The sequence below is a fragment of the Pseudophryne corroboree genome, chromosome 2, assembly GCF_028390025.1.
Source record: "Pseudophryne corroboree isolate aPseCor3 chromosome 2, aPseCor3.hap2, whole genome shotgun sequence".
Classification (NCBI taxonomy): domain Eukaryota; kingdom Metazoa; phylum Chordata; class Amphibia; order Anura; family Myobatrachidae; genus Pseudophryne; species Pseudophryne corroboree.
In genome coordinates this window covers 75,098,247-76,251,679 of record NC_086445.1, presented here as the reverse complement: position 1 = coordinate 76,251,679, position 1,153,433 = coordinate 75,098,247, and the positions used below count along the sequence as shown (strand labels likewise).

The 1,153,433-nt window shown below is 46.8% G+C and overlaps 2 protein-coding genes and 2 non-coding genes across 8 annotated transcripts; 2 read left to right on the top strand and 2 right to left on the bottom strand.

Annotated features, from left to right (window-relative positions):
- Positions 1 to 89,596: 89,596 nt before the first annotated feature.
- On the bottom strand, positions 89,597 to 188,500 carry DEUP1 (deuterosome assembly protein 1). Of its 2 annotated transcripts, none has more exons than XM_063951430.1 (13): positions 188,325 to 188,500; positions 186,291 to 186,359; positions 183,598 to 183,769; positions 181,948 to 182,043; positions 158,757 to 158,891; positions 145,835 to 145,948; positions 135,339 to 135,593; positions 133,738 to 133,874; positions 131,797 to 131,887; positions 112,334 to 112,516; positions 104,958 to 105,139; positions 92,859 to 93,096; positions 89,597 to 90,267 (listed from the first exon to the last, which is right to left on the bottom strand). In XM_063951430.1, the coding sequence occupies exons 2-13, from the start codon at positions 186,293 to 186,295 to the stop codon at positions 90,094 to 90,096; spliced, it is 1,782 nt and encodes a 593-aa protein (XP_063807500.1). In that variant the 5' UTR covers positions 186,296 to 186,359; positions 188,325 to 188,500; the 3' UTR covers positions 89,597 to 90,093. The 2 variants fall into 2 exon arrangements, with proteins under 2 accessions (XP_063807500.1, XP_063807501.1); XM_063951431.1 differs by having other exon boundaries at positions 188,393 to 188,500.
- A 353,620-nt stretch (positions 188,501 to 542,120) lies between these two features.
- SLC36A4 (solute carrier family 36 member 4) lies at positions 542,121 to 1,130,803 on the top strand. 4 transcript variants are annotated; one of them, XM_063951426.1, is made up of 12 exons: positions 542,121 to 542,335; positions 604,729 to 604,840; positions 641,414 to 641,504; positions 669,906 to 669,994; positions 723,233 to 723,328; positions 790,109 to 790,193; positions 799,292 to 799,489; positions 803,164 to 803,262; positions 862,086 to 862,255; positions 867,602 to 867,771; positions 1,092,110 to 1,092,184; positions 1,130,198 to 1,130,803. In XM_063951426.1, exons 1-12 carry the CDS (start codon positions 542,293 to 542,295, stop codon positions 1,130,497 to 1,130,499), a joined length of 1,530 nt encoding a protein of 509 aa, XP_063807496.1. In that variant the 5' UTR covers positions 542,121 to 542,292; the 3' UTR covers positions 1,130,500 to 1,130,803. The 4 variants fall into 4 exon arrangements, 3 of the variants coding, with proteins under 3 accessions (XP_063807496.1, XP_063807497.1, XP_063807498.1); XR_010201554.1 differs by lacking the exon at positions 1,092,110 to 1,092,184 and adding an exon at positions 902,356 to 902,500 and having other exon boundaries at positions 542,122 to 542,335; positions 1,130,198 to 1,130,284; XM_063951427.1 differs by lacking the exon at positions 1,092,110 to 1,092,184 and having other exon boundaries at positions 542,123 to 542,335.
- On the bottom strand, positions 920,462 to 920,580 carry LOC135054428 (5S ribosomal RNA). The gene has a single exon (XR_010243520.1). It is a non-coding gene; the product is annotated as a 5S ribosomal RNA (ribosomal RNA).
- LOC135054416 (5S ribosomal RNA) lies at positions 928,613 to 928,731 on the top strand. Its single transcript, XR_010243519.1, has one exon. It is a non-coding gene; the product is annotated as a 5S ribosomal RNA (ribosomal RNA).
- Positions 1,130,804 to 1,153,433: the final 22,630 nt, after the last annotated feature.

Below are 1,153,433 nucleotides of genomic sequence, written 5' to 3'. Positions count from 1 at the left end.
GCACTACCAACAAGCCACGCACCTCTTACTAAAGTGTACATGGTTTTAAAAAAAAAACAACAAAACTTTTAGCTTCTAACTAAACAAAAATCTGATTGTGAACTGTGTGTCCGCTTTCTGAGATTTTGGGGACTTCTTATTCATTGGTATAAGGGAAACTGACTTAAGCCGCATTATAGAAAGAAGAAGTACTGGACGGGGCTGCCGAATCTGTCTCTGTGTGAATATTACCCCAAAATAAAGAGTTTGTGCCTAGCACAGGCATGTCAAACTCAAAATCCCAACTGGGCCGAATAATGAAGGTCTAAGTCTTGTGTGGGCCGCAATATACAATTTTCAAAGGTTTTTTTCTCTTACGTCCTAGAGGATGCTGGGGACTCCGTAAGGACCATGGGATATAGACGGGCTCCGCAGGAGACATGGGCACTCTAAAGACTTTAGAATGGGTGTGCACTGGCTCCTCCCTCTATGCCCCTCCTCCAGACCTCAGTTAGATCCTGTGCCCAGAGGAGACTGGATGCACTCCAGGGGAGCTCTACTGAGTTTCTCTGAAAAATACTTTTTGTTAGGTTTTTTATTTTCAGGGAGCACTGCTGGCAACAGGTTCCCTGCATCGTGGGACTGAGGGGAGAGAAGCAGACCTACTTAAATGATAGGCTCTGCTTCTTAGGCTACTGGACACCATTAGCTCCAGAGGGTCGGAATGCAGGTCTCACCCTCGCCGTTCGTCCCGGAGCCGCGCCGCCGTCCTCCTCACAGAGCCAGAAGATTGAAGCCGGGTGAGTATTGAGAAGAAAAGAAGACTTCAAAGGCGGCAGAAGACATCAGATCTTCACTGAGGTAACGCTGCACGCCATTGCTCCCATACATACACACACAGCGGGCACTGTAAGGGTGCAGGGCGTAGGGGGGGTGCCCTGGGCAGCAATATAAACCTCAAGGGACACTGGCATTTGGATTATATACTGCGGAGGCGGTATATAAAAAAAAAACCCACCAGTATAAACAATTTGAGCGGGACCGGGGCCCGCCGCTGAGGGGGCGGGGTTTGATCCTCCAGCACTAACCAGCGCCATTTTCTCCACAGCACACGGCAGAGAAGCTGGCTCCCGGACTCTCCCCTGCTGAACACGGTTACAGAGGGCAAAACAGAGCGGGGGGGCACATTAATTGGCGCAGTGAGTGTAATTGTATATATATTTCTATAAAAGTGCTGTACTAGCTGGGATTTTATTCCAGTGTCCGGTGGCGCTGGGTGTGTGCTGGCGTACTCTCTCTCTGTCTCTCCAAAGGGCCTTATTGGGGGACTGTCTCCATATAGATATATCCCTGAGTGTGTGGGGGTGTCGGTACGCGTGTGTCGGTATGTCTGAAGCGGAAGGCTCATCTAGGGAGGAGGTGGAGCAGATGATTGTGATGTCTCCGTCGGCAACGCCGACACCTGATTGGTTGGATATGTGGAATGTTTTAAATGCAAATGTGTCTTTATTACATAAGAGATTGGACAAAGCAGAGTCCAGGGGGCAGTCAATCCATGGGTTTGACTGTGTCACAGGGCTCTTCTGGGTCTCAGAAACGTCCACCGTCCCAAGTAGCGTACACTGATACCGACACGGATTCTGACTCCAGTGTCGACTACGATTATGCGAGGTTACACCCAAGGGTGGCCAAAAGTATTCATTATATGATTATTGCAATAAAAGATGTTTTGCATATCACAGATGACCCCTCTGTCCCTGACACGAGGGTGCGCATGTTTAAGGAAAAGAAACCTGAGGTAACTTTTCCCCCCATCTCATGAGCTGAATGAGTTATTTGAAAAAGCTTGGGAAACTCCAGACAAGAAACTGCAGATTCCCAAGAGAATTCTTATGGCATATCCTTTCCCGGCACAGGACAGGTTACGGTGGGAATCCTCACCCAAGGTGGATAAGGCTTTAACGCGCTTGTCCAAAAAGGTGGCGCTACCATCCCCAGACATGGCAGCCCCCAAGGATCCTGCGGATCGCAGGCAGGAGACTACCTTAAAATCAATTTATACACATACGGGTGCCTTGCTCAGACCGGCAATAGCGTCGGCTTAGGTTTGTAGCGCCGTAGCAGCTTGGGTGGATACCTTGTCAGCTGACATTGATACCCTAGATAGGGATACCATTTTATTGACCTTAGCTCACATTAGAGACGCAGTCTTATATATGAGAGACACTCAGAGAGACGTTGGGCTGCCGGGTTCGAGAGCCAATGCCATGGCGATTTCTGCTAGGCGAGCCCTGTGGACCCGCCAATGGACGGGTGATGCTGACTCAAAGAGGCATATGGAAGTTTTGCCTTACAAGGGTGAGGTTTTATTTGGGGAAGGTCTCGCGGACCTGGTTTCCACAGCTACCGCGGGTAAATCGACTTTTATGTTCCCCCGCAGCAAAAGAAAACACCACAATTTCAGATGCAGTCCTTTCGGTCGCATAAGTCTAGAAGAGGTCGGGGCTCTTCCTTCCTCGCAGGAGGTAAGGGTAGAGGGAAAACAATGCCTGCTACGGCTAGTTCCCAGGAGCAGAAGTCCTCCCCGGCTTCTACTAAATCCACTGCATGACGCTGGGGCTCCTCTGAGGGAGTCCGCGCCGGTGGGGGCACGTCTTCGACTCTTCAGTCACGTCTGGGTTCAGTCAGACGTGGATCCTTGGGCAATGGAAATTGTATCCCAAGGCTACAAGCTGGAATTCGAAGACGTGCCTCCTCGCCGGTTTTTCAAATCGGCTTTACCAGCTTCTTCCCCAGAAAGGGAGATAGTTTTAGCTGCAATCCAAAAACTGTGTCAACAACAAGTGGTTGTCGAGGTTCCCCTAGGTCAACAGGGGAAGGGGTTCTATTCAACCCTATTTGTGGTCCCGAAACCGGATGGATCGGTCAGACCCATTCTAAATTTAAAATCCCTAAACCTGTACTTGAAAAAGTTCAAATTCAAGATGGAATCGCTCCGGGCAGTTATCTCCAGCCTGGAAGGGGGGGATTTTATGGTGTCAATAAACATAAAGGATGCATACCTTCATGTCCCCATATATCCCCCTCATCAGGCGTACCTGAGATTCGCTGTACAGGACTGTCATTACCAGTTTCAGACGTTGCCGTTTGGGATTTCCACGGCCCGAGGATTTTCACCAAGGTAATGGCGGAAATGATGGTGCTCCTGCGCAGGCAGGGAATCACAATTATCCCATATTTGGACGATCTCCTGATAAAAGCGAGATCGAGAGATCAGTTGCTGAAAAGCGTGTCGCTCTCCCTGAGAGTGCTGCAGCTCCATGGCTGGATTCTAAATCTACCAAAGTCGCAGTTGGTTCCAACGACTCGGCTATCTTTCTTAGGCATGATTCTGGACACGGAACAAAAGAGGGTTTTTCTCCCGATGGAAAAATCCCAGGAACTCCAGAACATGGTCAGAAACCTGTTAAAACCGAAAAGAGTGTCAGTCCATCAATGCACTTGAGTACTGGGAAAAATGGTGGCGACCTACGAGGCCATCCCCTTCGGCAGGTTTTACGCGAGGACATTTCAGTGGAACCTTCTGGACAAGTGGTCCGGGTCCCATCTTCAAATTCATCAGAAAATAAGCCTGTCCCCCAGGGCCAGGGTGTCTCTCCTGTGGTGGCTGCAGAGTGCTCATCTTCTAGAGGGTCGCAGGTTCGGCATTCAAGACTGGGTTCTAGTGACCACGGACGCAAGCCTCCGAGGATGGGGAACAGTCACACAAGGAAGACATTTTCAGGGAACATGGTCAAGCCAGGAGGCTTGTCTGCACATCAACATACTGGAATTAAGGGCCATATACAGCGGCCTACGACAAGCGGAGAATCTTCTTCGCGACCTACCGGTTCTGATTCAATCAGACAACGTCACAGCCGTGGCTCATGTAAACCGCCAAGGCAGGACAAAGAGCAGAGTGGCAATGGCGGAAGCCACACGGATTCTGCGCTGGGCGGAAAATCACGTAAGCGCTCTGTCAGCAGTCTTCATTCCGGGAGTGGACAACTGGGAAGCAGACTTCCTCAGCAGACACGATCTCCATCCCGGAGAGTGGGGACTTCATCAAGAAGTTTTTGCAGAGATAACAAGTCTTTGGGGACTTCCTCAAATAGACATGATGGCGTCACGCCTCAACAAGAAGCTTCGGAGGTATTGTGCCAGGTCAAGGGACCCTCAGGCAGTAGCGGTAGACGCCCTGGTGACACCATGGGTGTTTCAGTCGGTCTATGTATTCCCTCCTCTTCCTCTCATCTCCAAAATATTGAGAATCATAAGAAAAAGAGTGCAGACAATACTCATTGTTCCAGATTGGCCTCGAAGGGCCTGGTATTCAGATCTTCAGGAAATGCTCACAGAAGATCCATGGCCTCTTCCTCTCAGGGAGGACCTGGTGCAGCAGGGGCCCTGCGTGTTCCAAGACTTACCGCGGTTACGTTTGACGGCATGGCGGTTGAACACCAAATCTTAGCTGGAAAGGGTATTCCAGAAGAAGTCATCCCTACTCTGATAAGGGCTAGGAAGGAGGTGACGGCGAAACATTATCACCGTATCTGGAGGAAGTATGTTTCTTGGTGTGAAGCCAAGAATGCTCCTACGGAAGATTTCCACCTGTGCCGTTTTCTCCACTTTTTACAGACAGGAGTGGATATGGGCCTGAGGTTAGGCTCCATTAATGTACAGATTTCGGCCCTATCTATATTCTTTCAGAAGGAATTGGCTTCTCTCCTAGAAGTCCAGACTTTTGTAAAGGGAGTGCTGCACATCCAGCCTCCTTTTGTGCCTCCAGTGGCACCATGGGACCTTAATGTGATGTTACAGTTCCTTAAGTCACACTGGTTTGAACATCTTCAAACAGTGGAGTTGAAATTTCTCACTTGGAAAGTGGTCATGTTGTTAGCCTTGGCATCTGCGAGGCTGGTGTCCGAATTGGCGGCTTTGTCTCACAAAAGCCCCTATCTGATTTTCCATATAGATAGAGCAGAGTTGAGGACTCGTCCTCAATTTCTGCCTAAGGTGGTTTCATCGTTTCATATGAACTAACCTATTGTGGTGCCTGTGGCTACGGGGAAGTCTCTTGATGTAGTCAGGGCCTTAAAAGTTTATGTAGCCAGGACGGCTCGGATTAGGAAAACAGAGGCACCGTTTGTCCTGTATGCAGCCAACAAGGTTGGCGCCCCTGCTTCTAAGCAGACTATTGCCCGCTGGATCTGTAACACGATTCAGCAGGCTCATTCTACGGCTGGATTGCCGGTACCAAATTCGGTAAAGGCCCATTCCACTAGGAAGGGGGGCTCTTCTTGGGCGGCTGCCCGAGGTGTTTCGGCATTGCAACTTTGCCGAGCGGCTACTTGGTCGGGTTCAAACACTTTTGCTAAATTCTACAAGTTTGATACCTTGGCTGTGGAGGACCTCATGTTTGCTCAATCGGTGCTGCAGAGTCATCCGCACTCTCCCGCCCGGTCTGGAGCTTTGGTATAATCCCCATGGTCCTTACGGAGTCCCCAGCATCCTCTAGGACGTTAGAGAAAATAAGATTTTAAACCTACCGGTAAATCTTTTTCTCCTAGTCCATAGAGGATGCTGGGCGCCCGTCCCAGTGCGGACTAAATTCTACAAGACTTGTATATAGTTTTTGCTTACATAAGGGTTATGTTACAGTTTTGATCAGTCTCGGGCTAATGCTGTTTTGTTTCATACTGTTAACTGGTTCGTATATTCCATGTTATGCGGTGTGGATGGTGTGGGCTGGTATGAATCTTGCCCTTGGATTAACAAAAATCCTTTGCTCGTACTGTCCGTCTCCTCTGGGCACAGTTTCTCTAACTGAGGTCTGGAGGAGGGGCATAGAGGGAGGAGCCAGTGCACACCCATTCTAAAGTCTTGAGTGCCCATGTCTCCTGCGGAGCCCGTCTATACGCCATGGTCCTTACGGAGTCCCCAGCATCCTCTACGGACTAGGAGAAAAAGATTTACCAGTAGGTTTAAAATCTTTTTTTTGTTTTCTTGAAAACCAACAACAAAGTATAATCGGGTATGGGTTGTTGGGTCAACCAAACTTAGATTGACAGTCATTAGGTCGACCACTATTGGTCGACATGGCCTATAGGTCCGCATGAAAAAGGTTGACATGAGGGTTTTTTTTAACAAAATTTGGTGTCGTTTTCTTCGTAGAGTGACCGTGAACCCCAATTAGTGCACCGTGTCCCCTCGCATGGCTCGCCATGCTTCGAGCAAGGTTACCGTTACTAATTGTAGTCCATGTGGATCTTAAAGTAGGAAAAAGTAGGAAAAATAAAAAAAATTGTGAAAAACAGATACACATATGCCACCAATAGTGCCAGATACACATCCCACCAATAGTGCCAGATAAACATATGCCACCAGTAGTGCAGTGCCAGATAACACACATCCCACCAATAGTGCCAGATACACATATGCCACCAATAGTGCCAGATACACATCCCACCAATAGTGCCAGATAAACATGCCACCAGTAGTGCAGTGCCAGATTATTATTATAGCATATTTCTCTAACGTCCTAGAGGGACTCCGTAAGGACCATGGGGATAGACGGGCTCCGCAGGAGACATGGGTACTTTAAGAAAGACTTTGGATCTGGGTGTGCACTGGCTCCTCCCTCTATGCCCCTCCTCCAGACCTCAGTTTGATACTGTGCCCAGTGGAGACTGGGTGCTTTCAGGGAGCTCTCCTGAGTTTCCTGTCAAGAAAGTATTTTAGTTAGGTTTTTTATTTTCTGGGAGCCTGCTGGCAACAGACTCCCTGCATCGAGGGACTGAGGAGAGAGAAACAGACCTACTTCTCTGAGTTTCAAGGCTCTGTTTCTTAGGCTACTGGACACCATTAGCTCCAGAGGGATTGGTACGCAGGTCTCACCCTCGCTGTCCGTCCCAGAGCCGCGCCGCCGTCCTCCTCGCAGAGCCGGAAGATAGAAGCCGGGTGAGTATGAGAAGATAAGAAGACTTCAGAGGCGGCAGAAGACATCTTGATCTTCATAGAGATAACGCACAGCGGTGAAGCTGTGCGCCATTGCTCCCATTCACCTCACACACATCGGTCACTGTAAGGGTGCAGGGCGCAGGGGGGGCGCCCTGGGCAGCAATATAAACCTCTATAATGGCAAAAGTACATATATACATGTACAGCTGGGCACTGTACATGTATATAAAGAGCCCCCGCCATGTTTTTAAGAATTTTGAGCGGGACAGAAGCCCGCCGCTGAGGGGGCGGGGCTTCTCCCTCAGCACTCACCAGCGCCATTTTCTCCACAGCACATCGCTGAGAGGAAGCTCCCCGGACTCTCCCCTGCTTACTGACGGTGACAGTGGGTTTTTCAAGAGGGGGGGGGGCACATAATTGGCGCATATACATTCATAACAGCGCTACTGGGTAAACATTCTGTGTTTTTTCCTGGGTCATATAGCGCTGAGGTGTGTGCTGGCATACTCTCTCTCTGACTCTCCAAAGGGCCTGGTGGGGAACATGTCTTCAGAAAAGAGCTTCCCTGTGTGTGTGGGGTGTGTCTGTACGCATGTGTCGACATGTATGAGGTTGAAGGCTCACCTAAGGAGGAGGGGGAGTGTATGAATGTAAGGTCTCCGTCGGCAGCGCCGACACCTGACTGGATGGATATGTGGAATGTCTTAAGTGCTAATGTAAATTTATTGCACAAAAGATTAGACAAAGCTGAGGCTAGGGAACAGTCAGGAAGTCAAACCATGTCTGTCCCAATGTCGCCGGGACCTTCGGGGTCTCAGAAGCGCACACTATCCCAAATAATTGACACAGATACCGACACGGATTCAGACTCCAGTGTTGACTACGATGATGCAAAATTACAGCCAAGAGTGGCTAAATGTATTCGATATATGATTATTGCAATAAAAGAGGTTTTGCATATTGCAGAGGAACCCCCTGTCCCTGACACGAGGGTACACATGTATAAAGGGAAAAAGCCTGAGGTCACCTTTCCATCCTCACATGAGCTGAACGAATTATGCGAAAAAGCTTGGGAATCTCCAGACAAAAGACTGCAGGTTCCCAAAAGGATTCTTAAGGCGTATCCTTTCCCGCAAAAGGACAGAATACGGTGGGAATCCTCTCCTAGGGTAGACAAAGCATTGACACGCTTATCAAAAAAGATAGCGCTGCCATCCCAAGATACGGCTACCCTCAAGGATCCTGCTGACCGCAAGCAGGAGGTTACCATGAAGTCCATTTACACACATTCTGGTACAATACTCAGACCGGCAACTGCGTCGGCCTGGGTTTGTAGTGCTGTAGCAGCATGGACAGATTCCTTATCAGCGGAAATTGAGACCCTAGATAAGGATACCATTTTAATGACCCTAGGGCATATAAGAGATGCTGTGTTATATATGAGGGATGCTCAAAGAGACATTTGTTTACTGAGTTCCAGAATAAACGCTATGTCTATTTCTGCTAGGCGAGTCTTATGGACCCGACAGTGGACGGGCGATGCCGACTCGAAGAAGCATATGGAGTTTTTACCTTACAAAGGTGAGGAATTATTTGGAGAAGGCCTCTCGGACCTCGTCTCCACAGCTACGGCAGGTAAATCGAATTTTTTGCCTTATGTTCCCTCACAGCCTAAGAAAGCGCCTTATTATCAAATGCAGTCCTTTCGTTCAAATAAAAGCAAAAGAGTACGTGGATCGTCTTTTCTTGCCAGAGGTAAGGGCAGAGGAAAAAAGCTGCACAACACAGCTAGTTCCCAGGAACAGAAGTCCTCCCCGGCCTCTACAAAATCCACCGCATGACGCTGGGGCTCCCCTGAGGGAGTCCGCTCCAGTGGGGGCACGTCTTCGACTTTTTAGCCACATCTGGGTTCACTCACAGGTGGATCCCTGGGCAATAGAAATTGTTTCTCAGGGATACAAGCTGGAATTCGAGGAGGTGCCCCCTCGCCGGTTTTTCAATTCGTCCCTGCCAGCTTCTCCTTCAGAGAGGTAGTTAGTGTTAAATGCGATTCAAAAATTGTATCTTCAACAGGTGGTGGTCAAGGTTCCCCTACTACAACAAGGGAGGGGATATTACTCAACCCTGTTTGTGGTCCCGAAACCGGACGGTTCGGTCAGACCCATTTTAAATTTAAAATCCCTGAACCTATACTTGAAAATGTTCAAGTTCAAGATGGAATCACTCAGAGCGGTCATCGCCAGCCTGGAAGTGGGGGATTTTATGGTATCCCTAGACATAAAGGATGCGTACCTTCATGTTCCAATATATCCACCTCATCAGGCGTACCTGAGATTTGCGTTACAGTGTTGTCATTACCAATTTCAGACGTTGCCGTTTGGGCTTTCCACGGCCCCGAGGATTTTCACCAAGGTAATGGCGGAAATTATGGTGCTCCTGCGCAAGCAAGGTGTCACAATTATCCCATACTTGGACGATCTCCTCATAAAAGCGAGATCTCGAGAGACATTACTGAACAGTGTGTCACTTTCATTGAAGGTGTTACAGCAACACGGCTGGATTCTCAATATCCCGAAGTTGCAGCTGGTTCCTACGAGTCTGACCTTCTTGGGCATGATTCTGGACACAGACCAGAAAAGGGTTTTTCTTCCGACGGAAAAAGCTCAGAAACTCATGACTCTGGTCAGGAACCTGTTGAAACCAAAACAGGTGTCAGTGCATCACTGCACTCGAGTCCTGGGGAAGATGGTGGCATCATACGAAGCCATTCCCTTCAGCAGGTTCCATGCGAGGACCTTCCAATGGGACCTACTGGACAAGTGGTCCGGGTCACATCTACAAATTCATCAGCGGATCACCCTGTCCCCCAGAGCCAGGGTATCTCTCCTGTGGTGGCTGCAGAGTGCTCACCTCCTAGAGGGCCGCAGGTTCGGCATTCAGGACTGGATCCTGGTGACCACGGACGCAAGCCTCCGAGGTTGGGAAGCAGTCACACAGGGAAGAAATTTCCAAGGTCTTTGGTCAAGTCTTACTTCGCGACAAACCAGTTCTGGTCCAGTCAGACAATGTCACCGCAGTAGCTCATGTCAACCGCCAAGGTGGCACAAAGAACAGAGTGGCAATGGCGGGATTCTTCGCTGGGCGGAAAATCATGTAAGCGCACTGTCAGCAGTGTTCATTCCGGGAGTGGACAACTGGGAAGCAGACTTCCTCAGCAGACACGATCTGTATCCGGGAGAGTGGGGACTTCATCAGGAAGTCTTTGCGCAGATTGCAAGTCGGTGGGGACTGCCCCAAATAGACATGATGGCGTCCCGTCTCAACAAAAAGCTAAAAAGGTATTGCACCAGGTCAAGAGATCCTCAGGCGGTAGCTGTGGACGCCCTAGTGACACCGTGGGTGTTCCGGGCGGTCTATTTATTTCCTCCTCTTCCTCTCATACCCAAGGTGTTGAGAATAATAAGACAAAGAGGAGTGAGAACAATCCTCATTGTTCCAGATTGGCCTCGTATCCTGGTATCCGGATCTGCAGGAGATGCTCACAGAAGATCCGTGGCCTCTTCCTCTAAGACAGGACCTGCTGCAGCAGGGGCCCTGTCTGTTCCAAGACTTACCGCGGCTGCGTTTGACGGCATGGCGGTTGAACGCCGGATCCAAGCGGAAAAAGGTATTCCGGATGAAGTCATTCCTACACTAATAAAGGCTAGGAAGGACGTGACATCGAAACATTATCACCGAATATGGCGAAAATATGTTTCTTGGTGTGAGGCCAGGAATGCTCCTACGGAAGAATTCCATCTGGGCCGCTTCCTTCACTTCCTAGTTCCTACAAACTGGAGTGAATTTGGGCCTAAAATTAGGATCTATTAAGGTTCAGATTTCAGCCTTATCCATTTTCTTTCAAAAGGAATTGGCCTCTCTTCCCGAAGTACAGACGTTTGTGAAGGGAGTACTGCATATTCAGCCTCCTTTTGTACCTCCGGTGGCGCCTTGGGACCTTAACGTGGTGTTAAGTTTCCTTAAGTCACATTGGTTTGAACCACTCAAAACGGTGGAGTTAAAATATCTCACTTGGAAGGTGGTCATGTTGTTAGCCTTAGCTTCGGCTAGGCGAGTTTCGGAATTAGCGGCTTTATCACATAAAAGCCCCTATCTGTTTTTTCATATGAATAGGGCGGAATTGCGGACTCGTCCTCAATTCCTACCTAAAGTGGTCTCATCCTTTCATATGAACCAACCTATTGTCGTGCCTGTGGCTACGCGTGACTTGGAGGATTCCGAGTCCCTTGATGTGGTCAGGGCTTTGAAAATTTACGTGGCCAAAACGGCTAGAGTCAGGAAGACAGAAGCACTGTTTGTCCTGTATGCAGCCAACAAGGTTGGCGCTCCCGCTTCAAAGCAGACTATTGCTCGCTGGATCTGTAACACGATTCAGCAGGCGCATTCTACCTGCCGTTACCAAAATCGGTTAAGGCCCATTCCACTAGGAAGGTGGGCTCTTCTTGGGCGGCTGCCCGAGGGGTCTCGGCACTACAGCTGTGCCGCGCTGCTACTTGGTCGGGGTTAAACACCTTTGCAAAGTTCTATAAGTTTGATACCCTGGCTGAGGAGGACCTCCTGTTTGCTCAATCGGTGCTGCAGAGTCATCCGCACTCTCCCGCCCGTTTGGGAGCTTTGGTATAATCCCCATGGTCCTTACGGAGTCCCCAGCATCCTCTAGGACGTTAGAGAAAATAAGATTTTAAACCTACCGGTAAATCTTTTTCTTGTAGTCCGTAGAGGATGGTGGGCGCCCGTCCCAAGTGCGGACTACTTCTGCAAGACTTGTATATAGTTTTTGCTTACATAAGGGTTATGTTATAGTTTCATCAGTTTTGGACCGATGATATGTTGTTTTTTCATACTGTTAACTAGATAGTGTATCACAAGTTATATGGTATGATTGGTGTGGCTGGTATGAATCTTGCCCTTGGATTAACTAAAATCCTTTCCTCGTACTGTCCGTCTCCTCTGGGCACAGTTTCTCTAACTGAGGTCTGGAGGAGGGGCATAGAGGGAGGAGCCAGTGCACACCCAGATCCAAAGTCTTTCTTAAAGTGCCTGCGGAGCCCGTCTATCCCCATGGTCCTTACGGAGTCCCCAGCATCCTCTACGGACTACGAGAAAAAGATTTACCGGTAGGTTTAAAATCTTATTTTTTTTATTTCTAAGACGTCACAAGGAGATGCAAATGACAGAGACTATTACAGACAGTATATAAAAAAACTTACATAGATACATACATCCAGTGATCATTTAACATAAATATGTAGAGAAGGCAAGGGGTCCTGCTCATATGAGCTTACAATCTACAGGGTATATGACTGGACACAATGGGGGTAAGAGGGCAGAGACTGCAGAGTTAGGAGAAGGGGTAATTTATCACATTACTATTTTTGATATCTGGATGGATTTTTGTTTTTGTTGCCTCATGCGAATACATTGGTAATTTGACCTTCCCCTGGATTAGAGATGAGCGGGTTCGGTTCCTCGGAATCCGAACCCGCCCGAACTTCAGCTTTTTTTACACGGATCCGAGCGACTCGGATCTTCCCGCCTTGCTCGGTTAACCCGAGCGCGCCCGAACGTCATCATGACGCTGTCGGATTCTCGCGAGGCTCGGATTCTATCGCGAGACTCGGATTCTATATAAGGAGCCGCGCGTCGCCGCCATTTTCACACGTGCATTGAGATTGATAGGGAGAGGACGTGGCTGGCGTCCTCTCCATTTAGATTAGAAGAGAGAGAGTGAGATTGAGACAGAGACACTTGATTTACTGGAGCTTAGGAGTACTAGAGAGTGCAGAGTTTACTAGTGACTGACCACTGACCAGTGACCACCAGTGCCGTTTTATTTAATATAATCCGTTCTCTGCCTGAAAAAAACGATACACAGTGACTAATTCACATACCATATCTGTGCTCAGCCCAGTGTGCTGCATCATCTATGTATAATATCTGACTGTGCTCACACAGCTTAATTGTGGGGGAGACTGGGGAGCAGTTATAGGTTATAGCAGGAGCCAGGAGTACATATTATTAAAATTAAACAGTGCACACTTTTGCTGCAGGAGTGCCACTGCCAGTGTGACTGACCAGTGACCTGACCACACTGACCACCAGTATAGTATACTATATTGTGATTGCCTGAAAAAGTTAAACACTCGTCGTGTGACTTGTGTGGTGTTTTTTTTATTCTATAAAAAACTCATTCTGCTGACAGACAGTGTCCAGCAGGTCCGTCATTATATAATATATACCTGTCCGGCTGCAGTAGTGATATATATATATTTTTTATATCATTATTTATCATCCAGTCGCAGCAGACACAGTACGGTAGTTCACGGCTGTAGCTACCTCTGTGTCGGCACTCGGCAGTCCATCCATAATTGTATACCACCTACCCGTGGTTTTTTTTTCTTTCTTCTTTATACATACTACATCTCATTATCATCCAGTCTATATTAGCAGCAGACACAGTACAGTACGGTAGTCCACGGCTGTAGCTACCTCTGTGTCGGCACTCGGCAGTCCATCCATAATTGTATACCACCTACCCGTGGTTTTTTTTTTCTTCTTTATACATACTACATCTCATTATCATCCAGTCTATATTAGCAGCAGACACAGTACAGTACGGTAGTCCACGGCTGTAGCTACCTCTGTGTCGGCACTCGTCAGTCCGTCCATAATTGTATACCACCTACCCGTGGTTTTTTTTTCTTTCTTCTTTATACATACTACATCTCATTATCATCCAGTCTATATTAGCAGCAGACACAGTACAGTACGGTAGTCCACGGCTGTAGCTACCTCTGTGTCGGCACTCGGCAGTCCGTCCATAATTGTATACCACCTACCCGTGGTTTTTTTTTCTTTCTTCTTTATACATACTACATCTCATTATCATCCAGTCTATATTAGCAGCAGACACAGTACAGTACGGTAGTCCACGGCTGTAGCTACCTCTGTGTCGGCACTCGGCAGTCCATCCATAATTGTATACCACCTACCCGTGGTTTTTTTTTTCTTCTTTATACATACTACATCTTATTATCATCCAGTCTATATTAGCAGCAGACACAGTACAGTACGGTAGTCCACGGCTGTAGCTACCTCTGTGTCGGCACTCGGCAGTCCATCCATAATTGTATACCACCTACCCGTGGTTTTTTTTTTCTTCTTTATACATACTACATCTCATTATCATCCAGTCTATATTAGCAGCAGACACAGTACAGTACGGTAGTCCACGGCTGTAGCTACCTCTGTGTCGGCACTCGGCAGTCCGTCCATAATTGTATACCACCTACCCGTGGTTTTTTTTTCTTTCTTCTTTATACATACATACTACATCTCATTATCAACCAGTCTATATTAGCAGCAGACACAGTACAGTACGGTAGTCCACGGCTGTAGCTACCTCTGTGTCGGCACTCGTCAGTCCGTCCATAATTGTATACCACCTACCCGTGGTTTTTTTTTCTTTCTTCTTTATACATACTACATCTCATTATCATCCAGTCTATATTAGCAGCAGACACAGTACAGTACGGTAGTCCACGGCTGTAGCTACCTCTGTGTCGGCACTCGGCAGTCCATCCATAATTGTATACCACCTACCCGTGGTTTTTTCTTCTTCTTTATACATACTACATCTCATTATCATCCAGTCTATATTAGCAGCAGACACAGTACAGTACGGTAGTCCACGGCTGTAGCTACCTCTGTGTCGGCACTCGGCAGTCCGTCCATAATTGTATACCACCTACCCGTGGTTTTTTTTTCTTTCTTCTTTATACATACATACTACATCTCATTATCAACCAGTCTATATTAGCAGCAGACACAGTACAGTACGGTAGTCCACGTCTGTAGCTACCTCTGTGTCGGCACTCGGCAGTCCATCCATAATTGTATACTAGTATCCATCCATCTCCATTGTTTACCTGAGGTGCCTTTTAGTTGTGCCTATTAAAATATGGAGAACAAAAATGTTGAGGTTCCAAAATTAGGGAAAGATCAAGATCCACTTCCACCTCGTGCTGAAGCTGCTGCCACTAGTCATGGCCGAGACGATGAAATGCCAGCAACGTCGTCTGCCAAGGCCGATGCCCAATGTCATAGTACAGAGCATGTCAAATCCAAAACACCAAATATCAGTAAAAAAAGGACTCCAAAACCTAAAATAAAATTGTCGGAGGAGAAGCGTAAACTTGCCAATATGCCATTTACCACACGGAGTGGCAAGGAACGGCTGAGGCCCTGGCCTATGTTCATGGCTAGTGGTTCAGCTTCACATGAGGATGGAAGCACTCAGCCTCTCGCTAGAAAAATGAAAAGACTCAAGCTGGAAAAAGCACAGCAAATAACTGTGCGTTCTTCGAAATCCCAAATCCACAAGGAGAGTCAAATTGTGTCGGTTGCGATGCCTGACCTTCCCAACACTGGACGTGAAGAGCATGCGCCTTCCACCATTTGCACGCCCCCTGCAAGTGCTGGAAGGAGCACCCGCAGTCCAGTTCCTGATAGTCAGATTGAAGATGTCAGTGTTGAAGTACACCAGGATGAGGAGGATATGGGTGTTGCTGGCGCTGGGGAGGAAATTGACCAGGAGGATTCTGATGGTGAGGTGGTTTGTTTAAGTCAGGCACCCGGGGAGACACCTGTTGTCCGTGGGAGGAATATGGCCGTTGACATGCCTGGTGAAAATACCAAAAAAATCAGCTCTTCGGTGTGGAAGTATTTCACCAGAAATGCGGACAACATTTGTCAAGCCGTGTGTTCCCTTTGTCAAGCTGTAATAAGTAGGGGTAAGGACGTTAACCACCTCGGAACATCCTCCCTTATACGTCACCTGCAGCGCATTCATAATAAGTCAGTGACAAGTTCAAAAACTTTGGCCGACAGCGGAAGCAGTCCACTGACCAGTAAATCCCTTCCTCTTGTAACCAAGCTCACGCAAACCACCCCACCAACTCCCTCAGTGTCAATTTCCTCCTTCCCCAGGAATGCCAATAGTCCTGCAGGCCATGTCACTGGCAATTCTGATGATTCCTCTCCTGCCTGGGATTCCTCCGATGCATCCTTGCGTGTAACGCCTACTGCTGCTGGCGCTGCTGTTGTTGCTGCTGGGAGTCGATGGTCATCCCAGAGGGGAAGTCGTAAGCCCACTTGTACTACTTCCAGTAAGCAATTGACTGTTCAACAGTCCTTTGCGAGGAAGATGAAATATCACAGCAGTCATCCTGCTGCAAAGCGGATAACTGAGGCCTTGACAACTATGTTGGTGTTAGACGTGCGTCCGGTATCCGCCGTTAGTTCACAGGGAACTAGACAATTTATTGAGGCAGTGTGCCCCCGTTACCAAATACCATCTAGGTTCCACTTCTCTAGGCAGGCGATACCGAGAATGTACACGGACGTCAGAAAAAGACTCACCAGTGTCCTAAAAAATGCAGTTGTACCCAATGTCCACTTAACCACGGACATGTGGACAAGTGGAGCAGGGCAGGGTCAGGACTATATGACTGTGACAGCCCACTGGGTAGATGTATGGACTCCCGCCGCAAGAACAGCAGCGGCGGCACCAGTAGCAGCATCTCGCAAACGCCAACTCTTTCCTAGGCAGGCTACGCTTTGTATCACCGCTTTCCAGAATACGCACACAGCTGAAAACCTCTTACGGCAACTGAGGAAGATCATCGCGGAATGGCTTACCCCAATTGGACTCTCCTGTGGATTTGTGGCATCGGACAACACCAGCAATATTGTGTGTGCATTAAATATGGGCAAATTCCAGCACGTCCCATGTTTTGCACATACCTTGAATTTGGTGGTGCAGAATTTTTAAAAAAACGACAGGGGCGTGCAAGAGATGCTGTCGGTGGCCAGAAGAATTGCGGGACACTTTCGGCGTACAGGCACCACGTACAGAAGACTGGAGCACCACCAAAAACTACTGAACCTGCCCTGCCATCATCTGAAGCAAGAAGTGGTAACGAGGTGGAATTCAACCCTCTATATGCTTCAGAGGTTGGAGGAGCAGCAAAAGGCCATTCAAGCCTATACAATTGAGCACGATATAGGAGGTGGAATGCACCTGTCTCAAGCGCAGTGGAGAATGATTTCAACGTTGTGCAAGGTTCTGATGCCCTTTGAACTTGCTACACGTGAAGTCAGTTCAGACACTGCCAGCCTGAGTCAGGTCATTCCCCTCATCAGGCTTTTGCAGAAGAAGCTGGAGACATTGAAGGAGGAGCTAACACGGAGCGATTCCGCTAGGCATGTGGGACTTGTGGATGGAGCCCTTAATTCGCTTAACAAGGATTCATGGGTGGTCAATCTGTTGAAATCAGAGCACTACATTTTGGCCACCGTGCTCGATCCTAGATTTAAAGCCTACCTTGGATCTCTCTTTCCGGCAGACACAAGTCTGCTGGGGTTGAAAGACCTGCTGGTGAGAAAATTGTCAAGTCAAGCGGAACGCGACCTGTCAACATCTCCTCCTTCACATTCTCCCGCAACTGGGGGTGCGAGGAAAAGGCTCAGAATTCCGAGCCCACCCGCTGGCGGTGATGCAGGGCAGTCTGGAGCGACTGCTGATGCTGACATCTGGTCCGGACTGAAGGACCTGACAACGATTACGGATACGGACATGTCGTCTACTGGCACTGCATATGATTCTCTCCCCATTGAAAGAATGGTGGAGGATTATATGAGTGACCGCATCCAAGTAGGCACGTCACACAGTCCGTACTTATACTGGCAGGAAAAAGAGGCAATTTGGAGGCCCTTGCACAAACTGGCTTTATTCTACCTAAGTTGCCCTCCCACAAGTGTGTACTCCGAAAGAGTGTTTAGTGCCGCCGCTCACCTTGTCAGCAATCGGCGTACGAGGTTACATCCAGAAAATGTGGAGAAGATGATGTTCATTAAAATTAATTATAATCAATTCCTCCGCGGAGACATTGACCAGCAGCAATTGCCTCCACAAAGTACACAGGGAGCTGAGATGGTGGATTCCAGTGGGGACGAATTGATAATCTGTGAGGAGGGGGATGTACACGGTGATATATCGGAGGATGATGATGAGGTGGACATCTTGCCTCTGTAGAGCCAGTTTGTGCAAGGAGAGATTAATTGCTTCTTTTTTGGGGGGGGTCCAAACCAACCCGTCATATCAGTCACAGTCGTGTGGCAGACCCTGTCACTGAAATGATGGGTTGGTTAAAGTGTGCATGTCCTGTTTTGTTTATACAACATAAGGGTGGGTGGGAGGGCCCAAGGACAATTCCATCTTGCACCTCTTTTTTCTTTTATTTTTCTTTGCATCATGTGCTGTTTGGGGAGGGTTTTTTGGAAGGGCCATCCTGCGTGACACTGCAGTGCCACTCCTAGATGGGCCCGGTGTTTGTGTCGGCCACTAGGGTCGCTTATCTTACTCACACAGTCAGCTACCTCATTGCGCCTCTTTTTTTCTTTGCGTCATGTGCTGTTTGGGGAGGGTTTTTTGGAAGGGACATCCTGCGTGACACTGCAGTGCCACTCCTAGATGGGCCCGGTGTTTGTGTCGGCCACTAGGGTCGCTTATCTTACTCACACAGTCAGCTACCTCATTGCGCCTCTTTTTTTCTTTGCGTCATGTGCTGTTTGGGGAGGGTTTTTTGGAAGGGACATCCTGCGTGACACTGCAGTGCCACTCCTAGATGGGCCCGGTGTTTGTGTCGGCCACTAGGGTCGCTTATCTTACTCACACAGCTACCTCATTGCGCCTCTTTTTTTCTTTGCGTCATGTGCTGTTTGGGGAGGGTTTTTTGGAAGGGACATCCTGCGTGACACTGCAGTGCCACTCCTAGATGGGCCCGGTGTTTGTGTCGGCCACTAGGGTCGCTTATCTTACTCACACAGCGACCTCGGTGCAAATTTTAGGACTAAAAATAATATTGTGAGGTGTGAGGTATTCAGAATAGACTGAAAATGAGTGGAAATTATGGTTTTTGAGGTTAATAATACTTTGGGATCAAAATGACCCCCAAATTCTATGATTTAAGCTGTTTTTTAGGGTTTTTTGAAAAAAACACCCGAATCCAAAACACACCCGAATCCGACAAAAAAAATTCGGTGAGGTTTTGCCAAAACGCGGTCGAACCCAAAACACGGCCGCGGAACCGAACCCAAAACCAAAACACAAAACCCGAAAAATTTCCGGCGCTCATCTCTACCCTGGATCACTGGAATTGGAATTTAGGTTGAACTCTGAATTACTGTCGTTTTTTTCGTCATTACTAACTAGGGTGACTATGGAGGTCATTCCGAGTTGTTCGCTCGCAAGCGGATTTTAGCAGAGTTGCTCACGCTAAGCCGCCGCCTACTGGGAGTGAATCTTAGCATCTTAAAATTGCGAACGAAGTAATCGCAATATTGCGATTACACACCTCGTAGCAGTTTCTGAGTAGCTCCAGACTTACTCGGCTTCTGCGATCAGTTCAGTGCTTGTCGTTCCTGGTTTGACGTCACAAACACACCCAGCATTTGCCCAGACACTCCCCCGTTTCTCCGGCCACTCCTGCGTTTTTTCCGGAAACGGTAGCGTTTTTTCCCACACGCCCATAAAACGGCCTGTTTCCGCCCAGTAACACCCATTTCCTGTCAATCACATTACGATCGCCAGAACGATGAAAAAGCCGTGAGTAAAATTCCTAACTGCATAGCAAATTTACTTGGCGCAGTCGCAGTGCGGACATTGCGCATGCGCATTAAGCGGAAAATCGCTGCGATGCGAAGATTTTTACCGAGCGAACAACTCGGAATGAGGGCCTATGTACTATGGTCGGTATGCACAAGAGCGATGTGTACCGGGACGATATGGCGGCCAAACTGGCGATCATATCGTATCCTTTATACACATCAGAACGATCCGTCATGCCATCCTTCATTGAGCTGCATGTGATATCTTCTTTTTGGCCGTGCAACATGACCGACTGGAAGATATCGCTAATGACCGCGGCAGCACGCAGATTGGCCGTACACACTGAACGATTCTGGCCGATGCGAATAAGATGCAACTTCCAAAGAAAAAAAGCTGCATGCTACTCCTCTCGGAGCTGCTCAGTCGTGCCGGGCATCTAGTGGAGTATGGCATATAGATGCTATGGGCAGTGGAAGCATCCAAAAAGGGGGTGTGGCCTTGCAGCAGCCATGCTGACATCATTAAAGGGGGCGTGTGCGGGAAGCCGCTGATTACAGCACTTTGGGGGCTTCCTACTGAGACTCCCACTGGCTACAGCCCTAATCCGTCACGGTTTGTATTAAGATACACCATCTGTCGCACCAGCCTAGGGATGAGCAGACTTTCCTTCTGATCCTGGCTGCCTGTGTCAGTGCGTCGCATTCCGCAGCTTGGTAAATCTATTGGGGCTGCAAAACGGTCGGAAAATGAGTGTTTTCGAGGAATATCCCACAAATATTATTTGATAAATAGGCCCCATAGAGAGATTGCAACCTCCAGCTCTATTTGAGTTAGAATAGAAGAGAATGTATACATAGATTGTTGCTGCAATGTGCCAGCAAGGTGGCATAGACTAAAACAGACGCTGGCAAGCTGGCCAGAGGAGGGCTTGTCCCTTCATATATGGTGGATGTGCCCTAAACCATACTTGCCTACCTGACCCTCTCCATGAGGGAGAAAATGCTCTGTTCCTGGACTTTCCTGGTAATGTATGATTGCCATCACCTGTGGTGAGCTAGTTAATTGATAAGAAAGGTGTTTCACCACAGGTGATGGCAATCATACATTACCAGGAAAGTCCAGGAACAGAGCATTTTCTCCCTCATGGAGAGGGTCAGGTAGGCAAGTATGGCCCTAAACTCAACATTCTAGCAAGATATATAAAAAAAAAAACATGCATACATACAGCATTAGAGGTAAAACGTTCCCCTCTCCCCCGGGTTCTGCCTCTCTTTTGTGGCTCCATCTGCTATTCCATACTAGAGCAAACAAATGTATTATTCCAGCCGCCACCCGCCAGCTAGCCGCAGATTGCTAACAGTCTATGGCCCCTTCAAGGCAAAAGTCCTTAATAGGATCATACATAGCTATCAAATGGAGATTATAACTAGCACACCTGCAATGCCATTACTGAAACATGGAAGAGCTGGACACCTCCAGGACATAACGGAACCCTTTATAATTAAACGACCATTTATTTTGGATTACAAAACTGAAGCCCAGAAATCATTAGGCTCATTTCTAGTTGCGCCACTTGGATCTCGAACCCTCCCTACTTTGTTTTATCCTTTATTTATATGAAGCATACTTGCCTACCTGACCCTCTCCATGAGGGAGAAAATGCTCTGTTCCTGGACTTTCCTGGTAATGTATGATTGCCATCACCTGTGGTGAGCTAGGTAATTGATAAGAAAGGTGTTTCACCACAGGTGATGGCAATCATACATTACCAGGAAAGTCCAGGAACAGAGCATGTTCTCCCTCATGGAGAAGGTCAGGTAGGCAAGTGTGGCTATGGAGCCACAAGAGTTCCGCAGCGCCTTACATAGTACACACACAGAAAAAGTATGAACAAAACAAGAAAACAGTGTGTTACATTGCAGGACATGAATGTGGTTTATAAACATTTCTGCACCAGTGGTAGTAAGCAGCAGTGTGGCAGGGTATCCGGTCTTTAGGTCGACATCACTTAAGTCAACACTCATTAGGTCAACCACTATTGGTCGACGTGGGTTAGGTTGACATGGTCACTAGGTCGACAAATTAAAAGGTTGACATGAGTTTTTTTTTTTTTAAATCTTCAGTCTTTGAACTATTTCATACTTTACGATCCACGTGGACTACGGTTGGGAATAGTAACCTTGCCCAAAGCATGGCGAGGGGACACGGTGCACTAATTGGGCTTCCTAGTCACTTTACGAAGAAAACTACACTATTTTCCCCAAAAAAACGTTGTGTCGACCTTTTCCCAGGTCGGCCTAATGACCGCGTTGACCTATTTCAGGTGTCGACCGAGTTACTGTCGACCAATAGTGGTCAACCTAATGACTGTCGACCTAGTTACTGTCAACCCAACAAACCACACCCGTGTGGCAGAGCCCAAGGGATCGGTGCCGCCGTAGGCAGAGGTGAGGAGATTGTGGTAAAAGTGAGGGAAGGAAAATCACATGAGGGATGAGGGCCCTGCTCGTGAGAGGTTACAGTCTACTCCCAACCCCTCTTCATAGTGGTAACCAACTCCACACCCCATCTCTCCCAAACAGCAACCCTTTTATTTAAACAATTATTTATTTATTACCAGTTATTTATATAGCGCACGAATTGTGCAGCGTTTAACAGAAAATATTTGCCCATGCACATCAGTCCCTGCCCCAGTGGAGCTTACGCTCTATATTCCCTACCACATGCACACACATACAGTATACACAGTAATTTCTTATTGTCAGCTGCCAATTAACCTACCAGTTTGTTTTTGGAAACTGTAGTGGCCAAAGGCATGTCACTCTATCACAGGGAAAACATACAACTCCACACAGATTGCCCATGACTGGGCGTTGATCTCATGACCTCAGTGCTGTGTGGCAGTAATGCTACCCACTACACGAACCGTGCTATCCAGTTGATCAGTTCTCTTTAACATAGCAGCTTATGGATGACTGTAAACCTCATTTCCAGCATCCTGACATTCACATACGGCAAACTTGTCATCTCTGTTATTTGTTGATGTACATTAAATAAAGTTTTAACATGTTCACTGTGAGCCACCCTGAGCCGCACAGCCAATCACTGTAACAGGACCTGTGAGATTTATCCAGCAGTAAATGAAGTATCGCACACAGGGCCTAATTCAGACGTGGTTGTTCCCGCTGCTACTGCAACTGTTGCTATCTTTTACCGTACGCAATCGCGTCTATATGCTAATATGGGCAAATTTACCTGAGCATAGGGACGCCACTGCTGTCTCATCATTTCTGTCCAACGGCATATAATTGCTGATACATCGGTACCATCGTCGCAAATCAGGTCCTGTTGCAGAGTCTCTCTGTAGACGCGCAGGCTGAGCTGCTCCCCAATAGCAAGTAAGATCGCAACTGCTAATTTATGCATGCCCAGAAAACAACCGGCCATGACATGCCTGCGTTTACCTGACCACTCCCAGTTACCACCCCCAAACGCTGTCTCCCTGCCACTCCCTTTGCAACTAATTCCTTGGTGGGACCACCATCTCAATTCACTTGCTGCACGTGCGCACTGCGGCTCAGACACATGCGCAGTAAAAAAAATACAGATTTGCTTACATTAGCTGCTTTGCAACCGCACCTGAATTAGGCCCTAACGTGAGCTCAGTTGTCATTTAATTAGCAGCTTGGATTTGAACTACACATCCCAGCATCCCTTGCCACATTTTTATTATTAGGGAATGTTTAATCTGTGGCAGGGCATAACCAGTTATATTCACATGGTCGACCATGTTATGGTCGACAGTCATTAGGTCGACCAGTATTGGTCGACATTGACATGGTCGACATTGACATGGTCGACACATGAAAATGGTCGACACATGAAAGGTCGACACATGAAAAGATCGACGTGTTTTTTAACTTTTTTTTCTTTTGGGGAACTTTTCCATACTTTACGATCCACATGGACTACGATTGGAACGGTAAAGTGTGCCGAGCGAAGCGGTAGCGGAGCGAAGGCACCATGCCCGAAGCATGGCGAGCGAAGCGGTGCACTAATTGGGGTTCCCAGTCACTTTACGCAAAAAACGACACCAAAAAAAAGTTAAAAAACTCATGTCGACCTTTTCATATGTCGACCTTTCATGTGTCGACCATTTTCATGTGTCGACCATGTGTCCATGTCGACCAATAGTGGTCGACCTAATGACTGTCGACCATAACATGGTTGACCATTCATACCGGAACCGGGCATAACAGCCAGATGGCCATATGCAGGGTCAGCGCTACTCGCTCTGCAAGGTCTGCAACTCAGGGAGGCACTGGGTTGGAGACACGTCCTACCGCTCTGCTACCCTGCTGCTATGTACTGTTGCTGCCGGCTGCCGCTGCGTCTGTTACACCATATGACAGGCAGTGGTGCCGGCAGCGTGAAGAATGCCCCCCCCCACCCCCACCCTGCATCCTCCTTGCTGGAAGTGGCAGCTAGAGAGAGGGAGACACTGCCGTGCTAAGCTCGGCCCACTAAACCACTCCTGCCTGTGTGCATTTGCTGAAATGTGGGTACTATTGTGTGGCCACACCCATTCCTTGCGAGGCCACACCCATTTTCTGCAGCACACCGTATACCTTTGTAAAGTATTCGAGGGAGGGTGCAAATTTATAGTTTGCAGGGAGGCGCCAAACACCCTAGTACCGGCCCTGATATGTTGAGCCTTAAGAGCTGACATAAAACTGCAGGACTGAAACTCTATGCAACTGCTCAGATTTATGACACAGTGACATTACTACGGCTGCATCTTACATAAATATGTTAAGATGCAACATTTTGGTGATAGACTCGCCTGCGTGATCATGACTCAAGAAGGGGCCTAATTCAGACCTGATCGGTGCTTTGCGTTTTCGCACAGCAGCCGATCAGGTCTGAACTGTGCACGCACCGACGCCGCACTGCGCTGGCGCATGCCAGACAGCCGACGGCCATCTCAGCCCTGCGATCTCCTCTGCCTGATTGACAGGCAGAGGTGGTCGCTGGACGGGAGTGGGCGGGCCGGCAGCGTTTGGCTGCCGTTTTAGGGGTGCGGTCCGGGCAGCGCTGGCATGCCCTGACCGTTCGGGGGGCGGTCTGCGGCGTCTGCGTGATGTCACATGCAGTTGCTTCGTCCCGGACAGCGACGGGTAACTCCCTGCCAGTACGCAGGAGCTGCGCTGGTAGGGAGCTACTCCTACATTACGAAAGCATCGCCTCTGCGCGATGCTTTTGTGCTTGTGCGGCAGGGCAGATCCAGACATGCGGGGCGAACTAGTCCTGTGCTGGGCGTCCCCTCGCGTGTCTGTGTTGTAATTGTTAAATGTAGAAAATGACAAAAAAAAGTAATAGACGCATTTGTTTTCTTTTTTTAAGTTTATTATCATTATTAATTCGGATTTTATTTTAATTATAAGGGAGATGTTCAGTTACATATAACCAGTGCTGCAAGTATGGCAGTACGGGGCGGTGTGGCGTACCTGTAACAAATTCCCAGCAGGTACGCCGTACCGCCGGGATGCCACCTTGCAGACACCGGGTGTTGGAGAGAGGAGAGCGCAGCATGCGCCTCTCCTCTGCTGCCTGCGAGTCCCCTGAGTCCGGCAGCGGCGGTGGCGGAGTGCACTGAGCCGGTTCGTGAGCCATTCAAAGCTCATGGACCGGCAGCTAATCAGGAGCCGGCGCCAGTTCAGGAGACCGGACTGAGGGCAGGAGAGGGGCAGGAGGAGCACGTGCTGCGCTCTCCTCTCCCCAGCAGCAGGCCAGCAGCAGAAGATAGTGCCAGCCCCAGGCAGCAGCAACAACGGTGAGTTGCACTGCTGGGGCATATCTGGCACTGTGGGGGCATATCTGGCACTGTGGGGGCATATCTGGCACTGTGGGGGCATGTGTGTATCTGGCACTGTGGGGGCATATCTGGCACTAAAGGGGCATATCTGGCACTGTGGGGGCATATCTGGCACTGTGGGGGCATATGTGTATCTGGCACTGTGGGGGCATATCTGGCACTGTGGGGGCATATCTGGCACTGTGGGGGCATATGTGTATCTGGCACTGTGGGGGCATATGTGTATCTGGCGCAGTGGGGACATGTCTGGCACTGTGGGGGCATGTGTATCTGGCACTGTGGGGACATATCTGACACAGTGGGGGCATATGTATATCTGACACCCTGGGGCAATGTGTGGGCATATATGGCACTACTGGGGGCATTTGTGTATCTAGCACCGTGGGGCATTTCTGCATCTGGCACTGTAGGAGCATATCTGGCACGGTGGGGGCGTATCTGGCACTGTGGGGGCATATGTGTATCTGGCACTATTGGTGTCATAAGTGTATCTGGCCCCCGCCATATGTGTATCATGCCCCCATTTTCATTGGCCACACCAATTTTTTTGGTGTGCGCACACAGTACCTATAAGACATTTTTTCTACTTGCACCACTGCATATAACCCAAACTGTGCTCACTGTTTCAGCTGCAGAAATTACATAGTATTCTCTATACTTCATGGTGAATCTTTTCAGTACACGGAATACTCTCTGGTAGTTCATTTTTTTTTTTTTTATATTGTTCTAAGTTTTTCAGCCATGCCTTTATGTTAAGCAAAGCAATCAGTTGGCCTGATGAGAGAAAAACATGACTGAACTACAGTCATCTGTCAAAATAGTTACAGACTCCTGATGATTAAACAGCGCTTCCAGAACAACTGGTCATGTTACTGTTGTCAGATGCACCCAGAGACAAACATATGCAATTGTCATCGCTCCTGTTTTATTATTATGACATTATTTGGCTTCACCGTCATGTTGGGGCCATATTTACCGGGATATCATGAAGAGGGGGTGCGGAGCAGTGGAAAGAGGAGGACCAGACAGAGCTAAACATGGCAACAATGTTTTTTTTGGTTACACATTATGATGATATGATATAGAGAGAGAATTGCTCATAAGCTGTTTTTATTCATTGGTGTTTTTAATTAAAAAAAAACTTTTTTAAAGCTAATCACATGACTCTTAGTAAGCTGTCAATCTTACCAGTTACTTACGTTATAGGAGCGGAGTCATTTTCAGGGGGTATTTGGAATGTTGCTGGCCCTTGATCAGAGCCACGGAGGAAGTACACAGGGATTTATGCCCCCATTCCACTGATTCTGGTTTTGGTAATTAGTTTAATTTAAAGCACCTGTGGATCTCTAGCTTTTGTGGAACTACAAGTCCCAGCACATCCTACCAGCCACTCAGAATACAGTTCCGCATAAGCTGCCTACAGACATGCCATGTTATTCCGTACCGACCAGCACAGCATACAACATAACTGACAATGATTTCCAATGAAGTCATAGCCTATTAGTGATGCACATGTATGGATGTAGAATTTGCACGTGTTTATTTTCTGGCTGAAGCAATATGACCGCTATGAACCGACTGATGAGCAGTAATTAGGATACACGCAGCCATTTACTAATTACTGGATTATTATCTTGGACACACGATCACGTTGCTGGTGGTATTACAGGCTGTAATGAGAGAATTAGATGAATGGGAAGACACGTGTCATAGTCGCTGTGTCCCTCTCCCCATACATGACACAGATGGAGGAGATATGTCTGTGCAGATCATCTACAAACATGGAGAATGGAAGAGACGGAGCAAGAAAGCAGCCTCCTCTTCATTCCTGGTATCCTGGTCCTGATTCTGCATCGGACGCAAGCGGCGGATCCTGTTTAGTAAGAAATCGGCAACCGCGCATGTGCCGGATAAAGCAATTCCACACGGACGGAGATCGCTAGTGCGTACTATCTACTGACCATAATTAAACGTTCCATGGGCCCAATTCAGACTCGATCGCTGTTGTGCGAAATCGCAAAGCGGCCGATTATCAACAACTGTGCATGTGTATGCACCGCAATGCGCAGACGCGATGACAAAAAGCGTCAGAATGGTGTAAAAATTTAGATCGCTAGGCGTACGCAAGGTGATTGACAGGAAGCCGGCGTTTGGGGTGGTAACTGGCTGTTTTCTGTGAGTGTCAGGAAATACGCAGGCGTTCCGAAGCATTTTCAGGGAGGGTGTGTGACGTCAGCTCCGGCCCCGAACAGCCTGATGTGATCGCACTGTAGGAGTAAGTCCTGGGCTGCGCACAGGCTGGAAAAATCATCAGATGGTGAGTGAGATGTGAACGGATTTGCAGATGTCCGCTGTCTGGTGAAGTTTTCGCACGCCGTACACATGCATTCACACACCTGCAATGGGCGGGTTTTCACTCTCTATGGGCGGCAGCTATCTGATCGCAGACCTCTGCAAAAACAGAGGAGCGATCAGGTGTGAATTAGGCCCCCTTTTCAGAGCCATCTGTAGCTTGATCAACCAAAATGTCACCAAATTTGGTAGGGAAACTAATTAGGACATGGGAAGCAGGATTCCATGAAAAAATGATTTAGTGCAAAAGGTCGCCGATAGGAAGGAAATGGCGCCGTGCAATGTGATAACAGTGCGAAAATGGAAGAGCACTGATGGATGCACATGAAGTAGTTAACAAAATATGAAGCGGCCAACGCAAAATCCATTTACGGAGCATATTGTGAGTTTTCAGACTGCGCACGTTCCGGAGCCGATGGTTTGCGAGTATGGGGGCTGCACAGTCATGTACAACTCTTGCATCTATACTTGCTGCTGGATGGGTGTAACTGGATGGTGATGGGGAGTTTGATTTAACACAAACAAAGGGGCTAATTCAGACCAGATTTTGCACGGCTACGATCAGACAGCACAGGGCTAGTCTGCCCCGCATGTCTGGCCCTCCCCCCACCTCACGGGTGCGATAGCATCGCATGGTGGCGCTGCTATCGCACTCGGCAAGTAACTCCCTACCTGCGCTGGTAGGTGACTTTTCCTCGCGTCCCGGGTCACAGCGGCTACGTGTGATGTAACACAGCTGCCGCAGTCAGACCCCCGCACCCAAAACGGCTGCCGAACGCCGCCGACCTGCCCCCTCCCGCCCAGCGAACCCCTCTGCCTGTCAATCAGGCAGAGGCAATCGCTGGGCTGAGATGCCAAATGCATCTCTGGCATGCACATGTGCACTGCTGCGCGTGCGCAGTTCACACCTGATCATCCGCTGTGCAAAAACGCACAGCAGCGGTCAGGTCTGAATTAGCCCCAAAGTTCAGGGAAGGCGTATCAATGGGATTGCGGGCTGTGCAGAGCTGTGTGCCGGCAGAATTACACCTGGTAGAGGTGCGCACCGATGATGATGATGATGAGACTGAGCTTCCGGATATGGGTAATTCAACAGTAGAGATGCGCACAATTCTATACGAGCGGACTATACACGTCTTTTCTGTGCACACAATGAGCAGTGCAAAACGCAGGATTTATAGATGGGGGGGTTCCAAATGAAGTCTACAATCTCCCGGTCTGCGGAACATTAAAGCAAGTGCGGGAGTCTGGGGGAGCGGTAGAAGAATCTAGTAACGACCCTGGACATTAATGTATGTCTTTTTATACACTGGATACAGTATAAAATACAGTATTAAAATGTAACATCATAGATGGTCTCTAGTATAGACTGTATCAAACATTTAAATAAAAATAATTAGTGGTCAGGAAAAGGTTTAACACGTTCTAAGCACACATTCTCCCACCTCATGGTTAGGCTCCTTTCTCTTCTTCCTGGCAGCTACTCTCTGGTCCAGTGCACTGATTGAGGACTCAGATCCACACACACAGCAAACTTGGCAGAAGAAGCTGCTACCACTGGACATGTGCGGCAGCTCTGCTCTGTCCCTTAAACTGCATGATGTGGCGGCAGCTCTAGTAATCGTATTATATACCATTGCTGTTGTCATAAATTGAGACACTTGCCAAGAGGAGGGGGGTTTCCGGGAAGTTATTTATGATGGGGACACCAATTATTACCTTACTCCACTATAAAGGATGCCCACATCATAAAATAGTAACTAATGCCCCATGAGTAATCAATTAATAATTTCAACTCAAAGTAATAGGCAAAGCCACTGCTTGATAAGTATTGTGAACGGCTGCAGGGTGTGTGAGAGGTTTGCAGGGCCAAAACCAGGAGTATGCGACCGGTGCCGCAGCACAAAGCATCGTCAAGGGGGCACAGCCCTGTGGACCCTGCATTCTGTGCAGTCAAATGGAGCGTCCTCAGTGCTGCACTTACTGCTCACCCCGCCCCCCCTCACACACACACACACACGCTCAGGGGCAGAGCCCCCTTGTCACTTTCATTGCCGTGGTTAATAGCAGGTACACGTGGCACCCAATCACTGATTCTCTGTTATACAGTGAATGGAACATATCTCCCCAACTGCGGAGCTGATCAGGACAATGCAGTCCTGATAGTAATGGCGGGTCAGAGCCCTCAGACCTGGACTGTCCCTACAAAATCTGGCCAGTTGTGAGTTTACGATGTACCTGACCACTATACACAGTGAAGGCAGCCATTTTATGGGCTGAGCCTACATTCAAACATTTGCCATCACAGAGGCACAAGACACGGAGAAGGCAGCCATCTTGTTAGATCAGTATTGGGTAAATGTATGAAGCAGTGATAAGAGTGGAGAAATGAGCCAGTGGAGAAGTTGCCCATGGCAGCCAATCAGCTTTGAAATAACATTTAGAATTTGCATACAATACAATTGTACTAAGCAGCTGATTGGTTGCCATGGGCAACTTCTCTACTGGCTCACTTCTCCACTCTTATCACTGCTTCATACATTTACCCCTATGTCACTGGTTTCTAGTGATTTAATAGGCTGCCTTCTCCCACAAAATGTCTGCACTTGTGTGTAAGTTAGTACAGTAGGTAGCTCTAGAACTTGTTTCATGACATATGTAGTAATATATCAGATGTGTGATATACTGTGCTGTATATATACAGACTGTGCTTTAACTAAATTTAAATCTATGATTTACAAGGAAAAAACCCCAAAATATACTGTATAAGATGAGGCAAATCCTGCCTCCGCAGAAAGTGCGTGTATACATTATTTATATCTTACTTACGTAGGATTATGGTCATTAATATTGAATACAGCTCTGCAGGTATCTATTTATTTGGCTTTAAAGGCGGATTAAAACCTAGTTTATGAGTAACTAATTTTATGCTTTTATTCCTTGACAAAAACACTGTTTGACCTGTTTGTTAAGTTGAATAATTAGAGCTCTGCGAGCGGACCGGCATTATGCAATTCTGTATAAGGGATAATTCAATACTTTACAAAGAATACAAAAAAATATATAACAAAAATGCAATTACTAATGGCCCTCATTCCGAGTTGTTCGCTCGGTAAATTTCATCGCATCGCAGCGATTTTCCGCTTAGTGCGCATGCGCAATGTTCGCACTGCGACTGCGCCAAGTAAATTTGCTATGCACTTAGTAATTTTACTCACGGCTTTTTCATCGTTCTGGCGATCGTAATGTGATTGACAGGAAATGGGTGTTACTGGGCGGAAACAGGCCGTTTTATGGGCGTGTGGGAAAAAACGCTACCGTTTCCGGAAAAAACGCAGGAGTGGCCGGAGAAACGGAGGAGTGTCTGGGCGAACGCTGGGTGTGTTTGTGACGTCAAACCAGGAACCACAAGCACTGAACTGATCGCAGATGCCGAGTAAGTCTGGAGCTACTCAGAAACTGCTACGAGGTGTGTAATCGCAATATTGCGATTACTTCGGTCGCAATTTTAAGATGCTAAGATTCACTCCCAGTAGGCGGCGGCTTAGCGTGAGCAACTCTGCTAAAATCGCCTTGCGAGCGATCAACTCGGAATGAGGGCCAATATGTAGCAAAGTGGGCTCATTGTTGCTTTAATATGGCACCATGATGTAGTGCTATATTCTGCTCAAAGCCTGGAAATGCAAATTACCCACATCTTAGATAAGTGTGCTGACACCAAGAAGGTTGGAAGTTCTCTCAGGCATTAACCCTTTCGTGACTGAGGCTTTTCTCAAACCCGTGCTGAGCCTATTTTGGCACTTTTCAGGCTGGCCTCATTACAAAATTATTATCTGTCATTTATGTATGCCGTCAGCACACCAACGATACTTGTCTTTTCCAGAAGATCGAATTTAAGAAAATATCATTAGTTTGTTGAATTCTTTTCAGTTGACAAAAAGAAAGTTTTCCTTTAATGGGCAATAAAGTGTGTTTTTAAATGAAATTACAATAAAACGAACTGCATGTATTGTTTTGTCCACCGCCCAAAAAATACTTGTATTTCGTACTTTGGTATTGATCCACCTTCCCCAAGAAATAGGAAAGCTAGATTCTAGACATACCAGTGTTTTCGGTATCAAATCTGCACTTGATCACGGAGAGAAAAGGATCGCGGAGGGAAAAGTCGGAGTAGACTCGGACCACTAAGGAGATGTAACCCTCCCCCCCCCCACCCCCCAGATTTGATAGCCATAACTTCTCAGAGGATGTGTGTGTGCAGGTTTTTTTTTGTAGATTACTGAATCGGTCTCTCTTAGGCAGGGGTGGGCAATTATTTCAGCTGGGGGGCCACTTAACACTTTCCAATGAGTATTCGAGGGCCGCCATAGGCACGAGCCAAAAATATAGGGGTGTGGCTTCATGGGGAAGGGGTGTGGCCACAAAATAATACAGATTCATATTAGGCTGCACAATAGTCTCTATTATTCAAATTACCCTGCACAGTAGCGTCACACACATTACTCCAGGTAGAGACCCTATCACACATTTTGCCAGGTAGAGCCCTCTTTTGCACAGTACGGCAGGCAGAGTCCCCCTTTTACACATTACGGCAGACAGAGTCCCTTTTACACATTACGACAGGCAGAGTCCCCCTTTTACACATTATGACAGGCAGAGCCCCAGGGGCAGATCCAGAAGAAAATGATAGGGGGGGCACCATGAGAGGGGCAAGTACATTTGCATGTGGCTTCGGTGCATGTGAGGTGGCGCTTCTTATACAATGCCCACAGTTATAGCGCTCATTATGCAACGTCCACTGTACTGGTAGTGCCCCTTATATAAACCCCATGGTAGTGGTGCCCCTTATGTAATGCTCGTATTGCCCCCAGTAGTAATGTTGCCTGTAGTAATGCCCCCAATCATTTAGCACCCTAGTAGTTATGCCCCCAGTGGTAATGCCCCTGCAGTTATGACCCCAGTAGTTTACCCCTGCCCCCTTTAGTTTAGCCTCCCAGTGGTAATGCCCCCAGTAGTTTGCCTGCTTGTAGTTTAGCCACCAGTAGTAATGCACCCCTGTAGTTTGCCCCATTGTAGTTTAGCCCCCAGTAGTAATGCCCCCAGTAGTTTGGCCCCTGTAGTTATGCCCCCAGTAGTTTGGCCCCTGTAGTTATGCCCCCAGTAGTCTGGCCCCCCTGTAGTTAAGCCGCCAGTAGTAATGCCCCTGTAGTTACGCCACCAGTAGTAATGCCCTCCTGTAGTATGCCCCCAGTAGTTAGCCCCTTTGTAGTTGACCCCCAGTAATGATGTTTCCCAGTAGTTTGCCCCCAGTAGATGCCCCCCAGTAATAATGTCCCCCTGTAGTTTGCCCCCAGTAGATGGCCAAAGTAATAATGCCCCCAATAGATGACCCCCCAGTAGTAATGCCCCCAGTAGTTATGCCCCCCAGTAGTAATGCCCCTTGTTGATGCCCCCCAGTAGTAATGTCCCCCGTAGTTTGCCCCCAGTAGATGCCCCCGCTGCATTAAGGAAGAGAAAACAGAACATACTTACCAAGCCCCGTTCCCGCTTCCAGACCGCTGCAGTCCTCCTCTTCGCGTCCTCTCCTCAGCACTATGAGAGAGACGTCATGACTGACGTCTCTCCCATAGCGCACGCCGCACAGTGACAGCGCCGGAAGCCGGAGCTCAGTACTGAGCTCCTGCCTCTGGCTGTCGCTGTGCAGGGAGACGGGCGCCCGCTGGTAACACAATCTCAGCGGGCGCCCGTCATCTCCTTGTGCAGCGCCAACGCCGGGGGGGACACACCGCGGACGGAGGCCACAAATGACAGGGGGGGCACGGGCCCGAGTGCCCCCCCCCCTGGATCCGCCACTGCAGAGCCCCTGTCACAACTGAGGGCCTGAGCTGACGGGAGGCAGCCTCAGTTGTAGGGGCTGAGATGTACCGGAACCTGGGAGGTTGTATCAGACCCCTGGACATGTAAGTAACATGAATAATAACTGCCCGAAGGCGTGACCACGACAACTTGGATAAAAGTCAATGATGTTTATTATGACAACTCCGCAACACAGCAGCAGTAAAAGAAAACGTAAAAGTCAGCAAATAATAAATACAGTTCCTGGGTACTACAGGATGGCAGGAGCCACAGGGCACTGGTAGTGTGAGATAGTTCTTATGATCTTCTAGATGGAAAGTCCTTACCAGGCCCGACTGTAGCAATGGAGATAACCCAGGATTGTGCCAGCTGGTGTTCCAGGAAAAGCTGGGTTGCTGAAGGTAAAACAGCTGCTGTGGATACTGGCTGGAACCAGACTGTTGTTAGCACGGAGTGGATACTGGCTGGAACCAGTTAAATAATAAATGAACTTGGGAGCGATGAAATATGAACTGAAATGTAGAACTTGAGAGCGGAGAAATAATAATACCGGTGGAGAGTGGTAAAGTGTAGAAAGGACACCGGCCCTTTAAGGGAAGCTGTACTCTGCTGGAAGCTGAGCTGGAAGCAGGTAATGTTGTAGCTGGAAACAGATGAATCCACAATGGATTGGAGAGTCAGGCTACACCGCAGGTGGAATGCTGGTGCGGGTCTCTATGGTGGAAGTCTTGAGACAGGAGCTGGAACCTGGAAGACAATCACAGGAGAGAGACAAACAGGAACTAGGTTTGACAACCAAAGCACTGACGCCTTCCTTGCTCAGGCACAGTGTATTTATACCTGCAGCAAGGAAGGGATTGGCTAGGCAATTATGCAGATTAACAATACTGACAACAGATTGGAGGAAATGATCAGCTGACAGAATCCAAGATGGCTGCACCCATGCAGACACTTGGAGGGAAGTTTGGTTTGTAATCCATGTGGTAATGAAAACAGTAATGGCGGCGCCGGCCACTGGAGACAGGAGACGCCAGGCTGACAAGTGCACATCCAACCACGCGGACACAGCGGAGGCCGCGGCTGACGTAATCGCCACTCAGACACTCTGCATGCAGAAGTTCAGGGACGGCGGCGGAGGCCGCGGGAGACGCCATGCCAGGTGTAATATGGCGTTTACTGTGACAGCGTCCCAGAGTGACAGGAGAGGATACAGGAATGTACACATCAGGATAACAGATGGGATCCGGTCCTGGAGCGCTGAGCCAGCCTTAGGAGGCATCTGATGGGTAAGAAATGGCGTCCAGATACCCGGATCGTGACAGCACCCCCCCCTTTAGGAGTGGCCCCAGGACACTTCTTTGGCTTTTGAGGAAACTTGGAATGGAATCTCCGGACCAAGGCAGGAGCATGGACATCGGAAGCATTGGTCCATGAACGTTCCTCAGGACCATAACCCTTCCAGTCAATAAGATATTGTAGTTGACCGTAACGGTGACGTGAGTCCAGGATCTTGGCCACTTCATACTCAACGCCTCGTTGAGTTTGGACTTTCGGAGTTGGAGGAAGTGAGGAATGAAACCGATTCAAGATCAGCGGTTTCAACAGGGAAACATGGAATGTCCTGGGTATTTTTAAGAAGGGAGGCAACTGGAGTCTGTAAGCAACAGGATTGATGACTTGTTCAATCTTGAAAGGACCGATATAGCGAGGTGCAAACTTCATACTGGGAACTCTTAACCTCAAATTCTTCGTGGATAACCATACCCGATCACCCACCTTGAGAGCAGGAACTGCTCGACGCTTCTTATCCGCAAACTTCTTGTACCTGAACGATGCCTTGAGCAGAGCTGATCGTACGCTCTTCCAGATATTGGCAAACTGATGCAAGGTGATATCCACTGCGGGAACAGAAGTTGCTGGAAGCGGTTGGAACTCAGGAACTTTAGGGTGGAATCCAAAGTTAGTGAAGAATGGTGTTGAAGCAGATGAAGAATGATACTGGTTGTTATGACAGAACTCGGCCCAGGGAAGTAATTGAACCCAGTCATCTTGAGAGGAGGACACATAGATGCGGAGGAAGGCCTCCAAGTCCTGATTCACCCTCTCGGTTTGACCATTGGTCTGAGGATGGTAAGCCGTGGAAAACTTTAGCTTGACTTGGAGGACTTGACATAAACTTCGCCAGAATTTGGCTGTGAATTGAACTCCTCGATCTGAGATAATTTCTTCAGGAAGACCGTGGAGTCGGAAGATCTCTTGTATGAATACTTGAGCCAACTTGGAAGCTGACGGAAGACCGGTGAGAGGAATGAAGTGTGCCATCTTGGTGAACCGGTCAACTACCACCCAGATGGTATTGAACTTGTTGCACATGGGTAAGTCTGTAATGAAATCCATCGACAAGTGGGTCCATGGTCGACGGGGAACGGATAGTGGAACCAGTTGCCCCGCAGGCGACTGGCGGGATACTTTATGTTGGGCACACTTTGGGCAAGATGCAATAAACTCCAAGACGTCCTTTTTCAGAGTTGGCCACCAATAGGACCTAGAGATAAACTCCAGGGTTTTTTGGATACCTGTATGTCCGGCAAAACGGGAAGCATGGGCCCAATGCATGAGCTTCTTCCTTAGCATCGGCTTCACAAAACTTTTCCCTGATGGGGGCGTAGAGTCCATCCCTACCGTGGAGAATGCCAACGGATTTATAATAGGATGCTTGTCTGAAGACTCTGACTCATTTTCTTGCTCCCATGAGCGGGAAAGGGCATCGGCCTTGCGATTCTGAGAGCCCGGACAGAACTGGAGTTTAAAGTCGAACCTGGAAAAGAAAAGTGCCCATCTGGCCTGACGAGGGTTGAGACATTGTGCGCCCTTCAGGTATAAAAGGTTCTTGTGGTCTGTAAGTATGGTGATTAAATGAGAAGCTCCCTCCAACAGATACCTCCACTCTTCTAGAGCGAGCTTGATGGCTAGCAACTCCTGGTCGCCAATGGCATAGTTGCGCTCAGCTGGGGAGAACTTCCGGGAGAAGAAACTGCAAGGATGTAAATGGCCATCTTTAGCCCTCTGAGATAACACCGCTCCTACTCCAACGGAGGAGGCATCCACCTCTAGGATGAAAGGAGAGTCGATGTCAGGCTGTTTCAGGACAGGCGCAGAGATGAACCTCTGTTTTAAAAGATGAAAAGCTTGCATGGCTTCTTCAGACCACTTGGACGGGTTAGCACCCTTCTTGGTGAAAGCAGTAATAGGCGCCACAATGGTGGAAAAGTCTCGTATAAACTTTCGGTAATAATTGGCGAACCCTAAGAACCTCTGGACCCCTTTGAGGGTTAAGGGTACCGGCCAATTCTGAATTGCTTGTAGTTTCTCAGGATCCATCTCTAGTCCGGAACCGGACACAATGTACCCTAGAAACGGAATGGACTTGACTTCAAAGACGCATTTTTCTAATTTGCAATAGAGATGATTGACACGGAGACGGGACAGAACCTCTTTAACCCAAAAACGATGTTCCTCTAAATCGTTGGCAAAAATGAGGATATCGTCTAGATAGACCACGACATGACGGTATAGAATGTCTCTGAAAATCTCATTGACAAAATGCTGGAAGACAGCTGGAGCATTGCTCAATCCGAAGGGCATGACGAGGTACTCATAATGTCCGTCACGGGTGTTAAAGGCGGTCTTCCACTCGTCACCCTCACGGATCCGGATGAGATTGTATGCACCTCGCAAGTCCAGCTTTGTAAAGATGGTAGCTCCGCTAACTCTGTCAAAGAGCTCAGTAATCAGGGGTAAAGGATAACGGTTCTTGATGGTAATGTCGTTCAAACCTCTGTAGTCGATGCACGGCCGCAGACCACCATCTTTCTTTTTTACAAAAAAGAAGCCTGCGCCGGCTGGGGAAGAAGAAGGTCGAATGAACCCCTTTGCTAGGTTCTCTTTAATGTATTCCTCCATAGAATGCGTCTCAGGCAGAGACAACGGATAAGTTCGGCCTCGAGGTGGAACCTTCCCTGGAACTAGATCAATCGGGCAGTCCCATTCTCTATGAGGAGGAAGGATATCAGCAGAAGCTTTACTGAACACATCCGTGAAATCTTGATATGGAGGAGGTGGAACATCAGACGACCTGGGGGAGGAAGAACAGACAGGCAATACTTTAAACAAACATGTCTCTGCACAGGAGGAACCCCATGCCAGGATTTGCGTAGTCGTCCAATCAATTGTAGGATTGTGAAGACGGAGCCATGGAAGGCCCAGGACCACAGGATGTGTGGCTCTTGGAATCACTAAAAGTGAAATAAGTTCGGAATGAAGAACTCCCACTCTCAGACGAACTGGTAGAGTCCTTAGAGCAATAACAGTATCAAAAATTTTACTGCCATCCACGGCAGTTAAGGAAAAGGAGGAAGGAAGTCTCTCGGTGGGTAGGGACCACCGTTTAACATAGGCTTCAGTAATAAAGTTCCCAGCTGCTCCGGAATCAAGGAGAGCAATGACGTTCCGATAACGTTGAGCAACTTGAAGCGAGACTGGGAGATTACAATCATGAGGAGATGGAGAGGAGATCATTACTCCTAGCCGGCCCTCTCCTGGGCGAGCTAGGGTTTGGAGTTTTCCCGGACGTTCGGGACAGGCATTGATGGTGTGAGACGGAGCTGCACAGTAAAGACAAAGAGACTCAGAGAGACGTCTTCGGCGCTCAGCAGGAGTTAAACGGGAACGGCCTATTTGCATGGGCTCATCTTTAGATGGTGACAGTTGATGAGGAGGAGGAGCAGAAGATTTTGGAGCAGATGATCTTCCACGCTCAGTTGCTCTCTCTCTGAAACGTAAATCAACTTTCGTGCAGAGTGAGATTAGCTCATCTAACTTAGAAGGTAAGTCTCTGGTAGCTAACTCATCTTTAATAAGCTCAGATAAGCCATGCCAGAATGCAGCATACAGGGCCTCGTCGTTCCATGCCAGTTCGGATGCCAGGATCTGGAACTGTATCAGATATTGTCCTACAGTACGTGACCCCTGGCGTAAACGGAGAATCTCGGATGAAGCTGAGGTTACCCGGCCTGGCTCGTCGAAGATGCGCCTGAATGTTGACACGAATGCAGTGTAAGAAGATAGCAGGGTGTCGGACCTCTCCCATAACGGTGATGCCCAGTCAAGGGCGGAGCCACTGAGAAGAGAGATGATGTAGGCAATTTTTGTACGGTCACTGGGAAAATTGCCAGGTTGTAGCTCAAACTGAATCTCACACTGGTTGAGAAATCCCCTGCAGAATCTTGGAGATCCGTCAAATTTTGCTGGCGTTGGAAGATGAAGACGTGGAGCAGAAATGGGTAAGGTGGGTGGGGTTATAGCTGGAGTCACTGTGGTTGACGCACCAGATGCGCCTGATCCACGGAGAGTTGTCTGAATCCCATCCAGCCGAGTAGAGAGATCCTGGAGACAGCGGATGATGTGGCCCTGTGCAGCCTCCTGATGTTCTAGTCGGGCTGCCAGTTCTTGCATCGGCCTGGCCGCTTGATCCTGGTCTCCGGCTGGATTCATTAGGTCAGTGCTTACTGTCACAACTGAGGGCCTGAGCTGACGGGAGGCAGCCTCAGTTGTAGGGGCTGAGATGTACCGGAACCTGGGAGGTTGTATCAGACCCCTGGACATGTAAGTAACATGAATAATAACTGCCCGAAGGCGTGACCACGACAACTTGGATAAAAGTCAATGATGTTTATTATGACAACTCCGCAACACAGCAGCAGTAAAAGAAAACGTAAAAGTCAGCAAATAATAAATACAGTTCCTGGGTACTACAGGATGGCAGGAGCCACAGGGCACTGGTAGTGTGAGATAGTTCTTATGATCTTCTAGATGGAAAGTCCTTACCAGGCCCGACTGTAGCAATGGAGATAACCCAGGATTGTGCCAGCTGGTGTTCCAGGAAAAGCTGGGTTGCTGAAGGTAAAACAGCTGCTGTGGATACTGGCTGGAACCAGACTGTTGTTAGCACGGAGTGGATACTGGCTGGAACCAGTTAAATAATAAATGAACTTGGGAGCGATGAAATATGAACTGAAATGTAGAACTTGAGAGCGGAGAAATAATAATACCGGTGGAGAGTGGTAAAGTGTAGAAAGGACACCGGCCCTTTAAGGGAAGCTGTACTCTGCTGGAAGCTGAGCTGGAAGCAGGTAATGTTGTAGCTGGAAACAGATGAATCCACAATGGATTGGAGAGTCAGGCTACACCGCAGGTGGAATGCTGGTGCGGGTCTCTATGGTGGAAGTCTTGAGACAGGAGCTGGAACCTGGAAGACAATCACAGGAGAGAGACAAACAGGAACTAGGTTTGACAACCAAAGCACTGACGCCTTCCTTGCTCAGGCACAGTGTATTTATACCTGCAGCAAGGAAGGGATTGGCTAGGCAATTATGCAGATTAACAATACTGACAACAGATTGGAGGAAATGATCAGCTGACAGAATCCAAGATGGCTGCGCCCATGCAGACACTTGGAGGGAAGTTTGGTTTGTAATCCATGTGGTAATGAAAACAGTAATGGCGGCGCCGGCCACTGGAGATAGGAGACGCCAGGCTGACAAGTGCACATCCAACCACGCGGACACAGCGGAGGCCGCGGCTGACGTAATCGCCACTCAGACACTCTGCATGCAGAAGTTCAGGGACGGCGGCGGAGGCCGCGGGAGACGCCATGCCAGGTGTAATATGGCGTTTACTGTGACAGCGTCCCAGAGTGACAGGAGAGGATACAGGAATGTACACATCAGGATAACAGATGGGATCCGGTCCTGGAGCGCTGAGCCAGCCTTAGGAGGCATCTGATGGGTAAGAAATGGCGTCCAGATACCCGGATCGTGACAGCCCCCTTGTACACATTACGGCAGGCAGAGCCCCATTTTACACATTATGACAGGCAGAGCCTCCTTTTACACATTACGGCAGGCAGAGTCCCCCTTTTACACACAACTTTGAGGGGAGGGGGGATTCGGGCATTACAGACACGGCTCTGTCAGCTTTGGTGGGGGGTGGGATGCTCTGTGTAACCTGAGGGGGTGGTGTCTGGGCTTTGGTGGCAGAGGGGGTGGGATCAGGCATTCTCTATCCCCCCTCCCCTGGACCCATATAGCAGCTTTGAAACAACAGACTCCCTCCCTCCCTCCCTCCCTGGACACAGGTTGCTGCTTCCTCCCCCTACTTGGGACCCCAGCCCCCTCAACAGGCAGCGCCAGCTATCCCTCTACCAACCTTGGGTGTTTTCTTTTTTTTTTGTTAACAACGACAGATCAGCTCTTACTGCCCACTGGAGAGATCAGCTCCCGCTGGCTGCTGCAGAGATCCACATTCTTCTTGATGTGGCTCCTCCCCCTGCGCCACCCAGCACCTGAGACGTCGGAAAGGAAATCCCGGTCAGCAGCCCCTGTGACATGACCGGGATTTCCTCAGCAGCACCGCGTCTCTCGGAGCTGCTGTAGTGCAATGACAAGCGTCTCAGCCAGTCGGGCCGCTTGTCATTGCGCACTGGTAAGGGGGACAGCGGGCCAGGCAGGATCGGTTCGCGGGCCGCATGTTGCACACCCCTGCTCTTTGGGGTCTATTCATATAGCAGTGAAAAGTGTGGAGAAGTGACGAAATAAAAGCGGAAATACTGAACAAATTCTTTTCATCAGTATTCACCAGTGAACGGATGGTGGGAGTAGAGCATAACAATTGTGACAGTAATGATTCATGGTTAGATACTTGTTTAAGTGAAGAAGTAGTCCAGGAGAGACTAAGCAAAATTAAGATTAATAAATCACCTGGTCCTGATGGACTTCATCCGAGGGTTCTTATGGAGCTTAGTTCACAACTAGCACGACCCCTATACTTGATTTTCAATAGTTCAATTAGATCAGGCATGGTACCGAATGATTGGCGTATAGCTGAGGTAGTGCCATTATTTAAAAAGGGATCCAAAAATCTCTCGAGAAACTACAGACCAGTTAGTTTAACATCTATAGTGGGGAAAATATTGGAAGGAGTTCTAAGGCACGGCACAGGAGTATCTACAGTCCGCTAGGATTATTAGCAAGAACCAGCATGGGTTTGTGAGGGACAGGTCATGTCAGACTAACTTAATTAGCTTCTACGAGGAAGTGAACATTAGGGGTATATTCAATTAAAGTCGGATCCATTCCGACATGTATTTGTCGGAATGGATCCGACAACCCCTATTCAATCCCCATCTTAATTCGACTTTTTCAAGTCAAATTTAAGATGGGAAACAGAGGAGGTGAGGGGGGACAGCCGCGGGGGGACAGCCGGCGGGCATACAAGAGACATCAGCGCTACAGTAGCGCTGCAGCAGGATGTCACTCAGCCGCCCGACCTCACGGCAGCTTCCACCCGGCTCCAGCAGCGTGCTGGAGCCGGGTGGAAGCTGCCGTGAGGTCAAGCGGGTGACATCCAGCTGCAGCGCTACTGTAGCGCTGATGTAGCGCTGCAGCAGGATGTCACTCAGCCGCCCGACCTCACGGCAGCTTCCACCCGGCTCCAGCAGCGTGCTGTCAGGGGGACTCTGCCAGCAGCGTGCTGGAGCCGGGTGGAAGCTGCCGTGAGGTCGGGCGGGTGAGTGACATCCAGCTGCAGCGCTACTGTAGCGCTGATGTCTCCTGTATGCCCGCCGGCTGTCCCCCCGTCTCCCTGCGGCTTTCCCCCGCGCCTCCTCCGGGTCCGCATCTCAGTCCGACATCATTTTGATGTCGAACTGAGATGGTCGAAAAGGGGGCCCCCATTTTCGACATTAACACATGGATCGGCAGCTATTCCGCCGATCCATGTGCTTTTCGACAAGTCGAATTTATCGACTTGTCGAAAATTTTTGAAAATATTGAATATGTCGAATCAGGATTCGACCAAAAAAAGTCGAAAACTGCCGTCTTTTCGACAGACGGCAGTTTTCTATTTCAATTGAATATACCCCATAATCTTGATCAAGGAAAAGCAGTGGATGTGGTCTTCCTAGATTTTGCAAAAGCCTTCGATACAGTTCCTCACAGGAGACTGATGATCAAATTAAAGGAGATTGGCCTAGGAAAAACGATTGCACATGGATAAGCAGCTGGTTGGATAGCAGGGTACAGCGAGTAGTGGTCAATGGGAAGTCCTCAACCTGGTCCCCAGTAGTCAGCGGAATACCACAAGGGTCCGTACTCGGACCACTACTGTTCAACATATTTATCAATGACCTAGAAATAGGCCTGGAAAGCAGTGTCAATCTTTGCAGATGATACTAAACTGTGTAAGGTAATTAATTCAGAATTGGATGTGGAGTCCTTGCAGAATGATCTATCTAAACTTGAACTCTGGGCGTCTAAATGGAAAATGAGGTTCAATACAGACAAATGCAAGGTTATGCATTTTGGGACTAAAAACAAACTTGCATCCTACATATTAAATAGGGAACGCCTAGGGGAAACAGAGTTGGAAAAAGAATTGGGGGTACTCGTTGATAATAGGCTTAATAACCATACACAATGTCAAAACGCAGTAAAGAAGGCAAGTAAGGTGCTAGCGTGCATAAAAAGGGGAATTGAGACAAGGGACTCGGATGTAATCATGCCGCTGTATAAGGCATTGGTACGAACAGTACGCACCGGGAATATTGTGTTCAGTTTTGGGCACCATTGTATAAAAAAGACATCAGTGAACTCGAAAGTGTTCAAAGGCGAGCTACTAAATTGATTAAAGGCCTAGAAGGACTGGACTATAAGGAAAGACTTACTAGGCTGAATATGTATTCACTAGAAAAGAGGCGCCTAAGAGGAGACATTATTAATATCTTCAAATATGTAAAGTGACATCACAAAGAGTTATCAGAGGAATAATTTATTAAAAGAACACAGTTTAGGACACGTGGGCACTCGCTGCGACTGGAGGAGAGAAAGTTCCGAACGCAACGGAGGAAAGGGTTCTTCACTGTTAGGGCAATCAATATGTGGAATTCCCTGCCAGGGTAGGTGGTAATGGCGGACTCTAATTGGATTTAAAAAAGGAATGGATACATTTCTGAATGAAAAAGCTATCCAAGGTTATAATACTTAAAATATCAACGTGGTTAATCTGGGGGTAACGAGTTATAGTAGCTAACTAGTCATAAAACATTATTCAGCAAGTATGTAGAATCATCACAACTTAAAACAGGTTGAACACGATGGGCAATTTGCCTCTATTCAACCTCAAATACTATGTTACTATGTAAGTGAGCCTGTGGAGAAGTTGCCCATGGCAACCAATCAGCTGCTACATATACTTTCATAGAATGCATTTTATAAATGTTACGTCAACACTGATTGGTTGCCGTGGGCAACTTCACCACTGCTTATAATAGGGAAACAGTTTTGCTGCCTCCAAATTGCAAACATAAAATGCAACAACCATATGCTTAGGATTTCAGATCAAGAATAAAAGTTGAATCCTCCCAAATCTTAGGCTCGTATTTATTTGGTCCACTTGGATCTCATACCCTCCCTCACCGCACACTATGCCGCCCCCCAAACTCCTGTTCCTTTTTACTTCAACTAATGAGTTCCCTTTAACATAACAGATTATTGCCGATTGTAAACCTCAATTCCAGCACTTCAGCCTCACCATCTCTTCTTAATGGTGTATTCTACGTCACCTGTTATTTGTTGATCATACATTCAGGGCATATGTATCAAGGTTTGCAGAGAGACAAAGTACCAACCAATCAGGTCCTGTCATGTTACAGGCAATGTTTGAAATAAAAAAAAATAAAAAAAAGTAATAAAAAAAAAATGACAGGAGCTAATTGGTTGCTTCGTTATCTTCATCCACGTTAACTCTCTCCAAGCCTCTAAATGTCAGAACAGGCCCCTGAGAGACACCCTAAGCCGCACAGGGAATCTTGTAGCACACTTACACTGTATTAAATGAAATATCGCACATAGCACACGCTCAGTGGTGATTTATTTAGAAACTTGTCAACTATTTACAGTGTTCCATTAACTTTGTGCAACTGATGAGAGCTATGACCCAGAAAACCACATTGCTAGGGTTGCAGTTACCATAAATATCTTAAAATGTAACATTTTGCTGATAGATTCACTTGCGTGAACATAACTAAATGAAATGACTATTTGTGCCAACAGCTAGGAGATAATTTAGAAAGATTAGACACAATTATCTTTAATAATAGGACTAATGATTTACAGGGAGTCAGGAGCACTCTCTAATTAACGATCAGACTTTTGTTTATTATTTTGCATACTACCAGCATAATATTTTATTATTAAGTAGAAAATGTCAAAACAATTGCTGCTAATAAACGTTATTCTTTTACTTTGTTTTTTTGTTTGTTTGAAGGGAGCGGCTGTGGGGTTGCGGTCATTAGGTCGACATGCATTGGGTTGACCACTAAAGGTCAACATGCACTAGTTCGACAGGTTCGTTAGGTCGACATGTGCAAGGTGGACAGGTCAAAAGGTCGATATGAGTTTTTCACGACTTTTTAATTTTTTTGACCTTTTTCATACTTTACGATTCACGTGGACTACTAATGGGAACGGTAACCTTGCCCGAAGCATGGTGAGCGAAGCGAGCCATGCAAGGGGACACGGGGCACTAATTGGGGTTCCCCGTCATTCTAAGAAGAAAACGACACAAAAAAGTAAAACAAAATCCATGTCGACCTTTTGACCTGTCGACCTTGCACATGTCGACCTAACGCATGTCAACCTTATGTGTGTCGACTCAACGACCCATACCCAAGCTGTGATATTAGATATAACCCAAAATGTGCTCGGTATCCGGACTCCAGGTCGACAACAAAAAGGTCGACACACCTTAGGTCGACACCAATTGGTCGACACACCTTAGGTCAACATGGACAAAAGGTCGACAGGAACAAGGTCGACATGGAAAAAGGTCTACATGAGTTTTTCACAATTTTTGTCTTTTTTGGAACCTTTTCATACTTAATGATCCACGTGGACTATGATTGGAACGGTAATCTGTGCCGAGCAAAGCGAAGGCACCATGCCCGAAGCATGGCGAGCGAAGCGAGCCATGCGAGGGGACACGGTGCACTAATTGGGGTTCCCGGTCACTCCACGAAGAAAACGACACAAAAAAACATTAAAAACTAATGTCGACCTTTTGTCCATGTCGACCTAAGGCGTGTCAACCAATTGGCGTTGACCTAAGGTGTGTCAACCTTTTTGTTGTCGACCTGGAGTCCCAGACCCATGTGCTCTCTGTCTCAGATCCAGGTATTACATAGGGGTCTATTCATGAAGCAGTGATAAGAGTGGAGAAGTGAGCCAGTGGAGAAGTTGTCCATGGCAACCAATCAGCATTGAAGTAACATCTATAATTTGCATACAATACAATTGTACAGAGCAGCTGATTGGTTGCCATGGGCAACTTCTCCACAGGCTCACATCTCCACTCTGTTCACTGCTTGATGAATAGACCCCATTCAACTTGTTCCAGATGCAGAAATCTTTCTAGCAACAGGTGGGGCAGAATGAGGAGACCCATCACTATGAGAATTATGTCAGCATGGTTTTGGGGGGAACAGGACTGTCTACCTGAGAATGCCCCAATTTTTGTAAGCCTTACAGGCATTAAGAGCTGGAGAATACAACAGACCTGGTAACCAGCTCTCCATGGGGGAGAATACAACAGACCTGGTAGCCAGCTCTCCATCTGATCGCACAGCGGGCGATCAGATCTGAAATGCGCAAGCGTATGCACCGCAATGCGCAGGTGTGACGGACGGCTGCAAAGTGGATCCCCGGTCAGCGACGGGTTTGTGCGAATGATCTATTCACACGGGCGTTCGCAAGGAGATTGAAAGGAAGAGGGCAATCGTGGGGGACAACTGACCATTTTCAGGGAGTGTTTGGAAAAACGGCGTGTCCAAGCGTTTGAAGGGAGGGTGTCTGATGTCAAATCCGGTCCCGGACAAGGTGATGTGATCGCAGCGGCTGAGTAAGTCCTGGGCTGCGCAGAGACTGCACAAGATCTGTTTGTACAGCTCTGCTACACATGCGATCGCACACCTGCACAGTGAAAAATACACTCCCCCTGTAGGTGCCTAGCGATCAGATCTGAATGCCCCCTGATAGAGTCAAATATCTACCTTTTAACATTAGCTATATACGAATACCGTGTAGCCGTAGTGGCCGCTAAACCTCGTGCACGTGCTACGCACTTCATACGCTATTTGCGTATGAAGGCCTCACACGTGGTACGCAAGTAACGTACACACACTGCGCTGGGTGTATGGAATACACACTGCGAGAGCACACACAGACAGTACTTTTAAAAACTTTAAACACAGAATATGCTTACACTGTAAACCTTAGAATTGTAACACTGTAATGATATACAACTGGTTAACCTGGATATATAAGCAAGCTGTTTGAGTGATTTGAACTACACAGAAACCCTTTGTACTAGCTAGAAACACACAGACACCCTGCTGAGGTTCCAACATCTTTACTAACAATGTCTAGCTGATGTAAAAAGGGGAAAACAGTTAACAGTTCATACACTACAGTCTAACATCAATATCTAAGCAGAATAACTACACATAAATATACAATAGCGTCACAATTTTATACAATAACAGAGAGAGAGAGAATATGGCAAATACAAACAGGGAACAAGTTGGTTACAGAGAATAACTTACACACACTGGGGAATGATCGCTGCGCAGCTCTGGTACCAGCTCCGAGTTAGTCAAGATGAAAACCGTTTGTGGAGAGAGAGACTGAGCTGGCCAGGCTGGCTGTCCTTATATACACTGCATACAGTACACTACAAAGGGACCTATAATCTCATTGTTCATTGGACACAGGAATCGGTCTTCATATTACAACAAAAGGTCATAGGTTTATTTGAACAGGTGGGCTGTGACTATTTCAGACTGCTCAGGTGGGAGCGCAACTGCGAGTATGCGCACGCACGGGATAGAATGTGCATGTGCAGCGGGCAAGCGCATGGGGAATATATGGCAACGTGTAGCATGATATTTTTCAGACTTTGACAGTCCACCCTTTGGCAGTCATCAATAACTGCCACTTCCTAAAACAATTCAAAAAGAAAAATATATACCATCATGTTAGTACCATTTTATGATTGGGTAAAGGGAGGAGAAGAGCAGGTGGGGAAAAGGTATGACCTAATGAGATAGTAGAAGCATGTATGTATGAATCCATGTTTGAGGGGTCATGTATCATCGTGCCGTACGTGTTTTAAATCTAGCTTCGAGGTATTGCGAAGTATACATTTGAATTCCTTCTTATCCCGTATCAAGGGTCTGTGGATGGGCTGTCAAACTTTACCGAGCTCTTTTTGGCTTTTGGTTGCAACAAATGGGGAGCACATTTAGTTGATGGTACATGAATGGGGGGGGGGTATGTGAGTGCTGATATCTGTGTCTATATTCCCTATTGACTATGTGTGTTATTACCTGAAGGTTGTAGAGGTGAAGGTAAGAAGCAATTATTATAAATGCAGTCATGTAAGATGTCATCCATCTTTTGATCTATGACCTCGGCCGGGTCCTCCGTGCTGTTTGTGATATACGTGCAGCATTTTATTCCATATTGAGTTGCCAGGGTAACACAATACCCGCCTGTCACAGCTGTGAGGTAATTGAGAATCATCCTATGCTGAACCAGTTCTGTTTTGTAGGCTTGTAACTCTTTCCCAGTGTACCTAAATGTGTCGTCATACATTTCGGTGATATTGTCTAATAAATTTGCAAGCGCAGATATATATCTATAATTTATCACTCCTCTGGCGGTACGAGTGATATCTAACGCGAGTAGGAATTGAATCCCGGTGGATTCATGGATCAGATCAGAGGCTGGATGCTCTGTTCTTTCTATCAGGTGCCGTTTAACGACGTGCTCGTAATGAGTGTGAGTATAAGGAGCTTGGGCACTGCGGTGAATATCTTTCATTTTGTTATGGGATACAGTCATTACTTCAGGCAGTACTTTTCCAATATAACACAATCCCTCTGAGTTTGGGGCAAGCCACTTATACGCCTTTCTCCCGCATATGAAATATGCGTCATCGGGGAGAACATATGGGACGGAGTATGACATTACCATGTTACAAATTTTCCATGTGAAATCTCCTAATCCTAATTCTCCCATCTGTTTAGTACACGTATCAGTTTGTACGATCTGTGCACAGTATCCTGGTGATACTTCTCCAACTCGCATGGTCCTACTTCCTAGACTGTACCTATACCTGAAATATTTTCCATGGTCGGCTATCTGGCGTATAAGTTCTGGGTCTATGGGCATTTTGTCGGGTATGTATGAAAAGGTCATGGTTTGATTACTCCATGGCACTTCCCAATTTCCCGGCTTTCGGGGATTGGAAATGTTGAAGCACACTAAGGACCTATCCACGTGATATTGGTGGAGCTTCAAACTAGGAGGACTAGAGATATTAAACCTCTTGTCCACCGGCCTCCCACCACTTAGCTTAAGTACCTCTCCTACAGTTAAAGGGAATGGTACTAGTCCTGATTTGCTATGGCCTTGAGGTACTTGAGAGCATACCCAACAGTCTGTCTGATTTAACACTTTACCCACTAAGGAGTGACAGTCACTCAATGGATGCCGGTCCATGTGGATATTAAAACTGGACTGACATTTCTTGATGCACCCATCCTCAACTATGTTATCACAATGCCTACAGATGCAGTTTTCTTCGGCTAACAATCCTTCACAACTCCTTCTATTGTCAATGCTACCAGATCGTTTTCTGATACTCGCCTTTACTCAGTGATTGTGCTGTTCTTGGAATTTTACGCCTCCGTCTCTGTCATCAGAACCCATTCCAGATCCTTTCTCGACCTCCATGGTACTCTCACCGAAACAGACTGCTCTGGTCAACATCATGGTCAACAGGAAAACACGGACTGCAGTCTCTTGGGGCGAGTCCATCTTACAGGAGGAGAAAGAGAAATTTGTAATGGGGGTACAAAAAAAATACTTTGAGGGGAAAGAAAAATGTTACGATGTCTTATGTCCTCTAGTCTTGTTGTTCTTCTTGCTCTGCTGTCATCTCAAAGGTGCTGTCTCTCAGTCTTCCAAACGAACATTCTGGTGATACAATATTCCTTCCAAATCTGCGATCTTTCTGTAAGGAGCAAAAATCTTGCATTACCATTTGTCTAACTGATGTGTGACATACCATCTTTAAAGCATGAGAACATGAGAGAGAAGAGGGAAAAAAAAAAACGAGAGAGAGAACAATTCATCACATTTTGCATTAAACAACAAACAAAAAAACATTGTCAGGGGGGCGTGGCCTGGAGGCTGAACAGAGTGGCTGCACAAACAGGGAGCTCTCTACTCCCTGAGGAAAATATCCCTCTGTTTTCCTCCCCTGACCACTTTAACAAACCACCATCCCATCCACTGCCCCTTCGGGACCCCCTCACACTGGTGGACCTGTGCTGCGGAGTCGGGAAGCCGGTATACTGGCTTCTGCGGACTGCGGCCTACCCACCCACCTGAAGCCGGGGCCTCGATTTCTGGCGCTACCCGTCGCGGAGGGCGTCCGCCCCTGGAGCCCTCACAGGACTCCCATCCCTGCTCTGAGCGTCTGGACCTCCCTTACCTGGCACCGGGGGTTGGCGGTGCTGCGGGAGGAGGAAGAGTCCGGGCAGACGCGGCTGCATGAGGCCCGGAGTCCTGACGGCGGCGGCCATCTTGGACCTCGGTACCCGGGCGGAGAAGCGGAGGACGTGCGGCCTGGCGAGCCCGTCGGCGCAGAGGTGAGCCGCTCTCATTGATCCGTGCTCCCTGCGGTGGTCCCTCCCTCTGTGCCCCAGCCCACAGCACCCGCAAACGGCCGGCGGCCCTGCCACGCTTGAGGGGCTGGACGCAGCTCCATCCCCCCCTCCTGTGACTTCTATCAAGAACTGGCTTTGTGCCCCTCCTGGGACTGAGGGGATCTCCTCCACTCCTGCCACCCACCTGGAAGCCCCTACACGCTCTCTCGGGAGGTGCCGGCTCGGACCACCCTCAACCTCCGGCTCTCTGCAACCCGCTCCAGCGGCGGCCGTTTAGTGGGTCTCTGGGACCGCGGTCCCATCTGCCTCCATCCACCTAAACTCCACTGAGGCCTCCACTGGAGCCCACCTGAGGGCCGCTTTCACACTTGTCCACGGTCCTCTCCCCCACCGGTCCCCGCCGCGGGGCTGCCCCGATCGCCGGCTGGTCCGTGCCCGGGACGCGTCCCTGTGGTCCCCGAGCGGTGGAGATAGTCTCCGGGGCCCCCTCTCCTGCGACTTCGGATTCACACTCTCCAGTCCGGGCTGGGGTGCCCTCCCTCTGCTCTCGTGGGCCTCCCTGGGCGGGCTCCATCTGCCGGGCTCGGCTGATGTCCACACCGTGATGTCTCCTTAAAGCCCCCGAGTCACCTTCCCTGGCCCTGAGCCTCACAGCGGGAGTGCCACCCCCATTCCCCACCCTGCTTTCCACCTACCCCCCTACGCCCCCAAGATGACCAGGGGTAACAAAAAATCCCAGGGGTCCGATCTCACACCATTTCTGACCAAAAAAGGCACCCCAGCCACGAACAGGCCCGACAATCCCAGCCCCTCTCAGGGCCCCTCCGAATCGGAGGCCTAGGATGACGATCTCACGCCCCTCACCCGCAAGGACTTCCTTTCCCTCCTTAGGGAGATGCGGGACATTAAGTCCTCAGTCCAAGCTCTACACTCCCTGAAATCCGATATAGCCGATATCGGCTCCAGAACTGACCAACTCGAAAGAAGAGTCGAAGAGGTGGTAACGTTCCAGCAAACAGCAGAGACCGAGCTGCACCAACTCCGTCAGGATGTTGCCCACCTCCGGGAGGAGAACGAGGACCAAGACAATAGAGCAAGGAGAAATAATATGAGGATTCGGGGTATCCCTGAGGAGGTCGAGGCGTCTCATCTTGAACTCTACCTCAAACGCCTTTTCGCACACCTGTCGCCTGACACCCCTGAGGAACATCTCCTCCTGGATCGAGCCCACCGGGCCTTGCGGCCGCGCTCCCAGGACTCTTCTCAGCCCAGAGATGTCATTCTCCAAATGCACTACTTCACTGCAAAGGAGGCCGTTATGAGGGAGGCCCGACGGCTGGGATCTGTGACTTTCCAAAATACCCCACTCCAGATTTTTCAGGATTTATCCCCGCTAACCTTAGCTAAACGCAGGGACTTCAAACCCATCACTTCCCGGCTCTCCCGTCACAACGTGAAGTACCGTTGGGGTTTCCCTTTCCGGATCCTAGTGTGGCACCAAGGGAAGCTCCTCACAGCTAGAGACCAACCTGAGGCCTAAACGCTCCTCTCCAGACTGGGCATCCCCGCTCCTGACCAAGATGTCCATTCTCCACGCCTCCCACCACGGACACAGCGGGATTCGCTTCGGTCTCCTCGTTCTGAGTGGTTCACGGTGCCGTCCTCCGAGGCCCCCCAGGCTCCACCTCCAGTGCCCTGAGAACTCTCACCTCTCTACGTTACAGCACCCCACATTGAATTGGGACGATCACTTCAGGTCGTACACCCCCACCTGAAGTGCTACATTACCTTAGGTTCTTCGTGACCTTATCTCCTGATCCCTTGGTTGCTTCACAATAGCATTGTTGTTATCCTCTATTGAAATGTTACATTGTTTGAAAGTTTAAATGCCTAACTGCTTACATACTCAAAAGTCACTCTCCTGATATGTTTCCATGCAGATACTTGACCCACTCTCTCCCATCCTCCCCCTCCTCCTATTCTTCGCCCCTTGGGGCTGGCGCTCCGGCTATCTTCTCTTCCTGTCTTCTCTCCAGCTCTCTCCCTCAGGTACCCCCAGGGGAGGCTTGCCTCCTGTCCTTTCCCGAGCGGCTCGTGACCCGCGATCGGGGCCCCATGCCGCGCCCCCACAGGGCCCCGGGCCCTACCGCTGACCTAGGTGCTCCCCCAACGCCTAGTACTCCTTCCCCTTGTCAGCTTTACCGGTCCTGGCCTCCTCCGCCAGACGACCAACCACCCCCCCACCCCCTCCGGTCCTCTTTCCCTTCCACCCCTCCTCTGACCACACTCTCTCTCATTTCATATATCTTCGATCTGTCTACCCCTCCCCCTTCTCCACCTCCAACCACTCCCGCCCTCTCAAATCTGCCTACCTCGCTGCTGCCTGCCCATGGGTCTCCGGGTACTCTCTCATAATGTGAAGGGCTTGAACAGCCCTCAAAAGAGAGGCAAGCTCTTTGCTTCCCTTAAACACCATAGAGGCGATTTGATTTTCCTACAGGAAACTCACTTCGTGCACGAATCTCACCCTACCCTGCAATGTAAACCATTCCCCGTCTCCTTTCATGCCTGCGATCACCTAGCTAAAAAACGTGGAGTAGCGATCTTAATTGCCCGCCACCTGTCTTTTGAACTCCTAGACTCTCATGCTGACAAAGACGGCCGATTCCTTGTCCTAGTGGGATAACTCAACAATAATCTATGCACCCTGGTTAACGTTTACGCCCCTAATCAGCGACAGGAACGTTTTTTTACAAGGCTAGATAATCTCCTCACTCGAGTCCGACAGGGCGACCTTATACTTGCAGGTGACTTCAACTCCGTTCTCAACCCACAGCTAGATCGCTCTGCCTCTTCCCCTACTCCTTCCCCGTCGGACTCCCTCCGCTCTAGATCCCTCCTCCGACTCATGCGATCCCAACTCCTCTACGACTCCTGGAGGATAAAAGACCCCTCTGCCCGCGACTATACCTTCTACTCTGCCCCTCATAACTCCTACTCCCGCATTGATATGGTCCTGCTCAGTCATGATCTTGCTTTGAACCTCCGCGATGCCCATATCCACCCACTAATCTGGTCCGACCACGCCCCCATCTCCTGCGACCTGGCAGGTTTGGCTTCCCGTCCTCGCCCTATGACATGGCGCCTCAACGACTCCCTCCTACACAACCCTGAGACAAAGTCCCATCTCCAAGACAAAATCTCTGATTATTTCACCTTAAATGACTCCCCCGATATTTCTAGACCCACCCTCTGGCTGGCGCACAAGGCTGTCCTTCGAGGACACCTCATCAGCCTAGCCTCAAAAGCTAAAAAGCAATCCCTTTCCCAATACAACAGGCTCTCCATTAAACTCCATGGACTTGAGACCCAACACAAGGCGTCCTCCAACCAGGCGGTCTTGTCCGAACTTCGCACCATTAAAGCGGAACTCGATCTTCTTCTTACTACACGGGTGGCCAAGCGTCTTAAGTGGCTTCGCCAGTCCTTTTATGAGAAGGGTGACAAGGCGGACAAGATCCTGGCGGCTCGACTTCGCTCCACAAGAGCCAAAACCAACATTGTCACTATCAGAAATTCTCTCAACCAACTTATTCATGATCCCACAGCCATTAGAGCCGCCTTCCAATCCTACTACACCGACCTATACAACCTTCCGCCCCCCCCACCGGGCTCTTCCCCCCAACCCCGATCCGACCTTATCTCCCACTTTCTCTCTGCTTCTAAACTACCCAGACTACCCCCGGACGCCTTGGACCTTCTTAACGGTGAGATTACGGTGGAAGAAATCACCCAGACTATACTTATGCAAAAAATCGGCAAATCTCCGGGCCCGGATGGGTTCACCGCTCTCTACTACAAGAAATTCTCTGCCCTTCTCTCCCCCCACCTACACTCTCTCTTCAATGGGATTGTCCAAGGCGACCCATTTCCCCCTGAGATGCTAGAGGCTAGAATTGTGGTGATCCCCAAAGAAGGCAAGGACCCCCTTAACTGCGCAAGCTGTCGCCCCATATCTCTCCTGAACCTAGACCTGAAAATCTTTGCTAAGATCCTGGCCAACCGTCTTAACCCATACCTCCCTTCCCTTGTTCACTACGACCAAGTAGGCTTTATCCCGGGCCGCCAGGCAAGAGACAACACCAGACGTGCCATTGACCTTATACATATCTCGAATTCCAGGAGATCCCCCACTATCATACTTTCCTTGGATGCCGAAAAAGCATTTGACCGGATCTCCTGGGACTTCCTGAGACCCACCTTGGAGGCCTATGGCCTGTCCGGTGGCTTCCTCACTAGCATCCTAGCATTATACTCCACCCCCTCTGCCACCGTCCTTATCAATGGTACCCCATCCGCCCCACTTAGCATTTCCAATGGCACACGACAGGGCTGCCCCCTCTCCCCCCTAATATTTGCCCTCATTATAGAACCCCTTGCCTCTCAAATTAGAGCACATCCGGATATACACGGAATACAGGTAGGCCCCATAGATCCCAAAATCTCCCTCTTCGCAGATGACATCCTACTCTCCCTGACCCAGCCCCTTATTTCACTCCCTAACCTATTCTCGGTTCTACAAGCCTATAGCCTTATCTCAGGCTATAAGATCAACTACTCCAAATCTGAGGCCATGATGCTACATATCCCCCAACACCAGGCTGAGTCCCTTCGCACCAATTTTAAATTTAAATGGCAGCCCACAAAGATAAAATACCTAGCGATATACCTAACCCCGCGTTACGACTCCCTCTTCCGGGAAAACTTCCCACCCCTTCTTACCAACACACTAGCCGACTTGACCTCTTGGAACAGTCTCTTCATCTCGTGGCTGGGCAGGATCATAGCAGTTAAAATGACCATAATCCCCAAATGGCTCTACCTTTTCCAGACTCTCCCTGTGGCGGTCCCGGCCCCTTTCTCCGCAATATCCAACGAGCCCTTATACGCTTTATTTGGAACCACAGACCTCCCCGCATTGCTGCCAACACCCTGAAAAGAGCAACCTACATGGGAGGCAGAGGCCTTCCCGATGTCAAATTATACTACCTCGCCTCCCACTTATCCCACATTGTCACTTCCTACGCTCCTCCAGGATCGGTTTCCTGGCTGGACATCGAAGCAGCCTTCATTGGCATCCCAGATCTGACCCCCCTATGGGGACTTCCCTCCGCCTCTCGACCCCCAACCTCTAAACTTCTTCCCACCATCAAATTCAACCTCAAAACCTGGGAAACCCTCTCTCTGAAGTGGGGTCTCACTACTACACCCTCACCCTTGACCCCCATCTGGCAGAACCCCATGTTTCCCTCCGGACTCTCAGCTACGAGATCCCGGACGTGGATAACTCTGGGCCTTAAATTCCCAATTGACTTTGCCGATCGAGGCCAATGGCTGTCCCTCCCGGACCTCCAGCAGAAAACCCCCTCACAACCACTCAATCCTTTCAATTCTTACAAATACGCCACTTTTTAACCTCCCTCCCTTCCACCGCCTTACTCCGTGCCCTTACTCCCTTTGAATCCCTATGTGTCAACTCCCACTCCTCCAAAGGCATAATCTCCCAACTTTACTCTCTCCTACTGGAATTTTCCCTGCCCCTATCCCAGCCCCATGAACTTGCATGGGAACAGGACCTCGGGCCTCCACCTGAAACTCAGGATTGGGAGGACATGAGACTAGGGATTGCTAAAAGCTCTATTGCCACCGCCTTTAAGGAAACGGCCTACAAAGTTTATTACCGCTGGTACTATACCCCCGACCGTCTTAACAAATTTTTCCCGTCCTCCTCTCCAGCCTGCTGGAGGAACTGTGGGGATAGAGGTACTATGCTCCACATATGGTGGACCTGCCCCGTTATCGTCCCCTTCTGGGATCTGGTTCACTCCCTCCTCAACTCACTTCTAGAATCCCCTGTAATGAAGGACCCTTGGGTCTCCTTACTGTGTTATCCCCCCCCACTCCTCAATAAATTCTCCCAAAAGCTGACCTCACACATTCTGGCCGCAGCTAAATCACTGATCGCCCTCAACTGGAAGAACCCCTTACCACCCTCCCTACTATCCCTCAAAGCTAAAATCTGGCACATCGCCTCAATGGAAAAGATAACCTATTACCTCCAAGACCGGGGCCACATCTTCGAGCAGGTCTGGGCTCCCTGGCTCGCCGCTGAACGTGGTTAACTGGTTCCCTCCACCTGCTCCCGCCCCTCCCGTAGACCCATGGGCACCCACTTCCTTCTCCCTCTGACATTCCACCTCATCTCATCTCTTATCCTTCTCAATTATCTCTTCCTCCTACTACCCTCTCTGTCTTCGTCTCTTCTCCGTTTCCTCCCCCCCCCCCTATTATGATCTTGCTGTTCTCAAGACTTATATTATGTACGGATACAAATGTGGTTATCCCCCCCCCCCCCTGTTTCTCTTCTCCCCCCCCCCCCCCCCCCCCTGATCCCCATGTTTGAACTTGATTGTTTTTCCCACACCAATTAACCCTGTTACTCATTTGAAAAATTGTGGTCTATTTTGGACACTGGCTATGTTGGCCATCTGTCCCATGTATTTCTAGAATGCCTTCTTTATGTACCTGACCACATATAAATAAAGAATTTAAAAAAAAAAAACATTGTCAGATCTTCCGTTCACCATCAAGCTGTCACACCAACACATCCATTGGTATCCTTGCGAAGTCCCCTCCCCACCAGTATTTCCACACCTCACCCTTTTGTGCCTGGCCAGGACACACCGATGTCGGTAGGTCACACTGGGGTTAGGTAGACTTCTGCAAAGACCAAGTAGCTATGTGATGTTTGAGTTCTGCCGATGAACGTCAGAGATGGGGAAAAAGAAACATTTACAAATAAATTACAACGTTTACCCGGCCGTTCCTGTGTCTACAAGGAACTGACCTCCCAATTTCATTAACTGTAACCTCAGGCTTACTATCAGTCCTAATGATCACCTTTCCTGATTGCATATTACAGGTGCGGCCCAAACTCCTTCCTATATGATCCCTGATTACAATTTTGTGTGTCATAACTTTGCTCATGTCTTTGTCTAGGGGGTTGATATACCTTCTGTGGTTCTTTAAACCTACAATCTCGTGCACAATGACCTTCCTTCTGGCAATTATAACACCTTATCACCTTTGACTTACCCACAGGGATCTGAGGCTTCTTACCTCCCTGTGCTTCCCTGTTTCTTTGGGTATCATGGTCATGTCGTTGTCTAGGGGGTTGATATGACTTTTGTCTACTTCTTGATCTACAATCTCTTGCAAAGTGTCCCTCTTTGTGACAATAATAACAAGTTACCACATTTGACTTACCCACAGGGATCGGAGACTTATACTGAGGTGGCCTTGTGGTCAGGGCCTGTATACTTACAGCCATCAGCTTATCACTCTGTGACTCCCTGTGTCTGGTGATGTTCCGATCATGATCAATAGCGGCCTCTCTTAATGCAGCCACCGAGATATTTCTCCAGTTTGGGTTGGTGATCTGTACCCTTGTTCTCAATAGTTCCTTTAAACCATTCATTAACACAGATACTGCTACTTCTCTATGATTTACATTTGTTTTGATGTCCGTGATCCCAGTGTCTCTAGCCATTACTTGCAGTGCTCGATTGAAATAATTAGAAATACTTTCCCCTTCTTTTTGTCTTATGGAGAAGATTTTGTTCCACTCGACAATGGCTGGGAAATATACTCCTGTCGGTTGACCTGCTTAATACATTCCTGATTGTGTTCCTCCGTTTGAGGTACTTCTGTGGCTAATTTACAATCAGTAATAAATTTCGCAGGGTCAACACTGGAGGGCAAACATGCCCTCAGCACTGTCCGACAATCTTTGTTGGTGGGTTCTGTGGAGTTCCCTAGTTCTTTAATAAACCTTTGACATGCAACTAGATCTTTCCTAGGATCAGGAAGTTCAGACATAATTGACCTTAATTCTGTCCGGGACCAGGGATGGCGCATTGCACTGTCCTTGACGGGAATGATTCCCTGAGCGTCAGTCTTCCCATTGGGGACTGTGATCACCCTGACAGGATTAAATTCAACTACATCATCTTGTGTTGGTTCTACAATATGAGGTACATTTGTTTGTGCGTGATATATAACACCATACGTACCTGTGGACACGACCTCACCTGACCCTCCGTTAGGGGGTTTGATTATTGCCTTTACCGAATTGGTCGCGTCCACCTGGATGTCTTGTGTGATGGCTGCTAGAAAAGGTGTCGACATCGTGCTGGGTTCACTTTCTTGCTGGTAATCCTGAGGGAAGTTTAACATGGGGTGCAACTTGCATGGGTTAACAGTTGTACATTTAACAGTATTACAATTATTCTTATCATCTATACAGTTGCTAAGTGCATGTTTATCAAACACCAGTGTGCCACTCTCTGTAACCACCTTCTCTCCTGTTGCCATATTTTTCTTACCACAGTGAGAGTCAGCTGTGTAAGCTAATCCTCCTTGTCTCTCACCTTCCTGTTGCCATAACTGTAAACAATCATAATGTCTGATTCGTCTCTTTGCAGATTTAATGAGACCTATCCTTCTTCTTAGATTTTGCACTACCTCAGGGTTCAAACTGCCTACCCGGGGAGACTGTTCCCCATCATCCTCAGTCATTCGTTCCCATTCATTGAATAAAACCTCTGTGTGTGATCCATCTCGGACCTCCTGGTCTGTATCGATAGACCTTGCCGACCTGAACCAGGGTTGATCGCCCCCTACCTGAACAACTGGCCCCCATCTCTGCAGGTGTTGCTTTCACTACCTCTGACCTTCAAATCAGGGTCTTCAGCGAACCCTTACAAAAACCAAGATGTCCGGGGTAGGCTGACGGTGAAAGTTCAACCGAGTGCTTTCACCCACTTCTCGCCCACGTTGGCCAGTACTGCAATCACTGACTCAGAGCTGCTGTACCCAACCTCGGGCCCCTATGAACCTTTATTTACTGTGGCGTGTTGGACCTACCAGTCCGCAGCAAGTATCAGTTGTTAGAGAATTCCCGAGTGACCAGCGAACCTCCCTTAAAATAAAAAAATTACACAAATCACGTTAGAATGTACAAATAGCGTTTATGACCCCTCTAGCGTACGCAAATGGTACTGGGTCAAGTTACTAACCAATGCACACAATTACGTGCGGTACAATCGTTCTGCACATAAGCAACTAATCTTATGTGCGGAGCGACCAGTGGAATCGAAAATTGTGGCTGCGAATTCCTTCAGCCAGAGCTTAATGGCCTATATGGGTACCGCACCAACCCGCCTGGGGTTGTGCTCCTTTCCTAGTCTGCTGTACCTAGACCTCCTGGTCTGTCTCTGGACCTCCTGGTCCGTGACCTCCTGGTCTGTGTCTACAGTAGACCTCCTAATCTGAATGCTCTTATTTCAATATTTAACAAGGGATGCCTCCCAAGCCACCACGTGCCGTCACTTTCACGGGTGTACCTCACGAGAACTCGATTTCCTGTGGTTCCACCCAAAAATTAGAAAATACTTATATATATGTATACACACACTTTCACCTCATATACTCTTTACTTTTGTTTCTGCGCAGAAATCCCTTTCATTCAGTATCGCAGTCTTGTCCAGAGGAGTTGCAACTAGAGAAGGATCTATTAGCTTAAAATTTTGGACACTGAGATTGATTTGCGCTATTATCGCGTTGCCTCTTTATCGCCTACTAAAACAATACTATCGTGCGATTTGTATCATGTGGGCGTACCCAGTTGCTCCGTTGCGTGATATACGCTCCGTGCGTCGGCCCTTGCGTCGCGTACGCTCGTTCTGCCCCTTGTTAGAGACACATGTACGTAAGCCAGGTATGTCCACAGTAACACAACTAACACGTTTATCAATGTAAATGACCTTTAACTGTAATCATCTACTGAACACCACACAGAACTTCCTTGTATCTTAGGCAAGCCGTGTGCGTGTTTTACAAATTACTTCCTTACGTATTATTTTTACTTTTAACTACAAATAGCAACAAATCTTTCTTAGCACGTTAACAATGATAAATGGCAAACAGAAAAGTGAGATACGTGAAAATACACAAATGAAAATGCAATTCTAAATTAATCTAATAACATACATTGATGTAAGCACGCACATATAGATATTACATATATGTACTAATCACTATTACATATATGAGACCCTATTCAGTGCTTCTAATTTGCATATGAATGTGCGATTTCTTTCACTGCTGGGAGAGGAAAAAAAAAAAAAACCAAAACCCAGTTACACAGGTTCATTTGCATTTCAATGGCCCATCTTACAAGTAGCAGAGTTAAACAGGCTCTTGAATGGAGACAGTGACAAAAACAAAACAAAAAAAAACACTACTTTGTTTTATTTGTGTATTTCCTAAATCAAATATTTATTTTATTATTAACTTTCATTAAACTCTATCTGAACCACTTATGATTGACTATGATATGGATTAGATAAATGCATTAAAAACTCATTAAATGATTATTTCTTTTTGACAATGGATGGCTGATTATTTCCTGAGTCAACTGAAAATCAGCCGCTTAGGAAAAAAAATTGTTTTTGACCTTCCCAAAATGGCCGCTGCTCCTCCCCCTTCCACATCCATGAGGGTTACACAAAATGGAGGACAGACCATGCGGCTCCTTTTGTCACAAAGAAAATCATCATGCCAGCCCCTGAAGTTATTTTTAAGCCTGGGTAAAAAACTATCACGCTATGCAGAGCGATTAAAAATACTTTTAAACCTATTTAAACAGACAAGCCATCCAATCTACGTGTGCAGTTGGCACCAAATAGAAATAAAAACCAGATCTACAAAGACAATAGATTAATGTTCCTACCTTCTTCGGATTCCACCAGCATCCCTACAAGCCAAAAGAATCAGACGCAGACTCTCATCTGATCAGCACTACAAGATACTACGGGGGAAATTTACTAAGCTCCCGATTTTGACCGAGATGCCGTTTTTTCATCAAAGTGTCATCTCGGTAATTTACTAAGCACTAATCACGGCATTCTTTTCCAAGTTCAGGTAAAAAATTACGAATGAATACACCATCGGTCAAAACGCGGCTGTTTAAGTATGAATCTCGGTCATTTACTAAGAAGTGCAAAGCAAAAAAAGAACAAACACTGCCGTGAAAAATTACAACTCGTAAAAAAGTGCTAAAAAAAAACAGACCTTTTTTTTTTATTCGTGATTGGATAGGCATGCACGGATCCATGAGATCCGTGCATGTATATCAGTGGGAAGGGGTGGGAAAGTCCTTATTTTTAAAAAAAAAATTGCGTGGGGTCCCCCCTCCTAAGCATAACCAGCCTCGGGCTCTTTGAGCCGATCCTGGTTGCAGAAATATGGGGAAAAAAATGACAGGGGTTACCCCATATTTAAGCAACCAGCATCGGGCTCTGCGCCTGGTCCTGGTCCCAAAAATACGTGGGACAAAAAGAGTAGGGGTCCCCCGTATTTTTAAAACCAGCACCGGGCTCCACTAGCTGGACAGATAATGCCACAGCCGGGGGTCACTTTTATATAGTGCCCTGCGGCCGTGGCATCAAAAATCCAACTAGTCACCCCTGGCCGGGGTACCCTGGGGGAGTGGGGACCCCTTCAATCAAGGGGTCCCCCCCCCCAGCCACCCAAGGGCCAGGGGTGAAGCCCGAGGCTGTCCCCCCCATCCAATGGGCTGCGGATGGGGAGGCTGATAGCCTTTGTTGTAAAAGAAAAGATATTGTTTTTAGTAGCAGTACTACAAGGCCCAGCAAGCCTCCCCCGCATGCTGGTACTTGGAGAACCACAAGTACCAGCATGCGACGGAAAAACGGGCCCGCTGGTACCTGTAGTACTACTACTAAAAAAATACCCAAAAAAAGACAAGACACACACACCGTGAAAGTATAATTTTATTACATACATACACACATACATACATACTTACCTTAAGTTCCCACGCAGGTCGGTCCTCTTCTACAGTAGAATCCAAGGGGTACCTGTTGAAGAAATTATACTCACGAGATCCAGGGGTCCAGGCTCCTCGGCAAATCCAGGGTTAATCCACGTACTTGAAAAAAAAAAAAAAAAAAAACGGTGTCCCGACCACGAACTGAAAGGGGACCCATGTTTGCACATGGGTCACCTTTCCACGAATGCCAGAAACCCACTTTGACTTCTGTCTAAGTGGGTTTCTGCAGCCAATCAGGGAGCGCCACGTTGTAGCACTCTCCTGATCAGCTGTGTGCTCTTGTCCTCACTGACAGGCAGCACACGGCAGTGTTACAATGTAGCGCCTATGCGCTACATTGTAACCAATGATGGGAACTTTCAGCTCAGCGGTGACGTCACTTTAGGTCAACCGCAGGGCAGAAAGTTCCCATCATTGGTTACAATGTAGCGCATAGGCGCTACATTGTAACACTGCCGTGTGCTGCCTGTCAGTGAGGACAAGAGCACACAGCCGATCAGGAGAGTGCTACAACGTGGCACTCCCTGATTGGCTGAAGAAACCCACTTAGACATCAGTCAGAGTGGGTTTCTGGCATTCGTGGAAAGGAGTCCCATGTGAAAACATGGGGCCCCTTTCAGTTCGTGGCTCGGCTTTCCGTTTTCTTATTTTATGCAAGTACGTGGATTACCCCTGGATTTCCCGAGGAGCCTGGACCCCTGGATCTCGTGAGTATAATTTCTTCAACAGGTACCCCTTGGATTCTACTGGAGAAGAGGACCGACCTGCGTGGGAACATAAGGTAAGTATGTATGTATGTATGTGTGTATGTATGTAATAAAATTATACTTTCACGGTGTGTGTGTCTTGTCTTTTTTTGGGTATTTTTTTAGTAGTAGTACTACAGGTACCAGCGGGCCCGTTTTTCCGTCGCATGCTGGTACTTGTGGTTCTCCAAGTACCAGCATGCGGGGGAGGCTTGCTGGGCCTTGTAGTACTGCTACTAAAAACAATATCTTTTCTTTTACAACAAAGGCTATCAGCCTCCCCATCCGCAGCCCATTGGATGGGGGGGACAGACTCGGGCTTCACCCCTGGCCCTTGGGTGGCTGGGGGGGGGGGACCCCTTGATTGAAGGGGTCCCCACTCCCCCAGGGTACCCCGGCCAGGGGTGACTAGTTGGATTTTTGATGCCACGGCCGCAGGGCACTATATAAAAGTGAACCCCGGCTGTGGCATTATCTGTCCAGCTAGTGGAGCCCGGTGCTGGTTTTAAAAATACGGGGGACCCCTACTCTTTTTGTCCCCCGTATTTTTGGGACCAGGACCAGGCGCAGAGCCCGATGCTGGTTGCTTAAATATGGGGGAACCCCTGTCATTTTTCCCCCCATATTTTTGCAACCAGGATCGGCTCAAAGAGCCCGAGGCTGGTTATGCTTAGGAGGGGGGACCCCACGCATTTTTTTTTATTATTTTACAGTGTTTAATTAAAAAAATAAAAAAAAATAAACCCCAGCACGGATCACACAGATCCGGCCGAGATTGATTGTAAAAAAAGTCGGCAGTGTTTTGCTAATCACTGCCGTAAAAATAGGTAAAAAACCACGAATGACATCGACATCGGAAGAAAAGAAAAACCCGAATACGACAGCTTAGTAAATCCATCGTAATCAATTCAAAAAGTTGCAGTTTTACACTGTCGATGTCATTCGTGATTGAACTTTGACCTGAATCTGGAAAATACGAATCTTAGTAAATTTACCCCTACATTTCCTCCCTTTGCTGATCGATAAAGCCTGCGCATTTTCGCCTGACTGCGGATATGAGATGGACCGGACCTGCCCCCAATTGATAGAGTCAAATATCTACCTTTTAACATTAGCTATATACGAATACCGTGTAGCCGTAGTGGCCGCTAAACCTCGTGCACGTGCTACGCACTTCATACGCTATTTGCGTATGAAGGCCTCACACGTGGTACGCAAGTAACGTACACACACTGCGCTGGGTGTATGGAATACACACTGCGAGCGCACACACAGACAGTACTTTTATAAACTTTAAACACAGAATATGCTTACACTGTAAACCTTAGAATTGTAACACTGTAATGATATACAACTGGTTAACCTGGATATATAAGCAAGCTGTTTGAGTGATTTGAACTACACAGAAACCCTTTGTACTAGCTAGAAACACACAGACACCCTGCTGAGGTTCCAACACCTTTACTAACAATGTCTAGCTGATGTAAAAAGGGGAAAACAGTTAACAGTTCATACACTACAGTCTAACATCAATATCTAAGCAGAATAACTACACATAAATATACAATAGCGTCACAATTTTATACAATAACAGAGAGAGAGAGAATATGGCAAATACAAACAGGGAACAAGTTGGTTACAGAGAATAACTTACACACACTGGGGAATGATCGCTGCGCAGCTCTGGTACCAGCTCCGAGTTAGTCAAGATGAAAACCGTTTGTGGAGAGAGAGACTGAGCTGGCCTGGCTGGCTGTCCTTATATACACTGCATATAGTACACTACAAAGGGACCTATAATCTCATTGTTCATTGGACACAGGAATCTGTCTTCATATTACAACAAAAGGTCATAGGTTTGTTTGAACAGGTGGGCTGTGACTATTTCAGACTGCTCAGGTGGGAGGGAAACTCAGGATTTCCAACACATGGACAATGAATAAATGTCCAGAAACTACTAATAGACATAACTATATGCAGGAGCGATTAATCTTTACCTAACCAGCACCGGATTGTTTCTAATAAAATGTTCTTTAGTTAGGTACCAAACACCACTGCTCAAATCCTATCTGACCCTTCGTATCATGCAAAGAGGAATACCTCTGTCCAGGGACCAGTCACAATAAACAAACTTACAGTTATTATTAAGGGGAACATTATCTATAAAACATACTATTTGGATTTACTATGTAACGATTGAGTCGCCCGCTAGACGCACACAAACTCTACCGTAAATGCACATACCATGCGCTCGAGCGCATGGCCGAGGAGGCGCCGTCACGCAACTGCGAGTATGCGCACGCACGGGAGAGAATGTGCATGTGCAGCGGGCAAGCGCATGGGCAATATATGGCAACGTGTAGCATGATATTTTTCCGACTTTGACACCCCCCCATGATAGCGATACTATGGAGGCATGCTCTGCCTAAGGGGTTATTTATCACCAGACACTGTAATATATTCGGCTCTACGTTCCCTTCTGTAGGAAATGCACTGAGGTTTTTTTTTATTGCCTTTTTTTTTTTTTTTTTTTCAGTCATGTTTATTTATCAGGCAAAATCATACTTGCATACTCTTCCGGTTCCTGTGGGAGGCACCCAATTTTTCAGGTACCCCTCCCACATTCTGCCACTTCCTAGTGAAGTGGGCGGAATGGGTAGATAAATACAGTGAACCCACGGTCCCTGAGGAGTGTTGTGGCCTAATGACGCGATTTAATGCTAATCGCGCCATTTTAGCCCCAACCCTATGCAGATATGCTCCAGTCAGTGGCATCACAAGCCGGGTGCGAACGCACTGGCATATCAAGGGTGCGCGCCGGGTGTCACTACACCCAGTGGCGCCTCTGGCTCCAATCACGGCATTTCCCCTTCAAGGGGGCGGTGCCTAATGACACAATTAGGCCGACCACCTGATCCTCCCCTCTGGGCATTTCCCAGAGAGGAAATCGTCACTGTAGGTGAGTATGGGCAAAATATTATTTTAGTTGCACTGGATATTGTAACCACTGAGCAGCTTGAAGTTAGTCAGTACTGTATTAGGATACAAAAACATGGCATAAATATAAAGAAGAAATCTTACATGTATTCCCTAAAATACATTGTGCGACTGCAGCCAGACATGATGCCCACAATCACACTCATCTACAAGCATCTATTAACATGTCCACAAAGGACCCATTGGGTTTCAATTGGATTATTAGGCATCACAATTGGTTTGGGCTGCAAGTGGCGGGATAATGGATGAACTGTCTGATATTGCAGTGGCCGTGACCATTATAATACCAGATCCACACAGCAAGAAGAATCTGTGCTCAGTCATTAGATACATATTCGCAACCCTCCCGTTTTTGGGGGGTAATTTAGAGTTGATCGCAGCAGAAAATTTGTTAGCAGATGGGCAAATCCATGTGCACTGCAGGGGAGGCAGATATAACATGTGCAGAGAGAGTTAGGTTTGGGTGGGTTATATTGTTTCTGTGAAGGGTAAATACTGGCTGCTTTATCTTTACACTGCAATTTAGATTTCAGTTTGAACACACCCCACCCAAATATAACTCACTCTGCACGTTACATCTGCCCCTCCTGCAGTGCACATGGGCCCTCATTCCGAGTTGTTCGCTCGGTAAAAATCTTCGCATCGCAGCGATTTTCCGCTTAATGCGCATGCGCAATGTCCGCACTGCGACTGCGCCAAGTAAATTTGCTATGCAGTTAGGATTTTTACTCACGGCTTTTTCATCGTTCTGGCGATCGTAATGTGATTGACAGGAAATGGGTGTTACTGGGCGGAAACAGGCCGTTTTATGGGCGTGTGGGAAAAAACGCTACCGTTTCCGGAAAAAACGCAGGAGTGGCCGGAGAAACGGAGGAGTGTCTGGGCGAACGCTGGGTGTGTTTGTGGCGTCAAACCAGGAACGACAAGCACTGAACTGATCGCAGATGCCGAGTAAGTCTGAAGCTACTCAGAAACTGCTACGAGGTGTGTAATCGCAATATTGCGAATACATCGTTCGCAATTTTAAGATGCTAAGATTCACTCCCAGTAGGCGGCGGCTTAGCATGAGCAAATCTGCTAAAATCCGCTTGCGAGCGAACAACTCGGAATGAAGGCCATGGTTTTGCCCAACTGCTAACAAAATTTGCTGCTGTGATCAACTCTGAATTAGGCCCCTTGTTTACTGGTTTGTGTTTGATTTTAATTTGTTTGTAAAATATGGATTACTAACTAAAATGCATCCGTTTCTGTTACCGGTATAATATGAACTGAAATTAAATGTGATGAAAAGAATAAAATTAAAATCTTATGCTACAGTATATACCCTATGAAATATTAAAATAACTCAAACTCCATGCAGAAAAAACAATTATAATAAACTCGACAATTTAATATGGAGTAATAATAAGGTTTCATAGTACGTTGGGTATATAGAACTATGGGGGTAATACAGACCTGATCGCTGGGCAGCGATTTTTGCACTGCTGTGATCAGATAGTCGCCGCCTACAGATGTGCAAGTGTGAGATCGCCTGTAGCAGAGCTGCACAAACAGATCTTGTGCAGTCTCTGCGCAGCCCAGGAGTTACTCAGACACTGCGATCACATCAGCCTGTCCGGGAACGGAATTGACGCCAGGAACCCTCCCTGCAAACGCATGGACACGCCTGCATTTTTCCAGACACTCCCAGAAAACGAACAGTTGACACCCACAAATGCCTTCTTCCTGTCAATCTCCTTGCGATCGCCTGTGCGAACGGATCTGTCGCACAAACCCATCGCTGAGCGGCGATCTGCTTTGTACCCATGCCTGCGCTTTGCGGTGCATATGCATGCGCAGTTTGGACCTTATCGCCCGCTATATGAAAACGCACAGCAGCGATCAGATCTGAATTACCCCCATAGTGCAGTAGTTTTCGCAAAACATGTGTGTTTAATTAATACAGGTTGCACTTACAAAACACACTGTATGGTTTAAAATCACATGTAAAACATCCTCATTGGCAAACACAGGAACACTGCGTATATCTCACAGGGTCCCACTGATGTCCAGCGTGGTCAGGCCCGGCGACAGGGGGGGGTCAAAGGGGACACCCGTCCCGGGCCCTGTCGTTGTGAGGGGCCCCAAGGTCCAGGCAGTGTAAATAATTATATATTGCTCCCGGCATCGCGGCAGCCGCTGGCCGCCCGCTGTGTGGTTGCGTTTTTTTTTTAATTCAGCACACGCGCCCCCCCAGCCCTCCGGAGTCCTGTGTTCACTCTTCAGTGCCCCCAGCCCCCCCCAGGTCACCTGTCATCCGTTCAGCCAGTCCCCGGCCGTGCCGTGTGCTGTGCAGTGTACTGACGTTGCACCGCGCACCAGTCACACAGCAGGAAGCTCGTCCGGACCGCCCCTCCAGTGTCTCACCGCACGCGGCCTCCCTGTCTCTGCTGTGTGAGTGAGGAGCCGGACGGAGCGCCAAGCAGGAGCGGCCTGGGACACAGTACTGCAGCGGGACTTGGGGAGGCGAGCCTGGTCAATGAGCGCCGCGGAGCCGGCGGCTGTGTCACTGTCAGTGTGTTGCTGCTGCAGCCTGCTGGTAAGGCTTTTATCACTTCATGCATCATGTATAGGGCTTTAGGATTGGTTTGGGGCGGAATGCAGGCGGGCACATTCTGCACATTATGCATGCATCTGCATTCTGCACATATGGATGCATCTGCATGCATGCATGTGCATGTCAGATGAGAGCAGAATGTCTGTGCTGTGGTAGTGGACATAGATAGGATCCCGGCGGCCGGAATCCTGGCTGTCAGCATACTGACGCCGGGATCCGGGCTGCCAGAATGCCGGCAGGCGGCCCAGGCATATCGGTGTCGGCATGTTGGGGGCAAGGGGGGTTGGGCCGGGGGGGGGGGGGGGGGGGCCACAGAGATGTCAGTGTACCGGGCCCCAAGATTTCTGTTGCCGGCCCCGAGCGTGGTAACCAGCAGCTACAGCTCTGCAGTAACTCTCCAGGATAATAATACAGTGCCAGCGGATGTCCAAAAAACAGGATGTCACAAAGGCCACAAAGGCAAATGAGGATTTTTTTACATGATTCTAAACCGTATGTCTTGGTAGTGTACCCTGCATTAAACTCACTTGTTTTGTGATAACTACTGCACTATTATCCCTATGTTTGTGCTTGTCCCTCTATTGCTGAATATTGCATATGTGAGGGAAGCACATATATTGTTTCAGATTCTCCATCTGAAGGACGCCATATGTTCTTATTTACACCTATGAGATATCCGAAAGAGATGTTGAATTATTCAATCAGAAATTAAAAGCTCAGTATTTTTTCTTTTATTTGTGTATGTGGTTCATGTTGTGTGCACCCATATGAAATTCAGTTATCACTGTGGTGTATTACTCTTTACATGTGTAAACAGGGAAGCGCAGGAATAAACACATAGTTCTATATTCCTATTTTGTATTTTCTGGGGTGTTGGATGAACACCCATTCTATGTGTTTCTTTGCTGCAAACCTTGTTTTTAACAGCGCACACTTGTAATAACATTTATCTTTATAGTACGTTTGGGCAAAAATGCATGCCCACCTACCACGGCAAGGTGAACCTTTAATAGGTGGGTCCCTACATTCCGAATACGGACACATTATATATCATTCATCCAGGACTTGCATATCATAGTGCCATTCTAATGTGTAGACTGCTATGTAAGGACCATTCACTAATTAGAGACACCTAAGGGCAGGTCGGTTGGGCGCTAGACTAGGCAAAAGGAGTCTCACCTTCAAGTGTACAATATACACACAAATACAGAGGGGAAAAAAAAACAGCTGATAAAGGATCACCGTGACGTGGTAGGTGGGCAGGAATCTTTGGCCAAACATACTGAGAAACCTTTTCCTCTGTATTTGTGTATATATTTTACACTTGAAGGGGAAACGGTTTCTGTCTGGACTAGCATCCTACCACCTGGACTTAGGTTATTTTAATACGGGTATGGTCCTTGCATAGCTGAGTACATATTAGAAAGGGCACCATGATAGGTAAATCCTGGATAAATGTATATAATGTGTCAGTATTAGGGATGTGGGAACCCACCTGATAAAAGGTTCACCTTAGCCGAGAAGGGAGTTGATCACATGCAGGACACATGCTGAGAGTATTGCATTAGGAAATGGAATGCAACCCTGAAGAAGCAGATTCTGACAAAACGCGTGGTGTGCTTAGTATAAGAGTGACCTAAAGGGGCAAAACTTACTGTCAAGAGCTCACACCCCGCAAGGGGCAAGTACAACAAGCTTATACCAACTACCCACCCAATAAGGCTACACTGCATGTGTCATGTAAGGAAATTGTAATATTTAGAAATGTAAAACAAATTAACCAAACATAAAGAAGCAGACTGGTTGGGTCTCTTGTGTGTCTCTGCTGCCAGGGTCTCCTTGTAGAAATCATTTTAAAAAGACATCTTCCATCCTCTAGTTCAACTCAGAGGGAGTACATGAGAACACTTGGAGTTCTGCACAAATTGTAAGAGTACCTAGTGAACACCAAGGGCCAGATGTATTACCAGGAGCTGATCGTGCAAAAGTGACAGGATGTATGAACATCTTGTTTGCCAGAGCAGGAGAGTGAAAACTCCCCCCTCCTTGATTGCTGACTTTACAGAACTGTTAGTTGGGGCACACTTAGGTACCTATCTATACATATTGTATAATATATATATATATATATATATATATATATATATAATTAATTCAGAAATGGGTGGCACTCACAAGGACATTTCACAACGAAAGAAATCACAAGAGAGACAGCTCTGGTAACGTTTCAGCTATATTCTAGCTTTCGTCAGACCAAAGCTAGAATATAGCTGAAACGTTACCAGAGCTCAGTCTCTCTTGTGATTTCTTTCGTTGTGAAATGTCCTTGTGAGTGCCACCCATTTCTGAATGAATTACATTGGCAGTTAGCCAGGGAAGGCACAGAGGTAGTTGGAGATTAAGACAGAGTGCCGGTCATTTTGGAAAATATATATATATATATATATATATATATATATATATATATATATAGCAAAGGAGAACAACGTGGCACTCACGGCAAGTTTCAATGATCACAACCACAGCATTAAAGTAGAGCCCTACTTTAATGCTGTGGTTGTGATCATTGAAACTTGCCGTGAGTGCCACGTTGTTCTCCTTTGCTATTATTTTATTTTCACGGAGGCACCGGCTCTTGCTTCACACAAGCTTTTTGGAGTGCCTTGTCCACCGATCTCTCTCTCTCTCTCTATATATATATATATATATATATATATATATATATACTGCTCAAAAAAAATAAGATTTTAAACCTACTGGTAAATCTATTTCTCCTAGTCCGTAGAGGATGCTGGGGACTCCGTAAGGACCATGGGGTATAGACGGGCTCCGCAGGAGATAGGGCACCTAAAAAGAACTTTGACTATGGGTGTGCACTGGCTCCTCCCTCTATGCCCCTCCTCCAGACCTCAGTTAGAGAACTGTGCCCAGAGGAGATGGACAATACAAGGCAGGATTTAGCAATCCAAGGGCAAGATTCATACCAGCCCACACCAATCATACCATGTAACCTGGAACATACATAACCAGTTAACAGTATGAACAAAAAACAACAGTAACGGTCCAAGACCGATGTCAACTGTAACATAACCCTTATGTAAGCAACAACTATATACAAGTCTTGCAGAGTTTCCGCACTGGGACGGGCGCCCAGCAACCTCTACGGACTAGGAGAAATAGATTTACCGGTAGGTTTAAAATCTTATTTTCTCTTACGTCCTGGAGGATGCTGGGGACTCCGTAAGGACCATGGGGTTTATACCAAAGCATCCAATCGGGCGGGAGAGTGCGGACGACTCTGCAGCACCGACTGAGCAAAGACTAGGTCCTCATCAGCCAGGGTATCAAACTTGTAGAATTTAGCAAAAGTGTTTGACCCCGACCACGTCGACGCTCGGCAAAGTTGTAAAGCCGAGACGCCTCGGGCAGCCGCCCAAGAAGAGCCCACCTTCCTAGTGGAATGGGCCCTAACCGAATTTGGTACCGGCAATCCAGCCGTAGAGTGAGCCTGCTGAATCGTATTACAGATCCAGCGAGCAATAGTCTGCTTTGAAGCAGGAGCGCCAACCTTATTGGCCGCATACAGGACAAACAGAGCCTCTGTTTTCCTAATTCGAGCCGTCCTGGCTACATAAATTTTTAAGGCTCTGACTATGTCCAGGGATCTGGAATCCTCCAGGTCACCGGTAGCTACAGGCACCACTATAGGTTGATTCATATGGAACGACGAAACCACTTTAGGCAAAAATTGCGGACGTGTCCTCAATTCAGCTCGATCCACATGAAAAATCAAGTAGGGGCTCTTGTGTGATAGAGCCGCCAATTCTGGCACTCGCCTTGCTGATGCTAAGGCCAACAACATGACCACCTTCCAGGTAAGAAATTTAAACTCAACCTTGTTAAGCAGTTCAAACCAGTGTGATTTTAGGAACTGCAACACCACGTTCAGGTCCCATGGTGCCACTGGAGGCACAAAAGGGGTATGGATGTGCAGCACTCCCTTTACGAAGGTCTGGACTTCTGGAAGAGAAGCCAATTCCTTCTGAAAGAAAATCGAGAGGGCCGAAATCTGTACCTTAACCGAGCCTAATTTCAGGCCCATATCCACTCCTGTCTGTAGGAAATGGAGAAGACGACCCAAATGAAAATCTTCCGTAGGTGCATTCTTGGTCTCACACCAAGACACATACTTTCGCCAGATACGGTGATAATGTTTTATCGTCACCTCCTTCCTAGCCTTTATTAAAGTAGAGATGACCTCTTCCGGAATCCCCTTTTTTGCTAGGATTCGGCGTTCAACCGCCATGCCGTCAAACGTAACCGCGGTAAGTCTTGAAATACACAGGGCCCCTGCTGCAACAGGTCTTCCCTCAGAGGAAGAGGCCAGGGGTCTCCTGTGAGCATCTCTTGTAGTTCCGAGTACCAAGTCCTTCGAGGCCAGTCTGGGACAACGAGTATCGTCTGTACTCTTCTTCATCTTATGATCCTCAACACTTTCGTGATGAGAGGAAGAGGAGGGAACACGTAGACCGATTCGAACACCCACGGTGTTACCAGTGCGTCTACTGTTACTGCCTGAGGGTCCCGAGACCTGGCGCAATACCTCCAAAGTTTTTTGTTGAGGCGTGACGCCATCATGTCTATTTGAGGAGTTCCCCAAAGACGTGTTACGTCTGCAAAGACTTCTTGATGAAGTCACCACTCTCCTGGATGGAGATCGTGTCTGCTGAGGAAGTCTGCTTCACAGTTGTCCACTCCCGGAATGAAGACAGCCGACAGAGCGCTTACATGATTTTCCGCCCAGCGAAGGATCCTTGTGGCTTCCGCCATCGCGACTCTGCTTCTTGTCCCGCCTTGGCGGTTCACATGAGCCACTGCTGTGACATTGTCTGATTGAATCAGAACCGGAAGGTTTCGAAGAAAACTCTCCGCTTGTCGAAGGCCGTTGTAAATGGCCCTGAGTTCCAACACATTGATGTGTAGACAGGGCTCCTGGTCTGACCAAAGACCCTGAAAAGTCTTTCCCTGTGTGACCACTCCCCATCCTCGGAGGCTCGCGTCCGTGGTAACAAGGATCCAGTCCTGAATCCCGAACCGGCGACCCTCCAGCAGGTGAGCACTTTTCAACCACCACAGGAGGGACACTCTGGTTCCTGGGGACAGAGTTATTTTCCGATGTAAATGCAGATGGGACCCGGACCACTTGTCCAGAAGGTCCCATTGAAAAGTCCTTGCATGGAACCTTCCAAAGGGAATGGCCTCGTAGGCCGCCACCATTTTCCCCAGAACTCGAGTGCATTGGTGAACTGACACCCTTTTCGGTTTTAGCAGGTCTCTGACCGTGTTCTGGATGTCTTGGGCTTTCTCTATTGGGAGGAAGACCTTCATTTGTTCCGTATCCAGTATCATACCTAGGAACGGTAGTCGAGTTGTCGGGATCAACTGTGACTTCGGTAAATTTAGAATCCAACGGTGTTGCTGGAGCACTCTCAGAGAGAGCGCCACACTGCTCAGCAATTTCTCTCTTGACCTCGCTTTTATCAGGAGATCGTCCAAGTATGGGATAATTGTGACTCCATGCTTGCGCAGGACCACCATCATTTTCGCCATTATCTTGGTGAAAATCCTCGGGGCCGTGGAAAGTCCAAACGGCAACGTCTGAAATTGGTAATGACAATCCTGTACAGCGAATCTCAGGTATTCCTGATGGGGGGCATATATGGGGACATGAAGGTATGCATCCTTTATGTCCAGAGACACCATAAACTCCCCCTCCTCCAAGTTGGCTATTATTGCTCTGAGAGATTCCATTTTGAATTTGAATCTTTTTATGTACAAGTTTAGGGATTTCAGATTCAAAATCGGTCTGACCGTACCGTCCGGTTTCGGGACCACAAATAGGGTTGAATAGTAACCTCTTCCCTGCTGGTGCAGGGGAACCTTGATTATCACTTGCTGTATACACAGCGTTTGAATTGCAGCTAACACTACATCCCTTTCCGATGTGGAAGCTGGTAGGGCCGATTTGAAAAATCGGCACGGGGGCACCTCCTCGAATTCCAATTTGTAACCCTGGGAAACTATTTCCAACACCCAGGGATTCAGGTCCGAACTGGCCCAGGCCTGACTGAAAAGGCCCCCACCGGTGCGGACTCCCTTATAGGAGTCCCAGCGTCATGCTGTGGGTTTTGGAGCAGCCGGGGAGGACTTTTGTTCCTGGGCACCTGACGAAGCAGGTGCTCTCTTGCCTCTGCCCTTACCTCTGGCGAGGAAAGACGATCCCCGACATCTTTTGGACTTGTGCGACCGAAAGGACTACATCTGATAGGGTGTTGCTTTCTTTTGCTGTTGGGGAATATATGGTAAAAAATTTGATTTACCTGCTGTAGCTGTGGAAACCAGGTCCGTCAGCCCATCCCCAAACAATACATCACCCTTATAGGGTAGTACTTCCATATGTTTTTTGGAATCCACATCACCCGTCCATTGGCGAGTCCATAAGGATCTTCTCGCTGAGACAGACATGGCATTGGCCCTAGAAGCTAGCAATCCAATGTCCCTTTGAGCATCCCTCATAAATAAGACTGCGTCTTTTATATGGGCTAGAGTTAGGAATATAGTATCCTTATCCATAGTATCAAATTGATCTGTCAGCTCATCTGTCCAAGCTGCAATTGCGCTACACACCCATGCCGACGCAATCGTCGGTCTTAACACAGCACCCGTATGAGATTAAATACCCTTTAAGGTAGTTTCTTGCCTGCGATCTGCAGGGTCCTTAAGGACCGCTGTGTCAGGAGACGGTAGCGCCACTTTCTTGGACAAGCGCGTCAGGGCCTTGTCCACAGTGGGGGGTGATTCCCAAATCTCCCTGTCCTGCTTAGGGAAAGGGTATGCCATAAAAATTATTTTGGGGATCTGCGGTCTCTTATCCGGAGTCTTCCAAGCTTTTGCAAAGAACTAATTTAATTCATGAGATGTGGGAAAATTAATAATCTGTTTCTTTTCCTTAAACATGTGTACCCTTGTGTCGGGGACCGGGGGTTCATCCACAATATGCAACACATCCCTTATTGCCACAATCATACACTGAATGGTTTTAGTCACCCTAGGGTGCAATTTTACTTCGTCATAGTCGACACTGGAATCAGAATCCGTGTCGGTAGTAGTGTCTTGTGTTAAGGGACGCTTTTGAGACCCCGACGGGCCCTGTGAGTCGGTCCAATCTGAGGATTGACCGCCTGATGTCCCCCCTAAACCAGCCTTATCAAGCCTTTTATGTAAAGATGCCACACTTGCATGCAACGTATGCCACATGTCCATCCAATCTGGAGTCGGCACAACCGACGGGGACACACCACTCATTTGCTCCACCTCCTCCTTGGAGAAGCCTTCCGCCTCAGACATGTCGACACACACGTACCGACACCCCACACACACAGGGAGTTACCTATAAGGGGACAAAACCCCAACCAGGCCCTTAGGAGAGACAGAGAGAGAGTATGCCAGCACACACCCAGCGCTTAAAAACACTGGAATATATGACCAGATAGCGCTGTTATATGTATATAATTGTAATCTCCACTCACTGCGTCGCCAAAGTCCCCTCCTCCTCTTTTTTCCAGCCTGTGAAGCTCAGCAGGGGAGAGAACAGGGAGCCAGCGTTTCCTCATGCAGTCTCTGTGGAGAAAATGGCACTGGTTAGTGCTGAGGATCAAGCCCCGCCCACCCGACGGCGGGCTTCGGTCCCATCAACTTTCTATAGAAAAATGGCGGGGGTTACCGGATTTACTGTGCCACAGCCTAATCCATGCTTATCAATGCCAAATATGAGGAATATTGCTGCCCAGGGCGCCCCCCCCTGCGCCCTGCACCCTCCAGTGCCTGCTTGTGTGTGTGTGACTGGGAGCAATGGCGCGCAGCTTACCGCTGCGCGCTTACCTCATGAAGATCTGATGTCTTCTGCCGCCTGATGTCTTCTTTGCCTTCTCATACTCACCCGGCTTCTATCTTCGGCATCTGTGAGGAGGACGGTGGCGCGGCTCCGGGACGTACCCCAGGTGAGACCTGTGTTCCGACTCCCTCTGGAGCTAATGGTGTCCAGTAGCCTTAGAAGCAGTGCCCAACTTAACAAGCCAGCTCTGCTTCTCTCTCCTCGGTCCCACGATGCAGGGAGCCTGTTGCCAACAGGACTCCCTGAAAATAAAAAACCTAACAAAATTCTTTTTCCACAGAAAACTCTGGAGAGCTCTCTGCAGTGCACCCATTCTCCTCTGGGCACAAGATCTAACTGAGGTCTGGAGGAGGGGCATAGAGGGAGGAGCCAGTGCACACCCATAGTCAAAGTCAGTGGCGTAACTAGAAATTTTTCTCCCCCAAGCCAAAAAATTCTTCGGCGCCCCCCCCCCCATCCCCCATAATTGGCACTATTAAAGGGATAAATGTGCGCGCGCCGCAAAATAGGGTGTGCGGCTTCGTTGGGATGGGCATGGCTTCACATAAAGGGGCGTGGCATTGCAGGAAAAGACTACGTTATACCCCAGTTTTCCAACCTGCACGCCCAGACGTTAGCCACCACAGGGAAGAAAAATAATCCTGATTCATGCCCCTTACATTATTTGTCATTTTTCCTCCTTATAGTAATGCCCAGTATACATTATGCCACATACTGCAATGGCCCTTAGACATTATGCCACACACAATAATGCACATGACACAATATGCACACACCATAATGCCCCCGACACATTATGCCACACACCGTAATGCCCCCGACACATTATGACAGGAATCGCAATGCCCGTTATACATTATGCTACACACTGCAATGCCCCTGATACATTATACCACATACCACAATGCCCGTGATATAGTATACAACACACCGTAATGCCTGACACATTGACAGGAATCGCAATGCCCGTTATACATTATGCTACACACTGCAATGCCCCTGATACATTATACAACAATGCCCGTGATATAGTATACAACACACCGTAATGCCTGATACATTATGACACACACCGCAATGTCCGTGATACATTATGCCACACACTGCAATGCCCGTTATACATTATGCCACACTGCAATGACCCTGAGACATTATACCACATACCACAATGCCCGTGATATAGTATGCCACACACCGTAATGCCTGTGACACATTATGACACACACCGCAATGTCCGTGATACATTATGCCACACACCGTAATGCCCATTAAACATTAAGTCCTACAGTAAGGCTTCTAATTACTTTTAAATTACCTGCTCGTTGCCAGGGGTTTCATGCACTGGGTGTCATGCTCGTTGCCAGGGGTTTCATGCACTGGGTGTCATGCTCGTTGCCAGGGGTTTCATGCTCTTAGTTCCATGCACGGTGCCAGGGGTTTTCATGCTCAGGGTGTCATGCTCGTTGCCAAGGGTATCATGCACTGGGTGTCATGCTCGTTGCCAGGGGTTTCATGCACTGGGTGTCATGCTCGTTGCCAGGGGTTTCATGCACTGGGTGTCATGTTCGTTGCTAGGGGGTAGTGCTTGTTGCTAGGGCTGTGCTCCCAGTGCCACATATGTCCCCAGTGCCAGATATTACCCCACGGTGCCAGGTACTCACATGACCCCAGTGCACAATATAGCCCCCCCCCTGTGTGCCAGGTACACATATACCCCCCCAGTGCCACATATGCCCCCAGTGCCAGATATCCCCCCCCAGTGCCAGATATTCCCCCACAGTGCCACATATGCCCCCAGTGCCAGATTTCCACCCCCAGTGCCACATATGCCCCCAGTGACAGATATTCCCCCCCAGTGCCAGATCTGCTCCCAGTGCCAGATTCCCCCCCCCCTAGTGCCACATATGCCCCCAGTGCCAGATATTCCCCCCAGTGCCACATATGCCCCCCCAGTGCCACATATGCCCCCAGTGCCAGATATTCCCCCCAGTGCCACATATGCTCCAAGTGCCAGATCCCCCCCCCCAGTGCCACATATGCCCCCAGTGCCAGATATTCCCCCCCCCAGTGCCAGATCTGCTCCCAGTGCCAGATTCCCCCCCCCTAGTGCCACATATGCCCCCAGTGCCAGATATTCCCCCCAGTGCCACATATGCCCCCCAGTGCCAGATTTCCTCCCCCCCCCCAGTGCCACATATGCCCCCAGTGCCAGATTTCCCCCCCCCCATGCCACATATGCCCCTAGTGCCAGATATTCCCCCCCAGTGCCATATATGCCCCCTCAGGGCGTGCCCCTCCGCCGCCGCCGCCGCTCCCCCGCTGGTTTGTGTTGGAGGGACACGGAGGGCACAGCGCGCGCCTCTCCTGTGTCCCTCCTGCATCATCTCCGGCGGCCGCGGGTCTAATAGAGGAAGTGCCGGTTCGTGAGCCAATCAGAGCTCACGAACGGCACTTCGTTTATTAGACCCGCGGCCGCCGGAGATGATGCAGGAGGGACACAGGAGAGGCGCGCGCTGTGCCCTCCGTGTCCCTCCAACACAGCAGGGAGGGTTAGTAGGAGCAGATTGACATGCGGACGCTCGTCCGCATGTCAATCTGTGCTAAATCAGTGGCGCCCCCGCAGCCCCTCGCCCCCAAGCCACCGAGAGGACTGCGGGGGCAGTAGTTACGCCACTGGTCAAAGTTCTTTTTAGGTGCCCTATCTCCTGCGGAGCCCGTCTATACCCCATGGTCCTTACGGAGTCCCCAGCATCCTCTAGGACGTAAGAGAAATAAAGGGAACACTTAAACAACACATCCTAGATCTTAATGAATGAAATGTTCTTATTAAATACTTTGTGGGGCGTGGACACGGCGGCAAGGGACTAGGCAGCAGGATTGAGGAGCTCCCTGGATATTAATCCTGAACTAATCCTGGGGCTCTCTCTGCGGCTCTCCCTTGGCTCCTCTCCTGTTTAGCGGCACTGGGGAGGCGGCGGGCACAGTTTGAAGACCCGTGCGAGCGCTCCCGGCTCGCGCCAGCGGCCGACCGGACTACGGGCCTAGGCCGCAAACAAGTCCCCGGCCTCAATTTTCGGAGCTCCGCCGGGCGCGTGTGCGTGCGTGCGCGATCGCGCACCCGAGGCGGCCACAGCGGCCTGCGGCACCGGAGGGGAGCGGCACCACACTCCTGCACCCCCAGGGCTCCACACTGGCACAATCCTGCTCCCCTGAAGGCTGGTACAGGGAGTGAAGAAGGGGGAATCAGTGTGCTGGGCGGCCATTTTGCCTGCAGCTTCCTGTGTCTCTCCTCACTGCATGGTGCAGTGTATATGAAGATTGAATTGGGCTGGATGATTTGAGCTGGTCCCTGCTGCCCTGCCTTTTGCTGCTGGAATACCATACACTAGACATATATAAACCACTGGATCCCTCTGGTCCCCCCTTCTCCCTTCAATATTACAGCTGGATATCCTGGTCCCTGGTGTGCCGTTGATATTGCATTCATCACCCACTGTTATACTTCTTGACACTGAATATTGGGACTCTGAGTATTGCTGGGCCTTGATACGATGGTGAGGGGCGGCCAGAGTGCGGCCGCGGCTAAATTGGAGAAGTTTGCTCGACAGCCTGCAACCCAGCCGACGCAGTCATCTCCTAAGCCCTCCCCTTCTGCCAGAATGGATCCCCCGGCCGGGGCCAACTCAGGGGTGAATATACAGCCATCTGCTCCTTCCATCCAGCAGGTCTTGGAGGCCATAGCGGCCAGCGAACAACGCCTGTCGGACAAAATGGAGAAGGTGCAGTGCGATTTATCACTGCTGCGACAGGACGTCCAGCGAGTCCGGGAGAGGGTGGGCGAAACTGAGACGCGGGTCTCTAATCTGGAGGACCTCAGCGGCCCTTTACAACGATCTGTGTCTGCAGTTACACAACAAGTCTCGACACTGCAAACTAAACTCCTGGACATGGAGGGCAGACTCCGCAGAAATAATGTGAGATTCGTGGGCCTACCTGAACAGGAAGAGGGGGCACACCCCGAAGATTTCCTGGAGTCCTGGCTAAAAGAGGCATATGGCGCTGAATCCTTTACCTCCCAGTTTGCAGTGGAGCGGGCTTACCGAGTGCCCTTCCGGCCTTTGCCCCCAGGCGCCCCGCCACAAACTTTTATTGCAAAATTCCTGCACTATAAGGATCGGGACTCTGTCTTGCGCCTGGGACGCGTGAAGGGCCCCCTACTCCGGAACGGAATCCGGGTGTCGGCATTTCCGGACTTTGCAGCGGACGTTCAAAAAGACCGGGCCCAGTTTCTTCCCATTAAGCGACGTCTTCGTGACCTGAATCTACCCTACTCGATGCTGTTCCCCTCCAGGTTGCGTGTGGTGGCAGATGGGGAGACCAAGTTCTTCAGCTCGCCAAGGGAGGCGGCTTCCTGGTTGGACAGATATGCTCCAGGGGTCCGCCAGCTGGCTCCAGACTGACACCAGGTCGCCCTCCTCTATGGGCCTACAATCCGCAAGTATAAGTCCGGGGAGCTTACTCTTGTCTAGTGGTTCTGGACTTTACTGAAAAGTGATATAAACGTATAAGGGTTTTTGTATTGGGGTTGTTTTTGATCTGTACGCCTAGTACAGTGTTGCCGTAGGCTTTGGGATCTCCAGGGCTAGAGTTCGGTTAGGGATATGGGTATGCCACAGTTCGGGGAGGTATACGGGGTGGGGGGATGTTCGGGGGCCACTGTTGGCTTCTCAGCAGTTTTTTTGTTATGTGTTTTAGATTTATGGTGTCTATATATTTGTCAATCAGACAGTGTGGTGAGGTTGTACTGTTTTATGGGGTTCGGCTCGGGGACCGGGGCCTGCGGACGATATGATTGCGTGAGCGGAGCGCCGTGTGGAAGGCATCGATGATGGTATTTCCTCTTTGCCTTCTGGTGTCTAGGAGTGATGTGTCCCTGTTGATACATATTCTGACATGTCTCCCTTAAAATTCTTGGCGTGGAATGTCCGGGGCATTAACAACAAAGTAAAGCGATCCTTAGTATTTAAAATGATCAAGAAATATGGCCCGGACATTATTTGTCTGAGCGAAACCCATTTGGAGGGTAATAGGCTGTTGTCGCTTCGCAGGCCTTGGGTGGGTTGGGCGTATCATTCCTCGCACTCCTCCCATTCCCGAGGGGTGTCGGTAATGATAAAGAGGACAGTACAGTTTGAGTTGATCAAGGTAAATACAGATCCATATGGTAGATACGTGTTCCTAGAATGTAAATTGTACTCACGTAATTTTTTCCTATTGTCTGTGTATGTTCCTCCCCCGTTTTCGTATGATGTCCTGCAGAAGGCCGCCTCATTTGTTGCTTCCTCCCCCCACACTCCTGTCATCTGCCTGGGGGACTTCAACAATGTGTTGGATGTCTCTTTGGACAGATGGAAGACTCCTCGGGATCCAGGGGCGGGGGGCGACCCGAATTCATCTAGATCTAAGTTTGCGGATTTTCTAGATAGTATGCAGTGGGTAGATGTCTGGAGGACTCGGTATCCTACGCTTCGGCAATACTCCTGCTTTTCTAGTACGCACGGCTCCTTTTCCAGAATCGACCTGGCCCTGGTCTCACCTGAACTTTTGCCTGGTGTGGCGGATGTTCATTACGAGGCACGGGGGGTGTCCGACCACTCACCCCTCGTGCTGTCGCTGGATGGGGACTGCCAGAGGGGACAGTCATATTGGAGGTTGCATCCATCTTGGTTGGCCCAGCTGGGCGATTGCCCTGATTTAGCGCCCACGTGGGAGGGTTTTTTTGCGGATAATGTGGGCACGGCCCCGGTTGTTTGGGATGCATTCAAGGCTTATTTACGTGGTACATTGATTGGCAAAATTGCTGCCTGCAAGGTAGCTCGCAGGGCGACGGAGAGACAGCTTGAGTCTGAGTGTAGGGACCTGGAGACACGCTATCTGACCGAGGGTACCCCTGCGCTGAAGGCCCGTTGGCTGCTGGCTCAGGAGACCTGGCTGGCTCACCTTTCAGACAAAAATGCACGTTCCCTCTTGTTTAGGGCCACTAATATATATATGCAGGCGGACAGACCAGGTAGTTTGCTGGCCCATTTGGTGCATTATGACCGACCTGGGACCACGATAGCGCAGCTGCGTGGCCCCGACGGCTCCACGGTAGATAACACCCCTGACATTGCACAGATGTTCCTCCTTTACTTTAGGGAGGTTTATGATAGTCGGCTGACATGCTCCATGGAAGACTTAGACCTGTACCTGACAAATATACCCCTTTCTAAACTTTCCCCTGAGGCTAGGGATGCCTTGGACGCGCCTTTGACTCTGGAGGAGATGACGTCGGCAGTGGAGGTGTCTCCTAGTGGTAAATCCCCGGGTAGTGACGGTATTCCCACGGAACTGTATAAACAGTACATTAAGTTCTTTGGTCCTAAGCTGCATGACACGTATGTTGATATGTTTGCCGCTAACTGCCTTCCTCCCTCAATGTCCGAGGCTATCCTTATAATGCTCCCAAAACCTGGTAAGGACCCTAAACTTTTGGAGTCCTACAGGCCGATCTCCCTCATCCCCACCGATGCCAAGATCCTGGCGAAAATTCTCGCGGTCCGGCTCAACTTGGTTATTGAATCTATAATTCATCCGGATCAATCCGGCTTCATGCCTGGGAAATCCACATCCATTAATTTGCGCAGGCTGTACACTATTTTGCAGGCTCCTCACGACTTCCCCTCGGATGCGGCTGTGGTCTCATTGGATGCGGCCAAGGCATTCAACAGCGTTGAGTGGCCCTACCTGTGGGGAGTCATGAGGAACATGGGCTTTGGCCCTAATTTTATACAATGGATCAAATTGTTATATCAAAATCCACGCGCCAGGGTCCTGGTAAACGGCTACATCTCCTCCTCCTTCCCTTTGACACGGGGCACCAGACAGGGTTGCCCCCTCTCTCCTGCCTTGTTTGCCATAGCCATCGATCCCCTGGCTTGTTTGATTAGGTCGCACCCGGACATTGGGGGAATTGATACGGGTTCATGCACTGACAAAATAGCCCTTTATGCGGATGATTTGTTGTTATTCCTCCGAGACTACGCGGTGGATATGCCTACTGTGTTGCGGGTCATAGAGACCTTTGGTGGGTTTTCAGGTCTCCGCATAAACTGGTCCAAATAATTTATTATGCCCATTATGGGCTCTCCCCCCCAGGTTCCGAGACTATCCCTGCCGCTATGTTGGACAGACCAGTTTAAGTACCTTGGGATCCTAGTTACTAACGATCCATCAGACTTTGTGCCCTTGAACCTTGATCCTCTTGTAGACATTTGTGCGCAAGTCGAGAGCTTGTTGTAAGCTTCCGCTGACAGTGACGGGCAGGGTTGGCCTCATTAAAATGGTAGTTTTGCCTAAGCTACTGTATGTTCTCTTGCAGTCCCCTGTGTACATCTTTCCAGCCTTCTTCAGGAAATTAAATAGTGTCATAACGTCCTTGATCTGGGCCAATAAAAGGTCTAGAATAAAATTATCTACCCTTACCAGACAAAAAAAGGACGGCGGCTTGGCCTTGCCCCACTTCCAATCGTATTACTACGCTGCTCAGTTGTCACATATCGGTATTTGGCTCCGAGGAGGGGAGGAGGCTGGTTTATGCTGGGCGTTCCTTAGGTGTTATTACCTGGATCTCTCCCCGGCGCAGGTTCTGGTGGGGGGGAGCCCTTCTAGATTCTCACCTCCTATTGTCTTTCAGGCCATGAAGATATGGCTAGCTTTGAAGGGCCTGCTCGGGTACGAGGGCATGGACCCAGATACTCCCCTATGGCACTCCACATCGCTCAGTGAACTGGGGTCTCTCGAGGGCGGGGAGGTGTGGGCTCCATATTCGATAATTTCAATGTCTCAGCTATATAGCGATGGTTCATTGAAATCGTTTCAGCAATTAAAGGAGGAGTTTGGACTTCCGAACTCTCACTTTTACAGATTCTTACAGCTCAGGCACGCCTTGCAGGCGCAGTTCGGAGATTCTCCCCCGGCGCTCCTCCCCTTCCCCATAAAAACATTTCTACACTCACTGGGTCGAGTCAAGGTGATCTCCTTCACCTACTCGTACAATCTTCAAACAATTCATGCAGACCCGATCTCGAATCTTCGGGAGAGCTGGGAGTGTGACTTGGGCCCCATAGATAGGGAAGATTGGGAGAGCGCTCTGGGTAACCCGAGCCAGGTCACTAAATCACTGCGGTTTCAACAGATACAGCTCTTCATTCTGCATAGATCATATATGACGCCAAGCAGGCTGGCCAGATTTAGGACCGATAGTGTTGATATTTGTCCTAAGTGCGGGGCCGCTGGAGGCACCTTCTGGCACCTTACATGGGAATGCCCGTTGCTGCAGGCGTTCTGGGCTGGGGTCGGGTCGATTCTGGAACATACGGGGATACCGAGAGGCTTGCTGACTCCGAGATTTTGCATTTTGGGGGTGGGCAATCCTGACCCTGGGTCTCGTTGGGAAGGCATATATGCCCGCAGCAGTGCCGTAACTAGGTGTGTGCAGAAGGGGCATTGCCCACAGCGCACACCTAGTTAGAGCGCATATTCCCCCTGCGCTCCCACTGCCCGCATACCCGTTCAAGGGGCACAAAGTGTGCAGCATTGTAATGAGTCAGACTGACTCATTACAAGCCGCCTGTGCGCTGTGATGTGCACGGTCACCGGAGCGAGGGGAGGAGGAGAAGGGAGGGGGACTCTGAAGCCTGCAGACCCCGAGAAAGCAAGGAGGAGACCCCGCCCAGCAATACTTGTTGGTCACGCCCCCACGCCGTGCCAGCTTGATAGGGGCAGGTGAACTGATGTGCTGCACTGCTGCTGTCCTTGCCTGCATTCCCAGATCTCCTGCTCTCCCGGCCAGGTCAGCAGCTGGAGGTGCCTGCTCTATGGTTCGGGGATTTTTTTTTAAAGAGGGCGTGGCCACGGGGGTCCGCGATTAGGCCACGCCCCCGACGTGGCCTTGGCAAATTGTGTGCAGCCCTACCTGCTCAGAGCTCTCTCACCTTCTGACTAGCTACTCCTGCAGTCATTCACCATGGAGGTAAAGTGTGTGTGGTGACTACAGGGGACAGAGTGTGTGCGTGTGTATCAGGGGCGTTTTAAGAGAGGAGGAGGCCCTGGTGCAGCCTCCTCCATTCAGGCCCCCTCCTCTCTGCCGGCAGCGCTGGGAGTCTGAGCACTAGAGCGCTCAGACTCTACTGCGCATGCGCAGATCTCCGGGAAAATGGCGCGGCGGCTATTTTCCCTGAGATTTCTCTACTGCGCATGCGCAGAACTCCGTGAAAACGGCCGCTGGGCCATTTTCACTGAGTTTTAACACCTCCGTGGACGTCGCCGCGGGACTACGGAAGGGTGAGTATTCCGAAAATGGGTGCAGCGTGTGCAGTGGGGGCCCCCACTGCACCCATTATAGAGACGCCAGTGGTGTGTATAGGGACTGGGGGGATGACAGACGCTGTCTGCCGTAATGTGTAAAAAGGGGACAATGTCTGCCATAATGTGTAAAAAGGGGACGATGTCTGCCATAATGTGTAAAAAGGGGACGCTGTCTGCCGTAATGTGTAAAAAGGGGGCTCTGTCTGCCGTAATGTGTAAAAAGGGGACGCTGTCTGCCTTAATGTGTAAAAAGGGGGACGCTGTCTGCCGTAATGTGTAAAAAGGGGGACGCTGTCTGCCGTAATGTGTAAAAAGGGGGATGTTGTCTGCCTTAATGTGTAAAAAGGGGACGCTGTCTGCCGTAATGTGTAAAAAGGGGGACGTTGTCTGCCTTAATGTGTAAAAAGGGGGACGCTGTCTGCCGTAATGTGTAAAAAGGGGGACGTTGTCTGCCTTAATGTGTAAAAAGGGGGACGTTGTCTGCCTTAATGTGTAAAAAGGGGGACGTTGTCTGCCTTAATATGTAAAAAGGGGATGATGTCTGCTGTAATGTGTAAAAAAGGGGGACGTTGTCTGCCTTAATGTGTAAAAAGGGGACGCTGCCTGCCTTAATGTGTAAAAAGGGGGACGCTGTCTGCCGTAATGTGTAAAAAGGGGGACGCTGTCTGCCGTAATGTGTAAAAAGGGGGACGCTGTCTGCCGTAATGTGTAAAAAGGGGAATCTGTCCGCCGTAATGTGTAAGAGGGGCTGTACCTGGTGTAGTGGCGCTACTGTGCGGTGTAATTTGAATAATGGAGACTACTATAATATGTAATGTGAATTGGTATTATTTTGTTGCCACACCCCTTCCCCATGAAGCCACGCCCCTATATTTTTTACGCGCGCCTGCGGCACGCACTGACCATTTTTTACATAGAGGGGGGGGGGGGGGGGGGCGCCGATGCCCTATCTTGCACACAGCGCTAAAATGTCTAGTTACGGCACTGGCCCGCAGTATGTGCGCTCTTGCTAAGGTGTGTATTGCGCGGACATGGATGGCTCCACATCCTCCCACGATACCTGCATTCAAGGGTTTGGTAAATGATACCCTATTAAAAGACCGCTATGTATATATGAAATATAATGCCCTTACCAAATACGAGAAAATATGGTCTCCTTGGATCAATTCCACATACTCAGCCCTCGCCCTTCGGATTTAGGGGGCACTGACCGTCACCGTGGTGCGTTATTTGGGCCCTGAGGCGCTGAGCCGGACCTCTCTCTCTCCTTTATCGTAGTTTGTTTAATTATCTTGCTACTGCACCACACCTTACACACCTTAGGTCGACTAGGTTTGAGTTTGTTTAAGGGAGTTTTGTTTTGGGTTAGAGGGGTTGTGGGCTATAAATGGCCTACTAGACGGGGTATTTACAATAATGGTTTGGGGAGAAAATATCTAAAATGTTAAGTATGTGGATCATGATCTGTTTACGGACTTCAGAAAATATGTATTATGTGGGAAGGATGCACAGGAACAGCAATACGGGGAACGTCCTCTGTATATGTATACCCTTGGAGAGGAGTATGGTTCAGTTTAATGTGCAATGTCGAATGTGCTTCCCAGTGTACACTGAAATGTCTGTATCATTAATTATGTTGTTGAATAAAAATACTCTATAAAAAAAAAAAAAATACTTTGTTCTTTACATAGTTGAATGTGCTGACAACAAAATCACACAAAAATGATCAATGGAAATCAAATTTATTAACCCATGGAGGTCTGGATTTGGAGTCACCCTCAAAATTAAAGTGGAAAAACACACTACAGGCTGATCCAACTTTGATGTAATGTCCTTAAAACAAGTCAAAATGAGGCTCAGTAGTGTGTGTGGCCTCCACGTGCCTGTATGACCTCCCTACAACGCTTGGGCATGCTCCTGATGAGGTGGCGGATGGTCTCCTGAGGGATCTCCTCCCAGACCTGGACTAAAGCATCCGCCAATTCCCGGACAGTCTGTGGTGCAACGTGGCGTTGGTGGATGGAGCGAGACATGATGTCCCAGATGTGCTCAATTGGATTCAGGTCTGGGGAACGGGCGGGCCAGTCGATAGCATCAATACCTTCATCTTGCAGGAATTGCTGACACACTCCAGCCACATGAGGTCTAGCATTGTCTTGCATTAGGAGGAACCCAGGGCCAACCGCACCAGCATATGGTCTCACAAGGGGTCTGAGGATCTCATCTCGGTACCTAATGGCAGTCAGGCTACCTCTAGTGAGCACATGGAGGGCTGTGCGACCCCCCAAAGAAATGCCACCCCACACCAATACTGACCACTGCCAAACCGGTCATGCTGGAGGCAACAGAACGTTCTCCATGGCGTCTCCAGACTCTGTCACGTCTGTCACATGTGCTCAGTGAGAACCTGCTTTTATCTGTGAAGAGCACAGGGCGCCAGTGGCGAATTTGCCAATCTTGGTGTTCTCTGGCAAATGCCAAACGTCCTGCACGGTGTTGGGCTGTAAGCACAACCCCCACCTGTGGGCGTCGGGCCCTCATACCACCCTCATGGAGTCTGTTTCTGATCGTTTGAGTAGACACATGCACATTTGTGGCTTGCTGGAGGTCATTTTGCAGGGCTCTGGCAGTGCTCCTCCTTGCACAAAGGCGGAGGTAGCGGTCCTGCTGCTGGGTTGTTGCCCTCCTACGGCCTCCTCCACGTCTCCTGATGTACTGGCCTGTCTCCTGGTAGCGCCTCCATGCTCTGGACACTATGCTGACAGACACAGCAAACCTTCTTGCCACAGCTCGCATTGATGTGCCATCCTGGATGAGCTGCACTACCTGAGCCACTTTTGTGGGTTGTAGGGAGGTCATACAGGCACGTGGAGGCCACACACACTACTGAGCCTCATTTTGACTTGTTTTAAGGACATTACATCAAAGCTGGATCAGCCTGTAGTGTGTTTTTCCACTTTAATTTTGAGGGTGACTCCAAATCCAGACCTCCATGGGTTAATAAATTTGATTTCCATTGATCATTTTTGTGTGATTTTGTTGTCAGCACATTCAACTATGTAAAGAACAAAGTATTTAATAAGAATATTTCATTCATTCAGATCTAGGATGTGTTATTTTAGTGTTCCCTTTTTTTTTTGAGCAGTATATATATATATATATATATATATATATACACACATACATACATACATATATATATATATACACACACATGCACACTGTACATATACGCACATTCACACGCACAAAATATTCTATATAAACAACTTCAATAAAAAAAATTAAATGGGAGCAGCATGTCATGTGTTTTATTTTGACAAGTGGATGATATGGTGAGTTCAAAGTAGGACAGCTGTATTTTCTTTTTTAGCAATGAGAGGGGCATCTTAAAATTGTAAATATATATAAGTAAACTGTGCTTTAAAGTGTATCCGTCACCGACGCGCAAGCGAGGAAGCCATTTTGTGGGTGGGGCCAGTATCCATAGGAGTGCAGCTAACCGGTCTACATGGAAACCATGCAGTGATATTGCTGGACTCAAGCGATTTATTCGCATTATCATCAAGATAGGTGCAGCCCACAATATGGCACCACTGCATATAGGCACAAATGCTCCAGCTGCAGGCTAATTCCGGCATTTCCTGCTAACATGGCGGCAGGTGAGACACTTTTCCTCTAAAGTCAGAGAACCAATACTAGGTTAGCGACATCTCTGCAAGCACCCGCTGTAAGCTATGTTCTGTACAGTCCTGGACGTAAGTGATGAAATGCCGTAGTGTCAGGAGGAGGCGATGTACCGGCTGTGCGAGGTGTATTTGCTGACAGTGCGCTCGCAGTTTCTGTGCAGTTCTTCAATGTGAGAATTCAAGATCTTTTCAAAATCACCGGCCCGCTGGTTCTCCTCCCACAGGAATCGCTCCGCTGCCGATATGAAGGATCCTTCCTGGTCAGGCTGCAGTATGACAAGAAAAAGATTGTGATCTGTATTGTATGATTTTCTTACAATGGGGGGGCGGGGGGGGGGGGGGGAATTCTGTAACCCAAAATTCACATTTATGTAGCCTATCAATTCACTTAGTCTTCACCAGGTGCTAAAGATCAGTGACGTCATTGGCTCCTAGCGATAGGTGGAATATTCCTGAATGTTGGTACAGTATGCTGTGTGTACATGACAAGAAACAAACTTTGAATACCACCTGCTGGGAAGATGGACACAACCCCTGGGGATTGCCAGGCCGCACCTGACCTCTATTTTGGGAATTGAAAACACCAACTCAATGCCGTTCGTATTGAAGGGGCATCGTACAGCAGATCATATCTCCCAATTCTACCCGAATCTAGACAAATTCCTGAGAAATTCATGACTGTCCTCCATAAACCAGGTCCATTGGGAGGTACGTACAGTCTACAGCGATACACATTTGTCTCTGTGGATCCTTTTTAAAAATGCTTCAATTTTTTTCAGTTTTCAACAAAATTAGCTTTATTGGGCTGTATAGCTGGACAACAGAGTCTCTAGAGGCCAAACAGTACCTCCACTGCTGAGAGAAATTAGAGATGGTAGAGATATCATTTATTTTCCTGTCATAACTAGGCAAATAGACACATATCTGTTTTTGCATGGGCAAAATCTTCCCCATACAAAATTATCTTACAGCCGTCAGTCAGTATCTCCAGGGATCTGAGTAGCACTCAGCTGCACCTGTTTAGGGGTCTATTCAATTGAAGTCAGAACTGCCATCTAGTCGGAAAGACTGCAGTTTCTGACTTTTTTAGGTTGAATCATGATTCGATCTATTCAATGGGGCTGCCGTTTTTAGCCACGGATCCATGTGTTTTGGCTGCAAATCCGACAGGTTTTAGTCCCGTTTCGACAATGTCAATCAGACTTAAAAAAAAGTTGGATTGACATTGTCGAAAACAGGCAAAACCAGTCGGATTTGCCCGCAAATTGAATGCTGCATTGTCGGTGCCATGCATTGAATAGACCCCTGTTGAAGTCAAAAATATTACATAGAGAGAACATACAGACTCCACACATATGAGTCGCTATGCTTGCAAATACGCACAGCAATATATGGTAACATATGCATTTACACAGACATGCCACAGAGATAGATTCGACACATATTTCATACAGCACATAATTAACATATCAAGCGCCAGACATCATAATGTTTTAATTATATAATGGAGTAACGTCATGTATGTGTATTATTGGAGCAGAGCAAGATGGACATGTCGTGTTTGGTGTCACAGTAACCAGATTCATGTGTAGATTCATTTGATGCTTGTTATTAAGTTGTAGCACATTGCTATGAGTAGTTATGATTAAATGTATGAAAGCTAAAGTCACTCTTATTAGAACAATGGATATTCCAAGCATGTGATGGACAGGAAACTCATGCCAGCCCTTTTGATGTCTTCAAGGCTGAACCATGTTTGCATATGAACCGATCAGTGACTCATCATGAATGAGAAAGTTCCCTCCCCTAGACTAGTATGTGCACTCCCCCAAACTACACAGTGTATTGCTGAAGAGACACACAGAAGCGTGCCCTTTTCCCCTGGATCCTGAACGAGATGGGTTTCTGCCGATACTCTGCAGTGAGCATGGAGGGAGAGCTTAAGATGGAGGAGGGGGAGCACAGAAAGCATTGAGCAAAATATGGTAATTGTATCGCTGGCCATGTATGTATTTGATTTAGTTTGTATTAACTGCTTACTGTATAAATTGTAACCATGTAACTATATATATATATATATATATATATATATATATATATATATATATATATATATATATATACTGTACATTGTGATATATTGAATACATATCCTTTTAATAACAAATATATACATCAATGAGCTTTGGAACTCAGATAATGTGTGCGTGTATTGTTTTCTCTTAAGGGATGTAGTGTTTTGCGACGTACAGCGCACTTTTATCGTATATGGTAATAAGATGCGCCTGGCGTCCGCAGTATATATTAGAGCGGGCATTTTAAATATTTGTTAGAAAGCAATTTGGTATTTACACCCCTAAGGGGGTATCCAATTACAGGTGAAAAATCATTGGGAGTGAAAAACTGAAGTTTATCGACAATTTTTCCCCCCGGGCTATCCTATTAGGATGCCTGAAAAAAACAAAACATTTTCTTGCAAACACACAGTTTCAGTAAAACGTGTTTACGTGAGAAACAGATCTGGTTTTGCCCAAATACAGGGCTTTTCTCAGGGATTTGGTTTTGGCTTCCTGAGGCAGGTGAAACAATATGCCTGCGGCACGTGCCGGCTTAATCGGGGCTAATTGGATTGCCCCCAGCGATGCAATTACCTTTGGTAAATGGCCGCGGGTAATTGGATATCGCCCTATATCTTATTAGAAAATTGCGACTATACAAGATTTTTTGTAAGTTAAGTGGCGATAAAAAATATTTGTTATTGCTGAATCTTGATAAATATTAGCAGTAAAATGACAAATTCCTCTTAAACACAAGAATAATTCATAAAATTACTATATAAACCAGTACCATGACTTACAGCTGTGGTAGATTCGTTTTGCCGGTCACTAACAAAAACGAGAGAGAAATCTGTCAGATCCATCTCTGGAAATTGGCAGCCATTTTGTGCGATGGCTTCCAGAAATTCCTGGTTCACTAACAGGCTCCCAGCAGGCGTATCCCAGCCACTGCCGCATCCATCAAACTCACTGAGAAACGTTAGATTATTACTGGTGTTATTATTCAGGATCTTATTCTGGGTTTCTTCATTAAAAGATCTGTAATAAAAGCATAGAATTACGATGATTACATTTTACTACACATATTATATATCTCATACCCAAACTACTCCCCAAACCACTGACATGTGGTGAATTAATACACGGCTTTCTATGCATGCAATGAAGCAGCCTATGAAATCTTTAATGGAAATATTCCCATCGTCTGCTGAAATGTAAGACACGATCTGCGCTATAAGCTCTCGGGGTATTACAAAATGATGTAATTAGTATTTCTCTGTGCAAAGCATTCCACGTTCCTCGATAAAATTTGAAAACTCAGTTATACAGATATGTACTGTATAGGTGCACGTCGGGAGAGTAGTGGTACCTTAATATCTTGTTTTAGTCACCATGAAGACAAAAAAAAACAGAAACAAAGAAAAAAAATACCCAACGAGTAAGAAGCCTTCGATTTAGTAACCAATAGGCAGATGGGACACATTAGCACAAACTGCACAATGTGCCTGATTGATGTTTTTATCCCGATTGCAATGAGGATTTCATGGAAAAGTGAGTGACAGTAAGCGGCTTTTTTGAGGTGGTAACGGGGAGTTTACGTGGAGTGGTTGGGAAACGCAGGCGTGTAACGCCCATTTTTGGGGAGTGAATGTGCTGACTGCTGCGAGCTTGAACGTGCACAAACATGGCGTATGAGACGCTACTGATGTGTCCTATCTGCGTAGCCATACATCAACCCTTTGCTCCGATGTTCCTAATTTTTGAATGTAGGTCGCGAATGTGTACACAATTGCGAATAAGTTTGCGATGGCTCCAGTAAGAGTCTCTTTTCATTTCTGGACTGCAGCAGCACTTGCTAACATTAGCAATTCCGTAGCCTAGAAAATCGCAATTGCATCTGTGTACAAACACGAATTAGGCCCAATGTACAGTTATGTGTCCTCAATACGACATGTGGTGTGAGTGTGCCGAGCTGAGCGGTGTAGCATAGGAACTTTGGGGGTCATTCCAAGTTGATCGCTCGCTAGCAACTTTTTGCTGTGCTGCGATCAGATAGTTGCCGCCTATGGGGGAGTGTATTTTCGATTTGCAAGTGTGCGAACGCTTTTGCAGCCGACGGCACAAAAAAGTTTTGCAGTTTCTGAGCAGCTCTGGACTTACTCAGCCGCTGCGATCACTTCAGCCTGTCCGGTCCCGGAATTGACGTCAGACACCTGCCCTGCAAACGCTTGGACATGCCTGCGTTTTTCCAAACACTCCCAGAAAAACGGTCAGTTGCCACCCACAAATGCCTTCTTCCTGTCAATCTCCTTGTGATCGGCTGTGCAAATGGATTCTTCATTAAATCCATCGCCCAGCACCGATCCTCTTTGTACCCGTACGACGCGACTGCGCATTGCGGTGCATACGCATGCGCAGTTTTGCCGAGATTTAACCTGATCGCAGCGCTGCAAAAAGTTGTTAGCGAGCGATCAACTCGGAATGACCCCCTTTGTCTTTAGGTCTGCATCTAATTCACAGATGCAGATGCAGCAAAACTCCACTCACTCTGTACCAGAGCCACCGGGCTGCGACAATAGCGACACAGGAATTAGTTCTTAATACGTACAAAGTGGCAGGTGAAGCACAACAGAACTGGGTGTTAAATAAAGCTGCAGACGCTGCACTGCAGCACTTAATATACAGATTCAGACCCATTCGCACATAGGGGGTAATTCCAAGCTGATCGCAGCAGGAATTTTGTTAGCAGTTGGGCAAAACCATGTGCACTGCAGGGGAAAAAGACGCTCGAGCTGGCAGAGTCACGCGGGAGCTGGCGGCTCTCATGCATCTGACTATAACGTACTGAGGCTAGACCAGGAAGGACACATCTGTACATGTCAAAGTTAGGCCCTAAGGCAGAGGTCCGCAAATTCCATCATTACAGTCCAGGTTTTAATGCTATCCATGCTTGAGCACAGGTGACTTAATTAGTACCTCAGTTTGATTTTGCCAACTGGACTCTAGCATGAATATCCTTAAAACCTGGACTGCAGTGGCAGAGTTTGGAGCTACAGCATGGGGCACACAGATGGAGCATATTCGTATACAGCATGTCTCGGTAATGTCAGTAGCTCCTAGTGGATTGGCAAGCCGGGGTCACACGGATATCGGTACACTGCATACAGCTGTCAAGTTTGCTTTATAATGAGATGGTAATACCATTTTTGAGCAGAAGGGGCAGATGTGTGCTATTAAAGTCTGTCACAATTGCCACTGGAATGCCTAGTACAGACGTGTCCTCCTACAGTATTGCCCCAGTCACGCCAAACGGCCCTTTATGGTGTGCCAGTTACTGTGCGGCTGAGCTTGTGACGAGTGTCGTTTTCTCTTTTATATGCGTCTTTGTCGCAATGGGACAAAACCGATTTACAAGACTGCGCTGTTTCATTTGATATGAGACACTTCTATAGGGGTAATTCCAAGTTGATTGCAGCAGGACATTTTTTAGCAGTTGGGCAAAACCATGTGCACTGCAGGGGAGGCAGATATAACATGTGCAGAGAGAGTTATATTTGGGTGGGTTATTTTGTTTCTGTGCAGGGTAAATACTGGCTGCTTTATCTTTACACTGCAAATTAGATTGCAGATTGAACACACCCCACCCAAATCTAACTCTCTCTGCACATGTTATATCTGCCTCCCCTGCAGTGCACATGGTTTTGCCCAACTGCTAAAAAATTTCCTGCTGCAATCAACTTGGAATTACCCCTATAGAAGTGTCTCATATCAAATGAAACAGCGCAGTCTTGTAAATTGGTTTTGTCCGATTGCGACTAAGACGCATATAAAAGAGAAAACGACACTCGGCACAAGCTCAGCCGCACAGTAACTGGCACACCATAAAGGGCCGTTTGGCGTGACTGGGGCAATACTGTAGGAGGACACGTCTGTACTAGGCATTCCAGTGGCAATTGTGACAGACTTTAATAGCACACATCTGCCCCTTCTGCTCAAAAATGGTATTACCATCTCATTATAAAGCAAACTTGACAGCTGTACGCAGTGTACCGATATCCGTGTGACCCCGGCTTGCCAATCCACTAGGAGCTACTGACATTACCGAGACATGCTGTATACGAATATGCTCCATCTGTGTGCCCCATGCTGTAGCTCCAAACTCTGCCACTGCAGTCCAGGTTTTAAGGATATTCATGCTAGAGTCCAGTTGGCAAAATCAAACTGAGGTACTAATTAAGTCACCTGTGCTCAAGCATGGATAGCATTAAAACCTGGACTGTAATGATGGAATTTGGGGACCTCTGCCTTAGGGCCTAACTCTGACATGTACAGATGTGTCCTTCATGGTCTAGCCTCAGTACGTTATAGTCAGATGCATGAGAGCCGCCAGCTCCCGCGTGACTCGGCCAGCTCGAGCGTCTTTTTACCCTGAAAATGCGTCTTATTCACATCGATATGCAAATAAGACGCACAAGCAGACTATGCTTAGTAAAATGATATGCGGCATGTGTATGTTCTGTGTGCAACTGCTGCTGTATCTGTATACGAAATGCTACATTACAGTCAGTGGAATACACTGTAACATAGCATTTCGTATACAGATACAGCTGCAGTCCCACACAGAATTAGTAAATGCGCTCAGGACTAGAAGGGATGTTTCATGTGACTGCAGCAGCAACGAGGGAGTACAGTACACATCTGTACGTAAATCCAATGGTTTATGCACTGTATGTGTCCGAAGATGGGCCTCCTGCACATGTGCAGAACAGGTCTTGCGTCGTCACATGCAGTGAACCCTGAGCCGCAGAGTGCCGTTTGGGGGTGGGGAGTGGATGGAGCTGGGCAGTGTACCATAAAATGGGGGCGTGTTGTCCCGATTACTGGGAGTGCCTAGGCCAGGGTCTGGGGCCTTCCGATGCACAGTTCCTGGCCTCGACTACGCTGTTTCAAGAGCCAATCAGGATCAGGGTTACTCAGATGGCTGATGGACTCGCTGCTGAACCAATGCTGTGTCTTAGGAGGCACCACTTGGATCTGCGATGCTGACAGGAGGCATCTTTTTCCCTCAGGCACCTCCTGCTGCATTAGTCCAAAGATGCAGCAGAAATGTGAACTGCGCTTATCACCGACTCTTAGTCAGGTCACTAATCTTTACTGAATTTGTAGGCTGCACTCTAATAAATATTGGCGTCAGCCCACAACATGGCCGCCTTCTGTGTGTGTGTGTGTGTGTAAGGAACAGATAAACCAGAACTGTTCATTTATATAGCGTAACCCGACAATCGCCTTTCTGGTTATGTTTTGAACAGCTATTTTGCATGAGGTTTCTTCCCAAAGACCATCTGGGCTATGAGCACATTTTCTGAGGTAAGTTATAATAGAACAAAAGAACTTATACGAATGGATAGTGCGAAGCATACACAAAAAAGGGAAAAAACCTGACACAGACGATACCAAAGTAAAAAGCAATTCACAATAGTATCACGCAGTCCTGTATTATACATAACAAATACTATGCATGAATAATGTTTAAGCATTAATGTAGACTCTGCCCAGGAATCCCTCAGATCTGGATACACTGTGATTTTTCATTTTCCTAAATGACAGCCCGCGCCCATCTTATTCTATGTGCTAGGAACATTAATCGCATGTATTAGCATACATATCTCTGTATGTACAGGAGACATTAATCAGTAACCATGGTAAGTGCTCTGTGCAGTGCCCAGGATGCAGTAATGAGATGTCTGCACATAGATTATACTGCAGGTGATCCCTCACTGGCTTACATTAGGGCTAGGAACTGGTGTATTTAAATATATAATCAGTTGTTGATTTTACTATAGATGATCAGCAATCCGCACTGCTACTTGACCACAGGTGACGTCACTCTTAAAAGTAACCATGAGAGTAGGTGATATTAGAAAGTTACAGAGCCAGGCTGGTTTTGCCTATCCAATAATTGCAGATTTAAATCCTGATTTAAAATTAGAGTATTAAAAGATTTCATATTAAATACAGATAGAGTAGCAGTTAGTGTAACATTCTGAAATGTACCATAGTTATTTTTATAGAGTGCTCAATCAGTGTTTTCTTGTGGATACTAGTTCATTCAATAAACTACAACCCTTCAGTGAGGCCATATGCTTTTTTTCCCCCCTGATCTTAGTCTGTGCCAGTCTATCACCCAGCTCTCGGGAGGTCACAGGTGAGAGGAAGTGTGTTATACTGTAAATGTTCCACTCTGTTCACTACATCATATGTCCTGTGACTGTGGTTTCCATGGTAATCGCATGACAAATACTAATCTGTAAATCATTAATCACAGTATGACTCAAAACCCAAAGGAAAAACATACAACTGAAAGTGTCTGCAGGTAAACAGAGCAACTTGGGGTCACATGTAATAGTCCACAATATGCGGAAAGTCATACAAGTATCCCACAGTGCCGTCCATCTGGCACCGCCCACTTCAAGTAAAGTGAGTGGGCCGTGAGACAGATGACACAAATCGTGCTGATAGCCACGCCCCCCACTTTACAATGCCATTATTATTGGCTTTGTATAGCAGGGGTGGGGCTACAATGATCCAATCATGTTGGCATGCCCTCTGCACCGCCCACTCACTCTCCCCCACTGTGCCAACCTGGCTGCCCCCTCCCAGAGTCGGCAGCCAGAAAATAAGATTTTACTCACCGGTAAATCTATTTCTCGTAGTCCGTAGTGGATGCTGGGGACTCCGTAAGGACCATGGGGAATAGACGGGCTCCGCAGGAGACTGGGCACTCTAAGAAAGATTTAGTACTACTGGTGTGCACTAGCTCCTCCCTCTATGCCCCTCCTCCAGACCTCAGTTAAGGAAACTGTGCCCGGAAGAGCTGACATTACAAGGAAAGGATTTTGGAATCCAGGGTAAGACTCATACCAGCCACACCAATTACACCGTATAACTTGTGATAACATACCCAGTCAACAGTATGAACAACAACAGAGCATCAGACAAACCTGATGCAACCATAACATAACCCTTATTTAAGCAATAACTATATACAAGTATTGCAGAAGAAGTCCGCACTTGGGACGGGCGCCCAGCATCCACTACGGACTACGAGAAATAGATTTACCGGTGAGTAAAATCTTATTTTCTCTAACGTCCTAGTGGATGCTGGGGACTCCGTAAGGACCATGGGGATTATACCAAAGCTCCCAAACGGGCGGGAGAGTGCGGATGACTCTGCAGCACCGAATGAGCAAACACAAGGTCCTCCTCAGCCAGGGTATCAAACTTGTAGAACTTTGCAAAAGTGTTTGAACCCGACCAAGTAGCTGCTCGGCAAAGCTGTAATGCCGAGATCCCTCGGGCAGCCGGCCAAGAAGTGCCCACTTTCCTTGTGGAATGGGCTTTTACGGATTTTGGAGGCGGCAAGCCAGCCGCAGAATGAGCCTGCTGAATCGTTTTACAGATCCAGCGAGCAATAGTTGGCTTTGAAGCAGGAGCACCCAGCTTGTTGGATGCATTCAGGATAAACAGCGAGTCAGGTTTCCTGACTCCAGCCGTTCTGGCTTCATAAATCTTCAAAGCCCTGGCTACATCTAGTAACTTGGAATCCTCCAAGTCACGAGTAGCCGCAGGCACCACAATAGGTTGGTTCAAATGAAAAGATGACACCACCTTTGGCAGAAATTGCGGACGAGTCCGTAATTCTGCCCTGTCCATATGGAAAACCAGATAGGGGCTTTTACATGACAAAGCCGCCAATTCTGACACACGCCTAGCCGAAGCTAAGGCCAATAGCATGACCACTTTCCACGTGAGATATTTTAACTCCACGGTCTTAAGCGGCTCAAACCAGTGAGATTTCAAGAAACTCAACACCACGTTAAGATCCCAAGGTGCCACTGGTGGCACAAAAAGGGGGCTGAATATGCAGCACTCCCTTTACAATGAAAGAAAATGGATAGGGCCGAAATCTGGACCTTAATGGACCCCAATTCTAGGCCCAAAGTCACTCCCGACTGTAGGAAGTGAAGGAAACGGCCCAGCTGGAATTCCTCTGTAGAGGCATTCCTGGCCTCACACCTAGCAACATATTTTCGCCGTATACGGTGGTAATGTTTAGCCGTCACGTCCTTCCTAGCCCTCATCAGCGTAGGAATAACCTCATCCGGAATCCCTCTTTTCTACTAGGATCCGGCGTCCAACCGCCATGCCGTCAAACGCAGCTGCGGTAAGTCTTGGAACATACAAGGTCCCTGCTGCAACAGATCCTGCCCTAGAGGCAGAGGCCATGGGTCCTACGTGAGCATTTCTTGCATCTCTGGATACCAAGTCCTTCTTGGCCAATCCGGAACAATGAGTATTGTTCTCACTCCTCTTTTCCTTATGATTCTCAGCACCTTGGGTAAGAGAGGAAGAGGAGGAAACATCAACCGACTGGAACATCCACGGTGTCACCAGTGCGTCTACAGCTATCGCCTGAGAGTCTCTTGACCTGGCGCAATACCTCTGTAGCTTTTTGTTGAGGCGGGATGCCATCATGTCCACCTGTGGCAGTTCCCACCGACCTACAATCTGCGCGAAGACTTCTTGATGAAGTCCCCACTCTCCCGGGTGGAGGTCGTGCCTGCTGAGGAAGTCTGCTTCCCAGTTGTCCACTCCCGGAATGAACACTGCTGACAGTGCGCTTACGTGATTCTCCGCCCAGCGAAGAATTCTGGTGGCTTCTACCATCGCCACCCTGCTCCTTGTGCCGCCTTGGCGGTTTACATGAGCCACTGCGGTGATATTGTCTGACTGAATCAGAACCGGTTGGTCGCGAAGTATGGTCTCCGCTTGACTTAGGGCGTTGTATATGGCCCTTAGTTCCAGGATATTGATGTGAAGGCAGGTCTCCTGCCTTGACCACAGCCCTTGGAAATTTCCTCCCTGTGTGACTGCCCCCCACCCTCGGAGGCTTGCATCCGTGGTCACCAGGACCCAGTCCTGAATGCCGAATCTGCGACCTTCGAGAAGGTGAGCACTCTGCAGCCACCACAGGAGAGACACCCTGGCTCTGGGGGATAGGGTGATTAACCGATGCATCTGAAGATGTGATCCGGACCACTTGTCCAGTAAGTCCCATTGGAAGGTCCTCGTATGGAACCTGCCGAAGGGAATGGCCTTGTATGATGCCACCCTCCTTCCCAGGACTCGAGTTCAGTGATGCACTGACACCTGTTTTGGTTTTAATAGATTCCTGACCAGTGTAACGAGCTCCTGAGCTCTCTCTATCGGGCGATAAACCCTTTTCTGGTCTGTGTCTAGGATCATGCCTAGGAGAGGCAGATGAGCGGTAAGAACCAACTGCGACTTTGGAATATATAGAATCCAGCCGTGTTGCCGTTACACTTCCAGAGAAAGTGATACGCTGTTTAGCAACTGCTCTCTTGATCTCGCTTTTATGAGGAGATCGTCCAAGTACGTGATAATAGTGACACCTTGCTTCCGCAGGAGCACCATCATTTCCACCATTACCTCGGTGAATATTCTCAAGGCCGTGGAGAGACCAAACGGCAACGTCTGAAATTGGTAATGACAATCCCGTACCGCAATTCTGAGGTACGCCTGATGAGGTGGATAAATGGGGACATGAAGGTATGCATCCTTTATGTCCCGAGTCACCATAAAATCTCCCCCTTTCAGGCTTGCAATGACCGCTCTTAGCGATTCCATCTTGAACTTGAACCTTTTCAGGTATATGTTCAGGGATTTTAAATTCAATATGGGTCCGACCGAACAGTCTGGTTTCGGGACTACAACATGGTCGAATAATAACCCCCTCCTTGTTGAAGGAGGGGAACCTTGACCACCACCTGTTGAAGATACAATTTGTGAATTGCAGTTAACACTGTTTCCCTCTAGTGGAGGGAAGCCGGCAGGGCCGTCGGTGAGGGGGCATCTTCTCAAAGTCCAGCTTGTATCCCTGAGACACAATATCTATTGCCCAGGGATCTAAGAGGGAGTGAACCCACTTGTGGCTGAACTTATGAAGGCGTGCCCCCACCGGGCCTAGCTCCGCCTGTGGAGCCCCAGCGACATGCGGTGGATTTTTGTAGAGGCCGGGGAGGACTTCTGTTCCTGGGAACTAGCTGTGTTGTGCAGCTTCTTTCCTCTGCCCCCGCCTCTGGCAAGAAAGGACGCACCTCAGACTTTCTTGTTTCTTTATTCGAAAGGCTGCATTTGATAATGTCGTGCTTTCCTAGGCTGTGCAGGAATATAAGGCAAAATATCAGAATTACCAGCTATAGCTGTGGAGACCAGGTCCGAGAACCCTTCTCCACACAATCCTCAGCCTTCCATATGCCTCTTAAGTCGGCATCATCTGTCCATTGCATATTCTACAGGCTACATAGCTTTGACTCTAGGACCCAGTATACTCATGTCTCTTTGGGCATGTTTTATATATACATATCTCTTAAGACAGCATCTTTAATATATATATATATATCTCTATATATACATATATATATCTATATGCATACTAGGGTCTCAATCTCTGCTAATAAGGTACCTGTCCACGCTGCCACAGCGCTATAAACCCATGCCGACACAATCGCCGGTCTGAGTAGTGTACCAGAATGTGCACGCTATCTGCAGGATCCCTGAGAATAGCTAGTGCTACCTTCTGGACAAACGTGACACCCTAGTGGAAGATACCCATCACATCCTGGCCATAGTGGGGAAAGGATACTGACTGAGAATTCTTTGTGGGAAGCTGCAGTCTCTTGTCTGGAGATTCCCGCTCTTTTTCCCCATGAGAGGAGGGAAATTTACCTCCGCTTTCTTCCCCTTAACATGTGTACCCTTGTGTCAGGGACAAATGAGTCATCAGTGATATGCAAGTCATCTTTTATTACAATAATCATATATTGAATACCTTTCTGCCATTTTGGCTGTAACTTTGCATTATCGTAGTCGACACTGGAGTCAAACTCCGTGTCGATATCAGTGTTTATTATTTTGGATAGTGAGCATTGTGAGACTCTGAAGGTCTCTGTGACATAGGGACAGACATGGGTAGATTTCCTGTCTGTTTTCCAATCTTTTGTGCAATAAATTCACCTTAGCACTTACACATATCCAAACAGGTGTCGGCGTTGTCGACGGAGACACCCTCTCACACACATATTTGCTCTATCTCCTCCTTAGGGGAGCCTTTTACCTCAGACATGTTGACACACACGTACCGACACACCACACACACAGGGGATGCTCTATTTGAAGACAGTTCCCCCACAAGGCCCTTTGGAGAGACAGAGAGAGAGTATGCCAGCACACACCCTAGCGCTATATGACCCAGGAATCACACAGTAACTTAGTGTTAACCCAGTAGCTGCTGTATGTATTGTTTTTACGCCAAATTTATGTGCCCCCCCTCTCTTTTTACCCTTTCTACCGTGAGTCTGCAGGGGAGAGCCTGGGGAGCTTCCTCTCAGCGGACCTGTGGAGAGAAAATGGCGCTGGTGAGTGCTGAGGAAGAAGGCCCCGCCCCATTAGCGGCGGGCTTCTGTCCCGCGATTTTGTGTGAAATTAATGGCGGGGGCTCATGCACATAACAGTGTCCAACTGTATATATGCTGCTTTTGCCAGGAGGTACTTAATTGCTGCCCAGGGCGCCCCCCCCCTGCGCCCTGCACCCTACAGTGACCGGAGTGTGTGGGTGTAATGTGGGAGCAATGGCGCACAGCTGCAGTGATGTGCGCTACCTCATATGAAGACAGGAGTCTTCTGCCGCCGATTTTGACGTCTTCTTGCTTCAACCCGCCGGCTTCTGTCTTCTGGCTCTGCGAGGGGGACGGCGGCGCGGCTCCGGGAACGGACGACCAAGGTTAGGTTCCTGTGTTCGATCCCTCTGGAGCTAATGGTGTCCAGTAGCCTAAGAAGCGCAACCTAGCCGCAGTTAGTAGGTTTGCTTCTCTCCCCTCAGTCCCACGTAGCAGAGAGTCTGTTGCCAGCAGAAGCTCTCTGAAAATAAAAAACCTAACTAAAATACTTTCTTATTAGCAAGCTCAGGAGAGCTCACTAAAATGCACCCAGCTCTGTCCGGGCACAGATTCTAACTGAGGTCTGAAGGAGGGGCATAGAGGGAGGAGCCAGTGCACACCAGTAGTACTAAATCTTTCTTAGAGTGCCCAGTCTCCTGCGGAGCCCATCTATTCCCCATGGTCCTTACGGAGTCCCCGGCATCCACTAGGACGTTAGAGAAAATATTCTTGGGGGCATCTTGCACCCCCCCCGATCTACACAGGACCCCAATGTAATTGTACCACCTCACCCTCGAGTTTTAACAGATGCTCCAGGGGCCATATATACACACTGGCATTTTTGCCACCCCTACCCACACAGAGATCAGCCAGAGAGTGTTTGGGTGGGAACTAAGTTTCCCTCATCGCACTTTTGATTCTGGTGCATGCGATCCAGAGTGCCATGCATTTGGTTCAGTTGCTCCTTACACATTGCCATGTTTCTGTGGACATCTGTCCCACAAAACATCACTAGGCACTAGTTACTGACAAAAAACAACATTTCTTTTCTTTATATATCCTCATATGAACTGTTTTTAGGTCATTCACACTTAGTATATACACAACAGGGGATCACCTAGCTTGAGAAAAGCTATCCATCCCAGACACACAAGGCTGAGATTTCCTATCAATAGAAGTATGAAAGTGAGAATTGGGAGCGTTATGTCAGTGAACGTCTCTTGCAGGCATTTAACAGAAAACAAAATTGCACTTGTGGCTTGGCGGCTGTTGCGTAGTTAGCGCCATGGGCTGCTAAGGGCATGCTGAGAGTCCAAGGTACACATGAGACAGAGCTTCGTGTTACACCTGTCTCTGCTGTGTGGGAACACTGTGCTGTACCTGTGTTGTTCCTGTAGGCTCTGTGCTCTGGTGGCATGTCTCTGCCAGGGCTCAGCCTTCATCCTCTCTGGCTCCTCGGGCTGTATGTTCTGCACGCTGGAACAGTACTTCCCCAGTCTTTCCTGCTCTGGGGGCGCAGTACAGGAGTCTGAGGGGATCATTTCTGCTGCGGACTTCAGCACCTGTAAGATGTTATACACAGTCATAAACCTCCTAGTCCAAAGGCAAATGAAGGGGGGGTTTCCGGTTGCCCGGAAACCCCCCTCCTCTTGGCATGTGGCTCAAGTTATGACAAGAGCAATGATATTTAATACAATTACTAGAACTGCTGCACATGCCCCGTGGTAGCAGATTCTTCTACAAAGTTTGCTGTGTGTGGTTCTGAGTCCTCCAATCAGCACGCTGGACCAGACAGTAGCTACCAGGAAGAAGAGACAGGAGCCTTACCATGAGATGGGAGAATGTGTGCTTAGAAAGACCAGTACTGCTTCCATTATGTTTGTGTATTTATTTATTATGGTATGTGTAACCTTTTCCTGACCACTTATCTTATTTATATGATATAAATATGTTTGCTATAGCCTATACTAGAGACCATCTATAGTGTTAGATATTAATGCTGTATTCCATACAGTTACATTAATGTCCAGGGTCGATATTAGGTTCTTCTACTGCTCCCCCAGACTCCCGCACATTTTGAAACCCCCCCTCTAGAAGTCCTGCGTTTGCCAGTGTCCTAGTCATCTAGTAACACACGTCACAAACACATTCTAGAACACAAAAAAACATAGCTGCAATTTACATGAACATACTGTATATAACATTCTGTAAAGTTTTTCTCTTTAGTTAAATAAAAACCACGTCACCCCCCACATTGTGTATAGTGCAAGTTACAGTTAAACTTTGAAAACTTTTCTTTTTTTTAGCAGCTGTAAGCAACATGCAAAATAGTTTTCAATGCAAAAACCTTTGACAATAATACTCACCATAAACGCTAATGCTCCTCATACAGTCACAATGCATAACGAGTCTAGACTATCCAATAAAAGTAACAATAACCAAATGGTGTCACGAGAGCCAGATTATACCCAGCATACCATCTCTTTGTGTCCTTATTAAGCAAAACATCACAAACGCGCCATGCATCTGGCGATCCCAGCTGACCAAGCATATATGTACTTGATGACTGATAAAGGCCATGCCCTCATATAGCGAGTATGTGAGGCACGGAGAGCCAGACGCACAGCGCTACCAATCAGGGAGAGGCAAGTAACGTACCGGTGGCTCTAGTGTATAGATACAGGTCTCATACCAGTGGGAGACAAATAATTATTGGCCTAGGATGTTATTGCAGCCACTGTATATTTATTCACTTTCTCCGAGTTGGTGACACAGGTGTAGGAGACACTATTGTGTTAGGGCATCAGTGTGATAAAACGGGGTTAGCTCATTATACATCATACAGTATATATATATATATATATATATATATATATATATATACGTAGCAAGGGTACCGGCACTCCGTCTCCAGGCTGTATAGGTGCCTCGGTGCCTCCAATGCAGTGCTGGGCAGCAAGGCAATATAGTGTAGAGGAGAAGAGTGGCACTCGAACGGACTTCTTACTTCACATAAACAGAATGGGCGCCGCACGCCACAATGGGTTAACGTTTCAGTTTTATTTTACAAAACTTTCGTCAGAACAAGAAATAATACAAAACAGCTTACCTTTATACTTTAAAACACCCGTGAAGACACCCACATGGAGACAGGAACCGCTGGACGCAGGGCCGGTGACGTCACGCTCCCGCGACGTGCGCTCATCTGCGCCTGTGCCGGACCCTTCGTTTCCTAGCAACATGTAAAACAATCGTGAAAAAACCATCACCATAACAACTGACTGTCAGGCCGCACTGTTATACACTCTATGATGCCACACAGCCAACTAATGGGCTGAAACTTGTAATAGGCTTACTGCAAGGCCCGCAGCTATGCACAGCTATAGCAAACAAGTATAGGCACACTTTAGCCACATTGCGCTATAAACTCATAGATCATGTCCCCCCGAATGTCAGAGGTGGCGATAGAGGCAGGAGGCTACTGCAACTGGAGGCGCGATGGATCCATTTATTGGACACTGTGGCTCCCAGAGGACTGAACGAGCAATTGAATCTTAATTGTTTTGTCTAATCATCCTGTTCTCGTTTTTATTATATATACTTGTTTGCTATAGCTGTGCATAGCTGCGGGCCTTGCAGTAAGCCTATTACAAGTTTCAGCCCATTAGTTGGCTGTGTGGCATCATAGAGTGTATAACAGTGCGGCCTGACAGTCAGTTGTTATGGTGATGGTTTTTTCACGATTGTTTTACATGTTGCTAGGAAACGAAGGGTCCGGCACAGGCGCAGATGAGCGCACGTCGCGGGAGCGTGACGTCACCGGCCCTGCGTCCAGCGGTTCCTGTCTCCATGTGGGTGTCTTCACGGGTGTTTTAAAGTATAAAGGTAAGCTGTTTTGTATTATTTCTTGTTCTGACGAAAGTTTTGTAAAATAAAACTGAAACGTTAACCCATTGTGGCGTGCGGCGCCCATTCTGTTTATGTGAAGTAAGAAGTCCGTTCGAGTGCCACTCTTCTCCTCTACACTATATATATATATATATATATATTTTATTGGTTTATTTTTCTTCTCTTAATGGGATACCTAGTTGGATGGCATTACTGAAGAAAACTAAATGGGTGAGGTGGACCAAGTTTCCAGGTGTCCTGTGTGTCATACAGTGAGTGGGGTGTCTCGGATAACCAATGTGACCCCAAACATCGGGTTACATTGGTTGTAACACGGTCTGTGAAGCAGGTTAGCTGGTCTTTGCATAGTGCTGTCACTAACGTGACGCTCCCACAGTCTGTGCAGCAGGTTACCGTGTGGTTGGTGGTGGAACAATACTAAAGAATGGGAGCAAAGTTTCAAGGTACAAATCTGGAGGATCAGCTGCCAATTGTGTGTTTGCGCTGTTCGTAATCTTCACGCTGTTGTTCAAAAACCGTATAACATGATCTGATGCTCCTCTGAACGTGTGCGGCCTCCACAATGATAGATTATGCTCAAGCAATGAGCTTCTATGTCACAATCACTGCTCTCACACATCCCTTTGTTATTTGTTTAATGCTGTAATTACTGGTTTGTTTTCAGGATCTATTATATAATGAGCCAGAGCCGTGTGTCTAGTGCAAGTTAACGTGAGAGCTGGAGGAAGGTCCCGCATCCTCTCTGCCCTCACAGCTCTCGCCCTAGCGGTGGAAAAAGATCCTGAACCGGCCACATGTCCCCCTTCCCCGAACCGGACTCTCCCTGCACTACTCCTGCGCTGGAGGGATAGATAGCTCCCCCTTAGCCCGGCACAGTGGGAGGAGCTGAGGTGAGATGCCAGAAAGACCATGGGAGGTTGACAGCTAGGAGAGGATACAATCTCAGCTGTCATAGCCAGCAGGGTATGCCCAGGGGTGACCACCGCACTGAAAGCAGAGTGGAAGCCAGTGTCAGAACTGCGACAGAAGATGCCAGCAGAGCGAAACAATGGCGTCCCTCAAGGGGGAGAGAGACACAGAGATACACTGACACATATAAGGGTGAAAGTATGAGTAAGAGGGAAAGACAAGGGGGAAATTGACAGCCACAGGGTTAAAGAGAGAGAGAGAGACATGGGGGGAATGAGAGGGACACAGAGAATGAATGAACACACAGGGGAAAGAGAGGGAGACTGGCATGGGGGAGAAAGATATGAGTGGGGAGACAGACAGATATGGTGTGTGTGTGTGGGGGGGGAGGGGTAGAGCAAGAGAGAGACACACACATATGACGGGAAAGAGAGAGACACACATACATGGGGAGAAAGACATGGGTGGGAGGGAAAGGGAGAGAGGGACACACACACACACACACACACACACACACACACACACACACACACACACACACACAGGGGGAGAGAGACACATGGGGTTAGGAGAGAGACACAAGGGATATGGGAAGGTTGGGGAAGAAATAGTTAGAAAGATACCCCTGCAGCACTGGGCACAATAGCGACAGGTGACTGTTGCTCCAGGACAGGAACACCAGCAGCAGATGGCGCCCGGAGCTGGGGGAGGGGCTACAGGTCAAGCGCCTTTTCCCCTATGCTGGTCCTCACCATCGGGTATTATGGAGCCTTATTAAATGGATTTTTGTGTAATCCGACCTGTGCTCCCTGCCCTGGTAGATATAGTGGGGTCCATGCTCTAACACAGTGTCCACGCCAGAGTCACGGTCCGTCTCCTAAGACCACGACCGGAACGCGATTTCCTGCAGGTCCCGCCTCTTACCTCCTCCCAAAGAAGCAGCCACGCGATCCTGGAGAGCGCCAGCGGCGTGTACCTGGGAACCTAAGAGCCTCTGCCGCAAGTACCCAGGAACTCAGCCAGCGGGAGTATGCGGCACTGCTGGGGAGGTGTTGGAGCCGCAGCACAGCATGTCACTAGGACATAAAAGTGCTACAGCTCTTTTAGATTCTTCTAACAAAAGCTCTTTTCAGGGCTGCCTAGCGCAGCCCCCCCCCCCCCCCCCCAGTTAAGTGACCAACTTACAAACTTAGCTCCTGTGTCCGGAGGCGGGGTTATAGATGAGGCCATGCAATGCATCCTGGGAACAGTCAAAGCTTTAGCATGTTGGATCAAGATCCAACTCTACACCCCGATGCTTCCCTGTGGAACACAGTGTACCCCGCTGCAGAAATACTAGTTACACAATACTGTAGCTCAGTCTGCTCCTTCCTCTCTATAAGTGACATCATGGCTTCCTGTACAGCTTTGGTCCCCAGTACATCTCTCTGTACACACAGATGAAAGACGCCCAGCACCTGCCCTGGAGATTTTCGGAAGATATGAACCAAGTGTCTTTGTGAAGAGGAGCCTGACGGGCGGTCATTCATCAGGCCTGTCGTGTTTTATAGCCATATAAATTATAGTGACACTTTGTTGGTGTCCGTGCTACATCCAGACGGTGAGAGCGCAGAGCCAGGATGTGCGCAGTCTCCCTCCGTTCTACACATCGCTCTCTAGGCATCAAAGGTTTATTCTCACCCAGCAGCACACAGTATGGACAGGATTACCCTGGCACATCCGCTGGGAGCGGCCCTGTAACAGCTGTACTGCTGGCAGCCCTGTCCCCTCACTGTGTGCTCAGGCTGGAAAGTGTCAGTGGGGAGCAGGACTGGAACTCGGAGAAATAACCCTTTATAGGTGCAGCCAGGACAACGTTAGATAGCGCACAATCATACCAAGGTAACACAGAGGAGGCAACACACATGATAGGTGCCGGATTCAGGACTGGTTACACTGTGACATCCAATAGCAGCTTACACTCGCCCTGATTCAGGCACTAGCCTAGACACTGGGGGGAGGGGAGGGGGGGGGGGGGCTGGGGTTAGCCTGCGGGAGGGGAAGTTAGAGTTAGGCTTTGGGAAAAGATGATAGGGTTAGGCTCTGGGGGAGGGTATTAGGGTCAGGCTGCGGAAGGGGACGGTTAGGGTCAGGCTGCGGGGGGAGAAGGTCAGGGTTGGGCACTAGGGGAAGGGTATTAGGTTTAGACTCTGGGGAGGGAGGGAAAGGGTATTAGGGTCAGGCTGCGGACGGGGACGGTTAGGGTCAGGCTGCAGGAGGAGAAGGTCAGGGTTGGGCACTAGGGGAAGGGTATTAGGTTTAGACTCTAGGGAGGGAGGGAGGGGAAGGGTATTAGGGTCAGGCTGCGGAAGGGGATGGTTAAGGTCAGGCTGCGGGAGGAGAAGGTCAGGGTTGGGCACTAGGGGGAGAGGGCTGGGGTTAAGTCTAAGCGTATTCACTGCCGAAAATCATCAACTGTCCACCAGAACGCGTAAGACATTACTGGAGCAGCCAGACCCATCGTTTCATGTAGTCACCGCTAGACCACCAGGAACGTTTTGTCGACATTCTAATCATACCGACATTTCATCAGTGTCAACATGAGGAATGCTGGTCTGGTCAAAGTCAACACTGTGTGCATGTGGACGCACCAAATGTGCCTACGCTGACTTCCGTGCTTCTCTCGCTCACACCTGTCTGCGCCTGAGAAGTGGGACGGGGAGGAAAGGCCACGACTGGGAATAGTAACATGTGCCGATCACTGCGGTAGCGGAGCGAGACACCTAGGGCCTAATTCAGATCTGACTGCAGCAGCAAATTTGTTAGCTAAATGGGTAAAACCCTGTGGTCATTCAGACCGGATTGCTGGGCAGCGATTTTTGCTGCCCTGCGATCAGATAGTCGCCGCCTACAGGGGGAGTGTATTTTCGCAGTGCAAGTGTGTGAACGCATGTGTAGCAGAGCAGTACAAACTGATTTAGTGAAGTCTCTGCGGATTTCACATCAGACACGCTCCCTTCAAACGCTTGGACACTCCTGCGTTTTTCCAGACACTCCCTGAAAATGGTCAGTTGCCACCCACATACGCCCTCTTCCTGTCAATCTCCTTGCGACGGCCCGTGCGATCACCGACTGGCGATCCCCTTTGCAGCCGTCCGTCGCGCCTTTGCATTGCGGTGTATACCCATGCGCAGTTCGGATCTGATCGCCCGCTGTGCGAATACGCACAGCAGCGATCAGATCTGAATGACGACCCATGTGTGCTGCAGGGGGGGGGCAGATATAACATGTGCAGAGAGATTAGATTTGGGTGGGGTGTGTTGAAACTGAAATCTTAATTGCAGTGTAACAAAGCAGCCAGTATTTACCCTGCACAGAAACAATATAACCCACCCAAACCTAACTCTCTCTGCACGTTACATCTGGCACACCTGCAGTGCACATGGTTTTTGCCCATTAGCTAACAAATTTGCTGCTGCGATCAGGTCTTAATTATCCCCCCGATGCACTAATTGGGGTTCCGTGTGCTCGGACAGGGAAGACGATACAAAAAAAAAAGAAAAAGAAATGCTGTGTTGATCATTTCCAGTGTCCACCTTTTGTACCCGCCAACCTTTTGTCAGTGTCCACCTAATGCATGTTGACCATATGGGGTCAATAACAGTGCTTGAGCCACACACACCAAACAAAAGTTTCCGTTATGGACAGCAAATACATGATTATGAGAATCTAGCAACGACACAACATGAGCATAGTATAAAGCTAAACAAATGCTTTCATAGAATGTCATATTTGGGATTATGAAATGAAGAAACAGAGACTAATGGAAGAGCTCTGCATCGCCATCTGGTGGTAGTAAGTGGTACAACAGGTTTTTATTTCTGTAATTCCCTCCAGAGAGTGAAGCTCAATATAGCATCAGCATATAAGTGAAGCTATAAAAGGAGACATTCCCATACCTGTCTGTGCACAGTCTCCTGCTCTCTCCCTTCCAGCTCCCGCTCCAGTCGAGAGACCTTCTCGCTTATGGTTGCTATAGTGACATCTTTCTGATTTAGCTTTGCAGTCAGGTCAGAGATGTCTGCCCTCAGAGTCTCCAGCCCAGGGATCTTCTCCTCTTTATTACAGGGGTGTTTTTCAGCCTGTCAGAACACACAAGCATGCCAAACAGTGACAAACACATCCGTGTTATAGAGACCTCCATGGGATGGTAATACAAACCACACAGACTCCCTGACTATTCTCATACATTCCACTTCTCTCACACTGCAGCAATATGCATAGGGGGAGATCTATCAATGCTTGGAGAGAGATAAAGTACCAACCAATCAGCTCCTAACTGCCATGTTATAGGATGTGTTTAAAAAAAATGACAATAAGGAGCTAATCGGTGTTACTTTATCTCTCCCCAAGCTTTGAGAAATGTCCCCCACAGAATGTAATAATAATAATAATAATAATAATAATAATAATAATAATAATAATAATTTTTATTATAAGAGTTTTAGTTTTTTGGGGGGAATTTAATATTATACACATTTTGCATGATCACATTTTGCCCAAATTGTCATATTTAGTAGATTACAAGATATAGTAATGTATATGCATGCACGTAGTATATACAGTGGCGTCACTAGGTGGGTGCGGGCAGCTCCCGGTGTGACGCCGTAATGCCGGCTCCTCCGCAGTGACAGCAGCAGAGTGCTGCACTGTAAAGAGGGCCCCATACACTTATGCGACATATCCGTCTGACATGTCGCAAGCGATCTCCCCGGCAGCCCCCCCGGGGGGCAGGATCGCCCACGATACATCGTATGCTGTCCTTTTACATACAATGTATCCTGGGCGATCCCAGCCATGCCTGCGGGGTCGGACACGATTCAATGTGCAGCACATTCAATCTGGAGGATCCGATCCGATGCTCACGGGAACGCGCATCGGATCGGATCACCTCCAAAATGCCTGATTTCATCCGATATATCGTCCCGAATGCCCGAAATCGGATGAAATCGGGCATTATTGTCCTAGTGTATGGGGCCCTTAACATTCCGTGCAGTACTCTGCTCCTGTAGCAGTGAAGGAGTCGTCATAGCAGCCAGTCAATCTCCAGGGGCAACCAAGCATCTCTCGGACCCTCGGAGTGATGAAAACGGGGGTGAGGCTACACCCCTCTCCCTTGAGGCCATGCCCCTTCCGGTGAGGCCACACCCATTCCCGTGAGGCCATGCTCCTTTCTTGCCGGTGCGCAGGAGGGACCTTCAACCACTTCGGGTAGCACAGTGATGGCCCTGAGTATATACAAGCTTCCTAGACAAACACGTTTACTATAACTTTTACTCAGCAGCACTCCCGTATGTGATGAACAGTCTGCCATATTTTACTTGTGTTACATCTTATACGCATCTCAGAATCAGCGGAAAGCCACTCACCGTGTACTAGGGACACCAGGCTGTGACATTAACCGTACAGGAATAGGTTTTACACATATTTGGTGTATATATATATATACAGGGCCGTCTTTTCGTATGGGCTCAATGGGCTCTTGCCCAAGGGCCCCAGGAGTTTAAGGGCCCTAGGCTGATAGCTGAGGGTCCCCTCTTTCCAGGGGTACCAGATTTTTGAAAATCGGCCCTGGGGAACCGGAGATATCCGACTTGAAACCAGTGGTCCCCATCCAAGCCTGTTAATTGCTCTTCGCAGCCAGATATCTCAGGTTTTGTCTGACTTAGAGTTTTTCTGGAGATATAATCCAAAAGTTGTGACTCTCCCCTTTCAGTGAACACTGGCAGCTTGTCTCTACTATGCCCAGAACTAGAGATATCAGCCTTCAAGCAGATGGTCCCTGCTGCAGCTCCACACGCCTACTATGCAGTTTTAGATTTTCTTTGGTGAATTGCTCTGGCTCCTGAACTCTGAACCCCAAGTCCCCAGAACCATCTGAAAGGTGGGACTCTCTAGTTTTTTATTCCATTTAAAGCTAAGAAATATATTTTCAGGAACTTGAGATATCTGCAGTCAAGCAAGCTGCCCTCCCACCAAAAAATAATAAATATGAAGCCCACTCCACTATCCACCCCTTCCATACATATTAAACACCCCATACCATCCTGGAAGTCATGTACCAGAGCCCCTTCATTCAGCCCAATGCCCCCTTCTACAGTTTAGCCCCATCTGTGCAGTAAAGGCGATATTAGCAGAAACTACTGCTCCAGGTCCTACATGCTGAGCAGAAGATAGAGCACCCCCTACCTCCCGTGAGACATCAAAGCTGCCGCTGATAGCACCCCCAACCCCTTCCTCTGAAGGATGGGTAGGGGGCCCAGCGCATTGCTGTGCCCAGGGGCCTACACTACTGTTAAGACGGCCCTGTATATATATGTATATATATATATATATATATATATATATATATATATATATATATATATATATATATATATATATATACTTCCAGGTATGGTCGCACTCTCACCGACACAATATATCAACGACTGGGGTGACTCCCGAGAGGTCCAGCATAAAGTCCAGACTCCAACATATAGAAAACCAATATAGAGGGGCACTCACCAGAAATTTGCACTTAAAAAGCATTGAATTTTAATGCATACTTATCAGAATAATGTTTCAAACAGATAATTCAATTTTTTCTTCGACGTTTCGATCCCTCAGGACCATCATCAGGAAATTGCAACAAGCACAGCATATACAGCAAGTTGCATCTGTTCATATGCACCAATATCAAGTGATCAATGCCTAGCAGGTCTCCTAAATACCCCCAGCACCTTCAGGACACGCAGCAAAATCAATTAGCTAATTAAATTCATGGAGCCATCCAAACATGGAAAAGGGCAGTTTGTACCATCGATACAACATATCTAATTCCCTCATAGGGACAGAGAGACACAGACACCCCTATTCCAATAGCACTTACCAACAGCGAGGCTGGTCCTTAATCAAACATAAAAAACAGCTGGGATTGTGTCAGCGTGCGTTCCATTGTGTTCAAATGGAACGCAATCAGCTTCATATGGTGTGTGCAGGACCTCCCCTGATCACACAGCTTCCCCATGCTCCGCCGCTACAGACCCGGCACAGGCCGCTCGCGTGCGTTCCACCAAGCCCAGCTGGAACGCACAACACTTCCGCATTACGTACCCGCGTCACTACCGGTTGCGGCTATACGACATCACTGGGCACAGAAGATTACCATAACACCGGTTGCCATGGATACAGAACGGGAAAGTGCTGTGTATACATTCACAGCCACTTTCCTGAATACTGTGGCAATCAAGGATTATGTATACAGCGCTTGTACCTTGCATCTAGCGCTACTGGGAGACATTCGCTTAACTATGTAAAAAATCTTTTTATTCAATAGCTGATTGTATAATTTTCTAGATCTTTGGAAAAAAAATATTTTTATATTGTTACTGCAAACACCGAAAGCCCCACAGGTATAGTAATACTAGGGGGGAGTATAAAGCATGATAAAGAACAACCATTTCAGACCTATAGTGCTACAGCAAAAGGTGCTGACAGTATCTGGGGACCCGCTAGTGAGAAGTTAACACAATACACATAAATATACATAAACATACACAAAATATCTTCCTACTACACACAGTGTGTGTCCACATAAAGTGGACACACCACCTCATGTGAAACAAAACATATAATACAAATCTTATAGATAACAAACATACATATTATTGGGTGTCCATATCCAATAATTATGGATAAATTTAAAAGAGCGTGTTGGCAAGAATGCTTAGATTTAGAAAAAACCTTATAATTAGAATATCCAGACAAAAACCAGATCAGATCCACATTTAGCGCAAAAAAATATTGAAAAAGTTGTTTTCATTCAAACCATTTGGAGAGATTGTCCCCAAGCGATAGATCCATCTTGATTCCAGCTTCTTAAGAACAAGGCTCCTATCGCCACCTCGTGACAGGGGCGGTACCCAATCAATAATCCAACATTGTAATGTGGATAATTGGTGTCCAACCGTTAGAAAATGTTGCGCAACCGGTTTGTCGGTTGATCCTGTAGAGAGGGCCTTTCTAATCGTCATCCTATGGTTGGCCATTCGCTCCCGGAACATACACGTCGTCATCCCCACGTATGACAGTCCACATAGGCAGGTGAGTAAATAGACCACATGGTCCATACGACAATGTAGCTTATAGCGAATCCGGACGGGCCTTCCTGTTTGTGGATGCGGAAAGTGGGTCCCAGGCACCATTGAGCGACAGGTAGTGCACCCAGTGCATCTAATGCAACCTGGTCTATGGGTCATTAACCACGTATTCTCACTCTCAGGTAGGGATCTGCTGGGGTGCATCAACAATTGCTTAAGGTTTCTACCCCTACGGTACGCCATCATAGGATTGTCCGTATTGAACATGGTTAATGATGAATCTGTAGAGATGATAGGCCAATGTTTCTTAATAGATTTGGACACTCTTGAGGACTTCTGATCAAACTGGGTCACAAAGATCATACGATCACCTTGTTTACGAGTGTTCTTACGTGCTCTGGTGAGGCATCCCTCTATGGTTTTACTATCATAGCCCCTGTCCAAGAAACGTTGACTCATTTCAGACAACTGAGCTTCTGCAATAACTGGGTCAGAATTGTTCCTTAGCACACGCATAAACTGCGAAACTGGTAGGCTGTTCTTTAAGTGTGGCGGGTGATTGCTTTTCGCATGCAATATAGTGTTTCTGTCCGTGTCTTTGCGGTAAAGGGAGGTACTCAGTCTAGACCCATCCCGTTTTACCATCACATCCAAGAATTGGATATTATTGCGACTACACTGTCCCGTGAACCGAACATTACCTTCCAATAAATTTAGTGTACTAAGCATACTTTCAAAGTGCTCCTCAGTGCCTCTCCACAACAAAAAACCATCATCGATGTATCTCTTATAGTAGAGTATCCTGTCACCAAACTGGAATAATATGTGTGGACTCATATTCATGCATAAACACTCCAGCGTAAATCGTGGCCACATTGGACCCCATCGCTGTCCCTGCACATTGAATGTAATACCTATTATCATACATAAAGTGATTGTGCACAAGAATGAGCTCCAACAACTCTAAAATAAATTCAACTGGTGGCCCTGCTGGTCTATGGGCAGACATTAAATTCCGAACCGCTGCAATGCCCTGGTTGTGTGGAATGATCGTGTACAGGGAGGACACGTCTAATGTACATAACAGCGTGTCCTCCGGTAAATCATCTATCGTCAGGATCTTGTCCAGAAAGTCCCCCGTGTCACGTAGATAACTTGGGACAACTGTACGAGGCCCTGCAAGAATCTGTCCACAAACATGGCCAAGGGTTGCAGCAAGGAGCCCCTGGCCGATATAATGGGCCTACCAGGGGGGTCTATCATGGTCTTATGCACCTTTGGCAGAGTATATATCACTGGACCGGCGTGCTTAATAAATGCTCTTTAGACCTTATCCTTCTAGTAATAGAGGAGGTAGGGTCTGAAGTAGCTAAGGTACGTGAGGAGATTGTAGCCTTAGATAAAGCCAGCTTGCCTTCTTTTAAGGCGGATAAAACTGAGAAGTGGTGTGAAAAACTACAATCCTCCGTTGATGCCTTTAAAGACGAGTTAGTATCTTTTAAGAGGAAGAAGTTACAGACAGTAACTAGTGATTATGCTAATCACCAGGTCTATCGCTGGCTGACCGGTAATACACAAACACCTCGACGCCGGAGGCCACAGAGGTACTTCAAACAAAAGGGTTTTGATAGATTTGAGATTACAACTTCCCCCTCAACATCTGATACCGACCACTCTGCCCCCCGTCCACCAAGTGTTTTTTTAGATCACTATACAAGGGATACCACTCGCCGCGGAGGTCCCACCCGAGGCGAGGGGGATATAAAAAGAAGAGGGAGGAGGAGACGGCAGATTTAAGTCTGGTATTCAATTTGTCCTCACATGTGTTATCTCCAGGTGAATTGTCACTGCTATCGTTGGGAATGTCGTTTGTACCGACATCGAGACATGATCGTTTCAATTTAGCTGTGGATCAATACAAGTTCGGTCGTAAATTGAGATTAAAAGAATTTTTTCGCAATAATAGTAGCAATCCAGCAGACAGTCATGCAGTTGGATCTCTACGAAAACCGAGCTTGTTTGATCCACAGTGTTCCAATGCTAGCATACGTACATTCTTGCGCATGGTTGAACAAGATATTGAAAATGATAAAGACCTGGTGTCTCACAGCAATTTGTCACCTGAACAGTGGAAAGCGTTAAGATCACTTAGGGGTAATCAATCTATCACAATACGCCCTGCCGACAAGGGCGGGGCAGTTGTTGTTCAAAACTCCAGTGATTATGATCGTGAGATCAAACGCCAATTATCTGACACGGCCACATACATCCAATGTACTAATAATCCCATTCCCCGTATCAAGCGCATTGTTGACAACTCATTGGATAGAGCAGTCACTCATGGTTGGCTCACTGAACAGATCGTGGGCTTCCTTAAGGTGGATTTCCCGGTCTGTCCAGTGATATATACTCTGCCAAAGGTGCATAAGACCATGATAGACCCCCCTGGTAGGCCCATTATATCGGCCAGGGGCTCCTTGCTGCAACCCTTGGCCATGTTTGTGGACAGTTTCTTGCAGGGCCTCGTACAGTTTGTCCCAAGTTATCTACGTGACACGGGGGACTTTCTGGACAAGATCCTGACGATAGATGGTTTACCGTACATTAGACGTGTCCTCCCTGTACACGATCATTCCACACAACCAGGGCATTGCAGCGGTTCGGAATTTAATGTCTGCCCATAGACCAGCAGGGCCACCAGTTGAATTTATTTTAGAGTTGTTGGAGCTCATTCTTGTGCACAATCACTTTATGTATGATAATAGGTATTACATTCAATGTGCAGGGACAGCGATGGGGTCCAATGTGGCCACGATTTACGCTGGAGTGTTTATGCATGAATATGAGTCCACACATATTATTCCAGTTTGGTGACAGGATACTCTACTATAAGAGATACATCGATGATGGTTTTTTGTTGTGGAGAGGCACTGAGGAGCACTTTGAAAGTATGCTTAGTACACTAAATTTATTGGAAGGTAATGTTCGGTTCACGGGGCAGTGTAGTCGCAATAATATCCAATTCTTGGATGTGATGGTAAAACGGGATGGGTCTAGACTGAGTACCACCCTTTACCGCAAAGACATGGACAGAAACACTATATTGCATGCGAAAAGCAATCACCCGCCACACTTAAAGAACAGCCTACCAGTTTCGCAGTTTATGCGTGTGCTAAGGAACAATTCTGACCCAGTTATTGCAGAAGCTCAGTTGTCTGAAATGAGTCAACGTTTCTTGGACAGGGGCTATGTTAGTAAAACCATAGAGGGATGCCTCACCAGAGCACGTAAGAACACTCGTAAACAAGGTGATCGTATGATCTTTGTGACCCAGTTTGATCAGAAGTCCTCAAGAGTGTCCAAATCTATTAAGAAACATTGGCCTATCATCTCTACAGATTCATCATTAACCATGTTCAATACGGACAATCCTATGATGGCGTACCGTAGGGGTAGAAACCTTAAGCAATTGTTGATGCACCCCAGCAGATCCCTACCTGAGAGTGAGAATACGTGGTTAATGACCCATAGACCAGGTTGCATTAGATGCACTGGGTGCACTACCTGTCGCTCAATGGTGCCTGGGACCCACTTTCCGCATCCACAAACAGGAAGGCCCGTCCGGATTCGCTATAAGCTACATTGTCGTATGGACCATGTGGTCTATTTACTCACCTGCCCATGTGGACTGTCATACGTGGGGATGACGACGTGTATGTTCCGGGAGCGAATGGCCAACCATAGGATGACGATTAGAAAGGCCCTCTCTACAGGATCAACCGACAAACCGGTTGCGCAACATTTTCTAACGGTTGGACACCAATTATCCACATTACAATGTTGGATTATTGATTGGGTACCGCCCCTGTCACGAGGTGGCGATAGGAGCCTTGTTCTTAAGAAGCTGGAATCAAGATGGATCTATCGCTTGGGGACAATCTCTCCGAATGGTTTGAATGAAAACAACTTTTTCAATATTTTTTTGCGCTAAATGTGGATCTGATCTGGTTTTTGTCTGGATATTCTAATTATAAGGTTTTTTCTAAATCTAAGCATTCTTGCCAACACGCTCTTTTAAATTTATCCATAATTATTGGATATGGACACCCAATAATATGTATGTTGTTTGTTATCTATAAGATTTTTATTATATGTTTTGTTTCACATGAGGTGGTGTGTCCACTTTATGTGGACACACACTGTGTGTAGTAGGAAGATATTTTGTGTATGTTTGTGTATATTTATGTGTATTGTGTTAACTTCTCACTAGCGGGTCCCCAGATACTGTCAGCACCTTTTGCTGTAGCACTATAGGTCTGAAATGGTTGTTCTTTATCATGCTTTATACTCCCCCCTAGTATTACTATACCTGTGGGGCTTTCGGTGTTTGCAGTAACAATATAAAAATAATTTTTTTCCAAAGATCTAGAAAATTATACAATCAGCTATTGAATAAAAAGATTTTTTACATAGTTAAGCGAATGTCTCCCAGCAGCGCTAGATGCAAGGTACAAGCGCTGTATACATAATCCTTGATTGCCACAGTATTCAGGAAAGTGGCTGTGAATGTATACACAGCACTTTCCCGTTCTGTATCCATGGCAACCGGTGTTATGGTAATCTTCTGTGCCCAGTGATGTCGTATAGCCGCAACCGGTAGTGACGCGGGTACGTAATGCGGAAGTGTTGTGCGTTCCAGCCGGGCTTGGTGGAACGCACGCGAGCGGCCTGTGCCGGGTCTGTAGCGGCGGAGCATGGGGAAGCTGTGTGATCAGGGGAGGTCCTGCACACACCATATGAAGCTGATTGCATTCCATTTGAACACAATGGAACGCACGCTGACACAATCCCAGCTGTTTTTTATGTTTGATTAAGGACCAGCCTCGCTGTTGGTAAGTGCTATTGGAATAGGGGTGTTTGTGTCTCTCTGTCCCTATGAGGGAATTAGATATGTTGTATCGATGGTACAAACTGCCCTTTTCCATGTTTGGATGGCTCCATGAATTTAATTAGCTAATTGATTATGCTGCGTGTCCTGAAGGTGCTGGGGGTATTTAGGAGACCTGCTAGGCATTGATCACTTGATATTGGTGCATATGAACAGATGTAACTTGCTGTATATGCTGTGCTTGTTGCAATTTCCCGATGATGGTCCTGAGGGATCGAAACGTTGAAGAAAAAATTGAATTATCTGTTTGAAACATTATTCTGATAAGTATGCATTAAAATTCAATGCGTTTTAAGTGCAAATTTCTGGTGAGTGCCCCTCTATATTGGTTTTCTATAAATCTTTTTTTCCTAGTCCGTAGAGGATGCTGGGGACTCCGTAAGGACCATGGGGTATAGACGTGCTCCGCAGGAGACATGGGCACTATAAAGAACTTTAGAATGGGTGTGCACTGGCTCCTCCCTCTATGCCCCTCCTCCAGACCTCAGTTAGAGAAACTGTGCCCAGAGGAGACGGACAGTACGAGGAAAGGATTTTGGTAATCTAAGGGCAAGATTCATACCAGCCCACACCATCCACACCGTATAACCTGGAATATACGCAACCAGTTAACAGTATGAACAAACAGTATCAGTCAACGACTGATCTTAACTGTAACATAACCCTTATGTAAGCAAGAACTATATACAAGTCATGCAGAAATATGTCCGCACTGGGACGGGCGCCCAGCATCCTCTACAGACTAGGAGAAAAAGATTTACCGGTAGGTTTAAAATCTTTTTTTCTCTTACGTCCTAGAGAATGCTGGGGACTCCGTAAGGACCATGGGGATTATACCAAAGCTCCAAACCAGGCGGGAGAGTGCGGATGACTCTGCAGCACCGATTGAGCAAACATGAGGTCCTCATCAGCCAGGGTATCAAACTTGTAGAATTTAGCAAAAAAGTGTTTGAACCCGACCAAGTAGCTGCTCGGCAAAGCTGTAAAGCCGAGACGCCTCGGGCAGCCGCCCAAGAAGAGACCACCTTCCTAGTGGAATGGGCCTTTACCGAATTTGGTACCGGCAATCCAGCCGTAGAATGAGCCTGCTGAATCGTGTTGCAGATCCAGCGAGCAATAGTCTGCTTAGAAGCAGGAGCGCCAACCTTGTTGGCTGCATACAGGACAAACAGAGCTTCTGTTTTCCTAATTCGAGCCGTCCTGGCTACGTAAATTTTTAAGGCCCTGACTACATCAAGGGTTTTGGAATCCTCCAAATCTCCCGTAGCCACAGGCACCACAATAGGTTGGTTCATATGAAACGATGACACCACCTTAGGCAAAAATTGAGGACGAGTCCTCAACTCTGCTCTATCCACATGGAAAATGAGATAGGGGCTCTTCTTGAGACAAGGCCGCCAATTCGGACACCCGCCTTGCAGATGCCAAGGCCAACAACATGACCACGTTCCAAGTGAGAAATTTTAACTCAACAGTTTGAAGAGGCTCAAACCAGTGAGATTTTAGGAACTGTAACACCACGTTAAGGTCCCATGGTGCCACTGGGGGCACAAAATTAGGCTGAATGTGCAGCACTCCCTTTACAAAAGTCTGGACTTCTGGGAGAGAAGCCAATTCTTTCTGGAAGAATATAGAAAGGGACGAAATCTGTACCTTAATGGAGCCTAACTTTAGGCCCATATCCACTCCAGTCTGCAGAAAGTGGAGAAACAGAGTGGAAGTCTTCCGTAGGAGCATTCTTGGCTTCACATCAAGAAACATACTTCCTCCAGATACGGTGATAATGTTTCGCCGTCACCTCCTTCCTAGCCTTTATCAGAGTAGGGATGACTTCCTCCGGAATACCCTTCCCAGCTAGGATTTGCCGTCAAACGTAACTGCGGTAAGTCTTGGAACACGCAGGGCCCCTGCTGGAACAGTTCCTTTCTGAGAGGAAGAGGCCATGGATCTTCTGTGAGCAGCTCCTGAAGATCTGGATACCAGGCCCTTTAAGGCCAATCTGGAACAATGAGTATTGTCTGCACTCTTTTTCGCCGGGTCTGGGACTCCAGGTAGACAACAAAAAGGTCGACACACCTTAGGTCAACGCCAATTGGTCGACACACCTTAGGTTGACATGGACAAACGGTCGACATGGACAAAAGGTCGACAGGAACAAGGTCGACATGGAAAAAGGTCAACATGAGGTTTTTTTTTTTGTGTCGTTTTCTTCGTAGAGTGACCGGGAACCACAATTAGTGTACCGCTTCGCTCGCCATGCTTCGGGCATGGTGCCTTCGCTCCGCTCGGCACAGATTACCGTTCCAATCGTAGTCCACGTGGATCGTTAAGTATGAAAAGGTTCCAAAAAAAGAAAAAAATTGTGAAAAACTCATGTCGACCTTTTTCCATGTCGACCTTGTTTCTGTCGACCTTTTGTCCACGTCGACCTAATGTGTGTCGACCAATTGGCGGCGACCTAAGGTGTGTCGACCTTTTTGTTGTCGACCTGGAGTCAGATACCTTTTCGCCTTATGATTCTCAATATCTTTGAGATGAGAGGAAGAGGAGGGAACACATAGACCGACTGAAACACCCATGGTGTCACGAGAGCATCCACCACTACTGAGGGTCCCTTGACCTGGCACAATACCTCCGAAGCTTCTTGTTGAGGCGTGACGCCATCATGTCTATTTAAAGAAGTCCCCAAAAACTTGTTATCTCTGCAAAAACTTCTTGATGAAGTCCCCACTCTCCTGGATGGAGATCGTGTCTGCTGAGGAAGTCTCCTTCCCTGTTGTCCACTCCCGGAATGAATACCGCTGACAGAGCGCTTACGTGATTTTCTGCCCAGCGCAGAATCCTGGTGGCTTCCGCCATTGCCACTCTGCTCCTTGTCCCGCCTTGGCGGTTTACATGAGCCACAGCTGTGACATTGTCTGATTGAATCAGAACCGGTAGGTCGCGAAGAATATTGTCCGCTTGTCGTAGGCTGTTGTATATAGCCCTCAATTCCAGTATGTTGATGTGTAGACAAGCCTCCTGGCTTGACCACAGTCCCTGAAAATTCCTTCCTTGTGTGACTGCTCCCCATCTTCGGAGGCTCGCGTCCGTGGTCATCAGAACCCAGTCCTGAATGCCGAACCTGCGACCCTCTAGAAGGTGAGCACTCTGGAGCCACCACAGGAGAGACACCCTGGCCCTGGGGGACAGAGTTATTTTCTGATGTATTTGAAGGTGGGACCCGGACCACTTGTCCAGAAGATCCCACTGAAACGTCCTCGCATGAAACCTGCCGAAGGGGATGGCCTCGTAGGTCGCCACCATTTTCCCCAGTACTCGAGTGCACTGATGGACTGACACTCTTTTCGGTTTCAACAGGTCTTTTACCATGTTCTGTAGTTCCTGATCTTTTTCCCTCGGGAGAAAAACCCTCTTTTGTTCCGTGTCCAGAATCATGCCTAAGAAAGACAGCAGAGTCGTCGGGACCAACTGCGACTTTGGTAGATTTAGAATCCATCCATGTTGCTGTAGCACTCCCAGGGAGAGCAACACGCTTTTCTGCAACTGTTCCTATGATCTCGCTTTTATCAGGAGATCGTCCAAGTACGGGATAATTGTGACTCCTTGTCTGCGTAGGAGCACCATCATTTCCGCCATTACCTTGGTGAACACCCTCGGGGCCGTGGAAAGCCCAAACGGCAACGTCTGAAACTGGTAATGACAGTCCTGTACAGCGAATCTCAGGTATGCCTGATGAGGAGGATATATGGGGACGTGAAGGTATGCATCCTTTATATCTAACACCATAAAATCTCCCCCATCCAGGCTGGAGATGACTGCTCTGAGCGATTCCATCTTGAACTTGAACCTTTTTAAAAACAGGTTCAGGGATTTTAGATTTAGAATGGGTCTGACCGAGCCATCCGGTTTCGGGACCACAAATAGGGTTGAATAGCACCCTTTTCCCTGTTGTGTTAGGGCAGGCATTCCCAACCACGGTCCTCAAGGCACACCAACAGTGCAGGTTTTAGTGATATCCAGGCTTCAGCACAGGTGACTTAATTAGTAGCTCAGTTATTTTGATTGAACCATCAGTGCTGCAGCCTGGATATCACTAAAACCTGCACTGTTAGTGTGCCTTGAGGACCGCGGTTGGGAATGCCTGTGTTAGGGGAACCTTGATAATCACTTGCTGTTGACACAGCTTTTGAATTGCAGCTAAAATTATCTCCCTCTCTGGGAGAGAAACTGGTAAAGCCGATTTGAAGAATCGACGAGGAGGCACGTCTTCGAATTCCAGCTTGTAGCCCTGGGATACAATTTCCATCGCCCAAGGATCCACGTCCGACTGAACCCAGACGTGGTGAAGAGTCGAATACGTGACCCAACCGGTGCGGTCTCCCTCAGTGGAGCCCCAGCGTCATGCGGTGAATTTAGTAGAAGCCGGGGAGGACTTCTGTTCCTGGGAACTGTCCGTAGCAGGCATGCTTTTCCCTCTACCCTTACCTCTGGCGAGGAAGGAAGAGCCCCGACCTCTTCTAGACTTATGCGACCGAAAGGACTGCATCTGATACTGAGGAGCCTTCTTTTGCTGTGGGGGAACATAAGGCAAAAAGGTAGATTTACCCGTGGTAGCTGTGGAAACTAGGTCCGCGAGGCCTTCCCCAAATAAAACCTCACCCCTGTAAGGTAAAACTTCCATATGCCTCTTTGAGTCAGCATCACCAGTCCATTGGCGGGTCCACAGTGCTCGCCTAGCCGAGACTGCCATCGCGTTGGCCCTTGAACCTAGTAGTCCGACATCTCTCTGAGCGTCTCTCATATATAAGACTGCGTCTTTGATGTGACCTAAGGTCAACAAAATGGTATCCCTATCTAGGGTATCAAGATCAGCTGACCAGGTATCTGTCCAAGCTGCTACCGCGCTACAGACCCAAGCCGATGCTATAGCCGGTCTGAGTAAAGCACCAGTATGTGTATAAATTGATTTTAGTCGTTTCCTCTCTGCGATCAGCAGGATCTTTGAGAGCTGCCGTGTCTGGGGACGGTAGCGCCACCTTTTTGGATAAGCGTGTCAAAGCTTTGTCCACCCGGGGCGAGGATTCCCACCGTACCCTGTCCTGTGCCGGGAAAGGATACGCCATAAGACCTCTTTTGGGAATCTGCAGTTTTTTGTCTGGAGTTTCCCAAGCTTTTTCAAATAACGCATTCAGCTCATGAGATGGAGGAAATGTTACCTCAGGTTTCTTTTCCTTAAACATGTGTACCCTCGTGTCAGGGACAGAGGGGTCATCTGTGATATGCAAAACATCTTTTATTGCAATAATCATATAATGAATACTTTTGGCCACCCTTGGGTGTAGCCTCGCATCATCGTAGTCGACAATGGAGTCAGAATCCGTGTCGGTATCAGTGTCTGCTATTTGGGAAAGGGGACGTTTTTGAGACCCTGAAGGGCCCTGTGACACCGTCAAAGCCATTGATTGACTCGTCCGACTGAATAAGCTCATTTGCGAAACGTACGTCCAGAGAGGGCGGCAAGGCTACGTACAGCCCACACGTGAGCCGCCGCTCGGCAGCAGTCACAAGCGGCTGGGCAGAAGCCGCTTCCCGCAGCGTGTCCACACAGTCCGCTCACCGCCACTCATACTCACATGGGCAGCGCTACATGTCAGCGGCGCCTATCAGATCTATTGAAAGCAGCAAGACAGAATACCCTTAATAGCGGGTCTTGAGAGTAATAATCACTCTGAGGTATTTCAGGTATTTCAGTTGACCCTCTCATCCACTGTAATTTCCCACTCTCTCCCTGCAATGTGATTACACACCAGGGATTTGACTGGGTCTTTCAGAGGACAGCAGAAGTCGACGTTACTTTTCCTATATTCTGTCCCAGTGTGTGAACTTATCCTGCTCTCATTACGCCCATTCACTGCCATTTTGACACATGGGCTAACAGTAGAAGGGATAGGTCACGTATACACTGTGATACACTGCATAATTCTTTGGTATTTTCCTATGAACAGCATTGCTCTATAATTAGTACTATAAAGGGAAAATGTCTTTCCAAATATGTCACTAACTGTGTTTCATTGAAATAATTTCCCCTATTTGTGGGCACAATAAGTATTAATAAGGCCTTGATTGATTGATTTTTTGGTGTATAGCTGAGAGTGTTATCATTGTGGCATATAAGCTTTTTTCTCTATTACCATTATTGCAGCCATTCTGTGGAATATGAATTAAGGAGTTATGCTCTCTTCAGATATAATTGAAATTGTTATTATTGTGGCTGAACGATCTTTACTCTTGCTACAATTATTACTACCACTCTGTTGAAGTTGCTACATATTGCAGTTACAACTATTCATTCTGGCAAATTACAAAAATTGTATCACCAACCTTTTTCTGCTATAATTGTTGCTTTCAAAAGAGTTACGAGACACAACACCTGGAGATCAACACTCTCTGTTACAATTATTGTTTTCAGACCAGTGAGACACATGGATAAGCAGGCTGCCCATATGAATTGACTAATTTGTCATGAAAAACACAAAAAAACAAAAGTATATATATATCTCTCATGCCGTTTTATGTGACTGCTGCCACGTAACCAATGTATTTCTGAGAAAAGACACACGTGATTTATACCACAAAATCCATTGAGGATCTCATATATATTATCACAACATTAATGTGTCAGTATATAACCTCATTCTGAAAATACACTGTCCACAATTTGCTGGAAATGTAAGTATTATATTTTCGTACTGAGCCATTTAATATTTAATATTCAGTTCCTACAATTTATAAGTTTTATTATAATAGAAGAAGGAGTACTGATCATTATTTACTCCTTTAAGGAATATACATGCATATATATAAAAAGCATTATTCCCTTTTTCACAATACCATTTTTAACACTGCTACATTTTTTTAAATAAACCATTTAATAAAAGTTATGTTTTAACTAATTTTTCAAACTTAACAAAAGAGTGCACCACCAAGAAAGCCTTCTGAAAGCAGGTTTTTCTTATTACCTGCTCATTCGCTGAATCCCCATATTATCCCTGGACTCTGCTTTGTCCAATCTCTTACGTAACAAGGTCACATTTGCATTTAAAACATTCCACATGTCCAACCAATCAGGTGTCGGCGTTGCCGACGGAGACACCACAATCATCTGCTCCACCTCCTCTCTAGAAGAGCCTTCCGCCTCAGACATGCCGACACCCCCCCCCCCCACACACAGGGATTGTATATATATATATATATATATATATATACACACATACATACACATGCATGGAGACAGTTCCCCCAATAAAGCCCTTTGGAGAGACAGAGAGAGAGTATGCTAGCACACACCCATATAATTATATAGATAAATGTATACACTCACTGCGCCTTACAAATACCCCCCCCCCCTCTTTTTTGCCCTCTGTCACCGTGTTCAGCAGGGGTGAGTCCGGGGAGCCAGCTTCTGCAGTGTGCTGTGGAGAAAATCGCGCTGGTTAGTGCTGTGAGATCAAGCTCCGCCCCCTCAGCGGCGAGCTTCGGTCCCGCTCAAATTTATTTATACTGGCGGGGGATTATAAAAAATATATTGCCTCCGCAGCCTATATATTCATATGAGCCAGTCCTAGAGGTTTATTGCTGCCCAGGGCGCCCCCCCTGCGCCCTGCACCCATCAGTGCCTGCTAGTGTGTGTATTGTGTGGGAGCAATGGCGCGCAGCGTTACCGCTGCGCGTTACCTCATAGAAGATCTGAAGTCTTTTGCCGCCTTTGAAGTCTTCTTTTTTCTTATACTCACCCGGCTTCTATCTTCCGGCTCTTCGAGGAGGATGGCGGCGCGGCTCCGGGACGAACGGCGAGGGTGAGACCTGCGTTCCGACTCCCTCTGGAGCTAATGGTGTCCAGTAGTCTAAGAAGCAGAACCTATCATTTAAGTAGGTCTGCTTCTCTCCCCTCAGTCCCACGATGCAGGGAGCCTGTTGCCAGCAGTGCTCCCTGAAAATAAAAAAAACTAACAAAATTCTTTTTTCAGAGAAACTCAGGAGAGCTCCCCTGTAATGCACCCAGTCTCCTCTGGGCACAGGATCTAACGGAGGTCTGGAGGAGGGGCATAGAGGGAGGAGCCAGTGCACACCCATTCTAAAGTTCTTTATAGTGCCCATGTCTCCTGCGGAGCCCGTCTATACCCCATGGTCCTTACGGAGTCCCCAGCATCCTCTAGGACGTAAGAGAAAAAAAAGAAAAGTCAAAAAGACCTGTGTTGACCATATGTGTGTTGGTTATTGTCATGTCCACCTTTTGAACCTGTCGACCTTTACCAGTGTCAACCTTTAGTACTTTTCGACCTAATGCACGTAAACCATATGGGGTTGACCTACTGATGGTTGATCTATCATACAGAACCAATTTCAGAAGTGCCATAGATGTTGGGAGTATGTGATAAGTTAAATCTGATCTTGGTGGTAGTAAAGGCCATTATAATGTAAATGAGAATAGGGATAATTCAGTAAGATGTAACCTGACGAGCGCCTACTGTTATCACACAAATGCCTGAAGAAGACAAACAGGTGGGATCCAGCAGAAGAAGGTGTTGACTGGTGAAGGTTCTTGCACCAGAACAGTTTCTGTTTTACTAGTTAGGGAAAGGAACATTTAAATACAGAGGTGTAATAAGGGGTAACAGGGGCAGGGCACAGATAAGTAAGGATGGGGCACAATATCACATTGGTAGTAGTGCTTCTAGGTTTGTTGGAAGCTGGATAAGGATGAAGGGGTGCAGAAGAGCAAAGATCACACAAACCAACCTCCTTCCCCTTTACGACCATCACTTTCATTAAACTAAACTTTATGGTCTCCTAAAACACCACTTGGTCTCACATTGCCTGGCAATGCCACAGGTGATCATGAGAAGAATGGGCTATATTCAAGTGCCAGGACCATGCTAATTACAGTGAATGGAAGTGGACCACCAAAGTAATATTGTTGGGAAAGGGAGAGGTCTAAGTAATATTCAAAATATTAATGGCAAAAAATCAACACTCTCGTTACTGATTAAGCACATTGGGATTTCCTTGAAAATAGATCGATATCTATCCAAACAAAATAGCTGTCTCTGCCAGGTACTGATTTTTTAGGACTCCTCATCCGGAGATCCCAGAGGAAAGGTCCACATGACAAATGCAGTAGTCGTAGAGGCGCAAACTACGTCATCATTAACCCACTCCCATTGTAAAGTTACAATGTGACTCACAGTCAATTGAGTAATCACAGCCAGGCCCTGTCCATTTTACTGCAGATGTGGACAGGATCTGGGAGTGTTTTCTACTCTCCCATGAGTGTGGGAGATCTCCCCATAATACTGGAGTCTCCCAAACAGTCTGGGAGAGCAGACAAGTATGATTACTGAATATGTGAAACAAATGTATTATTAGGTTAACGCCACTAAAAATTATTTTGCCCAACTAAAGGGGTTATTCAGACCTGCACGCAGAGGTCGCATCCAGGTGGTCTGCACACGCGCACCGGCCGATGTGTGTGTGTGCAACCTTACACATTGCGGCTGTGTGATTGACAGCGGCGGACGTCTGAGGCGGCATCTTTGTGGCATTGGGAGATGGGGGGGCAGGGCGTCCCGAATGGGGGCGATCTGGGACCGTTTTCTGGACAGCTGCATGATGTCACACGCAGCTGCTCCGGAAAAAAAATATGGCGGCAGACAGCATGCCAGCACAGCCAGGCTGCGCTGGCAGGGGTCAACCTTAGTTCCGATGCATTCGCAATCTAATTGCGGATGCATCGGGAGGCGACCTCACACATGCTGGGCGGCCCTCAGTATGTGAGGAGATAAATGCAGATCTGGCTACGTATGCATTGATCTGCGTTCTTCTCTGAATAAGGTCCTAAATTCATTATGCTGGGTTTAACAACTGGAATAATGCATATATGAAATAGGATTACTACCTGAAATCATCAGTAGAAAACTCAAACATTTCTGTTGCCAAGTTTGAGACTTCAACTATTGATTTCAGGTAGAATTGACTTTAAAGCATCAGGCGTTATCTCAGTTGTTGTGCACAGCATAATTATTTAAATTAGGCAAGATAACCTTTCAGCTGTGTTACCCATAATGTGACATTTAGTTTCTTGAAACCTGAATGTTGGCAGTCTGCTTTATCTCTTTATGCAGAGTACATCAAAATAATGTCAGCCAAAATCCTCAATGTAGAATAACCAGTGGGTCCAGGAATGGATTTTGATAAATAGCAGCTATAAATTTACACCATGAACACAAGTCTATTCAAAGCTTCCAACAGAGTTCTCCAGCGGGGACATTACCTGACTGTCACATGGAGACCGTCTCACCCACTTCTGAATCTGTTCTTTGTTTGATGTCGGTTTTTGTGTGTATAAATCTGACTCTGGGCAGCTGCAATACAGAAACAATAGTAGTACGTACAGTATGTTCTATTTCTTTACTTTCTGACCTACAGAAATCTGATGGTTGATAAAACTTGCATTAAAATTTTTTTTTATTCATTTGTGAAATGGGAAAACAGTACGTACACCTCATTATGTAACAATATGCAGTTTTCCCATATTGTGGGCGTTTTATTACATATCAATCCATCAAAACTGCAGCATGATCGGTGCCTTACAGAATACAGATAGAGAATTAGAACACAGAACACTTTACTTTGGAGGTCACTTGCGTCATGGAACCCCCATTAAGGAGTACATTTCCATAATGCAAGTTTTTGCAAGCTCTAGACACACAAACTGCATCTTCAGTTCCGTCCACAATGATTTTTGTAACGGGTGTCACAGATCCATCCACTACATATATAGTATAGACACACTCATTTACAAGTTTCCAAACCACGAGAATATACAGATGGGTCCATGTTTATCTTGACCTTTAATAGGATTAATTGAGACTGGGCAGTCGAACTTAATCCCATGCTGTAATGACTTAATCCCCTGCTGTATTGTTCTCTGTATTGTATTGCAGCTGAGAACAATAGATGAAGGGTTTATGTGCCTAGGTGCAGCAAACTAGCCAAGATAACCGTGGACCCATCTGTATGTCTCAAGCCCCCTGTCCCATGCAATGAGCTTCAGTGTAACATTAATGGCTTCAGTAGCAAAGTTACTCCAGACTACTAGACTTGGACACCTGCAGTTAGACAGTGCTCTAACGAATCCACGCTAGATGGGAATGACCACCACTCTTCCTGTCATCAGATCATAAATGGTGGTTTGGGGTCATGTAGAGCCTACATTGTCAGAGTCTTATGATGTGTTCATTTGAACATCGCAAATTAGTGGTCACAAACCCCACTGCCTCTTCTCTGGTTGAAGGACAAGAAGAAGCTCGGGCTTTCCGATACAAGTATTTAAGTGACCCGTCTAGAATCTGATTCTAAAGCTTTTTTAACCTTGCAGCCCAAGGGGGTCTACAGCACTTTACATACGGGGCTAATTCAGACCTGATCAGGACGGTGCTTTTTCGCACAGCAGCGATCAGGTCTGAACTGTGCTTGCGCCGGCGCATGCCAGACAGCCGACGGATGTCTTCGCCTTGCAATCGCCACTGCCTGATTGACAGGCAGAGGCGGTCAGTGGGCGGGCCGGCGGTGTTTGGCCGCCGTTTAGGGGTCGCGGTCCGGGCAACGCAGGCATGCCCGGACTGTTGGGTGGGGGACGGGCCGCAGCGGCTGCGTGATGTCACGGGCAGCGACGAGTAGCTCCCTGTCAGCGCCCAGGAGCTGTGCTGGCTGGGAGTTATTCTTCCACTACAAAAGCATCACCGCTGTGCAATGCTTTTGTACTTGTGCAGGGGGGGGGGGGGTTTTGGGCCTGATATGCGGGGCGTACTAGCCCTGCGCTGGGCGTCCCCCCACATGTCTGAAGACTGATCGTAGATTTTTAGCACATCTACGATCAGGTCTGAATCACCCCCATAGTACGTAAACTGTAGCAGAGCAAACCAATCAAGAAACAAGTACAAAACACTGCGCAAAACAGACCACAATCTATCTTCTCTGCCGTAGTACTTGTGGCGGGATGTACTGTAGTCAGAGTTCTGCGGCCGTGCGGGATGCCGGACAAACTCTGACTTTTTTTTCTAAAGGGGCAATCTAAAGGGGCATGGTTTAGCCTGGTACATGATTGCCCCTTTAAAAAAAACAAAAAAAAAGTCCTAGTCCTTAAGTCTCAGAATTTGCAGGCACATTTCAAGCATGGTGATAGTTCCCTAGCGCACAAGATGAATTCTACCTGAGCTTATTGCCTTGTGAATTCTGATAGAGATTCATGTCTTTGTGTATCTGCCTCTGATCCAACTCCACCGCCCTCAGGAGGTCATCACGGGCCTGGAGTTCAATCGTAGCTTCAGACAGTTCACTCTCCATTCTCTGTGGGTGAAATGATACAAAAAAAACAAAACATTTTCTACTAAGACAATTTATCAATAACCATTTAAAAAAAAGGTTAGAGAACACTTTTGGACATGGCTATTATATATTTGTGACTGGCAGGAGAGTGATAAATCCTCTCAGCCATACAATAAGCCTTATATATTATGTGTTATCATACAGAACCCCATGGGATTGCAAAGGTCATCACAAATGATCAAAGCAATATAAAATGTATATATCTTCTTTCCTTATTTCCCCTCAGGCCATCCAAAAACATCAGCCATTGAGTATTAGATTCAAGCAGGACCTCTAACACGAGTTTTCTTGATCCACCTCCCAATCTACCTTGATACTGAATATAACTACTTATGCATTTATTAAGCAGCCATTAATATAGCGCACACATATTACACAGCGCTGTACAGAGAGTATTTGAGTCGGTAACTGTTCCTCCTGACGTGGCCATTCCCCCTAACAGCACCTGGGCCCGTCAGAACTCTCAGCGGCCCTGGGAAAATGTCTTGTGAGGGGCACAGCTCTGGAACCTACATTCTACATAATCATCTTCTGCATATATAAAACAAGTCCACCTTCTGTGAAGGCAGTGAGTGGAACGGTAGTGCCTAGAAGGGTCATCAAATAAAGGGCAGGGTAGTTAGGAGATCTCCTGGACAGCAGATCAGCTCAGCTGCTGGACCTAGTGAGTTCCCGGTCACTGCTGCTGCCCTCTCTGTTCCTTCTTAGATATCTCCGTACTGAATGAGTCTCCTGGCTCTGCTCTCAGCAGCGGGCATGATGCGAAAGACAAACCCCAGACTATCACGGCCACCGCAAGCTGGCAGGTAGCCACAAAGTGCCCATGAAGAGGCCTTCTCCGGAACCAGAAGTGGAAGGAGAGTCAGCCAAGGTAAATGCAGCCGACTACAGTGACTAGCACCCCGGTCTCTCCTTATTGCACCCACCCCACACCACCAATAGCTGCACGTAATTACCAGCCACCAGTGGCTGCTTTTATTGGTGGCTGACCATGCATCTTTCCTGCAGCAGCCACATACACTTTCCCCCACCATCCGCTACAACTACTACGCCGCTACCATATGTATCTAGTGTTCTCTAACCTCTTAGATTGTAAGCTCAACGGGGCAGGGTTTTTATCTTCTGTTTCCAGTCATTGTGTGTCATCTGTTTGTGGCACGGTCTATTCAACGTACAGCGCTGTGTAATATGCCGGAGCTTCATACATACAAGATAATGATAATAACCAGAAAGTGTAAAGCTTCTGCAAACACCTAATATGCTGAGGGATAAGTTCTCACTGAGTACCATTACCGTGGCTCCTAGGATGCAGTCAAAATGTCAACATGGTCATGTCTCAGAATGTCGGCATTCGGGTTAGACTGGAAACGGGAAGGTTAGGGAGAGGCTTCAGGGAATACGTGTTGTGTTCTAACACTCGGTTACCTGGCACCGCTTCTGACAATTCCGCAGTTCCTGTAAGAGCCGCTGGTTTTCAGCTTTCAGAGAGTCCCTGCTTAATGTGATTTCTTTTACAGTACATTTTAGGCTTTCCATGACAAGCTCGTCACTGCTGAGGGTGTCCTGTGAAGCCTCCAGCTGGAACCGCAATCTCCTGATCTCACTTTGGTTACTGGTAACTGCGGCGTCCTGCAGCTGCGTCCGGCTCCGTAGCTGCTCCTGGTAACTTTGCGACTGCTTCTACACAACCACAACAGACATTACGTTACAATGATACACAGGAGCCTTTTCTGTGGTGAAAATAATTACACCCCAAGTACCAATCAGACAGATGAAGATGCAAAAGTCTTTCCGCTCACTAGGCTAAATAATTACTGCATTGGGAGTTTGTGACGAAGAGTAAAATAAGATTTTACTCACCGGTAAATCTATTTCTCGTAGTCCGTAGTGGATGCTGGGACTCCGTAAGGACCATGGGGAATAGCGGCTCCGCAGGAGACTGGGCACAACTAAAGAAAGCTTTAGGACAACCTGGTGTGCACTGGCTCCTCCCACTAAGACCCTCCTCCAGACCTCAGTTAGGATACTGTGCCCGGAAGAGCTGACACAATAAGGAAGGATTTTGAATCCCGGGTAAGACTCATACCAGCCACACCAATCACACCGTATAACTCGTGATATTATACCCAGTTAACAGTATGAAATATAACTGAGCCTCTCAACAGATGGCTCAACAATAACGCTTTAGTTAAACAATAACTATATACAAGTCTTGCAGACAATCCGCACTTGGGATGGGCGCCCAGCATCCACTACGGACTACGAGAAATAGATTTACCGGTGAGTAAAATCTTATTTTCTCTGACGTCCTAAGTGGATGCTGGGACTCCGTAAGGACCATGGGGATTATACCAAAGCTCCCAAACGGGCGGGAGAGTGCGGATGACTCTGCAGCACCGAATGAGCAAACTCTAGGTCCTCCTCAGCCAGGGTATCAAACTTGTAGAATTTTGCAAATGTGTTTGACCCCGACCAAGTAGCTGCTCGGCAAAGTTGCAAAGCCGAGACCCCTCGGGCAGCCGCCCAAGAAGAGCCCACCTTCCTCGTGGAATGGGCTTTCACTGATCTAGGTTGCGGCAGTCCAGCCGCAGAATGTGCAAGCTGAATCGTACTACAGATCCAGCGAGCAATAGTCTGCTTTGAAGCAGGAGCACCCAGCTTGTTGGGTGCATACAGGATAAATAGCGAATCAGTTTTCCTGACACTAGCTGTCCTGGAAACATAAATTTTCAGGGCCCTGACTACGTCCAACAACTTGGAATCCTCCAAGTCTTTAGTAGCCGCAGGCACTACAATAGGTTGGTTCAAATGAAAAGCTGATACCACCTTAGGGAGAAACTGGGGACGAGTCCTCAATTCTGCCCTATCCATATGGAAAATCAGATAAGGGCTTTTACATGACAAAGCCGCCAATTCTGACACACGCCTGGCCGAAGCCAAGGCCAACAGCATGACCACTTTCCACGTGAGATATTTCAAATCCACGGTTTTAAGTGGCTCAAACCAATGCGACTTTAGGAAATCCAACACCACGTTGAGATCCCAAGGTGCCACTGGAGGCACAAAAGGGGGCTGAGTATGCAGCACTCCCTTAACAAATGTCTGAACTTCAGGCAGTGAAGCCAGTTCTTTCTGGAAGAAAATCGACAGAGCCGAAATCTGGACCTTAATGGAACCCAATTTTAGGCCCATAGTCACCCCTGACTGTAGGAAGTGCAGAAAACGGCCCAGCTGAAATTCCTCCGTTGGGGCCTTCCTGGCCTCACACCACGCAACATATTTTCGCCATATGCGGTGATAATGGTTTGCGGTCACTTCTTTCCTAGCTTTAATCAGCGTAGGGATGACTTCCTCCGGAATGCCCTTTTCCTTCAGGATCCGGCGTTCAACCGCCATGCCGTCAAACGCAGCCGCGGTAAGTCTTGGAACAGACAGGGCCCCTGCTGCAGCAGGTCCTGTCTGAGCGGCAGAGGCCATGGGTCCTCTGAGATCAGTTCTTGAAGTTCCGGGTACCAAGCTCTTCTTGGCCAATCCGGAACAATGAGTATAGTTCTTACTCCTCTTTTTCTTATTATCCTCAGTACCTTGGGTATGAGGGGAAGAGGAGGGGACACATAAACCGACTGGTACACCCACGGTGTCACTAGAGCGTCCACAGCTATTGCCTGAGGGTCTCTCGACCTGGCGCAATATCTTTCTAGCTTTTTGTTTAGGCGGGACGCCATCGTGTCCACCTGTGGCCGTTCCCAACGGTTTACAATCAGCTGGAAGACTTCTGGATGAAGTCCCCACTCTCCCGGGTGGAGGTCGTGCCTGCTGAGGAAGTCCGCTTTCCAGTTGTCCACTCCCGGAATGAACACTGCTGACAGTGCTAACACGTGATTTTCCGCCCATCGGAGAATCCTTGTGGCTTCTGCCATCGCCATCCTGCTTCTTGTGCCGCCCCGTCGGTTTACATGGGCGACTGCCGTGATGTTGTCTGACTGAATCAGTACCGGCTGGTTTTGAAGCAGGGGTCTTGCCTGACTTAGGGCATTGTAAATGGCCCTCAGTTCCAGAATATTTATGTGTAGGGAAGTCTCCTGACTTGACCATAGTCCCTGGAAGTTTCTTCCCTGTGTGACTGCCCCCCAGCCTCGAAGGCTGGCATCCGTGGTCACTAGGACCCAGTCCTGTATGCCGAATCTGCGGCCCTCTTGAAGATGAGCACTCTGCAGCCACCACAGCAGAGACACCCTGGTCCTTGGAGACAGGGTTATCAGCCGATGCATCTGAAGATGCGATCCGGACCACTTGTCCAACAGGTCCCACTGAAAGGTCCTTGCATGGAACCTGCCGAATGGAATTGCTTCGTAGGAAGCTACTATTTTTCCCAGGACTCGCGTGCAGTGATCCACCGACACCTGTTTTGGTTTCAGGAGGCCTCTGACTAGAGATGACAGCTCCTTGGCTTTCTCCTCCGGGAGAAACACTTTTTTCTGTTCTGTGTCCAGAACCATCCCCAGGAACAGTAGACGTGTCGCAGGGACCAGCTGTGACTTTGGAATATTTAGAATCCAACCGTGCTGTTGTAGCACCTCCCGAGATAGTGCTACCCCGACCAACAACTGCTCCCTGGACCTCGCCTTTATCAGGAGATCGTCCAAGTACGGGATAATTAAAACTCCCTTTTTTCGAAGGAGTATCATCATTTCGGCCATTACCTTGGTAAACACCCTCGGTGCCGTGGACAGACCAAACGGCAACGTCTGGAATTGGTAATGACAATCCTGTACCACAAATCTGAGGTACTCCTGGTGAGGATGGTAAATGGGGACATGCAGGTAAGCATCCTTGATGTCCAGTGATACCATGTAATCCCCCTCGTCCAGGCTTGAAATAACCGCCCTGAGCGATTCAATCTTGAACTTGAATTTTTTTATATAAGTGTTCAAGGATTTCAAATTTAAAATGGGTCTCACCGAACCGTCCGGTTTCGGTACCACAAACATTGTGGAATAGTAACCCCGTCCTTGTTGAAGGAGGGGCACCTTGACTATCACCTGCTGGGAATACAGCTTGTGAATTGCCTCTAGCACAGCCTCCCTGTCTGAGGGAGTTGTTGGCAAGGCAGATTTGAGGAAACGGCGAGGGGGAGACGTCTCGAATTCCAGCTTGTACCCCTGAGATACCACTTGAAGAATCCAGGGATCTACCCATGAGCGAGCCCACTGATTGCTGAAGTTCTTGAGACGGGCCCCCACCGTACCTGGCTCCGCCTGTGGAGCCCCAGCGTCATGCGGTGGACTTAGAGCAAACGGGGGAGGACTTTTGTTCCTGGGAACTGGCTGTATGCTGCAGCTTTTTCCCTCTACCTCTGCCTCTGGGCAGAAAGGACGCGCCTTTAACCCGCTTGCCTTTTTGGGGCCGAAAGGACTGTACCTGATAATACGGTGCTTTCTTTGGTTGTGAGGGAACATGGGGTAGAAAAGCTGACTTCCCAGCTGTCGCTGTGGAAACGAGGTCAGAGAGACCATCCCCAAACAACTCCTCACCTTTATAAGGCAAAACTTTCATATGCCTTTTAGAATCTGCATCCCCTGTCCACTGCAGAGTCCATAACCCTCTCCTGGCAGAAATGGGCATTGCACTTATTTTAGATGCCAGCCGGCAAATATCCCTCTGTGCATCTCTCATGTATAAGACTGCGTCTTTTATATGCTCTATGGTTAGCAATACAGTGTCCCTGTCAAGGGTATCAATATTTTCCGACAGGGAATCTGACCACGCAGCTGCAGCACTGCACATCCATGCTGAAGCAATAGCCGGTCTTAAAATAATACCTGAGTGTGTATATACAGACTTCAGGATAGCCTCCTGCTTCCTATCAGCAGGCTCCTTCAGGGCGGCCGTATCCGGAGACGGTAGTGCCACCTTCTTTGACAGGCGTGTGAGCGCTTTATCCACCCTAGGGGATGTTTCCCAACGTGACCTATCCTCTGGCGGGAAAGGGTACGCCATTAGTAACTTTTTAGAAATTACCAGTTTCTTATCGGGGGAAGCCCACGCTTCTTCACATACCTCATTTAATTCATCAGATGGGGGAAAAACCACTGGTAGTTTTTTCTCCCCAAACATAATACCCTTTTTTGTGGTACCTGGGGTAACATCAGAAATGTGCAACACATTTTTCATTGCCTCAATCATGTAACGTGTGGCCCTATTGGAAGTTACATTAGTCTCATCGTCGTCGACACTGGATTCAGTATCCGTGTCGACATCTGTGTCTGCCATCTGAGGTAGCGGGCGTTTTAGAGCCCCTGATGGCTTTTGAGACAGTTGGGCAGGCACGAGCTGAGAAGCCGGCTGTCCCACATCTGCTATGTCGTCAAACCTTTTATGTAAGGAGTTGACACTTTCACGTAATTCCTTCCACAAGTCCATCCACTCAGGTGTCGGCCCCGCAGGGGGTGACATCACATTTATCGGCATCTGCTCCGCCTCCACATAAGCCTCCTCATCAAACACGTCGACACAGCCGTACCGACACACCGCACACACACAGGGAATGCTCTGACTGAGGACAGGACCCCACAAAGCCCTTTGGGGAGACAGAGAGAGAGTATGCCAGCACACACCAGAGCGCTATATAACACAGGGATTAACACTATAACTGAGTGATTTTCCCTTATAGCTGCTTATATGTATACTACTGCGCCTAAATTTAGTGCCCCCCCTCTCTTTTTTACCCTTTGTAGTCTTGAAACTGCAGGGGAGAGCCTGGGAGCGATCCTTCCAGCGGAGCTGTGAGGGAAAAATGGCGCCAGTGTGCTGAGGGAGATAGCTCCGCCCCTTTTTCAGCGGACTTCTCCCGCTTTTTTATGGATATCTGGCAGGGGTATTTTTCACATATATAGCCTCTAAGACTATATTATGTGAGTTTTATGCCAGCAAGGTGTTTAATATTGCTGCTCAGGGCACCTTCCCCCCCAGCGCCCTGCACCCATCAGTGACCGGAGTGTGAGGTGTGCATGAGGAGCAATGGCGCACAGCTGCAGTGCTGTGCGCTACCTTGTTGAAGACCGAAGTCATCTGCCGCCGATTTCCAGGACCATCTTCTTGCTTCTGGCTCTGTAAGGGGGACGGCGGCGCGGCTCAGGGACCGGACGACCGAGGCTGGGCCTGTGTTCGATCCCTCTGGAGCAAATGGTGTCCAGTAGCCTAAGAAGCCCAAGCTAGCTGCAAGCAGGTAGGTTCGCTTCTTCTCCCCTTAGTCCCTCGTAGCAGTGAGTCTGTTGCCAGCAGATCTCACTGAAAATAAAAAACCTAAGTATACTTTCTTTTCTAGGAGCTCAGGAGAACCCCTAGTGTGCATCCAGCTCAGCCGGGCACAAGATTCTAACTGAGGTCTGGAGGAGGGTCATAGTGGGAGGAGCCAGTGCACACCAGGTAGTCCTAGAGCTTTCTTTAGTTGTGCCCAGTCTCCTGCGGAGCCGCTATTCCCCATGGTCCTTACGGAGTCCCAGCATCCACTTAGGACGTCAGAGAAATATAAGGAGCCGGAAGAACCGTTTCCATATAAGACATTGGGATATGTTGCCTTGTATCTGCAGGTTCTCAGATTTACTTTTCTAGGGTAGTGGACAAGTGGAATAGCCTCCCATCAGGGGTGGTAGAGGCTAAGACGGTAGAGCAAATTAAATATGCATAGGATAGACATAAGGATAACCTTACAAAGAAATAATGATCTAAAAGGGTTTGAGATAAAAATATGGTTAAAAAAAAAAGGGGCAGACTAGATGGGCCAAGTGGTTCTTATCTGCTGTCACATTCTATGTTTCTATGTAAAGATGGTCGTCCAAGCAAAACAAAAACTACTTTCATTATTAAAAGTTTTCTTGGTTTGCAGGTGGAAAACTTGAAGCTCCTTGTTCAAAGGTTGGTTGGAAAATTGCTAATTAATGAAATGCCATAATTTTAAACATTAGGGGGAGTGGGTGTATCAAGGCTTGGAGAGAGATATAGTGATGCTTCTGTCATTTATCTAGCGCAGTCTTTGAAATGACAGAATCTGGTTTGATTTGGTGAGCTACTATACTTTATCTCTCTCCAATGCTTGATACATCCCCCCTTTAGAAAGACAGACGCACATTACATTATAGCCCTCCAATATCATTTGAATGAGAGGATGTCACATTATGAAATCCAAACAAAATGATACAATCAGATTGCACAGAATTCAATTTGCAGGAGTTGGAAACTTTTTATTCAATTCAATCTTAACCAAGTACACCTGTAATGTGGAAGACGGACTGTAGAGTTTTAGCTCTTAATGGCAACAGACATTCTCTAAAAATGTAAAGCAATTATTAAAATGTGGACGGCATAATGCCGACGCAGTACGAATACTAACTAAAATATATTAACAGTGTCAGCGTAGGTCTTTAAACACAATGTTTTACCATCATGTCCAAAGGTGTACTTCAGCCACGGTGAAAATGCTTTGATAAGCATCTGAATAGTGTCGGCATTATACTGCACGTTTTAACTATCGACATTGTAAGTTTCAAATAAAATCACCAAACCCCCAACAATATCTCAATGGGAGATGCCATAATGTATTGAAATTTGACAGACCTGTATTACATCATTGTATGCCATCATCGAAATCAAGTATAATTCAACTTTAAGCCTAAAGATGACATTTACAAGTGATGACCTAAATGTTATTCTTAGCAAACGAGGTCAGCAAATAACCGTAAACATGGCACCATAAAGATGTAAATACCAGAACTGTATTATAGTAAATGTACGATCACATATTACATAGATCTATAGATAGACACAGCAGTCACACAAGCCAGATATTTCCAAGGCTGCAGCTTCGATTCCTGCGTCAGTCATATGACCGCCAATATCTCATCCGTCGGGATGCTGAATGCATCCCCTTCAGGCACTTTGTAGCCTAATCAGTCATAGAATACATCCGTACATGCCACTAGGTGATGGTTTTTGGATGGTCACTGGTAGACTGGACAGTATGTGGGTACAGCGGATATTGCACTTTCATCCGTGCCATGAATTACATCTGCTGTATTTGGAAGGAGCTCATGAATCTGTAATAAACCAGAGCTCTTCATCTTCAACAAAGTAATTCCCATTAATTATAAGCAGAGGCTCACAAGTATCGCTCTAATGATGACGACTGGTATCACAGTGTATTATAGGGGAGATCATACCCTCCAATTGTAACTTTCTGGCAGGTACAGTACCTTTTTTATGGTCTGTACCTGCCAAAAAGGGCTTTGTACCAATTTTTGACTCTCCAATTAATATTGAAAGTATAGGAAAAGAGGTGTGGCCACACCCCCTTTCCTAATTTGTACCGGTTTTCATGTGTAAAATGTTAGTCTATGGGGGAGAAGTCACCACAGTCCTACGTATAACTCTACATGAAGGTAAATATCTGCATTTAGGTGGTAATTCCAAGTTGATCGCAGCAGGAATTTTGTTAGCAGTTGGGCAAAACCATGTGCACTGCAGGGGAGGCAGATATAACATGTGCAGAAAGAGATAGATTTGGGTGGGGTGTGTTCAATCTGCAATCTAATTTGCAGTGTAAAAATAAAGCAGCCAGTATTTACCCTGCACAGAAATAAAATAACCCACCCAAATCTAACTCTTTCTGCACATGTTATATCTGCCTCCCCTGCAGTGCACATGGTTTTGCCCAACTGCTAAAAAATTTCCTGCTGCGATCAACTTGGAATTACCCCCTTAGTTCCATCTATGCAATAAGGGTGCAATTACAGCAAACTTGCTTTCAACTCTATCATCCATGAGGTGTCTATTTAAATGCTTAAAATTGACATACAGCACTCTATTCCAGCATACCCCAGCCCTGCAGCACATGTGAGGTCATGACATCACATAACATGCCCTGGGGGAGCCTGGGTGCCAGACATGACCTAAGGGTGCATGCTGCCCCTTTCTATGTAGTGAGTTACCTCTGCAGAGTGCCGCTGGGGCAGTGAACGCCTGGTTATGGCCCAGATGGCACACAGGGAATACAGGGCACACAGAGTCCATATAAATGACTAGTCTTTGTCTCACCTGACAAAGAGCTGTAACGCTAAGCTCTCTCAGTAGGAGGCGCCGTTTACTGGGTTTTTTATTGAAAGCAAAGACAGTTCCAATTCTGTAATAATGGGCAGGGCCGTAACTAGATGTGTGCCGATGGTGCATTGCCCACAGCGCAAATGTACTGAAGGCGCACAATCTGGCAGCGAACCCCCACACGGCCATTATCTTTAGTCAGTCACTAGTGACAGTCCCCCCGCAGGCGCTTGTCTTCCACCTCTGCAAGGGAGTGGGAGCGCTGGCGTAGCCGGCATCTGGCAGCACACATCCTCCCCCTTTCCCATTGCTCCGTCCCTGAGTCCCGCCGCCGCCGTCCCTGAGTCTCGCTGCCTCTGTAAGGGAGAGGGAGCTCTGGCGCTGTGGTCATGTAACAGCATTCATCTTCCCACTCCGTACCTGAGATCTGCTGGCGTTGCCGTCTGTCTCTTGCCGCATTAGTAACGGACAGTGGATCAGTTCAGCATCGCCAGCTCCTGGCCCTGATGTGTCACTGCGTCCTGTGTATGCGGATCCAGCTCCCGGCTCTGATACGTCACTGCGTCCTGTGTATGTGGGTCCAGCTCCCGGCCTGATGTGTCACTGCGTCCTGTGTATGCGGATCCAGCTCCTGATGTGTCACTGCGTCCTGTGTATGCGGATCCAGCTCCCGGCCATACTGCGTCCTGTGTATGCGGATATAGCTCCTGATGTGTCACTGTGTCCTGTGTATGTGGGTCCAGCTCCCGGCCTGATGTGTCACTGCGTCCTGTGTATGCGGATCCAGCTCCTGATGTGTCACTGCGTCCTGTGTATGCGGATCCAGCTCCCGGCCATACTGCGTCCTGTGTATGCGGATCCAGCTCCTGATGTGTCACTGCGTCCTGTGTATGCGGATCCAGCTCCCGGCCATACTGCGTCCTGTGTATGCGGATCCAGCTCCTGATGTGTCACTGTGTCCTGTGTATGCGGATCCAGCTCCTGATGTGTCACTGCGTCCTGTGTATGCGGATCTAGATCCCGGCCATACTGCGTCCTGTGTATGCGGATCTAGCTCCCGTCCCTGATGTGTCACTGCGTCCTCTGTATGCGGATCCAGCTCCTGGCCCTGATGTGTCACTGTGTCCTGTGTATGCGGGTCTAGCTCCCGGCCCGATGTGTCACTGCGTCCTGTGTATGCGGATCCAGCTCCCGGCGCTGATGTGTCACTGCGTCCTGTGTATGCGGATCCAGCTCCTGGCCATGATGTGTCACTGCGTCCTGTGTATGCGGATCCAGCTCCTGGCCTTGATGTGTCACTACGTCCTGTGTATGCGGATCCAGCTACAGACCCTGATGTGTCACTGCGTCCTGTGTATGCGGATCCAGCTCCTGGCCTTGATGTGTCACTGCGTCCTTTGTATGCGGATCGTGGGTCTCCAAGGTGATTGACACACACACACACACACACACACACACACACACACACACACACACACACACACACACTCTGTTGCCATAATGTGTAAAAAAAAAAAAGGGGGACTCTGCCTGCCTAATGTGTAAAGAAGGGGGGCTCTACTGCCATAATGTGTAAAAGGGAGCTCTGTGGCCACGCCCCTTCCCCATGTTTTGTATATGGCGAAGGGGCGATGCTGTTTCTTGCACACAGCGCTAAAATGTCTAGTTACTGCACTGATAATGGGAGTGTGGCTCTGATTATCTGTGAACAATTGAAAGAAAAAAATGAAGCCTGACCATCCAAACCAGTCACCCTGACCGGGCGAGCCTACACACATACATTTCTTCTGAAGCCCCCACAGCACATATAGGAGCCAGTAGGTTACCTGGAGAAAATCACATTTTTCTGCTAGTGTTTTCCTCTGTTCATTTAAGGTCTTTAAATGATTCTGATACAGCGTCCGTTGCTTCTCCCACTGTTTGGCTTGACCTTTATTTTCCTGTGAGAATATAGAAACGGCTCATAAATTACAGGATACTCATCAATAATGACATCAATGTAACCTGTATTTCCCTGTGCCGCAGCACTTACAGATACACATCCGCTGTAATTACATAAGATCCAGGCTACACTGAATCTATTAGTGCTGGCACTGCAGAATTCTCAGCGACTTCCTACTTATTATCTCCACGGTAAAAACACAAAACACCACGGGATACGGTTATTAGGGCGACCACACTTAGGTCGACATGCATTAGGTCGACCACTATTGGTCGACATGGTCATTAGGTCGACATGCGTTTTTCTAATTTTTCTTTCATTTTTGGAACTTTTTCATATTTTACGATCCACGTGGAGTACGATTGGGAATAGTAGCCTGTGCCAAGCGCAGCGGTAGCGGAGCGAGGCACCTTGCCCGAAGCATGGTGAGTGAAGCGAGCCATGCGAGGGGACACAGTGCACTAATTGGGGTTCCCCGTCACTTTACGATAAAAACGACACCAAAAAAAGTTTAAAAAAAACAAACTCACGTCGACATCTTCTATGTCGACCTAATGACTGTCGACCCTATGACCCATACACAACACATCTCTCTCTGTGAGTGACATTTATCAATCAGTTTTAGCTATTTAAAACTCATTACATACGACATATGGTGCTACAGCCAATCAGCTCCTAACTGCCATGTGTTTGAAGAATGACAGTTAAGAGCTGATTTGCTGGAACACCAATTATCATACACAACGAGATTTAAATGGCCTATGCAATTAGGTCCGTTTTTTCCGCCTAGGTGAAAAGACAGGATTTTTTGCTATTTTTAGGTAGTTTTTTTGCCTAGGCGAAAAATTCAGCTGGAGCAAACAACATGTGCATCTGTGAATCCATGTTTTCTCACCTGCGCCGGTGAAAAACACAGGCCATTTTCGCCAATGCCGTTTCACAAAAAAAAAAAAAGGTGAAAAGGCATTGGCGAAAATGCCTTAAAAACGGGCATAAATGTGCCCTAATTGAATAGGCGGGGGCAAATCAACAGCTCCGTGAACAGGCGGGGGCAAATCAACAGCAAATTGAAAACTCATTGATAAATTGATCCCTATATCTCTATCTACATAGGGGGGTATCAATTAGCGCCAAAAGCAAAGGCAATTTGGCGTGATTCTAATTTTTGCATTTTTTTTGCCTATTCACGGGTATGCACGCTACCGCAATTAGCCCTATTCAAAAGAAAATTTGCTACGAGATCGCGGCTACGTTGGTGTCGAAAGTGAAAAGTGAAAAATGGGTAAATCTGTCCGTAACCCCAAAAAAAGCAAAACTAACATCGGATAAGTTTATTTTTGGCTATAATAAACATATTTCTGGTACTTAACTTGGGTCAAATGGCTGATATATGCATTATTTTATGTAAAGAAATGCTATAAAGCATTTTTTTTTCAGCAAAATAAGTGCTAAAGTTAAACTTGGGGTACATAAAAAGGGGTATAAGTATACATTTGGGTCATTTTAGGGGACTTTAAAAGAAAAAAGAAAAAAAAGAAGTGAAACAGACCGATTACTCCCATCTGCAAGTCTACAAACACTTGTCCCATTCATAAAGCACCCCAATATACCTGTCCCATACTTTGTACCCCAATTTCCATCATTTTGCACTTTTTCACCCTAAAATTGACATGTAATTATTGGGCAAGTAAAAATTATTAAAAACTTCTAAGTGCCTAATCAGTCAGTCAGGGGGGTGTCCCAGGGGTTCAAAACCAAATCCCGACATTTATAACTGTAAACAGTGATTTTCCCCAAGTTTATCACCTGCTCAGAGTTGGTGAATTTAAATTTGCGGTAAAATTACTGCAAAAACATTTTCACGGGCAACTGAATAGGCGCTTTGGCAAATGTATGCAATTCACAGTAATTTAGCATCTTTTTACCGTGAAAGCGTGTTCTCGCCGCTAATCGAATCCCCCCCATAGTAGATAACCAGCAGGCTGGGGACTCTATGTTCTGAGCGATGTGTCATTGCACCTCCTATAAATGGCACTGACAGGTCCTGTGAACTTGGGGGAACAGACAGTCTCCGTTCCCATCTCTCCGACTGCCAGACACCTGCATTCAAAGTGGACTTAGGGCCTTTCCCAGAGATGGACGCAGATCAGATCAGCGTCGATCTTCTCACATGCGGGGGACTGCCCAGCACGGGGCAATGCCGTCCAGCGTGTGTGAGGCCGCCTTCCGATGTGTAATTAGATTGAGAACACATCGGAACTAAGGTTGACCCCCGGCTGCACTGTCAGGTGGTCAGACGCCATTTTTCTTGTTCGGAGCGGCTGTGTGCGACATCCCACCGGGGATGCGACCGCAATGTGTGTCCGCGCACGTGGAATGCGGCCACTGTGACACCTTACGTATATACAACAGATACAATAATAGGATTATAGAAGCTGCTATTCAGTCTATGGCCCTCATTCCGAGTTGATCACTCGCTAGCTGCTTTTAGCAGCAGTGCACACGCTAGGCCGCCGCCCTCTGGGAGTGTATCTTAGCTTAGCAGAATAGCGAACGAAAGATTAGCAGAACTGCTCGAAAATATTTTCCTGCAGTTTCTGAGTAGCTCCAGACCTACTCCTAGATTGCGATCACCTCAGTCCGTTTAGTTCCTGGTTTGACGTCACAAACACGCCCTGCGTTCGGCCAGCCACTCCCCCGTTTCTCCAGCCACTCCCCCGTTTTAGCCTGACACGCCTGCGTTTTTTAGCACACTCCCGGAAAACGGACAGTTTCCGCCCAGAAACACCCACTTCCTGTCAATTACTCATCGATCAGCAGAGCGACTGAAAAGCGTCGCTCGCCCCCGTGTAAAATTGCTTTGTTTTGTGTGAAATAACATAGCGCGTTCGCCCTGCGGCCCATACGCATGCGCAGAACTGACGGTTTTTAGCCTGATCGCTATGCTGCGAAAAACGTCAGCAAGCGATCAACTCGGAATGACCCCCTATATACTGTAGAACCAAATTTAATAATGGCACTGAGCTGGGGGGATCCATCAGAATCTCTCCTGACTGTATGGGGTCTTCTCTATGTGCACTGATGACCACCCCAAACTGATAGCTGTGAGAGCGTCACCTATAAACAGGGTAAATTAAAGTCAGAAGATCTCAGTGATTATAAGTTCCAATTACCCACAGAGGGGCTGATTAAGAAAGAGGTGGGCACTAATTCGATGGTCACGCTACTCTCTGATGCTTTTTGATCTGCGCATGTGCAGGTGCCGCATTACTCATGCACTGATCTGATCCTGCAAGGTAGGTTGCAGTGCCCCAAAAGTCGTAGCAGAAGGACATGTTGCAGGCGTTTGGGGGCGGCAACGGATTGTTACAGAAAATGGGGTCATGACGGTCGCATTCTGTACGCGTGCCGATGCCAGTGGCTGTGTCTCCAGATGTAGCTTCACCTGTCCCAACAGCGAAGTTTTGCCAAACATCCTGAGTAACCCGACTCAGCTGTCTGATGGATCGGTGATGTTCCCGCAGTTTATCTGATGCTGCGGCGGATCACAGAAGCAGTCAATGGGCGTCTTTATACACAAGACACCTGCTGCGGCTTTGGCATATTTCGCACAGCCACTATGTACAAGGTGCCATTAGGGTCTACCTCTGAGGCAGCCCAAGAGATCGGGCACAGGGCAATTTCAGGAGGGTGGGAATGTTTTTATTATAAAATTGCATCAAATTTATATAAACATTTTTTACAATAAATTAATTAAAAATAAAAATACATAAATCAACAAAGAAAATCTTCCAGGAGGGTGGAATCGTCATCGGTTACTGCTTTACTTATATATAAGGACTCTGGCTCTCATTCTGAGTTGATCGCTCGCTAGCTGCTTTTAGCAGCAGTGCAAACGCTAAGCCGCCGCCCTCTGGGAGTGTATCTTAACTTAGCAGAAGTGCGAACGAAAGGATCGCAGAGCGGCTACAAAATATTTTCGAGCAGTTTCTGAGTAGCTCCAGACCTACTCAGCGCTTGCGATCACTTTAGACTATTTAGTTCCTGTTTTGACGTCACAAACACGCCCTGCGTTTGGCCAGCCACGCCCGCGTTTTCCCAGGCACGCCTGCGTTTGTATCTGACACGCCTGCGTTTTTCAGCACACTCCCTAAAAACGGTCAGTTACCTCTCTGAAACGCCCCTTTCCTGTCAATCACTCAGCGACCAGCAGTATGACTGAAAAGCGTCGCTAGACCTTGTGTGAAACTGCATCGTTTGTTGTGAAAGTATGCCGCGCGTGCGCATAGCGTACCATACGCATGCGTAGAAGTGCCGATTTTTTGCCTGATCGCTGCACTGCGAAAAATGGCAGCTAGCGATCAACTCGGAATGACCCCCTCAGTACATTCTAAACTCCACTGATGCGAATAGCTAAATATTCTCTGTACATCGCTGCGCAATATGTGTGCGCTATATAAATAACAGTTATTAAATATAAAGGACAAGTTGTCATTGGTGTAATCAGTCTGTAAATGACAGTGATATCACAAAACGAGGATTATTTCGCAGTAACTGGCAGTCATTTCCCACTGTGAACGCTCTGTAAATTGCTGCACTCAGAGACGTCTATTTACTCAGCGATTGTAAGCGATTAAAGGCAATAAACAACAAAATACATTGTAAAGCAGCTCAGACAGCGCAGGGATCTTAGATCTGTCATACACTAGCTGCTCACCACAAGGTAAGTCTTCATTATCACCCTGATGAAACAACCCCATAATATTTAATTGTCCACCATGATTTAGCATACGGAGGAGAGAAAATTGCGGTATTCCGTCCTCAGTAATAAAAGTGACACTATCAGTAACAGACTGACAGCGAAACTTTGTAGAGTCCTCTTAGGATACGTTCCTCCACCCACCTTGTAATTACCCCAGGAGCCCAATGGGAAACATTCTATCAACCAACCAGCTTTTAACAGGACTTTTTTTTCTGGTTATAAAATGTAATTAACATCTGAATGGTTGCTAGGAGTTAAGCTGGGTACACACTTATGCTAGCCATACATCAGACCAACTTTTCTCCAGCTCTCCAAACTTCCAACCGTCCAACTTGTCTGTCCAACTAAAACAGTGCTCCACACATCTAACCAACTTTTCATCAGTGCTCCACACATCTAACCAACTTTTCATCAGACCAGCCAACCTACCATCTTCTCTCCAACTTGTGATGTCACCGAAGTAGGCGGACAGTGTCTCTGTGAACATTGGTATGCTGCATACCCCAATGTTCCATCCCCTGTACACATACCCCTATGCACCTGCCTTATCACCTGTACACAGGGCACAGGGTGTTGTAGCATGGCTTGCGGGTGCTGTAGATTTGGGGTGCCAGGATGTAGGAGCATTGGAGTGGGGGCTTACTGCCCACATATTAAGTGTGTTAGGGGCAATAGCTGACCACCTAACCTCTGTCTCTTTCCCACACACACACACATCTCTCATTCTCTAACATCTCACTCTCCCACAACCCCCACTTCTCTCACTCTGCCACCCCCCCACTTCTCTCATTCTCCCACATCTCGCTCTCCATCATGTCTCTTGTTCCCTCACACCCCCACGTCTCTTACTCTCTCACACCCTCCGACCCTCACATATCTTAGGGTGAGCAAGGGAGAGAGGGGTGGGAGAGAGACACTGGACCCAAACCTAAATCCTAGATAACTGCATTCATCGGCCCTACCATGCACAGATATGGTACAAACAAGCTATGTGATGGTCTGCCGCAAACTGCTGCTCCTCCTGGCACCCACTCCATCACTGCCACCATGATCCCAGGCTAACAGGGGAACCCCAGCTGTCAAGGACTGTCTGTGAGGCGCAATCGCGGGTGCCAGTCCGCAGCTGGCAGCAGCGATAGGGGGGTGCCATATATAAAGCAATGAAGTGTATTCTCTGTAGTCTAGCTCAGTAGTCACTCACACACTCTCACTCGCTGTATATACTACAAAGATAATAATTATTACATAAACATAAATATGTGAATGCTATACTTACCCAGCGACCTCCGATATCATTTCCTCTGCAGTCTCAAAAGACAATTGGATGACGCAGGAAATATTAACGCTGGTGATTATTGTGTATAATTGTTACATTTACATTTATTGTACCAGACACAGAGATATCAGCCACAGATATACCGATACATCTTACACAGCCTCATTATTTATATATATATATATATATATATATATATATATATATATATATATATATATATATATATATATATATATATATATATTATATATATATATATATATATACAAACAAATATAGAAAACCACAGCACTCGCCACCCCAGAAGCGGGGTGCAGTGTCTGCACTCACCACTCATAGGGTGGGGTGCGTGCAGCCCATGGCCACCTACCCAAATACATACAAAATAGAGAATTCAGCACTCACCATAGCAAGCTCACTTGTCCTCACAACATCAATAAATAAATGATGGGGGTTTAGTTGGTGGATTGGCCAATGCACGGAAGCCTGCATACCGATTTTCAAGGTACCCCACCTTCATGCAGGTCCTAGACTATCACAAAGCCTAAAGAATTAAAACCTGGCAACTGTATCACATATAATATATAATAAAACTGCAAATATGCCCACTAGGTTTAATGTATGCCTGCCACATATCTAGTGGCTTTTAAAGGCATACTAGTCACCTGACACAGCCGATAAATTACTAAGGAGCAGCTGACACAGGTTTAGAACAATTAAGATTACACAGGGGTGCATGAACAGGCCTGTGACCATGGTTAATAAGAGTTAACCAAAGATTAACCCCAAAATATACAAATATAGAAAACCACAGCACTCGCCACCCCAGAAGCGGGGTGCAGTGTCTGCACTCACCACTCATAGGGTGGGGTGCGTGCAGCCCATGGCCACCTACCCAAATACATACAAAATAGAGAATTCAGCACTCACCATAGCAAGCTCACTTGTCCTCACAACATCAATAAATAAATGATGGGGGTTTAGTTGGTGGATTGGCCAATGCACGGAAGCCTGCATACCGATTTTCAAGGTACCCCACCTTCATGCAGGTCCTACACTATCACAAAGCCTAAAGAATTAAAACCTGGCAACTGTATCACATATAATAAAACTGCAAATATGCCCACTAGGTTTAATGTATGCCTGCCACATATCTAGTGGCTTTTAAAGGCATACTAGTCACCTGACACAGCCGATAAATTACTAAGGAGCAGCTGACACAGGTTTAGAACAATTAAGATTACACAGGGGTGCATGAACAGGCCTGTGACCATGGTTAATAAGAGTTAACCAAAGATATATATATATATATATATATATATAGATAGAACAATGTAATGGGCGTCACTCCAATGGATTTAAAAAAATCATACAGCTCACCAAGCCAGCTTCGTTCAACGTTTCAGGTGCCTTGTAGTGCCACGGGAAGGCAGTTCAAGGCACCCGGGTATTTATCTTTTGCTGTAGGAGTGCCGGTCAGAGTTGTTTATATATATATATATATATATATAGCTCTGGATATATCAACAGCCTCATATATAGATATGTCACCCACAGCTGTATATAGAGATATCAGCCATAGCCTCATATATAGCTATATATCTGCCACAGCCTCATATATAGCTATATATCAGCCACAGCCTCATACAAAGATATATATCAGCCACAGCCTCGTATAGATATATCTATATATGAGGTTGTGGCTGATATATATATATATATATATTATATATATATATATATATATATATATGTATGAGGCTATGGCTGATATATCTCTATATATAGCTGTGGGTGACATATCTATATATGAGGCTGTGTCTGATATAAAGCTATATATGAGGCTGTGGCTGATATATATCTATACGAGGCTGTAGCTGATGTATTCTATATATGAGGCTGTGGCTGATTTATATCAGCCACAGCCTCATATATAGAATACATCAGCTACAGCCTCGTATACATATATACAGTATCAGACACAGCTTCATACATAGATAATCGCAGGTGGCGGGGTGCAGGGATGCTGTGATAGCGGTGATTGAGGGGATATTATGCGGGATCGCCAGCGGGGATGTACGGGGTGCCGCGATCATTCAGTCCGGCATCAGCTTTGAGAGGGGTGCCGGCCACTCACCCATCTGGACAGCTATCCGCCCCACAGTACCTCCGCTGCCAGGTTGACAGGGGCAGCCGGGCAGCAGTGAAGTACTGCCGCCGCTGCCCCTGCACTTCCTCCCGCTCTGCCGTGTCCGCTACTGGGGGTGCCCGTGTGACAGGGGCAGCCCGGCAATAATGATGAACTGCCGCGGCTGCCCCTGAACCTCCTCCCTGCTCCTACACCACTTCCGCTGCTGCCAGGGTGACAGGGGCAGCCCGGCAGCAGTGACAGACTGCCGCAGCTGCCCCTGCACTTCCTCCCGCTGTGCCGCGTCCGCTACTGGAGTTGTCCGTGTGACAGGGGCAGCCCGGCAACAATGATGAACTGCCGCAGCTGCCCCTGAACCTCCTCCCGGGTCCTGCTCCACAGTGCTGCCCAGCAGGCAGTGATGGTGACAGAAGTAGGCGGACACTGCTGGCCAGTGTCCGCCTACTTATCGTTCAGTTGGGGGGAATGTTCCCCCTACACCTGAACGATTAGTTGGGAAAATCAAACAAGTTTGATTTTCCCAACTAGTTGGACAGACCGTTTCTGGCCGTTTTACAGCGTGTGGGAGCAAACGGCTGATAATCGTTTCCTCCCACACACTGCCAGATTATCTTTCCAACCAGCCAACTAGTTGGCTGGTTGGAAAGATATCGTGCTGATGTATGGCCAGCTTAAGCAACTTACTGGACAATGGGCCTAATTCAAGGTTGACTGCAAAATAAAATTTTCCTCTAATGGGCAAAACCATGTGCAGTGCAGGGGGGCAGATGTAATATGTGCAGAGAGAGTTAGATTTGGGTGGGGTGTGTTCAAACTGAAATCTAAATTGCAGTGTAAAAATAAAGTAGCCAGTATTTACCCTGCACAGAAACAATATAACCCACCCAAATCTAACTCACACATCAGATGGGCGGACCCCACGGACGACGGCATGCAGTTAAAGGCGGGATGTACTGATATATCTCACCGATGTACGACATATTGTGTAGTGTGTCGGGCGGTGTGATATATCGGTACACCACGTCTGGCCGTCGATGGGACACATCATCATTTAGTGTGTACCAGATTTACAGTGTCTGATTGCTAGTACCTGGTTGCTAGGAGATACATTAACTATACGTTTCCGAATGTGCTGTGCATAGGTGGAGTAGACACAATCTGTCTGGTTGTGAACTGTAATCTCAGACTACATTTCTTGTGAAGTGTCAAGGCACAGAATCATATACAGGACCTCATTCAGCATCAATCGCATTATCCGGTTTTCAGGCCCAGTAAGCACGTGCAGGGCCCCTTCTGCGCGCGCGTGGGACGGGAAATGCGATCACATCGCATTGATGTGAATGCCTCTGCCTGATTGACAGGCAAAGACATTCACGGGGCGGTGATGCAGCGTCGCAGGGGCGTGGTGTCCAAAACGGAGGTGGGTACGGGCCATTTTCGGGGGCCGCTGTGTGATATCACATGTGGCCGCTGCAACAGGTAGTATGGCCGCACTGTTCCTGCCTTTGCAGCCACACTGCACAGGCAGGGTGGCATCACTTATTTTACGGGGACAGCGATGCGATCGCAATTGAATTGCATCGCTGGCGGCCCCCAGCATGCGATCGCAAGCAGTTGCCCATAAGCAGCACTGCAAAAGTCAGCATGTTCACTTCCTTCACAAACTCGTTACGGAGGTCAACAGAAGCCAATGGAGAGCCATGATCTTCTACGACTACAAGAGTGGTCTGCGACAGCAGGAGAGTTTTGACCATCTGCGAGCTGCTTTTGGGGAGAAGGCATCATCTCGAACCACTGTGTTTGAGTGGTTTGCAGAATTTCATCACAGGAGACGGTCCCTGGAAGATGAGAAGCGCCGCGGCCAAGCGGTGTCTGCCATCACCGAGGACAACATTGCTGCAAGCGGGGCCATAGTTGAGGTGGACGCCAGGGTGTCTGTGGTTTGTTAAAGAAGGAGATGGCCCACACGCTTGAAACTCCACTAAAAGCTTGGCCTGAGCAAGATTTCTGCATGCTGGATGCCCTATCAGCTGACTTGAGAGCAGAAGGAGGCTCGGGTAACTTTGTGCTGACCAGGTTTGATGGCAGTTGCTCAAATGCTGTCTGGGAGATTATCAGTGGCGTGAATCCTGGATCTACAGTTTCGACCCTGAGACCAATCAACGGTCGGCCCAGTGGACCCTAGTTGGAGGTGTGCTGCCACAGAAGTTCCGACGTGAATGCAGCATAGCCAAGCAGATGGACAATTAATGCCTGCTGCAAGTGCGGGAAGTCATTTCCAGGAGCCGTCCAAGATCCTTTTCCATCACAACAATGCACCTGCACACAAGTCCAGGAAAGTGGCAAATTTTATGGTCCATGAACGCATCTAGGAGCTTGGTCATCCGCCATACAGTCCAGATATTGCCCTATGCGACTTCTTCGTGTTCCCACAAATCAAGCTCAAGATGTGCGGGATTCGTTTTGAGTCACCGGAAGCTGCAATGGAGACCTTTATCCAGCATGCAGAAGACATACCTGCTTCGGACTGGTCCAGCTGCTTCACCAAGTGGTTTGAGGGCATGCAACTTTGCATAGACTCCCCTGGCGAGTACTTTGGAGAAATATACTGTTCACTTTGTTTGTAAATAGAATACTTTTTATGCATATGGAACCTTGCACACCCAATGTACAGTACTAGATTGCTAGGAGTTAAGGTATAGTAACTGGTTGCTAGGAAAAACATTACCTGGCTGTTAGGCGGCACATGGGTCTATGGGGCTAATTCAGACCTGAACGTTGCTGTGCGTTTTCGCACAGTGGGCGATCAGATCTGAACTGCGCAAGCGCCGCAGTGCGCCGGCGCATGCCATAGATGCGATCGGCATCTCAGCCCAACGATCGCCTCTTCCTGATTGACAGGCAGAGGCGTTCGCTGGGCGGGCCAACGGCTTTGGGACACCATTTTGGGGGCGCGGTCTGGCCAACGCAGGCATGCCCGGACCGTGGGGGGTGGGGAGGGGGACGGGCCGTATGACGTTACATGCAGCCGCTGCGACCGGGAGAGAGATGGGTAGCTCCCTGCCAGAGCGCAGGAGCTGCGCTGGTAGGGAGCTAATCTTCAGGTACAAAAGCATCGCCGCCGTGCAATGCTTTTGTACCTGTGCGGGTGAAGGGGGGGGGGGGGGGGGGGCAGAGCCAGACATGCAGGGCAGACTAGCCCTGTGCTGGGCGTCCCCCCGCATGTCTGTGAAAGTGATCGTAGCTATGCTAAATTTAGCACATCTACGATCAAGTCTGAATTACCCCCTATGTACTAAGGGTCAAATTCATGTTTGTACGCAATGGCTGATTATCACGCAACGCAAAGATTATCGTCAGGCTGCACTGTGATTTCAATGCGCAAAGGTTCCGCTGCGATCTTGTGCGCTATGAGGATTTCATAGGAAAGTGAGTGACAGGCAGTGACTGTTTGGAGGTGGTAACGGGGAGTTTACAGGGAGTGGCTGGGAAAACGCAGGTGTGTTATGGACGTTTTCAGGGCGTGTATCTGCTGACGGCTGTGAGCTTGTACGTGCAAATCATGGCGTCTGAATCTCTACTGTTGTGGCCAGTCTGCGTAGCCATAGACCAACCCTTAGCTCTGATGTTCCTCATTTTTGCGTATAGGCTGCAAATGTGTATGCAATTGCGAATTAGTTTGCGATGAGTCCGGTGGACGTCTCTTTTCATTTCAGGGCGGCTGCTTCACTTGCAAACATTATCAGCTCTATAGCGGAGAAAATCACAACTGCATTTGCGTACAAACATGAATTAAGGTCCTAATTCAGACCTTACCGTTAGGCAGCTATTTTTGCACTGCTGCGATCGGAGAGTCGCCGCCTACAGGGGGAGTGTATTTTAGCTGTGCAAGTGTGTGAACGCATGTGTAGCAGAGCTGTACGAACAGATTTTGTGCAGTCTCTGCGCAGACCAGGACTTACTCAGCCGCTGCGATCACATCAGCCTGTCCGGGACCGGAATGGACGTCAGGAACCCTCCCTGCAAACGCTTGGACACGCCTGCGTTTTTCCAGACACTCCCTGAAAACGGTCAGTTGCCACCCACAAACGCCCTCTTCCTGTCAATCTCCTTGCGATTGTCTGTGCGAACGGATCCGTCGCACAAACCCATCGCCTGCATTGCGGTGCATACGCAGTTTGGACCTGATCGTCCGATGTGCGAAAACGCAGCCTAGCGATAAGGTCTGAATTACCCCCTAAGCCTTTGGGAGAGATAAAGTGGGTGGAGATAAAGTACCAGTCAATAACTGCCATGTTACGGGCTGTGTTTGAAAAATGACAGCTAGATGCTGATTAGTTGGTACTTTATCTCCATCCACTTTATCGAGATAGACGTCTCGTGTTAGCATTAAGGATCCAGTGCTGCGTCTGAGGATGTGCAATGGTTACAGGCACCAGCCAGCCTATGTAAGCTGAAGCTTACTCCGGCTAGCTGCTGGATCCAGACCTGGGGTCCAGGAAGCCTGCGCATGACGATGCAGACCATGGACCCGTCACACCTTCAAAACAAATTGAGAGTTAAAATGAATGTGACATTGTGGCGTCTTTCTGCACCACTACAGTAAGGTCACTCACCTCCAGCTTCAGAGACAACCAGCGTAGCTCGGACTGACTCCACGCATGGTCCACAGGAACCACAATACTGTCACTCTTCTGGCTTTGTACGTGATAGTAATGGAGCTTTTCATAATTCTTCTTTAATTGACATAGCTATAAAAGCAACAAGAAAAATAAAAAACTTAAACGCAGACATTTTCATTCTCTATATAAAACAGTAATGGACAGTAAAAAGGGGATGTAGTTGGCATCCCGACGGACAGAAGACCGTTGCCCGAAACCAGACACCTGTATTCTGACCGCCGATATCCTGACTGCACATCCTACTACTAAAGATAATAGGATTTTAATTACCTACCGGTAAATCCTTTTCTCGTAGTCCGTAGAGGATGCTGGGGTCCATATTAGTACCATGGGGTATAGCCGGGTCCACCAGGAGCCATTGGCACTTTAAGAGATTAACAGTGTGGGCTGGCTCCTCCCTCTATGCCCCTCCTACCAGACTCAGTCTAGAAACTGTGCCCGAGGAGACGACATACTTCGAGAGAAGGAATTACACAGATAGTGGCGAGATTCATACCAGCTCACACAACAAGGCAAATCCGGAGAACTCAGCAACAGCTGAAACAGTACTGAAACAGTAAAGAACGGAGAACTTACCTAGGGACCAGGTAGAACTGAACCAAATAACCACTGCAGGATAAAAAAGCGCTGGGTGGGCGCCCAGCATCCTCTACAGACTACGAGAAAAGGATTTACCGGTAGGTAATTAAAATCCTATTTTCTCTTACGTCCTAGAGGATGCTGAGTCCATATTAGTACCATGGGGATGTACCAAAGCTCCCAGATTGGGAGGGAGAGCGCGCAGGCTCCTGCAGAACTGCGTGACCAAACTTGAGGTCATCAGAGGCCAAAGTATCGAACTTGTAAAACTTCGCAAACGTATTTAATCCAGACCAAGTAGCTGCTCGGCAAAGCTGTAAAGCCGAGACACCCCGGGCAACCGCCCAGGAAGAGATAACCTTACGAGTAGAGTGGGCCTTAACCGATTTTGGACATGGCAATCCTGCCGTAGACTATGCATGCTGGATGGTGAACCTGATCCAACGTGAAATTGACTGCTTTGAAGCAGGACAACCAATTTTCTTGGGATCATAGAGGACAAACAGAGAGTCAGATTTCCTGAGACGAGCAGTCCTCTTCACATAGATCCTCAAAGTCCTCACAACATCCAAGGCCTTTGAAGCAATTGAGGAGTCATTAGCCACTGGCACCACAATAGGTTGGTTGATATGAATAGCCGACACAACCTTAGGAAGGAACTGTGGACGAGTCCTGAGTTCCGCCCTATCTTCATGGAAGACCAGATAGGGAAATTTACAGGACAAAGCCCTCAATTCCGACACACGTCGAGCAGAAGCTAAGGCCAACAAAGTGACCGCCTTCCACGTGAGATAGTTGATTTCAGCCTCCTGTAGAGGCTCAAACCAATCCGACTGCAGGAACTGCAACACCACATCAAGATCCCAGGGTGCCGTTGGTGCCACAAAGGGAGGCTGGATGTGCAGAACCCCTTTCAAAAAGGTCTGAACCTCAGGGAGGACAGCCAATTGTTTCTGGAAGAAAATGGATAAAGCTGAGATCTGGACCTTGATGGAGCCCAATCTCAGGCCCATATCCACACCTGCTTGCAGGAAAAGGAGAAACCGTCCAAGTTGAAACTCCACCGCAGGAAATTTCTTGGATTCACACTAAGACACATATTTTTTCCAAATTCGATGGTAATGTTTAGACAGTCTGTATCAGGGTAGTAATAACCTCGCTTGGAAAACCCTTCCGAGCTAAGATCTGGCGCTCAACCGCCATGCCGTCAAACGTCGTGATGGATTGCACCTGAATGAGGAGGGGAAGGATGGTTAGAAGGTTGGAGGAGATTTTAAACTAGGTGCCTGGGGGGAGGGTTTAGCAAGAAATTACGGGTCATTCAGTAAGAATAGCAGGGGTGGGTTAGCGAACAAAACGGGGGAGGAGTAGGGGGGAGGAATAGAGCAGACGGCAAGGGTAATAACATGGGAACTAAAAAGGGTTTTAGAATAACAGTAACCAATGACGATTACGGGTCATCTTTGCTGCATAAGAAGTATGATGTCCCTACCATAAGGGGAAATACATATCTCAACTGTATGTTTGTAAATGCTAGAAGCCTTACAGGTAAAAAGGCGGAACTAGAAATCCTCGCAGCAAGCAAGGAATATGATATTATAGGCATTTACTGAAACTTGGTGGGACGAATCTCACGATTGGACAGTCAGTCTAGAGCAGGGCTGGCCAAACCGGTCCTGTTTTCCAGTCCTCCTGGAGATCTGTAGAATTGTCAGTTAGGAATGAATGCAGCACATCTTAATTAGTAATGACTACACCTGAGCACCAATTAGGTGGTCTGGAAAATGTGAACTGTTGGTAGATCTTGAGGACTGGTTTGGCCAGCTCTGGTCTAGAGGGTTATACGCTGTACAGGAGAGACAGACTAAATAAACGGGGTGGAGGGGTATGTCTACGTAAAGCCGTTTCTAAAACCTGTTATACAGGAAGATATTCAAGAAGGGACTGTAAATACTATTGAGACATGGGTAGAAATTGCATGTGGGGGGTAAAGGAATAAAGAAGTTATTGTTGGGTTTATGCTACAGGCTGCCTGGTATTAATGGGTCTGATGAGAAATTGTTACTGAATCAAATTGAAAGAGCAGCAGGAGTAGGAGACATAGCAGTGATGGGAGACTAACTATCCCGAGATAAACTGGAAAATCAATTCATGTGATACTGCTAGGGGCAATATGTTTTTAAACACGCTAAATGATAATTACTTAGTTCAGTTAATCGAGGAACCAACTAGGTACAATGCAATCTTAGACCTGGTATTAACTAACAATGGGGAATTGTTATCAAATATTGAAGTAGGGGAGCCCATAGGAAACAGCGACCACAATATGGTCACATTCAATATCAGTTTTCATAAGCAGTCCTATACTGGCTCAACTAGGACTCTAAACTTTAGCAAAGCCAACTTTGACATGATGAAGGAAGCGTTAAGGGACATTGAATGGGAAATTCTGTTTCAAGAAAAAAAATACAACAGAGAAATGGGATGTATTAAAATCACTGCTAATTAAAAATACTCGTAAATTTACTCCTACCAGCAGCAAAAAAAGTAATAAAAATCCCAAACCAATGTGGTTTAACAAAAAATATAAAGGAATTAATGGACAAAAAAAAGACGAGCACTTAAAAAATACAAATCTGACGGGGTTGCAGTCATTTCAGCACTATAAGGATTGTAACAAAATATGCAAAAAAGGAATAAAAGTGGCTAAAGTAGAAACTGAAAAACTAGTAGCAAAGGAAAGCAAAGCGAATCCCAAATTTTTTTTTAAGTACATCAACAGCAAGAGACTAAAGAAGGAGAGTATAGGCCCTTTAAAAGACAAGATGGGAGACTTAATAAAAAAATTATAATGACATAGCAAACAAACTAAACATTTTTTTTTCAACGGTATTTACCAGAGAGGACCAAATGCTGGATCTAACACAAAATCTCAACAAAGATAATGTGCCAATGCTAAATGCTTATTTATGTGAGGAGGTAGTCTGTGACCGATTAAAAAAGTTAAAGATTGGGGCGTGGCCAGGACGGGCATGGAGTAGCACTCAGTTTGTGCAGCTCTCCAGCCACAGTATCCTGTAACTTCATCCTGTACCCCCACCTGGGTCCCACACTGCAGCCACCGCTTTATGAGTGCCCCCTGCCCCCCCTGGAGCACTCTTGTACTTGCCGCTGCTGTTCCTGGAGATCCGGGAGCTCTGGACGCCGGCGGGCCCTGATCTGTGCCTGGAGCAGCCGCCTCGTGCGGGGACCGGAAGTTCGGCTCCTGTGTGCTCGCCGCTCGCTGCAGCCGCCTGAAGTGCAGGGAGATCGCGGGCGCTGTGATCCCCTCCACCGCCCCGCTGGTCTTCTGTGGAGCCCGGGGGAGGCCGCGGCTGAAGATCCGTCTGCCGTCTTGGTTGCTGCCGGGACGCGCTGCCCGCGACGCCGGAAGTGCGGCTCCGCTATCCACCACCGCCTGCACCAGCCAGCCGAAATATACTTGTGGGGGACTGCAGAATATAAGTGAATCGCCTCTGAGCCTGTCAGAGGAATTTAGAGGGGTGTTGGGTCGCTCTGAGTGCTTGTGGAAATACTGCCTTGGCGACCATTACCTGGACCTCCTTCACCACACTGTGACCAGGGTGCTGGGGAAGCACTTTGTACATATATCCTGAGGCTGTGACCCTGCTGGAGTTATATACGTACCTGCAGCTGTCTGACGCCCGGCGACCGGTCGGGGTGGGCAACCCCCCTCTCTCTGCTTATATTTATTTTGATATCTCCTGCACTGACACCGTGTTGTCCAAAATGGTGAAAGGCCGCCAGACCGGCGCGTCGGCGGGAGCGATGGATAAGTTTGTTCGTGACCAGGGCCCTCAGCTGCGGAGAGCGGAGGCTACAAGATCTGAGGTATCACCTCCTTCTCCTGCCTACAGTTCCGTCTCCTCTGATCCTCCTGATGCTGCACTGCAGAGAGTTCTGGACGCGGTAAATGCTAGTGAAGTACGTCTGGCTGATAAAATCGGGCAAGTGCAGTCCGACCTCTCCATTATTCATCAAGATCTACAGCGGGTGAGAGAGAGAGTGGGAGAAGCGGAGACCCGTATATCCAATGTTGAAGACTCCGTCGGCCCGTTGGGTCGCCGCACTGATGCTCTGGAATCTCAGATGAATGATGTTCGCAAAAAGCTTACGGACGTGGAAGGGCGTCTGCGGCGCAATAATGTCCGCTTCATTGGCCTGCCTGAGAAAGAAGAAGGCTCCGCTCCTGAGGAATTTCTCATAAAGTGGCTCCGTGATTTTTTTGGATCTGAGGAATTCTCACCGTATTTCACTATAGAGCGGGCTCATAGAGTTCCAATGCGCCCGCTGCCACCGGGGGCCCCACCCTGTACCTTTATTGCTAAGTTCCTCCATTTCCGTGACCGAGACACAATCCTGAGGCTGGCTCGTACTAAGGGCCCTTTGAAATGGAATGGATCGTCAATATCGGTATTTCCGGATTTTGCGGTGGATGTGCAAAAAGATAGGGCTCAGTTTCTACCTGTCAAGAGGCGACTCCGTGAACTTGAACTGCCGTATGCCATGCTCTTCCCATCTAGACTGCGGGTGGTGGCTGATGGGGAAACAAAGTTTTTCACGACTCCTCGTGAGGCCATGGTGTGGCTGGATAGACGGTTCCCGGCGAGACGTGCCCTTGCAGATTAGTGAATATCCGGCTGATTCCGAAGGCTGATTTTCTCCTGTTCTTCCTTTTTTCTTAGTTACTTATTTTGTCTGCTTGAGATATATGTGCTGGTTAGGGCGAGGCAACAGGATACGGGAATGTTTGATTGCTGTCACTGTTCCCTTTAGCCCCCGCTACCTTGTTCTCGCAGTTCAGTGCGGGCATGTTTGAGTGCTACCAATGCCCCCTTTACATTGTTATCGCAGCTTAGACAGGACATATGTATACCCTTTAAGTCAATCACGATATACTTGATATGTTCTTGTGTTTGGTTATACCTTGGGGTTCGTATGATCTCTTTTCTTCCTGTTGTATTAACGGTCTCTGTGCGGGAGGATGGGGGGAGAGGGGGGATTGCTGAATGCTTGTCCTGACATAGGTGGTTTTTTGATATCCGAGTGTGTTTTTTATTCTGGATATTAGTGGGACCTAGGGGGTGGATCTTTATGATCCCCCCTCATTTGTTTTTTGTTTTCGAGGGGGGAAAGGTTAATGGCTGGGAGCAACCTTCTAATTTTGTGGTTTTATAGTTGTTCTCTATTCCCGAGAGTCATTATATTCTTGGCCCCGATCAAGAAGTGTTTGCACTGGCCGATGGTGCAATACAGTTAGGTTCATATTAAGTTTCTGGTATGAACACTCAGTTTTGGGATCCAGGTATGCTGCATGTTGGGGGTGGTATACAGGGTGGGGGGAAGGGGAGGGGGTTGGGTTATGTTTATTTTTTGAGCGGAAATGTATGTAGAGAAAGTACGTGGTTTACAACCATGTAATATAAGCAGTGGTGTCTGGTTGCAAAATTTGTCTGTGGCGGGGCTGACCGGCCGCCGGGCGCTGCACTGATTATACCTTTGCTGTATTATGACGGGGATTAAGGTGGTTTCGTGGAATGTGAGAGGGCTCAATGATAAAGTTAAGAGGTCTCTTGTGCTCCGACAGCTCAAACACTATGCGGCTGATATTGTCTGTCTTATGGAAACACATTTGGTAGGTAGTAAGATTCTCTCTCTGAAGAAGCCCTGGGTGGGTTGGGCATACCACTCTATGCACACGTCCGCCTCGCGCGGGGTTTCAGTCCTTATTAAGCGGACAGTCCCTTTTGTAATGGAATCTATACAAACGGATCCTTGGGGGAGATATGTGTTTTTGAAATGTAGGTTATTTTATGTTCCTGTCCTCCTGCTGGCAGTCTACGTGCCCCCTCCATATTCCCCCGATGTACTTAAGAGGGTTGCTGGGTTCATGGCCTTGTCTCCCGGGGTGTCTGTCATTTGTTTGGGGGATTTCAATAATGTGCTGGACGTGGTCATGGATAGGCTCTCCATGTCTCCATCTGCTGCAGGTCCTGGGGGGTCTGGGTTTGCAAATGTGGTGTCGGGGTTGGGCCTGGTCGATCCATGGAGACTGAGACACCCTTCTCTTAAACAATACTCGTGTTTCTCACACTCCCATTCTTCGTTCTCTAGGATTGACCTGGCCCTCCTCTCGAGTGACATGGTTCCCCGCGTCGGTAACATTAGATATGAGACTAGAGGTATATCGGACCACTCCCCCTTGACCTTTAATTTAGATTTTAATTGTGATAGAGGTCAAGCTGTGTGGAAATTTAACCCATTCTGGCTTGTTCACATGGGAGATGGATCTGAAATGGTGGCCGCATGGCGGGAGTTCTTCGCGCTGAATAGCACCGACCAGTCTATCTCTAACCTATGGGACACATTTAAGGCCTTTTTACGGGGGAGTTTGATTAAACGGGTGTCAGAATTAAAATCCTTCTATAGGAAAAGGGAGGCTGAGTTGGAGACCCGGTGTGTCGCTGCAGAACTACAATATTTGCAGGATTCCTTGATCGGTTCCAAGTCAGCCTGGTTGTCGGCTCAGAGGGAATGGAGAGATTACCTAATGGAAAAGACTCAGCATAGACTCTATCACTGACCTGGTCGAAGGGTGTTGTGGACTCGGGGCTTCTTCCGGTGACAGGGAAGAGGAACCGCTACTGGGTCGCAATAGAGATGGCCGGATGTAGGTCTTCTTCATACAGGATGAAGACGGTAAGCAGGAAGCACGGAGGAATGATGAAGGTCTCCTGAAAAACAAGACTAGTGAAAGTGCTGAGTGCTGAGGTACAGAGATGCTGGTATTATTGAGGTGCTGAAGGCACTGAGGTGCTGAGACACCGAGGTACTGAGGTGTTGGAGTTCTGTGATACTAAGGTGCAGAGGCTCCGAGGTGCTGAGGTTCTATGGTGCTGAGGCACCGGAGTGCTGAGGAACAGAGGCACTGAGGTGCCGAGGTACTGAGGTGCTGATGGCGCTCAGGCGCCTTGGTGGCACGGAGGTGCGTGATAGCGCTCGGGCGCTTGGAGGCACGGAGGTGCGTGATGGCGCTCGGGCGCTTGGAGGCACGGAGGTGCGTGATGGCGCTCGGGCGCTTGGAGGCACGGAAGTGCGTGAAGACACTGGAGACACTGGAGACACTGGGACACTGGAGACACTGGGACACTGGAGACACTGGAGACACTGGAGACACTGGAGACACTGGAGACACAGCGGAAAATAGGAACAAGGGAGCTCTGGAAATCACTGCTTCAGACAAGCAGAACGATGATACACAGGCGCCGGCTCCCTGCTCGGCGTCTGGCTTTGAACCTCCCGCCTTGGTCTGATTGGCGGAGCGGGCAGATGACGTCAGCCCCGCTCCGCCTACCTAATCTAAAGCAGCATGGCGACGCCCTCGCTCCGGGAGCCGCCGGAGAGACCCGCCGACCCGACGCCGGACCCCCGAGGCCGCCGGAGGGGAGAGACGCCAGGCCATCCAGGACACCCGCAGCGGTAAGCGCGGCCGCCGCTGCCCGCGGGGTGTGACAGTACCCCCTCCTCCAGGAGTGGCCCCTGGACACTTTCCGGGTTTAGTTGGATGTCTGGAATGGAAGATTCGAACCAGTCGGGGAGCCATTACCTCAGTAGCATTGATCCAACTTCTCTCTTCAGGACCATAACCTTTCCATTCTACCAAGTACTGTAATTTCTTATGAAAATAACGAGAGTCAAGAATAGCTTTGATTTCAAATTCTGTCCCAGCTTCAGACACAGTAGTAGTTGGCCTAGGAGATGCTGAGTGGAACCGATTTAGAATGAGGGGGCGGAGGAGAGAGACGTGGAAGGAGTTTGGAATTCGAAGGTGGGAAGGCAACTCCAATTTGCAAACGACCGGGTTCAAGACTTGCCGCACTGAGAAAGGACCAATGAACCTTGGGGCAAATTTCATGGTGGGTACTTTCAAACGAAGATTGCGGGTAGAGAGCCATACCTTGTCACCAACCTTATATTGAGGAGCTGCTCGTCATTTCCTATCCGCAAAGAATTTATAGCGACCGGAAACCCTCTTAAGATTGGCATGAACTCGGCTCCAAATTTGAGTGAAATGTCGAAGAGTTGAGGCTGCAGCAGGAACTTCTTCTGGAGGACAAATGGGCAACTCCGGAACTTGGGGATGAAATCCATAATTAATAAAGAATGGAGACTCACCAGTAGAAGAATGATAAAAATGGTTGTGGGCAAACTCAGCCCACGGCAACAACTCCACCCAGTTATCTTGAGAAGGGGAAAGGTAAATACGGAGAAAAGTCTCTAGATCCTGATTGACGCGTTCAGTTTGCCCATTAGTCTGTGGATGGTAAGCAGAAGAGAATTTGAGCTTAATTTGTAGAGTTGAACAGAGGGCTCTCCAGAATCTCGCTGTAAACTGTACTCCCCGATCTGAGACTATTTCCAGAGGTAACCCGTGCAGGCGGAAATGCTCTTGGATGAATAACAGGGCCAACTTGGAAGCGGAGGGTAATCCGGTCAACGGAATAAAATGTGCCATCTTAGAGAATCGGTCAATGATCACCCAAATGGTGTTATGACCCTTAGAGAGCGGTAATTCAGTAACAAAGTCCATCGAGATATGAGTCCAAGGCTTTTTAGGAATGGACAAAGGATGCAACAAACCGGTAGGCGGCAGACGTGGAGTTTTGTGCTGAGCACATTGAGGACACGAATTGACATACTCTTGAACATCTTTTTTCATAGTGTCCCACCAGTATGATCTTCGCAGAAATTCCCACATTTTCTGAATTCCCGGATGACCAGAAAACTTAGAAGTGTGTGCCCACTGCAACAGTCTCGGTCGAAATTTAACTGGTACCGACATTCTTCCCGGAGGAGGGCCCAACCTAGTGGGAGCTGCAGAAATAGAGATGGGACTGAGGATTAATGCCTTCCCCATAGTATTCTCCTCATCGGAAGCCATCACTGAACGGGATAGGGCATCCGCCTTGGTATTTAGAATTCCAGCCCGATACTTGATGATAAAGGAAAATCTGGTAAAGAAGAGCGCCCATCTCGCCTGACGGGGGTTCAAACATTGGGCAGTCTTTAGATACAGTAAATTCTTGTGGTCCGTAAAAATTGTGATTAAGTGTTTAGCACCCTCCAGAAGATACCTCCATTCTTCCAACGCAGATTTAATTGCCAGTAGCTCTTTGTCTCCGATGGTGTAATTTAGTTCAGCAGGGGAGAACTTGCGAGAATGAAACCCACACGGATGCAACTTCCCATCTGAGGCGTATTGCGAGAGTACAGCACCTATGCCTACCGTGGAAGCATCAACCTCCAAAAAGAATGGTTTTAGGAAATCTGGCTGCTGAAGTACGGGAGCAGATATAAAGGCGGTCTTCAACTGTTTGAACGCTGCTATTGCTTCAGAAGGCCAATTGCTTGGGTCAGCCCCTTTTTTAGTCAGAGCCGTAATAGGTGCCACGATGGTAGAGAAACCTCTTATAAATTTCCGATAATAATTTGCGAATCCTAGAAATCGTTGCACTGCTTTTAAGGAAAGAGGTTGAGTCCAATCCCGGATGGCCGAAAGTTTCTCCGGATCCATACGCAATTCAGTTCCAGAAATAATGTAGCCCAAAAATGAAATAGAAGGAACCTCAAAGGTGCACTTGGAGATCTTGCCATAAAGATGATTCTTGCGCAACCGAAGGAGTACTTCCTTAACTTGTAGTCGGTGCTCAGAAAGATTCTTAGAAAAAATCAAAATGTCATCCAAATAGACTACTACATTCAGATACAACATATCCCGAAAGACTTCATTAATGAATCCTTGAAAGACAGCGGGGGCGTTGCTGAGGCCAAATGGCATTACCAGGTACTCATAATGCCCATCTCTCGTATTGAAAGCCGTCTTCCACTCATCTCCTTGACGAATACGTATCAAGTTGTATGCTCCTCTTAAGTCAAGCTTAGTAAATACTCGAGCTCCACGCACTCTATCAAAAAGCTCTGTGATGAGCGGCAGAGGATACTTGTTTTTAATGGTGACTTCATTTAAACCACGATAGTCGATGCATGGTCTCAGCCCTCCATCTTTTTTTTTTACAAAGAAGAAGCCAGCTCCCGCTGGAGAAGTGGAGGGACGGATGAAGCCCTTCTGCAAATTCGACTTAATGTACTCAGACATAGCTTGTGTCTCTGGAACCGACAAAGGATAAGTGCGACCTCGAGGCGGTATTTTCCCAGGAATGAGCTCAATGGGACAGTCCCAAGCCCTATGCGGAGGTAATTTATCAGCCGCCTGTTCCGAGAAGACATCCAAAAACTCTCGATAAGCCTCAGGAACTAACTCCACGTCCAACTTGGCCGACGCACGGAGTGGAACGACAGGAGTAAGACAATTCAATCGGCAGAAAGGACTCCAAGAAATTATTTGTGTCGACCCCCAGTCGACATGAGGGTTGTGTAGCCTGAGCCAGGGAAAACCCAAAACGAGATCGTGAGACATTTCCTGAATAACTAGAAACTTCAGTTGTTCATGATGTAAAGCTCCCACTTGTAGCTGAATTGACTCAGACTGACTCGTAATCAAGGCGTTAGGAATTTGAACCCCGTTAATGGCTGTAATAGTAATAGGTCGTTCGACCAACTGTAATTTCAAACCCAAACTCTGGGCGCAGGAAAGAGAAATAAAATTCCCCGCAGCACCTGAATCCAAAAGAGCCATAACGGTCTTGACTTTTGTTTTAGTAGACAAAGATACTGAGAGTAAACAGTCCACTTCTGGAGAAGATTGAGAAACCACACCCAGCTTGACTTCCCCGGAACAGGCTAGGATTGCCCGTTTCCCGGGCGAGCTTTGCAAGACTTGAGGAAGTGATCCGCGGCTCCACAGTAGAGGCAAAGTTTGTTCTCACGCCGACGCTGTCGCTCCTCTGGAGACAGTCGAGACCGATTAATTTGCATGGGTTCGTCTGGAGCTGTCGTAACCGATGGTTTAGACGGAGGAGCCCGGAATCTGCACCGATCAGACCGAGAACGTTCGCCAACTCGTTCCTGCATGCGGAGATCCACTTTCACACAGAGCGAGATCAACTGTTCCAAGGAATCTGGCAAATCTCTTGTAATCAATTCGTCTTTAAGACGGTCGGACAGCCCGTTCCAGAAAGCGGCCCGTAAGGCATCATTATCCCAGCGCAATTCGGAAGCTATGGTCTGAAAATGAATCACATACTGACCCACTGAACGAGAGCCTTGTCGAACTCTAAGAAGATCTGAAGAGGCAGCGGCCGTTCTGCCAGGCTCATCAAAGATCCGGCGGAAAGATGAGATGAAATTAGTGTAGTTGGAAACCAAAGGATCAGATCGCTCCCATAAAGGAGACACCCATTCCAACGCTGAACCCTCAAGCAAGGAAATAATGTATGCTACTTTGGATCGATCCGTGGGAAAATTGTGTGCGAGGAGTTCAAACTGCACCTCGCACTGGTTAAGAAAACCACGGCAATTCTTCGGGTTGCCGTTGTAGCGAGAGGGAGTGGGAAGCTGAAGGCGTGACCTGGTACCGGACACTGCGTGAGCATTAACAGGAACGACTGCCGGAGTGGGTACTGGAGCTGGAACTGGAACTACTGAAGCCAGGGAAACCTGAATTTGATCCAACCTGCCGGATAGCTCTTGGAGATACCGCATCACCTGGTTTTGCGCCGCTTCCTGACTCTGTACACGGGAAACCAGATCTTGGATGGCACTTGCTTCTGGGTTCCGATTCCCCGGGTCCATGTGGCCTGTGTATACTATCACTGACCTGGTCGAAGGGTGTTGTGGACTCGGGGCTTCTTCCGGTGACAGGGAAGAGGAACCGCTACTGGGTCGCAATAGAGATGGCCGGATGTAGGTCTTCTTCATACAGGATGAAGACGGTAAGCAGGAAGCACGGAGGAATGATGAAGGTCTCCTGAAAAACAAGACTAGTGAAAGTGCTGAGGTACAGAGATGCTGGTATTATTGAGGTGCTGAAGGCACTGAGGTGCTGAGACACCGAGGTACCGAGGTGTTGGAGTTCTGTGATACTAAGGTGCAGAGGCTCCGAGGTGCTGAGGTTCTATGGTGCTGAGGCACCGGAGTGCTGAGGAACAGAGGCACTGAGGTGCCGAGGTACTGAGGTGCTGATGGCGCTCAGGCGCCTTGGTGGCACGGAGGTGCGTGATAGCGCTCGGGCGCTTGGAGGCACGGAGGTGCGTGATGGCGCTCGGGCGCTTGGAGGCACGGAGGTGCGTGATGGCGCTCGGGCGCTTGGAGGCACGGAAGTGCGTGAAGACACTGGAGACACTGGGACACTGGAGACACTGGGACACTGGAGACACTGGAGACACTGGAGACACTGGAGACACAGCGGAAAATAGGAACAAGGGAGCTCTGGAAATCACTGCTTCAGACAAGCAGAACGATGATACACAGGCGCCGGCTCCCTGCTCGGCGTCTGGCTTTGAACCTCCCGCCTTGGTCTGATTGGCGGAGCGGGCAGATGACGTCAGCCCCGCTCCGCCTACCTAATCTAAAGCAGCATGGCGACGCCCTCGCTCCGGGAGCCGCCGGAGAGACCCGCCGACCCGACGCCGGACCCCCGAGGCCGCCGGAGGGGAGAGACGCCAGGCCATCCAGGACACCCGCAGCGGTAAGCGCGGCCGCCGCTGCCCGCGGGGTGTGACAGACTCCTCTTCTCATCTCATGCCTTTTATGCCACGGGGGACAGGCCGGGGACATATCTGGCTTCTCTGGCTCGGGGAGACAGACCTACTAGTGTGGTGGTAGAGATTGTGAGCGCTGAAGGTGTCCACCTGACCCAGACTCCACAGATGACGGCTGAATTTGTATCCTTCTATAGTCGCTTATATAAATCTAAATTAGATTGCACCTCATCACAGTTAAATGATTATTTAGACCGTGTCGGCTTCCCCACCTTGTCCAGGGAGGCTTGCGACCTTTTGGAGGCGCCCATTTCCCCCGATGAAGTTAGAGCAGCGATTGAGGCCTCTCCTAGTGGTAAAGCCCCGGGATTGGATGGAATACCATCCGAGGTTTATAAACATAACTTGGATTTTTTTGTTCCCCACCTACTTGAGTTATATAGCCAGATGTTTACACAGGATTCCCTTCCCCCGTCTATGGCGGAGGCAGTGATTGTGGTTCTCCCTAAGCCTGACAAGGATCCCAAGAGAGAGTGGAATCCTACCGTCCTATATCCCTCCTACCCACTGACATTAAAATTTTGGCCAAGATATTGGCTGGCAGATTAAATACAGTTATTTCCCACATTATACACCCGGATCAGACGGGATTCATGCCTAATAAATCGACCTCCATTAACCTCAGACGTTTGTTTACCCACCTACAAATCCCCCGGGCAGACCCTTCCTCCTCCATTGTTGTCTCGCTGGATGCCGCTAAGGCTTTTGACTCTGTGGAGTGGGAATATTTATGGGAAGTTATGCGTAGATTTGGCATCGGCCCGAAATTTATTAAATATGTCCGACTGATGTACTCCTCTCCCTCGGCAAGGGTGGCGGTCAATGGTTTCGTATCTCACTCCTTTCCCCTGTCTAGAGGCACGCGACAGGGCTGTCCCTTGTCCCCTACTCTGTTTGCTATGGCCGTTGAACCCCTGGCATGTCTTCTGAGAACAGATGCGGGTATTTATGGACTTAAAGTGGGTGCTCGGGAGGACAGAGTGGCCCTATACGCTGATGACATCCTGATGTTTGTGGATCGCTATGCTGAGTCTATGCCTAGGATCTTGGAAATTATTGATGGGTTTGGGCGATATTCTGGCTTACTGATAAATTGGGAGAAATCCTTTATTATCCCACTTAAGGGTGAGGCCCCTGCCCCCCCATTGATGGTTCTTCCATTGAAGTGGGTGGAATCATTCAAATATTTGGGTGTTTGGGTGTCTAATGACCCTCAAAAAGTCTCTTCTCTCAATATTACTCCTCAAATGGTATACCTCCGTGGCCGGGTGCAGACGTGGGGTAAGTTGCCCTTAACAGTCACGGGGAGGGTTAATATGGTTAAAATGGTCTTCCTGCCCAAGCTACTCTATGTCCTGCAGCAATCACCCGTTTATATTCCACAGAAGATCTTTAAACAAATAGATGGGTTGATTTCCTCCCTGGTGTGGGCTAGTAAACGTGCACGCTTAAAACTAGATACCATGACCAGAACACGTGAAATGGGCGGTCTGGCCCTCCCCAATTTCCGTTTTTACTACTACGCGGCGCAATTGACACATATCTGGGAGTGGGTTAATGATCTCGGCCCCCTGGCTTTGCATTCACTGATGTTGCATCACGTCTACCCGGGGGGCTCCCCATTACAGCTACTTCTCTGTGGCAGTGTTAAAATGTCCACAATACCGCTTATTAAGCAAGCCATCCTGGTGTGGAAAATGGTGCACTCGGTGATGCGGGGCCATGGCGTCGACCCTGACACCCCTCTGGATAATATTTATGGGTTGCCTGAACTGTGTCAGCTTCAGGTCCGAGAGGTTTGGGGAAGATGGGGAGTATCATCTATGGGCCATATATATAGTGATGGGGTTCTCAATTCTTTCCAACAACTTCAACACGCACACAACATTCCCTCAAGGTTCTTTTTTCAATTCCTACGGCTGAGACATGCACTGGCAGCCCAGTTCCCAAATGGCCCTCCAGTCTTAACTGACTCCCCGGTTAAAACAATGTTGCAGACACTAGACGCGGGACACTTAGTTTCTAGGATATATGGTCGTATCCTGCTAATGCACCATAGTGACCCTCTCACGGCTCTTCGGGGTAGGTGGGAATCGGATGTGGGCATGCTATCGGATGACGCATGGAATACTGCCATAGGGGCCCATCGGATCTCCACCTCCTCTGTTAGATATCAGCAAATACAACTATACATTCTACACAGGGTGTATATGACCCCGGTGAGATTAGCACATATCGGGGGAGCCCACACCTCGCAATGCCCTAGATGTGGAGCCGTGGATGCAGACTTCTGGCACTTACTGTGGGTGTGTCCTGGCGTGTCTGTGTTTTGGACGGCGGTTATACGGATCCTGTGTGACACAGGTATTCCCTCCTTCGTGTGTACTCCTGCGCTTTGTACACTGTTGATTGTGGACGAGGAAGCCTTGGACCCACCTAGTAGACGATACGTTATTAATCTATGCGCTTAAGCTAGGGTCTGTATTGCCCGGCTATGGCTGGCTAGTGAAGCCCCGACAACTGGGGCGTGGATATCCCTGGTCAATGAAACGATTGCGCATGAAAAATTTGTGTTTCTGGCTAGGAAGGTGGAGAAGAAATGGTCAACAATATGGGGTAGATGGATGGATTCTAAATATTACAAAGAGAGATATAGTTAAAACCGGGTTATTTTCAGTGTGTCAGTATGGGATGTTGTGTGAGAGGGGGATCCTCGCGGCCGGTCTTGCCTTGCTATGATATCTGTAACATACTGTGACATTTCTGCTGTGTCTAAGAGTTTCAGGGACCTGTTATGCTCTAGATGTGTTGAGCTAAGATACCGTTGCTTTGTGACTATATGCTCTATAGGTAATAATGTTTAATTAATATACTATAGACTGCATACATGTAATGTTATCTCCACACATGTTGGGTGTGGTCTATGTTTGTGTGTTGTATGTGTGAAGTGTTAACGCAAAATTGAAAATCTCAATAAAAAATATTGAATTAAAAAAAAAAAAAAAAAAGTTAAAGATTAATAAGTCACTTGGTCCCGATGCAATTCACCCGAGGATTCTTATGGAGCTGCACGCTGAACTAGGAAGACCACTATTTTTGATCTTTGTGGATTCAGTTAAATCGCGTATGGTTCCCAAAGACTGGCGTATAGCGGAGGTAGTGCCAATATTCAAAACGGGAAGTAAAGCTGAAACGTATAGACCAGTTAGTCTAACATCTATAGTGGGGAAAGTATTGGAAGGTATTCTAAGGGATAGTATTCAGAAGTTCCTTGAAGTCAATAAGGTCATTAAAAGGAATCAACATGGATTTGTGAAGGATAGATCATGTCAAACCAACTTACTTGGCTTTTATGAAACAGTAAGTGCGAACCTGGATCAGGGTAAGGAGGTGGATGTAATCTTTTTAGACTTTGCCAAAGCTTTCGACACAGTACCACACATGCGACTTATCTATAAGCTACAAGAAATAGGGCTAGGGAGCACAATATGCACTTGGGTCAGTAATTGGTTAGATAATAGGGAACAGCGTGTTGTGGTCAATGGATCATTTCCAAATTGGACTAAAGTGCTAGGTGGTGTGCCACAAGGGTCTGTACTTGGACCACTTTTGTTCAACATTTTCATCAACGACCTAACAGAAGGTCTAGAGAGCATGGTGTCAATTTTCACAGACGATACCAAATTGTGTAAGGTTCTAAATACGGAGGGGGATGCCGAGTCTCTTCAGAACGACTTAATTAAACTGGAAGCATGGGCAGCAAAATGGAGAATGAGATTCAACACAGACAAGTGTAAGGTAATGCACTGTGGTGGTAAGACCAAAAATAACACCTATATACTAAATGGGGTAATATTAGGGGATTCTGTACTGGAAAAAGACTTAGGGGTTCACATAGATAACAAATTAAGCAGCAGTAACCAAAGTAGGAGTGCAGCAAAGAAGGCTAATAAGATATTAGCATGCATAAAACGGGGAATTGACGAAAGGGACGAGAGTGTTATACTCCCATTATATAAATCACTAGTGAGGCCACATCTTGAATACTGTGTGCAATTTTGGGCACTATATTACAAAAAGGATATCCTGGAGCTAGAAAAGGTTCAGAGGCGGGCGTCCAAACTAATTAAGGGCATGGAGACGCTGGAATACGAGGAAAGGCTTGCAAGGCTAGGCATGTTTACATTGGAAAAGAGGAGATTAAGAGGGGACATGATCAACATCTACAAATACATAAGGGGTCAATACACAGAGCTTGCGAGGGACCTGTTTTCAATAAGATCAGCACAGAGGACACGTGGTCACTCGCTTAGTTTAGAAGAGAGGAGTTTCCGCACATTGAGGCGAAAAAGGTTTGTTCACAGTAAGGACAATACGTGTTTGGAATTCCCTGCCTGAGAGAGTAGTAACGGCGGACTCAGTCAACACCTTTAAGAATGGGTTAGATAAATTCCTATTGGATAAAGATATTCAGGGTTATGGTGCGTAGTCATTCATTATAGTTAATATAACTAGTCCGAACATAAAAATAACTAGTCCTAAAATTAAAACTGCATAGGAGACCACAAACAGGTAGAACTCGATGGACAATTGTCTTATTTTAACCTTAGTTACTATGTTACTCCCGTAATGAAGATTTCTGACATCGCTACAGCGTGCCTTTCTGGCCAGAGGAGGATTCTTGTCACCTCTGACATTGCAGCCCTGCTTTTCGTTACGCCTTGTCGGTTTATGTAGGCCACTGTGGTCACGTTGTCCGACTGCACCTGAACAGCCTGATCCTGCAGAAGGTGTGCTGCTTGAAGAAGGCCATTGTATACGGCTCTTAGCTCCAGGATCTTTATCGGAAGAAGGGATTCTTGACTTGACCACCTTCTTTGGAAAGTTTCCCCTTGAGCGACTGGTCCCCAACCTCTTAGACTTGCATCCGTGGTCAGAAGGATCCAGTCCTGAATTCCGAACCTTCGGCCTTCCAGAAGGTATGGTAGTTGCAGCCACCAGAGGAGCAAAATCCTGGATTTCGGAGACAGACGTATCCTCTGGTGCATGTGTAGGTGACATCCCGACCACTAGTTCAAGAGATCCAGTTGAAAGGATCGAGCATGAAACCTTCCGTACTGCAGAGCCCCGTAGGAGGCAACCATCTTCCACAGAAGGCGGATGAACTGATGAACCGACAACCTGGCAGGCTTCAAGACATCCCGGACCATGGTTTGAATCACCAACGCTTTCTCCACAGGTAGAAACACCCTCTGCACCTCTGTGTCACGGATCATCCCCAGGAAAGACAGCCTCCTTGTCGGCTCCAGATGAGACTTTGGAAGGTTCAGAATCCAACCGTGCTCCTTGAGCAGATGCGTCGTGAGAGCAATGGATCTTAACAACTTCTCCTTGGACGGTGCCTTGATCAGCAGATCGTCCAGATATGGAATTACGTTCACCCCCTGCTTGCAGAGGAGAACCATCATCTCTGCCATCACCTTGGTGAAGACCCTCGGTGCCGTGGAGAGACCGAACGGCAGTGCCTGAAACTGATAGTGATCGTCTAACAGTGCAAACCTGAGATAAGCCTGATGCGGAAACCAAATGGGAATGTGGAGGTACGCATCCTTGATGTCCAGGGACACCAGGAACTCCCCTTCCGTGAGGGGGATAACTGCCCTCAAAGACTCCATTTTGAATTTGAAGTCCCTGAGATAAGTGTTCAAAGAATTCAAGTTCAGAATTGGCCTTACTGAACCATCCGGCTTCGGTACCACTAAAAGGTTCGAATAGTAACCTTTGTTCAACTGATGAGGTGGAACTGGAACAATGACCTTGGACACTATCAAATTTCGGATAGCGTCCAGTAGAATAGCTCTGTCTGCCAGCAAAGCCGGCAAGCCTGATTTGAAGAATCGGTGAGGTGGGAGAGTTTGAAACTCCAGCCTGTACCCCCGGGACACAATATCCTGTATCCAGGGGTCCAGGCCAGACGACACCCAGACGTGGCTGAAATGCCGGAGTTTTGCTCCCACCTGACCTTCCTCCAGGCTTTGTGGTCCACCGTCATGCTGAGGACTTTGAGGTACCAGAAGCAGGCTTCTGGTCCTGGGAACCTGTGGAGGCAGGCTTTTTGGATTTGGCACGACCACCTCTAAAAAAGGTGTGAGAGGGCTTGCTCTTTCTAGGCCTAGCGGGCCGAAAGGACTGTGACGTGTTGGGAGTAAAAGGCTTCTTCGTAGCCGGTGCAGCTGAGGGGAAAAAAAGGAGACTTACCCATGGTAGCCGTGGCAATCCACGCATCCAGCGCCTCCCCAAACAGAGCCTGACCTGTATAGGGTAGGCTCTCCACACTTTTCCTGGATTCCGCGTCCGCAGACCATTGGCGCAGCCAGAGACCCCTGCGAGCCAAGACAGACATGGAGGAGATCCCAGCAGCCATGGAACCCAGATCCTTCATGGATTCTACCAGGAACCCTGCAGAATCCTGTATGTTACGTAAAAATAAATCAACGTCACCTTTGTCCATCGTAGTCAAGTCCTCCTGCAGAGTGATTGACCACTTTGCTATAGCTTTTGAAATCCATGCCCAGGCAATAGTAGGCCGCAGTATAGCCCCTGAAGCCGTGTATATGGATTTGGGCGTAGTATCCACTTTGTGATCTGCCGGGTCTTTCAATGCGGTAGATCCCGGGACTGGTAAGATCACATGTTTTGACAGCCTAGAGACAGAGGCGTCAACTATAGGCGGGGACTCCCATTTTTTTCTATCATCTTCCAAAAAGGGAAAAGCAACCAGAACCCTTTTAGGGATCTGGAATTTTTTCTCCGGGTTTTCCCAGGCTTTTTCAAATATAGCAATTAATTCCTTAGATGCCTTGAAGGTGAGAGGGGCTTTCTTACTGCCTGTGAAAAAGGCCTCCTCAACCTGCTCAGGAGGTGTGTCAGAAATATGTAACACATCCCGCATGGCCTCAATCATCAACTGCACCCCCTTAGCAAGTGATGCTTTTCCTTCGACACATCCCCATCACCGTCTGCTGTGTTGGAATCGGTATCCGTGTCATCCTGCATAATTTGGGCAAGAGCACGTTTGTGAGAATGTACCGCAGGGGGCCCCGAAGGAGCAGTATCAGACCATACTGCCATAGAGGACTGCAATACCCGAGTTGCATGCTCAGTCCTTGCAACCCTTTCAGAAATCTGAGAAATAGCCCCCCTAAAAGAGGCCAACCACTCCGGTTCTCTAGATGGGATCTACGCTACAACAGTGCAATCCTGATTACATGGGATGGGATCTTCCTGAGAAGATAAATCCTCTGCAGCATATGACACAGCGTCTCTAGACACGTTTGCTTGTAAACCCCACATACACACAGGGTACAGGGCAGACAGAGTTTCCCCCCCAAGAATGGCAGAGAGACACAGAGATTGGAGCCAACCCACACACAGCACTATATAGGTATAGGGAGACCCTTAACCAGCGCTGACTGTGTCCCTTAATAGGCGACACAGTCTTACACAGCCTCCCCTCCCTTCTACAACCCCCTGGTACCGTACAGATAGCTGGAGGTGCTCTGGAGGGACTGCTCTTCCACTGGCAGCTTGTCTGCAGGCAGGAAAATGGCGCTGAACGCTGCTGGGTCCGCTCTGAGAAGCTCCGCCCCCGTAATGGCACTGTCTTCCCGCTCTTCCAAGATTATACTTGCCTGAGGATTTTGTGCTGACTGAGATCCGCGGACCCCGACAGGGTTTCTGGTCAGTGTAGGGTTAAGGCGCCGGCTCACGGCGCCCCTCACAGCGCTGCACCAAGTACCGCTGAGCCTCCGGAGCGCAGTTAGTACTGCGCTCCTACCCTGTAGCCGCCATCTTCACATCGGCTCCCTGCTTGTTATGGAGCCAATTACTCACTCGCCAGACTTCAGCTCTGTAACTGGGTGGCGGCATGCTGCTGGGGTGAGCGTTCCCCTGCGGCGGGGAGCGATCTATCCCCTCTGGAGCTCAGTGTCCAGTCAGCGGAGACAGTGGCTCAGACCCCGCAGTCCCTCGATGCAGGGAGGCTGTTGCCAGCAGCCTCCCTGTAAAATAACAAACTCTAAAATAAACTTTTCTAAAGAAGCTCTGTAGAGCTCCCCTAGCTGTCACCGGCTCCTCCGGGCACATTTTCTAAACGGAGTCTGGTAGGAGGGGCATAGAGGGAGGAGCCAGCCCACACTGTTAAACTCTTAAAGTGCCAATGGCTCCTGGTGGACCCGTATATACCCCATGGTACTAATATGGACCCCAGCATCCTCTAGGACGTAAGAGAAATTAAGAGGTACTATCATGCTGAGGCTTCTAATACAGGGGATCATTCCGAGTTGATCGCTCGCTATTTTTTGCAGCGCTGCAAACAGATAGTCGCCGCCTATAGGGGAGTGTATTTTTGCTTTGCAAGCGTGCGATCGCTTGTGCAGCCGAGCACTACAAAAAAGTTCTGTGCAGTTTCTGAGTAGCTCAGAACTAACTCAGCCGCTGCGATCACTTCAGCCTGTTTTTGCCCGGAATTGACGTTAGACACCCGCCCTGCAAACGTTTCGACATGCCTGCGTTTTTCCAATCACTCCCAAAAAACAGTCAGTTGACACCCACTGACGCCCTCTTCCTGTCAATCTCCTTGAAATTGGCTGTGCGAATGGATTCTTCGTAAAATCCATCGCTCAGCAACGATCCGCTTTGTACCGTACAATGCGCCTGCGCATTGCGGTGCATACGCATGTTCAGTTCTGACCTGATCGCAGCGCAGCGAAAAATCCTAGCGTGCGATCAGGTCGGAATGACCCCCACTATGCTGGAGTAAGAGAAATGCAGACGCACACTGCTAGCACTGAGAACACCTATAGTAAGAATAATTTAAATAAACCCTTACAATTAACATGGAGTATAAGTAAAGTTCTCAGCACACATTTGCGCAAATATGTGGGCCCATGTACCCTAACATCTCTAATACCATCACATTATATAAATTTAGCAAGGTCTTACCTTCCAATAGTGCCCTTATCAATGTGTGATCTGAAATTCAGGAACCTTGCTAAATGGGAGGGTTGCCAATAACAGAGGAAAGGTAAGACCTTGCTAAATTTATATAATGTGATAGTATTAGCGATGTTAGGGACCCATGTTATGAATTCACCTGGTCGCGGTACATGAGCCCACATATTTGCGCAAATGTGTGCTAAGAACTTCACTTATACTCCATGTTAATTGTGAGGGTTTATTTAAATTATTCTTACTATCAGTGTACTGCATTTCTCTTCCTCCAGCAAAGTATTAGAGGCCACCAGAGGCCCAGACCACCTCCATCTCCCAGCACGGTGAGGTCACCAGAGATCCAGACCACCTCCATCTACCAACGTGAGGAGGTCACCAAAGGCCCAGACCACCTCCATTCCCCAACATGATGAGGCCACCTCCATCTCTCAGCATGAGCAGGCCATCAGTGGCCCAGACCACCTCCATCTCCCAGAATAATAAGGTCACCAGAGGCCCAGAATGCCTCCATCTCTCAGCATGATGAGGCCAACAGAGGCCCAGACTACCTCCATCTCCCAGCACGGGGAGGTCACCAGAAACCCAGGATACATCCATATTCCAGGACGATGAGGTCACCAAAGGCCCAGACCACCTCCATCTCCCACCACGATGAAGTCACCAGACAGCGATTAGCAGATACAGTAGCTCAGGAGCAGCTGGGTTGCAGAATGCCATCCTTTCCTAGTAATAGAGGAGTGGGTGGAGACCCTTACCTGAGTTTTCAGTGATTCAAGCTCTTTCTCACTGTTCTGGACAATTTCAAATTTAGATTCATCTGCTTGTTCCAGCTTTTTTGAGAGGATCCCAATCTGAAAAACATATTGATCATCCATTTCATAAATTACATGTTATAGTATTACAGACCTGTCATTCACTGGGTTGCTAGCTGCTGCGTGTGGCCATCAACCCCCCATCTCTCACCCGGCATGTGTTAACCGCCATTACCATGCATGCACCACAAGGGGGCATCTGTGTGTACGGTGTCTGTTATGCTTGCTCTAGGCACATACCATACATGATTATATAATAGCTATACACTAACAGTCACCTTATGCTAGAACAAGCTTGTAATGCTTGTGTTACTCCAGATCAAGGGACATACACATTTAAGTTCTCTAAATACATCTTACACAGCTATTTATCTATATAGAACAAATACTTCAAAACAGGGGCTTATCTAAAATAGGTGCAGGGTGTGTGGTGCACGTGGCCCCAGAGTCAGGGGGTATCACACGCTCACCCCGCACCCATAGCCTATACTAACCATTCCGATAACGCTACAAATATCACCGGGACAATGGAGCTGGCGCCATTTTCCTGACCACCGCTGTTGGGGACCTTGCTACTTTCACTGTCTAAATCTTCTATCCAGTCTGTGGCATCATGCCACTACCACGGTCACACGCAGTCCTGTCCTCATGAACACAATGACGCATGTGGACTGGTCACTGCCTCCCACAAGATCAGATCATCACCAGCTGCTGGGACTATTCCCATAATTGGAGCTGAGGTGACACGGACAAGCAGGAGAGGGACAGTGAATATTACAGGTGGTCAGACCAGGGTCACAACAGTAAAAGGAGGATGTCTGGCAGTGAAACGTTTCCACGGCTGCCAGGACAGCTCTGAAAATATTCTGAGCCGCCATATCTCTACAAATATCCTTTCCACGCTGCAAATAATACATGGATTACATCTATTTAGCAGTGATTGAGGTTACAGCAGAATTATTCCCTTTCCACATCCTACTTAGCATCTAAACGCTTCATGAACTTACTTTGCTGTAATTGTCAGTCACCATTTATTTTCTCCACCTACCTAGGGATAATTATGGCAGCACAGGTAGAGATTGGATAACTAATCCAAGAGAGTATACAATACCCCCATTTCCACTTTCTATGGTGTAAATAGAGTCTCGTACATAGAGTTATAATGAAGTAATGCCATTTGTCTATGTTCATTTTCAACTTAAAACTCATTGGGTGGTATTCAAATGATATATCACGCCCAATCTCCTTTCTAAAGTGATCCCCGTTATCGCGTATATTGCACCCATAGTAATCAGGTTTAGCTGCGTAAAAGGTTGGGCGCCCTCGCTACTCCGAGTGTAGTGAGCTGAAATGATTATACCACGCCCGTCAGCAGTAACAGAACAGGTGAGGAAGGGGGTGAAAAGAATCGAATACCGCCCTATATGTCAAAGCCACACTGCGTTAAGGCCCAGGCTGCATATTCCAGGGCCCCGGTGCTTGACTGCGGGTGAGAACATACTGGTGTGCAGTGAGAGACGGGGTGAACTCTCCCCTGCATGTGCCGTACCCTAGCGGTGACCACTTCAATGCATCACTGATGCTGGCGGTTACCTCACAATCTTTTTGACCCAAGGCACTTCTGGCTTCCGTCAGCTCCCGCTCCCGATCTTCCAGCGTCTGTTCCAGCACAAGGACTTCCTTCTGCCATTCCACTTTCTTACTATTCACCATGACGTCAATCTGGTGCATCAGTTCCTCTAGCTCATTTTCACAGGACAAATCGCTAGCATAACACAAAGGAAAGCAACCCAATCACTTTACAGAAATCCTGTAGTCTCTTTCATTTTACTCGTATTGGGTAATAAAATGTATATAGGATAATGCACTCCCGACCGAATATTATAAAGATACTAGAAGACGTCACCAACAAGATCTGCGACCATATAGAATCAGGCGGCTTTGGACGAAGTGTTTTATTCAGGTCATAAGTGACTTTAAATATCTATATACTTATTTCCAGTAGGGGTGTATTATACTCATTACTAACAAATATTAAATTGATGTGGTCAGGACTCAGCGATTATAAGCAATGACATCAGAACTCACCATTTATACACAAATTTACAGGACTTTGGGACTAATTCAAGGTTGATTGCAAAATACAATTTTCCTCTAATGAGCAAAACCAAGTGCACTGCAGGTGGGACAGATGTAACACGTGCAGAGTGAGTTAGATTTGGGTGGAGTGTGTTCAAATTGAAATCTAAATAGCAGTGTAAAAAGTAAAGCAGCCAGTATTTACCCTGCACAGAAACAAAATAACCCACCCAAATCTAACTCTCTCTGCACATGTTATATCTGCCCCACCTGCAGTGCACATAGTTTTGCCCATTAGAGGAAAATTTTATTTTGAAATCAACCTTGAATTAGTCCCAAATGTTTTGGATGCTCACAACAAACTGAGCTGTTAGCAGCTCTAACTGAAATGGTCGTGTGTGGGAAGCCCCGGTACTGTACGGGCAAGTGGGGGGCGAAGTGTACAGGCTTTAGTGGGGTTTGGTATGATGGCCCTCTATAGTGCATTGATGGATAAATAGTACTGTGATGCATGCTGCCTCTCCTCCCAACTGATTACTTCCTCCCACTCCCGCCTCCAAGCTGCTCCCTACCTCTGGAACTCTCTCCCTCTCAGACTCCCCACTACGAGGCTGAAGTTAGCATCTTTATCTGCCCAATTTTTTATTCACTTCTTATTTGTGATCCAGCTTGTTATTCAGAACATGTTATATTAAAACAAATAAATCAGGTTAGATCGCTAAGGACCTAACTGTTTGTATGTAATACCGCTGTTCACGCAAGGCCCGAGACACGTGAAGCATAATACCCGATAAGTGCCAGCATCGGGGATAAAGTCCGGCTTATCAGGGCTGACTGGATAGCCCCCGGCAATACCATTACCTGCGGTAATTAACCGCGGGTTATAGAATACCGCCCTTAGGGATCTATTTACTAAGCCTTGGATGGAGATAAAGTCGCTGGAGATAAAGTACCAGCCAATCAGCTCCTAACTGTCATTTTTCAAACACAGCCTGTAACATGGCAGTTAGGAGCTGATTGGCTGGTACTTTATCTCCAGCAACTTCATCTCCAACCAAGGCTTAGTAAATAGACCCCTTAGTCTTCCGTTTCCCACCCCATCACACAACCCCCCCCCCCCCCAATCCATGTGGTAAAGGAGCAATTTAAAAAAAGATTACTGTTCCAGGTCCTACATGCTGAGCGGAAGATAGAGCACCCCCTACCGCCTGCGAGACATCACAGCTCCCACTAATAGCACCCCCCACCCCTACCGCTGGAGGATGGGTAGGGGCCCCAATGCTTTGCTTTGCCCAGGGGCCCACACTGCTGGTAAGAGGGCCCTGACCTAGCCTTTGGGTTCTGCCACCCTGCTGCTTATTTGGGTATTATGACAGCCGCTGCAGCAATGTGTATAAACCATGCCTTGCAATGTTCTGTAAGTCACTTTTCTTTTGTTTTGTTCATTCTGATTCTGTCCTTTGTTGGACACTGTGGACCTCTTGTGGGGGGGTGTCAGGCTGCTGGGAGGTATTCTGACTGCCGTCATTCCAAGTGCCGGGCTCCAAATACTGCCTCCCTGTGGAATCCGGTGTCATTATTCTAGTGATTCCTTATGGAATGTGCTAGAGTCTTTGATATAGGGGGTGATTCAGACCTGATTTGCTGTCCTGCGTTCAGATAGTCGCCGTCTCCAGGGGGAGTGTAAATCAGCCGTGCAAGTGTGCGATCCTATGTGTACGCTGAGCTGCTAAAGTCCACTGTGTGCAGTGTCTGCGTAGCCCAGGACTTACTCCTACAGTGTGATGACATCAGGCTGATCGGGGCCGGAGCTGACGTCAGACACCCTCCCTGATAATGCTTGGACACTCCTGCGTTTTCCCTGACACTCCCAATAAACGGTCAGTTACCACCCACAAACGGCTTCCTCCTGTCAATCACCCTGCGAACACCCGTGCGATCGGATTTTTCGCACCATCCCATCGCTGCCCTTTGCTGCTGTCTGACACGTGTGTGCATTGCGGTGCATATGCATGCGCAGTTAGTACCTGATCGCCCGCTGTGCGAAAATGCACAGCAGCGATCAAGTCTGAATCCCCCCCATAGCCTGTGCATGTGCCGACATAGTATTTTCAGGGGAGAGAGGGCGCATGGAGTTCTGCACACGAGCCCCCTCCTATCATCAAGTAGCAGTGACAGCCACAGCAGCACTTGTTGGTCTCACTCACCCCATTATCTGGTATATATGGATTCCTGACAGCTGCACGGTGATATCTGTCTCCAGCTGGATGTACTTCCTGTGATGAACAGTACAAAGGCACATTACAATAAATACAATGCAATTCTGAACATCAGGCCCTACCACAAACCGCTTATTATCACAAGGGAGAACACAAATGTTGTGAGAATGGGCCAACTCCCTGTAGAAAGTGGAGCGGACCCCCTTGTGCCCTGGGGAAAAACGCTGTATTGTCACTTCCATGACCTATCAGGCTACACAGAGCAAACTATAAAGTGAAATAAAAATAGGAGGACCCCAAGACACTAGTGCAGCATCCTGTGTCAGTAACAAAGGCTGCAGTCCTACAGCACGTCCTAGAGGTCATGGGAATAACAAGAAAGACACCTCTGTAAGGCGGAGTGGGATGGATATTGGGCTTGATTTATAGATGTACAGCAGAGCCGGCCTTAGGCATAGGCAAACTAGGCAAATGCCTAGGGCATTTGGTATGCTTAGGGGCACCAGCAGCTTCTGCTGATTAAAATGATATGCAGCATGCCTATATTCTGTGTGTGACTGCGGCTGTATCTGCATACGAAATGCTATGTTGCAGTGTATTCCTGGAAATCACTGTAATGTAGCATTTCGTATGCAGATACAGCCACAGTCGCACACAGAATATAGGTATGCTGCATATCATTTTAATCAGCAGAAGCTGCTTGTGCATCCTAGCCACATAGTAATGCAAATAATATGATGCATTTTCATAAACAAAAGGCACCCGACGTTAGCAGAGCTACCAGCTGACTCATGCCAGGCATCTCCTGCAGAACTAGCGGCGGTGCTAGGGGGCACCAGCCAAAATCTTGCCTAGGGCATCATATTGGTTAGGGCCGGCTCTGATGTACGGTATGGCACTGCTGCAGGGAGGCGGCTGTGCAAATACAGTACAACTAATATGCTAATGCAGCAGGAGGCGTCTGAGGAGAAAAGACGCCTCCTGACAGCTCTGCAGATCCGAGTGCTGCAGCCGAAGATGCAGCATCGGATCCCTGTTGCAAAGTTTCCAGCATCGGCCTTATGAGTAAGCCGAAGCTTACGCAGTTGGCCGCCTCCTGCCTTCTTGCCAAAAAAATCTGCATCCCCCCGACGCAGATCTTGGCCTCAGCACTCCAAGACAACGTTTCTGGGAATGCAGGCCAACCACACTGCTGCTCCGACCTCAATCATGCTGCGGCTTGGAGAAACTGCCAGCGACAACGCAGGAGCCTCTCTGCACATGCGCAGAATCACAACAATCGGGATAGAACACAAACCATCAGCATTCTGGATATCTGGCAGGTTTTTGGATGCTGTGCATGCATGGCAGGCTCCATACGCACCCACGACTTGCAGAGGAACACACCTCAGCCCTTTCTCACACACTGCATGGGCATTACTGGGTAGCAACAATGCCAATGTAAGCAAGAGAACCATTTTGCGAGCGTGTCAGGGAGTGTAACCAGAGATGCGTTCTACAGAGACGTGCGTATGCACTATGCACAGTGGACGCCAAAGTCAGGTGGATTTCCTGCACCTGGCATGCAAGTGCCAAAGATGATGATGATGATTATTATTATGATGGCAGCGGTTCCTGCAAACTGAGCTGCGGGGGGAGGTTGTGATCGCACAGATGTGTCACATATAGTGCATTAAGATACGGTTCGCAGTGAGCGGCAGATGTGTTCGCAATGCGTGCAACTCAGGATCAGGCTCATTATTTGCAGGGTTAATAACATTGCAATACGCAATTTGCGGCGGCAGCAGCATCATGCTAGGCCACAGAGCTGACGATCTATAATAATACGGACACATTCTATACAAGTCTATACAAAGTATATACCTAGGGGTCACATAGTAATCTAAGAACGTCCTCTACCTATATAGCTGTAACAGGCAACCTGTAGCTCTCCTGGATAACTACAAATCCCAGCATTCCCTGCCATCCACTACAATGCCTACACAGTACCTCTCCCTGCCCCATGCAATGCAGTCCCCATACCTGCTCAGGTGCTGAGCGCTGCAGGTGATCTCCCCCGGGAATCCGATGCATCGGCTATAATAACACACCTTATAAGCTTCTGTTACTGATGTCTATCATCCGCGCCTCTCGTGCCGCTCTCACTGAGACCACGCCCATTCATCGCTAGCCCCGCCCCAGACCTTGCACGGCTACCGCTTACCCGGTATGGCCCCGCCCATAATCACGCCCTCGTAGTGTACCTGTGGAACGTAGGACCACGCCCCTCTCTCTTAGCTGACAGTTCCAGCGCCATGGAGACGGCGTGGGTTTCCTTGGAGACAGCCACTACGGGTGGTAGTTTAGGTCAATCTGCAGTGATTAGCGAACGTTATCTGAATAATGTTCTATTAATGTTACTTTCAGAATCCCTTCTCGGGAAGAGTCAAGGGCGACTCTCCAGCTGCAGTACCTCATTGCTACCATGCAGTACATACATGTGTAGCAGCTGGAGGTAAGCATGTGTCACCCATGTACAGATCAGTTGTCCATGTCTGCTGTGCTACAGGGCAGGTGACTGCAAACCATGCAGATTGTAATTATATATTGCATTCTTTATAATTAGGTTCATCATATGAAACACGCTTCAAATGTTTCACCCAAATCTTCATTATTGGGGTTGATTCAATTAGCTGCGAGCCCTGTGATGTGCAGTTGCAGCAGCGCATTAACTTGTCTTTATTACACTTGCTGTAACTGCAGCATCACTGGCGTATCTATAGTAGGTGCAGTGTGTGCGGTGCACACGGGCCCCTGAGTCCAGGGGGGCCCACGCCACACCCACACTGCACAATTTTTTCTAATACCCCTCCGGAGTCCTGCGCCAACGTCAACGGTGCTGTTATGTGAAAATGACGCAACGGCCATTTTCCCGGAGTTCTGCGCTTACACCAGTGACGTGCGGTGAGGTCATTGGCTGGGGAGGCACTGAGATTTTATGTTATATATATATATATATATATACACATACACACACAGTGGTCGAAGTGGAAATTTTAAACTGGGGGTAAGGAAAAGTGAAGGTTGCAATCATGCGCGCGCCTCCGGAAAAGGGGGTGTGGCCACTCAAACAGGGGTGTGTCCTTCAGTGTAGTAGGATTCCTTATACTATGTAGTACTGGCGCCCCTTTCACCTGATACCACACATTATACGCCAAAATTCACATTACAGCACACGTTATGAGCCAAAATTCACATTACAGCACACGTTATAAGCCAAAATTCACATTACAGCACACCGTATGACCTGAAATTCATATTTTACCACACAGTATGAGCCGAAATTCACATTACAGCACACGGTATGAGCCGAAATTCACATTACAGCACACGGTATGAGGCGAAATTCACATTACAGCACACAGTATGAGCCGAAATTCACATTACAGCACACGGTATGAGCCAAAATTCAGATTATAGCAAACAGTATGACCCGAAATTCATATTTTACCACACAGTATGAGCCGAAATTCACATTACAGCACACGGTATGAGCCAAAATTCAGAATATAGCAAACAGTATGACCCGAAATTCATATTTTACCACACAGTATGAGCCGAAATTCACATTACAGCACACGGTACGAGCCAAAATTCAGATTGTAGCACACGGTATGAGCCGAAATTCACATTACAGCACATGGTATGACCCGAAATTCACATTACAGCACACGGTACGAGCCAAAATTCAGATTATAGCACACGGTATGAGCCAAAATTCACATTACAGCACACGGTATGAGCCGAAATTCACATTACAGCACACGGTATGAGGCGAAATTCACATTACAGCACACAGTATGAGCCGAAATTCACATTACAGCACACGGTATGAGCCAAAATTCAGATTATAGCAAACAGTATGACCCGAAATTCATATTTTACCACACAGTATGAGCCGAAATTCACATTACAGCACACGGTATGAGCCACAATTCAGAATATAGCAAACAGTATGACCCGAAATTCATATTTTACCACACAGTATGAGCCGAAATTCACATTACAGCACACGGTATAAGCCAATATTCACATTACAGCACACGGTATGAGCCGAAATTCACATTACAGCACACGGTATGACCCGAAATTCACATTATAGCACACGGTATGACCCACAATTTAGGGACAGGGAGAGAGAGTGACAGCAGGGACTGAGAGAGTGACAGCAGGGACTGAGAGAGTGACAGCAGGGACTGAGAGAGTGACAGCAGGGACTCAGGGAAGCAGGGGAACATTACCTGATATGTGCAGCGGAGGTGCGGAAGGGACTGTGGTTGTCGGTGGCAGATGAGCCCATGGTCTGCGGGGGATGCGGCGGTACTAAGCCGTCCTTTGTTGCTGCGGCGTTGATGTCCCTCTGTTGTCTGCGGTGGTCAGCTTTCAGTGGCGGTGCTGCGTGCGGCAGTGAGCGCTGGTCAGCAGTGGGCGGCGGACAGCTGTGATACAAATATATAATTTTTTTACATTTATTTTATTTATTTTTCCCTGTCCCTGCGTCCAAGTGATCTGGGGGTGAGCAGCAGTCCAAGTGATCTTGCCCAGATCACTTGGACTGCAGCTCACCCCCAGATCACTTGGACTGCAGCTCACCCCCAGATCACTTGGACTGCAGCTCACCCCTAGATCATCTGGGGGTGAGCTGCAGTCCAAGTGATCTGGGGGTGAGCTGGCCAGACACTTCCCACCCCACCGCACAACTCCCCCCCCCCCCCCCCTGCGCCTCCCCGCCTGGGTGGTCAGGTACCAGTGCTGCAGGCACCGCTGCGCTGTCCCCAGCTCTGGTGCTCCAGTTATCTCCGGAGCTGCCGCTGCTGTAGGCAGCTCCAACAACGGGTCCCGCCGCCTGTAGTGGCGGCTCCACTGTAGCGCCGGGTCCCGCTGCAGCTGCAGCTCAGTGCCTATGGGTGATTGGACCAGCGGATCAAGTACTGGATCCGCTGTCCAATCACATCTGCCTCGCTGCCAGGGGCGGGTTTCCCCTGTCAACGAGGCACTGGCATATGTGCCGCTTCCCCTGCAGTTTTTTAATGGGTTTTCACAGCCCCGAGCTTGGCCCGCCCCCCTTTCTCTCCCCCTTTCCAGTGGGAAGGTGACAATACGCTCCGGCTATCATCGCAGGCTATGGAAAACAGCTGCGGGAGGCTGCGCTATGCTGCGACGAGTACGCATCACAGCAACGCCACACTATGCAGCCTCCCGCAGCAAGGATGTTGGAGGACACTTTTGTATATATGTGTGTGCGTGTGGTGTGTGAATATATATATATATATATATATATATATATATATATTTCTCTTACGTCCTAGAGGATGCTGGGGACTCCGTAAGGACCATGGGGTATAGACGGGCTCTGCAGGAGATAGGGCACCTAAAAAGAACTTTGACTATGGGTGTGCACTGGCTCCTCCCTCTATGCCCCTCCTCCAGACCTCAGTTAGATCTTGTGCCCAGAGGAGAATGGGTGCACTGCAGAGAGCTCTCCAGAGTTTTCTGTGGAAAAAGAATTTTGTTAGGTTTTTTATTTTCAGGGAGTCCTGTTGGCAACAGGCTCCCTGCATCGTGGGACCGAGGAGAGAGAAGCAGAGCTGGCTTGTCAAGTTGGGCACTGCTTCTAAGCTACTGGACAACATTAGCTCCAGAGGGAGTCGGAACACAGGTCTCACCTGGGGTTCGTCCCGGAGCCGCGCCGCCACGTCCTCCTCACAGATGCCGAAGATAGAAGCCGGGTGAGTATTGAGGAAAAGACTTCAGGCGGCAGAAGACATCAGATCTTCATGAGGTAAGGCGCGCCATTGCTCCCAGCCACACACACAAAGCAGGCACTGAAGGGTGCAGGGCGCAGGGGGGGGGGCGCCCTGGGCAGCAATAAACCTCGTTTTGGCCATAAATAAGGTGGTTTAGGCTGGGGGACAGTAAATCCGCGGACCCCCGCCATTTTATTAATATATGATGAAGGGACCGAAGCCCGCCGTCGGGTGGGCGGGGCTTGATCCTCAGCACTAACCAGCGCCATTTTCTCCACAGAGGCTGCATGAGAAAACGCTGGCTCCCTGTTCTCTCCCCTCCTGAGCTTCACAGGTTGGAAAAAGGAGGAGGGGGGCACTTTGGCGACGCAGTGAGTGGAGATTTTGATTATAAACATATAAAAGCGCTATCTGGTTGCATATTCCAGTGTTTTTAAGCGCTGGGTGTGTGCTGGCATACTCTATCTCTCTGTCTCTCCTAAGGACCTGGTTGGGGTTTTGTCCCCTTATAGGTAAATCCCTGTGTGTGTGGGGTGTCGGTACGTGTGTGTCGACATGTCTGAGGCGGAAGGCTTCTCCAAGGAGGAGGTGGAGCAAATGAGTGGTGTGTCCCCGTCGGTTGTGCCGACTCCTGATTGGATGGACATGTGGCATACGTTGCATGCAAGTTTGGCATCTTTACATAAAAGGCTTGATAAGGCTGGTTTAGGGGGGACATCAGGCGGTCAATCCTCAGATTGGACCGACTCACAGGGCCTGTCGGGGTCTCAAAAGCGTCCCTTAACACAAGACACTACTACCGACACGGATTCTGATTCCAGTGTCGACTATGACGAAGTAAAATTGCACCCTAGGGTGACTAAAACTATTCAGTGTATGATTGTGGCAATAAGGGATGTGTTGCATATTGTGGATGAACCCTCGGTCCCCGACACAAGGGTATACATGTTTCTCTGACGTCCTAGTGGATGCTGGGGACTCCGTCAGGACCATGGGGATTAGCGGCTCCGCAGGAGACAGGGCACAAAAATAAAGCTTTAGGATCAGGTGGTGTGCACTGGCTCCTCCCCCCATGACCCTCCTCCAAGCCTCAGTTAGGTTTTTGTGCCCGTCCGAGCAGGGTGCAATCTAGGTGGCTCTCCTAAAGAGCTGCTTAGAAAAAGTTTTTAGGTTTTTTATTTTACAGTGAGTCCTGCTGGCAACAGGCTCACTGCATCGAGGGACTTAGGGGAGAAGAAGTGAACTCACCTGCGTGCAGGATGGATTGGCTTCTTAGGCTACTGGACACCATTAGCTCCAGAGGGATCGAACACAGGCCCAGCCATGGAGTCCGGTCCCGGAGCCGCGCCGCCGACCCCCTTGCAGATGCCGAAAAGTGAAGAGGTCCAGAAACCGGCGGCAGAAGACTTTTCAGTCTTCATGAGGTAGCGCACAGCACTGCAGCTGTGCGCCATTGTTGTCACACACTTCATACCAACGGTCACGGAGGGTGCAGGGCGCTGCAGGGGGCGCCCTGGACAGCAATGAGAATACCTTGTTCTGGCTAAAAAATACATCACATATAGCCCCTGGGGCTATATGGATGTATTTAACCCCTGCCAGGTCTCACAAACTCCGGAGAAGAGCCCGCCGAAATAGGGGGCGGGGCCTATCTCCTCAGCACACAGCGCCATTTTCCTGCTCAGCTCCGCTGCGAGGAAGGCTCCCAGGACTCTCCCCTGCACTGCACTACAGAAACAGGGTAAAACAGAGAGGGGGGGGGGGCACTTTTTTGGCGTTTTTTGATATATATTAAGCTGCTATAAGGGAGACAACACTTCTATAGGGTTGTTCCTATATATATATATTATAGCGCTTGGGTGTGTGCTGGCAAACTCTCCCTCTGTCTCCCCAAAGGGCTAGTGGGGTCCTGTCTTCGATAAGAGCATTCCCTGTGTGTCTGCTGTGTGTCGGTACGTGTGTGTCGACATGTATGAGGACGATGTTGGTGTGGAGGCGGAGCAATTGCCGGTAATGGTGATGTCACCCCCTAGGGAGTCGACACCGGAATGGATGGCTTTGTTTATGGAATTACGTGATAATGTCAGCACATTACAAAAATCAGTTGACGACATGAGACGGCCGGCAAACCAGTTAGTACCTGTACAGGCGTCTCAGACACCGTCAGGGGCTGTAAAACGCCCTTTACCTCAGTCGGTCGACACAGACCCAGACACGGACACCGAATCTAGTGTCGACGGTGAAGAAACAAACGTATTTTCCAGTAGGGCCACACGTTATATGATCACGGCAATGAAGGAGGCTTTGCATATCTCTGATACTGCATGTACCACAAAAAGGGGTATTATGTGGGGTCTGAAAAAACTACCTGTAGTTTTTCCTGAATCAGACGAATTGAATGAAGTGTGTGATGGAGCGTGGGTTAACCCCGATAGAAAACTGCTAATTTCAAAGAAGTTATTGGCATTATATCCTTTCCCGCCAGAGGTTAGGGCGCGCTGGGAAACACCCCCTAGGGTGGATAAGGCGCTCACACGCTTATCTAAACAAGTGGCGTTACCGTCTCCTGAAACGGCCACCCTCAAGGATCCAGCGGATAGGAGGCTGGAAACTACCCTGAAAAGTATATACACTCATACTGGTGTTATACTGCGACCAGCCATCGCCTCTGCATGGATGTGCAGTGCTGGGGTGGTTTGGTCGGATTCCCTGACTGAAAATATTGATACCCTAGATAGGGACAGTATTTTATTGACTTTAGAGCAATTAAAGGATGCTTTTCTTTATATGCGAGATGCTCAGAGGGATATTTGCACTCTGGCATCGAGAGTAAGTGCGATGTCCATATCTGCCAGAAGAAGTTTATGGACGCGACAATGGTCAGGTGATGCGGATTCCAAACGGCATATGGAAGTATTGCCGTATAAGGGGGAGGAATTATTTGGGGTCGGTCTATCAGATTTGGTGGCCACGGCAACAGCCGGGAAATCCACCTTTTTACCTCAGGTCCCCTCCCAACAGAAAAAGACACCGTCTTTTCAGCCGCAGTCCTTTCGTTCCTATAGGAACAAGCGGGCGAAAGGACAGTCATATTTGCCCCGAGGCAAAGGAAAGGGTAAGAGAGTGCACCAAGCAGCTTCTTCCCAGGAGCAGAAGCCCCCCCCCGGCTTCTGCAAAGCCCTCAGCATGACGTTGGGGCTTTACAAGCGGACTCAGGGGCGGTGGGGGGTCGACTCAAGAATTTCAGTGCACAGTGGGCTCACTCACAGGTGGACCCCTGGATCCTGCAGATAGTATCTCAGGGTTACAGGTTAGAATTCGAGAAGTCTCCCCCTCGCCGGTTCCTAAAGTCTGCTCTGCCAACGTCTCCCTCAGACAGGGCGACGGTATTGGAAGCCACTCACAAGCTGTATTCTCAGCAGGTGATAGTCAAGGTACCCCTCCTACAACAGGGAAAGGGGTATTATTCCACACTATTTGTGGTACCGAAGCCGGACGGCTCGGTAAGACCTATTCTAAATCTGAAATCTTTGAACCTGTACATACAAAAATTCAAGTTCAAGATGGAGTCACTCAGAGCAGTGATAGCGAATCTGGAAGAAGGGGACTTTATGGTGTCCCTGGACATCAAGGATGCTTACCTGCATGTCCCAATTTGCCCTTCACATCAAGGGTACCTCAGGTTCGTGGTGCAAAACTGTCATTATCAGTTTCAGACGCTGCCGTTTGGATTGTCCACGGCACCTCGGGTCTTTACCAAGGTAATGGCCGAAATGATGTTTCTTCTGCGAAGAAAAGGCGTATTAATTATCCCTTACTTGGACGATCTCCTGATAAGGGCAAGGTCCAGGGAACAGCTGGGGGACGTAGTAGCACTAACCCAAGTAGTGCTGCAACAGCACGGGTGGATTCTGAATTTTCCAAAATCTCAATTGACCCCGACGACACGTCTGCTGTTCCTGGGAATGATTCTGGACACGGTTCAGAAAAAGGTGTTTCTTCCGGAGGAGAAAGCCAGGGAGTTATCCGAACTTGTCAGGAACCTCCTAAAACCAGGGAAAGTGTCTGTGCATCAATGCACAAGAGTCCTGGGAAAGATGGTGGCTTCTTACGAAGCGATTCCATTCGGCAGATTCCACGCAAGAACTTTTCAGTGGGATCTGCTGGACAAATGGTCCGGATTACATCTGCAGATGCATCAGCGGATAACCTTATCGCCACGGACAAGAGTGTCTCTTCTGTGGTGGTTGCAAAGTGCTCATCTGTTAGAGGGCCGCAGATTCGGCATACAGGACTGGGTCCTGGTGACCACGGATGCCAGTCTGAGAGGCTGGGGAGCGGTCACACAGGGAAGAAACTTCCAGGGAGTATGGTCAAGCCTGGAGATGTCTCTTCACATAAATATACTGGAGCTAAGAGCGATTTACAATGCTCTAAGCCTGGCAAAACCCCTGCTTCAGGGTCAGCCGGTGTTGATCCAGTCGGACAACATCACGGCAGTCGCCCACGTAAACAGACAGGGCGGCACAAGAAGCAGGAGAGCAATGGCAGAAGCTGCAAGGATTCTTCGCTGGGCGGAAGATCATGTGATAGCACTGTCAGCAGTGTTCATTCCGGGAGTGGACAACTGGGAAGCAGACTTCCTCAGCAGACACGATCTACACCCGGGAGAGTGGGGACTTCATCCAGAAGTTTTCCACATGATTGTGAACCGTTGGGAAAAACCAAAGGTGGACATGATGGCGTCTCGCCTCAACAAAAAACTGGACAGGTATTGCGCCAGGTCAAGAGACCCTCAGGCAATAGCTGTGGACGCTCTGGTAACACCGTGGGTGTTCCAGTCAGTGTATGTGTTTCCTCCTCTGCCTCTCATACCAAAAGTACTGAGAATTATACGGCAAAGGGGAGTAAGAACGATACTCGTGGCTCTGGATTGGCCAAGAAGAACTTGGTACCCGGAACTTCAGGAGATGCTCACGGAAGATCCGTGGCCTCTACCTCTAAGACGGGACCTGCTTCAGCAGGGACCGTGTCTATTCCAAGACTTACCGCGGCTGCGTTTGACGGCATGGCGGTTGAACGCCGAATTCTAAGGGAAAAAGGCATTCCGGAAGAGGTCATTCCTACACTGGTAAAAGCCAGGAAGGAGGTGACTGCACAACATTATCACCGCATTTGGAGAAAATATGTTGCGTGGTGTGAGGCCAGGAAGGCCCCCACGGAGGAATTTCAATTGGGTCGATTCCTACATTTCCTGCAAACAGGATTGTCTATGGGCCTCAAATTGGGGTCCATTAAGGTTCAAATTTCGGCCCTGTCAATTTTCTTCCAGAAAGAATTGGCTTCAGTTCCTGAAGTCCAGACTTTTGTAAAAGGAGTACTACATATACAGCCCCCGGTTGTGCCCCCAGTGGCTCCGTGGGACCTTAATGTAGTTTTTGGATTTTCTCAAATCCCATTGGTTTCAGCCACTCAAATCGGTGGATTTGAAATATCTTACATGGAAAGTAACCATGCTACTGGCCCTGGCTTCAGCCAGGAGAGTGTCAGAATTGGCGGCTTTATCGTATAAAAGCCCATATCTGATTTTCCATTCGGACAGGGCAGAACTGCGGACGCGTCCTCATTTTCTGCCTAAGGTGGTGTCAGTGTTTCACCTGAACCAGCCTATTGTGGTGCCTGCGGCTACTAGCGATTTGGAGGATTCCAAGTTGCTGGACGTTGTCAGGGCATTGAAAATATATATTTCAAGGACGGCTGGAGTCAGAAAATCTGACTCGCTGTTTATACTGTATGCACCCAACAAGCTGGGTGCTCCTGCTTCTAAGCAGACGATTGCTCGTTGGATTTGTAGCACAATTCAACTTGCACATTCTGTGGCAGGCCTGCCACAGCCTAAATCTGTCAAGGCCCATTCCACAAGGAAGGTGGGCTCATCCTGGGCGGCTGCCCGAGGGGTCTCGGCATTACAACTCTGCCGAGCAGCTACGTGGTCGGGGGAGAACACGTTTGTAAAATTCTACAAATTTGATACCCTGGCTAAAGAGGACCTGGAGTTCTCTCATTCGGTGCTGCAGAGTCATCCGCACTCTCCCGCCCGTTTGGGAGCTTTGGTATAATCCCCATGGTCCTGACGGAGTCCCCAGCATCCACTAGGACGTCAGAGAAAATAAGATTTTACTTACCGATAAATCTATTTCTCGTAGTCCGTAGTGGATGCTGGGCGCCCATCCCAAGTGCGGATTGTCTGCAATACTTGTACATAGTTATTGTTACAAAAAAATCGGGTTGTTATTGTTGTGAGCCGTCTGTTCAGAGGCTCCTACGTTTGTCATACTGTTAACTGGGTTCAGATCACAAGTTGTACGGTGTGATTGGTGTGGCTGGTTTGAGTCTTACCCGGGATTCAAAATCCTTCCTTATTGTGTACGCTCGTCCGGGCACAGTATCCTAACTGAGGCTTGGAGGAGGGTCATGGGGGGAGGAGCCAGTGCACACCACCTGATCCTAAAGCTTTATTTTTGTGCCCTGTCTCCTGCGGAGCCGCTAATCCCCATGGTCCTGACGGAGTCCCCAGCATCCACTACGGACTACGAGAAATAGATTTATCGGTAAGTAAAATCTTATTTTAAGGAAAAGAAACAGATTATTAATTTTCCCACATCTCATGAATTAAATGAGTTCTTTGGAAAAGCTTGGGAGACTCCGGAAAAGAGACCGCAGATCCCCAAAATAATTTTTATGGCATACCCTTTCCCTAAGCAGGACAGGGAGATTTGGGAATCACCCCTCACTGTGGACAAGGCCCTGACGCGCTTATCCAAGAAAGTGGCGCTACCGTCTCCTGACACAGCGGCCCTTAAAGACCCAGCAGATCGCAGGCAAGAAACTACCTTAAAGGGTATTTATTCTCATACGGGTGCTGTGCTAAGACCGACGATTGCGTCGGCATGGGTGTGTAGCGCAATTGCAGCTTGGACAGATGAGCTGACAGATCAATTTGATACTATGGATAAGGATACTATATTCCTAACTCTAGCCCATATAAAAGACGCAGCCTTATTTATGAGGGATGCTCAAAGGGACATTGGATTGCTAGCTTCTAGGGCCAATGCCATGGCTATCTCAGTGAGAAGATCCTTATGGACTCGCCAATGGACGGGTGATGCGGATTCCAAAAAACATATGGAAGTACTACCCTATAAGGGTGATGTATTGTTTGGGGATGGGCTGACGGACCTGGTTTCCACAGCTACAGCAGGTAAATCAAATTTTTTACCATATATTCCCCAACAGCAAAAGAAAGTAACACCCTATCAGATGCAGTCCTTTCGTCGCACAAGTCCAAAAGAGGTCGGGGATCCTCTTTCCTCGCCAGAGGTAAGGGCAGAGGCAAGAGAGCACCTGCTGCGGCAGGTGCCCAGGAACAAAAGTCCTCCCCGGCTGCTCCAAAACCCACAGCATGACGCTGGGGCTCCCCTGAGGGAGTCCGCACTGGTGGGGGCACGTCTTCGACTTTTCAGTCAGGCCTTGGTCAGTTCGGACCTGAATCCCTGGGTGTTGGAAATAGTTTCCCAGGGTTACAAACTGGAATTCGAGGAGGTGCCCCCGCGCCGATTTTTCAAATCGGCCCTACCAGCTTCCACATCGGAAAGGGATGTAGTGTTAGCTGCAATTCAAACGCTGTGTATACAGCAAGTGATAATCAAGGTTCCCCTGCACCAGCAGGGAAAAGGTTACTACTCAACCCTATTTGTGGTCCCGAAACCGGACGGTTCGGTCAGACCGATTTTGAATCTGAAATCCCTAAACCTGTACATAAAAAGATTCAAATTCAAAATGGAATCACTCAGAGTGATAATAGCCAACATGGAGGAAGGGGAAGTTTATGGTGTCTCTGGACATAAAGGATGCGTACCTTCATGTCCCCATATATGCCCCCCATCAGGAATACCTGAGATTCGCTGTACAGGATTGTCATTACCAATTTCAGACGTTGCCGTTTGGACTTTCCACGGCCCCGAGGATTTTCACCAAAATAATGGCGGAAATGATGGTGGTCCTGCGCAAGCATGGAGTCACAATTATCCCATACTTGGACGATCTCCTGATAAAAGCGAGATCAAGGGAGAAATTGCTGAGCAGTGTGGCACTCTCTCTGAGAGTGCTCCAGCAACACGGTTGGATTCTAAATCTACCAAAGTCACAGTTGATTCCGACAACTCGACTACCGTTCCTAGGTATGATACTGGATACGGAACAAATGAAGGTCTTTCTCCCAATAGAGAAGGCCCAAGACATCCAGAACATGGTCAGAGAACTGCTAAAACCGAAAAGGGTGTCAGTTCACCAATGCACTCGAGTTCTGGGAAAAATGGTGGCGGCCTACGAGGCCATTCCCTTCGGAAGGTTCCATGCACGGACTTTTCAATGGGACCTTCTGGACAAGTGGTCCGGGTCCCATCTGCACTTACATCGGAAAATAACTCTGAACCAGAGTGTCCCTCCTGTGGTGGTTGCAAAGTGCTCACCAGTGCCGTAACTAGGCATTTTAGCGCTGTGTGCAAGAAACGACATTGGCGCCCCCCCATGTAAGATAGGGTCAGTGCGCGCCGCAGGCGCGCGAAAAATATATAGGGGCGTGGCTTCATGGGGAAGAGGCGTGGCCACAAAATAATAGCAATTCATACTACGGTGCACAGTAGTCTACATTATTCAAATTACGCTGCACAGTAGCGCCACTACACCAGGTAGAGCCCCTTTTATACATTACAGCAGACAGCGTCCCCCTTTTTACACATTACAGCAGACAGTCTCCCTTTTAACACATTACGGCAGCCAGTCCCCCTTTTTACACATTGCGGCAGCCAGTCCCCCTTTTTACACATTGCGGCAGCCAGTCCCCCTTTTTACACATTGCGGCAGCCAGGCCCCCTTTTTACAAATTGCGGCAGCCAGTCCCCCTTTTTACACATTGCGGCAGGCAGGCCCCCTTTTTACACATTGCGGCAGCCAGGCCCCCTTTTTACACATTGCGGCAGCCAGGTCCCCTTTTTACACATTGCGGCAGCCAGGCCCCCTTTTTACACATTATGGCAGACGGTGTCCCCCTGAGAGAGAGAGAGAGAGAGAGAGACATACTTACCATCTCCCCGCTGACAGGCTCCTCGTGCAGCTCCCTCGGTGCAGGCAGGTGAGAAGGAGGAGGAGGGAGGGGGACTGGAGCCGCAGCAGCGCTATTTCATTGGTAGTAAGCGCCGCTGCAGCATCCCCCTCTCCTTCCGTATTGGCTGCCCGGCGCTGCTGTGGATGCTGGGATGGAGGAACCGCATCCCAGCATCCACAGCAGCGCCAGGCAGCCAATACGGAAGGAGAGGGGGATGCTGCAGCGGCGCTTTACTACCATTGAAATAGCGCTGCTGCGGCTCCAGTCCCCGTCCCTCCTCCTCCTTCTCCGCTGCCCAGCGCTGCTCTCCTCCTCAGTGCGGCGGCGGCGCACGGCGCAGACTTCAGAGGCGGCATGTAATGAGTCAATTTGACTCATTACATGCCGCTGGCCGTGCGCCCTCAGGGCAACTGCGCTGTGTGCCAAGCCCACTTGGCACACACATAGTTACGGCCCTGGTGCTCACCTACTGGATGGTCGCCGGTTCGGGATTCAGGACTGGATCCTGGTTACCACGGACGCGAGCCTCCGAGGATGGGGAGCGGTCACACAGGGAAAGACTTTTCAGGGTCTTTGGTCAGACCAGGAGTCCTGTCTACACATCAATGTGTTGGAACTCAGGGCCATTTACAACGGCCTTCGACAAGCGGAGAGTTTTCTTCGAATCCTACCGGTTCTGATTCAATCAGACAATGTCACAGCAGTGGCTCATGTGAACCGCCAAGGCGGGACAAGAAGCAGAGTCGCGATGACGGAAGCCACAAGGATTCTTCGCTGGGCGGAAAATCATGTAAGCGCTCTGTCGGCTGTCTTCATTCCGGGAGTAGACAACTGGGAAGCAGACTTCCTCAGCAGACACGATCTCCATCCAGGAGAGTGGGGACTTCATCAAGAAGTCTTTGCAGACGTAACACGTCTTTGGGGAACGCCTCAAATAGACATGATGGCGTCACGCCTCAACAAAAAACTTCGGAGGTATTGCGCCAGGTCTCGGGACCCTCAGGCAGTAGCAGTAGACGCACTGGTAACACAGTGGGTGTTCGAATCGGTCTACGTGTTCCCTCCTCTTCCTCTCATCACGAAAGTGTTGAGGATCATAAGACGAAGAAGAGTACAGACGATAATCGTTGTCCCAGACTGGCCTCGAAGGGCCTGGTACTCGGATCTACATGAGATGCTCACAGGAGACCCCTGGCCTCTTCCTCTGAGGGAAGACCTGTTGCAGCAGGGGCCATGTGTATTTCAAGACTTACCGCGGTTACGTTTGACGGCATGGCGGTTGAACGCAGAATCCTAGCAAAAAAGGGGATTCCGGAAGAGGTCATCCCTACTTTAATAAAGGCTAGGAAGGAGGTGACGATAAAACATTATCACAGTATCTGGCGAAAGTATGTGTCTTGGTGTGAGACCAAGAATGCACCTACGCAAGATTTTCATCTGGGTCGTTTTCTCCCCTTCCTACAGACAGGAGTGGATATGGGCCTGAAATTAGGCTCGGTTAAGGTACAGATTTCGGCCCTCTCGATTTTCTTTCAGAAGGAATTGGTTTCTCTTCCAGAAGTCCAGACGTTTGTAAAGGGAGTGCTGCACATCCAGCCCCCTTTTGTGCCTCCAGTGGCACCATGGGACCTGAACGTGGTGTTGCAGTTCCTAAAATCACACTGGTTTGAACCGCTTAACAAGGTTGAGTTGAAATTTCTTACTTGGAAGGTGGTCATGTTGTTGGCCTTAGCATCAGCAAGGCGAGTGTCAGAATTGGCGGCTCTCTCACACAAGAGCCCCTACTTGATTTTTCATGTGGATCGAGCTGAATTGAGGACACGTCCGCAATTTTTGCCTAAAGTGGTTTCTTCGTTCCATATGAATCAACCTATTGTGGTGCCTGTGGCTACCGGTGACCTGGAGGATTCCAGATCCCTAGACGTAGTCAGGGCCTTAAAGATTTATGTAGCCAGGACGTCTAGAATTAGGAAAACAGAGGCTCTGTTTGTCCTGTATGCGGCCAATAAGATTGGCGCTCCTGCTTCAAAGCAGACTATTGCTCGCTGGATCTGTAATATGATTCAGCAGGCTCACTCTACGGCTGGATTGCCGGTACCAAATTCGGTTAAGGCCCATTCCACTAGGAAGGTGGGCTCTTCTTGGGCGGCTGCCCGAGGCGTCTCGGCCTTACAACTTTGCCGAGCGGCGACTTGGTCGGGGTCAAACACTTTTGCTAAATTCTACAAGTTTGATACCCTGGCTGATGAGGACCTAGCGTTTGCTCAGTCGGTGCTGCAGAGTCATACGCACTCTCCCGCCCGATTGGATGCTTTGGTATAAACCCCATGGTCCTTACGGAGTCCCCAGCATCCTCTAGGACATAAGAGAAAATAAGATTTTAAACCTACCGGTAAATCTATTTCTCCTAGTCCGTAGAGGATGCTGGGCGCCCGTCCCAGTGCGGAAACTCTGCAAGACTTGTATATAGTTGTTGCTTCCATAAGGGTTATGTTACAGTTGACATCGGTCTAGGACCGTTACTGTTGTTTTTGTTTATACTGTTAACTGGTTATGTATGTTCCAGGTTATATGGTATGATTGGTGTGGGCTGGGATGAATCTTGCCCTTGGATTGCTAAATCCTGCCTTGTATTGTCCATCTCCTCTGGGCACAGTTCTCTAACTGAGGTCTGGAGGAGGGGCATAGAGGGAGGAACCAGTGCACACCCATAGTCAAAGTTCTTTTTAGGTGCCCTATCTCCTGCGGAGCCCGTCTATACCCCATGGTCCTTACGGAGTCCCCAGCATCCTCTATGGACTAGGAGAAATAGATTTACCGGTAGGTTTAAAATCTTATTATATATATATATATATATATACATACACACACACACATACATAAATACACACACATACATAAATATACACACATATGTACAGTTTATATATATATATATATATATATATATATCTCCTATATAATAGCCCTGTGATTCTGTGCCTGGGTTTCTAACGCTGGGCGTGGCTAGGAGCTCTCATTGGGTTAGTGGCAGGTCTATCACACCCAGTACACAGCTGATTGGGCGAGAAACGCCCTCCCACACAGGTTACATCCAATGGGAGGCTCTGCCCTTTGCCTGCTGTGTTTTCACAGAGCAGGATTAGCAATGAGACAGATGGAGCTGCAGCTCCAGCCCCACACCCCAAAATAGGCCCCCTGCATCTGCAGCATCATACCCTCCAACACTTTACACATAAACATTGATGCAAATTCGAAAAGGGGGCGTGACCACGGGTACAGCGGAGTGGCCACGCCCCTTTTCCTATACTTTCAATGGAAGCTTGGAGAGTCAAAAAACGGTACAGACCATAAAAAATAGGTCCTGTACCTGCCAAAAAGGTGCAGCTGGAGGGTATGTCACTGCATCTGCAGCAAGTCTCTGCGCTGAAGATAGGGAAAAAACATCCTTTTACTGCAGCGTCCTATGGGGGTCATTCCAAGTTGATCGCTAGCTGCATTCGTTCGCAGCGATCAGGCAAAAACTCGGCACTTCTGCGCATGCGTATGCAGCGCAATGCGTAAGTGCGGCGTACTATTACAACGAACGATGTAGTTTTACACAGGGTCTAGCGATGCTTTTCAGTCGCACAGGCAGTCGCAGAGTGATTGACAGGAAGAGGGCGTTTCTGGGTGTCAACTGACCGTTTTCAGGGAGTGTTCGGAAAAACGCAGGCACTGAATGGTCTGAAGTGATCGCAAGCGCCGAGTAGGTCTGAAGCTACTCTGAAACTGCACAAATTTTTTTTGTACCCGCTCTCCGATCCCTTCGTTCGCACTTCTGCTAAGCTAAAATAACACTCCCAGTTGGCGGGGGCATAGCGTTTGCACGGCTGCTAAAAACTGCTAGCGAGCGATCAACTCGGAATGACCACCAATGTCTTGCTGCCAGTCCACCTGCCCCCTCTGCCATCAACAATCCCCACTCCCTGGCCGCGCCGCAGGTGGAACAAAACCTGCTGCGGCCACCGGCATAGATGTGTATGAAAGCGGCGCAGCGCCGCATACTCTCTGAGCCCTGGAGCCTGCTCTGCGTGTGATGTCACAGAAGTGCCTCCCCACCACAGCCGCACCCAGATCCCCAGAGGCCCTGACTCCGCAACACAGCACCTGGCCTGCCGGCCTGGAAGCCCCGAGATGGCTAATGTAGTGGATAGAGAGGGTGATATCGCGGAGGGTAATGTATGGACGCTGAATCAATGTAAAAAGTGACAGTGCTGTGCAGTGCAGTGGGTGTGCAGTCAGGTCCGTTGCTAGAGTGTTCCGCGCCCCCCCTGCAAACTATAAATTTGCACCCTCGCATACTTTACAAACGCACAGCGCACATAATGACCCCTGTATTACAGACACTTACACATGTAATGCCCCCTTTACCAGAGATGCTTACACATGTAATGACCCCTGAACCAGTGACGCTTACACATGTCACGCCCCCCCCGTACCAGTGACGCTTACACAAGTAACACCCCCTGTAGCAGTGATGCTTACACACGTAATGCCCTCTGTACCAGTGCCGCTTACACACGTAACGCCCCCTGTATCAGTGACACTTACACACGTAATGCCCCCTCTACCAGTATCGCTTACACACATAACGCCCCCTGTACCAGAGACGCTTACACACGTAACGCCCCCTGTACCAGTGCGGCTTACACATGTAACGCCCCCTGTACCAGTGTCGCTTACACACGTAACGCCTCCTGTACCAGTGGCGCTTACACACATTATGCAGCAGTCACACATAACACACACACAACAGACACATATATATACAAACACACACATACATACTGTACATTCATTACACACATACACAGTCACACGTATATACAGTATACACAGACACTGTATATACACACACACACACACACACACACACACACACACACACACACACACACTCTCTTTCCAGACACTTATCTAATGAAGTCTGGCTGGCCGAAGCTGTAGCAGCTCATCCTCCTGCTGCAGCATGGTCCCGTGTAGCTCCGCCACTTACTCCCATCTAGCTCCGCCCACTTTGGCTCCCTCCCGGCCACTGAATGTCACACAGAGGAGGGGAGGGGGGAGAGAAGGTTTTGTGCTGACGGCGCCGAGGGGGAGAGAAGGCTTTGTGCTGCCGGCGACGAGGGGGAGAAAAGGTTTTGTGCTTCCGGCGCCGCTGCATGTGTGACAGTAGCCGGCAGCAGCAGGGATAGCAGCAGAAGCTCAACACAGGGATGCAGAGCAGGGAGAACGTCTCTCCTTCCTTTGCTGAGCGGCTAGCGCCGGCCCTGTGTGCAGTGTCACTGACACTGCACAGCACTCTCACCTTTTACATTGATTCAGCCAGTCACACAGTTCTGCCAGCCAGTCACTATTGTTAGCACCAGTGTCCCAACGCGCCGCATTATAGGGAAGTAGACGCACTAAATAAACTACAGCTCCCAGCAGCCCTTACCACCAAAGCATTCCGCCCCTTAGGGCTGCTGGGAGCTGTAGTTTATTGCGTACATCTTCTTCCCTGTAATGCGGCGCATTGGGAGACCGGCGCAAACAATAGTGACTGCCTGCTGTGCGAGTCTCTGGGAGAGCCACTGCCAAAGGGAGGACAGCAGCTTAGCTGCTGACAGGAGGAGAAGCAGGATAAGCATTACCTGCTCCTCCCCCACTCACAGTACCTCCGGGCCCCATCCGCGGCACCCCCACACACCCCCTCCAGCAACCACGATAGCTCCGGACCCCCTCCCCCACCCGCAGCGACCCCACACCCGTACCTTCTGCCGCACCACCACATCCGCCCCTCCCCCACCCGGGGCAACCCCGCAACTGCTCCTCCCCCACCCACAGCAGCTCCGGACCTCCACCCGCAGCACCCACGCACCCTACCCCACCTGCGGCACCACCGCAACCGCCCCTCCCGTGGCACCCCAGGATCCCATCCGCCTCTTCCCCGCACCCGCCACTCCCCCAACCAAAGCACCTACTAAGTGATTCACCAGGCCCTGCGTGCGCTGTTCACGCCGTTGCAAGGGCCTTCCACCCCTTAACCATTGCACGCCCTTTGTCCGTGCAATATTTAACCACTCACACAATTATGATTGGATGTAATACTCCATATAATAAAATATTGCACGCCACAAGGGTGTGCAAGGGTTAAGAGGGCGTAGCCCCTTACGACGGTGTGAAGAGCGCCCGTAGGGCGTGATGAATCACCTAGTATATATATATATATATATATATATATATATATATAGACTTTTTTTGCAGGAGGAACTACAAATACAAGTACTTTATTTTGGAGCAATAATAATAAATACTTACAAGTATCTGGCACAGTCACGGATAGAAAACAGCAGGAAGTTGAGGGACTGGGGACTGAACAGAATGGAGACTGTCTGCAGCAGCTGCAGGCCAAGATACAGCCCATGACTCGTGGGTCATTTGATGGGGGTGGAGCCAATTGCCAGAGGGGCGGAGCTTAAATAGCGGGCCGCGGCGACGGCTCTTTTACTTTAAAAAAAACGATCTGGTCTGTCAGGGGACCCCCCTGCATGCGCTAGTGCAGCGCACACAGTCCCCTGTGTTCCACACCCACTTCCCCGTGTGTCCCCGCAGACAGTGCGCACATACCCCTGTGTTCCCCCTGGTCCAGAGGGAACAAAAGGGTCTGTGCGCGCCGTCTGCGGGGACACACAGGGAAGGGGGTGTGGAACACAGGGGACTGTGTGCGCTGGCAGTGGGGGCACCAGGGGGATGGGGGAACAAACTTACTGAGTCAGGGTAAGTCGGGATGCGGTGCCCTCCTAAATGTCCAGGGTAAATGATAGGGCCGGCCCTCCCACTGCCCAATCATATGTTCTTTAGTCACAGGGGCGTGCTTCCAGATGAGCTGAAAGCACGCCCCTGTCAAAGCGGCACTGCTATTAGGTGCCGCTTATTAGGCTTTTTTCAATGGGCTTTCACTGCCCAGTGCTTGGCCCCGCCTCCCGCTTCCGGACATTTCTCGCAGACGGCTGGAGGCACCGTGAAAGGTGCCTCCGATACACATTTAAAATAGTTTTTTTATAGGGTCAAATTATTAAAATAATACACAGCCTAAAGAAGATACTTATGGCACAGAATATGTGTCATAAGTATCTTCTTTGTATTATTTTAATCATTAATGACAGGGGAGGCACTGCCTCCCCTGCCTCCCCTGACTGCACGTCCCTGGCTTGCACAGTAGAGCCTGAGCCCTCTAGTGCTCAGACTGTTTAGTGCTCCCGGCAGAGAGGAGGGGGCCCCAATGGAGGATGCAGCACATGGGCCTCCTGCTCTCTTAAAACACCCCTGTACAGCATATGTGCATATCTCCCAACAGTCCCGATTTTGCAGGGACAGACCCACTTTTGTTGCTCTTTCCCGCTGTCCAACCGCTTGCCGCAGTGTCTCGCGGTGGTGGGAAGGTTGGGAGCCTCCACCTCATTAGCTGCAGAGCCTATCAGAGCAAGCAGGGAATAGATGTAGCATGCATCTGGTGGATACTTTATAATTGCATTTATTCCCCCAAAACTGCCACAAATACACAATGCTAAATAGGCCCTTTAGCTATTGTAAAACAAGTTAGAAAAAATTTCCCCCAGCCATTAGGACTGTAGAAGAACCCTTGTGGGGAGAAAATAAAGAAAAGAAAGAAAGAAAGAAAGAAAGAAAGAAAGAAAGAAAGAAAGAAAGAAAGAAAGAAAGAAAATAATAAAATGAAGGTCCGAATGCAGCCACATTATGTCTACCAATAATCAGGAGTGTTTTCATTGCAATTTGCTATTACAACTTTAAGAACTGCAGATTTCTACTACTTCAGAGGTATTTCCCATTTAAATATGATCTACCAAACATTTTGTGCAATAGTGCCATCTGGTGGAGGATTAGTGGATTGTCTCTAGTCTAGACGTGGTTTATATGATACAACAGATTCGCCATTTACCAAATGTAACAGCAATAGATTTAAAACATAAACAGTAAGCTGAAAAATAGAGATTAGATAGAAGAGACCTCAGACCATCAACACAAGATGGGATGAAATGTTTTGTCAAAGTCCTGCGCTCTTTGGGCCTGATTCAAACTTGGACCTAATAAATGATCTTTGCATGCAGCTGCAGTGCAAAAATATACAAAAGCCGCAGGATGCGTCTTGTGTTAAAAACAGGCCCACTGCCAGTTTGTTCAATACTTACCCTCCAGAGTCCCGCGCCGGCAGCAGCAGCACTGCATAAATCACCAGGAAAATGACGCAGCGCCAGTAATAACATCACTGGGAAAATGGTGCATGTACACTACACTCTGGGATAGCGCTAGGGTCCCCTAGTGCCCAGAGTCTACAGTGCTGCCGGCTACAGAGGAGGGGGCCCAGACGGAATCTGCACACGGGAATCATCCTCTCTTGAAGCGCCCCTGATCGCAGCACATACGCGCCACTGTGGCCCTGGTGTATATACAGTCCCGAATTCTTAGATCACTTGCGACTGAATTAGGCCCTCTGTACAGTTATGGTGAAAACCCCAAAACATAGCCTCAAAATCAATGTAATGATTTAAAGAATCTGGCGCAGATGGACCCCAAAATAAAAGATAAACAAATGTAGGCCCAAATTCAAATGTGTCCATATCTAGGGAGTTAAATTACCCTTCAGTCATATAAAGTCCAGGTTCCATCACTGATGGTGTGGAATTACTTCCTTCTAAAACAATGAAATGCTGCTATAACTTTTTAGAATGTATATTATTAAGGAAGAATTCACACGTATATAAGATAATAGATCGGGGTGTAGTCTAGTTAGGTAATAAGAATGTCGACATTCATAATGTTGACACCACAATGTTGACAGTTATGTTTAGAATGTCAACATTAAGGTTAGACTGCGAGATTTGAGGGTTAAGGTTAGGCACTAGGGAAAGGGTTAGGCCAGTGGTTCCCAAACTGTGTGCCATGGCAGCTTGGGGTGCTTGGGACACTTGCAGGGGTGCCTTGGATTGGTGGTCCAGGACCAATTCAAACTATTTTTTGGTCAAAGTAATAGACCAGAGCCGGTCCTAGGCATAGGCAAACTAGGCAATTGCCTAGGGCATTTGGTATGCCTAGGGGCACACGCAGCTTCTACTGATTAAAATGATATGCAGCATGCCTATATTATGTGTGTAGCATTTCGTATGCAGATACAGCCACAGTCACACACAGTATATAGGCTATATATAGCTGCTTGTGCATCCTAGCCACATGGCAATGCAAATAAGATGCATTTCATCAAAAATAGGCACCCAACGTTAGCAGAGCTGCCAGTTGACTCGCGCCATTCATCTCCAGCTGCATGGTGTGTGGAGGCAAGATTTATGAGGACACATCTGTATCCAAGCAGAGGCAGAGGTCACAGTGTTAGCGGTCGTGTGAGTGCTGTGTGTGTGAGTGGGTTAGTTGTGCAATAGTGTTCGGCATATGTGTAAGGGGCATTGTGCATTTCATGTGTATTTATGCATTAATGATGTGCAGCAAATGTGTAAAGGGCACTGTGTGTGTCATTATGTGTATAAGGGCATTAATAATGTGCGGCACATGTGTAAGGGAATTATGTGTATAAGGGCATTAATAAGGGTTGGCATAATGTGTAAGGCACATTATGTTTATAAGGACATTAGTAATGTGTGTCATATGTGTAAGGGGCATTACTGTGTGGTATTATGTGTATAAATGCATTACCAATGTGTGGCATTATGTGTATAAGGTGCTCTACTGTGTGGCGTAACGTATAGAGAGGGCACTACTGTGTGGTCCAATGTGAATAAAGAGCAATATGGTGTGGTGTAATGTGAATAAGGAGCAATATGGTGTGGTGTAATGAGAATAAAGAGCAATATGGTGTGGTGCAATGTGAATAAGGAGCAATTCAGTAAGATGTTATGTGAATAAGGGGCACTACTTTGAGGAATAACGTATATAAGGTAAAGTGGTACTACTGTGTGATGCAATGTGAATAAGGGACACTCGCACGATAAATTATGAATAAAGTTGCAGTATTGTGTGGCATAATTTGATTTGGGAGTACTATTGTGTGGCCATGCCCCCTCCCAACAAGAACACATACCTTTTTGGGCTGTGCGCTGAATAGGCACACTGTTCTTATTTAAATTACAGGGGGTAGGATAACCAAAATAAGGACTGCTATGGGTGAGGGGTGATGATGCTGGGAAAGGGGTGCAGGGTCAGAGGCGGAACTAGCGTTGGTGCTACGGGGGCACCAGCCAAAATCTTGCCTAGGGCACCATATTGGGTAGGGCCGGCTCTGTAATAGACAAAACCAGTGCTGGTGGCTGCCAATTATAAAATATGAGGACAAACAGAAGCAAATATTGTCCCGCAACACACTAAAGTAACTAAGGATGACACATAAACATATTTTACTTACGGTTTTCTAAAATTCTCAAAGAAACTTTTGGCCTAGGGGTGCCGTGAAAAAATTCTGATACTCTAGGGCACCATGATTAAAAAAAGTTTGGGAACCACTGGGTTAGGCTACTTTTCGGTACTACAGGGAAGGTTAGGGGGTAGATATTAGGGTTAGGTTCATGATCATCTTAAGGTATAGGCACAGCAGGCAGCTGCCCAGGGCCTCACAATTCTAGGGGCCTCCGAGCAGAGGTGGGTAATTGTCACACAATCAGAGTTGCGAGGCTGCATTCTCTACCTACTGCCTAGCCTGCAAAAAAACCTTTGGCTTAGAGGTGGTGTGGAAAGCTGATACTCTAGGGCACAGGCTCTCAAACTCGGTCCTCAGGACCTCACACAGGTCATGTTTTCCAGGTCACCTGTAGATTTTTTTAAATGTGACAGTTGGTGATACACAGTGCACCTGCCGGGTGACCTGGAAAACGTGACCTGTGTGAGGTCCTGAGGACCGAGTTTGAGGACCACTGCTCTAGGGCATACCTCCCAACTGTCCCGATTTTTGCGGGACAGTCTCATGTTTTTGGGACTGTCCCGCTGTACCACTCGTGGGCCACAGTGTCCTGTGGTGGTGGGGTGGGGGGCAGTTGGGAGGCTCCTGTCACTCGCTGCCGTGCTTTGCAGAGCAGTGGTGAATAGACGCTATGCGCATGCGCACAGCGTCTATTCACTTGAGACGGAGCAACTGGGGGCATTCCAGCAGCTCACATAGCACTGGGCATGCCCCCTCAGTGTTGAAAACGGGGCTGTGGTTTACGTTCGCGGCATACCCGCAGAGCCATGCCCCTTTTTGCAGGCCACACCCCTTTTCACACGCAAGCGCAAGGAGTCCCGCATGCCACCCTACCAATGTTGGGAGGTATGCCCTTGGGTGCTGGGATCCATGAAAATTTGGGAACCACTGCTTTAAATTACACAGCTAGTTGTTCGACTCCTTTTGCCACTGCACCTGCGCTGTAGACCACCGTCCCTCATACAGAAGTACACAGGTGGCCTCTAGCGGCTACCCTACCATATGCAGCTGCTCTACCCACTATGCCCATGCTACGTCCCTGCCTATAGTCAGAATAGTTGTATTTAGACTCCAACCAATCAGTACAAGATTTGCGTTTTTTTTAGCTACTTCTGCAATTCAAGTTTTTTCCACTCACTTACAAAGTCCTCACCCACTCCTCTCCCATTTACATCTATGACCTAATCTCCCTTTACACACCGCTCTCTTCGCTCTGCTGATGCATTACTGATTACCTCCTCCCACTCCTTTTTCTCTAACGTCCTAAGTGGATGCTGGGGACTCCGTAAGGACCATGGGGAATAGCGGCTCCGCAGGAGACTGGGCACATCTAAAGAAAGCTTTAGGACTATCTGGTGTGCACTGGCTCCTCCCCCTATGACCCTCCTCCAAGCCTCAGTTAGATCTCTGTGCCCGAACGAGAAGGGTGCACACTAGGGGCTCTCCTGAGCTTCTTAGTGAAAGTTTTAGATTAGGTTTTTTATTTTCAGTGAGACCTGCTGGCAACAGGCTCACTGCATCGAGGGACTAAGGGGAGAAGAAGCGAACTCACCTGCGTGCAGAGTGGATTGGGCTTCTTAGGCTACTGGACATTAGCTCCAGAGGGACGATCACAGGCCCAGCTTGGATGGGTCCCAGAGCCGCGCCGCCGGCCCCCTTACAGAGCCAGAAGGCAGAAGAGGTCCGGAAAATCGGCGGCAGAAGACGTCCTGTCTTCAACAAGGTAGCGCACAGCACTGCAGCTGTGCGCCATTGCTCTCAGCACACTTCACACTTCGGTCACTGAGGGTGCAGGGCGCTGGGGGGGGGCGCCCTGAGACGCAATAAAAACACCTTGGATGGCAAAAAAATGCATCACATATAGCTCCTGGGCTATATGGATGCATTTAACCCCTGCCAGAATCCATAAAAAAGCAGGAGAAAAGTCCGCGAAAAAGGGGCGGAGCCTATCTCCTCAGCACACTGCCGCCATTTTCCCTCACAGCTCCATTGGAGGGAAGCTCCCTGTCTCTCCCCTGCAGTCACTACACTACAGAAAGGGTTAAAAAAAGAGAGGGGGGGCACTAATTAGGCACAGTATTAACTATACAGCAGCTATAAGGGGAAAAACACTTATATAAGGTTATCCCTGTATATATATAGCGCTCTGGTGTGTGCTGGCAAACTCTCCCTCTGTCTCCCCAAAGGGCTAGTGGGGTCCTGTCCTCTATCAGAGCATTCCCTGTGTGTGTGCTGTATGTCGGTGCTTTTGTGTCGACATGTATGAGGAGAAAAATGATGTGGAGACGGAGCAGATTGCCTGTAATAGTGATGTCACCCCCTAGGGGGTCGACACCTGAGTGGATGAACTGTTGGAAGGAATACGTGACAGTGTCAGCTCTGTATAAAAGACAGTGGTTGACATGAGACAGCCGGCTACTCAGCTTGTGCCTGTCCAGACGTCTCATAGGCCGTCAGGGGCTCTAAAGCGCCCGTTACCTCAGATGGCAGATATAGACGCCGACACGGATACTGACTCCAGTGTCGACGGTGAAGAGACGAATGTGACTTCCAGTAGGGCCACACGTTACATGATTGAGGCAATGAAAAATGTTTACACATTTCTGATAATACGAGTACCACCAAAAAAGGGGTATTATGTTCGGTGAGGAAAAACTACCTGTAGTTTTCCTGAATCTGAGAAATTAAATGAGGTGTGTGATGATGCGTGGGTTTCCCCCGATAACAACGGATAATTTCTAAAATGTTATTGGCATTATATCCTTTCCCGCCAGAGGTTAGGGTGCATTGGGAAACACCCCCTAGGGGGGATAAAGCGCTCACACGCTTGTAAGGGCTCTACCTTCGCCTGAGATGGCCGCCCTTAAGGATCCTGCTGATAGAAAGCAGGAGGGTATCCTAAAAGGTATTTACACACATACTGGTGTTATACTGCGACCAGCAATCGCCTCAGCCTGGATGTGCAGTGCTGGGTTGGCGTGGTCGGATTCCCTGACTGAAAATATTGATACCCTAGATAGGGACAGTATATTTTTGCCTATAGAGCATTTAAAAGATGCATTTTTATATATGCGTGATGCACAGCGGAATATTTGCCGACTGGCATCAAGTCTAAGCGCGTTGTCCATTTCTACCAGTAGAGGGTTATGGACACGTCAGTGGTCAGGTGATGCGTATTCCAAACGGCATTTGGAAGTATTGCTTTATTAAGGGAGGAGTTATTTGGGGTCGGTCTTTCAGACCTGGTGGCCACGGCAACAGCTGGGAATTCCACGTTTGTACCCCAGGTCGCCTCTCAACATGAGAAGACGCCGTATTATCAGGCGCAGTCTTTTCGTGGACAAGCGGGCAAAAGGTTCCTCATTTCTGCCCCGTGACAGAGGGAGAGGAAAAAGGCTGCAGAAATCAGCCAGTTCCCAGGAACAGAAACCCTCTCCCGCCTCTGCCAAGCCCTCAGTATACGCTGGGGCTTTACAAGCAGAATCAGGCACGGTGGGGGGCCCGTCTCAATGAATTTCAGCGCGCAGTGGGCTCACTCGCAAGTAGACCCCTGGATCCTTCAGGTGATATCTCAGGGGTACAAATTAGAATTCGAGACGTCTCCCCCTCGCCGTTTCCTAAAGTCGGCTTTACCGATGTCTCCTTCTGACAGGGAGACAGTTTTGGAAGCCATTCACAAGCTGTATTCCCAGCAGGTGATAATCAAGATACCCCTCCTGCAACAGGGAACGGGGTATTATTCCACACTGTTGTGGTACCGAAGCCGGACGGCTCGGTGAGACCGATTCTAAATCTAAAATCTTTGAACACTTACGTACAGAGGTTCAAATTCAAGATTGAGTCACTCAGAGCAGTGATTGCGAACCTGGAAGAAGGGGACTACATGATGTCTCGGGACATCAAGGATGCTTACCTTCATGTCAAAATTTACCCTTCTCACCAAGGGTACCTCAGGTTTATGGTACAGAACTGTCACTATCAGTTCAGACGCTGCCGTATGGATGGTACACGGCACCCCGGGTCTTTACCAAGGTAATGGCCGAAATGATGATATTCCTTCGAAGGAAGTGAATTTTAGTTATCCCTTCCTTGGACAATTCCCTGATAAGGGTAAGATCCAGGGAACAGTTGGAGGTCGGTGTAGCACTATCTCAGGTAGTGTTGCGGCAGCACGATTGGATTCTCAATATTCCAAAATCGCACCTGGTTCCGACGACGTGTCTTCTGTTCCTAGGGATGATCCTGGACACAGTCCAGAAAAAGGTGTTTCTCCCGGAGGAGAAAGCCAGGGAGTTATCCGAGCTAGTCAGGAACCTCCTAAAACCGAGCCAAGTCTCAGTGCATCAATGCACAAGGGTTCTGGGTAAAATGGTGGCTTCCTACGAAGCAATCCCATTCGGCAGATTCCACGCAAGAACTTTCCAGTGGGACCTGCTGGACAAATGGTCCGGATCGCATCTTCAGATGCATCAGCTGATAACCCTGTCACCAAGTACAAGGGTGTCCCTCCTGTGGTGGTTGCAGAGTGCTCATCTTCTAGAGGGCCGCAGATTAGGCATTCAGGACTGGGTCCTGGTGACCACAGATGCCAGCCTGCGAGGCTGGGCAGCAGTCACACAGGGAAGGAATATCCAGGGCTTATGGTCAAGCCTGGAGACATCACTTCACATAAATATCCTGAAGCTAAGGGACATTTACAATGCTGTAAGCTTAGCAAGACCTCTGCTTCAAGGTCAGCCGGTGTTGATCCAGTCGGACAACATCACGGCAGTCACCCACGTAAACAGACAGGGTGGCACAAGAAGCAGGAGGGCAATGGCAGAAGCTGCAAGGATTCTTCGCTGGGCGGAAAATCATGTGATAGCACTGTCAGCAGTATTCATTCCGGGAGTGGACAACTGGGAAGCAGACTTCCTCAGCACGACCTCCACCCGGGAGAGTGGGGACTTCACCCAGAAGTCTTCCACATGATTAAAAACTCGACAAGTATTGCGCCAGGTCCAGGGACCCTCAGGCAATAAGCTGTAGACGCTCTGGTAACACCGTGGGTGTACCAGTCAGGGTATGTGTTCCCTCCTCTGCCTCTCATACCCAAGGTACTGAGATTGATAAGATGGAGAGGAGTAAGCACTATATTCGTGGTTCCGGATTGGCCAAGAAGGACTTGGTAACCGGAACTTCAAGAGATGCTCACGGAGGATCCGTGGCCTCTACCTCTAAGAAGGGACCTGCTCCAGCAAGGACCCTGTCTGTTCCAAGACTTACCGCGGCTGCGTTTGACGGCATGGCGGTTGAACGCCGGATCCTGAAGGAAAAAAGGCATTCCGGATGAAGTCATCCCTATCCTGATCAAAGCCAGGAAGGATGTAACCGCAAAAAACATTATCACCGCAATTGGCGAAAATATGTTGCGTGGTGCGAGGCCAGTAAGGCCCGACGGAGGAAATTCAACTGGGTCGATTCCTACATTTCCTGCAAACAGGAGTGTCTATGGGCCTGAAATTGGGGTCCATTAAGGTTCAAATTTCGGCCCTGTCAATTTTCTTCCAAAAAGAACTAGCTTCAGTCCCTGAAGTTCAGACGTTTGTAAAAGGGGTACTGCATATACAGCCTCCTTTTGTGCCTCCAGTGGCACTTTGGGATCTCAATGTAGTTTGGGTTCCAAAAGTCACATTGGTTTGAACCACTTAAATCTGTGGAGTTAAAATATCTCACATGGAAAGTGGTCATGCTGTTGGCCCTGGCCTGGGCCAGGCGCGTGTCAGAATTGGCGGCTTTATCCTGAAAAAGCCCTTATCTGATTTTCCATTCGGACAGGGCGGAATTGAGGACTCGTCCTCAGTTTCTCCCCAAGGTGGTTTCAGCGTCTCACCTGAACCAACCTATTGGTGGTGCCTGCGGCTACTAGGGACTTGGAGGCCTCCAAGTTGCTAGACGTTGTCAGTGCCCTGAAAATATATGTTTCCAGGACGGCTGGAGTCAGGAAATCTGACTCGCTGTTTATCCTGTGTGCACCCAACAAACTGGGTGCTCCTGCTTCTAAGCAGACTATTGCTCGTTGGATTTGTAGTACAATTCAGCTTGCACATTCTGTGGCAGGCCTGCCACAGCCAAAAATCTGTAAATGCCCACTCCACAAGGAAGGTGGGCTCATCTTGGGCGGCTGCCCGAGGGGTCTCGGCTTTGCAACTTTGCCGAGCAGCTACTTGGTCAGGAGCAAATACGTTTGTAAAATTCTACAAAATTGATATCCTGGCTGAGGAGGACCTGGAGTTCTCTCATTTGGTGCTGCAGAGTCATCCGCACTCTCCCGCCCGTTTGGGAGCTTTGGTATAATCCCCATGGTCCTTACGGAGTCCCCAGCATCCACTTAGGACGTTAGAGAAAATAAGAATTTACTTACCGATAATTCTATTTCTCATAGTCCGTAGTGGATGCTGGGCGCCCATCCCAAGTGCGGATTGTCTGCAATACTTGTACATAGTTATTGTTACAAAAATCGGGTTATTATTGTTGTGAGCCATCTTTCAGAGGCTCCTCTGTTATCATGCTGTTAACTGGGTTCAGATCACAGGTTATACGGTGTGATTGGTGTGGCTGGTATGAGTCTTACCCGGGATTCAAAATCCTTCCTTATTGTGTACGCTCGTCCGGGCACAGTATCCTAACTGAGGCTTGGAGGAGGGTCATAGGGGGAGGAGCCAGTGCACACCAGATAGTCCTAAAGCTTTCTTTAGATGTGCCCAGTCTCCTGCGGAGCCGCTATTCCCCATGGTCCTTACGGAGTCCCCAGCATCCACTACGGACTATGAGAAATAGAATTATCGGTAAGTAAATTCTTATTTTACACGTGCTGCTGCCAGGGGCGCTGGAATGTTTTTAGGTTGGGGGGGGGGGGGGGCGTAGAAAAAAATTATTTTGGCGCCCCCATGATGCCGGCCTCCTCTACCTTTTTAGCCTTTCACCGCTATGCGGATGAGCGCTTACCTGTAGATCCATGCAGGCGGCATCTCCTTTAAAAACAGCCTGCTACCGCAGTGTGCTATGTCCTCCTATCTTCAGTTGTGTCCTAGCCACCGCCGGCTGTCTCTCCTTCACAGATGCATTACTGGGAGGAGGCGTGGCCAGGCTGGGACATCTCGGGACCATAGCCACGCCTCCTCCCAGTAATGCAACTGTGAAGGAGAGACAGCCGGCGGTGGCTAGGACACAACGAACGAAGATAGGAGGACACAGCACCCTGCAGTAGGAGGCTGTTTTTAAAGGAGATGCCGCCCGCAGGAGGGCCGGTGCTAGAGTGTTTGGCGCCCCCCTGCAAATGATAAGTTTGCGCCCTCCCATCCGTAAAAAAGGGACAGCGCGCACAGCAAAAAGGGGTGTGCTCACACAAGGAAGGGGCGTGACCACAATGGTACCGACAATTCAAATTATGCCATACAGCAGAGATTTTCAACCTTTTACAACTCGCGGCACACTGAACAAGATTTAAATATTGCCAAGGCACATTCAAATATAATAGTGATGCATGGTGCAGTTGCATGTCCTAGGATGTCATGTCGCAGCTTCTCCATAGGTAATGCCTGAGCCACATCTGTGAAAGCCAGAAGAGCCCAACACTGCCCAAGCCCATTATTAGAATTGGCTCTGCAACCACTAAACCCACCGGTATTGATCGTTCCAGGGCCTCAGTAGAGTCAAAACACTGACGGGCCTGGCTGTGCTTCTATGGTGGCACACCTGGAGATTGCTCAGGGCACACTAGTGTGCCATGGCACAGTGGTTGAAAAACACTGCCATACAGTATTACAATCTTATTCGCATTACCCCAAACGTAGTGCACCTGATTTATATTACGCCACAAAATAGTGCCCCTTATTCATATTACGTCACACAGTAGTGCCCCTTATACACGTTACGCCACACAGTACTATCCCTTATACACAATGCCCACAGTAGTGCCCCTTAGAGGTATAGCTAAGTGTCATGGTGCCCTGAGCAAAGGTATGTTTCAGCGCCACCTCCTCTGTATTGATTTGGGGGCATCTTGCATTTGAAAAGAAAAAGTTTAAAAAAAATTGATGACAGGGCCAGTTCTAGACCTTGAGGAGCTCAGGGCGAAAGTTTCCTTTGGTACCCGCCATGCTGAAAACAGGGACAGTGTGCGCCGAAGGTGCGCAAAAAAAATATAGAGCCAAAGAATAGTACCAATTCACTTTACCTGTACAGTAGTGTCCGTTAGTCACATTACACCGCACAGTAGTGTCCGTTAGTCACATTACACCGCACAGTAGTGTCCGTTAGTCACATTACACCGCACAGTAGTGTCCGTTAGTCACATTACACCGCACAGTAGTGTCCGTTAGTCACATTACACAGCACAGTAGTGTCCGTTAGTCACATTACACCGCACAGTAGTGTTTGCTAGTCACATTACACCGCACAGTAGTGTCCGTTAGTCACATTACACCGCACAGTAGTGTTTGCTAGTCACATTACACCGCACAGTAGTGTCCGTTAGTCACATTACACCGCACAGTAGTGTTTGCTAGTCACATTACACCGCACAGTAGTGTTCGCTAGTCACATTACACCTCATAGCAGTGTCCATTAGTCACATTACACTGCACAGTAGTGTCCGTTAGTCACATTACACTGCACAGTAGTACCCTTATACACGTTACGCCACACAGGAGAGCCGCTTATACAAGTTATGCCAGAGTAAAAGCCTCTTATACATGTTACGCCACAGTAGAGCACCTTATACACGTTATCCAGCTAGAGCCCATTATACACATTTGCCAGGTACAGCCCATTATAAACATTATAGGGGTCATTCAGACCGTGCCACAATAGCGGCCTGCAGCGCAGTTTGTTGGTTGCAGCAAACTGCGCATTGTGGTCACTTCTCCGATGGATGCAACCACAATGTGATTGACAGGTGACAGCGTAGCGGGGTTAAGACAGGGTGGTTCCGGAAAAACGGGGGCAGATGTGTCCGCAATCTAATTGCGGATGCATCAGGAGGCGGCCTTACACATGCTGGGCGGCCTTGCCCTGTGCTGGGCGGCCCTCAGCATGTGCAGGGATGAATGCAGATCTGGCTGCGTTCTGCAGAACTTCAAACGGGCTCTCAGGACCCACTTCTTCACCAAACCCAGCCACATCTCATCCTAACCCTCTGTTCCACGCTCACTGTCTACTCCATCTATGTCACCCCTGTCTGTGTGCCCCTCCCCTTTAGAATGTAAGCTCTCACGAGCAGGGCCCTCTTACCCCGTGCTTTTACTTCTCTTACTTAACCTATCTAATATTCAATACTCCCTTCGTCTGCACCAAATCCCTCAGTTTTCTGCCGCCCTGATTCCTAATTCAATGTCGTCTGCTGATGCAGCTATGTTTTTATATGGGAGCAGTATAAGTTACCGGTACATGGGATCCTGGTGCTCGAAAATACTGATGCCGGGATCTGGTTTTGTATGAAGCCGACAGGGGTGAGTAGGGGGTGTTCTCCTTTCTCCCAAACCCCCTAACCCTCCCTCCCTGCAGCCTAACCTTAATCTCCCCCATTGGTGCCTATCCCTAACCACCCCACTTGGTGCCTAAACCTAACCCCTTGTCCCCGCTGCCTAAACCTAACCCTCCTCCCCGCAGCTTAACCCTAACCCTCTGAGGGGGGTGCCTAACCCTAACTCCCCCACCCCGCGGCCTAAACCAAACCCCCCAGGGTGCAGCCTAAACCTCCCTACCGCAGCCTAAAACTAACCTCCCCCCCACCGAGCCGCAAGGCTTATCTGCCTTGCGGCGCGGTGTCTCCTCGTTCAGGATTCCGTTTGTCAGTATTCTGGCGCCGGGATCCTGACTGCTTCCCTTTTATACTCTGTACTTGTCCTATATTGTCTTGAACTGTAAGTCACAGTTTTCTTGTTTTGCTTACTTATATACTCTGTAATTGGGCGCTGAGGATCCCTTGTGGCGCCATATAAATAAAGTATAATAATAATAAATAAGATTTTACTTACCGGTAAATCTATTTCTCGTAGTCCGTAGTGGATACTGGGGACACCGTAAGGACCATGGGGAATAGACGGGCTCCGCAGGAGACAGGGCACTTTAAGAAAGAATTTGGATACTGGTGTGCTCTGGCTCCTCCCTCTATGTCCCTCCTCCAGACCTCAGTTAAAGAAACTGTGCCCGGAAGAGCTGACAGTACAAGGAAAGGATTTTGGAATCCAGGGCAAGACTCATACCAGCCACACCAATCACACCGTATAACTTGTGATAAACTTACCCAGTTTACAGTATGAACAACAATAGAGCATCAGATCAACCCTGATGCAACTATAACATAACCCATATGTAAGCAATAACTATATACAAGCATTGCAGAAGAAGTCCGCACTTGGGACGGGCGCCCAGCATCCACTACGGACTACGAGAAATACCGGTAAGTAAAATCTTATTTTCTCTAACATCCTAGTGGATGCTGGGGACACCGTAAGGACCATAGGGATTATACCAAAGCTCCCAAACGGGCGGGAGAGTGCGGATGACTCTGCAGCACCGAATGAGCAAGCACAAGGTCCTCCTCAGCCAGGGTATCAAACTTGTAGAACTTTGCAAAAGTGTTTGAACCCGACCAAGTAGCTGCTCGGCAAAGCTGTAATGCCGAGACCCCTCGGGCAGCCGCCCAAGAAGAGCCCACCTTCCTTGTGGAATGGGCTTTTACTGATTTTGGCAGCGGCAATCCAGCCGCAGAATGAGCCTGCTGAATCGTGTTACAGATCCAGCGAGCAATAGTTTGCTTTGAAGCAGGAGCACCAAGCTTGTTGGGTGCATACAGGATAAACAGCGACTCAGTCTTCCTGACTCTAGCCGTTCTGGCCAGGGTCGGATCTAGACTTTTCTTTTAGGGGGGGCGGTTTACGGTTTAATCTTGACCCCTCCCCTCTCCAGTCCCGACTCCTCCCCTCTCTCATCTCGACTCCTCCCCTCTCTCATCTTGACTCCTCCCCCCTCCAGTCCAAATTCCTCCATCACATAAATAGGTATAATTGCAGGTAAAGGATTTGTTTGTGAATGTTAGGTATAATAATCACTTCTACAACACATCAAAGTTCCCCAATATGACATCTATCCAAATCCCGCCTTATGTTCATCATAATGTATGACACGTCACGTACAGTTGTGATACCTACAGTATAAAAAGTTATAATCCCCTAATATTGGGGTATAGCAAAAGAAAATTAAATAAAATAATTAAATAAAAACAAAATGTCTGGAGTAATTATTTGCATCTATTTCTCATCTTAATATGAGGTACTGATATAGACAGTCAATCATCAAGGTTTATATGTCAACGTCGTTATAAAATAAAGTATTATCATAAACCTTGATGATTGACTGACTCTATATAAGCGCATTATATTAAAATGAGAAACAGTAACAATGTGATAATACCTATAATTCCTTTCTTTCGGATACTAGCAACTTTTATGGATACAAATGGTAACAACTGGCATACTATGTGTTACTGAACCAGGAAGGGAAGACACATTATAATACCCTGTTATATTATTATAATAAGGGGAACTGCTGAATAGTACCAGGGGGTTTTAGGCACAGAGTCTTGGGGGGTTAGGCCAATTATTTGATAATCCCACACAGTACTCAACACTTGCCAACCCTAACAGATGAATTCCACATTTGTAATTGTCCAATAATGGAGTTTGAGACTAACCAGGATTAAGTGAGAGTACGTAATACTCGCAGGAGTTCACCCGTGGATTAAAATCCCTTTTGCATCTATGTGCCACATAGGTTTGGGAAATCCCCCCACCACCCTTTTTTTCCAGAAAAATGTTGCTAGTATACCAAAGATATCTGATTGATACAATTAATTTAAAGAATTATAGGTATTATCACATTGTTGTATAGAATTTAGCCAGTGCTACTGCATATGTGAGTTGTTCATAAATATACCACTTCAGATACAGCAGATGTCATACTTCTTATTAGGCTCATTCAGCTATCCACAAAATGAAAGGGATAAGCAATTATAGTGAAGTACTGTTTAATAATTGTAAATTTCAGCCAAACCTGAGCCTGCACCAGTGGGAGAACCCAGGACTTGCACTGTTTCAGGTGCATTCTGAACTGCTTAAAAACAGTTCATGTCTAGCTGGTAATTGTCAAAATTTGGCCACTTGGAAATACCTGTAATCTGTGTGGAGTTTATATGTTTTTGTTTTTCTCTTATTAAATCTTACAATTATTAAACAGTATTTCACTATAAATTGCTTATCTCTTACATTTTGGGTATATCTGAATGAGCCTAATAAGAAGTATACTGTGAGATATGACATCTGCTGTATCTGAAGTGGTATATTTATGAATGACCTACATACTGTATGCAGTAGCGCTGGATAACTTCTATTCAACCTTTTTTGGCACATATTTGGTGAAGATGTGAGGATACCTTTAAGTAAAATATTGAGTTCACCGAGCTGCTTTTTTTCTGCTTGTGCACACTGCTAGGACTGTCTATTTTATATATCTATTATCAGATTGTTACTGTTTCTCATGTTAATATGAGGTGCTGATATAGAATAAGTCAATCATAATGAATCCAGGCATTCTGCTTTAATTTTATATTTTTTTGCTATACCCCAATATTAGGGAATTACAACTTTGTATACTGTAGGTATCACAACTGTACATGACGTGTCATAAATTATGATGAACCTATGGATGGTATAATAGCGGGCCATCAAAATATGGCATTTGTGGCAACAACAGTGACAAGACATTGGACATAATTCAAACTTGATCGTAGCCATGCAAAATTTTGCACGGCTACGATCAGTTACTCAGACATGCGGGGACGGGGGGGGGGGGGGTACCCACCAGCACAGGGCTAGTCCGTCCCGCATGTCAGGCTCTGCCCCACCGTACAAGTTCAAAAGCATCGCACAGCGGCAATGCTTTTGTACTTCATGAGTAGTTCCCTACCAGCGCAGCTCCTGCTCACAGGCAGGGAGCTACTAGTCACTGACCGGGTCATAGCGGCTGTGTGTGATGTCACGCAGCAGCCGCAGCCTGCCCTCCACACGGTCCGGGCACACCTGCATTGCCTGGACCGCACCCCTAAAAAGGCGGCCAAATGCCACCGGCCCGCACCCTCCTGCCCAGCGACCGCCTCTGCCTGGCAGGGCTGAGATGGCCGTCGGCTGTCTGGCATGCGCCAGCATATGCGCAGTTCAGACCTGATTGGCTGCTGTGCGAAATGCACAGCAGTGATCTCAGGTCTGAATTAGGCCCCTTGTCTGTAATGACATCAGTTATAAGAGAGTGAGGCTCCCGAGGACGCACCATATCAAGGAATTGAAATATTTTTAGGGATTTGGATAGATGTCATATTGGGGGACTTTGATTTGATGTGTTGTAGAAGTGATTATTATACCAAACACCCACTAACAAATCCTTTACTTGTGTATCTTGCAATATATCTCTACCAGCTATTAGGGTGCCATTTATAATCAAGGGATCTCTCCCACTGATATATAAACTGTTTGATGCACATTATAGGACCAATTTTTTTCACTTACCCAGTGAGGCGGGGGGGGCGAGCCCCGAGCGGGCTCTCGCTTAAACATGAGAACACCAAGACCAGGCTTACCACCTCTCTGGCTGAGAACATCAAGTCTGCCCCTGGGCCTAACCATCAAGATGAACAGGGAACTGTGGGGGAAGAGCACCAGGACCAGGATCAGCAGGGACATCCCCATTGCTTCTGAGTATGCCCCCCTCATTCTCCTACCCACCCATACTATGATCTTACCAAAATAATGTTATCCAAATTTTACTTCTGCCACTAGTTACCTGCTATTGTGTGTTTTTTTTTTCCTTCAATAGCTCGCTTCCACCCCACCATGTGTTTTTCCTGTAATGTTTACCTCCACTGATTGCACACCCTGCCATTGTGCCCTACATGCAGGGTACATACTACTACATAAGCATCAGTTTTCCCATTTATGAACTTGGCCTTGTATGGCTCACCTCCCACAGTGTAACCTTCAAAGTGCGCCCAACATGGCTGCCCCATATGGTACACTTGTGGATGGGATGAAAAATACATGGACCTTGTAGTTTTGTTGGAACCCTACTCTAAACTGTAGGACTCTGAAATCACCCCCATTTTGTGTCATCTCTTCTAGGGGTGGACTATTCCACCCTGGGTAATCCTACGCTGAGCGCCCAAGATGGCTGCCGCACTTGGTACCTGTGAGGGTGGAATACACAACCCTTGGAAGTTATTACCCAAAATGCCTACATTATGCTTTCTGTGTGCTTAAGCTTTTCTTTTATGTCTGTGTGGCTTATCTATTGTTGTATTACTTAAATCCTCTGTATCATGTGTATTGTTTTTGATGTCTGTAAAGCGCCTTGAGTCCTGTTGGAGAAAGAGCGCTATATAAATAAAATTATTATTATTATTATTATTATTATTAATGCTATACAGGAACTTGAAGACAGTTGTAACTAATACTCATTTGTGAGGCTATTGTGAGGCCACCTTGTAGGTGAATTATACGGTGAGGACAATTCCAAGTTGATACCTCATAGAAGGAGTATGGTGTTATTTATGAGAAATTAACCAAATAGAGGACAGATTAGCATACACCATATTTTTTGTATAGCATTTTTATGCACACTTTCCTTCTGTAGTTTTACACGCATCTCTCTATAATTTTAGTATTTCACTGACAGGACGTGATATGTAATGTTTAATATTATGAAATACAAGGAATGTTTTAAAACCTATACACTACTACAGACATCCTCTGTTCTACTGTGTTGCACATATGGGAGACTCAACCTGTAATACCCTGCCTAGGGAATATAGCACTAAGATCTCTTACTGGCTGGTTCCTCTGCAACAGTCTGGTAGGATGGTCCCTCTTCCACAGGCTGGTCAATGGTACAGGTTGGCAGGAAAGTGCCTCTGGCAGCTGGCTGGTCTCTGGGTGCAGGAATCCAGCATGCTCTCACTGTGCAGAAAAGTCAACACACTATACTGTTTCTATTAGCCCACTAGCCTCTCATGTAATTGAAGCCACGCCCCCAACACACAGCCACTTCCTGGATCTGTTATCAGCACAGACTGAGAGCTGGGGAGATGAAAGCAGTCTCAATCAACAAATTATGTTGATTGATTAACTGCTGTGCAGGCCAAAAGGGTGAGTGGGGAGGAAGGGGCACCCGCTGTGAGCTGCTGCAACTCACACCACTCACTATAGCTGACAGCCAGCTGAGATAGGAAGGGGTTAAGGAGCAGGACTTCACAGACAGTTTGTCTGTAGGCAGGAGTGTGCTAGGGGGGGCGACCGCCCCCACCGCCCCCCTCTGTATCCGTGCCTGGTTCTGGCTACATAAACCTTCAAAGCCCTGACCACATCTAGTAACTCGGAATCCTCCAAGTCACGAGTAGCCACAGGCACCACAATATGTTGGTTCATATGAAAAGATGACACCACTTTTGGCAGAAATTGCGGACGGGTCCGCAATTCTTTCCTGTCCATATGGAAAACCAGATAGGGGCTTTTATGTGACAAAGCCGCTAATTCTGACACACGCCTAGCTGAAGCCAAGGCTAATAGCATGACCACCTTCCACGTGAGAAATTTTAACTCCACCGTTTTAAGTGGCTCAAACCAGTGTGGCTTCAGGAAACTCAACACCACGTTAAGATCCCAAGGTGCCACTGGAGGCACAAAAGGGGGCTGAATATGCAGCACTCCCTTTACAAACGTCTGAACTTCAGGTAGAGAAGCCAGTTCTTTTTGAAAGAAAATGGATAGGGCCGAAATCTGGACCTTAATGCAACCCAATTTTAGGCCCAAAGTCACTCCCGACTGAAGGAAGTGAAGGAAACGGCCCAGCTGGAATTCCTCCGTAGGGGCATTCCTGGCCTCACACCAAGCAACATATTTTCGCCATATACGGTGATAATGTTTTAGTCGTCATGTCCTTCCTAGCCTTTATCAGCGTAGGAATAACCTCATCCGGAATGCCTTTTTCTGCTAGGATACGGCGTTCAACCGCCATGCCGTCAAACGCAGCCGCGGTAAGTCTTGGAACAGACAGGGCCCCTGTTGCAACAAGTCCTGTCTTAGAGGCAGAGGCCATGGGTCCTCTGTGAGCATTTCTTGCAGCTCTGGATACCAAGTCCTTCTTGGCCAATCCGGAACAATGAGTATCGTTCTCACTCCTCTTCTTCTTATGATTCTCAGCACCTTGGGTATGAGAGGAAGAGGAGGAAATACATAGACCGACTGGAACACCCACGGTGTCACTAGTGCATCTACAGCTATCACCTGAGGGTCTATTGACCTGGCGCAATACCTCTGTAGCTTTTTGTTGAGGCGGGATGCCATCATGTCCACTTGTGGCAGTTTCCACCGACTTACAATCTGCGTGAAGACTTCTTGATGAAGTCCCCACTCTCCCGGGTGGAGGTCGTGCCTGCTGAGGAAGTCTGCTTCCCAGTTGTCCACTCCCGGAATGAACAGTGCTGACAGTGCTCTTACGTGATTCTCCGCCCAGCGAAGAATTCTGGTGGCTTCCGCCATCGCCACCCTGCTCCTTGTGCCGCCTTGGCGGTTTACATGAGCCACTGCGGTGATGTTGTCTGACTGAATCAGCACTGATCGGTCGCGAAGCAGGGTCTCCGCTTGACGTAGGGCGTTGTATATGGCCCTTAGTTCCAGGATGTTGATGTGAAGGCAAGTCTCCTGACTTGACCACAGACCTTGGAAATTTCTTCCCTGTGTGACTGCTCCCCACCCTCGGAGGCAGTGGCGGAACTGTGGGAGGCAGTGGAGTCGGCTGCCGCCGGGCTCCTGACCTCAAGGGGGCACCTGTCCTCCATTGCCTCCCACTGCCCGTCAGTCCATCGCCGCTGCGCCGAATGTGGATGGAGGAGCGGTGTCAGTGTCGTGAGTGACACGGCTGCAGCAGCTGCCTCCTCGTATCCACAGAGACGTGCTGGCAGCTGGCTGCAGCTAGGGGGAGCTCCAGCACACAGATGCTTCCAGCACTTCAAATAGAGCTGGCCGGCCGAAGCTCCTTCTTCCCCCGTCCTGCTGCTAGCCGCAGGTAGGCACTGGCACCACCTGCCTCATGCTGCTGCACTGTGTATGTGTGGTGGTGTGTGTGGTGTATGTGTGTGTATGGAGGTGATTACTGGGGGTATCTTTAATAAATATTGGCAGCACTGACTGTGTTTATGTGTGTTGATGTTTTTAAGGGAGGTGTTTGTGTGTCTGTTTTTTAACGAAAGTTGTGTGTTTAAGTGAAAGATGTGTGTGTGTGTGTGTGTGTGTGTGTAATTGTGTGTGCAATTTGTGTGTGTAAGTGTGTGTGTAATTTGTGTGTGTAATTAAATGAGGCGTGGTGTGTGTGTGTAATTGTGTGTGTAGTTGAAAGAGGCATGTGTGTGTCTGTTTAAGTGAAAGAGGCATGTGTGTGTGTAATTGTGAGTGTGTAACTGTGTGTAATTGAAAGAGGTGTGTGTGTGTGTACGTAAATTGAAATAGGCATGTGTGTAAGTGAAAGGCATGTGTGTGTGTGTGCATACGCGCACGCAGGGGGGGTTTCCGAGGACCCAGAAACCCCCCCTGCCCACCGATATATCAGTGAAGCTGACCTATATTAGCTTTTTCTTTTTTAATTGAGCAGCTCCGGCAGCTTTGTCTGCTTGAATACAGCGCACATCTCCTCTCAGGCGGCAGACGGAGCAGTGTACAGGAGTGGAGAGCTCCAGGCGGCAATAGACTCGCGGCTGTGCCCGGAAAGAAACGCGCTGCTGTGAGAACTGAGGCAGCGGGTGCCGCACCAGGTCAAGAGAGGACCCGGCGGCAAGTGTAGTTTGGGCGAGACCCTGCCAGCTGAAGGTGCCGGGAGTGGGAACTGGAGTGGCAGTCAAACAACCTCCACACCACAGAGGGAGAAGGCGAGAGACGGAGCCGCGTCCCAGCACGAGTCCAGAGCGCTGCTCAGACAGGACAGAGAAGACAGAACGCCAGTGGCTGACAGGTAGTCATCTTCTCCTCTCCTCATACCCAGCTATCATTCCGGCTGGCTCCCTGCTTCTCCTGTCACTGAGATTTCAGCCCATATTAACAGTCAGCCTCTTCCTTTGCTGCCATCATCCTGCATTCGCTATATTCCCACTCTATGGGTGGCATGGACACCCATGAGTGGAAATAGTCCCTGTTAGTCGGCATTCCGACTGTCGGGACTGCATGGGTGCGGAATTCAGTGTACACACACACACACACACACATATATATATATACAGGGCCGGATTAACAATGGGGCGGATGGAGCTGCAGCTCCAGGCCCCCCCATCAAAATAGGCCCACAGCATCTACTGTGCTGCGGCTGTAGACAGGAAACATTTTTCCTGCTACAGCAGCCTGCAATTGCCACCCTCCGGCCTCCTGCCCTCAGACAGTGGGCTGTAACCTCCCCTCCTCCAGTGGCTCCCACGTACAAAGGCCACCGCAGGCACAAACTTCATACACAGGGCGGCGGAGTGGAAGGGTCACTAACCCACCCTGCGCCGCACAGGCAATGACGTGACACCACTCAGTGTTTCCTCCTCTCTTCCGGAGTCCCGGGTAGCTCCGCCTCCAGCCAGGTATGTAACGCTGCATGGTAGGGTTTTATTTATAAAAATGGGCGTGGCCACGGGGGGGTTCCGATGTTAGGCCACGCCCCCGAATGGCTCCTGGCAGTAGTCTGTGTGTGGCCTGCTTCCTCTGTGGGGACTTGGAGGTGACAGGTACAGAATACATGTGTGTGTGAGGGAGGGGGGACGACAGGCTGAGTTTATGTGTGGTGACTGGGATAACAGGCTGTATGTGTGTGTGTGTGTGGGGGGGGGGGTGACTTGGGGTAACAGGGTGTGTGTGTGGGAGTGGGTGACTGAGGGTAACTGGTTGTGTGTGTGTGTGTGGGGGTAACAGGCTGTGTGTGTGTGGCGGTGGTGACTGGGGGTAACAGGGTGTGTGTGTGGCGGTGGTGACTGGAGGTAACGGTGTGTGTGTGGGAGGGGGTGACTGGGGGTAACTGGTTGTGTGTGTGTGTGGGGGGGTGACTGGGGGTAACAGGCTGTGTGTGTGTGGGGGTGTGTGACTGGGGGGGGGGGGGTAACAGGATGTGTGTGTGGGGGAGGGGATGACTGCGGGTAACAGGCTGTGCGTGTGTGGGGGGGAGTGACGGGGTAACAGGCTCTGTGTGGGGGTGGGGGTGACTGGGGGTAACAGGCTGTGTGTGTGTTGGGGGGTGACTGTGTGTGTGTGTGGGGGGGGGTGACTGGCGTAACAGGCTGCGTGTGTGGGGGGGTGACTGGGGGTAACAGGCTGTGGGGGTGACTGGGGGGTAACAGGCTGCATGTGTGGGGGGGTGACTGGGGGTAACAGGCTGCGTGTGTGGGTGGGTGACTGGGGGTAACAGGCTGCGTGTGTGGGGGGGTGACTGGAGGTAACAGGCTTTGGGGGTGACTGGGGGTAACAGGCTGTGTGTGTGTGGGGGTGACTGGGGGTAACAGGCCATGTGAGTTTGAGGGGAGGGGGGATGACTTGGCTGGGGGGTGGCTGTGTGTGTGTATGTGATTGTGTGTGTGACTAGGGGGAACAGGCGGCGTGTGTGTGGGGGTGACTGGGGGTCACAGGCTGTGTGTGTGGGGTGTGACAGGGGGTAACAGGCTGTGTGTGTTGGGGGGGTGATTGGGCGTAACAGGCTGCGTGTGTGGGGGGGGTGACTGGGGGTAACAGGCTGTGTGTGTGGGGGGTGACTGGGGGTAACAGGCTGTGTGTGTTGGGGGGATGATTGGGCGTAACAGGCTGCGTGTGTGGGGGGGTGACTGGGGGTAACAGGCTGTGTGTGTGTGGGGGTGACTGGGGGTAACAGGCCGTGTGAGTTTGAGGGGAGGGGGATGACTTGGCTGGGGGGTGGCTGTGTGTGTGTATGTGAGTGTGTGTGTGACTAGGGGGAACAGGCAGCGTGTGTGTGGGGGTGACTGGGGGTCACAGGCTGTGTGTGTGAAGGTGACTGGGAGTAACAGGCCGTGTGAGTTTGAGGGGAGAGGGGATGACTTGGCTGGGGGGTGTGTGTGTGTGTGTGTGTGTGTGTGTGTGTATGTGAGTGTGTGTGTGTGACTAGGGGGAACAGGCTGCGTGTGTGTGTGGGGGTGACTGGGGGTAACAGGCCGTGTGAGGGGAGGGGGGTCATGACTTGGCTGGGGGTGGCTGTGTGTGTGAGTGTGCGTGTGTGTGACTAGGGGGAACAGGCTGTGTATGTGCGGGGAGGGGGGTGTGTGGCTGGGGGGAACAGGCTGTGTATGTGCGGGGAGGGGGTGTGTGGCTGGGGGGAACAGGCTGTGGGCTGTGTGTGTGGGGTGACTGGGGTAACAGGCTGTGTGGGGTGACTGGAGGCACTGTCGGAGCCACCCCATGTTGTTTCTGCCACTTTTTTTTTTTTTTTTAAGCAGGGACCTGCGGCAGTGTGGTGCCATGAAGGGGCATGCAGCAGTACTAGCAGGAGGAGGTGGTCCAGCCAGTCCAGCCGCACTCACCTTTTTTACACCTCTCTGACGCTGTTGCCCGAGGTCATGATCCAACAAAAAACAGAAGAAGGGACCCACTGCTGCCGGAGAAGAAGGGGACCCGCTTTTACCGTCACTGATGAGAAGGGGGACCCACTACTGCCCAAGGTACACAGTGCCGTTTCACTGAAGGGAGGGACGCACAGGGTCACTTGTACTGGGGGCAGGGGGACAGAGCTAAATACACAGGGCCACCTGTACCCCCTCTCTCTCAACCCTCCATCCGTCTCACCTCTCTCTTTTTCTTTCATTCCCCACTCTCACCCCTGGGCTCTCTCACCCCCACTGTTTCCCTCTTTCTTTTTCTTTCATTCTGTATCCCCCCCAGCCCCCCTCTTTGTCACCCCCTTCTCTCCCTCTTTCTCTCTTTTTAACTCTCTTTTTCTCTTTTCTTTCTCTGTCTTGCTCTTTCTTTCTCTCTCACTTTCTCTGCCCCCCCTCTCTCTCTATACCCTGCTCCCTCTTCTCTGACCCTCTCCCTCGTTCACACACCCCTGTCTCACTCAACTTTGTCTCGCATCCTCCCTGTCTCTCTAATTCTCTCTCTCTCCCCTGCTCTCCATCCCATCCCACTCTCTCTCAACCCTCTCTCTTACACTACCTCTCTGTCTCACCTTTTTCTTTCTCATACTTTCTCTCTCTAACCCTCTCTCCCTCGCTTTCGTTTGCTCTCTTTCCCTCTCTCTTACACCCTGCTCCCCCACTCTAACAACCGTCTATCTCTCTTTCTTTCTCTGTCTTTTTTTCTTTCTCCTCCTCTCGACTCTCTCTTGCGCTGCTTTCTCTACCCTGCTGTCTGTCTCACCTCTCTTTCTCTCCCCTTTCTCTCTCCTCTCTCTCTCTTTCTCTCTCTCTCTCTCTCTCTCTCTCACCCACACTCTGTCACCTCTTTCCTCTCCCCCTTCCGTTCTCTCACCCCCTCCTTTGTCTCACCTCTCTCTACCTCTCTCTCTCTCTCTCATTCTTCTCTCTCCCCCGCCCCCCTCTCCCTCTTTCAAACCTCTCACCCACCTATCTCAACCTTTTCTTTCCTTCCTTCCTTCCTTCCTTCCTTCCTTCCTTCCTTCCTTCCTTCCTTCCTTCCTTCCTTCCTTCCTTCCTTCCTTCCTTCCTTCCTTCCTTCCCTTATATCTCATCCTTCCTCTCTGTCTCCACTCTCTTTCATTCTCTTTATTTCTTTCTCTCTCTCTCCTGCTCTCTCCTTACACCCCTCCCTCTGTCTCACCTCTCTCTTTTTCTCTCTCTCCCTATTTTTCTTTCTCTCTAACCTTCTTTCTACCTATCTCTCTTTCTTTTGTTCTCTTATCCCTCCCCTCTCTTACACCCTGCTCCCCCTCTCTCTCAACCCTCTCCCACTCCCCCTCTCTCTTTCTCCACCTCTCACCTCTCTCTCTTCTCTCTCACCCTGCTTTCTCTACCCTGCTGTCTGTGTCCCTTTCTCTGTCTTTCTCTCTACTCCCTTTCTCTCTCCTCTCTCTCTCTCTCTCACCCATTGTCTCTCTATCCCTCTCTTCCCCTTTATGAGGGGTGATGGGTGTTGCTGGCTGCTGCTGTGATCTGTACTGTTGGGTGATGGGTGCGATGCTGGGAGAAGGGTGCTGGTCAGAGGCGGAACTAGCAGGCGATGCTAGGTGCCACCAGCTAGAATCTTGCCTTGGGCATCAAACTGGTTAGGGCCGGCTCTGAGTGTGCCGCCTTGCCACCACTACACCAGGAAGCACTGGCAGCATTGACAGCAGGATTCTCCATGAAGGTGGCCCGGGCCTGGCAGGCTGACTGATCCTCCTGAGGTGAGGTGAGGCATTTTTTTCTTCGGTATGGCACTCCCAGTAACAGGTTAAGCTTCACAGATGCCCTCACAGCATAGTGTATATATATATACACACACACATACATACACACAAACAAACACACTTACATATCTATTTTGATTAGACATACTGTGTCCTTTGACATAGGGGGTCATTCCGAGTTGATCGCTAGCTAGCTACTTTTTGCAGCGCTGCGATCAGATAGTCGCTGCCTATGGGGGAGTGTATTTTCGCTTTGCAAGTGTGTGATCGTATGTGCAGCCGAGCTGCACAAAAAAGTTTTTTGCAGTTTCTGAGTAGCCCAGGACTTACTCAGCCTCTGCGATCACTTCAGCCTGTCTGGTCCCAAAATTGACATCAGACACCCGCCCTGAAAACGCTTGGAGACGCCTGCGTTTTTCCTACCACTCCCAGAAAATGGTCAGTTGCCACCCACAAACGCCTTCTTCCTGTCACTCTCCTTGTGATCGGCTGGGCGAATGGATTCTTCATACAATCCATCACTCGGCAACAATCCGCTTTGTAACCGTATAACGCGCAGTTCTGACCTGATCGCAGCGCAGCAAAAAATCCTAGCGTGCAATCAGGTCTGAATGACCCCCTTAGTGAGTTGAATCCAATTGTTTCTTGCATGCCCATAATTAATGGCAGCTCGACAGAGCTATTCAATTGTAATGCAAATGAAAGTGAAGTCCATGGGCACCTATTGCTTAGAAGCACTTGGTAAAACTGCGTAAAGTGGCTAAACCAGTCTAAACTATTGGTCATGCTGCCAAAACAGCAGTTTGGGCGCTCCAACAGCCAATTTTTCACAGATTTCTGCTCACCACCTCAAGAGACTGTGAGCAGCAATCATGCAGTCATGGCAATACAATTGAATAGTTCCATTGGGCGCCCATTACTTATGGGCACCCAAAAAATAAATTCCCCCCAGTGACTCTCTCCTCTCTCTAGATAGATAGAGAGATAGATATAGAGAGAGATAAAGATATATAGATAGATTTTTTATTTTATTTTCAAACACGCATACACACACGCATATATACATATATTTAAATACAGCACTGGTCACCCACCCATATCCGTAGCCCCCATCACAGCCCTGAGGAAACACAACAGGCCCTTCAAAAATTTCAGCTCCAGGCCCATTAAGACCTTAATCTGGCACTGTATATATATATATATATATATAATATATTCTGGAATCCCCCCTTCCCCCCTAAAAATTCTGCGTTTGCCCCAGGTGTGTGTGTGTTTGTGTGTGTGTGTGTAATTGAATGAGGCGTGGTGTGTGTATCTTTCATCTGAGACAGCCGAGTCTTATTTTTATCAATCATGTCCCGTGAGTGCCACTTCTTCATATATATGTGTATATATATATTCCTATATGTATAGGGGGGGGCACCAACATTTTATCATGCCTCCGGGCGACTGGGGCGAACTTACGCCACTGCTCGGAGGCTTGCGTCCGTGGTCACCAGGACCCAGTCCTGAATGCCGAATCTGCGGCCCTCGAGAAGGTGAGCACTCTGCAGCCACCACAGGAGAGACACCCTGGCCCTGGGGGATAGGGTGATCAGCCGATGCATTTGTAGATGTGATCCGGACCACTTGTCCAACAGATCCCATTGAAAGGTCCTCGCATGGAACCTGCCGAAGGGAATGGCCTCGTATGATGCCACCATCTTTCCCAGGACTCGAGTGCATTGATGCACCGACACCTGTTTTGGTTTTAATAGGTCTCTGACCAGTGTCATGAGCTCCTGAGCCTTCTCCATCGGGAGATAACCCTCTTCTGGCCTGTGTCCAGAATCATGCCCAGGAAGGGCAGACGAGTCGTAGGAATCAACTGCGACTTTGGAATATTTAGAATCCAGCCGTGCTGTTGTAACACTTCCCGAGAGCGTGCCACGCTGATCAGCAACTGCTCTCTGGACCTCGCCTTTATGAGGAGATCGTCCAAGTATGGGATAATTGTAACTCCTTGCCGTCGCAGGAGCACCATCATTTCCGCCATTACCTTGGTAAATATCCTCGGTGCCGTGGAGAGACCAAACGGCAACGTCTGGAATTGGTAATGACAATCCTGTACCACAAATCTGAGGTACTCCTGATGAGGTGGATAAATGGGGACATGAAGGTAAGCATCCTTTATGTCCAGAGACACCATAAAATCCCCCCCTTCCAGGCTTGCGATGATCGCTCTGAGCGATTCCATCTTGAACTTGAACCTTTTCAGGTATATGTTCAGGGATTTTAAATTCAATATGGGTCTGACCGAACCGTCCGGTTTCGGTACCACAAACATGGTCGAATAGTAACCCCTTCCTTGTTGAAGGAGGGGAACCTTGAGCACCACCTGCTGAAGATACAATTTGTGAATTGCAGCTAACACTATTTCCCTCTCTAAGGGGGAAGCTGGCAGGGCCGATTTGAGGTAACGGTGAGGGGGCATCTCTTCGAATTCCAGCTTGTATCCCTGAGACACAATCTCTATAGCCCAGGAATCCACCTGGGAGTGAACCCACTTGTGGCTGAAATTCCTGAGACGCGCCCCCACCGGGCCTAGCTCCGCCTGTGGAGCCCCAGCGTCATGCGGTGGATTTAGAGGAAGCCGGGGAGGACTTCTGTTCCTGGGAACTAGCTGTATTGTGCAGCTTCTTTCCTCTACCCCTGCCTTTGGCAAGAAAGGATGCACCTCGGACTTTCTTGCCTTTTTGTGATCGAAAGGACTGCATTTGGTAATACGGTGCTTTCTTAGGTTGTGAGGGAACATATGGCCAAAAATTTGACTTTCCAGCCGTAGCTGTGGAGACCAGGTCCGAGAGACCCTCCCCAAACAACTCCTCACCCTTGGGGAAAGAAGGATCAGATCAAAGAAAATCACAGCGCTGTTTCTAATAGGCCAAATCTCACAGGAAAGATATACAGTCCAAATTTCTTCACGTATATAAAGGACACTGTACCACATCGATGTAGATAAAAGATAATCCTTACTTTATTTCAAACATCCATTTAAAAGTCTTTTTGTGCAGACACAGGGCAATCTTGGCAAGAGAAGCGGTACAAGCGTTGGATTTCAGATATACTTAATGGAGCTCACCAGACCCTCAGGACGCAGTTGATAATCGCGGTGCTATCTGTTACAGGTTTTGCTCACCCGCAGTTATTATCCATACACCGCTAGCCGTCCTTCGGTCACGGACCCTCCAGGCGCTGCAGCCGCCTCCACACTCCTCCGCTCTCCCCCGTTAGATGCTCCCTGCTGCACGCGGTTAAATGACCAGGTTCACCTACGGCTGCCGACGCGTTTCTACCCTCTGCGGGTCTTTGTCGATGTAGCTGCAGCCTTAGTTTGTGAAATAATTAAAATGCCCTTTCAGGACAACTCTTAACTTCTTGTTTCATGGATTGTTATCCAAGGTGTGGTTTAAGCAGCAGACATTCCCTCTGAAGCATAAATCCACAATTCCTCTGCTTGTCAGCACAGACTTCCTCCATGCAGCCAGCTACCAGTCTGATAGCTGGCTGCATGGAGGAAGTCTGTGCTGACAAGCAGAGGAATTGTGGATTTATGCTTCAGAGGGAATGTCTGCTGCTTAAACCACACCTTGGATAACAATCCATGAAACAAGAAGTTAAGAGTTGTCCTGAAAGGGCATTTTAATTATTTCACAAACTAAGGCTGCAGCTACATCGACAAAGACCCGCAGAGGGTAGAAACGCGTCGGCAGCCGTAGGTGAACCTGGTCATTTAACCGCGTGCAGCAGGGAGCATCTAACGGGGGAGAGCGGAGGAGTGTGGAGGCGGCTGCAGCGCCTGGAGGGTCCGTGACCGAAGGACGGCTAGCGGTGTATGGATAATAACTGCGGGTGAGCAAAACCTGTAACAGATAGCACCGCGATTATCAACTGCGTCCTGAGGGTCTGGTGAGCTCCATTAAGTATATCTGAAATCCAACGCTTGTACCGCTTCTCTTGCCAAGATTGCCCTGTGTCTGCACAAAAAGACTTTTAAATGGATGTTTGAAATAAAGTAAGGATTATCTTTTATCTACATCGATGTGGTACAGTGTCCTTTATATACGTGAAGAAATTTGGACTGTATATCTTTCCTGTGAGATTTGGCCTATTTGAAACAGCGCTGTGATTTTCTTTGATCTGATCCTTCTTTCCCCATGTTTGATATTTGGGCAGTGTGAGCTGATCTGCCGCAGATAAAGGAAACAGCTGCAGTTATTTAAAGCGCCCCAAACGGAGGACAACAACGTGTGTTTTTTAACTCCTCACCCTTGTAAGGTAAAACCTCCATGTGCCTTTTTGAGTCGGCATCTCCTGTCCATTGCCGAGTCCACAGGACCCTTCTGGCAGAAATCGACATTGCATTTATTCTAGAGCCCAGTAGGCTAATGTCTCTTTGAGCATCTCTCATATATAGGACAGCGTCTTTTATATGCCCCAGGGTCATCAATATAGTATCCTTGTCCAAGGTATCAAGTTCCTCAGATAAGGTATCCGTCCATGCTGCTACAGCACTACACATCCAGGCCGACGCAGCCGCCGGCCTTAGTAAGGTACCTGAATGTGTATAAATGGACTTCAGGGTACCCTCCTGCTTTCTATCCACAGCATCTTTTAGGGTGGCCGTACCTGTGACGGCAGGGCTACCCTCTTGGATAAGCGTGTTAAAGCTTTGTCTACCCTAGGGGAGGATTCCCAGCGTAACCTGTCCGTTGGCGGGAAAGGATACGCCATAAGCAACCGTTTGGAAATCTGCATTTTTCTATCTGGAGATTCCCAGGCCTTTTCACATAACTCATTTAACTCATGTGAAGGGGGAAAGGTCACCTCTTGCCTTTTTTCCCCATACATATAACCTCTTGTCAGGGACTGGGGTTTCCTCTGTGATGTGCAACACATCCTTCATTGCTATAATCATGTAACGGATGGCTTTAGCCATTTTAGGCTGTAACTTTGCATCATCGCCTTCGACACTGGAGTCAGAATCCGTGTCGATATCTGTGTCAACAATTTGGGATAGTGGGCGCTTCTGAGACCCTGACGGCCTCTGCGACATAGGATCAGGCATGGGCTGAGACCCCGGCTGTCCCAAGGCTTCAGCTTTATCCAACCTTTTATGCAAGGACGTAACATTATCATTTAAAACCTTCCACATATCCATCCAATCGGGTGTCGGCGCCGTCGGCGGCGACCCCACATTCATTTGTTCCCGCTCTGTTTCCACATAGCCTTCCTCATCAAACATGCAGACACAAGCGTACCGACACACCACACACACAGGGGATGCTCTATTTGAAGACAGTTCCGCCACAAGGCCTTTTGGAGAGACAGAGAGAGAGTATGCCAGCACACACCCCAGCGCTATATGTCCCAGGAATCACACAGTAACTTAGTGTTAACCCAGTAGCTGCTGTATATACTGTTTTTGCGCCAAATTTATGTGCCCCCCCTCTCTTTTTACCCTCTTCTACCGTGATTCTGCAGGGGAGAGCCTGGGGAGCTTCCTCTCAGCGGAGCCGTGGAGAGAAAATGGCGCTGGTGAGTGCTGAGGAAGAAGCCCCGCCCCCTCAGTGGCGGGCTTCTGTCCCGCATTTCTGTGTAAAAATATGGCGGGGGCCCATGCATATATACAGTGCCCAACTGTATATATGCCCACTTTTGCCAAGAGGTCTCTAATTGCTGCCCAGGGCGCCCCCCCCTGCGCCCTGCACCCTACAGTGACCGGAGTATGTGGGTTTAGTGTGGGAGCAATGGCGCACAGCTGCAGTGCTGTGCGCTACCTCATTTGAAGACTGGAGTCTTCTGCCGCTGATTTCGAAGTCTTCTTGCTTCTGTCACCGGCTTCTGTCTTCCAGCTCTGCGAGGGGGACGGCTGCGCGGCTCCGGGATCGGACGACAAAGGGTGCGATCCTGTGTACGATCCCTCTGGAGCTAATGGTGTCCAGTAGCCTAAGAAGCAGGACCTATCTTCAGTGAGTAGGGCTGCTTCTCTCCCCTCAGTCCCACGTAGCAGGGAGTCTGTTGCCAGCAGATCTCTCTGAAAATAAAAAAAAACTAACAAAATACTTTCTTTTTAGCAAGCTCAGGAGAGCTCACTAAGTAGCACCCAGCTCGTCCGGGCACAGATTCAAACTGAGGTCTGGAGGAGGGACATAGAGGGAAGAGCCAGAGCACACCAGTATCCAAATTCTTTCTTAAAGTGCCCTGTCTCCTGCGGAGCCCGTCTATTCCCCATGGTCCTTACGGTGTCCCCAGCATCCACTAGGACATTAGAAAAATAATAATAATGTGTGTACTACATTTAAAGAAATATACGGTACACTACTCTTCTCAGAGCATCTCCGTCACGCCTCATGGCGTATAGATGCTAGGTGTATGAGAACACATCTGTAATCTAAATAAGGCACATAAAGTGACCTGACGCTCCTCTGAAAAGGTGGAGTAGACTGTAGTGTGCATGTTCCCCCTCTATTGCACTGCACACAGCGGAGGACAGTAACGGAGAACAGCCTCTATTTCACAACCACTACACTGGAACTTTCCTTTATTTCCTGGTTAATGTTCTATTTAATAAGATGGATATTTGTACAGAATAGCTCAGTCTGCTCCTTCCTCGCTATAAGTGACATCATGGCTTCCTGTACAGCTTTGGTCCCCAGTACATCTCTCTGTTCACACAGATGAAAGACGCCCAGCACCTGCCCTGGAGATTTCGGAAGATATGAACCAAGTGTCTTTGTGAAGAGGAGCCTGACGGGCGGTCATTCATCAGGCCTGTCGGGTTTTATAGCCATATAAATTATAGTGACACTTTGTTGGTGTCCGTGCTACATCCAGACGGTGAGAGCGCAGAGCCAGGATGTGCGCAGTCTCCCTCCGTGCTACACATCGCTCTCTAGGCATCAAAGGTTTATTCTCACCCAGCAGCACACAGTATGGACAGGATTACCCTGGCACATCCGCTGGGAGCGGCCCAGTAACAGCTGTACTGCTGGCAGCCCTGTCCCCTCACTGTGTGCTCAGGCTGGAAAGTGTCAGTGGGGAGCAGGACTGGAACTTGGAGGAGTAACCCCTAGAATACAGAGCTGTTTAGGTAACAGTACTGCAAGCACCAAGCTTTGCTATCACTTGTAGTCCTACAGTAGCATCTAATTTATCAACACTCCAGGGTCTATTCATCGGCATACCGAAGACCACCCCTATTCATCAGCCCTTGTTATCATGGATATCTGCTGCTTATCTTGCAGTCCCGATGTGGCACGCCATCCCCGTACACTAGTATAGGTAGAACATTCATCAAACTCTGCAGACAGAAAGTTTCCCCTAGTTTGATTGCGTGATCTCACACCATCTTCCAACACAGCTGACAAAAGGGCCTAATTCAGACCTGATTGCAGCAGCAACATTTTTTCTCCAATGGGAAAAACCATGGCCCTCATTCCGAGTTGTTCGCTCTGTATTTTTCATCGCATCGCAATGAAAATCCGCTTAGTACGCATGCGCAATGTTCGCACTGCGACTGCGCCAAGTAACTTTGCTATGTAGTAAGTAATTTTACTCACGGCTTTTTCATCGCTCCGGCGATCGTAATGTGATTGACAGGAAATGGGTGTTACTGGGCGGAAACACGGCGTTTCAGGGGCGTGTGGCTGAAAACGCTACCGTTTCCGGAAAAAACGCAGGAGTGGCCGGAGAAACGGTGGGAGTGCCTGGGCGAACGCTGGGTGTGTTTGTGACGTCAAACAGGAACGACAAGCACTGAACTGATCGCACAGGCAGAGTAACTCTGAAGCTACTCTGAAACTGCTAAGTAGTTAGTAATCGCAATATTGCGAATACATCGGTCGCAATTTTAAGAAGCTAAGATTCACTCCCAGTAGGCGGCGGCTTAGCGTGTGTAACTCTGCTAAATTCGCCTTGCGACCGATCAACTCGGAATGAGGGCCCATGTGCAGTGCAGGGGAATTGGGTTGGGGGGGGAGATAGATATAACATGTGCAGAGAGAGTTAGATTTGGGTGGGTTATATTGTTTCTGTGCAGGGTAAATACTGGCTGCTTTATTTTTACACTGCAATTTAGATTTCAGTTTGAACACCCCCCCCCCCAAATCTAACTCTTTCTGCACATGTTACATCTGCCCCACCTGCACTGCACATGGTTTTGCCCATTAGAGAACATTTTTGCTGTTGCAATCAGGTCTGAATTAGGCCCAAAATCACAGAAACACATCCGACAAGTTGTTTACGGCACCAACCTGGGGAGGACTATTGTTCTTTGGGGCAACAGCAACCTGCTGGCCCTCAAACTTCTCAAAAGGTCTGTGACTGGACTGGCTTTGGGCCCTTCCTCAGGCGGTCCTCAGATGGAAAAGCTGGTACTTTTATTATTTTTATATATGTGGTGCCACAAGGTGTCCTCTGCATCATACAGGGTATAACAATACAAGTGTACATCAATACAAGAGGGTAATTAACAGAAGAAGACAATAAAACACCGGGTGGAGAGCATGGGGTAATCGAGAGGAAGGATATAGTGACTCAATATGGCCAGTAAAAGTGAATAATGATAAGTCACATGAGCAGAGAGGGTGAAATAGGAATTACATCAGATGTTCCTTGTTCTGTGCCCAACAAGTGGTGCGCACACAGAACCAGAGTCGCTGTTGCTTTCCAAGCCTGTTGTGTTTTTGCTTGTCCTATGCTGATATTGCCACCTGCTGTCTTACCCAGTAGCGTAAGTTCCTCCTGTCACGATCCGGGTATCTGGACGCCATTACTTACCCTTCAGATGCCTCCTAAGGCTGGCTCAGCGTTCCAGGACCGGATCCCGCTGTTCCTGAGTTTCCACATGCAGAATGTCAGAGTGGTGATTTCATCAGCCGCGGCCTCCGCTGTGCCCGCGTGGTTAAATGTGCGCTTGTCAGTCTGGCGTCTCCTGTCTCCTGTGGCCGGCGTCGCCATTACTGTTTCAATTCTCACATGGATTACAAACCAAACTTCCCTCCAAGTGTCTGCATGGGCGCAGCCATCTTGGATTTTGTCATCTGATCATTTCCACCAATCTGCTGTCTGTATTGTTGATTTGTATAATTGCCTAGCCAACCCCTTCCTTGCTGCAGGTATAAGTAAGCTGTGCCTGAGCAAGGAAGGCGTCAGTGCTTTGGTTGTCTAACCTAGTTCCAGTTTGTCTCTCTCCTGTGGTTGTCTTCCAGGTTCCAGCTGCTGTCTCCAGACTTCTGCTACAGAGACCCGCACCAGCATTCCATCTGCGGTGTAGCCTGACTCTCCGATCCATTCTGGACTCACCTGTTTCCAGCTACAACAATCACCTGCTTCCAGCCCAGCTTCCAGCAGTGTACAGCTTCTCTTAAAGGGCCGGTGTCCTTTCTGCAGTTTACCACTCTCCACCGGTATTATTATTTCACCGCTCTCAAACAATCACCTGCTTCCAGCCCAGCTTCCAGCAGTGTACAGCTTCTCTTAAAGGGCCGGTGTCCTTTTCTGCAGTTTACCACTCTCCACCGGTATTATTATTTCACCGCTCTCAAACAATCACCTGCTTCCAGCCTAGCTTCCAGCAGTGTACAGCTTCTCTTAAAGGGCCGGTGTCCTTTTCTGCAGTTTACCACTCTCCACCGGTATTATTATTTCACTGCTCTCAAACTCCAAACTTCATTATTATTTCATCGCTCTCAAGTTCGTTTATTATTTAACTGGTTCCAGCCAGTATCCACTCCGTACCAACAACAGTCTGGTTCCAGCCAGTATCCACAGCAGCCGTTTTACCTTCAGCAGCCCAGCCTTTCCTGGAACATCAGCTGGTACAATCCTGGGTTCTCTCCATTGCTACCGTCAGGCCTGGTAAGGACTTTCCAACTAGAAGATTATAAGAACTGTCTCACACTATAAGTGCCTGTGGCCCTTGCCACCCTGTAGTACCCAGGAATTGTATTTATCCTCTGTTGACTTTTATGTTTCCTTTTACTGCTGCTGTGTTACGGAGTTTGTCATAATAAACATCATTGACTTTTATCCTGGTTGTCGTGGTCACGCCTTCGGGCAGTTATTCTACATGTTACTTACATGTCTAGGGGTCTGATACAACCTCCCAGGTTCCGTCACATCTCAGCCCCTACAACTGAGGCTGCCTCCCGTCAGCTCAGGCCCTCAGTTGTGACAGTAAGCACTGACCTAATGAATCCAGCCGGAGACCAGGATCAAGCGGCCAGGCCGATGCAAGAACTGGCAGCCCGACTTGAACATCAGGAGGCTGCACAGGGCCACATCATCCGCTGTCTCCAGGATCTCTCTACACGGCTGGATGGGATTCAAACGACCCTCCGTGGACCTGGCACGTCCGGTGCGTCCACTACAGTGACACCAGCTGTAACCCCACCCACCTTACCCATTTCCAGTCCACATCTTCATCTTCCAACGCCAGCAAAATTTGATGGATCTCCAAGGTTCTGCAGGGGATTTCTCAATCAATGTGAAATCCACTTTGAGCTTCTACCTGGCAATTTCTTCAGTGACCGTACCAAAATTGCCTATATCATCTCCCTTCTCAGTGGCTCAGCCCTTGACTGGGCATCACCTTTATGGGAGAAGTCTGATCCCCTGCTATCCTCCTATACTGACTTTGTAGCTACATTCAGGCGCATCTTCGACGAGCCAGGCCGGATAACATCTGCTTCATCTGAGATTCTCCATTTACGCCAGGGAACACGTACTGTGGGACAGTATCTTATACAGTTTAAAATCCTGGCATCCGAACTGGCATGGAACGACGAGGCCCTGTATGCTGCATTCTGGCATGGCTTATCAGAACGCATCAAGGATGAGTTAGCTACCAGAGACTTGCCCTCTAAGTTGGATGAGCTAATTTCTCTTTGCACGAAGGTTGATCTACGTTTCAGAGAGAGAGCAACCGAGCGAGGAAGATCATCTACTCCTAAATCTTCTGCTCCTCCTCCTCGTCAACCATCTCCATCCAAGGATGAGCCTATGCAAATTAGTCGTTCCCGTCTATCTCCCGCTGAGCGCCGAAGACGTCTCTCTGAGTCTCTCTGTCTCTACTGTGCAGCTCCGTCGCACACTATCAATGCCTGTCCCAAACGTCCGGGAAACTCCAGATCCTAGCTCGCCAAGGAGAGGGCCGGCTAGGAGTAATGATCTCCTCTCCATCTCCTCATGACTGTAACCTCCCAGTGTCGCTCCAAATTGCTCAACGTTACAGGAACGTCATTGCCCTCCTTGATTCCGGAGCAGCTGGGAATTTCATAACCGAAGCTTATGTTAAACGGTGGTCCCTACCCACCGAGAGACTGTCCTCGTCCATCTCTTTGACTGCCGTGGATGGCAGCAAGATTTTTGACGCAGTCATTTCCTTAAGGACTCTTCCAGTTCGTCTGAGAGTGGGAGTTCTTCATTCTGAGTATATTTCTTTTTTAGTGATTCCAAGAGCCACACATCCAGTGGTTTTAGGCCTTCCATGGCTCCGTCTCCACAACCCATCAATTGACTGGACGACTACGCAAATACTGGCATGGGGTCCCTCCTGTGCTGAGACTTGTTTAGCCAAAGTTCTTCCTGTTTGTTCTTCCTTCCCCAGGTCATCTGATGTTCCGCCTCCTCCATATCAAGACTTCACGGACGTGTTCAGTAAAGCCTCTGCTGATATCCTTCCTCCTCATAGAGAATGGGACTGCCCAATCGACCTCATTCCAGGGAAGGTTCCACCGCGAGGCCGAACTTATCCGTTGTCTCTGCCTGAGACACACTCCATGGAAGAGTACATCAAAGAGAACCTGGCGAAGGGTTTCATCCGACCATCTTCTTCTCCAGCCGGCGCAGGCTTCTTCTTCGTTAAGAAGAAAGACGGTGGTCTGCGTCCGTGCATCGACTACAGAGGTCTGAACGACATTACCGTCAAGAACCGATACCCTTTACCCCTGATTACCGAGCTCTTTGATAGAGTTAGTGGTGCAACCATTTTCACAAAGCTGGACTTGAGGGGTGCCTACAATCTCATCCGAATCCGTGAGGGTGACGAGTGGAAGACCGCCTTTAACACCCGTGACGGACATTATGAGTACCTCGTCATGCCCTTCGGATTGAGCAACGCTCCAGCAGTCTTCCAGCACTTCGTGAATGAGATTTTCAGGGACATCTTGTACCGCCATGTCGTGGTTTATCTAGACGACATCCTCATCTTTGCTAATAATCTCGAAGATCATCGTTTCTGGGTAAAAGAGGTTCTTTCCCGTCTCCGTGTCAATCACCTCTATTGTAAATTGGAGAAGTGTGTGTTTGAAGTTAAAACCATTCCGTTTCTAGGTTACATTGTGTCCGGTTCCGGACTAGAGATGGATCCTGAGAAACTCCAAGCAATCCAGAATTGGCCTATACCCTTAAGCCTCAAAGGGGTCCAGAGGTTCTTAGGGTTCGCCAATTATTATAGAAAATTTATACGAGACTTTTCCACCATTGTGGCGCCTATCACTGCATTAACCAAGAAAGGTGCTAATCCGTCCAAGTGGTCCGAGGAAGCTACACAGGCCTTTCACCTTCTGAAGCAACGGTTCATCTCTGCACCAGTTCTGAAACAGCCCGACACCGACTCTCCTTTTATCTTAGAGGTAGATGCCTCCTCCGTTGGAGTAGGAGCAGTGTTATCCCAGAGGGCCAAAGATGGACATCTACATCCTTGCAGTTTCTTCTCCCGGAAGTTCTCCCCAGCTGAGCGCAACTATGCCATTGGCGATCAGGAGTTGCTAGCCATCAAGCTCGCTCTGGAGGAGTGGAGATACCTGTTGGAGGGAGCTTCCCACTCAATCACCATACTTACCGACCACAAAAATCTTTTATATCTCAAAGGCGCACAATGTCTGAATCCTCGTCAGGCCAGATGGGCACTTTTCTTCTCTAGGTTTGACTTTAAACTCCAGTTCTGTCCGTGTTCTCAGAATCGTAAGGCCGATGCCCTTTCCCGCTCATGGGAGCAAGAAAATGAGTCAGAATCTGCAGACAAGCATCCTATTATTAATCCGTTGGCATTCTCCACGGTAGGGATGGACTCTACGCCTCCACCAGAGAAAAGTTTTGTTAAGCCAGTTCTAAGGAAGAAGCTCATGCATTGGGCCCATGCTTCCCGTTTTGCTGGACATACAGGCATTCAGAAAACCCTTGAATTTATTTCTAGGTCCTACTGGTGGCCAACTCTGAAGAAGGACGTTATGGAATTTATTGCCTCCTGCCCAAAGTGTGCCCAACACAAAGTCTCCCGCCAGTCGCCTGCGGGGCAACTGGTTCCATTATCTGTTCCCCGTCGACCTTGGACCCATTTGTCGATGGACTTTGTTTCCGATCTACCTATCTGCAACAAGTTTAATACCATCTGGGTGGTAGTTGACCGGTTCACCAAGATGGCACATTTCATCCCTCTCACCGGTCTTCCGTCAGCTTCCAAGTTGGCTCAAGTGTTTATACAAGAGATCTTCCGACTTCACGGTCTTCCTGAAGAGATCATCTCGGATCGTGGAGTACAATTTGTAGCCAAATTTTGGCGAAGTTTGTGTCAAGCCCTCCAAGTCAAGTTAAAGTTTTCCACGGCTTACCATCCTCAGACCAATGGTCAAACCGAGAGGGTGAATCAGGACTTGGAGGCCTTCCTCCGTATATATGTGTCTTCCTCTCAAGATGACTGGGTTCAACTCCTTCCTTGGGCCGAGTTCAGCCACAACAATCAATACCATTCCTCATCTTCTTCTACACCATTCTTCATTAATTATGGATTCCACCCTAAAGTCCCAGAGTTCCAACCGCTTCCCGCAACTTCTGTTCCAGCAGTGGATGTCACCTTGCGTCAGTTTTCAAATAACTGGAGGAACGTCCGCGCAGCCCTGCTTAAAGCCTCATTCAGGTATAAGAAGTTTGCCGATAGGAAGCGTAGAGCGGTTCCTGCTCTCAAGGTGGATGATCGTGTGTGGCTGTCCACGAAGAATTTGAGGTTGAGAGTTCCCAGCATGAAATTTGCACCTCGCTACATCGGACCCTTCAAGATTGAACAAGTCATCAATCCTGTTGCCTACAGGTTACAGTTACCATCCTTCTTGAAAATACCCAGGACATTTCATGTTTCTTTGTTGAAACCGCTGATCCTGAATCGGTTTCATTCCGCACTTCCTCCAGCTCCCAAAGTTCAGACTCAACGGGGAGTCGAGTACGAGGTGGCCAAGATTTTGGACTCACGTTTCCGTTACGGTCAGTTACAATACCTCATTGACTGGAAGGGCTATGGTCCTGAAGAACGCTCTTGGACCAATGCCTCAGACGTCCATGCTCCTGCCTTGGTCCGAAATTTCCACGCAAAGTTTCCTTTAAAGCCTAAGAAGTGTCCTGGGGCCACTCCTAAAGGGGGGGTGCTGTCACGATCCGGGTATCTGGACGCCATTACTTACCCTTCAGATGCCTCCTAAGGCTGGCTCAGCGTTCCAGGACCGGATCCCGCTGTTCCTGAGTTTCCACATGCAGAATGTCAGAGTGGTGATTTCATCAGCCGCGGCCTCCGCTGTGCCCGCGTGGTTAAATGTGCGCTTGTCAGTCTGGCGTCTCCTGTCTCCTGTGGCCGGCGTCGCCATTACTGTTTCAATTCTCACATGGATTACAAACCAAACTTCCCTCCAAGTGTCTGCATGGGCGCAGCCATCTTGGATTTTGTCATCTGATCATTTCCACCAATCTGCTGTCTGTATTGTTGATTTGCATAATTGCCTAGCCAACCCCTTCCTTGCTGCAGGTATAAGTAAGCTGTGCCTGAGCAAGGAAGGCGTCAGTGCTTTGGTTGTCTAACCTAGTTCCAGTTTGTCTCTCTCCTGTGGTTGTCTTCCAGGTTCCAGCTCCTGTCTCCAGACTTCTGCTACAGAGACCCGCACCAGCATTCCATCTGCGGTGTAGCCTGACTCTCCGATCCATTCTGGACTCACCTGTTTCCAGCTACAACAATCACCTGCTTCCAGCCCAGCTTCCAGCAGTGTACAGCTTCTCTTAAAGGGCCGGTGTCCTTTCTGCAGTTTACCACTCTCCACCGGTATTATTATTTCACCGCTCTCAAACAATCACCTGCTTCCAGCCCAGCTTCCAGCAGTGTACAGCTTCTCTTAAAGGGCCGGTGTCCTTTTCTGCAGTTTACCACTCTCCACCGGTATTATTATTTCACCGCTCTCAAACAATCACCTGCTTCCAGCCTAGCTTCCAGCAGTGTACAGCTTCTCTTAAAGGGCCGGTGTCCTTTTCTGCAGTTTACCACTCTCCACCGGTATTATTATTTCACTGCTCTCAAACTCCAAACTTCATTATTATTTCATCGCTCTCAAGTTCGTTTATTATTTAACTGGTTCCAGCCAGTATCCACTCCGTACCAACAACAGTCTGGTTCCAGCCAGTATCCACAGCAGCCGTTTTACCTTCAGCAGCCCAGCCTTTCCTGGAACATCAGCTGGTACGATCCTGGGTTCTCTCCATTGCTACCGTCAGGCCTGGTAAGGACTTTCCAACTAGAAGATTATAAGAACTGTCTCACACTACCAGTGCCTGTGGCCCTTGCCACCCTGTAGTACCCAGGAATTGTATTTATCCTCTGTTGACTTTTATGTTTCCTTTTACTGCTGCTGTGTTACGGAGTTTGTCATAATAAACATCATTGACTTTTATCCTGGTTGTCGTGGTCACGCCTTCGGGCAGTTATTCTACATGTTACTTACATGTCTAGGGGTCTGATACAACCTCCCAGGTTCCGTCACATCTCAGCCCCTACAACTGAGGCTGCCTCCCGTCAGCTCAGGCCCTCAGTTGTGACACCTCCCAGTTGCCCGGAGGCAAGATAAATATTGGTGCCCCCCTATTTCCTATATTAAGATAAATATATGTATGTATGTATGTATGTATGTATGTGTGTGTGTGTGTGTGTATGGAGTGTTCTGAAAAAAATATATATACTGTATTTATACATTTAATTATCTGTTATTTTAAATCGCACATTTCTTAGCAGCATAGTTACCTACTTTGCTGCCTCCTCCTCCAGGAGAAGGCAGCGTTGTAGGTGTATGGGGGGCGTGGCCGGCACAGGATAGGCGGTCCGGGGGCGTGGCCGGCAGCAGGATGGGCGGTCCGGGGGCGTAACAGCAGGGTCACGTCATTGTGACTCCGCCCCCCGCTGTGCTGTGCCGAGAAACGAGCCGCTGCATAGCGGGATGCGGAGCTACGATGACGTGATTCAGCGCGAATCGCGTCATCGGACCCCCTCGGGCCGCCCGCTTGTTCTCTGCTGCGGGCGGCCGAGGGGGAAAGCGGGAGGCTTGCCCACCTTTCCGGGGGGCCGGGAGGGTCACCCGATTTTCGGGAGCCTCCCGGCCATTCTGGGAGGGTAGGCAAGTATGCTTAGCAGTCACACCCAGGATTAGAATCCATGACCTGTTACACTGGAAGCAGACACCTTACTGATGGAGCTATTTGCTCCTGTACTGGAAGCATGAGAATTCTAACTATATGAAGTTACTTGTAATTGTCAGAGAATGTCTCTGACAATTACAAGTAACTTCATATAGTTAGAATTCTCATATTTCCTATACAGGAGCAAATAGCTCCATCAGTGAGGTGTCTGCTTCCAGTGTAACAGGTTATGGTTTCTAATCCTGGGTGTGACACTTGTAAAATGTGCATCTATAGTATAATAAAGTGGGTGTGATTTGTAAGGTGCAGGGACCAGTGAGGAAGTCTGCCACTGAAAAGACAGCAGCAGCTATCAATTAACTTAGTTCAATGGTGTCACAGAATGGGAGGAGAGGTGCTCCCTTCAGAGCAGGAGCCCGGCGGCAGATGACTCCGTTGCCTCCCAGAGTTCTGCCTCTGCTGGCATCAATGCAGAGCAACAGAGGGGTGCGGATGCCTGGGGAGGGTGAGAGGATCACCGACAGAGGGGTCCTATAGGTATAAAAGCTACATATGAATATATGGGTACTGTAGGTTCATGGCTAGTAATGAACATGGGAATACACAGGCACTATAGGACTAATGGCTAGAATATGCACAGAAATATACAGGTACTATAGGTATAGCAGCTAGGAATGTACATATGAATATATGGGTACTGTAGGTTTATGGCTAGTAATGTACATGGGAATATCATACCCTCCAACATTTTACACATAAAAATCGGTGCAAATGCGAAAAGGGGCGTGGCCACGGGTAAAGTGATGTGGTCACGCCCCCTTTCCTATACTTTCAATGGAAGTTTGGAGAGTCAAAAATCGTTACAGACCATAAAAGAAAGGTCCTGTACTTGCCAAAAAGGTACAGTTGGAGGGTATGGAATATACACCAGATCCTCAGCATAACACAATCCTTTGGTGCAGGCTTTTTGCATCGTAACCCCCTTTCCTTTCAATGGTGTGGCAGCCAAGGCTGATAGGGTCACCAGCAGATGGGTGAGAGGGTCGTTGGCAGATGGGTGAGGCGGCCAGGAAGGGGGTGATAAGGTCAACAACAGTTATGACTTATGAGGGGGGAATGTTTCTCCAATCTACTGCCTTGCCCCGTGTGAGAAAAATTCTAGTTTTGGCCCTGATTACAGCAAATCACTAGACAGTAGAGCAATTAAACATGCATGGGATAGACATGAGGCTATCCTTAAAAAGAAATGAGGATCAAATAAGGTTTGAGGTAAAAATATGGTAAAAAAAAGGGGCAGACTAGATGGGCCAAGTGGTTCTTATCTGCCGTCAAAATCTATGTATTCTGCAGGTAATGTCAAGGGCGTACCTACCATAGGTGCAAGCAGTGCAGCTGAGAGGGGCCCACCTTCCCTGTCACAATTACATGTGTTATATACATTTTTTGCCAGTGGGTGGTACATAGGGATCATTTCAAACTTTTTCCTTGGGGCCTGCTATATATCTAGGTCTGCCCCTGGACCTGCTCATGTAGTGTGGTATAAAATGAACATGAGGGCATTTTAATGTTATATAATTTGAACCGGGGCAATGTAATGTGGCACAATATGAACGGGGAGCACTATATATTATAATGTTAATTGGGGATACTGTGCGGCATAATGTGTACTGGAAGCTCTGAAATTTGACATAGGGTGAACTTAAGCACTACTATGATTCATAAAAGAAACTAGGGCACTACTATGGGGCATAACATTAAATAAGGCACTACTATGGTTCAGAAAATGAACTAGGGCACTATTATAGGGCATAAAATGACCAACTGCTGCAGAGAAGTGTCTCTCTAGAAGCATTGGGACGGTGGCCCCTTCAAAATGTTGCTATGGGGCCCACAAAGTTCTGGCTACGCCCCTGGGTAATGTACTTATTCCACAAAACGTCTTTACTTCAAAAACACCACTATTGCATGTCACAATCCTGCTTTGGCATAAATATTAGAGCATTTCTGTATATCCATGACCAAAGGCTGATTTTACGCTACCACTGGTCAGTTTTGAACTTTGCCAATAAACTCCACTGTATTTGATCTATTGCACTTCTCTGTAGCTGCCACATGGTGGCAGTGATACCCCAGCTGTTGCAGAGCAGATCACAAGCTTTGTACAGTTTAGCATCTGAGAAAGATATTACTTTACCTCTTCAGTCTGTATTTTATCCACACACAGAGCATAAATGAAAAGTCAACGAGAAATATGATCATCGCAGCAGTATCTAGAAATAGGAGTTATTTTTTTCAGACAGCTTCTCTCTAAAGTTTAAATTAGAAATGTCCTGAATGTAATGTTTTATTTTGGCATCACCGTACTTTCTGGGTGATATTCACCAGCCCGGCAATAAAAATGTTACTGGGTCTTGCTACTGCATGAAGTATGACTACTGAACAGTGTCCGACTGGGGCATGAAGGGCCCACCGGGAAAATGCATTGGTAGGGACCCATGTTTAGGGGTGTGGCCAGTTGCCACAGAGACTTGGCTAACCATTAGAGAGTGCATGGTCTGGGCCCCTTGGTAAATATATATACTGTAGTAAATACTGCTAGTGCATGAATGATAATTAATACCAGAAATGCTCTGTAGAAAATACACCATAGTCCTGTGCAGTATAAGGTAACATATGTAATGAGTAATTCAAGTGCACAGTCTGGAACCTGAGCCCTAGAGAAAGAGGTGGGGCCCCAGGTGGTGGGGCCCACCGGTGGTTTCCCCTGTTCCCCTGTGGGCCAGTCCAACCCTGCTACTGAGGCAGGCCCACACTCCTTTTCCCCTCACTAATAATCCCGGGTGTGGATCATCAAATCAACAGTGTTTAGGTCGACCACTATAGGTCGACAGTCACTAGGTCGACAGGGTCTGAAGGTCAACAGGGTTTCTAGATCGACATGTGCTAGGTCGACAGGTCAAAAGGTCGACATGAGTTTTTCATGGTTTATTTGGTGTAGTTTTATACGTACAGTGACCGGAAAGCCCAATTAGGGCACAGTGTCCCCTCGCATGGCTCGCTTCGCTCACCATGCTTCGGGCAAGGTGCCTCGCTCCACTACCGCTTCGCTCGGTACAGATTATCGTTGCAATCGTAGTCCGCGTGGATCGTTAAGTATGGAAAAGTTCAAAAAAAGAATTTTTTTTTATAAAAACTCATGTCAACCTTTTGACCTGTCGACCTAGCACATGTCGACCTAGAAACCCTGTCGACCTTCAGACCCTGTTGACCTAGTGACTGTCGACCTATAGTGGTCGACCTAAACATTGTCAACCTAGACAGTGTCGATCTTCAGACCGGATCCCCTCCGGAACATGGCGGGCGCCATGTTTCCGGAGACCTGTGCATGTGCAGTAGACTCCGACATATTGCCGGAGATTACCGCGCCGTGCAGAGGAGGGGGCCCACCTGGAGGTGCACACGGGCCCCCTACTCTGTTAAAACGCCCCTGCCCTGTACCACAAGCATATACAATAAAAAAACAATAATAATGAAATAAAAATGATCCAGCTGACATGTGGCCCCATTAGGCATTTGTCCCACCAGGAAAATTCCCGGTCAGCCCTATAGCCAGTCTGCCCTTGGCTGTCACCTTGAGGGACAGCATTAGCATGTCATCCATGCAGAGGCGGTGTAAGAGAATGCAGACCCCCTCCTCTCTGTGTCACAGTAGACTAAGGGGGAGATGTACTAAACAGTGATAAAAGTGTAGAAGTGAGCCAGTGGAGAAGTTGCCCATGGCAACCAATCAGCATTGACGTAACATTTATAATTTGCATACTATACACATATACAGAGCAGCTGATTGGTTGCCATGGGTAACTTCTCCACTGGCTCACTTCTCCATGTTTATCACTGCTTAGTACATGTCCCCCTAAGTGAGGCAGGTTGCAGGCCTCTAGAAACATGGTGCCGGCTATGTTTTGGGCTGCAAATATCTAATGTGTATTATCCATGTCTCCGGAAACATAGTGCCCACCATGAACCTGGAGACTAATCTCTGCTGTGCATGCACTAATCACTGTAAAAATGGCCACCGCACCATTTTCTGAGTGATTTCTGTAGCAGCTGCAGCGCCGACACAGGACTCTGGTGAGGTAAGTAAATATAGATGCAGGGTGTGCGGTGTGGGCCCCCGCACACACTGCATCTATTATAGATACGCTTGTGCAACCATGTATGGTAATGCAAAGACCTCCCGGTGCTAAATGTGAAGAAATTCAGGTGGACCTCATGTTTCCACAATCTTTTTGGTGATTTCTAAATTGTACTTTTACTTTTAAAGATGAAAAAAAGCGTAGGTATGGGAATAGCTGCAAGAAATAAGCGCATTATATTGAATTATACACAGTTGGGTCACATTATTATGATCACCTCATATATTTGACGTCCGCAGTGCGTAGCCCATGTAGTACGACACGTGTCGTGCGCTGGCTTGGTGGGTATACAAAGCGTGTGATAGGCCGTCTGTACACATATCACTCGTTACTGTCATGGGTAAAAGGGGCGATTTATCCGAGTTGCAAAAAGGGATGATTATCGGCTTTCGGGCCAAGGGTGGCGGTATTTCTGACACAGCGCAGTTTGTGAACTGTTCGCGTGCTGTTGCGGTGAAGGTGTATCGTGACCGGACAAATGGCACCATTGCGAATAACCGACACGGAAACTACGAAGGCAACGCGTGCCATTGATGTGAGAGGTGAACATCGGCTACGAAGGTGCGTGAGGGACGACCGACATGCTACAGTGGACTAGTGGAGCCAGTAGCGGCTCTCGCCACGGGCAAGCAGTACTTTTGCCTGGGGCGCCGCTGCCGTGGCAAGAGCCGCTACTAACTAGGATGGCGGCGGCGGTGGGTTTGAAAAGGTCCTCTCCGCGAAGGGAATCTAGATGCGCAGTGAGGTAGCATCTAGTTTCCCTTCGCGGAGAGGACCTTTCTGTGCAGCGCTATGGGAGAGACGTCATGACGTCTCTCCCATATCGCAGAGGAGCAGCGCCGGAGACAGAGTGCAGTGATCGGGAACCGGAACGGGGCTGGTAAGTTTTTTTTATTTTTTTTACTAGGTGCACAGCTACTTTTGGGCACTACTAATGGAGGCACAGCTGGAGGGGGCATACTAAGGGGGGCACAACTACTGAGGCCACAACTAATGGGGGCACAACTACTGGGGCCACAACTAATGGGGGCACAGCTGCAAGGGGCACACTAAGGGGGGCACAACTACTGGGGCCACAACTAATGGGGGCACACTAAGGGGGGCACAACTACAGGGGCCACAACTAATGGGTGCACAGCTGCAGGTGGGCATAACAGCTACTGGGGGCACAGCTGCAGGGGGCATAACAGCTGCTGGGGGCACAGCTGCAGGGGGCACAACAGCTGCAGGGGGCATAACAGCTACTGTGGGCACAGCTCTACAGGGTGCACAATGCTATAGGGGGCAAAACTAAAGGGAGCAAAACTGACGCCCCTTTCCTATGAAGCCACACCCCTATTTTTTAACGCGTGCCTGCGGCGCATACTAACCCTATTTCGCCATCTTGGGGGGGGGGGCAAAGGAAACTTTCGCCTTGGGCGCCACAAGGTCTAGAACCGGCCCTGAGTGGAGCAGCTCACCGTCACAATGTACCTGGGGGCTACGTGTGTGTAAAACAACAGTTTGGCCCATCTAGCTGCTGTCCATGCTGCACGCGGCGGTTACTCTGACGACAAGCTGGTGGTCATAATAATGTTACTCGACCGTGTTCAACTTAAATTACAGAGTTCAGAGGTTTTCTTGAAGGTCCCAGTGATAGAGTTATATCTGTGATCAGCTACACAGGGACATGAATCTGCTGCCACAGTTGCGATGTAGTAGCTGTAATGAAATATAAACTCTGTTTATAACTAGGTTAAGGAAACACTACAGAAATATACAAGAAGCCGCTGCCAGATTGAGGACAGATGGTGATGTCGCACATTGGACGCCGTGCCAAGCTTGTAGTAATGAGCCATGCTTTTCAATAAATAACACTTTTTTTTTTTTTTTTTGCTGGGCCATTTTGAAACTGCAATTCACTTGCCATGTTCCCCACAATGCAAACCCTTCAGACGCCATCATGTCTCTTAGATAAAGGAGAATTCTCATCGCTTTCAACTTTTGTCGGCTTTTTGGCACAATCTCCTGCTTGTCAAATAGGCGCCGTATTATTCTCAGATGAAATCAGTGGGGAAAAAATAATAATTGTTCTTTCGCCTTTCTTACCCTTGAAAATATTCCCAACTAAAAAGACATTTTATACTTATAGTTCTGGCACAGATTTTGCTGCTGGGACAAATACGCAAATACGTTTCTTACACCGAATGGAAAATACACGTTTTTTTTTGCTTTTTTTAAGTATAACTATTTCATTTAAAGTATAAGGGGCCTATTTATCAATCATTTGTTTCATAAATTATGTAGAAACGGCAGCTTCTGCATCATTGTTGCTGTATGCCTAATACAGATGTCACGCATACAGTATTTCTGGCAGACGGCTAATTAGTGCTGCACATCGCAGTCCCATTATAATTAATGGGGACTATGGTATGACTCTTATGTACTAAGTGGCCCATTTATCTGCAAGTGATAAAACTCTTTGTCAATGATAAAACTTGTTGCGTATGATAAATGGTGCTCCAGCCAATCAGCTTCCAATTGTCTTTTTTTTCCCCAGAACACATGACAGTTGTGAGCTGATTGGCTGGAGCACCAGTCATCATACACAACAACTTTTATAATTCACAATGAGTTTTACCACTCGTTGATAAATGAGCCCCAAAGTTAGGCCTCGCTGGTTTACACCATCTTCAGATGACATAAACCGCTTTATGCCTATGGTGACTGGTGAGGTATCATCCGTTCTATCTCCTGCAGCCTCCGGCTTGCTGGCAGCGTGGCGAGCGCAAATGAGCCCCTTGCAGGCTCGCTGCGCTTGCCATGCTGCGGGCACGGTGGCGCGCTATTTATTCTCCCTCCAGGGGGGACCTTAACCCCCAAGAGGGAGAATAGGTGTCGGTATGCCAGGTGTCGGGATTCCGGCGCCGGTATACTGTGCGCCGGGATCCCAACAACCGGCATACTGAATACCACCTGTATTTCCCTTACCTCTTCCACTGGGGTGAGCACAGTTCTGACACGGCACAGCCAGCTTTGCAAATATCTATACATTCTACAATATGATAGGCCAGAAGGTCATTGGTTGCTATGGGCAACATCACTTGTCCTCTTTAGAAAAAATAGCTATCCAGTAAGTAAAAGCTTAGGGCATGTGCATTTAGGGACTAATTCAGACCTGATTGCTGCTGTGCGTTTTCGTACAGCGGGCAATCAGGGCTGAACTGTGCATGCGCAGGCGCCGCAGTGTGCTGGCGCATGCCAGAGATGCAATCGACATCTTAGCCCAGCGATCGCCTCTGCCTGATTGACAGGCAGAGTCGTTCGCTGGGTGGGAGGGGGCGAGTTGGCGGCATTGGGCCGGCGTTTTTGGGCGCGGTCCGGACAACGCAGGTGGGCCCAGACCGTGCCGGGGGTGGGCTGCAGCAACCCACAGAGCAACGGGTAGCTCCCTGCCAGTGCGCAGGAGCTGCACTGGTAGGAAGCTATTCTTCAGGTACAAAAGCATGGCTGACGTGCGATGCTTTTGTACCTGTGCGGGGGGGGGGGCAGAGCCAGACATGTGGGGCGGACTAGCCCTGTGCCGGGCGTCCTCCCGCATGTTTGTGAAAGTGATCGTAGATGTGCTAATACGATCAAGTCTGAATTACCCCCTTAGTCACCTACGATAAGGAGCGCCTCACCCTATTGCCACATACAGTATATGAATTTAAAAAAAAGCTTCAGTATTTACAATGTGCTGAATGTTGAAATCCTCTGCAACCTATGTGCCCATTTTTTGGGAGGGAGAAGTATCAAACCCTGGAGAGAGATAAAGCGGAGAGAGGTAAAGTACCAACCAATCATTTTCTGCCATTTTCAAACACAGCCTGTAACATGGCAGTTAGGAGCTGATTGGCTGGTACTTTACCTCTCTCCACTTTCTCTCCCTTTCGTCACATGGCATGTGCACTCAGTACCCAATAAGAAGATTCCACACGCCGCCGTGAAGGTAAGTAAGCATGGCGTTATGTCTGCTCCAAAAATAACATATTATGGGGATGCGATCAACTGCGAAATGAAAGGAACTGCATGAGAAATGATTGATTTCTCTGAGGTAACCCAGTCTATAATTGCATAAAGCATTGTTAAGCCCTCTTTCCATTGAAAACTATGGAAAATGGGCTCTTGCTGCTTTATACACAGACCATAATTAAAATATTGTTTGTAATAATATAAAAATATGAGGTCTCCCTAGTAAATGTAGGGGATACATTTAAATGACAATGCTAGTTGAGGGAATGCAGCATATTTATCAAATATCGGTGCTATTAATGGGCCTAATTCAGACCTGATCGTAGCTGTGCTAAATTTAGCACATCTACGATCAGTCACACAGACATGCGGGGGGACGCCCAGCACAGGGCTAGTCCACCCCGCATGTCAGGCCCCAACTCCCGGCAAAAGTACAAAAGCATTGCACAGTGGCGATGCTTGTGTACTTGAAGAGTAGTTCCCTGCCAGCGCAGCTCCTACACGCTGGCAGAAGCTACTCGTCGCTGTGAGGGTCGTAGTGGCTGCGTGTGCCGTCTCATAGCCACCGCGGTCTGCCCCCCCCCCTTCACCTCCCAACGGTCCAGGTATAACATCTGCGTTGCCAGGACCGGCGCATGCGCAGTTCAGACCTGATCGGCTGCTGTGCAAAAACGCACAGCAGCGATCAGGTCTGAATTAGGCCCAATGAGGCTGGTTGGGGGAAAAGGGGTTTGTTTATTACATTTGGGTATTCTTGATTTATTGTTGTGGCTGGTTGGGAAGGGGGTATATACTGTATGGAGGTCCTATTCATTTGTAACACAGCTTTTCTTGGATGGGAATAGTAGCCTTCCTTTTAGCGAATTAGGGCACCAACATTCTAGGATCCAGCCATGAAGCAACAGGACTTAAGACTCCAGCAACAGCAGTAGAAGCAGCTTGTGGTCAAAGCTGCAAGACCAGTTGGGAAAGAGCAGCACAGTCTATAGACAGCCCCAATTCTAGTGGAACTATCCTGAATTTGGGAGAACTTTCCACGCAGTTAGGCACATGCAGGAACAACTGGAAGGTCTGTCTGCATTCACAGTGCTCTGTCTCAGAGGAGGAGCAGCATGCATCAAACAGAGGTTCTCATCCTGCTTCTCCAACAGGGATCTGATACAGAGAAGACCAAGACCTCCACCTCCATTGGAAACCGCATCAGCTAGGAGCCTGTGGAGTCGAGGAAGGATTAGATCACACATGGCAATAGGAGAATGGTGGGGGTGCATAAATTAAAAAAGAGTAGTGTTGGGAGAGCATACTGTATATCAAATATGAATGTATTCTGGATCCTGGCAGTCAGGATCCCAATGGTCCTGATCCGACAGCATAATTCTGATGGTCACAGTGCCAATGGATCCTGATGGTGAGTATTTGGGTTAGTTATTGAATTGCGGGAGAGGCGGATTAGGCTGTGGGAGGGAAAGTTAGGGTTAGGCACTAGGGGGAGGGTTAGGCTGTGGGAGGGAAGGTTACGGTTAGTCACTAGGGGGATGGTTAGGATTAGGCTGTGGGAGGGAAGGTTAGGGTTAGGCACTAGGGGGAGGGTTAGGCTGTGGGAGGGAAGGTTACGGTTAGTCACTAGGGGGATGGTTAGGATTAGTCTGTGGGAGGGAAGGTTAGGGTTAGGCACTAGGGGGATGGTTAGGATTAGTCTGTGGGAGGGAAGGTTAGGCACTAGGGGGATGGTTAAGATTAGACGGTGGGAGGGAAGGTTAGGCACTAGGTGGAGGGTTAGGGTTAGGCTGTGGGAGTGGATGATTAGGCTGTGGGAGAGGCGGATTAGGCTGTGGGAGGGAAAGTTAGGGTTAGGCATTAGGGGGAGGGTTAGGCTGTGGGAGGGAAAGTTAGGGTTAGGCACTAGGGGGATGGTTAGGCTGGGAGGGAAGGTTAGGGTTAGTCACTAGGGGGATGGTTAGGATTAGGCTGTTGGGGGGAAGGTTAGGGTTAGGCACTAGAGGGAGGGTTAGGCTGTGGGAGGGAAGGTTAGGGTTAGTCACTAGGGGGATGGTTAAGATTAGATGGTGGGAGGGAAGGTTAGGCTTAGGCACTAGGGGGAGGGTTAGGCTGTGGGAGGGAAGGTTAGGGTTAGTCACTAGGGGGAGGGTTAGGCTGTGGGAGGGAAGGTTACGGTTAGTCACTAGGGGGATGGTTAGGATTAGTCTGTGGGAGGGAAGGTTAGGGTTAGGCACTAGGGGGATGGTTAAGATTAGACGGTGGGAGGGAAGGTTAGGCACTAGGTGGAGGGTTAGGGTTAGGCTGTGGGAGTGGATGATTAGGCTGTGGGAGAGGCGGATTAGGCTGTGGGAGGGAAAGTTAGGGTTAGGCATTAGGGGGAGGGTTAGGCTGTGGGAGGGAAAGTTAGGGTTAGGCACTAGGGGGATGGTTAGGCTGGGAGGGAAGGTTAGGGTTAGTCACTAGGGGGATGGTTAGGATTAGGCTGTTGGGGGGAAGGTTAGGGTTAGGCACTAGAGGGAGGGTTAGGCTGTGGGAGGGAAGGTTAGGGTTAGTCACTAGGGGGATGGTTAAGATTAGACGGTGGGAGGGAAGGTTAGGCATAGGCACTAGGGGGAGGGTTAGGCTGTGGGAGGGAAGGTTAGGGTTAGTCACTAGGTGGATGGTTAAGATTAGACGGTGGGAGGGAAGATTAGGGTTAGGCACTAGGTGAAGGGTTAGGGTTAGGCTGTGGGAGTGGGTGATTAGGCTGCGGGAGGGGCGAATTAGGCTGTGTGAGGGAAAGTTAGGGTTAGGCACTAGGGGGAGGGTTAGGGTTAGGCTGTGGGAGGGAAGGTTAGGGTTAGGCACTAGGGGGAGGGTTAGGCTGTGGGAGGGAAGGTTAGGGTTAGGCACAAGGGGAAGGATTAGGCTGTTTGAGGGAAAGTTAGGGTTAGGCACTAGGGGGATGGTTAAGATTAGACGGTGGGAGGGAAGGTTAGGCTTAGGCACTAGGGGGAGGGTTAGGCTGTGGGAGGGAAGGTTAGGGTTAGTCACTAGGGGGATGGTTAAGATTAGACGGTGGGAGGGAAGATTAGGGTTAGGCACTAGGTGAAGGGTTAGGGTTAGGCTGTGGGAGTGGATGATTAGGCTGCGGGAGGGGCGAATTAGGCTGTGTGAGGGAACGTTAGGGTTAGGCACTAGGGGGAGGGTTAGGGTTAGGCTGTGGGAGGGAAGGTTAGGGTTAGGCACTCGGGGGAGGGTTAGGCTGTGGGAGGGAAGGTTAGGGTTAGGCACTAGGGGGAGGCTTAGGGTTAAGCTGTGGGAGGGAAGGTTAGGGTTAGGCACAAGGGGAAGGTTTAGGCTGTTTGAGGGAAAGTTAGGGTTAGGCACTAGGGGGAGGGTTAAGGTTAGGCTGTGGGAGTGGAGGGTTAGGCTGCTGGAGGGGTGGGTTAGGCTGTGGGAGGGAAGGTTAGGGTTAGGTACAAGGGGAAGGGTTAGGCTGCAGGAGGGGTGGGTTAGGTTTAGGGTTAGAATACTCACTTGGATCTGACCATCGGGATCCTGACCACCGGCATTTCATACTCAACTTATCAAGAATACCTTCCCTTTCCCTTGTCACATATGTTCCCTCACCATTCTCCCCCTGTAATATATGACTCGCATCCTTGCTCACATTCTACCACCGATGCTAGCGGACAACTGGAAGGAAGATAGGGATGATGTGACAATGGGAGGAAGAAGAAGATCGTTTGTGACAATAGGAGGAAGGAGGATGGGTGTCATATATGGTAATGGGATAGAAGAAGAGGGTCATACATTATGTAACAATGGGAGGGAGGGAGGGAGGGTTACCGTCATTTGTTACATGCTCGGCATGTAGCTAAGACTTGAGCTGAAGGCAGGGTTTCACAAATTCGGACTCAAGGCAACCTCAGTCCAGGTTTTAAGATATCCATGCTTGTGCACAGATGGTATAATCAAACCGACTGAGATACTAATTAAGTCACCTGTGCTCAGTGTCGGACTGGGGCATGAAGGGCCCACCGGGGAATGCAGTGGTAGGGGCGTGGTCTAATAAAAGGGGTGTGGCTTCATGGCAGGGCCCGCGATTGCGAGCCACACCCCGTTTTCGTCACTGAGGGGGCATGCCCAGCACTCTGTGAGCCGCTGGCATGCCCCCTCTCCCTCTGACTCCAGTGAATAGACGCCGTGCGCATGCGCACAGCGTCTATTCACCGCTGCTCTGCTAAGCAGGGCAGCGAGAGACAGAGCCTCCCAACTGCCCGCACCCACCGCGGGACACTTCGGCCCGCGGGTGGGACAGCGGGACAGTCCCCAAAAAATGGGACTGTCCCGCGAAAATCGGGACAGTTGGGAGGTATGCTTTACTATCAGTCAGTATAGATATATATTTATATGTTTTTCATAATATCCCTTTTAATGCTGGCCATCTATGATTTATACAGGTTCTGTGGCTGGCTAAATCCAAGCCTGCATTTCACCCAAGGTCTGATTCATGTTTGTAAGTAAAGCAAAAGCAAAAAAAAAACAAGTAACTTTGTGTCTGGAACAAACCATGCTGCAATGCAAGGGGAGCAAATACATTTATATTATTTCTGTGCAGGGTAAATACTGGCAGCTTTTGCATGTAGCCCACAAATATCAGACAGCTTTATTTTTACACTACATTTTAGATTTCAGTTTGAACACACCCCACCCAAATCTAACTCTCTCTGCACATGTTACATCTGCCCCACCTGCAGGGCAACATGGTTTTGCCCAGTTGCTTGCTTTTTTTGCTTTACTTACAAACATGAATCAGGCCCCTGGTTTTTAATCAGAATATACAGAATATGTGGCGTGGGCGCTATATAAATGACTGATAATAATAACTATGACATTGATCTTAGGTCTAAAATATCATATTCCTCCCCCTCTAAATGATGTTACACTATGGTTTACCCATCTCCTATAACAATGTAGGTCAGAAAATATTATTTTCTGATTCACAGTGAATCATTGCTGGCGCACGTTATGATGTCGGTGTTCTGTCCATTTATGACGCAGAAAGGCAGTGTAAAGCTGACTTGTACAGTAGATCCTGCAACGAGTGCATACGAGACACACAATAGCCAAAGTGGGTTAATTCAATTGGACAGATTGGTGAATAGATAGAGAGCAATGAATAACAAGTGATAATGAGACGGAGTCAGGAGAATAAGTGAATGATAGCTGCTGGAAGCAGGTGTAAGTGGGATACTCACGGTCAGACCTCCTGTTTTGTAACTTTTGTTAGGTGCATCCTGATGACAAATGTGTTCTTAAAATAAATGTAAAAGCAGGAAGAACATTGCTTTTGTGTGGTCATTGTGCCCATTGTGAGCAGAACAACGGATGGGTGATATGGATCATTAGCTGTTCTCCATTAGCTATATCGGGCAACTGTAGCAGCATTGAGCCTTTGTGCTGTATGTGCATTTACATATCTATTAATTATCGCTTTATAATTGGCTGTAATGTGCTTATTTTTATGCCCTGCTCTTTCTGTTACAAATCTGGAAAATAAACTTGCGTCAAACTTTGTATTTATTTAAACATCAGTTGAATTAAAGGGAACCTTCTCCGGATCTTTTCCATAAAACTTGCCCTTCATGTGGCAAGTTAAGCTGGGTACACAGTCACACTGGAGCAATGTTGGCCCAATTTGCCATTTCGTAACGACAAATCGACTACGTCGCTCAGCAGTGGCGTCACAAGGCGGGTGCGAGGGTTGCGGCACGCACCCGGGTGTGACACCAAAATGCTGGCTCCTTCGCACTGACAGGAGCCTGGAGCTGCAGTGTGAAAGCCTCCTACAGCACCCGGCTCCTGTCATAGAAGAGGAGCCGACAGCACAAGGAGACTATCTCCGGGGACAGCCCAGCATCTCCAGAGATTCTGGGCAAGCACCGGAGTGACGATTTTCTGGAACCCCACAAGGCCACGCTCCCTCTATATAACTTCGCACCCCTTTTTGCAGTGCATGCGCCGGGAGATCAGGGGTGCCCACCGGGTGTCACCACACCCAGTGACGCCTCTTTTTTTTTGTGTAAACTGTTTTTTATTAATTCAAGTAGCAGACAAAACATTACAGCAATACTTTTCCAGAAAAAGTGAGGATAAAGACATCACATATCAGCATCCTACACATAGAGCGTCCAAGCCATAAAAATAATTAGTCTGCTTCGCTTACAACATCAAAATTTATAAAAGAGGAACATTTTACTTAAACAGTATAGGAAATTAGGAAAGAGGAGAAAAAGAAAAAAGAAAAGAAAGGAGGGGGAAATTTAGAATAGGTAGAGTCAGGTGTGAGTGTCTGCTCAGTAAGGACGGGTTGTTTGGGGGACAGGGGGGAGGGGGTCTCCACCGGATGAGGGTCTGAGACATATTATAAAAATATCCTAATCGAAATATGAATTTGAATATAAGTGTAAATATGAATAAGAGTAATAGTAATAGTAATAGGGGGGTCATGTCACCATGTAGGACCGGTACAAAGGTGTGTCCTTAAAATCGTACCAGGGAAACCAGATAGCTGTAAAGTTGACGGTTTTCCCAGATGAGAAGGAGACAAGGTCTTCCATATCTAAAAAATAATCAATCTTTGTGAACCATAATTTAATCGAGGGTGGAGAGATGGATCTCCATAATATTGGAACAACCGCTTTTGCTGCGTTGTTAAGGTGTCTCAACAGGGAGTGTTTGTAGGAGTGTGTTTTTGCGGAGGTGTGATTGAGGAGCCAAAAACTAGGATCTTTCGGGATCTCATCTCCCACTATCAATTCGGAACACTTAAATACCTCTGCCCAAAATGGAGTTATAAGAGGGCAGTCCCACCAAATGTGTATAAAACTCCCTGGGGCATTCTTGCATCTCCAACACTGATTCGAGAGAGAGGGAAACATTTTATTAAGAACAATAGGAGTCCTATACCACCTATATATAAGTTTATAGAGGGTCTCTAATGTCGATAAGCATAGAGAACTAGCCTGGGTGTTATTGAATATGGAATCCCAGTTGATCTGCGTGGGGAACCCTGCCAGTTCTCTCTCCCAGGAAGCCATGAAGGTAGGAGGTTGCGGGAAAAAGTTTTCCATGATAAGTGCATAGATTTGTGAGATAGTATGTGTGGGAGAACTAGGAGAAGTGCATAGTCTTTCAAACCCAGTGAGATCTCTAGTTATGTCAGAGAGATTCTTAGATGATGATATGAAATGGTGAACCTGCCGGAACCTCCAAAACTCAGTGCTGTGTAGGTTCCAAGAAGACTGAACATCTGAAAAGGAGCGCACCCTACCCGAGCTCACCAGCTGACCGACTCTAAAAATCCCGGCTTCCGCCCATGGAGCAAAAGCTGTCCCGTGAAGACCTGGAGTAAATTCGGAATTATGGAGAAAGGAGGTTAGGGGGGACCATTTGGAAGATATATGATTCTGAGATCTCAGCGTGGCCCATAATTTAAGCGTGGGGGAGACTGTGAGGTGCGTAACCTTCGGAAGGGTAGGAAGCCAAGGTGCTATTTCAATATAATGTGGAAGACAGCCCTCCTCTAGCAGGACCCATTGTTTGCGGTCTTTAGCACGCGTCCATTCCAGAATCCTATTCAAATGTACTGCATGGTAGTAGTTAGGAATATGTGGGAGTTGTTGCCCCCCTTGATGTTTTCTCCTAAATAAAATGTCGTGTTTAAACCTGGGTGTCTTACGTCCCCAAACAAACGTGCGGATAAGATTCTGGACATCTCGGAGCAAAAGTCGGGGGATGTGGATCGGGAGGGTCTGGAGAAAGAACAGTATCCTAGGGAGGGCGTTCATTTTGACAACATTAATCCTGCCAAACCAGGATAGTCTTAGTTTCTTCCATTTCTGGAAGTCTAGGCGGAGCTTAGCCAATAAGGGGTTAAAATTTAGGGAGAATAATTTAGATAAATCGTTGGTCAGTAACACCCCCAAATATTTTAATTTGTGATCGTGCCAGGTAAAGGGGAAGGCATGTCTCAGCCCCTCTACTATATCAGGAGGAGTAGTTAAATTCATGGCAATAGATTTGGAATAATTAATTTTGAAGTTGGAGAGGTCTCCAAACTTCTCAAATTCTACCATCAGGTTCGGCAAAGAAGTGACCGGTTTTGAGATTATAGCGAGAAGGTCGTCGGCATATAAAGCCAATTTGTATTCAGTCCCCTTCACCAGCAAACCCGAAATATTCGGGTTAGCCCTAATGCTTTGAGCTAATGTTTCCATGCAAAGGACAAAGAGCAATGGAGATAATGGACAGCCCTGACGTGTGCCATTGGAAATAGGAAAGGAATCGGAAAGGGAGCCATTAATCCTAATTTTGGCGGAAGGGGAAGTATAAAGAGATAGGATTCTGTGAAGACAGGCGCCACCGAGCCCAAGATGCTTCAGTATACCAGCCAGAAAGTCCCAGTCAACTCTGTCAAATGCTTTTTCAGCATCGGTAGACAATATGATTGATGTGGATGAAAGCTGGCCGGCATAGTGGATCATGCTGAGTACTTTAGAGGTGTTATCTCTAGCCTCTCGGCCCAAAACAAATCCCGCTTGATCTCCATGTATCAGACCAGGTAATAATAATTTAAGGCGGTTTGCAATCAGCTTGGCAAAAAGTTTTATGTCTATATTTAATAGTGAAATTGGCCGATAACTGGAGCAAAGACTAGGATCTTTACCCTCTTTGGGTAGAACTGCAATATGGGCTTCTAGAGATTGTGGGGAGAAAGGCGATTGTTCTGATATGGTATTAAAGGCTCTAGTGAGTAAAGGGACTAGTTTCTCTTTAAAAGCTTTATAATAAGCAATGGTATATCCATCAGGGCCGGGGCTCTTGCCGTTGGGAGAAGATTCAATAACTTTCTGAACCTCCTCAGTAGAAAAAGGGGCATCTAGATCTTCCACATCTTTTATGGATAGCGTGGGGAAATCTAAGGCCCGTAAATAGTCAGCTATGGCTGTTTGATGGGACAACTTGTCAGGTCTTCCGTTCGTACCAGAAAGGTTATACAGAGTGGAATAATATGCCCTAAAGGCCCTAGCGATGTGGGGTGTCTCATGTTGGGGCTGACCGTGACTATTTTTAATTGTGTGAATAAAAGTAAGAGCTCGTTGCTCTCTAAGGGCTTTGGCCAGTAATTTCCCAGGTTTGTTGCCCCATTGGTAGTATCTGCTACGGCATTTCCGATAAGAAAACCTGACTCTATCAGAGAGTAGCTTATTCAGATCTGCCCTTGCAACTTCTAGATCAGCATAATGTTGTGGGGTTTGGGATTTCTTATGTAGAAGCTCGAGAGATTGTATTTTAGACAATAAGTCACCCCGAAGTTTCTCTCTCTGTTTTTTGCGGGAGGATCCTAACTGGACACAAACCCCCCTAATGACACATTTGTGTGCTTCCCAAACCGAGACTTTAGAAATGTCATCCAAGTCATTGGTACAGATATAAGAATCTAAAGCGTTGTCGATTCGAGACCGACAGTCTGCGTCCTGTAAAAAAGTGTCGTTAAAACGCCAGGACCATTGGCGACGTGCACTGGGGGGCAAGCGTAAAGTGAGGTTAACTGGGGCATGATCTGACCACACAACCTGTCCTATAGAGGCATCAGAAAGGAGGTGTAAGTGCCGGTGGCTCAGAAACAAGTAATCAATTCTGGAATATGTCTGATGTGGGTGTGAAAAAAAGGAGTAATCTATCTCCGTAGGATGTGTCAGTCTCCATGTGTCAATCAGCTGGTGGTCGAGCAGGGCGCGCCTCAGTCCCCTATGCTCCCTCTCCGGCCTGCAAGAGATCTTTTTAGAATTGTCCTGGCTGGGATCTAGGGTCCAATTTAGGTCACCTCCCATCACCACCACCCCCTCGAGGAGAGGCTCCGCACTATCCAGAACTGAGGACAAAAAGGAAGGTTGTTTAATGTTAGGAGCGTATATATTCAAGAAAGAAAACCGTTGACCATGTATATCGCATTTCACCAGCAACCCTCTACCCTCAGCTATTCTATGGGAGGCAACATTAAGGACAGGCAGGTGGCGAGCCAGTAATATGGCCACGCCTAATGTCTTACCAGCAGAATTATTAGACAGGAAAACATGAGGATAATAGTGACATTTTAGGGACGGCACGTGTCCCATCTTGAAGTGTGTTTCCTGAATAAAAGCAACATCAACTTTCTCATCTCTAAGCCATTTAAGAAGTTTAGACCTTTTCTCAGGGACATTTAACCCTTTGACGTTAAGGGTAGTTACATGTAGGTCATTCATCCCCATTGTCAGGCGGGCCTAAATGCTTCGCAATAGTTTTCCCTACGTCAGACACTGAGGGAGGGGAAGGAAGAGTAGCAAGGGAAGGAAATAGAAAAAAAGAGAAAATATAGAAAAGAAGAAAAAAGGATGTAGCGTGGGAACCCACGCCATAAAATACTTTGACATTAAACAGAGATGATAATACTACAAAAAGGACTGCTGCAAAAAGGACAGGAGCGGAATCCTGCCGACTCCCAGTCCAAAGAAACAGGGGATGCAGCATAGTGGGGGTCCTACGGGGGGCTCAGGACAGCGACTATCCACAAAATAGAATCTAAACAAATATATAGTATTACCGAAATGTGCCCAAAGGCACAAGTGAAACAAAAATAAAAAATAAAAATGTGAAATCTTATATGAAAGTGTGTATATAATCTCTAAACTATCAAACCCGGTTTCATACAGGCTGATCAATTGTGTAAATGAGCATCGCCATCAACATAATATATACAGTATGAAAAAATAAAAAATAAAATATAAATTCCAAAATAGCATGTCAAAGATGCCTCATCTCTTATCTAAGAAACCATAACGACTATAAACTGTTACAAAATTACGGGAACCGATCTCATGTGTGAGCATCACAGGGCACTATTTAAGAGAAAAAACTCAGTGCATAACATGGGTAGCAAGAGAATTCACGTCCGCTTGGGATGAGACATCTCATTCAGGGAGGCTTTGAAGAACGTGAACCCGAAGTGGTTCCCCGCGTCCGTGGGGAACGTACTTGCTGCCACGCGTCGTCTGGAGGGAGCACCACCGGTAGGTCTGGTAGATGGTGAAAGGCGTCCCAATCTGGTAGCGGTACCGGAGGAATTCCCAAGGTCGAAAAGAAGGCCTGTAAGTCCGAAGGTCTAGAGAGACTCGCGACTTTGCCACCATGAGAAACCTGGAGGGAGAAAGGGAAGCCCCATCTATATTTCAGCTCGAGTTTCCTGAGAGAATCTGTAAGAGGCTTCAAGGCTCGACGTTGTTGTAGGGTCGACCAGGCAAGGTCAGGAAATATCTGAATCTTGTCTCCCTGAAAGTCAATGCTGACCAGCTGACGGGCCGACCTCATTATTTCCTCTTTTTGGTCATAATAATGGAGCCTGCAAATCACGTCCCGCGGTCTGTCAGAGGGCAATCCCCGGGGACGGAGGGCTCGGTGAGCTCTATCAAATATAATGTCCTTGTTCGGATCCAGGTCGATAATTTCTCCAAATATCGTGGATAAGGCCGTTGTCAAGTCAGCCTGTTGAACACTCTCCGGTAAGCCCCTGACTCTGATATTATTTCGCCGGCCACGATTATCCATATCCTCAATACGTGATTTTAAAAATGAGATATCGTCCCGTTGATGAGACAGCACCTCCCGAAATTTAGTCAGAGAATCCACATTAGACGATTCATGGCGTTCCAGGACATCGACACGGGTCGCAACTTGGGACATGTCTTGTCGGAGCGCTGTCACTTCCTGAGTGATGGTGGAAAGCAAGCGAGTCTCCAAGGCAGAGAAATCATGTTTCGTGGGGAGTGTCTTTACATGAGACAACATCTCGCTTATCTCCGCAGACAGAGAGGGGGCCTGTAAGGGCAACGGGGTCTCAGAGGATGTCATGTCGACCACCGGTCTGTGCAAATTTGGAGAGGTCGGGACAGTAGAGGAAGTAGCGATAAGTGAGGTTGGAGTAGTTAAGAACTGACGCAGGTCTGATGAGTGTCGGTTCGCAGGGGATGGGGTCGCGTCCGGCTTGGTCTTGGCCTTTTTTTTCTTTATCCCTCTCACCATGAGATCGGTCTTCAAGGAAAGCAGTATATAGTTACACTTTCACATATATTCGGCAGTATGAAGCATGTGGGCCGTCACCGTGCAAGAGCCCCCACGTGGTCTTAGGGCAGCATCAGGCAGGCAGACGCATAGCTAGGGCACCATATGTCAACTCACAGTGACAGGACGTCCGACCCAGTCTGATTGAGGTGTCTCCGGGGGACACCGCGTGCAAGAAAATACTCTGCCACACCACTGCTTCACGGCGTTATAAATAAATAGCGGCAGCGGGTTGCAGGCTGTGTGGAGATCACTGAACGGGGAGCCGGCTGGTGCAGATACTTGAATGAGTGGAGGGATGGATGGATGGGTGGGTGGATGGATGGGTGGGTGGATGGGGGAGGGGCACCCCTGCCAGAAGTATGTAGCCAAAAGGTCTGTGTGGCCCAACCTCATCTGTGTATCCCTCTCCCTACCCCTGCCTGGTCACACCAGGTCACTGGCGCGTCCACTTCTGGAGACCCGGCAGGAGAGAAACTCAGAAAACGCTTCTGACGAAATCAAGATGGCCGCCGGGCGCCCGCCGGCGCCGTCCCTCGCAGCTTGTCTCCGGGTCCCCGTCGGGCGGGAGTGCGCTGCAAACAGCCGGCAGCCAGGAGATGCCTCTAGCCGCGGTCAGCGGCCAGCGGAGGTGAGGAGGACAGAGCTCCGGGGGGAAGTCCGCGGCCCGAGCTATGGGTCCCGGAACTATCCCGGCGTGGAAGAGTACCTGAGGCCCCGGCTTCAGAAATCCCCGTAGGCCGCAACCCGCAGGAGCAGTGAAAACTGCTCCCCGATTCCGCGGCGCCTCGGGGGGGATTAGCGGGGGCCACAGGAGGGTCAGGAAGGGTATTGGGGCGGATGACAGGATTCCAGGAGTTAGAATATGTGTTTTATTAGCTGCTGGTCCCAGGAGCTCTGTGAGAACACAGCTGCCTCCTTCAGCAGCCAGACCACCCGGTGACGCCTCTTACGCTCAGTATGTTTGGGTGATTGCATGCTCCAGAGGTCACCAGCGACTGTTGCCAGGTTTGATGAACAGCATCACTAACGGCCTATGAAAGATGGAACATGATCATTCCGCCTTCATTAAACTCATTCTAATGTGTACACAGAATCTGGTTTCAAGGGCATTCGCTCCGATGTCGGAACAAATGCCTGTTGTTCCAGTGTGTACCTAGCCTTACTGTTCGCTGATTAATTGTTTTATTGCAGGTTTTATCTTATCTAGAAATAACTGGTTTGTTGTGCGGTCTCAGTGTCTGGCGACATGAATAGTATATGCTAAGGGAATGCAGAACACAGGGCATATGTGTAGGAAAAAAAATGTTCTCATGTGGGAAGCCACATCATAGCATGCGCTTGCTATGGGCGCCAGGACTCATTGGACTTCTGCGTCTGACAGGTCGAAGGCTGTGGGGAGAATTAGGAGGGCCCTGTCTGTTACGTCTGTATTGGGTTCTACAGTTTCTGATGGCAGCCCTGCTCTCATCCCCCGTTCACTGCTACGGCATAATGGCAGAAAGCAGATCTCCACACACAGTAGTACACAAGTACTAGATGTGCTAACCCTACCTAACACTGTATTTGGACACACAATTGCTCCTGTTCCCAATGATTGGTCTGTATCATTATGACGTTTGTCTTTCAATGTTAAGTTAGATTTCTGGTGCCGTTTTTGTTTGCATTTATCTTTTGATTTTTTTTCTATTCCCCCACTCATATTTTGCCATCACCACCTATTCTTATAGGTACTTATTCAACTTTATTAATTGTAACACCCTGCTATTAATTATAGAGACTATGGGCCTGATTCAGATATGTACGCAATGCAAATATTTACGGAGTTAAGTGATTATCGGGTGATTGCGCATGTGTCACGTTGCACTGCGAACACACCAAGGTAGTACCTTAGCGCTGGCGCTCGCAGTGAGGATTCCCTTGCAAAGTGATTGACAGTCTGGGACCGCTTGGAGGCGGTTACAGGGAGCTGGTGGCAAAAAATGCAGGCATGTCGCCACCATTATTGCGGTGTGTCTAAGCCTACAATTGCAACATACGCAGAAAACATGGCACCAGTGGCCATTTTGTGTGTCCATAGGTTTACTCACATGAAATATTGAAGGATCTGCGACCACCGCTGTGTGTTTGTACACATTTGCTGGGATCTCTGAAGCCGCCGGTGGGCGTCTCAGTACATTTTAAGGCGTCAGCAGCATTAGCATAATTTTGCATATCCGCTATGTACGGCATCACAGCCGTGAATGCCCTAGCATACATCCCTGAATCAGGGCCTATATACGGATGCACTTTTAAGAGTGCTACTGTCTACTTATATTTATATATTATTATATCTATGAATTGATGTTTGTCTGTGGATGGCGGCACCGCTCGCGCCATCTTTATTTCCCTGATGCTGTCCATTATTTTGTGTTATTAGTTCTTTAAAGTTTCTTATAAACTTGCCCATTAATCCAATCATTAACCGCAAGGTGTTGTTAAAAAGTTCCAGACTTAAAACCTGCTCATTGCACCAATCCCAATGTGAATATATGCTCTAGGCATGATAAGGAAAGTAGAATTTATCTGTACCCTAGCAGACAGTAATACCATATATTTTTTTTCCCCTCAACTCCGTCTGCAGCTACGAGTTCCATTAGTGTATTCCGTATAACTAGTCTGCGGCTACTTTGCGTGTCGGCCTGGGATATAGACAGTATAAATAAGAAGGTAGAAACTTTCCTCACTTCAAGCTGCAGCCCATAGTAGCCAGTTGCTATGGTCACATGGACCATTAGTGTTATTATCTAGGGAAGTAGCTGGTGTTTAAAGTAGGATTAGGGTCTCCAGGTAATTAAACGTATTACATACATTTGGGTTTTGTATGAGTAATGACTAACAATGAGAATGCTTCTAATAACATATGTTATCTTTGTGATACTACACTCTCCACACGTTTTAATTACCAGGCTGTACAGCCCTCTCTTTGCTTAGTTTTATAAGTGACATTAAGGGGGACATTTACTAAGCAGTGATAAGAGCGGAGAAGGGAGCCAGTGGAGAAGTTGCCCATGGCAACCAATCAGCACTGAAGTAACATCTATAATTTGCATACTATAAAATTATACAGAGCTGCTGATTGGTTGATGGGGCAACTTCTCCACTGGCTCACTTCTCCGCTCTTATCACTGCTTAGTAAATGTCCCCCATAGTTACAGAAACAAATTATTTTGTACAAATGATGTTTACTGATCAGTACAATGAGATTGTAAGCGTAAGCTTGCGAGCAGGACCTTCCTACCTCTATGTCTGTCTGTTTTTACCCAGTTTTGTTCTATTACTGTTGTTCTAATTGTAAAGCGCAACGGAATGTGCTGCGCTATATAAGAAACTGTTAATAAATAAATAAATACATTTGCCCATTCAGTGATTGGTAGTGTTTATGTTGGGTCACTATTGTTCTTCCAAAACCATGCCTTGTAAATGACTGGCGCTTTAAAAAAACGTCCAAGTTCGCCCAGCATCCTGCACCCCCGGCAAAGTGGGACGCCATAACACGCCGCTGCTTGAGTTAAATCGCCATACGTTGTCTTTGTATATTTATTTTTTGTATTCTCTATTTTTGACATGGGGCAGATGTACTAAGACTTGGTGATAAAGTGGAGAGAGATAAAGTACCAGCCAATCAACTCATAACTGTCATTTTTCAAGCGAGATAAAGTGGATGGAGATTAAGGGTTCTACTTACTGAGCCTTGGATAGAGATAAAGTACCAGCCAATCAGCGACTAGCTGCCATGTTACAGGCTGTCTTTGTAAAATGACAGGAGCTGGTTGGTCTCCGTCTACTTTCATCAGCTAAGGCTTAGTAAATAGACCTCTTAATCTCCATCCACTTTATCTCTCTCCAAGGCTTAGTACATAGGGGGTCATTCAGATCTGAGTGCTGCTGTGCGTTTTTGCACAGCGGGCGATCAGGTACTGACTGCGCATGCGTATGCACCGCAATGCTCACGCGCGTCGGACAGCAGCAAAGGGCATCGCTGGTCAGTGACGGGATGGTGCGAAAAATCTGATGGCATGGGCGTTCGCAAGGTGATTGACAGGAGCAAGCCGTTTGTGGGTGGTAACTGCCCATTTGTTGGGAGTGTCCAGAAAAACGCAGGCGTTCGCAAGCGTTTTCAGGGAGGGTGTCTGACGTCAGCTCCGGCCCCGATCAGCCTGATGTGATCGCACTTTAAGAGTAAGTCCTGAGCTGCGCACACACTGAGTTTTAGCAGCTCGGCGTACACATAGGATCGCACACTTGCACGGCGAATATACACTTCCCTTGGAGGCGGCGACTAATCGCAGGACAGCAAAATTAGCAGCCCAGCGACCAGGTCTGAATGACCCCCATAGGTGTCTATGGGGCAGATGTACTAAGCCTTGGAGAGAGATAAAGTGGATGGAGATAAAGGGGCTCATTTATCAATGAGTGACGAAACTCGTGAATGATAAAACTCATTGCTTATGATAAATGGTGGTCCAGCCAACCAGCTCCTGTTATGTGTTTGAAAATGACAATTGGGAACTGATTGTCTGGAACACCATTTATCAAATGTTGAGGTGTACCCGATGCAGAAACCGGTTCTGGGACAGCATGTCTGTTTTCTGCACTGGAAGAGCAACAGCATGCAGGAGATCTGTGTCCCCTGAGGGATAGAGCGGCAGCAGATAGCGCTGGGCCAATGTGTCTGTCCCCAGCACCTGTCAGAGTACAGCAGCGGCGGGTGTCTGGTGCCGGGACAATGTATTGGTTCCCAGCATCAGACTTGCATTCACACCGGGCAGCGCCGTCGAAGCACCATTTCAAATTTAGTGCCAATTCAGCAGTAATCACCACCAGCTTTACACCGAGGTCCAAGCTGACGCAAGTCTGACCCCTACAGGAGGCTGTGTTCCAAACTTTTCCCCAGCCATGTTTATATTAACTACACACCCAGAGCACACCCTTACTCTACTTTTATTGTAACTACAAGCCATGGCCTTCCCATTCACGCCCAATTCACATGACTGCACGCCGTTCCAGCGTCGGTCTCAGCACCTTAGTCGCTGAGAGTCGCAAGTCAGACTTGAGCTTGTGAGAAAGATGCGGAATGCGAAGACACGCATGCTTGCACTGACACTCTGAATGAGGCCCACGATCAACAATAAAATATGTTATACTCTTATACTTCTTATTCTCTGGTTTATGAACACCAAACCTGCTGTCCACCAACCCTCACTTCTCCGCACTTTTCACTGCTTCATGAATAGACCCCTTAGGGGTCTATTCATGAAGCAGTGAAAAGTGCGGAGAAGTGAGCCAGTGGAGAAGTTGCCCACAGCAACCAATCAGCTGCTACGTATCATTTTATAGAATGCATTTTATAAATGTTACCTCAACACTGATTGGTTGCCACAAGCAACTTTTCCACTGGTTCACTTCTCCACACTTTTCAGTGGTTCATAATAGACCCCTAAGCCAGGGGCGGTTTAAGAGAGGTGAGGGCCCATGTGCGACTCCCCCCCCCCATATCTCCTCAACAGCATTGTGCCAGAGGGCCTGATTCAGAGATAAGCGCAGCAGTGACAAGGTCCATTCTGCGCATGCGCAGAACGGGCCTAGCGGTGTTGCCTGTAGGCCCCTCTGCCACTGCCTGATTGAAGGCAGCAGCGTTGAAGGGGTGGGAAGGCTGCATACATGAAAACGAGGGCGTGTTGTCTTGTTTTCTGGGAGGGGAGAGTCCAGGGTAGGCATGTTACCACTCGTTTCCATCTCCAGCTGTGCAAGCTGAGGCTTTCTCAGCTGGTCTTCAGTGGGGAACATGATGGTTGCGATGTTGGATCCCAGCTTGCGCCGTCAGTACTAGGATCACAGTTACATGCAGGAGGCATCTATTCTACTGAGACATCTCCATGCCCCTCCTAGGGTTCGGACAGAAATTCAATGCTGCTTGCATGCAGCACTGTACTTCCGTCCATCTCTGAACCAGGCCTGGAGTCTCCTGTGCATGCGCAGGTCTCCGGGAACATGGCACCTGTGCCTTGTCCTGAGGACTTCTATATTGCGCCATTTTCCTGCTGATTTCTGCAGCTCTGCGGCACTGAGCCGCTGGTCAATGCAGGACTCCGGAGACAACGGAGAAGAAGGTATAATTATATGGGTACAGGTGTGCAGTGTGTGGGCGCTCCTGGACCCATTATAGATAAACCAGTGGTCCCAGCTCTTATTCAATACAGCTGGGGCAGAGGATGAAGCTCGGTGGGGCATACAGCCGTAGATAAGTTCTGGGGTTCATAGAGTGGAGGGAAGTGATTGGTGGACAACCAGCAAGTAGAGTCTTGGGCCACATGTGAAGACTTGGAGGGCGGCTTGTGACCCTATGGTCACCTCTTTCCCACCATTGAACAGTACTATTGGGACTGTTCTGTGAGTTACTTGTTCAGTAGCAAATTGTCCCAGGATATTATTTTTATATATTGGCACCTACAGTTTATATTTGTATGATAAGGGAAGGTCGGCTGAATGAGAGACGCTGATCATTTAAATCAAATGAATCCCTAATTACTCCTATTGTCAGCATGTCGAGATTTGTATCAGAACATTTAATTTCAATTCTTTTGACTGCCCGCAGTGTTATTTCCATCAGGATTTATACGGTACATAATTTACAGCCCAGCGTTAGCCGTGTTTCTAAAGACAGACTTCATAGGGTACGTTATAAACTAGCAGGTGCCGCGCACCCAGCAAATTAATCATTAAAGACTTTTTGCTAGAAAGATAACAATGTGTTTAGCTGCGTCTGATGCACAGAACGGGATGGAAGTGACCAGTCCGTCTATGTTTAGGATTTGTGTTTTGATCACACAAATCTTAATCTGCAAATTGTGAAATGATGCAATGATAATAATCTGGATTCTGTATTATATTAATTACATTGTTACATGATTTCCCGGTGACTGGCTGCAGATTAATTTTGCTTATCACATATCTCTTTGTTGATGAGATCACATAATTACCTTTCTCCCGGTTGCATAGTTTTATTTTCCAGTCTTATTATGTATTTTAATTGTGCTACTTATGCACAGCAACCATGCTGTGTTCTAGCCAGCAATCACAAGATACTAGTCAATAATTTCTCTGGTTCTTCAGTAATGCCACTGATTTCTAGTCATGCCTGACCAATTTTTGGCAACCAATCTGGGTGCAGGTTCAGCGGATCGGTGTGTGATTGGGTAGATTCTGGGAGTGGTCTTGCGGATCTCTTTAGGAGAATTGAGCACGGCTATGAAATGGATAGGCTCCTTAACTAAAGCCGGGTACACACTAGACTGATGTCAGCACAATAGGACATTTGTTCCTTCCTTCATTAGCATCGCCCCAGTGTGTACACACGATCTGGGCTGATGGGGATTCGTTCTCACGTTGGAACGAATCCCCGTTGCTAGTGTGTACCTACTCGGCTTAACACTGATTTGGTGGAGGGCAGAATACTAAGGGCATTACAAAATGGCATAATTTGAACTAAGGACACTACAAAGTGGCATTATGCGTACTAAGGGCACTGCAAAGTGGCATGATGTGTACTAAGGGCACTACAAAGCGGAATAACGTGATGTAAGGGCACTACAAAGTGGCATAATCTGATGTAAGGGCACTGCAAAGTGGCATGATGTGTACTAAGGGCACTACAAAGTGGAATAATGTGATGTAAGGGCACTACAAAGTGGTATAATGCAATGCAAGGGCACTACAAAGTGGCATAATGTGTACTAAGGGCACTACAAAGTGGTATAATGTGTACAGCGCCGAAAATATGATATTTATCACCCGGGGCAAGTCTGTAATTTATAGAGATGAGCGGGTTCAGTTTTACTTGGTTTTACTAGGATTTACTCGGTTCTCAAAACGGCATCTTATTGGCTCATGGATGTCACATGTTTTGGATAGCCAATAAGAAAAATCCAGATAAAACCGAACTGGCGTTAATTCTGGCGTTACATCCGAACCCGCTCATCTCTAGTAACTTAGCACACACACATACCCCCCCAACACACACACACACACACACACACACACACACACACACACACACACACACACACACACACTCCTATACTGAATAAGAATCTCTTATTTATCAATATTGTTTGGTCTTCCATAGTAAAAGATTAAAATAATCATTAATTACAGTTTGGACACAAACTAAAATCTGCAGTGCTCCCACAAACATTACACATATATTATATAAAGTGCTGTTCTAATATATATATGGCATAGTTTGCAGACGCTAGACGGGGTGACGTTAACCTGTTGGTCCCAGTGCCTGCGAGTTTGGACTGCTGGTGCCTGTTACACATTTCGCGAAAACCCATAGATGCACGCTATCTGGAGGCGGCATTAACAGGAGACCAAGCCGGTGATCTTTTACTAAGATGTATGTAAGCTTTTAACTTGGTTAAATGTGTTTGCATCATATACTAATATGTGCGCCATCCACTTTTCTTATATATATATATATATATATATATATATATATATATTAATAATAAGATATATATAAAAATGGATGTATTTGTGTATGTATGCTCCAGCATAACTCTGGAATGCCTGGAGCAATTTACACCAAACTTGGTACACATATGACTTACAATCTGGGAAAAATACTGTGGGGGGTAAGACACCCCTAGCACCCCTAGGGGTGGGGGTGGGAAGAGGGTGACATGTAAAAATCCATAATTTTCGGCATAACTCTGGAATGCCATGACCAATTTACACTGAGGCACCGACGTGTAAGGGCAGAGGCACATGCGGGTAGGGGCAGAGGCACACACGGGTAGGGGCATAGGCATACGGGTAGGCGCAGAGGCACACACGGGTAGGGGCAGATGCACACGCGGGTAGGGGCAGAGGCACCTACAGGTAAAGACAGAGGCACACACGGGTAGGGGAAGAGGCATAGTTTAGTGTCAAAGCTAAGCAAGGATACCTAGGGCCCTTTGACATAGAGTCAGCCTGCAAATGTTACATATTTAACATACAGCGGGTGGAGCTTGACCTGTCATCCCAGCATTTACAGCACTGAGCAGGGCAGCATCAGAGACGGGACGGGGCAGAGAAGGAGGCGGATTATTCTCCTCAGCGCCAGCCTTTTGATAGCATCAATCCGGGGAAGCCCAGACGTGCAGCCTGACAAAGATTGGCATTATTCTTTAAATTCCGTAGTGAAGCACGGGTATTCAGCTAGTATATATATATCTACTATATATCTATAGAGACAACAACACAGCTGGCACTCACTTAGACTAAATAAATAACTGACTGACACAGTTGCTTATGTCGGTGACACCCCTGGAGGGAGAATAAATAGCGTCCACTGTGCTCGCAGCATGGCGAGCCCGCAAGGGGCTCTTTTGCGCTCGCCCCGCTGTCGGCATGCCAGTGGGCGGGATCCCGACAGCTGGGCACCGGGATCCCGACAGCCAGCACAATGTAGCAGACCATATATATATATATATATATATACTAGGTGCTTCATCGCGCCCTACGGGCGCTCTTCACACCGTCGCAAGGGGCTACGCCCCCTTAACCCTTACATGCCTCTCTGGGGTTCAATATTTGTATTATATGGAGTATTACCTGCATTCCTTTGTTAGTGGTTAAATATTGCACAATGAAAGGGCGTGCGATGGTGAAGGAGGCGCAGCCCCTTGCGACGGCGTGAACAGCACCTGCAGGGCACGATGTACAGAATGTAGCGGGTGCAGGGGGGACTGCGGATTGGGGAGGCTGTCTGTAGATGCTGCGGGTGGAGGGGTGGGCCAGGACAGGGGCAACGGGGCCAGGACAGAAATGACAGGGACAGGATAGGGGTGACAGGGCCAGGGTAGGGGCGGCAGGACCAGGACAGAGGTGACAGGGCCCGGATAGGGTTGACAGGGCAAGCACAGGGGTGACAGGGCCAGGATAGGGGTAACAGGGCCAGGATAGGGGTGACAGGGCCAGGATAAGGGTGACAGGGCAAGGCCAGGGGTGACAGGGCAAGGCCAGGGGTGACAGGGCCAGGATAAGGGTGACAGGGCCAGGATAAGGGTGACAGGGCCAGGATAAGGGTGACAGGGCAAGGCCAGGGGTGACAGGGACATGACAGAACATAGGGCATGGGAGAGATTGGTATTAGGGACAGAACAGTGGTGACAGACAGATGTGTCTTACCGGAGTCACTGCTGCTGGCTGCTGCCGTTCCACTCCAACCTGTTGGGATCTGCTGCTGGTGGAGACTTGGCATGGCTGACTCTCTCAGGCTGGAGAATTGCTTCTTCTGCCCGTCCGCATCCCTCCCCCCACTCCTCAGTCACACACCGCGGACCTCACTCAGCTGCTGGGCACTGTGGTAAGGGGAGACTGGGAGTGACTGGTTAGCTCCCAGGAGACGCTGCGGCTGGAGGGAGGAGGGGGTCGGAGCCTGCAAGCAGCGCGGACTTCTGCAGCGCTACCAGCCGGCTAAAGTGTGTGAAGGAGCTGGGTGCACCTCACTGCGGATGGCAGCGCAGCAGCTATCGGTGGGGTTGCCGGGGCTGGAGATAACAGAGGCAGTACGGAACCTGCACAGCGGCAGGTGCCCCACAAAACTGCAGCTAAGAAGCGTGGAGTGTGCCAGAAAGTGACGCTCCTCCGTGCCAGAGAGACCCTGCTGAGTTTGCTGATGTGGGGGGTCAAGCACACAGTGAGCCGGTGCCCGTCTGTCTGTACGGCATACCCCCTCACACACCCCCATACCTCCCAACTGTCCCGATTTTCGCGGGACAGTCCCATTTTTGGGGGTCTGTCCTGCTGTCCCACCAGCGGGCCGCAGTGTCCTGCGGTGGTGGTGGGGGGGAGGGGCAGTTGGGAAGCTCCTGTACTCGCTGTTCTGCTTAGCAGAGCAGCGGTGAATAGACTAGGGGGGATAGAGGGAGAGGGGGCATCAGGGGGTACGGATTAAGGGGGGGGGGTCCGGCAGCAGAGCCTGATTAAGGGGGGGGGCCCAGGGGGTACGTACTGTGGGCCCCACAGTTTTAGGGGGACCCCCGGCTGGAGTAGCTCTGTCCCAGCTCTGAAGCTCCCCCGTCCTGCCAGCAACAGCATTGTGCTACAGTCAGCACACGCTGCTGCGTGTTGGCAGGTCTGTGGTGTTGCAGGGAGGCAGCAGACTCCCTGCTTTCTTCTGCCTGTGTGGGTGTGTAGGAGGGAGCGACCACCCCCTCTGGATTTACCCCTAGCTGAGGGGCCAAAATCCCATTTAAAAAAAAACAAACAATTCCCGGAATTTGCATAAGGGGGCGTGGCCACATGTCCGCTATTAGGCCACACCCCTAAACCCACAGCAGGCACAGCAATGAGATAGGCCCCCCTGTCTCAAGTGACCTGGGCCCCCTGGACTCATAATCCACCCCGGGGGCATGCCAGCAGCTCACAGAGCGCTGGGCATGCCCCCTCACTGACGAAAACGGGGGCGTGGCTCGCGAACATGGGTGCTCCCGTGAAGCCACGCCCCTTTCCGTTGGCCACGCCCCCTTTTCACCGTGCATGTGTCCCTCCTTCTGCCTGAAGAAAGCTGGGAGGTATGCACCCCTGCCTGTGCCATGCCCATACCATCTGCTTCTGCTCCTAGTCTCCTATAGATTTGGCCAGATCTGTGACTCATTTGACTAACTCCGCCCAGTGTTGTGACTCCGCCCAGCGTTAGCAAATGAGTCACAAAGTCACAGATCTGGGCTATTATATAGGAGATAGTGCATGTTAGGGATTTCTTAGATTTTTATTTTTAATAAATTTGTCAATCATAAAAAACCAAAAACTTTTCACGTTGTCATTATGGGGTATTGTGTGTAGAATGTTGAGGGGGAAAATTTATTTATTCCATTTTGGAATAAGGCTGTAACATAACAAAATGTGGAAAAAGTGAAGCGCTGTGAATACTTTCCAGATGCACTATATATATATGTGTGTGTGTGTGTGTGTATAGATAGAAATATAGATATGCACAAACATAGATATATATTCAAATGTCAAACAGCAATACAATCCTATATAATAAAAGGTGAAGCTGCTCCTCTCCCGTGTTATGAGCGCCAGTGGCCACTAGAGTCCGCCACATGGACCAAATGAAAGTGATCATGCAGAGAGATGTTACAGCATGCTGATAATTAATTAAAAATATTGATCTGATTGTTTCACACTTGCAGAATATTGAGAGAGTGCTGGAGAGAGTGGGGGTAGGGGTAGGTTTTTGGTGTGGCAGTTGTCATTTATAACACCCTTGCATATTCAAAATTGACTGGATTTTCTATCTGTTTGTTTTATTTCCACTTACGGTTAAATCAATCTACACATACACATATAAGGCTACCGCTTCTGGAGTGCTATTTGTGACAAGAGTAGAGAAAGACCACCTTTCTGTCAAACTGACAGGTACCACACCCCCTTTCTCCAGTGGCACGCCTCCTTTAATATTAAATGATAGTGTTTGATATCGCTTTTATATAAAATTTATAGAGTTCGATATTAAACCGTATTAAAAGATAATGGCTTTGAAAAGAGTGTCACGTAACACCAGTCGCAGAATACGCAATAAAGCTGTATCACAAACCAGCTTGTGATGAAAAAATTGACTTTACCAGTCTGTACACTTTTGTTAACAAAACATTACAGTGTTATAGTTCACAAATTCCAGCAATTTAAACTCCATGCTTGGCACATATGGTACTATTTAAAAATCACACTATGTCACACATGGTACAGGTTTAAAAAGCATAATGACTAATGACCGTGTCCATTTTCTTAGATGCACGGAAGCATCACACATGGCACTGATGTAAAAATCATATTGATTTTAATGACCATGCATGATTAATGATGAAAGCACAATTTCAAAATCCTTAGATCTACGGACTACCCGTGACTGCACAATTTCAAAATCCTTACATCTACGAACTACCATGCTTGTAACAAAAACATCTGGTTATTAATGTACACAACGTGTTAATCTCTGCAAAGAACATTAGCACCACCTACAGGTCTATGTATTGACTCAAAATGACATCTTAATTTTAAACTATTGTGCATTTAAATAAAAAGATATATATATATTAAACCGTATTAAAAGATAATGGCTTTGAAAAGAGTGTCACGTAACACCAGTCGCAGAATGTCACGCAACGTAGCGCGTCAAATCAAGCGGATGAAAGATGCATATTACATAGTGTTAAAACCAGGTAGTTTTAGCGGCATTGATAAATATTATGGGTCGGTTAAAAATAAATTTAAAAGATCCGACATAAGAAATTGGTTACAAGAACAAGACGCATACACATTGCACAAACCGGCAAGAAAAAACTATAAAAGGAACATGATTTGTGTATCGGGTATAAACCAACAGTGGCAATGCGATTTGGTTTCGCTGATAGATCTGTAAAAATACAACGATGGTGTTAAATACATATTAACAATCATCGATATATTCAGTAAGAGGGTGTGGGCTGAAAGTCTGACCGCTAAGAACGCTGCAACAGTCGCTAATGCTTTTGAAAAAATATTCCAGCGCGGTGCTGTGCCGATGAAGCTACAAACCGATAATGGTAAAGAGTTTCTAAACAGAAACCTAAAAAAGGTGTTAGAAAAATACGGTATAAAGCATTTCACGGCCAATAACGATGTGAAAGCGGCTGTTATAGAGCGCTTCAATAGGACTTTAAAAACACGCATGTGGCGCTATTTCACGGCAAAGAATACCTACAGATATATAGACGTTTTACAAGACTTCATACGCAGCTATAATAACACATACCATAGAACGATTAAGTGCGCTCCAAACGATGTGAATGACTCTAACGCATTGAGTGTCTTCAAAACGACCTACGGTGATTACTTTAGAAGTAAGAAAGCCCCCGTTTGTTTAGGAATCGGTGACCACATCCGTATTTCTAAATATAAGGACATATTTCAGAAAGGTTACGAACAGAGTTTTTCTGAGGAGATATTTGTTGTACATAGTGTGAACACTAAAGGGCTTAAGCCGCTTTATAAGTTGGCAGATCTGTACGGTGAAGTTATAACAGGTAGTTTTTACCCCGAAGAGCTTCAAAGCATACCAAAAAACTATAACAGGGTTTACAAAGTGGAAAAGATTTTAAAAAATAAGACGGTCAGAGGCCGAAAATATGCGTTAGTCAAGTGGCGCGGGTACCCCGCAAAATTTAACAGTTGGGTCGCGGCATCGGTGATAAAAGACATATAAAGCTCATCACTATCTAAACAAGACGAGCGATGGATGACAAGTCGTTCTACATAACCTTACCCAGCAATGCCTCGGCGGTTACTTTCCCGCAAAATAAGATTTCTAACTATACGACAAAGTTGGCTAAACCGATAGACTTAAATTGCGAATGGGAAGTAGCACTTACTGAGATACAATATCCGCACACGTGGAATACATTGGATTTACAAGATTGTAGACTGCAATTATTATGGGATGGAACGGCGGATCAGCCGGTGGCGAGAGTCGCGAGTTTGTGCATTAAACCAGGTTTTTATGAAACAATCGAAGCGTTACTGAACATAATCAACGCTGAAATTGTACAACTGAAACTGGACGTTGGATTAAGACTAACGTACGATCCGTTTGCACGTGTTGTAACATGCGACAGTAAGCTGTTGTATCAAATCCACGCCGGTTCTAAACTGACATGGATACTGGGTTTACAACCTAAAACTAAGATTTCTAAACCATACGCCGACATCAAAGGCGGCCAATATACGATGTACGTGTACACAGACATTATCGAACACCAACGGGTCGGGGATAGTTATGTACTGCTACTTCACACTGTTGAAATGAAGGGTTATAACAATGAGGTGGTCACAATACGATACGAGAAGCCAGATTATGTACCATTGTGCAAAACACATTTTGACACGATAGCCATAGAGATAAAGAAAGACCAGAACGAGAACATGGCATTTAAGTTTGGGAAAGCGATCGTGAAGCTACACTTCAGACGCCGCAAAACTGAATTTTATTAACTAAGCAGAATGGTCGCTGGTAAAAATTATGGCGATCCGGGCCTCTACGCGCAATATTATAAATCTCAAGCCGGTAATGGATTACCAGGTTTTCACGGCAGCGCGTACATGTACGGCTGCGGTTTAGGCGGTATTTTTCGAAGTCTTTTCAGAAAAGCTCTACCTATTTTCCGGAGAGGTTTAGAGTTAGCTAAACCGCATATGAAGACCGCGGCACGTAATATAGCGAAAGATGTTATCGGGCAAGCCACAACGGCCGTGGTGAATAAGATACACGAGGTGAACCAAGCAAAGCAAGACGGTTCAGGACTAATATATACTAGAAAAGGCGTGTCTAAAAGAAAACGTAAGCGTATGATAGCGCTTCCGCCTTGGGACATACCCTTTTTAAATAAAAAACAGAGACGACGCAACTCAAAGAAGAAGAGAAAGCCGAAGCGCTCCGTTGGTGATATTTTTTAAACATGTCTTTCATACACCACAAGTCCGTTGAATGTGCAAAAACAGAGCTGGATCTTTTTGACGTGCCCCCGACACAAACTAGCATAGAGAAAAGTCTATACGTCGAAGTTCAACCTTTAGCGGCATTATCCGACACAGCTCCGCTTGAATTTTATATAGCAGCCAGCGGTGAACACTACTACGATCTGAACAACACGCTGTTGTACGTGACATGCAAGATCGTACGAACCGATAACACACCGATACCGCAAGGTGCGCGGGTCGCACTTATTAATTACCCAATAGCGACTTTATTCAACCAAGTGGATGTAACTTTGGGCGACAGGCTCATATCACAGTCCAACAATCTTTACGCATACCGCGCGTACATTGAGACTATATTGAATTACAGCTCGGATGCATTGTCAACAAAACACACAACAGAATTATTTTACAAAGATTCGGCTGGTGAATTTAACAACACGGCGCTGGACGGTCCGAATACGGGGTTCAAAAAACGAGCAGGATCAACAGAGCAGAGTCGCACGGTTGAATTGCTAGGACCGCTTCACTGCGACCTTTTCCATCAACATAAACTAATTTTAAACGCTGTTGATCTGAAGATTAAACTAACCAGAAACAAAGACGCATTCTGCTTAATGTCGTCTGAAGCGGATGCCTTTAAAATACAGATCACAGCGGCATCCCTGTTCGTGAAAAGAGTTCAGGTCTCACCAGCCGTGCGGATTGTGCACGCGCAGGCCCTGTTAAACGGTAACGCGAAATACGCGATTGACCGCGTTGGGATGAAAATCTACAGCGTACCAACAGGCAGTAGAGTATTTAATCTAGAAAATCTATTTTTAGGTCAAGTGCCGAAAACAGTTATAGCCTGTTTTGTGGATAACGAATCATTTTCAGGAATCCATAACCGGAATCCCCTTTGCTTTGAACATAAAAATGTAAGTTTTGCGTCCCTTTATCTGGATGGAACACCGCACCCCGCCAAACCATTTCAACCCGACTTTGAACGCGGTAATGCTGTAAGAGAGTATATGTCACTCATACAGATCACAAATAAGCAGAAATCTGACAATGGTATACTGATTGACCGCGAAGAGTACCTCAGAGGCTACACGCTATTTGCTTTTGACCTTTCACCAGAACAGGAGTGTGGAGAACACCTTTCCCTGATAAGAACAGGCAATCTACGTGCCGAATTCCGCTTTGCAGAAGTGTTGGACCGGACAGTCAATGTGATAATATACGCTCTATTTGATAACATCATCGAGATTAATCAAAGGCGCGATGTGCTGTACGATTATCTATAAATGAAATAAACTAACACTACGCTGCTGAAAAAATGAACACATTACAGATAAACTGTATTCTGTACGCTGTGCAAAACACACAGCATATTTTTAAAGGAACGTATCCGTGCGATATGTTACCGGTCAGTAAACTGGCGCAATACCCCTGCGCGTTTGTAATCAATACGCATAGCAGCGGGCAGCCGGGTGAGCACTGGTTGGCCGCTTATTTTAACGAACAGCGTGAATGTTACTTTTTTGATTCTTACGGGTTAGCCCCTGACAGCCCCCTATTCCCAAAAGCTATAATACATTTTTTAAACTTGAATTCAAAAAGTGTTTATCACCAAAATAAGCAGTTGCAAAATTTTAACAGCACCGTTTGCGGTCAATATTGCGTATACTTTATATTTTACATGTGTAAAAAATACAAATATGTGGATGTACTGGCCCGTTTTAGTGATGACACAAAACGTAATGATTGTTTTGTTTCAAATTTTGTAAGACGGCTCCCAAGAAGCCATTGTCTGAGTCATTATGCAGATAGATATATACAGAATTGTGTAACTTGTAACCAACGTTGTGTGTGAAGCGTTTTATGTACAACGCGGCATAACTATGACACGTTGTACATAAAACATTTCACACACAACGTTGTGTGTGAAGCGTGTTACGTACAACGTTGTATTGTTTGTGTAACTTGTAATCAACATTCTGTTTGATGCGTTTTATGTACAACGTATCATATCTATGATGTTTTTCTAATAAACAACGTTGTTTATTAAACTTAATATCGCGTGCTTGAAATTTCTTCCGTTTACAGCAATAGAAACAAAGAACAAAACGTTGTTTTATAAATCATAAGCATATTTTATTGATATATATAACACGGTAAAGACACATTTAAAACATTACATAAAATATTATTGACATAAGTTAAACATTGTGGCGCAAAATGCCAACACAAAATACAGTGTATAAAAATATTATAAATTAGTTATATGTTATAGTTTCAGCCACTGTGAATCCTGAAATAGATTTACGGATCTTTTCCTAGGCAGTAAGTAACCGTGCGGCGTTGTTAACCCTGGGGGACTTAAAACATTTATTCGACCTTTGTTAAGGGTTTGTAGCGACATGGGCGATGTCACAGCGCCATCAGAGTCCTCCTGCTTCTCAGCTTTTAACCGTTCTAAGCACATTCTATTTGCAGCATTGGCTATGACGGTTGAGGGAATATTTAATTCAGACATAGCCCGCATAAATTCAGGCCACCCGTTCGGTATATTACGGATCAACACACCGTGGCTTTGCGTGATGCTTCTTATTAAATCTAACATGTTGGAACCTGGCACAGCGATGCCTTTGTACAGAAACTCCCCTTTACTGTTCCAGTCTGTAATGTGTTTAGAGCGTGTCATTTTACTCAATAGTATTTCACAGTTTTTTTTATACCGGGCATTAACACCGCTCAAAAGCTCATGATAAACAGCATCGGGCGCAACAGGTTGTGTCGTGTTATTTGATTCATCAACAGATTTTGCAACAGGAGATAAAAGAGCTAAAGTTGACATTTCACTATCAGCCTGTTTACTCAACACCAGATATCTCTGCAACAACATTGTATATCGCTTTGCTTTTTCATATTCTGATAAATCATTATTCTGTAGTATTTTCACGATCTCTACATCTAGACCGTGCGTTGCTGTTTTACGTATGTCGTCGCTGTACGGTTTGTTATGTAAACGGTCTATCTGATTCTGAGGCACCAGATACATTTTCTCTGCGTACTCCATCAGCGATTAGACAATAGTCCTGTACTTAGCGGTATAGCAAAACCAAGCAGCGAACCGATAAAACCACCCGACTGTTTAACCAACCTTTTCTTTTTTCCAATGACACATTTCTTATTACAAAGTGATTTTATAAGCTCTCGCTTCTTTTTAAGGTAGTTCAACTGTCGTTGAGACAGCGGTATTTTACCTTTAAGCGTGTTGAGCGCTATCTCACAAATAGCCGTGACTAAATCGTTTGAAGCGTTGGATAAAATAGCGTTTCTTTGGGTTGGTGTTGCTTTAATTAACGTTTTTAAAAGCACCCAATTACGTCTTATCCGTCCCGACATGTTCACCGTTGTTAGAATGACAACAAATGACTAAAGGTTGTACGGTTATAGCTTTATAGAACCGTGCTTCTTAATGACAAAAGCGACAGGTGTGTCTGGTGGGAATAAGCCGCTTCGTAAACGATAATAGTCAAGAGCGTTGTTTCTTAAATCAACCAGTAAATACCCATAAGGGGCAGCCGTCGCGGATTCATAGGATTCGAGAAAAAAACGATGTTTCGATGGGTACATTTGTCTAGCCAGAATGCCCACCTGCATTTTATCCCTGGGTTTTTTGAACAGGACCATATATTTTGTGTTTAAATGTATAGTTCTGCTCTTTTTACCTTGACAAAATATGTTTTGGACAAGGTACAGGATATTGAGATTACGATGGTGTACATACTTTGTGAAAGCTTTCTCAACCTCAGAATTATTACTTGCTGCGTCTATCAGATCATCAATCACTGTTAAATTAATCTTATCAGGGGGGAAAAGTTGATCATCGCTAAAAGACTCTGGTAAACCCTCTATAAAACGTGTACCAGGGTAATCACACAGAAGTTGGTCGTATATAGGCTGCCAACAGGTGTAAAACCAAACAACATTATCAGGTACATGAGTCATATGTGTTGCAGCGTGCTGCAACAGCGTTTTCACAAAATAACTTTTACCCGAATTGGACGGACCCGCTAAAATACATGAGAAAGGGTGCTGAAATCTGGTGCCCATCTTAATAGCCTAACGGCAGTGTTGTGAAGTTGTCCGTAAGAGACCGTTTAGTATAAACACACCTTTGCGTCTTCTGCAAAGTACACGTCTCTATCTGCCAGCACTTTTTCACACGTACTATACCGGGTTGACGGATCACAACCTTTTTCTGGTCGTCGCCTTCGGGGTTTAAAGGATAATCTAAGACCAGTTATTTCAGGCTGTCAAAGTTAACGTGCTGCGCATTATCAACATTGAGCGTTATACCTTTAACTTTTAAACAGGTCTTTCCGTTGTTTAGTCGATAGCCGTATGACTTGGGACCGGCTGAGACAAATTCTGTTATATGGGTGCCTGTGGGTAGTTCGCCGGTCAACTCGCCTAAATAATCACCCAATGGCGGGCTCCAGTCACCGGGTCTACTGACAAAAATTACAGAATCTGTGTCGTGATAAAGACATCTATCTTGTAATCTATACAGTAGTTTGTACAGTTCAACACGTGCATAAGCAGTTGTAAAGATGGCAGTAGAGAAAGACCACCTTTCTGTCAAAGTGACAGGTACCATGCCCCCTTTCTCCTGGGGCACGCCCCTTTAGTATTAAATTATAGTGTTTGATATCGCTTTTATATAAAATGTAATATAAAATTTATAGAGCTCGATATTAAACTGTATTAAAAGATAATTGCTTTGAAAAGAATGTCACATGACACACACAAAAAAAAAAGATATATTTTAAAGTAACACAAAATGTTCTTACATTCCAGCAGCTGAAACTTCATGCCATGTCACATATGGTACTATTTAAAAATCATACCATGTCACACATGATACTGATTTAAAAAGCATATTGATTTTAATGACCGTGTCCATTTTCATAGATGCACGGAAGCACAAAAGGGTTCTCACATTCCAGCAGTTAAAATTTCATGCCATGTCACAACTGGTACTGATGTAAAAAAGCGTATTGATTTTAATGACCATATAACAAAAGCATCTGGTTATTAATGTAAACATCCAAAATAACAAACACAGTTTCAAAAGTTTTTCAAGCCCATTTGGAATATTTAATAGCAATACTACATAGCCTTTATCTTTTTTATTATGAATTAAAGAGCATTTAGAAAATTCTAATTTATATTATACAACAGTGCTGGGACATGTTCAGACATGATTCATATATGCATACATATATATGTGCAAAACAAGCTGCACTTATACATTCTCGCACGTTATTTTTGCAGACGGTTGACCACAACGAACCATGAGGTACTACATGCCTCTGTGGCATAACTGGTTAAATTGATGGGCGAATATTAGAATTCTGCCTTTCCGTTATCTAGGAACTAATGACCTCAATGAGACATGAGGCACGACATGCCTCTGTGGCATAACTAGTTAACAAATTGATGGACCGGCCTCAATGAGCCATGAGGCACTACATGCCTCTGTGGCATAACTACTTAACAAATTGATGGTCGAATATTAGAATTCTACCTTTCCATTATCTAGGAACTAATGATAGGAACTAATGACCTCAATGAGCCATGAGGCACTATATGCCTCTGTGGCATAACTAGTTAACAAATTGATGGACCAACCTCAATGAGCTATGAGGCACTACATGCCTCTGTGGCATGACTAGTTAACAAATTGATGGACCGAATATTAGTTTCTGTTTATAACGATTAAAACATAATTATTATACAACAGTGCTGGAACATGTTCAGACACGATTCATATATGCATACATATATATGTGCAAAACAAGCTGTACTTTGACATTTGTCGCACGTTATTTTTTGCAGACGGTTGACCACAACGAGCCATGAGGCACTACATGCCTCTGTGGCATAACTAGTTAAATTGATGGGCGAATATTAGAATTCTGCCTTTCCGTTATCTAGGAACTAATGACCTCAATGAGACATTAGGCACGACATGCCTCTGTGGCATTACTAGTTAACAAATTGATGGACCGGCCTCAATGAGCCATGAGGCACTACATGCCTCTGTGGCATAACTACTTAAATTGATGGTCGAATATTAGAATTCTACCTTTCCATTATCTAGGAACTAATGTTAGGAACTAATGACCTCAATGAGCCATGAGGCACTATATGCCTCTGTGGCATAACTAGTTAACAAATTGATGGACTGACCTCAATGAGCCATGAGGCACTACATGCCTCTGTGGCATAACTAGTTAACAAATTGATGGACCGAATATTAGTTTCTGTTTATAACGATTAAAACATAATTATTATACAACAGTGCTGGAACATGTTCAGACACGATTCATATATGCATACATATATATGTGCAAAACAAGCTGTACTTTGACATTTGTCGCACGTTATTTTTTGCAAACGGTTGACCACAATGAGCCATGAGGCACTACATGCCTCTGCGGCATAACTAGTTAACAAATTGATGGGTGAATTGGAAATGATCTAGGAACTAATGATCACAATGAGCCATAAAGGCACTACATGCCTCTGTGGCATAACTAGTTAACAATTTGATGGGTGAATATTAGAATTCTGCCTTTCCATTATCTAGGAACTAATGACCTCAATGAGCCATGAGGCACTACATACATCTGTGGCATTACTAGTTAACAAATTGATGGGCCGAATATTAGTTACTGTTTATTATAATTAAAACATATCATTTAGAGGGTTTCTCTGCTGTAACCTTTTGGTAAATTGGGTTGAACAGGGTTATCCCTGCTTAGTGAATACATACCAAAATACTTAGACAATGAGGCAAAACTGTTGCAGGGTATACTGGTATGTGTAGTTCAACAACAGCCGGAGGTCTGATGGTTCACCTCCCCATGTTTTAAAGATGATCTAGGAACTAATTACCACAATGAACCATGAGGCACTACATGCCTCTGTGGCATAACTAGTTAACAAATTGATGGACTGACCTCAATGAGCCACGAGGCACTACATGCCTCTGTGGCATAACTAGTTAACAAATTGATGGACCGAATATTAGTTTCTGTTTATAACGATTAAAACATAATTATTATACAACAGTGCTGGAACATGTTCAGACACGATTCATATATGCATACGTATATATGTGCAAAACAAGCTGTACTTTGACATTTGTCGCACGTTATTTTTTGCAAACGGTTGACCACAATGAGCCATGAGGCACTACATGCCTCTGCAGCATAACTAGTTAACAAATTGATGGGTGAATTGGAAATGATCTAGGAACTAATGATCACAATGAGCCATGAGGCACTACATGCCTCTGTGGCATAACTAGTTAACAATTTGATGGGTGAATATTAGAATTCTGCCTTTCCATTATCTAGGAACTAATGACCTCAATGAGCAATGAGGCACTACATGCATCTGTGGCATAACTAGTTAACAAATTGATATAGCAAAATGCTTATATTAACAATGAAACAAAACTGTTGCAGGGCATGCTAGCATGTGTAGTTCAACAACAGCTCGAGGACTGAAGGTTCACCTCCCCATGTTTTAAAGATGATCTAGGAACTAATGACCACAATGAGCCATGAGGCACTACATGCCTCTGTGGCATAACTAGTTAACAAATTGATGGACTGACCTCAATGAGCCACGAGGCACTACATGCCTCTGTGGCATAACTAGTTAACAAATTGATGGACCGAATATTAGTTTCTGTTTATAACGATTAAAACATAATTATTATACAACAGTGCTGGAACATGTTCAGACACGATTCATATATGCATACGTATATATGTGCAAAACAAGCTGAACTTTGACATTTGTCGCACGTTATTTTTTGCAAACGGTTGACCACAATGAGCCATGAGGCACTACATGCCTCTGCAGCATAACTAGTTAACAAATTGATGGGTGAATTGGAAATGATCTAGGAACTAATGATCACAATGAGCCATGAGGCACTACATGCCTCTGTGGCATAACTAGTTAACAATTTGATGGGTGAATATTAGAATTCTGCCTTTCCATTATCTAGGAACTAATGACCTCAATGAGCAATGAGGCACTACATGCATCTGTGGCATAACTAGTTAACAAATTGATATAGCAAAATGCTTACATTAACAATGAAACAAAACTGTTGCAGGGCATGCTAGCATGTGTAGTTCAACAACAGCTCGAGGACTGAAGGTTCACCTCCCCATGTTTTAAAGATGATCTAGGAACTAATGACCACAATGAGCCATGAGGCACTACATGCCTCTGTGGCATAACTAGTTAACAAATTGATGGGTCGAATATTAGTTACTGTTTATTACAATTGAAACATATCATTTAGAGGGTTTCTCTGCTGTAACCTTTTGGTAAATTGGGTTGAACAGGGTTATCCATGCTTAGTGAATACATACCAAAATGCATAGACAATGAGGCAAAACTGTTGCAGGGCATACTGGTATGTGTAGTTCAACAGATCGAGGACTGAATGTTCACCTCCCCATATTTTAAAGATGATCTAGGAACTAATGACCACAATGAGCCATGAGGCACTACATGCCTCCGTGGCATAACTAGTTAACAAATTGATGGCCCGAATATTAGTTACTGTTTATTACAATTAAAACATATCATTTAGAGGGTTTCTCTGCTGTAACCTTTTGGTAAATTGGGTTGAACAGTGTTATCCCTGCTTAGTGAATACATACCAAAATACTTAGACAATGAGGCAAAACTGTTGCAGGGCATACTGGTATGTGTAGTTCAACAACAGCTGGAGGTCTGATGGTTCCCCACCCCATGTTTTAAAGTTATTTCAATGTATATAGCCAGACACGCTGTGTATACACATACATTGTGTATATATATATATATATATATATATATATATTATATATATATATACGTTGATAAGAAACTCCGGCACTCCAGTCCTCCCCCTCAGGGTGTACCTCGCTCTGGTGCCTTCCCCAAGGATCCTATCCCTGACATGTACCAATCAGAAAAAATCAGAGGCGGCACTCAGAGACTTGAAAAACAGTGAAAAACTGTATTAGTGAGGTCAACGTTTCGGGGACCACCTCCCCGTCTTCAGGACAAACACACAGTGACAATCGATACATAGACGATCTACTGCTATTCTGGAAAGGCACAGAGCAGACACTAAACAGTGTGGTGTCGACACATAATGCCACAACCAGCCCCATAAAATTTACTGTAACCAGCAGCAGCTCAGAGATCTGCTTCTTGGATATTCACATTAAAATCCAAGACAACCAGATCGTTACTGGGCTCTACAAGAAACCAACTGACCGCAACACCATGCTGAGGTATGATAGTTTTCATCCCCCGGCGACGGTTAAAGGCCTCCCTTATTCCCAGTTCTTAAGGGTATGTAGAGTGAATAGTGACAAAAAAGAGAAGTTAACCCAACTGGATGAGATGGAGCAAAGATTTCTCCAAAGGGGTTATCCCCGAAAGTTACTGCGGGTAGCTAAAGCAAAAGCCGCAGAGAAAAATAGAGAAGAACTACTACAACCAGCGGCAGTGAAGGATATGACGAAAGTCATTCCGTGGGTTAACGAGTTCTCAACCAAGAGTGAGGACATTAAGAAGAAGGCACAAAAATTATGGCCCATTGTCACTTCTGACCCAGATCTTAAGATTTTTCAAGACAAAAGACTGATGCCAAGCCATAGGAGGGGTAGAAACATCAGAGACATTGTTGTTAAAACGGATATGTCCAAACTAAAACCAACCCCGGTAAAGAATTTTTTAACACGCAAGAATGGGTGCTACAAGTGCACAGGTTGCACCACGTGTTCCCACATGTCACCTGGAGAATACATTGCCCACCCATTTACAGGGAAGAAATTCCCGATCAGGTGGCCATTGACATGTAGCACCAAGTTCGTGGTTTATGCCATTATATGCCCATGCGGGCGCTACTACATCGGCAAAACAGAGTGCCAGTTCAAGATAAGGATGGCACAACACAGGCAGGCAATCCGAAATGCTCTGGCCACAGGCAATGGGGATCAGCCAGTGGCTAGGCATTTTTTGGAAAATAGGCATGGCATGGCAACATTTAAACATAGGATCATTGATCACGTGCCAATATTGCCTAGAGGGGGCAACCGTGGACAACAGTTATTGAGACTGGAGTCCAGGTGGATTCACAGGTTAAATACCTTGAAACCAGGGGGTCTTAACGATAGTCTGGGTTTGATTAATTTCCTATGAAGTCAGATAGGTAATAGAATTGAGGGGAATGCCGTCTCCCAGTGAAAAGGTCCCAACTACATATAAGATGGGATATATAGTAATGGTATTCACAAATGGAGAGAGTGAAGTGACTAAAATATAAAAAAGAGCATGATAAGACCAAAAAGCACATTCCAATAGTAGCCAAAATGTCAAGTGTATTTTAGTCCAAAGACACGATAATATAGATGTGGGTTTTGCACAATATTATATATGAGCTAATATTCATCCCGTCATCAATTAATTATTGCTTTTTGAGATACGGGTCCTAATTACTAGGTGCTTAGTCATTAGAGGTAGTGAAAGGGTTAATGTGAACACATAATGAATATGTACACGAAATGTATTTTTCATCAATTGTAAGTTTTAAATGTATGTTTTTTACTTGTTTATTATATATGACAATTTAACTCAACACAAGCAGGCAGAAAGCTGTTATCTGCCACAGTTTTAATTAGACATGAGAAACACGTTGTTATTAGAAATACACTAAGGGGATATCCAAGTGTTCACTTTTTCTCTTTCCCCTCCAGCGTTGCCATGGTTACGCGGCCCACGGTATAACGATACGTCACTTCCGTCCTAGACGTCATACACAGCACACTGGACAGGAAGTGCGGCTGGCGTGGCCGCGGCGGACGCTGGCGGGGAAATCAGAAGAGGAGGGGGGTAAGTGTGTATTTATTGTTCACGATTGTCACTGTGTGTTTGTCCTGAAGACGGGGAGGTGGTCCCCGAAACGTTGACCTCACTAATACAGTTTTTCACTGTTTTTCAAGTCTCTGAGTGCCGCCTCTGATTTTTTCTGATTGGTATATATATATATATATATATATACCTTGAATTGACTTACCTTAAGCTTTGATGCTGAAAAATCACAAATGACATATTTAAAATAAGGTAATGTGCAGACATGTTTCCTATATGTATACATATATATGTACAAAACTAGTTGAACTGTAATGTGCAGACATGTTTCCTATATGTATACATATATATGTACAAAACAAGTTGAACTTTTTTACATTCTCACGCATAAAATCACAAATGACATGTTTAAAATTAGATCATGTTCAGACATATGTCCTATATGTATACATTATATTCATAGATATATATGTACAAAACAAGTTGTAATTTATTTTAATTTTATTTTTTTTGCATTCTCATGCATAATTTTCTTGTTCAAATGTCAAGCTGCATTTGTTTGATCTTAAAATGCAACAAAAACATTCTTCATTCTAGAATAAAGCATTGCTTAATACATTGGTTGTTTCAATTAAATGTTATCTATTTTTACTTTACATTTTTTATTTTTTTCCCCACATTAGTTAAACAGAAACGTTGGCTTTTAGTTCCACTCTCAGAGCATGTGGCTAGTGTCGCTGCTCTTCTTTGGCAAAATATTTTGGTTAAATTGCATCTTCTCCCCATGCCTGGGGATATTTTTTAATGAGTTTTTAAGCCCGCAGTTCAGAGTCTTGGCAAGATATTTCCTTGCAAACTTGGTGTTTTTTTAAAAGTTTATTACATTTTCTTTATTATTAAAATTTACATTTTGGCTGCTCACGGCAGCTGCCGTTATCTCTGATCTACCAATATTGATAAGAATTCAGCATTTCCATTATCTAGGAACTAATGACCTCAGTGCGCCATGAGGCACTACATGCCTCTGTGGCATAACTAGTTAACAAATGAATGGGTCAAATATTAGTTCAACACACATTATAGCTACCAACACTGTGCAAGTGACAAGTGTACATATTAGAGATGAGCGACGGAAATTTTTCAGGTTTTGTGTTTTGGTTTTGGGTTCGGTTCCGCGGCCGTGTTTTGGGTTCGACCGCGTTTTGGCAAAACCTCACCGAATTTTTTTTGTCGGATTCGGGTGTGTTTTGGATTCGGGTGTTTTTTTCAAAAAACCCTAAAAAACAGCTTAAATCATAGAATTTGGGGGTCATTTTGATCCCAAAGTATTATTAACCTCAAAAACCATAATTTCCACTCATTTTCAGTCTATTCTGAATACCTCACACCTCACAATATTATTTTTAGTCCTAAAATTTGCACCGAGGTCGCTGTGTGAGTAAGATAAGCGACCCTAGTGGCCGACACAAACACCGGGCCCATCTAGGAGTGGCACTGCAGTGTCACGCAGGATGTCCCTTCCAAAAAACCCTCCCCAAACAGCACATGACGCAAAGAAAAAAAGAGGCGCAATGAGGTAGCTGTGTGAGTAAGATAAGCGACCCTAGTGGCCGACACAAACACCGGGCCCATCTAGGAGTGGCACTGCAGTGTCACGCAGGATGTCCCTTCCAAAAAACCCTCCCCAAACAGCACATGACGCAAAGAAAAAAAGAGGCGCAATGAGGTAGCTGACTGTGTGAGTAAGATAAGCGACCCTAGTGGCCGACACAAACACCGGGCCCATCTAGGAGTGGCACTGCAGTGTCACGCAGGATGTCCCTTCCAAAAAACCCTCCCCAAACAGCACATGACGCAAAGAAAAAAAGAGGCGCAATGAGGTAGCTGACTGTGTGAGTAAGATAAGCGACCCTAGTGGCCGACACAAACACCGGGCCCATCTAGGAGTGGCACTGCAGTGTCACGCAGGATGGCCCTTCCAAAAAACCCTCCCCAAACAGCACATGACGCAAAGAAAAATAAAAGAAAAAAGAGGTGCAAGATGGAATTGTCCTTGGGCCCTCCCACCCACCCTTATGTTGTATAAACAAAACAGGACATGCACACTTTAACCAACCCATCATTTCAGTGACAGGGTCTGCCACACGACTGTGACTGATATGACGGGTTGGTTTGGACCCCCCCCAAAAAAGAAGCAATTAATCTCTCCTTGCACAAACTGGCTCTACAGAGGCAAGATGTCCACCTCATCATCATCCTCCGATATATCACCGTGTACATCCCCCTCCTCACAGATTATCAATTCGTCCCCACTGGAATCCACCATCTCAGCTCCCTGTGTACTTTGTGGAGGCAATTGCTGCTGGTCAATGTCTCCGCGGAGGAATTGATTATAATTCATTTTAATGAACATCATCTTCTCCACATTTTCTGGATGTAACCTCGTACGCCGATTGCTGACAAGGTGAGCGGCGGCACTAAACACTCTTTCGAAGTACACACTTGTGGGAGGGCAACTTAGGTAGAATAAAGCCAGTTTGTGCAAGGGCCTCCAAATTGCCTCTTTTTCCTGCCAGTATAAGTACGGACTGTGTGACGTGCCTACTTGGATGCGGTCACTCATATAATCCTCCACCATTCTTTCAATGTTGAGAGAATCATATGCAGTGACAGTAGACGACATGTCCGTAATCGTTGTCAGGTCCTTCAGTCCGGACCAGATGTCAGCATCAGCAGTCGCTCCAGACTGCCCTGCATCACCGCCAGCGGGTGGGCTCGGAATTCTGAGCCTTTTCCTCGCACCCCCAGTTGCGGGAGAATGTGAAGGAGGAGATGTTGACAGGTCGCATTCCGCTTGACTTGACAATTTTCTCACCAGCAGGTCTTTCAACCCCAGCAGACTTGTGTCTGCCGGAAAGAGAGATCCAAGGTAGGCTTTAAATCTAGGATCGAGCATGGTGGCCAAAATGTAGTGCTCTGATTTCAACAGATTGACCACCCGTGAATCCTTGTTAAGCGAATTAAGGGCTCCATCCACAAGTCCCACATGCCTAGCGGAATCGCTCCGTGTTAGCTCCTCCTTCAATGTCTCCAGCTTCTTCTGCAAAAGCCTGATGAGGGGAATGACCTGACTCAGGCTGGCAGTGTCTGAACTGACTTCACGTGTGGCAAGTTCAAAGGGCATCAGAACCTTGCACAACGTTGAAATCATTCTCCACTGCGCTTGAGACAGGTGCATTCCACCTCCTATATCGTGCTCAATTGTATAGGCTTGAATGGCCTTTTGCTGCTCCTCCAACCTCTGAAGCATATAGAGGGTTGAATTCCACCTCGTTACCACTTCTTGCTTCAGATGATGGCAGGGCAGGTTCAGTAGTTTTTGGTGGTGCTCCAGTCTTCTGTACGTGGTGCCTGTACGCCGAAAGTGTCCCGCAATTCTTCTGGCCACCGACAGCATCTCTTGCACGCCCCTGTCGTTTTTTAAAAAATTCTGCACCACCAAATTCAAGGTATGTGCAAAACATGGGACGTGCTGGAATTTGCCCATATTTAATGCACACACAATATTGCTGGCGTTGTCCGATGCCACAAATCCACAGGAGAGTCCAATTGGGGTAAGCCATTCCGCGATGATCTTCCTCAGTTGCCGTAAGAGGTTTTCAGCTGTGTGCGTATTCTGGAAACCGGTGATACAAAGCGTAGCCTGCCTAGGAAAGAGTTGGCGTTTGCGAGATGCTGCTACTGGTGCCGCCGCTGCTGTTCTTGCGGCGGGAGTCCATACATCTACCCAGTGGGCTGTCACAGTCATATAGTCCTGACCCTGCCCTGCTCCACTTGTCCACATGTCCGTGGTTAAGTGGACATTGGGTACAGCTGCATTTTTTAGGACACTGGTGACTCTTTTTCTGAGGTCTGTGTACATTTTCGGTATCGCCTGCCTAGAGAAATGGAACCTAGATGGTATTTGGTACCGGGGACACAGTACCTCCAACAAGTCTCTAGTTGGCTCTGCAGTAATGATGGATACCGGAACCACGTTTCTCACCACCCAGGATGCCAAGGCCTCAGTTATCCGCTTTGCAGTAGGATGACTGCTGTGATATTTCATCTTCCTCGCAAAGGACTGTTGGACAGTCAATTGCTTGGTGGAAGTAGTAAAAGTGGTCTTACGACTTCCCCTCTGGGATGACCATCGACTCCCAGCAGCAACAACAGCAGCGCCAGCAGCAGTAGGCGTTACACGCAAGGATGCATCGGAGGAATCCCAGGCAGGAGAGGAATCATCAGAATTGCCAGTGACATGGCCTGCAGGACTATTGGCATTCCTGGGGAAGGAGGAAATTGACACTGAGGGAGTTGGTGGGGTGGTTTGCGTGAGCTTGGTTACAAGAGGAAGGGATTTACTGGTCAGTGGACTGCTTCCGCTGTCGGCCAAAGTTTTTGAACTTGTCACTGACTTATTATGAATGCGCTGCAGGTGACGTATAAGGGAGGATGTTCCGAGGTGGTTAACGTCCTTACCCCTACTTATTACAGCTTGACAAAGGGAACACACGGCTTGACAAATGTTGTCCGCATTTCTGGTGAAATACTTCCACACCGAAGAGCTGATTTTTTTTGGTATTTTCACCAGGCATGTCAACGGCCATATTCCTCCCACGGACAACAGGTGTCTCCCCGGGTGCCTGACTTAAACAAACCACCTCACCATCAGAATCCTCCTGGTCAATTTCCTCCCCAGCGCCAGCAACACCCATATCCTCCTCATCCTGGTGTACTTCAACACTGACATCTTCAATCTGACTATCAGGAACTGGACTGCGGGTGCTCCTTCCACCACTTGCAGGGGGCGTGCAAATGGTGGAAGGCGCATGCTCTTCGCGTCCAGTGTTGGGAAGGTCAGGCATCGCAACCGACACAATTGGACTCTCCTTGTGGATTTGGGATTTCGAAGAACGCACAGTTCTTTGCTGTGCTTTTTCCAGCTTGAGTCTTTTCATTTTTCTAGCGAGAGGCTGAGTGCTTCCATCCTCATGTGAAGCTGAACCACTAGCCATGAACATAGGCCAGGGCCTCAGCCGTTCCTTGCCACTCCGTGTGGTAAATGGCATATTGGCAAGTTTACGCTTCTCCTCCGACAATTTTATTTTAGGTTTTGGAGTCCTTTTTTTACTGATATTTGGTGTTTTGGATTTGACATGCTCTGTACTATGACATTGGGCATCGGCCTTGGCAGACGACGTTGCTGGCATTTCATCGTCTCGGCCATGACTAGTGGCAGCAGCTTCAGCACGAGGTGGAAGTGGATCTTGATCTTTCCCTAATTTTGGAACCTCAACATTTTTGTTCTCCATATTTTAATAGGCACAACTAAAAGGCACCTCAGGTAAACAATGGAGATGGATGGATACTAGTATACAATTATGGATGGACTGCCGAGTGCCGACACAGAGGTAGCTACAGCCGTGGACTACCGTACTGTACTGTGTCTGCTGCTAATATAGACTGGTTGATAAAGAGATGTAGTATGTATGTATAAAGAAGAAAGAAAAAAAAACCACGGGTAGGTGGTATACAATTATGGACGGACTGCCGAGTGCCGACACAGAGGTAGCTACAGCCGTGGACTACCGTACTGTGTCTGCTGCTAATATAGACTGGTTGATAAAGAGATGTAGTATGTATGTATAAAGAAGAAAGAAAAAAAAACCACGGGTAGGTGGTATACAATTATGGATGGACTGCCGAGTGCCGACACAGAGGTAGCTACAGCCGTGGACTACCGTACTGTACTGTGTCTGCTGCTAATATAGACTGGATGATAATGAGATGTAGTATGTATAAAGAAGAAAAAAAAACCACGGGTAGGTGGTATACAATTATGGATGGACTGCCGAGTGCCGACACAGAGGTAGCTACAGCCGTGGACTACCGTACTGTACTGTGTCTGCTGCTAATATAGACTGGTTGATAAAGAGATGTAGTATGTATGTATAAAGAAGAAAGAAAAAAAAACCACGGGTAGGTGGTATACAATTATGGATGGACTGCCGAGTGCCGACACAGAGGTAGCTACAGCCGTGGACTACCGTACTGTGTCTGCTGCTAATATAGACTGGTTGATAAAGAGATGTAGTATGTATGTATAAAGTAGAAAGGAAAAAAAACCACGGGTAGGTGGTATACAATTATGGATGGACTGCCGAGTGCCGACACAGAGGTAGCTACAGCCGTGGACTACCGTACTGTACTGTGTCTGCTGCTAATATAGACTGGTTGATAATGAGATGTAGTATGTATGTATAAAGAAGAAAGAAAAAAAAAACCACGGGTAGGTGGTATACAATTATGGACGGACTGCCGAGTGCCGACACAGAGGTAGCTACAGCCGTGGACTACCGTACTGTACTGTGTCTGCTGCTAATATAGACTGGATGATAATGAGATGTAGTATGTATAAAGAAGAAAGAAAAAAAAACCACGGGTAGGTGGTATACAATTATGGATGGACTGCCGAGTGCCGACACAGAGGTAGCTACAGCCGTGGACTACCGTACTGTACTGTGTCTGCTGCTAATATAGACTGGATGATAATGAGATGTAGTATGTATAAAGAAGAAAAAAAAAAACCACGGGTAGGTGGTATACAATTATGGATGTACTGCCGAGTGCCGACACAGAGGTAGCTACAGCCGTGGACTACCGTACTGTACTGTGTCTGCTGCTAATATAGACTGGATGATAATGAGATGTAGTATGTATAAAGAAGAAAAAAAAACCCACGGGTAGGTGGTATACAATTATGGATGGACTGCCGAGTGCCGACACAGAGGTAGCTACAGCCGTGGACTACCGTACTGTACTGTGTCTGCTGCTAATATAGACTGGATGATAATGAGATGTAGTATGTATAAAGAAGAAAGAAAAAAAAACCACGGGTAGGTGGTATACAATTATGGACGGACTGCCGAGTGCCGACACAGAGGTAGCTACAGCCGTGGACTACCGTACTGTACTGTGTCTGCTGCTAATATAGACTGGTTGATAATGAGATGTAGTATGTATAAAGAAGAAAGAAATTAAAACCACGGGTAGGTGGTATACAATTATGGATGGACTGCCGAGTGCCGACACAGAGGTAGCTACAGCCGTGGACTACCGTACTGTACTGTGTCTGCTGCTAATATAGACTGGATGATAATGAGATGTAGTATGTATAAAGAAGAAAAAAAAAACCACGGGTAGGTGGTATACAATTATGGATGGACTGCCGAGTGCCGACACAGAGGTAGCTACAGCCGTGGACTACCGTACTGTACTGTGTCTGCTGCTAATATAGACTGGATGATAATGAGATGTAGTATGTATAAAGAAGAAAGAAAAAAAAAACCACGGGTAGGTGGTATACAATTATGGATGGACTGCCGAGTGCCGACACAGAGGTAGCTACAGCCGTGAACTACCGTACTGTGTCTGCTGCGACTGGATGATAAATAATGATATAAAAAATATATATATATCACTACTGCAGCCGGACAGGTATATATTATATAATGACGGACCTGCTGGACACTGTCTGTCAGCAGAATGAGTTTTTTATAGAATAAAAAAACACCACACAAGTCACACGACGAGTGTTTAACTTTTTCAGGCAATCACAATATAGTATACTATACTGGTGGTCAGTGTGGTCAGGTCACTGGTCAGTCACACTGGCAGTGGCACTCCTGCAGCAAAAGTGTGCACTGTTTAATTTTAATAATATGTACTCCTGGCTCCTGCTATAACCTATAACTGCTCCCCAGTCTCCCCCACAATTAAGCTGTGTGAGCACAGTCAGATATTATACATAGATGATGCAGCACACTTGGCTGAGCACAGATATGGTATGTGACTGAGTCACTGTGTATCGTTTTTTTCAGGCAGAGAACGGATTATATTAAATAAAACTGCACTGGTGGTCACTGGTCAGTGGTCAGTCACTAGTAAACTCTGCACTCTCTAGTACTCCTAAGCTCCAGTAAATCAAGTGTCTCTGTCTCAATCTCACTCTCTCTCTTCTAATCTAAATGGAGAGGACGCCAGCCACGTCCTCTCCCTATCAATCTCAATGCACGTGTGAAAATGGCGGCGACGCGCGGCTCCTTATATAGAATCCGAGTCTCGCGATAGAATCCGAGCCTCGCGAGAATCCGACAGCGTCATGATGACGTTCGGGCGCGCTCGGGTTAACCGAGCAAGGCGGGAAGGTCCGAGTCGCTCGGATCCGTGTAAAAAAAGCTGAAGTTCGGGCGGGTTCGGATTCCGAGGAACCGAACCCGCTCATCTCTAGTACATATACAGTAGTTTTGTTTGATAATATTCTGGGTCTTGTGTAACTTTTCACCCAACCTGCAGGTTATTAGGAGACTCCAATGCTGGCTGAAGTGATTTTCTTCCCTATATAGAAAATGTTTTTGAAGTCCCAATACAATGACATGCATCGCTCACCTTAACCTGTCGGTTCCAATGCGGTTGCATCTTGCCTGTATTTTTCCTCTCCACAGAAATTTTTGTGTAAAATTAAACCAGTGCAAGATTAATACATTTGTAAAGTGGCAGAAGGCATGGCCATACAAAGATTTCTTAAAATTGTATTTAGCAGCATATCAGACTGATAGTCAACACATTGCTGGGCTTAAAAAAAAAAAACCTATAGGGTTGTATTGTTTTGTGAAGCTGATTGCACTCGCAATTTTTAAAGGATTAATAACTGAAGCTTTATGTGCATGTGTATTATTTCACATGTGTTTGCACAACTTAGTGTTTGTGTCCCATAGCGATGGAACATGTGATGATATGTGCGGGAACCTATATTAAGCATGGGTCAGGGTGGATAAGGATGGTTACTGGCTTTGGGCTGTGCGCTAGTGCTAACAATAATAATATTCCGTTTTACATATTGATAAGCGCACCACTATGCATTTGTCAGGAAGAATAAACTGTCCCAGGCCCCATAGGATTTGTGTTCCGGGCATCCTCTAGGCTGGAGAATAGGCTGCTGGTAGAACGCTCTCATCATTGATTGTCTCAATGCAGAGGAAGGGCGCAGTCTTGGTAGCTTTTGATAACCAATTCCAGCATTCAGCAGGCGTAGTTATTAGTCATGCATCTTAGTCTACCCATATTTACTTTCAAAACACTTAATAAAATTAATAAAAGATTAGGTGTAAAATGAAATATATGTTTTCTACACAGGGCTGTGGTACAGTATCTGCAGCTCCTACACACCGCTGTGGTTTAGCCTTCTGGGATCTTCTGTGTTGATAGACCCATTTGAATTTGCTGCCGGTATTAGCATTGGAAGCCCTGTAAAAAATAGGATTTTTTTATTACCAAATGCTTTAAATGAAATAGTGTAAGCTGTCGGCCCTGTCAGCATGTCATTAAATAATTCTACAATCGTCCTTTCTGAGAATATAGATAATCGCATAAAGACAAATAGATCGCTTTTTACCACTATTATAATACACAAGCCAAGTTAACCTATAAACTGCGAATTATATATGCATGTTATCCATTGTAATTGTTGATGTCTGGTAGATATAACGCCCACCATCATACATTGTTATGGATGGTAGAAGTAACTTTGGATCACCATCCTGCCCCCTCATAGACTTTCATTCAGTGCTTAGAGAAAAGGTCCCAGGACTCTAATAACATAAGGCTACAAGTTGGTGCAAGATTTACAGACGTTTCCACTCTGGACAAGTCTTAAAACACTTTTTTTCTTCATTTCTGAAATTATTACACTGATCGCGTCATGTATCCAGAACTAAGTATAAGAATTAAAAATTACCACAATAAAAAAGGCGCTCATACTGCATCCCACTGAGTACCAACTGACTCGGGCTTGGGTAATTAGTACCCTCTCCCTCACGCTCCATGCCAGTGTTCAAACTGCGGCCCACTGAGTGACATCAGAAACAGATGTGCACTAAGCAATATATAGAAACATTGTGAAATAAACATCACAATTTTTCTGCCCTGCTGGGGACTTTTGCACTATGCAATAAAATGCCATTTGATATGATTGCTTTAATGATGCGTTTAACATAACGTATGTAGTCAGATGTTAATCTTTAATGTGTTTGGTAGTTAGAAGCACATGTTTACAATGCTAACATTAAGTTTTATTGGAAAAACTTGTAAAATAACATTATGCATAAATGAAACACAACATGACCATGATTGAGATGATTAATTCACAAATTATTTATTTTTAGTTAGGTTTGCAATCTAATTTTATAACTGTTTAAACTTTGCTTTCACAGTGTAGGGGTGATATATTTTCATACTGTCACAGCAAAGTCCAGTATTATTACTAAATGCAAATACTAAGTGATGATTTGTTAGGCACTCTACATTATATATCCTTTGATAACAGTTGTAAGAAAAGTTTACTAATTCCAGGTGGAGAACACGGATTTATCATTTAGAACTTACAGTAGATGTAGATATACAAATAATCATAAATCAATAACTGTCCATTATAGTGCTATAAACAATATTAACCATACCTGTGTGAATATCCACGAGGAAACACAGATTAAAGTCTATTTAACCGCTATTGCAAATTACAAGAATAGTAAAAGCAATGCTGTTTCTGATGTCACTCAGTGGGCCGCAGTTTGAACAGTGGCATGGAGCGTGAGGGAGAGGGTACTAATTACCCAAGCCCGAGTCAGTTGGTACTCAGTGGGATGCAGTATGAGCGCCTTTTTTATTGTGGTAATTTTTAATTCTTATACTTAGTTCTGGATACATGACGCGATCAGTGTAATAATTTCAGAAATGAAGAAAAAAAGTGTTTTAAGACTTGTCCAGAGTGGAAACGTCTGTAAATCTTGCACCAACTTGTAGCCTTATGTTATTAGAGTCCTGGGACCTTTTCTCTAAGCACTGAATGAAAGTCTATGAGGGGGCAGGATGGTGATCCAAAGTTACTTCTACCATCCATAACAATGTATGATGGTGGGCGTTATATCTACCAGACATCAACAATTACAATGGATAACATGCATATATAATTCGCAGTTTATAGTTTAGCTTGGCTTGTGTATTATAATAGTGGTAAAAAGCAATCTATTTGTCTTTATGCGATTATCTATATTCTCAGAAAGGACGATTGTAGAATTATTTAATGACATGCTGACAGGGCCGACAGCTTACACTATTTCATTTAAAGCATTTGGTAATAAAAAAATCCTATTTTTTACAGGGCTTCCAATGCTAATACCGGCAGCAAATTCAAATGGGTCTATCAACACGGAAGATCCCAGAAGGCTAAACCACAGCGGTGTGTAGGAGCTGCAGATACTGTACCACAGCCCTGTGTAGAAAACATATATTTCATTTTACGCCTAATCTTTTATTAATTTTATTAAGTGTTTTGAAAGTAAATATGGGTAGACTAAGATGCATGACTAATAACTACGCCTGCTAAATGCTGGAATTGGTTATCAAAAGCTACCAAGACTGCGCCCTTCCTCTGCATTGAGACAATCAATGATGAGAGCGTTCTACCAGCAGCCTATTCTCCAGCCTAGAGGATGCCCGGGACACAAATCCTATGGGGCCTGGGACAGTTTATTCTTCCTGACAAATGCATAGTGGTGCGCTTATCAATATGTAAAACGGAATATTATTATTGTTAGCACTAGCGCACAGCCCAAAGCCAGTAACCATCCTTATCCACCCTGACCCGTGCTTAATATAGGTTCCCGCACATATCATCACATGTTCCATCGCTATGGGACACAAACACTAAGTTGTACAAACACATGTGAAATAATACACATGCACATAAAGCTTCAGTTATTAATCCTTTAAAAATTGCGAGTGCAATCATAAAACAATACAACCCTATAGGTTTTTTTTTTTTAAGCCCAGCAATGTGTTGACTATCAGTCTGATATGCTGCTAAATACCATTTTAAGAAATCTTTGTATGGCCAAGGCCTTCTGCCACTTTACAAATGTATTAATCCTGCACTGGTTTAATTTTACACAAAAATTTCTGTGGAGAGGAAAAATACAGGCAAGATGCAACCGCATTGGAACCGACAGGTTAAGGTGAGCGATGCATGTCATTGTATTGGGACTTCAAAATATTTTCTATATAGGGAAGAAAATCATTTCAGCCAGCATTGGAGTCTCCTAATAACCTGCAGGTTGGGTGAAAAGTTACACAAGACCCAGAATATTATCAAACAAAACTACTGTATATGTACACTTGTCACTTGCACAGTGTTGGTAGCTATAATGTGTGTTGAACTAATATTTGACCCATTCGTTTGTTAACTAGTTATGCCACAGAGGCATCTAGTGCCTCATGGCGCATTGAGGTCATTAGTTCCTAGATAATGGAAAGGCTGAATTCTTATCAATATTGGTAGATCAGAGATAACGGCAGCTGCCGTGAGCAGCCAAAATGTAAATTTTAATAATAAAGAAAATGTAATAAACTTTTAAAAAACACCAAGTTTGCAAGGAAATATCTTGCCAAGACTCTGAACTGAGGGATTAAAAGCTCATTAAAAAATATCCCCAGGCATGGGTAGAAGATGCAATTTAACCAAAATATTTTGCCAAAGAAGAGCAGCGACACTAGCCACATGCTCTGAGAGTGGAACTAAAAGCCAACGTTTCTGTTTAACTAATGTGGGGAAAAAATAAAAAATGTAAAGTAAAAATAGATAACATTTAATTGAAACAACCAATGTATTAAGCAATGCTTTATTCTAGAATGAAGAATGTTTTTGTTGCATTTTAAGATCAAACAAATGCAGCTTGACATTTGAACAAGAAAATTATGCATGAGAATGCACAAAAAATAAAATTAAAATAAATTACAACTTGTTTTGTACATATATATCTATGTATATAATGTATACATATAGGACATATGTCTGAACATGATCTACTTTTAAACATGTCATTTGTGATTTTATGCGTGAGAATGTAAAAAAGTTCAACTTGTTTTGTACATATATATGTATACATATAGGAAATATGTCTACACATTACAGTTATACTTGTTTTGTACATATATATGTATACATATAGGAAACATGTCTGCACATTACCTTATTTTAAATATGTCATTTGTGATTTTTCAGCATCAAAGCTTAAGGTAAGTCAATTCAAGGTATATATGTGTATATATATATATATACATATATATATATATATATATATATATATATACACAATGTATGTGTATACACAGCGTGTCTGGCTATATACATTGAAATAACTTTAAAACATGGGGTGGGGAACCATCAGACCTCCGGCTGTTGTTGAACTACACATACCAGTATGCCCTGCAACAGTTTTGCCTCATTGTCTAAGTATTTTGGTATGTATTCACTAAGCAGGGATAACACTGTTCAACCCAATTTACCAAAAGGTTACAGCAGAGAAACCCTCTAAATTATATGTTTTAATTGTAATAAACAGTAACTAATATTCGGGCCATCAATTTGTTAACTAGTTATGCCACGGAGGCATGTAGTGCCTCATGGCTCATTGTGGTCATTAGTTCCTAGATCATCTTTAAAACATGGGGAGGTGAACCTTCAGTCCTCGATCTGTTGTTGAACTACACATACCAGTATGCCCTGCGACAGTTTTCCCTCATTGTCTATGCATTTTGGTATGTATTCACTAAGCATGGATAACCCTGTTCAACCCAATTTTCAAAAGGTTACAGCAGAGAAACCCTCTAAATGATATGTTTTAATTGTAATAAACAGTAACTAATATTCGACCCATCAATTTGTTAACTAGTTATGCCACGGAGGCATGTAGTGCCTCATGGCTCATTGTGGTCATTAGTTCCTAGATCATCTTTAAAACATGGGGAGGTGAACCTTCAGTCCTCAAGCTGTTGTTGAACTACACATACTAGCATGCCCTGCAACAGTTTTGTTTCATTGTTAATGTAAGCATTTTGCTATATCAATTTGTTAACTAGTTATGCCACAGATGCATGTAGTGCCTCATGGCTCATTGAGGTCAAAAGTTCCTAGATAATGGAAAGGCAGAATTCTAATATTCACCCATCAAATTGTTAACTAGTTATGCCACAGAGGCATGTAGTGCCTCATGGCTCATTGTGATCATTAGTTCCTAGATCATTTCCAATTCACCCATCAATTTGTTAACTAGTTATGCCGCAGAGGCATGTAGTGCCTCATGGCTCATTGTGGTCAACCGTTTGCAAAAAATAACGTGCAACAAATGTCAAAGTACAGCTTGTTTTGCACATATATACGTATGCATATATGAATCGTGTCTGAACATGTTCCAGCACTGTTGTATAATAATTATGTTTTAATCGTTATAAACAGAAACTAATATTCGGTCCATCAATTTGTTAACTAGTTATGCCACAGGGGCATGTAGTGCCTCATGGCTCATTGAGGTCGGTCCATCAATTTGTTAACTAGTTATGCCACAGAGGCATGTAGTGCCTCATGGCTCATTGTGGTCATTAGTTCCTAGATCATCTTTAAAACATGGGGAGGTGAACCATCAGACCTCCGGCTGTTGTTGAACTACACATACCAGTATGCACTGCAACAGTTTTGCCTCATTGTCTAAGTATTTTGGTATGTTTTCACTAAGCAGGGATAACCCTGTTCAACCCAATTTACCAAAAGGTTACAGCAGAAAAACCCTCTAAATGATATGTTTCAATTGTAATAAACAGTAACTAATATTCTGCCCATCAATTTGTTAACTAGTAATGCCACAGATGCATGTAGTGCCTCATGGCTCATTGAGGTCATTAGTTCCTAGATAATGGAAAGGCAGAATTCTAATATTCACCCATCAAATTGTTAACTAGTTTTGCCACAGAGGCATGTAGTGCCTCATGGCTCATTGTGATCATTAGTTCCTAGATCATTTCCAATTCACCCATCAATTTGTTAACTAGTTATGCCGCAGAGGCATGTAGTGCCTCATGGCTCATTGTGGTCAACCGTTTGCAAAAAATAACGTGCGACAAATGTCAAAGTACAGCTTGTTTTGCACATATATATGTATGCATATATGAATCGTGTCTGAACATGTTCCAGCACTGTTGTATAATAATTATGTTTTAATCGTTATAAACAGAAACTAATATTCGGTCCATCAATTTGTTAACTAGTTATGCCACAGAGGCATGTAGTGCCTCATGGCTCATTGAGGTCGGTCCATCAATTTGTTAACTAGTTATGCCACCGAGGCATATAGTGCCTCATGGCTCATTGAGGTCATTAGTTCCTATCATTAGTTCCTAGATAATGGAAAGGTAATATTCTAATATTCGACCATCAATTTAAGTAGTTATGCCACAGAGGCATGTAGTGCCTCATGGCTCTTTGAGGCCGGTCCATCAATTTGTTAACTAGTTATGCCACAGAGGCATGTCGTGCCTCATGTCTTATTGAGGTCATTAGTTCCTAGATAACGGAAAGGCAGAATTCTAATATTCGCCAATCAATTTAACTAGTTATGCCACAGAGGCATGTAGTGCCTCATGGCTCGTTGTGGTCAACCGTCTGCAAAAAATAACGTGTGACAAATGTCAAAGTACAGCTTGTTTTGCACATATATATGTATGCATATATGAATCGTGTCTGAACATGTTCCAGCACTGTTGTATAATAATTATGTTTTAATCGTTATCAACAGAAACTAATATTCGGTCCATCAATTTGTTAACTAGTTATGCCACAGAGGCATATAGTGCCTCATGGCTCATTGAGGTCATTAGTTCCTATCATGAATTCCTAGATAATGGAAAGGTAGAATTCTAATATTCGACCATCAGTTTGTTAAGTAGTTATGCCACAGAGGCATGTAGTGCCTCATGGCTCTTTGAGGCCGGTCCATCAATTTGTTAACTAGTTATGCCACAGAGGCATTTCGTGCCTCATGACTCATTGAGGTCATTAGTTCCTAGATAACAGAAAGGCAGAATTCTAATATTCGCCCATCAATTTAACTAGTTATGCCACAGAGGCATGTAGTGCCTCATGGCTCGTTGTGGTCAACCGTCTGCAAAAATAACGTGCGAGAATGTATAAGTACAGCTTGTTTTGCACATATATATGTATGCATATATGAATCATGTCTGAACATGTCCCAGCACTGTTGTATAATATAAATTAGAATTTTCTAAATGCTCTTTAATTCATAATAAAAAAGATAAAGGCTATGTAGTATTGCTATTAAATATTCCACATGGGCTTGAAAAACTTTTGAAACTGTGTTTGTTATTTTGGATGTTTACATTAATAACCAGATGCTTTTGTTATATGGTCATTAAAATCAATACACTTTTTTAAATCAGTACCAGTTGTGACATGGCATGAAATTTTAACTGCTGGAATGTGAGAACCCTTTTGTGCTTCCGTACATCTAAGAAAATGGACACGGTCATTAAAATCAATATGCTTTTTAAATCAGTACCATGTGTGACATGGTATGATTTTTAAATAGTACCATATGTGACATGGCATGAAGTTTCAGCTGCTGGAATGTAAGAACATTTTGTGTTACTTTAAAATATATCTTTTTTTGTGTGTGTCATATGTGACATTCTTTTCAAAGCAATTATCTTTTAATACAGTTTTATATCGAGCTCTATAAATTTTATATTACATTTTATATAAAAGCGATATCAAACACTATAATTTAATATTAAAGGGGGCGTGCCCCAGGAGAAAGGGGGCGTTGCACCTGTCACTTTGACAGAAAGGTGGTCTTTCTCTACTGATGGCTATAGTTACATTTGAAATTGCGCCCCTGGTGTAATGGTCTTTGGCATACTTCCAATTTACCATAACGGTATCATCGTCAACAAAGTCCAAAGCTGACACGTCATAGTACGGTAAGAACGCGTATTCAAAAAGTTTGTCGGGATCGGTCACTAGACACGTATTGGGCATGTTGCTACATTGACCAAATTTACCTCATAAGGAATTTAAAAACAATTTTGAAATTTGTCTTTTAGCGTGGTTGATTTCTATGTGATCGGGTCGTAAAGACACACCTTCATTTTTTTTGATAGGCGTCTATATACTCTTGGTGTTTCACGGCGTCTGTACACCATTCGGGATAACCAGAGGCCTCTTGTTTATCCCTGAGGTGTGTTTTAATGTAACCTGAAAACAATTTGTCAGATCTCTCATCAAAATGCCACATTTCATAGATTTTACACACCATGTACCCCATTTCTACAGCCAAGTTTAGTTCCACGGTACACCATGTACCGATGAGTGCACGTTTTTCTGAATCATGAACGCACGGCTCAGTCTGTCCAGACTCGGCGCATGTGCGACATAATGGAAACATTAACTTGACGCCCATTTTAACCGGCAGAACCGGAAAGAATAGACCACGAGGCGGGTAAACTTTAACCCTGGCAAAACCGAAATACTTTGTGACATCACCAAAATCCTTATAAATGATGCGTGGGTGCTGTATAGGATACGTTTTGGTTTTGTTAACAAAAGGGTACAGGCTGGTAAAGTCAAAATAGTGAATTTTTTCATCACAACCTGTTTTGTGATACAGCTTTATGGCGTTTGTGCGCCCGCCATAAAGAGCATCACGTGGCTCCAAGGGTTCGGGTAATTCTTTACCCTTCAGAAAAGCCTGTAGATCCGCATCAGACTCTAGCATAGACTTCCATTCACAACCCCAGATTTCACGTATCTGAAATCCACATTGTTTAAGGTAGTGCAACTTTACCTGCGTCTTGTGGTGTAATTGACCGTAGGTCGTTTTAGTCAGTTTGTTTTTATCATCGGCGTTGTAACAAGCACCACAGCCGTGATAAAAACAACCTTGGAATTCAAAAGCAGTGGGTGTGCCGTTAATCACGGCGTAACCATCCAGGCTGTATTTACCAACTTTCTTCTCGCCCCCTTGTAAAGCGTGTCTTATACTCACACCTTCTTTGTGCTCTATGTACATTAACCACTGTATGGCTGGCGTTGAGTAACGCTTCTGAGTCTTGTGATAGTTATCACCCGGTACAAGGGCCAGTGTCTTTTCCTGTAAAAATTTACAACGGTACATGGACATGCAGACGGATGCCAACGTGACTAATTGAAATGCCTCGATGTAACGTTTAACCACAACCTTTTTTCCCCCCTTTGTTATTAGAAACTCCTGTTCTGTCATGGCTATAACAGCCGATCTGAAAGCATCACAAGCTTTTTGTAGTATTTTCACATCGTCTTTACAATATCGTATGAGCTCTTTTTGAAAGTTAAACGGTTTGTGTACACACTGTTTATACCAGGCTGTAAACTCAGATAATTCATCAGGCATCATGTATTGTGGACCAAAATACTCTACTGACAGCATAGCCCCTATGTAATTTTGGTTTTCAGCTGTGTTAAAAAAAATGTGGGAAATAACCTTTGGTACCGTCAAACCCCATCGCCTTTGGTAACTTGCTAAGCCGCATGGGTAAAAAATTTAAAGAGTCGATAAATCTTAGCTACAAATGTTTTACCGTGATGCACATTATGTTGCCGCCTCTAGGTAATAATTCCATCTTTAATTTCTCCTTAATCAGCTGGCGCAGCACAAAATACACATCATAGCGACCTGCATTATGGGCTATGAATGTGTAATGCGCAAATTTTGGTTTCATGAACGTCTTTACAAAGTCTTCAATACACGCAACACCCTTAAATTCCCAGTCTTTCTCCCCCGTTAATGTTAAAGCGTAACAGTAGTTTGGTATGTGCACACCCGTCTCCTGCATACACTCAAAATCATAAAATATGTATTTCTTTGTGGACTCTTCCGGCTTGATGGTTTGTAAATAGCACAAATGGTTCGAAAACCCATCAACGAACACCTTACAAATGGGACACTTTAGGCCTCAGCAGTTATGATCTGTACGCCGGTAGAGACAACACCTGTCACAATATACATGTTCAAGACAGGATATTTTGTGATCAAGAGCTAAAGCTTTGTGTAGCTCTAAACATTCATTTGATCGACAAAATACCCTGTCACAACTGAGGACTGGTGACCGTGACTGGGAGCCTCAGTTGTAGGGGCTGACGGGTATTTGAACTTAGGAGGAGCTATGTGACTCCTGGACATGCGTAATGACAGCAGCAATGAATGCCCGAGGGCGTGACCACGACAACTGGAAATGCCTTAAGTGCTTTTATTAAATAAAAGGTCAAATAACGTGCAAAAGAATAATAGAAAGTCACAAGTGATAATTAGGTGCACAATTGGTAAAGACCAGTAACCTGGAATATGGAGGAAAGTTCTGTAAACAATAAATGAAGCTGGGGTTCGTTGGAAGATGAGTAATGAAGCTGGGGTTCATAGGTAAATGAGAAAAGAAGCTGGAGTGCGCTGGTAACTGAGGAATGAAGGATGGTTACTGAAAAGCAAAAGTTCAAACACAGGAATCAAAAGTAGACTGTAGAGGGTTAATCACTGGAGAGTCGGGTTACACTGCAGAGTGTAATCAAAAGGGAAGTCAGGCTGAACTGCAGAATGGAATTGCAGGAGAAAGTCTGTAGTGAAGCTTGTAGGCTGGAATCACAGATGACAATGAAAGCACTGACAATCTTTTGGGAGCTGGGACAGGATATTTATACCTGCTGCATAGCAGGGATTGGTCTGGCAATTATGACAAGGCTCCAGCACCGTGGATAGGAGGAATAATGTCATGTGACTGGAGTCTAACATGGCTGCGCCCATGAACACACAAAGAAGAGGAATTAAGTACTATAGGACAGGTGTAACAATGGCGATGAAGGCCGCAGTAGCAGAATCACATGCGCCCAGCGGCGCGCGGCGGTCAGCGAGACAGGAGCGGCAGCAGAGGCCCATGGAGGACGTACATCCAGAAGGCAGAATGGTGTCTCAGTACCCGGATCGTGACATACCCTACACACCGAACACCTTAACGCAGTCACACCGTCGTCAATACAATCCGGCCTGTGACAAGCCTTACAAAAGAAAAGACAATCGTAATTATTTCTATGATGATAAGCGCTATGACAATGGATGCAATAATATCGGGCTCCAAGAAACGCTAGAGTGTCCCATAAAAGTGACAATCGTGATATAGCACAAACATCGTGTCTTTGTAACGGCTGTCCGTACAGTAATATTTCCAATCCCCTTAATTATAATAGAGGAGATTGATCGAAACATTTAAATAATTTTCAAAAAATGCAACATCGCTAAAGCTGACCGCTTTATCAAGGGGCAGATTCAAAGCTTTATGTAGTTGGATCGCTCTCTCCTGTATTACATGGTCATTGGCATTGTTACCTTTATCCAGAAGTTTACAGACGCTAGCGGCCAAACACAGGTTATTACCGATATTTCTGAAATCATAGAGGTGTCTTTTACGTTTATTAATTATTAAACTATAGGGTAAGAGGTGTAAGTTCTACCGGTCAACCCCCTTTTCGACCTGTTCCTAAAAATACTGATCACAAACCTTAAACCTGTGGATAATAAGAATTCAGCGTTACTTTGAAGCGCGTTTGTAATCTGGTTAAAAAAACAGGTAGCGTCTAATGTTTCTTGCGGCTTACGATGCGAATAGATGGCGTTGTGTAACCCACCCCCCTCCAATCTAAGCTGAACGCGGACGGCAGGATCCACGCCCGCAAGGACGCCATCGAGCATGGCCTGTATAGCAGTATGAACGGCTCGAACTCCCTCTACAAATGATGTAACCCTGTCCAAATTAACAAACCGATAGTGGTTGTGGTACTCAACGGCTCTGAAATTCGGTCGTTGTCATTCATAACTGTTAATTGCTTCTAAGTATACATGTTGCCGACCTTCGTCATTACCGGGTGACTCAACACCGCGTGCCTCATTATATATGGGGCTTGCAATGCGCTCAATATTGTCAGGCTGTGATTCGTCAATCGGTAATGCTTGGGGTGGCGATTGATCTAAATCTACATGCCTCGCGCTCTGCTCCCCGCCTTCCACATGTTCCCTGTGCCGCTTGCGCTTTCTCAATCTGGTTAATGTTGTTACAGCCTGTTTCACCTTTGCACGTCGGAATAACTGAGATCTTGTATGTTACACAAGGTTTAATTCGTGGATTTTTTTTACAGGCATTTAAATTTAAAACATGTTTCAAACCATTGCCTAACATGCCTAGTCACAGCTCAGTTTCATTTATTTCTGCAAAATGATGTATGTTGGCTTTAATAAATTCAATTGTCTTAAATGACCGATCTATGTATTTTGACATGACATTCATATACGTGTCAATAACTTCTTTAACAATGTCTTGTTTACCTTTACCACCGTGGCTCACACCTTTAATGTGTTTTAACAAATATCCGGCTTTTACGCCCATGTTCTCAACATCTTCCCATATCTTACCCAACAACGCGTAAAATTGTATTTCAGCGTCTTGGCCTAATTGTTCTGTATTTTGACTTCCATCAACTATGTCGGGCGCTATCCCGTGCGCCGATGCATAAGCATCTGCCGATGTGTGTACCACGGCTGCCGTTGTAAAAATATTGGGCATTGATGTTACCCAATCAACCGTTGTAGTATTACCAGGAATTCCTGCAACGGCTGATAATACTTCATCAGAACTGTTCTGCGGTTCTTGTGTCGTTGACTCTACACAGTGTGTAATAAGCTCTTGCCCATTTATGTCATCAATATCTGAAATCACAGGATTACCATCTATGTGTCTTGTTTCTGTTTCAGAGCAATCCTGTGTATCAGGAATAGTGATTACATCGGATTGCGACCATTGCTTAACATTACTTCTTGAGTCAACATTTGATAACACACCAATGCCTGCTATGTGTCTTGTTTCTGTTTCAGAGCAACCCTGTGTATCGAGAATTGTGATTACAGCTGATTGCGACAATTGCTTAACATTACTTCTTGAGAGACGCAATGCCCTCTTAACCTTTACAGTCTTTGTATTACCAGCGACATCCCGGTCTGCAGTGTTAAATGATGTGTGTTTTGATGTTACAGCACCATCGTTACTTACGCTTGATACAGTTTGTAACGCGATCCTTCTCCGTTGCGGCGTATCATTTTCGGAATACGACAATTTTCTTTTAAGATCGGTAAATGCTGAATTATGACTTCTCTCATTCGTTCTTGGTCGAGCCTGCCTTCGTTTGTTCGGGTTGATACAGCCGTTATGCACCCCCATAACCGATGACCTAGCATGCTCCTTTAGGCTGTTATGTACAATCGACGGCGTTGCGAATTGATGGTTCTCCGTTTCAGCGGCGGTTGTGCGTTTTGATGTTTTCCCGCTTGTACTAGGCCTGTGTATTTGCGCGACTGTATCCCGACCTACTGGTATCGTAGGATCATATCATCTTGCTACAGCATCATCTGTAATAGATATATTATAAAATAAATATAAACATCGATGCACGTAAATCAGCATTTAAATCACTGCATAACAATATACCATATAACAGTGTTTGATTACACACCTGCTTTATATTCCGATGCACGTAAATTAACATTTAAATGACTGCATAACAATATACCATATAACAGTGTTTGATTACACACCTGCTTTATATTCGAATGTTTGAGCCCGGCCCCCTGTCGAGTGGGGAAAAAACGGTTGCTCATCAACAGCATTGCCGGTCTGTATAGCTATGTTGTGACAATATTCAGGTTTGTTCAATATGTCCCGCAGAATACTGTCAGCCGTCGCATCATCCATTTTTGTAGAATCTTTAGCAGGTGAAAAAATGAAAAATAAATATTACATACGGTATAAAATTAGAACAACATGAAAAAGAGTTGTATTATTGAGAATATAAAGTGTGTACAGGTGACAACAAAACAGCACAACGGTACAAGGTTTATTTTTAATTCTTTAGCCGGTGGAAAAAATAAAAAAATAAAATAATAAATTACAGGCGTTTAACATCATTTATTTTTAATTTATTTTAAAATATAAATCTTTTTAATTATTTTTATTATTATTATTATTATTATTATTATTATTATAATAAGCTATTACATGTTACTCACAGGCAGGAGCCAATTCCAAAATATTAGTAAAATGTGGTATGATGCTGAAATCTGAACCAAACGGACTTTCTCCAACATCATCGAAATTCTTTGTGTTTGTGGTATCTGTCATTTAATTGTAAGAAATAAAAATGAGAAATTAATTTTTTAATTACTTATCAACGTTTATCCAGACTGTTGTACGTTCATACTATTTACACTTTTAAAAATAAGTAAAAATGAACAAATTGTAGACCTTGACTATAATTTCGTACTATTTAAACTTTTAAAAACAAATAAAAACGTGTCAATGGTATTTATAGACTTAGCTTACCATGGTTCATTTGATAACTTGGCAAATCATCATCTTCAGATCCAGATGTGCACATGATGTTATCTTTGTTGTTGATGTTCTGCATTGTCTGTCGCTGAACCAATAATAAAAATTAGATACGATTAATATCAGTGCTCTATTAAACGATGCACACATTAAATGAGCGCGTACATTGAGACTATATTGAATTACAGCTCGGATGCATTGTCAAAATGCGCCGCTAGATGGCACTATTACCACATATTTAAACATCCTTCAGTGAGTCACAATTATACCTAATTCACAGCCATATTTGTAAAATAAAAAATATAACATTTGTATAATGTGAGACAGCCTATTGCATCTGCACGGCCTCCCTGCAACACAATCATTAGAGCCATAATGATGATAAAAATAAAATAATAATAATAATAATAATAATAATAATAATAATTTTAACCCCATCACAGCCCAAGCATTAGATCCATAATAATAATAATAATAATAATAATAATTTTACATCCTCACAGCCCAAGCATTAGATCCATAATATATATATATATATATATATATATATTTAAATGCATTTCCAAAATGCGCCGCTAGATGATACTATTACCACATATTTAATCTGCACCCCTGCATAATAATAATAATAATAATAATAATAATAACACTTACCATGATGCCTTTGCGTGTGTATAGCGATGTAACTTCAGTTGAAATTCCTTCTCAGAGCTGTGTCCCACTTCAGAGCTGTGTCCCATTCTTATAGTCATGGATGTGAGCCAAATGGCCCCCACCAACCTGTGGTATGCCGTCCCACATTTCCAAGATGCTGGGCGGGGTTTTTAAACATAAAAACTTTGAGTGTATAATTTAGTAATTGTGATAATTCTTTTCAGTTACAATGAAAATATAATCTATTAGCGGGTTCTTAAACGTTGTACTCAGCACATCAAAAATATACCAAATACTTATAATTTACACAGCTGTATTATGTGCCATTGTAGTACCCCAACTTCTTATGTCATGTATTCCCAACATTCATGTTGCTGATTCTATTTAAACTATTGTGCTTTTAAATAAAAAAAAAGCTATATATCTTTTGATTTAAAAGCACAATAGTTTAAAATTAAGATGTCATTTTGAGTCAATACATAGACCTGTAGGTGGTGCTAATGTTCTTTGCAGAGATTAACACGTTGTGTACATTAATAACCAGATGTTTTTGTTACAAGCATGGTAGTTCGTAGATGTAAGGATTTTGAAATTGTGCGGTCACGGGTAGTCCGTAGATCTAAGGATTTTGAAATTGTGCTGTCATCATTAATCATGCATGGTCATTAAAATCAATATGCTTTTTAAATCAGTGCCATGTGTGATGCTTCCGTGCATCTAAGAAAATGGACACGGTCATTAGTCATTATGCTTTTTAAACCTGTACCATGTGTGACATAGTGTGATTTTTAAATAGTACCATATGTGCCAAGCATGAAGTTTAAATTGCTGGAATTTGTGAACTATAACACTGTAATGTTTTGTTAACAAAAGTGTACAGACTGGTAAAGTCAATTTTTTCATCACAAGCTGGTTTGTGATACAGCTTTATTGCGTATTCTGCGACTGGTGTACGTGACACTCTTTTCAAAGCCATTATCTTTTAATACGGTTTAATATCGAACTCTATACATTTTATATAAAAGCGATATCAAACACAATCATTTAATATTAAAGGAGGCGTGCCACTGGCGAAAGGGGGTGTGGTACCTGTCAGTTTGACAGAAAGGTGGTCTTTCTCTACTGACAAGGACACACACATACACACTCAATGTACACTGCAACCCCCACCATATAGTACTGCCCCTATATACACTGCACCCCCATACCCCTCCATATAGTGTCTCCTATGTACAGAGCACCCTCTTCCTCCATATACCGTATACTCTGCAGGCCCTCCCTCATACACTATGCTGTAACCCCAGGTTATTTGCGATCCCGAGACTCTGCAACAAATAGCAGCAGTAACCAGGAAACGGATGCAGGAACCACCAGAGGGTGCTGCAGCGCTATGAGTGGAGGCACCAGGGACACGTGTGGGGGGAGAAGGTGAATCAGTTCGGCAGGTAAGGGTGAGACCCTGTGTGGGATGAGCAGTGCAGTGACCAGAAGGAGAAGGGGTCTGCAGATGTTGTGGGTGAGGAGTAGGCAGATAATCGGCTCAACTGCACTATATATTATATATATATATATATTGCATTCCAGTGGAGGAGCAAGCACCGGTGAAGGTGCAGGGTCCTGTGCTCACCACTCCCCGCACAGGCCATGTCCAGACCACTCCGGCCAGCTGCTCGTGGCTACTGGTATTATATATATATATAGATATAGGGTTTTGCTTTGTATTTTGTGATGTTTTAATACACAGCTTTGTTTGATCAAATCCCGGAGTGCCGCCTATTCCTTCTATGACTACCAATACCACGGAGGGCACCCAGGTTCTGTGCATGTCGTATCCAGTGAGTGCCGGGCTATTCCACAACATATATATATAGATATAGATATATACCAGCAAATAGAAAACCACAGCACTCGCCACCCCAGAAGTGGGGTGCAGTATCCGCACTCGCCACTAATAGGGTGGGGTGCATGTAGCCCATGGCCACCTACTCAAAAATATAGAAACAAAAAGTACAGCACTCACCAAAATGAGCTCACTTATCCTCACAACATCTATGGATAAATGAATAAATGATGTGGGTTTAGTTAGTGAATTGGCCAATGCACGGAAGTCTGCATACCGCTCCAAGGTACCCCACCTTCATGCAGGTCCTACACTATCACCAAATCATCAAAATTAAAACCTGGCAACTGTATCACATAATATAACTGCAAAAATGTATATATATATATATATATATATATATATACACACACACACACACAGACAGAGAAAACCACAGCACTCGCCACCCCAGAAGCGGGGTACAGCTATGCACTTACTACTCACAGGGTGGGGTGCACGTAACACAGCACTCTCCACCACAAAAGCGGGGTACACAGCTGTACTTACCACTCACAGGGCGGGGTGCATGTAGCCCATGACCACAGCTCAAATAAATGCAAACAAAAAACCCAGCACTCACCAAAGTAAGCTCACTTATCCTCAACAATTCAATAAATAAATTATGGGGGTTTAGTTAGTGGATTGGCCAATGCACAGAAGCCTGCATACCGATCTCCAAGGTACCCCACCTTCATGCAGGTCCTATACTATCACAGAGTCTTAGAACCTGACTACTTCACTGCTGTTACACACATCATCTGCCTGCTAGATTTAATGTGTACCTGCCACACCCTTTATGGCTTTTAAAGGTACACTAGTCACCTTGCACTGGCTCAGAGATGATTGCTAAGGAACAGCTGAGACATGTTCAGGATAATAGAGTCCACACAGGGGTACATGAGAAAGCTAGTGGCCACGGTTAATAAGAGTTAATCATAGATTAACCCCATCATATACACACAGTGAGCTTACTTTGGTGAGTGCTGTTTTTTTGTTTGTGTATATATATATATATATATATATATATATATATATAATGCAAAGTGAATGAACAGTAGAGAAATCTAATCCAAATTCAATATTTAAATCAAATCACCCTTTGCCTTCGAAACAGCATCAGTTCTTCTAGGTACACTAGCACACAGTTTTTGAAGGAACTTGGCTGGTTGTTCCAAACATCTTGGAGAACTAACCACAGACCTTCTGTGGATGTAGGTTTGCTCAGATCCTTCTGTCTCTTCATGTCATCCCAGACAGACTCAATTATATTGAAATCAGTGCTCTGTTGGGGCCATATCATCTCTTTCAGGACTCCTTGTTCTTCTTTACACTGAAGATAGTTCTTAATGACATTGGCTGTATGTTTTGGATAGTTGTCCTGCTGCAGAATAAATTCGGAGCCAATCAGACACCTCCCTGATGCATGATGTATAAGTAGCTGCCTGTATGTTTTAATTTGACAAATACAGCCAATAAAGCGTAACATTCATTCACCTATATTATACCTTATACAACTCATACCCTTCACCTATTTATTATTGTCTCTTTGATACAAAGCCTCCAAAACATTACAGCCATTAGTTATATTTCCCAAAAAATACATATACCGTAGAAGGTAAATATTTCTGGATGCTATTTTGATGTTGATCCTTCCATAGATTTACTTCTGTAGTTTATAATTTAGCTGGATAAAACTAAAACTAAACTGCTATCTCCAATACAAAGTAAATAGCATCTTTCATGTCCTTGAAAATAAATGGCAGGAACAACATCAGAGGCCACAGTTTCTGCAGTCATTAAAGTGCTTTTAATTTGTTTGGGGCACGTAATTTCTACAGTATGTGACTTCCAATACAGGATAGAAGACAATCTTTAATACTGAAAATAATTACTGTAACATTTTGTTTCAGAGGATATGACATTTTCTAAATTGCAAAAAATCGTCTGAATGCTATTGGGTTGTGTTAAGGTTAAAAACAACAAAATTAATTATGAGACAAAACAAAGCTTGTTGCCTGTAACAATTCCAGGTCCGGGAGGTCGGTACAAGGTACCAACTGGTATGGAGGAGAGGGTGCCTTCTCCACCTAAGTGTGTTCAGTTAGCTCTACCTTAGCATACAGGTGTCTTACAGGCATCTTACCTGTCTGGCAACATGTAAGGTGGTAATGAATCAGAAAGGTACTGCTGCAACACTGGACACCCATATAATGTTACAATAGCAATACAACAGATAAAACCAGCACTCCAACTCAAAAGTGCAGGAGTAGATGCCGAGATGGTCCCCACCACCTCCAAAGTTCAACAATGCAGTACACAGTTTTTGTAGATGCGCGCACCTTCTTTGCTATTGGGAAGAAAATATAATATTCAATACGTCAATTATGTTTCTGCTGCGGGGTACACTGGATTCCACAAGGATTGGACAATGGGGTGCAGAGTAGGATCTTAATCCGAGGCACCAACAGGCTCAAAGCTTTGATTGTACTCAGAATGCACAGTGCCGCCTCCACTATAACCCCGCCTCCCTGCACAGGAGCTCAGTTTTGTAAGTTGGTGCTGCAGTAAGCAGGCACTGAACAGAGGGGCTGCTCCAGGCAGCCCTAAGAAAAGCTTTTTATGAGGTAAAAAGTGAATACTTCAAGGGCAGCAGCGGTGGTAAATGTCTTGTGACACTCACTGCTGCAGCTCCAGCTCTCCCCAGCGGCGCTGTACACTCCCGAGCCCTGGTTGCCGGGTACCTACAGCGGAGGCTCCGGTTTTCTTCACGTTAGACACACACGGCTGGGGCTCTCCAGGATCACGTGGCTGCGCTTCGGGAGGTAGTAAGTGGGTCCCGCTTGCGGGACCCGGTCTTATTGCGATCCGGTGCGGTCAGTGGGAGGCGGGCCACGCGCGCTGGATACAGGCGATCCCACTAGATCACCAGGGCATGGGCGCAGGTCAGGTTTTCTCTCTAAACCAATTCTTATATCGCCCACAGTACCCGGTGGTTTTGCCAGCAGAGGGGATAAGGCTTAGACCTGAAGCCCCTCCCCCAGCCCCAGGGCACCATTTCTAGCAAGTGTTCCCGCCCTGGAGCTGCATATCTGTCTTTTCCTCACTCCCTGTCAGTGTCTGCGGCGCCATTATCCCTCAGCTCACTGTTCCTGGGACTGCTTGGGCAAATCCTCCTATGTAAAGCTGCCTGGTTGTCAGTGCTGTGACTTCACATGACACTTAAGTATTGTACCTGCCTTTTTTAGTCAGTGTTAGTAAGAAAGAGTGCACTTAGTTGGGGTTTTCTAGTACAATTACCCTGTGATATACATCCAGTTCTTACTGTGTACTGTTATATCATTTGTTATATACCTGTGTAAGCTAGTCCAGTGCAGTATTATTGTCAGTAATAACCTCTGCATTGTACAAACTGTGACTATCTGTGTGCATTTGATAGCTGAGTGGTGTCCATTTTGTGTCTTTCACTCAACCTGCTATCCCTATATTCTATAACCTGAGGGGGCTTGGTGCGTCAGGTTTTATCTAATATAGGATTTTCACAAATATATACTGTATTTCGTATTTTTCTCTGTGATTTAGTCACCATATCTCTCCTTTATTTCTGCTAGTGCTGACTACACTGTGCAGGGGTTTGGGTTTAGAGATATAGGGCTGCTGATAATTGTACTGTGTTACCTCATACTGCAAGTTATATCATGTCTGCTTCTGAGGGTAACGGTTCTGGGGCTGAACACACTGCTGGTGTTGCTGAAGCCACAGACCCATATGAGGAGAATATAGCAGCTGTGGGCTCTGGTTCTGGGGGCTCCTTGCCCCCCAGTGGGACTGTGGCAACGGAGGCACATAATGACCCACTGTGGGCCGCTTTTTCCACGCTTCTGCATATGCTAGTTCATAAACTAACACCCCCTATAGGACCCCCAATGCCGGTACAACCGTATGTGGTCCCTGCAGCTAACCCACAGTGGGCGGATGATTTATCTGCTCGGTTAAAGAAGTTGAACCAGTCCCTGACTACTAAAAAGTCTGACCATCGCTCGCCTAAGTCCAAGGGGTCCTCTAAGCGAGCGCTTGTCTCCTCACAATCCACTGCTGTCACTGACACCTCATCTGATGAAGACGGCACGTATACTGACCCCACAGGTTCTTGTGATGTTAGTGTATTAGAATGCTTAATATTTGTAGACACTCCCTTACTAATCTGTGTAAGCCTGAATCTTCAGTGATGGTCCCTAGGACCAGGGGGATGCTGGGAAGTGGGTGGTCCAGTGTGCAGTGTGTCTGGAGTTGGTGATGGAATAAACAGCACAGCAGTGAACTCACATGTCTCTGTGTCCTGATGACTGGATTTACAAACATATGAACAAAACATGGTGTCAGAAGAAGTTTAACTTGGACTGCTAGTGCTCTGAGTGTGAAGGAATCCTGCAGCAGTCTGTGGCTGTGATACTCTGTGTCTGCAAAGCCTGCCGTGTGCTCCTCTCTTCAAACAGTGAGTAACCATGGATAAACTGGCTCCTCCAACCGGCATGCTGATGTCTGGTAACTTGTCTGAAAACTGGAAAAGATTTAAGCAAAGGTTTATTATATATCTTGCTGCATGTGGAGCTGATACAGAGGCTGAAAAAACGAAGGCATCCATTTTCCTCCATGTGATTGGAGAGGATGTGCTGGACATTTATAATAGTTTTCAGTTTGATGATGGGCAGAATATTGTGCTATCTTCTATAATGCAAAAGTTTGAAGATTACTGCCAAGGAAAAATGTGACATATGAAAGATATAAGTTTTTCACATGTGATCAGAAGTCTGTAGATGGATTTGATCAGTATGTTACAGAGCTGCAATCACTCAGTAAAACCTGTGAGTTTGGTGATTTAAATGATTCAATGATTAGAGATCGTATTGTCTGTGGAATACCTGATAATGGACTCAGAGAGAGATTGCTGAGAGAGCAGGACCTAACACTAGACAAGGCAGTGACTATGTGTAGATCTGCAGAAATAACTAGATTTCAAGCCAAAAAGTTACACAAGGAAGTTGATGCTGCTGTCCATGTAGTGCAGAACACAGAGCCAAGCAAACCTCCATTTTCAAGAACGAAGCAGTCTAAGCCACAGTCTAATAAGGAAATGTGTAGTAGATGTGGAAATGCTCACAATCCTAAAATGTGCCCTGCTTATGATAAAACCTGCATGAAATGTGGTAGACTTAATCACTTTGCCAAATGCTGTAAAATGAAAAGGGTAATAATCACAGTGCATGCAGTTAAACAGAGGAATTATTTGTGGATTGCATTGAACTTTGCAGTGCAGATAACAAAGAATGGATTGTCCCTTTAACTGTGAACGAGATTGTCATTCCCTTTAAGCTTGATACTGGTGCGCAGGTGAATTTAATATCGTTTCAAGACTATAAGACTTTTAGAGTAAAACCTAAAATTCATCCAGCCAAAGTGAAAGTTACAGGGTACACTGGGGAGGAAATTCCTGTGAAAGGTACATGCTTAGTGACACTGAAATATAAGGGACAACAGTTTAAAACATCTCTACTGATTGTGGATAGAAATGTGCAACCAATTCTAGGATTAAGTTCCTGTGAGAAACTAAACTTGCTAAAGAAAGTTTTTATGGTGACATCACAAGTAGAAGATGACTGCAAATTGATGTTTACAGAATACAGAGACTTGTTTGAAGGTCTAGGTTGTTTGCCTGGAGAGCATAAAATAAATATAGACACGCAAGTTTCTTCAGTAATACACCCCTGTAGAAAAGTGCCGTTTGCGCTAAGAGAAAAACTGAAACAAGAGTTAAATCGCATGGAAGCCTTGGGTGTGATACAGAAAGTTGATGAGCCTACTGAATGGGTAATCTCCTTAGTAATTGTTGAAAAGAAAAATGGACAACTCCGAATATGTCTAGACCCCAGAGATTTAAACAAAGCTATTAAACGAGAACATTTCAAACTACTAACCAGAGATGAAATCATGTCGCAATTTGCGGGAGCAAAATGGTTCAGTAAGTTGGACGCACCTTCAGGATTCTGGCAAATGAAGCTAGATGAGGCCAGCTCAAAGCTTTGTACATTTAATACACTAGAAGGTCGATACAGATTTCTTCGACTACCATATGGAATATTGTCTGCTCCAGAAGTATATCACAAAAAGATACACATGATTTTTGAACATATTCCAGGTGTTGAAACAATGATGGATGACATTATTGTCTGGGGATCTACAAAGGAAGAACATGTTTCTAGATTGAAACAAAGAATGGAACTTGTCAAGAAAGTGAATCTAAAGCTAAACAAGGACAAATGTGAATTTGGCGTGAATACACTTACCTTTATGGGCAACGTGGTCTCGGATCAAGGTGTAAAACCAGACCCAAGGAAAATATCAGCCATAGTGAACATGGAACGTCCTAACCACAAAGACGACGTCAGAAGATTCCTAGGAATGATTACTTACTTAGGAAAGTTTATTTCTCAACTCTCTGAACGAACAGCCTCTCTTAGATGGTTGTTGGACAAAGATAATGAGTGGATGTGGTCACATGAACAAGAAGAAAGTTGGCAAAACTTGAAACAGATCATTACAGAGCAACCAGTGCTAAAATGCTTTGATCCTGCGAAAAGAATAAGAATTTCAGCAGATGCTTCGCAATTTGGTCTAGGCTCAGTGCTGTTACAAGAACATGAGGATACATGGCAACCAGTAATCTATGCATCAAGAGCACTGACAAGTGCTGAAACAAGGTATGCTCAGAGAGAAAAAAGAACTTCTAGCGATCACATATGCATGTGAGCGATTTCATCAGTTTGTGTATGGTCAAAAATTTACAGTGGAAACTGACCACAAGCCATTGGTAGCTATCATGACTAAATCATTACATGACTGTCCCATGAGAATTCAACGAATGCTTATCAAACTACAGAAATATGATGTACACTTGCTGTACTGTCCTGGCAAATACATGTACATTGCTGATACACTTTCTCGTGCTGTGGACAAAAGTGAAGGTTCCAAAAGTCTGATGGATGAAGAGATAGAAGCCTATGTTAATTTGATCGTAGCTTCTCTACCAGTGTCTCTTGCAAGACAAGAACAGATTAGGAAAGAAACTGAGATAGATGACACAATGAAAGTGTTGAAAGATATCATTCTGTAAAGGTTGGCCAGCAGAAAAACATGCGTGCATGCTGTCTATCCATGATTATTGGATGTACCGCAGTGACCTTACAGTTGTCAATGGTATTATTTACAAAGGCAATAGGTTTGCATACCTGCACGACTAAGAAAAACTATGCTGTGCAAGATACATGAAGGCCACTTAGGAGAAGAAAAATGTAAGCAGAGAGCGCGTGAAGTTATGTATTGGCCAAGAATGAACCAAGACATAGCACAGACTACAGCTACATGTGAATTATGTCTTACGTATAGACCGAAACAACAAGTTGAGCCACTGAGTCCTCACGCAGTGCCAGAGAGACCGTACCATAAAGTTGGCGCAGATTTTTTTGATTGTAATGGGAAAACGTACATTGTCGTGATTATTACTCTAACTACCCTGAGGTGAAGACACTACATACAACTACTAGTATAGCCGTAATCAATTGCATGAAGTCAATCTTTGCAAGGCATGGTGTTCCTATGGAAGTGTTCACTGACAATGGTCCTCAGTTTACCAGTGCTGAATTTAGACAATTTGCTGATCAGTGGGAATTTGTCCATACTACGTCAAGTCCCCACTATCCACGCTCAAATGGGTTGGTGGAAAGTTCAGTAAAAACTGTATAGAGTCTCATGAAAAAAGCTCAAGAAGGTAAAGAAGATTTCTACAAAAATCTTTTAATCTACCGCAGTACACCTTTACAGAATGGACTTTCTCCTGCACAAATGCTGATGGGAAGGAGGATTAGAGCAAATCTCCCGATACATGATGAACTGCTTAATACACATAACTCAGCGTTGGTCAGACTGAGTAAGGAACGTCAACAGGCGAAACAGAAACTGTTCCATGACAGACGAACAAAAAGCTTATCTGATCTAAAATCTGGTGACCAAGTCCGTCTCAGAGATCACGAGAAAGGTAGTTGGGTGCAGAAAGGTATTGTGCAAGCACAAGTAGCACCAAGATCTTATACTATACATACAGAGTGTGGAACGGAAGTAAGAAGAAATCGGGTGGATTTAAGATCTCAACCTAACCATAATGAAGACAACATGACTGAAGAATACACTTCATCTGACATGTATGATGATCCTGACAATGGTGAACCAACCACGATTCTGGAAAGGTCCAACATGGTCGATGACATACAGACTGTGTATGAAAGACCCAAAAGGGAAATACGCAGACCTGAGATACTCATTGAAACGTGTTAGATGATGTTCTTAATATGACGTTGTTAATTGCTGCATTGAAGCGTATAGGGCTTATCTTTAAAGAAAAGAGGATGTGATGTTAGTGTATTAGAATGCTTAATATTTGTAGACACTCCCTTACTAATCTGTGTAAGCCTGAATCTTCAGTGATGGTCCCTAGGACCAGGGGGATGCTGGGAAGTGGGTGGTCCAGTGTACAGTGTGTCTGGAGTTGGTGATGGAATAAACAGCACAGCAGTGAACTCACATGTCTCTGTGTCCTGATGACTGGATTTACAAACATATGAACAAAACAGTTCTGACTCAGATACGGCTGATGGGGAGGGTAGTTCACATGTGGATGTTCCTGATCTTTTGTAGGCTATAAAGTTAATTCTACAGATTACGGATGATCCCAAGCCATCCATCCCTCCTAAGAAACCAGATAGGTTCAAGCATCAGAAGGTGGTTAAACAAGTTTTACCTCACTCTGACCACCTAGTGGATATACGTCAGGAACCCTGGGAAAACCCGGGTACGAAGTTTGTGCCTCACAAGAAGATGCTGGCTCGCTATCCCCTCGCGCCAGAGCTGTCTAAGAATTGGGGAAACGCCTCCTTCAGTGGACTCACATGTGGCCAGGATGGTGGTTTCCTCAGCTCTGCCTGTCACTACCGTCACGTCTCTAAAAGAGCCTACGGATAAGCGTGTGGAGGGTTGTCTGAAAGCAATAAACACCCTCACGGGTGCTGCGCAAAGGCCCACTATTGCAGCTACATGGGCTGCCGAGGCTATTGAAGCATGGGCCTTGGAGTTAGATACTGAAATCTCCTCTGACCATGCTAGACAATGCTTGTCATATATTGTCACAGCTTCTCACTATATTAAAGAGGCGGCTTCGGATGCCGGTATCCTAGCAGCCAAGGCCTCTACTACGTCAGTCCTGGCTCGCCGGATATTGTGGCTGAGATCCTGGTCTGTGGATCTGGACTCTAGAAAAACCCTGGGAGGTACTCTCTTTCAAGGAAGATATTCTGTTTGGGGAGGACTTAAATAAGATAGTGGCTGACTTGGCTACTGCCAAAACTGCCTGTCTACCAAATACCGCACCTTCTGTGTCGAAGGCTAAAGGTACGTCCTTTCGCCCTTCAGGTAAACAAAAAGTCAGGCGTACCACAAGCAGGCCCGCACTTCCAAACCTGGTAAGCCGAAGCCCAAAAGAGCCTGGGCTGCCCGTCAGCCAGCTTCCAAGACCGATAAGCCTGCCGCATGACGGGCGGGGGATCCCAGTGTGGGGGGACGGCTTCTAGGGTATATCCAGGAATGGTTGAAGACCACTTCAGATGCCTGGGTACGGGAAGTCATCACTCGAGGTTACGCCATAGCCTTCAAAAACCGACACCTCATCGATTTTGCCAGACAGACGTCCCGTCGGACCAGACGAAGGCAAACACTCTGCATTCGGTGGTACAGACCTTCCTGGATACAGGAGTTGTAGTACAGGTGCCTCTTGCTCAGAGGGGCCGGGGGTACTATTCTTCACTGTTTCTAGTCCCGAAACCGAATGGGTCCTCCCGGCCCATTCTCAACCTCAAGGCATTGAACAAGTTTGTGAAGGTTTCCAAGTTCCGTATGGAAACCCTTCGCTCTATAGTTCTGGCCTTGGAATCTGGGGACTACATGGTCTCCCTGGATATACAGGATGCTTACCTGCTATCACTGACCTGGTTTGAGAGTGTTGTGGACTCGGGGTTTCTTCCGGTTACCGGGAAGGGGAACCGCAACTGGGCCGCAGCAGAGATGGCCGAATGTAGGTTTTCTTCATGCAGGATTTGGGCGGCAGGCAGAAGGCTCGTGCTGGATGCTGGAGGTCTCCTGAAAGACAAGGACTTGGAAAAGGTGCTGATGAATTTGTAAAGAATGCTGTAAGCTCACAGTGAGCGATACTGTGGCAATTTGTGAGCGCTGCTGAGGCTCCTGGAGACAAATGATAATGAGCGTGGCTGAAGAACACGGAGATCGTTAATTGTGACCGCGGCTATAGCACACGGTGGCTGAAGGCTGTGAATGCTGAAAGCACTGAACACTAGACGCTGGAGGCACTGAATGCTGGAGGCAGAGAATGCAGGAGGCACAGGAGGCACTGAATGCTGGAGGCACAGAATGCTTGAAGGCACTGAATGCTGGAGGCACAGAATGCTGGAGGCACAGAATGCGGGAGGCAGAGAATGCAGGAGGCACAGGAGGCACTGAATGCTGGAGGCACAGAATGCTTGAAGGCATTGAATGCTGGAGGCACAGAATGCTGGAGGCACAGAATGCGGGAGGCACAGAATGCTTGGAGGCACTGAATGCTTGGAGGCACTGAATGCGTCTGGGAAGGCAGGAACCACAGGGAAACGGGAGCACTGGAGTTCACAGTTCTGACAGAATAGATGATACTCAGGCGCCGGAGCTCTGCCCGGCGTCTGAATTTAAACTTCCCGCCACTGTCTGATTGGTGGGAAGCGCTGATGACGTCACCCGCACACCTTCCGTGGACGCCGGGCGTACCCGCGACTTCCACACTCATGACCGCCGGGACCAGCGCCGATGGAGCGCCAGGAGCCGGAGACCACCAGCGAGGACGGGCGCCAGGAGACCCAGCGCGCCCGGAGAGGTAAGTGCGGCGGCCGTGGCATGACAGTACCCCCTCCTCTAGGAGTGGCCCTTGGACACTTCCCTGGTTTCGGAGGGTGTCTAGAATGGAAAATCCGGATTAGTCGAGGAGCTGAGACCTCAGAAGCTTTTATCCAACTTCTTTCCTCAGGACCATAACCTTTCCATTCTACCAGATATTGTAAGTTCTTATGATAGTAACGAGAGTCCAGAATAGTTTTGATCTCAAAGTCAGTTCCAGTTTCAGTTTCTACTGAGGTGGGGCTAGAAGACTTTGAATGAAAACGATTAAGGATGAGAGGATGAAGAAGAGAAACATGGAAGGCATTTGGTACACGTAGGTGAGAAGGTAAACCCAACTTACAGACCACAGGACTCAGGACTTGTAGCACAGGATAAGGACCGATGAACCTTGGAGCAAACTTCATAGTGGGTACCTTTAACCGGAGGTTACGTGTGGAAAGCCATACTCTATCACCAACCTTGTATTGAGGAGTGGCCTGCCGTTTCTTGCCCATGAAGAATTTGTATCGGACAGAAACCTTCTTAAGACTAGCACGAACCTTACTCCAAATTTGACTGAAGTGTAGTAAAGTAGAAGTCATAGCTGGAACCTCCTCCGTTGGGAGAATTGGTAATTCTGGAACCCGTGGGTGGAATCCATAATTGATGAAGAACGGAGATTAGCCAGTAGAAGAATGAAACGAATGGTTATGGGCAAACTCTGCCCAAGGTAACAGTTCCACCCAGTTGCCCTGTGCAGGGGAGAGATAAATGCGGAGGAAAGTCTCCAAATCTTGGTTGACTCGTTCCGTTTGTCCATTCGTTTGGGGATGATAGGCAGACAAAAATTTAATTAAGAAACAAGAAAAAGCGCTAGGAAACTGGATGAGAAATTTCTGACAATTTTAATAAGGAATATAAATTAATTACTGTTGCAACAGATAGTTAGAAAATTCATTAGAATTGATTAAAAATAGGGCCTTATATAGCACTGCAAAAATTAAAAAAATCCCATATGTTTTATATGGTGTATATAATTTGCCGGTACTCAAATGAAACAGTTCATCCCAAAAGCTTTTTTGCCACAGTCCAGGAACAATATTGCGAATGGAAAAGAGAATACTGCAGTTAAATGACCTTACGTAGCTAGGTTCAAGATGCTGCTTGGTCCAGTAATTTGCTCAGGTCCAATGATGCAGTTGTCCAAATCGCTGATGCAAAAAGTTCCTATATCCGACTTCCAGGCGTTTGTGTGGGGATGTATAGTCAGAGTCCAGCTGCTCCACCGACGCGTTTCGCTGTTATACACAGCTTTCTCAAGGTGTTTGTAGTGCAGTGACTAGGTGCCCTTTATATAGCAGTGCTAATAGCCCATTCAAAACAGGTGTCACAAATTAGAAACATCTAAATATTATTAAAAATGAAATTCCATCCAGTTTCCCTAATAGTGACAGACACTAGGACTCAAATATTCAGAATTGGTAAAGTAACACCATAGGGTTCTGACAAAACGATTAAGATCCACATATAAATCAAATAAATTAGGTTCTTCAGAGGGGGAAAATGTTAAACCTTTTGATAAAAGGGAAAGTTCCGCCTCAGATAACTTTTTTGAGGATAAATTAAAGATACTTTTAACATTATTAGACTTGTTAATATTATTTAATTTCTTAGATCTCTCCTTTTTACCTCCCCGTTTTCCTCTGTACTTGGGTTTCTGTTTCTTTTTGGAGTGAATTCCTGATTCCTTTTGGACCATGGTCTCTCCCAAGTTGGGTGATGGCGTCGGTCCAAAAAAGATGAGGAAGTGGCAGCTGTGGTATTTTCATTAGTTTCTCTATATCCCCCCGAGTAATGTTCCTTTGGGCGTGCTCCCGTTTGATAAAATCTTCTATTTTGACCTGGATTATGGGAACCCCCAGTAGGTATGTTAAATGATGGTTTAATATCACTATTTCTAGATGGCTTTTCCCGCCTCCAATTTGGATCCTTAATGGACTTTTCATTCGTGTCCCTAGATGTCCTGTGTTTGTTCTTAAAAGACCTGACACTACCGTTTTTGTAGTCGTCTAGGTCTCGTTTGAATTTGGAACATTTGGATTCTGTAATTGTCAATTCAAATTTTAGCACCTTCTCTGATGTTATGCGATCTCTTTCTATATTCTCCTGTGTAGTTTTGGATGCCTCTAGTTTTTTCTTTATTAGATCTATTTCTGTGACCAATTGGTGCACTTTTTTATTTCTATATTTAATGACCACTTCCATGAGACTGAGTGAGCATTTATCCAAAATGCTCTCCCATTCATCCTGGAATTCTGGTATGTCCTGAAAAATAGAGGGTTTAAATAAGCGTAAACCCCTGGGTATTATTTTTTTGTCTACGTACTTCTGTAAATTTATGCTGTCCAACCAATGTTTGGTCTCTTGTTTTGAATTGTAGGTTGTGTTCCACACACAGGAAATTGGAACAAGTTTGCGTTCCAAACACAGGAAGTGAGGCTGCGATCATGTGATCGGGAACCGATCTTCCTGATCATTTAATGCTATTAAAAAAGGCTTTATACTTATAGAAACTTTACCAATTCTGAATATTTGAGTCCTAGTGTCTGTCACTATTTAGGGAAACTGGATGGAATTTCATTTTTAATAATAGTTAGATGTTTCTAATTTGTGACACCTGTTTTGAATGGGCTATTAGCACTGCTATATAAAGGGCACCTAGTCACTGCACTACAATCACCTTGAGAAAGCTGTGTATAACAGCGAAACGCGTCGGTGGAGCAGCTGGACTCTGACTATACATCCCCACACAAACGCCTGGAAGTTGGATATAGGAACTTTTTGCATCAGCGATTTGGACAACTGCATCATTGGACCTGAGCAAATTACTGGACCAAGCAGCATCTTGAACCTAGCTACGTAAGGTCATTTAACTGCAGTATTCTCTTTTCCATTCGCAATATTGTTCCTGGACTGTGGCAAAAAAGCTTTTGGGATGAACTGTTTCATTTGAGTACCGGCAAATTATATACACCATATAAAACATATGGGATTTTTTTAATTTTTGCAGTGCTATATAAGGCCCTATTTTTAATCGATTCTAATGAATTTTCTAACTATCTGTTGCAACAGTAATTAATTTATATTCCTTATTAAAATTGTCAGAAATTTCTCATCCAGTTTCCTAGCGCTTTTTCTTGTTTCTTATTTCAGTTGTAGGGTCTAACTAACCCTGGTATATCAGCTGCTTTAAGAAAAACCACTCACTACGAGCGCCAAAGGTTTTACTTGTTAATTCCATTTTTTCACAGACAAAAATTTAAGTTTGATTTGTAAGGCCGAGCAGAGGGCTCTCCAGAACCTTGCAGTGAACTGTACCCCTCGGTCAGAGACTACATCCTGAGGTAAACCATGCGAACGAAAGTGTTCCCGGATGAATAGTAGAGCCAATTTAGGAGCTGTCGGCAGACCTGTCAATGGAACGAAGTGCGCCATCTTTGAAAAACGGTCGACAATCACCCAGATGGTATTGTAACCTTTGGAACAGGGCAACTCGGTAATGAAGTCCATGGAAATATGAGTCCAGGGTTTCCTAGGAATAGACAGAGGATGAAGCAACCCGGAAGGAGGTAGACGAGGAGATTTATGCTGCGTACATTGTGGGCAAGAATTAACGTAATCCTGTACATCTTTCCTCATGGTGTTCCACCAGTAAGATCTTTGCAGAAACTTGAACATTTTTTGGATGCCTGGATGACCAGAGAACTTGGAGATATGGGTCCACTGCAGTATTTTCGGCCAGAAATCAATTGGTACAGACATTCTTTCAGGGGGAGGACCCAGAGTAGTGGAAGCAGCGGAAACAGAAATTGGATTCAGAATTAAACTCCGCTCAAAAGAATCCTCTTCATCTGTGGGGGTTTGAGAACGAGACAGCGCATCAGCTTTAGCATTGAAAGTCCCGGCCCGGTACTTGATAACAAAAGAGAATCGAGTGAAGAAGAGCGCCCATTTAGCTTGACGAGGATTCAAACACTGTGTGGTTTTGATGTACAACAAGTTTTTGTGATCGGCGTAAATAGTAATCAAATGTTTGGCCCCTTCTAAAAGATACCTCCACTCCTCCAAAGCGGATTTTATTGCCAAGAGTTCCTGATCACCAATAGTATAATTCCGTTCGGCCGGAGAGAATTTACGAGAGTGAAAACCACACGGATGCAATTTCTTATCCGAGGAGTACTGGAAGAGAACGGCTCCGACTCCGATCGAGGACGCCTCAACCTCCAGGAAAAAAGGTTCTTCGAAATTTGGTTGTTGGAGTACCGGAGCTGACATAAAAGCTGATTTCAAGTAGGTGAAAGCTTCCACGGCTTCGGGAGGCCACAAACCCGGGTTAGAACCCTTTTTGGTCAAGGCGGTAATAGGTGCAACGATGGTGGAGAAACCCCTAATGAATTTCCTGTAATAATTCACGAAGCCCAAGAACCTTTGTATTGCTTTCAAAGAGAGGGGCTGAGTCCAGTCACGAATGGCGGAAAGTTTCTCCGGATCCATGCGAAGCTCCGTCCCTGAGATGATATAACCGAGGAACGGAATTGATGTTACTTCAAAGGTACATTTGGAGATCTTGGCATAGAGATGATTCTTTCGTAAACGGTGGAGTACCTCTTTGACCTGTGTCCTGTGTTCAGCAAGGTTCTTGGAAAAAATCAGTATGTCGTCTAAATATACCACAACACTTTGATATAACATGTCTCGGAAGATTTCGTTGATGAATCCCTGGAAGACAGCAGGAGCATTACTAAGGCCGAACGGCATTACCAGATATTCATAATGCCCATCTCTGGTATTGAAGGCGGTCTTCCATTCATCCCCTTCTCGGATGCGTATAAGATTATAGGCTCCCCTCGAGTCGAGCTTGGAGAAAACGTGGGCGCCACGAACCCTATCAAATAACTCTGTGATTAGTGGCAAGGGATATTTATTTTTGATGGTGATATCATTTAGACCGCGGTAATCGATACATGGTCTTAACCCCCCGTCCTTCTTCACGAAAAAGAAGCCTGCTCCAGCCGAGGAGATAGAGGGGCGAATGAATCCCTTGAGAAGATTAGACTTAATATAGTCCGACATAGCTTGGGTCTCTGGAAGAGACAGAGGATATGTACGGCCACAGGGCGGCATCTTCCCTGGGATGAGGTCAATGGGGCAGTCCCAAGGCCTATGGGGTGGTAACTGGTCAGCCGCCTGTTCCGAGAACACATCCTTGAACTCTCGATAAGCCTCTGGAATAAGCTCTTCATCCGACCTGGAAGAGGCACGGAACGGACAGACAGGAGTGAGGGAGTTAGAGTGACAAAAAGAACTCCAAGACAGAATTTGTGAAGACTTCTAATCGATGTGGGGATTATGAATTTTGAGCCAAGGCATCCCAAGGACCAGATCGTGATGCATTTCCGGAATTACTAAGAATTCCAGACATTCTTGATGTAGAGCTCCGACCTGCAGCCTAACCGGCTCTGTGTGCCACGTTATGAGACCCTTGGATATTCTAGTACCATTGATAGCAGTCAAAGAAATAGGCCGCTCGATAGGCCGTACCTTTAAATCCAGACTTTGGACACAGGAAGAAGAAACGAAGTTCCCCGCAGCCACGGAGTCCAACAGGGCCTCAAAAGACTTGGAGACTGACTTGGAGGTTAAAGACACAGGAAGCAAACAATCCAAAGTCGGAGAAGATTTGGTCGTGACTCCCAACTTGACTCCTCCGGAACAAGCTAGGCCTGCCCGTTTCCCGGACGGGATTTGCAGAACTTGATGAAATGATCTGCGGCTCCGCAGTACAGACAGAGTTTACCCTCACGACGACGCTATCGTTCTTCCGGAGACAATCGGGACCGGTTAATCTGCATGGGTTGTCCGGACTTGGTACCACCGCTTGCCTAGAAGGAGGAAGCCGGAACCTGGAACGATCCGATCGACTACGTTCACCTCCACGTTCTTGCATCCGGAGATCCACCTTGACGCAGAGGGAGATCAATTCCTCCAATGAATCCGGTAGCTCCCTAGTGACCAACTCGTCCTTCAGGCGATCAGAGAAACCGTTCCAGAAAGCAGCTCTCAGGGCATCATTATTCCAGCTAAGTTCAGAGGCAATAGTCTGAAAATTAACCACGTACTGACCCATGGATTGGGAGCCTTGACGGATGCGGAGCAAGTCAGAAGAGGCCGTGGTCATCCTACCGGGCTCATCGAAAATTCTTCGAAAAGACGTGATTAATTCAGTGTAATTGGAAACCAATGGATCAGATCGTTTTCATAGTGGAGACACCCAATCCAATGCAGATCCTTCACGCAGAGAAATAATATATGCCACCTTGGACCAGTCTGTAGGGAAATTATGTGCGAGTAGCTCAAAATGGACTTTGCATTGGTTTAAGAAACCTCGACATTGGGTTCCCATTATAACGGGAAGGAGTAGGAAGTTGAAGGCGTGGACTGTTACCAGCCAATGGTTGAACATTGCTGGAAGCGGCAACGGGTGCGGCTACGGGAACTGGAGCCAGAATTACAGAAGCTAAGGATGCTTGAATCTGATCCAACCGACCGGACAACTCCTGGAGATACTGCATCACCTGGCCCTGGGCCGCTTCCTGACTTTGCACTCGGGAAGCCAAATTCTTGGTGGCACTTGATTCCGTGTTCCGATCCCCCGGGTCCATGGGGCCTGAGTATACTATCACTGACCTGGTTTGAGAGTGTTGTGGACTCGGGGTTTCTTCCGGTGACCGGGAAGGGGAACCGCAACTGGGCCGCAGCAGAGATGGCCGAATGTAGGTTTTCTTCATGCAGGATTTGGGTGGCAGGCAGAAGGCTCGTGCTGGATGCTGGAGGTCTCCTGAAAGACAAGGACTTGGAAAAGGTGCTGATGAATTTGTGAAGAATGCTGTAAGCTCACAGTGAGCGATACTGAGGGACTCTGTGGCAATTTGTGAGTGCTGCTGAGGCTCCTGGAGACAAATGATAATGAGCGTGGCTTAAGAACATGGAGACAGTTATTTGTGACCGCGGCTGTAGCACACTGTGGCTGAAGGCTGTGAATGCTGAAAGCACTGAACATTAGACGCTGGAGGCACTGAATGCTGGAGGCAGAGAATGCAGGAGGCACAGGAGGCACTGAATGCTAGAGGCACAGAATGCTTGAAGGCACTGAATGCTGGAGGCACAGAATGCAGGAGGCAGAGAATGCAGGAGGCACAGGAGGCACTGAATGCTGAAGGCACAGAATGCTTGAAGGCACTGAATGCTGGAGGCACAGAATGCTGGAGGCACAGAATTCGGGAGGCACAGAATGCGGGAGGCACAGAATGCTTGGAGGCACTGAATGCTTGGAGGCACTGAATGCGTCTGGGAAGGCAGGAACCACAGGGAAACGGGAGCACTGGAGATCACAGTTCTGACAGAATAGATATTACTCAGGCGCCGGAGCTCTGCCCGGCGTCTGAATTTAAACTTCCCGCCACTGTCTGATTGGTGGGGAGCACTGATGACGTCACACGCACACCTTCCGTGGACGCCGGGCGTACCCGCGACGTCCACTCTCATGACCGCCAGGACCAGCGCCGACGGAGCGCCGGGAGCCGGAGACCACCAGCGAGGACGGCCGCCAGGAGACCCAGCGCGCCCGGAGAGGTAAGTGCGGCAGCGGCGGCATGACACCTGCATATTCCTTTAGCAGAGTCACATCAGCAATACCTGAGGTTCGCTATTGGCAACCTTCATTACCAAGACAAAAAAGTTTTTTGGGAGTGTGTAAACACTCCCACTCCTGGCGCACCTTAATTAGATAAATTAAAAGAAAGCTAGACAACAGCTGCAAGCACTGGAGGACTGCTGGTTCCCCCAAGAGACAGAAATAAAAATATATACACAAGTGCTGCGCTTGAAGTGAGCTTGGTTATTTGGTACTTAGTGAATAAAAATATATATAAATAAATATAAATATATAGGTGTCTGCTTTAATCAATCAACAACTCACGCGGAACTTGCTAATAGACAAATTTAATAACACACACAAGATAAATAAAAGAACAATTGTAAAAACAAATGTTTAAAACTGGCTCAAGCACACTGATATGTTTGCTGAATAAATCACTGAAATAAAAAGTTGGTAGATAGTGTCACTTCAATGTTGCCACATAGACCTGATTATGGTCTCTTTGTATCAATTGAAACTGATGAATGACAGTTAGTACAGCCTAATGGAGAATGAATGAGAGAAAGCTCTTGTACCTCTATGCTACTGGCGTCCCAGTGCAGAGGAGAAGCCGCTGATTATAGTTACCCGTCCTGCGGGAAGATGCAATGACGCGGCACAAGAGGTACCGGAGCAGCTACCGTGCATCCGCCGTTGGCACTAGCAAAGTGCAGATGGTAGGATCCTGGCGAGCCGGTAGTGACGCTGCAGTAATACGCTGGGCTGGCGTTCCGGTCAAATGTTCTCCACGGCTGATTAAACAGGTTCAATTAACACCGCTGCGGGTGAAAGTGGCTGGCAACACTCAGTGCGTCCGTGAGCAATGCAAAGGAGTGACGTCACCCGCAGCGGTGTTAATTGAACCTGTTTAATCAGCCGTGGAGAACATTTGACCGGAACGCCAGCCCAGCGTATTACTGCAGCGTCACTACCGGCTCGCCAGGATCCTACCATCTGCACTTTGCTAGTGCCAACGGCGGATGCACGGTAGCTGCTCCGGTACCTCTTGTGCCGCGTCATTGCATCTTCCCGCAGGACGGGTAACTATAATCAGCGGCTTCTCCTCTGCACTGGGACGCCAGTAGCATAGAGGTACAAGAGCTTTCTCTCATTCATTCTCCATTAGGCTGTACTAACTGTCATTCATCAGTTTCAATTGATACAAAGAGACCATAATCAGGTCTATGTGGCAACATTGAAGTGACACTATCTACCAACTTTTTATTTCAGTGATTTATTCAGCAAACATATCAGTGTGCTTGAGCCAGTTTTAAACATTTGTTTTTACAATTGTTCTTTTATTTATCTTGTGTGTGTTATTAAATTTGTCTATTAGCAAGTTCCGCGTGAGTTGTTGATTGATTAAAGCAGACACCTATATATTTATATTTATTTATATATATTTTTATTCACTAAGTACCAAATAACCAAGCTCACTTCAAGCGCAGCACTTGTGTATATATTTTTAACCTTCATTACCAGTTTCGGTTTTGGTTTAACAACGGCTCCGTGAGTTTTCACCAAAGTAATGGCGGTGATGACGGTGGTACTCCGCCGTCAAGGGGTCAGGATACTGCCGTACCTGGACTACTTGTTAATCCTGGCAGATTCCACAGAACTTCTCCTGTGTCATCTGGATATGACGGTCCGGTTTCTACAAGCCCATGGGTGGCTCATCAACTGGAAGAAATCCTCCCTGGTCCCTGCTCAGAGCATGGTGCACCTGGGAGCGCTATTGGACACTCACAACCAGCGGTTGTTCTTGTCTCAGGAGAAAGTCCTGAAGCTTCAGGACAGGATTCGTTGCTTCCTTTCTTGTCCGCAAGTGTAGATACATTCGGCGATGCAGGTGCTGGGCCTCATGGTCTCGGCATTCGACATGGTGGAGTATGCTCAATTCCATTCTCGCCCCCTCCAGAGGCTGATTCTAGCCAAGTGGGATGGCCTGCCTCACCAGATCAGGTCTCATATGATCTCATTGACTCCGGAGGTTCGTCTGTCGCTACTTTGGTGGCTCCGGGACCAACAGTTGTGCAGGGGCCGTCCCTTCTGGATATCCAACTGGGTCCTGTTGATGACAGATGCCAGTCTAAGAGGCTGGGGCGCGGTGCTGTAGCAACACTTCCTTCAGGGTCGTTGGACCAAGGAGGAATCTCTCCTCTTGATCAACATTCTGGAATTGCGTGCGATCTTCAACGCGTTGAACCTGGCCCAGCATTTAATTCAGAACCGTCCTGTTCAAATACAGTCGGACAACGCCACCACAGTGGCTTACATAAATCATCAAGGCGGCACTCGAAGCCGTTTGGCAATGAAGGAAGTCTCACGGATTCTACGTTGGGCGGAACGCCATCTACCGGCCATATCGGCAATATTCATTCCGGGAGTTCTAAATTGGGAAGCGGACTTTCTCAGTCGTCAGGACATGCATGCCGGCACGTGGAGCATCCATTCAGAAGTGTTTCAACTCCCTAGTGGAAAAGTGGGGTCTTCCAGATGTAGATCTGATGGCGTCTCGACACAATCACAAGGTTCCGGACTTCGGAGCAAGGACATGGGATCCTCAAGCAGCATTCGTGGATGCGCTGGCGGTGCCGTGGAGGTTTCGGCTGCCGTAAGTGTTCCTTCCGGTGTCACTCCTGCCCAGGGTAATTCGGAAGTTCAAGCAAGAAAATGGAAATCTGCTTCTCATAGCTCCGGCGTGGCCCAGGCCTATCGTCAGAGTGTCCACTTCTGCTTCCACAACGTCTAGACCTCCTCGTTCAGGGCCCCTGTGTCTACCAGGACCTAGCCCGGCTGTCTTTGACGGCGTGGCTCTTGAAGCTTCCGTCTTGAGGGCTAAGGGTTTTTCTGAAGAGGTCATTAAAACTATTTTGCAGGCCCAGAAATCGGCTTCTGCTCGGATTTACTATAGGGTCTGGCATTCCTACTTTGTTTGGTGCGCATCTAATAATTATGATGCTTCCAAGTTTAGTAAAGCCAAACTTTTGGCTTTTATGCAGCAGGGCCTAGATTTAGGCCTGCGTCTGGCCTCCCTCAAGGTTCATATTTCGGCCTTGTCGGTGTGGTTTCAGAGAAAAATTGCGACTTTACCCGATGTTCATACTTTCACTCAGGGTGTGTTGCATATCCAACCGCCCTATGTCCCGCCTGTGGCTCCTTGGGACTTGTCGGTGGTTTTGGAGGTTTTGGAGGCGTTGCAGGAGCCTCAGTTTGAACCCCTGGGTTCAGCTGACCTTAAGTGGCTTTCCCTTAAGGTGGTGTTCTTGCTGGCTATTGCCTCTGCTAGAAGAGTGTCGGATCTGGGTGCCTTGTCTTGTAGTTCCCCATATCTGATTTTTCACCGTGACCGGGTGGTTCTTAGGACTCGTCCCGGATATATTTACCTAAGGTGGTTTCTTCGTTCCACCTTTATCAGGAGATTGTGGTTCCGGCCTTTGTCTCTCCTGATTTGTCTCCCAAAGAGCGGTCTTTGGATGTGGTATGGGCTCTCTGTATCTACGTGAAGAGAACTGCTTCTATTCGAAAATCTGATTCTCTCTTTGTTTTGTTTGGATTTCACAAACGTGGCTTGCCTGCTCACAAGCAGACCCTGGCCAGATGGATTAGAATGGTGATTGCACATGCTTATGTGAAGACTGGTCTGGCAGCTCCTGCTCACATTACGGCCCATTCTACTCTGTCTGTTGGACCTTCTTGGGCGGCCCAACGTGGTGCGACCCTTGAACAATTGTGTAAGGCGGCTACTGGTCCTCTGGGAACACGTTCATAAGGTTCTATGCCTTCGATACTGCTGCTTCCCAGGATGCTTCCTTTGGACGCCGGGTTCTTGTGCCCGCTACAGTGCGTCCCCTCCCATAAGGAACTGCTTTAGGACATCCCCATTGTCCAATCCTTGTGGAGCCCAGTGTACCCCGCAGCAGAAAACGAGATTTATGGTAAGAACTTACCTTTGTTAAATCTCTTTCTGCGAGGTACACTGGGCTCCACAAGGCGCCCACCCTGACGCACTTAGCTTCTTTGGGTTGGTATGGCATTAGCCGCTGACGCTTCTCCTGTCGTGAGAGTGTGGTGTATGTGGCTACTAACCGTTGTCGTCTCTCTTCCTGCTACTGCATTGAGCTGGTTAACTAAAAACTGAGCTCCTGTGCAGGGAGGCGGAGTTATAGAGGAGGCGGCGCTGTGCATTCTGGGAACAGTCAAAGCTTTGAGCCTATAGGTGCCTCGGCTCAAGATCCTACTCTACACCTCATTGTCCAATCCTTGTGGAACCCAGTGTACCAAGCAGAAAGAGATTTAACAAAGGTAAGTTCTTACCATAAATCTTGTTTTCATCCACTGAAACGACTTCTGAAGTCTATTAACATGAATTTATTTTGAATCCACGTCCTCTCTTGATGATAAAATCTGTCTCTCTCTCGATACGGTTGTATTCTCCATGTCAACCCAAAATTCAAAGAGAGTGTACAGTATATAGTAAGGCGCAAGTTTTTATATCAAAGCAAAAATAATCTTAAAAAGTGTATGGTCATAAAAACACAATTACATGAAATCCACCATCAATCAGGCAGAGAAGCGTACCAGATATATTGGAGGTGTCATAGAGTGCCCAACCCAAATGAGTATAGTGATTTCACACGATACCTCCCCGGTTCTAAGTTCCGTATTCGTCACTGGATAATGTATCCAATCACTCAAAAACCTGGCCTGCCGCAGTCTGTCCGATCAGCTCACCAACATATTTCTGCTCCCCTAGGAGCCTCTATCAAGGTGTGTGTTGGACTGAAACTGGTCTGGGTATTTAAACCCTCCGGAAGCGTTCCAGTGACGCACTTCCACTACTATCCGGGAAACAGAAAGCGGCATGCGTTCCAGGGAGCTGGAACATGCGCCGTGTATTCTAGTTGTTTTAATGGTCTTTTAATTTATTTATAAAGTATTTAATTTATCTAGAAGGAAGTAATGCTCATAGGAAATCATATATTTATATTGAATGTCTTTTGTCTGTTTGAAATACATCAAAAACATACAGTATAATTAAGTTCTGTGCAGTCTTGACCAATCAGATCACTCTGGAGGGTTTAAATACCCAGACCAGTTTCAGTCCACCACACACCTTGACAAAGGCTGCCAGTGATTTTCCTATTGCGCATGCCCAAAACACCAGGAAAATGATGCCACCCCATTTTCCCAGTGATTTCAGCAGCGCTGCTGCACCACCATGGGACTCCAGAGGGTGAGTATTAAAACTAGTGGGTGCAGTGTGGCCCCCCTGGACGCCGGGGGTCTGTGTGCAGTGCATACACTGCACCCATTATAAATATGCCAGTACTTAGGTGGAGGTACTAATGCACTACTATTTAGCCTACAGTATTGGTATGTAGACTCAGTAATGTCTAACCAACTAATCAGATTCTAGATATCATTTTATAGGATGTACTGGATAAATGATAGCTAGAATCTGATTGGTTGTCATAGGCAACATCTCCACTTGTCATCTTAAGAAGATTTGATAAACCTCCCCCATAGAGTGTAACTATTCAGAGTAGAATGTGTAACAAAATCAGAGAGAACTCACCTACACATGATGACCTATTATGGCATCCCTAGGATTGTTCTTGTGGTACCCTAAATAATGTACAGGTGATATTAAAGAGACAAGGGTTCAGCTTCTTTCGCTTACATTAACCTTCGGCAGCACCGTTTGTAGGCCCTACTGCACAACACAACAGAGAGGCAAGGAGTCCCAACCCAACAAAATGAATACATACAAGATAAAGTGTCACAACTGAGGGCTGGTGACGGTAACTGGAAGCCTCAGTTGTAGGGGCTGATGGGTACCGGAATGTGGGAGGAGTGAGTAGACTCTTAGACATATGCAAGGTAGCACTATGCAGAGCCCGAAGGCGTGACCACGACAACTGGAGTAACTTAAACGGGTTTTCTCTAACGTCCTAGTGGATGCTGGGAACTCCGTAAGGACCATGGGGAATAGCGGGCTCCGAAGGAGGCTGGGCACTCTAGAAAGATCTTAGACTACCTGGTGTGCACTGGCTCCTCCCACTATGACCCTCCTCCAAGCCTCAGTTAGATTTCGTGCCCGGCCGAGGTTGGATGCACACTAGGGGCTCTCCTGAGCTCTTAGAAAGTTATAGTCTTAGAATTTTTTTTTTTTTTTTCAGTGAGACCTGCTGGCAACAGGCTCACTGCAGCGAGGGACTAAGGGGAGAAGAAGCGAACTCGCCTGCTTGCAGCCGGATTGGGCTTCTTAGGCTACTGGACACCATTAGCTCCAGAGGGATCGACCGCAGGCCCAGCCTTGATGTTCGGTCCCGGAGCCGCGCCGCCGTCCCCCTTACAGAGCCAGAAGCAGGAAGATGGTCCGGAAAATCGGCGGCATGAAGACATCCTGTCTTCACCAAGGTAGCGCACAGCACTGCAGCTGTGCGCCATTGCTCCTCATACACACTTCACACTCCGGTCACTGAGGGTGCAGAGCGCTGGGGGGGGGCGCTCTGAGGCAGCAATAAAAACACCTTGGCTGGCTAAAATACCTCAATATATAGCCCCTGGGGCTATATATGAGGTAAATACCCCTGCCAGAATCCCAAAATAAGCGGGAGAATAGGCCGCGAAAAAGGGGCGGAGCCTATCTCCTCAGCACACTGGCGCCATTTTTCCCTCACAGCTCGGCTGGAAGGAAGCTCCCTGGCTCTTCCCTGCATTTCTACAATACAGTAAGAGGGAAAAAGAGAGGGGGGGCACTAAATTGGCACTGTATACAGTATAAGCAGCTATTAGGGACATAACTCAGTTAGTCCCTGTATATATATAGCGCTCTGGTGTGTGCTGGCATACTCTTACTCTGTCCCCCCAAAGGGCTTTTGTGGGTCCTGTCCTCTATTTGAGCATTCCCTGTGTGTGTGGAGTGTGTCGGTACGGCTGTGTCGACATGTTTGAGGAGGATAATGATGTGGAGGGGGAGCAGATGCCTTTAGCAGAGATGTCACCCCCTGCGGGGCAGACACCGGAGTGGATGGTATTATGGCAAGAAATGAGTGCACGTATAGACTCCTTACATAAAAAATTTGACGACATGCCGACTGTGGGACAGCCGAGTCTTCAGCTCGTGCCGGTCCAAGGGTCTCAAAAGTCATCAGGGGCTCTAAAACGCCCGTTATCTCAGGTGGCACAAGTAGATGTCGACACGGATACTGACGCCAGTGTCGACGACGATGAGTCAAATTTAATGCCCGTTAAGGCCATTCGCTGCATGATTGAGGCAATGAAAGAGGTGTTAAATATTTCTGATTTACATCCAGGTACCACAAAAAAGGGTATTATGTTTGGGGAGAAAAAACTACCTGTAGTTTTTCCCCCGTCAGATGAATTAAATGAAGTGTGTGAAGAAGCGTGGGCTTCCCCTGATAAGAAATTGGTGATTCCTAAGAAATTACTAATGGCGTTCCCTTTCCCGCCAGAGGATAGGTTACGTTGGGAAACACCCCCGAGGGTGGATAAAGCGCTCACACGTTTGTCAAAAAAGGTGGCACTACCGTCCCAGGATACGGCCGCCCTTAAGGAACCTGCTGATAGAAGGCAGGAGGCGATCCTGAAGTCTGTATATACACACTCAGGCATTATACTCAGACCAGCAATTGCGTCAGCTTGGATGTGCAGTGCTGCCGCTGCATGGTCAGATAACCTGTCAGAAAATATTGACACACTAGACAGAGACACGATCCTGTTAACAATTGACCATATCAAAGACTCAGTCTTATACATGAGAGATGCACAGAGGGAAATCTGCCGGCTGGCATCTAAAGTAAGTGCACTATCTATCTCTGCTAGGAGATGCTTATGGACTCGCCAGTGGACTGGAGATGCAGATTCCAAAAGGCACATGGAAGTTTTGCCTTATAAAGGGGAGGAATTATTTGGGGATGGTCTCTCCGACCTAGTTTCCACAGCAACGTCTGGGAAGTCAGCATTTTTACCCCATGTCCCCTCACAGCCTAAGAAGGCGCCATTTTATCAGGTTCAGTCCTTTCGATCCCAGAAAAATAAGCGGGGAAAAGGAGGGTCTTTTCTGTCTAGAGGCAGAGGCAGGGGAAAAAGGCTGCAGCAAACAGCAGGTTCCCAGGAACAAAAGTCCTCCCCCGCTTCCTCTTCCAAGTCCGCCGCATGACGGTGGGGCTTCACAAGCGGAGCCAGGTACGGTGGGGGCCCGCCTCAGGAATTTCAGCGATCAGTGGGTTCGCTCACAGGTAGATCCCTGGATCCTTCAAATAGTATCTCAGGGATACAGGCTGGAATTCGAGGAGATTCCACCCCGCCGTTTCCTAAAATCCGCCTTGCCGATTGCTCCCTCAGACAGGGAGGCAGTGCTAGCGGCAATTCACAAGCTGTATTCCCAGCAGGTGATAATCAAGGTACCCCTACTTCAACAAGGCCGGGGTTACTATTCCACACTATTTGTGGTACCGAAACCGGACGGTTCGGTGAGACCCATTCTAAATTTGAAGTCCTTGAACACATACATAAAAAAATTCAAGTTCAAGATGGAATCGCTCAGGGCGGTTATTGCAAGCCTGGACGAGGGGGATTACATGGTATCCCTGGACATCAAGGATGCTTACCTGCATGTCCCCATTTACAATTCTCACCAGGAGTACCTCAGATTTGTGGTACAGGATTGCCATTACCAATTCCAGACGCTGCCGTTTGGACTCTCCACGGCACCGAGGGTATTTACCAAGGTTATGGCGGAAATGATGATACTCCTTCGAAAAAAGGGAGTTTTAATTATCCCATACTTGGACGATCTCCTAATAAAGGCACGATCCAAGGAACAGTTGTTAGTGGGAGTAGCACTATCTCAGGAAGTGCTGAGCCAGCACGGTTGGATTCTGAATATCCCAAAGTCACAGCTGGTCCCCACGACACGTCTAATGTTCCTGGGAATGATTCTGGACACGGCCCAGAAAAAAGTGTTTCTCCCGGAGGAGAAAGCCAGGGAGTTGTCTTCTCTAGTCAGAGACCTCCTAAAACCAAAACAGGTATCGGTGCATCACTGCACGCGGGTCCTGGGAAAGATGGTAGCTTCTTACGAAGCAATTCCATTCGGCAGGTTCCATGCCAGAATCTTTCAGTGGAACCTGTTGGACAAGTGGTCCGGATCGCATCTTCAGATGCATCGTTTAATAACCCTGTCTCCACGAACCAGGGTGTCTCTTCTGTGGTGGCTGAACAGTGCTCATCTTCTGGAGGGCCGCAGATTCGGCATACAGGACTGGGTCCTGGTGACCACGGATGCCAGCCTACGGGGCTGGGGGGCAGTCACAAAGGGAAGAAATTTCCAGGGACTATGGTCAAGTCAGGAGACTGCCCTTCACATAAATATTCTGGAACTAAGGGCCATTTACAATGCCCTAAGTCAAGCAAAATCCCTGCTTCTACACCAGCCGGTGCTGATCCAGTCAGACTACATCACGGCAGTCGCCCATGTGAATCGACAAGGCGGCACAAGAAGCAGGACAGCGATGGCAGAAGCCACAAAAATTCTCCGATGGGCGGAGAATCATGTACTAGCACTGTCAGCAGTGTTCATCCCGGGAGTGGACAACTGGGAAGCAGACTTTCTCAGCAGGCACGACCTCCACCCGGGAGAGTGGGGACTTCATCCAGAAGTCTTCAAAATGATTGTAAATCAATGGGGTCGTCCACAGGTGGACATGATGGCGTCCCGCATAAACAAAAAAACTAGAGAAGTATTGCGCCAGGTCAAGAGACCCTCAGGCGATAGCGGTGGACGCCCTAGTGACACCGTGGGTGTACCGGTCAGTATATGTGTTCCCTCCTCTACCTCTCATACCAAAGGTACTGAGAATAATAAGAAAGCGAGGAGTAAACACAATTCTCGTGGTTCCGGATTGGCCAAGAAGAGCGTGGTACCCGGAACTTCAAGAGATGATCTCAGAGGACCCTTGGTCCCTGCCGCTCAGACAGGACCTGCTACAGCAGGGCCCCTGCCTGTTCCAAGACTTACCGCGGCTGCGTTTGACGGCATGGCGGTTGAACGCCGGATCCTGAAGGAAAAGGGCATTCCGGAGGAAGTCATTCCTACGCTTATTAAAGCCAGGAAAGATGTTACGGCAAAACATTATCACCGCATATGGCGGAAATATGTTGCATGGTGCGAGGCCAAAAAGGCCCCAACAGAGGAATTTCAACTGGGTCGATTTCTACATTTCCTGCAAGCAGGAGTGAATATGGGCCTAAAACTAGGCTCCATTAAAGTACAGATCTCGGCTCTGTCGATTTTCTTTCAAAAGGAACTAGCTTCAGTACCTGAAGTTCAGACATTTGTGAAAGGAGTGCTGCATATTCAGCCCCCATTTGTGCCTCCTGTGGCACCGTGGGATCTCAACGTGATGTTGAATTTCTTGAAATCACATTGGTTTGAGCCACTAAAAACCGTGGATCTGAAATATCTCACGTGGAAAGTGGTCATGTTATTGGCCTTGGCATCAGCCAGGCGAGTGTCAGAATTGGCGGCTTTATCATGTAAAAGCCCTTATCTGATTTTTCATATGGATAGGGCAGAATTGAGGACTCGTCCCCAGTTTCTCCCTAAGGTGGTGTCAGCGTTTCACCTGAACCAGCCTATTGTGGTGCCTGCGGCTACTAAGGATTTGGAGGACTCCAAGTTGCTAGACGTTGTCAGGGCCCTGCAAATATATGTTTCCAGGACGGCTGGAGTCAGAAAATCTGACTCGCTGTTTATCCTATATGCACCCAACAAGCTGGGTGCTCCTGCTTCTAAGCAGACTATTGCTCGTTGGATTTGTAGTACAATTCAGCTTGCACATACTGTGGCAGGCCTGCCACAGCCTAAATCTGTCAATGCCCATTCCACAAGGAAGGTGGGCTCATCTTGGGCGGCTGCCCGAGGGGTCTCGGCTTTACAACTTTGCCGAGCAGCTACTTGGTCAGGGGCAAACACGTTTGCAAAATTCTATAAATTTGATACCCTGGCTGAGGAGGACCTGGAGTTCTCTCATTCGGTGCTGCAGAGTCATCCGCACTCTCCCGCCCGTTTGGGAGCTTTGGTATAATCCCCATGGTCCTTACGGAGTTCCCAGCATCCACTAGGACGTTAGAGAAAATAAGAATTTACTCACCGGTAATTCTGTTTCTCGTAGTCCGTAGTGGATGCTGGGCGCCCATCCCAAGTGCGGTCTATCTGCAATACTTGTACATAGTTATTGTTAACTAAATCGGGTTATTGTTGAGCCGTCTGTTGAGAGGCTCTATCGTTTCATACTGTTAACTGGGTTTCATATCACGAGTTGTTCGGTGTGATTGGTGTGGCTGGTATGAGTCTTACCCGGGATTCAAAATCCTTCCTTATTGTGTACGCTCGTCCGGGCACAGTACCTAACTGAGGCTTGGAGGAGGGTCATAGTGGGAGGAGCCAGTGCACACCAGGTAGTCTAAGATCTTTCTAGAGTGCCCAGCCTCCTTCGGAGCCCGCTATTCCCCATGGTCCTTACGGAGTTCCCAGCATCCACTACGGACTACGAGAAACAGAATTACCGGTGAGTAAATTCTTATTTTATTAAAGAAAAAGTCATAAAAGGTGCATGAAATAATAATGTCACAGGGGATGAATGAACACAGTGTTGGTTGGAACCAGTAATCCGGAATAACACAAAGTTCTGTATAAAACTTGGGAGCCCAGGTGAGGAATAATGTGATGATGGGAAATAAAGGTGAAGCTGTAAATTGTCACAACTGAGGGCCTGAGCTGACGGGAGGCAGCCTCAGTTGTAGGGGCTGAGATGTACCGGAACCTGGGAGGTTGTATCAGACCCCTGGACATGTAAGTAACATGAATAATAACTGCCCGAAGGCGTGACCACGACAACTTGGATAAAAGTCAATGATGTTTATTATGACAACTCCGCAACACAGCAGCAGTAAAAGAAAACGTAAAAGTCAGCAAAGAATAAATACAGTTCCTGGGTACTACAGGATGGCAGGAGCCACAGGGCACTGGTAGTGTGAGATAGTTCTTATGATCTTCTAGATGGAAAGTCCTTACCAGGCCCGACTGTAGCAATGGAGATAACCCAGGATTGTGCCAGCTGGTGTTCCAGGAAAAGCTGGGTTGCTGAAGATAAAACAGCTGCTGTGGATACTGGCTGGAACCAGACTGTTGTTAGCACGGAGTGGATACTGGCTGGAACCAGTTAAATAATAAATGAACTTGGGAGCGATGAAATATGAACTGAAATGTAGAACTTGAGAGCGGAGAAATAATAATACCGGTGGAGAGTGGTAAAGTGTAGAAAGGACACCGGCCCTTTAAGGGAAGCTGTACTCTGCTGGAAGCTGAGCTGGAAGCAGGTAATGTTGTAGCTGGAAACAGATGAATCCACAATGGATTGGAGAGTCAGGCTACACCGCAGGTGGAATGCTGGTGCGGGTCTCTATGGTGAAAGTCTTGAGACAGGAGCTGGAACCTGGAAGACAATCACAGGAGAGAGACAAACAGGAACTAGGTTTGACAACCAAAGCACTGACGCCTTCCTTGCTCAGGCACAGTGTATTTATACCTGCAGCAAGGAAGGGATTGGCTAGGCAATTATGCAGATTATCAATACTGAGAACAGATTGGTGGAAATGATCAGCTGACAGAATCCAAGATGGCTGCGCCCATGCAGACACTTGGAGGGAAGTTTGGTTTGTAATCCATGTGGTAATGAAAACAGTAATGGCGGCGCCGGCCACCGGAGACAGGAGGCGCCAGGCTGACAGATGCACATCCAACCACGCGGACACAGCGGAGGCCGCGGCTGACGTAATCGCCACTCAGACACTCTGCATGCAGAAGTTCAGGGACGGCGGCGGAGGCCGCGGGAGACGCCATGCCAGGTGTAATATGGCGTTTACTGTGACAGCGTCCCAGAGTGACAGGAGAGGATACAGGAATGTACACATCAGGATAACAGATGGAATCCGGTCCTGGAGCGCTGAGCCAGCCTTAGGAGGCATCTGATGGGTAAGAAATGGCGTCCAGATACCCGGATCGTGACAGCACCCCCCCCTTTAGGAGTGGCCCCAGGACACTTCTTTGGCTTTTGAGGAAACTTGGAATGGAATCTCCGGACCAAGGCAGGAGCATGGACATCAGAAGCATTGGTCCATGAACGTTCCTCAGGACCATAACCTTTCCAGTCAATAAGATATTGTAGTTGACCGTAACGGTGACGTGAGTCCAGGATCTTGGCCACTTCATACTCAACGCCTCGTTGAGTTTGGACTTTCGGAGTTGGAGGAAGTGAGGAATGAAACCGATTCAAGATCAGCGGTTTCAACAGGGAAACATGGAATGTCCTGGGTATTTTTAAGAAGGGAGGCAACTGGAGTCTGTAAGCAACAGGATTGATGACTTGTTCAATCTTGAAAGGACCGATATAGCGAGGTGCAAACTTCATACTGGGAACTCTTAACCTCAAATTCTTTGTGGATAACCATACCCGATCACCCACCTTGAGAGCAGGAACTGCTCGACGCTTCTTATCCGCAAACTTCTTGTACCTGAACGATGCCTTGAGCAGAGCTGATCGTACGCTCTTCCAGATATTGGCAAACTGATGCAAGGTGATATCCACTGCGGGGACAGAAGTTGCTGGAAGCGGTTGGAACTCAGGGACTTTAGGGTGGAATCCAAAGTTAGTGAAGAATGGTGTTGAAGCAGATGAAGAATGATACTGGTTGTTATGACAGAACTCGGCCCAGGGAAGTAATTGAACCCAGTCATCTTGAGAGGAGGACACATAGATGCGGAGGAAGGCCTCCAAGTCCTGATTCACCCTCTCGGTTTGACCATTGGTCTGAGGATGGTAAGCCGTGGAAAACTTTAGCTTGACTTGGAGGACTTGACATAAACTTCGCCAGAATTTGGCTGTGAATTGAACTCCTCGATCTGAGATAATTTCTTCAGGAAGACCGTGGAGTCGGAAGATCTCTTGTATGAATACTTGAGCCAACTTGGAAGCTGACGGAAGACCGGTGAGAGGAATGAAGTGTGCCATCTTGGTGAACCGGTCAACTACCACCCAGATGGTATTGAACTTGTTGCACATGGGTAAGTCTGTAATGAAATCCATCGACAAGTGGGTCCATGGTCGACGGGGAACGGATAGTGGAACCAGTTGCCCCGCAGGCGACTGGTGGGATACTTTATGTTGGGCACACTTTGGGCAAGATGCAATAAACTCCAAGACGTCCTTTTTCAGAGTTGGCCACCAATAGGACCTAGAGATAAACTCCAGGGTTTTTTGGATACCTGTATGTCCGGCAAAACGGGAAGCATGGGCCCAATGCATGAGCTTCTTCCTTAGCATCGGCTTCACAAAACTTTTCCCTGATGGGGGCGTAGAGTCCATCCCTACCGTGGAGAATGCCAACGGATTTATAATAGGATGCTTGTCTGAAGACTCTGACTCATTTTCTTGCTCCCATGAGCGGGAAAGGGCATCGGCCTTGCGATTCTGAGAGCCCGGACAGAACTGGAGTTTAAAGTCGAACCTGGAAAAGAAAAGTGCCCATCTGGCCTGACGAGGGTTGAGACATTGTGCGCCCTTCAGGTATAAAAGGTTCTTGTGGTCTGTAAGTATGGTGATTGAATGAGAAGCTCCCTCCAACAGATACCTTCACTCTTCTAGAGCGAGCTTGATGGCTAGCAACTCCTGGTCGCCAATGGCATAGTTGCGCTCAGCTGGGGAGAACTTCCGGGAGAAGAAACTGCAAGGGTGTAAATGGCCATCTTTAGCCCTCTGAGATAACACCACTCCTACTCCAACGGAGGAGGCATCCACCTCTAAGATGAAAGGAGAGTCGATGTCAGGCTGTTTCAGAACAGGCGCAGAGATGAACCTTTGTTTTAAAAGATGAAATGCTTGCATGGCTTCTTCAGACCACTTGGACGGGTTAGCACCCTTCTTAGTGAAAGCAGTAATAGGCGCCACAATGGTGGAAAAGTCTCGTATAAACTTTTGGTAATAGTTGGCGAACCCTAAGAACCTCTGGACCCCTTTGAGGGTTAAGGGTACCGGCCAATTTTGGATTGCTTGTAGTTTCTCAGGATCCATCTCTAGTCCGGAACCGGACACAATGTACCCTAGAAACGGAATGGACTTGACTTCAAAGACGCATTTTTCTAATTTGCAATAGAGATGATTGACACGGAGACGGGACAGAACCTCTTTAACCCAAAAACGATGTTCCTCTAAATCGTTGGCAAAAATGAGGATATCGTCTAGATAGACCACGACATGACGGTATAGAATGTCTCTGAAGATCTCATTGACAAAATTCTGGAAGACAGCTGGAGCATTGCTCAAACCGAAGGGCATGACGAGGTACTCATAATGTCCGTCACGGGTGTTAAAGGCGGTCTTCCACTCGTTACCCTCACGGATCCGGATGAGATTGTATGCACCTCGCAAGTCCAGCTTTGTAAAGATGGTAGCTCCGCTAACTCTGTCAAAGAGCTCAGTAATCAGGGGTAAAGGATAACGGTTCTTGATGGTAATGTCGTTCAAACCTCTGTAGTCGATGCACGGCCGCAGACCACCATCTTTCTTTTTTACAAAAAAGAAGCCTGCGCCGGCTGGAGAAGAAGAAGGTCGAATGAACCCCTTTGCTAGGTTCTCTTTAATATATTCCTCCATAGAATGCGTCTCAGGCAGAGACAACGGATAAGTTCGGCCTCGAGGTGGAACCTTCCCTGGAACGAGATCAATCGGACAGTCCCATTCTCTATGAGGAGGAAGGATATCAGCAGAAGCTTTACTGAACACATCCGTGAAATCTTGATATGGAGGAGGTGGAACATCAGACGACCTGGGGGAGGAAGAACAGACAGGCAATACTTTAAACAAACATGTCTCAGCACAGGAGGAACCCCATGCCAGGATTTGCGTAGTCGTCCAATCAATTGTAGGATTGTGAAGACGGAGCCATGGAAGGCCCAGGACCACAGGATGTGTGGCTCTTGGAATCACTAAAAAAGAAATAAGTTCGGAATGAAGAACTCCCACTCTCAGACGAACTGGTAGAGTCCTTAAAGAAATAACTGCATCAAAATTTTTGCTGCCATCCACGGCAGTTAAAGAAATGGACGAAGGAAGTCTCTCGGTGGGTAGGGACCACCGTTTAACATAGGCTTCGGTAATAAAGTTCCCAGCTGCTCCGGAATCAAGGAGGGCAATGACGTTCCAATAACGTTGAGCAACTTGAAGCGAGACTGGGAGATTACAATCTTGAGGAGATGGAGAGGAGATCATTACTCCTAGCCGGCCCTCTCCTTGGCGAGCTAGGATTTGGAGTTTCCCGGACGTTTGGGACAGGCATTAATGGTGTGAGACGGAGCTGCACAATAGAGACAGAGAAACTCGGAGAGACGTCTTCGGCGCTCAGCAGGAGTTAAACGGGAACGGCCAAGTTGCATGGGCTCATCTTTAGATGGTGACAGTTGACGAGGAGGAGGAGCAGAAGATTTTGGAGCAGATGATCTTCCACGCTCAGTTGCTCTCTCTCTGAAATGTAAATCAACTTTCGTGCAGAGTGAGATTAGCTCATCTAACTTAGAAGGTAAGTCTCTGGTAGCTAACTCATCTTTAATACGCTCAGATAAGCCATGCCAGAATGCAGCATACAGGGCCTCGTCGTTCCATGCCAGTTCGGATGCCAGGATCTGGAACTGTATCAGATATTGTCCTACAGTACGTGACCCCTGGCGTAAACGGAGAATCTCGGATGAAGCTGAGGTTACCCGGCCTGGCTCGTCGAAGATGCGCCTGAATGTTGACACGAAGGCAGTGTAGGAAGATAGCAGGGTGTCGGACCTCTCCCATAACGGTGATGCCCAATCAAGGGCTGAGCCACTGAGAAGAGAAATAATGTAGGCAATTTTTGTACGGTCACTGGGAAAATTGCCAGGTTGTAGCTCAAACTGAATCTCACACTGGTTGAGAAATCCCCTGCAGAATCTTGGAGATCCGTCAAATTTTGCTGGCGTTGGAAGATGAAGACGTGGAGCAGAAATGGGTAAGGTGGGTGGGGTTATAGCTGGAGTCACTGTGGTTGACGCACCAGACGCGCCTGATCCACGGAGAGTTGTCTGAATCCCATCCAGCCGAGTAGAAAGATCCTGGAGACAGCGGATGATGTGGCCCTGTGCAGCCTCCTGATGTTCTAGTCGGGCTGCCCGTTCTTGCATCGGCCTGGCCGCTTGATCCTGGTCTCCGGCTGGATTCATTAGGTCAGTGCTTACTGTCACAACTGAGGGCCTGAGCTGACGGGAGGCAGCCTCAGTTGTAGGGGCTGAGATGTACCGGAACCTGGGAGGTTGTATCAGACCCCTGGACATGTAAGTAACATGAATAATAACTGCCCGAAGGCGTGACCACGACAACTTGGATAAAAGTCAATGATGTTTATTATGACAACTCCGCAACACAGCAGCAGTAAAAGAAAACGTAAAAGTCAGCAAAGAATAAATACAGTTCCTGGGTACTACAGGATGGCAGGAGCCACAGGGCACTGGTAGTGTGAGATAGTTCTTATGATCTTCTAGATGGAAAGTCCTTACCAGGCCCGACTGTAGCAATGGAGATAACCCAGGATTGTGCCAGCTGGTGTTCCAGGAAAAGCTGGGTTGCTGAAGATAAAACAGCTGCTGTGGATACTGGCTGGAACCAGACTGTTGTTAGCACGGAGTGGATACTGGCTGGAACCAGTAAAATAATAAATGAACTTGGGAGCGATGAAATATGAACTGAAATGTAGAACTTGAGAGCGGAGAAATAATAATACCGGTGGAGAGTGGTAAAGTGTAGAAAGGACACCGGCCCTTTAAGGGAAGCTGTACTCTGCTGGAAGCTGAGCTGGAAGCAGGTAATGTTGTAGCTGGAAACAGATGAATCCACAATGGATTGGAGAGTCAGGCTACACCGCAGGTGGAATGCTGGTGCGGGTCTCTATGGTGGAAGTCTTGAGACAGGAGCTGGAACCTGGAAGACAATCACAGGAGAGAGACAAACAGGAACTAGGTTTGACAACCAAAGCACTGACGCCTTCCTTGCTCAGGCACAGTGTATTTATACCTGCAGCAAGGAAGGGATTGGCTAGGCAATTATGCAGATTATCAATACTGAGAACAGATTGGTGGAAATGATCAGCTGACAGAATCCAAGATGGCTGCGCCCATGCAGACACTTGGAGGTAAGTTTGGTTTGTAATCCATGTGGTAATGAAAACAGTAATGGCGGCGCCGGCCACCGGAGACAGGAGGCGCCAGGCTGACAGATGCACATCCAACCACGCGGACACAGCGGAGGCCGCGGCTGACGTAATCGCCACTCAGACACTCTGCATGCAGAAGTTCAGGGACGGCGGCGGAGGCCGCGGGAGACGCCATGCCAGGTGTAATATGGCGTTTACTGTGACAGCGTCCCAGAGTGACAGGAGAGGATACAGGAATGTACACATCAGGATAACAGATGGAATCCGGTCCTGGAGCGCTGAGCCAGCCTTAGGAGGCATCTGATGGGTAAGAAATGGCGTCCAGATACCCGGATCGTGACATAAATAATATTAGTGTTCGTGGGTAAACTGAAGATGAAGCTGGATTCCGCTGGTAAATGAGAAATGAAGCTGGGGTTTGCAGGTAAATGAATAAAGCTGGGGTTCATAGATAAATGAAGAATGAAGCTGGGGTTCGTAGATAAATGAGAAATGAAGGATGGCTGCTGGGAAGCCAGAGTATACACACCACTAGCACTAGGTGCAGGATGACAGGGAAGCGGATTGCACCACAGAATAACCACAGGAAAGCTGGATTAACACTGCAGGAGGGAACCACCGAGGAGTCAGGCTGAGTTGCAGAGAGAGTCCACAAGAGAACTGCACACTGGAGTAGCAGATGACATCCCCCATGGCCAGCGGGGATTGGCTGACCATGATACCGGAGCCTCAGGCAGCACCGCGGATTGGAGGAGTGAAACAGGTGACCGGAGTCCAACATGGCTGCGTCCATGAACGGCAACAGAAGGGGAATTAACTACTGTGGGAAGATTGAACAATGGCGGTGAAGGCCGCAGCAGCAGAATCACATGCGCCCAGCGGCGCGCGGCGGCCATAGAGACAGAAGCGGCAGCAGAGGAACATGGAGGACGTGCATCCAGACGGGAGCCCTCAGGCGCGGCAGTGACGGCCGCGGTGGGACCGAAAGCACCGCATTTCCGTAAGTACGTATACTAAGGTGGTCAGCTAAGACCAGCGCTGTGAGCAATAACCTAAGTTAACGCCCAGCCCTGACCCACTGAGCCAACCTCATGAGGCACCTAATAGGTAAAAACTGGTGTCTCAGTACCCGGACCGTGACAGCCCCCCCCCCCCCTTTAGGAGTGGCCCCAGGACACTTCTTAGGTTTACGTGGGAACTTGGAATGAAATTCTCAGACTAGTTTAGGAGCGTAAACATCAGCTGCATTCGTCCAGGAACGTTCCTCAGGACCGTAGCCCTTCCAATCTCTTAGGTACTGGAGATGACCATACCTAATACGGTAATCCAGTATCTTGGCGACCTCGTACTCAACGCCGCGTTGAGTCTGGACCTTGGGAGCAGAGGAAAGCATAGAATGAAAGTGATTCAAAATCACTGGCTTAAGGAGAGAAATGTGGAACGTCTTAGGAACTTTCAGGAATGGAGGCAGTTGAAGTTTGTAGGCCACTGGGTTAACGACTTGCTTAATCAGGAAAGGGCCGATGTAACATGGAGCGAATTTCATACTCGGAACCCTCAGTCATAGATTCTTCGTCGATAGCCAAACGCAGTCACCAACTTTAAGGGCAGGGATTGCCCAACGCTTCTTATCTGCAAATCTTTTGTACCTGGAGGAAGCTTTCAACAAGGCTGCACGAACATTCTTCCAATTACTTGAAAATTGTTGAATCGTGATATCAGCAGCAGGCACCGAGGTTGCTGGAAGCGGCTGGAACTCGGGGACTTTTGGGTGAAACCCATAGTTGGTGAAGAATGGCGTGGAGGAAGACGAAGAGTGGTACTTATTGTTGTGGCAGAATTCAGCCCATGGGAGGAGTTGAACCCAGTCATCCTGGGAAGAGGATACATAAATACGGAGGAAGGCCTCCAAGTCCTGATTCACCCTCTCAGTTTGCCCATTGGTTTGAGGATGATAGGCTGTAGAAAACTTCAGTTTGACTTGGAGTGCATGACAAAGACTTCGCCAGAACTTGGCCACAAACTACACACCTCTATCGGAAATTATCTCCTCAGGGAGACCATGTAGCCTGAAGATCTCTTGAATGAAGACTTGTGCCAACCTGGAAGCTGACGGAAGACCGGTAAGAGGGATGAAATGAGCCATCTTGGTGAACCAGTCAACTACCACCCAGATGGTATTGAATTTATTACTCATAGGGAGATCCGTGATGAAATCCATTGAAAGATGAGTCCACGGACGATGAGGAACAGACAAAGGAACCAGTTGCCCAGCGGGTGACTGGCGGGGTACCTTGTGTTTGGCACATTTTGGGCAGGAAGCCACACATTCAGTAATATCCTTCTTTAGGGTCGGCCACCAGTATGCTCTGGAAACAAATTCTAAGGTCTTGCAGATGCCCGTGTGCCCGGCAAAGCGAGAGGAATGTGCCCAATGCAAGAGCTTCCTTCTGAGAGCCGGTTTTACAAAACTTTTCCCTGGCGGGGGCATAGAGTCCACCCTCACGCCACTGGATCAATGATATAATGCTTGTCAGTAGACTCAGACTCATTTTCTTGCTCCCAGGAGCAGGAAAGGGCATTGGCCTTACGATTCTGTGACCCTGGACAAAACTGTAATTTGAAATCGAATCTAGAAAAGAAAAGTGCCCACCTGGCTTGGCGATGGTTAAGACATTGAGCGCCTTTTAGGTACAGGAGGTTTTTGTGATCCGTCATAATGGTGATGGTATGAGAAGCTCCCTCCAGCAAGTACCTCCACTCTTCCATTTTAGTACAAAGTAAAAAGAATTAAACACAAGGGGGGTCATTCCGAGTTGTTCGCTCGGTAAATTTCTTCGCATCGCAGCGATTTTCCGCTTAGTGCGCATGCGCAATGTTCGCACTGCGACTGCGCCAAGTAAATTTGCTATGCAGTTAGGAATTTTACTCACGGTTTTTTCTTCGTTCTGGTGATCGTAATGTGATTGACAGGAAGTGGGTGTTTCAGGGCGGAAACTGCCCGTTTTATGGGTGTGTGTGAAAAAACGCTACCGTTTCCGGGAAAAACGCGGGAGTGGCTGGAGAAACGGAGGAGTGTCTGGGCGAACGCTGGGTGTGTTTGTGACGTCAAACCAGGAACGACAAGCACTGAACTGATCGCAGATGCCGAGTAAGTTTGAAGCTACTCAGAAACTGCTAAGAGGTGTGTAATCGCAATTTTGAGAATCTTTCGTTCGCAATTTTAAGACGCTAAGATTCACTCCCAGTAGGCGGCGGCTTAGCGTGTGTAAAGCTGCTAAAAACAGCTTGCGAGCGAACAACTCGGAATGAGGGCCAATATTCACATAGTTACAATGAATGTGAAGCAAAGTTATACTCATATTTAACATGTGGGATACTGTGGATCTTGACCTAAACAGTGGCGGCATACATTTATTTTGTAATCATGTGTATATATGCTTCAGCTGTGTTTTTTCTCTTTTTCTTTTCATTTCCTTTCTTTCCTTTTCAACTTTCCAGAGAGTAACAAACAACATTATTTAAGTAACAAATAGTGACTTAAACTAACAAAACAGTCAACACACACAAAAAAAGGGGGGGGAGAGGGAAGGGGGGCAGGGGGAGTCTCAGTCCTCCAGGGGGCCATTCTTGATCCCGTATATGTATCAAAACAATTACACCTGAATAGGCTCGTCCTCCAGCAACACTCTAGTTTCATACCAACCCGTATGTTGAAAGCAGGTTTTAACTTGTAGACGTGTGGGGGATGGCAATGTATCCACGTAGCTCTCACATAATTCAAAGACATTTTTCACTCTAGTCTCCTTATGAAGGGATACCTCAAGCCAATCCATTTTAAAAAGAAAAAATATTTTTTCCCTAAAGAGAGACAAACTTGGAGGATTGGGGTTAATCCAATGCTGAAGAATGGCTTTTTTTGCAGCCGCTGAAATAATAAGTTGTAATTTCTTACTGCCTCTAGTATATTTAGATCCCGGGGGTGTCACCCCAAGTATAGCCCACTCTGGTGTCAGTGGCAGGTAATTGAGGAGGTGGGCAGTAGCATAGCTTTTAATTTGCACCCAGAATCTTTTAATTGGAGGACAGTCCCACAAACAATGATATAATGAGGCCTCTATACAAGCACATTTAGGACAACACGAATGGGACTGTAAGCCCATCAGGCTCCGTCTAGACGGGGATAAATAACCTCTATAAAATAAACGAAAATGCATTTCTTTATACATAGCAGCCGGTAAGGTTTTATTTGTATAAACCAGTTGGGCCACAATTTTCTTCTCCTCTAGATGTGGAAATTGAGAAGCCCACTGATGGATACCAGTACGTCTGTGTTTATCATAATACGGTGTACGCAGAGTGACATAAAAATATGAAATAGCTTTAGACAATACATCCTCATTTTGAAATATCACATCTAGGGAATTAGATATATCTATGTTGGATAAGGAGGCCAGGACGGTTGAGGTATAATGTTGTGCCTGTAGGAATTTATAATCATGAGCCGTGAGAAAGGGAAAAAGCGAACTCGCTTCTGGAAAGGAAAGCGGCTTTTTAGTATTGTTATTGGTTAAATGTCGTATATATATTTAAGGCCTTTTCCCGCCCAGGAGCGGAATTGAAGTGCAGGCACACCGTTTTGAAATTCAGGATTTGCCAAAAAGGGGAGGAAAAGAGAATGGTGACTATTAAGATTCCAGGCATTCCTCACAGTATGCCAAGTTGACCAAGCAGTCATTAAAAGTGGATTATCTAATAAATGAGGAGGAATCTCTTGCTTATGCATATGTAAAAAACAGATCAGATCTATCTGCGGTAAAAACTGCTGTTCTAAAGACGTATCAGCATAAATGTCCCGTTTGTGTAACTAATCTTTAATGTATCTACACATAGCAGCCTGTGAGTAAAGCCGCACATCCGGAAAATTTACGCCACCCTGCAATCTCGTCTTCTGCAGAACAACCATACTAATTTTAGGTTTCTTATCTTTCCAAATAAAGGAACGATAGGCTTTAAGAACATTAGCCTCGTCTGATTTAAAGAGGATAATTGGTAGCACCTGTAGGGGATATAATATTCTTGGAAAGACAAACATTTTAATAAGGTCTGCTCTGCCTAAAAAGGAGAGAGGGAGGCAGCGCCAATCCCGAAGCACATCAAGCGAACGCAAGATAAGATGTTTAACATTAAGAGAATATAAATCAGAAATATTACGGGGTAAATAAATTCCCAGATATTTAATATATTTTGCCCCCCAATGTAGACCAATGCCTCGTGCCCAAGAGGGTTGTATATCAACTCCTAGGGAAAGAGCCGAAGATTTTTCAATATTAATTATAAAACCAGATATTTCACCAAAGCGGGCAATTTTATCTAATAGAGGCAGTAAACTCTCAGCCGGATTACCCAAATATAAAAGTAAATCGTCCGCGAAAGCTGTTATCTTAACTTCCAAACGTCCTATCTGGATACCTTTGAACCGATGCCAATTTTGCAGTATTCTAATAAGAGGGTCCAGGGCAAGATTAAAGAGTAGCGGAGAAAGAGGACAACCTTGTCGGGTGCCCCTAAATAAAGGTAAAGGATCGCTTCGCAAGTCGTTAACAATCAATGAAGTTGTTGGGGAAGTATAAATATAATTTACAAAGTGTATGAAAGAGGGACCAAAGTCCCTAATCGTCAACACATCATGTAAATGAGACCATAAAATCTTATCGAAGGCCTTCTCAGCATCCAAACTTAAAATCACATTTTGTGATTTACGTTGGCTCATGGATGCCAAAATGGCTGCCAATGCTGTTCTAATGCCTTTAACCGAGTGCCTCCCATGTGTAAATCCTAATTGATGATTCGTAACTAAAGATGGCAACAATCGTTGTAATCGGTTTGAGAATATTTTAGTAAATAATTTAAAGTCCTGATTTAAAAGGGAGATAGGATGGTAGGAAGCAAGCAATTCTGGGTTCCTGTCTGGTTTCGGAATGAGTATAGTATAAGATGCATTAAAAGCAGGATAGGGCAAATTATCCGCCCTCAACCTTTGAAACAAGTTTGTCAACGTGGGCACCAAGTCATCCTTCAATAGTTTATAATAGTCTCCGTTTAAACCATCAGGGCCTGGGGACTTGTTAGATGGTAGTGAGGAAATGACACTAAGAACTTCTTCCTCCGAGATCTCCTCATCCAAAACCTCCCTTTGTGAGGAAGTAAGTTTGGGTAGGGAGGCCTCCGAAAGCACCTCATGGGACAAAGCGATATCAATATCCTCCGCTTCATATAAAGCAGAGAACTAATTATAAAATAAGGAGGAGATATCACCCTGCTTGGTAACCGTTTCCCAGAGGTAGGGTCAATTATCGATGTGATATAGGATTTACGTCGCTGTTGCTTAGCAATATAAGCTAGAAGTTTCCCTGATCAGTTGCCCCACCGATAATATCTATTCTTAGTAAAATCCAATCTACGTTGAGCTTGTTCAGTCAAAAATACCTCCAAGAGCTGTTTACTTTGGTTATAGACCTGTAGATTAGCATCAATAGGGTTAGAAACATAAGTATTATATGACAACACCATCTGATCATGTAAGGCCCTATATTTGAGCAAATAATCCTTGCGTTTTTTGGCGAGATAGGAAATTCCCCATCCCCTCATCACCGCCTTCGACATTTCCCAAAATACCACCGGTGTGTCCCAATGAGCAATATTATCATCAAGAAAGTTATTCCAATGATATTGAAGATATTGCTTAAAATCTTCACTCTGAGAGAGATATGATGGGAAACGCCAAGAGCGACCAGAGCTACAGGGAGAAACCTCCAGAGTCAATTGAATCGGGGCATGGTCTGATATCAAAATAGAATGGATGACTGTGCGTTGAACCCTGGAGAACAAGCCGGCTGCGATAAAAAAATAATCAATTCTCGATAAAGTGTTATGCACCCGAGAATGGAAGGTGTATTCTCGGCTGTTACCATGACCAATTCTCCAAGGGTCAATAACATGAAGTCTATTTTTTAAAATGTGAATCCCTCCTAGGGCACCTGGTGAGGAACTCGAGGTCAATGACCTATCCAGAGAGATTTGGTCTACAACATTAAAGTCCCCTCCGATGATTAGGTTGGGAGTATCAGTTTCCATCAACAAATGAGAAATTTTCCTATAAAAGGATTGGTTTGGGACATTAGGGGCATAAATGTTCAGTAACGTAAAATGCTCCCCCCCGAATGAGAACATGCAAAAGTAAATACCTGCCCTCTGGATCTACCAAAGAATCTTGAATCTCATATTGCAAATGTGCACTAAAAAGTATAGCTACTCCTCATTTTTTTTTGTAAAAGGGGCCGAGATGCACTCCCTAAGCCAGGGACTCCTCAGCGTACTATCACCTGTAGCTAGCCAGTGAGTTTCCTGGAGAAAGATGATATCGGGGTGAAAGGACTTAAGATGTGTGAGTACCCTTCTACGCTTAATGGGAGAATTGAGGCCAGCTAAATTCCAGGAAATAAAATTAATAATATTGGAGACTACCGTAGATGTAAATTGTGTGATATTAGGGGGATGAGTCATCCTATACCTGTTCTGTCGAACTGTATTTCCAAACGCGGTATGTAAGACTGGGGCCTGAACCTGTCCCCATGAGCTAGGTCACGCCACCAAGAGTGAAGAAGAAAAAGAAGAGTACCCAACAACTTTAGGACGAGCATACCCTGCCGCCCCCATAGGCTTAACCCTATATCTGCAGATATACGCAACTAAGATCTCCGTATTATCTGACTATTATGTAGTAATATTTTTCACTCGGTGTGCATTAGGGAACACATTGTTTTTTTCGCCCCCAAGGAGGACCTGAAACTGGGAAGGAAGGGAAGAAAGGGGAAAAAAAAAAAACACATACAGGTGAAAAGAATTAAGCACCAAAATGACATTAACACATGACCTCTCCTAGAAATTTCAACCTCTTACCATACTTATTGCAGGAGTAATAACTACCATAGAATGGCATTAACATTTCAATAGTGAACCAAATAGCAAGGATATTAAATTTAATCTGGAGGGGGAGGTGATCGGGAAGTAGAAGGGGGTATTGGATCATCTAAATGAAAGTGAGATCTGGCTGCAACCGGAGTGTCAAAAAAGATAGGTTTGTCGTTAGAGAGGACTCTCAACTTTGCTGGGTACAAAAGGGCAAATTTGATGTTTCGCTCGAAGAGAGATTCACAAGTAGAGGAGAACTCCCTTCTCTTCTGCATCACTTGGGCTGAAAAATCTTGGAAGATAAGAACCTTAAAGTCAAAGGATAAGGCCCCTGGCCCCGATGGGTTTATTAACGATTTCTATACTTCCTTTACAGACCATCTCTCCCCCATTTTGACTACTCTATTTAATGATATAACCAGTACTGGTACCTTCCCTAAGGAAATGCTGGAGGCCCGGGTGGTAGCTATACCCAAACCTGGGAAAGACCCTGCTCACTGCCATAACTACAGACCAATTGCATTGCTTAATAGCGATGTTAAACTCTATGCTAAAATGATAGCATCCCGACTTAGTGCTTATTTACCACTGTTGATTCACCCTGACCAGGTTGGATTCGTATCTGGAAGACAGGCCTCTGACAACACCCGCAGGGTCTTCAATTTAATTGATAGGGCCTCTGACACCGAGGGATTTCTGTTACTTTCGTTGGATGCTGAGAAGGCGTTTGACAGATTAAATTGGCTGTACATGCGTACTGTTTTAGTTAAATTTGGCTTTTCAGCCCAGATTCTGGCGTCAATCTTAGCATTATACACTCTACCGTCAGCAAGGGTATTTAGCAATGGATTCTTGTCGGACGCCTTCCCAGTCACTAATGGAACCCGCCAAGGTTGCCCTCTCTCACCTTTGATATATGCTCTTGGCATTGAACCCCTGGCGGCTAAAATCAGAGTGGATGCTGCATTCCCCGGCCTGACCCATGGGGGACTTTCCCATAAGTTGTGTCTCTTTGCTGACGACGTTCTTCTCTTTGTATCTCGACCCTCCTCTTCCCTCCCGCATCTACATTCGATACTACACGGCTTCAGTGAGGCCTCATACTACAAACTGAAAACAACTAAAACTGACGCTTTACCTGTCCACTTACCCGATACACTCACGGCTGCTCTCCGATCTCAATATCCATACAACTGGAAACTTAACTCACTTACATACCTAGGGATACATATTCCTCCCACCTCCTCTACTGTTTTCGATTTAGATCTTCCTCCCCTGATACTCACTCTCCAGACCCTGACATCCTCGTGGCTCTTGTATGAAATATCCTGGCTGGGTCAGTTGGCTGCCTTTAAAATGTCCCTATTACCCAAACTTATGTATCTATTTCGCACTATACCTTATACTTTCCCCAAACCATATCTCGATAAATGTAGAATTGTCTTGACAAAATATCTGTGGAAATCGCACCCCCCAAAATTGGCACATGCTAGAATGATACTACCTCGACACAGAGGAGGTCTCGCACTACCCGACCTAAATATGTATCAGGAAGCATGTGTGCTTGCCCAACTGAAATCTTGGAACTCCTCCAACCCCATATCCTTGAGGGCCCACATTGAGGATGACGGTAGCACAGGATACCCATTAGCAGATTTGTTGTGGACTCCTAAAGCCCTACGTCCCAATGACTTGTCCATCCTCCCCTCTACAGCTTCCTCTTTACGAATATGGGATAGTTTGATGAGTAAGCTCCCTGGCATCACTACCCCCTACACTGCCCTTTCACTTAAAGCAGTGAGCAAATTAATTCCCAATTTACATGTCTCTACGTGGAATGCGTGTAATATTCATACCCTTGGAGACTTATTAGATGGAACTGCCTTTCTTTCATTCGCCCAATTGCAGGATAAATTCTCCCTCCCGAGTACTGAACTATTTCACTACTTCCAAATCAGACACTGGTTTAAGAGTCTACCCACTGTACAAACTCCCCCCAGCTCTCTAGCTCAGTCTATCCTATCCCACGTGGTATTGCCTACATCAACTAAAGATATCACTTATTGGTACAATACACTCATCTCATTGGTCCCATACCAAAAATCTAATGCTCAGAAGCGCTGGGAGAGGGACTTGAGTATCCCCATAGCAGAGACACAATGGGAGCAATTATATCGATTAACATTCCGCATGTCACGCTGTTTAAGCCATTCAGAAATGCATGTTAAATTATTGAATAGGTTATACCTGACCCCGGACAGACTGCACACATTTTGGCCCTCCTGCTCACCACTATGTTGGAGAAATTGCGGAGAAATAGGACATTTGTATCACATTTTCTGGTCATGTCCTCTTCTTCATACTTTCTGGGCAGAAGTATTTACGCTGATAAATAAGGTGCTATGTCTATCTTTAAGCCCATCCCCAGCTTTAGCTCTCCTACATATGTATCCCCTAGAGGTCTCAGCCTCCTAAAGGTACTTATTAGGACACATTTATATAGCAGCAAGGGCAACCTTGGCCCAAGCCTGGAAACAAGCGGTAGTCTCTCCTGCTCTAAAAGTGTTTCATAAAGTTCATTTCCACTATATGATGGAAACTGAATGTGTGCCTTATTCTTCCTCTGCTTCCTCTCCCATTATGCGATGGTTCCATTGGCATAAATACGTCACGGAGGGGGAAGGTTCCGCTCTCATATCACACCCAGGGAAGACATCCCCTTTACAATTTAGCCTGAATGAGGAATCTTCTACTTCTTGAATGCTCCATCTCCCATGCTATCCCTTTTGGTTTGTACTGGCGGTTATGTGTATAATGTTATCAATTGCTTCCTCCCTAAAGGAAAAACTCTATCGAACTAACCCTGCTCATTTTCATCTGTTAATATGGCTAGGATACCTGAATACCTGCTTAGTGCTATGTTAACTGTCTCAAATGTATGTTGCATTTCATTGACGTGTACATCCCTCCCCACCCTGTTTTTTTTTCTGTACCCCCCTTTTTTTTCTTTTTGCATTTAATATAAAATCCAATAAAAATGATTGATGTTAAGAACCTTAAAGTCACGGATTTGTAAGGAAGGTATTTTACGATATGCTCGCAAAATGTTTTCTTTGTCTTTAAAGTCCAAAAATTTGGCTATAACTGGACGTGGAGATCGAGCAGAATCCCCCCCCCTCAGGCCCCAAGCAATGGGCTCTCTCAATATTAACTGACCCTGAGATCGTTGGTATCTTGAGAACCTGAATTAAATCAGTGTTAAGAAAGTCCAGCAGATCTGTACCTTTAATACTCTCTGGAATTCCTATAAAGCGCAGGTTATTGTGTCGATGCCTGTTTTCTAGGTCATCCAGCTTGTCAGCCATCATACTGATGGTGACCTCCTGTTGTTCAACCGTGTTACGTAGAGCTAGTATGGTATCTTCAGAGTCACTCGTACGCTGTTCCAACTCTACAATTCGTTTGGTGTTGGATTCCAAATGAGATAAGGTAGCATTGACTGAAGCTTGAATATTGTCCATTTTTTGATTAAGCGGTTGAAGGAGTAATGAAAGTTCGCTTATGGTGTTACTTTGTGGAACAGGTAGTTGGGAAACCTGAGAGGAGGATGCCTGTGACTCATCAGAGGGAGTGAATAACAGATCTGGAGAGGGTGGAGAACTTTTGGAAGCCTGAGCTTTAGCGGCTTGTCCCTTTGATTTGCCCATGTCTGAACTTGTGGGTTTTTTCGAGAAATTTGTCCATAGCCCAATAACCAGAAGACTAAATGAGTAAAGAGTCAGTGCAGCCAGAAACTATGAGGTCACCACCCCCACATGAAGTGGAGAGAATCACATGTCAAAGACGAGACTTAAAATTACATATTGACTTAAAAAACTTAAAAGTTAGAAAATCACACGGCAATAATGAACTTTGTCAGGTATGTCCCCTGACTATATGGAATAGCACCTGGTTAAAGTAGGTAAATGAAGAGTACTATAAACTTCACAGTAGTGTATGTTATAGTTGAGTTATTATAGTACTAGCCATTAAATAACAGTACTGTCTGTGACCTGTTGTAGACAAGAGTAACTAAACAATTACTGTCAAAACAATAGAATTAGTGGCCACAAAAATGTTTGTGACATTCAACTCTTTATGTATTAACAACTAACCAAAGTTATAACAAGAACAACTGCCTAAGTAGTGTAATTACAACACACTTCAGTAGGATATGTTATATCTGGATCCTTATAATATTAGCCAGCAGATGACAACAATAATGTTCGTAAGACATACAGGATTTTATGTATCCACTAACCGTAGTTGCTGGATGTACAAGGGACTGCACGGTAATATATATTGTATCTAAATTATTATAATAGTAGCCAGCAGATGGTAACCGTAGTGTTCGTAACACACACACGACTTTGCATATCAACTAACCGAAGTTACTGACGATTCAATAAAAATACAAGGGACTCCACTGTAATATATGTTATATCTGAATTATTATAGTAATAGCCAGCAGGTGGCAGCAGTAGTGTTTATAACACACACAAGGCTCTATGTAATAAGTAACCTAAAGTGCTGACGAATCAATGAAAGTACAAGGGACTTCACAATAATATATGTTATATCTGAATAATTAAAGTAATAGCCAGCAGGTGGCAGCAGTAGTGTTTGTGACACCCACAAAGCCCTATGTATCAACTAGCTGGAACTGCTGGTAAAGCAGTGAAGGTGCAAGGGATTCCACTGTAATATATGTTATATCTGGATTATTAGAATAATATCCAGCAGGTGACAAGAGTATTCCCAAAACACACAAGGTTTTATGTGTCAACTAACTCAAGTTACTGGCAAAACGATGGAAGTACCAGGAGCTTCACGGTAATATACAATATATCTAAATTATTATAGTAATAGCCAGCAGATGACAGCAGTAACGCTCGCAGCCCACCCAAGGCCCTATATATCGACCTACTGAATGTGCTGGCTAAGCAATGGAGGTACAGGGAACTTCACGGTAATATATGTTATATCCGAATTATTATAGCAATAGCCAGCGAGTGGCAACAGTAGTATTTGTAACACACACAGGATTTTATGTATCAACTAGCCAGAATTGCTGGCAAAGCAATGCACGGTAATATATGTTATATCTGTATTATTATAGTAATAGCCAGCAGATGGCAGCAGTAGTGCTCACAACACACACCCGGTTTTAAGTATCCACCAACCAAGGTTACCGGTAAAGCAATGGAAATACAAAGGACTTTACAGTAATATATGTTATATCTGAATAATTATAGTAATTGCCAGCGGATGGCAGCAGTACTATTTATATCACACACAAAACCCTATATATCATCTAATTGAAGTTGCTGGCAAAGCAATGTAGGTATCAGGGGCTTCACAGTAATACATATATTACCCAAGGTATTATAGTAATATTAAAAGTAACCAAAATACCAGAGCGGAGAGAGGGAAAATACACCAGAGGCAGGGTTGGAGATGAACCTTCACTCTTCCAAAGCGAGTTTGATTGCCAAAAGTTCTTGGTTACCAATGGCGTAGTTACGCTCGGCAGGAGAGAACTTTCATGAAAAGAAGCCACAAGGATGCAGATGTCCATCATTAGCTCTCTGAGACAGTACTGTGCCCACTCCGACAGAAGAGGCATCCACCTCAAGGATGAAGGGCGAGTTGGTATCAGGCTGTTTCAACACTGGAGCGGAGATGAATCTTTGTTTCAGCAAATGAAAGGCTTGTGTTCCTTCTTCTGGCCATTTGGAAGGGTTGGCACCCTTTCTGGTAAGAGCCGTGATAGGCGCTACAATAGTAGAAAAGTCTCGAATAAATTTCCTGTAGTAGTTGGCAAACCCTAGGAACCTCTGGATGCCTTTAAGGTTTACAGGAATCGGTCATTCTTGGATCACTTGAAGTTTCTCAGGGTCCATCTCCAGACTGGAACCGGATACAATATACCCCAGGAACGGGATGGATTTAACTTCAAAGACGCATTTTTCCAGTTTGCAATATAGATGATTGGTGCGGAGACGGGACAAGACCTCTTTCACCCAGAACCGATGTTCCTCCAAATCATTTGCAAAGATAAGGATATCATTGAGATACACCACAACATGACGATACAGGATATCTCTGAAAATTTTGTTCACGAAATGCTGAAATACCGCTGGAGCGTTACTGAGTCCGAAAGGCATGACAAGGTACTCATAATGTCCGTCATGGGTATTAAAAGCAGTCTTCCACTCGTCACCCTTTCGGATCCGGATGAGATTATAGGCACCCCTCAGATCTAAGTTGGTGAAGATAGTGGCTCCACTGACGCGGTCAAACAGCTCGGTGATAAGCGGCAGAGGGTATCGATTCTTTACTGTGATGTCATTCAGACCCCGGTAGTCAATACAAGGCCGCAGGCCGCCATCTTTTTTTCTTCACGAAGAAGAAGCCTGCGCTAGCTGGAGAAGATGAATCCTTTATCCAGGTTTTCTTTAATATACTCCTCCATGGAGTGGGTCTCAGGCAGAGACAATGGATACGTGCGCCCACGAGGAGGAGTTTTCCCTGGAATAAGATCTATAGGGCAGTCCCATTCCCTATGGGGAGGAAGAATATCAGCTAAGGATTTGCTGAATACATCAGTGAAGTCTTGATATGTAGAAAGGTGGAACATCAGGAGCCTTAGAAGAGGATTTGCAAACTGGAAGCACTTTTTGCAGACATGTCTTGGAACAGGAAGGACCCCATGCCAGGATATGGGTCGTCCTCCAATCAATTTGGGAGTTATGCAGACGTAGCCATGGGAGGCCTAGGACCACAGGATGGGTGGCCCTTGGGATTACCAGGAAGGAAATCATCTGTGTGTAAGACCCCTACCTTCAGATGGATAGGTAGGGTCTTGGAGGTAATCACAGCATTAGGAATCCTACTGCCGTCCACGGCAGTTAAAGAAATTGGGTATAATAGTCTCTCAGTGGGCAGAGACCACTGCTTAACAAACCTCTCTGTAATACAGTTTCCGGCTGCTCCAGAATCCAATAAGGCAAGTAGATGCTTGGTATGCTGAGCCACCCGAAGGGAAACTGAGAGGTTGCAGTCATTTGAAGGCGCAGAGGCATACATGACTCCTAGCCGACCCTCTCCTTGGCGGGCTAGGATTTGGAGTTTCTCGGACGCTCAGGACAGGCGTTTATGAGGTGGGAAGGTGCGGCACAGTATAGGCATAGGCGGTTAGATAAGCATCTTCTACGCTTTGCTGGAGACAGTCGTGAATAGCCTATCTGCAAAGGTTCATCTTTAGACGGAGACAGCTGACGAGGAGGTGGAGTAAAAGGAGTCTTATACACTGTTGACCTGCCTCGTTCTATAGCCCTTTCGCGGAATCATAGGTCAACCTTGGTGCAGAGCGAGATGAGCTCATTCAGTTTCGAGGGTAACTCTCTAGTGGCGAGCTCATCTTTGATACGTTCTGACAAGCCTTGCCAAAAAGCCGCATAGAGGGCCTCTTCATTCCAGGAGACTTCAGATGCCAATGTCTGGAATTGCACCAAATACTGCCCAACAGTTCGCATCCCCTGACGCAGCTGAAGAAACTGAGGACACTCGACCTGGCTCATCGAAAATTTGCCTGAACGTTGCCACAAAGTCAGCGTAGGATGACAGCAGGGCATCAGACCTTTCCCATAATGGTGAGGCCCAGTCAAGGGCGGCACCACTGAGTAGAGAGATGATGTATGCCAGTTTAGTGCGGGCTGTGGGAAAACTGCTGGGCTGTAGCTCAAAGTGGATCTCACACTGATTCAGTAAACCCCTGCAGGCTTTCGGGGATCCATCATATTTGGCAGGCGTCGGCAAGTGGAGACGTGGAGGAGAAATGGGAATGGTGGGTGGGGCACCACCGGAACTATGACTGTCGGTACACTGGACGCCCCGGACCACGGAGGGTAGCTTGAATTTCATCCAGTTGGGAGGAGAGGTCCTGGAGACATTGGATAACATGGCCTTGTGCAGCCTCCTGATGTTCAAGGCGGGCTGCCAGTTCTTGCATTGGCCTAATCCCCTGGGCTTGATCTCCTACCGGCTCCATTTGGTCAGTTCTTACTGTCACAAATGAGGGCTGGTGACGGTAACTGGAAGCCTCAGTTGTAGGGGCTGATGGGTACCGGAATGTGGGAGGAGTGAGTAGACTCCTAGTGTCAAAGTCGAAAAATATTGCAGAACACACATCACGTACAAACTACACACACATGCCCGCTGCGCGTGCACTTGTTCCGCCGTGCATGCACATATCCGCAATTTGCGTATGGTCGCTCCCGCGGTCCTGCACGTGGTATCGGTATTTACATCGGAGTTTGTGAACGCATGGAGAGCTATCAAAACATTACATATTTAATCCAAATAGTGCACATTGTACACATAGTCCCCCTGCACCACATCAGAAAGTAACAACAGTTTAAATGATTCCAGAACAAAGGGATTCACCTTTATAGGATAAGAGGGGACAGACTAAGGTTATAAGGTGGTGTTTGGTATCCAGCTGTAGGGTATTTTAAGGGTAACATTCCGGTGTTGGTTTGCGGAAGATCGCATGTTCCTGAGGATAGTTAGGTGCAGAAGCAGAATATGGATATAAACTGTATTTACTGTATATTATGTATGCGGCGGGAATCCATAGGAGACCACCCACCAGAGCAGTTGAGAAAGACATCGCCCACCTTTTCAAATCAACCTATGACCTCTCCTGTACTGTAAAAGTGCATCCCTGTGTCCAATGGACAAAGGGATTACAGTATCCATTGTATTGCTTTTGGAAGACTTGTATAAATAAAGCCTGCTACAGCCCGGCCAGACACAAGACTCACAACGTTATCTATTTGATTACAGAGGACTGGACCAGGAAGCGCACGCGAATATTCTCACGTATGTACATTGACTGTAGCCATTTACTCTGTTGTATTGTAGTGCAATATTGTTAACCCCCTTTCAGAAATATTACTCTGTGGTGTCAGAACCCAGTGATTAACTACAAATCGGTGTTGTGTCCTCTTTTCCCTGCTAAGGTTTAAAGTGTATTTCATTATTGAATTGCTTAGCTGTATAAGGTTTAAAAACGTATCAATTGGGTGTGTACGTGCTGCGGGTACTTTGTACCGTCAGCGCGGCGTTTGTACGCAGAGTCCGTACATTGTACAGGACTCATTACGTAAATAGCGTAAAAGGTACGTAGAGTGTATATTAAGTCTAGCGGCCGCAAAGGCTCCATGGTAAAGATGTGTTTAAAGGTATAGCTTTATGTTTTAATATAAAATCGACATTATCAATTGGGGGCTCTCATGGGATATCACGTTATTAATGATGCACTGTACATTACAAACGCGGCTGTGATCGACCGGCTAATGATAGACGCATCGCAAAATGCTGACGGATCACATCCACGTGTATTGTGTTGTGTTATTAGTAAGACGCTGATATGAAAATTTCAAGGGACAATGCGTTTCTCATAATATTTAAGATGGTAAAATGTATTTTTATTGTTGCAAAACAAGGTTCAAATAAGTCATAGTGTGTTTGATTCAGATTGGATTGTTTATCTGTTAAGTAGGTTTAAAAGTATATTTAAAAGTTGCGGTATAGCTTTGATATAGTTTTTATTTTTAACTCAGGCCTAAAATAACTTCAGGTGCTTGCATGGTGTGTGATTTCTTTGTGACAAAGGAAGCCGCATGGTCTGTCCTCCATTTTGGACTAACCACATGGCCTGTCCACCATTTTGTGTAACCCTCTTGGATGTGGAAGGGGGAGGAGCAGCTGCCATTTTGGGAAGGTCATTTTTCTAAATGGCTGATTTTCAGTCTGCTCAGAAAAATCAGCTTTCCATGGTCACATGAAACACGATTTATGAGTTACCAATGCATTTATTTAACCCATGCCATAGTCAATTACAAATAGTTTCAGCTGAGCCTAGTGAAAAGTTAATAGTAAGATGAATACTTGATGTAAGAAGTACACACAGATTAAAAAAAACAAAGTTTTTTTTCTTTTATTTTTCCTTTTACCTCTAAGATTTAGCTAACTCTGCTTACTATAAGATAGCCATTGAAATGCAAATTAACCTGTGTAACTGCTTTTTCTTAGCAGTGAACAACCCTCTTGAACAGGCAGTCAAAAGCACACAGCATTGATATGCAAATTAGAAGCACTAAATGGGTAAATGAGTTTCATAGGAGACCAGTGAATGATACATATATATAATATTATAATTATGTGTATATTTATATCAGTGTATGTGCTGCAAGATGGCTATCCAATCTGAATCATATCCAGGGCCGTTTCTAGACAATTTGGCTCCCAGTGCGAGATTTCAAAATGCGCCCCCCCCCATTGCTATAAAAAAAAAATGCGTGCCCCCCCCCCCCCCCCATATAGCCAGAAAAAAAACATGCGCGCGCTCCTGACAAGGCTGTGTGGCCTGGTTGAAATGGGCGTGGTCTCATTACAGTGGGCGTGGCCTCGTCTGATATCACACCCACCACAGGGGGAAAAAATTAAAATAAAAAAGTCCCCTTTTTACACATTACACCAGGCAAGTGTCCCCATATTACACAGCGCGGCAGGCAGGTGTCCCCATTTTACAAAGCGCGGCAGGCAGGTGTCCCCATTTTACAAAGTGCGGCAGGCAGGTGTCCCCATTTTACAAAGTGCGGCAGGCAGGTGTCCCCATTTTACAAAGTGCGGCAGGCAGGTGTCCCCATTTTACACAGTGCGGCAGGCAGGTGTCCCCATTTTACACAGTGCGGAAGGCAGGTGTCCCCATTTTACACAGTGCGGCAGGTATCCCCATTTTACACAGTGCGGCAGGTGCCCCCATTTTACACAGTGCGGCAGGTATCCCCATTTTACACAGTGCGGCAGGTATCCCCATTTTACACAGTGCGGCAGGTATCCCCATTTTACACAGTGCGGCAGGTGCCCCCATTTTACACAGTGCGGCAGGTGCCCCCATTTTACACAGTGCGGCAGGTGTCCCCATTTTACACAGTGCGGCAGGTATCCCCATTTACACAGTGCGGAAGGTATCCCCATTTTACACAGTGCGGCAGGTATCCCCATTTTACACAGTGCGGCAGGTATCCCCATTTTACACAGTGCGGCAGGTGTCAAGTGGGGGGAGAGAGAGAGAGAGAGAGAGAGAGAGAATGAATACTTACAACTTGCCGCTCTTCGGGTCCCGCGCGCCGGCCGCCTCCTCTGTCGATGGTTATCTCCAGTCCTCCTCTCCTCCCTCTCTCTCCCCCCGAGCGCTCCTGCTCGGGGGGCGGGGCTTCGCGAAATGACGCGTTTGCGTCGTGACGTCACGACGCAAACGCGTCATTCCGCGAAGCCCCGCCCCCCGAGCAGGAGCGCTCGGGGGGAGAGAGAGGGAGGAGAGCAGTGGTCACAAAGTGCCGCGGCGGGCGCCCCGTGCGGTTGCACGGCTCGCCCGCCGCTAGAAACGGCACTGATCATATCATTTAAATTATTGATTATTGCTAGAGTCATTATAGATCTGTGTGAAACCGGAGATATTTTTGTTACTATATAGTTAAAACTAAAATAAGTATTTAAGGAAGTAAGAGTAAAATCACAAAACGCAGTTCTGGCCCAGTAGAAAGAGGGTTTATACAGAAAGAATGTGTGTTGTGTTAAGTGAGCAATTATAGTTAATATTGCTCACATTTATAGAAATTGTATGATTTGTGCTATTGCGGACGTACAGTTTTGTACACGTGTCTCGAACAAAGTACGGAACTGCACACGCGGCGTAAGAACGGTCGCGTGTTTACGCAAATTGCGTAAGAATACGGTCGCTATGTACAAATTACACAATAGTTCGTTTACTTTAAAGGTGGGACAGTAGCCACGCTACAATAGCACCAAACTACCCGGTTTCTAAAGAAATTTAGTATAAAAACAAAGTTTAGTATAAAACTCTTATTTACTGTATTGCCTCTGGGAGTAAAACTGCTTATGTGAATGAAAGATAATTTTCTGTACAGAAAAACCAAAGTGTATTTGAGTGAGCGAACGTAACATTGAACGTAGTGGACCCCAGGAATTCGGGATCCCGTCGAGTGGTACACCGAGTGAGTGGAGACTTGGTGGCGTGAGGCAGCTGACTCATGTTAATATAGATTGAAGTACAAAGGAGCAAGGTAGCAGAGTACCGCAGACCAGGAGGTCAGCAAGGTTTAGAGTACCGTGGCCCAGGAGGTCAGCAAGGTTTAGAGTACCGCGGCCCAGGGGGTCAGCGAGGTTTACCCATATAGTTTTTTTGATACGCTCCGGCTGAGGTTTCGCAGCCTGAAAATCGATTCCATTGGTCGTACGGCGGATAAGTAACAAGTACCTATACGCTGTGCGATTGGACAGCGCGTTCGTGGGTGCAATATTTAGCGCAATGTGATACTCTTTTTACGAGCTTTGCGTAAAATCGTGGTATCATTAGCGCTGTATGTAGCATACGCAAGCGTGATTTGTGTATAATAAAGGTTTAGGGAGTTTTCGCTGGTCTCTCTCAGGAAATCTCCAACGGCTTATATTTACTGGAAAGGGTAAGTTATTCCCAGAAACTTCCAGTAAATAGAGGTTACATAGGGGCCCTAGGTTGGGTACATTGCCTTCGCTATCAACAGTGTATGGTAGTACTGGCCAACGTGGGCGTGAGTGGGTGAAAGCACTCGGAGAACTTTCACCGTTGCCTTATATTGAGGTTTTTTTTTGTGGGATTAGCCGAAAGTTACTCAAGTAAGGGACGTGCAACCAGGGTTCAGGTTGACATACCGCGGCCCAGGGGGTCAGCGAGGTTCATTTAGAGTACCGCGGCCCAGGAGGTCAGCGAGGTTCATCATGTGTGAGAAGTATGGTTCACACACAGAAGTTTTATGCAATGAAGGGGAACGTATGACTGCGGGAGATAGCGAACCATTCCCTAAGGTAGGCAGTTTTGAACCAGAGGTATTGCAGAATTTAAGGATTAGGATATGTCTAATAAAATCCAGAAAACAAAGGATTAGACATACAGATTGTTTAAATTTATGGCAACAAGAAGGGGATATGCAAGGGAAATTAACATACGCAGCAGGTTCCAAACCTAGCGGGAATGAGAACACAAACACACCATTGTCGACACAGGTCGAAGGGGAACAGAAGGCTACAGTCAATGATACATCCGTAAATGATAGTAATATGAAAGAGCAATGTATTAACCCTCACTTTTGCAAAATGTATCCTGTTTTGAAGTCTCTCCAAGGTTTTAGGTCACAGGAAGATGAAGGATTCAGCCAAATCGCAGCTCTCCTCCAAGCAGTCACCTTGCAGGAAACTCAGGTGGGGCCTGTCCAACCAGGTAGTGCAGTAACAATATTCCCCAATGAAAGAACGGGTGAGGTCACAGCTACCGGTAAGAGTGAGACAGTTCATTGCACAGAGACAACAACAACTCACTGTAAACAGATTAGGAACGGAATGGTAGAATTACACCCTGTCTTGGAAATAGTAACTCCCAATGGGGGAACCGATAGTCAGGGAATAATCCTCACCAGGAATAATGCAATGTATTTCCCGTGGCCCAGAGATGAGCTGCGATCAATCATTTCAGATTTCCCCGACCCAGGTAGCCAGATGTCAGAAATTTTTCAGAGATCTGGGTAATGCGTATGAACCGACAAACAAACACTGGCGGATATTTTTGAAAGCGTGCCTACCTCCCAATATTGACACCCAAAAATGTATCACTGATTGTAGATTAGAGTCGGATAGTCTTATGACTGACAAAACACAATCAGGAGAACTTAGAGCAAATTAACATGCAACTAGAGTGGTTTTTCCCCACAACTGTTAAGTGGAGAAAAAAAAAATTTCTCCATAAAACAGAGGGAAAATGAAATGACATCTGAATACTTCCATCAGGACCTGCAAATAATAGATAGATACATGGGGGTATCAGATACAGGGAACGATGCGAATTACAGGGAGGTAGCTGTTTCTGTATTAATGGACGGACTCAATCAGACAGTAAGGGACAGGGTACAAACATTTGTTGCCTGATTGGATAGCTTGTTGTAGAGAGTGCGCGATTGAACACCATAAGAATATTGCTAGACGTAGAGAACTGCAGGAGGAGAAGCTGAGGATTGAAAGTATGCAGGCTCTTACACCAAAGTCTCATCAGCCCAAAACCCTAGTAGTAACAAAAGACCGAGAATTTGTTACATTTGTAAAAATAAAGGACATTTTGCTAGAGATTGTAAGAGTAGTACAGCACATAGCCAATATAGACCCCTAGACAGAGTAAACAAGCCACGTTATTAAACACATAGACGGGATCAAGGGACATATATTAAGGAATCACGAGCCACATATATAAAACACAGATTCGGTTAATGGGAAGAACAGAATAAATGCAACTTTACCCTTTTGACAGAACTTACTGGGGTTAGGAGGAGGCCTCTAAACTTCTGCTTCTCTCTCTAGCAGAAGTGACCTCTAAGTAATTTAACAGGAGTTTTGTTAGAGATGGTAAACATATAGAGTGCTCCCACCCAGGAAGCACAAAATATGTTAGATACCTACGAAGACTAATGTTGCATTTCACTGTTTTAGATGCATGTCCATCACAGGTAGAGGAAATTATCTCAAGGATACCGGGTTCCCTATGAACTTAGAATGGACAAGACACTGAATTGATGGCTGGGATAGTCCCAGTAGAGATATAACACACATATAATTTTTTTTAAGGGGAACAGACCGATTAGGGAATCATTCCCCGTAGTGCCCAATCCAGATGTCAAACTTTGTTAAATCTTCTTTGCCTTTACAAGCTTACCTGTTACTAAACTCTATGTCAGGCATTCCCAACCACGGTCCTCAAAGCACACTAACATTGCAGGTTTTAGTGATATCCAGGCTGCAGCACAGGTGACTTAATTAGTAGCTCAGTTATTTTGATGTAACCATCTGTGCTGCAGCCTGGATATCACTAAAACCTGCACTGTTGGTGTGCCTAGAGGACTGTGGTTGGGAATGCCTGCTCTATGTGATTGGTTTTCAAAAGCTCCCTCTTCATCCTCTTACGTTCACCGACAGGATTACAGTTCAAACGTCACATGCCTACTCAGTCTTTTCAGAGTTCTGCCCAAACCCAGTATATCTCACCAGCATAGGGACACCAGTATCAGTGTGCCTGGACATGCACAAAGGGTGGGGAATTGGAATACTGGTGAAGGGAGACTGTGCATAGATACCGATATACATGATGGTGTGACAGCCTGATGGTGAACGCAAATCTGACAAATTTTCTTTTTATTATTTCCCCTCTCTTTTCACTTTCCACAGATGGTTTACTTCACACAACTGATAATACACAACAGTTAAACACATTGAAATGCAAGATTTATGTTCCCTACAGAAAGGTCGCTGACCCGGAGAGAACCCGTGACAAAGAGCAGAGTGTAGAGAACATCGTATCACTGGAGTGTGTGTTCCGGGAAGGTTGAGAGGCAGGACTGTTGAGACGGCACCTGAGCGCGGAGAACAACAAGACCAGAGGCGGTTGTCGCACCAGTTTTTTTTTTATTATTTTCTCCATCTCCCACTACCCTCCTTCTCTCCTTCTCTTTCTCCCCCTTCTCATTTCCCTTCTCTTCCCTTAACAAGATGGACTTACCCCAAGAGACTGCGTTCCGGCTTTTCCTGTTAATCCTGTTGTTGACCAGGACAGTCTGTTTCGGTGAGGGTCCCAGAGAGGTGGAGAAGGGATCTGGAATGGGTTCTGATGGCGAGGATGGATTTGTAGAATCACAAGAGCAACACATCACTCGAGCAAAGGCGAGTATCAGAAAGCGCTCTGGTAGTCAAGGAGCTCGGAGGCACTGTGAAGGGTTATTGTCTGAGGAAAATTGTATTTGTAGGAATTGTGAGAACATAGTCGAGGATGGGTGCATCCAAAGATGTCAGTCCAGCCTTAATATCAACATGGACCGTCATCCATTGAGTGATTACAACTCACTAGTGGGTAAGGTCTTAAACCAGACAGAATGCTGGGTGTGCTCACAAGTACCTCAAGGTCAGAGCAAGTCAGGATTAGTACCATACCCTTTAGCAATAGATGAGGTACTCGAATTACGGGGTGAGAGACCGGTGGACAAGAAATGTAATATTTCTAGGCCCCCTAGCTTGAAGCTCCGCCAGTATCATGTAGATAGATCCTTAGTGTGTTTCAACATTTCCAGTTACCGAAAACCGGGAAATTGGGAGGTGACGTGGAATAACCAGACAATGACCTTTTCACACAGAGCTGATAGGATACCCATAGACTCTGAACTTGTACGCCAAATAGCCAATAGTGGAAGGTATTTCCGGTATAGGTACACTCGAGGAAGCAAGACCATGTTGGTTGGAAAAGTATCACCAGGGTACTGTGCTCATATCATCCAGCCCGATACTTGTACAGAGCAGATGGGAGAACTAGGGATTGGGTTTTTTCACTTAAAAAGTTTGCAATATGGTGATGTCATATTTTGTCCCCTATGTTCTCCCTGATGATGACTATTTCATATGTGGGAGGAAGGCGTATAAGTGGCTTGCCCCGAGCTCAGAGGGATTATGTTATATTGGGAGAGTACTGCCAGAGGTCATGACAATAACCCATGATAAGATGAAAGACGTTCACCGCAGTGCTCAGGCTCCTTATACTCATACTCACTATGAACACATCGTCAAAAGACACCTCATAGAGAGGACAGAGCACGTAGCCTCTGATTTGATCCACGAATCCACTGGGATTCAATTCCTTCTCGCATTAGACATCACCCGTACTGCCAGAGGAATTATAAATTATAGGTATATCCATGCGCTAGCGAACTTGATAGATAATATCACTGAGATGTATGACGACACCTTCAGGTATACGGGAAGGGAATTACAAGCTTACAAGAAGGGACTGATCCAGCACAGGATGGTCCTTAATTATATCACAGCCGTGACGGGTGGGTACTGTGTCACATTGGAAACTCAATATGGTGTGAAGTGCTGCACGTATATTACAAACAGCACTGACGACCCCACGGAGATTATCGATCAAAAGATGGACGATATCTTGCAGTTGAAGTGGGAGTTCTGAAGGAGACACAACCTTACCCTGACCGCTGTGGGTAATGAGCTGACCGGCTGGGTCTCATGGTTGAACCCACGAAATTGGTTCTCAGGTTTAGGAGAGTGGGCTGAAAATGTTATTATGAGTGTAGGGAAGTTTCTCCTTTGTATCCTGGGAGTCGTGATAATAATAATAATAATAATAATAATAATAATAATAATAATAATACTTTATTGTCATCAATAGTTCAGAAAGAAATGCATGAACAATCAACGAAACTAAAAAGCAAGCATATACAGAGACCATAAGAACAGAACAAAAGAGCACTCCTGGACCCAAAACATTCCTAATTATGAATTTATCTTGGTTCTATCTGGTTTAACATATTTACTGCTTTTGGAAAAAAACTACCCTTTAACCGGTTAGTCCGACAAAGAATAGAACGATAACGCCTATTTGATGGCAACACAGAAAACATCCCCACATTAGGATGAGATAGATCTCCCAAAATACTTCTCACCTTAGTGAGGAGCCTTTTTTCATATATATCCTGAATACAGGGCAGACTGACTCCAATAACTCTACTTGCAGTTTTAACCACTCTCTGAAGAGACTTACGTTCTACAGCAGTACAGTTTCCATACCATACCATAATCCCATATGTAAGGACACTCTCTAAAATGGCTGAATAAAAGTTTACTAAAATCTCCTTACGTATTCCCACCATACGCATTTTCCTCAGTAAAAACAGGCGTTGCTGGGGTTTTTTAACGGCACATCGTATATGGGTACCCCAAGACAGGTCGTTGGAGATGTTAATGCCCAGGAATTTAAAAGACTCAACTATCTCCACAACCTGGTTATTAACAACTATGGGAAAGAAAGGCTGCTTGTGAATTTCCTAAACTCTACAATCATTTCTTTCGGTTTTTTTACGTTTAAAATTAAATGATTTGTTTGACTCCAAGCTTCTAACCTAGCGACCTCAGATCTATATTCTAACTCATCGTCCTTACTTATTAAGCCTACAACTGCGATATCATCGGCAAATTTAATAATGTGAACTGACTCCGATTCAGAAAGGCAATCATAGGTAAACAGGGAGTACAACAGGGGACTCAGTACACAACCCTGAGGCACCCCTGTACTGATTACAAGTTCGCTTGACACGGAATTGTGCAATCTAACAGATTGGGGCCTGTTAGTCAAGAAATCCAAGATCCATCTACATACAAAATTATTCAATCCCAACTGAGATAATTTAGACACTAATGATGTTGGGATTACCGTATTAAATGCTGAACTGTAATCCACGAACAAAATTCTCGCAGAAGAACATGGGGATTCTAGATAGGTAGCCACACGATGAATCAAGGTGATAGCAGCGTCATCTGTCGACCTATTTGCTTTATATGCAAATTGAAAAGGATCCAGATTGGCTGGGATATTTTTCTTTATATGTCCCATAACCAATCTTTCAAAGGCCTTCATTATAAGAGATGTCAGAGCAATTGGTCGGTAATCGTTTGGCTCACTGGCCTTACCATTTTTGGGAACCGGGACAATAATAGATGACTTAAAACACTTAGGCACATGACAAGTGGCAAGGGAAAAGTTAAAAATTATAGTAAAAATCCCAGCCAACTGCTCAGCACATGTCTTAATAACATTTCCCGGAAACCCATCTGGGCCGGGAGCCTTACCTGATTTAGAACTGGCAAAGCACCGTCTAACAGACAATTCATCCAGTACCAGGGGCTCCGCATTCTCCAGATTCCCATCCCAATCAACAACAGGGGAAACAGCCATGCTATCAAAACGAGAGTAAAATATGTTTAACGTCTCCCCTAGGGAACTATCAGCCTCTTTATGAGAGGGATTCTTATTAACTTTGTAATCAGAGATGTCTTGAATACCTTTCCACAAGCTTTTTGCGTCTTTATCGTTTTTAAACTTGCTTTCAAGTTTAACAGAAAAGGCACTTTTTGCCTCTATTATACCCTTTTTTAATTTTTGACGGGCAGCCCTAAAAACATTTTGGTCACCAGATCTAAATGCTTTGTCTCTCTCACTTAATAAGGTTCGTTTATCCATGGTTTATCATTTGCATAAGTTCGAACACACTTTTTAATTGTTACACTCTCTATGCAACAACACACATAACCAAGGACCATGGAGGTAAGGGAGTCCACATTCACATTATTATCATCCCCCAATGATTCTTCAATGAACAACCCCCAATCAGTAAATTCCAAAGCATCCTGAAGTTTCTGCATTGCACCCTCGGGCCAAACTGTAATACTAGTACTAGTCGGCCTAAACCGTTGGACTACGGATTTGTATGCTGGGACCAAAAATAGGGACATATGATCAGAATGACCAATATTGGGATATCTAAAAGTCGCATAAGCATCCTTAATGTTACAATAGACATGGTACAACACATTTCCCCCTCTAGTAGGGACTTTAACATACTGATAAAATTTTGGTAAAACTGCCTTCAATCTAGCCTGATTAAAATCCCCTGCAACTAAAAGAACCCCCTCAACATATTTAGATTCCAGTTTAACTATAGCAGCGTACAAGACATCTAATGCAGATTCTACGTGAGCAGAGGGAGGAATGTATACGGCCATTACCAACGCCAATGAAAATTCTCTTGGCAAATAGAAAGGTCGACACTTATAATTATTGGCTTGATATTTAGGTGTGTTCGAATTCTAACGCGGCGCAAGCACTGCACAAAATTGATGAGTCTAAGGAGCGGGGGCGCTGTTACAGCAGCAGATTTAATTTACGACCCATCCATAGAGACAGTGTTATGATAAGAATTGCAAATGAATTCCATGGCCTGTTTCTTTCACCCGTTTTTCCTTTGTCTCCCCCTCTGCCCAGATACACCCATCCGGAAAAGACATCAGCCCTACCCAAGAATATTTATGTAAATGTTATGTGAATGTATTTTAGATATGTGTCTTATCTTCATCTCTACAACCTTCAGTTAATGACACACATAGTCGACAGGTGATATCCACATATACTAGCACTCACATATGTCCCCCCCCCCATGTAAATGTGCACCCCATTTGTTGGAACAAGAAGCCGAAAAGAGCTCGGTAGTGTTTGTTGGCCCACTTACAGACCCTTAATACGGGATAAGAAGGATTTAATGTATACTTCGCAATGCCTCAAAGCTTATTTAGAACATCTACGGCACAATGATACATGCCCCTCAGACATGGATTCATACATACATACTTTTTACTGTCCCACTAGGTCATACTTTTCCTACCTACCACTCTCCCCCGATCATCATCTTCTGTAAATATTGTATTGATATTTTTCTGTTTAGTAATTAGATAGTGGCAGTTATTGATGACTGCCAAAGGGTGGACTGTCAAAGTCGAAAAATATTGCAGAACACACATCACGTACAAACTACACACACATGCCCGCTGCGCGTGCACTTGTTCCGCCGTGCGTGCACATATCCGCAATTTGCATATGGTCGCTCCCGCGGTCCTGCGCATGGTATGGGTATTAACGGCGGAGTTTGTGAACGCATGGAGAGCTATCAAAACATTACATATTTAATCCAAATAGTGCACATTGTACACATAGTCCCCCTGCACCACATCAGAAAGTAACAACAGTTTAAATGATTCCAGAACAAAGGGATTCACCTTTATAGGATAAGAGGGGACAGACATAGATTATAAGGTGGTGTTTGGTATCCAGCTGTAGGGTATTTTAAGGGTAACATTCCGGTGTTGGTTTGCGGAAGATCGCATGTTCCTGAGGATAGTTAGGTGCAGAAGCAGAATATGGATATAAACTGTATTTACTGTATATTATGTATGCGGCGGGAATCCATAGGAGACCACCCACCAGAGCAGTTGAGAAAGACATCGCCCACCTTTTCAAATCAACCTATGACCTCTCCTGTACTGTAAAAGTGCATCCCTGTGTCCAATGGACAAAGGGATTACAGTATCCATTGTATTGCTTTTGGAAGACTTGTATAAATAAAGCCTGCTGCAGCCCGGCCAGACACAAGACTCACAACGTTATCTATTTGATTACGGAGGACTGGACCAGGAAGCGCACGCAAATATTCTCACATATGTACATTGACTGTAGCCATTTACTCTGTTGCATTGTAGTGCATAATTTGTATTGTTAACCCCCTTTCAGAAATATTACTCTGTGGTGTCGGAACCCAGTGATTAACTACAAATCGGTGTTGTGTCCTCTTTTCCCTGCTAAGGTTTAAAGTGTATTTCATTATTGTATTGCTTAGCTGTATAAGGTTTAAAAACGTATCAATTGGGTGTGTACGCGCTGCGGGTACTTTGTACCATCAGCGCGGCATTTGTACGCAGAGTCCGTACATTGTACGGGACTCATTACGTAAATAGCGTAAAAGGTACGTAGAGTGCATATTAAGTCTAGTGGCCGCAGCGGCTCCATGGTAAAGGTGTGTTTAAAAGTATAGCTTTATGTTTTAATATAAAATCGACATTATCACTAGACATATGCAAGGTAGCACTATGTAAAGCCCAAAGGTGTGACCACGACAACTGGAGTAACTTAAACGGGTTTTATTAAAAAAAAAGTCATAAAAGGTGCATGAAATAATAATGTCACAGGGGATGAATGAACACAGTGCTGTTTGGAACCAGTAATCCGGAATAACACAAAGTTCTGTATAAAACTTGGGAGCCCAAGTGAGGAATAATGTGATGATGGGAAATAAAGGTGAAGCTGTAAATAATATTAGTGTTCGTAGGTAAACTGAAGATGAAGCTGGAGTCCGCTGGTAAATGAGAAATGAAGCTGGGGTTTGCAAGTAAATGAAGAATAAAGCTGGGGTTCGTAGATAAATGAAGAATGAAGCTGGGGTTCGTAGATAAATGAGAAATGAAGGATGGCTGCTGGGAAGCCAGAGTATACACACCACTAGCACTAGGTGCAGGATGACAGGGACGCGGATTGCACCACAGAATAACCACAGGAAAGCTGGATTAACACTGCAGGAGGGAACCACCGAGGAGTCAGGCTGAGTTGCAGAGAGAGTCCACAAGAGAACTGCACACTGGAGTAGCAGACGACAATGGAAGCACTGACAATCTTCTGGGTATGGATACAGGGTATTTATCCCCTATGGTCAGCGGGGATTGGCTGACCATGATACCTGAGCCTCAGGCAGCACCGCGGATTGGAGGAGTGAAACAGGTGACTACAGTCCAACATGGCTGCGTCCATGAACGGCAACAGAAGGGGAATTAACTACTGTGGGAAGATGCAACAATGGCGGTGAAGGTGGCAGCAGCAGAATCACATGCGCCCAGTGGTGCACGGCGGCCAGAGAGACAGAAGCGGCAGCAGAGGAACATGGAGGACGTGCATCCAGACAGGAGCCCTCAGGTGCGGCGGTGACGGCCGCGGCGGGACCGAAAGTGCCGCACTTCCGTAAGTACGTATACTAAGGTGGTCAGCTAAAACCAGCGCTGCGAGCAATAACCTAAGTTAACGCCTGGCCCTGGCCCACTGAGCCAACCTCAGGAGGCACCTAATGGGTAAAAACTGGTGTCTCAGTACCCGGATCGTGACATAAAGTGCAATAAGTTTAATCTTTATTGAAAGAATGAGTAATTTGCACTTTTAATAATAATAATAATAATAATAATAATAATACATTTTCAGCATAAATAAACACTTGAAATCATTAATTTAAATGTATACTTTGCAAATAGAATCTGCAACAATTATTCCAGTCACAAAACACTTAGCAAAGATATTATAAATAAATTTACTATGGTTAACTAAACATTCTTATTGGCTGATGCAATGCAGTAGGAGCTAAATATCAATCACTATGAATTGTGGGAATATAGATAATTACAATCTCTATATTGATAATTATGAATTATGATAATATCAATGGGCCGAATTCAGACCTGATCGTAGCCGTGCAAAAATTTTCAGTTACTCAGACGTGTGGGGGGACGCCCAGCATGTCTGGCCCTACCTCCGCACAAGTACAAAAGCATCACACAGCGGCAATGCTTTTGTACTTGATGAGTAGTTCCCTACCTGCGCGCTGGCAGGGAGCTACCCGTCACTGGGTCGCAGCGGCTACGTGTGACGTCACAAAGCCGCTGCGGCCCGACCCTGCACGGCCCAGGCCCGCCTGCGTTGCCATGACCGTGCCCCCAAAATGGCGGCCAAATGCCACCGGCCCTCCCCCTCCTGCCCAACAACTGCCTCTGTCTGTCAATCAGGCAGAGGCGATCGCTGAGCTGAGATGGCCATCGGCTGTCTGGCATATGCTGGTGCACTGCAGCTTCGGTGCATGCGCAGTTCAGACCTGATCGGCTGTTGTGCGAAAATGCACAGCAGCGATCAGGTCTGAATTAGGCCTAATGAATGATCAATACGAATTTTGCAATATTGGTATGATGTACAGTATACTATCGTCAAAATGTAGCCACTGTCAATATTCTTATATAAACAACAATATAATCCTACAGGCCTATTCCTGTTTAATGGTTCTCTTAAAGAAGAGCAACTGTCCAAACAATTCATCAGTGTCAGCAACAAGAAAGTACAGCTCTATTGCATTGTCCATCCAATAGCGGGTACCCTCTATCCTAACAGTCCTGGGTACTACAATACCAAGGTCATTGAATTTGAATGTTGGTAGCCCGGGCCACAAGCAGGATATTAGCTAAATGCAGCGGTGTTGACACTGCGGCAGTGAGAATACAGAGCTACATTCATATGTGATACCTCAGGAACATTGGATACTATCTTTTACAGCCCTTCCATTCTCTCTAAGGCTCTGCAGCAGCATATGTTGGCCCTCATTCCGAGTTGATCGCTAGCTGCTTTCGGTCGCAGGGCGGCGATTAGGTGAAAAAGCGGCATTTCTGCGCAGTACGCACGTGCGAAGTACTTTCACACAAAACTATGCAGATTTACACAAGGGCGAGCGACGCTTTTCAGTCGCAGTGCTGATCGGTAAGTGATTGACAGGAAGTGGGTGTTTCTGGGCGGTAACTGAGCGTTTTCGGGGAGTGTGCTGAAAAACGCAGGCGTCACGGATAAAAACACAGGCGTGCCAGGGGAAACGGGGGAGTGGCTGGCCGAACGCAGGGCGTGTTTGTGACGTCAAAGCAGGAACTAAACTGACTGAGGTGATCGCAAGATAGGAGTAGGTTTGGAGCTGCTCAGAAACTGCATGAAAATATTTTCGTGCAGTTCTGCTAACCTTTCGTTCACACTTCTGCTAAGCTAAGATACACTCCCAGAGGGCGGCGGCCTAGCGTGTGCAATGCAGCTAAAAGTCACTAATGAGCGATCAACTTGGGATGAGGGCCGTTACTCTCACCTGTACACTCTGGTGATGTCCTCTTCAATGGTGCTGGGATGTCTTCATACAATGGGGTCTATTCATGAAGCAGTGAAAACTATGGAGAAGTGAGCCAGTGGAGAAGAACTAATCAGCATTGAAGTAACTATGCATACTATAAAATTATACCGAGCAGCTGATTGGTTGCCATAAGCAACTTCTCCACTGGCTCACTTCTCCACTCTTTTGACTGCTTCATGAATAGACCCCAATGTCTGCCTCCAAATATCTCTCTGCTTCAGTAACTCTATCTCCAATGGCAGCAGCCATTTCCGCTTATTACTTCTCAACATCCCAGCTCCTCAGATTTGTGAGCTTCTTTGGCATGCCCTGTTTGTAGCTGTGCAGAGATTGAACAGACCACCCCACAGCCTTATTGAGCATGTAGTCCTAAAAAGGAGGTTTGCCAAGGCAGCCAGTGTTTCTGAATGTGACACCTCTTGGCATGCAGGGTATCACATAGCCTCCTGCCAAAGGGCAGAATATTTCGTGGGAGAGTTGATGTGGGCAGACATTGAGGTGGAGCGTTATAGTGTTGGGATGTCCAGAGGTTCTGGTAGGAAAATGGTCTGCAGCCACCACCCTGGTCTTATCTTCAGCGAAAGAATCCTGCCAACCCTAACACTATGGGGTAAATTTACTAAGATGGGAGTTCTATTTAAGATGGGATGTTGCCCATAGCAACCAATCAGATTGTACTTCTCATTTATCTAGCACCTTCTAGAAGATTATACCTGGAATCTGATTGGTTGCTATGGGCAACATCCCATCTTAAATAGAACTCACATCTCAGTACATTTACCCCCAAGAGTATTACATAAATCTTTAAATGAACCATATATTAATTACTGAAGATACAATAAGGAATAAAGGGGCATCAACGAGTTTTAGCTATTTCAAACTTGTTGCTTATGATAAACTAGATGACTCATCACACCCTACGGGCACTCTGCACACCGTCGGAAGGGGCTACGCCCCCTCAACCCTTGCACGCAACATTTTTATTATATGGAGTATTACCGCCAATCATAATTTTGTGAGTGGTGAAATATTGCACGGACAAAGGGCGTGCGATGGTTAAGGGGCCGTAGCCCTTTGAGACGGCGTGAACAGCGCATGCAGGGCACGATGAATCACATAGTAGGTGCTGTGGATGGTGGAGTGGCGGGTGCGGGGGAGACGCGGATGGGGGAGGGGCTCTGGGGGTGCAGCTGGTGGGGAGGGGCGGGGGTCCCGTAGGTAGTGGGGAGGTGGCTGCGGGGGTCCCGCAGGTGGGGGAGGGGCACTGTATATACATTGTACCATTCACACATGATAAACTGTACACATACCCCATGCACACACTATGGCCCTCATTCCGAGTTGTTCGCTCGCAAGCGGATTTTAGCAGATTTGCTCATGCTAAGCCACCGCCTACTGGGAGTGAATCTTAGCATCTTAAAATTGCGAACGATGTATTTGCAATATTGCGATTACACACCTCGTAGCAGTTTCTGAGTAGCTCCAGACTTACTCGGCATCTGCGATCATTTCACTGCTTGTCGTTCCTGGTTTGACGTCACAAACACACCCAGCGTTCGGCCAGACACTCCTCCGTTTCTCCGGCCACTCCTGCGTTTTTTCCGGAAACGGTAGCGTTTTTTCCCACACGCCCATAAAACGGCCTGTTTCCGCCCAGTAACACCCATTTCCTGTCAATCACATTACGATCGCCAGAACGATGAAAAAGCCGTGAGTAAAAATCCTAACTGCATAGCAAATTTACTTGGCGCAGTCGCAGTGCGGACATTGCGCATGCGCATTAAGCGGAAAATCGCTGCGATGCGAAGATTTTTACCGAGCGAACAACTCGGAATGAGGGCCTATATACAATACACCACACATACAATCTGGTGGAGCAGCAGCAGCAGCAGCGCTGTAGTTAACTGGATGCGCGCTCCCTCACACTTGCTGTGGCGCTGCTCCTGCTGTCCGGGTAACGGCGGCGGCGGCTCGGCGGTGGGATTGCGCCTGGGCAGCAGTAGCAGGTGACAGGCGGGAGAGCGCCGGGCAGTGACACGCGCAGGGTGCGCACCCGGTGGCTGAGAGAGACTCGGGAGAGTGGATCCTTGGTGCCTGCAGCAGCAGCAATGGCGGGAGGCGGCCTCATCCTCCGCCTCATGGCATCCTGTGGCCGGGCTCAGTCGCTCTCCTAACCCCAGCACAGAAGTCGGGAACCGCGGGCAGGGCTGGATTAAGCCTTCAGGGGGCCTGGGGCACTTTTGACAGGGGGAACCCACCCCCCTCTTGTCTGCACCATCCACCTGGTTGTACACAGTGTGTGTGTCTCCACCCCTTGAACTTCCATGAGGCAGCAGTAGTGCAGGTCCTCCTCTTGGGCAGCACTGAGACCGATTCCGCTCATCTTCAGCTTCCACTGCCAACAGCAGCACTGGCTGCTGCTGGCAGAGGCTGGAGATAAGCAGAATCATTCCTGGGTAGCAGAGCAGAATGTTCTTTTTTTGGTGGGGGGGACCAAAATAAGTACCTTTTTATGGGGTCCGGTCAGCATACTGGCGAATGGGAAGTCGGCAGTCAGAATACCGATGCTGGAATCCCAACACTGGTCAGAAGACCGATGCCGGAATGCCGACATGGATCACAATGCTGGCGCCAGAATCCCGACTGCTAGCATCCAGATCCTAAATATGGCGGGGAGGGTTAGGCTGTGGGGGGGTGGGGGGAAGGAAGTTATGGAGTAGGCTGAGAGGGAGGGTTAGGGAATAGGCTGAGGGGAGGGAGGGATAGGGAGTAGGCTGAGGAGAGGGAGGGTTAGGGAGTAAGCTGAGGGGAGGGAGGGATAGGGAGTAGGCTGAGGGGAGGTAGGGTTAGGGAGTAGGCTGGGGAGAGGGAGGGTTAGGGAGTAGGCTGAGGAGAGGGAGGGTTAGGGAGTAGGCAGAGGAGAGGTAGGGTTAGGGAGTAGGCTGGGGAGAGGGAGGGTTAGGGAGTAGGCTGAGGAGAGGGAGGGTTAGGGAGTAGGCTGAGGGGAGGGGGGGGTTAGGGAATAGGCTGAGGGGAGAGAGGGTTAGGGAGTAGGCTGAGGAGAGGGAGGGTTAGGGAGTAGGGAGTGGGCTGAGGAGAGGGAGGGTTAGGGAGTAGGCTGAGGAGAGGGAGGGTTAGGGAGTAGGCTGAGGGGAGGGAGGGTTAGGGAGTAGGCTGGGGATAGGGAGGGTTAGGGAGTAGGCTGAGGGGAGGGAGAGTTAGGGAATAGGCTGAGGAGAGGGAGGGTTAGGGAGAAGGCTGAGGAGAGGGAGGGTTAGGGAGTAGGGAGTAGGCTGAGAAGAGGGAGGGTTAGGGAGTAGGCTGAGGGGAGGGGGGGTTAGGGAATAGGCTGAGGGGAGAGAGGGTTAGGAAGTAGGCTGAGGAGAGGGAGGGTTAGGGAGTAGGCTGGGGAGAGGGAGGGTTAGGGAGTAGGCTGAGGAGAGGGAGGGTTAGGGAGTAGGGAGTAGGCTGAGGAGAGGGAGGGTTAGGGAGTAGGATGAGGAGAGGGAGGGTTAGGGAGTAGGCTGAGGGGAGGGAGGGTTAGGGAGTAGGCTGAGGAGAGGGAGGGTTAGGGAGTAGGCTGAGGTGAGGGAGAGTTAGGGAATAGGCTGAGGAGAGGGAGGGTTAGGGAGAAGGCTGAGGAGAGGGAGGGTTAGGGAGTAGGGAGTAGGCTGAGAAGAGGGAGGGTTAGGGAGTAGGCTGAGGGGAGAGGGGTTAGGGAATAGGCTGAGGGGAGAGAGGGTTAGGGAGTAGGCTGAGGAGAGGGAGGGTTAGGGAGTAGGGAGTAGGCTGAGGAGAGGGAGGGTTAGGGAGTAGGCTGAGGAGAGGGAGGGTTAGGGAGTAGGCTGAGGGGAGGTAGGGTTAGGGAGTAGGCTGGGGAGAGGGAGGGTTAGGGAGTAGGCTGAGGGGAGGGGGGGTTAGGGAATAGGCTGAGGGGAGAGAGGGTTAGGGAGTAGGCTGAGGAGAGGGAGGGTTAGGGAGTAGGCTGAGAAGAGGGAGGGTTAGGGAGTAGGCTGAGGAGAGGGAGGGTTAGGGAGTAGGCTGAGGGGAGGGAGGGTTAGGGAGTAGGCTGGGGATAGGGAGGGTTAGGGAGTAGGCTGAGGGGAGGGTTAGGGAATAGGCTGAGGAGAGGGAGGGTTAGGGAGAAGGCTGAGGAGAGGGAGGGTTAGGGAGTAGGCTGGGGAGAGGGAGGGTTGGGGAGTAGACTGAGGAGAGGGAGGGTTAGGGAGTAGGCTGAGGAGAGGGAGGGTTAGGGAATAGGCTGAGGGGAGGGAGGGTTAGGGAGTAGGCTGAGGAGAGGGAGGGTTAGGGAGTAGGCTGAGGAGAGGGAGGGTTAGGGAGTAGGCTGAGGGGAGGGAGGGTTAGGGAGTAGGCTGAGGAGAGGGAGGGTTAGGGAGTAGGCTGAGGAGAGGGAGGGTTAGGGAATAGGCTGAGGGGAGGTAGGGCTAGGGAGTAGGCTGAGGAGAGGGAGGGTTAGGGAGTAGGCTGAGGGGAGGGAGGGTTAGGGAGTAGGCTGGGGAGAGGGAGGGTTGGGGAGTAGGCTGAGGAGAGGGAGGGTTAGGGAGTAGGCTGAGGAGAGGGAGGGTTAGGGAGTAGGCTGAGGGGAGGGAGGGTTAGGGAGTAGGCTGGGGAGAGGGAGGGTTGGGGAGTAGGCTGGGGAGAGGGAGGGTTAGGGAGTAGGCTGAGGAGAGGGAGGGTTAGGGAATAGGCTGAGGGGAGGTAGGGCTAGGGAGTAGGCTGAGGAGAGGTAGGGTTAGGGAGTAGGCTGAGGGGAGGGAGAGTTAGGGAATAGGCTGAGGGGAGGGAGGGTTAGGGAATAGGCTGAGGGGAGGGAGAGTTAGGGAATAGGCTGAGGGGAGGGAGGGTTAGGGCATCCACCAACTTACAGTCACATGTAGTGTAAATGCAACACGTGTGTGTGTGTGTGTGTGTGTGTGTGTGTGTGTGTGTGTAGCAGGATATGATAACTGGAAGCAGCAGCAGTGGGCAGTGTGATGTTCCTAGGCAGCAGCAGGTAAAGCAGACACTTACTTGCAGTGGCAGCAGCGTGTGTATGTGACTGTGGAACGTGTTGTAGTACTCTCCTGCCCCTCTGGCTTTATGTGGGCTGGCTGTCTCTCCTGCCCCTCTGGCTTTATGTGGGCTGGCTGTCTCTCCTGCCCCTCTGGCTTTATGTGGGCTGGCTGGCTCTCCTGCCCCTCTGGCTTTATGTGGGCTGGCTGGCTCTGCTGCCCATCTAGCTGTATGTGGGCTGGCTGGCTCTGCTGCCCATCTGGCTGTATGTGGGCTGGCTGGCTCTGCTGCCCCTCTGGCTGTATGTGGGCTGGCTGGCTCTCCTGCCCCTCTGGCTGTATGTGGGCCGGCTGGCTCTCCTGTCCCTCTGGCTGTATGTGGGCTGGCTGGCTCTCCTGCCCCTCTGGCTGTATGTGGGCTGGCTGGCTCTCCTGCCCCTCTGGCTATATGTGGGCTGGCTGGCTCTCCTGCCCCTCTGGCTGTATGTGGGCTGGCTGGCTCTGCTGCCCATCTGGCTGTATGTGGGCTGGCTGGCTCTCCTGCCCCTCTGGCTGTATGTGGGCTGGCTGGCTCTCCTGCCCCTCTGGCTGTATGTGGGCTGGCTCTGCTGCCCCTCTGGCTGTATGTGGGCTGGCTCTGCTGCCCCTCTGGCTGTATGTGGGCTGGCTCTGCTGCCCCTCTGGCTGTATGTGGGCTGGCTGGCTCTGCTGCCCCTCTGGCTGTATGTGGGCTGGCTCTGCTGCCCCTCTGGCTGTATGTGGGCTGGCTGGCTCTGCTGCCCCTCTGGCTGTATGTGGGCTGGCTCTGCTGCCCCTCTGGCTGTATGTGGGCTGGCTGGCTCTGCTGCCTCTGCTCTCACTCTGCAGAGCTCTCGGCCGGCACTTGCATACCACCACCAGTCTTCTTCTCAGAAGTGCTTTGCAGGGGGCGGGGACTACGGGGAGAAGCTCTCTGCGATTGGCCAGGAGATCTCTCTTCTCCCTCTGCCCAGCTACTGTTGCTGTGCTATCTCTGTCATCCCGTGCTAGAGCTAGGTGGGAGCAGATCCAGCAAGGGGCCTTATAAAACGGAGGGCCCGGGGTACATAACCCCTGTGCTTCCCCCTTAATCCGGCTCTGACTGCCAGGAAGATGGAGTGGAAGTTTTTGGCCAGATCTGTGACTCTATGACTGTGACTCCGCCCATCGCTGTGACTCCGCCCACCGTTTAGCCACACAGTCACAGAGTGACAGATCTGGGCAATTATATAGGAGATGGCGCTCCAGCCAATCAGCTCCTCTCATGTGTTTGAAAAATGACAGTTGGAAGCTGATTGGTTGGAGTACCATGCTGATTAGATGGAGTACCATGCAAAGAGTTTTAAGTAGCTAATACTCATTGATGAATTGGCTCCAAGGTATAATGGGGGTCATTCCGAGTTGTTTGCTCGCTAGCAGTTTTTAGCAGCCGTGCAAACACTATGCCGCTGCCCACTGGGAGTGTATTTTAGCTTAGCAGAAGTGCGAACGAAAGGATCGCAGAGCGGCTACAAAATAATTTTGTGCAGTTTCAGAGTAGCTTCAAACCTACTCAGCGCTTGCGATTACTTCAGATCAGAGCCGTAACTAGGTGTGTGCCGATGGTGCCTTGCCCACAGCGCAAATGCACTGAAGGCGCACCATCGGCACCCCCCCCTCCCCCCCGCATGGCTGCTGTACCCAGTGAGGCACTAGTGAAAGTTCCGACTGGTGTCGGCATGCTACCGCACCTCACCCCCTTTATCCTGCCTGCACCCTGCGAGTCCCGGCGCCTGGGTAGCGCACCTCAGTAATCCCCCGTGTCCGCCCTGCGAGTCCCGGCACCAGGGTAGCGCACCTCAGTCATCCCCCGTATCCGGCCTGCGAGTCCCGGCGCCTGTGAGCGTGTAAGGGACGGGGAGTGGCACTGCTCACCCCCGTATCACACCTGCGGCCTGTGAGTCCCGGCACCTCACCCTCACCCCCGTATCCCGCCTGCAGCCTGTGAGTCCTGGCGCCTGTGTAAGGGACGGGGCGCCAGCTGTGTATTGGAGAGGGAGCGCTAATGTAGGCTTCTGCTGGTCCGGTATAGGAGTGTCTATCTGCCTGGAAGTTGTGGAAGACGGATCGTCGCACAGGTGACACACACACCACCACACTACACACACACACACACACACACACACACACACACACACACTCTCACTCTCTCTTTCACTGTGCCTAATGTGTAAAAAAACGGGGGCCTGTTGCTGTAATATGTAAAAACGGGGACTGCTGTCTAATGTGAAAAAAGGGGGACTGGCTGCCGTAATGTGTAAAAAAGGGGATGCTGGCTGCCGAAATGTGTAAAAGGGGTACACTGCCGTAATGTGTAAAAGGGGGACCCTGTCTGCCATAATGTGTAAAAAAGGGGACGCTGTCTGCCGTAATGTGTAAAAAAGGGGACGCTGGTTGCCGTAATGTGTAAAAAAGGGGACTCTGTCTGCCGTACTGTGTAAAAAAGGGGACGCTGTCTACCGTAATATGTAAAAAGGGGGACTGTCTGCTGTAATGTGTAAAAGGGGGATGCTGTCTGCCGTAATGTGTAAAAAGGAGGACTGGCTGCCGTAATGTGTAAAAAAGGGGACTGTCTGCCGTAATGTGTAAAAAGGGGACGCTGTCTGCCGTAATATGTAAAAAGGGGAACTGTCTGCCGTAATGTGTAAAAAGGGGACACTGTCTGCCGTAATGTGTAAAAAAGGGGACGCTGTCTGCCGTAATGTGTAAAAAGGGGGACTGTCTGCCGCAATGTGTAAAAAGGGGACTCTGTCGTAATATGTAAAAAGGGTACGCTGTCTGCCGTAATGTGTAGAAAAGGGGGACTGTCTGCCGTAATGTGTAAAAAGGGGGACTGTCTGCCGTAATGTGTAAAAGGGAGCTCTTTGGCCATGCCCCTTCCCCTGAAGCCATGCCCCTATATTTTTGCGCAAGCCTACGGCGCACATTGGCTCTGTTTTTTTTATATGTTATGTGTATGGGGGGGAGGGCGCCGATGCTGATTCTTGCACACAGCGCTATAATGTCTAGTTACGGCACTGCTTCAGACCATTCGGTTCCGGATTTGATGTCACAAACACGCCCTACGTTCGGCCAGCCACGCCTGCGTTTTTCCAGGCACGCCTGCGTTTTTTCGAACACTCCCTGAAAACGGTCAGTTGACACCCAGAAACGCCCACTTTATGTCAATCACTCTGCGGCCAGCAGTGCGACTGAAAAACGTCGCTAGACCCTGTGTGAAACTACATCGTTCGTTGTAAAAGTACATTGTGCGTGCGCATTGTGCCGGGTACGCATGCGCAGAACTGCCGTTTTTTAGCCTCATCGCTGCACAGCGAACGAATGCAGCTAGCGAACAACTCGGAATGACCCCCAAAGTCACAACAATTGATTGTGTATCATTCCACTCAGAGCTGTTTCTTGCATTCGCTGGGGGCGCCTGCTGCAGCTCTTGGTGGCTATTTCTGCTCCCCCTCCTCCCGTCATTACTACTCTGCTTGGGGGGCGGAGTTTCACGTAATGACGCATTTGCATCGTGACATCACTACGCGAAACTACACCCGCTAGCAGAGAAGTAATGACGGGGAGGAGGGGGAGCCCTGGAGGACACTGACAAACAGGCAGCTTGGCGGGCAGAGGGAGATGATGGCGGCCGGGCGGGCGCAGCGCAATAAACACACCAAAGACAACTACACAGTCCTGGCAACTAGCATTACACAGCCCCAGCAACTGACATTACACAGCCCTGGCAACTGGCATTACACAGCCCTGGCAATTATCATGACACCCGTCCCAGAGCATGAAACCCCTGGCAACCAGCATGGATCCCAGAGCATGAAACCCCAGGCAACCAGCATGGATATCAGAGCATGAAACCCCTGGCAACCAGCATGGATCCCAGAGCATGAAACCCTTGGCAACCAGCATGGATCCCAGAGCATGAAACCCCTGGCAACCAGCATGGATCCCAGAGCATGAAACCCCTAGCAACCAGCATGACACCCAGCGCGTGAAACCCTTGGCAATGAGCAGGTAATTTAAAAGTAATTAGAAGCTTTACTGTAGGGCATAATGTATCAAGGGCATTGCGGTGTGTATGGCATAATATGGTGCAGGGGGCATTACTGTGTGGGGCTAAATATGGTGGAATTTATTTATTTTCCCTGTGGTGGTCATAATCTGTTGGTGCGGGGTCAAAAACTGGGGTGTAAGGTATTCTTTTCAGATGAGACCACGCCCATTTTAGCAAGGCCACTCCCATTTTAGCAAAGCCATGCCCCGTTATGGGGGCGCATTTTTAAATGACGTGCGGCTGCGTTCGGGTCTGAATGACCCTCCTATGACCAACAATTCAACTCATGCCCTGAATGCTGTGCTGTAGTAATACTAACCACTACACCGACCATGCTGCCCAGATAGATATTGGGGGGTAATTCAGACCTGATCGGTAGGGTGCGTTTTTTGCATCCCTGTGATCCGGTAGTCGCCACTTATAGGGGGAGGGTATGGTGTGTGCAGGTGTGCGATCGCTTGTGCTGGAGAGCTACACGATTCTGCACAGCCCAGGACTTACTCAGCCACTGCAATGATCGGGTCTGGATCTGACGTCAGAAATCCTCCCACAAAACGCCGGGTCCCTCCTGTGTTTTTCCCGACACTCCCTAGAAACGGTCAGTTGCCACCCACAAACGCCCTCTTCCTGTCAATCTCCTTGTGATCCCCATTGCTGCAGTCCATCGCGCCTGCGCATTACGGTGCATACGCATGCGCAGTGCAGACCTGATCGCAGGCTGTACGAACACACACAGCAGCGATCAGGTCTAAATCGGCCCCATAATTTCTTTTGTAAATATGTATGTTTTATCAGAACAGAGGAGAGACTTACAAAGGCTGCAATATGACACTAGATAAAAAGATGTAAGGCGTACAGTAGACATGCATCTCACGTCTATCATAGACATTCTGTCACAACTGAGGGCCTGAGCTGACGGGAGGCAGCCTCAGTTGTAGGGGCTGAGATGTACCGGAACCTGGGAGGTTGTATCAGACCCCTGGACATGTAAGTAACATGAATAATAACTGCCCGAAGGCGTGACCACGACAACTTGGATAAAAGTCAAATGATGTTTATTATGACAACTCCGCAACACAGCAGCAGTAAAAGAAAACGTAAAAGTCAGCAAAGAATAAATACAGTTCCTGGGTACTACAGGATGGCAGGAGCCACAGGGCACTGGTAGTGTGAGATAGTTCTTATGATCTTCTAGATGGAAAGTCCTTACCAGGCCCGACTGTAGCAATGGAGATAACCCAGGATTGTGCCAGCTGGTGTTCCAGGAAAAGCTGGGTTGCTGAAGATAAAACGGCTGCTGTGGATACTGGCTGGAACCAGACTGTTGTTAGCACGGAGTGGATACTGGCTGGAACCAGTTAAATAATAAATGAACTTGGGAGCGATGAAATATGAACTGAAATGTAGAACTTGAGAGCGGAGAAATAATAATACCGGTGGAGAGTGGTAAAGTGTAGAAAGGACACCGGCCCTTTAAGAGAAGCTGTACTCTGCTGGAAGCTGAGCTGGAAGCAGGTAATGTTGTAGCTGGAAACAGATGAATCCACAATGGATTGGAGAGTCAGGCTACACCGCAGGTGGAATGCTGGTGCGGGTCTCTATGGTGGAAGTCTTGAGACAGGAGCTGGAACCTGGAAGACAATCACAGGAGAGAGACAAACAGGAACTAGGTTTGACAACCAAAGCACTGACGCCTTCCTTGCTCAGGCACAGTGTATTTATACCTGCAGCAAGGAAGGGATTGGCTAGGCAATTATGCAGATTATCAATACTGAGAACAGATTGGTGGAAATGATCAGCTGACAGAATCCAAGATGGCTGCGCCCATGCAGACACTTGGAGGGAAGTTTGGTTTGTAATCCATGTGGTAATGAAAACAGTAATGGCGGCGCCGGCCACCGGAGACAGGAGGCGCCAGGCTGACAGATGCACATCCAACCACACGGACACAGCGGAGGCCGCGGCTGACGTAATTGCCACTCAGACACTCTGCATGCAGAAGTTCAGGGACGGCGGCGGAGGCCGCGGGAGACGCCATGCCAGGTGTAATATGGCGTTTACTGTGACAGCGTCCCAGAGTGACAGGAGAGGATACAGGAATGTACACATCAGGATAACAGATGGGATCCGGTCCTGGAGCGCTGAGCCAGCCTTAGGAGGCATCTGATGGGTAAGAAATGGCGTCCAGATACCCGGATCGTGACAGCACCCCCCCCTTTAGGAGTGGCCCCAGGACACTTCTTTGGCTTTTGAGGAAACTTGGAATGGAATCTCCGGACCAAGGCAGGAGCATGGACATCAGAAGCATTGGTCCATGAACGTTCCTCAGGACCATAACCCTTCCAGTCAATAAGATATTGTAGTTGACCGTAACGGTGACGTGAGTCCAGGATCTTGGCCACTTCATACTCAACGCCTCGTTGAGTTTGGACTTTCGGAGTTGGAGGAAGTGAGGAATGAAACCGATTCAAGATCAGCGGTTTCAACAGGGAAACATGGAATGTCCTGGGTATTTTTAAGAAGGGAGGCAACTGGAGTCTGTAAGCAACAGGATTGATGACTTGTTCAATCTTGAAAGGACCGATATAGCGAGGTGCAAACTTCATACTGGGAACTCTTAACCTCAAATTCTTCGTGGATAACCATACCCGATCACCCACCTTGAGAGCAGGAACTGCTCGACGCTTCTTATCCGCAAACTTCTTGTACCTGAACGATGCCTTGAGCAGAGCTGATCGTACGCTCTTCCAGATATTGGCAAACTGATGCAAGGTGATATCCACTGCGGGAACAGAAGTTGCTGGAAGCGGTTGGAACTCAGGGACTTTAGGGTGGAATCCAAAGTTAGTGAAGAATGGTGTTGAAGCAGATGAAGAATGATACTGGTTGTTATGACAGAACTCGGCCCAGGGAAGTAATTGAACCCAGTCATCTTGAGAGGAGGACACATAGATGCGGAGGAAGGCCTCCAAGTCCTGATTCACCCTCTCGGTTTGACCATTGGTCTGAGGATGGTAAGCCGTGGAAAACTTTAGCTTGACTTGGAGGACTTGACATAAACTTCGCCAGAATTTGGCTGTGAATTGAACTCCTCGATCTGAGATAATTTCTTCAGGAAGACCGTGGAGTCGGAAGATCTCTTGTATGAATACTTGAGCCAACTTGGAAGCTGACGGAAGACCGGTGAGAGGAATGAAGTGTGCCATCTTGGTGAACCGGTCAACTACCACCCAGATGGTATTGAACTTGTTGCACATGGGTAAGTCTGTAATGAAATCCATCGACAAGTGGGTCCATGGTCGACGGGGAACGGATAGTGGAACCAGTTGCCCCGCAGGCGACTGGCGGGATACTTTATGTTGGGCACACTTTGGGCAAGATGCAATAAACTCCAAGACGTCCTTTTTCAGAGTTGGCCACCAATAGGACCTAGAGATAAACTCCAGGGTTTTTCGGATACCTGTATGTCCGGCAAAACGGGAAGCATGGGCCCAATGCATGAGCTTCTTCCTTAGCATCGGCTTCACAAAACTTTTCCCTGATGGGGGCGTAGAGTCCATCCCTACCGTGGAGAATGCCAACGGATTTATAATAGGATGCTTGTCTGAAGACTCTGACTCATTTTCTTGCTCCCATGAGCGGGAAAGGGCATCGGCCTTGCGATTCTGAGAGCCCGGACAGAACTGGAGTTTAAAGTCGAACCTGGAAAAGAAAAGTGCCCATCTGGCCTGACGAGGGTTGAGACATTGTGCGCCCTTCAGGTATAAAAGGTTCTTGTGGTCTGTAAGTATGGTGATTGAATGAGAAGCTCCCTCCAACAGATACCTCCACTCTTCTAGAGCGAGCTTGATGGCTAGCAACTCCTGGTCGCCAATGGCATAGTTGCGCTCAGCTGGGGAGAACTTCCGGGAGAAGAAACTGCAAGGGTGTAAATGGCCATCTTTAGCCCTCTGAGATAACACCGCTCCTACTCCAACGGAGGAGGCATCCACCTCTAAGATGAAAGGAGAGTCGATGTCAGGCTGTTTCAGAACAGGCGCAGAGATGAACCTTTGTTTTAAAAGATGAAATGCTTGCATGGCTTCTTCAGACCACTTGGACGGGTTAGCACCCTTCTTAGTGAAAGCAGTAATAGGCGCCACAATGGTGGAAAAGTCTCGTATAAACTTTCGGTAATAGTTGGCGAACCCTAAGAACCTCTGGACCCCTTTGAGGGTTAAGGGTACCGGCCAATTTTGGATTGCTTGTAGTTTCTCAGGATCCATCTCTAGTCCGGAACCGGACACAATGTACCCTAGAAACGGAATGGACTTGACTTCAAAGACGCATTTTTCTAATTTGCAATAGAGATGATTGACACGGAGACGGGACAGAACCTCTTTAACCCAAAAACGATGTTCCTCTAAATCGTTGGCAAAAATGAGGATATCGTCTAGATAGACCACGACATGACGGTATAGAATGTCTCTGAAGATCTCATTGACAAAATGCTGGAAGACAGCTGGAGCATTGCTTAATCCGAAGGGCATGACGAGGTACTCATAATGTCCGTCACGGGTGTTAAAGGCGGTCTTCCACTCGTCACCCTCACGGATCCGGATGAGATTGTATGCACCTCGCAAGTCCAGCTTTGTAAAGATGGTAGCTCCGCTAACTCTGTCAAAGAGCTCAGTAATCAGGGGTAAAGGATAACGGTTCTTGATGGTAATGTCGTTCAAACCTCTGTAGTCGATGCACGGCCGCAGACCACCATCTTTCTTTTTTACAAAAAAGAAGCCTGCGCCGGCTGGAGAAGAAGAAGGTCGAATGAACCCCTTTGCTAGGTTCTCTTTAATATATTCCTCCATAGAATGCGTCTCAGGCAGAGACAACGGATAAGTTCGGCCTCGAGGTGGAACCTTCCCTGGAACGAGATCAATCGGACAGTCCCATTCTCTATGAGGAGGAAGGATATCAGCAGAAGCTTTACTGAACACATCCGTGAAATCTTGATATGGAGGAGGTGGAACATCAGACGACCTGGGGGAGGAAGAACAGACAGGCAATACTTTAAACAAACATGTCTCAGCACAGGAGGAACCCCATGCCAGGATTTGCGTAGTCGTCCAATCAATTGTAGGATTGTGAAGACGGAGCCATGGAAGGCCCAGGACCACAGGATGTGTGGCTCTTGGAATCACTAAAAAAGAAATAAGTTCGGAATGAAGAACTCCCACTCTCAGACGAACTGGTAGAGTCCTTAAAGAAATAACTGCATCAAAAATTTTGCTGCCATCCACGGCAGTTAAAGAAATGGACGAAGGAAGTCTCTCGGTGGGTAGGGACCACCGTTTAACATAGGCTTCGGTAATAAAGTTCCCAGCTGCTCCGGAATCAAGGAGGGCAATGACGTTCCGATAACGTTGAGCAACTTGAAGCGAGACTGGGAGATTACAATCTTGAGGAGATGGAGAGGAGATCATTACTCCTAGCCGGCCCTCTCCTTGGCGAGCTAGGATTTGGAGTTTCCCGGACGTTTGGGACAGGCATTAATGGTGTGAGACGGAGCTGCACAATAGAGACAGAGAAACTCGGAGAGACGTCTTCGGCGCTCAGCAGGAGTTAAACGGGAACGGCCAAGTTGCATGGGCTCATCTTTAGATGGTGACAGTTGACGAGGAGGAGGAGCAGAAGATTTTGGAGCAGATGATCTTCCACGCTCAGTTGCTCTCTCTCTGAAACGTAAATCAACTTTCGTGCAGAGTGAGATTAGCTCATCTAACTTAGAAGGTAAGTCTCTGGTAGCTAACTCATCTTTAATACGCTCAGATAAGCCATGCCAGAATGCAGCATACAGGGCCTCGTCGTTCCATGCCAGTTCGGATGCCAGGATCTGGAACTGTATCAGATATTGTCCTACAGTACGTGACCCCTGGCGTAAACGGAGAATCTCGGATGAAGCTGAGGTTACCCGGCCTGGCTCGTCGAAGATGCGCCTGAATGTTGACACGAAGGCAGTGTAGGAAGATAGCAGGGTGTCGGACCTCTCCCATAACGGTGATGCCCAATCAAGGGCTGAGCCACTGAGAAGAGAAATAATGTAGGCAATTTTTGTACGGTCACTGGGAAAATTGCCAGGTTGTAGCTCAAACTGAATCTCACACTGGTTGAGAAATCCCCTGCAGAATCTTGGAGATCCGTCAAATTTTGCTGGCGTTGGAAGATGAAGACGTGGAGCAGAAATGGGTAAGGTGGGTGGGGTTATAGCTGGAGTCACTGTGGTTGACGCACCAGACGCGCCTGATCCACGGAGAGTTGTCTGAATCCCATCCAGCCGAGTAGAGAGATCCTGGAGACAGCGGATGATGTGGCCCTGTGCAGCCTCCTGATGTTCTAGTCGGGCTGCCAGTTCTTGCATCGGCCTGGCCGCTTGATCCTGGTCTCCGGCTGGATTCATTAGGTCAGTGCTTACTGTCACAACTGAGGGCCTGAGCTGACGGGAGGCAGCCTCAGTTGTAGGGGCTGAGATGTACCGGAACCTGGGAGGTTGTATCAGACCCCTGGACATGTAAGTAACATGAATAATAACTGCCCGAAGGCGTGACCACGACAACTTGGATAAAAGTCAAATGATGTTTATTATGACAACTCCGCAACACAGCAGCAGTAAAAGAAAACGTAAAAGTCAGCAAAGAATAAATACAGTTCCTGGGTACTACAGGATGGCAGGAGCCACAGGGCACTGGTAGTGTGAGATAGTTCTTATGATCTTCTAGATGGAAAGTCCTTACCAGGCCCGACTGTAGCAATGGAGATAACCCAGGATTGTGCCAGCTGGTGTTCCAGGAAAAGCTGGGTTGCTGAAGATAAAACGGCTGCTGTGGATACTGGCTGGAACCAGACTGTTGTTAGCACGGAGTGGATACTGGCTGGAACCAGTTAAATAATAAATGAACTTGGGAGCGATGAAATATGAACTGAAATGTAGAACTTGAGAGCGGAGAAATAATAATACCGGTGGAGAGTGGTAAAGTGTAGAAAGGACACCGGCCCTTTAAGAGAAGCTGTACTCTGCTGGAAGCTGAGCTGGAAGCAGGTAATGTTGTAGCTGGAAACAGATGAATCCACAATGGATTGGAGAGTCAGGCTACACCGCAGGTGGAATGCTGGTGCGGGTCTCTATGGTGGAAGTCTTGAGACAGGAGCTGGAACCTGGAAGACAATCACAGGAGAGAGACAAACAGGAACTAGGTTTGACAACCAAAGCACTGACGCCTTCCTTGCTCAGGCACAGTGTATTTATACCTGCAGCAAGGAAGGGATTGGCTAGGCAATTATGCAGATTATCAATACTGAGAACAGATTGGTGGAAATGATCAGCTGACAGAATCCAAGATGGCTGCGCCCATGCAGACACTTGGAGGGAAGTTTGGTTTGTAATCCATGTGGTAATGAAAACAGTAATGGCGGCGCCGGCCACCGGAGACAGGAGGCGCCAGGCTGACAGATGCACATCCAACCACGCGGACACAGCGGAGGCCGCGGCTGACGTAATTGCCACTCAGACACTCTGCATGCAGAAGTTCAGGGACGGCGGCGGAGGCCGCGGGAGACGCCATGCCAGGTGTAATATGGCGTTTACTGTGACAGCGTCCCAGAGTGACAGGAGAGGATACAGGAATGTACACATCAGGATAACAGATGGGATCCGGTCCTGGAGCGCTGAGCCAGCCTTAGGAGGCATCTGATGGGTAAGAAATGGCGTCCAGATACCCGGATCGTGACACATTCTCATATATGGCAAAAACGAAGGTTTACCTTCAGAAAGCCGCAAAATACAAAGTCCAGGAATGTGCTTTGCGAGTATTACAGAGCAGGGAGCCCGCGGCATTATATTCCCTATCACACATTTGTCTCACATTTTAGCCACCTGCAGAGAAACTTATAGAAATCATTCTTGTTTAAACAGCTAGGAATTAAATCAATGCTTATTACATGAATTACCTCCCAGCCGGGAGGCAGCGACTGCTGAAAGAACAAATTACAGTTCTTCCGCGGATAAATGAAGTAGTTCAGAGAAGTACGTGGAGAGTTCAGAAACCTTTATCAACACTCCGCCTTGGGAACCCAAACAATGTAAGTATTTGTCAATGATGCTGAATGACATTTCTGAATACTAACAAAGACAGGCAAAGACAGTCTAACACTCAAAACAATTATTCCTTTAAAGTACTTACATTTTATTGTTGGTGTTTTTATGTGATATTAAGTAATAAAAATGATGTGCAATGTTTGGGATAAATTCCTACCGGTCTTTATAACTATGACTAGTCAGTTGCTGGGAATAGCCCAATACAGGGGGGGTTCCGGTTGCTTGGAAACCTCCCATCTCTTGGCAAGTGGCTCAAATTTTGACAACAATAGCAATGGTATATAATATAAGTACTAGAGCTGCCGCCACATCATGCAGTTTAAAGAACAGAGCAGAGCTGCTGCACATGCCCAGTGGTAGCAGCTTCTTTTACAAAGTTTGCTATGTGTGTGGATCTGACTCCTCAATCAGTGCACTGGACCAGAGAGTAGCTACTAGGAAGAAGAGACGGGAGCCTTACCATGAGGTGGGAGAATGTGTGCTTAGAAAGTGTAGTACTGGTACTATTATGTTTTTGTATTCATTTCTTATGGGATGTTTAACCTTTTCCTGACCACTTATTTATATTATTTAAATGTTTGATATAGCCTATACTAGAGACCATCTATAGTGGTAATTATTAATACTGTATTCCATACAGTATCCGGTGTATAAAAAGATCAATGTTTACATGGGTTCAGTATGATTTCTCGATAGATGGGATGTCGGTGGTAAGAATACAGACAGTGGCATCCCATCCATCAGAATCCCAACAGTACCCTAACCCTCCCTTGTGGGTAACCGTCCCTGGTGGTGCCTAAGCCTAACCCTCCTGGGTGGTACCTAACCCTCCTTTCTCCGCTGCCTAAACCTATACCTCCCCACTTGGTGCCTAACCCTAACCTCCCCTTCTATGAGCCTAAATTGTACCCTCCGTCTCCGGTCCCTAAGCCTAACCTTCCCGTCCCTGCACCCTAACCCCCCTTCTCCTGCCTAAACCTAACCTCCCCCCTCCAACGGCAGGACGCCAGCACGTCCCGCTGGATGGACATTCAGGATTTCGGCTGTCGGTATTGTGATACCGGTATCCCGAGCGGTGTCAGTATGTAGACGCCGGGCTTAGCGGCATCCTTCGGGATTCCAGAGTCGGTATATCGACCGCTGGGATTCCGACCGTCAGTAACATAACTGCATCCCATTTACATTAATGTCCAGGGTCATTACTAGTTTCTTCTACCACTCCACAAGACTCCTGCACTTGCTCCAATGTTCCGCAGAGTGGTAGATTGTGGACTTCTTTTGGAAACCCCCCTCTAGAAATCCTGCGTTTGCCACTGACTGGAGGTCAGATTTTCTAAAACAAGAAACAAATGACCCATTCAGCATATTAATGGCTGCCATTCTGCAGCAGATTCTGAGTCTTTTGTCTTTCGCACATCTGTGACCTTATGCAAATGCTGCTACAATCCCTTCCCTGGTGTATACCCATGCATCTGAATGTGCAAGGACCGAGACGCCCTCTGACAGCGTCATTAACAAGGGGACAACCCCCAAACATGAGAGAGACGCCAATGTATAAGACGAGTGGAGGAGCGGTGTGCAGTCAAATGAAAGACCGCACACCACATTTTCCATGCAGAGGCAGCCTTTTTACTATGAAGCACACATTGTGTTATGAACCACAATTGTTCACTTTCTGTTCATGTATTTTACGTTGTAGTTCTCTTGCAGGCCAGGATTTCCTTTGCTCTGGTTTAGAAGACTCTTGTTGGCCGCCGGTGGTGAGTCTGTGTTATTGCAGCCTGTTTCCATGTGTCTAGCCTCACCTGTCTGTTAATTGCACCTGTCAGTTTGGAGTCATGCAGCAGGGCAGCTGCATGACATAATTAATTAGGGTCCCTGCTGTGATTGGAGGTATTTCTTGTTATATTCTCCCTCACTGCCTGACACAGATGCCGGTGATAGCTTCTGTCTAGCTGCTTCCTGCCTTGAAGCATTCCTGTCCAGGAGCCTTGTGGCTTTGCCTGTGTCTGATCCAGTATCCTGCCTTGAAGCATTCCTGTCCTGGAGTCCTGTGGCTTTGCCTGTGTCTGATCCAGTATCCTGCTTCTTGGTGTCCACTGGTCTGTCATTTGGAATTCTGCCTGTCCTCCGGTCCTGAGAGCCTGTGTCAGCTATTTTGGGGGTTCCTGTCCTTTTGCTAGTATTCGTACCGGTTTCGCGAGTAGCGGCTTCGCTGCGTCCCTTGGCCTAGGCCGTAGCTACTTGTTGCTTTAGCTCTGGATTTTCTGCAGAGTGTTCTGCGTGTGCTGTCCTCACCGGAACACAGCGGTGTTGTGTCGGCATGTGGACAGCACTGCCTTTGTTATAGTTTTTGTCTTGGCGGCTGTGCCGCACATACTTTATTTTAGTTCTATAGCACCCCTAACTGGGTACTTCCTTCTCTAGTTAGAGGTTCCCCTTGTCATTGTCCCGTCTCAGTCTATGCCTTGTCTCCAACTAAGACCGGGGGGCATCGGAGTTGGGCAGACATAATCCGCCCTTCAAACACGGCTGCCGTGGGCCCAAGAAACCATAGTCACGCAGGCGTAGGCTGACAAAGAGGGTGAGACAACGGAGTTAGGGATCCTTGGAGGTGCTGCCGAGCTCCGTTTATACTGCAGCATTACATTCCTGTATTTGGGGCTCATCCGCCCAGTTTCAGGAGTACCAAGTACAGTGAACGTAACACATTGTACAGCCCCTCCTGTTCCCTGGTGGTTCCGGTGGCTGGCTAACTTTAAGCCTGCATTTCACCTTATTTTAATCAGCCAAAAAACCTGTGTAAAACTGGCATAAGTGTTCCGAACTAAAAGGATATTATGGCAACCCTGTATATATGGTATGGGCTGCAGCTAGGGGTGTGCGATCTGTGCTCAGTGGGAAGCACAGTTGCACAGGCCCTTGGTTGTGGATAGAATGCTATGGTCAGTGCTGTACTTACCTATACCTCCCAACTGTCCCAATTTTCATGGGACAGTCCCGTTTTTTTGGGACTGTCCCGCTATCCCACCTGCGGGCTGCAGTGTCCTGCGGTGGGGGTAGCAGAGGGGTAGCGCTTAGCAGAGCAGCGGAGAATTAGATGCTGTGCACATGTGCACAGCGTCTATTCAGTAGAGACAGAGGTAGAGAGGCTGGGCATGCCCCCTCAGTGATGAAAACGGGGGCATGGCTCGCGATCGCGGGCCCTCCCGCGAAGCGAAGCCCGCTTTCTCATAGTCAACGCCCCTTTTCGGGCAAGCGCAAGTGTCCTTCTTTACAGGTTAGTAATGTTGGGAGGTATGCTTACCAGTGCTGCCAGCCCCACCCCCTCTGTGCAATGTAATGACATCATGCGTGCGATGTCATGACATCGGGTGCTCAGGGGCCGTGACAGCATAGGGCGCATTTGGGCCCTGTTACGGCGCTGTACAAACACACACACACACATACACACACACACATCACTTTTTACACAATGGAATCATGTACAGTTGGAGGCATTTTCCAAACAAAACACTGACCTGTTTGAACCGCTCAAACTTTTTTAAAATAATGAATAACACAGGGGCTCAAGTGGTACAGTTCACGGCCGTACAGTGTGGCTCAGGCCTGGAAGGATGATGCACCCATGTGCCCTGGCTGAGCCATCCCCTTCTTAATGCGACAACATTCTTCTAACACACTGTTTTGAGTTGTACATATACATTGATAGTAATTTGTAGTTTCTCTTTTTGGCTGCTTGTAAAATGTATATTATAATCTACATATTAACAAAATTATAACATAAGAAAGTTTGTTTTTTTTAATGTTGGTTTTATAGGCCTTTAAATTCTGTACTTGGTGTTAGGATTGGTAGAATATTGCTGTAAAGGGCTTCTGCCCCTGAGGAACCACCCGCCATATATATATATTAGCACTAAAATACAATAAAAAAAAAGAAAGAAGAAAAACCAAAGCAGCCAATAACAAGTTAACAACAAAGTCAGAAAACAAAAACACATTCTGATCGCTAATCTCTGTAAAACTCACGTCTCCATATACACATATAATTAACTAGATGATTCATCACGCCCTATGGGCGCTCTTCACACCGTCGCCCCCTTAACCCTTGTACGCCCTTGTGGCGTGCAATATTATTATTATTTGGAGTATTACCTCCAATCAGATTTGTGTGAGTGGTTAAATATTGCACGGACAAAGGACGTGCAATGGTTAAGGGGTCGTAGCCCCTTACAACGGTGTGAACAGTGCACGGAGGGCCTGATGACCTAGTAGGTGCTGTGGTTGGGGGAGTGGTGGGTGCAGTGGAGACGCGGATGGAAGAGGGGGTCAAGGGGAGACGTGGATGGGGAGGGGCGGTTTGCGGGGGTGCTGCGGGTGGTGGAGGGTGCGGTGGTGCCACGGGTGAGGGAGAGGCAGGTGTGGGGGTGGTGCGGGACGGGTTTAAGATGGGGGGGGGGGAAGGTGCCGCGGATGGGGCCCGGAGCCGGAGGTACTGCGAGTGGCAAGTGGGGGAGGGGAGGTAATGCTTCTCCTCCTGGAAGCAGCTAAGCTGCTGTCCTCCCTTTGGCAGTGGCTCTCCAGGAGACTCGCACAGCAGCCAAGCAGCCAGTCACTATTGTTAGCACCAGTGTCCCAATGCACCGCATTACAGGAAGAAGATGCACTAAATAAACTACAGCTCCCAGCAGCCCTTAGTGCTGGAATGCTTCGGCGCTAAGGGCTGCTGGGAGCTGTAGTTTATTTAGTGCATCTAATTCCCTGTAATGCGGCGCGTTGGGACACCGGCGCTAACAATAGTGACTGGCTGGCAGAACTGACTGACTGAATGAAACAATGCAAGAGGTGAGTTCTGTGCAGTGTCAGTGACACTGCACACCCACTGCACTGCACAGCACTGTCACCTTTTACATTGATTCAGCTTCCAGACATTACTCTCCGCGATATCACCCACTCTATCCGTTACATTAGCCATCTCGGGGCTTCCAGGCCGGCAGCCCAGGTGCTGTGTTGCGGAGTCAGGGCCTCTGGGGATCTGGGCTCGGCTGTGGCGGGGAGGCACTTCTGTGACATCAGGCGCAGAGGAGGCTCCGGGGCTCAGAGTGTGCGGCGCAGGGAGGGCTATGGAAGCCTTCCGCTGCGCCGCTTTCATACACATCTATGCCGGTGGCTGCAGCAGCTTTTGTCCCACCTGCGCCGCGGCTAGGGAGTGGGGATTGTTGATGCCGGAGGGGGCAGGCGGACTGGCAGCAGGACATATGACGTTGCAGTAAAAGTTTTTCTTTTTTCCCCCCTATCTACAGCGCAGAGACTTGCTGCAGATGCAGTGGCATACCCTCCAGCTGTAACTTTTTAGCAGGTACAGGACCAAACTTCCATTGAAAGTATAGGAAGTTTAGACAGCCAAAAATCTGGACAGACCATGGGGCGTGGCCACGGTACGGCACACACAGCAGCCAAAGGACAGAGCCTTCCATTGGATGTAACCTGTGTGGGAGGGTGTTTCTTGCCCAATCAGCTGTGGACTGGGTGTGATAGACCTGCTGCTAACCCAATGAGAGCTCCTAGCCACGCCCAGTGTTATACACACAGGCACAGAGTCACAGATCTGGGCTATTACATAGGAGATTGCATATTTTAATCAGCTCCCTTTTTTTTAGGGTATGGGTCATTAGGTCGACCACACTTAGGCCGACAGTCACTAGGTCGACATGGTCACTAGGTCGACATGGAAAAAGGTCGACATGTACTAGGTTGACATGAGTTTTTTAACTTTTTTTGTGTCGTTTTCGTCGTAGAGTGACGGGGAACCCCAATTAGTGCACTGTGTCCCCTCGCATGGCTCGATTTGCTCGCCATGCTTTGGGCAAGGTGCCTCGCTCCGTTGCCGCTGCGCCCGGCACGGGTTACTGTTCCCAATCATACTCCACGTGGATTGTAAAGTATGAAAAAGTTCAAAAATGCGGAAAAATTTGAAAAACTCATGTCGACCTAGTACATGTTGACCTAGTGATCATGTCGACCTAATGCATTTCGACCAATAGTGGTCGACCTAAGTGCTGTCGACCTAATGACCGTATCCCCTTTTTTTACTAGAGAATTGTCAGTATTAAAAACAAAGTTTCTAATTTAAAGATCTATAATTCCGCACTAATTAGCACAATTATTCCTGGCTGTATGCATCCTCTGATCGGTTATGGATCTTTTAACGGAAGGAAATAGTTTTTTCCTAATTTTAAGCATTTTATACACTTTACATAACCTATATCGCGAACCAGAAAATAGAGAACAAACAATGGATTTGAAAAGAGCACAAATGCGCTTTGAATGTGAAGGATTCGGAATCTTTTCACTCCAGGAACAATTACTTGAGATATTCTAGCAAATATGTTACATTCAGGGCCGGTTCTACACCTTGTGGTGCCCAATGCGAAATTTTCCACTGGCGCCCCCCCCCCTCAGCCGTGGCATAACAAATAGGGGCGTGGCTTCATTGGGGAGGGGCGTGGCCAGTTATGCCCCCCCAGATTTGCCCCCAGTAGTTGTGCCCTCCAGTTGATTTGCCCCCTGTAGTTGTGCCCTCTGTAGCTGTGCCCCCTGTAGCTATGCCCCCAGTAGTTGTGCCCTCTGTTGCTTTGCCCCAGTAGATTTGCCCCCAGTAGTTGTGTCCCCTGTCGCTCTGCCCCCAATAGTTGTGCCCTCTGCTGCTATGCCCCCTGTCGCTGTGCCCCCAATAGTTGTGCCCTCTGCTGCTATGCCCCCTGTCGCTGTGCCCCCAATAGTTGCGCCCTCTGCTGCTGTGCCCCCTGTCGCTGTGAACCCAATAGTTGTGCCCTCTGCTGCTCTGCCCCCTGTAGTTGTGCCCCCTGTCAAACACACACACAAATAAAAAAAAAATACTTACCACTGCCCCGCTCCTGCTTCCCGACCGCTGATGCTGGTCTGTCTGGCCGCCGCGGCTCCTCTCTATGGGAGATACGTCGTGACGTCTCTCCCATAGCAGCGCTGCACTGACACTAGAGTTCAATAATGACCTCTAGTGTCTGTCACTGGAGCTGGCTGCAGCGGACGCCCACACAGCCCACGGCGTCTGCTGCAGCCGGGGAGCAGGGTGCGGGTAGGCGGCGGTGCCTGCGGGGTGACTGCGGCCGCGCCCCCAGGCCGCAGCGCCCCGGGCGCAGGCACTGCTTGCCAGCACCAAGAACCGCTCCTGGTTACATTCTGCTGGAAATCTAATTTATGTTAATCCACATGAAGCTTGTCTTAACTTCTATCAATCTTCCCTTATTTATGGTATAGTATTTTAATTAGTTTTCTTTGAAATGAACTTAAGGGGGGTACACACGGAGAGATCCGTTCTTAAAATGTAACCAATCTGACTAGATTGCTTAGAAGTTAAGCACGGATCTTTCGTGTGCATGCCCCACAGCGATAGCAATGCGCGGCGGTATCGCCGGTGCTAGATCTAGCAGGACGCTCACTTCAGCGCTGTGTGACATGAGCGGCTCCCCGTCCCCCCCACCTCGCTCAGCACACATCGCGCTGTGCTGAGCGGGGGGAGAGATAAATGCTGAGCAGACACTGATAGATCGCTCAGCACACATTTCTGGGAAAATAAAGAACGTGTGTACTGGCCTTTAAAGAGGAAAAAAAATGGATTTTGGCTCTCCCAAATCCATTGTCACCAAAAGTATTTAGAGAATGACACACAATGTGCTGTTAATAATGAGGGAATGTTCCACTTGGCATTGATGATAGAAGTAAATACATTACAAGAGGAATTATACATCTGCCAACGCACTGGCTAAATCTGAACCACATCAATAAAATTACATTTGGTACTTTAAAAACTATAGCCCAGACATAACAGACAGATTATTCATCATAAACAGAACTTCAGCACAATGAGTGACACCACTTAATGTCATTTTGAAACAAAGAAGTTAAGAAAAATACCTGCTGCTTCTCATGAAGGCTATTATTATTATTATTATCCTTTATTTATATGGCGCCTCAAGGGTTCTGCAGCGCCCAATAAAAGGCCTCGTCGGGTGTAGCGCACAAGCCAGCCCTGTATAGATGTTCACCACTCAGGGGCGTCTCTAGAGTAGGGGACCAGTGTGCGGGCCCCCTCCGCTCCCGTAGCCGTTGCGCCGCTGCTAGCGCTCTGAGCGCTGTAGACTCTGGCACTGCGCCAGATGATAGAAGTAAATACATTACAAGAGTTTCTCCTATACATTACAAGTATTTCTCCTATACTTACCTTTCCGGAGTCCACCGCTGACCGTGTGTGGGCCCCCTCCTCTCCCGTAGCCGTCGCGCCGCTACTGACCACTAGAGACTCTGGCACAGTGCCAGAGTCTGAAGTGCATGCGCAAGACTCCTGCGCCATTTTTTCGGAGTCCTGCGCATGTGCCAGAGTCTCTAGTGGTCAGCAGCGGTGGTGACGCCTACGGGAGAGGAGGGGGCCCACACACGGTCAGCGATGGACTCCGGAAAGGTAAGTATAGGAGAAATGGGTGCGGTGTGGGGCCCCTGGGACTCAGGGGCCCGTGTACACCGCACACACTGCACCCATTATAGAAACGCCAATGTCACCACTGCATCTGGGAGGTGAGTACATTTAACTGCAATATACACAGTAATGGTGTATTGGGCATATAACCAGAGGCGGATTTAGACCTCATGGGGCCCTAAGCAAGACACCGATTTGGGGACCCCCTTCCTCAAACAATCCTCAGTGTCTGTCCCCCCAACAATTGTAGCAGACAGGCCTCCGCCTAGCCTGATTAGAGCAGGCGGATGGTAGTTGTACTACGTACTTAAATCACACTGTAGACACTGCGCACGGGCAGGTGCAGGCAACTGGCACCCGGCAGCTATCTAGTCACTGACAGCCTGCCGGGAGTATTCAGCCAGACCAGTACTCCGAAATTATCTGTGGAAATCAGAAATGCCCTCCTGACTCCATGATTTGTCGGCGAGCCCCCTGGAACCCGCCGGGCCCTTGTGGCTGCTTTGGTTGCCTAGTGGTAAATCCACGACTCACGGAAGGTGAGTTTGTTAACCTAATTATCAGGCCTCGCATAATGGAGTCACACTAAAGGCAACCGATATATAATCAATACAGTCACTGACTGAGGGGGTGTAATAATAGATATTATATAGGATGGGTGACCTGCTAATAGGGGATGGGTGCATGCTACAATCAGTGTGTGAGTGAGTGTGTGTGTGTGTGTGTGTGTGTGTGTGTGTGTGGGCACCCATACCTTATAATACTTATTATTACACCCAATCACATTAGTGTTGACTGCATTATATATGAGTGCCCCCCCGCCACCCCCTCACTGATTGTAGCAGACTCATTATTACACCCCTCAGTCAGTGTGACTGTATTGATTATATATCAGTGCCCCACTGATTGTAGTAAGCATCTCCTATACACAGTAGCACTTATAATTAGAGTATAATAGCATACTGATATATCACAAGTCATGTATGCCTACCCCCCAGCCATGATTGTAGCAGGCGGATGTTAGACACTGTACTTTAACACTGTCCACCTCCCTATCCCCCACTTCCGCCTGATTGGAATTTGAAGTAGGTGGATGTTATATAAAATATTTAAAAAATGTGAAATAAAGTACACGGGAAGACCTCGTGTTTTTCTCTGAGCGTGTCCTGGCTCCTCTCTCTAAGCATCTGACATCATACAAACGTGTGTCGTGACTGGTCACATTCACAGTACTGTAGGACTAGGGACACAGGCATGCGCTGGAGCCGGCACCCAACAGCTGCCTGATCACTGACAGCCTGCCGGGAGTATACAGCCAGCCCAGCTCTGGGACAATTTTGGTGAAGCTTGTGGTCCACTGTAAATGCCCTTTATACATCCGTATCGGTGGGCCCCCTGGGACCAACAGGGCCCTAAGCAACCCCTCAGTTTGTACGTATATGAGGGCTGGATCAATGGTGAACACGGGTGCACTCAGCGTGATCTTGTTTTGATTTTAATTCCTCGAATTTACTTGTGGAAACAACATTACCATATAAATCGGTTTCTTTTCCTCATAACTCTTCCAATATTGATTGACCAGGCCTACTGACGAAGTCGAATGACGAAACGCGTATGGGCGTGGTCTGACATTTGGATTTGGAATTAAAGAATGCTGCTTTACACAGTGGGGTAAATCTTATGCCGGTTATACGAGCGGTGGTTTGACCGCCTTTTATGGTACGGGTTTTTACTTGTCACCAATTTGGATTTTTTAAATAAAAATATCTTTACTCTTTTAATGCACTATTGGCGCTCCCTGCTTCTTCATTTTTTTCGGCAGAACTACTACCCGTCCGGGATCGGGTATTATTGGGGAAGCGACAGCTGGAAATCCCAGAAGTGCACACTGACAAGAGTCGTCCATCAAATGCTATTGGCAGTCAGTGAATTTGAGGAATACTGTCCCTAGTTCATCCTTGGACTTATAGTTCCACGGGACTCTCTACATATACAGAAAAACTTCCACCTTGTGATTTGCGCTCATACTATCTGTCTCTACATATATATATATATATATATATGGAGAGGAGTCAGAACAAACAAATGTCCAAGACAGGACATGGCACTCCAGGACTTAGGGTGCATACACACGGTGAGATTCGGACTTATCCGATTCTCACCGTGCGACAGGGGGCCGGGTCGGCACTTAGCCAGTATCGCAAGCACATAATGAGTGTGCTTGCGATGCTGGCTATGTGCGATGTCAATCCTGACTATCTCTTCTATAGAGATAGCCAGGATTGACTTGCCTGCACAGCCTATTTTTTCTGCCGATGCCGACCGCGCGGGGCCGCGCATCGGCATCGGATCGGGATCGCAAGGTGACTGTCACCTTGCGATCTGCACTATCTTTTCTTCCGATTCTGACTATATAGTCAGAATCGGAAGAAAATATCTTACCGTGTGTACACACCTTTAAGAATAAATAACTTTAATGCATCCTCTTAATCAACGCCCTGCTTCAAACAGACAGCACCAGCACGACCTGAGGAAGGGTCCTGCGCGACCCGAAATGCTGCATTGTCTGTAACATGCTTGTGCTATTTTACCACAGTTTTCACTGCACCACTGGCTGTTCGAGTGATGCAGGGCGTTGATTAAGAGGATGCATTAAAGTTATTTATTCTTAAGTCCTGGAGTGCCATGTCCTGTCTTGGACATTTGTTTGTTCTGACTCCTCTCTATATTTAAATTTTGGACAAAGGCACACAGGCAGCTGGATATTATTGGGAGTGCCGGATTATCTGGACATTGTATATATATATATATATATACTAGGTGCTTCATCGCGCCCTACGGGCGCTCTTCACACCGTCGCAAGGGGCTACGCCCCCTTAACCCTTGCATACCTTTCTGGGGTTCAATATTTGTATTATATGGAGTATTACCTGCATTTATTTGTTAGTGGTTAAATATTGCACAATGAAAGGGCGTGCGATGGTGAAGGAGGCGCAGCCCCTTGCGACGGCGTGAACAGCACCTGCAGGGCACGATGTACAGAATGTAGCGGGTGCGGGGGGGACTGCGGATGGGGGACGGTGTCTGTAGATGCTGCGGGTGGAGGGGGGGGCGGAAGCGGGGGGGGGCCCGGATGGGGAAGGGTCAGGGGGTGCTGCGGGTGGGGGAGGGGCAGAGGAGTGGGGGCTGCAGATGGGGGAGGGGTCCGGAGGCTCTGTAGGTGGGGGAGTGGCAGGGGTGCCACGGGTGGGAGAGGGGCAGGTGCGGGGATGTTGCGGATGGGTGAAGGGTTCCGTAGGTGCTGTGGGATGGGAAGGGGTGGGGGTGCCAGGGGTGGGGTAGGGGGTCTGGAGGCACCGTGGGTAGGGAAGGGGCAGGTACGGGTGGTGCGGCGGATTGGGAAGGGTGTCCGGAGGTGCGTCAGGTGCGGGGGTGCCATGGGTGGGTGAGGGGGGGACTACAGATGCTGCGGGTGGAGGGGGGCAGGTGTGGGGGGAGACATATATGGGGGGTGGATGGTGGAGGGGGTCTGGAGGTGCTGTGGGTGGTGGAGGGGCATAGGAGTGGGAGCCACGGGTGGTGTAGGGGGTCTGGAGGCACAGCGTGTGGGGGAGGGGTGGAGTGCCGCATGTGGTGGAGGGGAAGGTGCGGAGATGTGGTGCATTGAGGGGGGGTCTGGAGGCGCTGCGGGTACTGTACCTGCCAAAAAGGTAGTTGGAGGGCATGCAGTAACATGGCCAGGACAGGAGTGACAGGGTCAGAACAGGAGTGACGGGGCCAGGACAGGGGTGACAGTGTCAGAACAGGGGTGACGGGGCCAGGACAGGGGTGACGGGGCCAGGACAGAGGTGACGGGGCCAGGACAGGGGTGACGGGGCAAGGACAGGGGTGACGGGGCCAGGACAGGGGCGACCGGGCCAGGACAGGGGCGACGGGGCTAGGACAGAAATGACAGGGACAGGATAGGGGTGACAGGGCCAGGGTAGGGGCGGCAGGACCAGGACAGGGGTGACAGGGCCAGCATAAGGGTGAAAGGGCCAGGATAAGGGTGACAGGGCAAGGCCAGGGGTGACAGACAGATGTGTCTTACCGGAGTCACTGCTGCTGGCTGCTGCTGTTCCACTCCAACCTGTTGGGATCTGCTGCTGATGGAGACTTGGCGTGGCTGACTCTCTCAGGCTGGAGTCCTGCTTCCTCTGCCCGTCAGCATCCCTCCCCCCTCTCAGTAACACACCGCAGACCTCGCGCAGCTGCCAGGCACTGTGGTAAGGGGAGACTGGGAGTGACTGGTTAGCCCCCAGGAGATGCTACGACTGGAGGGAGGAGGGGGTCATAGCATGCACGCGGCGCGGACCTCGCGGCTGCCGGGCACTGTGGTAAGGGGAGACTGGGAGTGACTGGTTAGCTCCTAGGAGACGCTGCGGCTGGAGGGAGGAGGGAGTCGGAGCCTGCAAGCAGCTCGGACTTCTGCAGCGCTACCCGCTGGCTAAAGTGTGTGAAGGAGCTGGGCGCACCTCACTGCGTGCGGCAGCGCTGCAGCTAGCGGTGGGGTTTCCGGGGCTGGAGATAACAGAGGCAGTACGGAAACTGCACAGCGGCAGGTGCCCTACAAAACTGCAGCTAAGAAGCGTGGAGTGTGCTAGAAAGTGACGCTCCTCCGCGCCAGAGAGACCCTGCTGAGTATGCTGATGTGGGGGGTCAAGCACACAGTGAGCCGGTGCCCGTCTGTCTGTACGGCATACCCCCTCACACCCCCCCCATACCTCCCAACTGTCCCGGGGTTCTGGCAGCAGAGCCGGATTAAGGGGGGGGGGGGGAGCAGGGGGTACGTACCATGGGCCCCACAGTTTTAGGGGGCCCCCCGGCTGGAGTAGCTCTGTCCCAGCTCAGAAGCTCCCCCGTCCTGCCAGCAACAGCGGCAGCATTGAGCTACAGTCAGCACACGCTGCTGTGTGTTGGCAGGTCTGTGGTCTTGCAGGGAGGCAGCAGTCTCCCTGCTTTCTTCTGCCTGTGCGGGTGTGTAGGGGGGAGCGACCACCTCCTCTGGATTTAGCCCTAGCTGAGGGGCCAAAATTCCATAAAAAAAAAAAAAAATCCCGGAATTTGCATAAGGGGCGTGGCCACGCGGGCCCGCAATTAGGTCACGCCCCCAACCCCACAGCAGGCACAGCAATGAGATAGGGCTCCCCTGTCTCAAGTGCCCTTGGCCTCCCGGACTCATAATCCGCCCCTGGAGGCATGCCAGCAGCTCACAGAGCGCTGGGCATGCCCCCTCACTGACGAAAACGGGGGCCCTCCCGTGAAACCACGCCCCTTTTGTTTGCCACGCCCCCTTTCGCCATGCGTGTGTCCCTCCTTCTGCCTGAAGAAAGCTGGGAGGTATGCACCCCTGTCTGCCTGAAGAAAGCTGGGAGATATGCATGCACCCCTGCCTGTGCCATGGCCATACTATCTGCTTCTGCTCCTAGTCTCCTATAGATTTGCCCAGATCTGTGACTCATTTGACTAACTCCGCCCAGTGTTGTGACTCCGCGCAGCGTTAGCAAATGAGTCACAAAGTCACAGATCTGGGCTATTATATAGGAGATATATATATATATATACTGTTCAAAAAAATAAAGGGAACACTTAAATAACACATCCTATATCTGAATGAATGAAATATTCATATTAAATACTTTGTTCTTTACATAGTTGAATGTGCTGACAACAAAATCACACAAAAATTATCAATGGAAATCAAATTTATTAAACCATGGAGGTCTGGATTTGGAGTCACCCTCAAAATTAAAGTGGAAAAACACACTACAGGCTGATCCAACTTTGATGTAATGTCCTTAAAACAAGTCAAAATGAGGTTCAGTAGTGTGTGTGGCCTCCACGTGCCTGTATGACCTCCCTACAACCCACACAAGTGGCTCAGGTAGTGCAGCTCATCCAGGATGGCACATCAATGCGAGCTGTGGCAAGAAGGTTTGCTGTGTCTGTCAGCGTAGTGTCCAGAGCATGGAGGCGCTACCAGGAGACAGGCCAGTACATCAGGAGACGTGGAGGAGGCTGTAGGAGGGCAACAACCCAGCAGGAGGACCGCTACCTCCGCCTTTGTGCAAGGAGGAACAGGAGGAGCACTGCCAGAGCCCTGCAAAATGACCTCCAGCAAGCCACAAATGTGCATGTGTCTACTCAAACGATCAGAAACAGACTCCATGAGGGTGGTATGAGGGGCCGACGTCCACAGGTGGGGGTTGTGCTTACAGCCCAACACCGTGCAGGACGTTTGGCATTTGCCAGAGAACACCAAGATTGGCAAATTTGCCACTGGCGCCCTGTGCTCTTCACAGATGAAAGCAGGTTCTCACTGAGCACATGTGACAGACGTGACAGAGTCTGGAGACGCCAAGGAGAACATTCTGCTGCCTGCAACATCCTCCAGCATGACTGGTTTGGCAGTGGGTCAGTAATGGTGTGGGGTGGCATTTCTTTGTGGGGCCGCACAGCCCTCCATGTGCTCGCCAGAGGTAGCCTGACTGCCATTAGGTACCGAGATGAGATCTTCAGACCCCTTGTGAGACCATATGCTGGGGCGGTTGACCCTGGGTTCCTCCTTATGCAAGACAATGCTAGACCTCATGTGGCTGGAGTGTGTCAGCAGTTCCTGCAAGACAAAGGCATTGATGCTATGGACTGGCTCGCCCGTTCCCCAGACCTGAATCCAATTGAGCACATCTGGGACATCATGTCTCGCTCCATCCACCATGCACCACAGACTGTCCCGGAGTTGGCGGATGCTTTAGTCCAGGTCTGGGAGGAGATCCCTCAGGAGACCATCCGCAACCTCATCAGGAGCAGCGGTGCAAGTATGCGGGTACGGGTGGGTACAGCGTACCCTTAAGAATTTTGCCGTGGGTATGCCGTACCCACACCGACGGGCCTCCGCTCGCTACCGCTGATGTGAGGGGAGGAGAGCGCAGCCTGCGCCTCTCCTGCCCCTCAATGTCTTCTTTCAAATCAGCACCGCCCGTGAGCCAATCAGAGCTTGCAGAGCTTTGATTGGCTCACGGATCGGCACTGAATTGAACTCACCCGCCGGAGACTGAGGGGAAGGAAAGGCGCAGGCTGCGCTCTCCTGCCCTCACACACTGGAGACAAGGCAGCGGTGAGCAGGGGAAGTGTGGGGGGGGGGGGGCTGCTGCTTCATGAATATCTGGCACTGTGGGGGGCAATGTATATCTGGCACTGTGGGGGGAAATGTATATCTGGCACTGTGGGGGCATTCGTGTATCTGGCACTGTGGGCCATTCGTGTATCTGGCACTGTGGGAGTCATATGTGTATCTGCCCCTCCCCCATATGTGTACCACGCCCACATTTTCATTGGCCACGCCCCATATGTCATTTGGCCACACCCATTTTTTGGCAGTACCTGTAAGACAATTTTTTCTACTTGCACCACTGATCAGGAACATGCCCAGGCGTTGTAGGGAGGTCATACAGGCACGTGGAGGCCACACACACTACTGAGCCTCATTTTGACTTGTTTTAAGGACATTACATCAAAGTTGGATCAGCCTGTAGTGTGTTTTTCCACTTTAATTGTGAGGATGACTCCAAATCCAGACCTCCATGGGTTAATAAATTTGATTTCCAGTGATAATTTTTGTGTGATTTTGTTGTCAGCACATTCAACTATGTAAAGAACAAAGTATTTAATAAGAATATTTCATTCATTCAGATCTAGAATGTGTTGTTTAAGTGTTCCCTTTATTTTTTTGAGCAGTGTGTGTGTGTGTGTGTGTGTGTGTGTGTGTGTATGTGTATATATATATATATATAAAAAAATTTTTTATTATAGTGTACTTTCAACAACTTTTTCATAACCGTTTTGAGCACTTCTCAGAAGGTAGATTTTTCTATTTAATATATAAACCCCCAATCTTTCCTAAGAAAGAAAGAAAATCGGGTGCACCTACAAATAGCTATATAGGTGGTCACCTAAAAATATATATATAAAACAATATTAAAAAATGGTATTAGTAGCATTAAGCCATTACACTTTTAATATCACAATAATTCAAATATTCAAATAATGAAAATACAGTATAAACAGCATTTTTAATATTGTATTGATTTTTTTTTTTTCATGAGTTTTGGTCACCTTTGTCCAAACATCTATACTAATGATAATCTGCACAGGTGCTTAGTCTTAACACAGGTGTGCAATTTATAGTAAACCTGTGATTGGTCATCAGGGACATAAATAATGAATGGTCTGAGACAAGCACATTGATCTCCTGAGCAAACCGCTGATGCAAATAGCGGAGAAACGCGTTGAGAAAACGACTATACTGCTTGGAAGCTGTCATCCATTCTTAACAACTAAACTAAGCTACCATTGAAATTGGGTTCGCCATCCCCCGCTGGACAATTCACACCAGGTACATCTCGGGACATTGGATCACGGCCGCTAAACCATCTCATACGTGCGGCTGAACTAAATTATGGGAGCCAATCAAATGGCAAATGCAAACTAGTCGGCATCCGCTATCCGAGACTGAACTGTGAAATACGTCCATATCATCACGGGAGCCCAGCAGCCTCAGGGCCGTCTTAACAGCAGTGTAGGCCCCTGGGCACAGCAATGCACTGGGCCCCCTACCCATCCTCCAGCGGTAGGTGGGGGTGCTATCAGCGGGCGGTAGGGGGGTGTTCTATCTTCCACTCAGCATATAGGACCTGGAGCAGTAATTTCTTCTAATTACTCCTTTACTGCACAGATGGTGGAAGATGGAGTGGGAGAGATAACACTAAACTGTAGAAGAGGCATTGGGCTGAATGAATTGGCCCCGGTACATGACTTTCAGGGTGGTGGTGGGGGGGGGGGGGTGTAATACGTAGGGGAGGGGTGGATAGTGGAGTGGGCTTAATATTCATCATTTTCCATGGGAGGGCAGCTTGCTTGACTGCAGATATCTCCAGTTCCACCTTTCAGGAGGTGCTGTGGACTTGGGGATCAGAGTTCAGGATCCAGAGCAATCCACCGGTGAAAATATAAAACTGCAACCCAGATGTGTGGAGCTGGAGCAGGGACCATCTGCTTGAAGGTTTATATCTCCGGTTCTGGGCATAGTAGAGTCAAGCTGCCAGTGTCCACTGAAAGGGAAGGGGTCCCATATTTTGGAGAGTCACCTCAGAAAAGCTATAAGTCAGACAGAACCCAAGATATCTGGCTGGGAAGAGCAATTAACAGTCTTGGATGGTGACCACTGCTTCGAAGTCAGATATCTCTGGTTCCCCAGGCCGATTTTCAAAAATCTGGTACCCCTGGAAAGAGGGGAGCCTCAGCTACCAGCCTAGGGCCTTTAGACTCCTGGGGCCTTTGGGCAAGAGCCCATTGAGCCCACAAAAAGACGACCCTGATCAGCCTGCAATCGCTGTTTGAGAGTGAACTGTGTAAAAAAGCCGGTGATACATCACAGTGACGGATACACACTCTGCTCCCGCTGGTGAGAATGTCATCTTAGATAAAGGGGTAGTAGCATAGCTTACCCAATTGGTGGCTACAAAAAATCAAGCTCTTTTTTAAACATGGAGTGTGCCTAAGACCTTCTATGAGACGCTTTTGGTCATAATTAAGCATAACCAACTAATGGATTATTGAACTGCTTTCAATTCATATATAGTCGATAAGGTTATCATATGAGATTTATTTGATATGTATTTTATTTTAAGCTGCTGTCTTCATATGTTTTATTGATAAACAGCATTACACTGCAATATGTGATTAAATGATATCTTATCTAATTACATGATCAGCGCTCCTTTTTGCTACCTTTTAACAAGGTTTTATATTTGCTATTCTAGATTTTTCTATTTATTTTTTATTGCCAAAACCTTAAATAATTAATGCAGGCACACATATGAAGCTTAATCTTAAAATGTAAGGTAACAGTGGAGATAAAAAGATGAAATAAAGATATGACTTTTATCTGCAAAGACTGGTGAGTGACTTCTAATCTGCATATTTGGAGGAGCCTGAAATTCTTTGCATTTGGATTTCTCGATAGATAGAGCAATCGACCCATCGATGGCATAATACCACAATTTGCGCATCAATGGGGTGTGGGTGCTTCCATAATGATCATAGAATCACATCAAATTCCTCTGATGCCTCCCGCACTGTATAACCGTCAAAGTAATTTGATGTTGGGTGGATAGATTAGATGTTTGTTGAGCATGTTCAAGGTTGAGACTTTTTGAACAGGCTTGAACATGGCCATACTGTAGGCAACTTTCAAGCCACTATGGGGGGGTATCCAATTAGCCATGAAAAGTTTTCATTTGTAATTCAGATCTGATCGCTGGGCAGCGATTATTGCACTGCTGCGAACATATAGTCGCCATCTACATATAGTCATATGTCGTATGTCATATATATGTGTGTGATCGCATGTGTAGCAGAGCTGCACAAATTAATTTTGTGCAGTCTCTGCGCAGCCCAGGACTTACTCAGCCGCTGCGATCACATCAGCCTGTTCGGGACCCGATTTAACGTCAGACACCCTCCCTTCAAATGTTTGGACATGCCTGTGTTTTTCCAAACACTACCTGAAAATGGTCAGTTGACACCCACAAACGCCTTCTTCCTGTCAATCTCCTTGCGAACCAGTGACGCGCGGTGGGGTGAGGCAGGGCCTTCCCTGTCATACTAACGTTTGTGCCAGAGTATTAACTGTATAAAGTATATGAAAAATACAAATAATTTGTTTGAAAAATCTTTGTATTATTCTAATCATTTTTATAGCCAAAACTCTGGAGTAAAAAGTCTACGGCAGGTGAGGCAGTGCCTCACCTGTCCTTCTTTTCAGCACATCTCTGATCAAAACTAACCAAATTTCCAGGAGTTTATACTGCTGCACCTGTGCATAATGCCCAGATGTATATACTGCTGCACCTGTGCATAATGCCCAGATGTACCCTTTGGCTCATATATTGCATTTAAATTTGGCTCTGGGGCTAGCCAGTGCTTCCTGAACCATTTAGCTCACCGCACGTCCCTGTTGCGAACGCCCGTGCGAATGGATCCTTCGCACAAACCCATCGCTGACCGACGATCCCCTTTGCAGCCGTGTGACGCATGCACAGTTTGGATCTGATCACCCGCTGAGCGAAAATGCACGGCAGCGATCAGATCTGAATTACCCCCTAAATTTCTGGAACTCAGACAGTCCCCGTTAACTGCTAGCATTTATGCTAATTGGATAGCCCTGGGGGAGTTAATTGGATACCTGCCTAAAAGTTCAAAACTGTTTTTTTTTTTTTGTTTTTTTTTTTTGTGTACTTTCAACAACTTTTTCATAACCGTTTTGAGCACTTCTCATATGGCATATTTTTCTATTTATTTTTTATTACCAAACCCTTAAACAATTAATGCAGGCACACAATGAAGCTGACATTAGGTAAAAGTGGAGATAAATGAATCAAAGTGATGTACAGGATGTGTTCCTTTACAGATGAAAAGTAAACCTTCAATATAGCAAAACAGTGCATCATACAATGCGAAAACTCACCCCAATTGTTCACACATTTAATAGTTTCTATATCATCACGAAGGTGAAAGCAATTTAAGAGTTTTCAGTGAAGTATGGTATTGTGCTACAATATATATATATTTTTAAATACACTATATGATAATATACAATTAAATAATAATTGATAGTCCTCTTGAGTGTACTGCATCTAATTTGATACTTTAACAATAAATGCAAACAATAAATCCCATAGCCCAACTTTAAAAATGGTAAGCATAGACGTCTTTCTATTTTATATGCAGTATGCAGTATTGCAAGCAGGACAGGGTTCCAAATACCCCAGAAGCTTCCACTAAAGGAGCATATTTATTTTGCCCACAGTCATAGCCCCAACCTCTTGCTGCATTATGCCGTGATTCACGGGTCTGTGTGGGAGGCATCAGAGGAATTTTATGTGATTCTATGATCATTTTGGAAGCACCCATGATGCGCAAATTGTGGTATTATGCCATGGATGGATCGATTGCTCTATCTATCTATCTATCTATCTATCTATCTATCTATCTATCTATCTATCTATCTATCTATCTATCTATCTTGCATCCGGAAAGTATTCACAGCGCTTCACTTTTCCCACATTTTGTTATGTTATAGCCTTATTCCAAAATGGAATAAATTAATTTTTTTCCCTCTAAATTCTACACACAATACCTCGAGAGAGGAGAATCTTCCAGAAGGACAACCATCTTTGCAGCAATCCACCAATCAGGTCTGTATGGTAGACTGGCCAGACAGAAGCCACTCCTTAGTAAAAAGCACATGGCAGCACGCCTGGAGTTTGCCAAAATGTACCTGAAGGACTCTCAGACCATGAGAAACAAAATTCTCTGGTCTGTTGAGACAAAGATTGAACTCTTTGGCGTGAATGCCAGGTGTCATGTTTGGAGGAAACCAGGCACCGCTCATCACCAGGCCAATACCACCCCTACAGTGAAGCATGGTGGTGGCAGCATCATGCTGTGGGGATGTTTTTCAGCAGCAGAAACTGGGAGACAGTCAGGACAGAGGGAAAGATGAATGCAGCAATGTACAGAGACATCCTGGATGAAAACCTGCTCCAGAGCGCTCTTGACCTTAGACTGGGACGACAGTTCATCTATCAGCAGGACAACGACCCTAAGCACACAGCCAAGATATCAAAGGAGTGGCTTCAGGACAACTCTGAGAAAGTTCTTGAGTGGCCCAGCCAGAGCCCAGACTTGAATCCGATTGAACATCTCTGGAGAGATCTGAAAATGGCTGTGCACCGACGAGTCCCATCCAACCTGATGGAGCTTGAGAGGTGCTACAAAGAGGAATGGGTGAAACTGCCCAAAGATAGGTGTGCCAAGCTTGTGGCATCATATGCAAAAAGACTAGAGGCTGTAATTGCTGCCAAAGGTGCATCAACAAAGTATTGAGCAAAGGCTGTGAATACATATGTACATGTGATTTCTTAGTTTTTTATTTTTAATAAATTTGCTAAAATCTCATAAAAACTTTTTTCAGATTATAATTATGTGTAGAATTTTGAGAGGAAAAAATGAGTTTATCCCATTTTGGAATAAGGCTGTTACATAACAAAATGTGGAAAAAGTGAAGCACTGTGAATACGTCCCGGATGCACTCTATCTATCTATCTATCTATCTATCTAGCTATCTATCTAGCTATCTATCCTATGATTCCTATCTATCTATCTATCTATCTATCTATCTATCTATCTATCTATCTATCTATCTATCTATCTATCTATCTATCTCTATCTTCAAAGAATTTCAGGCTCCTCCAAATATGTTGATTAGAAGTCACTCACCAGTCTTTGCAGATAAAAGTCATATCTTTATTTCAAACAACTTCTTAAACATCAGAGGTTGATGTTTCGGTCTTGTACATGTGAGATAACCCGGCATTATGGGCAGGACTGGCATATTGCTGTGCTATATAAGAAACTGTTAATAAATAAATATGTTTATTTATTATCTATACACTTATATAAATATGTATATGTCACACCCACCAGAGTAAGTGCAGTTGGATATACTGGCGAGTGTGGTGAGGATATCTTGAGGTAAGTGATAACCCCAGAAAGGTATCTCGCAATGTTCAATGTATGGGTAAGCATGCAAGTTAGTTAGTACTATAAGGTGGCCAAACCCTTATTTAACCCCTAGAGTTACCTTTTCTTAAGCTTCCACAGGAAAAAGTAACAATGATGAATTCAAAGAGTTATAACAATGGTGTTACTTCTGAAACGTGAATACATTGGTAAGAACTATGTACATTCCAGTAAATTTCTCACAGAAGGGCGAACAAACAAATAAACAACTTTATTGCTCAGCAACATAGTATCTCTGAGTCTTCTTTCACAAGGAGGGCACAGAATGTAATTAGATCAGTAATACCAATTAATTCTTAGTATGCAGAAAATTAAAATACTATCTCTAGTCGGATATAAGCAAACCTTTCAATAGAATTATGGTTCTTATCTCTATGTTATAGCTGAAGAAGTAAAACAGTCAACCTAGGCATTCACCAAGTATACACTAAGCTAGGACAGTAATACAGTTCAGCTGAGCTCTACGGTGCTGCACTTAGATAGTTGTGCTCTTGAACGGTGCAAACCAGGGTTTGTTAGTGGTCCAATTTCCCCATTGCTTGTGATATTTTGAATGACGAACACTGAACCCTTGCTGAATTTTCCTAAAGTGGTAGTCACTGCAGCAAGTACTGCAGAGTTTGGCAGCGGAGCGGTACCCATTTAAAAAATGGCGCCACAGCATCATTTTTAAATTAAAGATGGCTGCCGCGAGCCAATCACAGTTTGCCGCGTCATCGCCCCGCCCCCTCGGGCTGACTTATATAAGTCAGCACGAGGCAGCGGCTGACAGTCCGACGGCGGAGGAGGAGCAGTGAAGAGCTCCTGAAGATTGAAGACGCTGTGGAAGTCCTGGAGGGGCGGCAGCCATGCAAAACAGCTTAAAGGCCACCGCCCACCAGGTGAAGACGCCGGAAGCCCTGGGCAGGCGGCGGCCATGCAAAAGAGCTTATAGGCCGCCGCCTCCCAGGTAAAGACCCTGAATAATAAATGTTATTTTAAAACTCTGTCTTGTATTTATTTTAATATTTTCTTTACAGGTGGACTACAGGTGCCAGTGGGCCCCTTAATGTCCGGGCATGCTGGCACTTGTGGTTCTCCAACTGCCAGCATGCTGGGGCAGGCTCGCTGGGACCTGTAGGCCGCCTGTATAGAACAATTTTACTGTTCTTCACAGGTGACTACAGGTGCTAGTGGACACCTTAATGTCCGGGCATGCTGGCACTTGTGGTTCTTCAAGTGCCGGCATGCTGGGGCGGGCTTGCTGGGACCTGTAGGCCGCCTGTTAAGAACAATATTATAGCATGAACCACCGCTTCCACCGCCACCAGGGGTGCGGGGCATAGCACTGGGCTATCAGCCCAGTGCTGGTTGTTGCTCGGGAGGGGGGACCCCTCTTAAATTTTTGGGGTCCCCACTTTCTGAGGAATGCCAACCCTGGGCTGACTGATTTGGGGGGGGGGGGGGGGGTTAATGTTATGGCAGGGGGACCCCACTCTGAGTGTCTCCCCTGCTATGGCATTACCCCCCCTGGCTGGTTCAGCCTAGTGCTAGTTTTAGTGATGCAAGGGAGACTCTACGCTTTTTGGGAGGGGTAGGGGGGCGGTTGGGTAGCAGCAAGTGCCTCCCCAGCCACTGACCTCACCGCACGTCACTGGTATATGTATACAATACATATATTGTGTAGTGCTGGTACTCACAGAGCTGCTCCTATCAGTTAGCTGTGTGCCAGCACCACATGCAAGTTGGCACCCTAGTTATCCTTATTAGGAGACAGAGGCTGCCCCTGGCCTGTCCTTGACAGTGAGCACCGCCTTCTGGTTATCCCAAGTCTGGGGCTAACGCTGCTTCACTGCCCACCTCTGCACGGGGCCGCACCCCCGGGATTGCCTTACAGGGGAAAAAAGAGTCACCTTGGGTCCGGAAGGCCGCCTCCCGGTCTCCGCACCCTGGGGCGGATCAGTCACACCTCCCGCTGATGTACCAGGGCTCCAGACGAGGTCCTCAGCTGCAGCCCTGCTTCCTCTCTGCCGGACCCGGAGACTCACAGCCGCAGCTCCCGTCAGATCACCTGCCTCCTCTGATCCCCGGTGCTCCGCTAATTGCTCGTGCTCACTGCGCAGTTTATTTTTTTCTTACGTCCTAGAGGATGCTGGGGTCGACATTAGTACCATGGGGGTCCACCAGGAGCCATTGGCACTTTAAGAGTTTGAGAGTGTGGGCTGGCTCCTCCCTCTATGCCCCTCCTACCAGACTCAGTTTAGAAAATGTGCCCGGTGGAGCCGGTCACAGCTACGGTAGCTCTACAGAGTTTTCCTAGTAAAAAGTTTGTTAGAGTTTTTTTATTTTACAGGGAGGCTGCTGGCAACAGCCTCCCTGCAGCGAGGGACTAAGGGGGGGAGCAGTGTCCGCCCTGCGGGGTCTGAGCCACTGTCTCCGCTGACTGAACACTGAGCACTAGAGGGGTCAGATCGCTCCCCGCCACAGGGGATCACTCGCCCCAGCAACATGCCGCCTCCCCTTACAGAGCTGAAGAAGTGGCGAGTGAGACACCGACCCCCCTAGCAAGCGGGGGGGCGGTTTTAAGATGGCGGCAGCGGGGATGGGAGCGCAGTATTAACTGTGCTCCTGAGAAGGCTCAGCGGTACATGGTGCAGCACTGTGAGGCCAGTATAATCCATGGTGAGTGGGAAGACAGCGCCATTTTGGGGGCGGAGCTTCTCCTCAGAGCGGACCCAGCAGCGTTTCAGCGCCATTTTTCTGCCTCAACAGCGCTGATCAGGAGAAGCAGGTCCCTCCACAGCAACTGTAACTATCTCTCACGGTACCAGGGGGTTGTAGAAGGGGGTTAGCGGTCACAGTCAGCGCTGATAAGGGGTCTCCCTTTAGATAAAGTGCTGTGTGTGGGTTGGCTCCAATCTCTGTGTTTCTCTTGACATTCTTGGGGGTGAAACTGTGTCTGTGTGTGTGTGTGGAGTGTTTGGTCTCCTTTAGCTATGTCCAGGGACACTGTAATATGCTGCGGATGATATGTCCTCTCTGGATGATCACATTCCATGTAATCAGGATAGCACTAGTTTAGCACAGTTAACAGCAAGAGAACCTGAGTATTTTTCCTGTATCGAATCTGTGATTTCTCAGAATTATAATAGAGCTGCACATTGCACCACAGGCTTTACAGGACTCTACGGCAGTCTGGCCCAGTTCTTTTGCCTCAGGGCCCCCCACTATATGTCCCCAAATATGTGTTCTTGCACCAGTTATGCAAGACGACACGGATACCGATTCTGACACTGCAGACGGTGATGGGGATATGTTTGGGGGGCGGCATCTCTTGCACAAGTGCAGTTAATGGTAGAGGCTATTAGAGATGTGTTGAATATTTCTGATACAACTCCAAGCAGGTTGAGGAGGCTCCCTTCATTGATAAGGGAGCCTCACTGACATTCCCTGTGTCTAAGGAATTTAATGCTTTATTTGAAAAAGCTTGGGTTAATCCTGCAAAATATTCCAGATCCCTAAGAGGATCCAGGTGGCTTTTCCTTTCCCGGTGGAGGATAGGACAGAGTGGGAAACCCGTCCGGTGTTGAAGCCGGCTGACCGTAAACTTGATCAGTGTGCACGGCTTAAGGGGCAATGTAAGGTCCCGCTATTGCCAGTGCATGTATTGCCAAGTCTATAGTAAAGTGGTCAGGCACGTTACTTGAGGATTTGGATAAAATGGACAAAAATTATGTTGAATTGTTTTTGCGTCACATTCAGGGTTTGGCTGGGTTTCTGACTGAATCCATGAAAGACCTTGGTTCCATGGCTGCAGGAATCTCTTCCATGTCGGTCTCAGCTCGTCGTGGACTGTGGCTATGTCAGTGGTCTGCCGACGTGGAATCCAGGAGAAGTGTGGAGACCCTACCCTACACAGGTCAGGCTCTGTTTGGGGAAGTGCTAAATATGTGGTTCTCCACGTCTGCAGCGGGTAAGTCACCCTTTCTTTCCTCAGCTAGGCCTACTCCGAAGAAATCTTTTTTCTTCAACTGCATCACAGCCCTGTGAGGCTGCCAATCCAGAGAAGCCTGGCCATCCAACGCCTCCTTTCGGGGAGGTAGGCCCAAGTCCAAGAAACCGGCTACTGCAGGTTCCCAGGACCTGGCGCCTGTTTCAGGTGCACCGAGGTCCTCCGGATGACAGAGGACTGCACGTCCCGGTGGTGGGGCCAGTGAGAGCGCAGCTCAGACATTTCAGTCATGTCTGGGTGTCGTCCGGCCTGGATCCCTGAGTCTAACATCCCAGGGGTGCAGGCTGGAATTTCATCTCCCTCCTCACCGATTTTTCAAAATCAGGCTGGCCAGCTCTGCTGGCAGGCAGGACTGTCCTGCAAGAGGCTTCATACTCAGGCCTTCCACCTGGATTTCCTGGACACGTGGTCCGGATCTCATCTACATGTGCAACAGAGAGCACGTCTGTCGCCAAGGGCCAGGATTTCGCTCCTCTGGTGGCTCCATTTACCTCACCTTCTGGAGGGCCGCAGGTTCAGGATCCAGGACTGGATACTTCTGACCACGGATGCAAGCCTCCGAGGCTGAGGTGCAGTCAGGGGAAACCTTCCTGGGAAGGTGGTCTAGTCTGGAAGCCAAACTACCGCTCAGCATTCTGGAACTATGAGCCGTATACAACGGTCTTCTTTGGCGGCCCATCTTATAAGAAATCAGGCAATTCCAGTGTTCTCGGACAATGTAATGACAGTACTTACACAAACCAACAGGGCGGAATGAAGAGCAGAACTGCAATGTCAGAGTGACAAGTATCATCCTCGGGGCAGTAAAACACGCATTAACGCTGTCAGCAATCTTTCTTCCGGGAGTCAACTGGGAAGCAGACTTCCTCAACAGACAAGTTCTCCATCCAGGGGAGTGGGGTTTCCATCTGGAGATGTTCAGGGAAATAACAGACCTTTGGGTTTTCCCAAAATGGACATGATGGCCTCTCGTCTCAACAAGAAGCTTCAACGCTATTGTTTCAGGTCGAGGGTCTCATAAGACCCGGGATTCTCCGTGGGTGTTCCAGTCGGTGTATCCTACACTTCCACTCCTTCCAAGAGTTCTAAAAGCTCATAAGGAGAACGAAAGTTCAATTGTTCCTCATTGCTCCAAACTGACCAAGATGGGCTTGGTACGTGGACCTTCTGAATCTATTGCAAGAAGAGACAAGACCTCTTCCTCTTCAGGAGGACCTGCTGCAGCAGGGGCGGTTCGCCTATTAAGGCTTACCGCGGCTACGTTTAATGGCGTGGAGGTTGAGCACCTTATACTAACTTGAAAGGCCTTCCGAACACGAATATTCCTACTCTGATACAGGCTAGGACAGGACTAACGTCTAAGCATTACCATCGTTTTTGGAAATCAACTGGGACGGTTTCTCCTCTTCCTGCAAGCAGGTGTGGATATGAGCCTGAGTTTGGGGATCTGTACAGGCCCAGATTTCGGACCTATCCACTTTCTTCAAAACGATTGGCTGCTCTCCCTGAGGTTCAGACCTTTTTGAAGGGAGTTCTGCACATCCAACCTCCTTTTGTACCGCCTGCGGCGCCTTGGGACCTTGACGTGGTGTTGCAGTTCCTCCAATCGGACTGTTTAAACCTCTACAAGAGGTTGAGGTCAAATTTCTTACAAGGAAGGCTGTCACGTTGTTGGCCTTAGATTCTGCTAGACGTGTGTCGGAGTTGGGGGTTTCGTCCTTTAAGAGCCCTTACTTAATCTTCCATGAAGACAGAGCTGAGCTCCGGACACGTCAACAGTTTATCTGTTATGGTTGGGTCGGTATTTCATATCCACCAACCTATTGTGGTGCCAGTTGCTACTGACTCCTCAATTCATCAAAGTCCTTGGATGTTATGAAGGCTTTGAATATCTATGTGAAGAGGACTGCTCGTCACAGAAAACTGGACTCTCTGTTTGTCCTATATGATTCCAAGAAAAATGTGGGTGTCCTGCTTCTACGGAGACGATCTCTCGCTGGATCAGGTTCACTATCCAGCACGCGTATTCTACGGCAAGATTGCCGTGTCCTGCGTCTGTTAAGGCCCACTCTACCCATAAGGTGGGGTCTTCCTGGGCGGCTGCCCGGGGTGTCTCGGCTTTACAACTTTGCCGAGCGGCAACTTGGTCTGGGTCGAACACGTTTGCAAAGTTCTACAAGTTCGATACTTTAGCCTCTGATGATCTGAAGTTCAGTCAATCAGTTCTGCAGGAGCCTCCGCGCTCTCCCTCCCGTTCTGGGAGCTTTGGTACATCCCCATGGTACTAATGTGGACCCCAGCATCCTCTAGGACGTAAGAGAAAATAGGATTTTGGTTACCTACCGGTAAATACTTTTCTCGTAGTCCGTAGAGGATGCTGGGCACCCGCACAGCGCTTCGTTTTCCTGCAATCGTTATCTAGTTCAGTACAACTTTGTTGTTAGTTACGTACTGCATTGTTACTTGGTAAGTAATGTTTCAGCAGTTGCTGAGTTTTCAAGCTAGTTAGCTTGATGTGCCTTGTATGTGTGAGCTGGTGTGAATCTCGCCACTATCTGTGTATAATCCTTCTCTCAAAGATGTCCGTCTCCTCGGGCAGTTTCTAGACTGAGTCTGGTAGGAGGGGCATAGAGGGAGGAGCCAGCCCACACTCTCAAACTCTTAAAGTGCCAATGGCTCCTGGTGGACCAGTCTATATCCCATGGTACTAATGTGGACCCCAGCATCCTCTACGGACTACGAGAAAAGGATTTACCGGTAGGTAACCAAGATCCTAGTTTCCCTTTACTCTCCCAGCAGGCACAGTGGGCCTCCTCCGATGTCCGGCCGCGAGCGGTCCAGGACTCCAGATCCCGCTCGTGACGCCAGTCTCTCCTTCCTGCCGCGCACTGTCTCTCTCAAACTCCCCTATCTGCGGCTCAATACAGCCGCCCGCCACGCGCCGGGAGCCTTTCAATCCATTAGTTATAGCCAGGTGGCCAGCTCTAACTCCCCTCTGTGAGGGGGAATACATTTACAGTCATATTTCCCTCTGTTAGGGATCAAGGTTATATTTCCCTCTGTGAGGGATCCAGGTTAAGGAGAGGCATATTATCAATTATATTTCCCTCTGTGAAGGATGCAAGGTTAAAAGCATCTCCAATAATCAACTTTCTATATAGCATTTAGTACATGAATTTCCATAAACAAAAGTGTATATATTAAATACCTCAGGGTATTACATATATCTCTCCTTCCTCCCCCATACACACCACAGTCTGCGTCTCCCTCTCTCCTTCCTCCCACACACCCCACAGTCTGTCTCTCCGAAATGACTCCATGCTGCATTCTTAGCTCCCCCACCCCATCCCAAAGCCTTGTATCCCCTCACCTAGCCACTCTTACCCCGGGATGATGCGAGGCTCCTATCACTCTGAGGCTCAGACCACAACGCCTACAGCTCGCTGCCCTATATGGACAAGATTGCTCAAATCCTTGTGGGCACTAAGTGGCATATCCTTGGGGCCCAGTACAGGTGTCCGCTTTGACCCCCCTGTCACCGGCCCTGATTATGGGGGTTAATGGCCGGTCTCCAGGGCCCAGCAGACACCTCTACGATGATTATAAAGCACGGCTGTGATGCAGAGACGCAGACAGAGTCAGGCTGCCGCGGGGAGACACTGAGGGAGCCAGACTGCAGCAGAGGCGACTCTGGAAGAACCAGGGCACAGCAAAGTGACGCTGGCAGTGATGGGAGGGACAGTGCCATTATTCTTACAGTCATGGCCGGCCTGAGCCTAATTTTTTGGGCAACCTTGCTGCGCTGCCAGTGGCCATTTTTTTAATCCGAGCGGCTGCGTATGACGTCACGCAGCCGCCCCGAAAACGGTCCCGGCTTGCCCGATCCCCCAATGACACGTCGCCACAAATGCCTGCCACTGTCAATCACATTGCGGTGGCATCCATTGGGGACGAGACCGCAATCTGTGTGTCTACGCAGCCACAGTGCGGCCACTGCCCAGGCGCAGTTTGGCGCCAAAGGCAAAGTCTGGGCACCAGCATTCTGGGAAGGTGGGAGGGAAGAGGGTAAAGGAGAGTTTACCAGCAGCACACTACAACAGAGGGATAGATGGCCATCGCTGCAGTCAGGCTAGGACTGGGAGGCGCTGACAGGCAGCAGAAGCTGCTGGTGAAACTGAAGTCAGCAAAGTCTCACCCTGTGCAGTTGCGGGAGACGGCGTTCTTAGAGCTTGCCGCAATACGCGGCTGATTAGTTTGTGTTAGTGGCCGGCCCTGCTTACAGTCTATAGAGACTTTGTCAATATAAAGTGCCGGCAGCTCAGTTACAGCGCATAGCACTGTTACACCTTTACTCATGTGACATTTCCCTGAAGTATGTGTAGTACTGTAAAGAGTAAAAGGCAAAGAGTGAAGGTAATATTGAAAAATGATTTGCTGATATTAAGCTATCTTTGCATTTATAATATCAAAGGAAAGGCCTTGTAGGGTCGCTAGTGGCAACGGCCAAGGTTAAGCATTTAAGCGAGATTGTATCATTACCAATTTACCAGACATTTGAAGTATGTATTGCAGTGCACGTGTTATTTACCTTTCTACTTTAATTGAATGTTCAATTTTGTCTTTTTTTATGATTTTGCAATTGAGTTTGCATTTGGAGATTTACAGTGCATCCGGAAAGTATTCACAGCGCTACACTTTTTCCACATTTTGGGCCTAATTCTGAGTTGATCGCAGCAGGAACTTTGGCCCTCATTCCGAGTTGTTCGCTCGTTATTTTTTTCGCTACGGAGCGATTAGTCGCAAACTGCGCATGTGCAATGTTCGCAGTGCGCCTGCGCCAAGTAAATTAGCACAAAAGTTTGGTATTTTACTCACGGCGTTACGAGGTTTTTTCATCGTTCTGCTGATCGTAGTGTGATTGACAGGAAGTGGGTGTTTCTGGGCGGAAACTGGCCGTTTTATGGGAGTGTGCGGAAAAACGCAGGTGTTTCAGGGAAAAACGCGGGAGTGTCTGGAGAAACGGGGGAGTGTCTGGACGAACGCTGGGTGTGTTTGTGACGTCAAACCAGGAACGAAAAGGACTGAACTGATCGCAGTGTAGGAGTAAGTCTCGAGCTACTCAGAAACTGCAAAGAAATTTCTATTCGCAATTCTGCTAATCTTTCGTTCGCAATTCTGCAAAGCTAAGATTCACTCCCAGTAGGCGGCGGCTTATCGTGTGCAATGCTGCTAAAATCAGCTAACGAGCGAACAACTCGGAATGAGGGCCCTTGTTAGCAGTTGGGCAAAACCATGTGCACTGCAGGGGAGGCAGATATAACATGTGCAGAGAGAGATAGATTTGGGTGTGGTGTGTTCAATCTGCAATCTAAATTGCAGTGTAAAAATAAAGCAGCCAGTATTTACCCTGCACAGAAACAAAATAACCCACCCAAATCTAACTCTCTCTGCAAATGTTATATCTGCCCCCCCCCTGCAGTGCACATGGTTTTGCCCAACTGCTAAAAAATTTCCTGCTGCGATCAACTTGGAATTACCCCCTTTGTTATGTTACAGCCTTATTCCAACTTGGAATAAGTTCATTTTTACCCAACAAAATTCTACACACAGTACCCTGGCCATAATGACAACGTGACAAAAAAAATTGTTGAGATTTTTGCAAATTTCTTAAAAATAAAAAACTAAGAAATCACATGTACATAAGTATTCACAGCCTTTGCTCAATACTTTGTTGATGCACCTTTGGCAACAATTACAGCCTCAAGTCTTTTTGAATATGATGCCACAAGTTTGGCACACCTATCTTTGGCCAGTTTCGCCCATTCCTCTTTGCAGCACCTCTCAAGCTCCATCAGGTTGGATGGGAAGCGTCGGTGCACAGCCATTTTCAGATCTCTCCTGAGATGTTCAATCGGATTCAAGTCTGGGCTCTGGCTGGGCCCCTCAAGGATATTCACAGAGTTGTTCTGAAACCACTCCTTTGATATCAAAATATTGAAAAAGTGAAGCGCTGTGAATACTTTCTGGATGCACTGTACTCAAAGGCAAAGTTGAATGTAAAATTGAAAATAAAACAAAATCCCTCTTAAAATCGAATATCGGCAAAATAGCTGTCATTTTACAAAGACAAATATAGAATCACCTGATTTACATTCTAATTGAAAATCAAACACAAATGGAACACAAAATTGAACTACATTTCCCAAAAATAATAGACTAATAGCAGGCAGGCAATTTATCTTCTAGACAACATTCTATTCCCTAAACAGTTATTACCATGCCTATAAATGAGATGACGGTCACTCTGCTGATGTTTCTATAATTATTGGTAAATCGCGCATGCATATGCACCAAAGTCAATAGCAATGCCACTGGCAGCGCTTAGCTATACACACAGTGATTGACAATCAGGCAGCATTTGTGGGCATGGATAGGGGAGTGGTTGCAAAAATGCTGGTGTGTCATGGCCGTAATTGGGGCGGTCGCTGGGTGCGCTGGCGAGTCTGTACTCGCACAGCGTTCCTCCAGTGTCTCTGTTTAGGCTGCCATGCTGTTATTGCATTAGGATAACAATAAATGTTTTTTCTTTTTGCTACAAAAAGGGGCAGGAAAATGTAATGGTATCCAGATGATAGGTCAACCCTAGTTAGGTGGACAGTCAGTAGGTCGACCCCATATGGTCGACATTAGGTCTACAGAGTCAAAATGTCGACATGTAAAAGGTTGACAGTGCTTAAGGTCGACAGGTGCCAAAGGTCGGCAGGTTGAAATGATCGACATAACGATGGTTGACACACATATGGTCGACACAAGTTTCTTTCTTTTTTTTCAACGTTTTCATCCTTTGCTATCCACCTGGACTAGGATTGGGAATAATAACCTGTGTCGAGCGCAACCTGAAGCATGGAGAGCGAAGGAAGCCACGGGAGGGAATGCGGTACACTAACTGGGGTCACATGTGGTTTAACAAACAAAATGACACCAAAAAAACGAATAAATCAAAAGTTGACCATTTCTGTGTCAAATATTTCCATGTCAACTTTTTTTGTGTGGAAATTTTGTACCTGTCGACCTTTTCCACCTGTCTACCTTTTCCATGTTGACCAAATAACCCTAATGAGCTTTTGACCCAATCGACCTATGCAGTAGCGTAAGTTCATCCCAGTCGCCCGGAGGCATGATAAATGTTGGTGCCCCCCTACATATACACACCAGGGACGTGGCCTCACCTGCCTCACCCCACCGCACGTCAGTGATACACACACATACCATATGTAGCTATCCGGCACTAAGGGTGAACAGTAGCAGCGTGCTCAGGTACCTTTCCCAATAGTAATATAGATACATATAGAAAGTGGACGCACACCAAGTCAGTCATTACAATAAAACAGACACCAGCATACCTTTATAATACACCTACAGTGCTCCCTCACCCGCCAGCGGGTCTCGATGGAGATGCTTTGGCGCAGCGGTGTGCCGATATAACTAGTGTTTACTCTAGGATTTTTTTAGGGCAGGGTGCTGATCACGGGGAGGGCACATTTTTCCATTCGGGAGGGCACATTTTTCCATTCGGGAGGGCACATTTTTAAGTTAGATGGGCAAACTTAGGTACATACTATAATGCTTGGTGCTCCCATTCCTATAGGCCAAAACATGGACAGTGCGCGCCGAAGGCGCGCAGCAAATATCTAGGGGCGTTGTTTTGTGGGGAAGGGGCGTGGCCACATAATAGTGGCAATTCACATTACACCACACAGTAGTGCACCTAATACACATTGCACCAGGTAGAACCTCCTATACACACTGCACCAGGTAGAGCACATTATACATATTGCGCCAGATAGAGCACATTACACACTGCACCAGGTAGAGAGCACTGAGGCACACTGCACCAGGTAGAGAGCACTGAGGCACACTGCACCAGGTAGAGAGCACTGAGGCACACTGCACCAGGTAGAGAGCATTGAGGCACACTGCACCAGGTAGAGAGCACTGAGGCACACTGCACCAGGTAGAGAGCACTGAGGCACACTGCACCAGGTAGAGAGCACTGAGGCACACTGCACCAGGTAGAGAGCACTGAGGCACACTGCACCAGGTAGAGAGCACTGAGGCACACTGCACCAGGTAGAGAGCACTGAGATTGAAGTTTACAGCTGCAAAATACTTACAAGGTTAATTTAGCCCAGGGGGACTCTCATGTGCTTACCGGGTCCGGCGGCGCACGGCTGGGTCCAGCGGCACGGCGGGGTCCGGCAGGCAGCAAACGGCAGGGCGCACAAAAACGGGCAGGGCGAGATTCAGCTGTCTAAGGGGCAGGGCGCAGCGCCCTGTGAAAGACACCTAGCGTGAACACTAGATATATATTAAAAAAACACACAAACGCCTCATTCACTTAAACACACACGTCTCTTTCACTTAAACACACACGCCGCTTTCACACACACATCTCCTTTACTTAAAAACACACACGCCGCTTTCACTTAAACACCCACACATGCCTTTCACTTACACACACACACACACACACACACACACACACACACGCCTTTCACTTACACACACACACACACACACACACACACACACATTCAGAACGGACACCCCTCCATATATTTATAAGGTAGCGTGTACCCAGACCAGGTGCGTGCTCTGTACATAGTCCTGTAGAAATGCTCAAATGCCTCCTTTAATCCTTTCCTCTCACACACATACCTCTCACTTACACACAAACACACCTCTCACTTACACACACACCTCTCACACACGTGCCTCTCACTTACACACACACACCTCTCACACGTGCCTCTCACTTACACACACCTCTCACACACGTGCCTCTCACTTACATACACATGCCTCTCACACACACATGCCTCTCACCTACACATGCCTCTCACTTACACACACACATGCCTCTCACTTACACACACATGCCTCCCACTTACACACACATGCCTCTCACACACGTGCCTCTCACTTACATACACATGTCTCTCACACACACATGCCTCTCACTTACACACACACATGCCTCTCACTTACACACACACATGCCTCCCACTTACACACACATGCCTCCCACTTACACACACATACATGCCTCTCACTTACACACACATACATGCCTCTCACACACATGCCACTCACATCACACACACACACACACACACACACACACACACACACACACACACACATGCCTTTTTTACTTGAATGCACAACTTTCCTTAAAAACACACACACACCTCACTTAAAAACAAGCACACACAAAACACAGTGCTTCCCCCCAAATCCACCTCTCCCCCACCCCCCACACAGTGCCTACCATTGTCTATCATCAGGCTCACGGAGCACGGAGGAGCAGAGAGCTTCCCTCGGCTGGCTTACTTAACTAGAAGGGCCCGGGAGGAGCTGTGCTCTGGAGCTCCCCCTAGCTGCAGCCAGTGCCATCTCTCTGTAAATACAGAAGGCAGCTTCCGTGTCACTGACACAGCTCCTCCGTCTGCAATAGCAGCGCGGTCCTCAGGCAGCGGGAGACAGTGGAGGAGATGTGCCCCCTTGCGGTCAGGAGCCCGGCGGCAGCCGACTCCACTGCCTCCCACAGTTCCACCACTGGACCTATGCCATGTAGACCATATGGGGTTGACCTATTGGTATCCGGATGATAGACAGTGTCTAGTTAGACAGTCAGTAGATATACACCATATGTTAGACAGACATTAGTTCGACGGGGTCAAAAAAAAGGTCGACATGAAACCGGTAGACAGTACAAAAGGTTGACAGGGTCAAAAGATAGACAGGGTCAAAAGGTCGACATGAAAAAGGTAGACAGTACAAAAGGTTGACAGGGTCAAAAGATAGACAGGGTCAAAAGGTCGACATGAAAATGGTCGTCAAAAAAGGTAGACACGGGTGTGTTTTTTATTTGACATATTTTTGGACTTTTTCGTACCTTCTCTATCCATGTCGGCATAGAGTTGGTTATAAACCTTGTGGCGAGCGCACCGAGCCACCGAGCCCGAAGCGTGGCCAGCGAAGTGATCCCCGTAAAGGTATGCCTTTCTACAATTAGGGGTCCCAGATGATAAAACTATCCACACAAACACCCAAAATGCAAAAAAAAGGTGTCTCCTTTTTTTATGTCGACCATTTTCATGTCAACCTTTTGACCCTGTTGACCTTTTGTATTACTTTTTTTCATGTCTACCTTTTGACCCTGTCGACCTTTTGACTGTCTAACATGTGGGGCCAAATGTAACAGAGTGAGAGTTTCAGAAAGTGAGAGATTTGGTAAGGTTTTTCAGTTTTTTTTTAAATTGGCAATCATTTACACTGCAAAACCAGGTTGATCTTGCTGTGTAAATGATTGCCACTTTAAAAAAACTGCAAAACCTTACCAAGTCTCTCACTTTTTGAAACTCTCCATTACATTTGACCCCATGGTGTCTATCTATTGACTGTGTAACTAGACACTGTCTATCTATTATATCACACCGACCTATTGACTGTTTACCTGATTAGGGTCAACCCAATAATCCATAAACATATTTAATTGGGTAGTCTAACAGAGTGAAGTACAAATTCCAGTTGAAGCTGATTCTCTACACAAGTAATAAAGTCATCATGAAGGACTGAAAAACCTTTGTTCATATAGGGTTAAAATGGGGCGAGAATAATACGTATATATTAATAATAATAATGTTAGATGGAACTTAATAGTCTGTTATCTAACACTAGTTGTTTTTCTTTTATAGTGGTTCAGATGGAGTTTAGGTTACTTAAGGCGGACATAAGTGGAGAGGTGAACGATTCTTTCATTACAATAATACATGATTGGCTGTAAGCTACAGCTGTAGAGACGGGTTTGCATGGTCATACGGAGGTCACACCATTTGTTAAGGTGGAAATAGTACTGACAGCTATACGACCCTGGGTGTAACCGAGAAGAAATCATCATGCACAGAAGAATTATGGTTTGCATTCAGTGAGCAGACAGGTTGAGTAATTGTAGATTGTCTCAAAGAATTAACTTTATGGGAAGATGTTATGCTGTCATTTAGTCTATAGCATTGTGTCTACATGATACTGTGGTGTTTACAGATCACGCAAACATGTATGTCTATTCAATTTGCATTCAGTACATTTGTTTTTAAGATTACAGTAATGATGAGGATTTTCAGTGATAACAGAATGGGGACAATAAAACAATAGATAATAAAAGTGGTTGCTATAATATAGTGGAAATTCATCACCTAAATGCAATAAATGAGCCGGACTGCCTTACAGCACGCATGTATAAACACCCATGCAATATTAACTTTTACCACCTCTCTTGGGAAACTACGGCATCTGTCTCAGGGCCATAGCAGGGCTATAATCCACCCTGAATGAGTACCCAAAGTGTCCTGAGGACACTCCCGGGGGCTCTAAAAGCTATGCGTGTGTGTGTGTGTGTGTGTGTGTGTGTGTATATATATATATATATTTATATATATGAGTTAAAAAAACAAAGAGGCAATGCTCCAACTGCTCCCCGCTCGTGTCCTCCAGGATCCTTGCACCATGCTGTCAGCTCTCAGCCCTCTGATGAAGTGTATACGAAACGCGTTAGGGCGGGTTTCCCTGACGTCTCCGGCAGCAGTGTCTTCACCCAGTAATATCCGACTGTGGTCTTGACGTGTCTGAGCCAGCGGTGAGAGAGCTGACAGCATGGTGCAAGGATCCTGGAGGACACGAGCGGGGAGCAGTTGGAGCATTGCCCGGTGCAGTATTGCATTTAAGCCATGTGGTAATCAGCCCACAGAGTTTTATCTTGTGGTATGGGAAAGGATAGTCTGATGGATGCTTTACCTGTTTTGTCTTAATAAATCTTTTAACACACTATGGAGCGCTGTCTCCAGGGCCGGACTGGTCATCTGGCACTTCTTGCAAATGCCAGAAGGGCCGATGGCCACTTGGGCCGGTCCAGCGGTCACTGAGACACGCTGCCGCTCAGTCCGACAGCAGCATATCTCAGCTGTCAGGAGTGTCTGGTGCTGCGGCGGCTTCGTTCAAACCAGCCGCCGGTTCGTGAGCCAATCAGAGCTCGCGGACCGGCAGCCAATCAGAAGCCGCCGGTCCGCGAGCTCTGATTGGCTCACGAACCGGCGGCTGGTTTGAACAAAGCCGCAGCAGCACCAGACACAGCCGCGCTGGCGGGCGCTCTGCTCTCCTGATTCACCCCCGTCCCTCACAGCCCGGAGGAGCAGCAGCAGCAGTAGCAGTGCAGCAGCGGTAAGTAGCTGCAGCACTGGCTGCTGTGGGGACAATTGTATATCTGGCACTGTGGGGGCAATTGGCTGGCACTGTGGGGCATTTGTATACCTGGCACTGTGGGGGCAATTGGCTGGCACTGTGGGGCATTTGTATACCTGGCACTGTGGGGGCAATTGTTTACCTGGCACTGTGGGGGCATTTGTATACCTGGCACTGTGGGGGCATTTGTATACCTGGCACTGTGGGGGCAATTGTTTACCTGGCACTGTGGGGGCATTTGTATACCTGGCACTGTGTATTTTAATAGAGAATGATGTACGCTTGTATGTTGTTAGAATATTAATTATATTTGTAAGAGCATAGACTAATAAGTGGGAGGAGTCAGGAATAGTAAGGGGAGGAGTCACAGAGGTGGGCCTGTGTGCTTCAAAAATGCCAGGGCCTATTTTTAGTCCCAGTCCGGCCCTGGCTGCCTCTTTGTTTTTTTGAACATAAATTGTGACCTATTGTGACCTATTGATCTTGGTGATATAAGTGCTTTAAGCACGGTATTGGGCGCACAGTAATTTCTGTTTTATAATATATGTGTGTGTATATATATATATATATATATATGTGTATGTGTGTGTATATATATATGTGTGTGTGTATATATATATATATATATGAGAGAGAGGAATGTGGGTTCCCTGGGTCAGGTCTGCTTACCCCGCTATATATGTGACACATGCACATACACTGGAACCAGGCAGCACTCTCCAAATTTCAAATGGAAAAAAGTGTATTCAAAACTTCATCGCAAAGTGCATAACAGGTACCGACGTTTCAACGCCGCACAGGGCATTTTTTTCAAGGTACAGGTGCTTTAGAAGAACGCCCTGCGCGGTGTTGAAACATCGGTACCTGTTATGCAGTTTGCACTTTGAGATTAAGTTTTGAATACACTATTTTCCATTTCAAATTCGGGGAGTGCTGCATGGTTCATGTGTGTGTGCATGTGTTGCATATATAGGGGGGTAAGCAGATCTGACCCAGGGAACCCACATTCTTCTATTGTACATTCGGGATGGTACCCGTGGATGTTTATATTTATATTGAGTGCCAGCCATACTTGACCTTGTATGTATATATATACATATATATATATATATATATATATTTATTGGAAAAAACAAATAAGATCAGAGCGATGGTGGTAAATACTCTAGGAGACTAAAAAAGTTACTTTTAAAAACAATGCGGGGTTTATTTACAACGAACGTTTAAGAAAATTGGACATAAAAAGGCAACATACAAGAATGCTTTTCTTAAAAAACCATTACAAAATCTTTAAAAAACATTCCAAAGGACATGTAAAAGACAACAATAAAAATGGTGCTAAAAATTCATGCGCTAAAAAATGAGAAACATTAGAAACAGCTGTGTGTCTAGAATTATGTAAAGAAATATATATATATATATATATATATATATATATATAAAATTCCATATAGAGAAAAATAGCAGCTTAACTGCTGAGGATTTCAATAGTAGCAGGAATCATCCAACGCGTTTCGTCTGTTCTGACTTCATCAAGGGGTCTATATATATATATATATACACACACACAGAAATATCCTTATCTTGCGCTCACAGAAACAGCAGCACTACAGGTGAGATCTCCGTTGCCAAATCTCAAAATTACGTAAGACAGAAAAAACAAGTCCTGAGCGCACTCTGTTGAATGTATAGATTTGACGGAAGTCCTTCCAAGTGGATATATCTTATACTGTGGAAAACAAAATTTCCTGGGTTCCTGCAGTGGATACCCCCTCACCAGAAAGTCACCCAAACAAATGGCCCAAGGCCAATTAGAATAAAATATTTAATACCAAAATATTCATAAAAAAAGTCTTTTACATAAGATCTTGCAAAATGTTATACATAAGAGTTATTTTTTAATAGCTCCATCAATTAAAGAAATATCCAGTAAGCGATGTAGATGTATAAACTCCCTCACCTTGACAAGGTGTGAGCTCGGCAAAGGGAGTGTTTTCACCAACTGGATCACTGACTAATGACTGATAAACCCAACGCGTTTCGTCTGTTTGACTTCATCAGGGGTAATGAAAAAATTGTGAAAACAGATATAACATTTGTAATTCTGCATAGAAGATGTTATAAACAACCTTTGTATATAAATAGACTCTTCACATAAAAAAAGAGAAATACTCCTTTAAAAAGTGGCTTCATAGTCAGACTCTATTAGCGGCCTTTTCATCTTTAATACTGAATCCGCCTGAACATATGGATTAGTTCAGTGTACTAGATTAGATTATTTTAAAAGTACAATGATGTATTAAAAGGTATATCCAGAGACAAGGTCAATAATTGTTATTAAACCTCATATAGTCTGAGGATTGTCCGTAACATAAACCATAACATCTTAACACTTAATTATAATAAATAAAGACACGAAGACTTGAATTTGGCAGAAAATGTTAGCTATTTATTTAAGTGAACCATTAACTGGTGAATAATTAAACTAAAATATGGTGGCCAGAAAGAACGGCTAAAACGACCCTATCCCATAAACAAAACTATCTTATAAAAAACTAACGTAAACCTTCCAACAAACAATAGGTATCCGCTCAACCTCCATCCTGACTACACACCCGTGAAGGTGATGAGGCTGCCACCCGAGAAGGCGGTCCAGCAGATGTAAAACCAGTCAGCGAAGGAGAGCGCACCTAAAAATCAACCACCAAACGACCTCCAATCCACTCTTTAATGCAACAAATGTTAACTTGCCGTTCTTTTCCGCCAACAGCGAAGTTCTGCTCCACAGAAACTACGCACCGCCACCATACCGCTAACCCACCGAACCAACCACCGAAAATAGATCCTCCAGAAATATAGATAGTCCCTGTCCTGTCAAGTGCACCCCATCAGGTCTAAACAAGTTGAAGTACCGGAACTTGATCCGCTTTTGCCAAACTACCGCACCACCATGGGCCACCACAAACTTAGCAACCGCGGCATTCATTTTCCGGCGAGCCACATCGATCGCCCGACAATCCACCACTCCACGCCAACACAACCGCGGCACTATACAAGACCAGATAAGCCTGCAGCCTGGCCAAGCGCCCGTAATCACTTGCAAATCCTGAATAATGGCCAATCGAAGATTCACCGCCTTCCTCTTACCCAGGTCATTCCCTCCTAAGTGAATCACCAACAGTTTGGGGATGCCAAACCGCCGAACCAGCTCCATAAGCCTTGCTTTCAGGTCATGCCAAAGCATACCCCGAACACCTATCCACCGTACGTCATCTGATCCAACAAAGCAAGGAGCCCCCTCCGCAGCCAGAAACTCGGCTGCCCAATAAACATAGGAGTGACCAATCACCCACACACCACACACATCCTCCCGCCAACCTATAAAGGGAAAGACAGATAAACAAATGTGAATATGTGAGGTAAAACCAAACCCAGCCCAGAACAGGAACCAACTACCAAAACGAGGATCTGCCAAAAAGATAAATTGAATAGAGGACTATAACTTTCCTCTTGGACAAGCTTCAGGCCAATCGAAGCAACAGAAAGATACAAAAGGAAAAGCAAAACAATAAAAAGGGGGAGGGAAGGGGGGCGGGGGTTAGAGTTGGGAGGGGGGGTGTAGGGACACACAGGATAACTCGGCTGGAGGTGAAACGTAAAAACCTGCTGAGGAACTTGTAATTAGATGCCAATTAACCGAATTGAATGAATTAAGCCAAATCAGTTCGTCAGTTCAGGCAAAAAATCGCGAAGCACTCCAGACCCCCACTGCCAGCAGTGGTGAGTAGCTAGCCATCCGAGTAGGGAGGACAGGGGAGACAAACAATACAGCACGAACACTGAACTGAAACACATAACGCAGTAAACGAATGACATGTTAGTAGAAACAACTCGCTTACGCAACAACGGGCCGAATGTAACTCTTATAAGCCGCCGACTTCCAGCGGCCCAATGCCTTAATTTCATCCACAGCGCGCCCTGCAGATGCTGCGGAAGTGGCGGCCCCGATTCTAAAGGAATGTGAACCAAAGTCCCGAGGGGAGAGGCCCAAACTGGACAGGCAGCGCCGCATCATCCATGTAAATTGGTACTTCGTCAATGGCGACCCATCGTAATGCAGCAGCCAAGACCCCTCAGACAAGGGCCTGACCTCCGCATACCGACCAGCCAATGCGACCGGACAACAGTCCCCACCACCCGATGGTGTCAAAGTGATCCAATGACCTCTACCCATCTGATCAGTTTTGAAGCGGCGCAGCCTGCACAGCACGGACCCCCCACCCACGACAACATCCGCGCGCCGCATCATGGCCTCGGACTTCTTAGAATCCACAACCAGCTCAGAAACCCTGAACGCGCCATGGAAAGCCATGGAAAAAGCCAGCTGAAACAGGAGCATTTCAAAACGGGAGTCCGCCACCCCCGCCACCGCCCCTAAGAGGGAAGAAAGCAGGGACGCATCAATAGGGCGCCGGCCATCAGTAGGCACCGGTGCCGAGCGCGCCCAACCTCTCATCGCCCTTGCCAGCAGAAAACCCTTCGTAAAATCCGGCATACCCTTCAATTTAGAATAAAAGGATATCCCGGCGAGGTATCGAGACACCACGGCCCTCGATCTCCCCGTTACGAAGAGTTGCCAAGTCGAAGTCTAGAAACAAGCTCTGACCCCTCTTACCTCTAGGCCCTTGGTCACGGGAAAAGTCTTCCCACTCCTTCCAGGCCCGACGGTATCCAGCGAGAGTGGATGGAGCCAAAGATAGCTCTGCTAGCCCTTCCAATCCGCCATGATGACCTGCCAAACATAAGAAGGGCAGGGCAAACCTGCCGAATCAGCCTCCGGGCCAACAAACGGAACCTATCCCACTGCCCCCTGGACAATGCATCGGCGATCCCATTATCTACCCCGGGGACGTGTTGAGCCCGAAACAGAATATTGCAGCGCATACAAGTCAGCACGAGCCGCGACAACACCCGAAGGACCCGGAGGGCCTTAGCTCTTTGGTTGTTAACCGCGTGCACGACCCCTAAGTTATCGCAGCGGAAGAGAATACTGCGATCGCGAAGGCGCTCTCCCCAAACCTCCAAGGCCACCATGATGGGAAAAAGCTCCAGCAACAACAGGTCACCGGTCAGCCCCTCCCGCGGCCAAGACTTGGGCGATGAGGCCGCGCACCAAGCCCCGTCTAGATAACAACCGAACCCCGCCGAGCCCGCCGCATCCGTAAACAACTGCAGGTCGAAACTGTCAATGAGCGGGGCCATCCAGATCAGCACACCATTGAAATCCGCCAGAAACTAAACCCACATAGCGAGGTCCCGCCTAATCTCAGCCGAGAAACGGACAAAATGGTGTGGCCTGGACACCCCAGCCGTGGACCGTTCCAACTTCCGACAAAAAACCCTGCCCATGGGAATCCCCGACAGGCAAAGTTCAACAGACCTAGGAGGGATTGAGCCTCCCGCAACGTCACCTTACGCCACTCCAAGCACTGTGCAATGGACTCCCGAAGCTTCGCAACCTTGTCCTGAGGCAGCCGGCAAGCCCCCGTGACCGTATCGATCTCAATACCTAAAAAGGACAAACAGGAGAGGGGCCCCTCCGTCTTATCCTCGGCCACAGGGACGCCAAAATGCCCCAACAAGGCACGCAGCGAAAACAGCAGGAAACCACAGCGAGGAGAACCCGCGGGCCCCATGCACAAAAAATCATCCAGGTAATGTGCAATCCCGCTACCTCCGCAAGAAAACTCCACACACCAATGTAAAAAGGTGCTGAACTTTTCAAAAAAGGCACACGAAACGGAAGGCAGACACTTGTCTACAAAGTATTCCTCCCCGACGCGGAAACCCATGAATCGAAACGACTCCGGATGCAAAGGGAGCAAGCGAAAAGCTGATTCAACATCCAGTTTAGCCTTGAGGGCCCCGGGGCCACAGCCCCGAACCATGTCCAGAGCATCCTCAAAGGACTGATACACCACCGAACAATATTCAGGCGAAATTGCATCGTTAACCGAGGACCCAGATGGATAAGACAAATGCTGAATGAGCCGGAACTTACCTGGAGCCTTTTTGGGCACGACCCCCACTGGGGAAATAATCAAATCATCGACAGGCGGCAGCGCAAAGTGGCCCGCCATACTCCCCAGGCGAACCTCCTGCTCAACCTTTTCCCGAAGCACGTCAGGGAAATCCCGAGCAGACTGCAGGTTCCTGGCGGCCCGAACTAAAACCTCCCCCACCACTGGTAAACGAAAACCCAACGCAAAACCCTTCCGCAGAAATTTTGCGTCGTCTGTGTTTGGGTACCACCCCAACCATTTGAGCATGGCCCCCAAACGAACCGGGGTCGGCGCCCTAACTAGCAGCAAGCCCCCCAGTTGTTTTTCCGGCTGGGCCCGCGGCCGCCCTGGCACCCGGTAGCCCCGCGCGGAAGCAATTGGAAGCAGGGTGGGATCCGTTACATCGCAAGCAAAAACGACACCGTTGCCCGAGGGGGCACGTGGAATTGTTGAACGCGAAACACTTCCCCTTCGCCGGCGCCTGCTGCGGAGAATGGGCCGCGGTCCAAGGCGGCGCGGTGGAGCCTCAACCGCGGGCCGAAACTGACTCGCCGCCGCGGCCTGCGCCACTGACGCCCCCTTAGTCACCATCTTCATATCCTGCGCTCGCGTGACCCGAAGCCATACCTCCACATCTTTGCATCTGAAGTCAATGATGTGCAGGCAATCGTGCTTCTGACGGAACTGCTTGTCATAATGCAGCCACGAATCGTCCTTAGACTGACGTTGCATGTCATGCACGAGGTGAATATACCTGATGACGTTCATGTGTTCATCAGGGCGATCCTCCAAGTAGCACGCCGCGAAGACGCAGAAACCCACCAACCAATTGTCATACGAGCGGAAGACCTCCGCCCCAATACCTCCCTTCGCAAGCGCTTCCTTAACTTCCCTCTTGGTGTCCTCCGTCAACGTAAAAAGGTCGACGTATTCCCCCCGTCTAATCTTCCTCCTGCAACTCTCATGCAACCCTCGCAAGACTGCCGTGTACTCGCAGCGAACCACGCCCGGCAAATTACGCCTCCTCCTTTCCCTACGGGAACTACTACCACTCTTCTGAGACCGCTTATCCCGGTGCCGCGCCTCACGCCGCGCGTACTTGATAGCCCTCTTCTTAGCCTTTGCGGTGCTACTAACCGCAGACTGGCACGACGAAGAAGAGGAAGAAGATCTACTTGATGTACTGCTGTATGAGGAAGAAGAGGACCCCAGCGACATAGCAACTGTATCGGCGTCCCACTCACCGGCAGGCCCGCTTCCGGAAGGCGAAACATCGGCCACGACTGGCTCCTCGTCCTGAACGCCACCCGGATCCGCACCTGAAAAAGAAGGGACAACCGTCATGGGAGCCGAAGCCCCCCCGGCGTGGATGAAAGCAGACGCCCCTGCAGGCGATGGAGTAGCGCCACCCAGCAATGCAGCGGCGGAGCCCAGACTGCGACACGCCTGTAAAAACTGCTCCATGGCGGGGCCAGAAGCACCTGGGAGAACGGCCGCGTCGACCGAAGCGGGAACCATGGAAACGCCACCCGGGGACAAAGTCGACAAAAATGGTGCAAACGCCGCCGTCATAGCCGACATTGCCGCCGCAACGGCGGAGGGATCCGGAGCCGCAGCCGTAGCTCCAATGGTCCCCCCGGTCCCCGGGTCTGAAGCAGGGATGGCTCCAACCGCGTCATCACGCCGCCCAGGCCGGCCCCGCCTGGGACCGGCGCTAGCCGCCCTAAGAACCCCCGTTCTCTCCTGCGGTGAACCACGAGCCACAGCGCCGCCCCGGCCCCCACTGGCCCCGCCCACCGGGAGAACTCGCTGACCCCCACCTCCAGGCATCACCCCCCCCCCCCCCTCTGGTCCCGTGCCGACACCACCAAAGGCCCCCGGGAGCCCCCCCCGCTAGGGCGGGGAGAGCGCCCAGGGAGTCCAGCAGCCCCACGGGCGCGCGCCCGCGAAACGGAAACCACCTGGCTTAAGGGACGGCCAGTGTAAGAGCCACTGGCCCTATCCCTCCATGCAGTCCCCTCATGCTCTGGGGAGCCGTCGGTGACTCTCAGCGGTGGAGGGCGCAGGGAACGCGCACGCGCGCGCGTCCCCACGCCACGGCAGCCGGCGGGGGACTCACACCAGCGGGCACCCCGGCCGGCTCCCCCCGCCGACTGCCCGATCCAGTCCGCCGCCGGCCGCCGCCCTGTCCCTCACCAGCCGCCGCCGCGCCGGAGGGATCCTCCGGCGCCCGAGGCCTAGCCGGCGAAGGGGCGGACGCACGCGCTGCCGTGCGCGCCTGTAACAGCGCCAGCAGGCTCAGCCCCGGCCGTGAGCAAAGTGCACCGGCTCCCGAGCAGGGGCCACATCAATATAGCGGGCAGGGGTGCCAGAGGAGCGGCGGGGACGGGGCATGGCAGGCCACAAGTAAATCCCAGGTAATGGGGAAAGAGGGGCACAGTAAAAAGAACACTGCCACAGCAGCAGCACACCTAATATTTAGTAATGGCAAGCAGCACAGCAAGGAGACAAAGGGGGGAAGAGCACTCACCCTCACAACGACAAAAGCAGAAGAGGCTGACCCAGCCCCTTTACCAGGCTTAAGAACCCTTTCCACCTACCCCCAACATTCATTCCTATTGGCTAACCATAAACTCCCTTAATGCCTTACCGTCCTGCCCTCCAGACTAGCTGAGGTTTAACCCACTCCTCTCCTATTCTGTCAATTCATTCTCCAAAGCACTGGAACTCCCAAAAAGGACCCACAGTTGTATCCAGAGGATTTCCTAAACTGCAACCATGTGTGTGGAAGTTTCAGAATCGATTCTGAAACTTCCACACACACACACATATATATATATATATATATAGAAGCGTGTGTGGATGCTGCACTCCAGGCGTCTCCAATAACGAGGCTACAGACAGCAGTAGTTAAAGCAACGTTTCAATGCTTAACGCATTTGAACTTTACTATGCGGGCACCCGGCGCGGTATTACTAGCCGATGGGAGAGCCGGTATCCATTGATTTTTTATCTATCTAGCCTCGTCAGTGGCAGTTTGCGTGGCTAATTTACAAGGCTCCCCAGCACTCTTACACAGTATATTCTAGGCATTCATCTTTTAGTGGATACCTTCCCTGGGTGTCTTTTAGTATTTCACAGCTGCTGTCTGTGGCTGGCGGTGATTTTATACATGCACTTGCACTTTTGTATGCATCTTTAAGCAACAATTACATGCATTTGGATTGAACTTATCAACATCTATCAATCAACATGACAGCCACTAATACAGCAGAGGAGACCACTAGTGGTTTTATGCCCCGAGTAAGTCCACTGGGAGTGCTACATATGCATTCCGAATCAGAAGCGGAAGAAATCCTGTATAAGGCAGTATTGGATGATCAAGCTGAGGCTTGTTCATTGGAAAGTGTTTACCGTAATTTACATAAATATAAACGTAGGGAGACGGATTTTCATTATCATTGCCTGTCTCTAAGTGAGTATTATCGATCTAAAAAGATCCCTCGTGGTCTAAGGATGACCAATTCACCCACTATAGGAAGGCATGACCCTACATTTTGTAGGAAATGGGTCAGCATCATGAACAGGTGCTCCATGGACCTCATGCTGTTAATCATTGAACAGAGTACAAAAGAGATGAACCTGATTAAAGAAAAAATTATGGCAATTGAGGATAACCACAAGGTTGCTTTGGAAGCAGACAGACACATCCAATAATTGGTATGAAAAATTAAGTAATCAGCTACAAGTTTACAAAAGAGACTTGATTAAGTTTAAAGCTGATAAAAAAGCAAAGGAAGACCAGGATTACGACAACAATAATGTCTATCGTTGGAATGAAAACCAGCGAAGCAATGTTAATCGAAAACCTTTTTACCGCCGACGCCATGGTAAGCGATATACTCAGGAGTCGTCAAATGACTACACTTCTACCACCAGTGAGTCGGATTCCTATGCCCAGTTATCTCAAGCAAAGGGCCCTTTAGGGGTGAACACAAGGGCCAAAGAACGAGGCGACCAAGATGGCGAACATACACCAGGCGCGGGAGGCAGTGGAGGAGGCAAAGGCAGGGGGCACAAAACCACCGAAAGTGAAATCAGCCCGATAATTAATCTCTCCGATTATGAACTTAATGATACGGAGAAACAAGTTCTTAACAAGGGACTGTCTGTTGCCCCTATGTCCAAACCGCAACCACTACAGTGGAAAGTTGAAAAATACAAGCTCAATAGAACTCTTAAGTTAAAATAATATTTTGCAAGGCAAACTACTGCACCTGTACCTGCTATGGAGAAACAGACAGTTAAGATACCAGAAAAATTGCAGAAGTTGTTACCCAAATCAACATTCGACCCACAGTCGACTAATGCTTTAATCCGCACATATATGCGTTTGGTGGAACAGGAGTGTGACCCGTTGGTCAATCAACCCCCCCCCCCCCCCAGTCCGCGATAACCTTACTAGAGGTCAGAGAGAAGCATTAGCCAAATTGGCAGCGAATAGAGATCTCGTGTTTAGACCCGCAGGTAAGGGGGGTGCCCTTGTAATCCAGAATTTGAAGGACTATAAAGAAGAAATTTCACTTCAACTTAGTGACAGTACTACTTATTGTCGTTTGACAGGTGACCCTACGGGACAATACACTAAAGAACTTACTGAATGTCTTAACTCTGCGGTTTCTGCTAGTCTTATTCCCCCCTATGTAAAAGATGCCTTTATTCCTTCGTACCCGGTGGTACCATTACTCTATACAGCGCTAAAAATACACAAAAGGATGGACAAACCCCCTGGTCGACCAATTATATCGGCCAGGGGGTCTTTGTTTCAACCTGTGTCCATCTTTCTGGATGAAATTTTACAGCCATATATCCAAAGGATGCCTAGATATTTGTTGGACACGAGTACCCTACTTAGACGTCTTGAGGCACTACCGCTGTTGCCTGCTGATGCAGTGCTCTGCACAATTGATGTGCAGAGCCTGTACACAGTTATTCCCCATGCTGGGGGTATGGCAGCAGTTGATACATTTTTGCATGCTCAATCAGATTATGGGGGGCCAGATATTTCTTTATGTCTTAAATTATTGCAGATGACACTGTTGAAAAATTTCTTCTACGACGGTAAATATTACCTACAGTGCCGAGGTTGTGCGATGGGGTCCAGTGTGGCCCCATCGTACTCCAACATCTACATGTTTGGGGTAGAGGAGGAAATATTTTTAGAAAAAATGGAAATTTCTAATAATATTCTATTTTTTTGCAGGTATATTGATGACCTGTTGGTCATCTGGCAGGGCTCAAAAGAGTCTTTGATGGCCATCATCGATGGCCATATCACCAAAGAGCACCCTATCAAATTTAAATTTTCTATTGAATCTAGTACTATTCAATTTTTGGACGTACAATTATCTATAGTTAATAGTAAAATTACTACCTCGCTTTATTCCAAGCCTACCAATAGAAATAATTTCCTTCATTTTACTAGTAGCCACCCATTGTCTTTTAAAAGGGGGCTACCTTACTCCCAATTTTTGCGAGCCAAGCAGATCACTTCAGATCCAGAACTGGCCATTAAACATATTGAACAAATGTCCCAAAATTTTTTGGATCGTGGTTATAGCCCCACACTGTTGAATGAGGCCAAAGATAAGGTGATGGCACTAGATCACCAGCAGTTGTTATATCAACAAAAAAGTAAACACCAAAACATGGTTGTACCATGGGTGAATAGTTTCCACTCTGTTAGTAACTCTATTCGAGGGTCAGCCAAAAAACATTGGCACTTGATCCAATCAGACCCAGATTTACAGATGGCACATACTAGTCTTATGCCATACTATAAACGCCCAAGAAATTTACGGGATATATTAGTTAAATCAGATGTTCATGATACAGCGCAGCAATCCTCTGTATTTGGGGGGAGGAAAGGTTGTTACAAGTGCACTTGCACTACTTGCCAATATTTGATTTTAGGTAGCACCTTCCAGCATCCACACACTGGCAAAACTTATCATATCAGATACCGACTTATGTGTAGTTCTAGGAATGTGGTTTACCAGTTGATATGCCCCTGTGGGCTGTCCAGGGGCCCAAAGCATGTAATGAGTCAAACTGACTCATTACATGCCGCTGTGTGCTGCGGGCAACCGCTGCCCGCAGCGCACAGCCGCCCGGAGAGGAGAGGAGCAGAGTGACCAGAAGCTGCAACGAGGAGCCTGAGCCAGCGGAGAGGGTAAGTATAATTCATTCTTTCTTTCTTTCTTTTCTTTTCTTTCTTATCTTTCTTTCTTTCTTTCTACAAAAAGGGGGACTGTCTGCCACAATGTGTAAAAAGGGGGAATCTGCCTGCCACAATGTGTAAAAAGGGGGAATCTACTTGCTGCAATGTGTAAAAGGGGGAATCTGCTTGCCGCATTGTGTAAAAAGGGGGAATCTGCCTGCCGCAATGTGTAAAAAGGGGGAATCTGCTTGCCGCAATGTGTAAAAAGGGGGATGCTGTCTGCCGTAATGTGTAACAAGGGCACGCTGTCTGCCGTAATGTGTAACAAGGGCACGCTGTCTGCCGTAATGTGTAAAAAGGGGACGCTGTCTGCCGTTATGTGTAAAAAGGGCACGCTGTCTGCCGTTATGTGTAAAAAGTGTACGCTGTCTGCCGCTATGTGTAACAAGGGCACACTGTCTGCCGTTATGTGTAAAAAGTGTACGCTGTCTGCCGCTATGTTTAACAAGGGCACGCTGTCTGCCGTTATTTGTAAAAAGTGTACGCTGTCTGCCGCTATGTGTAACAAGGGCACGCTGTCTGCCGTTATGTGTTAAAAGTACACGCTGTCTGCCGCTATGTGTAAAAAGGGGGCGCTGTCTGCCGTAATGTGTAAAAAGGGGACGCTGTCTGCTGTAATGTGTAAAAAGAGGAATCTGTCTGCCGTAAGGTGTAAAAGAGTCTCTACCTGGTGTAGTGGTGCTACTGTGCGGCGTAATTGAATAATGAAGACTACTGTGCACCGTTTTATGAATTGGTATTATTTTGTGGCCACACCCCTTCCCCACGAAGCCACGCCACTATGTATTTTTGCGCGCGCCTACAGCGCGCACTGCCCCTGTTTTGCATGCAGGGGTGGGGCTCCGATGCCGTTTCTTGCACACAGTGCTAAAATGTCTAGTTACGGCACTGTTGCTAGGTATCCATTTCTCTGGCCCTGAGTAGGTCCCCCTCACCAGATCCTCTCCAGGGGTGAGGGGGTGGACTTGGATGGGATGGGGGGCCCAAAGCATTTTGTCGCACCTGGGCCCACCGCTCGCTAGTTCCGCCACTGCTGTCATACATAGGTAAAATGGAGAGGGCGTTTAAGGAGCGTATGACAGCCCACAGGGCAGCTATCAAAGCGGCCATTGCCTCTGGTAAAAGTGAACAACTGGTGGCGCGGCATTTCGCCACTGCCCGACATCCACTTACATCCTTGAGATATAGGATGATTGACCAGGTTCAGCATTCCCTTCGAGGGGGGAATAGAGGTCTTAGATTATTGCAATTGGAAACCCAATGGATCCAACGGTTAGATACAGTGTCCCCACGTGGACTTAATGAACACCTGGGTTTGAATTGTTTGGTATGATTATGTTCCAGATACGCCTCTGCTAGATATAGTTAAACTCTCTAGGTGTGTTCATGCTGATTTCTATGTACCTATTAGCTTGTACTATATGTGCTTGGTTTTTAGTATAATTAGGGATTTATACAATAAGCAGCAATGTAATTATGCATATGTTTATGTACATATTTGTTTTCATATAGCCATTGCTTGTTGATACGTTGCCTTGGTGATGGGAGCACTATGATGACGTCAGTGATGTCCACGTCAGCGCCACTGGGCGGGCAGCAATCCCGTTTCCGGATCAATGGCACCAGTCACCGGGGTGAGATTACTATTTAGGTGAGTGTTTCTTTGTGTATGTTTGTAAGCCTGGAGAAAATGCATTAAGCATTGAAACGTTGCTTTAACTACTGCTGTCTGTAGCCTCGTTACTGGAGACGCCTGGAGTGCCGCATCCACACACGCTTCTATTTGAACTTTACTATGCGGGCACCCGGCGCGGTATTACTAGCTGATGGGAGAGCTGGTATCCATTGATATATATATATACGGATGCTAGAACCGGCACTCCCCCTCAGTAAATAAATAATGCTCCGGTGCCCTCTGGAAACATGGATATACAGTCAGAAGTAAACAAGCAGCGGCACTCAGGAGACTTCTTCAAAGTTGATAAAGTGCAGAATGTCACAACTGAGGGCCTGAGCTGACGGGAGGCAGCCTCAGTTGTAGGGGCTGAGATGTACCGGAACCTGGGAGGTTGTATCAGACCCCTGGACATGTAAGTAACATGAATAATAACTGCCCGAAGGCGTGACCACGACAACTTGGATAAAAGTCAATGATGTTTATTATGACAACTCCGCAACACAGCAGCAGTAAAAGAAAACGTAAAAAGTCAGCAAAGAATAAATACAGTTCCTGGGTACTACAGGATGGCAGGAGCCACAGGGCACTGGTAGTGTGAGATAGTTCTTATAATCTTCTAGATGGAAAGTCCTTACCAGGCCCGACTGTAGCAATGGAGATAACCCAGGATTGTGCCAGCTGGTGTTCCAGGAAAAGCTGGGTTGCTGAAGATAAAACGGCTGCTGTGGATACTGGCTGGAACCAGACTGTTGTTAGCACGGAGTGGATACTGGCTGGAACCAGTTAAATAATAAATGAACTTGGGAGCGATGAAATATGAACTGAAATGTAGAACTCGAGAGCGGAGAAATAATAATACCGGTGGAGAGTGGTAAAGTGTAGAAAGGACACCGGCCCTTTAAGAGAAGCTGTACTCTGCTGGAAGCTGAGCTGGAAGCAGGTAATGTTGTAGCTGGAAACAGATGAATCCACAATGGATTGGAGAGTCAGGCTACACCGCAGGTGGAATGCTGGTGCGGGTCTCTATGGTGGAAGTCTTGAGACAGGAGCTGGAACCTGGAAGACAATCACAGGAGAGAGACAAACAGGAACTAGGTTTGACAACCAAAGCACTGACGCCTTCCTTGCTCAGGCACAGTGTATTTATACCTGCAGCAAGGAAGGGATTGGCTAGGCAATTATGCAGATTAACAATACTGACAACAGATTGGAGGAAATGAACAGCTGACAGAATCCAAGATGGCTGCGCCCATGCAGACACTTGGAGGGAAGTTTGGTTTGTAATCCATGTGGTAATGAAAACAGTAATGGCGGCGCCGGCCACTGGAGACAGGAGACGCCAGGCTGACAAGTGCACATCCAACCACGCGGACACAGCGGAGGCCGCGGCTGACGTAATCGCCACTCTGACACTCTGCATGCAGAAGCTCAGGGACGGCGGCGGAGGCCGCGGGAGACGCCATGCCAGATGTAATAAGGCGTTACTGTGACAGCGTCTCAGAGAGACAGGAGAGGATGCAGGAATGTGAACATTAGGATAACAGATGGGATCCGGTCCTGGAGCGCTGAGCCAGCCTTAGGAGGCATCTGATGGGTAAGAAATGGCGTCCAGATACCCGGATCGTGACAGCACCCCCCCCTTTAGGAGTGGCCCCAGGACACTTCTTTGGCTTTTGAGGAAACTTGGAATGGAATCTCCGGACCAAGGCAGGAGCATGGACATCAGAAGCATTGGTCCATGAACGTTCCTCAGGGCCGTAACCCTTCCAGTCAATAAGATACTGTAGTTGACCGTAACGGTGACGTGAGTCCAGGATCTTGGCCACTTCATACTCAACGCCTCGTTGAGTTTGGACTTTCGGAGTTGGAGGAAGTGAGGAATGAAACCGATTCAAGATCAGCGGTTTCAACAGGGAAACATGGAATGTCCTGGGTATTTTTAAGAAGGGAGGCAACTGAAGTCTGTAAGCAACAGGATTGATGACTTGTTCAATCTTGAAAGGACCGATATAGCGAGGTGCAAACTTCATACTGGGAACTCTTAACCTCAAATTCTTCGTGGATAACCATACCCGATCACCCACCTTGAGAGCAGGAACTGCTCGACGCTTCTTATCCGCAAACTTCTTGTACCTGAACGATGCCTTGAGCAGAGCTGATCGTACGCTCTTCCAGATATTGGCAAACTGATGCAAGGTGATATCCACTGCGGGAACAGAAGTTGCTGGAAGCGGTTGGAACTCAGGGACTTTAGGGTGGAATCCAAAGTTAGTGAAGAATGGTGTTGAAGCAGATGAAGAATGATACTGGTTGTTATGACAGAACTCGGCCCAGGGAAGTAATTGAACCCAGTCATCTTGAGAGGAGGACACATAGATGCGGAGGAAAGCCTCCAAGTCCTGATTCACCCTCTCGGTTTGACCATTGGTCTGAGGATGGTAAGCCGTGGAAAACTTTAGCTTGACTTGAAGGACTTGACATAAACTTCGCCAGAATTTGGCTGTGAATTGAACTCCTCGATCTGAGATAATTTCTTCAGGAAGACCGTGGAGTCGGAAGATCTCTTGTATGAATACTTGAGCCAACTTGGAAGCTGACGGAAGACCGGTGAGAGGAATGAAGTGTGCCATCTTGGTGAACCGGTCAACTACCACCCAGATGGTATTGAACTTGTTGCACATGGGTAAATCTGTAATAAAATCCATCGACAAATGGGTCCAAGGTCGACGGGGAACAGATAGTGGAACCAGTTGCCCCTCAGGCGACTGGCGGGATACCTTATGTTGAGCACACTTTGGGCAAGATGCAATAAACTCCAAGACGTCCTTTTTCAGAGTTGGCCACCAATAGGACCTAGAGATAAACTCCAGGGTTTTTTGGATACCTGTATGTCCGGCAAAACGGGAAGCATGGGCCCAATGCATGAGCTTCTTCCTTAGCATCGGTTTCACAAAACTTTTCCCTGATGGGGGCGTAGAGTCCATCCCTACCGTGGAGAATGCCAACGGATTTATAATAGGATGCTTGTCTGAAGACTCTGACTCATTTTCTTGCTCCCATGAGCGGGAAAGGGCATCGGCCTTGCGATTCTGAGAGCCCGGACAGAACTGGAGTTTAAAGTCGAACCTGGAAAAGAAAAGTGCCCATCTGGCCTGACGAGGGTTGAGACATTGTGCGCCTTTCAGATATAAAAGGTTCTTGTGGTCTGTAAGTATGGTGATTGAATGAGAAGCTCCCTCCAACAGATACCTCCACTCTTCTAGAGCGAGCTTGATGGCTAGCAACTCCTGGTCGCCAATGGCATAGTTGCGCTCAGCTGGGGAGAACTTCCGGGAGAAGAAACTGCAAGGGTGTAAATGGCCATCTTTAGCCCTCTGAGATAACACCGCTCCTACTCCAACGGAGGAGGCATCCACCTCTAAGATGAAAGGAGAGTCGATGTCAGGCTGTTTCAGAACAGGCGCAGAGATGAACCTTTGTTTTAAAAGATGAAATGCTTGCATGGCTTCTTCAGACCACTTGGACGGGTTAGCACCCTTCTTAGTGAAAGGAGTAATAGGCGCCACAATGGTGGAAAAGTCTCGTATAAACTTTCGGTAATAGTTGGCGAACCCTAAGAACCTCTGGACCCCTTTGAGGGTTAAGGGTACCGGCCAATTTTGGATTGCTTGTAGTTTCTCAGGATCCATCTCTAGTCCGGAACCGGACACAATGTACCCTAGAAACGGAATGGACTTGACTTCAAAGACGCATTTTTCTAATTTGCAATAGAGATGATTGACACGGAGACGGGACAGAACCTCTTTAACCCAAAAACGATGTTCCTCTAAATCGTTGGCAAAAATGAGGATATCGTCTAGATAGACCACGACATGACGGTATAGAATGTCTCTGAAGATCTCATTGACAAAATGCTGGAAGACAGCTGGAGCATTGCTCAATCCGAAGGGCATGACGAGGTACTCATAATGTCCGTCACGGGTGTTAAAGGCGGTCTTCCACTCGTCACCCTCACGGATCCGGATGAGATTGTATGCACCTCTCAAGTCCAGCTTTGTAAAGATGGTAGCTCCGCTAACTCTGTCAAAGAGCTCAGTAATCAGGGGTAAAGGATAACGGTTCTTGATGGTAATGTCGTTCAAACCTCTGTAGTCGATGCACGGCCGCAGACCACCATCTTTCTTTTTTACAAAAAAGAAGCCTGCGCTGGCTGGAGAAGAAGAAGGTCGAATGAACCCCTTTGCTAGGTTCTCTTTAATATATTCCTCCATAGAATGCGTCTCAGGCAGAGACAACGGATAAGTTCGGCCTCGAGGTGGAACCTTCCCTGGAACGAGATCAATCGGGCAGTCCCATTCTCTATGAGGAGGAAGGATATCAGCAGAAGCTTTACTGAACACATCCGTGAAATCTTGATATGGAGGAGGTAGAACATCAGACGACCTGGGGGAGGAAGAACAGACAGGCAATACTTTAAACAAACATGTCTCAGCACAGGAGGAACCCCATGCCAGGATTTGCGTAGTCGTCCAATCAATTGTAGGATTGTGAAGACGGAGCCATGGAAGGCCCAGGACCACAGGATGTGTGGCTCTTGGAATCACTAAAAAAGAAATAAGTTCGGAATGAAGAACTCCCACTCTCAGACGAACTGGTAGAGTCCTTAAAGAAATAACTGCATCAAAAATTTTGCTGCCATCCACGGCAGTTAAAGAAATGGACGAAGGAAGTCTCTCGGTGGGTAGGGACCACCGTTTAACATAGGCTTCGGTAATAAAGTTCCCAGCTGCTCCGGAATCAAGGAGGGCAATGACGTTCCGATAACGTTGAGCGACTTGAAGCGAGACTGGGAGATTACAATCTTGAGTAGATGGAGAGGAGATCATTACTCCTAGCCGGCCCTCTCCTTGGCGAGCTAGGATTTGGAGTTTCCCGGACGTTTGGGACAGGCATTAATGGTGTGAGACGGAGCTGCACAATAGAGACAGAGAGACTCGGAGAGACGTCTTCGGCGCTCAGCAGGAGTTAAACGGGAACGGCCAAGTTGCATGGGCTCATCTTTAGAGGGTGACAGTTGACGAGGAGGAGGAGCAGAAGATTTTGGAGCAGATGATCTTCCACGCTCAGTTGCTCTCTCTCTGAAACGTAAATCAACTTTCGTGCAGAGTGAGATTAGCTCATCTAACTTAGAAGGTAAGTCTCTGGTAGCTAACTCATCTTTAATACGCTCAGATAAGCCATGCCAGAATGCAGCATACAGGGCCTCGTCGTTCCATGCCAGTTCGGATGCCAGGATCTGGAACTGTATCAGATATTGTCCTACAGTACGTGACCCCTGGCGTAAACGGAGAATCTCGGATGAAGCTGAGGTTACCCGGCCTGGCTCGTCGAAGATGCGCCTGAATGTTGACACGAAGGCAGTGTAGGAAGATAGCAGGGTGTCGGACCTCTCCCATAACGGTGATGCCCAATCAAGGGCTGAGCCACTGAGAAGAGAAATAATGTAGGCAATTTTTGTACGGTCACTGGGAAAATTGCCAGGTTGTAGCTCAAACTGAATCTCACACTGGTTGAGAAATCCCCTGCAGAATCTTGGAGATCCGTCAAATTTTGCTGGCGTTGGAAGATGAAGACGTGGAGCAGGAATGGGTAAGGTGGGTGGGGTTATAGCTGGAGTCACTGTGGTTGACGCACCAGACGCGCCTGATCCACGGAGAGTTGTCTGAATCCCATCCAGCCGAGTAGAGAGATCCTGGAGACAGCGGATGATGTGGCCCTGTGCAGCCTCCTGATGTTCTAGTCGGGCTGCCAGTTCTTGCATCGGCCTGGCCGCTTGATCCTGGTCTCCGGCTGGATTCATTAGGTCAGTGCTTACTGTCACAACTGAGGGCCTGAGCTGACGGGAGGCAGCCTCAGTTGTAGGGGCTGAGATGTACCGGAACCTGGGAGGTTGTATCAGACCCCTGGACATGTAAGTAACATGAATAATAACTGCCCGAAGGCGTGACCACGACAACTTGGATAAAAGTCAATGATATTTATTATGACAACTCCGCAACACAGCAGCAGTAAAAGAAAACGTAAAAAGTCAGCAAAGAATAAATACAGTTCCTGGGTACTACAGGATGGCAGGAGCCACAGGGCACTGGTAGTGTGAGATAGTTCTTATAATCTTCTAGATGGAAAGTCCTTACCAGGCCCGACTGTAGCAATGGAGATAACCCAGGATTGTGCCAGCTGGTGTTCCAGGAAAAGCTGGGTTGCTGAAGATAAAACGGCTGCTGTGGATACTGGCTGGAACCAGACTGTTGTTAGCACGGAGTGGATACTGGCTGGAACCAGTTAAATAATAAATGAACTTGGGAGCGATGAAATATGAACTGAAATGTAGAACTCGAGAGCGGAGAAATAATAATACCGGTGGAGAGTGGTAAAGTGTAGAAAGGACACCGGCCCTTTAAGAGAAGCTGTACTCTGCTGGAAGCTGAGCTGGAAGCAGGTAATGTTGTAGCTGGAAACAGATGAATCCACAATGGATTGGAGAGTCAGGCTACACCGCAGGTGGAATGCTGGTGCGGGTCTCTATGGTGGAAGTCTTGAGACAGGAGCTGGAACCTGGAAGACAATCACAGGAGAGAGACAAACAGGAACTAGGTTTGACAACCAAAGCACTGACGCCTTCCTTGCTCAGGCACAGTGTATTTATACCTGCAGCAAGGAAGGGATTGGCTAGGCAATTATGCAGATTAACAATACTGACAACAGATTGGAGGAAATGAACAGCTGACAGAATCCCAGATGGCTGCGCCCATGCAGACACTTGGAGGGAAGTTTGGTTTGTAATCCATGTGGTAATGAAAACAGTAATGGCGGCGCCGGCCACTGGAGACAGGAGACGCCAGGCTGACAAGTGCACATCCAACCACGCGGACACAGCGGAGGCCGCGGCTGACGTAATCGCCACTCTGACACTCTGCATGCAGAAGCTCAGGGACGGCGGCGGAGGCCGCGGGAGACGCCATGCCAGATGTAATAAGGCGTTACTGTGACAGCGTCTCAGAGAGACAGGAGAGGATGCAGGAATGTGAACATTAGGATAACAGATGGGATCCGGTCCTGGAGCGCTGAGCCAGCCTTAGGAGGCATCTGATGGGTAAGAAATGGCGTCCAGATACCCGGATCGTGACACAGAAATTTTAATCCATATTGAAATCGGGTGACCAACGTTTCGGGGCCATGGCGCCCCTTTGTCAAGGTGATACAAACATAAAAAGAAAATAACATACCTTATATGCAAGAGAAGACCCGCGAACGGGACACACGCCGGAGGAGGGGGGTGGGAACTGTATCCGTCCTACACTCCCCGGGCTGTGGTGACGCCAGCGTGTCTGAACCGCATCTGTCGTCACTTCCTGGAAAACGGAGCTTGCAAGGCAACCATGGTAACCGGCGCTTCCTGGCAAACAGGCTTCGGATAGGCGGCAGCGCTACTGAAAATAAACAAAGTGCAACATAGTAAAATAAACCAATACAGTGCCTACAAACAAGGTGTACATGTACATACAGATGGACTGCGTCGTTAAGAAAACACTTATTAAAACCGTAATAATTAGTCTAAACAAACTGCCATATAGAAGTCAGTACATGAATTGACATACCATGGCAGATACAGATATCCAAACTGAAATTTATGTATTTGTAAGCATTATTTACGCAAAATATCAGTATGTGTCTATCATATACCCACATATATAGCTGCCCAAATATGTGACTTCATATATATATACGTAATAAGAGCTATACCACCATGGTTAGATGGATGGTACAATATATCACTAGATTCCATATAAGACAACCTAATTGTCAAGTTAGCACTACCTAACAAACATAATAAGTCCAGGATATTACTGAAAGACATTCCATTGGATCTTGTCGTTGAGGCCCTTAGGTTTGATGGTGTCCAAACTGTACATCCATCTGGCCTCTTTCCGTAGGAGTTGACCACCTCGATCACCCCCTCTTATAGATTTGGGGATGTGGTCAATAATTTGAAACTTCAGTTCCTGCAGCGAATGACCTTGTTCCGCAAAATGTTTTGCTACCGGCTGGTCCGACGATTTCCCCGAAATGGCATACTTGATAGCCAATCGGTGCTAGCCAGCCGTTCATGTGCACATTGTACCGTCTTGCCCACGTATTGTAGCCTACAGGGGCACGTAATCAGGTACACTATATGAGTGGTAGTACAGGTGACAGACCACATGCCTGATGGAAAACACTTTGCCTGTAGCCATAGAACTGAAAGAGGTTCCAGGCTGCATACTGGTGCAAGTCGTGCACCCGAGGCATCTATAGCAGCCTGGTGCTTTGGTCAAGAAGTTGGTTGTAATACATTCCTCAAATCCTGTAATATCCGTGTGGACAAGATGATCTTTAATGCTCTTACCCTTTTTATGGCAAACCAGAGGACGTTTGTCCCTGAATGTGGGTAATTTTCTGTCTGAAGCTACTATAGGCCACATAGCTTTAAGGGCCCTGGGTAGTACGGGACTGGAAGTATTGTATTTGGTGACAAGCGGCAAGAATTGTTGCTGAGGTTTTGTCTCCTTGCTTAACAATACTTCCCTGGGTATACTAGCAACCTCCTGTTTGTGTTTCCGAAGCTCTATAGGATCATATCCTCTCTCAGAGAAGCGATCCACCACTGTGGACAATGCTTGGTCCAGTTTTAACGGGTCGCTTGTGATCCTAGCGGCCCTCATTAATTGGGATCTAGGCAGACCCTTCTTTAGCGCCTTGGGATGATGGCTGCTAGCTCGTAGAAGAGTATTCTTATCGGTGGGTTTATAGAATACTTTGGTGTGAATTCTCCCTTCATCCATGATAACTTTGACATCGAGGTAACTAAGAGAGGCGGGATCACTCTGTGCCGTAATCTTTATCGGAGAGTCCCTGCTGTTGATTCCAGCGACCATTGTCCACAGTGGTGGATCGCTTCTCTGAGAGAGGATATGATCCTATAGAGCTTCGGAAACACAAACAGGAGGTTGCTAGTATACCCAGGGAAGTATTGTTAAGCAAGGAGACAAAACCTCAGCAACAAATCTTGCCGCTTGTTACCAAATACAATACTTCCAGTCCCGTACTACCCAGGGCCCTTAAAGCTATGTGGCCTATAGTAGCTTCAGACAGAAAATTACCCACATTCAGGGACAAACGTCGTCTGGTTTGCCCTAAAAAGGGTAAGAGCATTAAAGATCATCTTGTACACTCCACACGGATATTACAGGATTTGAGGAATGTATTACAACCAACTTCTTGACCAAAGCACCAGGCTGCTATAGATGCCTCGGGTGCACGACTTGCACCAGTATGCAGCCTGGAACCTCTTTCAGTTCTATGGCTACAGGCAAAGTGTTTTCCATCAGACATGTGGTCACCTGTACTACCACTCATAGTGTACCTGATTACGTGCCCCTGTAGGCTACAATACGTGGGCAAGACGGTACGTTGTGCACGTGAACGGCTGGCTATGCACCGATCGGCTATCAAGTATGCCATTTCGGGGAAATCGTCGGACCAGCCGGTAGCAAAACATTTTGCGGAACAAGGTCATTCGCTGCAGGAACTGAAGTTTTAAATTATTGACCACATCCCCAAATCTCTAAGAGGGGGTGATCGAGGTGGTCAACTCCTACGGAAAGAGGCCAGATGGATGTACAGTTTGGACACCATCAAACCTAAGGGCCTCAACGACAAGATCCAATGGAGTGTCTTTCAGTAATATCCTGGACTTATTATGTTTGTTAGGTAGTGCTAACTTGACAATTAGGTTGTCTTATATGGAATCTAGTGATATATAGTACCATTCATCTAACCATGGTGGTATAGCTCTTATTACGTATATATATATGAAGCCACATATTTGGGCAGCTATATATGTGGGTATATGATAGACACATACTGATATTTTACGTAAATAATGCTTACAAATACATCAATTTCAGTTTGGCTATCTGTATCTGCCCTGGTATGTCAATTCATGTACTGACTTCTATATGGCAGTTTGTTTAGACTAATTATTACGGTTTTAATAAGTGTTTTCTTAACGACGCAGTCCATCTGTATGTACATGTACACCTTGTTTGTAGGCACTGTATTGGTTTATTTTACTATGTTGCACTTTGTTTATTTTCAGTAGCGCTGCCGCCTATCCGAAGCCTGGTTGCCAGGAAGCGCCGGTTACCATGGTTGCCGTGCAAGCTCCGGTTTCCAGGAAGTGACGACAGATGCGGTTCAGACGCACTGGCGTCACCACAGCCCGGGGAGTGTAGGACGGATACAGTTCCCACCCCCCTCCTCCGGCGTGTGTCCCGTTCGCGGGTCTTCTCTTGCATATAAGGTATGTTATTTTCTTTTTATGTTTGTATCACCTTGACAAAGGGGCGCCATGGCCCCGAAACGTTGGTCACCCGATTTCAATATGGATTAAAATTTCTGCACTTTATCAACTTTGAAGAAGTCTCCTGAGTGCCGCTGCTTGTTTACTTCTGACTGTATATATATATATATATATATTATATTAGGGATGAGCGGGTTTGGTTTCCTGAGAACCGAACCCTACTGAACATCACATCCCGAGCCCGGCTCGGGTTTTCCCGCCAGACTTGGAAACCAGAACGAGGCAAAACGTCATCATCCCGCTGTCGTATTCTCGTGGGCTTTTGATCCCATATAAACAGCCGCGTCGCCGCCATTTTTACTCCGGACTTGGATAGTGAGGGAGACAGAACTTTGTCTCTCTGTGGGTGGTGGCGTTGGCTTAGTGTGTGCTCTGTTGGGGTGCTGTTGCAGTCATGGTGGTGTATCTGTGCTGTTTTAGGGATGCTGTCCTATCTGTCCCTGCTGTCCTGGCTGTCACTGGTGTAACTGTCGGGTGCTGCAGCTGTACATGTGTGTTGCTGTCCTGGCTGTCACTGTGTTGTACAGGGGGCAGGGGCACTGTGAAATATAGGGGTGCTGAATGCTGATGTCTTCATAACATTACACTGGCCCTGTCTGCTATAAAAGTTTGGGTGCAGTTAAAAATTAAAAGCACACTGTTCATGTATGCTGTGAAATATAGGGGTGCTGATGTCTTAATAACATTACACTGGTCCTGTATGCTGTAAGAATACAGGGGCGCTGTGAAAATAAAGGGGCACTGTTCTGTGTGCTGTAATAATAAAGGGGTGCTGTCCTGTGAAATGGATAACAACAATTTGGAGGGAAAAATAATGGAAGATCAGGAACCACTTCCAATTCCTAGTACTAGTGCTGAAGCTGATGCTGCCACCAGTCATGATATTGACGATGCAATTCCATCAACGTCGTCTGCTAAGGCTGATGCCCAATGTCATAGAGAGCATGAAATATCCAAGAAGCAAAAATTAATAATTAGAAAAATAAATAAATTATCTGATGAGAAACGTAAAATTGGTAATATGCCATTCACTACACGAAGTGGCAAGGAAAGGCTAAGGCCTTAGCCTATGTTCATGACTGGCGGCTCAGCTTATAATGCTTAGATTAGCCATACAGCAACATCAGTGCACCTCTTTTTTACCTTGCATCATGTACTGTTTGGGGCCTAGTTCTTAAATCTGCCATCCCGTCTGACACTGCAGTGCCACTCCTAGATGGGCCAGGTGTTTGTGCCGCCCACTTGTGTCGCTAAGCTAAGTCACACAGCTACCTCATTGCACCCTTTTTTTCTTCTTTGCATCATATGCTGTTTGGGGGCCTAGTTCTTAAATCTGCCATCCTGTCTGACACTGCAGTGCCACTCCTAGATGGGCCAGGTGTTTGTGCCGCACACTTGTGTCGCTAAGCTAAGTCATCCAGCTACCGCGGTGCAAACTTTTGGCCTAAAAACAATATTGTGAGGTGTTCAGAATAGACTGGAAATGAGTGGAAATGAATGTTATTGAGGTTAATAATACCGTAGGATCAAAATTACCCCCAAATTCTGTGATTTTAGCTGTTTTTATGTTTTTTTCAAAAATCATCCAGATCCAAAACCAAAACCTGAAAGGGTGGTTTTGGCAAAACCAATCCAAATCCAAAGCACGAGCGGGGATCCAGATCCAAAACACGAAAAGTGCCTGCCGCACATCTCTAATATATATATATATATATATATATATATATAGACGTGGTGTAGAATTGGCACTCGTTACTGAATGTGCTTGCTGGGTGGGTGCCTTCAGTAAATAGTCGAGGTATAAAGAAGCAAAGACTGCGGCACTCCACTGATTGAAAAGGTTTTTTAGTAGTAATAAAACATGAGCTGGAAAAACTGCCGGAAAACTACATCAATGGTTGACGTTTCGGTGCTACGCAGGCACCGTTATCAAAACCTAGTAGTTAGCAGAACCAAACAAACAGAAAGAAAGCATGAAGAACACTCACCTAAGTAGGGAAGAACACCCGCCGACGGAGAGAGCCAGTTCCGGTCAGCGGCCCGCGTGTCCTCGTACGCGGCGTCCACTTCCGGTGACGTCAGACTCCTGCATCCGAATTCACCATGGCAACGCGTCCCATAGTGCACGACGGCGGAGAGCCACACGCCGATCATCCAGTTGCCTGGCACTGTCAGCGCTCCCTCACGCGTCTCCCGTGATCACCTGGTCTCTGTTGCCTGGCAACCAAATGCCAGGAGCTGATTCGCCTTACCGGCTCCCCCCGCAGGCCTGAGAAACACAAATATAAACAATGAACAGACGTGACGATAATGCCACACCTCACAATAGTTTTAGTCCTAAAATTTGCACCGAGGTCGCTGGATGACTATGTTAAGCGACCCAAGTGGGCGGCACAAACACCTGGCCCATCTAGGAGTGGCACTGCAGTGTCAGACAGGATGGCACTTAAAAAAATTAGCCCCAAACATCACATGATGCAGTAATAAATAAATAAAAAAAAGAGGTGCAAGATGAAATTGTCCTTGGGCCCTCCCACCCACCCTTATGTTGTATAAACAGGACATGCACACTTTAACAAACCCATCATTTCAGCCACAGGGTCTGCCACACGATTGTGGCTGAAATGACTGGTTGGTTTGGGCCCCCACCAAAAAAGAAGCAATCAATCTCTCCTTGCACAAACTGGCTCTACAGAGGCAAGATGTCCACCTCCTCCTCATCGTCCTATTCATCATCCCTTTCACTGTGTACATCCCCCTCCTCACAGAGTATTATTAATTCGTCTCCACTGGAATCCACTATCTCAGGTCCCTGTGTACTGGAATCCCGGCGGTCGAAATACCGACGCCGGAATCCCGACCGCCACAATCCCGACATATTCTCCCTCCGTGGGTGTCCACGACACCCACAGAGGGAGAATATAATAGTGTGCCGAGCGTTGCTAGGCACCGTGCCCGCAGCGTGGCGAGCGAAGCGAGCCCGCAAGGGGCTGCGTTCCGCTCGCCACCCCTGTCGGGATGGTGTGGTCGGGATTCCGGCATCGGTATTTCGACCACCGGGATTCCGGCCGGCGGCATTTAGTACTGATCCCATATAGAGGGTTGAATTCCACCTCGTTACCACCTCTTGCTTCAGATGATGGCGGGGCAGGTTCAGGAGTGTTTGCTGGTGCTCCAGTCTTCGGCACGGGGTGGCTGAATGCCGAAAGTGGCCCGCCATTCTTCGGGCCACCGACAGCATCTCTTGCATGCCCCTGTCGTTTTTAAAAAAATTCTGCACCACCAAATTCAATGTATGTGCAAAACATGGGACGTACTGGAATTTGCCCACATGTAATGCATGCACAATATTGGTGGCGTTGTCCGATGTGTTTTTAGGACACTGGTGACTCTTTTTCTGACGTCTGTGTACATTCTCTGTATCGCCTGCCTAGAGAAATGGAACCTAGATGGTATTTGGTACCGGGGACACAGTACCTCAAGCAATTCTCTAATTCCCTGTGAATTAACAGTGGATTCCGGACACACGTTTAACACCAACACAGCTGCCAAGACCTGAGTTATCCGCTTTGCGTCAGGATGACTGCTGTGATATTTCATCTTCCTCGCAAAGGACTGTTGGACAGTCAATTGCTTACTGGAAGTAGTACAAGTGGTCTTCCGACTTCCCCTCTGGGATGACGATTGACTCCCAGCAGCAACAACAGCAGCATCAGCAGCAGTAGGCGTTACACTCAAGGATCCATTGGAGGAATCTCGGTTAGGAGAGGACTCGTCAGACTTGCCAGTGACATGGCCTGCAGGACTATTGGCTTTCCTGTCTAAGGAGGAAATTGGGTACAAGAGGAAGGGATTTAGTTGTCAGTGGACTGCTTCCGCTGTCACCCAAAGTTTTTGAACTTGTCAATGACTTCTGATGAATGCGCTCCAGGTGACGTATAAGGGAGGATGTTCCTAGGTGGTTAACGTCCTTACCCCTACTTATTACAGCTTGACAAAGGCAACACACGGCTTGACACCTGTTGTCCGCATTTCTGTTAAAATAATTCCACACCGAAGAGGTGATTTTTTTTGTAATTTGACCAGGCATGTCAATGGCCATATTCATCCCACGGACAACAGGTGTCTCCCCGGGTGCCTGACTTAAACAAACCACCTCACCATCAGAATCCTCCTTGTCCATTTTTTCCTCAGCGCTAGCAACACCCATATCCTCATCCTGGTGTACTTCAACAGTGACATCTTCAATTTGACTATCAGGAACTGGACTGTGGGTGCTCCTTCCAGCACTTGCAGGGGGTGTGCAAATGGTGGAAGGTGCCACCTTTCCCGTCCAGTGTTGGGAAGGTCAGGCATCGCAACCGACACAATTGTACTCTCCTTGGGGATTTGTGATTTCGAAGAACGCACAGTTCTTTGCTGTGCTTTTGCCAGCTTAAGTCTTTTCATTTTTCTAGCGGGAGGATGATTTTTGGGTCATTTTACTGAACTTTAGTTTTTTGGATTTTACATGCTCTTTACTATGACATTGGGCATCGGCCTTGGCAGACGATGTTGATGGCATTTCATTGTCTCGGCCATGACTAGTGGCAGCAGCTTCAGCACGAGGTGGAAGTGGATCTTGATCTTTCCCTATTTTACCCTCCACATTTTTGTTCTCCATTTTTTAATGTGTGGAATTATATGCCAGTAATATATCAATAGCAATGGCCTACTGTACTGTACTATATATGTATACTGTTGGTCACCAAAATGCTGCACTGTAATACTATATATACTGCTCACAAAAATGCAGCACAGATATGGAATGGATACTTGCAGTGACACAGAGCTGCAAGATACAGCAATGGCCTACTGTACAACTATATACTGTTGGTCACCAAAATGCTGCACTGTAATACTATATATACTGCTCACAAAAATGCAGCACAGATATGGAATGGATACTTGCAGTGACACAGAGCTGCAAGATACAGCAATGGCCTACTGTACAACTATATACTGTTGGTCACCAAAATGCTGCACTGTAATACTATATATACTGCTCACAAAAATGCAGCACAGATATGGAATGGATACTTGCAGTGACACAGAGCTGCAAGATACAGCCATGTCCTACTGTACTGTACTACTATTATACTGGTGGCCCCCAGTCCCCACAATAAAGCACACTGAGCACAGATATTTGCAGCACACTGAGCACAGATATGGAGCGTTTTCAGGCAGAGAACGTAGATATTTGGAGCACACTGAGCACAGATATTTGCAGCACACTGAGCACAGATATTTGCAGCACACTGAGCACAGATTACGTAGCTTTTCAGGGAGAGAGCGCAGCCACGCCCTCTCCGTTCAATCTCCAATGTACGAGTGAAAATGGCGGCAATGCGCGGCTCTTTATATAGAATACTAATCTCGCGAGAATCCGACAACGGGATGATGACGTTCGGGTTAACCGAGCAAGGCGGGAAGATCCGAGATCACGGAGAACCGAACCCGCTCATCTCTAATATATACTAGCTCAATACCCATGCTTCGCTACGGAATTTAAAGAATAATGCCAATCTTTGTCAGGCACACCTCTGGGCTTCCCCAGATTGATGCTGTCAAAATGCTGGTGCTGAGAAGAATAATCCGCCTCCTTCTCTGCCCCGTCCCACCTCTGATGCTGCCCTGCTCAGTGCTGTAAATGCTGGGATGACAGGCCAAGCTCCACCCCCTGTATGTTAAATATGTTAGGTGCGCAGGCTGACTTTATGTCAAAGGGCCCTAGGTCTCCTTGCCTAGCTTCAACACTAAAGTTTGCCTCTGCCCCCAGCCGTGTGTGCCTCGGCCCCTACCCATGTGTGCCTCTATCCTTACCTGTGGGTGCCTTTGCCCCTACCCATGGGTGCCTCTATCCTTACCTGTGGGTGCCTCTGCCCCTACCAGTGGTGCATCTATCCTTACCTGTGGGTGCCTCTGCCCCTACCAGTGGTGCATCTATCCTTACCTGTGGGTGCCTCTGCCCCTACCCGTGTGTGCTTCTGTGTAAATTGTTCCAGCCATTTCAGAGTTATGCCGAAAACTATGGATTTTTACATGTCACCCCCTTCCCATCCCCACCCCTAGGGGTTCTAGAGGTGTCTTACCCCCACAGTCTTTTTTTCCAGATTGTAAGACATATGTGTACCAAGTTTGGTGTAAATTGCTCCAGGCATTCCAGAGTTATGGCCGAAAATGATGCATTTTTACATTTCACCCCCTTCCCACCCCCACCCCTAGGGGTGCTAGGGGTGTCTTACTCCCACAGTATTTCTTTCCAGATTGCATGTCATATGGGTACCATGTTTGGTGTAAATTGCTCCAGGCATTCCAGAGTTATGCTGGAACATACACACACACACACACACACACACACACACACACACACACACACACACACGTTTTTATATATATATATATATATATATATAAATGGAGTAAGTAAAAGCGCCTACTAGTGTCGGTAAGAACCTGTGCAATCAGGTGAAATTAAAACAGTAATTGACAACTTAGATTCAGATACTTTCAGGCTGATGACTCTTAGAAGCAGGGCATGTGAAAAAAGATAAAAACAACATAGTGTGTACTGTTTTTTCAAAAACAATAAATTTCTACAGCAGCTCAAAGGTTTAGGAATTTTGCTCATTCCAATAATTATTCAGAGAGCACATTAAAAATTAAACAGTAACAAGTTTAATAAACAGAGTCCTGCCACAAATGCAGGTAATAGACATACAAGAGACTAATAAAAAACAATTCGTCTGTCCATACATGCAGGTAGCACACGTACAGAATTAAAAAATAAGAACAGCTTATCTGTCCACAAAGGGGGAGTCCAGAGAGTAAGCAGTGTCAAAGTCGAAAAATATTCCAGTACACACATCACGTACAAACCACACACACACATGCCCGCTGCGCATGCACTTGTTCCGCCATGCGTGCACATATTCGCAAATTGCGTATGGCCGCACCCACGGTCCTGCGCATTAGAGCGTGGTACGAGTAATTACAGTGGAATTTGTACTCTCATGGAAAAGCCACAAAGATATCATAGATTTAATATATATATTGTAAAAATCCCACACTGTCTGCTTGGCCCTTCTAAATAGCAGGAAAATCAGTCACACATAAATTAAAACTCCCAGAGACTAAAATACAATGGCCTTATTTACACTAAGCTTTGAAATTCTATAAAGAAGGCATACACCTTTGTTTACTAAAATAGCCAAGTTTCTATTTAAAACAATGAGTACTGAATTGTCATTGTCTCACCTGAAAGTAAAAACAAACGAAGTGACAATAACCAGGAACCGATTCTGTTTAGAAAATCAGAAACACTAGCTAACCACAACAAGACCAGACAGATAGAAATTTAACATTCATAGTCTAAAACCCATGGAAATGTAGGTGTTCATATATATATATATATATATATATATATATATATATATATATATATATATTATATATATATATGAATGAATAAATATATAATTCCTAACAAATTGTAATAGCAGGAGTATGTGTATACGTGTGTGTATATATATATATATATATATATATATATATATGAATATGTGGATATATGTATATCTTGAAGATTGAAATAGATAATCATATCATGTGTGGGATCATATTGTTCAGAGACACGTAAACATTAATCTGGTGGGAATAAGAACATTATTAAATATTACCTCATTAAGTTATTAATAATACCAGATTTATAATTAATGTGATGGGTTTAATTGATCATGGGGCGGGAACTCAGATGTAAACAACAGAAACCACATCTCAAGTCCTAGCCATCGCCCACTTCTTGAACTGACCAATGGTCCCTGGTGCACAGGATATGTCCCACCCCCGAACCAATGGAAGAAGAGCACACAGTGTCTATTGTATTATGTTTTGATCTACTGAATAAAGAGCTAGCTGCAGGCCAGGTCACTATCAAAAACTCTTAACGCTTTCAACCTGATTAGCGGAGGACCAGGACCGGGACGCGCACGCGATTATTCACACGTATGTACATTGACTGTAGCCATTATTCTGTTGTAGATTTATCTTGTTAGCCTGTAGTGTATAATTTGTACTGTTTTACCTTTTGAAATAATCCACTGTGGCCTTAGAACCCTGTGGTTCAACTACATATCGGTGTTGTGTCCTCATTTCCCTGCTAGGGTTTAAAGCGTATTTAACTGTATAAGGTTTATAAGTATTGATAAGGTGTACGCACTGCGGGTACTTTATACCGTCAGCGCTACTTAAGGTTTAAGGTATAACATCATTGCAGTGCTCTGCTGCATAAAGGTTTAAAGTGTAACCATATTATTACATTGTATTACTAATAAGGTTTAAAGGTTATAAATTGTGTGTGCGTGCGCTGTGCGTACTCTGTACACTCAGCGCGGCGCGTGTACGCCAAGTACGTACCACGTACGGGACTCTGTATGTAAATAGCGTACAAAGTGCGTAGCGTGTGTATTCAGGTAAAAGTGTAACTAGAGGTATAGCTTTATGGTTTAAGATAATATCAACATTATCATTTGGGGGCTCTCACGGGATATCACGTTCTTAATGATGCACTGTACATTACAAACGCGGCTGTAATTGACCGGCTAATGATGGACGCATCACAAAATGCTGACGAAAAAACATCCACGTTAATGTATTGTTGTGGTATCAGTAAGATGCTGATATGAAATTTAAGGGACAATTCGTTTCTCATAATATTTAAGATGCTAAAATGTATTTTTATTGTTGCAAAACAAGGTTCAAAGGTCATATTGTGTTTGATTCAGATTGGATTGTTTATCTGTTTAAGTAGGTTTAAAAGTATATTTAACAGTTGCTGCATAGCTTTGATATAGTTTTATTTTTAACTCAGGCCTAAAATAACTTCAGGCGCTTGCATGGTGAGTGATTTATTTGTGACAAAGGAAGCCGCATGGTTTGTCCTCCATTTTGGACTAACCACATGGCCTGTCCACCATTTTGTGTAACCCTCATGGATGTGGAAGGAGCAGCGGCCATGTTGGGAAGGTCATTTTTCTAAATAGCTGATTTTCACTGCCCGGAATAATCAGCCCTCCTTGGTCAAAAAGAAATCACCATTTATGAGTTACCAATGCATTTATTTAACCCATGCCATAGTCAATTACAAATAGTTTCAGATGGGGCTTAATGAAAGTTAATAGTAAGATGAATACTTGATGTAAGAAGTACACACAGATATAAAAAAAAAAGTTTTTTCTCTCTCTAAGATTCAGTTAACTCTGCTTGCTATAAGATAGCCATTGAAATGCAAATTAACCTGTGTAACTGCTTTTTCCTAGCAGTGAAAAAAACCACCTTTACAGGCAGCCAATAGCACAAATTGTTCAGTGTCCAAGATTTAGTTTAAATAAAACCTTCTCTACTGTATTACCTCTGGGGAAAGCTATCAGTTAACAGGAAAATATATTTTTCTGATCAGAAATCTAAAGAGTGTTAGTGTGGGCTGAATAAGGTGGGAATGTATTGAACCCCGCTTGGTGAACTTGGTGAACTCGGTGAACTTGGTGAACACAGTCTAGGTGAATACGTGGTAAGCACGGTCTAGGTGAATACGTGCAGCGGAGTGTGATAAAGTTTTCGTGGTATTACACTCCGGCTGTTTTGGAGCACAGTGTGAAGACTCCAGTGATCCTACCACTTATAGATAGCAAGTGTCTATGAGCGGTACGACTGGACCGCACGGTTGTGTGGGCAATACGTGGCGCAACGTGATACGAAGTTTTGCATATTTGTGTGTAAATCTCGTCATCATACGCGTTGTGTAAAGCACATGCAAGTGTGATTTGTGTAAAGTAAAGGTTTAGGGAGTTTTCGCTGGTCCCTCCAGAGGCAGATATTCACTGGGTACCTAAAAGCACAGGGGATATAGGCCGAAGTAGGGCCTGCAACGGCTACACGTGTCTGCTAAAAAAAAAAGGCGGATCCGTGATACTCGGAGCAGAAGAAGTTAGTGGAAGAACTTTGAGGACTTCCACCGGTAGACTACTGTGTTTGGTGCATTTTAGGAAGTTTTCCTGTGTTAAAAAGGTCCACAATGGGAGCCAAGTGCACAACACAGGGACGTTCCTCAGTCAGGGTTCAGACAGCAGAATTGAGACCCAGGGGGTCAGCTCGGTTAGTAATGTGGGGGAAGTATGGTCCCCACACTGAGACCTTTTGTGATGAATGGACACGAATGACTGTGGGGGATAAAGCATCATTTCCTGGGATAGGTAGTTTTGAACCAGAGGTATTGCAGAATTTAAGAATTAGGATATGTCTGATAAAATCCCAAAAGCAAAGGGTCAGACACACAAACTGTTTAAATTTATGGCAGCAAGAGGGAGATATGCAAGAGAAATTAACATATGCAATCGGTTCCAAACCTAGCGGGAATGAGAACACAAACACACCATTGTCGACACAGGTCGAAGGGGAACAGAAGGCTACAGTCAATGATACATCCGTAAATGATAGTAATATGAAAGAGCAATGTATTAACCCTAACTTTTAAAAAATGTATCCTGTTTTGAAGTCTCTCCAAGGTTTTAGGTCACAGGAAGATGAAGGAGTCAGCCAAATCGCAGCTATCCTCCAAGCAGTCATGTTGCAGGAAACTCAGGTGGGACCTGTCCAACCAGGTAGTGCAGTAACAGTATTCCCCAATGAAAGAACGGGTGAGGTCACAGCTACCGGTAAGTATGAGACAGTTCATTGCACAGAAACAACACCACACAGTAAACAGATTAGGAACGGAACGGTAGGATTACACCCTGTTTTGGAAATAGTAACTCCCAATGGGGGAACCAATAGACAGGAAGTAGTCCTCACCAGGAATAATGCAATGTATTGCCTGTGGCCCAGAGATGAGCTGCGATCAATATTTCAGAATTCCCCGACCCTTAGAAGCATTTAGCCAGATGTCAGAAATTTATCAGAGATCTGGGTAATGTGTATGAACCGACAAACCAACATTGGCGGACATTTTTGAAAGCCTGCCTACCCCCTAATATTGACACCCTAAAATGAATCACTGATTGTAGATTAGAGTCAGATATTCTTATGACTGACAGAAACAATCAGGAAAATATAAAACTAATTAATAGGCAATTAGAGTTGTGTTTTCCCACTGAGTGGAGAAGAATTTTCTCCACAAAACAGAGGGAAAATGAAATGGCATCTGACTATTTCCACCGAGCACTGGAGGAAATGGACAGATACATGGGGGTATTAGATGCAGGGAACAATGAAAAATACAGAGAAGTGGCTGTGTCTGTGCTAATGGACGGACTCGATCAGACAGTGAGGGACAGAGTACAAACCTCTTTGCCTGGTTGGAGAGGGGTCACAGTAGCTTGCCTTAGAGAGTGCGCAACTGAACACCATAGGAATATTGCTAGGCATAGAAAACTGCGAGAGGAGAGGTTGAGGATTGAAAGTATGCAGGCTCTTACACCAAAGTCTCATCAGCCCAAACCCCAAAACCCTAGTAGTAACAAAAGACCGAAGATATGTTACATTTGTAAAAAATGAAGGACATTTTGCTAGAAATTGTAGGAGCAGTGGAGCACATAGCCAATATAGACCCCTAGACAGAATAAATAAGCCACGTTATTAAACACATAGACAGGATCAAGGGATATATAGTAAGGAATCACGATACAGTATAGAAAAACACAGATTCGGTTAATGGGAAGAACAGAATAAATGCAACTTTACCCTTTTGACAGAACATACGGAGATTAGGAGGAGGCTTCTAAACTTCTGCTTCTCTCTCTCTAGCAGAAGTGACCTCTAAGTAATTTAACAGGAGTTTTGTTAGAGATGGTATACATATAGAGTGCTCCCACCCAGGAAGCACAAAATATGTTAAATACCCACGGAGACTAATATTGCATTTCACTGTTTTAGAAACATGTCCATAACAGGTAGAGGAAATTATCTCAAAGATACCGGGTTCCCTATGAACTTAGAATGGACAAGACACTGGATTGATGGCTGGGATAGTCCCAGTAGAGATATAACACACATAGGGGGAAATTTACTAAGGTGGGAGATTTTTAGAACTAGGGATGTTGCCCATAGCAACCAATCAGATTATATCTATTATCTGCTAGAAGCAGCTAGATAAATGGTAAGTAGAATCTGATTGGTTGCCATGGGCAACATCACCAGTTCTAAAAATCTCCCACTTTAGTAAATTTACCCCATAGAATTTTTTTTAAGGGAACAGCCTGATTAGGGAACCATTCCCCGTAGTGCCCAATCCAGATGTCAAACTTTGTAAAATCTTCTTTGTTACTAAACTCTGTGAGTTGCCTTCAAAGTTTCCTCTTCATCTCTGACGTTCACCGACAGAATTACAGCTCAAACGTCACATGTCTACTCGGTCTTTTCAGAGGTCTGCCCAAACCCAGTATATATCACCAGCATCACTGTGCCTGGCCATGCACAAAGGGTGGAGAGTGGAAATACTGATGAAAGGAGACTGTGCATAGATACCGATATACATGATGGTGTGACAGCCTGATGGTGAACGCAAATCTGACAAATTTTCTTTTTATTATTTTCTCTCTCTCTTTCACTTTCCACGGATGGTTTACTTCACACAACCGATAATACACAACAGTTAAACACATTGTAATGCAAGATTCATGTTCCCTATAGAAAGGTCGCTGACTCGGAGAGAACATCGTATCACTGGAGTGTCTGTTCCGGGAAGGTTGAGAGGCAGGACTATTGTCACGGCACCTGAGCACGGAGAACAACAAGATCAGAGGCGGTTGTCGCACCAGTTTTCTTTTTCCCTTATTATTATTTTCTCCATCTCCCATTACCCTCCTTTCCTCCCCCTTCTTGTTCCCTTTCTCTCCCCTTAACAAGATGGACTTACCCCAAGAGACTGCATTCCGGGTTTTCCTGTTGACCCTGTTGTTGACCAGAACAGTCTGTTTCGGTGAGAGTACCAGAGAGGTCGAGAAAGGATCTGGAATGGGTTCTGAGGGCAAGGACGGATTTGTAGAATTCCAAGAGCAACACATCACTCGAGCAAAGGCGAGTATCAGAAAACGATCTGGTAGTCTAGAAGCTAGGAGGCACTGTGAAGGGTTATTGGCTGAGGAAAATTGCATTTGTAGGAATTGTGAAAACATAGTTGAGGATGGGTGCAACCAGAGATGTCAGTCCAGCCTTAATATCAACATGGACCGTCATCCATTGAGTGATTACCACTCACTAGTGGGTAAGGTCTTAAACCAGACAGAATGCTGGGTGTGCTCACAAGTACCTCAAGGTCAGAGCAAGTCAGGATTAGTACCATACCCGTTAACGATAGATGAGGTACTCGAATTACGGGGTGGGAGACCGGTGGACAAGAAATTTAATATTTCTAGGCCCCCTAGTTTGAAGCTCCACCAATACCATGTGGATAGATCCTTAGTGTGTTTTAACATTTCCAATTCCCGAAAGCCGGGAAATTGGGAGGTGACATGGAATAACCAAACCATGGCATTCTCGCACAGAGCTGATAGGATACCCATAGACTCTGAACTTATACGCCAAATAGCCAACAGTGGAAGGTATTTTCGGTACAGGTATACTCAAGGAAGTAAGACCATGCGGGTTGGAGAAGTATCACCAGGGTACTGTGCGCATATCATACAGCCTGATACGTGTACTGAACAGATGAGAGAGATAGGGATATGATTTTTCACTTGGAAAGTTTGCAATATGGTAATGTCATATTCTGTCCCATATGTTCTCCCCGATGATGCTTATTTCATATGTGGGAGGAAGGCTTATAAGTGGCTTGCCCCAAACTCAGAGGGATTGTGTTACATCGGAAGAGTGTTGCCAGAGGTTATGACCATAACCCATGATAAGATGAAAGACGTTCACCGCAGTGCTCAAGCTCCTTATACTCATACTCATTATGAACACATCGTTAAGAGACACATTATAGATAGGACAGAGCACGTAGCCTCTGATTTGATCCACGAATCCACCAGGATTCAATTCCTTCTCGCATTAGATATCACCCGTACTGCCAGAGGAATTATAAATTATAGGTACATCCATGCGCTAGCGAATCTGATAGATAATATTACTGAGATGTATGACGACACCTTCAGGTATACGGGAAGGGAGTTCCAAGCTTACAAAATGGAACTGATCCAGCACAGGATGGTCCTCAATTATATCACAGCCGTGACGGGAGGGTACTGTGTCACATTGGCAACTCAATATGGTGTGAAGTGCTGCACGTATATTACAAACAGCACTGACGACCCAACTGAGATCATTGATCAAAAGATGGACGATATCTTGCAGTTGAAGTGGGAGTTCCGACGGAGACACAACCTTACCCTGACTGCTGTGAGTAATGAACTGACCGGCTGGGTCTCATGGTTGAACCCACGAAATTGGTTCTCAGGTTTAGGAGAGTGGGCCCAAAATGTTATCATGAGTGTGGGAAAGTTTCTCCTTTGTATCCTGGGAGTCGTCATAATTATTGGCTTGATATTTAGATGTGTTCGAATTTTAACGCGGCGCAAGCGCAGTACAAAAGTGATGAGTTTAAGGAGCAGGGGCATTGCTACAGCAGCAGATTTAATTTATGATCCATCTATAGAAACGATGTTGTGATAAAGATTGCAAAAGAATTCCACGGCCCGTTTCTTTCACCCGTTTTTCCTGTGTTTCAGCAAAAATACACCCATCCGGGAGAAGACTTCAATCAACACCCAAGAATGATTACGCAAATGTTATGTGAATGTATTTTTGATATGTTTCTTATCTTCATCTCTACAACCTTCAGGTAGTGACACACATAGTCGACAGGTGATATCCACATATTAGCATTCACATATGTTCCCCCTCCATGTATCATCAACTAAATGTGCACCCCATTTGTTGGAACAAGAAGCCGAAAAGAGCTCGGTAGTGTTTGTTGGCCCACTTACAGACCCTTAATACGGGATAAGAAGGATTTAATGTATACTTCGCAATACCTCGAAGCTTATCTAGAACATATACGGCACGATGATACATGCCCCTCAGACATGGATTCATACATACATGCTTTTTACTATCCCACTAGGTCATACATTTCCTACCTACCCCTCTCTCCCGATTACCCAAACTTCTGTAGATATTGTATTTATATTTTTCTGTTTAGTGATTAGATAGTGGCAGTTATTGTTGACTGCCAAAGGGTAGACTGTCAAAGTCGAAAAATATTCCAGTACACACATCACGTACAAACCACACACACACATGCCCGCTGCGCATGCACTTGTTCCGCCATGCGTGCACATATTCGCAAATTGCGTATGGCCGCACCCACGGTCCTGCGCATTAGAGCGTGGTACGAGTAATTACAGTGGAATTTGTACTTTCATGGAAAAGCCACAAAGATATCATAGATTTAATATATATATTGTAAAAATCCCACACTGTCTGCTTGGCCCTTCTAAATAGCAGGAAAATCAGTCACACATAAATTAAAACTCCCAGAGACTAAAATACAATGGCCTTATTTACACTAAGCTTTGAAATTCTATAAAGAAGGCATACACCTTTGTTTACTAAAATAGCCAAGTTTCTATTTAAAACAATGAGTACTGAATTGTCATTGTCTCACCTGAAAGTAAAAACAAACGAAGTGACAATACCCAGGAACCGATTCTGTTTAGAAAATCAGAAACAATAGCTAACCACAACAAGACCAGACAGATAGAAATTTAACATTCATAGTCTAAAACCCATGGAAATGTAGGTGTTCATATATATATATATATATATAATATATACTATATATATATGAATGAATAAATATATAATTCCTAACAAATTGTAATAGCAGGAGTATGTGTGTACGTGTGTATATATATATATATATATATATGTATATATATATATATATATATGAATATGTGGATATATGTATATCTTGAAGATTGAAATAGATAATCATATCATGTGTGGGATCATATTGTTCAGAGACACGAAAACATTAATCTGGTGGGAATAAGAACATTATTAAATATTACCTCATTAAGTTATTAATAATACCAGATTTATGATTAATGTGATGGGTTTAACTGATCATGGGGTGGGAACTCAGATGTAAACAACAGAAACCACATCTCAAGTCCTAGCCATCTCCCACTTCTTGAACTGACCAATGGTCCCCGGTGCACAGGATATGTCCCACCCCCGAACCAATGGAAGAAGAGCACACAGTGTCTATTGTATTATGTTTTGATCTACTGAATAAAGAGCGAGCTGCAGGCCAGGTCACTATCAAAAACTCTTAACGCTTTCAACCTGATTAGCGGAGGACCGGGAAGCGCACGCGATTATTCACACGTATGTACATTGACTGTAGCCATTATTCTGTTGTAGATATATCTTGTTAGCCTGTAATGTATAATTTGTACTGTTTTACCTTTTGAAATAATCCACTGTGGCCTTAGAACCCTGTGGTTCAACTACATATCGGTGTTGTGTCCTCATTTCCCTGCTAGGGTTTAAAGCATATTTAACGGTATAAGGTTTATAAGTATTGATAAGGTGTACGCACTGCAGGTACTTTATACCGTCAGCGCTACTTAAGGTTTACGGTATAACATCATTGCAGTGCTTTGCTGCATAAAGGTTTAAAGTGTAACCATATTATTACATTGTATTACTAATAAGGTTTAAAGGTTATCAATTGTGTGTGCGCGCGCTGTGCGTACTCTGTACACTCAGCGCGGCGTGTGTACGCCAAGTACGTACCACGTACGGGACTCTGTACGCAAATAGCGTACAAAGTGCGTAGCGCGTGTATTCAGGTAAAAGTGTATCTAGAGGTATAGCTTTATGGTTTAAGATAATATCGACATTATCAGCAGCAAATCTCTGTCTCACATATAAAAGTATCAGACGTTCAGTGACCTACTTTTAGGCAATTCATCTGTTCAAAAGTGCAGGTAGCACACGTACAGGATTGAATAGAAAAAACAGCTTATCTGTCCGCATGGAAGGAGTCCGAGGGGTAGGTAGCAAGTCCCTGTTCCAACGCGTTTCGTCCTATTGTGTGGACTTCATCAAGGGGATAGTGATTGTGGGAAAAAGCAGGATATTTATAGTGCTAACAGGTGATCACATGTTAGACATATGGGTGTGATATCACTTCCTGTTTAGGAAAGCATGAGAATATATTTAAAAAACTCAAATAATGAATCTTAGCAATAGGCTATAAGGAAAATATAGTAGGAGCAGGTGAAACAACGTGTAAATAACATAAATATAAAGATAAATATAAAGATAGTAAAGAAAAGTAGTAACAGACGGCGGTGGAACGCAAAAAATACGTACCTTCTGCCTCCGGTGGCTGTGGAACGCATAATATGTCACCTCCACTATATACGTCGAACGGACTCTAAAAGTGACTAAGAGACATAATAGATCAGCAGGGAACAAAAAGAAAAATGTGTACATATGCACAGGGGCGAAGTGAAAGGAAATCGAGCAGGCGTGAGGTGAAACGAACGAGTGGTTGGCGGGCGGCGGTGAGGCTCAAGCGTCACTTCCGCCTGCGATAATGGTGAGACGCACACGCGTCATTTCCGTCACGGAGAGGGCAGCATCAGTGTATATACATGTAGAATTAAAATTAGTGACAAAATATAGAAAAGTCAGTGAATAAAACTCTGAATGTAGCATCTAGGCACTTATATTGAATTGATGATTTCTTTAATATAATAAAGCGGTGACGTCATATCCGGGTGTCCATTGCTTCTGGTGGAACGCACACTGGAGCGCAAAGTCACTTGTAGTTTTTCACCTCCGATCATGCATCAGTTAATGATAGGAGAAAAAGTCATTTCCGGTAATTGACACGCATGGCCATCTTTGTTGGTCCAATTTTTCATATAATGTAAATAAAACAGGGTCCTGGAATGCATAGCCATTATGAAGTAAATATACAGACAACATTGTGCTATATAGAGATTTTTCTATTACATAGTAGATAGGCAAGGTATAAGTGTAGAATTTTAGACAAGATGGATCGTGATTATATGGTGCATAAAATATGACCAGGTAGTGTTAGTGCAGAGAAAATGAAGAATATCAAAGATATAATAATGGTAAGAAAATTTTTTTAACTTAAAGGAAAGGTGCGATCTCAAAACCCTCATTAAATCCTAAAGGTGCCATTGTTCTTAGTTCAAAAATCCAGAACATTTCTCTTCTTGAAAGTTTATTCAGGATATCTCCACCTCGTTCTCCGAGGTTTACAATTTCTATTCCCTTGAAAGTAAGGTCCTCAGGGTTGGAGTTATGTTTTTCATGGAAGTGTCTCTATATTGCATGTGTCTGGATTTGTTTTTGATATTTCTTACATGCTCTTGGATACGTAATTTGAGACATCTCTTGGTTTTCCCGATATATTTGAGACCACAGGTGCATTCTAAAAGATATATAACCATGGTGGAGTTACAGTTTATAAAGTGCTTGATGGTGTATTCACGGGAATTGTCGTTATTGAAAAATGTCTTTCGATTCCTATGTACAAGTTTGCAACTGATACATCCTCCACATTTATAACTTCCCTGGCATTTCTTTGTTGAAGTGGGTGATTTAGATTTCAATAGGCTGGGTGCTAGGATGTCTTTTAGATTGCTGGTTTTCCTGTAAACAATCTGCGGTCAGGGAGGTAGAATGTGTATGAGGATTGGATCCATCATGAGGATGTTCCAGTGTTTATTTAAAGACTGTCTGATGCTAGCTTCATGACAGCTATAGGTCGTGATGAACGGAGTTGAGTACCGTGATTGAACCTGATTTATATTTCCTTGGTCTTTCTGTATAGGGTTCTCTTTCATTTTGTCAAGGGCTTTTGAAATGATTTCTTCAGGGTAATCCCTTTCTTTAAATCTTTCTGCATACATCTGAAGTTGCTGATCCTGGTCTTCTTTTAAGCTGTAATTTCTTTGTACACAGTGAAATTGTGAATAGGGGATGTTTATCTTCCAGTTTTTCTGATGGCAGCTTTTGTAGTGCAAATAGCTGTTTGTGTCGACCTTTTTTATGAAGTTGCAAGTGGTGATCTTAGATTCTTTCGATGAAAATACAAGATCCAAGAATTCGATCTTATCTTTGTCATGTTTCTGAGTGAATTTCAAATTGAACTGATTGATGGAAATATTCTGAAAGAAATTGAGAAAGAATGATTCTGTGCCGTCCCAGATGATAAGAATATCATCGATATACCTTTTGTATACAACCAAATTATTGTCGAATGGGTTATTTGAATAGATGTTTTCCTATTCCCAGCTACCCATTAGGAGGTTGGCGAAGCTAGGGGCAAAAATAGTCCCCATAGCCATCCCGCATATTTGCAAATAGAACAACTCCTTAAATTTGAAATAATTATGGCTGAGAATGAATCTGATAAAATCACATATTGCTTGTTTGTGTAGTGCTATTAAGCCCATATCTCTGTCTAGAAATTTTTTGCATGCAGTGATTCCAGTTTCATGAATGATGCACGTGTAGAGACTTTCGACATCAATTGTTACCCACATATAAGACTCCTTCCAGGTTTCCTTTTTCAAAATATCTAGCACACTGTTTGTGTCTTTTAGGTAAGACGGTAGTTCCATAACATATTTTCTCAGGAAGAGATCTATGTATTCGGATAGGTGGGATGTAAGAGAGTCGATCCCCGCAATGATCGGTCTACCTGGGGGTGTGTCATACTTTTATGTATCTTTGGTAAAAAATAAAATTTTGGAATGAATGGAGAAGTAGTCATAAGGTATTGATATTCATCCTTATCCAGGACATAGTGATGTAGATAGTGCACTAACATTGTTCTCAGGTCGTCTATGTATTGTTGAGTGGGATCTTGTGATAACTTTTTATAGGCGATATTGTCATTTAGGAGGCGCATAGCTTCCTTCTCATATGCAGATCTATCCAGGATAACAACTCCTCCCCCTTTGTCAGCTTGTTTGATTACAATGTCGGGGTTGTTTTTTTAGTTCTTTTAAGGCATGCTTTTCATTGTTCTTAAGATTTTTTTGTTTGATTGATGGCAAATCTTGCTCGCATAGGTCTTTCTTGACCAAGTCGTGAAATACTGTGATATGATGTCCTTTGGATTCTAAAGGATAATATTTTGATTTCCTCTTCAAACCTGATTTGGATTCAGGGTTTGGATTGGTATTTATCTCCTTTCTTGCAAAATGTCTTTTCAGTGTTAGATTTCTAGTGAATTTATTAAGGTCTATGAACGTGTTGAATTTGTTGATTTCATTAGAAGGGGCAAATTTTAATCCTTTGCTTAGTAACGATATTTCGGATTCATTAAGCTTATGTTGTGAGAGGTTAAAAATTCCATTAGAGGTGGTAGCTACATTGGTTGGTACCTCCTTTTTGCATTTTTTCCGCCCATTGCCTCTGGTTCCTCTTCTTCTTGGAGGGTTCTTTTTGTTGGTGATGGTTTCTTGAACCTTTCCCAGAAAGAATGTTCTTTTCTGTGATAGTGGATTGGTTGTACATGGGTCAACCAATACACCCTCCAACAGTACCGAGCTGAAAATCGGTACAAATAAGGGAAGGGGGTGTGGTCATGGGTAAAGGGGGTGTGGCTAAGCAGCTCTCCCATAGGCTTCAATATTTAAAAATTGGTACTGCACCGGCTAAAAAGGTACAGTTGAAGAGTATGTGTAGATAGATAATATTTTTTTGTCAGGATGACTGCAGACCAGTTACCATTTCACAGCAAGATGTTCACGGCCCTGTCACTAACTAATAGAGACCTTCTCTCTTGACACCAGCCAGCAATTACGGCATTGGCCATACAAATGGCCCAAACAGATCTAATATACCCTAAGTGTGGATGTCTTTACTCTCAGTCCTTTTGAGCCTGCTGCTCCCCAAATGCACCCTGGTTCCTCCTGCATGTACTTCACAGGTTTTCACCCCATCTCCGGGTGCTGGGCACCGCTATATTGGATTCAGTCAGTTGACTGCTGAAACGCCAATGTCTTTCCAGCACTTCCTCATGTGACTTGCTTCACCAATCCCAGTACATCTCAGGGGATAAAGGGCAGCAGTAATTCCAGATGGTGCCAGTGCAACGTAGCATCAACCTGTTTCCAGTCTGGTCACCAATCCAGTTTCAGTCCGGTCACTGTTCCAGTTCCTGTACAATAGAACTTACCATTATTCTCTACCTGGTAATGCCTTTGGGCTCACCTCTACCAGTGCCTTAACATTACAGTCCAAGGCCACTAGTCAGCAGTCTCTGCTGTTCCTCCTGCTTCCTAGGTTCATGAGAAGAAATTGTACCGAGCCTTCCAGTTTCCTCCACACTCCGTCTCTGACAGCTCCAGCTACTCACACCTTCCCCAGCCAGACCAAACCCCCCAGACATGACACTAAAGGCAAATGACACTCCCACCTTGCCTTTAAAAATGAAGTCCTGATAGTTTTTATTACTCACATGCCTTCAGCTGCTCCAGGCTGGATAGGAGAAAGACACTGAAATCAACAAACAAGTAAAATACATATAATATTAGTCTACAAATGCACAACCTCCATGGGGTTAATAGCTAAACACCCCTGGATCCGTTGTAGCATACATCCCCTTTTGCCACTCTATTTTTTTTTTAAAGAAGGTAACTGAAACTTGTATGTGTATCTTATGTGTTACAGTAGATGTTGAGTGACAGCCAGTATGCCACACAGAAGACGGAATGGCGTGCCTTGCCTGACTTCCGTAACAACTGGGTTCCAGGACAATTTCCACCACACAATTAACCTACCAGTATATTTTTGGATTGTGGGAGGAAACTCACGCAAGCATGGGAAGAATACACAAACTCCACACAGTTAGGGCATGGTGGCAATAGAACCCATGACCTCTGTGTTGTTAGGCAGTAATGCTAACCATTACACCATCTGTACTGCTGCATCCAGGAGAGTAGAGAGCCACACACGGGTCCCAGGTGATGTGGCTTAATTTAAATGGACGTGACTACATCCTTTAATATAAGAAATATTTTAATAAAAAAATAGCAGGTTCATGGACCGGCGTGCTTCACATCGGGGGTGGGGGGGCATTTTAACACGGGGGGGGCGCTCAGGGAGGGCACCCGCTTCCTACCTTACATGGCCTGGAAGAAGTCCCTCCTCCCAAGTCAGCACCATCTTCTCAGTGATATTTGGGAAGATGATGCTGGCCGCTAGAAAGCAAAGACTGGTACAGTGCCAGAGTCTTTGCTCTCTAGGTGCGGCGCCATGTTCCTGAAGATATCACTGGGAAGATGGCGTTGTCGCCGGCCACAGCACAGGTATACCTGAGGGGGGTTAATGGACCCGGGCCCCCGCAGGGCCCCTCCAGCAGCCTGGGCCCATGTAATTATAATACCCGCTCCCCTCCTCTCGGCGCCAGTGGCTGCATCTGATATCGTTATTGCGTCTGACTCAGTACAGGCCCTATTCGTATGTGAGTTTTCCTAGTGAACACTAAATGGACGACACCAGAACCCAACAATTATAAGCGATGACATCAGAGCTCACTGTCTTTTTATACAAATAAACTTACAGGATTTTCTGCATGGAGTAACAGCAAAGGTGCAATATACTGAACACTTATGCAGCCTTTACATGTGTGCTTACCTTATTTAGCTGTAATTCCAGTGGGAAAATTGTCTGCAGTTCATAGAAAGTCATTCTGAGGTATTTTAGTTAGTGCAAAGATAAATTAGATAGTTTCAGCCTATTACACATTCTCAGACTGACGAATATTTTAAGGAGACGTTATCCGATTACAGTGTGAATGCCTTCTGTTGTTACTGAATCACCCATTCAATAAGAATTGTTGCAAATGTAAAAAAGTCACATTGCATTGAAGTGATTACAATATGCATATGATGCAGAAGAAGAAAAAAAGATTAATTGCAACCATACTGAAAGCGACTTTTCACTGTAAAGAGAGTGTGACAACACTGTTTAAAGCCTGTAAAAAAAAAGTGGAGCGGTGACATCAGGTGCGTAAGTTGATCCCAGTCACCCATAAGCTAGTGGGAGCATGGTGCCCCCCCCCTTAAAAAAAGGGAAAACAAATATAATCTATCTATTTATCTAACTATCTATCTGTCTGTCTGTCTGTCTGTCTATCTATCTATCTATCTATCTATCTATCTATCTATCTATCTATCTATCTATCTATCTATCTATCCATAGTAGTGCAGGTTTACATCAGCAAACATTCATAGTGGTACAGGATCACCTCAGTACTGGCTCACAGCAGCACATGAGCACATCAGTACAAATTCATGTTGGATCATTTCCGACGGAAAGTATCCGACGTGAGTATTCAATGCCCGGCCAAACCCTACAGGTTTGGCCCGTTCCTGACAACTTTTTTTTAAATCGGATTGACATTGTTGGAAACGGGGCTAAAACCTGTCGGGTTTGGCCGTGCTTCTGACAATACACGTAGATCGGCGGCTTAGGCTGTCGATCCGCGTGCTTTCCAACAGGTTTCCGACAAGTCAGATTTCCCAACTTGTCGGAAAAAAGGGGGCAGCACTAAACAGGTCGGAACCCCTTCCGACCTAAAACAGTCGGAAACTGCCATCTTTCCGACAAGACGGCAGTTTCCAACTTCAATTGAATACCCCCAATAGTAGTACAGGATTACATCAGTACAGTTCAGTGGATGCTAGCCACCATCAGAAGCTTTGTCTCTGTGCACTTAACCCATACTTAAAGGCAGATTACAGGTGCTGTTTATTGATTAGCCTAGCTTCTGGCTGACAACTGATTGAGGCAAAACCTGGACTGGACCCTTCAGTACTGCTCTGCTAAATCTGGGAATTCCTGTTGTACCTGCCACACTATCTATCTATCTATCTATCTATCTATCTATCTATCTATCTATCTATCTATCTATCTATCAATCTCACAATTTATAGAATAATAATATTAATAGTAATAATAATAATATTGATATTTATATAGCACTTTTCTCCTAATAAGACTGAAAGTGCTTTGCAATTGTCTTTACAGCTCAAAATACAAAAACAAGCTTAACAGTAGATATTAATGAAATGCGTGAGTAAATAGGTAAGTCAATTTAGTTTATTTTTGAAGGATTCTAGAGTGGCAGCTTCTCGCACTGTGCGGGGAAGAGAGTTCCATAGAGTCGGAGCCACTAAATTTAAAGCTCGACCCCCAGATGAATTCAGGGAGATTGTAGGTACTGTTAGTAGTCCTTTATCTACAGATCATAGTATTTGAGTGGGATCGTAAGAAATCAGAAGCTGCTTCAAGTACCTTGGTCATGTAGGGATTTGAAAATGAGTAAGCCAATCTTGAAAACGATTCGCCATCTTACAGGTAGCCAGTGAAGGGAGTAGAGAATGGATGTTATGTGGCTGGAACGGGGCCGGTTGGTTAATAGTCTGGAAACTGCATTTTGTACCATCTGTGAGCGGTGCAATTCTTTTGCTAGCGGACCAAGGTAGAGGGCGTTGCTGTAGTCTAGGCGTGATGATACAGATGCATGTATGACTTTAGGCAGGTCTTCTGAGGGAATTAAGTGCTTGATTCTGGCTATGTTCCTCAGATGATACTCTCTGTGACCTGCCAGCGAGAAATTATTTGAACCAGCTAAGGACTGTGCCATAGAAGTGTTAATAGTTTATTTTTATCAATTAACAAAATGCAAAGTGAATTAAAAGAAGCGAAATCTAAATCACATCAATATTTGCTGTGACCACCCTTTGCCTTCAAAACAGCATCAATTCTTCTAGGTACACTTGCACACAATTTTTAAATGAACTTGGCTGGTTGTTCCAAACATCTTGGAGAACTAACCACAGATCTTCTGTGGATGTAGACTTGCTCAGATCCTTCTGTCTCTTCATGTAATCCCACATAGACCCGATGAGGTTGAGATCAGGGCTCTGTAGGGGCCATATCATCACTTCCAGGCCAAAGTAGCACTGGTACATCAATGATTGAGGTTGTCAAGTAAAACACAACCTTATTTTAAAGAAGGTTTGTCAATTATAAATAGTGTAGGAGGCCATGAAGTCTTCTACTTAATGTTCTATTTAGTGTTTAGTCTATTAATTAATGAGTAATTAATGAGGCATGCAAATTGACTCAATGAAACTGGCGATTGATTGATTCCTTTCATCTCTGCTCCACCCATCAAATCCCTGCACTGGCTTCCTGCTGAAGTTCCTCCTTAATTTTTTTTTTTTTAATACATTTCTTTTTTATTTCAATTGAAGCATAGCAAAGATTCACAATAAAGTACATCAAAGTATACAATCAATAACATTTATAGCATAAGCACTTGTCTACCAAGTAATAAAGGTAAAGCAGCATTGTGAGCCAATATGAGAACCAATATACATATATGAGTCATGATAAAGGTTCTTTCATGTACTGAAGACAAACAGAGTGAGCCCGGATCCATGCCCACACCAACATCTACATCCACTCTCTCTCAGAGTAGAATATTATGTCCCTCCCTAAATTAAGCATGGCAAAAAACTAATCATCTACAAATGAAATTGGGGGGTCCTGTTCATAAACTCTAGTTTTGTACCACAAAGTGTTTTTAAAACATCTCCACACCTGTTCCTTCAGTGGGCGGGACAGGGTTTCTATATAACTTTCCCATGTATCGAAACATTTTATGGTAAACCTTTCCTTTTGTAGAGAGGCCTCCAGCCATTCCATTCTGAAAATATGAAAGATCTTTCCTAGGAAAAGTGATATTGGCGGAGCCGACGGCTGTATCCACATCTGTAAAATAAATTTTTTAGCTGCTGCAGAAGTTATCATCAACAATTTTTTAACAACCTGTGCCACCCTAGTTCCCTCCGGCATTACACCAAATATTGCCCATTCAGGGGTAAGCGGTAAATAATTAACTAGGTGTTGAGTAACGTATCTCCATATCTGGACCCAGAATCTCCGGATTATAGGGCACCCCCATAGGCAGTGAAACAGCTCAGCCCGTTGTGTACCACATCTAGGGCATGAGGAGTCTTCTAACAAACCCATTAGGTGTCTACGGTGTGGCGACAGGTACGTTCTATACCAAATGTTCAAAAACAGTTCAGTATAGGATGCAGCAGGTATCAATTTAACGGATAGCTCAAAGGACCTCAGCAATTTTGTCACAGTAAGAGACGGAAAATGATCTCTCCATTGTGCCATTCCCGTCGTCATGTCATCATATTGTAAGGGAGTGTGCAAGAATGAGTAATCGGTAGATATTGCCTTGGAAGAGGGGTTCCCATCCAATAATAATTTATCTAACTGGTTATCATAATCCTGCGGGGATAGTATCTTAGAAACAGCAGCCACGTAATGTTGAGCTTGTAGGTATGCTAAACCAAACATATTCAATATTGGAAAGAGTGCCACCGCCTGTACAAGCGTGAGTGGTTTTCGCGACTCACCACTTGTAAATTGTCATATGGAAGTAATGCTGTGCCTTTCCCAGAGAGTGAAAGGATGACTCGCGTTTCCGTCCAGAAAACGGGTATTGCGGACTAGGGGAAGGAAAAGGGACACGTGTGGGTTCAAGGAGCATTTACGTCGTAAGATGTGCCAAACTCTCCGAGTAGACATCAGCAGTTGATTCGCGCGAACCGAAGTGGGTATCTCTTCCTCATGTAGATGTAGGAAGGAAATAATACTATCACCACCTAAGAAAGCAGTCTCCAGGGTTGTATTGGAGTACATATTTCCACCGTGTAGCCAGTCTCTCAGCGTAAGTGGGAGGCATGACTATATTCCGATACGTTAGGGAGATTTACACCTCCATTGAGTCTACGTTGCTGCAATTTCATCAAACTAATTCCTGCCCGCTTACCGTTCCAAATGAATGTACGCATAATTTTGTTAATTTATGCCATAGCACTCCTAGACAATAAAATAGGGAGGGATTGCAATGGGTATAAAAGTCTAGGAAATAGAATCATTTTCACCAAGTTCACTCTGCCCAAATATGGTATTTTAAGATGTCTCCAACGTTCAGTATCTTCCCTCATATTGCGCACGATTTGCTTCAGATTAAGACTGTACAAGTTGTTTAAATTTTTTGGGATCTGTACCCCTAGATAAGTAATCGCTTTAGTTGTCCATCTAACTGGGGCCTCCCGAAACCATGCCGGGCGATCGTAACCCGGTTTTAAATACAGGGCCGTGGACTTTTCAAAGTTGGCCTCGAACCCCGATACCTGCCCGAATTCTCTAACACGGTCCATCAGCGGCCCCACGGTCCTCCTCGGTGTTCCTCCTTAATTTAATGTACGACTGTCACTGAATGATCTGGACGATATGTCGTTTCGATACGGCCGGAAACTCCATATTGGGCTGAGATAGCTCTAGTGTGTACCCGGCTCTACTCCTACCTCCACCTGATACTAATTGTCTGCTTAGTTTTACACCTCCAGTCACGTCTACACTCCATGGGGAAAATCTACTAAAGCAAAGAATTGGTGATGTTGCCCACAGCAACCAATCAGATGCTATCCATCATTTTTCTATTGCCTTTTAGTAAATGATAGACAGCATCTGATTGGTTGCTATTGGCAACATCACCAATTCTCTGTTTTAGAAGCTTTAGTAAATTTACCCCCATGTCTCACAAGTTCTAATTTCTTAGTGCCGTCTCCCTCTGACCAGTGATAAGAAACCAGATGCACTTCTGGACAGGGCCGTCTTTTTGCATGGGCTCAATGGGAAGTTGCCCAAGGGCCCCAGGAGTATAAGGGTCCTAGGCTGATAGCCGAGGGTCCCCTTTTCCAGGGATACCAGTTTTCTGAAAATGGGCTCTGGGGAACTAGAGATATCCGACTTCGAAGCAGTGGTCCCCATCTGTGCCTGTTAATTGCTCTTCCCAGCCAGATATCTCAGGTTCTGTCTGACCTAGAGTTTCTCTGAGGATATATTCCAAAAGCTGAGACTCTCCCCTTATGGTGGACATTGGCAGCTTGTCTCTACTATGCCCAGAACCAGAGAAATCGGCCTTCCAGTGGCTGGTCCCTGCTCCAGCTCCACACGCCTGTATTCAGTGTTATATTTTTGTCGATGGATCGCTCTGACTCCTGAAATCTGATCAACAAGTCCCCATTACCTCCTGAAAGGTGGGACTCTCTAGTTTTTCATCCCATTGAAATCTTAAGGGCCCTACATACTGGGCGATGTGTATGGGCGATCTCATTCAGCAATGAACGATAAATCATTCATATTTCTCAGTGTGTATGCAGGGCAGTAACTAGGGGGGGCTAAAGGGGCATGCGCCCCAGGTGCAGGATTTGAAGGGGTGCCAAGGAGTTACAGAGAAACAGCGGGTTTTTGTGTGTGTGTTTTTTAACTGGTAGTGCTGTGCTGCTCCAGTGAGACAGCAGACAGCTCACAGGGCAATGTATCTTACCCACTTGTCTGTCCGCAGCTGGCTGCAACGCTGTGCGGGTGAGCTCCAGTATCTGGGATCTCTCCTATGTTGGCTTCTGTCTTAAACTCTCTTCTTTGCTATGCAGTGCTGCGACTAGCGTGCGGTGCACCATACAAGCTATAGAAGCGCACTGTGCTCCCAGTTAGCAATATCAACCCCCGCTTTGCTTCCCAGATGGGGGGATTTGGTGTAGCTTATAGTGTGGTGTAGTGCAGTGATGTAGTGTACCATATAGGGTATATACTAGTGTAGTAATGTATTTCAGTAAAAAGGCGCATGTAGTGCACTTATGTGGTGTAGCATATGATAAAGCCTACAGATTTACCCTATGTTAAACACTATAAAAGGTTAAGAGACACAGTACGCAATTGGCGCACGAGGTACCGTAAGGGTACGCCCTTAGCGTAGCGGACGTTGTATCGGGAGCGAGCCGCTCGAGCGACACAAACATTCGCGAGAATACGCTGTTGGTATCAAGCACACCATAGGCTGCCGATTACCGTAATGATACGCTACCAGCGTAGCGGACGCTCGAGACCACGAGGAGATCACAAGCGGCGCTGACGCTCACAGAATTAAACCTTAATAACTATACCTTAAAGAATGTACTTATACTGTAAACCTTTATGCAGTGATAATGTGTAGATGCAACGCAATGTATATGAGCGACTGTGACGCTCAGAGAACCCTTAGAAATATAATAAACACTCAAATACCGGTCTAAGGTTCTAACACCTTTAAGAGAGAGAATGAACGTTCAATTGCAAAAGAATATACAGTACAGTTTATACACTACCAGGCTAACATAAATATCTAACAGAATTACTACACGTTAAAATACAATAGCAACACAATTACATTTAAAGGGGAAGGAGAGAGAGAATGGCGTACAACAAATAGGAGGTAAAATGGCTGCAGAGAACTTACGCACAAGGGGAAACAATCGCATGCGCCTTCCTGGATATCCAGCTCCCGATTATCAGTGATGAGAACCGTTGAGAAGAGTAGAATGGGAGCTGGCCCAGGTCGGCTTGTCTTTATATACACTTACACACAGTACAGTACAATGGTCCCTATATTCTTATTGTTCATTGGACACAGGAATCCGTCTCCGCATTATAACAAAAGGTCATAGGTTGGTTCATACAGGTGGGCTGTGACTATTTCAAACTACTCAAGTGGGAGGGAAACTCAGGTTTCCCGCCGCATGGGTAATAAACTGCAAATATAGTAAATGTCCATAAACTTCTTATAGTCATAACTATACGCACGAGCGATTAATCCGTTTCTAACCAACACCGGAATATTGCTAATTATATACCCTTCCGATGGATACTAAACACCACTGTGTAACCCCTGTCTGACCCTTAGTATAAAACAAAGAGGGATCTCTTTGTCTCTGAACATGCTACATTAACTAAACTTTCAGATTCTATCAACAGGACCATAATCTACAAAATACATTATATGACTAAAATATGTAACGATTGAGTCGCCCGCTAGACGTGCACAAACTCTACCGTAAATGCGCATACCGTGCGCCTGCGAGTGCACGCGACTGCAAGTATACGCACGCACGGGAGAGCTCATGCCCGTGCAGCGGGCACACGCATGAGGTGCATATATGGCAATGTGCAGCGTGATATTTTTCTGACTTTGACAGTCCACCCTTTGGCAGTCACCAATAACTGCCACTTCCTAAAACAGTTCAAAAAGAGAAAAATATATGTCATGTATAATACATTTCTATGATTGGGTAAGGGAGAAGAGAAGAAGGTGGGAAAAAGGTATGACCTAGTGAGATAGTAGAAGCATGTATGTATGAGTCCATGTTTGAGGGGTCATGTATCATCGTGCCGTACGTGTTTTAAATCAAGCTTCGAGGTATTGCGAAGTATACATTTGAATTCCTTCTTATCCCGTGGTACGGGTCTGTGGATGGGCTGTCAAACTTTACCGAGCTCTTTTCGGCTTTTGGTTGCAACAAAATGGGGGAGCACATTTTAGTTGATGATACATGAATGGGGGGATATGTGAGTGCTGATATCTGTGCCTATATTCCCTATCGACTATGTGTGTCATTACCTGAAGGTTGTAGAGATGAAGATAAGGAGCAATTATGGTAAATGCAGTCATAAACTATGTGAGTTTAATATACATTTGTTGATTGAAGTCTTGTCTGGTGTCTTGTCTTGATGTACATGTTGACTGTAGTCTCCCGATGCTTTTGCTATAATTGCTTGAGCAAAAAGCTTTCTCAATGTCCATAGACTTACAAAAGTGTTGGGCTATCGTAAAATTTTAAAATCGCTAGGGATATTGGGGGTCTATGGCATTGTCCATCAATGGTCTGTGTAAAAGGTTGTCAAATTCTTCTTCCAAGCGGATGTCTTTGTACCTTGGAGGAAAACAAAGGAGAAACGGGTGAAAGAAACGGACCGTGGAATCACATTTTCATCACAACATTGTCTCAATGGTTGGGTCGTAAATCAAATCAGTCGTTGTTATTACAGTATCTTCACTTCTTAAACTCATCACTCGGGCGCTACGTTTACACTTTGTTAAAACCCGGACGCATCTAAATATCAGACCGACCAATATGATGACACCCAGAATACACAAAAGAAATTTGCCTACATCCATGATAATACCTTGGGCCCATTCTCCTAAACCAGAGAACCAATTTCGTGGGTTCAACCATGACACCCAACCGGTCAGCTCATTACCCACGGCAGTAAGGGTGAGGTTGTGTTTCCTTCGGAACTCCCATTTTAATTGCAAAATGTCATCCATCTTTTGGTCTATGACCTCGGCTGGGTCCTCAGTGCTGTTTGTAATATACGTGCAGCACTTTATTCCATACTGAGTCGCTAGGGTAACACAATACCCGCCTGTCACAGCCGTGAGATAATTGAGAATCATCCTATGCTGAACCAGTTCTGTTTTGTAGGCTTGTAACTCTCTCCCAGTATACCTGAATGTGTCATCATACATTTCAGTGATATTGTCTAATAAATTTGCAAGCGCAGATATATATTTATAATTTATCACTCCTCTGGCGGTACGAGTGATATCTAACGCGATTAGGAATTGAATCCCGGTGGATTCCTGGATCAGGTCAGAACCCGGGTGCTCTGTTCTTTCTATCAGGTGCCGTTTAACGATGTGCTCGTAATGAGTGTGAGTATAAGGAGCTGGGGCACTGCGGTGAAAATCTTTCATTTTGGTATGTGATACAGTCATTACCTCAGGCAATACTTTTCCAATATAACACAATCCCTCTGAGTTTGGGGCAAGCCACTTATACGCCTTTCTCCCGCATATGAAATATGCATCATCGGGGAGAAGATATGGGACTGAATATGTTAGAACCATGTTACACATCTTCCATGTGAACCCTCCTAACCCTAATTCTCCCATCTGTCTAGTACACGTATCCGGTTGTATGATATGTGCACAGTATCCTGGTGATACTTCTCCAACTCTTATGGTCCTACTTCCTAGGGTATACCTATATCGGAAATATTTTCCACTATCGGCTATGTGGCGTATAAGCTCTGTATCTGTAGGCATTCTATCGGCTCTATATGAAAAGGTCATGGTTTTGTTATTCCATGACACTTCCCAATTTCCCGGCTTTCGGGGATTGGAAATGTTAAAACACACTAAGGACCTATCCACATGGTATTGGTGGAGCTTCAAACTAGGAGGACTAGAGATGTTAAACCTCTTGTCCACCGGCCTCCCACCACTTAACTCAAGTACCTCCCCTATCGTTAAAGGAAATGGTACTAGTCCTGACTTGCTGTGACCTTGAGGTACTTGAGAGCATACCCAGCAGTCTGTTTGGTTTAACACCTTACCCACTAATGAGTGATAGTCACCCAATGGATGCCGGTCCATGTTAATGTTAAAACTGACGAAGGTTCAGCCCTGACGAAGCTGTCAGAGTAACGGCGGAACACACGTGTGGGCAGCGTGTGTCCGCTTGTCAATCTATGTCCGTGCTCATATAGAAAACTAATGTATAACTAGTTCTGATTATGTGATTATGTGATTAGTAGATTCCAATGGTACTTGCAGCACTGAATAGCAGGCAGACGTATCAACTACTGACAGAGATCTGTTTTTCCATGAAGTGAGAGTCAGTGTGCTAATTCAAGTGGACACAGACAGCCTATCTATGTTAGTGATAGAGCAGTAATTGAAAGTGCTGTGGCTTTCACAGACAACAAAGCAACAATGTTTCATAGTTAACACCTCAGGCCACCTGCTAGTCATGAGGAGACATATATGATACAATTTAACAAATACTAACAGGCCAAATGTTACAGTATTAAGCTGTGCAGCAGACACACGAATGCATCTATATTTCTAGAAGCAGCAATAAAGCCAGCAATGTTGCATTTATAACCTGCAATTGTATGGTTATGTGTAACTCAAAAAAGCATGTGAAGATACTTATGATTTAAATCAATAAATGTCAATAGATTAAGTATTCTTAATATTAATCTCTGCAGCAGATATATTGACATGACAATGATAATCTTAGAACCTGTGCTTTTTGAGAAATAACCAGCACTAATAATTGAGTATATTTATATTTTTTAAGAGATGGGAATATAAGCCATCTCTGTATAATTCACTGTTAACAACGAGCTGGTTATTTGTAATTTGATAAAGAAAAAATTATCCCTCTCTAATAAAGACAGATTGAGTCTGGCAAGATATGAGGTACCTTCTGTAAGAGGGATACTATAATATTTTATACTGCTGCACATCTATAACATTATATTGAAATGTGAGAATAATATTCACCTTCACTATAGGTAAATGGCATGTTTTTTGACATAACTACCATACATAACCATAGGTAGTCTCTTTGGCACTAAAAATACGTTAAACATCATTATATTCAAATACTGGTGGACTGTAGCCCACTAGCACTGTCTATAACAACAATTTGCACATAAGCACTAAATAATATACTGTATGTACAACTTCCTAGACCCTTAAATTAAATTCATGCTTTCAATAGATGCCCCTTAGAAGGCTCATGAGAGACGTATATGGTACTGAATAATTGATATATATATATACATTAAATGGTACTTCACCTTAATGAGGGTGCGTAATTGGACATGAATAGTATATACTAAATGGCACTTATTTAAGTGTGATTAAAATACTTTACTAGGAGTGGGAAAAAGACAGATCTTTGCCTATAACATAAGGAAGCCACCGTGTGAATATAGCAGATACTATTGGAATCACATTGTCAGCCATAAGTATAAATATAGGAATAGGTTACTCCGGATACTGGAGACAATGATAGATGGTCATGTGAATATATAGAGACCAACTGCTGACAATAACTATCAGAACTCATAGGATTGTGAGCATAACTATATAATCGGACAAAAGAACAGACACGCGGACACACATTTTAATCTTTAATCACCTTTATTATTTCATTGCACTTGTGGTACATGTTGTGTATGTCTTGATTTTAACCTCTATGTTTCGTCTATACTCGTGGTTTGTGTGTGAGTTATTGTTACACTATTTTACTAGACATCAATAAAAGTTAAATTTTAGTAATATATTTTTCTCAGAAGGTTGCGATAATTAGGTCACCCTTCTTTCTGTGCATCGACAATACAGTTCTTTTTCTCTTCTTGTTCCTATTAATGTTAAAACTGGACTGACATTTCTTGATGCACCCATCCTCAACTAAGTTATCACAATGCCTACAGATGCAATTTTCTTCAGCTAACAATCCTTCACAGTTCCTTCTATGGTCAATGCTACCAGATCGTTTTCTGATACTCGCCTTTGCTTGGTGATTATGTTGTTCTTGGAAATCTACGCCTCCATCTCTGTCATCAGAACCCATTCCAGAACCTCTCCCGACCTCCATGGTACTCTCGCCGGAACAGACTGCTCTGGTCAACATCATGGTCAACAGGAAAATCCGGATCACAGTCTCTTGGGGCAAGTCCATCTTATAGGAGGAAATGGAGAAAAATGAGAAGGGGGAAAGAAATAATTGAGGGAGATGGGATGGGAGGTGGAGAAAAACAATAAAAGGGAACAGGGGATCGACAACTGCCTCCGATCTTATTATTCTCAATGCTCAGGTGCCGTCTCAATCTTCCTGAAACAGACACTCCAGTGATACAACTTCCTCTACCGTCTGTTCTTTATCACGAGACCTCTCTGGATCAGCAACCTTCTTACAATGGGACGAATGAACCCAAGTCTCTCTCTCGGCAACCTTCAATGCTGTCGTGCTAATCAATAAGACTTGGTATGGTCCTTCCCATCTGTCAATAAGGCAACCTGAGCGTAGAAAATTCCGTATCATTACATAATCCCCAGGTTCAATGTCATGACAATTACTATCTGGTAGATCAGGAATCACCAACTTCAAATTATCATTCTGATTCCTTAGCTGTTTACTCATCTTAACCAAGTACTTTACAGTCACTTCATTGTTACACTTCAAATCATCCTGAGGGTTAATCATAACATGCGGTTGTCGACCAAACAGAATTTCAAAGGGGGACAGATTAAGAGGGGACCTGGGAGTGGTTCTGATGCTGTATAGTACAATGGGTAAAGCTTCTGGCCATGTCAATCCTGTTTCTGCCATAACTTTGCTCAATTTATTTTTAATAGTGCTGTTCACTCTTTCTACCTTCGCACTCGCCTGGGGGCGGTACGGAGTGTGCAGCTTACTATTAATTCCCATCAATTTACACATTCCTTGAAAGACATCACCTGTAAAATGGGTACCCCTATCACTTTCAATTATTCTAGGGATACCGTATCTACACACAAATTCCTGCACAATTTTCTTAGCAGTAAACATAGCGGTATTTGTGGCCGCAGGAAATGCTTCGACCCAATTTGAAAACACATCTATACAAACTAGTACATACTTCAATTTTCGACAAGGGGGTAATTGTATGAAATCAATCTGTATTACTTGAAAAGGGCCATCTGTTGGTGGGATATGAGATGGTTCTGTTGGTATTGCTTTCCCGATATTCTTCCTCAAGCAGGTGAGGCATGTCATTGCTCTCTTACCTGCATGGGAAGAAAATCCTGGGGCGCACCAGTAAGCTCTTACTAGCTTACACATCCCTTCTTTGCCCAGATGAGTCAGCCCGTGTGCTGCTTCCGCTAGACTTGGAAGGTATGCTCTTGGTGCCACTGGTTTACCCTGTCCATCTGTCCAGAGTCCTGAGGACTCCTGGCCATATCCTTTTAACCTCCAGACCTCCTTTTCCTGTGGGGAACACAAATTTTGCATTTCACACAATTTCTGTGTGTTAACAGTATTAAATACCATCAGTTGTGTGATGTCTGTCTGTCTGGGGGTACCAGCTGCTAACTTAGCAGCTTCGTCTGCTCGGCTGTTACCAAGTGATATTGGGTCTTGGCTATATGTATGTGCTTTACACTTGATAACAGCCACTCTGTCGGGTTCCTGTATCGCTGTTAGGAGCCTTTTGATGTGAGCTGCATGCGCTACCGGTGTACCAGCTGCCGTCATGAAATTTCTGAGGCGCCATAGGGCTCCGAAATCATGGACTACCCCGAAGGCGTACCTAGAATCTGTGTAGATATTGGCTGACTTTCCCTTAGCCAATTCACATGCTCTGGTAAGGGCAACCAGTTCAGCAATCTGGGCTGAGTGAGGTGGGCCTAGTGGTTCTGCTTCTATGGTGCCTTGGTCATCTACGACTGCGTATCCAGTACACAAGTCTCCCGAATCCGTCTGTCTGTGACAACTACCGTCAGTGTAGAAAGTAAAATCTACATCTTCCAGTGGGTTGTCACTGATGTCAGGCCTTGCCGTTAAATTTTGGGTCAAATATTCCATACAATCATGCATGTCTTTTCCTGTGCTAAATCCTCCTTCACCATTACTCTCATCCTCCACCCTTTGTGCCTGTCCAGGCACACCTGGGAGATACGTTGCAGGATTTAATGCGCTGCATCTCTTTATGGTGATGTTTACGGGGGCCATCAATGCCAATTCCCATCTTGTAAACCGCGCTGATGAGACGTGTCTGGTTTGGGCAGAATTTAGCAAGGCTGACACTGCATGTGGCGTGTGGATTGTGAGGTTGTGTCCTAGCACTACATCTTCGCTTTTTGTTACTAGCAATGCTATCGCGGCAACACTTCGCAAGCATGTGGGGAGGGATCGCGCTACCGTGTCTAGCTGAGCGCTGTAGTATGCTACCGGCCTGCTGGCATCACCGTGCTTTTGGGTTAGGATGCCTGCCGCGCAACCAGCACTTTCTGTTCCATACAGCTCAAAGGGTTTCCCATAGTCAGGCATACCTAATGCTGGTGCCTGCGTTAGGCACTGTTTAAGTCTCTCAAATGCCATCTCAGATTCGTCTGTATGCGAAATCCGATCAGGTTTGTTTGATGAGACCATCTCCTGTAAAGGTAATGCTAGTATGGAAAAACCTGGGATCCAGTTACGGCAATACCCACACATTCCTAAAAACGTTCTGATCTGTTGCTGGGTTTGTGGCAGAGTCATGTCTCGAATTGCATGAATTCTATCAGCGGTCAGGTGTCTCAGTCCTTGTGTCAGACAGTGACCCAAATACCTTAGTCTGGCATAATTGCAACTTATCTTTTGAAACCTTGTGTCCGGTTTCTGAGAGATGAATCAGGAGTTGTTTCGTATCTCTCAGGGATGATTCGAGTGAATCAGAACACAGAAGTAGATCGTCTACATACTTTATTAGTATTGATCCACTCTCAGGTTGAAAAGACTGTAAACAATCATGTAAGGCTTGTGAGAAAATACTTGGACTGTCAATGAAACCTTGTGGTAAGCGAGTCCAGGTGTATTGAACTCCTCTGTATGTGAACGCAAACAAATATTGGCTGTCAGGGTGCAGAGGTACCGAGAAGAAGGCGGAGCAGAGGTCAATTACAGTGAAAAATTTCGCAGTGGGAGGGATTTGCATAAGGATGACAGCTGGATTTGGCACTACGGGGAACTGACTCTCAACTATTTTGTTAATCCCCCTTAGATCCTGCACTAGCCTGTAACCCCTCCCCCCACTCTTTTTAACAGGGAAGATGGGACTATTGGCAGTGCTGGATGTTCTTACCAGAATGCCCTGTTGTAGCAAGCGCTCTATTACGGGGTACACTCCTAACTCCACCTCTGGCTTCAGAGGGTATTGTGGGATTTTTGGAGCTATCCTACCATCTTTTACTTGCACAACTACTGGAGCTACGTTTGCCATTAATCCAGTGTCTTGTCCATCTTTAGTCCAAAGTGACTCTGGTATTTGGGATGTCATTTCTTCTACCTGGGATGGACTCCTATTTATCATAACAGTATGTGACATTAATTTTAGAGATTTGCCAGTCTCTTCTTGGGGGATACCTTTTTGTTTCCCCTGCATGTGGCTCATAGCTCTGCTTCTGCGGTACTTGATCCCAATGTCTCGTATCAGGTCGTTGTCTAGGGGGTTGATATGAATTTTGTATTTGTCTTGTTTTACAATCACGTGCCATGTGTCCTTCTCTGTGGCAACAATAACATTTTATACCTCTTGACTTACCCACAGGGGTCACAGTTCTGGGCTGAGGTGGCCTGGTAGTAAGGGCCTGTATGCTCACAGCCATTAGCTTATCACTCTGTGACTCCCTGTGTCTGATGATATTCCGATCATGCCCAGCAGCAGCCTCTCCCAATGCATCCACCGACATACCTCTCCAATCAGGCCTAGTGGTTTGTATTCTATTCCTTAAAACCTCTTTTAACCCATCCATTAATACAGAGACAGCTACTTCCCTGTGGTGTACATTAGTTTTAATGTCATCTATACCAGTGTACCTAGCCATATCCTGCAGAGCCCGGTGAAAATACTCTGGTGTGGATTCACCTTCTTTTTGTTTTATTGTAAAGATTTTATTCCACTTTACTACTGCAGGAAAATATACTCCTAACTGTAAGTTGATTCTCTTTACATTATCCTGATTATACTCGTCTGTTAGTGGTACTTCCTCATCTAACTTGCAATCAGTGATAAACTTTAACGAATCAACATTGGGGGGTAAACATGCCCTCAAAACTGTCCTCCAGTCTTTGTTATTTGGCTCTGCAGAATTTCCTAGCTCTCTAATATACTTTTGACATGCAACTAAATCTTTCCTAGGATCAGGGAATTCAGACATCATTGATCTTAATTCTGCTCGGGAAAAGGGACAGTGCATGGCGATGTTCCTGACAGGAGTTGCTCCTGAGGCTTCAGTTTTTCCATTTGGCACTGCTATTACCCTAACGGGATTAAGTCCAATAACATCATTCTGAGTAGATTCTACAACATGTGGTGAAATGGTTTCAGCATAGTGTATGGTGCCGTACTTACCAGTCGATACGACCTCACCTGTCCCTCCGCTAGGGGCCTTTGCTACTAATCTTACGGGTTGGGTCATGCCCACTGCTGTTTCTGATATGGTGGCAGCTAGGGAGAGTGCTGATATTGTTGTGGGCTCATCCTCTTGGTCACAATCCTGGGGAAAGTTCAAAACAGGGTACAACTTGCACGGATTAGTGTTAGCATTAATTACTTTAGTTACATTATCTTTAACTTCTATACATTTATCATAACCTTGTGTGCCATTCTCTGCAACCAATTTCTCTCCAGGTATGTATGGTGGTGGGGGTGCAGTGGCTATCAGCTTCCTGATAGGGTTAGATCCAGTGGCTTGCGCCAACCCCCTTTGTATTTCACCTTCCTGTTGCCACAATGTTAAATAGTCATAATGTCTAATACGCCTTTTTGAAGATTTAATCAGGCAAGCTCTTCTCCTTAAATTCTGTAATACTTCTGGGTTAAAACTACCTACCCGGGGAAACTTCTCCCCGTCATGCACAGTCATCCTTTCCCATTCATTGCACAACATCTCTGTGTGATGACCATATTTCTCATACATGATATACCTTGCCGACCCGATTGGTCAGTTTACCAAATCAACCTGAACCTCGGTTGATCGCCCCTTACCTGAACAACTGGCCCCCATCTTTGCAGGTGCTGCTTTCACTACCTCTGACTTCAAATCAGGGTCTTCGGCAACCCATACAAAAACCAAGATGTCCGGGGTAAGGCTGCGGTGGGGGTTTTGCCTCGAGGTCCGCCCACTTAACTCCCGCCCACGCTGGCCAATACGGCGACCAAAGTTCCCAGAGGTTCCGTACCCAACCTAGGGCACCTATGAACGTCTACTTGCTCGGGCGTGTGGAAGTATGCTATCCTCCCCAGCAAGTATCAGTCGTTGGAATGTCCCTGAGTGATCAGGCTACTTCCCTTAAAATAAAAAATTTACACAAATCACGTTAACAATGTGCAAGTAGCGTTCTTATGAATATTCAAGACACGCTAATGCACACAATCACATGCGGTACAATCGTATCTGCACACAAGCAACTAATCTTATGTGCGGAACGATCAGTGGAATCGAAAATTTCGGCTGCGAATTCCTTCAGCAATGAGCTTTATTGGCCTATATGGGTCTCGCACCAACCCTCTTCGGTTGTGCTCTCTACTTCTAGTCTGCTGTACCTGAACCTCCTGGTCCTTGACCTCCTGGTCTGTTATGTACAGCAGACTCTACTGCTCATTAATATGTCGAGACTAACAAGGGACGCCTCCCAAGCCACCCCACGCTATCACTCTCGCTGGTGTACCTCTTTCTACTGGCCTATGGTTCCCACGTTCGTAAAAGAAGAGAAATCTTATATATACACACTCTTACATTCGAACACTCTTATTTCTGTACAGAATTCCTTTCATTCAGTAATAGTCTAACCCAGAAGAATTGCAACAGAGAAGGTTTTTTTTTTTTTTTGGATTTGAGATAGATTTGCGTTATTATCGCGTTACTTCCTTATCGCCTACTAAAACAATACTATCGTGTGGTTTGTATTATGTGGGCGTATCCGTACGCTCCATTGCGTAATATACGCTCCGTGCGTCGACCCTTGCGTTGCGTACGCCCTGCCCTTGTAAGGACACGTGTACACAGACCAAGTACGTCCACAGTAACACACTACACGTTTATCAATGTAAATGATCTTTAAGTGTAATCATTTACTGGACACCACCCAAATCTCCCTTGTATTTCTAGGCGAGACTGTGTGCGTGCCTTTTACAATTATTCCCTTAAATATTATTTTTTATCTTTTAACTATTAATAACAACAAATCTCTCAGCACGTTATCACTGGTATGTGGCAATCAGGAGAATGATATACGGACAAATACTACTAAACAAGAAATACAGGTGTGTGTGCTTATGCGTACGTACGCAAAACAGAAACTAAACAGTTTTAAAAGACAATAGCGTACTGTCTTACCTTCCGGTTCCGGATTCCCTCAGCACTCCTTACTAAGCGAAGCAGACGCTTATCTGGTCAGCACTGCGAGGGATACCACCTTCCCGCCCTTTGCTGACCGATAATGTCTGCTAAAGTTACCTAGTGCAGATATGTGAAGAGCGGAGGAGCCCCCAATTGATAAAGCCTACAGATTTACCCTATGTTAAACACTATAAAAGGTTAAGAGACACAGTACGCAATTGGCGCACAAGGTACCGTAAGGGTACGCCCTTAGCGTAGCGGACACTGTATCGGGAGCGAGCCGCTCGAGCGACACAAACGTTCGCGAGAATACGCTGTTGGTATCAAGCACACCATAGGCTGCCGATTACCGTAATGATACGCTACCAGCGTAGCGGACGCTCGAGACCATGAGGAGATCACAAGCGGCGCTGACGCTCACAGAAATAAACCTTAATAACTATACCTTAAAGAATGTACTTATACTGTAAACCTTTATGCAGTGATAATGTATAGATGCAAAGCAATGTATATGAGCGACTGTAACGCTCAGAGAACCCTTAGAAATATAATAAACACTCAAATACCGGTCTAAGGTTCTAACACCTTTAAGAGAGAGAATGAACGTTCAATTGCAAAAGAATATACAGTACAGTTTATACACTACCAGGCTAACATAAATATCTAACAGAATTACTACACGTTAAAATACAATAGCAACACAATTACATTTAAAGGGGAAGGAGAGAGAGAATGGCGTACAACAAATAGGAGGTAAAATGGCTGCAGAGAACTTACGCACAAGGGGAAACAATCGCATGCGCCTTCCTGGATATCCAGCTCCCGATTATCAGTGATGAGAACCGTTGAGAAGAGTAGAATGGGAGCTGGCCCAGGTCGGCTTGTCTTTATATACACTTACACACAGTACAGTACAATGGTCCCTATATTCTTATTGTTCATTGGACACAGGAATCCGTCTCCGCATTATAACAAAAGGTCATAGGTTGGTTCATACAGGTGGGCTGTGACTATTTCAAACTGCTCAAGTGGGAGGGAAACTCAGGTTACCCGCCGCATGGGTAATAAACTGCAAATATAGTAAATGTCCATAAACTTCTTATAGTCATAACTATACGCACAAGCGATTAATCCGTTTCTAACCAACACCGGAATATTGCTAATTATATACCCTTCCGATGGATACTAAACACCACTGTGTAACCCCTGTCTGACCCTTCGTATCAAACAAAGAGGGATCTCTTTGTCTCTGAACATGCTACATTAACTAAACTTTCAGATTCTATCAACAGGACCATAATCTACAAAATACATTATATGACTAAAATATGTAACGATTGAGTCGCCCGCTAGACGCACACAAACTCTACCGTAAATGCGCATACCGTGCGCCTGCGAGTCTACGCGACTGCGAGTATACGCACGCACGGGAGAGCTCATGCCCGTGCAGCGGGCACACGCATGAGGTGCATATATGGCAATGTGCAGCGTGATATTTTTCTGACTTTGACACATATAAGGGGATGTAGCGTAGCGATGTAGTATAGCATATAGGGTATGCAGTGCAGTGCAGTGCGTAGGGGCATGTAGTGTAGTGATGTATTTCAGCGTGTAGGGGTGTAGTATAGGGATGTAGTGCAGTGGATAGGGGAATGTAGTGCAGTGATGAAGTGTTATGATATAGTGCAATGCATGGGAAAACACAGAGGAGCATGTAGTTGATCACGCTGGTGGGGCATGTGACGCAAAGGGCATTTGAGGCACATAGCGAAATATTGTCCAATAGTATCCCCTTTTTTCAAAACTTTTGATAATCTGATTATTTTAGTGTGATAGGGTTTGTTTTGGCTGTTTTTTTGTTTTGTGTGGGTTCTTTTGAGGTAGGGGGGGCACGCCAAATTACTGCCTTGCCCCGGGTGACAAAAATCCTAGTTTCGGCCCTGGTGTATGCATCAATGATGAACGACGCGCAGCTCAACGATCGTTCATCATTGATCTTTCATTGTTTAAACATGCAAGTCAATTTGGACGATATAGATGTAATGTACTCTCATATCGTCCAAATTGACCATCAATATTGTCCAGTGTGTAGGCTGAATCGACCATCGATGTATCGTTCAGCGATATATCGTTGGTCGATTACATCGCCCAGTGTGTAGGGCCCTTAAGAAATCTATTTCCAGGAACTGGCGATATCTGCAGTCAAGCAAGCTGCCCTCCCACCGGAAAATGATGAATATTAAGCCCACTCCACTATCCACCCCTCCCTTGCATATTAAACACCCCCGACCACCCTGGAGGTCATGTACTGGGGACCCTTCATTTAGCCCAATGCCCCTTCTACAGTTTAGTGTTCTCCTTCCCGCCCCATCTCCCACCATCTGTGCAGTAATTAGCAGAAATTACTGCTCTAGGTCAGGCCTGGCCAACCTGTGGCTCTCCAGCTGTTGTGAAACTACAAATCCCAGCATGCCCTGCCACAGTTTTGTTATTAGGGGATGCTTAAGCTGTGGCAGGGCATGCTGGGACATGTAGTTCCACAACAGCTGGAGAGCCAAAGGTTGGCCAGACCTGCTCTAGGTCCTACATGCTGAGTGGAAGATAGAACGGGATACGGTCCTTAGGTCGACACCATTTAGGTGAACAGTCATTAGGTCAACCACTATTGGTCGACATGCATTAGGTCGTCAGGGTCACTAAGTCGACATGGTTATTAGGTTCAAAAGGTCGACATGAGTTTTTCTTTTTAAAGTAATTTTTTCTACTTTTTCATACTTTACAATCCACGTGCACTAATTGGGGTTCCCCATCACTTTACGAACAAAACGACACCACAAAAAAGTTAAAAAAGTCATGTTGACCTTTTGACCTAGTATATGTCGACCTACTGACCCTGTCGACCTAATGCATGTCGACCAATAGAGGTCGATCCAATTACTGTCGACCTAAGTTGTGTCGACCCAACGACCCATACCCGATAGAACACCCCCTACCGCCCGCGGGACATCACAGCTGCCACTGATAGCACCCACCACCCCTACCGCTGGAGGATCTGTAGGGGCCCCAGTGCATTGCTTTGCCCAGGGATTTACACTGCTGTTAAGATTGCCCTGCTTCAGGGGCTGCATTGAACAAACAATATGCCTATCTGCAATAATATATAATCAGGCACTTTAAACATGTGTTACAAGCTATTAACAATCACAATAATGCAGGAAGAAGCTGAGTGTAACTAATGGCGATAGAATTGGGCTCTTGCTAATTTTGACCGTGACGGAGAGTTCATATAATTTGTGCATACCTCTACTGATGGGTCCACATTTATCTTGACCTTTAATAGGATTAACTGAGACTGGCCAGTCGGACTTAATCCCCTGCTGTATTGTTCTCTGTATTGTATTGCAGTTGAGAACAATAGATGAAGGGTTTATGCTAATAAGCCATGTTGTGCCTAGGTGCAGAAAACTAGTCAAGATAACCGTGGACCCATCTGTATGTTGCTCCCAATGTGCATGCAAGAAAAATGTGCATATTCGCCCTTATGTGCCCGGAGAGTTGGAACGAAACTTGTAAAACACCATCTTGTAACACAATAGTTAATGATAACTTTAATAAGCACTTTTCCTAATATTTTTTATAGTCAGACTGATCTTTTTTTACCAAAGATAGGGCTGGTACAAGAGGGCATTGATAATGATGACAGGTCTTACAGGGACGATTATTCTCATTTAGGCCTGATTCATAGATAGACGCAATATCCATGTTGTGCGCTGTGGAGCCATTACTTGCCACTGCGCATGTGTATAAGTCGCACTGCTTGTGTGCAGCGATGGTCTTGCAGCAGTGGTCACAGTGAGGATTTCTTCTCAAAGGGAGTGGCAGGCAAGAAGCGTTTGTGGGAGGTATTGGGGGAGTAGCGACAAAAATGCAGGCGTGTTGCAACCGCTTCAGGGGTATGTCACAGCTTGCAACTGCAATACAGTACGCAGATACAATAGCTCATCCTCGAGCCTAATGGGCATACCTTTGAAAAAGTTGCCAGTAGGAGCAGCAAAATGCGTTAGTCAGCAATCCTCTTCACATTAAAGACAAAATTCTCTGGTCTGATGAGACAAAGATTGAACTCTTTGGCGTGAATGCCAGGCGTCGTGTTTGGAGGAAACCAGGCACCGCTCATCACCAGGCCAATACCATCCCTACAGTGAAGCATGGTGGTGGCAGCATCATGCTGTGAGGATGTGGGGATGTTTTTCAGCGGCAGGAACTGGGAGACAGTCAGGATAGAGGGAAAGATGAATGCAGCAATGTACAGAGACATCCTGGATGAAAACCTGCTCCAGAGTGCTCTTGACCTCAGACTGGGACGACGGTTCATCTTTCAGCAGGACAGTGACCCTAAGCACACAGCCGAGATATCAAAGAAGTGGCTTCAGGACAACTCTATGAATGTCCTTGAGTGGCCCAGCCAGAGCACAGACTTGAATCCGATTGAACATCTCTGGAGAGATCTGAAAATGGCTGTGCACTGACGTTTCCCATCCAACCTGATGGAGCTTGAGAGGTGCTGCAAAGAGGAATGGGCGAAACTGCCCAAAGATAGGTGTGCCAAGCTTGTGGCATCATATTAAAAAAGACTAGAAGCTGTAATTGCTGCCAAAGGTGCATCAACAAAGTATTGAGCAGAGGCTGTGAATACATGTGATTTCTTAGTTTTTTATTTGTAATAAATTTGAAAAACTCTAAAAAAAAAATAACTTTTTTCACGTTGTCATTATGGGGTATTGTGTGTAGAATTTCGAGGGAAAAAATTAATTTATTCCATTTTGGAATAAGGCTGTAACATAACAAAATGTGGAAAAAGTGAAGTGCTGTGAATACTTTCCAGATGCACTGTACGTCCTTTGATACTGATCTACAAAGAAACCTTATTGCTTGCTTCTCACGGCTCACTAGTTAGTGAGATATGCTCTTCTATTTCGACTCACACTGCGGGGGTTTATTCCTTAGTCTGGTGAAGCACGGTGCACTTTAAAGAGGCCTGGATATATTTCCTCCAGTCTCCTTTGTAGTCAGTGTAGTACGCTCTTCTTTTCCGGTTTTAGAACAGCTCTGCTACACATTGGGTGGAATCTGTCTATGTAGAAGTTTTTTAGAACAATTCTTCCCTTTCCGCATGCAATTCTTCCCTTGCCGCATGTAATTCTTCCCTTTCAGCATTCAGTTCTTCCCTTTCGCATGCAATTTTTCCTTTCTATGGATGCAATTCTGCCCTTTCCGCATGTTCAAACCACTTAATTGGGGTGTTTGCATCTATGGTGGCCAATCCTGGGATCCCAGGATTTAGGGCCAAAAACATCTGGGATTCAATCCCGGGATTGGAAGGATTGAGGTATCAGTGTTGAGCATCCACAGGACGCTCAGACGCTGCCCGGCTTCCTCCTTCTGGCTCCCCCGCCGCAGCATGAGATCACGCTGCACCGTCAGCCGAGCACTGAGGGAGTGCAGGAAGAGATCCCCACCCGCCCGCCCTCACTATATGGTTAGTAATGTGTGCGGGGCGGGGTGGCGGCCACACACTTAAAAGCCAATCCCGGATTACAGCGTCACCTTACCTTGCAGACTGAAGAGTCTTTGCAGCTTTATTTACAGGCCAAGCAACTCTTGAATGACCACTTGTTAGCGCAAGCGAAACGTGACGTGGTATTTTCCTCTCATAAATACTACCAATGGGGAAATAAATCCGGTCGACTATTGGCAAATATGGCTAGGAAGAAAACCTCTCGTAAATTCATAACAGCCGTTAAACATCGATTCACGGGACAACTCCTCACTAGTTCTCCTGCTATAGTAAAACATTTTGAATCCTACTTTGCCGACTTATACTCTGATCTCCCCTTTAGCGAATCTACCCATACCACACTCTTACCAGACACAGTATTACCACTTATAACGAGTGCACAGTCGGATTTACTGGTGAGTGCTATCACTGAGGAGGAACTTGTCTCGACAATATCCAAACTTCACCTGCACAAGTCTCCAGGCCCAGACGGCCTCTCCAATGAATTTTATAAAATCCTTCAGTCTCACATAACTCAGACTCTGCTGGAAGTGTTCAATAGCCTTCTGCACCACCGTGCCCCTTTTCACCACTTCACAACAGCACACACTGTTTTAATTCCCAAACCTACACAAGACCCACAGTTGGTGACCTCATACAGGCCCATTACGTTATTAAACACCGATATAAAGCTATTTACTAAGATTTTGGCAGATCGGCTACAGACGATCCTTCCCCACACTTTAACTAATCACCAGCTTGGTTTTGTTCGCAACACACATTCGGTTAAGGGAATTAGGGCTGCTGTTGCAGCAGTTATGGCCTCTGCTCAATTGCCCCACTCCAAAAATATACTCCTCAGTTTGGACACCACTAAGGCCTTCGATACAGTACTTTGGCCCCATCTATTCAAGATCTTAGAACGGAGACTCTTCCACCAAGATTTTATTGATATTATTCACTATATATACGATTCTCCTTCTACTACCCTCTTACTTAATGGTTATAGTAGTAGCCCGGTGATTATGCATCGCGGCACGCGGCAGGGGTGCCCATTGTCTCCCCTGCTGTTAATTTGGCCATAGACCCCCACCATCGCTTACTATTAACTGACACTCAATTTCATGGAATTCAAATTGGTCGCAGGGAACTAAAACTTACCGCATTTGCCGATGATCTACTGCTTTACATCTCAGACCCGGAGGCTTCCTTGACTCATATATTTAATTTACTGCAGGCTTATGGACAGGTTTCGGGTTTTAACGTTAACTGGTCAAAGTCGGTGGCTCTCAGGTTGGGGAATGGTTCATTTTTGTGACACGGGATGAGGAACTTACCATTACAGTGGAGTTCAGATTAATTAACTTATCTGGGGATTCAAATATCAAGAAAGCCGGAGCGATTATATACTCTAAATTTTACCTCGGCCATCCAAACAATTGAAGCAGAACTTGAGACCTGGAAATCACTGCCTTTATCATATATGGGGAAAGCTAGCTTGATTAAGATGATATCATTCCCCCGTCTGATGTACTTTATTCAAGCCATGCCACATGTACTTCTACCAAAAGATGTTCAACGTCTTAATTTTCTTTTTAGAAGATTTATTTGGCAAGGAGGGAGACCACGCATAGCGTTGATCAAGCTCCAGCAAACTACAGGGAACGGGGGAATTCATTTCTCCAATGTTCTTTGGTACTCCCAGGCAGCTCAACTACGATACTTACATGACTGGTTGCATAATGACAACACATACACGAACACAGACTTAGATAGGGAGTTTTTGCGGGGGGGAGATCTGGTCACCTTTCTGCATCTGCGTGCACAGGGGGTGTCCGAGGAGCTGAGGAAAAACCCACTATTGAGGAACGTTAAGAAATTGTGGATGACTATGCGACTTAACCTTGACCTAAATGCCCACAAATCATTGCACCTGCCGTTTATAGCTAATCCTGACTTCCAGGAGGGTCGGGCACAGTATCCGTTCAATATTTGGCAGTTGGGGGGTGTTTCCAAGATCGGTGATTTGGTAGATATGCAGGGCTCTAGACCGCTCACATTCCAGGAGGCCACCACGAGATACCCAACCTTGCGGGACTATCCTGTGGCCTTTCTTTTAGCTCAACATTATGTTTCATCCACTATCGGGTGCTTCTCACGTGGGGATTGGGACAATCCGATAGATAGAATGCTGAAACAAACCCCCAGGGTCCGTAAGGCAATTTCGACTGCATATAGCTACTTTCGGACCGTCCTGGATTACTCGATGGGTTTGGGCGGTATTGTGTCTTGGAAGGATTGTCTCCCAGACATTGAGACTACTGACTTACTGGCAGCACATGCTAAGGCCTGTAAACTATTTCCCTCTTCTAGGTATAAAGAAATGTCTCTTAATATTCTACACAGGACTTATTTATCGCCTCTTAGACGGTACCTGATAGGACTTGCTGACACGCATGCATGTTGGAAATGTGGCGCTCTCCAGGCGGATCTCTTTCATTGTCTGTGGACCTGCCCTATAATTAGACAGTTTTGGATACATGTAAGGAACTACTTGACGGCTGATCTGGTGAATTATTGGAGATTGTCTCCAGAATGGGCACTTTTCTGCATTTTTTCGCCGGAACAGCGCCTTTCGGGTAGTAAAAAGCTGCTGCTGGCAGTTAGTATAGCGGCCAGGAAAGCTATTCTGCAAGTATGGATCGCTAAGGATCCACCTACATGATAAAGCTAAATATTTATCGTATATAAAACACTTTAAGAGGTCTAAGAACACTGTACGCTATCTACGTAAGAAGTACCGTAAGGGTACGCAAGTTGTGTAGCGATCGCTCAACCGTAGTCGAGACGCTCAAGCGTCACGTTCGCTTACGGCCCAGTGATCACAGGCAGGGACGCTATTGGCTGCCGACTAACGTGATGATTCGCTATAGCGTAGCGTACGCTCGGGACCACGAGGAGATCACCAGCGGTGCAGACGCTTACAACGTTAAACCTTTATATCTATACCTTTAACGATGAGATACACAGTATACCTTAGTGTAGAGACAGAGTGTAAGTGCAACCTGGTGTAACCTGATTAACTACAAAGCTGCTTGAGCGTCACCGACGCTCAGAGAATACTTAACCCTTTAAGAAATACACAGATACCTGGGCTTAGGGTCCAAAACCTATTATATGTATTATGACTATTATACTTGCAAAAGAATCACAGTACAAAGCATACACTACAATATAACATAAACCAACTAACCAGATAAACTAGACAGGAAATACAATACAATATAATTAAAGGAAAATACGAGAGAAAGAGTAGAGAGAGAGAGAGATGGCTCACAGTAAGACAATATGATTACGGAGAAAACTTACGCACAAGGGGAACGATCGCATGCGCCTCGATATCCAGCTCCCGATTATCAGCAATGAGAACCGTTGAAGAGAGAGAACTGGATACGGTCGGCCTGCCTATTTATGCCCCACACACAATACAATTCAATGGTCCCTACAATCTCATTGTTCATTGGACATAGGAATTCGGCTTCGTATTATAACAAAAGGTCATAGGTTGATTCATACAGGTGGGCTGTGACTATTTCCAACTGCTCAGGTGGGAGGGAAACTGGGTTTCCCGCCGCATGGGTAATAAAGTGCAAATAAAGTAAATGTTCATAAACTTCTTATGTCCATAACTATTCGCACGAGCGATTGATCTGTTTCAAACCAACACCGGAATATTTCTAATTAAATATTCTTCCGATGGATACTAAACACCACTGTATTACTCCTGTCTGACCCTTCGTATCAAACAAAGAGGGATTCCTCTGTTCATAAACATTCTATATTAACCAAACTTTCAGAATCTATCAAAGGGACCATGATCTACAAAATACATTATTAGTGAAAATATGTAATGATTGAGTCGCACGCTACGATCGCATAAACTCTACCGTAAATACGCATACCATGCGCCTGCGGGTGCCCGCGACTGTGAGTATGCGCACGTACGGGAGAGCGTACGCATGCGCAGCACGGACCTGTGTGAGGTGCAAATATGGTAGTGTGCATAGAGATATTTTTCTGACTTTGACAGTCCACCCTTTGGCAGTCAATAATAACTGCCACCTTCTAAAACATTTCAAAAGGAGAAAAATATATGTCAGGGGTTAATTCATTTCCATGGTTGGGTAAGGGAGGAGAGAGGAGTAGGTGGGAAGAGGGTATGACCTAGTGAGATAGCAGAAGCATGTGTGTATGAGTCCATGTTTGGGGGGTCATGTATCATCGTGCCGTACGTGTTGTAAATCAAGCTTCGAGGTATTGCGAAGTATACATTTGAATTCCTTCTTATCCCGTGGTACGGGTCTGTGGATGGGCTGTCAAACTTTACCGAGCTCTTTTCGGTTTTTGAACAAAATGGGGAGCACATTTTAGTTGATGATACACGAATGGGGGAATATGTGATTGCTGATATCTGTGCCTGTATTCCCTATACTATGTGTGTCATTACCTGAGGGTTGTAGAAATGAAGAAAAGACATAATTACGGTAAATGCGGTGGTATTCTATGTCAGGTTAATGTACATCTGTCGGTTGAAGTTTTGTTCGGTATCAGTTGAAAGTCGTCTTCTTTGCGCTGTGTTGCCCATTAGGTGTGAGCAAAAAGCTTTGTCAATGCCATTAGATTTACAAAAAATGTTGGGCTAGCGTAAGTTTAAGAATTCTAGGGAAACTGGGGATCCATGGCAAAGTTCATCAAATGTCCATATCTCAAGTGGTCAAAACTTCTTCTTTGGTCTATCCGTTGTCTGTATAGCGTCTCGTCAACTTCCTCGTCCAAGTGGGTCTTTTTATCTTGGAGAAAAACCAGAAAAACAGGTGAAAGAAACGGACCGTAGAAATCGCATTTTCATCACATCATTGTTTCTATCATTGGGTCATAGATCAAATCCAGGTTAATTACAGTTTCCTCACTCCTCAAACTCATTACCTTAGTACGACGATTGCACCTCATTAAAGCCTGACCGCATCTAAATATCAAACCGATCGTTATGATAACACCTAAGATACATAGGAGAAACTTCCCAACATCCATTATGACTCCTTGAGCCCAGTCTCCCAAACCGGAGAACCAATTTCGCGGGTTCAACCATGACACCCAACCAGTCAGCTCATTACCTACAGCAGCAAGAGTGAGATTGTGTTTTCGGCGAAATTCCCACTTCAATTGGAGAATATCGTCCATCTTTTGGTCTATGACCTCGACCGGATCCTCGGTGCTATTCGTGATATACGTGCAACACTTCACGCCGTACTGTGTTGCCAATGTAACACAATATCCGCCTGTCACTGCTGTGAGGTAATTAAGAACCATTCTATGCTGCACCAGTTCTGTTTTATAAGCTTGAAGTTCCCTTCCAGTATATCTAAACGTGTCATCATACATTTCAGTGATATTATCTAACAAATTTGCGAGCGCTGATATGTATTTATAATTTAGCACTCCTCTAGCGGTGCGGGTGAAATCTAACGCGATTAAGAATTGAATCCCGGTGGATTCACTTATCAGATCAGAGGCCGGATGCTCTGTCTTCTCTATCAGGTGCCTTTTAACAACGTGCTCGTAGTGGGTGTGAGTATAAGGAGCTTGGGCACCACGGTGTATGTCTTTCATTTTATCATGTGTTACAGTCATCACTTCAGGCAATACTTTTCCAATATAACACAATCCTTCTGAGTTTGGGGCAAGCCACTTGTACGCCTTTCTCCCGCATATGAAATATGCATCATCGGGGAGAACATATGGGACGGAGAAGGACATAACCATATTACACACCTTCCAGGTGAAATCTCCTAACCCTAATTCTTCCATCTGCTTAATACACGTATCAGGTTGTACGATATGTGCACAGTATCCTGGTGATACTTCTCCAACTCTCGTAATCCTATTTCCTAAGGTGTACCTATACCGGAAAGATTTTCCTCTACTGGCTATGTGGCGTACAAGCTCTGTATCTGTAGGCATTCTATCTGCTCTATGCGAAAAGGTCATGGTGTGGTTACTCCATGACACTTCCCAATTTCCCGGCTTTCTGGGATTGGAGATGTTGAAACATAATAGGGACCTATCCACATGGTATTGGTGGAGCTTCAAACTAGGAGGGCTGGAGATATTAAACCTCCTGTCCACCGGTCTCCCACCATTTAACTCAAGTACCTCCCCTATCGTTAAAGGAAATGGCACTAGCCCTGATTTGCTATGACCTTGAGGTACTTGAGAGCATACCCAACAATCTGTTTTGTTTAACACATTACCCACTAAGGAGTGATAGTCACTCAATGGATGCCGGTCCATATGGATATTAAAACTGGATTGGCATTTCTTGATGCACCCATCTTCAATGACATTGTTACAGAGCCTACAGATACAGTTTTCCTCAGCTAACAATCCGTCACAATTTCTTCTATGGTCAATGCTATCGGATCGTTTTCTGATACTCGCCTTTGCTTGTTGGTTAGGTTGATCTTGGAAAACTACGCCTCCATCTTTATCATCAGTACCCATTCCAGAACCTCTATCGACCTCCATGGTACTCTCGCCGGAACAGACTGCTCTGGTCAACATCATGGTCAACAGGAAAATCCGGATCACAGTCTCTTGGGGCAAGTCCATCTTATAGAAGGAAACGGAGAAGAATGAGAAGGAGGAAAAAGAAATTTGAGGGAGAGGGGATGGGAAGTGGAGGAAAATAATAAAAGGGAGTGGGGAGTCGACAACAGCTCTCGGTCTTCAAGGCTCAGGTGCCGCCTCAGTCCTCCTGGAACAGACACTCTAGTGATACAACCTCTACCGTCTGTTCCTTATCACGGGACTTCTCTGGATCAGCAACCTTCTTGCAGTGGGATGAATGGACCCAAGTCTCTCTCTCAGCAACCTTCAGTGCTGTAGTGCTAGTCAATAAGACCTGGTATGGTCCTTCCCATCTGTCAATAAGGCAACCTGAGCGTAGAAAATTCCGTATCATTACATAATCCCCAGGTTCAATGTCATGACAATTACTATCAGGTAAATCAGGAATCACCAACTTCAGATTATCATTTTGATTCCTTAACTGTTTACTCATGTTAATCAAGTACTTTACAGTTACTTCATTGTTACATTTCAAATCATCCTGAGGGTTAATCATAACATGCGGTTGTCGACCAAACAAGATTTCAAAGGGAGACAGATTAAGAGGGGACCTGGGAGTGGTTCTGATACTATACAATACAATGGGTAAAGCTTCTGGCCATGTCAATCCTGTCTCTGCCATCACTTTACTCAATTTATTTTTAATAGTGCTGTTCACTCTTTCGACCTTCGCACTCGCCTGTGGACGGTACGGAGTGTGCAGCTTGCTATCAATTCCCATCAACTTACACATTCCTTGAAAGACATCACCTGTAAAATGGGTACCCCTATCACTTTCGATTATTCTAGGGATACCATATCTACATACAAATTCCTGCACAATTTTCTTAGCAGTAAACATAGCGGTATTTGTAGCCGCAGGAAATGCTTCGACCCAATTTGAGAAAACATCTATACAAACAAGTACATATTTCAAATTCCGACAAGGGGGTAATTGTATAAAGTCAATTTGTATTACCTGGAAAGGACCGCCGGCAGGTGGGATATGGGATGGTTCTGTAGGTATTGCCTTTCCAATATTCTTTCTCAAACAGGTAAGGCATGACATTGCTCTTTTACTCGCATGAGAGGAGAATCCTGGGGCGCACCAATAGGCTCTTACCAATTTGCACATCCCTTCCTTGCCTAGATGAGTCAGCCCGTGAGCTGCTTCAGCCAGACATGGAAGATATGCTCTGGGGGCCACTGGTTTACCATGTCCATCCGTCCAGAGTCCTGAGGACTCCTGGCCACATCCCTTTGCCTTCCAGACTGCCTTTTCCTGTGTGGAACACAAATTTTGTATTTCACACAACTTCTGTGTGTTAATGGTATTAAATACCATCAATTGTGTGGTGTCTGTCTGTATGGGGGTAGCAGCTGCTAACTTAGCAGCTTCGTCTGCTCGGCTGTTACCAAGTGATACCGGGTCTTGGCTATATGTGTGTGCTTTACATTTGATAACAGCCACTCTGTCGGGTTCCTGTATCGCTGTTAGAAGCCTTTTTATGTGAGCTGCATGCGCTACCGGTGTACCAGCTGCCGTCATGAAATTTCTGAGGCGCCATAGGGCTCCGAAATCATGGACTACCCCGAATGCGTATCTAGAATCGGTGTAGATATTGGCTGACTTACCCTTAGCCAATTCACATGCTCTGGTTAGGGCGACCAGTTCAGCAACCTGGGCTGAGTGAGGTGGGCCTAGCGGTTCCGCTTCTATGGTGTCTTGGTCATCTACGACTGCGTATCCAGTACACAAGTCTCCCGAGTCTGACTGTCTATGGCAACTACCGTCCGTGTAGAACGTGAGTTCTGCATCTTTCAGTGGGTTGTCACTGATGTCAGGCCTTGCGGTAAAATTTTGGGTCAAATATTCCATACAATCATGTGTATCTTCCTTTGTATTAAATCCTCCTTCCCCATCACTCTCACCTTCCACCCTTTGTGCCTGACCAGGCACACCTGGGAGATACGTTGCAGGATTAATGCACTGCATCTCCTTATGGTGATGTTTACGGGGGCCATTAGTGCCAATTCCCATCTTGTAAACCTCGCTGATGAGACGTGTCTGGTTTGGGCAGAATTCAATAAGGCTGATACTGCATGTGGCGTATGGATTGTGAGGTTGTGGCCTAGCACGACATCTTCGCTTTTTGTCACTAGCAATGCTATCGCAGCAACGCTTCGCAAGCATGTGGGGAGGGATCGCGCTACCGTGTCTAGCTGAGCGCTGTAGTATGCAACTGGCCTGCTGGCATCACCGTGTTTTTGGGTTAGTACACCTGCCGCGCAACCAGCACTTTCTGTTCCGTATAGTTCAAAGGGTTTCCCATAGTCTGGCATACCTAGTGCTGGTGCCTGCGTTAGGCACTGTTTGAGTCTCTCAAATGCTGTTTCGGACTCGTCTGTATGCGAAATCCTATCAGGTTTGTTTGAGGAGACCATTTCCTGCAAAGGTAACGCCAAAATGGAAAACCCTGGGATCCAATTACGGCAATACCCACACATTCCTAAAAACGTTCTGATCTGTTGCTGGGTTTGTGGCAGAGTCATGTCTCTAATTGCTTGGATTCTATCAGCGGTCAGGTGTCTCAGTCCTTGTGTTAGACAGTGTCCCAAATATTTTACCTTAGTTTGGCATAATTGTAACTTGTCTTTGGACACCTTGTGTCCGGTGTCTGAAAGATGAAACAGGAGCTGTTTCGTATCCTTCAGAGATGCTTCCAGTGAATCTGAACACAGTAATAAATCGTCCACATACTGTATCAATACTGATCCACTGTCTGGTTGGAAAGACTGTAAACAATCATGCAAAGCCTGAGAAAATATACTTGGACTATCTATGAAACCTTGGGGTAATCGAGTCCACGTGTATTGGACTCCTCTGTATGTGAATGCAAACAAATATTGGCTGTCAGGGTGCAGAGGTACCGAAAAGAAAGCGGAGCAGAGGTCAATAACAGTGAAAAATTTGGCAGTGGGAGGGATTTGCATTAGGATGACAGCTGGATTTGGCACTACGGGGAACTGACTCTCAACTATTTTGTTAATCCCCCTTAGATCCTGCACTAGTCTGTAACCCCTCCCCCCACTCTTTTTCACAGGGAAGATGGGACTATTAGCAGTGCTGGACGTTCTTACCAGAATGCCCTGTTGTAGCAAGCGCTCTATTACTGGGTAAACTCCTAACTCCACCTCTGGCTTCAGAGGGTACTGTGGGATTTTTGGAGCTATCCTACCATCTTTTACTTGTACAACTACTGGAGCTACGTTTGCCATTAATCCAGTGTCTTGTCCGTCTTTTGTCCAAAGTGACTCTGGTATCTGAGATGTCATCTCTTCTATTTGGGATGGATTCCTATTTGTCATAATGGTATGTGACATTAATTTTGATGGGGAGTCTAACATGTCTCGCACTTCCTGAGCGTGTTTCTCAGGTATGTCCAAGAATACACCTTCAGGAGTACAATAAATGACGCACCCCATTTTACACAGTAAGTCTCTTCCCAGGAGATTGGTTGGTGCCGATGCAGCCAGCAAAAAGGAATGCTTGGTATGCAAAGGCCCTATTGTAATCTCGGCTGGTTTGCTAACAGGGTAGTGCTGGACTACTCCTGTTACTCCCATGGCTGGAATTGTCCTACCAGTGGTTCTCATGCCCACTGTCGAATTTATCACTGACTTGGCCGCCCCTGTGTCTACAAGAAAGTTTAAAGTTTTACCAGCTACATTAATTGCGATCTCGGGTTCACTTCCAATGTTGGCAATTAATTTTACTGGCTGCAGATTACAGGTATGGCCACACCCCTATTGGGTATGGTGACCTCCCTGAATCCCGCTGGCAGCAACTACTTGTGAGGGAGATAGTTGGGAACTACCAGAGGCATGCCAGTCTCTGTTTGGGGGATATCTTTTTGTTTCCCCTGTATGTGGCTCATAACTCCGTTTCTGCGGACCTTGCTCCCAATGTCGTGTGTCGTGTCGTTGTCTAGGGGTTTGGTATGAGTTTCGTGGATTCTTTACTCTACAATCTCGTGCCATGTGTCCCTGTTTGTGACAAGAATAACAAGTAACCATACTTGACTTACCCACAGGATTTGGTGATACAAACAAAGGCTGCCTTGTGGTCAGGGCCTGTATACTTACTGACATTAATTTATCACCTTGTTGTTCCCTGTGTCTGGTGATGTTTCTATCGTGATCAATAGCAGCCTCTCTCAAAGTAGCCACAGACAGACCTCGCCAACATGGTTGTGTGGTCTGTACCCTAGTCTTCAATGACTCTTTTAAACCATCCATCAGTACCGATACTGCTACTTCCCGATGGTTTGTGTCTGTTTTAATGTCCTCTATGCCTGTGTATTTTGCCATTTCTAATAATGCTCTGTGGAAATACTCTGCAGCTGTCTCTGACTCCTTCTGTTTAATGGAGAATATCTTATTCCATTTAGCTACTGCTGGGAAATACTCTTTTAACTGCAAGTTTATTCTTTTCACATTATCTTGGTTGTACACATCTGTAAGAGGTACATCATGATCTAGTCCGCAATCAGCTAAAAATTGAGTTGCGTCGACATTTGAGGGTAAACATGCTCTCAGCAATATCTGCCAGTCTTTATTGTTGGGCTCTGCAGTGTTACCTAAGTCTCTGATGTATTTTTGACTGGCAACTAAGTCTTTTCTAGGGTCAGGAAATTCGGACACTATGGTCCTTAATTCCATTCGGGAAAATGGAGTGTACATGGCAATGTTCCTAATGGGAGTGGCTCCTGATGCGTCTGTTTTCCCATTTGGCACTGCTATTACTCTAACAGGTGTAATTCTAACAACCTCATTCTGTGTAGATTCTACAGGCTGTGGTGAAATAGTTTCAGCATAATGCATGGTGCCGTACTTACCAGTTGATACGACCTCACCTATCCCTCCGCTAGGGGCCTTTACTAATCTCGTGGGTGGAGCTGTGCCTACTGTGGTCTCTGCTATGGTGGCTGCTAGAGAGAGCGCTGAAATCGTTGCCGATTCGTCCTCTTGATCACACTCCTGAGGAAAGTTCAAAACAGGGTACAACTTGCACGGGTTAATACTTGCATGGGTTAATGGGTTAACATTATCATTAACATTTACACAGTTACTAAGTGATTTTGTGTTACACCTTAGTGCGTCTTTCTCCGCAATCAACTTCTCTCCTGATATATATGGTGGCGGTGGGGCCGTGGCAATCAGTTTTCTGTTAGAGCCAGATCCCGCCGCCTGAGTCAAACCTCTCTGTATCTCACCTTCCTGTTGCCACAACTGTAAATAATCATAATGCTGGATTCGTCTCTTTGTTGATTTTATGAGACATATCCTCCTCCTTAAATTTTGTAACACTTCTGAGCTGAAGCTCCCTACTCTTGGGAATTTCTCCCCGTCATGTACAGTCATTCTCTCCCATTCATCACATAAAGTTTCTGTGTGACTTCCATATTTCTCACACATTATATACCTGGCCGACCCAATTGGTCGGACCACTGAATCAACCCGAACCGAGGTTGATCGCCCCCTACCTGAACAAGTGGCCCCCATAGTTCGAAAGTGTTGCTTTATTTAGCCAACCCTTTACGAAAAACCAAATGTCAACAATAGGCTGACGGTGGCGGTTTACCGAGTACCCCACTCACTCGCCCACGCCGACCAATACGACCTGATCACACCGATATGGTGCTGGCGTACTCGACCTAGGGCCCCTGCGACCTGAACCTCTATTTACTGGAACCTGCGAGGGTTATCCGAAGAACACTTACTCTTTCCAGTAACTATTGGTTGCTGGATACTTCCTGAGTGAGCAGCGAACTTCCCTTAAAATAAAAAAATTACACAAATCACGTTAGAGTGTACAGATAGCGTTTGTGACCCCTTTACTCTAATGGTATTAGGTCAGATTACTAACTACTGCACACACTTACGTGCGGTCCAGTCGTTCAGTACACAAACAACTAAGCTTATGTACGGAAAGACCAATGGAATCGAAACTTACGACTGCGAATTCCTTCAGCCAGAGCTTATATGGCCTATATGGGTGTTGCACCAACCCTTTTCGGTGTTGTGCCTGTGACCTGTATAGCGGACTTCCTTGTCGGCTGTACCTGGACCTCCTGGTCTGTTATGACCTCCTGGTCTTGTTACAGTATGACCTCCTGGTCTTGTTACAGTATGACCTCCTGGTCTTGTTACAGTATGACCTCCTGGTCTGCTATACTCTAATGCTCAAAATTGTATATTTAACCAGAGATGCCTCCCTAGCCACCGTGCACGTCACTTACACGCATGTACCTCACGAGTACTCGACTTTTCTTGTGGTTCAACCTTTAAAAATTGTAAAAACACTCACTCATCACATGTACACTTTTGTTTCTATTTCTATTTCTGCGCAGAAATTTTTTCTTCAGATCAGGTGTGTTACCAATTAGGAGCAGGATCTGTTAATTAAAATTTCGGACACCCAAAAATAGACTTGCGTTATTTCTCGCCTCGCGTTATTTATCGCTTTGCGTTATTTATCGCTTTGCGTTAAAAATCAACTTATCGTGACTTGAGCTACGTGGGCGTAACCGGACGCTCCGTTGCGTAACGTACGCTGCGTGCGTCGGCCTTTGGATTGCGTACGCAGGTCTTTGTTAGAGACACGTATACGCAAAGCAAAGATCCACCGTAACACAATTTATACTTTTATCAATGTAGATGATCCTTGATCATCTACCACACAACACACTGACTTCGCCTTATCTCCCAGGCAAAACTGTGTGTTTTGTCTATCGTTTAACTATATTACCTTTACTCTTAAACTATGAAATAACGGCAAATCTTTTTTTAGCACTTCTATCAACTATAAAACTGGCAGACAGGAGAGTGATATACGAAAATGAAAAAGAAAAGGAAATGCAGATATATATGTGTGCGTGCGTGTGTACGCAAGACAGAAAAAATAAACAGTTTTGAAAGACACTAGCGTTTTGTTCTTACCTCCGGTTCCCGGATTCCTTCAGCACTCTTTACCTAAGCGAAGCAGACGCTTATCCTGTCAGCACTACGAGGGATACAACCTCCCGCCCTTTGCTGAGGGATAATGTCTGCTGATCTACCTAGTGCAGATATGTGAAGGACGGGCGAGCCGCCAATTGATAAAGCTAAATATTTATCGTATATAAAACACTTTAAGAGGTCTAAGAACACTGTACGCTATCTACGTAAGAAGTACCGTAAGGGTACGCAAGTTGTGTAGCGATCGCTCAACCGTAGTCGAGACGCTCAAGCGTCACGTTCGCTTACGGCCCAGTGATCACAGGCAGGGACGCTATTGGCTGCCGACTAACGTGATGATTCGCTATAGCGTAGCGTACGCTCGGGACCACGAGGAGATCACCAGCGGTGCAGACGCTTACAACGTTAAACCTTTATATCTATACCTTTAACGATGAGATACACAGTATACCTTAGTGTAGAGACAGAGTGTAAGTGCAACCTGGTGTAACCTGATTAACTACAAAGCTGCTTGAGCGTCACCGACGCTCAGAGAATACTTAACCCTTTAAGAAATACACAGATACCTGGGCTTAGGGTCCAAAACCTATTATATGTATTATGACTATTATACTTGCAAAAGAATCACAGTACAAAGCATACACTACAATATAACATAAACCAACTAACCAGATAAACTAGACAGGAAATACAATACAATATAATTAAAGGAAAATACGAGAGAAAGAGTAGAGAGAGAGAGAGATGGCTCACAGTAAGACAATATGATTACGGAGAAAACTTACGCACAAGGGGAACGATCGCATGCGCCTCGATATCCAGCTCCCGATTATCAGCAATGAGAACCGTTGAAGAGAGAGAACTGGATACGGTCGGCCTGCCTATTTATGCCCCACACACAATACAATTCAATGGTCCCTACAATCTCATTGTTCATTGGACATAGGAATTCGGCTTCGTATTATAACAAAAGGTCATAGGTTGATTCATACAGGTGGGCTGTGACTATTTCCAACTGCTCAGGTGGGAGGGAAACTGGGTTTCCCGCCGCATGGGTAATAAAGTGCAAATAAAGTAAATGTTCATAAACTTCTTATGTCCATAACTATTCGCACGAGCGATTGATCTGTTTCAAACCAACACCGGAATATTTCTAATTAAATATTCTTCCGATGGATACTAAACACCACTGTATTACTCCTGTCTGACCCTTCGTATCAAACAAAGAGGGATTCCTCTGTTCATAAACATTCTATATTAACCAAACTTTCAGAATCTATCAAAGGGACCATGATCTACAAAATACATTATTAGTGAAAATATGTAATGATTGAGTCGCACGCTACGATCGCATAAACTCTACCGTAAATACGCATACCATGCGCCTGCGGGTGCCCGCGACTGTGAGTATGCGCACGTACGGGAGAGCGTAAGCATGCGCAGCACGGACCTGTGTGAGGTGCAAATATGGTAGTGTGCATAGAGATATTTTTCTGACTTTGACATACATTATCGTTATTTAAGGCCAAATTATTTTACCTCTTTAGGATGGAGTGGATAGGAATTTTACTGGAAAAAGACACTAAGGTACAAATTTTTTTTTGAAGTTTGGGAGAGCTATATAGCGACCTTGTCGACAACGATTAGGAGGCAGCTCCATGACTCATTGTCTAATACAGAATGGTATGGAACTAGAGTGGTGGCGGGAGACCCGCCGATTGTACTTTAGAACTGATTGTCATTCTGGACTCTGAAGACAGATTAAGGGGGGAATAGTGTACGTGTACGGATACGGGTGTTTGTTTTTTTTGTTTTCTGCATATATCTGGGTCAGTCGAATGGACCAGATTCTAGACCAATGGACCCTGAAATCTCCAGAGACATGTTTCATGCAAATGTGATATGATTGTTTTACTATAATAGATATGTCTCTTGATTACAGACGCAACTGTATTCTCCTGTTTCATTCTAATATTTACCCTTCCAACAAAGGTTTGAACTGCTGTGCATGTTTTTGTATGTAATGCATATATTGCTTCAAGTAAAAAAAAAAAAAAAAAAAACAATCCCGGGATTCCATTTTTCAATCCCGATACCCGGGATTGAAAAAATGGCCCGGGATTGGCCTCCCTATTTGCATTGTTGGTGACCACACCAGGCTGTGCGTTATCTGACCTGGTCGCAAACAATGCAATCAGTCAAAAACACAGAGTGACCGGCTGTTGGAAAATATTCTTCTAGCAGCCGCCAATCACAGAGGCATAGATTTTTGCATGCGAGGGATAATGCCATCTTCTTAACATGGGATCACAGCTGCAAATTCATTAGCGTACAGCTCTGAATCAGTCTCTATGAGTTTCAGGTATTAATATGTACTGTTAAGAAGCCAGATCATTGAGATCTACAATCCCACACATCCAGTGATCTGACACTCTCAGTTAACTTTATATTGCATTAGTTCATACCTCCCAACTTTTCCATTTCAAGAATCGGGACCCTTGCGCGGCAATGCCGCGTGCAACCCAAAAGGGGGCGTGACTTATGCCTGGTGGGCGTGGCCTTACGGCGCCGGCCTGCTTATCTTGATTTGGGGGGCGTGCCCAGCGCTCCCCGAGCGGCTGGGCAGCCCCCTGCTCCCCTCCTAGCGGTGCATACATGCTGTGCGTGTGCGCACAGTATGTATTCAGAGATCACTCGCTGCTTTACGGAGCAGAGCAGTGGGTGACCAAAGCCTCCCTCAACTGCCCCCCAGCCCGTGGGACATGCGGGCGGGACATCGGGACAGGGTCCGAATAGCGGGACAGTTGGGAGGTATGTTAGTTGCTGAGGTGTGAACGTCTTTGGTGCCTGAATGATTCAGCTCAGTAAATGCTTTCCTCAAGGAGGTTCCTGTCTGGAATAAACACATGCAGCACAAATAAGCAATCTGATATGACAGATGGCACCTTTGGTTGATAGCTGTAACTCTAAATTGGGAGTTTTGTCGTGTGCACTCACAAGATTTCAAAGCAAAATATATAGGTAGGTGGGAAAAGTGACTCTCAGATACACGATTGTGCAAGCTATTTATATTTTCTAATTAATATATTTACCTCACTGCCAACTGCCAACTTGCATTAAAAGTAGTAATGTGCCCTTTATGTAGTTATCAAGCATTGAGTTGGGGCAGATTGAATCTGGCCCATAGACTTTATCAGGAGTCTGCAACATGCGGCCCTTAGCTCAGTGGTTCCCGGACTCGGTCTTCAAGGCACCTTAACAGTCTAGGTTTTATCCATGCTTGAGCATAGGTGAATAATTAGTACCTCAGTTAATTTATTTTTACCATCTGTGTTCATGGATGGCCTTAAAACCTGAACTGTTTGTTAGGTCTTGTTTCTAAGGTGGAAGTAAAACAAAAAAGACCGAGTACCGTATCTGTGCAACTTGTTGACATAGGATTGCCTTCAGCTTCTATAGAGAGGCCTCCAACATCTGCGGATTCCCCCAACCGGGCAGGTGTTGTGATGTAATGACTGCAGTGGGCCGGCTCACTGCCACTCTCCATTGGTCCAATATTGCATAAATACCAGCTCTATCATTAGTCCTATGCTGGTGATATTGCCTACACTGCTTATGATTTTCTCCTGGTTACTGACCAAAATTTTGTAACCTTCCATGGATTGCCTGTTTCCCATAGATCTTGGTCTGTTAATCGGAATATCCTCATTGCCTACCCTGAACTCGTACTTTGACTCATTACTTTGTTTGTCATCTGCTCCCGGGATAAAAGCAGGATTTGTGGAGGGGGGTTTACACATATTTGATTTTACAGCGATTGTCACTAGCTCATGAAAGATGCATAATTAGCATGTAACGAGATATAATCTGCCCCAAACTGTTATCATAATACAGTACTTCAGACATACGGCCCAATGATCACAGTAATAGGCCCTACACACTGGATGATAATTCTCAAAGATATGAACGATCTCGTTCATTAATAAACGAGATACCGTTCATATCTTTGAGTGTGGAGGCACCAGCGGTGAACGATGCACGGCCCCGTGCTCGTTCATCGCTGGTGCCCCGTCGACTGTGCATGCAGGTCAATATGGACGATCTCGTCCATATTTGCCTGCACTTCTATGGAGCCATGTGACGGGGGGAGTGAAGAAACTTCACTCCCCCGTCACTGCCCCCCCGCTGCCAGGTTGCCCATCTGCCGTATCCGCCATCGGGCAGCTCGGCGGCGGATCGTTAAATGTGTAGGGCCCATTAGCCACTTACCAGATTCTCTCTCTGGTGCAATGATTGAGCACTCACATCCACAGACACAGCTCGGCATGTGCAGCAGCCCCATTCCACCCATTATACTGCATGGAGTTGCTGCTGGACAGGCTTTGGGAATGGAGAGTTTCCGTGTAACTGGAACCCCCCCCACGCATTTGCCTACGTGACCTCACTTATTGCCTATTCCTGGAACACACTTCAGTCTTAGCCCTTGTCTACACCATATATTCTATGGTGCATTCCCCTTCAACAATCATGACACTAATTAATACTTAGTATACTGCAAGTAATAAGCGGTGTAAGGTATGCACCGTGCAGATGCACAGGCGGTGTAACTTATGCACTGTGCAGGCATTTTATGCTGAATACCTGACCCTGTTGGGCTTTGCACCCTTGGGTTAAGTAGCGTCAATTTAGACTGGTACCATCAGAAACTTATCACTTATGGTAAGTTTCATAACGTGGTATGGGGGAGATGTATCAAGGCTTGAAGAAAGGTTAACGTGTCGAAGTTGCCCTAAGCATTGACAGGAGGGTAGGTTAGTATTTTCCTGCATACAGCAGAATAAAAGATATTCTTATTGGGCCATGCATTACGGCTCACAATAAGATGCAGATTCAGCACTTGTGTGACCTCTGGACAATTTTGTAGATTGCCCACAATGGGAAGAAATGGTGACACTATCAAATTTTACCCAGTGTTTTTGCCCATATTTTTGGACAATCTATGGAACATAGGTAAGCTTGTAAAATATTTACTCCAGGGGTGGAGAAAATAATATAGGATTTGAATGCCAGTTAGCAAGGAGGCAGAGCAGAAATTCCTCCAATGACATCAGTAGAAGAGACTCCTAAACGTTCGGTGCCAGCAGTAAATTATAGTCACACTGGGTACCTGGGCTATTGCATTTGTCTGTAAGAACAGAATTAGTCAGCTAGAAGTGACACCTGTACAATGCGAAAATTCCATATGCTGAGATACAGAGACAATGGGCTAGGTTTACTAAGCAGCATAACATTTTGTGGGTTGGGATACAATAGGATAATGCCGTCCGCATCGCACAGTTCAGTAAATCTGACTGCATAGCAGCCTCCTTACTAAATCCTGGGGATCCTGTGATTGCATACTTTGTATGTTTTATGTCTTTTGTTAAAATAATAAAAATGACTTACGTAAAAATAAAATCAAATCCTGGGGACCCTTAAGATTTAGATACCCCCCAAAAACATGTGTTTTCAGGGGCTATCCCTCAAATACTGTTTAATAAATCTGCCCCTTTGACTTTGAAATTGACAAAAGCCGCCACTTGAGTAAACATAACCCAATAACTCAAAAGAGAGTGGGAATCGCTGTTCGGACGGAGCTCTTCGGATTGAAATGTTCAGGAGTTGAAGGGGTATATTTACTAAGGTGTGAGTTTTTTTTTTTTAGACGTGGTGATGTTGCCCATGGCAACCAATCAGATTCTAGCTATTATCTTCTAGAACACAGGTTCTCAAACTCTGTCCTCAGGACCCCACATGGTTCATGTTTTGCAGGTCACCTGTAGATTTTTAAAATGTGACAGTTGGTGATACACAGTGCAGCTGCCGGGTGACATGGAAAACGTGAACCGTGTGAGGTTCTGAGGACCAAGTTTGAGAACCACTGCTCTAGAAGCAACTACATAAATGTTAAGTGAAATCTGACTGTTTGCCATGGCCACCATCTCCACTTCTAAAAAACTCACACCTTAGTAAATATACCCCGAATTGTTGATCTCTTTCACTAGAAAAGTGTTAACAAACAATCTATTCCCTAGAAAGGGACTTTATTGATATCATCGTTAGACAAGAATAATCGTACTGGCGCAAGCATATACAGCTACCTTATACCATTATAGGATATTTTGTTTTGCCTCGGTGGCGGCCTGAGGTCGCCATGGTTTCTATTCCAACTCAATAGGGGGAGGTAATGTGACCGCCGGTCTCATAACTACATCCTGCTGTAGACACCCTCAAGTGGGAATAGCCCTGCTGCATTGGGATTCCGACTGGTGGCATTCAACGGCTGGCGGGATTCCAGCGTCTGTATCCTGACCACCTGGATCCCGACACCTGGTAAATTAAACACGTCCCTTCTACATATATACTTTCTTTCCTGTTCTGGTCTAAGCTAAATGATGAATAATATTGCATGAATGACTCATTCATAATTTCACTTAATTATTAATTGCAACAACTTTTTCCTACAACACATAACGGGTCGCATAAATAATGAATTTGTTTATTCTACAATTATTGAAGTCGAACCCTAGTTTTGTGTTATTGTTCCTGACCTGTAACTGAAGCGCAGACATTAGGCGAAGAACCAGAACATACTGTATATCAGTACAAGTCAGTGTAGTAAAATATAAACTATGTAAAAGATAAGTATTTAAGTCACTGATGACTCCCGGATGAGGGATACAGTGGAATCTCAAATAGAGTCTTGCAGTGCACACAAATCTATGTAGGAGTGGGGTCTGAGTTATCCCCAGATGCTAGCCCAGGGGTATGTATAGAGGTGTGGGTGTTAGTGGGGTATGTATGTTGGCAGGGCCGGACTGGCCATCTGGCACTTCTGGCAAATGCCAGAAGGGCCGATGGCCACGTGGGCCGGTCCAGCGCTCACTGAGACACGCTGCCGCTCAGTCCGGCGGCAGCGCGTCTCAGCTGTCAGGAGAGGAGAGCGCCCGCCAGCGCGGCTGTGTCTGGCACGGCGGCGTATAGCGGACTTCAAACCAGCCGCCGGTTCTTGAGCCAATCAGAGCTCGTGGACCGGCAGTCAATCAGAAGCCGCCGGTCCGCGAGCTCTGATTGGCTCACGAACCGGCGGCTGGTTTGAACGAAGTCCGCTATACGCCGCCGCGCCAGACACAGCCGCGCTGGCGGGCGCTCTCCTCTCCTGACTCACCCGTCCCTCACAGTCGGAGCCTGGAGGAGCAGCAGCAGCAGTGGTAAGCAGCTGCAGCACTGGCTGCTGTGGGGGCAATTGTATACCTGGCACTGTGGGGGCAATTGGCTGGCACTGTGGGGCATTTGTATACCTGGCACTGTGGGGGCAATTGTTTACCTGGCACTGTGGGGGCATTTGTATACCAGTCAGGTATACAATTGCCCCCACAGTGTCAGATCCACAATTGCCACCACAGTGTCAGGTATTACCTGACACTGTGGGGGCAATTGTGGATCTGACACTGTGGGGCCAATTGTGGATCTGGCACTGTGGGGGCATTTGTGGATCTGGCACTGTGGGGGCATTTGTATACCTGGCACTGTGGGGCATTTGTATAACTGGCACTGTGGGGGCATTTGTATACCTGGCACTGTGGGGGCATTTGTATACCTGGCACTGTGGGGGCAATTGTGGATCTGGCACTGCACTATTGCGGACATATAATGTAAATTTCGGCTCATACCGGATGCTATAATATAAATTTCGGCTCATACCGGGTGCTATAATGTGAATTTTGGCTCATACTGTGTGGTATAATGTGAAAGAGGCACCAGTACTAGTATAAAGGGTCCTACTATTGTGGTGCATAATGCGTATAAGGGGTGTATGGTGTGGTAAACTACACTGAAGGCCACGCCCCCTTTTCCGGAGCGCGCGCGCATAATTACAAACTTCACATTTCCATACCCCCCCTTAAAAATTTCCACTTCAACCACTGGTTGTGTGTATTTTAATAGAGAATGATGTACGCTTGTATGTTGTTAGAATATTAATTATATTTGTAAGAGCATAGACTAATAAGTGGGAGGAGTCAGGAATAGTAAGGGGAGGAGTCACAAAGGTGGGCCTGTGTGCTTAAAAAATGCCAGGGCCTATTTTTAGTCCCAGTCCGGCCCTGTATGTTGGTGTGGGTGTTAGTGGGGTACGTATGTTGGTGTGGGTGGGGTACTGGAGTGAGTCACCCCCATATACTAGCCCTGGGGTATGTATGGAGGTGTGGGAGTGAGTGGGGTACTGGAGTGAATTACCCCACATGCTGGTTCTGGGGTATGTATGGACTCGGAGGTATGGTAGCGTCTCTAGATTCTCTTCGTGCAGAGGAGGTATGTTTGACCTGAGCCTGAGGTACGTGAGTCTCTCGACAGTAATACCCCGGGGCCATGTAGTGGGGAAGAGCGAGTGTGTACAGTATGCCGGCATTGCGCTGCAACTGAATCTGTGCTCTGTGTATATGAATGACGACCCGCCTCCCGCACTCACGGTGATGATGATGAGGCTCCGGCGGTATATGTAGTGTGCAATGCAGCACCACATGATCCCACAGCTAGTGACGTAGAAGACGAGTGTCAGCCCCTTCCAATCAGAGGAGGATTCAATAGAGATGGGGCGTGGTTGTTGTGGAGATACACGTGGAGGAGGGCGTGGTCGTGATTTGACACATGCGCAGTGAGGTTCCGGCGTCGGAGAGTGTTGTGGAGTTTCCGGCTGTTCGGAGATGACAGTAGAACCCGGCGGCTCCCGTCTGGGGGAGGACATAGGTAGGGAGCCGGAGACCCTCGTAGTGACACCGCGACCCCCGCCTGACCGTCCTGCCTGCCTGTGCCAGTATCCCTGCCACTATCACACCACTATCCCTGTCACTAGTATACCCCTCTCACTACTACCTGTCACTATCACACCCCTATCACTACTATTCCTGTCACTATCATACCCCTGTCACCACTCACTACTCCCTGTCACTATCACACCCCTATCACTACTATTCCTGTCACTATCATACCCCTGTCACCACTCACTACTACCTGTCACTATCACACCCCTATCACTACTATTCCTGTCACTGCTTGCTAGTACTTGTCACTATCATATGCCTATCACTACTATTCCTGTCACTACTCGCTACTACCTGTCCCTATCACACCCTTATCACTACTATTCCTGTCACTACTCGCTACTACCTGTCCCTATCACACCCTTATCACTACTATTCCTGTCACTACTCGCTACTACCTGTCCCTATCACACCCCTATCACTACTATTCCTGTCACTATCATACCCCTGTCACCACTCACTACTCCCTGTCACTATCACACCCCTATCACTACTATTCCTGTCACTATCATACCCCTGTCACCACTCACTACTACCTGTCACTATCACACCCCTATCACTACTATTCCTGTCACTATCATACCCCTGTCACCACTCACTACTACCTGTCACTATCAGTCACTATCACACCCCTATCACTACTATTCCTGTCATTGCTCGCTACTACCTGTCACTGTCATACCCATCACTACTATTTGTCACTGCTTGCTAGTACTTGTCACTATCTTACCCCTATCACTACTATTATTGTCACTGATAACCTTTTCACTACTATTCCTGTCACTGTCCACTACTACCTGTCACTGTCACTATCATACCCCTGTCACTGCTCACTACTCCCTATCACACCCCTATCACTACTATTACTTTCAATGCTCGCTACTACCTGTCACTGTCATACCCCATCACTACTATTTGTCACTGCTTGCTAGTACTTGTCACTATCTTACCCCTATCACTACTATTATTGTCACTGATAACCTTTTCACTACTATTCCTGTCACTGTCCACTACTACCTGTCACTGTCACTATCATACCCCTGTCACTGCTCACTACTCCCTATCACACCCCTATCACTACTATTACTTTCAATGCTCGCTACTACCTGTCACTGTCATACCCCATCACTACTATTTGTCGCTGCTTGCTAGTACTTGTCACTATCATACCCCTATCACCAGTAGTTCTGTCACTATCATATCGGTATCACTGCTATCCCTGACACTGCTCACTACTATCCCTGTCTGTTTCATGCCCTATCACTACTATTCTTGTCACTATCACACCCCTATCGCTACTATTCCTGTCACTGATACCCTTCTCACTACTATTCCTGTCACTGCTCACTACTACCTGTAACTATCACACCCCTATTGCTACTGTTTCTGTAACTGCTCGATACTACTTGTCCCTATCATACTCCTATCACTACTATCCTCTTCACTGCTGGCTACTGTCCCGATTACTATCATACCCCTATCACTACTACTCATATCACTGCTCACTACTACCTTTTACTATCCATACCCTTATCACTACTATTCCTGTCACTATCATACCCATATCATTACTGTTCCTGTCACTGCTTATTAATACTTGTCACTATCACACCCCTATCACTACTATTCCTGTCACTGCTCGCTACTACTTGTCACTATCATACCCCTATCACTGCTATACTTGTCACTATCACATCGGTATCACTGCTATCCTAGTGTTCGTTCTAGCACCCTGCACCTTTCAAATGCTGTGCAGTTCCTCTTTCCTGCCTGTGGTGTCGCTCTCTGCTCTGGTGTTTCTCAGCACACACAGGTCTGTATCACAGCACCGAGTAACAGATCAGAGTGTACTGAGAAGCATCACAGCAGAGAGCGACACCCCAGGCAGGAAAGAGGAACTGCACGGATTTTGAAAGGTGCAGGGTGCTAGAATGAACACTACTATCCCTATCACTGCTCACTACTATCCCTGGGAGTTTCATGCCTTATCACTACTACTCCTGTCTCTACAATACATGCCACTGCTAACTAATATCCCTGTCACTACCACATCTGTATCACTCCTATCACTATCAAACCTGCATCATTACTCCCTATTACTATCACACCTGCAACAGTACTCCCTATCACACCTGTATCATTACTACCCTTGGACTCTATCATACCCCTATCAATACTATCCCTTTCACTGCACATTATTATCCCTATCACTATCACCCAAATCTAATACTCTCTCTGCACATGTTACCTCTGCCCCACCTGCAGTGCAACATGATTTTGCCCAGTTGCTTGCTTTTTTGCTTTTCTTACAAACATACATTAGACCCATTGTACAGTGTGTTTGCATTCTGGATAATCTGCCCATATTGCTAATGGTTTGTCCTGATTACCTCATCCTTCTTTTTGCGGGTGGAAATATGCAAATTCATTGTGAAATGGCAGAAAATCGGAAACTCTATTCAAAAAATAGCTTTGTGTGTCACAACAGTATTTGGACCTTCCACTGACGGGAAAATCGAGTCCATTGTCGGTACAATCAAAAAATTGCAGAGTGTAGCTACTGTAGCTTTACTGCTCACTGCAGCTGGTCACTTCTGTTTTCTGTCACTCCATTCACCCTGTCACTATTTTCCAGTGACCTGCACTTCTCACCTCTTTCTCTTATCCTCTATAAAAGTATATTGTGGGAGTTCATCTCATACATGGATTATTCTTTTCCTAGTCACAGCAGATAAAATGAGGTTTAGGCGCGATTCAATTAACTCTGCTCCATTTGTCTGGGCGAGAAGGTGTGGCTATATGCTGTACTTTCGCTAGCTCTGTATTCTGATTTTTGTACATATCCCCATAGGATGGGGCTGGTTGAGCGAGATTGAATGGCATTGCCAGCATTCGTGAATTGACCTCATAGACTGTGTGCATTGCATCGAGTAACTACAGTAGTAAGGCTGTTCTTTGGGGCCTGTGAGCAGCAATTTCTCAGTCGTCTTGTTACAGATTAAAGGGCTCTACACACTGGGCGATTTTAACGACCAACTATATTATCGTTGGTCGATTTTTTTCATCAACGATTTTTGCCTACACAGTGGACGATCTCGATGGCCGATCTGGACGATATGACAGTACATACAGTACATCTGTATTGTCCAAATTGGCTTGCATGTATAAATGAGTATAGATCAATGGTGAAAGACTGTGGAGGCCGTGCATCGTTCATCGTTGATGCATACACGCTGAACGATATGAATGATGTATCTTTCATTTTTGAACGATATCGTTCATATCTATCATCGTTATCGTCAAGTGTGTAGGGCCGTTTAGAGCAACCACCAGATATCATAGGGATGTCATCTCTCCCCAATCACAGTGTATAATGTATCATCTATAATCAGTCACGTCTAGGGCCTTATTCTTGTTCACGCGTAGGTCCAAATGTGGCCGCATCTAGCGAATCTCCACATATTGCGCTTGTGTTGTGGCTTGCATAAACATCTTACGTGTGTTTCAGAGTTGTATGGATCTTACATGTTTCTCTTCAGCCAGGATCTATCCACCGGCGGTGAGCGCTACACCGCAACTTTTCCCACCTGCGGGACACTGTGGCCCCCGGGTGGGTACAGAAGAGGGCATGCTGTTTCAATGGGTGCTGCCGTATGGGCAGGTCACATTTTGCCATTTTAAAATCTGTCCGGGGTAATGAAACACATCTCTGGAATGCAGATATATCACAGTGCTGTATGTTTACTGTAGAGTCAAGAAATCAATACAGATGTCTAATATTGACTTTTGTGTTTCACCGTTTATGCTGGTTTACATTATTTATGTATTCTCTATTATACCCTACTGAATCGATTTTGAGCTTTTTTTGTGAATGGTAAAAGCATTTCAGAAGAATTATTATATTTTTACACATTGCTTAAGTGAAAGCGTCCTGAAAGCTCCACTATTGCCTAAAGCGGGGAACACTATTGTTTGGTGCCGTGTGATTTGTAGACATTTATAATCTTGACAGTCATATTATAGACTACAGCAGAGTTCCCCAAACTCTGCCATTGCAGTTCAGGTTTTAAGCATATCCCTGCTTGATTACAGATAGTTAAATCAAATAACCGAGGTGCTCAGTTATCTGTGCTCAAGTATAGATATACTTTAAACCTGGACTGTAATGGTGGAGTTCAGAAACCTCTGGACTGTAGCATGCTGACAGGTACTCCATACTCACAATGTTGGCATTGTCAAGTGGGAGCATGTCAACACTGCAGTGACGTTGATGTTTCAAATGTCCTCAACTTGCTCTAACGATAACCCTAATTTCTCTAACGTCCTAGTGGATGCTGGGGACTCCGTAAGGACCATGGGGAATAGACGGGCTCCGCAGGAGACATGGGCACTTTAAGAAAGAATTTAGATTCTGGTGTGCTCTGGCTCCTCCCTCTATGTCCCTCCTCCAGACCTCAGTTTGAATCTGTGCCCAGACGAGCTGGGTGCTTTTCAGTGAGCTCTCCTGAGCTTGCTGTGAGAAAGTATTTTGTTAGGTTTTTTATTTTCAGGGAGCTCTGCTGGCAACAGACTCCCTGCATCGCGGGACAGAGGGGAGAGAAGCAGCCCTACTCTCTGAAGCTAGGTCCTGCTTCTTAGGCTACTGGACACCATTAGCTCCAGGGGGATCGTACACAGGATCTCACCCTCGTCGTCCGATCCCAGAGCCGCGCCGCTGTCCCCCTCACAGAGCCGGAAGACAGAAGCCGGGTGAGTATGAGAAGCAAGAAGACTTCGAAATCGGCGGCAGAAGACTCCGGTCTTCACTGAGGTAACGCACTGCAGCTGTGCGCCATTGCTCCCACACACCTCACATACTCCGGTCACTGTAAGGGTGCAGAGCGCAGGGGGGGCGCCCTGGGCAGCATTTGGACCTCTTTTTGGCAAAAGTGAACATATATACAGTTGGGCACTGTATATATGTATGAGCCCCTGCCAAGAAAATGCATATTTAAGCGGGACAGAAGCCTGCCGTCGAGGGGGCGGGGCTTCTTCCTCAGCACTCACCAGCGCCATTTTTTCTCCACAGCTCCGCTGAGAGGAAGCTCCCCAGACTCTACCCTGCAGATACACGGTAGAAGAGGGTAAAAAGAGGGGGGGCACATAATTAGGCGCAAAAATCAATATAACAGCAGCTACTGGGTTAACATTAAGTTACTGTGTTATTCCTGGGTTTATAGCGCTGGGGTGTGTGCTGGCATACTCTCTCTCTGTCTCTCCAAAGGGCCTAGTGGGGGAACTGTCTTCAAAAAGGGCATTCCCTGTGTGTGTGGTGTGTCAGTACGCTTGTGTCAACATGTTTGACGAGGAAGGCTATGTGGAAGCAGAGCGGGAGAAAATGAAGGTGGTGTCTCCGCCGACGGCGCCGACACCTGATTGGATGGATATGTGGAAGGTTTTAAATGATAATGTTAATTCCTTGCATAAAAGGTTGGAAAATGCTGAAGCCTCAGGACAGTCAGGGTCTCAGCCCGTGCTTGATCCTATGTCGCAGAGACCGTCAGGGTCTCAGAAGCGCCCACTATCCCAAATGATTGACACAGATACCGACATGGATTCTGACTCCAGTGTTGATTACGATGATGCAAAGTTACAGCCAAAATTGGCTAAATCCATCCGTATGATTATAGCAATTAAGGATGTGTTGCACATCACAGAGGAAACCCCAGTCCCTGACAAGAGGGTTCATATGTATGGAGAAAAGAAGCAGGTGGTAACCTTTCCCCCTTCACACGAGCTAAATGAGTTATGTGAAAAGGCTTGGGAATCTCCAGATAAAAAACTGCAGATTTCCAAACGGATACTTATGGCGTATCCTTTCCCGCCAACGGACAGGTTACGCTGGGAATCCTCCCCTAAGGTGGACAAAGCTTTAACACGCTTATCCAAGAAGGTAGCCCTGCCGTCACAGGATACGGCTACCCTCAAAGATGCTGCGGATAGAAAGCAGGAGGGTACCCTGAAGTCCATTTATACACATTCAGGTACCTTACTGAGGCCGGCGATCGCGTCGGCCTGGGTGTGTAGTGTTGTAGCAGCATGGACGGACACCCTGTCTGAGGAACTTGATACCTTAGACAAGGATACTATATTATTGACCCTGGGGCATATAAAAGACGCTGTCCTATATATGAGAGATGCTCAAAGAGACATTAGTCTACTGGGTTCTAGAATAAATGCTATGTCGATTTCTGCCAGAAGGGTCCTGTGGACTCGGCAATGGACAGGTGATGCCGACTCAAAAAGGCACATGGAGGTTTTACCTTACAAGGGTGAGGAATTGTTTGGGGAGGGTCTCTCGGACCTGGTCTCCACAGCTACTGCTGGAAAGTAAAAATTTTTGCCATATGTTTCCTCACAGCCTAAGAAAGCACCGTATTACCAAATGCAGTCCTTTCGATCACAGAAAAGCAAGAAAGTCCGAGGTGCGTCTTTTCTTGCCAGGGGTAGGGGCAGAGGAAAGAAGCTGCACAACACAGCTAGTTATCAGGAACAGAAGGCCTCCCTGGCTTCCACAAAATCCACCGCATGACGCTGGGGCTCCACAGGTGGAGCTAGGCCCGGTGGGGGCGCGTCTCCGAAATTTCAGCCACAAGTGGGTTCACTCCCAGTTGGATCCCTGGGCAATAGATATTGTGTCTCAGGGATACAAGCTGGAATTCGAAGAGATGCCCCCTCACCGATACCTCAAATCGGCCCTGCCAGCTTCCCCCCTCGAGAGGGGAATAGTGTTAACTGCAATTCACAAATTGTATCTTCAACAGGTGGTGGTCAAGGTTCCCCTCCAACAAGGAAGGGGTTATTATTCGACCATGTTTGTAGTACCGAAACCGGATGGTTCGGTCATACCCATATTGAATTTAAAATCCCTGAACATGTACCTGAAAAGGTTCCGGTTCAAGATGGAATCGCTGAGAGCGGTCATCGCAAGCCTGGAAGGGGGGGATTTTATGGTGTCTCTGGACATAAAGGATGCATACCTTCATTTATCCGCCTCATCAGGCGTACCTCAGATTTGTGGTACAGGATTGTCATTACCAATTTCAGACGTTGCCGTTTGGTCTCTCCACGGCACCGAGAATATTTACCAAGGTAATGGCGGAAATGATGGTACTCCTGCGAAAGCAAGGGGTCACAATTATCCCACACTTGGACGATCTCCTCATAAAAGCGAGATCAAGAGAGCAGTTGCTGATCAGCGTAGCACTTTCTCTGGAAGTGTTACGGCAACACGGCTGGATCCTAAATATTCCAAAGTCGCAGTTGGTCCCTACGACTCGTCTGCCTTTCCTGGGCATGATCCTAGACACAGACCAGAAAAGGGTTTATCTCCCGATAGAGGAAGCTCAGGAACTCATGACACTGGTCAGGAACCTATTAAAACCAAAACAGGTGTCTGTGCATCACTGCACTCGTGTCCTGGAAAAGATGGTGGCATCATACGAGGCCATTCCCTTCGGCAGGTTCCATGCAAGGACCTTTCAATGGGACTTACTGGACAAGTGGTCCGGATCACATCTTCAGATGCATCGGTTAATCACCCTATCCCCCAGGGCCAGGGTGTCGCTCCTGTGGTGGTTGCAGAGTGCTCACCTTCTCGAGGGCCGCAGATTCGGCATTCAGGACTGGGTCCTGGTGACCACGGATGCAAGCCTCCGAGGGTGGGGAGCAGTCACACAGGGAAGAAATTTCCAAGGTCTGTGGTCAAATCAGGAGACTTGCCTTCACATCAACATCCTGGAACTAAGGGCCATATACAACGCCCTACGTCAAGCGGAGACCCTGCTTCGAGACCAACCGGTTCTGATTCAGTCAGACAACATCACCGCAGTGGCTCATGTAAACCGACAAGGCGGCACAAGGAGCAGGGTGGCGATGGCGGAAGCCACCAGAATTCTTTGCTGGGCGGAAAATCACGTAAGCGCACTGTCAGCAGTGTTCATCCCGGGAGTGGACAACTGGGAAGCAGACTTCCTCAGCAGACACTACCTCCACCCGGGAGAGTGGGGACTTCATCAGGAAGTCTTCGCACAGATTGCAAGTCGGTGGGAACTGCCACAGGTGGACATGATGGCATCCCACCTCAACAAAAAACTACAGAGGTATTGCGCCAGGTCAAGAGACCCTCAGGCGATAGCTGTAGACGCCCTGGTGACACCGTGGGTGTTCCAGTCGGTCTATGTATTTCCTCCTCTTCCTCTCATACCCAAGGTGCTGAGAATAATAAGAAAAAGAGGAGTGAGAACGATACTCATTGTTCCAGATTGGCCACGAAGGACTTGGTATCCAGATCTGCAAGAAATGCTCACAGAGGACCCGTGGCCTCTAAGACAGGACTTGTTGCAACAGGGGCCCTGTCTGTTCCAAGACTTACCGCGGCTGCGTTTGATGGCATGGCGGTTGAACGCCGGATCCTAGCGGAGAAAGGCATTCCGGATGAGGTCATTCCTACGCTGATAAAGGCTAGGAAGGACGTGACGGCTCAACATTATCACCGTATATGGCGAAAATATGTTGCTTGGTGTGAGGCCAGGAATGCCCCTACGGAGGAATTTCAGCTGGGCCGGTTCCTTCACTTCCTACAGTCAGGAGTGAATTTGGGCCTAAATTTGGGTTCCATTAAGGTCCAGATTTCGGCCCTATCCATTTTTTTTTCAAAAGGAGTTGACTTCTCTACCTGAAGTTCAGATGTTTGTAAAGGGAGTGCTGCATATTCAGCCCCCTTTTGTGCCTTCAGTGGCACCTTGGGATCTTAACGTGGTGTTGAGTTTCCTGAAATCCCACTGGTTTGAACCACTCAAAACGGTGGAGTTGAAATATCTCACGTGGAAGGTGGTCATGCTGTTAGCCTTGGCTTCGGCTAGGCGGGTGTCAGTGTTGGCGGCTTTGTCACATAAAAGCCCCTATCTGGTTTTCCATGCGGATAGAGCAGAATTGCGGACCCGTCCACAATTTCTGCCGAAAGTGGTTTCATCCTTTCATATAAACCAACCTATTGTGGTGCCTGTGGCTACTACTGACTTGGAGGATTCCGAGTTGCTTGATGTAGTTAGGCAGTGATCGCGCTGAGCCGGAAAAAAAGTGGGTCCCAGGGACCCCTCACTTTTAAAAATTGGGGTCCTACCGGTCCTTTTCTGGGTCCCATTGGAGTGAAGGTTCAAATTAATCTCATTACCGATTCAAACATAAAAACACAGACTTGATTTGGACACTACAAAAGTGTAGCAGGAGGGGGGGAAGTGACAAAGCTGCTGGGCTGTGTAGCATACAGACACTGCACCAGAGCTGTAACTAGACATTTTGGTGCCCTTGTGGCAGAAAGTGAATTGGTGCTCCCCACCCTACACTGCAAGGAACAGACAATGCGCGCCGAAGGCGCGCCGCAAAAATTTAGGGGCGTGGCCACATAATAGTGCCAATCCACATTACACCGCACAGTAGTGCCGGTTATGCACATTGCACCGGGTAGAGCACGTTACACACTTTGCACCGGGTACAGCACGTTATACACTTTGCACCGGGTGCAGCACGTTATACACTTTGCAGCGGGTACAGCACGTTATACACTTTGCAGCGGGTACAGCACGTTATACACTTTGCAGCGGGTACAGCACGTTATATACTTTGCACCGGGTACAGCACGTTATATACTTTGCACCGGGTACAGCACTTTATACACTTTGCAGCGGGTACAGCACGTTACACACTTTGCAGCGGGTACAGCACGTTACACACTTTGCAGCGGGTACAGCACGTTACACACTTTGCAGCGGGTACAGCACGTTACACACTTTGCAGCGGGTACAGCACGTTACACACTTTGCAGCGGGTACAGCACGTTACACACTTTGCAGCGGGTACAGCACGTTACACACTTTGCAGCGGGTACAGCACGTTACACACTTTGCAGCGGGTACAGCACGTTACACACTTTGCAGCGGGTACAGCACGTTACACACTTTGCAGCGGGTACAGCACGTTACACACTTTGCAGCGGGTACAGCACGTTACACACTTTGCAGCGGGTACAGCACGTTACACACTTTGCAGCGGGTACAGCACGTTACACACTTGGCAGCGGGTACAGCACGTTATACACTTTGCACCGGGTACAGCACTGACAATGCCTATTCTATACCTTGTATAAAACACGCTAAAAGGTTAAAGAACACAGTACGCAATTGGCGTATGGAATACCATAAGAGTACGCACGTAGCGTAACGAACGCTTAGCCGTGGATGAGACGCACGAGTGGCACGTTCGCTCACGGCTTAGAGCGTAAAGGCAAGCACGCTATAGGCTGCCGACTAACGTAATGATACGCTATCAGCTTAGCGGACGTTCGGGACCACGAGGAGATCACAAGCGGTGCTGACGCTCACAGAGTTAAACCTTTGTAACAATACCATATACAATGTACTTATACTGTAAACCCTTGTGCAGTGATAAGGTGTAAATGCAACACAGTGTAACCTTGTTAGCTTAAAAGCTGTATGAGCGTATGTGACGCTCTGAGAACCCTTTTAGCAATATAATAAACACTCAAATACCGGTCTAAGGGTCTAACGCCTTTTAAGGAAATGAATGAACGTTCAATTGCAAAAGAATAATACAATACAAGTTATACACTACCAAGATAACATAAAATACCTAACCGAATCACTACACATAAAATACACTACAGATACAGTTACATTTAAAGGGGAAGGGGAAAGAGAGAGAGAGAGAGAGAGAGAGAGAGAATGGCTTATAACATTAAATAAGAGACAATATGGTTGCAGAGAACTTACGCACCAGGGGAAACAATCGCAAGCGCCTTTCTGGATATCCAGCTCCCGATTATCAGCAATGAGAACCGTTGAAGAGAGTAGAGAGCTGGCCCAGATCGGCTTGTCCTTTTATACACTACACACAATACAGTACAATGGCCCCTACATTCTTATTGTTCATTGGACACAGGAATTCGTCTTCGCATTATAACAAATGGTCATAGGTTGGTTCATACAGGTGGGCTGTAACTATTTCAAACTGCTCAGGTGGGAGGGAAACTGGGTTTCCCGCCGCATGGGTAATAAAGTGCAAATATAGTAAATGTCCATAAACTTCTTATGTCCATAACTATACGCACGAGCGATTAATCCGCTTCAAACCAACACCGGAATATTGCTAATTATATTCTCTTCCGATGGATACTAAACACCACTGTGTAACCCCTGTCTGACCCTTCGTATCAAACAAAGAGGGATCTCTTTGTCCCCGAACATACTACATTAACTAAACTTTCAGATTCTATCAAAGGGACCATAATCTACAAAATACATTATATGAATAAAATATGTTACGATTGAGTCGCCCGCTAGGCGTACACAAACTCTACCGTAAATGCGCATACCGTGCGCCTGCGGGTGCACGCAACTGAGAGTATGCGCACGCACGGGAGGGCTCATGCACACGCAGCAGGCACTCGCATGAGGTGCATATATGGCAGCGTGATATTTTTCTGACTTTGACAGTCCACCCTTTGGCAGTCACCAATAACTGCCACTTCCTAAAACATTTCAAAAAGAGAAAAATATATGTCATGTATAATACATTTCTATGATTGGGTAGGGGAGTAGAGGAGAAGGTAGGAAAAGGGTATGACCTAGTGAGATAGCAGAAGCATGTGTGTATGAATCCATGTTTGGGGGGTCATGTATCATCGTGCCGTACGTGTTTTAAATCAAGCTTCGAGGTATTGCGAAGTATACATTTGAATTCCTTCTTATCCCGTGGTACGGGTCTGTGGATGGGCTGTCAAACTTTACCGAGCTCTCTTCGGCTTTTGGTTGCAACAAAATGGGGGAGCACATTTTAGTTGATGATACATGAATGGGGGAATATGTGAGTGCTGATATCTGTGCCTATATTCCCTATCGACTATGTGTGTTATTACCTGAAGGTGGTAGAGATGAAGATAAAGAACAATTATGGTAAATGCAGTGATAAACTATGTGAGTTTAATATACATTTGCCGATTGAGGTCTTGTCTTGTGTCTTGTTTTGTCTTGTCTCGATGTACATGTTGACTGTAGTCTCCTTGGGCTTTTGCCAAAGTGCGAACAAAAGCTTTCTCAATGTCCATAGACTTACAAAAAGTGGGCTAGCGTAAAATTAAAGGTACTAGGGATATGGGGGTCTATGGCATAGTCCATCAGTTGTCTGTGTAAAAGGTTGTCAAATTCTTCTTCCAAGCGGATGTCTTTTTACCTTGGAGGAAAACAAAGGAGAAACGGGTGAAAGAAACGGACCGTGGAATCACATTTTCATCACAACATTGTCTCTATCGTTGGGTCATAAACCAAATCAGTCGTTGTTATTACAGTATCTTCACTCCTTAAACTCATCACTCGGGCGCTACGTTTACACTTTGTTAAAACCCGAACGCATCTAAATATCAGACCGACCAATATGATGACACCCAGAATACACAAAAGAAATTTCCCTACATCCATGATAATACCTTGGGTCCATTCTCCTAAACCAGAGAACCATTTTGCGGGTTCAACCATGACACCCAACTGGTCAGCTCATTACCCACAGCGGCAAGGGTGAGGTTGTGTTTCCTTCGGAACTCCCATTTTAATTGCAAAATGTCATCCATCTTTTTGTCTATGACCTCGACCGGGTCCTCGGTGCTGTTTGTAATATATGTGCAGCACTTTATTCCATATTGAGTCGCTAGGGTAACACAATACCCGCCTGTCACAGCTGTGAGATAATTGAGAATCATCCTATGCTGAACCAGTTCTGTTTTATAAGCTTGGAGCTCCCTTCCGGTATACCTGAATGTGTCATCATACATTTCAGTGATATTGTCTAATAAATTTGCAAGCGCAGATATATATTTATAATTTATCACTCCTCTGGCGGTATGAGTGATATCTAACGCGATTAGGAATTGAATCCCGGTGGATTCATTGATCAGGTCGGAGGCCGGGTGCTCTGTTCTTTCTATCAGGTGCCGTTTAACGATGTGCTCGTAATGAGTGTGAGTATAAGGAGCTTGGGCATTGCAGTGAATATCCTTCATTTTAGTGTGGGATATGGTCATTACCTCAGGCAGTACTTTTCCAATATAACATAACCCTTCTGAGTTTGGGGCAAGCCACTTATACGCCTTCCTCCCGCATATGAAGTATGCATCATCGGGGAGAACATATGGGACGGAGTAGGACATTACCATATTACACATTTTCCATATGAAATCTCCTAATCCTAATTCTCCCATCTGTTTAATACACGTATCAGTTTGTACGATATGTGCACAGTATCCTGGTGATACCTCTCCAACTCTCATGGTCCTACTTCCTAGGGTATACCTATATCGGAAATATTTTCCACTACCGGCTATGTGGCGTATAAGTTCTGTATCTGTAGGCATTCTATCGGCTCTGTATGAAAAGTCATGGTTTGGTTATTCCATGACACTTCCCAATTTCCCGGCTTTCGGGATTGGAAATGTTAAAACATACTAGGGATCTATCCACATGATATTGGTGGAGCTTCAAACTAGGAGGACTGGAGATATTAAACCTCCTGTCCACCGGCCTCCCACCACTTAGCTCAAGTACCTCCCCTATAGTTAAAGGGAATGGTACTAATCCTGATTTACTATGGCCTTGAGGTACTTGAGAGCATACCCAACAATCTGTCTGATTTAACACTTTACCCACTAAGGAATGATAGTCACTCAATGGATGCCGGTCCATGTGGATATTAAAACTGGACTGACATTTCTTGATGCACCCATCCTCAACTACACTGTCACAGAGTCTACAGATACAGTTCTCTTCAGCTAACAATCCTTCACAATTTCTTCTATTGTCAATGCTACCAGATCGTTTTCTGATACTCGCCTTTACTCGGTGATTATGTTGTTCTTGGAAATCTACGCCTCCATCTCTGTCATCAGAACCCATTCCAGAACCTCTCTCGACCTCCATGGTACTCTCGCCGGAACAGACTGCTCTGGTCAACATCATGGTCAACAGGAAAATCCGGATCACAGTCTCTTGGGGCAAGTCCATCTTATAGGAGGAAATGGAGAAGAATGAGAAGGGGGAAAGAAACAATTGAGGGAGATGGGATGGGAAGTGGAGAAAAACAATAAAAGGGAACAGGGAATCGACAACTGCCACTGATCTTATTATTCTCAATGCTCAGGTGCCATCTCAGTCCTCCTGAAACAGACACTTCAGTGATGCAACTTCCTCTACCGTCTGTTCTTTATCACGGGACCTCTCTGGATCAGCAACCTTCTTACAATGGGACGAATGAACCCAAGTCTCTCTCTCGGCAACCTTCAATGCTGTCGTGCTAATCAATAAGACTTGGTATGGTCCTTCCCATCTGTCAATAAGGCAACCTGAGCGTAGAAAAATCTGTATCATTACATAATCCCCAGGTTCAATGTCATGACAATTACTATCTGGCAGATCAGGAATCACTAACTTCAAATTATCATTCTGATTCCTTAGCTGTTTACTCATCTTAACCAAATACTTTACAGTCACTTCATTGTTACACTTCAAATCATCCTGAGGGTTAATCATGACATGCGGTTGTCGACCAAACAGAATTTCAAAAGGGGACAGATTAAGAGGGGACCTGCAAGTGGTTCTGATGCTGTATAATACATGGGCAAAGCTTCTGGCCATGTCAATCCTGTTTCTGCCATAACTTTGCTCAATTTATTTTTAATAATGCTGTTCACTCTTTCTACCTTCGCACTCGCCTGGGGGCGGTACGGAGTGTGCAGCTTACTATCAATTCCCATCAACTTACACATTCCTTGGAAGACATCACCTGTAAAATGGGTGTCACAACTGAGGGCCTGAGCTGACGGGAGGCAGCCTCAGTTGTAGGGGCTGAGATGTACCGGAACCTGGGAGGTTGTATCAGACCCCTGGACATGTAAGTAACATGAAGAATAACTGCCCGAAGGCGTGACCACGACAACTTGGATAAAAGTCAATGATGTTTATTTATGACAACTCCGCAACACAGCAGCAGTAAAAGAAAACATAAAAAGTCAGCAGAGGATAAATACAGTTCCTGGGTACTACAGGGTGGCAAGAGCCACAGGCTCTGGTAGTGTGAGATAGTTCTTATAATCTTCTTGTTGGAAAGTCCTTACCAGGCCCGACTGTAGCAATGGAGAAAGCCCAGGATCGTACCAGCTGGTGTTCCAGGAAAAGCTGGGCTGCTGTAGATAAAACGGCTGCTGTGGATACTGGCTGGAACCAGACTGTAGTTGGCACGGAGAGGATACTGGCTGGAACCAGTTAAATAATAAATGAACTTGAGAGCGATGAAATATGAGATGAAGTTTAAGTTTGAGAGCGGTGAAATTATAATGCCGGTGATAAATGATAATCTGCAGAAAAGGGTACCGGCACTTTAAGAAGAGCTGACCACTGCTGGAAGCTGGATGCTGAAAGCAGGTAGATCTGTAGCTGGAAACAGATGAATCCAAATGGATCGGAGAGTCAGGCTACACCGCAGGTGGAATGCTGGTGCGGGTCTCTATAGTGGAAGTATTGACACAGGAGCTGGAACCTGAAAGACAATCACAGGAGAGAGACAAACTGGAACTAGGTTTGACAACCAAAGCACTGACGCCTTCCTTGCTCAGGCACAACATATTTATACCTGCAGCAAGGAAGGGATTGGCTAGGCAATTATGCAGATTAACAATACTGACAACAGATTGGTGGAAATGATCAGCTGACAAAATCCAAGATGGCTGCGCCCATGCAGACACTTGGAGGGAAGTTTGGTTTGTAATCCATGTAATGAAAACAGTAATGGTGGCGCCGGCCACCGGAGACAGGAGACGCCAGGCTGACAAGTGCACATCCAACCACGCGGACACAGCGGAGGCCGCGGCTGACGTAATCGCCACTCTGACACTCTGCATGCAGAAGCTCAGGGACGGCGGCGGAGGCCGCGGGAGACGCCATGCCAGATGTAATATGGCGTTACTGTGACAGCGTCTCAGAGAGACAGGAGAGGATGCAGGAATGTGAACATTAGGATAACAGACGGGATCCGGTCCTGGAGCGCTGAGCCAGCCTTAGGAGGCATCTGATGGGTAAGAAATGGCGTCCAGATACCCGGATCGTGACAATGGGTACCCCTATCACTTTCAATTATTCTAGGGATACCATATCTACACACAAATTCCTGTACAATTTTCTTAGCAGTAAACATTGCGGTATTTGTGGCCGCAGGAAATGCTTCGACCCAATTTGAAAACACATCTATACAAACTAGTACATACTTCAAATTTCGACAAGGGGGTAATTGTATGAAATCAATCTGTATTACCTGAAAAGGGCCGCCTGTAGGTGGGATATGAGATGGTTCTGTTGGTATTGCCTTTCCGATATTCTTCCTTAAGCAGGTGAGGCATGACATTGCTCTCTTTCCCGCATGGGAAGAAAATCCTGGGGCGCACCAATATGCTCTTACCAACTTGCACATCCCTTCCTTGCCTAGATGAGTCAGCCCAAGTGCTACTTCAGCCAAACTTGGAAGGTATGCTCTGGGTGCCACTGGTTTACCCTGTCCATCTGTCCAGAGTCCTGAGGACTCCTGGCCATATCCCTTTGCCCTCCAAACTGCCTTTTCCTGTGTGGAACACAAATTTTGCATTTCACACAATTTCTGTGTGTTGACGGTATTAAATACCATCAGTTGTGTGGTGTCTGTTTGTCTGGGGGTACCAGCTGCTAACTTAGCAGCTTCGTCTGCTCGGCTGTTACCAAGTGATACTGGGTCTTGACTATATGTATGTGCTTTACACTTGATAACAGCCACTCTGTCGGGTTCCTGTATCGCTGTTAGAAGCCTTTTGATGTGAGCTGCATGCGCTACCGGTGTACCAGCTGCCGTCATGAAATTTCTGAGGCGCCATAGGGCTCCGAAATCATGGACTACCCCGAAGGCGTATCTAGAATCGGTGTAGATATTGGCTGACTTGCCCTTAGCCAATTCACATGCTCTGGTTAGGGCAACCAGTTCAGCAACCTGGGCTGAGTGAGGTGGGCCTAGCGGTTCTGCTTCTATGGTGCCTTGGTCATCTACGACTGCGTATCCAGTACACAAGTCTCCCGAGTCCGTCTGTCTGTGACAACTACCGTCAGTGTAGAAAGTAAGATCTACATCTTCCAGTGGGTTGTCACTGATGTCAGGCCTTGCCGTGAAATTTTGGGTCAAATACTCCATACAATCATGCATGTCATTTCCTGTATTAAATCCTCCTTCCCCATCACTCTCATCCTCCACCCTTTGTGCCTGTCCAGGCACACCTGGGAGATACGTTGCAGGATTTAATGCACTGCATCTCTTTATGGTGATGTTTACGGGGGCCATTAATGCCAATTCCCATCTTGTAAACCGCGCTGATGAGACATGCCTGGTTTGGGCAGAATTCAGCAAGGCTGATACTGCATGCGGTGTATGGATTGTGAGGTTGTGTCCTAGCACTACATCTTCGCTTTTTGTAACTAGCAATGCTATCGCTGCAACACTTCGCAAGCATGTGGGGAGGGATCGCGCTACCGTATCTAGCTGAGCGCTGTAGTATGCTACCGGCCTGCTGGCATCACCGTGCTTTTGGGTTAGGACGCCTGCCGCGCAACCAGCACTTTCTGTTCCGTACAGCTCAAAGGGTTTCCCATAGTCTGGCATACCTAATGCTGGTGCCTGCGTTAGGCACTGTTTAAGTCTCTCAAATGCCATCTCGGATTCGTCTGTATGCGAAATCCGATCAGGTTTGTTTGATGAGACCATCTCCTGCAAAGGTAATGCTAGAATGGAAAAACCTGGGATCCAGTTACGGCAATACCCACACGTTCCTAGAAACGTTCTGATCTGTTGCTGGGTTTGTGGCAGAGTCATGTCTCGAATTGCTTGAATTCTATCAGCGGTCAGGTGTCTCAGTCCTTGTGTCAGACAGTGTCCCAGATATTTTACTTTAGTCTGGCATAATTGCAACTTGTCTTTGGAAACCTTGTGTCCTGTGTCTGAAAGATGAAACAGGAGCTGTTTCGTATCTTTCAGGGATGCTTCCAGTGAATCTGAACATAGTAGTAAATCATCCACATATTGGATCAATACTGATCCACTCTCTGGTTGGAAAGACTGTAAACAATCATGCAAAGCCTGTGAAAATATACTTGGGCTGTCTATGAAACCTTGTGGTAATCGAGTCCATGTGTATTGGACTCCTCTGTATGTGAATGCAAACAAATATTGGCTGTCGGGGTGCAGAGGTACCGAGAAGAAGGCGGAGCAGAGGTCAATAACAGTGAAAAATTTTGCAGTGGGAGGGATTTGCATAAGGATGACAGCTGGATTTGGCACTACGGGGAACTGACTCTCAACTATTTTGTTAATCCCCCTTAGATCCTGCACTAGCCTGTAACCCCTCCCCCCACTCTTTTTCACAGGGAAGATGGGACTATTGGCAGTGCTGGATGTTCTTACCAGAATGCCCTGTTGTAGCAAGCGCTCTATTACGGGGTATACTCCTAACTCCACCTCTGGCTTCAGAGGGTATTGTGGGATTTTTGGAGCTATCCTACCATCTTTTACTTGCACAACTACTGGAGCTACGTTTGCCATTAATCCAGTGTCTTGTCCATCTTTAGTCCAAAGTGACTCTGGTATTTGGGATGTCATTTCTTCTACCTGGGATGAACTCCTATTTATCATAACGGTCTGTGACATTAATTTTGATGGGGAGTCTAGCATGTCTCGTACTTCCTGAGCGTAATTCTCAGGTATGTCCAAGAATACACCTTCAGGAGTACAATAAATGACGGACCCCATTTTACACAATAAATCTCTTCCCAGGAGATTAGTCGGTGCCGATGCAGCCAGCAAAAAGGAATGCTTGGTATGCAAGGGCCCTATTGTAATCTCTGCTGGTTTGCTAACAGGGTAGTGCTGTACTACTCCCGTTACTCCCATGGCTGGAATTGTTTTACCAGTGGTTCTCATGCCCACTGTCGAATTTATCACTGATTTGGCCGCCCCCGTATCTACAAGGAAATTTAATGATTTACCAGCTACATCAATTGTGATCTCGGGTTCACTTCCAAGACTTGCAATCAATTCCACTGGCTGCAGATTACAGGTGTGGCCACACCCCTATTGGGTATGGTAACCTCCCTGAATCGCGCTGGCAGCAATTACTTGTGGTGGGGGTAGATGGGAACTATCAGAGATTTGCCAGTCTCTTTTTGGGGGATACCTTTTTGTTTCCCCTGCATGTGGCTCATAACTCCGCCCTTTCGGTCCTTGATCCCAGTGTCTCGTATCAGTTCGTTGTCTATAGGGTTGATATGAATTTTGTATTTGTCTTGCTTTACAATCACGTGACATGTGTCCCTCTCTGTGACAACTATAACATTTTATACCTCTTGACTTACCCACAGGGGTCACAGTTCTGGGCTGAGGTGGCCGGGTAGTGAGGGCCTGTATGCTCACAGCCATTAACTTATCACTCTGTGACTCCCTGTGTCTGATGATATTCCGATCATGCCCAGCAGCAGCCTCTCCCAATGCATCCACCGACATACCTCTCCAATCAGGCCTAGTGGTTTGTATTCTATTCCTTAAAACCTCTTTTAGACCGTCCATCAATACTGAAACAGCTACTTCCCTGTGGTGTACATTTGTTTTAATGTCATCTATACCAGTGTACCTAGCCATATCCTGCAGAGCCCGGTGAAAATACTCTGATGTGGATTCACCTTCTTTTTGTTTTATTGTAAAGATTTTATTCCACTTTATAACTGCAGGAAAATATACTCCTAACTGTAAGTTGATTCTCTTTACATTAGCCTGATTATACTCATCTGTTAGTGGTACTTCCTCATCTAACTTGCAATCAGCGATAAACTTTAACGGATCAACACTGGGGGGTAAACATGCCCTCAAAACTGTCCTCCAATCTTTGTTATTTGGCTCTGCAGAATTTCCTAGCTCTCTAATATACTTTTGACATGCAGCTAAGTCTTTTCTAGGATCAGGGAATTCAGACATCATTGACCTTAATTCCGTTCGGGAAAAGGGACAGTGCATGGCGATGTTTCTGATAGGGGTTGCCCCTGAAGTATCAGTCTTCCCATTTGGCACTGCTATTACCCTAACGGGATTAAGTCTAATAACATCTGTCTGTGTAGATTCTACAATACTTGGTGAAATGGTTTCAGCGTAGTGCATGGTGCCGTACTTACCAGTCGATACGACCTCACCTGTCCCTCCGCTAGGGGCCTTTGATGCTAATCTTACGGGTTGAGTCGTGCCTACTGCTGTTTCTGATATGGTGGCTGCTAGGGAGAGTGCTGATATTGTTGTGGGTTCATCCTCTTGGTCACAATCCTGGGGAAAGTTCAAAACAGGGTACAACTTGCACGGATTAGTGTTAGCATTAATTACTTTGGTTACATTATCCTTAACTCCTACACATTTAACATGACCCTGAGTGCCATTCTCTGCAACCAATTTCTCTCCAGGTATGTATGGTGGTGGGGGTGCAGTGGCTATCAGCTTCCTGATAGGGTTAGATCCAGTGGCTTGCGCCAACCCCCTTTGTATTTCACCTTCCTGTTGCCACAATGTTAAATAATCATAATGTCTAATACGCCTTTTTGAAGATTTAATCAGGCACACTCTTCTCCTTAAATTCTGTAACACTTCTGGGTTAAAACTACCTACCCGGGGAAACTTTTCCCCGTCATGCTTTCCCATTCATTGCACAACATTTCTGTGTGATGACCATATTTCTCACACATGATATACCTTGCCGACCCGATTGGTCGGTTTACCAAATCAGCCTGAACCTGGGTTGATCGCCCCTTACCTGAACAACTGGCCCCCATCTCTGCAGGTGCTGCTTTCACTACCTCTGACTTCAAATCAGGGTCTCCGGCAACCCTTACAAAAACCAAGATGCTCGGGGTAAGGCTGCGGTGGGGGTTTTGCGCCGAAGTCCGCCCACTTAACTCCCGTCCACGCTGGCCAATACGGCGACCAAAGTTCCCAGAGGTTCCGTACCCAGCCTAGGGCACCTAAGTACGTCTACTTGCTCGGGCGTGTGGGAGTGTCTTACCCTCCCCAGCAAGTGTCAGTCGCTGGAATGTCCCTGTTGATCAGGCTACTTCCCTTAAAATAAAAAAAATTACACAAATCACGTTAACAATGTGCAAGCAGCGTTCTTCTGAATTCAAGACACGCTAATGCACACAATTACATGCGGTACAATCGTATCTGCACACAAGCAACTAATCTTATGTGCGGAACGATCAGTGGAATCGAAAATTTCGGCTGTGACTTCCTTCAGCAATGAGCTTCTTTGGCCTATATGGGTCTAGCTTCAACCCTCTTCGGTTGTGCTTCTCTACTTCTAGTCTGCTGTACCTGAACCTCCTGTTCTGTGACCTCCTGTTCTGTGACCTCCTGGTCTGTTATGTACAGCAGACTCTACTGTTCATAAATGTGTCGAGACTAACAAGGGACGCCTCCCAAGCCACCCCACGCTATCACTCTCGCTGGTGTACCTCTTTCTACTGGCCTATGGTTCCCACTTCCGTAATAAAAGAGAAATCTTATATATACACACACTCTTACCACATGTACACTTTAATTTTTATTTCTGCGCAGAAATCCTTTCATTCGGTATTAGACTAACCCAGAAGAATTGCAACAGAGAAAGTCTTTTTCTTTTTACTTTTAAACTTTTGGATTTGAGATAGATTTGTGTTATTTTCGCGTTACTTCCTTATCGCTTACTAAACAATACTATCGTGCGGTTTGTATCATGTGGGCGTATCCGTACGCTCCGTTGCGTAATACACGCTCCGTGCGTCGACCCTTGCTGCGTACGCCCTGCCTTTGTAAGGACACGTGTACACAGACCAAGTACGTCCACAGTTACACACTACACGTTTATCAATGTGAATGATCTTTAACAGTAATCCTTCACTGACCACCACTCAAATCTCCCTTGTATTCTAGGCGAGATTGTGTGTGTGCCTTTTACAATTATTCCCTTAAATATTACTTTTAACTATTAATAACAACAAATGTCTCAACACGTTATCACTAATGTGTGGCAATCAGGAGAATGAAATACGGACAAATACTACTAACCCAGGAATACAGGTGTGTGTATTTATGCGTGCGTTCGCAAAACAGAAACTAAACAGGTTTAAAAGACAATAACGTACTGTTCCTACCTTCCGGTTCCGGATTCCTTCAGCACTCCTTACTAAGCGAAGCAGACGCTTATCTGGTCAGCACTACGAGGAATATTACCTCCCGCCTTTTGCTGACCGATAATGTCTGCTGGAATTACCTAGTGCAGATATGTGAAGAGCGGGCGAGTCCCCAATTGACAATGCCTATTCTATACCTTGTATAAAACACGCTAAAAGGTTAAAGAACACAGTACGCAATTGGCGTATGGAATACCATAAGAGTACGCACGTAGCGTAACGAACGCTTAGCCGTGGATGAGACGCACGAGTGGCACGTTCGCTCACGGCTTAGAGCGTAAAGACAAGCACGCTATAGGCTGCCGACTAACGTAATGATACGCTATCAGCGTAGCGGACGCTCGGGACCACGAGGAGATCACAAGCGGTGCTGACGCTCACAGAGTTAAACCTTTGTAACAATACCATATACAATGTACTTATACTGTAAACCCTTGTGCAGTGATAAGGTGTAAATGCAACACAGTGTAACCTTGTTAGCTTAAAAGCTGTATGAGCGTATGTGACGCTCTGAGAACCCTTTTAGCAATATAATAAACACTCAAATACCGGTCTAAGGGTCTAACGCCTTTTAAGGAAATGAATGAACGTTCAATTGCAAAAGAATAATACAATACAAGTTATACACTACCAAGATAACATAAAATACCTAACCGAATCACTACACATAAAATACACTACAGATACAGTTACATTTAAAGGGGAAGGAGAGAGAGAGAGAGAATGGCTTATAACATTAAATAAGAGACAATATGGTTGCAGAGAACTTACGCACCAGGGGAAACAATCGCAAGCGCCTTTCTGGATATCCAGCTCCCGATTATCAGCAATGAGAACCGTTGAAGAGAGTAGAGAGCTGGCCCAGATCGGCTTGTCCTTTTATACACTTCACACAATACAGTACAATGGCCCCTACATTCTTATTGTTCATTGGACACAGGAATTCGTCTTCGCATTATAACAAAAGGTCATAGGTTGGTTCATACAGGTGGGCTGTGACTATTTCAAACTGCTCAGGTGGGAGGGAAACTGGGTTTCCCGCCGCATGGGTAATAAAGTGCAAATATAGTAAATGTCCATAAACTTCTTATGTCCATAACTATACGCACGAGCGATTAATCCGCTTCAAACCAACACCGGAATATTGCTAATTATATTCTCTTCCGATGGATACTAAACACCATTGTGTAACCCCTGTCTGACCCTTCGTATCAAACAAAGAGGGATCTCTTTGTCCCCGAACATACTACATTAACTAAACTTTCAGATTCTATCAAAGGGACCATAATCTACAAAATACATTATATGAATAAAATATGTTACGATTGAGTCGCCCGCTAGGCGTACACAAACTCTACCGTAAATGCGCATACCGTGCGCCTGCGGGTGCACGCAACTGAGAGTATGCGCACGCACGGGAGGGCTCATGCACACGCAGCAGGCACTCGCATGAGGTGCATATATGGCAGCGTGTAGCGTGATATTTTTCTGACTTTGACAGCACCTTATACACTTTGCACCGGGTACAGCACGTTATACACTTTGCACCGGGTACAGCACGTTATACACTTTGCACCGGGTACAGCACGTTATACACTTTGCACCGGGTACAGCACTTTATACACTTTACAGCGGGTACAGCACTTTACACACTTTGCAGCCACCACCTCAGACCCCCCAGACACAGCAATCACGGGTGTCAGTGAGGGAGGGTGGTGTCCACAGTGATTGTGCGAGAAAGGGAGGGGGGATTGTGCAGGAAGGGGGTGCCCAGTCATTGCAGGTGTCACTGGAAGGGGTGTCCTGCCTGTGACGAGTACTCACAAAACCATATCAATATTAACTTATCCAGGCTGTAGCAATGCCCCCCAGCAGCCGCATCACCCTCCCTCCCACCCTATGTAATGAGCCAGGCGAGGAGCGGACAGAGCAGCAGAGTAGCCGCTGCCCCGCTCACTGTCCCGTCTGCCAGGCTGTGTGGTCAGCGCCTCTCACTCGCTGCGTCAGCCCCGTATCCCGCGGCAGCGCAGACGGGTGAGGACAGGGAGGAGGACGGATCGCAGCCATGGGCAGATACTCTGTCCACTCAGTTACAGCAATTCCGTCAGACAATGGCTAAGCAGATACCTTACTTCCTCACAATCCACTCATGTTCCTGATACATCTTCTGATGAAGAGGGTGTGTATACTGACCCCTCAGACACTGATGCAGATGCTTCTGATGGGGAATCTGTTTCACAGGTAGATGTTCCTGATCTCTTGGAGGCTATCAGGTAGATCCCAAACTGGCTAAGAGCATTCAATGTATGATAGTCGCTATAAAAGAGGTGTTAGAATTTCCTGACACAACACCTCCACCTGAGGAAAAAAGATTATTTTAAATTAACTAAAAAACAGGTGGTGACTTCTCCGTCTAAGGACTTAAATACATTTTTTGAGGAATTCTGGGCTAACCCGGAAAATATATTTGCTATCCCTAACAGGTTGCGGGTAGCATACCCTTTCCCAGAAGAGGATAGGCGTAAGTGGGAGTCACCCCCAATGATAGACACCTCCAGTTTCTAGGTTGTCCTCAAAGAAAATAATTTTACCTGCCCTGGGTCAGCTTCATTAAAAGAACCTGCTGACCGCAAATTGCAGACGACTTTAAAGTCCATCTATGTTGCTATGGGTACGTTACTCAGGCCCACAATTGCTTCTGCGTGGGTAGGTAACGCAGTCGAAAAGTGGGCAGATAATTTGATTGTTAATATTGACACGGTGATAAAGATGACATGCTGCAAATTCTAGGTCATATCAAAGATTCTGCAGGTTATTTGGTTGAGACTATGAAGGATGTAGGCTTACTGGGCTCACGTGCCTCTGCTATGGCGGTTTCAGCCCGCAGGGCACTCTGGATACGCCAATGAAATGCTGACGCAGAATCCAAAAGAAATATTGAGGCGCTCCCATACAATGGGGAGGCCCTCGTTGGAAAAAAAATAGATGCCATGATATCAACTACTACATCTGGCAAGTCAGCATTTCTGCCGTCGGCATCTACACCGGCTAAAAAAGTATATCATTCTCATACTATGCAGTCCTTTCAGCCCAACAAGTCCAAAAAGGCTAAAAGTACCCATTTTTTCACAGAAAAAGGGAAAGGAAAAGGTAGAAAACCTACAACACCCTCAGGCTCCCAAGAGCAAAAGTCAGCAGCTACTTCTGCAAAAACCACAGCATGACGCTGGGGCTCCTCTGCGGGAGTGCGATCGGGTGGGGGCACGTCTACTATTTTTCAGCCAGGTCTGGCTTTGCTCGGACCTGGATCCTTGGATTTTACAGATAATATCCCAAGGTTACAAGTAGTGATGAGCGGGTTCGGTTCCTCGGTATCCGAACTCGCCCGAACTTCACTTTTTTTTTACACGGGTCCGAGCAACTCGGATCCTCCCGCCTTGCTCGGTTAACCCGAGCGCGCCCGAACGTCATCATCCCGCTGTCGGATTCTCGCGAGACTCGGATTCTATATAAGGGAGCCGCGCGTCGCCGCCATTTTCACACGTGCATTGAGATTGATAGGGAGAGGACGTGGCTGGCGTCCTCTCCGTTATAGTAGAACACAGAGTGACTTAGTTATAATTGGGGGGACGGGGAGCAGCTGTTAGGGAGTACAGTGCAGGGTTTTGATTAGTTTAATCCTTTGTTTCTCTGCCTGAAAAAAAGTCTCCACCATATCTGTGCTCACTCAGTGTGCTGCACTGCTGCATGATATATCTGTGCTGAGTGCACTGCTCTGCTCACACTGCCTAATTGTGGGGACTGGGGAGCAGTTATAGCAGGAGTACAGTGCACAGTTTTGCTGACAGTGACCACCAGTCCAGTATACGTTTGTCTGCCTGAAAAACACTGTGGTGTTTTTTTTTTCTTTCTTCATGCTAGTTTGTTTAGCAGTCTGCTGACAGTGTCCACCAGGTCCGTTATACAGTACATTATATATATATATATATATATATATATATATATATATATATAATATATATATATATAAGCACTAAGCAGCAGTACGGTAGGCCACGGCTGTACCTACCTCTGTGTCGTCAGTGCACTTGTCGTCCATAAGTATAAGTAATACTATACTATCCATCCATCTACATTGTATACCTGTGTTTTTTTTTTCTTTCTTCATACTAGTTTGTTTAGCAGTCTGCTGACAGTGTCCACCAGGTCCGTTATACAGTATATTATATATATAAGCACTAAGCAGCAGTACGGTAGGCCACGGCTGTACCTACCTCTGTGTCGTCAGTGCACTCGTCGTCCATAAGTATAAGTAATAATAGTATACTATCCATCCATCTAAATTGTATACCTGTGGTGGCTTTTAGTTGTGCGCAAAATATGGAGAACAAAAATGTGGAGGTTAAAAAAATAGGGAAAGATCAAGATCCACTTCCACCTCGTGCTGAAGCTGCTGCCACTAGTCATGGCCGAGACGATGAAATGCCATCAACGTCGTCTGCCAAGGCCGATGCCCAATGTCATAGTACAGAGCATGTAAAATCCAAAACACAAAAGATCAGTAAAAAAAATGACCCAAAAATCAAAATTAAAGCGTCTGAGGAGAAGCGTAAACTTGCCAATATGCCATTTACGACACGGAGTGGCAAGGGACGGCTGAGGCCCTGGCCTATGTTCATGGCTAGTGGTTCAGCTTCACATGAGGATGGAAGCACTCATCCTCTCGCTAGAAAAAAAGAAAAGACTTGCGGCAAAAGCACAGCAAAGAACTGTGCGTTCTTCGAAATCACAAATCCCAAAGGAGAGTCCAATTGTGTCGGTTGCGATGCCTGACTTTCCCAACACTGGACGGGAAGAGCTTGCGCCTTCCACCATTTGCACGCCCCCTGCAAGTGTTGAAAGGAGCACCCGCAGTCCAGTTCCTGATAGTGAAATTGAAGAGGTCAGTGTTGAAGTACACCAGGATGAGGATATGGGTGTTGCTGGCGCTGGGGAGGAAATTGACAAGGAGGATTCTGATGGTGAGGTGGTTTGTTTAAGTCAGGCACCCGGGGAGACACCTGTTGTCCGTGGGAGGAATATGGCCATTGACATGCCTGGTGAAAATACCAAAAAAATCAGCTCTTCGGTGTGGAAGTATTTCAACAGAAATGCGGACAACAGGTGTCAAGCCGTGTGTTGCCTTTGTCAAGCTGTAATAAGTAGGGGTAAGGACGTTAACCACCTCGGAACATCCTCCCTTATACGTCACCTGCAGCGCATTCATAATAAGTCAGTGACAAGTTCAAAAACTTTGGGCGACAGCGGAAGCAGTCCACTGACCAGTAAATCCCTTCCTCTTGTAACCAAGCTCACGCAAACCACACCACCAACTCCCTCAGTGTCAATTTCCTCCTTACCCAGGAAAGCCAATAGTCCTGCAGGCCATGTCACTGGCAAGTCTGACGAGTCCTCTCCTGTCTGGGATTCCTCCGATGCATCCTTGAGTGTAACGTCTATTGCTGCTGGCGCTGCTGTTGTTGCTGCTGGGAGTCGATCGTCATCCCAGAGGGGAAGTCGGAAGACCACTTGTACTACTTCCAGTAAGCAATTGACTGTCCAACAGTCCTTTGCGAGGAAGATGAAATATCACAGCAGTCGTCCTGTTGCAAAGCGGATAACTGAGGCCTTGACAACTATGTTGGTGTTAGACGTGCGTCCGGTATCCGCCGTTAGTTCACAGGGAACTAGACAATTTATTGAGGTAGTGTGCCCCCGTTACCAAATACCATCTAGGTTCCACTTCTCTAGGCAGGCGATACCGAGAATGTACACGGACGTCAGAAAAAGACTCACCAGTGTCCTAAAAAATGCAGTTGTACCCAATGTCCACTTAACCACGGACATGTGGACAAGTGGAGCAGGGCAGACTCAGGACTACATGACTGTGACAGCCCACTGGGTAGATGTATTGCCTCCCGCTGCAAGAACAGCAGCGGCGGCACCAGTAGCAGCATCTCGCAAACGCCAACTCGTTCCTTGGCAGGCTACGCTTTGTTACGGCAACTGAGGAAGATCATCGCAGAATGGCTTACCCCAATTGGACTCTCCTGGGGATTTGTGGCATCGGACAACGCCAGCAATATTGTGCGTGCATTACATCTGGGCAAATTCCAGCACGTCCCATGTTTTGCACATACCTTGAATTTGGTGGTGCAGAATTATTTAAAAAACGACGGGCGTGCAAGAGATGCTGTCGGTGGCCAGAAGAATTGCGGGCCACTTTCGGCGTGCAGGCACCGCGTACAGAAGACTGGAGCACCACCAAAAAAACCTGAACCTGCCCTGCCATCATCTGAAGCAAGAGGTGGTAACGAGGTGGAATTCAACCCTCTATATGCTTCAGAGGATGGAGGAGCAGCAAAAGGCCATTCAAGCCTATACATCTGCCCACGATATAGTAGTGTTCACTCTAGGAATTTTTTAGGGCAGGGTGCTGATCACGGGTAGGGCACATTTTTCATTCGGGAGGGCACATTTTTCGTTCGGGAGGGCACATTTTTCGTTCGGGAGGGCACATTTTTCAGTTAGAAGGGCAAAATTAGGTACATACTATAATGCTTGGTCCTCCCATTCCCACATGATAAAGAATGGGCAGTGCGCGCCAAAGGCGAAAATTTAGGGGCGTTGTTTTTCGTGGGGTTAGGGGCATGGCCACATAATAGTGGCAATTCACATTACACCACACAATAGTGCAGCTAATACACACTGCACCAGGTAGAACCTCCTATACACACTGCGACAGGTAGAGCACGTTATACATATTGCGCCAGGCAGAGCACATTCTACACTTTGCGCCAGGCAGAGCACTGAGACACACTGCGCCAGGTAGAGAGCACTGAGACACACTGCACCAGGTAGAGAGCACTGAGACACACTGCACCAGGTAGAGAGCACTGAGACACACTGCACCAGGTAGAGAGCACTGAGACACACTGCACCAGGTAGAGAGCACCGAGAAACATTGCACCAGGTAGAGAGCACCGATAAACATTGCACCAGGTAGAGAGCACCGAGAAACATTGCACCAGGTAGAGAGCACCGAGAAACATTGCACCAGGTAGAGAGCACCGAGAAACATTGCACCAGGTACAGAGCACCGAGAAACATTGCACCAGGTAGAGAGCACCGAGAAACATTGCACCAGGTAGAGAGCACTGAGAAACATTGCACCAGGTAGAGAGCAGCGAGAAACATTGCACCAGGTAGAGAGCACTGAGAAACATTGCACCAGGTAGAGAGCAGCGAGAAACATTGCACCAGGTAGAGAGCACTGAGAAACATTGCACCAGGTAGAAAGCACTGAGACACATTGGAGGAGGAGGGGGGGGGGGGTAGATGGTTCCGCACACACATAAGACAAGGGGTAGTGGGGCCACACACAGGGGGTTGGGGGGGCAGGAGGGCACAAGGTGTCACACACACGGGGGGGGGGGGGGGGCGCACAAACCAGGGTGAGGGGGGTAAAGTGTGCCACACACAAAGGCTGGGGGTAAATGGGGTCACATGCAGGGGGTGGGGGCAGGATATGGCAATGCATTAAAATACATGTTCATTATTATGTGTATCTACTTACTCACACTCTGGCAGCTGAGGGTCACACTCCGGTAGATGGGTACGCTGGCCAGTGGCACTGGCTGGTGGGGGTTGCCCGCGGGTGTCTGGCCATGCACACAGAGAGGAGGGAGGGCTGGGTTTGCCTCGGCGGGAGAGGCAAACCCAGCCCTCCTGTCTCTCGCAGAGGAGGGGAGATGCGGCGGCTGACAACTAAGGACGGACGAGGTGGGCGGGCGGGACGGACGAGGTGGGCGGGACAGATGGGGCAGGACAGACGGGGCGGGCCGCGGAGGTCTCTGTCTCTCATGCAGGGAGACAGTGTGACTGTGATTAAGCACACTGGATTACTGCAGTAATGTGTCCGGTGGCTTGGCGGGGTCCGGCGGGCAGCAAAGTGCGGGGCGGGAGGGCGCACACAAATGGGCAGGGCGCATTCAGGTGTCTAAAAAAGGGGCAGGGCGCAGCGCCCTGTGAAAGACACCTAGAGTGAACACTAGATATAGGCAAAGGAGGGGGAATGCACCTGACTAAAGCGCAGTGGAGAATGATTTCAACGTTGTGCAAGGTTCTGCTGCCCTTTGAACTTGCCACACGTGAAGTCAGTTCAGACACTGCCAGCCTGAGTCAGGTCATTCCCCTCATCAGGCTTTTGTAGAAGAAGCTGGAGGCATTGAAGGATGAGCTAAAACAGAGCGATTCCGCTAGGCATGTGGGACTTGTGGATGGAGCCCTTAATTCGCTTAACCAGGATTCACGTGTGGTCAATCTGTTGAAATCAGAGCTCTACATTTTGGCCACCGTGCTCGATCCTAGATTTAAAACCTACGTTGGATCTCTCTTTCCGGCAGACACAAGTCTGCAGGGGTTCAAAGAACTGCTGGTGAGAAAATTGTCAAGTCAAGCGGAACGCGACCTATCAACATCCCCTCCTTCACATTCTCCCGCAACTGGGGGTGCGAGGAAAAGGCTACGAATTCCGAGCCCACCCGCTGGCGGTGATGCAGGGCAGTCTGGAGCGACTGCTGATGCTGACATCTGGTCCGGACTGAAGGACCTGCCAACGATTACTGACATGTCGTCTACTGTCACTGCATATGATTCTCTCACCATTGAAAGAATGGTGGAGGATTGTATGAGTGACCGCATCCAAGTAGGCACGTCAGACAGTCCGTACGTATACTGGCAGGGAAAAGAGGCAATTTGGAGGCCCTTGCACAAACTGGCTTTATTCTACCTAAGTTGCCCTCCCTCCAGTGTGTACTCCGAAAGAGTGTTTAGTGCCGCCGCTCACCTTGTCAGCAATCGGCGTACAAGGTTACTTCCAGAAAATGTGGAGAAGATGATGTTCATTAAAATGAATTATAATCAATTTCTCCATGGAGACATTCACCAGCAGCAATTGCCTCCAGAAAGTACACGGGGATCTGAGATGGTGGATTCCAGTGGGGACGAATTAATAATCTGTGAGGAGGGGGATGTACACAGTGAAAGGGGTGATGAATCGGACGATGATGATGAGGTGGACATCTTGCCTCTGTAGACCCAGTTTGTGCAAGGAGAGATTGCTTCTTTTTTGGTGGGTGCCCAAACCAACCAGTCATTTCAGTCACAGTCGTGTGGCAGACCCTGTCGCTGAAATGATGAGTTGGTTAAAGTGTGCATGTCCTGTTTATGCAACATAAGGGTGGGTGGGAGGGCCCAAGGACAATTCCATCTTGCTCTTTTTTCTTTCATTTTTCTTTGCGTCATGTGCTGTTTGGGGAGTATTTTTTGGAAGGGCCATCCTGCGTGACACTGCAGTGCCACTCCTAGATGGGCCAGGTGTTTGTGTCGGCCACTAGGGTCGCTTAGCTTACTCACACAGCTACCTCATTGCGCCTCTTTTTTTTCTTCTTTGCGTCATGTGCTGTTTGGGGAGTATTTTTTGGAAGGGCCATCCTGCCTGACACTGCAGTGCCACTCCTAGATGGGCCTGGTGTTTGTGTCGGCCACTTGGGTCGCTTAGCTTAGCCATCCAGCGACCTCGGTGCAAATTTTAGGACTAAAAATAATATTGTGAGGTGTTCAGAATAGACTGAAAATGAGTGGAAATTATGGTTATTGAGGTTAATAATACTATGGGATCAAAATGACCCCCAAATTCAATGATTTAAGCTGTTTTTTAGGGTTTTTTGAAAAAAACACCCGAATCCAAAACACACCCGAATCCGACAAAAAAGATTCGGTGAGGTTTTGCCAAAACGCGTTCGAACCGAACCCAAAACCAAAACACAAAACCCGAAAAATTGCCGGTGCACATCCCTAGTTACAAGTTGGAATTTCAATACCTTCCTCCATGCCGTTTTTTCAAATCAGCTTTACCAGTTTCTGCTCAGGACAGCACATATGTACTGAATGCAATACACAAATTATGTCTGGACAACGTTATTGCCTTGGTTCCTGCCGAACAAAGGAATCAAGGCTTTTATTCAAGCCTGTTTGTAGTACCGAAGCCGGATAGCTCGGTCAGGCTGATTTTAAATCTAAAATCTCTGAATCTTTATTTAAAAAGATTCAAATTCAAGATGGAATCCTTGAGAGCGGTGATTTCCAGCTTAGAAGAAAAGGAATTTCTGGTGTCAGTGGACATCAAGGATGCTTACTTGCTTGTCCCCATTTACCCTCCACATCAAGCATACCTGAGGTTTGCAGTTCAGGATTGCCACTACCAATTCCAGACATTACCGTTCGGGCTCTCCACTGCTCCGAGAATATTCACCAAGGTTATGACTGAGATGATGGTTCTCCTTCGCAAACAAGGAGTCAACATAATTCCATACCTGGACGATCTCCTCATAAAAGCGAGATCCAGGGACAAGCTAATCCAGAGCATAGTGTTATCCCTGACGGTACTTCAACAGCACAGTTGGATCATCAACTTTCCAAAATCTCAGTTGGAACTGACGATGAGGTTATCATTTTTGGGAATGATACTGGACACCGAGGTACAGAGGGTATTTCTACCGGTGGAAAAGGCTCAGGAGATCCAGAGCATGGTCAAACAACTTTTGAGACCAAAAACAGTATCAATTCATCAGTGCATTCGCCTAGCCAGTATTTCTCTCCTGTGGTGGCTACAAATGTCTCCCCTCCTGGAGGGATGCAGGTTCGGGATTCAGGACTGGATCCTGGTGACCACGGATGCAAGTCTCCGAGGATGGGGAGCAGTCACGCAAGGCAAAAGCTTCCAAGGAAAGTGGTTATGTCAAGAAACTCGCCTTCATATAAACATTCTGGAGTTGAGAGCTGTGTATAACGGTCTTCATCACGCGGCACACCTTCAAGGTTGTCCCATACAGATCCAGTCAGACAATGTAACGGCAGTGGCTTACATAAACTGTCAAGGCGGAACAAAAAGCAGAATGGCAATGGCAGAGGTGGCAAAGATACTCCTCTGGGCAGAAAGACATGCAAAACCTCTGGCAACAATTTTCATTCCGGGAGTGGACAACTGAGAGACAGACTTCCTCAGCAGACACGATCTCCATCTAGGAGAATGGGGCCTCCACACAGAAGTCTTTGCGGAGGTGGCAAGTCGTTGGAGCGTTCCTCAATTAGATATGATGGCATCATGCCTCAACAAGAAGCTTCAGAAATATTGATCCAGGTCGAGAGACCCACAAGCAATAGCAGTAGATGCACTGGTGACCCAGTGGATGTTTCAATCGGTGTATCTGTTCCCTCCACTTCCACTTATACCGAAAGTTCTCAAGATCATCAGAAGAACAAGAGTTCGAGCAATATTCATTGCTCCAGATTGGCCAAGGAGGACTTGGTATCCAGATCTTCAAGAGTTATTACTGGAAGATCCTCGGCCTCTTCCTCTTCGCGAGGACCTGCTTCAACAGGGGCCGTTAGATTATCAGGATTTACCGCGGCTGCGTTTGACGGCATGGCTGTTGAGCGCCAGATCCTAGCCTATAAGGGTATTCCCAATGAAGTCATTCCCACACTTATTCTTGCCAGGAAAGGGGTAACGTCCAAACATTACCATCGTATTTGGAGAAAATATGTATCTTGGTGTGAATCCAAGAAGTCTCCTGCAGTGGAGTTTAAATTAGGACGTCTGCTCCTATTTCTACAGGCGGGTGTGGATGCTGGATTGAGATTAGGATCTATCAAGGTTCAGATTTCGGCCTTGTCAGTTTTCTTTCAGAAACAATTGACTTCTAAACCAACCAGTGGTGGTGCCAGTGGCATCTGACACCTCGGCCGTCTCAAAATCCTTGGTTGTCGTCAGAGCGTTGAGGGTTTATGTTACAAGAACGGCTAGGATAAGCAAAACAGAATCTTTGTTTATCCTCTATGACCCCAACAAAATTGGGGGTCCTGCTTCTAAGCAGACTATTGCGCGCTGGATCAGGGGTACCATTCAGCACGCTCATTCCACGGCAGGATTGCCGTTACCAACTTCGGTAAAAGCCCACTCTACTAGGAAAGTGGGTTCGTCCTGGGCGGCTGCCCGGGGTGTCTCGGCTTTGCATATTTGTCGAGCTGCTACTTGATCAGGTGCAAATACGTTTGCTAAGTTTTATAAGTTTGACACCTTGGCTGCTGACTACCTTCAGTTTGGTCGGTCAGTTCTGCAGGAACATTAGCACTTCCCCGCCCGTACTGGGAGCTTTGGTATATCCCCATGTACTAGAATGGACCCCAGCATCCTCTAGGACGTAAGAGAAAATAGGATTTTTATAACCTACCGGTAAATCCTTTTCTCGTAGTCCGTAGAGGATGCTGGGCGCCCGCCAGTGCTCCATTTTTCCTGCTGATAATGTTTAATTCTTTTGAACACGTGTTTACATGTTGACAGCTGTTGCTGTTGAATTATACATGCTGGTTGGCATGAGTTATGTTAAAGGCCATGTTAGCCGACATGTTTTCTTGTGTATGGTGTGAGCTGGTGTGAATCTCGCCACAAGTTTATTAGTAAATCCTCTCTCGAATATGTACGTCTCCTCGGGCACAGTCCCTATATTGAGGTCTGGAGGAGGAGCCAGTTCACACTGTTGAAAAGTCTTAAAGTGCCGAAGGCTCCTGCGGAACCGTCTATACCCCATGGTACTAGAATGGACCCCAGCATCCTCTACGGACTACGAGAAAAGGATTTACCAGTAGGCTATTAAAATCCTATTTTCTCAGATTTCACATAGGATTGCACAAAATGAATCTGCTACCCAGGTGCTGCAGAATATGGCAGTCTGGCCCAGTGCTGGTACCTCAGGTCCCCCCGCTGTGTACTCCCATAAGCGTCCTTTAGCTCAATTTATGAAGAATAACACCGATACAGATTCTAACGGTGATGATGGGGTACGGGGGACGGCATCTCCTGCTAAAGGGGTGCAGTTGATGATAGAGGCTATTAGGGATGTGTTGAATATTAATGATACAACACATGAGCAGGTTGAGGAGGCTTACTTCACTGAGAATAAGAAAGCCTCGCTAATCTTTCCTGCGTAAAAAGAATTAAATGCAATTTTTGAAAAGGCTTGGGAAAACCCTGAGAGAAAATTCCAGATCCCTAAGAGGGTTCAGGTGGCATTTCCTTTCCCTGTTGAGGATAGGAAAAAATGGGAAAACCTACCTTGGTGTTCACTGTAGGATTTTTTTAGGGCAGGGTGCTGATCACGGGTAGGGCACATTTTTAAGTTAAAAGGGCAAAATTAGGTACATACTATAATGCTTGGTCCTCCCATTCCTACATGTTAAAGCATGGTGCGCATCAAAAATTTAAGGGCGTTGTTTCGTGGGGAAGGGGCATGGCCACATAATAGTGGCAATTAACATTACTCCACACAGTAGTGCAGCTAATACACACTGCACCAGGTAGAACCTCCTATACACACTGCACCAGGTAGAGCACGTTATACACACTGCACCAGGTAGAGAGCACTGGGACACACTGCACCAGGTAGAGAGCACTGGGACACACTGCACCAGGTAGAGAGCACTGAGACACACTGCACCAGATAGAGAGCCCTGAGACGCACTGCACCAGGTAGAGAGCACTGAGACGCACTGCACCAGGTAGAGAGCACTGAGAGACACTGCACCAGGTAGAGAGCACTGAGACACACTGCACCAGGTAGAGAGCACTGAGACACACTGCACCAGGTAGAGAGCACTGAGACACACTGCACCAGGTAGAGAGCACTGAGACACACTGTACCAGGTAGGGCACATTTTTGATCTCCGCTTTTTTTGTGCCACTTTTACTTACTGGGGGCTGATGCTGCGGGAGTGATTGCGCTGGTCCCCCTCACACACCGCGGAGCTGGTTGAAATGGCCACCACACTGATCCTCCCCGGCGTCCTCTTTTACAGGGTCATGTACACAGAGGAGGGAGGGCTGGGTTTGCCTCGGCGGGAGAAGCATACCCAGCCCTCCTCATCTTACCAGATCCCCAGCAGCCTACAGTGTTGCCTTCAGCTAGCGCATCAGCGCAACAAGCCTAAGGCAGCTGCGGGGTGGAGTGACAGCTCGGCGGGGAGGCGTGGCAGCGCGGTGCGGAGGAGTGACGTCGCGTAAGGGGGGAGTGACAGAGCGGCAGGTGGCAGTGACAGCATAGCAGGGGGGCGTGACAGCGCTTGCGGCGGTGAGTAGGCAGTCCTTTAGTAATTAGCAGGGCGGGCACAAACGGGCAGGGCGCATTCTGCCACTCAGAAAAGGGGCAGGGTGCAGCGCCCCGTGAAAGAAGGCTAGCGTGAACACTACACCTATTGTTGACGCGTCCGTATCCAGACTTTCAAAAAAGTTGGTGTTGCCTGTTCCGGGATCTATCGCTTTGAAAGAGCCGGCTGATTGTAAGATTGATAATACACTCAAATCCATGTACACGGCTTCAGGGGTAATACTACGTCCCACTATTGCCAGTGCTTGGATTGCCAAAGCTATAGTAAGGTGGTCTGGCACTTTACTTGAAGATTTGGGTACTATAGGTAAGCAACATTCAGGATTCAGCTGGATTTCTGGTGGAATCCAATGAAGATCTGGGTTCCATGGCTGCAGGAATATCTTCCATGTCGGTCTCAGCGCGGCGAGGACAATGGCTATGTCAATGGTCTGCCGACACAGAATCCAGAAGAAGTGTGGAGTCCCTACCCTATACAGGTCAGGCTATCTTTGGTGAAGCGCTAGATGCGTGGATTTCCACGGCTACAGCGGGTAAGTCTCCTTTTCTTCCCTCAGCTACACCTGCTCCGAAGAAACCGTTTTCTTCGCCTGCATCACAGCCCTTTCGGACTACGAAGCCCAGAATGGCCAGGCCGTTTAACACCTTCTTTCGGGGAGGTAGGCCCAAGTCCAAGAAACCCACTACGGCAGGTTACCAGGAACAGAAACCTAGTTCAGGTACACCAAAGTCCTCCGCATGACGGTGGACTGCTGGTTCCTTTGGTGGGTGCTGGTGGGAGCGAGACTCAGGCAGTTCAGTCACGTCTGGGTGTCATCCGACCTGGATCCCGGGGTGCAAGATATTGTGTCCCAGGGGTACAGGCTGGAGTTTCAAAATCTCCCCCCTCACCGTTTTTTCAAATCAGGTTTACCAGCTCAGCTGGCGGACAGTGCGGTTCTACAAGCCGCCGTCCAGAAGTTGGTGGAGTCACAAGTCATTGTGCCCGTACCACCTCGTATGCACAACAAGGGTTACTATTCAAACCTTTTCGTGGTACCGAAGCCGGATGGTTCGGTCAGGCCCATTCTGAATCTAAAGTCACTGAACCTCTTTCTGAAGGATTTCAAGTTCAAAATGGAATCTCTAAGGGCGGTGATATTGGGTCTGGATGAGGGGGAATTCCTGGTATCCCTGGATATCAAGGATGCGTACCTTCACATTCCAATCTGGCTGCCGCATCAGGCGTATCTCCACTTTGCTTTGTTGGACTGTCATTTCCAGTTCTAGGCCCTGCCATTCGGCCTCTCAACAGCACAGAGGGTGTTCACCAAGGTGATGGCAGAGATGATGGTTCTCCTCCGCAAGCAGGGGGTGAACATCATTCCATATCTGGACGATCTGCTGATAAAGGAATCGTCCAGGGAGAAACTATTGCGGTCCATTGCTTTCACGACCGATCTCCTCAGAGTCCACAGTTGGATTTTGAACCTTACAAAATCACACTTGGATCCGACCAGGAGGTTGCCCTTTCTGGGGATGATCCTCGATACGGAAGTACAGAGGGTATTTCTTCCACTGGAAAAGGCGTTGGGGATAGAATCAATGGTCCAGGATGTCCTGAAGCCAACCTGGGTGTCGGTTCATCAATGCATTTGCCTTCTGGGAAAGATGGTAGCCTCTTACGAGGCTCTCCCGTATGGAAGGTTTCATGCTCGGTCCTTCCAACTGAATCTCCTGGACAAGTGGTCAGGATCTCATCTGCACATGCACCTGAGAATTTGTCTGTCGCCAAAGGCCAGGATTTCACTACTCTGGTGGCTCGAATTACCTCGCCTTCTGGAGGGCCGCAGGTTCGAGGTTCACGACTGGATCCTTCTAACCACGGATGCAAACCTCCGGGGCTGGGGCGCAGTCACTCAAGGGGAAACCTTCCAAGGAAGGTGGTCAATTCTGGAAGTCGGCCTACCGATTAACATTGTGGAACTAAGAGCCGTCTACAACGGTCTTCTTCAGGCAGCCAATCTTCTAAGAAATCGGGCCATTCAAGTACAGTCGGACAATGTAACAACAGTGGCTTACATAAACCGTCAGGGCGGAACGAAGAGCAGAGCTGCAATGTCAGAGGTGACAAGAATCCTCCTCTTGGCAGAAAGACACGCGTTGGTGCTGTCAGCAATCTTCATTCCGGGAGTAGACAACTGGGAAGCAGACTTCCTCAGTAGACACGATCTCCATCCAGGGGAGTGGGGTCTCCATCTGGAGGTATTCAAGGAAATAACAGACCTTTGGGGATTACCCCAAATAGACATGATGGCCTCTCGTCTTAACAAGAAGCTTCGGCTGTATTTTTTCCAGGTCGTGGGACCCACAGGCAGTGGCAGTAGACACCCTGATGTCTCCGTGGGTGTTCCAGTCAGTGTACGTGTTCCCACCATTTCCACTCATCCCAAGAATCTTAAAGCTCATAAGGAGAACAAGGGTTCAAGCGATCCTCATTGCTCCAGACTGTCCGAGAAGGGCTTGGTACGTGGACCTTCTGGATCTACTACGAGAAGAGCCGAGGCCTCTTCCTCTTCGAGAGGACCTGCTGCAGCAGGGGCCGTTCGCCTATCAAGACTTACCACGGCTACGTTTAACGGCATGGAGGTTGAACGCCTGATACTAGCTCGGAAGGGCATTCCAAACAAGGTTATTCCTACCCTGATACAGGCTAGGAAAGGAGTTACGTCTAAACATTACCATCGTATTTGGAAAAGATGTGTTTTGGTGTGAGTCCAAGAAGTTTCCTACGGTGGAGTTTCAACTGTGACGGTTTCTCCTCTTCCTGCAAGCAGGTGTGGATATCGGCCTGAGGTTGGGATCCGTAAAGGTCCAGATTTTGGCCCTATCCATTTTCTTCCAGAAACAATTGGCTTCCCTCCCTGAGGTTCAGACTTTTTTGAAAGGTGTCCTGCACATCCAACCTCCCTTTGTACCGCCTACGGCGCCATGGGATCTTTAACGTGGTGTTGCAGTTTCTCCAATCTGACTGGTTGGAGCCTCTACAAGAGGTTGAGGTCAAGTTTCTCACGTGGAAGGCTGTCACTTTGTTGGCCTTAAGTTCTGCTAGACGTGTGTCAGAGTTGGGGGCTTTGTCATGTAAAATCCCATACTTGATCTTCCATGAAGATAGAGCTGAGCTTCGTACACGTCAGCAGTTTCTTCTGAAGGTGGTGTCGGCATTTCATATTCACCAACCTATCGTGGTGCCAGTTGCTACTGACTCCTCAATTTCTTCAAAGTCCTTGGATGTTGTAAGGGCTCTGAAGATCTACGTGAAGAGGACTGCTCGTCACAGAAAATCGGACGCTCTGTTTGTCCTGTATGATCCCCCAAAAATTGGGTGTTTTGCTTGTAAGCATACGATCTCTCGCTGGATCAGGTTCAGTATCCAGCATGCTTATTCTATGACAGGATTGCCATGTCCAAAATTTTTTAAGGCCCACTCTGCTCGAAAGGTGGGTTTTTCCTGGGCGGCTGCCCGGGGTGTCTCACCATTACAGCTTTGCCGAGCAGCAACTTGGTCTGGGTCGAACATGTTTGCTAGGTTCTGCAAGTTCGATACTTTGACTGAACTTCAGATCATCAGAGGCCAATCAGTTCTGCAGGAGCCTCCGTGCTTTGGTACATCCCCATGGCACTAATGTTGACCCCAGCATCCTCTAGGACGCAAGAGAAAATAGGATTTTAATTACCTACCGGTAAATCCTTTTCTCGTAGTCCGTAGAGGATGCTGGGCGCCCGCCCAGCGCTTCGTTTTCCTGCAGTTGTTATCTAGTTCAGTACAACTTTGTTGTTAGTTAAGTACTGCGTTATTACTGGGTAAGTAATGTTTCAGCGGTTTCTGAGTCTTCAAGCTAGTTAGATTGATGTGACTTGTATGTGTGAGCTGGTATGAATCTCGCCACTATCTGTGTATAATCCTTCTCTCGAAGATGTCAGTCTCCTTGGGCACAGTTTCTAGACTGAGTCTGGTAGGAGGGGCATAGAGGGAGGAGCCAGCCCACACTCTCAAACTCTTAAAGTGCCAATGGCTCCTGGTGGACCCGTTTATACTCCATGGTACTAATGTGGACCCCAGCATCCTCTACAGACTACGAGAAAAGGATTTACCGGAAGGTAATTAAAATCCTATAATTTTTTTCCATTAGGACTAGATATCACTGGTCTGATGGGCCATTCAGCAGCTGTACATTTCCCCATACCGATCTTTGCTGTGTGATAAGTAAAACTTTATCCAGATCTATGTATTTTTCAGTATGGCAGAATTTCTTTCTGAACTTCTGCATCCTTTTTTATTTGGTATTCTTATTTACTGGCTGATTGTTGTATAATTGATGCCGACTTCTCATCTGTCCTGTGTAAAGTCGATGTCCCCGACCGGTTGGCCTGTGAATTGAATGTTGCATTAAAGTACATTTTCAAAGTAATGTATTTGTTTTGGTTTGTTCATTTTGCATCTTTTAATTGTAAATACAGCATTTAAACCTTTTTATTTTTGGCAGCATTGTTTGTGGACCAGTTTAATTTGTAGTTCATGCAGTTTGCAATTGAAGACCACAAATATTTTTCTTTTGAACTTTCATCCAGAGCCGGTCATAGGCATAGGCAAACTAGACAATTGCCTAGGGCATTTGATATGCCTAGGAGCATCCTCAGCTTCTGCTGATTAAAATGATATGCAGCATGCCTATATTCTGTGTGTAGCATTTCATATGCAGATACAGCCACAGTCTCACACAGTATATAGGCATGCTGCATATCAGTTTAATCAGCAGGAGCTGCTTGTGCATCCTAGCCACATAGCAATACAAATAAGATGCATTTTCATTAAAAAAATGTGCCCGACGTTAGCATTAAGACAAAATTTATGAGAGCACATCTGTATTCAAGCAGGGACAGAGGTCACAGTGTTAGTGGCAGTGTTAGTGCTGTGTGCATGTGAGTGGGTTGGTTGTGCATTAGTGTTCGGAATATGTGTAAGGAGCATTATGTGTGTCATGTAAAAATGCATTAATAATGTGCAACATATGTGTAAAGGGCCACTATGTGTATCATTATGTGTATAAGGGCATTAATAATGTGCGGCATATGTACAACAGGGTACTACTGTATGTGTGTCATTATGTGTATAGGGACACTAATAATGTGCAGCAAATGTGTAGGGGGCACTGTGTCATTATGTGTATAAGGGCATTAATAATGTGCGGCATATGTGTAAGGGACATTACGTGTAAAAGGGCATTAATAAAGGTTGTCATAATGTGTAAGGCACATTATGTTTATAAGGACATTAATAATGTGTCTCATGTGTAAGGGGCATTACTGTGTGGTATTATATGTATAAGGTGCCCTACTATGTGGCGTTGCGTATAGAAAGGCACTACTGTGCCGTCTAATGTGAATAAAGAGCAATAGGGTGTTGTGTTATGTGAATAAGGAGCAATTCAGTGTGATATAATGTGAATAAGGGGCTCTACTGTGAGGAGTAACGTTTATAAGGTAAAGTGATACTACTGTGGGATGTAATATGAATTATGGACACTATCGCATGATCAAATGTGAATAAAGTTGCAGTACTGTGTGGCGTAATTGGAATTGGGGTTACTATTGTGTGGCCATGCTCCTTGCCAGCAAAAACACACCCCTTTTTGGGCTGTGCGCCAAATGTGCGAACTGTTCCTGTTCAAAATATAGGGGGTACAAACCCCAAAATAAGGACTGCTATGGATGAGGGGTGATGGTGCCTGGAAAGAGGTGCAAGGTCAGAGGCGGAACCAGCAGTGGTGCTAGGGGGCACCAGCCAAAATCTTACCTAGTGGATCATATTGTTTAGGGCCGGCTCTGCTTTTATCCTCCGTATTCTGTGAACCTGAAGAATCTAAAGTAAAGATAGACTTCTCTTTAATACAAATACTTGCAGTATTTACGTCAGCATTTCTCTTATGTCCTAGAGGATGCTGGGGACTCAGTAAGGACCATGGGGTATAGACGGGCTCTGCAGGAGACATGGGCACCTAAAAAGAACTTTTCCTATGGGTGTGCACTGGCTCCTCCCTCTATGCCCCTCCTCCAGACCTCAGTTAGATCCTGTGCCCAGAGGAGACTGGGTGCATTACAGGGAGCTCTCCTGAGTTTCTCTGAAAAAAGAATTTTGTTATGTTTTTTATTTTCACAGTATCTCTAACTGAGGTCTGGATCTCTAACCCATGGTCCTTACGGAGTCCCCAGCATCCTCTGCGGACTAGGAGAAAAAGATTTACCGGTAGGTTTAAAATCTTATTTTTCATTTGGTGAAGAGCCTGGAAATGTTACATTCTGCTTGATGGAATAGCACAACACAGTCCTTAGCTGTACCCACATTGTTTAGTGGTTCTGAAAACTTCTTTCATGGAACTCAATGAGCATATAGTTAAAATAATAATAATAATAATAATAAATAATAATAATATTATTATTTTAAGAAACAAAAAATGTAACCGTCTGCACATACATTTTTTTTTTTTTTTTTATAAAATAATAAAGCAAAATTAACCAAAATATCAGTGAATAGCTATTTGAATCTCCTGGACAAGGCTTCAAATCGATTATTTCCTATGTTGGGCAGAGAGCGCCTCTTGTGTCGGTGTTCTGATATGCAGGGCTGGATTAAGCCTTGGAGGTGCCCAGGGCACTTAAGACATGGGGGCCCCGGTGGAAGGTGAGGGATGTATATTAGATTGTGCATAACTCCCAACATGTCCATTTTCAGGAGGGACAAAATGCTCTCTACATGGAATTCCCCCTTAATATATGATTGGCGTCGCCTATTTTGAAATATTTAATTGATAAGAAAGGTATTTCAACACAGGTGATTGCAATCATAAATTAAGAAGGAAGTCCAGGTAGAGAGCATTTTGTCCCTTTAAATGTAAACCAATGGAGTATATTAGTTTTAAACTAATAGTTTAATAATGTCTGGGTTCTGTTTATACAGTAGCTCCACCTAATGGAAAATCATCTTTCTCTGACGTCCTAAGTGGATGCTGGGACTCCGTAAGGACCATGGGGAATAGCGGCTCCGCAGGAGACTGGGCACAACTAAAAGAAAGCTTTAGACTACTGGTGTGCACTGGCTCCTCCCACTATGACCCTCCTCCAGACTTCAGTTAGAATCTTGTGCCCGGCTGAGCTGGATGCACACTAGGGGCTCTCCTGAGCTCCTAGAAAGAAAGTATATTTTAGGTTTTTTATTTTACAGTGAGATCTGCTGGCAACAGACTCACTGCAGCGAGGGACTAAGGGGAGAAGAAGCGAACCTACCTAACTGGTGGTAGCTTGGGCTTCTTAGGCTACTGGACACCATTAGCTCCAGAGGGATCGACCACAGGACCCGACCTCGATGTTCGGTCCCGGAGCCGCGCCGCCGGCCCCCTTACAGAGCCAGAAGCAAGAAGTGTTCCGGAAAATCGGCGGCAGAAGACTTCTGTCTTCAACAAGGTAGCGCACAGCACTGCAGCTGTGCGCCATTGCTCCTCATGCACACCTCACACTCCGGTCACTGATGGGTGCAGGGCGCTGGGGGGGGGCGCCCTGAGGGCAATAAAATACACCTTGGCTGGCAAATCTACACCATACATAGTCAGGAAGGCTATATAGGTGTAAAAATATCCCTGCCAGAATTCCGGAAAAGGGGCGGGGCTATCTCCCTCAGCACACTGGCGCCATTTTTCCCTCACAGCTCCGCTGGAAGGACGCTCCCTGGCTCTCCCCTGCAGTGTCACGCTACATAAGGGTAAAAAAGAGAGGGGGGGGGGCACTAAATTTAGGCGCAGTATATATAATATAAGCAGCTATAAGGGAAAAACACTCATTTATAGTGGGATCCCTGTGTTATATAGCGCTCTGGTGTGTGCTGGCATACTCTCTCTCTGTCTCCCCAAAGGGCTTTGTGGGGTCCTGTCCTCAGTCAGAGCATTCCGTGTGTGTGTGAGGTGTGTCGGTACGGCTGTGTCGACATGTTTGATGATGAGGCTTATGTGGAGGCGGAGCAGATGCCGATAAATGTGATGTCACCCCCTGCGGGGTCGACACCTGAGTGGATGGTTATGTGGAAGGAATTACGCGACAGTGTCGACTCCTTACATAAAAGGTTTGACGACATACCAAATATGGGACAGCTGGCTTCTCAGCCTGTGCCTGCCCAGGCGTCTCAAAAGCCATCAGGGGCTCTAAAACGCCCGCTACCTCAGATGGCAGACACAGATGTCGACACGAATACTGACTCCAGTGTAGACGACAATGAGACTAATGTAGCTTCCAATAGGGCCACACGTTACATGATTGAGGCAATGAAAAATGTGTTGCATATTTCTGATGTTACCCCAGGTACCACAAAAAAGGGTATTATGTTTGGATAGAAAAAACTACCAGTAGTTTTTCCTCCATCTGAGGAATTAAATGAAGTGTGTGAAGAAGCGTGGGCTTCCCCCGATAAGAAACTGGTAATTTCTAAAAGGTTACTAATGGCGTACCCTTTCCCGCCAGAGGATAGGTCACGTTGGGAAACATCCTCTAGGGTGGATAAAGCGCTCACACGCTTGTCAAAGAAGGTGGCACTACCGTCTCCGGATACGGCCGCCCTGAAGGAATCTGCTGATAGAAAGCAGGAGGCTATCCTGAAGTCTATATATACACACACAGGTGTTATACTGAGACCAGCTATTGCTTCAGCATGGATGTGCAGTGCTGCAGCTGCATGGTCAGATTCCCTGTCAGAAAATATTGATACCCTAGACAGGGACACTATATTGCTAACCGTAGAGCATATTAAAGACGCACTCTTATACATGAGGGATGCACAGAGGGATATTTGCCGGCTGGCATCTAAAATAAGTGCAATGTCCATTTCTGCCAGGAGAGGGTTATGGACTCGGCAGTGGACAGGAGATGCAGATTCTATTTCCCTATAGATTGTAAGCTTGCGAGCAGGGCCTTCCTACCTCTGTCTGTCTGTCTTTGCCCAGTTTTGTTCTATAATTGTTGTTCTAATTGTAAAGCGCAACGGAATATGCTGCGCTATATAAGAAACTGCTAATAATAATAATAATAATAATAATAAAAGGCACATGGAAGTTTTGCCTTATAAGGGTGAGGAGTTGTTCGGGGATGGTCTCTCGGACCTCGTTTCCACAGCAACAGCTGGGAAGTCTACATTTTTACCCCATGTTCCCTCACAGCCAAAGAAAGCACCGTATTATCAGGTACAGTCCTTTCGGCCCAATAAGGGCAAGCGGGTTAAAGGCGCGTCCTTTCTGCCCAGAGGCAGAGGTAGAGGGAAAAAGCTGCAACATACAGCCAGTTCCCAGGAGCAAAAGTCCTCCCCCGCTTCCTCTAAGTCCACAGCATGACGCTGGGGCTCCACAGGCGGAGCCAGGTACGGTGGGGGCCCGTCTCAAAAATTTCAGCGATCAGTGGGTTCGCTCACGGGTGGATCCCTGGATCTTTCAAGTAGTATCTCAGGGGTACAAGCTGGAATTCGAGACGTCTTCCCCCCGCCGTTTCCTCAAATCTGCCTTGCCAACAACTCCCTCAGCCAGGGAGGCAGTGTTAGAGGCAATTCACAAGCTGTATTCCCAGCAGGTGATAGTAAAGGTGCCCCTACTTCAACAAGGACGGGGTTACTATTCCACAATGTTTGTGGTACCGAAACCGTACGGTTCGGTGAGACCCATTTTAAATTTGAAATCCTTTAACATGTATATAAAACAATTCAAGTTCAAGATGGAATCGCTCAGGGCGGTTATTGCAAGCCTGGACGAGGGGGATTACATGGTATCACTGGACATCAAGGATGCTTACCTGCATGTCCCCATTTACCATCCTCACCAGGAGTACCTCAGATTTGTGGTACAGGATTGTCATTACCAATTCCAGACGTTGCCGTTCGGTCTATCCACGGCTCCGAGGGTCTTTACCAAGGTAATGGCTGAAATGATGATACTCCTTCGAAAGAAGGGAGTTTTAATTATCCCGTACTTGGACGATCTCCTGATAAATGTGAGGTCCAGGGAGCAGTTGTTGGTCGGGGTAGCACTATCTCGGGAGGTGCTACAACAGCACGGCTGGATTCTAAATATTCCAAAGTCACAGCTGGTCCCTACGACACGTCTACTGTTCCTTGGGATGGTTCTGGACACAGAACAGAAAAAAGTGTTTCTCCCGGAGGAGAAGGCCAAGGAGCTGTCATCTCTAGTCAGAGGCCTCCTAAAACCAAAACAGGTGTCGGTGCATCACTGCACGCGGATCCTGGGAAAGATGGTAGCTTCCTACGAAGCAATTCCATTCGGCAGGTCCATGCAAGAACTTTTCAGTGGGACCTGTTGGACAAGTGGTCCGGATCGCATCTTCAGATGCATCGGCTGATAACCCTGTCTCCAAGGACCAGGGTGTCTCTGCTGTGGTGGCTGCAGAGTGCTCATCTTCAAGAGGGCCGCAGATTCGGCATACAGGACTGGGTCCTGGTGACCACGGATGCCAGCCTTCGAGGCTGGGGGGCAGTCACACAGGGAAGAAACTTCCAAGGACTATGGTCAAGTCAAGAGACTTCCCTGCACATAAATATTCTGGAACTGAGGGCCATTTACAATGCCCTAAGTCAGGCAAAACCCCTGCTTCAAAACCAGCCGGTACTGATCCAGTCAGACAACATCACGGCGGTCGCCCATGTAAACCGACAGGGCGGCACGAGAAGCAGGACGGCGATGGCAGAAGCCACAAGGATTCTCAGATGGGCGGAAAATCACGTCTTAGCACTGTCAGCAGTGTTCATTCCGGGAGTGGACAACTGGGAAGCAGACTTCCTCAGCAGGCACGACCTCCACCCGGGAGAGTGGGGACTTCATCCAGAAGTCTTCCAACTGATTGTAAACCGTTGGGAAAGGCCACAGGTGATCATGATGGCGTCCCGCCTAAACAAAAAGCTAGAAAGATATTGCGCCAGGTCAAGAGACCCTCAGGCGATAGCTGTGGACGCTCTAGTGACACCGTGGGTGTACCGGTCGGTTTATGTGTTCCCTCCTCTTCCTCTCATACCAAAGGTACTGAGGATAATAAGGAGAAGAGGTGTAAGAACTATACTTATTGTTCCGGATTGGCCAAGAAGAGCTTGGTACCCGGAACTTCAAGAAATGATGTCAGAGGACCCATGGCCTCTGCCGCTCAGACAGGACCTGCTGCAGCAGGGGCCCCGTCTGTTCCAAGACTTACCGCGGCTGCGTTTGACGGCATGGCGGTTGACCACCGGATCCTGAAGGAAAAGGGCATTCCGGAAGAAGTAATTCCTACGCTAATTAAAGCTAGGAAGGAAGTAACCGCAAACCATTATCACCGCATATGGCGAAAATATGTTGCGTGGTGTGAGGCCAGGAAGGCCCCTACGGAGGAATTTCAGCTGGGCCGTTTCCTGCACTTCCTACAGTCAGGGGTGACTATGGGCCTAAAATTGGGTTCCATTAAGGTCCAGATTTCGGCTCTATCGATTTTCTTCCAGAGAGAACTGGCTTCACTACCTGAAGTTCAAACTTTTGTTAAGGGAGTGCTGCATATTCAGCCCCCTTTTGTGCCTCCAGTGGCACCTTGGGATCTCAACGTGGTGTTGGATTTCCTAAAGTCACATTGGTTTGAGCCACTTAAAACCGTGGAATTGAAGTATCTCACGTGGAAAGTGGTCATGTTGTTGGCCTTGGCTTCGGCCAGGCAGGTTTCAGAATTGGCGGCTTTGTCATGTAAAAGCCCTTTTCTGATTTTCCATATGGATAGGGCAGAATTGAGGACTCGTCCCCAATTTCTCCCAAAGGTGGTATCAGCCTTTCACCTGAACCAACCTATCGTGGTGCCTGCGGCTACTAAAGACTTGGAGGCTTCCAAGTTGTTGGACGTAGTCAGGGCCCTGAAAATTTATGTTTCCAGGACAGCTGGAGTCAGAAAGACTGACTCGCTATTTATCCTGTATGCGCCCAACAAGTTGGGTGCACCTGCTTCAAAGCAGACTATTGCTCGCTGGATCTGTAGTACGATTCAGCTTGCACATTCTGCGGCTGGACTGCCGCATCCTAAATCAGTGAAAGCCCATTCCACGAGGAAGGTGGGCTCTTCTTGGGCGGCTGCCCGAGGGGTCTCGGCTCTACAACTTTGCCGAGCAGCTACTTGGTCGGGGTCAAACACATTTGCTAAATTCTACAAGTTTGACACCCTGGCTGAGGAGGACCTAGAGTTTCCCCATTCGGTGCTGCAGAGTCATCCGCACTCTCCCGCCTGTTTGGGAGCTTTGGTATAATCCCCATGGTCCTTACGGAGTCCCAGCATCCACTTAGGACGTCAGAGAAAATAAGAATTTACTCACCGGTAATTCTATTTCTCGTAGTCCGTAGTGGATGCTGGGCGCCCATCCCAAGTGCGGATTGTCTGCAATACTTGTATATAGTTATTGTTTAACTAAAGGGTTATTGTTGAGCCATCTGTTGAGAGGCTCAGTTGTTATCATACTGTTAACTGGGTATTGTATCACGAGTTATACGGTGTGATTGGTGTGGCTGGTATGAGTCTTACCCGGGATTCAAAATCCTTCCTTATTGTGTCAGCTCTTCCGGGCACAGTATCCTAACTGAAGTCTGGAGGAGGGTCATAGTGGGAGGAGCCAGTGCACACCAGTAGTCTAAAGCTTTCTTTTAGTTGTGCCCAGTCTCCTGCGGAGCCGCTATTCCCCATGGTCCTTACGGAGTCCCAGCATCCACTACGGACTACGAGAAATAGGATTACCGGTGAGTAAATTCTTATTATTTCATATAATATTCTTGTAGTGGAACAAAGACAACTTAAACAACCTTAAAATACACATAGAAAAATAAAATTATTAATCTAGTCACACACCAGCCAATCTGCTCATAACTGTCAATTTACATATTGGAGCCGATTGGCTGGTGCGTTATCAGCTTGCACTTATCACTGCTTTATCACTGCTTTATCACTTCTTTATGCCTTCTCCAGGCTTAATACATCTGCCCCAGTGTACCTTAATGAAATGTCATATGCATTAGAAAGTCTGTGTCTGGACAGTGTTATTAATTAATAATAAGGGTGTGTACGCCTCAGGCCGACATCAGCACAATTTGCAATGGCAAATCATGCATATCGTCTGATGTGTACACTCAATTGCAACATCTTCCGGTGGCAGAGCAGCACAATATCGCATGCGGCGCCATACATATTAATGATGGACGGAACAGTGATCGTTCCATCGTTTATTAAATCTTCCTGGTGTGTACCGGCAATCTGGCATGGTCCAGGACGAAGAGAAATCGCCCCGACCATTAGCCCGATTGCTCGTTGTTTTGATGTGTAGCCGGCCTAAGTCGCATTTACTGTGTACAATAGAATGAAATACAGACTGAAATACAATATCCTTTGTCTTACATCCTGCCAGGAAAAAAATGTATACTCTGCGCTATATAACCACTGTATCGGATTGAACTATAGTGTGCAGTCTGTCATATAGAATAATTGACTCAGTAGAACTGTGAAAGTATAACAATAAATTCTTTATCTAATATTTAAAAAGCGGTATACATTTCATACAGAATAAGCAGCATGTATTAGGCAACAATTAATTTATAATCACAATTAGTATAGCATATAATGAGATAAAATATCTTTGTTATATTACTAAAAAAAATGAGAGTACACTGGCGTCCCAGTGATTAATAAATGTCTCGTAAAAATAGTCACAGCTTTATTTAATAATGAACTTTTGTATATATTGAAGTATAATTACCCATGTGCTGATTTCTGAGAGTATGGATAAACAGGATCCGTTAATATATATGTGCACATAGATGGGTATGCAGTTAATTAAACTGATTGAAGCTGGTTTGGAAAAGGCCGTATATTTATCACGGCTATATTCCGGATAATAATGGTTCTTATTAACCTGTGTGAAGATCTCCAAAGAACCCACCTCCTCAAACCGGGTGTTAGACCTCACTGCGGAGGCCAGTAGCAGTCACTCGGTACGGGTGAGCGGAAAACTGGACGTCTGTGGTAATGGCAATCTCCTCAGGCCGGGTGTTAGACCTCACTGCAGCGGTCAATATCACTCACTCGGTACGGGTAGGCAGAGAACCTGACGTCTGCAGCACAGCACCTGGACGGATGTCAGCGCCCTCGCCGAGAGCCGCTGGCCGGAGCAATAATTTAACTCTCTGCACAAGATTTTACTTTATTCTATGACACACCAAAGGCCTGAGACAATAGCTTTGAATCACTATTCAGGCGGAATGAAGTGTGTCGATGATCTGTGAGGGTACCAACAAATGTAACCACATCTGTATATACTGTATAGTATCTGTCAACAACATCAAAATTCAACAGATTTGTTGATTTGTCTGTGAATGTTATTTACAAAGATTGTCCCAACCAGTATTTTTATTGTGAATATTGTGAACCAGTAGGTTCTTAAAGCAAGTTCTCAAACTCATAATTCATCATCTGCAGATATTTTAAAAAAATATGAAAATGCTGTTTCCATAAGTATTGAACCCCTGCAGACTTGTGAGAACCACCTGTACCTGCCATAACAGCTCAGGTTGGTTTTATGACACTTGTGGACTACAGTTTCCAAATTCTCAATTGGATTGAGATCTGGACTTTGACTTGGTCATTGTTGAACATTCACTGTTATTTAACCACTCAAGTGTTGATTTGCACTTGTGTTGGTGACCTTTCTCCAAGCTTTAGTTATCTAGCAGACTGAAGCAGGTTGTCTTGCAGTATCGCCATTGTGGAAAAGCATCCCCACCACCTGATGCTGACAATACCATACATTACTGTTGGGATGGTGTTTGCTGAGGAATGAACATTGATAGGTTTGCACCACATGTAGCATTTTGACATGGAGCCAAGAAGCTCCATTTTTATCTCATCTGACTGCTAAACATTACCCATTGCCACCCTCCCATACAGGCCAGTTGTATGCAGAGCTTCTGCTATGGGTCACTGTTGCACCTTCATTCGAATCTCAGCCACTGAGCTCTGTAGCTGCTGCAAGGTTATAGTTGTCCTCCCTGTGGCTTCCCAGACAAGTCTACTTCTTGCTCCGAGTTTTGAGAATGCTCTTTGGTCGTCAATTTTACAGCTTTCCTCAGATTCACCGTTAGAACAATGTTGTTTGAATTAGGGTGTCCATTATCTATAAAAGCTGACCGTTTCTATTGACTCACAGGTAGAGAGTAATTGAAGGACAGTTATTAGGGCAAGATCTATCTGCTGTTTAAACTTGAAGCTTCCACGGCACAGGGGTTGAATATATGTGCTATAGTAGCATCGCTATCTTTTTTTTTTTTTTTAATATGCAGGCAGTGATATGGATACATACACAAAGGAGTAAGCTCTGTGCCCCTGCTGCAGCTGATGTCTGCGCTTGCATTTTGGGGCACGGTTCCGGCAATGATGGCGGTGGTCGGAGACTACCACGTCACTGCAGTGACTCTGGGGTGCCAGAGGAGATCCGTTCTATATACAAGACGGCGGACACAGAAGGGGCAGCGCGTCGCATGTGATGTGAGCAGGCCAGGTAAGGCACTCCTGCCTCCGGTCGCATCACATGCAACTATGCCAGGCAAGTGGTAAACTAAAACCAGGTACACACTAAACAACAACTAGCCGTCGGCACAACCGAGATAACGATATATTGGCTGTGCCGTATACAGTATATTGTTCATGGTCGCATTCCCCGGCATCTGGTCGTTGCCAGGATAATCACATCGGGCAAACAGTATGCCCGATGAGATGGCCCACGCAATTGCGGGTACACACTAGATGATGCATGCCATATGTTGGGCCAATCTGCCGGATCGGACGACATATCCACTAGTTTCTACCCAGCTTTAGTTTAGTGTCCACATCCAGTACACCTGTCCTTAAATCCCCCCACATGGCTCCATTTGTGTACCATTTACTTTGTGACTAAGCCACGCCATGGGTCTCGCCACAGTGGTTTCTTTGCTTAGTTTTTTTTACAAAATATACATATGGGACCTTATTCAGGTTGCAGCGCTAATCCGATGCAAACACATTCTCCTGGGCACGTGGGTCCCATTCTGCACGGGCGCGGCTAGGAGAATGCGATCGCATCACCACGCAAAGGCATTCGCGGGGTGGAATGGGGCGACGTTGCGGGGGCGTTGTCTTGGCGTTGGGCAGGTGTGTCATTGGAAACGGGGGCGTTTAGGGCGGCTGCGTGACATCACACGCGGCCGCAGCAACCCGAAAAATGGCGACTCTGCGTCTGCCTTCGCATCGCTGCAGGGTATTTGCATGCTGCGCATCTCCCAGCCTGCGATTGCAGCCAGTTGCAGTTTTGCTATTTTGACAAAACGGCAACTGAAGCTGTATAAGGTCCTTTATACACATTGCTAATGCAACAAATTACAATGCACGGGTACTATAACCTGTACTCCAGATCTGGCACTGCAGCAGCTTTCTACGACTCATAAGTTAACCTGGGTAAAAAGACAAAACATAGAGAACCGCGTGTGTCCAAAAAGGGGTCGCAGCCCCACCGGCATCACCATTGGGGCGGTGCGGCCCCTTTTACGTCACTAAAGGGCGCATGCCTCAGTCATCTTTGTCACTGATGGGGGTGTGCGTAGGTGTTGGGCAATATAACATAGTATCTAAGGTTGAAAAAAGACAATTGTCCATCGGGTTCAACCTATTTGTGGTCTCCTATGCATGATGATTTGACTAAAATTTCTGACTGATGCTGCTGTCAGCCGTTGCATTTTATCCCTATTTATAGTAACTATAATGCATGACTATGCACCATACCCCTGGATATCCTTATCCATTAGGAATTTATCTAACCCATTCTTAAAGGTGTTGACAGATTCCGCCATTACAACTCCCTCGGGCAGGGAATTCCAAACACGTATTGTCCTTACCGTGAAAAAGCCTTTACGACGTATTGTGCGGAATCTCCTCTCCTCTAACCTGAGCGAGTGTCCACGAGTCCTCTGTGTTGATCTAACCAAAAACAGGTCCCGCGCAAGCTCTGTGTATTGTCCCCTTATATATTTGTAGATGTTGATCATATCCCCTCTTAGTCTCCGCTTTTCCAATGTAAACCTGCCTAGTCTTTCAAGCCTTTCCTTGTATTCCATCGTCTCCATGCCCTTAATTAGTTTGGTCGCCCGCCTTTGAACCTTTTCTAGCTCCAGGATATCCTTTTTGTAGTAAGGTGCCCAGAATTGTACACAGTATTCAAGGTGTGGCCTCACTAGTGATTTATATAACGGGAGTATAATACTCTCGTCCCTAGCATCAATTCCCCGTTTTATGCATGCTAATATCTTATTAGCCTTCTTTGCTGCAGTCCTACTTTGGGTACTACTGCTTAGTTTGCTATCTATGAGGACACCTAAGTCATTTTCCAGTACAGAATCCCTTAATTTTACCCAATTTAGTAGGTAGGTGTAATTTTTGTTCTTGTTACCACAGTGTATTACCTTACACTTGTCTGTATTGAAGCGCATTCTCCATTTCGCTGCCCAAGCTTCTAATTTAACTAAGTAATTCTGAAGCGACTCAGCATCCCCCTCCGCATTTATAACTTTACACAATTTGGTATCATCTGCAAAAAGTGACACCATGCTTTCTAGACCTTCTGTTAGGTCGTTAATGAAAATATTGAACAATAGCGGTCCTAATACTGAGCCTTGCGGCACACCACTTAGCACTTCAGTCCAAGTTGAAAAAGATCCATTAACCACAACGCGCTGCTCCCTATTATCTAACCAGTTTTTGACCCAAGTGCATATTGTGCTTCCTAGCCCTGATTCTTGTAGCTTGTAGATAAGTCTCATGTGTGGTACAGTATCGAACGCTTTGGCAAAATCTAAAAAGATTACATCCACCTCTTTACCCTGATCTAGGTTTGCGCTTGCTATTTCATAAAAGCCAAGTAAGTTGGTTTGACAGGATCTGTCCTTCATAAACCCATGTTGATTCCTTTTAATGACCTTATTGACTTCAAGGAACTTCTGAATACTATCGCTTAGAATACCTTCCAATACTTTCCCCACTATAGATGTAAGACTAACTGGTCTATAATTACCTGGTTCAGCTTTACTTCCCTTTTTGAATATAGGCACTACTTCCGCTATACGCCAGTCTTTGGGAACCATACCTGATATTACTGAATCCTTAAAGATCAAAAATAGCGGCATTGCAAGTTCAGAATGAAGCTCCATTAGAACCCTTGGGTGAATACCATCGGGACCTGGTGACTTATTAATCTTTAAATGTTTTCATTGGTCACAGACTACTTCCTCGCTTAAATAAGTACCTATCAGTGGGATATTCTCATTATTGAGATTATATGTTAGTCCCTGAATTGGGTCCTCTCTAGTAAATACTGTTGAAATAAACTAAATTTAGTTTGTCCGCTATGTCATTATAATTTTTGCTTAAGACTCCCAACTTGTCTTTTAAAGGGCCTATGCTCTCCTTCTTTAATCTCTTGCTATTAATGTATTTAAATAATTTTTTGGGATTCGCTTTGCTTTCCTTTGCTACTAGTTTTTCAGTTTCTACTTTAGTCGCTCTTATTTCCTTTTTGCATATTTTGTTACATTCTTTATAGTGCTGAAATGACTCTGCTTCCCCGTCAGATTTGTATTTTTTAAATGCTCGCCTTTTCTTGCCCATAAGTTCCTTAATCTTTTTGTTAAGCCACATCGGTTTATGATTTTTATTCCTTTTTTTGCTGCTCGTAGGAATAAATTTGAGTGTATTTTTAGCTAGCAGGAATTTTAGTACCTCCCATTTCTCCGTAGTATTTTTTCCTAAAAACAAACCTTCCCATTCAATATCCCTGAAAAATACCCTCATCTTATCAAAATTTGCTTTGCTAAACTTTAGAGTCCTAGTTGATCCAGTATAGGGCTGTTTATGGAAACTGATATTGAATGTGACCATATTGTGGTCGCTGTTTCCTATGGGTTCCCCTACTATAATACCTGATACCAAATCCCCATTGTTTGTTAAAACCAGGTCTAAAATTGCATTGTACCTAGTTGGTTCCTCAATTAGTTGAACTAAGTAGTTATCATTAAGTGTGTTTAAAAACATATTGCCCCTAGCAGTATCACATGAATCGTTTTTCCAGTTTATCTCTGGATAGTTAAAATCTCCCATCACTGCTATGTCTCCTACTCCTGCTGCTCTTTCAATTTGCTTTAGTAACAATTCCTCATCAGATATGTTGACACGAGGCGGCCTATAGCATACACCCAATACTAACTTTTTTATTCCTTTTTCCCCGCATGCAATTTCTACCCATAATGTCTCGACAGTGTCTACAGTCTCCTCCTGAATATCTTCCCGTATATCGGGTTTTAAAAACGGCTTTACGTAAAGACACACCCCTCCACCATTTTTTATTTAGTCTGTCTCTCCTAAACAGTGTATAGCCCTCTAGATTGACTGTCCAATCATGAGATTCGTCCCACCAAGTTTCAGTAATGCCTATAATATCATACTGTTTGCTTGCTGCAAGTGTTTCTAGTTCACCCTTTTTACCAGTAATGCTTCTGGCGTTTACATACATACAACTAAGATAAGTATTTTCCCTTGCGTTAGGGACATCTTTCACCTTATGTAGCAATGATGACCTGTAATCGTCATTGGTTAGTGCTTTGGTAAAATCTCTTTTAGTACCCATGTTAGTTACCTTACCGCCTGCTCTTACCCTCCCCCCAATTTCTCCCCCATTTCGTTTACTACCCCCATCCCCACTATTCTCACTGCATGACCCATAGTTTCTAGCTAAACCCTCCCGCCAGGCTCCTAGTTTAAAATCTCCTCCAACCTTCTAACTATCCTTCCCCCCCCCCCCCCCCCCCCAGCACCGCTGCCCCCTCCTCAGTCAGGTGCAATCCGTCACGACAAAAGAGATGGCGCCTGACTGAGAAGTCCGCCCAGTGTTCCAGGAACATGTGAATAATCTAGTCACGCAGTGGCGCAGCGGCAGGCTGTTTTAGCAGGGTGCAGGGCGCATTTTGCCCTTTAAAAATCAGGAAGGCTGCGGCACCCTGCTGAAACAGCCTAGCGTGAAGACTATGGAGGTAATTCAGAGTTGATCGCAGCAGCAAATTTGTTAGCAGTTGGGCAAAACCATGTGCACTGCAGGGGGGGGCAGATATAACATGTGCAGAGAGAGTTGGGTGGGGTGTGTTCAAACTGAAATCTAAATTGCAGTGTAAAACTAAACCAGCCAGTATTTACCCTGCACGGAAACAATATAACCTACCCAAATCTAACTCTCTCTGCACATGTTATATCTGTCACACCTGCAGTGCACATGGGCCCTCATTCCGAGTTGATCACTCGCTAGCTACTTTTAGCAGCCGTGCAAACGTATAGTCGCCGCCCACGGGGGAGTGTATTTTCGCTTTGCCAGAGTGCGAACGCCTGTGCAGCTGAGCGACACAAAAAACATTTTGTGCAGAACAAGACCTTGCGATCGGCTGTGCGAATGGAATCGTCGCTAGAAGCAGTGCAAAACAACGATGCTCTTTGTACCCGTACGCCGCGTGTGCGCATTGCGCCCCATACGCATGCGTAGTTTTGCAGTTTTTTAAAATGATCGCTACGCAGCGAACATCGGCAGCGTGCGATCAGCTCGGAATGACCCCCTATATAATAAAGAACTATTGTAACTTAGCAAAGGATACTGGGAAGGATGATGGTGGTGACGGCATACTGTATGCAGCACTCAGTAGAAATGGATTTTATAGAAATTCTCTGAATGTACCACTGATCATAGAGGGGTTTATTATTTATTATTATTACCAGTTATTTATATAGCGCACAGATATTCCGCAGCGCTGTACAGAGAATATTTGCCTATTCACATCAGTCCCTGCCCCAGTGGAGCTTACAATCCATATTCCCTACCACATGTACACGCACACACATTCAAGCTAGTGTTAATTTTGTTGGGAGCCAATTATCCTACCAGTATATTTTTGGATTGTGGGAGGAAACCGGAGCACCCGGAGGAAACCCACGCAAGTACGGGGAGAATATACAAACTCCGCACAGTTAGGGCCATGGTGGGAATCGAACCCATGACCTCAGTGCTGTGAGGCAGTAATGCTAACCATTACACCATCCGTACTGCCCCGTAGTGGACCGATATCAAAGAAGGGGCTCTAGGAAATGATTTTGCATAGTGAGTTTAAACAGAGTGAAGTTTATTAAATGTATGACATGGCACATAAAGGGGGTATGATTGATTGATCTGAACTTTTAATTTAAATTTGCCTGTTTTACTTTTGATACTGCTACCTCAATTAATTGTACTTCACCTGTATACATAAGTGTTACTTTCTCCAATAGGGAGAAGGCATGAAAGGGGTAATTGATCCTTATGAAGTAACAGTCAAAACATTGTAATGGAAAAAAAAACAACCCTATATAAGACACCCATATACATAGATCTAAATAATCACATTTGCTGTTCTATTTATAGTTATGGGGCTCATTCACACAAGGATTTTGCCTCTACTTTGCAAGCTGTGCAGTCAGGACCCCCTACCTCTTATTATGCACACATTGCCCTACTGTAGCTGCGAATTGCCCTTTAGCAAACAGTCCATCACCTGCTCACACTGTAGCGGGAAGACATAATGACACAGCAACTCCCATGAACCCTCAGTCAGCACGCTATATACAGGCCCTGCTTAATTTTTAAACAACATAATGTAATTTCTTGGTTAGGTGGCTTGCACAGTACATATGAAGAATGCAGCATCATTATATAATAATTAATGGGGATGATTACTTATCTTAGACCTTAAGTACCTTTTTACTGTCACAATTCTGAAGCCTGCAATATGCAGAGGCTTCCTTCCAGTCAAGTGGATGACTGTGATTAATACTTTTTAACATACAAATAGAGAGCAACGAGTCAAGAGCAGACACTCTAAGAACCACCGCTCGGCACACATTGGGTGGCTAATAACTGGATTGCAGGACGCGTGCGTTAACACATTGCTTGGAATGAGGCTCTTCTGCGCTGACTGAAGCCATCGACTAGCTGCGCTTTGCTTTTACTGTATCAAAGGCCGTTGTGAGATCTGTGAACTAAATTTCAAGGGAATACTTAAAAAAGAAAAAATATTTATATGTTTAACAGAAGCCTTCAGCAAGTACTCGACCTGGAGAGAACTGAGAGCGCTTTATTTTACAAGTCTCTTTGCAATAGAGCGTTTGAAGCTGGTAACCTTTTTTGTTGTTAGTGGTGTAACAGCCGCTTCTTTCGGGCGCTCTCTCTTTGATTTCTTAGAGAGTTTTTGTCCTTCGTTTTAGAGACTTCAGTTTACACTCTGCACTGATTCTATGGCACTTAAAGTTCCTCATAGTATTTATTTTTCAGAATTGACACAAGTTTATTAAGCAAACAAAATGAAAAGATTTTTCCCCCCCAAGCTATATAGTGTGCACGTACAGTCGTCATAGGCAAATGCAGGGGAGGGGTGTTCCAGTTGCCCAGATTGCTCCTCCTCTTGGCAAGTGGCTCAAATTATGACAACCGCAAGGCTCAGTCTTAGGTCCTCTGCTTTTCTCTATCCATACCACATCTCTTGCCAAACTACTCAGCTCTTTGGGATTTCAGCATCACCTGTATGCAGATGATACTCAGATCTACCTATCCTCCCCAGATATGTCACCATCTGTATTGGGCCGTGTCACTGAATGCCTTTCTGCTATTTCATCTTGGACGACATCTCGCCACCTCAAACTTAATATTTTCAAAACAGAATTAATTATATTTCCACCGGCCAATAGTAGGTACCAACCTGATATCTCTATAACTGTTGAGAACTCTGCAATCACCCCTACCCCACAAGCTCGCTCCCTAGGTGTCATTCTTGACTCTGATCTGTCCTTTGTTCCCCACATTCAATCTGTCTCAAAATCATGTTACATACATCTAAGAAACATATCCAAAATACGATCATACCTTACACAAGACACAGCTAAAACTCTGATCCATGCTCTCATTATCTCCTGCATTGATTATTGTAACCGGTCTTCCCAAACAGCGCTATTAACCAAACTGCACCAACATACATCTCTTCACTCATCTCAAAATATCTCCCTACCGACCTCTCCGCTCTGCACAAGATCTGCATCTCTCATTCACATGTATTACTTGTTCACACTCAAAATTACAAGACTTTATCCAGGCTTCACCCACTCTGTGGAATGCCCTCCCACGCACAATAAGACTCGCACCGCCAGTGCAGCGCAAACCGCATCGCAGCAGGCACTTAACTTAGAGTATGCAGGTTCTCGTGATTAAAAACCCAGTTTAAGGTGCGAGAACTGGCATCTCCCGAGTAGCGATGAGGACAATTGAATAGCTCTCGGACCTCCTTCCTGGCACTATTAACATCACACAGAACTGAATCCAGCCCTTTAAGAGTACCTTTCTATCACAGTATGTAATGTTTAATTAAAGAAGTAATCCGTGCCATTTGCAAATAGTGGGTAATAATGCGTCATGTGCTGCTTGAGTCCCTCATGCAAGCTTTCTGTGGTTAGTAACACGAAAATAATTTGTAGTTATATGTTCTTCATATATCAGGTGTGGTACAAAGTATCAACACCAGATTGGGCATGTCCACGGGTGTGGATGATTGCATTGACAGTTTCTAGGTCGACAATGTTTGAGTTGACAACTATAGGTCTACAGGGTTGGAAAGTCGACAGGGGTTCTAGGTCGACATTGTTTAGGTTGACAGTTCAAAAGGTCGACATGAGTTTTTCATGTTTTTTTGGCGTCGTTTTCTCCGTACAGTGACCAGGAAGTCCAATTAGTGCACCATGTCCCCTTGCATGGCTCGCTTCGCTCGCCATGGTTCGGGCAAGGTGCCTCGCTCCGGGGTATAACGTTCCAATCGTAGTCCACGTGGATCATTAAGTATGAAAAAGTTGACCTTTTGACCTGTCGACCTTGAAACCATGTCGATCTAGTGACTATCGACCAATAGTGGTCGACCTAAACATTGTCGACCTAGACAGTGTCGATCTTCAGACCGGATCCCATGTCCACATAGTGTTTCATCTAATTGTAGCCCTAACCGCAGCTTTACCCTAACGGTGAAATGAACTGTCGGCATTCTGCCTGTCGCCGTTCAGTGTCAACATTGTGGCCATGTCGATGTTATGTCACTTTTTATATTGTGAAATCGATATTATGTTGACTTTTTGTTCATGATGACATTCAGGACATGGCAATATAATGGCTGCATACCCATAAATGTAATATCTATAGCAATCGATTGCCTCATTTTTGCTAAGATATTGCAGCAAATCTGACTGGATTAATTTTTAAATTCTTACAGTGGTAAATTTGTGTGTTTCGAGAGTTTAAACTCTGCAAGTTGGGTGTCACAGTCTATGGAACGATGTGGCTTCCCCAGGAAACATGCAGGGGTATTTTACAAGAGCTGGACCTGTAGGACCAGCAACTGGTGGCCAGTTCAGGTACGTGTTGTCCGAGAATTGGCCAACATTTGTTTTGTGCTACTCTTGGTCTGGAAATCCTGCAGATCACTGATCCCTTTGTGTGCATATGTACAGGAATCCGTGGACTGCAGGATTCTGGGAGTTATTCCCACCTGATCTACTCCATTTAGAATGTGGCCTGAGATATTTTGGCTAAAATGCTCAGTGGTGCAACTTCCACCCCCATAGAGGCGCAGGTACTATGGGGCCTGGAGTTGTGGTATCCAACTACAAGGTCAGAAAAGGTGCACACAATATGGGGTAAATGTTTCTGATAAATTAAAATTTGCTTTTGAGAAACTGTTTTGTATAGGGAAGGGGATGTGATCTGCAACTACAGTGGCAAATATTGGCTGCGTATGTAGGTTAGAAACCGTTTCAGTAGTTTAATATTTCCACCACAGTGCAGCGGAAATTACATATATACAGGTTAAGTATCCCTTATCCAAAATGCTTGGGACCAGAAGTATTTTGGATATGGGATTTTTCTGTATTTTGGAATTACTGCATATCATAATGAGATATCATGGCGATGGGACATAAGTCTAAACACAGAATGCATTTATGTCTCATATACACCTTATACACACATCCTGAAGGTCATATAATACAATATTTTTAATAACATTGTACATTAAACAAAGTTTGTGTACGTTGAGCCATCAGAAAACAAAGGTTTCACTATCTCAGTCTCACTAAAAAAAAAATCTGTATTTCGGAATATTCCGTATTTCTGAATATTTGCATATGGGATACTCAACCTGTATTATCGCGACTGCCCAGACCTTATACAATAGAATAAACCAAACTAATTTCCCAGCGGAAGATTAAAAAAAAAGTAGGACACCCAACATATTTCCAGTTGGCCCACGGAATTAACGTTTTTTTCCCCTCCTCTTCACTGTTGCACCTTCATTTCTTATTTCTATGTAAAATGTGGCCGCTCTCTATGGAATATATATATATATATATATATATATATATATATATATATATATATATAATCTGCTTTAAGGCTATCACAATGCTTTTCCCTGTGATTTATTCTGTAGACATGGAAGTGATGAAGCCTCTAATTGGAGATGAAGGAAATTCTGATGGCTTCTCCGATGATGATCAGCCTATTCAGCGACAGCACCACCGCGACACTGAGGACGGCCTGACGTACGTATTATAGCTTTCACACAATCCATCTCATTATTCCTTTCATGTAATTAGCTCTGTGAATGGTGGTAATCGCTGCTGGGATATCCAGCATGAAGCGGTGGCATTGTACAGTCCTGCTAATGCCATGTGTTATGGGTTTTATAGATAAACCCACATAACTGTTAAAGAATTTCAGCGGAACGTCTGCATATTTTACGCTCCCAGAAATTGCGGCTACAATTCAAATGAAGGGCAAAAGCTAAAATATTTGATTTGTTGTACAGCATGGGGTAATGCTGTAAGAAACACCTTTAAATTGTACACCCATTTGGTGGCTACTGTGATAATGTATCCACCAATGGTGGCATGCTTAGCAGATGTAGATGAGTTCGGTGAGAGTAGAACATGTAAGTGACGTGAGTCTTTGTTGTGCTGTGATTAGCTTTTTAGAAAGGACGAGTTTTAAATGGCCTGCGTGCTGGGTAATCTCTGACACGTTAAGCAAAGTAACAGCGCAACAGCGACCGTTTCAGCGATTTATCACGTATTTTAATTAATAGCTATAAACATTCACAGTGATGCAATCAAGTAAACATTTCTTCGTGTTGATTAATCCTGACTTGAATTAATTTTGGCCCATATCTCTTTACAGAATCTCTTTTATGTCATCTTTTTGTTACAAGCGTTTCAGTTAGGTCTGAACGGGTTTCAACTTCCATCCTACTTCAGTGCTTTTGGGGGGTCATTCAGATCCGATCGCTGCTGTGCGTTTTCGCACAGCGGGCGTTCGAATCCGAACTGCGCATGTGTATGCACCGCAATGCGCAGGGGCGACGGACGGCTGCAACGGGCATCGGCGCCCTACGACGGGATGGTGCGAAGGATCTATTTGCACAGGTGTTCGCAAGGAGATTGACAGGAAGAGGCCGTTTGTGGGTGGCAACTGACCGTTTTCAGGTAGTGTCCAGAAAAACGCAGGCGGGATCAGGCGTTTCAGGGAGGTTGTCTGACGTCCGCTCCGGCCCCGATCAGCAGGATTCCATTGCACAGGAAGAGTAAGTCCTGGGCTGCGCAGAGACTGCACAAAATCTGTTTGTGCAGCTCTGCTACACATGTGATCGCACACTTGCACAGCGAAAAACCACTCCCCCTGTAGGCGGAGACTATCTGATCACAGGACTGCAAAAATCGCTGCCCAGCGATCAGATCTGAATTAGGCCCCTGGTTTGTACTGTATACGCCCTCCTGCTTCTTTTACTAGGTATAGATTGTTTTCTGTCTGCTCCTTCCCTGCTTTGTATTTCTAGCATCAGACTGGGTTGTTTATTTTCATTACAATTAGAAACAACATAAAACTGGTTACAGAAAACACGTATATCCTATTTAGCAGCCCGGTGTCCTATGTGAGGAGAGTGGAAATAACCAACGCTGCCTGATGATGTATCAACATAGCAGAAACAGCAGGATGCGAGGGAGAAGGAGGAATGTATTTAGTCCTTTAACATCTGGACATTGATTAAGTTACCCAGTATGCCAAATGTGACCCACACCATGCATCACGCCACATATCGCTATGCTTAGTCTGCGACTTTGCCAATTCCTGAGTTTAAAAAAATCTCTAATCCTTATTACTTAATCCACTATTAAGGAATTCATTTGCAGGGAAAAGTATGCAATCAAAGGTTGCTACTTGTAGCGGAGAGCGTCTAAGTTGCGCCAGGCGTGTTGCCCCATATGGCACAAAAAGGTTAGGTGTATGAGGACACAGTAGTCCTTAAGCTCCCAGATGAATGTGTCTTAGAATTGCCTAGCACAATCTAAAATTTACTTTTCTCATGCGTCCTAGAGGATGCTGGGGACGACATCAAGACCATGGGGTATAGACGGGATCCGCAGGAGACATGGGCACTCTAAAGACTTTTCATTGGGTGTGAACTGGCTCCTCCCTCTATGCCCCTCCTCCAGACCTCAGTTTTAGAAATGTGCCCAGGTCGACTGGATGCACTCTGAGGAGCTCTACTGAGTTTCTCTGAAAAGACTTATGTTAGGTTTTTTATTTTCAGGGAGATCTGCTGGCATCAGACTCCCTGCTTCGCGGGACTGAGGGGGCAGAAGTAGGAACCAACTTCCTCAGAGTTTCATGGCTCTGCTTCTGGCTGACAGGACACTATTAGCTCCTGAAGGGAACTGAACGCTAGCCGTGTCTAGATGCTCGCTCCCACAGCACGCCGTCACCCCCGTCACAGAGCCAGAAGTCAGAAGACAGGTGAGTATGAGAAGAATGATCTTCAATCAAGTAAGTGACGGCTAAAGGTACCGTGCGGCTGGTGGGAGCGCAGCGCGCCATGTTGCCCACACATACACAGGCACTGCAGGGCGCGGGGGGGGGGGTGCCCTGGGCAACATGAAACCTATGGAAACTGGCATAAATAAGGGGCACAGTCCTATCCCCGCCAGTATAAAAAATTACCTCTTAAAAGCTGAGGAGAAACACACCATTGAAGAGTGGAGCTTCCTCCTCAGTCAGCCAGCACACTGCTCAGCGCCATTTTCTCTCTCCCCTCAGGCTGCAGAGACGCTGGTCCTCCTCCACTACTGAACAAGTATCAGGGTGCAAAACAGGGGGGGGCACAGTGAATTTGGTGCTATATATTTGTGTGATTAACATTATAAAAGCGCTGCATGTCAGTGGGCATTTTGTGTTCACAGGCATTGTGTTACTGGCGCTGGGTTGTGAGCTGGCAAATCCCATCTGTGTCCCTCTGACAGATTTTACTGTGGGTCTGTCCCCTATAAATCCCGGAGTGTCTGTGGTGTGGGTCTGCATGTGTGTGACATGTCTGGGGCAGGGAACTCTGTGGAGACATGTTAGGGACACAGGTGTAATATGACACCAAGAGCCTGACTGGGTGAAAGGTTACATGATAGTGTGAATCATATCAGTAAGAGGTTGTACTGAATCTCATACAGAAAATTAAAATAATCTGTTGAAGATGTGATTTTTAATAGTTCTGCCTTTCATCCACAGGGACCTTTCTGGGTCACATACAAATTTGCACAAGTAGTACAAACTGATACCGACACGGACTCTGATTCCTGTGTCGACACTAGTGATTCCAGGGGAATAGGTCCTAAGTTAGCAAAAAAGCATTCAAAACATGTTTTAGCTATAAAGGAGGTGTTAGAAGTTACGAAGCCCCCTCTTTTACCACAAGGAGAGGGTTTACTTTAGTAAAGAAGTAATGTCATTTTCCCTCCACCTCAGGTCTAATTTAACCTGAAAATAAATTTCAGATTCCCAAAAGGAATTCAGGCAGCTTACCTTTTTCCAAAAAGGTGGGAGTCACCCCGCATTTTAGACAGGGCCCTGTCATAAAAGAGAAAAGGTGTTTCTCCCTGCGCCTGGAATGGCTTCACTTAAGGAGCCGACAGACCGCAAGTGAGTGAGGTGATTTATTGATGTGGCCAAAGGGACACTACTCAGGCCTACCATTGTCTGTGAGTGGGTGAGTAGTGCTATTGAAAAGTGGTCAGAAAACTTGTCAATAGACATTGACACTATAGATGGAGACCATATACTCCTAACGTTAGGTCATATCAAAGACGCTGCTGTGTACGTACTAGAATCCATGAAATATATTGGTTTCTTGGGATCAAGAACCGCTACCATGGCAGTATTGGCTCGGAGGGCGTTGTGGATTAGCCAGTGGAATGCTGATGTAGATTCCAAAATAAAATATGGAGGCTCTCCCGTATAAAGGTGAGGCCTTGTTTGGTGATGGGCTGGATGTGTTAGTCTCGGCGGCTACCGCAGGTAAGTTGACATTCTTGCCTTATGTTCCTACACCGGCGAAAAAGACACATCACTCTCACATACAGTCCTTTCTGCCCAACAAATACAAAAAGGCCAAAGGTCTCCCCTTTTTTCTTTTGCAAGGGGAAGGGGAAAAGGAAAGAAATCCGCAGCGTCTCCCGGATCGCAGGAGCAGAAGTCCACCCCTGCTTCTGCCAAATCTGCAGCATAACGCTGGGGCTCCCTTGCGGGAGTCCGCTTGGGTGGGAGCACGTCTGAAACTTTTCAGCCAAATCTGTATTCAATCTGGCCTTGACCAATGGGTCTTACAAATAGTGTCCCATGGGTACAAACTAGAGTTTCAAGACGTCCCCCCATGCCGATTTTTAAAATCGACCTTGCCAGCTTCTCTTCCGGGAAGAGAAGCAGTAACAACGGCAATTCAAAAATTATGTCAGGATCAGGTCATTGTCCTGGTACCCTTGGCACAGTAAGGAGAAGGTTTTTTTATTCAAGCTTCTTCGTAGTTCCGAAGCCGGACGGCTCGGTCAGACCGATATTAAACCTGAAAATCTGAATCTCTACCTGAAAAGGTTCAAGTTCAAGATGGAATCCCTGAGGGTAGTGATTTCCAGTCTGGAAGAGGGGGACTTCATGGTGTCAGTAGACATAAAAGATGCTTACTTGCATGTTCCCATTTATCCTCCTCACCAAGCTTATTTGAGATTCGCAGTACAGGATTGCCATTACCAGTTTCAGACGTTGCCGTTCGGACTCTCCACGGCACCGAGGGTATTCACCAAGGTGATGGCGGAGATAATGGTCCTCCTTTGTTAAAAAGGAGTCAATATAATTCCTTATCTAGACGATCTCCTGATAAAAGCGAGATCCAGGGAACAGTTGGTGCAGAACATCGCACTCTCCCTGTCAATACTCCAACAACACGGTTGGATCATGAATTTTCCAAAGTCGCAGTTGGAACCGACGACAAGATTGTCCTTTTTAGGGATGATTCTGGACACAGAAGTACGGAGAGTATTTCTTCCAGTGGAAAAGGCTCTGGAAATCCAGAAAATGGTCAAACAAATATTGAAACCAACAAGCGTGTTGATCCATCAATGCATTCGGGTATTTGGGGAAAATGGTAGCGGCCTACGAGGCCATACAGTTTGGCCGATTTCATGCCAGAGTATTCCAGTGGGACCTGTTGGACAAGTGGTCAGAATGCCACCTACACATACACCGGAAAATATTCCTGTCCCCCAAAGCCAGGATTTCGCTCCTGTGGTGGCTACACAGTTCTCACCTACTAGAGGGATGCAGGTTTGGGATTCACGACTGGGTCCTAATAACCACGGATGCAAGTCTCCGAGGGTGGAGAGCAGTCACACAGGGGGAAAGCTTCCAAGGAAAATGGTCAAGTTAGGAAGCCTGCCTTCACATAAACGTTCTGGAATTGAGAGCCATTTACAACGGCCTTCTACAAGCGGTACATCTTCTTCAAGATCCCGTGCAGATCCAGTCGGAAAATGTAACAGCAGTCGCGTACATAAACAAGCAAGGCGGAACGAAAAGCAGAGCGGCAATGGCAGAGGTGACAAGGATTCTCCTCTGGGCAGAAAGACATGTTAGAGCTCTGTCAGCAATTTTCATTCCGGGAGTAGACAACTGGGAAGAAGACTTCCTCAGCAGACACGATCTCCATCCAGGAGAGTGGGGCCTCCACCAAGAAGTCTTCGCAGAGGTGACGAGTCTTTGTGGAGTTCCTCAAGTAGACATGATGGCATCTCGTCTAAACAAGAAGCTTCAGAGATATTGTTCCAGGTCGAGAGACCCTCAAGCAATAGCAGTGGATACACTGGTGACCCAGTGGGTGTTTCGGTCGGTATATGTTTTCCCTCCACTTCCACTGATTCCAAAAGTTCTCACAATAATAATAAGAACAAGAGTTTGAGCAATCTTCATTGCCCCAGACTGGCCAAGGAGGGCTTGGTATCCAGATCTTCAGGAGTTGCTCATAGAAGATCCTCGGCTTCTTCCTCCTCGAGAGGACCTACTACAGCAGGGGCCGTGTGTGTATCAAGACTTACCGCGGCTACGTTTGACGGCATGGCTGTTGAGCGTCGGATCCTAGCCCGAAAGGGTATTCCCAAGGAAGTCATCCCCACTCTTATTCAGGCCAGGAAAGGAGTAATGTCTAAACATTACCACCGTATTTGGAGAAAATATGTGTTTTGGTGTGAATCCAAGAAGGCTCCTACGGAAGAGTTTGAGGTGGGACGTTTTCTCCATTTTCTGCAGGCTGGTGTGGATGCGGGCCTTAGACTGGGGTCAATCAAGGTCCAGATTTCGGCCTTATAAATTTTCTTTCAAAAACAATTGGCCTCCTTTCCAGAAGTTCAGACGTTCGTGAAAGGGGTTCTGCACATCCAGCCTCCATTTGGGCCTCCAGTGGCACCATGGGACCTTAATGTGGTGTTGCAGTTCCTTCAATCGGGTTGGTTTGAGCCTCTACAAGAAATAGAGTTGAAGTTTCTCACTTGGAAAGTGGTGATGCTTTTGGCCTTGGCATCCACAAGGCGGGTGTCTGAATTGGGGGCCTTGTCTCACAAGAGCCCTTACCTGATCTTCCATGAAGATAGGGCAGAGTTGAGAACTCGTCAACATTTTCTTCCAAAGGTGGTTTCCTCTTTCCACATAAACCAACCTATTGTGGTGCCAGTTGCTACTGACACGTTCGCTGAGTCAAAGTTTCTAGATGTGGTTAGAGCTTTGAAGATTTATGTCGCTAGAACAGCTCGAATACGGAAAACAGAGGTTTTTTTTGTCCTGTATGCTCCCAACAAGATTGGGTGTCCTGCTTCCAAGCAGACTATTGCGCGCTGGATCAGAGGTACGATTCAGCAAGCTCATTCTACGGCTGGATTGCCGTTACCGATGTCGGTGAAGGCCCATTCTACTAGGAAGGGGGGCTCCTCCTGGGTAGCTGCCCGGGGGGGTCTCGGCATTACAACTTTGCCGAGCAGCTACTTGGTCAGGGTCAAACACATTTGCAAAATTCTACAAGTTTGACACCTTGGCCGATGAGGACCTAAAGTTTGGTCAATCTGTGCTGCAGGGTCATCCGCACTCTCCCGCCCGTATTGGAGCTTTGGTATAGACCCCATGGTCTTGATGTCATCCCCAGCATCCTAGAGGACGTATGAGAAAATAGGATTTTGATAACCTACCGGTAAATCCTTTTCTCCTAGTCCGTAGAGGATGCTGGGCGCCCGTCCCAGTGCGTACTTTACCTGCAGTTTAGTTATTACAATTACACAAGTTGTGTTATCTTGGTTTCAGCATGTTGCTGCAATTAGTTCATGCCTGTTGGCGTGTGTTATGTTGAATGCCATGTGTGCGGCATGGTTGAGGGTGTGAGTTGGTAGATATCTCACCACTAGTTAAGTAATTCCTTTCCTCGAAATGTCAGTCTCCCTGGGCACAGTTCCTACAACTGAGGTCTGGAGGAGGGGCATAGAGGGAGGAGCCAGTTCACACCCAATGAAAAGTCTTTTAGAGTGCCCTTGTCTCCTGCGGATCCCGTCTATACCCCATGGTCTTGATGTCGTCCCCAGCATCCTCTACGGACTAGGAAAAAAGGATTTACCGGTAGGTTATCGAAATCCTATTTTTTTCCCTCATGGCGATCCTGAAGTGATATCTCTCCATTGTACACAAACTCTCTGGCTACATGATTCCTGTCAGTACTACAGTCCAATCGGATCCATAGTTACGCTCACATTACTTGTTCTACCAATAGTTGCTAAGAGCACCTTATTTAAACCTGCTCCAGTGAGCTACTCATTGCCAGAACGACTCACTTTACACCCTGGCTTCAGGCTCCAGCTGCTTCCGCTTTGTACCTGTATTTCTGCTCCACTCAGCACCTGATCTCCAGCAAGTACTTTGCATTTCCACCAGTGCCTGATTTCCAGCTGGTCCTCTGCATTACCATCTGTACCTGTTCTCAGCTAGTGGTCAGCTTTCATCAAGCACCTGTTTCTCTACCAAGTACCGCAAGTATCCGGATCATGGGGGTCATTCCGAGTTGTTCGCTCGTTGCCGATTTTCGCAACGGAGCGATTAATGCGAAAATGCGCATGCGCATGGTATGCAGTGCGCATGCGCTAAGTATTTTACCACAAAACTTAGTAGATTTACTCACGTCCGAACGAAGAATTTTCATTGTTGAAGTGATCGGAGTGTGATTGACAGGAAGTGGGTGTTTCTGGGCGGAAACTGACTGTTTTCTGGGAGTGTGCGGAAAAACGCAGGCCTGCCAGGATAAAACGCGGGAGTGTCTGGAGAAACGGGGGAGTGGCTGGCCGAACGCAGGGCGTGTTTGTGACGTCAAACCAGGAACGAAACGGGCTGAGCTGATCGCAGTGTAGGAGTAAGTCTCGAGCTACTCAGAAACTGCAGGGAATTATTTATTCGCAATTCTGCTAAGCGAAGATACACTCCCAGAGGGCGGCGGCCTAGCGTGTGCAATGCTGCTAAAAGCAGCTAGCGAGCGAACAACTCGGAATGAGGGCCCTTATGCTAGCTGGTCTAGTTTTGGGTATCTGGTAACTGGGGCTATAACTGAGTTTCAGGTTCCAATTCCAACTCTACATATCAGCATGCAGGTTGCAGATTTCAGCTCCTGTATTCAGTACACAGTCATGAGTTCCGGATTTATGGTTTCAGTCCGGAGTGTTGAGTTCTTGACATTTAAATTGAGTAATTTTTATTGAAATTTTTAAATTACAAACAAGCAATAAAAATAATATACAGTAAACACGATAGGCATAGAAGGACAAAAGAGGAATAAATCTAGTCATATGGCAGTAATAAAAAAAGAATGGCACAGTAACTGAGACAGGATATATACAGAACTTGACTCCAGTTTTAGTTTATTCTCATTCTGAGTTTCAATTGGCCTTGTGCCCCTGAGTTCCTAGTAGTGGGTCCAGCTCCTAGGGGATCTATGTATTAAGACTTGCAGAGAGATAAAGTACCAGCCAATAAGCTCCTGACTGCCATGGTTACAGGCTCTGTTTGAAAAATGAAAGGAGCTGGTTGGTTGGTAGTTAATCTCTCTCCAAGGCTTCGTACATTGACCCCCAAAAGTTCCTGGTATCAGTTTCTGCGGTTGAGTTCTCCATGATCAGTTCCATGTTATTATCACTTTGGATTCCAGTTCCGTGTCTAAGTGACTTTCCCTGTCTCCAATGCTGCTTTGCTCCTGGTTAGTCTTATGCCCCCTACACATTTGCCGAGGTGCCCGACGGCCGATACGGATTACCCGGGGGCGGGGTGACGGGGGGTGAAGTTTCTTCACTCCCTGACGTCACCCGGCCCCATAGCCCTGCATGCTAATATGGATGATATTGTCCATATTGGCTTGCAGGTATAAACGAGCCGGCACCAACGATGAACGACCGCAGGGCCGCGCTTCGTTGATCGTTGATGCTTACACACTGAAAGATATGAACAATTTCTCGTTCATTACTGAACGAGATTGTTCATATCGGCCGCACACATCGGCAAGCAAGTGTGTAGGGCCCTTTAGTAAGGCATCCAGTTTCAGCTTCATCTAGACCAGGGATGGGGAACCTTTGGCCCTCCAGATGTTGTTGAACTACGCAACCCAGAATGCCCTGCAACAGTTTAAGCATGACCGAATAGCAAAACTGTTGCAGGGCATGCTGGTATGTGTAGTTCAACAACAGCTGGAGAGCCAAAGGTTCCCCATCCCTGATCTAGACCTAATATGGATCAGCAAAGAGGAAAGGTTATTGAGAAATTGGTTGCAACTCAACTAGAAACGCGCCTTAATTCCCTCAGAAGACCTGCCTAAAGTCATACATGCATTTGTATCATCACACCTAGACTACTGCAACACCCTCTACCTTGGTCTCCCAGCAAAAGAATTGCACCACTTGTAGATGGTACAAAATGCAGCTGCCAGACTATTAACCAACCAGCCCTGTTCCAGTCGCATAACATTCATTCTCTAGTCCCTTCACTGGCTGCCTGTAAGATGGTGAATAGTTTTCAAGATTGGCTTACTGACTTTCAGAGTCCTACATGACCAGGGCCCAAGGTACTTGAAGCAGCTTCTGAATCCTTACTGTCCCTCGATTACTACGATCTGTAGATGAAGGACGACTAACAGACTTTATGGAACTCTCTTCCCCGCACAGTGCAAGAAGCCGCCACTCTAGAATCCTTCAAAAATAGTCTAAAGACTTACCTATTTACTCAAGCATTTCACTAATATTTCTCTAACGTCCTAAGTGGATGCTGGGGACTCCGTAAGGACCATGGGGAATAGCGGCTCCGCAGGAGACTGGGCACAAAAGTAAAGCTTTAGAACTACCTGGTGTGCACTGGCTCCTCCCCCTATGACCCTCCTCCAAGCCTCAGTTAAGATTTTGTGCCCGAACGAGAAGGGTGCACACTAGGTGGCTCTCCTGAGCTGCTTAGTGAAAAGTTTAGTTTTAGGTTTTTTATTTTCAGTGAGACCTGCTGGCAACAGGCTCACTGCATCGAGGGACTAAGGGGAGTAGAAGCGAACTCACCTGCGTGCAGAGTGGATTGGGCTTCTTAGGCTACTGGACATTAGCTCCAGAGGGACGATCACAGGCCCAGCCATGGATGGGTCCCAGAGCCGCGCCGCCGGCCCCCTTACAGAGCCGGAAGACAGAAGAGGTCCGGAAAATCGGCGGCAGAAGACGTCCTGTCTTCAACAAGGTAGCGCACAGCACTGCAGCTGTGCGCCATTGCTCTCAGCACACTTCACACTCCGGTCACTGAGGGTGCAGGGCGCTGGGGGGGGGCGCCCTGAGACGCAATAAAAACACCTTGGATGGCAAAAAAATGCATCACATATAGCTCCTGGGCTATATGGATGCATTTAACCCCTGCCAAAATACACAGAAAAACGGGAGATAAGGCCGCCGATAAGGGGGCGGAGCCTATCTCCTCAGCACACTGGCGCCATTTTCCCTCACAGCTCCGTTGGAGTGAAGCTCCCTGGCTCTCCCCTGCAGTCACTACACTACAGAAAGGGTTAAAAAAGAGAGGGGGGGCACTAATTACGCGCAGTATTAAATAAAACAGCAGCTATAAGGGGAAAAACACTTATATAAGGTTATCCCTGTATATATATAGCGCTCTGGTGTGTGCTGGCAAACTCTCCCTCTGTCTCCCCAAAGGGCTAGTGGGGTCCTGTCCTCTATCAGAGCATTCCCTGTGTGTGTGCTGTATGTTGGTACGTGTGTGTCGACATGTATGAGGAGAAAAATGATGTGAAGACGGAGCAGATTGCCTGTAATAGTGATGTCACCCCCTAGGGGGTCGACACCTGAGTGGATGAACTGTTGGAAGGAATTACGTGACAGTGTCAGCTCTGTATAAAAGACAGTGGTTGACATGAGACAGCCGGCTACTCGGCTTGTGCCTGTCCAGACGTCTCATAGGCCGTCAGGGGCTATAAAGCGCCCGTTACCTCAGATGGCAGATATAGACGCCGACACGGATACTGACTCCAGTGTCGACGGTGAAGAGACAAATGTGACTTCCAGTAGGGCCACACGTTACATGATTGAGGCAATGAAAAATGTTTTACACATTTCTGATAATACGAGTACCACCAAAAAGGGGTATTATGTTCAGTGAGGAAAAACTACCTGTAGTTTTCCTGAATCTGAGAAATTAAATGAGGTGTGTGATGATGCGTGGGTTTCCCCCGATAACAACTGATAATTTCTAAAATGTTATTGGCATTATATCCTTTCCCGCCAGAGGTTAGGGTGCGTTGGGAAACACCCCCTAGGGTGGATAAAGCGCTCACACGCTTGTAAGGGCTCTACCCTCTCCTGAGATGGCCGCCCTTAAGGATCCTGCTGATAGAAAGCAGGAGGGTATCCTAAAATGTATTTACACACATACTGGTGTTATACTGCGACCAGCAATCGCCTCAGCCTGGATGTGCAGTGCTGGGTTGGCGTGGTCGGATTCCCTGACTGAAAATATTGATACCCTACATAGGGACAGTATATTTTTGCCTATAGAGCATTTAAAAGATGCATTTCTATATATGCGTGATGCACAGCGGAATATTTGCCGACTGGCATCAAGTCTAAGTGCGTTGTCCATTTCTACCAGTAGAGAGTTATGGACACGACAGTGGTCAGGTGATGCGGATTTCAAACGGCATTTGGAAGTATTGCCTTATTAAGGGGAGGAGTTATTTGGGGTCGGTCTTTCAGACCTGGTGGCCACGGCAACAGCTGGGAAATCCACGTTTGTACCCCAGGTCGCCTCTCAACATGAGAAGACGCCGTATTATCAGGCGCAGTCTTTTCGTGGACAAGCGGGCAAAAGGTTCCTCATTTCTGCCCCGTGACAGAGGGAGAGAAAAAAAAAAGGCTGCAGAAATCAGCCAGTTCCCAGGAACAGAAACCCTCTCCCGCCTCTGCCAAGCCCTCAGTATGACGCTGGGGCTTTACAAGCAGAATCAGGCACGGTGGGGGGCCCGTCTCAATGAATTTCAGCGCGCAGTGGGCTCACTCGCAAGTAGACCCCTGGATCCTTCAGGTGATATCTCAGGGGTACAAATTGGAATTCGAGACGTCTCCCCCTCGCCGTTTCCTAAAGTCGGCTTTACCGATGTCTCCTTCTGGGGTCTGGGACTCAGGGTCGACAGCACAAAGGTCGACACACTTTAGGTCGACGCCAATTGGTCGACACACATTAGGTCGACAGGGTCAAAAGGTCGACAGGGTCAAAAGGTCGACAACAACAAGGTTGACATGGAAAAAGGTCGACATGAGTTTTTTATGTTTTTTTGGTGTCGTTTTCTTCGTAGAGTGACCGGGAACCCGAATTAGTGCACCGCGTCCCCTCGCATGGCTCGCTTCGCTCGCCATGCTTCGGGCATGGTGCCTTCGCTCCGCTCCGCTTCGCTCGGCACACTTTACCGTTCCAATCGTAGTCCACGTGGATCGTTAAGTATGAAAAGGTTCAAAAAAAGAAAAAAATCGTGAAAAACTCATGTCGACCTTTTTCCATGTCGACCTTGTTCCTGTCGACCTTTTGACCATGTCGACCTTTTGACCCTGTCGACCTAATGTGTGTCGACCAATTGGCGTCGACCTAAAGTGTGTCGACCTTTGTGCTGTCGACCTGGAGTCCGGATACCCTCCTTCTGACAGGGAGACAGTTTTGGAAGCCATTCACAAGCTGTATTCCCAGCAGGTGATAATCAAGGTACCCCTCCTGCAACAGGGAACGGGGTATTATTCCACACGGTTGTGGTACCGAAGCCGGACGGCTCGGTGAGACCGATTCTAAATCTAAAATCTTTGAACACTTACATACAGAGGTTCAAATTCAAGATTGAGTCACTCAGAGCAGTGATTGCGAACCTGGAAGAAGGGGACTACATGATGTCTCGGGACATCAAGGATGCTTACCTTCATGTCCAAATTTACCCTTCTCACCAAGGGTACCTCAGGTTTATGGTACAGAACTGTCACTATCAGTTCAGACGCTGCCGTATGGATGGCCCACGGCACCCCGGGTCTTTACCAAGGTAATGGCCGAAATGATGATATTCCTTCGAAGGAAGGGAATTTTAGTTATCCCTTACTTGGACGATTCCCTGATAAGGGTAAGATCCAGGGAACAGTTGGAGGTCGGTGTAGCACTATCTCAGGTAGTGTTGCGGCAGCACGATTGGATTCTCAATATTCCAAAATCGCAGCTGGTTCCGACGACTCGTCTTCTGTTCCTAGGGATGATCCTGGACACAGTCCAGAAAAAGGTGTTTCTCCCGGAGGAGAAAGCCAGGGAGTTATCCGAGCTAGTCAGGAACCTCCTAAAACCGAGCCAAGTCTCAGTGCATCAATGCACAAGGGTTCTGGGTAAAATGGTGGCTTCCTACGAAGCAATCCCATTCGGCAGATTCCACGCAAGAACTTTCCAGTGGGACCTGCTGGACAAATGGTCCGGGTCGCATCTTCAGATGCATCAGCGGATAACCCTGTCACCAAGAACAAGGGTGTCCCTCCTGTGGTGGTTGCAGAGTGCTCATCTTCTAGAGGGCTGCAGATTCGGCATTCAGTACTGGGTCCTGGTGACCACGGATGCCAGCCTGCGAGGCTGGGGAGCAGTCACACAGGGAAGGAATTTCCAGGGCTTATGGTCAAGCCTGGAGACATCACTTCACATAAATATCCTGAAGCTAAGGGCCATTTACAATGCTCTAAGCTTAGCAAGACCTCTGCTTCAAGGTCAGCCGGTGTTGATCCAGTCGGACAACATCACGGCAGTCACCCACGTAAACAGACAGGGTGGCACAAGAAGCAGGAGGGCAATTGCAGAAGCTGCAAGGATTCTTCGCTGGGCGGAAAATCATGTGATAGCACTGTCAGCAATTCCGGGAGTGGACAACTGGGAAGCAGACTTCCTCAGCAGACACGACCTCCACCCGGGAGAGTGGGGACTTCACCCAGAAGTCTTCCACATGATTATAAACCGTTGGGAAAAACTCGACAGGTATTGCGCCAGGTCAAGGGACCCTCAGGCAATAGCTGTAGACGCTCTGGTAACACCATGGGTGTACCAGTCAGTGTATGTGTTCCCTCATCTGCCTCTCATACCCAAGGTACTGAGATTGATAAGATGGAGAGGAGTAAGCACTATATTCGTGGCTCCGGATTGGCCAAGAAGGACTTGGTAACCGGAACTTCAAGAGATGCTCACGGAGGATCCGTGGCCTCTACCTCTAAGAAGGGACCTGCTCCAGCAAGGACCCTGTCTGTTCCAAGACTTACCGCGACTGCGTTTGACGGCATGGCGGTTGAACGCCGGATCCTGAAGGAAAAAAAGGCATTCCGGATGAAGTCATCCCTATCCTGATCAAAGCCAGGAAGGATGTAACCGCAAAACATTATCACCGCATTTGGCGAAAATATGTTTCGTGGTGCGAGGCCAGTAAGGCCCGACGGAGGAAATTCAACTGGGTCGATTCCTACATTTCCTGCAAACAGGAGTGTCTATGGGCCTGAAATTGGGGTCCATTAAGGTTCAAATTTCGGCCCTGTCAATTTTCTTCCAAAAAGAACTAGCTTCAGTCCCTGAAGTTCAGACGTTGTAAAAGGGGTACTGCATATACAGCCTCCTTTTGTGCCTTGGGTTCCAAAAAGTCACATTGGTTTGAACCACTTAAATCTGTGGAGTTAAAATATCTCACATGGAAAGTGGTCATGCTGTTGGCCCTGGCGTGTCAGAATTGGCGGCTTTATCCTGTAAAAGCCCTTATCTGATTTTCCATTCGGACAGGGCGGAATTGAGGACTCGTCCTCAGTTTCTCCCTAAGGTGGTTTCAGCGTTTCACCTGAACCAACCTATTGTGGTGCCTGCGGCTACTAGGGACTTGGAGGACTCCAAGTTGCTAGACGTTGTCAGGGCCCTGAAAATATATATTTCCGGGACGGCTGGAGTCAGAAAATCTGACTCGCTGTTTATCCTGTATGCACCCAACAAGCTGGGTGCTCCTGCTTCTAAGCAGACTATTGCTCGTTGGATTTGTAGTACAATTCAGCTTGCACATTCTGTGGCAGGCCTGCCACAGCCAAAAATCTGTAAATGCCCACTCCACAAGGAAGATGGGCTCATCTTGGGCGGCTGCCCGAGGGGTCTCGGCTTTACAACTTTGCCGAGCAGCTACTTGGTCAGGAGCAAATACGTTTGTAAAATTCTACAAAATTGATACCCTGGCTGAGGAGGACCTGGAGTTCTCTCATTTGGTGCTGCAGAGTCATCCGCACTCTCCCGCCCGTTTGGGAGCTTTGGTATAATCCCCATGGTCCTTACGGAGTCCCCAGCATCCACTTAGGACGTTAGAGAAAATAAGAATTTACTTACCGATAATTCTATTTCTCGTAGTCCGTAGTGGATGCTGGGCGCCCATCCCAAGTGCGGATTGTCTGCAATACTGGTACATAGTTATTGTTACCAAAAAATCGGGTTATTGCTGTAGTGAGCCATCTTTTCTAGAGGCTCCTCTGTTATCATGCTGTTAACTGGGTTTAGATCACGAATTGTACGGTGTGATTGGTGTGGCTGGTATGAGTCTTACCCGGGATTCAAAATCCTTCCTTATTGTGTACGCTCGTCCGGGCACAGTATCCTAACTGAGGCTTGGAGGAGGGTCATAGGGGGAGGAGCCAGTGCACACCAGGTAGTTCTAAAGCTTTACTTTTGTGCCCAGTCTCCTGCGGAGCCGCTATTCCCCATGGTCCTTACGGAGTCCCCAGCATCCACTACGGACTACGAGAAATAGAATTATCGGTAAGTAAATTCTTATTTTACTCTAGCTTGTTTTGTATTTCGAGCTGTAAAGACAATTGTAAAGCACTTTGAGTCCCATTAGGAGACAAGTGCTATATTAATATAATTTTTATTATTAAGAGAGACTTCTGTGACGGGCATTGTCTGCCTCACCCACCCAACCGCCTGCTCCAATCTACCTTACACAAAGGGGAAAAAAAAATGCACATAAAAAGTTCAAGGTGCACAGATAGATGAGTCCACATACACCTTTGCTCAAATAGACCCATCTGGTGCAAAACTGACTTTTCGACCTAGTTAGCACCAAGAGTCCGACCATATACTTTTTCCTCTAAAATGCAATAAAAGTACAATGCAAGAATACACTAACTATTGACGCTGACATTTCAATGTTGGCTGCTACCGACAGCGTAACTAACTTTAAATCAAACGTCTGCAGACTTCATTTAGTAGAGCTTTTTAATTCTGATCTATAAATGTTGATTGGTTTGTTGATGAAGAACAAAAGATCATAAACTGAACGAAGTATAAAATGTTTTCTGCCTCTGCTACACAATTTGTCATTGTCTGCATTACACCCACGTAATAAACAAAGAACATCCTGGCACTTTATGCTGCACACAGTTTAGGGCTTTTTGTTCATTTTGTTACGTAATGTCAGAGAATTGTTTTTATTTATTTATTTTTGTGTTATCAACAGATTTTAATGCTTAAGCTGTAAGTTATTTGTAACTGCTTTCTAGTCTCCTTATAGGGGGTCATTCCGACCCGATCGCACGCTGCAGTTTTTCGCTGCGGTGCGATTGGGTCTGAACTGCGCATGCGCCACGACCGCAATGCGCAGGCGCGTCGCTGCCCAGCGACGGGAAACGCAGGGCAGCATTGGACCTTACGAAGAAAGCGATCTCAGCGCCGATCGCAAGGTGATTGACAGCAAGAAGGCGTTTCTGGGTGGCAACTGACCGTTTTCTGGGACTGCCGTGGAAAACGCAGGCATGTTTAGGCGTTTGCAGGGCGGGTGTCTGACGTCCGTTCTGGGACCAGACAGGCTGAAGTGATCGTAGTGGCTGAGTAAGTTCAGAGCTACTCAGAATCTGCACGAAAACTTTTTGCACAGCTCCCCTACACAAGCGATCGCACACTTGCTATGCTAAAATACACTCCACCATAGGCGGCGACTATCTGATCGCACGGCTGCAAAAAACTGCTACCGTGCGATCATCTCGGAATGACCCCCATTGTTCTGCAGGATTTACATTGTTCGAGATAATGTGTTGTGTCTTTTGTTTCACATGTATATGTCATGCCATGACAGAATAAAGGCCTAAATGGTGTTTAACGTCTTAATCCTCACTATCTATCGCAGGGAATGAGTAGCATAATGCTTGTTGTTTTCAGTAATTGCTTTAATAGCTCTTCTGCAACCCAAATTCTCTGCAAAACTCTGGCACTATCCCAGATCGGACTCAAACATTGTTGTATTCCTGAGGCTTATAGAAAAACAAGAATTAGCAATGCATTTCGGAGCTGCTGTATTGGGACCTGCAGTGAATCTGTTGCTAGGGGTGGGACCTGCAGCGCATCTGTTGCTAGGGGCAGGATCTCAGGATCTGCAGTTTTGCTAAGCGTATTACAAAGGGTCTGTCTTATGCCCCTACACACGGATATTTGGAGACGGCGACCCGGCGGCGGGGTGGGGGGGGGGGGCGGTGACGGGGGGAGTGAAGTTTCTTCACTCCCCCCGTCACCCGGCTCCATAGCAGTGCATGCTAATTGCTAATATGGACGAAATTGTCCATATTGGCCTGCATGCATAAACAACACGGCACCAACGATGAACGAGCGCGGGGCCGTGCATCGTTTATCGCTGGTGCCTACACACTGCACGATATGAACGAGTTCTCGTTCAATAATGAACGAGAACGTTCATATCGTTCAGTTAGATCTTAACTATCTTAACTTAATTTTCTTAATTCACAGTGCTTTAAAGTATCAGCATTTTTTTTCCCACGGCAACCTAGGCCAAAAGTTTCTTATTGAGAAATTCAGCAAACATTATGAAATTACCTGCTTCCCTGTCATCCGTATGTGCAGTTATGTGGTGGTATACAGGGCTGTCATTCCGTTTCTTCTCTTTTAGCAAGGCTGTTGGGATACTGGACCATGGGATTGCAGTATGTGCTGGAATTTGGCACCTAAACAACTTTAATTCTAAGCTCCCCCCCCCCCCCAGCCCGCCTCTACCCTATCGTGACAGTTTTTTTTTAGGTGCCTCAGGAGTTGATATAGGGCATGTGTCACAGCCTGGCATTGCAGCCGCCACACTTACCCCGCCGCAGCTCGATCTGGTCCAGGATTGGAGGCGGGGTCTCCCATGGTCAGTTGGCGTCAGCGCGATGCAGGCTCCGGACGTCCGGTATCCACTCCAGGTTGGTTTCCACCGGCTGCGGTCCATGGGCGCTGCCATCTTTCCCGTAGGTCAGCTGAGCGATATAGCCAATCACGGCACCCCAGTAGATCATGTGAGCTGCACACCCAATGGCGTCAGAGTGGGAAATTTAAAAGAAAGTGCCAAGCAAGGCATCAGCGCCTGGACAACGTTGCTACCCTGCTGCTCTAGTTCTGTGTCCCTGCAGCACTAGTCCTTGCACAAATCCAGGTTCAGCCTGGTAAACCATTTACTGAGCCTATCACTACATTGTTCTGGGTCCAGCCCGGTGGATTCTCTAAAGAGCCTGCCTCTCCACTAGTCCTGTTCCAGCCTGGGAGAACTATCGACAGAGCCTTCTATTATTCTAAGCCAGGTCCAGCCTTGTAGTTTGCCTACAGATCTTAACACTATGCTTCCAGGTCCAGCCTGGTGAATTATCTACAGAGTCTGATAATACATTAAACCAGCCTGGGAAATCCTGCAAGCCGGTACTGCTCCGTAATCCGGCATCTCAGCCTAAATTGCTGGCTGCACTGCAGCAATCCTGCAAGCCTGTCCTGCTCTGCAACCCAGCATCTGAACCCAAGATACTGGCTGAACTTTGCAATCTGGTATTTCAGCCCACACAGTTGGCCGTGTCCTAGCTACTCCTCATAGCTGATATTGCTCTGCAAGTGTTAGTCTGACAAGAGGATCAGTTATTCTGTGAAACGAGGAAGTCTCCATCATACCGTCTCATCTCAACTCCTAACGTCTACTGAATGAGGAAGACTTACATTAGGCCTCTGCAGTTCCTGTACTCCACTGCTATCTCTTCCCAAACATCGTCTCTCCAGGAACAGTACCACCTAGTCCCGGCCGTGACAGCATAATTCTTTTGTATACAGGTCTGTTAGTACAGCGACTGCAGGGAACTCGCGTGGGAGAAGGGGCTCTATGCGGCACCTGCTGGTCTCCCCTATACAAGATCAGCAAGTTGTATAGTCTTCCTTGCTGCATAGAAAGTCAGAAGTGAAACTAAGTATGCATTCTCCATACTGCATGGTGTGCTGCTCAGTGTACTGCTACCCTGGTGCAAGTCTCAACTCTGCGCCTCTTCTCTGCATCTGCCTCAGAAAGGCCTAGTATTTATTGTTCCTTTAATATCTTTTATTCTGTAAGGAATGTTATGCAGTTGCTCAGTGACCTGTGTACTCCTGGTTCTGTTTTCAGGGGATTTATTCCACCTGCTTCCACTATAGGGTTCGGTATGATATACCGCTGGCCGGGATGCTGAAGGTCAGGATCCCGACATCGGCATTCTGAGCGGTAGAATGCTTGCGGGAAGGGGGGGGAGAGCGCAACGAAGATCCTTGCGGGCTTGGTGGCAAGCTTAGCTCGCCACAGGTTCTATTCTCCCTCTGTGGGTATCGTGGACACCCATAGAGGGGGAATCACCTACCTCACTGGTATACCGGCGGTGGGATGGTGCCCCTGTCAGGATCCCGGCGTTGGTATTGTGACAGCCGGGATCCCCGCATACCCCGCTATATATAGCAAGGTCCCATAGGGATTATGACTGAGGGGCGTTGTACGACGACTATCATGCAGGTCTGTGAGGCTGCTGCATCTGCCCTTGCAAGGCCAGTGTGGGCAAAGGCTCTGGGTCGAACAGTTTCTGACTAATACCCCTTTTCTACTAGCTCAAAAAACACGGGTAAATGCACGGGGGCGCGCATTTACCCGTGTTTTTTGCAAGTGGAAAAGGGTAAACCCGGATCAAGTGACCCGTGAATCCTACCCGGCTATCTACCTGGGTAGGACACGGGAATGATCCGGGTTGGGTTGTAGTGTAAACGGGAGCCGTGTCGATGCGACACGGCTCCCGTTTACACTGTATGGAAGGGCGGTGCTGGGAGATAATGTGATCTCCCTGCGCCGCCTCTGCCGCGTCACTAGAAGCGTCACCAACCCGGCATATGCCGGGTTGTGACTGCTGATGGGAAAGGGGCCGAGCACGGGTCGCAGCAGGGGGCAGCTCCCGTGTCAGGCTCCCGGCTGCGACCCGTGCTCGTAGGTGGAAAAGGGGTATTAGTGAAGCTTGTGCGTCAGTGGGAGGAGCAAGCTAGGGTAGCTGCTGGGCCAGTTCCTTTGATGCGTGGTTCTGACGACCCCACCCAGTTGCTGTCTGATCCACCTTGGCTCTGTACCTGTCCAGAGCTAAAAAGCGGGCAATGAAGATAGTAAAAGCCCAGCTACACCCCGGCCACAGCATGTTTAACTTGCTTCCTCCAGGCAGACGTTACAGAGCCGTCCCCGCCAGGTCCACCAGGTCCACCAGAAGCCTCAAAAGTTTCTTTCCCCAAGTGCTCCGCCTGCTGAACTCCTGAACATTGACTGACTAGACGTACATGTAACTAACTTGTGTCCCTACGGTATACCTACCTGTGTGACTTTGCTTCCCCCCCCCCCCCCCCCCCCCCGCTTATCTGTTACCTACTTGGCTGTTGTATAGCAAACCGAAGACAAATTCCTAGTATACGCAAGTATACCTGGCCAATAAAGCTGATTCTGATTCTGATACCATGGAGTGTACAGCGTCCTGGTTTGAAAAGGTTTCCTCTTACTTAGAACGGTTTTTCCGAGGATCTTCCGCGTTAGTGTCTTCCTCCTTCCAGGGCTCCGTTGGAAGTTTCTGATTCGAAGGAGGAGTACAGTGAACTTCAGGAGACTGCCGTTGTCCCAGAGTATGAGGACCTAGAGCAGGCATTCCCAACCGCGGCCCTCAAGGCACACCAACAGTGCAGGTTTTAGTGATATCCAGGCTTGAACACAGGTGACTTCATTAGTATCTCAGTTATTTTGATTTAACCATCTGTGCTGCAGCCTGGATATCACTAAAACCTGCACTGTTGGTGTGCCTTGAGGACCGTGGTTGGGAATGCCTGACCTAGAGTCTTCATCCAGTCAGGGCGTGGAAGATATCCTAGCTGCTGTTTACAATTTTGTGGACTGGTCGGACAGGTATTCCCAAGCGGAGGCTGTGGGTCTGTTTATGTGTTTGCGCAAGAAGATTGTTACATTCCCGTCTTCTCCGGATCTCTCCAATCTCACTGAGGAAGCTTGGAAGGTGCCGGATAAAAAGTTCTCCGTTCTTCGCCAATTTGCTTCACTTTTGGTCTGATTCATTCCTGATCGCTGCTGTGTGTTTTTGTACAGCAGGCGATCAGGTCCTAACTGCGCATGCGTATGCACTGCAATGCTCACGCGCGTCAAGGGCATCGAAGAGCAACGCTGGTCAGCGACAGGATGGTGCGAAAAATCCAATCACACGGGCGTTCACAAGGTGATTGACAGGAAGAGGCCGTTTGTGGGTGGTAACTGACCATTTATTGGGCATGTCTGGATAAACGCAGGCGTGGCCCAAGCGTTTTCAGGGAGGGTGTGTGACGTCGACTCTGGCCCAAATCAGCCTCTACTCATCCCACTGTAGGAGTAAGTCCTGGGCTGCGCACAGACTGCACACAGTGCATTTTTGCAGCTCTGCGTACACATGGGATCGCACAATTTCACAGCGAATATACACTCCCCCTGGAGGCGGCGACTATTTGAACGCAGGACTTCAAAGTTAGCAGCCCAGCGATCAGATCTGAATCGCCCCTTTTATCTGCTCCCTTCATCAAGTATCAATTTTTTTTTCTGTCATTTACAAAAATCTACCATACAGTACTGTACTTGTTGGTTTTTTGTTTTTTTCCAAATAAGTCCCTTTCCTGGGAGTATACATTACATTACCCAAGTGTGTACTCCTTATTACTACATCCAGACTTTGTAACGTGGGGAGGCAAACAGGTTGCTGAACACCTACACTAAAATAGACAAAAGAAGAATCAAGTTTCCCATCAAACCAAGCTTCTTTTCAAGGATAGAGTCTCAAATGTAAAAAGGAACCATCATTTCTATGTATGGTTAGGTTGGCCATGGCTTTCTAGCTGTCATAGAACTACAAGTCCCATCTTACCCTGTGTGCAGGGTATCGCACTTCCTAAACCATTGGATTGCATGTAACCCGTCTCTGGTCTACACGTATACTATACATTTTCTGTATTTATTCCTTTCACATTTATGGCATCTTAGCACTGAGAAATTTTGTCTCCCAAGGAGGAATATTGTATGAGGATCCTCCGCAGGAAATGACCCTCATTTACATTACACTTCAGGGTTGTCAGATTGCTTGCACATTAATTCATCCTGTAAAACATAGGGGGTCATTCCGAGTTGTTCGCTCGCTAGCAGATTTTAGCAGCATTGCACACGCTAGGCCGCTGCCCTCTAGGAATGTATCTTATCTTAGCAGAATAGCGAACGAAAGATTCGCAGAATTGCGAATAGAAAATTCTTAGCAGTTTCTGAGTAGCTCGAGACTTACTCCTACACTGCGATCAGCTCAGGTCGTTTCGTTCCTGGTTTGACGTCACAAACACGCCCTGCGTTCGGCCAGCCACTCCCCCGTTTCTCCAGACACTCCCGTGTTTTTTCCTGGCACGCCTGCGTTTTTCCGCACACTCCCAGAAAACGGTCAGTTTCTGCCCAGAAACGCCCACTTCCTGTCCATTACACTCCGATCACTTCAACAATGAAAAATCTTTGTTCGGACGTGAGTAAATCTACTAAGTTTTGAGCTAAAATACTTACCGCATGCGCACTGCGAACCATGCGCATGCACATTTTTACCTTAATCGCCCCGTTGCGAAAATCGGCAACGAGCGAACAACTCTGAATGACCCCCATAGCACGGCATATTTAAAATGTTAAACTGAATTTATCAGGGATAATTAAATTGGGTAATGACGAGGTCTAAAGTCACTCTGCTTTAAAATGAATGGGATTCTAGACAAAATTACGCTGTATGTAGTAAGATTACATTTTGGGCATAGCAAGTACTGTCCCTAGTATGATGAGTGATAACTGCAGCCTATCTTCTGTTGATAACATCACCTTCGCTTCGGTCCCCCAAGTCTCCTGCCTTAGAATCATCCTCCACTCCACTCTCTCCTTCACTTCCTTCATTCAGGACATCTCAATAATGCTGCTTTTCACCTCCGGAACTCTTCCAGAATCTAGCCCTTCTTCACTCTAGGTAAGACGAAAACTCTCATTCATGCTTTCCTCATTTCCCTCTTAGACTATTGTAACCTCTTCCACTATGGCCTCCTTCTCTCTCGCATCTCCCCACTTCAGTCTATTCGTAACTGCTGCTCATCTCATTTTCATCTCCCGCCCTAAGGCGTTTACCTCACCCCTCTGCAAACTTCTTAACTGGCTCCCTATCTCACTCAGATTTCAATTCAAAATGTTCACCCTAATTTACAGAGCCTTAAATCACTCTGCCTTTCCCTTCTCTAACCTCCTCTCTCCCTCCACTCCTCATCTGGCCAACACCTCTCCCTCAATGGTCACTTCCTCTTACACTTCTCTAACCATCTACCACGTATCTCTCCCAGTTCACCCTTAGTATGTAATCTCTTACTGGCAGGGCCCTCAGCCCACTTGTTCTGCCCTAGCACACTCCAGTTTACCAGTGCTCCGCTCCCTGTGTCTCCTCCTACCAGTGACTCGGTCTGCTGGGTACAGGATCATTGAGCAGAAAATCTACTCTGAAGAGCACTGAAGTGTACTGTTATACCGAATGGGGGTAGTCTTGCAAACATGAAGGTATATGAATTCAATGGACTAAAGGTCTATCCTGAGAATGTAATTAACAAAAAAACGAGGGAATCTAGACAGACTGCTCAGTCTAATTGTAACCCCATTGTGTCTCTCCTGCTTCAGTCAGATACACTATACACTTGTTACCATATTTTTACTTGTCATTAGCTTTGACTTGTGGTTAGGAACAACGTTTTCCCACTGATTTCTGTTAGGCCATACAAGTAAATTGCCCTAGTGATTATGTGTCATATTAAGGTTTTGAAATGTTTTGTGGCTAATGACCTATTATCTAATTAGCGGCATACATAAGTAACGGTTTGCATGTCCTCTCTTGAAAGTGGTTTAAAAGTGTTATTTCCGGTGTCACATATAGTGTTATCGGATGTGTAAATGTTATATAAGTATGCTATAAATTACACTGGCACCATACTGTGCCATATTAATGGATATATTGCTTAGCATATTCAAAGGCTCTTCATTTCTAAGGCTGATTATCCCTGATAAATTCTGTTTACCATCTTAAATATGCCGTGCCATGTTTTACAGGATAAAGAAACGTGAAAGCGATTTGATAACCTGAGTAAGACATCCATCTTATGTAAATGAGGGTCACATCCTGCAGAGGATCTACATACTAAATTTGTCCTTGGAAGACGAAATCCATGAGTGCTAAGATGTCATGGATGTGACTGAAATTAATTAAAATACAGAAAATGTATAGGTTTAGACCAGCAATAGAAAATCCCATTGTACAGGAGCTACAAGTCCCAGTGTACATGGCATACTGGAACTTGTAGTTCCAGAACAGTTCCGGAAGAGTTAGAGAGCCTCAAGGGGCACAACCATGCATATGTACCATGGTTCTTTCATACACAAAGACTATATAATTGAAGTGAGCTAGGTTTGATGGGAAAGAGCAATGCTTGTTTTTAATTGTCTTCATATGTCCAGTAACCCATATGGCATATAACATATTGTGCACAGGCAACCTTCGTTTAGTTTGTCAGGTAACACATGGATGAGAGTACCTGCCTGCTGGAGAAGTTTGGATGGGAAGCATTCATTCCCGCATCATAAGAGGTGTATAGTGAATGTGTACCATCCCTCCTCATAACTCAGTTTCTTCTCTAACCTTCCACCACGTATCTCTCCCAGTACACCCCTAGTTTGTAGACTCTTACTGGAATGGCCCTACTCCCTCTTTTTCTTCCCTAGCACACTCTATATCACCAGTGCTCCACTCCCATTGTCTCCTCCACTGCAGTGACTCTGACTCTGTGTGCTCGTCTATATGTTGTATACGTCTATAAGTCAATATACTGGTAGGTTAATTGGTTCCTGACAAAAAAATAATAATAAAAAAATAACCCTATTGTGTAAGTGTGCGCATGTACATGTGCTTAGGGAAGACTGGATGGACCAAGTGATACTTACCTGACATCAAAGTATTTGTTTCTATGTTTTGAAATGTGTGGTGGATTTACGTTACGTTGGGTATCACCTGGTTTTCCATCCTGCCTAATAACATGTATTCTGATTTCTATAGTGTACAATGGTCCGGGAATACGGTCAAAAGTTACCATAGTCAGCTCGTCATAGCAGTTGCCCAGCATAGTCCGTGTTCAGCAACAGCTTTGAAAGAAAACGTCTTCCATATGTGTACAATACGAAGCTATGTGACAGAAAGTGTTCACAAAATAATGTTGCTGTACAACATTTCCTTACAGTATTTGAGTGGAAGGTTTATATAAAAACTCTAAATCTGCCCCAAGTCTGAGCATGCAGGTTTATTGGAATACAGGTTGAGTCTCCCTTATCCAAAATGCTTGGGACCAGAGGTATTTTGGATATGGGATTTTTCCGTATTTTGGAATAATTGCATACCATAATGAGATATAATGGTGATGGGACCTAAATCTAAGCACAGAATGCATTTATGTTACATATACACCTTATACACACAGCCTGGAGCTCATTTTAGCCAATATTTTTTATAACTTTGTGTATTACACAAAGTGTGTCTACATTCACACAATTCATTTATGTTTCATATACACCTTATACACATAGCCTGAAGGTCATTTAATACAATATTTTTAATAACTTTGTGTATTAAACAAAATTTGTGTACATTGAGCCATCAAAAAACAAAGGTTTCACTATCTCACTCTCACTCAAAAAAGTCCGTATTTCGGAATATTTGGATATGGGATACTCAACCTGTATTTGCATTCCTAAGATCCCCCAACTGGATTCATTGGGAGGAATTCAAATGTGTGAAAATTCGGCTGGGTGTCTGTTTTTTCCTGTCTATTAGATAGGAAAAAACAGACACCCAACTGACTTTTCAAACAATTGAATACCCCTCATTTAGTCCGGGTGGGGAGTTTAATCAATGCACATAAGCAATTTACCTGTAGACTGCACCTTCAGTAGCAATATGCTGTAACATGCAGTACTCCTGTGCTGGTGCCTCACTCACGAGGTCCTACAGTAGCTCGGGCACGTCCATCGCTGCCATTTGTAGCTACAGGTTGAGTCTCGCATATACTAAAATCCAATATCCAAAATATTTTGAGCTTGACGGAGATGAAGACATCTTTGCTTTCTGATGGTACAGTGTATACAAGCATAGTGTCATGCTCAAAATTATAAAAATATATTATATCTTATACAGGGGATGTAGCCACGATCCCGGCGGTCAGAATGCCGGCAGGGGTCCGAGGGCTATTCCTACTCGTGGGTGTCCACGACACCCATAGAGTGGGAATAGAACCTGTGGCAAGAGCAGCGAGCCACCAAGCCCGAGTCCGCAAAGGGCTTTGTTGCGCTCTCCCCCCCCCCCCCCCTGCCGGCATTCTGGTGGCCGGGATCCCGGTGTAGGTATGATGACCACTGGGATCCCATACCCAACCCTTATACAGGCTTCGTGTCTAAGCTGTATATGGTATATTAATTCTATGTACTGTATGTACACAGACTTTATTTCATGCACAAAATAATTCATATTGTAATTACCTTCAGGCTATGTGTATAAGGTGTATATGAAACATAAATGCATTTCATGTTTAGACTTGGCTCCCATCCCTAAGATATCTCATTATGGTATGCAAATATTCCAAACTACAGAGAAATCTGAAATCTAAAGTACTTATGGTCACAAGCATTGCGTATACGGGAAACTCAACCTATTTCTGCTGTGGGGTACACTGGGCTCCACAAGGATTAACATCGGGGTGTAGAGTAGGATCTTGATCCGAGGCACCAACAGCCTCAAAGCTTTTGACTGTTCCCAAGATGCACAGCGCCGCCTCCTCTATAACCCCGCCTCCGTGAACAGGAGCTCAGATGTAAGTTGGTGCCATGCAGTAAGCAGGCACTTAACAGGAGGGCTGCCTTTGGCAGCCTATTGATAGCTTTTTTTTTTGAAGAAAGGACAGAAGAATTCTTCTAACAAGACTTCAGGGATACAGAGTGTAAAGTCTCATAGCCCTTTCTGACTGCAGCTCCATCACCCCCAGCGGCGCTGAATAATCCCGCGCCGTGGTTGCCGGATCACTGCAGCGGAGGCTCCGGTTCCTTCCAGCGTCAGTCACACACACACCGCTGTCCTCCCGGAACGCGTGGCCGCAGGAACGGGGGAGGTAAGGGGTCTTTTTGGCCACACTTTACCGCAATCCAGCGCAGCCGTGGACACTGTTATTGGGCAGCCGCTCCTCTAGCTACCAGGGACATGAACAGGGCACAGGTCTGTTTTTTTTTTTTTTTTAAACTAAAACCCGTTTTTCAATGCCCGCAGTGCCCGGTGGGGATGCCAGCAGGGGGAGTTGGTCTAAGCTGTGGCCCCTCCCCCAGCCCCAGGGTGCCATTTCTGCAAATGTTCCCGCCCTGGAGCTGCATTTCTCTCCCTCACTCCCTGTCTGCAGCCATTACAGATAGAGCTGAGCTGTTCCTGGGACTGCTGGGGCAAATCCTCCTCTGTAAAGCTGCCTGATCGCCAGCGCTGTGCATTTTACAGGACACTTAAGTATTCTACCTGTCACTGGGACAGTGTTAGTTAAGAAAGAGTACATACATTCAGGGTTGTGTGGTACAAACACCCTGTGATATACATCCAGTATCTACTGTGCTTTGTTATATCTATTGTTGACACATATAGCCATACTGAGTATTACTTTGTATTGCTAGTTCAGTGCAGTTTTATGGTACACAACATCTGCATGGTACGCTTGTGACTATATATGCGTGTGTGCATGTAGCTGCTGCGTGGCTGCCTTATTGGGGTATTTCATTCAGCGTGCTACTCCTATATTCCTGTACCTGAGGGGGCTAAGTGTATCAGGTTTTTCTGTATAATATAGGATTTGTTTCACAAGGTATACTTACTGTGTATTTTTCCTTGTGACCTATAGTCACTCTATATATCTCTAGAACTCCCGGTTTGTGCTGTCATAGCCTTCACTGGGGGTTCTTGCTAGGAATATCGCTGCTAAGACTTGTACCAGGTTGGCCGATATTGTGCACATTAGTATGTCAGCTACACTTGGCAACGGAGCTGGGGCTTCTCCCACATTGCGTGGTAGTGATGCTGCAGACGCGTTGGAGGAAATTATGGCAGCTGAGAGTTCAGGTTCAGGGGGTTCCTTACCCCCCAGTGGGTCTGTAGCACCGGGGGCATCGCAGGACCCACCTTAGGCTACCTTTTCCACGCTGTTAAATACGCTTGTAACTAAATTAGCGCCCCCTGTGGGACCACCTGTGTCAATGCAGCAGTTTATGGTCCCTGCTATTAATCCGCCATGGGCAGATCAAATCTCCACTCAGTTACAGTATTTGAACCGGTCCTTGACTAAATCTAAGTGTCACTCTCGCCCGCCTAAGACTAAGTCGTCTTCTAAATGGGCCATTACCTCCTCCCAATCCACTGCTATCCCGGACACGTCCTCTGAGGAGGATGGTGCATATACTGATCCCACAGACACTGACTCAGATGTTTCTGATGGGGAAGGGAAATCATTGGTGGATGTCCCAGATTTGATTGAGGCAATTAGGCTCATCCTTCGGGTGTCTGATGATCCTGAGCCTGAGGCTGTCTCTAAGAAACCGGATAGGTTTAAACGCAAGAAGGTGGTTAAACAAGTTTTACCTCATTCAGAACACCTGGTTGACATACGTCGGGAATCCTGGGAAAATCCGTGGACAAAATTCGCACCGAATAAGAGACTGTTGGCTCGCTATCCTCTCTCTGCGGAGATATGTAAGAATTAGGAAACTCCTCCGCCCGTAGATTCTCATGTGGCGCGCATGGTAGTTTCCTCTGCTCTGCCAGTAACTACCGTCACCTCTCTGAAGGAACTGACGGATAGACGTGTGGAGGGTTGTTTGATAGCGATTTACACCCTAACGGGGGCTGTACATAGGCCAACCATTGCAGCAACATGGGCTGCTGAAGCTGTTGAGGCATGGGCTCAGGAGCTTGAAGCGGAACTGCCTTACAATGCATCTGAGCATGCTCGACAATGTCTCTTGTATATTACCACGGCTTCTCTGTACCTTAAGGAGGCGGCCTCCGATGCCGGGGTGCTGGCGGCCAAGGCTGCTACTACGTCCGTCTTGGCCAGATGTATCCTTTGGTTGAGATCCTGGTCGGTGGATATGGATACCAAGAAAACCCTGGAGGTGCTTCCTTTCAAGGGAGACATTCTCTTTGGAGAAGACCTCAATAAGATTGTGGCTGATCTGGCTACTGCTAAAACAGCTTGCCTTCCTAGTACAGCTCCTTCCGCACAGAAGGCTAAAAGTACTTTCCCTCTGCCCTTTCGTCCTCCAGGTAAAGCAAAAGGTCAGGCGTACCCAAAGCAAGCTCGTGCTTCCAGACCTGCAAAGCCCAGACCGAAGCGTGCCTTGGCCGCCCGTCAGCCTGCTTCCAAAACTGACAAGCCTGCCGCATGACGGGGCGGGTCTCCCTCTGGGGGATCCCAGGGTGGGCGGCCGACTTCTAGGTTTTGCCCAGGAATGGTTGAAGACCACTTCAGATACTTGGGTAAGGGAAGTCGTCGCTCGAGGTTACGCCATACCCTTCAAGAATCGTCCCCCTCATCGATTTTGCCTGACAGATGTGCCTCTGGATCCGGCAAAAGCAAACACTTTGCACTCCGTGGTACATTCCCTCCTGACCACAGGAGTGGTGGTACAGGTGCCTCTGTCTCAGAGAGGCAAGGGGTACTATTCACCGCTCTTCCTGGTCCCGAAAACGAACGGATCCTCGCGGCCCATTCTCAATCTGAAGTCCTTGAACAAGCTTGTGTGGGTCTCCAAGTTTTGTATGGAAACTCTGCGCTCTATTGTTCTGGCCTTGGAACCTGGGGACTTTATGGTCTCCCTGGACATACAGGATGCCTACCTACATATTCCTATTGCGGTGTCTCATCAGCAGTACCTGAGGTTTGCGGTGGGCAACCTTCATTACCAATTTCGGTCGTTACCCTTTGGTTTGACAACGGCTTCCCGAGTTTTCACCAAAGTTATGGCGGTCATGACGGCTACACATCGCCGTCAAGGGGTCAGGATCCTATCGTACTTGGACGATTTGTTGATCCTGGCGAATTCCCCAGAACTTCTCCTGTGTCGTCTCGATCTGACGGTCCAGTGCATGAAGGCCCACGGGTGGCTGATCAACTGGAAGAAATCCTCCCTGGTTCCTGCTCGGAGCATGTTACATCTGGGAGCGTTATTGGACACTCACAACTAACGGTTGTTCTTGTCTCAGGAGAAAGTCCTGAAGCTTCAGGACAGGATTCGATGCTTCCTATCTCGTCCGCAAGTGTCGATACATTCGGCAATGCAAGTGCTAGGTCTCATAGTGTCGGCTTTTGACATGGTGGAGTATGCTCAATTCCATTCTCGCCCTCTGCAGAAGTTAATTCTGACCAAGTGGGATGGCCTGCCTCACCGGATCAGGTCTCACATGATCTCATTGTCTCCGGAGGTCCGCCTGTCACTGAGCTGGTGACTTCAGGACCAACGATTGAGCAGGGGCCGTCCCTTCTGGATATCCAAATGGGTCCTTCTGACGACGGATGCCAGTCTGAGAGGTTGGGGTGCGGTGTTTGAACAACACTCTCTTCATGGTAGGTGGACCAAGGAGGAGTCTCTACTTCCGATAAATATTCTGGAACTGCGGGCAGTGTTCAATGCGTTGGCAATGGCCCAGCATCTAATACAGAACAGACCTGTTCAAGTACAATCGTACAACGCCACCACGGTGGCGTACATAAATCATCAAGGTGGCACTCGAAGCCGCATGGCAATGAGGGAAGTATCACGGATTCTTCAGTTGGCAGAACGCCATCTGCCGGCCATATCCGCAGTATTCATTCCAGGGGTCCTAAACTGGGAAGCGGACTTTCTCAGTCGTCAGGACGTACATGCTGGAGAATGGAGCCTTCATCCAGAGGTGTTTCAACTTCTCGTGGACAAGTGGGGCCTACCAGATGTGGACCTGGTGGCGTCTCGACACAATCACAAGGTTCCAGTCTTCGGAGCAAGGACAAGGGATCCTCAAGCAGCGTTCGTGGATGCTCTGTCAATTCCATGGAACTTTCGGCTGCCGTATGTGTTCCCTCCGGTGTCACTCTTGCCCAGAGTAATACGGAAGTTCAAGCAAGAAGGAGGAAACCTACTTCTGCTCGCTCCAGCGTGGCCCAGACGGCACTGGTACTCCGATCTACAGGGCCTCTCGCTAGATCATCCCCTTCTACTTCCACAACGACCAGACCTACTCATTCAGGGCCCTTGTGTTTACCAGGACTTGGCCCGTCTGGCTTTGCCGGCATGGCTCTTGAAGCTTCCGTCCTGAGGGCCAAGGGTTTTTCTGAGGCGGTCGTTCAAACTATGTAAAAGGCCCGTAAGCCGGTTTCTACTCTGATTTACCATAGGGTCTGGAATGCTTACTTTACTTGGTGTGCATCTCACAATCATGACGTTTTCAAGTTTAGCACGGTCAAACTGTTGGCCTTCCTACAACAGGGCCTGGACTTAGGCCTGCGTCTGGCCTCCCTCAAGATTCACATTTCTGCCTTGTCGGTTTGGTTTCAGAGAAAGATTGCTGCCTTTCTGGATGTACATTCACTCAGGGCGTGTTGCGGATTCAGCCTCCTTATGTACCTCCTGTGGCCCCTTGGGATCTGTCGGTGGTACTGGAGGCCTTGCAAGAGTCTCCAGTTGAACCTCTTGCATCTGCTGACCTTAAGTGGCTGTCCCTTAAGGTGCTATTGCTTCAGCTAGAATGGTCTCGGACTTGGGTGCCTTATCCTGTAAGTCTCCCCATTTGATTTTTCACCGTGACCGAGCGGTTCTTAGAACACGGCCAGGTTATTTACCCAAGGTGGTGTCTTCTTTCCACCTTAACCAGGAGATTGTGGTTCCGGCCTTTAATTCTCCTGAGTTGTCTGCCAAAGAGCGGTCTTTGGATGTTGTACGGGCTCTCCGTACCTATGTGAAGAGAACATCCTCTATTAGGAAATCTGATTCTCTTTTCGTATTGTTTGGTTTTCACAAACGTGGCTGGCCTGCTTCCAAGCAGACTCTGGCCAGATGGATTAGAATGGTGATTGCACATGCTTATGTACAGGCTGGTCGTCCGGTTCCTGCTACCATCAAAGTCCATTCTACTTGGTCGGTTGGACCTTCTTGGGCGGCCCACCGTGGTGCGACCCTTGAACAATTGTGCAAGGCGGCTACGTGGTCCTCAGGGAACACGTTTATAAGGTTCTATGCCTTCGATACTTCCGCCTCCCAGGATGCTTCCTTTGGACGCCGGGTTCTTGTGCCCGCTACAGTGCGTCCCCTCCCATAAGGAATTGCTTTAGGACATCCTCGATGTTAATCCTTGTGGAGCCCAGTGTACCCCGCAGCAGAAAACGAGATTTATGGTAAGAACTTACCGTTGTTAAATCTTTCTGCGAGGTACACTGGGCTCCACAAGGCGCCCACCCTGACGCACTTAGTTTCTTTGGTTTGGTGTGGCATAGTCGCTGACACCCTCTCCTGTGGTGAGTGTGTGGTGTAATTGGCTACAAGCGATTATCGTCTCTGGTACCTGCTAATGCGTTGGGCTGGTTAACGATACTGAGCTCCTGTGCACGGAGGCGGGGTTATAGAGGAGGCGGCGCTGTGCATCTTGGGAACAGTCAAAAGCTTTGAGCCTGTTGGTGCCTCGGATCAAGATCCTACTCTACACCCCGATGTTAATTACCATAAATCTCGTTATCTCTTTATTAAACTTTTAAGGGGCCTACACACAGAGCGATAGAAGTTAACTATCTAGACTATCCAGTCTATATCGTTAGCAAAGCTTGTGCATATCATTCCGTATGTAGAGTACCAACGATGAACAATGCGCGCATATTGGGGGTCATTCCGACCTGATCGCACACTGCATTTGTTCGCAGCGGTGCCTAAGGCCATCGTTGCCTAGCGATCGCCTCTTCCTGACTGACAGGCAGAGGCGGTCGCTGGGTGGGAGGTGGCTGGACGGCAGTGTTAAGCCACTGTTTAGGGGGCGCGGTTCGGCCAACGCAGGCGTGGCCGGCCCGTTGAGGGGGGGCAGCGAAGAGGTTCTCCCGGCCAGCCGCAGGAGCTGCGCTGGGTGGGAGGTACTCCTGAAATGCGAAAGCATCGCCGCTGTGCGATGGTTTTGCACTTCTGTGTGGGGGGGGTGGGGGGGTGGCGGGTGGCACTGACATGCGGGGCAGATTAGCCCTGTGCTGGGCGTACCCCCGCATGTCTGAGTGCCTGATCATAGCTGTGCTAAATTTAGCACCGCTACGATCAACTCGGAATGACCCTATCGTCATCGCTGGAAAAAATAGCCTGTGAATGCAGAGTCTATTTTTGCTTAGCTAGTGCATATTGGGCCTAATTCAGACCTGATCACTCGCTAGGGTTTTTTTGCACTGCTGCGGACAGATAGTCGCCGCCCATAAGGGAGTGTATTTTTGCTTTGCAAGTGTGCAATCGCATGTGCAGCCGCGCGGCACAAAAAAACTTTGTGTAGTTTCTGAGTTGCCCAGTACTTACTGAGCCGCTGCAATCACTTCAGCCTGTCCGGGACCGGAATTGACGTCAGACACCCGCCCTGCAAACGCTTGGACACGCCTGCTTTTTTCCAACCACTCCTTGAAAACGGTCAGTTGCCACCCACAAACGCCCTCTTCCTGTCAATCTCCTTGCAATCGGTTGTGTGAATGGATTCTTCGTAAAATCCATCGCACAGCAACAATCCGCTTTGTACCCATGCGACGTGCATGCGCATTGCATACGCGTGCGCAGTTCTGACCTGTTCGCAGCGCTGCAAAAAACGCTAGTGAGTAATCAGGTCTGAATGTTTATGTGTGTATGTAGTGAACAATATTAGCCTTTAATAGTTCATAGCCAAAATCGTTCAGTGTGTATAGTCAATATCACTGGTTCATTGCCAGAATCGCACCGTGTGTAGGCCCCTTTAGGGGTAAATTTACTTAAGCTTCTCAAACAGAAAATTGGTGATGTTGCCCATAGCAACCAATCAGATGCTGTCTGTCATTTCTCTATTGCAGTGATTTTCAACCCCCGTATTTTTTACACCAGCACCGGGCTACACTAGCTGGAGAGATAATGCCACAGCCGGGGGACACTTTTATAGCGGTCCCTGCGGCCGTGGCATTAAATCCCCAACTAGTCACCCCTGGCCGGGGTACCCTGGAGGAGTGGGGACCCCTTAAATCAGCCCGAGGCTGTCCCCCCCATCCATGGGCTAAGGATGGGGGGCTGATAGCCTTGTGTAAAATAAAAGAATATTGTTTTTTGCAGAAGAACTACAAGTCCCAGCAAGCCTCCCCGCAAGCTGGTACTTGGAGAACCACAAGTACCAGCATACGGGGGTAAAACGGGCCCGCTGGTACCTGTAGTCCTTCTGCAAAAAAAATACCCAAATAAAAACAGGACACGCACACCGTGAAAGTAAAACTTTATTACATACATGCCGACACACACATACTTACCTATGTTCACACGCCGACTCTGTCCACGTCTCCAAGTAGAATCCGGGGTACCTGAAAATAAAATTATACTCCCCTAAATCCAGTGCGTCCTGTTCTGTTTTTGTAATCCACCTACTTGGCAAAAAAACAAACCGCATACCCGATCCACGCACTGAAAGGGGTCCCATGTTTACACATGGGACCCCTTTCCCCGAATACTGAGACCCCCCATGACTCCTGTCACAGAGGGTCCCTTCAGCCAATCAGGGAGCGCCACGTCGTGGCACTCTCCTGATTGGCTATGCGCGTCTGAGCTGTCAGACAGCGCATTGCACAGCCGCTCCATTATGTTCAATGGTGGGAACTTTGCGGTCAGCGGTGAGGTTACCCGCTGATCTGCAAAAAACAATATTCTTTTATTTTACACAAGGCTATCAGCCCCCCATCCGCAGCCCATGGATGATGGGGGGCTGCAGGGGGTGAAGCCCGAGGGGACAGCCTCGGGCTTCACCCCTGGCCCATGGGTGGCTGGAGGGGGGGGGGGGCTTGATTTAAGGGGTCCCCACTCCTCCAGGGTACCCCGGCCAGGGATGACTAGTTGGGGATTTAATGCCACGGCCGCAGGGACCGCTTTAAAAGTGTCCCCCCGGCTGTGGCATTATCTCTTCAGCTAGTGTAGCCCTATCTCATTAACGATGCATGCTCCTGCCGGTCGTTAACGATGTACAATATCTTTAGTTTTCAACTTGAAATCTAAAGATATTGTACGAGACGGCATGCACCTGGTTGTGGGTGCATGCCGTCACTGACGAGACGCAAACTATATCGCTCAGTATGTATGAACTATACCGTTTGTGGGGGGATCTTGCCGATGTCACTGACAACAGCAAGTGTGTACCCAGCCTTAGAATAAAATAGTAAAAGTAGCCTTCAAACTATACACAAAGGACAAGGGGGAGGATTTTCTTTCCATCTCCAAAGTGTAAGATAGCCTACTGATTTTGTTGTTACCTGCTGGTATGGATTTGCAGAGATGAATGATTGCGATAATTACAAAAGTAATCATGTTAATATGTTAAAGGATTAATCAACCCCAACGAAGAACTTCTCCCAATTTGGCCGCACCAGCATTACTGCGGCCAGCAGATTACCGCACACTGTTAATGACATTCACTGATACTGTTAATGACATTTACCAACGCAACAATGATTTCATGCAACAGTTGATTATTTAATAATATAAATACATGTATATTTTGTTTTTACAGCTTTGTGCAGACATTAATTCATGTTTTGAAAGGGAACATAGGCACTGGTCTTCTCGGTCTTCCTCTTGCCATTAAAAATGCTGGTATTCTGGTAAGTCCTAATTCTGTCAGTTTTTTTTTTTTTTTTATGTGTCCAGTATATAGATATAGGGGCAAATTCAATTAGAGGCGAAATCTCAGTAATTTGCCGCCATTGCCATTTTTGCAGCATTCACGCTTATTTGTTTACAGCAAAATGGTCGCATGCGCGCTACTGCGATGTGCATACTCAATAAAAAACTTGAGGAAACTGGATTACCGTGAAAATTGGTGCCATAATTAAACTAAAAAATAGGTTAATTTTCCTCTACCCCCCAAAAAATGCTAAACTAACATTGGACAACAGCCTAGAACAGTGGTTTTCAAACTGTGTGGGGTGCCGCGAGGCTCTTGCAGGGGTGCCTTGGGTTGGTCCAGGACCAATTCAAATTATTTATGGTCAATGTAATAGGCAAAACCAGTGCTGGTGTCTGTCAATCATAAAATAGGTGGACAAACAGAAGCTAATTTTGTCTTCTGATACATAACTGAACCTAAGGATGACATATAAACACAATTAATTTAATTTAATGTTTCTTTCTTAATTTGTCAATGAAAACTTTTGGCCTATGGGTGCCATAAAAAAATTCTGATACTCTAGGGCGCCGTCATTTAAAAAAGTTTTGGAACCACTGGCTAGAAGTTTATTAATGGTTATAATAAAAGTATTTCTGGTACTTAATTTGGGTCAAATGGATGTTAGATACATTTTTTTTTTTAAATGTGAAAAAATGATAGAAAACAATTTTTTGTCAGCAAAGTAAGTGCTTTCATTAAATTTGGGGTATATAAAAATGGGTATAAGTATAGAATTGGGTCATTTTAGGGGCCGTTTGGAAAAAAAAAAAGTGGAAACTGATTACTACCACCTGCAAGTCTAAAAACACTTGTCCCACTCATAAAACACCCCAATATACCTGTCCCATACCTTGTACGCCAATATCTATAATTTCTTCTGCAGGGTCCACAGGTTATCCACAGGATAACATTGGGATATGAGGTAGCGACAGCGGATTGCCACCAAACGATCAAAGCTTTCGGCCTCCCAGAATGCAACAGGCGCGTCCCTATATCCCTGCCTCCTGACTCGGACAAATCAGTTTTTTGTTTGGTACGGCAGGAGCCGGACCATGGTCAATGGGCTGCTGGTTTTTAGCAGCCATAAGCTTTTTTCTCTCCTTCGTCCTAGAGGATGCTGGGGACTCCAAAAGGACCATAGGGGGGGTATAGACGGGATCCGCAGGAGACATGGGCACTTTAAGACTTTAAATGGGTGTGAACTGGATCCTCCCTCTATGCCCCTCCTCCAGACCTCAGTTAGATTCTGTGCCCAGAGGAGACTGGTTGCACACTAGGGGAGCTCTACGGAGTTTGTCTAAAAAGACTTTTGTTAGGTTTATTATTTTCAGGGAGACCTGCTGGCTACAGGCTCCCTGCATCGTGGGAGTGAGGGGAGAGAAGCAGACCTACAAAGGCTCTGCTTCTTAGGCTACTGGACACCATTAGCTCCAGAGGGTCTGATCACTTGGTGCGCCTAGCTGCTCGTTCCCGGAGCCGCGCCGCCGTCCCCCTCACAGAGCCTGAAGAGAGAAGCCGGGTGAGTAGTAGAAGCAAGAAGACTTCAAAGGCGGCAGAAGACTTCGGATCTTCCTGAGGTACCGCGCAGCGGTCGCACTGCGCGCCATTGCTCCCTCACACAAGCGGCACTATATGAGTGCAGGGCGCAGGGGGGGCGCCCTGGGCAGCAATAAAACCTCACTTTTGAGACTGGCATGACACTATACATTGCATAGGCAATGTATACAGACCCCCGCCAGTATAAATAAAAGCGGGACCAAAGCGCGCCATGTAGTGGGCGGGGCTTCCTCCTTCAGCTCTAACCAGCGCCATTTTCTCCACAGCTTGCTGCAGAGACGCTGCTCCTGGCCCTTCACTGCTGTACATAAGTAACAGGGTGCACAAAAGGAGGGGGGACGACGACGAGAATTTGGTTTTGATTACTTGGTATAAAAGCGCTTACAGGTCTGGGGCATTAATTAATTCTTTCAGACCGGTGAGGCGCTGGGTGTGAGCTGGCAAACTCCCTTTCTGTCTCTCTGAAGGACCTTACTGTGGGTCTGTCCACTATAGCCCAGTGTGTTTGGGGGTGTCGGTACGCATGTGTCGACATGTCTGAGGTAGAAGGCTCTTCTCAGGAGGAGGCTGGTGTGGGAGCTGAACAGAATGTGGGAGTGACTCCGTCGGCACCGCCTACTGCTGATTGGGTAGATATGTGGAGTGTTTTAAATGCAAGTGTGGCTTTATTGCATAAGAGGTTAGACAATTTTGAGTCTCAGAACCAAGCATGGAGACAATCCATGGGAGATGTTTTGTTACAATCTCAGACCCCCTCAGGGTCACAAAAACGTTCATTTACCCAGATAGCAGACTCAGATACCGACACGGATTCCGACTCCAATGTCATCTATAATGATGCCAAGTTACATCCTAAGGTGGCTTAGAGTATTCAGTACATGATTGTGGCAATTAAAGATGTGTTACATATCACAGAAGACCCCACTGTCCCTGACACAAGGGTCTGTATGTTTAAGGGAAAGAAACCTGAGGTAATGTTTCCTCCCTCTCATGAACTGAACGCTCTTTTTGAAAAAGCTTTGGAGTCTCCTGACAAGAGACTGCAGATTCCCAGGAGAATTGCTATGGCGTATCCTTTTCCCTCGCAGGATAGGTTACGGTGGGAATCCTCACCCACGGTGGACAAAGCTCTGGCACGTTTGTCCAAGAAGGTGGCGTTACCGTCCCCTGACACGGCGGCCCTAAAGGATCCTGCGGATCGTGAGCAGGAAACTACCTTAAAATCTATTTATGTTACTACGGGTACGCTGCTCAGGCCGGCCGTGGCATCGGCATGGGTGAGTAGTGCTATTGAAAGGTGGGCAGATAACTTGTCATCTGACATAGACACCCTGGATAGGGATAACGTGATTTTCACGCTGGGTCACATCAGGGACGCAGCGATATATCTAAGGGAGGCGACGAGAGATATTGGCCTCTTGGGATCAAGGGCCAATGCCATGGCAATCTCGGCTAGGAGGGCATTGTGGACTCATCAATGGAATGGTGATGCTGACTCTAAAAAGGCTATGGAGGCTCTGCCCTTCAAAGGTGAAGTTTTGTTTGGTGAGGGCCTCGCGGATCTGGTTTCTACAACTACCGCGGGTAAGTCTTCTTTTTTGCCTTTTGTCCGTCCACAGCAAAAGAAAACGCCTCAATACCAGATGCAGTCCTTTCGGTCTCATAAATTCAGGAAAGGACGTGGATCTTCCTTCCGCGTGGACAGAGGTAAGGGAAGAGGAAAAAGATCGCCGGCTGTGGCAAGCTCCCAGGAGCAGAAGTCCTCCTAGGCTTCTACCAAATCCACCGCATGACGCTGGGGCTCCGCTGCGGGAGTCCGCACCGGTGGGGGCACGTCTTCAGCTCTTCGGTCAAGTCTGGGTTCGCTCGGGCCTGGATCCTTGGGTGCTGGAAATTGTGACCCAAGGATACAAACTGCAGTTCCAAGACGTGCCTCCACAACGATTTTTCAAATCGGCCTTACCAGTTTCTCATCCGGAGAGAGAGGTAGTGTGTGCTGCAATACAAAAGCTGTGTCAACAGCAAGTCATTGTCACGGTTCCCCCGTTACACCAAGGGAAAGGGTTTTATTCAACCCTGTTCGTGGTCCCGAAGCCGGATGGCTCGGTCAGACCGATTCTGAATTTAAAATCCCTCAACCTGTATTTAAAAAGATTCAAATTCAAGATGGAATCTCTCCAAACTGTGATCTCCAGTCTGGAGGAGGGGGGATTTTGTGGTGTCAGTCGACATAAAGGATGCATACCTACATGTCCCCTTATATCCTCCTCATCAGGCGTTCCTGAGGTTCGCTGTTCAGGATTGTCACTACCAATTTCAGACGTTGCCGTTTGGTCTTTCCATGGCCCCGAGGATTTTCACCAAAGTAATGGCGGAAATGATGGTGATCCTGCGCAAGCAAGGGGTCACAATTATCCCATACTTTAACGATATCCTGATAAAGGCGAGATCAAAGGAGCAGTTACTAAAAAACGTTGCGCCCTCCCTGGAGGTGCTGCAACAACATGGTTGGCTCCTAAATTTACCAAAGTCGCAGTTGATTCCGACAACTCGGCTGTCATTTTTGGGCATGATTCTGGACACGGATCTGCAGAGGATCTTTCTCCCGTTGGAAAAAGCTCAGGAACTCCAGAACATGGTCAAGGAACTTCTGAAACCGCCAAGAGTGTCGATTCATCACTGCACTTGAGTGCTTGGGAAAATGGTGGCGGCCTACGAGGCCATTCAGTTTGGCAGATTCCATGCAAGAACTTTTCAGTGGGACCTGCTAGACAAGTGGTCCGGGTCCCATCTGCACATGCACCGGAAGATAAGCCTGTCCCCCAGGGCCAGGGTTTCTCTCCTGTGGTGGCTCCAAAGTTCTCACCTTCTAGAGGGTCGCAGGTTCGGGATCCAGGATTGGGTTCTGGTGACCACGGACGCGAGTCTCCGAGGTTGGGGAGCAGTCACACAGGGACAAAATTTCCAGGGAAAAGGGTCAAGCCAGGAAGCTTGTCTGCACATAAACGTGCTGGAGTTAAGGGCCATCTACAACGGCCTTCAGCAAGCGGAACTTCTTCTTCGCGACCTACCCGTCCTGAATCAGTCGGACAACATTACAACCGTGGCGCATATAAACCGCCAGGGCGGAACAAAGAGCAGAGCGGCGATGGCGGAGGCCACCAAGATTCTTCGCTGGGCGGAAAAACATGCAAGCGCTCTGTCAGCGGTCTATATTCCAGGAGTGGACAACTGGAAAACTGGAAAGCAGACTTCCTCAGCAGACACGATCTCCATCCAGGAGTGTGGGGTCTTCATCAAGAGGTCTTTGCTGAAGTGACAAGTCGTTGGAGACTTCCTCAAATAGACATGATAGCGTCTCGCCTCAACAAGAAGCTTCAGACATATTGTTCCAGGTTGAGGGACCCTCAAGCAATAGCAGTGGATGCACTGGTGACACCGTGGGTGTTTCAGTCGGTCTATGTGTTCCCTCCACTTCCACTCATCCCAAAGGTGATAAGGATCATAAGAAGAACAAGGGTTCAGGCGATACTCGTTGTTCCAGATTGGCCACGGAGGGCTTGGTATCCGGATCTTCAGGAATTACTCACCGGAGATCCCTGGCCTCTTCCTCTAAGAGAGGACCTGTTCCAGCAGGGGCCGTGCGTGTTCCAGGACTTACCGCGGTTGCGTTTGACGGCGTGAAAGTTGAACGCCAAATCCTAGCTAGAAAGGTTATTCCCGGGGAAGTCATCCCCACTCTACTTAAAGCTAGAAAGGAGGTAACGGCGAAGCATTATCACCGTATTTGGAGAAAATATGTGTCTTGGTGTGAATCCAAGAAGGCTCCTACGGAAAAATTTCAGCTGGGTCGTTTTCTCCACTTTTTGCACGCAGGTGTGGATGCAGGCCTGAAGTTAGGCTCAGTTAAAGTGCAGGTTTCGGCCTTATAAATTTTCTTTCAAAGGGAATTAGCCTCACTTCCAGAAGTACAGACTTTTGTGAAGGGTGTGCTGTACATCCAACCTCCCTTTTTGCCCCCAGTGGCACCTTAACGTGGTGTTACAGTTCCTTACGTCACATTGGTTTGAACCTTTACAGAAGGTTGAGTTGAAATTTCTCACCTGGAAAGTAGTCATGCTGTTGGCCTTGGCGTCCGCAAGGCGGGTGTCCAAATTGGCGGCTTTGTCTCACAAAAGCCCCTATCTGATTTTCCATGTGGATAGAGCGGAATTGAGAACTCGTCAACAATTTCTGCCTAAGGTGGTTTCGTCGTTTCAGATGAACCAACCTATTGTGGTGCCTGTGGCTACTGAAGCCTTGGTGGATTCCAAGTCTCTTGATGTGGTCAGAGCTTTCAAAATTTATGTCGCCACAACAGCTCGTGTTAGGAAAACAGGGGCTCTGTTTGTCCTGTATGCGGCCAACAAGGTTGGCACTTTTGCTTCTAAGCAGACTATTGCACGCTGGATCTGTAATACGATTCAGCAGGCTCATTCTACGGCTGGATTGCCGTTACCGAAATCGGTGAAAGCCCATTCCACTAGGAAGGTGGGCTCATCTTGGGCAGCTGCCCGAGGCGTCTCGGCTTTACAGCTTTGCCGAGCAGCTACTTGGTCGGGTTCAAACACTTTTGCAAAGTTCTACAAGTTTGATACCCTGGCTGATGAGGACCTCATGTTTGCTCAGTCGGTGCTGCAGAGTCATCCGCACTCTACCGCCCGGTCTGGAGCTTTGGTATAAACCCCATGGTCCTTTTGGAGTCCCCAGCATCCTCTAGGACGAAGGAGAAATAGGATTTTAATACCTACCGGTAAATCCTTTTCTCTTAGTCCGTAGAGGATGCTGGGCGCCCGCCCCAGTGCGGACTCTATCTGCAGTACTTGTAAATAGTTATTGCTTATGTTACACAAAGGTTGTGTTTCGGTTAAGGTCAGCCTGTTGCTGATCTCTTTTGGTTCACGCTGTTAACTGGTTTTAGTTAAATGCCATGTTGTATGGTGTGTTGTGGTGTGAGCTGGTATGTATCTCACCCTTAGTTAACAAAATCCTTTTCCTCGAAATGTCCGTCTCCTCTGGGCACAGTTCCTATAACTGAGGTCTGGAGGAGGGGCATAGAGGGAGGAGCCAGTTCACACCCATTTAAAGTCTTAAAGTGCCTATGTCTCCTGCGGATCCCATCTATACCCCCTCATGGTCCTTTTGGAGTCCCCAGCATCCCCTACGGACTAAGAGAAAAGGATTTACTGGTAGTTATTAAAATCCTATTATTTTATTTTTATAGTCTTACTAGGTTTTTTTGAGCGATCTTTCTAAAAATCGTCTTATACGTACCTTAGAAAGAGTCGCTCCAACAACTCCCCGCCGGTTCGCGACAACGCTTACCCACGTGTACAGTGCTGTTTCGGCGGGCATCTGTGTAGGATGTACTAGCAAGTCCAGCAGATGTTACCAGGCTGTGGCCGGAACACGGGGAGAAGGTAAGGCATCAGTTCCGCTTAGTAGGGGAAACGCGAGATACAGTCGCACTGTTTCGGGATGGAGACTACCGAACAGTCGCTGACGCGTCTGCCACCTCGGGGGCACCAGCGCTAGCCCTCAGGGATCATAGGCTCCAGGGGGGTAGTAGGAGGCCGCGATCCCTAGGGTTGATGTCAGTAGTGGGGAGTAAGACGCTCCTTTGGTCGCCCCTCCCCCCGGTTTATGACCAGTTTCCTCCGAGTTTCCCGCCATGAACTGAGTGCCGCTTCCGTCTGAGACGCTGTGTATCTAAAAGGACCCAGTCGCAGCATAGGCGGCTGTATGACTGGTGCATCGGTGTTCACTTAGGCGTCTGTTGGTTCACGGGGCGGTTGTGTACACTAATAGCGTCTGGATCCACTCGGCGTTCACTAACGTATTGATCGATCCTGGAAGCGGGGTCTCCCTGTATCCCACTCTCCTGAGTCGGATGATACAGCACTAAGTCTCTATCTACGTCTGAGTACGAATAGTTGGATAAGTGCCTAATGCATATGAGTCTGTAAACTATTGCTGCTGTTTCTTTCGCTGTGTGACTGAATACGGTTAAACTCCTATATAAGGTAACGCAGTAATATGTTTCTCCTACATGCTTATCTGTAGTTGATTATGTGCTCATATTGCTTTGTATACTAATGTATAACCTGTCACCGATTGCTAGTGTGATTGCTGACTTTAATATAATTCTGTCAGTTTCTGTGTATTCCGATCCTCAATGCTGGTGCAAGGCAGGGAGGGATCGGATTTTATATCACTTTAACAAATTTTAAAGTGATTGCAGTCACAAATTGTGTAGTACACACTGTACAGGTGTGGGATATATTTATCATGTCTAAGCGAGGCAAGGGTGAGGAGGATACATTCTCCACAGCAGCTCCTACACTCATTTCATGTTTGTCTTGCAAAGCTGGGTTAACCTCTCAGGATCTGGTTCATAATGGATTATGTGCAAATTGTTTAGCTTTCACCAAAGCCTCTTGAATAATCCAAGGCAAGCACAGGTTCAAGTTGAACCACCATGGGTTACTTTTGCACAGACATTATCCAGTATAGCTGAATGGATAATGCCAGCTCCTATACCATGAATAGGTTACCCTATTAACCATTACTTTCAACATTCCACCTGGGGTTTATCACATCCAGTACAGGAAACGGCAGCCTCTCAACAAAAGCAGGCTGAAAGGCCGGTGGTAAGTAAATCACATAGACATGAAACAACATCTTCACAGTCTACACGTTTCAGATGAGGACTCGTCGGAGGATGAGGACTCATTGCACTCCGAGTCTGCATGCAGAGACGAGGATGAAGGCCTCAGCTCAGTGGACTTACCAGAGCTAGTTAGTGCTATGAAAGCCATTCTATCCTTAGAAGAGGCAGCAGAGCCTTTGGTAAAATCTAAGGCACCTGTGTTTAAACGTCCCAAAACAGTTAGGACTGAGTTTCGTGGGTCAGAACAGCTGACGGAAATTATGCAAGAGGCTTGGGTTACATCCAGTAAGAAGTTTAGAATTCCAATGAACTTGAATTCCCATTATCCTCCTCCGGCTGGGGACTGTTTAAAAAGGGAGGTGGCTCCCAAAGTCATTTGATTGGTGCGAAAATCTGCATTACCTCGCCTTCAACATCATTAAATGATGTCACGGATAGGAAAATAGATGGTTTTCTAAAAACCATTTTCTCCTTGTCTGGGGCAATCATAAGACCAGCCATGGCTTCAGCCTGGATAGCAAAAACAGTGGCACCCTGGGCTTATGCATTGGAGGATTGTCTTTCATTGGCATCTAGAGAGCAAAAATCCCATACTGCACATACCAAACAAGTGGCTATTTTTATGGAAGAAGCAGCCTTGGATATGGGTACAATTGCCTCTCAGGCATCAGCCTCAACAGTAGCAGCTCGCAGAGCAGTTTGGCTACATACATGGAAAGCTGACTCAGAATCCAAGGTTTTGGAGTCTTTGCTATTTACTGGAGATACTCTTTTTGGTAAAGAATTAAACAGTACAGTATTTTGGAGTCAGAAGCAGACTCTTAGAGAGTGAAGTTTCCTTCCATACACATATCTTAGCCTAGATTTCCAGCTTTTCGGCCCTTTCGGACCCAAGGAAAAGCAAAAGGAAAGGGTTATGGTAAACAGTCTCAATTTGACAAGTCTGGTAAGACTAAAAAGCGTTGGGCTACCAGAGGGCCGGCTTCCAAATCCGAAGATAAACCATCAACCTGATAGTGCGGGCCTCCACCTGGGGGACCCCAGGGTGGGAGTCTGACTTCTTCAGTTTGCACAGATCTGGCAGCAGTCTACCACAGATGCCTGGGTGCAAAAAGCGCTATCTCACGGTTATGCGTTTGCTTTCAAGAAACACCCTCCTCAACGTTTTTTTTTTGAACCAGCCCGTCTTCAGTGGAAACGAAGGACAGTACTTTGCAAGAGGCAGTTCAGAAGTTGCTTCAGTCAGGAGTGATAATTCCAATTCCTACTGCGCAACGAGGACAAGGTTTTTATTACATCCTGTTTCTAGTCCAGAAGCAAAATGTGTCGTTCCGGCCCATACTCAATCTCAAAGTACTGAACAAGTACATTTGGGTGCCTCTGTTTCATATGGAGACTTTTTGTTCCATTATTTTGGCCGTGTAGCCGGAGGATTTTATGGTATCCCTGGATATCCGTGATGCTTACCTACATGTTCCTATAGCACTGTGCAAAAAAGTGTGAGACAGCGCTTCTTACTTTGATTTAACTTTTATAAAATAAAACACAATAAAATACAATAACACATATAGATACTGGCCAGTATCTTAAAAATACATTATATTCCGCAACATATAATAATCATAACAGTATCACTTGGCCACATTAGAGCCTGCCAATTTTGATACCCTAATACTAAAATAAAGCTCTTATTTTATATCATCTCATAGATGTCCGTCTATAATCTGTAAAGCGCCTTGAGTTGGAGAAAGAGCGCTATATAAATTAAATTATTATTATTATTATTATTATTATTATTATAATCTTTGGAGGCAAGTAATCAGCAGTAATGTGCAAAATGATTTCTCACTGCAGATATTATGAAGCAGTTCTTTAGGGCACTACACTGAGGAAGCCGCTGATGGTAATTTGGAGGCGGAGAAACGCGTTTGTCACGGACAGGACACCCAAGGAGAGAAAACACTCTTGCAGCATTCTTCTGCTAAGCCGGCCTGCTAATATTTACTCTGCACACCCCAGTGCTAAGGGGAAAAGAAAACTGACTCTGCACAGTAGATTGGAAGTCCAGGCAAGGCTACAAGCCACAGGAGTAGCTGTGAGAGGTACTATTGGTGCTATACATGGTGCACTTAAAAGAACTGCTTATTACTAACCTGCAGTGAGATTGGTGCATGTGCATGGTGTACCTAAAGGAACTGCTTAATACTAACACGCTTTGATATTTGTGCATGGTATGCCTAAAAGAACTGCCTAATACTAATTTGATCTGATATTGGTACATATGCATGGTGTGCCCTAAAGAACTGCTTCATAATATCTGCAGTGAGAAATCATTTTGCGCATTGGCTGGTATCTACAGTATATGTGTTGTTGTATTTTATTGTGTTTTATTTTATAAAAGTTAAATCAAAGTAAGAAGCGCTGTCTCACACTTTTTTGCACTGTTTCCATGTTTGGGGCAATTGGAACTTAACCCTTGGGACTAGCTGCTGATAACTTTGAGGATAATAGCGCCAGGTGTATATTCCTTGTAAACATTCCTATAGCACTGTCCCATCAGCGCTATCTCAGGTTTGCTATCCTCCAGCAATACTTTCCGTTTCAGACCCTTCCATTTGGACTGGCCACAGCTCCCGGAGTATTCACCAAGATTATGATGGTAATGGCATCTTATCTCCGTCAACAGGGGTTACAGATTTTTCCATACCTCTACGAGTTATTAATCCTGGCACATTCTCAGGAATTGCTTCAGTGTTATCTGCAACAGACAATAGCTTGTTTGCAGAGACACAGTTGGCTCATAAATTGGGCAAAGTCGTCCCTGGTTCCGTCACAACGGATGACTCACTTGGGGGCTGGGTTGGATTCGGGTCTTCAGAGAGTAATTTTGCCTCTGAACAAAATATCCAAAATTCAGTCAAGGATTCAGTAACTGCTACACAGTCAAAGGGTATCCATTCACGCAGCAATGCTTGCTGGGGTTGATGGTGTCGACATGGTGGAGTATGCTCAGTTCCACTCGAGGCCTCTGCAACGTCTGATCCTTTCCAAATGGAATGGTTTTCATCAGACAATAAAAACGCGGACTATGGTCCTTCCTCTTAAAGTAAGGAGGTCATTAGCCTGGTGACTACAGACATCCCATCTGGACAAAGGGAGACCCTTTTGGATATCAGATTGGGAAATTCTGACAACAGATGCCAGCCTTCAGGGCTGGGGAACGGTGTCAGGAAGGAGTTGCTTCCAGGGGCAGTGGACCAAGGAAGAGAGTTGCCTGCCAATAAATATATCGGAACTTCGGGCCATATATATGGCACTTATTCAGGCAAAGGACATCATTCAGGGGAAACCAGTCCAAATCCGCTCGGACAATGCAACGGCAGTAGCGTACCTCAACCATCAGGCAGGAACTCGCAGCCAAAACGCAATGAAGGCGGTAAGTCACACGTTAAAGTGGGCAGAACTTCATCATCCAGCCTTGTCCGCAGTGTTCATTCCGGGAGTCCTAAACTGGGAAGCGGATTTTCTCAGTTGACACTCCATTTATGCAAACGAATGGGCTTTACACTCCCCGAGGTCTTCCAAAATCTGGTAGACAAGTGGGGGTTACTGGAGATAGATCTCATGGCGTCCCGTCAGAACAACAAAGTTCCCGCATACGGGTCAAGAACAAAGGATCCCAAAGCGATCTGTGTGGACGCCCTGTCAGTGAGATGGGACTTTCGTCTGGCCTATGTGTTTCCACCAATTGCCCTGTTACCCAGGGTAATGCGAAAGGCAAAACAAGGAGGGGGCGCCATGATACTAATAGCTACGGCTTGGCCCAGAAGACATTGGTACACAGATCTGCAAAGGCTGTCGATGGATGCTCCATTCCTACTCCCTCAACGTCCAGATCTACTGTCTCGGGGTCCTTGCTATCACAAGCACCTGGATTGACTGTCTTTGACGGCGTGGCTCTTGAGGCTTCCATCCTGAAAGCAAGAGGATTCTCACAACAGGTAATTCAAACAATGCTCAAAGCAAGGAAACCTTCCTCAGCTCGCATTTATCACCGAATATGGCAAGCCTATATTCAATCGTGCAGTGACCGGAAATTTTATCCTAGGTCTTTCGGAGTTTCCAGAGTCCTAGCATTCCTTCAGGCAGGAATGGACAAAGGTCTAAGGGTGGCTTCCTTGAGAGTGCAAGTGTCAGCATTGACTGTATGGTTCCAAAATAAAATTGCTAACCTACAGGATGTGCGCACTTTTTTTCCAGGGAATGCTGCACATTCAACCTCCTTTTGTTCCTCCTACAGTGCCTTAGGATTTAAGTTTAGTCCTAAAGGCTCTTCAATTTTCCCCATTTGAACCACTAAAACGAGTGGATCTTAAATGGTTGACGGCTAACGTTCTCTTTCTACTGGCTATTGCTTCAGCTAGAAGAGTTTCAGATTTAGGGGCTTTGTTATGTTGCCCTCCTTTTCTGATTTTTTATCCAGATAGAGCTGTTCTCAGGGTCTTCCTAAGGTGGTGTCTAAATTCCACCTTAACGAAGAAATTGTAGTCCCGGCCTTCCAAGGGGTGGACCTTTCTGCGGGAGATGCATCGTTGGACGTAGTCCGTGCTTTAATGATCTACGTGGCTCGTACTAGTGCCATCAGAAAAACAGACACTCTCTTTGTTCTCTACGGATTTCACAAGAGAGGATGGCCTGCTGATAAGTAGACACTGGCGAGTTGGCGTTGAATAACGATTTCAGAAGCATATTCGGAAGCTGATCTCCCTGTTCCGACTAATGTCTCTGCTCACTCTACTCATAAGGTAGGTCCGTCATGGAAAGCACAACATGGTGCTTCAGCAGAACAGATTTGTAAAGCAGCCACATGGTCTTCCATTAATACATTCATTAGACAGTATGCCTTTGATACCTTTGCCTCTCAGGACGCTGAATTTGGGCGAAGGATTCTCCTGTCCAATCAGGAGCGTCCCCACCACTAAATTGCTTTGGGAAATCCCAATGTTATCCTGTGGATAACCTGTGGACCCTGCAGGCGAAATAATCGTTATGGTAGACTTACCGTTGATAACTCTGTTTCTCCTAAGTCCACAGGGATCCCACCCTGACAAACCTGATTTGAGGATCCTTTCACTTACTAACCTCTTCCTTCTTGTGTGGAAGGGTGTGCATGTGTGTTCTTCTCGCCTGATTAGGGCTCTCTATGATGATCTTGACTTGAGCTTTGGAAAACAACTGATTTGCATGAGCCAGGAGGCAGGGTTATAGGGACAGGTTTGTTGCATTCTGGGAGGCCGAAAGCTTTGATCGTTTGGTGCCAATTCTCTGTCGCTACCTCATATCCCAATGTTATCCTGTGGATCCTGTGGACTTAGGAGAAAGAGTTATCAACGGTAAGTCTACCATAACGATTATTTTGCACTTTTTACCCCAAAAATGACATGTCATTATTGGACAATTAAAAACTTCTAAGTGCCTAACTAGTCATTCAGGGGAGTGTCCCAGGCGTTCAGAACCAAATCCCAACATTTTTAACTTAAAATTGGGGAAAATACCAATTTTTTTTATCACCTGCTCAGAGTTGGTGAATTGAAATTTGCGGTAAAATTACTGTGCAACCCTTTTTGGCGGACAATTGAATAGGCATGTTTCACCATTCCTGTTTTTGCGGCTAATTGCATTCACCCCATAATCACATTTCTTTGAGATGCTTGACAGCGCACTACGACATAATGATGCGTATCTCTGTCCTCTGTGTGCAGCGGGTATACCATGGGACAGATCTATTAATCCTGAAAAAGTGATAAAGCAGTGATAAGTGGAAGGTGATAACGCACCAGCCAATCAGCTCCTAACTGTCATTTTTCAAACCCGTAATGATTGGCTGGTGCGTTACCACCTTCCACTTATCCCTGCTTTATCACTTCACAAGGCTTAATACATCTGCCCCCATGTGCTGTAAGACACATAGAAGTAAGGATCTGAAAACACTTCAGTAGGCATGGTTACTGACAACCAGCATTATATGGCAAATAACTGGGGTAGAATATACTGCAACTCACCCGCCCAAATCACTATGTAAGCCTTTCAGTGTCTGAACATTGGGCAGTAGGAAAGTCCGAATACCAACACTGCTTGGAATACCACAGTGTCAGCGCCAAATCCTTAGTATGCAGTTCTGCTTAGGGTCAGGCCGTGCGCGGGAGGTGGGGGTTAGGTTTAGGCTGCTAGGGGAGGGTTAGGGTTAGGCTGCGGGTAGGGAAGGCTAGGGTAGGAGTGTTGGGGATTACGGTACTTACCTAGTAGGTGTTGGGATCCTGAGCGTTGGGTGCCGCTGTCTGTATTCTGACTGTTGACATCCCAAACACCGGGATCGCGATACCATCCCATTGATATTTAACGTTCTCTTTAACTACAGTATACTTTCTCTACCATGACGTCACATAAACCTGGATGGTGACCCCGTCATAAAGAGACAAGTTGCTGGAGGAACTTCTCTCTGCTTCTTAAGGCATTTGCACGGTCTTTATTATACAGTATTCTGTATATTCCATCTCTTTGTTCTCAGTCTGCTGCTTTGCTCTTCCTGCAGGATTATATCAAGTCAAATCTTCTTGAAAAGCGTTGTTTCATTCAGACTATGTAACAATGCTCATTTTCTATGCATTTATGTTCACCTTCTCTTCCTTTAAGTACAGTCTATACCAGCCTTGTTCTTTCTGATTTTCCATTGTTGTCCTGACAATTTGATGGTGGCTATATAGCTCTGCCCTGTTTGATTCTAATATATTCAGAGAAATCACAGTACTTTTGTTCATGCACCAATGTTATTCCCAAGCCAGCAATAACTCTTCATGTGACTAGCGGCAGTTGGTTCAAGTGTAGTAAAGCCCTTATTTAGCATTCATGTATAGGTTAATGGATGCATTAAATAGTACATGTGACCGGTTTGCCTCCCTATCATTCACAATTTATCCAGTAGTTTTACTGATCTGTATATCTGCTGCAGCACTTCATTGTCAGTGACTAGAGGAGGAGAGTTATCAAACCTTCCAGAGAAATAAAGTGGAGACGTTACCCATAGCATAGCCAGATGTTGATGGACTGCTCCACTTTATCTTCCTGAAAGGTTTGATACAGACTACCCCGGTAACTGATTCTGCTTTAGTCAAAAGTAACAGACAGAGAGTTGACTCCGGGGTGCTCGGTTCAACGTAAGACAGCTGGGGTACAAATTAAAATATAAGTTCCTATAGTATCTGTAGGTCAAATGATTAAAGTAGATAATAGGTGCTGTGCAGGTTCTTATAGGAAGGGTAGTGTTTGCTGCTCATACTATATGTAGCCTGTAGAAGGACTTTGCCCTGTGGCAGTGGTTATTCACCCAGGTGTATACAGTACAGAATGCAGCAACATTGTGCTCCTTATATACAGCCTAGCCCAGCCTCCACTCCTACCATAAGCACAAATAACAACATGATATTCCTATATCTGGGACAACTAACCAAGACTAGGGGGTATATTTACAAAGATTCGTGTTTTTGCCGTTTTGAAGGGTGTTTGAACTCGAATGGTATCGGGTGCATTTTTACTGCAACTTTTTGAATCCTGATACGATCATTCACTAAGCTGCCAACTTTTCCCAATTCGTATTTTCCGATGTCGATGTGATTCGTAATGTTAGGCAGTGTTTTACGGGGAGTGATGAGTAAAACACTGCCTGACAAAACACAAGGAATCCCGGGCGGATCTGTGAGATCCGTGCAGGGCTTCATTGTGTACCTTAAAAAGGTGTTTTAAGTAGTAAAAAATCCGAAAAAAATTGCGTGGGGTCCCTCCTCCTAAGCACAACCAGCCTTGGGCTCTTTGAGCCGGTCCTGGTTGACAAAATATGGAGAAAAAAATGACAGGGGTTCCCCCATATTTCATCAACCAGCACCGGGCTCTGCGCCTGGTCCTGGTTCCAAAAATACGGGGGACAAAGCGTAGGGGTCCCCCGTATTTTTTAAACCAGCACCGGGCTCCACTAGCCAGGTACATAATGCCACAGCCGGGGGACACTTTTATACTGGTCCCTGCGTCCCTGGCATTACATACCCAACTAGTCACCCCTGGCCGGGGTACCCTGGAGGAGTGGGAACCCCTTAAATCAAGGGGTCCCCCCCCTCCAGCCACCCAAGGGCCAGGGGTGAAGCCCGAGGCTGTCCCCCCCATCCAAGGGCGGCGGATGCGGGGCTGATAGCCATGTGTAAAAAATGTGAATATTGTTTCTCTAACGTCCTAAGTGGATGCTGGGGACTCCGTAAGGACCATGGGGAATAGCGGCTCCGCAGGAGACTGGGCACAAAAGTAAAGCTTTAGAACTACCTGGTGTGCACTGGCTCCTCCCCCTATGACCCTCCTCCAAGCCTCAGTTAGATTTTTGTGCCCGAACGAGAAGGGTGCACACTAGGTGGCTCTCCTGAGCTGCTTAGTGAAAAGTTTAGTTTTAGGTTTTTTATTTTCAGTGAGACCTGCTGGCAACAGGCTCACTGCATCGAGGGACTAAGGGGAGAAGAAGCGAACTCACCTGCGTGCAGAGTGGATTGGGCTTCTTAGGCTACTGGACATTAGCTCCAGAGGGACGATCACAGGCCCAGCCATGGATGGGTCCCAGAGCCGCGCCGCCGGCCCCCTTACAGAGCCAGAAGACAGAAGAGGTCCGGAAAATCGGCGGCAGAAGACGTCCTGTCTTCACCAAGGTAGCGCACAGCACTGCAGCTGTGCGCCATTGCTCCTCAGCACACTTCACACTTCGGTCACTGAGGGTGCAGGGCGCTAGGGGGGGGCGCCCTGAGCAGCAATAAAAACACCTTGGCTGGCGAAAATACATCACATATAGCCCCCAGGGCTATATGGATGAATTTTAACCCCTGCCAGAATCCATAAAAAAGTAGGAGAAAAGTCCGCGAAAAAGGGGCGGAGCCTATCTCCTCAGCACACTGGCGCCATTTTCCCTCACAGCTCAGTTGGAGGGAAGCTCCCCTGGCTCTCCCCTGCAGTCACTACACTACAGAAAGGGTTAAAAAAGAGAGGGGGGCACTAATTAGGCGCAGTATTAACAATACAGCAGCTATAAGGGGGAAAACACTTATATAAGGTTATCCCTGTATATATATAGCGCTCTGGTGTGTGCTGGCAAACTCTCCCTCTGTCTCCCCAAAGGGCTAGTGGGGTCCTGTCCTCTATCAGAGCATTCCCTGTGTGTGTGCTGTGTGTCGGTACGTTTGTGTCGACATGTATGAGGAGAAAAATGATGTGGAGACGGAGCAGATTGCCTGTAATAGTGATGTCACCCCCTAGGGGGTCGACACCTGAGTGGATGAACTGTTGGAAGGAATTACGTGACAGTGTCAGCTCTGTATAAAAAACAGTGGTTGACATGAGACAGCCGGCTACTCAGCTTGTGCCTGTCCAGACGTCTCATAGGCCGTCAGGGGCTCTAAAGCGCCCGTTACCTCAGATGGCAGATATAGACGCCGACACGGATACTGACTCCAGTGTCGACGGTGAAGAGACAAATGTGACTTCCAGTAGGGCCACACGTTACATGATTGAGGCAATGAAAAATGTTTTACACATTTCTGATAATACGAGTACCACCAAAAAGGGGTATTATGTTCGGTGAGGAAAAACTACCTGTAGTTTTCCTGAATCTGAGAAATTAAATGAGGTGTGTGATGAGGCGTGGGTTTCCCCCGATAACAACTGATAATTTCTAAAATGTTATTGGCATTATATCCTTTCCCGCCAGAGGTTAGGGTGCGTTGGGAAACACCCCCTAGGGTGGATAAAGCGCTCACACGCTTGTAAGAACAAGGGCTCTACCCTCTCCTGAGATGGCCGCCCTTAAGGATCCTGCTGATAGAAAGCAGGAGGGTATCCTAAAATGTATTTACACACATACTGGTGTTATACTGCGACCAGCAATCGCCTCAGCCTGGATGTGCAGTGCTGGGTTGGCGTGGTCGGATTCCCTGACTGAAAATATTGATACCCTAGATAGGGACAGTATATTATTGCCTATAGAGCATTTGAAAGATGCATTTCTATATATGCGTGATGCACAGCGGAATATTTGCCGACTGGCATCAAGTCTAAGTGCGTTGTCCATTTCTACCAGTAGAGGGTTATGGACACGACAGTGGTCAGGTGATGCGGATTCCAAACGGCATTTGGAAGTATTGCCTTATTAAGGGGAGGAGTTATTTGGGGTCGGTCTTTCAGACCTGGTGGCCACGGCAACAGCTGGGAAATCCACGTTTGTACCCCACGTCGCCTCTCAACATGAGAAGACGCCGTATTATCAGGCGCAGTCTTTTCGTGGACAAGCGGGCAAAAGGTTCCTCATTTCTGCCCCGTGACAGAGGGAGAGGAAAAAGGCTGCAGAAATCAGCCAGTTCCCAGGAACAGAAACCCTCTCCCGCCTCTGCCAAGCCCTCAGTATGACGCTGGGGCTTTACAAGCAGAATCAGGCACGGTGGGGGGCCCGTCTCAATGAATTTCAGCGCGCAGTGGGCTCACTCGCAAGTAGACCCCTGGATCCTTCAGGTGATATCTCAGGGGTACAAATTGGAATTCGAGACGTCTCCCCCTCGCCGTTTCCTAAAGTCGGCTTTACCGATGTCTCCTTCTGACAGGGAGACAGTTTTGGAAGCCATTCACAAGCTGTATTCCCAGCAGGTGATAATCAAGGTACCCCTCCTGCAACAGGGAACGGGGTATTATTCCACACGGTTGTGGTACCGAAGCCGGACGGCTCGGTGAGACCGATTCTAAATCTAAAATCTTTGAACACTTACATACAGAGGTTCAAATTCAAGATTGAGTCACTCAGAGCAGTGATTGCGAACCTGGAAGATGGGGACTACATGATGTCTCGGGACATCAAGGATGCTTACCTTCATGTCCCAATTTACCCTTCTCACCAAGGGTACCTCAGGTTTATGGTACAGAACTGTCACTATCAGTTCAGACGCTGCCGTATGGATGGTCCACGGCACCCCGGGTCTTTACCAAGGTAATGGCCGAAATGATGATATTCCTTCGAAGGAAGGGAATTTTAGTTATCCCTTACTTGGACGATTCCCTGATAAGGGTAAGATCCAGGGAACAGTTGGAGGTCGGTGTAGCACTATCTCAGGTAGTGTTGCGGCAGCACGATTGGATTCTCAATATTCCAAAATCGCAGCTGGTTCCGACGACTCGTCTTCTGTTCCTAGGGATGATCCTGGACACAGTCCAGAAAAAGGTGTTTCTCCCGGAGGAGAAAGCCAGGGAGTTATCCGAGCTAGTCAGGAACCTCCTAAAACCGAGCCAACTCTCAGTGCATCGATGCACAAGGGTTCTGGGTAAAATGGTGGCTTCCTACGAAGCAATCCCATTCGGCAGATTCCACGCAAGAACTTTCCAGTGGGACCTGCTGGACAAATGGTCCGGGTCGCATCTTCAGATGCATCAGCGGATAACCCTGTCACCAAGGACAAGGGTGTCCCTCCTGTGGTGGTTGCAGAGTGCTCATCTTCTAGAGGGCCGCAGATTCGGCATTCAGGACTGGGTCCTGGTGACCACGGATGCCAGCCTGCGAGGCTGGGGAGCAGTCACACAGGGAAGGAATTTCCAGGGCTTATGGTCAAGCCTGGAGACATCACTTCACATAAATATCCTGAAGCTAAGGGCCATTTACAATGCTCTAAGCTTAGCAAGACCTCTGCTTCAAGGTCAGCCGGTGTTGATCCAGTCGGACAACATCACGGCAGTCACCCACGTAAACAGACAGGGTGGCACAAGAAGCAGGAGGGCAATGGCAGAAGCTGCAAGGATTCTTCGCTGGGCGGAAAATCATGTGATAGCACTGTCAGCAGTATTCATTCCGGGAGTGGACAACTGGGAAGCAGACTTCCTCAGCAGACACGACCTCCACCCGGGAGAGTGGAGACTTCACCCAGAAGTCTTCCACATGATTATAAACCGTTGGGAAAAACTCGACAGGTATTGCGCCAGGTCAAGGGACCCTCAGGCAATAGCTGTAGACGCTCTGGTAACACCGTGGGTGTACCAGTAAGTGTATGTGTTCCCTCCTCTGCCTCTCATACCCAAGGTACTGAGATTGATAAGATGGAGAGGAGTAAGCACTATATTCGTGGCTCCGGATTGGCCAAGAAGGACTTGGTAACCGGAACTTCAAGAGATGCTCACGGAGGATCCGTGGCCTCTACCTCTAAGAAGGGACCTGCTCCAGCAAGGACCCTGTCTGTTCCAAGACTTACCGCGGCTGCGTTTGACGGCATGGCGGTTGAACGCCGGATCCTGAAGGAAAAAAGGCATTCCGGATGAAGTCATCCCTATCCTGATCAAAGCCAGGAAGGATGTAACCGCAAAACATTATCACCACATTTGGCGAAAATATGTTGCGTGGTGCGAGGCCAGTAAGGCCCGACGGAGGAAATTCAACTGGGTCGATTCCTACATTTCCTGCAAACAGGAGTGTCTATGGGCCTGAAATTGGGGTCCATTAAGGTTCAAATTTCGGCCCTGTCAATTTTCTTCCAAAAAGAACTAGCTTCAGTCCCTGAAGTTCAGACGTTTGTAAAAGGGGTACTGCATATACAGTCTCCTTTTGTGCCTCCAGTGGCACTTTGGGATCTCAATGTAGTTTTTGGGTTCCAAAAGTCACATTGGTTTGAACCACTTAAATCTGTGGAGTTAAAATATCTCACATGGAAAGTGGTCATGCTGTTGGCCCTGGCCTGGGCCAGGCGCGTGTCAGAATTGGCGGCTTTATCCTGTAAAAGCCCTTATCTGATTTTCCATTCGGACAGGGCGGAATTGAGGACCCGTCCTCAGTTTCTCCCTAAGGTGGTTTCAGCGTTTCACCTGAACCAACCTATTGTGGTGCCTGCGGCTACTAGGGACTTGGAGGACTCCAAGTTGCTAGACGTTGTCAGGGCCCTGAAAATATATGTTTCCAGGACGGCTGGAGTCAGAAAATCTGACTCGCTGTTTATCCTGTATGCACCCAACAAGCTGGGTGCTCCTGCTTCTAAGCAGACTATTGCTCGTTGGATTTGTAGTACAATTCAGCTTGCACATTCTGTGGCAGGCCTGCCACAGCCAAAAATCTGTAAATGCCCACTCCACAAGGAAGGTGGGCTCATCTTGGGCGGCTGCCCGAGGGGTCTCGGCTTTACAACTTTGCCGAGCAGCTACTTGGTCAGGAGCAAATACGTTTGTAAAATTCTACAAAATTGATACCCTGGCTGAGGAGGACCTGGAGTTCTCTCATTTGGTGCTGCAGAGTCATCCGCACTCTCCCGCCCGTTTGGGAGCTTTGGTATAATCCCCATGGTCCTTACGGAGTCCCCAGCATCCACTTAGGACGTTAGAGAAAATAAGAATTTACTTACCGATAATTCTATTTCTCGTAGTCCGTAGTGGATGCTGGGCGCCCATCCCAAGTGCGGATTGTCTGCAATACTGGTACATAGTTATTGTTACCAAAAAAAAAAAAAAAAAAAAATCGGGTTATTGCTGTAGTGAGCCATCTTTTCTAGAGGCTCCTCTGTTATCATGCTGTTAACTGGGTTTAGATCACGAGTTATACGGTGTGATTGGTGTGGCTGGTATGAGTCTTACCCGGGATTCAAAATCCTTCCTTATTGTGTACGCTCGTCCGGGCACAGTATCCTAACTGAGGCTTGGAGGAGGGTCATAGGGGGAGGAGCCAGTGCACACCAGGTAGTTCTAAAGCTTTACTTTTGTGCCCAGTCTCCTGCGGAGCCGCTATTCCCCATGGTCCTTACGGAGTCCCCAGCATCCACTACGGACTACGAGAAATAGAATTATCGGTAAGTAAATTCTTATTTTTTAGTAGCAGTACTACAAGTCCCAGCAAGCCTCCCCCGCAAGCTGGTACTTGGAGAACCCCAAGTACCAGCATGCGGTTGAAAACCTGGCCCGCTGGTACCTGTAGTACTACTACTAAAAAAAATACCCCCCCAAAAAACAGGGGACACACACCGTGAAAGTATAAGTTTATTACATACATGCACGCCTCCATACATACATACTTACCTATGTTCCCACGAGGCTCGGTCCTCTTCTCCATGTAGAATCCTTGGGGGACCTGTGCAAAAAATTGTACTCACATAATCCAGTGTAGATTGTGTCCAAAGTATAATCCACGTAATTGGCAAAACAAAAAAACGGAAACCCGACCACGCACTGAAAGGGGTCCCATGTTTACACATGGGACCCCTTTCCCCGACTGCCAGGACCCCCCCTGACTCCTGTCAAAGAGGGTCCCTTCAGCCAATCAGGGAGCGCCACGTCGTGGCACTCTCCTGATTGGCTGTGTGCTCCTGTAGTGTCTGTGAGGCAGCACACGGCACAGATACAATGTAGCGCCTATGCGCTCCATTGTAGCCAATGGTGGCAACTTTGCGGTCAGCGGTTGACCGAAAGTAACCTCACCGCTGACCGCAAAGTTCCCACCATTGGCTACAATGGAGCGCATAGGCGCAACATTGTATCTCTGCCGTGTGCTGCCTCACAGACACTACAGGAGCACACAGCCAATCAGGAGAGTGCCACGACGTGGCGCTCCCTGATTGGCTGAAGGGACCCTCTTTGACAGGAGTCAGGGGGGGGTCCTTGCAGTCGGGGAAAGGGGTCCCATGTGTAAACATGGGACCCCTTTCAGTGCGTGGTCGGGTTTCCGTTTTTTTGTTTTGCCAAGTACGTGGATTATACTTTGGACACAATCTACACTGGATTATGTGAGTATAATTTTTTTCACAGGTCCCCCAAGGATTCTACATGGAGAAGAGGACCGAGCCTCGTGAGAACATAGGTAAGTATGTATGTATGGAGGTGTGCATGTATGTAATAAACTTATACTTTCACGCCGTTTATTGGATTTGGTGTATCCGAGAGTTTTTAGTACAAAGCGGCTCCATAGGCGCAAGTTACATCCTTCCTTTTTTTCTACATTTGTAATACTTTCACGGTGTGTGTGTCCTGTTTTTTTGGGGGTATTTTTTTAGTAGTAGTACTACAGGTACCAGCGGGCCAGGTTTTCAACCGCATGCTGGTACTTGTGGTTCTCCAAGTACCAGCTTGCGGGGGAGGCTTGCTGGGACTTGTAGTACTGCTACTAAAAACAATATTCACATTTTTTACACATGGCTATCAGCCCCCCATCCGCCGCCCTTGGATGGGGGGGACAGCCTCGGGCTTCACCCCTGGCCCTTGGGTGGCTGGAGGGGGGGGACCCCTTGATTTAAGGGGTTCCCACTCCTCCAGGGTACCCCGGCCAGGGGTGACTAGTTGGGTATGTAATGCCAGGGCCGCAGGGACCAGTATAAAAGTGTCCCCCGGCTGAGGCATTATGTACCTGGCTAGTGGAGCCCGGTGCTGGTTTCAAAAATACGGGGGACCCCTACGCTTTTTGTCCCCCGTATTTTTGGAACCAGGACCAGGCGCAGAGCCCGGTGCTGGTTGATGAAATATGGGGGAACCCCTGTCATTTCCCCCCCCATATTTTGACAACCAGGACCGGCTCAAAGAGCCCGAGGCTGGTTATGCTTAGGAGGGGGGACCCCACGCAATTTTTTTTTATGTTTTAACACTAAACAGACCCTTTCCCATAGATAACCATGCACAGATCTCACTGATCCGTGCATGGTTATCCAAACTCGACTGGAAAAAGCAGGTCTTTTTTTTGCTGCTTTTTTTAACGAATCGGAAAAAAACAGACCCGCACTTGAGCACTCAGAGACTAACACCCAAATACGAATGAATAGTGAATGCCCGTATTGTATGAAATAACAGCCGTGTTTGACTGATGGTCTATTCATTCGTATTTCTGAACTTTGATAATCAAACCATTACGAATAGTCCAAACACTGCCGAGATTGGTGCTTAGTGAATTCCCGGATTGGGACTTAGAAAAAAAAAACACAAATCGGACAAACTCGAATTCTTAGTAAATACTGGCCTAGGTTTGACTGGACCAATGAGAAGTGTCCCGAATCAGGGCCTTAGTTGTATATACCGCCCCCATCGTTGTCACATCATCGTTCTCTACAAAGCTTCAGGTCCATTCCCAAGTTGCTCAAACACCGTTCTAAACAAACCAGCTGGCTGCATGGGCACAGCCATATTGGATTTCTCTGTGTGACTCTGAACCAATCCTAGCACTACAGCTGTGCTAACATGATTCCAACAGCCTATGAACTTCCAGTACTTCCTTTTTAAACCTGCTCTGGACTGCTGCACATTGCCAGAGCAATGCCTTCCTTCCTGGAAAGTACCTGGTGCCCAGACCTCAGTACTCCTGTACTTGGACCTATTTCAGATATCAGCTGACAGTATACTACATGCTGCTTCCAGCTGTTTGTTCACTGGTCAGTGCTGCTGTATTCCATTTAGCTTCCAAACCTCTGCTGCACCAGCTCACCATAACCAGTCCAAATGCCTGCTGTTTATCGTCTGCTCCCTGTCTGCATCACAGTTCCTATACTGCTTGGCTCAGTTGTCTGGGTTCCTGCTTCATGAAGCTGCACTCGCAGTACATCATCTTTTCTGGTTTACATCTGCTGCGATTATCCGCAGCATGCCATCTACTGTGGCTATTCACAGCAGCTTCAGAGACTTCCATTCTGTCCTTCTGGCTACTCCACTTGCTGGAGTTACGCTTGGCTCTCCTATCCTGTGTTCCTCAAGGAGCATACACACTGTGATTCTGCCTTTTTGGCAGATTTGCACTGTGCGATTTCCTTTGATCACCCCAGAGACAAAATCTACATATATTGACTATACACAGTGCGATTTTGGCTCTGTGCGATTTATGCTATGGTCAATTTTAACTATACAGTGTGCTAGATTGTACACTTTATAGTCAAAATTGACCAGCCTGCATGTTGCCAAACCTGAGGGAGTGCGCATCAGCATCGCAAGCTGTATACACACTGCGATATGCACTATGTTTACTACCGATATGGACTCTATAGTCCTTATTGGTAGTTAAAATCGCACCATGTGTGTGTCCCATAACTCAGGGCTGTACTGTATGTCAGGGGTCTTATTCCTGGGTAGGGTAGTGTTCACGTTCCAGATCCTTCTGGCTTGTTATCTGATGGTCCTGGGTAGCATGTCTCTGCTTCCTGTCTGAGTCTTGGATCCTTAATCCAGTTCTAGGTCTGGACCAGAGCAGTCCCAGGCTTAATGGCTGGAGCAGTCATCAGACCTGGATACATAAGACTCCGGTTACTGCTTGACCTCTCTAGTAGGCTGCCTTAGTTCCTTCACAAGTTCCAGGTACTCACAGCTAGAGTTCCAGTCCTGTATCCTGGTATCAAATTCAGTCTGGGCTGTCTCTTGGCATTGCCAGGACTACTTAGGACACCCCCAGCATCTCAAGCTCCAGCACTTCCTGCTCCATGAGCAGACAATTCATCAGACCTTCTAACTTTACTCACTCTGCTACCTCAGCTGGGCCACAGGGTCCTGAAACGGCTCTAAAACATTCTACAAAAGTGAATTTACAGGAAGTTAGTTTACACATAATTAACAGTACACTTTGTCCACTGCTTTGCTGTAATGCACACATACTGTACCCAGTGACCCCCTGGTGTGCATTTAAGTTTGCCTACAGAATGCAGTGGTCAAGGTAATGCCATCCTTCTAACCTGGGTTCAGAAAGTAGGCGTAATATGTGATGTCCTGTTTCAGTGTTATCTGTCTATCTGTCTATCTGTCTATCTGTCTATCTGTCTATCTGTCTATCTGTCTGTCTGTCTGTCTGTCATTATTATTATTAATATTACATTTTATTTATAAGGCGCCACATGTGTTTCGCAGCGCCGTACAAAGGACAGTACAGGGAGACAAAACATAGCATTACTGTAAATAAATAACAGAAATAGAGTACAGGTAACAGAGCACCACACGTTCTCAAGACATAATACAGCTAAGATGTAAGCATTGATGGAGTGATCATCGTACTACTAGAGGCTGGTGGCCATAGATGGAGATGAGCCTTTACTAGCAGGATAAAGATGGTCATTGAGTAGGGGAGAGCTGCGAGTGAAATGTGTTGAGACGAGGGCTTAGATAACCAGAGGAAAGAGGGCCCTGCTCTGAAGAGCTAACAATCTAGTGGGGAGGGGCGACAGACAGATGACAAGAGGTGCAGGCAAGTGGGAGGCAGCCTGATGGCAGTATGCAAGCAAAGCTGAGATGTTCACTGCATGAGGCAGGGGGGTGGAGGCGCGGCTTCAGCACTGGGTTATGCATCGGGAGGGTATGCTTTGATGAATAGGTGGGTTTTTAGTGCCCGTTTGAAGCTTTGCAAGGTCGGGGAGAGTCTAATGGAGCGGGGGAGTGCATTCCACTGAAGGGGTGCAGCACGGGCAAAATCCTGAACTCGTGCATCGGAAGCAGTGACCAGGGCGGTGGAGAGGCGACGGTCATTAGTCGACCGTAGGGGGCGGGAGGGAGTATGAAGGGAAAGGAGGTTGGAGATGTAGGGAGCAGTGGAATTAGAGATGGCCTTGTATGTGAGGGTGAGGAGTTTGAAGAGGATTCTGTAGGGGAATGGGAGCCAGTGTAGATTTTGTCGAAGGGGAGTGGCAGATGTGGTGCGGCGGGAGAGGAAGATAAGCCTAGCTGCGGAGTTCAGGACAGATTAGAGGGGAGCAAGATGGGAGCAAGCGAGGCCAGTGAGGAGAACATTGCAGTAGTCAAGTCGTGAGATGACTAGTGAGTGGATGATGAGTTTAGTTGCACTCTGGGAGAGATATGGCCTGATACGAGCAATGTTGCATAGCTGGAAACGACAGGATTGTGCCAGAGCTTGGATGTGGGGTGCAAAGGAGAGGGAGGAGTCAAGAGTGACGCCCAAGCAGCGGAGTTTGGGAACGGGGGAGATGGTGGTGTCAACAATGATGGAGATATTGGTCGGGGGTGTTGCTCTGGATGGGGGGAAGATGATGAGTTCAGTTTTGTCCATGTTGAGCTTTAGAGAGCGTTCAGACATCGAGGAGGAGATTGCGGAGAGGCAGCTGGAAACCTGAGAGAGGACAGAGGAGGACAGATCAGGAGATGAGAGGTAGAGTTGTGTGTCATCAGCATAGAGGTGGTATTGAAGGCCAAATGAGTTAATGAGCGCACCCAGGGAAGAGGTGTACAGGGAGAACAGAAGGGGTCCAAGGACAGAACCCTGAGGGACACCAACAGGAAGGATGGAAGGGTGTGAGGTGGTGCTGGAGGCAGACACAGAGAAGGAGCGGTTAGTTAGGTAAGAAGAAAACCAGTCAAGGACAGTGCTAGAGAGGCCAGCGTTTTGGAGTGTGCGGAGTAGGAGAGGATGATCTACGGTGTCAAAGGCAGCAGAGAGGTCCAGAAGGATGAGCAGAGAGAAGTGGCCCCTGGATTTGGCCGAAAGCAGGTCATTGGTGACTTTCACAAGGGCAGTCTCAGTTGAGTGGAGTGGGCGAAAGCCAGATTGTAGTGGATCGATGATGGAGTTGTCAGAGAGGTAGCTTGTGAGACGGCTGTAGACTGGTCGTTCAAGTAATTTGGAGGCGAAAGGGAGAAGAGATCGATCTATCTATCTATCTATCTATCTATCTATCTATCTATCTATCTATCTATCTATCTATCTATCTATCTATCTATCCACTGAGAATATTAATAAATGCATACAGTAAGTTATCTCTTTCCATTTTTGTGATCAGGAAAGTGGATCTAGCCATAGTACATTTTAAATAAACGAAAGGTGTAAACTAAATTCTGCCCTTTGGCTTCTTTGCTGCAGATTTCTTACATTTGTGGGGTGCTTTTCGGTATAAAATGATCTGCATTGTCTGAGTTCTTTTGTTGTTCACTTTGCTTCCCGAGCATGTGAAAACAAAATAAAGAGCACACCCTCGTTAACGAGCATTAACATCCAATGTTTACACTGTTATAGCTTGTTGTATGTTTTACACTTGACTTCCTATTAATTATGTTTTATTTTTTCATTTCCAGTTGGGACCGGTGAGCCTTCTATTTTTTGGAATCATCTCAATTCATTGTATGAATATGTTAGTTCGCTGCAGTCATTTTTTATGCCAAAGGTAAGTCTTTCGGTGACTGAGCACCATAAACCAGAAGCACAAAATGATCCATTTCAGTAAACTGGGATGTATAAAACATGTATTCACCATTGAATAGATATGTAAAATGTGTTTCATTTTATAAATAAATAATAAGATTTTACTTACCGGTAAATCTATTTCTCGTAGTCCGTAGTGGATGCTGGGGACTCTGTAAGGACCATGGGGAATAGACGGGCTCCGCAGGAGACAGGGCACTTTAAGAAAGAATTAGGAATACTGGTGTGCACTGGCTCCTCCCTCTATGTCCCTCCTCCAGACCTCAGTTAAGGAAACTGTGCCCGGAAGAGCTGACAGTACAAGGAAAGGATTTTGGAATCCAGGGTAAGACTCATACCAGCCACACCAATCACACCGTATAACTCGTGATAAACTTACCCAGTTAACAGTATGAACAACAACAGAGCATCAGACAAACCTGATGCAACCATAACATAACCCTTATTTCTCTGACGTCCTAGTGGATGCTGGGTACTCCGTAAGGACCATGGGGAATAGACGGGCTCCGCAGGAGACTGGGCACTCTAAAAGAAAGATTAGGTACTATCTGGTGTGCACTGGCTCCTCCCTCTATGCCCCTCCTCCAGACCTCAGTTAGAATCTGTGCCCGGCTCGAGCTGGTTGCACACTAGGGGCTCTCCTGAGCTTCTAGTAAAGAAAGTATTTGTTAGTTTTTTTATTTTCAGTGAGATCTGCTGGCAACAGACTCACTGCTACGAGGGACTAAGGGGAGAGAAGCGAACCTACCTGCTTGCAGCTAGCTTGGGCTTCTTAGGCTACTGGACACCATTAGCTCCAGAGGGATCGAACACAGGCCCAGCCTCGGTCGTCTGGTCCCGGAGCCGCGCTGCCGTCCCCCTTGCAGAGCCAGAAGCAAGAAGAACATCCTGAAAATCGGCGGCTGAAGACTCCGGTCTTCATTAAGGTAGCGCACAGCACTGCAGCTGTGCGCCATTGCTCCCTATGCACACCACATACTTCGGTCACTGATGGGTGCAGGGCGCTGGGGGGGGGCGCCCTGGGCTGCAATTAGAGTACCTTACATTGGCAAACAGCACATAATATAGTCTAAAAAACTATATATGTGCAAAAATCCCCCGCCATAATATAAATATAAGAGCGGGAGAAGTCCGCTGAGAAAGGGGCGGGGCTATCTCCCTCAGCACACTGGCGCCATTTCCTCTTCACAGCTCCGCTGGAAGACAGCTCCCCAGGCTCTCCCCTGCAGTTTCCAGGCTCAAAGGGAAACAAAGAGAGGGGGGGCACTAAATTTAGGCGCAAACTGTATATGTAAAGCAGCTATAGGGAAAAATCACTTTGTGTTAGTGAAAATCCCTGATTAAATAGCGCTGTGGTGTGTGCTGGCATACTCTCTCTCTCTGTCTCCCCAAAGGACTTTGTGGGGTCCTGTCCTCAGTCAGAGCATTCCCTGTGTGTGTGCGGTGTGTCGGTACGGCTGTGTCGACATGTTTGATGAGGAGGCTTATGTGGAGGCGGAGCAGGTGCCGATAAGTGTGATGTCACCCCCTGCGGGGCCGACACCAGAGTGGGTGGATATGTGGAAGGTATTAACCGACAGTGTCAACTCCTTACATAAAAGGCTGGATGACGTAACAGCCGTGGGACAGCCGGCTTCTCAGCCCGTGCCTGCCCAGGCGTCTCAAAGACCATCAGGGGCTCACAAACGCCCGCTACCTCAGATGGCAGACACAGATGTCGACACGGAGTCTGACTCCAGTGTTGACGAGGATGAGACATATACACAATCCACAAGGGGCATCCGTTGCATGATTACGGCAATGAAAAATGTGTTACACATTTCTGACATTAACCCAGGTACCACTAAAAAGGGTATTATGTTTGGGGAGAAAAAGCAGCCAGTGTTTTTTCCCCCATCAGATGAGTTGAATGAAGTGTGTGAAGAAGCGTGGGGTTCCCCCGATAAGAAACTGGTAATTTCTAAAAAGTTACTGATGGCGTACCCTTTCCCGCAAGAGGATAGGTCACGTTGGGAGATATCTCCTAGGGTGGATAAGGCGCTCACACGCTTGTCAAAAAAGGTGGCACTGCCGTCTCAGGATACGGCCGCCTTGAAGGAGCCTGCTGATAGAAAGCAGGAGGCTATCCTGAAGTCTGTATATACACACTCAGGTACTATACTGAGACCTGCAATTGCTTCAGCATGGATGTGTAGTGCTGCTGCAGCGTGGTCTGATACCCTGTCAGATAATATTGATACCCTCGACAGGGATACTATTTTGCTAACCATAGAGCATATTAAAGACATCGTCTTATATATGAGGGATGCACAGAGGGATATTTGCCGGCTGGCATCTAGAATTAATGCAATGTCCATTTCTGCCAGGAGGGTATTATGGACCCGGCAGTGGACAGGTGATGCTGATTCTAAAAGGCACATGGAGGTTTTGCCTTATAAGGGTGAGGAATTGTTTGGGGATGGTCTCTCGGACCTCGTATCCACAGCAACAGCTGGGAAATCGACATTTTTACCTCAGGCTCCCTCACAACCTAAGAAAGCACCGTACTATCAGGTACAGTCCTTTCGGCCTCAGAAAGGCAAGCGGATCAAAGGTGCTTCCTTTCTGCCCAGAGGCAGGGGGAGAGGGAAAAAGCTGCACCAGACAGCCAGTTCCCAGGAACAAAAATCCTCCCCTGCTTCTACTAAGTCCACCGCATGACGCTGGGGCTCCACAGACGGAGCCAGGTGCGGTGGGGGCGCGTCTCTGAAATTTCAGCGACCAGTGGGTTCGCTCACAGGTGGATCTCTGGGTTCTACAAGTGGTATCTCAGGGATTCAAGCTGGAATTCGAGGCTTCTCCCCCTCGCCGTTACCTCAAATCAGCCTTGCCAGCTACTCCCCAGGACAGGGAGGTAGTATTGGCGGCAATTCACAAGCTGTACCTCCAGCAGGTGATAATAAAAGTTCCCCTCCTTCAACAGGGACGGGGTTACTATTCCACAATCTTTGTGGTACCGAAACCAGACGGTTCGGTGAGACCCATTCTAAATTTGAAATCCTTGAACACTTATATAAGGAAGTTCAAGTTCAAAATGGAATCACTCAGGGCGGTTATTGCAAGCCTGGAAGAGGGGAATTACATGGTATCACTGGACATCATGGATGCTTACCTACATGTCCCCATTTACCCACCTCACCGGGAGTACCTCAAGGTTGTGGTACAGAACTGCCATTACCAATTCCAGACGTTGCCGTTTGGTCTGTCCACGGCACCGAGGGTGTGTTCCAAGGTAATGGCCAAAATGATGATACTCCTTCGAAAGAAGGGAGTTATAATTATCCCGTACTTGGACGATCTCTTTATAAAGGCGAGGTCCAAGGAGCAGTCGTTGATCGGAGTAGCACTATCTCATGAAGTGCTACAACAGCACGGCTGGATTCTGAATATCCCAAAGTCGCAGCTGGTTCCTACGACGCGTCTGCTGATATTGGGCATGTTTCTGGACACAGAACAGAAGAAGGTGTTTTCTCCCGGAGGAGAAGGCCAAGGAGTTGTCATCTCTGGTCAGAGACCTCCTGAAACCAAAACAGGTGTCGGTGCATCATTGCACGCGAGTCCTGGAAAAGATGGTAGCTTCTTACGAAGCAATTCCCTTCGGCAGGTTCCATGCAAGGAACTTTCAGTGGAACCTGTTAGACAAGTGAGGATCGCATCTTCAGATGCATCGGCTGATCACCCTGTCCCCGAGGGCCAGGGTGTCTCTGCTGTGGTGGCTGCAGAGTGCTCATCTTCTCGAGGGCCGCAGATTCGGCATTCAGGACTGGGTCCTGGTGACCACGGATGCAAGCCTCCGAGGTTGGGGAGCACTCACTCAGGGAAGAAATTTCCAAGGACAATGGTCGAGTCAGGAGACTTCCCTGCACATAAATATTCTGGACCTAAGGGCCATTTACAATGCCCTAAGGCAAGCAGAACCCCTGCTTCAAAACCAGCCGGTGCTGATTCAGTCAGACAACATCACGGCGGTCGCCCATGTAAACCGACAAGGCGGCACAAGAAGCAGGATGGCGTTGGCAGAAGCCACAAGGATTCTCCGATGGGCGGAGTATCACGTGCTAACACTGTCAGCAGTGTTCATTCCGGGTGTGGAAAACTAGGAAGCAGACTTCCTCAGCAGGCACGACCTCCACCCGGGAGAGTGGGGACTTCATCCAGAAGTCTTCACGCAGATTGTGAACCGTTGGGAACGGCCACAGGTGGACATGATGGCGTCCCGCCTCAACAAAAAGCTAAAAAAGTATTGCGCCAGGTCAAGAGACCCTCAGGCGATAGCTGTGGACGCACTAGTGACACCGTGGGTGTACCAGTCGGTTGATGTGTTCCCTCCTCTTCCTCTCATACCCAAGGTACTGAGGATAGTACGTAAAAGAGGAGTAAGAACTATACTCGTAGTTCCGGATTGGCCAAGAAGAACTTGGTACCCAGAACTACAAGAAATGATCTCGGAGGACCCATGGCCTCTGTCTATCAGACAGGACCTGTTACTGCAGGGGCCCTGTCTGTTCCAAGACTTACCGCGGCTGCGTTTGAAGGCTTGGCGGTTGAACGCCGGATTCTAACGGAAAAGGGCGTTCCAGATGCAGTGATTCCTACGCTGTTAAAGGCTAGGAAAGACGCTGCCTGAAGTTCAGACGTTGTTAAGGGAGTGCTGCATATTCAGCCCATTTTTGTGCCTCCAGTGGCACCTTGGGATCTCAACGTAGTGTTGGATTTCCTAAAATCACATTGTTTTGTGCCACTTCAGAACGTGGAGTTGAAGTATCTCACGTGGAAAGTGGTCATATATATATTTGGCCTTGGCTTCGGCTAGGCGTGTGTCAGAATTGGCGGCTTTGTCATGTGAAAGCCTTTATCTTATCTTCCATAGGGACAGGGCAGAATTGAGGATTCGTCCCCAATTTCTCCCTAAGGTGGTATCAGCGTTTCATTTAAACCAACCTATTGTGGTGCCTGCGGCTACTCGGGACTTGGAGGCCTCCAAGTTGCTGGACGTAGTCCGGGCCCTGAAAATCTATGTTTCCAGGACTTTCTTGAGTCAGAAATACTGACTCGCTGTTATCCTGCATGCACCCAACAAGCTGGGTGCTCCTGCTTCTAAGCAGACTATTGCTCGCTGGATCTGTAGCACGATTCAACTTGCACATTCTGCGGCTGGACTGCCGCATCCTAAATCAGTAAAAGCCCATTCCACGAGGAAGGGGGCTCTTCTTGGGCGGCTGCCCAAGGGGTCTCGGCATTACAACTTTGCCGAGCTGCTACCTGGTCGGGGTCAAACACGTTTGCAAAATTCTACAAGTCTGATACCCTGGCTGAGGAGGACCTTGAGTTTGCTCATGCGGTGCTGCAGAGTCATCCGCACTCTCCCGCCCGTTTGGGAGCTTTGGTATAATCCCCATGGTCCTTACGGAGTACCCAGCATCCACTAGGACGTCAGAGAAAATAAGAATTTACTCACCGGTAATTCTATTTCTCGTAGTCCGTAGTGGATGCTGGGAGCCCGTCCCAAGTGCGGACTCTCTGCAATACGTGTATATAGTTATTGCTTAACTAAAGGGTTTTGTTATGAGCCATCTGTTAATGAGGCTCATTTGTTGTTCATACTGTTAACTGGGTATAGTTATCACAAGTTGTACGGTGTGATTGGTGTGGCTGGTATGAGTCTTACCCTGGATTCCAAATCCTTTCCGGGCACCGTTTCCCTAACTGAGGTCTGGAGGAGGGGCATAGAGGGAGGAGCCAATGCACACCAGATAGTACCTAATCTTTCTTTTAGAGTGCCCAGTCTCCTGCGGAGCCCGTCTATTCCCCATGGTCCTTACGGAGTACCCAGCATCCACTACGGACTACGAGAAATAGAATTACCGGTGAGTAAATTCTTATTTTAAGCAATAACTATATACAAGTATTGCAGAAGAAGTCCGCACTTGGGACGGGCGCCCAGCATCCACTACGGACTACGAGAAATAGATTTACCGGTAAGTAAAATCTTATTTTCTCTGACGTCCTAGTGGATGCTGGGAACTCCGAAAGGACCATGGGGAATAGCGGCTCCGCAGGAGACTGGGCACAAAAGTAAAAAGCTTTAGGACTACCTGGTGTGCACTGGCTCCTCCCCCCATGACCCTCCTCCAAGCCTCAGTTAGATTTTTGTGCCCGAACGAGAAGGGTGCACACTAGGTGGCTCTCCTGAGCTGCTTAGTGAAAAGTTTAGTTTTAGGTTTTTTATTTTCAGTGAGACCTGCTGGCAACAGGCTCACTGCATCGAGGGACTAAGGGGAGAAGAAGCGAACTCACCTGCGTGCAGAGTGGATTGGGCTTCTTAGGCTACTGGACATTAGCTCCAGAGGGACGATCACAGGCCCAGCCATGGATGGGTCCCAGAGCCGCGCCGCCGGCCCCCTTACAGAGCCAGAAGACTGAAGAGGTCCGGAAAATCGGCGGCAGAAGACGTCCTGTCTTCAATAAGATAGCGCACAGCACCGCAGCTGTGCGCCATTGCTCTCAGCACACTTCACACTCCGGTCACTGAGGGTGCAGGGCGCTGGGGGGGGGGCGCCCTGAGACGCAATAAAAACACCTTAGATGGCAAAAAATACATCACATATAGCTCCTGGGCTATATGGATGCATTTAACCCCTGCCAATTTTTCCTTAAAAAAGCGGGAGAAAGGCCGCCGAGAAGGGGGCGGAGCCTATCTCCTCAGCACACTGGCGCCATTTTCCCTCACAGCTCCGTTGGAGGGAAGCTCCCTGACTCTCCCCTGCAGTCCTGCACTACAGAAACAGGGTAAAACAAGAGAGGGGGGGCACTAATTTGGCAGATAAATCTATACAGCAGCTATATAAGGGAAAAACACTTATATAAAGTTATCCCTGTATATATATAGCGCTCTGGTGTGTGCTGGCAAACTCTCCCTCTGTCTCCCCAAAGGGCTAGTGGGGTCCTGTCCTCTATCAGAGCATTCCCTGTGTGTGTGCTGTGTGTCGGTACGTTTGTGTCGACATGTATGAGGAGGAAAATGGTATGGAGGCGGAGCAATTGCCTGTAATAGTGATGTCACCCCCTAGGGAGTCGACACCTGACTGGATGGTCTTATGGAAGGAATTACGTGATAGTGTCAGCACTTTACAAAAGACTGTTGACGACATGAGACAGCCGGCAAATCAGTTATTACCTGTACAGGCGTCTCAAACACCGTCAGGGGCTCTAAAGCGCCCGTTACCTCAGATGGTCGACACAGACCCAGACACGGACACTGACTCCAGTGTCGACGGTGAGGAAACAAACGTATTTTCCAGTAGGGCCACACGTTACATGATCACGGCAATGAAGGAGGTTTTGAACATTTCTGATACTACAAGTACCACAAAAAAGGGTATTATGTGGGGTGTGAAAAAACTACCCGTAGTTTTTCCTGAATCAGATGAATTAAATGAGGTGTGTGATGAAGCGTGGGTTTCCCCCGATAAAAAACTGCTAATTTCTAAAAAATTATTGGCATTATACCCTTTCCCGCCAGAGGTTAGGGCGCGTTGGGAAACACCCCCTAGGGTAGATAAGGCGCTCACACGCTTATCAAAACAAGTGGCGTTACCGTCTCCTGATACGGCCGCCCTCAAGGAACCAGCTGATAGGAAGCTGGAAAATATCCTAAAAAGTATATACACACATACTGGTATTATACTGCGACCAGCAATCGCCTCAGCCTGGATGTGCAGTGCTGGGGTGGCTTGGTCGGATTCCCTGACTGAAAATATTGATACCCTGGACAGGGACAGTATATTATTGACTATAGAGCATTTAAAGGATGCATTTCTATATATGCGAGATGCACAGAGGGATATTTGCACTCTGGCATCAAGAGTAAGTGCGCTGTCCATTTCTGCCAGAAGAGGGTTATGGACGCGACAGTGGTCAGGTGATGCGGATTCCAAACGGCATATGGAAGTATTGCCGTATAAAGGGGAGGAGTTATTTGGGGTCGGTCTATCGGACCTGGTGGCCACGGCAACGGCTGGGAAATCCACCTTTTTACCCCAGGTCACCTCTCAGCAGAAAAAGACACCGTCTTTTCAGGCTCAGTCCTTTCATCCCCATAAGGGCAAGCGGGCAAAAGGCCACTCATATCTGCCCCGGGGCAGAGGAAGGGGAAAAAGACTGCAGCAGGCAGCCTCTTCCCAGGAACAGAAGCCCTCCCCCGCTTCTGCCAAGTCCTCAGCATGACGCTGGGGCCTTACAAGCGGACTCAGGCACGGTGGGGGCCCGTCTCAAGAATTTCAGCGCGCAGTGGGCTCACTCGCAAGTGGACCCCTGGATCCTGCAGGTAGTATCTCAGGGGTACAAATTGGAATTCGAGACGTCTCCCCCTCGCCGGTTCCTGAAGTCTGCTTTACCAACGTCTCCCTCCGACAGGGAGGCGGTATTGGAAGCCATTCACAAGCTGTATTCCCAGCAGGTGATAATCAAGGTACCCCTCCTACAACAGGGAAAGGGGTATTATTCCACGCTGTTTGTGGTACCGAAGCCGGACGGCTCGGTGAGACCTATTTTAAATCTGAAATCCTTGAACACTTACATACAAAGGTTCAAATTCAAGATGGAGTCACTCAGAGCAGTGATAGCGAACCTGGAAGAAGGGGACTATATGGTGTCTCTGGACATCAAGGATGCTTACCTCCATGTCCCAATTTGCCCTTCTCACCAAGGGTACCTCAGGTTTGTGGTACAGAACTGTCACTATCAGTTTCAGACGCTGCCGTTTGGATTGTCCACGGCACCCCGGGTCTTTACCAAGGTAATGGCCGAAATGATGATTCTTCTTCGAAGAAAAGGCGTCTTAATTATCCCTTACTTGGACGATCTCCTGATAAGGGCAAGGTCCAGAGAACAGTTAGAGGTCGGAGTAGCACTATCTCAAGTAGTACTACGACAGCACGGGTGGATTCTAAATATTCCAAAATCGCAGCTGATTCCGACGACACGTCTGCTGTTCCTAGGGATGATTCTGGACACAGTCCAGAAAAAGGTGTTTCTCCCGGAGGAGAAAGCCAGGGAGTTATCCGACCTAGTCAGGAACCTCCTAAAACCAGGCCAAGTGTCAGTGCATCAATGCACAAGGGTCCTGGGAAAAATGGTGGCTTCTTACGAAGCGATTCCATTCGGCAGATTCCACGCAAGAACTTTTCAGTGGGATCTGCTGGACAAATGGTCCGGATCGCATCTTCAAATGCATCAGCGGATAACCCTGTCTCCAAGGACAAGGGTGTCTCTCCTGTGGTGGTTGCAGAGTGCTCATCTTCTAGAGGGCCGCAGATTCGGCATTCAGGACTGGGTCCTGGTGACCACGGATGCCAGCCTGAGAGGCTGGGGAGCAGTCACACAGGGAAGAAATTTCCAGGGCTTGTGGTCAAGCATGGAAACGTCACTTCACATAAATATCCTGGAACTAAGGGCCATTTACAATGCCCTAAGTCAGGCAAGGCCTCTGCTTCAGGGTCAGCCGGTGTTGATCCAGTCGGACAACATCACGGCAGTCGCCCACGTAAACAGACAGGGCGGCACAAGAAGCAGGAGGGCAATGACGGAAGTTGCAAGGATTCTTCGCTGGGCGGAAAATCATGTGATAGCACTGTCAGCAGTGTTCATTCCGGGAGTGGACAACTGGGAAGCAGACTTCCTCAGCAGACACGACCTCCACCCGGGGGAGTGGGGACTTCACCCAGAAGTCTTCCACATGATTGTGAACCGTTGGGAAAAACCAAAGGTGGACATGATGGCGTCCCGCCTCAACAAAAAACTGGACAGATATTGCGCCAGGTCAAGGGACCCTCAGGCAATAGCTGTGGACGCTCTGGTAACACCGTGGGTGTACCAGTCAGTGTATGTGTTCCCTCCTCTGCCTCTCATACCCAAGGTACTGAGAATCATAAGAAGGAGAGGAGTAAGGACTATACTCGTGGCTCCGGATTGGCCAAGAAGGACTTGGTACCCGGAACTTCAAGAGATGCTCACGGAGGACCCGTGGCCTCTACCTCTAAGAAAGGACCTGCTCCAGCAGGGACCCTGTCTGTTCCAAGACTTACCGCGGCTGCGTTTGACGGCATGGCGGTTGAACGCCGGATCCTGAAGGAAAAAGGCGTTCCGGATGAAGTCATCCCTACCCTGATCAAAGCCAGGAAGGATGTAACTGTGCAACATTATCACCGTATTTGGCGTAAATATGTTGCGTGGTGTGAGGCCAGGAAGGCCCCTTCAGAGGAATTTCAACTGGGTCGTTTCCTGCATTTCCTGCAAACAGGACTGTCTATGGGCCTAAAATTAGGGTCCATTAAGGTTCAAATTTCGGCCCTGTCGATATTCTTCCAGAAAGAACTAGCTTCAGTTCCTGAAGTTCAGATGTTTGTCAAGGGGGTACTGCATATACAGCCTCCTTTTGTGCCTCCAGTGGTACCTTGGGATCTCAATGTAGTTTTGGGGTTCCTAAAATCACATTGGTTTGAACCACTCACCACTGTGGACTTAAAATATCTCACATGGAAAGTGGTAATGCTGTTAGCCCTTGCTTCAGCCAGGCGTGTCTCAGAATTGGCGGCTTTATCCTATAAAAGCCCTTACCTAATTTTTCATACGGACAGGGCAGAATTGAGGACTCGTCCTCAATTTCTCCCTAAGGTGGTTTCAGCGTTTCACTTAAACCAGCCTATTGTGGTACCTGCGGCTACTAGGGACTTGGAGGATTCCAAGTTGCTGGACGTAGTCAGGGCCCTGAAAATATATGTTTCCAGGACGGCTGGAGTCAGAAAATCTGACTCGCTGTTTATCCTGTATGCACCCAACAAGCTGGGTGCTCCTGCTTCTAAGCAGACTATTGCTCGTTGGATTTGTAGTACAATTCAGCTTGCACATTCTGTGGCAGGCCTGCCACAGCCAAAATCTGTAAAAGCCCATTCCACACGGAAAGTGGGCTCATCTTGGGCGGCTGCCCGAGGGGTCTCGGCTTTACAACTTTGCCGAGCAGCTACTTGGTCAGGGGCAAACACGTTTGCTAAATTCTACAAATTTGATACCCTGGCTGAGGAGGACCTGGAGTTCTCTCATTCGGTGCTGCAGAGTCATCCGCACTCTCCCGCCCGTTTGGGAGCTTTGGTATAATCCCCATGGTCCTTTCGGAGTTCCCAGCATCCACTAGGACGTTAGAGAAAATAAGAATTTACTTACCGATAATTCTATTTCTCATAGTCCGTAGTGGATGCTGGGCGCTCATCCCAAGTGCGGATTGTCTGCAATACTTGTACATAGTTATTGTTACAAAAATCGGGTTATTATTGTTGTGAGCCATCTTTTCATAGGCTCCTCTGTTATCATGCTGTTAACTGGGTTCAGATCACAAGTTGTACGGTGTGATTGGTGTGGCTGGTATGAGTCTTACCCGGGATTCAAAATCCTTCCTTATTGTGTTCGCTCGTCCGGGCACAGTATCCTAACTGAGGCTTGGAGGAGGGTCATGGGGGGAGGAGCCAGTGCACACCAGGTAGTCCTAAAGCTTTTTACTTTTGTGCCCAGTCTCCTGCGGAGCCGCTATTCCCCATGGTCCTTTCGGAGTTCCCAGCATCCACTACGGACTATGAGAAATAGAATTATCGGTAAGTAAATTCTTATTTTCTCTAACGTCCTAGTGGATGCTGGGGACTCCGTAAGGACCATGGGGATTATACCAAAGCTCCCGAACGGGCGGGAGAGTGCGGATGACTCTGCAGCACTGAATGAGCAAGCACAAGGTCCTCCTCGGCCAGGGTATCAAACTTGTAGAACTTTGCAAAGGTGTTTGAACCTGACCAAGTAGCCGCTCGGCAAAGCTGTAATGCCGAGACCCCTCGGGCAGCCGCCCAAGAAGAGCCCACCTTCCTTGTGGAGTGGGCTTTTACTGATTTTAGAAGCGGCAATCCAGCCGCAGAATGAGCCTGCTGGATCGTGTTACAGATCCAGCGAGCAATAGTTTGCTTTGAAGCAGGAGCACCCAGCTTGTTGGACGCCTACAGGATAAACAGCGACTCAGTTTTCCTGACTCTAGCCGTTCTGGCTACATAAACCTTCAAAGCCCTGACTACATCCAGTATCTCGGAATCCTCCAAGTCACGAGTAGCCACAGGCACCACAATAGGTTGGTTCATATGAAAAGATGACCCCACATTTGGCAGAAATTGCGGATGAGTCCGCAATTCTTCCCTGTCCATATGGAGAACCAAATAGGGGCTTTTATGTGACAAAGCCGCCAATTCTGACACACGCCTAGTTGAAGCCAAGGCTAATAGCATGACCACCTTCCACGTGAGATATTTTAACTCCACGGTTTTAAGTGGCTCAAACAGTGTGATTTCAGGAAACTCAACACCACGTAAAGATCCCAAGGTGCCACTGGGGGCACAAACGGGGGCTGAATATGCAGCACTCCCTTTACAGACGTCTGAACTTCAGGTAGAGAAGCTAGTTCTTTTTGAAAGAAAATGGATAGGGCCGAAATCTGGACCTTAATGGACCCCAATTTTAGGCCCAAAGTCACTCCCGACTGTAGGAAGTGAAGGAAACGGCCCAGCTGGAATTCCTCTGTAGGGGCATTCCTGGCCTCACACCAAGCAACATATTTTCGCCGTATACGGTGATAATGTTTAGCCGTCACGTCCTTCCTAGCCTTTATTAGCGTAGGAATAACCTCATCCGGAATCCCTTTTTCTACTAGGATCCGGCGTTCAACCGCCCTGCCGTCAAACGCAGCCGCGGTAAGTCTTGGAACAGACAAGGTCCCTGCTGCAACAGATCCTGCCTTAGAGGCAGAGGCCATGGGTCCTCTGTGAGCATTTCTTGCAGCTTTGGATACCAAGTCCTTCTTGGCCAATCCGGAACAATGAGTATTGTTCTCACTCTTCTTTTTCTTATGATTCTCAGCACCTTGGGTATGAGAGGAAGAGGAGGAAACACATAAACCAACTGGAACATCCACGTTGTCACCAGTGCGTCTACAGCTATCGCCTGAGGGTCTCTTGACCTGGCGCAATACCTCTGTAACCTTTTGTTGAGGCGGGGTGCCATCATGTCCACCTGTGGCAGTTCCCACCGACCTACAATCTGCGCGAAGACTTATTGATGAAGTCCCCACTCTCCCGGGTGGAGGTCGTGCCTGCTGAGAGTCTGCTTCCCAGTTGTCCACTCCCGGAATGTACACTGCTGACAGTGCTCGTACGTGATTCTTCGTCCATCGAATAATTCTGGTGGCTTCCGCCATCGCCACCCTACTCCTTGTGCCGCCTTGGCGGTTTACATGAGCGACTGCGGTGATATTGTCTGATTGAATCAGCACCGATTGGTTGCGAAGCAGGGTCTCCGCTTGACTTAGGGCGTTGTATATGGCCCTTAGCTCCAGGATATTGATGTGAAGGCAAGTCTCCTGACTTGACCACAGCCCTTGGAAACTTCTTCCCTGTGTGACTGCCCCCCACCCTCGGAGGCTTGCATCCGTGGTCACCAGGACCCAGTCCTGAATGCCGAACCTGCGGCCCTCGAGAAGGTGAGTACTCTGCAGCGACCACAGAAGAGACACCCTGGCCCTGGGGGATAGGGTGATCAGCCGATGCATCTGTAGATGCGATCCGGACCACTTGTCCAACAGATCCCATTGAAAAGGTCCTCGCATGGAACCTGCCGAAGGGAATGGCCTCGTATGACGCCACCATCTTTCCCAGGACTCTCGTGCAGTGATGCACCGACACCTGTTTTGGTTTTAAGAGGTCTCTGACCAGTGTCGTGAGTTCCTGAGCCTTCCCCGTTGGGAGAAAACCTTCTTCTGGTCTGTGTCCATAATCATGCCCAGGAAGGGCAGACACGTCGTAGGAATCAGCTGCGACTTTGGAATATTCAGAAACCAGCCGTGCTGTTGTAACACTTCCCGAGAGCGTGCTACACTAATCAGCAACTGCTCTCTGGACCTCGCCTTTATGAGGAGATCGTCCAAGTATGGGATAATTGTGACTCCTTGCTTTCGCAGGAGCACCATCATTACTGCCATTACCTTGGTAAATATTCTCGGTGCCGTGGACAGACCAAACGGCAACGTCTGGAATTGGTAATGACAATCCTGTACCACAAATCTGAGGTACTCCTGATGAGGTGGATAAACGGGGACATGAAGGTAAGCATCCTTTATGTCCAGAGACACCATAAAATCCCCCTCCCTTGCGATGACCGCTCTGAGCGATTCCATCTTGAACTTTCCAAGTATATGTTCAGGGATTTTAAATTCAATATGGGTCTGACCGAACCATCTGGTTTCGGGACTACAACATGGTCGAATAATAACCCCCTCCTTGTTGAAGGAGGGGAACCTTGACCACCACCTGTTGAAGATACAATTTGTGAATTGCAGTTAACCCCGTTTCCCTCTCGGGGGAGGGGGGGGGGAAGCCGGCAGGGCCGTCAGTAAGGAGGCATCTTCTCAAAGTCCAGCTTGTATCCCTGAGACACAATATCTATTGCCCAGGGATCTAACAGGGAGTGAACCCACTTGTGGCTGAACCTACGAAAGCGTGCCCCTACCGGGCCTAGCTCCGCCTGTGGAGCCCCAGCGACATGCGGTGGATTTTCGTAGAGGCCGGGGAGGACTTCTGTTCCTGGGAACTAGCTGTGTTGTGCAGCTGGTTTCCTCTGCCCCCGCCTCTGGCAAGAAAGGACGCACCTCGGACTTTCTTGTTCCTTTGTTCGAACGGCTGCATTTGATAATGACGTGCTTTCCTAGGCTGTGCAGGAATATAAGGCAAAATATCAGAATTACCAGCTATAGCTGTGGAGACCAGGTCCGAGAACCCTTCTCCACACAATCCTCAGCCTTCCATATGCCACTTAAGTCGGCATCATCTGTCCCTTGCATATTCTACAGGATACGTCAAGCAGAAATCGACATAGCTTTGCCTCTAGGACCCAGTATACTCATGTCTCTTTGGGCATGTTTTATGATATATATCTCTTAAGACAGCATCTTTAAAATATATATATATATATATCTATATCTCTCTCTCTATATATATATATATATATATATATATATATATATATATATATATATATATATATATATCTATATATCTATATCTATATCTCTATATATATATATATATATATATATATATACATACTAGGGTCTCAATTTCTGCTGATAAGGTACCTGTCCACGCCGCCACAACGCTTTAAACCCATGCCGACACAATCGCCGGTCTGAGTAGTGTACCCAAATGTGCACGCTATCTGCAGGATCCCTGAGAATAGCTAGGGCCACCTTTTGGGCAAACGTGACACCCTAGGGGAAGATTCCCATCACATCCTGGCCCTAGTGGGGAAAGGATACTGCCTGAGAATTCTTTGTGGGAAGCTGCAGTCTCTTGTCTGGAGATTCCCGCTCTTTTTCATCATGAGAGGAGGGAAATTTACCTCAGCTTTCTTCCCCTTAAACATGTATACCCTTGTGTCAGGGACAGATGAGTCATCAGTGATATGCAAATCATCTTTTATTACAATAATCATATATTGAATACCTTTCTGCCATTTTGGCTGTAACTTTGCATTATCGTAGTCGACACTGGAGTCCAACTCCGTGTCGATATCAGTGTCTATTATTTTGGATAGTGAGCATTGTGAGACTCTGAAGGTCTCTGCGCCATAGGGACAGACATGGGTAGATTTCCTGTTCGTTCTCTAATCTTTTGTGCAATAAATTCACCTTAGCACTTACACATATCCAAACAGGTGTCGGCGTTGTCGACGGAGACACCCTCTCACACACATATTAGCTCCATCTCCTCCTTAGGGGAGCCTTTTACCTCAGACATGTCGACACACACGTACCGACACACCACACACACAGGGGATGCTCTATTTGAAGACCGTTCCCCCACAAGGCCCTTTGGAGAGACAGAGAGAGAGTATGCCAGCACACACCCCAGCGCTATATGACCCAGGAATCACACAGTAACGTAGTGTTAACCCAGTAGCTGCTGTATATATTGTTTTTACGCCAAATTTATGTGCCCCCCCCTCTCTTTTTCACCCTCTTCTATCGTGCTTCTGCAGGGGAGAGCCTGGGGAGCTTCCTCTCAGCGGAGCTGTGGAGAGAAAATGGCGCTGTTGAGTGCTGAGGAAGAAGCTCCGCCCCCTCAGCGGCGGGTTTCTGTCCCGCGATTTTGTGTAAAATAATGGCGGGGGCTCATGCATATATACAGTGCCCAACTGTATATATGCCCACTTTGCCAAGAGGTCTCTAATTGCTGCCCAGGGCGCCCCCCTCTGCGCCCTGCACCCTACAGTGACCGGAGTGTGTGGGTGTAATGTGGGAGCAATGGCGCACAGCTGCAGTGCTGTGCGCTACCTCATATGAAGACTGGAGTCTTCTGCCGCCGCTTTTGAAGTCTTCTTGCTTCTCGCTTCTGGCTCTGCGAGGGGGACGGCGGCGCGGCTCTGGGATCGGATGACCAAGGGTGGTGCGTTCCTGTGTTCGATCCCTCTGGAGCTAATGGTGTCCAGTAGCCTAAGAAGCATGACCTATCCGCAGTTAGTAGGTCTGCTTCTCTCCCCTCAGTCCCACGTAGCAGAGAGTCTGTTGCCAGCAGATCTCTCTGAAAATAAAAAATCCTAACAAAATACTTTCTATCTAGCAAGCTCAGGAGAGCTCACTAAAGTGCACAGATTCTAACTGAGGTCTGGAGGAGGGACATACAGGGAGGAGCCAGTGCACACCAGTATTCCTAATTCTTTCTTAAAGTGCCCTGTCTCCTGCAGAGCCCGTCTATTCCCCATGGTCCTTACGGAGTCCCCAGCATCCACTAGGACGTTAGAGAAAATAACAATAAAGAGAAAAGTTAAAGTATATTTGAACACCACTGTTAAATAAGAACTTCTCAAAAATGTTTTCTGTAATAATCTCCCTGTGATAAACCAACTTGGGAAACTGGACCCCCACCTCTTGGGTGGAACGCCCACCGCCATGGTGTCTCTTGGTGTTCTGCAGCTCACAGCTTTGAATTCATAAGTACATAATTGAAATCTGCTGGAGTCCAGACAGGGACCTCAGGAGACTCGGGGGACTAACCTCACCTGGTTGTTGGGAGGAGGGAGCTCTATTGTAGAACAGTGGAAGTGAGAATATGTAATTAATGGATATGGGCAGAGACGGATTAAGGGGGGAAGCCCTGCTATATATATATATATATATATATATATATATATAATACACGCACACACACATACATGTATGTATGTATGTATGTATGTGTGTGTATATATATATATATATATATATATATATCCTATATAATAGCCCAGCTCTGTGACTTTGTGCCTGTGTGTATAACGCATCTCTCATTGGGTTAGTGGCAGGTCTATCACACCCAGTCCACAGCTGATTGGGCGAGAAACGCCCTCCCACACATGTTACATCCAATGGGAGGCTCTGTACCTGCTGTGTTTTCACAGAGCAGGAATAGCAATGGGACTGATGGAGCTGCAGCTCCAGCCCCACACCCCAAAATAGGCCCCCTGCATCTGCAGCAACACACCCTCCAACACTTTACACATAAACATTGATAGAAATTCGAAAAGGGGGCGTGGTCATGGGTACAACCGCGTGGTCACGCCCCTTTTCCCATACTTTCAGTGGAAGCTTGGAGAGTCAATAATCGGTACAGACCATAAAAAAAAGGGACTGTACCTGCCAAAAAGGTGCAGCTGGAGGCTATGCCACTGCATCTGTAGCAAGTCTCTGCGCAGCAGATAGGGGGGAAAAAAATCCTTTTACTGCAGCGTCCTATGTTCTGCTGCCAGTCCGCCTTCCCCCTCTGCCATCAACCATCCCCACTCCCTAGCCGCAGCGCAGGTGGAACAAAAGCTGCTGCGGCCACCGGCATACATGTGTATGAAAGCGGAGCAGCGGAAGGCTTTCATAGCCCTCCCTGCGCCGCATACTCTCTGAGCCCAGGAGCCTCTCTGCGCGTGATGTCACAGAACTGCCTCCCCACCACAGCCGCGCCCAGATCCCCAGAGGCCCTGACTCCGCAACACATCACCTGGGCTGCCAGCCTGGAAGCCCCGAGATGGCTTATGTAACGTATAGAGTGGGTAATATCGCGGAGGGTGATGTCTGGACGCTGAATCAATGTAAAATGTGACAGTGCTGTGCAGTGCAGTGGGTGTGCAGTCAGGGCCGGTGCTAGGGTGTTCGGCGCCCCCCTGCAAACTATAAATTGTCAACCTCGCATACTTTACAAAGGCACAGCGCACATAATACACCCTGTAGTAGAGACACTTACACATGTAATGCCCCCTGTACCAGTGACGCTTACACACGTAACACCCCCTGTAGCAGTGATGCTTACACACGTAACGCCCAGGGTACCAGTGACGCTTACACACGTAACGCCCCCTGTAGCAGTGACGCTTACATACGTAATGCCCCCCGTAGCAGTGACGCTTACACACGTAATGCCCCCTGTACCAGTGCCGCTTACACACGTAACGCCCTCTGTACCAGTGCCGTTTAGACACGTAATGCCCCTGTATCTGTGCTGCTTAGACACGTAACACCCCCTATACCAGTGCCGCTTAGACACGTAACACCCCCTGTATCTGTGCCGCTTAGACACGTAATGCATCCTGTACCAGTGATGCTTACACACGTAACGCCCCCCTGTACCAGTGCCGCTTACACAAGAAATGCCCTCTGTACCAGTGCCGCTTAGACACGTAATGCCCCCTGTACCAGTGCCGCTTAGACACGTAATGCCCCCTGTACCAGTGATGCTTACACACGTAACGCCCCCCTGTACCAGTGATGCGTACACACGTAACGTCCCCTAAACTAAAGCTCCCAGCAGCCCTTAGCGCCGAAGCATTCCGGCCCTTAGGGCTGCTGGGAGCTGTAGTTTATTGAGTACATCTTCTTCCCTGTAATGCGGCGCGTTGGGACACCGGCGCTAATAATAGTGACTGGCTGTTGTGCGAGTCTCCGGGAGAGCCACTGCCAAGGGAGGACAGCAGCTTAGCTGCTGACAGGAGAAGCAGGATAAGCATTACCCGCCCCTCCCTCACTCACAGTACCTCCGGGCCCCATCCGCGGCACTCCCACACTCCCCCTCCAGCACCCTCGGTAGCTCCAGACCCCCTCACCCACCCGCAGCAACCCCGCTCCCGCCCCTCCCGCCGCACCACCGCATTCGCCCCTCCCCCACCTGGGGCAACTGCTCCTCCCCCACCCGCAGTGGCTCCGGACTCCCACCTGCGGCACCACCGCAACCGCCCCTCCCGCGGCACCCCCGGATCCCATCTGTGTCTTCCCCGCACCCACCACTCCCTCAACCAAAGCACCTACTAGGTGGTTCATCAGGCCCTGCGTGCGCTGTTCACGCCGTTGCAAGGGGCTTCTCACCCTTTAACCATCGCATGCTCTTTGTCCGTGCAATATTTAACCACTCACACAATTATGATTGGTGGTAATACTCCATATAATAAAAATATTGCACGCCACAAGGGTGTGCAAGGGTTAAGGGGGCGTAGCCCCATATGACGGTGTGAAGAGCGCCCGTAGGGCGCGATGAATCACCTAGTGTGTGTGTGTGTGTGTGTGTGTATATATATATATATATATATATATATATATACACTGTATATATAAACCAGAGCAAGGACTGGCACACCTATATTCCATCCGGTATGTAGTGCCCAGGTGCCAGTAAACAATAAGACAGTCCAAAAGAAAGATACGGCACTCCAGGACTAATATAGCATGCCTTCAGGCAGCAAAGAACAAAGCTGACGGCGCAGCATAGTTGTGTCAACGTTTCATTTAATTACTTAAATTTCGTCAGGACAGTATCAGAGTACAAAACAAAAACGCTTACCTTAAATACATAAACCACATACAGACTAATCCACGCAGCACGTGCGGGTCCTGGACGGGGACTGATGACGTCACGGTCAAGCGACGTGCGCCCTCCGGCGCCGTAGTCATAGCAACCCGTCAGGGTTAGCCGCACCAATGCTGAGCGTAAGAAAATGATAATCACACATAAAACAACAGTGTAATCATATAACAAACACCTAAAAGGAGAAAATAAACAACATCAACAATATGATGAGAACTGAGCATAGAGTAAATACGTAAGTAATCAGTATAGAATAATGCCCCTAAAGTTATCATACTAATTGTATGTGTCCAGAGGCCAAACGGTCCCCAGACTCATACAATGAGCAGAGGCTAGAGATATCAAGAAATAACCCCAGTATAAAGCAGAACCCATACATGAAGTGGAATTGATGTACCCACTGGTTCCAGATTACTGTTACAGAACTCCAACCCTGAACGTAGTATTAATAGTAAAATACAGTATCCAGAGATGTATATGAAACACAAAACAAAAAAGACAAAAAGTCTCTCAATGTAGAAACAGAAAGGATTACAGGAAACAACCTAAATTATTGGATTCATTGAGCCCATATGGGGCCAAAGTACGTAATTCAAAAATCCAACGAGCTTCCTTGCGAAGTAACACTGCTCCTCGGTCACCCCCTCGGATGTCGCAGGGGACGTGGTCAATGACTTTGTCGCAAACTGGCCAAAGAATGTTTGGCCTCACGGAAGTGTCGAGCTACCGGCTGTTCTTGATGGGTACCCTCCAATGCGGAGCGGATGGCTTGGCGATGTAATGCCATTCTTTCCCTAAATTGGCGGATGGTCTTGCCAATGTACAATAGTCCACATGGACACTTGATGTAATAGATTACATATGTACTTTGACAAGACAAGATATGTTTGATGCGAATTTTCTTGCCAGAATGTGGATGACTAAAGGTCGAACCACATTCCATGGACCTACAGGTGGTGCAGCCCAAGCACTTGTAGCACCCCGGCTGCCGAGACAAAAACGTCCTTTGAGTGGTATTTTCCATATGAGAGATGTCATTTCTTACTAAGATGTCCCGAAGATTACGTTTACGTTTATAGCTGGGCATAAGCTTGCAATGTTTGATGGATTTAAGATCAGGGTCAGCGGTGAGTACGGGCCATAAACTTTTGCCCATCTGCATATTTTTCTGATTGAAAGGATGATATTCCTGTACAAATGGTATTCTATTGTCGTTGGTGTGACTTGATGTCTTGATAGCAAGAAGTTCTTGTCTCGGAATATCCAGCACATGCTCTTTAGTTGTCTGTAACTGAGCAATATCGTACCCCCGGACCACAAAGTCCTGTATCATCATGTCAATGCGCTTTTCCGCCTTCGCCAGAGTGTCACAAGTGCGAACAGCTCGTAGAAACTGGGATTTCGGTAGACTACCTGTGACAAAACCAGGGTGTTGGCTGTCTGCCCTCAAAATTATATTACGATCCGTGGGTTTCTTATAGAGGTCTGTGGTCACATGCCCATCTTGTAGGGACACTTCTACATCCAGATATTGGACCACTGTGTCACTTATTTGGTAAGTGAATTGTATGTCGGCATCCATCTCATTTATTTGCTGCATCGCCAGTTTGAATTCTGGGCTGGTACCTGACCAGATGATAAATAAGTCATCTATATACCGGGTTAAGTACAGGATTTTGGATTGCATACTTGGGTTTAAGAGAAAGAGATCCTTGTCCAGCTCGAACATAAAGATGTTAGCTAGGGAAGGCCCAACACAAGACCCCATCGCACAGCCCCGTTGTTGAACATACCACTGTCGGTCGAATAGGAAATAATTCCTTGTAAGGGACAGCATTAGCAACTCACAGAAGAAATTGATGTCAGGACCTCTGTAGGCCAAGTTCCCCGTAAGGAATCTACGTACTGCTTGTACTCCTCGGTTGTGGGGGATGTTGGTGTATAGTGATATAACATCCAACGTGCATAGAAAGCATCCCTCCGGCAAGATTGGTAAATCTGCCAGTTTCCTGAGAAAAGTTGACGAATCCTTAAGATAAGTCGGTTGATCCTGAATGAGTTCTTGTAAAAAGCTATCCAGGTATTGTGAAATGATATAATAGATGGAGTCCCGGGCACTGATGATAGGACGTCCAGGTGGATGTGTGGAGTTCTTATGTAGCTTTGGGATTGAGTATAGAACTGGGGGTTTTGGGTGGTCTGTAGATAATGCTTGACAGACCTTGTCTGTAATAAAACCACTCTGAGTTGCTTCTTGTAAAACTGCATCCAGTTCCTTCTTGAATGTTACAGTTGGATCCGACCTTAGTACTTTATAGACCTCGGTGTCATTCGGTTGTTGAAGAATGTCCTGTCGGTAATATTCTAGGTCCAGGACCACGACGCCCCCACCTTTATCGGCGGGGCGAATGACTATGTCCTTATAGCTTTGTAAATTCTTTAAAGCTATACGCTCTGCCTTCGTGAGGTTATTTCTAGGTGGTGGAGAATTACTCACATGCTCAGTTTTATTACAGACAAGGTCTGTCAAGCATTATCTACAGACCACCCAAAAACCCCAGTTCTATACTCAATCCCAAAGCTACATAAGAACTCCACACATCCACCTGGACGCCCTATCATCAGTGCCCGGGACTCCATCTATTATATAATTTCACAATACCTGGATAGCTTTTTACAAGAACTCATTCAGGATCAACCGACTTATCTTAAGGATTCGTCAACTTTTCTCAGGAAACTGGCAGATTTACCAATCTTGCCGGAGGGATGCATTCTATGCACGTTGGATGTTATATCACTATACACCAACATCCCCCACAACCGAGGAGTACAAGCAGTACGTAGATTCCTTACGGGGAACTTGGCCTACAGAGGTCCTGACATAAATTTCTTCTGTGAGTTGCTAATGCTGTCCCTTACAAGGAATTATTTCCTATTCGACCGACAGTGGTATGTTCAACAACGGGGCTGTGCGATGGGGTCTTGTGTTGGGCCTTCCCTAGCTAACATCTTTATGTTCGAGCTGGACAAGGATCTCTTTCTCTTAAACCCAAGTATGCAATCCAAAATCCTGTACTTAACCCGGTATATAGATTACTTATTTATCATCTGGTCAGGTACCAGCCCAGAATTCAAACTGGCGATGCAGCAAATAAATGAGATGGATGCCGACATACAATTCACTTACCAAATAAGTGACACAGTGGTCCAATATCTGGATGTAGAAGTGTCCCTACAAGATGGGCATGTGACCACAGACCTCTATAAGAAACCCACGGATCGTAATACAATTTTGAGGGCAGACAGCCAATACCCTGGTTTTGTCACAGGTAGTCTACCGAAATCCCAGTTTCTACGAGCTGTTCGCACTTTTGACACTCTGGCGAAGGCGGAAAAGCGTATTGACATGATGATGCAGGATTTTGCGGTCCGGGGGTACGATATTGCTCAGTTACAGACAACTAAAGAGCATGTGCTGGATATTCCGAGACAAGAACTTCTTGCTATCAAAACATCAAGTCACACCAACGACAATAGAATACCATTTGTACAGGAATATCATCCTTTCAATCAAAAAAATATGCAGATGGGCAAAAGTTTATGGCCCGTACTCACCGCTGACCCTGATCTTAAATCCATCAAACATTGCAAGCTTATGCCCAGCTATAAACGTAAACGTAATCTTCGGGACATCTTAGTTAGAAATGACATCTCTCATATGGAAAATACCACTCAAAGGACGTTTTTGTCTCGGCAGCCGGGGTGCTACAAGTGCTTGGGCTGCACCACCTGTAGGTCCATGGAATGTGGTTCGACCTTTAGTCATCCACATTCTGGCAAGAAAATTCGCATCAAACATATCTTGTCTTGTCAAAGTACATATGTAATCTATTACATCAAGTGTCCATGTGGACTATTGTACATTGGCAAGACCATCCGCCAATTTAGGGAAAGAATGGCATTACATCGCCAAGCCATCCGCTCCGCATTGGAGGGTACCCATCAAGAACAGCCGGTAGCTCGACACTTCCGTGAGGCCAAACATTCTTTGGCCAGTTTGCGACATAAAGTCATTGACCACGTCCCCTGCGACATCCGAGGGGGTGACCGAGGAGCAGTGTTACTTCGCAAGGAAGCTCGTTGGATTTTTGAATTACGTACTTTGGCCCCATATGGGCTCAATGAATCCAATAATTTAGGTTGTTTCCTGTAATCCTTTCTGTTTCTACATTAAGAGAGACTTTTTGTCTTTTTTGTTTTGTGTTTCATATACATCTCTGGATACTGTATTTTACTATTAATACTACGTTCAGGGTTGGAGTTCTGTAACAGTAATCTGGAACCAGTGGGTACATCAATTCCACTTCATGTATGGGTTCTGTTTTATACTGGGGTTATTTCTTGATATCTCTAGCCTCTGCTCATTGTATGAGTCTGGGGACCGTTTGGCCTCTGGACACATACAATTAGTATAACTTTAAGGGCATTATTCTATACTGATTACTTATGTTTCTCTAACGTCCTAGTGGATGCTGGGAACTCCGTAAGGACCATGGGGAATAGCGGGCTCCGAAGGAGGCTGGGCACTCTAGAAAGATTTATGACTACCTGGTGTGCACTGGCTCCTCCCACTATGACCCTCCTCCAAGCCTCAGTTAGATCTTGTGCCCGGCCGAGGTTGGATGCACACTAGGGGCTCTCCTGAGCCCTTAGAAAGAAAGTATAGATTTAGGTTTTTTATTTTCAGTGAGACCTGCTGGCAACAGGCTCACTGCAGCGAGGGACTAAGGGGAGAAGAAGCGAACTCGCCTGCTTGCAACCGGATTGGGCTTCTTAGGCTACTGGACACCATTAGCTCCAGAGGGATCGACCGCAGGCCCAGTCCTTGGTGTTCGGTCCCGGAGCCGCGCCGCCGTCACCCTTACAGAGCCAGAAGCAAGAAGAGGTCCGGAAAAACGGCGGCAGAAGACATCAGTCTTCACCAAGGTAGCGCACAGCACTGCAGGTGTGCGCCATTGCTCCTCATGCACACCACACACTCGGTCACTGATGGGTGCAGGGCGCTGGGGGGGGGGCGCCCTGAGCAGCAATATAAACACCTTGGCTGGCAAAAATACATCACATATAACCCCCAGGGCTATATGGATGTATATTAACCCCTGCCAGATTCCATAAAAATGCGGGAGAAAAGTCTGCGAAAAAGGGGCGGAGCCTATCTCCTCAGCACACTGGCGCCATTTTTCCCTCACAGCTCCGTTGGAGGGAAGCTCCCTGGCTCTCCCCTGCAGTCTACACTACAGAACAGCGTTAAAACAGAGAGGGGGGGCACTAAATTTAGGCGCAGTATAAATTATATAAAAGCAGCTATAGGGGACATAACTCAGTTAGTCCCTGCATTATATAGCGCTCTGGTGTGTGCTGGCATACTCTCACTCTGTCCCCCCAAAGGGCTTTTGTGGGTCCTGTCCTCATTGGAACATTCCTTGTGTGTGTGCGGTGTGTCGGTACGGCTGTGTCGACATGTTTGATGAGGAGACTTATGTGGAGGCGGAGCAGTTGCCGATAAATGAGATGTCGCCCCTGTGGGCCGACACCAGAGTGGATGGATAGGTGGAAGGTATTAACCGACAGTGTCAACTCCTTACATAAAAGGCTGGATGACGTAACAGCTATGGGACAGCCGGCTTCTCAGCCCGCGCCTGCCCAGACGTCTCAAAGGCCATCAACGCTCCCTCAGATGGCAGACACAGATGTCGACACGGAGTCTGACTCCAGTGTCGACGAGGTTGAGACATATACACAATCCACTAGGAACATCCGTTACATGATCCCGGCAATATAAAATGTGTTACACATTTCTGACATTAACCCAAGTACCACTAAAAACAAAGGGTTTTATGTGTGGGGAGAAAAAGCAGGCAGTGTTTTGTTCCCCCATCAAATGAGTGAATGAAGTGTGAAAAAGCGTGGGTTTCCCCGATAAGAAACTGGTAATTTCTAACAAGTTACTGATGGCGTACCCTTTCCCGCCAGAGGATAAGTTACGCTGGGTGATATCCCCTAGGGTGGATAAGGCGCTCACACGTTTGTCAAGGTGGCACTGCCGTCTTAGGATACGGCCACTTTGAAGGTACCTGCTGATAAATAGCAGGAGGCTATCCTGAAGTCTGTAATTACACACTCAGGTACTAGACTGAGACCTGCAGACTGCTGCAGCGTGGTCTGTACCCCTTTCAAACAGGGATACTATTTTGCGAACATAAGACGTCTTATATATGAGGGATGCACAGAGGAATATTTTGCCGGCTGGCATCCTGAATTATTGCAATGTCCATTCTGTCAGGAGGGTATTGGAGACCCGACACTGGACAGGTGGTGCTGACTTTAAAAGGCACATAGAGCCTTATAAGGGTGAGGAATTGGTTGGGGATGGTCTCTTGGACCTCGTATCCACAGCAACAGCTGGGATGAAAATATTTTACCTCAGGTTTCCTCACAGCCTAAGAAACGCACTGTATTATCAGGTATAGTCCTTTCGGCTTCAAAAAAGCAGGCGGGTCAAACGAGGGAAGAGGGAAAATGCTGCACCAGCAGCCAGTCCCCAGAATCAAAATTCGTCCCCTGCTTCCTCTGAGTCCACCGCATGACGCGGGGGCTCCACAGGCGTAGCCAGGTACGGTGGAGGGCCACCTCAAAAATTTCAGCGATCAGTGGGCTCGCTCACAGGTGGATCCCTGGATCCTTCAAGTAGTATCTCAGGGGTACAAGCTGGAAGTCGAGGCGTCTCCCCCCGCCGTTTACTCAAATCTGCCTTGCCGACAACTCCCTCAGGCAGGGAGGCTGTGCTAGAGGCAATTCACAAGCTGTATTCCCAGCAGGTGATAGTCAAGGTGCCCCTACTTCAACAAGGACGGGGTTACTATTCCACACTTTTTGTGGTACCGAAACCAGCCGGTTCGGTGAGACCCATTTTAAAATGGAAATCCTTGAACACTTACATAACAAAGTTCAAGATGGAATCGCTCAGGGCGGTTATTGCAAGCCTGGACGAGGGGGATTACATGGTATCCCTGGACATCAAGGATGCTTACCTGCATGTCCCTATTTACCTTCCTCACCAGGAGTACCTCAGATTGTGGTACAGGATTGCCATTACCAATTCCAGACACTACCGTTTGGACTGTCCACGGCACCGAGGGTGTTTACCAAGGTAATGGCAGAAATGATGATACTCCTTCAAAAAAAAGGGAGTTTTTATTTATCCCATACTTGGATGATCTCCTTATAAAGGCAAGGTCCAGGGAGCAGTTACTGGTCGGAGTAGCACTATCTCAGGAGGTGCTACAACAGCATGGCTGGATTCTGAACATTCCAAAGCCACAGCTGGTTCCTTCCCCTCGCTTACTGTTCCTGGGGATGATTTTGGACACAGAACAGAAATAAGTGTTTCTCCCGCAGGAGAAAGCCAAGGAGCTGTCATCTCTAGTCAGAGACCTCCTAAAACCAAAAAGGGTATCGGTGCATCGTTGCACACGAGTCCTGGGAAAAATGGTGGCTTCATACGAAGCAATTCCATTCGGCAGGTTCCATGCGAGGACCTTCCCGTGAGACCTCTTAGATAAGTGGTCGGGATCGCATCTTCAAATGCATCAAATGATAACCCTGTCTCCAAGGACCAGGGTGTCTCTACTGTGGTGGATGCAGGGTGCTCATCTTCTAGAGGGCCGCAGTTTCGGCATACAGGACTGGGTCCTGGTGACCACGGATGCCAGCCTTCAAGGCTGGGGAGCAGTCACACAGGGAAGAAACTTCCAGGGCCTATGGTCAAGTCAGGAGACTTCCCTACATATAAATTCTGGAACTGATGGCCATTTACAATGCCCTAAGTCAGGCAAGACCCCTGCTTCAAAACCAGCCGGTACTGATACAGTCAGACAACATCACGGCAGTCGCCCATGTGACCCGACAGGGCGGCACAAGAAGCAGGATGGCAATGGCAGAAGCCACAAGGATTCTCCGATGGGCAGAAAATCACGTACTAGCACTGTCAGCAGTGTTCATTCCGGGAGTGGACAACTGGGAAGCAGACTTCCTCAGCAGACACGACCTACACCCGGGAGAGTGGGGACTTCATCCAGAAGTCTTCCTGCTGTTGGTAAACCGTTGGGAAAGGCCACAGGTGGACATGATGGCGTCCCGCCTCAACAAAAAGCTAAAGAGATATTGCGCCAGGTCAAGGGACCCTCAGGCGATAGCTGTGGACGCTCTAGTGACACCGTGGGTGTACCAGTCGGTTTATGTGTTCCCTACTCTGCCTCTCATACCAAAGGTACTGAGAATAATAAGATGGCGAGGAGTAAGAACGATACTCGTGGTTCCGGATTGGCCAAGAAGGGCTTGGTACCCGGAACTTCAGGAAATGATATCAGAGGACCCATGGCCTCTGCCGCTCAGACAGGACCTGCTTCAGCAGGGGCCCTGTCTGTTCCAAGACTTACCGCGGCTGCGTTTGACGGCATGGCGATTGAGCGCCGGATCCTGAAGGAAAAGGGTATTCCGGAAGAAGTCATTCCTGCGCTTATTAAAACCAGGAAAGATGTTACGGCAAAGCATTATCACCGCATGTGGCGGGAATATGTTGCATGGTGCGAGGCCAAAAAGGCCCCAACAGAGGAATTTCCACTAGGTCGATTTCTACATTTCCTGCAAGCAGGAGTGAATATGGGCCTAAGTCTAGGCTCCATTAAAGTACAGATCTCGGCTCTGTCGATTTTCTTTCAAAAAGAATTAGCTTCAGTACCTGAAGTTCAGGCATTGTGAAAGGAGTGCTGCATATTCAGCCCCCGTTTGTGCCCCCTGTGGCACCTTGGGATCTCAACGTGGTGTTGAGTTTTCTTAAAATCACATTGGTTTGAGCCACTAAAAACCGTGGATCTAAAATATCTCACGTGGAAAGTGGTCATGTTATTGGCCTTGGCTTCAGCCAGGCGAGTGTCAGAATTGGCGGCTTTATCATGTAAAAGCCCTTATCTGATTTTCCATATGGATAGGGCAGAATTGAGGACTCGTCCCCAATTTCTTCCTAAGGTGGTGTCAGCGTTTCACCTGAACCAGCCTATTGTGGTGCCGGCGGCTACTAGTGAATTGGAGGACTCCAAGTTGCTAGACGTTGTCAGGGCCCTGAAAATATATGTTTCCAGGACGGCTGGAGTCAGAAACTCTGACTCGCTGTTTATCCTGTATGCACCCAACAAGCTGGGTGCTCCTGCTTCTAAGCAGTCTATTGCTCGCTGGATTTGTAGTACAATTCAGCTTGCACATTCTGTGGCAGGCATACCACAGCCAAAATCTGTAAATGCCCATTCCACAAGGAAGGTGGGCTCATCTTGGGCGGCTGCCCGAGGGGTCTCGGCTTTACAACTTTGCAGAGCAGCTACTTGGTCAGGGGCAAACACGTTTGCAAAATTCTACAAATTTGTTACCCTGGCTGAGGAGGACCTGGAGTTCTCTCATTCGGTGCTACAGAGTCATCCGCACTCTCCCGCCCGTTTGGGAGCTTTGGTATAATCCCCATGGTCCTTACGGAGTTCCCAGCATCCACTAGGACGTTAGAGAAAATAAGAATTTACTCACCGGTAATTCTATTTCTCGTAGTCCGTAGTGGATGCTGGGCGCCCATCCCAAGTGCGGATTGTCTGCAATACTTGTAAATAGTTATTGTTAACTAAAGGGTTATTGTTGAGCCATCTGTTGAGAGGCTCAGTTGTTTTCATACTGTCAAACTGGATATAGTATCACGAGTTGTACGGTGTGATTGGTGTGGCTGGTAAGAGTCTTACCCGGGATTCTAAATCCTTCCTTATTATGTCTGCTCGTCCGGGCACAGTGTCCTAACTGAGGCTTGGAGGAGGGTCATAGTGGGAGGAGCCAGTGCACACCAGGTAGTCATAAATCTTTCTAGAGTGCCCAGCCTCCTTCGGAGCCCGCTATTCCCCATGGTCCTTACGGAGTTCCCAGCATCCACTACGGACTACGAGAAATAGAATTACCGGTGAGTAAATTCTTATTATTTATTCTATGCTCAGTTCTCATCATATTGTTGATGTTGTTTATTTTCTCCTTTTAGGTGTTTGTTATATGATTACACTGTTGTTTTATGTGTGATTATCATTTATCATTTTCTTACGCTCAGCATTGGTGCGGCTAACCCTGACGGGTTGCTATGACTACGGCGCCGGAGGGCGCACGTCGCTTGACCGTGACGTCATCAGTCCCCGTCCAGGACCCGCACGTGCTGCGTGGATTAGTCTGTATGTGGTTTATGTATTTAAGGTAAGCGTTTTTGTTTTGTACTCTGATACTGTCCTGACGAAATTTAAGTAATTAAATGAAACGTTGACACAACTATGCTGCGCCGTCAGCTTTGTTCTTTGCTGCCTGAAGGCATGTTATATTAGTCCTGGAGTGCCGTATCTTTCTTTTGGACTATATATATATATATAATGCCAGGGTGTCATCCTAGCTTACTATAGGTGGCGCTCCACAGGCTTTTACATTAGTATAAATCTGTACCCTGACTCAGTAACCATTAATGCAGATTTACACCGATGTAAAAGTCCGTGAATTGCTGACTCTTCCGTTCTACGGTATACATATATATATATATATATGTATATATATATATGTGAACTGGGTGGCACTCACGGGGAACTTTAACAACCAATGAAATAACGAGAGAGACTGAGCTCTGGTAACGTTTCAGCTATATTCTAGCTTTCGTCAGACCAAACACATATGAACATTGAACAAACATTTATACCTTACCCCACACCTGGTGCTCACTCCTCCCTGGTCCGGTACGCTGGCGGGGATGGATGACGTGGTCGCAGCTCAGCCTTGTGACCTCGTCCCGCCTTCCGCATCGCGCCGGTCACTGCCCACTTCCTCCAGTACTCCCTGCAGCCCTGCGCGCTAGCAGAGACCAGTGACGTCATCACGTCCCGGCTGAGAGACGCGCTCTCTCCTCCTGCCCGGCCGCTGTCACCTAGGGAACAGATATACAAATATCACTTAGTGCATAACATCACATGAAAATGACATGAAGTGGAATTTGTTGTGGTACCACCACTAAACTTGATACCTTAGATAATTAAGTCAACAATGTTAATCACTTACTCATACAGCATATTCTACCTCCCTTCCGTTATAACATCTATCGTGCACTGGCAGTAATGTTGACCTTATTGCTATGCCCTTTCAAAACAAATATGAAACATTGCTAAAATGAACCTACATATTCCTAATGGCAACCAATAGTTAAAGTGGCCTCACTCCTATACCTTCCCTGTTTATATAAAGGCAACCATCCCTAATGCTCCACTACGTTGCAGAGACATCATACTGACCTATAAGAAACAATTCAACGGTATCTGCTCATTTAACCCTCCGGGGGTCTGTGTGTTGAGGAAATGGATCCACCTCGCCTCACGTTGTAACAACATTTTCTCTCTATTGCCCCCTCGTATCATTTCAGGTTGCTGATCTATAATTTTATATTTCAGACTTGATAAATTGTGTTTATATTTGGCAAAATGACGTGCTACTGGTTGTGCCTGGCTCTCTCCCCCCAAAGCTGCTCTGATGGCCGACCTAGTGTTCACTCTAGGCTGTTTTAGCAGGGCGCCGCGCCCTGCCCGTTTTTTAACAGGCAAAACCCGCCCTGCCCCTTTTGCGGCTCCCTGCTAGAACAGCCGCCCGCTCCCTGCCCTCCCGGCGTGTATAGATGCCGTGCGCATGCGCGCGGCATCCATTCACGCATTGGGAGAGGGCTGGGGGAAGCCCAGCACAGACGGAGGTGCTGGGCACGCCCCCAACAGTGACGTCGCCAGCCACAGACGCTCTCTATAGTAGCGTCTGTGGGCCGCACCGCCCCCTAAAATGACGGAGGCGTGGCCACGCCCCCTAATTTGCGTGGCCGCGCCCCCATTTCGGACGCGCGCATGTGCCCCCGGAGTCCGGCGCCCTGCCCCTTTTCACTCCTAGAGTGAACACTACGACCTATGCATGGCCATTCTTTCACGAAATTGTCTCACTTTCTTCCCCACGTAAAACAATCCACAGGGGCAGCGGATGAAATATATCACAAAGGTATTCGTGCACGTTAAGATCTTATCAATTTTAATGAACTTGCCTGTATGTGGGTGTGAGAAACCTGGTCCCACCTCCATATAGCTGCATGTGGTGCAGCCAATGCATCGGTAACACCCAGGTTTCTTACTAAGGAAAGTTTTAATAGGGGCAGCTTTATAGTTAGAGATGTCATTATGTACCAACAGGTCCTTCAAGTTTTTATTCCTCGTGTAACTCTGTAGTACTGTTTTATCCCTCAAAGTGCCTAACTCCTTATCTGTTGTAATGACCGGCCAACTGTCCTTTACATGTTTCTTCACCTCTTTACTGACTGTGGACCACCTCTGTACAAATGGAATTTTATTCCGCATTGGGGTTGTATCCTTCCCAGCCCCCTTTAACAGATTTCCTCTATCCATCTCAAGGACTTTGGCCTTGGTCCGCATGAGTTCTGTCCAATCATATCCCCTAGATTTAAACCTTAGGGCCATTTCGTGGATCTCAGTCTCGGTATTTACTAAATTATCCGAGATCCTATGGACCCTAAGAACTTGGGAATATGGGAGACTGTATTTACTAGAAGGTGGCTGAAAACTTGTACATACAAACAAGAAAAACAGGAATAAGACAGCGCTGACTGAGATGGATTGTCAATAAAATTACAATAATATTTAATGAATTAAAATGACAATAAAATATTTAAATGAAATAAGTCTCACTGCATTAATGAGCTTATAGTCACCATACATATATAGATTAATCACTTGCCGCTTGATCCAATGTCCCCATGGGACCCGCACGATTAGAATGTCCCTTATCCTGGGGTTGTTGCACAATCCCCGGGCCGAATGCTTGTAATAACAACGCTGGAGGAATAACTGTCCCAGTAGTGTGGCAATACAACAGGAAAGTCCTCACCAGTAGTGCGTAGTTGTAATGATGTCCGGTCCTTGTTATGTGGATGTGGGTACAAATAGCAGCGCTTTATTGGCAGAGTCCACAGAGGTCCAAGCGGTGATGAATATTCAGTGAAGAGGTGACACAGGCTCACACCTGATGCGTTTCACAGCTAACTGCTGCTTTATCAAAGGTGACTGTGATCCTAACTGGCAGTGTATTTATACCTAAGTTAATTACTCCATTCATTACAGCTGATTTAGACAATCCATCTCATTGCATGTATGTAAATTACTAAAAATCATCACTATATGTATTGTGTAGATAGACTCAAGGCAATATAAAAGACACAATATACACTATAAACCGTTATACCTTATTATTGTTGTTAAAATATACTCAAATTCAGTACGAAAGTGCTGGAACGCACGCGGACTTCCGGACTTCCGGTTAATGACCCGCATAGGTTGTTATGGAGATAGGTCTTCTCCAATCGTGTACCGCGGACGTAGTCACTTCCGGTCCGTGACCCGCACAGGTTGTTATGGAGATAGAGTCTATCTCTACTCCAATCATATAGCGCACACGAGGTCACGTGACCGGCACTTAGTGAAACGCATATTGCGCTAGAAAACCTATCTATATTCATCCGGCTCGTAACATAGTAAAGTTACATAGATTATCTATTCTTCTAGCCTACCGTCATCCAATTATTATACAGGTTGAGTCTCCCTTATCCAAAATGCTTGGGACCAGAGGTATTTTGGATATTGGATTTTTCCGTATTTTGGAATAATTGCATACCATAATGAGATATCATGGTGATGGGACCTAAATCTAAGCACAGAATGCATTTATGTTACATATACACCTTATACACACAGCCTGAAGGTCATTTTAGCCAATATTTTTTATAACTTTGTGCATTAAACAAAGTGTGTATACATTCACACAATTCATTTATGTTTCATATACACCTTATACACACAGCCTGAACGTCATTTAATACAATATATTTAATAACTTTGTGTATTAAACAAAGTTTGTGTACATTGAGCCATCAGAAAACAAAGGTTTCACTATCTCAATCTCACTCAAAAAAGTCCGTATTTCGGAATATTCCGTATTTCGGAATATTTGGATATGGGATACTCAACCTGTATTGGCAAATAGAGGGAGTTTCATTTAATAAAATCCTATAGTTAATACAGAACAATCTTAGCCGGCTGGTAATATTATACAGTTGCATAAATTATCTATTTCTCTCACTTTCATCTTCTAATCATTGTTATGGCGGATAGGGAAAATATCATTTAATAAAAATACAGAACAATCTTATTTCTCTTGCGTCCTACAGGATGCTGGGGACTCCGTAAGGACCATGGGGTATAGACGGGCTCCGCAGGAGATAGGGCACCTAAAAAGAACTTTGACTATGGGTGTGCACTGGCTTCTCCCTCTATGCCCCTCCTCCAGACCTCCGTTAGATCTTGTGCCCAGAGGAGAATGGGTGCACTGCAGAGAGCTCTCCAGAGTTTTCTGTGGAAAAAGAATTTTGTTAGGTTTTTTATTTTCAGGGAGTCCTGTTGGCAACAGGCTCCCTGCATCGTGGGACCGAGGAGAGAGAAGCAGAGCTGGCTTGTTAAGTTGGGCACTGCTTCTAAGGCTACTGGACACCATTAGCTCCAGAGGGAGTCGGAACACAGGTCTCACCTGGGGTTCGTCCCGGAGCCGCGCCGCCGTCCTCCTCACAGATGCCGAAGATAGAAGCCGGGTGAGTATGAGAAGGCAAAGAAGACATCAGGCGGCAGAAGACATCAGATCTTCATGAGGTAAGCATGCAGCGGTAAGCTGCGCGCCATTGCTCCCAGTCACACACACACAAGCAGGCACTGAAGGGTGCAGGGCGCATGGGGGGGGCGCCCTGGGCAGCAATATTCCTCATATTTGGCATTGATAAGCATGGATTAGGCTGTGGCACAGTAAATCCGGTAACCCCCGCCATTTTTCTATAGAAAGTTGATGGGACCGAAGCCCGCCGTCGGGTGGGCGGGGCTTGATCCTTAGCACTAACCAGCGCCTTTTTCTCCACAGAGACTGCATGAGGAAACGCTGGCTCCCTGTTCTCTCCCCTGCTGAGCTTCACAGGCTGGAAAAAAGAGGAGGGGGGCACTTTGGCGACGCAGTGAGTGGAGATTACAATTATATACATATAACAGCGCTATCTGGTCATATATTCCAGTGTTTTTAAGCGCTGGGTGTGTGCTGGCATACTCTCTCTCTCTGTCTCTCCTAAGGGCCTGGTTGGGGTTTTGTCCCCTTATAGGTGTGTGTGGGGTGTCTGTACGTGTGTGTCGACATGTCTGAGGCGGAAGGCTTCTCCAAGGAGGAGGTGGAGCAAATGAGTGGTGTGTCCCCGTCGGTTGTGCCGACTCCAGATTGGATGGACATGTGGCATACGTTGCATGCAAGTGTGGCATCTTTACATAAAAGGCTTGATAAGGCTGGTTTAGGGGGGACATCAGGCGGTCAATCCTCGGATTGGACCGACTCACAGGGCCCGTCGGGGTCTCAAAAGCGTCCCTTAACACAAGACACTACTACTGATACGGATTTTGATTCCAGTGTTGACTATGACGAAGTAAAATTGCACCCTAGGGTGACTAAAACCATTCAGTGTATGATTGTGGCAATAAGGGATGTGTTGCATATTGTGGATGAACCCTCGGTCCCCGACACAAGGGTACACATGTTTAAGGAAAAGAAACAGATTATTAATTTTCCCACATCTCATGAATTGAATGAGTTCTTTGAAAAAGCTTGGGAGACTCCGGATAAGAGACCGCAGATCCCCAAAATAATTTTTATGGCATACCCTTTCCCTAAGCAGGACAGGGAGATTTGGGAATCACCCCCCACTGTGGACAAGGCCCTGACGCGCTTGTCCAAGAAAGTGGCGCTACCGTCTCCTGACACAGCTGCCCTTAAGGACCCTGCAGATCGCAGGCAAGAATCTACCTTAAAGGGTATTTATTCTCATACGGGTGCTGTGTTAAGACAGACGATTGCGTCGGCATGGGTGTGTAGCGCAATTGCAGCTTGGACAGATGAGCTGACAGATCAATTTGATACTATGGATAAGGATACTATATTCCTAACTCTAGCCCATATAAAAGACGCAGTCTTATTTATGAGGGATGCTCAAAGGGACATTGGTTTGCTAGCGTCTAGGCCAATGCCATGTCTATTTCAGCGAGAAGATCCTTATGGACTCGCCAATGGACGGGTGATGCGGATTCCAAAAAACATATGGAAGTACTACCCTATAAGGGTGATGTATTGTTTGGGGATGGGCTGACGGACCTGGTTTCCACAGCTACAGCAGGTAAATCAAATTTTTTACCATATATTCCCCAAAAGCAAAAGAAAGCAACACCCTATCAGATGCAGTCCTTTCGGTCGCACAAGTCCAAAAGAGGTCGGGGATCCTCTTTCCTCGCCAGAGGTAAGGGCAGAGGCAAGAGAGCACCTGCTTTGTCAGGTGCCCAGGAACAAAAGTCCTCCCCGGCTGCTCCAAAACCCACAGCATGACGCTGGGACTCCCATGAGGGAGTCCGCACCGGTGGGGGCACGTCTTCGACTTTTCAGTCAGGCCTGGGTCAGTTCGGACCTGAATCCCTGGGTGTTGGAAATAGTTTCCCAGGGTTACAAATTGGAATTCGAGGAGGTGCCCCCGCGCCGATTTTTCAAATCGTCCCTACCAGCTTCCACATCGGAAAGGGATGTAGTGTTAGCTGCAATTCAAACGCTGTGTATACAGCAAGTGATAATCAAGGTTCCCCTGCACCAGCAGGGAAGAGGTTACTATGCAACCCTATTTGTGGTCCCGAAACCGGACGGTACGGTCAGACCGATTTTGAATCTGTAATCCCTAAACCTGTACATAAAAAGATTCAAATTCAAAATGGAATCTCTCAGAGCAATAATAGCCAACTTGGAGGAGGGGGAGTTTATGGTGTCTCTGGACATAAAGGATGTGTACCTTCATGTCCCCATATATGCCCCCCATCAGGAATACCTGAGATTCGCTGTACAGGATTGTCATTACCAATTTCAGACGTTGCCGTTTGGACTTTCCACGGCCCCGAGGATTTTCACCAAGATAATGGCGGAAATGATGGTGGTCCTGCGCAAGCATGGAGTCACAATTATCCCATACTTGGACGATCTCCTGATAAAAGCGAGATCAAGAGAGAAATTGCTGAGCAGTGTGGCGCTCTCTCTGAGAGTGCTCCAGCAACACGGTTGGATTCTAAATTTACCGAAGTCACAGTTGATCCCGACAACTCGACTACCGTTCCTAGGTATGATACTGGATACGGAACAAATGAAGGTCTTCCTCCCAATAGAGAAAGCCCAAGACATCCAGAACATGGTCAGAGACCTGCTAAAACCGAAAAGGGTGTCAGTTCACCAATGCACTCGAGTTCTGGGGAAAATGGTGGCGGCCTACGAGGCCATTCCCTTCGGAAGGTTCCATGCAAGGACTTTTCAATGGGACCTTCTGGACAAGTGGTCCGGGTCCCATCTGCATTTACATCGGAAAATAACTCTGTCCCCAGGAACCAGAGTGTCCCTCCTGTGGTGGTTGCAAAGTGCTCACCTGCTGGAGGGTCGCCGGTTCGGGATTCAGGGATGGATCCTGGTTACCACGGACGCGAGCCTCCGAGGATTGGGAGCGGTCACACAGGGAAAGACTTTCCAGGGTCTTTGGTCAGACCAGGAGTCCTGTCTACACATCAATGTGTTGGAACTCAGGGCCATTTACAACGGCCTTCGACAAGCGGAGAGTTTTCTTCTAAACCTTCCGGTTCTGATTCAATCAGACAATGTCACAGCAGTGGCTTAAGTGAACCGGCAAGGCGGGACAAGAAGCAGAGTCGCGATGGCGGAAGCCACAAGGATCCTTCGCTGGGCGGAAAATCATGTAAGCGCTCTGTCGGCTGTCTTCATTCCAGGAGTGGACAACTGGGAAGCAGACTTCCTCAGCAGACACGATTTCCATCCAGGAGAGTGGGGACTTCATCAAGAAGTCTTTGCAGACGTAACACGTCTTTGGGGAACTCCTCAAATAGACATGATGGCGTCACGCCTCAACAAAAAACTTCGGAGGTATTGCGCCAGGTCTCGGGACCCTCAGGCAGTAGCAGTAGACGCACTGGTAACACCGTGGGTGTTCGAATCGGTCTACGTGTTCCCTCCTCTTCCTCTCATCATGAAAGTGTTGACTATCATAAGACGAAGAAGAGTACAGACGATACTCGTTGTCCCAGACTGGCCTCGAAGGGCTTGGTACTCGGAACTACAAGAGATGCTCACAGGAGACCCCTGGCCTCTTCCTCTGAGGGAAGACCTGTTGCAGCAGGGGCCCTGTGTATTTCAAGACTTACCGCGGTTACGTTTGACGGCATGGTGGTTGAACACCGAATCCTAGCAAAAAAGGGGATTCCGGAAGAGGTCATCCCTACTTTAATAAAGGCTAGGAAGGAGGTGACGATAAAACATTATCTCCGTATCTGGCGAAAGTATGTGTCTTGGTGTGAGACCAAGAATGCACCTACGGAAGATTTTCATTTGGGTCGTCTTCTCCATTTCCTACAGACAGGAGTGGATATGGGCCTGAAATTAGGCTCGGTTAAGGTACAGATTTCGGCCCTCTCGATTTTCTTTTAGAAGGAATTGGCTTCTCTTCCAGAAGTCCAGACGTTTGTAAAGGGAGTGCTGCACATCCAGCCCCCTTTTGTGCCTCCAGTGGCACCATGGGACCTGAACGTGGTGTTGCAGTTCCTAAAATCACACTGGTTTGAACCGCTTAACAAGGTTGAGTTGAAATTTCTTACTTGGAAGGTAGTCATGTTGTTGGCCTTAGCATCAGCAAGGCGAGTGTCAGAATTGGCGGCTTTGTCACACAAGAGCCCCTACTTGATTTTTCATGTGGATCGAGCTGAATTGAGGACAAGTCCGCAATTTTTGCCTAAAGTGGTTTCGTCGTTCCATATGAATCAACCTATAGTGGTGCCTGTGGCTACCGGTGACCTGGAGTATTCCAGATCCCTGGACGTAGTCAGGGCCTTAAAAATGTATGTAGCCAGGACGGCTAGAATTAGGAAAACAGAGGCTCTGTTTGTCCTGTGTGCGGCCAATAAGGTTGGCGCTCCTGCTTCAAAGCAGACTATTGCTCGCTGGATCTGTAATACGATTCAGCAGGCTCACTCTACGGCTGGATTGCCGGTACCAAATTCGGTTAAGGCCCATTCCACTAGGAAGGTGGGCTCTTCTTGGGCGGCTGCCCGAGGCGTCTCGGCTTTACTACTTTGCCGAGCGGCGACGTGGTCGGGGTCAAACACTTTTGCAAAGTTCTACAAGTTTGATACCCTGGCTGATGAGGACCTAGCGTTTGCTCAGTCGGTGCTGCAGAGTCGTCCGCACTCTCCCGCCCGATTGGATGCTTTGGTATAAACCCCATGGTCCTTACGGAGTCCCCAGCATCCTCTAGGACGTAAGAGAAAATAAGATTTTAAACTTACCGGTAAATCTATTTCTCCTAGTCCGTAGAGGGTGCTGGGCGCCCGTCCCAGTGCGGAAACTCTGCAAGACTTGTATATAGTTGTTGCTTACATAAGGTTTATGTTACAGTTGACATCGGTCTTGGACCGTTACTGTTGTTTTTTGTTCATACTGTTAACTGGTTATGTATGTTCCAGGTTACATGGTATGATTGGTGTTGGCTGGTATGAATCTTGCCCTTGGATTGCTAAATCCTGCCTTGTATTGTCCATCTCCTCTGGGCACAGTTCTCTAACTGAGGTCTGGAGGAGGGGCATAGAGGGAGGAGCCAGTGCACACCCATAGTTAAAGTGTAGATAGGCATTTGTGCCTGTCTCTTTTACATAAGACAGGAGTGAGTGAAAGTGAGGTTATATGAATTATAAGACCGGCTCGTGTGGGGGGGCGAGTTCGGCGCGCACCTGGTCCTCTATGGGCGTTACATAGATGATTTATTTATTATTTGGGATGGGGATTATGCATCGGCACTTTCCTTTGTCACGCATTTGAACAATAATTCATATAACCTCACTTTCACCCACTCCTTCAACACTTCCTTGATTAATTTTTTGGATGTTTCGTTAGAAGTTGTAAATAAAAAAATTGTCACATGTAATTATGTAAAAGAGACAGGCACAAATGCCTATCTACACTTTAACAGTGCACATCACTCATCATGGAAAAAAGGTATTCCTAAGAGTCAATTATTACGTATCAGAAGAAACTGTTCTACTATGACTTCTTTTGACTCCCAAGCAAAAACCATGATAGATTCCTTTATAGATAGAGGGTACCCAAGCCACCTATTAGAAATAGCACTGAATGAAGTTAAGAGTATCGAAAGAGACCAACTCCTTAATCCATCTAAGGATAGTTATAAAAATAAAAGAGATGAGAACCCATTTTCAGATATATCATTTATTTCAACTTATAATAACTGTCATGCAGAAGTAAGAGAAATTATATCGAAAAACTATAATATCTTAAAACAAGACAATATACTAGTAAATATTCTTCCAAAAGAACCTAATTTCATTTTCCGAAAAAATAAATCTCTTAAAAATATATTAGCCCCCAGCCACCTGAAAAGAATCGAGGAAGGTAATAATCCTAAAAGTAGCTTAGAAAGAACAGACTGGCTCACACAGTTGGGTAATAAAACTAAAGGGTTTTTTAAATGTGGCAGGAATAGATGTTTAACCTGCAACTTTACAGACGATCATACTGTGAGGATTAATATAGATGGGGAAGAGAAACCATACGAAATAAAAACATATATGAATTGCAATCTTACGTAATCTATATGCTGACCTGCGGATGCAATTTAAAATATATTGGTAGGACTACACGTCCCTTAAAAGTAAGATTTCTTGAGCACCGCAGAAACATCCTGAAAAAAGTCCTAACACACAGTGTATCAAAACATTATGCGGATTTCCATAAAGGAAACCCCAAATGTCTGAAGGTGACAGGCTTAGAATTCATCAGTAAAACGATACGAGGGGGGGATCGGTACAAGACCCTCTGTAAACAAGAAGTATTCTGGATGTTTAAAATGAACAGTATATTCCCTGCAGGTCTAAATGAGTCGGTAGAACTCAATTGCGTGATCTAAATCATGGAGTTTTACACCCCCCCCCCTACCCTTTCTCCCCCCCCCCCACCCCCCCTTCACCCCCTCCTCCCGCCCTCACCCCCCCTTCCCTTACTCTCCTTCAGTGCCGATATATATTCTTTCTCTGACGTCCTAGTGGATGCTGGGGACTCCGTAAGGACCATGGGGAATAACGGCTCCGCAGGAGACTGGGCACAAAAGTAAAGCTTTAGAACTACCTGGTGTGCACTGGCTCCTCCCCCTATGACCCTCCTCCAAGCCTCAGTTAGATTTTTGTGCCCGAACGAGAAGGGTGCACACTAGGTGGCTCTCCTGAGCTGCTTAGTGAAAAGTTTAGTTTTAGGTTTTTTATGTTCAGTGAGACCTGCTGGCAACAGGCTCACTGCATCGAGGGACTAAGGGGAGAAGAAGCGAACTCACCTGCGTGCAGAGTGGATTGGGCTTCTTAGGCTACTGGACATTAGCTCCAGAGGGACCGATCACAGGCCCAGCCATGGATAAGTCCCAGAGCCGCGCCGCCGGCCCCCTTACAGATCCAGAAGACAGAAGAGGTCCGGAAAATCGGCGGCAGAAGACGTCCTGTCTTCAACAAGGTAGCGCACAGCACTGCAGCTGTGCGCCATTGCTCTCAGCACACTTCACACTCCGGTCACTGAGGGTGCAGGGCGCTGGGGGGGGGCGCCCTGAGACGCAATAAAAACACCTTGGATGGCAAAAAAAAGGAATCACATATAGCTCCTGGGCTATATGGATGAATTTAACCCCTGCCAGAATACACAGAAAAACGGGAGATAAGGCCGCCGAGAAGGGGGCGGAGCCTATCTCCTCAGCACACTGGCGCCATTTTCCCTCACAGCTCCGTTGGAGGGAAGCTCCCTGGCTCTCCCCTGCAGTCACTACACTACAGAAAGGGTTAAAAAAGAGAGGGGGGCACTAATTACGCGCAGTATTAAAAATACAGCAGCTATAAGGGGAAAAACACTTATATAAGGTTATCCCTGTATATATATAGCGCTCTGGTGTGTGCTGGCAAACTCTCCCTCTGTCTCCCCAAAGGGCTAGTGGGGTCCTGTCCTCTATCAGAGCATTCCCTGTGTGCTGTGTGTCGGTACGTTTGTGTCGACATGTATGAGGAGAAAAATGATGTGGAGACGGAGCAGATTGCCTGTAATAGTGATGTCACCCCCTAGGGGGTCGACACCTGAGTGGATGAACTGTTGGAAGGAATTACGTGACAGTGTCAGCTCTGTATAAAAGACAGTGGTTGACATGAGACAGCCGGCTACTCAGCTTGTGCCTGTCCAGACGTCTCATAGGCCGTCAGGGGCTCTAAAGCGCCCGTTACCTCAGATGGCAGATATAGACGCCGACACGGATACTGACTCCAGTGTCGACGGTGAAGAGACAAATGTGACTTCCAGTAGGGCCACACGTTACATGATTGAGGCAATGAAAAATGTTTTACACATTTCTGATAATACGAGTACCACCAAAAAGGGGTATTATGTTCGGTGTGGAAAAACTACCTGTAGTTTTCCTGAATCTGAGAAATTAAATGAGGTGTGTGATGATGCGTGGGTTTCCCCCGATAACAACTGATAATTTCTAAAATGTTATTGGCATTATATCCTTTCCCGCCAGAGGTTAGGGTGCGTTGGGAAACACCCCCTAGGGTGGATAAAGCGCTCGCACGCTTGTAAGAACAAGGGCTCTACCCTCTCCTGAGATGGCCGCCCTTAAGGATCCTGCTGATAGAAAGCAGGAGGGTATCCTAAAATGTATTTACACACATACTGGTGTTATACTGCGACCAGCAATCGCCTCAGCCTGGATGTGCAGTGCTGGGTTGGCGTGGTCGGATTCCCTGACTGAAAATATTGATACCCTAGATAGGGACAGTATATTATTGCCTATAGAGCATTTAAAAGATGCATTTCTATATATGCGTGATGCACAGCGGAATATTTGCCGACTGGCATCAAGTCTAAGTGCGTTGTCCATTTCTGCCAGTAGAGGGTTATGGACACGACAGTGGTCAGGTGATGCGGATTCCAAACGGCATTTGGAAGTATTGCCTTATTAAGGGGAGGAGTTATTTGGGGTCGGTCTTTCAGACCTGGTGGCCACGTCAACAGCTGGGAAATCCACGTTTGTACCCCAGGTCGCCTCTCAACATAAGAAGACGCCGTATTATCAGGCGCAGTCTTTTCGTGGGCAAGCGGGCAAAAGGTTCCTCATTTCTGCCCCGTGACAGAGGGAGAGGAAAAAGGCTGCAGAAATCAGCCAGTTCCCAGGAACAGAAGCCCTCTCCCGCCTCTGCCAAGCCCTCAGTATGACGCTGGGGCTTTACAAGCAGAATCAGGCACGGTGGGGGCCCGTCTCAATGAATTTCAGCGCGCAGTGGGCTCACTCGCAAGTAGACCCCTGGATCCTTCAGGTGATATCTCAGGGGTACAAATTGGAATTCGAGACGTCTCCCCCTCGCCGTTTCCTAAAGTCGGCTTTACCGATGTCTCCTTCTGACAGGGAGGCAGTTTCGGAAGCCATTCACAAGCTGTATTCCCAGCAGGTGATAGTCAAGGTACCCCTCCTGCAACAGGGAACGGGGTATTATTCCACACTGTTGTGGTACCGAAGCCGGACGGCTCGGTGAGACCGATTCTAAATCTAAAATCTTGAACACTTACATACGGAGGTTCAAATTCAAGATTGAGTCACTCAGAGCAGTGATTGCGAACCTGGAAGAAGGGGACTACATGATGTCTCGGGACATCAAGGATGCTTACCTTCATGTCCCAATTTACCTTTCTCACCAAGGGTACCTCAGGTTTATGGTACAGAACTGTCACTATCAGTTTCAGACGCTGCCGTATGGATGGTCCACGGCACCCCGGGTCTTTTCCAAGGTAATGGCCGAATTGATGATACTCCTTCGAAGGAAGGGAATTTTAGTTATCCCTTACTTGGACGATTCCCTGATAAGGGTAAGATCCAGGGAACAGTTGGAGGTCGGTGTAGCACTATCTCAGGTAGTGTTGCGGCAGCACGATTGGATTCTCAATATTCCAAAATCGCAGCTGATTCCGACGACTCGTCGTCTGTTCCTAGGGATGATCCTGGACACAGTCCAGAAAAAGGTGTTTCTCCCGGAGGAGAAAGTCAGGGAGTTATCCGAGCTAGTCGGGAACCTCCTATAACCGAGCCAAGTCTCAGTACATCAATGAAAGGGTTCTGGGAAAAATGGTGGCTTCCTACGAAGCAATCCCATTCGGCAGATTCCACGCAAGAACTTTCCAGTGGGACCTGCTGGACAAATGGTCCGGGTCGCATCTTCAGATGCATCAGCGGATAACCCTGTCACCAAGCACAAGGGTGTCTCTCCTGTGGTTGTTGCAGAGTGCTCATCTTCTAGAGGGCCGCAGATTCGACATTCAGGACTGGGTCCTGGTGACCACGGATGCCAGCCTGCGAGGCTGGGGAGCAGTCACACAGGGAAGGAATTTCCAGAGCTTATGGTCAAGCCTGGAGACATCACTTCACATAAATATCCTGAAGCTAAGGGCCATTTACAATGCTCTAAGCTCAGCAAGACCTCTGCTTCAAGGTCACCCGGAGTTGATCCATTCGGACAACATCACGGCAGTCACCCACGTAAACAGACAGGGTGACACAAGAAGCAGGAGGGCAATGGCAGAAGCTGCAAGGATTCTTCGCTGGGCGGAAAATCATGTGATAGCACTGTCAGCAAGTGGGGACTTCACCCAGAAGTCTTCCACATGTTTATAAAACTCGACAAGTATTGCGCCGGGTCAAGGGACCCTCCGGCAATAGCTGTAGACGCTCTGGTAACACAGTGGGTGTACCAGTCAGTGTATGTGTTCCCTCCTCTGCCTCTCATACCCAAGGTACTGAGAATTATAAGATGGAGAGGAGTAAGCACTATATTCGGGCTCCGGATTGGCCAAGAAGGACTTGGTAACCGGAACTTCAAGAGATGCTCACGGAGGATCCGTGGCCTCTACCTCTAAGAAGGGACCTGCTCCAGCAAGGACCCTGTCTGTTCCAAGACTTACCGCGACTGCGTTTGACGGCATGGCGGTTGAACGCCGGATCCTGAAGGAGAAAGGCATTCCGGATGAAGTCATTCCTATCCTGATCAAAGCCAGGAAAGATATAACCGCAAAACATTATCACCGCATTTGGCGAAAATATGTTGCGTGGTGCGAGGCCAGTAAGGCCCCGACGGAGGAATTTTCAACTAGGTCGATTCCTATATTTCCTGCAAACAGGAGTGTCTATGGGCCTGAAATGGGGGTCCATTAAGGTTCAAATTTCGGCCCTGTCAATTTTCTTCCAAAAAGAACTAGCTTCAGTCCCTGAAGTTCAGACGTTTGTGAAAGGGGTACTGTATATACAGCCTCCTTTTGTGCCTCCAGTGGCACCTTGGGATCTAAATGTAGTTTTTGGGTTCCAAAAGTCACATTGGTTTGAACCACTTAAATGTGGAGTTAAAATATCTCACATGGAAAGTGGTCATGCTGTTGGCCCTGGCCTGGGCCAGGTGCGTGTCAGAATTGGCGGCTTTATCCTGTAAAAGCCCTCATCTGATTTTCCATTCGGACAGGGCGGAATTGAGGACTTGTCCTCAGTTTCTCCCTAAGGTGGTTTTCAGCGTTTCACCTGAATCAACCTATTGTGGTGCCTGCGGCTACTAGGGACTTGGAGGACTCCAAGTTGCTAGACGTTGTCAGGGCCCTGGAAATATAGGTTTCCAGGACGGCTGGAGTCAGAAAATCTGACTCGTTGTTTATTCTGTATGCACCCAACAAGCTGGGTGCTCCTGCTTCTAAGCAGACTATTGCTCGTTGGATTTGTAGTACAATTCAGCTTGCACATTCTGTGGCAGGCCTGCCACAGACAAAATCTGTAAAAGCCCATTCCACAAGGAAGGTGGGCTCATCTTGGGCGGCTGCCCGAGGGGTCTCGGCTTTACAACTTTGCCGAGCAGCTACTTGGTCAGGAGCAAATACGTTTGTAAAATTCTACAAATTTGATACCCTGGCTGAGGAGGACCTGGAGTTCTCTCATTTGGTGCTGCAGAGTCATCCGCACTCTCCCGCCCGTTTGGGAGCTTTGGTATAATCCCCATGGTCCTTACGGAGTCCCCAGCATCCACTAGGACGTCAGAGAAAATAAGAATTTACTTACCGATAATTCTATTTCTCGTAGTCCGTAGTGGATGCTGGGCGCCCATCCCAAGTGCGGATTGTCTGCAATACTGGTACATAGTTATTGTTACCAAAAAAATCGGGTTATTGCTGTAGTGAGCCATCTTTTCTAGATGCTCCTCTGTTATCATGCTGTTAACTGGGTTTAGATCACAAGTTATATGGTGTGATTGGTGTGGCTGGTATGAGTCTTACCCGGGATTCAAAATCCTTCCTTATTGTGTACGCTCGTCCGGGCACAGTATCCTAACTGAGGCTTGGAGGAGGGTCATAGGGGGAGGAGCCAGTGCACACCAGGTAGTTCTAAAGCTTTACTTTTGTGCCCAGTCTCCTGCGGAGCCGCTATTCCCCATGGTCCTTACGGAGTCCCCAGCATCCACTACGGACTACGAGAAATAGAATTATCGGTAAGTAAATTCTTATTTTTAGTTATATTTGTCATATCGGCGGGTTTCATTGAGCAAGTGGAACCTGCTGTTGTAACCTATAGTACAAAATAAAACAAGAGATCCTTTTTCAGTTCAATTGCTATAAGGTTTACTTATTTCTCATGAATAGTTGTTACGTCTCCCTAGAAGTAGATAATTACATACTAAGTAGTAATTATGTACGCTTATTTTTCCTGACATTTCTGCTTATTGACATGTTCCAAGCTAATTATGTACAGATCTTTACCTGATCATTGTATGAATTATCTGTTTTATGTTTACATTAATATAACAATGGCTAAATAACTGGATGGTGAATAAGATATAAGATTGTTCTGTATTTTTATTAAATGAAATTTTCCCTATCCGCCATAACAATGATTAGAAGATGAAAGTGAGAGAAATAGATAATTTATGCAACTGTATAATGTTACCAGCCGGCTAAGATTGTTCTGTATTAATTATAGGATTTTAATAAATGAAACTCCCTCTATTTGCCAATATAATAATTGGATGACGGTAGGCTAGAAGAATAGATAATCTATGTAACTTTACTATGTTACGAGCCGGATGAATATAGATAGGTTTTCTAGCGCAATATGCGTTTCACTAAGTGCCGGTCACGTGACCTCGTGTGCGCTATATGATTGGAGTAGAGATAGACTCTATCTCCATAACAACCTGTGCGGGTCACGGACCGGAAGTGACTACGTCCGCGGTACACGATTGGAGAAGATCTATCTCCATAACAACCTATGCGGGTCATTAACCGGAAGTCCGGAAGTCCGCGTGCGTTCCAGCACTTTCGTACTGAATTTGAGTATATTTTAACAACAATAATAAGGTATAACGGTTTATAGTGTATATTGTGTCTTTTATATTGCCTTGAGTCTATCCACACAATACATATAGTGATGATTTTTAGTAATTTACATACATGCAATGAGATGGATTGTCTAAATCAGCTGTAATGAATGGAGTAATTAACTTAGGTATAAATACACTGCCAGTTAGGATCACAGTCACCTTTGATAAAGCAGCAGTTAGCTGTGAAACGCGTCAGGTGTGAGCCTGTGTCACCTCTTCACTGAATATTCATCACCGCTTGGACCTCTGTGGACTCTGCCAATAAAGCGCTGCTATTTGTACCCACATCCACATAACAAGGACCGGACATCATTACAACTACGCACTACTGGTGAGGACTTTCCTGTTGTATTGCCACACTACTGGGACAGTTATTCCTCCAGCGTTGTTATTACAAGCATTCGGCCCGGGGATTGTGCAACAACCCCAGGATAAGGGACATTCTAATCGTGCGGGTCCCATGGGGACATTGGATCAAGCGGCAAGTGATTAATCTATATATGTATGGTGACTATAAGCTCATTAATGCAGTGAGACTTATTTCATTTAAATATTTTATTGTAATTTTAATTCATTAAATATTATTGTCATTTTATTGACAATCCATCTCAGTCAGCGCTGTCTTATTCCTGTTTTTCTTGTTTGTATGTATGATGTTATAGGTGTGACTAGCCTATTTAGACAGCTGCTAAATCCACATTAATTGGAGCTACAGCTTGAGCGCCCCTTCCAACTCAGTTGGATGAAAACTTGCAGCATGCAGCAGTGTATTTCGATCCGTAGGCTTCTTGAATAGATTAGTGTGGATCTGACCCTCACTTATTGAGATAATGACATCCAAATAATTGACTTCTTGTACACTACTGCATGCTGTAAATTTGATGTTAGTATCCATCTGGTTAATTCTAGACAGTGTAGCCTCAAATTTGTCTTGCGTGCCCTACCAAATCAGAAAGAGATCATCTATATAACGAACAAAAAATATTATCCTGCACGCAATATAGGGATCTGTGAAAAAAAATTCTTTCTCCACTTCGAACATAAAGCAGTTCGCAAAGGCTGGGGAAGTACAACTCCCCATTGCACATCCCTGCCTCTGTTCGAACCACCTACCATCGAACAAAAAATAATTTCGGGTGAGGGTGAGCTTGAGTAACTCTAAGAAAAATGTAATATCTGGCCCACTATATAATGTACTTGTGGACCGTAACCGTCTGGCTGCCTCTACACCTCTATCATGAGGGATGTTGGTGTAGAGGCTCACCACGTCTAAAGTGCACAGCAGGCTATTAGTCGGTAATACTGGCAGATCAGCTAATTTGTTCTAATTTGTTAATAAGTGCTGTCGTGTCCTTTAGGTATGTAGGTTGAGATTGCACCACCGGTTGAAAGTGGTAATCAAAGTATTGCGAGACCTTGTAGTACACAGAGTCCCGAGCTGAAATTATCGGATGACCCGGTGGCATCTGTGCATTCTTGTGTATTTTCGGAATCGTATAGAATACTGGTGCCACTGGGTGATCCTGTATCAGAGCATCCGACACAGCCTTAGAAATGACATTATCCCTAGCTGCTTGTGTTAACATCAATCGCAACTCTTCATTATAGACAACAGTGGGGTCCCTTTCCAATTGACTATACACTGCTACTTCGCTAAGTTGGAAGAAAAAATAGAAGCGCTCAACACTAACTGACCCTGTGATCCAAGATTAAATCACAACTAAAGTGTCCAAAGGGATTTTTGATATAGTAAAATATATTTATTACAATACAAAAAATTAAGCACAATAAACCAGATATATATCTGACATAAAAACCCTTATCCTCACTGAAATTATGTGATCAACAGATATTCTACATTCATATCAGTTACAAGTGTCAGCTAGATAACTAGTAGCAATATAGTTGTAACAATTGTTGCAATAGAGTAACCAAGCTGTTTATTTGGCACTGTTGAATATATACTCAGACACAATTGTTAAATGTAGAATTGATTATAGATAAGGAGTACACTCATAGGCTCTATATACCAAAGCTGATATTCTGACACGTCTCTAAAGTTCCAGGAGCCGATGGCAGGTGATAATGAATAATTAAATTACCTCTCCGGTAAGGCTGGCTGGTCCCGAGCGTCCTCGGGTGAGTCCAGAAAGCCTAGATTGAACTGCAGAGTTAAAAGCACTACCGTGCTAGCCGAAGTCCCGCTGTAGAGTCTGCTATCCCTGGGCGTGCACCGCCCGTTGCAGTTTGTAGGGGAAAGACAGGTAGATGGCGGCTATAATGGAGAGCCCGCTGCGGGAAAAAGCACCTTAGTGGAACTCCTCGATCTCCCTGGACTGGCACCGTCCGTTGGAGATGTAGGGGAGAGAGGCTGCTGGTTAGCCACTGGTGCTGTGCGGAGATGGAAGTACGGCTTTATCCTGTCCTGGCTGACGCACTGTTTGCTCCCGTGAAAAAGTCACGGGTCACGTGACGAAACGCGTCAGGACTCCTCCCCCTTACGCCTCACTGACCGATTGTTGTATCTGATACTCTCCGCACGGCTCCGGTAATTCTTTCACGGGAGCAAACAGTGCGTCAGCCAGGACAGGATAAAGCCGTACTTCCATCTCCGCACAGCACCAGTGGCTAACCAGCAGCCTCTCTCCCCTACATCTCCAACGGACGGTGCCAGTCCAGGGAGATCGAGGAGTTCCACTAAGGTGCTTTTTCCCGCAGCGGGCTCTCCATTATAGCCGCCATCTACCTGTCTTTCCCCTACAAACTGCAACGGGCGGTGCACGCCCAGGGATAGCAGACTCTACAGCGGGACTTCGGCTAGCACGGTAGTGCTTTTAACTCTGCAGTTCAATCTAGGCTTTCTGGACTCACCCGAGGACGCTCGGGACCAGCCAGCCTTACCGGAGAGGTAATTTAATTATTCATTATCACCTGCCATCGGCTCCTGGAACTTTAGAGACGTGTCAGAATATCAGCTTTGGTATATAGAGCCTATGAGTGTACTCCTTATCTATAATCAATTCTACATTTAACAATTGTGTCTGAGTATATATTCAACAGTGCCAAATAAACAGCTTGGTTACTCTATTGCAACAATTGTTACAACTATATTGCTACTAGTTATCTAGCTGACACTTGTAACTGATATGAATGTAGAATATCTGTTGATCACATAATTTCAGTGAGGATAAGGGTTTTTATGTCAGATATATATCTGGTTTATTGTGCTTAATTTTTTGTATTGTAATAAATATATTTTACTATATCAAAAATCCCTTTGGACACTTTAGTTGTGATTTAATCTTGGATCACAGGGTCAGTTAGTGTTGAGCGCTTCTATTTTTTCTTCCTCTCTAGTTCATCAGTCTAGGAGTAACACACTACTCCTTATAGAGGCGCACACACTTCTGACACCTCGGATCTTATTTCTAAGCTATTAGCTTTGTAAAAAAAAAAAAAAAAAAAAAAAAAAAAAAATTAAGATAATTGAGACACATTGGCACAGCAAAAAAATCTCCTTTCCCCTCTTCTACTTCGCTAAGTTGTCTATACGCCTCTTTCCTATATTGCTGTACATCTTGAACAATGATGGCCCTCATTCCGAGTCGTTCGCTCGTTCTTTTTTTTCGCATCGCAGTGAAAATCAGCTTAGAGCGCATGCGCAATGTTCGCACTGCGACTGCGCTAAGTAATTCTGCTATGAAGAAAGGATTTTTACTCACGGCTTTTTGTTCGCACCGGCGAACGTAGTGTGATTGACAGGAAATGGGTGTTACTGGGCGGAAACACAGCGTTTTATGGGCGTGTGGCTGAAAACGCTACCGTTTCCGGAAAAAACGCAGGAGTGGCCGGAGAAACGGGGGAGTGTCTGGGCGAACGCTGGGAGTGTTTGTGACGTCAAACCAGGAACGACAAGCACTGAACTGATCGCACAGGCAGAGTAAGTCTGGAGCTACTCTAAAACTGCTAAGTTTTTTTTGTTCGCAATATTGCGTAAACTTCGTTCGCACTTTTAAGATGCTAAGATACACTCCCAGTAGGCGTAGACTAAGCGTGTGTAACTCTGCTAAATTCGCCTTGCGACCGATCAACTCGGAATGAGGGCCGATATGTATGTATGTGTATATATATATATATATATATATATATGTGTGTGTGTGTGTGTGTGTGTGTGTGTGTGTGTGTGTGTATGTATATATATATATATATATATATATATATATATATATATAGGTTGAGTCTCCCTTATCCAAAATGCTTGGGACCAGAGGTATTTTGGATATGGGATTTTTCCGTATTTTGGAATAATTGCATACCATAATGAGATATCATGGTGATGGGACCTAAATCTAAGCACAGAATGCATTTATGTTACATATGCACCTTATACACACAGCCTGAAGGTCATTTAATACAATATTTTTTATAACTTTGTGCATTAAACAAAGTGTGTGTACATTCACACAATTCATTTATGTCTCATATACACCTTATACACACAGCCTGCAGGTCATTTAATACAATATTTTTTAATAACTTTGAGTATTAAACAAAGTTGTGTACATTGAGCCATCAGAAAACAAAGGTTTCACTATCTCACTCTCACTCAAAAAAGTCCGTATTTCGGAATATTTGGATATGGGATACTCAACCTGTGTGTGTGTGTGTGTGTGTATATATATATATATATATATATATATATATATAATTATATAAAACTCAGCTGCCTGCCTCTTTATTGGGGGCCTCGCTCTCTGGAGTGCACCGGGTCCTTAATGCATCTCTGGATATGGGGTTGATGTATTAAGCAGTGACAAAAGTGCAGAGGTGGACCGGTGGAGACGTTGCCCATAGCAGTTCCGAGGAAACAATTATCAAGTACATTCTATAAAATGATAGGTAGATGTTGATTGCAACTTTTCCTCTTTCTCTCTCTTCAAGGCTTGATACATCTCCCCCCTTGCCTTATTAGCATGATTTTATTGGGAACGTTCCTCAGTGCTGGTCTCTGACCATGTAGATATTCTCCCAGGGCCACGGCTGTACTGCTGTCTGTATGTTATGCTAACACTGCGGTTGAGGAGCCCTTCCTGTAGATTATGTATTAGGTCACAGATTAGGATGAGCGTGAAAACTTATTTAAGTAAATGAAATGTTCTGTTTTGTGATAGAAACATTGACATCAGTATATACAAGTAATGTGACACTTTAATTCCTTATTGCCTTTACTGGCATTCTGAATTAAACAATGAGAAGTAACTGTCATCAGGTTAAATGAACAGAGAACCCCTTCAAATCCTTTCGGCAACCGCAGATCCTGTGTCATTACCGGCTAATGATGTCTTTTTGTTAGTCTCTGTGTCTGCTGTAGCTACCATGCTTCCAGTAATAACCTTGTCACCACTGCTGAGACCTATGTTCATGTCATTGTAGGTACAAAAAGACAAATTTAGGCTACAGCGAGACAGTCGGGCTTGCCTTGGAAGTGGGACCTTTGAAGTTCCTCCAGCATTGCGCCTCAACAGGGAAGTAAGTTTTATTTAATGACAAACTTAGTTTGGTTTAATGTTTCATTGGGTCTTCGTAGTTTTTGGAGCCAAAGTATTTTATGGAAGACTAAAGTGTAGATGTAACTTTCAAGAGTTGTGCAGCCACCATTAGAGTCAGGGTGCGGGTGCTGACTAAAATCATTTACTAAATTAAGAAATCTTCTGGTTTTATCGGTTTAGTTACAAACTTACATACTTGTGCCCTTAGACATGTCTCTTTGTCAGTTGTGCCCCTGGCATTTAAATGAGATTTTAAGCTCATGTGAACAGGTGTATTGTAAGAATAATTGATCTGTATATGTGTGTGCTGTATGGAATATCTAAAATCAGAGCATGAGAAGGTTTTCACCTACAGTACAGGACATGAGTGGGCTGATCCTGTGGGAACCACTGACCTCTCCACTCGTGTGATTATGTTAGGGAGTTTTGGATGGCCTGGGACAGTGATCTAATGTGAGGAGGTGAATGGAGACAGTAGCAAGCCACAGACTGCGAGTTACTGTATATAGTGGAAGAAGCAGTTTTCCCACTAGCACAGAGTATACTTATCTGGAGATGAGGGATGTGTCAGTGAGGACAGGGCTGCATGTGATGTGAGCAGGGGAATGGAGGCAGCAGGAAGCCACAGACTGAGAGTTATATAGTGGAAGGAGCAGGTTATCCAGCAGCACAGAGTGTATCAGGATATGAGGGATGTGTTGGGCTTCATGTGACAGGGGCAGTGTCATGGTGTGAAGAAGGGAATGGAGGCAGCAGTAAGCCACAGGCATGGTTACATAGTGGAAGAACAGACGAGGGGTGGGGTGGCAAAACCCACCCCTACATTTCCCTTCAGCACACTAAAAATTACCTGTAACCATACCTGAGCCTATCTGGTAATAGAAATTCAGAGAATTAGTTTACACATGTTTGCAAACACATGTTTAAGCTGCTGAGCCACTTCAAGGCTTCTCCGATGTCAGCAGTCCTAACACTACATAATAGCAGTGCCCATATAGGGCCAAGAAGTAGGATCTCCCAGCAGCACAGAGCATATCAGGAGACAAGTGATGTGGCCTTGAGTATGGAACAGCGATAATGGGGCTAATTGATGGGATCTGGTCTGAAGGTCGACAATGTTTAGGTCGACCACTATAGGTCGACAGTCACTAGCTCGACAGGGTTGGAAGGTCTACAGGGTTTCTAGGTCGACATGTGCTAGGTCGACAGGTCAAAAGGTCGACATGAGTTTGTTTTTGTTTTTTACTTTTTCATACTTAGCGATCCACGTGGACTACGATTGGAACGGTAATCTGTGCCGAGCGAAGCACCTTGCCCAAAGCATGCCGAGCGAAGCGAGCCATGCGTGGGGACACGGTGCACTAATTGGGGTTCCCAGTCACTCTATGAAGAAAACGACACCAATAAAAACAAAAAAAACCTCATGTCGACCTGTTGACCTAGCACATGTCGACCTAGAAACCCTGTCGACCTATTGACTGTCGACCTAGACACTGTCAATCTAATGATCCACACCCCTAATTGAGACCTGATCACTAGCAAGCGATTTTTGCACTGCTGCAATCATATAGTCACCGCCTGCAGGGGGGAGTGTATTTTAGCTGTGCAGGTGTGCGAATGCATGTGTAGCAGAGCTGTACAAACAGATCTTGTGCAGTCTCTGCACTGTCCAGGACTTTCTCAGCCACTGCGATCACATCAGGCTGTCCGGGACCGGAATTGACGACAGGAACCCTCCCTGCAAACGCTTGGCCACGCCTGCATTTTTCCAGACACACTCTGAAAATGGCCAGTTGCCACCCATAAATACCTTCTTCCTGTCAATCTTCTTGCGATCGCCCGTGCGAACGGATCCGTCGCACAAACCCATCGCAGAGCGGCGATCCGCTTTTTAACCGTGTGACGCGTCTGCGCATTGCGGTGCGACTAATCGCACTGGAGAATTGCTTTCTGCGACAAGGGTGCATGTATACTTGCGTTCAGTCGCACCCGCGATACACAGACATTGAACAGTGCGATGGTGCATGCAACTATTCGCACGCGGGCATGTTCAGTCGCTGCTGTGACGCGTGTGCATTGCAAAGATGACTGTGACTGTATATGTGTGTATATGTGTGTGTGTTTTGTGCTTGTCCTTATATCACCCTGTCCTTATATCACACTCTATGAGGCTGTTTCTGTCTTTATAACCATTTATTTTGTTAGACTTTTTTGTTCCTAAGCTGCATATTTACAGTCCTTTATCTTATTGCTGTACATCCCCCATACATAGAGGAACTGCTAGAGCAGCAGCGCAGCAGAGCTTGTAGTGATTCGTTTTCTTATTGATAACAATCGGGTGACATTGCAGACAATAGATTATCTAATTCCTGGTGGTGAGTTCCAAAGAGCCTTTGTTGAAGTTTCCTCTGGTTATATGGCGTCCTATTCTGTTGCCCTGCAAAGCTGCACAGCTTCGCTCTAACTACATTGTACAGATATCCAGAAAGATCGCTGGATTTGCAGACATCACAAAGAATCCTTGCCTGGCTGTTCTTTCCTATAATGCTGAAATGAAGGAGAGCAGATCCATGCAGTGTGCAGCGACACATCCAATCCCTTGCAGCCACACACTACATAGATCTGTCCAGCCACAACGATGATCACCCCTTCGAGTACAAAATAAACTTCAAATAGTTAAATCTCTCCAGTTTAGAATTCTCTAGCTTTCTATGCAAGGGCAGATAGCTCAATGAGTAGAGTGTCTGACTGCAATGTCATAGGCAACGGGTTTGAATCCTGGGCACATCAGCATCCCGAAATGAAATAAGGGACAGTGCGACTGAACAACAAAGAGCTCCCAAGTCAAGTCCATGAATGCTGTATAGATATTTAGAAAGAAAAGGGTAGGAGACGGGCGGTGGAGATGCTGGTCTTCAAAAAGGGCGGAAGCTGCAAGTGAAAGTAATTAGATCATTCATAATTGACAAGTGCTGCAAACAGCGCCCCCTACCCTGCAGCGCAATGTGCGGAGCACACTCCGAACGCACCTAGTTACGGCCCTGGTGCCATATATTTTATGAAGCATAATGTCCTGCCGGCTTCATTCGTCTCCGCATTTTTTATTCTGGTGTCCACGCGTAGTTAATTATTTCACTGACCACATATGAAGGGTAACTTTCCTCATTGCAGCTTTCCGACAATTGATCTTTTTCTGTAAGATAATTAACCACTCTTCACAAAGCACTTTCAGCCTTGGTCCTGCGTGGCACATGTGGAGTTAACTGTTCCCAGCTACACAATACAAATGCGCTTGCTATTTCAGTTATACAAGTTGGCTGGTCAGCAGGGCCGGCGCTACCACTAGGCAGCTTTAGGCAGCTGCCTATGGGCGGCGACCACTAGAGGGCGGCAGCGCACAGTGAATGAAAGAGAGAACTCATATTACAAGTTTACACTGCAGCTCCCCCCACGATTGGCTACCGCATGATGGCTGCTCTGGCGCTCCATCCCCCCATGATCGGCTCCCGCAACTTGTCACTACTCACCAGCTCCCCCCCACAATTGGCCTCCCGCTCCCGAATGTTACTGGCAGTGCTGCCTCCCCGAGTTCCTCCCCTCCTCCTGCAACTTGTCACCAGCTCCCCCGCCCCAGCAATTGGGCTCCTGCTCCCGCATGTTACCCGCTGCCTCACCCCCTTCATCTTGTTACCAGCTCACTCACCCCTCTCGATTGGTCTCCCGCATGGCAGGAATACCCAGGGCCAGGCAGTGGCAGAAGTCCGCGAGGCAATGGATTCGGTTGCTGCCGGGCTCCGGCAGTGACGGAAGCACCGTCTCCATTGCCTCTGACAAGTGCGGCTGGCCGGCTCTGGCTCCTGCATAATGGCTGGCAAAAGCACCTCCCCCCCCCCCCCCCCCCCCCCCGCAAAAGTGATGGCTTAGCTGCCCTGCTCCGGCTTCAGCCAGATGACATGACGGCTGGCCGGCTCCCGCCCCACAGGGCAGCTGGCCGGCTCTGGCTCCCGCCTCACAGCACAGCTGGCCGGCTTCGTCTCCTGCCGATCAGCGGCGCTGCCCAACTCCTACATGCTGACACCTGGCAATGGTGAGGACTAAGCTGTAAGTGATGGAGGAGAGTGTGAGGGTTGGGACAGTGTGTACGTCAATGTGGCTGTGTGTGTGTGTGTATTTGTATAGGTATGTGTGTGTATGTGGCTGTGAGTATGTAGCTATGTGGCTGCGTGTGTGTATATGTGGCTATTTGTGTACAAGTGGTATAATGTGATGTGTGTGTATGTATATATGGCTGTGTGTATATGTGGTTGGGTGTGTATTTGTATATATATATATATATGAGTGTGTGTATGTGTGTATTTGTGGCTGTGTGTGCGTATACCATAACTGGGCCAAGGGGGGGGCAATATAAAAATTTTAGCCTCCGGCCGTCTGGTATTAACTTACGCCCCTGGGGTCAGGAGAGTGCTAGGAGGTTCAATAGGAGCAGGCGAACAGTGCACCATCCCATTAGTGCACAGTTTGCCAGCCGCCGCAGTTACCGATTGCTGCAGCTGACAGCCAGCCGCCAGCTGTACCTGGCTGGAGCTCAGGCGCCACTGCTGTCGCTGTCAGCGTGTATAATTAGGGGCAAACACAGGATTTTCATGGTCGGGGGGAGGGGGAATCCGTACACACGCACACAGCAAGCAAGGGGGTGGGGGGGGTGTATGTATGTATGTATGTATGTATGCATATGTGCTACAGTATGTGTTAGAAGACAGGTTGTAATGCGATTTATCATTAACGCCTCCTTGGAGTGCCGGCCACTATCTTTGCCGAAAGTAAATAAATAAATAAATAAGTAAATATATATATATATATATATATATATAAAGAACAAAATGGGCGGCACTCGGAGTCTTACTCTCAATGAAAGAAGTGCAGTGACTTTATTGTCATCAAGGACATCAACGTTTCGGGGTCACAGCCCCGTCGTCAGGATAAGTGACATAAGTGTTAAACAGAGTATAAATACCTTAGTGTGTAGGATGACTCCTCCCGTCAGTGTAGCCCACGCTGCTCGGATCCCGGCCGCGTCGTCCGGTCCCACCGGAAGTGACGCAGCAACGGTCCGCCCGGCAACACGCAATGACACTGTGAATGGGGTTGTCATGGTTACTCAAAACATAAATAAAGAGACAGTGTTCTCTTGCTTACAAAGACGTTTCAAAATGAAAAAATGGTGGATGATATACTTTAAAGTGCTCTTGTGCCTGTGAAACAAAAAAATACTGTGCATAAAATCAGTGTTAATTTTAAAAAAACATACATTCAAAACAAACAACGTAATCATCACAACATTAATACATTTAGTATACTTAATAGCAAGTTTTGGTTAAAAACAATTTTCTTCTTTCTAAGCACTCGCATATATAATAGATGTTGGTGCTAATGCATACATATAAATGGCCTATAAGGTGTTATTATGTGGATGATTTATAACTGCAAATACTGTGCAGGGGAGGTGGTATGGAGACGATGTTAAGAGTCTTAGCTAGACTCTTCATAGGAAACATCGAAGATTCAGGGACTCATTGAGACCTTTAGGGTAAACAGTGTTTAATCTATGGATCCATCTGGATTCCAGTTGTAACAATTTCTTCGATCTGTCCCCCCCTCGTAGAGACTTGGGGACATGATCGATGATTTTATATCTTAACGTGGCCATGCTGTGTTTGGCTGTTGCAAAATGCCTGGCCACGGGTTGCTCACTGTCTCCTTTCTTGATTGCTTCCCGTATGGCATATCTGTGCTGTGCCATCCGCGTCTTAAAGGCACAGTCTGTTTTGCCCACATATGCTAATCCGCACGGGCATGTCAGGAGATATACCACATATTTCGAATCACAAGATAACGGGTGCTGAATGGTATAGGTTTTACCAGTATGTGGGTGTCTGAAATTGTCACCCTGAATGAGATAGCTGCATGTGGTGCAGCCACTACAGCGGTAGCATCCTTGCTTCTTGCTGAGAAAGTGTGTTCTTGGTTTCTCAAATTCAGAGATGTCAGTTTTCACCACATAATCTCTGATGCTCTTATTTCTAGTATGGCTTACTAGTAATTTAGAGTTGTGCACCTCGCCCAGATCCTTATCTGAGGCCACTATCGGCCACAATTGTTTAGCTCTTTTAGACAGGTATGTACTACTTGAATTAAATTGTGTAACCCACGGGAACCTACCATCCATGGTTTTTCTCTCCCTGGGTGTGAGTAATTGTTCCCGTGTTGAACTGAGTGCTCTCACCCGGGCCTTCTGGAGATCTCCTATTAAATAACCTCTATCTAGGAATTTTTTAGTCATTTTAGTCAATTCTTGATCCCTAGTCTCCGGGTCATTAGTGATACGACAAATCCGTAGATATTGGGAATATGGGAGGCTGGAGATAGTTGCTCGTGGGTGGAAACTATCATGTCTGAGAAGGTTGTTTCTATCTGTTGGTTTAATATACAGGGAAGTGTTGATTGATCCTGACTGGATGGAAATTTTTACATCTAGGAAGTTGATGGTATTTGTGTCAATAACGGTGGTAAACTTTACTGGACTATCAGACTGATTGTGTGTCTCTATTAGGTTCTCCAGTCGTGCCTGTGTGTCGGTCCACAGGATCAATACATCATCTATGTATCTGAGATATAGTCCTAAGTGACTGGCTATACTACTGTCCTGCAAAAACAGATCCTTCTCTATTTCCCACATGTATGTGTTCGCAAATGATGGGGCCACTGCGGACCCCATCGCACAACCTGTGCGTTGTATGTAGTACTTCCTGTCGTAAAGGAAAAAATTGTGTGTTAGTGTGAATTGTAAAAGCTCCAGAAAGAATTCTATTTGTGGACCCTTGTAAAACGGGTTGTTGGTAATCAGGCGTCTAACTGCTGCTAACCCCGCTGTATGCGGGATACACGTGTACAAGCTGGTCACGTCTATAGATGCTAACAGTGTATGGGCAGGTAGTATGCCTAATGCACCTAATTTACTAAGGAGGGTGGAGGTATCTTTAAGGTGGGTGCTGGTGTGTTGGATACATGGTTGGAGATATGTGTCACAATAAACAGCCAAAGGTTCACACAGTGATCCCCGGGCCGAAATAATCGGTCTACCAGGGGGATCACGTGCGTCTTTGTGTAGCTTGGGAATGCTGTAAAAAATGGGCACAACAGGTGATTCTCTACATAACATTTTAGACAATGATACAGAGATTATACCCTCGGTTACTGCTCTAGTCAACAATGTGTCTAGCTCTTGTTTGAAAACATTGGACGGGTCAGATTTCAGACACCCATATGTGTTCTGATCAGCTAATAACCTCTCACATTCTGCCTTGTATTTGTTTAGATCTAACACCACAATACCTCCCCCTTTATCAGCATTCCTGATAATGATGTCCCTTCTTTTCCCCAAATTTTTGAGAGTCTCAAATTCTTTTCTGGACATATTCGGATAAGGTTTGGAGCATGGTTCTTTATCTAGTGTTTCCATCATCCTGCTAAATGTCCTTATGGACGGATTTAGTGTATTGGGTTCAAACGACGACCTGCTTAGTTTGCTCACCTGTATCGGGATGTCTGATGCCTGAGATAGCCCATAACCAGGTGTTGATTTGTTGAAATGTTCCTTTAGTTTGAGAGCGCGTGTTAATTTGTATGTCTCAATTTTCCATTGCATTGGGTCAAGTGAATTTGTAGGTACAAAACCTAGTCCCTTGCTGAGGACTGTCTTCTCCAGTGGCGACAAGTCCTTAGAGGAAAGATTAAATATCAGTTGCGTCCCCTCTTCGGTGGCTTGGGATTTGCCTTGGGACCTCGCTTTCCTCCTCGTTTGTCCCCCTCTCCTCGTGATACAGGTGAGCAAACTAAGCAGGTCGTCGTTTGAACCCAATACACTAAATCCGTCCATAAGGACATTTAGCAGGATGATGGAAACACTAGATAAAGAACCATGCTCCAAACCTTATCCGAATATGTCCAGAAAAGAATTTGAGACTCTCAAAAATTTGGGGAAAAGAAGGGACATCATTATCAGGAATGCTGATAAAGGGGGAGGTATTGTGGTGTTAGATCTAAACAAATACAAGGCAGAATGTGAGAGGTTATTAGCTGATCAGAACACATATGGTTGTCTGAAATCTGACCCGTCCAATGTTTTCAAACAAGAGCTAGACACATTGTTGACTAGAGCAGTAACCGAGGGTATAATCTCTGTATCATTGTCTAAAATGTTATGTAGAGAATCACCTGTTGTGCCCATTTTTTACAGCATTCCCAAGCTACATAAAGACGCACGTGATCCCCCTGGTAGACCGATTATTTCGGCCCGGGGATCACTGTGTGAACCTTTGGCTGTTTATTGTGACACATATCTCCAACCATGTATCCAACACACCAGCACCCACCTTAAAGATACCTCCACCCTCCTTAGTAAATTAGGTGCATTAGGCATACTACCTGCCCATACACTGTTAGCATCTATAGACGTGACCAGCTTGTACACGTGTATCCCGCATACAGCGGGGTTAGCAGCAGTTAGACGCCTGATTACCAACAACCCGTTTTACAAGGGTCCACAAATAGAATTCTTTCTGGAGCTTTTACAATTCACACTAACACACAATTTTTTCCTTTACGACAGGAAGTACTACATACAACGCACAGGTTGTGCGATGGGGTCCGCAGTGGCCCCATCATTTGCGAACACATACATGTGGGAAATAGAGAAGGATCTGTTTTTGCAGGACAGTAGTATAGCCAGTCACTTAGGACTATATCTCAGATACATAGATGATGTATTGATCCTGTGGACCGACACACAGGCACGACTGGAGAACCTAATAGAGACACACAATCAGTCTGATAGTCCAGTAAAGTTTACCACCGTTATCGACACAAATACCATCAACTTCCTAGATGTAAAAATTTCCATCCAGTCAGGATCAATCAACACTTCCCTGTATATTAAACCAACAGATAGAAACAACCTTCTCAGACATGATAGTTTCCACCCACGAGCAACTATCTCCAGCCTCCCATATTCCCAATATCTACGGATTTGTCGTATCACTAATGACCCGGAGACTAGGGATCAAGAATTGACTAAAATGACTAAAAAATTCCTAGATAGAGGTTATTTAATAGGAGATCTCCAGAAGGCCCGGGTGAGAGCACTCAGTTCAACACGGGAACAATTACTCACACCCAGGGAGAGAAAAACCATGGATGGTAGGTTCCCGTGGGTTACACAATTTAATTCAAGTAGTACATACCTGTCTAAAAGAGCTAAACAATTGTGGCCGATAGTGGCCTCAGATAAGGATCTGGGCGAGGTGCACAACTCTAAATTACTAGTAAGCCATACTAGAAATAAGAGCATCAGAGATTATGTGGTGAAAACTGACATCTCTGAATTTGAGAAACCAAGAACACACTTTCTCAGCAAGAAGCAAGGATGCTACCGCTGTAGTGGCTGCACCACATGCAGCTATCTCATTCAGGGTGACAATTTCAGACACCCACATACTGGTAAAACCTATACCATTCAGCACCCGTTATCTTGTGATTCGAAATATGTGGTATATCTCCTGACATGCCCGTGCGGATTAGCATATGTGGGCAAAACAGACTGTGCCTTTAAGACGCGGATGGCACAGCACAGATATGCCATACGGGAAGCAATCAAGAAAGGAGACAGTGAGCAACCCGTGGCCAGGCATTTTGCAACAGCCAAACACAGCATGGCCACGTTAAGATATAAAATCATCGATCATGTCCCCAAGTCTCTACGAGGGGGGGACAGATCGAAGAAATTGTTACAACTGGAATCCAGATGGATCCATAGATTAAACACTGTTTACCCTAAAGGTCTCAATGAGTCCCTGAATCTTCGATGTTTCCTATGAAGAGTCTAGCTAAGACTCTTAACATCGTCTCCATACCACCTCCCCTGCACAGTATTTGCAGTTATAAATCATCCACATAATAACACCTTATAGGCCATTTATATGTATGCATTAGCACCAACATCTATTATATATGCGAGTGCTTAGAAAGAAGAAAATTGTTTTTAACCAAAACTTGCTATTAAGTATACTAAATGTATTAATGTTGTGATGATTACGTTGTTTGTTTTGAATGTATGTTTTTTTAAAATTAACACTGATTTTATGCACAGTATTTTTTTGTTTCACAGGCACAAGAGCACTTTAAAGTATATCATCCACCATTTTTTCATTTTGAAACGTCTTTGTAAGCAAGAGAACACTGTCTCTTTATTTATGTTTTGAGTAACCATGACAACCCCATTCACAGTGTCATTGCGTGTTGCCGGGCGGACCGTTGCTGCGTCACTTCCGGTGGGACCGGACGACGCGGCCGGGATCCGAGCAGCGTGGGCTACACTGACGGGAGGAGTCATCCTACACACTAAGGTATTTATACTCTGTTTAACACTTATGTCACTTATCCTGACGACGGGGCTGTGACCCCGAAACGTTGATGTCCTTGATGACAATAAAGTCACTGCACTTCTTTCATTGAGAGTAAGACTCCGAGTGCCGCCCATTTTGTTCTTTGTATTGCTGGGCTGCAACCCGGGGGGAAGGCACCGTGAGCACCATTCTCTGGCTTAAGGGACCAGCGAGTGCCGGGTCGATTCGGCATCATATATATATATATATATATATATATATATATATATATTTATTTATTTTCAGCAAAGATAGTGGCCGGCACTCCAAGGAGGTGTTAATGATAAATTGCATTACAACCTGTCTTCTAATAGTATATATTTAATAGCCCCTGGTGCCCACATAGTCACAATTACATATACTTCAGCGGTATGGCACTCAGGGTAATAAACACAATAGACAGAGTACAAAAACGTTTCAGCGCTTTACCACTATCCTCAGGTTACCTTGTAATCTGTCTACTGTGTTTATTACGTTGAGTGCCGCACCTATGGTGTGTTTAGATTATATATATATATATATATATATATATATATATATTTATATAAAATCATAGATCCTGCACTTCAATTAGGCAGCGGTCCCTGAGGGAGCGGACCCACTCTCCCCTCCCTAACCTAGGAGGATGACAATGGCTGTGGAACATCTAGGAAGCCATTTACTTTTTAAGCCATTTAGACTTTACACCTGGGGGACTAGAAAATTGGTATTGGTGTGTGTGTGTGTGTGTGTGTGTTGGTGTGTGTGGGGGGGGGGGCGAAGGGGGAGGACAGTAGACAGATGGTTTGCCTAGGGTTATTTCTTCTAAGGTTTTCCCATGTACACTGTTGGGTAAAGTTTGTGGTTCCTAAGAAAAAGGATGATGATTTACTGATTCTAAAGCCCTCCTGACATCCGCATAGGCAATCAACATTCTGGATTACAAGGTTATACAGGGAACAATATATACAGATACAGGCGATAAACAAATTGACACGTATACATAATTACAACCAGCAAAAAGCATCAAGACATGAGAGAGGGCCATGCTTCCAAGTGCTTTCATTCTACAAGGGCAGTTGGGGGGGGGGGGGGGCAAGAGAGGACATGGGGAGCAAAGGGGGCTTCAGTTAAAGGTGAGTTTTTAGGGCACGTTTAAAGACTGGGAGGCTGGGCAGAAGTCTGGTTTGTAAGAGGAGTGTGAACATGATGTGGTGTAGTATAGTCAGCCAGCACAGTCAGAGTCTGAGAGAGGAAAATGAGGCGGGCAGCGAAGTTGAAGATTGATTGAAGAAGGGCAAGGTGAGAGAGGGTTGAGTCAGAGATGAGGATTTTACAGTAACCAACAGTAGGGTCTGATAGGTTGGATCCTGGGGTTGAAGTGACAGTATTGTTTGGAGCACTGAACTCCGGGGACACATGAGAAGGCTTAGTTAAGAATGACACCCGGAGAGGGGTCTTGGCTTACGGAGGAGAAGGAAGTGTTTTCCGGCAGAGAGGTAAATGGGTGGGAGGACTTTGGATTTGGGTAGACAGTGACTTTGGTCTTGGGGATAAGTGTAAGGTGCTCTTGTGACATCCAAGTGGAAATGGTTGGATATACAACAGAGGACAGAAGATAAAATTTAAATGATAGACGACTGCATACGTTTAATGCTACAGTACATTGCCATCTAGTAAACCTTGTCATAAAGTGTTTCCTCAACCTAACCGGAACGTAGGGAGCTGATGGAAGCAGTCACTTATACTGTGGTCCTGATGCTCGTGGATTACAAATTAAATTTATGAATGATCTTTAATTGGTTGTTTGGCTGTGCCCCCTTGATTTTGACCACGACTGGGATCTGGTGGAAGTGCAGCGTCAAATATGTGACTGCACTGAAGAATGTGATTGCACAGCATAGATGCTACAATAAGATCGTACTAATTGCTCATTTTATGGTATGCTGATAATCGCATTAGTTTGTGTGACTCCCGCACATGCAATGATTTCTGTACATTTTAATAAAAATCAAAATTCATAATTTTTGAGGCTTTTTATTTGTATGTGAGCCAACATCTGATTCAATGTGGTGTTTTTTTGTTTTTTTTAAAACCCATTGGTACAATTGTTCCAGCTGTATTGCTCGGAGTAGAAAATAATGGTGCCTATTTTGTGTGATTTGTGGAAACTATAACTCTAACATAAAATTGTTTATGTCAGAATGTACTACATGTTGATAAAATGGTGTTATTTATGGGCAGGGGGTATAGTCCATTAGATAGCACAATTTATTTTCTTGGAGTGTCAAGTTTTGAATGGTAGTTTATTTCTTGTGACTAGAGATGAGCGGATTCGGTTTTACTCGGTTTTACTCGGTTCTCAAAACCGAATCTTATTGGCTCACGGATGTCACGTGTTTTGGATAGCCAATAAGATTCGGTTTTGAGAACCGAGTAAAACAGAGTAAAACCGAATCCGCTCATCACTACTTGTGACACTTATCATTTTAGAAGACTTGTAACTGTTTCTGTTCTTCTGTAAACTGACCGACTTCACAGCACCTGTTCTCTGTGTATGGACAGCTGCACAGGTACTCCTATTATTCTGTGTATAGGGAAAACTGCACAGCACCTGTTCTCTGTGTATGGACAGCTGCACAGTACTATGTATAGGGGAAACTGCACAGCACCTGTTCTCTGTGTATGGACTGCTGCACAGGTACTCCTGTTACTCTGTGTATAGGGGAAACTGCACAGCACCTGTTCTCTGTGTATGGACAGCCGCACAGTACTATGTATAGGGAAAACTGCACAGCACCTGTTCTCTGTGTATGGACAGCTGCACAGTACTATGTATAGGGGAAACTGCACAGCACCTGTTCTCTGTGTATGGACAGCTGCACAGGTACTCCTGTTACTCTGTGTATAGGGGAAACTGCACAGCACCTGTTCTCTGTGTATGGACAGCCGCACAGTACTATGTATAGGGGAAACTGCACAGCACCTTTTCTCCTCTGTGTATGGACAGCTGCACAGGTATTCCTGTTTTCTCTTACGTGCTAGAGGATGCTGGGGACTCCAAAAGGACCATGGGGTATAGACGGGATCTGCAGGAGACATGGGCACACTATAAGACTTTGAATGGGTGTGAACTGGCTCCTCCCTCTATGCCCCTCCTCCAGACCTCAGTTAGACTCTGTGCCCAGAGAGACTGGACACACACTAGGAGAGCTCTCCTGAGTTTCTCTGAAAAGACTTTCTGTTAGTTTTTTTATTTTCAGGGAGACCTGCTGGCTACAGGCTCCCTGCTTCGTGGGAGTGAGGGGAGAGAAGCAGACCTACTTCTTCTGAGTTCAAATGCTCTGCTTCTTAGGCTACTGGACACCATTAGCTCCAGAGGGTTCGATCACTTGGTGCGCCTAGCTGCTTGTTCCCGGAGCCGCGCCGTCAACCCCCTCACAGAACCAGAAGAAAAAAGCCGGGTGAGTATAAAGAAGAACAGAAGACTTCAGTGACGGCAGAAGAATTCAGTAATGAGGTACTGCGCTGCGCGCCATGCTCCCACACACACTTCGGGCGGCACTTGCAGGGCGCAGGGGGGGGGGACGCCCTGGGCAGCATGATTACTGAAGTTCAGCACTGGCCAGAATATATATATTAGAAGTGCCTAGGCACTAAATATAGCCCCCACCAGTATAAATATTTAAAATTTGAGCGGGACTACAGCGCACCGGTGAGGGGGCGTGGCTTAGCCCTCACAGATTACCAGCGCTATTTTCTCTTCACAGGAGCAGAGACGCTGGCCCGGACCTCCACTCTCCTGCACAAGTAACAGGGAGCAAAACGGGGGGGCACAGTAATTTGGTGCGGTTAACCCATTAATAACGGCGCAAACAGGTCTGGGGCACTGTGTATTTGCTCTCAGTACCGGGATAGGCGCTGGGGTGTGAGCTGGTAAACTCCCTCTGTGTTTCTCTAACAGGCTTTCCTGTAGGTCTGTCCCCTATAGCCAGTGTGTTTGTGCGTGTCAGTACGTGTGTGTCGACACGTCTGAGGCTGAGTGCTCCTCCCCGGAGGAAGTTGCAGTGGGGGCAGATAAGGCGCTGGGAGTGACTGTCGGCACCGCCGACTGCTGATTGGGTGGATATGTTGAGTACATTGAATGCAAATGTGGCGTTATTGACTAAAAGGCTGGATAAATCTGATTCTCAGACACAAATGTGGAGAAAACCCATGGAAGACGCCTTGTCTCAGGTACAGGCCCCCTCAGGGTCACAAAAGCGTTCATTTACCCAGATGGCGGATACTGATACCGACACGGACCCTGATTCCAGTGTCGACTATAGTGAGGCCAGTTTAAATCCAAAACTGGTTAAGAGTATTCAGTACATGATTGTGGCAATTAAAGATGTTTTACATATTTCAGAAGTACCTACTGTTCCTGCACAAGGGTTTGTTTGTATAAGGATAAAAAGCCTGAGGTGACGTTTCCCCCCTCTCATGAGCTGAACACTCTTTGTGAAAAAGCTTGGGAATCTCCTGACAAAAGGTGGAAGATTCCCAAGAGAATTCTAATGGCATATCCTTTCCCCTCTGATGACAGGGAAAAGTGGGAGTCATCTCCCAATGTGGACAAGGCTCTATCACGACTGTCCAAGAAGGTGGCGCTTCCGTCTCCTGACACTGCTGCCCTTAAGGACCCTGCGGATCGTAAGCAGGAACGACCTTAAAATCCATTTATGTCACTACGGGTGCGCTGCTCAGACCGGCCGTGGCGTCGGCATGGGTGAGTAGTGCTATTGGCAAGTGGGCAGATAATTTGGCATCGGACATGGATACCCTGGATTGGGATAGCATTCTTTTGACTCTCGGTTATATCAGGGACGCTGCAGCTTACCTAAAGGATGCCGCAAGGGATATTGGTCTCTTGGGATCAAGGCCCAATGCCATGGCAGTCTCGGCCAGGAGAGCGCTGTGGATTCATCAATGGAATGCTGATGCCGACTCTAAGAAAGTTATGGAAGCTCTCCCTTATAAAGGTAGGGTCTTGTTTGGTGACGGCCTCCCTGACCTGGTGTCTACAGCTACAGCGGGTAAGTCATCCTTTCTTCCTTATGTTCCTGCACAACAGAAAAAGACGCCGCATTATCAGATGCAGTCCTTTCGGCCTACTAAATATTAAAAAGGGAGAGGGTCGTCCTTCCTTGCCTCTAAAGGTAGAGGACGGGGAAAAAGGTCTCCTGCTGTGCCAAGCTCCCAGGAGCAGAAGTCCTCCCCGGCTTCTTCCAAGTCCACCGCATGATTCTGGGGCTCCTCTACTGGAGTCCGTACCGGTGGGGGCGTGTCTCCGACTCTTCAGTCAGGTCTGGTTTCACTCGGGCCTGGATCCTTAGGTGTTAGACATAGTGTCCCAAGGCTACAAGCTGGAGTTTCAGGAGGTGCCCCCCCACCGATTTTTCAAATCAGCCTTGCCAGTTTCTATCCCAGAAAGGGAAGTAGTGCGTGCTGCGATACAAAAGCTGTGTCAACAGCGTGTCATTGTCACGGTACCCCCGTCTCAACGGGGAAAGGTGTTTTATTCGAGCCTATTTGTCGTACCAAAGCCGGATGGCTCGGTCAGACCGATCCTGAACCTAAAATCCCTCAATCTGTATTTGAAAACTTTCAAGTTTAAGATGGAATCTCTTCGGGCGGTGATCTCCAGTCTGGAAGGGGGGGATTTTATGGAGTCAGTCGACATAAAAGATGCATACTTACATGTCCCAATATATCCTCCACATCAGGCTTTCCTGAAGTTTGCGGTTCAGGATTGTCATTACCAATTTCAGATGTTGCCGTTTGGTCTTTCCACGGCCCCGAGGATCTTCACCAAAGTAATGGCAGAAATGATGGTGCTCCTACGCAAGCAGGGTGTCACAATGATCCCGTACTTGGACGATCTCCTGATAAAGGCAAAAATAAGAATTTACTCACCGGTAATTCTATTTCTCGTAGTTCGTAGTGGATGCTGGGTACTCCGTAAGGACCATGGGGAATAGACGGGCTCCGCAGGAGACTGGGCACTCCTTAAAGAAAGATTAGGTACTATATCTGGTGTGCACTGGCTCCTCCCTCTATGGCCCTCCTCCAGACCTCAATTAGGGAAACTGTGCCCGGAAGAGCTGACATTACTAGGAAAGGATTTGGAATCCAGGGTAAGACTCATACCAGCCACACCAATCACACCGTACAACTTGTGATAACTATACCCAGTTAACAGTATGAACAACAACTGAGCCTCATTCAACAGATGGCTCATAACAATAACCCTATAGTTAAGCAATAACTATATACATGTATTGCAGAAAGTCCGCACTTGGGACGGGCTCCCAGCATCCACTACGGACTACGAGAAATAGAATTACCGGTGATTAAATTCTTATTTTCTCTGACGTCCTAGTGGATGCTGGGTACTCCGTAAGGACCATGGGGATTATACCAAAGCTCCCAAACGGGCGGGAGAGTGCGGATGACTCTGCAGCACCGAATGAGCAAACACAAGGTCCTCCTCAGCCAGGGTATCAAACTTGTAGAATTTTGCAAAAGTGTTTGATCCCGACCAAGTAGCAGCTCGGCAAAGCTGTAAAGCCGAGACCCCTCGGGCAGCCGCCCAAGAAGAGCCCACCTTCCTTGTGGAATGGGCTTTTACTGATTTAGGATGCGGCAATCCTGCCGCAGAATGAGCTTGCTGAATCGTGTTACAGATCCAGCGCGCAATAGTATGCTTTGAAGCAGGAGCACCCAGCTTGTTGGGCGCATGCAAGATAAACAGCGAGTCAGTTTTCCTGACTCCAGCCGTCCTGGCTACATAGATTTTCAAAGCCCTGACTACGTCCAGTAACTTGGAGCCCCCCAAGTCCCTAGTAGCCGCAGGCACCACAATAGGTTGGTTCCAATGAAACGCTGATACCACCTTAGGGAGAAATTGGGGACGAGTCCTCAATTCTGCCTTGTCCATATGGAAGATCAGATAAGGGCTTTTACACGACAAAGCCGCCAATTCTGACACACGCCTAGCCGAAGCTAAGGCCAATAGCATGACCACTTTCCACGTGAGATATTTTAGCTCCACGGTCTTAAGTGGCTCAAACCAGTGGGATTTCAGGAAATCCAACACAACGTTAAGATCCCAAGGCGCCACTGGAGGCACAAAAGGGGGCTGAATATGCAGCACTCCCTTAACAAATGTCTGAACTTCAGTCTTTCCTAGCCTTTATCAGCCTAGGAATCACTTCATCTGGAATGCCCTTTTCCGTTAGGATCCGGCGTTCAACCGCCATGCCGTCAAACGCAGCCGCGGTAAGTTTTGGAACAGACAGGGCCCCTGCTGTAACAGGTCCTGTCTGAGAGGCAGAGGCCATGGGTCCTCTGAGATCATTTCTTGTAGTTCTGGGTACCAAGTTCTTTTTGGCCAATCCGGAATGATGAGTATAGTTCTTACTCCTCTCTTTCTTACAATCCTCAGTACCTTGGGTATGAGAGGAAGAGGAGGGAACACACATGAACTGACTGGTACACCCACGGTGTCACTAGTGCGTCCACAGCTATCGCCTGCGGGTCTCTTGACCTGGCGCAATATTTTTTTAGCTTTTGGTTGAGACGGGATGCCATCATGTCTACCTGTGGCCGTTCCCAACGATTTACAATCAGCGTGTAGACTTCTGGATGAAGTCCCCACTCTCCCGGGTGGAGGTCGTGCCTGCTGAGGAAGTCTGCTTCCCAGTTGTCCACTCCCGGAAAGAACACTGCTGACAGTGCTAGCACGTGATTCTCCGCCCATCGAAGAATCCTTGTGGCTTCTGCCATCGCCATCCTGCTTCTTGTGCCGCCCTGTCGGTTTACATGGGCGACCGCCGTAATGTTGTCTGACTGAATCAGCACCGGTTGGTTTTGAAGCAGGGGTTCTGCTTGACTCAGGCGTTGTAAATGGCCCTTAGTTCCAGAATATTTATGTGAAGGGAAGTCTCCTGACTTGACCACTGTCCTTGGAAGTTCCTTCCCTGCGTGACTGCCCCCCAACCTCGGAGGCTTGCTTCCGTGGTCACCAGGACCCAGTCCTGTATGCCGAATCTGCGGCCCTCGAGAAGATGAGCACTCTGCAGCCACCACAGCAGACACACCCTGGCCCTCGGGGACAGGGTGATCAGCCGATGCATCTGAAGATGCGATCCGGACCACTTGTCTAACAGATCCCACTGAAAGATCCTTGCATGGAACCTGCCGTAGGGAATTGCTTCGTAAGAAGCTACCATCTTTCCCAGGACTCGCGTGCAGTGATGCACCGACACCTGTTTTGGTTTCAGGAGGTCCCTGACCAGAGATGACAATTCGTGGGCCTTCTCCACCGGGAGAAACACCTTCTTCTGTTCTGTGTCCAGAATCATGCCCAAGAACAGCAGACGCGTTGCAGGAATCAGCTGCGACTTTGGGATATTCAGAATCCAGCCGTGCTGTTACAGCACTTCCCGAGATAGTGCTACGTTGACTAACAACTGCTCCTTGGACCTCGCCTTTATAAGGAGATCGTCCAAGTACGGGATAATTATAACTCCCTTCTTCCGAAGGAGTATCATCATTTTGGCCATTACCTTGGTAAATACCCTCGGTGCCGTGGACAGACCAAACGGCAACGTCTGGAATTGGTAATGACAGTCCTGTACCACAAACCTGAGGTACTCCTGGTGAGGTGGGTAAATGGGGACATGCAGATAAGCGTCCTTGATGTCCAGCGACACCATAAAATCCCCCTCTTCCAGGCTTGCAATTACCGCCCTGAGCGATTCCATTTTGAACTTGAACTTCCTTACATAAGTGTTCAAGGATTATAATTTTAGAATGAGTCTCACCGAACCGTCTGGTTTCGGTACCACAAACATTGTGGAATAGTAACCCCGTCCCTGTTGAAGGAGGGAAACCTTGATTATCACCTGCTGAAGGTACAGCTTGTGAATAGCCGCCAGCACTACCTCCCTTTCCCTGGGAGCCGCTGGCAAGGCTGATTTGAGGTAACGGCGAGGGGGAGTCGCCTCGAACTCCAGCATGTATCCCTGAGATACCACTTGTAGAACCCAGAGATCCACCTGTGAGCGAACCCCCTGGTCGCTGAAGTTCTGGAGACGCGCCCCCACCGCACCTGGCTCCACCTGTGGAGCCCCAGCGTCATGCGGTGGACTTAGTGGAAGCAGGGGAGGATTTTTGTTCCTGGGAACTGGCTGTCTGGTGCAGCTTTTCTCTATCGTCCTAAGTGGATGCTGGGGTTCCTGAAAGGACCATGGGGAATAGCGGCTCCGCAGGAGACAGGGCACAAAAAAGTAAAGCTTTACTAGGTCAGGTGGTGTGCACTGGCTCCTCCCCCTATGACCCTCCTCCAGACTCCAGTTAGATTTTGTGCCCGAACGAGAAGGGTGCAATCTAGGTGGCTCTCCTAAAGAGCTGCTTAGAGAAAGTTTAGTTTAGGTTTTTTTCTTTACAGTGAGTCCTGCTGGCAACAGGATCACTGCAACGTGGGACTTAGGGGGAAAGTAGTAAACTCACCTGCATGCAGAGTGGATTTGCTGCTTGGCTACTGGACACCATTAGCTCCAGAGGGATCGAACACAGGCCCAGCCGTGGAGTCCGGTCCCGGAGCCGCGCCGCCGACCCCCTTGCAGATGCTGAAGCGTGAAGAGGTCCGGAAACCGGCGGCTGAAGACTCCTCAGTCTTCATAAGGTAGCGCACAGCACTGCAGCTGTGCGCCATTTTCCTCTCAGCACACTTCACTGGGCAGTCACTGAGGGTGCAGAGCGCTGGGGGGGGGCGCTCTGAGAGGCAAATATAAACCTTATACAAGGCTAAAAATACCTCACATATAGCCCATAGGGGCTATATGGAGATATTTAACCCCTGCCTGACTGGAAAAATAGCGGGAGAAGAACCCGCCGAAAAAGGGGCGGGGCCTATCTCCTCAGCACACGGCGCCATTTTCTGTCACAGCTCCGCTGGTCAGAACGGCTCCCAGGTCTCTCCCCTGCACTGCACTACAGAAACAGGGTAAAACAGAGAGGGGGGGCACATTAATGGCTATATATATATATATTAAAGCAGCTATAAGGGAGCACTTAATATAAGGATATCCCTTGTATATATAGCGCTTTGTGGTGTGTGCTGGCAGACTCTCCCTCTGTCTCCCCAAAAGGGCTAGTGGGTCCTGTCTTCATTAGAGCATTCCCTGTGAGTTTGCGGTGTGTGTCGGTACGTGGTGTCGACATGTATGAGGACGATATTGGTGTGGAGGCGGAGCAATTGCCAAATATGCAGATGTCACCCCCCAGGGGGTCGACACCAGAATGGATGCCTTTATTTGTGGAATTACGTGATGGTTTATCTTCCCTTAAACAGTCAGTTGAGGACATGAGGCGGCCGGACAATCAATTAATGCCTGTCCAGGCGCCTCAAACACCGTCAGGGGCTGTAAAACGCCCTTTGCCTCAGTCGGTCGACACAGACCCAGACACGGGCACTGATTCCAGTGACGACGGTAGAAATTCAAACGTATTTTCCAGTAGGGCCACACGTTATATGATTTTGGCAATGAAGGAGACGTTACATTTAGCTGATACTACAGATACCGTAAAACAGGGTATTATGTATGGTGTGAAAAAACTACAAACAGTTTTTCCTGAATCAGAAGAATTAAATGACGTGTGTGATGAAGCGTGGGTTGCTCCTGATAAAAAGTTGATAATTTCAAAAAAGTTATTGGCATTATACCCTTTCCCGCCAGAGGTTAGGGCGCGCTGGGAAACACCCCCTAAGGTGGACAAGGCGCTCACACGCTTATCCAAACAAGTGGCGTTACCCTCTCCTGAGACGGCCGCACTTAAGGATCCATCAGATAGAAAGATGGAAGTTATTCAAAAGAATATATACACACATGCAGGTGTTATACTACGACCAGCTATAGCAACTGCCTGGATGTGCAGTGCTGGAGTAGTTTGGTCAGAATCCCTGATTGAAAATATTGATACCCTAGATAGGGACAATGTTTTACTGTCGTTAGAACAAATAAAGGATGCATTTATCTATATGCGTGATGCACAGAGGGATATTTGCACACTGGCATCTCGGGTGAGTGCTATGTCCATTTCAGCCAGAAGAGCCTTATGGACACGACAGTGGACAGGCGATGCGGATTCAAAACGTCACATGGAGGTTTTGCCGTATAAAGGGGAGGAGTTATTTGGAGTTGGTCTATCAGACTTGGTGGCCACGGCTACTGCCGGGAAATCCACTTTTTTACCTCAAGTCACTCCCCAACAGAGAAAGGCACCGACCTTTCAACCGCAGCCTTTTCGCTCCTACAAAAATAAGAGAGCAAAGGGCTTGTCGTACCTGCCACGAGGCAGAGGAAGAGGGAAGAGACACCAACAGGCAGCTCCTTCCCAGGAACAGAAGCCCTCCCCGGCTCCTGCAAAAACCTCAGCATGACGCTGGGGCCTCTCAAGCGGACTCGGGGACAGTGGGGGGCCGTCTCAAAAATTACAGCGCGCAGTGGGCTCACTCGCAGGTAGACCCCTGGATCCTGCAGATAATATCTCAGGGGTACAGGTTGGAATTAGAGACGGATCCTCCTCATCGTTTCCTGAAGTCTGCCTTACCAACCGTCTCTTCCGAAAGGGAGAGGGTGTTGGAAGCCATTCACAAGCTGTACGCTCAGCAGGTGATAGTCAAAGTACCCCTATTACAACAAGGAAAGGGGTATTATTCCACTCTATTTGTGGTACCGAAGCCGGATGGCTCGGTAAGGCCTATTCTAAATCTGAAGTCCTTGAACCTCTACATAAAAAAGTTCAAGTTCAAGATGGAGTCACTCAGAGCAGTGATAGCGAACCTGGAAGAAGGGGACTTTATGGTATCCTTGGACATCAAGGATGCGTATCTACACGTTCCGATTTACCCCGCACACCAGGGGTACCTCAGGTTCATTGTTCAAAACTGTCACTATCAGTTTCAGACGCTGCCGTTCGGATTGTCCACGGCGCCTCGGGTCTTTACCAAGGTAATGGCCGAGATGATGATTCTTCTTCGAAGAAAAGGCGTATTAGTTATCCCATACTTGGACGATCTCCTAATAAGGGCAAGGTCCAGAGAACAGCTGGAGACAGCTTTAGCACTATCTCAAGAGGTGCTAAGACAACACGGGTGGATTCTGAATATTCCAAAATCCCATTTAATCCCGACAACTCGTCTGCTGTTCCTAGGAATGATTCTGGACACGGTTCAGAAAAAGGTTTTCCTTCCAGAGGAAAAAGCCAAGGAGTTATCCGATCTGGTCAGGAACCTCCTAAAACCAGGAAAAGTGTCAGTACATCAATGCACAAGAGTCCTGGGAAAAATGGTGGCTTCTTACGAAGCAATTCCATTCGGCAGATTCCATGCAAGAATATTCCAAAGGGATCTGTTGGACAAATGGTCAGGGTCGCATCTGCAGATGCACCTGCGAATAACCCTGTCACCAAAGACAAGGGTGTCACTTCTGTGGTGGTTGCAGAAGGCTCACCTATTAGAAGGCCGCAGATTCGGCATTCAGGATTGGATCCTGGTGACCACGGACGCCAGCCTGAGAGGCTGGGGAGCAGTCACACAAGGAAGAAACTTCCAGGGAGTATGGACGAGTCTGGAAAAGTCTCTTCACATAAACATTCTGGAACTAAGAGCAATCTACAATGCTCTAAGCCAGGCGGAACTTCTCCTGCAAGGAAAGCCGGTGTTGATTCAGTCGGACAACATCACGGCGGTCGCCCATGTAAACAGGCAGGGCGGCACAAGAAGCAGGAGTGCAATGGCAGAAGCTGCCAAGATTCTTCGCTGGGCGGAGAATCACGTGATAGCACTGTCAGCAGTGTTCATCCCGGGCGTGGACAACTGGGAAGCAGACTTCCTCAGCAGACACGATCTTCATCCGGGAGAGTGGGGTCTACATCCAGAAGTCTTCAACATGTTAATAGACCGTTGGGAAAGACCAATTGTAGACATGATGGCGTCTCGCCTCAACAAGAAACTGGACAAATATTGCGCCAGGTCAAGAGATCCACAGGCAATAGCTGTGGACGCACTGGTAACTCCTTGGGTGTACCAGTCAGTGTATGTGTTTCCTCCTCTGCCGCTCATACCAAAGGTATTGAAGATCATACGGCAAAGAAGAGTAAGAACAATACTAGTGGTTCCGGATTGGCCGAGAAGGACTTGGTATCCGGAACTTCAAGAGATGCTCACGGACGAACCGTGGCCTCTACCTCTGAGAAGGGACCTGCTACAGCAGGGTCCCTGTCTTTTTCAAGACTTACCGCGGCTGCGTTTGACGGCATGGCGGTTGAACGCCAGATCCTAAAAGGGAAAGGCATTCCAGAAGAAGTCATTCCTACCTTGATTAAGGCACGGAAGGAAGTCACCGTGAAACATTATCACCGCATTTGGCGAAAATATGTAGCGTGGTGCGAGGATCGGAGGGTTCCGACGGAGGAATTCCAACTGGGTCGTTTCCTACATTTCCTGCAATCAGGATTATCTATGGGTCTCAAATTGGGATCCATTAAGGTTCAAATTTCGGCCCTGTCAATATTCTTCCAAAAAGAATTGGCCTCTGTCCCTGAGGTCCAGACTTTTGTCAAGGGAGTACTGCATATACAGCCTCCTGTGGTGCCTCCGGTGGCACCGTGGGATCTAAATGTAGTTTTAGATTTCCTCAAATCCCATTGGTTTGAACCATTGAAAAAGGTGGATTTGAAATATCTCACATTGAAAGTGACTATGTTACTAGCCCTGGCCTCTGCCAGGAGAGTATCTGAATTGGCGGCTTTATCTTATAAAAGTCCTTATCTAATCTTCCATTCGGATAGGGCAGAACTGCGGACTCGTCCGCATTTTCTCCCTAAAGTGGTATCAGCATTTCATCTGAACCAACCTATTGTGGTGCCTGCGGCCACTAGCGACTTGGAGGACTCCAAGTTGTTGGACGTTGTCAGAGCCTTAAAAATATACATTGCAAGGACGGCTGGAGTCAGAAAATCTGACTCGCTGTTTATATTGTATGCACCCAACAAGTTGGGCGCACCTGCTTCTAAGCAGTCGATTGCTCGTTGGATTTGTAACACAATTCAACTTGCACATTCTGTGGCAGGCCTGCCACAGCCTAAAACTGTAAAAGCCCACTCCACAAGGAAGGTGGGCTCATCTTGGGCGGCTGCCCGAGGGGTCTCGGCATTACAACTCTGCCGAGCAGCTACGTGGTCGGGGGAGAACACGTTTGTAAAATTTTACAAATTTGATACCCTGGCAAAGGAGGACCTGGAGTTCTCTCATTCGGTGCTGCAGAGTCATCCGCACTCTCCCGCCCGTTTGGGAGCTTTGGTATAATCCCCATGGTCCTTTCAGGAACCCCAGCATCCACTTAGGACGATAGAGAAAATAAGAATTTACTTACCGATAATTCTATTTCTCGGAGTCCGTAGTGGATGCTGGGCGCCCATCCCAAGTGCGGATTATCTGCAATACTTGTACATAGTTATTGTTAACTAATTCGGGTTATTGTTAAGGAGCCATCTTTAAGAGGCCCTTTCTGTTGTCATACTGTTAACTGGGTTTAGATCACAAGTTGTACGGTGTGATTGGTGTGGCTGGTATGAGTCTTACCCGGGATTCAAAATGTCTCCCTTATTGTGTATGCTCGTCCGGGCACAGTACCTAACTGGAGTCTGGAGGAGGGTCATAGGGGGAGGAGCCAGTGCACACCACCTGACCTAGTAAAGCTTTACTTTTTTGTGCCCTGTCTCCTGCGGAGCCGCTATTCCCCATGGTCCTTTCAGGAACCCCAGCATCCACTACGGACTCCGAGAAATAGAATTATCGGTAAGTAAATTCTTATTTTTCCCTCTACCCCTGCCTCTGGGCAGAAAGGATGCGCCTCTGACCCGCTTGCCTTTCTGAGGCCGAAAGGACTGTACTTGATAATACGGTGCTTTCTTAGGCTGTGAGGAAACCTGAGGTAAAAAAGTCGACTTCCCAGCTGTTGCTGTGGATACGAGGTCCGAGAGACCGTCCCCAAACAATTCCTCACCCTTATACGGCAAAACCTCCATGTGCCTTTTAGAATCGGCATCACCTGTCCACTGCCGAGTCCATAATACTCTCCTGGCAGAAATGGACATTGCATTAATTCTAGATGCCAGCCGGCAAATGTCCCTCTGTGCATCCCTCATATATAAGACGACGTCTTTAATATGCTCTATGGTTAGCAAAATAGTATCCCTGTCGAGGGTATCAATGTTGTCTGACAGGGTATCAGACCATGCTGCTGCAGCACTACACATCCATGCTGAAGCAATAGCAGGTCTCAGTATAGTACCTGAATGTGTATATACAGACTTCAGGATAGCCTCCTGCTTTCTATCTGCAGGCCCCTTTAGGGCGGCCGTATCCTGAGACGGCAGTGCCACCCTTTTAGATAATCGTGTGAGCGCCTTGTCCACCCTAGGGGATGTCTCCCAGCGTAACCTATCCGTTGGCGGGAAAGGGTACGCCATTAGTAACCTCTTAGAAATCACAAATTTCTTATCTGGGGAACACCACGCTTCTTCACACAATTCATTCAACTCATCAGATGGGGGAAAAGTCACTGGCTGCTTTTTCTCCCCAAACATAGTACCCTTTTTAGTGGTAACCGGGTTAATGTCAGAAATGTGCAACACATTTTTCATTGCCGTAATCATGCATCGGATGGCCCTTGTGGACTGTACATTTGTCTCATCCTCGTCTACACTGGAGTCGGACTCCGTGTTGACATCTGTGTCTGCCATCTGAGCTAGCGGGCGTTTTTGAGCCCCTGATGGCCTCTGAGACGCCTGGGCAGGCGCGGGCTGAGATGCCGGCTATCCCAAAGCTGTTACGTCATCAAACTTTTTATGTAAGGAGTTGACACTGTCGGTTAATACCTTCCACATATCCATCCACTCTGGTGTCGGCCCCGCAGGGGCGACATCACACTTATCGGCTCCTGCTCCGCCTCCACGTAAGCGCCCTCATCAAACATGTCGACACAGCCGTACCGACACACCGCACACACACAGGGAATGCTCTGACTGAGGACAGGACCCCACAAAGTCCTTTGGGGAGACAGAGAGAGAGTATGCCAGCACACACCAGAGCGCTATATAACAGAAGGATTTACACTAACACGAAGTGAATTTTCCCCCAATAGCTGCTTATATCACCTTTTGCGCCTAAATTTATGTGCCCCCCCTCTCTTTTTTACCCTTCTTGTAGTGTATACTGTAGGGGAGAGCCTGGGGAGCGTCCTTCCAGCGGAGCTGTGAAGAGAAAATGGCGCCGGTGTGCTGAGGGAGATAGCCCCGCCCCCTCCGCGGCGGGCTTCTCCCGCTTTTTTAATAATGTTAATGGCGGGGGATTAGGCACATATACAGTTTATAACTGTATTATGTGCACATTTTGCCAAAAGGTATACTTATTGCAGCCCAGTAGCTGCAGTGCTGTGCGCTACCTTATTGAAGACCGGAGTCTTCAGCCGCCGATTTTCTCCTGGTTCTTCCGTCTTCTGGCTCTGCAAGGGGGACGGCGGCGCGGCTCCGGGAACGGACGATCGAGGTCTGGCCCTGTTTTAGATCCCTCTGGAGCTAATGGTGTCCAGTAGCCTTAGAAGCACAAGCTAGCTGCAAGCAGGTAGGTTTGCTTCTCTCCCCTCAGTCCCTCGTAGCAGTGAGTCTGTTGCCAGCAGATCTCACTGAAAATAAAAAACCTAACATACTTTCTTTTCTAGTAAGCTCAGGAGAGCCCACTAGGTGCATCCAGCTCTGGCCGGGCACAGATTCTAACTGAGGTCTGGAGGAGGGGCATAGAGGGAGGAGCCAGTGCACACCAGATATAGTACCTAATCTTTCTTTCTCTGACGTCCTAGTGGATGCTGGGAACTCCGTAAGGACCATGGGGAATAGACGGGCTCCGCAGGAGACTGGGCACTCTATAAGAAAGATTTGGTACTATCTGGTGGTGTGCACTGGCTCCTCCCTCTATGCCCCTCCTCCAGACCTCAGTTAGATTTCTGTGCCCGGCTGAGCTGGATGCACACTAGGGGCTCTCCTGAGCTCCTAGAAAGAAAGTTTAATTTAGGTTTTTTATTTTACAGTGAGACCTGCTGGGCTTATGGACTCGGCAGTGGACAGGAGATGCAGATTCTAAAAGGCACATGGAAGTTTTGCCTTATAAGGGTGAGGAGTTATTCGGGGATGGTCTTTCAGACCTTGTTTCCACAGCTACAGCTGGGAAGCCAGCATTTTTGCCCCATGTCCCCTCACAGCCTAAGAAAGCGCCGTATTACCAGGTACAGTCCTTTCGACCCCAGAAAAACAGGCGGGGAAAAGGCGGGTCCTTTCTGTCTAGAGGCAGAGGAAGGGGGAAAAAGCTGCAACGCACAGCAGGTTCCCAGGACCAAAAGTCCTCCCCCGCTTCTTCCAAATCCGCCGCATGACGGTGGGGCTCCACAGGCGGAGCCAGGTACGGTGGGGGGCCGCCTCAAAAATTTCAGCGATCAGTGGGTTCGCTCACGGGTGGATCCCTGGATCCTTCAAATAGTATCTCAGGGGTACAAGCTGGAATTCGAGGCGCCTCCCCCCCGCCGTTTCCTCAAATCGGCCTTACCGACAACTCCCTCGGGCAGGGAGGCTGTGCTAGAGGCCATTCACAAGCTGTATTCCCAGCAGGTGATAGTCAAGGTACCCCTACTTCAACAAGAACGGGGTTACTATTCCACACTGTTTGTGGTACCGAAACCGGACGGTTCGGTGAGACCCATTTTAAATTTGAAATCCTTGAACACATACATAAAAAAATTCAAGTTCAAGATGGAATCGCTCAGGGCGGTTATAGCAAGCCTGGACGAGGGGGATTACATGGTATCCCTGGACATCAAGGATGCTTACCTGCATGTCCCCATTTACCTTCCTCACCAGGAGTACCTCAGATTTGTGGTACAGGATTGCCATTACCAATTCCAGACACTACCGTTTGGACTGTCCACGGCACCGAGGGTGTTTACCAAGGTAATGGCAGAAATGATAATACTCCTTCAAAAAAAGGGAGTTTTAATTATCCCGTACTTGGACGATCTCCTTATAAAGGCGAGGTCCAGGGAGCAGTTACTAGTCGGAGTAGCACTATCTCGGGATGTGCTACAACAGCATGGCTGGATTCTAAACATTCCGAAGTCACAACTGGTTCCTTCCACTCGCTTACTGTTCCTAGGGATGATTTTGGACACAGAACAGAAAAAAGTGTTTCTCCCGCAGGAGAAAGCCAAGGAGCTGTCATCTCTAGTCAGAGACCTCCTAAAACCAAAACGGGTATCGGTGCATCACTGCACACGAGTCCTAGGAAAAATGGTGGCTTCATACGAAGCAATTCCATTCGGCAGGTTCCATGCAAGGACCTTCCAGTGGGACCTCTTGGACAAGTGGTCGGGATCGCATCTTCAGATGCATCAACTGATAACCCTGTCTCCAAGGACCAGGGTGTCTCTACTGTGGTGGCTGCAGAGTGCTCATCTTCTAGAGGGCCGCAGATTCGGCATACAGGACTGGGTCCTGGTGACCACGGATGCCAGCCTTCGAGGCTGGGGAGCAGTCACACAGGGAAGAAACTTCCAAGGACTATGGTCAAGTCAGGAGACTTCCCTGCACATAAATATTCTGGAACTAAGGGCCATTTACAATGCCCTAAGTCAGGCAAAACCCCTGCTTCAAAACCAGCCGGTACTGATCCAGTCAGACAACATCACGGCAGTCGCCCATGTAAACCGACAGGGCGGCACAAGAAGCAGGATGGCGATGGCAGAAGCCACAAGGATTCTCCGATGGGCGGAAAAATCACATAATAGCACTGTCGGCAGTGTTCATTCCGGGAGTGGACAACTGGGAAGCAGACTTCCTCAGCAGACACGACCTACACCCGGGAGAGTGGGGACTTCATCCAGAAGTCTTCCTACTGTTGGTAAACCGTTGGGAAAGGCCACAGGTGGACATGATGGCGTCCCGCCTCAACAAAAAGCTAAAGAGATATTGCGCCAGGTCAAGGGACCCTCAGGTGATAGCTGTGGACGCGCTAGTGACACCGTGGGTGTACCAGTCGGTTTATGTGTTCCCTCCTCTGCCTCTCATACCAAAGGTATTGAGAATAATAAGAAGGCGGGGAGTAAGAACGATACTCGTGGTTCCGGATTGGCCAAGAAGAGCTTGGTACCCAGAACTTCAAGAAATGATATCAGAGGACCCATGGCCTCTACCGCTCAGACAGGATCTGCTACAGCAGGGGCCCTGTCTGTTCCAAGACTTACCGCGGCTGCGTTTGACGGCATGGCGGTTGAATTCCGGATCCTAAAGGAAAAGGGCATTCTGGAGGAAGTCATTCCTACGCTCATAAAAGCCAGGAAAGAAGTAACCGCAAACCATTATCACTGTATTTGGCGGAAATATGTTGCGTGGTGTGAGGCCAGGAAGGCCCCTAGAGAGGAATTTCAGCTGGGTCGTTTTCTGCACTTCCTACAGTCAGGAGTGCCTATGGGCCTAAAATTGGGTTCCATTAAGGTCCAGATTTCGGCTCTGTCGATTTTCTTCCAGAAAGAACTGGCTTCACTGCCTGAAGTTCAGACTTTTGTTAAGGGAGTGCTTCATATTCAGCCCCCTTTCGTGCCTCCTGTGGCACCTTGGGATCTCAATGTGGTGTTGAGTTTCCTAAAATCACATTGGTTTGAACCACTTAAAACTGTGGATCTGAAATATCTCACATGGAAAGTGGTCATGTTATTGGCCTTGGCTTCGGCCAGGCGTGTGTCAGAATTGGCAGCTTTGTCATGTAAAAGCCCTTATCTGATTTTCCATATGGATAGGGCAGAATTGAGGACTCGTCCCCAGTTTCTCCCTAAGGTGGTATCAGCTTTTCACTTGAACCAACCTATTGTGGTGCCTGCGGCTACTAGGGACTTGGAGGATTCCAAGTTACTGGACGTAGTCAGGGCCTTGAAAATTTATGTTTCCAGGATGGCTGGAGTCAGGAAAACTGACTCGCTTTTTATCCTGTATACACCCAATAAAATAGGTGCTCCTGCTTCTAAGCAGACTATTGCTCGCTGGATTTGTAGCACAATTCAGCTGGCGCTTTCTGCGGCTGGATTACCGCATCCAAAATCAGTAAAAGCCCATTCCACGAGGAAGGTTGGCTCATCTTGGGCGGCTGCCCGAGGGGTCTCGGCTTTACAACTTTGCCGAGCTGCAACTTGGTCAGGGGCAAACACGTTTGCTAAATTCTACAAATTTGATACCCTGGCTGAGGAGGACCTTGAGTTCTCTCATTCGGTGCTGCAGAGTCATCCGCACTCTCCCGCCCGTTTGGGAGCTTTGGTATAATCCCCATGGTCCTTACGGAGTTCCCAGCATCCACTAGGACGTCAGAGAAAATAAGATTTTACTCACCGGTAAATCTATTTCTCGTAGTCCGTAGTGGATGCTGGGCGCCCAACCCAAGTGCGGATTGTCTGCAATACTTGTATATAGTTATTGACTAACTAAAGGTTTATTGTTGAGCCATCTGTTGAGAGGCTCAGTTGTATTTCATACTGTTAACTGGGTATAGTATCACGAGTTATACGGTGTGATTGGTGTGGCTGGTATGAGTCTTACCCGGGATTCAACATCCTTCCTTATTGTGTCAGCTCTTCCGGGCACAGTATCCTAACTGAGGTCTGGAGGAGGGGCATAGAGGGAGGAGCCAGTGCACACCAGATAGTACCAAATCTTTCTTATAGAGTGCCCAGTCTCCTGCGGAGCCCGTCTATTCCCCATGGTCCTTACGGAGTTCCCAGCATCCACTACGGACTACGAGAAATAAATTTACCGGTGAGTAAAATCTTATTTTTAAGAGTGCCCAGTCTCCTGCGGAGCCCGTCTATTCCCCATGGTCCTTACGGAGTACCCAGCATCCACTAGGACGTCAGAGAAATCAAAGGAGCAGTTGCTAAGAAGCGTGGCACTCTCCCTGACAGTGCTGCAACAACATGGATGGATTCTAAATTTGCCAAAGTCACAGTTGATTCTGACAACTCGGCTGTCTTTCTTAGGCATGATCCTGGACACAGAAGTGCAGAGAGTGTTTCTCCCTGCGGAAAAAGCTTTGTAAATCCGGACCATGGTCAAGGAGATTCTGAAACCGGCAAGGGTGTCGATCCATCAATGCACTCGGGTGCTGGGGAAGATGGTTGCAGCTTACGAAGCCATTCCATTTGGCAGGTTCCATGCCTGGGTGTTTCAGTGGGACCTGTTGGACAAGTGGTCCGGGTCTCACCTGCACATGCACCGGAAAATAAGTCTATCTTCCAGGACCAGAATATCTCTCCTGTGGTGGCTTCAAAGTTCTCACCTCCTAGAGGGGCGTGGTCTTGGTGACCACGGATGCAAGTCTCCGAGGTTGGGGAGCAGTCACACAGGGACAAAATTTCCAGGGAAAATGGTCAAGCCAGGAAGCTTGTTTGCACATAAACGTTCTGGAATTAAGAGCCATCTACAATGGCCTTCTACAAGCGGAACACTTTCTTCGAGGTCTACCTGTCCTGATTCAGTCGGACAACGTAACAGCGGTGGCATACATAAACCGCCAGGGCTGAACAAAGAGCAGAGCGGCAATGGCGGAGGCCACAAAAGTTCTCAGCTGGGCGGAAAAACATGTAAGCGCTCTGTCAGCGGTCTTCCTTCTGGGCGTGGACAACTGCGAAGCAGATTTCCTCAGCAGACACGATCTCCATCCAGGAGAGTGGGGTCTTCATCAAGAGGTTTTTGCAGAAGTGACAAGTCATTGGGGAATTCCTCAAATAGACATGATGGCGTCTCGCCTCAACAAGAAGCTTCAGAAATATTGTTCCAGGTCAAGGGACCCTCAAGCCAGTGCAGTGGACGCCCTGGTGACTCCGTGGGTGTTTCAGTCGGTGTATGTGTTCCCTCCACTTCCACTCATTCCAAAAGTGATAAGGATCATAAGAAGAACAAGGGTTCAGGTGGTATTCATTGTTCCAGATTGGCCACGGAGGGCCTGGTATCCGGATCTTCAGGAATTGCTCATAGAAGATCCCTGGCCTCTTCGTCTCAGAGAGGATCTGTTACTGCAGGGGCCGTGCGTCTTCCAGGACTTACCGCGGTTGCGTTTGATGGCGTGGAAGTTGAACACCAAATCCTAGCTCGAAAGGGTATTCCCGGGGAAGTCATCCCCACTCTCCTTAAGGCTAGAAAGGAGGTCACGGCGAAGCATTATCACCGTATTTGGAGAAAGTATGTGTCTTGGTGTGAAGCCAAGAAGGTTCCTACGGAGGAGTTTCAGCTGGGTCGTTTCCTCCATTTTTTTGCAGGCAGGTGTGGATGCAGGCCTGAAATTAGGTTCCATTAAAGTGCAGGTTTCGGCTTTATCTATTTTCTTTCAGAAACAATTGGCCACCCTTCCAGAAGTTCAGACTTTCGTGAAGGGAGTATTGCACATCCATCCTCCGTTTGTGCCACCCGTGGCACCGTGCGATCTTGATGTGGTGTTGCAATTTCTTATGTCTCACTGGTTTGAACCTTTACGAAAGGTTGAGTTGAAATTTCTCACTTGGAAGGTGGTCATGCTTTTGACTTTGGCGTCCGCAAGATGGGTGTCGGAATTGGCAGCTTTGTCTCACAAGAGCCCCTATTTGATTTTCCATGAGGATAAAGCGGAATTGAGAACGCGTTAATTTCTGCCGAAGGTGGTTTCTTCGTTTCACATAAACCAACCTATTGTGGTACCTGTGGCTACGGATACCTTGGCTGTTTCAAAATCTCTTGATGTAGTCAGAGCTTTGAAAATGTATGTCGCCAGAACGGCTCAAATTAGGAAATCAGAGGCTCTGTTTGTCCTATACGGCTGGATTGCCGTTGCCGAAGTCAGTGAAAGCCCATTCTACTAGGAAGGTGGGCTCATCTCTGGCGGCTGCCCGAGGAGTCTCGGTGCTTCAACTTTGCCGAGCAGCTACGTCAGAGGTTCTTAAACTCGGTCCTCGGGGGCACACACAGTGCATGTTTTGCAGGTAACCCAGCAGGTGCACAGGTGTATTAATTACTCACTGACACATTTTAAAAGGTCCACAGGTGGAGCTAATTATTTCACTTGCGATTCTGTGAGGAGACCTGCAAAACATGCACTGTGTGTGCCCCAGAGGACCGAGTTTGAGAACCTCTGAGCTACGTGGTCGGGTTCAATCACTTTTGCTAAGTTCTACAAGTTTGATACACTGGCTGATGAGGACCTCATGTTTGCTCAGTTGGTGCTGCAGAGTCGTCCGCACTCTCCCGCCCGGTCTGGAGCTTTGGTCTAGGACGTAAGAGAAAATAGGATTTCTGCTGCGGGATACACTGGGCTCCACAAGGAATGGACAATGGGGTGTAGAGTAGGATCTTGATCCGAGGCACCAACAGGCTGAAAGCTTTGACTGCTCCCAGAATGCATAGCGCCGCCTCCTATATCACCCCGCCTCCCTGCAGTTTTGTATTTGGTGCTGCAGTAGCAGGCACTTAACAGAGGGGCTGCTCCAGGCAGCCCTAAGTAGAGCTTTTTTTCTGAGGAAAAAAGTGAAGACTTAAAGGGCAGCAGCAGTGTTACATGTCAGTGGACATTCACGGCTGCAGTTCCGGCTCTCCCCAGCGGCGCTGTACACTCCCGAGCCCTGGTTGCCGGGTAACTACAGCAGGAGGCTCCGGTTTTCTTCTTGTCAGGCACACACAACGGGGGCTCTCCTGGATCGCGTGGCCGCGCTTCGGGAGGTGGTAAGTGGTCTCCGCTTGCGGGACCCGGTCTTTATCGCGATCCGGCGCGGTCAGTGGGAGGCGGGCCGCGCGCGCTGGCTGTGGAAACTGTGGCAGTACAGGCGATCCCACTAGATCACCAGGGCATGGGACAGGTCAGGTTTTCTCTCTAAACCATTGTCAGTAGCCCACAGTACCCGGTGGTTTTGCCAGCAGGGGGATAAGGCTTAGACCTGAAGCCACTCCCCCAGCCCCAGGGCGCCATTTCCCGCAAATGTTCCCGCCCTGGAGCTGCATATCTGTCTCTCCCTCACTCCCTGGCAGTGTCTGTGGTGCCATTATCCCTCAGCTCACTGTTCCTGGGAATGCTTGGGCAAATCCTCCTATGTAAAGCCGCCTGGTTGCCAGTGCTGTGACTTTACAAGACACTTAAGTATTCTACCTGCCTTTTTAGTCAGTGTTAGTTAAGAAAGAGTGCATTTAGTCAGGGTTTCCTAGTACAATTACCCTGTGATATACATCCAGTTCTTACTGTGTACTGTTATATCTATTGTTATATAGCTGTGTAAGCTAGTCCAGTGCAGTATTATTGTTAGTAATAACCTCTGCATTGTACAAACTGTGACTATTTGTGTGTGCATTTGATAGCTGAGTGGTGTCCATTTCGTGTCTTTCACTCAACCTGCTATCCCTATATTCTATAACCTGAGGGGGCTTGGTGCGTCAGGTTTTATCTGATATAGGATTTTCACAAAGATATACTGTATTACGTATTTCTCTGACGTCCTAAGTGGATGCTGGGGACTCCGTCAGGACCATGGGGAATAGCGGCTCCGCAGGAGACAGGGCACAAAAGTAAAAGCTTTAGGATCAGGTGGTGTGCACTGGCTCCTCCCCCTATGACCCTCCTCCAAGCCTCAGTTAGGTTTTTGTGCCCGGCCGAGAAGGGTGCAATCTAGGTGGCTCTCCTAAAGAGCTGCTTAGAGTAAAAGTTTTGTTAGGTTTTTTATTTTCAGTGAGTCCTGCTGGCAACAGGCTCACTGCAACGAGGGACTTAGGGGAGAAGAAGTGAACTCACCTGCGTGCAGGATGGATTGGCTTCTTAGGCTACTGGACACTAGCTCCAGAGGGACGATCACAGGTACAGCCTGGATGGGTCACCGGAGCCGCGCCGCCGACCCCCTTGCAGATGCTGAAGAGAGAAGAGGTCCAGAAATCGGCGGCTGAAGACTTCTCAGTCTTCATGAGGTAGCGCACAGCACTGCAGCTGTGCGCCATTGCTCTCAGCACACTTCACACCAACGGTCACTGAGGGTGCAGGGCGCTTGGGGGGGCGCCCTGGGCAGCAATGAAAGTACCTATGCTGGCTAAAAATACATCACATATAGCCCCTGGGGCTATATGGATGTATTTAACCCCTGCCAGGTTGTCAGAAAAACGGGAGAAGAAGCCCGCCGAAAAGGGGGCGGGGCCTATTCTCCTCAGCACACAGCGCCATTTTCCTACACAGCTCCGCTGCTAGGAAGGCTCCCAGGCTCTCCCCTGCACTGCACTACAGAAACAGGGTTAAAACAGAGAGGGGGGGCACTTATTTGGCGATATTATTATATATTAAGATGCTATAAGGGAAAACACTTATATAAGGTTGTCCCTGTATAATATAGCGTTTTGGTGTGTGCTGGCAAACTCTCCCTCTGTCTCCCCAAAGGGCTAGTGGGGTCCTGTCCTCTATCAGAGCATTCCCTGTGTATGTGCTGTGTGTCGGTACGTGTGTGTCGACATGTATGAGGACGATGTTGGTGAGGAGGCGGAGCAATTGCCTGTAATGGTGATGTCACTCTCTAGGGAGTCGACACCGGAATGGATGGCTTATTTAGGGAATTACGTGATAATGTCAACACGCTGCAAGGTCGGTTGACGACATGAGACGGCCGGCAAACCAATTAGTACCTGTCCAGGCGTCTCAAACACCGTCAGGGGCTTTAAAACGCCCATTTACCTCAGTCGGTCGACACAGACACAGACACGGACACTGACTCCAGTGTCGACGGTGAAGAAACAAACGTATTTTCCATTTGGGCCACACGTTACATGTTAAGGGCAATGAAGGAGGTGTTACATATTTCTGATACTACAAGTACCACAAAAGAGGGTATTATGTGGGGTGTGAAAAAACTACCTGTAGTTTTTCCTGAATCAGATAAATTAAATGAAGTGTGTGATGATGCGTGAGTTTCCCCCGATAGAAAATTATTGGCGTTATACCCTTTCCCGACAGAAGTTAGGGCGCGTTGGGAAACACCCCTTAGGGTGGATAAGGCGCTCACACGCTTATCAAAACAAGTGGCGTTACCGTCTCCAGATACGGCCGCCCTCAAGGAGCCAGCTGATAGGAGGCTGGAAAATATCCTAAAAAGTATATACACACATACTGGTGTTATACTGCGACCAGCGATTGCCTCAGCCTGGATGTGCAGTGCTGGGGTGGCTTGGTCGGTTTCCCTGACTGAAAATATTGATACCCTGGACAGGGACAGTATTTTATTGACTATAGAGCATTTAAAGGATGCATTTCTGTATATGCGAGATGCACAGAGGGATATTTGCACTCTGGCATCAAGAGTAAGTGCGATGTCCATATCTGCCAGAAGATGTTTATGGACACGACAGTGGTCAGGTGATGCAGATTCCAAACGGCACATGGAAGTATTGCCGTATAAAGGGGAGGAGTTATTTGGGGTCGGTCCATCGGACCTGGTGGCCATGGCAACAGCTGGAAAATCCACCTTTTTTACCCCAAGTCACATCTCAGCAGAAAAAGACACAGTCTTTTCAGCCTCAGTCCTTTCGTTCCCATAAGGGCAAGCAGGCAAAAGGCCAGTCATATCTGCCCAGGGATAGAGGAAAGGTAAGAAGACTGCAGCAGGCAGCCCATTCCCAGGAACAGAAGCCCTCCACCGCTTTTGCCAAGTCCTCAGCATGACGCTGGGGCCGTACAAGCGGACTCAGGTGCGGTGGGGGGTCGTCTCAAGAGTTTCAGCGCGCAGTGGGCTCACTCGCAAGTGGACCCCTGGATCCTACAAGTAGTATCCCAGGGGTACAGATTGGAAATTCGAGACGTCTCCCCCTCGCAGGTTCCTGAAGTCTGCTTTACCAACGTCTCCCTCCGACAGGGAGGCAGTATTGGAAACAATTCACAAGCTGTATTCCCAGCAGGTGATAATCAAAGTACCCCTCCTACAACAAGGAAAGGGGTATTATTCCACACTATATTGTGGTACTGAAGCCAGACGGCTGGGTGAGACCCATTCTCAATCTGAAATATTTGAACACTTACATACAAAGGTTCAAATCAAGATGGAGTCACTCAGAGCAGTGATAGCGAACCAGGAAGAAGGGGACTATATGGTGTCCCTGGACATCAAGGATGCTTACCTCCATGTCCCAATTTGCCCTTCTCACCAAGGGTACCTCAGGTTCGTGGTACAAAACTGTCACTATCAGTTTCAGACGCTGCCGTTTGGATTGTCCACGGCACCCCGGGTCTTTACCAAGGTAATGGCCGAAATGATGATTCTTCTTCGAAGAAAAGGCGTCTTAATTATCCCTTACTTGGACGATCTCCTGATAAGGGCAAGGTCCAGAGAACAGTTGGAGGTCGGAGTAGCACTATCTCAAGTAGTTCTACGACAGCACGGGTGGATTCTAAATATTCCAAAATCGCAGCTGTCTCCGACGACACGTCTGCTGTTCCTAGGGATGATTCTGGACACAGTCCAGAAAAAGGTGTTTCTCCCGGAGGAGAAAGCCAGGGAGTTATCCGAGCTAGTCAGGAACCTCCTAAAACCAGGAAAAGTGTCAGTGCATCATTGCACAAGGGTCCTGGGAAAAATGGTGGCTTCTTACGAAGCGATTCCATTCGGCAGATTTCACGCAAGAACTTTTCAGTGGGATCTGCTGGAAAAATGGTCCGGATCGCATCTTCAGATGCATCAGCGGATAACCCTGTATCCAAGGACAAGGGTGTCTCTTCTGTGGTGGCTGCAGAGTGCTCATCTACTAAAGGGCCACAGATTCGGCATTCAGGACTGGGTCCTGGTGACCACGGATGCCAGCCTGAAAGGCTGGGGAGCAGTCACGCAAGGAAAAAATTTCCAGGGAGTGTGATCAAGTCTGGAGACTTCTCTCCACATAAATATACTGGAGCTAAGAGCAATTTACAATGCTCTAAGCTTAGCAAGACCTCTGCTTCAAGGTCAGCCGGTATTGATCCAGTGGGACAACATCACGGCAGTTGCCCACGTAAACAGACAGGGCGGCACAAGAAGCAGGAGGGCAATGGCAGAAACTGCAAGGATTCTTCGCTGGGCGGAAAATCATGTGATAGCACTGTCAGCAGTGTTCATTCCGGGAGTGGACAACTGGGAAGCAGACTTCCTCAGCAAGACCTCCACCCGGGAGAGTGGGGACTTCATCGGGAAGTCTTCCACATGATTGTGAACCGTTGGGAAAGACCAAAGGTGGACATGATGGCGTCCCGCCTGAACAAAAAACTGGACAGGTATTGCGCCAGGTCAAGAGACCCTCAGGCAATAGCTGTGGACGTTCTGGTAACACCGTGGGTGTACCAGTCGGTGTATGTGTTCCCTCCTCTGCTTCTCATACCTACGGTACTTAGAATTATAAGACGTAGAGGAGTAAGAACTATACTCGTGGCTCCGGATTGGCCAAGAAGGACTTGGTACCCGGAACTTCAAGAGATGCTCACAGAGGACTCATGGCCTCTGCCGCTAAGAAGGGACTTGCTTCAGCAAGTACCATGTCTGTTCCAAGACTTACCGCGGCTGCGTTTGACGGCATGGCGGTTGAACGCCGGATCCTAAGGGAAAAAGGCATTCCGGAAGCGGTCATTCCTACCCTGGTCAATGCCTGGAAGGAGGTGACCGCACAACATTATCACCACATGTGGCGAAAATATGTTGCGTGGTGTGAGGCCAGGAAGGCCCCACGAAGAAATTTCAACTCGGTCGATTCCTGCATTTCCTGCAAACAGGAGTGTCTATGGGCCTCAAATTGGGGTCCATTAAGGTTCAAATTTCGGCCCTGTCGATTTTCTTCCAGAAAGAATTGGCTTCAGTTCCTGAAGTCCAGAAGTTTGTCAAGGGAGTACTGCATATACAACCCCCTTTTGTGCCTCCAGTGGCACTGTGGGATCTCAACGTAGTTCTGGGATTCCTCAAATCACATTGGTTTAAACCGCTCAAATCTGTGGATTTGAAATATCTCACATGGAAAGTGACCATGATGTTGGCCCTGGCCTCGGCCAGGCGAGTGTCAGAATTGGCGGCTTTGTCTCACAAAAGCCCATATCTGATTGTCCATTCGGACAGGGCAGAGCTGCGGACTCGTCCCCAGTTTCTCCCTAAGGTGGTGTCAGCGTTTCACCTGAACCAGCTTATTGTGGTACCTGCGGCTACTAGGGACTTGGAGGACTCCAAGTTGCTAGATGTTGTCAGGGCCCTGAAAATATAGGTTTCCAGGACGGCTGGAGTCAGGAAAACTGACTTGCTGTTATCCTGTATGCACCCAACAAACTGGGTGCTCTTGCTTCTAAGCAGACGATTGCTAGTTGGATGTGTAGTACAATTCAGCTTGCACATTCTGTGGCAGGCCTGCCACAGCCAAAATATGTAAATGCCCATTCCACAAGGAAGGTGGGCTCATCTTGGGCGGCTGCCCGAGGGGTCTCGGCTTTACAACTTTGCCGAGCTGCTACTTGGTCAGGGGCACACCCTGGCTGAGGAGGACCTGGAGTTCTCTCACTCGGTGCTGCAGAGTCATCCGCACTCTCCCGCCCGTTTGGGAGCTTTGGTATAATCCCCATGGTCCTGACGGAGTCCCCAGCATCCACTTAGGACGTCAGAGAAAATAAGAATTTACTTACCGATAATTCTATTTCTCGTAGTCCGTAGTGGATGCTGGGCGCCCATCCCAAGTGCGGATTGTCTGCAATACTTGTACATAGTTATTGTTACAAAAATCGGGTTATTATTGTTGTGAGCCATCTTTTCAGAGGCTCCGCTGTTATCATGCTGTTAACTGGGTTCAGATCACAGGTTGTACAGTGTGATTGGTGTGGCTGGTATGAGTCTTACCCGGGATTCAAAATCCTTTCTTATTGTGTACGCTCGTCCGGGCACAGTATCCTAACTGAGGCTTGGAGGAGGGTCATAGGGGGAGGAGCCAGTGCACACCACCTGATCCTAAAGCTTTTACTTTTGTGCCCTGTCTCCTGCGGAGCCGCTATTCCCCATGGTCCTGACGGAGTCCCCAGCATCCACTACGGACTACGAGAAATAGAATTATCGGTAAGTAAATTCTTATTTTTTCTCTGTGATTTAGTCACCATATCTCTCCTTTATCTCTGCTGGTGCTGACTACTCTGCGCAGGAGTTTGTGCTAGAGGTATTGTGCTGCTGACAAATTGTACGGTGTTACCTGATACTGCAAGTTATATCATGTCTGCTTCTGAGGGTAACGGTTCTGGGGCTGAACACACTGTTGGTGTTGCTAAAGCCGCAGATACCTATGAGGAGACTATAGCAGCTTTGGGCTCTGGTTCTGGGGGCTCCTTGCCCCCCAGTGGGACGGTGGCAACGGGGGCAAATAATGACCCGCCGTGGGCCGCTTTTTCAACGCTTCTGCATACACTAGTTCATAAACTAACACCCCCTATGGGACCCCCAATGCCGGTACAACTGTTTGTGGTCCCTGCAGCTAACACGCCGTGGGCGGACGATTTATCTGCTCAATTAAAGAAGTTGAACCAATCCCTGACTACTAAAAAGTCTGACCGTCGCTCGCCTACATCCAAGGGGTCCTCTAAGTGAGCGCTTGTCTCCTCACAATCCACTGCTGTCACTGACACCTCGTCGGATGAAGACGGCACTTACACTGACCCCACAGGTTCTGACTCAGATAAGGCTGATGGGGAGGGTGGTTCACATGTGGATGTTCCTGATCTTTGGGAGGCTATTAAGTTAATTTTACAGATTACGGATGATCCCGAGCCATCCGTTCCTCCTAAGAAACCAGATAGGTTCAAGCGTCAGAAGGTGATTAAACAAGTTTCTCTATCGTCCTAGTGGATGCTGGGGTTCCTGAAAGGACCATGGGGAATAGCGGCTCCGCAGGAGACAGGGCACAAAAAGTAAAGCTTTAGGATCAGGTGGTGTGCACTGGCTCCTCCCCCTATGACCCTCCTCCAAGCCAGTTAGATTTTTGTGCCCGGCCGAGAAGGGTGCAATCTAGGTGGCTCTCCTAAAGAGCTGCTTAGGAAAGTTTAGCTTAGGTTTTTTATTTTACAGTGAGTCCTGCTGGCAACAGGATCACTGCAACGAGGGACTTAGGGGAGAAGAAGTGAACTCACCTGCGTGCAGGATGGATTGGCTTCTTGGCTACTGGACATCAGCTCCAGAGGGACGATCACAGGTACAGCCTGGATGGTCACCGGAGCCTTGCCGCCGGCCCCCTTGCAGATGCTGAAGTAAGAAGAGGTCCAGAATCGGCGGCAGAAGACTCCTCACAGCGCCATTTTCCCTCACAGAAAGGCTGGAGGGAAGGCTCCCAGGCTCTCCCCTGCACTGCACTACAGAAACAGGGTTAAAACAGAGAGGGGGGGCACTAATTTGGCGATATGCTTATATATATATTAAGATGCTATAAGGGAAAACACTTATATAAGGTTGTCCCTATATAATTATAGCGTTTTTGGTGTGTGCTGGCAAACTCTCCCTCTGTCTCTCCAAAGGGCTAGTGGGTCCTGTCCTCTATCAGAGCATTCCCTGTGTGTGTGCTGTGTGTCGGTACGTGTGTGTCGACAGGTAGGAGGACGATGTTGGTGAGGAGGCGGAGCAATTGCCTGTAATGGTGATGTCACTCTCTAGGGAGTCGACACCGGAATGGATGGCTTATTTAGGAAATTACGTGATAATGTCAACACGCTGCAAGGTCGGTTGACGACATGAGACGGCCGACAAACAATTAGTACGGTCCAGACGTCTCAAAAACACCGTCAAGGGTTTTAAAACGCCCGTTTACTTTAGTCGGTCGACACAGACACAGACAGGGACACTGAATCCAGTGTCGACGGTGAATAAACAAACGTATTCCTTATTAGGGCCACACGTTAAAGGCAATGAAGGAGGTGTTACGTATTTCTGATACTACAAGTACCACAAAAGAGGGTATTATGTGGGATGTGAAAAAACTACCATAGTTTTTCCTGAATCAGATAAATTAAATAAAGTGTGTGATGATGCGTGGGTTCCCCCCGATAGAAAATTATGGGCGGTATACCCTTTCCCGCCAGAAGTTAGGGCGCGTTGGGAAACACCCTTTAAGGTGGATAAGGCGCTCACACGCTTATCAAAACAAGTGGCGGTACCGTCTATAGATAGGGCCGTCCTCAAGGACCAGCTGACAAGGCTGGAAAATATAATAAAAAGTATATACACACATACTGGTGTTATACTGCGGCCAGCGATCGCCTCAGCCTGGATGTGCAGAGCTAGGGTGGCTTGGTCGGATTCCCTGACTAAAAATATTGATACCCTTGACAGGGACAGTATTTTATTGACTATAGAGCATTTCTATATATGCGAGATGCACAGAGGGATATTTGCACTCTGGCATCATGAATAAACGCGATGTCCATAACTGCCAGAAGATGTTATGGACACGACAGTGGTCAGGTGATGCAGATTCCAAACGGCACAGTATGGCCGTATACAGGAAGAGGACTTGTTTGGGGTCGGTCCATCGGACCTGGTGGTCACGGCAACTGCTGGAAAATCCACCGTTTTTTACCCTAAGTCACATCTCTGCAGAAAAAGACACCGTCTTTTCAGCCTCAGTCCTCTCGTCCCTATAAGATCATATCTGCCCAGGGATAGAGGAAAGGGAAGAAGACTGCAGCAGGCAGCCCATTCCCAGGAACAGAAGCGTTCCACCGCGTCTGACAAGTTCTCAGCATGGCGCTGAGACCGTACAGGACCCCTGGATCCTACAAGTAGTATCCCGGGGGTACAGATGGGAATGTCGAGACGTTTCCCCTTCGCAGGCTCCTGAAGTCTGCTTTACCAAGTCTCCCTCCGACAAGGAGGTAGTATGGGAAAAAATTCACAAGCTGTATTCCCAGCAGGTGATAATTAAATTACCCCTCCTACTACAGAAAAGGGGTATTATTCCACACTATATTGTGGTACTGAAGCCAGAAGGCTAGGTGAGACTTATTCTAAAAATTTGTTTTTGAACACTTACAAAGGTTCAAATTAAGATGAAGTCACTCAGAGCAGTGATAACGAACCAGGAATAAGGGGACTATATAGTGTCCCGGGACATCAGGGATGCTTACCTCTATGTCCCAAATTTGCCCTTCTCACTAAGGGTACCTCAGGTTCGTGGTGCAGAACTGTCACTATCAGTTTCAGACGCTGCCGTTTGGATTGTCCACGGCACCCTGGGGTCTTTACCAAGGTAATGGCCGAATTGATGATTCTTCTTCGAAGAAAAGGCGTATTAATTATCCCTTACTTGGACGATCTCCTGATAGGGGCATAGTCCAGGGAACAGTTGGAGGTCGGAGTAGCACTATCTCGGATACTGCTACAATCAGCACGGGTGGATTCTAAATATTCCAAAATCGCAGCTGATCCCGACGACACGTCTGCTGTGCCTAGGGATGATTCTGGACACAGTCCAGAAAAAGGTGTTTCTCCCGGAAGAGAAAGCCAGGGAGTTATCCGAGCAAGTCAGGAACCTCCTACAAACAGTGCATCATTGCACAAGGGTCCTGGTAAAAATGGTGGCTTCCTACGAAGCAATTCCATTCGGCAGATTTCACGTAAGAACTTTTCAGTGGGATCTGCTGGACAAATGGTCCGGATCGCATCTTCAGATGCATCAGCGGATAACCCAATATCCAAGGACAAGGGTGTCTCTCCTGTGGTGGTTATAGAGTGCTCATCTTCTAGAGGGCAGCAGATTCGGCATTCAGGATTGGATGCTGGTAACCACGGAGCCCAGCCTGAGAGGCTGGGGAGCAGTCACACAAGGAAAAAATTTCCAGGGAGTGTGATCAAGTATGGAGACTTTTCTCCACATAAATATACTGGAGCTAAGGGTAAATTTATAATGCTCTAAGCTTAGCAAGACCTCTGCTTCAAGGTCAGCCGGTATTGTTCCAGTGGGAAAAACATCACGGCAGTTGCCCACGTAAACAGACAGGGCGACACAAGAAGCAGGAGGGCAATGGCAGAAACTGCAAGGACTTTTCGCTGGGCGGAAAATCATGTGATAACACTGTCAGCAGTTTTTCATCCCGGGAATGGAAACTGGGAAGCAGACTTCCTCAGCACGACCTCCACCCGGGAGAGTGGAAACTTCATTGAGAAGTTTTTTCCACATGATTGTAAACCGTTGGGAAATACCAAAGGTGGACATGATGGCGTCCCGTCTGAACAAAAAACGGGACAGGTATTGCGCCAGGTCAAGAGACCCTCAGGCAATAGATGTGGACGTTCTGGTAACACCGTGGGTGTACCAGTCGGTGTATGTGTTCCCTCCTCTGCTTCTCATACCTAAGGTGCTGAGAATTATAAGACGTAGAGGAGTAAGAACTATACTCATGGCTCCGGATTGGCCAAGAAGGACTTGGTACCCGGAACTTCAAGAGATGCTTACAGAGGTCTTATGGCCTCTGCCGCTAAGAAGGGACTTGCTTCAGCAAGTACCATGTCTGTTCCAAGACTTACCGCAGCTGCGTTTGTCGGCATGGCGATGGAAAGCCGGATCCTAAGGGAAAAAAGGCATTCCGGAAGAGGTCATTCCTACCCTGGTCAAAGCCAGAAAGGAGGTGACCGCACAACATTATCACCACGTGTGGCGAAAATATGTTGCGTGGTGTGAGGCCAGGAAGGCCCCACAAAGAAATTTCAACTCGGTCGTTTCCTGCATTTCCTGCAAACAGGAGTGTCTATGGGCCTCAAATTGGGGTCCATTAAGGTTCAAATTCGGCCCTGTAAATTTTCTTCCAGAAAGAATTGGCTTCAGTTCCTGAAGTCCAGAAGTTTGTCAAGGGAGTATTGCATATACAAACCCCTTTTTTGTGCCTCCAGTGGCACTGTGGGATCTCAACGTAGTTCTGGGATTCCTCAAATCACATTGGTTTAAAACCAGTCAAATATGTGGATTTGAAGCATCTCACATAAAAAGTGACCATGCTCTTGGCCCTGGCCTGGACCAGGCGAGTGTCAAATTGGTGGTTTTTTCTCAAAAAAGCCCATATCTGTTTGTCCATTCGGACAGGGCAGAGCTGCGGACTCGTCCCCAGTTCTCTCCCTAAGGTGGTGTCAGTGTTTCACCTGAACCAGCTTATTGTGGTGCCTTGCACCTACTAGGGACTTGGAGGACTCCAAGTTGCTAGGTGTTGTCAGGGCCCTGAAAATATGTTCCAGGACAGCTGGAGTCAGAAAATCTGACTCGCTGTTTATACTGTATGCACCCAACAAGTTGGGTGCGCCTGCTTCTAAGCAGGCGATTGCTCGTTGGATTTGTAACACAATTCAACTTGCACATTCTGAGGCAGGCCTGCCACAGTCTAAATCGGTTAAGGCCCATTCCACAAGGAAGGTGGGCTCATCTTGGGCGGCTGCCCGAGAGGTCTCGGCATTACAACTCTGCCGAGCAGCTACGTGGTCAGGGGAGAACACGTTTGTAAAATTCTACAAATTTGATATCCTGGCAAAAGAGGACCTGGAGTTCTCTCATTCGGTGCTGCAGAGTCATCCGCACTCTCCCGCCCGTTTGGGAGCTTTGGTATAATCCCCATGGTCCTTTCAGGAACCCCAGCATCCACTAGGACGATAGAGAAAATAAGAATTTACTTACCGATAATTCTATTTCTCGGAGTCCGTAGTGGATGCTGGGCGCCCATCCCAAGTGCGGATTATCTGCAATACTTGTACATAGTTACAAAAATCGGGTTATTATTGTTGTGAGCCATCTTTTCAGAGGCTCCGCTGTTATCATACTGTTAACTGGGTTTAGATCACAAGTTGTACGGTGTGATTGGTGTGGCTGGTATGAGTCTTACCCGGGATTCATAATTCCTCCCTTATTGTGTACGCTCGTCCGGGCACAGTACCTAACTGGCTTGGAGGAGGGTCATAGGGGGAGGAGCCAGTGCACACCACCTGATCCTAAAGCTTTACTTTTTGTGCCCTGTCTCCTGCGGAGCCGCTATTCCCCATGGTCCTTTCAGGAACCCCAGCATCCACTACGGACTCCGAGAAATAGAATTATCGGTAAGTAAATTCTTATTTTTACCTCACTCTGACCACGTAATTGATATACGTCAGGCACCCTGGGAAAACACGGGTACGAAGTTTGTGCCTCAAAAGAAGATGCTGGCTCGCTATCCCCTCGCGCCGGAGCTGTCTAAGAATTGGGAAACGCCTCCTCCAGTGGACTCATGTGGCTAGGATGGTGGTTTCCTCAGCTCTACCGGTCACCACCGTCACGTCTCTAAAAGAGCCTACGGATAAACGTGTGGAGGGTTGTCTTAAAGCGATTTACACCCTCACGGGTGCTGCACAAAGGCCCACTATTGCAGCTACTTGGGCTGCAGAGGCCATTGAAGCGTGGGCCTTGGAGTTAGATGCTGAAATCTCCTCTGACCATGCTAGACAATGCTTGTCTTATATTGTCACAGCTTCTCGTTATATTAAAGAGGCGGCTTCTGATGCCGGTATCCTGGCAGCCAAGGCCTCTACTACGTCAGTCCTGGCTCGCCGGATATTGTGGCTGAGATCCTGGTCTGTGGATCTGGACTCTAGAAAAACCCTGGAGGTACTCCCTTTTAAGGGAGATATTCTGTTTGGGGAGGACTTGAATTAGATAGTGGCTGACTTGGCTGCTGCCAAAACTGCCTGTCTGCCAAGTACTGCTCCTTCGGCGTCGAAGGCTAAAGGTACTTCTTTTCGCCCCTTTCGTCCTTCAGGTAAAGCAAAAGGTCAGGCATACAACAAGCAGGCCCACACTTCCAAACCTAGTAAGCCTAAGCCCAAAAGAGCCTGGGCGGCCCGTCAGCCATCTTCCAAGACAGATAAGCCTGCCACATGACGGGGCGGGCCTCCCTCTGGGGGATCCCAGGGTGGGGGGCAAGCTTCTAGGGTATACCCAGGAATGGTTGAAGACCACTTCAGATTCCTGGGTACGGGAAGTCGTCACTCGAGGTTACGCCTTAGCCTTCAAAAACCGCCCCCCTCATCGATTTTGCCCGACAGATGTCCCGTTGGACAAGACAAAGGCAAACACCATACATTCGGTGGTACAGACCCTCCTGGATACAGGTGTCGTAGTACAGGTGCCCCTTGCTCAGAGGGGCCGGGGGTACTATTCTCCGCTGTTTCTAGTCCCGAAACCGAATGGGTCCTCCCGGCCCATTCTCAACCTCAAGGCATTGAACAGGTTTGTGAAGGTTTCCAAGTTCCGGATGGAAACCCTTCGCTCTATAGTTCTGGCCTTGGAACCTGGGGACTTCATGGTCTCCCTGGATATACAGGATGCTTACCTGCATATTCCTATAGCAGTGTCTCATCAGCAATACCTGAGATTTGCGATTGGCAACTGCCATTACCAGTTTCGGGCGTTACCTTTTGGTTTAACAACGGCTCCGCGAGTCTTTACAAAAGTCATGGCGGTGATGACGGTGGTACTCCGCCGTCAAGGGGTCAGGATACTACCGTATTTGGACGACTTTTTATTCCTGGGAAATTCCCCAGAACTTCTCCTGCGTCATCTAGATGTGACTGTCCGGTTTCTGCAAGCCCACGGGTGGCTCATCAGCTGGAAGAAGTCATCCCTGATCCCTGCTCAGAGCATAGTGCATCTGGGAGCACTATTGGACACTCACAACCAGCGGTTGTTTCTGTCTCAGGAGAAAGTCCTGAAACTTCAGGACAGGATTCATTGCTTCCTATCTCGTCCGCAAGTGTCGATACATTCGGCAATGCAGGTGCTGGGCCTCATTGCATCAGCATTCGACATGGTGGAGTACGCTCAATTTCACTCTCGCCCTCTCCAGAGGCTGATTCTAGCCAAATGGGACGGCCTGCCTCACCGGATCCAGTCTCAAATGATCTCATTGACTCCGGAGGTCCGTCTGTCGCTGCTCTGGTGGTTTCGGACCAACAACTGTGCAGGGGCCGTCCGTTCTGGATATCCAACTGGGTCCTGTTGATGACAGATGCCAGTCTAAGAGGTTGGGGCACGGTGCTGGAGCAACACTCCCTTCAGGGGCGGTGGACCAAGGAGGAGTCCCTCCTCTCGATCAATATTCTGGAGTTGCGGGCGGTCTTCAATGCGTTGAACCTAGCCCAGCATTTAATTCAGAACCGTCCTGTTCAAGTACAGTCGGACAATGCCACCACAGTGGCTTACATAAATCATCAAGGCGGCACTCGAAGCCGCCTAGCAATGAAGGAAGTCTCACGGATTCTACAGTGGGCAGAACGCCATCTACCGGCCATATCGGCAATATTCATTCCGGGAGTCCTGAATTGGGAAGCGGACTTTCTCAGTTGTCAGGACGTACATGCCGGCGAGTGGGGCCTCCATCCAGAAGTGTTTCAACTCCTAGTAGAAAGGTGGGGCCTTCCAGACGTAGATCTGATGGCGTCTCGACACAATCACAAGGTTCATGTCTTCGGAGAAAGGACAAGGGATCCTCAAGCAGCATTCGTGGATGCGCTGGCTGTACCGTGGAGGTTTCGGCTGCCGTACGTGTTCCCTCCAGTGTCACTCCTGCCCAGGGTAATTCGGAAGTTCAAGCAAGAAAAAGGAATTCTGCTTCTCATAGCTCCAGCGTGGCCCAGACGGCACTGGTTCTCAGACCTGCAAGGCCTATCGTCAGAGCGTCCAATTCTACTTCCACAACGCCCAGACCTCCTCATTCATGGCCCTTGTGTCTACCAAGACCTAGCCCGGCTGTCTTTGACGGCGTGGCTCTTGAAGCTTCCGTCTTAAGGGCTAAAGGGTTTTCTGAGGCGGTCATTCAAACTATGTTGCGGGCCCGGAAACCAGCTTCGGCTCGGATTTACTATAGGGTCAGGCATTCTTACTTTGTTTGGTGCGCATACTAATGATTATGACGCTTCCAAGTTTAGTATAGCCAAGTTGTTGGCTTTTCTTCAGCAGGGCCTGGACTTGGGCCTGCGTCTGGCCTCCCTCAAGGTTCAAATATCTGCCTTGTCGGTGTGGTTTCAGAGAAAAATTGCGACCTTACCTGATATGCAAACCTTTACTCAGGGCGTGTTGCGTGTGGCTCCTTGGGACTTGTCGTGGTTTTGGAGGCGTTACAAGAGTCTCCGTTTGAACCTCTTGGTTCAGCTGACCTTAAGTGTCTTTCCCTTAAGGTGGTGTTTCTGCTTGCTATTGCCTCAGCTAGACGTGTGTCGGATTTGGGTGCTTTGTCTTGTAGTTCCCCATATCTGATTTTTCACCGTGACCGGGCGGTTCTTAGGACTCGTCCCGGGTATCTGCCTAAGGTGGTTTCTTCGTTCCACCTTAACCAGGAGATTGTAGTTACGGCAATTGTTTCTCCTGTCTGTCCCCCAAAGAGCGGTCTTTGGATGTGGTACGGGCTCTCCGTATCTATGTGAAGAGAACTGCTCCTATTAGGAAATCTGATTCTCTTTTTGTTGTGTTTGGGTTTCACAAACGTGGCTGGCCTGCTTACAAGCAAACTCTGGCCAGATGGATTAGAATGGTGATTGCACATGCTTATGTGAAGGCTGGTCTCTGCTCCTGATCACATTAAGGCCCATTCTACTCGGTCTGTTGGACCTTCTTGGGCGGCCCACTGTGGTGCGACCCTTGAACAATTGTGCAAGGCGGCTACGTGGTCCCCTGTGAACACGTTTATAAGGTTCTATGCCTTCGATACTGCCGCTTCCCAGGATGCTTTCTGTGGACGCCGGGTTCTTGTGCCCACTACAGTGCGTCCCCTCCCATAAGGAACTGCTTTAGGACATCCCCATTGTCCATTCCTTGTGGAGCCCAGTGTACACCGCAGCAGAAAACGAGTTTTATGGTAAGAACTTACCTTTGTTAAAACTCTTTCTGCGAGGTACACTGGGCTCCACAAGGCGCCCACCCTGACGCACTTAGCTTCTTTGGGTTGGTATGGCATTAGCCGCTGACACGTCTCCTGTCGTGAGAATGCGGTGTTGTGGCTACTAACCGTTGTCGTCTCTTTTCCTGCTACTGCATTGGACTGGTTAACTAAAAACTGAAATCCTGTGCAGGGAGGCGGGGTGATATAGGAGGCGGCGCTATGCATTCTGGGAACAGTCAAAGTTTTGAGCCTGTTGGTGCCTCGGATCAAGATCCTACTCTACACCACCTTGTCCATTCCTTGTGGAGCCCAGTGTACCTCGCAGAAAGAGTTTTAACAAAGGTAAGTTCTTACCATAAAACTCGTTTTTAATACCGGTAAATCCTTTTCTCCTAGTCCGTAGAGGATGCTGGGCGCCTGTCCCTGTGCGGACTGTGTTTGCAGTAGTATTCATAGTTATTGCTTCGGTTACACGGAGGTTGTGTATCGGTTATGTTCAACTTGTTGCTGTTTTTAGTTCATGCTGTTGACTAGTATTGCTTAAAAGCCATGTTGTACGGTGTGTGGTGGTGTGAGCTGGTATGTATCTCACCCTTGGTTAACAAAAATCCTTTTCCTCGAAATGTCCGTCTCCCTGGGCACAGTTCCTATAACTGAGGTCTGGAGGAGGGGCATAGAGGGAGGAGCCAGTTCACACCCATTCAAAGTCTTATAGTGTGCCCATGTCTCCTGCGGATCCCGTCTATATCCCATGGTCCTTTTGGAGTCTCCAGCATCCTCTACGGACTAGGAGAAAAGGATTTATCGGTATGTATTAAAATCCTATTATTCTGTGTATAGGGGAAACTGCACAGCACCTGTTCTCTGTGTTTGGACTGCTGCACAGGTACTCCTGATATTCCTTGTATAGAGGAAACTGCACAGCACCTGTTCTCTGTGTATGGACAGCCGCACAGTACTATGTATAGGGGAAACTGCACAGCACCTTTTCTCCTCTGTATATGGACAGCTGCACAGTTACTCCTGTTATTCTGTGTATAGGGGAAACTGCACAGCACCTTTTCTCCTCTGTATATGGACAGCTGCACAGTTACTCCTGTTACTCTGTGTATAGGGGAAACTGCACAGCACATGTTCTCCTCAGTTTATGGACAGCTGCACAGGTACTCCTGTTATTCTGTGTATAGAGGATACTGCACAGCACCTGTTCTCTGTGTATGGACAGCCGCACAGTACTATGTATAGGGGAAACTGCACAGCACCTTTTCTCCTCTGTATATGAACAGCTGCACAGTTACTCCTGTTACTCTGTGTATAGGGGAAACTGCACAGCACCTGTTCTCTGTGTATGGATAGCCGCACAGTACTATGTATAGGGGAAACTGCACAGCACCTTTTCTCCTCTGTGTATGGACAGCTGCACAGTTACTCCTGTTCTGTGTATAGGGGAAACTGCACAGCACCTTTTCTCCTCTGTATATGGACAGCTGCACAGTTACTCCTGTTACTCTGTGTATAGGGGAAACTGCACAGCACCTGTTCTCCTCTGTGTATGGACAGCTGCACAGGTACTTCTGTTGTTCTGTGTATAGGGGAAACTGCACAGCACCTCTTCTCTGTGTTTGGACTGCTGCACAGGTACTCCTGTTACTCTGTGTATAGGGGAAACTACACAGCACCTTTTCTCCTCTGTATATGGACAGCTGCACAGTTACTCCTGTTACTCTGTGTATAGGTGAAACTGCACAGCACCTGTTCTCTGTATGGACAGCTGCACAGTACTATGTATAGGGGAAACTGCACAGCACCTGTTCTCTGTGTTTGGACTGCTGCACAGGTACTCCTGTTACTCTGTGTATAGGGGAAACTGCACAGCACCTTTTCTCCTCTGTATATAGACAGCTGCACAGTTACTCCTGTTACTCTGTGTATAGGGGAAACTGCACAGCACCTGTTCTCTGTGTATGGACAGCCGCACAGTTACTCCTGTTACTCTGTGTATAGCACAATAACATTCATCTTGCTCTGGATTCCATGTCCCTTACTCCTGTTATTATGAGGAATCTGGTTGGGTATAGAATTTATGGTTCTGGTGTATCAGTGTATTGATAAACTCTACAGGTGGGTACATACTAGGTGATGTGCTCGAGTATTTCCAGCTCCCATGACGGCCTGCCCGATGGCGGGCATACACACTGTGGGATGTCACTAGCGATGTCGCACAGTGACATCATGCTGAAGAGTCCAAATTGAGCTGCATGCACGGCCGAGACCGAGTGTCATTACCGACCCGCGGGGCTGCGCATTGCTCGTCGGCGGCTGCATACAAACTGGGCGATATAGTAAACTACATTGCTCAGGAGGGGGGAAAAAAGCGATATAGTTTCCTATATCGCTAAGTGTGTAGGCACCTTAACATGGATATAGTGACTAAAAGCATTCAATAGCAATCAGTATCAACAGCTGTCACCTTGGCGTTTTCTCCCCTCAATAAATGATTGTTTTTGGAAGACACAGGGGCAGATTTATTTAGCCTGGAGAAGTGATAAAGTGGAAGGTGATAAAGCACCAGCCAATCAGCTCCTAACTTCCATGTTACAGGCTTGGTTTGAAAAATGACAGTTAGGAGCTGATTGGCTGGTGCGTTATCACCTTCCACTTTATCACTTCACCAGGCTTAATAAATCTGCCCCACAGTATCTACATAAGATTTCTGTATGGTCTATCTCATCTCCAGCATACATGATCATTAGCAGCCAGGACCCGCACCACCCACACAATGGCTCCCACTGCTAGTGAGATGGGACAGGCTGAGCCGGCTGATGGGAATGTTTGTCAGTATTGGAGCGGTCGGGGTGGGACAGAGGAGAGGAGGGGGGTGCACCTGGACACAGGTCCCTTTTACTAGTTTTAAATATTTCACCTTCATCAAATCTTAACAATTCTAGTGCAATATAATTAGGCCATGTGCTAATAATTGCACCTATACTGAAAGAGAAATGATTCAAAGCAACTCGATAAGTAACCCAGTTGTCTACCCAGGATGCACTGCTCACAGATGGACAATGATGTACACTTGATGGCATAAAATGAAATCTTTGTTTGTATACAAATGTGTCCTCTTACATCCTTGCTGCTGTCACGCAAAACAGCCTGTGAAGTCGTGCCATGCCGTGACATGACTCTGTAGCGCAGAGCGTCTTTTTTTGCATTTTATTCCGGGAAATTTCTACTTAGACGCAAAGTAATGTAATAGGACGCACAGACAGCTTCTGCTGATTAGAATGATATGCAGCATGCCTATATTCTGTGTGCAATTGCGGCTCTATATGCATCCGAAATGGCACGTTACAGTGTTTTCCATGAAAACACAGTAGCAGAGCATTTTTGCAGGGAAAAACGCAAAAAGACGGCGCTACAGCGTCACACGGCACACACACGTAATGTGTAACGTGACTTGTAGCGCACAGAGCAAAGATGTTAGAGGACACATCTGTACTAGCTATGTACTTTTGCAATGGTATCAGGCATTTAAAACCATTCCTGTTATTATTAAAGAGGGACTGGCACGCAGTCAGATGCAGAAGAACCATACGCTACTGAATAAACACAACTGAAAGTGATTGATCGTTTCTTCCACTGAGACTACAGATGTTGCACAGTGTAAGAAAAGAAAATAATAATAATAATTTCTCTGACGTCCTAGTGGATGCTGGGAACTCCGTAAGGACCATGGGGAATAGACGGGCTCCGCAGGAGACTGGGCACTCTTAAAAGAAAGATTAGGTACTATATCTGGTGTGCACTGGCTCCTCCCTCTATGCCCCTCCTCCAGACCTCAGTTAGAATCTGTGCCCGGCCAGAGCAGAGGCACCTAGTGGGCTCTCCTGAGCCTGCTAGAAAAGAAAGTATTTGTTAGGTTTTTTATTTTCAGTGAGCTTCTGCTGGCAACAGACTCACTGCTACGAGGGACTGAGGGGAGAGAAGCCAACATACCTGCTTGCAGCTAGCTTGTGCTTCTAAGGCTACTGGACACCATTAGCTCCAGAGGGATCGAACACAGGGCCCGACCTCGATCCTCCGTTCCCGGAGCCGCGCCGCCTTGCAGAGCCAGAAGACGGAAGATAAAGATGAAAAACGGTGGCTGAAGACTCCTGTCTTCATTAAGGTAGCGCACAGCACTGCAGCTGTGCGCCATTGCTCCCATAGCACACCACACACTCCGGTCACTGTTGGGTGCAGGGCGCTGGGGGGGGGCGCCCTGGGCAGCAATTAGTTTACCTTTTGGCACAAATAGCACATAATACAGTGTATAACACTGTATATGTGCAAAAACCCCCGCCATTAACATTATAAAAAGCGGGAGAAACCCGCCGATGAAGGGGCGGGGCTATCTTCCTCAGCACAGCCAGCGCCATTTTCTCTTCACAGCTCCGCTGGAAGGACGCTCCCCAGGCTCTCCCCTGCAGTATCCAGTACAACAAGGGTAAAAAAGAGAGGGGGGTACATAAATTTAGGCGCAATTTGTGTTAATAAGCAGCTATTGGGAAAAATCACTCAATATAGTGAAAATCCCTGTGTTATATAGCGCTGTGGTGTGTGCTGGCATACTCTCTCTCTGTCTCCCCAAAGGACTTTGTGGGGTCCTGTCCTCAGTCAGAGCATTCCCTGTGTGTGTGCGGTGTGTCAGTACGGCTGTGTCGACATGTTTGATGTGGAGGGCTACGTGGAGGCGGAGCAGGAGCCGATAAGTGTGATGTCACCCCCTACGGGGCCGACACCGGAGTGGATGGATATGTGGAAGGTATTAACCGACAGTGTCAACTCTTTACATAAAAGGTTTGATGACGTAACAGCCTTGGGACAGCCGGCATCTCAGCCCGCGCCTGCCCAGGCGTCTCAGAGGCCATCAGGGGCTCAAAAACGCCCGCTAGCTCAGATGGCAGACACAGATGTCGACACGGAGTCTGACTCCAGTGTAGACGAGGATGAGACAAATGTACAGTCCACAAGGGCCATCCGATGCATGATTACGGCAATGAAAAATGTGTTGCACATTTCTGACATTAACCCGGTTACCACTAAAAAGGGTATTATGTTTGGGGAGAAAAAGCAGCCAGTGACTTTTCCCCCATCTGATGAATTAAATGAATTGTGTGAAGAAGCGTGGTGTTCCCCTGATAAGAAACTAGTGATTTCTAAGAGGTTACTGATGGCGTACCCTTTCCCGCCAACGGATAGGTTACGCTGGGAGACATCCCCTAGGGTGGACAAGGCGCTCACACGATTATCTAAAAGGGTGGCACTGCCGTCTCAGGATACGGCCGCCCTAAAGGAGCCTGCAGATAGAAAGCAGGAGGCTATCCTGAAGTCTGTATATACACACTCAGGTACTATACTGAGACCTGCTATTGCTTCAGCATGGATGTGTAGTGCTGCAGCAGCATGGTCTGATACCCTGTCAGACAACATTGATACCCTCGACAGGGATACCATTTTGCTAACCATAGAGCATATAAAGGATGTCGTTTTGTATATGAGGGATGCACAGAGGGACATTTGCCGGCTGGCATCTAGAATTAATGCAATGTCCATTTCTGCCAGGAGAGTATTATGGACTCGGCAGTGGACAGGTGATGCTGATTCTAAAAGGCACATGGAGGTTTTGCCTTATAATGGTGAGGAATTGTTTGGGGACGGTCTCTCGGACCTCGTATCCACAGCAACAGCTGGGAAGTCGACTTTTTTACCTCAGGTTCCCTCACAGCCTAAGAAAGCACCGTATTATCAAGTACAGTCCTTTCGGCCTCAGAAAGGCAAGCGGGTCAGAGGCGCATCCTTTCTGCCCAGAGGCAGGGGTAGAGGAAAAAAGCTGCACCAGACAGCCAGTTCCCAGGAACAAAAATCCTCCCCTGCTTCCACTAAGTCCACCGCATGACGCTGGGGCTCCACAGGTGGAGCCAGGTGCGGTGGGGGCGCGTCTCCGGAACTTCAGCGACCAGTGGGTTCGCTCACAGGTGGATCTCTGGGTTCTACAAGTGGTATCTCAGGGATACATGCTGGAGATCGAGGCGACTCCCCCTCGCCGTTACCTCAAATCAGCCTTGCCAGCGGCTCCCAGGGAAAGGGAGGTAGTGCTGGCGGCTATTCACAAGCTGTACCTTCAGCAGGTGATAATCAAGGTTCCCCTCCTTCAACAGGGACGGGGTTACTATTCCACAATGTTTGTGGTACCAAAACCAGACGGTTCGGTGAGACCCATTCTAAATTTAAAATCCTTGAACACTTATGTAAGAAAGTTCAAGTTCAAAATGGAATCGATCAGGGCGGTTATTGCAAGCCTGGAAGAGGGGGATTTTATGGTGTCGCTGGACATCAAGGACGCTTATCTGCATGTCCCCATTTACCCACCTCACCAGGAGTACCTCAGGTTTGTGGTACAGGACTGTCATTACCAATTCCAGACGTTGCCGTTTGGTCTGTCCACGGCACCGAGGGTATTTACCAAGGTAATGGCCAAAATGATGATACTCCTTCGGAAGAAGGGAGTTATAATTATCCCGTACTTGGACGATCTCCTTATAAAGGCGAGGTCCAAGGAGCAGTTGTTAGTCAACGTAGCACTATCTCGGGAAGTGCTGTAACAGCACGGCTGGATTCTGAATATCCCAAAGTCGCAGCTGATTCCTGCAACGCGTCTGCTGTTCTTGGGCATGATTCTGGACACAGAACAGAAGAAGGTGTTTCTCCCGGTGGAGAAGGCCCACGAATTGTCATCTCTGGTCAGGGACCTCCTGAAACCAAAACAGGTGTCGGTGCATCACTGCACGCGAGTCCTGGGAAAGATGGTAGCTTCTTACGAAGCAATTCCCTTCGGCAGGTTCCATGCAATGATTTTTCAGTGGGATCTGTTAGACAAGTGGTCCGGATCGCATCTTCAGATGCATCGGCTGATCACCCTGTCCCCGAGGGCCAGGGTGTCTCTGCTGTGGTGGCTGCAGAGTGCTCATCTTCTCGAGGGCCGCAGATTCGGCATACAGGACTGGGTCCTGGTGACCACGGATGCAAGCCTCCGAGGTTGGGGGGCAGTCACTCAGGGAAGGAACTTCCAAGGACAGTGGTCAAGTCAGGAGACTTCCCTTCACATAAATATTCTGGAACTAAGGGCCATTTACAACGCCCTGAGTCAAGCAGAACCCCTGCTTCAAAACCAACCGGTGCTGATTCAGTCAGACAACATCACGGCGGTCGCCCATGTAAACCGACAGGGCGGCACAAGAAGCAGGATGGCGATGGCAGAAGCCACAAGGATTCTTCGATGGGCGGAGAATCACGTGCTAGCACTGTCAGCAGTGTTCATTCCGGGAGTGGACAACTGGGAAGCAGACTTCCTCAGCAGGCACGACCTCCACCCGGGAGAGTGGGGACTTCATCCAGAAGTCTTCACGCTGATTGTAAATCGTTGGGAACGGCCACAGGTAGACATGATGGCGTCCCGTCTCAACAAAAAGCTAAAAAAATATTGCGCCAGGTCAAGAGACCCTCAGGCGATAGCTGTGGACGCACTAGTGACACCGTGGGTGTACCAGTCGGTTTATGTGTTCCCTCCTCTTCCTCTCATACCCAAGGTACTGAGGATTGTAAGAAAGAGAGGAGTAAGAACTATACTCATCGTTCCGGATTGGCCAAGAAGAACTTGGTACCCAGAACTACAAGAAATTATCTCAGAGGACCCATGGCCTCTGCCTCTCAGACAGGACCTGTTACAGCAGGGGCCCTGTCTGTTCCAAGACTTACCGCGGCTGCGTTTGACGGCATGGCGGTTGAACGCCGGATCCTAACGGAAAAGGGCATTCCAGATGAAGTGATTCCTACGCTGATAAAGGCTAGGAAAGACGTGACAGCACAACATTATCACCATATATGGCGAAAATATGTTGCTTGGTGTGAGGCCAGGAAGGCCCCTACAGAGGATTTCCAGCTGGGTCGATTCCTGCACTTCCTACAGTCAGGAGTGACTTTGGGCCTAAAATTAGGATCCATAAAGGTCCAGATTTCGGCCCTATCTATTTTCTTTCAAAAAGAACTGGCTTCACTGCCTGAAGTTCAGACGTTTGTTAAGGGAGTGCTGCATATTCAGCCCCCTTTTGTGCCTCCAGTGGCACCTTGGGATCTTAACGTTGTGTTGGATTTCCTGAAATCCCACTGGTTTGAGCCACTTAAGACCGTGGAGCTAAAATATCTCACGTGGAAAGTGGTCATGCTATTGGCCTTAGCTTCGGCTAGGCGTGTGTCAGAATTGGCGGCTTTGTCGTGTAAAAGCCCTTATCTGATCTTCCATATGGACAGGGCAGAATTGAGGACTCGTCCCCAATTTCTCCCTAAGGTGGTATCAGCGTTTCTTTTGAACCAACCTATTGTGGTGCCTGCGGCTACTAGGGACTTGGAGGACTCCAAGTTACTAGATGTAGTCAGGGGTTTGAAAATCTATGTAGCCAGGACGGCTGGAGTCAGGAAAACTGACTCGCTGTTTATCCTGCATGCGCCCAACAAGCTGGGTGCTCCTGCTTCAAAGCAAACTATTGCGCGCTGGATCTGTAACACGATTCAGCAAGCTCATTCTGCGGCAGAATTGCCGCATCCTAAATCGGTAAAAGCCCATTCCACAAGGAAGGTGGGCTCTTCTTGGGCGGCTGCCGAGGGGTCTCGGCTTTACAGCTTTGCCGAGCTGCTACTTGGTCGGGTTCAAACACATTTGGTAAGTTCTACAAGTTTGATACCCTGGCTGAGGAGGACCTTGCTTTTGCTCATTCGGTGCTGCAGAGTCATCCGCACTCTCCCGCCCGTTTGGGAGCTTTGGTATAATCCCCATGGTCCTTACGGAGTCCCAGCATCCACTAGGACGTCAGAGAAAATAAGAATTTAATCACCGGTAATTCTATTTCTCGTAGTCCGTAGTGGATGCTGGGCGCCCGTCCCAAGTGCGGACTCTCTGCAATACTTGTATATAGTTATTGCTTAACTAAAGGGTTATTGTTATGAGCCATCTGTTACTGAGGCTCAGTTGTTGTTCATACTGTTAACTGGGTATGGTTATCACGAGTAGTACGGTGTGATTGGTGTGGCTGGTATGAGTCTTACCCTGGATTCCAAATCCTTTCCTTGTTGTGTCAGCTCTTCCGGGCACAGTTTTCCTAACTGAGGTCTGGAGGAGGGGCATAGAGGGAGGAGCCAGTGCACACCAGATATAGTACCTAATCTTTCTTTTAAGAGTGCCCAGTCTCCTGCGGAGCCCGTCTATTCCCCATGGTCCTTACGGAGTTCCCAGCATCCACTACGGACTACGAGAAATAGAATTACCGGTGAGTAAATTCTTATTATCCTCTACCAGCCACAGCATTAGGCAGCCTAAACTGGTTCTCGCCATAACAAGAAAAGCTCCAGCATAAATCCAGAACATAAATCCTCTTTCTCTATCGTCCTAGTGGATGCTGGGGTTCCTGAAAGGACCATGGGGAATAGCGGCTCCGCAGGAGACAGGGCACAAAAAGTAAAGCTTTAGGATCAGGTGGTGTGCACTGGCTCCTCCCCCTATGACCCTCCTCCAAGCCAGTTAGATTTTTGTGCCCGGCCGAGAAGGGTGCAATCTAGGTGGCTCTCCTAAAGAGCTGCTTAGGAAAGTTTAGCTTAGGTTTTTTATTTTACAGTGAGTCCTGCTGGCAACAGGATCACTGCAACGAGGGACTTAGGGGAGAAGAAGTGAACTCACCTGCGTGCAGGATGGATTGGCTTCTTGGCTACTGGACATCAGCTCCAGAGGGACGATCACAGGTACAGCCTGGATGGTCACCGGAGCCTTGCCGCCGGCCCCCTTGCAGATGCTGAAGTAAGAAGAGGTCCAGAATCGGCGGCAGAAGACTCCTCAGTCTTCTAAAGGTAGCGCACAGCACTGCAGCTGTGCGCCATTTTCCTCTCAGCACACTTCACACGGCAGTCACTGAGGGTGCAGGGCGCTGGGAGGGGGGCGCCCTGGGAGGCAAATGAATACCTATTTTGGCTAAAAATACCTCACATATAGCCTCCGGAGGCTATATGGAGATATTTAACCCCTGCCAGAATCCGTTAAGAGCGGGAGACGAGGCCGCCGAAAAAGGGGCGGGGCCTATCTCCTCAGCACACAGCGCCATTTTCCCTCACAGAAAGGCTGGAGGGAAGGCTCCCAGGCTCTCCCCTGCACTGCACTACAGAAACAGGGTTAAAACAGAGAGGGGGGGCACTAATTTGGCGATATGCTTATATATATATTAAGATGCTATAAGGGAAAACACTTATATAAGGTTGTCCCTATATAATTATAGCGTTTTTGGTGTGTGCTGGCAAACTCTCCCTCTGTCTCTCCAAAGGGCTAGTGGGTCCTGTCCTCTATCAGAGCATTCCCTGTGTGTGTGCTGTGTGTCGGTACGTGTGTGTCGACAGGTAGGAGGACGATGTTGGTGAGGAGGCGGAGCAATTGCCTGTAATGGTGATGTCACTCTCTAGGGAGTCGACACCGGAATGGATGGCTTATTTAGGAAATTACGTGATAATGTCAACACGCTGCAAGGTCGGTTGACGACATGAGACGGCCGACAAACAATTAGTACGGTCCAGACGTCTCAAAAACACCGTCAAGGGTTTTAAAACGCCCGTTTACTTTAGTCGGTCGACACAGACACAGACAGGGACACTGAATCCAGTGTCGACGGTGAATAAACAAACGTATTCCTTATTAGGGCCACACGTTAAAGGCAATGAAGGAGGTGTTACGTATTTCTGATACTACAAGTACCACAAAAGAGGGTATTATGTGGGATGTGAAAAAACTACCATAGTTTTTCCTGAATCAGATAAATTAAATAAAGTGTGTGATGATGCGTGGGTTCCCCCCGATAGAAAATTATGGGCGGTATACCCTTTCCCGCCAGAAGTTAGGGCGCGTTGGGAAACACCCCTTAAGGTGGATAAGGCGCTCACACGCTTATCAAAACAAGTGGCGGTACCGTCTATAGATAGGGCCGTCCTCAAGGACCAGCTGACAAGGCTGGAAAATATAATAAAAAGTATATACACACATACTGGTGTTATACTGCGGCCAGCGATCGCCTCAGCCTGGATGTGCAGAGCTAGGGTGGCTTGGTCGGATTCCCTGACTAAAAATATTGATACCCTTGACAGGGACAGTATTTTATTGACTATAGAGCATTTCTATATATGCGAGATGCACAGAGGGATATTTGCACTCTGGCATCATGAATAAACGCGATGTCCATAACTGCCAGAAGATGTTATGGACACGACAGTGGTCAGGTGATGCAGATTCCAAACGGCACAGTATGGCCGTATACAGGAAGAGGACTTGTTTGGGGTCGGTCCATCGGACCTGGTGGTCACGGCAACTGCTGGAAAATCCACCGTTTTTTACCCTAAGTCACATCTCTGCAGAAAAAGACACCGTCTTTTCAGCCTCAGTCCTCTCGTCCCTATAAGATCATATCTGCCCAGGGATAGAGGAAAGGGAAGAAGACTGCAGCAGGCAGCCCATTCCCAGGAACAGAAGCGTTCCACCGCGTCTGACAAGTTCTCAGCATGGCGCTGAGACCGTACAGGACCCCTGGATCCTACAAGTAGTATCCCGGGGGTACAGATGGGAATGTCGAGACGTTTCCCCTTCGCAGGCTCCTGAAGTCTGCTTTACCAAGTCTCCCTCCGACAAGGAGGTAGTATGGGAAAAAATTCACAAGCTGTATTCCCAGCAGGTGATAATTAAATTACCCCTCCTACTACAGAAAAGGGGTATTATTCCACACTATATTGTGGTACTGAAGCCAGAAGGCTAGGTGAGACTTATTCTAAAAAAAAAAAAAAAAAAAAAATTTTTTTTGAACACTTACAAAGGTTCAAATTAAGATGAAGTCACTCAGAGCAGTGATAACGAACCAGGAATAAGGGGACTATATAGTGTCCCGGGACATCAGGGATGCTTACCTCTATGTCCCAAATTTGCCCTTCTCACTAAGGGTACCTCAGGTTCGTGGTGCAGAACTGTCACTATCAGTTTCAGACGCTGCCGTTTGGATTGTCCACGGCACCCTGGGGTCTTTACCAAGGTAATGGCCGAATTGATGATTCTTCTTCGAAGAAAAGGCGTCTTAATTATCCCTTACTTGGACGATCTCCTGATAGGGGCATAGTCCAGGGAACAGTTGGAGGTCGGAGTAGCACTATCTCGGATACTGCTACAATCAGCACGGGTGGATTCTAAATATTCCAAAATCGCAGCTGATCCCGACGACACGTCTGCTGTGCCTAGGGATGATTCTGGACACAGTCCAGAAAAAGGTGTTTCTCCCGGAAGAGAAAGCCAGGGAGTTATCCGAGCAAGTCAGGAACCTCCTAAAAACAGTGCATCATTGCACAAGGGTCCTGGTAAAAATGGTGGCTTCCTACGAAGCAATTCCATTCGGCAGATTTCACGTAAGAACTTTTCAGTGGGATCTGCTGGACAAATGGTCCGGATCGCATCTTCAGATGCATCAGCGGATAACCCAATATCCAAGGACAAGGGTGTCTCTCCTGTGGTGGTTATAGAGTGCTCATCTTCTAGAGGGCAGCAGATTCGGCATTCAGGATTGGATGCTGGTAACCACGGAGCCCAGCCTGAGAGGCTGGGGAGCAGTCACACAAGGAAAAAATTTCCAGGGAGTGTGATCAAGTATGGAGACTTTTCTCCACATAAATATACTGGAGCTAAGGGTAAATTTATAATGCTCTAAGCTTAGCAAGACCTCTGCTTCAAGGTCAGCCGGTATTGATCCAGTGGGAAAAACATCACGGCAGTCGCCCACGTAAACAGACAGGGCGACACAAGAAGCAGGAGGGCAATGGCAGAAACTGCAAGGACTTTTCGCTGGGCGGAAAATCATGTGATAACACTGTCAGCAGTTTTTCATCCCGGGAATGGAAACTGGGAAGCAGACTTCCTCAGCACGACCTCCACCCGGGAGAGTGGAAACTTCATTGAGAAGTTTTTTCCACATGATTGTAAACCGTTGGGAAATACCAAAGGTGGACATGATGGCGTCCCGTCTGAACAAAAAACGGGACAGGTATTGCGCCAGGTCAAGAGACCCTCAGGCAATAGATGTGGACGTTCTGGTAACACCGTGGGTGTACCAGTCGGTGTATGTGTTCCCTCCTCTGCTTCTCATACCTAAGGTGCTGAGAATTATAAGACGTAGAGGAGTAAGAACTATACTCATGGCTCCGGATTGGCCAAGAAGGACTTGGTACCCGGAACTTCAAGAGATGCTTACAGAGGTCTTATGGCCTCTGCCGCTAAGAAGGGACTTGCTTCAGCAAGTACCATGTCTGTTCCAAGACTTACCGCAGCTGCGTTTGTCGGCATGGCGATGGAAAGCCGGATCCTAAGGGAAAAAAGGCATTCCGGAAGAGGTCATTCCTACCCTGGTCAAAGCCAGAAAGGAGGTGACCGCACAACATTATCACCACGTGTGGCGAAAATATGTTGCGTGGTGTGAGGCCAGGAAGGCCCCACAAAGAAATTTCAACTCGGTCGTTTCCTGCATTTCCTGCAAACAGGAGTGTCTATGGGCCTCAAATTGGGGTCCATTAAGGTTCAAATTCGGCCCTGTAAATTTTCTTCCAGAAAGAATTGGCTTCAGTTCCTGAAGTCCAGAAGTTTGTCAAGGGAGTATTGCATATACAAACCCCTTTTTTGTGCCTCCAGTGGCACTGTGGGATCTCAACGTAGTTCTGGGATTCCTCAAATCACATTGGTTTAAAACCAGTCAAATATGTGGATTTGAAGCATCTCACATAAAAAGTGACCATGCTCTTGGCCCTGGCCTGGACCAGGCGAGTGTCAAATTGGTGGTTTTTTCTCAAAAAAGCCCATATCTGTTTGTCCATTCGGACAGGGCAGAGCTGCGGACTCGTCCCCAGTTCTCTCCCTAAGGTGGTGTCAGTGTTTCACCTGAACCAGCTTATTGTGGTGCCTTGCACCTACTAGGGACTTGGAGGACTCCAAGTTGCTAGGTGTTGTCAGGGCCCTGAAAATATGTTCCAGGACAGCTGGAGTCAGAAAATCTGACTCGCTGTTTATACTGTATGCACCCAACAAGTTGGGTGCGCCTGCTTCTAAGCAGGCGATTGCTCGTTGGATTTGTAACACAATTCAACTTGCACATTCTGAGGCAGGCCTGCCACAGTCTAAATCGGTTAAGGCCCATTCCACAAGGAAGGTGGGCTCATCTTGGGCGGCTGCCCGAGAGGTCTCGGCATTACAACTCTGCCGAGCAGCTACGTGGTCAGGGGAGAACACGTTTGTAAAATTCTACAAATTTGATATCCTGGCAAAAGAGGACCTGGAGTTCTCTCATTCGGTGCTGCAGAGTCATCCGCACTCTCCCGCCCGTTTGGGAGCTTTGGTATAATCCCCATGGTCCTTTCAGGAACCCCAGCATCCACTAGGACGATAGAGAAAATAAGAATTTACTTACCGATAATTCTATTTCTCGGAGTCCGTAGTGGATGCTGGGCGCCCATCCCAAGTGCGGATTATCTGCAATACTTGTACATAGTTACAAAAATCGGGTTATTATTGTTGTGAGCCATCTTTTCAGAGGCTCCGCTGTTATCATACTGTTAACTGGGTTTAGATCACAAGTTGTACGGTGTGATTGGTGTGGCTGGTATGAGTCTTACCCGGGATTCAAAATTCCTCCCTTATTGTGTACGCTCGTCCGGGCACAGTACCTAACTGGCTTGGAGGAGGGTCATAGGGGGAGGAGCCAGTGCACACCACCTGATCCTAAAGCTTTACTTTTTGTGCCCTGTCTCCTGCGGAGCCGCTATTCCCCATGGTCCTTTCAGGAACCCCAGCATCCACTACGGACTCCGAGAAATAGAATTATCGGTAAGTAAATTCTTATTATTTACTATTTCACCTCTTTATTAAATGTAACATAAATAACATTCTGTTTTCATCTGGGGTGGGGAGGTTTAAGGTTATCCTCCTGCAAACCCCCCTCCCCATTCCCCTTAACTGTCAGCCAGTCACAAGAGGCCAGCAGGGAGAAGTCCATTGTGATTGGCTGGCAGTAATATTTTTTTTGGTTTGTGGTTATATTTTTATTTTGTGACTTATTTATTTGTTCACTACACATGTATGTTGATCACATGAATATTCCAGTTTCATGGGTTTTATTTTTTTTGTGGTTGTCTTATGAACTAATAGCAAATTACTTCCATCAGTATGAGAAAAAATAGAGATGAATTGGTCTATGGGTGTTATTCGGAGTTGTTGGCAAACGAACAAAGATAGCAGTTGGGCAAAACCATGTGCACTGCAGGGGGGGGCAGATGTAACGTGCAGAGAGAGTTAGATTTGGGTGGGTTATTTTGTTTCTGTGCAGGGTAAATACTGGCTGCTTTATTTTTACACATCCATTTAGATTTCAGTTTGAACACACCACACCCACACCCCACCCAAATCCAATAGGCCCTACACACTGGGCGATAATAGTCAAATAAATGAACGATCTCGTTCATTAATGAACGAGATACCGTTCATATCTTTCAGTGTGGAGGCAGCAGCGATGAACGATGCGCGGCCCCACGCTCGTTCATCGCTGGTGCCCTGTCTGTGCATGCAGGCCAATATGGACGATCTTGTCCATATTTGCCTGCACTTCTGTGGAGCCGGGTGACGGGGCGAGTGAAGAAACTTCACTCCCCCCGTCACTGCCCCCCAGCCGCTGGGTCGCCCGTCGACCGTATCCGCTGTCGGGCAGCTCGACGGAAGATCCGTTAAATGTGTAGGGCCTATAACTCTCTCTGCACATGTTATATCTGCCGCACCTGAAGTGCACATGGTTTTTCCCAATTACTAACTTTTTTGTGTTGCTAACAACTTAGAATAACCCCCTATGTTCCTTATGATTAAACATCAGTATTTAACATTAGGAAAATCGAAATTATTTACAATTGCTATTAGACAAATTGGCTGCATCACTGCATAAACACCATCTGAATTGTAACCTCTATAGCCGAGCTATTAAACTATCCATCAGGGAGGACCCGGCCAGGATCCCAGCGGGCCATGTACTATGTTTGGTCACCACTAGTGAAGTTCAGTTTCTATTCATTTTGTTGTAACCCGGTGTTTCTGTTCCCGCAGGAATCTTATAGATTTTTCGCTGGTGGCCACACAGCTGGGGTTCTGCAGCGTCTATTTTGTTTTCCTAGCAGAAAATATGAAGCAGGTGAGTTACAAAGCTGAGGTTCTAATTATTTTTTTTATTGTTCATTAATTGCTTAATGTCAAAATATTTATTGTTCAAAGTAATCATCCAATTAGGGGTATATTCAATAACTGTCGGAAGCTGCCGTCTTGTTGGGAAGACGGCTGCTTACGACAGTTTTAGGTCGGAAGGGGTTCCGACATATTCATTACGGCCCCATTTATTCCGACAAGTCGGGAAACCGGACTTGTCGGAATTTACGCTGATCAGCGGCTCAGCGTGCATTGTCGGAAGCAGGGCCAAACCTGACAGGTTTTAGCCCCGCTTCCGACAATCTCAATCCGACTTTAAAAAAAGTCGGATTGAGATAAGTGAGCTGAGACCAGGAGACAGGGGGAGCAGCAGGGAGAGCAGGGACCCAGCGGCAGCGTCCACCCGGCTTCAGCAAGCGATGTCCCACTTGCTGGAGCCGGGTGGACGCTGATGTGAGCCTCCGCTGCTGCAGCCGCTGCTCCCCCGTCTCCTCCTCTCCTCCCCCGTCCGCTCCGTCTCCTCCGCTGCTCTGCCCTTCCCCCGGCGCCAGAGACATCGCCTCACCTCCAGCGCCGCTGACCACTTCTCCCTCAGCTCCGGCGCCGCTGACCGCTCCCCCCTCACCCCCGCTGACCACTCCCCCCTCACCCCCGACGCCGCTGACAGCTCCCTCTGCCGCTACTGTCAGCGCACCCGCAGCACTGACAGCAGCAGCAGGTCAGGAAACGGGGAACGGCCAAATCCGACAGTCTGATTTGGCCGCTCTTTTGAATAGGGGTTGTCGAGTCCATTCCGACAACTGCATGTCGGAATGGACCAGACTCTTATTGAATATACCCCTAAGAGGTATATTCAATTGAAGTCGAAAACTGCCGTCTGTCGAAAAGATGGCAGTTTTCGACTTTTTAAGGTCGAATCCTGATTCGACCTACTCAATATTTTGCTAAATTTTTCGACAAGTCGATAAATTCGACTTGTCGAAAAGCACATGGATCGCCGGAATAGCTGCCGATCCACGTGTTGATGTCGAAAACGGGGCCAAATCCGACAGGTTTTGGCCCCCTTTTCAACCATCTCAGTCTGACATCAAAATGATGTCGGAATGAGATGGACTCGGAGGAGGCGAGGGGGGGGGGGGGGGGGGAGCCGCAGGGAGACGGGGGGACAGCCGGCGGGCATACAGGGAGATCAGCGCTACAGTAGCGCTGCAGCTGGATGTCACTCACCCAACCGACCTCACGGCAGCTTCCACCCGGCTCCAGCAGCATGCCGGGTGGAAGCTGCCGTGAGGTCGGGCGGGTGAGTGACATCCTGCTGCAGCGCTACTCCGTAGCGCTGATCTCCCTGTATGCCCGCCGGCTGTTCCCCCGCGGCTCGCCCCCCCTCTCCTCCTCTGAGTCCCATCTAAAATTCGACTTGAAAAAGTCGAATTTTAGATGGGATTGAATAGGGGTTGTCGGATCCATTCCGACAAATACACGTCGGAATGGATCCGACTTTAATTAAATATACCCCTAAGTCTGTGTACAGAAAACAAGTATATAAACTGGAATGGATCATTAAAACAAATTGCAGATTCAATAGAATTTTATGGTTTATATGCCTTGTCTACAGCATACCTTTTCATTAGTGGAGCATGTTTGTTCAGTCTGTCAAGTTATGCCTCTGATCTATATTTGGTGCTGCAATTCAGCTTGCAGAAGAATCACTGACAGGGCAGAATTGGTATGCCTAACGTTGGAACCTGCAATTATGATTTGGAAGTGTCACATCATTTACTCCCTGACTATGTAGCTATTTTTGCCCATGTGTCCCTTTTTTTATCTTATTAATCGCTGTAATGTTCAAACTTGAAGTACAGTATAAATCTGACTATGGGCGTTGAGAGGGAGATAATGTAATTGCTAAAATGTTTGTATTTATCATATTTACGGTCTTTTATTTCTCTAACGTCCTAGTGGATGCTGGGGACTCCGTAAGGACCATGGGGAATAGACGGGCTCCGCAGGAGACTGGGCACTCTAAAGAAAGATTTAGTACTACTGGTGTGCACTGGCTCCTCCCTCTATGCCCCTCCTCCAGACCTCAGTTAGAATCTGTGCCCGGCCAGAGCTGGGTGCTTTTAGTGGGCTCTCCTGAGCTTGCTAATAAGAAAGTATTTTAGTTAGGTTTTTTATTTTCAGAGAGCTTCTGCTGGCAACAGACTCTCTGCTACGAGGGACTGAGGGGAGAGAAGCAAACCTACGAACTGCGGCTAGGTTGCGCTTCTTAGGCTACTGGACACCATTAGCTCCAGAGGGTTCGAACACAGGATCTTAACCTTGGTCGTCCGTTCCCGGAGCCGCGCCGCCGTCTCCCTCGCAGAGCCAGAAGACAGAAGCCGGCAGAAGCAAGAAGACATCGAAATCGGCGGCAGAAGACTCCTGTCTTCACATGAGGTAACGCACAGCACTGCAGCTGTGCGCCATTGCTCCCACACTAACCCACACACTCCGGTCACTGTAGGGTGCAGGGCGCAGGTGGGGGCGCCCTGGGCAGCAATTAAGTACCTCCTGGCAAAAGCAGCATATATACAGTTGGACACTGTTATATGCATGAGCCCCCGCCATTAATTTTACACAAAATCGCGGGAGAAGCCCGCCGCTGAGGGGGCGGGGCCTTCTTCCTCAGCACTCACCAGCGCCATTTTCTCTCCACAGCTCCGCTGAGAGGAAGCTCCCCAGGCTCTCCCCTGCACGATAGAGAGGGTGTAAAAGAGAGGGGTGGCACATAAATTTGGCGTAAAAACAATATATACAGCAGCTACTGGGTTAACACTAAGTTACTGTGTGATTCCTGGGTCATATAGCGCTGGGGTGTGTGCTGGCATACTCTCTCTCTGTCTCTCCAAAGGGCCTTGTGGGGGAACTGTCTTCAAATAGAGCATCCCCTGTGTGTGTGGTGTGTCGGTACGTGTGTGTCGACATGTCTGAGGTAAAAGGCTCCCCTAAGGAGGAGATAGAGCAAAATATGTGTGTGAGAGGGTGTCTCCGTCGACAACGCCAACACCTGTTTGGATATGTGTAAGTGCCGAGGTGAATTTATTGCACAAAAGATTAGAGAACAGACAGGAAATCTACCCATGTCTGTCCCTGTGTCACAGAGACCTTCAGAGTCTCACAATGCTCACTATCCAAAATAATAAACACTGATATCGACACGGGGTTTGACTCCAGTGTCGACTACGATAATGCAAAGTTACAGCCAAGATGGCTGAAAGGTATTCAATATATGATTATTGTACTAAAAGATGATTTGCATATCACTGATGACTCATTTGTCCCTGACACAAGGGTACACATGTTAAGGGGAAGAAAGCTGAGGTAAATTTCCCTCCTCTCATGAGGAAAAAGAGCGGGTATCTCCAGACAAGAGACTGCAGCTTCCCACAAAGAATTCTCAGGCAGTATCCTTTCCCCACTAGGGCCAGGATGTGTTGGGAATCTTCCCCTAGGGTGTCCTTTTTGCACAGAAGGTAGCACTAGCTATTCTCAGGGATCCTGCAGATAGCGTGCACATTCTAGTATACTACTCAGACCGGCGATTGTGTCGGCATGGGTTTATAGCGCTGTGGCAGCGTGGACAGGTACCTTATCAGCAGAGATTGAGACCCTAGTATGCATATAGATATATATATATGTATATATAGATATATATATAGCGATCACAAATGAGGCGGCACTCAGAGGCTGTCACAAATTCTTGTAATAGTGCAAAAGAGAAATCAACGTTTCGGGGACCAGTTCCCCTTCTGAAGAAGGGGAACTGGTCCCCGAAACGTTGATTTCTCTTTTGCACTATTACAAGAATTTGTGACAGCCTCTGAGTGCCGCCTCATTTGTGATCGCTATACCCTGGGGGGCCTCACCAAAGCTCTCCACGGAGGAAGGCACCGGAGCGAGACATATCCCCTAGTGGATATTTGGAGTGCCGGGGCAACAAGGTACACTAGATATATATATATATATATATATATATATTAAAGATGCTGTCTTAAGTGATAGATATATATATATAAAACATGCCAAAAGAAACATGAGTATACTGGGTCCTAGAGTCAAATCTATGTCGATTTCTGCTTGACGTGTCCTGTAGAATATGCAATGGACAGATGATGCCGACTTAAGAGGCATGTGGAAGGCTGAGGATTGTGTGGAGAAGGGTTCTCGGACCTGGTCTACACAGCTATAGCTGGTAATTCTGATATTTTGCCTTATATTCCTGCACAGCCTAGGAAAGCACGACATTATCAAATGCAGCCTTTCGAATAAAGAAACAAGAAAGTCCGAGGTGCGTCCTTTCTTGCCAGAGGCGGGGGCACAGGAAAGAAGCTGCACAACACAGCTAGTTCCCAGGAACAGAAGTCCTCCCCGGCCTCTACAAAAATCCACCGCAAGGCGGAGCTAGGCCCGGTGGGGGCACGCCTTCGTCAGTTCAGCCACAAGTGGGTTCACTCCCTGTTAGATCCCTGGGCAATAGATATTATGTCTCAGGGATACAAGCTGGACTTTGAGAAGATGCCCCCTCACCGACTGCCCTGCCGGCTTCCCCCCACGAGAGGGAAACAGTGTTAACTGCAATTCATAAATTGTATCTTCAACAGGTGGTGGTCAAGGTTCCCCTCCTTCAACAAGGAGGGGGTTATTATTCGACCATGTTGTAGTCCCGAAACCAGGCGGTTCGGTCGGACCCATATTGAATTTAAAATCCCTGAACATATACCTGAAAGGGTTCAAGATGGAATCGCTAAGAGCGGTTATTGCAAGCCTGAAAGGGGGAGATTTTATGGTGACTCGGGACATAAAGGATGCATACCTTCATGTCCCCATTTCTCCACCTCATCAGGCGTACCTCAGAATTGCGGTACGGGATGGTCATTACCAATTTCAGACGTTGCCGTTTGGTCTCTCCACGGCCTTGAGAATATTCACCAAGGTAATGGCGGAAATTATGGTGCTCCTGCGGAAGCAAGGTGTCACTATTATCACGTACTTGGACGATCTCCTCATAAAAGCGAGATCAAGAGAGCAGTTGCTGAACAGCGTATCACTTTCTCTGGAAGTGAAACGGCAACACGGCTGGATTCTATATATTCCAAAGTCGCAGTTGGTTCTTACAGCTCATCTGCCTCTCCTAGGCATGATCCTAGACACAGACCAGAAAAGGGTTTATCTCCCGATAGAGCGAGCTCAGGAGCTCGTGACACTGGTCAGGAATCTATTAAAACCAAAGCATGTGTCAGTGCATCACTGCACTCGAGTCCTGGGAAGGAGGGTGGCATCATTCGAGGCCATTCCCTTCGGCAGGTTCCATAGGAGGACCTTCCAATGGGACTTACTGGACAAGTGGTCCGGATCACATCTTCGGATGCATCGGTTAATCACCCTATCCCCCAGAGCCAGGGTGTCTCTCCTGTGGTGACTGCAGAGTGCTCACCTTCTCGAAGGTCGCAGATTCGGCATTCAGGACTGGGTCCTGGTGACCACGGATTCAAGCCTCCGAGGGTGGGGGGCAGTCACACAGGGAAGAAATTTCCAAGGGCTGTGGTCAAGGCAGGAGACTTGCCTTCACATCAATATCCTGGAACTAAGGGCCATATACAACGCCCTAAGTCAAGCGGAGACCCTGCTTCGCGACCAACCGGTTCTGATCCAGTCAGACAGCAGTGGCTCATGTAAACCGCCAAGGCGGCACAAGGAGCAGGGTGGCGATGGTAGAAGCCACCAGAATTCTTCGCTGGGCTGAGAATCACGTAAGCGCACTGTCAGCAGTGTTCATTCCGGGAGTGGAAAACTGGGAAGCAGACTTCCTCAGCAGGCACGACCTCCACCCGGGAGAGTGGGGACTTCATCAGGAAGTCTTCACGCAGATTGCAAATCGATGGGAACTGCCACAGGTGGACATGATGGCGTCCCTCAGGCGATAGCTGTGGACGCACTAGTAACACCGTGGGTGTTCCAGTCGGTCTATGTGTTTCCTCCTCTTCCTCTCATACCAAAGGTTCTGAGAATTGTAAGAAAAAGAGGAGTGAGAACAATACTCAGTGTTCCGGATTGGCCAAGAAGGACTTGGTACCCGGAACTGCAAGAAATGCTCACAGAGGACCCATGGCCTCTGCCTCTCAGACAGGACCTGTTGCAACAAGGGCCCTGTCTGTTTCAAGACTTACCGCGGCTGCGTTTGACGGCATGGCGGTTGAACGCCGGATCCTAGCGGAATAAGGCATTCCGGATGAAGTTATTCCTACGCTGATAAAGGCAAGGAAGGACGTGACAGCAAAGCATTATCACCGTATATGGCGAAAATATGTTGCTTGGTGTGAGGCCAGGAAGGCCCCTACAGAGGAATTCCAGCTGGGTCGATTCCTGCACTTCCTACAGTCAGGTGTGACTATGGGCCTAAAATTAGGGTCCATAAAGGTCCAGATTTCGGCCCTATCCATTTTCTTTCAAAAAGAACTGGCTTCACTGCCTGAGGTTCAGACGTTTGTTAAGGGAGTGCTGCATATTCAGCCCCCTTTTGTGCCACCGGTGGCACCTTGGGATCTTAACGTGGTGTTGGGTTTCCTGAAATCCCACTGGTTTGAGCCACTTAAGACTGTGGAGCTAAAGTATCTCACGTGGAAAGTGGTCATGCTGTTGGCCTTAGCTTCGGCTAGGCGTGTGTCAGAATTGGCGGCTTTGTCATGTAAAAGCCCCTATCTGGTTTTCCATATGGACAGGGCAGAATTGCGGACTCGTCCGCAATTTCTGCCAAAGGTGGTGTCATCTTTTAATTTGAACCAACCTATTGTGGTGCCTGCGGCTACTTGTGACTTGGAGGATTCCAAGCTGTTTGACGTAGTCCGGGCTTTGAAGATTTAGGTAACCAGAACGGCTGGAGTCAGGAAGACTGACTCGCTGTTTATCCTGTATGCATCCAACAAGCTGGGTGCTCCTGCTTCAAAGCAAACTATTGCTCGCTGGCTCTTTAACACGATTCAGCAGGCTCATTCTGCGGCTGGATTGCCGCATCCAAAATCAGTGAAAGCCCATTCCACAAGGAAGGTGGGGTCTTCTTGGGCGGCTGCCCGAGTGTCTCGGCATTACAGCTTTGCCGAGCTGCTACTTGGTCGGGTTCAAACACCTTTGCAAAATTCTACAAGTTTGATACCCTGGCTGAGGAGGACCTTGTATTTGCCCATTCGGTGCTGCAGAGTCATCCGCACTCTCCCGCCCGTTTGGGACCTTTGGTATAATCCCCATGGTCCTTACGGAGTCCCCAGAATCCACTAGGACGTTAGAGAAAATAAGATTTCACTCACCGGTAAATCTATTTCTCGTAGTCCGTAGTGGATGCTGGGCGCCCGTCCCAAGTGCGGACTTTCTGCAATACATGTATATAGTTATTGCTTAATAAAGGGTTATGTTATGTTGGCATCCATTGCTTGATGCTCTGTAGTTTGTTCATACTGTTAACTGGGTAAGTTTATCACAAGTTATACGGTGTGATTGGTGTGGCTGGTATGAGTCTTACCCTGGGTTCCAAAATCCTTTCCTTGTAATGTCAGCTCTTCCGGGCACAGTTTCCTTAACTGAGGTCTGGAGGAGGGGCATAGAGGGAGGAGCCAGTGCACACCAGTAGTACTAAATCTTTCTTAGAGTGCCCAGTCTCCTGCGGAGCCCGTCTATTCCCCATGGTCCTTACGGAGTCCCCAGCATCCACTACGGACTACGAGAAATAGATTTACCGGTGAGTAAAATCTTATTTTTACCTTGTTGCAATTTTTGCCTACCTGGACATATTCAGTACCTCCTAATCAATAATGACTATGGGGGGTGGGGGGGTATTCAATTAGTGCTGTTTTTTGACCAGGCGAAAAAACTGAACTTTTCGCACATTTTTTAGGTTGAATTTACATTCGACCTATTCAGTGCCCGTGACGTTTTTTCGACTGATCGAAAAATGTGCACGTGCCAAAACCACGTGGATCGGCGAGTTCGCCACCGATGCATATGTTTTGTCGATCTTGTGTCCGTTTTCAACTGTTTTTGGGTCCGTTTTTCGCCATGCTGATTCGACAAAAAAACATAGGCGAAAATGGATTCAAAAACAGGCGAAAACGCCCGCTATGGAATACACTGAGGTCAAATTAGTGCAGATTTTCTGACTGTTGGAAAATTTGGCACTAATTGAATATACCCCTATGTGTCTTTATTAAATAATGTTATAGTTGCTGACTCACAGGTTCTTAACTCTTTTCTAAGTATGTTTTGTGTCCCTTTCAAAATAAATATATTTAAATTGCTTTAAATGTTCGGTTGAGCCTAAGACTCATTATACACCCCCTGGCCTCTCCACCACATCAGTACTTTCAACTTGTTTGTTTTAGTTGGTGTCACATAAGCTGTTTACACTCAGTAGGAAGATAGAGATGGGCAATGCTTTAAGGATAACTACATATAGAACTGAAATTCTAGTTTTGGGTGGATTTAGGTGTAGAAAATAAATTTGCAAATCCTCACTTACCTGGAAACTTCAGATCCACTGGGCCCTGCAGTCCTACTAATGAGCAGGATATTTCCTTATTTGGACAGGCTCTTCCCAAACAGTATTTACTGTACCTAAATAAACATACTCGACCTAAAATGAAAAAATTCTGTGGTTTGAGTCATCCATTAACAACCGTTTATCTGTATAGTATTTGAGCGTCTCTAACTGCAGTGTAATTGGCCATGTGACAGGTGCAGGTGTTGTACCTACAACATAGTATAACTTCTAAGAAACACTTCTTTGCTCAAGCAATTTTCCTGCTCTAAATGCTTCCTCAGCTTATTCATATTTGTTAAAGCAGGAAAACGGCTTTTTTTTAAGAAGAGAATGTCAGTAGAAATATCAGAAACTTGGGGGCTCAGGGTGAGAATTACTGATGCTACTAAAAAAACAAAACCATTGTACAAGAGGCTATTAAATGTAAAAATCAGACTGGAAAGTCAGATTTCGTTGAACAGAGTTTAGGTAAGTGTGTCATAGTTATTGTATGTAATAAAGTGCGGATTTACTTGCAGGTATTTGAGAGCCATCCACAGTATACGGAAACAGGGGCAAGATGGAATCTAGACATACGCTTGTACATGGTATCCTTTCTGCCGCTGATCATCCCATTGGTTTTCATCCGTGACTTGAAGAACTTGTCCGTCTGTTCATTCTTAGCCAACCTCTCCATGGCTGTCAGTCTCGTCATCATTTACCAATACGTTCTCCGAGTAAGTGTGTCTTCTCTTTTGCTACATCACTGACTGTTTTATCGTCTTTGTATTCAAGGAAGTTAGACATACATTTTTTTTATATATATCGTTCAAAAGAATAGAGACCATGTTTAAATGTCTTCCCTCAACTCACACTTCGCTGATGCATCATCCAATTAACCTTTACTGCCAGCGAAAAATAACCCACTCATGTTCACAGCAGGACATTTAAAGCCTTTGTGTTTCATTCCATACACTTACGTGTAGTGTTCACTGTGGCCTACTGTAGGACACTAAGATCAAACCATGTGTATTACTGATCTCAGGGCCGATTTTAGCCAATTTGGCTCCCAGTGCGAGATTTAAAAATGCGCCCGCCCCCCCCCCCCCCCCCCCCCATTCACATAAGAAAAAATGTGCCCCCCCCCACAGATATAAAGAGGAAAAGTATGCGCGCTCCCGGCAAGGGGGCGTGACCTCGTTAAAATGGGCGTGGCTCGTGGCCTCATCTGATCTCATCATCACGGCCACCACAGGATAAAAAAAAAAAAAAAAAAGTCCTCATTTTACACATTACAGCAGGCAAATGTCCCCATTTTACACAGCACGGTAGGCAAGTGTCCCCATTTTACACATTGCGGCAGGCACGTGCCCCCATTTTACACATTGCGGCAGGAAAGTGTCCCCATTTTACACAGTACAACAGGCAAGTGTCCCCATTTTACACAGTACGGCAGGCAAGTGTCCCCATTTTACACATTGCGGCAGGAAAGGGTCCCCATTTTACACATTGCGGCAGGCACGTGCCCCCATTTTACACAGTACGGCAGGCAAGTGTCCCCATTTTACACATTGCGGCAGGAAAGTGTCCCCATTTTACACATTGCGGCAGGCACGTGCCCCCATTTTACACAGTACAACAGGCAAGTGTCCCCATTTTACACAGTACGGCAGGCAAGTGTCCCCATTTTACACATTACGGCAGACAGGTGTCCCCATTTTACACATTGCGGCAGGAAAGTGTCCCCATTTTACACATTGCGGCAGGCAAGTGTCCCCATTTTACACAGTACAACAGGCACGTGCCCCCATTTTACACAGTACAACAGGCAAGTGTCCCCATTTTACACAGTACGGCAGGCAAGTGTCCCCATTTTACACATTACGGCAGACAGGTGTCCCCATTTTACACATTGCGGCAGGAAAGTGTCCCCATTTTACACATTGCGGCAGGCACGTGCCCCCATTTTACACAGTACAACAGGCAAGTGTCCCCATTTTACACAGTACGGCAGGCAAGTGTCCCCATTTTACACATTACGGCAGACAGGTGTCCCCATTTTACACATTGCGGCAGGAAAGGGTCCCCATTTTACACATTGCGGCAGGCACGTGCCCCCATTTTACACATTCCGGCAGGCAAGTGTCCCCATTTTACACATTATGGCAGGCAAGTGTCCCCATTTTACACATTATGGCAGGCAAGTGTCCCCATTTTACACATTGCGGCAGGCACGTGCCCCCATTTTACACATTACGGCAGGCAAATGTCCCCATTTTACACATTCCGGCAGACAAGTGTCCCCACTTTACACATTCCGGCAGACAGGTGTCCCCATTTTACACAGTACGGCAGGTGGTGGTGGGGGTGGAGGGAGAGGGGCTGACTTACATTTGAAGCGGTTCTTCCCGCTCTTCAGCCGCCTCTCCCTCGTCTGCGCAGCGCTGGCCGGCTTGGCTCCCCCTTCTCCCTCCTCCCGAGTGCCCAGCTCGGGGGGCGGGGTTTCGCGGAATGACGCGATTGCGTTGTGACGTCACGACGCAAACGCGTCATTCCGCGAAACCCCGTCCCCCGAGCTGAGCACTCAGGGGGAGAGGGGAGGGGGGTTTGAAAGTGCTCAGGAAGTGCCGCGGCGGGCTCGCCGCAAGAAACGGCACTGACTGAACTCAAGCATTTGTGCTAGCTGTTATGACTGCAGAATGGGTATTACCACTGTTTGATATTAATACGGCCTGTGTCAGAGGCTGTATGCTACATAAGTATTACTTGCAGTGCCAGGCTGACTGCATAGTGTGCTGCAGAACAGTAAATAAGAGGCGAGAATATACAGTATGACAGATGCTGGAGATAATATTTAAGCCAATTTAATTTGAAATGACTGCAGTTCTTGTGGTCTAAGCAGAGGTACCGTAGCAGTCAGTCACTTGCTGAAAGCACACGTGACTGAACCGCGGAGAACTACAAGTGCAAACTAATAATTGGCACATCGATATAAATTAGTCACGTGGGAACGTGTGTGCGTGTGACAGAGTATGGGCAGGATTGGACTGATGGTGACGCTTGGATAAAAGACTCGATCGTCACGCTGTGTAGCAAGCCAATTCTTAATAGTGTTGTCATTGCCACGTATGATGCCTGCCGTCAAAAATGACAATTACATTCACTTATTTATTTATTAATTTACTCAGTCACTTATTCATTTATCAATCCTTTCATAGTATCCTTCTTTTCTCTTCTTCTCCCTTCTCTTCTCTCTCTTACTCTTTCTGCTTCGCCTTTTCCTTTTTCTATTCTGTCTTTATCTGTTCTTTCGCCCTGCTAAATTTTCTCTATCGTTTTGATTTTATACTTATAATATCTGGAAGAAAAAAAAAAGAGTTGACACTATGGAATTTCCTTTTTTGAGGTGTTTATTTATTGTTCTTTATAACAGTCTTTACTGCATTGTGATGCTATTATGACTTTTTCTATTGATATTGTGCTGATGTACGATGCATGGAGACCTCTGCGCAGACCATTTCTTCTGTGTTTTATAATGTATCTCTGTCATCTCGCAAATAAACTTTATTAAAAAAAAAAAAAAGACAATTACCAAATTTACTGCAATAAAACTAAAAGCCGTGTGGTATCTGAGTGTAGGGCTTGGGGAGTTGTAACTTTTTCTTTACCGGATAATATATGCCGGTACTGGTTTGCATTACTCTACAGCAGTAGTATCCAGCATGCGGCCCCCCCTAGTTTGCTGTGAAAATAGATATACCTGCATGCCGTTTTACTATGCCCTAATAGCTGCAAAAAGTGCCCTAAAACTGTGCGGGGCATGCTGGAATGTGTAGTTCCATTGTAGCTGGAGGGCTGCATGTTTTATATTTTAGCTGCGACATTGATCAGAATCACTAATGTCAGGAATTAGTACAGTGTATGAGCCTTAAATGTACCCTGACAATTTGCGAACCCGTTTACTGATCTTTTTGAATCATTTATTATCTCTCTAATGATGAAGAAACAAAACCTCAGTAAAATAGTAATTATTGTTTTCAGTGTGAAAGACGTTTTGTGCTCATCTGACCTTGATACAAAAGGCTTTTCCTTCTCGTACGTGTTGCAGTGGTTTGCAGCAATATACAGCAACGTAACAATTGAATTATGGAGCCCAAATTGTAATCATGAAGTTGGAAAAGAGGTGGAAGAGAATGACAGTGGGCAGCTTTCCCCTGCTTAGGGTCTGTAAATATAATACTATCTCTGCCCAGGAGGAGCAATGAAAGGGAGGAAGGGTGACATTGTGCTAATCCTTCTAGGATCTTTTTCTTTGTGTAGTTGTTGCCTGCTGTTGTTACATCAGATACATCAAAGTCTACAGCTTGCGTCTATCCATTCACTAACTGACTTTATATTCCCCCCCTTCCAGAATCTCTCAGACCCCCGTACGCTACCTTTGACGTCTAATTGGAAGAAATATCCACTCTTTTTTGGAACAGCCATTTTTGCTTTTGAAGGGATAGGAGTGGTAAGCTTATGTTTAATATTTCATGCTGTTATTATCTGACATACACAATTATTTGCAGGTGGGGCTTTGACCCAGAGGCAATATTTTAGTGACTGAAACGGTCTAATTTGCAAATATAACCCACCTCCTATAGCGATAAGTAAGTGATAGTTACTTTTAATTGCTAATAGAGTGCATGCAGTAAGTGTCTTATGGATCGGAGACTCCATCTGCACATGAAGTCATATGTCATTCCCCACCTGTACTGTGCCACCAGCTTACATCATTGTGGTTGAATCAGGGCATAAGAGGCTGTTTCCACTACTCCAGTCACACCGGATGACGTAATATAGGATGAAGGCTGTATTTCCTAAGCTGACTTTTTGGGGTAGATTTACTAAAGTTTCTAAAAATGAAAGCTGTGATGTTGCATTTGTTTATACTCCCTGTACTTTCCTCTGGTTTACTCCCACAGTCCAAAAATATACTGGAAGGTTAACGGTCTACCAACAAAATTAACCCTAGCGTGAATTTGTCTGTGTGTACATGTGGTAAGGAATATGGGGCAGATGTATTAAAACAAAGAAAGGCGCCCGTATGTAACTTGTGGTTATTTTTCAAAGTGACTCGAGGTTTTAATGATAATTTTATTTGATTGTCTTAAACATTTATGAATATGTCGTTATTAATTTTGATATTAACCAATACCTTTGTGCTCCCTCTATTCCCATATTGTTCTTCACTTTCCAGATGTATTAAGCCTGGAGAAGTGATAAAGCAGTAATAACTGGAAGGTGATAACGCACCAGCCAATCAGCGCCTGTCATTTTTTAGACCCATAATGATTGGCTGGTGCGTTATCACCTTCCACTTATCTCTGCTTTATCATTTCTCCAGGCTTAATACATCTGCCCCAAAAATTGTAAGCTCCACTGTGGCAGGGACTGATGTGAATGGGCAAATGGTCTCTGTAAAGCGCTGCAGAATATGTGCGCGCTATATAAATAACTGGTAAATAAATGTTAAATAAATAAATTTACCCCTATATGTCTGTTATGAATGCTTATATCTCTAGAAATAATAACATTTCACATTTGGCTAAATAGTAAATAAAAGCAAAGACTAGTTTTCAATAGTTTTTATTTTTTTGTTGATAAATGGGAGGAAAGGGATCATAAGGGCAGCACGAACAGTGTAATGGTCAGCATTGCTGCCTCACAGCACTGAGGTCATGGGTTTGATTCCCACCATGGCCCTAACTGTGTGGAGTTTGTATATTCTCCCTATACTTGCGTGGGGTTCCTCCGGGTACTCCGGTTTCCTCCCACAATCCAAAAATATACTGGTAGGTTAATTGGCTTCTGACAAAAATGAGCTCTAGTATGAATGTGTGTGCGTATACAGTAAATGTGGTGGGGAATATAGATTGTAAGCTCCACTGGGGCAGGGACTGATGTGAATGGCCAATGTTCTCTGTAAAGCGCTGTGGAAAATGTGTGCGCTATATAAAAAACTGGTAATAAATAATAAATAAAAATAAGGTAACCGTGTAATGGACCTTTAGTTTGTCACTGTGCGCAGAAATCATTTTAAACTGAGCAGAAAACAGCAATAAGTCTATGCCACCATCTCTGACATACAGCAACTGCTCTGTCCTTTTTCTTCCTTCAAATGTGTTATGTGCCAGGAAAAGCATCAGGAAATAAAATGGGGAAAGCAAAAGCGAAATAACCTAAAAATGTAATTCAGCAGCAGCCAAAGGCCGCTGGTCAATTGTCTGCCGTGATAAATTGCTGCACTCTCCTTTCAGCGGGTAATAGGTGTATTTCCGGGACCTGTGTGTGCCTGATCGTGGAGAATATGCTTCAATGAACGTTTCAGTGTTGTGACTCTCCCCTGCTACGTTACATACCACCACAGTGTCCCAGCACAGGATATTGGGGATAGGTAGTGATGTAGGTAGGATGTACAGGTGTGAGGTTACCTGTTGATTTTGCAGCAATCTGGACGGGGTGGGTAAGCTTACACATCATACAGACTTGTCAAAATCCAAAACAGCTTAATATTTATAATGTACAGAAGAGAGGAGAGTCGGAGGCTTTGAAATACATCAAGGGATTTGACAGAGAACGCGCAGTGTGGCGAGTGAGTACTAGAATCTGAAAGTGATGGATGGCAAATAAAAGTGAAGTTTGTGAAATATTTACAACAGAGGCTGTGTCGCCTTCAGGAATGTAGATGAAGTGTGTGAGTCAGGCTTATATTCTTACTAAAGGGCCGCTTTCATCTAGACACACCGGAGACAGCCAGTCTGTCACTCAAACTAGAGACCCCGAGCAGACAGGCCTGTGTATTCACAATGAACGCGTGACGTGCTCCTCTTTAATACGAGCCCCACTCCCCTGGGGTAACCAGCACTGGTGTCTACTGGCTTGGGGCTGGTACAATCAAGGTGTGGGAACCCCCAACACTGCGAGTCTACCCCCGTGTGGTACTACTAACCCTGGTGCGATTCCAGCTGTTTTACAGCTCACGCAGGGGGGCAGATGTATTAACCTGGAGAAGGCATAAGGAAGTGATAAACCAGTGATATGTGCAAGGTGATAAAGGCACCAGCCAATCAGATCCTAACTGTTAATTTACATATTGGAGCTGATTGGCTGGTGCCTTTTATCACCTTGCACATATCACTGGTTTATCACTTCCTTATGCCTTCTACAGGTTAATACATCTACCCCACTATTACATACGGCTACTTGTATGTATAACGTTAGAAACATGTGGAGGGGTGGGTTGTGTCGTGCTGAAAACTCTGTGGTCCTGATTCTGGCCTGTTAGGCTGTACTCACATTTTACTCCATATGGTGACAACAATCTCACCGGGAAATCTCGATATCCTAAAAATGACAACCTATTACATTCCCCTCCGCAGCCTGCTCTGTAGACTGTGGGTGTGAGAAATGGGAGGACATAGGATGTTGCATGTATGGAGTTCTGAAGAGTAGGAGAAATAAGAAGTCGTAGAATGGTAATTATATGAGAATATATACTTATGTGTTACAGAATAGATTTAGTGCATATTATAGAGTATGCAGGGGGCTACCTGCATTTCCCGATGCCTGCATTGCGTTCGCATTTATGAATGCAATGCTTGGCGGCTCTTTGCATGCTAGGCGGCCTTGCCCTGTGCTGGGCGGCGCCTGTATGCAAGTTCTAGCAGTTGCAGTTTTGCCTTTTCAGCAAAACTGCATCTGAAGCTGAATAAGACCTATAGCCAACTAGTGTAGTGTGAAGTTTAGCGGTGTATCAAAATGATGTATGTGAATTATACAAAGCTGCTTCTTCCCATCCTGTTGGTGCAGACTGGTTGCTCCCTTCCTGTAGGGTCTTTCTCTGTAAAGCCCATCATCCAGCCATGAGACCCCTGCACAGAATATGTTCAGGTTGGATAGACAGCTTGCACAAGTGATAGCAGGTATGGGGTGGTGTAGCCGGGGCGCCCTCTCTCCGTGGTTGTGTGTGGGGACCAAAGCAATGATCACCTTAACTGTTGGATAGTGAACCCAATAATGATGTGTTGATATAAATTCTGATAAGTTTCAATAAAAACACATAATTTAATACAATAATCACATATATACAAATGAAAGCATACCAAAAAAGGTAAGCTAGGAGCCGCAGGTGTTAGAGGAAGCGGGGTGGTCGAAAGATACACCCTGCTTAGGCTCCAAAGCTTACTGACGGGTCATAAACCCCTGGACAGATATTGATGAGTATTCAAAACAGCTCAGATGACAATTCAAACAAGGTTGGAAAGCATACCGGAGAGGTAGCTAAGGAGCCGCAGGTGTTATGATAAGCAGGGTGGTCCAGACTTCACCCTGCTCTGGCTCCCAAGCTAAATCACAAGGCAGATGTCCAGTGGATGAAAAGTTCGAGCTCCTGATGTATCCAAATAACCAACGCGTTTCGAGATTTCCAATCTCTTCCTCAGGGCTTGATAGTGCTGTTTGTCTCCAGAGATGGCTTTTAAAGATGGTGGAGGAGTGGTTCCGAGTCGTGGGTTACTGAGTCCGGAAATGATCCCAGAAATCACTTTTAACAAAGTCTTATTGATAATTGTGGTGTATAATCTGTTTAAATGCTATATGGTGAGCATAAAGTATAGTATTCACAGTTTTAGTGATAAAAAACGGCTGGCCGGACGACCGGAAGTGACCCGGACCGGAAGTTCAAAAACGAAAGTAACAGGGCGGCGTGAATGGCCGAAAAAGGCAGCATGCAGGGTTGGTAATTACATGTGGCAAGAGTGCTTGGTGTGATAAAGCTAATTAACAGTGGTCACTGTGTGCTTAAACATGCGGCCGAATGCGCCGCTCCGATACCGGAAGTGATGGGCGGTTTGCGTTCCACCGACCGGAAGTGACACGTTTGTTTGCGTGTCATTGACAGGAAGTGGTGCTAAAACGGCAATAGTGAGACCCTAGATGATACTTGTGTTGGAAACAGTAGAAATAATATAGATTAGGTGAAGTTTAATCCTCCAAGGCTAGAAAAAGGTGGTAGATGATAAATTAAAAGATGAGTATTGAATTATATGCACATAAAGATCCATAATGGGGATATAGGAGTCCATATTTAATGGGGCACCTTTTGTGCTTGAAACACAGGATGGTAACATCTGAATAAAAGTCTTGAACAAAAAAGTCCTATAATTCTTGAAGTTCGTCTTCATTTCGGTTATTGCTCCATGAGTCCCCGTAATGAAAAAAAAGAAAACAGTACAATAGGTTAAACAATACCTTGTACGGTATTAAAAATGAGGTGTATATTGATTGATGAACTATGCAGGCTAATGTAAAAACCATTTGAGTTCGAAACCTTTATTTAGACCTTTGGGACACATGGACTGGAGTTTATAGATCAATTTCATTTCCGCTTTTGCGAGATTTTTTTCTGTATTTCTGTCACGCCAGGTGGATTTTATATGCTGTAAACCCACAAATTTCCTTATAGATGTGTATGAACAATTCTGTTCAGACTTAAAATGTTCCGACAGATTATGTGTGAGAAGGCCTTTTTTTATATTGCGCAGATGTTCGCCAAGACGAGTTTTTAGAGCTCTTGACGTTCGTCCAATATATATCTTCCCGCAGGTGCATTCAACTAAATATACAACATTGCTGGTGTGGCAAGTAATAAAATCTTTGATTTTAAAGCTAATATTATTAGCGGTGATTTCAGTGTACTTTGATGTTTCAGTTTTTATCTGTCGACACGGAAGGCAAAGTCCGCACCTGTGGAAACCACTTGTTCTAACAGGATTGATGTTATTCTGGGGTAAGGCGCTTCGGACTAATTTGTCCTTTAAATTGGCTGCCTTACGGTAAATGAATGTGGTTTTTTTTGGGATGATGTTCTTTAACGTGTCGTCCATACATAGTAGATTCCAATGTTTTCTGATAATGAATTCTATTTTTTTGTGTTGGTGGTCATATCCTGTAATAAAAGACCATTGTGAGTGATTGGAGAATTTTTCATCGTTTTTTTTCTTCTGTTTGTTGTTGTGGATGAGAGTGGTCCTGTCCTTATTCATCGTTTCTATCTGAATAGAATCCAAATTTTCAAGTTGATATCCTTTTTCAATGAAAGCGTTTTTAAGTTCGTCAATCTGGGACCTGCATACAGTGTCCTCGCTGCAATTTCTCCTTATCCTTAAAAATTGGCCCTTGGGTATGCCATTGAGCCAGTTTACATGATGTTCACTCTCTTTACTGATATAGTTATTTGAATCTGTAGGTTTTTTGTAAGTTTTCGTCTGAATGGTGTCATCTTTAATGTATATGGATAGATCCAAAAAATTGATTTCAGTTTTGCTATTTTCGAATGTGAGAACAATGTTTCTATCATTTTGATTGAGATGTTCGCAAAACAAGGTTAAACTCTCCATGTCCCCTCTCCAAAAGAATATCACGTCGTCTATATACCGGTTCCAAGATAATAATTTGTCCTTCCAAGGGTTCTGGAGGTAAATAATTTCATTCTCCCAATGGGCCATGAAGAGATTTGCAAAACTGGGTGCAAATCTCGTACCCATCGCTGTACCTCTCCTTTGAAGGTAGTAATCTCCCTCGAAGAAGAAGTTGTTGTTTTTCAAAATGAAGTCCATGGACTCGATAACGAACGACTTTCTGGCTTCTGAGAGTTCGGTCTGGTCTAAGAACCAAATTGTGGCCTCTATTCCCTTTTGGTGTTCAATGATGGTGTACAGGGAGGTGACATCTGCTGTGACCAGGGTGAAGTCTGGACCACCCTGCTTATCGTAACACCTGCGGCTCCTTAGCTACCTCTCCGGTATGCTTTCCAACCTTGTTTGAATTGTCATCTGAGCTGTTTTGAATACTCATCAATATCTGTCCAGGGGTTTATGACCCGTCAGTAAGCTTTGGAGCCTAAGCAGGGTGTATCTTTCGACCACCCCGCTTCCTCTAACACCTGCGGCTCCTAGCTTACCTTTTTTGGTATGCTTTTATTTGTATATATGTGATTATTGTATTAAATTATGTGTTTTTATTGAAACTTATCAGAATTTATATCAACACATCATTATTGGGTTCACTATCCAACAGTTAAGGTGATCATTGCTTTGGTCCCCACACACAACCACGGAGAGAGGGCGCCCCGGCTACACCACCCCATACCTGCTATTTCTTGCTCCAATTTTTGGGGAAAGAGGAAATCCCCAGAGGTGTATCCCAGGCTGCCCATCCCCTCTCCAGCGCCCAATAAGTTTTCTCACACCTTTTCTGCAAATCAATTTCATTTCCTTTAGAGATAACTTATAGGCAGCAACATGTGGCACCACATGTCCCGAAGGGACGAAGAACGCAATGAAGCCTTCACGATTGACTTCAACAAAGAAGAAATATAGATGACTGATGACAACTTGGAAACTGCAATGAACCGCTTAGGAGAGTGGCTAATTAAAGAAAACAAACTCTGGTGGGAGATTGCTACACTAGAAAAATATTCTGCAGAACAAGTCATCCCCAAGGGACTTAGACTGGATAAGAAACCGTCATTTGACGATGCTACAGAAGAATTTGTGAAAGACTGGGCAAGAATCTTAGAAGACTGCTCCATGAAATTGATGGTACTCATCATAAAAGAGAGGAAGAACAAATTGAAAGATGTCAAAGAAAGAATTGAGGTTCTAAACACTTTGATCACACCTTACGATCAACTCCCTTCCTACGACACCCTTGAGAAAGGAATTGCAGAAAAACTTGAACATAATACAAAGGAGCTTATAAAGAAAAAACAGAAAAAATTACAACGGGACTTCGACTTTTATAAATTTGGTATCACTAAAGCTAGAAGACCATTTGTGGCAAGAGAAAATCAAAATAGGGACAATGAACAGAGAAGAAATAGACGTCCATATCCTCAACATTCCTCCTATCAATTACAACGGACACGATACAACCCTAGTCCAAGGCGACCCGATAGATATAGACATGAAAACTACAGGGGGAAAGCACAAGAATATAGGAGAGACACTAATAGACAGGACCGCAACTATCAGAATACGTGGAGAAGATCTGAGGAGAGAAGAGACAGACGACCTATTTACCACGATCGCAAAAGGACACCCACTCCCAAAGTTGACGTCACGCCAGGTAACCATAGGAACACACGGACCATTAATGGAAGGGATAGAACAGAAAGAAACTCCCCTTTTTTAGGAGAAAGGAGGGGTTACAATCATCACTAACCTCCAAAATATCAAGAGAAAAAGAGGAAAAAGAGCTGGTCAACCATTAAGAAAAAAGAAAAAATCCATCAACATTTTGAATAAAGTTACCACTATTGAAGAAGGCCCGAAAAAGAAAGTAATATATAACCTAAGCTCCAGGATTCTCACGGATGCAGAAGAAAAGGTACTAACAAAAGGACTGAAGTTCGCACCTACAACCACCACTGATGACTTTGATAGATTTGTGGATGTACACAAGTTTATTAGAAAAATTTCCTTAAAGAAATTTTTCGAATTGAAAAAGAGTGAAGAGGCCCCTTCAGCTTCCAACTCCGCGGAATCCATACCTCCACCCGCACACAAAAAACCTTCCACCTTCTATCCTGCCCATATAAAGGGTAACTACATTGAAACTTTTCAAAAACTAGTCATAGAAGATTTAAACTCTATCAATAAAACACAAAAAAGGAAGAAAGTCCGCCAGAACTTGACCAGAAAGGAATGCAAAGCTATTAAATCTCTCCAGGAAGACCAGGAGATTGTGATCAAGCCCTGCGATAAGGGAGGAGGGATTGCTATATTGAACAAATCTGACTATGTGAAGGAAATTTACCGTCAACTATCAGACAGCGATACATACCAAAAACTCAAAACTGACCCATCAGCAAGAATAAAAACCAATTTTCAAAAATTACTAAAGACCCACCTTGAAAAAGGCGGAATCACAGAGACAGAATTTGCATTTCTCAATATTGAAGACCCCATCACCCCGACGATTTACATATTACCAAAAATACATAAGAATAGCACGACGCCTCCAGGACGCCCCATTGTAGCCGGAACAGGATGTCTGACATCAAACTTATCAGCTCTCATTGATCATGTACTCCAACCTATAGTAATAAAGAATCCTTCACACTTACAAGACACAAGTGACACCATCAAAAAACTCGAAGAAATACCATGGGATAGTGAGACCATCATGGTCACAGCAGATGTCACCTCCCTGTACACCATCATTGAACACCAAAAGGGAATAGAGGCCACAATTTGGTTCTTAGACCAGACCGAACTCTCAGAAGCCAGAAAGTCGTTCGTTATCGAGTCCATGGACTTCATTTTGAAAAACAACTTCTTCTTCTTCGAGGGAGATTACTACCTTCAAAGGAAATGTACCGCGATGGGTACGAGATTTGCACCCAGTTTTGTAATCTCTTCATGGCCCATTGGGAGAATGAAATTATTTACCTCCAGAACCCTTGGAAGGACAAATTATTATCTTGGAACCGGTATATAGACGACGTGATATTCTTTTGGAGAGGGGACATGGAGAGTTTAACCTTGTTTTGCGAACATCTCAATCAAAATGATAGAAACATTGTTCTCACATTCGAAAATAGCAAAACTGAAATCAATTTTTTGGATCTATCCATATACATTAAAGATGACACCATTCAGACGAAAACTTACAAAAAACCTACAGATTCAAATAACTATATCAGTAAAGAGAGTGAACATCATGTAAACTGGCTCAATGGCATACCCAAGGGCCAATTTTTAAGGATAAGGAGAAATTGCAGCGAGGACACTGTATGCAGGTCCCAGATTGACGAACTTAAAAACGTTTTAATTGAAAAAGGATATCAACTTGAAAATTTGGATTCTATTCAGATAGAAACGATGAATAAGGACAGGACCACTCTCATCCACAACAACAAACAGAAGAAAAAAAAACGATGAAAAATTCTCCAATCACTCACAATGGTCTTTTATTACAGGATATGACCACCAACACAAAAAAATAGAATTCATTATCAGAAAACATTGGAATCTACTATGTATGGACGACACGTTAAAGAACATCATCCCAAAAAACCCCACATTCATTTACCGTAAGGCAGCCAATTTAAAGGACAAATTAGTCCGAAGCGCCTTACCCCAGAATAACATCAATCCTGTTAGAACAAGTAATTTCCACAGGTGCGGACTTTGCCTTCCGTGTCGACAGATAAAAACTGAAACATCAAAGTACACTGAAATCACCGCTAATAATATTAGCTTTAAAATCAAAGATTTTATTACTTGCCACACCAGCAATGTTGTATATTTAGTTGAATGCACCTGCGGGAAGATATATATTGGACGAACGTCAAGAGCTCTAAAAACTCGTCTTGGCGAACATCTGCGCAATATAAAAAAAGGCCTTCTCACACATAGGGGTATATGCAATTCACAGCGAATCGCGGCAAATTATCGCCGTTTTTTAATTCGACAGGTGAATTCCGGCAGGTGGCTGCCGGAATTCACCATATTCAATGAAAAACGGATTCGACAGTCCCGCTGGCGAAAAACGACGATTTGCCGGATTTTGCCGCGATTTAAAAAAACGGGAAAAACCCGGAAAAAAATGGCGTGGGGTCCCCCCTCCAAAGCATAACCAGCCTCGGGCTCTTCGAGCTGGTCCTGGTTTTAAAAATCCGGGGTCAAAATTGACAGCGGATCCCCCGTATTTTTAAAACCAGCACCGGGCTCTGCGCCTGATGCTGGTGCAAAAAATACGGGGGACAAAACGAGTAGGGGTCCCCCGTATTTTTTACACCAGCATCGGGCTCCACTAGCTGGACAGATAATGCCACAGCCGGGGGTCACTTTTATACAGTGCCCTGCGGCCGTGGCATTAAATATCCAACTAGTCACCCCTGGCCGGGGTACCCTGGGGGAGTGGGGACCCCTTCAATCAAGGGGTCCCCCCCCAGCCACCCAAGGGCCAGGGGTGAAGCCCGAGGCTGTCCCCCCCCATCCAAGGGCTGCGGATGGGAGGCTGATAGCCTTGAGGAAAATGTCTGAATATTGTTTTTTTCCAGTAGTACTACAAGTCCCAGCAAGCCTCCCCCGCAAGCTGGTACTTGGAGAACCACAAGTACCAGCATGCGGGAGAAAAACGGGCCCGCTGGTACCTGTAGTACTACTGGAAAAAAAATACCCAAATAAAAACAGGACACACACACCGTGACAAGTACAACTTTATTACATACTGCCGACACACACATACTTACCTATGTTGACACGAAGCAGTCGGTCCTCTTCTCCAAGTAGAATCCACGGATACCTGAAAATAAAAGATAATTATACTCACCTTCCAGCGTCCAGAGATACATCCACGTCCAGAAAATAATCCAGGTACTTGGCAAAAAAAAAAAAACGCAATGACCCGATCCTGCGGACTGAAAGGGGTCCCATATTGACACATGAGACCCCTTTCCCCGAATGTGCCGGGACACCACGTGACTCCTGTCACTGAGGTCCCTTCAGCCAATCGGGAAGCGCTACTACGTGGCGCTCACCTGATTGGCTGTGCGCTGTCTGTGCTGTGACAGCGCATCGCAAAGCCTCTCCATTATATTCAATGGTGGGAACTTTGCGGCTAGCGGTGGGGTCACCCGCCGGTCAGCGGCTGACCGTGGGTAACCCCCCCGCTGACGGCAAAGTTCCCACCATTGAATATAATGGAGAGGCTTTGCGATGCGCTGTCACAGCACAGACAGCGCACAGCCAATCAGGTGAGCGCCACGTAGTAGCGCTTCCTGATTGGCTGAAGGGACCTCAGTGACAGGAGTCACGTGGGGTCCCGACACATTCGGGGAAAGGGGTCTCATGTGTCAATATGGGACCCCTTTCAATCCGCAGGATCGGGTCATTGCGTTTTTTTTTTTTTTTTGCCAAGTACCTGGATTATTTTCTGGACGTGGATGTATCTCTGGACGCTGGAAGGTGAGTATAATTATCTTTTATTTTCAGGTATCCGTGGATTCTACTTGGAGAAGAGGACCGACTGCTTCGTGTCAACATAGGTAAGTATGTGTGTGTCGGCAGTATGTAATAAAGTTGTACTTGTCACGGTGTGTGTGTCCTGTTTTTATTTGGGTATTTTTTTTCCAGTACTACTACAGGTACCAGCGGGCCCGTTTTTCTACCACATGCTGGTACTTGTGGTTCTCCAAGTACCAGCTTGCGGGGAGGCTTGCTGGGACTTGTAGTACTACTGGAAAAAACAATATTCAGACATTTTTCTCAAGGCTATCAGCCTCCCATCCGCAGCCCTTGGATGGGGGGGACAGCCACGGGCTTCACCCCTGGCCCTTGGGTGGCTGGGGGGGGGGACCCCTTGATTGAAGGGGTCCCCACTCCCCCAGGGTACCCCGGCCAGGGGTGACTAGTTGGATATTTAATGCCACGGCCGCAGGGCACTGTATAAAAGTGACCCCCGGCTGTGGCATTATCTGTCCAGCTAGTGGAGCCCGATGCTGGTGTAAAAAAATACGGGGGACCCCTACTCGTTTTGTCCCCCGTATTTTTTGCACCAGCATCAGGCGCAGAGCCCGGTGCTGGTTTTAAAAATACGGGGGATCCTCTGTCAAATTTTTCCCCGCATTTTTAGAACCAGGACCAGCTCGAAGAGCCCGAGGCTGGTTATGCTTTAGAGGGGGGACCCCACGCCATTTTTCCCCTTGATTTTACCGTTCCAGCTATAAAAAAAAAAAAAAATATTTTTAAAAATATATAAAAAATACTTGTGCAACCAAAAAAGACAAACCAAGTACCTAATCCCTTCTAATAAATATAGATATGCTATTCCCAAAAAAAAAAAACACCAAAAAAAACATGTTTTAAATTTTTTTTATTGGTTTCACCCTCCAAAGTGTGGCGGATTGAAAATGACGAATTTACTGTCTAAAAGCACTGTTGTCGAATTTCCAAACTTGAATTGAATAGACTTTGGTCGAATTGCAGCATGTGTATCATTGCAAAAAAGTCGAATTTGACAAAAGTTGAATTTCAAAAAGTCGAATTTTGAAAGTCCGTTTTTTTGTCGGAAAGTACTGAATTGCATTGTCGATTTTTTTTTTTTTTTTTTTTGGCGAAAAATTCCCGAAATTCGACAATTTCGGGAATTCGACCGCAATTGCATATACCCCATAATCTGTCGGAACATTTTAAGTCTGAACAGAATTGTTCATACACATCTATAAGGAAATTTGTGGGTTTACAGCATATAAAATCCACCTGGCGTGACAGAAATACAGAAAAAAATCTCGCAAAAGCGGAAATTAAATTGATCTATAAACTCCAGTCCATGTGTCCCAAAGGTCTAAATAAAGATTTCGAACTCAAATGGTTTTTACATTAGCCTGCATAGTTCATCAATCAATATACACCTCATTTTTAATACCGTACAAGGTATTGTTTAACCTATTGTACTGTTTTCTTTTTTTCATTACGGGGACTCATGGAGCAATAACCGAAATGAAGACGAACTTCAAGAATTATAGGACTTTTTTGTTCAAGACTTTTATTTAGATGTTACCATCCTGTGTTTCAAGCACAAAAGGTGCCCCATTAAATATGGACTCCTATATCCCCATTATGGATCTTTATGTGCATATAATTCAACACTCATCTTTTAATTTATCATCTACCACCTTTTTCTAGCCTTGGGGGATTAAACTTCACCTAATCTATATTATTTCTACTGTTTCCAACACAAGTATCATCTAGGGTCTCACTATTGCCGTTTTAGCACCACTTCCTGTCAGTGACACGCAAACAAACGTGTCACTTCCGGTCGGTGGAACGCAAATCGCCCGTCACTTCCGGTATCGGAGCGGCGCATTCGGCCGCATGTTTAAGCACACAGTGACCACTGTTAATTAGCTTTATCACACCAAGCACTCTTGCCACATGTAATTACCAACCCTGCATGCTGCCTTTTTCGGCCATTCACGCCGCCCTGTTACTTTCGTTTTTGAACTTCCGGTCCGGGTCACTTCTGGTTGTCCGGCCAGCCGTTTTTTATCACTAAAACTGTGAATACTATACTTTATGCTCACCATATAGCATTTAAACAGATTATACACCACAATTATCAATAAGACTTTGTTAAAAGTGATTTCTGGGATCATTTCCGGACTCAGTAACCCACGACCCGGAACCACTCCTCCACCATCTTTAAAAGCCATCTCTGGAGACAAACAGCACTATCAAGCCCCGAGGAAGAGATTGGAAATCTCGAAACGCGTTGGTTATTTGGATACATCAGGATCTCGAACTTTTCATCCACTGGACATCTGCCTTGTGATTTAGCTTGGGAGCCAGAGCAGGGTGAAGTCTGGACCATCCTGCTTATCGTAACACCTGCGGCTCCTTAGCTACCTCTCCGGTATGCTTTCCAACCTTGTTTGAATTGTCATCTGAGCTGTTTTGAATACTCATCAATATCTGTCCAGGGGTTTATGACCCGTCAGTAAGCTTTGGAGCCTAAGCAGGGTGTATCTTTCGACCACCCCGCTTCCTCTAACACCTGCGGCTCCTAGCTTACCTTTTTTGGTATGCTTTTATTTGTATATATGTGATTATTGTATTAAATTATGTGTTTTTATTGAAACTTATCAGAATTTATATCAACACATCATTATTGGGTTCACTATCCAACAGTTAAGGTGATCATTGCTTTGGTCCCCACACACAACCACGGAGAGAGGGCGCCCCGGCTGCACCACCCCATACCTGCTATTTCTTGCTCCAATTTTTTGGGAAAGAGGAAATCCCCAGAGGCGTATCCCAGGCTGCCCATCCCCTCTCCAGCGCCCAATAAGTTTTCTCACACCTTTTCTGCAAAGCATGCCCAAGTGGACTATTCTTAGCAAACAGACATGCCATTGGTTATTTTTGGAGGAACCATAAATCTATCATATCCGATCCTCATTACCGGCCGCTCCATTGATGGCATGCTGCTGTGATTGGTGGATCTTACAGTCCTATGGGAGCTCAGCAATCAGGAGGCTGCAGCCACCGGTAGCAGAGTTGGCATGCGGGTGAGGTTCCCATTTGCAGCTGCCTCTTATGCTCTATTGTTGAATTTAAAACAGTGAGTTTTGGGAAAAGCATTTGTCATTTTGGAACCAAATGTAGCCTTAGTTCAAAAATGTTGCCTTTCTTCCCCACTCCCACGTTGCAAACCATTTGGGTTCCACCTATGGATCCCCACTGTTTTTTAGAAAGGTGGTGATTGCCCATATTTTATTGTGTCAGAGTTCGTAATAGTGTAGACTAGAGAACATGATCAGGTAAAAGTTAGCGTTCCAAAGGAACCCATGATGCCCACCTTAAGCGGCCAAAAACATTCAACCTGAAATTGTCTCCCTATGTGCCCAATTAACACTTAGCTTGACGGACACTTTTGCACAGCAGCTGACCTCTAGGCCACAGCTTGACAGTCAGGTTGCGGCTCAGGGGTCACTACATGCGATCTTGCAGGGTCCGTTATGCACATGCCCAGTATCACAAATATAACAGCTGTACGTACAGGCCCTCCCTTCCCATCCATTTGAACAATACTACAGTACCTATGCATCACATCATTGTTATCTGATTGTGACACTGAAAAGACTTTCCTTTCCAGGTGAACATATTTGTAAAACGATACAATTATTTTTTCCAAAATTTTAGTGTAGTCCGTGTTTCTCCGTTTCGTTGATTTTCCCTTTGTAGAATTTGCTAAAATAATCACCCACAAATAAATTGTTTAGCTGGTTGGTTGTTCAAACTTTGTTTTTGATGCAAACTTGTAACAGTATAGTACAATTTCTAGAGATCTGGCCGTAGCGGGAGCTACCACTGTGACTGTGATTGCCTTGTTTCTGGAAGAGAATGGGTATTGAGGACAGTTTTATATTTGTTTGTGACTATTATGAATAAACACTATTGTGCATTGAAGTCTGTGATGGTCATATATGTTTTTTGCAATCTACACATGCTGTATATGGTATCAATGTAGTTATTAATATTTAGCCTCTGACAGTTGAATCTTATTTTAACCAGTTAATATATTATTCACATGAAGCATAAAGCCTTATAAAAGCATTGTTTCTCTAACGTCCTAGTGGATGCTGGGACTCCGTCAGGACCATGGGGAATAGCGGGCTCCGCAGGAGACAGGGCACATCTAAATAAAGCTTTTAGGATCACATGGTGCGTACTGGCTCCTCCCCCTATGACCCTCCTCCAAGCCTCAGTTAGGTTTTTGTGCCCGTCCGAGAAGGGTGCAATCTAGGTGGCTCTCCTAAAGAGCTGCTTAGACAAAGTTTTTTTAGGTTTAAATCTCAGTGAGTCCTGCTGGCAACAGGATCACTGCATCGAGGGACTTAGGGGAGAGATTTCCAACTCACCTGCGTGCAGGATGGATTGGAGTCTTAGGCTACTGGACACTTAGCTCCAGAGGGAGTCGGAACACAGGTCCTCCTGGGGTTCGTCCCGGAGCCGCGCCGCCGATCCCCCTTACAGACGCTGAAGACGGAGGTCCGGAAAGCAGGCGGCAGAAGACTCCTCAGTCTTCATGAAGGTAGCGCACAGCACTGCAGCTGTGCGCCATTGTTGCTACACGTCTCACTGATTCAGTCACGGAGGGTGCAGGGCGCTGCTGGGGGCGCCCTGGGCAGCAATATTAAATACCTTTAGTGGCAAAATAAATACATCACATATAGCCATTAAGGCTATATGTATGTATTTAACCCAGGCCAGTTTTCTTAAAACCCGGGAGAAAAGCCCGCCGAAAAAGGGGCGGAGCTTATTCTCCTCAGCACTCAGCGCTATTTTCCTGCTCAGCTCCGCTGGTGAGGAAGGCTCCCAGGACTCTCCCCTGCACTGCACTACAGAAACAGGGTAACAAAGAGAAGGGGGGCGTAATTTGGCGATATTGATATATTAAAAGCGCTTATATCAAAAACAACACCTTCTAGGGTTGTTTATATACATTTATAGCGTTTTTGGTGTGTGCTGGCAAACTCTCCCTCTGTCTCCCCAAAGGGCTAAGAGGGTCCTGTCTTCGATTAGAGCATTCCCTGTGTGGCTGCTGTGTGTCGGTACGTGTGTGTCGACATGTATGAGGACGATGTTGGTGTGGAGGCAGAGCAATTGCCGGTAATGGTGATGTCACCCCCTAGGGAGTCGACACCGGAATGGATGGCTTTAGTTATGGAATTACGTGATAATGTTAGCACATTACAAAAGTCAGTTGACGAAATGAGACGGCCGGAAAACCAGTTAGTACCGGCTCAGGCGTCTCAGACACCGTCAGGGGCTGTAAAACGTCCCTTACCTCAGTCAGTCGACACGGGTACCGACACAGATGAATCTAGTGTCGACGGTGAAGAAACAAACGTATTTTCCAATAGGGCCACACGTTATATGATCACGGCAATGAAGGAGGCTTTGCAGATCTCTGATACTGCTGGTACCTCAAAAAGGGGTATTATGTGGGGGGTGAAAAAACTACCTGTAGCTTTTCCAGAATCAGAGGAATTGAATGACGTGTGTGACGAAGCGTGGGTTAACCCAGATAGAAAACTGCTAATTTCCAAGAAGTTATTGGCATTATACCCTTTCCCACCAGAGGTTAGGGCGCGCTGGGAAACACCCCCTAGGGTGGATAAGGCGCTCACACGTTTATCAAAGCAAGTGGCGTTGCCGTCTCCTGATACGGCCGCCCTCAAGGATCCAGCAGATAGGAGGCTGGAAACTACACTGAAGAGTATATACACACATACTGGTGTTATACTGCGACCGGCAATAGCCTCAGCCTGGATGTGCAGTGCTGGGGTAGTGTGGTTGGATTCTCTGACTGAAAATATTGATACCCTGGATAGGGACAGTATTTTCTTGACTCTAGAGCAATTAAAGGATGCTTTTCTTTATATGCGAGATGCTCAGAGGGATATTTGTACTCTAGCATCAAGAGTAAGCGCGATGTCCATATCTGCCAGAAGAAGTTTATGGACGCGACAGTGGTCAGGTGATGCGGATTCCAAAAGGCATATGGAAGTATTGCCATATAAAGGAGAGGAATTATTTGGGGTCGGTCTTTCGGACCTGGTGGCCACGGCAACTGCCGGCAAATCCACTTTTTTACCTCAGACCCCCTCCCAACAGAAAAAGACACCGTCTTTTCAGCCGCAGTCCTTTCGCTCCTATAAAAACAAGCGACCAAAAGGACAGTCTTATCTGCCGCGAGGCAGAGGAAAGGGTAAGAGAGGGCAGCAAGCAGCCCCTGCCCAGGACCAGAAGCCCGCCCCGGGTTCTACAAAGCTATCAGCATGACGCTGGGGCTTTACAAGCGGACTCAGGAGCGGTGGGGGGTCGACTCAAGATTTTCAGCAATCAGTGGGCTCGCTCACAAGTGGACCCGTGGATCCTGCAGATAATATCTCAGGGTTACATGTTGGAGTTCGAAAGGTCTCCCCCTCGCCGGTTCCTAAAGTCTGCTTTACCAACGTCTCCCTCAGAAAGGACGTCCGTTTTGGAAGCCATTCACAAGCTGTATTCTCAGCAGGTGATAGTCAAGGTACCCCTCCTACAACAGGGAAAGGGGTATTATTCCACACTATTTGTGGTACCGAAGCCGGACGGTTCGGTAAGACCTATTCTAAACCTGAAATCCTTGAACCTGTACATACAGAAATTCAAGTTCAAGATGGAGTCACTCAGAGCAGTGATAGCGAATCTGGAAGAAGGGGACTTCATGGTGTCCCTGGACATAAAAGATGCTTATCTGCATGTCCCAATTTACCCCTCACACCAAGGGTATCTCAGGTTCGTGATACAAGACTGTCATTATCAGTTTCAAACGCTGCCGTTTGGTTTGTCCACGGCCCCTCGGGTCTTTACCAAGGTAATGACCGAAATGATGGTTCTTCTACGAAGAAAAGGCGTATTAATTATCCCTTACTTGGACGATCTCCTGATAAGGGCAAAGTCCAGAGAACAGCTGGAAGTCGGTGTAGCACTAACCCAGGTAGTGCTTCAGCAACACGGGTGGATTCTGAATCTTCCAAAATCTCAATTGACCCCGACAACTCGTCTGCTGTTCCTGGGAATGATTCTGGACACGGTTCAGAAAAAGGTGTTTCTCCCGGAGGAGAAAGCAAGGGAGTTATCCGAACTTGTCAGGAACCTCCTAAAACCAGGAACTGTGTCAGTACATCAATGCACAAGAGTCCTGGGAAAGATGGTGGCTTCTTACGAAGCGATTCCATTCGGCAGATTCCATGCACGGACATTTCAGTGGGATCTGCTGGACAAATGGTCCGGATCGCATCTGCACATGCATCAGCGGATAACACTGTCACCAAGAACAAGGTTGTCTCTCCTGTGGTGGTTGCAGAGTGCCCATCTGTTAGAGGGCCGCAGATTCGGCATACAGGACTGGGTCCTGGTGACTACGGATGCCAGCCTACGAGGCTGGGGAGCAGTCACACAGGGAAGAAACTTCCAGGGCGTGTGGTCAAACCTGGAGACGTCCCTTCACATAAATATACTGGAGCTAAGAGCGATCTACAATGCTCTAAGCCTGGCAAAATCGCTGCTTCAGGGTCAGCCGGTGTTGATCCAGTCGGACAACATCACGGCAGTCGCCCACGTAAACCGACAAGGCGGCACGAGAAGCAGAAGAGCAATGACAGAAGCTGCAAGGATTCTGCGCTGGGCGGAGAATCATGTCATAGCACTGTCAGCAGTGTTCATCCCGGGAGTGGACAACTGGGAAGCAGACTTCCTCAGCAGACACGACCTTCACCCGGGAGAGTGGGGACTTCATCCAGAAGTCTTCCACATGATTGTGAACCGTTGGGAAAAACCAAAGGTGGACATGATGGCGTCTCGCCTCAACAAAAAATTGGACAGATATTGCGCCAGGTCAAGAGACCCTCAGGCAATAGCTGTGGACGCTCTGGTAACACCGTGGGTGTACCAGTCAGTGTATGTGTTCCCTCCTCTGCCTCTCATACCAAAGGTACTGAGAATTATACGGAAAAGAGGAGTAAGAACAATACTGGTGGCTCCGGACTGGCCAAGAAGAACTTGGTATCCGGAACTTCAAGAGATGCTCACGGAGGATCCGTGGCTTCTACCTCTAAGAAGGGATCTGCTTCAGCAGGGACCTTGTATGTTCCAAGACTTACCGCGTCTGCGTTTGACGGCAAGGCGGTTGAACGCCGGATTCTAAAAGAAAAGGGCATTCCAGAGGAAGTTATTCCTACCTTGATTAAGGCTAGGAAGGAAGTGACTGTACAACATTATCACCGCATTTGGCGGAAATATGTTGCGTGGTGTGAGGCCAAGAAGGCTCCAACGGAAGAATTTCAATTGGGTCGATTCTTACATTTCCTACAAGCAGGATTGTCTATGGGCCTAAAATTGGGGTCCATTAAAGTTCAAATTTCGGCCTTATCAATCTTCTTCCAGAAGGAATTGGCATCAGTGCCTGAAGTACAAACTTTTGTCAAAGGTGTACTACATATACAACCCCCAATAGTGCCTCCAGTGGCACCGTGGGATTTGAACGTAGTTTTGAATTTTCTCAAATCTCATTGGTTTGAGCCTCTAAAATCGGTAGATTTAAAATACCTTACATGGAAGGTAACCATGCTATTGGCCCTGGCTTCAGCCAGGAGAGTTTCAGAGTTGGCGGCTTTATCATACAAAAGCCCATATCTGATTTTCCATTCGGACAGGGCAGAACTGCGGACACGTCCTCATTTTCTCCCTAAGGTGGTTTCGGCTTTTCACTTGAACCAGCCTATTGTGGTGCCTGCGGCTACTAGCGACTTGGAGGACTCCAAGTTACTGGACGTTGTCAGAGCATTAAAAATATATATTTCAAGGACAGCTGGAGTCAGAAAATCTGACTCGTTGTTTATATTGTATGCACCCAACAAGATGGGTGCTCCTGCGTCTAAACAGACGATTGCACGTTGGATCTGTAGCACAATCCAACTTGCACATTCTGTGGCAGGCCTGCCACAGCCTAAATCTGTAAAGGCCCACTCCACAAGGAAAGTGGGCTCATCTTGGGCGGCTGCCCGAGGGGTCTCGGCATTACAACTTTGCCGAGCAGCTACGTGGTCAGGGGAGAACACGTTTGTAAAATTTTACAAATTTGATACTCTGGCTAAGGAGGACCTGGAGTTCTCTCATTCGGTGCTGCAGAGTCATCCGCACTCTCCCGCCCGTTTGGGAGCTTTGGTATAATCCCCATGGTCCTGACGGAGTCCCAGCATCCACTAGGACGTTAGAGAAAATAAGAATTTACTTACCGATAATTCTATTTCTCATAGTCCGTAGTGGATGCTGGGCGCCCATCCCAAGTGCGGATTGTCTGCAATACTTGTACAAGTTATTGTTACAAAGATCGGGTTATTACTATTGTTGTGAGCCATCTTTTCAGAGGCTACTTCGTTTTTTGTTATCATACTGTTAACTGGGTTCAGATCACAAGTTGTACGGTGTAATTGGTGTGGCTGGTATGAGTCTTACCCGGGATTCAAGATCCTTCCTTATTGTGTACGCTCGTCCGGGCACAGTACCTAACTGAGGCTTGGAGGAGGGTCATAGGGGGAGGAGCCAGTACGCACCATGTGATCCTAAAAGCTTTATTTAGATGTGCCCTGTCTCCTGCGGAGCCCGCTATTCCCCATGGTCCTGACGGAGTCCCAGCATCCACTACGGACTATGAGAAATAGAATTATCGGTAAGTAAATTCTTATTTTTTTTCCTTGTTATTTCAGCATTGTGACCAAATATGAGATGCAGGTTAAGATGTATATCATTTACAAACAAGTTTGAACTGAAAATAAAGAAACTGCAGTAAAAGTTTATTGTTGCATCTGAAGCCTGATTGCACACACACAAGTTTTTCTTTTTACAATATACACCCCTTCCCTACCCCTACCTGTCCAAACAAGTACTGTGTTACTAAACAGCCCAGGTACTATCCCCCACTATGGGGGATGAAACATTGCTGTAGGAGGGTTCTTTATCTGTTTTGAAAAGATGACAAATGGGTTTGTTAAAAAATAGTTTTTGGGCACAATAATTTTTCTCATACAACATAAAAATAAAAGTCCATTTGAGTTGGGTAACAAGGTAGAGCATAAACAGTGTTTCCTCTCGCAGATAGGGGGGCAGATGTATTAAGTCTGGAGAAGTGATAAAGCAGTGATAAGTGCAAAGTGATAACGCACCAGCCAATCGGCTCCAATATGTAAATTGGCAGATAGTGTCAACTCTACCATCTGAGTCAGGAAAGAAGATAAGTCACCTCAGTTCTTAGAGGCCTCTTCTATTGTCATTTTCAAACCGAGAACAGTTGGTAGGGCCATCTACTGCAATGTTTTGTAATCAGCGATGGTCTATGGTCGATTGCAAGTGTGTTTTTTTTTTGTTTTTTTTACATCTTTGGTGGGTCACTGATGCCACTCCATTGGTGGGGGTGGCTGCCTAATGTTGAAGAACATTAACAGCATGGCGATGATGTAGATTTGTGGATGTCCAGCACTCAGCCACTGATGGCTCAAGTATTAATGGTTTTCTGCCGACCATCGGTGGTAGAGCAATCGATGGCCGTCACTACAGTACAGTAAACGTTGAAGCTACTGTTTATTTCTAGATAAGGGGGCTTATGTCCTCTGTATGGCAGGAGGAGATGTTTCATGAAACTCCCAGTACTTACTGTTTGGTGAATGCGGAGCAGGGGAGCGGCACAATCAGGGCACATGTGCTTATCACAGCAATTTCCAGGGCTTTACAGGTTTAAATGTGTTGAAGACGGTTCCGAAAATGATATGCAGGGGGCAATTGATGCTTCATCTGCAAATGATCTGGTTTCCTTGGGATTGGAGTTTGTACTGTAGTTTAGAGACATCATGCCTAGTATCTAGTAAAACTACAGAAGTAATGTACAGTGTAGTGTGAAGTTAATGTATTAAAATAATCTATATCATATAAAGATGCTTCCCCCTGTTCCTTTGCTGCTGTCTGGTTGCTTCATCTGCAAAATTTTAACAGCCCCTAACAGATAATCCACCAGGTGTCGTATCTACTGTGTTAGTCTGAAGAGCCATGCGTTTATAGTTATGGATGGCAGATACTCCAAATATAGGGCCTAATTCAAGATGGATTGCAAATCGCGTTCGTCTGGCGGGCGCATGCGCAGGGCCTGTGCGGTGCCCCACAGTATTTGTGAACCCCTCTGCCTGATTGACAGGCAGTGGCGTTCGTAGGTTGGCAACGCCTCGTTTCCAAGATGGAGTGCTTCGGGGGCAGCGGCTTCCGAACGGGCGCGTGGTGGCGGTGTTATCAGGGCAGCTGCGTGATGTCACACGCAGCCGCTCCAATCAAAAAGATGGCGGCGGTCCTAATTTCTGTGACCACGCACTAATTGCGGCACGATTGCAATTAGTGCGAGTCGCAGATGGGCGGCGGCGGTTAGCATGCTGGGTGGCCTGGCCCTGCGATGGGCGGCCCCCCAGCATGCAAGGCAAAGGATTGCAAATTCTGCTAAAAATGAGAATTTGCAATCCTTACTGAATAGGGTCCATAGACTGCTGTACTTGCCTTTTAAGAGAAAATACTGTTTTGGATTAAAAGTGGACCTTTCATTAAAAATGTATCTTGCTGGTTTCCACAGGGCAACCTCAACAGGAGGGGGTTCACAAGATACGCTTTCAGGGTTGAAAGTAAATCTAGAGCTCACAGAGATTTCAGAGAGGCCAAACCGCAAAAGTCTGCAAGATAACTGCACTGAGACCATTGTTGCAATGGGTACAAGATATCCTGGGTGATCCATCAGCAGCCCTATAGGAGCAGACCTTGTCGGATGCATTTTCTCAGTCGCCGTATGTCACACCTGGAGAATGGGCTTTGGACAAAGATTGTACGGAGACTGTAAGCTATAGAACCATTGTATTAATTCCATTAGATTGCAGCAGCTGCATAACTATAGTATTAGCATATGTGGAAAGGACGCAGACACATCCGGGCAGTCAGATGTGGCAACCAGTTATTAATTATCCGTATCCTAACCAGGAAATATGTATCTTTCTAAACGTACATACTGTAATTTGGCTGCATTTACATGACCCTCTGCTATTCCCCTAGCACCGCCCTTAGAGATCGCAAGTACAAAATGCGTGCATGCAAGGATGTGTCATAATTTTTGGTGCATCTGCTCTCTTGAAATATTTTTTAACTCCATAGATGCTATTAGTAATACAACCTTAAACCCTTTGCACCAGTTTTCAGGAACATCCCCCAGTGTATTTTTATTTTATTTTTTTTAACCGAGCAATAATATTATTTTGTAGCAGTTAATTTCTTTTTGTCTTACACTGACTATATCAGCCTTGTGTGTACTTGCCATCCATTTATCATCTCTAAAACAACGGTCCGCTTCCTACGTACTTGCAGCATGTGTCCCCACCGATGGCACAGTACTGCTCTGGTTATGTTCCAGCACTATGTGACTTGATAGATCATTAAATCATTGCGCCCCGGGAAATAATACACATTGTGCTGCTCTGCCAAATACAGGAAAGAGAAGGAAGAGCTACAGCAGTGGTTTCAAAACTTTTTCGAATCACGCCGCCCTAGAATATCAGAATTTCTCATACGTCCTAGAGGATGCTGGGGACTCCAAAAGGACCCATGGGGTATAGACGGATCCGCAGGAGCTTGGGCACACTATAAAGACTTAAACTGGGTGTGAACTGGCTCCTCCCTCTATGCCCCTCCTCCAGACCTCAGTTAGACTTTGTGCCCAGGAGTGATGAGTCACACACTAGGGGAGCTCTACTGAGTTTCTCTAAAAGACTTTATGTTAGGTTTTTTATTTTCAGGGAGACCTGCTGGCTACAGGCTTCCTGCATCGTGGGAGTGAGGGGAGAGAAGTCAGACCTACTTCTTAGTTCAAGGGCTCTGCTTCTCGGCTACTGGACACCATTAGCTCCAGAGGGTTCGATCACTTGGTTCGCCTAGCTGCTTGTTCCCGGAGCCGCGCCGTTACCCCCCTCACAGAAGCCAGAAGAAAGAAACCGGGTGAGTATGTGAAGAACCGAAGACTTCAGTGACGGCAGAAGACTTCAGTAACGGAGGTACAGCGGTCGTGCTGCGCTCCATGCTCCCACACACCAACGGCACTCACAGGGTGCAGGGCGCTGGGGGGGGGGGGGGGGGGAGCGCCCTGGGCATCAAGTTACTGGTTTTCCTATTGAGTCTGGCATTAAAAGCATTTCGGTGCCTGAGCACCGTGTTTCATTCCCCCGCCAGCGTGGTTTAGCGCTACGCGCCTTTGATCTCCCGCCGGCGCTTACACGGGTGCAGGGCGCGGGGGGGGGGGGGGGAGGGGTGCGCCCTGGGCAGCGAGTTAGTTTTTTCTTCAACTGACAAGCTTGCGCTGCCGGGGCTCCGTATACAGACCCCCGCCGGCGCGTTATAGCGCACTGTGCGCCATTCTCTCCCGCCGGCTTCCATGGGTGCAGGGCGCCGGGGGGGGGGGGGGTGGCGCCCTGGGCAGCACATAAATATATTGTGTGTGTATGTGTATATATATATATATATATATATATATATATATGTGTGTTTTGGGGGTCCCGGGCGCCGCATGTGATAACCCGCCATTAGAGCTGCGGCGCGCCGGGGCTCCCGCACGCTGTCGGTTGCCTGGGTGCAGGGCGCATGGCGGGGGGCGCCCTGAGCAGCATTGGTTTCTGTAAGTGTATAGTGTTTTTACACTATATATGGTGCTCGACCTGGCTTTTTAGTATATAGGGGAGCTATAGCACGCCGAGGGGGGCGGGGCATAGCCTCACACATAGAGTCAGCGCCATTTTCCCTTCTGTCCCCGCCAAGAAGTTTGTCAGGCACAAACAAGGGGGGGGGGGCATAGTCTTTGACGGTTATGTTGCACTTATATACCACTAATTGAGTTAGGAATGTCCATGAATTCATTCTTGTGTGTAATGTCTGTGTGCCCCCTCTCAGATATACCCATTTCTCTATCGTCCTAAGTGGATGCTGGGGTTCCTGAAAGGACCATGGGGAATAGCGGCTCCGCAGGAGACAGGGCACAAAAAAGTAAAGCTTTACTAGGTCAGGTGGTGTGCACTGGCTCCTCCCCCTATGACCCTCCTCCAGACTCCAGTTAGATTTTGTGCCCGAACGAGAAGGGTGCAATCTAGGTGGCTCTCCTAAAGAGCTGCTTAGAGAAAGTTTAGTTTAGGTTTTTTTCTTTACAGTGAGTCCTGCTGGCAACAGGATCACTGCAACGTGGGACTTAGGGGGAAAGTAGTAAACTCACCTGCATGCAGAGTGGATTTGCTGCTTGGCTACTGGACACCATTAGCTCCAGAGGGATCGAACACAGGCCCAGCCGTGGAGTCCGGTCCCGGAGCCGCGCCGCCGACCCCCTTGCAGATGCTGAAGCGTGAAGAGGTCCGGAAACCGGCGGCTGAAGACTCCTCAGTCTTCATAAGGTAGCGCACAGCACTGCAGCTGTGCGCCATTTTCCTCTCAGCACACTTCACTGGGCAGTCACTGAGGGTGCAGAGCGCTGGGGGGGGGCGCTCTGAGAGGCAAATATAAACCTTATACAAGGCTAAAAATACCTCACATATAGCCCATAGGGGCTATATGGAGATATTTAACCCCTGCCTGACTGGAAAAATAGCGGGAGAAGAACCCGCCGAAAAAGGGGCGGGGCCTATCTCCTCAGCACACGGCGCCATTTTCTGTCACAGCTCCGCTGGTCAGAACGGCTCCCAGGTCTCTCCCCTGCACTGCACTACAGAAACAGGGTAAAACAGAGAGGGGGGGCACATTAATGGCTATATATATATATATTAAAGCAGCTATAAGGGAGCACTTAATATAAGGATATCCCTTGTATATATAGCGCTTTGTGGTGTGTGCTGGCAGACTCTCCCTCTGTCTCCCCAAAAGGGCTAGTGGGTCCTGTCTTCATTAGAGCATTCCCTGTGAGTTTGCGGTGTGTGTCGGTACGTGGTGTCGACATGTATGAGGACGATATTGGTGTGGAGGCGGAGCAATTGCCAAATATGCAGATGTCACCCCCCAGGGGGTCGACACCAGAATGGATGCCTTTATTTGTGGAATTACGTGATGGTTTATCTTCCCTTAAACAGTCAGTTGAGGACATGAGGCGGCCGGACAATCAATTAATGCCTGTCCAGGCGCCTCAAACACCGTCAGGGGCTGTAAAACGCCCTTTGCCTCAGTCGGTCGACACAGACCCAGACACGGGCACTGATTCCAGTGACGACGGTAGAAATTCAAACGTATTTTCCAGTAGGGCCACACGTTATATGATTTTGGCAATGAAGGAGACGTTACATTTAGCTGATACTACAGATACCGTAAAACAGGGTATTATGTATGGTGTGAAAAAACTACAAACAGTTTTTCCTGAATCAGAAGAATTAAATGACGTGTGTGATGAAGCGTGGGTTGCTCCTGATAAAAAGTTGATAATTTCAAAAAAGTTATTGGCATTATACCCTTTCCCGCCAGAGGTTAGGGCGCGCTGGGAAACACCCCCTAAGGTGGACAAGGCGCTCACACGCTTATCCAAACAAGTGGCGTTACCCTCTCCTGAGACGGCCGCACTTAAGGATCCATCAGATAGAAAGATGGAAGTTATTCAAAAGAATATATACACACATGCAGGTGTTATACTACGACCAGCTATAGCAACTGCCTGGATGTGCAGTGCTGGAGTAGTTTGGTCAGAATCCCTGATTGAAAATATTGATACCCTAGATAGGGACAATGTTTTACTGTCGTTAGAACAAATAAAGGATGCATTTATCTATATGCGTGATGCACAGAGGGATATTTGCACACTGGCATCTCGGGTGAGTGCTATGTCCATTTCAGCCAGAAGAGCCTTATGGACACGACAGTGGACAGGCGATGCGGATTCAAAACGTCACATGGAGGTTTTGCCGTATAAAGGGGAGGAGTTATTTGGAGTTGGTCTATCAGACTTGGTGGCCACGGCTACTGCCGGGAAATCCACTTTTTTACCTCAAGTCACTCCCCAACAGAGAAAGGCACCGACCTTTCAACCGCAGCCTTTTCGCTCCTACAAAAATAAGAGAGCAAAGGGCTTGTCGTACCTGCCACGAGGCAGAGGAAGAGGGAAGAGACACCAACAGGCAGCTCCTTCCCAGGAACAGAAGCCCTCCCCGGCTCCTGCAAAAACCTCAGCATGACGCTGGGGCCTCTCAAGCGGACTCGGGGACAGTGGGGGGCCGTCTCAAAAATTACAGCGCGCAGTGGGCTCACTCGCAGGTAGACCCCTGGATCCTGCAGATAATATCTCAGGGGTACAGGTTGGAATTAGAGACGGATCCTCCTCATCGTTTCCTGAAGTCTGCCTTACCAACCGTCTCTTCCGAAAGGGAGAGGGTGTTGGAAGCCATTCACAAGCTGTACGCTCAGCAGGTGATAGTCAAAGTACCCCTATTACAACAAGGAAAGGGGTATTATTCCACTCTATTTGTGGTACCGAAGCCGGATGGCTCGGTAAGGCCTATTCTAAATCTGAAGTCCTTGAACCTCTACATAAAAAAGTTCAAGTTCAAGATGGAGTCACTCAGAGCAGTGATAGCGAACCTGGAAGAAGGGGACTTTATGGTATCCTTGGACATCAAGGATGCGTATCTACACGTTCCGATTTACCCCGCACACCAGGGGTACCTCAGGTTCATTGTTCAAAACTGTCACTATCAGTTTCAGACGCTGCCGTTCGGATTGTCCACGGCGCCTCGGGTCTTTACCAAGGTAATGGCCGAGATGATGATTCTTCTTCGAAGAAAAGGCGTATTAGTTATCCCATACTTGGACGATCTCCTAATAAGGGCAAGGTCCAGAGAACAGCTGGAGACAGCTTTAGCACTATCTCAAGAGGTGCTAAGACAACACGGGTGGATTCTGAATATTCCAAAATCCCATTTAATCCCGACAACTCGTCTGCTGTTCCTAGGAATGATTCTGGACACGGTTCAGAAAAAGGTTTTCCTTCCAGAGGAAAAAGCCAAGGAGTTATCCGATCTGGTCAGGAACCTCCTAAAACCAGGAAAAGTGTCAGTACATCAATGCACAAGAGTCCTGGGAAAAATGGTGGCTTCTTACGAAGCAATTCCATTCGGCAGATTCCATGCAAGAATATTCCAAAGGGATCTGTTGGACAAATGGTCAGGGTCGCATCTGCAGATGCACCTGCGAATAACCCTGTCACCAAAGACAAGGGTGTCACTTCTGTGGTGGTTGCAGAAGGCTCACCTATTAGAAGGCCGCAGATTCGGCATTCAGGATTGGATCCTGGTGACCACGGACGCCAGCCTGAGAGGCTGGGGAGCAGTCACACAAGGAAGAAACTTCCAGGGAGTATGGACGAGTCTGGAAAAGTCTCTTCACATAAACATTCTGGAACTAAGAGCAATCTACAATGCTCTAAGCCAGGCGGAACTTCTCCTGCAAGGAAAGCCGGTGTTGATTCAGTCGGACAACATCACGGCGGTCGCCCATGTAAACAGGCAGGGCGGCACAAGAAGCAGGAGTGCAATGGCAGAAGCTGCCAAGATTCTTCGCTGGGCGGAGAATCACGTGATAGCACTGTCAGCAGTGTTCATCCCGGGCGTGGACAACTGGGAAGCAGACTTCCTCAGCAGACACGATCTTCATCCGGGAGAGTGGGGTCTACATCCAGAAGTCTTCAACATGTTAATAGACCGTTGGGAAAGACCAATTGTAGACATGATGGCGTCTCGCCTCAACAAGAAACTGGACAAATATTGCGCCAGGTCAAGAGATCCACAGGCAATAGCTGTGGACGCACTGGTAACTCCTTGGGTGTACCAGTCAGTGTATGTGTTTCCTCCTCTGCCGCTCATACCAAAGGTATTGAAGATCATACGGCAAAGAAGAGTAAGAACAATACTAGTGGTTCCGGATTGGCCGAGAAGGACTTGGTATCCGGAACTTCAAGAGATGCTCACGGACGAACCGTGGCCTCTACCTCTGAGAAGGGACCTGCTACAGCAGGGTCCCTGTCTTTTTCAAGACTTACCGCGGCTGCGTTTGACGGCATGGCGGTTGAACGCCAGATCCTAAAAGGGAAAGGCATTCCAGAAGAAGTCATTCCTACCTTGATTAAGGCACGGAAGGAAGTCACCGTGAAACATTATCACCGCATTTGGCGAAAATATGTAGCGTGGTGCGAGGATCGGAGGGTTCCGACGGAGGAATTCCAACTGGGTCGTTTCCTACATTTCCTGCAATCAGGATTATCTATGGGTCTCAAATTGGGATCCATTAAGGTTCAAATTTCGGCCCTGTCAATATTCTTCCAAAAAGAATTGGCCTCTGTCCCTGAGGTCCAGACTTTTGTCAAGGGAGTACTGCATATACAGCCTCCTGTGGTGCCTCCGGTGGCACCGTGGGATCTAAATGTAGTTTTAGATTTCCTCAAATCCCATTGGTTTGAACCATTGAAAAAGGTGGATTTGAAATATCTCACATTGAAAGTGACTATGTTACTAGCCCTGGCCTCTGCCAGGAGAGTATCTGAATTGGCGGCTTTATCTTATAAAAGTCCTTATCTAATCTTCCATTCGGATAGGGCAGAACTGCGGACTCGTCCGCATTTTCTCCCTAAAGTGGTATCAGCATTTCATCTGAACCAACCTATTGTGGTGCCTGCGGCCACTAGCGACTTGGAGGACTCCAAGTTGTTGGACGTTGTCAGAGCCTTAAAAATATACATTGCAAGGACGGCTGGAGTCAGAAAATCTGACTCGCTGTTTATATTGTATGCACCCAACAAGTTGGGCGCACCTGCTTCTAAGCAGTCGATTGCTCGTTGGATTTGTAACACAATTCAACTTGCACATTCTGTGGCAGGCCTGCCACAGCCTAAAACTGTAAAAGCCCACTCCACAAGGAAGGTGGGCTCATCTTGGGCGGCTGCCCGAGGGGTCTCGGCATTACAACTCTGCCGAGCAGCTACGTGGTCGGGGGAGAACACGTTTGTAAAATTTTACAAATTTGATACCCTGGCAAAGGAGGACCTGGAGTTCTCTCATTCGGTGCTGCAGAGTCATCCGCACTCTCCCGCCCGTTTGGGAGCTTTGGTATAATCCCCATGGTCCTTTCAGGAACCCCAGCATCCACTTAGGACGATAGAGAAAATAAGAATTTACTTACCGATAATTCTATTTCTCGGAGTCCGTAGTGGATGCTGGGCGCCCATCCCAAGTGCGGATTATCTGCAATACTTGTACATAGTTATTGTTAACTAATTCGGGTTATTGTTAAGGAGCCATCTTTAAGAGGCCCTTTCTGTTGTCATACTGTTAACTGGGTTTAGATCACAAGTTGTACGGTGTGATTGGTGTGGCTGGTATGAGTCTTACCCGGGATTCAAAATGCCTCCCTTATTGTGTATGCTCGTCCGGGCACAGTACCTAACTGGAGTCTGGAGGAGGGTCATAGGGGGAGGAGCCAGTGCACACCACCTGACCTAGTAAAGCTTTACTTTTTTGTGCCCTGTCTCCTGCGGAGCCGCTATTCCCCATGGTCCTTTCAGGAACCCCAGCATCCACTACGGACTCCGAGAAATAGAATTATCGGTAAGTAAATTCTTATTTTTGGTACACTTGTGTTGGCAGGCGTGAGTGTTCTGTTATAAAATCCTATGGGGTTCCCTGTCGGCATCGCTGACTCACGTGAGTACTCGCTACAACATAAAAAGTAAATATTATATGGAATGGGTGACCCTGTCGGCACCGTCTGTTGTCGCCGGGGTAAATGGACATGCGGTATCTGACCTATACCTGTGTATATACAGTTGTACGTTGCTTCCCTCGGACCGCCTGGGGTAGCAAGACGGTAATTTTGCCGGGTTACTAATCCCTGCTGTCAAAAAAGGGGATAACTATCGGCTTCGCCGGCGCATGGCAGTACTTAATTCGGGAAATTAAGTATTAGCAAATTGGTGTTTGTGTGATTAAAACAGTAAACACGATAGGGGAGATACAGTTGTTTGGGGATGCCCTGTCGGCATCAACGGTATTTCCTGGGTAAAAAAAATAGTCAGGCTGTTATTGCCGTGTGTGTGTGTGTGTGTGTGTGTGTGTGTGTGTATATATATATATATATATATATATATATATTTTTTTTTTTATTGGTAAATGTGGGGGAAGTGTTATCAGAATTGTATTTGTATCCTCCCCTCGGGGTTCCGTGATTATTTTTTGCCCACTTACTATTCCTTGCTGTCGACATTTACTAAGTTTCTGTCGACCTTAACGTTCCTAGTAGATCCACATCGGGGCTATGTCAGTACATGGTCATACACATTCACAACACATTACCGTCACTAGGGACCTGACAGGTCTGGACAATCCACTTGCGTATGGGTTATATCTATATGTGTATATATGTAGATATAGGTTTATATATGCATGGTTAGGATATATGTGTTTTATTGTGTATTACATGATGTATATACATGAATGCTGAAATAATGGTGTTCTTATCATGTACTGGTCGCCCTGTTGATTAAGCTCTAGATTGGCCGTGACGAGTTGATTCGATCCTCTAAAGGAGTCCGAATATTCTTCTATTAACATCGCGGAGATAAAATTATGACAGTCAACTCCTGGTCGACGCAGAGCCCGGTCGCAAAGGATCATAGACAGGCAGCTAAGTGAAATTTTATTTCTATACTTTGACCTTGTTGCGCTGTATGCACTTGAGGGAGTGTTGTATTCGGGTAGGCATCTGATAGAATTACCCTACCCAGTGTGGGTAGGCTTGCCTATGTTTGTTCTACCTTATAACATTACAGCAGGCTGCCACGTGACAGCAGGAGGTGTGACCGGAAAAATGCGGAGGATGTCTCCGGGTGATGATGGAGGGAGGTATACAGCTGGTTGGTGGCCTATGGTCAGTCAATCTCGGCGGATTCCACTGGTAAGTCTAACTTCATGTGTTAGCCTCTTTCACAACGGTTGGTGACGCATTCTTTTGTGGGATGTGGTCATTTTAACCGGTTCGATACCGTCCTTTCTCCTGTTCTGTGTAGTCAGTGGAAGGTGGAAAGGTAAGAGTTCTGCAGCCTTGTTAGGTTCACAGAAGTGGATGTCATTTCTGTTTCCTCCACATCCACCACTTGTCGCTGAGTTTATCGGGCTGGTCCCCGCTCCGGCGGGCTCTTGTCTACTATGTTTCGGTTGGTCCAGGAATAGACTGGGACCTGTGGGTGATTTATAGAATCCAAAGGGGAACATTCTGAGTTACGGTTGTTTTCCCCTTACTGTTTTTCTAATAGTTCTTGCCGTTCCACTCTGGAAGGGAAGATAGTACGCGACGCCATACAGAGGTGCATCAGGATCAGGACATTGTCCGGTGGTCCCTGTATAAAGGTGCAGATCGTTGGTTCTCTCTGACTGTTCTTCGACACAGGGATTGGCTGTTGTTTCCAATGACACTGATGTTGGAGGTGGTTTTCAGAGTAGATTATGACCGGTTATTCTGTGTTTCTCTGACATCCTAGTGGATGCTGGGACTTCCGTAAGGACCATGGGGAATAGCGGCTCCGCAGGAGACTGGGCACAAAAGTAAAAGCTTTAGACTAGCTGGTGTGCACTGGCTCCTCCCCCTATGACCCTCCTCCAAGCCTCAGTTAGATTTTTGTGCCCGAACGAGAAGGGTGCATGCTAGGTGGCTCTCCTGAGCTGCTTAGAAGTAAAAGTTTAAATAGGTTTTTTATTTTCAGTGAGTCCTGCTGGCAACAGGCTCACTGCATCGTGGGACTAAGGGGAGAAGAAGCGAACTCACCTGCGTGCAGAGTGGATTGGGCTTCTTGGCTACTGGACATTAGCTCCAGAGGGACGATCACAGGTTCAGCCTGGATGGGTCCCGGAGCCGCGCCGCCGGCCCCCTTACAGAGCCAGAAGAGCGAAGAGGTCCGGAGAAATCGGCGGCAGAAGACGTTCCTGTCTTCAAATAAGGTAGCGCACAGCACTGCAGCTGTGCGCCATTGCTCTCAGCACACTTCACACTCCGGTCACTGAGGGTGCAGGGCGCTGGGGGGGAGCGCCCTGAGACGCAATAAAACACTGTAAAAACCTTATATGGCTAAAGAAATGCATCACATATAGCTCCTGGGCTATATGGAAGCATTTAACCCCTGCCAGTTTTCCTGAAAAAAGCGGGAGAAAAGGCCGCCGTGAAGGGGGCGGAGCCTTTCTCCTCAGCACACAAGCGCCATTTTCTTTCACAGCTCCGCTGGAAGGACGGCTCCCTGACTCTCCCCTGCAGTCCTGCACTACAGAAACAGGGTAAAACAGAGAGGGGGGGGCACTATTGGCAGCTAATATATAAATACAGCAGCTATAACAGGGAGTAACACTTATATAAGGTTATCCCTGTATATATATAGCGCTCTGGTGTGTGCTGGCAAACTCTCCCTCTGTCTCCCCAAAGGGCTAGTGGGGTCCTGTCCTCTATCAGAGCATTCCCTGTGTGTGTGCTGGGTGTCGGTACGATTGTGTCGACATGTATGAGGAGGAAAATGATGTGGAAGCAGAGCAATTGCCTGTGTTAGTGATGTCACCCCCTAGGGAGTCGACACCTGACTGGATGGTCGTATTTAAAGAATTACGTGACAATGTCAGCACTTTGCAAAAAACTGTTGACGACATGAGACAGCCGGCAAATCAGTTAGTGCCTGTTCAGGCGTCTCAGACACCGTCAGGGGCGCTAAAACGCCCGTTACCTCAGATGGTCGACACAGACCCAGACAGAATCCAGTGTCGACGGTGAGGAGACAAACGTAATGTCCAGTAGGGCCACACGTTACATGATCACGGCAATGAAGGAGGCATTGAACATTTCTGACACTACAAGTACCACAAAAAAGGGTATTATGTTGGGTGTGAAAAAACTACCAGTAGTTTTTCCTGAATCAGAGGAATTAAATGAGGTGTGTGATAAAGCGTGGGTTTCCCCCGATAAAAAACTGCTGATTTCTAACAAATTATTGGCACTATACCCTTTCCCGCCAGAGGTTAGGGCACGTTGGGAAACACCCCCTAGGGTAGATAAGGCGCTCACACGCTTATCAAAACAAGTGGCGTTACCGTCTCCTGATACGGCCGCCCTCAAGGAACCAGCTGATAGAAGGCTGGAAAATATCCTAAAAGGTATATACACACATACTGGTGTTATACTGCGACCAGCAATCGCCTCAGCCTGGATGTGCAGTGCTGGAGTGGCTTGGTCGGATTCCCTGACTGAAAATATTGATACCCTGGATAGGGACAGTATTTTATTAACTATAGAGCATTTAAAGGATGCATTACTATATATGCGAGATGCACAGAGGGATATTTGCACCCTGGCATCAAGAGTGAGTGCGATGTCCATTTCTGCCAGAAGGGCGTTATGGACGCGACAGTGGTCAGGTGATGCAGATTCCAAACGACATATGGAAGTATTGCCGTATAAAGGGGAGGAGTTATTTGGGGTCGGTCTATCAGACCTGGTGGCCACGGCAACGGCTGGAAAGTCCACCTTTCTACCCCAGGTCACCTCTCAGCAGAAAAAGACACCGTCTTTTCAAACTCAGTCCTTTCGTTCCTATAAGAACAAGCGGGCAAAAGGCCACTCATTTCTGCCCCGGGGCAGAGGAAGGGGAAAAAGACTGCACCAGGCAGCCTCTTCCCAGGAGCAGAAGCCCTCCCCCGCTTCTGCCAAGTCTTCAGCATGACGCTGGGGCTTTACAAGCGGACTCAGGCACGGTGGGGGCCCGTCTCAAAAATTTCAACGCGCAGTGGGCTCACTCGCAAGTGGACCCCTGGATCCTGCAGATAGTATCACAGGGGTACAAATTGGAATTCGAGACGTCTCCCCCTCGCCGATTCCTGAAGTCTGCTCTTCCAACGTCTCCCTCCGACAGGGAGGCAGTATTGGAAGCTATTCACAAGCTGTATTCCCAGCAGGTGATAATCAAGGTACCCCTCCTACAACAGGGAAAGGGGTATTATTCCACGCTGTTTGTGGTACCGAAGCCGGACGGCTCGGTGAGACCAATTTTAATTCTAAAATCCTTGAACACTTACATAAAAAGGTTCAAATTCAAGATGGAATCACTCAGAGCAGTGATAGCGAACCTGGAAGAAGGGGACTATATGGTATCTCTGGACATCAAAGATGCTTATCTCCATGTCCCAATCTTCCCTTCTCACCAGGGGTACCTCAGGTTTGTGGTTCAAAACTGTCATTATCAGTTTCAGACGCTGCCGTTTGGATTGTCCACGGCACCCCGGGTCTTTACCAAGGTAATGGCCGAAATGATGATTCTTCTTCGAAGAAAAGGCGTCTTAATTATCCCTTACTTGGACGATCTCCTGATAAGGGCAAGATCCAGGATACAGTTAGAGTTCGGAGTAGCACTGTCTCAGGTAGTGCTACGTCAGCACGGGTGGATTCTAAATATCCCAAAATCACAGCTGATTCCAACAACACGTCTACTGTTCCTTGGGATGATTCTGGACACAGTCCAGAAAAAGGTGTTTCTCCCGGAGGAGAAGGCCAGGGAGTTATCCGAGCTAGTCAGGAACCTCCTAAAACCAGGCCAAGTGTCAGTGCATCAATGCACGAGAGTCCTGGGAAAAATGGTGGCTTCTTACGAAGCAATTCCATTCGGAAGATTCCATGCAAGAACTTTTCAGTGGGATCTGCTGGACAAATGGTCCGGATCGCATCTTCAGATGCATCAGCGGATAACCCTATCTCCAAGGACAAGGGTGTCTCTCCTGTGGTGGTTACAGAGTGCTCATCTTCTAGAGGGCCGCAGATTCGGCATTCAGGATTGGATGCTGGTGACCACGGATGCCAGTCTGAGAGGCTGGGGAGCAGTCACACAGGGAAGAAATTTCCAGGGCTTGTGGTGAAGCATGGAAACGTCTCTTCACATAAATATTCTGGAACTAAGGGCCATTTACAATGCCCTAAGTCAAGCAAGGCCTCTGCTTCAGGGTCAGTCGGTATTGATCCAATCGGACAACATCACGGCAGTCGCCCACGTCAACAGACAGGGCGGCACAAGAAGCAGGAGGGCAATGGCAGAAGCTGCAAGGATTCTCCGCTGGGCGGAAAATCATGTGGTGGCACTGTCAGCAGTGTTCATTCCGGGAGTGGACAACTGGGAAGCAGACTTCCTCAGCAGACACGACCTCCACCCGGGGGAGTGGGGACTTCACCCAGAAGTCTTCCAAGTGATTGTAAACCGTTGGGAAAAACCAAAGGTGGACATGATGGCGTCCCGTCTCAACAAAAAACTGGACAGATATTGCGCCAGGTCAAGGGATCCTCAGGCAATAGCGGTGGACGCTCTGGTAACACCGTGGGTGTACCAGTCGGTGTATGTGTTCCCTCCTCTGCCTCTCATACCCAAAGTACTGAGAATCATAAGAAGGAGAGGAGTAAGGACTATACTCGTGGCTCCGGATTGGCCAAGAAGAACTTGGTACCCGGAACTGCAAGAGATGCTCACGGAGGACCCGTGGCCTCTACCTCTAAGAAAGGACCTGCTCCAGCAGGGACCTTGTCTGTTCCAAGACTTACCGCGGCTGCGTTTGACGGCATGGCGGTTGAACGCCGGATCCTGATGGAAAAAGGCATTCCAGATGAAGTCATCCCTACCCTGATCAAAGCCAGGAAGGATGTAACCGCGAAACATTATCACCGCATTTGGCGAAAATATGTTGCGTGGTGTGAGGCCAAGAAGGCCCCCACAGAGGAATTTCAACTGGGTCGTTTCCTGCATTTCCTGCAAGCAGGACTGTCTATGGGCCTAAAATTAGGATCCATTAAGGTTCAGATTTCGGCCCTGTCGATCTTCTTCCAGAAAGAACTGGCTTCAGTGCCTGAAGTTCAGACGTTTGTCAAGGGGGTACTGCATATACAGCCTCCTTTTGTGCCACCAGTGGCACCTTGGGATCTCAATGTAGTTTTAGGGTTCCTAAAATCACATTGGTTTGAACCACTCACCACTGTGGAATTAAGATATCTCACATGGAAGGTGGTCATGCTGTTAGCTCTGGCGTCAGCCAGGCGTGTCTCAGAATTGGCGGCTTTGTCATATAAAAGCCCTTACCTAATTTTTCATTCAGACAGGGCAGAATTGAGGACTCGTCCTCAATTTCTCCCTAAGGTGGTTTCAGCGTTTCACATGAACCAACCTATTGTGGTGCCTGCGGCTACTAGGGACTTGGAGGACTCCAAGTTGTTGGACGTAGTCAGGGCCCTGAAAATATATGTTTCCAGGACGGCTGGAGTCAGAAAATCTGACTCGCTGTTTATCCTGTATGCACCCAACAAGCTGGGTGCTCCTGCTTCTAAGCAGACGATTGCTCGTTGGATTTGTAGTACAATTCAGCTTGCACATTCTGTGGCAGGACTGCCACAGCCAAAATCTGTTAAAGCCCATTCCACAAGGAAAGTGGGCTCATCTTGGGCGGCTGCCCGAGGGGTCTCGGCTTTACAACTTTGCCGAGCAGCTACTTGGTCAGGGGCAAACACGTTTGCAAAATTTTACAAATTCGATACCCTGGCTGAGGAGGACCTGAAGTTCTCTCATTCGGTGCTGCAGAGTCATCCGCACTCTCCCGCCCGTTTGGGAGCTTTGGTATAATCCCCATGGTCCTTACGGAAGTCCCAGCATCCACTAGGACAGGCTTTTTCAACCAGTGTGCCGTGGCACACTAGTGTGCCGCGACCAGTTGCAAGGTGTGCCACGGAGCCAGAGCAGCTTCCTGCGCCTTCAGAGTGAACTGATGTCCCAGGCTCTTCTTAGAGGATCATTCGTGCTCTGGCTGTGACCTATGCCTTGAAGACGCGGCGGTGTGATATCATAGGTCACGGCCACCATGTCTCACCACCCAGCCAGCTCACACACCTGCACACACATCTTCCAGTTCCCGCATGCCTACACAGCTTTCCTTGCCCACCCACATCCACACCTGCCCGCTGCTCAGTATTCGCAGCACTCCACTATGAACAAGCCTCGCCACTGGGGGACAGGGAGGAGGACAGCTGACCGGTAGGGGCTAATACAGTATGTGTTATTTTATTTCTCCTGTGGGGAACAGTAGGATTTCAATAGGATTTATGTGACGAGAATAAGGATTTATATGGATTTATGGGGGGAAAAATGTGAATAATTAATGTGGGGAGCAGTGTGATTGATTTATGTGGGGAGCAATAGGATTTATGTATGGAGCAACATGATTTATGTGGGGAGCAATGTGATTGTTTTTTCTATGTAGACCAATGTATGTGTGGATTTTTTTTTACTGTGAGGGCCAATGTGTGGTTTTTTTTTTTTTTTTTTCTGTGGGGACCTGATGGTGTGCCTTGGGAATTTTAAAATATTGTTCGGTGTGCCGCGAGTAAAAAAAGGTTGAAAATCACTGCACTAGAACGTCAGAGAAAATAAGAATTTACTTACCGATAATTCTATTTCTCATAGTCCGTAGTGGATGCTGGGCGCCCATCCCAAGTGCGGATTGTCTGCAATACTTGTATATAGTTATTGTTACAAAAAAATCGGGTTGTTTATTGTTGTGAGCCATCTTTTCAGAGGCTCCTACGTTTATCATGCTGTTAACTGGGTTCAGATCACAGGTTGTACGGTGTGATTGGTGTGGCTGGTATGAGTCTTACCCGGGATTCAAAATCCTTCCTTATTATGTACGCTCGTCCGGGCACAGTATCCTAACTGAGGCTTGGAGGAGGGTCATAGGGGGAGGAGCCAGTGCACACCAGCTAGTCTAAAGCTTTTACTTTTGTGCCCAGTCTCCTGCGGAGCCGCTATTCCCCATGGTCCTTACGGAAGTCCCAGCATCCACTACGGACTATGAGAAATAGAATTATCGGTAAGTAAATTCTTATTTTTTCCATGTGAAAAGAGGTCTGAAGATCCAGAGTTGGATCGGTTTTACTGGGACACTTCATCAGGGAGTTCCGTTACTTAACCGGTTGGCTGCGGCCAGAGAGGCTCTAATGCCAGAGTGGTTTTCAAGAGGCCAGTTGGAAAAGTTGTCCGGGTCTCACCTGCACATGCACCTGAATATAATCCTAACGGCCAGGACATCGCTCCTGTGGTGTCTGCTCGGTACTCTCCTCCTAGAGGAATGACTGTTCGGGTTCCGGGTGTAGATCCTGGTGTCCGTGCACACAGATCTCCGAGACGGAGGAGCAGTACTTGTAAGGGACGTGTTTCCAGGGGATAAGGTCGTGTTGGAAAGCTTGTCTGCTATAAGCTTTCTTGGATTTAGAGTTAGTTTCGACAAACGTATTCTTCGTGTTCTGCCCGGGTTTGTTCTGCTAGACGACTGGTCAGCAGTGGCATAAGTAAACCGCTATACCGGAACAAGGAGCAAAGCGGCAATGGCAGAAGATGCACAGTTTTGCTGTTGGTTGGGGAGTCTGGTAAACGCTATATTAACAGTTTTCGTTCCGGGGGTGAACGACGGAGAAATAGATTTCCTCTGCTGACGCGATCTCCATCCGGGAGAAATTCAGTCGTCATCGAGAAGTTTTCTCAGACGGGACAAGTCTTTGAGGATTGTCGCAATGGGGGATGTTGGCGTCTCACCTCAATGAGAGGCCTCAGGGATATTGTTCCAGGTCATGGGATGCTCAAGCTATAACAGTGGACAACCTCGTGACACCGTGGGTGTTTTTTAGTCGGTCTAGGTGGCCTCTCCGCTTTCATTTTTGTTTGAAGGTGATAAACGTGGGATGAACAAAGGTTCAGGCGATCCTCTTGGATCCGGTCTAGCCAAGGAGGGTTGCTATCCAGTTTTTCATGTTTTAATCATAGAAGATCCCTGCCCTCTTTCTCTGCGTGAGGATCTGTTATAACAAGATCAGGTCGAGTTTCAAGGCTTATCGCGGCTGAGTCTGACGTCGTGGCGGTTGAATGCCATATCCTAAGCCGAAAGGGTGTTCCCAGGGAAGTCATTTCCTCAATTCTTCAGGCTAAGAAAGAAGTAACGGCTAAGCTTTACCACTGTAGTGGGCGTATCTATGTGTTTTGGTGTGTATCTAGGAAGGCTCCTATGGAAGTCTTTCAGCTAGGTCGTTCTTATCCATACTTTACATACTGGTGTGGATGCAAGTTTAGAATTGGGAGTCTGGCCTAATAATTTCTTTACAAAAATTTCTCTCTTGGAAAGTGGTCATGCTCTTGGCTTTGACATCCGCAAGGCCGAAGTGGTGGTTTTGTCTCACAAGAACCTTGTTTGATCTTTCATGTGGATAGAGAGGAATTAAGAACTCGGTTAGTAGTTCTGCCGAGAGTGGTTTCTGGGTTTCGCAGAATTTGGCCTATTTTGATGCTGATGGTTACTTCGGCATTAGCTGATTCAAATTCTCTCGATGTAGCCAGGGATTTGAATATTTAGGTCGCCACTTTGGCTCAGATTGGAGAAACAGGGGCTCTGTTTGTCTGATATGTTCCCAGTATGGTTTGGGTGACTGTGTTATGCAGTCGGTTACACGTTGGATCTATGATGCTATTTGGCAGGTTCGTTCTACGGCTGGATTGCCGTCACCGAAGTCGGTGGAGGCCCATTTTACTGGGAGGATGGGCTCTTCCTGGGCGGACGCCCGAGGAGTCTCGGCGGTTCAACTTTGCCGAGGGGATACTTGGTCGGGTTCAAACGCTTTGGCTAGGCTCTACAAGTTTGATACCCTGGTTGAGGGGGACCTTTTGTTTGCTCAATCGGTGCTGCAGAGTCGTTCGCACTCTCCCGCCCGTTCTGGAGCTTTGGTATTGACCCCATGGTCCTTTTGGAGTCCCCAGCATCCTCAAGGACGTATGAGAAAATAGGATTTTGGTGCCTACCGGTAAATCCTTTTCTCTTAGTCCGTAGAGGATGCTGGGCGCCCGTCCCAGTGCGTACTGTGTCTGCAGTAATTGTTTTGGTTACACTTTAGTGGTGTTTCTTCTCTGTCTGTTGCTGACGATGTTCAGGCCATGGCATGAGGTGTCTTTTTATTGGTTGTGTTGGCACACAGGTTGTGTTACATATTCTCTCTGCATGTGGCTGTGTCTTTTTCATGCCGTAGGCTGGTTTTCTATTGAATGCCAAGTTCTGCGGTATGTTCGTGGTGTGAGCTCGTATGACACTCACCGTGTTTATAAATTCTTTCCTCGAAATGTCCATCTCTCCTGGGCACAGTTTCTAACTGAGGTCTGAAGGAGGGGCATAGAAGGAGGAGCCAGTTCACACCCAGTTTAAGTCTTTATAGTGTGCTCAAGCTCCTGCGGATCCATCTATACCCCATGGTTCTTTTGGAGTCCCCAGCATCTTCTACGGACTAAGAGAAAAGTATTTACCGGTAGGTACCAAAATCCTATTTTTTTTTCACGGCACCCCTAGGCCAAAAATTTCTTATTGAGAAATTTAGAACAAAATATTACATTAAGTAGATCGCGTTTATATGTCATCCTTAGGGTCAGTTGTGTGGTGAGGGACAAGATTTGCTTCTGTTTGGCCACATATTTTATGACTGGCAGCCACCAGCACTGGTTTTGCCTATTATATTGACCATGAATAATTTGAATTGGTCCTGGACCACCAACCCAGGGCACCCCTGCAAGTGTCTCGAGGCACCCCAGGGAGCCACGGCACACAGTTTGGGAACCTCTGAGCTACAGTATCATGATGACACCTGAGGCCTTTTATGTTGTTGGTGTCTCATTGTTCCAAGGAGCACCCAGTCTATACTAGTGATGTGCACCGGACATTTTTCTGGTTGTGTTTTGGTTTTGAATTCGGTTCCGCGGCTGTGTTTTGGATTCGGACGCGTTTTGGCAAAACCTCCCTGAAAATTTTTTGTCGGATTTGGGTGTGTTTTGGATTCGGGTGTTTTTTTACAAAAAACCCTCAAAAACAGCTTAAATCATAGAATTTGGGGGTCATTTTGATCCCATAGTATTATTAACCTCAATAACCATAATTTCCACTTATTTCCAGTCTATTCTGAACACCTCACAATATTATTTTTAGTCCTAAAATTTGCACCGAGGTCGCTGGATGGCTAAGTTAAGCGACCCAAGTGGCCGACACAAACACCTGGCCCATCTAGGAGTGGCACTGCAGTGTCAGACAGGATGGCACTTCAAAAAATAGTCCCCAAACAGCACATGATGCAAAGAAAAAAAGAGGTGCACCAAGGTCGCTGGATGGCTAAGCTAAGCGTCCCAAGTGGCCGACACAAACACCTGGCCCATCTAGGAGTGGCACTGCATTGTCAGACAGGATGGCAGATTTAAAAAATAGTCCCCAAACAGCACATGATGCAAAGAAAAGTGAAAGAAAAAGAGGTGCAAGATGGAATTGTCCTTGGGCCCTCACACCCACCCTCCTGTTGTATAAACAGGACATGCACACTTTAACAAACCCATCATTTCAGCGACAGGGTCTGTCACACGACTGTGACTGAAATGACTGGTTGGTTTGGGCCCCCACCAAAAAAGAAGCAATCAATCTCTCCTTGCACAAACTGGCTCTACAGAGGCAAGATGTCCACCTCCTCCTCATCGTCCGATTCCTCACCCCTTTCACTGTGTACATCCCCTCCTCACAGATTATTAATTCGTCCCCACTGGAATCCACCATCTCAGGTCCCTGTGTACTTTCTGGAGGCAATTGCTGGTGAATGTCTCCACGGAGGAATTGATTATAATTCATTTTGATGAACATCATCTTCTCCACATTTTCTGGAAGTAACCTTGTACGCCGATTGCTGACAAGGTGAGCGGGTGAACTAAACACTCTTTCGGAGTACACACTGGAGGGGGGGCAACTTAGGTAGAATAAAGCCAGTTTCTACAAGGGCCTATAAATTTCCTCTTTTTCCTGCCAGTATACGTACGGACTGTCTGACGTGCCTACTTGGATGCGGTCACTCATATAATCCTCCACCATTCTTTCAATGGTAACAGAATTATATGCAGTGACAGTTGACGACATGTCAGTAATCGTTGGCAGGTCCTTCACCCCGGAGCAGATGTCAGCACTCACTCCAGACTGCCCTGCATCACCGCCAGCGGATGGGCTCGGAATTCTTAGCCTTTTCCTCGCAGCCCCAGTTGCGGGAGAATGTGAAGGAGGAGCTGTTGATGGGTCACGTTCCGCTTGACTTGACAAGTGTCTCACCAGCAGGTCTTTGAACCTCTGCAGACTTGTGTCTGCCGGAAAGAGAGATCCAACGAAGGCTTTAAACCTAGGATCGAGCACGGTGGCCAAAATGTAGTGCTCTGATTTCAACAGATTGACCACCCGTGAATCCTGGTTAAGCGAATTAAGGGCTCCATCCACAAGTCCCACATGCCTAGTGGAATCGCTCCGTTTTAGCTCCTCCTCCAATCCCTCCAGCTTCTTCTGCAAAAGCCTGATGAGGGGAATGACCTGACTCAGGCTGGCAGTGTCTGAACTGACTTCACGTGTGGCAAGTTCAAAGGGTTGCAGAACCTTGCACAACGTTGAAATCATTCTCCACTGCGCTTGAGTCAGGTGCATTCCCCCTCCTTTGCATATATCGTAGGTAGCTGTATAGGCTTGAATGGCCTTTTGCTGCTCCTCCATCCTCTGAAGCATATAGAGGGTTGAATTCCACCTCCTTACCACCTCTTGCTTCAGATGATGGCAGGGCAGGTTTAGGAGTGTTTGCTGGTGCTCCAGTCTTCGGCACGCGGTGGCTGAATGCCGAACGTGGCCCACAATTCTTCGGGCCACCGACAGCATCTCTTGCACGCCCCATGACATTTTTTAAATATTTCTGCACCACCAAATTCAATGTATGTGCAAAACATGGGACGTGCTGGAATTTGCCCAGATGTAATGCACGCACAATATTGGTGGCGTTGTCCGATGTCACAAATCCCCAGGAGAGTCCAATTGGGGTAAGCCATTCTGCGATGATGTTCCTCAGTTTCCGTAAGAGGCTGTCAGCTGTGTGCCTCTTATGGAAAGCGGTGATACAAAGCGTAGCCTGCCTAGGAACGAGTTGGCATTTGCGAGATGCTGCTACTGGTGCCGCCGCTGCTGTTCTTGCTGCGGGAGGCAATACATCTACCCAGTGGGCTGTCACAGTCATATAGTCCTGAGTCTGCCCTGCTCCACTTGTCCACATGTCCGTGGTTAAGTGGACATTGGGTACAACTGCATTTTTTAGGACACTGGTGACTCTTTTTCTGAGGTCTGTGTACATTCTCGGTATCGTACAGAAAAAGAAGATGTATCTGCACACTTAGTGATATATAAACTAATTGGATCTTATCCGATACTAGAACCCCAATAAGGAAATTATGAATCTGATATTAGATCTCACTGTGTGGGGGTGCAGCCCGATTGCAACTCAAACTGAATATGAATAGGAGGGAAAAGACAGGGAGGGAAATCGAAAAGTAGTTGCCTAGAGGGGGCACTGGTACGATTTGTACTCTATTATTTATATAAAACTTAGCTTTTATTGCTAGGCCTTCTAAAATATCCATTTTCTCTGGGGATTTACACAGCAAAACATAGAGGTTAAAAACTTAGACACATACAGACATATAAGTGAGAAGAGATAGAAATAAATGTGAGTAGATTTAAGAAGCGGTACTACCACATATAACTCCTGTTATGGTGTAGAAATAGAAATAAATTTATAGTGCCCTTAGGAGTCCAGATATAATGTCTGACCAGATCACCCATTTCTATCTATTCAATATTAACACAACCTATTTTGTACTTGTGAAATATTGCAGAGTTAAGAGATGTATGTCTAATTGCAACCTGGTATTGTAGAAATATAATGTGAGGAGTCACTTGTCACAATAAATCTCTCTTGCAGATGTGATGTGTGTTTTTGTATGTGCATATAATATACACGCTTTTATTCATCTAATACATTCCACACAATCACCTCATATGTATCTTACTGACTTTTTATTGGAAAAAAGTGCCCCATGGGTTGGTACCCCTACAATGAGGGTCAGAAATGATAGAGAGATATATCTCTTATTTAGGTGAATTCCACATATTCACTTCACATTTTATATCATTGATTTCTCTATCGTCCTAGTGGATGCTGGGGTTCCTGAAAGGACCATGGGGAATAGCGGCTCCGCAGGAGACAGGGCACAAAAAGTAAAGCTTTAGGATCAGGTGGTGTGCACTGGCTCCTCCCCCTATGACCCTCCTCCAAGCCTCAGTTAGATTTTTGTGCCCGGCCGAGAAGGGTGCAATCTAGGTGGCTCTCCTAAAGAGCTGCTTAGAAAAGTTTAGCTTAGGTTTTTTATTTTACAGTGAGTCCTGCTGGCAACAGGATCACTGCAACGAGGGACTTAGGGGAGAAGAAGTGAACTCACCTGCGTGCAGGATGGATTGGCTTCTTTGGCTACTGGACATTAGCTCCAGAGGGACGATCACAGGTACAGCCTGGATGGTCACCGGAGCCTCGCCGCCGGCCCCCTTGCAGATGCTGAAACAAGAAGAAGGTCCAGAATCGGCGGCATGAAGACTCCTCAGTCTTCTTAAGGTAGCGCACAGCACTGCAGCTGTGCGCCATTTCCTCTCAGCACACTTCACACGGCAGTCACTGAGGGTGCAGGGCGCTGGGAGGGGGGCGCCCTGGGAGGCAATGAAAACCTATTTTTGGCTAAAAATACCTCACATATAGCCTCCGGGGGCTATATGGAGATATTTAACCCCTGCCAGAATCCGTTAAGAGCGGGAGACGAGGCCGCCGAAAAAGGGGCGGGGCCTATCTCCTCAGCACACAGCGCCATTTTCCCTCACAGAAAGGCTGGAGGGAAGGCTCCCAGGCTCTCCCCTGCACTGCACTACAGAAACAGGGTTAAAACAGAGAGGGGGGGCACTAATTTGGCGTTAGAAATATATAAAAAAGATGCTATAAGGGAAAACACTTATATAAGGTTGTCCCTATATAATTATAGCGTTTTTGGTGTGTGCTGGCAAACTCTCCCTCTGTCTCTCCAAAGGGCTAGTAGGTCCTGTCCTCTATCAGAGCATTCCCTGTGTGTGTGCTGTGTGTCGGTACGTGTGTGTCGACATGTATGAGGACGATGTTGGTGAGGAGGCGGAGCAATTGCCTGTAATGGTGATGTCACTCTCTAGGGAGTCGACACCGGAATGGATGGCTTATTTAGGGAATTACGTGATAATGTCAACACGCGCCAAGGTCGGTTGACGACATGAGACGGCCGACAAACAATTAGTACCGGTCCAGACGTCTCAAAAACACCGTCAGGGGTTTTAAAACGCCCGTTTACTTTAGTCGGTCGACACAGACACAGACAGGGACACTGAATCCAGTGTCGACGGTGAATAAACAAACGTATTCCTTATTAGGGCCACACGTTAAGGGCAATGAAGGAGGTGTTACATATTTCTGATACTACAAGTACCACAAAAGAGGGTATTATGTGGGATGTGAAAAAACTACCGTAGTTTTTCCTGAATCAGATAAATTAAATGAAGTGTGTGATGATGCGTGGGTTCCCCCCGATAGAAAATATGGGCGGTATACCCTTTCCCGCCAGAAGTTAGGGCGCGTTGGGAAACACCCCTTAGGGTGGATAAGGCGCTCACACGCTTATCAGAACAAGTGGCGGTACCGTCTATAGATAGGGCCGTCCTCAAGGAGCCAGCTGACAGGAGGCTGGAAAATATCATAAAAAGTATATACACACATACTGGTGTTATACTGCGACCAGCGATCGCCTCAGCCTGGATGTGCAGAGCTGGGGTGGCTTGGTCGGATTCCCTGACTAAAAATATTGATACCCTTGACAGGGACAGTATTTTATTGACTATAGAGCATTTAAAGGATGCATTTCTATATATGCGAGATGCACAGAGGGATATTTGCACTCTGGCATCAAGAGTAAGTGCGATGTCCATATCTGCCAGAAGATGTTTATGGACACGACAGTGGTCAGGTGATGCAGATTCCAAACGGCACAAAGGTGTATTGCCGTATAAAGGAAGAGGAGTTATTTGGGGTCGGTCCATCGGACCTGGTGGCCACGGCAACTGCTGGAAAATCCACCGTTTTTACCCTAAGTCACATCTCTGCAGAAAAAGACACCGTCTTTTCAGCTTCAGTCCTTTCGTCCCTATAAGAGTCATATCTGCCCAGGGATAGAGGAAAGGGAAGAAGACTGCAGCAGGCAGCCCATTCCCAGGAACAGAAGCGTTCCACCGCTTCTGACAAGATCTCAGCATGACGCTGAGACCGTACAGGACCCCTGGATCCTACAAGTAGTATCCCAGGGGTACAGATTGGAATGTCGAGACGTTTCCCCTGCGCAGGCTCCTGAAGTCTGCTTTACCAAGGTCTCCCTCCGACAAGGAGGCAGTATGGGAAACAATTCACGAGCTGTATTCCCAGCAGGTGATAATTAAATTACCCCTCCTACAACAAGAAAAGGGGTATTATTCCACACTATATTGTGGTACTGAAGCCAGAAGGCTAGGTGAGACCTATTCTAAATCTAAAAAAATTGAACACTTACAAAGGTTCAAATCAAGATGGAGTCACTCAGAGCAGTGATAACGAACCGGGAAGAAGGGGACTATATGGTGTCCCGAGACATCAGGGATGCTTACCTCCATGTCCCAAATTTGCCCTTATCACTAAGGGTACCTCAGGTTCGTGGTACAGAACTGTCACTATCAGTTTCAGACGCTGCCGTTTGGATTGTCCACGGCACCCCGGGTCTTTACCAAGGTAATGGCCGAAATGATGGTTCTTCTTCGAAGAAAAGGCGTCTTAATTATCCCTTACTTGGACGATCTCCTGATAAGGGCAAAGTCCAGGGAACAGTTGGAGGTCGGAGTAGCACTATCTCGGATACTGTTACAACAGCAGGGGTGGATTCTAAATATTCCAAAATCGCAGCTGATCCCGACAACAAGTCTCCTGTGCTTAGGGATGATTCTGGACACAGTCCAGAAAAAGGTGTTTCTCCCGGAAGAGAAAGCCAGGGAGTTATCCGAGCTAGTCAGGAACCTCCTAAAATCAGTGCATCATTGCACAAGGGCCATGGTAAAAAAAATGGTGACTTCCTTCGAAGCAATTCCAGTCGGCAGATTTCATGCAAGAACTTTTCAGTGGGATCTGCTGGACAAATGGTCCGGATCGCATCTTCAGATGCATCAGCGGATAACCCTATATCCAAGGACAAGGGTGTCTCTCCTGTGGTGGTTACAGAGTGCTCATCTTCTAGAGGGCCGCAGATTCGGCATTCAGTTTTGGATGTTGGTGACCACGGAGGCCAGCCCGAGAGGCTGGGGAGCAGTCACACAAGGAAAAAATTTCCAGGGAGTGTGATCAAGTCTGGAGACTTTTCTCCACATAAATATAGCTAAGGGTAAATTTATAATGCTCTAAGCTTAGCAAGACCTCTGCTTCAAGGTCAGCCGGTATTGATCCAGTGGGATAAAACATCACGGCAGTCGCCCACGTAAATAGACAGGGCGGCACAAGAAGCAGGAGGGCAGTGGCAAAAACTGCAAGGACTTTTCGCTGGGCGGAAAATCATGTGATAGCACTGTCAGCAGTGTTTCATTCCGGGAATGGAAACTGGGAAGCAGACTTCCTCAGTAGGCACGACCTCCACCCGGCAGAGTGGGAACTTCATGGGGAAGTTTTCCACATGATTGTAAACCGTTGGGAATTACCAAAGGTGGACATGATGGCGTCCCGTCTGAACAAAAAACGGGACAGGTATTGCACCAGGTTAATAGACCCTCAGGCAATAGCTGTGGACGTTCTGGTAACACCGTGGGTGTACCAGTCGGTGTATGTGTTCCATCCTCTGCTTTTCATACCTAAGGTACTGAGAATTATAAGACGTAGAGGAGTAAGAACTATACTCATGGCTCCGGATTGGCCAAGAAGGACTTGGTACCCGGAACTTCAAGAGATGCTCACAGAGGACTTATGGCCTCTGCCGCTAAGAAGGGACTTGTTTCAGCAAGTACCATGTCTGTTCCAAGACTTACCGCAGCTGCGTTTGACGGCATGGCGGTGGAACGCCGGATCCTAAGGGAAAAGGCATTCAGGAAGAGGTCATTCCTACCCTGGTCAAAGCCAGAAAGGAGGTGACCGCACAACATTATCACCACATGTGGCGAAAATATGTTGCGTGGTGTGAGGCCAGGAAGGCCCCACGAAGAAATTTCAACTCGGTCGATTCCTGCATTTCCTGCAAACAGGAGTGTCTATGGGCCTCAAATTGGGGTCCATTAAGGTTCAAATTTCGGCCCTGTCGATTTTTCTTCCAGAAAGAATTGGCTTCAGTTCCTGAAGTCCAGAAGTTTGTCAAGGGAGTATTGCATATACAACCCCCTTTTGTGCCTCCAGTGGCACTGTGGGATCTCAACGTAGTTCTGGGATTCCTCAAAACACATTGGTTTAAAACCAGTCAAATCTGTGGATTTGAAGCATCTCACATGAAAAGTGAACATGCTCTTGGACCTGGCCTGGACCAGGCGAGTGTCAAATTGGTGGTTTTTTTCTTCTCAAAAAAGCCCATATCTGTTTGTCCATTCGGACAGGGCAGAGCTGCGGACTCGTCCCCAGTTCTCTCCCTAAGGTGGTGTCAGTGTTTCACCTGAACCAGCTTATTGTGGTGTCTTGCGCCTACTAGGGACTTGGAGGACTCCAAGTTGCTAGATGTGGTCAGGGCCCTGAAAATATAGGTTCCAGGACGGCTGGAGTCAGGAAAACTGACTTGCTGTTATCCTGTATGCACCCAACAAACTGGGTGCTCTTGCTTCTAAGCAGACTTTTGCTAGTTGGATGTGTAATACAATTCAGCTTGCACATTCTGTGGCAGGCCTGCCACAGCCAAAATATGTAAATGCCCATTCCACAAGGAAGGTGGGCTCATCTTGGGCGGCTGCCCGAAGGGTCTCGGCTTTACAACTTTGCCGAGCGGCTATTTAGTCAGGGGCAAACACGTTTGTAAAATCCTACAAATTTGATACCCTGGCTAAGGAGGACCTGGAGTTCTCTCATTCGGTGCTGCAGAGTCATCCGCACTCTCCCGCCCGTTTGGGAGCTTTGGTATAATCCCCATGGTCCTTTCAGGAACCCCAGCATCCACTAGGACGATAGAGAAAATAAGAATTTACTTACCGATAATTCTATTTCTCGGAGTCCGTAGTGGATGCTGGGCGCCCATCCCAAGTGCGGATTATCTGCATTACTTGTACATAGTTACAAAAATCGGGTTATTATTTGTTGTGAGCCATCTTTTCAGAGGCTCCGCTGTTATCATACTGTTAACTGGGTTCAGATCACAGGTTGTACGGTGTGATTGGTGTGGCTGGTATGAGTCTTACCCGGGATTCATAAATCCTTCCTTATTGTGTACGCTCGTCCGGGCACAGTGTCCTAACTGAGGCTTGGAGGAGGGTCATAGGGGGAGGAGCCAGATCACACCACCTGATCCTAAAGCTTTACTTTTTGTGCCCTGTCTCCTGCGGAGCCGCTATTCCCCATGGTCCTTTCAGGAACCCCAGCATCCACTACGGACTCCGAGAAATAGAATTATCGGTAAGTAAATTCTTTTTTTTTATTGAAGAGATACCATGGATTAATGTCCCTATAGTGAACAATAGTAAAGGGATATGTCACAGAATTGTGCTGTGGCCCTTAAATTACATAGGTGACAATTCTATCAGTCCTATACGATTGCCAGCATTTACTTGTCCAGTGATACTTTCACTTTAATATTGTAGCAACCTGTATTCGCGGTAGAATGACACAGGGATGATATTGCTACATTGCTGTTATTATTCTGGCTGCACCTGTGTTTATGATCAAACAATGTATCAAGTTATGCTGCACAATACACTTCACTTGTGTATCGCTGGGTTCTGCTTGAGGGCTGGAAAGTATATACTCAATCACTGGTTCATATCTTTTATATTGGTAGATGGAGCACAGTATTCATGTGTAATTACCATGGATCAACTACTATCACTATTAAATCAATATGGTAAGTATAATATTTGGTTGCCAAGTGCTAAATGTAGCACCTAAGTGAGTAGGTTTCAAAGTGGCCGCACAGTGCTGCTACTGACATACATACATATTAATCACATCAATCATTCAAGGTCTATGTCTGAGTATCTGAGTCATATACAGTTTTAACACTCTTGGTAGTATTCCCTGATAACCTGTCCTGACACTTGCATTTAATTCCTATCACCTCAAGATTCGAGGGTGTCAGAGAGGTCTAGAGTGACTGTCTATCTAATTGATTCTACACCATTAAATACATTAATAAGGAGTGTGGCAAGCCGCTGAAACGCCGACGTGCACGTTTCGCTGTATAGCTTTAATGAGGCTGAGGCTCTCCTAGGGAGGAGGTGGAGCAAATGAGTGTGGTTTCTCCGTCGGCAACACTGACACCTGACTGGTTGGATATGTGGAATGTTTCAAGTGCTAATGTGAATTTATTGCACAAAAGGTTGGACAAAGCTGAGTCCAGGGAGTGTACAGGGAGTCGAGCCCTGCCTGCCACTATGTCGCAGGGACCTCCTGGGTCTCAAAAGCGCCCACTATCCCAAATGGTAGACACTAAAACCGATACAGATTCTGACTCCAGTGTCGACTACGATGATGCAAAGTTACAGCCAAAATTGGCTAAAAGTATTCAATATGTGATTATTGCAATAAAGGATGTGTTGCATATCACAGATGACCCCTCTGTCCCTGACACGAGGGTGCGCATGTATAAGGAAAAGAAACCTGAGGTAACCTTTCCCCCATCTCCTGAGCTGAACGAGTTATTTGAAAAAGCTTGGAAATCTCCAGACAAGAAACTGCAGATTCCCAAAAGGATTCTTATGGCGTATCCTTTCCCAACTAAGGACAGGATACGGTGGGAATCCTCCCCAAGGGTGGACAAAGCGTTGACACGTTTATCCAAAAAGGTAGCGCTGCCATCTCAAGATACGACAACCCTCAGGGATCCTGCTGATCGCAAGCAGGAGACTACCTTGAAGTACATTTACACACATTCTGGTACCTTACTCAGACCGGCGATAGCGTCGGCTTGGGTGTGTAGCGCTGTAGCAGCATGGACAGATACCTTATCGGCGGAAATTGATACCCTGGATAAGGATACCATTTTATTGACCCTGGGTCATATTAAAGATGCTGTCTTATATATGAGAGATGCTCAAAGAGACATTGGCCTACTGGGTTCTAGAGTCAACGCTATGGCGATTTCTGCTAGACTAGTCCTATGGACCCGACAATGGACGGGTGATGCCGTCTCGAAGAGGCATATGGAGGTTTTACCTTACAAGGGTGAGGAATTGTTTGGGGAAGGTCTCTCGGACCTAGTTTCCACAGCCACGGCAGGTAAATCAACTTTTTTGCCTTATGTTTCCTCACAGCCTAAGAAAGCGCCACATTATCAGATGCAGTCCTTTCGGTCGCATAAAAACAAGAGAGTACGGGGATCGTCCTTTACTTGCCAGAGGTAAGGGCAGGGGGAAAAAGCTGCCAACCACAGCTAGTTCCCAGGAGCAGAAGTCCTCCCCTGCCTCTACAAAATCCACCGCATGACGCTGGGGCTCCGCTGAGGGAGTCCGCCCCAGTGGGGGCACGTCTTCGACTTTTCAGACACATCTGGGTTCACTCACAGGTGGATCCCTGGGCAATAGAAATTGTTTCCCACGGTTACAAGCTGGAATTCGAAGAGGTGCCTCCTCGCCGCTTTTTCAAATCAGCCCTACCAGCTTCTCCCCCAGAGAGGGAGATAGTTTTAAATGCAATTCAAAAATTGTGTCTTCAACAAGTGGTGGTCAAAGTTCCCCTGCTTCAACAAGGGATGGGGTATTACTCAACCCTGTTTGTAGTCCCGAAACCGGACGGTTCGGTCAGACCCATTTTAAATATAAAATCCTTAAACCTATACTTAAAAAGGTTCAAGTTCAAGATGGAATCGCTCAGAGCGGTCATCGCCAGCCTGGAAGTGGGGGATTATATGGTGTCCCTGGACATAAAGGATGCATACCTTCATGTTCCCATATATCCACCTCATCAGGCATACCTGAGATTTGCGGTACAGGATTGTCATTACCAATTTCAGACGTTGCCGTTTGGGCTTTCCACGGCCCCGAGGATTTTCACCACAGTAATGGCGGAAATGATGGTGCTCCTGCGCAAACAGGGTGTCACAATTATCCCGTACTTGGACGATCTCCTGATAAAAGCGAGATCACGAGAGCAGTTGCTGAACAGCGTATCACTCTCACTGAAGGTGTTACAACAACACGGCTGGATTCTCAATATCCCGAAGTCACAGTTGGTTCCTACGACTCGTTTGCCCTTCTTAGGCATGATTCTGGATACGGACCAGAAAAGGGTTTATCTTCCGATAGAAAAGGCCCAGGAACTCATGACTCTGGTCAGGGACCTATTGAAGCCGAAAAGGGTGTCGATGCATCACTGCACTCGAGTCCTGGGAAAGATGGTGGCGTCTTACGAGGCCATTCCCTTCGGCAGGTTCCATGCGAAGACTTTCCAATGGGACCTGCTGGACAAGTGGTCCGGGTCACAGCTACAGATTTATCAGATGATCACCCTGTCCCCCAGGGCCAGGGTATCTCTCCTGTGGTGGCTGCAGAGTGCTCATCTTCTAGAGGGTCGCAGGTTCGGCATTCAAGACTGGATTCTGGTAACCACGGACGCGAGCCTCCGAGGTTGGGGAGCAGTCACACAGGGAAGAAACTTCCAAGGTCTCTGGTCAAGCCAGGAGGCTTGTCTTCACATCAACGTCCTGGAATTGAGGGCCATATACAACGCCCTCCGTCAAGCGGAGAATTTGCTTCGCGACCTACCAGTTCTGATTCAGTCAGACAACATCACCGCAGTGGCTCATGTAAACCGCCAAGGCGGAACAAAGAGCAGAGTGGCAATGGCGGAAGCCACCAGGATTCTTCGCTGGGCGGAGAATCTTGTAAGCGCACTGACAGCAGTGTTCATTCCGGGAGTGGACAACTGGGAAGCAGACTTCCTCAGCAGACACGATCTACATCCAGGAGAGTGGGGACTTCATCAGGAAGTCTTCGCAGAGATTGCAAGTCAGTGGGGACTGCCCCAGATAGACATGATGGCGTCCCGCCTCAACAAGAAACTACAGAGGTTTTGCGCCAGGTCAAGAGACCCTCAGGCGGTGGCAGTGGACGCCCTGGTGACACCGTGGGTGTTCCAGTCGGTCTATGAGTTTCCTCCTCTTCCTCTCATCCCCAAGGTATTGAGAATCATAAGAAGAAGAGGAGTACAGACAATTCTCGTTGTTCCAGATTGGCCGCGAAGGGCCTGGTATCCGGATCTGCAGGAAATGCTCACAGAGGATCCGTGGCCTCTTCCTCTAAGAAAGGACCTGTTACAACAGGGGCCCTGTTTGTTCCAAGACTTACCGCGGCTACGTTTGACGGCATGGCGGTTGAACGGCGGATCCTAGCGGAAAAGGGCATTTCAGATGAGGTCATTCCTACTCTGATAAAGGCTAGGAAGGACGTGACAGCTAAACATTATTACCGGATATGGCGGAAGTATGTTTCTTGGTGTGAGTCCAGGAATGTTCCTCCGGAAGAATTCCATCTGGGCCGTTTCCTTCACTTCCTACAGACTGGAGTGAATTTGGGCCTAAAGTTAGGCTCCATTAAGGTTCAGATTTCGGCCCTGTCCATTTTCTTTCAGAAGGAATTGGCTTCTCTCCCAGAAGTACAGACTTTTGTGAAGGGAGTGCTGCATATCCAGCCTCCTTTTGTACCTCCAGTGGCACCCTGGGACCTTAACGTGGTGTTGCGGTTCCTTAAGTCTCACTGGTTTGAACCACTTAAAACGGTGGAATTAAAATATCTCACTTGGAAAGTGGTCATGTTGTTAGCCTTGGCATCGGCTAGGAGGTTGTCGGAGTTGGCGGCTTTATCTCACAAAAGCCCCTATCTGGTTTTCCATGTGGATAGAGCGGAATTGCGGACTCGTCCTCAATTCTTGCCCAAGGTGGTTTCATCTTTTCATATGAACCAACCTATTGTGGTGCCTGTGGCTACGCGAGACTTGGAGGATTCAGAGTCCCTTGATGTGGTCAGGGCTTTGAAAATTTATGTGGCCAGAACGGCTCGGGTTAGAAAAACAGAGGCACTGTTTGTCCTGTATGCAGCCGACAAGGTTGGCGCTCCTTCTTCGAAGCAGACTATTGCTCGGTGGAACTGTAACACGATTCAGCAGGCTCATTCTACGGCTGGATTGCCGTTACCAAAATCGGTAAAGGCCCATTCCACTAGGAAGGTGGGCTCTTCTTGGGCGGCTGCCCGAGGGGTCTTGGCATTACAGCTGTGCCGAGCTGCTACTTGGTCGGGTTCAAACACCTTTGCAAAGTTCTACAAGTTTGATACCCTGGCTGAGGAGGACCTCATGTTTGCTCAATCGGTGCTGCAGAGTCATCCGCACTCTCCCGCCCGTTTGGGAGCTTTGGTATAATCCCCATGGTCCTTACGGAGTCCCAAGCATCCTCTAGGACGTAAGAGAAAATAAGATTTTAAACCTACCGGAAAATCTTTTTCTCCTAGTCCCTAGAGGATGCTGGGCGCCCGTCCCAGTGCGGACTACATCTGCAAGACTTGTATATAGTTTTTGCTTACATAAGGGTTATATTACAGTTTTGATCAGTCTCGGGCTGATGCTGTTTTGTTTCATACTGTTAACTGGTTCGTATATTCCAAGTAATACGGTGTGGATGGTGTGGGCTGGTATGAATCTTGCCCTTAGATTAACAAAAATCCTTTCCTCGTACTGTCCGTCTCCTCTGGGCACAGTTTCTCTAACTGAGGTCTGGAGGAGGGGCATAAAGGGAGGAGCCAGTGCACACCCGTATGTAAAGTTCTTTTTAGTGCCCATGTCTCCTGCGGAGCCCATCTAATCCCCATGGTCCTTACGGAGTCCCCAGCATCCTCTACGGACTAGGAGAAAAAGATTTACCGGTGGGTTTAAAATCTTATTTATATACTAGTGGTCAGCAAAATTATGCACTGTCCTCCTACTATATGTACTGCGCACAACAACTAAAATGCACCACAGGTATGGATGGATAGTATACTTGATGACACAGAGGTAGGTAGAGCAGTGGCCTACTGTACCGTACTGCTATATATTATATACTGGTGGTCAGCAAAATTATGCACTGTCCTCCTACTATATATACTGCGCACAACAACTAAAATGCACCACAGGTATGGATGGATAGTTTACTTGACGACACAGCGGTAGGTAGAGCAGTGGACTACTGTACCGTACTGATATAATACTGGTGGTCACTGGTCAGCAAAATTCTGCACTGTCCTCCTACTATAAACTACAATGCAGCACAGATATGGAGCGTTTTTCAGGCAGAGAACGTATAATACTGGTGGTCACTGGTCAGCAAAACTGCACTGTCCTCCTACTATAATACTGGTGGTCCCCAGTCCCCACAATAAAGCACACTGAGCACAGATATTTGCAGCACACTGAGCACAGATATGTAGCGTTTTTCAGGCAGAGAACGTAGATATTTTCAGCACACTGAGCACAGATATTTGCAGCACAAAGAGCACAGATATTTGCAGCACACTGACCACAACTGAGAGAACGCTGCACACGTTCTCTCCCTATCATCTCCAATGCACGAGTGAAAATGGCGGTGACGCGCGGCTCTTTATATAGAATACGAATCTCGCGAGAATTCGACAGCGGGATGATGACGTTCGGGCGCGCTCGGGTTAACCGAGCAAGGCGGGAGTATCTGAGTCTGCCTCTGACCTGTGTAAAATGGGTGTAGTTCGGGGGGGTTCGGATTCCGAGGAACCGAACCCGCTCATCACTAGTCTTTACCCTGTCATTTTGTTTCTTTCAATATAGATGTTATTAGATTTTTTTTTAACTTACAAAAATGTATGTATGTATGTAGGTAGGGATACAGAAAGACAGGAGTACAATAAGCAGCACTGTTCATGGTTCTACAGTCTTTTAAGAGCTATAAGGCAATGAAGTAGTAACAAGAAATTCCCACACAGACCAACAATGGATGACTAGTAAGTTACATATCGTAGAGTCATTTAACAACATCCTGACAATTGGGTGAGAGAGCTGAGGTATGGGTAAGGGAGGAAGGGTCTGTTACTATAGGGAAGGGAGAGAAGCAGACCAGAGATGGTGACAACTCATTTGATGACAATCAGAACAGAACAAACGTATTGAATTTTATTATTGCCCAGATTCTTTCAGACCTCTCATGTTTCTATAACGGGATGCGATTAATATATCGGCTGTTGGGATCCCGACAGTCGGAATACTGACGCCAGAATCCCGACACCCGTCAGAATACAGATGCCGGAATACCGACAGGGTCAGGAGGCCAACACTGGAATCCCGTAACTACAGCGGGCGGGCTAGGGCCTGGGGGGTGGTGTATTGGGCGGTTAGGTTTAGGCACCACCCGCGGGGATTAGGGTGTGTTGGGAGTGGGGTGGTTAGGGTAAGGCTGCGGGGAGGGGGTTAGGGTTGGGCACCACCGGGGGTGGTGGTTAGGTTTAGGCACTAAGGCGGGAGGGTTAGGGTTAGACTGTGGGGAGGAGGGGGGTTTAGGCACCGGGGTAGGGGAGAGGGGATAGCATACTCACCTCGCTCCTCTCGGGATTTTAAAGATCGGGATGCCGGTATTGGTATTGTGACAGCCGCCGTCCCGTCCGCTGGTCACACATACCGACCCCCCTATATACACTGGTACACAAGAGAGACTTGTGATTAAAAAGGGAAACACTTGTGTTTAAAAAGGGAGCACAATGATAGAGTTTCAGGATATGGATGTAATAGAAAAATATCACTGAAAATACACAGAGATCAAGTTAAAATAAAGTGAAATTCTCTGTTCAATTTGTATTTTTATGAACAGACAACTGTATTAAACTGTGCCTGATATATGACATCACTTTTCCCAACACAATGAACTTGTATAGTAATCCCATGCTCTGCAGCATGATCAGTTTATGTGTCTTGATGCGTTACATTACAGGTTCTACCATTAGAAAACCGAATGAAAGAAAAGAGAGAATTCACCAAAGCTTTGAACATTGGCATGGCAACGGTAACCGTTCTGTACATCTCTCTGGCCACAGTGGGGTATCTGAGCTTCGGAGATCAAATCAAAGGCAGTATAACTCTAAATTTTCCTCAAGATTCCTGGTGAGTTCCTTCTTATGTGTCTTATCTTTGATAAATCCTGGTCTGACTTTCCCAGTACAAAACGTTCCGTAGGAACACCACACATCCTTTCAGCTCCTCAGATAACGTACAAGTCTTTAGGCTTTGCATATTTTACACAGATTAGTCTTCTTATTAAGCAGAAGCAAAGCAGAAACGCTAATAAAACAGAAGGGGAGTTACGAATCCGATTCAGGCTAATTTATTTTTTCTTTTAATCTTCATACACCAATGCATACTCCCATTGCACATTTTTATTTTGTGGGCTCGCAATCAGCCTTAGAAGTATGTGTGTTTTATAATTTCACACAATGTTAATCCACTTTTGAGCAACCGATTTTAATTCTTTATTTAAAATTGAACTTGATCAGGAATGCCGTCCATATGCAGTTGGGCTGGTCTCGCAGTCTTTCACCCATGTAGACTGGTCTCGCAGTCTTTCACCCATGTAGACTGGTGTCGCAGTCTTTCACCCATGTAGACTGGTCTCGCAGTCTTTCACCCATGTAGACTGGTCTCGCAGTCTTTCACCCATGTAGACTGGTCTCGCAGTCTTTCACCCATGTAGACTGGTCTCGCAGTCTTTCACCCATGTAGACTGGTCTCGCAGTCTTTCACCCATGTAGACTGGTCTCGCAGTCTTTCACCCATGTAGACTGGTCTCGCAGTCTTTCACCCATGTAGACTGGTCTCGCAGTCTTTCACCCATGTAGACTGGTGTCGCAGTCTTTCACCCATGTAGACTTGTCTCGCAGTCTTTCACCCGTGTAGGCTGGTGTCGCAGTCTTTCACCCGTGTAGGCTGGTGTCGCAGTCTTTCACCCATGTAGACTGGTCTCGCAGTCTTTCACCCATGTAGACTGGTGTCGCAGTCTTTCACCCATGTAGACTGGTCTCGCAGTCTTTCACCCGTGTAGGCTGGTCTCGCAGTCTTTCACCCGTGTAGGCTGGTCTCGCAGTCTTTCACCCGTGTAGACTTGTCTCGCAGTCTTTCACCCATGTAGACTGGTCTCGCAGTCTTTCACCCATGTAGACTGGTCTCGCAGTCTTTCACCCATGTAGACTGGTCTCGCAGTCTTTCACCCATGTAGACTGGTCTCGCAGTCTTTCACCCATGTAGACTGGTCTCGCTTTCTTTACCCATGTAGACTGGTCTTGCTTTCTTTACCCATGTAGACTGGTCTTGCTGTCTTTCACCCATGTAGACTGGTCTTGCTGTCTTTCACCCATGTAGACTGGTCTTGCTGTCTTTCACCCATGTAGACTGGTCTCGCAGTCTTTCACCCATGTAGACTGGTCTTGCTTTCTTTACCCATGTAGACTGGTCTTGCTGTCTTTCACCCATGTAGACTGGTCTTGCACTCTTTCACCCATGTAGACTGGTCTTGCTTTCTTTACCCATGTAGACTGGTCTTGCTGTCTTTCACCCATGAAGACTGGTCTCGCAGTCTTTCACCCATGTAGACTGGTCTTGCTTTCTTTACCCATGTAGACTGGTCTTGCACTCTTTCACCCATGTAGACTGGTCTTGCACTCTTTCACCCATGTAGACTGGTCTTGCTGTCTTTCACCCATGTAGACTGGTCTTGCTGTCTTTCACCCATGTAGACTGGTCTTGCTGTCTTTCACCCATGTAGACTGGTCTCGCACTCTTTAACCCATGTAGACTGGTCTTGCTTTCTTTACCCATGTAGACTGGTCTTGCTGTCTTTCACCCATGTAGACTGGTCTCGCAGTCTTTCACCCATGTAGACTGGTCTCGCTGTCTTTCACCCATGTAGACTGGTCTTGCTGTCTTTCACCCATGTAGACTGGTTTCGCAGTCTTTCACCCATGTAGACTGGTCTCGCAGTCTTTCACCCATGTAGACTGGTCTCGCTGTCTTTCACCCATGTAGACTGGTCTTGCTGTCTTTCACCCATGTAGACTGGTCTTGCTGTCTTTCACCCATGTAGACTAGTCTCGCACTCTTTAACCCATGTAGACTGGTCTTGCTTTCTTTACCCATGTAGACTGGTCTTGCTGTCTTTCACCCATGTAGACTGGTTTCGCAGTCTTTCACCCATGTAGACTGGTCTTGCTGTCTTTCACCCATGTAGACTGGTTTCGCAGTCTTTCACCCATGTAGACTGGTCTCGCTGTCTTTCACCCATGTAGACTGGTCTTGCTGTCTTTCACCCATGTAGACTGGTTTCGCAGTCTTTCACCCATGTAGACTGGTCTTGCTGTCTTTCACCCATGTAGACTGGTTTCGCAGTCTTTTACCCATGTAGACTGGTTTTGCAGTCTTTCACCCATGTAGACTGGTCTCGCTGTCTTTCACCCATGTAGACTGGTCTTGCAGTCTATTACCCATGTGGATGAGTCTCTTAGCCTTTTCTCCAGCCCTCCCCACTCCCTCATAAACTGCTCCCCTCACTGATGACACTCTGGAGCACCTTCCTATGGTTACCTGCGATTCTTTTAATGGCAAGACAAAGAAAACAAGACACAAATTCTCCCAGCACTTAGCAAATGTGTCAGCAAAAAACCTACATCCTACATTATAATAAGATGCAGAGGACATCATTATACACATTTGCAAATATGATAAACCACCAGCCACGGCATGGTGTCTCTGCTCAAATTGTCCTACACTATAACAATAGCACCACTTTCTAAATTGAAAGCCAACTCAGATGGAGGCATCAGAAGATCCTCCAATATGGCAGGACATGGATCAGCTTCCCTCTAGCTGCTGATCTCATACATGCCTCCTGTGTTTTCCCTTTGTCTAGATTAATCTCTCCCTTACATGCACCTATGAGGGGCCAATAAATTAATTATAAGCCACTTCCAGTCCAAAGATGGAGGATGAAAACTTTCCTTCCTGATACTTCTGCTTTGTTTGGAATGCAGTGACTGCAGGAGCAAGCGCTGGGGTTTGGTGTCACATTCTACCTTAGACATAATGTAAAAAGAATGTTCATGTTCTGGTGACATATTATGTTACTTGCTAGTAGTAATTCTTCTGGTGGATCATATATAATGGCCTGATAAACCATTTTACTGCATTGCGTTGCAGCTCAGTAACTTGTCGACGTCAGTGGCTGTACTCTAACTTGACTTGCGTATGAAGACAGGTCTTGCATGGACGTAGTGCTAGCTTTGTGTTATTCTGAAAGAACCAACATTCAGTCATACATTTATTTTTTTTGTAGTTGAACATTTAGTGTATAATTGTAAAATCAATGTCCTGTTGGTTTACAGATTAGGTGGTTTTATTAAATGGAGTAGTATAACTAGGTATATTCGGGCGCTGTAGACGTGAGGTGCTTTGCTAAGCAGCCGTCTTAAACACGGGAAGTCACTCCAACAATTTAGAACCAACAGAAAAAAGAAGACTGCGCTAAATGGTAAATTTGTATAGTACAATATGAGAGAGCAAATAAATATCTCTAATAAAACAATTTATTACACAATTAATAACACTTTGTAAAAAACATACATGTCACATTAAATTCAAAATTGCAAATTCATGCAGTGCATTGATAAATTGTTACCATCCATGTGCGTCTGCAGCAAATATCCTATTCCAGCGTAAATCTTTTGCTGCAGACGTATGTATGTTTTTTACAAAGTGTTATTAATTGTGTAATAAATTGTTTTATTAGAGATATTTATTTGCTCTCTCATATTGTACTATACAAATTGACCATTTAGCGCAGTCTTCTTTTTTCTGTTGGTTTTATTAAATGGACCTTCTATGTATTTTGTGTGCAAAATTCAAACTACAGCACTTCAAGCAACTCAATGTTATAATACCTGTTTTTTACTATCTTGAGAAATAAATAAAGCAGTATGCGTTCCATGAAATATAGCCTGCCGAGATGTATTTAAAAAGCGTTTTCCATTCTTCAAGCAAGCAATGGCACCGTTCTGCAAATGCCCTTGAAATACATCCATTATTGAACCTAATCTTGAAAACAGGCAAAAGAGCTTTTAATGTGTACAGTAGAAACGTTCACGTATAATACTTCTCCATACAAAATACTTATAATAATCTTGAAAACCGTATTTCCAGCAAAATGATACAACTTGAATAGCCCACACTTCAAATAGCTGTAACACAAAGTATGTTTCTCATTGCAGGTTTGTACGTCATGTTATTTCCAGAGTATATACTTTTACATTTCAATGATTCTGAGCTGGCAGAGGGAGTATGAAATCCCCTCCGGTGCTGGCAGATTGCTAGCTCTTGGTTTAATTAAAGAAGCTTCATACTACATTAGGACTTGCGCTGCTACTACCATATATTACAATGACGTCTTTGAATAATCATCTCATAGCAATACACATGAAGAACTTTGAATTCATGCTGAATTTGAATAATTATGGCATCCATACTCCTCTATTACAGCAAGGATGATACCGTTGTCAGTATACCTTTTATAATTGTAATTAATTAAAGGGATTGTCCAGCAAAATTAGGAAGTACACAGCATAAAGTTATTCTCTGCAGCCACTTTAAAAGCACACTTAAAATTGTGGATGTCGCAGGGATCACTGATATCAGCTTTCATCTATAGACGGAACTCACTGGCAGTGTTATATGCGACAGTAACATTTATGTGTGGAGAACAAAAGTTCTGCAAACTTGTTGGGTATACAAGTATCTTAGGCAGGTGGCACAAGGGCATTTTGTGCCAGTGTGTATACTCGCGTATGGTCCTCTGGGGTAGATATATGAAGCAGGGAAAAGAGTGAAGTGAGCCAGTGGAGAAGTTGCCCATGGCAACCAATCAGCTGCTACGTATAACTTTTATAGAATGCACTTGATAAATGTTACTTCAAAGCTGATTTGTTGCCATAGGCAACTTCTCCACTGGCTCACTTCTCCACTACCAGTGCGCTACCCAGCATTCTGGAGCCCTGTATTTAAACGTGCTCAGAGGGTAACTGATCACAGGTCAGATGGGATGGGGTGGGGGGGGGCAGCAGTAGACAGCAGGTCATTGAAGAAGTTTAATAATGAATAATGGTAGGTGGTTAATGCAGTTGATTGGGGTTAATGATGATGCCTGTATGTGAGCAAGCAGGGTTTTCTGAGTCCTGTTCTGCGCCAGAATAACTCTGCTCTCCAGGAACCTGTGTATCCAGCACAGGGGAATCAGAAGAGAAGGGTCCTATCCCAGAAAGATGAAGTAGTGAGGCTTGTAAGAGATACTGGGTGGCATGTGTATTGCATAAAGTCATCTACATTTGGAGACGGAAATTTACCGAGCTCAGCATGTACTGTGTATATCTTTCCACCTGTTACAGTAATGTTAGCCACCCTTTTTCTTTCCAGGTTATATCAGCTGGTAAAAGTTCTCTACTCCTTTGGGATATTTGTGACCTACGCCATTCAGTACTATGTCCCAGCTGAAATCATCATGCCACTGGTTACATCAAAAGTGTCTAAACAATGGAAGCTTCCTTGTGAGCTTGCTGTGAGGTCGTTACTAGTCTGCGTAACCTGTAAGTAAATCCCTCTGCTGTCTGCATTGCAGCATCGTGTGAGAGTGGCACTCTACAGTATAAACATATGTGTCCTTGGGTTGTCCGCCTGGTGTAATGGCGGCCACAGTATATGCCACAATGCAACTTTTTCTACATTGTATATTTGCCGTGCTTCTGTGTTTTTATTTACTGGGCTTGTATTTGTCTTACCATGCACAGGTATTTTCTGCTAGTTGGGATATGACCTAGCCACGCCGTGCTCTCTGTAGACAGTAGTTTTGTACGGTATCGGTGACAACCCTGCCTAGTGGCTGGAAAGCAGAGAGAGTGTAATAGAGAGCAGTAGGCCTTCCGGCCCTGTAGGTACAGTACTGGTTATCATTTCAGTTCCTGAGTCTAGTGACACTGCTGTTCATAAACAGTACTAATAATTGCTGAATTATTGCTGAAGACAGTGGGTGGTCCCTAGATGATAACTGCGCACTGTTTAAAGGGAAAACAGAAGAGTTATCCATAAGAGGGACACATGGTGCGTAATACACACAGCGGAGAACAAACCGCATGAATGAAAACTTTATTATTGCTCATTTATGAAAAAATGGAAGTATTCAAAAATATATATAATGTTGTAGTGTAAAGGATATTCAAATAATCAGGGAGTAAAATTGCTAATCCACTGTGAATTACAGTAGTGTCTGCTTTACGTTCTGAGCTGTGTACAGATGTGTCCTCCTATATTATTGCTGCAATCACGCCAAACGGCCCGTCTCGGCTCACAAGGTCCCGTGAGACTTGACCAGCTTTGGGCGCTGAAAAAAGGCTTTGCTGTCTAATTTGATATGTGGCGCTTGTACATTTGTGTGCGACTGAGTCTGACTCTGTATACAAATTGCTATTACGCAGCGGCTGCTTCTTTTTTCCATGCCAAGTTCTGTTGTGCTTCGTATACAGACTCAGTGGCACACAGATATACAAGCATCATATATCAAATCACCACAGTCTCCTGGTGTGTCCTAGCTGCATCGCATTGTAACTAGGACGCATTTTAGCCCAAAAAAGACGTCTGACACGAGCAGAGTTGCACGGGACCTGGAAACTCATTCGTACCCGGCATCTCACCACAGGTTCTATCTCACTCTGTGGGTGTCGTGGACACCCACGAGTGGGACTAGCCCCTGTGCGCTGGGATTCCGGTTGTTGGCTGTCGGGATTCCGGCGTCAGTATCCCGACCGCGGGCAAATTGGTTTCATTCTGCCAGGGCTATCCTGTTAGCCACGATAAGCTGGTACGAACCGCTTCTTATCAGTGATTTAGTTTCACCTGCCTCATGCGCACAGGTTTCACTGAACCTGTGTGTTTTCGTTCTAAAAAGTATTTTTGTACTGGAGATCTAATTGGATACCCCATAAAAAAATATCTGTGAAACATCTGGAAAAATCATGAAAAACTCCTGTTTTTCGTATCCGATATTACATCACAGGTAATTGGATTCTGCCCAATTTCATGTATCCTGCCTCAGAAAGAAGAAATGAAATTATTGGCACCTACAAATGATTCAGTGCAGGCGTTGTTTTAACATATAATTTAGCCATCTAGATTAAATATTCTCCTACATATATATCGGGCTTGCTGGGTAAATGAAGTTATTCCTTGCATGGATAAGCTTAATAGAGATTGGCAAAATAAACACGCTTTTTCATAAATACTGGAGATTAAAACAAAGTTAGTTTTTTTATTAAATACTTGCAAATGAAATAGGTAAGTAGTAAAGAAGCTTCTATCTACCATGGGACAGAATATGAATATATAGTGTGATAAGTTATTTTTTTCACAATTTAAAATCCCTTTATGATGATTTCAAAAACGATAATATAGTATTATTATTATTATTCTTTATTTATATGGCGCCACAGGGGATCCGCAATGCCCATTACATAGTACATAATCAAATGAGCAATCAAGAAAACCGCACTTACAGTAGAAGACAGGTATAGAAAAGCCGTGGTCATTTGCCATCAAGGGGAGTATGGAGAATAAGAAAAGGAAAGGCACATGAGGAAAGAACTCCTGTATAAATATTATAAGTATAATGGATGAGCAGTACCAATAAAAAGATGCATTTTTCTCATACTTATTGGAGTACTTTTGTTAATACATGATAAAGCAGAATGAAAAATTAACTTTATATATCTAGCATACAGTAATCGAAAAAGCGAGTTTATTTTTCTAGTCCCTGTTGAGATTACCCAAGTAATTACTTATTTGCTCAGAAAGCCTGATACATATGTATGAGATTATTTAAGTATTTAGATGGGTAAATAATATGGCATGGCAACCGCTGCCTGTAATCATGTCAATAATTATATTATTTGTGCTTTTTTTCTTCCTAATGAAAAATCTAGGACTGTACAGGAAGGGCTGAGATACCATATACATCACCCTGTAATAAGAAAGTATGACTGCCCCACGTAACGTAAAATGTAAGTTATTTACATGGGAATGTGAAGTACAGGTGTGTCCTCATACATCTAGCCTTAATACGCCGCATAGTGTGAGATGCCGGGCGTGAGTGAGTTGCAAGATTCCGTGCACCTCTGCTAATGTTGGACGTCTTTTTTTTCCGTGTGCGGAAAATGTTTCTGAGTTGCAACGCAGTGCGACTGGGACGCACCAGGAGACTGTGCTGATTAATTTGATATGTGCCATTTGTACAGCTGCATTTACTTACACCCGGCCGCAACATCATCGCAGGCAGTTGGATTGAGCCCAGTTTTTCTGGTACCGCACGCATTCACTCATATGTCACATACAGATGAAGCCACTCTCATCTAGGGTTCTCTGCTGTGCCTAGGTGCACCAAAGTTTTTTAACATAAACCTTTCGTCTATTGTTCTCAGCTGCAATACAATACAGAGAGAACAATACAGCAGGTGATTAAGTCATTACAGGAAGGGATTAAGTCTGACTGCCCTGGCTCAATTAATCATATTAAAGGCCAATGGGGGTAATTCTGAGTTGATCACAGCAGGAATTTTGTTAGCAGTTGGGCAAAACCATGTGCACTGCAGGGGAGGCAGATATAACATGTGCAGAGAGAGTTAGATTTGGGTGGGGTGTGTTCAATCTGTAATCTAAATTGCAGTGTAAAAATAAAGCAGCCAGTATTTACCCTGCACAGAAAAAAAATAACCCACCCAAATCTAACTCTCTGCACATGTTATATCTGCTTCCCCTGCAGTGCACATGGTTTTGCCCAACTGCTAAAAAAAATTCTGCTGCGATCAACTTGGAATTGCCCCCAATATGAGGAGGGCTCCATCTGTACGCTGAGGTTCCTGGCTATTGTAGCAGCACTCATTATAAAACCTTATATATAAAATATATAAGCACGAGTTCTGGCAGCTCCTCGAGGTGTGGGAGAACATTCAAGGTGCAGCAAACTCCAGGCCGCATCCCTTAGTCACGCTATCAGCCGGTATATGTCCAGCCGCAGCTGCCGTGATATAACATTACCTTTGATATACATTCCGCAGGATTTGAAGTATCATTCTAAATAGATAAAAGCAAATAATAATGATGCAAGAATTTTTATTCATTTACCAAATAGACTTTTCCTAATTTCCATCCTATTGTGTTCCGGAGGAATGATAAAACCGGCTTTACACTGTATCGTATGATTCAAAGGCAGGGTTTTTTTGTTTGTTTTTTAAACAAAGCTTTTTAACTTCAAAATATGGATTAAATTATTTGCAGCGGGGGGACATGAAAAGGAAATTCTACTTTCTACTACTTCTAAAATCAGTTTTATGGAATGACCCCATTCTGTCTCATTCATCTGATAGGCAGCTTAATAAAATATATTGTGTGAACTAATTTCAAAACGTGGATATCCTTTCTCACGTGCAGAAATAAGCTACAGGCACAAGACAGTCTGGCTTCCAAGTTTTGCATAACCAATATAAATAAATTTCGCTTTCATTACTGACTGCAGGGCCATCGAGAGAAATGACGGGCCCAGGTCTTGGTTATTTTTGCCAAACTGGGGAGATGTGCGAGGTGCAGGCTCTGGCAAGCAATCACTTAAAAAGCAACACCAACCTTTTTTAGTTGTTGTTCTTATTATAAGCATGTTGTGTGATGCCACACCACTGACGTATTTATAATGGGTGCAGTGTCTGCGGTGCACACGGGGCCTGCGGGAGTCCAGGGGGGCCCACACCGCACACCATGCACCCATTAATAGAAATACTTACCCTCCGGAGTCCCACGGTGCAGCAGCAGCGCTACTGAAATCACTGGGAAAATGGTGCAGCGCCATTTTCCCGTTTTTTCACGCAAGCGCAGTAGGTAAATCACTGGGAAAATGGCCGCCGCGCCATTTTCCCGGAGGTCTGTGCATGCGCTGTAGATTCTGGGGGACCCTAGTGCCCAGAGTCTACACAGCGCTGCCGGCCAGAGAGGAGGGGCCCAGCCGGAGCCTGCACATGGGCCTCCTCCTCTCTAGAAATGCCCCTGTGCCACACTTAAGGTTTAGAACCGACACTTATATATTTAATGAATAATCATGAGATTTGCAGCAAATTGCATCATCAAGACCTATTCATTTCACTATGGAAGTGCACAAGAACTATGGGGAGCACTTTAACGTAGGGGTCCAGTTCTGAATTCAGGACATTCCAATAGAGTGGGCATCTGTTGAACAATTATTGTCCAATCACAGATGTCCCTTGTGGTTCTCTAGGTGTGTACTTTCTTTCCCCTTAGTACATATTTTATGAAGGGTTATTCTTTGACTGCAGTACCAGAAGGTCCGTTTATATAAAATGTTGGCTGCATATCATCACAATCAGTCCCTCCGTTTGTATGCAGCACTGAAATGTTGCTTGCGGATGTCGAAGGCACAGCAGACTTAGGGGTCTATTTACTAAGCCTTGGATGGAGATAAAGTGGCGGGAGATAAAGTACCAGCCAATCAGCTACTAACTGGCATTTTTTTTCAAACACAGCCTCTTACATGGTAGCTAGGAGCTGATTGGCTGGGACTTTATCTCCGTCCACTTTATCTCTGTCCAGGGCTTAGTAAATTGACCCCTTAGTTTGGTACATAATTATCCTATTACAAGGTACTGCAGAGGCACATTGTTTTATTACAGCAAGCGGCTGCAGGCTCAGTGATTTTACAAGATATTACAAGTAGACGCCTCCTGCTGCAGTAGTGATCCGCCCCAGGCATCGGACCACTGGCTCACAAGGCGCAAGCCGCCCGTCGCAGAGGCCAGGAAATCTCCATATAACCACGGTGATCCCTGGCCTCTTCCCTCCCCCTAAACGGCTGTGACACGCCTCCGTTTTCACAAACGGAGCCATCGCCAACCCCTCCCCACCCACAACAGCATCAGACTCAGTCACTCAGGGTTGGCTCTCCCGTCACTGAATGGTTGTTTTCTGTCTGTCTGTGGCGGAATTCATGAAACTGAAGCGACTGAAAGGAACAAAAATTGATTATTAGTAAGGGGGATAGCCTAAGTAGCAGCGATGTTTAATGATGGTAGCCTGATCAGTTGTCTGCTACCCACCCCAAATGTAGTAGTTTGCTAAGACATTTGAACAGTGCCCTCCCTTGGCATTCTGGGAAAGATGGCGTTGATCCATAACCATTATATCTATCCGTACTTATTAACAAAGTTACACAGATAATGTGTGGTGGAGTATCTCCTCCAGCTTGTATTCCGTTACTGTACATCATTGTTAATTCCCTCTTCTGGTATTATTTTGGGATGGAGCACATTCAGGTTAAGCAGGGGGTGACTTGTAGAGGAAGAGAGGCTTTTTGAGTATCCACGGTAACATATTATTGTCTTTTAGAAACACAATAATATTATCACAGTAAATCCAGTGGTGCTATATTCCTTAATAATGTGCTATATGTAAATAAAGCAATGTCCAGCTATATATAAATCAGAATATCCATTCGATAAAAATCAAGCATTAATATATTTATCGGAATATACAACACCTTGGATATTTCGTATTGTCCTGGAGGGATTGTGTCACGATCCAGGTAATTCCTTATCAGTATTTACCTTCCAGATGTCTCCTGAGACTGTCCCAGTGTTCCAAGCCTGGATTCCATCTGCACTGTCTGTGTGCAGGACGCTGCATCTCATTGTCTCTAATCTCCTTACTGTGATTCTGGCAGCATCAGGGTTAAGTTTCACATGCAAGTTACAAACAATCTTTCCCTCCAAAAGCTAACATGGGCGCAGCCATGTTTTCCTAATCACGTGATACCTTTCAGCCTATCAGCTGCACTCTGCTCTCTGCCTGATTACCCAGCAGCTGCACTCTGGTCTCTGGTTAATCAGCCAGCCAATCCCTGTTTCCCAGCTGGTATAAATATCTTGTTTCTGGGGTGGAAAGTGGTCAGTGCTTCAATTGTCTACAGTGATTCCAGTGTGCAGTTCTTCCATGGACTTTCTCTGCTGTACAGCCTGACTCTGCAGTGTCTACATTGCTCCCTGTGACTGGCAGTTACCTGAGACCGGCTTCCAGCTTCTAGCTTCCAGCGGTTCTCTGCCCTGCCAGTAACCATCGGTGCTCCGCCATCGATCCCGAGTCTCCATCGGTGTTCCGCCATCGATCCCAAGTCTCCATCGGTGCTCCGCCATCGATCCCAAGTCTCCATCGGTGTTCCGCCATCGATCCCCAGTAACCATCGGTGTTCCGCCATCGATCCCCAGTAACCATCGGTGTTCCGCCATCGATGCCCAGTAACCATCGGTGCTCCGCCATCGATCCCAAGTCTCCATCGGTGCTCCGCCATCGATCCCAAGTCTCCATCGGTGCTCCGCCATCGACCCCAAGTCACCATCGGTGTTCCGTCATCGATCCCAAGTATTTCTCTGAACTGTGATTCCTGTTACCTGTACCAAGTCATCCGTATTCCTCTGAACTGTGTTTAATAAACCTTTGAACTTTCCTTCGTTGTCTTGGTCACGCCTTCGGGCATTTGTTCTAAAGGTTCCCTGCTTGTCTAAGAACCCTGTACTGTCTCCCAGGTATACATATACCTCAGCCCCTACAACTGAGGCTTCCCCCTGGTCAGCACCAGCCCTCAGTTGTGACAGTAAGCACTGACCCAATGGATCCGTCCGGAGACCAGGTCCAAGCGACCAGGCTGATGCAAGAACTTGCAGCCTGCCTTGAACGTCAGGAGGCTGCACAGGGCCATGTGATTCATTGTCTCCAGGACCTTTCCACCCGGCTGGATGGAATCCAAGTAACCCTCTGTGGTTTAGGGGCGTCCAGTGTGCCGACTACAGTACCTTTGGTGGTATCCCCACCCACCATTCCCGTTTCTGCTCCTTGTCTCCATTCACCGACACCTGCTAAGTTTGATGGTTCCCCAAAAGCCTGTCGGGGTTTACTAAATCAGTGTGAGATATATTTCGAGTTACAGCCTGGCAGTTTCCCAACTGACCGCACCAAGGTTGCTTACATCATCTCCCTCCTCAGTGGCTCCGCCCTCGATTGGGCATCACCTCTATGGGAGAAGTCTGATGTCCTGCTCTCTTCATACACAGATTTCGTGGCAACCTTCAGGCGCATGTTTGATGAACCAGGTCGTGTGACCTCTGCCTCCTCTGATATCCTCCGGCTACGTCAGGGGACACAAACAGTCGGTAAATATCTGGTACAGTACCAGATCCTAGTGTCCGAACTTTCCTCAGCCCTAGAAGGGGCGTCTGTGTCTACAGCCCAAGAAGGGGCGTCTGTGTCTACAGCCCAAGAAGGGGCGTCTGTGTCTACAGCCCAGGTTGGGGCGTTCGTTTCTGCAACCCCAGGAGGGGTATCCAATGTTCAAGCTCTAGTAGGGGCATATGAGTCTTCTCAAAAAGGAGTTTCTGATCTGTCAGCCCCAGGAGGGGTGCTGGAGAAAACAACCCTGAGAGAGGTGTCTGATTCGTCAACCCCAGTAGGGGTCACCAAAGTTTCAGCCCCAAGGGAAGTATCCAGAGCCAAGTTCCCAGATGGAAATTTTTGTGCTACAGATGCAGTTGTGAACTCCTGTTTGCCGTCTTCAGAGAGCACCACCCTGTTGGCATCCAGCATGGACCATGTCCAGGATGGTCTAACTGAACACTCGGATACCACTCATTCCGGTTCTAACCGGATTCTGACTCCTTCAGTTCCAGCTGATTCGAATGTGAATCCAAAGACTCCTCCGGTCCCAGCCGGTTCAAGCTTTTCCGGACCCAATGCGGTCCCATCCGTCTGTCCGGATCATCCTCTTTCGGTTCCAGCCGACTCCAGTACCTTCGGATCTAATGCTGTCCTATCCGTCGGCCCAAAGTCTCCGCCGGTCTCAGCCGGTTCAAGTTTGTCTGGACTCAATCTGGTCTCGTCCATAGGTCCAGTACAGTCTCCTCTGGTTCCAGCCAGTTCAAGTTCATCAGGATTCAATCTAGATTCTTCCATTTGTTCAGGTAAAGAATTTATAAGAAGTGTCCTGGGGCCACTCCTAAAGGAGGGGGTGCTGTCACGATCCAGGTAATTCCTTATCAGTATTTACCTTCCAGATGTCTCCTGAGACTGTCCCAGTGTTCCAAGCCTGGATTCCATCTGCACTGTCTGTGTGCAGGACGCTGCATCTCATTGTCTCTAATCTCCTTACTGTGATTCTGGCAGCATCAGGGTTAAGTTTCACATGCAAGTTACAAACAATCTTTCCCTCCAAAAGCTAACATGGGCGCAGCCATGTTTTCCTAATCACGTGATACCTTTCAGCCTATCAGCTGCACTCTGCTCTCTGCCTGATTACCCAGCAGCTGCACTCTGGTCTCTGGTTAATCAGCCAGCCAATCCCTGTTTCCCAGCTGGTATAAATATCTTGTTTCTGGGGTGGAAAGTGGTCAGTGCTTCAATTGTCTACAGTGATTCCAGTGTGCAGTTCTTCCATGGACTTTCTCTGCTGTACAGCCTGACTCTGCAGTGTCTACATTGCTCCCTGTGACTGGCAGTTACCTGAGACCGGCTTCCAGCTTCTAGCTTCCAGCGGTTCTCTGCCCTGCCAGTAACCATCGGTGCTCCGCCATCGATCCCGAGTCTCCATCGGTGTTCCGCCATCGATCCCAAGTCTCCATCGGTGCTCCGCCATCGATCCCAAGTCTCCATCGGTGTTCCGCCATCGATCCCCAGTAACCATCGGTGTTCCGCCATCGATGCCCAGTAACCATCGGTGTTCCGCCATCGATGCCCAGTAACCATCGGTGCTCCGCCATCGATCCCAAGTCTCCATCGGTGCTCCGCCATCGATCCCAAGTCTCCATCGGTGCTCCGCCATCGATCCCAAGTCTCCATCGGTGCTCCGCCATCGACCCCAAGTCACCATCGGTGTTCCGTCATCGATCCCAAGTATTTCTCTGAACTGTGATTCCTGTTACCTGTACCAAGTCATCCGTATTCCTCTGAACTGTGTTTAATAAACCTTTGAACTTTCCTTCGTTGTCTTGGTCACGCCTTCGGGCATTTGTTCTAAAGGTTCCCTGCTTGTCTAAGAACCCTGTACTGTCTCCCAGGTATACATATACCTCAGCCCCTACAACTGAGGCTTCCCCCTGGTCAGCACCAGCCCTCAGTTGTGACAGATTGGTTCTCCTATTTGTAGACAAATGAATATTTGTAATCCAAAAAACACGTTTTGCAGATATACAGTATCTGCTTCCTCAGGCAGTAGTTTGATATTCTGTTAGGAGGTACTGATGGGTTCTTTGTATTTCATACCTCCTGATTGTGTGGCGAGTTGGGAGCGAGAGCAGAATCCTGAATAATTGGCTGCCTGTCTCCTAGGTAACATCATTGCACTGTACCAGTTTAGGCATTTGCAAATATTTGCCTAGCCAATTGTGTAATATTTATTCAGGTATGAGGTTGTTGCTATGCTTTGATAGTGGTTTTTCACATGTTTGTTTGCCATTGCCTAAGAACAGTATGAGGTGTGAGTTGCAGTTTGTGAAGAAATGAAGGCCTAATTTATCATGGATCGCTATTTAGAGAATTCACAAATGGAGCGATTATCGAACGACTGCGCATTTGTGTGAGTAAATAGTGACAGAAAATGCGTACAGATCGTAAATGCAATGTAGCCGCTGTTTGACTGACAAGAAGCCGGCGTTTCTGGGCGGAAACCAGGCATTTTCTAGGTGTGTCAGAAAATGCGCAGGCGTGCCCAGGTGATTTTGGGGAGGATCTCTGTCGTCGGCGCAGACCACTTCCAGCCCGGCTCAGTCGCAGATTACTTGCAGCCTCAGACCTACTCACATTTGATCAGACGGCAAAGATTCTTCGATGTTCCGGGAATTGCGTATGCATCTGGGAGTGCATCTGCGATGCATCCGCAATTTTGTACGGGGCTTTTTTTCTTCCTGTCGGGGCGGCGCCTTTCTACTCACAGACCACTGCAATTTCTCAGATTAGCGATCCATTCGGAATTAGGACCTGAATCCTTTTTTCAACTTTTTTTTTTTTCCTGAGTAATATTTAAAAGAGCACATTTAACTTCATGTGTAATATACATAAATGTTGGTTTTTGGTTTAATGCTAGCACATCTATTACTAAACATCCTGTGCCGAATAACATGTAGAATCAGCACTACTATATTTATGCAGTAGAGTTGTTAGCCACTTCATCGTAACTTTCATTGTTATCATTTTTTTTAGCAAATTCTAAATGTATAGTCTGAATGGAAAATTATGTGTGTCTCGAAGACCTGGCCATTTAGGAGACCTGTGCTGCAGAAAACGCTGCAATTATGGATGATTTTGTGGCTTCCAGATAAGCACTAATGGCCAAATGAGAGCATTAATGATTTGAGATGCACATTCGGCAAAATTGAACTTGTGTGAAAAAAAAGAAAAAGAAATGAGCTGTGAATTATAAGATTACCCACATGATTATCTATTTCCATAAAGAGCCATGTGAGCCAGAACTCTTCCTCACATCAGAAATCTGACATGTGTCCAGAGACAACAAGTTATATATCATTTTAAATGGTTTGTTTCACCACATTTGCATCTTGCAGAAATAATTGGTTATTTGTGCAATAGAAAAGGCCAAACCTGGATGTCGTTTGTTTTGCTGTTTGGTTTTTAAAAAGAAATGTTTTGGTTCAAAGTAATAAAGACAAAGAAATACGCTTGTCAATTGCTGTAACTTATCTTTACAGATGGGCAAAGGTTTGACAGTGATGGGGCCATGATGGGATGAACTCAGTGGCATGGTTGGGTTATGATGAGGTAGAAGTCTGCACAGAGCAAAAATGATGTATCCTGCAGCCTATCCCTAATCCTCCCTCCCCACCGCCTAATGGCAGCCTAACCCTTACCCTCCTCCTAGTGCCTAACCATCCCCCTGCAGCCCAACCCTCCCCAGCATACTTATGTTTGGGATTTTGACTGTCGGAATTCCGGCATCGGGATTCTGACAGGTGTTGGGATTCCGGGGCTGGTCTTCTGACCACTGGCATCTCGTCCGTCGGGATGCCAACTACATCCCACAATACAAATGTGCATGTCGACATAGTGGTTTTCTAGTGTTAAAGCCCTAGCCCTAAAAGGCAGCCTAACCCTAAACCTGTACTGTGACTATCGACACTCACAATTTTCAACAATGACCATGGTGACTTATGCATTGTTGACTTTTCAATCATGTCTACATTCTGGTGTCGGCATAATGACTACATCCCCTCTGGACGATATAAGCCTCAAAAATAAACGATAACATTTATGTCATTATCTTTTATTTTTTTAGGCTGAAATCGTCCAGTGTGTACCCGGCGTAAGACTCATGCAAAGATTAGCAGCAGTGGGAACTTTATAATTGCTGCCTACCATGAGATTTCTTTCTCCTTACTGACTGTGACCTTTAGCAGACTGCTACCTGCAGTGATCAGAAAGGATGTTCATCTGTAGCTGGCATTGCAGTGGATCCACAAACTTGTGATTACTACTGAGGTCTTCCCCAGGAAGGTGATCCATTTAGATCTTTCATACTGTATTTAGAATCCCCCCTCCCCCTTTCCGAAATCCTGTGCTTGTCCAGTCTAAAGGTTCTGCAGGAAAACTTGTGATATCATTGGTGGTGCAGTAACTGGCTGACATGCGCGCAGCCGAGCACCACCGCGCACACCACTTTAATATTTCAGGCAGTTTGAGTCTGACCACCTGTGTCTAACTCATTTAAAATCAATCCAGTCCACTCGATTACACTGAGTGACTCTAGGGGCCATAAGGAACGAACGGGCAGATGTATTAACCTGGAGAAGGCATAAGGAAGTGATAAACCAGCGATAACTGCAAGGTGATAAATGCACTAGCCAATCAGCTCCAATATGTAAATTAACAGTTAGGAGCTGATTGGCTGGTGCGTTTATCACCTTGCACTTATCACTGGTTTATCACTTCCTTATGCCTTCTCCAGATTAATACATCTGCCCCTATGCCTTGAAAAGTGATACATTTCACAGTGATAAAGTACCAACCAACCAGCCAGCTCCTGTCATTTTTAAAACCCAGACAGTAACATGACCGTTAGGAGCTGATTGGCTGGTACTTTATCACAGTAAATGTATCACTTTTCAAGGCTTAGTTACTGTACAGCTCCCCCAAGAAAGTAAGATCTTACCGGTTGTTGCTCCTAGCTGTCACACTTTCAGATTCAAAACACAGGGACTCGTCTTGTAAATTGATTAGAAGTGGGCAGATGAGTGGTGTCCTCTTCCACCTTAAATCTAGGCAGTTGAACTTTAAACAATGTTGTATCATATTTGCTTTTTTGAAGGAAGGCACATTCAAGTGCATTTTTATCAGTGAAATGTAATGCTCCCCTCCCCTCCTCGCTCCGGTAATAGCTTTGCAGAAACAGATGCTGCTATCTTGGAAAGTTAAGTTGTTATACCAAGCTTGAAAGCGTAAAACAACAAATGAAACGGTGATAGATAAAGGATACACGGGAACAGTGGCAATCCATTTAAACCTGTCCTCTGCGATTCACTAGATCAAAGCGTTTGAGCTATTGCTCAAGTTCCTTCTTGTGACAAGTGAATTGGCACATGGGACAAAGTAACAAGCTTATTTGTACATTGGATTACCCTCTAAGAATGCCCTCCTTTCACTTCTCAACAGCCGTTTGCCTTGAGGTTTTATTTTTCCCCTGTTGGCTTTCTGTATCATTACAGTCCTACTTTAGCACTTCTTTTTGTTGAAATCATCATTCTGTCATTCTTTTTCATACATTCGAAGGGTCACTTATGATTTTATGAGCAGTTTAGCATATCAATGCATGTTTTGTGTGTTGTGTGACTTCAGAGGGCATTTTAAATGGAATATGCAATGATAGAAGCGCTTATGAAACCTCAGTGTTGTCACATTTTTCTCTTTTCTTTGGAGAAATTGAGACGTGATCCCTCTTAATACAGATGCATCCTCATACATGTAGCCCCAATACGTCATGCAGCGAGAGTCACCAGGTCCCATGCAATTCTGCTAACGTTGGGTGAAAATGTGCCGTAGTTACAACGCAATGCAACAAGAATGCATGAGCAGACTGTGCTGATAAATTTGATATTCAACACTTGTATACTGTGTGTGACTGAGTCTGTATATGGAACAGAACTTGTGTTGGATAAAAGCTGCGGTTACTACATTGTAGCACTTATTGTACAGATTCAGAGACTCAGTCGCGCACAGATATACAAGTCTCATAAATCTCTATCAGCATAGTCGCCTCGTGTGTCCTAGCTGCATTGCGTTGTGACTAAGACGCATTTTGGGCCAAAATACATCCGGCGCTTGCAGAGCCTCACACGACCTGGCGTGCCAATAGGGGCTGTTTGGTATGACTTCAGCAAAGATGTATGAGGACATATCTGTACAGTAAGATTATATTTTTTGTCCGAGCTTTTTCCTGATGGCGTTTCAATAGAAACAACATTATATTTATTATCTTGTGAAAATAGTTATTGGCTTTCTTTGTTACTTATGTTTTGTTTATCCAGAACTAGAAGTCCTTGCAGCAAACAATCAGTATGATATTATAGGTATTACTGAAACTTGGTGGGACGAAACTCATGATTGGACAGTCAATCTGGAGGGTTATACGCTGTTCAGGAGAGACAGATTAAATAAATGGGGTAGAGAGGTATGTCTTTATGTAAAACATGTTTTAAAACCTGATATAAAGGAAAACATTAGCGATGGGACTATAAATACTATGGAGACTTTATGGGTAAAAATTGCATGCGGGGGAAAGGGAACTAAAAAGATTCTAATAGATATATGCTACAAGCCGCCTGATATTATTGTGTCTGATGAGGAATTGTTACTGAAGCAAATTGAAAAAGCATCAGGATTAGGAGACGTAATAGTGTTGGGAGATTTTAACTATCCAGAAATTAATTGGACAAATGATTCATGTGATACTGCTAGGGGTAATATGTTTTAAACACACTAAACGATCACTATCTACTTCAATTAATCGAGGAACCAACTAGGTACAATGCAATCTTAGGCCTGGTTTTAACAAGCAATGCAGAATTGATAGAAAATATTATAGTAGGGGAGCCCATGGGAAACAGCGACCTTAATATGGTCACATTCAATATCAGTTTTCACAAGCAGCCCTATACAGGCTCAACTAAGACTCTACTACAGAGAAATGGGGTGTATTAAAAACGCTGCTCGCTAGTTATACTAGTAAGTTCATTCCCATGGGCAGCAAACAAAGGAGTAATAATTCCAAAGACGACCATGACATAGCAGAAAAATTAAATTAGTTTTTCTCACCTGTATTCACAAGAGAGGATCAGATGGCGGGATTGATGCATACCCTCAGCAATAATAATGTCCCACTGCTAAATGTTTTTTTTTAAGTAAGGAAGTAGTCTGTGACCGATTAATAAAAATTAAGATTAGTAAATCACCTGGTCCCGATTGAATTCACTCAAGGGTTCTCATGGAGCTCCACTCTGAATTAGTCATTTTCAATGACTCACTTACATCAGGCATAGTCCCCAAAGGCTGGCGTATAGCAGAAGTAGTGCCGATATTTAAAAAGGGAAGTAAATCTGAACTGGGTAATTATAGACCAGTAAGTCTTACAACCATAGTGGAGAAAGTACTCGAAGGTATTTTAAAGAATAGAATACAGGAGTTCCTTGAAACCAATAAGGTCATTAATAGGAACCAACATGGATTTGTGAAGGATAGACCATGTCAAACTAACTTAATAGACTTTTATGAAACAGTAAGTGCGAACCTTGATCAGGGTAAGGAGGTGGATGTAATCTTTTTAGATTTTGCTAAAGCTTCCGATCCAGTACCTCACATGAGACTTACCTACAAATTAAGAGAACTTGGGCTAGGGAGCACAATATGCACTTGGGTTAAAAACTGGTTGGATAAAAGGGAGCAGCGAGTGGTGGTAAATGGAACTTTTTTGAATTGGACTGAAGTACTAAGTGGTGTGCCACAAGGGTCTGTACTTGGACCACTATTGTTCAACATTTTCATAAATTATCTAGTAGTAGGTCTATAGAGCACAGTATACATTTTTGCAGACGAAACCAAACTGTGTAAGGTTATAAAGTCAGAGGTGGATGCTGAATCTCTTCAGAACGACTTATTTAAATTGGAAACATGGGCGGCAAAATGGAGAATGAGGTTCAATATAGACAAATGTAAGGTAATGCACTTTGGTGGCAAGAACAAAAATACTACCTATGTACTAAATGGGGGAAAAGATTTAGGTGTTCACATAGATAACAAACTGAGCAGTAGTACCCAAAGTAGGAATGCAGCAAAAAAGGCAAACAAGCTATTAGCAAGCATGAAGCGGGGAATTGATGCAAGGGATGAGAGTGATATACTCCCATTATATAAATCACTAGTGAGGCCACATCTTGAATACTGTGCACAATTTTGGACACCATACTACAAAAAGGATATCCTGGAACTAGAAAAGGTTCAGAGGCGGGCGACCAAATTGATTAAGGGGATGGAGACGCTTGAATACGAGGAAAGGCTTGCTGGGCTAGGCATGTTTACACTGGAAAAAAGGAGATAAAGGGGACATAATTAACATTTACAAAATATATAAGGGGTCAATACACAGAGCTAGCGGGGGAATTGTTTTTGGTAAGATCATCACAAAGGACATGTGGACACCCGCTTAGGTTAGAGGAGAGGAGATTTCGCACACAGAGATTGAAAGGTTTCTTCTCAGTAAAGACAATTTGTATTTGGAATTCCCGGCCTGAGAGAGTAGTAATGGCGGACTCGGTCATTACTTTAATCTTAAAAATATTACAGTGTAGGAGATCACTAACAGGTTGAACTCGGTGGACAAATTGTCTTTTTTTAACCTCAGTAACTATGTTACTATTTTACTATGTTAATTATGTGTAAGAACTTCCTAATGAGGATGATCGCAGCCCCCTTACTATATTTTAAACTTCGGTACCTAGGGGCATATGTATCAAAGCTTGGAGAGATATGTACGAGGCAATCAGCTCCTAACTGCCATAATACAGGCTGTTTTTGAAAAATGAGAGTTAGGAGCTGGTTGGTACTTTGGGGCAGATGCATTAACCTGGAGAAGGCATAAGGAAGTTATAAACCAGTGAGATGTGCAAGGTGATAAAGGCACCAGCCAATCAGCTCCAATATGTAAAATAACAGATAGGATCTGATTGGCTGGTGTGTTATCATCTTGCACATATCACTGGTTTAGCCTTCTCCAGATTAATACATCTGCCCCTTTATCTCTTTCCAAGCTTTTATACATTTCCCACATAGTGCAATAATGCATGCTGTTATTCTTTAAGAAACCTGGAACAACGTTATCTATTAACATATAGAATCTATCAGATTTCCTCCCCGCACCTATACTTCCAGATCTGTTGCCAATTTGGAAGATGTATTTAATTTAATGGGCCTGGTAACTCAAAAAATGTTTCTTTGTCTGTCTGTACCAAACACAGGGAATAGGATATTATTAGACATACATCGTTTATGTTATCCTTCTGTGTATGCTGCTTCTGCTATCCCTTTGTCATTTTGGATTTGGCTGTGCCTTCAGCTACGACCCACCATGACCGCAGTAACGTTAAACATAGCCTGCAACACTACACCACACCTCCAAGCTATTGTATTGTTAATAACATTAAAAAACAAAAAAAAGCCCCCCTTTTTTTCCTTTTCTTAACACATCCTGCTAGCGGTGAGAATTGGGGGAAGCAGTTAGCTTCCTGACAGATGGGATCCCGGCGGGCAGTATACCGACGCGGGGATCCCGAGGGAGGACGCTATGCCGGCATCAACATATCGACGCCGCTTGGGATGCTGGTGTCACATTACCAACAGCCAGCATCCCGATCGTCCTCACAGCGGGATGCGATGGCGTCCTGCTGTGGGATGGGGAGGGGGGGGGGGGGTTAGGTTTAGGCAGGAGTGAAGGGAGGTTAGCGTTAGGGATCAGGTACGGGAATCTTAGGGTTAGGGACCGGGGAGGAAGGGTTAGGTTTAAAAGCCCTAAGAGGGGGAGGTTAGGGTTAGGCATCAAGCGGGGAGGGTTAGGTTTACGCAGCAGGGAATGGAGGGTTAGGGTTAGGCACCCCCAAGGGAGGGTTAGGGTGAGGGACCTCAATGGGAAGCTGTCAGCATACTGACAGCCTGCTTCCCAACCTTCGGAAAATCTTAGTAATCCCAGAATTGGGGCCCCCGAGGCAGCTGCCTATTCTGCCGCCTTATGGATAATTCGGCCCTGCCGCTGTGTCTCTGCTTATGCTTATTGACTGCCCCTGTCTATCACTCCCGTGTGATTTCCCCCCCCCCCCCCCTGCTCTCACTCACCACATTATCTGTGGAAGCTGGTGTACATGTCCCTTCATAGGGATCAGTGATCCTTTTCTATGCCTGTGGTCACCATGCTGTCCTTCTCTGCATAGCGGTACCAAACCAGAGCACCAGGATGGTCGAAATGTCCTGCCTGCATGTACCCTTTCATCAGGTCTTTCTTTTAATGTTTCTAATACCGTTTTTGTCTTATTTTTACATTTTTTTATCTGTTCTGAGCTCTAGATACTGTTATATAATGTAAGTGGATATTAAAATTGCAGTGTTTTTTCCGAACTCCTCTTCTTAGTTATAGTAGTTATCTTATCAAAATGCATCTTGCAACCAGCCAAAAATCCACTTCAGGTAATAATTTTTACTTCTGAAAAATAATTAGTCTCTGAGAAAGATGAATTCCCATCCACAGCTGATTGACAGCAATCTTAGCAAGGGTTGGGGCTAGCGGAACCAGCAAGAAGTAACGTATCCTAAGATTGTATAAGTAATGTGTGAAGCTGACCTCATTGTAGCACTTCTCATTTGTATTCAGCGTTTGTGTAAGACATCCTGAGGGATGCAAATTCTTTGCCCTCATATATGGGAATCTGCCCGGTTCAGCTTTGTATCGCTTAGCGCGTATTACTTAATGGTTCCTCCCAAATCGTCAGGTAACTGTGCTGGAAATGTCTTTCTTACGTGGAATGAATAAAGTAAGTTACAGGTTAGTGCTTATTTGTAAGCCATGATTTGAAGGTTTTATAGTTTCATATCTTAATCGCAGGATGCTTGTAATTTCCCAGTGTGTACAAGAATTGTTAGATTAGATGAGCTCAGCCCTCATTAACGTCTGGGTCACTGTGAATTATCCACGCTGCTGGCTGTCCAGTGCTGAAAGTCTTCCCATGCCAACTGTACATGTACACCATGGTACAGCTGATCATACCACGTAGAGGTGGGCTTCTAAGGAAAAGGGGGTAGAAGATAAATCGTAAAAGCAATTCCATTAAGGGTTTTTTGCTTCTTTTTAAGTATACTTGTTTTTTTTATTCTCTATCCTTTCAGAAATCATTCTCTCCTTTTCAAAAGCTCTTTCAGGGGAGATGGCTACCAGACCACGTCGGTCTTCCCCATAGAAAGTGCTTTGGACTCTCGGGTGTATATTCAGTAAGTGTCGGATCCTTCCGACAAGCATTGTCGGAAAGGATCCGACAATGACCTATTCAATATGCTCCAAAATCTGACTGATTTGGCTACTGCTACTGCTGCTCCCCCCGATCCCCGCTGCTGCTGCTCCCCCCCTCCCCGCCGGCCGGGCGTCCACATCCTCCGAGCTGCTGCTGACCCCGGCGCCGTGGTCAGCAGCAGCAACACGGCTCTTCCTCCCCGGCCCGGTGGCTGGGGGGGAGCTGGCTGCGGCGGCGGGGGGGAGCTGACTGCGGCAGTGGGGGGGAGCTGGCTGCGGCAGCTGGCGGGGGGTGGGGGGTCATGTCAGCGGCGGCGGGGGGAGGCGCTGCCTGGAGTAAGGAGCCTGGCCGGGGGGGGCGCTCTGCTGATATTGTTGGAAAGGGAGCCAAAACCTGTCGGATTTGGCCCCGTTTCCGACAAAAACACGCGGATCGGCGCCTATTCCGCCGGTCTACGTGTTTTCCGACAAGACGGGAATTCCCGACTTGTCGGAAAAAAAGTGCCCTCTTTGAATAGGTCGGAACCCCTTCCGACAGAAATCTGTCGGAAGCTGCCGTCTTTACAAAAAGACGGCAGCTTCCGACAGATATTGAATACGGCCCTCATGATGTCAAGTGATGGCATAGGTGATGTTTCAGTTAAAACAACTCAGTGCAAACAATCAGAGTGTCGAAAAGCCCTTATAGTCCGTTGTGATGCCGATGAGGCATTTGACCGCGTCTCCTGGTCTCATATACTGCGAGTCCTACAGGCCCAACACTTTGGTGCGGAGTTTATTGGTGTCTTCAAAACTCTATATGCCACACCACAGGCATTTATTACGATTAATGGATTAAACACAAAATCATTTCAGTTACGTAGGGGGACGAGACAGGGTTGCCCCCTCTCTCCCTTGTTATTTAATTTGGCTTTAGATCCGCTCATACGCACATTCATAAATGATGTGTCCTGGAAGAGTATTGAAGTGGGCTCTCATGACATAAAAGTATCCGCCTTTGCGGATAATCTTCTACTATATTTCAGCGATCCTATAACGGCCTTTCCCTCACTATTGACCACTTTGCGGAATTTCAACTTAATATCAGGATTTTTGATTAATTTTGATAAGACAGAGGCACTGGCATTGGGTGGAGATGGGAGGGATGGGATGGTGCGTTCCCATTTAAATGGGCGCATAATTGTATAACGTATCTTGGTATACGTGTATCATCTAGTCCCTCGGAGGTGTACTCTTTAAACTTTTCTTACTACATTAATAGGATGATTGAGGACTTTACGAGGTGGCAACACCTGCCGATCTCATACTTTGGTAGGTGCCATTTATACAAAATGGTGTCTTTCTCGCGTTTGCTTTACCCAATACAGATGCTCCCATTCTTGTTAACAAAAAAGGATATACATACAACAAATAAAGCCATAACTAAATTTATATGGACGAATAAATGTCCTCGTATTGCATTATTTAAATTAAAACAACCACCCTCCCTTGGGGGGTCAATCTCCCCTGCCTGGAAGATTACTCTTTGGCGGCTAATTATAGATGTGCCTTAGATTGGATAGGTAATGGGGACAACTTTGTTAACAAGGCACTGGAACAGGCTCTGTTTCCTAGTCATGATTTGCTAAAGATATTACATTTCCCGAATTCCTCCATATCACAGGATATAAAGTCAATTCCATTCCTGTATGCTCCTTACAAGGCATGGCATCAAATTAGAAAACGTTCTAAGCTCACCCTGACACATTCCGTGTTCCAGCCTTTATTAGGGAATCCGGCCTTTCAGGGAGGGGAGGCAGGTGAGGTTATACACAGTTGGCACCTCCGGGGACTCCGCTCACTATTTCAATTCTTAAATGATGACTGCTCAGCGGTGTTATCATTGTCCCAATTACGAAATAGATACCCGACTTTAAACTTTCCTTTTTTTGCATATTTTCAAATGCGTAGTTTTGCAACGTCCGTCATAACCCACCTACAGCCCATTGATCTCGCTTTTCCACTTGATGGAATAGTACGACGACGTCTAGACTCCCCTTACTCTACATCTTTAATATATACTTATACCAGACGAAAGATTGACTATACTAAACTCACCACGGGCATAGCTAAATGGAAAGACGTCTTCGCGGGAGTAGATATACACACTATTATTAAGTGGTCTAATTTGCTTAGTAAACAGTTGGTATCTTCCTCGAATGCGAAGATGCATTTGAAAATATTACATAGAGTCTATTATACTCCTCGCCTGCGGTTCCTAACTGGGGCTGCAGCCGACTCTTTCTGTTTCAAATGTGGGTCTCCTGATGCTGATATTATACATTGTTTATGGTCTTGCCCAGTTATACAATCATTCTGGGATCTGATACAGATGTACATTAAGACCAACTTAGGTATTCCATTTACATTAACAATGGCATGGATCACAGCTGCAGCGAAGAAAACAATATTATCCCAATGGATACAAAAAGACCGTATCCCTATTTCCCTTATGTTACCCCGGTTATTATTTCTATTCCAAATGGATTGGGCTGAATGTTCTTTAGATGTTGAATCCAATGCTGCAATGTTTTTTGCGATTTGGCTTCCTTTTTTACTCACATTACCTGATGCTACCAAAGAGAATATCCGTAGGGTGGTTAGATTAACAACTTGGTATAATGAAGCAATTCTTACTGATGGGTCGCCACCATTCTGAGTTTCTTTAAACGGGACTCTCGCTATTAGATATCTATTATCCCACCTTCACTCATTGCCATGCTTTTGCGTAGCTGTTACGTATTGTTATACTGTTCTTCATGTCCATTGGGGAATTTATTATTTCTCTGACGTCCTAGTGGATGCTGGGAACTCCGTAAGGACCATGGGGAATAGCGGGCTCCGAAGGAGGCTGGGCACTCCAGAAAGATCTTAGACTACCTGGTGTGCACTGGCTCCTCCCACCATGACCCCCCTCCAAGCCCCAGTTAGATTTCGTGCCCGGCCGAGGTTGGATGCACACTAGGGGCTCTCCTGAGCTCTTAGAAAGTAATAGTCTTAGATTTTTTTTATTTTCAGTGAGACCTGCTGGCAACAGGCTCACTGCAGCGAGGGACTAAGGGGAGAAGAAGCGAACTCGCCTGCTTGCAGCCGGATTGGGCTTCTTAGGCTACTGGACACCATTAGCTCCAGAGGGATCGACCGCAGGCCCAGCCTTGATGTTCGGTCCCGGAGCCGCGCCGCCGTCCCCCTTACAGAGCCAGAAGCTAGAAGATGGTCCGGAAAATCGGCGGCATGAAGACTCTGTCTTCACCAAGGTAGCGCACAGCACTGCAGCTGTGCGCCATTGCTCCTCTCACACACTTCACACTCCGGTCACTGAGGGTGCAGGGCGCTGGGGGGGGCGCCCTGAGGCAGCAATAAAAACACCTTGGCTGGCTAAAATACCTCAATATATAGCCCCAGGGGCTATATATGAGGTAAATACCCCTGCCAGAATTCCATAAAAAACGGGAGAATAGGCCGCGAAAAAGGGGCGGAGCCTATCTCCTCGGCACACTGGCTCCATTTTCCCTCACAACTCCGCTGGAAGGAAGCTCCCTAGCTCTCCCCTGCAGTCTACAAAGGGTTAATAAAGAGAGGGGGGGCACTAAATTTAGGCGCAGTATACATTATATATAAAAACAGCAGCTATAGGGGACATAACTCAGTTAGTCCCTGCAATATATAGCGCTCTGGTGTGTGCTGGCATACTCTCACTCTGTCCCCCCAAAGGGCTTTTGTGGGTCCTGTCCTCGTTTAGAGCATTCCCTGTGTGTCTGCGGTGTGTCGGTACGGCTGTGTCGACATGTTGAATGAGGAGGCTTATATGGTGACGGAGCAGAGGCCGATATATGTGATGTCGCCCCCTGTGGGGCCGACACCAGAGTGGATGGATAGGTGAGGCCATCAGGGGCTCAAAAACGCCCGCTCTCTCAGATGGCAGACACAGATGTCGACACGGAGTCTGACTCCAGTGTCGACAAGGTGGAGACATATACACAATCCACTAGGAACATCCGTGACTTGATCCCGGCAATAAAAAAAAATGTGTTATACATTTCTGACTTTAACCCAAGCACCTCTAAAAATGGGTTTTAGGTTTGGGGAGAAAAAACAGGCAGTGTTTTGTTCCCCCATCAGATGAATAAATGAAGTGTGTGAAAAGCGTGGGTTCCCCCGTTAAGAAACTGGTAATTTATATAAAGTTACTGATGGCGTACCCTTTCCCGCCAGGTGGATAAGTTACGCTGGGAGATATCCCCTAGGGTGGATAAGGCGCTCACACGTTTGTCAAAAAAGGTGGCACTGCCGTCTTAGGATACGGCCACTTTAATAGGTACCTGTTGATAAAAAACAGGAGGCTATCCTGAAGTCTGTATTTACACACTCAGGTACTAGACTGAGACCTGCAGATAGTGCTGCTGCAGCGTGGCCGGTGACCCTGTCAAACAGGGATACTAGTTGGCAAACATAAAAACATATTAAAGACGTCGTCTTATATATGGGGGATGCACAGAGGGATATTTTGCCGGCTGGCATCCAAAATAAATGTAATGTCCATTCTATCAGGAGGGTATTAGAGACCTGTCACTGGACAGGGGATGCTGACTTAAAAAGCGCATAGAGAGCCTTATAAGGGTGAGGAATTATTTGGGGATGGTCTCTGGGACCTCGTATCCACAGCAACTGCTGGGAAGAAATAATTTTACCTCAGGTTTCCTCACAGACAAAGGTACAGTCCTTTCGGCTTCAGAAAAGCAAGCGGGTCAAATGGCGCTTCCTTTCTGTACAGAGACAAGGGTAGAGGGAAAAAGCTGCACCAGTCAGCCTGTTCCCAGAATCAAGATTCTTCCCCCGCCTCCTGTGAGTCCACACCATGACGCGGGTGCTCCACAGGTGTAGCCAGGTACGGTGGGGGGCCGTCTCAAAAATTTCAGCAATTAGTGGGCTCGCTCACAGGTGGATCCCTGTTTCTTTCAGGTAGTATTTCAGGGGTACAAGCTGGAATTCGAGATGTCTCCCCCCAGCCGTTTCCTAAAATATGCCTGGCTGACAACTCCCTCAGGCAGGGAGGCTGTGCTAGAGGCAATTAATAAGCGGTATTCCCAGCAGGTAATACTCAAGGTGCCCCTACTTCAACAAGGACGGGGTTACTATTCCACATGGGTTGGGGTACCGAAACCGCATGGTTCGGTGTGACCCATTTTATATTTAAAATCCTTGAACACATACATAAAAAAATTCAAGTTCAAGATGGAATCGCTCAGGGCGGTTATTGCAAGCCTGGACGAGGGGGATTACAGAATATCCCGGGACATCAAGGATGCTTACCTGCATGTCCCCATTTACCATCCTCGCCAGGAGTACCTCAGATTTGTGGTACAGGATTACCATTACCAAGTCCAGACACTGCCGTTTGGACTGTACATGGCACCGAGGGTGTTTTATCAAGGTAATGGCCGAAATGATGATACTCCTTCGAAAAAAGGGAGTTGTAATTATCCCGTACTTGGACAATCTCGTTATAAGGGCGAGGTCCAAGGAGCAGTTGGTAGTCGGGGTAGCACTATTTTGGAAAGTGCTACAACAGCATGGTTGGATTCTAAACAGTCCAAAGTCACAGCTGGTTCCTATGACACGTCTACTGTTCCTGGGAATGGTTCTGGACATAAACCAGAAATAGTGTTTCTCCCGGAGGAGAAAGCCAAGGAGTTGTCATCTCTAGTCAGAGACCTCCTGAAGCCAAAATAGGTAGCGGTGCATCATTGCACGCGAGTCCTGGGAAAAATGGTAGCTTCCTACGAAGCAATCCCATTAGGCAGGTTCCATACAAGAACTTTTCAGAGGGACCTGTTGGACAAGTGGTCCGGATCGCATCTTCCGATGCATAGGCTGATAACCCTGTCTCCAAGGACCAGGGTATCTCTACTGTGGTGGCTGCAGAGTGCCCATCTTCAAGAGGGCCGCAGGTTCGGCATACAGGACTAGGTTCTAGTGACCATGGATTCCAGCCTTTGAGGCTGGGAGGCAGTCACACAGGGAAGAAATTTCCAGGGACTTTGGTCAAGTCAGGTTATTTCCCTACACATAAATATTCTGGACCTGAGGGCCATTTACAATGCCCTGAGGCCGGCAAGGCTTCTGCTTCAAAACCAGCCGGTACTGATCCAATCAGACAACATCACGGCAGGCGCCCATGTAAACCAACAGGGCGGCACAAGAAGCAGGATGGCGATGGCAGAAGCCACAAGGATTCTCCGATAGGCGGAAAATCATGTGTTAGCACTGTCAGCAGTGTTCATTCCCGGAGTGGACAACTGGGAAGCAGATCTTCTCAACAGACACGACCTCCACCCGGGAGAATGGGGACTTCCTCCAGAAGTCTTCCAATAGGATTGTACACCATTGGGAAAGGCCACAGGTGGACATGATGGCGTCCCGCCTCAACAAAAAGCTATAAAAGATATTGCACCGGGTCAAGGGACCCTCAGGCGATAGCTATGGACGCTCTGGTAACACCGTGGGTGTACCAGTCGGTTTATGTGTTCTCCTCTCTGCCTCTCATACCAAAGGTACTGAGAATAATAAGAAGGCGAGGAGTAAGAACGATACTCGTGGATGGCCAAGAAGAGCTTGGTACCCAGAACTTCAAGAATTTATATCAGAGGACCCATGGCCTCTGCCACTCAGACAGGACCTGCGGCAGCAGGGGCCCTGTCTGTTCCAAGACTTACCGCGGCTGCGTTTGACGGCATGGCGGTTGAACGCCGGATCCTGAAGGAAAAGGGCATTCCGGAGGAAGTCATTCCTACGCTTACTAAAGCCAGGAAAGAGGTTACAGCAACTCATTATCACCGCATATGGCGAAAATATGTTGCATGGTGTGAGGCCGAAAGGGCCCCAACAGAGGAATTTCAACTAGGTCGATTTCTGCATTTCCTGCAAGCAGGAGTGACTATGGGCCTTAAATTGGGTTCCATTAAGGTACAGATCTCGGCTCTGTCGATTTTCTTTCAAAAAGAACTAGCTTCAGTACCTGAAGTTCAGACATTTATAAAAGGAGTGCTGCATAGTCAGCCCCCGTTTGTGCCTCCTGTGGCACCTTGGGATCTCAACGTGGTGTTGAGTTTCTTAAAATCACATTGGTTTGAACCACTAAAAACCGTGGATCTGAAATATCTCACGTGGAAGGTGGTTATGTTATTGGCCTTGGCTTCTGCCAGGCGAGTATCAAAATTGGCGGCTTTGTCTTGTAAAAGCCCTTATTTGATTTTCCATATGGATAGGGCAGAATTGAGGACTCGTCCCCAGTTTCTCCCAAAGGTGGTGTCAGCGTTTCACCTGAACCAGCCTATTGTGGTGCCTGCGGCTACTAGGGACTTGGAGGACTCCAAGTTGCTAGACGTTGTCAGGGCACTGAAAATATATGTTTCCAGAACGGCTAGAGTCAGAAAATCTGACTCGCTGTTTATCCTATATGCACCTAACAAGCTGGGTGCTCCTGCTTCTAAGCAGACTATTGCTCGTTGGATTTGTAGTACAATTCAGCTTGCACATACTGTGGCAGGCCTGCCACAGACAAAATCTGTAAAAGCCCATTCCACAAGGAAGGTGGGCTCATCTTGGGCGGCTGCCCGAGGGGTCTCGGCTTTACAACTTTGCCGAGCAGCTACTTGGTCAGGGGCAAACACGTTTGCAAAATTCTACAAATTTGATACCCTGGCTGAGGAGGACCTGGAGTTCTCTCATTCGGTGCTGCAGAGTCATCCGCACTTTCCCGCCCGTTTGGGAGCTTTGGTATAATCCCCATGGTCCTTACGGAGTTCCCAGCATCCACTAGGACGTCAGAGAAAATAAGAATTTACTCACCGGTAATTCTATTTCTCGTAGTCCGTAGTGGATGCTGGGCGCCCATCCCAAGTGCGGTTTATCTGCAATACTTGGACATAGTTATTGTTAACTAAATCGGGTTATTGTTGAGCCATCTGTTGAGAGGCTCTATTGTTTCATACTGTTAACTGTGTTTCATATCACGAGTTGTACGGTGTGATTGGTGTGGCTGGTATGAGTCTTACCCGGGATTCAAAATCCTTCCTTATTGTGTACGCTCGTCCGGGCACAGTACCTAACTGAGGCTTGGAGGGGGGTCATGGTGGGAGGAGCCAGTGCACACCAGGTAGTCTAAGATCTTTCTGGAGTGCCCAGCCTCCTTCGGAGCCCGCTATTCCCCATGGTCCTTACGGAGTTCCCTGCATCCACTACGGACTACGAGAAATAGAATTACCGGTGAGTAAATTCTTATTTTTGCTCCATAGTATTATACAATTAAACATATCACTGTAATGTACGGACAGGTGTTTCAACTGTCCGCCTTTAATGTTCCATATTGTATTATTACGTGTGTGTTACATTTCTTCTGTTTAATAAATACAATTTTAAAAAAAACAACAACTCAGTGCCTATAAAGCCTCCATGCTCTGTGTCCTTAGGAGGTGGCATGTGACTGTGGTTGCCATGGTAGTCACATGACACTGGAGAATATGCTGAATTATCAATTATTGATAACAGTCTGAAGAAACAAACTAAGGGGAAAAAGTAATTACTAACATGCTACAGCCTGGCACAGTGATTGTTGTCCTTTTATGATTGGATGCACCAAACAGTAATTTGCAATTACCAACCTTAGTATTTACTGATCGTTCATGTATCACTTTTTATGTTACTGGCAATAGAAATAATCCCTGTCAACTTGCGCTAACCAATTGTTTAATATTCTGATAGAGTGACATTTACATTGCTAAAACATACACAGATTGAGTCTCCCATGTACAAAATGCTTAGGACCGGAAATGTTTTGTATTTAAGATTTTTCTGGATTTGGAATATTTGCATATATTTGCATATGCATAATGATTTCTCTTAGGGATAGGACCCAAGTCGAAACATGAAATTCATTTATGTTCCATATACACCTTATACACATAGAGCCTAATTCAGACCTGATCACTAGGCTGCGTTTTCGTACAGCGGGCAATCAGGTCTAAACTGCGTATGCACCGCAATGCGCAGGCACGTTGCACGGGTACAAAGCGGATCGCTGCTCAGCGATGGGTTTGTGCGACGGATCCATTTGCACGGGCATTCACAAGGAAAAATTATCCTTCGCATGAATGTGTGTGCATGTACGTGTGGTAGGGAATAGAGGGGTTAATTCAGACCTGATGGCTGCTGTGCGTTTTTGTACAGCGGGAGATCAGATCCGAACTGTGCATGCGTATGCACCGCACTGCGCTGGCGCGTTGCACGGCTGCAAAGGGGATCGCCGGTCAGTGACCGGTTTGTGCGAAGGATCCATTTGCACAGGCGTTCGCAAGGAGATTGACAGGAAGAAGGCGTTTGTGGGTGTCAAATGACTATTTCTCTGACGTCCTAGTGGATGCTGGGACTCCGTCAGGACCATGGGGATTAGCGGCTCCGCAGGAGACGGGGCACAAAAATAAAAGCTTTAAGACTAGGTGGTGTGCACTGGCTCCTCCCCCTATGACCCTCCTCCAAGCCTCAGTTAGGTTTTTGTGCCCGTCCGAGCAGGGTGCAATCTAGGTGGCTCTCCTAAAGAGCTGCTTAGAAAAAGTTATTAGGTTTTTTATTTTCAGTGAGTCCTGCTGGCAACAGGCTCACTGCAACGAGGGACTTAGGGGAGAAGAAGTGAACTCACCTGCGTGCAGGATGGATTGGCTTCTTAGGCTACTGGACACCATTAGCTCCAGAGGGATCGAACACAGGCCCAGCCATGGAGTCCGGTCCCGGAGCCGCGCCGCCGACCCCCTTGCAGATGCCGAAAAGTGAAGAGGTCCAGAAACCGGCGGCAGAAGACTTTTCAGTCTTCATGAGGTAGCGCACAGCACTGCAGCTGTGCGCCATTGTTGTCAGCACACTTCACACCAGCGGTCACTGAGGGTGCAGGGCGCTGGGGGGGGGCGCCCTGGGCAGCAATGATAATACCTTGTTCTGGCTAAAAATACATCACATATAGCCCCTGGGGCTATATGGATGTATTTAACCCCTGCCAGGTCTCACAAACATCGGGAGAAGAGCCCGCCGAAATAGGGGACGGGGCCTATCTCCTCAGCACACAGCGCCATTTTCCTGCACAGCTCCGCTGCGAGGAAGGCTCCCAGGACTCTCCCTTGCACTGCACTACAGAAACAGGGTAAAAAAACAGAGAGGGGGGGCACTTTTTTGGCGATATTGATATATTAAGCTGCTATAAAGGAAACAACACTTCTGTAGGGTTGTTCCTATATATTTATAGCGCTTGGGTGTGTGCTGGCAAACTCTCCCTCTGTCTCCCCAAAGGGCTAGTGGGGTCCTGTCTTCGATAAGAGCATTCCCTGTGTGTCTGCTGTGTGTCGGTACGTGTGTGTCGACATGTATGAGGACGATGTTGGTGTGGAGGCGGAGCAATTGCCGGTAATGGTGATGTCACCCCCTAGGGAGTCGACACCGGAATGGATGGCTTTGTTTATGGAATTACGTGATAATGTCAGCACGTTACAAAAATCAGTTGACGACATGAGACGGCCGGAAAACCAGTTAGTACCTGTCCAGGCGTCTCAGACACCGTCAGGGGCTGTAAAACGCCCTTTACCTCAGTCGGTCGACACAGACCCAGACACGGACACCGAATCTAGTGTCGACGGTGAAGAAACAAACGTATTTTCCAGTAGGGCCACACGTTATATGATCACGGCAATGAAGGAGGCTTTGCATATCTCTGATACTGCAAGTACCACAAAAAGGGGTATTATGTGGGGTCTGAAAAAACTACCTGTAGTTTTTCCTGAATCAGAGGAATTGAATGAAGTGTGTGATGAAGCGTGGGTTAACCCCGATAGAAAACTGCTAATTTCAAAGAAGTTATTGGCATTATATCCTTTCCCGCCAGAGGTTAGGGCGCGCTGGGAAACACCCCCTAGGGTGGATAAGGCACTCACACGCTTATCAAAACAAGTGGCGTTACCGTCTCCTGAAACGGCCGCCCTCAAGGATCCAGCTGATAGGAGGCTGGAAACTACCCTGAAAAGTATATACACTCATACTGGTGTTATACTGCGACCAGCCATCGCCTCTGCATGGATGTGCAGTGCTGGGGTGGTTTGGTCGGATTCCCTGACTGAAAATATTGATACCCTGGATAGGGACAGTATTTTATTGACTATAGAGCAATTAAAGGATGCTTTTCTTTATATGCGAGATGCTCAGAGGGATATTTGCACTCTGGCATCGAGAGTAAGTGCGATGTCCATATCTGCCAGAAGAAGTTTATGGACGCGACAGTGGTCAGGTGATGCGGATTCCAAACGGCATATGGAAGTATTGCCGTATAAAGGGGAGGAATTATTTGGGGTCGGTCTATCGGATTTGGTGGCCACGGCAACAGCCGGGAAATCCACCTTTTTACCTCAGGTCCCCTCCCAACAGAAAAAGACACTGTCTTTTCAGCCGCAGTCCTTTCGTTCCTATAAGAACAAGAGGGCAAAAGGACAGTCATATCTGCCCCGAGGCAAAGGAAAGGGTAAGAGAGTGCACCAAGCAGCTCCCTCCCAGGAGCAGAAGCCCTCCCCGGCTTCTGCAAAGCCCTCAGCATGACGTTGGGGCTTTACAAGCGGACTCAGGGGCGGTGGGGGGTCGACTCAAGAATTTCAGCGCACAGTGGGCTCACTCACAGGTGGACCCCTGGATCCTGCAGGTAGTATCTCAGGGTTACAGGTTGGAATTCGAGAAGTCTCCCCCTCGCCGGTTCCTAAAGTCTGCTCTGCCAACGTCTCCCTCAGACAGGGCGACGGTATTGGAAGCCATTCACAAGCTGTATTCTCAGCAGGTGATAGTCAAGGTACCCCTCCTACAACAGGGAAAGGGGTATTATTCCACACTATTTGTGGTACCGAAGCCGGACGGCTCGGTAAGACCTATTCTAAATCTGAAATCTTTGAACCTGTACATACAAAAATTCAAGTTCAAGATGGAGTCACTCAGAGCAGTGATAGCGAATCTGGAAGAAGGGGACTTTATGGTGTCCCTGGACATCAAGGATGCTTACCTGCATGTCCCAATTTGCCCTTCACATCAAGGGTACCTCAGGTTCGTGGTGCAAAACTGTCATTATCAGTTTCAGACGCTGCCGTTTGGATTGTCCACGGCACCTCGGGTCTTTACCAAGGTAATGGCCGAAATGATGTTTCTTCTGCGAAGAAAAGGCGTATTAATTATCCCTTACTTGGACGATCTCCTGATAAGGGCAAGGTCCAGAGAACAGCTGGGGGACGTAGTAGCACTAACCCAAGTAGTGCTGCAACAGCACGGGTGGATTCTGAATTTTCCAAAATCTCAATTGACCCCGACGACACGTCTGCTGTTCCTGGGAATGATTCTGGACACGGTTCAGAAAAAGGTGTTTCTTCCGGAGGAGAAAGCCAGGGAGTTATCCGAACTTGTCAGGAACCTCCTAAAACCAGGAAAAGTGTCTGTGCATCAATGCACAAGAGTCCTGGGAAAAATGGTGGCTTCTTACGAAGCGATTCCATTCGGCAGATTCCACGCACGAACTTTTCAGTGGGATCTGCTGGACAAATGGTCCGGATCGCATCTGCAGATGCATCAGCGGATAACTTTGTCTCCACGGACAAGGGTGTCTCTTCTGTGGTGGTTGCAGAGTGCTCATCTGTTAGAGGGCCGCAGATTCGGCATACAGGACTGGATCCTGGTGACCACGGATGCCAGTCTGAGAGGCTGGGGAGCGGTCACACAGGGAAGAAACTTCCAGGGAGTGTGGTCAAGCCTGGAGATGTCTCTTCACATAAATATACTGGAGCTAAGAGCGATTTACAATGCTCTAAGCCTGGCAAAACCCCTGCTTCAGGGTCAGCCGGTGTTGATCCAGTCGGACAACATCACGGCAGTCGCCCACGTAAACAGACAGGGCGGCACAAGAAGCAGGAGGGCAATGGCAGAAGCTGCAAGGATTCTTCGCTGGGCGGAAGATCATGTGATAGCACTGTCAGCAGTGTTCATTCCGGGAGTGGACAACTGGGAAGCGGACTTCCTCAGCAGACACGATCTACACCCGGGAGAGTGGGGACTTCATCCAGAAGTCTTCCACATGATTGTGAACCGTTGGGAAAAACCAAAGGTGGATATGATGGCGTCCCGCCTCAACAAAAAACTGGACAGGTATTGCGCCAGGTCAAGAGACCCTCAGGCAATAGCTGTGGACGCGCTGGTAACGCCTTGGGTGTACCAGTCGGTGTATGTGTTTCCTCCTCTGCCTCTCATACCAAAAGTACTGAGAATTATACGGCAAAGGGGAGTAAGAACGATACTCGTGGCTCCGGATTGGCCAAGAAGAACTTGGTACCCGGAACTTCAGGAGATGCTCACGGAAGATCCGTGGCCTCTACCTCTAAGACGGGACCTGCTTCAGCAGGGACCGTGTCTATTCCAAGACTTACCGCGGCTGCGTTTGACGGCATGGCGGTTGAACGCCGAATTCTAAGGGAAAAAGGCATTCCGGAAGAGGTCATCCCTACCCTGGTAAAAGCCAGGAAGGAGGTGACTGCACAACATTATCACCGCATTTGGAGAAAATATGTTGCGTGGTGTGAGGCCAGGAAGGCCCCGACGGAGGAATTTTAACTGGGTCGATTCCTACATTTCCTGCAAACAGGATTGTCTATGGGCCTCAAATTAGGGTCCATTAAGGTTCAAATTTCGGCCCTGTCGATTTTCTTCCAGAAAGAATTGGCTTCAGTTCCTGAAGTCCAGACTTTTGTAAAAGGAGTACTACATATACAGCCCCCGGTTGTGCCCCCAGTGGCTCCGTGGGATCTTAATGTAGTTTTGGATTTTCTCAAATCCCATTGGTTTGAGCCACTCAAATCGGTGGATTTGAAATATCTTACATGGAAAGTAACCATGCTACTGGCCCTGGCTTCAGCCAGGAGAGTGTCAGAATTGGCGGCTTTATCGTATAAAAGCCCATATCTGATTTTCCATTCGGACAGGGCAGAACTGCGGACGCGTCCTCAGTTTCTGCCTAAGGTGGTTTCAGCGTTTCACCTGAACCAGCCTATTGTGGTGCCTGCGGCTACTAGCGATTTGGAGGATTCCAAGTTGCTGGACGTTGTCAGGGCATTGAAAATATATATTTCAAGGACGGCTGGAGTCAGAAAATCTGACTCGCTGTTTATACTGTATGCATCCAACAAGCTGGGTGCTCCTGCTTCTAAGCAGACGATTGCTCGTTGGATTTGTAGCACAATTCAACTTGCACATGCTGTGGCAGGACTGCCACAGCCTAAATCTATCAAGGCCCATTCCACAAGGAAGGTGGGCTCATCTTGGGCGGCTGCCCGAGGGGTCTCGGCATTACAACTCTGCCGAGCAGCTACGTGGTCGGGGGAGAACACGTTTGTAAAATTCTACAAATTTGATACCCTGGCTAAAGAGGACCTGGAGTTCTCTCATTCGGTGCTGCAGAGTCATCCGCACTCTCCCGCCCGTTTGGGAGCTTTGGTATAATCCCCATGGTCCTGACGGAGTCCCAGCATCCACTAGGACGTCAGAGAAAATAAGATTTTACTTACCGATAAATCTATTTCTCGTAGTCCGTAGTGGATGCTGGGCGCCCATCCCAAGTGCGGATTGTCTGCAATACTTGTACATAGTTATTGTTAACTAAATCGGGTTATTGTTGTTGTGAGCCATCTTTTCAGAGGCTCCTTCGTTGTTATCATACTGTTAACTGGGTTCAGATCACAAGTTGTACGGTGTGATTGGTGTGGCTGGTATGAGTCTTACCCGGGATTCAAAATCCTTCCTTATTGTGTACGCTCGTCCGGGCACAGTACCTAACTGAGGCTTGGAGGGGGGTCATAGGGGGAGGAGCCAGTGCACACCACCTGATCCTAAAGCTTTATTTTTGTGCCCTGTCTCCTGCGGAGCCGCTAATCCCCATGGTCCCGACGGAGTCCCAGCATCCACTACGGACTACGAGAAATAGATTTATCGGTAAGTAAAATCTTATTTTTCTGGGAGTGTCTGGAAAAACGCAGGCGTGTCCATGCGCTTGCAGGGAGGGTTCCTGACGTCAATTCCGGTCCCGGACAGGCTGATGTGATCGCAGCGGCTGAGTAAGTCCTGGGCTACTAAGAGACTGCACAAGATGGGTTTACACAGCTCTGCTACACGTGTGTATGCACACTTGCAAAGCGAAAATACACTCCCCTATGGGCGGTGACTATGCGAGCGCAGGTCTGCAAAAAATCCCTAGCGAGCGATCAGGTCTGAATTAGGCCCAAAGTCTCAAAGTCATTTTATATAGTATTTTAATAATAATGTTGTGCATGAAACAATGTTTGTGTTCACTGAACCATCAGAATGCAAAAGTGTCGCTGTCTCAGTCACGCTCAAACAGATTTTGATACATTTCGGTTTTGGAATTCTGTGTTAGGTGTCGTCATCCTATTGGAGCTTCCATGGGAAAAAGTCTATGTGAAGTCACTGCAGTGCTGAGATACAGACCAGAGTGTGCTAAAAGCATCAGAGCAGGGAGCGACACCCCAGGCAGGAAAGAAGAACTGCACGGGTTGTGACAGGTAGCAGGTGCTAGATTGAACACTAACTATAGTAAAGTACCACTTTTGCGCAGTAGTGTGTTGTGTTTTTTAAAAATAATTTCTGCAACTTGTAAATTCACGGCAAATGTGTTAAATGGGATTCGGTCTGAAGATCAACACTGTCTAGGTCGACTATGTTTAGATCGACCACTATAGGTTGCAGTCACTAGGTCGACAGGGTTTCTAGGTCGACATGTGCTAGATCGACAGGTCAAAAGGTCGACATGAGTTTTTCAATTTTTTTTCTGTTTTTGAACTTTTTCATACTTAACGATCCACGTGGACTACGATTGGAACGGTAATCTGTGCCGAGCAAAGCCCAAAGCAAATCTCGAACCAAGTATATGAAGCAACACTACATAAAATGTAATAAAGTACAAAATCTATACTAATATAAGAGCGTTGGGTCTGTTCCAAGTTGGCACAAAAACTACTAAAACAGTTTTCATGTAAAACCGCATCATTTTGTAATAGAATCGTTTTGCTATTAAGGCATGCTATAAAAAAGGTGTCTGAGCCTGCTGGGGTGTGTAGTACAACAACAGCTGGAGAGCCGCAGGTTGGCCAGGCCTGGACCATATACAGTAGTCAGGATTGAGGTAAGCTATGAGTATGAGCTGACTTGGTACCTTTGTGTAGTAATTGGTTTATATTACATTTAGAGTTTATCAGGGCTGAGTTGTGCATTTGTAGGCTTCATGGCAGTTATACTTTAATTTTTGTACATTTTTTTAATACGAAAGTTGAAATATGAAAGAAAATAGGATAAATTGCAGGATGTGACTGTGACTTAATTATAGTGTTTGAACATTTCTCCATTTCACTTTTATTGATATTGGAGCTGGGAATAAACGTTTTCAGAATAAATTGAAAGCCCTCATTTAAAAAATAAAATAAAACCACAGTGTGAAGTGTTTGTAATTTGAATATTCATGTGTTCTATTGCTTCTCCTTTACGTCGTCTTTGAAATATTTTGATTACTTTCATGAGTTTTGTTGTTTTTATGACTGGAAAATAAAGTTGTGAATTAGAACACGTTCAGTACAGTGATTTTTATTACAGTTTTAATTAAAGCGAGCATGAAAAGATGGGTAACTCTACAACCTGGTGTTTTGTTGTAGAGAACTGAGATAGGCCTTTTCAAAAATATATGGAAATACACGTACTAGATATACATTAAAGTGTGTGGGCACATTTATTTTTGTAATAATTACATTCTACAGGTTTGTTTAATGTAAGTAATTCTTTGATACTGAATTATACAGATTTGCATTTACAAATTCAGTCGATTGTAATGTTTGTTTTTTATGTGATTACACAGAATGTCTTACATGTATTGACAAAAGTATTTTAATTATAGTGTGGGGTGAAGGCAGGCTTTACATTGAAGAACAAAAGTCAGTCCACTACAATACAGGCGGTCGGAGTGGACTACATTATGAGAAATTTGTTTTTGTCTCGAATCAGTCCTTAACCACTTGCCTGGCATGGTGGCATCAGATGCAAGCACACCAGCAAGTGCTTTATCTGACCTGATCACACAGGATGCGACCAGTCAGATGAACAGTGTTTGCAGCTGCAGGGAAGGGAAACCTCCCTCTGCTGCTGCTCGCAGAGGGACCGGAAGGTCCCACTGTCTCCCTCCACCCTTCCCTCATGTTTGCCGTGCTGCCGATCGCTCAGCACGGCAGGATCCCCCCATCCAGCGGCTGCAGATAATAGCACAATGTTTCCGATGTTCCCTATGTTCCGATGGTGCCAAATGATGTTTGGGAGGAAAATTATTATTTTCTCTGACGTCCTAGTGGATGCTGGGACTCCGTAAGGACCATGGGGAATAGCGGCTCCGCAGGAGACAGGGCACAAAATAAAAGCTTAAGGATCAGGTGGTGTGCACTGGCTCCTCCCCCTATGACCCTCCTCCAAGCCTCAGTTAGATTTTTGTGCCCGGCCGAGAAGGGTGCAATCTAGGTGGCTCTCCTGAGCTGCTTAGAATAAAAGTTTAGTTAGGTTTTTTTTATTTTCAGTGAGTCCTGCTGGCAACAGGCTCACTGCATCGTGGGACTAAGGGGAGAAGAAACGGACTCACCTGAGTGCAGAGTGGATCGGGTTTCTTAGGCTACTGGACACTAGCTCCAGAGGGACGATCACAGGTTCAGCCTGGATGGGTCACCGGAGCCGCGCCGCCGTCCCCCTTACAGAGCCAGAAGAGACGAAGAGGTCCGGTGAAATCGGCGGCAGAAGACATCCTGTCTTCAGACTAAGGTAGCGCACAGCACCGCAGCTGTGCGCCATTGCTCTCAGCACACTTCACACTCCGGTCACTGAGGGTGCAGGGCGCTGGGGGGGGAGCGCCCTGAGACGCAATATAACAGAATACCTTAGGTGGCAAAACAGAATACATCACATATAGCTCCTGGGCTATATGGATGTATTTTAATCCCCTGCCATTTTACACAAAAAAGCGGGAGATAAGGACGTCGTGAAGGGGCGAAGCCTATCTCCTCAGCACACAAGCGCCATTTTCCCTCACAGCTCCGCTGGAAGGACGGCTCCCTGACTCTCCCCTGCAGTCCTGCTTCAGAATCAGGGTCAAAAAGAGAAGGGGGGGCACGTTTGGCAGCAAATAAATATATTAACAGCAGCTATAAGGGAGTAACACTTATATAAGGTTATCCCTGTGTATATATATATATAGCGCTGGGTGTGTGCTGGCAGACTCTCCCTCTGTCTCTCCAAAGGGCTAAGTGGGGTCCTGTCCTCTATCAGAGCATTCCCGGTGTGTGTGCTGTGTGTCGGTACGCGTGTGTCGACATGTATGAGGAGGAAAATTATGTGGAGGCGGAGCAGTTGCCTGTGTTGGTGATGTCACCCCCTAGGGAGTCGACACCTGACTGGATGATTGTATTTAAACAATTAAGTGATAATGTCAGCAATTTGCAAAAAACTGTTGACGACATGAGACAGCCGGCAAATCAATTAGTGCCTGTCCAGGCGTCTCAGACACCGTCAGGGGCGCTAAAACGCCCGTTACCTCAGTGGGTCGACACAGACCCTGACACAGATACTGAGTCTAGTGTCGACGGTGACGAGACAAACGTAATGTCCAGTAGGGCCACACGTTACATGATCACGGCAATGAAAGAGGCATTGAATCTTTCTGACACTACAAGTACCACAAAGAAGGGTATTATGTGGGGTGAGAAAAAACTACCAATATTTTTTCCTGAGTCAGAGGAAATAAATGAGGTGTGTGAAAAAGCGTGGGTTTCCCCCGATAAAAAACAGCTAATTTCTAAAAAATTATTAGCATTATATCCTTTCCCGCCAGAGGTTAGGGCGCGTTGGGAAACACCCCCTAGGGTAGATAAGGCGCTCACACGTTTATCAAAACAAGTAGCGTTACCGTCTCCTGATACGGCTACCCTCAAAGAACCAGCTGATAGAAGGCTGGAAAATATCCTAAAAAGTATATACACACATACTGGTGTTATACTGCGACCAGCAATCGCCTCAGCCTGGATGTGCAGTGCTGGAGTCGCATGGTCGGATTCCCTGACCGAGAATATTGATACCCTGGATAGGGACAATATTTTGTTAACTATAGAACATTTAAAGGATGCATTACTATATATGCGTGATGCACAGAGGGATATTTGCACCCTGGCATCAAGAGTAAGTGCTATGTCCATCTCTGCCAGAAGAGCGTTATGGACGCGACAGTGGTCAGGGGATGCGGATTCCAAACGGCACATGGAAGTATTGCCGTATAAAGGGGAGGAGTTATTTGGGGCTGGTCTATCGGACCTGGTGGCCACGGCAACGGCTGGAAAATCCACCTTTTTACCCCAGGTCACTCCACATCAGCAGAAAAAGACACCGTCTTTTCAAACTCAGTCCTTTCGTTCCCATAAGTACAAGCGAGCAAAAGGCCATTCTTTTCTGCCCCGGGGCAGAGGAAGAGGAAAAAGACTGCACCATGCAGCCGCTTCACAGGAGCAGAAGCCCTCCCCTGCTTCTGCCAAGTCTTCAGCATGACGCTGGGGCTTTACAAGCAGACTCAGATATGGTGGGGGCCCGTCTCAAGAATTTCAACGCGCAGTGGGCTCACTCGCAAGTGGATCCCTGGATTCTACAGGTAGTATCGCAGGGGTACAAACTGGAATTCGAGGCGTTTCCCCCTCGTCGTTTCCTGAAGTCTGCTTTACCAAAGTCTCCCTCCGACAGGGAGGCAGTTTTGGAAGCCATTCACAAGCTGTATTCCCAGCAGGTGATAATCAAGGTACCCCTCCTGCAACAAGGAAAGGGGTATTATTCCACGCTGTTTGTGGTACCGAAGCCGGACGGCTCGGTGAGACCAATTTTAAATCTGAAATCCTTGAACACTTACATAAAAAGGTTCAAATTCAAGATGGAGTCACTCAGAGCAGTGATAGCAAACCTGGAAGAAGGGGACTATATGGTGTCTCTGGACATCAAAGATGCTTATCTCCACGTCCCGATATACCCTTCTCACCAAGGGTACCTCAGGTTTGTAGTACAAAACTGTCATTATCAGTTTCAGACGCTGCCGTTTGGATTGTCCACGGCACCTCGGGTCTTTACCAAGGTAATGGCCGAAATGATGATTCTTCTACGAAGAAAAGGCATTTTAATTATCCCTTACTTGGACGATCTCCTGATAAGGGCAAGATCCAGGGAACAGTTAGAAGTCGGAGTAGCACTATCTCAGGTAGTGTTACGTCAGCACGGGTGGATTCTAAATATTCCAAAATCGCAGCTGATTCCAACGACACGTCTACTGTTCCTAGGAATGATTCTGGACACAGTCCAGAAGAAGGTGTTTCTCCTGGAGGAGAAGGCCAGGGAGTTATCCGAGCTAGTCAGGAACCTCCTAAAACCAGGACAGGTCTCAGTGCATCAGTGCACGAGGGTCCTGGGGACAATGGTGGCTTCTTACGAAGCGATTCCATTCGGAAGATTCCATGCAAGAACATTTCAGTGGGATCTACTGGACAAATGGTCCGGATCGCATCTGCAGATGCATCAGCGGATAACCCTGTCGCCAAGGACAAGGGTGTCTCTCCTGTGGTGGCTGCAGAGTGCTCATCTACTAGAGGGCCGCAGATTTGGCATTCAGGATTGGATCCTGGTAACCACGGATGCCAGCCTGAGAGGCTGGGGAGCAGTCACACAGGGAAGGAATTTCCAGGGCCTGTGGTCAAGCTTGGAAACGTCTCTTCATATAAACATTCTGGAACTAAGGGCCATTTACAATGCCCTAAGTCAAGCAAAACCTCTGCTTCAGGGTCAGGCGGTGTTGATCCAATCGGACAACATCACGTCAGTCGCCCACGTAAACAGACAGGGCGGCACGAGAAGCAGGAGGGCAATGGCAGAAGCTGCAAGGATTCTTCGCTGGGCGGAAAATCATGTGATAGCACTGTCAGCAGTATTCATTCCGGGAGTGGACAACTGGGAAGCAGACTTCCTCAGCAGACACGACCTTCACCCGGGAGAGTGGGGACTTCACCCAGAAGTCTTCCACCTGATTGTAAACCGTTGGGAAAAACCAAAGGTGGACATGATGGCGTCACGTCTAAACAAAAAACTGGACAGATATTGCGCCAGGTCAAGGGACCCTCAGGCAATAGCAGTGGACGCTCTGGTAACGCCGTGGGTGTACCAGTCGGTGTATGTGTTCCCTCCTCTGCCTCTCATACCAAAAGTACTGAGAATCATAAGAAGGAGAGGAGTAAGAACTATACTCGTGGCTCCGGATTGGCCAAGACGGACTTGGTACCCGGAACTTCAAGAGATGCTCACGGACGAACCGTGGCCTCTACCTCTAAGAAAGGACCTGCTACTGCAGGGGCCTTGTCTGTTCCAGGACTTACCGCGGCTGCGTTTGACGGCATGGCGGTTGAACGCCGGATCCTGAGGGAAAAAGGCATTCCAGAAGAAGTCATCCCTACTCTGGTCAAAGCCAGGAAGGACGTAACCGCAAAACATTATCACCGCATTTGGCGTAAATATGTTGCGTGGTGTGAGGCCAAGAAGGCCCCTACAGAGGAATTTCAACTGGGTCGTTTCCTTCATTTCCTGCAAACAGGACTGTCTATGGGCCTAAAATTAGGGTCCATTAAGGTTCAAATTTCGGCCCTGTCGATTTTCTTCCAGAAAGAACTGGCTTCAGTACCCGAAGTTCAGACATTTGTAAAAGGGGTGCTGCACATACAGCCTCCTTTTGTGCCTCCAGTGGCACCTTGGGATCTCAATGTGGTGTTGAGTTTTCTAAAGTCACATTGGTTTGAACCACTTTCCACTGTGGACTTAAAATATCTCACATGGAAGGTGTCGATGCTGTTAGCCTTGGCTTCAGCCAGGCGTGTGTCAGAATTGGCGGCTTTATCATATAAAAGCCCTTACTTAATTTTTCATTCTGACAGGGCGGAATTGAGGACTCGTCCTCAATTTCTACCTAAGGTGGTTTCTGCATTTCACATGAACCAACCTATTGTGGTACCTGCGGCTACCAGGGACTTAGAGGACTCTAAGTTGCTTGACGTTGTCAGGGCCTTGAAAATATATGTTTCCAGGACGGCTGGAGTCAGAAAATCTGACTCGCTGTTTATCCTGTATGCACCCAACAAGCTGGGTGCTCCTGCTTCTAAGCAGACGATTGCTCGTTGGATTTGTAGTACAATTCAGCTTGCACATTCTGTGGCAGGATTGCCACAGCCAAAATCAGTAAAAGCCCATTCCACAAGGAAAGTGGGCTCATCTTGGGCGGCTGCCCGAGGGGTCTCGGCTTTACAACTTTGCCGAGCTGCTACTTGGTCAGGGGCAAACACGTTTGCTAAATTCTACAAATTTGATACCCTGGCTGAGGAGGACCTGGAGTTCTCTCATTCGGTGCTGCAGAGTCATCCGCACTCTCCCGCCCGTTTGGGAGCTTTGGTATAATCCCCATGGTCCTTACGGAGTCCCAGCATCCACTAGGACGTCAGAGAAAATAAGATTTTACTTACCGATAAATCTATTTCTCGTAGTCCGTAGTGGATGCTGGGCGCCCATCCCTAGTGCGGATTGTCTGCAATACTTGTATATAGTTATTGTTACAAAGATTCGGGTTATTATTGTTGTGAGCCATCTTTTCAGAGGCTCCTTTGCGTTTATCATACTGTTAACTGGGTTCAGATCACAAGTTGTACGGTGTGATTGGTGTGGCTGGTATGAGTCTTACCCGGGATTCAATATCCTTCCTTATTATGTACGCTCGTCCGGGCACAGTATCCTAACTGAGGCTTGGAGGAGGGTCATAGGGGGAGGAGCCAGTGCACACCACCTGATCCTTAAGCTTTTATTTTGTGCCCTGTCTCCTGCGGAGCCGCTATTCCCCATGGTCCTTACGGAGTCCCAGCATCCACTACGGACTACGAGAAATAGATTTATCGGTAAGTAAAATCTTATTATTAGTATTATTATTTTTTTTAAATAATTTTGGATAAGGCTTAATTCATGTTCTTCACCTAGTACACTCAAAACTCTTGAAAATGAGAATGAGCGATTTCATTCCGTATAGCAAACATGTTACGCACATAAAATAAGAAAAAATTATTGATAAGACAAAGAAAAAAAAGAAGATACTGGAATCGAGTACTTTGATTTTTGGATTTATGCATAAAGGTTTTGAAACAAAACCATTTTGCAACTTATCTAAATGTTTTTCTGAATAGGACACAAAGTAGGGAATCCAGGTACAGTAGGTTCAAGCTAAATTCATACTGTATAGCTAGGGTAATATCATTATCAACATTATTACTAGTACTGTGTATTGGACCCAGGTCACCTTAGTCTCCCTGGCTCTGTCTGGCCCCGCCCTCTCTGTACTGTTTTCCATCCGCTCCATCACAGTCCTCTCCCTGCTCTGACCTCCTCTAGGGTCTGTCACGTCTCCCTCACATTGGGAGCCAATGGCGTGCGCACCCAGTCTTTTCAATGCATGCGCATTGGGGAGATGGAACATACCTGAGACTTTTGTAGAGATTTATTATTATAATTCTTTACCTTCAACTGTGACCATTATAGTAGTTTGAGCTATAGATGCGCCCTCATACATCCTGCCTCAATACCCCATGCATCACATAATGTCTAGCATGAGTGAGCTACCAGGTTCCGTGCAGCTCTGCTAACGTCTGGTGTCTTTTTGATAAGAATGCATCTTTGGGACTGTCTGATTTGGCCGGTGTCCGTGCGGCTGTCAGCAGCTTCCCGTGAGTGAGAACACAGGGAGTTGCTGGAGCCGCACATCACGGCCGCCCAGTGCCGCGCTGCAGGGAGAGAGGTACCTGGCCGGGGGACGGCCGTCAAGGTACTTCTTATCCCCGCTCCTCGTAGCCCGCAGCCCCGCTTCCCATAGCCGCCGCCCCGCTTCCCATAGTCGCCCCGCTCCCCATTGCCCGCCGCACTGCTCCCCGTCTCCTCACCTCAGTCCGACTTTTTTAAAGTCGGATTGAGGTTGTCGGAAAGGGGATCAAAACCTGTCGCATTTGGCCCCGTTTCCAACAGAAGCACGTGGATCGGCGCTTATTCTGCCGATTCACGTGTTTTCCAACAAGTCGGGAATTCCCGACTTGTCGGAAAAAAACGGCACTTTTTGAATAGGTCGGAACCCCTTCCGACCAAAATCTTTCGTAAGCTGTTGTCTTTCCGACAAGACGCAGTCGTGGCCGGACGATGTGTGGGGGGCGGGCCGCTGCGGCTGCTTGACGTCACACGCAGCTGCTGCGACCCCACACGCAGCTGCTGCGACCCGGACAACGACAAGTAGCTCCCTGCCAGCGCGCAAGAGCTGCGCTGGTAGGGAGCTACTCTTCAAGTACAAAAGCGCTTTTGTACTTGTGTGGCTGGGTCGGGCCTGTGCTGGATGACCCCCCGCATGTCAGGGAAGCTGATCATAGATGTGCTAAATTTAGCACATCTACGATCAGGTCTGAATTAGACTCTATTGTACTATAACACAAGTTAAGGCAATCTCTGCCTTGCCAGCCTCTATCTCACCGGGTTGTGTATGTTTGACCGGCGATCGGGATCCCGGCTGGCGGAGTGCCGGCGAGGAGGGGGGGGGGGGGCACACAATGAACACACGGTGGCTTGCCCACGAGTGGGAATAGCCCTCGGCCCCCTGTCGGCATTCTGGCGGCCGGGATCCCGGCGTCGGTATGCTGGATCACGACTGCCAGTCAAATAACTACATCCTGTCTCACCATGGCTTGCAGTTCCACAACTAGAAAGTCACAAGCTGCCTAAGACTACTGTATTCTACCAAAGTCGTAGCAACTAGCAACCCATGAAAATAAAGCCACGTATTGTGAAAATCCTGTTTTCCATTTAATTATTTATTTGATGCAACACTAGTGTACAATAATTCTATACCACTAATCTATTTTATGAACATTTACGGTCCTGCTTCCGTACATATCTGAACACATGAGCCATATTTTCATATCCGCTCGGGAACATCATTTAAATTGAACTGCTTTATCGCATTGTAAATGCTTTCTCTGTGCCTCCGAAAACAAGTATTGTAAAGCAGATTATAAAAATGAATACAATATGCAATTTAGCAAATTTCTCTGGGCTTCAGGTACGCTTGTGCCTAACTAAACAATTTTGCAGACAATTTATCAGCTTGCACATATAAAGGCATTACATTTCAATACCTTTACCATTATACTACATCAATATCGCTCTCTAAGGGAAATGAAATTGGACATTGCACCGGTCGGTGAATGTCTAAAATATTGTGCTGGCAGAGAGATTTGTTGAACAACAAAGAAATGGATTTGCATATTGTATATTCATTTGCACTCCATAATGGTGGTCATTCCGAGTTGATCGCTAGCTGCATTTGTTCGCAGCGCAGCGATCAGGCTAAAAAATGGCAGTTCTGCGCATGCATTTGCGGCGCAATGCGCACGCGCGTCTTACGAGTACAATGAACGATGCAGTTTTGCACAGGGCCTAGCGAAGCATTTCAGTCGCACTAGTGGCTGCAGTGTGATTGACATGAAGTGGGCGTTTCTAAAAAAAAAAAAGGATTTACTCATTTGATTACTGTTATTTCTTCGTTGTGTATATTTTAGTACTATGTTGTCTTTCTATGCTTCTGAAACACACCGTTTATGTGTATTACTGTAAATCGACCAATAAAATTCTTCTTAGAAGTGGGCGTTTCTGGGTGGCAACTGACTGTTTTCTGGGAGTGTTCTGAAAAACGCAGGCGTGCCAGGAAAAACGCAGGCGTTGTTGGGCGAACGCTGGTTGGGTTTGTGACGTCAAAACAGGAACTGATCAGTCTGAAGTGATCGCAAGCGCTGAGTAGGTTTTGAGCTACTCAGAAACTGCACAAAAGAACTTTGAAGCCGCTCTGCGATACATTCGTTTGCACTTCTGCTAAGCTAAAATACACTCCCCAGTGGGCGGCAGCATAGCGTTTGCACGGCTGCTAAAAACTGCTAGCGAGCGATCAACTCGGAATGACCACCAATATAGACTTCTACGCTTTCCATACTGTAAATATCAAACATTCTCAGATTTTTTCCCGGTAATCGCCCAGATTTACTGCTTTTCAACAGTACTAACCAGTTTTCTGTAACTTCTGTTTAATAAAATCCTGCAAATTCTATTGTACTCACCCTGCTTTTCTAACAGTTGCCTATACCAAAATTACCTCACTGAAGAACTTAGTGAGCAGTGGCATGGGGGGTCATTCCGAGTTGTTCGCTCGTTGCCAATTTTCGCAACAGAGCGATTAAGGCAAAAATGCGCATGGTACGCAGTGCGCATGCGTTAAGTATTTTAGCTCAAAACTTAGTAGATTTACTCACGTCCGAACAAAGAATTTTCATCGTTGAAGTGATCGGAGTGTGATTGACAGGAAGTGGGTGTTTCTGGGCGGAAACTGTCCGTTTTCTGGGAGTGTGCGGAAAAACGCAGGCGTGCCAGGATAAAACGCGGGAGTGTCTGGAAAAACGGGGGAGTGTCTGGGCAAACGCTGGGTGTGTTTGTGACGTCAAACCAGGAACGAAACGGCCTGAGCTGATCGCAATCTGTGAGTAGGTCTGGAGCTACTCAGAAACTGCTAAGAATTTTCTATTCGCAATTCTGCTACTCTTTCGTTCGCTATTCTGCTAAGCTAAGATACACTCCCAGAGGGCAGCGGCCTAGCGTGTGCAATGCTGCTAAAATCTGCAAGCGAGCGATCAACCCCCATAGTACAAAGATTACTCATTGTATGCGCTGAGTACCGAGGTTTCTCTGACGTCCTAGTGGATGCTGGGTACTCCGTAAGGACCATGGGGAATAGACGGGCTCCGCAGGAGACTAGGCACTCTAAAAGAAAGATTAGGTACTATCTGGTGTGCACTGGCTCCTCCCTCTATGCCCCTCCTCCAGACCTCAGTTAGAATCTGTGCCCGGCTCAAACTGGTTGCACACTAGGGGCTCTCCTGAGCTTCTAGAAAAGAAAGTATTTATTAGGTTTTTTATTTTCAGTGAGATCTGCTGGCAACAGACTCACTGCTACGAGGGACTTAGGGGAGAGAAGCGAACCTACCTGCTTGCAGCTAGCTTAAGCTTCTTAGGCTACTGGACACCATTAGCTCCAGAGGGATCGAACACAGGCCCAGCCTCGGTCGTCTGGTCCCGGAGCCGAGCCGCCGTCCCCCTTGCAGAGCCAGAAGCAAGAAGAACATCCTGAAAATCGGCGGCTGAAGACTCTGGTCTTCATTAAGGTAGCGCACAGCACTGCAGCTGTGCGCAATTGCTCCCTATGCTCACCACATACTCCGGTCACTGATGGGTGCAGGGCGCTGGGGGGGGGGGGGGGGCGGCGCCCTGGGCTGCAATTAGAGTACCTTACTTTGACAAAAAAGCACATAATATAGTCTAATAAACTATATATGTGCAAAAATCCCCTGCCATAATATTAATATAAGAGCGGGAGAAGCCCGCCGAAAAAGGGGCGGGGCTATCTCCCTCAGCACACTGGCGCCATTTCCTCTTCACAGCTCCGCTGGAAGACAGCTCCCCAGGCTCTCCCCTGCAGTTTCCAGGCTCAAAGGGTAAAAAAGAGAGGGGGGGCACTAAATTTAGGCACAAAACTGTATTGTATAGCTGCTATAGGGAAAATCACTTTCTGTAATAGTGTAAATCCCTGTTTATATAGCGCTGTGGTGTGTGCTGACATACTCTCTCTCTGTCTCCCCAAAGGACTTGGTGGGGTCCTGTCCTCAGTCAGAGCATTCCCTGTGTGTGTGCGGTGTGTCGGTACGGCTGTGTCGACATGTTTGATGAGGAGGCTTATGTGGAGGCGGAGCAGGTGCCCATAAGTGTGATGTCACCCCCTGCGGGGCCGACACCAGAGTGGGTGGATATGTGGAAGGTATTAACCGACAGTGTCAACTCCTTACATAAAAGGCTGGATGACGTAACAGCCGTGGGACAGCCGGCTTCTCAGCCCATGCCTGCCCAGGCGTCTCAAAGACCATCAGGGGCTCAAAAACGCCCGCTACCTCAGATGGCAGACACAGATGTCGACACGGAGTCTGACTCCAGTGTCGACGAGGATGAGACATATACACAATCCACAAGGGGCATCCGTTGCATGATTACGGCAATGAAAAATGTGTTACACATTTCTGACATTAACCCAGGTACCACTAAAAAGGGTATTATGTTTGGGGAGAAAAAGCAGCCAGTGTTTTTTCCCCCATCAGATGAGTTGAATGAAGTGTGTGAAGAAGCGTGGGGTTCCCCGAATAAGAAACTGGTAATTTCTAAAAAGTTACTGATGGCGTACCCTTTCCCGCCAGAGGATAGGTCACGTTGGAAGATATCTCCTAGGGTGGATAAGGCGCTCACACGCTTGTCAAAAAAGGTGGCACTGCCGTCTCAGGATACGGCCGCCTTGAATGAGCCTGCTGATAGAAAGCAGGAGGCTATCCTGAAGTCTGTATATACACACTCAGGTACTATACTGAGACCTGCAATTGCTTCAGCATGGATGTGTAGTGCTGCTGCAGCGTGGTCTGATACCCTGTCAGATAATATTGATACCCTCGACAGGGATACTTTTTTGCTAACCATAGAGCATATTAAAGACGTTGTCTTATATATGAGGGATGCACAGAGGGATATTTGCCGGCTGGCATCTAGAATTAATGCAATGTCCATTTCTGCCAGGAGGGTATTATGGACCCGGCAGTGGACAGGTGATGCTGATTCTAAAAGGCACATGGAGGTTTTGCCTTATAAGGGTGAGGAATTGTTTGGGGATGGTCTCTCGGACCTCGTATCCACAGCAACAGCTGGGAAATCGACATTTTTACCTCAGGCTCCCTCACAACCTAAGAAAGCACCGTACTATCAGGTACAGTCCTTTCGGCCTCAGAGAGGCAAGCGGATCAAAGGTGCTTCCTTTCAGCCCAGAGGCAGGGGGAGAGGGAAAAAGCTGCACCAGACAGCCAGTTCCCAGGAACAAAAATCCTCCCCTGCTTCTACTACGTCCACCGCATGACGCTGGGGCTCCACAGACGGAGCCAGGTGCGGTGGGGGCGCGTCTCCGGAACTTCAGCGACCAGTGGGTTCGCTCACAGGTGGATCTCTGGGTTCTACAAGTGGTATCTCAGGGATACAAGCTGGAATTCGAGGCGTCTACCCCTCGCCGTTACCTCAAATCAGCCTTGCCAGCTACTCCCCAGGACAGGGAGGTAGTACTGGCGGCAATTCACAAGCTGTACCTCCAGCAGGTGATAATAAAAGTTCCCCTCCTTCAACAGGGACGGGTTTACTATTCCACAATGTTTGTGGTACCGAAACCAGACGGTTCGGTGAGACCCATTCTAAATTTGAAATCCTTGAACATTTATATAAGGAAGTTCAAGTTCAAAATGGAATCGCTCAGGGCGGTTATTGCAAGCCTGGAAGAGGGGGATTACATGGTATCACTGGACATCATGGATGCTTACCTACATGTCCCCATTTACCCACCTCACCAGGAGTACCTCAAGGTTGTGGTACAGAACTGCCATTACCAATTCCAGACGTTGCCGTTTGGTCTGTCCACGGCACCGAGGGTGTGTTCCAAGGTATTGGCCAAAATGATGATACTCCTTCGAAAGAATGGAGTTATAATTATGCCGTACTTGGACGATCTCCTTATAAAGGCGAGGTCCAAGGAGCAGTCGTTGATCGGAGTAGCACTATCTCAGGAAGTGCTACAACAACACGGCTGGATTCTGAATATCCCAAAGTCGCAGCTGGTTCCTACGACGCGTCTGCTGATATTGGGCATGTTTCTGGACACAGAACAGAAGAAGGTGTTTCTCCCGGAGGAGAAGGCCAAGGAGTTGTCATCTCTGGTCAGAGCACTCCTGAAATCAAAACAGGTGTCGGTGCATCATTGCACGCGAGTCCTGGAAAAGATGGTAGCTTCTTACGAAGCAATTCCCTTCGGCAGGTTCCATGCAAGGAACTTTCAGTGGGACCTGTTAGACAAGTGAGGATCGCATCTTCAGATGCATCGGTTGATCACCCTGTCCCCGAGGGCCAGGGAGTCTCTGCTGTGGTGGCTGCAGAGTGCTCATCTTCTCGACGGCCGCAGATTCGGCATTCAGGACTGGGTCCTGGTGACCACGGATGCAAGCCTCCGAGGTTGGGGAGCAGTCACTCAGGGAAGAAATTTCCAAGGACAATGGTCGAGTCAGGAGACTTCCCTACACATAAATATTCTGGACCTAAGGGCCATTTACAATGCCCTAAGGCAAGCAGAACCCCTGCTTCAAAACCAGCCGGTGCTGATTCAGTCAGACAACATCACGGCTGTCGCCCATGTAAACCGACAAGGCGGCACAAGAAGCAGGATGGCGTTGGCAGAAGCCACAAGGATTCTCCGATGGGCGGAGTATCACGTGCTAACACTGTCAGCAGTGTTCATTCCGGGTGTGGAAAATTAGGAAGCAGACTTCCTCAGCAGGCACGACCTCCACCCGGGAGAGTGGGGACTTCATCCAGAAGTCTTCACGCAGATTGTGAACCGTTGGGAACGGCCACAGGTGGACATGATGGCGTCCCGCCTCAACAAAAAGCTAAAAAAGTATTGCGCCAGGTCAAGAGACCCTCAGGCGATAGCTGTGGACGCACTAGTGACACTGAGGATAGTAAGTAAAAGAGGAGTAAGAACTATACCCGTAGTTCCGGATTGGCCAAGAAGAACTTGGTACCCAGAACTACAAGAAATGATCTCGGAGGACCCATGGCCTCTATCTCTCAGACAGGACCTGTTACTGCAGGGGCCCTGTCTGTTCCAAGACTTACCGTGGCTGCGTTTGAAGGCTTGGCGGTTGAACGCCGGATCCTAACGGAAAAGGGCGTTCCAGATGAAGTGATTCCTACGCTGTTAAAGGCTAGGAAAGACGCTACCTGAATTTCAGACGTTGTTAAGGGAATGCTGCATATTCAGCCCCCTTTTGTGCCTCCAGTGGCACCTTGGGATCTCAACGTAGTGTTGGATTTCCTGAAATCACATTGTTTTGAGCCACTTCAGAACGTGGAATTGAAGTATCTCACGTGGAAGGTGGTCATATATATATATTTGGCCTTGGCTTCGGCTAGGCGTGTGTCAGAATTGGCGGCTTTGTCATGTGAAAGCCCTTATCTGATCTTCCATAGGGACAGGGCAGAATTGAGGATTCGTCCCCAATTTCTCCCTAAGGTGGTATCAGCGTTTCATTTGAACCAACCTATTGTGGTGCCTGCGGCTACTCGGGACTTGGAGGCCTCCAAGTTGCTGGATGTAGTCCGGGCCCTGAAAATCTATGTTTCCAGGACGGCTAGAGTCAGAAATACTGACTCGCTGTTATCCTGCATGCACCCAACAAACTGGGTGCTCCTGCTTCTAAGCAGACTATTGCTCGCTGGATCTGTAGCACGATTCAACTAGCACATTCTGCGGCTGGACTGCCGCATCCTAAATCAGTAAAAGCCCATTCCACAAGGAAGGGGGCTCTTCTTGGGCGGCTGCCCAAGGGGTCTCGGCTTTACAACTTTGCCGAGCTGCTACCTGGTCGGGGTCAAACACGTTTGCAAAATTCTACAAGTTTGATACCCTGGCTGAGGAGGACCTTGAGTTTGCTCATGCGGTGCTGCAGAGTCATCCGCACTCTCCCGCCCGTTTGGGAGCTTTGGTATAATCCCCATGGTCCTTACGGAGTACCCAGCATCCAAGTTGTTTTGTCGCTTCCAGTTGTTTCATTTGTGCAAATTTTGTGGGACAAAGTCTCTTTAACGCGGCCGAGACGCCCGGACTTGACACGCTAAGAGGGGCTGTTTGGCGTGACTGAAGCCATAGCATATGAGGACACTTTTGTAGACCCTTACGACCAATCGTATGTCGCCTTCTACAGCACGGAACACCCTTTTCTGCTTTTTCTACGTTCCACCTCAGGCCCTGCAGTGACATTGATCACATTTTAATCATTCTGAATTTTTTGTACCCTTGGTACTTAATTGTTGTTTGTCATTTGCAGATAACTGTAAAATAATTAAAAAAAAGAAACAAATTGCTGCAGCATGGAGCACCGTGTGGATTTATAGTTTAATCCTGAGGCCCAGACAAAGAGAAGATTAGAGACCCATGCTGTCTGCTGTGAAACTGCTGCATAACAGAGGTGGTATTATAGAAGAAAGTAACTTTCACAAGGAAATATAAATCATTTGAAAAAGATGATGTAAAAAAGATTGAGTGTCAGCAAGTGGCCTAACGTACTTTCACCTCTCTGCCTTAATGAATTAAAAAACTGTTGGTCTCCAAAGAGACTATAAATAAATATACATAGCCTGTATCATATGTAAATGCCAGATACATATCATGTGCACACAGGGCCATAGAGAGCCACGCTGGGCTCCGGTAACGGGTGGGCGTGGCTTAAAAGGGGTATGGCTTAAAAAGGGGGCGCCAAGACACCCGTTACTATTAAAATATTAACGTAACACTATAATGGCTCGAGTGCTCCACAGGGGGTGTTCAATTTTAACACAGGAAGGGGGGTGGGGTTGCGGGGGAGGGCACCTGCTTCCTACCTTACTTTGAAGAAGCTTGGGCGATCCGGCACCGGATTATTACTTAGAGATAATACTGTAATTAAGAAGAAAAGAAAACCAAAATTGGACAATAGAGTTCCCTTGTAACACGAGGGAGAGAAGGGGCAAAAAGTGGCCCTTTCTATATTGTGTACGGAGAATATATACACATATAAATGTTAGTCTTGTCCTTGTTGGTGGTGCACCCAGAGCCAGAAAGTATGCAAACTTTAGAACATGGGGAGACGAAAGAAGGCTCTTGTGTGGGCGCACTCTTATATGAAAAATTCAATATAATATGATAATTGAGAAAAGTACTTAAAACATAACTTTTATTAGCATTATTACAATTATAGGTTCTTCCCTAAGATCTGTCCCTCAAAATGCAATATATGTAGCATCTTAATTAAAATGTTCTGGTCTCTTTATTGGTAAAGAATGTATGAAAGGGTTGTAGACATTAAATTGGTCATACCCCCATTCCCCTTGACCAGTACAGACTTGCTGTATTGATGGAACCACGGGGTGGTCGACACACAATGATATATGAGAGGTATAAGGCTATGCTCTTGGGCTTATAAGGGATTAGAGTAATGATCAGAGGTCATTCCTCTAAAATATGATAGACAAAATTCACTTTATACTTATAAGAATTGGAAACAGTGATGATAATAGTAGGAAGTTTTGCACATCACGGTAATGGTGCCAGTGACCTTAAGACTAAGTCGGATGAAATAGTAGAAAGTGGTGATACTGCTGTTGGTGATATTACCACATAAATGAGGAAAAATCCTGCTCTACAACACCAGGTATTCGCAGGTGGTCTCCCTTCCTGGTACTGACCTGGCCCAACGTTGTTTAGCTTCCAAGATCAGACGAGATCGGGCGCTGGCAACGTGGTATGGTAGTAGAGAGTTTTATGCGAACGCCAATGAGAGTGCACCTATTTAAGAATATTGAAAAAATAGAGTAGAAGTTGATAGAAAAGTATCAGAAAAAGAATCGTGGAAATGAGTGGATCTGCTTTTTACGTTAGACCCGATTCCAGAATTCCCACTCTCGTGGTGCAATGTACCGGGAATCGTAAATGAGAGTCCACGAAAAAAATGGTGATCTTAGAGAAATATAATGATCAGATTGGCACTAAGATTAACAGTTGAAAGGAAGACTGGCTGCTGATATGTAATAAATTAGTCAGACAGATAGTAAATGATCTGCAATCCTGAGTGAGCTAGGTAAATACGTAGTTGCTCTGGTGATGCAGTTTTGTTACAGGGCACAGGAAGAGGCGAGAATCTGCCAAGTTATGTGCTGATGTGTCAGATTATCTCCAGACTATACACGCATATATCTGTTACCAAATGCATTAACTCATAAATCACAAGATATTTAATATTTGCCACTGGCTACAGATAAGACATTTGAGTACTAAGAACCTATACTCATTATGTTCATACATTAATTGCTGAGGAGGTATGAGGTAATACAGGCAGATAAGAGCAAATGCATTCCTGGAAGAAATAGATATATATTAATTACATGCATCAACTGGTGAGACTTTGGATGTTTAACTGCTTAATTTATAACCAAGTAGGTGCCCCTAATTAGTTACCACTATAATACACATTGAAAGCTAGGTAATTAGGGCAGATCGGCTAAGATTTGCAGTAAAAGTTGCTATCCGTGGTATGCAGCCTCCGGATAGTAGATCTTACGGTTTCATCAAGGTTTGAGAAAGCCAGCAGAGCACAGAGATAGATGTGGCAAAATGCCAGGATAGGGTGGTGTCGACGAGACCCCTGTTTCAGGATGCGGAAGACGCGTTTCGCCCTAAGGCTTGTTCACTTCCGGGTTCCGTGTAGTCCGGTGTGGGGAGCGGGCTTTTAAACCTGCTACCAGTAGAGCTGTCCAATCCAGAGGCGCCATGAGGTGGGTGTGATCTATCGATGTAGGCGGTTGCTAGGAGACCGCAACGATAACGTCAAATCAGGAAGGCGGAGGATAATCTCATCTCGCGAGATAACGAACGCCATATTGGATATGGGAACAGTATCTGCTGTTTATATGGGCAGTTGCTAAGAGACTGCAACGGCGGAATAGGTGCGACATATCCGGATATCTATGAGAATTATCCATAGTGATTACTGTTGGTTGCTAAGAGACTACGTAAGCAGAGCTAAAACAACATTAGCGGAGATCAGAGATCATTAACACGTATTGAGATCTCCATTTTAGATGTGGAAAAGATATACCATAATCTGGTAGTGACGATAATATTAAAATTTGAACACGGGAAGAAAAAATAAAAATAAAAAAATATAAAAATATAAAAAATATATGGAGAAAATTGATCTATGCGGCATATTCACAGAAGGTGTGTAAGGAATTGATGAGGGGTAGGGGGAAGTGCCTATAATGGACGGTGTTGATATTAGTACCGTGAGAGTTGAAGGATGGTGGATTGGTGACTGCAATAAGGGATTGAGATGTGGTTACAAGTAAAATGAAAGTGAATGTAAGAGTGAAAAAGATGAAAAATTGGCTACTGTTAAGGATTGATGTGATTGGTGTGTATGTTAGATAATTAGGAAAACAGGTGTGAGTGTATCGTGTAGTAAGTGGGTGAAATGTGGGTATGTCAGGTGAAATGGTGGTGCACTGTGTGCGATGAGAGCAGACGTGATGGTGGGGGATAAATTTTGGCGGCGGTAAGGAGGATGAAGGAGGGGAGCCTTAGTGAGGGAAGAGGGGGCGGGGGGGGGGGGAAAGGGGGAAAAGGAAAGGGAAAGGGGGGGAAAACGGGAAGAGGTGGGAGAGGGGAAAAGGGGGAGAATGTTGGGTGGTGTGAGGGAGGTAGTATTGGGGAGAGGGAAGGGTGTGTGGGGTAGGTGATTAATGGTGTAAAGAATAGGGAGGGGGAGATAGAAAAAGTGGTGTCGGAGTAAGTGGTGGATCCTATATACGGTGTATAGGAGAATTAATGGATTATACATGCAAGGACAAATACTAATGTATCGATATACTGTTAAAACAAATTAGAATTAAAAAAATTTTTTTGATTATATTTACAGAAATTGAAGTAACTGATGAGATGTAGATGAAACATTCATTACAAGAAAACTCCGTAATTGATAGTTTCATTCAGGCCGAAGGGTTTCAGGCTATTCAGACGGAAGATCCATTCACTCTCCTTTTTGAATAGTTCTTTAGTTATGTCTCCTCCCCGTATTCCAAGACGTACTTGATCTAAGCAGAAGGTCTTGAAACCTTTGATGGAGCCTTTATGAACGAAATTGAAATGTCTCGCTACCGATGTGAGCTGTTTCATTCTATCAAGGTCTCGGGAGGCATTGCGGATGTTTCCAAGGTGTTCTAGTATTCTTTCTTTCCATTTTCGTGTAGTCATGCCTACATACTTTAAATTGCACTCACACGTTATGCAGTATATCACCGCCTGTGTGTTACAGTTAAAAAAGTGTTGTAGCTTGACCACCTGGTCAAACCTATCAACGACCGTGTTGGTTTGCAGAATTTGCGGACATGATTTGCAGTGGCCGCAAGGAAAAGAACCTGTGATAGAAGGTTTCTTGGTATTTGTAGAGATCAGATGGCTGTGCACTAGATGGTCTCTCATATTTTTTGATCTGCGCCAGCTTATTTGTAGTGGGGACTCAAAGAGAGGTGCCAAGTCTGGGTCCAATTGTAGGATGGGGAGATGTCTGGTTATTGCTCCCTTCAGCTTCCTCCATTCGGGGCAGAAGGTGCCAATAAAACTGGCTACGGAGAATTTGAAGACCGAGTGGGAGACAGCACTCCTTAAGTGCTCCCAAGAATTATTACATCTTCTGGTCAAACATGACACACTACTCATAGATCAAGTGGAAAAAGAAATAGAGGAATTGGGTCACAACCTAGAAATTTGGGAAAAAGATTTGTCATTTCAAACAGCTTTTGAAAAACATCAAAAAGAACTGAAGCTTTACGAACAAACAATAGTAGATCGGAAGCGGGACAAATTTATCAGGGATAAACGAGATTTCTCACGTGGGGACATTTTCAGGTGGAATTCCATACCCCACAACAGAAATCGAAGACAGAGGGACGACTCGACTTTCTCAGAATTTGAATCTTCAAATAGTGGGGACTCATCCAGCGAGACTCCAGACAACACCAGATTTAACCAGGGAGAAGGAGAATTTTCCCCACGTTTTTTAGGCCAGGGTTCGAAACAAAGAGGCCGAGACAAAAACCAAGGAAAACCCGGCGGGGGGGAAAGAAGAGGCGACAGACGCAACCCAGACTGGGACACATCGAGGACTGCCAGGTATCCGGCCCGACAGAGGAAGACCCTACGGTAACTCACCTGTCCACATCCTCATTACAGGTTATCAACCTATCTGGGAGACCCCTTTCATCTGCACACATGGCTGTGTTGGCCAAAGGCCTCTCTTTCTCACCCTCTAGATCATTCAACAGATTCTCTTGGGAGAAAGATCTTCGATTATTTGGCAGAAAACTCCTTCTTAAAAAGTTCTTTGCTAAACATCATGCAAGACAAGAGAGTGTTGGTATCACTGACTTATCCGCTGATGAGCTCCAAACAGTTCAAGCCCTGGAGGACCTATTAGTGGAATCAAACACACAGGACAGTACTCCCGGCAGAGCCAAATGTAAACCAAAGTCTTCATTTTTTCCACCCGATAATACCAGCCCTGAAATTAGGGTTTTTCTTAACAGGGTATCAAAAGAATTTGACGACATTTATGTCCGAATAAAAACTTCCCACCAATATCCATCTAGAAATCTTAACTTCCAAGAAAGGAAAGCATTACGTGAGATGGAAACATGGCGGGATGTAATCATCAAACCTTCGGACAAAGGTGGTAACATTGTTCTATGGCCGGCAGAAATGTATATCACGGAAGCCCATAGACAACTGTTTAACCCCCTTTGCTATCAGAAACTTCTCAACGACCCCACAAAAAGGTTCCAAAAAGCCTATACCTTGTTGATACAAGAGGCTGCCACACAGGGAACCATCACGAAACAAGAAGCCGCATATCTGACTGTACAAAATCCAAGAACTCCAACTTTCTATCTTCTGCCGAAGATCCACAAAGACATCCAGGTGCCACCAGGCAGACCAATAATGTCAGGCAATGGCGGACTTCTGGAGCAACCGAGTCGTTTCTTAGATTTACATCTACGCGATTTTGTCCTTGACCTACCATCTTATCTACAAGACACCGCTGATCTATTACGAAAAATTCACGATATCCACTTTGAGGATGACTTCCTCCTAGGGACTTTAGACGTCGAGGCACTTTACTCCAGTATCAACCACCATCAAGGCCTGTCTGCAGTCAAATTCTTCCTGGACCAAATTGGCTCTAATGACTTCTCTGATTTTCTCCTACAACTACTTACGTTTGTTCTTTCCAAAAACTATTTTGTGTTTCAAGACCGTTTTTTCTTACAAATCAGGGGAACCGCTATGGGGGCAGCATGCGCACCCACATACGCAAACCTTTTTCTAGGGTGGTGGGAGCACCTGTATGTGTTCAACATCAAGAATGAAAAATATACCACACATATAATACTGTGGCTAAGATACATCGATGATGTCTTCTTGATTTGGAACGGCAATAAAAACTTGCTTTTGGAGTTTATTCAGATTCTTAATCAAAATGAACTTAACATTACTTTGACACACTTCATCAGCCCCACAAGAGTACCATTTTTAGACCTCAGTATCTATAAATCCAATGCAGGATTCTTAGAAACGGAATTATTCCGTAAGGAGACTGCAACTAACAGTCTCCTACATCAAACAAGCTCCCATTTTCCGCCCACCGTGGAAAACATCCCCAAAGGGGAATACCTACGCCTAAGACGTAACTGCTCAGAAGACCTCACCTTCAAAACCAAAAGTTTGGAACTAACTAACCGTCTCCTGGATAGAGGCTACAGCAGACGCTCACTCAAACGGGCATACACCGCTGTTGCAGCAACCAAGAGAGAGGGTCTAATATTTGGAAAGAAAAGTAAGAACACGGAGCAGGAAGATACGGTTCGTTTTATTGGCACCTTCTGCCCCGAATGGAGGAAGCTGAAGGGAGCAATAACCAGACATCTCCCCATCCTACAATTGGACCCAGACTTGGCACCTCTCTTTGAGTCCCCACTACAAATAAGCTGGCGCAGATCAAAAAATATGAGAGACCATCTAGTGCACAGCCATCTGATCTCTACAAATACCAAGAAACCTTCTATCACAGGTTCTTTTCCTTGCGGCCACTGCAAATCATGTCCGCAAATTCTGCAAACCAACACGGTCGTTGATAGGTTTGACCAGGTGGTCAAGCTACAACACTTTTTTAACTGTAACACACAGGCGGTGATATACTGCATAACGTGTGAGTGCAATTTAAAGTATGTAGGCATGACTACACGAAAATGGAAAGAAAGAATACTAGAACACCTTGGAAACATCCGCAATGCCTCCCGAGACCTTGATAGAATGAAACAGCTCACATCGGTAGCGAGACATTTCAATTTCGTTCATAAAGGCTCCATCAAAGGTTTCAAGACCTTCTGCTTAGATCAAGTACGTCTTGGAATACGGGGAGGAGACATAACTAAAGAACTATTCAAAAAGGAGAGTGAATGGATCTTCCGTCTGAATAGCCTGAAACCCTTCGGCCTGAATGAAACTATCAATTACGGAGTTTTCTTGTAATGAATGTTTCATCTACATCTCATCAGTTACTTCAATTTCTGTAAATATAATCAAAAAAAAATTTTTAATTCTAATTTGTTTTAACAGTATATCGATACATTAGTATTTGTCCTTGCATGTATAATCCATTAATTCTCCTATACACCGTATATAGGATCCACCACTTACTCCGACACCACTTTTTCTATCTCCCCCTCCCTATTCTTTACACCATTAATCACCTACCCCACACACCCTTCCCTCTCCCCAATACTACCTCCCTCACACCACCCAACATTCTCCCCCTTTTCCCCTCTCCCACCTCTTCCCGTTTTCCCCCCCTTTCCCTTTCCTTTTCCCCCTTTCCCCCCCCCCCCCGCCCCGCCCCCTCTTCCCTCACTAAGGCTCCCCTCCTTAATTCATCCTCCTTACCGCCGCCAAAATTTATCCCCCACCATCACGTCTGCTCTCATCGCACACAGTGCACCACCATTTCACCTGACATACCCACATTTCACCCACTTACTACACGATACACTCACACCTGTTTTCCTAATTATCTAACATACACACCAATCACATCAATCCTTAACAGTAGCCAATTTTTCATCTTTTTCACTCTTACATTCACTTTCATTTTACTTGTAACCACATCTCAATCCCTTATTGCAGTCACCAATCCACCATCCTTCAACTCTCACGGTACTAATATCAACACCGTCCATTATAGGCACTTCCCCCTACCCCTCATCAATTCCTTACACACCTTCTGTGAATATGCCGCATAGATCAATTTTCTCCATATATTTTTTATATTTTTATATTTTTTTATTTTTATTTTTTCTTCCCGTGTTCAAATTTTAATATTATCGTCACTACCAGATTATGGTATATCTTTTCCACATCTAAAATGGAGATCTCAATACGTGTTAATGATCTCTGATCTCCGCTAATGTTGTTTTAGCTCTGCTTACGTAGTCTCTTAGCAACCAACAGTAATCACTATGGATAATTCTCATAGATATCCGGATATGTCGCACCTATTCCGCCGTTGCAGTCTCTTAGCAACTGCCCATATAAACAGCAGATACTGTTCCCATATCCAATATGGCGTTCGTTATCTCGCGAGATGAGATTATCCTCCGCCTTCCTGATTTGACGTTATCGTTGCGGTCTCCTAGCAACCGCCTACATCGATAGATCACACCCACCTCATGGCGCCTCTGGATTGGACAGCTCTACTGGTAGCAGGTTTAAAAGCCCGCTCCCCACACCGGACTACACGGAACCCGGAAGTGAACAAGCCTTAGGGCGAAACGCGTCTTCCGCATCCTGAAACAGGGGTCTCGTCGACACCACCCTATCCTGGCATTTTGCCACATCTATCTCTGTGCTCTGCTGGCTTTCTCAAACCTTGATGAAACCGTAAGATCTACTATCCGGTGGCTGCATGCCACGGATAGCAACTTTTACTGCAAATCTTAGCCGATCTGCCCTAATTACCTAGCTTTCAATGTGTATTATAGTGGTAACTAATTAGGGGCACCTACTTGGTTATAAATTAAGCAGTTAAACATCCAAAGTCTCACCAGTTGATGCATGTAATTAATATATATCTATTTCTTCCAGGAATGCATTTGCTCTTATCTGCCTGTATTACCTCATACCTCCTCAGCAATTAATGTATGAACATAATGAGTATAGGTTCTTAGTACTCAAATGTCTTATCTGTAGCCAGTGGCAAATATTAAATATCTTGTGATTTATGAGTTAATGCATTTGGTAACAGATATATGCGTGTATAGTCTGGAGATAATCTGACACATCAGCACATAACTTGGCAGATTCTCGCCTCTTCCTGTGCCCTGTAACAAAACTGCATCACCAGAGCAACTACGTATTTACCTAGCTCACTCAGGATTGCAGATCATTTACTATCTGTCTGACTAATTTATTACATATCAGCAGCCAGTCTTCCTTTCAACTGTTAATCTTAGTGCCAATCTGATCATTATATTTCTCTAAGATCACCATTTTTTTCGTGGACTCTCATTTACGATTCCCGGTACATTGCACCACGAGAGTGGGAATTCTGGAATCGGGTCTAACGTAAAAAGCAGATCCACTCATTTCCACGATTCTTTTTCTGATACTTTTCTATCAACTTCTACTCTATTTTTTCAATATTCTTAAATAGGTGCACTCTCATTGGCGTTCGCATAAAACTCTCTACTACCATACCACGTTGCCAGCGCCCGATCTCGTCTGATCTTGGAAGCTAAACAACGTTGGGCCAGGTCAGTACCAGGAAGGGAGACCACCTGCGAATACCTGGTGTTGTAGAGCAGGATTTTTCCTCATTTATGTGGTAATATCACCAACAGCAGTATCACCACTTTCTACTATTTCATCCGACTTAGTCTTAAGGTCACTGGCACCATTACCGTGATGTGCAAAACTTCCTACTATTATCATCACTGTTTCCAATTCTTATAAGTATAAAGTGAATTTTGTCTATCATATTTTAGAGGAATGACCTCTGATCATTACTCTAATCCCTTATAAGCCCAAGAGCATAGCCTTATACCTCTCATATATCATTGTGTGTCGACCACCCCGTGGTTCCATCAATACAGCAAGTCTGTACTGGTCAAGGGGAATGGGGGTATGACCAATTTAATGTCTACAACCCTTTCATACATTCTTTACCAATAAAGAGACCAGAACATTTTAATTAAGATGCTACATATATTGCATTTTGAGGGACAGATCTTAGGGAAGAACCTATAATTGTAATAATGCTAATAAAAGTTATGTTTTAAGTACTTTTCTCAATTATCATATTATATTGAATTTTTCATATAAGAGTGCGCCCACACAAGAGCCTTCTTTCGTCTCCCCATGTTCTAAAATCCTACCTTACTTTATCAGGAAGCGGGTCCCTCCTGTCTTTGGCCTGTGCCATCTTCCCAGTGTTATTTGGGAAGATGACACTGGCCACTAGAGAGCAAAGACTCTAGCACAGTGCCAGAGTGTTTGCTTTCTATGTGCGGCGCCATCTTCCCCAAGAGAAGGCCGCGCTATTCTGTAATGCGTATGCATTGCAGCAGCCACGTGGTACGCCGCCTCCCGCAACAAAGATGTGGGAGGCGGCGTATATGTGCGAATGAATCTGTATACAAAGTGCTGCGATGCCGCTGCTTTTTCTCTTGTCAAGTTCCGTTGTTCATCTGCGACTTTGTACGTGTATAAAACTAATTCCTGTGTTGTTAAAATAACAGTTCTAGTACACTGCGAGTGGTGTTTTGCTGCATCTGCATGTACTGCCCGTTAATTTACTTTTTGGGGTAACTCTTGTACCTTTTCAGTTAATAGCTGACACCACCTACTCTGAAAGATAACACCGTATTAGTGTGGGTTGTCATTTTGATAAGTCCATGTAGAATTGCCATACAGTATTCCACAGGTATGCGTATTCGGCATACTTACTTAAAGTACTCTCCCGGAACTCGCAGGAGACTCCTTATTTTACAGGTAGTCCCCCGCACACCTGGAAGAGGGTTACTCCTCCCACATCCCGCCCGCTTCCTAGTAAAGCGGGCAGATTAGGGAAAAAATGCTGAAAAATGTGGGTCTGTGTGGAGGTGGCGGAGCTAAAATGATGCGACGTACCGTAGACATTTGACCCTGTTCCCCGACATCCCCTGTTGCTCCTCCTCTCTGGGCTTCTCCTGGAAAGGAGTAAAAAAAAGTTGGTTAAGTATGATATACTGTACAGTAGGTTTCTTACATGGAACTTGGGAACACCAGTCCTTAGTTTCGTGTTCAACTCAACTTTATGGATTATTGATTACAAATTATATACTGTATCTCTTGCTGAGAACATAAAGCGGTTTTAATTTTTCAGATAAAAATGAATGACATTTGCAACCCCACTGTCTAGTTTCTTGGATATGGATTGGAGATTAAGAAGCCTGCAACTGGGAACGTATAGCCAGCCAAGTAGGCACAAGCCTGCCTCTCCTGGCTGCAGAGCCTCACACGTCACATGACCTAGATGCCACCAAATTCTGAGACCTAGGCAGGACATGTACACCGCAGGAGAGTGCTCTAGATAAATGTAGACCCTACAGGTCAATCACCCAAGTTTCTGCGACACATTAAGTCCTTTGGGTATTAGTGCTTGAAAAAGACTGTGGTATTGTTACTGGAATGTTACTAGTCAGTATTACTGTGCGTCATTGTAAACATTGTTAAGGGCCTCATACACTAGAATGATAATAATAGAAAGATATATGGATTGGACAATGGCGCCCTTCTGTCTCTATAAAATACGTATTCTCTATGATTATACAAGAATATACGTTCCTTTATATAACCTGTATCATCAGCATGTAATTAGTCAGGCTACTCTTCTGTCCATACAGCATCCCTTCTCTTGTTCGGTTTTCTCTCCAAATGCCCAGAAATAGAGGAAAATGGACAGGCAATAGTATAATACTGTTTTATTCAATTTAAAACACATCAAATATCCAGTCCAAATAAAAACTGACACACAAGTGATGAGAAAAATCCCAGATAGTGGAGGTAATGTAATTACCGGATAGTAGGAGAACCGATCAAAGTTCTCAAACTCGCATAAGATGTAATGGCAATCACAGGCAGCCACCCGGGTAACAGCTCCCTGGAACCGGCAATAACCCACGTCCACAATCGTCTGGATAGTCCTCCTCACGGCACCGACGCGTTTCAGGTCTATTCCAGACCCTTTTTCAAGGTAAGTGTGTCTCCATACAGTCATCCGGTCTATTTATCCCAACATCCCCCAATCAGAGTGAATTTACAAATTTTTAATCCATATCACCTGTTACAAACATGGCAGCTTACATATAGTTTAAACACGTAGTCATAGTAACCACCTCTATCCTCCAATAGTGTGAAGCCTCATAGTCTCATGACCTTTAGTCATGTGATCCCAGGTCATGTGACTTGTGTCCTTTCCCTTTTCCTGTCAATATTGTGGTATGGGCATTTCCGCCCTTAGTTGACGTTTTCCTCCTAATTCACATTTGTAATAGATGGGCCCGTCATCTTCCCTATTATATATATGGTGATACTCTTAATGTCTATGAGGTATTTCACCTCAGTAACATTGTCTCCTCTCTCCACCGGGTGTATATAACGGGCACCATCCCGTTTCTAGTACTTCCGCCCTTACTCCCGGCGGTCCGTATGTCACATCCGCTGACGTCACCTGGCTGTGTTGTTTGTTCTCGGCGGGATGTTAGTGCTTCCGCCATCCGCAGTGTACGTATTGCCAGTCACTCCTTTCTTGACTTCCTGGGGCTGGTAGTGTGTGCACTTCCGCCCTTACATGCTTCAGTCCTATATTCCATATCCGCCCTGGATCTGTGACATAAAAATAGGTTGATGGAGTGGGATCATAGCGGTATCCATAGCCCATAGGGAAGAACTTTGCCATAAATGTGGTGGTTCATTGATTTATCCTCCATTTTCAATGGTGGCATAACGTAATGTTTCTTGATGATTTTAACTACAATGTAAATAAAATACATTTTTAAAATATTATTGATAAAAAACCCCATTAATGGGGATGAAAAATCCTTCATATATATAGATAATAAATAAGAAATAAAATACAAATATCATAATAAAAGAAATTTGATTCCTATATGGAAACCTCAACTTATGATGGGACATGAATATACAATAAAACAGTCTGTACGATACATATCTGCATAATAATACGAAAAAAGGTCTATAAAAACCACTTTAGCTCAAAATCTGAGTTTAAACCATGAGGTATCAATGTATTATATTTATAAATAAATTCCATCTCCATTTTCGCCAGGCACTTTGCCAGATCTTTATGCCTGCGACCACTCTCCACCCTTTTGATGTCTACAAATCTTACGATTTGTTTGGGGTCACAGTTATGGTGTTTTTTAAAGTGGCTGGATAACGCATGGGTTTCTAGTCCCCTTCTGATGTTCCTAAGGTGCTCTCCTATCCGTATTTTGACCTGTCTAGAAGTACGCCCGATGTAAAAAAGGTGGCAGGAACATTCAATGGCATAAACCACATTTTTTACGTTACACGTAATAAAATCACGTATTTCGTGGATGAATCCATTAATCACTAAATTTTCTAATTTCTTCCCACTATCCGTGGTGATTTCCCTACATCCCACACAAGACCCGCACCTGTGAAACCCTTTTGTGCTCCTAATGCCTTCTTTTTTCATTGGAGGTAAATCACTTCTCACTAGTGTGTTTTTCAGGTTGGGTGCTTTTTTATAAATGAACAGAGGTTTTTCTGGTAATACACTTTTCAAAACAGGATCTTTCCTCAGTACCCCCCAATGTTTTCTAAATGATTTTTCTATCATTTTATGCTGAACATTATATTGGGTGATAAAAGCATATTCGAACTTGTTGGATGTTTCTGTTCTCTGTTTATCTTCCAATAGAGTTTCACGTTCCAAAAAAATGACGTTCTCCTTCACTTTTTTTAGCGAGGCCGCCTCATATCCGCTGTTTATGAATCTCTCCTCTAGTTGTTCAAATTGTTCCCTACAGACCCCCTCATCAGAACAATTCCGTTTAATTCGTTTGAATTGGCTATTCGGGATGGAATTAAGCCAATTCCCATGATGGCAGCTGTTTCTGTCAATGTAGGTTTGTGAGTCGGTGGGTTTTGTAAATGTCTTGGTACATAGGACACCATCCTTGATATATAGACTGATGTCCAAAAAATTGACTTCAATATTGCTCACATTGAAAGTAAATTCAATATGACACGGATTGTCGTTAAGATAGATACAAAATTTATCAAGTTCTTCCCTTTCTCCTTTCCACAGAAAGAGGACATCATCGATGTACCGCCTCCACGACACCAGGTTCGCCCCAAATGGGTGGGAGTTCCATACAAAGTCGGTCTCCCATTTCCCCATAAAGATGTTGGCATAACTTGGGGCGAACCTGGTGCCCATGGCGGTACCAACCCTCTGTGCAAAAAAATCCCCGTTGAACATAAAATAGTTATTCTCCAGAATGAACCGAACACTTTCAATCACAAATTCCTGAATGTGCAAAAAGATGAATTACCAAGGTAATTTGTCCGGCGCTGTTAAGAGGGTATGCTTATCCTTTACAGCTGCTGTTTTAAAGGGATAGTTAGTCCCTGAGTAAATAGTAATAGATGGGGTATATACAGCGCTAACAAAAAACTGGATATGGGAAAATAATCACAATTTATTAAAAAACATTGTTGCAACAATTAAATTCATATGTAAAAGTAGGACATTATTTTGTCATTAAAAAGTACATAAATGAAGAAATATATATAGGGCAGGCACAGCAATTTTTGTTTGATAAATTACCACACGAGGAGACCGAATGGATATACTGGTATGAGTCCTTGGAAAGGTAGCCACAGTCCTAGGGAGCAGTTTGCAGTGCTAGCAGGTGAGGTCCAAGTAAAAGAGGCAGATCTTTCAGATATTTGATCCTGGACTGAGATGCGTCCTGTTAGATTGGTGGATCTTTCTGCGCCTCGTGGACATCCGCTATTTTTCCCAATTGGCTGGTGGACTTCTAGGCTGATATTCCAAGTTCCAAGAGTAGTTCCAGTAATATACGGAGCCGTATATTACTGGAACTACTCTTGGAACTTGGAATATCAGCCTAGAAGTCCACCAGCCAATTGGGAAAAATAGCGGATGTCCACGAGGCGCAGAAAGATCCACCAATCTAACAGGACGCATCTCAGTCCAGGATCAAATATCTGAAAGATCTGCCTCTTTTACTTGGACCTCACCTGCTAGCACTGCAAACTGCTCCCTAGGACTGTGGCTACCTTTCCAAGGACTCATACCAGTATATCCATTCGGTCTCCTCGTGTGGTAATTTATCAAACAAAAATTGCTGTGCCTGCCCTATATATATTTCTTCATTTATGTACTTTTTAATGACAAAATAATGTCCTACTTTTACATATGAATTTAATTGTTGCAACAATGTTTTTTAATAAATTGTGATTATTTTCCCATATCCAGTTTTTTGTTAGCGCTGTATATACCCCATCTATTACAAATTCCTGAATGTTGGCCTCCATACTACTTCTACTTAGAGAGTCTGCCACTGCCGTGAGGCCAATCTGATGGTCAATGATAGTATACAGCGACTTTACATCAGCTGTCACCATATACATATCGCTTTCCCATGTCAATGTCTGCAGCCAGTTCAAGAGATCTTTTGTATCTCGTAGATGTGATTCGTTCTTCATTACTAATGGTTGCAGATGAAAATCGATCATTTCTGAAAGGTTCGCAGATATTGATCCAATTCCGGAGACAATGGGTCTACCGGGGGGATGCTGTGCGTCCTTATGTACTTTCGGCAGAAGATAAATGACCGGAACTATCGGATCTTTATTCACAATAAACTCCTGCTCTTTTTTCGTGAGCACCTTCAAATCACCGTATTTTTTGCTTAGATCTTCTAGCTTGGTTAGAATTCTTGCTGTGGGGTCTGTTCTCAGCTTCTGATAGGTATCTCTATCACTCAGATGTTTCTCCACTTCAGAGACATACCAACTCCTATCCATCACCACTATACCTCCCCCTTTATCCGCTGGTTTGATGACCAATTCTTGATTGTTCTTGAGTTGTTTTAATGCTTCTCTCTCTTTTACTGTGAGATTGCACTTGACCCCTTTGGTGTTAATACCCTTTAGGTCATCCTGTATAAGTGTGGAAAAGGTCTCAACAAAGTTTCCTTTCATATGTTGTGGAAAAAAGATGGATCTTGGTTTAAAGGGGGTGGTGGCCTCTATATTGTTCATATCCATATCCGGTGTACATTCTCTTGTTAAGAAAAATTTCTTTAGGCACAATTTCCGGATAAATTTGTGTATGTCAACGAATGTGGAGAATTTATTGACAGAAGTAGTGGGGGCGTATTTCATTCCCTTCTCGAGAACTTTCGTCTCGTATATAGACAAATTGTGAGAGCTGATATTAAAGATTTTAATGCCCTCTTTTTTCTGCTGATTCTTCCCCTCCTCATCAGAGGTAACCGGGGCAGGGATTATTCCTATATCCTGTTGTGTGTTATTTCTAGCTTTCTTCCTTTTAGGTTTCTTTTTTGGTTTCTTCCTCCCCCCCCTTTTGCCCCTGTTTTTCTTAATCTTAGAGTTTAATGGGGGTTGTATTCCCTCCTCCCCCTCTCTAAAAAACGGTCCTCTCTGAATTCTCTTTCCATTGGAGAGTATCTATCATTATATTCGATTGGTGGATTATTTCTGTAATTCGATTGGCCCCTTCTTCTTCGGTGGTCCCCTCTATTTGGCGTTCTCTCATTTCGGTGATTATATTGTTCTTTCCTCATTGGTCCTCTGCTGTAATCCTCCTGTTTTTTTCTATCCCAGAATTTTACTTGACCTGTATTCCTGTTCTGATACCTAGGTCTATTCTGTGTAGGGATGAAAGTATTGCCTCTATCTCGATCATTAGAAGGATCTAATTTTCTTGATCTATTCTCCTGTCCCCGCCCCCTATTTCTTTCCACGGGGGAATAATTGGTTTGTGCCTCAAATGATAGTTCGGGGTCTTCATCCTGTCTAATTTTTTCTTGCTTTTCTTTTTTATCCCTGATGAATTTCCTTACTTTTCTGTCTACCAGTATCTTCTCTGATTTTTTTAAATTAGCCTCTATTCTTTGTTCTAGATCCTTATACTCGCTATTGCTTGTAAATGGATTGATGAGGTCCCTATATACCTTAATCTGCTCATCCAGTTTTTCTAGTTCTTTTTTTCTTTCCTTAATAATCAAATTCATGAGGGATATAGAGCAATCATTCAATCATTCTTTTTTTCTTTCCTTAATAATCAAATTCATGAGGGATATAGAGCAATCATTCAAGATGCTTTCCCACTCTTCTCTTGTGTGGGATGTAGGGAAATCACCACGGATAGTGGGAAGAAATTAGAAAATTTAGTGATTAATGGATTCATCCACGAAATACGTGATTTTATTACGTGTAACGTAAAAAATGTGGTTTATGCCATTGAATGTTCCTGCCACCTTTTTTACATCGGGCGTACTTCTAGACAGGTCAAAATACGGATAGGAGAGCACCTTAGGAACATCAGAAGGGGACTAGAAACCCATGCGTTATCCAGCCACTTTAAAAAACACCATAACTGTGACCCCAAACAAATCGTAAGATTTGTAGGCATCAAAAGGGTGGAGAGTGGTCGCAGGCATAAAGATCTGGCAAAGTGCCTGGCGAAAATGGAGATGGAATTTATTTATAAATATAATACATTGATACCTCATGGTTTAAACTCAGATTTTGAGCTAAAGTGGTTTTTATAGACCTTTTTTCGTATTATTATGCAGATATGTATCGTACAGACTGTTTTATTGTATATTCATGTCCCATCATAAGTTGAGGTTTCCATATAGGAATCAAATTTCTTTTATTATGATATTTGTATTTTATTTCTTATTTATTATCTATATATATGAAGGATTTTTCATCCCCATTAATGGGGTTTTTTATCAATAATATTTTAAAAATGTATTTTATTTACATTGTAGTTAAAATCATCAAGAAACATTACGTTATGCCACCATTGAAAATGGAGGATAAATCAATGAACCACCACATTTATGGCAAAGTTCTTCCCTATGGGCTATGGATACCGCTATGATCCCACTCCATCAACCTATTTTTATGTCACAGATCCAGGGCGGATATGGAATATAGGACTGAAGCATGTAAGGGCGGAAGTGCACACACTACCAGCCCCAGGAAGTCAAGAAAGGAGTGACTGGCAATACGTACACTGCGGATGGCGGAAGCACTAACATCCCGCCGAGAACAAACAACACAGCCAGGTGACGTCAGCGGATGTGACATACGGACCGCCGGGAGTAAGGGCGGAAGTACTAGAAACGGGATGGTGCCCGTTATATACACCCGGTGGAGAGAGGAGACAATGTTACTGAGGTGAAATACCTCATAGACATTAAGAGTATCACCATATATATAATAGGGAAGATGACGGGCCCATCTATTACAAATGTGAATTAGGAGGAAAACGTCAACTAAGGGCGGAAATGCCCATACCACAATATTGACAGGAAAAGGGAAAGGACACAAGTCACATGACCTGGGATCACATGACTAAAGGTCATGAGACTATGAGGCTTCACACTATTGGAGGATAGAGGTGGTTACTATGACTACGTGTTTAAACTATATGTAAGCTGCCATGTTTGTAACAGGTGATATGGATTAAAAATTTGTAAATTCACTCTGATTGGGGGATGTTGGGATAAATAGACCGGATGACTGTATGGAGACACACTTACCTTGAAAAAGGGTCTGGAATAGACCTGAAACGCGTCGGTGCCGTGAGGAGGACTATCCAGACGATTGTGGACGTGGGTTATTGCCGGTTCCAGGGAGCTGTTACCCGGGTGGCTGCCTGTGATTGCCATTACATCTTATGCGAGTTTGAGAACTTTGATCGGTTCTCCTACTATCCGGTAATTACATTACTTCCACTATCTGGGATTTTTCTCATCACTTGTGTGTCAGTTTTTATTTGGACTGGATATTTGATGTGTTTTAAATTGAATAAAACAGTATTATACTATTGCCTGTCCATTTTCCTCTATTTCTGGGCATTTGGAGAGAAAACCGAACAAGAGAAGGGATGCTGTATGGACAGAAGAGTAGCCTGACTAATTACATGCTGATGATACAGGTTATATAAAGGAACGTATATTCTTGTATAATCATAGAGAATACGTATTTTATAGAGACAGAAGGGCGCCATTGTCCAATCCATATATCTTTCTATTATTAGTCATTTTTTGGGGGTGAAGGGAAATACCCCTATTGTGCATTGGATATAGGCTGCTCCTACCACTTTGCGCACCTACCGGGGAGTCAAACCCTTTCTTACTAGAATGATAATGCCCAATTTTGGCCATTCAGGCCGATATATCGGATGAAATTGGGCATTTCGGATGTGTTTTACATCCCATCCGATCTGATGCACGGTCCCGTGAGCATCGGATTGGATCCCCTAGATTGACTGTGCTGCACTAGCGATATGTCAGACCCCGCAGGCATGGCTGGGATCGCACAAGATACATTGTAAGCAAAAGGACCACACAGGGGTCATTCTGAGTTGATCGCTCGCTAGCAGTTTTTAGCAGCCGTGCACACGCATAGTCTCCGCCCACGTGTGAGTGTATTTTCGCATGCAGGAGTGCGAATGCCTTGTGCAAAACAAGACCAGCCCTGTAGTTACTTATCCTGTGCGATGATTGCTGCGACGAGTGACACGGCAATGTCAGATACTCGCCCAGCAAACGCCCGGCCACGCCTGCGTTTTTCCAAACACTCCCAGAAAATAGTCAGTTGCCACCCAGAAATTCCCACTTCCTGTCAATCTCCTTGTGTTTGACTGTGCGATTTGAAACACTCGCTAGAACCTGTGCAAAACCACAAAGGACTAAGTACCCATACGACGCGCGTGCGCATCGCGGTGCATACGCATATTAGCCGTTTTTTTCAATGATCGCTACGCAGCGAACAACGGCAGCTAGCGATCAACTCGGAATGACTACCCACATATGATGTATCTTATGCAATACTGTCGATCGGGAGGCTGCCGCGCTGCTCACCTGCGACATGAGGGTCCGACATATTGCATTAGTGTATGGGGCCCGTTACTCGTTAGTATCATCTTATTGGGCATTATCCCTCTTTCTGAGCATTATTTTTGGCCAATTTGCCCCTTTTTGGGAGGATAGGACATTCCGTTGCACATTACTACTGGCTATATTACAGCTTACCAGGCATTGCTGTATTATTGAGCAGATGATATTTTGCATGGGCCACGTTATAATAACTAGTGATGAGCGGGTTCGGTTCCTCGAGATCCGAACCCCCCCGAACTTCACGTGGTTTACACGGGTCCGAGCCAGCCTCGGATCTTCCCGCCTTTCTCGGTTAACATGAATGCGCCCGAACGTCATCATCCCGCTGTCGTATTCTCGCAAGATTCGTATTGCATATAAAGAGCCGCGCGTCGCCGCCATTTTCACTCGTGCATTGGAGATGATAGCGAGAGGACGTGGCTGCGTTCTCTCAGTTTCTGTGTTCAGTGTGCTGCAAATATCTGTGCTCAGTGTGCTGCAAATATCTACGTTCTCTGCCTGAAAACGCTCCATATCTGTGCTGCATTGTAGTTGCGAGCAGTATATAGTAGGAGGACAGTGCAGAATTTTGCTGACCACCAGTATATATATAGCAGTACGGTACAGTAGTCCATTGCTCTACCTCTGTGTCGTCAAGTATACTATCCATATCTGTGCTGCATTGTAGTTGTGCGCAGTATATAGTAGGAGGACAGTGCAGAATTTTGCTGACCACCAGTGTGTGTGTATATATATATATATATATATATATATATATATATATATAGCAGTACGATACAGTAGTCCATTGCTCTACCTCTGTGTCGTCAAGTATACTATCCATATCTGTGCTGCATAGTAGTTGTGCGCAGTATATAGTAGGAGGACAGTGCAGAATTTAGCTGACCACCAGTGTATATATATATATAGCAGTACGGTACAGTAGGCCATTGCTATTGATATATTACTGGCATATAATTCCACACATTAAAAGATGGAGAACAAAAATGTGGAGGGTAAAATAGGGAAAGATCAAGATCCACTTCCACCTCTTGCTGAAGCTGCTGCCACTAGTCATGGCCGAGACGATGAAATGCCATCAACGTCGTCTGCCAAGGCCAATGCCCAATGTCATAGTAGAGAGCATGTAAAATCCAAAAAACAAAAGTTCAGTAAAATGACCCAAAAATCTAAATTAAAAGCGTCTGAGGAGAAGAGTAAACTTGCCAATATGCCATTTACGACACGGAGTGGCAAGGAACGGCTGAGGCCCTGGCCTATGTTCATGGCTAGTGGTTCAGCTTCACATGAGGATGGAAGCACTCATCCTCTCGCTAGAAAAAAGAAAAGACTTAAGCTGGCAAAAGCACAGCAAAGAACTGTGCATTCTTCTAAATCACAAATCCCCAAGGAGAGTCCAATTGTGTCGGTTGCGATGCCTGACCTTCCCAACACTGGACGGGGAGAGGTGGCGCCTTCCACCATTTGCACGCCCCCTTCAAGTGCTGGAAGGAGCACCCGCAGTCCAGTTCCTGATAGTCAAATTGAAGATGTCACTGTTGAAGTACACCAGGATGAGGATATGGGTGTTGCTGGCGCTGAGGAGGAAATTGACGAGGAGGATTCTGATGGTGAGGTGGTTTGTTTAAGTCAGGCACCTGGGGAGACACCTGTTGTCCGTGGGACGAATATGGCCATTGACATGCCTGGTCAAATTACAAAAAAAATCACCTCTTCGGTGTGGAATTATTTTAACAGAAATGCGGACAACAGGTGTCAAGCCGTGTGTTGCCTTTGTCAAGCTGTAATAAGTAGGGGTAAGGACGTTAACCACCTAGGAACATCCTCCCTTACATGTCACCTGGAGCGCATTCATCAGAAGTCATTGACAAGTTCAAAAACTTTGGGTGACAGCGGAAGCAGTCCACTGACAACTAAATCCCTTCCTCTTGTAACCAAGCTCCTGCAAACCACACCACCAACTCCCTCAGTGTCAATTTCCTCCTTAGACAGGAAAGCCAATAGTCCTGCAGGCCATGTCACTGGGAAGTCTGACGAGTCCACTCCTGCCTGGGATTCCTCCGATGCATCCTTGAGTGTAACGCCTACTGCTGCTGGCGCTGCTGTTGTTGCTGCTGGGAGTCGATCGCCATCCCAGAGGGGAAGTCGAAAGACCACTTGTACTACTTCCAGTAAGCAATTGACTGTCCAATAGTCCTTTGCGAGGAAGATGAAATATCACAGCAGTCATCCTGCTGCAAAGCGGATAACTCAGGTCTTGGCAGCTGCGGTGGTGTTAAACGTGTGTCCGGTATCCACCGTTAATTCACAGGGAATTAGAGAATTGCATGAGGTAGTGTGTTCCCTGTACCAAATACCATCCAGGTTCCATTTCTTTAGGCAGGCGATACCGAGAATGTACACAGACCTCAGAAAAAGAGTCAAAAGTGTCCTAAAAAATGCAGTTGTACCCAATGTCCACTTAACCACGGACATTTGGACAAGTGGAGCAGGGCAGACTCAGGACTATATGACTGTGACAGCCCACTGGGTAGATGTATTGCCTCCCGTAGCAAGAACAGCAGCGGCGGCACCAGTAGCAGCATCTCGCAAACGCCAACTCGTTCCTAGGCAGGCTACGCTTTGTATCACCGCTTTCCATAAGAGGCACACAGCTGAAAACCTCTTACGGAAACTGAGGAACATCATCGCAGAATGGCTTACCCCAATGGGACTCTCCTGGGGATTTGTGACATCGGACAACGCCACCAATATTGTGTGTGCATTACATGTGGGCAAATTCCAGCACGTCCCATGTTTTGCACATACATTGAATTTGGTGGTGCAGAATTTAAAAAAAAACGACAGGGGCATGCAAGAGATGCTGTTGGTGGCCCGAAGAATTGCGAGCCACTTTCGGCATTCAGCCACCGCGTGCCGAAGACTGGAGCACCAGCAAACACTCCTGAACCCGCCCGGCCATCAGTTGAAGCAAGAGGTGGTAACGAGGTGGAATTCAACCCTCTATATGCTTCAGAGGATGGAGGAGCAGCAAAAGGCCATTCAAGCCTATACACCTACCTATGATATAGGCAAAGGAGGGGGAATGCACCTGACTCAAGCGCAGTGGAGAATGATTTCAACGTTGTGCAAGGTTCTGCAACCCTTTGAACTTGCCACACGTGAAGTCAGTTCAGACACTGCCAGCCTGAGTCAGGTCATTCCCCTCATCAGGCTTTTGCAGAAGAAGCTGGAGAGATTGAAGGAGGAGCTAAAACGGAGAGATTCCGCTAGGCATGTGGGACTTGTGGATGGAGCCCTTAATTCGTTTAACCAGGATTCACGGGTGGTCAATCTGTTGAAATCAGAGCACTACATTTTGGCCACCGTGCTCGATCCTAGGTTTAAAGCCTACGTTGTATCTCTCTTTCCGGCAGACACAAGTCTGCAGATGTTCAAAGACCTGATGGTGAGACACTTGTCAAGTCAAGCGGAACGTGACCCGCCAACAGCTCCTCCTTCACATTCTCCCGCAACTGGGGCTGCAAGGAAAAGGCTAAGAATTCCGAGCCCACCCGCTGGCGGTGATGCAGGGCAGTCTGGAGCGAGTGCTGACATCTGGTCCGGACTGAAGGACCTGCCAACGATTACTGACATGTCGTCTACTGTCACTGCATATGATTCGGTCACCATTGAAAGAATGGTGGAGGATTACATGAGTGACCGCATCCAAGTAGGCACGTCAGACAGTCCGTACGTATACTGGCAGGAAAAAGAGGCAATTTGGAGGCCCTTGCACAAACTGGCTTTATTTTACCTAAGTTGTTCCCCCCCTCCAGTGTTTACTCCGAAAGAGTGTTTAGTGCAGCCGGTCACCTTGTCAGCGATCGGCGTACGAGGTTACTTCCACAAAATGTGGAGAAGATGATGTTCATCAAAATGAATTATAATCAATTCCTCCGTGGAGACATTCACCAGCAATTGCCTCCAGAAAGTACACAGTGACCTGAGATGGTGGATTCCAGCGGGACAAATTAATACTCTGTGAGGAGGGGGATGTACACAGTGAAAAGGGTGATGAATCGGAGGATGAGGAGGAGGTGGACATCTTGCCTCTGTAGAGCCAGTTTGTGCAAGGAGAGATTGATTGCTTCTTTTTTGGTGGGGGCCCAAACCAACCAGTCATTTCAGCCACAGTCGTGTGGCAGACCCTGTCGCTGAAATGATGGGTTTGTTAAAGTGTGCATGTCCTGTTTATACAACATAAGGGTGGGTGGGAGGGCCCAAGGACAATTCCATCTTGCACCTCTTTTTTTTATTTTATTTATCTTTGCATCATGTGCTGTTTGGGGCTAATTTTTTTGAAGTGCCATCCTGCCTGACACTGCAGTGCCACTCCTAGATGGGCCAGGTGTTTGTGCCGGCCACTTGGGTCGCTTAGCTTAGTCATCCAGCGACCTTGGTGCAAATTTTAGGACTAACAATAATATTGTGAGGTGTTCAGAATAGACTGGAAATGAGTGGAAATTGTGGTTATTGAGGTTAATAATACTATGGGATCAAAATTACCCCCAAATTCTATGATTTAAGCTGTTTTTGAGGGGTTTTTGTAAAAAAACACCCGAATCCAAAACACACCCGAATCCGACAAATAATTTTCAGGGAGGTTTTGCCAAAACGCGTCCGAATCCAAAACACGGCCGTGGAACCGAATCCAAAACCGAAACACAAAACCCGAAAAAATTCCGGTGCACATCTCTAGTTATAACCTGATTTGTTGGCATATTATTTTGCAAGGCTTTACTAGTATTAGACGGTCCCATACTGGCCTGTGTGCCTTTTGTTCCATCTCCATAAGTTTAGTCTCACACTCTCCCATTTAATGACCCTTGTATATGACTTAATGTATCCCGTTCTAGTCACCAGTTTTTATTCACTCGGTATTTTAAATATATACCTGACATAGAGCTAACACAGGCATCATAATGTGTATAAGTCGCAGTTGTTTTACTTTAGCTGTTAGATACCATAATCTGTTTCAAGTGTCGCGAGTCAAGGATCGTTTTATTCTTGAGAATGTTCCACAGCGCTCTTTCACGTGGCAGCTATTTCTGTACCATCAGCTTCATTATAGAAAAGTCGAAACCACTTACTTGAAGTATTACTTCTGGTCCTCTATGCCTGGTTAGGTGGTGTTATGACGTGGGCTAGGTCAATTAATTACAGTAGATTTGTTTATCTGCTCCTCCAAACAAGTTGGCGTTCTTAGAAAGGCTCCTTGTTTCTGTAAAATAATTTTTCAATCAAGTTTTTTTTTCTACGGCAGGGTCCACAGGTTATCCACAGGATAACATTGGGATATGATTAAGCGACAACGGATTTGCACTAATCGGTGAAAGCTTTTCGGCCTCCCAGCATGCCACGGGCCCGTCCATATATCCCCGCCTCCTGGCTCAGGCAAATCAGTTTTTTGTTTGGTGCGACAGGAGCTGGACCATGGTCAGAGGGCTGCTGATTTTTAACAGCCCTAAGCTTTCTTATTTTATTTTTATAGTCTTACTATTTTTTCTTGAGTGATCTTTCTAAAAAGCGTCTTATACGTACCTTAGATAGAGTCACTCCAATAACTCTCCGCCGGGTCGTGACAACACTTACCCAGGAGTACAGTGCTATTTCGGCGGGCGTCTGTGTCGGATATACTAGCAGGTCCAGCAAACGTTACCAGGCTGTGGCCGAAGTATGGGGAGAAGGTAAGGCATCGGTTCTGCTTAGAAGGGGAATACGGACACAGCCGCACTGTTTTGGGAGGAGACTACCAAACAGTCACTGACGCGGCTGCCACCTCGGGTGCACCAGCGCTAGGCCTTAGGGATCACAGGCTCCAGGAATAGTATGAGACCACGATCCCTAGGGTTGATGTCAGCAGTGGGGAGTCAGATGCTCTTCTGGTCGCCCCTCCCCCAGGTTCATGACCAGTTTCATCCGAGTCTCCCGCCATGAACTGTTTTCCCACTTCCGTCTCAGATGCTGTACACGAAGGGGACTCAGTCACAGCATAGGCGGCTGTGTGACTGGTGCGTCTGTGTTCACTCAGCATCTGTGTTCACTATAGGTTCATGGAGTGGCAGTGTACACTAGTAGAATCTGGATCCACTCAGTGATCGCAAACATATTGATCGGTCCTGGAAGCAAGGCGAGTCTCCCTGTATCCCACTCTGAGTACGAGTAATACAGCGCTAAGTCTCTATCTACCTTTTTGAGTACGAATAGTTAGATAAGTGCCTATTGTATATGAGTCTGTATACTATTACTGTTGTTTCTTTCGCTAAGTGTCTGAATACGGTAGATCTGTTTAAACATAATTCAGTAATATGTTATCCTACATACTTGAAATGTAGTTGTAGTTGATGATGTGCTCATATTGCTTATTATACTAATGTATAACATGTGACTGACTGCTAGTGTGATTGCTGACTTTACTATATATTCTGTCAGGTTTTTTTTTATTCCGATCCTCAGTGCTGGTGCATGGGTAGAGTCGGATTGTAGGTCACTTTAAAAAGCTTAAAATGATTACAGTCACAAATTGTGTAGTACACTGTGGAAGTGTTGATTATTTATCATGTCTAAGAGCTGCAAAGGTGAGGAAAATGCACTCACAGCAACACCAACACTCATATCATATTTGTCTTGCAAAGCTGTGTTAACCTCTCAGGATCTGGTTCAGGATGGGTTGTGTGTAAATTGTTTTAACTTTCACCAGAGTCTCCCGAAAAATACAAGGCAGGTTCAGGTGCAGGTTGATCCATCTTGGGCTATGTTTGCACAGACATTATCCAGTATAGCTGAATGGATAATTCCTCCATCTCCTGTACCAGGGATAGGTTACATGATTAACCCTTACATGCAGCTTCCCACCTGTGGTTTATCACTTCCAGCAGCAGACTCTCAAAAGAAACATGCTGATAAGACAGTGGTATGTAAATCTTCGTCCTCACAGGCTACACATGTTTCAGATGAGGATTCATCGGGGGATGAAAGCTCAATAATTCTACTTCGGCATACGAAAAGGAGGAGGAAGGTCTCAGCTCAGTGGATATAGCTGAGTTAATTAAAGCAATGAAAGCCATTCTATCCTTAGAGGATTCAGCAGAGCCTGTGTTAAAAACCAAGGCAACTGTGTTTTCCCAAAACAGTTAAGACTGAGTTTCCAGGGTCAGATCAGCTGACGGAAATCATGGAAGAAGCTTGGGCTACACCTAATAAGAAGTTTAGAATTCCGAAGAAATGGAATTCCAATTATCCTTTTCCAGCTGGGGATTGTTTAAAAATGGAGGTGGCTCCTAAAGTAGTTAGGCATGTGAATCGATTAGTGCGAAAATCTACATTACCTTTGCCTTCAACATTATTCAATGATGTCACAGATAGGAGAGTGGATAGTTTTTTAAAAACAATTTTTTCCTTGTCTGGGGCAGTCATAAGGCCAGCCATGGCTTCAGTTTGGATGGCAAATGCAGTGGCTGCCTGGGCTGATACATTGGAGGGGGATTTTTCAATACCATTTAGAGAGCAAAAATCCCATATAGCACATATAAAACAGGCTACAATGTTCTTGGAAGCAGCAGCATTGGATATGGGTACTATTGCCTCCAGGGCATCAGCTTCAACAATAGCTGCTTGCAGAGCAGTTTGGCTACATACGTGGAAAGCTGAGTCAAAGTCTAAGAAGGTTTTGGAATCTTTGCCTTTTTCTGGAGATATTCTTTTTGGTAAAGAATTGACAGATATTTTAGAGTCAGAAGCAGACTCCGAGAAGGTAAAGTTTCCTTCCACATACAATTTCAAACCTAAAGTTCCGGCTTTTCGGCCCCTTCGGTCTCAAGGAAAAGCTAAAGGAAAAAATTATGCAGGCAGTCCCAATACAAGAAGTCTGGTAAGACTAAAAAGCATGGGGCTACCAGAGGACCGGTTGTAAAACAGATAATAAGCCTTCAGCCTGATGGTGCGGGCCTCCACCTGGGGGATCCCAGGGTGGTTGGCCACCTTCTTTAGTTTGCACAGATCTGGCAGCAGTCTACAACAGATACCTGGGTGCAGGAAATGGTATCTCTAGGTTATGCTTTTTCCTTCAAGAAACACCCCCCTCAAAGGTTTTTTTGTACCAGCCCATCTCAGGTAGAGACGAAGGCCAGAGCTTTACAAGAGTCAGTTCAGAAATTGCTTCAGTCAGGAGTAATCATACCGGTACCCCCTGCACAACGAGGACAGGGTTTTTACTCCAACCTGTTTCTAGTTCAGAAACCAAATGGGTCATTTCGGCCCATTCGCAATCTCAAAGTGCTGAACCAGTACATTTGGGTACCTCGGTTTCATATGGAGACTTTACGTTCCATCATTTTGGCCATGGAGCCCCAGGGGATTATATGGTATCCCTAGATATACAGGATACTTACCTACATGTTCCTATAACACTGTCCCATCAGTGCTATCTCAGGTTCGCTATCCTCCAACAACATTTTCAGTTCCAGGCCCTATCTTTTGGGTTAGCCACAGCCCCCAGAGTATTTACCAAGATTATGGTGGTAATGGCAGCTTACCTCCGCCAGCAGGGGATAAGAATTTTTTCATACCTCGACGATCTTTCCATCCTGGCACAGTCGCAGGAATTGCTCCTGTGTCATCTGCAACAGATAATAACGTGTCTGCAAAGGCACGGGTGGCTCATAACTTGGGCAAAATCGTCTCACAGCGGATGACTCACTTGGGGGCTGTACTGGATTCAAGTCTTCAGAGAGTAATTTTATCTCTGAACAAGATATCCAAGGTTCAGTCAAGGATTCACGACTTGCTACAGAGTCAAAAGTTATCCATTCACGCAGCAATGCGTGTGATGGGATTGATGGTGTCAACATTCGACATGGTGGAGTATGCATAGTTCCACCCGAGGCCTCTGCAGCATCTGATTCTTGCCAAATGGAATGGGTTGCATCAGACGATAAAAACACAGACTATGGTTCTTACAATAGAAGTAAGAAGGTCATTAGCCTGGTGGCTACAGACATCTCATCTGGACAAGGGGAGCCCTTTTTGGACAAGGGGAGACCCATCTGGACAAGAGGAGACCCTTTTGGACCAGATTGGGAAATTCTGACAACAGATGCCAGTCTCCAGGGCTGGGGAGCAGTGTCAGGAAGCTTGTATTTCCAGGGGAAATGGACCAAGGAAGAAGGTTGCCTGCTAATTAAATATATTGGAACTTCGGGCCATATACTGTACATGGCACTGATTCAGGCAAAAGACATTCTTCGGGAAAAACCAGTTCAGATCCGCTCGGACAATGTGACGGCAGTAGCATACCTCAACCATCAGGGAGGAACTCGCAGCCGTAAAGCGATGAAGGAGGTAAGTCACATACTAAAGTGGCCAGAACTTCATCAACCAGCCTTGTCTGCAGTGTTCGTCCCGGGAGTCCTAAACTGGGAAGCGGATTTTCTCAGTCGACACGCCATTCAGGCAAGCGAATGGGTTCTACAGCCGGAGGTCTTCCAGACCCTAGTAGACAAGTGAGGGTTGCCAGAGATAGATCTCTTGGCGTCCCGTCAGAACAACAAAGTTCTCGCATATGGGTCAAGAACAAAGGATCCCAGAACGATCTTTGTGGATCCCCTGTCAGTGAGATGGGACTTTCATCTGGCTTATGTGTTTCCTCCAATCACCCTATTACCCAGGGTGGTGAGAGAGAGAAAGCAAGGAAAGGGTGCCGTGATACTCCGACTTGGCCCAGAAGACATTGGTACACAAATCTGCAGAGAATGTCGATGGATGCTTCACTCCTGCTCCCTCAATGTACAGATCTACTGATGCAGGGTCCTTGTTATCACAGACATCTGGATCGACTGTCTTTAACGGCGTTGCTCTTAAAACCTCTATCCTGGAGTCAAGAGGTTTCTCACAACAGGCAATTCAAACAATGCTCAGAGCAAGGAAACCTTCCTCAGCTCGCATTTATCACTGAATATGGCAAACTACAGTATATTCATTGGTGTAGTGAACGGAGTCTTTCAGAGTTTCCAGGGTCTTAGCATTCCTTCAGACAGGAATGGATAAATGTTTGAAGGTGGCTTCCTTGAGAGGGCAAGTGTCAGCATTGACTGTATGGTTTCAAAAGAAAATTGCCAACTTACAGGATGTGTGTAGTTTTTCCAAGGGAATGCTGCACATTCAACCTCCTTTTGTTTTTCCTACAGTGCCTTGGGACTTAAATTTAGTCCTAAAGGCCCTTCAAGTTGCCCCATTTGAACCACTTAATAAAGTGGATCTCAAATGGTTGACAGCTAAACTTCTGTTTCTTTCTACTGGCCATGGCGTCAGCTAGAAGAGTGTCAGATTTAGGGGCATTGTCATATCGTTCCCCATTTCTGTTTTTTTATCCAGATAAAGCAGTTCTCAGAACTAGATCTGGGTATCTTCCTAAGGTGGTGTCTAAGTTCCACCTTAACGCAGAAATTGTAGTCCCGGCTTTCCAGGTACCGGGCCTTTCTGCGGGAGATGCATCGCTGGCCATGGTCCGTGCATTACTGATCTACGTGGATCATGCCAGTGCCATCAGAAACACAGATTCTCTCTTCATTCTCTACGGATTTCACAAGAGAGGATGGCCTGCTGATAAGCAGACACTGGTGAGGTGGCTTCGGATGACTATTTCAGAAGCATATCTAACCTCCCTGTTCCAGCTAAAGTCTCTGCTCACTCTACTCGTAAAGTAGGTCCATCATGGGCAGCACGGCGTGGTGCTTCAGCAGAACAGATATGTAAGGCAGCCACATGGTCTTCCATTAACACATTCATTAGACATTATGCCATGGATACCTTTGCCTCTCATGACGCTGAATTCGGGCAAAGGATTCTCCTGTCCAATCAGAAGCGTCCCCACCACTAATTTGCTTTGGGAAATCTCAATGTTAATCTCAATGTTATCCTGTGGATAACCTGTGGACCCTGCCGGAGAAATATACGTTATGGTAAGAAGTTACCGTTGATTACGGTATTTCTCCTAAGTCCACAGGGATCCCACCCTGACGCACCTGATTTGAGGATCCTTTTACTCACTAACCTCTTCCTTTTTGTACGGAAGGGTGTGTATGTGTGTACTTCTCGCCTGATTAGGGCTATCTATGATGCTCCTGCTTTGGGAATACAACTGATTTGTTTGAGCCAGGAGGTGGGGGTATATGGACGGGCCCGTTGCATGCTGGCGGGCCGAAAAGCACTGACCGATTGGTGCAAATCTGCTGTCGCTTCATCATATCCCAATGTTATCCTGTGGACTTAGGAAAGATACCGTTATCAACGGTAAGTTCTTACCATAACTTATATTTATCTCGTACGTGCCCTAGTTTTAGCCGGGATGCAGTCAAAAGGTCAACAATAAAATTGTCAACACCACAATGTGGACAGTTATGATGTTGACAGTCAACATTCTTAGTATGTCAACAGGTGAAGTGTCGACATTAGGTCAGGCTGCGTGGGTAGGTTAGGGTTAGGCTGCAGAGGGAGGTTAATATTAAGCTGCAGCAGGATGTTAGGGTTAGGCTCCATGAGGTGGGTTAGGGTTAGGCTGCCGTCGAAGGTTAGCGTTAGGCTGTTGCGGGTAGTTTAGGGCTAGGCTGCAGGAGACGGTTATGGTTAGGCTGCGGCATGAGGTTAGGATTAGGCTGCGACATGAGGTTAGGGTTAGGCTGCAGCGCGAGGTTAAGGTCGGGCTGTGGCGGGAAGTTAAGGTTAGGCTGTGGCGGGAGATCAAGTTAGACTTCAGCAGGAGGTTAGGGTTTGGCTGCGGGGAAGGGGGGATTAGGCACTAGAGGGAGAGTTAGGGGTAGGGACAAGGGTTACGGATAGGGAAAATATACTTACAACAATGCTGGAGGACCACAGGTCTACGTGACTGTTACATGACTACCAGGACCTGGAAGACGCAGCTGGGGCTGCCAGGACGAAATGTTGACTTTCTGTGAACATGGTCAACATTATGACCATGTCAGTATCCTCATGTCGTCATACCCAACACGTTTGAGCCCCATTCTGTTACTGGTATTTCTATTGCAGTTATTTAAGCACTCTAGTAGTGCACAATTGGCCTAATTCTGAGTTGCTCTGTCGATGCCGGACATAGATGTGTGATGTTTTTAAAATAACTCTGTCCATGTTGCATGAGGGAGTCCTTGGCCACTTTACAGCACAGTTTAGTCCATCGCACAGCCAGCTGGGAGGTGCAAGGGGCATGGCGCAGGGACTGCATCATCATGGCCCCTGCCCTATTGTACAAAGCTGCAATTCCTGGCACTGTAAATCTGTGGCTGTGCCAAGATGACGTGACCCAGCACGAAAAATGACACCAGACTGCCCACTTCACTCGGAAAGTGAGTGAGTGGTGGACAGCACCAGAGACGAGTATGGGAGTCTTGCCTACTCTTCCCGAGTCCGGGGGAACCACTTGAGATTTGGGCGTCTCCCAGACATTCAGGGAGATTAGGTAGGTATGCTATACAGAGTGATCCGCACCCAGAGGTCCGTCAGATTTCTGACACAGGGGTAGATGTACTATAGCGGCACCTCTTCATGCCATAGCTCATCCTGCTTTGCCTCTTATCGAGGTGGCTCCACTGCACATGTGCGAGATCCCACAAACTTTGCAAGATCTCATATTCCCCCATTGATGGGATGCCGCCGCAGTTTAGCACACGTACCGGCAGGCAATACCTGCCGATATGTGAAAAAACGCTAATTCACAAAAGTGCGCTTATCATATATTAATACATCCGAATGATTTTTCCATCACCATACAATAGTATTGTGATGGAGAATCGTTAGATGTTTGCAGATACCCAAGAGAAAAGTGATTTTTCTCTACGTTACCTACATTCATACAGACTGAGGCTCGTAGTAGCGCTGGTTATAACGCATTTGACACTTACTACCTCTTCTTGCATCTACCCCAAAGTTCCTGCACCAAGGATAAGGCTAGTGCAAGTGTCTGTTGATAATGATGGTGGCTACAATACCAAGCATACTGTTTGTTAGTTCTGTGTATGGAATTGGGCGCAACTGTCACTCGCCCCCCGTATCCCCATCTAAGCATGGAATATCCTGCAATATAAGCTTCCAGTGTGCCTACTTCCTTACATTATCTCATTAAAAACTGTGCAGGTGGAGCAGAAATGATTGCTGAGGACAGTGCGTCATGGCTAGGAGGCATATAGACATCTCGGGTTATATACTACTGCGCACAGGTAGCAAATGTGCTGGGAGTACATCAGATACACTTACACTCAACCAGGTCATATGCACAAAAAATGCTTCATATAACATTTGTGTAGTGAAAAGCATTTGCTATTGGGTTTCAATGAAATGGGGAAAAAATGGTATAGTACAATGGTATGGGATCCGGTCTTTAGGTCGACACTATTGGTCGACATGGAAAAAGATCAACCTTACTTTTTTCACTTTTTAATAAAAAAAATTTGAACTTTTTCATACTTTCTGATCCACATGGACTACGATTGGGAATAGTAACCTGTTCCGAGCGCAGCAGTAGTGTAGCGAGGGACCTTGTCTTCGCTCGCCATGCGCGGGGATACGGTGCACTAATTGGGGTTCCTGGTCATTTTACAAAGAAACCAACACCAAAAATTTTTAATAAAACCCCTCACGTCGACCTTTTTCCATGCCGACCTTGTTCATGTTGACCTAGTGACTGCGTTGACCTATTTCAGTGTCAACCTAGTCACCGTCTACCAATAGTGGTCGACCTGATGACTATCGACCTAGTTAATGTCGACCCTATGAACCACACCCTAATGGTATAATAGTGTTCATTTTCTTGTACCAATGAAAGTAGCAAAATATGAATTCCTAAATATGACGACGGAATCATATAATATCGGCATTATCAATGGAAATAAGCACAATCCACTTCAGAGGACAATCAGCAATCAGCCAATTAAATCATCATCAGCGTTGTCTGTATGTATGTGCACCAGGCATCTGTACGTGTATTAGCTGTGCAGCCGTGTGGCAGGTTTCTGACTATCTTGGCTGGTACAGGGAAGAGACATTCTGTGCCAGGGAGTAGGGTCACTACGTTAAACCCTGCCTTATCTAGAAAGAAAATAATGGTAAATGATAAGCAGATTCTATAAACTGTGGAAGCCGTTGCGTCGCCCTGTTTGTCGTGCACAGTGTCACCCTTTGATCTAAAACGCCCTAAAAGCAAATCTGTGTTTGTGTGTTCCCATGAATAACTGCTGTTGCTCCTTGTCTTCTTTCAAAGTGACACGACCGTGAAACTGATGGAAGGTTTGGGAACCTGCATGTTGTTTTTATTTCCTACTGTGCTCGGCAAGCCAATTTATGCTTTTGGATGTTGATACAGCAGAGCCAGGCAAACGCTGTGCTTAATATAGTTTGATCTTGGCTTTCTAACCCAGCATATTTTTCTGCACGCAATTAGCGTTTGTAAACATCCGTGATGGAACTTTATAATTGTGTAGTACTGCCGTGTTCCGTACCTTCTAGTTATTTCGGAATACGTGATGCCTGCACATCCAAATGTTTGTCTAATCTCTATGTAATCAGCAGACAGACAGGTACAGCCTCTGGGACACTCAGACCCTCTCTCCTCCTTTCCCAGTAACATCAATATTTAGTTGAGTTTGTGGTCAAGTCTCAGCAACACAGCGACTGCAGAGGTGTTTGAGAGTCTTCGTACAGATTCCTTACACACCAAGCCACAATACACCATATGACACGAGATTTAGCATGCTAGAGATGCTTTGCAAGGTTGTTGTTTTTTGCATTTTGTGTCTTATTCGCATCGCAGAAGCAGCAAAACACCACTTAGTGTAGGGATGGCCATTGGTGTGGTTGCCATAGATGGTTACCATCAATGTTGATATGACAAGTAACTATCAGTGGCTCCAAATATGCAGTGGATGACCATCAATAGTTTTCACAACCGATGGTCATCCCTGTTCTTTCGCTGACTGGTCAGTGGGCCAATCAGAACACAGGGTGGGGCTTCGCAGGTGTCACGGGGCAGAGCTATACACTGTGTCCCAGCACCTCGTTAAAAAAAAATGGTTATGCCTTGCCATTGATGGAGGGAAACCATCTGGGTCTCCCCCATTGATGGCAAAAGTATTTACATTGGCCATAAACCATAAATGATTTTGAATCATCGATAGTCAATGGCAGTGGCGTATTTTACCTATGGGCTGCAGTACTGCTGCCCCGCCCCCCAGTAAAAGCCGCCACTGCAAGGAGTGAGCCAGTTGCAGTCTGTGACTGCACTGGCTACACAGTGACTGGCAGTGATGACTTCTATTAGAAGTCTTACCTGCCAGTCAACACCAGTACAGGCAGTCCACTGGAAGGTGTCTCCTCCCTCCGGGACTGCCAGACCAGGCTGCGATCGCCTGGTAGCGATTCGTGCATGTGCAGTGAACCGGCAGCTTGACTGCACATGCGCAAACCCTGGCTTCCATGGACTGCAACCAATACAGTCCACAGAAGCCGCTGGTTGACTGCGCACGTGCAGTCCTGAGACACAGCCAGCTCTCCTCCTCTCCCGGAACCTGGCCCAAGGCAGCCCCCATCCTCCTCAAAGGAAGGAGCCGCCGCTGGTCAATGCCCATCCCTCACTCAGTGTACTAGGGGGCTGATTCCGACCCGTTCACACGCTGCACTTCCTCGCAGCGGTGCGATCGGGTCTGGAATGCGTATGCGCGGCGTGTGCATTGCGCACGCGCGTCCGGGCAACGACGCTGACTACGAAGAAAGTGGTCTAAGCGGCGACCGCAAGACGTTTGACTGTAGGAAGTCGTTCCGGGCCGGCAACTCACCGTTTGGAGCCGTTTTCAGAGAGTGGTAAGAAAAATGCAGGCGTGTCCAGGCGAACGGAGGGGGGATGTCTGACGTCAAAGCCGTGACCCTCATCGCTGGACACGTCGCACAGGGTAAGTATGTCCAGCCCTGGTCTTGTTTTGTGTGAAACCTTTTTAACATAGCAGGGCTGCACAAGCGATCGCAGCCCTGCTATGCTAAAATACACTCCCCACATAGGCGGAGATTAGTTGATCACACCAGCAGCAAAAAGTTGCTTTGTGCGATCAACTCGGAATGAGGGCCTAGATACGCTGATCTGCGACTGTAATCGCACAGGAACTAGTCCTAAAAACGTACACAGTCGCAGATGAAGCACAACGGAACATGGCATGAGGAAAAGCCACGTCTGCTGCATCATAGCCCTTCATATACAGATTTGCTGCATCATAGCCCTTCATATACAGATTCGCACACAGATGTACAGATGTGCACATCAAATTGATCCCTGCAATCTAGCAATGAATAATTTTCCCTTCCAGCTGTTTTATTTGTGCGAATAATACCCCTTTCACACCGCACAAATAACCCGATATTGACCCGGCATTTTGCCGGGTCGCAAGGGTCAGTGTGCAGTGTGAAAGGACCATGGTCGAATTCCCAGTAATTCAACCCGGGAATGAAGCAGTTTTATTCCCGGGTTGACCACTGGGACCCGGGACCCTTTCACTACATAGGGAGAGGTGGCGCATAGATGAGCTCATCTCTCAGCGCCGCCTCTGCCCCCGCTGCCGGTTCTGCCCCCCGCCTCTATGGCAACCGACCCGGCAAATTGCCAGGGAAGCCTGTTTAAAGGGTCCAATGCCGGATCCCACCTGGGAAGGACCCGTTTCCAATTCCCGGGTGGGATCCGGCATTGGTGATGGGTGAAGGGGTGTAAGATGCAAATTTTTAGCGAGATAAACGCTCAGCTCCATTGATACGCCCAGGACCTAGCGCTGAAGACAGTGTACTAGGACACCTCTGAATCACTTTAGCTAGTTACCAGATAGCTTGGGTCTGTTGACAGATTATTTACAGTATATGAAATCTTTTTAGAGCTTTTTTGGCACTCCGTGAGACATGTTTAATAATCTCCAATCAAGCGGACTGTTACCCAGAACTATTCAGGTACAGATTCTGTTGTTCACGCACGTTTCGCCTTGCTCCCTCCAGAGGGTGTTTGAGGACCTGAAAGCATAGGCCATATATGACGTCAGGTTTGAACTCCTGAGTGACCGCTCTGGAATGACCAGGTGGGGAAGACTTTTGTGTATTTGGTCAGCTTACATATAAGTAGTGTAACATGTGGACCTAACATCTCTGCTTTTGTATACAACATACAGTAGCTTGGATTGCTAACACGGTGAGTGCAGAGTTTCTGTGATTTTGGTTGCTTAAGCAATGTGGTTACATCCTCTTGCACCACAGAAAGCACTGCGCATCCTCCGGATTCAGGGGTATGAAGGTACAGATGAAGCAGAGTCATTCAAAGTCCACTTGCGACTTCTCGAGTGTTATTGGCTATTTTCATATAGTCCATTTTCAGAGAGGGTGTGTCATTGGTGTTACATGCTATATGGAAATGGCAAAAAAGGCTATTGTTACTTTATAGGCAAGATAGGTAAAAAGTACACACACACACAAACACAAACAAACACACACACACACACACACACACACACACACACACACACACACACACACGTGTTTTTATTTTTTTACCCTCGAAAATGTAAATTTTGTTGGAACTCAAGAAACAATGAAGTAGGACACCCTTTATTTTATTTTTTAACTGATGGATCCCTGGGACCTACATAGTTTTGAGCTTGGCGCGATCACTGTTACAACAATTATGGACAACAGGGCAAAGGGAATGTTATAAGTTCAATGGAGGTGATCCACTAAGGTGGTGAAACTGCACATGCGATCACAGGTATGTGAACACCTCTGTCTGATTGGCAGGCAGAGGCGTTCGCTGGGAGGGACGGGGGCGGGAGTGTCCGTCATTGCCGGAAACTGGGGTGTGTCGCTTTCGTTTTCCGGGAGTGGTCAGGCCAAGAACTTTGGTCCTAATTCAGACCTGATCACACGCTACTTTTTTTGCTGTGCTGCGATAAGGTCAGAACTGCGCATGCGTATGCCCCGCAATGCGCAGGCACATCGTATGGGTGCAAAGTGGATCGTTGCTGAGCGATGGATTTAACGAAGAATCCATTTGCACAGCCGATCGCAAGGAGATTGACAGGAAGAGGGCATTTGTGGGTGGCAACTGACCATTTTCTGGGAGTACAGAAAGAAGAGAAACCCAGTGGCGCAAAAAAGGCATGAAATGTGGAATATAATGTAATAAGTCTTTCCTCTTAATGGAGAATCCTTTTCATAGAAGAAATTCCTCTTTACGGCTTTTTCCTCCAGAAGATGTACCTCAAACAGGAAAGAAGGTAATCCTTAGTGCAACACCGTTTGATAACTAAATATATCACACACTAGTGTAACGATTATGCACTCACATTCAATGAATCATAAATAGGCTCATCATCCTCCACAATAGGAAATTTATCTCGTTCTCCACTTGGAAATATACCACTATTTAGTAAATGATAGTTTTGCTCATCATCCTCCACATATGATATTCCTTTAGATGGGAGGTATAGCTCAAAGAGAAAAGAAACAGATATAGTGCACCACTGTTTCTTAAAAACACATCGATTTATTCATAACAAATACACTCACATTTTGTACAAGTATAAAAGGCACATAGAACCTCCTGTGGGAATTGACGACTCTTACGAAGATAAAAGAGCGGAACCAGCCGATCCTAAATTCATATACGCCAAAGTCCCTGTAGAGTTACCAGGAGGGGAAAATGTCCAGTCTCAGCATAAAAGAATCCACCAGCTTAACGCGTTTCGGACCAGCAGGTCCTTCCTCAGAAGCATGGTGGTATACAAACAGTTGATATATTTATAGCACTATTCATTAACATAATGATGTATGGGTGACACCCCCACCTGCCAGTGAAAGGGCGCCAGTATTCATAAGGACCAATTGTCGTATACAATTAAAGTTCAGTAAAAGTTGCGCTACATCACTTCCGGTATTAACCGGAAGTTACGTATATGCGTTCCACCGCGTTCCATATGCTGTTCGATGTATTCAGTGTGTTATATCACTCCCGGTAGTAACAGGAAGCGGAAATGAATGCGTTCCACCGCGTTCCACAGACGAATCCGGAGATTTCAACACATTTTGTTTGCGGAATATTGTCATGGTAACGGATGGTAACGATAAACATTAACACAGCGTCCATTCATATAGAAGGTGGGGGTGACCTAACAAAAACACAAAAAGAGACAAGTCAAAGATTAATAATATAATATTAAGACAGGAAAAGGAACATATCTATAAAAAATGTTTAAGCTCAAAGTCCCCATTCAGACCTCTAGGGACCAGAGTTTTTAAGAGAAAAATCCATTTCATTTCGGCTTTTGATAATCTAAGGTCTGTATCTCTTGATTTCCAATTGGGTTGAATAACTTGAATACCCCAAAAGGACTTTAAGCAACACTCTTTTGAATGATGTTTTTCTTTGAAATGAGCAGAAAGGGTATGTAGCTCAAAACCCTTTTTGATGTTGTACACGTGCTCCGCCAGTCTTGTTTTTAAATTTCTCGTGGTTTTACCCACATATAAAAGATTGCAGGTGCACTGTACAGCATATATTACATTCTTTGTGTTGCATGTAATAAAGTCCCTAATGGGATATGTAATCCCATTAACAACAAAATCCTTAATTTTTGAAGGGTTATTCTTAGTTGTGATTTTACACATGGTACATAATCCGCAGCGATGAAAACCTTGTATCCTAAGACTACTCCGTTTAACATCATCTACACTACTACGTACCAACTTATTCTTAAGATTAGGCGCTCTTCTATACATAAAGGATGGTTGTACCGGAATCTCTTTTCCAATAATAGGATCCTTACGAAGTATAGGCCAGTTTTTTCTGATACATTTTTCTATTTCTTTCGAGTTGGAATTAAATCTACTAATGAAAGCCCACATGAAACCATTCTCATTTTGGATCTTGGGTTTATTCTTTAGTAGATCCACTCTATCTACAAGTTCAAGGCGATCCTCTACTTTAGTTAGCTCATCTAATGTATAGCCTTTCTCCAAAAAGCGTAATTTTGTTTCATTTATTTGTTCTTTAGTAGATTTAATTCCAACTCGAAAGAAATAGAAAAATGTATCAGAAAAAACTGGCCTATACTTCGTAAGGATCCTATTATTGGAAAAGAGATTCCGGTACAACCATCCTTTATATATAGAAGAGCGCCTAATCTTAAGAATAAGTTGGTACGTAGTAGTGTAGATGATGTTAAACGGAGTAGTCTTAGGATACAAGGTTTTCATCGCTGCGGATTATGTACCATGTGTAAAATCACAACTAAGAATAACCCTTCAAAAATTAAGGATTTTGTTGTTAATGGGATTACATATCCCATTAGGGACTTTATTACATGCAACACAAAGAATGTAATATATGCTGTACAGTGCACCTGCAATCTTTTATATGTGGGTAAAACCACGAGAAATTTAAAAACAAGACTGGCGGAGCACGTGTACAACATCAAAAAGGGTTTTGAGCTACATACCCTTTCTGCTCATTTCAAAGAAAAACATCATTCAAAAGAGTGTTGCTTAAAGTCCTTTTGGGGTATTCAAGTTATTCAACCCAATTGGAAATCAAGAGATACAGACCTTAGATTATCAAAAGCCGAAATGAAATGGATTTTTCTCTTAAAAACTCTGGTCCCTAGAGGTCTGAATGGGGACTTTGAGCTTAAACATTTTTTATAGATACGTTCCTTTTCCTGTCTTAATATTATATTATTAATCTTTGACTTGTCTCTTTTTGTGTTTTTGTTAGGTCACCTCCACCTTCTATATGAATGGACGCTGTGTTAATGTTTATCGTTACCATCCGTTACCATGACAATATTCCGCAAACAAAATGTGTTGAAATCTCCGGATTCGTCTGTGGAACGCGGTGGAACGCATTCATTTCCGCTTCCTGTTACTACCGGGAGTGATGTAACACACTGAATACATGGAACAGCATGTGGAACGCGGTGGAACGCATATACGTAACTTCCGGTTAATACCGGAAGTGATGTAGCGCAACTTTTACTGAACTTTAATTGTATACGACAATTGGTCCTTTTGAATACTGGCGCCCTTTCACTGGCAGGTGGGGGTGTCACCCATACATCATTATGTTAATGAATAGTGCTATAAATATATCAACTGTTTGTATACCACCATGCTTCTGAGGAAGGACCTGCTGGTCCGAAACGCGTTAAGCTGGTGGATTCTTTTATGCTGAGACTGGACATTTTCCCCTCCTGGTAACTCTACAGGGACTTTGGCGTATATGAATTTAGGATCGGCTGGTTCCGCTCTTTTATCTTCGTAAGAGTCGTCAATTCCCACAGGAGGTTCTATGTGCCTTTTATACTTGTACAAAATGTGAGTGTATTTGTTATGAATAAATCAATGTGTTTTTAAGAAACAGTGGTGCACTATATCTGTTTCTTTTCTCTTTGAGCTATACCTCCCATCTAAAGGAATATCATATGTGGAGGATGATGAGCAAAACTATCATTTACTAAATAGTGGTATATTTCCAAGTGGAGAACGAGATAAATTTCCTATTGTGGAGGATGATGAGCCTATTTATGATTCATTGAATGTGAGTGCATAATCGTTACACTAGTGTGTGATATATTTAGTTATCAAACGGTGTTGCACTAAGGATTACCTTCTTTCCTGTTTGAGGTACATCTTCTGGAGGAAAAAGCCGTAAAGAGGAATTTCTTCGATGAAAAGGATTCTCCATTAAGAGGAAAGACTTATTACATTATATTCCACATTTCATGCCTTTTTTGCGCCACTGGGTTTCTCTTCTTTCTGTATTCTATTGCTATATATAATGGTGGTGAACCATTGTGAGTTAACCCGGGCTGCAATTTTAAAGGTTCATGCGCAATTGTTTTTTGGTGTCTTTTCTTTTTCACTGTCCATTTTCTGGGAGTATTTGGAAAAACGCAGGCGTGTCCAAGCGTTTGCAGGGAGGGTGTCTGACGTCAATTCCGAACTTGGACAGGCTGAAGTGATCGCAGCGGCTGAGTAAGTTCTGGGCTACTCAGAAACTGCACAAAACTTTTTTGTACCGCTCAGCTGCACATACGATCGCAAAGCGAAAATTCACTCCCCTGTAGGCGACGACTATCTGATCGCAGCTCTGCAAAAAATAGCTAGTGGGAAATTAGGTCTGAATTAGTCCCTTTGAGTTTGCAAGGCCACCTGCGACGGCAAGCTTGATGGTCGCGATGTTCATCCCGTATGTGATCGCATTGCAAATGCAGGAGTGAGGTGCTATGCACCACCTGCATTTGCATTGCTGAGGATTACAATTGCAAAGCTGCTGCAAACAAATTTGCAATTGCAATCCTTGGTGAATTAGGCCGTGTCTTCAAATGACCATTAAAATAATTTAACAGAAACAGAAAAGAGCGATATATGTCCTAGTACCTCCTCAGAATTGAGATGTTACAACGAAGGGTATTTAACATTCAGCCCTCCAGTTGCTGTGGAACTATACTTCCCAGCAAGGCCTGCCACAGTTTTGCTATTAAAGCATTCTAAAACGGTGGCAGGGCATGTTGGGATGTGTAGTTGCACACCAGCTGTAGCGTTAAATTATGTACACCACTGTGGTACTGGATCTCCATAGAAGTGATGCTTTAAAAATTGATCTATTCCATTTTTCCAAACTTAACTTTGAACCAAGCTGAAGCCATTTTGATTTCAGTTGAAGTTCAGTTGACTGGGGACTGTGACCTTTTAACACTAATAAATTGAAGCTAATTAGTTTCTGGATTTTAAGATTAAATTGTGTGTTTTTGTTCTGTTCTGCTGTTATAGTGTACGTGCTCTGTATAGAATTCAGTTACGCTTTATGTAGAGGAATTTTATCCTTAAATTGGTTGAGTCCCCTGAGTTCTAGATTGAAGCTGGAGGAAATGGGAGTTTCTGCTGCTTTTAACTCATCCTGCCCTAACACTTCCTAATTAGAGATTACCCAAAATCACCACTGATTTTTTTTAAACTGTAATTATTAGTATAACATCGTCTGAGAAATCTAATGTGCTGAACTATTGTAGGTTGTAATGCTTATTTAAATTCGTGTTACACAAGAGAATAATGATTTTAACCTTGGGTGGGCTTTAGACCTGTCTTAAATCCATAAGTACTATCTAGCATACGTAATTACCATCCAGCATTGTGTGCAGAAAACAGATGTAAAAAAAACATTAACCACTTAACTGGCAAATTTTTTTTTGTTTTACATAACCGCTCAGAAGTTGCAATTTTCTCCGGCTGGGTCCACAGGTTATCCACAGGATAACATTGGGATATGCCGGAGCGATAGCGGAAATGGCACCAAATAGTCACGAGCTTTCTGGCCTCCCAGGATGCATCGGGGCTCCTCCATATAATCCCGCCCACCGACTCATCAAATCAGTTTTTTGTTTGGTGCAGCCGGAGCCGGACCATGGTCACAGGGCTGCTGTTAAAGCAGCCCTAAGCTTTTATTATTTTATTTTTATAGTCTTACTATGTTTTGAGGGATCTTTCTGAACAGCGTCTTAAACGCATGCTAGAAAGAGTCGCTCCAACAACTCTCCACCGGGTCGCAACAACGCTTACCTTCGGGTATTAGTGCTGTCTCGGCGGGCGTCTGTGACGGATGTTCTAGCAGGTCCAGCAGACGTTGGGGAGAAGGTAAGGCATCGGTTCCACTTACTAGGGGATTCCGGACACATCTGCACTGTATTGGAGGAGACTACAAACAGTGGTTGATGCGCCGCCACTCTTAAGTACTCCAGCGCTATGCTTTAGGGGTCATAGGTGCCAGGACTAGGTTGAGGCCGCGATCCCTGGAGTTTACGTCAGCAGGGGGAGTCAGACGCTCTCCTGGTCTCCCCTCCCCCCAGTTCATGACCAGTTTCCGTGTGTCTCCCGTCCATGAACTGATGACCTCACTTCCGTCTCAGACGCTACCACGAGGGTACTCGGTCGCAGCTTAGGCCGCTGCGGTTGTGTACACTAGAGTTGCCGCCGAGACCGGGTTGCAGACAGGAGCGTCTGCATACACTCATCGTTCACTAAGCGTCTGTGTCCGTTATCAGTTACCGGAGCGGCAGTGTACATTAGTAGCGTCTGAATCCACTCAGCGTCTTTCGAGCAAATTGATCGATCTTGAAAGTGGGGTGAGTCTCCCTGTATCCCACTCTACTGAGTAAGGGTTATACAGTACTAAGATTCTATCTGCTTGTTAGTATGAATAGTTAATTTTGGTACACAATGCATATGAGGCCTGTACAGTACTGTTGTTTTCTGCATATTATGTCTGAAAAACTTGTTGTAATAGTTGTTTAAAAACAGAAATACAGTAATTGTACTCCTACATACTAGAAAAGTATTTTTGTGGTTGATTATATTCTCATATGACAATTTTTAACATGTGACTGACTGCTAGTGTGATTGCTGAATTTTATATGTTTGTCAGTATTGTTTCTGAACCTCAATTCAGGTGCACGGGTTGTGGTCAGATTGATATCACTTCTATAGGTAATTTTCAGTCACAGAGAGTGTAGTATTTGTAAAAAAAAAACGGATTATTTACCATGTCTGTGAGCGGCAAAAGACGAGGATACTTTATCAGGGACTTCTACACCCTTAACATGCTTATCTGGTAAAAGGATTTTGCATGTGTCACTGACCTGGTTGGAAGTAGTTGAGAACTCGGGTGTTCTTCCGATGGTCGGGAAGAGGAACTGCAGCTGGGCCGGAGTAGGGACGGACGGATATAGGTCTTCCTCATGCAGAACTACTTGGCAATTATAATTTGTGTATAACGCTAAAGAACTTGATGTGACAAAGGTTTGGGAGTGATGCTGAAGCACACAGAAGTATGAAGGACTTGTGAGCGATGCAGAAGAAATCGATGTGACAGGATTTGGGAGTGATGCTGAGGCACACAGAAGAATGAAGAACTTGTGAGCGATGCTGAAGAAAACGATGTGAGAAGATTTGGGAGCGATGTTGAAGCACACAGAAGAATGAAGAACTTGTGAACGATGCTGAAGACTGAAAGACTAAAGTTTATTCAACCCACAAGACATGCTGAATACTGTGAACACTGGGGACTATGCTTGCAGGCAGACACCTTGGATGCAGGAGGCGCTGGAGTATAGCCACAGGAAAACACGCTGCTACCAGGAGCACTGGCGTTCGTTACAGTAGAGAGACGATACTCAGGCACCGGACACAGATGAGCGTCCGCTTTTGAACTTCCTGCTTCACCCTGATTGGCGGAGAGGGGAGCAAGTGACATCACCCGCTCACAACACCTATGTGGACGCCAGGCGCAATGGCGGCGCTCACGCTCCGGAGGACCGCCGGGAGCAGCGCCAGCCACACGCCGGGACCCGGAACCCACCGGAGGTCGGAGCCGCCAGGAGAGCCAGCGAACACGCAGGGGTAAGCGTGGTGGCCGCGATCCCCGATGTGTGACAGTACCCCCTCCTTCAGGAGTGGCCCCCGGACACTTTCCTGGCTTTGTTGGATGCTTGGAGTGGAAGATCCGAATTAGTCGAGGAGCAATGACTACAGAAGCTTTTACCCAACTTCTTTCTTCAGGACCATAGCCTTTCCACTCTACTAATTATTGAAGATTCTTGTGATAGTAACGAGAGTCCAGAATCGTTTTGATCTCAAATTCTGTTCCAACCTCGGTCTCTGCCGAGACTGGACTAGGGGACTCTGAATGAAAACGATTTAGGATGAGAGGTCGTAGGAGAGAAACATGGAAGGAATTTGGTATCCGAAGGTGTGGGGGCAAATCCCAACTTGCAAACTACAGGATTTAGGACTTGCAAGACTGGATAAGGACCGATGAACCTCTGAGCAAATTTCATAGTGGGTACCCTGAGACGGAGATTACGGGTGGAAAGCCATACCCTGTCGCCGACTTTATATTGAGGAGCTGCCCGTCGTCTTTTATCCGCAAAGATTTTGTATCGAGCAGAGATCTTCTTGAGGCTAGCATGAACCTTACTCCAGACTTGACTGAAGTTTTGTAGGGTGGAAGCAACTGCAGGAACATCCTCTGAAGGAAGGAGTGGTAACTCTGGAATTCGTGGATGGAATCCATACAGTAGTTGATAAAAAATGGAGACTCGCCAGAGGAAGAGTGATACAGATGATTATGGGCAATCTCGGCCCAGGGTAAAAGTTCCACCCAGTTGTCTTGTGAGGTAGAAATATAAATGCGGCGAAAAGTCTCTAAATCCTGGTTGACTCGTTCGGTTTGTCCATTGGTCTGTGGATGGTAGGCTGATGAGAACTTGAGTTTTATTTGTAAGGCAGAACAGAGAACCCTCCAGAATCTTGCAGTAAACTGTACTCCCCGGTCAGAGACTATTTCCTGTGGTAACCCATGTAAACGAAAGTGTTCTCGGATTAATAGTAAAGCCAACTTGGGAGCCGTTGGAAGACCTGTCAACGGAACAAAATGTGCCATCTTTGAAAAACGATCCACAATTACCCAAATGGTATTACAACCCTTGGAAAGGGGCAAGTCGGTGATGAAGTCCATGGAAATATGGGTCCAGGGTTTACCAGGAATGGACAAAGCGTCAGCTTTAGCATTAAGGGATCCAGCCCGGTACTTAATGACAAATGAAAAGCGAGTGAAGAAGAGCGCCCATCTGGCCTGACGAGGATTCAGACATTGGGCGGTTTTGATGTATAATAAATTCTTGTGATCGGTGTAGACAGTAACTAGATGTTTAGCACCTTCCAATAAATATCTCCATTCCTCCAAAGCAGATTTAATTGCCAAAAGCTCTTGATCTCCTATTGTGTAATTCCGTTCCGCGGGAGAAAATTTTCGATAGTGGAAACCGCATGGATGCAATTTCCCAGAAGAATACAGAGAAAGGACGGCCCCAACTCCAACCGAAGAGGCATCGACTTCCAGGAAAAACGGTTCCTTGAAATTTGGCTGTTGGAGTACCGGGGCAGACATAAAGGCTAATTTCAGGTGGGCAAACTCTTCTATAGCTTCGGAGGACCATAGACTTGGATCGGAACCCTTTTTGGTCAATGCAGTAATGGGAGCAACAATGGTGAAAAATCCCTTAATAAACTTCCTATAGTAGTTAGCAAAGCCCAGGAACCTTTATACTGCTTTCAAGGAGAGAGGCCGAGTCCAGTCCCGGATGGCTGTGAGTTTCTCCGGATCCATACGGAGCTCCGTGCCCGAGATGATGTAACCGAGAAATGGAATTGATTCCTACGTAGTCGGCGTAGAACCTCCTTAACCTGTATCCTGTGCTCCGCAAGATTCTTGGAAAATATCAGAATGTCATCCAGGTACACTACTACACTACTACACTTTGGTATAACAGATCACGAAAAATTTCATTTACAAATCCTTGGAACACAGCAGGAGCATTACTGAGCCCGAACGGCATCACCAGGTATTCGTAATGCCCGTCCCTGGTATTAAAGGCGGTTTTCCATTCGTCCCCCTGTCGGATGCGAATAAGGTTATAGGCTCCTCTCAGTTCAAGCTTTGTAAAGATGCGGGCTCCTCGTACTTTATCGAACAACTCCGTGATGAGCAGCAAGGGATATCTACTCTTGATAGTGATATCGTTCAATCCACGGTAATCTATGCACGGTCTTAGACCCCCATCTTTTTTTTTTCACGAAAAAGAAACCTGCTCCAGCCGGGGAGGTAGAAGGGCGAATTAACCCTTTTGAAGATTTGATTTAATATAATCTGACATTGCCTGGGTCTCGGGAAAAGACAGGGGATACATGCGTCCTCGGGGTGGCATCTTCCCCGGAATAAGCTCAATGGGACAATCCCACGGTCTATGGGGAGGTAACCGGTCGGCTGCCTGCTCAGAGAATACATCCGTAAACTCACGATAGGCCTCTGGAATGAGGTCCTCATCTGATCCGGAAGATGCACGGAGTGGAATAACAGGTGTGAGGCAACTAGAATGACCGTAAGAACTCCAAGATAATATTTGTGATGACCTCCAATCAATTTGGGGATTATGGGTTTTGAGCCAAAGCAAGCCAAGGACGAGATCATGTGGCATCTCCGGAATCACTAGAAATTCTAAAAGCTCTTGATGTAAGGCCCCGACTTGCAACTTGATTGGCTCCGTGTGACTTATAATAAGACCACCAGATCTTTTGGTACCGTTGATGGCAGTTAACATAATTGGTCGTTTGACAGACTGCAATTTCAAACCCAAACTCAGAGCACAAGAACGAGAAATAAAGTTTCCTGCAGCCCCAGAGTCTAACAGGGCATACCGGGGTTTGGAAGTCAGCTCGGAGAGCAGGGACACAGAGAGTAGACAATCCACAATTGGAGAAGATTTGGACGTGACTCCCAACTTGACTCCTCCGGAACAAGCTAGGCCTGCCCGTTTCCCGGGCGAAATGTACAAAATTTGATAAAATGATCTGCAGCTCCACAATAAAGGCAGAGTTTACTGTTACGTCTGCGTTGTCAGAGCCGGCCCTAGCCAATTTGATGCCCTAGGCAAAAAAATTTCTGGTGCCCCCTAGCTCCGCCGCTAGTTCTGCATCTGTATCCTGCAACACTCAGGTAGTGGGGCCCACCGGGGGGTTACCCTGTGGGCCAGTTCAACTCTGCACAATGCCACACAGTAATTACCATAATACATATAATTCCACACAGTAAAGGAACCTTACACATATGCCCCACATTAGTAATGCCCATAATACACATAATGCCACACAGTAATGCACCTTACACATATGCCCCACATTAGTAATGCCCATAATACACATATACTGCCACAGATACTGCCACACTTGCTGGTTATACAAAAAGATCAGTATCAAACATGTAGAAACTGTCCATTCTCTTCACTATTCAGTGTGTTTGCTGGTGTCTGTTACTCCCGTTAACTGCATGCCCTTTACTTTATACTGTGGGAGTGATATGCTCTGCCCTCCAGTCTGATGTGTCCGAAAGTCACGCTGCACTGATGTTTCATGTAGAAATAGCACAACGCAACTTACTGACCACGTTACAGTGCTGGGTGGCAGGGGAATTTTACGGCATGGACTGACTAGGAAATAAAGTGTGGGGAGAACACTGCCCATGTAATGTCCCTGCAGACACCTGGGAATTGCACAGGGATAAGGGACACACACAGGATGGCAGGGTCCCCCTCCCCCATGTGCACAAGCAGTATAGGTGATGTCAGGTTTCTGTGAAGCATTCTTCCAAAATACACGTATTATCATAAGAAGCCATCCAGTAATAACCTTATATAGTCATTGAAAATGTCACAGGTCCAGGAATTGCATTTACTGGGCTTCTGCTGTTTGTCTGAGGTCTCACAAGTCAGGGGCATTCAAGTATGTCAGAGGAAGTTTAAGGCACAGTGTGCATTTTTTTGGACAAATGTAAACAGCAGTGTATACAAGTACTGATTGAATACATTTGGAAAGTAACAGTTAGTTTGCGGACTGTCCCTCTCAGCATGAGATACTGCAGGGACATGCTTGGATGCCCCTAGACATGCTTGAATGCCCTAGGCAATTGCCTAGCCTGCCTATAGCTAAGGCCGGCTCTGTGCGTTGTCATTCTTCCGGAGACAGTCGGGACCGGTTAATTTGCATAGGTTCATCCGGAGCAGGTAATGCCACTGGCCTAGGAGGAGGAAGCCGAGACTTTGACCGATCCGACCGACTACGTTCTCCTCCACGCTCCTGCATGCGAATATCCACCTTGACACAGAGCGAGATCAATTCTTCCAGTGGATCCGGCAAATCCCTAGTGACCAGCTCATCCTTCAGGCGATCAGAGAGCCCGTTCCAAAAGGCGGCCCGGAGAGCATCGTTGTTCCAACGTAATTCCGAGGCAATGGTCTGGAATTGAACAACGTACTGTCTCACGGAGCGGGAGCCTTGTCGAACTCGAAGCAAATCTGAAGAGGCAGCGGTAGCCCTACCGGGCTCATCAAAAATTCTCCGGAAGGACGCAATGAAGTTAGCGTAATTGGAGACCAACGGATCCAACCGTTCCCATAATGGAGACACCCAGTCCAATGCTGCACCTTCGAGCAAGGAAATGATATAGGCCACCTTAGACCGATCCGTGGGAAAATTATATGAAAGAAGTTCAAAGTGCACCTCACACTGATTTAGAAAACCGCTGCAATTTTTTGGATTCCCATTGTAGCGGGAGGGAGTAGGAAGCTGAAGACGCGGCCTGATTACAGCTGAGGATTGAACATTACTAGAAGCAACTACTGGAGCAGATACCGGAGCAGGAGCCGGAACTACAGAAGCCAAAGTAGCTTGAATTTGATCCAGACGACCAGATAATTCCTGAAGATACTGCATCACTTGACCCTGTGCCGCCTCCTGACTGAACTCGGGAGGCCAAATTTTGAAAAGCGCTTGACTCTGCGTTGCGATCCCCCGGGTCCATTAGGCCTGAGTAACTGTCACTGACCTGGTTGGAAGTAGTTGAGAACTCGGGGGTTCTTCCGATGGTCGGGAAGAGGAACTGCAGCTGGGCCGGAGTAGGGACGGACGGATATAGGTCTTCCTCATGCAGAACTACTTGGCAATTATAATTTGTGTATAACGCTAAAAAACTTGATGTGACAAAGGTTTGGGAGTGATGCTGAAGCACACAGAAGTATGAAGGACTTGTGAGCGATGCTGAAGAAAACGATGTGAGAAGATTTGGGAGCGATGTTGAAGCACACAGAAGAATGAAGAACTTGTGAACGATGCTGAAGACTGAAAGACTAAAGTTTATTCATCCCACAAGACATGCTGAATACTGTGAACACTGGGGACTATGCTTGCAGGCAGACACCTTGGATGCAGGAGGCGCTGGAGTATAGCCACAGGAAAACACGCTGCTACCAGGAGCACTGGCGTTCGTTACAGTAGAGAGACGATACTCAGGCACCGGACACAGATGAGCGTCCGCTTTTGAACTTCCTGCTTCACCCTGATTGGCGGAGAGGGGAGCAAGTGACGTCACCCGCTCACAACACCTATGTGGACGCCAGGCGCAATGGCGGCGCTCACGCTCCGGAGGACCGCCGGGAGCAGCGCCAGCCACAAGCCGGGACCCGGAACCCACCGGAGGTCAGAGACGCCAGGAGAGCCAGCGAACACGCAGGGGTAAGCGTGGTGGCCGCGATCCCCGATGTGTGACAGCATGGAATAGCCCAGTATCTTACTTATGAGGGGCAACGCCCTGCAAGGAGGAGTGGGGTCGCACAGACCTTGTCTACAATAGCTGACAGATTAGCACCTGCAGTTGCACCACCGGGAATAGGTTACACTATTAACCCATACATGCAGCTCCCTCCTTATAGTTTTGGTTCCAGCAGGGACAGCCGACGGGGCATCAGCGATGAACGAGCGCGGGGCCGCGCATCGTTCATCGCTGCTTCCTCCACACTGACAGATATGAACGTTATCTTGTTGATTAATAAACAAAATCGTTCATATCTTGCAGTGTTATAGGGCGCAATAGGTTTCACTTCTGGACCCAATCTGTTACCAAAATAGAGCTCCAAAAAAGGGCTGTAAACATTGATTTTGCTAACCAATTTTATTTACAGGTGCCACATAAACAAATAGCGCTCGATTTTTATGTACACAGTGTACAGATGTGTCCTCATACATCCAGCCTCAATACGCCACGCAGTGGGAGATGCCCGGCGGGACTGAGCTTGACAGGTGCCGTGTAACTCTGCTAGTGTCGGGCATCTGTTTATTGCAGAAAAGGCATCTTAGTGACTAGACACACCAAGAAACTGTGCTGAAGAATTTGATATGCGACAGTTGTATGTCTGTGTGCGACTGAGTGTGTATTCCAGGCACAACGGAACTTGACATGGGAAAAAAGCTGCAGCTGCTGCATCGTAGCACTTTGTATGCAGATTCAGAGACTCTATCAAATACAGTCTCCTGGTGCGTCCTTAATCAGCACAGTCTCCTGGTGCGTCCTTAATCAGCACAGTCTCCTGGTGCGTCCTTATTCAGCACAGTCTCCTGGTGCGTCCTTAATCAGCACAGTCTCCTGGTGCGTCCTTATTCAGCACAGTCTCCTGGTGCGTCCTTAATCTGCACAGTCTCCTGGTGCGTCCTTAATCAGCACAGTCTCCTGGTGCGTCCTTATTCAGCACAGTCTCCTGGTGCGTCCTTAATCGGCACAGTCTCCTGGTGCGTCCTTAATCGGAAAAAGGGGAGAGAGAGAAGGCTCTTGTGTGGGCGCACTCTTTAGAAAATTAGGAAAATTCCTATGACATGTGAAAGGAAATAATTAAAACATGGTTTTTAATGTTAGCGTTTAAAATGAAAATACCCCTATAGTTGATCCATATGAAATAAAGATAATTGAAATTTTCTCTGACGTCCTAGTGGATGCTGGGGACTCCGTAAGGACCATGGGGAATAGCGGCTCCGCAGGAGACTGGGCACAGCTAAGAAAGATTTAGGACTACCTGGTGTGCACTGGCTCCTCCCACTATGACCCTCCTCCAGACTTCAGTTAGAATCCTGTGCCCGGCTGAGCTGGATGCACACTAGGGGCTCTCCTGAGCTCCTAGAGAGAAAGTATATTTTAGGTTTTTTATTTTACAGTGAGATCTGCTGGCAACAGACTCACTGCAGCGAGGGACTAAGGGGAGAAGAAGCGAACCTACCTAACTGGTGGTAGCTTGGGCTTCTTAGGCTACTGGACACCATTAGCTCCAGAGGGATCGACCGCATAGAACCGTCCATTGATGTTCGGTCCCGGAGCCACGCCGCCGGCACCCTTACAGAGCCAGAAGCAAGAAGAATCCGGAAAATCGGCGGCAGAAGACATCAGTCTTCACCAAGGTAGCGCACAGCACTGCAGCTGTGCGCCATTGCTCCTCATACACACTTCACACTCCGGTCACTGAGGGTGCAGGGCGCTGGGGGGGGCGCCCTGAGAAGCAATAAATACACCTTGGCTGGCAAATATATCACAATATATAGCCCCAGAGGCTATATATGTGATAAATACCCCTGCCAGAATCCATAAAAAAGCGGGAGAAAAGTCAGCCGAAAAAGGGGCGGAGCTATCTCCCTCAGCACACTGGCGCCATTTCTCCCTCACAGCTCCGCTGGAAGGAAGCTCCCTGACTCTCCCCTGCAGTCTACACTACAGAAAAGGGTAAAAAAAGAGAGGGGGGGCACTAAATTTAGGCGCAATATACATATAGCAGCTATAAGGGGATATAATTTAGTTAATCCCTGATTTATATAGCGCTCTGGTGTGTGCTGGCATACTCTCTCTCTGTCTCCCCAAAGGGCTTTGTGGGGTCCTGTCTTCTGTCAGAGCATTCCCTGTGTGTGTGCGGTGTGTCGGTACGGCTGTGTCGACATGTTTGATGAGGAGACTTATGTGGAGGAGGAGCAGGTGCCTATAAATGTGTTGTCACCCCCTGCGGGGCAGACACCGGAGTGGATGGACTTGTGGAAGAAATTACGCGAAAGTGTCGACTCCTTACATAAAAAATTTGACGACATGCCAAATGCGGGGCAGCCGGCTTCTCAGCCCGTGCCTGCCCAGACGTCTCAAAAGTCATCAGGGGCTCTAAAATGCCCGCTACCTCAGATGGCAGACACAGATGTCGACACGGATACTGATACCAGTGCCGACGACGAAGAGACTAATGTAATGTCCAATAGGGCCACTCGTTATATGATTGAGGCAATGAAAAATGTTTTACACATTTCTGAGGTGACCCCAGGTACCACAAAAAAGGGTATTATGTTTGGGGAGAAAAAACTACCAGTAGTTTTTCCCCCTTCTGAAGAATTGAATGAAGTGTGTGAACTAGCGTGGGCTTCCCCCGATAAAAAATTGGTAATTTCAAAAAAATTACTAATGGCGTACCCTTTCCCGCCAGAGGATAGGTCACGTTGGGAAACACGCCCTAGGGTGGATAAAGCACTTACGCGCTTATCAAAAAAGGTGGCACTGCCGTCCCAGGATACGGCTGCCCTAAAGGAACCTGCTGACAGAAAGCAGGAGGCTCTCCAGAAAGCTATATATACACACACTGGTATTATACTGAGACCAGCTATTGCCTCAGCATGGATGTGCAGTGCTGCAGCTGCATGGTCAGACTCCCTGTCAGGAAACATTGACACCCTAGACAGGGACACTATATTGCTAAACGTAGAGCATATTAAAGACGCTGTCTTTTACATAAGAGATGCACAGAGGGATATTTGCCGGCTGGCATCAAAAATAAGTGCACTGTCCATTTGTGCCAGGAGAGGGTTATGGACCCGGCAGTGGACAGGTGATGCAGATTCTAAAAGGCACATGGAAGTTTTGCCTTTTAAGGGTGAGGAGTTGTTCGGGGATGGTCTTTCAGACTTTCAGACTTAGTGTCCACAGCAACAGCTGGGAAGTCAGCATTTTTGCCACATGTCCCCTCACAACCAAAGAGAGCACCGTATGCAGGTGCAGTCCTTTCGCCCCCAAAAGAGCAGACGGGGTAGAGGCGCGTCCTTTCTGCCCAGAGGCAGAGGTAGGGGAAAAAAGCTGCAGCATACAGCCACTTCCCAGGAACAAAAGTCCTCCCCCGCTTCTTCTGCTAAGTCCGCCGCATGACGCTGGGGCTCAGCAGGCGGAGCCAGGTACGGTGGGGTCCGTCTCAAAAACTTCAGCAATCAGTGGGCTCGCTCACAGGTAGATCCCTGGATCCTTCAAGTGGTATCTCAGGGGTACAGGCTGGAATTCGAGACATCCCCCCCCCCCCCCCCCGCCGTTTCCTCAAATATGCCTTACCAACGACTCCTTCAGAAAGGGAGGCTGTGTTAGAGGCAATTCACAAGCTGTATTCCCAGCAGGTGATAGTCAAGGTGCCCCTACTTCAACAAGGACGGGGTTACTATTCCACAATGTTTGTGGTACCGAAACCGGACGGTTCGGTGAGACCCATTTTAAATTTGAAATCCTTGAACACATATTTAAGAAAATTCAAGTTCAAGATGTAATCGCTCAGGGCGGTTATTGCAAGCCTGGAAGAGGGAGATTACATGGTATCTCTGGACATCAAGGATGCTTACCTGCATGTCCCCATTTACCATCCTCACCAGGAGTACCTCAGATTTGTGGTACAGGATTGTCATTACCAATTCCAGACGTTGCCGTTTGGCCTGTCCACGGCACCGAGGGTATTTACCAAGGTAATGGCGGAAATGATGATACTCCTTCGGAAAAAGGGAGTTTTAATTATCCCATACTTGGACGATCTCCTGATAAGGGCGAGGTCCAGAGAGCAGTTGTTGGTCGGCGTAGCATTATCTCAGGAGGTGCTACACCAGCACGGTTGGATTCTGAATATTCCAAAGTCTCAGCTGGTTCCGGCGACACGTCTACTGTTCCTGGGGATGATTCTGGACACAGTCCAGAAAAAAATGTTTCTCCCAGAGGAGAAAGCCAAGGAGCTGTCATCTCTAGTGAGAGGCCTCCTGAAACCAAAACAGGTGTCGGTGCATCATTGCACGCGAGTCCTGGGAAAGATGGTAGCTTCCTACGAAGCGATTCCATTCGGCAGGTTCCATGCCAGAACCTTTCAGTGGGACCTGTTGGACCAATGGTCCGGATCGCATCTTCAAATGCATCGGTTGATAACCCTGTCTCCAAGGACCAGGGTGTCTCTGCTGTGGTGGCTGCAGAGTGCTCATCTCAGAGAGGGCCGCAGATTCGGCATACAGGACTGGGTCCTGGTGACCACGGATGCCAGCCTTCGGGGCTGGGGTGCAGTCACACGGGGAAGAAACTTCCAAGGACTTTGGTCAAGTCAGGAGACTTCCCTACACATAAATGTTCTGGAACTGAGGGCCATTTACAATGCCCTAAGTCAAGCAAAGCCCCTGCTTCAAAACCAGCCGGTTCTGATCCAGTCAGACAACATCAAGGCAGTCGCCCATGTAAATCGACAGGGCGGCACAAGAAGCAGGACGGCGATGGCAGAAGCCACAAGGATTCTCCGATGGGCGGAAAATCACGTGTTAGCACTGTCAGCAGTGTTCATTCCGGGAGTGGACAACTGGGAAGCAGACTTCCTCAGCAGGCACGACCTCCACCCGGGAGAGTGGGGACTTCATCCAGAAGTCTTCCAACTGATTGTAAACCGTTGGGAAAAGCCACAGGTGGACATGATGGCGTCCCGCTTAAACAAAAAGCTAGAAAAATATTGCGCCAGGTCAAGAGACCCTCAGGCGATAGCTGTGGACGCTCTAGTGACACCGTGGGTGTACCGGTCGGTTTATGTGTTCCCTCCTCTTCCTCTCATACCCAAGGTACTGAGGATAATAAAGAAAAGAGGAGTAAGAACTATTCTCATTGTTCCAGATTGGCCAAGAAGGTCTTGGTACCCGGAACTTCAAGAATTAATCTCCGAGGACCCATGGCCTCTGCCGCTCAGACAGGACCTGCTGCTGCAGGGGCCCTGTCTGTTCCAAGACTTACCGCGGCTGCGTTTAACGGCATGGCGGTTGAACACCGGATCCTAAAAGAAAAGGGTATTCCGGAGGAAGTCATTCCTACGCTTATTAAAGCTAGAAAAGATGTAACCGTACAACATTATCACCGCATATGGCGAAAATATGTTTCGTGGTGTGAGGCCAGGAAGGCCCCAACGGAGGAATTCCAGCTAGGTCGATTTCTGCACTTCCTACAGTCAGGGGTGACTATGGGCCTAAAACTGGGTTCCATTAAGGTCCAGATTTCGGCTCTGTCGATTTTCTTCCAAAAAGAACTGGCTTCACTGCCTGAAGTTCAGACATTTGTCAAGGGAGTGCTGCATATTCAGCCTCCTTTTGTGCCTCCAGTGGCACCGTGGGACCTCAACGTGGTGTTGGGTTTCCTAAAGTCACATTGGTTTGAGCCACTCAAAACCGTGGATTTAAAATATCTCACGTGGAAAGTGGTCATGCTTTTGGCCTTGGCTTCGGCAAGGCGTGTGTCAGAATTGGCGGCTTTGTCATGTAAAAGCCCCTATTTGATTTTCCATATGGATAGGGCAGAATTGAGGACTCGTCCCCAGTTTCTTCCTAAGGTGGTATCAGCTTTTCACTTGAACCAACCTATCGTGGTGCCTGCGGCTACTAGGGACTTGGAGGACTCCAAGTTACTGGACGTAGTCAGGGCCTTGAAAATTTATGTTTCCAGGACGGCTTTACAACTTTGCCGAGCTGCTACTTGGTCAGGGGCAAACACGTTTGCTAAATTCTTCAAATTTGATACCCTGGCTGAGGAGGACCTTGAGTTCCCTCATTCGGTGCTGCAGAGTCATCCGCACTCTCCCGCCCGTTTGGGAGCTTTGGTATAATCCCCATGGTCCTTACGGAGTCCCCAGCATCCACTAGGACGTGAGAGAAAATAAGATTTTTACTCACCGGTAAATCTATTTCTCGTAGTCCGTAGTGGATGCTGGGCGCCCGTCCCAAGTGCGGACTGTCTGCAATACTTAGAAAAAAGAAAAGGTACGATCTCACTGTTTGCGCTCCAAATGTCCCTTCACTTGAATAATCCTCACGTTGACGGTGAATACATGAAACAAAAAATATAAAACACAATATAGGGTGATACTGTTGATTCAAAGAGTTCTTTCTCCCTTGTGCAGTGGAGAAACTAAGTGATGGAGAGAAAGTCCCAATATAGATCAGACGTCCACCTTCTTATGGGGGTCACCCGAAATGATGTGTTGATAACTTGACAAGGGGTTCTTACATGTATGCTTACTTGTAAACGTATAGTAGAAAACACGTAAAGGTTTCTTTAGAGGAATCACTTGCTTTCTCTTTAAGCCATAAGATGTGGATGAGTGCCACTCATGGGAAATGTAATGTGGAATTAAGAAAGGGGAAGCCAAGTTAGGACAAGATAAAGCCCCTTTTATTTAAAATACAAATAAACAGACAACCAATCGTACCCAGAGTGGGAAACAGAGATGGATTCAGCTGACAAGGTTACATCCGGATATAACAAGGTCATATGTTCCCCTCAATGAGTACACTGGTGAATAAACTTCAAAATGACACTGTGTCGACGCGTTTCGACGCACTGCGGCGTCTTTTTCAAGATAAAACAGTGTCTTTCACTAGAATAGCAAAGGTATCAATAAGAATACATTTAATACTTTTGTACCGCCATGGGCACCAGGTTCGCGCCCAGCTATGCCAACTTATTCATGTCAAGGTGGGAGGAGTCCCACGTGTGGACAGGGCATAGCTGGGGCACGAGCCTGGTACGGTGGTGGCGGTACATAGATGATATCATTTTCATTTGGAAGGGGGACGAGTCCACCCTCCATGAATTTTGTCAATATCTCAATTATAATAATCTCAACATTCAATTATCGTTTGAGAGTAGCCGTTTGTCTGTTCACTTTTTGGATTTAACTATTGAAGTTCTGGAGGGAGTCCTCACCACCAGCAATTATGTAAAACCCACGGATTGCAATACGTACATACCGTTAAATAGTAACCATTTACCTACCTGGTTAGAAAATGTTCCTAGGGGCCAGTTGCTTAGGCTTCGTAGGAATTGTTCCAATGACAACAAATATAAGGAACAAGCAACCAGCATGATTAAAAGCTTTACAAGTAAAGGGTACAAAGCTGAAAAATTATCCCAAATTTCAGAAGAAGTTGGTACTATAGATAGATCTACTCTCTTAATAAATAAGGGTAATATATCTAGGAATACCACCAATTTCCAAGTATCCTTTCACACCCAATTTAATAAACAATATAAAAAGATTGAGGGAATTATTAGGAATAATTGGAAGATTCTCCTTAAGGATGACATTTTGCGAAATGTATTACCAGAAAGACCTAAATTCACCTACAGGAGGGCACCCAATATTAAAAATAATTTGGTATCCAGTGCACTATACATGGATGGGAAACGTTTTCTCCCTAGGAATAAGGGTTTTTACCGTTGCGGAGATTGTAAAATGTGTAAATCATGTCCGAGTAGTGAATCCAAAGTTACTAACTTTTGTTGGGAGAAGAAAGTTATTAAAATAGATGAATTTATCACATGCCATACTGATTATGTTATATACGGTATTGTTTGCAAATGTAACCTACTGTATATAGGAAAAACCACACGCCAAGTGAAAATCCGATGGTCTGAACATGTGAGAAATATCACTAAAGGAAATATCAACCATCCTTTCTCACTACACTTCAAAGAGAAACATGATAAGTCCATAAAAGGAATAAAAAGTTTCTGTGCCCTTAAATGGATTAAAAACAATTGGAGAACTAGAGACAGAGACAATAGGCTGGCTAAAGCCGAAATGAAAAATATTTATGAATTCAACAGTCTAAAACCACACGGTTTAAATCATGATTTCGAAATTAGATGGTTTTTATGATACTTTTAATATCTGTCGGGTTTTTTCTCATTGACCGTGCAGTATATATACTTTGTCCCTTATTCTTTGTCATTATTATTTTTTCAGCATGTAATCACTGCTTCTGTGGGCAACTATTCCCGTATGTTAGATACATCTGCTTTTTTGCTTTCTTTTTATAATTTTGTGACATACTGGGCACGATCTAAATATCTCCATGTCCGACTGCAAAGTATATATAAATATACATTTTAGTTGTCCGTTACCATTATAACGCGATATGTCATTATCGTATATACCATGGGAGCCATTTTTGTTATGGGCAAGGACTATTCCTAATACTAAAGATCACTTAACAATAAAGTTTAGGTGCACATTCCATATTTATCAATTTGCATAGGAGCGGGGTTTTTGTTTCGTTTTCATCCGTGCAGTGTAGTATTGTATGTATGTGCCTGTGTACGTCTGAGCCGGCTGCAGGTTGTCATGGCAACGCGATCTGTCTCTACTGGACAGACGTGGAAGAGGCGTGTCCGGCCGTGACGGGGCTCGCTCCGGGAGGATGACGCGTCAGAGAGGCTCAGGGCGGTTGTTATGACAACCGCGGCTGATGCCGTGCTGGCTGTCCGGGACATGGAGAGGTTATTGTCCGATAGAGCGGATCTACACTATGTATACACTTAATCATGAGGGCTCAGTCAAACAGGGTTACATGATGGATGTGTTTAGGACGAGCCTGTATTTATATTGTTTAATGCAAACTAGGCTTTTGGAGGAAGTGATCATTAGTACTTCCGGGGGGTTGCCTTGACAACCAGACGTGGAGTCGGATTACTGGTATGTAAGTTTGAATACAGGATGTTTCTGCAGGGCAATATTTTGAAGGGGAATTAGTTTTGGCGCCCATTATACAAATGAGTTCCCTTTTGGGATTGGTGCATTCAAACGTCCATCAAAATGTATTAAAGCTCATTGGATAATTAGTTAATTACACACCAGGTTCCTGTTATTTAAAGGAAGTCAGGCAGTGTATTACTCCATACAGCTGACCAGAGATGAGATGCTGCACACCAGTGGTATGTTCCATGTGGTATTTTGGTATTTTGTGATTTTACTTCTGTTTTATTTCTGAGTTTTTTTATCAAAAGTATTAAATGTATTCTTATTGATACCTTTGCTATTCTAGTGAAAGACACTGTTTTATCTTGAAAAAGACGCCGCAGTGCGTCGAAACGCGTCGACACAGTGTCATTTTGAAGTTTATTCACCAGTGTACTCATTGAGGGGAACATATGACCTTGTTATATCCGGATGTAACCTTGTCAGCTGAATCCATCTCTGTTTCCCACTCTGGGTACGATTGGTTGTCTGTTTATTTGTATTTTAAATAAAAGGGGCTTTATCTTGTCCTAACTTGGCTTCCCCTTTCTTAATTCCACATTACATTTCCCATGAGTGGCACTCATCCACATCTTATGGCTTAAAGAGAAAGCAAGTGATTCCTCTAAAGAAACCTTTACGTGTTTTCTACTATACGTTTACAAGTAAGCATACATGTAAGAACCCCTTGTCAAGTTATCAACACATCATTTCGGGTGACCCCCATAAGAAGGTGGACGTCTGATCTATATTGGGACTTTCTCTCCATCACTTAGTTTCTCCACTGCACAAGGGAGAAAGAACTCTTTGAATCAACAGTATCACCCTATATTGTGTTTTATATTTTTTGTTTCATGTATTCACCGTCAACGTGAGGATTATTCAAGTGAAGGGACATTTGGAGCGCAAACAGTGAGATCGTACCTTTTCTTTTTTCTATTGTTTGTATAGGTTGGTGATCTATCAGGTACTATCCGTTTGCTGCTCCTCTGCGGCGCCTTACAGGAGAATTCTTTCTTGTTGCAATTGTCTGCAATACTTGTATATAGTTATTGTTAACTACAAGGGTTATTGTTGAGCCATCTTTTGAGAGGCTCTGTTGTGTTCATACTGTTAACTGGGTATATTATCACGAGTTATACGGTGTGATTGGTGTGGCTGGTATGAGTTTTACCCGGGATTCAAAATCCTTCCTTATTGTGTCAGCTCTTCCGGGCACAGTATCCTTACTGAAGTCTGGAGGAGGGTCATAGTGGGAGGAGCCAGTGCACACCAGGTAGTCCTAAATCTTTCTTAGCTGTGCCCAGTCTCCTGCGGAGCCGCTATTCCCCATGGTCCTTACGGAGTCCCCAGCATCCACTACGGACTACGAGAAATAGATTTACCGGTGAGTAAAATCTTATTTTAAAAAATGTTCTGGTCTGTTTAATCACAAAGTTTGATTGGAATGGTTGTAGACATTTGATCGTCTTACCCCCATTTCCCCTGACCAGTACAGATTATCTGTATTAATGGGACCGAGGAGTGGTCATAAAGAATTATATGATAAGTACATCCCAAAAGGGCTACTTAGATTCAGAAATTAGTGGTCACCTGCATTCAAAAAGACCTGACTTTATAACGTGAGCCACAATGGTTGGTCGTAAGCCTCAAATAAGACAGAATATAATGGAAGTAAGAGTTAGTGGTGATACTGCTGTTGGCGTCGCAACTCACATAGAAAGGGAAATGATCCCTGCTCTACAACACCAGGTATTCGCAGGAAGTCTCCTCTCCCGGTACTAACCCGGCCCAACGCTGTTTGGCTTCCAAGATCGGGCATTGGCAGCGTGGTATGATAGTGAATTTATATGATAGTACACCAATGAGAGTGCACCTATATATGAAATAAGAGAAGGAAAGAAGAGTGTGGAGACAGTTTAGAAGGCGAAGAAGAGAGATGAATGAGTAAAGTAAATTATGTGGATCTGCTTTCTACGTTAGGCACGGCTCATCAAATCCCACATCTGTGGTATTGAGCTCCGTGGATCATAGATGAGAGTCCACGGAAGAATAGTAAAGCATGGGCAAGAGGTACATGATCTGTGAGTTTGTTTAAATTATCTGACAAAAAGACAGCACAAAAAGCCAATGAGAGATTGGGTTAAAGATCTGATAACTAATACATTAATTGTCTGTGTCACCAGAAAGATGTAGCCATGAACAGTAAATACTGGCATTAGCCCATGAGGAAAAGAAAAAGAAAGAATTGCTTTCTATTATTTGAATCCTTGGCATGTTATTCAGACTGGATAGAAAGTGCAATCATGGTATTTAAGCATCAATTTGTGAAATCTCATTACTAATCATGATACATTTCTGAACTAAGTGTGGAGATTCATTTAGATTTGAAAAATCAAGTATAATGAATCCCACAGATTAAGCCAGAAAGACAGTAATATTTGTCAGTAACAAAGAAGGCACTGAAATTAACAGTGAAAGAACAAAATTTTATAACAATATACTGGTCTCTACTGATGTAGAATCAGGCAAACAGTATGAGATATTTAGCAAATATAAAAAAGTTATTATATGTGTGTGTACAGCTGCAGTTTGGGAAATAGAGCTTATAGCAGCAATCTGTATGTGTACTACACAAGTCTGGTAGAATATGTGCTGCAATACACCATATTGTCAAAAACACACATATGTTACTGTCTGTGTATATTGTGCACAAGACAGTAGTGGGCTTACGATCACCAAGATTGTAGAGGTCAAAGTGGGCAAGTCAGAGCATCTTCAGGTACCGAATGCAGGAGAATGCAAAAAAATGGTGAACTGCTCAATCAGATAGTGATGTCACTCAGGTGCTAAAAGGGAGGGGTAATTCTGTGAAGGAAAAAACAATGGTTCCCTAATGCACACTGAGTGAATAATATTCCTACATAATAGTCAGATAATACGGAGATCTTGGTTGCGTATATCTGCAGATATAGGGTTAAGCCCCCAGGCCGATCGACAAGGCCTCTCCGTCACTGGGGGTCCCTAATATTAGGTATGGGTCCGGGGTGCAGGACCCCATAATGTCGGCACAGGTCGGCTACCCCAGGTCAGCACACAGGTGAGAGTTAATAGGGTTAATAAGAAGCACAGAAGTGCTATGTGAGTGATGTGATTAAAATAATACAAAAATATATACAAAGTGATAGGGAAACTCATAAGTGTTAATAAAGTGTTAGGGTGTGCCGACCTGAAGCAGCCCAGCGATACCGACACAGGGGCCACCACACCCCACACCCACCCCATAAATAATTCCAAATATGTCTGGGTTGAATTCCCAGTGTAAGGCCACATGGTAATGGCTCCTACAGCATCTGAGAGCCAGCTTACCTGGGGATACCCCTGACTTCCCCCTATGGCAGTCTAGAGTCAGCAATCCCTCCTAATGCTGACCCGTTCATGCCTCTCAATACAATGCAAAAAAATGGTGAACTGCTCAATCAGATAGTGATGTCACTCAGGTGCTAAAAGGGAGGGGTAATTCTGTGAAGGAAAAAACAATGGTTCCCTAATGCACACTGAGTGAATAATATTCCTACATAATAGTCAGATAATACGGAGATCTTGGTTGCGTATATCTGCAGATATAGGGTTAAGCCCCCAGGCCGATCGACAAGGCCTCTCCGTCACTGGGGGTCCCTAATATTAGGTATGGGTCCGGGGTGCAGGACCCCATAATGTCGGCACAGGTCGGCTACCCCAGGTCAGCACACAGGTGAGAGTTAATAGGGTTAATAAGAAGCACAGAAGTGCTATGTGAGTGATGTGATTAAAATAATACAAAAATATATACAAAGTGATAGGGAAACTCATAAGTGTTAATAAAGTGTTAGGGTGTGCCGACCTGAAGCAGCCCAGCGATACCGACACAGGGGCCACCACACCCCACACCCACCCCATAAATAATTCCAAATATGTCTGGGTTGAATTCCCAGTGTAAGGCCACATGGTAATGGCTCCTACAGCATCTGAGAGCCAGCTTACCTGGGGATACCCCTGACTTCCCCCTATGGCAGTCTAGAGTCAGCAATCCCTCCTAATGCTGACCCGTTCATGCCTCTCAATACAATGCAAAAAAATGGTGAACTGCTCAATCAGATAGTGATGTCACTCAGGTGCTAAAAGGGAGGGGTAATTCTGTGAAGGAAAAAACAATGGTTCCCTAATGCACACTGAGTGAATAATATTCCTACATAATAGTCAGATAATACGGAGATCTTGGTTGCGTATATCTGCAGATATAGGGTTAAGCCCCCAGACCGATCGACAAGGCCTCTCCGTCACTGGGGGTCCCTAATATTAGGTATGGGTCCGGGGTGCAGGACCCCATAATGTCGGCACAGGTCGGCTACCCCAGGTCAGCACACAGGTGAGAGTTAATAGGGTTAATAAGAAGCACAGAAGTGCTATGTGAGTGATGTGATTAAAATAATACAAAAATATATACAAAGTGATAGGGAAACTCATAAGTGTTAATAAAGTGTTAGGGTGTGCCGACCTGAAGCAGCCCAGCGATACCGACACAGGGGCCACCACACCCCACACCCACCCCATAAATAATTCCAAATATGTCTGGGTTGAATTCCCAGTGTAAGGCCACATGGTAATGGCTCCTACAGCATCTGAGAGCCAGCTTACCTGGGGATACCCCTGACTTCCCCCTATGGCAGTCTAGAGTCAGCAATCCCTCCTAATGCTGACCCGTTCATGCCTCTCAATACAATGCAAAAAAATGGTGAACTGCTCAATCAGATAGTGATGTCACTCAGGTGCTAAAAGGGAGGGGTAATTCTGTGAAGGAAAAAACAATGGTTCCCTAATGCACACTGAGTGAATAATATTCCTACATAATAGTCAGATAATACGGAGATCTTGGTTGCGTATATCTGCAGATATAGGGTTAAGCCCCCAGGCCGATCGACAAGGCCTCTCCGTCACTGGGGGTCCCTAATATTAGGTTGGGTCCGGGGTGCAGGACCCCATAATGTCGGCACAGGTCGGCTACCCCAGGTCAGCACACAGGTGAGAGTTAATAGGGTTAATAAGAAGCACAGAAGTGCTATGTGAGTGATGTGATTAAAATAATACAAAAATATATACAAAGTGATAGGGAAACTCATAAGTGTTAATAAAGTGTTAGGGTGTGCCGACCTGAAGCAGCCCAGCATGAGCCAAGAGTTTACTCCATGTGCGATCCCCTCCGTGGAAGACGCGTTTCGCCCTGGCGGGCTTGTTCACTTCCGGGTTCGGAGGGGTGAATGGGGAACGGGGTTTTAAAGCAGCTCGTATGTGATTACTAACCAATAGTCTGTTGAGGAGCGGTGGGCCGGAGCTGAACGCTGCCGCTACGAAGCGCCGGTCAGCTGAGATTCTGACGGAGCGTGACGCGGATTGAGGGGCGGGATTAGTGAGGTCTAAGGTGTGCCTGAGCTGAACGCTGCCACTACGAAGCGCCGGTCAGCTGGGATTATGACGGAGCATGACGCGGGTTGGGGGTGCGGGAATAGTGAGGTCTAAGGCGCCATATAACTGTCTGGCTGGTACCACACGTATGGTGGGAATGAACAGGTGGCCCTGAAGCGCCGCGAGATCCCGAACGCCATCTTGGCAGATGGCAAGATATGTATTAAAAGAGCGGAGAGGCCCTTGGCGCCATCTTGGTAGAGGGCAGGTGTATATTACAGAAAACGCTGATAAGGAAAAAATATACAAAGCAGAATAAGGAAAACAAAATTGGGAAAACAAAGTAATGGGAGAGAGGCCCGGGTATATGATATTGGTAGGGGAGAGTGGAAATGGCATGGGATTGACTTTGATCAGAAATTATATTGTAGGGATGAAATTCAAAGTGGGTCAATGGGGGTGCGGGAAATGTGAATGTGTGTGATAAATGTAATAAAATGTTGTGTGTTAAAAAACAGTGAGTGTAAATTGGGCCTAGGATATTGGGTACGATCCCAGGATCATTGTCTGGATGTGAGTGTAGGTAAAGGATAAGGTGAGGTGGAGGGAGGGATAGTTGGGGTATATGGGTGGCCATGTTGGGTGTTGACGTGCAGGTGACAGGCTATGTGTGAAAAGTGAGAAGGAAAGGGAGAAACTAGCATTCTTGAGAGCTGGGTATGTATCAGAGGGGAAGGGGTAAGAGGCTGGAGAGAGGTGGGAAGGGAGAAAGGGATGTATGTTGGGATTAAGTGAAAGGTGCAAACTGGTTGGATGGACCAGTTAGGGGATAGCTGTAAGTGTTAAATTGTCGGAGAAATAAGGAAAATGTGGGAAGAAGGGGGTTGTAAAAGGATGAAATTGGATGATATTAAGAAAAAGTATTAGCTGGACCGTGTTACTATGTAAAGGACCATATAGATCCTAGGAGTGGGGGGGAGGTGAGAGGGAGGGCTGGACAGAGAGGAAGGGGTAGGTGGTGGTGGGGTGGGGGGGTTTTTGGTGAAAAATGGAGGGAAAGGGGGGTGGGGGGGGAAAGTAGAAGATAGTGAAGAGGGAAAGCAATGGGGAGAAGAAGGCACTAAGGGGAAGAGACAAGAAGGGAAGAAAAGGAAAAGAGAAGAGGAGGGGAACATTGGGAAGGAGCAGAGACTAGGTACATTTTGGATTAAGAGGTTGAGAAGCTGGAATTAATTGCTGTTCTATAGGAATTGTTCAAAGAAAAACAGCATAATTAATGTTTTCATTCAGGCTGAAAGGCCTGAGGCTGTTGAGACGGAAAATCCATTCGCTCTCTTTTTTGTAGAGTTCCTTGGTAATGTCCCCACCTCGTATGCCCAAGTGGACACGATCTAGGCCAAAGGCTTTAAATTCCTTGATGGATCCCTTGTGGTGAAAGTGAAAATGCCTGGCAACCGAGGTGAGTTGTTTCATACGGGCAAGGTCTTTTGCTGCATTGCGGATGTTGCAGAGATGTTCCAGGACTCTTTCTTTGAGTTTTCGTGTAGTCATGCCAACATATTTAAGATTGCAACCACAGGTTATGCAGTAAATAACCGCTTGAGTATCACAATTGAAAAAATGTTGTAGCCTTACAGTTTGGCCATACCTGTCCATGATAGTATTGATTTTTGATATCTGTGGGCATGATTTACATCTGCCACAGGGAAAGGAGCCTGTAACGGTGGTTTTTTTTAGTGTAGATGTTACCAAGTGGCTCCGAACTAGCTGATCTTTAATGTTCTTGGATCTACGCCAGCTCATCTGTAAGGGGGATTTTAGAAAGGGAGATAGATCTGGATCCAACTGTAGTATGGAAAGATGTTTCGTTATGGCGTTCTTGAGCATTCAGGCAAGAAAGTTCCTATAAATCTGATAACATTGTCCTGTTCCGGGACCTCTTTCTTCTGCCTAAAGATCAGGTTTTCTCTCTTTTCCATTACTGAGGCTGAGTATGCCCGTTTAAGTGAGCGTCTACTATAACCCCTGGTTAGGAGGCGATTAGTAAGTTCTTTGCTCTTGATTTTGAAGGCATGATCCTCTGAACAATTGCGCCTCAGCCTGAGGTACTCCCCTTTAGGGATGTTTTAACCGTGGGAGGGAAGTGTGAACTGGTCTAGAAAAGAAGACTGTTTGTTGCAGTCTCTTTTCGATATAACTCAGTTTCTAGGAAGCCTGTTGTGGATTTGAAAATGTTCAAGTCCAGGAACGGAACTGTCTCCGCACTGATGGTATATGTCAATGTGATGTTGAGATCATTGGTATTGAGAATTTTTATGAAATCCATCAGAAGATCCCTCTCTCCATTCCAGATGATAAATATGTCGTCAATATATCTTAGCCATAATATCACGTGAACGGTGTATTTCTCATTGGCAATATTGAAGACAAAAAAGTGCTCCCACCATCCCAAAAACAAATTCGCGTACGTTGGTGCGCAGGCTGCGCCCATTGCTGTACCTCTCACTTGTAAGAAAAATTGGTCCTGAAAGACAAAAAAATTCTTGGAGAGGACGAAGTCAAGCAATCTTTGAAGGAAATTTGTGAAATCTTTCTCACCTCCTTGATCCAGATAATATTTGACAGCCGAGAGACCCTGATGGTGGTTAATACTGGTGTAGAGTGCTTCTACATCTAGGGTCACCAGGAAAAAGTTGGTTTCAAAATGTATGTCATGGATCTTGCGTAGTAGATCGGATGTGTCTTGTAGGTAAGAGGATAGGGAGAGAACAAATTCACGGAGGTGCGGATCCAAAAACCTGCTCGGTTGTTCCAAAAGTCCGCCGTTGCCAGACATGATAGGTCTTCCTGGTGGATTAAGGGCATTTTTATGTATCTTTGGCAAAAGATAGAATGTGGGTGTCTTCGGATTCTGAACTGTAAGATATTGTAATTCCTGCTTTGTGATTGTGCATTGAGCAGCAGCTTCCTGTATTAGATTGTTGTAGGCATTAAGGAATCTGATAGTGGGATTGCTGAGAAGTTTTTTGTAACATGCGGGATTATGTAGCTGTCTGTGAGCCTCAGTGATGTACATTTCTTTAGGCCAAAGAACGATGTTGCCACCTTTGTCTGAAGGTTTTATAATGATGTCATGCCATGTCCCTAATTCCTGGAGGGCTTTTCTCTCCTTAAATTTGAGGTTGTTGGGAAATTGGTGAAGGCCTCTTTTGGTTTGTACATAGATGTCATTGAATTCTTTCGACACTCTATTCAAGAAAACCTTAATTTCTGGGCTGTTATTATCGGGAGGGAAAAAGGAGGATTTGGGTCTGCATTTTGGTCTCTGAGTTGGTACTTCATCCGTATTGGATTCCATGCGAAGTTGTTCTAATTCCTGAATGGCATTTAGATCTTCTGCAGACAAATCCCGATCTGCAAAGTTCTCAGAGAGTCTTGGTTCATGCTTTGCAAATATTTTTTTCAGGAGGAGCTTCCTCCCGAATAATCTCAGGTCCTTTTCCCAAGAAAATCTATTGAAGGATCTTACAGGGGAAAAGGAAAGTCCCTTAGCAAGTACCTCCATATGATCAGGGGAGAGAGATCTCGTGGATAAATTAATGACCTGAAGTTTAGCGGGATTAGCCGGGTCTACCGCAATGTCTTCCTCTGTCGGACTGGATATCGGGCAGTCCTCGGTGTGTCCCAATCTTGATTGCGTCCGTTGCCTCTTCTTTCCCCCTCTCCTTGTTTTCCCCAACAAGGAGAGGGGGAAAGAAGAGGCGACGGACGACCCGGCTAATCCCTAAATTTGCACCTTTCACTCAATCCAAACGCACATCCCTTTCTCCCTTCCCACCTCTCTCCAGCCTCTTACCCCTTCCCCTCTGATACATACCCAGCTCTCAAGAATGCTAGTTTCTCCCTTTCCCTCTCACTTTTCACCCATAGCCTGTCACCTGCACGTCAACACCCAACACGGCCACCCATATACCCCAACTATCCCTCCCTCCACCTCACCTTATCCTTTACCTACACTCACATCCAGGCAATGATCCTGGGATCGTACCCAATATCCTAGGCCCAATTTACACTCACTGTTTTTTAACACACAACATTTTATTACATTTATCACACACATTCACATTTCCCGCACCCCCATTGACCCACTTTGAATTTCATCCCTACAATATCATTCCTGATCAAAGTCAATCCCATGCCATTTCCACTCTCCCCTACCAATATCATATACCCGGGCCTCTCTCCCATTACTTTGTTTTCCCAATTTTGTTTTCCTTATTCTGTTTTGTATATTTTTTCCTTATCAGCGTTTTCTGTAATATACACCTGCCCTCTACCAAGATGGCGCCAAGGGCCTCTCCGCTCTTTCAATACATATCTTGCCATCTGCCAAGATGGCGTTCGGGATCTCGCGGCGCTTCAGGGCCACCTGTTCATTCCCACCATACGTGTGGTACCAGCCAGACAGTTATATGGCGCCTTAGACCTCACTATTCCCGCCCCCCAACCCGCGTCATGCTCCGTCATAATCCCAGCTGACCGGCGCTTCGTAGTGGCAGCGTTCAGCTCAGGCACACCTTAGACCTCACTAATCCCGCCCCTCAATCCGCGTCACGCTCCGTCAGAATCTCAGCTGACCGGCGCTTCGTAGCGGCAGCGTTCAGCTCCGGCCCACCGCTCCTCAACAGACTATTGGTTCGTAATCACATACGAGCTGCTTTAAAACCCCGTTCCCCATTCACCCCTCCGAACCCGGAAGTGAAGAAGCCCGCCAGGGCGAAACGCGTCTTCCACGGAGGGGATCGCACATGGAGTAAACTCTTGGCTCCTGCATTCGGTACCTGAAGATGCTCTGACTTGCCCACTTTGACCTCTACAATCTTGGTGATCGTAAGCCCACTACTGTCTTGTGCACAATATACACAGACAGTAACATTATATGTGTGTTTTTGACAATATGGTGTATTGCAGCACATATTCTACCAGACTTGTGTAGTACACATACAGATTGCTGCTATAAGCTCTATTTCCCAAACTGCAGCTGTACACACATATATAATAACTTTTTTATATTTGCTAAATATCTCATACTGTTTGCCTGATTCTACATCAGTAGAGACCAGTATATTGTTATAGAATTTTGTTCATTCACTGTTAATTTCAGTGCCTTCTTTCTTACTGACAATATTAGTGTCTTTCTGGCTTAATCTGTGGGATTCATTATACTTGATTTTTCAAATCTAAATGAATCTCCACACTTAGTTCAGAAATGTATCATGATTAGTAATGAGATTTCACAAATTGATGCTTAAATACCATGATTGCATTTTCTATCAAGTCTAAATAACATGCCAAGGATTCAAATAATAGAAAGCAATTCTTTCTTTCTCTGACGTCCTAGTGGATGCTGGGGACTCCGTAAGGACCATGGGGAATAGACGGGCTCCGCAGGAGACTGGGCACTCTATAGAAAGATTTAGGACTATCTGGTGTGCACTGGCTCCTCCCCCTATGACCCTCCTCCAAGCCTCAGTTAGATTTCTGTGCCCGGCTGAGCTGGATGCACACTAGGGGCTCTCCTGAGCTCCTAGAAGAAAGTATAGTTTAGGTTTTTTATTTTCAGTGAGACCTGCTGGCAACAGGCTCACTGCAACGAGGGACTAAGGGGAGAAGAAGCGAACCTACCGAAGTGGTGGTAGCTTGGGCTTCTTAGGCTACTGGACACCATTAGCTCCAGAGGGATCGAACACAGGACCCGACCTCGTCGTCCGTTCCCGGAGCCGCGCCGCCGTCCCCCTTACAGAGCCAGAAACAAGAAGGTGGTCCGGAAAATCGGCGGCTGAAGACTTCTGTCTTCTCAAAGGTAGCGCACAGCACTGCAGCTGTGCGCCATTGCTCCTCATGCACACCACACACTGCGGTCACTGATGGGTGCAGGGCGCTGGGGGGGGGGGGGGGGGCGCCCTGAGCAGCAATAGTAACACCTTGGCTGGCAAAACTAACACCATATATAGCCCCAGAGGCTATATAGGTGTATATTAAGCCCTGCCAGAAACGATAAAATAGCGGGAGAAAGCCCGCCGAAAAAGGGGCGGAGCCAACTCCCTCAGCACACTGGCGCGATTATTCCCTCACAGCTTCGCTGGAAGGAAGCTCCCTGGCTCTCCCCTGCAGTCCTGCACTACAGAAAGGGTAAAAAAGAGAGGGGGGGCACAATTTAGGCGCAGTGTATATATATATTATAGGCAGCTATAGGGGAAAACACTCTGTATAGTGATATCCCTGTGTTATATAGCGCCCTGGTGTGTGCTGGCATACTCTCCCTCTGTCTCCCCAAAGGGCTTTGTGGGGTCCTGTCCTCTGTAAGAGCATTCCCTGTGTGTCTGCTGTGTGTCGGTACTGCTGTGTCGACATGTATGATGAGGATAATGATGTGGAGGCGGAGCAAATGCCTGTGAATGTGATGTCACCCCCTGCGGGGTCGACACCAGTGTGGATGAACTTATGGAAGGAATTACGTGACAGTGTCAGCTCCTTACATAAAAGGTTTGACGACATAGGACAGCCGGCTACTCAGCTTGTGCCTGTCCAAGCGTCTCAAATGTCATCAGGGGCTATAAAACGCCGCTACCTCAGATGACAGATACAGGTGTCGACACGGATACCGACTCCAGTGTCGACGATGATGAGACGAGTGTACCCTCCAATAGATCCACCCGTTGTATGATTGAGGCTATGAAAAATGTATTACACATTTCTGATGATACCCCAGGTACCACAAAAAAGGGTATTATGTTTGGTGAGAAAAAACTACCAGTAGTTTTTCCTGCATCTGACGAATTAAATGAGGTGTGTGAGGAAGCGTGGACTTCCCCAGATAAGAAATTGATCATTTCTAAACGGTTAATGGCTGCGTACCCTTTCCCGCCAAAGGATAGGTCACGCTGGGAAACACCCCCTAGGGTAGATAAAGCGCTGACACGCTTATCAAAGAAGGTGGCACTACCGTCTCCGGATACGGCCGCCCTAAAAGAACCTGCTGATAGAAAGCAGGAAAGTACCCTAAAAGCTATATACACACACACTGGCATTATATTGAGACCCGCTATTGCATCAGCTTGGATGTGCAGTGCTGCTGCTGCGTGGTCAGACTCCCTGTCGGAAAACATTGATACCATGGATAGGGACAATATTTTGCTAACGATTGACCATATAAAAGACGCGGTCTTATACATGCGTGATGCACAGAGGGATATTTGCCGGCTGGCATCAAAAATAAGCGCTATGTCCATTGCCGCCAGACGGGGGTTATGGACTAGGCAATGGTCAGGTGATGCCGACTCCAAGCGGTACATGGAAGTTTTACCCTATAAAGGGGTGGAACTTTTTGGGGAAGGTCTTTCAGACCTCGTTTCCACAGCTACTGCTGGGAAATCGACTTTTTTGCCACAGGCTACCCCACAGCAAAAGAAAGCACCGTATTATCAGGTACAGTACTTTCGGCCCCAGAAAAATAAGCGGGCTAGAGGCTCATCCTTTCTGCCGAGGGGCAGAGGAAGGGGGAAAAAGCTGCAGCACACAGCTAGTTCCCAGGAGCAGAAGTCCTCCCCTGCGTCCGGTAAGTCCACAGCATGACGCTGGGGCTGCTCAGGCGGAATCGGGAACGGTGGGGGCACGTCTCAGGTTTTTCAGCACACAGTGGGCTCTCTCACAAGTGGATCCCTGGGTCCTTCAAGTGGTATCTCAGGGGTACAGGCTGGAATTCGAGACGTCTCCCCCCCGCCGTTTCCTAAAATCTGCCTTGCCGGCAACTCCCTCTGCCAGGGAGGCAGTGTTGGTGGCTATTCAAAAACTGTATTCACAGAAAGTGATTATCAAGGTACCCCTCCTTCAGCAAGGAAAGGGTTACCACTCCACCATGTTTGTGGTACCGAAACCGGACGGTTCGGTGAGACCCATCTTAAATTTAAAAGCCTTGAACACTTATATCAAAAGGTTCAAGTTCAAGATGGAATCGCTCAGGGCGGTTATTGCGAGCCTGGAGGAGGGGGATTACATGGTATCCCTGGACATCAAGGATGCGTACCTGCATGTCCCCATTTACCCTCCGCACCAGGAATACCTCAGATTTGTGGTACAGGACTGTCACTATCAGTTCCAGACGCTGCCGTTTGGGTTATCCACGGCACCGAGGGTCTTTACCAAGGTAATGGCCGAAATGATGATACTCCTTCGCAAGAAGGGAGTTTTAATTATCCCGTACTTGGACGATCTCCTGATAAAGGCGAGGTCCAAAGAACAGTTGATAGTGGGGTTGGCACTTTCTCAGGAAGTGCTACAACAGCACGGCTGGATTCTAAACATTCCAAAGTCACAGCTGGTCCCGACGACACGTCTTCTGTTCCTGGGAATGATTCTGGACACAGACCAGAAAAAAGTGTTTCTTCCACTGGAAAAAGCAGAGGAATTGTCATCTCTGGTAAGAAACATCCTAAAACCAGGAAAAGTGTCGGTACATCAATGCACACGAGTCCTGGGAAAAATGGTAGCTTCATACGAAGCAATTCCATTCGGACGGTTCCACGCAAGGACGTTCCAGTGGGACCTGTTGGACAAATGGTCCGGGTCCCATCTCCAGATGCAACAGCGGATAACCCTATCGGCCAGAACCAGGGTGTCGCTGCTGTGGTGGCTGCAGAGGGCTCATCTACTAGAGGGCCGCAGATTCGGAATACAGGACTGGGTCCTGGTGACCACGGATGCCAGCCTTCGGGGCTGGGGGGCAGTCACAAAGGGAAGAAATTTCCAAGGACTGTGGTCAGATCAGGAGATTTCTCTTCACATAAATATCCTGGAGCTAAGGGCCATTTACAATGCCCTAAGCCAGGCAAGACCCCTGCTTCAAAACCAGCCGGTACTGATCCAGTCAGACAACATCACGGCGGTCGCCCATGTAAACAGACAGGGCGGCACGAGAAGCAGGATGGCGATGGCAGAAGCCACAAGGATTCTCAGATGGGCAGAGAATCATGTGTTAGCACTGACGGCAGTGTTCATTCCGGGAGTGGACAACTGGGAAGCAGACTTCCTCAGCAGGCACGACCTCCACCCGGGAGAATGGGGACTTCATCCAGAAGTCTTCCAAATGCTGGTCAACCGGTGGGAAAAACCACAGGTAGACATGATGGCGTCCCGCCTCAACAAGAAGTTGACAAGATATTGCGCCCGGTCAAGAGACCCTCAGGCGATAGCGGTGGACGCTCTAGTGACACCATGGGTGTATCAGTCGGTTTATGTGTTTCCTCCTCTACCTCTCATACCCAAGGTACTGAGAATAATAAGAAGGCGAGGAGTGAAAACCATACTCGTGGTTCCGGATTGGCCAAGAAGAGCTTGGTACCCGGAACTTCAAGAGATGCTTACAGAGGACCCTTGGCCTCTGCCGCTCAGACAAGACCTGCTGCAGCAGGGACCCTGTCTGTTCCAAGACTTACCGCGGCTGCATTTGACGGCATGGCGGTTGAACACCGGATCCTGAAGGAAAAGGGTATTCCGGAGGAAGTCATCCCTACCCTGATCAAAGCCAGGAAGGATGTCACCGCAAGACATTATCACCGCATTTGGCGAAAATATGTTGCTTGGTGTGAGACCATGAAGGCCCCGACGGAGGAATTTCAACTGGGTCGATTCCTGCACTTCCTGCAAGCAGGGGTGACGTTGGGCCTCAAATTGGGGTCCATAAAGGTCCAGATTTCGGCTCTGTCGATTTTCTTCCAAAAAGAACTGGCTTCACTGCCTGAAGTTCAGACTTTTGTCAAAGGAGTACTGCATATTCAGCCTCCTTTTGTGCCCCCAGTGGCACCTTGGGATCTCAATGTGGTTTTGGCATTCCTGAAATCACATTGGTTTGAACCACTTAAGACTGTGGATTTAAAATATCTCACGTGGAAAGTGGTCATGCTGTTGGCCCTGGCGTCGGCCTGGAGGGTTTCAGAATTGGCGGCTTTGTCTTGTAAAAGCCCTTATCTGATTTTCCATATGGATAGGGCAGAATTGAGGACTCGTCCTCAGTTTCTCCCAAAGGTGGTCTCAGCTTTTCACTTGAACCAACCTATTGTGGTGCCTGCGTCTACTGGGGGACTTGGAGGATTCCAAGTTGCTGGACGTAGTCAGGGCCCTAAAAATTTATATTTCCAGGACGGCTGGAGTCAGAAAGACTGACTCGCTGTTTATCCTGTAGGCACCCACCAAGCTGGGTGCTCCTGCTTCTAAGCAGTCTATTGCGCGCTGGATTTGTAGCACTATTCAGCTGGCGCATTCTGCGGTAGGCTTACCGCAGCCTAAATCTGTAAAAGCCCATTCCACACGGAAGGTGGGCTCATCTTGGGCGGCTGCCCGAGGGGTCTCGGCTTTACAACTTTGCCGAGCAGCTACTTGGTCGGGGGCAAACACGTTTGCAAAATTCTACAAATTTGATACCCTGGCTGAGGAGGACCTGGAATTCTCTCATTCGGTGCTGCAGAGTCATCCGCACTCTCCCGCCCGTTTGGGAGCTTTGGTATAATCCCCATGGTCCTTACGGAGTCCCCAGCATCCACTAGGACGTCAGAGAAAATAAGAATTTACTCACCGGTAATTCTATTTCTCGTAGTCCGTAGTGGATGCTGGGCGCCCATCCCAAGTGCGGATTGTCTGCAATACCTGTACATAGTTATTGTTACAAAAATCGGGTTTTGTTGTGAGCCATCTCTTCAGAGGCTCCATTTGTTATCATACTGTTAACCGGGGTTCCTATCACGTGTTATATGGTGTGATTGGTGTGGCTGGTATGAGTCTTACCCGGGATTCAAAAATCCTTCCTTATTGTGTCAGCTCTTCCGTGCACAGTTCCTAACTGAGGCTTGGAGGAGGGTCATAGGGGCAGGAGCCAGTGCACACCAGATAGTCCTGAAACTTTCTATAGAGTGCCCAGTCTCCTGCGGAGCCCGTCTATTCCCCATTGTCCTTACGGAGTCCCCAGCATCCACTACGGACTACTAGAAATAGAATTACCGGTGAGTAAATTCTTATTTTTTCTTTTCCTCATGGGCTAATGCCAGTATTTACTGTTCATGGCTACATCTTTCTGGTGACACAGACAATTAATGTATTAGTCATCAGATCTTTAACCCAATCTCTCATTGGCTTTTTGTGCTGTCTTTTTGTCAGATAATTTAAACAAACTCACAGATCATGTACCTCTTGCCCATGCTTTACTATTCTTCCGTGGACTCTCATCTATGATCCATGGAGCTCAATACCACAGATGTGGGATTTGATGAGCCGTGCCTAACGTAGAAAGCAGATCCACATAATTTACTTTACTTATTCATTTCTCTTCTTCGCCTTCTAAACTGTCTCCACACTCTTCTTTCCTTCTCTTATTTCATATATAGGTGCACTCTCATTGGTGTACTATCATATAAATTCTCTACTATCATACTACGCTGCCAATGCCCGATCTCGTCAGCCAAACAGCGTTGGGCCGGGTTAGTACCGGGAGAGGAGACTTCCTGCGAATACCTAGTGTTGTAGAGCATGGATCATTTCCCTTTCTATGTGAGTTGCGACGCCAACAGCAGTATCACCACTAACTCTTACTTCCATTATATTCTGTCTTATTTGAGGCTTACGGCCAACCATTGTGGCTCACGTTATAAAGTCAGGTCTTTTTGAATGCAGGTGACCACTAATTTCTGAATCTAAGTAGCCCTTTTGGGATGTACTTATCATATAATTCTTTATGACCACTCCTCGGTCCCATTAATACAGATAATCTGTGCTGGTCAGGGGAAATGGGGGTAAGACGATCAAATGTCTACAACCATTCCAATCACACTTTGTGATTAAACAGACCAGAACATTTTTTAAAATTTCAATTATCTTTATTTCATATGGATCAACTATAGGGGTATTTTCATTTTAAACGTTAACATTAAAAACCATGTTTTAATTATTTCCTTTCACATGTCATAGGAATTTTCCTCATTCTCTAAAGAGTGCGCCCACACAAGAGCCTTCTCTCTCTCCCCTTTTACTAGTACATGTACTCTCTGGCTCTGGGCGCACCACCACTAAGGACAACGTTATCTATCTAAGTTAAAAACAGGTGTTTTTTTCTTTTCTTTACAATTTTGGAGTATCTATTTGTCCGTTTTTGGTACTCTCGTATTAATACTGTATCAATTTGACCGGTGCCCGATCGCCCCATTGTCTAGTCATGCGTCCTTAATCGGCACAGTCTCCTGGTGCGTCCTTAATCGGCACAGTCTCCTGGTGCGTCCTTAATCGGCACAGTCTCCTGGTGCGTCCTTAATCGGCACAGTCTCCTGGTGCGTCCTTAATCGGCACAGTCTCCTGGTGCGTCCTTAATCGGCACAGTCTCCTGGTGCGTCCTTAATCGGCACAGTCTCCTGGTGCGTCCTTAATCGGCACAGTCTCCTGGTGCGTCCTTAATCGGCACAGTCTGCTGGTGCGTCCTTAATCTGCACAGTGAAAACGCAGGCGTGGCTGGGCGAACGCTGGGCAGATGTGTGACCTCAAATCCGGAACTGAATAGTCTGAAGTGATTGCAAGCGCTGAGTAGGTTTTGAGCTACACTGAAACTACACAAATTTTTCTTGCAGGTGCTCTGCTATAAAAATGTTCGCACTTCTGCTAAGCTAAAATACACTCCCACTGGGTGGCGGCATAGCGTTTGCACGGCTGCTAAAAACTGCTAGCGAGCGATCAACTCGGAATGACCCCCAATGTGCCTTCACCTTTAATTGGATACCGTCTCAAGGCTTAGTACATAGGGGGTCATTCTGAGTTGATCAGGCACTCAGACATGCGGGGGGATGCGCAGCACAGGGCTAGTCCGCCCCGCATGTCAGTGCCGGTTTCCCCGCAGAAATGCAAAAGCATCGCACAGCGGCGATGCTTTCGCGTCTCAGGAGTTACTTCCGTCTAGCGCAGCTCCTGCGGCTGGCCGGGAGAACCTCTTTGCTGCCCCGGGTCGCAGCGGCTGCGTGTGACGCCACGCAGCCGCCTCGGCCCGCCTCCCCCAACGGTCCGGCCACGCCTGCATTGGCCGGACCGCGCCCCCTAAACGCCAGCTTAACGCCGCCGTCCAGCCCCCTCTCGCCCAGTGACCGCCTCTGCCTCAGAGGCGATCGCTAGGCAACGACGGCTGGCATGCGCCGGTGCACTGCTGCACTGGCGTATGCGCAGTTCCCGACCAGATAGCTGTGCTGCGATAAACTGCAGCGAGCTATCGGGTCGGAATGACCCCCTTTGGTCCGTGTTATTGTAACCTCTTAGAGCCAGCATTTGACTGTAGAGCTGTCAGTGCTGGACGATAGTCAGCATATATTGTCAGTAATGTACATTAATCATTAGGGTTCTGTTATGTCACAATATGTAGTGAAAACCCCATTTAAGCCTCCAACTGATTCATGCAAACATCGGGGAGTGAGTGAGGGTGGGACACCCTGAGGACGATGTTTGATGACAGACAGTAACATCCGATGTCGTAATGCGTTTAAATGCCGGCTGTCAGGATACTGACACCAGAATCCCAACAGCTGACATTATACTTTTGGACGAAATCCCGACACCCACCCGGATTTCCCACTCGGTTGGTGGGTCCATGCCACCAACCGAGTGGGAATAGAACCTGTGCCGAGCTAAGTTTACCACCGGGCCTTTTCTCCCCCTGCGGGGTGACTCACGGACTCACTGCCGTTATTCTGGCAAACGGGATGACGCTATATTGACAGCCGGTATCCCGCCTGCCGGTATTTCATACCGGATCCCTGAGTCTGCTAATTAATGTGTTCATTACCAGTGGGGGGAAAAAAAATCTCTTTTCTACAAACTGCAATACAAATAGTCTGGAAACAACTGAACAGGTTGCAAGATCCAGTGACCTCTCCATACATCAGTGGCACAGTCAGCAGACCAGAACAGGGAAATCGCTTTTGGTCTGTTGGTCAGATCAGCTAACCACCGCGTGAGTAGCAGATTTCATGCAATGTGTGTTGCACGGTTTGCGGGACATGCGGTCATTCAGCGGTCACATCTGGCCATGTATGTGGTGTTTGCTAATGTCTTTAAATGTTGTTCAAAGGAAATATTGCTTTAGTTACATATTAGTAGCACATATTGATGTTTATATTCCGCTTCATTGTGCTCAAAAGCATATTTTCTGTTTGAAGTCTGCTAATGACTTTGTCACTCTTGTCACATTGACCTTCTCCCAAACTTTACTGCACACTTTTCCTGGGAACGTTGTGTATTTGTAGTTGGGGCTGAACCCTTCTCTTCTCACTCCGTTTCAAATATTTAGAATAATTCAGCAACAGTGACGTGTTTGAGTGTTTTAGAAGCCAACCTCTGCCATTCAGTGCATGTACCTAGAGCAGTGCTTCCCCTTTGCCAGCTCTCTCCTATCCCTCCTGTCAGACCGGAAGCTGTGGGTATACGATAATGGCTCCTGGGTGTGACCCACTGAAGGGGTAGGGGGCACTTTTTAGCTGACGAAATAGGTATCTATATGAATATTCATCGGTGCTTTTTTGTAGCTATTATAATGCTTGGATTTTTTTCTATGTCAGGTGCTGTAAGTCTACTGTTCAGTGTGAATTCTTCCATACTGAGAGATGCAATTTGCACAGGCCTTATAATCATACTTGCCTACTCTCCCGGAATGGCCGGTAGGCTCCCGAAAATCGGGTGACCCTCCCGGCCCCCTGGAAGAGCAGGTAAGTCTCACGATTTCAGGGGTCCCCCCTGCCCGCCCGTCCGCCCACTTAGTGTGTAAAGAGGGCGGTCCGGGCAGTCGATGACTCGATTCTCGCTGCATCGCATCATAGCCACGCCCCCTGCAGTGTATTGCCGGTGATGGCCCCTGCCCCGCCCCCATCCCGCCTCCGGTCCACCCCCTCTTCACGTCACAGCCCTCCCCTGCCCCCTGGTGAGCCGACCTGGCTGCTCTCTCTCGCAGAGAGCAGCCAGAATGTTGGTAAGTATGCTTATAATACTCTATACAGTACGAATGGTATCCGTTTGGATTGTCGACCATGTTATGGTTGACAGTCATTATGTCGACCACTATTCGTCGCTATTAACATGGACGACACATGAAAGGTCGACATGAAAAACACAATTTTTTTTTAGATTTTTCATACTTTACCATCCACGTGGACTACGATTGGGAATAGTAACCTGTAGCATGGCAGGCGAAGCGGTGCACTAATTGGGGTTCCTGGTCATGTTACGGGAAAAATGACACCAAAAACTGTTAAAAAAATCCATGTCGACCTTTCCATGTGTTGACTTGTCACGCGTCAACCATTTTCATGTGTCAACCATGTGTCTGTGTCGACCAATAGTGGTTGACCTAATGACTGTTGACCATTAGTGGTCGACCTAATGACTGTCGACCATAACATGGTCGACCATTCATACCGGAACCAGTACGAATACATACTTAGGGCTTCGTTTTCCTAAACAGAAAACTAGGATATCTTTCTAAGCTTAAATATTGATTGCGCAATAAATTCGTATTTGACGTTAATTTTTTATTGGATTTTAAGATTAAAATGTAATGTTGATTTTTTGTTCTGCTGTTATACTGTACGTGCTCTGTATAGAGTCAAATACTGCAATTAGGAAATACACAACCAATCCAAAGTAGGAGTATAAATCTAATCAAGGTGTATAAGATGTGATACATGGTGAGTGACAAAGGCACGCTGACTTCCGGGGTCCATAGGGGGCCTCGGCACACACCCTGCACCCGTGTATAGTTATACTTACCTCTCCGCCGTCTCCGGAGGACCAGCACTAGAGAGCAGCAGAATTTACAGGAGAAATGACACAACAGACATTTTCCCAGTGATTTGCACATGTGTAGTACGGGCACCATGGGGGTCATTCTGACCCGATCGCACGCTGCAGTTTATCGCAGCGGTGCAATCGGGTCAGAACTGCGCATGCGCCGGCGCCACGGTGCACCGGCGCATGCCAGAGGGCCGAAGGCCATTGCTGTGCTACGATCGCCTCTGCCTGATTGACAGGTAGAGGTGGTCGCTGGACGGGGGAAGGCAGAACAGCGGCATGGCCGGACCGTGCGGGCCGCAGCGGCTGTGTGACGTCACACACAGCCGCTGCGGGTCGCGGAGCGACGAGTAGCTGCGCTGCCCGGGAGTTACTCCTAAAGTGCAATAGCATTGCCGCAGTGCAATGCTTTTGCACTTCTGGAGGGGGGGCGGCACTGACATGCGGGGCGCGATAGTGTCTTCCCGCATGTCTATGGTCATGATCGGAGCCCTGCAAAATTTTGCAGAGCTACGATCAACTCGGAATCACCCCCCGTGTTCCCGGAGACCTGAACATACGCAGTAGGCACTGGCACAAAGCCACAGTCTACTGCGCTGCCAGAGAGGAGGGGAGGGGTCTGCACGGAGCCTGCACACAGACCCTTTCCTATCTCAAACCTTCCCTGGTGGTTTAAATCTTTTATAGCTGTGTTTCATAACAGTATAATGAGTGTAATTATTGTGGAATGAATCCGTGCTCTGTTAGCTGTAACCTGTAAGCCACTATGGAATCACTATATATTTTATTGTATTTAAAAATTTCTAAGAAATAATTTGCACACAGAATGGCGCTGCTTGTTGTTAGTCACATAGATGCACATCAAGAAAACACGATCCTGCTAAATGTTGCTCTATGCATAGATGGCTCTGTAATAGGTTCAACAGCCCATGTCTGGGGAAAATCACGGCAATGGATCTCAGTTCTTCATGCATTTATTATATAGGATATAACTGGCATACAGTGTGGTCACTGGGGTGCCTGTCCCTCACTGCTTTTCTATGCTGGATAAGATGCAACAAGATCCAGATCGTAAAAAGTCAGATCCCCCTTCCCTTAACGCATTTTGCTTGATTACGATATTTCTCTTACTTCCTTGGGGATACTGGGAATCCATTCAGTACCATGCTGTATAGATGGGTCCACTAGGAGCCTTGGACACTTAAAGAATTTGCTAGTGTGCGCTGGCTCCTCCCTCTATGCCCCTCCTACCAGACTCAGTTTAGAAAATGTGCCCGGAGGAGCCGGTCACGCTTATGGAAGCTCCTGAAGAGTTTTCTGCTTTTATTTTTCTGTTTGTTATTTTCAGGCAGGGCTGGATGGCACCAGCCTGCTTGCTTCGTGGGACTTAGGGAAGAAACGTCCCAACCTCTTGAAGGGTTAATGGTCCCGTTCCCCACTGACAGGACACCAGACCAGCTCCTGAGGGAACTATTCGCAAGCCCCACCATGGTGAGCGTACATTCCCGCAGCATGCCGCAACCCCTAGCAGAGCCAGAAGATAGAAGAGTGGTGAGTACTAAGCCGGCATCCTGGTTAGCAGGTTGCCGGCCATTATGGCGGCATGAGGGTACAGAGATGCACGGCTTCTACATGGGGCGGATGGGTCTCCAGATTCAGTACACAGTGCAGACGCACGGCTTCTGAGGAAACAAACTGAGTCTCAGTACACTATATGTATACACAGTACCCAGACTGGCATTAAAAGGGGGCTGACTCCATTTTAGGCACAAAATTACCTCAGCCAGTATAAAAAAAAGTGCGGGAAGACCGCGCGCCATTGAAGGGGCTTGGCTTCACTATGTGCGGATCCAGCAGCTCACCAGCACCATTTTCCCTCTGCAGTGGACACAGACGCTGACTGACAGGGACGCGCAGCTCCTCCAGAGAGACTCCAGATTACCTCAGCGGTACCAGGGGGTCATGGCAGGGGGGAGTGCTTATTGGTGTACTAAGTCCCCAATCTGACTACTTAGTCTGCGACCTGGCTAAGCTTGACATTAGCAGTAAGGGCGCTGTGTGCTGGCTCCATACTATATCTGTGTCTCCCTGGAAGGGCTCTTTGTGGGTTAATTGTGCATTTAACCTGTATCTGTGTGTGTGTGTGTGTGTGTGTGTGTGTGTGTGTGTGTGTGTGTGTGTGTGTGTGTTGTCACTGTCACAGTATGTCAGACAAAGAGTGTGTTTCATGTAAGGCACAGTGTTCCTCTTCTCCAGGGGGTTCACTACAGTGAACTCAGTGCAGTGTACCCTCCCAGGCTAGCGGGGTAGAGCCAGCTTGGCTGGACTCCATTAGGGGAATGAGAAAGAGACGCAATACTTAAGACAATCGATGACTGAGGTTATGAAAAAAGACTCAGTACCCAAACCAGAGTCTCAGTCCCCTACCATTTGTCCGCAAAAACATCCTTTGGCCCATATCCTGCAGTCTGATTCTGATGAAGGGTTAGACATGGCGGAGGGGGAGGTGGTCTCAGAGGTGGGGGAGGCTACTCTGTCACAGGGAATAGAGCTATCAGAGAAGTTCTGCATATCCCTGATAAGGTGACAGAGGAGACTGAGGAATCTTATTTTAATACAAAAAAAAAAAATCCTTAGCCACTTTTCCTGTGTCAAAGGAACTAAATACTCTGTTTGAAGAACCATGGGTTAATCCTGATAGGAAATTTCAAATCCCTAAAAGGTTGATATCATCTTTTCCTTTTCCTCCTGAGGATAGGAAAAAAATCGGAAAATCCACCGGTAGTGGATACATCAGTATCCAGGCTGTCACAGAAAATTGTATTGCCTGTCCTGGGTACAGCCTCCCTAAAAGACACGGCTGATCGTAGAATTGAGACTACACTCAAATCTTTGTATACAGCTGCTGGGGTGGCCCAGAGACCCTTTATAGCATGTGGGTGGATTACGAAGGCCATCCCTAAATGGACGGGTAACCTACTTGAGGGGTTAGATACCTTGCCTCAGGGGGAGATTATTTTACTCCTGCAACATATACAGGACTCTTGAGTGGAAGCCATAAAAGAAATGGGCTTGCTTAATGCATTCACCACTATGGCAGTGTCAGCATGCAGAGGCTTATGGCTACGCCAGTGGACTGCTGACGGGGATTCCATGAAAGGCGTGGAAAGCCTACCCTTCACGGGAGATGCCTTATTTGGAGATGAACTAGACAAATGAATCTCCAAAGCTACTGCGGGTAAGTCCACGTATCTTCCTTCTGCAGCTCCGCTAGCCAAGAAGGCCTACTCAGGACCTAATTTACAGTCCTGTCAGACTGCCAAGTTTAAGAGAAGGACCAGAGGTTCTTCTACAGCCACCAGAGTTGCTAGAGGTAAACCACGCAAACCAACAACTACTGGTTTCGCAGGAACAGAGCTCAAGTTCTGCTTCCTTAAAGCCTTCAGCATGATGGTGGACAGCGATGCCTGAAAGACTGGCAGGTGAGAGCCCGACTAAAAATTTTCAGTCACATCTGGACAGCTTCGTGCCAGGATCCCTGGGCTACAGACTGGAGTTTCAGGAGCTCCCACCTCACAGACTCTTCAAATCAGGCATACCTGTTTCACAAGAGGCAAGTATAACCTTACACGGCGCCATTCAAAACCTGGTACAGGCTCAGGTCATTGTTCCAGTTCCACCTCATCCTGCAAAACAAGGGATATTATTCCAACTTGTTTGTAGTACTGAAACCGGACGGTTCGGTAAGAGCGATTTTGAACCTCAAGTCGTTGAACCCGTACTTACGAGTGTTCAAATTCGAGATGGAGTCTCTGAGGGTGCTGATCTCAGGTCTGGAGGAGGGGGAATTCCTAGTGTCTCTGGATATCATGGATGCGTACCTTCACATTCAGATCTGGCCGCCTCATCAGTTTTATCTACGGTTTGCACTGCAGGACTGCCACTACCAGTTCCAGGCCCTGCCATTTGGTCTCTCCACGGCACCGAGAGTGTTCACCAAGGTGATGGCAGAGATGATGTTTCTACTCCGCAAACAGGGAGTGAACATAATTCCATACCTAGACGATCTTCTGATAAAGGCACTGTCCGGGGAGCGGTTGTTGTACAGCATTGGCCTCTCAACCAGACTACTCCTGCTTCACGGGTGGATTCTGAACTTACCAAAATCTCACCTGGAACCGACGCAGAGGCTTCCTTTCCTGGGAATGATACTGGACACAGAATCTCAGAGAGTGTTCCTTCCCTTGGAGAAGGCTATGGTAATCCAGTCGATGGTTCGGGCTGTCCTGAAGTCAACCCGGATCTCTGTGCATCTGTGCATTCGCCTTCTGGGGAAAATGGTGGCCTCTTAAGAGGCGATTCAGTATGGAAGGTTTCATGCGAGGCCTTTCCAGCTGGATCTGTTGGACAAATGGTACGGATCACAACTTCACATGCGCCAGAGGATCTGTCTGTCACCAGAAGCGAGAATCTTCCTTCTGTGATGGCTACAGACTTCTCACCTCGTCGAGGATCGGAGGTTTCGGATTCAGAATTGGATTCTGCTAACCACAGACGCAAGCCTCAGAGGTTGGGGAGCAGTCACCCAAGGGGTGTAGTTTCAAGGAAGATGGTCAAGTCGGGAAGTCGTCCTTCCAATAAACATCTTGGAACTCAGGGCAATCTACAACGCCCTTCTGCAGGCCTCATCTCTACTTCGGAATCAGGCCATTCAAGTCCAGTCGGACAATGTAACGGCGGTAACGTACATAAACTGACAGGGTGGAACGAAAAGCAGAGCAGCAATGTCAGTGGTGTCAAGAATTCTCGTCTGGGTGGAAAAACACACCATGGCGTTGTCGGCGGTCTTCATTCCGGGAGTAGACAACTGAGAAGCAGACTTCCTCAGCAGACACGACCTGCACCCGGGGCAGTGGGGCCTCCACCCGGAGGTGTTCCGGTGGTTGTCACGTCGGTGGGGTTATCCACAGATCGACATGATGGCCTCTCAACTCAAAAAGAAGCTCAAGTGGTACTGTTCCAGGTCGAGGGACCCACAAGCAGTGGCGGTAGACACTGACAACTCCATGGGTCTACCAGCTGGTGTACGTGTTTCCTCCACTTCCTCTGATCCCAAGAATTCTAAAGAGAATTAAAAGGGAAAAGGTTCAAGCAATCCTCATTGCTCCGTACTGGCCTTGAAGGTCCTGGTATGCGGATCTTCTCGAGATGCTGATCGAAGATCCGTGGCCTATACCTCTTCGCGAGGATCTTCCGCAACAGGGCTCATTCGTCTATCAAGACTTACCGTGGCTACATTTAACAGCATGGAAGTTGAACGGCTAATTCTAGCCAGGAGAGGGATTCCTGATAAGGTTATCCCGACTATGATCCAAGCCAGGAAGGGGCTAATGTCTAAACATTACCGCCGTATATGGCAGAAGTATGTCTCTTGGTGTTAGAGCAGACAATATTCTGCAGTGGAATTTCATCTGGGACGTCTCCTGCTTTTTCTGCAGTCGGGAGTGGATGGGGGCCTACGCCTAGGCTCCATTAAAGTCCAGATTTCGTCCTTGTCTGTTTACTTTCAGAAACTATTTGCTTCTCTCTCTGAGGTCCAGACAGTTTTGAAATGTGCTCTGCACATCCAGCCTTCCTTTGGGCCTCCTACGGCACCTTGGGATCTCAATTTGGTGCTACAGTTCCTCCAACAAAACACAAACAGTTTAAATTACGTTGAGAATTACTAACATAGGCCCTCATTCCGAGTCGTTCGCTCAGTAATTTTCTTCGCATCGCAGCGTTTTTCTGCTTAGTACGCATGCGCAATGTTCGCACTGCGACTGCGCCAAGTAATTTTGCTATGAAGATAGTTTTTTTACTCACGGCTTTTTCTTCGCTCCGGCGATCGTAGTGTGATTGACAGGAAATGGGTGTTACTGGGCGGAAACACGGCGTTTTATGGGCGTGTGGATAAAAACGCTACCGTTTCCGGAAAAAACGCGGGAGTGGCTGGAGAAACGGAGGAGTGTCTGGGCGAACGCTGGGTGTGTTTATGACGTCAAACCAGGAACGACAAGCAGTGAACTGATCGCAGATGCCGAGTAAGTCTGAAGCTACTCTGAAACTGCTAAGTAGTTTGTAATCGCAATATTGCGAATACATCGTTCGCAATTTTAAGAAGCTAAGATTCACTCCCAGTAGGCGGCGGCTTAGCGTGTGTAACTCTGCTAAAATCGCCTTGCGAGCGAACAACTCGGAATGAGGGCCATAGTTTATACTTGCAAGTTACAGATCCTTTCCTTCTGCATCTTCTCTCCTTCGCCTTCTCTTCATGACTTCTCCTGTTCTGATTCTACCACTGACCGGACTCATCTATATATACTAGAGATGAGCGGGTTTGGATTTACTCGATTCTTTACGCCAGAATTATCGCCATTTCTTAGTTGCTGGATTTTTCTTATTGGCTATACAAAACACGTGACGTCCGATAGCCAATATGGAGATTCGGGTAAATCCGAACCCGCTCATCTCTAGTTTGAACCGTTGCAGGAGGTTGACGTAAAGTACCTTACGTGGAAGACCGTCACACTGTTGGCCTTGGCTTCAGCAAGACATGTGTCGGAGCTAGGGGCGTTGTCTCACAAGAGCCCCTACTTAATTTTCCATGAGGACAGAGCTGAACTCAGAACTCATCAGCAATTTTTTCCTAAGGTGGTGTCCACATTTCACATCAACCAATCTATTGTGGTTCCAGCTGTTACGGACACCTCTGCTACTTCAAAGTCTTTGGATGTTGTGAGGGCTCTGAAAGTGTACGTAAAGAGGACAGCTCGTCACAAGAAATCCGACTCGCTGTTCGTTCTCTGATCCCAATAATATTGGGTGGCTGCTTCAAAGCAGTCTATTGCACTCTGGATCAGGCTGACTATCCAGCATGCTTATTCCATGGCAGGATTGCCGCTTCCAAAAATCTGTACAGGCCCACTCTTCTAGGTTGGTGGGTTCTTCTTGGGTGGCTGCCCGGGGTGTCTCGGCTTTACATCGCTGCCGAGCAGTTACTTGGGTGGTCATTCCAAGTTGATCGCTAGCTGCATTTGTTCGCAGCGTAGCGATCAGGCAAAAAATGGCAGTTCTGCGCATGCGGCGCAATACGCACGTGTGTCGTACGGCCACAATTAACAATGTAGTTTTGCACAGGGTCTAGCTAAGCATTTCAGTCGCACTGGTGGCCGCAGAGTGATTGACATGAAGTGGGCGTTTCTGGGTGTCAACTGACCGTTTTCAGGGAGTGTTCGGAAAAACGCAGGCGTGCCAGTAAAAACACAGGCGTGGCTGGGCCGGTTTGTGACGTCAAAACAGGAACTGAACAGTCTGAAGTGATCGCAAGCGCTGTGTAGGTTTTGAGCTACTCTGAAACTGCACAAAAAACTTTTTAGCCGCTCTGCGATGGAACCGTTCGCACTTCTACTAAGCTAAAATACACTCCCAGTGGGCGGCGGCGTAGCGTTTGCACGGCTGCTAAAAACTGCTAGCGAGCGATCAACTTCGGAATGACCCCCTTGGTCAGGTTCTAACACATTTGCAAAGTTTTACAAGTTCGATACTTTGGCCTCTGAGGACCTTGTGTTTGGTCAATCAGTTCTGCAGGAACCTCAGCACTCTCCCACCCGGTTTGGGAGCTTTCGGCGGTCATTCCGACCCGTTCATACGCAGCGGTTTTTCGCTGCGGTGCGAACGGGTGCGGAATGCGCAGCGGCCACAGTGCGTGTGCGCGACGTTGCGGGTTACGTCGCGGCTAACGAAGGAAGATTGAGGACCGCAAAGAAGATTGACAGGAAGAAGGCGTTCAAGGGCGGATCCAGACTGTTTGGAGCCGTTTTCGGGGCGTGGCGAGGAAAATGCAGGTGTGTCCAGGAGAACGGAGGGCGGATGTATGAAGTCAAAGCCGGCTCCAGCATCGCAGGGATCGTCGCACAGGGTAAGTAGGTATAGGCCTAGTCTTCTTTTGCTTGAAATTTTTTTAGCTTAGCAGGGATTCACAAGTGATCGCAGCCCTGCTAAGCTAAAATACACTCCCCCATAGGCGTGGACTAGTTGATCGCAGCAGTAGCAAAAAGTTGCTGGCTGTGATCAACTCGGAATGACCACCTTAGTACTTTCCCATGGTACTAAATGGATTCCCAGTATCCCCAATGACGTAAGAGAAAATAAGATGTTAATTACCTACCGGTAAATCCTTTTCTCTTAGTCCGTAGGGGATACTGGGCGCCCGCCCGGTGCTTCGTTCTTCCTGCACTGTTACTTAGTTAAGTATTCTGGTTTGTTCAGCTGTTGCTGTTCATGTTTCAAGTTTGGTTAGCATGGCTTTCCTATTGTTCTGTGTGTGCTGGTTTGTAATCTCACCACTTTCCTTATCTATCCTTCTCTCAAAGTATGTCCGTCTCCTCGGGCACAGTTTCCTAGACTGAGTCTGGTAGGGGGGGCATAGAGGATGGAGCCAGCGCACGCTATCAAATTCTTAAAGTGCCCAAGGCTCCTTGTGGACCCGTCTATACCCCATGGTACTAAATGGATTCCCAGTATACCCTACGGACTACGAGAAAAGGTTTTACCGGTAGGTAATTAAAATCCTATTCCATAGCTAGACTCATCCAATGAATATATACTGTGACTTTCTAGTTGTCCCCAACTGATCTGCAGTCTTCAATAAATGGAGATCCTATTTGCGTTCTAGCTTGGTGGAGCAGAAGGGACATTATGTATGTCACATCCCTTCCACATCAGGATTCAGAAGCTATGTAACACTTCCTTTTTCACATTCCAGAACAATCCCACATTAATACAAGGGGGAATTGACAAATGTACTTTCATGTTCCATAATTTATGGGAGAGAATAGTCCATTAACAACTTGCCTGTCGTGGGTGCATCTTTTACGACCAGTCAGATACACAATGTGGACGGCTGCAGGAAGAGAAACTTCCCACAACTGCCACCCTCAAAGGGCCATCCTATCCCCTCTGCTTCCTGGTTCCCTCCCTTCTGTGCCTGCGGTGCTGCTGATCGTTAAGCTGGGTGGACCCCCCGCCCAGCAGCTGCAGACATTAGCAGCCGCTGGGAAATATAAATTAACCCCCCACTTACCTCAGCCCCATAGTGTGTACCTGGTGGCTGCTCAGATGAGCAACCGCTGGGAAAATCAAAGTCGTGATGTTCCGATGGTGGTGTTCCAATGTTCTGATGTTTGAAAACCTAATATTTTACAAATGTTAATGTAAACATTTTTATTTTTTTTTACAAAATCTTTTTGATATGTTTTAAATACATGTTCTTGACCTAATTCAATCATAAAAAAGGGATCCATTTCTAAGCAGTTTTTGGAAAAAAATATTCGCCAGTTAGTGACAACCATGGATACACGCTCTAAAATAACTTTTTTCTTCAATAAATTTTTTTATTGCTTTTAAAGACTATTTTACAAAATAAATTTAAAACATAGAGGGGGAAATGTATCAAACCTAGGAGAGAGGTAAAGTGGAGGAAACTCATTGCAATCGGCTTCTGTCATTTTAAAAACTGTGCTAGATTAATTATAGCTAGAAGCTTTTATGTTGCCAAGGGTAACTTCTCCACTGTGTCTCTCTCTAAGCTTTGATACAGCACCCCCAATAAGGGGGGGAGAGAGGAAGGGGTGCATACGTACTCATTATACAGTATACTGTACCACATCTAACATGTTGTGCACAAGAAGGGTCTTAGGCAGGGGTGTAACAGGGGGAAGAGAGGAAGGGCCACATACATCAAAATGATACAGTGCACAAGAAGGGTCTTAGGCAGGGGTGTAACAAAGGGAGAGGGTGGAAGGGACGCATACATCATCATGATACAGTGCACAAGAATGGTCTCAGGCAGCGGTGTAACAAGGGGGGAGGGAGGAAGGGACACATATATAATCATGATCCATTGCACAAGAAGGGTCTCAGGCAGGGGTGTAACAAGTGGGAAGGGATTCATACATCAACATGATCCAGTATCACATCTAGCACGCTGTAGTGCACATCTAACAACAGACGGAAGCAGTGTCAAAAAGATTGTTACTTTCGTGGAGGCTCATTTAGACTAAAGGGCAGGTGGACAGACTTAACATACTGAGTATGCTCTCCATCTGTAACACATTCATGCCAACTAATCCGCTTCATTAGAGATGTAGAATCCTATGTAGAATACGGAACACTCAAAGTTGTAAAATAACTTTTTCAACAGTCAGTTCAACAATAAAACAGTAATGATAGCTAAATGCTTCACATTTTAAAATCCATTTCAGTTGAAATTAATTTTAGAAAACCTTTGGGAGATAATGTTTTTAATTTCTGTGTATCCACTTCATCACTGCCTTGGCATTTTTTTTTTCTTCCTAAATCCCTGTGTTTCCAATTATTTTTTAATTGCTGATACCCCCCTAAAAAATGTTAAAGCAATTCAGAACTTTCTTAAAGTGCGCTGGGATGTGATAATTATCTATCCATTCTTTTATATTTCGAAATACAGTATATTATCCCAGGCAAATTTTGAAAGGTCGAGAAGTGCGACCTTTATTGCAAAAATACACTGATATATTCAATTAAATAAATAACATACTTGGTGACAATTAATAATTCATGTATTTTAAAAGTTTGATTCTTCTCTCTGTACTCCTCACATATATTATTTTTTACCTTTAATGGTTTTGCAAGCTATACTTTAAACACATCTATGAAATGCAGCAGTTTTAATGCACTTACTTTTTTTTTTCTCTAGTAACGTACTTTTACATTTCATGCCGTACAGTAAATTACATTTGGTCTGTCTGTAAGTGGTCTCTTTTAAATTCAGATGCTTTCAAAGAATGCCCCAGTATTTTTGAAACCCCTTTTTTCAAATTTTCTTATGATACAATTCATAATTTTTAATAAAAGACCATTTATGTTTTTTTTCCCAGAGCTTTTTGGTCTGTTTCATATATTTCTTCCTTAATTTCTATTAATACCTTATTATTATACCGTGTGTGTGTGTGTGTGTGTGTGTGTGTGTGTGTATATATATCTATATATGTGTGTGTGTGTGTATATATATATATATATATATATATATATATATGTGTATATATATATATATATATATATATATATAACAAATAAAGGCAAAGAGCGTCTACTGATGTATTAACCCTTTATCAATATTGTTGCCAATTAGCTACAACTACGTCATAAAGTACAATGGCAGTGTGACCGATAAAGGGTTAAATTAGTGAAACATGAGTAGAATGGCTATCCCAAATAAACATATATATAACCCAAAGGAATGCCTTGGGTGTATTTCACTTGTGATTTTAGACATCTGTTAAAAGTCTCATTTATAAAAACTTCTTTTAAGAGATTAAAGTGATATTAAATAGATGTGTGCAAACAGAGCATATCCGAATATCCAGAACAGCACAGCCAAGGATATGGAAGATCCCAAGAACTGCCTCAACACATTTCATCAATATATGGTGGCTTGGACATCATCAGAAACTGTCAAGCACTGTATCACCAGTCAATAGGTGGTATCCTATTAAAGCGATGCCGCTTCGGCCAATCAAAATTGATGTATGTCGTGATGTATGACCGATATTCATTATCGTAGTATCCAATTAGAGGCCGTTCTGATCAGCCAAAATTGGACCTGCAATTGCACAAAAACACACGGAGTCGGGGTTAAGTCTCCGAACCCCATCTCTGTGATAAAGCCTATAATTTATCCTATTTAAAACACTCTAAAAGGTTAATGAACACAGTACGCAATTGGCGTATGGAATACCGTAAGAGTACGCACGTAGCGTAACAAACGCTTAGCCGTGGACGAGATGCACGAGCGGCACGTTCGCTCACGGCTTAGAGCGTAAAGGCAAGCACGCTATAGGCTGCCGACTAACGTAATGATACGCTATCAGCGTAGCGGACGCTCGAGACCACGAGGAGATCGCAAGCGGCGCTGACGCTCACAGCGTTTAACCTTTGTAACAATATTATAAACAATGTACTTATAATGTAAATCTTTGTGCAGTGATAAGGTGTAAATGCAACACAGTGTAACTTTGTTAGTTTAAAAGCTGTATGAGCGACTCTTACGCTCTGAGAACCCTTTAGCAATATAATAAACACTCAAATACCGGTCTAAGGGTCTAACACCTTTTAAGGGAAAAGAATGAACGTTCAATCGCAAAAGAATACACAATACAAGTTATACACCACATACCAAACTAACATAAAATACCTAACCGAGTTACTACACGTTAAAATATAACAAAGACACAATTACATTTAAGGGGGAAGGAGAGAGAGAATGGCTTACAACAAAATAGGAGATAAATATGGTTGCAGAGAACTTACGCACAAGGGGAACAATCGCAAGCGCCTTTCTGGATATCCAGCTCCCGATTATCAGTGATGAGAACCGTTGAGAAGAGAATAGAGAGCTGGCCCAGGTCGGCTTGTCTTTATATACACTTACACACAGTACAGTACAATGGTCCCTACATTCTTATTGTTCATTGGACACAGGAATTCGTCTCTGCATTATAACAAAAGGTCATAGGTTGGTTCATACAGGTGGGCTGTGACTATTTCAAACTGCTCAGGTGGGAGGGAAACTGGGTTTCCCGCCGCATGGGTAATAAAGTGCAAATATAGTAAATGTCCATAAACTTCTTATGTCCATAACTATACGCACGAGCGAGTAATCCGCTTCAAACCAACACCGGAATATTGCTACTTATATTCTCTTCCGATGGATACTAAACACCACTGTGTAACCCCTGTCTGACCCTTCGTATCAAACAAAGAGGAATCTCCTTGTCCCCGAACATGCTATATTAACTAAACTTTCAGATTCTATCAAAGGGACCATAATCTACAAAATACATTATATGACTAAAATATGTTACGATTGAGTCGCCCGCTAGACGCACACAAACTCTACCGTAAATGCGCATACCGTGCGCCTGCGTGTGCACGTGACTGCGAGTATACGCACGCACGGGAGAGCTCATGCTCGTGCAGCGGGCACACGCATGAGGTGCATATATGGCAATGTGCAGCGTGATATTTTTCTGACTTTGACATCTGCCGGCCATTTATCGTGGATTATGCTTTGGATGCCTGAGGCATGAGAAACAGAATTTCCAATAAGTGCCAGCATCGGGGCTAATAGGATAGCCCCCAGCGATCCTATTAGCAGCGGTAAAGTGCCACTGCTAATAGGATACCGCCCAAAGTGTTTCGTTCTCAAAGAGGGGAACTATCACCTTCATATAGAGCAAATAATGGTTACAAATATAAATCTATGAAAGCAGAATGGTTAGAAGTAATTCTATTTACGCCTGCCATATTTGATATATCTAAGGGTTTTGTTATATCTTAAAGCATAGAAGAAGCACATAAATGGCTTGTGTTGAGGGTCCTTGACGTCTAGAAAATCATGCTGTATAAGTGCTGTATAAGTAATGGTTAGTCAGTTTATGCCCATACACAAATTAGATTGATGAATCACCTCGCCCAGATTTTATCACCGTGTAAAAAAATTTTTTTATGGGACCTCTCTTCCCAAAGTTATCAGATTAGTGCATGTGTGTTGTGGTGATAACAGCACTTCCTATTGCATTAAATCTGGGCTTAACAATTTTTTCTAAAATATATGAGCTATCTTACAAAAATCAGAATCCAATTATAGATGGAGGAGGTTAGACTCAGTCACCAGTTGCACTGGAATTATAGATGGAGGAGGTTAGAATCAGTCACCAGTTGCACTGGAGTTCAGAGCCCCATTGGTGTGTGAGTAGGTCTTGTTACCTCCTCTTCTATCCTCTGCGACTACAACCTATTGGATGCCTGCACATGGGAACGGTAGTTATTTCTGTGGGGGTGGGGGCATTTAGCGAGTTTTAACAAACTGTCACAAATACAACATACATTGTCAGGAATCGACTTACTGCAGCTGCATCTGTCCGTCGGTGCGGTCTCCGTCTGGGGCTCCCATGTCTCGCTGCCACTGGTCACCTTGTCGCCAAATGCCATCTTGGGCCTAAGGACACTCCTGTTGTCAGCGGGTGTGCATGCACGCCGCGTTTCCGCCGGGCCGCGGCATGGGCGCCGCCATGACAGTTCCCATCAGCTCCTTCGCATCGGCCAATCCGGAGCTTGGCCGCACCTCCCCGTTCACTCTCAGCCAATACCTGCAGACCGGGGGGTATATCAGGAGCAGCAGGGTGAGTCAGTCCTTGCCTTGGACTTCGTGTCATTCCTCTGACCTGTGTCACTGGCTCCGTTCTCCAGTTCCTCTGAGTTCCTACTCTGCCTTCCAGTCTGATCCTGCATTGCCGTGGAACCACAAGCACCAGCAACCTGGGTGCTTGTGATTAAGCCTCTACAGTTCCTCTGTGAATCTACTCTACATTCCAGTCTGGTCCTGACTGCTGTGGAACTACAAGCACCAGCAACCCGGGCACCTGTGATCAAGCTTCATACCTTTACCAGCTACAGTGTGCTCCAGCCCTCTGCAGTAGAGACTTTCCTCCAGGTGCATCTCGCTATCTACACCTGTTCATCAGCCTGCAAGCTGGCAGTGTTATTCAACCTGCACTGAGGATCTTAACACTTGTCTCCTGCAACTGTTACCGGGCTTGCTATTCTCACCATCATCCCTGCTGTGTTCCATGATCCAGGAACCATTGGTTTACACACCGATACATCGATCCCCTGATCGATTGTTACATACAATACAGACTTTGCCATAAGACTTTCAACTTCTTTACTACTTACTCATTATTGCATATCCTCTTTTACCATCAACTATTCCTGCTGCCAATACTACCTGTTAAAACTGTCTAATAAACAACTTAGCGCACATGCGCAGGAATCCTATCCGGCCTCCTCGTTTTCTCCATCCTATCTCCACTGACCCATTAGCGCCCCCTCCGGGAACACAAACTAGACAGAACCTGACATACATGTATTTACAGTGCCAATAGATACAATTGTAATGGCAGTTAGGAACTGATTGGCTGGTACTTTCTCTCCACTTTATCACTCTCCAAGTCTTAGTGTATCTCCCCTGTGGTGCCCATCTGCCTACACAGATTAACATCCAGGCTCCAGCGCCACAGTTTCCTGTCAGGAGGTGGAGCTTCAAATCAAGCTACATTCAGATTGGCTAATAGTCACACAATCCGAATTTGATGACTTCTGAGGTACTGTCATTCTCATTGTAGCCCTGATGCATTGGTTCTAGGTTGTGCAGCAATCTCACCGCAGCCACCAGACCTAATATTATGTTTAATTTGCTCTTGGATAAGGTCTCATCGACACGGTAACCCGTTCACACTACACCTGACCCGGTATTAAACCCGGGAATAACCCTTCTTTAGGTGACCTGGGAATTCGTCAGTGACCCCTTTCACACCGCACAGCGACCCACGTCGACCCACCAACATTCGTCAGGACTAAAATCTTAGTCACCGTGGCAACCTGGCATCTGGTATTAGTTGCACTCTGTGTTGTATAGACACCAGAGATCGAAAAAGGACTTGAATTCTTGATTTTTAATAATTTACAAGGCAGCACCCAGTGTCATGTGGCTGCCAGAGCTGATGTAATCCTGCCGGGATGTAGTTGGGATCCCGACTGCCAGAATCCCGAAAGTAAGTATCCCGGGGAGGGTTAGGTCTAGGCTGCAGGGGAAGGGTTAGGGTTAGGCTGCGGGAAGGGAGGTTAGGGTTAGGCTGCGGGGAAGGGAGGTTAGGGTTAGGCTGCGGGAAGGGAGGTTAGGGTTAGGCTGCGGGGAAGGGAGGTTAGGGTTAGGCTGCGGGAAGGGAGGTTAGGGTTAGGCTGCGTGGGAGGGAGGTTAGGATTAGGCTGCGGAGGTGGGAGGTTAGGGTTAGGCTGCGGGAAAGGGAGGTTAGGGTTAGGCTGAAGGGAAGGGAGGTTTGGCTGAAGGGAAGGGAGTTTAGGTTTAGGCTGCGGGGAAGGAGGGTTAGGCTGTGGGGGGAAGGTTAGGGTTAGGCTGCGGGGGGGGGGTTAGGTTTAGGCTGCAGGGAGGATGGGGGGAGTTAGAATTAGCGGCCCCTGCTTCTTGCACCCTTGTCGGTATTCTAAGCAGTCGGAATGCCGGTGTCGATATTCTGACCGTCAGCATCCTGACTGCCCCACTAAAATGTCTTTCCCATTGTAATCCTGCTTATTCAATAGTCTGTCTCTAGCACTTGACCTCATGTAACAAATTCCTATTTCACTTACCTCAGTCTTGTTTTATTACTGTCTCCAATAAACTTAATATGGGAGAGGATATTTCTGTGCGCACAAATTCTGTACCAATGTAATTAAAAAACACTAAACTGAACATACGTGAACAGAGAGGTAATGACAGTCCCAATGTCCCCTTTTAATTAATATGTTAGGCTCCAATGAGCAGTATTTAAGGAGAGAAATTGAATTCCAAAATCAAATAGTTGTATCCAGCTTAATAAGAACTCTGGAAAATATAAATTCATGTCTAATTAAATCCTGCTACACATAATACAGGTGTGCAAGTAGCAGCAGTTACTTTATCATTGGATTTGGGGTACTGTCTTGGTACCTGTCAGAGAACTTGAGTTGTTTCCTTGGGTTCATTTATTAAAATAAGAGAAGGGGTGAAATTATAATGTACAAACTGTTTTTATATTTATTTTAGGAGTGGGTATGACCTTATTAGTGTCCTAATTAATAAATGTCCGCAAAGATTTGCCCTACCAGCTTTTCACACCCAAGTGACGGATGCACCCATTATTACATGAGAAATGAGTTATTGCCAACATAAGAGTTTTATTTCCTTTTTATTTACTGTGATATTAGTTACTTTCAAATGTGGAATTCACTGCTGGGTGGTATTGGATGTAAAACTACTAACGCTGTACAGTACTTTGCCTACATAAGAAGGTTCCGTGTCAGCACAGTTCCGCCTGCGATTGAAATACGTCCCTAACATGCACAGCGCCGGAACGTGCAAGATACACTCCACAGATGTGCAACGCTGCCTCCAGCCCTCCGTGACTACAAGGGGGGGATTCAAATGTCTGAAAAGTCAGTTGGGAGTCTGTTTTTTCCTATCTAATAGACAGGAAAAAACAGACACCCAACCGACTTTTCAAACATTTTAATTCCACCCAAAGAGTTAGGGGGAGATGTACTAAGCAGTGAAAAGAGTGGAGAAGTGAGCCAGTGAAGAAGTTGCCCATGCCAACCAATCAGGTGTCTTTTATAATTTTATAGTACGCAAATTATAAATATTACTTCAATGCTGATTGGTTGCCATGGGCAAATTCTCCACTCTATTCGCTGCTTAGTACATCTCCCCCTAAACCATGAATTGTGGCTTCAGGAAACATTATAGTCAGTGTCTTTCATCATATAAAGAATAGAAAGGAGTGTTTGAAATATTTCACCTTCTTCAATGCCGTGATCTGAACACAAGGGTAAAAGTAATATTAATGAGAACAAAGTTTCAAAGAAACTCCTAGTTTTCTCAGCACACACAAGTGGTCATGAAAAAGAATGGATTAGGTTTTCAGCGCAGGAGCCAATTATAGTGGCGAGATGTGGGGGCTGATTTTGCCTGGAGTTAATTTACTCTATCTAGCATTGGAGACGATATGTGCTAATCTTTAAATGTGCTCCTAATTATTACAGTGCCCTATATTCATGTGTTACCAGCTTAGAATAATGGAATATAGTCTTCAATCTAACCTTAAATGAGAGGATGAAAAGCAAATGTAATACCGTTTACACAAGTAATACTTTTATCACACAGGGAGGTGCTTATGAAAGGTAAAACCTGGTCAGGAAAAAATGAGGCCAAATTTATGTCATCCCTAATGGAGCTTAAAAAGCCGTATTTCTTTATAATGTAAGAGTACGTGAGAGTGCGGTTTCCAGTGTTGCAAAAAGGCAGTGAGTACAGTAAGGGTGTTGGCGCTATCGGGACTGCAGAGAACAGGGCGGGCCAGGGGGTATCCGGTCTATAGATCTACACTTAAAAGACTACAGTCAGTAGGTAGACCACTAATGGTCGACAGGATCAAAAGGTCGACACAACAATGGTTGATACAAGTTTTTTTAAATAATTTTTCGTTTTTTGCAGTTTTTTCATACTTTACCATCCACGTGGAGTAAGATTGGAATAGTAACCTGTGCCAAGCGCAGCGGTAGCGGAACGAAGCACATTGCCCGAAGCATGGCGTGCGAAGCTGGACACTAATGGGGCTTGTTTGTCACAGAAAAAAATTGTAAATTGTCGTCCTTTTTTGTGTCGACCATTTCCATGTTTACCTTTTGACTCTGTTGACCTAATGCATGTGCCCATTAGTAGTCTACCTAGTGTAGATCTAATAATCCACACCCGGGCCAGGGTACTATAGTGGGCGTGGTTGAATCATGAAGGCCAAACCCAATACGAAAAAAAAAACTGTAGATATGGCGCCGCACGGGGGGGGGGCCTCATGCACCCCTTAGCGAGGAGCAGCGGCAACAGCCTCACTTGACCCACCACAGCCCAGCAGACAGCAGCTTGGGCTGGGCTGAGGTGAGAGACTTCTGCCACTGACAGGAAGAAGTTAGGGGTGTGGGGGCAAACCCGGGCACCCGCCAGGCCACTGCAACAAGATCTGGTAATTAGTACCACGTTCCCTTCCTTATCTCAGGGATTATTGACAGGGGTCTACTACGTTATGCCGGCGCTTGGGATCCCGGCGCCCAGCATACCGACCGCCAGCATGCAGGCAGCGGGGTGAGCACAAAAGAGCCCCTTGCTGGCTCGCTGCGCTCGCCACGCTGCGTGCACGGTGGCGCAACGCTATTTATTCTCCCTCCAGGGGTGTTGTGGACACCCCAAGGATGGAGAATAGTTGTTGGTATGCCGGCTGTCGGGATTCTGGCTTTGGTATGCTTAGCACCGGAATTCGATAGCCGGTATATCAGATGTCTCCGACTGACAGGATAATACCTCTACTATGTAGACAACAATGCCCAGTTTTTCAGTAGTCGCAATTTGTTTCTAGTCATACGACGTGCATGGCCATTATTTTATTTGTTCTTTTTCTTGCACATGTAGAATACGCCTTCACAATGTGTGACTAGTACAAACATAAAAGTTTTATATTAACAAGACGTTTTTGTATCGTGCAGTGCTTACTAAGGTGCAAGTCGTACCATGGAAATGATAAAACTGCATATGTTTAATACTTGGTAATGGCTCACAGGAGCCAGGTATCAGTAGGCAACTTAATATCTTTTATTTGTCTAGACTAGAGCATAGATGTGAATTAATTGATATATTTCCGACTTAAGAATGTTAAGCTGGATACAACTATTTGATTTTGAAGTAATTGAGTTTTTCCCCTCTCCTTAAATATTGCTGGTTAAAGCCTAAATTCTTGATTAAAAGGGGACACCGGGACTGCCGGTACTTCTTTTATGCAGTCTGTACAGTTTACTGTTTTAATTGCATTGGTATTTGTGTGCATATAGATATTATTTGCCATATTAGGTATGCTGGAAATAAACTGTAATTAAACAAGACTTTGTATTAATGGACAGACTGTGATGCAGATTTGAACGCAGGTCAGTTTTCATGGGTAATTGTGGGTTTTTGCATTCCGCACCTAATTCAGACCTGATCGCAGCAGCAACTTTGTTAGCAGATGGGCAAAACCATGTGCACTGCAGGTGGGGGGGGGGATCAGATATAACAACTGCAGAGAGAGTTAGATTTGGGTGGGTTATATTGTTTCTGTGCAGGGTAAATACTGGCTGCTTTATTTTTACACTGCAATTTAGATTTCAGTTTGAACAAACCACACCCAAATCTAACTCTCTCTACATGTTATATCTGCCCCCCACTCCCCCTGCAGTGCACATGGTTTTGCCCATCTGCTAACAATGTACGTACATATGAGTGTTGCCAAGGTGTACACAACTCAGTTGCATCTCCACGTAATAGGGTATTATGTTATACTTGCATCGTTTCCGTGGGATTGCGAGTTGTGCTTAAACATCTGCATGCGGGCATCTATGCGCATTTAGTTCTGTGTGTGCAATTCAGGTCTAATTACGGCTAATTACGTTGCAGCTCGCATTGGCCTTTAAGAGGTAAGTGGGCGCTAGTCGTAAGCTTACACTCTATAGGAAAATAAAAGTGTACTACCCAATTTTAACTTACCCCATACAATGATCTCTATGTCCTACTTATTCATTTGAGTAGGAAATCCCTGCTGTCACTGCAGTGGCATCACAAGTACCATGCAGTCTCAAGTCAGTGCAAGACAGAACTAGATCAGAGTTTTCATTTATCATTTTGCCCATTTTACCCTGAATAATAACTTTAATAAGAAATAGTTTTATTCCTGTATGCTACCAAATGATAACCGTACAACAAAAGAAAGCCCCAAAACAAAACCTATAATTAGACTTCGTGAACAAGATAAAAAAATTAAATGGGTATATAACAAAGCTCATACAGAGGAATTGGTGGCACTTAACCTCAAATTAAGGGCCCTACAGACTGGGCGACCCGCCGCGAGCTGCCCGACCGCCAGTACGGCAGACGGGCGACCCGGCGGCAAGGGGGAGGTGACGGGGGGAATGACGTTTCTTCACTCCCCCCGTCACCCGGCGCCATAGCAATGCATTCTAATATGGACAACCTCGTCCATATTGGCCTGCATGCATAAGCGACGGGGCACCAACGATGAACGAGCGTGGGGCCGCGCATCGTTAATCGTTGGTGCCTACACACTGCACGATATGAACGAGTTCTCGTTCATTAATGAACGAGAACGTTCATATCGTGCAGTGTTATCTGCCAGTGTGAAGGGCCCTGTAGTTAGTCAGGGAGGGCTCATAATGCAGTTTGTGACAATATGCTCCTCACACTAATTTCTCAGATATTACCAGTTTTGTTTAACGTTTTACATCAATGAATAGTTCATTTATGTTAGTTTATTTTACATCCTATTTCGGCCCGGATAGGTAGTTTTCTACCTAGCACTTCAATATTTTTTCATAATATCGAGAAAAAACTAATTTCACCAGATTTTTATTAATTTGTGTCAAAATTAGCCATCCCGCCAAAAATCTTACCCTCTGTAATAAAAACAATGCTTCTACTCCTGTGTTTCACAGCTAGTAAATTGGTATGACGGTGGATTTTTGACTACAAATGTGCAGAAGAATTATTTTCTCTTTCTTTTGTTTGTATTTGTTTTTATAGAATGTAATATTGTTATTGCACAGATTTGCCGTGTGTTTTAATTTCAATCTTTCATTTAGCAGTTTCCATTTTAAGCCTGTGTGACATTGAGTTTTTAGTATCACAATTTCCATAAGTTTAGTGTCATAGAACTTAAAGCAATCTTTATTGTATTTTTATTTTTTTATTTGTTTAATTCCCATAAGATAAATGTTTCCTTGATAAATCATCATGCCTTTATCCTGTCTGACAGTTGACAAATGAAATGATTATGCATCATGAGCGCTGACCTACCGGCAAGGTGAACGCCATTAAACTCTATCTTCTAAACACTTGGAAGTTATAGGAAGTTATTTGACGTGTAGGATATCAGTAGGGTAAACATTGAATCATCATTATGCAGATTGCTGTATGAGAATGTAGTCAAGAATATTTGAGGAACAGTCTTGAGTGTCTGAACCTGAAGTGATTGGTTCTAACAGGGAGTAACAGATGCCTTATAATGTAGGCAAGGATTGCAACAAATGGGTGGGGTTTGGGATTAGGCGGCCCCAAGTGAACACAGCCGCCATATATAACTAGTAATATGTATTGTTGATTTAAATACATTTAAGAACAGAAATACTGTTTGCACAGGTATCCGTTTTCCCCGCAGATAACTAAATGTGCTGCCTGATTCAATTAGCAGCGGAAACCCCACGCGCTAAGCCCCAGAAAGTGAAAATTTCCTCCAAGTCTCAGGAGTTGCACAGAAAAATCTGCATTAGCATGCCATAGAGTCCAGCACTTTGTGTAGAATCTACGGGTTAGTGCATGTTAATCGAAGGTTCACTGGCCAAGGAAAATTCTGGATGGTTGAATAGCTCCAGGTATGAAACCAGGACCTTTTTGAAGATTGATTGAATCCCCCCCCCCCCCCCCTTGTCTGCCTCGCTTACTTGCACAGCTGTTTTTGCAACTTAACTTTTTGAGCAGACAAAAAAAAAAAAAAAAAACATTATTTGCAGATTCTACTCAGTAATAAAATGGTCCTGGTACAGTATTTAACTGATTCTTAGTATAAGGCAGCACGTGGCCTACACATCTAAAGACACTTTCTCTCAAATATGATACTGTAAAGTAGCTCAGTGCCATGCGAGCCCCTAACAAATGACCCAAGTAACAGGGAATTGCAGGTAGGTTTGCAGGAGCTACAAGAAGACTCTATAGATGTGTCCTCCTGCATCCTTGCTAGAGTCATGCCTGCTAGTTACGCCTGGTCTTGAGCGTGTTTACTAACTGGCGTCTTTTTGTGCATTTTTCCCCGAAAATGCATCTTATTCGTATAGTTGAGTGAATAAGACGCACAAGCAGCTTCTGCTGATTAAAATGATATGCTGCATGTCTGTATTCTGTATGCGACTGCGCTGTATCCGCATTCCTGGGAACACTGTAACGTCAAATTTTGTATGCAGATATAGCCCCGGTCGCACACAGATAAAAGCGCCTATTTTGCCGAAATGTGTCTTATTCGCATCACTAAATTGGAACCAAAAGGTTTATAATCGGGCGCTAATTTGATATGCCGGCTGTCGGGATCCCGGCGCTCAGCATACCATCGCCGGAGTCCCGACAGCTGGAATACCAACAACTATTCTCCCTCTTGGGGTGTACACGACCACCCTGGAGGGAAAATAAATAGCATGGCGCGCTTAGCACGCCACCGTGCCCGCAGCATGGCAAACGTAGCAAGCCCGCAAGGGGCTCTTTTGCGCTCACCCAGCTGCCTGCTTGCCGGTGGTCGGGATCCCGGCGGCGGTATCCCAAGCGCCAGCATAATGCACTACGCCTGTTATAATGCTGCTGCTAGTAGATAGGGTTAGTCAGTCCTACTATACATAGAAATACAATAATGAATAAATATTGCAACGCTAAATGTATGTTAAAAGTATACTAGATGGATTGTAAGAAGTGCAAATTTTTATCCAATAAAAAAAAGTAATTCATTATGACCAAAATAAAAACTCTTAGTCACCAATGTATTCGTCCACAATAGATGGTGCTCGTTCCTACTGATGAGAACTGGACTGCAGGCAAATAGAAAATGTACAATAAGGTACTCCGTAGAACCAATAGCACAGTCCAAATGATGGTTTTATATCACAGAGTCATCACCACTGGAGGAGTAGTCCCATAAGCTCAATGGCAATGTCCAGAAACAAGGGTCCTCACCAGCAATGCGAGTCCTTTTAGTGGGATCCAGTCTGTTGATGGAGTACAACTTGTCCTGAGGAGTCATGCTCTGCTTAGCTTTTAGTCCAGTATTGGTCCGGGCACAAAATGAATTTCATCCAGTGGATATGGAGGTGTCTCTTGGTCACCTCCGTACCCACTGGATAAAATTATTTTTGTGCCGTACAGGGGGTGTACGCTGCAGTCATTAAGGGCACGTACGGAGAAGTGTGATGTGGGGGATTTATAAGACGATATCAAAGAACTAATACGGATTGCAAGAAATGGAAATGGGAAAAAAATGTTTCTTCTAACCCAGAAAGAATCAAAAGACTTTCTTCAAAGAGAAATATTTCTTATTAGAAGATGGGATACTCACAGTATATTGAACTGAGAAGAAAGGAAAGAGAAGCGTTAAAGCAGAGAGAGAGAGGGCCTGAGAAGAAGAGAATGTAGGACAGGTATCAGTGAGAGAGAACTGAGAAAAGATAGGATGATAGAAAACGGTACAGAGAGGGATAGACTGCAGAACAGGTACTGGAGAAGAAGTAGATATGCGGAGATAGAGACACAAGGAGAGATGTACTGTAGTGAGAGATGAAAAGGGGAGTATTCTCTTACTACACTTCTCACCACCACTAGACTGGAGTTTGTATCCTAACCAACTCTTACAGATTCCCTTTCGGGAGAGTTCCTGGAGGAGAGCGGATCACTCCGGGGTGCAGTGATGAGATTTCGTCGTCATAATGTCCCACCAATGATTGCATCCCCAGTTCCACCCATTTCACTAGTAAGTGGGCAGGATGAGAAAGGGTGACCTATTCTACCAGCAGATTTCACACAGTCTTTTCCCAGCAGGACTTGTAGCGCCGTTCACTCAGTACAGTCAGGAATTGACATCTCCATACCATCCTGGTCCAGGATTAAGTCACCTCTGGACTCCGGAAACATTTTAGTTATCCCGGACTGTCCAGAGTAAACCATGATGGATAGAAACTTTAGGCAGAGTGCCCTAAGGTGCAAGTCCCTGAGTAGCTGCCTATGTCTCTGCCTCCTCTGGGTTTGGGTCCTAGGATGGGCTTTAAATCCGCTTTTTTTAAAATATTGCTCATGGCTTACGGCTTTAGTCTATTTTGGAGCAAGCGTCCTAGAACTGACACAAAAATCTCAGAATAAAAAATATATTTTCTGTTGCCTATGCCTCTCTTGACCTAAATACAGCCCTTTATCTAGCTACAAGTAACCATATGATAATATGGAAAAATGACAGCAATAAGTGAATCCAAATATGCTATAAGCAAAAGGACGGAGACCAAGTGGTCTTGTTAAAATAACAAAAAATAAAATAAACAGATAAAAACACCAAAGTTGTATAACCATGTGAAAAGGAGAAAGAAGTGGAACAAGGACGTACGAAAAATAATGAAACCAGTGTCATTTCTAGTTAAAGATGGAACTTGCCAGCAACCAAAATCAATAAATCAATGTACAAAACATAGAGCACAAATGACAAAAAATAAATTAGTCTGCACCCTCTCTGATTGTGAGGAGGAAATTTCATTGTATAGTAGACAATGAAAAAATAAAAAATGAAGGTACTGGTACACAGCGGGCATAACACAGGACAGAACGTCCACAGGCATTAGTGCAAGTAAGTGTTGAGCATTTTCAGGGATGTTTTATTGATACATCAATACCTTAAAAAACAATGTCATATAGACTGAATCTTGCTGATTAACAAGATTGTGTAGACGTCGGAGATTTGTTTTGTTGAAACGTTAATTAGCAAGAAAGTAGCCATTTTGCTTAATAATTCATAACAATTTGGCCAAGAGAGGCAATGTTCTCGTGGCATCAAAAGCATATTGACTAAATATTAATGCCTTGTTTCACCGGTGCAAATACATGCAAATATGCAGATTACTTCACATGCGTCCATAGGTGTGGGCAGACTCTGGGCACATAGACTACTCACCCTACTTTACTCTCCCCACCCCCCGGACATAGACTGCTCACCCTACTTTACCCTCCCCACCCCCCGGACATAGACTGGTCCCCCTACTTTACCCTCCACCCCCTGGACATAGACTGGTCCCCCTACTTTACCCTCCACCCCCCGGACATAGACTGCTCACCCTACTTTACTCTCCCCAACCCCCGGACATAGACTGCTCACCCTACTTTACCCTCCCCACCCCCCGGACATAGACTGGTCCCCCTACTTTACCCTCCCCACTCCCTGGTCATAGACTGCTCACCCTACTTTACCCTCCCCATCCCCCGGACATAGACTGGTCCCCCTACTTTACCTCCCCACCCCCCGGACATAGACTGCTCACCCTACTTTACCCAGCCCAACCCCCCGGACATAGACTGCTCACCCTACTTTACTCTCCCCACCCCCAGGATATAGACTGCTCACCCTACTTTACCCTCCCCACCCCCCGGACATAGACTGGTCCCCCTACTTTACCCTCCCCACCCCCTGGACATAGACTGCTCACCCTACTTTACCCTCTCCACCCCCCGGACATAGACTGGTCCGCCTACATTACCCTCCCCACCCCCTGGACATAGACTGCTCACCATACTTTACCCTCCCCACCCCCCGGACATAGACTGGTCCGCCTACTTTTCCCTCCCCACCCTCGGACTGCTCAGCCTACTTTACCCTCCTCACCCCCTGGACATAGAATGGTCCCCCTACTTTACCCTCCCCACCCTCAGACATAGACTGGTCCCCCTACTGTACCCACACCGGACACAGACTGCTCACCCTACTTTACCCTCCCCACCCCCCGGACATAGACTGCTCACCCTTAACCACCCATGGACATGAACTGCTCATGCTACTTTACCTCCCCCTCCCCACCCCCCGGACATAGACTGCTCACCCTGCTTTTCCCTCCTTTCTCCACCTCTGGATATAGACTGCTCATCCTACTTTATACCCCTGCCCCCTTCCCTGGACATTAACTGCTCACCCTACTTTTACCCTACACCCGGGCACAGGCTGGTCACCCTAAACTCCCCAGGGACATAGACATAGACTGCGCACCCTATTACCACTACCACAACTTCATCAACTAAGACCACTCACATAAGTGGCGGGCAATCTGGCAACACCAATTGCTATGTCGGCATTTGCTGCTCTGCTCTTCCTGGGGTCAGCAATGATGTGCCAGCACTTGATTGGAGCGCTGCCTTCTGTATGTCACTGCTGCACAGCCTCACCTCCAGGTACACAACGCTTATATACATACTCATATATTTTGCCAATCATATATAGAAACATTAAGTGCCTAGAACATACATTGTCATAGCCCACAACCATTTCCATTGTGTGGGGTTTTGGGGGAAGGTATGGTCAAAGTGCCTTCTGCAGTACTCAGCTGACTCTGAGTTGCATGCAAGTCTTCTGTGGATTGATTGCATGCTCCACAGCCACCAAGCGTTAGCTGCGTGGAGCAACTACCTGTGATTTATAGTCAAACGCATCTCAGCCGCATTTCTTGTTGCTGTTGAGTGTTCTTTGCTGGGCGGCAGCTGGACCATTCTGAATGTGCGTCATGGGCGTGTAGACTGTTCATAGTTGAGTATACGCAGAGGTCCGGCTGATTTCAGATGTTGCTATAAAACCGTTGATGGCTGTCCCTAGTCACGCTCATTACACTAAGAATTGGACAAAATGTGTGAGTCTATATATGGGGACTCCTTAAAATTCTTCCACCCCCTCCAAATGGATTTAAAAAAAAAAAAGTAGAGTTGTGCATATCCAAACCAGCTATAGTATAGAATCAATGCCTTGTACTATTACCATAGAGACCACGGCACTGGGAATTTATTATTATACACGTGTTGTCTAAGATGTCTTAGAGATCAATAGGTGCTTGGTGTTTTCTATGAGTAGCTGTCAGGAAGACATCCCATTTCTCAGGCATGGCCAGGTATGGCAGTTCTACTTTAGCCGTACAGAAGCATAACATGCAAAGAGGGCATTACATTGTTGTGCTGCAGATGGGTAATATCTTTGCCGCATGTAAGGTGTAGGTTCCATATCTTTTTGCAATAAGTCCAAACAATAGACTTGTGTTGTCGAGGTCTTAAAGGAGGTCCTAATAGAATCGTATACAATTTTGAAAGTCATTACAAGTTTTGCTCGTAAAACATTCCACTTAGTAATACGTAAAAACAGAATCTGCTACAAGGCATTAGTATAGAGATACAGGGATATCTGTAAAACTGAGGATTTATTATCTAATCCATTACAGCGCATAGAACTCCCAGCATTAGCGGAATACGTCTATCTAAACATGACAGACACAGGACCCATACTGTGATATTATGGTGTCGTTATCAATATTTGCCAGGTCACTGACATTCTCCTTTGATAATGTAATCTCCAGTTAAAACTTCTAGATGGAATTACATTGCCCTGGCAGAGTGTAATCCTGAGGAATAAAGACTGCCAAGTCTGGGAGCAGCATTACATAGCACAGGGACATACGACCCAGGAATTTCCCTGCTCAGACCCCGGGTTTTCAACCTCCGCAAAATCCTGTGTTTTTGCTTGAGACCCCCTTTCACACTACACCTGAGACCTGGGAAATTCCCACCAGGTTGTCCAATTCCAGATAATAGACAGGTCTGCCCTGGCATTCTACAAGCCAGAGCCGCCAGGCTGCTCTCATACACACGGTATGCGGTAAATATACCGCCTGTCGGTATCCCGGCGTTCAGGATTCCAACATTGGAATCCCGACCAGGCTAAATGCAGGCGGAGGTCCACGCCACCACCCGAGTGGGAATATAACCTGCGCTCGCTGCCGGTATTCCACCACCCGAGTGGGAATATAACCTGCGCTCGCTGCCGGTATGCCGGCTCTTGGGATACTGACAGTTGGCATCTCGACAGCTGACATTCCCATACATCACACTCATGTGTTCACCCACTGTGCAGGAGTCTGTCATTAACCCCTGACAATCAGAGCTCCGTTGACATCCGCATCCAGCCTTCATTTCTATATCTTCTCTGCTGCTCTTCCCACCAGTCTGCAGCATTAACCTTTTCAGTGTTGCAGCAACCCAGCAATGCCAAGCCATAGCCCCTGCTTGAGAGGTTACCAAATATCTTAATGCAGAAATCTAATGGCAAATACTGCATGAACTTGTGTCCTAATGGAAAGGCCTGCAAGGACAGTGTTTGATACCTAGGGCAGTCCTACATTCCCTTATGGAGATGCTGTAACTAGAATCTGATACACCTGTAGTCTTAACCACTTACAGTGGCAGAATGGCTTTTTTTATGCACATGTACCACACCAGCATCGTCACTGCGTGAGAGCTTTCTTAGCCCAATCCCTGCTAGCCGCTACCAGAGTCCCTGCCAGGCAGACTGATAGACAGACTGGCTCATGATTTCGGTGCATTACCTCTGATTGAGCATCTTGTCCAGCACCTGCGGGGGTAGCCCAGATGTAAGATATTCCCGCCCTTCTGGACATCCCTGGCAGGCAAATAAGGAGCTTTTATGGGTGACCCGGGATTAAAATCCGGGATTGCACCATTCACGTATAACCGGGTTGTATACCTGGGATGTAAATTCCGGGAGAACCCCTGGTCAATGGCATGGCCTAAGCGAGACTCGGTTGGTTTGGCCGAGCCCTAGCAAAAACTTGTGAACCTTGCTATATCTGAAAAAGATATAAGGGGTATATTCATTGTGCGTGGATAATTTGAAAAACCCGGCGGTGCTGGGTTTTCCTCACAGCAGCGAAGATTTCCCTATTTCATTGAAAGAGAGAAAATGAGCCGCAGGAAAAGTCGCTGCCTTTCCTGAAATCGTTATTTTTATGAAAAATCTGTAGGACTCGCTCTTGTATCCACACTCACCTCCCCCCCCCCCCCCATTTCCCCAGTGACTATTTATGGGGGGCAAGTAGGCTTATAATATAAGTAGGTCAATAATTACTCACCTTCCGAATCTGTGTCTCCTTCCACCGGCTTGTTGGGATCCATTCTTCTGCTGCACCGGTGTAAGTATGTGTGTGTGTGTGTGACCCCTTAACCACCCCCAGGGAGAACTGTTTTTTTTTGGTCAGCTGCTGCTGTTCAACTCTCGGCCGGCATCAGTGCTGTAAAGCGAGAGTCTCACAGCATCAGCTGACCGGGGACACACAGAGAAGGAGCCTGGCACAGATTGGTGCAAGTAAGTTTTCTTTTATTATTTTAAAACATTTTTTCTTTTTTCACAGTGATCAGCCTGTGGTCTATTTAGACACATATGGCTGATCACTGGTAGAATCTCAGACCTCAGCCTTCACTGCCAGCAGGGAGGGCTAATTTAGAGTAGGGAACTAGAGGGAAACCCTAAAAACGCTATCTCATGACAGTGTTATTATCATAGGGCTTCCTCCAGTATTTAAAAAAATAAAAATAAAAAAAAATGTAAGTAAATTTGGCCTAATCGCATTTCTTATTACAACTATGGGAAATGCCATCTGCTTACTAAATAATGCGAATTTTAGGGCTTTGGTGGAGAATTTTCCTTATTCTCCTCCAATTGTTCATTAGTACATTTAGGTGATACTAAAATAATGCGAAAAGGGTAATATTTCGGTAAATATGTCTAATTTGTTACTGCATACTGTATGAGGACACATTAAATAATAAAAGTCAGTTTTTAGTATGAATGTATGCATGGCATGGCTGTTTTCTTGTCTGTATTCCAATGCTAGCAGATTTGGCACTGTTAAAATATAAACAATTTAGATTTCACTTTATTAAACGCTTAATGCAGCGCAAACCAAACACTACTAAATATAATCATTCTCGTGTATCCGTGTGTTACTGGGTTACATGAATAATTGAATTTGGCATTTATGTCTGCGCTTCCACTGATAATCTTCAACCTTTCACATCAATCCTTTGAGTGACACGAAGCACATGCAGAAGCGTACTTAACTACTGCGTACGCTGGCGACTGCCAATGAGCCCCTGCCAGACAAAACGTGGAGGAAATATTCCACCCAGTCATATGCAATTAATAAAGGAAAACATGTAAATCTCTGCAGCTATAATCCAGGCCTACCTCCTGCTTGTTCATTGATAATCTCTTACAAGCAGATGGCTGCGGCGCCGTCCAACATTTAGTCACATTTCCCAAAATCTCAGTCCCGGGAAAGTAATTGAAGATCTTTGGTGGCGGCGGCAGTGAATAACTGCAATAAGTTCCTGCGTTGTGTGATAGCATTGAGGAGTGAGCAGTAAATGATGAACTGTGACATTTTCAATGGAAGCACTCCAGACGGTGGAATCCTTCTGAAAGAACTTTAAGGCTTTGGATTAGATTAATTAGAAGAGCTTGCGTTCTGTTTTAAAATGGAATTATTTTTGTTTTTACCCTGCGTTCGTCATTGTTCCAGGCGTTTAATCACTGCATTGTGCCATTGATTTACACAAGAGGTATCACATACTGACACTCTGGATCATTAAGTGTATACTTCATCAAGCACTGTCAGGGTTGTCCGCTGCATCACTAATACCGATGGGTGTGGTATGGAAGGTAGATAGTAACTAGGTCGACAGTGTCTAGGTCGACCACTATTGGTCGACAGGGTCTCTAGGTCGACAGGTCAAAAGGTCGACATGAGTTTTTTATGTTTTTTTGGTGTCGTTTTCTTCGTAGAGTGACCGGGAACCCCAATTAGTGCACCGTGTCCCCTCGCATGGCTTCGGGCAAGGTGCCTCACTCTGCTACTGCTTCGCTCGGCACAGATTACCGTTCCAATCGTAGTCCACGTGGATGGTTACGTATGAAAAGGTTCAAAAAAAGAAAAAAATCGTCAAAAACTCATGTCGACCTTTTGACCTGTCGACCTAGAAACCCTGTTGACCTAGTTACTGTCGACCAATAGTGGTCGACCTAGAGACCGGATCCCGATACCGATGCTATAGGACCAGGACCGTCTTGATAGTATTGTCCCTGGGCAAATTAATGTGATAATAATTTGTCCCTCCTGCAGTCCCACTTGTCTCTTCACATGTTTCCAAAGAGTGAAAGGTTGTAAGCACTCTGATTGGTGAATAGCTCCAGCCATCTGCCAATCAGCATGCTGACAGCCAATCACTGTCTATCTGCAGGCTGGGAGGCATGTAGAGACTGCAGGCTGGCCACTCTGTATAATTCACCATTAGAGCAGCCAGGCAGGAATCTCTACACTGTACCTGCCTTGCCAGAAGCTCTGGAGGCACCGGCTTGGGAGGGGGAGAAGAGCCCCCCGGCCCAGCCTGCTACTGCTCATAGGCTCTAACGTGAGTCTCATTTGTATGTAATATGAGTCACATGTCAAAGTTGATTTTAAGCACAGTTTGGTCCCCATTGTTTTTTCTGTGTAAATCATAAGTTTAGGGTCTTATAAGTGTGTAGTATAACAATCATATTGTAAAAATAATCAGGAGAGCAGATTTTAAAAAATGTATAAGACCCATCAGTCACGCATATAAACAATAGCAATCAACTACCAATAGTGTACATTATTCTCTGTTTCTAAACATTGATATATTATTGTCATATTTTTAAAATGTTCCATTTCAGCTCCATTTTTGTGTGTGGTGCATTTACATTTCTAAAAATGAACATGGACTATAACATGATTTACATGGAATGACCCATATTCTACTATGTGTGTGTATGTATAATATTGTGGCCGTATCCGCATAGAGGGTGATAGTGAGCCTTGGATTCTGTGTGGGGCTGGAGGGATCCGGTCTCTAGGTCGGCCAGCATTGGTCGACAGGGTCTTCTGTAGGTCGACAGGTCAGAAGGTCGACATGAGTTTTTCACAGTGTTTTTCTTTTTTTTTGGAGCTTTTTCATACTTAACGATCCACGTGGACTACGATTGGGAATAGTAACCTGTGCTGAGCGCAGTGAGGCACCTTGCCTGAAGCATGGAGAGCAAACACGGTGCACTAATTGGGGTTCCCGGTCACTGTACAGAGAAAACGACACCAAATAAACATTAAAAAACTCATGTCGACCTGTTGACCTTTTGACATGTCGTTCTAGAGACCCTTTCGACCTAGTTACTGTCGACCAATAGTGGTCGACCTAGTTACTGTTGACCTAGTTACACCTGAGGGATCCACCCACAGGATAGAAGGGTGGTCTTCAGTATGCCGACTGACGGGATCCCGGCGCACAGTATACCGGCGCCGGGAGCCCGACCCCTGGCATATCGTAGTGAACCCGGATAGAAATAGGACCTAAGGGCTGCAGAGTACAGACAGTCCATGTGTGGGACGGTGCAGTCAGTGACTGCTACAATATAGGAGTAGTCAGTGGTGCAGTGTCTTGGTACTTAAAAAGGGACAGCGCGCTTTCCATGTTTAAACGAATGAAAGTGCAGTCCGTCCATTCTCATTGCTTATTCTTGTGTTTATTGTTACCACTGTCTCCTCTTTCTGTGTCTGTTCTCTGTCCCTGTATTTCATGTCTGCCCCATCCCCTTACTCATATTTCTTATCCAAACACTCTCTATATCTCTGCTTGAGCCTGGATTGACACTTTTATATGTGCCGTACCTCCTACCTGTCCTATATCTGTTCTCTGTCTACCTGTCCTATATCTGTTCTTTGCTGGAGGAAGAGAGATGCAGATGCACACTCTTAGCACTAATAGTAAAAATCATTTACATAAACCCACACAATTAACGTGGAGTATAATTGAAGTTCTTAGCACACATTTGCGCAAATATGCGGGCCCATGTACCACGGCCAGGTGACTTCATCACCATGTTAATTTTGAGGGTTTATTTAAATTATTTTTACTATCAGTGTTCTTAGTGCTAGGAGTGTGCATCTGCATCTCTCTTCCTCCAGCATAGTATTAGAAGCCTCAGCATGATAGCACCTCTTGATATCTTTAGTAATAAGATGTGCAGTCCAGGTCCCCCCCCCCTTTTCCACTATATCTGTTCTCTGTCTTCCTGTCCTATATCGGTTCTCTGTCTTCCTGTCCTATATCTGTTCTATGCCTTCCTGTCCTATATCTGTACTCTGTCTTCCTGTCCTATGGGGGTCATTCCGACCTGATCGGACTGTGCCATTTTTCGCAGCGTAGCGATCAGGTCACTACTGCACATGTGTATGCACCACAATGCGCAGTCGCGTCATACAGGTACAAAGAGGATCATTGCTGGGCGATGGATTTAACGAAGAATCCATTCGCACAGCCGATCGCAAGAAGATTGACAGGAATAAGGTGTTTATGGGCGTCAACTGACCGTTTTCAGGGAGTGGCTGGAAAAACGCAGGCGTGTCCAAGCGTTTGCAGGGCGGGTGTCTGACCTCAATTTCGGGACCGGACAGGCTGAAGTGATCGCAAGGGCTGAGTAAGTTCAAACCTACGCAGAAACTGCACAAACTGTTTTTGTACTACTCGGCTCCAAAAGCGTTCGCACACCTGCACAGCTAAAATACACTCCCTGTGGTCGGCGACTATGCATTTGCACGGCTGCAAAAAGTAGCTAGCGAGCGATCAACTCGGAATGACCCCCTATATCTGTTCTCTGTCTACCTGCCCTATATCTGTTCTCTGTCTACCTGTCCTATATCTGTTCTCTGTCTACCTGCCCTATATCTGTTCTCTGTCTACCTGCCCTATATCTGTTCTCTGTCTACCTGTCCTATATCTGTTCTCTGTCTTCCTGTCCTATATCTGTTCTCTGTCTAACTGTCCTTCATCTGTTCTCTGTCTTCCTGTCCTATATCTGTTCTCTGTCTTCCTGTCCTATATCTGTTCTCTGTCTTCCTGTCCTATATCTGTTCTCTGTCTAACTGTCCTGTATCTGTTCTCTGTCTAACTGTCCTATATCTGTTCTCTGTCTTCCTGTCCTATATCTGTTCGCTGTCTTCCTGTCCTATATCTGTTCTCTGTCTTCCTGTCCTATATCTGTTCTCTGTCTAACTGTCCTATATCTGTTCTCTGTCTACCTGTCCTATATCTGTTCTCTGTCTAACTATCCTATATCTGTTCTCTGTCTTCCTGTCCTATATCTGTTCTGTCTTCCTGTCCTATATCTGTTCTCTGTCTTCCTGTCCTGTATCTGTTCTCTGTCTAACTGTCCTATATCTGTTCTCTGTCTTCCTGTCCTATAGCTGTTCTCTGTCTTCCTGTCCTATAGCTGTTCTCTGTCTTCCTGTCCTATATCTGTTCTCGGTCTTCCTGTCCTATATCTGTTCTCTGTCTTCCTGTCCTATATCTGTTCTCTGTCTAACTGTTCTATATCTGTTCTCTGTCTACCTGTCCTATATCTGTTCTCTATCTACCTGTCCTATATCTGTTCTCTGTCTAACTGTCCTATATCTGTTCTCTGTCTTCCTGTCCTATATCTGTTCTCTGTCTTCCTGTCCTATATCTGTTCTCTGTCTTCCTGTCCTATATCTGTTCTCTGTCTTCCTGTCCTATATCTGTTCTCTGTCTTCCTGTCCTATATCTGTTCTCTGTCTAACTGTCCTATATCTGTTCTCTGTCTACCTGTTCTATATCAGTTCTCTGTCTACCTGTCCTATATCTGTTCTCTGTCTACCTGTCCTATATCTGTTCTCTGTCTAACTATCCTAAATCTGTTCTCTGTCTTCCTGTCCTATATCTGTTCTGTCTTCCTGTCCTATATCTGTTCTCTGTCTTCCTGTCCTATATCTGTTCTCTGTCTTCCTGTCCTGTATCTGTTCTCTGTCTAACTGTCCTATATCTGTTCTCTGTCTTCCTGTCCTATATCTGTTCTCGGTCTTCCTGTCCTATATCTGTTCTCTGTCTACCTGTCCTATATCTGTTCTCTGTCTACCTGCCCTGTATCTGTTCTCTGTCTTCCTGTCCTATATCTGTTCTCTGTCTTCCTGTCCTATATCTGTTCTCTGTCTAACTGTCCTATATCTGTTCTCTGTCTACCTGTTCTATATCTATTCTCTGTCTACCTGTTCTATATCTGTTCTCTGTCTACCTGTCCTATATCTGTTCTCTGTCTACCTGTCCTATATCTGTTCTCTGTCTAACTGTCCTATATCTGTTCTCTGTCTAACTGTCCTATATCTGTTCTCTGTCTTCCTGTCCTATATCTGTTCTCTGTCTTCTTGTCCTATATCTGTTCTCTGTCTTCCTGTCCTATATCTGTTCTCTGTCTTCCTGTCCTATATCTGTTCTCTGTCTAACTGTCCTATATCTGTTCTCTGTCTACCTGTTCTATATCAGTTCTCTGTCTACCTGTCCTATATCTGTTCTCTGTCTACCTGTCCTATATCTGTTCTCTGTCTAACTATCCTATATCTGTTCTCTGTCTTCCTGTCCTATATCTGTTCTGTCTTCCTGTCCTATATCTGTTCTCTGTCTTCCTGTCCTGTATCTGTTCTCTGTCTTCCTGTCCTGTATCTGTTCTCTGTCTTCCTGTCCTGTATCTGTTCTCTGTCTAACTGTCCTATATCTGTTCTCTGTCTTCCTGTCCTATATCTGTTCTCTGTCTTCCTGTCCTATATCTGTTCTCTGTCTTCCTGTCCTATATCTGTTCTCTGTCTTCCTGTCCTATATCTGTTCTCGGTCTTCCTGTCCTATATCTGTTCTCTGTCTACCTGCCCTGTATCTGTTCTCTGTCTAACTGTCCTATATCTGTTCTCTGTCTACCTGTCCTATATCTGTTCTCTGTCTTGTGTTTGCCACCAAATCTGTTGTTGCCGTTGTTTATTTCTTGCCTCACTTCCTGTGCCCAATTTCCCTGTGTGTTTTCATTCTCTCCAAACTTAGCAAGGTGCCCTGCATTTTCCCATTTTTCTATGATCAGGCTGCCATGAGTATGTCACGTACTGTACTTTGTGACTGTTCACTGTATGACCACCTAGGTGTATCTGCGGCTTATCCTCACTGTCTGACTCTGCAGCAGACAAAAGTATGTTACTACAGACCGATGCAGTGCCCAGCAGGCACTGAGAACCAGACCTGGGGGGTAATTCAGACATGATCGCTCACTAGGGTTTTTTTGCACTGCTGCGATCACATAGTCACCACCTCCAGGGGGAGTGTATTTTCGCTGTGCAAGTGTGCGATCGCATGTGTAGCAGAGCTGTACAAACCGATCTTGTGCAGTCTCTGTGCAGCCCAGGACTTACTCAGCCGCTGCGATCACATCAGCCTGTCCGGGGCCGGAATGGATGTCAGGAACCCTCCCTGCAAACGCATGGACACGCCTGCGCTTTTCCAGACACTCCCTGAAAACAGTCAGTTGCCACCCACATGTATATAAACATACATATATCCATTTGGTCTTATATAATTGTAAAGTGACAATTGCTGGCAGTGCATTACACCGCTTCATCTGTAAGTCGCTATACTGATAACAAAGCTTTGATGTGGAATGTAATACAAAACTGCAATATTGTAGTTTCTATAAAAAAATATTTATCTTGCAGAATTTATATTATCCAGTACAAGTGAAATGGAATGTATTCTGAACAAATGTTAATTCAACCAGAAATGAAAATAGAACCTTTCAGTCTAAGCTTTTAGCAAACACATTATTATACAGTGGCATAGTTTCCAGGGCAGTCAGTGCACATGGTGCAAAGGTTCAATGCTACATGTACTCTGTTACCTACTAAAGATATGAATGCTGTATAATGTAGCACAGCAGACGCAACCCACTCCTCTAGGTCTCAGATCTAATTCAACACTGTACAGTACTGGGAGTGCCAGATCCACACTGCTCTAATGCACAGTACTGGGGGTGCCAGATCCACGCTGCTCTAATGCACAGTACTGGGAGTGTCAGATCCACACTGCTCTAATGCACAGTACTGGGGGTGCCAGATCCACGCTGCTCTAATGCACAGTACTGGGGGTGCCAGATCCACACTGCTCTAATGCACAGTACTGGGAGTATCAGATCCACGCTGCTCTAATGCACAGTACTGGGGGTGCCAGATCCACGCTGCTCTAATGCACAGTACTGGGAGTGTCAGATCCACACTGCTCTAATGCACAGTACTGGGGGTGCCAGATCCACGCTGCTCTAATGCACAGTACTGGGGGTGCCAGATCCACACTGCTCTAATGTACAGTACTGGGGGTGCCAGATCCACACTGCTCTAATGCACAGTACTGGGAGTGCCAGATCCACGCTGCTCTAATGCACAGTACTGGGGGTGCCAGATCCACACTGCTCTAATGTACAGTACTGGGAGTGTCAGATCCACGCTGCTCTAATGCACAGTACTTGGGGTGCCAGATCCACACTGCTCTAATGCACAGTACTGGGGGTACCAGATCCACGCTGCTCTAATGCACAGTACTGGGAGTGCCAGATCCACACTGCTCTAATGCACAGTACTGGGAGTGTCAGATCCACGCTGCTCTAATGCACAGTACTGGGAGTGCCAGATCCACGCTGCTCTAATGCACAGTACTGGGGGTGCCAGATCCACGCTGCTCTAATGCACAGTACTGGGAGTGCCAGATCCACACTGCTCTAATGCACAGTACTGGCAGTGCCAGATCCACACTGCTCTAATGCACAGTACTGGGAGTGTCAGATCCACGCTGCTCTAATGCACAGTACTGGCAGTGCCAGATCCACACTGCTCTAATGCACAGTACTGGGGGTGCCAGATCCACACTGCTCTAATGCACAGTACTGGGAGTGCCAGATCCACGCTGCTCTAATGCACAGTACTGGGAGTGCCAGATCCACGCTGCTCTAATGCACAGTACTGGGAGTATCAGATCCACGCTGCTCTAATGCACAGTACTGGGAGTGCCAGATCCACGCTGCTCTAATGCACAGTACTGGGGGTGCCAGATCCACACTGCTCTAATGCACAGTACTGGGAGTATCAGATCCACGCTGCTCTAATGCACAGTACTGGGAGTGCCAGATCCACGCTGCTCTAATGCACAGTACTGGGGGTGCCAGATCCACACTGCTCTAATGCACAGTACTGGGGTGCCAGATCCACGCTGCTCTAATGCACAGTACTGGGAGTATCAGATCCACGCTGCTCTAATGCACAGTACTGGGAGTGCCAGATCCACACTGCTCTAATGCACAGTACTGGGAGTGCCAGATCCACGCTGCTCTAATGCACAGTACTGGGGGTGCCAGATCCACGCTGCTCTAATGCACAGTACTGGGAGTATCAGATCCACGCTGCTCTAATGCACAGTACTGGGAGTATCAGATCCACGCTGCTCTAATGCACAGTACTGGGAGTGCCAGATCCACGCTGCTCTAATGCACAGTACTGGGGGTGCCAGATCCACGCTGCTGTAATGCACAGTACTGGGGGTGCCAGATCCACGCTGCTGTAATGCACAGTACTGGGGGTGCCAGATCCACGCTGCTCTAATGCACAGTACTGGGGGTGCCAGATCCACACTGCTCTAATGCACAGTACTGGGGGTGCCAGATCCACACTGCTCTAATGCACAGTACTGGGAGTGCCAGATCCACACTGCTCTAATGCACAGTACTGGGGTGCCAGATCCACGCTGCTCTAATGCACAGTACTGGGGGTGCCAGATCCACGCTGCTCTAATGCACAGTACTGGGAGTGCCAGATCCACGCTGCTCTAATGCACAGTACTGGGGTGCCAGATCCACGCTGCTCTAATGCACAGTACTGGGAGTGCCAGATCCACACTGCTCTAATGCACAGTACTGGGAGTGTCAGATCCACGCTGCTCTAATGCACAGTACTGGGGTGCCAGATCCACGCTGCTCTAATGCACAGTACTGGGAGTATCAGATCCACGCTGCTCTAATGCACAGTACTGGGAGTGCCAGATCCACACTGCTCTAATGCACAGTACTGGGGTGCCAGATCCACGCTGCTCTAATGCACAGTACTGGGAGTGCCAGATCCACGCTGCTCTAATGCACAGTACTGGGGTGCCAGATCCACGCTGCTCTAATGCACAGTACTGGGGGTGCCAGATCCACACTGCTCTAATGCACAGTACTGGGGGTGCCAGATCCACGCTGCTCTAATGCACAGTACTGGGGGTGCCAGATCCACGCTGCTGTAATGCACAGTACTGGGGGTGCCAGATCCACACTGCTCTAATGCACAGTACTGGGAGTGCCAGATCCACGCTGCTCTAATGCACAGTACTGGGGGTGCCAGATCCACGCTGCTGTAATGCACAGTACTGGGAGTGCCAGATCCACACTGCTCTAATGCACAGTACTGGGGGTGCCAGATCCACGCTGCTCTAATGCACAGTACTGGGGGTGCCAGATCCACGCTGCTCTAATGCACAGTACTGGGGGTGCCAGATCCACGCTGCTCTAATGCACAGTACTGGGAGTGCCAGATCCACGCTGCTCTAATGCACAGTACTGGGGGTGCCAGATCCACGCTGCTCTAATGCACAGTACTGGGAGTGCCAGATCCATACTGCTCTAATGCACAGTACTGGGGGTGCCAGATCCACGCTGCTCTAATGCACAGTACTGGGGGTGCCAGATCCACGCTGCTCTAATGCACAGTACTGGGGGTGCCAGATCCACACTGCTCTAATGCACAGTACTGGGAGTGTCAGATCCACGCTGCTCTAATGCACAGTACTGGGGGTGCCAGATCCACGCTGCTCTAATGCACAGTACCGGGAGTGCCAGATCCACGCTGCTCTAATGCACAGTACTGGGGGTGCCAGATCCACGCTGCTCTAATGCACAGTACTGGGGGTGCCAGATCCACGCTGCTCTAATGCACAGTACTGGGGGTGCCAGATCCACACTGCTCTAATGCACAGTACTGGGGGTGCCAGATCCACGCTGCTCTAATGCACAGTACTGGGGGTGCCAGATCCACGCTGCTCTAATGCACAGTACTGGGGGTGCCAGATCCACGCTGCTCTAATGCACAGTACTGGGGGTGCCAGATCCACGCTGCTCTAATGCACAGTACTGGGGGTGCCAGATCCACGCTGCTCTAATGCACAGTACTGGGGGTGCCAGATCCACGCTGCTCTAATGCACAGTACTGGGAGTGTCAGATCCACGCTGCTCTAATGCACAGTACTGGGAGTGTCAGATCCACGCTGCTCTAATGCACAGTACTGGGGGTGCCAGATCCACGCTGCTCTAATGCACAGTACTGGGAGTGCCAGATCCACGCTGCTGTAATGCACAGTACTGGGGGTACCAGATCCACACTGCTCTAATGCACAGTACTGGGAGTGTCAGATCCACGCTGCTCTAATGCACAGTACTGGGAGTATCAGATCCACGCTGCTCTAATGCACAGTACTGGGGTGCCAGATCCACGCTGCTGTAATGCACAGTACTGGGGGTGCCAGATCCACGCTGCTGTAATGCACAGTACTGGGGGTGCCAGATCCACGCTGCTCTAATGCACAGTACTGGGGGTGCCAGATCCACACTGCTCTAATGCACAGTACTGGGGGTGCCAGATCCACACTGCTCTAATGCACAGTACTGGGAGTGCCAGATCCACACTGCTCTAATGCACAGTACTGGGGTGCCAGATCCACGCTGCTCTAATGCACAGTACTGGGGGTGCCAGATCCACGCTGCTCTAATGCACAGTACTGGGAGTGCCAGATCCACGCTGCTCTAATGCACAGTACTGGGGTGCCAGATCCACGCTGCTCTAATGCACAGTACTGGGAGTGCCAGATCCACACTGCTCTAATGCACAGTACTGGGAGTGTCAGATCCACGCTGCTCTAATGCACAGTACTGGGGTGCCAGATCCACGCTGCTCTAATGCACAGTACTGGGAGTATCAGATCCACGCTGCTCTAATGCACAGTACTGGGAGTGCCAGATCCACACTGCTCTAATGCACAGTACTGGGGTGCCAGATCCACGCTGCTCTAATGCACAGTACTGGGAGTGCCAGATCCACGCTGCTCTAATGCACAGTACTGGGGTGCCAGATCCACGCTGCTCTAATGCACAGTACTGGGGGTGCCAGATCCACACTGCTCTAATGCACAGTACTGGGGGTGCCAGATCCACGCTGCTCTAATGCACAGTACTGGGGGTGCCAGATCCACGCTGCTGTAATGCACAGTACTGGGGGTGCCAGATCCACACTGCTCTAATGCACAGTACTGGGAGTGCCAGATCCACGCTGCTCTAATGCACAGTACTGGGGGTGCCAGATCCACGCTGCTGTAATGCACAGTACTGGGAGTGCCAGATCCACACTGCTCTAATGCACAGTACTGGGGGTGCCAGATCCACGCTGCTCTAATGCACAGTACTGGGGGTGCCAGATCCACGCTGCTCTAATGCACAGTACTGGGGGTGCCAGATCCACGCTGCTCTAATGCACAGTACTGGGGGTGCCAGATCCACGCTGCTCTAATGCACAGTACTGGGGGTGCCAGATCCACGCTGCTCTAATGCACAGTACTGGGAGTGCCAGATCCATACTGCTCTAATGCACAGTACTGGGGGTGCCAGATCCACGCTGCTCTAATGCACAGTACTGGGGGTGCCAGATCCACGCTGCTCTAATGCACAGTACTGGGGGTGCCAGATCCACACTGCTCTAATGCACAGTACTGGGAGTGTCAGATCCACGCTGCTCTAATGCACAGTACTGGGGGTGCCAGATCCACGCTGCTGTAATGCACAGTACTGGGGGTGCCAGATCCACGCTGCTCTAATGCACAGTACTGGGGGTGCCAGATCCACGCTGCTCTAATGCACAGTACTGGGGGTGCCAGATCCACGCTGCTCTAATGCACAGTACTGGGGGTACCAGATCCACGCTGCTGTAATGCACAGTACTGGGGGTGCCAGATCCACGCTGCTCTAATGCACAGTACTGGGAGTGTCAGATCCACGCTGCTCTAATGCACAGTACTGGGGTGCCAGATCCACGCTGCTCTAATGCACAGTACTGGGAGTGTCAGATCCACGCTGCTCTAATGCACAGTACTGGGAGTGTCAGATCCACGCTGCTCTAATGCACAGTACTGGGGGTGTCAGATCCACGCTGCTTTAATGCACAGTACTGGGAGTGTCAGATCCTCACTTATTTATTTCATACTGCTGGTTGCCAGTTCGTCACTGCTCCAGTACATATTGGATGTGCCAGTCACACACTTCTGTAAGGACAGGCCATACTGCATGCAATAGAAAGGATTACACATTCTGCTCCTTAGTATAATCTGCAATTTGTACTGAATAACCCCCCTAATTCCCACCAAAAAATGTACTGTAAGTGCACAAGTAAAAATAAGACTTATTATTATTATTATTATTATTATTATTACATTTTATTTATAGGGCGCCACAAGTGTTTCGCAGCGCCGTACAAAGGACAGTGCAGGGAGACAAAACTTAGCATAACAGTAAATAAATAACAAAAATGGAGTGCAGGTAACAAAGAGCACCACAATTCTCAAAGCATAATACAGCTTAGATGTAAGTAGCGAAGGAGTAATCATTGTACTACTTGGGGCTGGCGGCCATAGATAGAGAGGGGCCATTTACCAGCAGGAGAAAAAGCAGGTAAAGATGGTCGCTGAGTGAAATGTGTCAAGAAGAGGGCTTAGACAAGAGGAAAGAGGGCCCTGCTCTGAAGAGCTAACAATCTAGTGGGGAGGGGCAACAGACAGATGACATGAGGTGCAAGCAAGCAGGTAGAAGCCTGATGGTGGTATGCGAGCAAAGCAGAGATGTCCAAGGCATGGGGCAGGGGAATGGAGGAGCAGCCTAAGGACTAGGTTATGCATTGGAAGGGTACGCTTTGATAAATAGGTGGGTTTTCAGTGCCCGTTTGAAGCTTTGCAAGGTCGGGGAGAGTCTAATGGAGCGGGGGAGCGCATTCCACTGAAGGGGTGCAGCACGGGCAAAATCCTGAACTCGTGCATGGGAAGCAGTGACCAAGGCAGAGTAGAGGCGACGGTCATCAGCCGACCGTAGTGGGCGGGAGGGAGTATGAAGGGAGAGGAGGTTGCAGATGTAGGGGGCGGTGGAATTAGAGATTGCCTTGTATGTGAAGGTGAGGAGTTTGAAGAGGATTCTGTAGGGGAATGGGAGCCAGTGTAGATTTTGTCGAAGGGGAGTGGCAGAAGTGGAGCGGCGGGAGAGGAAGATGAGCCTAGCTGCGGAGTTGAGGACAGATTGGAGGGAAGCGATGTGGGAGCAAGTGAGGCCAGTGAGGAGCACATTGCAGTAGTCGAGTCGTGAGATGACCAGTGAGTGGATGAAAAGTTTAGTTGCACTCTGGGAGAGAAATGGCCTGATGCGAGCAATGTTGCGTAGCTGGAACCGACAAGATTGCGCCAGAGCTTGGATGTAGGGTGCAAAGGAGAGGGAGGAGTCAAGAGTGACGCCCAGGCAGCGGAGTTGGGGAACGGGGGAGATGATAGTGTTGTCAACAGTGATAGAGATATTTGTAGGGGGTGTTGCTCTGGCTGGGGGAAAGATAATAAGTTCAGTTTTATCCATGTTGAGCTTCAGAGAGCGCTCAGACATCCAGGAGGAGATGGCAGAGAGGCAGCTGGAGACCTGAGAGAGGACAGAGGGGGACAGATCAGGAGAGGAGAGGTAGAGTTGTGTGTCATCAGCATAGAGGTGGTATTGAAGGCCAAAGGAGTTAATGAGTTCACCCAGGGAAAAGGTGTACAGGGAGAACAGAAGGGTCCTAGGACAGAACCTTGAGGGGACACCAACAGGAAGGATGGAAGGGTGTGAGGTGGTTCCGGAGGCAGACACAGAGAAGGAGCGGTTAGTGAGGTATGAGGTAATATTAGGTCGTTTATACCGCTTTCATATTGCAGTGCCGGGTCCCACCTGGGAATTGGAAACGGGTCCTTATCGGGTGGGACCCTGCACTGGACTCTTTCACATTGCTATCCGACCCAGCAATATGCTGGGTCAGGTTGCCATAGCGGGCGGGGGGTGGAGCCAGCATCGGGGGTGGGTGCGGAGGTGGTGCTGGGAGATGACAACATCTCGCCGCTGCCTCTCCCTGTGATGCGAACGGGTCCCGGGTCGCATCAACCCGTTCACACTGCCCCTGAGCCGATATTCAACCCGGGAATAACCCTTCTTTATTCCCGGGTTGAATTACCGGGTCAGACGACCCGGAAATTCGTCACTGACCCCTTTCACACCGCACAGTCGTTCTACAGGTTGATCTTGATAGACCTGTGGCAACACAGGATACTTGTTCTTTGGGGAGTTCTGCATGGAAGATCGTTAGGCTGCCTTCTGGGGAATGTTGGTGTAGCCCATGCAATGTCTCTCTCATCTGTGGGAGGTGGGCACATTTTGGGGCAGATGTATTAAGCCTGGAGAAGTGATAAAGCAGTGATAAGTGCAAGGTGATAATATTACCAGCCAATCAGCTCCAATATGTAAATTTACAGTTATGAGCAGATTGGCTGGTGCGTTATCACCTTGCGCTTATCACTGCTTTATCACTTCTCCAGGCTTAAAACATCTGCCCCTCAATTTCTTAATGTAGAACTAAAATTCCTAATAATGGAATTGACCCAACCTAGATTCTATGCAGCAATCCATAGTGCATAGGCCCTCATTCCGAGTTGTTCGCTCGCAAGCTGCTTTTAGCAGCATTGCACACGCTAAGCCGCCGCCTACTGGGAGTGAATCTTAGCTTAGCAAAATTGCGAACGAAAGATTCTCAAAATTGCGAATAGAAATTTCTTAGCAGTTTCTGAGTAGCTCGACACTTACTCTGCCACTGCGATCAGTTCAGTCAGTTTCGTTCCTGGTTTGACGTCACAAACACACCCAGCGTTCGCCCAGACACTCCCCCGTTTCTACAGCCACTCCCGCGTTTTTCCCAGAAACGGTAGCGTTTTTTCACACACTCCCATAAAACGGCCTGTTTCCGCCCAGAAACACCCACTTCCTGTCAATCACACTCCGATCACCAGAACGAAGAAAAAACCTCGTAATGCCGTGAGTAAAATACCAAACTTCTTAGCAAATTTACTTGGCGCAGTCGCAGTGCGAACATTGCGCATGCGCAGTTTGCGGAAAATCGCTACGATGCAAATTAAAAAGAACGAGCGAACAACTCTGAATGAGGGCCATAGTGCATAACTCTTATTATTATTTCTGCTGTTTTAGAATTGCACACACTTGAGTTGTTAAAGCATGCCACGTTTCCAGTAGCTGTGAGATTAGTTGTGTATAATCGTAATGAATTTATTTAATATGTCTACTGCAAAATCTTGTTGGCCAGCTAAAAAAATAAATAAAAAATAAAAAAAGTTCTGCGTTGTAAAACATTTTCTTCTTTCCCCCTCTTTAGTGGAATTAGGAATCTTTTATTTCAAACCACAGGCAATTCTCGGACTGCATTGTGACATAAAAAAAATCCTCTTGAATTAATGATGTCTCTGTTCCGTGTGCGATCTGGCTTTGATCAGCAGATGCCTATTGACTTCAGTTGCGCTGTTTTTGCTGCTAGGATTCATATATCTTCAAAAAAGTGATTATGCCTCCGGTAAAGAGATCCAATTGGCTGAATATTGCCTGGGGTCACACAGTTATGTGCTGTCTCTGTATCTCTGCAGCTAGCTTTGTCATGTACCGCCAATAAATCACATTATCAGCCTGGGTTTTTAGTTGTGCTAATTTAAAATATTATCAGGTAATATAATCCCTGCTGTCTTTTGTGTACTTTTTAATTTTTTCATTTTTAATTTTCTTTTAATAGAGCTGTTTTGTAGAAATGCCTACACGGATAATCCTCTGTTATAATAGGCCCTACACACTGGCCGATTTTCTGAAAGATATGAACGATCTCGTTCATAAATGAACGAGAACTCGTTCATATCTTTCAGTGTGGAGACTCCAGCGATGAACGATGCGCGGCCCCGCGCTCGTTCATCGCTGGTCTCCCGTCGGCTGTGCATGCAGGCCAATATGGACGATCTCGTCCATATTTGCCTGCACTTCAATGCAGCCGCGTGACGGGGGGAGTGAAGAAACTTCATTCCCCCCGTCACTGCCCCCCCCCCCCCGCCGCCGGGTCGTTCGTCGGCCGCTTCGGCCGTCGAGCACCTCGGCGGCGCATCGTCAAATGAGTAGGGCCCTTTACATTTAAACTTTTTGTGCCTTTAAGGCAACAGGGTATATCTTCACTCAAGTCAGCTGTGATATTAATTGAAACCCAGTACATACAATTGTTCTGACTGATACATTTCCCTTTCATAAGCTGCATGTGGAATGTTTACTTCTGACTTTGCAGATAGTTCTAAATTACTGTTCAAAAGTGTTAATGTTGGTCATTCCGAAATTTCGGATAACTATATCCTTTTCAGGGACATTCATTCACACAGCGGGTTTTAGGGGGGTCTATTCAGAGTTGTTAGCAAACCAAATAAGCAAGCACCTGGGCAAAACCTTGGGCCTAATTCAGACCTGACTGCTAGGGTGCGATCAGGTCTGAACTGCGCATGCATATGCACCGCTATGCGGAGGTGCATCGGTCCGCAGCGCCGGGCAGCGAGATGGGATGGTGCAAAAAAAGCGATTGCATGGGCCATCACAAGGTGACTGAAAGGAAGAGGCCATTTAAGGTGGCAACTGACCGTTTTAGAGGAGTGTCCGAAAAAACGCAGGAGGATCCAGGCGTTTTGGAGGGAGGGTTTCTGACGTCCGCTCCGGCCCCGATAATCGCACTGGGCTGTGCAGAGACTGTACAAACTTATGTTTGTGCAGCTCTCTGCACATGCGATTGCACCCCCGCACAACGAATTCCCCCTTCCCCCCGTAGGCGGCGACTACCTGATTGCAGGGATGCAAAAACGCACCCTAGCGATCAGGTCTGAATTAGGCCCCATGTGCACTGCAGGTGGGGCAGATGTAACATGTGCAGAGAGAGTTAGATTTGGGTGGGGTGTTTTCAAACTGAAATCTAAATTGCAGTGTAGCAATTAAGCAGCCAGTATTTACCCTGCACAGAAACAAAATAACCCACCCAAATCTAACTCTGCACGTGTTACATCTGACCCACCTGCAGTGCAACATGGTTTTGCCCAATTGGTAACATTTTTGGTTTGGAAACAACTCGGAATATCCCCCTTAGGCCGGTATCCTATTACATGCCTTTTAGCTGGATAGTACTATCAGGCTATCCAATTATAGCCCATTTTTACCGTACGGTAAATGACCTGTTATCGGACGATAACACATGAGAACCGGGATAAGTTCCTGCATACCTCCCAACTGTCCCGATTCCAGCAGGACAATCCCGCTATTCAGGCACTGTCCTGCTGTCCACCCGCGGGTCGCAGTGTGAAGCGGGGGTGCACGTTGGGACAGCAGTGATCAACTCTGCTCTGCAAAGCAGCCGGTTATCACTGAATTAGTTGCGTGGCATCTAAACAGTGTGGGGGGTGAGGCGGGGGCTACCCAGCTGCTCAGAGAACGCTGAGCACGCACCCAAAATTACGAAACAGGGGTCGTGCGGCGAGGCCCAGCCCTACTTCTGAAGCCCCGTCTCCGCCACGGCATATCCTGCATCATAAGATTCAAAAGTTGGGAGGCGTGCCCATGTGTTATCGGCCGAAAAACTGGATTCTTCTGAGTCAAGCGAAGCATAATTCCCGATAAATGATGGTTTATGGGGCGAATTGGATAGCCCCATGTGAATCCAGCAGCTGCTGTAATTTACCCATACTTACCTACATTTCTTTTCTCCTCTCCGGGAGATACCTGGAGAGGAGAAGCAGGTGGGCGGCGACGGGGGCAGGACCGAGCCAATGGCATCATTAGGCCCCGCCCAATGCACAAGAAAATACTGTGATTGGGCGGATACGGCGGAGCTTCAGTGACGCGATTTGCATATAATTGTGTCGTTGAGCCCCGCCAGGTCCGCGATTTTGCCCTATTCAGCTACCCATTCTGCCCACCCCTCCCGCATTCTGCCCACTCTTCCGAGGCTGCGGGGGACTACCTGAGAAACCGGGTGTCTCCTGCAGAATCCGGGAGAGTAGGTAAGTAAATGTGAATTTACCACAGCTAATAGGATACCGCCCTTAATGTAGTTTCATTAACTTTGTCTTAAAGAGGTCAATTAATTTAGAAGCGAGTTAGATGGCGCACGCCGTTTTCACTGCAAATTCCCACCGTAATTTCCATTTAAAATTCAGTTCCTAATTCATGTCACATTTTCACAGCAAATTCACGTGTTTTAACACGCACAACAAAAATATGCTAGAACACGGGGTAATTCTGAGTTGATCGCAGCAGGAACTTTGTTAGCTGTTGGGCAAAACCATGTGCACTGCAGGGGAGGCAGATATAACATGTGCAGAGAGAGATAGATTTGGATGGGGTGAGTTCAATCTGCAATCTAAATTGCAGTGTAAAAATAAAGCAGCCAGTATTTACCCTGCACAGAAACAAAATTACCCACCGAAATCTAACTCTCTCTGCACATGTTATATCTGCCTCCCCTGCAGTGCACATGGTTTTGCCCAACTGCTAAAAAATTTCCTGCTGCGATCAACTTGGAATTACCCCCACAGTGCAGTGTAAATATAAATTGTATAATTTGGGCATGTATAGGCATGTTTTTTGCCTTTTGTAGGAAAAACATGCATTATTGCGAGTCCTGTGAATTGCCATGTCTAATTGTGTTTTGTATTTTGTGGGTGGCCACGTTGCTCTTACAGTGTGTGCGAGTTTTGTGAAGCGATTTCAGTTTTGTAGACTCCCATTTATTTGAATTGACCATTTAAATTTGCCTAATGCCTGTCTGAAAGAAGGTATCCGGTCTTTAGGGCGACAACACTTAGGTTGACACTCATTAAGTCAACATGGTCACTAGGTCGACATGGCAAAGGTCGACACATGAAAAGATCGACATGAGTTTTTCACCTTTTTTTTACTTTTTCATACTTTACAATCCACTTGGACTACGATTGGGAATAGTAACCTGTGCTAAGCCGAGCGGCACCTTGCCTGAAACATGGCGAGCGAAGCAAGGGGACTGGGTGCACTAATTGGGGTTTCTGGTCACTTTACAAAGAAAACAACACCAAAAAACCCTCATGTCAACCTTTTCCCATGTCGACCGATTTCATGTGTCGACCTAGTTACTGTCGACCAATAGTGGTCGACCTAATGACTGTCGACCTACGTAGGATTACCCTGGGTGGAATAGGTCACACCTAGAAGAGATGACACAAAATGGGTGGTTGCAGCGACCTAGCTCTCGGAGTGGGGGTACCTCCATAACCGCAAGGTCCACGTGTTCATTTATCCCATCCACGAGCGCACCAGGTGAGGCAGCCATGTTGGGCGCACTACAACGCTTACACTGTGGGATTGTAAACCATACAAGGACATACATGGGAAATCTGACAATTGAAATTTATGTTTCAATTATGGAGCATTCGCCTTTAAGGAACAACAATTCACCAATAAAATTCACTTTCACACTGTAAAGTAACTTGTGAAAGTTTGGTGTCCCCATTGTAGCACTGCTGACATACCTGGAACAGTATCTGAGAGGCCCTTTGTGTAACAGCTGACAAACGGATGTTTCCTGGCGAATGTTCCGCTGTCACAAGCACTTTTCTGCTACTTCATAGTAACATATGTTAATCTGTCGGTAAACAGCCGTGCTTTAGAACTGCAGGATGCTTTTTAGTTCCGTGGTGTGATGTGACTCTGAAATGTTGATTTAACTAAATGTATATAAATCCTGTAACAGATTGCTACAGAAATATAATGCACAAGAATGCGAGTCTAATACAGCCGACGGCCTCTAAGCTCCAAATTCTGTCGGCTCGTTTCGCATGGATTTCCAAGTTAATCAGTATGAGACTTCTGCGCCTATAATGTATTCCGTGTTCAAATGTTTCTTATGATATTCACAAAGGTGTGTAACGTTTATTCTACCACCAGAGAGAACATATTTGCAGTGTTCAGCTTTCCCTATCATTGATGTCCCCTCTGTTATAAACGTATTTTTATTTTGAAAGCATCACATTGTACAGAGATAACTATGTACAAATCTGCTTTTACAGAACGTAGGTAACAGAAATATTCCTTGGCCTTTCATACATTGTGTATGCTACAAAATCCAAATCTCGTGGTTGGGACACAGCGCTGCAGTTAATAGCTGGCTTCTTGGTAAGGAGTCATATTCCGCATACGATAACTAAGCCAATGGTGAACCTAAAGGTATGGATGGCAGCCAGGGTTGGACTGGCCCACGGTGGAATAGGGGAAACCACCGGTGGGCCCCACTGCCTCTGTGTCCTCCTCCTCATCTAGGGTTCAGGTTCCAGACTCTATCCTAGTGCACTTGAATTATGCATTATACTGTACATATGTTACATTATATTTCACAAGAATATGGTTTATTATATATTTACCAAGGGGAACAGAACATGTACTCTGTAACGGTTAGCCAAAACTCTGTGGTGGCTGGCCACACCCCAGTGGAGCCTGGCCACACCCTTAAGCATGGGCCCCTACAACAGCATCTCCCCCCCCAGAGGGCCCTTCATGCCCCAGTCGGGCACTGATGGCAGCAGCTTAAAGGGGTGTGATATAAAATGTAACTGTTCAGGATATCGACACCACCAGGGTATGTAGTCATTACGTTGACATGGTTGAAATGTTGACGTTGTGAAAGTTGACAGTACACGTTACTGTTAGGGTTATGGTTAGACTCTGGTTAGGGATCTAACACTGTAAAAATCCTGTGTCGACTGTTGACATTATGGCCATCCCGACATGTCACATGTCTAAATTAGCCCTTGTTGACTTTCTGAACGTTGATGACATTACGTACTACCACACCCAACATACAGTAGTTATGCGTTATGGGGGGCGATTCAGAGATGGACACAGCCATGCGTTTGTACTCGTATCAGTGTTGTTAGGGCGTGACGGCTGAAACGGGGGCATCGCAAGCATTTTTGGGGGGCTGCTGCCTGACGTCACATGCAGCCGCTCTGATAAAAAAAAATGCCGGCGGACCGCCTGCCAGCGCAGCCAGGGGTCAACGTCTAATTGATGCGTCCGCAATTAAATTGTGTGCGCATCATGAGGCGGCGCCACATATGCTGGGCAGCCCACAGCATGTGAGTAGATGAATGTAGATCTTGCTGCGGGAAGCAAGATCTGCATCCATCTCTGAATTAACCCCCTTAGCCATGCAATTCTCCTTGACGGAAAGGTTGGGGTGGCCTGAAACGTGTGTTCTAAATAGCTGTTTTGTCTTCTCATTATTTGGACCCCGAGTACAGTATGAGGGCCTTTTCTTTTGGGATTATATATATATATATATATATATATATATATATACAGGGCCGGATTAACAATGGGGCGGATGGAGCTGCAGCTCCAGGCCCCCCATTGAAAATAGGCCCACAGACCGCCACAGTCAAGGGGCCCTTAAACGCCGGCATTATAATGAGTCACACTGACTCATTATCAATGCCACTGCCAGCGCTGCGCCTGCCGCCAGACAGTACCCCAGGCACATACTGTACATTCAAGTATCGACCAGAGCGGGAGGAGGAGCCGCTCTCCCTTCTCCTCTCAAGCTCCTCCTTCCCCCAGCCTATTAGTGACGCTGCTGTGCTGAGTGACATGAGGGGGGGAGGAGCCGTTCTCCTCTCCACTTTCAGCTCCTCCCCCCAAGACATTTCCCTTTTCGGACGGCTACCTCCATTCCCTGTCAGCTGAGTGGGGAGGTGGTGGGCCATGGAGCCAGCCACTCGCTGGCTGTTAATGTATAATGCTGGCCACTTCTGGGTGATAATGAGAGAGGAAGGGAGCGGCGGTGGATGCCTGTCCTCTGCGCTGTTCTGCTCTGAAGGTGGGGAGAAGCCATCTGCTGCTCTGGGAGAGGAGGTACTGATGGCCAAGTGTGCAATGTGGGAGAGTGACGGGGGATGCCAGCTGCAGTGTGTACGAGGGTATTGTGTGTGCCTGGAGGGAGGGTGCTGTGTTTTGTGTAGCACGGGCTGGGGAGGTTAGAGGATAGAGAAACGCCATTGCTACTGATATGGGGGAAAGAGATGCCGCATGTCACTGTGAGAGGAGCTAATAACACTGTGCCCTCCCATAAAAATGTGTGTGTGTGTATATATATATATATATATATACATATAGATAAGCAAAGTCCACGGCACTCCCAGATCCCAAGGATTCGTGTAAAGGTGATGGTAATGCCGGTGCCTTCCCAGTAGTACACAGCACAGCTGTATCGTAATGTATATAGTGCAGAAACAGGCGGCACTCTCGGCGCAAATGAAGACAGACAAGCAAGTCTAGTGTATCAACGTTTCAATGACCAAAGCGGCATTTTCGTCAGGATAAGATTACAAGAAGGTACTACTCACTCATTTATCTCCGTCTGGTGGTCCGTGGCGCCTTCAGCAGTCGCATCACGCTCCGTTCAACAGTGACGTCATCACGAGGTGCCGGCATCGGCGTCAGGGAACACCTGGACCGGAGCACACTAAAAACACCTAAAAAGTGCAAATAACAAAGTGAAAATTTACACAGCACAGTTAGGGCAATCCGTGTAAGCATATTCGGATTGTACAACAATGTTGGTAATATGTATATACATAGTAACAAAATAATGTTATGCCGTGAACTTTCACAGTAGCTGGTAACAAGAGCCCATAAATGCGCATGGAGAGCTGGTGTAAAGCCACAATGTATCTATTATAGAAAATACTAAAAATACATGGATACTGTAGTAGATAAGATGATAAGTGGTTGATGTGTACCCAAGACATATGGACAATCAGTTAGATGAAGGCCGATAGGCCCAGCTGTTCATTTAACCCTCGTGGGGATAATGTGTCTAATACAAAAATCCATTTGGCCTCAGCCTTAAGTAATAATTGGGATCGATACACTAGACTTGCTTGTCTGTCTTCATTTGCGCCGAGAGTGACGCCTGTTTCTGCACTATATATATATATACATATATATATACATATATATATATACACATGTACGTGCGCAGACGCTGACACGGGGGTGCCGTTCCGGACTTCTCCCCCTCTGCCACAATATGGTCTACTTTCCCCCTCCCTGTCCGGAACATAGACTGCTCACCTAGGCGGTAGTCCGATACCTGGTGGAGTGCGGCACCCTCGTGTTGGCGTCTGCACACGTCTATGTGTATATACAGAGACACACTGGATCCAGCTCTGAATCAGGCCCATTATGTGTGTATGTCAGCATACATTCCTATGGGAATGTAGTGCCGACAGTTCAGGTACAGAAGGGGAAAACTTATTACCATCTGGAGATGGAGATGTTTGTTTAAAAAAAAAAAAAGAGAGAAATATCTCTTATCCAGTAAATATGGTCAGGAGATAACCCCTATAGGCTGTGTGTTTAGGAAACTGTGAAAATGATGTGACATCTATGCTGGGGGGCTCTTAACTTCTCTACTTTCCAGTTGGGGCTCGAAGCACCACATGGGCACTGCATCGCAACTGCGGCACAAAATAGCAGCTATTTTTGGCTGCCAGAAGAGACCACCTCCGCATCCATTTACACTGCATTCCTTGACGCCATAGGGTGAAACTGGAGGAGCTGAGCTGCAGAAAGGACTATAATGAGAGCAGGTATACACCACGGAAAAGGGGCGTAGTCAGAACTTTATGGACCCATAGCAACATTTTGCAGGGTCCCCTGTCCCAATGCTTCTAGAGAGACACCTCTCCGCAAGTTGTTCATTTTATGCCCCCGTAATAGTGCCCTAGTTCATTTTATGAACACTAGTAGTGCCCTACTTGATGTTATGTCACATTGCAGGTCTGCCAGTACACATTATGCAACACAACACCCACAATTCACATTATGACATACAGTTCATGTTGCGTAACATTATAATGCCCATCAGTTCATTTTATACCACATTACAATGATATATTGTAGGCCCCAAGTAAAGTTTGCAAGGGCCCCTATGCCACACCCAATGGTGCAAAATGTATATAACACATGTAACTGTGACAGGGATGGTGGCCCCTCTCAGCTCTGGGCCCCATAGCAGCAGCACTCCCTGCACCTATGGTAGCTACACCCTGTATATAACACATGTAACTGTGACAGGGAAGGTGGCACCTCTCAGCTCTGGCCCCATAGCAGCAGCACTCCCTGCACCTATGGTAGCTATGCTCTTGCCTAGGGACCAGACTACAAACTATAGGTAAAGTCAAGACACAATAATGTACATATAGACTAAGAGGAGGGGGGTATGATAATGCGCACACCGTACAGACTAGGAGGGGAGGAGGGCACACTACAGCATATACAGACATGGGGGGGCACACTGATGTATATACAGACTAGTAGGGGAGGGGGCACTCTACAGCATATACAGACATGGAGGGGCACACTGACATATATACACACTAGTAGGGGAGGGGGAGGACACAAATACATATACACACTAATACCCCTTTTCCACCACTAAGCGCGGGTCGCAGCTGGGAGCCTGACACGGGTGCTACCTGGCTGTGGCCTGTGCTCAGCCCCCTTTTCCACTGCGCTCACCAACACAGCATATTGCCGGATTGGTGACGCTGCTAGCAACACGGCAGGGGGCGGCGCTGGGAGATCACATGATCTCCCAGCGCCAAACTTCAATAGACTGTGAACGGGAGCCGTGACGCATCAACACGGCTTCCGTTTACACTACACAGCTTACCGGGTTGAACTCGTGTTCAACCCGGTAAGCTACCCGGGTGGGATTCCCGGATCACTTGATCCGGGTTGACCCATTTACACTAGCAAAAAACACGGGTAAATGCGTGCCCCTGTACATTTACCCGTGTTTTTTGAGCTAGTGGAAAAGGGGTATAAGAGTGGAGGGGGTGCACACTAATGCATATACAGACTAGGAGGGAAGGGGGGCTCACTGACAAATATACAGACTAGGAGAGGACGGGGGAACACTGACGCATATACAGACTAGGAGGGGAGGGGGCACACTAATCGGTAACGCCTAGATCCCCTTTGCCGAGAGGACCTTTCCCATAATGCACTGGGTCAACATCACCATCTACTGGGAATAATAACCTGTGGTGAGCAAAGCGAGACTCCAGGCCCAAAGTGTGGCGAGGGTACAATTGAGCCAAAGAAAACAGAAAATAACTTACAACAAACCTACAGTAGATTGCAGAAAAAATAAAAATGCTCTAACGGCATAATGCAACCTCTGCCCTAACCTGATGTCACATCTGGGTCCTTAAGGCGATGGGGATATAGATTCTACCCGCACTAATGCATATACAGGTTAGGAGAAGAGGGACACAATGATGCACATACAGAGCAGGAGGGTAGGGGGCACACTAATGCATATACTGTTAAGGACACACTCCTTTATAGTGGCCATGCTCCCTTTTTTGGCGCAAGCAACAGTACTCCTGTTTCATTTCTCCTACCCACATTTCAAAATTATCAATGCGACGTCCACTGGGGTGATTGTCCAGAAAGTGAACATAAAGGGGGTAATTCCAAGTTGATCGCAGCAGGAAATTTTTTAGCAGTTGGGCAAAACCATGTGCACTGCAGGGGAGGCAGATATAACATGTGCAGAGAGAGTTAGATTTGGGTGGGTTATTTTGTTTCTGTGCAGGGTAAATACTGGCTGCTTTATTTTTACACTGCAAATTAGATTGCAGATTGAACACACCACACTTAAATCTAACTCTCTCTGCACATGTTACATCTGCCTCCCCTGCAGTGCACATGGTTTTGCCCAAATGCTAACAGAATTCCTGCTGCGATCAACTTGGAATTACCCCCAAAGTCCAGTGCATCACATGCTTTTAAAGATGATCTCCTTTTAAACTGGTCTGTTAAGAAATTGTTGTTATATAAAAACTTTAATGCTTAGTAGCAATGCCTTGGTATTTTGGAGAAGTATGTCATTTGAATTTGTGTAGCTGTCCGTGCATCACAGAGAATCGCCCACTGTATGTATGTGTGTGTATGGGTCTGTTGCTGTGCTCATCTATTAAGTGGTTGAAGATAGGCACTAGCTATGACCTCCATGGAGATAGCCACACCCATGGCACAGGCCACACCCCCTATTTAGACCAACCCCACTGCAGCGCTTGTCACGCCTCCTGCCAAGGCACACAATAGGCCCTTCATAAATACAGGTACTGTACACCTGTAGCCACAAGTATATACTCTGCGCTTCCTGTAGTTGTGTACCCTCAGGTACGCAGTATACTCAGTGCAAAACCACATAATATACATCTGCAGAGCATGCTTGCGTTCAACTCAGCATTTCTGTGTAAAAGTCTGACATGCTCAGCATGGAGGGAAGAGAATCCTTTAGGAAAGATATGAATGCATACGCAAAATAAAGAATAATAGCATACACAGTATAAGGCTGTAACTCCTTTTTTATGGTTTGGAATGGGATGCGTTCAGCTTAGCAGTGCAAAAGTAGCAAAACCCCTCTCTCTTCCCTCATTATTGTAATAAAATAAGATCTTATATGCTGCAGAATAGAAACAATGGGAATGCAACCTCAATGTGTGTGTCCGCTGATAATGTCGATATTATCTTAAACCATAAAGCTATACCTTATAACACACTTTTACCATGGAGCCGCTACGGCTGCTAAACTTAATATTCACTCTATATACCTTTTACGCTACTTGCGTAATGAGTCCCGTACCACGTACGGACTCTGCATACAAACGCCGCGCTGAGGGTACAAAGTACACGCAGCGCGTACACACTCAATTGATACACCTTAAACCTTCGTAGTAATGCAATGCAATGATATAATACTTTACACCTTATGCAGCGCTGACGGTACAAAGTACCCGCAGCGCGTACACACCTTTTTAATACACTTTTGAATCTTATACAGTTAGGCAATGTAATACACTTTAAACCCTAGCAGGGAAAAGAGGACACAACACCGATTTGTAGTTAAACACTGGGTTCCGACACCAAAGAGTAATATATCTGAAAGGGGGTTAACAATACAATTCATACACTACAATACAACAGAGTAAATGGCTACAGTCAATGTACATACGTGAGAATATTCGCATGCGCTTCCTGGTCCAGTCCTCCGTTAATCAAATAGATAACGTTTGTGAGTCTTTGTGTGTGGCCAAGCCTGCTGCAGGCTCTCTTTATTCACTTCATCCAAAACATAACACAATGGATACTGTAATCCCTTTGTCCATTGGGCACAAGAATGGTCATTTACAGTACAGGAGAGGTCATAGGTCTGTTTGAATAGGTGGGCGATGTCTTTCTTAACTGCTCTTGTGGGTGGTTTCCTCTGGATTCCCCCCGCATACATAATATACAGTAAATACAGTTTATATCTATATTCTATTTCTGCACATAACTATCAGCAGGAACATGCGATCTTCCGCAGACCAACACCGGAATGTTTCCCTTAAAATACCCTACAGCTGGATACCAAACATCACCTTATAACCTTAGTCTGTCCCCTCTTATCCTGCAAAGGTGAATCCCTTTGTTCTGCAACCATTTAAACAGCTATAACTTTCTGATGTGGTGTAAGGAGACTATGTGTACATTGTGCACTATTTGGATTAAATATGTAATGTGTTTTGATAGCTTTCCATGCGTTCACAAACTCTGCCGTAAATACCCATACCACGTGCAGGACCGCGGGAGCGACCATACGCAAATTGCAAGTATGTGCACGCACGGGAGAACAAGTACACGCGCAGAGGCCATCTGTGTGTGGTTTGTACGTGATGTGTGTACTGCAATATTTTCCGACTTTGACAGTCCACCCTTTGGCAGTCAACAATAACTGCCACTATCTAATCACTAAACAGAAAAATATCAATACAATATCTACAGACGATTGGATGATCGGGGGAGAGTGATAGGTAGGAAATGTATGACCTAGTGGGATAGTAACAAGCATATATGTATGAATCCATGTCTGAGGGGCATGTATCATCGTGCTGTATATGTTCTAGATAAGCTTCGAGATATTGCAAAGTATACATTAAATCCTTCTTATCCCGTATTAAGGGTCTGTAAGTGGGCCAACAAACACTACCGAGCTCTTTTCGGCTTCTTGATCCAACAAATGGGGTGTACATTTAGTTGATGATACATGGAGGGGGAACATATGTGAGTGCTAGTATATGTGGATATTACCTGTCGACTATGTGTGTCATTAACTGGAGGTTGTAGAGATGAAGATAAGACACATATCTAAAATACATTTACATAACATTTTCATAAACATTCTTGGGTATGGTCGATGTCTTTTCCGGATCGGTGTATCTGGGCAGAGGGGGAGACAAAGGAAAAACGGGTGAAAGAAACAGGCCATGGAATTCATTTGCAATCCTTATCATAACATTGTTTCTATGGATGGGTCGTAAATTAAATCTGCTGCTGTAACAGCGCCCCCGCTCCTTAGACTCATCAAATTTTTGCCGTGCTTGCGCCGCGTTAGAATTCGAACACACCTAAATATCAAGCCAATAATTATGACGACTCCCAGGATACAAAGGAGAAACTTCCCTACACTCATAATAACATTTTGAGCTCACTCTCCTAAACCTGAGAACCAATTGCGTGGGTTCAACCATGAGACCCAGCCGGTCAGTTCATTACTCACAGCAGTCAGGGTAAGGTTGTGTCTCCTTCGGAACTCCCACTTCAATTGCAAGATATCGTCCATCTTTTGATCGATGATCTCGGTTGGGTCATCAGTGCTGTTTGTAATATACGTACAGCACTTCACACCATATTGAGTTGCCAAAGTGACACAGTACCCACCCGTCACGGCTGTGAAATAATTGAGGACCATCCTGTGCTGGATCAGTTCCATCTTGTAAGCTTGTAACTCCCTTCCTGTATACCTGAAGGTGTCGTCATACATCTCAGTGATATTATCTATCAAGTTCGCTAGCGAATGGATATACCTATAATTTATAATTCCTCTGGCAGTACGGGTGATGTCTAATGCGAGAAGGAATTGAATCCCGGTGGATTCGTGGATCAAATCAGAGGCTACGTGCTCTGTTCTTTGTATGAGGTGTCTCTTAACGATGTGTTCATAGTGAGTATGAGTATAAGGAGCCTGAGCACTGCAGTGAACATCTTTCATCTTATCATGGGTTATGGTCATGACCTCTGGCAACACTCTCCCAACATAACACAATCCCTCTGAGTTCGGGGCAAGCCACTTATACGCCTTCCTCCCACATATGAAATAGGCATCATCGGGAAGAACATAGGGGACAGAATATGACATTACCATATTACAAACTTTCCAAGTGAAAAACCCCATCCCTAGTTCTCCCATCTGCTCAGTACAAGTATCAGGCTGGATGATATGAGCACAGTACCCTGGTGATACTTCTCCAACCCACATGGTCTTGCTTCCTCGAGTATACCTATACCGGAAATACCTTCCACTGTTGGCTATTTGGCGTACAAGTTCAGAGTCTATGGGTATCTTATCAGCTCTGTGCGAAAAGGCCATGGTCTGGTTATTCCATGTCACCTCCCAATTTCCCGGCTTTCGGTAATTGGAATTATTGAAACATAATAAGGATCTATCTACATGATACTGGTGGAGCTTCAGACTAGGGGGCCTAGAAATATTGAATTTCTTGTCCACCGGTCTCCCACCCCGTAATTCGAGTACCTCATCTATTGCTAAAAGGTACGGTACTAATCCTGACTTGCTCTGACCTTGAGGTACTTCTGAGCACACCCAGCATTCTGTCTGGTTTAAGACCTTACCCACTAGTGAGTGGTAATCACTCAATGTATGACGGTCCATGTTGATATTAAGGCTGGACTGACATCTCTGGATGCACCCATCCTCGACTATGTTCTCACAATTCTTACAAATGCAATTTTCCTCAGCCAATAACCCTTCACAGTGCCTCCGAGCTCCCTGACTACCAGAAACAAAAGAATGCCTGAGCGCTGACAAACAATAGATTCTGGGATATTAATAGATTAACCAGATCAAGGACTGCTGCTTCACTTAAGAGGTCACTGTTAACCCCCAAAAAGCAAAAAATCCAAAACTCCAAGAAATGAAGCGCTGTCCAGATCAATAAATTTTCAAAACACAAAACATTTATTTTACATTACATAACACACAAACATTAATCACACGGCCGGTGTAACAATGAATTAAAATATTAAAATATATATGAAAAAGCTGGTGGCCACTTCTAAATTAATTTAGCTTATCTACTTCATTAATAATTAGCAGCATAGGTGGCATTTAGCCAACAGATCATAGCTTCTGTATTTGCTCACTATATAGTATGGCTCCAAGATGTTAGAAGATGTTAGAAAGCTCAAAAGGCACAGAAGATTAATGTCATGCAACAATGCTGAGCTAACAATGCCTCATATTTATCAAATGCCAGTAATGAGATTGAAGCGTGTAGATATTCATGCAAACTTGGTTAGTAGTAAATGCTAAGCAGGTGATTTTCCATATAATCTTTTAGCAGAGATAAGCTTCAAAGATTTTCCGCATATTAATCAATTGGCACAGATGGAAAATCAGAACGTGTAGATATTCATGCAAACTTGGTTAGTGGTAAAAGTTCAGTATTAGTAATTTTCCATATATTCTCATAGCAGAGATGAACTTATACTTATCAGTCCAGCTTATCACTCCAGCGTGGCCACGCTAATTTAGATATCCAGCTCGACGTGTCTTCAGACCTGGGGTTTAAAAGCAGGGTGACGTCTCACTCCTAATGGCATGCTCCGGTCCTCACGTATAGTCGCTGGTTATCCACAATGTTACAGCCGTAACTAGCACTCTCCTCTACGCGTTTCTCCGCCTGTGTGCAGATCGGCGGCTTCTTCCAGAGAATCAGTAGATGAAGGTATTGTATTATTCGACCACTATTTATACGGGAACCGGCTCTGTTTCCACTTCCTGGTCCCGTCAATTGCGCATGCGCACATCGTGCGTTCCATTTCTGTATTCCGGTACTTTCACTTACTTCCTTATCAGGTGACCGGTTATTTCATCTCACCACTGGCACTTGCGCACCGTGTGCGTTCCACTCATGCGTTTCATTTATGTCTTTTAGACTTTAATCAGAACTTATACCTAATTTATTTCTGGACTACACACTGTATATGTACCTCTCATCATTATTCAGATAATTTTTTCTTTCCGTATATATTCTTGATAAAATTATATCATAAAAAATACTATATTATCTAATTATATAAAAATCTAAAACTAAATATCCCAGAATATTGCTATACCGCTGTTATCATACAATTAAATACATAATTGAATAAAATATGAATAAAAATGTGAATAAAAAATATCCGTATATACATACATACATGGATGGAATAATATCCATATATATATGTATATGTAATTGACAGTTAATCATACCATGAATCTATATAAATATACATATTCCCCATAACTCGACCCAAAACAACCAACTGTCCATTAATTTAATATAACAATCCCATAAGCTGAAATATAATATATTATTCCAATAACTTGAGCACCCACTGATCTCATATATTATTTAACTCAACTGTATCATTTAGTCCTTGTGGTTTCAAGGTACATAGTCTAAATATCCAGAAGGCTTCACGCCTACATAACATATTAAAACGGTCCCCCCCTCTCTGTGTGCCGTTAATTTGTTCAATGCCCTTAATTCTAATTTTATCACGCGTACCATCAGGACAATTAGATATATGATTTGATAAACAATGTGTTTTTACATTGTTTAGAATATTTCGTTTATGTTCCATAAACCTTATATGTAGTGCCCTTGTGGTGCGTCCCACATATTGTTTCCCGCAACCACAGGTTAGTACATATATTACATACATTGATTTACAGTTAAGAAAATCCTTTATATCATAACTCTCCTTTGTGACAAAAGATGTAATATCAACAGTCTTTTTTTCTGTATATTTGCAAGTCTCACACCTCTCTTTTCCACATCTGTGGAATCCCGCTGGTCGTTTAATAGGTAACCAATTCCCATCTTTATATTCATCCTTTGTATATGAAACTTTCTTTTTATAATGACTGGGTGCTAATTTCCCTTTAATATTATCTGCTTTCCGGAATGTGACTCCCCCATTACCTACAATATACTCTCCCACATGATCATCTAACTTTAATAATTGACTGTTTTTTCTTATAATATTTTTGATTTCTGTTGCATGCGAGTTATACTGTGTGATAAAATTTGTAGTTCTATCTCTCGCCTTTTGATCACTCTTGGATTTACTTCTAGATGCAGAAAACATTGACCCCCTATCTATTCCCTGTACTTCCTTGTAAGCCTTATCTACTATCTTTGTTGGATACCCCTGTTCAACAAAAGATACATATAACTTCCGTGCTTATCTCTCAAAATTAATTTCTGATGAACAGTTCCTTTTCATGCGAATAAATTGTCCCTTAGGGATATTGTCACACCATTTCCTAAGGTGACTGCTTTGATAATTCAAAAATTTATGCTGATCTACTTCCTTAATGTACGTTTCTGTGACTATAACATTATCCACAACAGAGAGAGCTATATCCAAATACGTAATATACTCTACATTGGATTGACTAGTGAATGTGAGACCAAATGAATTATCGTTTAAACTGTCTAAAAAAGGAGTTAGAGGTGCTCGGTGTTGATCCCAAATAAAAAATATATCGTCTATGAACCGGCAATAGAGAACCAGGCCCACCCCAAGCTCGCTCCCCCACACATGTTTGTCTTCGAAACCACCCATGTATAGGTCTGCGAAGCTCGATGATATGAGCACAGTACCCTGGTGATACTTCTCCAACCCACATGGTCTTGCTTCCTCGAGTATACCTATACCGGAAATACCTTCCACTGTTGGCTATTTGGCGTACAAGTTCAGAGTCTATGGGTATCTTATCAGCTCTGTGCGAAAAGGCCATGGTCTGGTTATTCCATGTCACCTCCCAATTTCCCGGCTTTCGGTAATTGGAATTATTGAAACATAATAAGGATCTATCTACATGATACTGGTGGAGCTTCAGACTAGGGGGCCTAGAAATATTGAATTTCTTGTCCACCGGTCTCCCACCCCGTAATTCGAGTACCTCATCTATTGCTAAAAGGTACGGTACTAATCCTGACTTGCTCTGACCTTGAGGTACTTCTGAGCACACCCAGCATTCTGTCTGGTTTAAGACCTTACCCACTAGTGAGTGGTAATCACTCAATGTATGACGGTCCATGTTGATATTAAGGCTGGACTGACATCTCTGGATGCACCCATCCTCGACTATGTTCTCACAATTCTTACAAATGCAATTTTCCTCAGCCAATAACCCTTCACAGTGCCTCCGAGCTCCCTGACTACCAGATCGTGTTCTGATACTCGCCTTTGCTCGAGTGATGTGTTGCTATTGAGATTCTACAAATCCATCCTCGCCATCAGAACCCATTCCAGATCCGTTCTCGAACTCTCTGGGACCCTCACCGAAACAGACTGTTTTCGTCAACAACAGGATTAACAGGGAAACCCGGAACGCAGTCTCTTGGGGTAAGTCCATCTTATTAAGGGAAGAGAAAGGAAACAAGAAGGGGGAGAAAGAGAAGGAGAGAAGGAGGGTAGTGGGAGATGGGGAAAATAATAAAAAAAAGAAAAACTGATGCGACAACTGCCTCTGGTCTTGTTGTTCTCCGCGCTCAGGTGCTGTCTCAACAATTCTGCCTCTCAACCTTCCCGGAACAGACACTCCAGTGATACGATGTTCTCTCCGAGTCAGCGACCTTTCTGTAGGGAACATAAATCTTGCATTTCAATGTGTTTAACTGTTGTGTATTATCAGTTGTGTGAAGTAAACCATCTGTGGAAAGTGAAAAGAGAGGGGAAATAAATAAGAAAATTTGTCAGATTTGCGTTCACCATCAGGCTGTCACACCATCATGTATATCGGTATCTATGCACAGTCTCCCTTCACCAGTATTCCCATTCTCCACCCTTTGTGCATGACCAGGCACACTGATACTGGTGTCCCTATGCTGGTGAGATATACTGGGTTTGGGCAGAACTCTGAAAAGACCGAGTAGGCATGTGACGTTTGAACTGTAATCCTGTCGGTGAACGTAAAAGGATGAAGAGGAAACTTTGAAAACCAATCACATAGAGTTTAGTAACAGGTAAGCTTGTAAAGGCAAAGAAGATTTTTTACAAAGTTTGACATCTGGATTGGGCACTACGGGGAATGATTCCCTAATCAGTCTGTTCCCCTTAAAAAAAATTCTATATGTGTTATATCTCTACTGGGACTATCCCAGCCATCAATCCAGTGTCTTGTCCATTCTAAGTTCATAGGGAACCCGGTATCCTTGAGATAATTTCCTCTACCTGTGATGGACATGCATCTAAAACCAGGGACGTGCAGTCAGGGGAGGCAGGGGAGGCAGTGCCTCCCCTGTCATAATGAGTAAAATAGTATAAAAAAGATACTTATGACACATATTCTGTGTCATAACTATCTTCTTTATATTAAGCTAATAATTTTAATACATTAAAGCAGTTTGGGAGGCACTGATAGCAGTGCCTCCCGTAGACAATGTAAACTGGGGATAGAGCGGGGGGCGGAACCAAGTACTGGGCTTTAAAAGCCCATTGAAAAAGCTGGAGAAAGCGGCACTAATATAATTGCCTCGTTGACAGGGACATCACGCCCCTGTCAGCGAGGCAGATGTGATTGGTCAGTGGATCCAGTGCTGGATCCACTGACCAATCAACCATATGCGGCGGCGGGACAATTTAACAGAAGCAGCCCTTCGTTACCCAGCTGTCAGCACCAGAGAAGGGGGTAGAGGCTCGAGCCCAGTGCAGCAGCTTATCTGCACAGCGGCAGTGGAAAGTACAGAGAGCTGGGAGACGAGTGCATTGTGAGGCGGACGTCGCTCACTCCCTCCCTCCACTGCTCTCTCCGATGAGACCGCAGGGCCGATGGCCGCATATGGATCGGCCCCATTTGTGTGTCACTAACCCTTTTTTTTTAAACACGCATTAGAGGTGCGCTTTGCGCTGCCTCTGTTACTTAATGATATTTAGGACCGAGTGCAGGAGTCTCTGCGCATGCCGGCACAACTTCCGACCCGGCGCTTCTGTCCTACACAGCTTCCTGCGCGGTCTTATTCTGCAGGCATCTCTACTGTGAGGTCTTCATGCGGTGCCAGGGATGGATCGTGGAAGGTCTGCCGCTACTACAGGCTGCAGCCACATCAGTCAGATGGAGGGCAGCACCCGGCCAGCAAAGATACTGAGGGTGAGAAACCTTCCCCTAGCTCCCCAGCCCTTTGTCCTCTCTCTCACCCCCTTGTACCCAAATACACCCTATCTCATGGTACCCCCACATGATTTGATTCCCTCCTCCCTCCATGCGTGGCCCCCTAACCCCACAGTGCTCCACACCCCCATGCCCCTTAACTCTTGACATACAGCCTGCTGTGCTGTCAGCCGGGCACTGGGAGACTCAGAGTAGCCCGCACTTTACCCCTACCTGTCACAGCCCACCCTCTGTCTCCTAGCCGTCACAGCCCGCCCTCTGTCCCTTAGCCGTCACAGCCCGCCCTCTGTCCCTTAGCCGTCACAGCCCGCCATCTGTCCCTAAGCCGTCACAGCCCGCCCTCTGTCCCTAAGCCGTCACAGCCCGCCCTCTGTCCCCAAGCCGTCACAGCCCTCCCTCTGTCCCCAAGCCGTCACAGCCCTCCCTCTGTCCCCAAGCCGTCACAGCCCTCCCTCTGTCCCCAAGCCGTCACAGTCCGCCCTCTGTCCCTTTGCCATCACAGCCCGCCCTCTGTCCCTTAGCTGTCACAGTCCGCCCTCTGTCCCTTAGCCGTCACAGCCCGCCCTCTGTCCCTAAGCCGTCACAGTCCGCCCTCTGTCCCTTAGCCGTCACAGCCCGCCCTCTGTCCCTTAGCCGTCACAGCCCGCCCTCTGTCCCTTAGCCGTCACAGCCCGCCCTCTGTCCCTAAGCCGTCACAGCCCGCCCTCTGTCCCTAAGCCGTCACAGCCCGCCCTCTGTCCCTTAGCCGTCACAGCCCGCCCTCTGTCCCTAAGCCGTCACAGTCCGCCCTCTGTCCCTTAGCCGTCACAGCCCGCCCCTCTGTCCCCTACTTGTCACACCTCTGCCTCCTGCCTGTCACAGCCTGCCCTCTGCTACAGTATATGTGTTCTATATTTTTTCTGTCAGGACCAATGTGTTTCATGTGTTTTTTTGTGAGGGAAAACGTGTTGTTTAAAAAAAAAAAATGTACATGCTTTTAGCGTCTGTCAGCCATTGAGGTCTTCTTAAAGTTCTGTCTAGACCAGGCATGCCCAAACTGCGGCCCTCCAGCTGTTGAGAAACTACTCATCCCAGCATGCCCTGACACAGCTTTAGCATTCTCTGACAGCAAAACTGTGTCAGGGCATGCTGGTATATGTAGTTTCACAACAGCTGGAGGGCCGCAGTTTGGACATGCGTGGCCGTGGCCTAGATTAAAGCTATGGCACATCTGGCCAGTAGCGCACACGAGTGTGAGAGGTTGCGTGGTGTGTATCCCAGGTATGCGATACGGGTTAAATGCACAATGGAGGGGAGAGTCTATTCCCAGACGAGCTGCCATGGTGGGCTCTAGTGATCTGTGGATGATCCCAACAGCCACTAGTCTCTGCCTGTGCCTGACACCCCCGCTGCCTGCTGCTGCTGAATTGACCTGCACGTGCATATACACTCTGACTCCTGCTGCAGATCCCGGCTGCCTCCAGTCATAACTTCCTTTGCGTTTCACAGCCACTACCCTAGGACCAAGCTCTTGGTTTTAATAAATAAAGATGACAAACAGTGCGGTCGCCTATTAATGAGTGGATATATTGGAAATGAGAGCACGTGTATTAAGCTAGCTACAAAATTATGCATATCCATTCACTCAGAGAATGAACGCTGCTGCCAGCAAGATTTCAAGGTACTTCATAGATTACGCTCTCATTTCCACTTTATCCCCTCATTAACAGGAGACCGCATTGCTATTCTGCCATCTCTAATTAATACATCCAAGGGATTGGTGTGCTCTATAAACATCTTCAGAGTTGTTTTTATACAGTACCATCTGGATACGACTGTGTTTGTTTATTGTGCTGGCCTGTGTACTTTATCAGGATCTAAGTTTACATACAGTACATGGTCTCTCTCCTATATATTGCCTTCCTACAATTTGAGACTTTATCAATTTGATACATACCGGTGTATTCAATTAGTGTTGGATCCTCTCCGACTGAGAGGATCCGACACTTCACTGTTTGTGGGCATTTCCGACAGGTTTCTGCCCGTTTCTGACAATGCCGATGTGACTTTTTTTTTTTTAATGTCCAATCAACATTGTCAAAAATGGGCTAAAAATCTGTCGGAAATGCCCACAAATCCGACAAAATACGTGGATCCGTGACTAATCCACCGATCCACGTGGTTTGAGTTTTAAAGAGCTAAAATTCGTTGATAAATGAGCCTCTATGTCTGGCTTGCAACCATATAAACAGCAGCTTGGTGATTTACCGCTTTTATCAAATATAATTCCAATTTTTTAGTATTACAGGTTGAGTATCCCTTATCCAAAATGCTTGGGACCAGAGGTATTTTGGATATGGGATTTTTCCGTATTTTGGAATAATTGCATACCATAATGAGATATCATGGCGATGGGACCTAAATCTAAGCACAGAATGCATTTATGTTACATATACATCTTATACACACAGCCTGAAGGTCATTTTATACAATATTCTTTATAACTTTGCACATTAAACAAAGTGTGTGTACATTCACACAATTCATTTATGTTTCATATACACCTTGTATACACAGCCTGAAGGTCATTTAATACAATATTTTTAATAACTTTGTGTATTAAACAAAGTTTGTGTACATTGAGTCATCAAAAAACAAAGGTTTCACTATCTCACTCTCACTCCAAAAAGTCCGTATTTCGGAATATTCCGTATTTCGGAATATTTGGATATGGGATACTCAACCTGTACTATAAGCTCCTTCCAATGCCACAGGTTATTTTTTGTTTAAGAGCATGGAGTCCGTGTTGACGGAGAGCTTGGGACCCCTCTGCACCTCAGTGGCCTCTGTGTCAGGTGGTGCCCAAAGCCAGGGAAGACTGGGTTGTAGAGCAAGGTGGCAGCACTGAGCCCAGATATAGCCTCAGGCGGAGCTGTTTATCCCAGAGGTGCTTGGCACAGGTCACTGTTACAGCATGCGTATGGAGGGGGGTGCAGAATCCCATGGGTGGTGTTGTCCAATGCACAACAGCAACGGACATCGGCGCCCAGCGACGGGTTGGTGCAAAAAAATCGAATGCACGGGCGTTCGCAAGGGGATTGACAGGAAGAGGCCACTTGTGGGTGTCAACTGACCATTTTCTGTGAGGGTCTGGAAAAACGCAGGGAGGCTCAGGCGTTTTCAGGGTGGGTGTCTGACGTCAGCTCCGGCCCCGATCAGCAGGAATCAATCGCACAGGAAGAGTAAGTCCTGGGCTACGCAGAGACTGCACAAAATCAGTTTGTGCAGCTTTGCTCCACATGGAATCGCAGACTTGCACAGCAAAAATACACTCCCCCTGTAGGCGGCGACTATCTGATCCCAGGGCTGCAAAAATCGCTGCCCAGCGGTCAGATCTGAATTTGCCCTTATTGTCGGCATACTGGTGCTGGAAAGCTGTCTTCCACATATGTAGTATCGACATAATGATTGTCACACTGCCCTTTGTATTCCCTCTTTTGACCTAAATAGGGGGCACCAAACCTGCATCTTGCCTAGGGTCCCGTGAGGTCTTAATCCGGCTCTGCTGCCACCATATTTCACACGCACAGCATCCCTTTAAGTGGTGCAACACTTCACTCCCTCCATCTCTATTTCCCAGTCAGCACACAATACAGCAGCCTATCCCAGCTATCCCTACAGTGCCCGTCCTTACCCCCACACTCTACGCTGGGCTTAACCCACCACCTGTGCTTCTATACCACCTTTCTCTGCTACTGCCCCATCACTTCACACTACGACATTCTGTACCCTTTCTTTTACAATATCCATTCTCATGATGTTTCCAGGGACATCCCTCTTTCTGTTTACTCTATTCCAGCCCTACTTCTCACTGATCATTTTTATATACTTATTTTATTATCATTGTATTATTACATTATTCTTGTTTGCATTTATTTATTTTGATTTTGTAACTATCCAATCATTTTATATTTGTTTTACTATTGTTCCATATTTCATTTCATTGCATATTTGTACATCCACTTTTCTATTTTTTTTTATTTTTATTTCTTTATCTATAATTTTTTTTATTTTCTATCCACATTCCCTCCCCCCCTTATCATTTTTGTCTAGATCTGCCCCTGGGGAGCGGTGATATTACATTGCTACTACTATAAGATATATATAGCACATGGATGCATTGTGCCTGTACAATGTCACTGGGGAAAGAGCTGCAGCAGAGTTTGGGGAGGAGGTGCAGAATCTGATGGCTGGTGTTGTCCATGCCATCTTGTGCTGTCTGGGTACTTTTGGGTCTGTCCTGTAATCACAGTACAAGCCCACCCCCTATGAACTCTATTGTATCTGCTGTTCCTAAAAGTGAGCTGAAGTTTATGTTCTTGTGCTGCTGGGGATGTAGTGGAGAAGCCAGTGCCTCCCCAGCCACTGACCTCACCGCACGTCACTGTCTAAAACAGTGAAATGCAATATTAGTCTTTGTGGGTTTTTTAACATATTTTGTGCTTCCTGGGTAGGAGCACTCTATATGTATACCATCTCTAACAAAACTCCTGTTAAGTTACTTAGAGGTCACTTCTGCTAGAGAGAGAAGCCGAAGTTTAGAGGCCTCCTCCTAATCCCAGTAAATTCTGTCAAAAGGGTAAAGTTGCATTTATTCTGTTCTTCCCATTAACCGAATCTGTGTTTTATATATGGCTCGTGATTCCTTAATATATGTCCCTTGATCCCGTCTATGTGTTTAATAACGTTGCTTGTTTATTCTGTCTAGGGGTCTATATTGGCTATGTGCTGTATTACTCTTACAATCTCTAGCAAAATGTCCTTTATTTTTACAAATGTAACATATTCTCGGTCTTTTGTTACTACTAGGGTTTTGGGGTTTGGGCTGATGAGACTTTGGTGTAAGAGCCTGAATACTTTCAATCCTCAGCCTCTCCTCTTGCAGTTTGCTACGCCTAGCAATATTCCTATGGTGTTCAATTGCGCACTCTCTAAGGCAAGCTACTGTGACCCCTCTCCAACCAGGCAAAGAGGTTTTTACTCTGTCCCTCACTGTCTGATCGAGTCCGTCCATCAGCACAGCGACAGCCACTTCTCTGTAATCTTCATCGTTCCCTGCATCCGATACCCCTATGTATCTATCCATTATTTGCAGGGCCCGATGGAAATATTCAGATGCCATTTCATTTTCCCTCTGCTTTATGGAGAAAATTCTTCTCCACTTAACCGTTGTGGGGAAATACAGCTCTAGTTGCCAGTTAATTTGCTCTAAGTTCTCCTGATTAAGTTTGTCAGTCATAAGACTATCCGACTCTAATCTACAATCAGTGATGAATTTTTGGGTGTCAATATTAGGGGGTAGGCACGCTTTCAAAACTATCCGCCAGTGTGTTTTTGTCGGTTCGTACGCATTACCCAGATCTCTGATAAATTTCTGACATCTGGCTAAATGCTTCCGAGGGTCGGGGAATTCTGAAATGACTGATCGCAGCTCATCTCTGGGCCACGGGCAATACATTGCATTATGGTGAGGACTACTTCCTGACTATCGGTTCCCCCATTGGGAGTTACTATTTCCAAGACAGAGTGTAATCCTACCGTTCCGTTCCTAATCCGTTTACAGTGAGGTGTTGTTGTTTCTGTGCAATGAACTGTCTCATACTTACCGGTAGCTGTGACCTCACCAGTTCTTTCATTGGAGAATATTGTTACTGCGCTACCTGGTTGGACAGGCCCCACCTGAGTGTCCTGCAAAGTGACTGCTTGGAGGAGAGCTGCGATTTGGCTGAATCCTTCATCTTCCTGTGACCTAAAACCTTGGAGAGACTTAAAAACAGGATACATTTTGCAAAAGTTAGGGTTAATACATTGCTCTTTCATATTACTATCATTTACGGATGTATCATTGACTGTAGCCTCCTTTTTCCCTTTGACCTGTGTCGACAATGGTGTGTTTGTGTTCTCATTCCCGCTAGGTTTGGAACCTGTTGCATGTGTTAATTCTCTTTGCATATCACCCTCTTGCTGCCATAAGTTTAAACAGTTTGTGTGTCTGACCCTTTGCTTTCGGGATTTTATCAGACATATCCTAATCCTTAAATTCTGCAATACCTCTGGTTCAAAACTGCCTACCTTAGGGAATGGTTCCCTATCTTCCGCAGTCATACGTTCCCATTCATTGCAAAAAACTTCTGTGTGTGGTCCATGCTTCTCACACATTATGTACTTCGCCTACCCCCTGGGGCGCGGAATGTCAACCTGAACCCTGGTTGAACGTTCCTTACTTGAGCAACTGGCCCCCATATTTTGCAGGTATTGTCCCTTTTGGCTAATCCCACAAAAAACAAACAAAATACTCAATATAAGGCAACGGTGAAAGTTCTCCGAGTGCTTTCACCCACTCACGCCACCGTTGGCCAGTACTACCATACACTGTTGATAGCGCAGGCAATGTACCCAACCTAGGGCCCCTATGTAACCTCTATTTACTGGAAGTTTCTGGGAATAACTTACCCTTTCCAGTAAATATTGGCCGTTGGAGATTTCCTGAGAGAGACCAGCGAAAACTCCCTAAACCTTTATTATACACAAATCACGCTTGCGTATGCTATATTCAGCGCTAATGATACCGCGATTTTACGCAAAGCTCGTAAAAAGAGTATCACGTTGCGCTAACTATTGCACCCACGAACGCGTGGTCCAATCGCACAGCGTATAGGTAATTGTTACTTATCCGCCGTACGACCAATAGAATCGATTTTTCAGGCTGCGAAACCTCCGCCGGTGCGTATCAAAAATAGGCCTATATGGGTCAACCTCGCTAACCCCCTGGGCTGCGGTACTCTAAACCTCGCTGAACTTCTGGTCTGCGGTACTCTGCTACCTTGCTCCTTTGTACTTCAATCTATATTAACATGAGTCAGCTGCCTCACGCCACCGAGTCTCCACTCACTCGGTGTACCACTTCTACGGGATCCCGAATTCCCTGGGTCTACAACACCTTTATTATGTTTGCTCACTCACGTTCGTTCACTCAAATACACTTTGGTTTTTCTGTACAGAAAATTAACTTTCATTCAGATAAACAGCCTTAGTACCAGAGGTAATACAGTAAAAAAGGTTTTATTTAAACTAAATTTTGGAAACCGAGCAATTTGTGCTATTGTAGCGTGGCTACTGTTCCGCCCCTAAACTAAACAATGCTATTGTGTAATTTGTACTTAGCGGTCGTACCCTTACGTACTTTGTCCGAGACACGTGTACAAAAACCGTACGTCCGCAATAGTACAAATCCCACACTTCTATAAATGTAAGCGATATTACCGATAATCGTTTACTTAACACAACACAGTTGTCTTTCTGTATAAACCTTTTTAACTAGGCCAGACTGTGTTTGTGTTTTACATTTACTTCCTTAATATTTATTCTATAATTTTAACTAAATAGCAACAAATTTCTCCGTACAGGTCTAAATGAATCTAGAAATCAGTATTTATGGCAACAATATGAGCAGGTATACAAATACAAAGTACAGGTGTATGCTTGTATTGTGTGCGCATTTGGCGCCAAACAGAAATTCACAGACCTTTAAAAAAAATAGCTTTGCGTATTTACTTTACGGGTTCTACCAGCATCCCTACAAACCATGCAGAGCAGACGCCATCTAATCAGCAATAAAAATAGAGTTTCCAGTGTATCCTATCGACCAGAAAAAAGTTTACGTAGGATACCTGTCCGCCCTTTGCTGATAGATAAAGTCTGCTTTAACCTGCTAGGCTGCGGGTATGTGGAAAAAAACGGACGATGCCCCCAATTGATAATGTCGATATTATCTTAAACCATAAAGCTATACCTTATAACACACTTTTACCATGGAGCCGCTACGGCTGCTAAACTTAATATTCACTCTATATACCTTTTACGCTATTTGCGTAATGAGTCCCGTACCACGTACGGATTCTGCGTACAAACGCCGCGCTGAGGGTACAAAGTACACGCAGCGCGTACACACTCAATTGATACACCTTAAACCTTCGTAGTAATGCAATGCAATGATATTATACTTTACACTTTATGCAGCGCTGATGGTACAAAGTACCCGCAGCGCGTACACACCTTATTAATACACCTTTGAATCTTATACAGTTAGGCAATGTAATACACTTTAAACCCTAGCAGGGAAAAGAGGACACAACACCGATTTGTAGTTAAACACTGGGTTCCGACACCAAAGAGTAATATATCTGAAAGGGGGTTAACAATACAATTCATACACTACAATACAACAGAGTAAATGGCTACAGTCAATGTACATACGTGAGAATATTCGCTTGCGCTTCCTGGTCCAGTCCTCCGTTAATCAAATAGATAACATTTGTGAGTCTTTGTGTGTGGCCAAGCCTGCTGCAGGCTCTCTTTATTCACTTCATCCAAAACATAACACAATGGATACTGTAATCCCTTTGTCCATTGGACACAGGGATGGTCATTTACAGTACAGGAGAGGTCATAGGTCTGTTTGAATAGGTGGGCGATGTCTTTCTTAACTGCTCTTGTGGGTGGTCTCCTTTGGATTCCCCCCGCATACATAATATACAGTAAATACAGATTATATCTATATTCTATTTCTGCACATAACTATCCTCAGGAACATTCGATCTTCCGCAGACCAACACCGGAATGTTTCCCTTAAAATACCCTACAGCTGGATACCAAACATCACCTTATAACCTTATTCTGTCCCCTCTTATCCTTCAAAGGTGAATCCCTTTGTTCTGCAACCATTTAAACAGCTATAACTTTCTGATGTGGTGTAAGGAGACTATGTGTACATTGTGCACTATTTGGATTAAATATGTAATGTGTTTTGATAGCTCTCCATGCGTTCACAAACTCCGCCGTAAATACCCATACCACGCGCAGGACCGCGGGAGCGACCATACGCAAATTGCGAGTATGTGCACGCATGGGAGAACAAGTACACGCGCAAAGGCCATCTGTGTGTGGTTTGTACGTGATGTGTGTACTGCAATATTTTCCGACTTTGACACCGCGCAGCTGCTGTGCGACCACTGCACATGCGCAGTTTGCAGTCACCAGCAAACTGCGCGCCGCGACATTACCAGGGTCTGATTGGGTCTGATTGACCCCATATGCGCGGGAGCGCTCATTGTCAGCAACATATCGGGTACACACTAGACGATGTACCCGATGTCAGTCTGATCCACCAGATCAGATGACCGTAATAGCTAGAGAGACATAGGTATGTAGTGTTAGCTGGAGAGTCATAGGTATGCAGTGTTAGCTGGAGAGTCATAGGTATGCAGTGTTAGCTGGAGAGTCATAGATATGCAGTGTTAGCTGGAGAGTCATAGATATGCAGTGTTAGCTGGAGAGTCATAGATATGCAGTGTTAGCTGGAGAGTCATAGGTATGCAGTGTTAGCTGGAGAGTCATAGGTATTGTAGTGTTAGGTGGAGAGTCATAGGTATGCAGAGTTAGCTGGAGAGTCGCAGTGTTAGCTGGAGAGTTATAGTAAGCAGTAGTAGCTGGAGAGCATAGTTATGCAGTGTTAGCTGGAGAGTCATAGATATGCAGTGTTAGCTGGAGAGTCATAGGTATGCAGAGTTAGCTGGAGAGGCATAGGTATTGTAGTGTTAGGCGGAGAGTCATAGGTATTTTAGTGTTAGGTGGAGAGTCATAGGTATGTAGTGTTAGCTGGAGAGTCATAGGTATGCAGAGTTAGCTGGAGAGTCGCAGTGTTAGCTGGAGAGTTATAGTAAGCAGTGTTAGCTGTAGAGCATAGGTATGCAGTGTTAGGTGGAGAGTCATAGGTATGCAGTGTTAGGTGGAGAGTTCGGCAGTGATAGGCTGGCATACATCTGGCTCCGAGGCACTGGGAGTGTCCACAATGGAGGTCTCCCAGGAGTGTGGTGGTAGACTGAAGCTGCCGGCCCCTGGGGTACTGGAGACTGTCCCAGCTGAGCCAGACTAGTTCTGACCAACCTACAGTAGAAGGTGCATTGACAAAAGGCAGAGATGTTCAGTCGAGCTCAATGAGCAGTGACTGCCAGCTATTCCAGGCTGCGCTGTATCTGCACATCCAGTTGGCCGCGTTGAAGCAGCATCAAGGGAGAGATCGCCTTCCGCCCTGCGGCACTGGCGGCTTCCAGTTAGGCGGTATAAGGTATATAGCATCCAAAAGATTATAATATTATTTCACTGGGATCTATGGGTAATGTAGTTTCTTGGCCCTAAATTCCCGGTCTGTATCTATTTTGACACTTTCAGTCATCAGCAAACACATAAAAATCCAGAAGTAAATCCACACCTACCTGCACTCATCTCAGTTAGGAAACCGATTCTTTGTAAGCTTCAGTAAATCCCAGTTTGAACTCTCTCTTCTTTGCTCCCTGTTGGGAGGTAACATGGTATGGTTCCAAATAAGTCAATTGACTTGTTTTTTTTTATTTGTATGTTTATAGATTCTTTTGAGATCTATTTTTTTTTTAAATATTAAATGCACACAGTAGACATTCTTGTCTTTTTTTCTCCTTTTTTTCTTGTGGAATTGAGCAAAAAATCTCACAAAATTGGAAGAATAGGACTCACGTTTTAATAGCGGAATTTTGATCTTGCCTGAATCCTATTAAGTAAACAACTCTTTTACTTTGGAATCCATAAAGAAGGATTTTAGCCTTTTTGGGACTGTTTGGACATTGTATGGTATGAGCAACTAGTAGCGCCATAAGTGTTGTCTCATTTTGTTTCTCTTTGTGTGTTATTGTGGCTAGGTACTGTCTGACCGCATTTTAGGCTTGCTAACCTAGAGGGCGCCATTGCATTTTTCCTACCCACTTTTATATTATTCCAGGCTGCATGCCCATCATCTCGCCAAGCCTCCCACAGCTGTATTCAGTCCGGTGCTAGACTTTCCTGTGTCTGATGCGTTCCTGGAGCCAACAGATTAAAGCACACAGTTTATGCCCTGATTGTCCTCCACTGAGGCCAGTAGTAAAGAAGAAATAATTTAAAATAACCATTAAATAGATGCTGCCACATCTAAATATTACCATATAAGCGCAAGCAAGTGCAGGTGGCAGTGTTGCAGAGAGTAATTAATCTCCTACAGCTGGGGGCACGTTGGTGCACATTTGTGAGGACCACCAGTGGGATTAGTCATTGATGATTAAAGCCATCCTGTTCTACTTGAGTTAAACGTAGAGGTGACTATAGTTAATCCAAATTAGTTAAACTCCACTAATTAAATCACTATTTCTAGAATAAATTGTTCCGATACAGCTTTGTAGAATTCAGTTAAGCAGCACACTGTGGACCCCTCTACAGTATATTTATAGCTGGCCTACACCATGTTCTTGTCATTAAGGAGGCTTTATGTCCCCACAGCTGAAAGATTTCTTCTAATGAAGCGCTTTCAACACTGCGTGATGCATGATCATTTTGAGTTTATTTTCTCCTAATTGCTATTATCCTGTCACTAATACACCTTTGTAGAAGAATTTACATATTAAACCCAGAAGATATTATGTTAGCCTGGTCATGGTTAGTGGTCCAGGCGAGATTTGTAACATTTAGATTGGCGCACAATTAACTAACCAGACTTTCTAGCATAAAGTGCGACTTTCAGTCCTACATATTGATATGAATTTACAGCATACTTGCTTTTTCTCTGAGCTCTCCCAGGGGGAGATAAAATGGAAAAGTTGCCCATAATCAACCAATCGAAATAGATATCTATATAATGATCTCCTAAGGTCTGTCCCGTCTCCGACATGCCTATGTAGTGGGAGCCAGATGGTTTGCAATACCCCTCCAGCGGTTCTCACTGCAGCGGGCGACGGGACAGATCCTAGCTTAGCAGGAGAGGATGGAGTGATGGACCTGTTAGGAATGGGTAAGTGTGCAGCCTTGGGATGGCATCCAGTGGCAATTTGAATTTGGCGCCAAATTCAAAATGCCACCATGAAGCAGGCCCAGCCCAATCACCACACTGAGGAGGGTGCCACCAATGACGACTGTGAGTGTGGAGCTGTGGTGTAATGCAGTGAGGGGAGCTGTACTATTGTGAGGGGAGCAGTGGTGTACTGCGGTGAGGGGAGCTGTACTATTGTGAGGGGAGCAGTGGTGTAGTGCGGTGAGGAGAACTGTACTGTTGTGAGGGGAGCAGTGGTGTAGTGCGGTGAGGGGAGCTGTACTGCTGTGAGGGGAGCAAGGGTGTAGTGCAGTGAGGGGAGCAGTGGTGTAGTGCGGTGAGGGGAGCTGTACTGTTGTGATTGGAGCAGCGGTGTAGTGCAGTGAGGGGAGCTGTACTGTCGTGAGGGGAGCAGTGGTGTAGTGCGGTGAGGGGAGCTGTACTGTTGTGATTGGAGCAGCGGTGTAGTGGGGTGAGGGGAGCTGTACTGTTGTGAGGGTAGCAGTGGTGTAGTGTGGTGATCTGTACTGTTGTGAGGGGAGCAGGGGTGTAGTGCAGTGAGGGGAGCTGTACTGTTGTGAGGGGAGCAGTGGTGTAGTACGGTGAGGGGAGCTGTACTGTTGTTAGGGGAGCAGCGGTGAGGGGAGCTGTACTGTTGTGAGGGGAGCAGTGGTGTAGTGCGGTGAGGGGAGCTGTACTGTTGTGATTGGAGCAGCGGTGTAGTGGGGTGAGGGGAGCTGTACTGTTGTGAGGGTAACTGTGGTGTAGTGTGGTGAGCTGTACTGTTGTGAGGGGAGCTGTGCTGTTGTGAGGGGAGCAGTAGTGTAGTGTGGTGAGCTGTACTGTTGTGAGGGTAGCTGTGGTGTAGTGTGGTGAGCTGTACTGTTGTGAGGGGAGCTGTACTGTTGTGAGGGGAGCAGTGGTGTAGTGCGGTGAGGGGAGCTGTACTGTTGTGATTGGAGCAGCGGTGTAGTGCGGTGAGGGGAGCTGTACTGTTGTGATTGGAGCAGCGGTGTAGTGGGGTGAGGGGAGCTGTACTGTTGTGAGGGGATCAGCGGTGTACTGCGGTGAGGGGAGCTGTACTGTTGTGAGGGTAGCAGTGGTGTAGTGTGGTGAGCTGTACTGTTGTGAGGGGAGCAGTGGTGTAGTGCGGTGAGGGGAGCTGTGCTGTTGTGAGGGGAGCAGTGGTGTAGTACGGTGAGGGGAGCTGTACTGTTGTGAGGGGAGCAGTGGTGTAGTGTGGTGAGGGGAGATGTACTGTTGTGATTGGAGCAGCGGTGTAGTGCGATGAGGGGAGCTGTACAGTTGTGAGGGGAGCAGTGGTGTAGTGCAGTAAGGGGAGCTGTACTGTTGTGATTGGAGCAGCAGTGTAGTGCGGTGAGGGGAGCTGTACTGTTGTGAGGGGCGCAGTGGTGTAGTGCGGTGAGGGGAGCTGTACTGTTGTGATTGGAGCAGCGGTGTAGTGGGGTGCGGGGAGCTGTACTGTTGTGAGGGTAGCAGTGGTGTAGTGTGGTGAGCTGTACTGTTGTGAGGGGAGCTGTGCTGTTGTGAGGGGTGCAGTGGTGTAGTGTGGTGAGCTGTACTGTTGTGAGGGGAGCAGTGGTGTAGTGCGGTGAGGGTAGCAGTGGTGTAGTGTGGTGAGCTGTACTGTTGTGAGGGGAGCTGTGCTGTTGTGAGGGGTGCAGTGGTGTAGTGTGGTGAGCTGTACTGTTGTGAGGGGAACAGTGGTGTAGTGCGGTGAGGGGAGCTGTACTGTTGTGAGGGGAGCAGTGGTGTAGTGCGGTGAGGGGAGCTGTACTGTTGTGATTGGAGCAGTGGTGAAGTTCAGTGAGGGGAGCTGTACTGTTGTGAGGGGAGCAGTGGTGTAATGTGGTGAGCTGTACTGTTGTGAGGGGAGCTGTGGTGTAGTGCGGTGAGGGGAGCTGTACTGTTGTGAGGGGAGCAGTGGTGTAGTGTGGTGAGCTGTACTGTTGTGAGGGGAGCAGTGGTGTAGTGTGGTGAGCTGTACTGTTGTGAGGGGAGCAGTGGTGTAGTATGGTGAGCTGTACTGTTGTGAGGGGAGCAGTGGTGTAGTGCAGTGGAGGGGGTTTTGAAGTGGAGGTATGGAAATATCAGGAGGGCTCAAGCTTTGGGCCTGCCTAAGTAAAGCGAACCCCTACCCCCATTAATATTGTTTGGGCCTCATATATTTATTGTTTTCACACCTGAATATATGTTGTTTTTATTGTATTATTTATTGATTTTTATATGGTTATGTATATTTATCAGTATTACTATACAGTACCATCTGTTATTGGAATAGTCACTTTGCCACAGGAACATTTTTCCGCATTTATTATAATTAGAATATATTCTGGCGCCCCGGGCGGCATTAGGGGGCGTGGCTTCGTACAGGGGGCATGGTCATTTACGCCCCCTGTACACACTGAAATTACGTCATCGCGCACCGCACAGTAAAGGACCTCTCCACGCGTCTAGTTTCCCTTCCCAGCGGCAGCGGGGGGGCAGCGGCAGCAGGGGGGCAGCGGGGGGCACACAGCAGCAGCGGATCTTTCCCTGGTGCGGCGCCCTCCGGAAGGCGGCGCCCCGGGCAAAAGTCCTGCTTGCCCGTGGCAAGATCCGCTACTGGGCCTAATTCTGAGTTGATCGCAGCAGCAAGTTTGTTAGCAGTTGGGCAAAACCATGTGCACTGCAGGGGGGACAGATATAACATGTGTAGAGAGAGTTAGATTTGGGTGGGGTGTGTTCAAACTGAAATCTAAATTGCAGTGTAAAAATAAAGCAGCCAGTATTTACCCTGCACAGAAACAAAATAACCCACCCAAATCTAACTCTCTCTGCAAATGTTATATCTGCCCCCCCCTGCAGTGCACATGGTTTTGCCTAATTGCTAACAAACTTGCTGCTACGATCAACTCAGAATTACCCCCATAGAGCTTCTTTCTGAGACCGTTGCAACACACATTTCTAGAGGATATGAAGCAGGACTGTAGGGAGCGGTTTGCAAGTGGCGCCGGACCCTGGGGCAACCCCGGCATTGGGTTGCTCTCCACTTTCTATTGCTGGCGGACCCACACCCTCAGTGAGCCCTGCTTCACCACTTATATAACGTTCATACTGTATAAAGCTGTTTGTAACAAAGTTTCTCTCTAGTTCGGGACTACTCTACTATACCCCACAACTTAGTGGCGGAACTAGCGAGCGGTGGGCCCAGGTGCGATAAAATGCTTTGGGCCCCCCCTCATCCTATCCAAGTCCACCCCCACACCCATGGAAATGATCTGGTGAGGGGGACCTGCTCAGGGCCCGAGAAGTGGATACCTAGCAACAGTGCCGTAACGAGACATTTTAGCACTGTGTGCAATAAATGGCATCGGAGCCCCACCCCTGCATGCAAAACAGAGGCAGTGCGCGCAAAAATACATAGGGGCGTGGCTTCGTGGGGAAGGTGTGTGGCCACAAAATAATACCAATTCATATAACCGTGCACAATAGTCTCCATTATTCAAATTACGCCGCACAGTAGCACCACTACACCAGTTAGAGACCCTTTTACACCTTACGGCGGACAGATTACCCTTTTTACACATTAAGGCAGACAGCGTCCCCTTTTTACACATTACGGCAGGCAGCGTCCCCCTTATTACACATTACGGCAGACAGCGTGCCCTTTGTACACATTACCTCACACAGCTTCCCCCTTTTTACACATTACGGCAGACAGCGTGCCCTTTTTACACATTACGGCAGACAGCGTGCCCTTTTTACACATTACGGCAGACAGTGTGCCCTTTTTACACATTACGGCAGACAGCGTGCCCTTTTTACACATTACGGCAGACAGCGTGCCCTTTTTACACATTACGGCAGACAACGTCCCCTTTTACGCATTACGGCAGGCAGATTCCCCCTTTTTACACATTACGGCTGACAGCGTCCCCCTTTTTTACACATTACGGCAGACAGCGTCCCCCTTTTTACACATTATGGCAGACAGAAAGAAAGAAAGAGAATTATACTTACTGTCTCCGCTGGCTCAGGCTCCTCGGTGCAGATTCTGGCAGAGATCCCGATTCCCGGGCAGGAGAAAAGTAGGAGGAGGGAGGTGGAGGAGGGAGCCGCAGCAGCGCGGTGTTATTGGTGGAGGCGCTGCTGCTGCTGTCCCGGTCCTTCACCATAGGCTGTTCTCCGCCGCTGTGAATGCTGGGATGCGCTTCACAGCGTCGGAAGACAGCCTATGGTGAGGCAGAGGGACAGCAGCAGCAGCGCCTCAACCAATAACACAGCGCTGCTGTGGCTCCCTCCTCCTTCCCCCCGTGGCAGATGCGCTCCGTCTCCTCTCCTGTGTGCTGCGGGCGGCGGTTGCCCGCAGCACACAGCGGCATGTAATGAGTCAGTTTGACTCATTACATGCTTTGGGCCCCTGGACAGTGGCGGGCCCCAGTGCAACCCACTGGTTGCACTGGCGGTAGTTCCGCCTCTGCACAAGGGTTTGTCTAGATTTCATTTGAAACAAACATTTTATTACAACCACAGTTGGATTGCATTATCTCTATCTCTAGAATTGACCTACAGCATTTAAAATGTTACCTTGAGGTGAAGCAGAGATACTCCTACAATGTCTACTTCTCAGAACAATAAGGCACTCTTTGAGATACAGTAAGGGCCTCCCTGCCATATATCATGCCTAACTCCGGGATGGGTTTACTTTGCTGGTGGTCAGAATCCCGGCGACCAGGATACAGATGCTGGAATCCCACCAGCCAACAATGCCGCCAGCCAGAATCCCGGCGCAATGGACCTATTCCCGCGGTGTAGCAAGCGCAGCACACTGGCAAGGGGACTCTTAGCGACGGCCCCGCTGCCGGCAATCTGGCTGGCAGGATGTTGCTGTCAGAATATTGACAGCCAGCATCCCTTCCGCCGGTAAATCATACTGATTCCTTCTCTCCAAGTTCTAGGAGCTGAGAATGGCCCCAAAAGCCACAGCCATACATTGCATAAACATGTTTGTGAATAAAGGCTGACATTGCAGGTGAAAGGCACAGAGCACTCTGTACATTGTGTACCGCAGTTACTTTTGCCCTAGTTTCCCCATGTTCCCAGTACAACTACTGTAAGATGCTGTGTGAGGTGCTCGGAATGAGGCTGAGCTGGGCAGCAAAGACCTTTCTGCAGCAATTAAGGTATGTTCTCTGGCAGGGCCGGACTGGCCATCTGGCACTTCTGGCAAATGCCAGAAGGGCTGAGGGGCAGGTGGGCCGATCCGGTCCCACAGAGAGCCCAGAAGGCCGCGTGCAGGGCAGCCTCCGGCTCTCTGGTTTAGCTGCCGCCCCCCCAGGTCTCCATGGAAATGAGGGCGTGCCGCGAATCCACGCCCCCTTGACTCGCGGCACGCCCCATACATCGTGATGGCGCGCCCCCCTCGCGACATGCGCGCACGTTCATAAATGGAGGCACAGTCCGTCACTGTTCTCTATAGTGAGAGAACGTTGCACATCCTCTATGTGTAAATGTCCTCAAATCACATAAGAACTAAAGATTATTTTTTTTCTTGTACTCTTACTACACTTGCTCCAGCTTCTGCCGGACCTCACACATTTGGAAGTATAAAAACCATGTATCGGTCTCCTGTGTAGTCGCCGCGGTGGATGCCGGGACGGTCTGCGCAGAGCCCGGGATCGTGCGCAGCTGCTGGTCGCCAGCGTGGAGAAACAGCTTTATCCCTTCCGTGACCGTCCCTGCGTCCACCGCGGCGACTACACCGGAGATCGACAACTGGTTTTTATACTTCCAAATATACGGGGAAGAAAAAAGAAACCACTACAGGAGATGACCACGCATATTTCAAGTAAGCATACATGTACGATTCTACACCGTATGATGATATGATAGAAAGTGTTTAAAGAAACCTTTATATGCATGGACCCTTTTTATTGAATGTAAGTTTTAAAGTGAGCATCATTTATCATTGTGGCACACTTTTGGTGATCCTTTATCCATCAACATCACGGATTTGAGGTTATACTTTCCTCCTCCCTTAAAACCTCCTTGTTCATTCATAATATACTACACATTGGAGCGCATTTGTGTTTCCCCTCTTATATATACTGTACATCCTTTGGAGGAGCTCGTACAGTATAACATCAATTAGATGACGATATCCCAGGACCCATTTAAAGATACCTTTATGTGTATGGACTTGGCTTTTTGAAAGTAAGCTTTGAAGTGAGCACTATCCTCCTTGATTATTGTACACATTGGGTGATCCTATATTACGCCTTTCATCGTCACAAAGTGGAGGATTGATTCATCATCTTTAATCCCACTATCTATTGATTGTACTCACTATTAAGACAATGCTACACATTGGGACATTTTTGTGCTTTCTCTCCACATGAACATTCATACTGAGGAGCCCGTGTACCTGTGAAGACTAAGGAAATATTCATAGAGAGATTATTATCAAGAACTTGGTAACAGGAGTATTTTTCTATAACCTTTAAAAATTAGCGCAACTCAATACAGGTTGAGTATCCCATATCCATATATTCCGAAATACGGAATATTCCGAAATACGGACTTTTTTGAGTGAGAGTGAAATAGTGAAACCTTTGTTTTTTGATGGCTCAATGTACTCAAACTTTGTTTAATACACAAAGTTATTAAAAATATTGTATTAAATGACCTTCAGGCTGTGTGTACAAGGTGTATATGTAACATAAATGAATTGTGTGAATGTAGACACACTTTGTTTAATGCACAAAGTTATACAAAATATTGGCTAAAATTACCTTCAGGCTGTGTGTATAAGGTGTACATGTAACATAAATGCATTCTGTGCTTAGATTTAGGTCCCATCACCAGGATATCTCACTATGGTATGCAATTATTCCAAAATACGGAAAAATCCCATATCCAAAATACCTCTGGTCCCAAGCATTTTGGATAAGGGAGACTCAACCTGTATCACCATTTATATTGTATCATTGTTTTTCTGGTTTTGATAACACTAGAAGATATTTTGTTTGCTGCTTTTTGTTGTCCAGCGCAGGGTTGTATCATCTTTTTTGTGTTCTAACACACAGCAGCTTCCTGCACTGCCACACCTGCTGCACAACATCCTGCGGCTATATCTAACATTGGTGTGTTCACCGTATGACACTCAGCGTTTGGGGATCCGGTCTCTAGGTCTACACTATCTAGGTCGGCCACTATTGGTCAACAGTAACTAGGTCGACAGGGTTTCTAGGTCAACAGGGTCTCTAGGTCGACATGTTCTAGGTCGACAGGTTAAAAGGTCGACATGAGTTTTTCACGATTTTTCTCTTTTTTGAACCTTTTCATACTTAACGATCCACGTGGACTACGATTGGAACAGTAATCTGTGCCAAGCGCAGCGGTAGCGGAGCGAGGCACCTTGCCCGAAGCTCACTCGCCATGCGAGGGGACACAGTGCACTAATTGGGGTTCCCCGTCACTCTACGAAGAAAACGACATAAAAAAAACCATAAAAAACTCATGTCGACCTTTTGACCTGTCGACCTAAACCATGTTGACCTAAAGACCCTGTCGACCTAGCTACTGTCGACCAGTAGTGGTCGACCTAGACACTGTTGACCTAATTACTATCTACCTTCCATACCACACCCCAGCGATTGCACCCAGTAGCTTTTCACACTGCCCCTCCAGTCATTTAATACTCGGCGACTACGGAGCACCCGCTGAGCGAGTTCAATCTCAATTACTGCTGCTCCCTCGCTTGTGAGCTACGAGACGGTGGATGGAGCTATGGGTATGGGTCGTTGGGTAGACACATTAGGTCAGTCATTAGGTCAACCATGGAAGGTCGACATGCATTAGGTTAACAGGGACAATATGTCGACATGGGCCATTAGGTCGACATGTACTAGGTCAACAGGTCAAAGGGTCGACATATATTTTTTTTTTTTACTTTTTTTGGCGTCGTTTTCTTCGTAAAGTGACCGGGAACCCCAATTAGTGCACCGTGTCCTCTCGCATGGCTCGCTTCGCTCGGCACAGGTTACCGTCCCAATCGTAGTCCACGTGGATCGTTAAGTATTAAAAAATCCCAAAAAATTTAAAAAAGTGAAAAACTCATGTCGACCTTTTGACCTACTACATGTCGACCTAATGACCATGTCGACCTATTGACCATGTTGACCTAATGCATGTCGACCTAATGACTGTCGACTTAAGCTGTGTCTACCTAACGACCGTATCCCGGAGCTATTTACATAGGATATGCATACATGCAGACTGCGACTTCCCACCATTCCATATACCATTGGTCAGTTATATGGATCCAGCGTAGAGACTGACTGAACATATACTGAGAGTCTCCGCTGCTACTACTGACAGTGGTAAATATATCTGAACATTTATTTAGTATTTGACTGTCTATTTTAATACTAATTCAAACTCCCGGAACAACCTTGTCGCGCATAATAATTAACCGTATGAGTTTGAAAGATATTCTGTGACTCAATTGATCATTTAAAATCTAATGTCTTATGATTGTTTTTTATTGTCACTGTTTTTTATTATATTTATTAAAGTGTATTTTTATTAACGATAGCCTCTGCGGTACCGAGCGCCTACCTAGTATATTCTATATTCTTGATGTTTGCTATATAGGAGAGGCTGGCTATCTCTTAACTAGGTGGCTGCTGATCTGAAGGCGTTAATCTACACCCGTCTACACAGCGCCGACAAACCTTATTTTTGTTTGAACTCTGCGTAACTCACAGTTCCATCTGCATGCCGAGGACACGGCCTCAGAGCCCCTATCCTGCGTTTGAACGCCCATTTGCCGCCCACTTATATCCATTTAGCCACCAGTGGAGATGCCGCTGAGATGCCTAAACATTTATAACGTCCTTATTTGCTAGTAGATGCGTATACTTAACTCTGATGCATGCCCAGCTCAAAAAAACACAAGAACCATCCGCAAAACGGACTTGCACGTAACTTGGAATCACGACCACAATCTCTGGGTCCTTAGAGAAGTAATTTTGTGGGGAGAAAGGGTTTTGAGTTTCATTGTGCACATTACGGCATTGCCCTGTAAATGCCATCACCTCCCTTTTATCTGATTTAAATAATCCTGTACTCACAGTTTAATCTCGTACTTCAGCACAAAACTAGGTCCAACTCCAATCCGTACTTGTTTATGGAACCAAGAGACCGGTTCACTATGTTTGAAAGTTTTGAATATCGGAACAGGGGAGAACAGTATACAATGTACAGAAACAAGAATTATCTCGTGTAAACCACTTCATTTGAATGCTATGTAAATACGCTTTCAAGTGTTATCCAGTTTATAGTCTAAAATAGGCATATAACACGTTTAGTTTAAAATCTTCATTAGAATTTTACGCCATGGCAAATTGCAAAGCTTAGAAACATTCTTCACTGGACTCAGTCTGTGTCCTTAAATTACCTTCATCTTCTATCTGGATTATAGTTTAGTGTTTATAGTAATGGGATAGTATATTGACAATTAAGAAAAATAATAGGTTATTTTCCTAAATTACCACCATCTCCTATTCCACAAATAAAAATAAAAATTCCATTTCCATTTTACTATTAGCACTTGTGTCTGGTACTGAAGATTGCTAATGTGTATGTACAGACATGAAACGAGGGCCTAATTATCATAATATAATATATTTGAAAATATTGTTTTTCGGAGGGTTTTTTTTTTCCCATTTACTTCCAGAGTGTGTTATTATTACATTGTAATAGTGCTTGTTGTGACGTTCCGCCAGGGACCAGGACTAGAATGGTCTAGAAGTTGTATTTAAGGACATTTGAATTATTTCTTCATTATAGGAATGTTCTCGTAACTACTGTATTTGAGATCTGTTAAATACAAACCAGTGGGCCCCATGTGGCAATTAAATTGGACCCAGGGCAAATAACCACATTACAAGTATTATTAGAATTCTGAATAGCTGAAATGGTGCGCAACAATGTCTGTACAGGGAGGGGATCACGACAGGACACAAATTACATAGACGGGTAAAATATGAAGTTTATTGGAATATGGACTTGCATGCTACAAAACACTGGTGTATTTATACCATACTTGCCTACTTTTTGGCAGCTCTCTCCGGGAGAGAGCTGCCAGGACGGCTCAATGGAGGGGCTGGGCAAGAAAATGACGAGGAGTGGGCGGGGAGGAGGCGGGGCGGGGTGGAGGAGGGACAGAGGCAGAACGAGGGCGGGGTTACACCATTGAGCCACGCCCCCCGCTCGGTAATGCCGCTATAACCTGCATTTTATAGCAGGGGGCATGACTATGATGACGCGATTCAACAAGAATCGCGTCATCTACTGTCCGGACCGCCCACTTTACTCTCAAAGTGGGCGGCCGGGCAGGGGGTAAGTTAAAAACCGGGAGACTTGTCTGCTCTTCCGTGGGGCCAGGAGGGTCACCCGATTTTCGGGAGCCTCCCGGCCATTCCGGGAGAGTAGGCAAGTATGATTTATACTGGGTGCAGTGTGTGCGGTGGACACATGCTCCCGGGGGCCCACACCTCCCACCCTGCACCCATTGGCCGGTATTCAATTCTTTTCACCCCCTTCCACACCCGTTCTGTTTCAGCTGACGGGAGTGGTATAGTCATTTCAGCTGGCTACCCCTGGGGTAGTGAGGGCACCCAACCCTTTACGCAGCTAAACCTGATTGCTATGGGCGCAATATGTGCGATAACAGGGATCACTTTAGAAAGGAGATTGGGTGTGATATATCATTTGTATACCACCCAATTTTTCTAATACTCACCCTCCGGAGTCCCGCAGCACTGCAGAAATCACTTGGAAAATGGTACGGCGCCATTTTCCCGGTGCTTCGCACATGCGCAGTAGGTAAATCACTGGGAAATTGCCTGCCATGCCATTTTCCCGGAGATCTGCGCATGCGCACTAGGCTCTGGGACAGCGTTAGGGTCTTCTAGGGACCCTAGTGCCCAGAGCTACAGCGCTGCCTGCTAGACAGCAGGGGACCCAGACGGAACCTGCACATGGCCCTCCTACTCTCTAGATACACCACTGCTGCAAGAAGTCATATGAGGGGAAAGATGAGGACTGGAGCATAATTGGTCCACATATAAGTCATGTATTCATCTAAAGGAAAAAAACATAAGGAAATCTATATATTTAATTTATATGCAGAGTACTATGCTACATACAAAAATGACATGTTAAAGTGGACCTGTCTTACAGTTGTGAAAGAAATCGGGAACCTTTGCTATACACTGGCTAAGGCCCTCCGTTTCTCACAAGCGCAGAGAACATGGTCCTGTCTCATTAGTGCGCAGGAGTATTGTTTACCCATCCCCAGAAGATGCCTCTTATCTCTACAGACGTGTGAAAGTGGGAGACCCTAGAGAGGCTGATGCTGGTTGGAACTCAAGTTGGTTTGCGAAGTGTATCTCGCATACTGTATTTTCGCTATGAGTGTACTCCGAATCCACTCATGTGCTGCTACAGGCAATGCAGAGATATGCATGATTCAGTCGCATCTCCACTTGTAATTGAAGGGGCTCAGAGATCCGATGTGCGGCTGATGGTACGCAAGCAGCAGACCAGAGAGGCTTGGATCTGCAAAGCTGTCTGTGGGCGTCTCAATAAATTTCCAAGCGGCTACAGCATTAGCATATTTTCGCCCATTAGCTGAATACAGAATCACAGCTGCGAATACATTATCGTACATCTCTGAAGCAGGCCTTCTTTGCTATCCTGGTTCTCATCTTACTTTTATCGTTCTTTCCAGTTTCTGTGAATCCGTCACCTCCTTTTGCAAGTTGGAGTAACACAAAGCTCAGTCCTAGGTCCTCTACTCTTCTCTGTCTATACTAGTGCTCTTGGAAAACTAATAACGTAATAATGCATCAACTCTTACTTACAATATTGGGGCCAATTTAGTTTGCCGCGAGTCGGCTCACAGCGAGAGTAAGTACAGCCATTTATGGTAGTTCCGAATTAGCAGGTCTGTGCAGCCACTAGAGCTGCATACAAAAATTTGTGAGTCCGGGGCGAGATGAGGAGAGATGTGGCACCGTTGTCAATGCTGGAATCCTGACACCACTCAGGAGACTGACACCGGATCATCGACAGCCGACATCCCGAAGGTAAGTATCGGGGTTCAAGGTTAGGATGGTAGGCACTGTGGGGGTTAGAGTTCGGCACTAGGGGAGGTGATTAGCCACAGCCCCCCTCTCCCCCCACCTTCCCCCACTCCGATGGGATAGGGTAGGAGATGGGGCGGTTGGGAGTAGAAATATTTACCCCCTCAGATGTCAGAATCTCCAGTGTCGGGATGCCGCGGTCAGTCATGTGACCACTGACATCCCGACCGCCGGGATTTAGCATGTATTCTGCCAGCACGGTGCCCCACTGTTGCAACGGCACTTTGCTCCCCTTGCACCTGATTGAATGGACCCCGTTGCAAATCTGCCACATTCAATTCCACTCCTCTGCCACAAGGGAAGATAATTGTCTTTAGATCTCATGTTATTATTTGACGCTTATTCATTGGAGATGTATGAAGTACTCTCAGTAAGTAATAATAGAATAACCTAATAGCTGCAGACATGTCTTGTGAAAGGCACAGAATGTGCTGCCTAGCTAAACACCGTTCTAAGAATCTCACACAATAACTTGTAGTAGTTATGTTAAGAAAACTAGGACAGGAATAATTGCACTATACAATGTACAGCAGAAACTACAGGTGTTTTACTGGGATGCGGCAATTGGCAAAACCCAAATAATTCCGTAACACAAAGCCCAAGTTCACGTAGGAAAATGAGCCATACATTTCATGTATACAGTACTGGTAGATTAGCCTTTCTTAAGATTTATGCCATGCCTGGTTGTGGCTTTTATGGCCATTATCAACTTGTAATTAGTTCTGGAAGTATGATATAAGGCAACGAGTCTGGGAAAAGGAGGCCGAGTACTTATCACAGACAGTCTCCTATTAATCTGCTAAGAGAGTATTGATGTTTAATTGTAGGAACAGTCAGTGTTTCAGTCACTTCAAGATAAAATGAAAGTTAAATGACAAAGGTCTGTGCGATCTTCCAGTTCTATTAAGGATAATATAATGTAACTTGTAATTGTTATACAACTATGGTTGTTGTTGTTGTTGTTGTTATACAACATTTTGTTACTAATGGGATTATTTTATGAACAAATGTGTATATTTGCATACCTCCCAACATGACACTCTCCAGGAGGGACACAATGCTCTGCTCCTGGACTTCTCTATTTATGATTGCCAGCACCTGTGTTGAACAGGTTAATTGATAAGAAAGGTGTTTCGGCACAGGTGATGGCAATCATAAATTAAGAGGGAAGTCTAGAAGCAGAGCATTCTCTTCTCATTCAGAGAGTCCCTCCTGGAGAGGGTTATGTTGGGAGGTATGTATTTGTCCGTATGCAGCTGCGCACATTTTACAGTGCTCCTGGCCCCTAATATATGTTTACTAGCCGTCATCATCGTCGTCATCATCATCTGTGCTCACTTGCAGCTACCCTACAGTGTGTGGGACCATTGAAGCACCACGAAATACTGAAGCTTGCCTACATGACAACACCCCGCTACAGTTAAGTTTTATCACTTCAGTCGTTAATGTAGATGCAATTGATACATGACTTTACATATACTTTGCTTGTGGTAGCTACAGCCGTTATGTCGGGCTGAAGATGGCTGTGTTGTTGCTGCTAGAGGAAGCCAGACAGGACAATGTAGTTAGAGGAGAGAGCAGTGCCCAGTGTGTTGGACACGGCAGAGGTAGCTCGGAAGCCCCTTAGTTCAGCAGTATTGCAGGAGATCCATATTTAATCATTGTCTCTCTGGCGTAGTGAAAGCACATAGGGGCTGATGAAGCACATGCTACATTTGGGCATGTTATATGGTTTTATCCGAATAATACCAAATATTACCAATTTGCGCAAACTGCTCTCCTTCATAGATCCTTTGCTTCAGGTGCACTTACCTTGGGACTATACAGGACTTCTCTTTGCCTCGTTTGACACCTGGTAGCCCCAGATGCCTGACAGAGAATGCGTACCACTTTTGACAACCTTAGTAGCTATAAAGGCAATCTGTATCAAGTGGATCTTCTCTTCCTTCCAACCTGAGACATGGTACAGTCTGAGCTTTTGGATTTGCTCTAATTTGATAGATGTGCTTCTCTCAAGAATATTGAAAGGGGGGGAATCTGCTTTTATGTGCTAACTAGCAGTTCTTCCACACCCACCAGTAAATAGGAAGCGGTCTTGATTTTAGTTTAGTCTACTGACTGGTTTCTGTTGAGACAACTATTGCCCTGTCCCATACTTGCCGACTTTTCATTTATCCGCTCCGGGAGAAGTCCAGAGAGGAGATGCAGATGACCACTCCGGGTTGGAGCTGGGTTTCATACACCACTAGTCCCTGGCCCTGTCACAGCAAAATGTGAGTTGCATCATATTGCCCTCCCTCTCTGTGCCCCCCCACCATTCCGCAATTTCCTGTTATCCCCCCAACCTGCCCACTTCACTAGGACCTTCCGGGAAAGTAGGTATGTGCTTTCACCTAGTTGTGTTTACTGTTTGCCTTACTTTTTCTGCTGTTGGTCTATAGCTGCCTACCTCCAAACCCCCCCCCCCCCCCCCCCCCCCAACACACACACACGCGCACACACACACACACACACACACACACACACACACACACACACACACACACACACTAATGCTTAAGTTATTCTACATGACCTGACCTCTGTAGTGGAGCTCTGTTTCACTAATACTTACATTACTAGTAATATGGAGCCAGACTCCTTTCCCCCCCCCCTTTTTTTACTTTCTTTGTTGTTGTAACTAAAAGTTAACTGTGCTATGTCGTTGTTTTAGTGGTTATTCATTGTATTAGATTATTTTTATTGGTGCCATAATACTCATGCTGTTTATAAAAAAAGAGGAGTGAGGAGTAAATTTTACTGTAGTGGAAATGAGACTTTGGCTATGGGGGTAATTCCAAGTTGATCGCAACAGGAATTTTGTTAGCAGTTGGGCAAAACCATGTGCACTGCAGGGGAGGCAGATATAACATGTGCAGAAAGAGTTAGATTTCGGTGGGTTATTTTGTTTCTGTGCAGGGTAAATACTGGCTGCTTTATTTTTACACTGCAAATTAGATTGCAGATTGAACACACCACACCCAAATCTAACTCTCTCTGCACATGTTATATCTGCCTCCCCTGCAGTGCACATGGTTTTGCCCAACTGCTAACAAAATTCCTGCTGCGATCAACTTGGAATTACCCCCTATGTTGAAAGCATTTAATTGGATATGTTAATTTGGGTACAAGGAGGAAATCATGAGGTAAGGTTTTGATAAAGGAGATGAGATTGTAGTCTGGGAATGGGAAGACTGAGTTGGAGACACTAGAGATGAACCAGATGTCAGAGAAGAAGATGTTAAGTGCGTGTCCAGCTCAGTGGGTGGGAGAGGAAGACCAATGGAGGAAGTAAGTGAAAGAAGTTTTGTGGCGGGAGAGACAATGGTGTTGGCGTAGTAAATGTCAGAATCTAAAGAGTCGAAAATAAGTGAGTTATCTACAAAGCTGCTTAGCAACTTGGAGACTGGACCCGAAGAGTGAAATCAAGGGGTTTGCGTGGAGCGCACAGTATGTGTATCCTGTTCAAGGGGGCTGCTGGTATCTGGAGAGTTGTCCAGACTCTAGGGCTAGTGTTATCGTACAGGTTTTGGATACCTGCGCTCACCCTCTGTTTGGTGTTTGTATGTGAGAAATGATGTATCTCTATGATCTGTAAATACCTTTATAAGTCACAATGCTTAGTATAACAGATGGTACAATAATTCATATATAATTGATGATATTGTGATTACACATAAATGCCCTTATTTGCAAATAGTAACATGCATATTGTGTGAACATCCGATGTATCGGGAAATTAAACACAAGATGAAATAAAATATGGTATTGCCGATAGATGAATATCAAAAAAAAAAAAAAATCTTGTGAGAAAAGGAGTGTCTTTGTTCCAGATATATAGGAGTCAGTCTTTATCTGAAGGGATTTCCTTTCCCCTCAGTGTGAGTCTAAACAGTGTGCCCAGAGGCGGTTCTTTTGTCAATAATTGATCGTAGGTGGAGGTCGTGTTCTGGGAGGCCGGCGTCCCGGCCTGCCAGGTGCAACTTACCCTCACGATGTGATGTTTAGTTCTCTTTGTTCACTCTATGGTGAGTGATGATGTGGTCACTTGCGCTGTTTGCGCTGTATCCGTCCCCGGTGGTGCTCCTCAGCAGACAGGGCTGGAAGCCTTCCTGGCTCTGCTGCTAGGCTGCCGGGTCCCGCCGGAAGCCGCACTGAACAACCGGAAGTTGCGTTGCCGCAACGCTCCGCTTCTTCCTATGTCCTGTGCGGTCTCAACGGCCGCTCCACTCGCCGGCCGGCGAAGAGTCTTGTGGATGTAGTTTGCGGTGATGTGCTGGCAAGCTTGAGGTGTCTGCATGGATCTGTTTCCAACGCGTTTCGGCCGCAACTGGCCTTCTTCAAGGATTCAGAGTGCTGTCCCATGGGGTTCTTTTACCAATAAAAGAACCCCATGGGACAGCACTCTGAATCCTTGAAGAAGGCCAGTTGCGGCCGAAACGCGTTGGTATTAGATCCATGCAGACACCTCAAGCTTGCCAGCACATCACCGCAAACTACATCCACAAGACTCCTCGCCGACCGGCGAGTGGAGCGGCCGTTGAGACCGCACAGGACATAGGAAGAAGCGGAGCGTTGCGGCAACGCAACTTACGGTTGTTCAGTGCGGCTTCCGGCGGGACCCGGCAGCCTAGCAGCAGAGCCAGGAAGGCTTCCAGCCCTGTCTGCTGAGGAGCACCACCGGGGGCGGAAACAGCGCAAGTGGCCACATCATCACTCACCATAGAGTGAACAAAGAGAACTAAACATCACATCGTGAGGGTAAGTTGCACCTGGCAGGCCGGGACGCCGGCCTCCCAGAACACGACCTCCACCTACGATCAATTATTGACAAAAGAACCGCCTCTGGGCACACTGTTTAGACTCACACTGAGGGGAAAGGAAATCCCTTCAGATAAAGACTGACTTATATATCTGGAACAAAGATACTCCTTTTCTCACAAGATTTTTTTTTTTTTTTTATATTCATCAAGCGGCAATACCATATTTTATTTCATCTTGTGTTTAATTTCCCGATACATCGGATGTTCACACAATATGGATGTTACTATTTGCAAATAAGGGCATTTATGTGTAATCACAATATCATCAATTATATATGAATTATTGTACCATCTGTTATACTAAGCATTGTGACTTATAAAGGTATTTACAGATCATAGAGATACATAATTTCTCACATACAAACACCAAATAGAGGGTGAGCGCAGGTATCCAGAACCTGTACGATAACACTGGACCCGAAGAGTGATAAGTGACAGCAACATGAAGATGGAGAGGAGAGAAGGCAACAATTTGTGGACTTCGAAGGAGAGGGTTCCACTTGTTAAGTGCAGTGTACAGAGACTAGTCATCCTACTCCTACACCTTTTCTGTCTCAAGGCATTGTAGTGTGCTATTGGTGGACCACATCCCCATTTTCCTCTATCCCCACATACCCACATTCCCTCTGTAATCATCACTCCGTCCTGTTGTTGTATCTGATCTATCTCAATGGATGGATCATAGACCTGTGGCCCCAAGTGAGTATTGTTAACGGTTAATTGTTGTTGTTACTTGTTAGTGCTGTTTATCCGGAAAACTGCATACAATATTAATTCTGTGTTTCTGATACACGGTCGAGTCACATGACGACCAGCTAAAAGCCAGAGTAACCGCCGTGTGCAGCACGGACAGCAGCTAGACGTTTGCTGAACTGTCATTTTACACAGACGTCTGGTAGCCCGCAAGTTTATTTTGATGATGAGCTGCTCCACTGTAGCGCGTCGGGCGGCCCTCACACACCATCGTAGCCACGTGCATCTGTCACATCAAGGGCACGTGGTGCTCCGCAGTTTCCACGTCGGTTATTTACTATGGTGGCATTTGTCCAGTCACGATACACCTTCACCACAGCAGCACGCGAACAGTTCACACACTGCGCTGTGTCAGAGATACCGCCACCCGTGGCCCGAAAGCCGATAATCATCCCTTATTACAACTTTGATAAATCGCCCCTTTTACCCATGACAGCAACGAGTGATATGTGTGCAGACGGCCTATCGCACACCTTATATACCCACCAAGCCGGTGCACATCCCATTATGTACTTCATGGACTCCGCACTGCCGACGCCAAATGTAGGAGGTGGTCATAATAATGTGACTCCACTGTGTATTTGCCACTACTTGCAAAGTTTTTGTCACAATGCACCAGATCCCAGCTTCTAACTGTGGGTCCGGCAGTGTTGGTTTTCCCCAGGCAGGCACGGCTCTTTCATGGGTGGGTGCTGGTATTTTACTCTCCGGCACCCACCTACAGATGGAGCCTCGCTCATCTAGCCTTTTCTGGTGTGCCATGGTGCACCAAGGCTTATTAGCATAAGCCTTTCATCTATTGTTCTCAGCTGCAATACAATACAGAGAGAACAATACAGCAGGGGATTCAGTCATTACAGCAGGGGACAAACAATTTGGCAGTTGCTCAATCATACCTGGAGATAATTATATATCAGGTGCTGGAAGGGGGAGGGGTCACAGACAAACAACAGACAGAGAGGAGGGGGGTGCAAATCCCCACCCCTAAATTCAGCAGGGGATTAAGGGGGTCATTCCGAGTTGATCGCTAGCTGCCGTTGTTCGCAGCGCAGCGATGAGGCTAAAAATCTGCATTTCTGTGCATGCGTATGCACCGCAATGCGCAGGCGCGTCGTACGGGTACAATGAGCATCGTGGGTTTGTAACTTTGTACACAGTCTAACGAAGATTCCAGTCGCATGGCCGAACGCAGGAAGATTGACATAAAGTGGGCGTTTCTGGGTGGCAACTGACCATTTTCAGGGAGTGCTTAGAAAAACGCAGGCGTGTCGATAAAAATGCAGGCGTGGCTGGGCGAACGCTGGGCGGGTGTGTGACGTCAAAAGCCGTCCCTCCGTTGTTAGAATCAACGCACAGGAAGAGTAACTACAGGGCTGTTCTTGTTTTGCACCAAAAGATTTTGCAGGCGCTCTCCTGCACAGGCGTTCGCACTTCTGCAAAGTGAAAATACACTCCCCGGTGGGCGGCGACAATGCGTTTGCACGGCTGCTAAAAACTGCTATCGAGCGATCAACTCGGAATGACCCCTAAGTCTGACAGCACTGGCTCAATTAATCCTATTAAGGGGATAGATGAGCAGGGCTCCATCTGTACGTAGTCTGCTTCTCTGCCATGTGCAGCCATCTCTCTCCATTATTGGTAGTTGCGGTCATGTGACCACTGATGTCATGCTGGCGCCAAATTCTTTACTTTCTTATACCATAATAAGAGTATTTTGAAGAAGAAGAAAAAAGATTATATTTTTACATCTCATTGATTGAGTGTTTGCTAGCCCATATGTTGGGCACAGGATCATTGAGCCCTCAACTGATTCCCACTCGGCAACCTTACAATATAAGCTCCTACTAGTGAGTTGCCTGCCCCGTTATCTGCCCTACCCAGCCTGTGCTGTTATTTTACTGCTTGATACTGTGAAATGTTTGTATGTTTGCCTTGTAAAGGTTTCCTGCACTTTGGAACACCGTTTAAATAGTAATAATAACAACTGTATCCAATTTGTGTCCTGAAATCACCTTTATTGTCTGTCTGGGTTGCAGCATAATGTGCATGCTGATGTGATGATATTTGAACAAAGCTGTACGTCTCTTATTCCCCAAGTTGTAAATGTAAAAAAATTGTCAATAGCGTTGGTATTTGCTTTTTCCTTTTAGCACTTGTGGCTTTTACTGAATATTGCTGATCTGTATGTGTAGACATGAATAGAGCGTATAATTATCATAATATGATGTTTGGAAGTATTGACTTCTAGAGTATGTTATTATTAATGCCTGCTAATAAATGCTGCGACTATTACACCAGGGACCAGGACCGGGAAATGGCCGACAAGCTGTAATGATGACAGCATCCAATGTCTATTCCTTATGGGAAATATCCTAATTGCTATATTAAGAGAAGATTGATTACAGTCTTTGTGTCAAAACGAAAAACAAAACCCATTTCTAGAAACAAGCGGCCACTGTGCGTAAAACACGCTAGGACCCAACAACGCTCAACTTTGATACAACCGTAAACCATTCTACTCTACATTGTGTAAATGATATAATGCTTTATTGATTGCCATACACTACAAAATGTTCTCTAAATGATAGATATTTCTTAGGCAAACACAACTAGAAATTGGAGACTTTAATAAAAGGAGAGATCTAAGGGAATGTTTTCTTTGCACTTCATTAATAGAGTCCGTGGGGGAGATTCAAATGTGTGAAAAGGTGCAGGACTGGTCATGTTGAGTATAATAAAAATGACAATTGTATCTTTTTAGTGCAATATGGAGCGAGCTTCCTGCTGTGACGTAGATGCTCCGTCACAGGTAGCAAGTCCCATGCTTGGGTACTGCTTTCCAAAGTTTGAGTTCATTTGCTAATAGTGTGCTAAATGCTTAGTATTAGTATAGCACATTAAGGCGTGATAATGCCGTTTTATATGCAGGAATGAAAAGCTATACCTTATACACACTTCAAATACACTTAACCATGAAGCCGCTGCGGCCGCTAAACTTAATACACACCCTACGTACATTGTACACTGTTTGCGTACAGAGTCCCGTACAGTGTACGGACTTTGCGTACACATGCCGCGCTGACGGTACAAAGTACACGCAGCGCGTACACACCCAGAGATACATTTTAAACCTTTTACAGCAATGCAATGCGATAGTAATACACTTTAAACCTTAGCAGGGAAAGGAAGACACGACACCAGTTTGTAGTTAAACCACTGGGTTCCGACACCACAGCGTATTATTGCTGAAAGGGCGTTACAATATAAACAATACAATACAACAGAATAATGGCTACAGTCAATGTTACATACTTGTTTGGATTTCGCCGCGCTACCCAGCCTGGTCCTCCGTCATCTAGATAGATAACTTTGTGAGTCTTGTGTCTGACCAGGCCTGCAGCAGGCTCTCTTTATACAATTCTTCCAAAACCTAACACAATGGATACTGTAATCTCTTTGTCCATTGGACACAGGGATGGTCATTTAGAGTACAGCTTCTGCTGCACTCCTCTCTCCTGGCCTTTTAAACATCTTTAAGAGATCCACCTGGGCCATCCCAACCCACCTCCGGAGGCTCCCCAGTCCACCTGCAGCCTCCTATACCCAGCAGTGTCCGCCGGGGAGCTGTTTTTACGGCTCCCGCAGGTTGCGGCCTAGGACTAGCCAGAAGCCGGGGACTCGCGTACTCCCGGCGCCCGCGTTTTGAGCTCCACGGCGGAGCCGCGGCGCCGGAAAGAGTCGCGGACCCCCCCCGGAGCCTCTGGATCCTCCCAGATTACCCCCCTGACCTCTAGGGAGGCTACCCTGTGGGGCTATGAGCTGTGGGGACCCCTGAAAGTGGAGGAAGAGTGTGAGACTCACACAAACTGAGAGAGCTGCGGCGGCCATCTTGGATATTACAAGGGAAGCTGCTGCAAGCTGCAGAAAACACTGAGATTCCTGGACCCTGCGACAGTATTCCTTCCCGTCACTCTGGCATTTCGCGACCAAGACATCACGTACAGATGGGGCTTTCCAGTGAAGCTTGTCATCTCGCATGAAAACAAGTCTTACACAGTGACTTCATTGGAGACGGGAGTCAAATTATTGGCGGAGTGGGATATCTCTGTTACACTACCCCCTGGATCCAAGAAACAGCCCACCATCCGCTCAGAATTGGTCACCGCATGACGTTGATATATCCAGCTTAGGTTCTCAAGTTGAACTGTTTCTGATACCGTTACTACAGAATTGACTGCGCCATTGTTCATGATAAGGTCACGTGAGTTGTCCTATGTGATGTCGTGATAATGGTGTACCAGCCTCTCATTTTATATCTGAGTTTATGTATATCTGTCTTTTTTTTTTCTTTTTTTTATATAATTTTCCATGTGCTCTCATGTGTACTGCTGGTAAGCATATTTACTTCTGCTTGCTCTTGGTTTTTTTTCTCTGTTCAGTTTCATGGGTGGTGGCGCTAGGCCACATGTTCCCCCCTGGTAATATACTACTGCACTTTTTTACCTCCCTTGCAGTGGTTATGCCGACCCGATATACTGGGTCGTTTTGGTTTTTTCCTTCCCCCCCACCTCCCTGTGCCCCCCCTCCCCCCACCCACCCCCAGTTTTATGATGTAGGTACTCGCTGCTCGAGACAATTCTATTTGGGTAGGCGTCAAGACCCTTCACCTCTCACAACGTACATTAGCTTGCTCCGATGGTTCGGGTATTATCCATGAATGTTAAGGGGCTGAATTCCCCCAATAAGCGTAGACTGGCTCTGGGTTATTTTACTAAGAATAAAGCTGATATTGTTGCCCTGCAGGAGACACACTTTTCATCTATTGCACCCCCTATTTTCAAAGATCGCAAATTCCCTCTAGGTTATTTCGCCAATGGCCCTTTTAAGAGGAACGGTGTGGCCATATTATTTAGAGACTCCATCTCCTTCACTCTACACTCTCAGATAGCGGATAAAAACGGCCGGTATCTTATACTGAGCGGCCTTTTAAACGAAAAACCGGTAACTCTGGTCTCTGCATATGCCCCGAACTCACACCAAGTTGCCTTTATCCGAAAGTTATGTGTAACTATTCATAAGATTCGCAAGGGCTCCCTTTTGCTCATGGGGGATTTTAATTTAGTCCTTGACCCTAAGCTGGACAGGTCTCCCAGGACCTCTCCCGCCACTTCAGTCCCCCCCAACGCCCCTTCCTTAGCCTTTCGTAACCTCTTGGCTGAATTTGATCTCTATGACATTTGGCGAGGGCAAAACCCCACAGGACGGGAGTACACTTATTATTCCCCTGTCCACAATTCTTACTCCCGTATCGATTTTATATTTTCGGACAAATGGACCCTCCAGTTCGCCAGATCTTTAGATATTCTCCCTATAACTTGGTCAGACCACGCCCCGCTGATTCTTAAATGGAGTCTAGCCAGCCAACACTGCCCCCCCCCCCCCCCCCGTCCTTGGAGACTCTCTCCCCATTTGCTGTCCAACCCAGTTTAAAAAAAAATCATAGCTGACAGTATATCATCCTATTTGGAGTTTAATTCTCCTTCAGACACGTCCACCCTGAACTTCTGGTGCGCACTTAAAGCTGTCATCCGGGGAGCGGTGATTCAGGCGGGAGCACAGCTCAAGAAACTTAATTTACAACGCCAGACCGATTTGGAACTCAAACTAAAGGACTTAGAGGACAAAAACCAATCTAGACCTACGAAATCTTTACAGAAGCAGTTAGTAGATATTAGGTCCCAACTTCAGACAATGCTAATGGCGCGCACCCAGGCTTCACTAAATAGGATACGTCATAAGTTTTATCTAGCGGGGAACAGGCCGGGGAAAATGCTTGCCCGGAAGCTTAGGGCTCAGCAGGCTAGGAATAGAATCAAGCTCATTATATCCCCCACAGGCACCAAAATTTCTAACCCGGGGGAGATAGCGAATCAGTTTGCTAACTTCTACTCCCATCTCTATAACCTCTCGGCAGATCCTGACACCCCACAACCTACCCCTTCCTCTATCAACTCCTTCTTAGCGGATTTAACCCTCCCAAATATTTCAGACGATCAATTAGCATTGCTGAATGCCCCATGGTCCTTATCAGAAACCCTCCAAGTGATCAAGTCCCTCCCTCAGGGTAAGGCACCGGGCCCGGATGGCTTTATTAATGACTTTTATGTTTCGTTCCAGGACCTTCTAGCTCCCTCTTTAGTGGCGGTCTACACCGATATTACCTCGCAGGGCACCCTCCCTCAGGAGATGCTCGAGGCGCGTAATGTCACGATCCCTAAACCGGGCAAAGATGTGACCTCTTGCCAAAACTATCGTCCCATTGCGTTACTGAATGGGGATATTAAAATATACGCTAAATTAATAGCCTCTCGGCTGAACGCCCTCCTCCCCTCCCTGATATATCCGGACCAAGTTGGTTTTATCCCGGGAAGACAGGCGTCCGATAATACACGCCGGGTCTTTAATCTTGTTGATTCCCTAACCCCCGAGCAAGGTCTCCTTCTGCTATCTTTGGATGCAGAGAAGGCCTTTGATCGTTTAAACTGGTCTTATATGCGAGAAGTCCTAGCCAAATTCGGCCTGCGCGATCGCATCCTCTCCTCGATATTAGCCCTGTATAGCTCCCCGACGGCCCGGGTATTTAGTAATGGTTTTTTTATCTCACCCTTTTCCAATCTATAATGGCACCCGCCAGGGCTGCCCCCTCTCCCCTCTCATATTCGTGCTAGCCATTGAACCACTGGCAGCTAGGCTACGAGCGGACCCACAGTTCCCTGGACTGCGATTAGGCACCACGTCACATAAACTATGTCTGTTCGCAGACGATGTTCTCCTATTCGTAACAGACCCAGCCACAACTCTCCCTCATCTGCATACTGTTTTAGATAGCTACTCTGCAGCATCGTATTATAAACTAAATGCCTCTAAGACGGATGCTCTGCCCATCAATCTCTCTAACTCCTTGCCCCTATTACGCACTAAGTATCCGTATAACTGGAAAACATCCTCGATACTATACCTTGGTATTCTTATTCCCCCATCTACCTCCTCTGTATTTGATGTCAATCTCCCTCCTCTGCTGTCCTCCCTCCAGATGTTCACCAAATCATGGCTCAACTATGAAGTTTCTTGGTTGGGCCGTCTGGCCGCCTTTAAAATGTCGCTGCTCCCTAAGTTAATGTTCTTGTTCCGAACTATCCCTTTTATCTTCCCTAAAAAGTACCTAGATAAGGCCACTACAATCCTCACTAACTATATATGGTCTTCGCGCCCGCCTAAACTTGCTCGCGCAAGGATGTCGCTACCAAGGAGAGCCGGTGGCCTAGATATGCCCAATTTATCACTGTACCAAGAGGCCTCCCTTCTTGCCCAGATTAAAGAATTTTACAAAGATGTATGTCCGGAGTGGACGTGTCTGGAGGAGGCAGCCTGCCCCCGTTTTCCCTTGAAGGATCTTTTTTGGATTCCTGGGCCCCTTCGCCCACAGTGCTTAAATATCCTCCCCTCTACCCGTGCCACACTCCAGATTTGGGACAAACTGACTGCGGCCATATCCCCTTCCTTTCATAATCTCTCTCTGATTTCACTACGAACGGTAGCCGCTCTAGTCCCTAATCTTGGCCTGGCGGGCTGGAGGTCTAGAGGGATGGAGGTCCTGGGAGACTTGTTTAATGGGTCCGTATTCGCCTCTTTTTCTGATATCCAGAGACGCTTCTCTCTACCAGACACTGAGAGGCTTCGATATTATCAAATACAGCACTGGTGGACTAGCCTCCACCTCTCCCCCTCCCTACCATCACATGATATCCTGCAAGTCACAGGCCGATTTTCTAACGCTACTTCCAGAGGGGAGATTTCCTTCTGGTATAAAACATTACTCTCACTACTCCCTGTTTCTAAATCTAGAGCCCAAGTCAGGTGGGAGGCGGATGTGGGATGTGTTCTCCAAGATTCTCAGTGGCAACACATTTTTATGTCATCCTTCACTATGTCTAAATGCCTGAATCACTCCGAAATGCACGTTAAGCTACTCCACAGACTGTACCTCACACCGGAAAGGCTACATACGATCTGGTCGGCATGTTCGAAGTTTTGTTGGCGCCTATGCGGAGAGGTTGGCCACCTCTTCCATATTTTTTGGTCTTGCCCCCATATCCAAGGGTACTGGACAGAGGTATTTGGCCTTATCAACAAAGTCCTGAACCTCGACCTCTCCCCCTCCCCGCTTATAGCTCTATTGAATATATACCCGCGAAGCATGGGGGTACATCTACATTATGTCCTAGGCCACATCTGCCTCGCCGCACGTGCGGCTTTAGCCCAAAACTGGAAACAACCCACACCACCTCCAGTGTTGAAGGTGATACACAAAATACAGCTGCACTTCTTGATGGAGACTGAACACATCCCATACTCCTTCACTGCCAAATCTCCATTTGTGCACTGGATGCCTTGGCATCTATTTACCACGGAGGGTGAGGGTGCTGCATTGATACTACCTCCCCGAACCCCTGTACAATCACCCCCCAGCACATCGGCTGATGTGGCCCCCTCCCCCCCCCCCCCTAAAACAGCAAGGACCCCCTATTTGTATTTGTGTTATATTTACTTCAAGCCCATTGCCGCCCTGCCACCTCCATTACTTATTTTTTGTTTGCCTTACAATGTATTGGTGTGATCGACTTTGAATTGTCTGCATATGTCTGTTAAAGCGCTTTCTTATATGCGTATGTACCTACTTCCCCCTCCCTTCCTTTTTCCTTTTTGTACCCCTGTTTGCAATGCAAAAAATTTCAATAAAAACTATTGATGGAAAAAAAAAAAACCTGCAGTCGAGGTGTAGTCAATTGACTGGCGATCGCGATGCCAGCGGTCAGCATACCACCGTTGGGCACCTAAACTGCCCTTTTCACGATTGTGCCCATTAGTTTAGTCGGGTTTAGCTGCTTAATGCAGCTAAACGTGACACTAATGGACATGATAAATGGCATCAATTTTATAACGCCCCTGCGATCTGCTGTCGGGAGATTGGGCGGCGATAGAAGTGTAATTCCTCTCTTTAGATGTGAAATTATTATGTTTTATTCTGTTTAGTATGTATTTGACTAATTAATGCACCTTATTTTATTTGGACTCGCTCAGACTATAATGCACATAATTATTTTTATTATTTCTTGGGTTCAGTAGAGCGCAGTTCACATATGTGTCTTCTTGAAGTTTGGCTTGTACTAGAGCTGATAAACAGATGGAAATATAATAGTTTGAGATGGTGTATTATTATTATTATTATTATTATTATTATTATTTTTTTTTTTGGTATTGAATGTTTATTATTTTTACTGGGAAACGGCATTCTCTCAAAATGTAAGTTCCAAACTGATAATAGGCTGTCAAAGTCTGGTGTATTGGGTTTGAGGATTACGGCAATAGTATATTTTCTAATCGAAGTCTCATATTCCCAGACAGATTAGTAATGTTAAAGTGAGGGTTTATTTCCACTAGGAGGCAGCAGTAACTTTTATACCAAAGATTTACAATTCCTCATATTATAAGTTGGGGTATATAATAAAAAAACCTTTTTAAGTACTAATTGAAAGAAATAAGAGAACAAAGAAGTTTTTCTTCCCTTTGACAAAACACACACAATATAAATGAGAAGGATAACACAAAAAACATGATAAAGATAACGTACATGTTACAGTGTGTGGATATTCTCTAGGGCAGGGCTTGCTGGATAACGTGTGTGTAGGTGTTTGCATGCGGAGATAATGCAGAACAGAGGACATAGGGGGTCATTCCGAGTTGTTCGCTCGCAAGTGAATTTTAGCAGATTTGCTCATGCTAAGCCGCCGCCTACTGGGAGTGAATCTTAGCATCTTAAAATTGCGAACGATGTATTCGCAATATTGCGATTACACACCTCGTAGCAGTTTCTGAGTAGCTCCAGACTTACTCGGCATCTGCGATCAGTTCACTGCTTGTCGTTCCTGGTTTGACGTCACAAACACACCCAGCGTTCGCCCAGACACTCCCCCGTTTCTCCAGCCACTCCTGCGTTTTTTCCGGAAACGGTAGCGTTTTTTCCCACACGCCCATAAAACGGCCTGTTTCCGCCCAGTAACACCCATTTCCTGTCAATCACATTACGATCGCCAGAACGATGAAAATGCCGTGAGTAAAATTCCAAAGTGCATAGCAAATTTACTTGGCTCAGTCGCAGTGCGGACATTGCGCATGCGCATTAAGCGGAAAATCGCTGCGATGCGAAGATTTTTACCGAGCGAACAACTCGGAATGACCCCCATAATTAAGCTGAGGAACCTCACTGAGTATAATCACTACCCGATTATTTTCTGTACATCAGACATCGTTTCCGTTTGAAGTCTTGGCAGTAGTCTGTACGCCAGCAGAACACTGTCTGCACTGTGTCGTGCCCAGTAGCGGATCTTGCCACGGGCCAGCAGGACTTTTGCCCGGGGCGCCGCCTTCCGGAGGGCGCCGGCGCCATACGGAGGGCGCCGCACCATGGCAAGATCCACTGTCGCTGTCCGCTGTGAAGGGAAACTAGACGCTATGCGTCTAGTTTCCCTTCGTGGGCTGCCCGCTGTGAAGGGAAACTAGACGCTACGCGTCTAGTTTCCCTTCCTGGAGAGGACCTTCACTGTAATGATGTGCGGTGCGCGTTGACGTCATCGCGCACCGCACAGCAAAGGTCCTCTCCACAAAGGGAACTAGACGCTTAGCGTCTAGTTTACCTTCGTGGAGAGGACCTTTGCTGTGCGGTGCGTGATGACGTCATCGCGCACCGCACATCCTACAACAGTACAGGGGGCGTAACTGACCACGCCCCCTGTATGAAGCCACGCCCCCTAATGCCGCCCGAGGCGCCAGAAGCCCCGGAACCCGCCCTGGTCGTGCACATATGTCTGCAGTCTGCTGTAATGTTATCCCAGCCAAGTGCAGAGGATGTAATTCAGAAGTGTAATGTAAACCCATTTATCAAACCATGACTTCTTTACTCTCTGCAAGATAAACCCAGACTACGTCACTGCACAAAGAAATGCATTTCTTTTCTCTAGTCAAAGAGGACCTGTCCTAAGAGATATCTTATGGTTTTTGTATTACACCTTTCTCTAACGTCCTAGTGGATGCTGGGGACTCCGTCAGGACCATGGGGATCAGCGGCTCCGCAGGAGACAGGGCACAAAAATAAAGCTTTAGGATCAGGTGGTGTGCACTGGCTCCTCCCCCTATGACCCTCCTCCAAGCCTCAGTTAGGTTTTTGTGCCCGTCCGAGCAGGGTGCAATCTAGGTGGCTCTCCTAAAGAGCTGCTTAGAAAAAGTTTTTAGGTTTTTTATTTTCAGTGAGTCCTGCTGGCAACAGGCTTACTGCAACGAGGGACTTAGGGGAGAAGAAGTGAACTCACCTGCGTGCAAGATGGATTGGCTTCTTAGGCTACTGGACACCATTAGCTCCAGAGGGATCGAACACAGGCCCAGCCATGGAGTTAGGTCCCGGAGCCGCGCCGCCGGCCCCCTTACAGATGCCGAAAAGCGAAGAGGTCCAGAAACCGGCGGCAGAAGACTTTTCAGTCTTCATGAGGTAGCGCACAGCACTGCAGCTGTGCGCCATTGTTGTCACACACTTCACACCAGCGGTCACGGAGGGTGCAGGGCGCTGCAGGGGGCGCCCTGGGCAGCAATGAGAATACCTTGTTCTGGCTAAAAAATACATCACATATAGCCCTTGGGGCTATATGGATGTATTTAACCCCTGCCAGGTCTCACAAACTCTGGAGAAGAGCCCGCCGAAATAGGGGGCGGGGCCTATCTCCTCAGCACACAGCGCCATTTTCCTGCTCAGCTCCGCTGCGAGGAAGGCTCCCAGGACTCTCCCCTGCACTGCACTACAGAAACAGGGTAAAAAAGAGAGGGGGGGGCACTTTTTTTGGCATTTTTGATATATATTAAGCTGCTATAAGGGAGACAACACTTCTATAGGGTTGTTCCTATATATTTATAGCGCTTGGGTGTGTGCTGGCAAACTCTCCCTCTGTCTCCCCAAAGGGCTTGTGGGGTCCTGTCTTCGATAAGAGCATTCCCTGTGTGTCTGCTGTGTGTCGGTACGTGTGTGTCGACATGTATGAGGACGATGTTGGTGTGGAGGCGGAGCAATTGCCGGTAATGGTGATGTCACCCCCTAGGGAGTCGACACCGGAATGGATGGCTTTATTTATGGAATTACGTGATAATGTCAGCACATTACAAAAATCAGTTGACGACATGAGACGGCCTGAAAACCAGTTAGTACCTGTCCAGGCGTCTCAGACACCGTCAGGGGCTGTAAAACGCCCTTTACCTCAGTCGGTCGACACAGACCCAGACACGGACACCGAATCTAGTGTCGACGGTGAAGAAACAAACGTATTTTCCAGTAGGGCCACACGTTATATGATCACGGCAATGAAGGAGGCTTTACATATCTCTGATACTGCATGTACCACAAAAAGGGGTATTATGTGGGGTCTGAAAAAACTACCTGTAGTTTTTCCTGAATCAGACGAATTGAATGAAGTGTGTGATGAAGCGTGGGTTAACCCCGATAGAAAACTGCTAATTTCAAAGAAGTTATTGGCATTATATCCTTTCCCGCCAGAGGTTAGGGCGCGCTGGGAAACACCCCCTAGGGTGGATAAGGCGCTCACACGCTTATCAAAACAAGTGGCGTTACCGTCTCCTGAAACGGCCGCCCTCAAGGATCCAGCTGATAGGAGGCTGGAAACTACCCTGAAAAGTATATACACTCATACTGGTGTTATACTGCGACCAGCCATCGCCTCTGCATGGATGTGCAGTGCTGGGGTGGTTTGGTCGGATTCCCTGACTGAAAATATTGATACCCTGGATAGGGACAGTATTTTACTGACTATAGAGCATTTAAAGGATGCATTTCTATATATGCGAGATGCACAGAGGGATATTTGCACTCTGGCATCGAGAGTAAGTGCGATGTCCATATCTGCCAGAAGAAGTTTATGGACGCGACAATGGTCAGGTGATGCGGATTCCAAACGGCATATGGAAGTATTGCCGTATAAGGGGGAGGAATTATTTGGGGTCGGTCTATCGGATTTGGTGGCCACGGCAACAGCCGGGAAATCCACCTTTTTACCTCAGGTCCCCTCCCAACAGAAAAAGACACCGTCTTTTCAGCCGCAGTCCTTTCGTTCCTATAGGAACAAGCGGGCGAAAGGACAGTCATATTTGCCCCGAGGCAAAGGAAAGGGTAAGAGAGTGCACCAAGCAGCTTCTTCCCAGGAGCAGAAGCCCCCCCCGGCTTCTGCAAAGCCCTCAGCATGACGTTGGGGCTTTACAAGCGGACTCAGGGGCGGTGGGGGGTCGACTCAAGAATTTCAGCGCACAGTGGGCTCACTCACAGGTGGACCCCTGGATCCTGCAGATAATATCTCAGGGTTACAGGTTGGAATTCGAGAAGTCTCCCCCTCGCCGGTTCCTAAAGTCTGCTCTGCCAACGTCTCCCTCAGACAGGGCGACGGTATTGGAAGCCATTCACAAGCTGTATTCTCAGCAGGTGATAGTCAAGGTACCCCTCCTACAACAGGGAAAGGGGTATTATTCCACACTATTTGTGGTACCGAAGCCGGACGGCTCGGTAAGACCTATTCTAAATCTGAAATCTTTGAACCTGTACATACAAAAATTCAAGTTCAAGATGGAGTCACTCAGAGCAGTGATAGCGAATCTGGAAGAAGGGGACTTTATGGTGTCCCTGGACATCAAGGATGCTTACCTGCATGTCCCAGTTTGCCCTTCACATCAAGGGTACCTCAGGTTCGTGGTGCAAAACTGTCATTATCAGTTTCAGACGCTGCCGTTTGGATTGTCCACGGCACCTCGGGTCTTTACCAAGGTAATGGCCGAAATGATGTTTCTTCTACGAAGAAAAGGCGTATTAATTATCCCTTACTTGGACGATCTCCTGATAAGGGCAAGGTCCAGGGAACAGCTGGGGGACGTAGTAGCACTAACCCAAATAGTGCTGCAACAGCACGGGTGGATTCTGAATTTTCCAAAATCTCAATTGACCCCGACGACACGTCTGCTGTTCCTGGGAATGATTCTGGACACGGTTCAGAAAAAGGTGTTTCTTCCGGAGGAGAAAGCCACGGAGTTATCCGAACTTGTCAGGAACCTCCTAAAACCAGGGAAAGTGTCTGTGCATCAATGCACAAGAGTCCTGGGAAAGATGGTGGCTTCTTACGAAGCGATTCCATTCGGCAGATTCCACGCACGAACTTTTCAGTGGGATCTGCTGGACAAATGGTCCGGATCGCATCTGCAGATGCATCAGCGGATAACCTTGTCGCCACGGACAAGGGTGTCTCTTCTGTGGTGGTTGCAGAGTGCTCATCTGTTAGAGGGCCGCAGATTCGGCATACAGGACTGGGTCCTGGTGACCACGGATGCCAGTCTGAGAGGCTGGGGAGCGGTCACACAGGGAAGAAACTTCCAGGGAGTATTGTCAAACCTGGAGATGTCTCTTCACATAAATATACTGGAGCTAAGAGCGATTTACAATGCTCTAAGCCTGGCAAAACCCCTGCTTCAGGGTCAGCCGGTGTTGATCCAGTCGGACAACATCACGGCAGTCGCCCACGTAAACAGACAGGGCGGCACAAGAAACAGGAGAGCAATGGCAGAAGCTGCAAGGATTCTTCGCTGGGCGGAAGATCATGTGATAGCACTGTCAGCAGTGTTCATTCCGGGAGTGGACAACTGGGAAGCAGACTTCCTCAGCAGACACGATCTACACCCGGGAGAGTGGGGACTTCATCGGGAAGTCTTCCACATGATTGTGAACCGTTGGGAAAAACCAAAGGTGGACATGATGGCGTCTCGCCTCAACAAAAAACTGGACAGGTATTGCGCCAGGTCAAGAGACCCTCAGGCAATAGCTGTGGACGCTCTGGTAACGCCGTGGGTGTTCCAGTCAGTGTATGTGTTTCCTACTCTGCCTCTCATACCAAAAGTACTGAGAATTATACGGCAAAGGGGAGTAAGAACGATACTCGTGGCTCCGGATTGGCCAAGAAGAACTTGGTACCCGGAACTTCAGGAGATGCTCACGGATGATCCGTGGCCTCTACCTCTAAGACGGGACCTGCTTCAGCAGGGACCGTGTCTATTCCAAGACTTACCGCGGCTGCGTTTGACGGCATGGCGGTTGAACGCCGAATTCTAAGGGAAAAAGGCATTCCGGAAGAGGTCATTCCTACACTGGAAAAAGCCAGGAAGGAGGTGACTGCACAACATTATCACCGCATTTGGAGAAAATATGTTGCGTGGTGTGAGGCCAGGAAGGCCCCCACGGAGGAATTTCAATTGGGTCGATTCCTACATTTCCTGCAAACAGGATTGTCTATGGGCCTCAAGTTGGGGTCCATTAAGGTTCAAATTTCGGCCCTGTCGATTTTCTTCCAGAAAGAATTGGCTTCAGTTCCTGAAGTCCAGACTTTTGTAAAAGGAGTACTACATATACAGCCCCCGGTTGTGCCCCCAGTGGCTCCGTGGGATCTTAATGTAGTTTTGGATTTTCTCAAATCCCATTGGTTTGAGCCACTCAAATCGGCGGATTTGAAATATCTTACATGGAAAGTAACCATGCTACTGGCCCTGGCTTCAGCCAGGAGAGTGTCAGAATTGGCGGCTTTATCGTATAAAAGCCCATATCTGATTTTCCATTCGGACAGGGCAGAACTGCGGACGCGTCCTCATTTTCTGCCTAAGGTGGTGTCAGCGTTTCACCTGAACCAGCCTATTGTGGTGCCTGCGGCTACTAGCGATTTGGAGGATTCCAAGTTGCTGGACGTTGTCAGGGCATTGAAAATATATATTTCAAGGACGGCTGGAGTCAGAAAATCTGACTCGCTGTTTATACTGTATGCACCCAACAAGCTGGGTGCTCCTGCTTCTAAGCAGACGATTGCCCGTTGGATTTGTAGCACAATTCAACTTGCACATTCTGTGGCAGGCCTGCCACAGCCTAAATCTGTCAAGGCCCATTCCACAAGGAAGGTGGGCTCATCCTGGGCGGCTGCCCGAGGGGTCTCGGCATTACAACTCTGCCGAGCAGCTACGTGGTCGGGGGAGAACACGTTTGTAAAATTCTACAAATTTGATTCCCTGGCTAAAGAGGACCTGGAGTTCTCTCATTCGGTGCTGCAGAGTCATCCGCACTCTCCCGCCCGTTTGGGAGCTTTGGTATAATCCCCATGGTCCTGACGGAGTCCCCAGCATCCACTAGGACGTTAGAGAAAATAAGATTTTACTTACCGATAAATCTATTTCTCGTAGTCCGTAGTGGATGCTGGGCGCCCATCCCAAGTGCGGATTGTCTGCAATACTTGTACATAGTTATTGTTACAAAGAAATCGGGTTGTTATTGTTGTGAGCCGTCTGTTCAGAGGCTCCTACGTTGTCATACTGTTAACTGGGTTCAGATCACAAGTTGTACGGTGTGATTGGTGTGGCTGGTATGAGTCTTACCCGGGATTCAAAATCCTTCCTTATTGTGTACGCTCGTCCGGGCACAGTATCCTAACTGAGGCTTGGAGGAGGGTCATAGGGGGAGGAGCCAGTGCACACCACCTGATCCTAAAGCTTTATTTTTGTGCCCTGTCTCCTGCGGAGCCGCTGATCCCCATGGTCCTGACGGAGTCCCCAGCATCCACTACGGACTACGAGAAATAGATTTATCGGTAAGTAAAATCTTATTTTTATATACAGTATTTCATTAGAGTTTATATGCAAAATTACACTTTCACATTTATTAATATAATGTTGGGTTGTCAAACTGTAAATTATGCCCAAGACGTGTTTATAGATTCAATCTGTTCTCTGGTGCTTTTTTAGGTTTATACATACTTACCTACTTTTCTTCTCTCCTCTCCGGGAGATACTCGGAGAGGAGAAGCAGGTGGGCGGTGACGGAGGTGGGGCCGGGTCAATGACGTCATCAGGCCCCGCCCACTTCACAAGCAAATACCGAGAAACCGGGTGTCTCCCGCAGAATCCGGGAAAGTAGGGAAGTCTGGGTTTATATTTGCCAATTTACATACAGATGTGTCCTAATGTATCTCTGCTGCAGGTCTGCTCGCCCATGAGACTCTGCTTACGATGGGCGTCTTTTTTTGTTGTTGCTAAAAATGCATCTTAGACACAACACGATGCGACTAGGACGCAGGAGACTGTGCTGATTAATTTGATACTGTATGTGAGACTGTGTACGACTGAGTCTATGAATCTGCTTATGAAGTGCTGCAGTGCAGCGGCTGCAGCTTTTTTCCATGCCAAGTTTTGTAGTGCTTCATATACAGACTCAGTCACACACAGATATACAAGTGTTGCATATCAGATTACTCAGTAGTCTCCCAGTGTGTCCCAGTCACATTGCATTGCAACAAAGTCACATGTGCGGCAAAAAAAGGACACCCAACGCTAACGAAGTTGCCCAGGACCTATCAGCTCACTCACGACAGGCACCTCCCGCTGCGTGGCGTACTGAGGCTAGATGTATGACGACACATATGTAGTTATAGCTCTTATGTGCAGTGGGCTCCCATTGAGCCATAGGTATCAAAATCTCTTAAATAACAGAAATAGCCGCAAAGTAACATTTTCATGTAGTATGGAGGCACCTGCTACATACATACTGGCATTTGAATTAAGGGGGTCATTCCGAGTTGATCGCACGTAGCAAGTTTTTGCTGCCCATTCGATCAACTAGACGCCGCCTATGGGGGAGTGTATTTCTGCATAGCAGGGCTGCGATCGCTTGTGCAGCCCTGCTATGCAAAAAAAGTTTCCTGTAAAACAAGACCAGGGTAATAGTTACTTACGATGCAGGTCCCAGAATTGACGTCAGACACCCAGAATTGACGTCAGACAACCGCCCTCTAAACGCCTGGACACGTCTGCGTTGGACTCACCACTCCCAGAAAATGGTGAGTATCCGCCCCGAAACTCCTCCCCGCTGTCAATCTTCTTGCGATCGTGCTAGCGATCACTTTCTTCTTCCTTCTGGTTGTTGCCCGGCGACGGCTGTCGCTGGACAACGACGTGTAGGCGTAGTCCCAACCCGTTCGCACTGCTGCGACAACCAGCAGCGTGTGAACAGGTCGGAATGACCTCCTAAGTGTCTTGCATACCTGTATAATGTAATCAGTATAAATGGACCTCACACCAGAAATCACAGTTCTACAGTTGCTAGGACTATTGACGTGTTTATCCACCATCAGAGTGAGAACGCATATCAGCTGCATTTGACATGTTTCATTATTAGCATGGTCACCTGTGTTTGGAACTCGCTGTTGGCTTCCCCAATGCATTTACCCACGGCGAAACCATTGGCCAGCATGACATATGTTCTGAAGAACGTAACGCTACCGTAAACCTACGAAAGGCTGGTAACAGCAGCAAATGATGTCATACTCCTTTACATTTGGTTCTCTAGCACTATCAACACTGGTGAAACATGTCATATAGGGGGTCATTCCGACCCGATCGCTCGCTGCAGTTTCTCGCAGCTCAGCGATCGGGTCGGAACTGCGCATATGCCGGTGCCGCCTAGCGTCGTTGCCTAGCGATTGCCTCTGAGGCAGAGGCGGTCGTTGGGCGGGAGGGGGCTGGACGGCGGTGTTAAGCCGCCATTTAGGGGGGCGTGGTCCGGGCAACGCAGGTGCGGCCGGACCGGTGTGGGGGCAGGCCGCCGCGGCTGCATGACATCACACGCAGCCGCTGCGGGCCGGGGAGCGACGAGTAGCTCCCGGCCAGCACGCTAAAGCTCTTTGCACTCTTGAAGTGCAAAGGCGCACTTCTGCGGGGGGGGGGGGGGGGGGGAAGGGGGTAGCTGGCACTGACAGTGTGAATGATCGTAGCTGTGCTAAATTTAGCACAGCTACGATCAACTTGGAATGAGGGCCATAGGCCAATGTGTATAAGACATTTAAGTTCTTGGCTCTCCCCACAAGTGCGCTCTGTGGCCAGTAGTACAATATGCCCTAAACTGTTTCTTCCTGCACTACCCCACCTATTATGCAAGAGGGCCTGGGGAACCTTGGAAAAAATGTATGTGTAAAGATTTTATGTAGCGGGTATAGAGGAGTAATGTGAATCAGCTCCTAACTGTCATTTTTCAAACACAGCCTGTAACATGGCAGCTAGGAGATGATTGGTTGATAGTTTATCCCTCTCCACTTCATCACGCTCCAATGCTTAGTATATCTATATGAATAGTATACCTGTTACGTTCTTGGCTGCACTGGGCTTGCATTGGGAGAATGTTGCGCTTGTATGATTTGCAGATGTAAGGGTTAACGTAGAAGTAACGCTCATAAGTAAACTGATGTGCCTGGGATGTAAGTGGCTGCTGCAGTGCACATTTCCCATATAAGTAATATGTTTCCATGGTTATCAGTCTCCGCACCCTGTGCACGTGTTCCTCCATGCTACTGAGATGCATGCAGCCCGCCACTTGTTATCTGTGCTCTTGGCGCGCACTGTATAGCGTGCAGCTGTTTCCTGCTACTACGGCTGTTAGCGGAGAGAGATAATGTTATGAATACTTATGTTATGAAGAGCAGGCACAGTCTGATGTATCTGCTTTCTAAGCCAAGCGTGAAGTGTTCTGAAATGTTAAACATTAAAAGCTTTCGATAAATAATATAATTAAAGGTTTGTTCTGCCCAAGTCAATGTTTTTTAAAGTTGTATGAGGCGGTTATAGGAATAAAGATTAATTCTATTCACTGACTTTCAGCGGCTTCTGATTGCCGGCTCTCTGTAACTGTGTGGAGGAACTTATGACCCAGAACTACTGTATCTTCATGTCTCTGACTCTCTGCCCGGTACTGGGGGCTCCACTCACTCTTGGAACATATAAAAACAAACTCAAAAGTCACCTGCTTACTCAAGCACCTCATGAATGTACTTTTAGTGTCTAATAAACCCACGTGCGTTGCTGTCTTTTCTGTACACTGTATTATATTTTTGAAAAGCAGAAGTAAAGCACTTTGAGTCCTATTGTGAGAAAAGGGTTATATAAATAACATTATTATTATTATTATTATTATTATTGATTAATATGGCGCCACAAGGGTTCTGCAGCGCCTAAGAAAGTACATAAACAAATGAGCAAACCAAGAAAACAGCGACTTCCAGTAGAAGACAATGTAGGACAAGTACAGGGTATATAAACGGGTTGGGTATGCTTTACCGGTGGCTGGGATCCCTGGCGGTCAGCATCCCAACGCCGGGATCCCGGCCGCAGAATGCCGGCACAGGGGAAAGGGTGCACAGCGAAGCCCCATGTGGGCTCAGTGGCGAGCTACGGTTGCCACATGTTCTATTCGCACTCTATGGGTGTCGTGGACACCTACGAGTGGGAATAGTCCCTGTTAGTGGGCATGCCGGCTGTCGGGATTTTTAGGGGGCGGAATTGTGACCGCCGGTCACATAATTACATCCCGTATAAACATGACACCGAAATAAGCATCAGGGCGGCAGAAACTGAGAGCTAGGTGCCGTTGTAGGCAGTATGGAGTAGAAGATAGTCTAAGAGAGGTAAAAGCACACGAGGGGAGAGGGCCCTGCTCGTAAGAGCTTACATTCTGAAGGGGAGGGGCAGACAGGGGTGACACAGATGGGGTAGGAGTGAGCATGGAAAATAGGGTCAGGATGAGAGATGGCTGGGTTTGATGAAGAAGTGGCTCCATCACACTTGGACGATCAATTTACTGAATGATCTTTTTGAATATTTTTATGATATCTGTTAATTGCATTGTTGTGTATGTGGGAGAGAGAACATTATATTGAAGATCCTTAGAACAGTCACATTGCTAGAGCTGCTGTCAAAGTCGAAAAATATCATGAATCACATGCCTTGTACTAACCCCATGCACATGCCCGCTGCGCGTGCACTTGCCCTGCCGTGCGTGCGCATATTTGCACATTGCATAAAAGAGCTTCTACGGCCGTGCGCTGTGGCGCGTGGTATGCGCATTTACGGTAGGGTTTGTGAGCGTGTAGCGGGCTACTCGATCATAGCATATTTAACCCATATAGTGTGTTTTATAGATAATATTCCCCTTAACAATGTCAGCAAGTATGTTTAGTTTAAACGGTTCTTGGACAGAGAGATTCCTCTTTGCATGATAGGATGGGTCAGATAAAGGTTGAACGGTGGTGTCTAGTATCCAGCTGTAGAGTATTTTAAGGGTAACATGTCGGTGTTAGTTAGGAAAAGATTGCTCACTCCTGCGTATAGTTATGTACAAAAGTAGTTTATGGACATTAATTGTATTTTGCTGTTTATTACACATGCGGGGGAAATCCTGAGGATACCTCCCACCTGAGCAGTTGGAGAAAGACACAGCCCACCTGTTCGAACCCACCTATGACCTTTTGTTATAATGCCGAGACACATTCCTGTGTCCAATGAACCATGAGATTATAGGGACCATTGTATTGTTACTGTATGCTGTGTATATAAAGACCACCATTGCCTGTCCAGTCACTCACTCTCTCAAAAGGCTTTCTCTTTGAATGCTGAGGGCTGGAATCCAGGACGCGCTTGCGAATCATCCCCATGTATGTATATTTCTCTGTAGCCATTTTGTTCGCCATTGCTCATGTTATTCTCTGTTATTGTGTTAGATTTTGATGTTAGTTTGTAGTGTATGATATGTATTGTTTAACCTTTTATTAGAATCTATCCACAGTGGCCTTAGAACCATGTGGTTTTCAAATACAAATCAGTGCTGTGTTGTCACTTTCCTGCCAGGGTTTTTTAAAGTGGTTTAACCTGTTTAAGGTGTATAAGCATTGTTAAGGTGTATGCACTGCTGATACTTTGTATCACCAGCGCTACTTAAAGTTTAAAGGTATAGTGCTTTGCTGCTAAGGTTTAAAGTATAAGCATATCCTTACACTGTTTCATTACTTAAGGTTTACTGTATATCATTCTGTGAGCGTCTGTGCCGCTCGTGTCTCGCGCCCACGGCCTAGCGTCTGCTACGCTAAGTGCGTACCCTTACGGTACTCACTGCGCCAATTGCGTACTTAGTCCATAATAAGTATATATCTTACGTTTTAAGGTGAAATTTTATATTGTCACTGCATAACTGAGTGTGACCTATACCCGTGAGAACTTAGTTACAGTGGTTTCACTAATTACAAGAAAGTATCATGGAAAAATGTACATTTCTCTGACGTCCTAGTGGATGCTAGGAACTCCGTAAGGACCATGGGGAATAGACGGGCTCCGCAGGAGACTGGGCACTCTAAAAGAAAGATTAGGTACTATCTGGTGTGCACTGGCTCCTCCCTCTATGCCCCTCCTCCAGACCTCAGTTAGAATCTGTGCCCGGCCAGAGCTGGGTGCTCCTAGTGGGCTCTCCTGAGCTTGCTAGAAAGAAAGTATTTGTTAGGTTTTTTATTTTCAGTGAGATCTGCTGGCAACAGACTCACTGCTACGTGGGACTGAGGGGAGAGAAGCAAACCTACCTGCGTGCAGCTAGCTTGTGCTTCTTAGGCTACTGGACACCATTAGCTCCAGAGGGTTCGAACACAGGGCCTGCCTCGATCGTCCGTTCCCGGAGCCGCGCCTCCGTCCCCCTTGCAGAGCCAGAAGACAGAAGAAAGGAGATGAAATCGGCGGCAGAAGACTCCAGTCTTCATTAAGGTAGCGCACAGCACTGCAGCTGTGCACCATTGCTCCCACTGCACACCACACACTCCGGTCACTGTAGGGTGCAGGGCGCTGGGGGGGGGCGCCCTGGGCAGCAATAAGAATACCGTTTGGCACTAAATACACATAATACAGTCTGGAAAACTGTATATGTGTAAAAAACCCCGCCATTAAGCTATACAAAACGCGGGAGAAGCCCGCCGCTGAGGGGGCGGGGCCTTCTTCCTCAGCACATCGGCGCCATTTTCTCTTCACAGCTCCGCTGGAAGGACGCTCCACAGGCTCTCCCCTGCAGTATCCTGTACAAGAAGGGTAAAAAAGAGGGGGGGCACAAAAATTCAGGCGCAAATAGGATAATAAGCAGCTATTGTGAAAAATCACTCATTATAGTGTAAATCCCTGTGTTATATAGCGCTGTGGTGTGTGCTGGCATACTCTCTCTCTGTCTCCCCAAAGGACTTTGTGGGGTCCTGTCCTCAGTCAGAGCATTCCCTGTGTGTGTGCGGTGTGTCGGTACGGCTGTGTCAACATGTTTGATGAGGAGGGTTACGTGGAGGCGGAGCAGGGGCAGATAAGTGTGGTGTCGCCCCTGACGGGGCCGACACCGGATTGGATGGATATGTGGAAGGTCTTAACAGACAGTATCAACTCCTTACATAAAAGGTTCGATGACGCAGCAGCCTTGGGACAGCCGGGATCTCAGCCCGCGCCTACCCAGGCGTCTCAGAGGCCATCAGGGGCTCATAAACGCCCGCTAGCTCAGATGGTAGACACAGATGTCGACACGGAGTCTGACTCCAGTGTAGATGAGGATGAGACATATGTACAGTCTACAAAGGCCATCCGATGTATGATTACTGCAATGAAAAATGTATTGCACATTTCTGATGTTAACCCGGTTACTATCAAGAAAGGTATTATGTTTTATGGGAGAAAAAGCAGCCAGTGACTTTTCCCCCATCTGATGAATTAAATGAATTGTGTGAAGAAGCGTGGAGTTCCCCCGATAAGAAACTAGTGATTTCTAAGAGGTTACTGATGGCGTACCCTTTCCCGCCAACGGACAGGTTACGTTGGGAAACATTCCCTAGGGTGGACAAGGCGCTCACACGCTTATCAAAAAAGGTGGCACTGCCGTCTCAGGATACGGCCGCCTTAAAGGAGCCTGCGGATAGAAAGCAGGAAGCTATCCTGAAGTCTGTGTATACACACTCGGGTACTATACTGAGACCTGCTATTGCTTCAGCATGGATGTGTAGTGCTGCAGCAGCATGGTCTGATGCCCTGTCAGACAACATTGATTCCCTCGACAGGGATACTATTTTGCTAACCATAGAACATATAAAAGACATCGTCTTATACATGCGGGATGCACAGAGGGACATTTGCCTGCTGGCATCTAGAATTAATGCAATGTCCATTTCTGCCAGGAGAGTATTATGGACTCGGCAGTGGACAGGTGATGCTGATTCTAAAAAACACATGGAGGTTTTGCCTTATAAGGGTGAGGAATTGTTTGGGGACGGTCTCTCGGACCTCGTATCCACAGCAACAGCTGGGAAGTCAACTTTTTTACCTCAGGTTCCCTCACAGCCTAAGAAAGCACCGTATTATCATGTACAGTCCTTTCGGCCTCAGAAAGGCAAGCGGGTCAGAGGCGCATCCTTTCTGCCCAGAGGCAGGGGTAGAGGAAAGAAGCTGCACCAGGCAGCCAGTTCCCAGGAACAAAAAACCTCCCCCGCTTCCACTAAGTCCACCGCATGACGCTGGGGCTCCACAGGCGGAGCCAGGTGCGGTGGGGGCGCGTCTCCGAAACTTCAGCAACCAGTGGGTTCGCTCACAGGTGGATCTCTGGGCTGTACATATTGTATCTCAGGGATACAAGCTGGAGTTAGAGGCGACTCCCCCTCGCCGTTACCTCAAATCAGCCTTGCCAGCTGCTCCCAGGGAAAGGGAGGTAGTACTGGCGGCAATTCACAAGCTGTACCTCCAGCAGGTGATAATCAAGGTTCCCCTCCTTCAACAGGGACGGGGTTACTATTCCACAATGTTTGTGGTACCGAAACCAGACGGTTCGGTGAGACCCATTCTGAATTTAAAATCCTTGAACACTTATATAAGGAAGTTCAAGTTCAAAATGGAATCGCTCAGGGCGGTTATTGCAAGCCTGGAAGAGGGGGATTTTATGGTGTCGCTGGACATCAAGGATGCTTACTTGCATGTCCCCATTTACCCACCTCACTAGGAGTACCTCAGGTTTGTGGTACAGGATTGTCATTACCAATTCCAGACGTTGCCGTTTGGTCTGTCCACGGCACCGAGAGTATTTACCAAGGTAATGGCCGAAATAATGATACTCCTTCGGAAAAAGGGAGTTATTATTATCCCGTACTTGGACGATCTCCTTATAAAGGCGAGGTCCAGAGAGCAGTTGTTAGTCAGCGTAGCACTCTCTCTGGAAGTGTTGCAACAGCACGGCTGGATTCTGAATATCCCAAAGGCGCAGCTGATTCCTGCGACGCGTCTGCTTTTCCTAGGCATGATTCTGGACACAGAACAGAAGAAGGTGTTTCTCCCGGTGGAGAAGGCCCAGGAATTGTCATCTCTGGTCAGGGACCTCCTGAAACCAAAACAGGTGTCGGTGCATCACTGCACGCGAGTCCTGGGAAAGATGGTGGCTTCTTACGAAGCAATTCCCTTCGGCAGGTTCCTGACACCGTGGGTATACACCAGTCGGTTTATGTGTTCCCTCCTCTTCCTCTCATACCCAAGGTACTGAGGATAGTAAGAAAGAGAGGAGTAAGAACTATACTCATCGTTCCGGATTGGCCAAGAAGAACTTGGTACCCAGAACTACAAGAAATGATCTCAGAGGACCCATGGCCTCTGCCTCTCAGACAGGACCTGTTACAGCAGGGGCCCTGTCTGTTCCAAGACTTACCGCGGCTGCGTTTGACGGCATGGCGGTTGAACGCCGGATCCTAACAGAAAAGGGCATTCCAGATGAAGTGATTCCTACGCTGATAAAAGCTAGGAAGGATGTGACAGCAAATCATTATCACCGCATATGGCGGAAATATGTTGCTTGGTGTGAGGCCAGGAAGGCCCCAACAGAGGAATTCCAGCTGGGGCGATTTCTGCACTTCCTACAGTCAGTAGTGACTATGGGCCTAAAATTGGGGTCCATAAAGGTCCAGATTTCGGCCCTATCTATTTTCTTTCAAAAAGAACTGGCTTCACTGCCTGAAGTTCAGACGTTTGTTAAGGGAGTGCTGCATATTCAGCCCCCTTTTGTGCCTCCAGTGGCACCTTGGGATCTTAACGTTGTGTTGGATTTCCTGAAATCCCACTGGTTTGAGTCACTTAAGACCGTGGAGCTAAAATATCTCACGTGGAAAGTGGTCATGCTATTGGCCTTAGCTTCGGCTAGGCGTGTGTCAGAATTGGCGGCTTTGTCATGTAAAAGCCCTTATCTGATCTTCCATATGGACAGGGCAGAATTGAGGACTCGTCCCCAATTTCTCCCTAAGGTGGTATCAGCGTTTCATTTGAACCAACCTATTGTGGTGCCTGCGGCTACTCGGGACTTGGAGGACTCCAAGTTACTGGATGTAGTCAGGGCTTTGAAAATCTATGTAGCCAGGACGGCTGGAGTCAGGAAAACTGACTCGCTGTTTATCCTGCATGCACCCAACAAGCTGGGTGCTCCTGCTTCAAAGCAAACTATTGCGCGCTGGATCTGTAACACGATTCAGCAAGCTCATTCTGCGGCAGGGTTACCGCATCCTAAATCGGTAAAAGCCCATTCCACAAGGAAGGTGGGCTCTTCTTGGGCGGCTGCCCGAGGGGTCTCGGCTTTACAGCTTTGCCGAGCTGCTACTTGGTCGGGTTCAAACACATTTGCTAAGTTCTACAAGTTTGATACCCTGGCTGAGGAGGACCTTGCCTTTGCTCATTCGGTGCTGCAGAGTCATCCGCACTCTCCTGCCCGTTTGGGAGCTTTGGTATAATCCCCATGGTCCTTACGGAGTTCCCAGCATCCACTAGGACGTCAGAGAAAATAAGAATTTACTCACCGGTAATTCTATTTCTCGTAGTCCGTAGTGGATGCTGGGCGCCCGTCCCAAGTGCGGACTCTCTGCAATACATGTATATAGTCATTGCTTAACTAAAGGGTTATTGTTATGAGCCATCTGTTACTGAGGCTCAGTTGCTGTTCATACTGTTAACTGGGTATGGTTATCACAAGTTGTACAGTGTGATTGGTGTGGCTGGTATGAGTCTTACCCTGGATTCCAAATCCTTTCCCTGTTGTGTCAGCTCTTCCGAGCACAGTTTCCTTAACTGAGGTCTGGAGGAGGGGCATAGAGGGAGGAGCCAGTGCACACCAGATAGTACCTAATCTTTCTTTCTTTATCATCCACTAGGGGTCACTGGAGTACTCTTGGGATATGGACGGGCTTCCGTAGGAACAGCACTGAATATTTAAATTTAGAACACTCCACCCCTCCATATCCCCGAGTACCTCTCAGTGTTTTTTCTGTGCTAGACGTAGCAACAGCTCTGTGTCTGAAGTCACGATTACTTTGAAGAATTTTTATTTTTCTTTTTATTTTATTTTTATTTTTTCTATTTTACATCCCTTTCCCCCTTCCAAAAGGCAGGGTCAGGGATAGTACAGCTGCTGATAGCAGCAGGGGCGTGTCGGGCCTCTCTGAAAGAGCTCCCTCACAGCCACACACACAGCCTCCTGCACAGGCTGGCCGGCGCTTGTTCAGAAGCCCCGTCGGAGCCTCCTCACAAACTGCAGGATACAGGTATGTGAACGGGGCGGTCAGCTCCCGCTGCCGCCCCGAGGTGTGGGGACATTGTAGCGCTTAGCGCCCGCCGCTGCTCGCTCCACTTGGCCGCCCGTCCCGCCGCTGCTCTCCCCACTCAGCGCCCTCCCCACACGGCCACAGTCTTCAGCACAAGACCTCCGTGCAGGCCGCTCAGAGGCCGCCGGCCGCCGCAGCTCTCTCGCTCACGGGGCCGGCCGCCGCTACTGCTCCGGGTCCCACCGCTGGGTGACGCGCGGCTCACCCGGGCTCAGCACAGCGCTCGGCGATACCCGCTGGGGCCCCACACGCTGCGCTGCCGCTGCTCTGATTCGAAAAGAGCAGGCAGCCATTACACAGGAGCAGGGGGGACAAGCAATAAGTTAAGGGGGCAATAAGCGGCATACGAAATACTGCAGCAGCAGATGATAGACTGCAGGGATTTTTTGCAGGATTATAATCGGTGAATGTTGTAACCAGCATTAGGATTATATGTATAAGCATAGCATGGCAGCCATGTTTAACCATGCTTCCTGTGTTTTCCTGCTGTGATTCCAGAACGTTCCAGTACTACATCTCTACTCCACCGGAGGCGCAGGGGTGTTAGTGGGAATTTGGGATCACATTTCATAGTACTGGCCACGTGTACTGCACTTGGCCAGATTTATATACAGAGACACCTTACTGCTATTTTACTGAGTCGTGCAGGTGTCTGTTTTTTGTGTATTGTATTGTCTGTCGCCATAATGAGTAAGGCACCAGCAAAAACTAAAAAGCATAATTGCAAAGTCTGTGGCAGTGTGTTACCGGATGGATCTACCACATGTACAATATGTTTTGTGGATTCGGTTCAGAATACCATTTCTGCTCCAGTTTTACAACCAATGTCCTCACCGGACCCTCCGTGGGGTATGTTAGTAAATGTACTGGATAGATTACAATCAGAATTGACCGCCGCTCGTCAGGAGCGGGAAACGGTAAGGTCTGAGTCTAGGGTGAGACCGTCAGAACTACCGGAGGCGTCTCAGCCTTGCGTAAGGTCCAAATCCATTTTGGGTAAACGGGATAAATTTCATATGTCTTATGATTTTCCAGTTTCTGCTATGTTGCATTCTGACGATTCCATGCCAGACCTCACGGAACAAGATGAGGGTGAGGGGGGCGAAGTGGAGTCAGATGGCGAGGATTTTAACAGTTCCGGCATTGATGATCTCATCAGAGCGGTACGTCAGTCTCTGAGGTTTCCTGAAACTGAGGAGCCTCTCACAAATGATTAGGTCGTATTGACGAAACGGCGGAAGACGCCAATAAGTTTTCCTGTGTCGGATTCTCTAAATCAGATGTTAGTAGAAACACGACAGAATCCAGATAAACGGTTTTCTATACCTCGCAGATTTAAGTCTAGTTATCCGTTTCCAGACTCGGTAACGTGTACATGGGAGAATCCACCAATAGTTGATTCGTCAGTGTCCAAGCTTACCAAGAAATTAACCATACCAGTGCCAGCAGCTACTACGCTTAAAGATCCTTCAGATCGCAAGATAGAAACTATGTTAAAATCCATGTATGTAGCAGCAGGTGTGATGCTAAGACCTGGATTGGTTGGCATTTGGGTCACTAAGGCGCTCATAATATGGCTTACAGAACTCAAATCTGCTTTACATGACGAAAACCTGATAATTCTTGTAAATCAAATGATTGAGGCTGTAGAGTATCTCTGTACAGCGTCTACTGACGTCTGTCAGCTCACTTCTCGTATTTCATCGTCGCTAGTTACGGCACGAAGAGCACTCTGGCTGCGTGCTTATCATGCGGAGGCAGAGGTCAAACGAAGTATAGAGGCGTTGCCTTACGATGGCAAGAAGTTGTTTGGTCCTGAATTGGACGCATGGATTGCGGAGGCGACGGGAGGTAAGTCTGTTTTCTTACCATTGCCTCCACCGGTTTCAAGAAGAAGGTACGCTGGACCTTCGTTCAAATCCTTTAGACCTCAGCCCTTTCGAGGACGTGGTAGAGGATCAGCCACGCCTGCTAGACGTGGTCGTGGACGTGGTTTCCAACAAACCAACACAACTCGCCAGGACGCTAAGGTTACCGACAAGCCAGTGGCATGACGGGCTTCCAGCCCATCTCGGTTCTCCAATTGTGGGACCACGCCTTCAGACGTTCCATGTGGCGTGGTTCCACACATCCGCGGATGGGTGGATCCGCAATTTAGTGTTAAAAGGTTACAAAATAGAGTTCGACTGTCTTCCGCCTCTGCGGTTTTTCAAGACAGGATTGCCTCTGTCGGACGACAAGAGGACGGTTCTGCAAATTGCCATTCAGTCCCTACTGGATTCTGCAGTTTTGATTCCGGTCCCTGTACACCAACAGGGCCAGGGTTATTATTCAAGTATGTTTGTGGTACCGAAGCCGGATGGCTCAGTCAGACCAATATTGAACTTAAAGGGGCTCAATCAGTACGTAACTTACTACAGATTCAAGATAGAGTCTCTGCGTTCGGTGATTGCGGGTTTAGAGGCAAAGGAATTTATGATTGCGCTAGACCTCAAGGATGCGTACTTACACATTCCAATTTGGCAGCCTCATCAGAAATTCTTACGGTTTGCAATACGCCAGAACCATTACCAGTTTCAGGCTCTACCGTTTGGCCTGTCATCAGCGCCGCGGGTATTCACCAAAGTGATGTCTGTGATGATAGCTCACCTCAGATCCCTGGGAGTGACAATAGTTCCGTATTTAGACGATCTGCTCATCAAAGCTCCGTCTCAACAGATACTTCTCCAACATGCGCTGCTAACATACAATGTACTGGTTCACCACGGTTGGATTGTCAACTTCAAGAAATCACATCTAATTCCGTCTCAACGCCTTCAGTTCCTAGGTATGATTCTCGATACGGTCAATCAAAGAATTTACCTACCACAGCAGAAAGTACAAATGCTACGCCATCTAGTACAATTAGTGCTCAAGCCACGCACAGTGTCGGTACACTTGTGCATTCGCCTCTTAGGCACAATGGTGGCAGCTTTCGAGGCGCTTCAGTTCGGAAGATTTCACTCTCGTCCATTTCAACTGAATGTGCTTGCCCAGTGGTCGGGCTCGCATCTGCAGATTCACCACAGGGTGAGGTTGTCGCCAACAGCAAGAGTATCTCTGCTCTGGTGGCTCAAGGAACACAATTTAACCGCAGGAAGACGGTTCGGAGGTTGGAATTGGATAATTCTAACTACGGACGCCAGTCTCAGAGGTTGGGGAGCGGTAATTCAAAATTGTCAGCTCCAGGGTCTCTGGGCGGATCACGAGAAATTGCTGTCTATAAATGTTCTAGAACTCCGCGCAATTTACAATGCGCTACGACAAGCAGTGCACATGCTTCGCTCTCAGCCTGTCCAAGTGCAGTCGGACAATGCGACGGCAGTCGCATACATCAACAAACAAGGAGGAACGAGAAGCCGCATGGCAATGCGGGAAGTAGCTCGAATCCTCAATTGGGCGGAATGCCACCAGGTGATATTGTCGGCCGTGTTCATTCCGGGAGTGGACAACTGGGAGGCGGATTATCTCAGTCGTCGGGATTTTCATCCAGGCGAATGGGCATTAAATCCAGAAGTGTTTCACATGTTGGTTCAGCGATGGGGTTATCCTCAGGTGGACCTGATGGCGTCTCGACACAATCACCAAACGTTCCAGTATGTGTCCAGAACAAGAGATCCAAAGGCAGTGGCGGTGGATGCTCTCACTGTCGCGTGGCCGTACAGTCTTGTGTATCTGTTTCCACCGTTTCTGCTGCTCCCTCTGGTGCTAAAACGGATCAAAAGAGAGTCGGTCACAGTCATACTAGTGGCGCCTCATTGGCCTCGGAGAGCTTGGTTCTCGGATCTCCGAGGATTACTCGCAGACGATCCTTGGCCGCTCCCGCTACGTCCAGACCTGTTACAACAGGGTCCGTTCCTTTACCCCGATTTAGCGCGGCTGCGTTTGACGGGGTGGCTGTTGAGACCGCCCTCTTAAGAAGAGAGGGCATTCCAGATTCAGTTATACCAACCATGTTACGAGCTAGGAAGCCGGTTACGGCAGCTCATTATTACAGAATATGGCGTGCCTATATAGGTTGGTGTGAAGCTCGGAAATTTACGACATCAGCTTTCAAGTTATGCCGCCTGTTGTTGTTTCTACAAACAGGGTTAGATGGAGGATTGCGTTTATCTACACTAAAGGTGCAGGTATCTGCTTTGTCAATTTACTTTCAAAGACGATTGGCTCTATTGCCGTCTATACGCACTTTTCTCCAAGGTGTACTCAGGGTACAGCCTCCATTCATTCCACCTACAGCGCCATGGGACTTGAATCTGGTTTTGGAGTTCTTACAGTCTTCATATTTTGAACCCTTACAGCAAGTGGATATAAAGTTTCTCACTTGGAAAACAATTTTTCTCCTAGCCTTAGCTTCGGCAAGGCGTGTTTCGGATTTGGGTGCCTTGTCATGCAAGGCACCGTATTTGGTATTTCATGATGACAGAGCGGAACTTCGGACGAATCCCGCTTTCTTACCAAAGGTAGTGTCATCTTTTCACATCAATCAACCAATAGTAGTTCCTGTGTTGACAGCACATTCTGGAACGCTGGATGTGGTACGCGCTTTACGCGTTTATGTATCCCGAACGTCTTCAGTTCGTAAGACGGATACGTTGTTTGTTCTCTATGATGCCGCCAAGATAGGTTGGCCAGCGTCTAAACAAACCTTATCCAGATGGATAAAACTGACCATACGTCAGGCTTACCTTCATGCTAGGTTACAACCGCCTACGTCAGTAACCGCTCATTCCACACGTTCTGTGGGAACTTCATGGGCAGCGGGTCGTGGGGCTTCTACGACGCAGCTTTGCCGTGCGGCTACATGGTCTTCAGTGCACACGTTTGTGCGCTTTTACAAGTTTGATACGTTTGCGGCATCAGCATCTAGCTTTGGCCGCCTAGTGTTACAAGTGCCAAACAGCTCTCCCGCCCACGGGGGAAGCTTTGGTACGTCCCAAGAGTACTCCAGTGACCCCTAGTGGATGATAAAGAAAATAGGATTTTGGTACTTACCAGGTAAATCCTTTTCTTTGAATCCATAGGGGGCACTGGACGCCCACCCAGAGCAGTTTTACCTAGTTGTGGTTAGTTCTGAGGATCTTATGGTAACACACTTTCACCGACTGGTTCAAATTACAAGTGCTGGTTAGGGTGTCAACTGTTTAGTTGTCAGTAACGTTATGTGTTAACTTCGTTATTGTCAGTTATGTTATATGTAATACTCCATTGTCAACATCTCTATAGTTCCTGTTCGGCTCAGTAAAAAACACTGAGAGGTACTCGGGGATATGGAGGGGTGGAGTGTTCTAAATTTAAATATTCAGTGCTGTTCCTACGGAAGCCCGTCCATATCCCAAGAGTACTCCAGTGCCCCCTATGGATTCAAAGAAAAGGATTTACCTGGTAAGTACCAAAATCCTATTTTTAGAGTGCCCAGTCTCCTGAGGAGCCCGTCTATTCCCCATGGTCCTTACGGAGTTCCCAGCATCCACTACGGACTACGAGAAATAGAATTACCGGTGAGTAAATTCTTATTTTCTTTAGTCCTAATATTGATTATTAACTATATACTGCGCCGTTTTGCACCCGTTCAAAATTGTTCTTACAGGTCTTTCTCAGGTGTCTGAGGTATGCAGTTCTCCATACAGAGGCGGATTCTAACTCGCACACAGATGTGTGTAAGACGCGATATAAACTAGGCGCACATATACACAAATAGAGTGGATGCAATATACTTTGTGCAGCAATTGGCTTCTTCTGATCTGCAGAGGATGGGGCATGGTGTCCTCCATTGTAACCTATAGCAACCAGTCATATTCTTGATGACCCCACTAGACCACAGGTTCTCAAACTTGGTCCTCAGGACCCCACACAGTGCATGTTTTGCAGGTCTTCTCACAGAATCTCAAGTGAAATAATTAGCTCCACCTGTGGAACTTTTAAAATGTGTCAGTGAGTAATTAATACACCTGTGCACCTGCTGTGTTACCTGCAAAACATGCACTGTGTGGGGTCCTGAGGACCGAGTTTGAGAACCTGTGCACTAGACTGATGCTCTCATTATGTGCGATGGGTTATAGCTCTTGCAGTAATGTTATTAGAGTATCCCCCTTTATCTCCATGTAATTAACGTTGCTCCCTTTGTGCCTTTGCAGGTGCCATGGCTGTGTCTATTCCCCGGCTGGACCTGGTGATATCATTCGTGGGCGCAGTGTGCAGCAGTTCGTTAGCCCTAATTATCCCGCCATTAGTAGACATAATCACTTTCTACAAAGAAAATCTCCACCCACTGACAATTGTGAAGGATATTTCCATAGCACTGATTGGATTTGTGGGATTTGTGACGGGGACGTACGTAACAGTGGAAGAAATTATTTATCCAACGTATTTACCGCCGACAAATGTCACGGGAAATCCTTTCACGGAGCTCAACAGCACTGACCTGGGACCCCACTGAGGAACGCTGTGTAGCCAGTGGGACCTTTATTTTCCTGAGCCTGCCAAGAAGAACCATGGTAGACCGTGACAATGACCCAACACACGTATATTTATGAAAAGCAATATAACAGATGATGTATTTTTTTACATTATTATAATGATTATTTTTGCTGTATTACGTATAGGGAACACTGTACCGTTATAGCAGCCTTGTATAGACTGTGAGTTTGTAGGTGAACTACTATATCTATCATGCCTGGTCATTCTAGGAGGTCTTGTTCTGATGAAGTGCAGGTTATTTATTAAAATATACATGTTTTGCATTATTGTTTTATAGGCTATATAGATCAGGCTAGGCAACACAATACACGACGGTTCTTGTAGAACTACAAGTACCAGCTTACATTGCTAATCTCAGCTGTCATGCAGCAACAGTCACCAGCATGCCTTTCCAGCCTCTGCTTTATAGACTATATAATAGGCAAGCTACATGTATCTCTCCAGCAGTACTACAATTCCCAGCATACCTAAAAGCCTCTGTTCTAGAATATATTATAGGTAGGCTGCAAGGGTGTCTTCAGCTCTAGTGGTACTACGATTCCCAGAATGCCTTCCTATCCTCTCAAGTGTAGACTAGGTCAGAGGTAGACTACAAGTGTTTCTACAGCTCTAGCAGTACTACAATTACCAGCATACCTAGCAACCTCTGTTCTAGAATATATTATAGGTAGGCTGCAAGGGTGTCTTCAGCTCTAGTGGTACTACAATTCCCAGAATGCCTTCCTATCCTCTTAAGTTGTAGACTAGATCAGAGGTAGACTACAAGTGTCTCTTCAGCTCTAGCAGTACTACAATTCCCAGCATACCTAGCAGCCTCTGTTATAGAATATATTGTAGGTAAGCTACATGTGTCTCACTGGCTCTAGTGGTACTACAATTCCCAGAATGCCCTCCAAGCCGCTATCATATAGACTAGATCTTAGGTAGGCTACATATGTCTTTCCAGCTCTTGCGGTACTACAATTCCCAGCATACCTCACAGTCGCTGTTATATAGACAATAATAGAGTTAGGCTACTTGTGTCTTTTCCAGTTTTACTGGTGCTACAATTCCCAACATGCCTTCCCAGCCTCTCTTATGTAGACTAAGGGGTACATTTACTAAGCAGTGATAAGAGCGGAGAAGTGAGCCAGTGGAGAAGTTGCCCATGGCAACCAATCAGCACTGAAGTAACATCTATAATTTGCATACTATAAAATGATACAGAGCTGCTGATTGGTTGATGGGGAAATTTCTCCACTGGCTCACTTCTCCGCTCTTATCACTGCTTAGTAAATGTCCCCCTAAGGCCAGTATCCAATTAGGTGTGATCTTATTTGGGCCATTAAAAACGGCCTCATAGCCAGAGCTGTCTTAACAGCAGTGTAGGCCCCTGGGCACAGCAATGCACTGGGGCCCTTACCCACCCATCAGCGGTAGGGGTGGGGGGTGCTATCAGCGGCAGCTTTGATGTCCCGCGGGCGGTAGGGGGGTTCTATCTTTCGCTCAGCATGTAGGACCTGGAGAAATAATTTCTGCTAATTACTACTTTACTGCACAAATGGGGCAGGAGGGAGAACACTACACTGTAGAAGGGGACATTGTGCTGAATGAAGGGGCTAAGGTACATGACTTCCAGGGTGGTAGGGGGTATTTAAAACATAGGGGAGGGGTGGATAGTGTAGTGGGCTTAATATTCATTATTTTCCGGGGGTCAGGGCAGCTTGCTTTACTGCAGATATGTCCAGTTCCTGGAAATAGACTTCTTAGCTTTAATGGGATAAAAAAAAACTAGAGAGTCCCACCTTTCACAAGGTACTGGGGACTTGGGGAACAGACTTTAGGAGCCAGAGCAATCCACCAACAAAAATATAAAACTGCATATTAAGCGTGTGGAGCTGAAGCAGGGACCAGCTGCTTGTAGGCTGATATCTTTGGTTCTGGACATAGTAGAGACCAGTGTCCCCTGAAAGGGGAGAGTTCCAGCTTTTGGAATATACCCTCAGAAAAACTCTAAGTCAGACAGAACCCAAGATATCTGGCTGGGAAGAACAATTAACAGGCTTGGATGGGGACCAGTGCTTTGAAGTCGGATATCTCCGGTTCCCCAGGGCCGATTTTCCAAAATCTGGTACCCCTGGAAAGAGGGGACCCTCAGCTATCAGCCTAGGGCCCTTTTATTCCTGGGGCCCTTGGGCAAGAGCCCATTGAGCCCATACGAAAAGACAGCCCTGCTCATAGCCCAAGTTTTGAATGAAGGTCATTTTCACACTATCCAATTATAGGCCATTTTATAGGCTGAAAAGGGACCTGTGATCGAGTGATAATACATGGGATTGGGGATAAGCTCCTGATCCATGTGTTATTGCAGCTCCGACCACTGCTTACTGCAGATTAGAGACTGCAGATAAGAAACTGTATTAAATACATAGATGCCAATGATACAGGCTTGGAATTCACTTCCACAAGTAAAGAAATGGTCATCAATAGTTGAGAACAAATTCTTAGAAAAAGGATATAAAGAATCACATCTACCAGACCAAATCAATAAAGTAACAGAAATGAATAGGATGGATCTCATTCAAATCAAAGCACCTAACGAAGCGTTCCAACAAGCCTTCATCACACAATTCAGTCGCAACTATAATATCATAAAAAACTTGTTTAAACAACACTGACATACAGTATATTCCATCTGGATGAGGAACTTGTGACCGTAATTAAAGGGGCAGACTAGATGGACTAAGGCCCTCATTCCGAGTTGATCGCTCGCTAGCTGCTTTTAGCAGCAGTGCACACGCTAGGCGCCGCCCTCTGGGAGTGTATCTTGGCTTAGCAGAACTGCTCCAATATATTTTCATGCAGTTTCTGAGTAGCTGCAGACCTACTCCTAGCTTGCCATCACTGCAGACTGTTTAGTTCCTGTTTTGACGCCCTGCGTTTAGCCAGCCACTCCCCCGTTTTCCCAGGCACGCCTGCGTTTTTTAGCACACTCACGGAAAACGGTCAGTTACCTCCCAGAAACGCCTCTTTCCTGTCAATCACTCACCGATCAGCAGTGCGACTGAAAAGCGTCGCTCAACCTTGTGTGAAACTGCATTGTTTTTTGTGAAAGTACGTTGCGCGTGCGCACTGCGGCCCATACGCATGCGCAGAAATGCGCTGCGAACAACGGCAGCTAGCGATCAACTCGGAATGACCCCCTAAGTGGTTCTTATCTGCCATCAAATACTATGTTTCTATAATCCCCCCCCCAACCTAAAAGTATCTACAAAAGAGCAAACAGTCTAAAATGAGAACAATCAGCGAGTTATATTCCAAGAGAAAATCAGCAACAGAAAAGAAAACGGAAATAAGGGACATCATTACTGTTTCAATTGCAAAGGATGCAAGAATAATGGGGAAAATAAAACTAACCCCATTGAAGAATTCCAATTTAACCCCACAAAAAAGAATGACCCATGTGGACAGCAATATGTGGGACAAAGAGAAAAAAAAAACCAAGATTCTCAGAACAGGACATTCTCTAAGTGGATTGAAGTTTATGGGCATAGAAAAGTTTACTCCACACACACGAGTTGAATATACGTATACCCTGAAAACTTTAAAACCATGGGGACTTAATATAGATATAGAACGTAATGCATTTTTAAAACAAAACTAAACATACTGTGACATGACACCTACACATTACATCACACAAGAACAAAAAGCACTAAAAACTCTTATCATAAAATGTTTTATTTAACTTAAATATCATTGGATACCGGAGCATAGACTACCCGCTCCTTTTATCCACACTTCCAGATAAGGACTTCTTTTTTATAGAATATTAAAGTTGTTGTTGTTTTTTTCAGTATAAAAATACAATCCTACTTTTCAACAAACATCCTTGAGAAAAGTACCTCTATGGCACGGATGCTTTGGAAAACATCAGGGAACCTTAGATAAGCAACACACATCGGATTGACGTCATGATGGATTACCCGTGTTCAGGCACACCATCTCCAACCACCAGAGCCGGCCCTAACCAATATGATGCCCTAGGCAAGATTTTGGCTGGTGCCCCCTTGCACAGATGCTAGTTCCGCCTCTGACCCTGCACCCCTTTCCCAGCACGATCACCCCTCACCCATAGCAGTCATCATTTTGGTGCTCCTACCCCCTATATTTTAAATAGGAACAGTGTGCACATTCGGTACACAGCGCAAAACGGGGCGTGTTCTTGCTGGGAAAGGGCATGGCCACACAACAATACCCCCAGTTGAAATTCCGCCACACAGTACTGCAACTTTATTCACATTATATCATGCAATAGTGTCTCTTATTCACGTTACATCACACAGTAGTATCACGTTACCTCTCACAGTAGTGCCCCTTATTCACATTACACCACACCATATTGCTCTTTATTCACATTAGACCACACAGTAGTGCCCTTTCTATATGTTACGCCACAAAGTACTGTAGTATACCTTATACACATAATACCGCACATTAGTAATACATTTCATATGCAGATAGAGCCACAGTCCCACACAGAATATAGGCATGCTGCATATCATTTTAATCAGCAGAAGATGCTTGTGTCCCTAGGCATTCCAAATGCCCTAGGCATTTGCCTATGCCTAGGGCTGGCTCTGCCAACCACGAGGACACGGCCGGAGAACAAGCCACAGCTTACCAGATCGCCAGAGCATGAGGGAAAGTCAGGGCTCTGCAAACTGCAACTGTCCTTGTTATCAGCACTGGATCGAACAATTGCTGCATTGAATCCCGGATCCCTCCAGATTTTTTTTATTGTATAAAAACCTCAGTAAAATACATTTTAGCGCCTATACGCAGAAACATAGGACCTTATTCAGTAAGGATTGCAAAATTAGCGAATTGCAATCTGGCCAATTACCGATTGACTGCGCATGCACAGCATTCGTATTGCGCACGTGTAAGTAATAGCATCAGAAAATGCATACACATTGTGATCACAATGCAGACACTGTCTGACAGGAAGCTGGCGTTCCTGGGTGTGTCTGAAAAAGCGCATGCGTGCCCAGGCGTTTTTAAGGAGGACCTCTGATGTCAGCGATGACCACTTCCAGTCTCTTCTGTCGCAATAAATGTGGCTGACCTTGCCTGGCGCAGGTAGAAAAAATCTTTGATGTTCCGGTAATTGCGTATGGTTCTGCGAACAGCTGCATATTGCGATGCATTTGCAATTTCTGCAATGGGCATTTTTTTCTCTATTTCTGGGTGGCAACTATCTGATTGCAGCAACTGCTCTTTAGCAGAAGCTGCAATCCTTACTGAATAAGGTCCATAGGGGGTCATTCCGACCCGATCGCTCGCTGCAGTTTTTCGCAGCGCAACGATCGGGTCGGCACTGCGCTGGCGCATGGCAGCCGTCGTTGCCTAGTGGTCGCCTCTGAGGCAGAGGTGGTCGCTGGGCGGGAGGGGCTGGACGGCGGCGTTAAGCCGCCGTTCAGGGGGCGCGGTCCAGCCAACACAGGCGTGGCCAGACCGTTGAGGGGGGGGGGTGGCCCGCGGCGGCTGTGTGACGTCACACGCAGCCGCTGCGAGCGACGAGTAGCTACCGGCCAGCACGCTAAAGCTGCGCTGGTCTGGAGCTACTCTTGAAGTGCAAAGGCATCTCCAATGTGTGATGCTTTTGCCCTTCTGCGGGGGGGTGGGCGGCACTGACATGCGGGGCGGACTCCCACATGTCAGTGTGATTGATCGTAGCTGTGCTAAATTTAGCACAGCTACGATCAACTCAGAATGACCCCCTTAGTCGCTTGTTTTTACCCTTGCAGGTTCTGATACTCACTGAGCAGCTTGCTCAATAGAGCAGAATACATTAACCCTTAATTGTTGTAGAACAAAGTCTTATCCAGCCCAGAGACCAGGGTTACCGCAGCCTGATACAGCTCTGTGCACCATACAATAATCTGGAGATGCGCTTTATATAGAGTGTGCTTTCAGGCGGGTGCTGACAAATGGCAGGTAATTATTATAACACTGTCTTTTCAATGAAATCGTTCTGCCTTTTCCCTTTATGAGGGTACATACCATGCTTTGGGAACAATACAAATTATTCACACCTTGTACAATGTCAAGCCTGTTCTAGTCACCCTACCATGGGAGCATTTCACGGCCAGCGACTCCATTTTGCAGATATCTTGAAATACTTAATCTACTGTATGAAGAGTGTCTTGATTTTCTTTAATGTTTTCAATATAGTTCATTAAAATAACTTTTTAATTAACTTTTCCTACTGAAGTTAGTTACAAAGTGAGCTATATTTATTTAAAAACGTAGCTTTCCTATTATTTAGCTATTGCCTTGTGAAACATGCTAATTATACAGAAGACAAGCTTCTAAGGATTACTTACGGAAATACTGTAGATTTTTTTTGTGAAAAAAATGCTGCAAAAAGTGTTTTCAAGTGGGTGTGTTTTTGCGGGCGTAAAGTTTTTTAAAAATATATTTTAAATATGCAGCTTTCTGAAGTAAGAAAAAGTGCGTTACACTTAATAAAGAGCAGCGAACACTACAAGCTAAGAGTTTGTTGCTAGAGTCAGATAGATATGTTATTTATTTTCTCTGACGTCCTAAGTGGATGCTGGGGACTCCGTCAGGACCATGGGGAATAGCGGCTCCGCAGGAGACAGGGCACAAAATTAAAAGTTTGACCACTGGGTGGTGTGCACTGGCTCCTCCCCCTATGACCCTCCTCCAAGCCTCAGTTAGGTTTTTGTGCCCGGCCGAGAAGGGTGCAATCTAGGTGGCTCTCCTAAAGAGCTGCTTAGAATAAAAGTTTGTTAGGTTTTTTAAAGATGAAATCACTCAGAGCAGTGATAGCGAATCTGGAAGAAGGGGACTTTATGGTGTCCTTGGACATCAAGGATGCTTACCTCCATGTCCCAATTTGCCCTTCAAACCAAGGGTACCTCAGGTTCGTGGTACAAAACTGCCACTATCAGTTTCAGACGTTGCCGTTTGGATTGTCCACGGCACCCCGGGTCTTTACCAAGGTAATGGCCGAAATGATGATTCTTCTTCGAAGAAAAGGTGTATTAATTATCCCTTACTTGGACGATCTCCTGATAAGGGCAAGATCCAGAGAACAGTTAGAGGCCGGTGTAGCACTAACCCAAGTAGTACTGCAACAGCACGGGTGGATTCTAAATTTTCCAAAATCCCAGCTGAGCCCGACGACACGTCTGCTGTTCCTAGGGATGATTCTGGACACAGTTCAGAAAAAGGTGTTTCTCCCGGAGGAGAAAGCCAGGGAGTTATCCGAGCTAGTCAGGAACCTCCTAAAACCAGGAAAAGGGTCAGTGCATCAATGCACAAGAGTCCTGGGTAAATGATGGCTTCTTACGAAGCGATTCCATTCGGCAGATTCCACGCAAGAACCTTTCAGTGGAATCTGCTGGACGAATGGTCCGGATCGCATCTTCCGATGCATCAGCGGATAGCCCCGTCTCCAAGGACAAGGGGGTCTCTTCTGTGGTGGTTGCAGAGTGCTCACTTTTTTGGAGGGCCGCAGATTCGGCATTCAGGACTGGGTCCTGGTGACCACGAATGCCAGCCTGAGAGGCTGGGGAGCAGTCACACAGGGAAGAAATTTCCAGGGAGTGTGGTCAAGCCTGGAGACTTCACTTCACATAAATATACTGGAGCTAAGGGCAATTTACAATGCTCTAAGCCTGGCAAGACCTCTGCTTCAGGGTCAGCCGGTGTTGAACCAGTAGGGCAACACCACGGCAGTCGCCCACGTAAACAGACAGGGCGACACAAGAAGCAGGAGGGCAATGGCAGAAGCTGCAAGGATTTTTCACTGGGCAGAAAATCATGTGATAGCACTGTCAGCAGTGTTCATTCCGGGAGTGGACAACTGGGAAGCAGACTTCCTCAGCAGACACGATCACCACCCGGGAGAGTGGGGACTTCATCCAGAAGTCTTCCACATGATTGTGAACCGTTGGGAAAAAACCAAAGGTGGACATGATGGCGTCCCGCCTCAACAAAAAACTGGACAGGTATTGCGCCAGGTCAAGAGACCCTCAGGCAATAGCTGTGGACGCGTTGGTAACACCATGGGTGTACCAGTCAATGTATGTGTTCCCCCCTCTGCCTCTCATACCCAAGGTACTGAGAATTATAAGGCGAAGGGGAGTAAGAACGATACTCGTGGTTCCGGATTTGCCAAGAAAGACTTGGTACCCGGAACTTCAAGAGATGCGCACGGAGGATCCGTGCACTCTACCTCTAGACTTACCGCGGCTGCGTTTGACGGCATGGCGGTTGAACGCCGGATCCTGAAGGAGAGGGCTCCGACGGAGGAATTTCAACTGGGTCGATTCCTACATTTCCTGCAAACAGGATTGTCTATGGGCCTCAAATTGGGGTCCATTAAGGTTCAAATTTCGGCCCTGTCGATTTTCTTCCAGAAAGAACTGGCTTCAGTTCCTGAAGTCCAAGCTTTTGTCAAAGGAGTACTACATATACAGCCCCGGTTGTGCCTCCAGTGGCACCGTGGGATCTCAATGTAGTTTTGGGATTCCTCAAATCCCATTGGTTTGAGCCACTCAAATCGGTGGATTTGAAATATCTTACATGGAAAGTGACCATGCTACTGGCCCTGGCTTCGGCCAGGAGAGTGTCAGAATTGGCGGCTTTTTCGTACAAAAGCCATATCTGATTTTCCATTGGGACAGGGCAGAACTGCGGACGCGTCCTCAGTTTCTCCCTAAGGTGGTATCAGCGTTTCACCTGAACCAACCTATTGTGGTGCCTGCGGCTTCTAGCGACTTGGAGGACTCCAAGTTGTTCGACGTTGTCAGAGCCTTAAAAATGTATATATATATATATTTCAAGGACGGCTGGAGTCAGAAAGTCTGACTCGCTGTTTATACTGTATGCACCCAACAAGCTGGGTGTTCCTGCGTCTAAGCAGACGATTGCTCGTTGGATTTGTAGCACAATTCAACTTGCGCATTCTGTGGCAGGGCCTGCCACAGCCAAAATCTGTAAATGCCCACTCCACAAGGAAGGTGGGCTCACCTTGGGCGGCTGCCCGAGGGGTCTCGGCATTACAACGCTGCCGAGCAGCTACGTGGTCAGGGGAAAACACGTTTGTAAAATTCTACAAATTTGATACCCTGGCTAAGGAGGACCTGGAGTTCTCTCATTCGGTGCTGCAGAGTCATCCGCACTCTCCCGCCCGTTTGGGAGCTTTGGTATAATCCCCATGGTCCTGACGGAGTCCCCAGCATCCACTTAGGACGTCAGAGAAAATAAGAATTTACTTACCGATAATTCTATTTCTCGTAGTCCGTAGTGGATGCTGGGCGCCCATCCCAAGTGCGGATTGTCTGCAATACTTGTACATAGTTATTGTTACAAAAATCGGGTTATTATTGTTGGAAGCCATCTTTTCAGAGGCTCCTCTGTTATCATGCTGTTAACTGGGTTCAGATCTCAAGTTGTACAGTGTGATTGGTGGCTGGTATGAGTCTTACCCGGGATTCAAAATCCTTCCTTATTGTGTACGCTCGTCCGGGCACAGTATCCTAACTGAGGCTTGGAGGAGGGTCATAGGGGGAGGAGCCAGTGCACACCACCTAGTGGTCAAACTTTTAATTTTGTGCCCTGTCTCCTGCGGAGCCGCTATTCCCCATGGTCCTGACGGAGTCCCCAGCATCCACTACGGACTACGAGAAATAGAATTATCGGTAAGTAAATTCTTATTTTTTATCGTGATAGTATTGAACACCATAGCCTTCATACATAATTTTAACACGAGCCCCACATCCTGCATTATTAATGTTCAAGAGGTAGTGAACGAATAGGCTGCAATCTCATGAATACTTAATTCAGCCCGCAAAATGTCTGCCTCTACTCTGAGGATGGGGTATGCCCACTCTATTGTTTCAATGCTCAGATTGGCAGCTGACCAATCCCCTCACGCTTCCTAGTTGGTTATGTCAGTGCCGTAACTAGGCATTTTAGCGCTGTGTGCAGGAAACAACAGTGGCGCCCCCCCCCCCCCATGTAGGATAGGGGCGTGGCTTCACGGGGAAGGGGCGTGGCCACAAAATAATAGCAATTCATACTACGGTGCACAGTAGTCTACATTATTCAAATTACGCTGCACAGTAGCGCCACTACACCAGGTAGAGCCCCTTTTATACATTACAGCAGACAGCGTCCCCCTTTTTACACATTACAGCAGACAGTCCCCCTTTTTACACATTGCGGCAGCCAGTCCCCCTCTTTACACATTGCGGCAGCCAGTCCCCCTTTTTACACATTGCGGCAGACAGTCCCCCTTTTTACACATTGCGGCAGCCAGGCCCCCTTTTTACACATTGCGGCAGCCAGGACCCCATTTTACACATTGCGGCAGCCAGTCCCCCTTTTTACACATTGCGGCAGCCAGGACCCCATTTTACACATTGCGGCAGCCAGGACCCCTTTTTACACATTGCGGCAGCCAGGACCCCTTTTTATACATTGCGGCAGCCAGGACCCCTTTTTACACATTGCGGCAGCCAGGACCCCTTTTTACACATTGCGGCAGCCAGGCCCCCTTTTTATACATTGCGGCAGCCAGGACCCCTTTTTACACATTGCGGCAGCCAGGCCCCCTTTTTATACATTGCGGCAGCCAGGACCCCTTTTTACACATTGCGGCAGCCAGGCCCCCTTTTTACACATTGCGGCAGACGGTGTCCCCCTGAGAGAGAAAGAGAGAGAGGGACATACTTACCTTCTCCCCGCTGACATGCTCCTCGTGCAGCTCCCTCGGTGCAGGCAGTGAGGTGAGAAGGAGGAGGGGGAGCAGGGAGCCGCAGCAGCGCGATTTGATTGGTAGTAAGCGCCGCTGCAGCATCCCCCTCTCCTTCCGTATTGGTTGCCTGGCGCCGGGCAGCCAATACAGTAGGAGAGGGGGATGCTGCAGCGGCGCTTACTACCAATCAAATAGCGCTGCTGCGGCTCCCTGCTCCCCCTCCCTCCTCCTCCTTGAACGCTGCCCGGCGCTGGTCTCTCACCTCCAGCGCGGCGGCGGCGCACACAGCAGAGGCGGCATGTAATGAGTAATTTTGACTCATTACATGCCGCTGGCCGTTGCGCCCTCAGGGCAACTGCGCTGTGTGCCAAGCCCACTTGGCACACACGTAGTTACGGCCCTGGCTGGCTGTGAAGATGGAGCAGGCGCCGGAGGAGGAGCAAGGGGTGGGGGGATTCCTGCCCGGTCACCGCACTCAAGCGCCGTGCCGGAGGAGGAACGGCCAGCAGGACGGTGACCAGTAGCCGGGAAGAGGAAAGGAAAATAACGCGCAGGAAGTACATCACACCCTAAATATAAAAAAAAAAAAACCTTTGAAAGCAACATTTAAAGTACTTTTTTCTCTTTGCTCATAATAACAGTGAAACATACTAACCTTACCAGCAGCCACACAGGACAGGCTCTTCCACGTTCTAGAGGCACAGTCCAGGGCTCCTCGCTTTGCAGCAGTAGAGTGTGGGCGCAGGGCAGTGTGGGAGAGACGTCGGACAGCATCACGTGACGTCTCTCCCGAATTGCAGGGGAGGGGGGCCGGGCTGCCGCTGGGCCATCGTCAGTCACAGTGAAGCCGCGGCTTCAACTTCAGAGGAAGTTGCGGGGGCAGCGGCTGCAGAGGGTCACGGGCGGGCGGCGGCAACTTGATCAGCACACAGCATGCAGGCGGCGCTGCCGCCTTCCGCGGGACACAGGCGGCGGCAGCAGCCAGTAAGTGAGAGCTAGCAGCGGGTGTGATGGCCGATGGTGCGCCCTCAGTGCATTTGCGCTGTGTGCAAGGCCCCATCGGCACACACCTAGTTACGGCTCTGGGTTATGTGGAGTATTATGTGCTGCTGTTAACACTTCCATGTTCCGATTGGTTGCAGGATGTTCTAACATTTGTTACTGAGCGTGCTGCACATCCAGGCTTGGACTGGCCCACAGGGGTACAGGGAAAACCACCGGTGGACCCCACTGCCTAGTGGCCCACCTCCTGCTCTAAGGATCAGGTTCCAGAGTGTGCACTTTAATTATACATTATACATATGTTAACTTATACTGGACTATGGTGTATTTTCTACAGCACATTGCTGTTATTAATATGTTATTAATCTGGTACATTATCATGCATGCAGCAGCTGAATTTACTGTATATATTTATGAAGGGGCCCAGACATTGCACACTCTAATGGTTAGTCAAACCAATGAGGTGGCAGGCCACACCCCCTCTGCAGACTGGTCACACCCCTAACATGGGTACCTACCACTGCATTCTCCCGGTGGGCCCTACATGTCCCAGTCCGACACTGTGCACATCTGTGAATCACGTTTCGAAGAATGAATACAATAGTTGCTCAGTAGGTTAATTGAAAAATACACACTTGCGTAATTCTCAACGTTCACAACTGGAAACACCCTGTATCGTATGACAAGATGCCACCTTTCCTGTTGGCAAAAATCGGGCCAGTCAGCAAGAGTGGACTGTGATGTTTTCAGTCCATCACGTGTGGCCTTTTGCATTCCATGTAGCTGGAATCGGTTGTGTGGCATCCATCTTGCAATTCCAGCCCAAATACAATGAGAGTTTTTACTGATTGTCACAGCGGTAAAAACTGCTAATTAGCCGTTCAGTGACCTCTATTTCCAACAGGAAGCCATAAGCTTGAAATCATAAGCAGACACTATTTATGCAACACGTAAAGACCAACTCAATTAAGATACAACTCTACTTTCCTGGTAAGCACCTTTCTCAGGCTATATCCAGGGTTCCTGCTTCCAGCAGCCGTCCAATGTTGTGTAGTGTACCCTCTCGCCAGGCCAAGCAGATGGCTTTTCCTCTGCGAGCACTCATCACTTCTATTGACCCTTTAATAGATGTGAATGGGAAGTTGATGAAGTAGGGGCATTGACATCCGTCCAGACTGGTCTGTGGTTGCAGTCCTCAACAAAGCAGCCTGGGACCCCAGTAGGTCTGCCAAACTGTGAATTAAAGTTTAAAAATCTTAACGTGCACTGCAAATGGCTTTCTGCTGCCTGATGAAAGCTGTACTATGCTAAAAACAAGCAATTGCTTCAGTCTGATAATGATCTTATTTCTAAAAATAAGATCTCATATGTTAATGTGCATATACGAAAATGAAGTCGTACATTTACAAATATAAAAAAAGGGATTCACTGAGAGGTGTAAGTATGCACTCCTGTGCTGAGAATCGTTTTGTGACTCGATTGTCCTCCTCGATGGTGTATTATTTAAGGTTTTTTGTTTATCACTTGGGGAATCTAATGAGGTGACTTTAATTAGTTACTTCCAGTGCTGCCTCCAGAAATTCAAATAGGGAAGCCACACCTACTGCCAGTAATTCCCGGCCTTTGATGTTTGGCAGCATTTGGAGTGGCAGTTGGAAGCAGCTGGTGACTCCCCTATTTGAATTTTGGACTCAGCCTCACCTCTGGAACCGCCACTGGTTACTTCTGTAATGAAGGCTAACCTATTCACTGTAAAGTGAGGCTAATACAGCATATCATCTGCTGTAGTATTGGATCCACTTCATACCCAATATGCAAGGGACCATCACAAAGGGAAGTCCCCATTAACTCCATATGATTAAATGCAATGTACTTCAATACCTTGGACAATGGTCACTTGGGCAAAAGCCAAAAGTCTCAAGGGTAAATCTACTACATGGCACGTATAAAAGCTGCTGTATACAGTATGCAGTGTTTGCACCTGCTGGATCTGAAGGAGCAATAATATAACCAACCATGTTTCGTATTTAACAGTATTGCCCCATTAAATCCAGTGGTTGAAACCGTATTTGTGGTGGTTCCGCTGCCACTGTGGAGGCGTTCTGATGGTTTCAGACACTTTATGGCAAATTAACTTTCTTCTCTGTTTTATGTGAAAATACATTACTGTATATACAGTAGTTGGGAACTGGACACCTTTTTGTATACTGTATCAGATTAGATTTAAGGTTTGGTGGTGTAATTATTTATTTTATTGCTAACACAGGACGTTGACTGGTGCCATTCCGCATTTGGTTTTTGCCAAATTCCAAGTTACATTTTTGATGTATATAATAAAGTATATGCTATACAGTAGTAGCAGCCAAAGAAACATAGAGATGAAATAGGTCACACTGTTTATTGCATATTATCGTCTTTCTTACTTTTTATTATCTTTCTATGGTTTCTTGCATTAAAATGGTATTTTAAATCATCTTATGTAGTATGGCTTGAGTGTTATTCTTTTCTCAGTTTACGTTGCAGTTGTGTGCATTTTACGTACTACACATTAATAAGTCCTTTCTCTTCTCAAAGAACCCTTCGGTAATTATAACACCAGCGGCTGTCTCTTCAGAATTACTAGGCCAGGTGTACTGTGGGTTTCCTGCGTATAGATTCTTATAACAAAGCCTGACATATCCTTGTAGTGGGTTCGGTGTGTTCTGTCGACAATCACAATGACAGCAGTATATAGACACCATAATGTCAACATGTGCAGAATATCCTCAACCACTGAAAAAATGTTGATATATACGTAATGTCAACACCCAATTCTAACCCTATGCCTAACATTTCTATTGTCAACCTTCCACGTGTCAACATTTATGACATTCAATATTTAATTATGTTGATATTCAGCATTATTGTAATGCCTATATTTCCTCGTAATTATACATAATGAACAGATTAAAAGCAGTGGGGCTGCAGCGCAGTCCAAAGTTCAAATAGGGGACCCTCACCAACTGCTTGTGAGTCCATTTGGGATGACAGTTGGTGGTAGCTGGGGTAGCTCTATTTGAACTTTGGACTGTGGTGCAGCCCCACCTCTGGAGGCGCCACTGATTTAAAGTGTATTATTGTTACCAGTCTTGTTACTTACAGGAGTTAATGTAACACTGCGGTATTTCTGACTTTACAGGTTCTTTAAATTGTAATTGAATTTAGCTCAATTTTTACCCTTTTCCATACACTATATATAACAGAGTAATAATCTGATATCTGTTTATACATATGAATATATCAGTGCACTCTGTGACAGTGTCTGTTACTCACATCAGTTACACACTGGAGCTAGCACCACCAGTTTGTTCTTCATGCCTCTGGCATCAGTATCTTTCTCGTCAGTACGGTGACTGGCCTCCTTCACCTCCCGACCCTGGAGCCGAAGCTACTCCTATTGTCACTGGTAACAGGTATGGCGTTACCGCAGTAGGGAGTATATTTAATTTAAAAGGTCAATGCTATTAATAGCAAAACACCTTAACAGCCATCTTTTCTCTTACGTCCTAGGGGATACTGGGAATCCATTTAGTACCATGGGGTATAGACGGGTCCACTAGGAGCCATGGGCACTATAGAAGTTTGATTGTGTGTGCTGGCTCCTCCCTCTATGCCCCTCCTAGCAGACTCAGTTTAGAAAATGTGCCCGGAGGAGCCGGTAAGTCTCTGGAAGCTCCTGAAGCGTTTTCTACATTTATTTTCAAAGTTTGTTTTTTTCAGGCAGGGTGGCACCAGGCTGCCTGCTTCGTGGGTCTTAGGAGATGGTGGGGGAATGGCCCAACCAGCAGACAGGGCGCTAGCTCCTTAGGGGACTATTCACAATCCCCACCATGGCAAGAGTACATTCTCACAGCATGCCGCCACCCCTAACAGAGCCAGAAGAATGAAGGGTGGTGAGTACTTAGCCGACGTCCCGGTTAGCGGGGGGCCGGCCATTATGGCAGCTTGAGGGTACGGAGACGTACAGCTTCTACACGGGGCGGACTGAGTCTCCTGACTAAGTGCACTGTAGTGTACACAGTACCCAAACTGGCACTACAGCCATAAAAGGGGAATGTCTCCATTTTCTGCACACAGACACACAAGCCAGCATAAAGAAGAGCGGTAAGACCGCGTGCCATTGAAGGTGTGGGGCTTCACTATGAGCGGATCCAGCAGCTCACCAGCACCATTTTCCCTACTGCAGCTGAGACAGACGCTGACTGACAGGGACACGCAGTTCCTCCGGAAAGCCTCCAGTTTACCTCAGCGGTACTAGGGGGTTATAGCAGGGGGGAGCGGTTTCTAGTGTACTTAATCCCTAATCTAGGTTCTTAGTCTGTGATCAGGCTAAGCTTGGCATTAGCGATAAGGGCGCCGTGTGCTGGTTCCATACTCTCTCTCTGTGTCTCTCTGGAAGGGCTCTTTGTGGGTTAATTGTGCTTTTAACCTTTTCCTGTGTGTGTGCTGTCACTACTACATTATGTCAGGCAAAGAGTGTGTTTCATGTAAGGCACAGTGTTCCTTTTCTCCATGGGGCTCACTAGTGTGTACTCAGTGTAGTATCCCTTCCCAGGATAGTGGGGCAGAACCAGCATGGCTGGACTCCATTCGGGGAATGATTTCAACCATTTCTACAAAATTATCTCGTAATGAGAACGAGATACAATACTTAAGGCAGTCTATGGATGAGTTTACGAAAAAGTACTCAGACCAGTGTCTCAGTCCTCTACCATTTGTCCGCAAAACCGTACTTTGGCCCATATCCTGCATTCTGACTCTGATAATGAAGGGTCAGAAATAGAGGAAGGTGAGGTGGACACAGAGGTAGGGGAGGGTATTCTGTCACAGGGTGTAGAGGCTCTCATAGATGCTATCAGAGAAATTCTAAATAACCCGGATAAGGTGACTGAGGAGAGTAAGGAATCTTACTTTAATATTAAGAAAAAATCCTCAGACACTTTTCCTGTGTCAAAGGAACTAAATATCCTTGAAGAACCGTGGGTTAATCCAGATACGAAACTTCAAATTCCTAGGCGGTTGTTATCATCTTTTCCTCCTGAGGACAGGAAAAAATGGGAAAATCCACCAATAGTGGATGCGCCAGTCTCCAGGCTCTCACATAAAATTGTACTACCTGTGCCTGGTGCAGCCTCCCTAAAAGATGCTGCTGATCGCAAGAGTGGGACTACACTAAAATCTTTGTATACTGCTGCTGGGGTGGCCCAGAGACCCACTATAGCATGTGGATGGATTACAAGAACCATTGCTAAATGGTCAGGTAATTTATTTGAGGGGTTAGACACCTTACCTCAAGTGGAAATTATTTTGCTCCTGCAATATATACAAGACTGCGAACTTTATGGTGAAAGCCATAAAATAAATAGGTTTGCTTAATGCACGCACTACAGCTATGGCAGTGTCAGCACACAGAGGATTATGGCGACGTCAGTGGACTGCTGACGCGGACTCCAGGAAATGAGTGGAAGGCCTACCTTTCACAGGAGAGGCCTTATTTGGAGATGAACTCTACAAATGGATCTCCCAAGCTACTGCGTGTAAGTCCACATACCTACCTTCTGCAGCTCCGCCAGCTAGGAAATCCTACTCAGGACCTAATCTACAGTCCTTTCGGAATGCCAAGTTTAGAGGCAAGACCAGAGGTTCTTCTACCGCCGCAAGAGGTAAACCATTTTCAAACCAACGACTGCTGGTTCACAGGAACAGGGCTCAGGCTCTGCTTCCTCAAAACCTTCCACATGACGGTGGACTGCGATGCCTGGAAAACATAAGGGTGGCAGCCCGACTAAAATTCTTCAGTCACATCTGGACAGGATCGTGCCCGGATCCATGGGTTATAGACCTTATATTCCAGGGCTACAGACTGGAGTTCTATGAGCTCCCACCTCACAGATTCTTCAAATCAGGCTTTCCAGTTTCACAAGAGATGACAGTAAAGTTAAATGACGCCATTCAAAAACCGTTACAGACCCAGGTCATTATTCCAGTTCCACCCCATCTACACAACAAGGGTTACTACAGTATTTCAGCTTGTTTGTAGTACCGAAACCGGATGGTTCGGTAAGACCGATTCTGAACCTCAAGTCATTGAACCCGTACTTACGAATGTTCAAATTCAAGATGGAGTCGTTGAGAGTGGTAATCTCAGGTCTGGAGGAGGGGGAATTCCTAGCGTCTCTGGATGACAAGGATGTGTACCTTCACATTCCGATCTGGCCGCCTCATCAGGCTTATCTACGGTTTGCACTGCAGGACTGCCACTTGGTCTCTCCACGGCACTGAGAGTGTTCACCAAAGTGATGGCAGAGATGATGATGTTGCTCAGAGAACAGCTCGTCACAGGAAATCGGACTCGCTGTTCGTTCTTTATGATCCCAATAAAATTGGGTGTCCTGCTTCGAAGCAGTCCATTGCACACTGGATTAGGTTCACTATCCAGCATGCTTATTCCACGGCAGATTTGCCGATTCTGAAATCTGTTCAAGCCCACTCTACTAGGTCCGTGGGTTGTTCTTGGGCAGCTGTCCGGGGTGTCTCGGCTTTACAGCTCTGCCGAGCAGCTACTTGGTCGGGTTCAAACACGTTTGCTACGTTTTACAAGTTCGATACTTTGGCCTCTGATTACCTTCAGTTTGGTTGATCAGTTCTGCAGGAACCTCAGCACTCTCCCACCCGGTTTGGGAGCTTTGGTACTTCCCCATGGTACTAAATGGATTCCCAGTATCCCCTAGTACGTAAGAGAAAATAGGATTTTAATTACCTACCGGTAAATCCTTTTCTCTTAGTCCGTAGGGGATACTGGGCGCTCGCCCAGTGCTTCATTCTAACTGCTCTGTTACTTGGTTAAGTAATGTTGTTTGGTTCAGCTGTTGCTGTCCCTGTTTGCAAGTTTGGTTAGCATGGCTTTCCTCTTGTTCTGGTTGTGCTGGTCCGAATTCTTACCACTCTCCTTTTCTATATCCTTCTCTCAAAGTATGTCCGTCTTCTCGGACACAGTTTCCTAGTCTGAGTCTGGTAGGAGGGGCATATAGGGAGGAGCCAGCACACAATCAAACTTCTATAGTGCCCATGGCTCCTAGTGGACCGGTCTATACCCCACGGTACTAAATGGATTGCCAGTATCCCTTGCGGACTACAAGAAAAGGATTTACCGCTATTTTTTCTCCCAGCATCCAGTAGTGATCAGGCTGCCACACTGTACCCCAAACATTATTAACAGTTTAGACAATAGTCCCGGACTGAACCCCAGAATAAGCACTGTCCCACCTAAATTAGGAAAGTTGGAAGGTATGGTAGAAGTGCCAGTTAGGCTTATCAGCATTCAGTGTAGTACCTCATCAGTGTCTCTTTTGTAAAAATAGCCCTTCTCTTGGACACTAATCCTCTCTAACCCTCATCTCTTCTATCAAAACTTCACATCTTCTATCCATACTTCTCTACTCCACCGTAATGTCTGGAAGACTTCAGAATTTTTGGGAGCTCTTCCATACTTCCAATATAGGAGATGCTTCAACTTCATCAGCAACAATGGTGGTCTTACATAGTTAATGAGGTTGAAAAGAGGCAAAATGCCCATCGGGATCAACCTGTATTCTGTGTTAAGATTTTCATATTATAATGCACCTGCTGGAGTAATGGTTTGCACCTGCTGAAGTAATGGTTTAGTACCTATTGACAACTATGATTGTTACCACTCCCAGACATTTAATGTCACTATGTTAAAAGATATAACCCTGGATACTTTTTCCAGGTAAAAATTTGTCCAGTCCATTCTTAAATGCATTTACAGAGTCTACAGTTATTACCTTCTCTGGCAGGGAGTTCCAAATCTTTATTTCCCTTACCGTGAAGAACCCTTACCGTAAAGAACCCTTTCCTACGCTGTGTACGGAATTTTCTTTCCTCTAGTCTTGAGGCTCGATGACATAATTCATGACTTACAGCAAATCCGGCATCCCTTGAGGGCGTTATCAGTTACATGTCCAACATATCTTTTTATTGGGTCTGATTTACATGGCAGTACAGCAAATCTCCTTAGCTCACAAAGTTCTATGTTAGGATTCTAAATACAATATAACAGTATCCCGTCAGCGCATTACACTTCCTTTCAGAAACGCTCACGTAGTCATATTGCTTTAACAGATAAAAATGCACAATGTGAGTAGCGAATGTAACAGCACGGCTATTGCAGATTCGGGTTGCTATACTTTATGTAACAGCCCTTTGGGATCTTTATACTTTGCTACCAGATAAGTCTCAAAGTATTTCAAACGAGTCCGTGAAACTAAGTATCTGTCGTTTGTACGCTAAACCATTTAATATTTCCTCAGTAGTTATACTTCAAGGGGCTCTATAAATATATCTATATACAAAATATTTTCTTAAGTAGACCAGTCAATTTATTCCACCGGAGAATTCAAATCTAAGCATTATGTAACAGTAAGAATGTCACAATGGAATCCTACAAGACCGTGTACCTGTATACGTTACTGTATATTTCATTTCACAAAGAGAATTTTCAAATAGGAAGTGAACGGATATCAAATATTCCCGTCATGTGGCGCTTTAAACGATGTTTCAGTACAATGGGTGTGAGTTGCTGTGGTGGGGTAAAGTGGGGGGAGTGGAATCACAGCAAAGGTGCTATGGGGAGAATTAAATATAGGCGTCTATTCCTGTAGTTCCCCTGTTATATATCACTATATACTCCCATCATTTTTATGCAAAATATAGTGGTGGTAAGTAGAAATTCAGGTTCACTTACCTTTCATTGCGATGAGAAAAGGAGGCCCTCTGCGATATTCGGTTCTGCTGCAGTCCTTGGACATACCACAGTGTGAGGTTCTGTGTGCGCATGCACCAGCAGCACAGTGTCCATAGTGGGGGGTGGGGTAAAGCAAACTGAGGCAGTACAGTTCAGTCAGTCCACCCGCGGATCAGTGAGGGGGCAAAGCAAGCTGGTGCAGCAAGCAGTATTATGTGGCCTGGCATATGCTGGGCCACTTAATTAATATATATGTTATATATACAAGAATGAGCACGGAAAGGGGGGGGGGAGCATTGAGGAGTCAGCAATCTGAAGTGACAACATATTCCAGGTCACATCATTAGCATATATGCTTTCCATTAACCTCTCTCCCAGTGGAGTTGTTCCAGTCACACTGGGAGCAGGGGCAGACTTTTTTCCCAGTCACTCCCTCCCTGGGACACCTCTGATTGGCCAGCATGAGAAAAGGGGCGGGAAGGCAGGAAAAGGCACCATCCTAAAGCCATTTAAGAAGCGAAATGGAAAGCTGGGCTTTCCATGCTCATATGAATTGCTCTCCTCCTACTGCTGTATGGGGAAGCAATCCTCACACAGAGCTGGAGTACTGCTGGAGAAATCAGAGATTTCTCCACAGTTGCCCATTCTGTGAATGAGAGGAAGCAGTGAAAAGCCCTGTTATCCAGGACTGGTGCTAGGTTTCTCGGCACCCTAGGCAAAACTTCAGCCTACTGCCCCCAACCACCACCAATTCCCACTTCCCAGCCCTGCAGATGAAAGTGTGACTTATAAGTTCCAAGGCTAGCACTTGCATTAAGCACTACAAGGATGTTTCTTCCGGAGACCGGCTTAATTTTGTGAGAGGCAGACTCAGTGGTGCCCCCACCCAAATCCCGGTGCCCTAGGCAGCTGCCTAACAGTAGAGCCAGCCCTGCTGTCATCAAGAAGAGCTTTCAAGTCATTACAGTAACTAACGCCGGCCACGGTCCATCCTTCGTGTTGGAAAGCCCTGTCAGAAAGTTGGCTGTTGAGATACATCAGTATCCTGAGTTGTTCTATAAGGATTTTACAGGTGACGAGCCAAGAGTATGTGAATATTTGCACATACGATCACGCTGCCGTCAGCAGATACACACCCCAACCACTCCCCATAAACTCCCCATTCACACCTCCAAGCGGTCATGAAATTCTTATTGCGAGTGGGATCACAGTGGCATCTTCGCACATGCATACTGCGATCGCAGCACATGCGCAATCTGCTGATAATCGCCCAATTACGTGATAATCGGCCATTGCGTACAAACATGAATTAGTCCTATAACAATTTGCATTACTAATCTTTCTATCCAAGTTACAGATTAGTGATTTGTGTGACCTGGGATAAATCTTTCTACACAGTCACAAGTGTTTGAATGGCTTGTGGTTGTACTGGAATATCTTCTTTAAGATAAGTACTCATGTATACCTAGTACGTTCACTATACATTCACTATTTCTGAAATGGGGACTTCATCCTTAGGCATCCCTAGCCGGGGAATGCTATGATAAAAGCCTACAGTATTCGTATAGACGAGGTCAGTTCGGACATTCTGGAAAAAGTTCGAACGTGTGGGTCTTTGGTATGGTGGATCAGTCTATGGCCTGCTAATTGGTCTCCCCATATATACAGCCTCATTGACTTTGAGCAGAGCTAGTTTGGGTTAGCACCTCAGCGCTGCCAGGTCAGAGTACCCTATATAGTACTTTAGATATGTAGACCAATCCCAAAATCTTCCAGCATGGATAATTTCTGGTGTTTTGTGTCACAGACTATCCCTCCGTTTATTACTGTGGGGCCTCCATGGGTTTGGGGTTCATCACAATCTATTCAGAGTTTAGTTGAGGCATCACAGATTGTGTGAGGGTCCTGTGCAACAGTCGACTCGTTGATTACTACCTGACCTACAGGGTGGATAGATCCTGCTCCAGGAAGCGGAATCCAGGGGTTCTTTTGGTGGATGCGTTATCTGTCTCCTGGATTTTTCACCTCAGGTACATTTTTAGACCAGTGTGCATGCTTCCAAAAGTTTTTCACAAGCTGAGACTAGTAAGAGGATCAGCTATTCTGGTTTCCCCAGATTGGCCTTGCAGGGCATGGTACGTGGTCCTCAGCAGGCTATTAGAGGCTCCTCCCTGGCTTCTACTACTCAGGCTGGACCTTCTCGTTCCTGGTCTATTCCAGTACTGGCATCTCCCTTGGCAGGTTTTGATGGGGTGGCTGTTGAGGCAGCCCTCCTGAAGGACAGAGTTTCTCTGACGTCATGGTGCATATGATA

What these genes read in the sequence shown, in the direction of transcription:
- DEUP1 (XM_063951430.1), bottom strand. An exon ending in GGTTGTCTCTGAAGCTGGAG is followed by an intron (nt 145,949 to 158,756) that starts GTGAGTGACCTT and finishes ATATTCTCACAG; the next exon opens with GAAAATAAAGGTCAAGCCAA. An exon ending in AGGAGACTGTGCACAGACAG is followed by an intron (nt 105,140 to 112,333) that starts GTATGGGAATGT and finishes AACATCTTACAG; the next exon opens with GTGCTGAAGTCCGCAGCAGA.
- SLC36A4 (XM_063951426.1), top strand. Translation starts at nt 542,293, where the DNA reads ATGACAGTAGAACCCGGCGGCTCCCGTCTGGGGGAGGACATAG. An exon ending in TAGCAGAAAATATGAAGCAG is followed by an intron (nt 790,194 to 799,291) that starts GTGAGTTACAAA and finishes ATTTACTTGCAG; the next exon opens with GTATTTGAGAGCCATCCACA. An exon ending in GTTACTAGTCTGCGTAACCT is followed by an intron (nt 867,772 to 1,092,109) that starts GTAAGTAAATCC and finishes GCTCACTTGCAG; the next exon opens with CTACCCTACAGTGTGTGGGA.